This window comes from Saimiri boliviensis, chromosome 1 (genome assembly GCF_048565385.1).
Source record: "Saimiri boliviensis isolate mSaiBol1 chromosome 1, mSaiBol1.pri, whole genome shotgun sequence".
In the NCBI taxonomy this organism is placed as follows: domain Eukaryota; kingdom Metazoa; phylum Chordata; class Mammalia; order Primates; family Cebidae; genus Saimiri; species Saimiri boliviensis.
In genome coordinates, this window is record NC_133449.1 from 65153303 (window position 1) to 66140869 (window position 987567).

The following is a 987567-nucleotide window of genomic DNA, read 5'->3' on the forward strand; positions in this document are numbered from 1 at the left end:
GCCCAGCCACGGCGCCGCGACCGGCTCGGACCAGAGCGGCGGGCCTCGGCGCAGGGCGATCCACCTTCCACGCCTTCTCTGCTCGTGGGGCTCAAGTGTCGGTGGGCCGGACCAGGCCAGGGCCTCGGAGACACTGTGTCTTCAACTGAAGCTGGCCAATAGCCCGAGCCCATCCCGAGAGGACACGCCGGCCGGCCGGACATGCAGCGGCAGCCTGACCTCCCTCGACCTTCACCTTCCACCCGTGACCGCGGAACAGCGGACGACTCTGCTCCGGCCAGTTTCCGTGTTGCGCACGAGTTTCCTGGGGGCGAGAGGACGACTGGCTGCGAGAGCCTGGACTCCGCAAACTTTCCCACCCCAACCTTCCAGGCCGTAGGAAAGCGCCGCTGCGAGGCCTAGGAGGGCGCGGGCTGTGGTGGGGAGGCTGGGACCTGGACCTTGCCAGCGCACCGCGGAGAGGGAGCCGCAGAGAATTCCGCTTCCTCGACGCTGCCGGGGTCCGTCCGAGCGGCCTGAGCGCTGCCTGGGCGCGCGGATCCGGGCTGGGCCTGCCGACGCCCCGAGGCCACGGGCTCCGCAAGCCGCGCAACTCTGCGGGGACTCCAGGCCGGGTCTTGGCAGCGGCCCGCCTGAGCGCCGGGAGCCGCGGTTTGCAGAGCGCTCCGGGCGCCCTGGCCGCCACAAAGCGGGTTAAAGTCTATTTTCCACTCCACTGCTCCGAAAAGCCCCCGCGCGCCGACGCCGTTCCGGCCCCCTTGGGCGAGGTGGGGAGGGGCGGCCAGGGGCGGGGAGGCGAGGCGGCCGCACCCTGCACTCCTCAGCGTCCTGGGAACCCCGGGGCCTGGCGCGTCGCAGACACCGCCGAGGCGCCTTCGTAAGGAATGATGGAATCCGTGGCGAGCGCTGGGGTCTCTTTCGCTGGCCACTCCGAAGACTTCCGGCTTTCTGTGATGGTCTTTTCCTCTCTCCGGTTTCTGTCTCAGGCACTTTATCTTCCCTTTCTCCTGCCTCCCCGCTCCCCTCCCTTGCGACTTTTCCTCCCCTGATTTCTTCGCCCTCCTCCTTTTCCCACCCTCAGTCTGGGAAAAGGGGAAGTGCCGCCGAGTGGGGGACCAGGACTCGACCAGGCCGTATCTCTGAGGGAGCGGGGGCGCGGAAGTGGGCAGAGGGACAGAAGGAGATTTTCACTCCATATGGAAGGAGACGACGGGATTTTGTTGGAGCAAGGTTCCCTCAGGGATGCGGGTTCAGTTGGGTAAACGTTGCCTGGGCCTGTGCTCTGCGGCGACAGAGCAAGTGCTGGGGGCTGAGACAAGACGGGAGCCCAGCAAGCTGAACCCGGTCCCAGGGCCTTGCGCTCTTAGCTTGTGAATGAAACCCACCCGTCCTGTCGCAGACACCCGCTTCCTACCCCCACCGCGAGGCTGGCCAGGGGCTGCGAACTTGTTTAACTGGTCAAGTGGAGCCTGGAATCTACCGTCTGCCCTAGATTCGCATCTACACTTGCTATCTCTTCATTCGTGTGGCTCTGGGTATACTTGTTCATATCTAAATCGATAGACCTTTATTATAATACCACTTTCCCTTGCGAGGCTTTCAAATGCTGACACCACTATTCGGGAGGCTTAGGCAGGAAGATCTCTCGAGCCCAGGAGGTCGAGGCTGCAGTGAGCCGTGATCCGACCACTGCACTCCTGCCTGGGCGACACAGGGAGATCCCATCTCTAAAACAAACAACAAAAATGATGACATCCAGCTGTCTGTCATTAACTCCGCTTTACAGATGAGGAAACAGCAGAGGATCAGTAACCTGAGTCTGGTCGCCGTCTGGGTTGGGCTGGGACAGCCCAGGGGTCCCAGCCGGAGACTTCCCGGGGGAGGGGGAGGGGGTGGCTGGAATGCGCTGGGCGATAGCAATTCTGTTTTCATCCTCCCTCATCTTTCGTTCTCCCAGCGCCCCTTTCTGTCAACTTCCTCTTCTGTAATTCCCTAATTTTCTTCCTTTTCTTCCATAGCTCTGCTTATCTCTATCGCTTCCCCAGCTTCCTCTATTTTCACTCCTCTTAGGACCTCTTCTGTAGTTTCCCCTGCGGCAGGTTAAGAGAAGAATATGTCACCCGCAGGGGAGTCTCTAAGCCTGCCACTGTGTTCCGGATTCAGTATCAGTGCCCCCACCCCCACTCAATCTCCTCCTGTGCCATCCCCCCTGCCCTGTTCCTCTGAAAGTCTCATACCGCTCCCTCTATCACCATCCCCTACAACTGATCTTATACACAAATACTTCCCCTCTTCACCAGCGGACAGCTGCCTATCTTAACCAATACCTGTTTCCCCCACCCAGCTTCTGTTCCCTGCCCTTCCTTTCCTCCCACCCAAGCCGCTGAGCTCTGCCAGAGACCGGAGGCTCCTCACGCTGGAGTACCCTACACACCACCTATCTTCAGGCTGCTTACCTTTCACTTGGCCCCGTCCAACCTCCCACTTGCTTCCTGGCCAACTCCTGCAACCCAAAGCCTCACTTTGTGGAGAACAGCCCAATGCCTCCTAGGCTGGTACAGCCTGGCCTACCTGTTGTGGCTCTGGCCCCACATTAACGTTTTCTCTCCCACCCTCCCTCTATCTCTGGAATAAGCTGGCCCCAAATCCAGACTCTCTTGTTTATTAGCGGTGAGCCCCGGGCCAATTATTTTGCCTCAGCTTGCATATCTGTGAAATGGCAAGCATTATATGGGACCTCTGTGAGGATTAAATGAGGTAACATATGTGTGCGCTGGATCAATGTCTGACTCCAGAGAAGCACTGGGTGCAAGTTACTGTTCCTGCCTTTGTCCATGCGGAGAATTTGGGAATCACCTCAAATCCTCACTCTCTCATCCTCCACAGCCAATCAGTGCTCAGTTGTCCCGTTATGTAATTCTCAAGTCTATATCCTTTTCCTTTGGCTTCTTTGCTGGCTAGCTTCATTCTTTACAACTCATTCCTTTCGAAGCCCCCACCCCATTCTTTCATAGCATTCACCTGCGCAATGGGGTTGTGTGTGTCTCCATCTGTCTCCCTCATCAGGCCAAGACTCCCTGCTCCCTCTAGCTAGGAAGCTGCTATGTATATCTCCCTCCAGCACAAGCCAGACAATGTTTCTCCAACAGAGCTCTTGTGAGAATTTGGACCAGCAACACCCCCAGCCATCTCTCTTTCACCTTTCTCCTCCCTCTCCTATTGAGCCTGACTTCATCTTTATGCCTCCTTGCCTTACAAGGAGGTTTCTGCCCTCATGTTTCCCTCAATCTGTTGACAGAACTTCTTAAATGATTTGTAGTTTCTCTCCAACTCTCACTTGCCCTCTACCCAAGCCTTTGCAACCAGACTTGGACACCCATCATATTAGGAAAATGTCTTGCAAAAGCTCCAGACATTTCATTATAGTGTTAGGACGAGAGCAACATGTGCTTATGGAGATCACAATAAGCTCAACCTCGTGGAGTTACTGAGACTAAATGAGTTATAATCTCCACCTGATGAACTTAGAGCAGTGCCTGGAAAATAGTAGGCTTTCGATAAACATTAACTGTTATCATTTCACAGAGCTGTGCTGTCCAGTATAGAAGCTAGGAGCCAAATGTGGTTATATGGTACCTGAGAAGTGGATGGCCCAAATTGAAATGGTCTGTAAATGTGAATACCCACTGCATTTAGTGTTTTAATAGGCTTAGTGCTAAAAAATAAAATATTAATATTTTCTATATTGATTACACATAGTAATGGATATATTGAGTACAATAAAATATCTTAATAGATAATTTTATTAAGCCACTAGAATATTTAAAATTACATATGTGTCTCACATTATATTTCTTGTTGGACAGTTATAAAAAATACAGATAATCCAAAAGGGGGAAGTAAAGGGAAAACAGAGATCTTATAATTGTCAAATCCTGTTAACCAGAAACAACCTTGTGAAATTCTTATAGTATATCCTTCCAGTTCTTTCTATATGTGCCTCCCTTTTAAAAAAGTGTACTGTACATATTATTGTAACTTCTTTATCTTTATAATCAATCAAGGCATCTTTGCCTCCTTAAATATTCTTTATATAGTTTATAAATTTTCACTGTTTTTACAAAATTTTGACAAACAGCTCCAGAGCTGTATCTTACTGCATTTGTGTTTCTTTTCTGCATATTTCTAGCCATATAATTTCCAGATAGGCAATATTTTAATTCTATTGAGTCATTGTCACCAGTTTGGCCTCTGGAAATGTTCTATACAGTTATTATTCCACAGGCAGACTTTAAGAATCTCTCCTCATCCTCGGAAATGTTCATTAGGACACCTTATTTCCAAATTTGAGTCTTTTTTAGTCACAATTGTTCATAGGCTTCTCAGCATTTGAGCACCTTCAATCCCCCTTTGGAAACTCTCTTCCCTTTATTTTTCAAAAAAGATGCTTGCCTTGATCTGCCACCTCTGGGAGTTGTTCCTTCATGGGCTACATTTTCTTTTCCAACTGTGGTTATCCATGAAGGCATCTTTATCCTAGCCTTTCCCTCATTCCACAGGTTTGTAATGCCAGCCCTATATTTTTCCCCAGATCAAGTCACTGATTTTCAAATGCTTGTGAGATGCTTCCTGGAGGGGTCCTACAGGCTCCCTAGACACTCACCATACCCCCCAAACTGAGCTCAGCATCATCCCCGCCAAGTCTGTGCCTCTCTGGCTTCTCTCTTCTGATAATGGCTGCCCCTTTCTGCAGGACACCCAGGCTCAGCAGCTAAAAGGCATATGTTATATCCCCTTTCTGTTGGTCACTGCTCTGTACATCAGTTAGTCTTTGCATTCTTTCATTTCTTTCTGTTCTCCTTGCCTCTGATTTGGGTTCTTGTTACCTTTTCCCAGTGATTCTCTTATGATAGCCATTAGTGATCTCTTTCTACAATTCATCTTACACGTGGCTGGCTACCAGATTTCTGCAACACAATACTAACCTGTTAAAATTTTTCACACAACTCTGGAACCCAGGGTTGTTTCTTTACCTCTCTGTGACTCAGTTTTTCATCAGCAATCTTAATAAGAGCTACTCTGAATAGTTAAGAGAATTAGAATGAGGTGGTTCATGCGTAGGTCTTAGCACATAGTAAGCACTCAGTAAACATTAACTGTTGTGTCACTGTTCCAATAAAGTTTGAACTTCTAAGCTTGGTATTTGAGGCCCTTCATTTGTAAGTTGTACCTTTCTAGCCTCATGTTTTCTGCTCACCTTTGGGTAGCCTGCCCCCTGACAATACTGCCACCAGCCAGGGCATTCATCCAGGGACTCTGTGATCTCTGTGCATGTCCTGTACATTTGCTTTGCTCAAAAACATTACTTCAAGCCAGGTACAATGGTTTACACCTGTAATCTCAGCACTCTGGGGGAGGATACACCAGAAAGACTGCTTGAGACCAGGAGTTCAAGACCAGCCTGGGTAACCTTATGTCTACAAAAAATTAAAAATAGCCAGGCGTCATGGTGCATGCCTGTAGTCCCAGCTACTCTAGCGGCTGAGAGAATCATTTGAGCCTAAGAGTTCAAGGCTGCAGTCAGCCATGATCACACCACTATACTCCAGCCTGGGTGGCAGAGTGAGATCCTGTCTCAAAAAAAAAAGAAAAAAAAATTACTGCAGAGACTGTATCACTCCAACTTCTGAGAGGAGGAAAATTGTCAATAGTGCACATAGTCAACTATTTAGAATGCCAACTTCATGAGAACGTCTAGTTTGTTCACTGCTGTTTTTTCAACGCAACATAGTTGCCTGGCATATAATAAATGCTCATTAAAGATTTGTTGACTGAACATATAAATGTGAGAAACATGACTCAAGGTTCCATTTGTTCTGAGATGTGTAAACATGCAAGTTTTCATCATAATAGAATGTAAAGAAGATACAATGCTTGCCCTGTAAGGTTTACCATACCTCCCAAGAGAGCTGGAATTCTTGCCTGACCCTCAGGGTGGGCTTCCCATCCTAGGCCCCATCTTTGAAGAAGATGCTTCTTGCAGAGCCTCTGACTGATGGGAAAGGAAACCCAGGGACTGAACTGAGAGCCTGCCCAAACTCTTGAGTGGGAAGGACTATAATAAATTCCAAGTTTCTAGTGTGACTCTATTACATAAAATGTGTGAACTTGGAGCAAATATCCCTTTCTTCCCCAAAAAAACCATTTCAATGGATGCCTTGTAAATGCAAAGATAAACCACTTCAATGGATGCTTCATGTTTGCAAAGATAAACCAAAGACTTAATTCTTTAATGGAATCTACTAGAGATTGCAAACTCAAGTGTCCTGCATAATGTATAAATGTCTTCTCTTTTATATTATCTTTGCAGGCTATTTTATCTTAGCAAAATGTTTCTTTTCAACATTTGGGTCTAGTCTGCTCTGTCTCTGAAAATTAGGGTTCATTCTTGGGAATATATATGCATTCTGATTCAAATTGTTCTCCATCAAGGTGGAAAATGAAGGGTAGGGAGGCCTATATTTTCATCTCCCACTGGTACAGGACTTTTTTTTTTTTTTTGAGACAGAGCCTCACTCTGTCACCTAGGCTAGAGTGCAGTGATGCAATCATAGCTCACTGCAGCCTCAAACTCCTGGGCTTAAGCAATCCTCTTGTCTATCTTTAGGTATGTTGGGAAATTTTTAAAATTAAAAATCACAATAAAACAAGTAGCTGGGACTATAGGTCTTTGCCACCACACCCAGCCAATTTGGTAGAGTGTTTTGACTTGAATTGCCAATCCCAACCTGAGCTGTTCTGCTGAATGCTCACTCAGAATTTCAGTTTAGAAGGAATTTTTGGACTTTGGTAAATGTATGTGCATCAGATAATTATGTAGTGGGAGATTGGCTCAATGAGGCTCTGGGCAAGCTCAGCCCCTAGGAGTTCTGAAATGGGCACACTGACTCTTGCACATAAATGGGAGGTAAATGAGAGCAGGTGAGATTTGGGCTGGAGCTGGGAGATGGTTTCCCCTCCCTAAAACGAGAGGGGCTGGACCTATGGAAGGGAAGAATTGTGATTTTGCTATTACATGAATGGGACTATCAACCAGCAGACATCTGGGCCATGAAATGCAATTGAAAAATGGGGCCATTTGGTATAGCTCAATGTCAAGACACTTCAGTAGGCCCATCTCTACCTATTTTGTTGTTCTGCTGGCCTGATGACCTGCCTGCCTCCCACCTGCCCACTTATACAAATTTATTTGTTCATATCTGGATCTGAACAGCCTTGTATTACACAACAAACACATTGTGTATGTTTTCTGAGTTGTTGAATAATTTGACCAGGGTCATTTGTAGATTCTTTCTTTGTGAGCGTAATCATCTGAATATGCTGTCAAATTTGTTTCTAATAATATGGTGCACTAGATGTCCAGAGAGACTTCCCAGTACAGAACATCTAAGAACTTGTTTTATTGTGATTTTTAATTTAAAAAATTTCCAAACATACCTAAAGATAGACAAAATAGTATAATGAATACTCACATCCCTGTAACCTAGATTTTATAATTATTAACATTTTTCCACTTTGCCTCATCCTTTTTTCTCTGAAGTATTTTATTTATTTATTTAACAGAAACATGGTATCTCTCTGTCACCCAGGCTGGAATGCAGTGGCACAGTCATAACTCACTGCCTCCTCAAACTCCTGGGCTCAACCTCCCAAGTAGCTGGGACTACTGGCATATGACTGCTCGGGGCTAATTTTATTATTATTATTACTATTTGGAGAGATGGGGGTCTCACCATGTTGTCCAGGCTGGTCTTGACCTTCTTGCCTCAAGCAGTCCCCCCATCTTGGCCTCCCAAAGTGCTGGGAATACAGGTATAAGCTACTGTGTCTGCCTTTAAATATTTTCGAGTAAATTACAGCCATCATGATGTTTCACTACTAAATCCCTCACTATGAATCTCTATTGGAAATTCTTTTTTTTAAAAAGCCAACTTTCATTATGGGAAATTTTAAACATATTTTGTAGGGAGAACAGTATAACTAACCTCCATATATTTACTATTTAACATTAGTTAATAATCTTTTGCCTGTCTTAAAAATATCTTTTAGAATGATGGTTGCACTTGCACAAAAGTAAAGAAAAATTCCTGGTTTCCCAGAGATTGTAGGAAGTTTGAATTGAGACAAGGAAGTGAGTTCTGAAGCTAGAGTGTGTGTTGGAACAAACTCCAATTCCCTGGTGGCCCAGAGCTTGGGTTTTAAAGGGCTCCAAGTGGGAGGGATAACACTCGGGATTCATCCAAGTCAGGAAGTCAGAGCAAAGATTCCTGAAAGGTGACATCCTTACTGACTGAATGAGAAAAAAATTTCACCCCAACAAAGGGAGGTGGTGGGCATATGTGCCTGCCTCAGCTTTGATGCTGTGTAGAGGGAAAAAGGAAACATGTTTTCCTGAGAGTTTCCAACCACAGCCCCACTCTCACTTGGATTTGGGACCAAACATTTTGGGAGGCCCTAAAAGACCCCAGGCTGAAAATTTAGTATTTATTGGCAGAAGAAAACAAGTGTAATTATTCCTCTTCTAGAGGAATACATTTGATAGCCAGATGATTTCCCCAGATAAAGTTTCAAGAAAGATAAACTCATAATCAAAAGTTGTCAAATATACAAAAAAAAAAAACAACCTACCACAAACTGCAGAATGAGGCCTTCAAAAAGACCATATATATTAGAATTATTAAACACAGACTATAAAATATGTCACAAAATAAAAGGGAATGAAAAAGAAACTAAATAATACCTCCTGTAAGAGCGTAAAATGGTACAACTCTGGAAAATTATTTGGTAGTCTGAAATAAAGCTATAACCCCTCAGCCAGTCTCCTCTTAGATATATGCACAAATGAAAAGAGTGCATATGTCTACAAGTGATTGTTCCCAATCACCAAAAATTTGAAACAATCTATATGCCCATAAACAGCAGGATAAATAGTTAAACTCACACAATGAAATGAAAAAAAAAATCAACTATTGACCCATGCAACAACATAAATATATCTCAAATACATTATTGGGTAAAAGTAGCTAGACAGAAAAATGTATGTGCTGTAAGATTCCATTTATATGGTACCTTAGAACTGGCAAAATTAATCTATGTTGATAAAAGTCAGAATAGCAGGCCAGGTGTGGTGGCTCCACCTGTTATCCCAGCACTTTGGAAGACCAAGACAGAAGGATCCTTGAGCCTAGGAGTTTGAGATCAGCCTGGCCAACATAGAAAGACTCTGTCTCTACCAAAAAAGGAAAAAATAGTCAAGTGTGGTGGCACATGCCTGTGGTCCCAGCTACTTGGAAGGCTGAGGCAGGATTGCCTGAGCCCAGGAGGTTGCTGCTGTAGGAAGCCATGATTGTGCCACTGCATTCCATCCTGGGCAACAGAGTGAGACCTTGTCTCAAAAAAAAAAAAAAAAAAAAAAGAAAAGAAAAGAAAAAGAAAAAGATTCAAAAGTAAGAAAAGCAGTTATCTCCAATGAATTATTGACTGGAAAGTGGCACAGTGGAACGTTTCAAGGTACTGGAAATGTCTGTATTTTAGCCTAGTGCATACATGGATGTATACATAGAGGAAAATTAATCAAGACATATACTTCATATTTATGCATCTTACAGAATATAAATTTCAACTCAGTGTAAACAGAGGACCAAAATGATTTGGGAAAGTACCAAAGAGAAATAAAAATTATAATAAATAAAATTAAAAACTTAATAAGAAATTAGCAAATTAGATGTAGCAGAAGAGAGAATTCATGAACTAGAAATCAGAAGAGCTGAGGAAATGCAACACAGAGAAAGGCAAAGCTGTGGGTACATTGAGAGGTTACGCAAGATGGAGGGTTGTATCTGAAGGATTGTCATATATCTAACCAGGGTTCTGGAAGTAGAAAATAGAGGAACTCAGGGAGAGGCTTCCTTGGAAGAGCTAATGGCTAAGAGTTTTAAAAAATTCGATAAGCCAATTGCTATGGTATGAATGTTTGTGCCCTTCAAAACTCATGTTGAAACTTAATCTCCAACGTGGCAGTATGAAAGGGTAGGGTCTTTAAGATGTGATCAGGTCATAAGGTCTCTGTCCTCATGAGTAGACTAAACCATTAATGGATTAGTGGGTTAATGAGTTATCATGGGAGTGAGACTGGTAGCTTTATAAGAAGAGAAAGAGCGACCTGAGCTAGCATTTTAGCTTCCTCTCCATGTGATTCCCTGCACTGCCTTGGGACTAAAAAGACTCTCACCAAATGTGGCCCCTCATCCTTGGACTTCTCAGCCTCCATAAGTGTAAGAAATAAATTTATTTTCTTTATAAATTACCCAGTTTTCGGTATTCTGTTGTAAGCAAAAGAAAATTAACTAAGATACCAATCCTTGAAATAAAGCCCATTGAAATCCAACAAGATAGATAAATCTACATATAGGCAATGTAACTGCAGAATGGGAAAGGAAAAGGGATCTTAGAAGTAACTAGAAAGAGGCCAGGCGTGGTGGCTCATGCCTGTAATTCCAGCACTTTGGGAGGCCGAGGCAGGCAGATCACTTGAGGCTAGGAGTTCGAGACCAACCTGGGAAATATGGTGAAACCCCATCTCTACTAAAAATGTAAAAATTAACTGGGTGTGGTGGCGTGCGCCTGCAGTCCCAGCTACTTGGGAGGCTAAGGCAGGAAAATAATTTGAACCTGGGAGGCGGAGGTTGCAGCGAGCTGAGTTCATGCCACTTCACTCCAGCCTGGGCAACAGAACGAGAACCCATCTTTAAAAAAGAAAGACAGAAAGAAAAAGTAGGCAGAGAGAAAATATAGATTATTAGAAAGTGACAATTGGGCTGACAACCAATTCTCAACAGTGGATACCAGGAGAGAGTGGGATGTATCTTTGAAGATAATGACATATATAGTTATTACATAGATATAACTTTGATAAGTCATTTTCAAAGCACTGAGAGAAAATGACTTACAACCTAGAATTGTATTTCCAGCAAAAATTGTCTTTCAAAATAAGGGTGAAATAAAGACATTTTCAAACGAATAAAAAATGAAAATTTCTACCAACTGACCCTCATTACAGGAATTTTAGGCAGGAGGAAAATTATTGTAGAAAAAATGTCTGAGCTGAAAAGATGAATAGTGAGTACAGTTAATAGAATATAAATGAATATTGACTATATAAAACAGTAATGTCCTTTTATAATTTGTGGGACTAAAAAATAGAAATAAATATTGAACAACAGCAGCATCTAAGTTGGGGCAATGTCGCAATTAACGTTAAAGTACGTTGGGATCGTACATTTTTTCTAAAGGAGAGTAAAGATGATGATTAACTTTAGATTTGGAGAAATGAAACATGCCACCCAAGGAATAGAAATGGGCTAATACTTCCAAATCAGTAAGAGGGAAAAAAAATAGAATTTAAAAAACTAGGACAAAAGATAATTAAATAGCAATAAAACAGTTTCTAATAAAAACAATAGTCAGGAGAAAAACCTTAAATCCATGGTTTCTAGGCTGTAGCAGGAGTGTGCCACTAGGCTGAAAGAGCCTTGCTTTGGGACATTAATCTTGTTAGAAAATAACTGAGAAAACATGGAAAGTGTCTTAACAAGAAGTGTTAGAGAATCTGTCATTGGCATTCTCTTCTTGTAGATGGAACACAATCACTGAGCAATTCTAAATAAATACTTAAATCACAGGAATCTAAAAAGTGATGTCAAAACAAAGGTTTGAGTTTCTATTTTTCACAAAAATTTCCAAGAGTTTATCACCAAATTATGATGCCAATAATAATAGTGAGGAGTAGTCAAATATTTCATCATCAAGAAGAAATGTGAGTTGACATGAGGGTGGGTAGGGAGAGGAACACATTTTAAACCAAGATTCTGCACATGGCTTGAAATTGGAAAGGAAGTAATAGGCCTTCTCACCCACAAACTATCTTTAAGTACAAAAAGTTCAAGGCAAATGAAAATATTAAAAAAAAATCTGAGTAACTGCATTTTTCATGGATGGAACAGAGCACTGTAAAGGACATGCAATTCTGTTACCCGTTCTAGTTGTTCTGCTAAAGCAATTCAGGAATGAAAGAGCAATCATAACTTGAAAAAATTTTCTGTAAGTTTTCAGAACACCAGAAAAAATATAAAATGCATTTATATCTGGTGTAGTTTTATAGTACACATAAACTTTTTGGTGACATACGCTGTCTTTTGTGAAGTATTACCTGATTAACACCTAATGAGGAAAGTAGGATGTATTTGAAGCTGAAGATAGTTTATTTCTGGGTAAATTGTGTCTGTCATGGGCATAGGAAATCTAATTTGTAAATGAAGGCAAGTGTTTTGAGTTTGAAATAAAAAAAGAGGACTTCATAACTAATTTAAGTGGGTTTCTACAAATTGTGCAAACTTGTTGTGAAACTTGCAAATTACTTAACCTTTCAGTGCTAATTTCCTTGTCTGAAAAATGGGAATAACATAAAACCTACCTTAGAGTTGTTTGGAAGGATCCAATGAGTGTGTATATATGTAAAGCACTTAGAATAGTAATAGTGTCTGGCACATAGCAATTATTTAGAATTATTAATGAAATAATATACATGGGTGTTGTTTCCATAAACCACTCACAAGATACAATGAGACACCTGAGGGTATAATGGTGCCTAGCTCTCAACCTGTGCATGCTCCCTTCAGAAAATGTCCAAGGCCGTCTTAATTAAACAGCCCTTCGCAGGTGCTATGATGCGTTAGTCTGTTTCTGTGTTGCTATAAAGAAATACCTGGCCGGGCGTGGTAGCTCACGCCTGTAATCCTAGCACTTTGGGAGGCCGAGGTGGGTGGATCACCTGAGGTCAGGAGTTTAAAACCAGCCTGGCCATCATGGTGAAGCCCCATCTTGAAAAAAAAAAGAAAGGAAATACCTGAGACTGGGTAATTTATAAAGACAGGAGGTTTATTTGACTCATAGTTTTGCAGGCTCTGCAAGCCTGGCTCAGCATCTGCTTGGCTTCTGGTGAGGCCTCAGGGAGCTTTCACTAATGGTGGATATCAACTGGGGGCAGGCATGTCACATGGTGAGAAGGGGAGAAAGGGGTGAGGGGAGGTCCCAGACTCCTAAACAACTCAAACTCAGAGGGTGCCTCCGGGCCAGTCACGAGAGATCCACCCCTATGATTCAATACTTCCACCAAGCCCCATGTCCAACACTGGGGATTACAGCTCAACATGAGACTTGGAAGGGACACACATTCAAACCATATCACATGGGTATGGAGAAGATCACTGGGAGGCTCTCACACCCAATTATTATGGAAGCCGATTTTAATAAAATGTATGGCTGTGTCTACGCTGGAGCTGCTGACACAAGTGGAAGATTTAATGTGTTGCCACAACGTTTATGGAAGATGAGCCAAAAGCTTTATACACACGTTGTCATGTACATCTTGGGGAATTATTGGTGTTGAGATTTGTTGGGATGTGAAAGAACTCTGAAGTGATCTCAGTACTGTCAATTATTTGTATGACACTATTCATCCATCTCTGAAAAGCTGGCAAATTCTCAAAATATTTGTAAGTGGAATGGAGGCATACTGGAAACTCCAGAACTATTGAAAATGTGTTGGATTATTGATCATGATCGAGGGGCTTCTGCAGATTATTCAAACATGGAAACCTGTGTCAAAATGTACAGGTGGCTGGTGCAGTGAGGTCTTGACTGATTTTTGTTTCCAAATTTCAATTCACCTTTTGTTTATAAATTTTAACAAAATTTAAACAATGGGCTAGGTATTACAGGCACTTTCTCTAAGTAGCTTCTAATTGAAACTAAAGACATTTTTCTTTTTTCCATCCAAGGTTAAATCAGTATTTCACGGTTTGTCATCTCACAGAAGCGATAAATACTTTTAAACCACTTGAGACAGAACAGAGAAATTATGCCAATAAGTAATCCCCAAAGGTTTCCAAGAGGAAAAAAAAATTCTTTTAAGAAAAAAAAGTTTGTGATAATAATTAAGGTAATACATTTTCCCCTACTACTTCAGAAAAACAATTTAGTATAAATGCTTATTTCCAATAAATAGTGGCCATATTACTAAACCTATGTTTTTCAAAAACCATTAATAGCAAAATGAAAGAAATTTCAGCAACACTTTCTCATGGGACAGTATGTTAAATGAAGAAATAATTGGATACATCCAAAAATTTTCAGTGTGTCTGTCTGCTATGCCCGCACCTCCACATACCCCCTACTGGTCCTGGGTGAACCCCATGGCCTTCCTTCTGGTCACAGCCGATTGCATCAGGGTGATCCTCTTGGGCTTATCACTGAACTTGATTTGGGGCCAGGCTCAACGAGGTTCTCTCTCAGGCATTTGAACTAAGTGCCCCAAAGGGGAGGGATATTTGGTAATGGGCAGGGGGTAGAGTGAGTGCAGCAAAGCTGGGAGGTGGGACAGTGGCTGGAGCATGTAGGGCTGCCCCTCAGTGTGAGCCCAGGAGAGCAGTCCCCGTGGAGAGACCCTCCTGGCTGCAATCCTCATCCCCCACCCCAAAGGCCTGTTGTATTCCAGGTCAGGAGCACTTCCTTTAACATGAAACTGCCCTACCCATGTCTATCTCCCCCAAGCAGCTCTTACAACGTTGAGAGCAGTGCTTATGTCTGTTATCTCACTCTCCTCTCCAGCAGATGGTCTCCAGGCATGCTAGGAAATGGGTTGATTAGGTTAAGAGGACAGTCAGGAAGTCCGGCCAGCTGAAGGACGTGATGAGTGTGGAAGGCACTGCAGGAGGGGACTCTCGACTGGATCCCCTGGATGGTGGCCATCAGTGGCGGGGAGAGGCCTGGAGAAGTCTCAGAAACCTGCTGTGGAGAACAGCGGCCTGATAATGTAGACACTCGCCCCCAGGAGAGCAGCTCCATGTGAGCCTCTCTGCTTCAAAGGCATCTGTTATCTGGTCTCACCCTCCTCTCTCTAACAGACCGCAAACCACCAGGCTAGCTGGAATCCACGTTCTCACCCCATGCCCATTCCCTGCACGGTGCTTTTGCTCACAGGGTTTTGGCCAGCTAATGTGCCTTCTTTCTCCCCACCAATGCCAACCCTGCTCAACCTTCAAGGCCTGTTTTAGTCTCACGTCTTCCAAGCGGCCCTCCCTACCCATTGCCCCTAAGTGGTGCTCTTTGGAGTTGTCAGATTGCCACTTACACTTGCATTTGCACAACTCAGGAAGGCCATGTGGAAGAGACCACGGATTCCAGGGCCATGACATGAACAGAACAGGGTGCCCACTACCCTTGGTTCTCACACAGAAATTCAGGCCCTCCTCACCCCCTTTTTGCCTCAATCTATGGCCCATCCCCCAAAGCAAAAGGAGAGTCAGAGAGGTTCCTTTCTTCCACGTCCATGTCTGGGTCTGCAGTGTGTCCAGGGAGCCTCTGGTTTTAGTGCTTCTAGAAAGGAGGCTTCTCAAAGGCACAGGGACGCTTCTCCCAGGCTGCAGCCCGCCCATCACCCCTACCCAGTCCTGGGGATAGCCCTGTCTCGGCCCCATCCTGCAACATCGGCCCAGGCCCCCAGACCCAGCCCTTTGCAGCCAACCCTCCTTTGACCTATGAAGCGGCTGAAAAAGAGGCCCTAGGCCAACCAGATGCTCCCTTTTAGAAATGTGAACTGAGAGACATGGCAGGCAGCTGCAGTGCAATGTGGGCCTAGGCCTTGAGAACAGGCCTGCACGCATGCTGACGTCTCAGGGAACAAAGATGAAGTGTGAGCAGAGGCGGCGTGCTGGGAGAGGGAGGGGATGCGCACCAACTGGCAGACCCCACAATGGGCCCCTGAGAGACAAGGCCTGGGCTCCTGTTCCCACTCACCAGGCATCTGGACCGCACACCCCAGAGTGAAAGAGGCCCCACAGGAACAGCACAGGCCAGGCGTGCGTGGGGAGTGGGACAGGCCAAGGAAGGTGCTGAGGATGCGAAGGATGGGGAAGATTTAGCCAAGCAGGAGAGGAGATGGAGGGACTTTCGTGGAGGTGAGAATGTTTACCGTGGACCTCCAGGGGACATAGGCCGTGACTGCCATGGCCGCAAATATTACAACTGTGGGTAAAATGGTGGAAATGTTTTTTTTTTTTTTGAGACAGAGTCTCAGTCGCTTACACTGCTGGAGTACAGTGGGGGATCTCGGCTCACCGAAACCTCCCCCTCCCGGGTTCAAGCAATTCTCCTGCATCAGCCTCCTGAGTAGCTTGGACTACAGGTGCATGCCACCGTGCCTGGCCAACTTTTTTTTTGTATTTTTAATAGAGATGGGGTTTCGCCATGTTGGCCAGGCGGATCTCAAACTCCTGACCTCAGGTGATCCACCCGCCTCAGCCTCCCAAAGTGCTCGGACCATAGGTGTGAGCCACCGCACCTGGCCAAAATAATGGAAATTTAATAAAGGTCTGAAACAGCAGAACTACATTTGCTTTGAGCAGAGTAAATACATCTGCCTTTCTTCCTTCTTCCCTCCCCCCTTCCTTCCCTCCTTCCTTTCTTCTCTCCTTCCTTTTTTCCCCCCCTCCTTCCCTCCTTTCTTCCCCCCTCCTTCCTTCTTTCTCTCCTTCCTCTCTCTCTTACAAATTACACTATCTTATTATCAAGGTATTGCATGTTTTCTGTGGAAAAATTGTCAAGATACAGAAAAGCAAAAGAAGCTCGATAAAATCCCACCACTCAGATAACCACTATTTTTAAATCTTACTGTTAATAATAATCATAATAGATAACATTTGTCGGGCTCTTTCTAGATACAAGACGCTGCTCCAAGACTTTTCATGCATTATTTTAATTCTCACGACCATATGAGATGGATATTCTTTTTTACTCTACTTAACAGATGAGGACACTATTGAAGTGGGTGGCAGAACTGTGACTTGAATTCAAGCAGGCTGACTCAAGCGATAATCAGTGTTCAAAATTTTGATGTACATATTTGTGGTCTTTTAAAAAAGATCATAAAGTGACATGGACTTCTTTTCTGTTTTTTACAATATAAGTTTTGAAAAAATATCAAGTAACGAAGGCATAGCTTATATACTTTATGTTGTTCAAATAACGTATCTGTGCAACGGAGAGTTAAAAATACAGATGATTTGGGAGAGGAAAACGAAAATCACTTGGAATCCTGCCACCCAAAAGACCGCTGTTTACATTTAGGCCTCTATCCCCAACTCCTGGAGTGAATGTAAGATTAGGAACACAGGTGTGGCTCCTGGAGCCGGCAACGACACTCAGGGAGTCTTTCAATGGCCTGGGGAATCACAGGCGCTTTCAGCAGTTCGGTGCACAGTGAAGGATGTGAATTGTGTTTGGAATCAGCCAGTTCACGTTGAATGTTGCACAAAATCTTTATAAACCACCCTGGTTGCAGCAGAAAGAGAGCTGAGCTGGGGGGTCAATGAAGCTGGACCGTTTTCCTCCTTCCAAGAGGCCCGAGGCCAGGGAACTCACTTCCTATGCGGGCCTCAGTTTTCTCATCTGTATAGTGAGCCGCTACAATTCTAGCCAGGAGTGACTGGCAGCAGAGCTTCCTTTCTGAGTTATCTGCAGTATTTTGGGCGATTCCTGACACAGTTCCCATCCAGCTCTGGCACAAGAAACAAGAGGGCCGGTATTATGAAAGGACCGGGGTCAGGGAACACCAAAGGCTTAAGGCCTCCCAAACGAGGGTGTGAGCTCTATTTTCCTGGAGGGCTGGGCCAGCCAAGCCGATTAGGGGCCCTGGAGCAGCTGTGGGCCGAGGGAGGCCGCTGCGAGTGAGGGGATTGAAACGGCTCTTTCCCACCCTCTCCCCCACCAGCCTGCTCTGTGTAAAAATTCCAAACTCCCAATCAAACCCCCTTCTCTTTTCTCCTTTCATTCACCTGCCCATCTTCCTCTCCTCTTCTCTCCTTTTCTATCCAAACTCATAATTAATCGCTCAAGGCAAAAGTAATGAATGTTAATTGGCCATCTGTAGGAAGACTAATTAAAATCTACCACGCTGGGGTTTCAAACATACCTATAGCAACGGAGTGAATCGGGAATGAGGCGAGGAGGGACTGAGGTAACAGCTGAAAGCCTGCAAAACACCATTGGGCTTAGGTGTGAGGGAACGACGCCAGAGAGGGGCCGAGATGCTGGGGAGAGGGAGAGATGGAGAGGGAGGAAAAAACTTCCTCCATTTGCCGCGCCGCTGCAGGACCTGGCATTTTGTGGCTGTTCTGTTTTGTGTTCAACAAACATTTACACATTTCCTTCTCACTGGACATGGCCTAAGGGGTGTCTGCAGCTTGTCAACACACAATTGTTGGACCCCAGTCACAGGCCTCAACACACTCATTTATCCAGGGACACCAGCCCCGTGTCAAAATCACACACACATGCTGGTTCAGCCTCATGCACAGCTTTGCATGAGTTCCTGCTTGCAAGGTAACAACTTGTCATGTGTGCACACGTGCACACCCGATTAAGAGTGGAGAGCAACCCAGAAATACAACGTGGTTATATACCACCACTCGTAATCACATACAGGTACACTGTTGATGCATACATGATGGAAACACACAGACCCACTGTTACTCAAATACAAATGCTCATATGCGCTCATGGTAGTTTTCAGAGTTACACTCACATTCACACAATAGGCTTATAGGTGTGCACGTACAGCTACACACCCAAAGCCACATTTGCACGCCACACCGTTATCTGGTAAGTTTTACATTGGAATACTTACACACAGGTACACATACAATTATACGCTTCCAGGCATAAGCAAAGCTGAATGTTGAAACCCCCATAAGACTAATTCTAGGGTGGCAAACAGTTATACACACACACACACACACACACACACACACACACACACACGGCTTGGCCCAGGGCAGGCCCATGTGTGATTCGTATACATCCATAGTGTGCATACACGGAGACGCAGGTCCCTGGCAAGAACACACTCCAGGTGATGGCTCCTGGGCTTGAACTGCTCATACAAGTCTTTGGCTTCATCTTTTTTCTCAGAACACCCTGCTGTGAGCACCGCAAGCATCCAGAGTCTGTTAGATTGTCCCATCCAGCCTTCAGGCAGAAAGAACTGTGGATATGAGGACAGTCTGAGAGATGGCCTGGGGTTAAGATGGTCTCTGATGAGGCCAGGACGGGGGTAAGGGTGCCAGCCTGTGGGATGGGTGGCAGGGCCTTTCTATTCATGTCCTGAAGGGGTCAGCTCCGTGGGTCAGGGGAGGATTAAACTGGGTGGGCATGGCATTGTGGGAAGCGCACCGATACAGGGGTGGGTCCCTTTGGCCAGGGTCCCGCTTTCCTCTGACTTGGAGTAAAAAAGCTGCCCCCCTTCCTAGATAGCTTCTGGGGCCTCTTTCTCATTGCTATAAAATTTCTCTATGATAAGCTTAGATTAAAGCAGGAGGAAGTGCAAACACCAAAAAAGAACGTCCTGACATTTGGGGCAGGGAGGGGGGTTGAAAACCTGGAAAGAGTCAGCAGAGAAAAGTTTCTACCCAAGATCCTTACAGGAAAAGCCTCACCATTCTCAAGTCATCCAGGCAATGTGCCAACATGCCGTGTTCCTGGAGACTTGGTGTTTGAGGTTCTTGGACCTTTTGCAGCTCAGAGTCGGTGCCCAAGGCCCATCCTCAGGTCCAGCAAGGAGAGTGGCGTGAAGAGCAGGCAGGACGAGGGCAATGTTCTTGGCGCCCTAGAGGGACCTGGGTGCGGGATCCATTCCCAGAACTGGGAGTAAGACACAAGAAGGACTTCCCAGCTGTCAGAGGACAATCCTTGACTACCAGAAGCAACGGACGTACACCAGGCCAGGTGCTTATCACCGCCTGTCTGGGTTCTTTCCAGGTGGCATAGCTACCTGACATCCCAACCTGACAAGCAGGAGACCCAGATGCTCTGAGAAGTGACTGCCCAGGCCACGAGACAGGCCACAGAAGACCAAGTCCAGTGGGCCATCCCCTAAAGCTGGGCGGCCCCGTGGCCACTCCCTGTGCAGGAAGGGAAGGAGCAGACCTGCTTTTCAGGGCTTGGACTTCCTGGAGAGCCTCCGGGCCCTTGGGAATCTCCCTCTGCCGACTAAGGCCTCAGAATTCTCTGGGAGGAACAGGCATGCACACATACTCTCACACTTACACACACACAGTCCTATGACAGCTTCTACATTTGGAGCTGACAGATGTGCAAGGTAACAGCTCGGCAACGCCTGTGCAGCTGAGGCCCTGGCGTCGCGAACAGGATTATTTCCAGCAAGGCTCAGGGCGGCTGCGTGAGCGCACGCCCGGGTGTGTGTGTGTGTGTGTGAGTGTGTGTATGTGAGAGAGAGGAGGGAGGGAGAGAGGGAGTATGAGCGTGTGCGAGTGTGTGAGGGTGTGTGGCTTCTCCCGCCATCTCTCTCCCTCCATCTAAATCTGTCTTACTACATTTTCGAATCTTTCTGCCTCTCCGTTTCCTCCCTGTGTTTCTGTCCCTCTCTCCATCTTCCTCTCTCACTGTCCGGCTTGCCCTGTCTCTCTCTGATTCTCATGGTGTCTGCTTTTGTTTCTCTGCCTGGATGCTCCAGAGCAGAGAGGGGACTTACCTCCTCTCAACTCCTCACTTTGCCCCTGGTCCCTTTCCTGTGTCACCTGGGCAGGCCAGAAGGAGGGACTCAGAAAAAGCCCATTTTGTTCCAGAAAATATGTAGCTGTCTCTGTCCTCTGCACAGGGCTCCTGTCCTGCCCAGGGGGTCAGATAGGGGATCTGGGGCTGTCCTTGGGCGGTCCTGTGGATAAGAGATCGCTAGACAGCTTTCAGATTAGTTAGCTGAGGAACCACGCTGAGCCACTGAGGTCAGCAGGGGGAGGAGCCCCCAAGGGATAGGCATGTCCTTCCTCCTTGCCCCCAACTCCTCACTGAAAATAGAAATCTGGGGGCTCTCCCAGCTCACATGAAGGGCTCTTAGGGCCGAGGATGCACTTAGCACGGATGAAAGGAGGGACAAAGGGTGAGGTGGGGAGGCTGGCTGGGAAGTAACAATAATTCCCTGGTGGGAGTGGGCTCTACTTCAAAAATCTGAGACAGCATGCGCTCTGTGCTGCTCCCCGTCTCCCAGCACCGCAGGTGGGAGACTTCAGGACTGGGGAGTGGGGCAAGGATAGCTGGCTCTAGGCTCAGAGCCCTGCCTTCTATCGGCTCCTGCCGCTGACCCCAGAGGTTTGGAGTTGATTCCTCAGCTCACTTCCAGCAAGCCGTCTTGTGGTTTCTGGTCCACTCCCCTTCTCTTTTACACCCCAGATCACTGCGAAATGATGTGAGGGCTGGAGAGGTGCCACCCCACGGGGTCTCCACCCAGGGGACTGGGAGTTATCTTCACCCACGTCCCTGTCACCACACAGGAGCCCAGCGGTGAGGGCATGCATGGGCGCTCTTGGGTGTGCTCACACAGGGGTGTGCCTGCCATGTGAGTCAGAACTATCACGTGCGTTCTAGCCTATGCCCCTGTTCTGTGGGGAAGGTCGAAGGTGAAGGAGGCCAGAAGGCAGCATCACAGGGCCCGGCTCTCTGGGCTGAGGCATGGGGAGATGCTGGCATGGAGTAGTCCTGGGCGAGTGACCCTGATGGCTGACAACAGACTCAGCACCAGCTTGGCTGTGGGGCACGTGTGTGTATTCATGGGAGGAAGGACAGGAATTGGGGATTGAGGGGAAGCTCTTGACCACACTAATCTCAGCTGCTCATGCTCTTGGACACTGACTTTGGCCTGTAATATTCCCCTCGCCACCCCCTGCTCCTCACAAGCCAGCTGCTGGCCCCAGTGCAGGCGTATTAAACACAAAACCAAAAACTGCCCAGTGCTCTCACACCAAAGACAAAGAGGACCCTTGTTTGTCTTTAGGCTCATCCATGGCCCTGCTCGCTCCAGCAGCTGGGCCCTGGGCATGTGCAGGCATGTATTTGTGTGTGCACTCACATGTGCTCACATGTGTGGTGGCCAAGGCCAGGTCATGCAGGCGGGGAACACAGATGGTTAGCCCCTGGAGGGTGGCTGCTTATAGCCTGGAGGCCACCACAAAAGCCTCCCTGCCCCAGTGTCAGGGGACTTGGGGAGCCGAGTCCAGGGTTGAGAGCAAGGTCTGGGAAATCCCTGCGGGCAGAGACTATGGGTCACTGAAGAGGCCTTGGGACCTGGCAGGAAGAGTGATGCTGCCCCTCCCTGATCTCCCCAGTTCCCTGGTGCCCACCTCCCACCCGCCACCCCACCCACCCCAATCCTCCAGTTTAGAATCCTGGGTTGCAGGGAAAGACAGGCCAAGGGAGCACTTCCGAAGCTCCTATGTCTCTGAGCTCAGAGAAGACAAATATCAGGCACGGGAGGGCCTCGCCACCTCGTGGGGACATGCGGTACTCCTCACTAAGCTCCTGGGCAACCAGCCTAGAGGGAAGGGAGGGAGTCAACCCCAGTGGATTAGCTACCGAGTAGGACGGGCACTGACCACCCTCACACTCCCACGGGAGCAAGGGGCCGAGGGAGGAAACCTACTCACCACCTACCGCGGCACAAAAGGAAGCCCAGACTGCCATAATCCACCACCTGACCACATAAGAAATGCCTCAGAGGAAGGTGTCCAGGAAGGAATCTTGGAGTTCACTGCTCTAAGGAAACTGAAGCCCAGAGAGACAGCAGGGCTCTGCCCAACACCCCATGGCACCTCTATCACAGACAGCGTAGTGGGACTGAAGGTTCCTGACTCCAAAGCTCATGCATTTTCCTGTAAGCCCAAGACAAGTTGTTCAGACCAGCATCCACCCTCACCTCCAGAAGGCTGAATAGAGGCAGTACAGTGAGGATTTTTGCCTCAAGTCAGCCAGGGGAGGATGTCTGGGCCGACTAGAGGAGAGGAGGCTGCCAGCGGGGCTCCGGGATGATCTGGATCTTGATATTGAAAGGCAATAAATACTAGAATCTACGGGGCACTTACGGACTGGAATTAGCACTGTGTTGAGCATTTACAAACATTAGATAGCTTAATGTTCAAAACAACCCTTTAGGGTAGGTGCCATTAGGATCCACATTTTCCAGATGAGGAAACTGAGGCACAGAGAAGAAATTTGCCCTCGGTTACCAGCTGGTTAAGTGGCAGAGCAGGAACCTGAGCCCAACGATTTTGACTTCAATGGGGCGTGAGGGCAAGGGCTCTGCTGGACCAGTAAAGAGCTCGCTCATTCCCTCCTAGGGGACCAGGCGAGGTGTTGCCAACTTCAGCCACCCGCCTGCCCTTCAGCAAGAGCTTCCCTGGGGTTCTCCTGGAGGTGCGGCCTCCATGCGCCCTCTGCTGAGCACAAGGAGGAGTTCCCTTCTGCACACTCAAGAGGCAGGCTGAGTCCTGTAGTCAGCGGGCAGGGGACCATGTTCCCTCCTCCCAAATATGGCCGGGGCCAGGGTGCTGGCTGCAGACCACCACGGCTGTGACGCTCCCAGCCCAGCCTACATCCACCTACCTGCGCAAAGGTTGGCTTGGTTGCAGCCCTGATTTCTCAAGAGCTTCCCTCTCTTGGAATCTTGCCCATCTCCCCCAAAGGCATTCTGGTCCCAAGCCCACCCCACCGAGGACCTGGACCATGGGCCAGATGGACAATGCCAAGAGGCCCAACAGCAGCTGGCATCCATTCACAGCATTGCCATGTGGACAGGGGGTGGAATTGGGAATCCACAAAGTCAGGGAGAGAACCCAGGCTCCAGGGCCAAGAGGAGAGCAGACTGTAAGTTGGCTCCTGAAAGATGGGTATTCTGAACAGCCCAGGGTGAGAAAAGGGCTGTCAAAGCTGGGGTCAGTGAGGGCAACATCACAAATGAGCAGGCATCTGGGCATGCCGACTGTGGGCAACTTTGGACCTGGGCTTGCCACTGAGTGGGGCTCAATGATTGGAGGCAGATCTCCCCAGGACAGCTCCCTAGGATATAAGGACAACACCTCACATTTGGGTTCACTGCCTCGGGAATGACTCTGGGCCCAGTGAACCAGGCAGTTAGTCACAGGCCCTGTATCAGATGAGAAAGCAAGCATGAAGAAAGGACAATCTGTATTTTATTTGCATTGGCCTTTGTGGTGTATACAGACACTCAGGAGCCCCTTCTCCCAGCCAGGGGAAGGGACAGTGGATTCTGGAGGAAGGAGACATCAGTGAGGACACAGAGTTCAACAGAAGGCCGTGCTGCCCTCAGCCCGGGGCATCTGTGTGGGCTGGAATGTGTACTGTCTGCACACTCTTCCCCTCCCTGCCATCGAATCTACATGTGTCCTCTTATTCGACACCAGATCACCCTTTTGTCTCCCCATGGGCTTGCTATGAGCAGGAGACACAACTTCTTCAGCTTCTTTTCCTGCTCTTCCCACCCCTTAAGTTCTGTTCCTGGGGATAGAGACGCCAATACCCATAACCTCTCTCCTAAGCCTCCTCATAACCCAGGGTGCACAGCACACACTCCTGACAACTGGTTAAGGCCAAAGACCTGTGAGCTCACAGCTGGCTGTGCCTGACGGCAGGGCAGTAGGACGAATGTTTATATATTGAAGGCAGGAATGCCCTATGACAGGGTGTGGGGAGCCATGGGGCTCTGGGGTATGTCTGACTGGGGACAAAAAGGCTCAGGAAGCCAAAGGCATGGGCTTATTTGTCATAGAAGTCCACGTGGGCTCCAGACTTGAACTCGTCCTTTTGCAGCAAGCTCAGCAGTTTCTGGGCTGACACCCTGCAATCTACCAGCTCTCCCTTTGCCTTCAGCTCCTGCAGTCCTTTTCGCATGTCTGGGTCCATGCAGGTCTCCCGGGCCAACTGCTGCATGTCTGTGTCCAAAGGACCTAGAGGATGAAAAGCAGATGACGAGGGAACATGGCCGAGGCAGGGACAGAAGGTTTCAGGTCCGCGTTGTATGTTGAGGGTAGGGCTGAGTCAGGTCTGGCCAGAGGAAACACGTCATCTTGGCTAAAATATGCAGTCAGGGTTGCCAAAGGCTCCAATTTGTCACTATTGAGTTCTGGGCTGAAATTCAAAAGCTCATGAACACGGACTCTCCAGACTACCATGTCTAAATCCAAGCTCGTCATCTGTTCAACCAGCACTACCTCCTGACATCCCCATTTCTATTAGTCAAGTATTCTTTTTCCAGAGTCAAAACCTCCATCACCTCCTCCTTCCACGCCCCATCGCCCACATAGCCAACCAGGTACCAGGTAGGACCCTTCAGCATCTACACATCCCAACCATCAGGCCCTTTTTACAACCTTGCTTCTCTCCCTGCCTCAGCTCCTTCTGTAGCCCACTACTAAACTCATTCTACTCAAACATCACTGGGGGCCAGGTGCCGTGGCTCACGCCTGTAATCCCAGCACTTGAAGAGGCTGAGGCGGGAGGAACACTTGAGGTGAGGAGTTTGAGACCAGCCTGGCCAAAATGGTGAAACCCTGTCTCTACTAAAAATACAAAAATTAGCCAGGCATGGTGGCACATTCCTGGAGTCCCAGCTACTCTGGAGGCTGAAGCATGAAAATCACCTGTGCCTGGGAGGTGGAGGTTGCTGTGAGCCAAGATCACAACACTGGACTCCAGCCTGGTGACAGAGCAAGACTGTCTCAAACAAACAAACAAACAAAAACATCACTGGGATCACACCATTCCTCTGCTCAAAACCCCTCAACAGCTTCCCAACAGCCTGGCCTAGTACTCAAGGCACCGCTGTCTGCTCTCCTCTGGGCACACCACCTACCCTACGGGCAAACAGGACAATCTGCCACTTCCACAATGAGCCTTCACACCTTCATTTCCTTTTATCAGGAATGCCTTCCACCTGCTAACAACCAACGTCAACGTCCAGCTCAGCTACCTCCAATAAAGCCATCCCTAGTCTCCCCCGCTGAAGGGACTTGTTCCCTTCTTGAACTGTTGTAAGCATGTTCTGTTCTTCACATAGGAATCACTCATGCACCCCAGAATTTGCAGTTAATGGTCCTCAGGGGCAGAAAATCAGAGAATTCCAGGGTTGGAAGAAGAATCTCTCTCCTGGTCCTTGACTGTTTTCCAATGACCTGTGCATCTCTGCCGAGAGAGGACTTACTGCCTTTCCAAACAGCCCATCCGATCTCTGAGCACCTGTTAGGACATTCTTCCCAAGACCAAAATGAAAACCTTGGTTCAGGCCCTGGGGACCTCTTGAAAAATCTCAGCTCCCTCATAATGCCCCGGGCAGCCTCCTGAGACCAAATGCAGCCATGTGGCCTCTGCTCCTGGCTGTAGCTTACAATTGGTCACCACTGTTTGTGCGAGTCCTTGGGCTGGGCTCAGAGTGGATGATGAGTTGAATATTGGTTGCAAGAATAACTGCGCATGTGTGTTGGGGGCGGGGTGGTAGGGGCTGGGGTACTGGAGAACATGAGGAAGAACTTGGACGCAAGGTGGGATCTGGCCCTGCCACATCTCTGCTTTGTGCAGGCCATTCTACCTGTCTGCCCTGAGATCCTGGTCCTATTCCCCAGGGGCACAGACTACTGGATCTCTGCCCAAGTTGCTCAGGCATTCCAGGGCTGCTCTGTTACCACCTTCTGATTGCAGCAACCTCAAGCCTAGAAGAGAATCCTCACTATTAAGAAAGGGGTGCTGTGGCATCAGAAACCAGACCCAGTATCACAAAACTCCCTGTCCTTTGGCGGTCATGAGACCAAGGGCTCTACTGTATTTATCCTAGTATCCCCCATAGTGTTCCAGCACAGTTCAGCTGGGGATAGTCAGCACTCAGCAATGTCTGTCCGCTCTCCATGCAGCTAGCAGGTCCTGCAGCCTGCCTTAGTGCAGTGCTTTGCTAGGTGCTGTGCATAGTGCAAAGGCTTTGCTGTCAAGGGAGGGAAGGAGGCAAGCAAACATATGCAGACAATATGGTGTGGTCAGTTCTATTTAACAATGAGGCAACATGTCACAGGTCAGGGTCATTTTCATATACAGTATCTCATTCAGTCTTCCAAAGTGCCCTGTGAGGCAGGAAGCATCTTCCCTATTTCACATGAAGAAGGCCTGAATCTCGAAACCCAGTCTTCTCCCAAACTCCATTTAATACCTTAGACTTTCCTGCCTCAAACCTCCAGTCCAGGCAACTCCTCACTCTCTGCCAGTATCCCAGACCCTGCCAGCTCTTACTTCCTTGGGTCCATATTTCCCCTAAGGGGTGATGGGTCATGATTCAGGGATAAAATACTCTGTGGGTTGTTTCCTGGAGGGAGCGGACTAGGCCGCTTGCCCAGCCCCCAGAGGGGGACCAGTGGGTCCTGGAGGACAGGGATGGCAGGACTTCCCACCTACCTGGGGCATAGTTCAGCACCCTCACGTTAGGTTCCTCCAACGCTAGGACCTGGAACAGCATATCACGAGCAGCCTTTCCTGCACAGTACAGCGCCCAGCCTTTGAAGGGCTGCAGGGCACAGAGGGACGAGACGTTAACCACGGTTCTGTTGAGGCCAGGACTGGCCGGGAAGGCCTTCAAGACGCTGGATGTCAGGCAGAGCATGGAGGTCAAGTTCAGCGCCCAGTAGTTGTTCACTTGAGTGGAGTCACTCAGGTCTATGAAGCCTTTGGATACATCCCCAAGGGAGCCTGAAAAACCAGAGTTTAGGAGTAACTCAGTGCAGGTAGGGCTTTCTTCTGCCCCAGTGCTCTCCAAGTTCCTCCAGATAACCTCTTCCCATGCAGACCTAGAGGAAGAAGCTGCCTGGCGCTCCTGAAGAGGCTTCTCTCTACCCCAGCTCTGCAGACAGACACACCTGGGGAACCCAGCCATCCCAAGCTGCAGAATGAGAAGGCACCTGCCTTGCCCTGGGGCTGAGGGAGAGTTCTAGGGGTCCTTTGAAAAAGCAGGGAGTTTACTAGTTTGGAGATTCCAAGCCCTGACTCAGGCCTCCACCAGAGGGCGCAGAGCAAGGGGATCGGGAAAGTTCACAGGCGCTTTGGAAAACCCGGCTGGCCAATTTTCCAGGAAGTGGAGCAGTCTGTTTCCTCGACGGCACCGAGTCTCCCTGTACACCTCGCCTCCATTTGCTACTCAAACTGGCACAACCAGGGCTTTAGATTTCCAGGCGTCCTATCCGACTCCCTAGGAGTCGCTCTTAAATTCGCCAGCGATGAAGGAAGTGGACACTCACATGGGAGTCCGCTCCAGCCCCGGTGTCTTACCCGCGTTGTTGATGAGCAGCAGTCGCTGCAGCCCCTCGGGCCTGGGGAGCTCGCGCAGGGCGCTGAGCAGCTGCTGCAAGCCAGCCTCGGCGCTCAGGTCGGCGGGCACCCGAACCACGCGCAAGTCAGACCGCTCGGCGCCCAGCTCGGCCTCCAGCTGCCGCAGTGCCTCGTCGTTGCGGGCGTTAAGGACCAGCACGGAGCCGCGCGACAGCAGCGAGGCCAGGAGTGGGGCCAGCGCCCGGCCGAAGCCGCGGGAGGCCCCGGTCAGCACGCACACAGCACGCCCCAGGCCGCCCTCCATGCTGCAGTCTTCAGCCGGAGGCGCTGGGCCCGGAGACCAGGTGGGAGGCGGGGCGGCCGTGGAGGGCGTGGGGTCGCGACGGGTGTGGGCGGGGCCGCCCTGCCGGGGAGGAGCCGAAACCTCAGGCTTCCGGCCGCGAGGGCACAGGGGTCATGGTTCCCCCTCCCTGCGTCTGGTTCCCTTGGCTGCTGGTAGCGTAAGTAGAAAGGGCCAGCAGGCGCGGCCCACACGGAAAGCCCTAGCAGGGTTCCCGGCTCTGTCTTGCTCTTCGCCCGCACGCTCAACCCCCGGCTGGGACGCATGCTCGGAATTTCCTCCCAGTTCCAGCCCTAACTTCTTTGCACAACTGACCTCTTCCAGGGCAGGCAGACCCTGAACTCGGTGCTGGGCGTCCCCCGGTCGCGGCCTGTGAAAGCCCAGAATGAAGCTCATGCCCATTTAGGGACTGAGGTCTCTGCTGGGCTTGGGAGCTCACTGCTGTCTGCTTGACAGGAGCTTCCTCTGGGAAAACCACAGTGGCTCCAAGTGATAATAAAACCTTTCCCTCTTACTAGACTCTGAGCAGCTCCTTGGTGTCACCAGTACCTTCTGCCTCTTTGAGATTTCTGATTTCTGTTCCTAAAAGTGTATTCCTCGGGATTCTGCCCCTGCTCATGCTACAGTCTCCCAGGTAGCGATTCCGTCCACTCTAAGCTTCGAGTTTATGCAGTCATCTGTCTGTACCTCCAGGTAGGTGCTTCAGAAAATTCACATTTTTTTTTTTCTAGGAGAGAGGGAATGTGAGACAAGTTGGTATGCAGCTACATGTATTAAAAATGAATCTCTTCATGGTTTCCTTCTTTATGGCTGAATGGTATTCCATTATGTATATACATATGTTCAAATATTGTATATCAGTTTTTAAAAAATGAATCTCTTTAGAGTTTAGCAAGAGCCGTAAATAACCTCTGATAACAGCTCAATTCCCCACAGGGCTGATCCCTCCCTTGGGGCTAAACAGCAAAGTTACCTTCCCACTATTATTGCCAGTTCCAAGAAAGAAATAACTTGGGAGAAGCTTTTTTTTTTTTTTTTTTTTTTTTTTTTTTTTTGGTCTTGCTCTGTGGCCCAAACTGGAGTGTGGTGGTGCAATCACAGTTTGCTGCAGCCTTGAGCTCTTGCGCTGGAGCAATCCTTCCACCTCAGGCTCCTGAGTAGCTAGAACTACAGGTGCACCACCACGCTTGGCTAATTGTTTTTAAGCTTTTGGTATTTTAACGCTGATAGGACCCTGTATACATGTATACCATTTGAAATTGCCCTGCTTTTCACTTAGCTATTCACACTGAAAGATAAAGATCTTATTGGGCCAACAGCCTACTCTTTTTTATTTTATTTTATTTTATTTTATTTTATTTTAAGATGGGGTTTCACCATGATGGCCAGGCTGGTCTTGAACTCCTGACCTCAGGTGATCCACCCACCTTGGCCTCCCAAAGTGCTAGGATTACAGGGGTGAGCCAACGCGCCCAACCAACAGCCTCCTCTTTAAAGAATTTTAATAAGTTTCTCCCTGCTCTCCAGGCCTTAGAAGACAGGTTGATGAAAGCACGATGCCATCCATCCATTCATGTGACATTGATTAAATTTCTACCATCTGTCAGACTTTGAAGAAAAGGAGGGAACAACGAAGGGATGGCAAAGCATCAGCCTCTTCTGAACCTAGCTGCTTCTAGGAGGAACCACTTAGGAATAGCCCCTATGGAGAGTGTGGTTTTCCTAGGCTAGGAGAGGGTCTGGAAAATTCTTTTCTGAGGAAGACGATTATCTGCTTTAGCAAATTTTTGTATTTTTTGTAGAGATGGATCTTGCTATGTTGCCCAGTCTGGCCTTGAAATCCTGATTTAAAGCAGTTTTACTATCTTAGCCTCGCAAAGTGCAGAGATTATAGGTGTAAGTCACTGTACCTGGCCAACAGTAACTTTTTTTAAAAAAAGATACAAATGCCTGAAAGGTAAGAAATATGTAAAAATTGTGTTAAAAGCATAAGCATGGTAAAGGACATGGGTAGGGGAATGCGTGAAATTTGAATATGGCCTGTAGGTTAGTTATTGGCATTGAATCATTTCCTGATTTTGACCAATGAGCTATTGTTATATCAGAGAATGTTCTTGTTTTTGGAAATACACAGAAGTATTTAGTAAAGGGGCATCATATCTGCAACTTACTTTCAAATGTTTCAGAAAAAAATTAGAATGAGTAAGGCAATGGTAAAATGTTAACATTTAGGAAATCTGCATTAAAAATATTCAGGAATTCTTTATACTATTCTTGAAACTTTGTAAAAGTCTGAAATTATTTCTAACTAAGTTTTTACAATGAGCCATACTTGGCTCCTGCCTATAATCCCAGCACTTTGGGAGGCTGAGGGAGGAGGATCGCCTGAAGTTAGGAATTTGAGACTAGCCTGGCCAACATGGTGAAAGCCGTCTCTACTAAAAATAAAAATTAGCCGAGTGTGGTGGTGCATGCCTGTAGTCTCAGCTACTCAGGAGGCTGAAGCAGGAGAATCGCTTAAAGCCAGGAGGCAGAAGTTGCAGTGAGCTGATATCACACTACTGTACTCTAGCCTGGGTGACAGAGCAAAACTCCATCTCAAAGAAAAAAAAAAAAGAACTGTACTTACAAGTCAAAAATAAAATTTTTAAAAAACTGAGCAAAGGATGTGAATAGACATTTATCCAAAAAAATTACACAAATGGCCAATAAGCACATAGAAAGATGTTCAACATAATTTGCCATCAGGGAAATACAAATTAAAATTACAATGAGATACCATTTCACATCCATTAAGATGGCTAAAATAAAACAGACAGATAACAAATATTGGCAGGTGATATGATTTGACTGTGTCCCCATCCAAATTTCATCTTGAATTATAGTTTCCACAATTCCCATGTGTCATGGGAGGGACCCAGTAGGAGGTTAATGGAATCATGGAGGCAGGTCTTTCACATGCCGTTATTGTGATAGTGAATAAATTTCATGAGATCTGATGGTTTTATAAATGAGAGTTCCCCTGCACAAGCTCTCTCTTGCCTGCCACCATGTACAACGTGGCTTTCACCTTTCATCTTCCACTATGATTATGAGGCCTCCCCAGACATGTGGAACTGTGAATTCATTAATCCTCTTTTTCTTTATAAGTTACCCAGTCTTGGGTATGTCTTTATCAGCAGTGGAAAAATGGACTAATACGGTAAATTGGTACTGAGAGTGGTGTGCTTCTGTAAAAATACCTGAAAATATGGAAGTAACTTTGGAACTGGGTAACAGGCAGAGGTTGGAACGAACAGTTTGGAAGGCTCAGAAGATAAGAAAATGTGGGAAAGTTTGGAACTTCCTAGAGACTTGTTGAATAGCTTTGACCAAAATGTTGATAGTGATATGGACAATAAGGTCCAGGCAGAGGTGGTCTCAGATGGAGATAAGGAACTTGGGAACTGGAGTAAAGGTCACTCTTGCTATGCAAAGAGACTGGCAGTATTTTGCCCCTGCCCTAGAGATCTGTGGAACTTCAAACTGGAGAGAGATGATTTAGGGTATCCAGCAGAAGAAAATTCTAAGCAGTGAAGGATTAGAGAGGAAGCAATGCGTCAAAATTTGGAAAATTTGCAGCCTGATGATGCAATAGAAAAGAAAACTTCATTTTCTAGGGAGAAATTCAAGCTCACTGCAGAAATTTGCATAAGTAACAAGGAGCCAAATAAGTAACAGGAAGCCAAGACAATGAGGAAGGTGTCTCCAGGACATGTCAGAGACCTTTGCAGCAGTCCCTGCCATCACAGGCCCAGAGACCTAGAGGGAAAACATTGTTTCAAGGACTAGGCCCAGAACCCCTTGCTGTGTGCAGCCTAGGAACTTGATGCCCTGTGTCCCAGCTGCTCCAGCCATGGCTGAACGAGGCCAAGGCACAGCTCATGCTGTGGCTTCAGAGGACGAAAGCCCCAAGCCTTGGCAGCTTCCACATGGTATTGAGCTTGCTGATGTGGAGAAGTCAATAATTAAGGTTTGGGAACCTCCACCATTTCAGAAGATGTATGGAAATACCTGGATGTCCAGGCAGAAGTTTGCTGCAGGGCAGGCCCCTCATGGAGAATGTCTGCTAGGTCAGTACATGAAGGAAATGTGGGTTTGAAGCCCAGACACAGAGTCCCCACTGGGGCACTACCTAGTGGAGCTATGAGAAAAGTGTCATGATCCTCCAGACATCAGAATGTTAGATCCACCAACAGCTTGCACCATAAGCCTGGAAAAGCCACAGACACTCAATGCAAGCCCATGGAAGCGGCCAGGAGGGAGGCTCTACCCTGCAAAGCCACAAGGGTGGAGCTGCCCAAGGCCATGGGAGCCCACCTCTTGCATCAGCATGACCTGGATGTGAGACATGGATTCAAAGGAAATAATTTTGGAACTTTAAGGTTTAATGACTGCCCTATTGGATTTTGGACTTACAAGGAGCCTGTAGCCCCTTTGTTTTAGCCAATTTCTCCCATTGGGAAAGCTATAGTTACCCAATGCCTGTATCCCCATTTTATCTAAGAAATAACTAACTTGCTTTTCATTTTACAGGCTCAGAGGCAGAAGGGACTTGTCTCAGATGAGACTTTGGACTGTGGATTTTTGAGTTAATGCTGAAATGAGTTAATTAAGACTTTGGGTGACTGTTAGGAAGGCATGACTGGTTTTGAAATGTGAGAACGTGAGATTTGGAGGGGCCAGGGGTGAAATGATATGATTTGGCTGTGTCCCCACCCATATCTAATCTTGAATTCTATCTCCCACAATTTCCACGTATTGTGGGAGGGACCCCGTGGGAGGTAATTGAATCACGGGGGCAGTCTTTCCCGTTCTCTTCTATGGCAGTGAATAAGTCTCACAAGATCTGATGGCTTTATAAATGGGAGTTCCCCTGTGCAAGCTCTCTTGCCTGCCGCCAAGTAAGACATGTCTTTTGGCTAGGCATGGTGGCTCACACCTGTAATGCCAGCACTTTGGGAGGCCAAGGCAGGCAGATCATTTGAGGTCAGGAGTTTGAGACTAGCCTGACCAACATGGTGAAACCCCGTCTCTACTAAAAATACAAAAATTAGCTGGGCATGGTGTTGCATGCCTGTAATCCCAGCTACTTGGGAGGCTGAGGCCAGAGAATTGCTTGAACCCAGGAGGCGGGGGTTGCAGTGAGCCAAGATTGTGCCACTGCACTCCAGCTTGGGTGACAGAGTGAGACTCCATCTCAAAAACAAACAAAAAACGGCATGCCTTTTGCCTCCTAAATAGCTGGGATTACATGGTATTACAGGCATGTGCCACCACACCCAGCTAATTTTTGTATTTTTAGTAGAGACAGGGTTTCACCCTGTTGGCCAGGCTGGTCTCAAACTCCTGACCTCAAGTGATCTGCCGCTTTGGCCTCCTAAGTGCTGGCATTATAGGCATGATCCACTGCACCCGGCCTGGAGTCCAGAATTCTGAAATCAAGGTATCAGCATGGTTATACTCCCTCCAAGGTTTCTAGGGGGGAGAATTCTTCCTTGCCTCTTCCAGCTCCTGGTGGCTCCAGGCATTGCTGCTAGCAGTCCTCAATGTTCCTTGGCTTATAGCTGTGTAACTCCAAACTTTGCCTTTAACTTTACATGGACTTCTTCTCTGTATGTCACTTGTCATTGAATTTAGGACCTGTCCTGAATCCAGGATTATCTCATCTCAAGAAACTAAATTTAATTATAGTTACAAATAAGGTCATATTTTTTCCAAATATGATCATATTCACAAGTTTCAAGTAGACATATCTTTTGAGGCCGAGGAGTGGGAACATACAACTCAACCCATTAGGATATATGATAGAGAAGCAGGGCTTTCTCATTAAGAAATTTGCTGGACAATTGAGCCCCAAATCTTGGCTTTTAGCCAAATTTGAAAAACTGATTTTTGAGAGATACATGCAAAGGAAGCACCAAACACATTTCAATGGATACGTTTATGAAGACACAGTTTCTGTCATCCCAGTCATCGCCTTTATGACATGGAAGTTACTGGAGTGAGTGAGTAATGCTTTTTGAAAAGGATGGGAACAATAAGATTTCATGTAGCTCATGGGCTTTCTGGACAAATTTGAGTAAAGGGAAAAGGACTGGGAAGCAAAAGCACACAGAGAACAAAGGTGTGTTTGACAAGAAAGATGGCAATGAAGTGATCCTGGGCTGGGTTAGGAAAGCAGGCTTTCGTCCCTCCAGTGGCACTCCAGCTTCAGGAGGTCAATGCTGGACAGCTCCCGCCTTTTCTTACTAGCTTGAAAGAAAGGAAAAGATAGCCACGGTCCCTCTGCCTTCCTTTCCGCCAAGACCAAGGATTTCATCCCCTTCCCCTACCCCTGCCCCAAACTCATCTTTTCTTTATTGCTTCCTTTGTTCTGGGATTTCTCAATAATGTGTCACCTGGTGACAGCAGCTTTATGCATATTCTTTAGTTTCATTCATTCATTCATTTGTGCATCCATTCAATAACTTTTTATTCTATTTACTGAGTGCCTACCAAGTACCAGACTTTGAAGACACCACATTCATGCCACATATAGGTACTAGAGATACATCAGTTTACAAAATAGGTAAAAATTCCTGTCTTCCTCAGGCTTACATTTTTGGAGAGAGAAACAGACAATAAATAAATAAATAAATAAATAAATAAATAAATAAATAAAACCTACAGTATGTTGGATGGACCTTTGGTTTAAATATGTCCCCCAAGGTTCATATGTTGGAAAAATTTTTTTTGAGACAGGGTCTCACTCTGTTGCCCAAGCTGGAGTGCAGTGGCATGATCTAGGTGCAGTGCAACCTTCACTTCCCAGGCTAAAGAGCTTCTCCCACCTCAGCCTCCTAAGTATCTGGGACTACAGGTGCATGCCACCATGCTCAGCTAATTTTTAAATTTTTTGTAGAGATGAAGTCTCACTATATTGCCCAGTCTGATCTCAAACTCCTGGACTCAAGCAATCCTCCCACCTGGGTCTCCCAAAGTGCTGGGATTATAGGTGTGAGCTGTGGCGCCCAGCCATGTGTTGGAAACTTAATCCTTAATGCAACAGTGTTGGGAGGTGGAGTATAATAGGTGATTAGGCCAGCGGGTTCTGCCCTCGTGAATGGATTAATGCCATTGTCACGTGAGTGAGTTATTATTGCAGGAGTGGGCTTGTTATAAAAGTGAGTTTGGGCTGGGCATGGTGGCTCATGACTGTAATCCCAGCACTTTGAGAGGCCGAAGCAGGTGGATTGCCTGAGCTCAGGAGTTTGAGACCTGCCTGGGAAACATGGTGAAACCCCATCTCTACTAAAAATTCAAAAAATTAGCTGGGCGTGGTGGTGCATACCTGTAGTCCCAGCTACCCTGGTGGCCGAGGCATGATAAGTGCTTGAATTTGGGAAAGCAGACATTGCAGTGAACTGAGATTGCACCACTGCACTCCAGTCTGGGTGACAGAGTGAGATTCTATCTTAAAAAAAAGAGTTTGGCTCTCTTGCTCTCTCATTCTCACACATACTCTCTTGCACTTCTGCCTCTGCCATGGAATGGTGCAGCACAAAGGCCATTACCAGAGTCTTGTGCCATGCTCTTGGGCTTCTCAGCCTCCATATTTATGAGCCTAATAAACTTCTATTGTTTATAAATTACCCATCTCAGGTATTCTGTTGTAGCAGCATAAAACAGACTAATTTACATGATGATAAGTTTCAAAGGAAAATAAAACAAGGATGGTAATTATGGAGTGCTGAGGTGGAGAGTGCTTGTAATTTAATACTGGGTGATCAGAGAATGCCACATTGAAAACATAGTATTTGAGAAGAGAGCAGTAGGAGGTGAGAGAGTGACCCATGCAGCTATCCAGAGGAAGATTATTTCAGGCAGAGAAAACAGCAAGCACAGAGGCTCCTAAGTGGGAGGGTGCCGGGGTGGTCTGAAGAACAGGAAAAGGGCAGGGTTGCTTTAGTAGTGTTAGCAAGGCAGAGAGAATTTAGAGAGATCAGATAAGTCATGGAATGCCAGATATGTACAGACCTTACAGGTGGTTGTAAGACTTTTCCTTTTACTAGCAGAGAGATGGGAAAGCACTGGAGGGATCTGAGCTTAAGAGACTTGCTTAGATTCATTCCTGCTTCAGTTTTGAGAATAAACTGTAGACTCTAGGGAGGAGCAGCAAGACTATCTAGGAACATGTTTCTGTGTTACAGATGAGAAGATTCTGGAGATGTGATTCGTTTGGGGATATATTTTGAAGAAGAAGGCAAAAGGATTTGCTGCTGAAGACATGGAGATGGAGCATACAAAAAAGGATAATCGATGATGACCCTATGGTTTGGGGCCTTTGCAACTGGAAGGATAAAAATTGCCATTTTCTGAGGTTGGGAAGACTGCAGAAGGAGCAAGATTCTTTGGAGGAGATCAAAGTTCAGTTTTGGGGCCAAGTGCAGCGGCTCACACCTGTAATCCCAGCACTTTGGGAGACCAAGGTGGGCACATTGCTTGAGGCCAGGAGTTCAAGACCAGTCTGGCCAACATAGTGAAACCCCATCTCTACCAAAAAATTAAACAAATTAGCCGGGGGCAATGGTGTGTGCCTGTAGTCCCAGCTACTTGGGAGGCTGAGCCAGGAGAATCACTTAAACCCAGGAGGCGGAGGTTGCAGTGACTTGAGAATGCACCATCCAACTCCAGCCTGGGCAACAGAGCAAAACTCCATCTAAATAAATAAATAAATAAAAATAAATAAAGTTTAGTTTTGGATGTGTTAAGCTGAGATGCCCACTGGATATCAAAGAGATGTCAGTAGACATATATGTGTATAAGTTTGGAGTGAAAAGGAGAGGTCTAGACTGTTGATACAAATTTGAAAGACTTCACTAGATAGATAGTTTTTAAAGCCTCAAGATAGGATATCACTTAGGGAGTGAGTATAGGTGAAGAACAGAAGTTGTGGAGATAAGGAGGAATTCAGAAAAAGAGACAGATATAGGGCTATGAAATGAAATAAAAGACATCTAGTTAAATTTTAAACAATTTTTAGTACATAATTATCTGATGCAATATTTGGCATACACTTATACAAAAAGTTATGTGTTACTTGTCTGAAATTCAGGCTTAACTGTATTTTTGTTTGTTAAATCTAGCATTTCTATCCTGAGAACCACTGGCCATGAAGGCAGGAGGAAAGTCATGAAAGTGTGGTGTCTTGGAAGTATAATACAATTTTAAAAGGACTTCAAGAAGAAATGTGTTATCAAAATTTCACAAACTTCTGGTAAGTCAAGTAAATAGAGAATTGATTTAGTAACATGGAAGTCATTGGTGACCTTCATATGAGATGTTTCTGTGAAATGGTGGGTGCAAAATTTGGTTGAAGTAGGTGCAAGAGAGAATAGAGGCAAGGAACAGAAAAATGCCAAGGGCAGGATGTGTCATTTACATGAAACCTACTCACTATCCATTTTTCTATTACTGTTGAATCTTGGTCGCAGACCTACAGCTGAAGCACAGAATAGTGTTGGTAGCCCCAAGGATCATTCCATGTTTCCCTGTTTACAACAAGTTTTCTCCCATATGGACCTGCTTGTTTGCGGGACACATTCGCCTCCTGTCACTGTCTGATTCTAATTTATGGAGACTCTGTCCCTGCTTACAGTACTGTCTGCGGGGACCCCACTCCCCAGATTAGAAGATGCCAGTGTCAGCTTCCCTCAGAATTATATGTTACCATCAAATAATGTATTTAGCAATGCTAATAAGACAAATGAGGTGTGTCATTAAGAATTACAGCTGACATCTGAATATTCATTGCAAATACAAGTAAGCATGCTAGATGCAACTTGAAGTGAAAATAGCATTATGTGTTGACATTTTATTACACTTTAAAGTATTGCAAGAGTGAAATTATGAGGTAATTAATGATGACTATAAAAATGATGAGACTAGAAATTATGAGGTAATTAATGATGACTATAAAAACTGTTAATTTTAAATATTAAAAATTTGCTAAGAGACTTTAAGCATGGTGATTCATGCCTGGAATCCTAGTACTTTGGGAGGCTGAGGTAGGAGGATTGCCTGAGTCTAAGGGTTTGAGACCAGCCTGGGCAACATAGGGAGACCTCATTTCTATGAAATTAAAAAAATTTAAAAAATTAACTGGGTGTGGTGGCATATGCCTGTGGTCCCAGCTACTTGGGAGGCTGACGAGGGAGGATTACTTGAGCCCAGGAGAGCTCAAGCTGTGATTGCACCACTGTATTCCAGCTTGAGTAACCCAGAGAGACCCTCTCTCTCTCTCAAAAAAAGAGATTTTAAGTAAATAGGGGGAATAGACTGAACTAATACAAACCTTAAAAATGTATGTGAGATAATTTAGGAACACATTTTTATTTCTTTTGATTCAATAAGCATTTAAATTATAAATAATACAGGCAAAAAATTAAAATTACAACTGAAAACTGCTATAAACAGAAAACTTTGTAAGGTCACTAGCATAAAATAAATATTCTGAAATCAATAGCTTCACAGCTCATTAGAAGACATAATAGAAGACTACATACAATAGGTCAAAAAAGAATAGTAGGTATAAATTTTAGCAAAAATGTGCAAATCTACATAAGGAAAACTAAAACTTTGCCAAAGAACAAAAAAGTAGATGAGACTAGAAAAGTATAAAGTGTTCTTGAACAGGAAGACTCAACATTACATCACAAAGATGTTAGTTCTCCCTAAATTAATTAAATATTTTAAATAGAATCTCGATAAAAATACCAAGTGTTTTTCTCAAATGAAACCAGCAAGAATAGATATAAACTAAATGTAATGCTGGGCACTATATTAAATACTGTATTTGAGGTGGGAAAAATGCTAAAAAGGGTATTATTGGGTTAAAGGGCAAAATAAAAACATGAATGGTCGAATAGATACAAGTAGTGTATCAATGTAAATTCATGAGGTTGGTCATTGTGCTGTGATTATGTACAAGAATATCCCTCATTTTAGGAAATGCACACTTGGGGAACTGAGGGGTAAAGGCCAAGATGTATGAAATTTATCCTTAGATGGGTCAGCAAAAAAGTTATGTATAAAGGAGGAGAAGAAGAGAAGATGAAACTACAAAACAAATATTAACAAGTGTGATCCTGGGTAAAGGATATGTGGCTATTTTTGTACTACTTTTGTGTTTGCAACAATTTTGAATTTGAATTTCTTTCAAATAGAGAGTAAAAAAGAAAAGAATGGGTAGAAAGAATCTGAAAAGAAGAGCAATCGAAGGAGATTAGTCTGACCATAAAGATACTATTGAAATGGTATGGTTTTGGTATATGAATAGACACACAGACAAAGAAACAGAAAGAAAAGTACAGAAAAGGTTGACTAGCATAGGGAAATTTAATTTATTATAAAGGAGGCATCTCAATGTCAATAAAGTGTGTTGTGATAACTGGATATCTGTCTGGAAAAGATAAAGTTGGATCCATAGCCCACACTATTCGTCAAGATAAACTCCAAATGTAGCAAAGATTTTTATAGAATAATAAAAAAAAAACCTCAAAAGTAGTAGAAGAAAATATGGACAAATTTCTTTGTAACATTGAAGTGAGGAAGGCCTTTCTATGATTCAAAGTCCAGAAACCAAATAAAAAGAGATTTATATATTTTACTATACAAAAAGATTCTGATGACACAAAAATAGTTATAAGGCAGAAAAAAACAGGAAATGTTTTTACATTTCATAAGACTAAAGAAGGGGTGGTGGGTTTTTTTTTGTTTTTTTTTGTTGTTGTTGTTTTTTCTGAGACAAGAGTCTTGCTCTGTTGCCCAGGCTGGAGTGCAGTGGCACAATCCTGGGTCACTGTAACCTCCGCCTCCCAGGTTCAAGCGATTCTCTTGCCTTAGCCTCCTGAGTAGCTGGGATTATAAGTGAACACCACTATGCCTAGCTAATTTTTGTGTTTTTAGTAAAGACGGGGTCTTGAACTCCTGACCTCAAGTAATCTACCTACCTTGTAAGGTTGCTAATATGAAATAAATATTCTGAAATCAATAGTGTCATCGCACCTCTCAAAGTGTCATCACACCCATCCCCTCTTTGTTTTTTAAAGATACAAGGACTTCATTGAAATCAAGACAAAAAGACAACCCAATATAAAAATAGGCAAAGGATATGAACAGATAATTCTCAGAAAAAGACATACAAATGACTTTAAACTCATAGAAAAGACTCAATTTCACTCAAAATATGAGAACTGCAAATTAAAACAAAATTGACATGCCATTTATCATCTATGAGCTTGGTTAAAAAAATCCAAATGTTTGATGACACATAATTTTGGCAAGAAACTCTTATGCATTGCTTATTGGAGTCCCAGAGATTATAATCCTATGTAAAGCGATTTGGAAATATCTCTCAAAATTACACGTTTCTACCCTCTGACCAGTAATCCCACTTCTGGAAACTTACGTCAAATATACTTCACATGCATGAAATAACTTGTGTTCAAGGTCATGCATGGCAGCATTGGTTATAACAATAAAACATTGGAAAAGATCCAAATGGACCTAGTAAAATACTCTAAGATACAGCCTACAGAATGGAATAATAGGCAGCTATAAAAATGAATGAAAATTGCTCTTTATACTGATATGAAAAGATCTCTAGAATATCCTGAATGAAGAAGGCAAAGTAAAAAATAGAAAAAGTGTATCTTAAGCAAAATGCAATCCTGTGCAATAAAGGGGGGAATAAAAATACATATTTAGATTTTCTATATTCACATATTAAATACTGGAAAGATCCTCAATAAATTATGAAACTAGTCAACTATAGAGGAGGAAGAGGGAAGTTGGGGTGAAAGTGAATATACTCAGGGTGAACCTTTTGCATTACTTTGACTTTTTAAACCATCTAAATGTATTCCCTCTTCAAAAAATATAACAGCTTCTTAAAACCAAAAATGTTCTTAAAAAATTAGGAGTAATAATAGAATTATAATCTTTGTAGACTTGCTTGGTATTTTAGCATTCATAACATTCAATGAAATCTTAAAAAACAATATTTAATTTTTAGATATTTAGTATCATTTAGCTTTGAGTCTTAAAAAAAAAGTCCTATTTGAGAGTCTTTTTTTAAAAAAAGTCCTATTTGAGAATTGTTTACATCTTGTTGAGGATGACTTCAAAGGAGAATATCAACTTTGCCACCCCAGAGTTTATGAGGAGGAAAACTCTAAAATGACGTCGAAAACCACCATGTTGAAACAGCTTTGATTAAGATAGAATATAAACAACGAGTAAACAAAGTTCCGAGAAAAATGAGGTATATCAAACCCATTCTGTTTTCACTAATCAAATTTCAAAACAACAGGCTTTTAAAAATTGTTTCAAGAAGATAGTTCCTTTTACTCTTGAGTCTATGCAAAAATTTAAATAGAAAGCTTGATAAAAATATTGCTATAGACTGCCAACTATTTTTAGTGGTAGATGAAGGATTTTTGACATTTGATGAAGATATAAAGTTCCTTCTATAAAATGTGTTACTAAAAGCAGTTTCTAGAATTAAAGTCTGCTGTGTATAAGAAGGTTAATGATATTATTAAATGTGCTACTTTTATACCCTCTATATCAGACACTTGGACATGAAGAAACAACCAGAAGTCTTTTTAAAATATAAGATAGCACGATGGTTTACTGGCAATAAACAGAAAGAGAGTAGATCTTTTCCATATTCTTCAGCCAAAGCAAACTACGTGATATACAAGATACTGTGGAATTGCCTTTGCCTTGTCATGTACTTATTTGAGATGTTCACAGAAGATAACGCAACACTTATGACATATTAGGAAGGTCGCTTAAATAGCAAAATAAAGCCTTGACCTTTTACTTTGCAGATCACTGTAGCAACACAACAACCCACGTGATTTGCAGAGAAAAGGGTTTACCGGCTGGAACCTGCTGTAGACATAATCAACTCGGTTGTCTTGTGAGGGCAATATTCCTTTCACTGAAACCTGTTGTAAAGATCCTCCTATCAGCTTATTCTAGTGACAATTGTGAAACTGATGAGCACGCAGTAAAACCTGAGATGGAGATGTTGTGATGGTTAATATTAAGCATCAACTTGATTGGATCAAAGGATGCAAAGTGTTGTTCTTGGATGTGTCTGTGAGGGTACTGCCAAAGGAGATTAACATGTGAGTCAGTGGATTGGGAGAGGCAGACCTATTCTCAGTCTGGGTGGGTACCATCTAATCAACTGCCAGTGCAGCTAGAATAAAGCAGGCAGAAGTTGGAGAGAGCAGACTTGCTGAGTCTTCTGGTCTTCATCTTTCTCCTGTGCTGGATGCTTCCTGCCCTCAAGCATCAGACTCCCAAGTTGTTCGTTGTTCAGCTTTTGGACCCTTGGACTTACACTAGTGATGTACTAGGGGCTCTCGGATCTTTGGTCACAGACTGAAGGCTGCACTGTCTGCTTCCCTACCTTTGAGGTTTTGGGACTCAGACGGGCTTCCTCACTCCTCAGCTTGCAGACGGCCTATTGTGGGACTTCACTTTGTGATCATATGAGTCAATTATCCTAATAAACTCCCCTTTGTATATACACATATCCTACTAGTTCTGTCCCTTTAGAGAACTCTGGCTAATATAGATGTAAATTCAGAATTTAAATTATATAATTCCATTATATCCTATTTCAAGATTTAGGATTTAAAGTCAAATATTTTCTCAAGTGATTGTTTGAAGCAGCAAGTACATGGGAAAAATATTGTAAATAAAATTATATTTGAGGACAATTATCTTAAATCTGACTTTGAAAATATTAGAGGCCAGGCATAGTGGCTCACACCTGTCATTGCAGCAAGATTACAGGAGTGAGCCACCATGCCTGGCCTCTGAATAGTTTGGGAGGCTGAGCCAGGAGGATCATTTGAGGACAAGAGTTTGAGACCAGTGTCAGTGACAAAGCAAGACTCTATCTCTACAAAAAATTAAAAATTTAGCCTGGTGTGGTGGCACATATGTAGTTCAACTACTCAGGTGGCTGAAGCAGGAGGGTCGCTTGAGTCCAGGAGTTTGAGGTTACTGTGAGCTATGACTGGGCCACTGTCACACTCTAGCTTGGGTGACACAGTGAGTCCCTATCTCAAAAAAGAAAAAAAAGAAAGAAAATAGTCATAAAGCATTTTCTTTCAGCAGTGCACTAAGCTTCAGTCTGTAAAACTGCCATAATGAAAATGTACTGTTACCATCAACTTAATCTTTAATCAAGAATGAAAGAAGATGTTTTTACCTTCATCAGGTACTATTAAAGAGAAAGAAAAGTTCAATAGCATGGTATCAACATCACCATAAGCAGTGTCTAAATGGCAGAGAAAGCCAAAAAAATATTTTGCTCAGTACCTACCTCCGATGAAATGAGCATCTATTTAGAATTACAGATATTCAGTATAGCGACCACAGGAGCAAACTGACGGTGCTGATGAATTACTATAACGGCAAATTGTTAGAATCTGGCGATTAACACTGTAATGATACAATTCAAAAAATTGTATATTTGTATTCAAGTGTTCATAGCAGCATTATTCACAATAGCCCCAAATTGGAAACAGTGTGAAAGTCCATCAGCTGGTAAATGGATAAATAAAATTGCTGTATCCATACAACCCTTGACAATAAAAAGGAACAAAGTCCTGATCCATGCCACAACGTAGGTGAAGCTCATGAAAGAAGCCAGACAGTGCATAACTACGTATTGTATAATTCCACTTATATGAAATTTCTAGAAAGGGCAAAACTATAGAGTCAGAAGGAAGATCAGTGGTTATCTCAGACTAGGGGTGGAAGAGCGATGACCTGCAAATAAGCATGAGATAGCTTTTTAGAGTGATAGGAGGGTTCTAAAACTAGATTACAACTGTCAAGAGTTACACAGTACACCTCGTAATTTAGGTTTTTGATCCATTATGAATTAATTTTTTGTTTTGCCTAAACAACAGACATTTATTTTCTCCCAGTTTTGGAGACTAGAAGTCTAAGATCAAGGTGGTGTTGGGGCTGGTGTCTAGTGAGGGCTCTCCTCCTGGCAGGAGATGGCCACCTTCTCATTGCGTTCTCACATGGCCTTTCCTCTGCATGCATGGGCAGACAGAGAACACTCTCTGCTGTCTCTGCCTCACTGCAAACAAGAGGACCATCAGAAGAGTGAGTGCCCCTCTCTCTTTCATGGGGGGCCACCTCTTCCTTCGAGGCTGTTACAGCCACAACCTCACCAACCCATCTGGCAAGGGAGTCAGGCTGATCTCAAACTCCTGGGCTCGAGCAATCCTCCCGTCTCAGCCTCCCAAAGTGCTGGGACAAACATGAGCCACTGTGCTCTGCCAGATGGCTATTAAAAAAAGAAAAAAGAAAATAGCAAGTGTTTTCAGGATGTGGAGCAATTGGATCTGTTGTGTACTGTTAGTGGGAATGTAAAATGGTAGATATTTTACATCATCCTTTCAACTTAGGTGATTTTTATTTCATTTTCTTGCCTAATTCTTTGGCTGGAACTTCCAGTACTATGTTGAATAGAAGTGGTGAAAGTTGGCATTCTTATCTTGTTCCTGATCTTAGAGGAAAAGTTTTTAGTCTTTCACCATTGATTATGATATTTGCTATGGGTTTTTCATATATGGCTTTTATTACGTTGAGGTAATAGTCCTTCTATTTCTAGTTTAATGTGTATTTTTTTTAATCATAAAAGGGTGTTGAATTTTGTCAAGTGCTTTTTCTATATCAATTGAGAAGATCAAGTGATTTTTCTCCCCACAAAACCTGTTAATGTGGTGTATTATAATAATGGATTTTCAAAGGTTGAACCATCCTTTCATTCCAGGAATAAATCTCACTGGGCTATGATGTGTAATTCTTTTAATGTGCTGCTGAGTTCAGTTTGCTGGTATTTTGTTGAGGATTTTTGCATCCGTGTTCATAAAGGATATTAGCTTGTAGTTTTCTTCTCTTGTAGTATCTTTTTTTGGCTTTGGTAGCAGAGTAACGCTGATCTCATAGAAAGAGTCAGGGAATGTTTTCTCTTCTTCAGTTTTTTGGAAAAGTTTGAGAAGGATTGGTATTCTTTCAATGTTTGGTGGAATTCACCAGTGATGCCATTAGATCCAGGGCTTTTCTTTCCTTTTTTGAGACAGTCTCGCTCTGTCACTCAGGCTGGAGTGCAGTGGTATGATCTCAGCTCACTGCAATCTCCACCTCCGGGGTTCAAGGGATTCTTCTGCCACAGCTATCCAAGTAGGTAAAATTACAGGCACGTGCCACCACACCTGGTTAATTTTTGTATTTTTAGTAGAGACAGTGTTTTGCCACATTGGCCAGGCTGGTCTTGGACTCCTGGCCTCAAGTGATCTGCCTGCCTCAGCCTCCCAAAGTGCTGGGATTATAGGCGTGACCCACCATGCCCAGTCTAGATCTAGGGCTTTTCTGATGCCCCCAAATCTGGAGATTTTTAATTAATGATTCAATTTTCTTATTCTTTATAGGTCTACTCAGATACTCTGTTTCTTCATAATTTAATCTTGATAGATTTTGTGTTTCTAGGAATTTGTCCTTTTCATGTGGGTTTTTCAATTTGTTGACATACAGTTTTCTTCACACTCTCTTATAATCCTTTTTATATCTGTAGAATCAGTAATAATGTCCCCAGTTTCATTTCCGATTTTGGTAATTCATGTCTTCTTCTTCTTTTTTTTTTCTTTTTTGAGACTGGGTCTTGCTCTGTCTCTCAGGCTGGAGTGCAGTAGCCTGATCATGGCTTATTGCAGCCTCAACATCCCAGCCTTAAGCAATTGTCCCACCTCACCCTCCTGAGTGGCTGGGACTACAGGGGTACACCATCATATCCAGTTAATTTAAAAAAAATTAGTTTTTAGAGAGGGAGTCTCACTATGTTTCCCAGGCTGATCTCAAACCCCTGAGCTCAAGTCATCCGCCAACCTCAGTCTCCCGAAGTGCTGGGATTACAGATGTGAGCCACTGCAACTGGCCTCATTTTTAAAGTCCATCTAGCTAAATGTTTGTTATATTCAAAGAACCAGCTTTTGGTTTTATTAATTTTCTTTGTTATTTTTCTCTTCTCTACTTTGTTGATCTCTGTGCTCATCTATTAAATTTCCTTTTTTATGCTAGCTTTGGGTTTAGTTTGTTCTTCTTTTTCTAGTTCCATAAATTTTAAAGTTAGATTTGATGTCTTTCTGTTTTAATGTAAACATGTAAGCTATAAATTTACATTACTGCTTTAAGGAACAAGACCATAAATTTTGGTGTGTTTTGTTTTCATTTGCATTTTAATTTCTTCTTTGATTTATTGGTTATTTTCATAAGTTTGTAAATTTTCTAGTTTTATGTCTGTTTTTTTTTTTTTTTTTTGAGACGGAGTTTCACTCTTGTTACCCCGGCTGGAGTGCAATGGCGCGATCTCGGCTCACCGCAACCTCTGCCTCCTGGGTTCAGGCAAGTCTCCTGCCTCAGCCTCCTGAGTAGCTGGGATTACAGGCACACGCCACCACGCCCAGCTAATGTTTGTATTTTTAGTAGAGACGGGGTTTCACCATGTTGACCAGGGTGGTCTCGATCTCTTGACCTCGTGATCCACCTGCCTCAGCCTCCCAAAGTGCTGGGATTACAGGCTTGAGCCACTGTGCCCGGCTTATGTCTGTTTTTAAAAATTTTTTTATTTTTTATTGCATTTTAGGTTTTGGGGTACGTGTGAAGAACATGCAAGATTGTTGCATAGGTACAGACATGGCAGTGTGGTTTACTGCCTTCCTCACCGTCACCTATATCTGGCATTTTCCCCCATGCTATCTCTCTCCAACTCCCCACCCTCCCTCCTCTATTTCCCCCTGACAGACCCCAGTGTGTGATGCTCCCTTCCCTGTGTCCATGTGTTCTCATTGTTCAACACCCGCCTATGAGTGAGAACATGTGGTGTTTGATTTTCTGTTCTTGTGTCAGTTTGCTGAGAATGATGGTTTCCAGGTTCATCCATGTCCCTGCAAAGGACACAAATTCATCGTTTTTGATGGCTGCATAATATTCCATGGTGTATATGTGCCACATTTTCCCTGTCCACTCCATCATCGATGGGCATTTGGGTTGGTTCCAGGTCTTTGCTATTGTAAACAGTGCTGAAATGAACATTCTTGTGCATGTGTCCGTATAGTAGAACGATTTATAATCCTTTGGATATATACCCAGTAATGGGATTGCTGGATCAAGTGGAATTTCTATTTCTAGGTCCTTGAGGAATTGCCACACTGTCTTCCACAATGGTTGAACTAATTTACATTCCCACCAACAGTGTAAAAGTGTTCCTATTTCTCCACATCCTCTCCAGCATCTGTTGTCTCCAGATTTTTTAATTATCGCCATTCTAACTGGTGTGAGATTGTATCTCGATGTAGTTTTGATGTAAAGTGTCTGTTAATATCCTTCACCCACTTTTGAATGGGCTTGTTTTTTTCTTGTAAATCTGTTTTAGTTCTTTGTAGATTCTAGATATCAGCCCTTTGTCAGATGGGTAGAATGCAAACATTTTTTCCCATTCTGTTGGTTACCGATTCACTCTAATGACTGTTTCTTTTGCCGTGCAGAAGCTGTGGAGTTTGATTAGGTCCTATTTGTCTATTTTGGCTTTTGTTGCCAATGCTTCTGGTGCTTTGGTCATGAAGTCCTTGCCTACGCCTATGTCCTGAATGGTTTTGCCTAGATTTTCTTCTAGGGCTTTTATGGTGTTAGGTCTTATGTTTAAGTCTTTAATCCATCTGGAGTTAATTTTAATGTAAGGTGTCAGGAAGGGGTCCAGTTTCTGCTTTCTGCACATGGCTAGCCAGTTTTCCCAACACCATTTATTAAACAGGGAATCCTTTCCCCATTGCTTGTTTTTGTCAGGTTTGTCAAAGATCGGATGGTTGTAGATGTGTTGTGTTGCCTCCAAAGCCTCTGTTCTGTTCCATTGGTCTATATATCTGTTTTGGTACCAGTACCATGCTGTTTTGATTACTGTAGCCTTGTAGTATAGTTTGAAGTCCAGTAGTATGATGCCTCCCACTTTGTTCTTTTTGCTTAGAATTGACTTGGCTATGTGGGCTCTCTTTTGGTTCTATATGAAGTTTGAGGTGTTTTTTCCAGTTCTGTGAAGAAGGTCATTGGTAGCTTGATGGGGATATCATTGAATCTGTAAATTACTTTGGGCAGTATGGCCATTTTCACGATATTGATTCTTCCTAACCATGAACATGGAATGTTTCTCCATCTGTTTGTGTCCTCTCTTATTTCGTTGAGCAGTGGTTTGTAGTTCTCCTTGAAGAGGTCCTTTACATTCCTTGTTAGTTGTATTCCTAGGTATTTTAGTCTCTTTGTAGCAGTTGTGAATGGCAGTTCATTCTTGATGTGGCTCTCTGTTTGTCTGTTATTGGTGTATAGGAATGCTTGTGATTTTTGCACATTGATTTTTGTATCCTGAGACTTTGCTGAAGTTGCTTATCAGTTTCAGGAGATTTTAGGCTGAGATGATGGGGTCTTCTGGATATACAATCATGTCATCTGCAAATAGAGACAGTTTGACTTCCTCCTTTCCTATTTGAATACCCTTTATTTCTTTTTCTTGCCTGATTGCTCTGGCTAGAACTTCCAATACTATATTGAATAGGAGTGGTGAGACAGGGCATCCTTGTCTAGTGCCAGATTGCAAAGGGAATGCTTCCAGTTTTTGCCCATTCAGTATAATATTGGCTGTTGGTTTGTCATAAACAGCTTTTATGATTTTGAGATATGTTCCATCAATACCTAGTTTATTGAGGGTTTTTAGCATAAAGGGCTGCTGAATTTTGTCAAAGGTCAAAGGCCTTCTCTGCATCAACTGAGATAATCATGTGGTTTTTGTCTTTGGTTCTGTTTATGTGGTGAATTACGTTTATAGACTTGCGTATGTTGAACCAGCCTTACATCCCAGGGACGAATCCTATTTGATCATCGTGGATAAGCTTTTTGATGTGCTGTTGCAACTGGTTTGCCAGTATTTTATTGAAGATTTTTGCATCTATGTTCATCATGGATATCGGCCTGAAGTTTTCTTTTCTTGCTGAGTCTCTGCCAGGTTTTGGTATCAGGATGATGTTCGTCTCATAAAATGATTTGGGAAGGATTCCCTCTTTTTGGATTATTTGGAATAGTTTCAGAAGGAATGGGACCAGCTCCTCTTTGTATGTCTGGTAGAATTCGGCTGTGAACCCATCTGGACTTGGGCTTTTTTTGGGTGTTAGGCTATTAATTGCTGCCTCAACTTCAGACCTTGTTATTGGTCTATTCAGGGTTTTGACTTCTTCGTGGTTTAGTCTTGGGAGGATGCAAGTGTCCAGGAATTTATCCATTTCTTCCAGGTTTACTAGTTTATTTACATAGAGTTGTTTGTAATAATATCTGATGATGGTTTGTATTTCTGTGGAATCTGTGGTGATATCCCCTTTATCATTTTTTTTTTTTTTTTTTTTTTTTTTAGTCGGAGTTTCGCTCTTGTTACCCAGGCTGGAGTGCAATGGCACGATCTCGGCTCACCGCAAACTCCGCCTCCTGGGTTCAGGCAATTCTCCTGCCTCAGCCTCCTGAGTAGCTGGGATTACAGGCACGTGCCACCATGCCCAGCTAATTTTTTGTATTTTTAGTAGAGACGGGGTTTCACCATGTTGACTGGGATGGTCTCGATCTCTTGACCTCGTGATCCACCCGCCTCGGCCTCCCAAAGTGCTGAGATTACAGGCTTGAGCCACCGCGCCCGGCCCCCCTTTATCATTTTTTATTGCATCTATTTGATTATTCTCTCATTTCTTTTTTATTAATCTAGCTAGTGGTCTATTTTGTTGATCTTTTCAAAAAACCAGCTCCTGGATTTATTGATTTTTTTGAAGGGTTTTTGTGTCTCTATCTCCTTCAGTTCTGCTCTGATCTTAGTTATTTCTTGTCTTCTACTAGGTTTTGAGTTTTCTTGATCTTGCTCCTCTAGCTCTTTCAATTTTGATGATAAGTGTGACTCATGTGTGCATTTATTGCTATATATTTTCCTCTAGAGACTGCTTTAAATGTGTCCCAGAGATTCTGGTATGTTGTGTCTTCATTGTCGTTGGTTTCGAAGAACATCTTTATTTCTGCCTTCGTTTCATTGTTTATCCGGTCAACATTCAAAAGCCAATTGTTCCGTTTCCATGAAGCTGTGCGGTTCTGAGTTAGTTTCTGAATTCTGAGTTCTAACTTGATTGTACTGTTGTCTAAGAAACTGTTTGTTATGATTTCTGTTCTTTTGCATTTGCTGAGGAGTGATTTACTTCCAATTATGTGTTCAATTTTAGAGTAGATGCGATGTGGTGCTGAGAAGAGCATATATTCTGTGGATTTGAGGTAGAGAGTTCTGTAAATGTCTATGAGGTTTGCTTGGTCCAGGTCTGAGTTCAAGTCCTGGATATCCTTGTTAATTTTCTGTCTCTTTAATCTGTCTAATATTGACAATGGGGTGTTAAAGTCTCCCACTATTATTGCGTGGGAGTCTAAGTCTCTTTGTAAGTCATTAAGAACTTGCCTTATGTATCTGGGTGCTCCTGTATTGGGTGCGTATATATTTAGGATTGTTAGCTCTTCTTGTTGCAGTGATCCTTTTACCATTATGTAATGTCCTTCTTTGTCTCTTTTGATCTTTGTTGGTTTAAAGTCTATTTTATCAGAGATGAGAATTACAACTCCTGCTTTTTTTTGCTCTCCATTTGCTTGGTAAATCTTCCTCCGTCCTTTTATTTTGAACCTTTGTGTATCCTTGCATGTGAGATGGGTTTCCTGGATATAGCACACAGATGGGTTTTGGCTTTTTATCTAATTTGCCTGTCTGTGTCTTTTGATTAGGGCATTTAGCCCATTTACATTTAGGGTTAATATTGTTATGTGTGAATTTGATCCTGCCATTTTGATGCTAGCTTGCTGTTTTGCCCATTAGTTGGTACAGTTTCTTCATTGTGTTGATGCTCTTTACCATTTGGTATGTTTTTGGAGTGGCTCATACTGTTTCTTCCTTTCTATGTTTAGCACTTCTTTCAGGAGCTCTTGTAAAGCAGGCCTGGTGGTGATGAAATCTCTGAGTACTTGCTTGTTGCAAAGGATTTTATTTTTCCTTCACTTATGAAGCTTAGTTTGGCTAGATATGAAATTCTGGGTTGAAAGTTCTTTTCTTTTTTATTCTTTTTTTTTTTTTTGAGACGGAGTTTCGCTCTTGTTACCCAGGCTGGAGTGCAGTGGCACAATCTTGGCTCACCGCAACCTCCACCTCCTGGGTTCAGGCAATTCTCCTGCCTCAACCTCCTGAATAACTGGGATTACAGGCACGCACCATCATGCCCAGCTGATTTTTTGTGTTTTTAGTAGAGATGGGGTTTCACCATGTTGACCAGAATGGTCTCGATCTCTTGACCTCGTGATCCACCCGCCTCGGCCTCCCAAAGTGCTGGGATTACAGGCTTGAGCCACCGCACCCGGCCCTGAAAGTTCTCTTCTTTAAGGATGTTGAATATTGGCCCCCACTCTCTTCTGCCTTGTTGGGTTTCTGCTGAGAGATCTGCTGTGAGTCTGATGGGCTTCCCTTTGTGGGTAACCCAACCCTTCTCTCTGGCTGCCCTTAGCATTTTCTCCTTTATTTCAACCCTGGTGAATCTGATAATTATGTGCCTTAGGGTTGCTCTTCTTGAGGAATATCTTTGTGGTGTTCTCTGTATTTCCTGGATTTGAATATTGGCCTGCCTTGCTAGGTTGGGGACATTTTCCTGGATAATATCCTGAAGAGTATTTTCTAGCTTGGATTCATATTCTTCGTCACATTCAGGTACACCTATCAAACATAGATTGGGTGTTTTCACATAGTCCCATATTTCTTGGAGACTTTGTTCATTCCTTTTTACCCTTTTTTCTCTAATCTTGCCTTCTCATTTCATTTCATTGAGTTGATCTTTGACCTCTGATATCCTTTCTTCTGCTTGGTCAAGTTGGCTGTTGAAACTGGTGTATGCTTCGCGAAGTTCTTGTGTTGTATTTTTCAGCTCCATCAATTCACTTATATTCCTCTCTAAGTTGTTTATTCTCGTTAGCATTTCGTCAAATCTTTTCTCAAGGTTCTTAGTTTCTTTACATTGGGTTAGAACATGTTCTTTTAGTTTGCAGAAGTTTCTTATTACCCACCTTCTGAAGCTTGATTCTGTCAATTCATCACACTCATTCTCCATCCAGCCTTGTTCCCATACTGGTGAGGAGTTGTGATCCCTTGTAGCAGGAGAAGAGGTGTGCTGGTTTCAGGTGTTCTCATCCTTTTTGTGCTGATTTCTTCCCATCTTTGTGGATTTATCCATCGGTCGTCTTTGTAGTTGTTGACTTTCAGATTGGGTTTCTGAGTGGATGTCCCATTTGTTGATGATAAATTTATTTCTTTCTGTTTCTTAGTTTTCCTTCTAACTGCCTGGCCCCTCTGTTCTAGGACTGCTGAGGCCCACTCCAGGCCCTGCTTGCCTGGGGATCACCTGCAGCAGCTGCAGAACAGTAAGGATGCTGCCAGTTTCTTCTTCTACTATCTTTGTCCCAGAAGGATACCCGCCAGATGGCAGTCTGAGCTCTCCTTTATGAGGTGACTGTTTGGATATATGGGGGTCAGGGAGCTGCTTGAGGAGACAGTCTGTCCTTTATAGGAGCTCAAGTGCTGAGCTGTGAGCTCTGTTGTTCATTCAGAGCTGCTGGGCAGGTACATTTAAGTCTGCTGCAGCAGAACTCATAATCCCCACCCACCTTTTTTTCCCAGGTGCTCTGCCCTGGGGAGTTAGGGCTTTATTTATGAGTTTCTGTTGTGCTGCTGGCTTTTTTCAGGGCTGCCCTGCCCAGTGAGGAGGCAGCCTATTTACTGTCTGCCTGCAGAGGCTTTGCTGAGCTGCTGTGGACTCCGCCCAGCTGCCATGTGAACTTCCCTGCAGTCCTATTTATACGGGTGTAGTTAGAACTGCCTCAGCAATGGCGGCCCATCTCTATAATGGTGGGCTCTCTCTGTAATGGCAGGCTACCTCAGCAAAGGTGGACTATCTCAGCAATGGTAAATTACCTCTGTAGTGGTGGACTTTATCAGTAATGGTGGACACCCCTCCCCAACAGAGCTGGACCCTCCCAGGTTCAGCTGTGCTTGCTGTGAAACTCTCAATCCAGAGCATTTCTAATTGCTGTTTTTATGTGGGGATGGGACCAGCCGAGCCTGATCACCTGGCTCCCTGCTTTAGAGCCCTCTTTTTTTTCCTTTTTTAAGTTGAATGGTCAATTCTGTCTCCCAGGTGTTCTAGTCACCTGTTGAAAAGGCACCGGGATCTATGTGATTTCCCATGTGGTGACCCACTGTGCCTGCTGAAACAGCCGCACTGAGATCTTGGTGCTTTTTTGCCCGGGAATCTCTTGGCCTGGCTCCCTGTTTCAGTCTCCTTTTTAATCAGATGAATGGGTGACTCTGTCTCCCAGGAGCTCCAATCACCAGCTAAAATGGCGCCCAGACCTGTGTATTTTGTATGGAGAACCACCGCACTGGGGCGCCAGCAAAACAGCCACGCCGGCCAAAACAGCCACACTGGCCAAAACAGCTGTGGGGGCCAAACAAGCTGCACTGGCGACCCATGGGGCTCCTCTACCTGGGAATCTTCTGGTCTGTGGGCAATAAAAGTCCATCTGGAAATGCATTGTCCACTCACCCTCTGTGCTTTTGCGGAGCTGCAATCCTGAGCTGCTCCTAATTGGATCCCTCCTCTTTTTTTTTTTTTTTTTTGCTTTTCTCTTTTTTTTTGACATTATTTTGAGTAGTAAACATGATTATTTAGTATCAGGTATAAATTATGAGTGCCATAAATTAGCACCATTTCTACTTACTATCCACAATTACCAGAATCATCTTTTAACTTCATAATTCCTATTTTTTTCTATCTTTTTACTTTACAACTATTTTCAGCTTCTTTAGATTTTTAAAAGTAGATGCTTTATAATACATTTTCATCAAGAAATACATTTAAGCCGGGCGCAGTGGCTCAAGCCTGTAATCCCAGCACTTTGGGAGGCTGAGGCGGGTGGATCATGAGGTCAAGAGATCGAGACCATCCTGGTCAACACGGTGAAACCCCGTCTCTACTAAAAATACAAAAAATTAGCTGGGCATGGTGGCACGTGCCTGTAATCCCAGCTACTCAGGAGGCTGAGGCAGGAGAATTGCCTGAACCCAGGAGGCGGAGGTTGCGGTGAGCCGAGATCGCGCCATTGCACTCTAGCCTGGGTAACAAGAGCGAAACTCCGTCTCAAAAAAAAAAATAAAAGAAATACATTTAACTAAAAAAGAAGTTAAATGAAATGCTCTTATACATTGAATTATCAAGAATACCAGAATACCAAATAATAATTCATAGCTTATGTAATACACTTTCATAAAGTCAAATACATTATTTCATTTGATCCTTACAATGTGTCTGAAATAAATTGTCACCACTTTATAGGTGAGGCAACTTAGACAGTGGCAGAGCTGGAATGAGAATTAAGAGCTGATTGATTTACTTACGTTTCCCTATATGTTATATAATCAGAACAATATTCTATGTAGGATTGTAAAAAGGTTAAAATATCCAATAAGAATGATAGTGTAAGGCCAGGCACAGTGACTCATACCTGTAATCCCAGGGCTTTAGGGTGCTGAGGCGAGAGGATCATGTGCTCTCAGAAGTTTCAGAACAACTTGGGTAACATAGCAAGATCTGTCTCTACAAAAAATAAAAAGTGGCTGGGCATGGGGGCACGTGCCTTAATTCCAGCTACTTGGGAGGCTGAGGCAGGAGAATTGCTTGGGCCCAGAAGTTCAAGGTTGCAGTGAGCTATGATTGCACTATATAACCACCTAGTGGATTTACCCTGCCTGCTGCCTAGACAAAGCCAATTTACCAAGGCAGGGGAATTGCAATAAAGAGTAATTCAAGCAGAGCCATCTGTGTAGGAGTTTTTTATTACCGAAATCAGTCTCCCCATCGACAGTGGTGTTTTGAGGTCTCCAACATTTATTTTAGAAATGTCTATTTCTTTCTTCAGTTCTGTCAGTTTTTGCTTCATAAGTTTTGATTGTCTGTTATTAGGTGCATAAATGTTTATAATTATTATATCTTCTTGCTACATTGAACCTTTTATTAATATATGATGCCCTTCTTTGTCTCACTTAATCTTTTTTTACTTAAAGTCTATTTTGTCCATTGTTAGAATGGCAACCTCTGCTCTCTTTTTGTTGCTATTTGCATGGAGTATCTTTTTCCATTTTTTCATGTTCAATCTTTCGTATCTTTGAATCTAAAGTGAGCCTCTTGCAGACAGCATATAGTTCAATCTTTTTTTTCTGTCCCTACTGCTAATTTCTTTTGATTAGAGAGTTTAACTCATTTACATTTAAAACAATGAAGGATGAGGAGATACTTCTGTCATTTTGCTGGGTGTTTTCTATACGTCTTGCAGATTTTTGTCCCTCATTTCCTACATTACTGTCTTCTTTTGCATTTAATTGAATTTGTAATGAAAAATTTCAATTCCTCTTTCATTTCTTTTTGTATACATTCTATAGCTGTTTGCTTTGTGTTTAGCATGGAGATTTCATTTATTATCCTAAAGTTATAATATTCTAACTTGAAATTATACCAGTTTAATGTCAATAACATACAAAATTCTGCTCCTTTACAGCTCTGCCCTTATACTTTCAGCTTTCAGTACCACAAAATTACATCCCTATACATTTTGTGCCTGAAAACATAAATTAATAATTCTCTTAAGTATACCAGTCTCTTAAATTATGTAAAAATTAAAATGTACAGTTACAAACCAAAGTTATAGTAATACTGGATTATCTTTTATTTCTTTTTAAAAAATTATTTTATTGCATTTTATTTTCATAGAGACAAGGTCTGCCTCTGTTGCCCGGGCTGGAGTGCAGTGGCACAATCATAGCTCACTGTAACCTCAGACTTCTGGGCTGAGTGATCCTCCCACCTCAGCCTCCTGAGTAGTTGGGACTATAGGTGCATTCCATCATGCCTGGATAAATTTTAAATTTTTTGTAGAGACTATGTTGCCCAACCTGTTCTCCAACTCCTGATCTCAAGTGTTCCTCCCACCTTGGCCTCCCAAAGTGTTGAGATTACAGGTGTGAGCCACCATACCCAGCAATACTGGCCTTTAGACTAATATTTCTTTAAAAAATATATTAGTCTCTTTTTGTTATGTAGCATCTTTTAAGTCATATAGAAACAAAAAAATGATGCCCCAAACTATTGTTAAAATACACTAGCTTTTATAATTGCCCATGTATTGACCTACTGAGATCTTTGTTCCTTCATATGATTTTGAGTTACTGTCTAGTATCCTTTCATTTCACCTTCATGACTCCTTTGAGCATTTCTTGCAAGGCAGCTGTAGTGGTAATGAACTCCCTCAGCTTTTGTTTATTTGAGATTGTCTTAATTTCTTTCCCACTTTTGGAAGACATATATAGTCATCCGTTGGTATCTTTGAAATATTTGTTCCAGGATACCCTGTAGATACAAAATGCATGGATTTTCAAGTTTCTTATGTAAAATGGCACAGTGTTTGCATTTAGCCTATGCACAACTCATGTATACTTTATATACACAGTTGCTTATAATACCTAATAAAATATAAATGCAATGTAAATAGTTGTTAAACTATATTCAGAATTGTTTTTAAATTTGTATTATTTAAAAAAAATATTTTTAGGCTGGGCCTGGTTGCTCACATCTGGAATCCCAGTACTTTGGAGGCCAAGATGGGAGGATCACTTGAGGCTAGGAGTTTAAGACCAGCTGGGGCAACATAGTGAGACCCTGTCTCCACAAAAAAAACCTTAAAAATTAGCTAGGTGTGGTGGTACATGCCTGTAGTCCTAGCTGCTTGGGAGGCTGAGGCAGGAGGATTTCTTGAGTCCAGTAGTCAAGACTGCAGTGAGGTATGATCATGCTACTGTACTCCAGTCTAGGCAATAGAGCAAGGACTCATTTCTATTTATAAATATATGTATTTTTGATACACAGTTGGTTAAATCTGTGGATGTGGAATCTAGAAGCTAGGTTTTTGTTAGTTTGCTCACAACATCATCATTTATTCATGGCACCAAAAAGTTGTGTTCAATATTAATTGAATGGTTAAATAAAATATAGCACATTGAAGATCGTCTATGATGCAACCATTAGAATTATATTTTAATTCTAAACTCAGAAGGCTGAGCTTATGGAGCTTTGTTTTTTCCTTTTCCTTTTTTTCTTTTATTTTTATTTTTATTTTTTTCAGTCTGGCTTCCAAAAGGAAAAAAGAGTAAAATGAAGAGGGAAAAAAGGCATTAGCCCTTTAAGTCTCTTGGAAGTCAGATCAGCCAGAGAAGGAGGGAGTTGCAACAGTGGAGGGAGATACTACAACAATAGCTGCTGCCTCTTTGTCTTTTTTTTTTTTTTTTTTTTCTTTTTGAGATGGAGTCTCACTCCCTCCCTCAGGCTGGAGTACAGTGGCATGATCACTGCTCACTGCCGCCTTGACCTCCCAGGCGCAAATCATCCTCCCACCTCAGCCTCCCTAGTCACTGGAAATACAGGTGGATACCACTATGCCCAGCTAGTTTTAAAAATTTTTTTGTAGTGACCAGGTCTCACTATGTTCACTGGGTTGATCTCAAATTCCTGGGCTCAGATGTTCCTCCCACCTCAGCCTTCCCAAGTACCTGTGTCTTCACCTCTGTGATTAGAAGCAGCAGTAGGCCATCAGAGCACAGATCCCTGATAGCTGAAGGACAAAGGTCCTTTTTGCCCACCCTAGGCTCCCACAGGCTGTTTGCATCTACTGCAGGAACACATGCATAGCTGTCTGTCATGAGACAGGAGTGGGAATTAATCACTGCTACTGTGCTAAGAACTGAAATTGACTGAAATTAACTCCCTGTTAAGGTTCAAACCTTTTCCTAGAAGTTGCAATCTTTAAGTAGACTCCAGAGTTCTAAAATAGTTACATCAGACAGATGCTGCCCCTGTAATTGTTTTCTAGGTGAGGAGACAGATTCTTGGTGCTTCCCTGAATCCCGAGTTAATTTTTATGTATGGTGTGAGGTTAAGGTCCAACTTCATTTCTTTTGCAAGTGGATATCCTGTTTTCCCAAAACACCATTGAAGAGACTGTCCTTTCCCCCATTGAATAGTCTTGGCACTCTTGTCAAAAACCAAAGAGATATGAAGATTTATTTTGACTTTATTCCATTGATCTGTATGTCTACCCTTATGCCAATACCGCACTGTTTTGATGACTGTGGCTTTGTAGTAAGACTTTGAAATTGGGAGTGTGAGTCCTTCAACTTTGTTCTTTTTCAAAATTATTTGGACTCTTTGGAGTCCCTTGAAATTCCATATGAATTTTGGGAAGGGCTTTTCCAGTTCTGAGAAAACAAAACAGTAAAAGAAAAAAATGCCATTGGGATTTTTGATAGGAATTAGATTAAATCTGTATATCCCTTTTGGTAGTGTTGTTAGCTTAACAATACTGAGTTTTCCAATGTATGAAGTGTGATATTTTTCCATTTATTTAGATCTTCTTTAACTTTCTTCAGCAATGTTTTGGGTTGTTTTTTTTTTTTTGGTAAATAAGTTTTGTTCCTTTTTAGCTAATTTCTGAGTATCTTCTTTTTGATTTTAAAAATGGAATTGTTATCTTAATTTCATTTTTGAAATGTTCATTGCTAATGTATAGAAATACAGCTAATTTCTGTGCGCTGATTTTGTATATTGCAACTTTGCTGAGTTCACTTATTAGCTCTATTCTATGTGTGTGTGTGTGTGTGCACACGTGTGTAATTTTTAGGTTCTTTCATGTTTAAGATTATGTCATCTGTTTATAGAGGTAATTTTACTTCTTTTCCAATTTGGCTTTTATTTCATTTTCTTGCCTTCTTGTTCTACCTAGGACTTCCAGTACTGTGTTTAATAGAAGTGGCAAGAGTGGGCATCCTTGTCTCGTTCTTGATCTCTTGTAAAGGTTTTCACTCTTTCACCATTGAGTGTGATGTTTGCTGTGGGTTTTTCAAGGACTGCCTTTATCCTATTGAAGAAGTTCCCCTCTGTTCCTATTTTATTGAGTGTATCGATCATGAAAGAGTGTTGGATTTTGTCAAATGCTTTTTTGCATCAATTGAGATTATCATATGAGATTACCTCTTTCATTCTTTTTCTTTTCTCTTTTTGAGACGGAGTCTTACTCTTACTCTGTCACCCAGGCTCCTCTGTCTCCTAGGTTCAAGTAGTTCTCCCGCCTCAGGCTCCTGAGTAGCTGGGACTACAAGCGTGCAACACCATGCCCAGTTAATTTTTGTAGTTTTTGGTAAAGACAGGGTTTCACTGTGTTGGCCAGGCTGGTCTTTCATTCTTTTAATATGGTGTATTTCACTGATTAATTTTCATATATTAAACCAACCTTCCATTACTGGGATGAATCCCACTTGGTAATGGGTATAATTCTTTTAATGTGTTGCTGGATTCAGTTTGCATTTTGTTGAGGATATTTGCATGTATATTCACCAGTGATATTGTTCTGTAGTTCTTTTCTCTCATAGTGTCATTGTGTGGCTTTGATGTATTGGGTAATAGTAAAAGATGTGAACAATACAGTTAAAACTTTGACTTAAAAGATATATGCTCTCTCTCTCTCTCTCTCTCTCTCTCTCTGTGTGTGTGTGTGTGTGTGTGTGTGTGTGTGTGTGTGAATAGCTATTTTTTCAATTACTCAAAACATCGACAACAATTTATCATATACATTAAGGTTTCCATAAATACCCCAAATTCTGTTAATACAATGTCACAAAATAAAAAACAGCAATAAAATAATTGTCCAAAAACTCAATTGGTGTTCTAAAAGTATCTTTTCAAATAACTCAAGTAAAAGAAATAAAAGTCTGTTCAGAAAATAGTAAGAGGCCGGGCATGGTGGCTCATGCCTATAATCACAGCACTTTGGGAGGCTGAGGCGGGCGGATCATTTGAGGTCAGGAGTTTGAGACCAGTTTGGGAAATACTATGAGATACCACCCCTAAACCCTATCTCTAAAAATACAAAAATTAGCCAGGCATGGTGGTGCATGTCTGTAGTCCCAGCTACTTGGGAGGCTGAGGCAGGAGAATTGCTTGAACCCAGGAGGCAGAGGTTGCAGTGAGCCGAGATCGCACCACTGCACTCCAGCATGGGTGACAGAGCAAGACTCCAACTGAAAAAAAAAAAAAAAATTGTAACAGTGAGAACACTATTTTGTATGACAACAAAATTGTTCTCAGAGGAAAATTTATGTTACTAAATCTTTGTATTAGAAAGAAAGAAGTAGCAAAAACAAATGAGTCAAGTATTTACCTTGCAGAAGTTCAGATTCTTTGTTTGCAAAAGCAGAAGTCACAGACAAAATAAAACATAAATTTTTGTTTCAGTTTATAGAACTGAAAAAGAAAGCTGAAAAATTAGGCCCCAAAAGAGCAGGAACCAGGATGACTCTGGGGAACCAGGTAACAGAAAGCAATGAATCAGCTGCAGGATGAATCAGCTACCAGATGAATTAGCTACAGCTGTTCTTAGTCTTATTTTTCTTAAGATTCAGTTGCTATGGAGAGAGCATCCCAACGATCCTAAGTTAGGTTTCACATCTATTTTTTAATCTAAAAATATTCAGTGCATCTTAATTGATTGTCTTGCCAATCATTATCCAATAGAGAAATGTTAGTTCTCCAAGAAAAATTAAGGTAGTATTATCCGAAGAGGGGGCAATGGATGTGGGGGGCAAAAACAACAAATTGTTCTTTAGAAGATTTTTATTAGTTTGTTCACTACATCATCATTTATTTATAGCATCAAAAAGTTATGTGTTCAATGTTAATTGAAAGGTTAAATAAAATATAGCACATCTAAGATAGTTTATGATGCAACCATTAGAATTATGTTTTAAATTAATATTTAAAGATGGAAAAATCATTATGGAAAAATAGAAAAAATAGAATAAAATCTGTATACTGTCTGTGAATTAAATTTCATTTAAAAGTTTTATTTCTGCATAAAACCAACACCTGAAAAAATGCATCAAAATGTGAATAGTAGAATCGTAGCTTTTTTTCTCTTTCTCCATATATGTGTGCATAAAAACATGCATATATGTGTCCACACACACATATTTGTAATGGATTGAATCATGAGCCCTGAAAAGATCTATCCATGTCCTAATACCCACGCTCCTGAATAGTGTCTTTGTAGATATAATTGGGTTAATGATCTTGAGATGAGCTCATCCTAGATTATCTGGATGGGTCCTAAATTTAACAATCCGTATATAGGAGACAGAAGAGAAGACAAAGACACAGAGAAAGCCATGGCCATGTGAGGACGGAGACCGAGATTGGAGTTATGAAGCTATAAGCCAAGGAACTCCTGGAGTCACCAGAAGCTGGAAGAGGCAAGAAACAATTCTCCTCTAGAGCCCTTGGAGGGAGCACAGCCCTGCTGACATCTTGAGTTCAGCCTTTTGCTCTCCAGAACTGGCAGAGAATAAATCTGTGTTGTTACCCAGTTTGTGGTAATTTGTCCCAGCATCCCTAGAAAAGATATCTATATATCTATATCTATGTATATATGTGCACACAAATCAACAGCAGTCTTTCTATCTACGTGTTATACAAGATGTGTTTTCCCCAATTTTCCATATTTTTCCACAATAAAGATATTAATATATTGTTTTAAAAGTTGGGTATAAAGAAGTTTAGCAAATTTAATATCAGACAAAATAAAACTTAAGGAAAAAATTCAGTGGCCTCTGTTCTCCTAGGGCCCTTCCCTATGAGAAGCCCGCCTCTGTGACTCAGGGAACCCCTCCAGCCGCGTCTCCTGTTTGCTGCTTTGAAGGCTTGGGCTCTGATGTAGGCCTCTTTCTTTGTGACTTCGTTCGGGTTCCTGTTTCTCTCCTTCCCAGCTTCTGACTTCGCTTCGCTTGGCTGGGGTTGGCTGGAACTTTGGTTTCTCGCCTTAGGCAGCGGCCGCCTGCGTTCCTGCCCTGCCTGACCCTGGCACTCCGCATCCTGGCTTCTCTCTTGCCTGGGCAGGGAGAATTAATTGCACATTTACACCAACTTTTCAGGTGCCCAGAGCCCACAGCACGCATGGAGGGATGGTGGGTAAATGTGACGGTGACAGGCCTGCACCTCTTGTGAATTCCGAAAACAAGTGCAACGTAGGGCTTGTTTCCTACGCCAAGGGCTGGGGATTAAGGTGACTTCCTTTTGTTGGTAGGGTGGAGTGGTGGGAAGAGCAGGCACTGAAAACTCAGGCCGCCGTATTTTGGGAAACCCAGAAGTAGAAAGTGGACCTTCGTATCCTGCATGTTCTCGTTGCCCGGTCTCCCCAGGTGCCCTCAACATGAAACTCGTGTTGAAAAGCAGGTGCGGATCTTGGAGAGCCTGTAGCTCTGCTGGGAGACCCCGCCTGACGGAGACCCCTCCCAACAGCACCCTCAGCATCCCAACCCGCCTTACGCCAGAGCCGCCATGCCACCACTAGGTGGCGCCGAAGCGCAGCCGGGACCTGGTGGGTTCGAGCGAGCAGCCTCAGCCTGGTGAAGTCCAAAGACCAAGAGTCTGCTGCTGCGTGGGTTTCTGGGAGGGGGCTGTGCCCTCTGTCCACTGACCCCCTCCAGGGGTTGAAACTGCCCTGAATAGTGTATGAAAATCCCCCCAGCTAGAGATGTGATGTCGTAAAGTGCACATTTCCGGGACAAACAAGGAATCAATAAGCCTTGCAGAAGTCAGCCCACAGTAGCCACGCGAACAATGAAGGTTGTCAAAGGACTGGAGGAGATCGGTCAGCCTCACGTGTCTTCAGATCCTGGAGTTGCTCGCGAGAATATGCAAAGATTTCCCTTTGCCCAAGAGGGGCACTCAGGTGGCTGGGAAAGTGGAAGTGGCCTCGAGGTCCAGTGCAGAAATGCATGTGCCGAAAACTAGGAAACATGGGAAACAGGTCACTAAGCTAATCTCTGTGGAAGGCCACAATGCCGGAGGGCAAGACGACGTATATCTCAATGGATGCTAAAGTGGAAAGGTGATAACCCCAGAATATTCGGAATAATCCCTCCCTTGATGCTACAAAAGTACGACTTAAATCCAGTCATGGAAAAGATGGAAAAGGGGAAACACCAATTGGGAAAATCCGGGAAAAAAATTACTCAGTTTACCTGGAGATGACTAACACTGTGTGTGTGTGTGTGTGTGTGTGTGTGTGTGTGTGTGTGTGTGTGTATGGTTGGTGGTTTGTTGTCGTTTTTATTTTTTTAAGTTATTTTTAAAAAATTTCTGTGAGAACATGCATTAGGAGTAATGGATAGTCAAAATACAGGAAAAATGTGTAATAGAAAATAATGTTACATTTTCTAACCAAACTTGAAGCTGTGTCCTATGAAAAGTGTATCAGCTACAGATAGTCATAAAAATGGACTGCATATAAGAAACTTTAATAAATTTTCAGAAGCAGAAATCATATAGACCACATCCTCTAGCCACATCGTAACCAGTGAATATCTTGAAACAAAACAACATGAAAACCCAACCACTTGAAAATCAAAAAAGAGGAAAAATTATCCAACAGCACAAGAGTCATAGAGAAATTAAGATGACCATATCAGGTTCTTTAGAAAAAAAAAAAAGAATAAGAAAATACAACATTTTAAGTGTGAGTTACATGGACAAAGCTGTGTTTTCAGATATAATTTCATAGCTTTAAGAGCTTTTGTTAGCTGAGAGTGAATATTCAAACTGAATATTTCACTTTGAATTTTAGAAAAATAAAAAAGCCGTTAAAAAGAGAGTAAAGACATAACTATGAAAATAATTTTAAAAAGAACAGAGTTAGCTATTTTTACAAAACTAAAAGACAAATTTTACTGGAATAAAATGCAAAATACCAACCCCTTATTTACCTTATGCTTCAGGAAGCACTTAGCCATCTGTCTCAGTAGAAGGTCTTCCTCCCTCTACTTTGCCCATTGTATCCCTTTAAAAAAGTCAGAATACACCCTTCCTCATAGGTTGGAGCTCATGCCCACTAGATTTAAAGGTGGCCTTGGAATCCTGCAGGTTCCATACCTGCATATCCTAGATAAGATAGGGAACAGTACTCCTTTAGGATGCTTGACAAGATTGGCATAAGGATGAAATGAGTTACTATAACCAATTGGAATGTGCTTCCCCTTTTGTATGAGTGTGTGTGTGTGTGTGTATGTGTGTTCACAAGTGGGTGTGTGTTGTATCCTTTCAATCCTGGAATTACCCTAACTTGTTGCATCCAGATAGTTTCTAGGCATCCAATCCTAATACAGAAGCACATTTGTGTGCGTGTGTTCCACAACCAGCAATGAACATGCCTTATAAAACCAAGAATTTTGATTAGTTACAATTTTACACCCAATGTAAAAAAAAGGAAAAGGCTCCCAGAAAGGAACTAGCCTGATTTCCTTGTTTACCTATGATATGGTTAGGGTTTGTGCCCCTACCCAAATCTCATCTTGAATTGTAATCCCCATAATTCCCACGTGTCAAGGGAGAGACCAGATAATTGCATCATGAGGGCGGTTTCTTCCGTGCGGTTCTCATGATAGTGAGTGAGTTCTCGAGAGATGCGCTGGTTTTATTATTTTTATTTTTTATTTTTTATTTTATTTATTTATTTTTTGAGACGGAGTTTCGCTCTTGTTACCCAGGCTGGAGTGCAATGGCGCGATCTCGGCTCACCGCAACCTCCGCCTCCTGGGTTCAGGCAATTCTCCTGCCTCAGCTTCCTGAGTAGCTGGGATTACAGGCACGCGCCACCATTCCCAGCTAATTTTTTGTATTTTTAGTGGAGACGGGGTTTCACCATGTTGACCAGGATGGTCTTGATCTCTCGACCTCGTGATCCACCCGCCTCGGCCTCCCAAAGTGCTGGGATTACAGGCTTGAGCTACCGCGCCCGGCCGATGTGCTGGTTTTATAAGAGGCTCTTCCGCCTTTGCTTGGCACTTCTCCTTCCTGCTGCCTTGTGAAGGTCCTTGTTCCCCCTTCCCCTTCCACCATGATGGTGAGTTTCCTGAGGTCTCCCCAAACATGCTGAACTGTGAGCCAATTAAACCTCTTTTCTTCATAAATTACCCAGTCTCAGGCAGTTCTTTATAGCAGTATTAAAATGGACTAATACAACCCATATCAATCATTTGTAATTAACCAAGAATCATATGCCAGGAACTCAGTGCCAAACAATCACTGTCTCATTTAACCTCTCATCATGAGGGAGGTACTGTTATTATTGCCACTTAACAGACAGGGCTCACAGAGGGGTAAAAGTGACATGCCCAGCGTCACACAGCTAGGCCAGTGCTGAGTCCTGAGTATACATGAAGTGTGGAGTATAAATGAAGTTTGAATAGCTTCAAAGATACTGTTGTTATCATTATGCTATAACCTCTCATGCTTTAAAATTTTTTGTCTATTCTTGTATTCATATGCAAATACTATGTATGCTTGCCTTGGCTTTTTAAATTATTTATTTATTTTTAATTTTTTTTGACCCTGCGGTAGACCTGAAGCAGGAGCTCTAGCAAAACCCGAGTATGGGGACCACGTTGTAATCTGACCACCACAAGGTGGCAGTAGAATCCAAAGGTTTTCCACCTTGCTGTTGAGGTATCTGCACAGGTAGGGGAGGTCTCCCTGTTCCCAAAATCCTTTGGTCTCTAGTCTGGCTTCAGAGTCAACTTTGCGTCATTCCACCACACTGCCTCCCAACAAAATGAACAACACAGCACTGGCTTTCTTTAAGACACCACTGTTGTTAATATACAGTGAATTTTCTGTGCTTGAGTTCCATTCCAGATATAAATTGTATAAAGCCTACTTCATATACTGAATGTTTAGAAATTTATTTTGTTTTACAAAGTGTTTATTTTAATTTATGAATAATATAATAATATAAAGATTTCCTGACTTGCCACTTTATTTTTTTATTTATTTTATTTTATTTTATTTTATTTTATTTTATTTTTGAGACAGAGTCTCACTCTGTCACCCAGGCTGGAGTTCAGTCGTGCGATATCTTGGCTCACTGCAACCTCTACGTCCTGAGGTTCAAGCAATTCTCATGCTTCAGCCTCCTGAATAGCTGGGACTACAGGCATGCACCACTATATCTGGCTAATTTTTGCATTTTTAGTAGAGGCAGGGTTTTGCCATGTTGGCCAGGCTGGTGTTGAACACCTAATCTCGAGTGATCTGTCTGCTTCGGCCTCCCAAAGTGCTAGAATTACAAGCATGAGCAACTATGGAAAAACTGGAATCCTCATGCACTTCTGGTGGGAATATAAAATGGGACTGCCCCTTCTTCCTCCTCCTCCTCTTCTTCTTCTTTCCTTTTTTTTTTTTTTTTTTTTTTTTGAGATGGAGTTTCACTCTTGTTGCCAGGTTTGAGTTCAATGGCATGATCTTGGCTCACCGCAACATCTGCCTCCCAGGTTCAAGCGATTCTCCTGCCTCAGCCTCTCAAGTAGCTGGAATTACAGGCATGCACCAGCACACGCAGCTAATTTTGTAATTTTTTCAGTAGAGATGGGGTTTCTCCATGTTGATCAGGCTGGTCTCAAACTCCTGACCTCAGATGATCTGCCCACCTTAGCTTCCCAAAGTGCTGGGATTACAGGCATGAGCCACTGTGCCTGGCCAGGGACTGCTTCTTTGGAAAATGGTCTGTCAGTTCTTCAGTTCTTCAAGTGTTAAATGCAGAGTTACTACTTGACCTGGCAATTGTACTTCTGCACATATACCTAAGAAAAATGAAAACATATGTCAACACAAAAAATTGCACATACATTTTTATAGCCACCTTATTCATAGTCAAAAGATAGAAACAACCCAAACGCCCATCAGTGAACAAATGGATGAGTACTTTGTGATATATTCATATAATGGAACATTTTTCAGCCATAAAAAGGAATGAAGTACTGACACATTTTACAACTTGGTGAAACTTACATTGTTAAGTGGCAGAAGCCAGAAACAAAATGTTCCATGTCATATCATCTTATTTCCATGAAATGTCCAGAATAGAGAAATCTATAGAGACGGAAGGTGGATTACTGGTTGCTTAGGACTGGATAGGGAAAAGGTATGGTGTTTCTTTTTGTGGTGATGAAAATGTTCTAAAGTTGTAGTGATGGTTGCACAACTTTGTGAATACACTAAAAACACTGAATTGTACACTTCAAATGTGTGAATAGTATGGCATGTGGATTTTGTCTCAGTGAAGCTGTTACAGAAATAAAACCAAATTATCATCTTATATCACAGGTAAAATATGTTCTCCTTAGCAAAGCAATCTTCCTGAATATGTTATTAATGGTGGAGTTTTGAGGGGTTTCTTGTTTGCTTGTTTGTTTTAGTTTCCTTCTAGTTCTTACATGGTATCTGTTGCCATCGAGTCGCTTTTCTTCCTGTTTATCATGGACTCTGTTTTTCATGTTGGAGGCTTTCCTCAAATGTCTGGTGATGCCTAGCTATCCAGAGGAGCATTAGAGAGTTGATTAGAAGGGGTGTGTGTGTGTGTGTGTGTGTGTGTGTGTGAGAGAGAGAGAGAGAGAGAGAGAGAGAGATGGAGAGAGATGGGCACTCACTGACTAGTGGGCCAGTGAGAGTGAAAGTGTTCTGCCAGTCCTCCAGTGGTAGGTGAATGGGAGGTAGGGGAGGGGCCCAGTTGTTTCACTAGGGAACTCAAATGTCAGCAGTGAGTCATCTTTCTTAGGCTGGCCAGATTCTCCTGGGGTTCTCCAGTCTGCAGTGTGAGTATGTGAGCCCGGCCCAGCATCCCACATCTGAGTAGAGGATCACATGTTAAATGCTTATCCAGAGGCATGAGCATTAGGCTTGGGAACACAGGGTATTGGGGGCTTATCTTGCCATAGATTCGGAGTACAATCAGTCACTCCTTTCTGGAATTTGGGATAAGAGGGATAGGAATGTCTGTCCTATCTACCTCATAGAGTTGTTGAGAGGGTAGAACCAGACAAAGCATATGAATATGCTCTGGAAATAGTAAAACACCATAGGGGCACATTACTGAGCACTGGAAAGAGAAGAAAAGGGAGGACTGTTGTTCTCAAGGTTTTGAAATAGAGGAGGTGGCTGGGTAGGCTGACGTTACTCCTCAGTGTGTTTCATGCTGGGATAAAGGCTGGCACAGAGTCTAGGGAGGACATGTGGGATGTGGCTCTCATTCCATGCTGTTGTGGGGAGAGATCAGGAAAGCCTTCCCAGAAGTCATCTTCAAGGATGAATAGTGGGTAATTAAGAGTAGAAGGGAGAGTGATCTGCAAAGCCCAGAAGCATGAAAGTGAATCGTGTGATTAAGAAACTACATGTGGCTTCCTATGGCTGGGTGTAGGCTGTGAATGGAACCCTGTGAGGCTGGGTGCTGTGGTGTGTCCTCACCAAAACTCATGCTGAAATGTGATCCCCAACGTGGCGATGTTGGGAGGTGGGGCCTAGTGGGAGGTGTTTGTGTCATGAAGGCAGATCCGTCATTAGTAGTTTAATGTCCTCTTTTATGAGTGAGTGGGTTTTCTCTTGTGCTGTCTCAGAAATGGATTAATTCCCGGAGATCAGAGTCTGGCTTCCTCAGTTTCTCTTTCTTACTTTCTCTCTCACTATGTGATCTCTTTGCACCCACCCACTCCCCTTCTGCTTCCTGCCATGCCTTGAGGCAGCATGAGACCCTCACCAGCGGCCCAGTCTCGAACCTTCCAGACACCAAAATCATGAGCCAACTAGGCCTCCTTTCTTTATAAATTACCCAGTCTCAGGTATACTGCTATAGCAACATGAAACAAACTAAGATTCTGCAGATGCTGGCAGGGTCAGTAACAGATCTGATACATCCTCCTAAGGGTCTGTATTTGAATTTTATCCTGAAGGGAGCTTTATAACTTAATCAGATATGCAATTGTAGACATCACATCCTTCTTCAGTTAGCGTGGAAAATGACTTGGAGGGGATGATGCTGGAGTCAAGGAGGCCAGTGGGGGGCTGTTGCAATAAGTCAAAAGCTGGAAGAATGAATATAGAGGAAGGATGGATTTGAGAGATATTTACGAGGTGAAACCCACAGCACTTGGTGAACAACAATATGGGGAATAAGAAGAAAAAGGCGTCAAGGCTGGCTCCCCAGTTTCTGGCCTGCACAAAGGATAAAAGGTGATTATCAGTCTCTGAGAATAGAGCACAGGAGAAGTGGATTTCACCCATTAATTCTGTAAATATTTACTGAGCACCTACTACATGCTGGTCACTCTGCAGAACACTGGGGGTACAACAGTGAGCAAAATAATACCGTGTTTGCCTCCGAGGAATTTACAATGCAGTGAGGTAAATAGATACTATAAAATAATCAGAAAACTATGTGATTATGAATTGGGGAGTTTGTGCAGGGGCTTTAAGAAAATATATCTCGTGGTCTAATTTAGAGTTTTTGATTGGGGCAGGTTTCCTTGAGGAAGTGATGTTCGCAATAAGGTCTGGAGGATGAAGGGGAATGGAAGTGAGGGGTGGGGCCAGTGGAGGAGGGAGGAGTGTCCCAGGGTAAGGAGCCAGTGTGACGGACAGCTGAGGTAGCTTGAAATTGGATAGTGAGTGGGAAGTGGTCCAAACTACAGTAGGGGCTTGGGGGACTAAAGATGTGTGTTTTATCATGATATCAATGGAGGGCTGTTCAACGGTTTGAAGCAGATTAATGATATAATCTGATTTGTTTTTACAATATCTGTAAAGTGATTTGGAGTGGGGTAAACATGTCAGGAGGATAAAGCTGTGGTCTAAGTGAGAGATGATGGTGGCATGAGGGTGGCAGCTGCGGAAAGGGAGAAGAAGCCTACTTAGAACCTGGGGTTGAGGGATGAAAGAAGCATTTACAATACAAGGAGGAGGCAATTTTCCCGTGACCACACTCGGTCTCCCACACAGACTCACACCTTCGTTTACATTTTCCCTCCCCCTTCCCTGTGGACTCAGTGCTTTGCTAGTTGCACAAATGCATGGATGCCAACAACAGACGCCCACATCTCTGGTGTTCTTTCTTGTCAGTCCTTGCAGGGAAAGTTTTCTCTGTCCATCATCTCAGAGAGAGAAATCAGGGTGGCTTTGGGTAAGGAGATGAACATGCAGGAGTGAGATGAGTGAAGCGAGATCCCAAGATGTGGTCACTCTAGCTCAGTGAATGTGTGACTTCAGTTGGCTGGGCCCTCCCCCTTCAGTTGGCTGGGCCCTCGCCCAGATCCCTGGAGAAAAGCTAGCCAGCTGCTCCTCTGTAGACCAAGTTCCCTGAGTCCTGGTCCCTGGAGAAGTTGCACCAGAGTGCCATGGTGACGGAGGTCATGTGACAGACATAACCCCCCCTGCCCCCTTCCCCCTGCAGTGCCCCAGGGACTCAGTGCACCACAGGTGGCAGGAGGCTTGGGAGCCAGACCCCTGGGCTTTCCTGCAGGGCTGCTTAGTTGTCTTGGCAACCAACACAGTTGAGCTGGGGTGTTTTTTTGACTTCAGCCCTCCATGATGGGTTAGTCAAACCTAGCCTGAGACAAGGGATAGAGGGACTAGTGTAGGAAATTCCAGAGGCCACTGAGGAAGGAGCCAGGTGCAGAGAGATGAAGAGAAGCTAGCCACTGGCCTCCAAGCAATGGAATCAAAAGCAAGGAAATGCTCAAAAAGCAAAAGGATGGGGGCATGTCAAGAAGATACGGGAACTGACCTAAATGAGCTCCCAGCAGCCAAAGCGGAAGTAATTTGTACAATAAAACAAATAGGATAGTATTGAGTTATTACCCAAAATATAAAATAAATACGTGTGTGTTTATAATGATAAAACTATATGTTTGAATAAGTAAATGGGGGGTGGTGAGAGAGATCTTCCTTCCCAAGAATTTTATTTAACATATGTAGGTATTTCCTCCTCTAGCACATGGAGCTGAGTTCCCTGTCCACCCATGACGGTGGATTTGACTTAGTGACTAGATTCTAAAGAAGACAGTTTGAAAGGGAAAATTAGTAACATCAGGGTGGAAGAGCCTGGCAAACATTGCCTTCACCAGCGCATGTCACATAAACATCGTGTGCATTTATGTACCCATCGCTACGATGCAATGAGAAGGCATCTTACTTCTGTGGTTTTTACTTCCCAAAACCCTTAATCCCAGCCTACTTATGAGGAAAACATCAGCCAAACCCAGACTGAAGAACAGCCTACAAAATACCTGACCAGTACTTCCCCAAACCAGCAAGCTCATGAAAAACAAGGAAAGCCTGAAAAACCATCACAGATTGAGAAAACCAAGAGACATAATGACAAAATGCAATGTGGGATCTAGAACTGGATCTTGGAGCAGAATAGGACATTCATGGAAAAGCCCAGTGAAATCCAAATGAAATTTGAGTGTAGTTAACAGAAATGTCCCAATACTGGTTGCTTAGTTTTGATAGCATATCATGTAATAATATGAGATGATAATATCAGGGGAAATTGCAACTGGGTCAAGGTATAAGGCGTTCTCTGCATTCTTTTCACAAATTTTCTCTAAATCTAAAATTATTCCAAAATAAGAAGTTCATTAAATATATGTATGTAGGCCGGGCACAGTGGCTCACACCTATAATCTCAGCACTTTGGGAGGCCAAGGTAGGCGGATCACTTGAGGTCAGGAGTTTGAGAACAGCCTGACCAATATGGTGAAACCTTGTCTATACTAAAAATACAAAAATTAGCCGGGTGTGGTGGCACATGCCTGTAATCCCAGCCACTCAGGAGGCTGAGGCAGGATAATGATTTGAACCCAAGAGGCAGAGGTTGCAGTAAGCTGAGATCGTGCCATTGCACTCCAGCTTGGGTGACAGAGCGAGACTCCATCTCAAAAAAAGAAATGTACATTGATTCAGTACATGAAGAGTATCCTCGTTTTTTTCACTGCTGCATAGTATCCATTATGTGGACTTACTATAATTTATTTAAGCAAGTCTCCTACTGTTTGGTATTTAGGTTGTTTCTTATTATTAAAAACAGCGGTAAGGCCGGGTGCAGTGATTCATGCCTGTAATCCCAGCATTTTGGGAGGCCAAGGTGGGCAGATAGACCATCCTGGCCAACATGGTGAAACCCCATCTCTACTAAAATACAAAAGATTAGCTTGGCATGGTGGTGCACACCTGTAATCCCAGCTGCTTGGGAGGCTGAGGCAGGGGAATCGCTTGAACCCGGGAGGCAGAGGTTCCAGTGAGCTAAGATCATGCCACTGCACTCCAGCCTGAGCAACAGACCGAGACTCTGCCTCAAAACAACAACAACAACAACAACAACAACAACAACAAAACAGCGGTATGTGGGCTAAGCACAGTGGTTCATGTCTATACTCCCAGAACTTCGGGAGACTGAGGAATTGCTTGAGCCCAGGAGTTCAAGATCAGCCTGGGCAACACAGTGAGACCTTGTCTCTACTAAAAACAAATTTTTTAAAAATCACACTTTGACCCTTGTCTGAAAGAAATAAAAAGAACAATGGTACCTGAATGATGTCATTTCCATATGTGAGAATACTTTGAGAATAAATTCCTAAAAGTGTAATTGTTGGATTATAAAATATTGGCACTTTTCATTTTGATTAATACTGCCAATTTGCTTTCCCTAGAAGCTGAACCAACTTGTACTTCCACCAGCAATGTAGGAAATGCCTCTTCCCCCACACTCTTTTAATATACACTATAACCAAATGTTTAAAAAAAGTACTATTTTTGCCAACCTGGTAGGTAAAAAATGGTCTTTTGGTATAAGGAAATTTTTTGGTTTGTTTTCTGTCCAGACAGGGTCTCACTATGCCGCCCAGGCTGGAGTGCAAGTGTTATGATCATAGGTCACTGCAGCCTTGACCTCCTGGTCCCAAGTGATCCTCCAGTCTCAGCCTCCTGAGTGGCTGGGACTGTAAGCATGCGCCACCATACCTGGCTAATTTTAAAATTTTTTGTAGAGACCAAGTCTTGCTATGTTTCCCAGTCTGGTCTTGAACTTCTGCCTCAAGTGATTTTCCTGCCTCAGCCTTCTGAAGTGCTGGGATTGCAGATGCGAGCCACATGCCAATTTAGTTTTAATTTTTCTTGTTATATATAGGACTGAGCATCTTTTCATTTGTTTCCAAGGTGTTCTTTTCTTTTTCTATGAACTGTCTTTAGAGAATATTTTTGTAAAAAAGCAAAAACAAAAGGCTGAGCACAGCGGCTCACATCTGTAATCCCAGCACTTTGGGAGGTCAAGGTGGGAGGATTGCTTGAGTCCAGGAGTTCAAGTCTGTCCTGGGCCACAGAGTGAGACCTCCATCTCTACAAAAAGTTTAAAAAATTAGCTGGGTGTAGAGGCACACGCCTGTAGTCCCAGCTACTGGGGAGGCTGAAATGGGAGGATCGATTGAGCATGAGAAGTTAAGGCTGCAGTGAGCTATTATTGCACCACTGCACTCCAGCCAAGGGGACAGAGTGAGATCCTGTTTCAAAAACAACAACAACAACAAAACCCCTCCAAACCTTCTAGAAGTTAAAATTCCCAGAACATCAAAAAATTGGAACGATGAGGATGGTAGTGAACTTAGCAGTTTGCAGGTTCTAGGCAGCAACTCTAGGCTGCTGAGGCAAAGTTCTCACTTCTGGGCTCACCGCCTCGCTGGGGGGCTGCTTTCAATCCTCCTGGCCAAGGCTCTGTCCCTGTCTTTCCGAATAGTGTTCTGCTCGACAGTGCCTGGACCATAAAGCTGGGAATGGTGCTGAGTGGGCTCTGGCAGCTAAGGCTCAAAGCTGGGGGGAAAAAAACCCACATACAACAAAACTCTCCAAAAACAAACCAAGAAAAATGCTAAGTACCTCATATTCCTAAAGAAAGTTGCCAAGAATTTAAATCACGCCTCTCTCCCAGGGATTATGAAGAGGGGGTGAAAATGGCCCCCACCATTGACAACAATCAGCACCCACTATGAGAAGTGGGAGGAAGAAGGAGCAGTGAGTCTTTTCCTGTGAGGGCCAAGTCTCCTGGCCACTCTTCCCACAAGCCAGGCCAGGAAGAGACTCTAAGATGACAATTCACAGAGACTGGAGAGAATGGCACTCCATTTCCTGAGGGATGTCAGCTTAGACAGTGGAATTCCTGATCTTGCCCTGGTTTAATCTAAGCATCAAAGAAGAGAGATAGCAGTAGGGAGGAAGCAAGAGCAGCAAAGCAGCCTGCATTATTGTCGAGCTGCCTGAGCTTCCTGGCAAGCTGGGCAAGCTGGGCTGGGCTTCCCGACAGGCAGTAATCCCTTGCCCTGTCCCCGGCCTGAATGAAAGGGGCCGTGGGTCTGATGTGTTAGAGGATCAGGTGCTAACCCTCCGCCAGCCTGGTCCTCTCCAGTGTCTGAGACGTCGACAGGGCCAAGGGGATGGATGTGCCCATGCAAAACCTGTGCCTCACCCTGTAGACCAGGTGTCCCCAAACTTTTTACACAGGGGACCAGTTCACTGTCCCTCAGACCGTTGGAGGGCTGCCACATACTGTGCTCCTCTCACTTACCACCAATGAAAGAGGTGCCCCTTCTTGAAGTGTGGCAGGGGGCCAGATAAATGGCCTCAGGGGCCACATGCGGCCCCCGGGCCGTAGTTTGGGGACACCTGCTGTAGACCGTGGTCCAAGGCCCAGGACTCCAGAATTCCCTGCCCAACTGGATCTGAGCTCCCTCTGGCACCTGTGTGGGTCTCTTCCTTCGCATCCTGAGGGCCGGCCATGCCGCTGCAGATGTATTCAACCTCCACGTCTAAGGAAATTAGCGTTTTCACCCTCCACGTCCAGAGTTTTGCCAAGGAGCCGCTGTTTGTACAGCTGTGGACAGAGTGTGGACGTTCAAGGCATCCACACATGTGCAGATCTAATGGTCAGAGCCTAGGCAAAGAGTGTTTCTTGCCACACCTCTGTGTTATCACACAGAAAGCCAAGCAATCAGATAATTCTAAATTCAAATCTGGCCTGCTAGGTCATCATAAAGGTATGTTTATTAAGGTATGAGGATAGAACATATCTTATTTAGATTGACATAACTTCTAAATCAGCAGACATGTGGTATGTGGGTCTCCATGTTTGCCCTTGCTGCAGACCTGGCAATGTCAATGTGGACTGGCAGGCAGGACCCCATCCCAAAGGACCATCAACTGGCACAGGACCCTGGCACTGGGAAGATAAGAGATGTCCTCCTATAGGTGGGAGCTGAAGGAGGTGGAAGGCATTGAGCTGCATCACCCATATCAGGGAGGAGCAGAGTGGGACAGGTCACAGAGTCTTGGAAAGAACTCTGGGCATCCCAACTCTATTCAAGATGGAGGTGAGCATGGTACATGTTTACCTATGTAACAAACCTGCACATGTGTTATGGAACTTTAAGTTAAAGAAAGAAAAAAAATCTAATAATAAAAAATTAAAAGAAATAATGAAACAGAATGAAAGAGAACAGAATTTATCAGTGTGTATCTTATCAAAAAAAAAAAAAAAAAAAAAGATGGGGGCAAGCAACTGGGGATGGAAGGAAAGCATTTTCCAGAAGCTCCCAGAAGCTTTTCTTTTGGTCTTATTGCCCAGAAGTGGGTTACACTGCCACTCTAGGGAAGCTGGTTTCTTTTTTCTTATTTATTTATTTATTTATTTATTTTTATAAAGACGGGGTTTCACTGTGTTGGTCAGGCTGGTCTTGAACTCCCAACCTCAGGTGATCTGCCCCCCTTGGCCTCCAAAGTGCTTGGATTGCAGGCGTGAGCCACCGCACCCAGCCTAGGGAAGCTGGTTTCTAACAGCATATTTTACAAAGGGGAACAGAATTGTCAGTCTTATCTCATGGTTCTCAAACCTGGGTGCATATCATCATCACCTGGGCAGCTTTTAAAAAAATACCAATGACCCAGACCAGCTAAGTCAGAATTTCTGAGGATATAACCAGGATTGTCATTTAAAAAAATCTCCACAAGTGATTTTAAAAAGAATTTATTATTGTTTTATTTATGTATTTATTTATTTTCAAGACAGGGTCTTGCCGTGTCGCCCAGGCTGGAGTACTGTGGCATAGTCTTCTGCCTCCTGAGCTCTAGTGATCCTCCCACCTGAGCCTGCTAAGTAGCTGGGGCCATAGATACACACCACCATGCCCAGCTAATTTTTTGTAGAGGCAGAGTTTTACCATGTTGCCCAGGCAGATCTCGAACTCCTTAGTGCAAGCAATCCTCCTGCCTCAGCCTCCTAACATGCTGGGATTACAGGCAGGAGCCACCGTGCCTGACCTACAAAATAATATTATAATACAATATGCATAGCAGAATTGACCATTTTAACCTCCATGGGTGATTCTGAAGAACCTGAGGACTGAGAATCACTAAACAATTATTATTTACAGCCTAGGGCCCAACATTCTGCCTTGAACTACATTCAACATCGTTCAGCAAGAAAGAAGAGACAAGGCTATGCCTGCATTACCTGCCACAGTACACAAAGCCAGACAGTACTGTGGCCATTGTCCCCAGCAAAGGGCTGAAAAATGAGTGTCCCCAAGTCCCCTTTCCTCTTGTTGGAATATAATTTTGAAAGATAGTGGTGGGGTTGGAGCAAGCTATTCCAGGCTGAAGGAATAGTACAGTAAAGATCAGGAGAAGACATTTTGGGTTTGAAAAGCCTCTAAATATCAGGGAACCCGGGTTGAATTTCTTCTTTGGTCTGTGCTCACTCCCTCAGGAATCCCATCCAGTTTTATGGATTTAATAACATGTACATTTTTATGACTCCCAAATTTGCATCTCCAGCCCTAATCTCACATGAACTCTAGACTCATATATTTAAATGCCTACTTGACACTGCAACTTGAATGTAAAGTAGACCTAACATGTTCGAAATCGAATTCCCAATTTCACCATCCACCTCCTCAACTTGTTCTCTCCCAAGTCTTCTGGATCTTAGAAAACAGAAACTCCATTCCTCCATTTGCTCAGGCCAAAAACCTTAGAATCATCCTTGACTCCTCTCTTTCTCTCACACCATATGTCTAATCCATCAGCAAAATTTGCCAGCTCTGCTTTTGAAATACATCTGAAATCCAAATGCTTCTCACCACCCCTGTAGTGAGACTGCCACTGTGTCCAAGCCATCATCGTCTCTTGCCCAAACAGTCACAGTAGCCTCCTTCTAATTTATGTGCTTGCTCCCCTCCTTCTCGTCTGACAATCTGTTCTCCACAGAAAGGCCAGAGTAACCTTTTAACACATAAGTCAGATCCTATCACTCCTCTTCTTAGAAGACTCGGGGTCTTCCATCCAGCCCCAGTTACTTCTCTGTCCATGACTTTACCGCACTCCTCACTCATTCCACTGATGACCATGCCTTGATGTTCCTTGACCCCAGCTGGGAAGTGTTCCACTCAAGGTATTTACAGTTGCTGGTCCCTCAGGCTCTTGTATGTTTCCCAGGCTCCACATGGCTCTCTCCCTCACTTTCCCTTTCAGAAAAGTCTCTCAAGACGAGCTATCTTAGGTGAGATTTAAACCACTTTAGCTATGTGGTCTCCCAAGGTCTCCCAAGACCACCTAGCGTTGTCTTCCCCATTGCGCCCCATCCTCCTTACCTTGCTTTATTTTCTTTATAACACTGATCACATCTGACATCTACAATTATTTATTTATGTGTTATCATCTCCACCTCTTCTTGTATTCCTAGTACCTAATATAGTGCCTGGCACATAGATGGTGTTCAACACATTTTTATAAAGTGAATGAGTAGAGTCGAATGAGGAATATAAGGATGGAGGACATTAGAAAGTTTAGGAAGGGGCTGGATTTTAGTGCCATGCTAAAGATCCAAGTTTCATTTTGCTGGCACTCATCATTAAGCATTTATAATAGGGTATAATATGCAGGATAGTGGTCCCAAAAGATGTCCACATCCTAACCCATAGAATCTGTGAATATGTCACCTTGCATGACAAAAGGGATTTTGCAGATAGGATTAAGGATCTTGAAATGGGAGATTAGCCAGGATGATCCAGGTGAGCCCGATGTAATCACAGGGGTCCTTATAAGTGAGGAGGGATGCAGGAAAATCAGTCAGAGAAGATGTAATGAGGAAGCAGTGACCAGAATGGTTGGATATCTGGTGTTATGGATTAAAGGAGACCATAAGCAAAGGAATGCAGTCAGTCCACAGGGGCTGGAAAGGTCAAGGAAATGGATTCTCCCCTCAGGCCTCCAGAAAGAATGCAGTCTTGCTGACACTTTAAGTCCAGTGAAACTCTGTAAGATAATACATTTGTTGTTTTAAGTCATTAAGTTTGTGGTGATTTAGTATTGCAGCAATAGAAAACTAATACGTGGTAGTTGTGACGTAATTTTTATAGTTTAGGAATATGACTCCATCACATCTCTACAAACTAAACCTCAAGATAGTTGCATCTGTAGCCTCTCCCTGTTAAAATGGATGAATACCCCTGCCCCTATCAAAAGCTGGTATTAACTGCTGATTCCCCAAAATATCATTAGAAAAATCTGTAAATCATCTTAAAAATAGCTGTGTTAGACTCACTGTAATAAGGGACCTACACCCCTTTGCTGGAATCTTAGTAGTGTCTCAAGATGGAGAAATTAGAATGGGATATTTATTGAGTTTTAGGGCCTGGGCTGGATGATTTTAAGGTGGGTTTTGCAAGGTGGGAAACTGGTTAGGATTGGATAACAAAGTATAAAACAGCTAAGGATTGGTGGGCACAGTTAGGCGAAAGTTTTGAAGTAAGTCTTCATGAACAAGTTATTTTAGCTGGTTCATAGTATTACCTTCCAGGAACAGATATTTTCTGGAGCAATCAGTTATTTTCACTTGGTCTCAGTATCATCTAACACAAGGACGTGTTATGTTCTTGTGTTACGCCCTGTCCCAGCATTGTTAAATTTAGTAATGTGGAATTATGCTGGTATCAGCTCTCTCCAAACACTCTGCTAGTGGTGTGGGTTTCAGTCCTTCTCATTACTCAGGACTTTAGTTCTCCAACTTTACCTCTTTCTTGAACAACGTCGATTATACCTCTCTACTCAATCATTCTCACCTTGAACAAAATAAAAAAAATAAAAACCTCCCCATCAGCCCCTTTGACATGTGTCCCCCCCAGCCCCTTTGACACGTGCCCTATTTCTGTTTCTCTTTATAGAAAAATTTCTTGAAAGAGCTGTCCATGGTGATGGTGGTCACTTCTTCATCCTCCATTCCAGCTGGCTGTCCCTCCTTTGCCTTCTCTGCTCCTGCTGCCCCAGCCTTCTTTTAGGTTCCTGGAACACTCTAGATGTGTTTCTGCCTTAGGGCTTTGTACTGTCTGTCCCCCTTGCCTGCCCTGCTCCCTCTCATTCACTATCTTCTCATGTCACTTCTCATGTCATGGGCTTCTTCTTGTCACTCAGAGCTTGAGCTTAAATTTCACTTCCTCAGAAACACCCTCTCTAACCATCAGTCTAGAAATGACCTGTGCAGGCTTATTATGCTACTCCATTACAAAGTATTTACTTATTCTTATTGTGGTAAAATATACATAGCACAGCCAGGTGTGGTGGCTCACACCTGTAATCCCAGCTCTTTGGGAAGCTGAGGTGGGTGGATCACAAGGTCAGGAGTTTGAGACCAGCCTGGCCAATATGGTAAAACCCTGTCTCTATTAAAAATACAAAAAAAAAAATTAGCCAGGCGTGGTGGCATATGCCTGTAATCAAGAGGCTACTTGAGAGGCTGAGGCAGGAGAATTGCTTGAACCTGGGAGGCGGAGGTCGCAGTGAGCTGAGATCAAGCCACTGCACTCCAGCCTGGGTGACAGAGTGAGACTCCATCTCAATATATGGAGTCTCTCTCTCTATATATATCTATATATCTATATATCTATATATCACATAATTTACCATTTTAACCATTTTAAGTGTGCAATTCAGTGACATTAGGTGCATATGCATTGTTATACAATCATCACTGTCATCCATCTCCAGAGCTTTTTCATCTTCTGTATTCCTGTATCTTCTGAATTGCTGTATCGTATAGTAGTTTTAGCTTTAATTTTTGAAGAACTACCACAGTGGTTTTCATAGTGGCTGTAACATTTTATATTCCCATCAGCAATATTCAAGTATTCCAATTTCTCCACATCCACACCAATACTTGCTATTTTCTGTTTGTTCATAATAGCCGTCTTAATGGATGTGGGTAGTATGTCGCTCCATTTTAATTCTTTAAATAGCTTCTGCAACTATCCAAGATTTTACGCACACACACATACACACACACATCCCCTTTTCTCCCCTGACCATATGGTATCCTCCATAAGCACAGGGATGTTGCCTCTCTTGTTTACCACTGTATCTTCAGCATCTAAGAATGCCTGACAAGTAGTGTCAACAACAACCCTTACAATAGCAACAGCAAATAAAATAGTCAACATTTATACAGCCCTACTTATATGCCAGACACTTTTATTTTTGAGATCAGGTCTCATTCTGTTGCTAGAGTGCAGTGGCATGATCATGGCTTACTGCAGCATTAAACTGCTGGGCTCAAACGATCTCCCACCTCACCCTCCTGAGTACCCAGGTCCACAGGTGTGCACCACCATGCCCAGCTAATTAAAAAATGTTTCTGTGGAGATGGGGTCTCCCTATGTTGCTAGTGTTGAACTTCTAGGCTCAGATGGTCCTCCCTCCTTGGCCCTCTGAACTGCTGAGACCACAGGCATGGGCCACCATGCCCAGCCTCAGGCACTGTCTTATAACAATATAACATTCATATAAGAGAGATATTATTATCATCTGGATTTTACAGATAGAAAAATGGAAGCACAAGGGATGTCAGCAACTTGCCCAAGTTTACACAGTTGGTGTCACTGTCATTGCTCCAAAAATACTTTTTGAATAGAAGAACAAAGGAATGAATATTGGTGAAGGAGGATTTTAGGAAAATAAATTGGTGGATTATTATAAAAGTCCTGGCACAAGATGTTGCACCTTGACATGTGGTACTAGCAATGGTGCAAGACGAGGAATGCAGAGATCCCAGCCACCGAGGAAATAGAATCCTTGACAAGACTTGATGGTGTAACTGTGTATTCAGGGGTGTCTCTCTAGTGTGCAAAAAAATTGGATTGCTGACCAGATGTGGTAGCTCATGACTGTATTCCTAGAACTTTGGGAGGCCGAGGTGGGAGGATCGCTTGAGCCCAGGAGTTTGACACCAGTCTGGACAATATAGTAAGACTTCCATCTCCATGGTTGGGCATGGTAGTTCATGCCTTTAGTTCCAGCTACTCAGTAGGGAAGTGGGAAGGGGCTGAGGCAGGAGGATGGCTTGAGCCTGGGAGGTCAAGGCTGCAGTGAGCCATGATCGTGCCACTGCTCTACAGCCTGGGCAACAGAGCAAGACCCTGTCTAAAAAAATTAGAATGCCTAGGATGGGCACACAGGTTGTGAGAGAGGGGTCTTCGAGACAGACTAGAGGTGAGAAATAAGCTAACCCCAAACAATTCTGACCACACCATACATTTGGTACTCGGTTATTTTCCACAAAGCAGATTGTTGTATCTGCCTCTGTGGAGTTTCCTGTTTGGTGTAGAACAGAATAATGTATCAAGTTTTTATTTTGTCTTCTATTCTCCTGATTTTCTTCTCTTATTTCAAGAAGGCAGCTGGGCTTTGGATACAATTGGCAGAGCCATTAGCAAGGCAAAGCAGAAAGGAAAACAGTCCAAAGGAAATCTAAATTCCGCGCTGGGCTGATGCTCCCTGGGGAAGAGGAGCAGGCTAGTATCTGAAGGGATAGGGCTGAAGTGGAGAGGGTAGGGAGGAAGGGAGAGCCCTTCAAGATTTGGGGGTGGTTCCCAAGCAGACGGGAACCCTAAGTTGCTCCCTTGGGGCACCCCAGACAGGTGGTGAGACAGTAGAAAGGAATGGCTTCTGAGCGGACTCCAGAACCCAGGAGTCCTAACCCCACAGTACTTCCTAAGGGGAGGAGTGGTCTGGGAGTTGTAGCGCTGCTATACTTGGCCACCAAGGCTGGGGCAATGAGCATTTCACTTGGAGATTCCCCTAAATGTTCTGCTCTAGGAAAGCCCCTTAGGTCTTTTCCCTTCCCTAGACTGAGACTGAATTTCCCACTAATCAAACAGAATGGGGATTTGGAGGTAGATTTAATTTGACTGAAGGGAATTGAAGTAACATACCACTTCCTGCACATTGAATTAATTTATAAAGCAAAATGTATACTGCTTTGCCTATGCTATACCAGCTTCCCCAAACATGAGAGAAGCTCTCTGAAGGTACAGATCACCTTCATCATTTGTTTGGTCATCAAATATTTATTAAGCACCTACTATGTGCCAGGCACTGATTTACGTTCTAAGAATACATTAAACAAATCAGCCATGATCCCTGCCCCTCTTGGATTTACAGTCTGGTGAGGGAGAAAGAAAACAAACATACACACAAATACTGTTTAATTACAAACTGGGATGAGTGGGATGAAGGAAAACGATGAAGTCTTCATCTTAGCCTCAGATGATCTAATTCAGGGGCTGGCCCTTAAGCCAATGCTGTCCCATTGAGAGGAACCAGGGGAACTAAGATAGTCCATGCCTCTGCTCCTCTATTGGAGCAGCATCTTGACCTGAGGTCTGGGCCCAGTGCTGCTTTCTAGAATGGTCAGGCTCTCCCCATCCTTTCAATTTTGACTTTTAATACTGCAACTTGAATTCCCATGCTCAGGTGGTCCAACACTCTGTTTGTTACTATCTCAAAGGAGATGACTAATCTAAGACATATAAACTCTGACTTGTCATGCAGGTCTCACACCAATTGCAACAGCCTGAAGTGGTCCAGGTCTTAGTGTGTTTGAGGGTCTGAAAGGTGGCTGCTGTGGTTGGAGGGGAGTGGATACAGGTGGATACAGGACAAGTGGAACAGGATGAAGCTGGGAGTGGCCAGGGGGAAGGTCCCAGGGCCATGGTATAGTTTGGATTTTATTATAAGTGCAATGGGGCTATGTAAGGATTTAAGGTAGAGGAATGTCTGTCTTGTTTTGGTTTTAAAGCACATCCCATAATGCCAAGCACTAGGGTAAACAGCTGTCTGTTTTGTTGCTTGATGATTACTTGCCAAATTTGAATTAAAGTAGGGGTTAGTGGAGAGAGGGAGAGAATCCCTCTCTGGAGGTGCTTTTCTTAAGGCTAACAGAGACAGGCAAGTGAAAACCCCCAAAGTTCAGAGTTGAAGCTCTTACAAGTTTCCAGCTGCTTTATAGTAGTAAAGCAGCCTTGTCACAGCCAGATGCTGGAAAAGTTGATGAGTCGTCCTAATTTCCTCTTGCTCAGCTTTTCCCTTTTCCAGTTTGAAAAAATCATGAAGGAACATTTTTTTTTTTTTTTTGGTAATCCCCTGTGCTTCCTAATTTAGACTAATGTGTCAGAGATTCCAGGCCATCTGAGTAGAGCAAAGTACTGAGTGAAGCTTATAGTTATAGAAGACAAATAAGTTAGGATGAAGGACAGGGAGGAAAAGCTGTCCACCCATGGAAAGAGATCTCTGAGCCAAGGAACGGATCTCCAAAATCAAGATCACAGACATTATCTCAGGCAGGAACATGTGGACGATGTCTGAGTTCCTTACTAAGCCCAATGGAAACATGGGTGATGTCAGTATGATTGTGAACTCAGGGGCCTGGCAGAGCTGGAGGGTGACATTACTGCCCAGGGGACCCAGTGAGCTCACACTCCAGGGAGGCCTCTTCACAGCCCCCAGTGACACCTGGAACAGCAAACATGTCCAAGAGGGCCCTGGGGGCTGAGCTGCTTTTGTTGCTGCTCAATTATCATTCTTTGTCTTTATCCTTCTGCCAGCATAGAATCATCCCTGAATATCATGGAGTGAGACAGAAGGAAAGAGTATTGATGCATGGCACCTAGGCAATGTTAGGCCTTATAGGAAGACAGATTTCTTCCTCTAAGAGAACCATCTGCTGGAACAGACCCCTGCCTCTAAGAAGCTCATGGTATATGTGGAGAGACAGACTTGCAAACTACTAAAAGCAAAAAATTAAAATAAAAAGTGTATGAGCTTTGAGGTTATGCCTGGCTACTAACCTCAGTCTGTCATTTGATTATTAACCATCTGACCTTGGTCAAGTTATTTAACCACGCTGGGCTTCAGTGTTTTGATAAATAAAATGAAGACAACAGTTCTTGTCTTATAGCAGATGATTGTGAGAATTAAATGAAGAAATCATATTATAGTCCTAGCACCCAGCAGGTGCTTCGTAAATGGTAGCTGTGATTATTGCAATGACTCAAAGTCACACAGTGTGACAGGAAGAATATAGAGTGATTGCCTGTCTGGGATGGAAAGGAAGGCTTATCTTTACATAGGAAGGCCACACAAGCTGGATCTCAAAGAATGAATTCATCAATTAAGCAACAGAGAGGAAGGGGAAGAGTATTTCAAACATAAAGAGCAGAGTAGCGCAGGCTCGGTGGTTCATGCCTGTAATCCCACCACTTTGGGAGGCCAAGGCAGGTGGATCACTTGAGGTGAGTCAAGACCAGCTTGGCCAACATGGCGAAATCCTGCCTCCATTAAAAACACAAAAATTAGCTGGGTGTGGTGGTGCATAACTGTAGTCCCAGCTACTTGGGAGGCTGAGGCAGGAGAATTACTTGAACCTGGGAGGTAGAGGTTGCAGTGAATGGAGATCATGCCACTGTACTCTAGCCTGGGCAATAGAGTGAGACTCTCTCAAAAACAAAACAGCAAGTAGTTAAGTTTAATTTACTTCAGTTCAAGCTATGTTAACTAAGTACCTTCTCTGCCAGGCCCTTTGTTAAAGTGCTGGGGCCACTGAAGTAAATATAATGTTAATATTGACAATTTAAGTACTTTGCATCTATCAGTTCAATTTAATCCTATGAGGTAGATGCTAGTATCATCCCCATATGATGGATTAGGAAACTGAAGCATAGGGAGATTAATAATTTGCCGAATCACACAGCTAAGAACTGGTAGAGTTCACACAGCTAAAAACTGGTAGAGTCAGGTTTTTTTTTTTTGTTGTTGTTGTTTTTTTTTTTTTTTTTTTTTTTTTAGGAGACAGGGTTTCACCATGTTGGCCAGGGTGGTCTTGAACTCCTGACCTCAGGCAGTCTGCCTGCCTCAGCCTTCCAAAGTGCTCAGATTATAGGCGTGAGCCACCGTGCCCAGCTTGAGTGAGTCAGGATTTTAAACTATACAGTCTGACCGCAGAGTCTGTGCTCCTCACTACTCTGCTATTAGAGGAAGAGCTGTCCTGAGGGTAAGAAAGTGGTAAAATCATGGGATAATTTCTGGGACAGAGGTATACGCAGGAGATCATGAGGCCAAAGGGGAGAATGAGATCATATAGGGAAGAATCCCCAGAGGACACGGTAACTCTGCAGTTGAGTCTTACAGAATCAGTGTGTTGTTCCAGGTGGAATGAACAACACTAGTAAAGCAATGTTAAGAATGAAGGCAAGTAGACTGATAATAATAGATCTGATGTGAGATGCAAGGACCTGGACTAGGTAGGGATGGATGAGATAAAGAGGAGTGAACAGAAAAGCAAAATTAGCAGGATTTGGTTGTCTATTGGAGGTAGGACATAAGGAAAAAGGAGGAATCTAGGATGGCTACCAAGTTTCTGGTGAGAGCACCTGGGTGTCATTAACTGGATGAATTTGAGACGTGAGAGAGCATAAAATCCATTTTGAAGCACCTAAAGACACTTAAGAGTAGGATCCCTTCAACAAAATAGTTGGAGACCTCATTTTTCCATTTTCAATAATGGGTAGGACAACTAGGAACAAGAGAATAGTAGGCTTGAATAACAGCAGAACACATATTCTTAAGAGCACAAAGAACACTCTTTATGAGAGATCACACACATACAGTTTAATAAAAGATTGAAATAACACAAAATATATGTTCTGCACCACAATGGAATTAAGTTAGAAATCAGTAGCAGAAGGAAATTTGGGAATTCACAAATACATAGAAATTAAACAACATATTCATAATAACCAGTGGGTTAAAAAAATCACAAGGGAAATTCGAAAATTTCTCAAGATGAATGGAAATGAAAACACAACATACCAAAACTTATGGGATACAGCTAAAACAGTACCGAGAGGGAAATTTATAGCTATAAATGCATATATTAAAAAAGAAGAAAGTTCCCAAATTAATAACTTAAACTTCTACCTTGAGAAATCAGAAAAATAAGAGCAAATTCAATCTAAAGCAAGCAGAAGAGAGGAAATAATAAAGATTAGAGAACAAATAAATGAAACAGAATAGAAAAACATAGAGTAAGTCAATAAATCAAAAGCTGGTTCTTTGAAAAGATCAACAGAATGGAAAAACCTTTAGCTAGACTGACCAAGACAAACAGAGGGAAGACCCTCCTTCTCTAAATACTTGTAACTTTAGTAAAGAAGTGCAAGAGTTGGCACTAAAATCTGTAAAATATTTTTGTTTTGCAGCTAAAAAAATTGATAAAGAGCAAAATAAATGGAAAGATATACCATGTCTATTGATCAAAAAAGTTAGTGTTCTTAAGACGGCAGTATCTCATAACTGAATTGCAGATTCACTAAGTCCTTATCAAAACTCACTAGGTGGCTGTTTTTGTTTTTGTTGTTGTTGTTGCAGAAATTGACAAACTTATCCTAAAATTCTTTTGGAAATGCAGAGACCTAGAATAGCCAAACAATCTTGAAAAAGAAGAACAAAGTTGGAGGGCTCACCCTTCCTAATTTTGAAACTTACTACCAAGTTATAGTAATCAAGAAAAGTGTTGTACTGACATAAAAGTACAAACATCGATGCCTGAAATATAATTCAGAGTCCAGAAGTAAGCCCTTACATTTATAATCAATTGATTTTCTTTTCTTTTCTTTTTCTTTTTTTTTTTTTTGAGATGGAGTTTTCCTCTTGTTACCCAGGCTGGAGTGCAATGGCACGATCTCGGCTCACCGCAACCTCCGCCTCCTGGGTTCAGGCAATTCCCCTGCCTCAGTCTCCTGAGTAGCTGGGATTACAGGCACGCGCCACCATGCCCAGCTAATTTGTTGTATTTTTAGTAGAGACGGGGTTTCACCATGTTGACCAGGATGGTCTCGATCTCTTGACCTCGTGATCCACCCGCCTCGGCCTCCCAAAGTGCTGGGATTACAGGCGTGAGCCACCTCACCCGGCTATAATCAATTGATTTTCAACAAGAATCACAAGGTAATTCAATAGGGAAAGAATAGTCTTTTTCAATAAATGGTATGTAGACAATAGGACACCCACATGCAAAAGAATGAAATTGGAGCCCTATCTCACAGCATTTATAAAAATTAACTTGAAATGGATACAGACCTGAGCTAATACCATAAAACTGTTAGATAAAGACATAGGATAAACATTCATTGGTTTGAGTTAGGCAATGGCCAGGTGTGGTGACTCAGGTCTGTAGTTCCAGCATTTTGGGAGGCTGAGGTAGACAGATCACCTGAGCTCTGGAGTTCAAGACCAGCCTGGCCAACATGGTTAAACCTCATCTCTACTAAAAATACAATAATTAGCCGGGCATGGTGAGGGGTGTCTGTAATCCCAGCTACTTGGGAGGCTGAGACAGGAGAATCACTTCAACCTGGGAGACCCAGGTTGCAGTGAGCCAAGATCATGCCACTGCACCCTATCCTGAGTGAGAGAGCGAGACTCTGTCTCAAAAAAAAAAAAAAAAAAAAATTGTAACTGCCACTAATTGGAGTGTGTATTCAGGGCAACTTGAATCTGTGCTCCCAGGTGGCCCTCTTCAACCTTTGTGCTTGCATAAACTCATTTTAAACTAGATTCTGAACTTTTGGATTTTTTAGGTTGACATTTGATGAGAAAAAAATAGATATCCAGCCAGGGCAACTGTCTGTGTGGAATTTGCACATTCCCCCTATGTCTGCTTGCATTTTCTCCTGGTACTTTGGTTTTCCTCCCCAAACTTCGGTTTTCCTCCCACATCCCAAAATGTTCATGTTAGGTTCTTGGCATATCTAAACTGTTTCTGTCTGAGTGAATGTGGGTATGTGTGTGAGTATACCCTGCCACCAAATGGCATTCTCTCCAGGGTTGGTGCCTATCTTACATCCTGAGCTGTTGGGATAGGCTCTGGCCACCTGCAACCCTGAATTGGCATAAGTGAACTGGAAAATGAATGAATACACTTATTGTACAAGAAGACATTCTAAGGTATCTGTTAATCATCTGGTGCACAACAATAAATGATGCTGCACTAAAGCCCTCAGTGATTGTTTTTGAACCTTGGGTGGGAGGTACTTCTTATAATTTTTGCATTGTAAACATGTATTCCTGGATGAAACCCATCACTCCTACAACTGCTGTCACTCACTAGTTCACCAAAAAAATGGGTAAATCATTATCTTGTTTTTATTAATCTTTAAAAAATGTACGTCTAGCTCTTATTTCAGTATTTAACAGTGGCAGTATTTTGGTGTTTATTTAGAAGTTTGGTAATGTTTTTGAGACCAGAAATAGGCCATAGGAACTTAACTCTTGTTTATATCAATGAACTGTGGTAAAATTGGTTCATTATACACAGTTTTGCCTTAAGTTTCAGTTTCCAAGAACCTATTGGTGATTTTAAGTGAGGACTTACTGTATTAAGGTAAAAGGTGAAGCCGCGAATAGATTGCTTCTGTGGCACCAGGAAACTGGCTGGGATAGTTGGGATTGATCCGTGAAGTCGGAGTGGTCAGCATGCATAGTCCTGATGTTGAAGTTCCTCAGGATGATGATAAGGAACAGGGTGGAGAGAAAAGCTGTTGAAGAAGGAAATTTCCCTGACCCCTTCATGGGTGGGAACTGGAGTGTACGAGCACTGGCAGAGGCGAACTCCACTCACTTGCTGCTTCCCCGCTTGTGGGAAGGAGAGTGCAGGTGAATGGGTGCAGGAGCTAGGGGAAGAACTTTTGGGTGCCAGCAAGACCCAACTCCATACGGGCCCGGTAGCATTGTCTAGCGGGGGGTACCCATGACCCCTGAAGCCCCAGAGGAAGTGTTGCAATGCCCTTTTAGTTTGCCATCCATGGATAGCTTAAGTGTTGGCAGCTCAGAGGAGGGTCAGTATGACAGACTTTTGTACCTGCACCTGGCATCCAGGAGGAATGAGGTCACGCAGAGTTGAAGATGGTAAATGTGGGGGATTTTATTGCTGATGAAGGTGGCTCTCAATGGGAAGGAGAGCTGTAAAGGGGATAGAGCGGGAAGGTAGTCTTTCCTCAGAGCTACTCTGTCAAACTACCCCTTTGAAGTCAAGCCCCTTATCTCCAATGTTCAACCATAGTCTCTGATGTTGAGCTGCTTCTCCTCTCTGCTAGTTGAGCCTGGGGTTTTTATGGGCACAAGATTGGGGGATGAGGCGGGCCATGGGTGGTTTTGGAAAAGGCAACATTTGAGCAGGAAAACAGGGTTACATGTTCTCACTTTGGGTTCCAGGCTTGAGGGTGGGGCCCTTCCTGGGGACCTGCTCTCTTCTGTCCAGAATTTCCCTGCCTCCTGTCCCTATCACTGTGATCCAAGAGATAACGTTTCCAAGGAATAAGGACATTAGTTGATAATTATGGCACAACCTGATTCCCTAGACTTCAAAAGAGAGTTGGGGAATCAGGGTGTTGTAACAGCCTAGATGTGGCGGTGGAGAGCAGTGAGAATGCTGATGCCACCTACCTACTGATGCGGGAGAAGAGAAAACAAGTTGATTCTAGGTAAGCGGAGGGATGTGGTCTTGTGAAAAGGTCTTGGAAATGATACAATCCATTATATTAATGTAGAAGCTGAGGCAGAGTGGCAGAATGATCACACAATAAACTCGTGGCCATGAGGGCCTGGGTGGGGCAGCATGGGCTACTGGTTAGGAAATAGGCCTTTGAATCAGATGGACCTACTTTGAATATCAGCTTCATTACTTATTGTATATGAAATGTGGGGTGCTGCCTAATATTTCAACTTTCTCATCTGTAAAATGGGACACATGATGTTTATTGCAAAGGATTGTTGTAAGAATTTAATGAGGTTGATATATATGAACTACTTACCTTGTATATTGTGCCTGCCACACAGAAAGTGCTCAATACAGTTTTTTGTTTGTTTGTTTTTGAGGTGGAGTCTCACTCTGTCACCCAGGCAGGAGTGCAATGGTGTGATCTCAGCTCACTGCAACCTCCGCCTACCAGGTTCAAGTGATTCTCCTGCCTCAGCCTCCTGAGTAGCTGGGATTACAGGCACCTGCCACCACACCCAGCTCATTTTTATATATTTAGTAGAGACGTGGTTTCATCATGTTGGCCAGGCTGATTTCAAACTCTTGACCTCAAGTGATTCACCTGCTTCAGCCTCCCAAAGTGCTGGGATTATAGGCATGAGCCACTGTGCCCAGCCTGCTCAATACATTTTAACCACTAATGCTAGAACTGAATCAATGGGACTCACATTCTTTCTATTTGGAAGACATTAACATTAGACAGGCCATCTTCACTGGAGGGTTCCAATACTGCTTACTCCAGACTCATTCCCTGTTGCTGAGCTATGTTGTCTCTGGCCTCTGTGGAGGCTCACAAGAACTGCTGACAGTAGCAGAAGCTAGTTTCACCAGTACTGAACATATCTCATCTATGCAGCAGCCTGCTTCCTGTGATGGGTGAAAAATGTGCTGAGTGAGATGCTAAAATAGGTGTCTGAAGGGACCCTCGGTCATGTATTTCAAGAGATCTTTAGGAATACAAAAGGCTCCATACTCTCCCTACCCCTCCCTCATCTGTTTGGAATTGTTTAAACGTGAGTAATGGAACAAAACGAGGACAGCCAGAGATTATCTGGAAACAGGTTTATCAACTTTCTGTCTTCCTGGCAAACCAGGACTTATAACCCATTCTCCTCACTACTGGTTTATTTTTAAAATGTGTTCTTGGTTAATAACTACTATTTTTATTTAAAAAGCAATGTGGCCAGGTACAGTGGGTCACACCTGTAATCTCAGCACTTTGGGAGGCTGAGGTGGGTGGATCACAGGGTCAGGAGTTCAAGACCAGTCTTGCCAAGATGGTGAAACCCTGTCTCTACTAAAAATACAAAAATTAGCCTGGTGTGGTGGCGGGTGCTTGTAATCACAGCTCCTCAGGAGGCCGAGGCAGAGAATTGCTTGAACCCAGGAGGTGGAGTTTGCAGTGAGCCGAGATCGTGCCATTGTACTCCAGCCTGGGTGACAGAGCGAGACTCCATTTCAGGAAAAAAAAAAAAAAAAAAAAGGCAATTCATGCACAAGGAAAATAATTTCAAGAGTGCAAATGATAGATAATTAAAAATACCTTCTTTCTACTTCAGACCACTTCTTTCCAATTTTTTTTCCTGGCTGCCACTACTGTTAACATTATTTTGGTCATCTTTTAAGAAATATTCTATGTAATATTATATATATGTATGTGTATATGTGTATATCAAAGCATGTATGTGAATATTTATTATTATTATTATTTTTTGAGACAGAGTCTCGCTCTGTCGCCAGGTGCCAGTATGGAGTGCAGTGGCGCGATCTTGGCTCACTGCAACCTTTGCCTCCCGGGTTCAAGCAATTTTCCTGCCTCAGCCTCCCGAGTAGCTGGGACTACAGATGCATGCCACCAAGCCCAGCTGATTTTTATATTTTAGTAGAGATGGGGTTTCACTATGTTGGCTAGGATGGTCTCGATCTCTTGACCTTGTGATTTGCCTGCCTCTGCCTCCCAAAGTATTTATTCTTTTAAAAAGCAAATGAGGACAGAGTTTATATATTGTTTCATGCCTTGCTTTTTTCCACTCAACACTACAGCTTGGAGACAGCTTCATGTATGACTGTAAAGTCTTTTGTCTTTCTTTTTAATGATCGCATAATAGTCTATATGGTTGTAGCACAAATTATTTAGCCTAAACTTCCAGTTTGGTTCTTCTCACATGCCTTTTTTTTTTTTTTTTTGTCAGTGAAAATCCTCTTCTACTACTTACTCTAGTACTAAACCTTGGAGTAATATCCAGCCTCCTTCTTGGTATCTAGTAAATCTTGGCAATTCTCCCTTTTTGAGGTTTTTCCTACTTGTTCATTCTTTTTCATTCTCATTGCTGCTTCCCTGGTTTAGGCCTTATTATCTCCTATAGTGTTTTCCTATCTCCAAATTCTCTATCTCTTGTATGCTTGCTCTTCACCAAATTTCCTAATGCCCAGATTCTGATTGTGTCACTTCTCTTAAAAACCTTCCCTAGCTTCCCATTCATTGTGTTATGCAAAAACTCAAGCGCTCATCAATAAATCTGATTTTTAGATTGTAACTGGGGAGTTTACGAAATGCAGATGCCTGGATCAGAACCTCCAGATGTATGACCATTAATCAGTCTGTATTAAAAAAATAATGTTTCCAGGTGCATCTGCTGCACTTTGTTGTTGGATCAGTGGAACCATTAGAACAAAGTTCACATTTCTCAGCCCAGTATTTAAGGCTCCTCACAATTTCTCTCCAACATACCTTTCCAGACCCATCCCTTACCACTACTTCTTTACAGTTCAGTGCAAATAAAATTCTTTTTGGCTGTTTGGGTTCTCCTCACAGCTTCCAGTTATGCCTTTTAACCTTCGAAACCCAGTCTCTTTATGAACCCTTGGCAACCAGAAGAGCTCCCTGAACTCCATTCTCTGAAATGGCTTACAGCCCACAGTTTTGAATTCTCCAGCTCCTCATCTCCCCAACTAGATTGTAAGGCCTCTGTCAGACATTAAGTTAGTCTTTATTATTTGCACCTACAGAGCCTTTGCACTTTGTGGCAAAGGGGGTTAACAAGAATTTGTAGGCTTAGTGCCACTTCCTGCCTTGATCATCACTGTTTACGCAGTGTTGTTAACTGTTTTTAGCTTATAATGGGCTTTCAACAAGTATTTGTGGATTCAACGCATAAATGAACGGAATCCAACCTAGCATTTCCGAGAAAACTACAAATCCCAGCGGATTTTGCGCAGAACGCCGACGGACGCGGTGACGCAAGGGGGCGTGCCGAGCCTGAGGGAGGGGTCGGCCTGCGGGTAGCCAGAGGCTGGGGCGGCTGTGGAGCCTGGGGTGGGAGAGGGAGTGTGGGGCAGCTAAAAGGTGAGCCGAGCCGACGGAGGGGACGCGCTGCGGGGCGCCCCCAGTCTATGGAGCGGGGTAAGATGGCGGAGGCGGAGAGCCTGGAGACGGCGGCAGAGCACGAGCGGATCCTGCGAGAGATCGAGAGCACTGACACGGCCTGCATCGGGCCCACGCTCAGGTACCCCGGGTGCCGGGGCCACCGACGGGCGGGAACGGGCGGGAACCAGCGGGACGAGGCAGGCTCCTCTGGGTCGGGACTCCGGCCGGCTGTCCCCAGGGCCGGCGTCGGCCCCTCCCTTCGGAGAGACCTTGCATCCCGGGCGAGGCGGGTTTCCCTTCGCAGCCCCGACGCGGGGTCTCTTCTCGGCGCTCCACCGCCCAGTGACTCGGGGCTCCCGCCGCCTCCCTCCGGGCTAGAGCAGCCTTCGTTCTCCCTCCGAGGCTGGCCCGGCGCTGGGGAACGAGAGGGCACCCGACAGATGGTGGTGGCTCTCGGCATGTCTTCCCCCGGGACATCACCCTTCTGCCTCGGACTCCAACTCCGTCCTGTCCTAGACAGGAGTCCTGCTCTTCAGACAACACAGAATTTCACTCCACGGTCTGGTGCTCGAAATCAAAGTCTTGGCTCAGAATCACAGCCCCTTCTCAGAAACGAGTCCCTGAAAATCCTAGGCCTGGATGGAAGTTCCCCCAACCCGCTCCCCTCTCCTGGGAGCCGCTGCTCCTTTATCCCTGTTTCCCTGTTACCGGGACGACCCTCGCCCACGGTGCAGCTTCCTCATTGCTGGGAAAAATTGACCCTGCTGCCACCCCCAGTTACCACTTTTTTTTTTTTTTTCAGTCACATCTCCATTTTATTTGGAGATGTCAAAAGAAATCGCGACTTACCTCAACTTATTTAACAAATTTAGGTAGCACTTGTTACATAAAGTTCAAGACTTATAAAGTGGTTTACAAATGTAGCTTATTTAAGCCACAAAACAATCGTATAAGGTAGGTTCTATTACTCTCCTTTTACAGATGGGGCACAGAGAGGTTAAGTGACTTGCCCAAGGTCACAGAAAAAATCAAGTGGGGACTCAGATTCCTGCTCGGGTAGCCTGGAGCCACACACTTAGCCACTGTTGTTCTGCCTCAGCTGGGGATTACCGGCTACCCCAACTTCCTGTTGATAATTACTCACTAAGCCTAGTTTTGTCTTTGTTTTTGTTTTTGTTTTTTTGAGACGGAATTTTGCTCTTACTGCCCAGGTTGGAGTGCGGTGGCGCGGTCTTGGCTCACAGCAACCTCCGCCTCCCAGGTTCAAGCGAGTCTCCTCCCTCAGCCTCCCGAGTAGCTGGGATTACAGGTGCATACCACCACGCCCCGATAATTTTGTATTTTTAGTAGAGACGAGGTTTCACCATGTTGGCCACGCTGGTCTCGAACTCTTGACCTCAGGTGATCCACCTGCCTCGGCCTCCCAAAGTGCTGGGATTACAGGTGTGAGCCACCATGCCCAGCCTAAGCCCAGTTTTAAACTACTTTCCTCTTTTCCCTCATGTTGCTGGTGTTCTAGAACAAAACAGATTCATCCTTATCCCGTACTGTTGTGCATTCTGTTCTCCATGGAGCCAATACATAGATAAGTATCTTACCCTTCTTGCACAGTCTTGGGTCACTGCCCCTCCCGTCAGAAAAGTTATTACTCATTGCTTGCGTTTTCATGGAGTGAGTTGACTCAGCAAAGACTAATTGAAGGAGGGCAGGCTGAAAACTACTCCTCATCTCCATCTACACAGCTTCCTTCTCAAGGACACATTGTTAGCACATTTCTTCCAGTACCACCCCGGGTCATAACTATCCTTAGTAGCTTGCCTTTTGTCTCTTTATTTATGAAAAGTAATGGCAAAAACCATCTATTGAGCCAAGGTCTTCCTCTGTCTTCTAGGCTGCAGTGCAGTGATGTGATGGTAGCTAACTGCAGCCTTGACCTCCTGAGCTCAGATCCTCCCACCTAAGCCTCCCGAGTAGCTGAGACTACAGCTGTGCACCACCACCACACCTGGCTAAGTTTTTAACTTTTTCTTGAGATGGGATTTTGCTGTGTTACCCAGGCTGGTCTCAAACACTTAGGGTCAAATGATCCTCCCACCTTAGCCTCCTGAAGTGTTGGGATTGCAGGCATGAGCCACTGTGCCTGGCCCCTTTGTTCTTTTAACGTGATTTTTAGCTCCCGTTTTTGGAGCAGTTCTTCCACACAGTTGCCTGTCTCGCCACCAACCCCCACTGCCTTATGATCGGGACCATTGTGCTTCTGTCAATTCCCATTTTCTTCAGCTCGTAAAGGTCAGTGATCCTACACACTTTTCCTGTATATTTCAAATCATCTCTAGATTACTTATAATACCTAATATAATGTAAATACCATGTAAATATATGTTATACTGTATTGTTTAGGTAATAATGACAAGACATATGTCTGTAGCATGTTTAGTAGAGATGCAACCATCCTTTTTTTTTGAGACAGGGTCCCAATCTGTTGCTCAGGTTGGAGTGCAGTGGCACAGTCAGTGCCGTCACTGCTCTCTGCAGCCTCGACCTCCTGGTGATTCTCCCACCTCAGCCTCCTGAGTAGCTGGGACTACAGGCATATGCCACCCAGCTACTTTCTTATATTATAATTATATGTAGAGATGGGGCTTCATCATGTTGCCCAGACTGGTCTTGAATTCCTGGGTTCAAGCAATCCATCTGCGTTAGCCTTCCAAAGTGCTGGGATTACAGGCGAGAACCACTGCACCCAGCCTCTGTCCAACTGTCCAATTTTTTTTTTTTTGAAAAAAAGTTTGATTTGAGAAGATGGTTGAATCTGCAGATACAGAGGGTCAACTGTATATACATTACGGTTTAAAAATAAGTTACCCAGTCTCCCTAAAACTTGTTTCATTGTTATTACTGAGTTTTTTTTTTTTTCACTGAAAAGTGGGATTTTATGTAGGGAGATAGATTAAGAGATCTTTTGCCCTAAGGGGACACTAAAAAAAAAAGTTTGAGACTCACTACTAGTTTTAGTTGCTTTTCTTGACTTTCTTTATGATTATCATGAGCTTTGCATTTTTGGTCTCAACTTTTTTTTTTTTAAAGCAGATTATATTAAATTTTACTATCAGACCTAGGGTTCATTCACTTGAACATCCCACTGTCTTTGTCTTTACTCTAGCTGTCCCTACCTATATTCATAGAGAATGATCTCACCTTTTTTCCTTATTCTGTTCAGAGGCGACAGCATGCACAGACTTGATGTTTCAGATCCTGTGTCTTAGTTGGGATGTGCCTCTATTGTCATTATCTCCTGTTTTTCATCACTATCATTAAACAGCTTTGATTAAGGCAGTGGCTCTCTTGCCTTAACTACTCAACTGTAAATTTTAAACTTCTCTACTCATCTTCATATTATGTCTTTCCTCTTCCTTCCATCTTTTGAGGTAACATTGTAAAGGCACCAGATTCTTAACTGTTCCTGAGATAGGTTTTCTAGCTGAAGAGAAACCAAAGAACAAAGTAAATTGAGAGCAGATATTAGATTAGTATATCCATCCCTAAAATACCTGCTCTTCAAAAAAATCCACTTGGCTATCTTGCCAGACCAGACTCTTTACTTTGCCAGCTATTATTTATGTATCATTACTTGCTTTCTTTCTTTGCTATGATACTAGATTATTTTTCCAGTCTTACTCCTTTTTTGTTTGAGGAGTCACAGTGGCTTGACTTTTTCATTATATTACTATTATTATTTCAGTTTTGCACTGTACATGCAATGTTGGTAGATTCCCATGTATCATAAGGTATACCACCTCTCCTTTTTCATTGTAATTCTGAAAGGCCCAAGCATATCCACACATGGAGGGGTTGTTGCCTAGCAAGTTCTTTCAGGAAAGTAGCTATCTCTTTCTTTGTCTTTATATTAAAAATCATTTTGTTATCTGTGAGTTCTAATTTTGGAAAGAGGCATATAAGATGTTAAAACCTGTCCTGTTTTTAAAATAGTATTGATTCCTGTTTTGTATTATAAATACTAAATTTTTGATCACAAATCATGGACAATAGCTCTCTATTTTCATTTTTTGAATCCCATCCCTATATCTCTACTCTTCCTTTTTATCACGTACTCAGAAGTCATTTCTTCACTTTGTACTCTGGGTAATAGCAATTAACATTTAGTCTAATTGTTATTTAAGATTTTGTTTTCAAACTTAAATTTTTTTTTTTTGAGACGAAGTCTCGCTCTGTTGCCCAGGCAGGAGGGCAGTGGCGCAATCTCGGCTCACTACAACTTCCGCCTCCCAGGTTTAAGCAATTCTCTCACCTCAGCCTCCTGAGTAGCTGGGATTACAGGCACGTGTCACCATGCCAGTTAATTTTTTGTATTTTTGTAAAGACAAGGTTTCACCATGTTGGTCAGGCTGATCTCAAACTCCTGACCTTGTGATCTGCCTGCCTTAGCCTCCCAAAGTGCTGGGATTACAGGCGTGAGCCACTGTGCCCAACCTCAAACTTAAAATTTAATAGTGAAATACACTGCCATTTAAAAAACAGCTATATTGAGGTATAATTAATGTTATCATACAACTTATCCATTTAAAGTGTACAATTAAATGTTTTTTGGTATGTATATTCACAGAGTTGTGCAGCAATCACCACAACCTAAGTTTAGAAAATTTTCATTACCTCAAAAAGAAACCCTGTACCCATTAGTGGTCTCTTCATTCTGTTCCCTCTCCCTCCTAGGCAATCACTACTTTTCTTTATGGATTTGGCTGTTCTGGACATCTGAACATTTTGTATAAATGGAATCATACAATATGTGTTTTTTGGTAATTTAATGTTTTCAAGGTTCATCTATGTGGTAGCATGTTATCAGTACTTAATTTCTTTTTATTGATGAATAATAAATTCATTGTATGGATGTACCACATTTTATTTGTTCATCAGTTTATGGACATTTGGGTTTTTTCCATTTTGGGGCTGTGGAACAATGCTGCCATGGCCATTTGTATTCTAGTTTTTGTGTAAGCATATGTTTTCGTTTTTGCTGAATATGTACCTAGGAGGAATTTCTAGGCTGTATGGTATCTCTATGTTTAGCGTTGTGAGGAACTGCTAGACTGTTTTTCCAAAGTGTGTGTATCATTTTCCATTCCTATAGCAATGTATCAGGGTTCCAGTTTTTCCATATCCTTGGCAACACTTGTTATTACCTTTTTTACTTTGCCATCCTGTGGGTGTGAAGTTGCATTTATTGTAGTTTTGGTTTGCATTCCCCTAATAGCTAGTCTTTTCATGTGCTTATTGGTCGTTGTTTATCCTTTTTGGACCCTTTGCCCATTTGCTTTTATTTTTTATTTTTAGTTGAGTTGTAGGAGATATTTATGTATTCTGAATATGTTCTGTATCAGATATATTATTTGCAATACTGTATCCTATTCTGTGATTTGTCTTTCTCACTTTTTGATATGTTTCATGTTCTAAACTTTGGCTGCACAAAAGCTTTTAATTTAAATGAAGTCCATTAATCATTTTTTTTTTTCTTATTTTGTCTCATGCTTTTGATGTTGTTTTTAGGAAACTTTTGTATAGTGCACAGTCTTGAAGATCTGCTCCTATATTTTTTCTAAGTGTTGTATAATTTTATCTTTTACATTTAGATCTGTGATTCATTTTGAATTAGTTTTTGTTTATGATGTGAGGAAGAGTTTTCCATATCATTCTTTGGCATGTGGCTATCCAGTCGTTCTAACACCGTTTGTTGAGTGCTGTCTTTTTTTATGAAAACCCCAGATTCCTGGTTGATTCATTTTGATCTCCTTATCATGATTTATGTTCCTTATTTGTGGCAGAAATGCAACATTAACCCTGTTATTGAGTTTATTTGATTTTGCTAGTTAGCCTAACTTCCTTCATTTAGTATTCTCACCCAGGGAAGTTTGCTCTGGTTTTCTCTTTTTAGCTCAATTCCTGTATCATAAGAATGATCTGATTGCTATATTTGATCTTGGTAAAGAACTTTAGGGACTGACATTTGTCTTAATGGAACTATTTTGTGTCATACTACCCAGTCTTGTGTAACATAAAGTATATTAATGATAAAATCTTACCTTTTTCACTGTTAAAACAGTATGTCAGAATATGGAATTTGGAAACTAGATTAACAATTAACTTACAATCCTATGACACAACTGTTGTTGTTTTGGTGCTTTTCCTTCTAGAACTTTGCCTTATATATTTTATTGTTACAAAGCTGTACTTACGGGTGTAGGAATAATTTCCTGTCTTGCTTTTTAAAGTTGTTTGTTTATAAAGCTAGCTCTTACAAGAAAAAAATTGAGGATATTTTCAAAAGGCTGTTTTATTTAAGGTCATCTGATAATTAAATATGGGGGGAACCTGGCATCCCCACTTACTACTTCTGTGTTTGGCCACATGGCTCTTATTTTTCCATCTAGCACCCCCTCCCATTAATTCATTTGTGCAGAGATCAGTTAATCAAAATCCTTGGTTCATGACACTTTCTCATTATAGGTCCATGGCTCTCTTTAATAAATTAAATCAACTTACTTTTACAAGCAACTTACCACCCAAGTGGGCAAATTTTTCTCATCTAAAAAATGATGAGAAAAATGAAGAGAAAGCTTCATTTCTTCATGGTATCTGTTACTGCTTAGCAAGGTACCATCCAAGGTACCAAGCTAGGACTACTGCCTAGCAGGTATCATGAAGAATGCTTCCCTTTTCTCTCTCTTTTTTATTTTCTTTCTTTCTGTTTTTTTTTTTTTTCCCCCCCGAGACAGTCTTTTTCTGTTGCCAGGCGCCAGGCTGGAGTGCAGTAGCACAATGTCTGCTCACTGTAACCTCCGCCTCTTGGGTTCAAGCAGTTCTCCTGCCTCAGCCTCCCGAAAAGCTGGGACTACAGGCGCACGCCACCATGTCCAGCTAATTTTTGTGTTTTTTAGTAGAGATGGGCTTTCACCATGTTGGCCAGGATGGTCTTGATCTCTTGACCTCGTAATCTGTCCCCCTGGGCCTCCCAAAGTGCTGGGATTACAGGCATGAGCCACTGTGCCTGGCCTCTTTTTTCTTTTCATACTCTTCCTCCAATGTAGAGGGGGTGCCATGGTACTTGTGTGAGTCATCTTCTGCCTTTACCCTTAGGTTTGCTATGTGGACTTAAGTATTTCTATTTTTTTGAGTTTTGTTTGTTTAGTGGTTAGCCTATTTTTTTTTTTCCTTTTCCTGCTTGTACATATCTAAGGGATATCATACTTATCAATAATCAGATCCTGGGAGGGCTTATTTGGGGATGGAGTGGAGAATGGAGGAGGAGATAGAAAATAAATGTATAAAAGCCCTTCAGGTGATTGTGATATACTCCATCCTTGACAATCACTGAGGGGCAAGGACATTCCCATTCCTCATGCTTATTTTTTAATAGTAGCTCCCTTTCAAAAAGAACATTTTTATATTGTAATTATAAATGTAGTAGAATGACTTAAGAAACAGACAACTACTAACTTAATTCTATCTTCCTACCACTTTTATATTTTTATATTTCCTTTTAACTTTTTTCATATGCATTTTATTACATTAAGTATTAGATGATTATTATGTGTCTTGCCTTTTCGGTTAACATGTTATATACAGGTTTTTTTTATTTTTGAGACGGAGTTTCGCTCTTGTTACCCAGGCTGGAGTGCAATGGCACGATCTTGGCTCACCGCAACCTCCGCCTCCTGGTCTCAGGCAATTCTCCTGCCTCAGCCTTCTAAGTAGCTGGGATTACAGGCACGTGCCACCATGCCCAGCTAGTTTTATTGTATTTTTAGTAGAGACGGGGTTTCACCATGTTGACCAGGATGGTCTCGATCTTTCGACCTCGTGATCCACCCGCCTCGGCCTCCCAAAGTGCTGGGATTACAGGCTTGAGCCACCGCGCCCGGCTATATACAGGTTTATACATTATAATGATGTCACTTTAGTGGCTTTATTAATGAATTGATTCATTCATATGTTCATTCAATACTGAGCAATGTCTGTGTGCTAGATACTCTTCCAGGCTCTGGGGTACAGCAGGCAATAACATAGACAAGTCTCTACCTTTATGGTGCTTATGGAGTCTATAGTGGGCACTTACAGAATAAATGAATAAATATATAATGTAATGCTATTTAGCGATTAATGTTACACAATGACTGGGTTATTGCTTTCAATTAGGGGGTTAGGAAAGGTAGCTTTGGCAAAGGTTTGAATAGAGTGAAGCAACGAGCCATATGGCCCTTTGTGAGGGAAACACCTTCCATACGAAGGGAACGGTAAGTGCCAAGGCCCTCAGGAAAAGGATAATGGTGGGAAGTGATTGTATGAAAGTAGTCAGGGTCCAGATCATGTAGACTAGGGAAGAGACTTTGATTTTATCCTAAGTGTTATGGGAAGGTACAGGAAAGTTTTTATTCTAAGTATTATGGGAAAGTACAGGAGAGTTTTGAGCAGGAAAGTGACATGTGGTCACTTAAACAAGGAATGTGGCCAGGTACAGTGGCTCATGCCTGCAATCCCTGAAATTTGGGAGGCCGAGGTGGGCAGATCACTTGAGGCCAGGAGTTCAAGACAAGCCTGGCCAACATGGTGAAACCCCATCTCTACTAAAAATAGAAAAATTAGCGGGGTGTGTTGACAGGCACCTGTAATCCCAGCTACTCAGGAGGCTAAGGCAGGAGAATTGCTTGAACCCTGGAGGTGGAGGTTGCAGTGAGTGGAGATTGCGCCACTGCACTCCAGGCTGAGTGACAGAGCAGACTCCGCCTCAAAAACAACCACCACCACCACCAAGCAAAGAATGTTCTGGCTGCTGTGTGGAGACAGAGTGAGAGGAAACAGGGTAACCAGTTAAGGCATATTTGCAGTAATAAGAGGCAAGAGGTGGTTATGGCATGCAATATGGTATTAGGAAGGAGGTGATGGGAAGTAGCTGGATTTAGAATATGTTTTGAAGGTAGTGCCAAAATGGTGGATTAGTTATGGGAATTAAAGAGAGGATCAAGGATGATTCCAAGGCTCTTGGCCTAAGCAATCAGATGGTGATGATGCCAATTATTAGGATAGGGAACAATGAGGAGAGGAACTTTACTTTTCTTTGAATAACTTATTACAGCCTGACATTTATTTTTTGATTGTCTACCCTATTGGAATGTCTGTTCTAGGGATAAGGGATTTTGTTTCTTTTGTTTGTTGCTGTGTCTTGGGAACCCAAAGGATGCCTGGCATATAGCTGGTGCTCAGTAAATATTTGTTGAATGAATAGAAGAATTAAAAAATTATATCACCAACTGTTAATTATCTGGGAATTAATTAACTGTCTTAAAAATATGACTACCTTTTGAGAGAAAAGAAACCTAATGAAAATTTAGAAAGCCTCCACATATCAGAAATGTCTTTTTTTAAACTACTTATAATTTTATAGTTCTTCTTTCTCTTCATCAGTGAAAACTGTGATCTAAAATAATTGATCCCTAAAGCCTGTCATTTCTCAGTGTTTGTAGTGTTGTCAAAAGTTTGCAAGTTTAAGAATTGTTAACTCTAATAATTAAAGCATTATAATCTGACTGTATGTTATATAAATAAAGCTTAACATTTAGCAAAAATTTGAAATTGTGCATTTGGTTAAAAAGGGGTGGATAATGTTAAATAAGTTTCATTGTAATATGGAATAGGAGGATAAATTTTTTTGTGGTTTGGTTAAGAGAAATTTGTTTTTTAAAAAATGTCCTCATTTAGTTATCAAGCAAACTGGAAAAATAAAAAAACTGTGAAGAATCTGTGGCTAACAAGACAATGTTGATCTGGTTCTGTTAGCTAGCAATGGGCTCTGTGTCTGATTTTGTTTGAGGTAAATAGACACAAATTTTCACTGAAGCTCTTCCAGTGGAGGTTATGCTGATTTGTTGTCTGATTGACTAGATTCAAACCACAGAAAAATTAGTAACCACAGAGAAAAATAAATGGGCGTGTAGCATTTGGTAAGTGTTCCCGTGTTAAATTTCAAGAGTTTATTAGTTATCATCAGATCAAATGTGTAATTCTGAGGAACCTGAGTTCCTGGAAATCTTATTTGCTGTGACTTTGAAAATAAAAAATGATATAGGTAAATTATCTTGTCTGGGTTTGAAATATTTTATTTAAAACATGGAAAGAAAAGGATATGAATCATAGATCTAATAAACATTTTTTGTCTCATTGCTTTTATTTCTCCATTTAATTAGTTTGTTGTTTATTCTTCCATTGCTTTCGTATGCAAATAGAAACATATATTATCTTATTTTCTTCTTCCTTTTACAAAATAGTGTTATTGTATAGACTTCTGCAGCTTAGTTTTTTAGTTGTACATAAATTTTGGAGATCTGTTCATAACAGTATATAGAGGTGTTCCTTATTTTTAAAAATAGCTACATATACTATTCGGTTATGTAAATATACCATGGTTTATTCAACCAGTCCTCTGTTTCTGGATATTTGGATTATTTCCAGCCTTTTGCCAGAAAAAACAGTGCAGCAAGGGATAGCTTTGACTATTGGTCATTTTTATTGTGCCTTTCTTTTTTGTTTTGTTTTGGTTTTGAGACAGAGTCTCACTGTCTCCCAAATGGGAGTGCAATGGCATGATCTCTGCTCATTGCAACCTCCGTCTTCTGGGCTCAAGTAATTCTCCTTCCTCATCCTCATGAGTTGCTGGGATTATAGGTGCCCACGACCATGCCTAGCTAAATCTTGTATTTTTAGTAGAGACAGGGTTTCACCACGTTGGCCAAGCTGGTTTTGAGCTCCTGATCTCAAATTATCTGTCTGCCTCCACCTCCCAAAGTGCTGGGATTACAGACCTGAGCCACTGCACCTGGCCTTTTGTACATTTCATACTGTATCTATAGGATAGATTCCTAGAAGTAAGATTGATAAGTAAATGATGAATGTATCTGCAGTTTGGTAGGTATTACCCACTTTAGAAGCTGTACCATTTTGTTCTCCCTCTAGCAGTCTATGAGATTGCTCATTTCTTTACATCCCTTTCAGTAAAGTTCTTCATAGCTTTTTTTTTTTTTTTTTTTTTTTTTTTTTTAACAACCCAAAGGCTTTTGGGCTTTTGCTAATATGATAAGTGTTAAATAGTATTTCAGTATAGTTTTTATTTTTATTATTGTGAGCGAGGCTGAAAATCTCACAATAGTATGTTTAAGGTATTTTGTGTGTGTGCTTTGCTTATTTTTTATGTGTCTTTTGCTTATTTTTCTATAAGGGGGGTATTTTCTTTTTTCTTTTTTGAAGCAGGGTCTCTCCCTCTCTCGTCCTGGCTAGAGTGCAGTGGTACGATCTCAGCTCACTGCAACTTCTGCCTGCTGGACTCAAGCTATCCTCTCACCTTAGCCTCCTCAGTAGCTGGGACTACAGGTGCGTGCCACCATGCCCAGCTAATTTTTTGTATTTTCGGTAGAGATGGAGTTTTGCCATGTTGCCCAGACTGCTCTCAAACTCCTGGGCTCAAGGTATCCATCTGCCTCACCTCCCAAAGTGCTGGGATTACAGGTGTGAGCACGCCACCACACCCGGCCCAGTTATTTTATTTTTTTTGGTATTTGGGAGCCCAGGGTAAAGAACCTTTGATAGTTACATGTTGCTTAAACGCATGATAAGTATGTACAGTGAAATTAGTTGTGATTGCTAAATAAACCAGTTTTTTAAGAAAGGAAAGCTTCAAACCTACCTCTTTATTATTTTAGTTATAAAGGGACATCAGTAAACAAAGGCATTTTAAAAGAATTTTAAAATACTATATTCAGATGCTGTGATAATTTGAAATTAGAAGGTTTTACTGGTGAATGCAGTTGTATCATTAGATAATGCTGCTTCAGGCAGGTGTGGTGGCTCACATCTGTAATCCCAGAACTTTGGGAGGCCGAGGTGGGCGGACCACTTGAGGTCAGGAGTTCGAGACCAGCCTGGTCAACATGGTGAAACCCTGTCTCTATTAAAAATACAAAAATAAATCAGGTGTGGTGGTGCAGGCCTGTAGTCCCAGCTACTCGGGAGGTTGAGGCACGAGAATCGCTGGAACCCGGGAGGCAGAGGTTGTAGTGAACTGAGATTATGCTACTGCACTCTAGCCTGGGTGACTGAGCTAGCCTCTGTCTCAAAAAAAAAAAAAAAAAAAAAAAAAAAAAAAAAAATTGCTGCTTCACATACAAGTATAATTCTTAGCAAATCAGGGGAAATCAACAGTTTAATAAATTCTTTACCTTGAACTTTTATGGCATGTATTTGTATGTTTATGTTATGTTCAGCATCAACACAATATATGAATTAGTTATAAAAACTTATTGATGGAGACAATGATTTAGTATGGTTTTGCAAGTAGTTTAGAATTTTGGTGACACATCTCACATAGCTTTAGCTGGAATATGATACATATGAATATTAATTAGGTCATTGAGGAAAATAAAAATGTTTTGATTCTTTTCATCATTGAAGTTGGTACTTTGTAGTATTCACTAATGATTTAATAATTATTTTAATTATATACTGAAATCAAACTTCTATCTATAAGCAACTAGAAGAAATAAAAATAGTCACTTGTCTGTGAAATGTGTCACATTTTGAGATCCTGGGCATTTTAAGTTTGCTTAGGGAAAATAGCAAAAATAGTGAGGGAGAGAAGTTGGTAAAACTGTTACACAGCTGAACTTAAACACTTGAGATCTGAGGCAACTAACAAGTTATTTCTTAGTGATAGCTGTCCTGGATTAGGAAAAGAAGAATAAACCCATTTCTGTGATGTAGTAGTGTCTGCTGGAATAGTTAGAAAGCAAGGAACATAGTGTGCACAAAGTCAAACTGATATTGCATGGATTTTATTCCAGTATTTGAACTAAGGGGAATTAATCTAAAGAACAGATGATAATAATGGAATATTTTAATGTTTGGGCTATTTTAAAAAAGCAGTGTGATGTCATATATTATAAATTATATTTTACATTTCTAGGTGTCTATAGAATGATAAATGTTTTCCTTTAAATTGCGTGTCACTTAACATTAGTATTTTATACCACATTTTGACTCTTTTTTGGGGGGATTAATTTTGTTTTAACTTTGTTTCTGAGTTGTTCTCAATCTTCTCCTCTTATTCTGGGTAATGGGTTTTTTTCTTTATCTTTCTTTGTCTCTGATTATTTCCTTCCCTTGTTCTAGAAAGGAATTAGTTTCCAAAAAGCTATGTAATTTAAAAAATGTACATAATAGATACACTGAAGGTGGTGAAGAAATTGGGGCAAAGGGAAAATAAGGGTAGGAAGGAGAATATGAAGGAAAGAGTAAAAGCAGTTAGAGGATTCAAAGTCAAAAAGTGGTTATTAGGAGAGGTACAAGTATTCTTGGCTCTGAGTTTAACATTAGAGACGTGTTTTTCCCATGTGTCCTGACAGAGAAACCCCTGTATAATGTAACTTTGATATCCATATAGTAAATGCAGCAATATGTGATAGGCTCTTTGTTAGACTGCCTTTTTGTGAAAGCATAAAACATAACCAAAGTAAAATTTAGTGAAAGCGTTCTTGCAGGGAGCCAAAATAAAGTGATCCAGGAATGCAGTTCTTTGCTGGTCTTGGCTTAATCAAGGCATAGATTTTATAATACCTAGAGAGTAGAAGGTGGAAATGCATTAGCATTCTCCCCCTTGTGTTCAGTCTAGTCTCCATGATTTCTAATCTGAAAGAATGTATGTACCTCATGTATGTTAATTTTTTATAAGTACAACTTTTAGTTGTCAAGTCTTTTGATAAGTATTGACTCTCATTGAGTTCAAATTGGTATTTTTCTGCCTTTTTTCCCCTGAATATGTCATTTGCCTGTGTTCTTAGTTAAGTACAGAGTGATACATGCTTTAAAAGTAAACCAGCTGTAGGTAGGTTTATTATTTTTTTATGAAAGTTGAAGAACCTGAATAAACTACCTTATGCCACTAAAATAAATGGAGTGAGGGAGAATACCTCAGGATAGGGTCAAGAGTCTGCCCTAAAGTAATCTGGGTGTATTCTAGCATGGAAACTAATGCCATTAATGCCACAATAATTTTGTTTGGTACCAAAATTTTGTTTGGTAACATCTTGCAAACCTATAATATGTCTTAAATTTGATGTTTAAAAAAAAAATCAACTCACCTTAGACATTTGAAACATTACCAACAAATAAAATGACCAGAGATGTTTTGCCTTACACTGTATAATCTACAAATTATACTAGCGGGAAAAGGTATGCCTTATTAAGTAGATTATTTACTTACTAATTTCAGTAAGTAACTGTCATGTCTGGAACCTACCCTGTTCCAGAATTACAATTTGTTTTTTGAGATATGTTAACTCCCAAGAGGATAATGATTTAATGAAAGAGATTTAAGCATGTAATATAAATTGCATGCCTGTTAGAGCTTTAAAGTGTACATTACCCAGTGAAACATTTAAGGGAGCAAGAACCATCACAATGCAACCAATTAGATTAATTTGATTTGTGATGGTACGTATGGACTGGAACTCTTTTAAAACACCTACCTGTCATTTAGTCTTGAAGATCAGCATATTGACATGCACTTTGAACTTGCATGAATTTACTTTCAGTTACTACTGTGGTTTGATAATCAATTGATCATTATATAAAAGCAAAAGCAAAAACAATGACACCAATAACAAACTTCTTTTAGAACAGTTCTATCATTTTAGTATTTAGATGCCTCTCGTGTTTAGAACTCTAAATAAGTGTTCTATTGTATGTTAGATAAACGATGAAGGCCATTCGCGAAAAATGATGATTTGGATTAAAATATAGGCTCTCTTTCATTAAATAGTTTTTGATTAAAAACCTGTGGAGGAACACAGACTTTCAATTTTAACCTTGTTTTTACAGGCCTGGAACGTGACAAATTCTGTGACTCAAGCATATCTTTTGGTACTATGATATTGTGTAGTGACATACTGATATCTTGTTGCACATTCCAGCAAAGTCTCTCTTCTTATTGTTCTCAATATCTCAGTTTTCAAAACTTCTTTATTTTTTCCCCTTTGCAAATTGTGCCATTGTTTTTTTCCTCCTATTTGTGCTTCCCTTTATATCTCCCTACCACTTCCTGTAACTTAGAATTTTAAAACACACATTGTCCAGTGAAATATCTAAGTGAGCAAGAATCATCACAATGCAAACCAATTTCTACTTCCTGAGGAAGCTCTGGTGCTAATAAACAATGAATTTCTAAAGATATTGATATGAAATGTAGTCTTATCAAGCAATATGAATGAATAAAAATAGACAATGGGCTGGACTAAATTTATGCTATGAAACGTTTTTGGCTTGGAGTTTGATTTAAGGAAAGACAACTTATGGAACATATTTTTTAAAAAGGAAAAAAATAATGGAGCTAGCCAAGTGTTTTGTTTTTGGTCAGGTAAGGGAGTTCCTTGACATTTATAAGGAAGAGATATACAATGATATTTTGTCATTGGATTAGCAAAAATAATAGGAAAGTGAAATGAGAAGAGCTCCTGAAATCCCAAGAAAAATCGATTATTAGAAGCATTGTAAGTGGTAAATGTGGATTTGATGGTATACTTTTTTATTTGACTTTAAAAAATTTTGCTGGGTGCGGTAGCTGACACCTGCCATCTCAGCATGTTGGGAGGCTGAGGCAGGAGGATCACTTGAGCCCAGGAGTCTGAGACCAGCCTAGGAAATATAATGAGACCCTGGCCTCTGCAAAAAAGCAAAAATTAGCTGGGCATTGTGGCATGCACCATAGTCCCAACTAACTAGGGAGGCTGAGGTGGGAGGATCACCTGAGCCCAGGAGGTTGAGGCTGCAGTGAGCCAATGTCATGCCACTGCACTCCAGCCTAGGTGACAGAGTGGGATCCTGTCTCTGAAATAAAGAAATAAGTCCAATTAAACTTTTTCAGATAATTATAGAATTCCCATGCAGTTGTAAGAAATGATACAGAGATCCTCTTTATTCTAGATACTAGTCTACTGTTGGATATGTGGTTTGCAAATATTTTTTTCCCACTCTGTAGCTTGTCTTTTTACCCTCTTAAAAGGGTCTTTTGCAGATCAAAAATGTTTTAATTTTGATGAAGTCCAGCTTATCAATTTTTCCTTGTATGGAGCAGGCCACGGTCTTTATTAGTGTAGCTCTATGTAACATCCTGATATTGCGTAGACTGATTCCTCTTTATCTTGTTAAATATTTTGTCTTCTTTATAAGAATATTTTACTCTTCTTTTATCAAAATGGTTTTAGCTAACATTTCTTTGCCTTTCTGTATAAATTTATTTTGTTTATTTTTTAGAGATGGGGGTCTCCCCCAGTCAACCAGGCTGGATGCAGTGGTGCAATCATAGCTCACTGCAGCCTCTAACTCTTGGGCTCAAGCTATTCTCCCACCTCAGCTTCCCTAGTAGCTGGAATTACATATACACAAGCCACAGTGCCTGGCCACCTTATATGTTTTAGAATAATCTTGTCTATGTCAGCAAAAAAGTCTTGCTGAGATTTTATAGCAATTGCATTAAATCTATATGTCAATTTGAGGAGAATTGACATTTTTACTAATATGAGTCTTCCACTCCACGAACATGGTATGTATTTCCATTTATTGACTCTTTTCACTTTTTTCATCAGCATTGTATAGTTTTTAGCATACAAGGTTGGCACATGTTTTGTTAGATTTATCTGCAAGTAATTCATTTTTTTAAAGTGATTTTAAATGTTACTGTATTTTTAACTTTGGTGTCTGTGTCTTCATTGCTATTATACAGAAATTCAGTTAGTCTTTGTATGTTTCTCTTGTATCTTTGTGATCTTGCTGGAATTATTTGTTAGTCCAGGAATTTTTTTGTAGACGCCTGGGAATTTTGTATGTAAACAATAGTGTTATCTGCAAATGGAGACAGTTGTCATTATTCGTTTCCAATTTGTATGCCTTTTATTTTCTTATTTCACTGGTTAGAACATCTAGGACTATGTTGACTAAGACTGGTGAAAGTAGATATCTTTGCTTTTTTTCCTGATCTTAGAGGGAAAGCATTCAGTCTTTTCTCATTAAGTATCATGTTAGCTTTAGTTTTTTTTGTGGACGCTCTTTATCAATTTAAGGAAGTTTTCCTCTATTCCTATTTTCTGAGAGTTTTTATTGTGAATGAGTAAATTTTGTTAAATGCTTATAATGCATCATTTGATATGATCATGTGATTTAAAATATTTAGTCTGGTGGAATCTATCGATTTGTTTTGAACATTCAATGAGCCTCGCCTCTTTGGAATAAACCTTACTTTTACACTTCTTTTTATTTATCTTTAGTCTATTTGCTGATATTTTGTTAAGGATTTTTGATCTATACTTAGAGATATTGGTCTATAATTTTATTTATTTTTTGTTGTCTTATGTCTAATTTTGATATTGGAGTAACAGTAGCTTCTTAACATGAATTGAGAAGTAGCCCCTCATTCCTCTTATATTTTCTGGAAGAGATTTTAGAATTCATACCAATTCTGCTTCAAACATTTGTATAATTATTCGATGAAGCCATCAAGGCTTGGAGATTTTAAATTGCAAATTCAATTTCCTTAATAGTTATAGGACTGTCTAAATTACTATGTTGTTTTGGTGAGTTGTGGTAGTTTGTATTTTTTGAGGAATTGGTTTATTTCATATAAGTTGTTAAATTTATTGTGTGTGTTTTTTTTTTTTTTTTTTTTTTTTTTTTTTAGCAGAGTCTTGAGTCTCCCTGTCACCCAGGTGTAGTGCAGTGACATGTAGTACAGATCTTGGCTCACTGCAACTGCTGCCATCCAGGCTCAAGCGATTCTCATGCCTCAGCCTCCTGAATAGCTGGGATTACAGCTGTGCACCACCACACCCGGCTAATTTTTCTATTTTTAGTAGAGGTGGACTGGTCTTGAACTCCTGGCCTTTCCTTGGCCTCCCAAAGTCCTGGAATTTACAGGCCTGAGCCACGTCACCTGGCCTATTGTGTGTGTGTGTGTGTGTGTGTTTTTTGAGATGAGGTTGCTCAGGCTGGAGTGCAGTGATGTGATCTCAGTTCACTAGAACCTTAACCTCCTAAGTGATCATCTCACCTCATCCTCCACAGTAGCTGGAACTGCAGGTGAGCACCACCATGTCACCACTTTTTGTCTGTATAGAAAGTACAAATTTATTTACTTATTGTAGAGACAGGGTTTTGCCATGTCACCCAGCCTGGTCTGGAACTCCTGGACTCAAGTGATCTACCAGCCTCAGCCTTCCAAAGTGCTATTGTGCCGGGCCTAATGTTTTTTTTTATTATTGTTTGCTGACTACGGGACATATGGTGATATTCCCTTTTTCATTCTTTCTATTGGTATTGTATCATCTTTTTTGATTTGCTAAATATTTGTCAATTTCATCTTTTCAAAAAACCAAACTTTATTTTTCTCTGTTGTTTTCTGTTGTAAATTTTATTGATGTCTGTCCTTATTTTATTATTTCCTTCCTGCTGCTTACTTTGGGTTATTTTACTTTTTTCTTCTTAGGGCTTGAGGTATAGGAGCTTAGATTATTGGTTTGAGATTTGTCCTCTTTTCTAACATATACATTTAGGGTATTAACATTTTTCCTTCTAGCATTGCTTTACCTGTATCCCATCAGTTTTGATATGATGTGTTTTCATTTTCATACACTTCAGTGTATTTTTATCTTATTATTTATTTATTTTAGAGACAAGGTCTCACTTTCTTACCCAGGCTGGGCTCAAAGAATCATCCTGTCTTAGCCACTTCGGTAGCTGGGACTGTAGGCATGTGCCACCACAGCCAGCTAATTTCAATTTTTTTTTAATTTTTTTTTTTTTTGTAGAGATAGTGGTCTCACCATCTCATCCAGGCTTCAGTGTGTTTTTAAAAATTCCCTTTAGGCTCCTATTTGATTAATTATTTAAAAGAGTGTTGTTTAGTTTCCAAGTGTTTGGACATTTGCTGTCTTTCTGTTATTGATTTCTAGTTTGATTTCATCATGGTTGGAGAACATACTGTGTATGATTTCATTTCTTTTAAATTTGTTACAGTTTGTGTTATGGCCCAGGATATGCTTTTTCTTGGCATATGTTCTGTGGTTGCTTGAAAATAGTGTGTGTTCTACTGCTGCTAGGTGTTGTGTTTTTGTAAATACTGAGTAAATTTCATTGGCTAATGGTATTAGCTGTTGATTTAGGATTTTCTGTCTAGACAGAAACAATTGATTAGTTATATCAATTGTTGAGAGTTGGGTGATGAAGTCCCTAAGTATAATTGTGGAATTATCTGTTTTTTTTTTTTCCCTCTGATTTATTACTTTTGCTTCACATACTTAGTATCTCTGTTCTTTGGTACATATACATTTAGTATTGCTGACCTTTTTTGTTTTTGATAATTTTCTTTGTTCTGAAGTCTACTTTATTTGATGATAATATAGGCATTCCTGCTTTGCTGTGATCAATGTTTAGATGATACATCATTTTTCATCCTTTTATTTTGAACCTGCCTATACCATTATATTTGAAATGAATTTCCTATCAACAGCATATACTTGTATTGTTTTTTAAAATCCACTTTGTCAATCTTTATCTTTTAATCGGTGTATTTAAACCATTTACATTTAATGTAATTATTTATATCCTAAGGCTTAAGCTTGAAGTTTTATTTTTTTGTTTATTTTTTTCTTTTTTGTTTCTATTTTCTTTTTCATGCCTTTCTCTGTGTTATACTTGAATATTTATTTTGAACTGCATTTTGCTTTGTTTGTTGTGCTGCTGCTGCTGTTGTTAATTGTTTTTTTTTTTGTTTGAAACGGGGTCTCACTCTGTCACTCAGGCTGAAGTGCAGTGTTGTAGTTATGGCTCACTGCATCATTGACTTCTCAGGCTCAAGTGATCGTCCCATCTCAGCCTCCTGAGTAGCTGAGACTATACCACACCCAACTCATATTTAATTGTCTTTTGTAGAGGCAGGGTTTTGCCATGTTGCCCAGGCTGATCATGAACTCCTGGGCTCAAGGAATTCTGCCTCTGCTTCCCAAAGTGTTGGAATTACAGGCATGAACCACTATAACTGGCTGTGTTTTTTTAGATAAGATCTCACTCTGTTGCCCATATGGACTGTAGTGATATGATCATGGCTCATAGCTGCCTCAGTCTCCTGGGTTCCAGTGATCTTAGCCTCCCAAGTACCAAGTAGCTGGGACCATAGTTGTATACCACTATGCGTAGCTTTTTAAAAATTATTTATTTATTTATTTATTTTGTAGAGCCTGGGCTTCGTTATGTTACCCAGCCTGGTCTTGAACTTCTGGGCTCAAGCCATCCTCCGCCTTGGCCTCACATAGTGTTAGGATTACAGATATGAGCCACTACACTTGGCCTCTGTTGTGTTTTTGAGTGTACTTTTTAGCATAGTATTTTTTTCTGTGTGTGTGTGGTTTCTCTAGATGCTGCATTATTTATATGTAACTTACCATAGTCTACTAGCGTCATTTTACCAGTTTGAATGAAACCTTGCCTTCCTTTATGTCTCTTTACATCATCCACTGTTTACAATTGTGTTAAATATTTCCTACACAAACCTTAGTATTATATCAGACAGTGTTTTAATTTTTTTCTTCAAGTGTCAAACTTAGTTTGGAAAACTCAGGAGATGTAAAGCCTATTTTTTTTTTTTTTTGAGACGGAGTTTCGCTCTTGTTGCCCAGGCTGGAGTGCAATGGCGCCATCTCGGCTCATCGCAACCTCCGCCTCCTGGGTTCAGGCAATTCTCCTGCCTCAGCCTCCTGAGTAGCTGGGATTACAGGCACACGCCACCATGCCCAGCTAATTTTTAGTATTTTTAGTAGAGACGGGGTTTCACCATGTTGACTAGGATGGTCTCGATCTCTTGACCTCCTGATCCACCCGCCTCGGCCTCCCAAGGTGCTGGGATTACAGGCTTGAGCCACCGCGCCCGGCAAGCCTATTGTTTTTACCCTTAGTTTTTCTTACTGTGTTTTTTCTTCCTTTTTAATGTTCCAGAATTCCTTTTTGTTGTTGTTGTTGTTAAATCATTTATTTTCTGATTAGAGAACTTACTGTAGCCATAGTAGGTGTTATACTTATGGACTACAGGAGATGTTTTGACACAGGCATGCAGTGTGTAATAATCATATGGAAAATGGGATATACATCCCCTTAAATACCTATCCTTTCTCTTACAGACAATCCAGTTATATTCTTTTAGTTATTTTTAGATTGTACAATTAAATTATTGACTGTAATTATCCTGTTGTGCTACCAAATACTAGGTATTATTTATTCTTTTGATTTTTTTATGTACCCATTAACTATTTCCACCTCTCCCTGAACCATCCCATTACCCTTCCTAGCCTCTGGTAACCATACTTCTACTGTCTATCTCTATTAGTTCAATTGTTTTGACTTTTAGATACCACAAATAAGTGATCTCCAATTGTAACCATGTTATTGCAAATGACAGGATCTCTTTCTTTTAATGGCTGAATAGTACTCCATTGTATATAAGTACCACATTTTCTTTATCCATTCATCTGTTGATGGACACTAAGATTGCTTTTAAATCTTAACTGCTGTGAATAGTGCTACAATAAACATGGGAGTTTGGTTTTATAAACTCACATGGAACCACAAAGGAGCCCAAACAGCAAAAGCAATCCTAAGCATAAAGAACAAAGCTGGAGACATCACATTATCTGACTTCATACTGTACTACAGGGCTTAAGTAGCCAAAATGGCATGGGACTGGTACCAAAACAGATACATAAACAAATGGAACAGACTAGAGAGCCAAGAAATAAAGTCACACACCTACAATCATCTGATCAATCAAAGATCAGATGTTGATTTGTTTTGTTACATAATCAACGAAAACAAACAATGGGGAAAGGACTCCTCATTTAATAAATGGTGCTGGGGTAACTGGCTAACCGTATGCAAAAGACTGAAGCTGGACTCCTTCCTTATACCATGTACAAAAGTAAATTCAAGATGAATTAAAGACTTAACTGTAAAATCTAAAGCTATGAAAACTCTGGAATAGAACCTAGGAAATACCATTCTGGACATAGGCACAGCCAAATATTTCATGATAACACCAAAGTAATTGAAATGAAAGCAAAAATTGACAATTGAGACCTAATTAAACTAAAGAGAGAAACTACCAAATGAGACAGAACAGACAACCTATAGAATGGGAGAAAATATTTGGAAACTATCCATCTGACAAAGGTCTAATATCCAGAATCTATAAGGACTTAAAGTAATAAGTAAAAAACAAAAACCCATTAAAAACAGACACCTTTCAAAAGAAGACACACATGCAATCAGCAAGCATATTAGAAAAAGATGCTCAACATCACTAACCATTGGAGAAATGCAGGTCAAAACCACAGTGACATAGCATCTCACACTAGTCAGATTGGCTGTTATTAAAAAGTTTTAGAAAATGATAGATGCTGGTGAGGTTGCAGAGAGAAAAGGGAATGCTTATACACTGCTGGTGGGAATGTAAATTAGTTCAGTCACTGTGGAAAGCAGTTTGGAGATTTCTCAAAACAGAGCTAACATTTGATCCAGTAATCCTATTACTGGGTATGTACCTAAAGGAAAATAAATCATTCTTCCAAAAAGACGCATGCACTTGTATGTTTATTGCATCACTATTCACAATAGCAAAGACGTAGAATCAACCCAGTCTTTGCCAATCAGTGGTAGATTGGGTAAAGAAAATGTAGCTGGGCGCAGCAGTGGCTCACGCCTGTAATCCCAGCACTTTGGGAGGCCAAGGTGGGAAAATCATGAGGTCAGGAGATTGAGACCATCCTGACTAACATGGTGAAACCCCGTCTCTACTAAAAATATGAAAAAATTAGCTGGGCTGGTGGCCCAGGTGCACCTGTAGTCCTAGCTACTCGGGAGGCTGAGGCAGGAGAAGTACTTGAGCCTGGGAGGTAGAGGTTGCAGTGAGCTGAGATCACACCACTGCACTCCAGCCTTGGTGACAGAGCAAGACTCCATCTCAAAAAAAAAAAAAAAAAAAAAAAAAAAAAAAAAAAAAAAAAGAAAATGTACATACACACCATGGAACACTGTATAGCCATAAAAATGAATGAAATCATGATCTTTACAGCAGCATGGATGTAGCTGGAGGCCATATTCCTAAGCAAATTAAGACAGGAACAGGAAACCAAATACTGCATATTCTCACTTATAAGTGGAAGCTAAACACTGAGTACACATGGACATAAAGGTGGGAACAGTAGACACTGGCGACTACTCAGTGGGGAGAGGAGTGGAGAATGGGTTGAAAAACTACCTATTGGGTACTATGTCACCAGCTAGTGATGGAATCTGTACCTGAGACCTTAGCATCATGCTATATACTCATTAACAAACCTGTACATGTACCCCCTGAATCTAAAATACAAGTTGAAATTATAAAGAAAGAAAAAATAGAAAATGTGTTTGTATATATCAGGCATCCCCAGACTTTTTACACAGGGGGCCAGTTCACTGTCCCTGAGACCGTTGGAGGGCCGCCACATACTGTGCTCCTCTCACCACCAGTGAAAGAGGTTCCCCTTCCTGAAGTGCGGCGGGGGGCCCGATAAATGGTTTCAGGGGGCTGCATGTGGCCTGCGGGCCGTAGTTTGGGGACGCCTGGTATATATAGAATACTATTCAGCCTTATGAAAGAAGGAAATCCTGTCGTTTGTGAAAACATGGATGAACCTGGAAGGAATTATGCTAAGTGAAAGAAGCCAGGCACAGAAAGAGAAATACTCCATGATATCACTTATATGTGGAATTGGAAAAAGCAGGACTCATAGAAGCAGAGGGTAGGATAGTGGTTACCAGAGGCTGGAGGAGGATAGGATGGGGAGATACTGGTCAAAGTGTATGAAGTTTTACTTAGGCAGGATGAATATGTTTAAGAGACCTACTATACAGCATAGTGACTGTAGTTAATAATAATGTACTATATGTCTGAAAATTGCTGAGAGTAGTTCTTAAATGTTCACCAAAAAAATGTGAGGTAATTACCTTGATTTAATCATTTCACAATGTATACATATATCAAAACATCACATTGTATAGCATAAATTTGTATAATTTTCATTTGTCAATTATGCCTTGACAAATACTAAAAATAAATCATAAAAATAAATAAGTAAAATTATATGTTTTTGCCATTAAAAGAAAAATAAAGTAGCCTCTTTTAGTATACAAAGTTCCAGTAGTTTATAAAGCTGGGAAAACAAAGCCTACTAAGGTGCACCAGATTTAAACTGTTGTCACCTCAGTTATCAAATTCAAGCTTTGGACAACATGATCCAGAATTTATCCCTGTTACCAGACTTACTAAAATAAGTCAGAAGTTTATTATAAGTGAATTCTAAAAAAGAAAAAAAATCCCAGGTGTCAGCATTGTGTTTTTGTTTCTCACATCATTTCACAAACTTTGTCAGGAGTTTTGTTTTTGCTGCCTGGTAGCCTTTGACAAACTAGGCAACAGGAAGACAAGTCTCATATCGCTTAGATCAGCTTTAGGTTACAACAGTTTGTCAGTAGAAGGAGAGAAATTTCTCAGGATGTTTGAGGCAGAGTTCTAGAAGGTTTTCATTTTGTTGCAACAAGTTATTAGAAAGACTTTGAAATTCTCTTGATTCTACTTGTTTTCCTTAGTTGGCTAATCTCTAAAGCCAATCATATATGGAGATGGTATCTGGGATATCTTTTTAAAGAGTTTGAAGGCTGGGCGCTGTGGCTTATGCCTGTAATCCCAGCACTTTGGGAGGCCAAATCGGGTGGATCACCTGAGGTCAGGACTTCAAGACCAGCCTGGCCAACATGGTGAAACCCGTCTCTCCTAAAAACACAAAAATTAGCTGGGTGTGGTGGCGGGCATCTGTAATCCCAGCTACTCAGGAGGCTGAGGCAGGAGAATTTCTTGAACCTGGGTAGCAGAGGTTGCAGTGAGCCGAGATTGCACCATTGCACTCCAGCCTGTGTGACAAGAGTGAAACTCCCATCTCAAAACATTTAAAAAAAAAAAAAAAAAAGTTTAAATGAAGGATAAGTGATAATTTTGTCTGGTCCAGAAATTCAGATTGTTGTATACCTGAGTAGATATATGAGCATTTTTTTTGCAAAGTTATTATTTCTGGTGCTACTTTTTTGCACCATTAGGTTTCATTCATCAGATAAAAATTTTAAGTGACATTTTATCCAAATCAGTATGTTGTCAATATAATAATGACTTACTAATAAGCAGACCCCTCATTTTTCTGTGGGTTCTAGGAAGAGCTTCATTAAACCTTGTCTATTGTAGCATTCTTGTTCTCTGAGGCATAATAGACAAAATTAGGCAGTCAGACCAATTAAATAAACAAGTAAATAAAAATTAAATTCACTCAGGAGCATATGAAGAGTATGAGTCTGCAGGAAAATCCTTTGAACTAGTTTCGCCATTTCTACCTCCTAGAATCAATAGTCAAAGCAGTATTATTCCTGTTTGATGGAAAGCCAAGGGTCACAGAACAACCTGTTCTTTGTCTGCCTGAACCTAGAATCCCAGAGCTGTATATACTTTATCAGTAATAACTTGTAAAGAAGAAGCTGTAGGTTATATACATATCTGGGAGGCTCCTGACAGCCTAACCTCTGTGAACTATATACTTTGATATCTTAAAGATTTCTAATTAACTGTGGAGGTCAGAGTATGGCCTAAATTGGTTAATTCTTAAGTATGGTTGCTTTGTACAGTTGTGCTGGTTGTATACTATGCAGCTGCATCATATCTAAGGTTGCGCCATTTATAGCTTAGACAGTATAGATTTGTATATTTATTAGGACAATTATAAAGCAGATGGCAGTCAAATATCTTGAACAATGGAAAGGTACCAGTGGGCAAGTATATAGACCCTATTTTTAAGTATTAAAAATTTCTTTCAAAACAAAGTGAGAACTCTAAACTTGCATTTATAGATGCAGTAATTTTAAGTGAATGGTCTATGTATTCCTTTTTTCCTGTGTTTATTATTTCTCCCACATTTTCCTTATTTTAATACTGATAGAATTCTTTCTTATTCCCTTGGAAAAAAGAGCTCTTAATTTGCTTTCGAAGTGTTTTGGACTTTTATTTTTGATGTGTTTAGTTTGTTCACAGTTTCGTAAATGAAGTCTTAATATGGATGTTCTTGCCATGCTGAGATGACAATACTTGGATCCAGTTAATAGCTCCATTGTATGTTGAATAAATCTCACATCTTTGCCAGAGATTTGGTTATTACTCAGTTGTGATTCTGTCATTGTGTGGTCAGTTGGGATTCCAAGTTAATTTGTTATTGCTTGGAATTTCCAGAGAGTTGCTCTGGGTATCACTAGGCTCTTTATATTATTCACTATTTTGAGATGTTGTTTCTATAGTTGGTTTTGGAAATTTTATTTGTTCTTTTTGCATCTGTTGTCAGTGCAGTTGGAGTTACTCTCTTATTTCCGATATTTCTGAATATGCTTGAGGTCTTTATTCCCCAAAGTTTATGAGCAAATAGGATATCCTGGTGGAGACATTACCTATATTTGTTTGAATTTGATTTATGTGGCACTAACAATTCTAAGAGGAGTTTAAATTGGCCTTTCAGGTCCCCAGGTTTTGAATTCATCTTAAGAAGTGGTTTTCAAACCAGAGTGTAGCAGAACCACTGGGAGGGTTTGTTAATACAGATTGCTGGGCTCCACCCTCAGAGTTTCTAATTCAGTAGATCTGGGGTGGGGCCTGAGAATTTGCCTTTCTATCTAGTTTCAAATGATGCTTATGTTATTGGTTTAGCTACCATACTTTGAGAACACTGCTGCAAGATAAAATTGTGCTTTTTTGTATCTGTATTTCATAGCATCTAGCATGAAAGGAAGTAGGTTTAGGTCTTTGAGAAAACTATCAGAATCTTAGATTTTTTTTTTCCCCCCAAGATGAGAAGGGCCTTTTTTCTTTCTGATTTTGAAATAATACATCTATATAGTGAGACAATTCAAACCATACAGAAAAACTTAATGATAAAAGAAAAATTACTTAAAGCCACATTATCAATATGGTAAATGTTTCAGTAAACATTTTAAATGTTTTCCTATGTATTTATAAGCATTTATAATTTTATTTAAAATGGTTCAATTTAGACTTGATATTTTAGAGCCTACTAAAAGTCAACAATATACAACAGACACAGATACATATTAAGTATTCTGTTATATAGATTGCACAATATATTTAGCCAATGATAGTGGTAAGCATTTAGATTGTAGTTATTTATTTATTTATTTATTTAAAAAAAATTTTTTTTAGCAGATACAAGTTCTTATACTACATCTTTATATAGGTGTCTAATAATCTTATGAGTTCCAAGAAATGATATTGTTGGGTCAAAGGAGATGTACATTTACAATTTTGATGCATGTTGTCAAACTGCCTTTCACAAAGGCAGTATGAGTTGACACTTCTGCTAACAGTCCCTGCACTTTGCCTGTAAAATGAAATGGTTTTAAGGAGACGGTAGTAACTTCCTTTACCTGAATCTTCTTATGGTAGAAAGGTTTTCTTTAAGACAGCAATGACTCTAGTTGGAGCAAATAAGAATTCTGATAGGTATGGAATGGACAGAGGTCCTTAGTTCTATAGTATTCCTTCAAATTTCCATCATAGTTTTGATAGGATTATTTAAACTTGGTAAACTTCAAAATATTGTGCCAGACATTTCTTTATTTTCGTGTTATAGAAAGCACCTTCTTAGATGACAGCTGTATTATTTGTCCTTCATAAGTTTTATGGAAAGTTTCTGAAAAGGGCTTTTACTACAGGATTAAGACCATCAACAGTGCTTTAGGAATCATCTGGAGACCAGTGAAACAACTAAAAATATGCATAAACTTTAGAGTGAAACAAAACCTTTAAAATAGACCATTTTTTCAGTGATGTATTTTTTTCATTTTATTAATTATCTCTATATCTTTTTACCTATTGATAAACAGCACACTTACCTTCTTTTAAATGTGTTATTTATAAATTATATGCAAGTACTAAAATCTTTGTTATCAAAAATACACAGAAATATAGAAATTTTAAAGGACAAGATAAAGATATTGCTAGAGCAGGGATGCCATTGTTTTCTTTCTATACCTCAATAGAAATTGCTGTTCTATGCAGGGCTTATTTTTAAAGTGCTATTTGCTGCAGATAACAAGGGGCTTCCTAATTTGAGGCATATATCTGAACTGAACTTTTGTATCTATCACCGTTCTACCAAGCCCAAATACCTATTCTGATATTCCTAAGTACTGTAATGCACTTTAAGGTTTCTTTAGTGTTTTTCATATTTCTTTAGCAAGCTTTGAAAAACTGGTATTTGTAATCACCACAGTAAGGAATGAGAGGGAAAGAGGGTATTATTATATTTGTTCCTTTAGGTAGATGAAGAAAGTCTCCTATTTTATATCATTTATATAGTGTACATCATCTTGACTTTAGATCCAGTTCTATTCAGGTATTATAAAAGGTATCATAAAAATAATCTTGGCTCATCTCTTTTTATTACCTAATTTTATTATGGTAGTTAAGAGTCCAAGTTCAGACTCTGGAGTTAGATTACCTGAATTACCTTTCTGGCTCTATTACTTATTTACTGTGTGACTTTGCGGGGGAGGGGGTCACTTTATCTTTGTGTGTCTCACTTTTGTTATCTGTAAAATGGAGCTAGTAAGAGGAGCTCTCTTACAAGGCTGTTGTGAGAAATGATGTCTGTCTTGTAGTCAGTGCTTTTATTAAATGTTTGCTGTTATTATTAGTTATTATTACTAAATTAACTTCAAAATAATATACAAAGAAAAAATCTTAAGTTAAAAAATTCACCTATAAATTAGCCAACAGATACTTTGATTTTTTTTTTTTTTTTTATGACAGGCAGAATGGCATAACTTTTTGGAGTCCTCCTGCTTAGTGTTGAACCCTGGCTTTATTCACTTTGGTCAAATAAATTTATCTTTGCCTCTGATTATTCATCATTTAAGTGGGTGATAAGAATAGTGCTTATCTCAAAAAATGGTTATAAAAATTAAATGAATAGTTACATGTATAGAGCTTAGAAGAATGCCTGGGAATAATAAGTGATCGATAAAGATTATATATTTTATTTTTTACAGATAATTGAAAAAATATATTTATGCATTTTACTTTTTAAAATCAATTATTTAATAAATTCTTTTTATGTTCACATTTGGTATATTGGGAATTTTTAATGTCTATATACAATTTTTTTTTTTTTTTGAGATAAGGTCTTGCTCTGTTGCCCAGGCTGGAGTGCGGTGGCATAATCTCAGCTCCTGGCAGCCTCCTTCTCCAGGCCTCAAACCATCCTTCTACCTCAGCCCTTGGAGAAATTGGGACTACAGGTGCATGCTACCATGCTCATCTAATTTTTGTATTTTTTGTAGAGATGGGGTTTTGCCATGTTGCCCAGGCTGGTCTTTAACTCCTGAGCTCAAGCGATTCTCCCACCTTGGCCTCCCAAAGTACTGAGATCACAGGTGTGAGCCACCACGTCGAGGCACTATTTTATTTCCTTTTTTTTTTTTTTTAAGATGGGGTTTCACCATGTTGGTCAGTTTGCTCTTGAACTCCCGACCTCAGGTGATCCGCCCACCTTAGCCTCCAAAGTGCTTGGATTACAGGCGTGAGCCACTACGCCCAGCCGAGGCACTATTTAAAAATAGCGAGAAACTTTGAATTCTGAACAATAATTATCTTACCTCTATGTTAGAAATGAGGTGTTTTGTTTTGGTTTTCCTATTTCTTCAAAAAGAAAAGGTTATTCTTTTTATAAACATTTAAAAAATATAGTTTCTTTTGCATATATTTTTATATTAAAGTACATTTTAAAACTTTAGGACATATTTTATTTTATTTTAGTTTTTTAAGACAGGTTCTTGTTCTTTGGCCCAGGCTGGAATGCAGTGGTGCTGTCACAGCTCCCTGCTGCTTAGGCCTCCTGGGCTCAATTGCTTCTCCCACTTCAGCCTCCTGAGTAGCTAGGACTACAGGAACATGCCACCATACCAGGCTAATTTTTGTATTTTTAATAGAGATGGGGTTTTTGCTATGTTGCCCAGGTTGCTCTCAATCTCCTAGGCTCAAGTGACCCACCCACCTTGGCCTTCTAAAATGCTAGGATTATAGGCGTGAGCCCCTGCCTAGAACATATTTTATTTTATTTTGTTTTTTGAGACAGGGTCTCATTCTGTCTGTCACCCAGGCTAGAGTGCAGTGGCAAGATCTTGGCTCACTGAAGCCTTGACCTCCTGGGCGCAAGCAATTCTCCCGCCTCAGCCTCCCAAGTAGCTGGGACTATAGGAGCCTGCCACCATGCCTGGGTAATTTTTGTATTTTTTTGTAGAGACAAGGTTTCCCATGTTTGCCCAGGCTTGTACTCCTGGGCTCAAGCGGTTCGTCTACCTCGGCCTCCTAAGGTCCTAGGATTATAGGTATGAGCCACCGCACCCAACCTTAAAACACATTTTATATGTAGGTCAAATGACTGCATGTAAGTATACCTGGAAATAAATTCATCATTGTTACTATCCCATCTTACTGTCCTGCTTTTTGTTGTTGTTGTTGTTGTTGTTGTTGTTGTTGTTGTTACCCAGTTGTGCAGGCTTTTATTTTACTGGGCTGTTAGTGAACTTCTTAACCGTGTGTGTATGATACATATCATCTTCTCCATGTTTTTAATGAGTAATTATGGTGTTGCTTTGGCTTGTGTTCCCTATCTTTTGTGGCTCAGTCTTTAAAACTTGAAATAAAAATGTATATGAGGCCGGGCGCGGTGGCTCAAGCCTGTAATCCCAGCACTTTGGGAGGCCGAGGCGGGTGGATCACGAGGTCAAGAGATCGAGACCATCCTGGTCAACATGGTGAAACCCCGTCTCTACTAAAAATACAAAAAATTAGCTGGGCATGGTGGCGCGTGCCTGTAATCCCAGCTACTCAGGACGCTGAGGCAGGAGAATTGCCTGAATCCAGGAGGCGGAGGTTGCGGTGAGCCGAGATCGTGCCATTGCACTCCAGCCTGGGTAACAAGAGCGAAACTCCGTCTCAAAAAAAAAAAAAAAAAATGTATATGAATATAGAGAGAGATCCAAGATGGCTGATCACCAGCAGCTCGGGATTGTAGTTCCCAGTGAAAGCACAGAGAACGAGAGGATGCCACACTTTCAGATGAATTCTTGTTGCTCACGCACCAGGAGATTCCCAGCGGAGGAGCCCCACGGGTTGCCAGCGCGACTCTTGTGACCGGCAAGGTGGTTTTGCCAGCGCCTTGGAGCGTCAGTTCTTGGTGCAGAGTCAGAACAGCACCATCATTCTTAACACCGCTGTTTTAGTCGGCGCAGTGGGTTGCTCAGATTTTGGCGCTGAGAATCAATAAGTTGGACGTCCACTCAGAAACCCAATTACAGAGACGGTAATTATAAAGACCACAGATGGATAAATCTACAACAAAAGGAAGAAAACAGCCAAAAAAGGCTGAGAATGCCCAAGATCAGAATGCCTCTCCCTCAGCAGGGGATCACAGTTCCTCATCAGCAATGAAACAAGGCTTGATGGAGAACGAGTGTGTTCCAATTACAGAAGCAGGCTTCAAAATATGGATAATAAGAAATTCTGTGAATTAAAAGAACTTGTTCTAACCCAATCCAAAGAAACTAAGAATTTTGAAAAAAGGTTTGACGAAATGTTAACAAGAATACACAATTTAGAGAGGAATATAAGTGAATTGATGGAGCTGAAAAACAATACGAGAACTTCGTGAAGTATTCACAAGTTTTAACAGCCGAATTGATCAAGCAGAAGAAAGGATATCAGAAGTCGAAGACCAACTCAATGAAATAAAACGAGAAGACAAGATTAGAGAAAAAAGGATAAAAAGGAACGAGCAAAGTCTCCAAGAAATATGGGACTATGTGAAAAGACCTAATCTACGCTTGATAGGTGTACCTGAATGTAACAAAGAGAATGAATCCAAACTGGAAAATACGCTTCAGGATATTATTCAGGAAAATTTTCTCAACCTAGTAAGGTAGGATAATATTCAACTCCAGGTGATACAGAGAACACCACAAAGATTCTCCTCAAGAAGAGCAACTCCAAGGCACATAATCGTCAGATTCACCAGGGTTGAAATGAAGGAGAAAATACTAAGGGCAGCCAGAGAGAAAGGTCAGGTTACCCACAAAGGGAAGCCTATCAGACTTACAGCAGATCTCTCAGCAGAAACCCTGCAAGCCAGAAGAGAGTGGGGACCAATATTCAACATCCTTAAAGAAAAGAACTTTCAACCAAGAATTTCACATCAAGCCAAACTAAGCTTCATAAGTGAAGGAAAAATAAAGTTTTTTGTGAATAAGCAGGCACTCAGAGGTTTCATCACCACCAGGCCTGCTTTACAAGAGCTTCTGAAAGAACCACTACACATAGAAGGGAACAAACAGTATCAGCCTTTCTAAAAAATACCAAAAAGTAAAGAGCATCAATATAATGAAGAATTTACATCAACTAATGGGTAAAACAGCCAGCTAATATTAAATGGCAGTATTAAACTCACATATATCATTATTAATTCTAAATTTAAGTTGACTAAATCTCCCAATCCAAAGACAGGCAATTTGGATAAAAAACTAAAACCCATCGGTATGCTGCATCCAGACCCATCTCACGTTCGAGGATACACAAAGACTCAAAACAAAGGGATGGAGAAAGATTTACCAACCAAACGGAGAGCAAAAATAAATAAATAAAAAGCAGAAGTTACAATTTTTGCCTCTGATAAAATAGTCGTTAAAGCAACAAAGATCAAAAGAAGCAAAGAAGGACATTATATAATGATAAAAGGATCAATGCAACAAGAAGAAGAGCTAAAGATCCTAAATATATACGCACCCAATACAGGAATACCCAGACATATAAGACTAATAAAGAGACTTAGACTCCCACACAATAATAGTGGGAGACTTCAACATTAACATCAGACAGATCAATGAGACAGAAAATTAACAACGATATCCAGGACTTGAACTTAGATCTGGAACAAGTAAACTTAATTAACATTTATAGAACTCTCCACTTTAAATGCACAAAATATACACTCTTATCAGTACCACATCATATCAACTTAGAAGTTTAAATGAAATATTGGTTGGCTTCTTGTTTGTTATTCTCTTCCCTCATTTTCTTTCACGTCTCCATTATTAAGCACAATTATAGGCATACCCATGTTTAGACTGCATTCTAGCCTGGGCAATAAAGCAATACCCCTATTCTCTCTCCCTCTTCCTCTTTCTCTTTCTTCCTCTTCTTTATTCTTTTTCTGATTATTCTTTTTTTTCTTTCTCTCTAAAAAAAAAATGAATACGATACGGGATAATTTAGTTACTATTTGCTGAAATAATGGAAATTTTTGTGGTTTATGGGAACCTAAAGGACCAAATATTTGAAAATGGCAAAGTGTGCAGGTCACTGTATTTTTGCTTCTTTTCTCCTGCAATCTTAGAACCTGCTTAGGTGTCTCACAAATATGTGCTACTTAGTACTTTTGAGTCTCCACGTTATTTTGATTAGTATTAAAAATGTCTAGCATGTTGCTGTTTTAAGCCAATATGTTATAGATCAGAGTTTAACTTTAAAAAAAAAGTATTTAAATTTCACATACTTTTTTGTCAATTACAATTTAGTTACAGTAACTATGAGTTTGTGATAAACGTAGCTTAAGAATTGTTTAAAATTAGATGTAATTATTTTTCTCTGCTCTCTAGGATTACACAGAATGAATTCTCATTGTTTATGTTTGTCTTTTGCAAGAGGTAAATCTTTAGGATGGAAAACGGCCAAATTTACTTTTTGTCTTTGAAGGTGTTCTTACTTACTTGTTTGGCTTATAAGCATTTCTTAAATATCTACTTTGTCAATTACTGTGTTAGTCCTAAGGGGTGTAAAGACAAAATTATGAGAGTAGAGTTTACTAGGAATATTTTGACAGTATACTCAAATTCTTAACTTGAAAAATCGTGTTTAAGTAATTTTTCTGAATGTCAGATATATTTTTCTTCTCAAGGAAAGCAGTTCACAAAATATTAGAAATATAGGAAGTGAAATTTTTGCATCATCCCTTTTTTGAGTGGTTAGTTTTTTTTTTATTGAGAGTGGGGGTAGGGATGAAACAAAATTTTTCATATGCTGATAACTTTTATTTATTTATTTATTTTGAGAAGAAGTCTCACTTTGTCGCGTAGGCTGGAGTGCAGTGGCTACAATCTTAGCTTACTACATCCTCTGTCTCCTAGGTTCAAGTGATTCTCTTTCCTCAGCCTTCTGAGCAGCTGCAATGACAGGCGCTTGCCACTACACCCAGCTAAGTTTTGTACTTTTAGTAGAGACAGGGTTTCATCATGTTGGCCAGGCTGGTCTCGAACTCCTAACATCAGGTGATCTGCCCACTTTGGCCTTCCAAAGTGTTGGTATTACAGGTTTGAGCCACTGTGCCCAGCCTGATAATTGTTGAAGCTGAATGACAGGTACATAGTAGGAGACTGATTTAATCTAGAACTTGAATCAAATGAAATATCATTTTGGCAAATATTTTGATACAGTTTAGCATTTTTAGAAAAAAGTAGGTTTAATTTACTTGTGGTAAATTAATTTTTGTGATTTAACATTTGATTCAGTTTGTAGTTAAGTAAAATTATGGTTTAGTCCTAGGTTAACTGAATAAAGATGGTAAAAGAGATCAATAAAAACAAATACAGAAATAACGTATTACTTTTATAGTGGGTTTTAACATCTGACCAAAAAATATTACTTTCAATCATGTTTTTCTTTTCCTTTTTAATAAACAATATATCAAAATTTATTCTGGTATTTTCTAGATAAATTTTTCATTATGTACATTTTCAAAAATGCACAAGAGTAGAGAGACTAGTAATATGAATATCCCTTCATTTTCTTATCATATATATTTAGCTACTAGAAGAAGGGTGAATGGGATCTGGTTTAATTTTTCTAGACTGCACAAATGTTCAGAGAGGCAATGCAGGCTATCTACTTGATGGTTTTATTTACAGATTATAAAAGTGAAGAGGAGTTTTAAGAGCACTGACCAGAGAGTGGGTGATAAAGGCAAGGATACACTAGTATCCTTAAAGCTCCTTTCAAATTCTACATTCTATATAAAGTAAACTGAGGCCCAGAGAGGGAAAGTGAATTTCTTGAGATCACAAAGTTTAGTTAGTTGGGGAATTTGGATTTAAGCTAGATTATCTAACCCAAATCTGGTGCCGTTTCTCCTTAACTTTGTCTGTTAGCCAAGGATACTGTTTTGGCTATCTTTCTATGGCTTTGAGTTTGTGATAATATTTCCTAGTGTTGCAATACTGGAATGATTTCTTGAAGGAGCCCTTACGTTCTTAATTTAATTTTAGAGTCTCTCTCTGTCTCCCAGGCTGGAGTGCAGTGGCGCAATCTCAGCTCACTGTGACCTCTGCCTCCCAGATTCAAGCAATTCTCGTCCCTCAGCCTCCTGAATAGCTGAGATTACAGTTGCCTGCCACGATGGTTGGCTAATTTTTGTATTTTTAGTAGAGACTGGACTTTCCCATGTTGGCTAGGTTGGTCTCGAATGCCTGACCTCAAGTGATCTGCCCACCTTGGCCTCCCCAAGTGCTGGGATTACAGGCGTGAGCCACCACGCCCAGTCATATTTGTATTTTTTACTTCGTCTTTTCCCTCTAATCCATTCCCTACTTTGCTCCTTTTCTTATAAAATGTCCAAATGCTAGATCATTTTATCTTTTATATTCTATTATATAAAGACCATCTCTTATCTTTTTATTATTATTTTCCTACATTAAACTAAAAAATAGGATTTTTTTTTCAGAGACAAGAGTCTCTCGCTGTTGCCCAGGCTGGAGTGCAGTGGCTCAATTACTTCAGCCTCCGCCTTCCGGGTTCAAACCATTCTCTTGCTTCATCCTCCCGAATAGCTGGGATTACAGGTGGCCACCACAACGCCCAGCAAATTTTCTGTATTTTTAGTAGAGATGGGGTTTTGCCATGCTGGCCAGGCTGGTCTCGAACTCCTGACCTTGTGATTTGCCCACCTCGGCCTCCCAAAGCGATGGGATTACAGGTGTGAGCTAAAGAAGTTCTTTAGCTAGCTAGAGTACCTTTCTTTTCTGAGGGGTTCAGAGAAAAGGGACTTATTTTGTCAGGACTAGGCAGAGATACAGCAAGAAACTGAGGAATGTTTTGTAAAAACAGCTCTTTACTTATCACTTCAGAAGACCATCCTTGCTGAGGAAGAGGACCAAATTAATGTTGCCTGGTTAGTACAGGAAGGGTTGAATCAAAGAAAATGATGGTGTGGTCTGTGGTGCCCATTGGCTACGAGCATGATGATCCCAGTATTGGGATCTATTCTAGGGGAAGCTATTCCTATGGCTCCCTTTCCTTTTTATCTAAAGTTCCCTTCCTCAATTTGAAGTCCTCTTAGAAGGTTAATTTACCTGTTCTTCCCCTGCTGAGAAGTACTTGAACTTGAGATATATTTGTATAGCATTAACTCTGCCTTTTTGGGAAGTTTACTTTGTAATATAATCTTATTCCCTCTTGATAAAGTAACCCCTCCTCTTTTATGGGTACTCTCCTGAAGATGGAATGACATTCCCTCTGGTTGCAGATTGAGCTAGCTATTTCCTCTGGCAATGGAGATGAGTGGGGATGTCTAGGAGCACTCTTCCTCCAAATCTTCAGTATGTTGAATGGCATATGGGTTGTGCAAGTAGAGGGCCTATGTGTACCGGCAGGATGCCAAGATTTATGGGATAGGAAAAATTTTTTTAATAGGATTCTAAGCAAGTGCTGTGGGGGTAGAAGGGGAAGATAGAGACATGAAAGTGAAGGTGAAGAGATTCATTTGTTAAAAAATGAATTATTTAGTGCCTAATATGTGTTCAGGATAGAGAGATGAATAAAGTGTGGTTCCTGTTCTTAAAGAGCATCTTGTCTAGTGGGGAAAAGGATTATGTAAACCAAGCTTGTCCAACCGGCAGCCCATGGGTTGCATGTGGCGCAGGGGGGCTTTGAATGTGGCCCAACACAAATTTATAAACTTCTTAAAACATTATGAGGCTGTTTTTTTTCGAGACTGAGTCTTACTCTGTTACCCAGGCTGGAGTGCAATGGCATGATCTCAGCTCACTGCAACCTCCACCTCCCGGGTTCAAGTGATTTTCCTGCCTCAGCCTGCTGAGTAGCTGGGATTATAGGCACTTGCCATCACACCCAGCTAATTTTGTATTTTTAGTAGAGATTGGGTTTCATCAGTGCTGGCCAGGTTGGTCTCAAACTCCTGACCTCAGGTGATCTACCAGCCTCCCAGAGTGCTGGGATTACAGGTGTGAGCCACTACACCCAGCCTCTCCAGCCTCTCTGTCTCTTGTGTTCCTCTTCCACTTTTAAAAATGCTTGAAGGCTGGGCGCGGTGACTCACGCCTGTAATCCCAACACTTTGGAAGGCCAAAGTGGGCAGATGACCTGATGTTAGGAGTTCCAGACCAGCCTGGCCAACAATGGAAAGCCCTCTCTACTAAAAATACAAAAATTAGCTGAATGTGGTGGCATGTGCATGTAGTCCCAGCTATTTGGGAGGCTGAGGCAGGAGAATCGCTTGAGCCTGGGAGGTGGAGGTTGCAGTTAGTGGTGATCATGCCACTGCACGCCAGCCTGGGTGACTGAGCAAGACTTGGTCTTAAAAACAAATAAATAAACAAACAATCACTTGTGGTTATGATGGGTCCACCTGATTAATCCAGGGTAATTGCTGTATGTCACAGCTGATAAGCAACTTTAATTTCACCTGTAACTTTGACTTGCCCTTGCCATGTAACCTAATATATTCATAGGTTCCAGTGATTAGGACATGGGCATCTTTAGGGGACCCTTATTCTGTCTGCCACAGAAAAGGGGCAGTTATTTGTCATTCACTTATTTAAAAACTTGTTTGATTTATTGCTTAACAAAAGATATTTTTAAAATTTTTGGGGGAACTGGAATCCAAATGTGATGAAATGTCTGGCTCCTTTCACTAAAATTACTTTTATATGGAACTAGTTTCCAGAGGGGCCTATTAGATGTCCGTCCTGGCTTTTAAGGCCTTTTCAGTCTAGCCCCAACCTAACCTCTGGCTCTCTTCTCTAATTCCGTCTTCCAACCCTAGTAATCTGTGTTTCTAGCTCAGTGATTCTCATACTTGTCTGTACCTCAGAAGTATCTGTGAAATGACAAAAAAATTATATGCCCATTTGAGAACCGCTGATGTAGCCACACTGGACTAATGATTATTTCTAGATAACTGCATGTGTTTGTGTATTTCATGCCTTTGCCTTTGTGGCACCTTTGTACTTGCTTTGAATTTAATCTCTTTCCTTTCTTCCCTTTATCTCTGCTGGATAGATTCCTAATAATCAAGGTCTAGGTGAGATGGCATCTCTTCTATGATGTTTTCCTGACTCATTTCCTATTAGAATATCTCTGTTAATTTCTTTCCTACATTATATATTTCTGTTTTGGCAATTTGCTTATTATGTGTACATGTTCACATTTTGTTTCCTGAACAGGTTTATGAATTCCTTGTTTCTATTACCTGTTATATACAGTAAATGAGTCATGGTAGGTGCTCAGTGTTTATTTGGTCATTTATCAAATAACAGTCACTGAATTTATTTATCTGCTTCTGGTTTGATCATAAGCTATCAGCACCTTCTCCACGAAATGAACAGAGGATATAGGTATTTAAAATCTCAGGATGACATTTGGGATTGTTTGAGTAAAATTAAAGGTTATGTGACATTTACTTTGGTGAGCTCTGGTCACCTTAAAGTTAGGCAGTTATCATTTCCATGCAGCTGATACTGTCTTAAGAGATCCATTGACTGCCAGTTGGAGACTCATGAGACACATACTTAAGATGCCATAGTCAGAGAAACAGTGGTTTCAAAAAAGAGCTCCACATCAAGTCAATTGGCAGATTATCCGTGTTTGATCAAAATTGAGCTGCTTCTGCAAGGGCAACTGTTTAGCATGTGGCAGGATGTTTGTATACGATGATTAATGTGAGTGTACTGAGAAACATGGCAAGATGGTGATTAGTTGTTTATAAATTTGTATGTATCTCTCATGAGCCCCAGTGGACACCTCTTTCCTGGACTGAGATTTAGAGCAGCTCCTGTTGGCATACTATGGCTTGTGTGGATGCTGAGTTATTTTCTCAACATACTGTTTTCTTCCATTTTGTTAATGTGTTTCTACATACAATTTACCAGCTTTTTGCACATGTCATACTTGCTGCTCTGGGTAAAATTATTTTGATATCCTCTTTTCTTATATACTCTCTTCTATTTCAAGTCTATACCTTCTCAGAGGCAAAAGGAGCTCGTCTTCTAGTTGAGTTATCCCCCTTTAATCATTTTGCCTGAAACTGTACCCAGTGACTTCCTCTTACATCTATGTACCTTGCTAACCTGTTTGCGAGGAGTGTTCTTTTCACTGTTTTCTATATGACAGCCATACTCATTTTTCAAGGCCAGTTCAAATGTCATCTCTTTTTTTTTCCTGGTTCCTCCAGCTAGTTCAGTAGTTTATTTATTACTAAAGACCATGCCTGTTTATATCTCCAATATAGAATTTATTACATTACTCTTAGTAATGTAATAAATGGCGGTTCTTCTTTCCTCTCAAGACTAAGCATTTTACCTTTTTGTGAGTTTTATATTTGGAACCAATGCATGATGGTATGATTTGGGATTGGTGAGGGATAAGCCTTAATTTTATAAAATTACTCTATATTAAATGCAGCCTGTTCTTAATTTAGGAAAGAGTGGATATGAAAGTTCTGAGTGTGGCATTAGATTATTGAAAAACAGTATGTACACTTAACATTTGGAAAGTCTTTGTATGTTCTTTATGTACCCTTTGTTTACCCTTTGTGTCAATCTGTGTTTGTTTGAAGACTACTGCCTGAAAGAAATTTTTGTGCATTTCCCAAAATTCAGTTGACAAGTAAAGGAAATGTTCACAGCGCAAATATACACAGTAGCTAAAACCTGGAAACAGTTCAGATGTCCAAAAATGTGATTGATAAAGAAAATATAGTATGTTCATAGAGTAGAATATTATACAACAATGAAAATGGATGAACCATAGGTAAAGCAGAACAACATGGATTGAGTTCCTTATTTATGTAATATTGAAATAAACAGAACAGAAAAGAATGCAGTCCTCTGATTCCCTTTGTAAAATAGTCAAGAATAGGCAAAACTAATCAATATTGTTCATAAATGTGTACATATGTGGTAAAATATAAAGGAGAACAAGAAAGTGGTTACGAGAAATCTTAAGGTAATGGTTTTCTGTGGGGTAAGGAAGTTAGTGATTGGAGAGAGATACTTGCTAGAGTAAAAGTAAAAATGATTGTGGTAACCAAGCAACTTTGGGTAAATTATCTCGTCTGTTAGCCTCAGTTTTTTGACTATAAACTGGAATAATTCAACCATCTAGTGAAAGTTATAAGGATTGAGATAAACTGTATAAAACACTTAGCTCAGTGAGGGGTTCATAGTAAACACTTAAGTGTAGTATTTTCCTTATTATATTGTGCGTCTCATGATGACTTGAAGCAGATGCTATAGGCTTTTGCTAGGGAGGATAAAGTTTAAAAGTGGATGAAAGTGAAGTATGAAGAAAAGCTAGAAATGATAAGGACAAGGAAACATTTGAATGCTGCTGATACTTTATGCCATATACCATGCTAATTGGGCATATTATTTTATTTAATCTTTAAAATAACCCCAAGACTAGATTCAGTTATGATAAGCAGAGTTAACTCATATCTTTTTTGGCTTAGGTGTCATTATCACCATTTCATAGCAGATTAGTTTTACATCTAGATAAAAGGTTCATGGTTCTATATCTAATAAGTGGCCAAGCTGGGATTTGAACAGAGATTTTTTCACTGTGCTGTTATTAATGATTAAATTTGACTTGGAAGTTGTTATGAAATAGTTCTTAGTCTGCATTCAGTATACATGCAAATGCTCTCAGAAGTAATTAACTGAGATGTATCTTTGAGAAAGTGCTAATGAAGAACATTGGATTCTATCCAATTCCAGGGAGTTGCTTCATCTTCCATAGGTAGGCAACAGAACCTGGTTAAACTAATCCAGTTTATTATGGGGATCTAGGATAAATTCTTTAGCAGAGCCCAGACTGAAATGCTGAAGCTTGGACTTTGGGAAATTATTTGGAATCTAAACTTCAGTGAATTCAAGATTATAGGCAAAAACTTACAGGGCTGGCTGCTGAATTATATTTCATGTTGATTCATTATATGTTCACTGCCTTTGATGTTTATTGTGGTGAGGCCAGGTTTGATAGTTTGCAATCAGATTTACTATGTACTTGAAGCTTTAAAAAGATAACTTCATTAAAGGTTCCTTATCGACTAGGTATTGTAGATACATATCCTTTGGGTATTGACTCCTGCCCAGCTCTCACATCATTTGTTCTTACATCATTATTATTTGTTAATAAATATTTATGTAGCCCTTGATTTTATTTATTTCTGTTATTTTTAGTTGGCATATAATAATTGCACTTATTTATTTAGTTTTTTTTTTTGAGACAGAGTCTTGCCCTGTCACCGGGCACCAGGCTGGAGTGCAGTGGCTGTTTCGGCTCACTGCAACCTCCACCTCCCAGGTTCAAGCAATTCTCCTGCCTCAGCCTCCCGGGTAGCTGGAACTACAGGCGCACTCCACCATGCCCAGCTAATTTTTAATTTTTGTATTTTTTAGTAGAGATGGGGTTTCACCATGTTGGCCAGGATGGTTTCGATCTGTTGACCTCGTGATCCGCCCGCCTTGGCCTCCCAAAGTGCTGGGATTACAGACTTGAGCCACCGCGCCCGGCCTTATTTAGTGTTTTGAAACAGGGTCTCGCTCTGTTGCCCAGGCTGGAGTGCAGTGGCACTGTCCTGGTTGCCGCAGCCTTGACCTCCCTGGCTTAAGCCATTCTCCAACTTCAACCTCTCGAATAGCTGGGACTACAGGAGTGTGCCCATTATGCCTGGGGAGTTTTGCTTATTTTTTATAGTAACAAGGCCTCACTATTTTGCTCAGGCTGGTGAACTCCTGGGCTCAAGCAGTCCTTCTGCCTCAGCCTCCCAAAGTGTTGGAATTATAGGCATGAGCCACCACACCTAGCTAAGGGTACATATGCATGGGATACAGAGTGGCATTTTGATGCATGTATGCAATGTGTAGTGATAAAATCAGGATAATTAGCATACCCATCACCTCAAACGTTTATCATTTCTTTGTGTTGTGAATGTTTAAAATAGGATAACTACTAGCAGATGACAGTTATTGAAATCTCAATAATTTATTGAAAATATACACTAAATTATTCTTAACTATATTTACTCTGTAATGTGATAGAATACTAGAACCTATTCCTCCTATCTAGCTGTAATTTTGTATCCATGCACCATGGCTCGTTGTCCTCCTCTTCCCCAGTCTGTTCCCAGCCCCTAATAACCATAGTTCTACTCTCTATTTCTATGAGTTCAATTTTTTTAGCTCCCGCATGTGAATAAGAACATGTGGTATCAAATGTATTTTCAATAGGCCTATTTTTAGTTCAGAAAGTATGGTTAATATTGTTTTCTATTTTAGCATATAGTTAAATGACTTGTTAAAAACCACATAGAGAATTGTAGTGATATCAAGACTTATGATTTATATTCCCAGCTACTTGTTAGTTCTAATAGTAATGTTCTAGTCTAATTATCTAGACTCTTATTTTGTTTTCTTCATAGCAGTTTTGTATTAAAATGGACTACTTTTGTCTTACCTCCTATATTAAGAAAGGAGAAATGAATAATTTGTTTACTTAACTTTAAAATTTGTTTATTTAACTTAAAAATTTTGGGAATCCAGAGTAAATTGAAAGCATAGTTTTGTGTGACTGCTTCAGATTTTAGAAACCAGTTGTAAAAGTCACAATCTTTACCTTATTTTAAGTTTGTTCCCTAAGAAAGAGCATATTATAGATTTATTCTGCCCGCAGTTGCATTATTGATGGAATACTAAATGCAGAATTCCTTTCTCATTTCCATTTAGATCAAAAACCCTCACTTTTGCCACTTGGGTTGTAGAAACTTACAACTTAGTGCTTCTGCATTACTATTTTAATTTTCTTAGGTTTATGTGATTGTATTCAGTATTTTCCCTCTTACATTTAAAAATTTAAAGAATTACCTCACCAAAGGTTTCTACGATTACTGTGAGTGGAAGTGTTTTTTTGTGTTAGAGGCTGGGAATACCCTTAGCAGAGCAATCCATTTCACCTTACTGTTAGCATGGGGACTTATGGCTGCCTGATGGGAATTATTTTTTCTAGTTAGCCCTATACCATTCTTCTGAGTGTGGTTAGCCTTATGGGAGCAATCTGTGAGCATCTAGGTAAATTGGTATAGGACTTGGTAAAATTTATGAAGAGAGGAAAAAAAGAGCAGTTTTGTTTTCTATTAATTAGATGGAATAGACAGCAAATTATTTTTTTTCTGAATGCTGGGAGTGTTAGTATATGAGTGTGTCAAGTTTCCTCTGCCATTTGCTGTCCAAACTTTTTATTAAGAAAAATCCCTAACTTGCGGAAAAATTGGAAGAAAAATCACCTGGATTCAATAATTATTAACATTTTCCTATATTTACTTATCTATATACATTTTTCCTCTGTATGTCAGATTGGTTTTTTATTATATAGTTGCAAGAAAATTAAACTTGGTGTCATCAGTTAGTAGTTAGCCTAATTTTCACATTCTGACAGAAAGGTAGAACATTTTGCCTTCTGAGTCCTAAAATGAACCAGTTTTGTTTCTGATATTAACATTAATCATGATACAAACATATTCATGTAATCAGACCCACCATTTAGGAACTTGGGAGACATCACTAAAATGAAGTGGGAGACTGATACAAATTCACATTTGACTCAGAGTTGTTGTCAAGAATGCCAGTGTCTCTAAGCTGTGCCCTAACAAAACGCCACACTTACCCATCTTAGTCTCTTTCCTAAAGTTTTCCATCATACATTCCCTCAGGGTCGGGATGAAGTAGGTGGAGGAAGAGTCAAAAGAAATTAGCATTTGTTGCTTGGAGCTAGATATATCACATATGTTAGTTCATTGATCATGATTGGCAGTCTGGGTGGGACTTGTCAATACTGCTTCTTAGAAGACAGTTGAGAAAGGTCTTAGTTCCTTTGGAATTTTGGGAGGCTTGAAAGTGCTAAGTACAGAACTTGTAATTACATTTTGTGCTTTTGCTCATTCTAATAAAAACACTGGAAAATTACAAGGTAAACCAGCTCAAATACAGCTAAATTCTACCACATCAGTGTTTTCAGAAGAGATGGTGCCAAACATGGCCCCACACCCAGAATGAGCTAGACACAGCCCATGAAAGAAGCTAAATCAGGAATTCAGTGGGGAAGTTGTGACTCAGTCCAGGATCCTAGAGAAAAAGCTGACGTGAGGATCTTAGGAGAAAACTAAAGCAACAAATGAGGTTATAATTTGCTCAGGTTCTGCCAGTAGTAGCACAGGAATATGGGAGATTGTTTTTGTTTTTATCATTTCTAATTTTTTGAGACAGAATTACTCCCCCCACCCCCTTTTTTTGAGACTCCGTTGCCCATGCTGGAGTGCAGTGGTGTGATTATTGCTCACTTGCAGCTTCAACCTCCTGGGCTCAAGTGATCCTTCCACCTCAGCCTCCTGAGTAGCCAGGACTACAGGTGCATACCACTACACTTGGCTAATTTTTAAATTTTTTTGTAAAGATGGAGTCTGTTTCCCAGGCTGGTCTCAAGTCATCTTGGGCTCAAGTCATCCTCCTGGCTTGGCCTCCCAAAGTGCTGGGATTGTAGGTGTGAGCTACTGCACCAGACCCAGCTGGCAGATTCTTGATATTCCTGAAGGATATATATGTTGTTAAGAGCTCCAAATTCTGATACTTCATGGTTTGCAGGTAAAAAACAACAGCAAAAAAGAACCCCACATTCCAGAATGTTGTTAATTGAAATGTTGATGCTGTGTAGTTTGCTAGGCTCATGCACAGGCTAAATGACTAGTCTTCCCATTCAACTTCACATCTATATTTGTACTGGTTTTGACAATAACAACAGTTAATGCTTATTCAGTACTTACTTTGTGCTGGGCCCTATTTTAAGCAATTTAACATATTAGCTCATTTAATAAAACAACCCTGTGAGGTAGATGAGGAAACAAGATCAGAGAGGTTGAATAATGCAGAAATAGGTAGACTAAGGATTTAGGTTCAAACTGGGATTTGAACCTAAAGAGTCTTTGTTCTTAACTATTATGCTATATGAAAACCACTGAACTATATCAGGTAAGAACCCTATGAGGTAGGCATTGTCTCATCTTTTTTATAAATTATTTATTTAAGGTCATACTTGAATAGTAAAAATGTGAATACCAAGTATTAAAAAAAGGTCTTTTATTCATGTCTGTCTTACCTAGTTCTGATACCTGAGTGGGTCTTCCTTTTAGTCTTGAATTTATATTGTCATGTCTTATAAGTTAGACCAGTTCTGGCCTGAGCAACATGGTGAAACCCCGTCTCTACAAGAAAAAAAAATACACAAAAAAATTTGCTATGCATGGTGGGACATACCTGAAGTCCCAGCTACTTGGGAGGCTGAGGTAAGAGGATCACCTTCAGTGAGCCCTGATTGTACCACTGCACTCCAGCCTGGGCAGCAGAGTGAGACCCTATCTCAAACAAACAAACAAACAAACAAACAAAAGAAATTAGACCAGTAATCTCTTTCTGGATCTTAATTAAAACCTTCTCAAAATTTGTGTCATATTTAAAAGTAAATTATATTTTAAACTTCCTTAAAAGCTATCTTTTATGGAAAGTAAAAAGAAAAAAAAGATAAAAAAAACTCTGAGGCCGAGCATCATGGCTCACACCTGTAATCCCAGCATTTTGGGAGCCTGAGGCAGGTGGATCATTTGAGGTCAGGCATTCAAGACCAGCCTAGCCAACATGGTGAAACCCTGTCTTTACTAAGAGAAATACAAAAGTGGCGCGCACCTACAATCTCAGCTACTTGGGAAACTGAGGTGGAGGAATTGCTTCAGCCTGTGAGGTGGAGGTTGGAGTGAGCCGATAGCGCACTACTGCCCTCCAGCCTGGGCAACAGAGTGAGACTCAAAAAACAAAAACAGGAATGCTGGGAAGATGGCCGCCTAAGAACAGCTCAGGACTTCAGCTCCCAGTGAAAGTGCAGAGGGTGAGTGGACGCCGCATTTCCAGACGAACTCTTATTGCCCACAGACCAGGAGATACCCAGGCAGAGGGGTCGCCAGCGTCGCAGTCCCAGCCGGTGCGGCTGTTTTGGCCCCCGCGGGGCTGATTCCGCCCGCGCGGCTGCTGTGACCACTCCTTGTTGCTGAGGTTCTCCGTACAAAAGCCACTGGTCTGGGAGCCCTCTTAGCGGGCGAGCAGAGCCCTGAGACGGGAGAGTTGCCCATTCATCTGAAATAGCGAGTCAGGCCAGGAGATTCCTAGGCAAAAAATCCGCCAGGAGCCGGCGCCGCAGTTCGAGCCGACTCCGTGAGTTGCAGCACGGGAGATCCCGGCGCCTTTTCAACAAGCGACCGGAACGCGGGGTCGTTCAACTTAAAAGAAAAGACTCTGAGTCAGGGAGCCAGGTGATCAGGCTCGGTTGGTCCCACCCCTCCACCCCCAACAACAACGAAAACAAAAACAGTAATTGGAAACCCTCTGGGTTGAGCCCTTCAAACCAAGCACAGCTGAACCCGGAGGGTCGGGCTCGGTGGGGGAGGGGCTTCCGCCATTACTGAGACTCTCCACCGCTACGGAGGCAGGCTGCCATTGCCGAGGCAACCTGCCACAACAGAGAGAGTCCGCCATAACAGAGGCGGGGCCACCATTGCCGAGACAGTTCTAACTATGCCCATATAAAAAGGACTACAGGGAAGAACTCAGGGCAGCTGGGTGGAGCCCACAGCAGCTCAGCAAAGCCGCTGCAGGCAGGCAGAGGCTAGGCGTGCTGCTAGCTGGGCGGGTCCGACCTGAAAGAAAAATAAAAAAAGGCAGTAGTGCAACGGAAACTCATAAAGCTCCAACTCCCTGGGACAGAGACAGACAACAGGTGGATAAACCCACAAAAATGGGAAGAAACCAGCGCAAAAAGGATGAAAACTCCCGAAACCAGAACACCTCTCCTCCTAAAAGGGATCTCAACTCCTCACCAGCAAGGGAACCAGACCGGATGGAGAAGGAGGGTGATGAAATGACAGAATCAGACTTCAGAAGGTGGGTAGTAAGAAACTACAATGAGCTAAAAGAACATGTTCTAACCCAACGCAAAGAAAATAGGAACCTTGAAAAAAGATTGGACGAACTGCTGACGAGAATGGACAGCATAGAGAGGAGTATAAGTGAATTGATGGAGCTGAAAAACGCAACACGAGAACTTCGTGAAGCATGCACAAGCTTCAACAGCCGAATTGACCAAGCAGAAGAAAGGATATCAGAGGTCGAAGATCAACTCAATGAAATAAAAAGAGAAGGCAAGAACAGAGAAAAAAGCGCAAAAAGGAATGAACAAAATCTTCAAGAAATGTGGGACTATGTGAAAAGACCTAATCTACGTCTGATAGGTGTACCTGAATGTGATGAAGAGAATGAATCCAAGCTGGAAAATACTCTTCAGGATATTATCCAGGAAAACTTCCCCAACCTAGCAAGGCAGACCAATATTCAAATCCAGGAAATACAGAGAACACCACAAAGATATTCCTCAAGAAGAGCAACCCCAAGGCACATAATCGTCAGATTGACCAGGGTTGAAATGAAAGAGAAAATGCTAAGGGCAGCCAGAGAGAAAGGTCGGGTTACCCACAAAGGGAAGCCCATTAGACTCACAGCAGATCTCTCAGCAGAAACCCTACAAGCCAGAAGAGATTGGGGGCCAATATTCAACATCCTTAAAGAAAAGAACTTTCAACCCAGAATCTCCTATCCAGCCAAACTAAGCTTCATAAGTGAAGGAAAAATAAAATCCTTTGTGAACAAGCAAGCACTCAGAGATTTCATCACCACCAAACCTGCTCTACAAGAACTCCTGAAAGAGGCTCTACACATATAAAGGAACAACCAGTACCAACCACTCCAAAAACACACCAAATGGTAAAAGAGCATCAACACAATCAAGAATCTGCATCAACTAACCAACAAAACAGCTAGGTAGCATCAAAATGACAGCATCAAATTCACACATAACAATACTATCCCTAAATGTCAATGGACTAAATGCCCCAATCAAAAGACACAGACTGGCAAATTGGATAAAAAGCCAAAACCCATCAGTGTGCTGTATCCAGGAAACCCATCTTACATGCAAGGATACACAAAGGCTCAAAATAAAGGGATGGAGGAAGATCTACCAAGCAACTGGAGAGCAAAAAAAGGCAGGAGTAGCAATTCTCATCTCTGATAAAATAGACTTTAAAGCAACAAAGATCAAAAGAGACAAAGAAGGACATTACATAATGGTAAAAGGATCACTGCAACAAGAAGAGCTAACGATCCTAAATATATACGCACCCAATACAGGAGCACCCAGATACATAAGGCAAGTTCTTTTTTTTTTTTTTTTTTTGAGACGGAGTTTCGCTCTTGTTACCCAGGCTGGAGTGCAATGGCGCGATCTCGGCTCACCACAACCTCCGCCTCCTAGGTTCAGGCAATTCTCCTGTCTCAGCCTCCTGAGTAGCTGGGATTACAGGCACGCGCCACCATGCCCAGCTAATTTTTTGTATTTTTAGTAGAGACGGGGTTTCACCTTGTTGACCAAGATGGTCTCGATCTCTTGACCTCGTGATCCACCCGCCTCATGATCCACCCGCCTCGGCCTCCCAAAGTGCTGGGATTACAGGCTTGAGCCACCGCGCCCGGCAAGGCAAGTTCTTAATGACTTACAAAGAGACTTAGACTCCCACATAATAATAGTGGGAGACTTTAACACCCCATTGTCAATATTAGACAGATCAACCAGACAGAAAATCAACAAGCATATCCAGGACCTGAATACAGACCTGGAACAAGCAAATCTAATAGACATTTACAGAACTCTCCACCCCAAATCCACAGAATATACATTCTTCTCAGCACCACATCACACCTACTCTAAAATTGACCACATAATTGGCAATAAATCACTCCTCAGCAAATGCAAAAGAACGGAAATCATAACAAACAGTCTCTCAGATCACAGTGCAATCGAGTTAGAACTCAGAATGCAGAAACTAACTCAGAATCGCACAGCTTCATGGAAACTGAACAACTTGCTCTTGAATGTTGACTGGATAAACAATGAAATGAAGGCAGAAATAAAGATGTTCTTCGAAACCAATGAGAACGAAGACACAACATACCAGAATCTCTGGGACACATTTAAAGCAGTCTCTAGAGGAAAATATATAGCAATGAGTGCCCACATGAGAAGAAAGGAGAGATCTAAAATTGACAGCCTATCATCAAAATTGAAAGAGCTAGAGAAGCAAGATCAAAAAAACTCAAAACCTAGCAGAAGACAGGAAATAACTAAGATCAGAGCAGAACTGAAGGAAATAGAGACACAAAAAACTCTTCAAAAAATCAATAAATCCAGGAGCTGGTTTTTTGAAAAGATCAACAAAATAGACAGACCACTAGCCAGATTAATAAAAAAGAAAAGAGAGAATAACCAAATTGATGCAATAAAAAACGATAAAGGTGATATCACCACAGATTCCACAGAAATCCAAACCATCATCAGAGATTATTACAAACAACTCTATGCACATAAACTAGTAAACCTGGAAGAAATGGATAAATTCCTGGACACCTGCATCCTCCCAAGCCTAAACCTGGAAGAAGCCGAAACCCTGAATAGACCAATAACATGGTCTGAAGTCGAGGCAGCAATAAAGAGCCTACCACCCAAAAAAAGCCCAGGTCCAGATGGGTTCACAGCTGAATTCTCCCAGACATACAAGGAGGAGCTGATACCATTCCTTCTGAAACTATTCCAGACAATCCAAAAAGAGGGAATCCTTCCCAAATCATTTTACGAGACAAACATCATCCTGATACCAAAACCCGGCAGAGACTCAACAAGAAAAGAAAATTTCAGGGCAATATCCATGATGAACATAGATGCAAAAATCTTCAATAAAATACTGGCAAACCGATTGCAACAGCATATCAAAAAGCTCATCCACCATGATCAAGTAGGATTCATCCCGGGGATGCAAGGCTGGTTCAACATACACAAGTCCATAAACGTAATTCACCACATAAACAGAACCAAAGACAAAAACCACATGATTATCTCGATTGATGCAGAGAAGGCTTTTGACAAAATTCAACAACGCTTTATGCTAAAAACCCTCAATAAACTAGGTATTGATGGAACGTATCTCAAAACAATAAAAGCTATTTACGACAAACCAACAGCCAATATCATACGGAATGGGCAAAAACTGGAAGCATTCCCTTTGAAATCTGGCACTAGACAAGGATGCCCTCTCTCACCACTCCTATTCAATATAGTACTGGAAGTTCTAGCCAGAACAATCAGGCAAGAAAAAGAAATAAAGGGTATCCAAATTGGAAAGGAGGAAATCAAATTGTCTCTATTTGCAGATGACATGATTGTATATCTGGAAGACCCCATCATCTCAGCCCAAAATCTCCTGAAACTGATAAACAACTTCAGCAAAGTCTCAGGATACAAAATCAACGTGCAAAAATCACAAGCATTCCTATACACCAGTAATAGACTTCAAGAGAGCCAAATCAAGAACAAACTGCCATTCACAATTGCTACAAAGAGAATAAAGTACCTAGGAATACAACTAACAAGGAACGTAAAGGACCTCTTCAAGGAGAACTACAAGCCATTGCTCAACGAAATAAGAGAGGATACAAACAGATGGAGAAACATTCCATGTTCATGGTTAGGAAGAATCAACATCGTGAAAATGGCCATACTGCCCAAAGTAATTTACAGATTCAACGCTATTCCCATCAAGCTACCAATGACCTTCTTCACAGAACTGGAAAAAAACACCTTAAACTTCATATGGAACCAAAAGAGAGCCCGCATAGCCAAGTCAATTCTAAGCAAAAAGAACAAAGCAGGAGGCATCACACTACCGGACTTCAAACTATACTACAAGGCTACAGTAATCAAAACAGCATGGTACTGGTACCAAAACAGAGATATAGACCAATGGAACAGATCAGAGGCCTCAGAGGAAATACAGCATACCCACAACCATCTGATCTTCGACAAACCTGACAAAAACAAGCAATGGGGAAAGGACTCCCTGTTTAATAAATGGTGTTGGGAAAACTGGCTAGCCATGTGCAGAAAGCAGAAACAGGACCCCTTCCTGACACCTTACACCAAAATTAACTCCAGATGGATTAAAGACTTAAACATCAGACCTAATACCATAAAAACCTTAGAAGAAAATCTAGGCAAAACCATTCAGGACATAGGTGTAGGCAAGGACTTCATGACCAAAATGCCAAAAGCAATGGCAACAAAAGCCAAAATAGACAAATGGGACCTAATCAAAATCCACAGCTTTTGCACGGCAAAAGAAACAGTCAGTAGAGTGAATCGGCAACCAACAGAATGAGAAAAAATTTTTGCAGCCTACCCATCTGACAAGGGGCTGATATCCAGAATTTACAAAGAACTAAAGCAGATCTACAAGAAAAAAACAAACAAGCCCATTCAAAAATGGGCGAAGGATATGAACAGATACTTTACAAAAGAAGACATACAGGAGGCCAACAAACATATGAAAAAATGCTCATCATCACTGGTCATCAGAGAAATGCAAATCAAAACCACATTGAGATACCATCTCACACCAGTTAGAATGGCGATCATTAAAAAATGGGGAAACAACAGATGCTGGAGAGGATGTGGAGAAATAGGAACACTTTTACACTGTTGGTGGGAATGTAAACTAATTCAACCATTGTGGAAGACAGTGTGGCGATTCCTCAAGGACCTAAAAATAGAAATCCCATTTGACCCAGCAATCCCATTACTGGGTATATATCCAAAGGATTATAAATCATTCTACTACAAGGACACGTGCACACGAATGTACATTGCAGCACTGTTTACAATAGCAAAGACCTGGAACCAACCCAAATGCCCAACGATGATAGACTGGATAGGGAAAATGTGGTACATATGCACCATGGAATATTATGCAGCCATCAAAAATGATGAGTTCACGTCCTTTGTAGGGACATGGATGAACCTGGAAACCATCATTCTCAGCAAACTGACACAAGAGCAGAAAATCAAACACCGTATATTCTCGCTCATAGGCGGGTGTTGAACAATGAGAACACATGGACACAGGGAGGGGAACGCTACACACTGGGGTCCGTTGGAGGGAAATGGGGGAGGGGCGGGGGGGTGGGGAGGTGGGAAGAGATAGCATGGGGAGAAATGACAGATACAGGTGAGGGGACGGAAGGCAGCAAAGCACACTGCCAAGTGTGTACCTATGCAACAATCTTGCATGTTCATCACATGTACCCTAAAACCTAAAATGCAATAAAAAAAAAAAGAAAGAAAAAAAAAAAAGAAAAAAGAAAAAAAAAAAAAGCAAAAACAAAACAAAACAAAGTAAAATAAAATAAAACCCTGGAGATTGAGGTGACTTTTTAAAGGTTTTCTGAGATGAATTCGTACTTGGTACTAGTTGAGGGAATCACTTTCCAATAATATGTACTATATTTAGGGTTGTTAGATGGTTGTTGTGGCTTATAGTTCATTGTGAGATTTCTTTGTGATCAGATCGCTTCTCTTGTATCTATATTTATTTTTTATTAATTCCTATAGTTCATAAGCCATACAATTTGGCATTTAAATTAGGACAACTCAGTGTTGATATCATCAACAATTCTCCCTTGTGATTGCCCTAATTAAGCCGTCATTGTTTTTCGCTTGGACAACATCCTTCTTACTAGTGTCTCTGTTTTATTTTTTAAATTTTTTCAACAAATGCACAGTTAAGATCGTCTACTATGTGTGAAATGCTGTGCTCAGCACTGCATATCAGTAAATAAGACAGACATGGTGATTGGCCTAGTGGAGTATGTAGACTACTGGTCAGTCCATTTTCCATACTATTGCTGTAAACTTACAGGAAAATCCAGATCAGATCTTTGCTGATTCTCTTTTACCTACCGTATAGGCTCATTATAGTCAGGTTTTAGCATACCTTAACAGTTCAAATAACTTCTTCAATGAAGGGAGTTTTGGTATTTCTGTAGAAGCAGAAACAATTATTTTCCTGATTCTAGTTCTCATAGTACTTTCTAAAAATCATCAACATAGTATCAGTGACATTGCATTATAGTTGTTTGTATTAGTCACCTCTAATAGTTTTTGAGGTTTTTGAAAGCAGGGATAGTATTTTGTTCACTATTGTTTTATCCTTAGTGTGGAATATAGTATCTGGAATGTAAGTGCTCAATAAGTATTTAAATTATGGGCTTTTTTTTAACTTGCTATCATTTCATGTGTCTGTTTCTAATTTTTCCAACTTCTAGGTCACAGACTATCATATAATTTTTTTATATTTCTTCTGGTATCAATGTTGGTTTAGAGGACATAATCTAACTTTAAATATTTATTCATTGTTATGATTCTTTCAATATTTTTCTGTATGTTACCTTTCATTGTTTAGGAAAGCATTTCTTGCTCCCGTGTTTTGTAGAATGTCTTACTTAAATTTTTTTATTTTATTTTATTTTTAGTGAAGACAAAGTCTTTCTGTCTTGTCCAGGCTGATCTCAAACTACTAGGCTCAAGCGATTCTCCTTTCTTGGCCTCCCAAAGAACTGGGATTACAGGTGTGAGCCACCACACCTGGCCTGGCATTCAGTTTTATAAGGAAAGCAGAACATGAAAGTTTCAAAAATTTGCAGACTGACTATGTGATAGAAGAGAAAAACCCATTTTCTGGGGAGAAATTCAAGCCAAGTGTTAATCCCCAAGACCCTGGGGAAAATGTCTCCAGGCAGCCCTCCCCATCACAGGCCTGGAGGCCCAAGAGGAAAAAGTGGTTTTGTGGGCTGAGCCCAGGGCCCTCATGCTATGTGTGAGCCTGGGCACTTGGTGTCCTGGGTCCCAGCTGTTCCCGCTGTGGCTGAAAGGGGCCAACGTACAGCTTGGGATATGGCTTCTGAGGGTGCAAGTCCCAAGACTTGGCAGCTTCCATGTGATGGTAAGCCTGTGGGTACACAGACATCAAGAGTTGAGGTTTGGGAACCTCTGCCTAGGTTTCAGAAGATGTATGGAAACACCTGGATGCCCAGGCAAAAGTTTGCTGTATGGGCAGAGCCCTCATGAAGAACCTCTGGTAGGTCAGTGGAGAAGGGAAATGTGGGATTGGAGCCTCCACACGGAGTCCCTACTGGGGCACTGCCTAGTGGAGCTGCAAGAAGACCACTGTCCTTCAGATCCCAGAATGATAGATCCACTGACAGCTTGCACTGTGCTCCTGAAAAAGCTGCAGACATTCAGTGCTAGCCCATGAAAGCAGCCGAGAGGGAGGCTGTACCCTGCAAAGCCACAGGGGCAGAGCTACCCAAGACTATGGGTACCTACCTTTTGCATCAGCATGACCTGATGGAACTGGAATCAAAGGAGATAATTTTGAAGCTTTAAAATTTGACTCTCCAGCTGGATTTCAGACTTGCATGGGCTCTCTAACCCCTTTGTTTTGGCCAATTTCTCCCATTTGGAATGGCTGTGTTTACCTAATACCTGTACCCCCATTGTATCTAGGAAGTAACTAGCTTGCTTCTGATTTTACAGGCTCATAGGTGGGAGGGACTTGCTTTGCCTCAGATGAGACTTTGGACTGTGGACTTTGGGGTTAATGCTGAAATGAGTAAAGACTTTGCGGGACTGTTGGGAAGGCATAATTGGTTTTGAAATGTGAGGACATGAGATTTAGAGGAGCCAGGCATGGAATGTTGTGGTTTGGCCTTGTCCCCACACAAATTTCAACTTGAATTGTATAACCCAGAATTCCCATGTGTTGTGGGAGGGACCCAGGGCAGGTAATTGAATCATGGTGGCCTGTCTTTCCCATGCTATTCTTGTGATAGTTGAGTAAGTCTCATGAGCTCTGATTGGTTTGTCAGGAGTTTCTGCTTTTGCTTCTTCCTCATTTTCTCTTGCTGCCACCATATAAGAAATGCCTTTTACCTCCTGCCATGATTCTGAGGCCTCCCCGGCCATGTGGAAGTGTAAGTCCAATTAAACCTCTTTTTCTTCCCAGGCTTGGGTATGTCTTTAGCAGCTGTGTGAAAATGGACTAATACATTACCCAAACAATCTACAGATTCAATGCAATTCTTATCAAAGTGTCAATGTCATTTTTCACATAAATAGAAAAAAGAATTCTAAGATTCACATGGAAACAAAAGAGCTTGAATAGCCAAAGCAATTCTGAACAAAAAGAACAAAGCTAGAGGCATCACACTGCCTGATTTTAAAATATATTATTAGGCAATGGTAACCAAAACAGCATGGTATTGGTATAAATATAGACACATAGGCTAATGGGGAAGAATACAGAACCCAGATATAAATCCACTTACAGCCAACTGATTTTTGACAAAGGCACCCAAAGCATACATTGGAGAAAGGATATCCTCTTAAATCAACAGTGCTGGTGTAATATTGGGGTTAAGGGGTGCCCTCAGCTCCTCTGAGAGGACATTTCTCCAGGTTCTTGGTCTCCTGCCCTCTCAAGAATGAGAGAGGGGACGGCACCAGTGCGTGGTAAATGCCAGACTCAAAAATGTTTGTAGAAAGTGATTTATTTAGAGAGAGAGAGAGAGAGAGAGAGAAACCAGAGGAGAGAGAAACAGCTAACTCTCACACTGAGTGAGAGAATCCTGAAAGATGGAATCCAGGAGAGGAAAGCAGCTTCCACACTAAATGGAAGGGAATAGAGAGAGAGAGAGATGGAGTTTAGGAGGGAAAGACAGGCTTCCATGAGAGTGTGGAAGGGGACTCCAGAGGGGAAATCCAGGAGAGAGAATGATGGCTTCCATGAAAGAAGTGTTTGTGGAAGGGGACCCAAACATGGAGTCCAAAGGGGTGTGGAAGAAGGGGACTTTTAATCTGGGAGGAACCCCCACCTTCTCTAAGACCCCTGGCCAAAGAAAGGAGTTCCTTAGAACTTCCGCTGGAGTGATTGACTTTTGATTCTTCCCACACTTGCCAAATTTTAGCATAAACCGTTAAATCTCCCAGATGGAGAGAGATGGGAGAGGGGCATGGCACTGGGAAGTTCTTGCCCTTAAAACTATGCCCCCTTGTGGACCCGGAAAGAGAATACCTTCCCTCACTGGGAACATTGGATATCCATGTGTAGAAGAGTGACACTGGACTCCCTTCTCTCTCACTGTGTACAAAAATCAACTCAAGAAGGATTTAACATAAACATTAAACATAAGACCTGAAACTGTAAAACAACTGGAAGAAAACAGAGGAAACACTTCAAGACATTGGTCTAGGCAAAGATTATATGGCTAAGATCTCAAAGTACAGTTAACAAAACAAAAAATAGACAAATGGCAATCTACTAAAAAATTTCTGTACAGCAAAGGAAATGGCCAAAAGTGAAGAGACAACCTGTTGAGTGGGAGAAAATATTTGCAACTCTTTATCTAACAAGAGATAATATCCAGACTATACAAATAATTTAAACAGGAAAAAAATCCTCACAATTATTCTTGTTAAAAAATAGGTAAAGGACATAGGTAGACATTTCTCAAAAGGAGACATAGAAATGACCAACAGATATATTAAAAAATGCTCAACACCACTCCTCATCAGGGAAATACAATCGAAACCATAGATATACTTTACCCTAGTTAGAATGGCTATTATGAAAAAGACAGAAAATAACATACTGGAAGGGGTGTGGAGTAAAGGGAGCTTTTATATACTTTCTTGGGAATGTAGATTAGTATAGCCACTATGGAAAACAATATGGAGGTTTCTCAAAAATAGAAATATCATGTGATATTTCTTTTTCCCTTCAAGGTATATGTGATTGCATGTCCTTTCCTCTTGGAAGTTAGTTGTGGCCATGTGATTTGTTTTGGCCAATCACATATGAGTTGAAGTCATATGAGTCACTTCCAAGTAGTTTTAAGAGTCTGTTTTTTCTTCATTGTGCTTTCTTTTCCTCTGCCACAGTGACCTGCAGTGCTCTGGCAAATGGTATGCAGGGCAAATATGATATGTTGTCAGTTTATGTCAGTGCAATTTTATTGAAACACAGCCATACTCATTTGTTTATTATCTATGGCAGCTTTTGCACTACAACAGCAAAACTGAATTGTGATAGATGCCATATATCCTATGTAGCTGAAAATATTTTCTTCGTGGCTATTCACAGAAAAAGTTTATTGACTGTAGATAATTGGCTGCTTCTCAGAGTGAGGACATTATAGAGGAGAGCCTCCTGCTGACCCACAATGGACTCATATCATCAGCAAGAAAGAAATCTTTGTTGTTTTAAATCACTGAAATTTTGAGGTTGGTTGTTACATAATCTAGTCTATCATGGCAATCAGACTGTTTATAGGATCTAAAAAAATCAGTTTGCTCAGCGAGGAGGAAACCTTGTGGAGAGGAATAGTATGAAGAAAAAATGGATAGAAATGTTAGGATAAGATTGGGAAAGTACCAGCTCTTAAGCTCAGAAATTTAGATTTTATTTAGAATCTTCAGTATGGATTCAGGACTCTGTATCTTTTCCAAGGGACAGAAGAGTAGCATGGCCAGAACTTTATGACAAAAACATTAATCTACCAATGGTTATATTAATAGAAGCATTGGGAATAGTAATTTAGTTAGGAATTTGATCACTTGTAAACCCAAAAGAAAAATAAAAATCCCTAAAAACCCAATTTAAATGGAGGTTGTTTTTTTTTCTTCTTAGTGTAACAAGTTAAAAAAACAACCTAACAAGGACTTCCCTATCCTTTTTAATGCCTAATAGCAATCTCAGATTTTCTGTAACATAAACTATTACACAGGGGCGGAAATGTCATTGTAAAGGGAGTGGTAATAGCCGCTGCTGAGTTCTTTATTTTCTTTGACTTCCTCTTTTTTAGATAAAGCAAGCACATCATATACTGTTATCTACTCAGTGAAATTTGGTGTCAGATAGCCTAAGGTAGCCTAAAATTTTAAAGTTAAAACCAGTCACCTTAGAATTAGATTTTACTCTTTATCTTGTTGCTTAATCTGCCATGTGTAGTGTGTGTTGAAGGAAACCTTTGTCAGCTTGCCAAGTTACATGAATGCAACTAAGAGTATACAGCAACTCTTCAAGATTTAGATAAAGTATTTTAGGGCACTGAATACTTGAGATTTTTTAATGCAGTTTCGTTCTACCTGTACTGTTCTGATAGAAGGAAAAAAAAAATAGAACAATAACAACAAAAAATGTTGTAAAAAATCTCTGTATAATCAGGTTATAATCAGGACAAGTGTTAGAACTTGTTCTTTTAGTCCTGTTTTGCTCTGGTGAAAGGAATGATTTCTGGCTTTGCTTATAGTGTCATAGGGCATTTGGAAATTTAGAAAATTCATTTTATTGTAGGTATGTTTTTATTGTTTAGTAAACTATTATTATTTCTTTAGGAATGTATATTAATAATACAAAATGTTATGCAGATTATTTTAAAAAAGATATAAGTAGCATACAAATATTTCTTTGTCTTTTTTCCAGATTATGAAAATAATACATGTAGTGGTTGGGACTCTTTGGTTGCAAATTACAGAAACTCAGTGTGATTAACTTAAAAAAGTTTAAGTTACACCAACCATCTGAAAACATAGGGTGAAGTTGGTATTAGGTAAAACTGTAACAAAGGACTTTTGTATTGACCAGAAGGTCTCTTCTCTTTTTCCGACTTCCTACTTTCTTCCTACCTCTTGTGTCTTCTCACCCTTCATTGTCTTTATCTTGTCCTAAAATGGTCTTTACCTATGTAACAAGGGGCACCAGCAACTTTCGGCATCTATTATTATGTCTCTGAGACCAAAGAGGAAAAGGGCTCTTTTTTTTTTTTTTTTGTCAACTTCAGTTATTATAATCTTAGGAAAATGATCCGATTTCCCACCCCTTTGACAATAGTCTAATTCTACATGTTCTGAGACCTGAGATGTTATGCTTGGCCCAAACTTGGTCCTATGTTTAGTTTTATGGCTGCAGGTTGTGGAGTGTGTGGTCTTTTGCCAGAGAGCATTGGGATGGGGCTTGGGGTCTGACCGAAATAGTTGCCATTATAATGCTTATTGATATAAATATGGAAATACTTAGAAGAACTTAAAATGGAGCAAAACTATTCATAAACTTATTAGCATATTTGCTTGACAATTTTTTTTTACATTTTGAACATGTTTTCTATGTCGTTGAAACACACATACACACACGTGCATATATATAAAATTTGTGTGGATGTATAGCATAAATGTATTTATGATGTTACATAATGTTATGTATATTTTGTATGTGGGCAGCAAGTTATAATATGTACATTTATATAATGTAGTATATATATGCTTAAAATACAGTGGCAGAGAAATGGATGAGTGTCAGATTCTGAGTTTTTATACTTTCATTGTAATTATGGCTCTACTCACTAGCTTTATAACTTGGACAAATAATTTATCTTACCTGTGGTTCAGTTTCTTTGTACAATGAGTAATACTATCACCCTGTATCATGGGTGTAGTCTTGAGGTTTAGCAAGATAATAAGTGAAAAGTGTTTACAACAGTCCTTTATAAGTAGTAAACATGGAATAAACATTAGCTATTGTTTTTATTAATACTATAATATTTGTGTTATACTACATATAGACATATTCACTGTATATGTTAATATTATATTAGCATACAGACAGGTACATGTGCATATTATATCCTGCTTTTGTTTTAAACTAATGTTTGTTTGCTCTATTGTATTTTTAGAAAATTAACAACCCTAAAGAAAATACCTTTTGGAAATCCTTGGTGATCTTAACTTTCCTCTGAAGCATGACATTTTGGGAAAAACTTCACTTGTGTGTGGTAGCCTTTACCCCAAAGGAGTGAAGTCTTTAGAAAGAATGGGAGATGGCCAATAGCAAATCTTAGTTATGATTTATAGTCCTTTGCTTGAATGTGTTTGTTAGTGTGATTAGTACATCCCTTTCCTGAACTGAAAGGATAACTGTTTGGCACAAATAGGCTAAAGGTCAACCAGGGCCTCCTCACCAGTGTATGAAATGGTAATTTTTGGGTAACTAGTATACAGCACATTTGTTCCTACATATTAAGGCACCAAAGAGTTGATTCTGTTTCTACTGTAAACAGTACATTATTCTGGAAGGAGCAGTATGCAGAATAGGGTTTGAGTATGAGTTTTCTGAACCTCTAAAATAGAAATAATGATGTTCCTTTTTTCTTGCAACTGTTTTTTTCTTGAAACTTGCTTTGTTTAGTTTTAACTCTTTTTTGGTTTGTCCAGTTAATCTTTTGGTTATCGAATGCTTAGAATATCTTTTCCCAACCTTTCACTTTCAACCTATCTCTATCTTGGGATCTAAAGTGAGTCTTTTATACATGGCATATAGTAGGATCATGTTGTTACTATTTTTAAAAAGTTCATCATGTCAAAAAAAAAAAAAAAAAAAATAGGCTGGGCGCAGTGGTTTATGCCTGTAATCCTAGCACTGTGGGAGGCCAAGGCAGGCAGATCACAAGGTCAGGAGTTCAAGACCAGCCTGGCCAACATGGTTAAACATCATGTCTACTAAAAATTCAAAAATTAGCTGGACATGGTGGTGCGCACCTGTAATCCTTCTACTAGGGAGGCTGAGGCACGAGAATTGCCTGAACTCAGGAGGCGGAGGTTGCAGGGAGCTGAGATTGCGCTATTACATTCCAGCTCTGGGTGACAGAGCAAGACTCCATGGTGGTGGGGGTTGGAGGGGGGAGAAAAACAACAGCAGCAACAACAAAAATTCCATCACGTCAATCTCTGCCTTTTAATTGGAGAGTTTAGTCCATTTTCATTCACTGCAATTACTGATAAGGAAAGACTTACTTTTGCCATTTTGCTATTTATTTCATGTGTCTTCCGTATTTTTTGTTCCTTGGTTTCTCCATTACTGCCTTATTTTGTATTAGATAGGTATTTTCTAGTGTATCAGTTTGATTCATTCATTTTTAAACTATACATTTTTTTCTTTTTTAATCCCATTAAGAGTGAACATAATTGCTATAAATTTTAACTTACTTTCTTTGTGATTTTTCTGGGCCTTAACAATTAACATCTTAATTTATGAATATCTGGTTTGATACAAGTTTCAATAGTATACAAAATCTTTGTTACTATATAGCTCCATTCTTTCTGTTGTATAAATTACATCTTTATACATTGTATGCTCATCAACAGTGATATGTATTGTTTTATGCAGTCTTTTAAATCAAAAAAATGAAAAAGAGGAGGTATGAATTAAAAATTCAATAATATTGACCTTTATATTTACCTATGCAGTTAACCTTTAACAGTGTTCTTTCTTTGTATGGATTTGAGTTACTAGTTAGTATTTTTTCTTTCTAGCGTGAGGGACTTGCTTTAGTGTTTTCTATAGGCAGGTTTTCTAGTGACAGACTTTCAGTTTTTGTTTATCTGGGGATATCTTAATTTCTTTTTCATTTTGGAGGGTAGTTTTGCCAGATAATGAATTCTTTGCTTTATGGTTTTTTTCTTTCAACATTTTGAATGTGTTATCTCACTGTCTTCTGGCCTATGGTTTCTGATGAGAAATTTGCTGTTCATCTTATTGTGGATCCTTAATACACAATGAGTTGCTTCTCTCTTGTTGCTTTCAAGAGTCTCAAGAGTCTTTCTTTTTCTAAGACAGAGTCTCACTCTGTCGCCCAGGCTAGAGAGCAGTGGCACAGGGATCTCAGCTCACTGCAACCTCTGCCTCCTGAGTTCAAGTGATTCTCCTGCCTCAGCCTCCTGAGTTGCTGGGGTTACAGGCATGCACCACCACACCTGTCTAATTTTTGTATTTTTAGTAGAGACGGGGTTTTACTATGTTGGCCAGGCCTGTCTCAAACTCCTGACCTCGGATGATCCACCCACCTCAGCCTCCCACAGTACTAGGATTACAGGCATGAGCCACCATGCCCGACCTATCTTGTATTTTGACAGTTTGATTATAGTGTGCCTTGGTGTGGAAGTTTGTGAGTTTATTCTACTTGGAGTTTGTTGAATTTCCTGGAAGTATATATTCATATTCTTCATCAGATTTAGGAAATTTTTGGTCATTATTTCTTTAAATATTCTTTTTTTCTCTCCTTTCCTTTTTGAACTACTGTTATATGTTGTATGTTGTATATGTATTATGTCCCAGATAGTAATCTTGTATTAACTTTTATAAATACATCTCCCCATTTTGTTGTTTATTTTTTCTTTTCAAGGTGCTCTTTAAATATTGCAAATTCTTACATGCTTGAGGGAAGGGAATCATGGATAATGTGAAACTGTCTTTCAAATCCTCTTCAATGTATATTTTCTTATTTCTGTATTCTACTCAGGTGCTGTAATCTCTCACCTGGATTCCTTAGTTCTTTTGAATGTTTTTTGTACTTGGATGTTTGTTCAAAGTGATGTTTCTGAAACTCCTATTCTGCCATCTTGCTGACATCACTCCAGTTTTAATATCTAAAATAACATATGCTGAAATATATGTATATATATACACATATGAATTATGTAATATATATGAATTATATATATGAATTATATGCTTATATGAATTATAGTATGCTTATATATGCATATAGTATGCTTATATGAATTATATATATATAATACATATATAATACATATATATAATACATATATAATACATATAATATATAATATATATAATATATATAATACATATATATAATAATATATATAATACATAACATAATATATATAATACATATATAATACATATAATACATATATATATATATAATACATATATATATAATTCATATAAGCAAAAGCTCTTTAGGATACTCAGTAATGTTTATTTTTCCTCTTTTCTTTCTTTTTTAGAGATATGGTCTCACTATTTTGCCCAGGATGGGCTTGAACCCCTGACCTTAAGTGATCCTTCTGCCTTGGCCTCACAAAATGTTGAGATTACAGATGTGAGCTACCACATCCAGCCTCTCAGTAATTTTTAATAATGTAAAGTGTTTTTTTGTCTATAAATTTGGTGAACTGCTTGTTTGGATAAAAAGAAGCTGAAGAGACATGACAACAAAATGTAATACATACTCTTAGACTGGATACTTTTCAGTAGGAAATGAAAATGCTCTAAAGAGCATTATGGGGATGATTGACAAAATTAGAATTTGGACTGTGGATTAGATTATAATTGCATGAACGTAAATTTCTTGAATTGATGATGGTACTAGCATTATGTAAGAGAGGAGGTACATACTATAGTTTTACTGGTACAATATGTGAAGTCTACTTACAAATGGTTTAGAAAGATAAACATACATATACATATATATGTAGAAGAGAATGATAAAACAAATATGGCAATAATGTTATAAATTAGTGAACTCTGCATAAAGGCTATACAAGAGTTCTCTGTGCAATATGAAATTATTTCAAAATAAAAATGACAACAATTATAAAGTAGTATATAAGTATCTTAGAAGTAATTTTTATGAATTAATTGGCAAGAGTTTTATTGTGCTTGTGATGACCATGAAATGTTTCCAGCAGTTGAAGACCCCTGTGGTTGTGTTTGTGACAACTTTGTAGTTGTCACCGCTTTTCAGGGGCTATTCTTTATGCTCTGCTGCCCCCTAGTGACTTTATGCTCATTAGCAATTGTTTCTTGAAAGCATAGTAAGTTGGAAATTTAGACCACTATAATCATTATTTAAAAACCACTTAGTATCACCTGTAATCCCAGCACTTTGGGAGGCTGAGGCGGGCAGACCACAAGGTCAGGAGTTCGAGACCAGTTTGTCCAGCATGGCGAAACCCCGTCTTTACTAAAAATCCAAAAAATTAGCCAGATAATGGTGGCATGCACCTGTAATCCCAGCTACTTGGGAGGCTGAGGCAGGAGAATTGCTTGAACCTGGAAGGTGGAGAGGTTGCAGTGAGCTGAGATTGCGCCACTGCACTCCATCCTGGGCAACAGAGCAAGACTCTGTCTCAAAACAACAGCAACGACAACAACAACAGCAACAACCCCAAAAAAACTTAATATCAAGTGAAATAACTTTTATGGGGGCAAGGCAAGTTGTTATTGTGAAGCCATATCTAATGGCCTCCTTTTTTCTTTGAATTTTTAAAAAATTGTGTTTTTGTTCTTTTGATTCCTTTGTATTGCATCCTCAGTGCCTTCTCGCTCTTTCTCTCTTTTAAACAGTAATATTTATTGGTTTCTCACTCAAGAGCAACAATGAAACATAAATTGTGTACTCTTTTCTTCTTTCCTCATAGCAGTAAATATCAGTGAAGAGTATTACCTTAGTGCTTTACTTTGTAGTCAAGCATACTTGATTTGGCCCAGAATCTCTCATTTGTAATCCCCAAATCCTAAAGGCTCTAAAAACTATTTGTTGTCAAAACCTGTCTTAATTCATTTGGCAAGAAAACCTGATGTGAGTTGACTTAATATATTAATAATTTTCATATTTACCACTTTTGTGAATATTCCTGTATTTTACTGCTGAAATATGAAATTGTTGATTATGGAATGCTTCTTAAGATCTTAATGGGATGTTACATAATATGTGACAGATGAGCTGTACTTTTAAAAAAAAGTACAGAATTTTAAAAAGCTGTACAGAATTTGGTATTATAAAACATTTTGCTGCAAGGATTTTCGATTGGGGATTTTAGACCTGTAATTGATTTGCTTAGCTTTGTCTCACAGTTATTGGTATGAGACAGTTGACTAGCTTATTCTACCTTCTATCTTCTCTCTTTTTTTCCTTAGGTATATAATTTTTATGTATTATACTTGATCACTTTTAATCTGACTTAGTTTTTGTCTTAGAGTTGCAGGTAAATATATTCAGTCTTCATTGACATTCTTTTTCATTGAGGTTTTCTCTGTTATCTAATTTGGTTTGAGTTCATCCTCTAGTAGTTGCCTTAAGAAAGATTTATGTGAAAAATAATTTTTGAGTTATTGTATATTCGGAATTTTAGCTCTATGGACATTATATTCAAAGGCTAGCTTGGTTGAGATTAAAATTCTTGACTCATATTTTGTTTCCTTGAGTATCTTGTCTTCTGATATTCAATGTTGCTGTAGAGAAGTCTGATATTTGTTGGTTTTTCTTTTTCCCTAAGTGCTTATTCTTTATTATTATTATTTTTGGCTGTCTATTGATACTTCTTCCTATTTTATTTTATTTTAGTTTTGAGACAGAGTCTTGCTCTGTTGCCCAGGCTGGAGTGCAATGGTGTGATCTTGGCTTACTGCAACTTCTGCTTTCTGGGTTCAAGCGACTCTCCTGTCTCCCCTGTAGCTGGGATTACAGGTGTGCACCACCATGCCTGGCTATTTTTTTTTTTTTTTTTTTAATAGAGACAGGGTTTCGCCATGTTGGCCAGGCTGGTCTCGAACTCCTGACCTCAGGTGATCCTCCTGCCCTGGACTCCCAAAGTGCTGGGATTACAGGTATGAGCCACTGCACCTGGCCCTTCCTTTTTGAATCATTAGACATCACTCAAAAAAGTTCAGCATGCACCCTTGACTCATTAGAGTCTAATATAAATTAATATTTCTATCACTTCCTTGACACTGCTAGGAATATGTAACACTTTTTCATTTATCTTTTTGTTGTCATGAATTTTAATTTTACATGTAATTTTGTTCCCATACAACATTATCCTTATTATTTCATAGGGACACCATTCATGTATGTTTACTCTTGTTTGATTCTTCATTTCCTCCTCCATCTCTGTGCTTCATTCTGAGGTCACTTTCCTTTTGTGTGCAGAACTCCTGTTAGCATTTCTTTTATTGCAGGACTCATTTATTTTGTTTGTATGAAAATATACATAATATATACTTTACCGTTTTAACCATTTTTAAGCATACAGTTCAGTGGCATTAAGGATATTCAAATTTTTGTGTAACCAATACTGCCACCTATCTCCAGAACTTGTCTAATCCTTCCAAATAGAAACTGCACTCATTAAGCAATAACTCCTTATTTTCCCCTTCTCCTAGCCCCTGGCAAGCAATATTCAATTTTCTGTCTCTATGAATTTGAATACTGTAGGTAATTCATGTAAACAGAATTATATATTATTCATTCTTTTGTGATTGGCCTGTTTTACTTAGCAGGATGTCTTTGGGGGGTACATCCATGTTGTAGCATGTGTCGCAATTTCCTTCCCTTTTAAAGGCTGAATAATATCCTATTGTATTATTTACTACATTTTGTTTATCCATTCATCTTTTGATGGACACATGGGTTGCTTCTTCCTTTTAGCCCTTGTGTATATCTATGAACATGGGTGTATAAATATCACTTCCAGTCTTCCTTCAATTCTTTTGATTATAGACTCAGAATTGGAATTGCTGGATCATATGATACTTTGATTTTTAATTTTTTCAAGAGCAAGTGTACTCTTTTCAAAAGCAGCTGGACCACATTTTTACAATACTTGTCTTAATTTTTAAAGGTTTTGTTTGTTTGTTTGTTTGTTTGGTTTTTTTTTTTGGAGACAGGGTCTGGTCTTGATCTGTTCTTGCTCTGGCTGGAGTAGTAAAGTGGCACAATCATGGTTCACTGCAGCCTCGACCTCTTAAAGAACATTTTTTGTTAGTAAAACAGCTAAGGTAAAATTCTAGGCTGGTGGCTTATTTTTTCAGTGTTACTTTAAGTATTATTCAATTGCACTTTGACATATCTTCTCTGTTAAAAAATTAGCTCTTAGTCTTTTTGTTTTTCCCTTGAAGATAACGTAATTTTTCCTCCAGTAGCTTATAATACTTTTTTCTTTGTTTTCGGTTTTTGGCAGTTTTATTATGATGTGCATAAGTGTACTAGTCTTTATTCTTATTTTTAAAAATGAGGTGTTGCTTTATTGCTCAGGCTGGAGTACAGTGCACAGTTATAGCTCACTGCAAGTGATCCTCATGCCTCAGCCTCCCAAACAGCTGGGACTATAGGCACATGCTTCCATGCCTGGCTTTTTAATTTTAATTTTATTTTTATTTGATACAGGGTTTAGCTTTGATGCCCACGCTGGTCTTGAACTCCTGGCTTCAAGCAATATTCTTGCCTCAGCCTCCCAAGGTGCTGGGATTACAGGTGTGAACTACCATGCCTGGCCAAGTATAGTTTTGTTTACATTCATCATGCTTTGAGTTTATAGGGCTGGAAACTATGGACTGATATTTTTTGTAAGATTTTAGAAATACTTGGCTATGATGTCTTTAAATATTGTTTCTGCACCATTATACAATGATAAAATTTCTTTCAGGGGAGTTACAGATTTAAAAATATTTTCATAATATCAGTTGTTTACTTTTTTTTTTTTTTTTAAAACTTGCATTCTCCTAGGGGAATAGAGTTGAGTTTCTTAGAGGCTACATGATACGAAAATGTTATTTCAGTGGTGAGTGTTATTTATAGTTGTATGTTCTTTTATTTAATTTTTTTTCCACTTTTAATTTCTTTTTTTTCAATTTTTATTTTATTTTTTTATGGAGCCTTGCTCTGTCACCCAGGCTGGAATCTGGAGTACAGTGGCGTGATCTTAGTTTACTGCATCCTCCTCCTCCTGGGTTCCAGTGATTCTCCTGTCTCAGCCTCCCAAGTAGCTGGGATTACAGGCACATGCCACTACGCCCAGCTGATTTTTGTATTTTTAGTAGAGACAGGGTTTTTCCATTTGTTCAGGCTGGTCTCGATCTCCTGAACTCAGATAATCTGCCTGCCTTGGCCTCCCAAAGTGGTGGAATTACAAACGTGAGCCACTGCACCTGGCTCTTTTTTTTTTAAAAAAAAAAACAAAAAACAAACAAACAAGGTCTCTCTGTCACCCAGGCTGGAGTACAGTGGTCTGATCTCCACTCACTGCAACCTCCGACTCCCAGGCTTAGGTGATTCTCCCACCTTAGCCTCCTGAGTAGCTGGGACCACAGGTGCATGCCACCATGCCTAAGCTAATTTTTTTGGTATTTTTTGTAGAGATGGGGTTTTGTCATGTTGCCCAGGCTGGTCTCAAACTCTTAGCCTCAAGCAATCCACTTGCCTCAGCCTCCCTAAGTGTTGGGATTACAGGCTTGAGCCACTGTGCCTGGCCCAGTTACAGTTTTTACATGTCTAATGTCAATAAACATAACCACATATATAAAAGTTCTTGGGAAACCCAAGGGGAATATATATTTATATTTTTTTGGAGATGGGGTTTTGCTCTTGTTTTCCAGGCTGGAGTGAAATGGCATAATCAGTTCACTGCAACCTCTGCCTCCCAGGTTCGAGTGATTGTCCTTGCTGGGATTACAGCCACACTTGGCTAATTTTTTGTATTTTTAGTAGAGAAGGGGTTTCACTGTGTTGCCCAACCTGGTTCAAACTCCTGACCTCAGGTGATTCACCCGCCTTAGTCTCCCAAAGTGTTGGGATTACAGGCATGAGCCACTACACTCGGCCAGGAAACCCAATATTTTTTAAGAGCATAAAAATGGTGCCAGGCCAAAAAGTTTGAGAACTGCTGGCTGAGGGCTTTTGACTGTGTCCCATATGTTTCATTTTTTTAATATTCTTCTGCATTTTACCTCTTTTCCTTTCCTTGTTCTCTTTGTGCTTCAGTGTGGATATTTTTTCTTTTATTTATTTATTTATTTATTTATTTATTTATTTGAGACAGGGTTTCACTCTGTCATCCAAGCTGGAGGGCAGTGGCAAGATCTTGGCTCATTGCATCCCTAGCCTCCTGGGTTCAAGTGCTTCAGCCTCCCAGTAGCTGGTATTATAGACATGCATCACTATGTTTGGACAATTTTTATATTTTTGGTAGACACAGGGTTTCACCATGTTGGCCAGGCTGGTCTCCAACACCTAACTTCAAATGATCCATCTGCCTTATCCTCCCAAAGTGCTGGAATTACTGGTGTGAGCCACCATGCCCAGCCTCAATGTGGATTTTTTCAATTGACTTATTTGCTGGTAAACCATCTATAGAGTTCTGAAATTTAAAAACCCAGTTCTGGGTTTTCTCCAGTTTTATAATTAAAAAAAATTGTAAGGCTGTGGTGAAATTCTCCATCTTTTCATCTGTTTTCTTCTTTTCCTTTTTTCTTGTCATATTAATCATAGCCATTTTTAAAGTTCATATTTAATAAGTTCAATATCTAGATCATCTGTTGAATCTTGAGTTTTAGTCACGTGATCTTCTCTCAGCATGCCTGGTAATTTTGGACTGAATAGACATTTAAAAAATTGTGGAGGTTTTGGATGGTGTTTTCTTCCTTAAGTGAAGGTCCCTTCCCTCTGCCCCCATTTTTTGTTAAGGAAGATGATATGGCAATGTCCCCTTTAATCCAGTCAACAATTGAACTGGCTAAATCTAGAGTTCGGCTTCAGCTAGGCTGTGACTGTCTCTGGCTTATTATTGCCTTATGCTATAGTCTTCCAGACATTCCAAAGAGCCTGGAGTGATGATTAGGGGTCTTTCCCTTGGTAGATCTTTAATTCTATGCTTTCCTTTATACCTCAAGACTACCTAAAATTCTGTCAGCTTGTCTGAGTCTTTTTGCTTTTCTTAATCTCTCTCCTTGTATAGCTTAAGAGTTCAGCAAATGTGTTGAGAAAATAGTAAGAGTGTTATGATTTCTTCCCATTTTTCCTCTTCAGGATTCTAACCTCTTATGCCTCTAATTTAAGGTACTGGGGTTCTCCAGAACTGTCAAAAACTGATTTTTCTACCTTTTGGTGTTGGCTTTCTGCTTGTTCTTTTTATTGGGAACTTCAGCCTCTAGAATGCAGATGTGATATTTATTTTGAGGGTGAAAAAATGACTAAAGAATATTGGCTGACCCATTGTTACTGTTTCCCTCTTCTCCAGTGTTTCGTTCCCTTAATTTCTGGTTGCCTGAGCAGTTCTGTTTTTGTTTGCTTGTTTATTTGTTTGTTTTTTTGAGATGGAGTCTTGCTCTGTCTCCCAGGCTGGAGTGCAATGGCGCGATGTCAGCTCACCGCAACCTGCACCTCTCGGGTAAGCAATTCTCCCGCCTCAACCTCCTGAGTAGCTGGGATTACAGGCACCCACCATCATGCCTGGCTAATTTTTGTCTTTTAATAGAGGTGGGGTTTCACTCCTGACCTCAGTGATCCACCTGCCTCAGCCTCCCAAAGTGCTGGATTATAGGCATGAGCCACTGAGCCTGGCTGCCCGAGCAGTTCTGTAAGTCAGTCAGGAAATAACCCTTCATAAACAGGTATGCAGAAGACCTAGAGAGGTATTAGTTTATTTATTTTTATTTTAAAGTTTTTTGAGAGAGAAGGTCTTGCTCTGTTGTCCTGACTGAAGTATACAGAAGCTCACTACAGCCTTGAACTCTTGGCCTAAAGTGATCCTCCTGACTCAGCCTTCCAAGTAGCTGGGACTACAGGCATGTGCCACCATGCCCAGCTAATTAAAAGAATTTTGTTTTCCTTCCTAAATGGAAGGGACCTTATCAAATTGATTTTTTTTTTCTTTTTTTTGTAGTGATGGGGTCTCACCATGTTGCTCAGGCTGGTATTGAATTCTTGGGCTCAAGTCATCCTACCGCCTCGGCTTCCCAAAGCACTGGGATTATAGGTGCCAGAGTAAGACCCTGTCTCAAAGAAAAAAAAAAAAAAAAAAAAGAAAAAACACATTCAAATGGACTTTCTCTGGAAAACAGGAATGGAAATTCAGGAAGCTTAAACATGCTTAAGCAGTATAAACATAAGCAACCACACCTGGCTGAGAGTATCAGTTTAGATTAGAGCAAGAGAAAGGAGAGTTTCAAGAAAGAGATTTCCAGAAAAAGGGATTCCAGCCAGGAAGGAATGTTAATATTAGTATGCAATCTGGCTTAAAAGGGAAGAATATTTATATAGTTAAAATAATGCAAATGTTGTTTGTTGGTTTGCAAAGACAAAGTATTGGCTATCTATGAAAAACAATTATGATTATAGAACAGAATATATATGTTATCAACTCTATCAGTGTAAATCTCATTTCCACAGTTGGGGAAAGTAAGTAAAAGATATAAAAGGAAAGTAAGGGGGTCAGGCATGTGGCTCATGCCTGTCATCCCAGCATGTTGGGAGGCTGAGGCAGGATTGCTTGAGCCCAGGAGTTTGAGAACAACCTGCATAACAGAGTGAGACTCCATCTTTACAAAAAATTTAAAAATTAGCTGGGTGTGGTGGCACATGCCTGTAGTCTCAGCTGCTTTGGAAGCTAAGTCGGGAGGATTGCTTGAGCCTGGGAGTTCAGGGTTACACTTAGCTGTCATCACACCACTGCACTCCATCTAGCCTGGGCAACAGAGTGAGACTCTGTCTCCAAAATCAGAGAAAATAAGGGAGAGGTAGTGATTCATTTTGCATAGTTGGGAATCAAAATAATCTGTTGTTAATAATACAAGAAACAAAAGCATAACTGTATTATTTATATTACAAAAGCAATCTTTAGAAAAACTAAAAGGGTTATGTAAGTATTGAGAGGAGAGGAAAAGGAATGATATGGTATGATGAGGTAATTCTTTATCAGTTATTGTAGGAAGTAGAGAATATCTAAAATTGATACAAGGAAAATGGCAATATTGTCTTTTTATTTTATATTATTTTAATTTTTTAAGACAAGGTCTAGCTGTCTCACACATGCTGGAGTGCAGTTGTACAATCACAGCTCACTGTGGCCTTGACCTCCTGTGCTCAAGTGATCCTCCCACCTCAGCTTCCTGAGTAGGTGGGACTACAGGCATGCCACCACACCCAGCTGATTTTTGTATTTTTTGTAAACACAGGGTTTCGCCATGTTGCCCAGGCTGGTCTCAAAATCCTGGGCTCAAGCAATCTGTCTGCTTTGGCCTCTCAAACTGCTGGAGTTATAGGCTTGAACCACAGCACCCAGCCAATGTTACATTATTTGAAGATATGGGCTTAATTCTAAAAAATTAAAAATATAAACATTTATAAAAGTTCAAATTGTGCCAGGCCTGGTGGCTCATGCCTATAATCCTAGCACTTTGGGAGGCCAGGGTGGGGCAGATTGCTTGAGGTCAGGAGTTCAAGACCAGCCTGGCCAACATGGTGAAATCCTGTCAACACCAAAAAAACAAAAATTAGCCAGGCGTGGTGGCATGTGCCAGTAGTCCCAGCTACTTGGAAGGCTGAGAGAGGAGCATCATTTGAGTCTGGGACGTGAGGTTGTAGTAAGCTGAGATCATGCCACTGCAGTCCAGCCTGGGTGCTAGAGTAAGATCTGTCTCAAAAAAAAAAAAAAAAAAAAAAAAAAAAAAAAAAAAAAAAACACATTGAAATTGACTTTCTCTGGAAAACAGGAATGGGAATTCAAGAAGCTTAAACATTCTTGGGCAGGATAAACATAAGCAACAAAACAACCACCAAGGTACTATACAAAGGAATGACAACAATAGCTGTAAATACAGGAAGGGGGAAATGGAAGTATACTCAATTAATTATAAAGAAATCAGGAAAAGAGGAAATAATTTATATTAACACAATTACCTATATGACTAGGTTTAACTGTTATTTTGCTGTTTGTTTTTTGTTTGTCTCATCTTTTTTTGTCCCTTTATTTCTCATTTTATATTATTCTTATCTGAATTAGAACAACCAAATGTTTTTAAATATACCATTATTCTGCAGTCTTCCTTCAAATGATATCATACCTCTTTCTATAGAACATAAAATCCTTAAAATAGTATATTTTCATTTCATGCATTGATCTTTGAGTTATTGTTAGCTACATTTTACTTCTATATGTGTTTTGATTCCACAGTTCATTAATACCATTTTTGCTTTGAACAGTCAACAATCTTTTTAAAAAAAATAGTCAGTTCTCTTTTACAATAAATTTAAAAATGATAAAAATATTTTATATGTTCCTATATATTTACCAGTTTATTTGCTCCTTAATCTTTTGTGAAGATTCAGATTTTGAACAGATTTTGTATTTTTGTCTGAGGAACTTAATTGAACAGTTTTTATAGTGCAGGTCTGCTGACAACAAGTTTTCTAAGATGTTGCTTTGTTGATATGTTTGCTGGGTATAAAATTCTTGATTTACATTTTTTTCCTTTAGCACTTTACAGGTATCTTTCCATTGTCTTTTCCTTACATAATTTGGATGAGAAGTCTGTAGTCATTCCTCCTTTATGTTTTAAGTGTTATTTTCTTCCCTCTCTTTGCTTTTGTATTTAAGGTTTATTTTTCTTTATTAGTGTTTGTTAGCAACTCCAAGAAGCCTTTTTTGACTAGTCCATTTCTGTACTGAACACTCCTTTATTTTGCATTGCTACATCACCTAAGTGTAACATAGTTAAATGTTGTAGTTATGAACAGGTTTTTCTTTTTTTAAAATTTGAAATGAGCAGTATGTTGTTCAGGGTGGTCTTGAACTCTGGGCTCAAGAGAACCTTTGACCTCAGCCTCCTGAGTAGCTAGCTGGTATTACAGGCATGTGCCACCATGCTTAGCTCCTGAACAGTTTTATGATGACCTTTCATTATGGTTTCTTATATATTTCCTTACTCATTACAGTATGGGCTCCCTCAAAGGAAGATATTCTTTTCTTTTTGTTGTTAGTAAACTTTCAGTAAATAGATTCTAAAAGAGCCTATGGAAGGAAAATGCCCAAACCACCTAACATAGCCAATATTGTTAGATTTCTGAGAAAACAGTATCTATTTAATTTGCTGAGGTCACTTATTTTATTATTTAATAGTCAAAATTTTCTTGCCTTTTAAAAGTCTATTTCTTGTAATTTGGTACATTTTGAACATTAAAAAAAAAAGAGGCTGCCACACTTCCCCTTTAAATAAGTAATCAAGTTACTCTATAGAGTGGAGAACTAGAATGTGGTGGTGGTATTTCATAGCTTTGGGAGAGTCCCTTAAATATAACCCTGTGGACAAGTAATTTATTGGTAAGCAACTTTGTTTTTTCAATGATGATTGAGGCCATAGTAGATCATAACTTTGCTGAGTTTAGAGTTCACCTGCATAGAGTATTAGATTCTCTAAAGAAGTTATACAACCCAAACCAGATTGATCTATTGATAATGGAAGAGTAATGAAAGTGTACAGTAGGCCTTAGGTAAATATCTAACAAATTTTAATCATACGATATTTTATTATTATTATTTTTTGAGATGGAGTATTGCTCTTCACCCAGGTTGCAGTGCAGTGGCACAATCTCAACTTATTGCAACCTCCTCCTCCTGGGTTCAAAAGATTCTCCTGCCTTAGCCTCCGGAGTAGCTGGGATTATAGGTGCGTGCCACTGCGCTCAGCTAATTTTTGTATTTTTAGTGGAAATGGGGTTTCGCCATGTTGGCCAGGCTGGTCTTGAACTTCTTGACCTCGGGTGATCCACCCGCCTCAGCCTCCCAAAGTGCTAGGATAACAGGCGTGAGCCCCTGTGCCTAAGGTCAGATACCATTTTTGAGATAAATGAAATTTGCTTTCCACAGTTACCCATTATAATTTCTTAATTCCTTGTATTGAACTAATCATGCAGTTTTAGTGGTCTTTTCAGAAAGATATCTCTTAACATATTAAGTTTTGTCTTAAAATATTTGTATTGTTGATTTAGTTTTTCCTCAACTTTTGTAATTTGAGTTTTGTTATCAATTGTGTTAAATTTTATTCTGATTGCTTTAGGACTATTTTTTTCAAATTCATGTAGATCAAAGTTGTTTCAGGTCTTTTTTTTTTCCTTCAGTGTTAACTTTGTCTAAATGCTCATTTCAGGTCAGACATTTGATGAACATTATTATGTGTTTCAGGTTTTAGTCTGACCATTCATAGTATTAAAAATAAAATCAACTCAGTATTATTTATGTAGATGAACATATATGTGATTTCTTGATCTAAATAGAAAGTAAAATTATTGAATAGAGTGGACACTGAGATTGACTCCATGTAGAGATATTTGACAAAAGTGAGGTCTTACTCCAAGTCTATGACTATCACTAAACTAACGCTGTCTTGAAACCTAAAAGGTTATGTAGCAAAGCTTCCTCTATGATGTGCCAGGGCAGTTTGCTGGGAGTATGATCCAGATCATTGGTTCTGGATGCTAACATTTGGAAATGATTTTTTGGTGGAACATCTGTGACCTTGGAACTATGAATTATCTTAAAATTTCTTTTCAAGAGAAGGAGCATATGAGAAGGAGAGTAAACAAAATATTTTGTTTATAATTTGCTATAACAAGGATTTAATACAGTTTAATATTAAACAGCTCTGGAGGCCTAAAATTTATCTCACTTGGTTTTCACTGGTGTTTCTCTCTGACACATGGTGTGAATCAACTGTTCTTCCAACTTGAAAGAGCAGAGAGTTCACTGACGCAACTCCCTTGTTCTGGGAATTGTTTCCATTGTGCCTTCAAAAGGTAGAGACATGAAAAGCTTTGGCTCATGGCAAATTCTCTCCAAGTTGGACACAGTAGGGGGGCTGAATATTGGCTTAAGAAAGTGAGGTTGGTGACTTTTTCTATTTCCTGGACTTTTTTTCTAAAGAATCAATATTAACTTTTTCAAGTCTCTGTTTGACTTTTCTATGATTAACAGTCTTCCCTGTTAAAATGGGAAACCAGCAAATCTTCATTTCAATGTTGGTGCATGCCAGGTGGCTTTTTTCTTAGATTCTAGGGTTTCTGGGTTTCTATGCTTCCCCACAGTATATTTTTTCTTTTGTGAAAATCTTCCTGAACCTACTCAACAAAGGGAAACACGGAAATGGAAAGTTGAAATGGCAGTCATTGTCCCAAAAGGTCTCAAAAGACTGGAAAAATGAACCATAGATTATAGTAGTAAATTGTAGATTCAGGCTATCAACTACATGCATATAGCAATATGGAAAAACACATGGAAAAATTTTATGACTCTGAGTTCAATATATAACACGATATGACTGTCAAAACTGCATAAGCATTAATATTAGTCTGTTTATAGGCGGTAAGTAACAAGGTTAAAGGAGACGGACTTAATTTTTCTAGTTTGATCATGCTTGATTTAAAAATTGCTAATATTTATACAGTGGTTTTTGTGTGCCAGGTACTGTTCAGAATTCCTACATTATCTCATTTAATCTTCACACAGCGATTATGTGAAGTGGTTCCTACCATTATCAGCATTTTGCTGATGTGGAAACTGAAGTGTACAGAGGTTTAATAAATTTGCCCAAGATCACACAACTATGAAGTAGCAGAACCAAGGCTCGAATCCTGGCTATGAAGCTTGTGTTCTTGCCCACTGTGTTATACTGCCTTTGTTGTTACACTTAAAGAAGAGTGACTGCTGGAACATATCCAGAGGGTAAAGACCATAATTGGAAGGCTGTTTATATGTAGAATAGTTAAATAGTTGAGATTGTTTAGTCTGGAGAAGGAAGAGAAGGGATCAAGGGCTTGTTCTCTCTGTCCTTTGAGGGAAAAAAATAAGATAAATGGTGAAAATTATAGAAAGGTAAGTTTTAGTTTTGTGTAAGAACTTTGCAACAGCTGTTGAAATGGGATTGGTTGCCTTATAGGGAACTTCTTTTTGCTAGAGATATTCTAGCAGAACCTGGACTAGTATTTATGGACATAGCTGGAAAAGTTATTATGTTTATGAAATTGGACTGGATCATCTCTGAGGTTCCTTTTTTCCCTGTACACTTCATTTTTAAAGAGAGGTTATTAAAATGGGCTAGTCTATACTGTCCTCAAACAAATGCTTCTAGAAAAAACACATAAAATTGTTTCCTAACGGAAGCACCTATGCTGTGAGAGGAGGGACCAAATTTATATTTGTGTAAAAATAATTTTTTTTTTGTAAATAGCTTTATGATGTTTGTAGGGGTTTTTTTCCATGTCTTGTTAGTGGACTAGGAAGCAAAAGAAAGTGGCTTACTTTTCCAGTTGACAAATAAGTTACATGGTAATAGATCAGAGGTTCCATCATAATAACCATTGAAGCTACTGTCTTCTTTCCCCTTCCCATTTGAGGGATAATAAGAGAACATTAACTGATGGGTTCTGTAGTTGCAGTGGAAGGGATCTAGGAATCTGTTTAATCAATTCTCAAAAAAGAATTTTAAGATATCAAATGTATGTACTTTTTATTTGAGACAGAGTCTCACTTCCTCTGTCACCTAGGCTGGAGTGCAATGGTGCAAATGGCCCACTGCAGCCTCGACCTGCAAGGTTCAAGTGATCGTCCTTCCTCAGCCTCCTGAACAGCTGGAACCACAGGCACACACCACCATGCTCAGCTAATTCTTACAATTTTTGTAGATTGGGGTATTGCCTGGGCTGGTTGCGAACTCCTTGGCTCAAGCAGTCTTCCTGCCTCGACCTCCCAAAGTGCTGGGATTACAAGCAAGAGCCACCGTGCCTGACCCATATGTATGTTTTAAAACAATGTTGATATCCTGATTAATTCCTAGAGGAAGTTAGAATATGGAAAAGAAACTGAATTAAAAAAAATTCTGACCAATAGTGATTGCTTCCTGGGTTTGTGAGAGATCGATCCTGAGAAGTTTTCATTTCATTTGTCAACCTGAAAAAGGAACTCAGAGAGATAGGCTGTCTAGAACAAAATATTTTATTTGGTACTAGCAAAGGTTTGCAACGTAGGGTGTACATGCTTTGAAAATCATAGGCTCAGGTGAGGAAAACTGGGACAAACTGGAAGTTTTTAAAGACAAAGAGAAGTTTACACAAACTGCTTTGAAACAAAGCACATTGGTCTCAGGGACTCATTGTGGGAGTTGGCACTAATTCATTTGAGGAGATAGTTGTTGCTAGGCAACTATCCATGTCTGAGTGTCTTATCTGAAATACTGTAGACCAGAGGAAATTCTTGTGATAATCTCTGTTTGCTCTGTTTATAAGGTGCTAACAAGATGTGCAGGTATTTCGGGAATACAAGGGAAAGAGTTTGTTTATGGCCTTCCCTGACTCCATTTTGGTTAAAGTTTTGACATAAGTGACTCCCTTTTGTTTTTGTTAACTGCCACATTATTTTTAAAAAACATTTATTTTATTTTAGGTTATTGAAAATTAGACTTCTGGTTACACTGAATTTTTGTTGTTTGGTTTTCATTTTAAGTAATATTTTATTGAGCATCTGCTATGAACCAGGTACTATTCTAGATTCTTAAATGCATTTCATTTTTTTAGTCGGAAAAGCAATACATGTTTATTTAAGTAATAGATAAGTAATACAGAAATAGAAAAAATTCAGAATTGCATCATCTAAACATTGTCTTAGTTTTTTGGTTTTCTTTCTGTCCTTGATTGTGTTTTCTATAGAATTGAATTAAAATATTTAGACATATTTATCTTTATATTGAATGTGTATATAGTTTTACATCTGTTTTTTCACCTCATCTTCCTTCTCTTGCTCTCCTCTTCCTCTTCCTTTTACTCATCTTCCTTTTCCTCTCCCTCATCCTTTTCCTTCCATTTTATTATCCTTTATATAATTTTGGGAACCTGGGAAAGGTACATGCTTCTGTGTACTGGCAATGTGAGAAAGGTTGCTTCATGTGCAAAATGATGATGATCATAACTATGCCCTGAGGATTATTTTTGGGGAATAAGTGAGTTAGTAAATATAAAATGTTTAACAGGATTTGGCACATATTTTTAAAATGCTTATTTTTACTACGGTTTTATAATTTTGGGCTGAATTTAATCTTTAATGATCTGGATGATAGTGTGGTAATAAAGTTGCCTAGATTAAATTGCTGGGTAGTCAAATCATTAGTCTCTGTATGTGCTTTTCATATGAGTTGGTACTGTAAGTAACTTTTTTTCTGCTGATATTCTTGAGCCATCACTCCAAACTCAGAAACATATACCACAACTTTTTTTAGAACCATGATTAAGTATAAATTGACTTCGCTATCCCACGTGTTGTATGGCTGGATTTCCCTACAGATACCTATGACAGTCATTTAATAGAATGCTTAATCCAGGCCAAAATAAAGTAATGAAAAATTGTGAAATACCAGGACATTTAGTGTTCAGCTCCCTATGACTATACATTACAGTGTCTAGGTTTGGCATGGGACTGATGTTTATCATTATGATACAGAGTTCTTGGCTACTTTTATGTTCTTGCAAATTTAAATCTTTAACAGACTCTACCTCACCCTCCCAGTTAAAAACATCCCCCTTTAAAAAAGACTTTGCCAACAGATTTTTTCTCTCCTTTGAGAGTTAACTTTGTAATTTGGAGCATGTAACCATGATGTTTGAGTGCTGTCTAACTGTTTCCATTGTTGCAGCCTGATTGTCCATGGTTTAATCATCAGTAGTTAAGGAGTAAAGCAAAAAATGGCTCCAGGCTGCTCAGTACCATAAAAAATTTCCACCTGGAAGCAATTTTTTCTAAAAACCCATAGGGACTGCTGTCACCCTCCCCCTTCTATTGGCAGCAAGGGCCAGAAACACCAGTTCTCTTCAGAGCCAGGTCTTGTTGCAGTTTAATCATCTTCCTTCTCCTAGCTTCCAGAGAAGGTTAGAGGAAAGCTAGGGAAATAACAAATTATTGCCAGACACTCCTCTCCTCCTACAATGGATTTCCTTTAGCCATCTAAATTTCTCATTTTCTTCCTCTGTTTCTTTCTTTTTCTATTTAACATTTAGCTGAAGTGCAAATTATTTGCATTGCTAGAACTTGAATTTACTTTTTGGTAAGAATATTTATTATTTAACTCTAGTGCTTGTCTTTGGGGAAAGTTGAAATGTTGAAACATTTTTGGGCACTGCTTTAGGCTCTTTGTCGCTTTATAATGCTTTCTCTGTGGGATACAGCCATTGTTCCAGGTGTAAACTCTCAAGAAACTCATGGTCTTATAGGGGAGATAGACGTGCAAATAAATCATTACTGTATAGAGTGTTCACCATAGTACCCTTTCAAAAATATGAACAAATAAACATTTCAAAGCAAAAGGACATTAACTATGCTTTCCACCAGCAAATATTAGTGGTGCTGCCTATTCATTTCTAGGCTCATTATCCTAAATGTAACTTCTTGATAATACTAGGCATCTGTTCAAGAACTTTGAGGCGAAACAAGATGACAGTACTCCTGGTGAAATTTACCTCAAACCACATGTGGCTTCATAGGTTCAAGGCCAGTTCAAGTTTATACAGTGTCAAAGTGAGAGCCGGTTGGTGAATGATTGTATCATGACTGTTAAGGAGTAACTCTTATTCTATATCCTTATCGTACACTCCTTGTCAAAGATAGGGCTAGGTGCTTCAACAGATTTTGTTTCATCATTTAAAAAATAGGTTTCTTTTCTTTTTTTATTATTATTTTTTTGTTTTTTTGTTTTTTGAGGTGGAGTCTTACTCTGTCACTAGGCCGGAGTGCATTGGTGCAATCTGGGCTCACTGCAACCTCCACCTCCCAGGTTCAAGCAATTCTCCTGCCTCAGCCAGCCTCCTGAGTAGCTGGGACTACAGGCATGCACCACCATGCCCAGCTAATTATTTGTATTTTAGTAGAGATGGGGTTTCATGATGGCCAGTATCATCTCAATCTCTTGACCTCATGATCCGCCCGCCTTGACCTCCCAAAGTGTTGGGATAATAGGCGTGAGCCACCGTGCCCAGCCAAAAAACATATTTTTGAATATATTCCTTATAAAACTAGACTATGGGCTGGTGCAGTGGCTCACGCTTCTAATCTCAGCAATTTTGGGGGCTGAAGGTGGGAGGATTGCTTGAGCCCAGAAGTTTGAGACCAGCCTGGGCAATGTAGCGAGACCCCATCTCTGGAAAAAAAAATAGCTGCATGTGGTAGTGCATGCCTGTAGTCCTAGGTACTCAGGAGGTGGAGGCTAGAGTATCACTTAAGGCTAGGAATTTGAGGCTGTAAGTGAGCCATGATTGTGCCACTGTGCTCCAGAGTGGGCAGCAGAGTAAGACACTGTCTATAAAAAGATAAGACAAACCAAAAAAAAAATTAAAAAATGAAATAAATAGAACTAGACTATTATGTGCTGCAAAAGACTGTTACTGTAGATGAAATTTGGCTGGGTGTGGTGGCTCACACCCTGTAATGCCAGCACTTTGGGAGGCTGAGGTGGGAGGATTGCTTGAGGCTAGGAGTTTGAGACCACCCTCAGTAATGTAGCAAGACCTCATCTCTACAAAAAAAAAAAAAAAAAAAAAAAAAAAAAGAAATTGGCCTCATTTGGGAAAAGATGCCTATTACGAGCAAGTAGGAAAAAAATAGTATTGAATTTGAATCTTTAAGGAATGAACTCTTGGTCTTGTTTGGTGTAAATGCCTCCAGAGTGTGCAAGCTTAAGCTCCTCATAGTTGCTTTGGTTTTATGAACAGTTTCTTAGGTTCTACCTTATTGGTAAGAAGAGCAGCTTCTGAGCTGGACGTGGTGGCTCACACCTGTAAGCCCAGTACTTTGGAAGGCCAAGGTGGGAGAATTGCTTGACCCAGGAGTTTGAGACCATCTGGGGCAACATAGTAAGACCCTGTCTCTACAAAAAAAATAAAAAAATTAGCTAGGTGTCGTGGTGCATGCCTGTAGTCCCAGCTACTCAGGAGGCTGAGGCAGGAGGATTGATTGAGACTGGGATATAGAGTGAGACCCTGTCTTAAAAAAAAAAAAAAACACCTAAAAACGAAAAAGGTGAGCAGCTTCTGTATCAGGTTATAGTAGTTGTATTAAGGAGAGAGGTTTTAGGAAAGAGTTGAGTTTTGAGCTGAACCTTGAAAGATGAGTAGGAATTTGCCAGATAAGTGATAGTAAGGAGACTGCAGGCGGAGAGAGTACATGCTACACTCAAGAAACTTCAAGTAGAGTTGTAGAGTGAATGTGGTGAGTATTCAGAGATAATGCTGGACATGGAGGGGGTCTTACATACTACGCTAGGGACTTTGGACTTGATCCTGAAAGAAGATCCAAAAGTTGTGTGTTTGTGTGTATGTGTTTCTTTCTTTTTTTTTTTTTTAGATGGAGTTTCGCTCTTGTTACCCAGGCTGGAGTGCGATGGCGCAATCTCAGCTCACTGTAACCTCCGCCTCCTGGGTTCAAGCAATTCTTCTGCCTCAGCCTCCCGAGTAGCTGGGACTACAGGCATGCACCACCATGCCCAGCTAATTTTTGTATTTTTAGTAGAGACAGGGTTTCACCATGTTGACCAGGATGGCTTCGATCTCTTGACCTCATGATCCACCCGCCTCAGCCTCCCAAAGTGCTGGAATTATAGACATGAACCACTGCACCCAGCCGTGTGTGTGTGTGTGTGTGTGTGTGTGTGTGTGTGTGTGTGTATGTTTCTTTCAGTTTCCAAGTATATGGTCTCATTTTAAAAATTACTGTCAAAGAAATATTGAAGATGGATTGTTACGAATATGAGGGGAAAGTGGTAAAAACATTGTTCAGAATAGAGGTTATGAGGACATGAGTCAAGGTAGTAGCTGGGGAGGATAGGGAGGAAAAAGAGTATAGAAGAGCCATTATGGAATGAGAAGCAGTAGGTCTTGGTGACTAGTTATGAGGAGGTGTGAGGTGGAGTGACATGTCAAGGTTAACGTACGTATTTCTAGTTTAGGTAACTCAGTGGCTGGTGTTATTTTCAACTGAGATGGCGAATACTAGGAGAGAAACGTGAGTTTGGGTAGAAAGTTGAAGAATTCACCCCGTCTCTACTAAAAACACAAAAAATTAGCTGGGCGTGGTGGCGCATGCCTGTAATCCCAGCTACTTAGGAGGCTGAGGCAGGAGAATTGCCTGAACCCAGGAGGCGGAGGTTGCGATGAGCCGAGATCGCGCCATTGCACTCCAGCCTGGGTAACAAGAGCGAAACTCCGTCTCAAAAAAAAAAAAAAAAAGAAAGTTGAAGAATTCCTTTTTAAAAAAAAAAAAATTCAAGAGACATGCTCCTTGTTGTATTATTTGAGCTGGGTTTGAAATTCTGCTCAAGAGATCTTCCTGTTTCAGCCTCCTGAGTGGCTGGGACTATAGGTGCATACCACCACGCCCAGCTGAGTAGTTTTTGACATGCAGTTTGCAATGTCTTTGAGGATGAATGGTGGTTAGGTATTCAGTTTTATAGAACTTGACAGAGATATGTTCTGGTGTTATTGATTTGGTAACCAGACTTGTTTAATATTAAACTCTGAGGTATTGATGAGATCTCTGAGGGTGTATATATGAAGAGTGAGAAGAAATGGTCAAGGAGAGGTATTCATGGGCAGAGGGAAGAAGAATAATTATTGAAGGAGATTGAGAATGGGGAAAACCAAGAAGGAGTGTAATAGAAGCCCTGGAAATAGAGATTTTAAAAAGAGGGGATAGTTAGTGGTGGCACATACAAAAGTGGAGTCAAGTAAGTGATGAACTTAAAAGTGGATATGTGATTTGACAATTAGTAGTCTTTTATTGACTTTAGCAGGAATAGGTTCATTGTGAGTGGTGTAGGTAAGAAACGGATTATACTGGTTTGAAGAGCAAGTCTAATTTGAGGAAATGGAGGCAGTAAGTGTAGTGTGCTCTTTTAAAATCTTAACTGAGATTTTAAGTGGGGTGGGAGGGAGGAGAGAGAGACAAAAGGAAGGGAAAGAATGCCAGAAGGAAATTTATTAGAAGAGATACTTTTATTTAGTCCATTTTTTTTTCTTTTAAAATAGCGGGCTCTGTGGTTTTATTAAGATGGGGGCATGTTTTGTTAAGAGAAAGAAATCAGTAGAGAGAAACATTTAAAGGTACAGAACAACTTACCCCACCAAAGAAAGGGTTGATGGAATAACCTTCCGGGAGTGGAAGAGATATGAGATTTCTAGAAATAGGATTAGTCTTGCATTTAGATGACTTATCTATTTCATAGAGATAAGAAGAAACAAATATAAGAGTAGACAGAGATATAGATAGATTTGTGTATTGGAATGCAAGAAGTTAGGAATATTTTGTGCCTAATAAGCCTGAATTTTAAAAAATGTAACACATGCAATGCCATTCATTGTGAAAGACAGTTGTAGGATTGAGATTGGCATCTTAAAGAGAATGGTGACAGTTTGGAATAGATGCTGTAAGTAATGGAAGAATGAGCTGGTAAAAGACATATCAAAAGTTTGCATGGGTCTAGGGGTCCATATATTTACATAATTAGCTCCGTCATAGCAAGGTTCTGCACACTACTGAAGTTTAGCTATGAAGTTAAGGGATAAATAGGAAGCCAGTTCTAAATATTTGATAGATGTAACTGAGCAGAGATAGGGGCTGCTTTTGGTAAAGCTTATGGGTCTTTTTATTTTGAGGGTCACAACTCCTCTTTTATCAATTCTGAAAACTTCTCAGCTATTTTTTTTAAAATTACCTGTCTCTTTATTGCTTACTAGAACTCCAATTAAACCTGTCGTATTCTCCATACTCTTCTTTAGTGTTTTGTATCTTTTGTCTCTGTGCTGCATTTTGTACTTTTTATATATACACCTCCCAGTGAAGTATTTTCCCTTCTATTTCTTGTTTGAAATAGCAGTTATTATATTTTTATTCTAAAAGTTCTTTATTTCATTTCCAGTTTATCTATTTGTAAACCAAAAATAAAATTTTAAGGTCCCCCCCACCATCTCAATGGACCTTTCCTCTTGGTCAAAGGCATTCTAAAGTGAACCTGAAATTTGGGCAGTGATGGAAGAGGGAGTTGGATATGTCTCATTCTACTCCCGCAACATTAACATCAACACAGACCTTATGTCTGATGAGAAACATTTACGGACTATTCTCTCTGCAGCATGCTACTTGGAGGCTTCATCTGTATGATAAAACCTTGGTCTATACAACCCCTTATTGTAACCCAGACATTCCTTTCTACTGATAATAATTACTCTTTCAACCAGTTGCCAATCAGAAAAATTTTAAATCTATCTATGACCTGGAAGCCCTTCCCTACTTCAAGTTGCCATGCCCTTCCAGATCAAACCAATCTAAATCTCACATGTATTGTTTGATATATTATGTCTTCCTAAAATGTATAATAGCAAGCTGTACCCCAGCCACCTTGGACACATGTACTACCTTGGGCACATGTCATCAGGACCTCCTGAGGCTATGTCACAGGCATATTCTTAACATTGGCAAAATAAACTTTGTAAATTGACTGAGACCTATCTCAGATATTTTGGGTTCATACATCCATTTTTGATATTTTTTTTCCTTGGTAAATCCCTTTTATATTTCTTTAAGCATCTTACACATTTATTTTTAATGTATATATATTAATTTTTAAGCCTTTGCAAGCCTGATTTTGCTATTTGTGTTTCTTCTGATTCTTGTTTTTATACTTTGTTTCCTTGCGTGTTTTATGATTTTTGATACTTAAGTTCCAGTTCAAAGGGGTATTATTTGTGAGAATTCCTAGAAGTATGAGTTAAGGTATGTTTCTCTGGAGAAGATTTGCTTTTGCTTCAGTCGGTTATTTGAGGGTATTAACAACCATGCTGGGGCTACTTTAAAAATAAATTGTCAGTTGAGATTTCTCAGACCACATAGTATTCATAGTATGAGTATAGACCTCCCTTCTGTGAGAAGGCTGGCATGTCATTTCAAATTATCAGGGGAATTTTCTTCTTCCCTCACTCAGAGCCAACACCAGATAGGTAAGTTTACTTGCAGTCTCCCTTTATGAGGAAGTATTTTTCTATTTTATCTTTCACTAAGGATCTTTCCTTGGGTATCTTGGCTTCATTCATTTGAAGACCTCTGATTTGACTCCCCACCATGTGTGGGCAATAGGCCAGGTCTCTTTTTCTCCACATTGCTATAAAATAGAAGCATTAGATCAGAGGTGATTAGAGTGATTAGGCTAGAGATGGTTAGAGGTGATTAGGAGTTTGATAGTAGAAAGGTTTTTCATATGTACCTAGTCTTCCATACTGTTGATGGAACTTCATCCTATTTTGCCTGCCTTGTTCATTATTATGTTTTAGAATGGAAACTATTCTGATGCCTTTCATCCATCCTCTTTCATGGACTTAATTGCTTATAAAGAGTTTTAAAATGTGGTCGCTTCATTTTAGGCATAGGGTATCAGCAAATAACCACTTTTGGGTGAAATTGGACCGGGAGTTGAATATGGTGTTGTTAGGTCTGGTTCTTTCTCAGAAAATTAGAAAAAGTGTGTGTGTGTGTTTGCGTGTGTGTATGTGTGTGAGGTATGTATATATATGTCACCCACATATATAGTATATATATTGTATATAATACATGCATTTATATACATAGTATACACAACATAAACATCTACAAATGAGGTTACTTACATTTATTAGAGTTTGATTCAGAGATTCTAGAAAACTTGCATGGTCTATTTTGTTAAGTCCACATTAAATATACGTGCGTAAGTGGATCATGACTATTCACTGCAGTGTTTCTACCATACTAGTGTTAACCATTATTAGTTTGTCTTTCTCTGTTGATAGCTTAATGATACCTGTCATCGGAACCATAATGATAATTTTAAGTGTGGAGACTGAAATGTTCAATTACTCTTTTTTTTCTTTTAGTAGAGTCATGTTTCAATAGTTAATACACAGTCTCTTAATATTTACATGTCTCTTCAGCGTAATTATTTAATTAAATATTTATAGTGGTACGAAAGTAATTATGGTTTTGCCATTACTTTTAATTTTTGCCATTAAAAGTAATAGCAAAACCACAATTACTTTTGCACCACCTTTCTACTTAATATCTTTTGTAAAGAATCTGGAAGAGTTTTATCAACATGCCCTAGATTCAGACTCATTATGGTGGTGATAGATACTAAATAAACTGGTCATTTCATTTAGTTCCAACATTGCATGTTTAAGTGTTAAACTTAACACTCTGAATTCCATGCAGTGAAACCAGAGCTAACCTACCAAGTATATTATAACTCCTAACCAACTGTATTAGTGCTCTGCTTTCAGCAGTTTTCTAGGTTAGATTCAATGAGTATCACCAGTCTGTAGAGGTACTTTTTAAATGTCTTATCTTATAATTAGCAGCAACATTCATGATCCAACTTCTATATGCCAGATTTCATGACCACTACTGAAAGATGCAGGTGAAATAAAATCTTTTTGCACTTAATACAAATAGATACAAAGGACAAAGTGAAGCACTGACAATCCTATTTTGCCTTTATAGCTTCAGTTACTGATGGTGATTACTTGTTCTAACAGTGTGACATTATCATAGCAGCAGTTACGGCAGTCTCTATGTTCTTAATTTGGAGTTTCCTTGCTTTCATTAGTTTATTTCCTAATAGTCTGTTGTTGATTTGACTGATGTTTTGTGACAGTTTTCCCTTCTCTACTTTCCAGTGGTATTTAACCAAAACCAGGTTTTAGTAGGCCCTTTGGCTAGGTGTCAGTTGAAACTGCTCTACTCTGTTTTTATTCCTCTGAAAATAGCCATCATTGGGGTTCCCTTCCTCCTTTGAGAGAGATCCACATCACAGCATTCTTTTGGTTATATGGGCTATCTTCGTGTGAAGCCAGTTGAATACCTTGGTATCTTCATAACTGGAAAGGATTTAAATGTATTTGATCAGCAGTACAAACATATTTGGGTGTAGTGTTCAGCTTAGAATTCATTAACTAGCATATGCTTCTCTTGTCATTGATGGTAATCTGATTGATTTACTTCATCTTTATGTGCCCAGAGCATCCAGATTACAATACTAAGGTTGGAATTAAACTGATAGACAAACTGAAGTAAGGAGAAGGGACTTTAAACTCCTTTTGACCTCCTGCAGTTTCTCTTTCAACATCGTGCACAAATCTGTTTTTCTACTTTATTTTTAACTTTTCAAATAAACAAAAATACTAATGATGCTTTTATGGAGCTTAATGAGAAGGAAATGTCTGAGCACTAAAACCGTGACAGAAGTTTAAAAACATATATATGAAAAAGAAAAGACCAGAATAAACTCTGGAATTTTTTCCTTGGATTAATAAAAAACAAAACCAAAATGTTCAGTTCAATGTGTCTTGAAGTTCTCCGTGGTTCTGAAAACATCTCAACAGAAATGCTTTGTAACATGGGATACACTTTTGCATTCATCTCTGAAACAACTAGAAACCCTCATCACTTAGTCTCCTACCTTTCCTTTTCTTTCTCCATCTTCATCTTATATGAAGGACCTCCTCTGTGCCAGGCTCTGTGCCAGGAGGTGGAGATAAAATGGGTAAAATATATTCACTGCCCACAGATTAGCATTCTAGTATAGGGAGATTGGCAAGTGAATGGACAATCAGATAAAGTTTAATATATTTGTGAAGATGATAATCACAGAAGAGGAGCACATAACTGAGTCTGTATGATTAGTTTATTTCATTAGTTTATTTCCTAATAGTCTGTTGTTGGGAAGGTTTCCCAGAGAAGGTGCAAGCTGAAAATTGAGGGGAAAATGAGAGTTACTTTTAACTAAACTAGAAGCAAAGGGAGAAGAATGGCCTAGATCCCGGGAACAAGATTGCTTTGCATTGTTTAGGCTCTGACTTGCTATTGGTTGTTTCTTTGATTTGCTTGTTACCTTTGCAGACTGAACAATGTGTCATCATTTAGGATACTTGCCTTTGCAAGTAGCAGAATATCAAGGGAAAGTGTCTTAAACAGTAGGAAATTTATTAAGTCATATAACATGATGTTTGGAGATAGGGCTGTTTCAGGATTGCATCACTATCAAAGACCAAGTGTTTTTTCATTTTCCCCTTTGCCATTCTAAGATTTTTTGGCAATATCTTCTTCCTTTTCAGAGTAGTTACTGCATCTCTAAACATTATGCTTTCACAGGACAATGTGTAAAGCAGGAAAAGCAGTTTCTTTTCCTGAATGCTTCAGGAAAGAAAACCTTCTTTTGGACCCTCACTGCCAGATTTTCCTTCTCATTAGTGAGATGAGTGTCTCACGTGACCATATATTAACTGGTCACTGACAAAGAGATGCAATTACCATGATTGGTTTACAGATCAATGAATATTTATCCGTGTGATAGAATAGAAATATCAGAATGAATTGGACTCTTCCAGTAGGAGGAAGAAGAGAATAATTGTGTAGGCACTCCTAGTAGGCAGCTTACTCATCTTGAAGTAGAAGTTTGTCTCTGTTTGTCTCTCTCTTTTTAAACCACTTAGCTTTGTGCTGGGCTTCATACTGCATTAGCTTTTTTGAACTGTGTTTTCTTTGGGGGTCAGGCCTAATTGTATCATAACAAGCAATGTAATTTTGATTAAGGCATTTAACTTGCGTTGGCCTCAGTTTCCTTGAGTATACAATGAGAGCTTTGTATTCCATCTCTAAGACGTCTTTCAACTAACATTTTGGGGCCCCATGTGACTCGCTTGCTTTCCTTGTTCTAAGAGATAGACTGATGCACTAGAGAGGACATTTTCCATCTGTGTGAAGTTGGCAAGTTCCTTCATCTTCTTAGATTACAGATTTCTCATTTATAAAATGGGAATAATGTCTAATTTATAAGGTGCATTGGATTTAAATGAAATAACATAATGCTCATAACATTATTTTTCCCCCTTCTCTGACAAGCAAATTTGAGTTAATGTAGACTCCAAGCAAGTGATATAATCCTGTAGCGGTTCGGTACAGGGGAATGGTAAATATTTTTTCATGCAGAATTACTCAAGTGCCATTTTATAAATTAAGATCTCTTAATGAAATTTAGGTGGGATATGGATATAGTATCATTATCATATTTAGAACTATGCATCAGATAGTTATACTAGTATAAATAATTTACTTTTTGCAAAAACCTGTGGTTTATTTGGGGGGTTTTGGAAACCAGACTCCACAGGGCAGCATTTATTTAGTTGAGTCAGAATTTAGAGTATAAAAAGTTTTGTTAATTTCCATGTATTTCTTCTTGTTTGCCTCGTACTAACTACTACTAGAATATTATTGAGATTTTTCACAAATAATTAAACTTGTGCTGCAGTTTATTCCGTAGATTGTTTTGTTTGACTGCAACATAACCTGGACATGTCAAAAACCTATGCCTTTATTCTCAGGATCCTGCTTACTAATAGTGATGGAAATTTAAACATTACAGTACTTTACATATCATTTAGTAATCAGCTATGAGTCTCTGACCAACAGGTATTACGGAATATAGTTTTTAGATTTTTAAGCAGCACTGTTTACTTGTAAGGCAACATCATTTTGAGGAATGTTAGAAAAGGGCCATCACTAGATGGCAGTCTTTCTCTACCTTAAGATACTTGCTAAAAGAAAAAAAGGCAGTTTGTTCAACTGCAATGTTGACTACCAATATTAGATTAGCTTCAGTAGTAGATTTCTGACCTTTTCAATGTTTAAGTCTTGTTTATTTATTTTTTTTAGCCTTTTATAGCTGATGGATACGTTGGTAGTTATACTTAAATATGCTTGAAATGCTGATTCATGGTGAACTGTTAGGTAGTGATCAGTTCATAATTGCCTTTTCCTTTGGTAGACAATTTGAAGAAAAACCTTTAAATTAGTGGTTTTTAACTGCTTTGATAACCAAATGGAAACTATGGGAAACTTTTCTCCTAATCATGCTTATATGTATAGAAAATCCACATAGGATCTGGGAATCATGGATTTCCTGAAACAAATGCACAGAACACAAAGTCTCTTAAACATAGTCTATATCTCCTGTTTTAAATATGTTTGTTTTATATTTTATTGTTATTATTATTATTTAATTCTCAAAATACTCTGGGGATCTACTGCAAACCTTTCATGTTATTCTGCATTATAATTAAAGAGAATATGACAATCATAATGGTCCTAAGATAGGAGTAACAGACGGTTTGTAGTGATAAGGAGGTAGAAACTTTATTAACTTGTGGTGTTTTTTGTTTTGTTTCTTTAAAGATATAAGGTCTCATTATGTTGACCAGGCTGGTTTTGAGCACCTGGCCTCAAGCAATTCTTCTATCTTGGCCTCCCAAAGTGCTGGGATTACCAGCGTGGGCCACTACCTCCAGCCCATTAACCTGTTTTGAACTACTGCCTATTTATACTATTCTGCAAATGTATGATCTTAGCATTATTAAGTAAATTTGAAAGTGGAGGTGAATTTAGATACTTAAAGCTAAGCTAGTACTTTTAAGAGAATTGTAATTGATTGCTTCCTATTTTCTAAATGAGAAAGCTGAGGATCAGAGAGATTAACTGGATTGGCCAAAGACTTATAGCAAGCCAATTACAGTGCTAAGATGAAGTCTACATAGGCAGCTAAAATCCACATTTCCTTTCTTAGGTTTTTGATTTTTTTTTTTTAATGGGAAGATCAGAGAGCGTAGGAAGGCATTATTAATATAAGTTCTGAATTTCTTTAGAGATTGTCTTTTGTGATGTTAATGTAGATCTCTAGAGTGAAGAAATGAAAAGAAGTTTTACCCAGTAGAAGGAACTACACTTGCCACCTAACTTAGAAGTATTACTGAGTCAGGGTGTACTGAATTTGAAACCAAGAGGTTGTCTAATATTGAATAATATGTCAGCTTATGCAGTTTATGTTGAGGAGTTTTCAGTGATTCTTCCCGGTATCCAAGTGTCAAGGTAAATGGATATGTTTACATGGAAACATTTCTTTTCCTTTTCTTTGAAAAGGGGAAAAGTTAAGCTTATTTGAGACTACTTGAAATGTCAGTGGTAGATTCTGTTAGGTATTCTAAACAACTTTTTCAGCAAATGGTTATTCTGCATTTTTCTGCTTGTCAAAGCAGGGATTGTTTATAATTTATTTGACAATCTTCCTTTATTTCAAAGGAAGGAGAATGAATCCAGATTGCTTTGCCTTTTCTGAAGTAAATGTTCAGAATCTTGACTGGAAGCCAAACATGTACAGTCATATGTTGCTTAGCAGAGAGGATATGTTCTGAAAAATGTGTCATTAGGTAATTTTGTTGTGTGTGAACATCATAGAATGTACTTACACAAGCCTAGGTGGTATGTAGCCTACTACACACCTAGGCTGTATGGTATAGCCTATTGCTATTAGGCTGCAAACCTGTATGGTATGTTGCTGTACTTAATACTGTAGGCAATTATAACATACTGGTATTTGCATATCTAAATATAGAAAAAGTAATGTGTTGCACTACAGCATTACAAAGGCTATGACTTCACTACATAATACATTGGGACCACCATTGTATATGTGGTCCATCGTTTGGTTCGTCTATGGTTACTGCTGAGTTTTGGGTGGTATAACTGATCTCCTGAGGGGAGTGTGGTTTCTGATCCATAGGATTAGGGTAGTGATCCAGTACCCAGAAAGGATTATAGAACCAGGAAACATTGGCAATGAGCAAATGGATATTTCTTGAACAAATGTCGGCAATCAAAGAGTCCTTAGAGATGGTGTTAGTCATTCTTTAGTCAATAAATGTTTACTTATTGTCTACTCCTTGTCTGGCACTGTTGTAAAGGTACAGTAGTGAATATGGCAGACAAAATTCTTGCCCTTGAGCTTATAATCTAGTTGAGGTGAGTTGTGGGGAGGTAGAGATAAACAACATATCATGGATGATGACAGGAGGAAGAGATTGTTCAAAGGTATAGGGGATGACCATTATTAGTATAAGAACTACAAAAACAAAATTCTTGAGGCAGAGGCTTTAAAAAAAGCCAGGGTAGCTGGAACATAGAGGATGGAAAGGAATTTGGGTGGGAACTAGAGAGAGGAGAGAAATTAGGTTAGAGAGATAATGTGAGGTTAGATTACGTAGGGCCTTACAGGCAATGATAAAGATTCTTTTATAAAGGTCAGCCATTGGAGAGATTTAAGCAGGGGGATTATTGCTTTAAAGTGATCATTTTCATAACTGCGTGGAGCGTCTGTTTTGGGGCAAGGGGTGGCATAGATAGAAAGTGCAGAATGGAGACTGTCAGGAAGCTGCTGCATTGGTCCAGTGTGGTGACAGTACAGGTTTAGACTTGTGTTTTAGTGGAAATGGTGGAACATGGTAAATTTTAAGACATGTTTCAGAGGTTGAGTTGTCAGGACTTATTAATGTATTGGATAGGATATATGATGGAAAGAGAGAGAGAGATTAGGAGTCAATCCTAGATTTTTGGCTTGGGCAACTGTATAGTGCTGTTAGCTGTAATAGGGTGGGTAGGTGGTTGGGAAATTTAAGGAGAAACAGGTATGGGAGTGGAGATAGGTTAGTAATAAATTTTTTTTCCTATGTAAATACTGAGATGGCTTTAAAAAACCCAACTGGCGTTAAATAGTAGCTGGATATTTGAATCTAGTGCTCAGGGAAATGCTCTGAATTATAGGTATAGATTAAGAAATCAGCACTATGTGGATGATATTTTAAATCCATGGAATTAGAAGGCTTTGCTTGATGAGAGAGCATAGGTGCAGAATAGAAGAGGTCTTAGGAATGTTTAATATAGTAGAGGAGGAGCTAAGAATGGAGCATGAGAAGGCACATCAGTAGAGGTTAAGAAAGATGTTAGTGTGGTGTCATTGAAGTGTACAGGAGAGGGTGTTTAAAGGAGGAGAAAATATAAAACCATATTAAATGCTGCTATTAGGTGGAATGAAATGAATACTTCAGTAAGGTAAAGAAGTGAGGAAGTGGAAGGGAGTTTTGCTGGGAAGGGGAGAGGGATGTGTGGTTAAGAGCAGTTTTTAAAAAGTCGTATATAGACTGTGCGTGGTGGCTCATGCTTGTAATCTCAGCAATTTGGGAGGCAAAGGTATGAGGATCGTCCAAGGCCAGGAGTTCAAGATCAATCTGGCCAACATATTGAGACTTCATCTTTTATTAAAAAATAAAAACAATTATGTTTAAATAAAAGTTATGTTTATAAACCCATGAGAATCATCTAATAGAGAGGGAAAAATATATGATACAGAGGAGGGATAAAAGGGAAAACTTGCAGGAATAAAATTCTTGAGACAACAAGAGGGACTGAATTACAGATAAGAGCTTGGAACACTTACTTTATCATTACTAGAGGTTGGGGAGTAGGAGTTACAGATATAAAGTAGACTGATTGATTTTAATGAGGGAAGAGGAGGTAGTTCTCTGTGTCTATTTTTTTTTTTCTGTAAAGTGTATAGTCAGATCAGCAGCTGAGAGTGAAGGTATGAACATTTGAGGGGAGGACAAGGTAAGGTTCCCACATATATATAGTAAAGAATGCAAAGTGGTTTTTCTGTGATGTGAGATGGGGGATAGTTGTAGCAGGATTATCCAATGATATTGACTGCTTAATTTAGATTTGTAGTTACATGGCTATCCTGAATCTAGCCAGCACAGCTGTTTTTTTTTTTTTTCCTCCAGCTGCGTTCAACTTCTTGAATATAGTCATGGAACAATCGGATAGCTGAATTTAACTAAAATCGAGCTTTTCTAGACTAGTTAAATTGAGAAAGAAAGGTACAAGGGAGTTGTAATTCAGTCCTTTAATTTTGTGATGAATACTGTGAGGCACTCAAATATTTCGGAATGAATAAGAAAGCAAAATTTTGGATTTTCCTTAAAAATACTCATTTAACAATGAGGCACTGTTAATATACAATTGGGTTATCTTGTGGCTTATGTGCCCTAAATATCTAAAAAACAAATTTGCTTCTGGGTTTGTAATTCTGTTTCTCCTTAGAAGTAACTGTGGTATAATCTTCATGCTGTTTTTTTTCAAAGGTCTGTCTATGATGGTGAGGAACATGGACGTTTCATGGAGAAGCTTGAAACCCGTATCCGTAATCATGACCGAGAAATTGAGAAAATGTGCAACTTTCATTACCAGGGCTTTGTGGACTCTATAACTGAACTGCTAAAAGTGAGAGGAGAAGCCCAGAAACTCAAAGTAAGAAGGCTCTAAGAGACACTGTTTCTCTGCTTTGTGTTGGGGTTTTGACTAGTATTAAAGGATTAAGGATTATAACACAGATCACATATTTGTAGTGAAGATTTTTGTACAATTAGAAAGGAATTTATACTGAAATGCATATTCTTGAGATTATGGCTTTTTAGGTTAAAAGAATACACTTTTAAAATTATATTTTAATTGGGATAACTACATGTGGACTGGAGCTGATCAGTAGCTGATTCTTTTAAACATAAAGTCAGTTTGGCTCTTCATATTTCTGTTTCCTTGGTGGATAAAAGCTATCCCTGTAGAATGACAGGATGTCAAGGCATTGCTATAAAATTCTTTGTAGCATGCCACCTAGGCCAAGAGAAAAACCAGTGGTTGTTGTAGAGGGTCTTCTACCAAAGAATGAAGGTTATTTCTTGATGTGACAGATTAAGGTTCAGTAAGGAGGCTAGGCACATGGTCTGGACCCTGGCATAGCAAAGTCACTTATCTTAGATAACTCACTTTGCTTGTTGATCTTAAATCTAACTAACTTCACTAAGCTCTTCTGTTATTTCTAATGATCTATATGTAATTTGAGTTTTCTATGTAAACACTCCTCATCTGATCTGTAATAATAATTTTATTTTCTTCTTTCAAGTACTTGTGCTTTAATTCTTTTTCTTGTTGAAATTTGAATTAAAATCCTAAAAGGATTTACCTTGGCATGGGGTTAACTTGACAGTGAGTGTAAAATTTATTTTAAAAATACATTGACAAGAAAGCAAAGAAACAGTTTTACTGAGGGGCAAAGTGGGCAGTCAGACATTATATTGTATTCTAAAGCTATAATAATTTAAAAATTCAATTGATTGTAGAACATGACCTAAATCACTATGAAACTACCAACTTTCTTATTTAGCATGAATTTTTGTCTTTTGCTGATATATGTTAATATGTTTGATTATGTGGTGCTATCCTAGTCCCCATTGGGTGGGGGTATTATGTAATATACAATATGTACCTTAATATGTTTATAAAATCTACAAAATTCTTAACTTTAAACATATTAGGTCCTAAGGTTTTTAAAGAAATTTATGGACCTGTACAACAGTATCCAGCCATCTTAAGAATAGTATATTGCCAGCACAATTAAATCTCTCATTTGTACCCCCTCAGTTGCTTTCGTTACTCAAGAGGTAACAAGTCTTTTGATTTATTGTTAATGTTCTTTAATGCTTAGTTATTTTCATTTAAAGTAAGTTAGGTTCTTTCCTTATTCAGCGTACCAAAATTAATTTCAGAGAAACTAAAGAGCTAAATGTAAAAAATAAAACCATAAAAGAACTAGTAGAAAATGTAGGTGAATATTTATATTATTTTGAAACATTTCTAAACAAAATTTCTAAACCAGAAAGAAAAAAATGGATAGATGTGACAACATTGAGAAGAAAGAACCTATTCTGCCTACAAACTGAAACTTAAAAGGCAAATAATAAAAAATATTTACAAACACATATGGCAAATTGTTGATATTCTTGTATATGAAGATTTTTGATAAAATAGGAAAAATGTGAACATTCTCATAGAAAACTGAGAAATACACAATAACATAGAGTTTACATAAGAATAAATATAAAGGAACTCTACAGTTTAGAAAAAATTAAAGGAATGCAAATTTAAACAATAAGGTGTGAATCCTTAAATCCCCACATAGTTTTAGGATTTATTCTAAGGCTGCAGGTGCATGTACAAGGATGTTCATGTGATGGTTTCTTTTAATAGGTAAAACTTAAAAGTATTTCTAACATCATTTAATAGAGGATTACCAAAAGAAATTATGGTACATCTATTTGAAAGAGTAATAAACTTTAGTATAGAGGATATTTACCATGGGAAAGTATAAGAGGTGTTTGCTTAATGTATAAAGCTGATTAAAAACTGTGAACAGTTTTTTCTTTTTATAAATGAAATGCACATACTTTACATGCAAATAAATAAGCATTAAAGAAGATTGGAAGACTATAACAAAATGGGTTATCAATAATCCCTTGATAATAAATAATTTTAATGTTTTCATTCTTGTGCCTTATGCCTCAGCCTCCCAAATAGCTAGGACTACAGGTGTGTACCACCATGCCTGGCCAATTTTTGTAATTTTAGTAGAAAAGGAGTTTCGCCATGTTGGCCAGGCTGGTTTCGAACTCCTGTCCTCAAGTGATCTGCCCATCTCAGCCTCCCAAAGTGTTGGTATTACAGGCATAAGCCACCATGCCTGGCCATATTAAAGAATCTTAATAGTGCATCCTTCTATTTATTGGTCCATACATTTGTAATTCTTAAATTTTGTTGGCTGATCAGCCTCAGCTGGACAAAAGTATCTGAAATGTTTTTCTTTGTATTTTAAGTTTCTTGCAGTTTCAACTGACAATTTTAAATCTTCATTGGAAAACTCAGTGTTAAAGTGTACACATTAAAACAAAATTTTCATTCAGTATAGGAAAATGATAAGTTGAAATCCATGTTAAAAAAATGAGGAAGACCTAAAACGAAGGAGATGGTGAAAAAAGGGCAGACTGCAGAGATGCTTATGAAATACAGTATCTCATCTATCTGGAATAGAGCCCATGACTCTCAGGTTTCTGATTTGGGTGACAAATTAAGTATTAACTACCAAGTAGTTGGTAGTTTTAGTCATTCATATGGGGAATGAAATGGAGAGGGCCAGAATCTCGTGACTAGTTTGAATCCTCTCCCTAAAAAATATATCCATGCATGAGAACATGAGAGTGTAAATTGAGAGCAATTTCTCATGACTTCATAGAGAAGCCCATAGAGTGATTGATTCCTCTAGGGCATGCTTTTCTTGTCACAGCATACATAAAAAGTGATATTTGAATGGCAGGTACCTAAGAATAAACTAGAGGGGTTTTGGGAGGATATGGGGCTTGTTTTAAAAAAAACTTTACATTTTCTTTATGTATTATAATAAGAATAAAATACAGAATATTAGGATATATTACAAATATATAAAAATATTCTAAACAAATATTTTCATCATTTTAAAATGAGAAACTTGAACTTGATACCACAAAATAACCTTCTTTTTGGGACAGAGTCTTGCTCTCTTGCCTAGGCTGGAATGTAGTGGCACGATCTTGGCCCACTGCAACCTCTGCCTCCCAGGTTAAAGCGATTCTCCTGCCTCAGCCTCCTAAATACAGGCATGTCACTATGCCCGGCTAATTTTTGTATTTTTAGTAGAGTGGGGGTTTTGCCATGTTAACCAGGCTGGTCTGGAACTCCTCAGCCTGGGAGTTCTGCCTACCTCAGCCTGTCAAAATTATTGGCTTACAGGCATGAGCCACTGCAACTGGCCTGATAACTTTTTAAATAATTTAGTTTTCTGCTTAAAATGACTACATGCCATGCAAATGTAATCAAGACTTTAAAAATGATAACCTCTTTCAATTTCTCATAGACACTATTCAAGAGAACCTCTTCTTATATGTAGATGATATAAAACATTGTTATTTCTGTATCTATTAAAAAAGTGATCCCCTGAAATTATACTAAAGAATTAAAAAAAAATTTTTTTTTATTTTGAGACAGTCTCACTCTGTCACCTGGGCTGGAGTGCAGTGGCACAATCTTGGTTCATTGCAACTTCTGCCTCCTGGGTTCAAGCTATTCTTGTGCCTTGTGCCTCAGCCTCCCAAGTAGCTAGGACTACAGGTGTGTACCACCATGCCTAGCCAACTTTTGTGTTTTTAGTAGAGATGGGGTTTCGCCATGTTGGCCAGGCTGGTCTCGAACTCCTGTCCTCAAGTGATCTGCCTGTCTCAGCCTCCCTAAGTGTTGGTATTATAGGCATGAGCCACCATGCCTGGCCATGTTAAAGAATCTCAGTAGTGCTTCTTTCTATTTACTTGTCCATAAATTTGTAATTCTTAAATTTTGTGGGAGGATCAGCCTCAGCTAGACAAAAGTATCTGAAATGCATGAAAATAAACATATGGGGTTTCCTGGCAGGACCTGTGCATGCTATTTGTCCTCACCCAGCCATCCCATCTTCCTCTACTCATCTTGGGCTGTTCTTTTCTATGCTCCTTAGACACCTGTATCCCATACTTCTCCCGTAGCTCCTTGGTGCCCTGGTCCATGAATGTCAGCACAATGTTTTGCATCTGGTTATTGGAGTAGTCATGTGGTGGAATACCTCCTTGGTGGGGTAGTACTGAATATAGCTCATAATGCTCCTGAAATGCTGATATCACTTGCTGGTTGGTACTCATCTTCTTTTCCTCTTACTTCCTTTGCCTTCCATCAAATTTCTTCAAGTTGCAAGTTCCTTCAACCTGCTGAGGAGGCCCCAGCAGGAATACCTGAACTGGAGGCTACTGTTTTAGGGTTTTAGTCTGTTTTAGGCTCTACCCAGACACTTTGAGGGCAGGGGGGATTAATGTCTAGTAGCACACCTGGTAGACTCTGCTCTAGGGGGATCCATTTGGCCTAGGTTCAGAACCTATGAAATAAAAAGTTTCCTGAACTCTAGAAAACAGTTTATAAAATGTAAAAAAATAAGTTTTAACTACTGTCAATGCTATTTTAACATACCAATGAAAAGAAACTATACTCTGGCCGGGCGCGGTGGCTCAAGCCTGTAATCCCAGCACTTTGGGAGGCCGAGGCGGGTGGATCACGAGGTCGAGAGATCGAGATCATCCTGGTCAACATGGTGAAACCCCGTCTCTACTAAAAATACAAAAAAATTAGCTGGGCATGGTGGCACATGCCTGTAATCCCAGCTACTCAGGAGGCTGAGGCAGGAGAATTGCCTGAGCCCAGGAGGCGGAGGTTGCGGTGAGCCGAGATCGCGCCATTGCACACTCCAGCCTGGGTAACAGGAGCAAAACTCCATCTCAAAAAAAAAAAAAAAAAAAAAAAAAGAAACTATACTCCAAGGTCCCCATTATTTCTTTTGATTCTCAGTGTATACACACACACACTTGTCTTCTTTGAATCAAACAAAATAGTGTCCTGCACTCCTAGACACTCGTCTAGTGTAATTTCATTTCATTGTTTTTTAATTTTTTTTTAATTTTTTGAGACAGAGTGTTGCTTTGTCACTCAGGCTGGAGTGCAGTGGCATGATCTCAGCTCACTGCACCCTCCCAACTCCTGGGTGCCAATGATTCTCCCGCCTCAGCCTCCTAGGTAGCTGAGACTACAGGTGCATGCCACCACAGCCAGCTAATTTTTGTATTTTCAGTAGAGATGGGGTTTCACCATGTTGGCCACGCTGGTCTCAATCTTCTGCCCTCAGATGATCCACTGCCTCAGCCTCCCAGAGTGCTGGATTACAGGTGTGAGCCACTGCACCTGGCCTCTTTATTGTTGTGCATTGAAGTAGTTATTGAATGGTATTGACATTATTATTATCTTTCTTTTTTAAGTTTTTATTTATTTATATTTTTTTTGAGATGGTATTTTACTCTTGCCCAGGCTAGAGTGAAGTGGCAAGATCTCAGCTCACTGCAACCTTTGGCTAAAAATTCCTCACTGCAATCTTTGAGTTCAAGTGATTCTCCTGCCTCAGCCTCCTAAGTAACTGGGATTACAGGTGCCTGTGACCACGCCTGGCTAGTTTTTGTATTTTTAGTAGAGACGGGGTTTTACCATGTTGGCCAGGCTGGTCTCAAACTCCTGGCTTCAGGTCCTCCACCCGACTCGGCCTCCCAAGGTGCTAGGATTATAGGTATGAGCCACCACACCCGACCCACAGTTATTATCTTTCTTTCTGGAAGCACTGGTTAGGTTCCTAGGGATATGTTTTAGAACCATGGTTTGCATGAAATTAATTTAGTGCACCTTGCTTAGTATTTTTAACAAAAACTGAAATAGAATAGAATCAAATTGAATGGAAAACAAGAGAGTGCACTGTATGTACTCAGGATAAATATTGTTTCTTGAAAATTGTGTGTGTGTATTCCCTATATTTGTATACTGAATTACAATGGAAAATGTATTTTTTACAGTGAGTTTAAGGTGAAAAAAAAAGTGAGAAATAGTGCCTTCATAAGGCAAACAAGGCTACTCTAGTATAGAGACAATGATGTTGAATTGAGGAGTATTTATGGAGGGTTGAATTTTAGGACATCTCCAGTTTAGGATAAAAAATACCTAATTTATTATTGAATAACTACTGTAATGGGGATAGCATTATCACCCAAGGCAAGCCATATGATTCTCTTTTCACATTGCTTGAACACTTTTTCTTATATTGGGCTGAATACTGTTTTCTGGTAACAAACACTGGTTTGAGTGATAATCTTCATTTTTAGGGAGCCACTTTACTTCTGACAGTTGTTCAGATATTTGAAGGACAGCCATTGTTTAAATATGGCTTATAATATATAGGGTTCAGCTATAGTGTACAGTGTCTCCAAGTGAATATTTTCCCCATCTCTTGGCTAAAAATTCTTTCATCTGTTTTTTATGTGGTATAATTTTGACTCCCTCTCCAAATCTGTTCACCTCTAACCATGCTTCAGCTTGTAAGGCCCTTAAAACGTGGCATCCAACTGTAAATTTCATAGTGTGGTATTATGACCTTACCATCTCCTTTATTCTAGACCAGGGGTTAGCAAACTCTGTCTTTTAGGCCAAATCCAGCTTACTTCCTGTTTGTGTAAATAAAGTTTTATTAGAACACAGCCATGACCCTTCATTTACATTTATTTTCTTTATGGCTGCATTCCTGCTATGGAAATAGAGTTGAATAGTTACAACAGAGACTGTATGGCTTGCAAAGCCTAAAATATTTACTATTTGGCCCTTTTTGGAAACAGATTGCTGACCCTCTTTTAGGCAATGCTTCCATTAACATTGCCTTTGAGGTACATTTTTGGACAGTTCCTCACTCTTAATTTTTATTGAGCTCAGTGTTTCACATGTGGTGCTATTAAGTAAATAATAAAGAGGGAATTTGCTGGTTTCTTGCCTCCCTTTCTGGTACTTTATAGAGGCTTCCTGGAGGAGTTCAGATTTCATTTTGTCTTTAGAAGGGGGTGCATATAGTAATCTGCTTTGAATGATAGTCCAGGAATAGAGTATATAGTTCAGAACAGTGATTTCAAAAATAGGCTTTTAAAAAAACTAGATACTTGAGAAGATCTTCAGTTAAAGGGTATTATGTAAGATAAATTTGGAAAACATCCTATATGATATCCCTTTCTTGGGCATTTACAGTGCATGTCATTGTGTGTGTGTGTGTGTGTCTGTGTGCTTGCATGTGCATGGCTGTGTGCATGTGCAGAGTACCTGCTAACTAACATTTCTTGATGTCCTAAGGAACATAGTAGGAAATGCTAGGTTAGGGGATGCATTAAAAGTATAAGGAGTGGCAATTATTGGTGGAAGGCTAGAAAGCCTTTGTTAAACAACATTTTAGAAGTTAATATTGCTTAAGTTTTGATATCACAGATGATGAGGAAATTACTATTCTATGTAATAAATTTTTTCCATCATTGAAATCTCAAAAGTGGATATCAAAAAAAGTAGGTGCCATTTCCTTTAAATAATGAACTCTGGATTATTTAAAGGCTTATTCACAAATTTTTGACTATCTGATGGAGAGATTATGTTGGAAATTTGGAAATATGGAAGTGTTAGGAACTGTTGAAAATTAATGATCCAAAAAAACTTAAGGTAAAGCATTTTCTGAAATTAAGATAATAAGCAAACAGAAAAACTTTGACTTGAGTTAAAAAGTTTGATGTATACCCAACTTTTCCAGGAATACATTGATGATAATGAGAAAAATCTATAAAATTTGTTCTATTTTGTTTTTCTCTTCTCTTTTTCCTTTTGTCTCCCCAAAGTTAAAGTGTGATCTTTAGTTGTTATCATATTTTAGTTTAGAAATGTTCTAAACTCACCGTATTTGTCAGTAAATTTTTCTTTTCAAAAGATCATACAAACATCCAGGATAAAAGTTGATATAATTTAAACTCAAGAGAATGCCACTTGACCAATATGTAGTGGAATACTGAAAATATCTAACTACTTATTCTCAATCTTTTCATATTAAATTTAGATATTTTTCAACTATTGTCTAAATATTTGTTTTTTATGAGTTTAAATTGTCTTCTCTCCACAGAATCAAGTGACGGATACTAATAGAAAACTACAACATGAGGGAAAGGAAGTAAGACCAGTTTACCTTTTGAAGAAATCTTTTCTGTTTCATGCCATTCTCTTTTAATGACTATGTTGTTCATTTAGTGGTTAAGACTGTAAGTAGTATGTTGGAAGTACTTGGACATTATTGTTGCTTTTCCTAATGTTTATCTGAATTAATCTACCATAGTCACTGGAAAGTCTAAGGAGAGAGGATACAGCCTTCTTAGTTGTGTTTTTAAATCATTGACTAGTCATATTACAGTAATGCTGTGCCTCTGCCTGGAATGTTATTTCCTCAATATTGACCTTCTTCAAATCTTTGCTCCAATGTTGCCTTCTTAATGAGACCTTTCCTGACTACCTTATTTGAAGTTGTTTGATTCTTACCTGTGCATTCTTTTGAACCTTTCCCACTTTTTCTTCATTGTGCCTGTCATGCTCTGATATTACATTTAATATATTTTTACATATATATATGTGTGTATGTGTGTGTGTGTGTGTGTGTGTGTGTGTGTGTGTGTGTATGTGTTTGTCTGTCTGTTAACTTCCAGTGGAAATTAAACTCCATGAGATTAGGAATTTTTGTTTGCTTTATTCATTGCTGTATCCCCTCCACTACCCAAATAGTGAATGACAATGTGGATGCTCAACAAATATTTGTTTAAAAAGTTAATCAACCAGGTGCAGTGGCTGGGATTACATGCTGTAATTGTAGTGTTTTGGGAGGCTGAGGCAGGAGGATCACTTGAGGCCAGGAGTTTGAGACCAGCTTGGGCAACATAGTGAGACCGCATCTCTACCCTCCCACCCCCTAAAAAAGAAATTGTAACCTGGCGTGGTAGTGCATGCCTATAGTCCCAGCTACTTGGGAGACTGAGGTGGGAGGATCTCTTAAGTCCAGGAGCTTGAGGTTGCATTAAGCCATGATTGCACCACTGCACTCTCAGCCTAGGTGACAGAGGGAGACCTTATCTCTGTCCCTCCACCACGAAAAAAAAATTATTGATTCTGTTAGTTGACATATTTATCATTTGAACCATTACAGTTTACAATATTATTTTATATCCACTTGTCATTTCATCCTCATGGCCAACAAAATCAGGACAGGTATTATCACTGTTTTATTGATGAGGAAACTAAAACAAATGATTTGCTAAATTTTACATAGTAATTGGCAAGGCTGGGACTAAAACCCAGGCTTTATGACCTGTGGTACATAACTGTTCTCTGTTATCATGCTCCTTTGGTATCACCTAATACTTTTTAAATGTATTTTGTTTGTTTCATCAATGACTTTTAGATTAGCTTTTGATTGTTTTATCAATGACTCAATCAGGACCATTCTCTTGTTCTTTTTTGCATGGTATCTAAGCAGATAGCAGTATTTTTAAGGTATGGGTATGGGATAAATGCTGCAAGTAGATGTGTAGATCATTACTTTTTAAAGAAGTTTGCCTCACATTCTAAATTCTGCAGAGTACAATTTCTTCTGGTTGCATTATGATATGACTTCAGATAGAAGGAATAAAATGATTTTCACTATACTGTTAACTCTTAGAAAAGCCACATCTTTTAAGTGTGTGGTTTATTTGTTGAAATAGAGATTTAGTTGAAGATTGTTGTTTTCTCCTGGATAGCCCTTGTATTTTAGAACTGCATTTTACTTAGCTCTTCCTAGTATTGTATGCATCTTGGGGAGAAAGTGGGAAAATGTGCAGGAATGTTTAGGGAAGGCAGCACCTTAGTTCACTTGACAGGTCTTACTATGAAACTATCTGGGATTTTCTGATGAATTGAACATAGTGTGGAAAAATGTGACTGAAAACTTTTTATTTACAGCCTTTGGCATAATTCAGTCTTTTTCCCTCTTGCCAAGCTGGTAATAGCAATGGAAGAGCTGAAGCAGTGTCGACTACAACAGAGAAATATTTCTGCCACTGTTGATAAATTAATGCTGTGTCTTCCAGGTGAGGAACTGGAAATGGAGAAGGCTTCTTGGTGTAATTTTTTTTAGCTTTAATTAGGCTTTCTCTAAATCATGTTTTGTGTATTCTTTTCTCTCTTTTAAGTCCTAGAGATGTACAGCAAACTGAGGGACCAGATGAAAACTAAAAGGTAAGATTTTTTTTTTTAATCAAACGGTTTTTACTTTATAAAATTTTGGTTATTTAGAATACTTTTAAGGTCTATATTTAGCATAACTTTTGAAAAAATAATTTAGTCTCTGACATCTTCTCAATCTTTTATATATTTATTGATTCATTTTAGATGTATTTATATGTATTAGTGGTATGCTAATGTGTTCCATCGTGTATTATGTTTAATAAATAATGCTTATAGTTAGATTCTTAAAAGACCCAGTCTTCTAGGAAAAAGCATATACCTATTTTAGTGATAGTTGGTTTGAGATATGTTTTGATTTATTTAATAGTGTTGCAGAAAAAAATAGTACTGGTTTTGGTGTAAGAGTGCCTTAGCTGGGGTTCTTCAGAAACAGAACCAGTAGTGTGTGTGTGTGTGTGTGTGTGTGTGTGTGTGTGTATATGTGTGTGTTTGTGTATGTGTGTCCATGTGCACATGTGTACATGTATCTCTGTTTACCTACTGGAGAGAGAAGTATTTATTTTAAGGAATTGGCTAGCGTGATTGTGGAGTATAGTAAGTATAGTAAAAGCTGCAGTGCAGGCGGGCAAGCTAGCATCCCAGTGAAGAGTTAAGATTATAGCTTAAGTCCAGAGGAACCCTTCTGTATAATTCCCTCTTCCTTGGGCACTGTCAGCCTTTTTCCTATTAAGGTTTTTACCTGTGGTGGAATGAGGCCTATTCACATTTATGGAGGGTAATCATCTTTACTCATAGTCTGTAACTTAAATGTTAATCTCATGTAAAAAATACCATCACAGAAACATCTAGAATAATATTTGAGCAAATATCTGGATCCTATGGCCCCCCAAGTTGCCACATAAAAGTAACTATCATCAAGGGGAAGGGTGTGGTTAAATTCAGAGGATTTCTTTTCTTTATGTTGTTTTCTTCTAGAGGAAAATCTGCAGCGATTTTATAGTTCTGTTCCCCTAACTGGAATAAGCATCTCCAACCTCTCTGCCCTGAGATACCCTGAAGTATGATGGGGATATATGAAGCTATAGGATAAACAGAACCTATGTTTCTGGAATGTTAGTTTTACCTTGGTTTTTAGGCAAAAGGTATACAATTGAAATGTATTTAATATTGAGATAAGAATAGAAATATTATGAGCTGGGCACAGTAGCTCACACCTATAATTCTAGCACTTTGGGAGGCCGAGGCAGGTGGATCACCTGAGGTCAAGAGTTCAAGACCAGCCTGGCCAACATGGTGAAACCCCATCTCTACTAAAAATACAAAAATTAGCTGGGCATGGTGGTGCCTACCTGTAATCCCAGATACTCAGGACACTGAGACAGGAGAATCACTTGAACACGTGAGGCGGAGGTTGCAGTGAGCCAAGATCATGCCACTGCACTCCACTTCAGTCTAGGTAACAGCAAGACTCCATCTCAAAAAAAAAAAAAAAAAGAAAGAAAGAAAGAAAAAGAAGTATTATGGATAAAGAATTTTGAAGCTGAATCATTAGACATAAAATTTTTTTGTTTCTTTTGGTCATTTCCAAGATTTCCTTCTCTCCAGGAGGACATGCTCTCATAAGAGAACATGGTTAGAACACTATGAGAAGTTCTGTCTGAGATGTGAAAGTAGTATTAGTGCCCTAATAACCTTTTAGTAAAGTTCTAAAATTATAGAGAATTTAAGAATCACCTATGAGCCAGGTGCAGTGGCTCACACCTATAATCCCAGAACGTTGGGCGGCTGAGGCAGGCAGATCACTTGAGGCTAGGAGTTCGAGATCTGCCTGGCCAATATGGCAAAACCCCATCTCTACTAAAAAACAAAAAAAGTAGTCAGGCATGGTGGTGCACACCTGTAATCCTAGGTACTTGGGAGGCTGAGGCATGAGAATTGGCTTACACGATAGCTCGAATTTGGGAGGCAGAGGTTGTGATGAGCCATGATAGCATAATTGTACTCCAGCCTGGGTGACAGAGTGATATTATCTAAAAAAAAAAAAAAAAAAAAAAATCACCTATGTACCAACTTCTCAGAATTAACAGATATTAACAGTTTTCCAGTTTTGATTCATATATATGTAAAGAAAAATAGTATATATATATATATATATATATATATATATATGGACAGAAAGAGGTGTGTGTATGCACACACACACACACACACACACACACACACACAGACTTTAAAAAATTACAGATAAAATTTATGTTCCCTTCTTCAGTCTTATTCCTTTCTGTACTCCTCTGAGGAAACCAGTATCATAAATTTATTGAATGTTTTTCTAGGCTCTGCTTTTAATATTTATAAATCATATATTGTTTTGTTTTGTATTTAAAAAGTTTATGTAGATGATTCTTAGTCCTCATTTTGAGATCTGTGTATTCACTCAACAAAGATGAATTGAATACTTAGTATGCGCTAGATATTGCTCTTGGTGCTGGGGATATAGCTATGAATAAAACAGATAAAAATATCCACCCTCTGGGGCTTGCATACTAGTAGACAGCTTATTTCTTTATGTGTATAGATACAGTTTGCTCATTTTAATTACCCTATGGTAGTCTATTATAAATCAATAATTCACTTCTCCCCTGCCAGTTCCAGTGCTGTTCACCAATATTTCTGGCTACTTCCTTTGGCGCAAGGTAGTATTATATTTCCTGGGTTCCCTGTATATATTTACTGGGTTCTCAGTTCTATGTGACTTTTTCTGGCTATGATGTGAGCAAAAGTGGTATGTGTCACTTTGGGCTTGACATTTAATTTCTCTTCAGAGTTCTCTTATTTTCCCTTGTTCTTGAAAAATGGCAATTCCAAGATGCTGGTTGAGTTCCTGAGTAACTTCAGGGAGCAGAGCCTACCTGCCAACCTGTTATGAATGTATAACATGAGTAAGTTTTAAATCTTTGTTTTAAGTCCCTGAGATTTTTGGGGTGGTTATTGCTACAAGATAACTACCCTGACTGATACTGTTAGAGACATTTGGTATGTTTCCAATGGTAATGATAGACAGTGGTGCAGTAAATATCCTTGTTCTCGTCTCCTTGGACTCATATCCAAAATTCTTTGGCAGTGTCGTTCTTCAGATGTTGTCATGCATGCAAATGATATCATGGGGATTTGTTAAATATAGATTCTGATTGAATAGGTCTGGCTGGGGTCATTCCTGAGATTCTGCACTTACTGTCATGCTCCCAGGGGATGCCAATTCTGTTGGTCTAGGGTCTATACCTAGAAGGAGATCAGCTGGATCAAAGAAAAGGTTTACATGTCTTTGATCTTATTCTTGTTCTCTATGGTGATTTCCCCATTCATCCTACCATTGGTATTTTGTGGGAGGTCCTGTTACTCTACCTCCTGGTAACATCTATGTTGTCAAACTTTTTGATTTTTACTAGTCTGATGATTGTGAAGTGATAGATCACTGTTGCAATTTTTATTTTATTTTTATTAGATTATTAGTGAATTTAGGTTTTAGGCATTTGGGTTTTCTCTTACCTACTTGCTGCCTGCTTTTAGGTTGTTTATTTTCTTTTTCATATATACTTTGGATGCCTTTTCCTGTTACATATTGTCTTCCAATGCATGGCTTATCTATTAACATTATATAATTAGTAGTTTTTATTGTATAGTAGTTTTAAGTGTTGGTGTAATCACATTTATTTTTTGGTTTCAAAAATTTTATTTTTAGACATTCTTAAGTTCAGTATAAATATGTGTCTTTTTCTTGAACCAGCTAAAGAAGGTTGCTAACATGACACACCATCATCCCCAATTACTTTAGTGGGGTTTCCTACAGATAAAAACATTCTTCTATGCAACCACAGTGCAACAGAGAATGGACAGTAGCTTTGACATATTTCTAGCACCTAATCAGCATACCCAATTCAAGTTTTGCTAATTGTCTCAGTCATGTTCTTTCTAGCAAAAGGATCTAGTTCAAATCACATGTTGCTTTTAGTTGTCATGTCTCTTTAGTCTTTTTCAGTTCTAGAACTGTCCTCAGCCTTTCCTTGCCTTTCATGACCGTATTACTTTTGAAGGTTACCTGCCAGTTATTCTGTATCTTGCTCTCTTTAAAAAGCTCTCATCTGACGATCTCTGTTTTTAATTTAGACTGTTTAGATCTTTTACATTTCATACAATTATCAACATATGGGCTTAAATCTACTCTCTTCTAATATATTTTCCATTTATCCTACCTGTTCTTTGTTCCTTCTCTATATTCCTGTCTTTTAAAAAAATCAATTGAAATATTTTAGGATGCTGTTTTATATTTAGTAATGTGCTATTATTTATACCTCTTTGTTTACAATTTTTTCTTGTTCTCCTCAAGGTATTGGTTACAGGACCCCTGGGATAGGGGTCTGTAGATGCTTAAGTCCCTGATATAAATTGGCATGGTATTTGCATGTAAGCTACACACATCCTTCTAATACTTTCAGTCATCTCTAGATTACTTAGAATACTTAATACCATATAAATGCTGTGTAAGTAGTTGTTACACTGTTTCGTTTTATTCATTAAATTTGTTTTTTATTATTTTTATTGTACTTTGGACTCTGGGGTACATGTGCACATCCTGCATCCTGCAGGATTGTTGCATAAGTACATACATGCCATATCTCCCCTTCCCCAACCATCACCTACTTCAGGCATTTCTCCCGGTGTTATCCCTCCCCATCCTCCCTGCCCCCTGCTGTCCTTTCCCTCCCCTCCCCCTTCCTCCACCTCTCCAACTAGCCCAGTGAGTGTTGTTCCCTTCCCTGTGCCCAAGTGTTCTCATTTTCATCACACACCTATGAGTGAAAACATGCGGTGTTTGGTTTTCTGTTCTTGTGTCAATTTGCTGAGAATGGTGGTTTCTAGATTTATCCATGTCTGTATGAGGGACACGAGCTTGTCGTTTTTTATGGCTGCATGGTATTTCATGGTGTATATGTGCCACATTTTCTTTGTTTACTCATTGATGGGCATTTGGGTTGATTCCAGGTCTTTGCTATCGTAAACAGTGCCACAATGAACATACCTGTGCATTTGTCTTTATAATAGAACTTTTTTTTTTTTTTTTGAGACAGAGTCTCACTCTGTCACCCAGGCTGGAGTGCAGGGGTGCGATCTCAGCTCATTACAACCTCCACCTCCCGAGTTCAAGTGGTTCTCCTGCCTCAGCCTCCTGTTTTTTAAAAATATATTTGATTTCTAGTTGATTGAATTCACAGATCTGGAACCTGCAAATAAAAAGGGCTGATCGTATTTTATTTTTCTTGTGGTTGTTTCTATCTTTACAATGTATAACTTCCAATGAGTCTTTAACTATTATACCAATCACACACAAGGCAAGATTCTTACAACGATATTCCTGCATTTTACCGTCCTTTATGTCATTGTTGTCATTTTATTGTTATTATGTCATAAAGCCTATGTCAGCAATATAGTGTTACTGCCAATACATGTTCATTTTTCTGTAACTTTTAAAGAAATCAAAAAATTAAAGAGAAAAACTCTCATATATTTACCTACATTTTTAAAAAGTATATATCCAAGTTTGTATCTGGTATTATTTTTCCCTCTTGGTTAAAGGACATTCTTCAGTATTTCTTGTTGGATCAGTCTGCTGGCTATGAATTCTCTCAGAAATGCAGTATTTCTGAAAAAAGCATTTCACCTTCAGTTTTTAAATTGAATTGCAATTCATATGTTACAACATTAATCATTTTTAAGTGTACAGTTGAATAGTTTTTAGTACATTCACATGGTTGTACCATCATCACCACTAGCTGATTCCAGGACAATTTCATTAACCGCAAAAGAAGTCTTGTACCCATCTTCTTTCCTCTTTGCTCAAGCAACCAGTAATCTTTCTGTCTTCATAGATTTGCCTATTCTGAGCATCTCATGTAAATGGAATCATGCAATATGCAGCCTTTTGTGTCTGACTTTTTCCACTGAGCATAACGGAAGGTTTTCAAGGTTCGTTCATGTTGTAGCATGTATCACTGTTTCATTCCTTTTTATGGCTGAATACTCTCTCTTTGTATAGATGTACTGCTTTTAGTTATCTTTTCATCAGTTGATGGACATTTGGGTTATTATCACTTTTTAGCTATTAAGAACAGTGCTCCTGCAAACATTCATTTACAAGCTTTTATGTGAGCATATGCTTTCAGTTTTCTTGCAAATATACTTAGGAATAGAATTTCTGGGTCACATGGTAAACACTTGGTGTATCTCTTTGTCTCTTTGTATGTTTTATCATTTTGAGAAACTAACTGTTAGCTTCTTTTCCAAAGCACCTGCACGTTTTCATCTTCTCAACAGCAGCATAGATGTTTCTAATTTCTCCATAGCCTAGTCAGTACTTATTATTGTCTACCTAGGCCAGGCGTGGTGGCTTACGCCTATAATCCTAGCACTTTGGGAGCCTGAGGTGGTCGGGCTTGAGGCCAGGAGTTTGAGACCAGCCTGACTAACATGCTGAAGCCTTATCCCTATTAAAGATACAGAAATGAGGTGGGTATGGTGGTCTGTGCCTGTAATCCCATCTCCTCGGCTGGGCTGAGGCATAAGGATTCTTGAACCCAAAAGGCAGAGGTTGCAGTGAGCCAAGATCGCTGTACTCCAGCCTGGGCGACAGAATGAGACTCTGTTTCAAAAAGAAAAGCAACAACAACAACAACAAAACCTTATTATTTGCCTTTAATCTAGCCATCCTGGTGGGTGTGAAATAGTATCTCATTGTTCACCATCATTTTTGAAAAATACTCTTGATGGGTATAGAATTTGAGGTTTATAGTTTCATTAGTTCATAAGACATGATTTCATTGTCTTCTGGCTTCTGCAGTTTCTGAGGAGAGATGTATGAGTAACCTTGCCTTTGTCTCTCTGTATGTAATGCATCTTTTCTCTAGCTGTTTTAAAACTTTTGTCTTTATCATTTGTTTCCAGCTATTTGGTTTTGTGCACTTTGGTGTAAATATGTGCACACATGTGTGTATTTATCCTGCTTGTGGTTTGTTTAGCTTCTTGGATCTGTGGGTTTACAATTTTTGTAAAATCTGGAAAATGTTGACATTATTTTTTCAAACCCCCTTTTTTTTTGTCCTTTTCCCATCACCATTTTGGGACTTCAGTTACATTAATATTTATGTTGGACAGCTTGATTAACCCCACAGGTGACTTGAAGATCTGTTCTCCCCACCCCTGCAGCCCTCTCTGTGCTTTATTTGAGATACATTTTGTGGCTGTGTTCAAGCACATTGATCTCTCTCATTTGCATTGTGTAACGTTTTAGTCCCTTTCAGTGACATTTTCATTTCAGAAAATATATTTTTCATGTATAGAAGTTACATTTAGCTTTTTGTGTTTCATTTCTTTCATTATTTGTTTCTTTCTTTACATGCATGTACATTATCCTAATTGCTGTTTTTATGTACTTCTTTGCTAATTCTGCCACTTCTGGCATTTTTTAAGATCTCTTTCTGCAGACTGATTTTGTTTTTCCTGGTTGTAGGTCAGTTCTTTGCTTCTTATCATGTCTAGAAATTTTTGATTGAATAATGAACATTATGTTTGGATTTGGGGGTGCTTTTTTTTTTCCCTTTAGAGAGTGTTGAGTTTTGTTTTAACAAATTGTCTGCTGATTGCAGATCAGTTTTTTGCCTTCAAATCCAATTTTTAAGCTCTACTTAAAGGCCCACCTTTATTCCAGGGGCAGTTCAGCTTTACTAAGTAAGACTTGATCCTTTTATAATCTACTCTGAATAGGTCAGGAGTCCCCAATGACTCTTTACTTTGACTGTTGAGAGTTTGAATGTTTATCTGCCTTGTCTGAGATCCTTGAAGTGTTCATCTTGCCTCCCCCTGGTTGGTCTCCCACTCTCTTTCTTCCTTCCTTTTGCCTATCCATGTGGAATTGCACTTTCTGCATGCCTGTCCTAGGACTTAGCAGACTCAGGGGAACCCCTGTGTTCTTTTTCTGCATTGCTCTTTTTTCGGGGAACTCTGCCACACAACTTCAAGCTGCATCAACTTTCCTGAGTTATTATCACTGATTCTTTTAAGTCAGCAAGGTTGCTGTTCCCTGTTTTGATGTTTTTCTGGCTGTTCCCATGACCTAGAAATCAACTTTAGGTAGATAATCCTGGTAATTATTAAACTCACCTTGTTTTTTTTTCCTTTTTTACAGAGATACCAGTTCTATGTTGCCTGATGTCCAATGTCTGAAAATGGTTGTTTCGTATATTTTTGCCAATATTCTACTTGTTTATGAAGTGGGAAATCATGTCTGTTCCTTGTTAGGTTTTCATAGCTGAAAGTCTGGTTATTTTTTTTTTAACTATAAATGCTGATTATTCTACTGCATTTTATGCTCCCTGAGGAAAGACATCTGAACATCTTTCTATCTCTAGCACACAGAAGAGATTAAATATTTGTTAATGATGCTCTTTGATTAAGAGTGACACTAATATTTTTCTGTGATGAAAGCTTTTATTTCATATTTTATCATACTCTGAATTTAAAAACGTTTCTTATAGATAGTTGCAATTTGCTTTCCATGATCACTTCCTAGAATTTTAGAAACCGTCACTGTCAAAGAATTCCATGCTATGGCAAGGAAGTACCAACATTTAATTTGCTTGGAATCAATATTCTTCTTCTTGCTTTAGCATTCAACCATGTCTGCTCTTCTGATCATGGCTATTCAGTTTGTAGGATTATTTAGAACCCCTTTCCCTGCCTTCTTCCCTTTTATTCTCTGCTTGTATTTTCTTTACTTTAGTTCTGATTGTATCTCTGTTAAGGAGCCTGCATGAGAAGAGGGGAGAGAGTGACCACACATGCAAAGGAAACTTAGGAATTGGCCTTTTGATTCAGTTTTAATAATGTTTGGAGATTGTCAAGAGTACATCAAAATCTAATTTTGGATTTCTGTGATCACTGGACATAATTTTTTTCTTTTGGTGTCTGCTATACAGGTGTTAGTTAGCTATCATTCTTTAAAGTGTCATGGATATTGAAATAGACTAGACATTTGATTATTACTGATTTGTTATAGCTAAAATGTGACTATGCTAGGGGAGGGACAATGGGGAAACAGGGTGACATTCTTTGTTGCCAGGAATCACTGGGTTTTGTACTAATTAGCCTTGAAAAATGTGGAGCTATTTGACAGACCAGATGTTTTCAGCATGAGCCATGTGTCTCATCAGTGAATGTGCCTTGTGTCTGCAGGCAACATTGTTGAATTTTCCTCATTCTATAAACAATGTTCCAAAATATAACTAAACCCCAAAGTATGTTTATCTTTTTGGCTTAATTTCTGGCTTTCTATCCATTCTAAAGTTTCTCTCTAGAGGAATTGCATTTTATTGCACATAGCTCTTCATACCTAATTGTAGTATAAACACCATTCTGTTTACACTAAACCATGTGAATTGTATTGTTTTGAGCCTATAAAATTTTAATTAGAGCAATGATTTCAGATTTAACTATATTTGTACTTTTATTTTTAAATTCAGGGGAAGAAACCTTTCTTCTTTCCATTTACTTGAACAAAGACCTTGATTTTTGGAACACATAAAGGAAAACTTTAAACCGCCCCCCCCCCAAAAAAAAAAAACAAGTAAAACTATTTCTAGTCTTTAGCATTTGTGGTACTAAATTCATCGAAGCAAGAAGACCTAAAGTGTCTGCTGTGAAAATCATTCTTAAAGTCCAAAATAGAGATATAAGTCTTTTTTGTTTATAAGGATGGAACTGAATTTTTCTTATACCAAATATATCATGGGAAATGTGGAAATTAGGAAATTATAAGTATGAAGGAGAAATTAATCACCCCATAATATTGCCATCCATAGGAAAAATATCATGGCTAACATTTTTGTATTTATTTATTTTTCTCTGTACTTTTTTTGTGTGTCTGTGTGTTTTCAGTGATGTATATCTCATACATGCATATATGTTCATAATTTATGTGTAAATATTTATAATTTTGAAGAATATTATGATTATACTTGTGAAATATATACATTTTTTTCAGTGGAGCACCATTCCTGGAGGTACTGCAATGTGAGGTTGATGCATGGAATGCATTAAATAAGTTCTCATTCTATCTCCTTGCGCCAAAATCCATTTAATAAATATTGCCCTCTGATAAGAGGATGTATCAGCTATTAAACTGGTAAGATATACCAGATATTAAATTTGATCTTAGCCAAAAGACCAAGAGGCAATAAGATCTATTTTTGGAATGATTTTCATTCAATAATATTGCAAACATTTTGCTATTTTATTTGCCTTTTACTACTTCTTATTAGATATCTAGGTTAGTTTTTTATTTGCTAATACAAATAACTCTATAATTCAAGAAGCTTATACATATTGCTGTGCATCGTTTTTTTAAAATTTATTTATTTTACTTTAGGTGCATACTATATCTGGCATTTCTCCCCATGTTATCCTTTCCCCCCGCCCCCGCCCCGTACTGTCTCTCCCCTACTCCCTCCAACTGCCCCCAGTGTGTGATGCTCCTCTTCCTGAGTCCATGTGTTCTTGTTGTTCAACACCCACCTATGAGTGAGAATATACGGTGTTTGGCTTTCCGTTCTTGTGTCAGTTTGCTGAGAATGATGGTTTCCAGATTCATCCAAGTCCCTACAAAGGACACTAACTCATCGTTTTTTTATGGCTGCATAGTATTCCATGGTGGATATGTACCACATTTTCTTTGTCCAGTCTATCATTGATGAGCATTTGGGTTGGTTCCAGGTCTTTGCTGTTGTACACAGGGCTGCAATGAACATACGTGTGCATGTGTCTTTATAGTAGAATGATTTATAATACTTTGTGTATACACCCATAAATGGGATTGCTGGGTCAAATGGAATTTCTATTTCTAGATCCTTCAGAAATTGCCACACTGTCTTCCACAATGATTGAACTAATTTACACTCCCACCAACTGTGTAAGAGGGTTCCTATTTCTCCACATCCTCTCCAGCATCTGTTGTCTCCAGATTTTTAAATGATCACTATTCTAACTGGCATGAGATGATATCTCAGTGGGGTTTTGATTTGCATTTCTCTAAAGACTAGTGATGATGAGCATTTTTTCATATGTTTGTTGGCCTCAGATCTGTCTTCTCTTGAAAATTGGCTGTTCATATCCTTCACCCACTTTTGAATGGGGTTGTTTGTTTTTTTTCTTGTATATCTGTTTTAGTTCTTTGTAGATTCTGGTTATTAGCCTTTTGTCAGATGGGTAGATTGCAAAAATTTTTTCCCATTCTGTTGGTTGCCGATTCGCTCCAATGATGGGTTTTTTTTTTTTTTTTTTTGCTGTACAGAAGCTCTGGAGTTTAATTAGATCCCATTTGTCTATCTTTTATTGCCATTGCTTTTGGTGTTTCAGTCATGAAGTCCTTGCCTATGCCTATGTCCTGGATGATTTTGCCTACATTTTCTTCTACTGTTTTTATGGTGTTAGGTTTTATGTTTAAATCTTTGATCCACCTGGAGTTTATTTAGTGTAAGATGACAGGTAGGGGTCCAGTTTCTGCTTTCTGCACATTGCTGGCCAGTTTTCCCAACACCATTTATTCAACATGGAGTCCTTTCCCCATTGCTTGTTTTTGCTGGATTTGTCAAAGATCAGATGGTTGTAGATGTGTGGTGTTTCTTCTGGGGTCTCTGTTCTGTTCCATTGGTCTCTGTTTCTGTTTTGGTACCAGTACCATACTGTTTTGATTACAGCTAGTGCTTGACTTACGACCATGATTGGTTCCGACAGACCAGTCGTAACACGATTTGGTCATAAGTTGAGTAGGCTATATGTACAGTACAGTACTGTGAAATGATGTTATAAAAATCTTAAGTCATATTTTATCATAATTTTCTTTCATTATTGTTATATATCGTAATTTTCTTTGTTCATTTTATGCCATTTGTATCATGTCTATACCATTTTGTTTCTTATTTTTACATTCGTCAGGTTTAAGTAAAACACTGCATTACCAGTACAACTGGTTTACTATTTGCAAAACATACAAAATTACAAAATACAGGTGCATACAAAAATACAAAATACAGATTTAAAAAATACCATAGGAAACAGTTTCCGAATTGCAAAACATATCAAAATATATAAACATGTACAAAACATTTTATTGGCTGCTGGTGCTTGGCTGCGGATCATTGATGTCGTCATCTGAGGCAGCAATTTCTCCATTTCATGGATGGGCCCGCTTCGTTGCTTTGTTATAACTGTTGATAGCATGGGTGCAGAACCTTTCACAGCTTCATGAATTCTTTCTTTATCTTTCAAAATTGTCGACACAGTCGAGTGTGATAACTTCGTATCACGTGCGATCACATTCACTTTCTTTCCTCCTTCATACTGCTTAATTACCTTCATTTTCGTGTCGAGATCGATGGCCTTTCTTTCCTTCTCAGCAGGCTGAGGCATAGACAAAGACAATTTCCTCTTGTTAGACATCTTGGGAGGGGTTTGATGAAAAATATCCAAGACACAAAACACAAACTGCTGTACCGAGTCTGGGATAACAGTTGAAATGGTGCAGGCGGAGATGGTAGTGCTGCTGGAAGCTGGTCCGCACTGTCTTTCACCCAGCTGGGCAACGTTTGCGCTGCCAGACGTGGAGCAGTCGTGGCTAGCGATTGTAAAGTCGAATGGTCATAAGTTGCATAGGTCGTAAATCAATCAATACCTGTACTGCAGCCTTGTAGTATAGTTTGAAGTTCAGCAGTGTGATACCTCCAGCTTTGTTCTTTTTGCTTAGGATTGTCTTGGCTATGTGGGGTCTTTTGTGATTCCATATGAAGTTTAAAGTGTTTTTTTTTTCCAGTTCTGTAAAGAAGGTCATTGGTAGCATGATGGGGATAGCGTTGAATCTATAGATTACTTTGGGCAGTATGGCCATTTTCATGATATTGATTCTTCCTAACCGTGAGTAAGGAATGTTTCTCCATCTGTTTGTGTCCTCTCTTATTTCATTGAGCAGTGGTTTGTAGTTCTCCTTGAAGAGGTCCTTTACATCATTTGTTAGTTGTATTCCTAGGTATTTTATTCTCTTTGTAGCAATTGTGAATGGGAATTCGCTCTCGATTTGGCTATTTGTCTGTTATTGGTATATAGGAATGCTTGTGATTTCTGTACATTGATTTTATATCCTGAGACTTTGCTGAAGTTCCTTATCATTTTGAGAAGAGTTCAGGCTGTATCATGATTGTAGATACACAATCATGTCATCTGCAAATAGAGACAGTTTGACTTCCTCCTTTCCTAATTGAATACCTTTATTTCTTTTTCTTGCCTGATTGCTCTGACTAGAACTTCCAATACTATGTTGAATAGGAGTGGTGATTGAGGGCGTCCTTGTCTAGTGCCTTATTTCAAAGGAAATTCTTCCAGCTTTTGCCCATTCAGTATGATATTGGCTGTAGGTTTGCCATATATAGGTTTTATCATTTTATGATACCTTCCATCAATACCTAGTTTATTGAGAGTTTTTAGTATGAAGGGCTGTTGAATTTTATCGAAGGCCTTCTCTGCATCAATTGAGATACTCATGTAGCTTTTGTCTTTGGTTCCATTTATATGATGGATTACATTTATGAATTTGTGTATGTTGAACCAGCCTTGCATCCCCGGGATGAAGCCTACTTGGTCATGAGGGATAAGCTTTTGTTGTGCTGTCGCAAGCTGTTTGCCAGCATTTTATTGAAGTTTTTTTTGTTGATGCTGGATATTGGCCTTAAGTTTTCTTTTTTAGTTGAGTCTCTGCCTGGTTTTAGCATCAGGATGATGTTGGTCTCATAAAATGAGTTAGGGAGGATTCCCTCCTTTTGTATTGTTTGATACAGTTTCAGAAGGAATGGAACCAGCTCCACTTTGTACGTCTGGTAGAATTCGGCTGTGAACCCGTCTGGACCTGGACTTTCTTTGGTTGGTGGAGCTCTTGATTGCTGCCTCTACTTCAGCCCTTGTTATTGGTCTATTCGGGTTTTCAGCTTCCTCCTGGTTTAGTCTTGGTAGAGTACAAGTGTCTAGGAATTTATCCATTTCTTCCTGGTTTACTGGTTTATGTGAGTAGAGCTATTTGTAATAATCTCTGATGGTAGTTTGTATTTCTGTGGGATTAGTGGTGATATCCCTTTTATCGTTTTTTATTGCATCTATTTGATTCTTCTCCCTTTTCTTTTTTATTAATCTGGCTAGTGGTCTGTCTATTTTGTTGATCTTTTCAAAAAGCCAGCTCCTGGATTTATTGATTTTTTTGAAGGTTTTTTTTTTTTGTGTGTGTGTGTCTCTATCTCCTTCAGTTTTGCTCTGATCTTAGTTATTTCTTGTCTTGTGCTAGCTTTTGAGTTTTTTCAATCTTGCTCCTCTAGCTCTTTCAATTTTGATGATAGGGGGTCGATTTTAGATCTTTCCTTTCTTCTCTGGTGGGCATTTATTGCTATAAATTTCCCTTTTGACACTGCTTTAAAGGTGTCCCAGAGGTTCTGGTAAGTTGTGTCTTCATTCTGGTTGGTTTTGAAGAACATCTTTATTTTTGCCTTCATTTCATTGTTTATCCAGTTGACACTCAGAAGCAAGTTGTTCATTTCCAAGTGGTTGTGTGGGTTTGAGTGTGTTTCTTGATCCTGAGTTCTAGTCTGATTGTGCTGTGGTCTGATAGACTGTTATGATTTCTGTTCTTCTGCATTTGCTGAGGAGTGATCTGCTTCTAATGATGTGGTCAATTTTAGAGTAAGTGCAATGTGGTGTTGAGAAAAATGTATATTCTGTGGATTTGGGGTGGAGCGTTCTATATATGTCTATTAGGTCTGCTTGGTTCAGCTCTGTGTTCAAGTCCTGGATATCCTTGTTAATTTTCTATCTCGTTGATCTGTCTAATATTAACAGTAGAGTGTTGAAGTCTCCCAATATTATTGTGTGGGAGTCTAAATCTCGTTTTAGGTCATTAAGAACTTGCTTTATGTATCTGGGTGCTGCTGTGTTGGGGGCGTATATATTTAGGATAGTTAGCTCTTTCTGTTGGATTGATCCTTTTACCATTATGTAGTGTCCTTCTTTGTCTCTTTTGATCTTTGTTGGTTTGAAGTCCATTTTATTGGAGACTAGGATTGCAACCCCTGCTTTTTTTGTTCTCCATTAGCTTGGTGAATTTTCCATCCCTTTATTTTGAGTCTGTGTGTGTCTTTGTATATGAGATGAGGTTCCTGAATACAGCATACCGAAGGGTTCTGACTTTTTATTCAGTTTGCCAGTCTGTGTCTTTTGATTGGGGTGTTTAGGCCATTTATATTCAATGTTAATATTGTTATGTGTGGATTTGATCCTGCCATTTTGTTACTGGCTGGTTTTCTTTCCCATTAGTTGACTCATTTTCTTTATTGCATTTTTGGTCTTTGCCAGCTGGTTTGGTTTTGCAGTGACTGGTACTTGTTCCTTTCTGTTCTTAGTGTTTCTTTCAGGAGCTCTTGTAGGGCAGGTCTGGTGGTGACAAAATTTCACAATAATTGCTTGTCCATAAAGGATTTTATTTCTCCTTCACTTAGGAAGCTTAGTTTGGCTGGATATGAGATTCTGGGTTGAAAGTTCTTTTCTTTAAGGATGTTGAATATTGGCCCCCACTCTCTTCTGGCTTGTAGGGTTTCTGCCAAGAGATCTGCTGTGAGTCTGATTGGCTTCCCTCTGTGGGTGACCTGACCTTTCTCTCTGGCTGCCCTTAGCACTTTTTCCTTCATTTGAACCCTGGTGAATCTGACGATTATGTGCCTTGGAGTTGCCCTTCTTGAGGAATATCTTTGTGGAGTTCTCTGTATTTCTTGAATTTGAAATTTGGACTGCCTTGCTAGGCTTGGGAAGTTCTCTTGGATAATATCCTGGAACATGTTTTCCAGGTTGGATTCATTCTCCCCATCATATTCAGGTACACCAGTCAAGTATAGATTAGGTCTTTCACATAATCCTGCATTTCTTGGAGGCTTTGTTCATTTCTTTTCACTCTGTTTTCTCTTGTCTTGTCTTCTCTTTTTATTTCATTGAGTTGATCTTCAATCTTTGATATCCTTTCTTCTGCTTCATCAATTCGGCTATTAAAACTTGTGTTTGCTTCACATAGTTCTTGTGCTGTGTTTTTCAACTCCATCAAGTCATTTATGTTCTTCTCTAAGCTGATTATTCTAGTTAGTATTTCATCTAATCTTTTTTCAAGGTTTTTGGTTTCTTTGCATTGAGTTAGAATGTGTTCCTTTAGCTCAGAAAAGTTTGTTATTATCTACCTTCTGAAGCCTGTTTTCTGTCAATTCCTCACACTTCTTGGTCAAGTTGTGATCCTGTGTTGTTGAGAAGTTGTGATCCCTTGAAGGAGAACAGGTGTTCTGGTCTTTGATGGTTTCATCTTTTTTGCACTATTTTTTTCCCATCTTTGTGGATTTACCTGGCTGTGGTGTCAAGGAGCTGCTTGGTGAGGTCACTTCTCTGCCTGTGGAGGCACTACTGGGTTTCTAGGGACTCCTTCAGGTTACTAGGGAAGCTTCCTGTGTCTTTTTTGTTTATACTGAGAGATTAGGCCCACCTCTTCCGCTGACCTGTAGTGCTGCTGGGTTGTCAAGAACGCTGTCCAGTTGCTATGTAGGCTTCCTGTGTTTTTTGTTAAAACATGTAGTCCAGTTGCACCTCTCTAGTGGTTGGTTGTGTCCTTCCTCCACTGGGCTGGATCATTCAGCGTTCATCTCAGACTGTGGCACTGGCTGCACAACCCACTAGAGTCAGACCTTCAGCCCTCTGGGGTTTGTGTGGGAGGACAGGGACCCACCCAGCCACACCTGACTGTCTCCTCCTTCAGCTTCCTCTCTCTCTGGTCATGGGTCAGCCCGCCCAGGTGCTCCCGCTTAAGCTCCCTCTCTCTCTGGGTGGGAGGAGGGAGCGATAGCTCAGTCCGCAGGCTCTTATTCAACTCTGTGCTTGTAATTCCCAGTGCTTGACTGGCTAAGATCCCCTGTTCTTTGTATTGCTGCGGCTTTGGGGGAAGCGCTGTATCTGGACTGGAGCCCCAGAGGGGGAGGGTCCGACTTGTCAGTTACATGCACTTTACGGGTGAAGCAGTACCCCTCCCCATCTCAGTCTGCCCTGAGTGGGCTTTGCTCACCTTCAGACCAGTCCTGTTGAAATGCATCTGGTACCCCGGTTGGAGCTAGGAGATCTCTGGATTTCTGCGTCTCACTGGGTGTTGTGCACTGGAGTTGTGTCTAATCGGCCATCTTGGATTGCTTATCTTTTTTTTTTCTTTTTTTTTGAAATGCAATTGCTTAAAATAGTTGTTTTGCTAAAATTATTCATTGAAAACTTATATCATTAATAAAAACTTGTCAGCCAGCTGTGAATTCCATTTATTGAAACCCCTGATGTAATACACATTATCTTTTAAGAAATCTTTGGCAGTTTGATTTGCATTTTTTCACATATCAGTTAAAACTTTTTAAAAAATATATATATGTTGGCCCTTTTCGGTTCTTTTGTCAATTTTCTTTGCTCATTTTTTTTTTTTTTTTTTACAAAAACAACTCAAGTTTATTAATCTTTTTTTTTTTTTTTTTCCATTTTTTTTTTTTTGAGATGGAGTCTCACTCTGTCACCCAGGCTGGAATTCAGTGGCGCCATCTCAGCTCACTGCAACCCCTTTCTCCCAGGTTCAACCAATTCCCCTGTCGCAGCCTCTTGAGTAGCTGGGATTACAGGTGCATGCCACCATATCTGACCAATTTTTGTGTTTTTAGTGGAGAAGGGGTTTCACCACATTGCCTAGGCTTGTGATCTCAAGTGATCCACCGGCCTTGGCTTCCCAAAGTGCTGGAATTATAGGTGTGCACCACCACGCCGAGCCTACCAATCTTTTATGTACATATTACAAATAACATTTACCAGTTTTTCTCTTTATTCTTATGTTTTTTCGCACAACTTATTTTGTTTGTACCTATTCAGCTTTATTAATCTTAGTTTTATTTGTCCTCTTATACTTACAGAAGCTTTCCTATTAGACAAATATTATCTCTTTTATTATTATGGAATGTCCCTCTGTATGACTAGCAATATATGTTGGCTTAAAGTCTTTTGTATCTCATATTAATAAAGCCATTTCAGCTCTTTTGTGGTTCCCTTTTTAAAAAATTTTTTTATTTTTATTTTTGTGACGGGTCTTACTCTGTTATCTAGGCTGGAGTGCAGTGGCCTGATCTCAGCTCACTGCAACCTCTGCCCACCCCGGTTTAACTGATCTTCCCACCTCAGCTTCCCAAGTAGTTGGGACTACAGGTGCGTGCCACCACACCTGGCTAATTTTTTTGTAATTTTTTTGGTAGAGATGAGGTTTTGCCTTGTTGCCCAGGTAGGTCTCAAACTCCTTAGCTCAAGTGATCTGCCCACCTTAACCTCCCAAAGTGTTGGCATTACAGGTGTGAGCCACCACGCCCAGCCTTATGGTGATTTTTTTGTATGGTATATCTTCTTTCACCTTTTACTTTTGACTTATTTGTACCTTTGAATGTAAGTGTGTTTCTGGTAGACAGTATTTAGTTGGATCATGATTTTTAAGTCTTGACAGTGTTGGCCTTCCAATTGGAGTGCTTAGCCCATTCACATTTAATGTAATTATTGATATGGTTGGATTTTGTTGTTTTCTATATTTTTTCATGTCTTTTGTTTTTGTTGCTCTTTTACAGCCTTCTTTTGTGTTAAATATTTTGTTGCATGCTATTTGCATTCTTTTGATTTTTAAATGATACATATTTTTATTTTTTTAGAGGTTGCTCTATGGATTATAATATGCATCTTATCACAGGTCATTGCTGATATAAATTTGGTGTAATATATAGTAAAGTTTTGCTTCAATTAGCTTCATTTCTTTCCTGCTCTTTTGTGCTGTTATTGTTATATATTACACTTACATAATTTGTAAATACAATGATACAGTGTTATAATCATTGCTTCAAAAAATCTTATCTTTTAAAGTTAAGAAAAGATAAAAAATGTTTTTATTTGTCTTTTATATTTAGCATATATTTACTATTTCCCATGTTCTTCATTTCTTTCTGTGAATTCAAGTTGCCATCTGCTGTCATTTCCTTTAAAGCGTCCTTTAGTATTTCTTGTAAGGGAGGTCTGCTAGCAAGGAATTTTCTGTCTTGTTTATGTGGCAGGGTATCATATTTCACTTTGATTTTTAAATAGTCATCAGCTAATGATTGGTTAGAAGTTACACTCAAACAACCTTGAGTCAGTAAGATTTCCACTCTTTGTCAATGAGTTTGTATGTGGGTTAGGGACTACATTAAAAGCAGTTTTAAAGTCAGCTTAAACTTTCACCTACCTTCTTAGGTTTCCCATGTGCTTGTCTACAGCCTCCTAGTCAGCCAGGGGTGTGTGGACCGCCTAGACCCTTTTAGGTGTCCAGCAGATATGCATAGCCTCTCAGCCAGCTAGCACTTGCAGAGAGTTTATCAAGCCCTTCTGTAGGTCTTCTATTTCTATGACTTCCCTGTTAAATTTCTGCTTAGTCCTTTGGTCTTTTGTTTGCCCCAACCCAGATTGTAACTTTCGACCAATAGAACTGGAGACTTTTCTTATTTATTTATTTATTTTTACTGAGTTTACTACTTTCACTAACAGCATTACTCAATGTGAGTTTTTTGCCCTCTGCTCCAAATTATGTCAGCCCCTCATGTCAGCAAAGCTGTTGTTTTTCATGACTAGCCATGGCCAATGACCAGGGGCAGAGGAATTAGAGGGGGAGGGTGATGGAAGTGGCCCCAGGCAAGAAAGCTACAGAGTCCCACTGTTGAGCAGTTATTATGAATAAACACTTCTTGATTTATTGTTTTCTTTTTTTCAGTTTCCAGAGCCCTGAAATAGTTTTGGATAGTTTACATTTGTTTTCTTTGGATAGAAGATTTGCCCAGCTTTTCTGTGTGCCGTAGTTGGAAGTCTAGCCTTGAATACTTAATTTTATAGGATGAATTTTTTTTTTGTCATTGAGATGATAATCCTTTATTTATTTTTATTTTTTTTAAGACTGAGTCTCACTTCACCCAGGATGGAGTGCAGTAATGTCATCTTGGCTCACTGAAACCTCCTCCTCTTGAGTTCAAGTGATTCTTGTGCCTCAGCTTTCTGAGTAGCTGAGATTACAGGCTTGCACCACCATGTCTGGCTAATATTTGTATTTTTAGTAGAGATGGGGTTTCACTGTGTTGACCAGGCTAGTCTTGAGCTCTTGGCCTCAAGTGATCCCACTCTCTTGGCCTCCCAAAGTACTGTGATTACAGGCATGATCCACCACACCTGGCCCCTTTTATTTCTTATGTCATTCATTTTTTTGGTAGCTATTTTAAGTGTTATGCGTTCTGTGGATAAAACCTTTTTTGATTATAATTTTCCAGTCTTTTAAAGTATGCGTTATTTTTAATAATTTGAGATTCTTTTCACTGATGTTCTCATTAAAACTTAATGCTGGATTTGTCTTAATGCCACAGTGAAAACCAATTCAGGCTAGACATTTTGCCTAACCATAAAGAAGAATGAATGAGCTAAAGGTGATCAATTCCTTTTGTAGGCATTATCCTGCACTGAAAACTCTGGAACATCTAGAGCATACCTACCTGCCTCAAGTAAGCCACTATCGATTCTGCAAGGTGATGGTGGACAACATCCCCAAGCTTCGAGAAGAAATAAAAGATGTTTCTATGTCTGATCTCAAAGACTTTCTGGAGAGCATCCGCAAACATTCAGACAAAATTGGAGAGACTGCCATGAAGCAAGTAGGTCTTGGGTTTATGATAGATTGGCCAGTGGCTTTATCAGTATTCAGTTCAACACAGGTTTCTCTTTGCCAAGTGTCTAGTTGTTTCTTATTATTTTATGAAAGTCCTTCATCTTTATGGGAACACATGATTAAAAATGTTTTCATTTTTTTAACAGAGCAGTGGACAATTATATTGTTTTGCTCTGTAGATGTTCAGTAAATATTGATTAATTGTGATGGGGTTTACATTGAGGTTATGAAGAAATTTTTCTATTGTTTGTATAGTTCCCTTGACTTTACATAGAATTTGAAACTCAAGATATTTTAAAGTTCTCCTAGTTAATGACCTAAATTGTACTGCATGTGTCTTTTGCTGATTATTTACTATGTAAGACAGCATGTTATATGTGCATATTTCTGATATTAATAGGTGTCAGTGAAAAAAGGCCTATTGGGAAATGCTTTGAATTATGATCACACAAAAAGATTTATTAACAGCTTATAAATTAATAAATATGTTAGCAGTATTTACATTTGTTAAAAAAATTTTCATCCCTAAGTCACTATTCATGAGGAATATCTAAATTTATTTTTTTGAATTATGAATGAGAGATCAGTAATGTTTAACAGTGGTACTTGCTCATTTGAAATTTGTCACATTGATTTTATTAAATATTTTTAGTATACTCGATGATGTAGCCTACAGCAACAAATAACAAGATTCAGTTGTTCATGGAAAGAACTTTTTGGTATATTCTTGAATAGATTATTTGTAGTTTTTATCATTCTGTGAGGAATGAGGGAATAGATTATATTTCAAATCGTATTTTAGGTCTCGATAGCCTTGATAATCTGTTCAGATGTCTATTTGATCTATAATATCTATTTGATCCTCCAAAAGATATTTGCCAGTTACCTTTTCCTAAGGGAATGCAGATATTTCCTCTTTCTTCTTTTAAATTTTATCAGTGTTATACTTTACAAAGTGCAGAGTTTAAAACTAGATGGTAAACCTGATAGAAATAATTATGTGATTTCATTTTTTATAGTGGTGAACCAAACAAAATTAATCAGTGACAATATACCTTTATATTACTGGGTACATATTTTGAATACAGGAATGAAGGTATCTTCCAAGATAATTCTTTGCTGTGATTGGCTAAGTTTTTGCTAAGCTTTTAACATGTAGGAGAGTATAGTACAAAGCCTTTATGGAAGCCGCATTCTTAAAAATGGCTTTTTCTAGGCCTCTGCTTGAGAAATTAATTTACTTTCTTTTTGATGAAAGAGGAAGGCATGAAGAATATTACTTTATTTAACCTGAGGCTAGCTGGTTTCATCCCTTAATTATCTGAAGGAATTAAGACCCATGGGAGGGAAGTAACTTGCTCAAGTTCAAACAACTTGTAAAGGTCAGATCTGTATTAAAATGCAGATTGGGTTGAAATGAATTTGTCTACTCTGATACTCAATCTGTGTGAACTATTAGCTGTTTGCTATATTTTTGTCTTATAAAGAAATGATGAAGAAATCTTTTATGAATCCAGGACTTTTAATTAACTGATAAATTCTCATATCACCTATAAAATTTTTTATCTCAGGATCTTTGAGTAAAGATATGTTAACAGTTAAAAAATCTTTTGTAATACCTAGTACACAAGGAAGATAAGAGAGAGAAACTATCATGTACTTTGTACATAGTAGGTGTTCAGCAGATGTTTGAATTCCCAGATAAGGGAGAGGAAGTAGTTTATTTCTTGGAGCCCAAAATAGTGTTCTGGTTTGTGGTGGTTTTCTTTGCAATGGTGATTTAGGGACTTAGCATCCTTCCATTGTGTGGCTCTTCCATCTTTAAGATGGCTTTGAAGATTGCTTCAGAAGGGGACAGACCAAAAAGTGTTGCATGTGGAAAGGTCTTTAAGGGCAAGGCATGGATGTCACACATTACTTCTACCCATATTCTGTTGGTCTGAACTTAATTATATACCCATACTTACCTGCAAGAGAGGCTGGAAAATGTAATCTCACTCATTCTCTAACAGGAGGAGGATATAGGTTTGATGAATAATAGCTAGTATCTGGCACAATCTACCTTCTGGTCATCAAGTGTCTCTTCATTCTTTCTCTCATACATAGAACACATTCATGTCTTCCCTAGGGGGCAACAGTCCAATGGCCCATGTAGTCACTACATCCATCTCAAAGGCTAATATCTTCCAGGAATGTTCAGCCCTCTCCATCAGATTCAGTGTGGCTCTTAGTGAGCTGGTAACTACTCAACTAAAGTTGCAAGTTAACAGCACTGGTGTCTCCTTCCACCCCTCAATATACAATGAAGAAACTAGAATAAAATAACTATAACAAAAACTTTCACTTAGAAAAGGGAAGAATGGGAGACAAACAATATTCTCTGCTTCATAACAAATCATATAATCCACTTAGGTAGGCACTGAGAAGTTCCTCTACTCTGGTTGTAGGGGAAGTTCCTCTACTCTGGTTGTAGTGGAATTTCCTGGCTTAGACCTGATTCTCTGGAAGTAATGCTTTTGCTCATTGTTCTCTTGAGCTCCTAGCTGCACTCTCGCTTTTCCTTGTTTATTTATATATATACATTCCTTAGAAGGCATACTTCTCTTTCGCTCTCTTTATGTGTATATATCTATATCTGCAATTGTGTCTACATTTACATGTATATATGTCTTTTACTGCCGACTTTTTGCTTCTACAAGTTTAGGGGCCTGAGGGTTGGTTTAAGGTTCTGAACAAAGGTTTATTAATATTTAGTCCAGATGTGGTTGGTTGGTTTTTGACATTTTCATTCCCTCAAAAGATAGTAGGCTTCTCATTTTTTTTTGTTTCCAATAGGTTCTGTGTGGACACCATATCCACTATTCTTCCCTAAATATAATTTTTAAGAATGATTTTGTTTTTCATCTCCTCTCTTTGGGGAAGTAGTGGAGGTTGGGGAGCATAGCCCTTGCTTCATGTTTCTTTCTCAGTTTGATGGCTTTATATTGAGGTGACATGAAACAATGGGTGGTAAGATCATGCTTGAATCTGATCTCTGCCTCAGAGTTGAGTCACTTTGTTGAACTGGAAGTTTTCCTGGGACTTTATTGCTTAAGACTTTACTATTTTTTTTTCTCATACTGTTTAAGATCTGTGTGTGTCCACCTTTCTAACCTTGTGAGGCCTAAGTTTCTGGGACTAATTCTATTCCCTGTAATTTCAGTCTGCAAATGAGCTAATACTTTTCTGAGCTTATATTTTTTATGTGATACCTTGCCAAAAGCAGAAAGTAAATACCGATGTACACTGTAACTCTCACTCTTCATTCACTTATGGTGCTACAGGCCTGGTAGGCATGTGGTATGCCCATTCACTTATTATGGATTCCAATTTTACCAGTTGTTTTGCCACAGTATTATAAGGCTTCCCAGCCTTTTAACTTGTTAAATATATGTTCTTACTGCCCACTGCCTGACCACTAAACCAATGCTTTTTATTTTAGCTTTTTTTTGTTGGGGTAACACCATATTTCTAACACCAGTTTCTGTATTCATTAAATAATGTTCCCTGCTATAATAGACAAATTAAAATCTCATAATAGAAATTTTATGTTTTGCTTATGTAAAGACCAAAATGCATGTCACTGGTAGATGACTCTCTTCCAAATGATCTTCAAGAAATCTAGGACTCTTCCAACTTGTGGCTTTCAAGTGTACCACCGAAGGGGAAAGAAAGTAAGTAATGCCTGGAGATTTTCAGGGATCAGTCTTATAAGTGGCACATCTCACTTCTGCCAATGGCCAGAGCTCCATCACTGCAGAGGAGGCTTGGAAATATATTCTAGTTGTGTGATCAGGTGGAAGAAGAAATAGGTTTGATGAATAGCTAAGCTAGTCTCTGCCATAATCTGCTATCACGTAGCCTAGAAAGATAAATATCTTCCACATATCTTGCTTTTTCCTCACAATCTTGTTGTTTCATCATTTTTCCCTATGTGTTTGCCTTCTAATTTACTAATTCAGTTTTTAGCATTGTCAGTGCTGCTATTTAGAACTTTATTATTATTTTTTAGTTCAACAATCACAGTTTTAGCTTTAAAGAATTTCTTCTTGTTCTTATATTCCTCCTGTATCATGGTAACTTATTTTTTTGAACATTTCTAAGTATGCTTCTTTAGAATCATACTGAGAAAACAGATTTGAAAGTCTTAATATTGATAGTTGGTCTGGGCTCTTCTAGAAATTCTGTAGGTGACTGCTTTTTCTTGGTGAACATCCCTCTTTTTATTCTTCTACCCAGTGTGTCCTGAGTTGCTGCAGTGATCCATGGGTGGACTTTGTCCTTGATACTGTGGAGCCTGGTTGGTACACTGGCTTCTTTTTGGGCTATACTAGCCGAAACATCACTAAAGGGTTTTTCCCTAATTAAACTCGAATGAGGAAGTTAAGGTCTAATCATTTATCTGAGATTATATTCTCAAACTGTTTGTTGTTCAATTTTATGAAAAGATAAAACACAAAAAATACTATTTGAGGATGCTCTGAAGCATATATGGTGTATTCATTCTTCTGTATGCAAGCTTTTATATAGAACTTTATCAGTAGGAAGCTCTTTTTCTTTAATTGCGTGTAGTCTGAAGGTCTAAAATGTAAAGGTCTTTAGATAGAACTTTATTGCTAGGAAGTTTTTTTTCTTTAATTGCATGTGATAAACAGAATTCTAAAATGTCCTCCAGGATTCCTGCCCCCTTGTTTATACATCCTATAAAATCACCTCTTCTTGAGAGGGTGGGCTTGATCTCATCAGGGGAGCTCCTTTAAAAGAGGGCCAGGAGGTCAGCAACAGAAGATGTTAGAAAGATTCAGTGCTCCAGCAGATACTGTATTGTTGGTCTTGAAGAAACAAAGTGCCAATTTTTGGAGAGGGCCACATGGCAGGAAACTGTAGGGAGCCTTGCGTTGCTAAGAATAATCCCTTCCTGACAGCCAGCAAGAAATGGGGACTTCAGTCCTATGACCACAAGGAACTGAATCCTGGCAACAATCTTAATGAGTTTAAAAGAAGACCCCGAGCTCCAGGTGAGAGAGACCACAGCAATGATTGACACCATGATTTTAGTCTGGTGAGACTCTGAACAAAAGGACCCAGCAAAAACATTCTGAACTCCTGACCCAAGAGTTAACTCTGAGATAGTAATTGTGTGGCTTTAAGTTGCCAAATTTATAGCAGGTTGTTCCCCAGGAAAAGAAAACTAATACACTGTATTATTTGGCCTCAAATAGAATTACTTAAAAAATTGTACATTGATATATTGCCTTTGGATCTAGGAAATAATTGTATAGTCTGGTTTAAAATGGTGTCTAGCTAGAAGTCTCTCAGTCTTCTGTCTTTCTTCCAGTATACCTGCGAAGTTGCAGAAAAAAAGTAAGAAAATGTACAAATGTGAGAACCAGGAGAGAAGTTCAATCATTAGTGAATCTGAAGAGGAGTTTCAAAATTGTCCATTTTACTGCTCTACTTTTATAGCAGTCCACCCTTATATGGTTTTACTTTTCATGGTTTCAGTTACCTAGAGTCAACTACAGTTAAAAATATAAAATGGAAAATTCGAGAAATAAACAGTTCACAAACTTCAAGTTGTTCACTGTTTGGAGTAGTGTGATAAAATCTGTTCTGTCCCACCTGGGACAGAATCACTCCTTGGTCCAATGTATCCATGCTTGTATATGTTACCTGCCCTGTCTACTTGTTAGTCACTTAGTAACCCTCTTGGTTCTCAGATTGACAGTGGCAGTATTGCACTGCTTGTGTTCAGGCAGCCCTTATTTTACTTAATAATGGCCCCAAAGTATAAGAGTAGTGATGCTGGCGTATGGTTTTAATTGTTCTGTTTTATCATTTATTATTATTATTTGTGGTTAATCTCTTCCTGTGCTTAATTTATATATTAGACATAGGTATATACTGTTATATAGGGCATGGTGCTGTCCACAGTTTCAGGGATATATGGGGGAACTTGGAACATACCTTCTGTGGATAAGGGGTAGGAGGGAATACTATAGTGAATTTTAAGTTAAGCAGTCGTATTTTTATTTTTAACAAATCTTTTAGGTTTTGTTATTGCATTTGTTGTTGTCATTTTGTTTTTCACATGGCAGTAGATTAAAAGCATTTAGTGGACATACATATGGGTTCTGCTGTGGGAAACAGAGCTATCTTTAGGGCAGTAGAAAACCCTCCATCTTATCCTATTGCATTTTCTGTGTTGATCTTCTTAAATACTGATCTGTGTGCTTCCAAAATACTGTGTATATCTTATTTTGGAACTGTGACTTTAGTTTGATGTGATTTAAAAAAAAAATCTTGAAAAAGTTCTTTGTTAATTATCTACTGTTTTTAGTTTCCTTTTGAGATTTATTTCTGGATTTCACTTATGGAATTGATTTCAGGAGAGAAGATCTGTATTGCGTATTTTGGTTAGTTTGCTTTAGGCTTTGTGGGACTAAATAACATTTGTAATGTAATCATTCTTGGCTAGGTTGACTTCTGTGTGAGCCCTTTAACAAAGCGAAGGTTTTATTTACTTTTACAATTCTAATTTGCCTTTGCCAGATTATATGGGTTATGTAACTGATGTTAAGGAAAGGAACTAATTGCCTAGAAAAGATATTGAAGGCTCCTAGATACTATTCCTTGTGTAAATGGTTTTAAAAGAACTGGCCCTTGGGTAAGATTAGTTGTCACCATGGTCCTTTAAACCCTTTACTTTCTTTGGTTAAGTCTTCGCTACAGCAAAATTTACTCTTTAATGTATGGTAGAGAACACCTTTTGACTTAGATCTGGCCCAGAACTAATGACTGAGTTCACATAGGCCATGTATTGACCACCATGTAAAAGAAATATTGTTGAAGCCTCTTATATGCTAAATATTATGCAAAACATGCAGAGTATGGTCTTTGTAGTCAAAGAAGTTGGTCTGGCATTCCTGGATTTACTTTCTTTTCTCTTCTTGATTTTGATACTTGGATATTTGTACCATTTTTTGCTTCTTACTCTTTTGAATAAATGAATGGTCTATGGGTGAGGTGGCATCTCATTTTTAAACAATTTTTTTTCTGCATGCTTTAAAAATTATTTGCATTACATATACTTCTGAAATATTTTGAACCTGACTTCAATGGAAAAGTACACATATATTATATGACCATTAAGTTTAAAAGATTAGTGTTTCTTTACTGATATTGAGTTGGTGTGAGAGAAGAGAAATAATGTATTCCTTAAATCTAATTTATATATTTATGTATTTTTTGTTCATTTAATTTGTTTTTGGGAGGATGAGGCAGGAGAATAACTTGAATCTGAGACAATGAACGTTGCAGTGAGCTGAGATTGCACCACTGCACTCCAGCCTGAGCGACAGAAGTGAAACTCCGTCTCAAACAAACAAACAAAAAGATATAACAAAGTAATACAAATAAAAGCAATACAATATAACATTTTGCATAGTTTTTATATTGTGTTAGATATTATAGGTAATCTAGAGATGATTTAAAATATAAAGGAGGTTGTACATAGGTTATATGCCTACATTACATAATTTTATATAAGGGACTTGAGCATCCACAGTTATTGGTATTTGCAGAGAGGTCCTGAAAGTAATCTCTTGTGGATACTGAGGGAGGACTATATATAGAAAGCTGTATTTTTAGCTTAGATTTTGTATATAGTGCCATTAAAAGCTGGCTTGAACCATGGTGGTCTTAGCCTACTTCGAGGGCTATCCTGCCCTTGAATTTGGTAATTTTACCCTGGTGCCAGAAGATTTGAGGGTAATGAGTATCTCTTTTTCAGTAGTATAACATTTTTTTTTTTTTTTTACTTAGGCTAAAGTCTGTTATTAATTTGTACCTTTCCTTTACCTCTGAATAAACTATATAAGCAAGCAAACAAATGCCAAAAAATAGCCCAGCCTTCTTCCCAACAGAGTGACTTCAGCTCTTCTTAGTCTACTAAACAGAAGGCTGTGGACTAATGGGGCATGTATTGTTTGACTTTCTTGATAGGTCTTCAAGCAGAATTTCTTCTGTTCACCTTGAAGAAGGGAGCTATCTGTAACAATAGCTCAGAAGCATTTTAGGGATATAAACTTTTTGAGAATATAATGAGACCCGTGAACCTTCTTTTTAAAAAATTATCATGTGCATGTAAAATGTTAGGGAATTTAGATGCTCTCTGAAATAGATCTAATTATATGTTCTTTGTGAGAGCCCTTTAAATTATTAAGGTCCATATCAATGTCAGAATCAGTAGTATATTCTGGGATGCTCCTTTTCTAATTTCTTTATGATTTTTGAAGAGTATGTAGTAGAAAAGATTGAATAAAATTGTAAATTTTAATTTTATACCACTAGTGAAAATGGATGCTAACATCACTAACCTATTAACAAATAGGTTCAAGGTGTTTGGTGAACTTTTCTGAGTAGCCGAGTTTAGATAATAGATGGGTATTAGGAAGCAAGCGTTCTAATCTCTATGGTGCAATAGGTTACATAATAGATGGATATCAGAGAATAAGTTGACCTATATTGCATTTTGCTATTGGCAGTGGTAAAATTGGATTGTAAAGGTTGTATTTTTGGACTTTGGTTTAGCTATAACTTGCTCATGCTTTTGTCACTTACTTTTTCTTTCTCCTTATTTCTGTTGTACAGTTAGTACAGAAGAAATAAAGAAGGGCAAGATAACAATGAAAAAGTTCTAATTTTGATTTGAAATAGCTAGAGATAACATAGTATGAGTAAGGTTAAAATTGGTATTCAATACTATTCATGTGACATGAAAAGGCATTTTACTTTGGTGAAGAGTTTACCTTTTTTTTCATATAGATAATGCCCCTTTTTCTTTATGGGTAACCTTGTCTCTTAACCAATGTCATAGAGAAACTGAAGGCTATTAGGCAGACATTCTCTTGGCTTTCGGCACTCTTGTTCCTTAACTGTCTGTCTCCACCATTCTTTATTGCTTTAATTCCATTCTTAGAGGAAGAGGTGATTCCTTCTGGTTAAGGCTATTTCTTCCACCTGTGCTCAGTGTCATTTCCTTGTTCTGTCAGTTAATTCCTGTTTCTCCTCCCTTTATTTTTCAACCTTCCCCTCTCCCGTGACTTGACTTTGCACTTGACATGCCCAAGGTTCTTCTTTCATTGACCCTATCACTGTACTCCTCCCCTCATCACCAAACCACCACATCTTTTTCTTCTCCTATTTCCTGTCTCTTTGAATGATATTACCATTGATCTAACATAGAAATCTGCCATGCTAAGAAATTCAGGTACATATAGGTCCCTGAGGCTTTTAAGTTAGGAGTAGAAAGGGGAATGATTAGATTTAATGCTCTTTTTCATCCTTTCTACCAGTTGATTGAGATCACTGTCTTAGTTGTAGTGATATTAGTGTAGTAAGTAAAATATTGTGAGATGGTGGAGTATACACAATATTATATAAACTGTAGATGCATTCTACTAGTAAAAGAATATTAGAACTATGGAGACTCTTACTTTGTGGCATAGTTAGGAATTTCTAATTTTTGGAAATAGACATGGGACTAAATAACCTGAAGAGGTTTTTTTTTTTTTTTTTTTTTTTAAGACAGGCAGGGTCTGGCTCTGTTGCCCAGGCTAGAGTGCAGTTCTGCCTCCCTGGCTCAAGCCATCCTTCCACCTCAGCCTCCTGAGTAGCTGGAACCAGATGCATGCAGTACCATGCCTGGCTAATTTTTGTATTTTTCGTAGAAGCGGGTCTCTTTTTTTCCTCAGGCTGGTCTTGAACTCCTGAGTTCAAGTGATCTGCTCACCTTGTCTTCTAAAAGTTTTGGTATTACAGGCATGAGCCACTGTGCCAAGCCTGAAGAGATTATTTTTTTTCAGCTTTACTACATGACCTAGTGCATGGCGGCTGACTAGGAATATTCAAAAATTTTTTAGAAATTTTCTTTAAAAATTTCAATTTTCTGAAAAGGAAATGGAACATTTCTGCCCAATGTCTGTATTTATAAATGATATATGTGTACTGTTCTCATTAGTTCAGTCAATGGTTACAAACTTTTTTGATTATGGGCTGCCATCAATAAGATATTTTTGTGAAATATTTTTGTGTATATATACCCCATATATATATATATATATACACACACACACATACACACACACACACACACACATATACATATATGTAATATACAGTATGCCATTTATATATATATAAACCATACACACATGTACTAATCTCATTAGCTAGTATGTTAGGGCAGCATATACATTTAGAGAGAGGAGCATTGTTAATGATACATTTAAATCCCTGAACAGATAGCCTTCTTGATAATTTCGAATTTTATATGTTCTTTTTTGTCATATCTGATCATTATATTTACCACATGATATATTTGACCAGGGTATCTTAGCAGGTATATCAGTTATTCATTGATGTGTAACAAACCACTCTAAGCTTAATAGATTAAAAGAATACTGATTTATTATTTTTCGTGATATCATAGATAGCACTTCAGGCTGGGCACAGCTAGGGAATTTGTCTGCTGGCCTCACCAGGTATCACTCATCTTCCTGGCTGGCAGTTGGTGTTAGTTGTTGGATAGGTTATCTCTGTTCTCCACATGGTATCTTATTCTGCAGTAGACTAAACTGCTTCATCGTTGCATGGTGGCCGTGTGGTTCAGAGAGGGAGAGAAGTCAAACTGCTGTGCCTCATCAGACTCAGGCTCCAGAATTTGACAATGTCCACTACATTGCATTAGCCAAAACAAGTCACAAAGCCAACTTAGAGTCAAGAGTTTGGAAAACTGGCTCTTACCTCTTGATGAAAGAAGCAGCAGTGTCACATTGCAAAGGCACATGGGCACAGGAAGGGGTGATCCATTGGGGACCATTATTATAATGGTCTTAGCACATCAAGTTGAAGATAGGTATTAACCCTGCTATTTTCTTATAATTTACATGAGCTGCTATTACTAGTATTATTTACAAACCGCAGGAATATTTTAGGAAAATTTTAAGGCCATTTGTCCGTTTTGTACACGTTTAAAACTGGATAATCTAATTTTAGTTAATTGAGCACCTGTAATCTACAACCTAGCACAATAAACTGAAAGAAAATAACTGAATGAGAATATTATTGTCAACTCTTCTGCACTATCTTTCCTCAGTATAGTATATCTTGAATTCTATATGTGATACATGACTGACATATGGAGAGTGAGGAATGGTATCAGTGTTGTTATTTTCAAATCAAATGTGAGTAACTTAGTTTCTTTGTTTTTAATATGAAAATTATATATATATAAAATATACATTAAAACATATATATATATATATATGTATATATATATATCAGTAGATGTTTTTGGATAACCTTAAAACTTCAGAGCCATTGGTCTAACTGATGTGGAACAGTTAAGTGCCACAAGTGCTATTGTTATGTCCATTAGTGTCAGCCCTGACAGATGTGATTCAGCACGGCACTCTTCCCACTGCCCTGGACTAAGCCTTAGAGCCCCTTTCAACGCAAAAATCTAGGCCAGCCTTCAGGAATGGATAGTAAATGACACATAAGATAATTTTTAAAATTATTGTTATAAGAGATTAGTTGTACTTGTGGAAGAGGTACAATGTTCATATATTTTAGAAGAGGCATTTTAGGAAAGATCATAGCTATGTCTATGTGTGCGTTTGGGGGTTTGTATCCTGGAGCTAGGGAGATGCTAACTTAGTCTCTGCTTTACCTATTTATTTATTTTTGGATACTTACGGAGACAATTTCATATATGCCTTAATAATTTTTCTTTCTTTTCTTTTCTTTTTTTTTTAAGTACCAATGGCAACTTTGGTTTCTCTGTTAAAAAAAACCCAAAAAACTTTAAGAATACTTTCACATATTTTTAACTTGTGTTTATGATAAAGAAAAAAAGTGTTTTTTCCTAAGATATGAGGTTTGTTTTAGTCCTCTTGTCTATGCAACCCAGTTCACAGTTGCAGTTTCCTGATGTATATGAATTTGCTGATCTGAGTTCTTTAGCTTTTCATACATGGTTGTCCTATTGTACTGCAGCAGCTTTTGCTTTTACTAAGAATAAGAAGTTTACTACTGGAAAAGCCTGACTAAAATTCTAGTGTACTGTCAGCTACTTCTCTTATAGCTGTGATTTTCTGTGTCTTGCTAACTAAAGAGAATGCTTCTTCCATGCAGCCAGCGAGATTAACAGATGTCCCAGTTGAACCCCAAAGCATCCAGCCATCTTTCCTGCTTTGACCCCATAACCTCTCCCCTGGTTGGCAGTGTGCCTGTGTTGACAGTTCTCCTGGTTCAGCCAAAGGTGAAAGATAATTGCTTGTGGAGTAGTGGCTGGGATGGTATGTGTTTTTGTAGCAAACATTTCCACCCCCGTCCCCAGGCAAAGCCTTGGATCTGGTACATATTTCAAAGCATGTGTTAAACTTTATGTGATACTGATTAAAATGGAGGGCTCCAGGGTGAATTGGCAGAGCCCCACAACTGCATCTGCCAAATGACATACAGAGAAAATGTCTTGCTACAAATGGAAGGGCTGAAACCTGTCTATCTTAGCAATATGCAAGCCTGCAAAAGGAAAGGTGACTCCGGCCATGTGTATATACACAGCCCGTGGAACATGCAGGATTCTTTAGCAACTCCTTTGTTCCTATGACATTTTAATCCAAAAGAAAGTCTTTTTATTTTCTTTTTCCTTTGAACAACAATAACAACAAAACCCATATGGAAACAATAGTTAGCTTTACCATGTCAGTTCTCCATTTTCATTGAACATTTGTTTAAAAATCTAACTTGGACCAAATATATGGTGGTGGAAGAATTATCCACCTTCTGAAACTAGATTTGTGAGTCTGAGATAAGATCTGTGAAGTTCATTCTTTTATTTTTTATTTTTTTGAGACAGAGTTTTGTTGTGTCACCCAGGCTGTAGTGTGGTGGCATCATCAGTTCACTGCAGCCTCTGCCTTCCAGGTTCAAGCGACTCTCCTGCCTCAGTTTCCTGAGTAGCTGGGAGTACAGGCTCCCACCACCACGCCCGGCTAATTTTTGTATTTTTAGTAGAGATGGGGTTTCATCATGTTGGCCAGGCTGGTCTCAGACTTCTGACCTCAAATGATCCACCCCCCCCCAGTGCCTCTTTTAAAGTGCTGGGATTGTAGGCATGAGCTACCATGCCCTGCCAATTTATTCTTGAAGGAAGAAAGCTCTTTTCAGAGCAGAAAATTTGTATCCAGAGCTTTTAGATTCAAGATCTCCTTAGGATATTCTTTCAGAAAGAAATATGCATTTATATCATAGGCATAGATCAACACTACCTCAAAGGCAATATAGACAACATTAGTATCTTATGTCACAATTCCTCACCCTGCTTTTATGACAGTTAGGATAGAGAAACCTTCAGTTTTTTAAAGGGTTTTTTTTTTTTAGGAAAGCAAAAGGGGTAAGAAATTTATAGTAGTAAGGATGAGTGGCACAAGAGAAAAAAAAACAAAAAGGAAGAAAAGTTTGTGGGAAGAGGAAGGTAAGTAGGTTAACAGGGAAGTAAACCAGGTTTCTAATTCATGGGCGAATCAGAGAGAACAGGTATCAAATTAAGGATTACAAAATGTAGAATGGGTACTAAATAGTACGAAGCAACCACAGTAATATTGATTTATGGATTTAAGTAACCCCACCAAACTTTGATGTATCTCATCATGTTGACTCTCTGCTCCAGAGAATAAAGTATTGTTTGATCCCATGGATTGCCTTTTATTTTTCAGAATAGCTCAAAAGATGGCTTTGGGGATTCACTGTAAGATTTTGTTGTCACCTAGATTATATTTGAGGTGGAGAGGCATAATTTAAACAACTTCACAGATGAAGAAAATAACTACACACAGCAGATCCTGGATTAGGAAAATAAATACATTTTATTATTCAGAATGTGCTTTTATGAACTCTCTTTAAAAAATTGCAAGCCTTATACATATGCAGATATTCTAGTTTTCCAGGTGAGACCATCTGAGTCTGTTTTGCTTATAAGTGTTTTCTGTGATACGTTAGGTTTCTTTGTTAACTCAGTTGAGATGGTGCTTCTTCTTTTCCTTCTTTTGAAGTGGGGGCAGGGAATATATAGGGAACTGAAAGAGAAAATGCTGGAGCTCTTTGGCTACCATTTTTGAGCTTTTATTGAATTTTGTACAGTTTCTTCATTTTCCTCTGGTATTAAAACTCAGTGTTTCAGTCACAAAGATACTTATTTCTAAATTGTAATTTTGACTTAATCTTCTTTAAGGATAGTTTAAGGGAGTTGGTAATCTGTTTTTCTCTCTCCTAGAGTTTTAATTGGGTTAAATAGGATTTGCCCTGAGGATATTAGTATTGACTTCATGTAAAAGAAGTTTGAAACCTAAGATACCAGTTACTTTCCTTTCTTGGGCTTTTGTGGAATATTTTACACAGGGAAAAATATGCAGCTGGATTGCAGTCAGCCACTAAATCCTAGTGAGTGCCTCTTTTTTCTAAGGATCATCTTAGAGTTTTGAATGGGTTGGTTACTAAAAGGAAGCTTCATCTCATGTGAAGTGATCTTAATTGATAAAGAATATGCTGAAAAAGAAAGAGAAAAATTCTGTACACTTCTAGTATAGTGTAAGTTGTAAAAGAGAAGCAGGAATAATAGAAAAGGAGTAAGGAACTTATTAGTAATCATATAGTATACTTAATTAGTAATCATATAGTATGCTTAATTAATACTTTCACCTTGTTAACTTATTCTATGTGTGAATGATTATCTTTGTTCATTTATTCTTTCAATCAACACATAGTTATTGAGTATATGTCAAAAACAAATTAGTATACAGTATGTCAGATGGTGATATTTGCTATGCAGAAAATAAAGAGGGGACTGGGGGCTGGGTGCAGTGACTCACACCTGTAATCCCAGCACTTTGGAAGGCTGAGGTGGATGGATCACTTTGAGGTCAGGATTTTGAGATCAGCCCGGCCAACATGGCGAAACCCCATCTCTACTAAAAATGCAAAAAAAATTATCCGGGTGTGGTGGTGGGTGCCTATAATCCCAGCTACTCAGGAGGCTGAGGCAGGAGAATCACTTGAAACCAGGAGGTAGAGGTTGCAGTCAGTTGAGATGGTGCTACTGCGCTCCAGCCTGGGCAACAAGGGTGAAAATTCATATCAAAATAAAACATAAAAAAAAGCTGTAGAACATTGTATTGATCCCAGAGAAGCCTTGCTAGTTTATATTTTATTTTTATAAGCATTCCTATTAAAAAAAATTTTATCCATCTATTTCTGTTTTCTGAGATATTAATGAGAGGTAGAATAAAAGTTATTTATAAAATATTGACTAACCTATTCCACTTCATATTCATAATGGTATTTTTTATAAGCTAAACTATGTTGTGTGTTAAGATTTTTCTCTTTTAAACTTTGATCCCTCAGTTGATAGTTCTATTTCTTGGTAGATGTATTAATCTTCTAGGGCTGCTATAACAAGGTACTACCAACTAGGTGGCTTTTAAAAAACAACAGAAATTTATTCACTCACAGGTCTGGAGCCTAGAAATCTAAAATCCAGGGGTAGGCTGGATTGTGAGCACTTCTTCAGTACTCACAGAGAATCTGTTTCATGCTTTTCTCCTAGCTTATCGTTGTTGCCAGCAATCCTCTGTGTTCCTTGATTTATGACAGCGTAACTCCAATCTCTGCCTTTCATCACACCACATTTTCCTTGTGTGTCTGTATCTCTTCTTCTTTTTATTGTTTTTAATTTAATTTAATTTTAAACAATAGAGATGGCTCTTGCTTTGTTGCCCAGGCTGGTCTTGAACTCTAGGGCTCAAACCATCCTCCTGCTTCAGCCTCCCAAAGAATTGGGATTACAGGTGTGAGCTACCATGCTCAGCCTCTTCTTTTAAATATGCCAGCAATATTGGATTAAGGTCCACCCTGAAGACCTCATTTAACTTTATTACATCTGCAAAGACCCTACTTCCAAATAAGATCACATTGACAGGAATTAGGAATTAGTACTTCAACAGATATTTTTAGGGGACACAATTTAAGCTACAAAAGAATTTAAGTTGACTGAGTACCTGACATGCTTAGCAGCTTTCTCCGTATTGTTGTGCCATGTGGACATGTAGAAATGAGCCTCAGGTAACCCAGAAATCTTTAGTGTACAAAAGCCTATACTTCATGAAAAACAAAGAAGATACAGCAGGCTCTATATTTAGAAACCAAGACTAATACTGTATATACAAAGTTGTTGAATTGCTTATTCTAGACTATTGCATTTGGGAAGTCAGTAGTGGTTAATCAACGACATTTTTTTGTGTGTGGCTGTTAATTACAAAGACTTACATTAGATGTTGCCAAGGGATTCAAAATAATCAATCCCTTGAGGGTCTTTTCAGGAAAAGTGAATTGACATGATCAACTGATATTTTACATATTGAGGGAAATTGAGAATAAAGGAATGATTAGGCTAATTTACCATAGAAAGTAAGATATTCTGCTTAATTTAGAATATAAGATATTCTTTATTTTTTCTCATGGAAATAAAATGATTGGAATATGTATAGGGGCATGGGGATATGGGAAAAGAAGGCCGTAAGTCATTTTTATAATCTATAGGAAGAGATATTTGTTAATTATAGCATTGCTATTCTGAATTATCAGTACCCAAGATGGTACTCAAATGACGCAAAGATTATCAATTATATGAAACATCTGTTTAGAGGTTCTATGTTATTACTGACATTTTTAGAAGCAGGTCAGTGTTTTTTCCTCATTGCCCTATAGGCAAGAAAAACAAGTGCACTGAACAAAAGCAACCTCTTTGGGCAAGCCAGCTACAGAAACTTGGCAATAAACTGGTTTGAACTAGCAGTTTAATTTATGGGCTTTGATAAACCATCTCTGTCCTCCTGTTGTGAAGATTCAAACTTGTATAACAAATTGTCTTGGCTTAGTCATAGCTGGAATGAGAAGCTTAGCAATACTCCACTGGATGTTTTATGTATGCTTTGGACAGTCTCTTTATCCCAGAAAACTTAGGGACACTTGAGCATGCACCTAGCTACATCCCCTGTGCTGCATTATGGACCCATGGGAAAGCAGGCAAACTCTGCCCACACTTGTGCATACTTAAACTGGTACATGGTGGTCAGATTGCAAGGAGAGACAGTAGAATCCCTAGGAGAACAAGCGTGTGAATAAAGATCCTGGCACAGCAGTCCAGAGTTTGCCACAGGGCCTGAATATTAGAAAGGAACATTGATTCAACCATTCAGACCTAGTCTTCTCCCTTAACTTCACTTCATAGCGAAGCAATTATATACCCTAGGATATGAAACTGAAAGATTATATCATTATATCAGACCTAGTCTTCTCCCCTAACTTCACTTCATAGCCAAGCAAATACCCTAGGATATAAGACTGAAAGATTATATCCCAGTCCTTCTACTATGGTGTTTCTACCTTTAAACAAAGTAGATATTACAAAGGAAGATATTTCTGGTAAGAAGGGAGAGAGACTCAGTGCGAGAGACTCCTGTAGATATATGAAATGGGCTTTGAGTGAGAATATGAGTGGGACTGAGGTTTATCCACTTTGAGAAGTGCTGTTTTTGAGCCAATGGGTTTAGAAATATAATATTGTGAGAGTAACCTAAAAGGATGCTCTGGTTAATGGGCCCAGAAGATATTCAGGTTGCATTTGCCTTCGGAAATTTAATGTTGCAGCCAGGTATGATTTTTTAGTTTTGGCTACCCAATCACAAAATAAAGTAATATGTACCTTTCTGCTCAGTTGCTTTGGGCTAAAATTCTTACATCAGAGAAATGACACAATTATTGTGAATATGGAAGTTAATAAACAGCATGTTTTGAAAGTTTAAAATGGTAGTCATGAGTTTAGTTTTTATTTTTAACCTCAGTTTTCTTTTTGGACCTAATACATCACTTTATTGCTTTGGGCTCATTTTCTCATTGGTGAAAAGGAGATAATTAATATTTAACTGTAATACAGAGTGAGCAGGTTAGTACCATTAACTAAAAGGTTGTACAGCTGTGCATAGATAATTTGGTAAAAGTGCTTAATAATGTTTGGTCGCCTGCCATTTAGTACTAGGTATTAGCTTTCTTAAAGACAGGAAAAATTCAAGAGTGAACCTATAAGAGTGATTTTTACATTGAATAAGATAGTGACAAAAATTAGTTCAGTTATCATGGTGGATATAGCAGATGCTGTTAGTGCCCTGTTCATATCCCTTTAGTTCTTACCTACAGTGCATGCTGACTGAACCTTCAGTTGCTAGCACCTGCATCTCTTTGCCAAAGGGCTTTCTCTGGAAGCCAGAAATGGGGAATTAATGCCACCTCTTCTCTCCTCCTGCCCGCTGCCCCCTGCCCCGGTCCCAGTAGCCCTCAGCTCATAACTCATAGAATTTGGTATGTAAATACTTCAGCTTCCTTGCCCACCAGGAAGGAGGGTGGTATGGAATACCTCTGAGGCAGGTATTCTATGCCATTTCTGAATTCCCCATGGAAATAAGTCGAGCCAACCTAACTTTCTTGATAACATATCCTTTATTGATTTTTTTTCCATGTCTCACTTCCTCATGTCTCAACTTGTCCTTTCTGGGGTCCTCGCCTAAATAAGTGCCTTGGACTGAAATCCTTCTTTCAGGTCCTTCTTCTGGGGAACTTAAACTAAGACAGCAGTCATAAGTAATGAAAAGTCTGGACCCTATTTCTGTACATGCTCAGCAATAAATGTGGGTTTCTAATGGATCCAAGACATAGCATACTTATATAGCCACTTAACTTCAACTCCTATGGAAGTTATTCTCCCATTCCCTCCCCTTACCTCTAGAGTGATCTGGATGGACAGTTACCTTGGCGGGGTGGGGGTGGTCCTTTGTCAGTATCTTTTGGTGATTTTTTTTGGGGGGGAGCTGGTAAAATTACCCCAACAATGAGATTCGAGAATTTTTCTTACATGCCAGCATTTTAAGAAGTGTAAGTGTGTGTGTGGCAGGGGGAGGGGAGCAGGAAGATTGGGGTTATCAGCATGCACTATGTAAGCTCTCATACTTAATCCCATTTTCAGAATGGTATCCTTCTCAATTGTTATAGCTGTGCCAGTCAAGAGATGCTTTTTTTTTTTAACTGTATATAAAGAATAAATCTCCAGCTTTTTGCTGTGGTGAGAGAGGGACAGTTGTTTGGCTAGATGAAGTAAGAAAGGTGATCTCAGGGTCTAACCTCTTCTTAAGCAGACTTTCAGCTAAACCCCTATAAGCTTCATTTTCTGCCTTTCCTTCCAGAGATGCCCAGTGTTAGCAATGTGATACAGTCAAGCTGCCTTTTGGATTTCTGCACTACTCACTTTGTCTCCTTACTGCACTGGACTAACTTGCAAAATTTTTGTTGCTGTTGGTTTTTCTTCTGTACCTATTGGTTTTGTGGGTTTTGCCTTTAAAAAAAAGCTGTTTAATTTTCTTGAGTTGAGTTTTGAGGAGGGAGGTGAGCTTAGTGCATATGTTTGATCTGCCATCTTTAACTTGAAGTCACAGAAGTTAGTGTTCACCAAAGGAAACAAAAAAATAAAATAAGGCTGGCCAGGTGCAGTGGCTCACGCCTGTAATCCCAGCAGTTTGGGAGGCCAAGGTGGGTGGATCATCTGAGGTCAGGAGTTCAAGACCAGCCTGGCCAACATGGTGAAACCCCATCTCTACTGAAAAATACAAAAAATTAGCTGGGCGTGGTGGTGGGTACCTGTCATCTCAGCTACTGAGGAGGCTGAGGCAGGAGAATTGCTTGAACCCAGGAGGCGGAGGTTGCAGTGAGCCAAGATTGTGCGATTGCACTCCAGCCTGGGCAAAAAGAGTGAAACTCAGACTCAAAATAAAAATAAAAATAAAAAATAAGGCTATGGAGTCAACAGTATTGAAGAAAATGTTAGGTTGCATATAGTGCCCCAGTCATTAACAATTTATATATTTGTGAGCATCTGAGGAAAAATATTTCAAGCAATTATTTCTTACCAGACTATCCATAAAATACTATGAAGTAAGAAAAACATAGGAGTGTAAGTTGGGAAGTTGGGGAAGAACCAAAGGTTTTATGATTTTAGTATATATGGGATATGTACTCCTTATTTATGTAGGATATATTGAATATCATTTGGAATATAAGTGCTATTTATATGTATTATACTGAGCTGCTTCTTTTGTAGTCAGAGGGAATAAGACTTAGCAATAATACTTATTATTGCTTATGTGAGAAGTTTAAGTCTTTGAACAGAAATAATTTAGAAAGTTTGATTAACTTTATTGATGGGGTAAATAAAGAATTCAGAATCTTGCTTATGGTTATACAGAAGTCTCAAAACAGAACATGAATTCTTTATCTCTGAAACCTCGAACTTTTCACATACTACCCTGTAGCAAAAATCTGTACCTTATTCATAAGTTGCTTTGCTTTTAGGATCATACTTGTACATTCTAAGTTATCTGTTGAAAATAGCAAATTTTCTCTAAGAGAGTATCTCCCTCTTTCTACTCCATGGTACCATTTGTTTTATTCTATCTTAAACCTTGTTAACTCAGTAAAATTTGTATGTGGCATGTTTGTTAAGTTACAGAGTTCTGTGGGTGGTTTTCCTATCATGCTTCTTTCATTCCTTGGACTTAAAAGACTGAGCCTACCTAAGGAAATCCACTTTACCAAACTTCAGACTTCATGTACAATGGAAATTAAAAGACGAAAAACTCTTGGCTGAGCCCAAATGCTGAGAACCAGCTAAGTGGATTCCTCTGTTTGGAGAAAATTGGAAAATAAAGGGAATTATTAAGCTCAGCAAATGTAGTTGTTGATGGAAATGCTGACAGACTGGTCCTGCTTGGTGCCACTGCCATGAGAAGTCAGTCAATGTTAGATGTATTGTAAGAGCTGCTACTTATATACAAGTTCTGTCTTGTAGGCTTTGTCACATGTAAATAAACCCCTTCAAAAAAATGTTAAGTGATTTCCATAAAAAACATTTATTCTGTTCTCCTTCTTAAGCCAAATTCTTGTTGTTTATAGCTTCCTGTACCCAATTTTTCCTGATTGTCTCAAAAAGCAAAACATGTCCTGCATGGATTAAGCTGCTGAAATGCCTTTTAGGCATTGTTTATGAGTCTGCACTCTTTATTTTCAGAGAGAAAGCAAATACTTTAATGTCTTCCATATTCCATAAATCTGTCCCAGTTACAATTCAAAGCTGTGTGTGTTTTTGTTAGAAGGTACTTCTGGTTGTACTTAGAGTAGAAAAGCTGCCTAAGAATGTTAGTGAATATTTGGGTGGTAGTGGCAGACTCCCCTACAGGGGATCTAGCACTGGTTGAAAGTGCTATTGGTTTTTTGGATTAAAAACAACAACAACAAAAAAAACCCAGTTACCAAAGGTGCTATTACAGCAGCAGTTGTGTAGTCACTCTTTGATTGCTTTGCATCAGTGCGTTTCCTTTTTGGCTCATCCTTTGGGACCAATCTTCCCTCTGGGCAAACTTGCTAATTTACCACTTTTGACCCTACTGCTAAGTAGCACACAGAATGTGCCTGCCTACAGGTCTAAGTAGAGGGAAATTGACTTTTCTTGCCACAAAATGAGACTGACTGTCTCGGGAGACTGAGCAAAAAGTAATTTGACTTGGAAATCAAAGTTTACTATTTTTTTCTTAACGTTTCATTTTTAAAAATTTCAGACATATGTAAAGGTTGGGAGAATTGTATAGTCAACAACCATTTACCACCTAAATTCTATTAATATGATCAACCTCTTATAACTTGTTTTATTATATATCCATCTATTATCCATCAACCCATCACATCTTTTTATGCGTTTTAAAGTAAGTTTGAGACATAAATATACTTAACCTCTGAACACTTCAGGATGCATAATATTAGTTAGAGGTCAATATTTGATTTTTTTCTTTCGAAGTTAAGTTTTAAATACCTCAAATATACGCACATCTGAAGCAAGTTTTTGACAAATGCTTAACTTAAAGCCCTATCAAAATAGATATAGAACATTCCCATCATCCTAGAAACTTCTCTCATGTCTCTTTCCACTCAGCCTACTCCCCTCACCTCCCCATGGGCAATCATTTTTCTGATTTTTTTTTTCCTGCTGTAGATTAGTTTGTCTATTGTAGAACTTCATATAAATTGAATCATACAGTATGTACTCTTTTATATAAAACTTCTTTTATTCAGCATGATAATTTTGAGATGTTTCTATGTTGTTATGTTTCAGTAGTTCATTTCATTAATGAGTAGTTGTATTGTCTTGTATGAATTTAACAATTTATTCATTATCCTGTTGATGAATACCTGGGATGTTTCAGTTTTGGGCTATTATGAATAAAGCTGCTATGAACAACCTTATACAAGGATTTTTTGTGGATATATGTTTCATTTCTCTTGGGTAAATATACCTAGCAGTAGAATTCTGGATCAGAATTTTATGAGATACTGCCAAACCTTTTTGCAAAGTAGTTCTACCATTTTTTGGTTTCTTCAATTGCTGTACTTCCTGGCCAACATTATTTATTGTCAGTCTTTTAACTTTTAATTATTCTGGTGGGTGTGTAGTATTAACTCATGGTGGTAAACATTCTTTTTTTTTTGGTTTAGTCTGGGATATGAGGAATAAGACATGAAGGGGATATAAAAATAAATTGCAGTTCGGTGTGGTGGCTCATTTCTTTAATCTCAGAGCTTTGGGGTGCTGAAATGGGCGGATCACTTGAGATCAGGAGTTCAAGACCAGCCTGACCAACACAGTGAAACCCTGTGTCTACTAAAAATACAAAAATTACCTGGGCATGGTGGCAGGCGCCTATAATCCCAGCAACTTGGGAGGCTGAGGCAGGAGAATCGCTGGAACCCAGGAGGCAGAGGTTGCAGTGAGCTGAGATTGAGCCACTGTACTCCAGCCTGGGTGACAGAGTGAGACTCTGTCTCAAAAAATAAATAAATAGGCCGGGCGCGGTGGCTCAAGCGTGTAATCCCAGCACTTTGGGAGGCCGAGGCAGGTGGATCACGAGGTCAAGAGATCAAGACCATCCTGGTCAACATGGTGAAACCCCGTCTCTACTAAAAATACAAAAAATTAGCTGGGCATGGTGGTGCGTGCCTGTAATCCCAGCTGCTCAGGAGGCTGAGGCAGGAGAATTGCCTGAACTCAGAAGGCGGAGGTTGCGGTGAGCCGAGATCGCGCCACTGCACTCCAGCCTGGGTAACAAGAGCGAAACTCCGTCTCAAAAAAATAAAAATAAAAATAAATAAATAAATAAATAAATTGCAGTGGCCTAGATAGTGAATTATCTGCCCTATTTGGGACATGAGTGAAGCAATGAATGAAGAAAGCACAAAGAAAAGAAGGATGAAAATGTAGAATGATAAAGCAAATGACAAAGGAGCAACAACCTGAGAGATAGCTGGGCTGAAGTCACTTCAGAGAACTGGGGAAAAGAAGAATAGTAATTGGCTTAGGAAGTTCAATTTACTTGACTTCCCCCACATTTGAAAACATCTTTATTGTTTTGATATCCATGGGAGGAACCACTATTCATTACTTAAATTAAAAAAATATATTATATAAGGGTGTATATGAACAGGAATGTAAGCATCACTCAAAATCCCACTGCCCACAGATTGCCGCTGTTAACATTTTGTTGGAAAAGGTTTAGATTTTTGCTTATGTGTAAATGAGAACTATTTGTCTATACATTCATGTATATATATAAATATTTGCAAAAATGGACTTGAACTATGCATACAAATTATAACCATTCCATTCACCTGTTAGACATATTTAATGTCCATAAGTATAAATCTACCAAATCATTTAAAAAATTTGTTATATAAATACTGTAATTTAACTATTCCTCTATTAGTGGACATTGGATTTTTTCTCATTTTTAAAAAAAAGCCACTTCTTGAGCATCTGCTGTGTATAAAGTTCTGAGTGGGCAGGATTCAGGAAGGGGGAAAATCCACAATGAAGAAGACATAGCTCTGCCTTCTAGGAACTCATAATCCAGTGAAACTGAATCAGATGCTAAAAGCTTTCAAAGTATTTTTCTTAGTAGAGAGTACAGGGAGTATATGGTAGTTTGTGCAAAAACTCTTTAAGTGAGGCTTAGTATGACGTTATTGCTGTTCCTTTGTTGGTAAACCTGGGTAGCAAGATTGTCAAATGTTGATAGAATTTGATATTCTAAGAAGTATAGCAAATTAGTTGGAGTTAGGAATAGACAGCTTTTGCTGTGGCTTTTAAATGTTGTTCCACAGAGCCCTGGGATTACATGAGAACTTTTATAGTGGTTCATTGAAAGCAGTAATAATTATAGAGGGTATATATCATCTGGTGTTTACCTGAAATCCCACAATAGGATTTGGAGGCCTACTACATAAAATACCATGAAATAGTTTCTTCACCTTCATACTTTGCATATGGAATCAAAAGAAATTTTCTCCTTCTGATTTTCTTTTCAGCTCTATTTATAAAAAGTCAAAGGCAAATCAGTTTACGTATCAATACTCAGTAACTTTGTCACTAGGCAACTTACATCTTTTTAAATTATTGATTAAATGAATAGTTCTGTTTTTCTTGGGTAATTTCTTCTTATTCCTTTATGGTTACTCTGATGGTTTATGTGAGCCTATCATCACTCCATTCAAAATTCATTTCAAACATGTTCTCTTTCAAGAAGCTTCTTAGTGAGTTTTCTTACAGAAGGAATGGCAATTAAAAAAAGGTAAAAAGAAGAGGAGGTAGAGAATATAAAAAGGAAACTGATAAAATATGTCTTGGAGTGTGTGGACTTTTTATATTACTACTATCTGTATTTTATCTGGTTTAAATTGTGATCTTCAACTCCTGGGATTTTGTTTCTTGAATTGTAAAAATAATCAGTCTATCCATTTGTGAAAAAGGAGTCTTAGGGAGAATGAGCAAATGGTTGGAACCATTGTGTTTCCAGCTGGTAAAGATACTATTTTCAAACATTATTTTCATTGTGTTTAATACAGCTCAAGGGCCTTTTTCTAGCACCTTTTTTATTTGGCCATGTGTTTTGCCCACCTCATGGTGGGAAAGAGAACTCTGGTCAAGATTTTGGTTCTAGGAATTAACCAGCCATTGTAACTAGCACGATTTAAACCCTTCTCAGACAGATTGTATTAGCTCTTTTTTTTTTTTTTTTTTAAAGAGACTCTGGTTAGAAATAACTATATGAACTAAAATTAGGCCTTTCTTCTCTTTCTTGGCTAGTGGAGAGAAGAGACTTAGAAGAAGAGTTGTCATTTTAAATGGTGTATGCCTCTGGCAGCAAAAGCGTTTTAAGTTATTTATGTTGTTTTTAATAAATCAATACTGCACTATTGTTGTGGTTATTGTCTTTTAGGAAATCCATGAACATACTGCCATCTCCTTTTTCTGAACTCTTGAGTCACAGAGCTAGTTTTTTTTTTATGATTAAAATGTACACGGCTAACATTTTATATACTTCCTTAAGTATAGAGTTGACTCAAGTGTATAGTCCTCTCTATTTGACAGACGCTTTCATTTGTTACTCAGTAGATTATTCTGTGTGTACATATATACTGGACTTTTAGGACTAAGTTAGGGTGTGGCTAAGCTGATATACACTATTGCTTTTTTGTCAAGAGATTCATTCACTTAACAGTGTTATTACTTTGCTATTGTCTGTTAACAGTAATTGTTATTTACAATTGTCTTTTAAGGCTCTGAATCCCAACACAAAACAATTGCAGCACTAATTGTATCAGGTTTTGTGTTGGGATTCAGAACCAAAAGACAAGTAAGACTCTTTCCATCTAAGACTTAGAACCTAATAAACACAGCAGACAAATCAGTGCTTATATTGTGATACTGTATTGGAGGAATGCATATAGAGTTTTGGTGTGCTCACAGCAGCATCTGCATCAGGCTGAGATAAATCTTGAGGGTGAATATGAGTTGGCTAGATAAATAAGGGTGAAATTCTGTTCCAGGCAGAGAGGATATTCTATTTCAAGGCTTGGACAAGTAGTTATTTGAGGTCTGAGTGAAGGGTGTATTTATGGACATGTGTTGAAAGATGAGAACAAACGAGTATGCTGCCAGTAGATTATGATAGACTTTATATACTAAATTAAAGAAATTGGAATTTTATCCTTAAAGCTAACATTGAAGATTTTAAGGAGGCATAAACTTATCAGTTGTATGTAAATGGGTGTGTGTACGAAGGTTGAAGATTCCTTGACAGCATTCAGAGGATAGGTTAAAGGAGGTCCAGCCCGGAGGCTGAGAGTCCACACTGAAGAGTGATAATACTCTGACCAAAGAACCATAACTTCCCCCATTAAGTTTGCTTGCTTCTGTCTTTTTTTTTCTCCTAGAGATGGTGTTTTACCATGTTGGCCAGGCTGGTGTCAAACACCTAACCTCAGGTGATCCACCCACATTGACCTCTCAAAGTGAGCCACCAGGCCAGGCCAGATCAGAGTGCTTCTTATCTGTTAGGCATGGTTCTAAATGCTTTATATTAAGTCTCTGATTATCATTTTATTCTTTACAACAATTTGAGCTAATACTTTTATTGTCTCAATTTTACAAATAAGAAAATAGGCAAAGAGAGGTTACACAGCTAATAAGTGGCAGAGCCAGGATTTGAACCTAGGCAGCCACACTTCAGAGCCTATGATTTTTTAGAATTCTTTTCTTGAAATAATAGCAGACTTACAGAAAACTTGCAGAAGTAGCACAAGCAAGTCCATATACACTTTATCTGGATTCCCCAGATGTTAGCACTTTTTCTATATTTGCTTTCTTCTTTTATTTCCATATATTTTTTTCTAAACAATTTTAGAGTTATAGACATAATGACATCTTCAGGAAAAAAAGCATTCTCTTACATAATTACATTATGAAAATCAGGAATTCATATTTATTTCATATTCTTATTAAATCTATAAATCTTATCCAAAAAGAAAAATATTTGCTTAGGTCTAGGTGTCAATCCAGGCTCATTTGTCCAGAGTCTGCTCTCTTAATCTCTAATCTGTGCAGCCTTCCCTTGGCTGGTCACCATTGCTAGTACTACCAGAATCATTGTTTCTAGCCAAGCATTGTTTATATTCCATTTCTCTTTTGAAATCTTTTGTTGCCATTTCCATCAGCTTCTAAGATTTAACAATTTTATAGTTCCTCTTTTCTCTCTTCTTCAGAGAATGTTTTCTCCAATTAAGAATACACACTTTACCTTTTCTGTTACCTCCTTCCAATTCATTTTACAACTATGCCATCAGTGAAATCTCATGAAATTACCAGTTTTTAAATTAGAAATGTTATTCTTTCTGCCGAATTTCCTTCCATTTCTTAATGAAAATATACTTCCAAAAAACATAATCTTGACAGATTACAACTAAGAAACCCAGATTTCTTTGGTATTTACCTTTAAATATATTATTTTTAAACTGGGGTTCCTCATCTGGGGCCCATTCAAAGGGTTCAGGAGATCTATTAACCCTTGAAATTATATGCAAGATAGGCTGGGCACATTGGCTCACACCTGTAATCCCAGCATTTTGGGAGGCTGAGGCAAGTGGATTGCTTGAGGTCAGGAGTTCAAGACCAGCCTGGCCAACATGGTGAAACCCTGTCTCTACTAAAAAATACAAAAATTAGCCGGGTGTGCTGGCATGTGCCTGTAATCCCAGCTACTTGGGAGGCTGAGGTAGGAGAATTGCTTGAATCCAGGAGGCAGAGGTTGCGGTGAGCCAAGATCATGCCATTGCACTCCAGTCTGGGTGACAGAGCCAGACTCCATCTTAGAAAAAAAAAAAAAAAAAGAAAAGAAATTATATCAAGATATGTGTATCTAGATGTATTTCTGGGGAGAGGATCCGTAACTTTCATTAGGATTTCATTATTCAAAGTGTTGGATAATGTGGAATAATTTTAAGAGTTACCCTCTTAGTGTGTTTACTTTAGAGGAGAGAGATTGTATCCTGAAGTATTATTTTTTGTGTCTTATGAAATCCTAGTAGATAACAAAACAATTGGACATCACAAATTCTAATTAAGTGCACATATTGAGAATTTATATTGCTCACCAATTTCATGTGTGCATGCACACGTTAGTGTATTTATGTTCTAATTTAAATATGTTGTGTGTGTTTTAGCTATCAGTCTGCTCCCCTTTTTTGTTGTTGTTGGAGACAGAGTCTTGCCCTGTTGCCAGGCTGGAGTGCAGTGGCACGATCTTGGCTGACAGCAACCTTTGCCTCCCGGATTCAAGCGATTCTTGTGCCTCAGCCTCAGGCTTCCAAGTAGCTGAGACTACAGTTTTGCGAAAGCATACCCGGCTAATTTATGTAATTTTAGTAGAGATGGGGTTTCACCATGTTGACCACAAGGCCTACAACTCCTCGCCTCAAGTGATCGCCCACCTTGGCCTCCTAAAGTGTTGGGATTATAGGCATGAGCCACTGAGCCCAGCCTGCTCCAATTCCTTAATAAGCAGGCATATTTCCTTCCTGGTGGACCTCCAGCCACACTCTTACTACTGGGCAGTGAAATCAGATTGTACACTAGTGTCAGGAGTATTTATAGGCCTTGGAACAGAAATTGGTAACTGTGTTACTAATGTTTAGCAAGCCGCATTTCATGACCTGCTTTGCAAGAAAAATTGAAAGCGTGAACAGCTGTTGGTGCATTGCATTTGCATTTCTGAAATTTCAAATGAAGATAAAACATTAACAGCTGGGATAGATAGATTCCTGCAGTTGACCTAGTGCCTCAGGGTGTGCAGTACATTGATGTTGTCACGCTGTTGGGGTCCTGGTGAGAACTGTAGAGAGAGGGAGAACCTGAGAGGGAAAACAGGTTTGTTATTCTTTTAAGTATTTTTTTAAATTAAATCTAGATAGTCCTACTGGAATCTAGCAATCCTCTATTGTCACTAAAAGAGTCTTTGATTTAGATATTCCAGTGGTTGATTGTCCTTAGACCATGCATGTCTTAAAAATAATAAAGTAGTTAACTTCCTCATAGATTGCTCATCTTTTTATTTTGTATTTTCTGAGTTGTATGTCTTTAAGAGATTTCAACTCTGCTTCTAAATGTGTTTAGATTTTCTACTCCATCTTCATGTTAGGCACTGTTGAGTACTCTTTTATGGAATCCAAAGACTTGAAGGCAGAATTAAACTTTGTTGATGAAATTACTTTAAGCAAGCCCACCTCTGATGCTATTGGTGAATAAATTGTATTTTTTTTCTCTCCTAGCAGTTATGAAGTAAACTGTCAAAGAATGTTGCACTGTTTGACTTCTAGGCCCACTGAAGCTCAACTCAAGAGTGTTTTGGAGAGGGTCCAGATGAAACAGGATTAAAAATGTGAAGAGTAGACTTGAAGGTGTTGGATGTCTGAAGCTGTAGAGGAAATAGTTGGAGAGGAAGAGGAAAGGATCTGTCTTGACTGCTTTGAGCAGATATTTCTTCTAAGTTTGCTGATACTCATTATCCCTTTTTCCTTATTTTTTAAAATATAAAAACAGAGATGGTATTTTACCATGTTGACCAGGGTGGTCTTAAACTCCTGGGCTCAAGGGATCCGCCTGCCTTGGCCTCCTGAAGTGCTGAGATTACAGATGTAAGCCATTTTGCTCCCCGATACTTACTCTTTACTGACCTACACTCATTCCCCCCATCTCTGAACAACTATAGGAAGGAAGTTCTAGGGCTTATGGTATGCCAGATGAGACTCAAATTAAAAATTTGGGCTGTATGGCTGAATCTTAGACTAAGATTCTATGCAAAAAGACTAAAGACATTCTGCTACTAAGATTTAGTGGAATTTATTTATGATGAGAATGATAGTCATTTGTGTTTTTCTTCTTTCTGGCTTGTTTGGGTCCAAAGCATCACGCTCATGTATTTCTCATAAGGTGGATTAGCCCAGAACTTTTTTGTTCTGGGGGTTTTCAGTAGAATTCCTTTCTTGTTTGAAAGTCAAAACAGTTATGTAGTCAGTGGTAGTATCTTTTACAAGTTGCCTAGGAGGTATAAAGATCTTGTGATATGAGTCACTTCACAGAAATATAGTTGACATCTGATTAGGTAGGAATGATTTTTCTTGCCCTCTTTGGTTAGAGTTACTGCCTCTGTATAAGAAATGGTGTTCATTGGTTCCCCCTCCACTTTCAACCACTAGACTCGTTAATCTTATTGAAGATTTCAAATTTATATGTGGTCTGTGCAGGTAGCCAGATGCCATATGCTGTTAATTTCTGATTTTGTGAAGGCCAGATCATACAGCTGGAAATGATTGAAAAGAAAAGCATGTTCTTTTGTTTAACAAGACAAAGCCTATTGTGTACTCTGCTTCTGATGCTTAAAAGATGTATTTTTTTTTTTCTTAACTGCAAAGTATGTGGGGCTAAAAGTTTTGAACTCTTCACTTTAGAAATTACTTTTCCAGACAAAAGAGCAAAACAATGTTTGTTTAAATTGTTCTCTGGAACATGACTGATAGTGTTTACAACATTTCTATGACATTTTGATCCTGTGGGGAGTACTTGGAGAGGTATTTAAAGTGCTTTTCACTAAATCAGATGCTTTGTAGTGTTTGAACCTTTTTAAAAAATCATTTGAAAGGTTGAAGTTCTGAGTTGAGAGACAGAAAATAGCCAGGGCATTCTCTAAAGACTAAGAATGGCTTATCATAAGTAAAACTGATTTTTTTTCCCATCTCAAAAATTGAAATTCTACTTTTTTTTTTTAAACTAGAATGAAATGTACACATATTGGTTCAGAGCCTGGTCTGTTCATGCCATATCCCTTCATAAGGGCTGTTTTCTGGAGTCTATCTTCTATTCAATGAGAACATTTTTGGAAAAGGTTACTAAAGGAGTGTCTGTATGTTTAGCTTAAAAAAAAATTCTACTACAGAGGGAGTATAGCTTGATTCAAGTGCCAGGGATGTATTAATAGAACATAGAGGAAAGTACCACATAAGTATACTGAGCTGAAGATTGAGGATAAATAGAAAACTTGTGTTTCTACATTGTTTTTTCTCCCCCCTTTTAAAAAAACTTTTTTGAGACATGGTCACACTTCGTCACCCAGGCTAGAGTGCAGTAGTGTGATTTTGGCTCACTGCAGCCTCAACCTCCCAGGCTCAAGTAATCCTCCCCATTTAGCCTCTCGAGTAGCTAAGACTATAGGCACATGCCACTGTGCCCGGTTAATTTTTGTATTTTTTGTAGAGACAGGATTTTGCTGTGTTTCCCAGGCTGTTCTCAAATTCCTGGGCTCAAGTGATTTGCCCTGCCTTGGCCTCCCAAAGTGCTGGGATTATAGGCATGTACCACAGTGTCTGGCCTGTGTTTTCTAATCCTGATGTTCGACATGCCAGTTTAAGGCATTTAGCTGCTTGAAACTGCCTTAGGGGATCTTATGAGCTGTAAAGAGGTGAATTGTTCAGAAGATTCTGTTTAATGCTATCAGACTAATAGAATATTTAAATACTCTCTTTATATTAGGAGAGATCTTGTAAATTTTTGATCAACTATGGCAATTTTGTCTTACAGAATTCTAAACATAAAAGTCAGTACGGTGTTAGAAAAACCAGTTAGTTTATGTTTCTTGATCATATAGCATTTATCAGTAAACCCTCCTCTGGATTGTACTATTTTGGGTGTATACCTGTACAAATCATAGTGGAGCAGGATATTTTATTAGTGCTTGTTTGGAGTGGTATGTAAAGAAACACATCAACCTGATTTTGTAGAGGGTTTATGCATCAGAGTTTGGTATTAGCCCAAAAATATGAAAAGTAATATATTTAGGAAGCATTGAAACATCATTGTTACACTGCATTCCACAACTTAGTTACATTGACACTGTCTATTCTTTGGGTCTTTGTAATTTAAACAGACAAATAATGTTGTTTTTCAGTCAGTGGTAGTGAAAGGTATATGATTTATTAGGTATATGATTTGTTACCATTCAATAGACATAAACGAGTATAGCAAATGAGACTATATAGAAATGCATATTATGTTGATGTTTTTGGACCTAAATGTGAAAAGTGAAGGACACTGAATGTTCAGATAGCCCTGTTTCCAAGACTGTTAATTAACAAAATACTTTCTGTAAGTAAGAAGATGGGGAATCTGATCATCTGTAGAAGGGAGGACCTTCTTAATCTTAGAGCAAGACTTGAGAGAAATCTCAGAAGGATGGTATCCTTGAAATGAGATGGGGAGTATGCTTGATTGGTGGAAATTGAAAGGACCAAACTGGGGAGATAAGAAGTGAGATAGCTGAAACTTCCCGGTGAAACTCACTGATACAAAGATATTATAGATGCTCATAAAATCAAAGTGGTGACAGAAACCTTTGAAGTCATAGAATCCATCCTTTCTGCAAAAGCAAATATCCTTCTTCAGTGTTATTTCTAAATGAAGGGAAGTTTTAAATATTAAAAAAAACTCAAAACTCGTTTGGTTGGTAGATAAAAATTTCAGTATCTGCCATTTGTCAGACACTGTACTATTAATGTGATAGATACAAGTGTGAAGAGAATATTCTTTCAACTGTGGGTCTTACTGTCCAGCTGAGGGCTGATGGTGGTAAAAGACTAATATTAGGAATTTAAAAACTAAATACATGTTTATAATTATGATAGGAATTATTTTCTTTACAGTGATAGAAACCTATCTTAAATTAGCTTAGTCAAATTAAAAAAAAAAGGAGAAAAGGAATTTACTGGCACACATAATTGAAAGTTCCAGGAATAGATTTGCCTTTAAACACACATGAGTCTAGTGTGCTAAATAATATGCTTTTCTTTGTGAAGACTTTATTGTTGAGGAAACTTTGACAATAAAGGGTGATAAGATGGCCTTCAGCAGCTCTGGGCTTACACACTGTCAAGCATTAACCATATACTTCACTAGATAACTTCACCAAAAGCCCAGAATATAACTCAGCTTGAATCATATGCTCAATCTTAAACAAGACCAGAGGAATGGGGTACTCCGGCTAGGCAGAGTTGTAGACATCCCTGTGTTGGGAAAGACTGGGCAGGTTATTGACAATCATATCCATTCATTCAGTAAATACCAATACCCTACACTCTAGACCAGGTAGATCTGAATTATTGAGGCTGGAACCTGGGCAATAGTGTATATTTTAAAAGTTTCCCAGCTGATTCTAATATGTATCCAGGCTTGGTAAATACTGATGTAGGCCTTGAGAGTCGATGTAAAGATTTGTCTTTGAGTGACAAGGAAACATTGGAGGATTTAAAAAATATTATTATTTATTGTTTTATTGCTATTTTAATTGTTTTTAAATGAATTTTTTTATTGATACATGTTATATGCACATGTTTTCAGAGTACATGTGATAATTTGATACATTCATGTAATCAAATCAGAGTAATTGGGATATCCATCTCCTTAAATATTTATCTTTTCTTTATGTTGTGAACATTCCAGTTATTCTCTTCTGGCTATTTCAAAATGTACAATTGATTGTTTACTGTAGTCACTCTGTTGATCTATTGAACATCAGGTCTTATTTCCTCTATCTAAGTGTATGCTTGTATCAATTAGTACTCTCTTCACCACCATCCCCCAGCCTATCCCAGCCTCTGGTAACCATCAATCTACTCTCCATCTTCATGAGATCCACTTTTCAGGCTCTCACTTATTAGTGAGAACATGTGATATTTGTCTTTTTGTGCTTGGCTCATTTCATTTAATGTAATGGTTCTATCTATGTTGCTGAATATGGCAGGATTTCATTCTCTTATGGCTGAGTAATATTCCATTGTGTATACATACCACATTTTCTTTATCTGTTTATCCATTGATGGACATGTAAGTGAATTCTATATTTTGTCTGTTATGAATAGTGCTGCAATAAACATGAGAACGGGAGCGTAGATATCTCTTTGATATGTTGGTTTCATTTTTTTTTTTTTTTTTTGATATGTACTCAGTCAAGTTGCTGGCTCATATGGTAGTTCTGTTCTTAGTTTTTTTGAGAAACTTCCATATGGTTCTCTATTGTGACTGTACTTATTTACCTTCCCACCAACAATGTATGAGGGTTCCCCTTTCTCCATATCTTTGCCAGCACCTTGCTATTCCCTGTCTTTTTAATAAAAGTCATTCTGATTGGGGTGAGATGTGGTTTTGATTTGCATTTCTTTGATGATTAGTGATGTTGAGCCTTTCCCTCCCACCCTCCCTCCCTTCCTTTTTTTTTTTTTTTTTTTTTTTTTTTTTGAGCAGAGTTTCGCTCTTGTTTCCCAGGCTGGAATGCAATGACATAATATCGGCTCCCTGCAACCTCCAACTCGTGGGTTCAAGCGATTCTTCTTCCTCAGCCTCCTGAGTAGCTGGGATTACAGGCACCCACCACCACCATGCATGGTGAATTATTTATTATTTTTAGTAGAGACAGGGTTTCACCATGTTGGAGACTGGTCTTGAACTCCTGACCTCAGGTGATCCACTTGCCTCCGCCTCCCAGAGTGCTAGGATTACAGGTGTGAGCCACAATGCCCGGCCAGAACCTTTTTCATATATCCGTTGTCCATTCATGTGTCTTCTTTTGAAAAAAGTATCTCTTCAGATCTTTCAACCATTTTTAAATGAGATTTTTTTTTTTTTTTTTTTTTTTTTTTTTTTTTTTGCTATTGAGTTGTTTGAGCTCCTTATGTATTCTGGTTATTAGTCCCTTGTCTAATGTATAGTCTGCAAATATTTTCTTCCATTCTGTGGGTTGTCTCTTCACCTTGTTGATTATTTCTTTTGCTGTGCTAAAGCTTTTTAGCTTAATGTAATCCTGTTTGTCTATTTTTGCTTTTGTTGCCTATGTTTTTGAGGTCCTACGCAAAAACTCTTTGTCCATCCAGTGTTCTGGAGCATTTATTTCCCCAATGTTTTCTTCTAGTAGTTTCATAGTTCCAAGTCTTAGAATTTGATTTTGTATATGTTAAGTTTGAGATAGCTCTAAGACATCCAAATAGAAATGTTCAGTAGGGTGATTGGATTGAATTTATGAATCTGAGGTTCCCGGGAGAGGCCTAAGCTGCTAGTATAATTCTGGGATTCATCATAGAACTGGATGGAATCACATAGAAAATAAGTGTCAGTAGAGAAGAAAGAACTCCAAGGACTGAGCACAGAAACTCTCCAACATTGGGAGGATGAGGAAAAGAGTAGCCAGCAAAAGAGATTAAGAATAGCATTCAGTAAAGAAGCAGAAGAGCCAGAAGGTAGAGGTGTTCCAGGTTCTTTCGTAATGAAGAAAGTTTTCACTGAGAGAGGTAAAGGAAGTTCCTTAAAAGAAAGATTGTTGGGCAAATAATAGCATCATATCACAGAGCCTTGAATGTCATTTTGAGGATTTGGGCTTTTTACTGTTAGCCCTATCAAATATTTGTGTGTTAGCCCTATCAAATAGCAGAGGGGCATGATCAAGGTTATCTTTTAGGAAGGCTTACTGGTAAGGATAAGCAGTATCTAGGCCTGATTAAACAAAAAGGGACCTAATTGAGAAAGTATTGCAGAATTTCAGGTGATAAATGATATAGTCTAACTTATTGGTTCGATTCTGTCAAACCTAATACTGCCTTTTTATAAGGAATATTTTATGATGCCCTTTTTACAGTCTTGAAATAATTAAACTTATAGCTATTAATAATATAATGATACAATTCAAAAATAATATGATACACTAAATATAGTATAAACCAGAAATAAAATGAAAATAATTTATAACAAAATACTATATATTTTATCTGTATATGCTTGAAGACATAATGAAATATTGACAGCATAGTGAAATAGTTGGATACTTGTTAACAGACACCTTGTGTGCTAAAGTATAAACTCATACCAGCATGCTGTATTTGCAATTTAAATGCCATAAGCAGCATTACAAGTGGTGTTTAATTTTCTGAGTTACTGAGGAACTTTTTATAGAGTTCTGAACAAACTACAAAATACAGTTTCCCCTTAATTTATATGACTATTACATTTCTGAAAGTTCAGTGCATATGAAAGCTCTGCAAAACATGTATTTCATGAATACTAGCATTAAGTTACAGCTTCAGGTAACTAATTCAAAACATTTTCTTTTTGCTTACATGAAGGCCCACTGGGGCATCAGATAGTTGAGAGTGATGTGGGATATTTCTTCCTTTTGTAGGGCTATCCCACATATTTCAGGTTGTCTAGCATCCCTGGCTCTACCTACTGCCAATAGTGCCTGGCAACCCTGCTAATTATTGTGATAAAAAGATCTTCTACACGTTTCTCAACACATGCCTTCCTCCAACACACAGACTGTATAGAGATCCGTAGTTTAAAGTGTGATAGCATGTTTCACCTCTGTTTCTCCTCTTTAAAAATAACCTATGGTGGATTATGGAACCATGTTTTAACATTTTATGAATTATTAGGAAAGGATACTGTTTGGTTCAGTGTTTCTATAATTTTATAGATGTACATTCAAGTAGTTGGAGATATTGATGGTAATAATATGTTTATTTTAGTGTTAATTTCTTACTTTTTTTGAGCTCTGAAGCATGTAAAAAAGAAAAAAAAAAGACTATGAAAATGGTACCTCCATCCTCCACTTCATAAATCAGAATCACTTATCTACTTTGTTTTTTCCTCCTGTATTTTTTTTAGGTGAATCATCTTTCTTAGATTTCTATGACTAATTCAATATTGGGTAAGGAAAGCTTGGCAGTGAACCTCCCATTTGTGAGCATTGTGAAAATTTCTCCGCCACTTGCAGTGATTAAAACTTTTTGCTGTTGTCTTGATCTTGAGATACTGGTGATCTCCTCTCAGCCTTTTGGCTAAGATTAAGTGTAGAGATACTGGTGAACAATATTCCCAGGATTTATGACTATTTTTTCATATTTGAGTAATGAGTTTCTTTTTTGTTTCTTTCTTTAAACTAGTAGAATTTATTTTAATAAATAATAACATAATTTTGGATATAAGGTCTTGCTGTGTCACCCAGGCTAGAATGCAGTGTTGTGATCACAACTCATTGTAGACTCAAATGTCTGGGCTCAAATGATTCACCTACTTCAGACTCCCAAGTAGCTAGGACCACAGGTGCACATCAGCACACCCAGCAATTTTTTTTCATCTTTTATTTTAGAATTAGGGGTATATGTGCAGGTTTATTACAAAAGTATATTGTGTGATTCTGAGATTTGGGGTGTAACTGAATGTCACCATGGTAGTGAGCATAATACCCAACAGGTAGTTTTTCAGCTCTTGCCCCTATCATTCTCTCTCCCCTCTAGTAGTCCCAGTGTCTGTTGTTCTCATCTGTATGTCTGTGTGTATGCAGTGTTTAGCTCCCACTTGCAAGTGAAAACATACAGTGTTTGGTTTTCTGTTTTTGCATTAGTTTACTTGGGATAATGGCTTCTAGCTGTGTCCATAATGCTGCAAAAGATATAATTTTGTTCTTTGTTACGGCTGCATAGCATTCCATGGTGTATATGTACCACAGTTTCTTTATCTAATCTACTGTTGATGGGCACCTAGGCTGATTCCATGTTTCTGCTATTGTGACTAGCTCTGCAATGAAGATATGGGTTGCATTTTTTTTTTTTTTTTTTTTGGTAGAACAAATTATTTTTCTTTGGGTATATACTTAGTAATGGGACTGCTTGGTCAAATGGTAGTTCAACTCTTGCTTCTTTAAGAAATATCTCAACTGTTTTCCATAGTGGCTAGACTAATTTATAGTTTTACCTATAGTGTATAAGTGTCCCCTTTTTTCTGCAGACTCACCAACATCTGTTATTTTTCAACTTCTTAACAAGAGCCATTCTGACAAATGTGTGGTGGTATCTCATTGTGGTTTTGATTTAGACTGTTTATATTCAAGGTTAGTATTGATATGTGAGATGTTGTGTAATTTGGATTTCTGTAATGATTAGTGGTGGTGACTGTTTTTTCATATGTTTGATGGCCACTTGTATGTCTCCTTTTTTTTTTTTTTTGAGACGGAGTTTCGCTCTTGTTACCCAGGCTGGAGTGCAATGGCGCGATCTCAGCTCACCGCAACCTCCGCCTCCTGGGCTCAGGCAATTCTCCTGCCTCAGCCTCCTGAGCAGCTGGGATTACAGGCACACGTCACCACGCCCAGCTAGTTTTTTTGTATTTTTAGTAGAGATGGGGTTTCACCATGTTGACCAGGATGGTCTCGATCTCTCGACCTCGTGATCCACCCGCCTTGGCCTCCCAAAGTGCTGGGATTACAGGCTTGAGCCACCGCGCCCGGCCTATGTCTTCTTTTGAGAAGTGTCTGTTCATGTCCTTTGCCCACTTTTACTGGGGTTATTGTTTTTTTGCTTATTGATTTAAGTTCATTATAGATTATGGATATTAGACCTTTGTTGGACACATAGTTGATGAATATTTTCTCCCATTCTGTAGGTTGCTTGTTTATTGATAATTTCTTTTGCTGTGCAGAAGCTCTTTAGTATAAATAGGTCACACTTGTTAATTTTTATCTTTGTTGCAATTGCTTTTGAGGACTTAGCCATAAATTCTTTGCCAAGGCCAATATCAAGAAAGGTATTTCCTAGGATTTCTTCTACAATTTTGTAGTTTGAGGTCTTACATATAATTCTTTAATCCATCTTGAGTTAATTTTTGTATATGGTGAAAGGTAGGAGTCCAGTTTCACCAGAGTGGCATCTAAAAAGGAAAGTGGGGTATCACTCTGTGCCTTTTAAGTGGGGGCATTTAGACTGTTTATATTCATATGGGTAGCCAGTTTTCCCAATATCATTTATTGAACAGGGAGTCTTTTCCCTATTGCTCTTTTTGTTGAGTTTGTCAAAGATCAGATGGTTATAGGTGTGTGGCTTTATTTCTGGGTTTTCTATTCTGTTCTATTGGTCTGTGTGTCTGTTTTTGTATCAGTATCATGCTGTTTTGATTACTGTAGTCTTATAGTATAGTTTGAAGTCAGGTAGTGTGATTCTTCTAGCTTTGTCGTTTTGCTTATGATTGCTTTGGCTATTGAGGCTCTTTTTTGGCTCCATATGAATTTTAGAATAGGGTTTTATAATTATTTGATGTTAGTAGTTTGATAGGGATAGTGCTGAATCTGTAAATTGCTTTGGGCAGTATGGCCATGTTAACAACATTGATTCTTCTAATCTATTAAATAAGAGCATGAAATGTTTTTCCATTTGTTTGTGTCATCTCTAATTTCTTTCAGCAGTATCTTGTAGTTCTCCCTATAGAAATCTTTCTCCTCTTTTTGTTAGATGTATACTTAGGCATTTCTCTCTCTCTCTCTCTCTCTCTCTCTCTCTCTCTCTCTCTCTCTCTGTGTGTGTGTGTGTGTGTGTGTGGGTGGGTGGGTGTGTATTATAAATAGGATTGCATTCTTGATTTGCTCTCAGTTATATTGTAATTGGTGTATAGAAATGCTACTCATTTTTGTCCATTGATTTTTGTATCCTTTACTGACATCCTTTATCACTTCCAGGAGCCTTTTGGTGGAGTCTTTAGGGTTTTCTAAGTATATAATCATGCAGTCAATGGAGACAAATAGTTTGACTTCTTTTTTTTCCTTTTTAGATGCCTTTTATTTCTTTTTCTTCCTTGATTTTTCTGGCTAAGACTTCTAGCACTATATTGAATACAAGTGGTGAGAATGTGCATCCTCCTCTTGTTATAGTTATATGATCTGAGAGTGTGTGTGGTATGATTTCATTTAAAAAAAATTTATTGAGATTTACTATATGACCAAGCATGTGGTTGATCTTAGAATATATTCCATGTGCATATGAGAAGAAAGTATATTGTGTGCTTATTAGTTGGTGTTCCGTAGATGTCTATTAGGTCCAGTTGGTTAAGTGTCAAGTTTAAGTCCAGAGTTTTTTTTGTTAGTTTTCCATCTCAACGATCTGTATAACACTGTCAGTAGGGTGTTCAAGGCTTCCAATAGAACTTGTTATATGTATCTGGGTGCTTCAGTGTGGAGTGTTTGTATAGTTAGGATAGTTAGGTCTTATTGAATTGAACCCTTTATTTTTATGTAATACCCATCTTTGACCTTCTTGCCTGTTACTGGTTTACATCTGGTTTATCTGACATAAGAATAGCAGTCCCTGCTCTTTTCCTTTACTTTGAGTCCATGAAGAGAGCAGATAATTGGGTCTTTTCTTTTTATTCACCTTGCCACTCTGTGCCTTTTAAGTGGGGCATTTAGACTGTTTATATTCAAGGTTAGTATTGATACGTGAGATTTTGTTACTGTTACTGTGTTATTAGCTGGTTGTTTATAGACTTGATTGTGTAGTTGCTTTAAAGAGTCTGTGGACTATGTACTTAGGTGTGTTTTTGTGGCAGCAGATATGTATAATTCTTTCATTTCTGTGTTTAGTGCTTTGTTAAATGCCTCTTTTAAGGCTGGTCTAGTTGTAATGAATTCCTTTAGTGTTTGCTTGTCTGAAAAGGATTTTACTTCTCTGCTTATGAGGCTTAGTTTGGTGGGATGTCAGATTCCTAGTTGGAATTTCTTGGACACTGAAAATAGGCCTCCAATCTCTTTTGGCTTATGAAGTTTCTACTGAGAGGTCTGCTGCTTGTCTAATGGTGTTTCCTTTATAAGTGACTTCACCCTTCTCTGTAGCTGCTTTAAAAAAACTTTTTATATTGACCTTGGTGGATCTGATGACTGTGCCTTGGGCATAGTCATCTTGTATAGTATCTCTCAGGGGTTCTCTACATTTCTTGAATTTGCATATTAGCCTCTTGAATGAGTTGGGGAATTTTTCATGGAGTATATCTTCAAATATTTTTTCCAAGTTGCTTACTCTCTGTTCTTCTCTCTCAGCAATGCCAATGAGTCATAGATTTGAACTCTTTACATAATCTCTTATTTCTTGGAGTTTTTGTCCATTAAAATTTTTTTTTCTTTATTTTTGTTTGAGTTGTTGCAGAGAACTGGTCTTCAAACTCTTAGATTCTTTACTCACCCTGGTCTGTTCTGCTATTAATACTTCCAACTGTACTTTGAAATTCTTGTTGTTAATGTTTCATTTTCAGAAGTCTACTTCTCAACTCTTGGGTTGTTTTACTGAATACCTTGGATTCCATGGATTGGGTTTCAACCTTTTTCTGAATCTCAATGAGCTATCTTGCCATCCAGATTCTGTTGAGTATAGTAAATTGGCTTCACTTCTGGGTGCATTCAGAGGGCCAAGACTCTGTATGGGGTCTTTATAGATTCATGCCCTGGATTTTACAGGCAATATGTACTGCCAAAATATTTTTGGTGCCGTAATTTTGGCTGTAATCCAGTAAATAGCATGTTTGTGTAATGGCTGGCAGATAAGCTCTTACTCAGCCACACAGCTCTTTTGTATTTCAGCATGTTAGCAACAGTGTTCTGTGGCATGTGTGGGAGAGAGATGACTCCCTAACCAGATTCACTCCTGGGCCTTAGGAAAGCCCCCTTCCATCAGTGGCACTGCACCTGTGTTTCGTTTGTTGGGTGTTCTGGGCCATGGTGCTCCCTTGGTCAGAGGCCGTGGCTCGCAAACAAGCTATACTGTTCCCAGACTGGCCCTCCAGAGGGAGGGATGCCCCACTCTTGTGCCAGCCCATGAACCCACATCCCAACCCTCTTCAGTATTCTCAGAGTGGGGGCTCCTTTTCTGCTCAAGCATTGGCTGCAGATCTTAGCTTCACATTTTCAAGCTGCATGCTACAACTCTGGAGTGTTGGGACTGGGCCCACAGCTCCATCCTTTGGCCCCTCTGGGATGGACACTGGCTGTACCAGTGGATCCAAAGTGCTCTCAGGCCATGGGGAAAGCACTCAGGCAGAGCTGCCAGCATAGCACTGAGGCTGTACAATAGAGGCTATGAGGTGCACACACTCCTGTGGAACTGGCCAAACTGGGACCTTTCAAAGGGCTGGCGAGCAAGGGGACTGCAGAATAGATGTACTCCAATCCCATGGGAAAGACAGGCCTGCTGTCTCTTGGCTCGGTGATCAGCTGGGCTAGAGCTACTCACAAAAAGATGGATAGCCTTGAAGGATGAGCACCTATGGCCACATTTAGCTGCAGCTGCTCTGTGCACAAAACTTCCTGGGCTCTGTGGAGGTTGGAATTATGTCTCTGCCTATTCTCCAGGCAGATCCCCCTGTCAATTTAACTGTCTTTGGGGCGTCATGAGATCTCTTGTAGCTGGGGTCCCAGAGTTTTGTGGCAGGAGTGGGCCATCCCACCATCATGTCACTCCCCCACTTCCCTATTCAAGAGCCATTCAAGGCTGGAAGCTAGTGCTGGCTTTCAGCAACTTCATGCAGGGATCCTAGCTTCCCCACTCTTCAGCCTCAGTGTCTTCATTGCCTCTCTATTGACTCTCAGTGTTTTCCCTCTGAAGATTTCTTTAAAGTATGCTGGTTTACTCAATATTTTGGTATCTCTCAGTGGGAGCAGCAGCACTTGTTTGCTGTGTGTAGTTAGTTATCTTGTTCTTTACTCCTGGCTAATTTTAAAAAATTACTTTGTGGAAATGGGAACTTGCTGTGTTGCCCAGGGTGGTTTCAAACTGCTGGTTTCCAACCATTCTCCTGCCTTGTCTCCCAGAGTATTGAGATTACAGCTTTGAGCTACTGTTCCTGGTTGACTTTATTTATTTATTTATTTTACAATAGTTAGGTTTATGGAAAAGTTGAATGGAAAGTACAGAGTTCTTAAGTACTCCTTCACCTTCACCCTAAGGCAGTTTCCCCTGTTATTAACATCATGCATTAGTGTGATACTTTTTTTTTTTTTACAATTGATGAGCCAATATTGATGCATTATTATTAACTAAAGCTATAGCTTACATTAGGGTATACCTTTTGCATTGTATATTCTGTAGCTTTTAAGAAATATGTAATGACATATACCATTGCAATATTATAGAATAGTTTTACTGCCCTAAAAGTCCTATGTATTCCAGCTATTTATTCCTCCCCCTCCCCTTCCCAATCCCTGACAACCACTCATCTTTTTACTATCTCCATAGTTTTGTCTTATCCAAAGTGTAATACATTTGGAATCAGCTTTAAATTTCTTTGTAAGTATAGCTTTTACTGCATCTTACAAGTTGTGGTTTCATTTTCATTTATTTCAAAATATTTTTAAATTTCTCTTGAGACTTCTCTTTGACTTGTATATTATTTAGAAGTATTTTGTAATTTTCAAGTTTTTTCAAGAAAGCACTTCATAGCTGGAGTTTTCTAGCCATATATATATATATATATATATATATATATATATATATATGTATATATATATTCTACAATTTCTAAAACTCCCTATGCTATTCCTTTATAGTCAGATGTTTTTCCCAATCACTACACCCTGAAAATAACTTATCTGTTCTCTGTCACTATAGTTTTGTCTCCTTGAGAATGTGATATATATTATATATATGTACACTTTTGAGACTAGCTTCTTTCATTCACCAGAATACTTCTGATATCAATCCAAATTATTTTGTGTGTCAATAGTTTATTCACTTTTATTGTTGAGTATTACTTCACTGTAAGGATGTACTACAGGTTGTTTATAGAATTGGCTGTTGATTGACATTTGGTTTGTTTCCAGTTAATAGAGCCACTAGAAATAATTGTGTATGAGTTTTTATATGAACATATGTTTCTGTTTCTCTAGGGTAAATACTATGGAATGAGATTGCCGGGTCATAGGGTAGGTGAATGTTTTACTTTTTAAGAAATGGCTAGGCCAGGCACGGTGGCTTACGCCTGTAATTTCAGCACTTTGGGAGGCTGAAGTGGGCAGATCCTGGCCAATATGGTGAAACACTTTCTCTACTAAAAATACAAAAATTAGCTGGGCATGGTGGTGCATTCCTGTAATCTCAGCTACTCGGGAGGCTGAGGCAAGAGAATTGCTTGAACCAGAAAGTCTGAGGTTGCAGTGAGCTGAGATTGTGTGATTCTACTGTAGCCTAGCAACAGAGTGAGATCTGTCTCAAAAAAAAAAAAAAAAAAAAGAAAGAAAAGAAAAGAAATTGCCAAACCGTTTTTCAGAATGACTGGGCCATTTTGCGTTTCCACCAGTAATGTCTGAGCATTCCAGTTGCTCTGTGTCCTCGCTCAGCACTTGGTATTGTTAGCTTTTTCCCCTAGGTTTTATATACATATATGTTATTGTGGTTTAAATTTACATTTCTATAATGCTTAATGATCTTGAGCATATTTTCATGTGTTCATTTTACATTCAGTTGTACTCTTTGGTGAAGTGTCTATTCAAACATTTTTCCCATTTTTAAATTGGGTTGTTTCTTACTTTTGAATTGTGGGAGTTGTTCATGTATTCTGGATACAAGTCTTTGGCCAGACATGTGATTTGCAGGTATCTTCTTCCACTGGGTAGTTTGCTTTTTAACAGTGTCTTTTGTAGAACAAAACATTTAATATTGATGAAATCCAACTTATCAATTTTTAGAAAGTGGATCATGGTTTTGGTGTCAGATCTGTATGTCTCATGCTAGGCCATGAAGATTTTCTTCCAAATGGAGATTTTTACAATTAGATCTATGAGCAATTTTCACTTGATTTTTGTGTGAGGTATGATTTAGTTCAAGGTTTCTTCTCATCTTTCTCTCTTTTCCCAACTTCCTCTCTTCCTTTTCTCCCTCCCCACTCCCTCCTCTCCTTCCTCTTTCTTTCCTTCTTCCCTTCCTCCCTTCCTTCCTTTCTTTTTTCTTTCTGCCCTTTCTCATTTCTCCAGTTTCTGTCTTCCTGAGTTGTTCCAACACCATTTAATTAACAAACTATTATTTCTCTGTTGAATTGTTTTGCAGTTTTGTTAAAAATCAACTGGCTATATTAGTGTGAATCTATTTTTGGAATGTAAGTTCTGTTCTGCTGATGTCTATTAGTATCAATGGTATCTATCCCTTTCCCAGTAGTACAGTGTCATGATTACTGTAACTTTAAAATAAATCTTAATATTTAATTTAATTTATTCTCCTTTTTAATAATTGTCTTTAACATTCTGGCTTCTTTGCTTCTCTACATAAATTCTAGAATCAGTTCGTTTATATCTACACAAATTCCCACTGAGATTTTACTTGAAATTGCATTGAATCTGTGGCTCAATTTGTGCAGTATTGACATCTTTATTATGTTGGCTCTTCCTACTACTGAACATTCATTTAAGTCTTTTTTGATTTTGTCAATTAGAATTTTGTAGTTTTTATTATCTAAATCATGTATATGTTTTGTTAGATTTATATCGATTATTTCGTTTTTTTGAACTGTTATAAATGATATTAAATTTTTTTGGTTTAAAATTGTTTATTCCCAGTTTATGGAAGTATTATTGATATTTATGATATTGAAATTGGCCCTATATTGTACAAGCTTGTCATATTCACTTATTTGTTATAGTTTTTTTTTTTTAGATTCCTTGGTATATTCAGCATGGATTATTATGTTATCTGTGAATAGGGACAATTTAGTTTTTTTTTCTTGGTGATCTGTATGTACCATTGATTTTCAGTTTTCTGGTCCTTTTCTTTTTTGTTCTCTGGCTAGAAAAGTGGGTCTTTTGTTACTTAACTTTGGTGTGGACTTCTCCAATTGCCCTTTCATCCCAGGCTAAGCTCTGGGAAGACAGAGAAAAAGAAAAAAATAACTGGGACTTGGCTGCACCCTCTTGGCCCCATAGCTCCACTGAGTGGGGAGAAAGGTTTCCTTCCCTTAGAGTTTAAGCTCCTATGGGCTCTCTTTAGTGGCCAGTGCTACTTTTTCTTAGTAATTGCTACTGGCCTATGGTGAGATGGAGAAACGAAAGAGAAAAGGGGACATTTCTTTATTTTCTCTGTATATTAGGTGTTCCTTTTCTGCTCCTTGAGCCAGAACTAGAGGACTGGTCTTGGAGTTTCTTTGCCTATTTCCAAGTCTCTGGTACATTGAGTCCAGACTAGGAGACACCAGAAGGAAAAAGAAAAGTTTAACTTAGTGCCGGTTGTGTAATCCTTCAACTTCTGGTCTTCCTCAGTCTACCTGCTATGATTTACTTTTTCAGAGTCTTTAAATAGCTGCTCCAAGACTTCTGTCAACATTTTGTAACTATTCAGAGAATTTTCAATGTGCTTACCTCGTTTTACCTGGAATTGGACTGCATTAATGAAATTTTACAGGAAAGGAGCGAAATCACACTCTCTTGTGTGTAGACTAAATAATTACAGAATAAATGCTCTCTTGATGTTGCCATAGTTATAACTGAAAATATTTTCTGATAGGATAATTAATAATCAAATGCATTGGTGGAGACCAAGTTTTGTCAGGAGACATTAAATGAGCATAGTTTTTGTATTCTGCTTCTAAGCAAAATTCTGATGACACAACAGATAATTTTTCTTTATCTGTGCCATTAGGAAGTGTTTTATTTCTAAACTGTCCTTATTAATTAAAGAGAATAGAAAAGACTAGTTTTCCTAAGGCTGAGAAAGGATAATTCTTTAATACTCATCTACAGATGTCACACTAGAAATATGTACAGTAAGTTTTTTTTGTTCACTATATTTAAGATTGTTAAATTACCAATGGCTTTATTTTTCTTTGTCAGCTTTTTGATGAGGTAAATCATGGTTTTAAAACATTAGGATAGTACTTCCTATTAGTAGACTGTGTTTTAATAGCCAATCCTTTACACTCACTGTGAAAAAATGAGCACTGATATAAGGAGAGAGTGAGGTGGATTAGTACAACAGACTATTATACCAGATTATGCTGTGATTCCTTATTTTAGATTTTGTCCATACTTTTCTACATGGGATAGACCTGTTGCTGTTTTTGGATTGCTTGACCCTTTTGTAAGTTAAATATTTTAAGAGTTTAACATTACAAGTACCTTAGGTTAATTGGCATATGCAGAACAAATGTGAATCAAACACAAAAATGATTCTTTTAAGAATTGTATTTATTGATGTGGTACTGAAATACTATACTGTTTACAATACAGAGCTAAGTGAGATTTTGAGTATGCTGAGAAGTTGACAGTTTGTGGTTCCTGAATAAAATATTGTCTTTGTAGGATAAAATAGGGAAAGATGTGTTCTTGAAATGATTATTTATAAATTTTTTGAAATCTGTTCTGTTTCCAGCTCAGGAGCCATTTTCTAACACTGTGGTCACTGCAATAGTAAAATTTTGGTTGCAAAAAACCCCAATCAAAACCAACCCCCCTCCCCCCCCATAGAAGCCTGTAGGAAGATATAGATCCCTTGTATAGACTTGGGGAAATAAAATATAGCTGTTAACATAGTTCTTCAATTTTCTTAACATAAAATAATTGGGATTTGGAGTAAAGAAAGGTAGGAATTCAGTGTCAAGTGAATCATGGGTAGGTGGAAAGATTGTTTTGCCTAATATAGAGCAAGAGATCAGTCGTCTTTTTTTGTAGTCAGTTGATTTAATCAAGAGATCCCATGAAAATTATTTTTGAGAGATCCCATTGAGGGTTATTTGCTAGAGATCCCATGAGAGTTATTTGCTTCTTGTGTGACTTTGTCTTCTTCAGCTGAGAGTATGATATCTCATTTTAGGTTGTTTTGTAACTTAAAATGTAGTCAAAAGACCGCATTGTTTTAATATTGTGGATATTTCAGTTTATTTATTAATTTATTGTTGTTTCTACCTACTTCCCAAAATAATTTGAGGTACCTTCTGGGAAAAGACAGACCTATAAATACTTGGGTTAAACGAACAGTAATTTAGTAATGAAAATGTTGGTGGTTAGGAGGTATTACTAAAAAGAAGAGGAAATAGATGCCAGGAAATGGATTTAAGAAATTTACTATGTTTCAATGCTTTACTGTGAATTTTCTGTGAGCCAAGATTAAAAAAGACATCATGGGTTGCATAATTTTTATCATTATCTGATTAGAAACAAGTACGTCTTTTTCATGGGCCATTTCAAAAGAATGTAGAAGTTTTTTAAATTTGTTTTTAACTAAAAATAATTCTTGATTATGGAGCAGGGATCCATCATAATTATGGTATAAAATAACAAAACTATATTTGTGAAAAATGAAAATGCTAACTTTCAATAGAAATATATATACTTACTAGAAAATATTTTTGTAGTTCACTTCTCTTTCTCAGTTTCTTGTCAGTTATAACATTAAAATGGCCAGTTGTGTAGGGAAGGCAAGTGGAAGCTCTGTGCTGACTCCAGTACTGTAGTGTCAGAGTGATTATATATAATTTATTCTTGGAGATGACTACGGAGAGAGGAATTAGTTGATTTGCTCTTCCCTGAATCCATTATAATGTATGAAAAACTGGGAGTTCAGCCATGACACTAAGAACAATTAAAAATTATTTTAACAGTCAAAAAGATGTTTGGTTCACTTAACATTAAGAAAAGTATTTTTGGTTCTTGTAAATTACTGAGGTTTTTTTTTGTTGTTACATTGTTAAGTTGATTTTATCCTTTTTTTAAAACTAATTTTTAGTTTTTTTCCCTTAGTTTTTATATAGTATGTAATTATCTTTGATTTCTTTCCTTTTCTGTTTCTTCTGTCTGCTCCAATTAATTCAGAGTAAATTGATCCTTTAAAGATCGAGGGCATATCTAAATTGGTTCTTTGAAGATATTTCTCTGTTACCTTCAATATGGTTTTATGAAGAAAAAACTAGAGAGCTGGACTGGATATTAATCTGTTCTCTGAACTTTATTTTCCAATATCTAGTGCTTTATTTTAATTATACATATATTTCTTCAAATTAGAATAATTCTTTCTTAATACAGAACATCTGGGCAATAAAAATAAAGGAAAATTGTATGCAATTAATACTTAGAAGTGACCACTGATACAGTTTCAGTGTTTGTTTTGTGATTCTTTGACTAACTTTTAAAGTCAAGTAGTATATTGTGAACATTAGAAAAAGTAAGTGCATTTCAGACATAATAACAGCTAATATTTGTCAAGTGCTTTATTTTTCTGTTATGTGAATTTCTTATGGTAGATTCTTCAAGTCTAGCATGACTATTCCACAAACTCTTCAGAGACCCCAGCCTTTTCTGTTTGTCACTACTACCTCCAGTTCAAAGATGACTATTTGAGTTTCAGTTGTCCTACCCATATTCCGGCCAGCAGAATTGCTCAAAAGCTCCAAAAGGAAAAAAGAAAGAAAGAAAAGAAAAGAAAAAAGGAAAGATCTAGTATTAAATGACAAGCTGGTGGGCGTGGTAGTTCACACCTGTAATCCCAGTGCTTTGGGAGGTTGAGGCATGCGGATCACATAAGGTCAGAAGTTTCAGACAAGCTTGACAATATGGTGAAAATCCATCTCTACTGAAAAAAAAAAAAAAACAAAAAAATTAGCCAGTTGTGTGGTGGTTCATGCCTGTAATACCAGCTACTAGGGAGGATGAGGCAGGAAAATTGCTTGAATCCGGGAGGCAGAGGTTGCAGTGAGCTGAGAATAGCACCACTGCACTCCAACCTGTGCAATAAAGGGAGACTATGTCTCCGGGAAAAAAAAGAAAAAAAAAATGACAGTTGTGGTAATATGGTTAAATAGTCAATAAAATAGATATTGATGATCTAGTATTAAAAAATGAACAAGTTATAAATATTTGCGTATGTTTATATTCATATATGTTTGTGTATACACATACACTTACACACCACTAAAAATGTCTGAAAGTACATATACCAACTGATAGTAGTAGTCATCTCTTGGTGGCAGTTTTATGGATTTTTAAATTATTTTTTAATTAACTGTAATAAACATTATTGAATGAAGAATTTTGACTTTCACTTTTAGTAAATAAAGGGTGGCCTTTTATCCAGTCAGTTGGTTAACTGTGTTTTTTCAAATAAACATTTTCTAAAATAAAAAGGTTGATATCTTACTGCTTCAATTTGCAATTTTTTGACTATTTTATTTCTTTTTTTGTGAATTACCTTTTTTTATTCCTTGCATAGATGTGACATTTTAGTTTTATGTAATCCTGCCTTTTAAACTTTTTCTTTGTTTTTTGTTTTGAAACCTTCATTTTAAGATTAGTTATTCCCCTTTTTTTTTTACAAAATGGTTTGTAGTATGAGATGGAAATCTGATAATGTATGTTTTCATGGAAGATTATCCAGTTTTCTCATTTGTTGAACAATTAAACTTTTTCCTACTAATTTGAAATGCTACTTTTATAAACTTTGGCTGTTTATAGGCTTTTTATTCTATTGGTTTTTCTCTCCTATTCATTGCACACAGTTTTTTTTTTTGTTTGTTTGTTTTGTTTTTTGTTTTTTGTTTTTTTTTTTGAGATGGAATCTCTCTCTGTCGCCCAGCTGGAGTGCAGTGGCATGATCTCAGCTTACTGCAACCTCTGCCTCCCAGGTTCAAGTAATTCCCTGCTTCAGCCTCCCAAGTAGCTGGGATTACAGGCGCTCACCACCATGCCCAGCTAATTTTTGCATTTTTAGTAGAGACGAAGTTTCACCATCTTTGCCAGGCTGGTCTTGAACTCCTGACCTTGTGATCCACCTGCCTCAGCCTCCCAAAGTGCTGGGATTACAGACGTGAGCCACCATGCCTGGCCTGTTTCACACTGTTTTAACCATCATTGCTTCATGGTATATTTTGACATCTGATATTTCAGTTTCCCTGTCATTATTCTTCAGTTCAAAATGTTTTGGGGCATTTTCAGGCATGTTAATCTATTTATTTATTTTTTTATTTTCAACATTTCCTTTAAAAAGTGTCACATTTAAAAAAACAATGATAAAATCTTCAATGGGATTACATGATATTTCTAATTTAATTAGTGGATTAATTGACATTTACAATAGAGGCATCCTATCTAGGAACACGGTCTGCATCTTCGTTTATTCTGATCTTCTTTAGGTCTATTTAGTTTTAGATTAAAATACTCTAAAAGAAAGTACAGAAGTTTAAATACAAGGGCTTTGCAAAATATCAGAGATGGTTAACTTGCTCAATATGCTAAATTTGAAAAGCATTTTCTACTAAAAGTGCAATTTGTAATTTTGATGATCATGCTTTCAATAATTGTTTTGAATATATTTTTCATTAAATATTTTAGTGCTTATTGCCAGGACTTGGATATTGAGTTTCTATTTTTGGATTCTTATTTTGATTTGTTTTGTGTTTGACTGGAGTGCATCTTTGAATACAGGTACTTTTTCAGTAAATTTACATGAAATGGAATTTTCATGAATGGAATTGTTTTAGAACCACTGTAAATCTGAAGACTTCTTTTTCTTTTTTTCTCCTTCTTTCACAAGTAACAGCTTTCTTAAATATAGAAATCCTGTGCCACATGTTTTTTCTCTTCAGAATGTATCTTCCTCCATTGTCTTTTGCATTTATGGTAGAAGTCTGAAGTCTCCTGATTTTTCTTTTTAGTTTGCCCTTTAAAAAAATCTATAAATTTAAAGAATTAAAAAAAATTCTTGATAGTTTCGAATAAGTTAGCATGCAGTTATTAATAGTATGTATGCTTATAATTTTTAAATTGACCTCCATATTCCCCATCTTTTGAGGTAGGTAATCATAGTGAGTTTTGCACAAACTATTTCTAACATTTTAATAGAATGATTACTAAAATCTGTTTGCTTGTTTGAATGATTGATTCAGTAATTCTGGACACTGAATACGTGTCTCATGTAAGTTAGTAAACCATGATTGCTCTCCTAAGGAAAGGTATTAGCAAAAGTATGGTTAATTTGTGAAAGACTTGTACAGGTAGGATTTAGACTTGGTCCTATATGGGCTACAAATTTTCAAATGATAAATAATAAGAATGAGTTAATTCTTTATTACTATTTGTGTATGATATTACATGTTTTCAATCAGTATTCCTGTCTTTATTGGAAAATTTTAACATACTTCATGTAGAATAAAGCCTAAGAAAACGTGCTCAGTCCGTTTTTCTTTTTAGTTAACCTATAAAATCATAAAGCCTACTAACTTGCTGAGAGATTTTTGTGGATGGAACATTTGTGGCAGTCTTAATGTATGGGTGATAATAGCTGTTGGGCATTATATTTTTGGACTACAAATTTAAAATAGCTCTGGCATAAAGTTTTATCATCAGGAAAGGCAAAAAAGAAAGAAAAGATTCCTCATTCTCTTCTCTGTGCTCAGCATGTAAGAATTTTGCATACAATCCATAAAGCAAAAAAGGACACTTAGTTGTTCAATTTACATCACTGGAGGAGTCAAATGTAACAGGACAAAACCAGACTTAAACTTTACACATCAGTTTTGAAACCTAGGTCTCCCTCTTTTTTGCATCACAAAGTGTTGTTTATTTCCTTTGGGTTTCTTTTGTCTAACCTTGCTGATTATAAATTTGAGAGAAATTAGGAAACTAACTTGAGATTTGATACATACACCTTTTGGGAATAAGATGTTGGAAGACAGTTATTAAAGACGTCTGTATAGATTGAAAGCTGGAGAAAAATCTGATCTCTAAAAGCATTCCTTAAAATTCATTATATTATGCCACAATATGTTATTATGGCACAATAGTTTATTCCAAACCAGTGTACTTGTACCAGACCTACAACCATTTTGATGTTATTAATACTTAATATCCATTTAGATTCATTTGTAGCAGTGCTGTTATCATAGCTATGGAAGCTTGGTGTATCCCATTGAAGCATATATATGGGAAAATACATATTTGATAAAACCTTTACTTACAAGTTAGTTTCAAAAGTTAGGTATCAAATCAAGAACTTTGGTCAGTCAATTAATATTGTACCTCTTTTAGAGGTATAATTTGGGGGCAAAATTAGATGATTTTTAGGTCTTTTTCAACTCGTCAGTATTTTCCCGCTCTAACATATTACTTTCTGGAAAACAGCAACAGGATTATAAAAGAGTAAGATTTCCTTTTTTAAATTAAAAAAATATATATGTAACTGAGATCTCACTATGTTGCCCAGGCTGTCCTTGAACTCCTGAGCTCAAGAGATCCTACCACCTCTGCTTCTCAGAATGCTAAGATTGCAGGTGTAAGCCACCATGCCTGGTCCTAATTTTTCTTTTTTCTTTGTGATTATATATAAAACATATGCCTATTATATATTCTCTTATATAATTATAATTAGATATATATTACTATATATTTTATATATAATAATGTATTTTAACTATAGGTAAATTCGTAGAAAAAAGTAAAAGTCACTCATAATATATAAAAATCATTTATATGTACATATGTATTTATACAAGATGCTTTACAATTATATATGATATATGTTGTTGATGGTGAATAGTTTTCTGACTAGTCGCTAAGTAGCCGTAGCCTCACTAATTTCCTCTCAAGATTTCAGAAATGTTATTCTTCATCTATTGAGAAATAACTAATGTCAGAATCTGAGACGTTAATAATCAATATACGGAGAGCTATTTTGAGTGTAACATGAGCCTAGCAATGTTGACTTGAATGATCGATATGTATCCTATATAATCAGCAGAATGTAAGGTTTAGTTTCTGTGCAGCTGCAGGAGACATATTTAATTAATACTGAAGCAATTATCTTGACAAGTAAATCAAACTCAATTAGATCTCAATTAGAACACTAACATTTTCTCAAATACTTTATGGTTGCCAGATGGTTAGACATTTTTTTTGGTCTCCTTTCTCTTTCAAAGGTTGACTTTCCCGCTACTGTGTTTATTAGGTAAAATTCCTCAAGTTTTTTTTTCTTATTTGGAGTGAGGGGAGTGGAATTAGAAATGTAATACATTATATATCGTCACTCTTTTACCTGGCTTTGTATGGTTTTATTTTATAGAAATTTAGGAAAGTAAAATGTTGACTCATTTATAAAATTAATAAATTTGAAACTGGAGATCACAGGTTACTTAGGGAATTTTAGAAGGCATTTAATTCTTATCCCTAAGAGGGAGGCCAAATTATTATACTGGATCTATGTATCATTGTGTCATATGTATATCTTTTCTTTCAGTAGAATGGATGTCTAAATCTTTTTACGCTCAGTAAAAAATGTAGGCATTCTAGCCACAAAGTGTTACTTAATGCTCACTAAATAAAAAAACTATTGTATTAGGCTGGTGCGAAAGTAATTGCGGTTTTGCTGTTTTAATGGTGAAAACCACAATTACTTTTGTAACAACCAAATAGCATCTTTTATGAACCAATTAGTTATTCTTAGAGCAATTGTGTCTTCAGAGGTTTTTCTTTCAGGTCTTTTCAAAGGTGAACTCAGTATCAGTTCATTTCTGGCCACCTCGCTTGTCTTTAATTTCTTGCTTTTTATTTGGTTGTTCCGTCACAAATGAAGGTGGAGGGTAGTTTAGTGGAAGCAGTATTAAATCTTGGATTAGAACTACAGGCTTTGTGTTCAGACTGCCTGAATTTTGAGTCCTGGCTCTACTGTTTTCCTAACAGTAAGGTTCTGAGCACAGAATTTAACTTTCATAATCTGCAGTTTAATTAATCTAGCTCAAAGGGTAGTTGAGAGATTAAAACAGATAAAGCACAGATTACTTCATATAATTGCAGGTCCACAGTGACACTGAGATTAGGCTGTTTTTATTGCTGTTATTGACTGGTTGATTCATTTTTTCTATGACTACTTGGGTAATACTAGTCTTTCGGTAACCTTAGGGTTCGAGATTTTTGTTTTTCTTTTTAAGACATGGAGTTTCACCCAGGCTGGAGTGTAGTGCTGTTATCATAGCTCACTGCAGCCTTGAAATCCTGGGCTTTTTTTTTTTTTTAAGTAACTGCCAAAATATTTTCCAGAGTAGATGTACTGTTTTACATTCCTATCAGCTATATTGAAGGATTTGATTTCTCTGCATTCTCTGAAGCATTTGATTTTGCCATTTTGTAATAGCCATTCTGATAGGAATTGTAGTGATGTCGAACATCTTTTCATGTGCCTATCTGCCATTCCTATATTTCAGTAAATATATTTCTATGTCTTTTGCCTTTTTTTTTTTTTTTTTTTTTTTGTGAGATGAAGTCTCACTCTGTTACCTAGGCTGGAGTGCAGTGGTGCAATCTTGGCTCACTGCAACCTAAGCCTCTCAGGTTCAAGTGACTCTCCTGCCTCAGCTTCCTGAGTAGCTGGGACTACAAGTGTGTGCCATCATGCCTGGTTAATTTTTTGTATTTTTAGTAGAGATGGGGTTTCACTATGTTAGCCAGGAATCTGGTCTCGATCTCCTGACCTTGTGGTCCGTCTGCCTTGGCCTCCCAAAGTGCTGGGATTACAGGAGACAGCCACTGCACCCATCCTGTCCACTTTTTAATGGGATTGTTTGTTCTTTTCTTGTAAGTTTAAGTTCCTTATAGATGCTGTATGTAAGATGCATAGTTTGCAAAAATTTTGCCCATTCTTTAGGTTGTCTGTTCGCTTTGTTGATAGTTTCTTTTGCTGTGCAGCTCTTTTAGTTTAATTAGATCCTGTTTGTCATTTTTTGCTTTTGTCGCCATTGCTTTTGGCAGCTTCGTAATGAAATCTTTTCCTGTTCCTATGTCCAGAATGGTATTGTCTAGGTTGTCTGAATTTCAGAGTTTTGTTGTTGTTGTTTGTTTTTGTTTTTTTTTGGGAGACAGAGTTTTGCTTCTGTTGCCCAGGCTAGAGAGCAGTGGCACGATGTTGGCTCACTGCAGCCTCTGCCTCCTTCCTCAGCCTCCCAAGTAGCTGGGATTACAGGTGCTCACCACCACACGTGGCTAATTTTTTGTATTTTTAGTAGAGATGGGGTTTCTCCATGTTGGCCAGGCTGGTCTCAAACTCCTGACCTCAGGTAATCCACCCAACTCAGCCTCTCAAAGTGCTGGGATTACAGGTGTGAGCCACCACGTCCACCCGTCTTTCAGGGTTTTTATAGTTTTGGATTTTACATTTATGTCTTTAATCCATCTTGAATTGATTTTTGTATATGGTGTAAGGAAGGGGTATCCAACTGGCTAGCTGGTTATCTCAGCAATTTTCATTGAATAGGAAATCCTTTCTTCATTGTTTTTGTCAGGTTTGTTGAAGGTCAGATAGTTATAGGTATGTAAGTTATTTCTGAGTTCTCTGTTCTATTCCATTGGTGTACGTGTGTGTTTTTATATTAGTACCATGCTGTTTTGATTACTTTAGCCCTGTAATATAGTTTGAAGTCAGGTAATATGATGCCTCTGGCTTTGTTCTTTTTGCTTAGAATTGCCTTGGCTATTTGGGCTCTTTTTTGGTTCCATGTGAATGTTAAAATGGCTTTTTTTTTTTTTAAGTGCTGTGAAGAATGTCAATGGTAGTTTAATAGGAATAGCATTGAATCTATAAGTTGCTTTGGGCAGTATTGCCATTTTAATGATATTGATTCTTTCTATTTATGAGCGTAGAATGCTTTTTTATTTGTTTGTGTCATTACTGATTTCGTTGAGAAGTTGTTTTATAGTTCTCCTTGTAGAGATCTTTCACCTCGCTGGTGAGCTGTATTCCTGGGTAGTTTATTTTTGTGTGTGGCAGTTGTGAATGGGATTGCATTCCTGATTTGGCTCTCAAGTTGATGATTGTTGCTGTATAGGAATGATAGTGATTTTTGCACATTGATTTTGTATCCTGAGGATTTGCTAAAGTTTATCAGCTTAAGAAGCTTTTGGGCTGTGACTATGGGGTTTTCTAGATAGAAGATCATGTCATCTACAAACAGGACAAGTTTGACTTCCTGTTTTCCTATTTAGATGTTCTTTATTTCTTTCTCTTACCTGATTGCCCTGGCCAGGACTTCCAATACTATATTTAATAGAAGTATTGAGAGAGGACATTCTTACCTTGTGCGTGTTTTCATGGGAATGCTTCCAGCTTTCGCCCATTTCATATTACATTGACTGTGGGTTTGGCTTTTATGATTTTGAGCTATGTTCCTTCAATACCTAGCTTATTGAGAGTTTTTAACATGAAGCAAAGTTGAATTTTATTGAAAGCCTTTTTTGCATCTATTGAGATAATCATGTGGTTTTTGTTTTGTTTTGTTTTTTTGAGACAGAGTCTTGCTCTGTTGCCCGGGCTGGAGTACAGTGTCACAACCTTGGCTCACTATAACCTCTGTCTCCTAGGTTCAAGCGATTTTTGTTCCTCAGCCTCCTGAGTAGTTGGAATTACAGGTGCATGCCATTACACCTGGCTAATTTTTGTATTTTTGGTAGAGATGGGTTTCACTGTTGATCAGGCTAGTCTCGAACTCCTGACCTCAAGTTATCTGGCCTCTCAAATGGCTAGGATTATAGGCATGAGCCACCGTGCCCAGCTATCATGTGGTTTTTATCTTTGGTTCTGTTTATGTGATGAATCATATTTATTGATGTGCCTATATTGAACCAACCTTGCATTTCAGAGATAAAGCCTACATGATCACAGTGGATAAGCTTTTTGATGTGCTACTGTGTTCAGTTTGTGAGTATTTCATTGAGGATTTTTGTATCAATGTTCATCAAGGATATTGACATGAAGTTTTCTTTTTTTGTTGTGTCTCTGCCAGGTTTTGGTATCAGGATGATGGTGACCTCATAAAATGATCTCATATTGAGAACTTCTCAATTTTTTTTTAATAGTTTTAGCAGGAATGGTACCAGCTTTTCTTTGTACATCTGGTAGAATTCAACTGTGAATCCATCTGGTATTTGGCTTTTTTTTTTGGTTGGTAGGCTATTTATTACTGATTCAATTCCAGAGCTCAGTGTTGGTCTGTTTAGGGATTCAGTTTCTTCCTGGTTCTGTCTTGGGAGGGTGTATATATCCAGGAATTTATCCATTTCTTCTAGCTTTTCTAGTTATATGCATAGAAGTGTTCATTATATTCTCTGATGATTATTTGTGTTTCTGTGGGGCCAGTGGTAGTATCCCCCATATCATTTGTGATTATGTTTATTTGAATCTTCTTTCTTTTCTTCTTTTTTAGCCTAGCTAGCAGTCTATCTATTTTATTAAGTTTTTCAAAAAATCAGCTCCTGGATTCATTGATCTTTTCAATAGTTTTTTTGTGTCTCATTCTCCTTCAGTTCGTCTCTCATTTTGGTTATTTCTTGTGTTCTGCTAGATTTGGGATTAGTTTTCTCTTGGTTCTCTAGTTCTTTTAGTTGTGATATTAAGTAGTTACATTGAGATTTTAAAAAACTTTTTGATGTGGTCATTTAGTGCTATAAACTTCCCTGTTAACACTGCCTTAGCTCTGTCCCAGAAATTCTGGTATGTTGTATTTTTGTTCCCATTTGTTTTAAAGAACTTCTTGATGTCTGCCTTAATTTTATTATTTGTCCAAATGTTATTCAGAGCCTCAGCTCTATGAGATCAGTTACCATCTTTTCTATACTGGCTGTTTTGTCTCTTGGCTCCTGCATTCTTTTTTCCATGATTTTTAGCTTCCTCAGTTTGGGTTTCAACATACTCCTGTAGCTCAATGATCTTTGTTCCTATCCATATTCTGAATTCTATTTTTGTCATTTCAGCCATCTCAGCCCAGATCAGAACCCTTGCTTGAGAGGTGATGCCATTGTTTGGAGGAAAGACAGCACTCTGGCTTTTTGAGTTGTCAGGGTTCTTGGGCGAATTCTTTCTCATCCTTGTGGGCTTATCTTCCTTCAATCCCTGACCTGCTGACCTTTGGATGGGTTTTTTTCTTTTAACCTATTGATGACCTTGAGAGTTTGATTGTGGTATAAGGTGGATTTAGCTGACTGGCTTAATTTCTGGAAGATTTTAGGGGGCCAAAACTCAGGTCCCAACTCCTGGACTCTGTGCTCTAATTTTGGGGGACTTGTATTAGGCTCTTTTTTCTCTGGCTCTTCAAGGTTAGGAATCCACTATGTTGGGGAGGGGGCCCGATGTGCTCCCGGACCACTGGTCACTACAATATGATAAGTGGTGTCAGCCATAGTGTTTGGTAGTGTAGTGACAGTGGGATTTGTCCTTGTTTATACATGGCAGTAGCAGCAGCAGCAGTAGTCGCAGCTGTGGCAAACTGCTAGTGGATGCCAGGGTGTCTGCCTCCATGCCGGCAGTCACCACAGTGGCAGAAGCAGGGGAGTTTGGGGATGTACAGGGCCCTCAATGGCAACTGTGTGCAGTCATGTTGGAGGTCGTGTTGGATCAGGGGCAGGGTGCTGGCAGGTGCATTTCTGGGTTCCTTCTCTATGCCTAGCAAGCAGGAGTGGTCACTCAGGGTACGGGAGGATGTGCCATTCTCTTTGCAGTATTAGTGCAAGAATGGAGTACTAGTAGGGTCAAGGCTATCTCATTCTGTGTCTGTGAAGACTCTGTCTACAACCCGGTTGGCAGGGGAACACTGTACTTAGGTGTGCTTTTGTGGCAAGGAAAGCAACACCCACCTTTGCAGACACCACCAGCAAAGCAATGTGGGGAGCTGCTGTGGGCCCAGAGGAAGCTGCAGTATGGGGAGGGAGACTGTGAGATGGTGCAGGGCCATAGGGGTTGCCCCACTGGAGCTCTTTGCTGGTGAGACACTGTCTGCCAGTATGGAAGCTATGGTATAGGCCCACAGGGCACCTGAGGATGCCCTGCAAGCAGGCATGACCATGATGGGAGAGGGCAGCAGACCAAGGGGTGCTCAGGTTGGTCTGGCCCTGTTTGATGGTTAAGACCACCTGCAGAGTCCAGGGCACCTAGGGCTAAAGTCTTCTATGGGAGCAAGTTGAGCCTAGGGTGATGGCTATTCTTGGCCATGCTTCACTATAGACAGTCTTGCACCAAACCCTCTGGGCTTCACATCAGTTGGCTTGCTGCCCCTTCCACTTCTCTAAGCAGCTCTTGCTGCTAATTTGAGTGTCTGTGGTGGTTGAGGGGTCTCCTCCTGCTAGGTTTCCAGAGATCCATGAGGAGAACAGGTTGCTTCTTTCCAGTTCAACTCACCCATTCTCCCGGGGCTGTTGTGGGCCAGGAATGAGTCTCACACAGGGTTCCCAGCTTTCTCCCCCTCCAGCCCAGCTTCTGTGTCTTCCCTCCATCCACTCTCAGTACCCTCCCTCAGAAGATCTGTTGGGAGTACACCAGTTATCTTGGTCCCTTGGTAGGAGCTATTCCACCTTGTTGCTTCTAGTCAGCCATCCTGCTGTCACCTCCGGGACACTTATTATTACCGCTTCCATCTCATTACTTGTTATTGGTCTGTTCAGGTTTTAGATTTCTTCATTATTCAACCCTGGTAAGTTTGCATCTAAGAATGCATCCATGTCTTTTAAGTTTTCCAATTTATCAACATATAGTTACTTAAAGTAGCCTCTAGTGATCCTTTGAATTGCTGCCATAATGGTTGTAATGTCTCCTTTTTCTTCTCTGATTTTATCTATTTGGAACTTTTCTCTATTTTTCTTAGTCAGGATAAAGGTTTGTTGATTTTATCTTTTCAGAAAACCAAGTTTTCATTTCATTGAATCTTTGTATTGTTTTATTTCAAGTTCATATATTTCTGCTTTTATTTTATTTTTATTTTTTATTTTCTACTGAGTTTGAGTTTTATTCACTCTTGCTTTTCTGGTTCTTTAAGATCCACGGTTAGATTTTTTGTTGGAAGTTTTTCTGCTTTTTTGATATACTACTTTTGCTATAAACTTTCTGTTCAGTACTACTTTTGCTCTATCCCAGAAGTTTTGGTATGTTATATTTCCATTATCATTTGGTTTCGAGATTTTCTTTCTTTCTTTCTTTCTTTCTTTTTTTTTGAGACCAGGTCTTGCTGTGTCATTCAGGCTGTACTGCTTTGGTGCGATCTTGGCTCACTGCAACCTTCACCTCCTGGGCTCAAGCTATCCTCGTGCCTTAGCCTCCCAAGTAGGTGGGACTAAAGGCATGTGCCACCATGCCTGGCTACTTTTTGTATTTTTTGCAGATACAGGGTTTTGCTATGTTGGCCAGGCTGGTTTTGAACTCCTGACCTCAAGTGATCTGCCCACTTCAGCCTACCAAAGTAATACAGGTGTAATACCTGGGAATACAGGTGTGACCCATCGCACCTGGCCAGACTATGACACCTTTTGGTAGGTTCTGTGTCCTTTGCCCACTTTTAAATGGGGTTCTTTGTTTTTTTTCTTGTAAATTTGTTTAAGCCAAAATAGGCAAATGGGACCTAATTAAAATCCAGAGCTTCTGCACAGCAAAAGAAACAATCATTAGAGTGAACCAGCAACTAACAGAATGGGAAAAAATTTTTGCAATCTACCCATCTGAGAAAGGGCTAATATCCAGAATCTACAAAGAACTAAAACAGATTTACAAGAAAAAAACAAACAAACCCATCCAAAAGTGGGCGAAGAATATGAACAGATACTTTTCAAAAGAATACATACATGAGGCCAACAAACATATGAAAAAATGCTCATCATCACTTGTCATTAGAGAAATGCAAATCAAAACCACATTGAGATACCATCTCATGCCACTTAGAATGGTGATCATTAAAACATCTGGAGACATCAGATGCTGGAGAGGATGTGGAGAAATAGGAACACTTTTACACTGTTAATGGGAGTGTAAATTAGTTCAACCATTGTAGAAGACAGTGTGGCGATTCCTCAAGGACCCAGAGATAGAAATTTCATTTGACCCAGCAATCCCATTACTGGGTATATATCCAAAGGATTATAAATCATTCTGTTATAAAGACACATGTACATGTATGTTCATTGCGGCACTGTTTACAATAGCAAAGACCTGGATCCAACCTAAATGCCCATCGATGATAGATTGGACAAGGAAAATGTGGCACATATACACATGGAATACTATGCAGCCATAAAAAACGATGAGTTCGTGTCCTTTGTAGTGACATGGATGAATCTGGAAATCATCATTCTCAGCAAACTGGCACAAGAAGAGAAAATCAAACACTGCATGTCCTGACTCATAGGTGGGTATTCAACAATGAGAACACATGGACACAGGGAGGGGAGCATCACACACTGGGGTCTGTTGCGGTGGGGGGCAAGGGGGTCCAACAGGGTCGGTGGGGAGGTCGGGGAGGGATAACATGGGGAGAAATGCCTGATGTAGGTGACAGGGTGATGTAGGCAGCAAACCACATTGCCATGTGTGAACCTATGCAACAGTGCTGTGTGATCTGCACATGTACCCTAGAACCTCCTAAAGTATATATATATATATATGTATAAAATTCCCCATAAATGCTGTGTATTAGACCTTTGTTGGATGCATAGTTTGCAAAAATTTTCTCCCATTCTATCTCTCTGATGATAGTTTCTTTTTGTACAGAAGCTGTTTAGTTTAATTAGATTCCATTTGTCAATTTTTTCTTTTGTTGCAATTGCTTTGGCGTTTTTGGAATTCACATCTTTATTACTATATTTAGTCTTGCAATTCATGAATGCAGTGTTTTATTCATTTGGTTTTTGACTTCTTTCAGCAGTATTTTGTTGTTTTCAGCATGTACATTCTGTACATAACTTGTTAGGTTATCTATGTATATCTTTTTGTTTTAACAATTTTTTGTAAGTGGTATTGTATTTTTAATTTTAGTGTCCACATGTTCATTAGTATTATGCTGAAATAAAATTGGTCTTTTGCTGTTGATGTTATATCCTGTGACTTTGCTAAACTCATTTATTCGTTCTAGTATTTCTTTTTTTTTGTAGATTGCTTGGAATAATCTACATAGGAATAACCTACATAGGTTATCATGTCATTTGTAAATAGAGACAGTTTTATTTTTTCTTTCTGATTTGTATGCTTTTTCGTTTCTTTCTTTCTTTTTTATTTTGGCCTTGTTGCAATGGCTAGAACTGTATGTACTATACTGAATAGCAGTGGTTAGAGTGCATATCTTCTTCTTGCTCCTTGTCTTAGGGGGAAAATATTCAGCCTTTAACCACTTACTATGATGTCAACTATTGAAATTTTTGTAGATTTTATCAAGTTGAGGAAATTCATCTCTACTTCTAGTATTCTGAGAATTTGTATTATGAATGGATGCTGGATTTTGTCAAGATTTTTTCTGCATCAATTGATTTGATCATATGGTTTGTTTTCTCCCTCTTCCTCTTTCTCTAGCATTGCAGCTGCTGCCATTGCCATCTCTTCTTTCTTCTTCCTCTTTTTCTCCGTCTCCTCCTTCATCTTTTGCTTCTTCCTCTTCCATCTTTTTCTTCTTCCTCCTCTTCTTCCTTCTTCTTGTTCCTCCTCCCTCTTTCCCTCCTCCCCTTCTCCTCCTCGTCCGTCTTTCTTTTCCTGCCTTTCTTCCATTTCTCTTTTTTCCCTTCCCTTTTTTCTTCCTCTTCCTCTTCTTCTCTTCTTCATTTTTAAAAGACATTTAATACATGGTTTCATTGCCACCTAGCTGGATTGTAGTGACATGATCATAGCTCATTACAGCCTCAAATTCCTGAGGTTAAGCCATCCTCCTGCCTCAGCCTCCTGAATAGCTGGAACTACAGATGCATGCTACTGCACCTGCCAAATTTTTTAAAAGTTTTTTTTTTTTTTTTTTTTTTTGGGTAGAAATGGGGCTTCACTATGTTGCTTAGGTTCTTTTTGAACTTCTGGCCTCAAGAAATCCTACCGCCTTGGCCTAATTTTTGTTCTTTAGATTTCCTTTCTTCCGTTGTATCTTTAGACTGTAAGTGATGGATCACATTAATTGATTTTTCAAATATTCAAGCAACCTTCCATTCCTGGAATAAACCCTACTTAGTCATGGTGTATAATTCCTTTTGTAAATTGCTGAATTCTGTTTACTTGTATTTTGCTAAGATATTTATATCTAAATGAATGAAGGATATTGGTCTGTAGTTTTCTATTTTAGTACTGTCTGTTTTTGACATCAGTGCTTCATAAAATGAGTTGGGGAGGTTTTCCTTCCTCTTCTTTCTGGAAAAGATTGTCTAGAATTGGTGTTAATTCTTAAAATGTTTGTGGAATTCTCTATTGAAATCATATGCACCTGGAAATTTTTTTAGGGGAGATTTTTAGTAAATTCAATTTCCTTCCCAGTTGTAGGACTATTCAAATTATCTGTTTAATATTGGGGGAAGGTGTAGTACTTGTAGTTTTTGAGGAATTGATCTATTCCATCTACTTTGTCAAGTTTATGTGTGTAGAGTCTTTTCTACCATAGCATTCCCTTATTATTATTTTCATGTCTGCACAGTCCATGGTGATAGCCATTGTTTCATTCTTGATTTGTATTTTTTCTCTTTTTTTCATTATCAGTCTTGTTTGAAGTTTGTCAATTTTACTGATATTTTCAAAGAACCACCTTTTTGTTTAATTGATTTTCTCTAATATTTTTCTGTTCTCAATTTAATTGATTTGTGTTTTTGTCCTTATGATTTTCTTCCTTCTGCGTGTTTTAGAATTACTTTGCTTTCTCTTTCTAGTTTTTTGAGGTAGAAGCTTATTGATTTGAGACTTTTCCTGTTTTCTAATGTATACATATTGTGCTAGAAATTTCCTCCTTGCATTAGCTGTATCCTACTAATTTTGGTTTGCTTTATTTTCACTTTCATTCAGTTTAATGTATTTTTAATTTTTTTGAGATGTTTTCTTGACCCATATATTATTTAGAAGTTTTTTTTTTCTATTTGTTTAAATTCATTGAGATGTGTTTAATGGCCCCGAATATGGTCTGTCTTTTTATATGCTCTGTTGAATTTGTAAAGAATGAATATTTTTTTGTTGTTATAAGGGAAACACAAGTTTGACACTTCAGCATCTTGATTAAGGAGATGTGAACCTTTTTTGAACCTTATTCTATAGATGTGATGTAGATCTTGTTGCTTGATGGTATTGATGAATTCTTCTATATCTTTGCTGATTTCCTGTCTAATTTTTCTACCAGTTGTTGAGGTGGGGTATTGGAGTCTATTTAAAGTGTGGATTTGTCTATTTCTGTTTTCCATTCTATCACGTCTGTTGAGACCATGTAAGATTTCTTTGTTATTTTCTGTTGGTGTGTAAAATCCAAACTCCCTATTTTGCCTTTTCTGACACTGTCCCTAAGGTGGGGATGTGTTGGAGCACTGAATTATAGCCTGGAGGCATTGAAAGTCTTAGTTCCCTACCTGGTTTTTGGTGCGGTAGTGATAGGGCTTCAGTATTTTAGTTGTACTTAGCAGGAAGAGGAGGAAAAGTGCATCTATTGTGTCTTTCTAGAAATGAAAGTCTTTTTTTAATTAGCATTTTTTACAGCCTTTACAAAATATAAAAAACATTTTTAGCACTAGGATTGTACAAATACAGGCTACAGATTGGCTTTAGGTCATGGGCTGTAGTTTCCCAACATAAAGTTGCCTATATCTTACTAGTCTTTTCTTAAGTCTTTCTCCTGCATGCTGAGTATGCTGCAGCCACTGCCTTTTTCTTTTGTTCTTCCTTTTTTTAAGCTGCCAATGTTTTTTCTGTATTTGGACCTTCACACATGCTCTTTTTTCCGTCTGGACCATTTTTATCTTCATTATCCTCCTGTCCTACTTATTTAAAGTATTTCAGCTTAAATATGTTTTCAAAGGGAGCTTTTTTGACCCTCAGCAATCTAAGTCAGATCCCCTACTCTACTTCATAAGACTGTTAATTTTTCCTTGATAGTACTTATTGCAATATCTTATACAAAATTTATTAGTGTGATTACTTGTTTAAAGTTTATTTTTATTCTCATAAAACTTTAAGTTCTTTAATGGGAGATACCCTGTTTTACTTACCAGCTTACACTGTCTTAGACACTTCAGCAGTTTGATTAAGGGGAAGCAGACTTTATATGAGTCAGCTCCATGGTACTGTTCCAGGTGTTTTACCTGTATTTACCTATGTGCCTATGTTTGCTAATTTAATATTTATATAAACCTGTCAGGCAAATATTATTCTTCTCTTTTACAGGTGAGCATGCTGAAGCTCTAGGAGCTAAAGTAATTTACTGAACGTTGGAAAGTTAGAATGGCCCAGAGTCCATTTTGTTTTAATCACACCAGGGGTTCTCTCTGAGGCACCAAAATCTTGATGGATATAGGGCATGGGGGAAGTGATACTAAAACAGCAGCAGCAGCAACAGCAACAGCAACAACAACAACAACGGCAACACACATTGTATGATCCTGCCTAATTTCTTTCCCAGTTCCTGGGGTAGGGGTGAGAGGTTGGAGGTCTCTAGGAATGTACTCCTCTGTTTGGAATCCCTGTGCCTCCCCCTCATGGCAGACAGAATAGTTTTTGTTAAGGTGCTTAATATTTGATCAGAAAGGCAAAATTTGTGTTTTGCATTGATTGAGCTATAAAAAGAATCAGAATTAAATACATGCTATAATATAAAGTAGAAAAACAAAAATGTTAATGAGTATACCAAAAAGGGTACAGTTCATTCTAGTTTAAAGAAGTTTGTTCACAAGGTATAGATTAAGAAAACTGGTGCCTGGTGGGCTCAGAGGCTCACGCCTGTAATTCCAGCAATTTGGGAGGCTGAGGTGGGAGGATCGCTTGAGCCCATGAGGTTGAGACCAGCCTAGGCAGCATAGGGAGACTCAAACTCTACAAAGTATTGAAAATTAGCTGGGCATGGTGACACAACTTGTAGTCCCAGCTATTTAGGAGGCTGAGGTAGGGGGATCACTTGAGCCCAGGAGGTCGAGGCTGCAGTCAGCCATGATTTTGCCACTGTACTCCAACCTGTGTAACAGAGTGAGACTCTGTCTCAAAAATTATTGAGAGAGAGAGAGAGAGAGAGAGAGAGAGAGAGAGAGAGAGGCTAATGTTTGATACTTACTTGTAAGTATTTTTTCATGTTGTTATCTATCCCATATGCAAACATTAATTTTTTTGAATATTTTTTATTATCTACAGAGTCATTATGGTATATGTCACTAAATTATTTTTAATAAATGCTGGGTATTAGATTATTTTCATGTTTTAAAAAATATTAAAACACCAACTATATAACCACAACCATTTCCATATTTAAGATCATTTCTCTAGGATAGATTCTGAGAGATAGAATTATTGGATTAAAGAATATAGACACATTTAAGGTTCTTCCTACACATTAAAAAGGACCTTTCCGAGAGTTGGGATCCAAGATGGCCGAATAGGAACAGCTCTGAAGTGCAGTTCCTAGCGAGAACAATGCAGAGAGTGAATGATCACAGCATTTCCAAATGAGTTATTATTGTCCACAGACCAGGAGATTCCTGGGCTGAAAAGTGCCATGAGTTTCCAGCACGGCTGTTTCAGCTGGCGCAGCAGGTCTCCGCACAAAAACTCACACAAATCTGGGCATCTATTTCAACTGGCGGCTGGAACACCTGGGAGACAGAGCCACCCATTCAACTGGAAAAAAGAGGGCTGAAACAGGGAGCCAGGTGATCTGGCTCAGCGGGTCCCACCCCCACAAAGACCAGCAATCTGAAACTCTCTGGATTGAGAGTTTCACAGCAAGCGCAGCTGGACCTAGAATGGTCCAGCTCTGTTGGGGGAAGGGCGTCCGTCATTACCGAGGCAGTCCACCATTACTGAGGCAGTCCACCATTACTGAGGCAGTCCATCATTACTGAGGCAACCCACCATTACTGAGGCAGTCTGCCATTACAAAGGCAGTTCGCCATGACTGAGGCAGACCACCATTACCGAGGCAGTTCTAACTATACCTCTATAGACAAAACAGCAAGGAAATTCACACAGCAGCTGGGCAGAGCCCATGGCAGCTCAGCAACGCCTCTGCTGGCAGACTGACTGGGCTACCTCCTTGCGGGGCAGGGCATCTCTGAAAAAAGGCAGCAGCACATCAGGAACTTATAAATAAAGCCCCACCTTCCTAGGACAGAGCAACTGGGGAAAAAAGTGGTTATGAGTTTTGTTGCAGCAGACTTAAATGTACATGCCCAGCAGCTCTAAAGGAAACAACACAGAGCTCACAGCTCAGCCCTTGAGTTCCTGTAAGGGTCAGACTGTCTCCTCAAGCAGCTCCCTGAGCCCCATATATCCAGAGACATTTCATAAAGGAAAGGTAAGGCTGACATCTGGTGGGTGTCCTTCTGGACGAAGATAACAGAGAATAAACTGGCAGAAATCCTTACTGTTCTGCAGCCACCACAGGTGATCCCCAGGTAAGTAGGGTGTGGAGTGAATCTCCAGCAGTCCTACAGCAAAGGAGCCTGACTGTTAGAAGGAAAAGTAAAAAGAAGAAAGAAATAACTTTATCATCAACAAAAATGATGCCCACCCAGAGACCCCATCTGAAAGTCACCAACTACAAGGACCACAGGTCAATAAATCCACAAAGATGGGAAGAAACCAGCACAAAAAGGATGAAAACACCCAAAACCAGAACACCTGTCCTCCTCCAAGGGATCACAACTCTTTACCAGCAAGGGAACAAAGCTGGATAGAGAATGAGTCTGATGAATTGAAAGAAATAGGCTTCAGAAGATAAGTAATAACAAACTTCTCAGAGCTAAAAGAACATGTGCTAACCCAATGGAAAAAACTGAGAACCTTGAAAAAAGGCTTGATGAAATGCTAACAAGAGTAAACAGCTTAGAGAAGAATATAAATCATTTGACTGAGCTGAAAAACACAACATGAGAACTTCGTGAAGCATACACAAATTTCAATAGCCTAATTGACCAAGCAGAAGAAAGGATATAAGAGATTGAAGATCAGCTCAATGAAATAAAATGAGAAGGCAAGATTAGAGAAAAAAGAGTGAAAAGAAATGAACAAAGCCTCCAAAAAATATGGGATTATGTGAAAAGACCAAGTCTACGTTTGATAGGTGTACCTGAATATGATGAAGAGAATGAATACAAGCTGTAAAACACTCTTCAAGATACTGTTGAGGAGAACTTCCCCAACCTAGTAAGGCAGGCCAACATTCAAGTCCAGGAAATACAGAGAACACCACAAAGATATTCCTCAAGAACAGCAACCCCAAGGCACATAAATCATCAGATTCACCAGGGTTGAAATGAAGGAAAACATGCTAAGGGCAGCCAGAGAGAAAGGTCAAGTTACCCACAAAGGGAAGCCCATCAGACTCACAGTAGATGTCTCAGCAAAAACCCTACAAGCCAGAAGAGAGTGGGAGCCAATATTCAACATCCTTAAAGGAAAGAACTTCCAACCTAGAATTTCATATTGAGGCAAACTAAGCAAAGGAAAAATAAAATCCTTTACAAACAAGCAATTGCTGAGAGATTTCGTCACCACCAGGCCTGCCTTACAAGCACTCCAGAAAGAAGCACCAAACATAGAAAGGAACAACTAGTACCAGCCATGCCAAAAACATACCAAATGGTAGCGCATTGGCACAGTGAAGAAACTGCATCAACTAAATGGGCAAAACAACCAGGTAGCATCAAATGGCAGGACCAAATTCATGCATAACAATATTAACCTTAAATGTAAATTGACTAAATGCCCCAATCAAAAGACACAGACTGGCAAATTAGATAAAAAGTCAAAGCCCATCAGTGTGCTATATCCAGGAGACCCATATCATGTGCAAGAACACACATAGGCTCAAAATAAAGGGATGGAGGAAGATTTACAAGCAAATGTAGCTCATTTGCTACATGGAAAGTTAGAATGGCCCAGAATCCATTCTAACTTTTCAACCCTCAGTAAATTACTTTAGCTCCTAGAGCTTCAGCATGCTCACCTGTAAAAGAGAAGAATAATATTTGCCTGACAGGTTTATATAAGTATTAAATTAGCAAACATAGGCACATAGGTAAATATAGGTAAAACACCTGGAACAGTACCATGACGCTGACTCATATAAAGTCTCCTTCCCCTTAATCAAATTGCTGAAGTGGAGAACAGAAAAAAGCAGGAGTTGTATTCCTAGTCTCTGATAAAATGGACTTTAAACCAACAAAGATCAAAAGAGACAAAGAAGGACATTACATAATGGTAAAAGGATCAATGCAACAAGAAGAGCTAACAATCCTAAATATATGCATACCCAATACAGGAGCACCCAGATACATAAAGAAAATTCTCAGTGACCTACAAAGAGACCTAGACTCCCAAACAATAATAGTTGGAGACTTTAACTCTCCACTGTCAATATTAGACAGATTAACCAGACAGAAAATTAACAAGGATATCTAGTACTTGAACTCAGATCTGGACGAAGCAAATCTAATAGACATCTACAGAACTCTCCACCCCAAATCCATAGAGTATACATTCTCAGCACCACATCACACCTACTCTAAAATTGACCATATAATTGGAAGTAAATCACTACTCAGCAAATGCAAAAGAATGGAAATCATAACAGTCTTTCAGACCACCGTGCAATCAAATTAGAACTCAGGATTAAGAAACTAACTGAGAACCGCACAACATCATGGAAACTGAACAACTGGCTCTTGAATGTTGACTGGATAAAGAATGAAATGAAGGCAGAAATAAAAATGTTCTTTGAAACCAACGAGAATGAAGACACAACATACCCGAATCTCTGGGACACATTTAAAGCAGTGTGTAGAGGGAAATTTATAGCAATATATGCCCACCTGAGAAGCAAGGAAGGATCTAAAGTTGACACCGTATCATTAAAATGGAAAGAGCTAGAGGAGTAAGATAAAAAAAAAAAAAAAAAAAACTCAAAAGCTAGCACAAGACAAGAAATAACTAAGATCAGAGCAGAACTGAAGGAGATAGAGACACAAAAAACCCTTCAAAAAATCAATAAATCCAGGAGCTGGTTTTCTGAAAAGAGCAATAAAATGCATAGACCACTAGCCAGAATAATAAAAAAGAAAAGAGAGAATAATCAAATAGATGCAATAAAAAATGATAAAGGGGATATCACCACCGATTCCACAGAAACACAAACTACTGTCAGAGACTACTATGAACAACTCTATGCACATAAACCAGTAAACCTAGAAGAAATGGTTAAATTCCTGGACACTTACCGTCCCAAGCCTAAACCAGGAAGAAGTCAAAACTCTGAATAGACCAATAACAAGGGCTGAGTTGAGGCAGCAATTAATAGCCTACCACCCCAAAAAAGCCCAGTTCTAGATGGGTTCACAGCTGAATTCTACCAGACATACAAAGAGGAGCTGGTACCACTCCTTCTGAAACTATTCCAAACAATCCAAAAAGAAGGAATCCTTTCCACATCATTTTATGAGACCAACATCATCCTGATACCAATACCCAGCAGAGACTTAACAAAAAAAGAAAACTTCAGGCCAATATCCATGATGAACATAGATGCAAAAATCTTCAATAAAATACTGGCAAACCGATTGCAACAGCACATCAAAAAGCTTATCCACCATGATCAAGTAGGATTCATCCCAGGGATGCAAGGGTGGTGCAACATGCACAAGTCTGTAAATGTAATCCACCACATAAACAGAACCAAAGACAAAAACCACATGATTATCTCAGTAGATGCAGAGAAGGCCTTCGACAAAATTCACCAGCCCTTTATGTTAAAAGTCTCCATGAACTAGGTATTGGTGGAACATATCTCAAAATAATAAAAGCTATTTACAATAAACCCACAGCCAATATCATACTGAATGGGCAAAAAGTGGAAGCATTCCCTTTGATAACTGACACCAGACAAGGATGCTCTAAGCACTTCTATTCAATATAGAATTAGAATTTCTAGCCAGAGCAATCAGGCAAGAAAAAAAAATGAAGCGTAATTAGTTAGGAAAGGAGGAAGTCAAATTGTCTCTATTTGCAGATGACATGATTGTATATTTAGAAGACCCCATCGTCTCAGCTCAAAATCTCCTGAAACTGATAAGCAACTTCAGCAAAGTCTCAGGATACAAAATCAATGTGCAGAAATCACAAGCATTCCTATACACCAATAACAGACTTAAGGAGAGCCAAATCAAGAATGGACTGCCATTCACAATTACCACAAAGACAATAAAATACCTAGGAATAAACTAACAAAGGGTGTAAAGGACCTCTTCAAGGAGAACTATAAACCACTGCTCAAGGAAATAAGAGAGGACAAAAACAAATGGACAAACATTCCATGCTCATGGTTAGGAAGAATCAATATCGTGAAAATGGCCATACTGCCCAAAGTAATTTATAGATTCAACACTATCCCCATCAAGCTACCAATGACCTTCTTCACAGAACTGGAAAAAACCACCTCGAACTTCATATGAAACCAAAAGAGAGCCCGCATAACCAAGTCAATTCTAAGCAAAAAGAACAAAGCTAGAGGCATCACACTACCAGACTTCAAACTATACTACAAGGCTACAGTAATCAAAACAGCATGGTACTGGTACCAAAACAGAGATATAGACCAACAGAACAGAGGCCTCAGAGGCAACACCACACATCTACAACCATTTGATCTTTGACAAACCTGACAAAAACAAGCAATGGGAAAGGATTTTCTGTTTAATAAACGGTGTTGTGAAAACTGACTAGCCATGTGCAGAAAGCAGAAACTGGACCCCTTCCTGACACCTTACACTAAAATTAACTTCAGATAATCCAACACCATAAAAACCCTAGAAGAAAACCTAAGGAAAACCATTCAGGACATAGGCATAGGCAAGGACTTCATGACTAAAACACCAAAAGCATTGGCAATAAAAGCCAAGATCGACAAATGGGATCTAATTAAACTCCAGAGCTTCTGTACAGCAAAAGAAACAATCATTAGAGTGAATTGGCAACCAACAGAATGGGAAAAATTTTTTGCAATCTACCCATCTGACAGAGGGCTAATATCCAGAATCTACAAAGAACTAAAACAGATACAGAAGAAAAAAAAACAAATAACCCCATTCAAAAGTGGGCAAAGGATATGAACATCCAGTTTTCAAAAGAAGACATATATGAGGCCAACGAACATATGAAATAGTGCTCATCGTCACTGGTCATTGGAGAAATGCAAATCAAAACTACATTGAGGTACCATCTCATACCAGTTAGAATGGCAATCATTAAAAAATCTGGAGACAACAGATGCTGGAGAGGATGTGGAGAAATAGGAACACATTTACACTGTTGGTGGGAGTGTAAACTAGTTCACTCATTGTGGAAGACAGTGTGGCACTTCCTCAAGGACCTAGAAATAGAAATAACATTTGACCCAGCAATCCAATTAGTGGATATATCTCCAAAAGATTATAAATCGTCCTATTATAAAGACACATGCACACATATGTTAGTTGCGGCACTATTTATAATAGTAAAGACCTGGATCCAACCCAAATGCCCATAGATGATAGACTGGACAAGGAAAATGTGGCACATAAACACCATGGAGTACTATGCAGCCGTAAAAAATGATGAGTTTGTGTCCTTTGTAGGGACATGGATGGATCTGGAAACCATCATTCTCAGCAAACTGACACAAGAACAGAAAATCACACTGCATGTTCTCACTGATAGGTGAGTGTTGAGCAATGAGAACACATGGACACAGGGAGGGGAGCATCACATACTCAGCTTTGTTGGTGGGGACTAGGGGAGGGACAGTGGAGGGTAGGGAGTTTGGGGAGGGATAACATGGGGAGAATTGCCAGATATAGGTGACGGGGGGATGGAAGGAGCAAACCACATTGCCATGTAGGTACCTATGCAACAATCCTGCATGTTTCACACATGTACCCCAGAACCTAAAGTGCAATTATATATATATATGAAAAAAAAGAAAAGGAGCTTTCCAAATTGATATTTTACATTTACCTTTTTACTGATTCTTTCAGAGTTTCTTTTATTGTACTCTTGTCAATAGGTATTATTCTTCAATTTTTTACAATTTCATAGGTTTTTAAAATTTTGCATTTCTAATCACTAATAATTCTAAATATTTTAACACATGTTTATCCACTAGATCTATATCTCCTTTGTGAATTGTGTGTTCATTTCCCTTGTTCATACTTCTGTTCTATTGGGATCTTGTGCTTAGCTTTTTTTTTTCTTTTTAAATCATCAGTTTTATCCACTTTTATGTAGTATCACCTGTTCATCTTTTTGATTTTTTTGATTTTCTTTTTGCGTATTTATATTTCATACTTTAAAAAATGGTTTATATGTATTTTCCTTCTTTTTATAACTATGTAATTCATCTGGAATTTACTTTAAATTGCTTTTCATGTTGGCATCACCATGCATTTGATAATCTTTGTATTCTGTTATGAATATATAACCCCTACAATGTACATATGTTTGTGCATTTTCTATTACAGGTTTGGTGTCTGTTAAGCATTGTACTTGGATGGGGTGGGCTGGGTGTGGTGGCTCATGACTGTAATCCAGCATTTTGGGAGGCCAGCAGATAATCTTTGTATTCTGTTATGAATATATAACCCCTACAATGTACATATGTTTGTGCATTTTCTATTACAGGTTTGGTTGTCTGTTAAGCATTGTACTTGGATGGGGTGGGCTGGGTGTGGTGGCTCATGACTGTAATCCAGCATTTTGGGAGGCCACATAGGTGGATTGCTTGAGCTTAGATGTTCGGGGAAAGCCTGTACAACATGGCAAAACCCCATCTCTACCAAAATACATAAATTAGCTAGGTGTGGTGGCATGTGCCTGTAGTCCAAACTACTTGGGAGGCTTAGGTGGGTGGATCACTGGAGCCTGGGAAGTCAAGGCTGCAGTTAGCAGTGATCGTACCAGTGTTCTCCAGCCTAAGTGACAGAGCAAGACCTTATTTCAAATATGTGTGTGTGTGTGTGTGTGTGTGTGTGTGTGTGTGTATGTGATATCTATAGTGATATATATCACTCCATCCTATATATAGAGAGAGAGTAGAGCCATAGAGCTCCTATGAAGTAACAGTGATATGGGATTATGGATAATTTATCTTTGACTCATTGAAATGTTACATTGTTTTATAAACAGTGATATATATATATATTCACACACACATATATGTACACACATATACACAATGCATATATATACACACACTTGCATACATCTACAAACACATACATTCCTATACTTTAGAATTATCAGTGAGCATTACTATGCTCTAATTGTCTGTTCACACATTGTCATTTTTTTTTTTTACAACTATTTTGTTTTTTGTAGGATGTTATGATTAGTGGCGGTAATGCAAAGTCATAATGAATGCACTGTTATGTAGTTTGCTATGCTGGCACATCACTTTGGGATTATTTAGTTAAGATTGGTGATTTGATACAGTGCCAGTGTTTCTCCTTTAGGGTTGACTACCGTGTCATTATGTGATTACTCATATTGCTACTTCCTCCTGAGATTTGTACTTGGGCATTAGAAATTTTTTTCCATGGCACAAAATGCAGTTAATATACTTTAGGATTGCTATTAATATTTTTCCTATTTGTTTGATTAACTAGGTTAAGAGGTCTTTTATGTTTTATTTTGACCTACCAGTCATCCTGTGTTTCCTAACTTTTGGTAGAATTATTGTTCATAAAAATGTAGAAAGTCTTTTCTTCTTTTTTGAATGAAAATAAATATTTATTGTATCATAGAGAAGGGTATATAGAAGTTTGATGACCTCAGAATGAGATTCCAGAGGTCATAGTGAAAGAGATGGGAGAAGTCATGTCATGGGTAGAAATGGTTTTATTAGGACAGTTTTTGCATATTCCGTTAACTCCAGGAATTTAACAGGTATGAGAATGAGTATAGAGGGGATAATGTAGTCTAAGGGGGTTAGTTACTGTTTAACTCTAGATGTTTATTTCCATGAGCAGTATATGCCTAATCTTACCAGACCATAATTGGTTTTTCGAGAGCTATTGAAAACCTGGATTTTTGTTTCAATTCTCCTGATTTCTAAATATTGGGAGACCACACATTTATGATCTCACACTTACAAGATCCAGAGAGCATGTGGGGATGACTGACTAGAGGATGATAGATGATTAGAGGGTTAGGCTTCAGTCACTGAGGTAAGTGGATATGAGGCATGATGGAATTAGTCCTCAAAGCCTATGAAGTGGTGAGTAACCAAATCTTTTACTCCTGTCTTGAATGTTTACCTCTGGATTGGTGGGCTCTTCGAGGCTTGGCCTATATAATGCTACTCATGGCTTATGGTGCTGCCCAAGGCTTGCAATTCACTGAATATTAAAGATAAGAAGAAATTATAATAATGTGCAGTATTATAATAGAGGAAGTAGAATGTATTTGTGAATCTCAGGAGAGGAATATCTAATCCAGGTTTGGACGATCAAAGGTTTCCTATAAAAAGTGGTATATTAGCTGAGAGAAAGGAGTTTGATGAAGGTCAGGGCTCTGGGGATGGCATGTTGTGGGTAGAAGATAGAGTTTACAAAGTCTGAAGGCAAGAGTGGATGTGCATTTACAAATTGGAAGATAATTCACTTCTTGTAACTATTCTTCATTTTTAACATTGTTTTTTACATCACTGCCATCCTAGTCAGCGTATTTATACGAAGTGAAGAAATAGCAATTGAATAAAAAGACTGATCAGCAGACAAGTGGTTGACTGACTATAAGGCGCAATGATGAGTCTGTGGCAATAGAATATTGCTGTTTTGCTGCTATTTTGTAGTAAAGTCCTTTGTGCTGAATACTGGCTTTTCCATCAGAATCAAAATGTTAAAGAGTATGTGTATTATATTTCCATTCAAAGCAAATGAATATGATAAATAACAGAATCAAAATTCTGTGAGATCTTTACAGAATTTTGAATCTGGCTTTATCTAATAGAATTAAATTTTATCTTGAGTTAATGTGAATTTCTACTCTTAAATCTTAAAGAACTAGTTGGAAGTAGAGGATGGAAACATATTGACCTCTATGGTCAATAGATATGGGGAGGTGGAGGAGGCATGGCAATGTGGTTATTCAAAAAAGCCAGGGCTGTATGAACAGTACTGCTCTAGTTTCTGAATGAGGAAGGTGATAGTTCTGTTTGCTTCTGTTTGGGATACACCTGGAATGTTATATTTAGCTTTGTGTGTCACAGTTCAAGGGAATATAAGTGAAGCAGAGTATCTTGGAGGAAAGAAAATAGATTAGCTATCTAACAAGACACCATTGCATATGAAGAACTAAAGATGTTTTTAACCTAGAACACAGAAAACTTTTGTGGCCATCAAAATGACTTCATATTTTAAAAGGGTTAAACATGGAAAATTAATTAGAGTTGTATTGTTTTGACACCAAGAAACTAGTATTATATTACATGGATAGAAGAAGCTTTGCCATTCGAGAAAGATTAGGGCACAGGCAGAAAGTAAAGGGATTAGATTTTTGAGGGCCTTAAGTATATACATATATATATATATATATATACTTATTTATATACACTCTATATACATTTCTGCCTTTGTCATTTCTGGCTCTTATAACAAGGTACTGTATGTAGTCTCGAAGGCTTGTAAACAACAAATGTATTGCTCACAGTTCTGGAGGCTGAAAGTCCAAGATCAGAGTGCTATCATGGTTGGGTTCTGGTGAGGGCCCTCTTCTAGGTTGCAGACTACCATTTTCTCATATCCTTTTGTGGCTGAAAAACAGAGAGAGAGGTCTCTGGGATTTATTTTATAAAAGCATTAATCGTATTCATGAAAGCTCTACCCTCCTGAACCTCATCACTTCCATGGGTTCTACCTCCTAATACCGTCATATTATGGGTTAGAATTTCAACATATGAATTTTACGGGTCACAAACAGCCTTTAACCCTTATGTTATATAATCCCATAAGACTCAATACATTGAAGATTAATTTAAAAATAATTTTCTAGGGCCAGGCATGGGAGCTCACACCTGTAATCCCATTGATTTGGGAGGTTGAGACAGGAGGATCTCTTGAGCCCAGGAGTTCGAGACCAGTATAAGCAATGCAGTGAGACTCTGTCTCTATAAAAAATTAAAAGAAAAAATTAGGCAGGACTGGTGGTGCATGTCTGTTGTCCTAGCTACTTGGGAGGCTGAGGCGGGAGGATTGCTTGAGCCCAGGAGTTTGAGGCTGTAGTGAGCTATGATTGTGCTTCTGTACTCCAGGCTGGGAGACAGAACAATATCCTATCTCAAAAAATAATAACAATAATAATTTTCTACAAAACCATTTTCTACAAAAGCATCTCTGTAAACACTTTTAATAAAAATTTTAAATAAAATATTGTTTACAATTTGCTAATTCCATGTTTGCTTAAAACTGCATTTAAAAAGTGATTTCTCCACTTTAAATGGCTTCTACATCCTACCCCTATATAACTAAGAACAACAAATATAATCACAAAAATTCATACATCACAAAAAATAACACAACAAAAAATGAGAGCTATGTGCAGCGCTGCACGCTTTTGTAGTTCCAGCTACCTGGCAGAGTGAGACGAGAGGTTTGTTTGAGCCCAGGAGTTTGAGTCCTTCCTGGGCAACATAACTAAACAGGAGAAATAGAGGAATTTCTTGTGAGTTAATTTTCTAACCTTGGCATTTTCCCAGTGGACCTAATTTACTAGGGATACACAAATCATCTTTTCTTCAAAAAGAGAGATTGCATGGAAAAAAATAACTGTCTGCTAGGCTTTCATAAAGTAAATACATCTAAGGCGGCCAAATTATGCATAGAAACTGATTAACACTTTTCATTACCAACTCATTTAAAAACTTTCATTGTTAACTTTATTGATTTTTTCTTTGTATATAAAAATATAATATTTTTTACTTTAACTATGTCCAAAAAACTTCTGTATCACAGGAATGATTTATGTGGATGGAATACTGGTTGTATAAGAATCTGTGCAGCATAGTTTGTTAAATTACAAACGTTCTGCTATATGAGCAGCAAGTCATTATGCAGTCAGGCAATGGTCTCTGATGTGGCACCAGTAAAGGGAACGCTGCTGAAATGCAGAGTGTTTTTAATATGTACATTTGCAAGGTCTTAGACCCAATTAGAGAAGGAATTCCATTTGATTTTCAGTAATCTGAGAAGCAGAGATGAAGAAAGGAACAATTTTGCATGCAGAATAGCAGTCAGAACAGCTAAAGAAAAATAAGGCACTGATTTTTCCATTTTGCTTACTCAAAAATCTATGTAGGAATTCTGCCCTCAATACTCTATCTTCATAAGAGCTCAGAAATCAATTTCTGCTTCCCTAACTATAAAACATATGTTATTTATCTGATACACTGCTGTCTTCCATAAATCTTGAACCCATCCACTCTCTGAAATAGAATACTCATTTAGGCTCATTAAAAAAAAAAATTAAAGTTGCTTCTGAATACTATTATCTATCTAATAAGGCACAGACCAGAATCCTCTTAATTAAAATCATTGTGCAGCAGGGATCAATCTTTAGCCCACAACATAAGACTGAATATATATTAAGTAGTTAACAAACATATTCAAAAATAATATAAAAACAAAAGGGTTTTCTCCCCATTAATTAGATTATGGCACAGTGGGGAAGGAAAACGCTCTTCCTTCTCATACTTTGGCAGTGGTTAATGGTAGTATAAAATATGCCAGTTAGATGCTAAAAAGTATTAAAATGTCATGATTTTATCTTTGTCATTATCTACTTGAGAAGACAAAACTATTACACATAGAAACTAACATGATGGTATATAAATAGCAAATAAACACAGACATCATAGGCAGTTCCTAGTGAAGGTGATCAGAAAAGGGAGAGGCTACTGTTGATGGAATGATCAAGGAAAGCTAAATAAGAGAATTCATAGCATCTCACAGTTTGAAGGAACTTTAAAATCATCTTGTCTGATAACCCATTTAAGTCTATAGAAGATACCTCTAAAAATTAGAACCTAACATCTTTGGATGAGGATAAATCAAAATATTTCTTAATTTAGATTTGGGGTCTATTATGCCAACTATTTATTATCTTAAGATGAACTTTAAATGCCATTGAGAGTCGCTGATGTCTTGTTAGACAGTGGTTATTCTCTTTTTGATAAATACAGCTAGATGAATGCTGAAAGAGCCTTTCACTTCTATTGAATGTGAGTTCGTCTCTACAAGAATGAATTGAGGATTGTCTTGTATTTCATTTTTCTTATTCTTTTGTGTGAAAAAATAAGTTTTGAAAAATTTTTATTTTTTTTTCCTGGGTTTGGTGAGGTTTCTGGGAGGGGGGAAGAACATAGCTTTAGATGACTTGACTTACAGAGTAGTCCTAATATGGGAAAGGAAGGGCTATTGTTATATTCTCAATGAGGGTAAATTGAAAAGGAAGGGATAGATTAGTACGAACTTTGAAGGATAGCCAGAACATATAAGTTTAGTCTCTTTGAAACCATGTAAAAACTAATAGTTTGCTAAAAACCACGGTAAATTCAGTTGAAAACCATTGTTTAGTGTAAATGATGACCACATGTGAATTGGAGGTGAGGATATTCCTGAATATAGGTTTGTAATAATCTGCTGTGGTGGTCTTGTAGCACTGGAAGGAAAATAGGAATATCCTGTAATATTTATACAATTCAGTAAAAGACCAACAGTCTCAAGAGAATACATTACATTTGGGATCTTGAACAAAAGTGTAGGAATTTGGAGGTAATTGGTATTGCCTGGAGCCTTTCTTGGCATATGCTAGCAAATTTGGGAGGAAAAAGTTCTCTTTCCAGATGTGTTACTTGGGAGTTTCTCATTATCTGCTGGAATGAGGACAACAGGGGAAACCAGAAACTGACGTTTCCTTATCCTTCTTAGGGACAGGAAAGGGGGCCAGTCCTTCTCCAGAGTCTGGCAATAAATTTTGTGTGAGAGGTAACAGAAAGCAGTGAAAGTAGCAGAGTTGTCTTTGAGGGTTGTGGACATGTATTTAACTATATAATTATAGGCAAGTATATGTTTCAATCTTGTTTAGAGTTTGATAAATGAATAAATATTAAACAGTACTGGAAGTCTTTTTTAGAGTTTTTTGGTTTTTTGTTTTTAAACTCTCTAGGCAAGGTGTGGTGGCTCATGCCTGTAATCCCAGCAGTTTGGGAGGCTGCGGTGGGAGGATTACCAGACGCTAGGAGTTCAGACCAGCCTGAACAACCTAGTGAGATTATGCTTCTGCAAACAAAACAAAACAACCCCAAACCCCCCAAAAACTTCTATATGTTCTTGAGCTTAAATAAAGGTATGGAAAGATAGATTGCTAGGCTGTTGTCATTGATTAGGGTGTAGAAGAATATGAAATAGGCAGGTAGTCCGTTTCAAATCTGTACGTTGTTGCTTAAAATTTATGTGACCTTGTAACACCTAACCTACTGGTGTCTGTTTCTTCTTTTATAGGTTTGATATAAAAATTAAATAAGATAACATGTGTAATATACTTAGAATGGTACCTGGCTAGTGGTAGGTACTATATAAATGCTTTTCGTTGTTGTTAAGAAACAGGGCCTTGCTCTGTTGTCTAGGCTGGAGTGCTGTGGTACAATCATAGCTCATTGCAGCTTTAAACTTGTGGGCTCAAGTAGTCTTTCTGCTTCCATCTCCTGAGTAGCTAGTACTACAGTTACGTGCCACTATGCCTGGCTAAATTTAAAAACAATTATTTTGTAGAGGTCTTGCTATGTTGTTGCCCAGGCTGATCTTGAATTCTTGGTCTCAAATGATCCTCTTATCTTGGCCTCCCAAACTGACAGGATTACAGGAGTGAGATATTATACCTGGTCAAAATCAGAGCATCTTATTTTTTTTTATAAATAAGATCATCGTATTTTATTTACAAAGCATTTTTGCCAGGTGTAGTGGCTCACGCCTGTAATCTCAACACTTTGGGAGGCCCAGGCAGAAGGATACCATGGGGTTTGAGACCAGCCAAGGGTTTGAGACTAGTGGGCAACATAGTGAAACACCTGTCTCTACAAAAAATAAAAAAGAAAATTTTCCAGGCATGGTGGCACATGCTAGCTGCTTGGGAAACAGATGAATGGATTACTTGAGCTCAGCAGTGTGTGCCACTGCATTCCAGCCTGGGTAACAGGGCAGGACCCTGTCTCAAAAAAAAAAAAAAAAAAAAAAAGATCTGATTTTGATCTTAGGGGAGAAAATGTAGAGAATGTAGAGTTGCTCTTCATATCTTCATCCTTTATTTTAATTTCATTTAGGAGGACTAAAAACAGTAAAAAGATTAAAATTATCTTTCAGCATTTAGTTTTTTGTTATCTGCTATAGAAGTATAACTGCAGTTAGCCTATTCATTATGTGTACTGCTACAAACTTCAGGGACAGTATCACAGTTGACTTTTACCTGCCTGTCTGTAATTGGCTAGCAGAATTGTGCATTTATCAAGAAGGAGTTTATGGGAAGGCTATGGCAAGCATAGGAATAGTAGTACTTACTTTTAAAGTTGTGTTGCCTTTGGGCAGTGTGGGGAGGGGGAGGCTGAAAGAGTAAAACATTTTGAAAGTTTTGAATAGGAGATATTTAATCTGAGGTTAGGGAATAGATGAATAGCTCAGTGGTGGAGTCTAATTAAGGTGCTGGTCAGCTGGGGTCATTGCACAGGGCCCTGAAACATTGTGGGAGCAGATATACTTGGATAAACCTGTGGAGTTGGGGGATAGTAACTAATAATAAATGGAATGTTCAAGTAATAGATTCTTTTGGCAGTTTTCTCTAAGGAAGTTAGAATTGGTTAGTTGAAGGGCATTGTTTCTGTATTCTGTTTTTCAGTTTGGGGCCTAAACATGTTAGGCGTAATAGAGAAGATGCTAAGCTCTCTCTGTTGTCCTTTTCTGTATTTGCTCATGTAGCATTTACCCTGGTGTCTAAATAAATGTTGAACTAAAACTTAAAGAATATCTGTTTAAAAAAGTATCATTACTGATTTTGCCAATATGTCTCTGGCTCTCTAAAAGATATCTGGGTTAGAGGTATAGATATGTGAATCTGCAGTATGCATATATGGTTGATGAAGATACGGCCTTTGAAGAGAACACCCCACTGTAGACTGAGAAGAGAAGAATGCTCAGTACAGTATTGTTTTAAATGGATTTTTTTTATTTCTAAATAAACTTTTAAGAAAAGTATTCTATCCATACATCAAAGCTATACATAAGTGTACAGCTTAAATGTATTTTTCCAAAATGAACATATTCATGTGACCAGCATTCAGATCAAGATACCAAATATGATTGGTATCCCAGTAATTCCTTTCTTGCTCCATTCCAGTCCAATCCCTGTAACCTTTATCCTGATTGGGTCCTAGGGTATGCATGTGTTCAGCTGTAATAGATACTACCAATCAGTTTTTCAGAGTGATTGTACTAATCTACAATTCTACCAACAGAATATGAGAATTCTTATTGTTTCACATTCTAACTACACTTGGTATTTTCTTATTAATTTTAACCTTTCTTGGGCGTATGTTAATAGTATCAAATTATGTTTTTTATTTGTATATTTCACTAATAACTAATGACGTTTTCATATATTTATCAAGGCCATTTGGATATTCTCTCTCTCTCTCTTTTTTTCTTTTTTCTTTTTTTTTTTCTGAGACAAGGTCTGGCTCTGTCACCCAGGCTGGAATGCAGTGGCAAGATCCCAGCTAACAGCAACCTCTGCCTCCTGGGCTCAAGTGATCCTTCCACCTCAGCCTCCAAACTAGCTGGGACTATAGGCACATGCCACCACACCTGGCTAATTTTTGTATTTTATGTGGAGACAGGGTTTTGCCATGCTTCCCAGGCTGGTCTCAAACTCCTGAACTTAAGCCGTCTACTTACCTTGACCTTCCAAAGTGGTGGGATTACAGGGTGTGAGCCACCGCATCCAGCCTAGATAGAAAGTTCACTTTCTTTTACTTCATATAGACACATTTTGGTTGTCTTTTTCTTAAAAAATTATGAGTTCTTCATATATTCTAAATTTTGAATAGCTTTTAAAACATGTATTTGTGGATCTTGCTGTGTGCAGATTCTAATTCAGTTGGTCTGGAGTGGGGCTGAGGAGAGTTTTTTTTTTCAAACTTCCATCAATTTTAAAAAAATGTTATAAAATATAAACTTATGAAAACTTCATGTGTTTAATATGAAAATGCTTCCTATTCCAATCCTATGATATTATAGGTAATCATTGTAATGATTTAGCATATATTCTTATAGACTTTTTTTCTATACCAATGTAATTTTCTTTCTTCCTTTTTTTTGAAAAATGGAAGTTATTTCTTTTCCCACTTATTGTGTCATGGACATCTTTTGACTTAGTGTATAAACATCTTCATGAAAACGTTATTTATTTTTAATTAACAAATAATACCTCATTTTTTTGAAGTATGCTGAAGAAGTCTTTCTAGTATTTGTTGGTCCACATTAAAATGTCTGACAATGCTTTTCCAGGATGTCAAGTTCTTCATTGATGAGATGGGGTTAAATTTCAAAAATATCATTGTATATGATTCTACTGATTATTCTATATTTATCTGATTCATCTGTATTAATGTACATGTGAGAAAAAGAATTCTAAATTGATTTCATTTTGAAGTGTAAACATTTGGTTGTCCAGCTACCTCATCTGTCCTCCTTTTCCACACACACACACACACACACACACACACACACACACACGAAATACATATTTCCTTCTAAATTTCAACTTTTATTTTAGATACAGGGGATATGTGTAGATTTGTTACATGGGTATATTTCACCCAGGTAGTGAGCATAGTACCCAATAGGTAGGTTTTCAACCCATATCCCCCTCCCTAATTTCCCCTGTGGTAGTCCACAGTGTTTTATTGTTTCCATATTTATGTACATATATGCTCAATGTTTGGCTACAACTTGTAAGTTAGAAAATGCAGTATTTGGTTTTCTGTTCCTGCATAATTTGTTTAGGATTATGGCCTCCAGCTCCATCGATATTGCTGTAAAGTTAATAATTTCATTCCTTTTTTATGGTTTCATAGTATTCCATGATATATCCAGTATTGATGGGCACTTAGATGGATTCCGTGTCTTTGCTATTGTGAATAGTGCTGTGATGAACATACGGGTGCCTGTGTTTTTGGACACAGTGATCAAAATATTTTTCTTTGGGCATATACCAAGTAATCAAATTAATGTGTCCAGTGGTAGCTCTACTTTAAGTTATTTGAGAACCCCAAACTGCTTTTCACAGTAGCTCAACTAATTTACATATCCATCAACAGTGTATAAGCGTGACTTTTTTCCACAGCTTTGCCACATCTGTTGCTTTTTGACTTTTAAATAATAGCCATTCTGACTGGTATAAGATGGTATTTCATTGTGGTTTTGGTTTGCTTTTCTCCGGTGATCAGTAATGATGAGCATTTTTTCATATTTTTGTTGGTTGCTTATAGGTCTTCTTTTGAGAAGTCTCTGTTCATATCCTTTGCCCATTTTTAATAGAGTTATTTGTTTTTTGCTTGTTGATTTAAGTTCCTTATAGATTCTGGATTTTAGACCTTTGTCAAATGCATAGTTTATGAATATTTTCTTCCCTTCTGTAGGTTTTCTGTTTATTTTGTTGATAGTTTCTTTTGCTGTCTAGGAGCTCTTTAGTTTAACTAGCTTCTACTTTTCAGTTTATGTTTTTTTGTTGCAATTACTTTTGAGGACTTAGCCAAAAATTCTTTGCCAAGGTGGATATTGAGAAAAAGGTATTGGTGTTTCTTGATCCCCAGATCCATATACAGGCTGTTCAGTGCCCGTAAATGCCTGAGGAAGTTCCCCTCTTTATCTCCTGGTTCCCTGCCCTGCCCTTGTTTCATGAAGAGTCACTGTCAAAGCAGTTATGTGTCTGTACACTATGATTTTGTGGGATATATATTCTCTAGTTCATTTTTTATTCAATGTCTAGCCCTTTGTTGTTAGCGCCTTTCTAACAGCGTTTGCAGTTTGAGTTTGATCCCTTGCCTTGAGTAAGCCAGAGACACTATTTCCTGTTTCCTTTGTGTATTCATTAAAAATGAAGCTCTAGGCCAAGGGTCAACAAACCATTTTTCTGTCAAGGGCCAGATAGAGAATGTTTTAGACTTTGCAGATCATATAGTCTCTGTTACCACTATCTAACTGTGCTTTTGTGGTTTGTGGAAAGCAACTGTAGGTAATACTAACATGAATGAACGTGGCTGTGTTGCAAAAAAATTTATTTATACAGTGAAATTTGAATTTCACAGAATTTTCATTTATCAAGACAACTTTTTTTATTTTCTACCATTTAAAGATTTAAAAACTATTCTTAGCTTACTGACTATAGGTCAGATTTGGCTTGTGGGCCAGTTTTTTGATCCCAGGTGTAGGCCACTAAGATATTTTTTTCTCCCTGATTCTCTGAATTTTGGGCCCTTTTGCTTCCATGCGTGCTTAACTGTGAAATTCAAGTGTTTTTCTGTTTCTCCAGTACTTTAGGCATTTTGCAGTGGGAAGATTTCAATATATATGTTGCTAGTTTCATAATCTGTTTTATCATTTGATATTAAGTAATATTTGATGAAATATGAAGACAAAATGGCAAACCATTCCTTATTTTAAATTTTATGACCCTGTCTGATTTATACTTTGTTTTTGTATAAATATTAGAGTAGTATGCATATTATTTTTGTTCTGTGTTTTTATTTAACATTTTTAGGCTTTTCATTATATTTTCACAGTCTCCCATCTTATTTTTTAACTCAATTAACTTTCTTATTTGGGCATTGGCGTTTTCCCCTCATATTGTTGTTATTCATTTTAACTGAGTATAGCCTTAAAAAAAAAAGTGAAAACAGTTTTTGTTTCCTTTCTTGTTTCATGTTGTTAAGATAGTTTGCAAACATTAAAGGATGATTATGACCCTGTTTGAAGACAAGATCGTATCTTATTACTTTTTTCACTCCAAATGAACTCTGCCCAGCAAATTCCTGCTTAATAAAATGTTTTGTTATATGAACGTGGATCATTAAGTCAAAAAATATATTGAAATATTTAACACTGATTTTATCATCATTAAAATCTCTTGAGTTGTTTATCCATAGACTTTCCCCCCCTTTATAATGATGCAGTGGTTCCTATCTCACTCATCCCAGGGAATTGAAGCTGACATTTGTTCTAGCTTAAAAAAATACCAGATGCTACCGAGCCACATGACTTTTTTAAAAATGTATTTTGTTCTTTTTTTAAAGACATCCAATAAGAAAATTTTTGAGTATAGGCGCCAATTCTATAATGTTTGGAATGTATAAATGTGCTTAGTAGAAAAAACTTGAAATAGTAGGGCTTAAACAAATTCAGAATTTATTTTTCTCTTGTAAGGAAGCATGGAGGAAGGCAGTCATCCAGGGCTGATAGAGCAGCAGTATGATGCTAATTGGCTCCCAGGCCTCTTCTGTCTTTCTGCTCAGACACCCAAATCCAGTTGCAGCTTTTAAACCCATGCTTTATCCTCCCATAATTTTAAGTGACACGGGTGGTCCTACCTTCAGCAAGAAGAAAAGGAGAAAACAAGAAGCAAAGGAGATTATAATCTAAGTCTTTCCCCTTTTGAAGAGCATTCTTAGAAACCTCACCTAATGACTTTTGTATATGTCTCAAAATGTGATTTTTTTTTTTACTTAAGTACACTGCCACTTCTAACAAGATTGGAATTCTGTTATTATGGGAGAAGGAGGGAATTGATAATGGATAGGCAAAGACCAGGATCTGCGTCATTTAGGATCCTACCTTTATGGAAACTTCAGAGGAGAATCATAGAATTGAAGTTTTGCCACTAAGACACAGTAGTGTTTATCATATCTGGTGCATCAAGATTATGTATTTATGTATTTATGTATTTATTTTTGAGACAGAGTCTCACTCTGTTGCCCAGGCCAGAGTGCTGTGGCATGATCTCGGCTCACTGCAACCGCTGCCTCCTGGGCTTAAGCCATTCTAGTAGCTGGGACTAAAGGTGTGATTTTCCACACCTGGCTAATTTTTTTATTTTTAGTAGAGACAGGTTTTTGCCATGTTGCCCAGGCTGGTCTTGAACTCCTGGCCTCAAGTGATACACCTGCCTTGGCCTTCCAAAGTGTTGGGATACAGGTGTGAGCCACCACACCTGGCCCCACGATGATAATTTTTAATGTAAAATATTTATTGTTTATATTTCTCTTTCTATGCATTTTTGTGAATATAGTTGTGTATGTGCATTTTATCAGATTTAGATCATAGTACATATATGGTTTTTAATTCTGAGTTTTACACTAAAATGTTATATAAAATAAACTTTTATCATATAATTAAAATTTCTTTATTTTTGAAAGCTTCACAACTATGTCCTGTGATGTGGTTGTACCTTGGTTTGTTTACCAACTCTCCTACTGTTAAGCATTTAGTTAGATCATTTATTTATTCATTTATGCAACTGTGATTTTGGGGAAGAAATTTTATATTCACAGAAAAGTTTCAAAGATAATATGAAGAGTTCTTGTAAACTTCTCAGCCAGTTCCCACATTGTTAACATCTTACATTTACATTTGTCAAAACTAAGACTCTGGTACTGGCATATTACTACTAACTAAAGTCTAGATTTATTTGTATTTCACCAGTTTTTCTACTAATGTCCTCTTTTTGTTTCAGGATCCAGTCCAGGGTAGCACATTATTTAGTTATCATGTCTTGTCAGTCTCTTTAGTCCTGTGATGGTTTCTAATATTTCCTTGTTTTTTGTTTTTCATGACCTTGACAGGTCTTTTTTTTTTTTTTAAATCCAGACAGAGTCTTGCTCTGTTGCCAAGACTGGAGTGCAGTGGCATGATCTTGGCTCACTGCAACCTCCTGGGTTCAAGCGATTCTCATGCCTTAGCCTTATGAGTAGCTGGGATTATAGGCATGTGCCACCATGCCTGGCTAATTTTTTTGTATATTTTAGTAGAGATGCAGTTTTGCTATGTTGGCCAGGCTGGTCTTGAACTCCTGTCCTCAAGTGATCCACCTGCCTTGGCCTCCCAAAGTGCTGGGATTACAGGTGTGAGCCACTACACCTGGCCACCTCAACAAGTCTTGGGAGGTACTGGTGCATGTCTCCCGCTCTGGGTTTGTCTGGTGCATTTATTATTATTAGAGTAGGATATGGATTTTTAAAAAGAATATAACAGAAATGAAGTGCCCTTTTAATCATATAACATCAGGTAATTCGTGATACCTGCATGACATCACTGGTGATGTGAACTTTCATCACAACCAAGGTGGTATTTGTTAAGTTTCTTCACTGCAGAGTTTTCCCATTTTTTTCCCTTTATTAAATTTCACCTCTTGGCTGTGGTGTCTATGTAAACTATTTGGCATTCCTCTGTAAGGAAGATTTGTCTCTTCTCGCCCCACCTCTCCCCACCTGTTACTAATTTATTGTTTCACTCCTTTGGTTATATCAGTATGGACCCATGAATATCTTATACTTTTGAGTTTTAATACAACACTATGTTATTTGTTTTGTTTCTCAGATTGTTCTAGTTTAGGCCATTCATTGTAGGTTCTTTCAGGCTACCTTCTATATACCTTAGTGTACCCCATGTATTTATATTTTCAGCAATTACTTAATCCCTGTCCCAGTCCAAGAATCATCCGTTTTCTTTTCCATGTAGCACTAAACACTACGTTAATGGAATATGATATTTAGAAAATAAGATCTGGTTGCTGGGAGTACTTGCTGCTACTTAGGTGTCACTGCTTCTATTAATTAGGTTGGTGCAAAAGTAATTGCAGTTTTGCTATTTTAATAGTTCTTTTCAATGAACAGCACAAAGTAATATATGTTATGCCAACCTATGTATACACACATATACTTTTAGTTTTTTATATCTTTTAAATGGTTTGACCATTTTATGATTATGAAATATACCACTTATATTTCTGGTAATATGCTTTTTTCTGAGATTGATTTGCTTAATATTAAGATAGCCATACCCACCTGAAGCACTTACTTTAATATTTAATGTAGTACCCATAATATTTTAGATCTCTTCCAGCAATAGTTGCTCTGTGTTTGTTTGCCTAAGGATTTGTTTATTCCATCTTTATTTTTAAAGACTGTCTCCACCAGATATAAAATTCTGTTAATTTTTTCTTCAGCACTTTAAACTTGTCATTTTATTGTCTACTGATTTTATTGTTTCTGATGCCAGTTGTATTTGAATTGTTTTTTTCCCTAAATATAATGTGTCTAATTTTTCTTGCTGTTCCTAATGCTTTTTTTTTATTATTTGCACAGAGTTGACTAAGTATGAGTTTTTTTGTGTGTGTGTGCATGTGTGTCAGTTTTTGTGTTTCTTGTTTTTGATCTTCTTGGACCTCTGGTTTGAAATCTTCTATCAGTTTTAGAAAACTTCTGGCCAGTATCTCCTCAAAATATTTTTTTGTAGCCAATCTTTTGTTCTTTTCCTTCTGGGAATCCAATTATACCTTTATATACTCCTAGGTATTAATGAATGGGTCCTTGATCCTTTTTTCTGCACTTTGATAGTTTGGACTTATTAATGCTTTCTTCTGGTTTGTTTAGACTGCTTTTAAGAACATCCAATAAGTTCTTTTTTTCAGATATTATGTTTTTCAGTACTAGAGTTTCTATTTGGTTCATTTTTTATTTAGCTGCTGAAATTGTCTACTTTTTCCTTCTTGTTTGAGCCAGTCTTTTCTCTAAATTCTTTAAACATTTCAGTAGTTATTTAAGTTTTCTCTGCTAATTTGACTCTCTAGGTTATTTATGGGTCTTTTTTTTTTTTTTTTTAGATGGAGTCTTGCTCTGTCACCAGGTTGGAGTGCAATGGGGTGATCTTGACTCACTGCAACCTCTGCCTCCTGGGTTCAAGCGATTCTCCTGCCTCATCCTCCTGAGTAGCTGGGACTACAGGCACAGGCCACCATGCCCGGCTTATTTTTGTATTTTTAGTAGAAACAGGGTTTCACCATATTGGCCAGGATAGTCTTGAACTTCTGACCTTGTGATCCACCTGCCTGGGTCTCCCAAAGTGCTGGTATTATAGGTGTGAGCCACTGCACCTGACTACTTATGTGTCTGGTTTTATTACTGTTTATTCTCCTGATTGTGAGTCACATTTTTTTGCTTTTTCATGTCTCATAATTTTTGATTGTTTGCTCTTCCAACAGAGTATTGTGATCTGAGTACTAGATTTCCCTGTATTTTCTGATACCATCTTGATGTTCCTACATATTGCTTACTCAGTTTTAAACCTGTGGGTGGAGTTGGGAATTGAGGTGGTAATTGGAAGGTGAGAATAAGTGGCTTTGTGTTTGAGACTCATCTAGATTCCAGTCTCCCTATACCAGCCTAAGTGTCAGTATTGAAACTGTGTTTTCTCTTTATTACAATAAAGTTCCCTCATCCATGGTAGATTTATTTCTTTTTCTGCTTGTGACCCAGATTTGTTATCTGTTTCGAGTGATAATAATGGTTGCCGGTCTCTGCTAACATAGGGAGAGTATCTTTGTGATACTTTGTTCTTTAGATATTTTTCCCCATTCATCTCTCTTTTGCCTTTTTAAAGAATTAATTTTTTTTCACTTTTTTGTATTTTCTTTTATGTAGGAAATATTTTGTAGCCATCTATAGCATCACTAGTGTTGAAACTCCTTTTTTAAAAATTAGTTTTTAAAAATTTCTTTCATCTTTGACATGAGTTGCTGAAACACTGACATGAATGGAAAGCAACCCTAAATTTTATAGTGGCTGACTTTGTATAAACAATAAAAAAAAGTAAAGAATCTCTGGTTTAATAATGATTGTATGCATATTTGACTATTTTGGGGAGGAGATATGAAGTTGAGTTTAGCAAGAAGAATTAGGCTACTGATGATCATTAAAACTGAAAAATAAATAGTCTTTAGGTTATCAACTTTTCTTAATGGTTTGTGAAATAAAGAACTTTTCACCCCTTAGAAAAAGGCCAATATGGAATTTAACTGTCTTTAGTATCTGGAAATCTTGCTGAACTTTTATTGTTTGTTCCTTATTTTCTGCTTTTGAAATTTGCCTCTGTTTACTGTCTTCCTTTGTGATAATAGAGTACCATATGAACTTCTTACAGCTTTTCCAAATTCCTTAAAGCTTTAGGCTTTTGTGTACCAAATACTAATGCTCCACTCTCTTATACATAAAGTTGAAGAGTTCAGGGAAGGAATTGTTAGAATCTTGTATGTTGTGTTCTGTTTTTATTTATTAGCAGTGTCTATTCAGGTTTAAATAGCATAATTTAGTTCATTTAAACTTGTTATTTTGATTTTTGCCTTCTTTCATATTTGCTGAATTTGTATAAAACAATCCTACCTTCAGATAATATCTCATTTGTTTTTTCTCCTTTCTGATAATTTCTTCAATGTCATCTGTTTACTGTGAATTGGAATTCTTTTTCTTTGAATTGAGCATAAGTTTCATACTTATTTCATTCTGTCACTTAAATGTTTATGAAAATTTTAGTATTAGGCCTCTGACTACCTGCTAGAAAATCTTACTGAAGTCCTTTCTGTTTAATTGACCCAACATGTTTTACAGAATATTAGAAAATTTCTTTATTTATAAAGTTTTCTTAACTTGGAAGAATTATAATGTTATTAATTGTTCAATTACCATGTAAGCCCCATTAAAAAGGAAGGCTGATTTTTTTCTGTGTATAGAACAGCAAATGACTGATAATACTCTGGTCTATGCCCTGAACTCTAAGATATAAAATACATTTGTCATATTCACTTAAAGGCTTGCATTGAGCATTATACAGCATTTGTAAAAAATTTATTTCTTGAGAGAGAGATTTTTCCAAAACTTAGATAATTAAAAAAAAAATTGGGTAGGTATTTTAGTCCATTTCTACTGCTTTAGCAGAACACCACAGACTGTATAATTTATAAAGAAAAGTTTATTTGGCTGACAGTTCTGGAGTCTGGGACATCCAAGAGCATGGTGCTAGCATCTGGCAAGGGTCATCCCGTGGGTGGAAGGGTGGAAGGCAGAAGAGAGTGCATGAGATAGATAGAGGAAATCAGGCTGAGCTTATTCTTTATATCAGGAACTTATTCCCTTGTAAGTTATGAGAGAAAGACTTTCCTTATAATCTGGAGAAATAACTTGAGATTTAGAGTTGGAGTTAGTTCAAATCTAACCTTATTTGGGGAGCTTAAAAAAATTGTCATTTGTTTTCCCTTTCATTCCTTCTGTGTTCTCCACCCATCCCATTCTGTAATCTTATTACTGTTCTAAGAATGGCAATATGTTTAAAATATCTTAAGTTTAACAAGGAGAAAATGATTTCTCTGATATAAATTTGTTGTGTTGTATTGCATTAGTCATGAGGGTGATTTTTGGAAAGTTTGGTAGATAAAATCTTGATAACATCAGGTTCAAAGAAAGTTGGCCAGGTGTGGTGGCTCACACTTGTAATCCCAGCATTTTGGGAGGCAAAGGCAGGTGGATCCCTTGTGGTCAGCAGTTCAAGACCAGTCTGGCCAACATGGTGAAACCCTGTCTCTACTAAAAATACAAAAATCATTTGGGTATGCTGCTGCATGCCTGTAATTCCAGCTACTCAGGGGGCTGAAGGAGGAAAATCTCTTGAACCTGGGAGGTGGAGGTTGCGGTGAACTGAAATTGGGCCACTGCACTCCAGCCTGGGTGACAGAGCAAGACCCTGTCTCAAAAAAGAAAAAAAAAAAAAAAAAAAAAAAAAAATAAGGAATATACTGCATTTTTATTTTTGGAAAGTGATTATCTTCTAAACTTTATTTATTTGTAGAAAAAGGGTCTTACTATTTTGCTTAGGCTTGTTTCCAACTCCTGTCCTTAAGTATGCTATATGTAAATTTTCACTGCCACAAAAAAAGTAGCACTCAAATATAAATTTCCTCAGCAAGGAAATTTACTTCTATAGAAGGGTATAGCTCACAGATGGAACACTGGTGAACACTCACCTGGACAAGGGAGAGGAAGGGGTTCTTGTTCCTGATGGAGGTAGCCCCTACTGCTATGATTTCTCAAACAGACTTAGTTATTATGCACTAATATAGTTTATTTTCTACATAGGCCAATAGGAATTAATCTCGTTTCTAACTACATAAATTTCAATCAGTAGGTAACCCCTATTGGCTAGGGTTAGACTGCACAGTCTGGGCTAATTCCAGTTGGCCATTTTAAAGAGAGCAAGGGTATGAGTTAGAGTGGCCAGGTGGGTAGTTTGGCGGTAAGGACAGTTACGGGACAGGTCAGAGCAAGTAACCAGGGGTCAAAGCAGGTGACCGGGATGAGTCAGGATGGAGCAGGGGACTGGGAGAACAGATGTGAACTACTGATAAAACTGGTGGAAAAGGTTTTTACTGAAACTACAAGGAAATTAGACTTTAAAATGGAGAAGTAAAGAGTAAGAGAGCTGAACATACTGACATACTGACATACTAATTTTTTTTTTTTTGACATACTAATTCTTGAAGAGAGACTTGGAGTTCACTATATCTAACAATTGATTCTCCTGTCTTAGACTAAATGTTGTATTAGAACTATCACTAATATCTGAATTTTTTTTCAACTAGAGATGGGTGAAAGTTTGTACTAATATACATAAAATGTATACTTTTTAATGTTTATTGTTTACTTCATAGGCCTGTTTAACATTGTATGTTTATGTATACTTATTAACTTATGGCATATGTGTGTGTGTGTATATGTATATATATATACATATATATACATACTGTATATTGTGCACATATATATGTGTGTGTATATATATAGACAGCATATTATGTATACACACACACACACACACACACACACACACACACATATATGCAGTGGTGGTATATAACAATCCTTTTATCTTAATAGTATGCTGAATATAAATAAGCTGGGTAAATGACCATATGGGTCCTTGAAAGACTTCATTTAAATAATTGAAAGAATGGACAATTTTGTTTGAAATTTATGTAGGTTAGAAATGAGACTAATTCCTACTGACCTATGTAGAAAATAAACTGTAGTAGTGCACAATAACTAAGTCTGTTTGAGAAATCTTTAGTGTCTCTCTGATTCATTCCACTGATGGCCTGTAGAGGGCATTACATGTATAGTAAATATAGCTTTGTATTTTCTGTTTTTGTCTAAAGTCATTCAGTCATTTAATCTAAAGTCATATAAGTTTAAATAGGTACTGAGTTATTATTTACATATTCTATGACATGTCACATATATCAAGAGTATTATTTTTATGATGCTAGATTGAGGTAAAGATGATTATAAAACTATAAAATTAATTCAGTTACAATGAAGGTTTGTTTTAGTTACATTTTCTTTAAGTGTCTTTTCATATTTTCTGAGGACTAAATGGAGAAAGCAGGCTTACAGGGATTTCGAGAAGAAATAAATAAACCTTCCTTGGAGTTGTTTGCCTGGAATGGATTAGTTAATGGTGCAGTCCTTAGTATATACATGTGCTAGTGTTATTTTTTCCTGGACTGCCACTGGAGTGATTCTCTCCACTGAACAAACAGAAAAAGAATAAAGGTTTCTTCTTATTACAGTCATTTTATGAACTTAAAATGCAAAGATAATAGTTTACTTTTATATTTGAGACAAGTTAATATGATATAGTTAAAACTAGTACAAACTTATAAAATGCTTTTCCTCTGGTCTGAGAGGACAATTATGTAATCAAGATGAGCCTGGGAAGAGACTGTAGATGGGACTCGGGGTTGTGAAGCCCTCCCTACAGTAAACTGATTAAGTGACATGCCTTTTCATCTCATCCTGGGATTTTAGTGATCCCCTCTGTAAGTTGGAGATTCTATTATTTATTTATTTTTTTGGAGACGGAATCTTGCTCTGTCACCCAGTCTGGAGTGCAATGGTATGATTTTGGCTTGCTGCAACCTCTGCCTCCCAGATTCAAGCAATTCTCAGCTTCAGCCTCCCAAGTAGCTGGGATTACAGGTGCCCACTACCATGCCCAGCTAATTTTTGTATTTTTAGTAGAGACGGGATTTTACCATCTTGGCCAGTCTGGTCTTGAATTCCTCACCTTGTGATCCACCTGGCTTGGCCTCCCAAAGTGCTGGGATTATAGGCATGAGCCACTGTGCCTGGCCAAGTTGGAGATTATTAATTGTAATCTTTATAGGTTATGTTTTGCTTTCAGATTTTATGGGATTCCTAAGTGCATAGGAGATGCTTTTATAAACACACATATACCGTTGAATTATTACATAATAGGGCTATTACTACTTTAAATGTTGTTTAATTGTCAGTAACGGGGAAGAAATAATTTGTTAAAAGCTTGTCATATCTAAGAGTTTATTAACTAGGAAGTGTTTTTCTCTCTACTAAGAATGTCGTAATAGTTTCTCTAACTTTATCATAGTCTAGACCAGACTCAGAAATAAATTATTTTAGTATAAAATAGTTTGGATGTGATCAGTAATAGAAGTACAGTTAAGCACATGAGAATGTAACTGTAATGGTTAAGGGGTACAGCCAGTCTTACTGGTTTGCCTTTAAATCTTGTTTCTATCACTCTGGAATTTATAAATTGTAATCACTTAAAACACCTTTATAAACTTTAGTTTCCTCTTCTTTAAAGTGAGAATAATGAAAGTATCTATGTTATAGAGTTGTTTGAATTTAAATAAAATAATCCAGATTACTATAATGCCTGGTACATGAAGAACACTCACAAACATTATTATTACTGAATTCTTTTTGGTGTTCTTTTTAAGACTCAAAAGGATGGTAGGAACATTCTCATTTTAAGGGTAAAGTGAAAATTTCCAAATTATCTTTGATGAATCTGAAACCAGACTTTACTCACAGGTTTTTTTTTTTCTTTTTTGTGGGTTTAAAATTGTGAATAACACTAGCTCTCAGGGGGAAGTCTCCAGGCATCTATGAGATTTATTTCAGTAACACTGACTTTGGGTTTTCTATTATACTTCTTCCTAAGGTTGTTAGAGTCACTAAATCATTAGGGGAATCTAGAAGATCAGTGTGACAGAAACTTCCATCAGTGTCAAATGACCAGGGACTAATAAATCTAAGGTGATTTTTTTTTCTGGCACAGCTAATAATCATTTAGAAATGATCTTTATGGAACATATAAATGGAAAAACATTGTAGCATATCAAGATTCCAGTCCTGATATCAAAGGGGAATAAAAAGAGCCACAAGGGAAAAATGTAGTGGGTGGGGTAAGTCCTTGAAAAGTTGTTAACTTGGATAAGGGAAATACCAGTATCTCTATGGTCTTTCAGGAACAAAAAACATCTTTTGCAGAGGGCCTAGTGTTTGAGCCAAGATATAAAGTGACCTTCATGGCTGGCTGGCTCAACCTCTAGTTTTCCTAGGGAGAAGTAGTCAGCATTGCTTCAGTCTTGACAGTGGGCAGCAGAGCACTTACCAGTGGGAAGCAAGGAAATGATGGTTGAAGCAAGGAATGACTGTTATTTCTTACCAGCAGATAGGTACACACCACTTGCTGAAATGATTCAGCAATTTAAAGTTAAGAGCTTTGAGACTTTGTGAATTACACACGGGGAGCATAGGACCCAGGAGAGTCAGCTCTGTTGGAATACTTCTGGGATTGCTCTGTTCCTTCCTGCTTTGAATCACAAGCTGATGTGCAGTTGTAGGCTTTTTCTTCTTTTTCTCCTCGCACCCAACCTTATCCCCAAGTGTTCTTTGTCTATTTGTAATAAAGTATTCTAGAGAGCAGCAGGTAAAAATTCTCAGGTGCTGGGGGCCCAGGGGAGGGTAAGGGAGGGTAAAAAAGGTGTTTCATCTATCCCTTCAATGTTTACGGTACTTCCATCTTTTAAAAGTGACATTATTCTATTCCACCCTGTCTCCCTGGAAAAAAACAGGCCTCTTGTCTGGATCTTTTCGTTTTAATGATTTCCGTGAAAAGGCTTTTACCCAGGCTCTGACATGACTGTCAGAACACACATTTAAATGTGAAACTGCTTAAAAGGCCATTGATACTCCCTGGTGGAAAAGAAAGTGCTCTAAAAAAAAAAAAAAAAATCCATCTATCCATACACAAGTTAACCCTATTTTCTTTCCCTCCCCAACCCCTCCACCTAGTGTTGCTTCTCATCCTCCTCCTCCTATTTTTGGGGAGAAGATGAGGCCCATGACTCAGGTTAAAGCCAGAGCCTTGTTCCAACAAAATTTATGTGTCACCATCTCCTAGAAGCTGTCATTTTTAGACATTGATGGCTGTGATTAATTTCACTCAAATCCAAGTATACTGAGTAGGGAGGAAGAGTGCTTAATTTTGATCTAAGGCTGATACTTGATCTTAACAGGCTGCTCGTTTTGAATTTGGGGCTCATCTTTATGTGTCTTGGATATGTTAGCAAAAGTCAAAATCTTTGTGACAGAATGATGCTACTAATCTATACAACAGGAATTATATGTAGTATTTATAATCAAAAGCAAATTTTGACATGAATGTATAAATTGTTAGTGGGAATTAAAATTTATGTCAGGTTGCTGTTCTATATAAGCCAGCTATTACAGCAGATGGATTCTGAAGTAACAGTCATATATTTGATAAGATTTAAATTAATGGATAGGCATGTGTATATGGAGCTGTCAACATGGTTGGTCTGTTCTCTTGGTGAGAGAATATTATGTCTTAACCATTAATCACTATGTTCATTATTTTGTCTCTCTCACATGGAGTATGTTGGTTTTGTTGAAGGAACAAGAGACTTAAGCAATAAAATCTATAACAAGAAAAACATTATGGCTACTGAAAATTATATTAATTCATGGAAAAAGTAATATAATTAATTATCCTGATTTTATCTATTATAATCATTCTACTTAACTGACCAAGACATTCATGGCTACTTATAAATTCTTATGATCGGCTCTTATGTCTTGCTTTCTTTCTCTGGGGTGACTATTTTTAACTTCTCATGTTGCTCAATCATCCAAATTTACCTGATCCTACATTTCAGCAGATGATCTTTTCCTGAGGAAAGGGAAATAATTAGGTAGAGGTTTATAAGATATCCAGACCACTTAGAAGGACATTTTTACTCATTCATCTGTCCCCCTTTCCCCCACCAACCCCTGGCAAGCAATGATTTTTCAATTGGTTCTGTAGTTTTTCTTATTTCAGAATGTCATGTAGTTGGAATCCTGTAGTATCTAGCCTTTCAAACTGGTCTCTTTCACTTAGCAGTATACATTTTTAGCGTTTCTCTCCACCTTTTCATGGTGTATTTCATTTCCAAATAATATTCCACTGTATGAATATACCATAGTTTGCTTATCCATTCACTTACTGAAGGACATCTTTGTTGCTTCTAAGGTTTGGCATTTATGAATACAGCTGCTGTGAACATTTGTGTACAGGTTAATTTTCAAGTAATTTGGGTAGATAACTAGGAACATGATTGGTGGATCATATGGTAAGGTGGATTCACTGGTGGATCATTTAGTTTTGTTCTTTGGAACTGCCAAAGCGTCTGTACTATTTTGCATTCCCGCCAGCAATGAATGAGAGTTCCTGTTGCTCCACACCTTCACCAGCATTTGTTATTGTCACTTTAAAAAATTGTAGCCATGCAGGTCTATAATGGTGTTTACTTGTTTTAATTAGAAATTTTCTCATAACAGATGATGTTAAACATCTTTACATATGCTTATTTGCCGTCTGTATGTCTCTGATGAGGTGTTTGTTGAGATCCTTTCCCTCTTTTTTTTAAATAGGGTTGTTCAATTTCTTACTGCATTCTACAACCCAGTTTGTGCATTGTGTTTCATTTTCTTAACATTGTATTTACAGAGAAGATGTTTTAAATTGTAATGAACTCCAGTTTATCACTTTTTTCCTTTCTTAGGTCATGTTTTTGGTGTTGTATCTAAAAAGTCATTACTGAACCCAAGGTTATCTAGATTTTTCTGTTATTATTGCCGAGAAGTTTTATATTTTTGTGTTTTACATTTACGTATATGATCCATTTAAGTCAGTTTTTTTTTAACCATGTTAGGGTCTAGTGTCTACGTTCATTTTATTGCATGTGGCTTTCCAATTGTTTCATTACCTATTTGTTGAAATGACTCTCTTTGCCCTTGGATTTTCTTGTCAAAAATCAGTTGACTATATTTGTGTGGTCTGTTTCTAGACTCTGTATTTCATTCTTTTGATTTGTCTATTCTTTTGCCAATATCAAAGTCTTAATTATTTTAACTTTTTTTTTTTTTTGAGACAGGGTCTCACTCCATTGTCCAGGCTGGAGTGCAGTGGCATAATCTTGGCTCAGTGCAACCTATGCCTCCTGGGCGTTTCAAGGGAAACTCCCACCTCATCCTCCCTAGTAGCTGGGACTAACAGGCGTATGCCACCACACTGGGCTAGTTTTTGTATTCTTTTTAGAGATGGGATCTCACTATATTGCCCAAGTTGTTCTTGAACTCCTGGGCTCAAGCGGTTCACCTGCTTTGGCCTCCCAAAGTGTTGGAATTACAGGTGTAAGCCACTGTGCCCAGCCAATTTTACATTTTATAGTAAGTCTTAAAGTTGGACACTGTTTGTCCTCTGACCTTCTTCCTCTTCTTCAGTATTATGTTGACTATTCTGTGTCTTTTACCTTTCCATACAAACTTTAGAATCAGTTTGTCAATATCCATGAAAAAATAAAATTTTTTATTGCAATTGTGTTGAATGTTTAGATCATTTGAGGAAAACTAATATGTTAATATTGAGTTTTCTTATCAATGAACACGGACTATCTCTTCATTTATTTAGATTTTCTTTGGTATCTTTAATAAGAGTTTTGTAGTTTTCCTCCTGTAGGTTTTGTATATATTTTTTAGATTTATACCTTAGTGTTTCCTTGGGGTGCTAATGTAAATGGTGTTAGGTTTTGAATTTCACCCTTTCTAATTGTTCATTGCTAGTATTTAGTAAAGCAATGGACTTTTGTATATTTACCTTTACCTGTGGCCTTGCTATAATCACTTAGTTTTAGGAGAGCTTTACCCCACCCTCTCACCCTAGTGATTCATTGGAATTTTCTAAAATAGACAATCATGTAATTGGCAAACAAAGACAGTTATATTCCCAGTTTATGTACATTTTGTTTCCTTTCCTTGCTTTATTGCATTAGCTAGGATTTCCAATATGGTATTGAATAGTAGTGGTGAGAAGTGACATCTTTGTATTGTTCCTGATCTCAGGAGGAAAGCATTTAGTTTAGTTCTCACTGTCAAATATGATGTGATATGGTTTTTTAATGGATATTCTTCATCATGTTATAAAAATTTCCCTCTATTAGCAGTTTGCTGAGAGTTATTATGATGAATGGTGTTGGTTTTTGTCAAATGCTTATTTTTTGTTTATTGATACAATTGTTTTTTGTCTTTTTTAACCTATGGATGTGAGGGATTATATGAATTCATTTCTTAATGTTAAACCAGCCGTACACACCTATAATAAGCATTACTTGTTGTGTTGTTTAATTCTTTTTATACATTGTTGGATTTGTATTGCTATATTTCATTGAGGATTTTTACATCAGTGTTCATTAGACATATTGATCTGTAGTTTTCCTTTCTTGTAAGTTTTAAAATCTGTTCTTGATATGATGGTAATAAGGACCTAATAGAATGAGTTGGGAAGTATCTTTCTGCTTCTGTTTTTTGGAAGAGATTGTAGAATTCAGTCATTTCTTTCATAAATGGTAGAATTCACCAGTGAACCTATTTGGATTTACTGCTTTCTATCTTGAAAGGTTATTAATTATTTATTCAATTTTGTTTAATAGATATGGGATAAGATATATTTAAATTATATATTTCCCACAAATTAATTGTGGTGGATTATATCTTTCAAGGAATTGTTCTGGGTCATCAAAGTTATCAAATTTGTGAGTATAGATTTGTTTATGATATTCTTTTGTTATCCTTATAATGTCCATGTGATTAGAAGTGATGATCTCCCTTATGTTTCTGCTATTTGTAATTTATGTCTTCTGTCTGTCTCCCTTTTTGCAGTTAGCCTTGCTAGAGATTTATCAAGTTTACCACTCTTTTCAAAGAACTAGCTTTTTATTTCATTCTATTGTTTTCTTATTTTCATTTTTGTTGATTCCTACTCCAATGTTAATTATTCTTTCCCTTTGCTTGCTTATGTTTATATTGCTATGCTTTCTCTAGTTTCCTTAGGTGGAACTTAGATCTTTCTTCTTTTCTGGTTTTTGCATTCAATGCTATTAATTCCCCCATAAGTGCTGTTTTTGCTGTATACCACAAATTTTGATTAGTTGTGTTATAGGTTTTCTTTAGTTTACATTTTTTTTAAAAGTTTATCTTGAGACTTCTTTGGTTCATATATTATTTAGAAGTATGTTGTTTAATCTCAAAATATTTTGGGATTTTCTATTATTGATTTCTTGTTCCATTCCTTTGTAGTCTGAGTGGATACTTATTTTGATTTCTATTCTTTTAATTTTTTTGAGTGTGTTTTATGGCCATCAATGTGGTATGCCTTGGTGAATTTTTCATGTAAGCTTCAGAAAAATATGTATTCTGCTGTTATTGAATGAAGTATTCTACAAATGTCAAGTAGATCCAGTTGTTCAGTTTAGCTATTACTGCTTTTCTACCTGCTGGATCTTTCAGTTATTGATAGATGTGTGTTGAATTCTCCAACTATAATAATAATTTTGTCCTTATCTTTTGAAGTTCTATCAGTTTTTGCCTTATGTATATTGGTGCTCTGTTGTTAGATGCATACCCATTAAGGACTGTTGTATCTTCTTGGAGAATTGACCCCTTTATCATTATATAATGCCTCTCTATATCCCTGATAATTATATTTGTTCTGAAATCTGCTTTGCTTGAAAATGTATAGTGACTCCAGTTTCTTTTTGTTGCTGTTTGTGTGGTATATGTTTCTCCATCTCTTTACTTTTAATCTATGTGTGATTTTATATTTAAAGTGGGTTTCTTATAGGCAACATACAGCTGTGTCTTTATCTACTCTTTCCATCTCTTTTAGTTGGTATAGTTGGACAATTCACATTTAAGGTGATTACTGATTTAGTTGGATTAATAGCTACTATATTTGTTACTTTTATACTGTTCTTATTATACTTATTCTTTGTTCCTTTAAAAATATCTTTTTTCCTGCCTTTTGTAGTTTTAATTATTTCATATGATTTTATTTTCCTTCTCAGCATATAATTATACTTTCTTTAAAATTTTTTACCAGTTGTTCTTGATTTTGTAATATCCATTTAAAATTAATCTAAGTCTACTTTCAAATAATAGTGTATTATTTAGAAATATGTTGTTTAATCTCAAAATGTTTGTCTATTTTGCTTCATATGCTTTTAATATGCTTCACAGTAGGGCAGACACATTTTAACAGGGTATTCCCAATTCCTCCTTCTAGTTCCTTATAACATTACTGTCATTAATTTACTTTATCCATAAACTATAATAATCTAATTCATTATTGGCATTAAAATTTTTAAATTGAGGTAATTTACATAACATAAAATTAACCATCATAAAGTGAACAATTTAGTGGCATTCAGTATATTCAGCTTTGTACAACTATCTCTATTTACTCCTAAAACATTTCCATTTTCCCAAAAATAAACCCTAAAAGTACAGGGTATAGGATTTCTTTTTGGGATAATGGAAATGTTTTAGGAGTAAATAGAGATAGCTATGCAATAATTATTTCCCATTCTACCCTCTCTGTTAGATATGATGCATTGGATAATAAGATCTGATATAAATAGGATTTTTAACATTAATATTTATGTTTATCTAGGTAGGAGTTACGCAGTCTGTATTTAATATTTACTGTAGGAGTTAGTCTGTATTTAATGTTTACTGTAATTTTTGGTGCCAGAGCCTTCAATTTCCTTTTGTGTCCTTGTTTTTCTCTCCCCTGTTGTCTTTAGCTTTCCCTAGTAGTTCTTTTTTAAACAAAATATTTGTTTTGTAGCTCTTTCCATTGTAATTCACTGTTACTATTGTGGTGGTAAGGTTTTTGGGGTTGGAGGTGGGAAGCATTCTGTAGTCTTATGATTAAGTAGCTCTCTGTTAAAAAAGATTGAACTAACATTCCTAGACTGTGACCTTCAGAGTTTTGTGACTTTTCTTCTTCTTTCTTTTTTTTTTTCTTTTCTTTCTTTATGTGAGAAAGACAGACAAGAGGGAGCATATTTCAAAATGGTTACTTTTCTCCTTTCCCTGCTGGAAGCAGGAGGGAATTTTCTTGGGTATTCTCCATTGAGAACCTGGAAAGCTCCTAAAGGTAAAACTCATGAGACCCCTAAGACTGAGCCTCTGAGTTTTAACTTTTAACACTGTTGCAACAATTCATTATGTATCATATAAGTTTTCCAACCTGTTACTGGGCAGGCACCAGGGGATTTTGCTCATGATAGTTGTGATTTCTCTGTATTCACCTGTCTCTCTATATTCTGGGTAGCACCTTGTCTTGAGACCTCAATTCTCTGATGGATCTGAAAAGAGTTGGTTTGTTTTCTAGTTTTTCATCTTTTTGTCTTGTTGCGAATATGGGAGTCACAGCTTCTAAGCTTTTCACACTTTGGAACCAAAACCAGAAGTCTGTTTCACCTTGGCTTTTTATACTATTTTTAGAACTAATTCTTTCTGGGCTGTCTCCCCAGACCTCTTGTCTTTTGACATCTATTATTATTGAGAAGAAGCTGGAGATCTTCCTTTTTGTCCCCCCCCCCCCCCCGGTTTGTGGTGTGGTGTGCTTCTTTTGATTTGGTGATAAGATCTTTAGACTTCAAGTTCAGGAATCTTTCTAGGCTATATTTTGGTATTAATTATTCTTTTGGAACATGGTAGTCCTATTTGTGCAAATTGAGAACTTGAAACATTTTTTAGCATTTAATATTTTTATATTCTACTTGTTCTTTTCTCTTAATCTGAAAATTATTACAGTATGTTGGTATTCCATTGTCAGTTTTCTGTATTTTTCTTTATTTCTTTAATTTTTTTTCATATCTTTTTGTGTTTCCTTACTTTGTATCCATGTCTTTAAAAAAAACTTGTGTCAGTTCTCTCTTTTATGACCCTAATTTGGTATTGCCTCTGGCTTCTAAACAGTTTTCAGTTCTGTATTGCTTTTAAGTTTTTTCTGATTATTCCATTAACTCTCATCACTCTTTTAAAAGAATATTCTTTTGATATACTACTTTATGAAAGCATTTTGTGTCTCTTCTTTGATAACTTTTTCTGTGGTATTCTATTTATATTTTAAAATTTCTTTATACTGTAGAAAAGTTTTTTTTCTTTTACTATACAAAATTATTTTTCCAAAATTTTTTGTTTTAATACAATTTTCATTTTTAAAAATTATTTTTATATGTCTTTCCTTTTTGTTCTGTTCTTTTCTCCATGCTTATTAATTGTCTTTGTGAGTGTGTGTGTGTGTGTGTGTGTGTGTGTGTGTGTATGTGTATGTATTTTGGAGACAGGATCTTGCTCTGTTGCCCAGGCTGGAGTGCAGTGGTGCCAATCTCGGCTCACTGCAACCTCTGCCTTCTGAGTTCAAGAGATTCTCCTGCCTCAGCCTCCCAAGTCGCTGGAATTACAAGCATATGCCACCATACGTGGCTAACTCTTTGTATTTTTAATAGAGATAAGGTTTCAGCATGTTGGCCAGGTTGGTCTTGAACTCCTGACCTCATCCACCTGCCTCTGTGTCTCAAAGTGCTGGGATTATAGGTGTGAGTCCCTGCATCTGGCCTGTCCATGCTAATGTCTTTGAATGGGAATGTTAATTTCTAGATCTGTATTTTCCAAAGACTATGTTGTGCATAGATTTTCTTTGGTATCTTTCTTTCTTTAATTGTATACTATTTGAATCATCTTTTTGAAAATGAGCTAAAGAGCTGGAAAACTTTGGTTTTAAATTTTTGTGTAGAAATTCATTTGTTATTTTAATCATTTGTTACTTTCTTCTAAATGTCAGGTTTTGTTGTAAATATTTAGGTGCATTAGTCAACCAAACACATGGAAATCTTTTTTCTCATAGCAAAAAGTGGACACTATAGTGGTCATTTAGCTTCCTGTTATCATCAGGGTAATGAATAAGTTGGCAGTAATAGGAAGACAGCAGAAACAAGTTGGGTTATTTGTATCAAAACACTTTCTCCAAACATGTATAATTGTCTTTCTTTGGTGGTACATCTTATTCAAAGTATGGAGGTGGCTGGGCAGCATCCATCATCTCCTGGGTGTTCAGGCATTTTCCTACTTAAATTTAGATGGGTCATTGTAAAACACTATGCTCATTTGCCTTTTTGTTTGCTAGGCTGACTCTGGTCTTAGTATTAGGGTAGTATTGACCTCTTAAAATGAGTTTGGATACGTTCTGTTCTCCATTTTCTGAAGTTGTTGTGTGAAATTGATATGTATATCTTCCTTAAATGTTTAATATAGACTGGTTGCATTGGTTTACACCTTGTAATCCCAACACTTTGGGTAGCCAGGATGGGAAGATTGCTTGAGCCTAAGAGTTTGAGAACAGCCTGGGCAACATAGTGACACCCTGTCTCTACAAAAAATAAGAAAAATTAGCCAGGCATGGTATCATGCCCCTGTGGACCCAGCTATTTGGGAGGCTGAGTTTGGAGGATCACTTGAGCCCAGGAGGTCAAGGCTGAAATGAGCTGTGTTCATGCCACTGCACTCCAGCCTGGACAACACAGTAAGAGCTTGTCTTAAAAACAACAGCAGCAACAAGAATGTTTGACAGAATTTACTAGAGAACCAACAGTCCTTGTGTTTTACTTGTTGGGAGGTTTTTATCTACATGTTCCATTTCTTTAATATACACAAGGCTATTCAGGTTATCTTTTTGAGTTAGCTTTAGTAGTTTATATCCTACAAGGAATTTGTTTTAACCAAGTTAAAGTTGTTGAATATATAGGCATAAAGTTGTTTCAGCATGTTGGCCATTGGATGTTGGGTTTGTAGTGATATTTTGCCTTTGATTCCTTAAAGTCTGTATCTAATAATTACAAATTTGATGGCTCTGTTATATTTCTTCTTCTGGTTTTTTTTTTCTTAAGACCCCTATTGGTTTTTGTTCATCTTGTCTTACCTCCTTTTCTGCTTGGTTATTTTTGATTGCATCCCTGGCATTTGAAGGAAAAAATGGTTTTCTACAATAAGCAATTCTCTTAATTTTCTCTGAGTATCAACTGAATGTCCTACAATTTAACTCAATTGTGATACTATCTAACAAGTTATAGCAGACCCCAAAGGTTAAAGACTGAGTCCTCCAATACTGCCCCCACTGCTAACAACCCCAAGGAGTATAAGTCCCTGTTTACCAGTACTTCTATTTAGCTTGGCTACAAACTGAGGCTTCTGATGACTGCCTTTTCAGCTTTAATTATTTGCTGTAATGGTTTACAGAACTCAGAGAAATACTTTACTTCCTAATAAACACAGTTTATTAGAAAGGGTACAACTTAAGAATAGCCAAATGGAAGATACGCGTAGGACAAGGTATGGAAGAAAGTCATGGAGATTCCATGACCTCTTCAGGCATACTACCCTTTCAGCATCTTGACGTGATCACCGTCTTGGAAGCTCCCCAGGCCTGTTGTTTAGGGTTTTTATGGAGGTTCCATTGTGTATACATGATGTATTAAATCATTGGCCACTGGTCATTGAACTAATTTCCACCCTTCTTTTCTTCTTGGATGTCAGGGGGAGGGGCTGAAAGTTTGAACCCTTTAATCCTGTGGTTGATTCCTCTAGTAACCAGCCCCCATATGCCAAGAGTCATGTCATTAGCACAAATTCAGATATGGTTGAAAGGGGCTTATTATCAATAAAAAGGACACTCTTCTTACACTCAAAAATTTCAAGGGTTTTCAGGTGCTCTGTGCCAGGAACCAGGGACAAAACCCAAATATTATAACTAAAGATGCTCCCATCACTTTGTCACTTAGAAAGTTACAAGGGTTTTGGAAGCTCTGTGCTGGGGAGTGGGGATGAAGAGCAAATTATTATATCACAGCATCACAGCACTGTCATGTCAAAATTATAGAAACCATTGAAAGTCTGGGATGATGGTATCTTTTTTTTGGAGAGGATTCATGTTTGCTTTGATCAGACACCAGTGGACAGTATTATTCTAGGATCCTGGGGGATACTAGTACTTTGCAATCACCTTAATCCAATTTCATGCTTAGTATGTGTTCCTGCAAGAGACAGTTAGTCTAATCCCAGTGTACCCTTGTCATAGAGTTCAAGTGTTCAGGGTTCCAACCCAAAGTGAGGGATATACAAAAACTATTACTGCTTGATAGAACTTGACTTTTATATCTGTTTTCTAATACTTTGGCACTGTCAAAAGTGTCACTGAGTCACTCTGTCACTCCTCTAGTATTGGCAAATGCCCTCAAAGGAAGAATGGCTACAAATATTGGTCTCTCTTCCCCATGCCACTTCCCTTTCCTGGATACTGGCCTGAAAGATTTTCACCATCTTTTTAGCTCTCTGATGCGTTTAAGCAGAGGGATTTTACATTTTCTTGTTCTTTTTCTTGTCTAAATCATCTAGTTCACCATTGCAGAAGTTGATATTCTTTACAATTATATATATTCACATTTGTTGTATAAAATTTTGATAATGTTGTATATATAAATATATTTTTAAAAAAACATAATAACATTTCTCCAGGTAACCATTCTCTCAATACATGGTTTTAAAAATTAACTGAGTACTATTTCTTCATATTTCTGTTGTATAAATTTCTCATTCTTTTTCCTGATCCAATTCCCTGTAAGCAGATATTTATATTCCTTCCTTTAATTTTCCTTTTTAATTTGCTACATAATGATAGTTCTAGATTCAAAATTATTTAGAGACCCTCTGCTTTATACATTAATGACTGTAAACTTGGTTATTTTTACTGGACTAAATACCTGCTGTGATAACCAAGTTAAATTTCATAGGAGGATGTATAGGAACCTTTAATATTTTGAGAAACACCTGGATTTTAAGTTAAAACTGGAAACAGAAGTTTGTGTGAGTGTATAGTTTTACACCTAGCAATAAGAGAACACATGTCCATCTGATTTTAGAAAGATTTTATAAGTTTCAAATGGGTCTCTGGCCTTGAGCCAGTTTTGCTGTCATTTTTTATTAACTTTGTTCTCTTTTTCTTCTTATAGAAAGGCTGCTTTTGGTAATATTGTTGCTTAGGAATATGATGCCATTCAAAAGGTTATTATAAATGGTTTTTTAATATTGCATGTCTCAGCCCCTTAAAAGGACTCAAAATATTAGCCAAAATGGGCAATAACTATTCTGAACCTTAGGTTATATTAGCTGTCTTTCAGCTCTGTAATAATCAACTCCAGTGATAATCACAAAACAACAAATTAATTTGTATTTCTTTTTGAAACAAACATCACTAGCTTCATTGGTGGATAAAGATAAGACATTTAAAAATCACATACATAGACAGATGATCCAAATTAGCAGTTTTAATAACTTCATTTTTATTGACTCTGATAGCCTACTCCTCAGTTTTTGTGAGACATTTGTACTCGTCTTTTATTTTGGTAAACTGGATCTTAATTTATAATGTTTGGTCTTTCATAGATTGGGTACATTGTAATTTTTGCTATTCTTCTTTCTATGGCACTTTTTACAGAACAGGTAATAGATATGTTCTCTCCATTTACTCTGACATACTTCCTAGCTCTACTATGGTTCATGAAAACTCAATTTTTGTAAGAAATTGGGATCAACTTTTTTTTTTTTTTGAGACGGAGTTTCGCTCTTGTTACCCAGGCTGGAGTGCAATGGTGCAATCTCAGCTCACCGCAACCTCCGCCTCCTGGGTTCAGGCAATTCTCCTGCCTCAGCCTCCCGAGTAGCTGGGGTTACAGGCACGCGCCACCATGCCCAGCTAATTTTTTGTGTTTTTAGTAGAGACGGGGTTTCACCATGTTGACCAGGATGGTCTCGATCTCTTGACCTCGTGATCCACCCGCCTCGGCCTCCCAAAGTGCTGGGATTACAGGCTTGAGCCACCACGCCCGGCCGGGATCAACTTTTTAATTCATTGTTATAACCTAGATTATGGTTCTTTTGTTTGGTCTTTCATAGGTTGACTAAATGACAATTATGCTATCCATTTTCCTATGATACTTCTGAAAGGAAATAGGTAGTAGAGATATGATCTGTCTCCCTGTAGTGATACTGATCATACCTGTCTAGTGTGGTCCATAAAAATGTACCTTCTATGTTAGCAGGAAGTTATTGATAAAGAAACATTAGATTATGGAAGGAAGAAACTCATTTAAAAAATATGTGTTCTGTGCTAGTTACAGTGCTAGGCAGTTGCACATAAAGTGAAGTGAATGATTTTAATTTTGAACTTTTGAATCTTGAATAAAAACCCTCAATGTGGACAAAGCTAGGCTTTAGAATTCTTACTTTTTTGCCTTTTTTTTTGTTGTTATTTGTGCTACTTCTGGGGAATCAAGCATAACATAGTAATATAATCAAGCATATTATTTTCTTGTTAATATTTCTATTATATATTGATTGGGTTTTTTGATAGCTTTTCTTTAAATATTTTTACAGTGAGGACAAAAGTTTTCATTTTTATTATGTTTACAAACTACATTGCTATTCATATTATTTTTCTAGATTTGCTTTGTTACCAGTAGCTTATTATACTGGTATAATATGAATGGATCATAATCAAAATTTTCTTTATATGCAGTTTTTTGTTTATGATAAGTTGTCTTATATGCATTTGAATCACTCATCCTTCATCTCATTAGCAACCTGCATAGCCAATGACTTCTAGCCACAACATTACTGAAATCCTAACATCGCCTCATAGTCAAGCTAATTTACAGGAGAGGAGACTTATGTCTTGTCTTTTCTAGTAAACCACACTAAAGGTACATGTTTCCTCTGCTAAAAATTGGCCTCCTTCATCATTCTCCCTCTTTGGAGGGCAGCTTGGAGTACTACCCTTCACTTTGATGTGGTCTTTGAATTTCTTCTTTTCACTGGACTTCTTACAGAAGCCTTTATTTGAAACAGAATGTTTAAATCCAAATGTAGCTTTCTAACACATCATTTTTTTTTCATTCATTGACATGTCAAGTAAGTTATATCAGATCTGTTATATCGTTTTTTTGGGTGCAAGCACATGAGGAGAACAAAGAGAGTAAGTAGACATGGGGAGATAGTTCTAGTGACCCAGTGTGCACGCTCGCAGCAACTTTTTAGGTTCCCCTTAGTTTTGCTAGGGGCAAACTAAAACTAATTTTCAGGAAGACACTACATCATAGTGGATCATTTGGAGCCAAAACAATTACCAGATAGACCTGCATATCCTGTTCATTGCCAAAATTTAAAACATTACTCTTTTAACAAAAAATCCTTTTTTTTTTCTGGAATATGTGCTTAGTTTTAGTATTTTGAATAATCAGTACACACGACTGAATGTTTTGCATTTTGATAACATTTTAGAAATTCAGAGCACTTTGTAATACTTTGTTGAAGATAGTAGAAGGAAATAAAATAATTTTTAGCTTTGAACTAGTTATTTCAACTCAAATATTATGCATATTAATTATTAAAGAGTTACTAAGTTTGTGTCAACTGTCTTATCAGAAAGTGTTATGGGGTTTTAAAAATTTATCTCTTTTTTCATTTTTGAAGTAAGATAAATGTTATATTCTACTTTTTTGTACTGAATTTATATTGTTTCAAGTGTCAAAATAATATATAGAATTTAGTGCTAAAACTATTTAAAAGGCTCAAAATTTTTATTTTTTAAATGAGTAAAATCACACAAGGTTACACAAGTAGTTGCATTTAGAGCTATGAGTTAGGTGTCACGACTCTTTTCTGGTGTTTTTTTCTTCCTGGTCTCACTCTCTTGTTTTTTCACAGTAATTCTTTTAATTTTTTTACTTTCCTATGAAGAAGTCTGTCAAGTTAGTGCAAATAACCCGTGTTGGTGTGAGTGTGTGTATGTCTATGTAAAGGGAAAAGGTAATATTTAAAAAGAGCCGGGAATTACTCTAATTCACAAGAGAATTCTGTAAAAATTTCATTATTGCTTCATACAAATGGTAATGTTTTGTATGTGTCCATCTTATTACAAGGAGTTCTGATATTACAAATACCTTCTCACCCATCAATGAAATAAATATTTATTTATAATCTGGAGTTAAATCTTTCAGTTTTTAAAGGGTGAAGGATATCAATTATAATTTTAAAAAATTAAAATTATTAATTTTTTTTCCAATCTCGTCAAGCTGCAATTTTATAGTTCAGTGGTGTTAAGTATATTCACAGTGTTGTACAGCCAATCTTTAGAACTTTTTAATCTTGCAAAACTGAAACTATATACCCCTTGAAATTGACTTCCCATATTCCATTGTTCCCAGCCCCTAGCAACTACCATTCTACTTTTTATTTCTACTAGTTTGACTACACGATATACCCCATAAGAGTGGTATCATACAGGTTTTTTTTTTTTTTTTGTATTTTTATGATTAGCTTATTTCACTTAGCAAAATTTCCTCAGGGTTCATACATTCTGTAAAATGTGATAGAATTTTCTTATTTAAGACCACATAATATTTCATTGTGTATGCCACATTTTCTTTATCCATTCATCCTTTGATGAATGTTTGGGTTGCTTTCACCTCTTGGCTATTGTTAATATTGCTGCAACAGGCATGTGCTTGCAGATATTTCTTTGAGTTTGTGCTTTAAGTTCTTTTGAATATTTACCCAGAAATGGGATTTCTGGATAGTGTTTTAATTTCATTTTAAATATTTTCGAGGAAGCTCCATACTGTTTTCTGTAGTGGAAAACATTATACATTCCCACCAAGAATGCACAAGTTCTCCCATTTATCCATATCCTTGCCAACACTTGTCATTTTCTTTGTTTTTGATGGTGACCATCCTAATGGGTATGAGGATATTTCATGGTGGTTTTACTTGCATTCTCTATAGATTGATGATGTTGACATCTTTTCATATTTCTGTTGGCCATTTGTATATATTCTTTCAAGAAATGTCTATTCAAGTCTTTTGCCCATTGAAAAGACAAGGTTAGTTTTTGTTGCTATTGTTGTTGCATTTTAGGAATTCTTAACATAATATGGGTATTAATCCCTTATCAGATACATGATTTGTGAATATTTTCTCCCACTTTCTAGGCTGCCTTTTTACTCTGTTGATAGTTCTCTTTGATGCTTAATGATTATAATTTTATTTATTTATTTGTTATTTACCAAGAAAACCAACACAATTCTTTTATATACATATTTTCTGTTAAAGTTAAGGTGGCCCTAACATTATTATCATCATCACTTTAAAAATAATTTCCAGTTTTATTTTAGATTCAGGTGGGCACAAGGTTATCATCCAATTACATGTGTATATTGCGTGATGTTAGCAGTGTTAGTTGGGATGTGAATGATCCTTTTACTCAGATAATGAGCATAGTACCCAACAGTTAGTTTTTCAACCCTTTTCTTTCCCTTTCTCTCCCCTCTTTATTAGTCAGTTTCTAGTGTCATTGCCATCTTTATGTCTATGATTTTTCAGTGCTTTGTTCCCACTTATAAGTGAGAACTTGCAGTATTTGATTTTCTTTTCCTGCATTAGTTTGTTTAGGATAGTGGTTTCTGGCTGCATCCATGCTGCTGCAAATGACATGATTTCATTCCTTTTTATGTCTACATAGTATTCCACAATGTATATGAACAGCGTTTTTTTAAATCCTATCCACTGTTAATGGACACCTAGGTTGATTCCACACCTTTGCTATTGTGAATAGTGCTGCGATGAACATGTTAGTTCATATGTGTTTTTGGTAGAATGATTTGTTTTCTTTTGGGTACCCAGTAATTGGATTGCTAGGTCAAATGGTAGTTCTGTTTTAAGTTATATGAATAATCTCAAAACTGCTTTCCATGGTGGCTGAACTAATTTACATTCCCTCTGAAAAATGTATAAGCATTCCCTTTTCTCTGCAGCCTCACCAGCATCTGCTGTTTTTGACTTTTTAATAGTAGCTATTCTGACTGGTGTAAGATGGTATCTCATTGTGGTTTTGATTTTCATTTCCCTGATGATTAGTGATGGTGAGCTTGTTTTTGTATTTTTGTTGATTACTTGTATGTCTTCTTTTGAGAAGTGCCTATTCATTTCTTTTGCCCACTTTTTAAGGGGTTACTTGTTTTTACTTGTTGAATTGTTCAAGTTCCTTATAGATTCTGGATATCAGATGCATAGTTTGCAAATATTTTCTCCCATTCTTTGGGTTGTCTAAAAGTTTTCTCTGTCGATAGTTTCTTTTGCTGTGTAGAAGCTCTTTAGTTTAATTAGGTCCTATTTATCAATTTTTGTTTTTGTTGCAATTGCTTTTGTAGACTTAGACATAAATTATTTCCCAAGGCTGATGTCTAGAATGGCATTTCCTAGGTTTTCTTCTAGCATTTTAATAGTTTGAGGTTTTTCATTGAAATCTTTAGGTCATCATGAGTTAATTTTTGTATATGTAAAAGATAGAGGTCTGATTTTATTCTTCTGCATGTAGCTAGCCAGTTATCCCAGCACCATTTATTTAATTAAGAAGCCCTTTTCCCATTGCTTATTTTTGTCGACTTTGTAGGATCAGATGGTTGTAGGTGTGGGGCTTTATTTCTGGGTTCTCTGTTGTGTTCTTTTGATCTATACGTCAGTTGAATTGGTACCAACTCTTCTTTGTACATCTTGTAGAATTTGGGTATGAATACATCTAGTCCAGGGGTTTTTTCGGTTGATAGGTTTTTGTTGTTGTTGTTGTTATTGATACTATTTTGGAACTCGATATTGGTCTAGCAGGATTTCACAATCTTTCTGATTTAATTTTGAGAGGTTGTGTTTCTCAGGAATTTATTCATTTCCGCTAGATTTTCCAGTTTTTGTACATAGTGGTGTCCATACTAGGCCCTGAGCATCTTTTATATTTCTGTGGTATCTCTTGTAATGCCACCTTTGTCATTTCTTTTCTTTCCTTTATTTTATTTTTTTGCACTCTGTTATATAGGCTGGAGTGCAATGGCATGATCTTGGCTAACTGCAACCTTCACCTCCTGGGTTCAAGTGATTCTTTTGCCTCAGCCTCCTGAGTAGCTGGGACTATAGGCATGAGCCACCACAGCTGGCAAATTTTGTATTTTTAGTAGGGGCAGGGTTTCACCGTGTTGGCCAGGTTGGTTTTGAACTCCTGACCTCAAGTGAACCACCTGCCTTGGTCTCCCAAAGTACTGGAATTACAGGCATGAGCCACTGTCCCTGGCCACCTTTGTCATTTCTGATTGTACTTATTTGGATTTTCTCTCTTTTTTCTTCTTTAATCTAGCTCATAATCAATCAACTTAGTTTATTCTTTAGAATAACCCACTTTTAATTTCGTTGATCTTTTGTGTGCATTTTTGTATCTCAATATTGTTCAATTTTTCTCTAATGGTTTTTTCTTCTAGTAGCTTTGAGGTTGGTTTGTTCTTGTTTTTCTCATTTCTCTAGGTGAAATATTAGATCATTAATTTGAGATCTTTCTAACTTTTTTAGGTAGATGTTTCAGGCTATAAACTTTCCTCTTAACACTGCTTTTGTTGCATCCTAGAGGTTTTGGTGTGTTGTGCCTCTGTATTCATTTATTTCAAAGAATACTTTGATTTCTTTCTTAGTTTTTTGTTTACTCAAAAGTTATTCAGGAAAAATTATTTAATTTCTATGTAATTGTGTGGTTTTGGAAGATCTTCTTGGTATTGATTTCTGTTTTTATTCCACTGTGCTCTGAGAGTATAGTTGGTATGATTTCAGTTTTTTTTTTTTTTTTTTTTTTTTTTTTAATTTACTGAGACTTTCTCTATAGCCAATGATGTGATCCATCATGGATCATGTTCCTTGTATAGAGGAGAATGTATATTCGTGGTTGATAGGTGGAGTGTTCTGTAAATGTCTGTTAGGTCCAATTGGTCTGCTGTCGAATTTATGTCCAGAATATCTGTTAGTTTTCTGCCTCTGTGGTCTGTCTGTTACCAGTGGAGTATTGAAGTCCTTCACTATTATTGTGTGGTCATCTGAGTCTTTTCCTAGGTCAAGAAGAACTTGTTTTATGAATCTGTGTTCTCCAATGTTAGGTGCATACATATTTAGGGTAGTTAAGTCTTCTTGTTGAGTTGCACCATTCATCATAATATAATACCCTTCTTTGTTCTTTTTTACAGTTGTTGGCTTAAAGTATGATTTATCGCATATGAGAATGGTAACCTGTGCTTTTTTTTGTTTGTTTGTTTTCTATTTGTACCTATGAGTAGGCACAAATCCTTTACTTTGAGCCTAAGGCTATCATTACATGTGAGATGGATCTCTGGAAGACAGGATGGAAGGGCCTTGTTTTCTTTCTTTCTTTCTTTTTTTTAACCTAACTTGCACATCAGTACCATTTAAGTAGGGTATTTAGACTGTTTATGTTCAAGGTTAATATTGATATTGTTAGCTGGTTGCTTTGTAGTTTCTATGGTGTTACTGCTTTATAGGGTCTTGTGGGCTATGCACTTAAGTATACTTTTGCGGTAGCAAGTATCGTTCTTTTGCTTCCATGTTTAGAACTCCCTTAAGGGGCCAGGGCAGTGGCCCATGCCTGTATTCCCAGCACTTTGGGAGGCTAAGGCAGGTAGATCACAGCTACCTGAAGTTAGGAGTTTGAGACCAGCCTGGCCAACATGGTGAAACTCCGTCTTTATTAAAACACAAAAAATTAGTCGGTGTGGTGGCGTGCGCCTGTGGTCTCAGCTACTCAGGAGGCTGAGGCATGAGAATCGCTTGAACCCCGGAGGCGGAGGTTGCAGTGAGCTGAGATCATGCCACTGCACTCCAGCCTGGGTGACAGAGTGAGACTCTGCCAAAAACAAAAACAAAAACAAAAACAAAAACAAAACAAAAAACAAAAAAACACAAAAAACTCCCTTAAGGATTTCTTTTAAGGTGGGTCTAGTGTTTGTTTCCCTTAGTGTTTCCTTATTTGGATAAGATTTTTTTTTCTCCTTTGTTTATGAAGCTTAGTTGGCTGGATATCAGATTCTTGGTTTGAATTTCTTTTCTGTAACAATACTGACAATATTTTCCTAATCTGTCCTGTCTTGTAAGAGTTCCACTGAGAAGTTGACCGTTAGCCTCATGGGTATCATTTTGTATGTGACATGATCTTTTTCTCTAGCTACCTTCAAGATTTTTTCTTTAGAGTTGAGCTTGGATAGTGTGTTGACTATATGCCTTGATGATGTTCATGTTGTGTAGTATATTGCAGGTGTTCTTTGGATTTCTTATATCTGTATGTCCACCTCTTCAGTGAGATTAGGGAGGTTTCCTTGAATTGTTCCCTGAAATATCTTTTCCAGGTTGTTGACTTTTTCTTCTTCACTCTTAGGAATGCCAGTAATTTATAGGTTTGGTTGTTTTACGTAGTCCCATAGTTCTTGAAGACTTTGTTCATTTTTAAAAATTCTTTTTTCTTTATTTTTATCTGACTGGGTTAGTTCAAAGACTGGTCTTTAAGCTCTGCAATTCTTTCTTCCTCTTTGTCCAGCCTATTACTAAAACTTTCCATTGTATTTTGAAATTCCCTAAGTGAGTTTATCAATTCCAGAAGCTCTAATTAATTTCTTTTAAATATATTTATCTTTCTCTTCATTTCCTCGGTTGATTTAGAAGTTTCTTTGTGTTGATTTTTAACCTTTTCTTAGATCTCATTGAGCTTCCTTGTAGTCCCTTTTGAATTCTTTATCTGATATTTCTAAATTGCCATTTTTGTAAGGAGCCATTGCTAGAGAGCTTTTGTGACCTTATGATGGTGTCACTACATTTAGATTTTTCATGGTGTGAGAATATTTGTACTGCTTCCTTCTCAGCTAGAGATACTGACACTTCTAATTTCTGTAATTTTTTTCTATTTTGGAGACAGGGTCTCACTTTATAATCCAGGCTGGAGTATAGTGGTATGATCTCAGCTCACTGCAGCCTCCACCTCCTGGAATCAAGTGATCTTCCCACCTCAGCCTCCAAAATATCTGGGATCACAGCTACAGGCCCCAGAATTTTTTCTTTCTTTTTTTTTTTTTGGTTAGAGATGGAGTTTTGCCATGTTGCCCAGGCTGGTCTTGAACTCCGAGCTCAAGCAATCAGCCCACCTTTGCCTCCCAAAGTCCTGGGATTACAGGCATAAGCCACTACTCCTGGTCGTAATCATTTTTGTGTGGGTAAAATTTTTAAATTTTTATTTTTTGCCCCATTTTATATATATATATTCCCCTCCCTAGGGCCTGTGACTATGAATGTTGGGCAGGGTCTTTTGGCTTTTTTTCTATGGACTATGAACTTCGGTCAGCAGATTTTCTATTGAGTCTGTGATTGGACTTGGAAGCCAGTAGGTGGCGCATATGGGTCAGTGCTTATTGTGCCCAGTGTGGTTGGATATATATCCGACCCTTTTTTATTGGGAGAAGCTCTCTGTTACCTCAGTTAGTGGGCTGATCTGTGGAGTGTATCCTGGTCTCAGCTCCCAGCTTTGCCCTGGGGTTTGGGGGGCAGTGGTAAGATGGAAGGGGTCAGATCCAGCAGGCCCACCTATGGGTCCCCCAGTGGCAGGCACAAGCATTAGTGCTGAAGGAGAATTCAGTGGGTGGCCACTAAGTGCCCAGAGGTATGCCTAGGTGTGGAGCTGGGAAATCTTGGTCCCAAGTTCTCTGCATGGGGCGGGGGCTGTGGGAGGTGAAGGATTCTCCAACTCCTGGTCCAGGAGAAGAGTGCTCCAGGAACCTGGAGATCTGCCTGGGCCTGGGGTAACTATTAGAACTTTAAAGGTGATATAGTGACCACCTGCCTTAATTTAAACACAAAAGGCCCTAAGTATAATAACCTTATTGATGGAAATCGCTTGGGGCTTGATGAAGGTGTAGGAAAACTACTTGTCTTTGGAGGTAACAAGAGCAAAACTCCGTCTCAAAAAAAAAAAAAAAAAAAAAGAAAAAAAGAAAACTACTTGTCTATTTGTTTTAAAATATCACAAAAAAAAAAACACACACACTACATAAACATACTCCTGTGGACAATAACATACAAATAACTTTTTTGAGATTATCTTAAGATGGCCTTCTTCCTTCGTCTTAAATCACCTTTTGTTTGTTTGTTTTCATTTTGTTTGAATCTGATACTGGAGTTGCCAAAGAAAGATTCCAGAGCCAGTCCCAATAAGTGTGAAAAAACCATTGTTTGAAACTGCAGCTTTTTTACAGTTATTTTTCTCTGGTGAGACTTGAAGTGGTAACTTTGGATTCTTCCTATCTTGATTTTGACATTTATTTTTATGGTTATCCTTTGGGGTTCAGACACAAAACAATCACAATTCCACTTTACTGTATTGTTGATGGGATGTTATTTTAACTTTGGTTTCTCTTAGCCTGGGGAGTTGATGTGTGGCTGGTTTAGTCAATTATATGACCACATGGAACAGAAGTAAGTTAGGAGGAATGAAAAGAGAAGGTGGGAGAGTCAGTATGATGGTACAATGTTAGCGCAGTCTGGTTCCTTAATCTATGGGACTTTGAGAAGACTTTTGGAACTGACTATGGAGGGAACAAAGCAAAGAAACACTTCTGTCAGCTCTTTTTCAAATGTTGTTTTATTTCTAGATTGTGTTCCAGGAGTGCTAAGTATTTATTGTGGGATTTCACATTCTGGTATTAGAAAAGTTCTAAGGCAGGAAGCAAGAAGTGTACCGTAAGTATCCAAGCTGATGTCAGGTTACATTATGTGATGCTTCCAGACCTGTTTGGAACTGGTTGCTGATGGTAGCTGGAATAATAGGTGAGACAGAGAATGTAAGTGAAGCACTACTGTTGTCCGTTACAGATACATAATACTTGAAATGTATGTAAACGCAAAATTTGTTGTAACATACAATGATATTTGATGCCATTGATTATTATGTATAGAAATATTGCTGGGTTTCAGAAGTTTCCATAGTAGATAGTGAAACAAGATTCCTGGCCAGGTGTGGTGGCTCACAACTGTAATCCCAGTACTTTGGGAGGCTGAGGCGGGTGGATCATTTCAGTCAGGAGTTTGAGAGCAGCCTGGTCAACATGGTGACACCTCATCTCTACTTAAAATACAAAAAATGTGCTGGGCATAGTGGCATGTGCCTATAATCCCAGATACTTGGAAGGCTGAGAATTGCTTGAACCTAGGAGGCAGAGGTGGGGGACAGAGTGAGACCCTGTCTCCAAAAACAAACAAAAAAAGATTCCTATTTCCTTTTTAGAGGCAAGACATGTAGAGCTTGTTTGCTTGTTTGTTTGTTTTAATTCAAGAGACTTCACTAGTATTTTCGCTTTTGAGCCTTGTGGCAACTCTGAGGTAGGTTTAATTAATCTTTCTCTTTTTTTATAGATAAGGATATTGCACAGAGAAGTAACCTGCTCAATTAGTACGTTTCAGAGTAAGACCTATCTTTTTCCAAGAAGCTTTGTTTCTCCCCTGTTTAAAGCACCCTGTTATTGAAGCCTATATAATTATATTAGGCCGCTAAGGCTTCCAATCTATAAGCCTAAACCTCTCTTTTCAACTATTTTCTTATTCTGAAGGTCATTTGTATGTATGCCTGTAATCCACTAGAGGTCAGTATTGGGTTGAGAAAGTCAGGAGCCTTTAGCTTTTGATTCTTAGTGTTTTTAACTCTCTGAGTCTTATTGCTGGGTAGCCTTGGAAGTTGTGGTCCACAATAAATGTTTATTTAATGGCATATATAAGATGCCTCATAGACACACTTTGACAGTTTTAGAAGTGTTAATAGTAAATTAGTTTGACAGTCCAGGTTAGGTCATGCTTGTGGGTTCTCCCCTAACTTCTAATGGGTAGAAAAGCACTCAAGTCATGTCTTTTATACATTTTTATTGGGCCAAATCTCATTTTCACATGTATTCCCTTTTGTTGTCTCTTACCTTTATATAATAAATATCTAAATTTACTATGTGTATGTCACTTTCTGGACTAGGGGCATTCTAAGAATGGTTAAGTGTTTTTCTTATCCTGAAAGAGTTGTATACACTGTGGTGCTTTACTGTTATTTTCACCTTGATACCCAACAGGTTTGCTGAACTCATCTTTTTTTATCCTGCATTCTACTTACTATTTTCATTGTTCTTATTGTTTGGAATGGTCCTATTGTCTAGTCATCAAGGCGAGAATACTTGGAGTGATTCTTATTTTCTTCTCTTTCATGTACTACATTTAAGTCAGTAAATTCTCTTACTTTTGCTTCTTATAATCTGCTGCTACCTTTATTCAAGTTCTCATAATGTTATTTGGACTGTTTTAGTGATCTGTATTAGATTTCCTGTTTCCAGTCTTTGTCTTCTCCCAGTTGACAAAGGGTTTGTCTGATCTGTAAAGCTGATCCCATTATTCCCTTGCTCACATTTTTTTATTGTTTCTCTAACAGTGAAACTGCTCTATATAGCATCTTTAACTTTATCTCCTGTTATTCCTTTATAATCTATACTCTAATTATACAAAGTTAATTGCTATTTCCTGAGTGGATAATTTTTTTTATACATAGTCCTTTCTTATGCTGTTTCATTCTTCTGGAATGGTTACTCTTTCCATTTATCTCTGAAAAAAATCATATTTATCTTTTATCATATTTTTTCTTTTCTTTGCCTGTTTGCTTCCTGTAATAGTATGATGTGAGATTCAGGAGTCAGGGTCTCCATCTTATTTCTTTGTATCACCAGTGTGCAACACAATGCTTGTTACCATGTAGACATTTAATATGTGTTTGACTGAAGGTAGGAGTACAGAGAGAAAGCATCATGAGTTAGAGCAGTGAGAAATAGCTTTCTAAAGGAAGAAGAATTTTAATTGGGTTTTGTAGAAAGAGTTAGATTGAAGCAGGGAAAGATAATCAGGTAGAGAAATGGTGTAAGTAAAGATATAGAAGTGGAAATTTACCTAGTGTGTTAGGAGGTAGAGTCTCATCTGATTGGAAGATTCATCTTGGAGGGTATTGGGTAAGTACATTGCAAAATTAGGTTTAGCTTCCATTATGGTGGAATTTAAGTGATCGATTATGGAGTTTAGGTTTGTTTAAAGCCCTCTCCTTCCCAATTTCCCTTATATTTAATTGGCATGATGAATAAATGTGATTTAAGAAGAGCCTGACTGCATTAGGTAGGGGGATTGTAATGGGAAGGTGATTAGTTCCATTTTAGGTATGTTGGAAATGAGGCGATGGTGGAACACACATTAGTAATAGGAAATGGGACATGTGCTGCTGGATTTTGGGAGAGTAGAAAGAGTGGTTTTGCTCAATTTCTCTATATTAGGAAATCAGAGAAGAATATATATGAGGGACTCTTGAGGAAGAGGTGGTTAAGTGCGTAAAACTTACAAATAGATTGAACAACTAAGAAAATGAAAGCACCTAAATGCTTTCTAAGATCTAGCTGCTGTTTATATGCTTTGTACCCCCTCCCTCTGCTCCAACCTAGTCAGCAGAAATCAGTCAGCTGCTTCTTTCCCACATTATTATACTGGTTGTCTCTGGAGGGATAGAATCAGTGGTCTTGATGAAACAGCATAGCATGTTAGAAAATATCTATGAAGGGCTTTTTCTTTTTGTCATTTTCGTGGACTTCAATGCTTCATTTTCATGGACTTCAGTGTTACATTTTCAGTTTAATATATATTATATGTATTTATATATTTATATCTGTATTTAGTCTTTACCACCTGCTGCAAGTCCCATAACGTACATTTTGAATAGATGGTAACTGATTTGTTCATTGCTTTTGAAACACTGACAGTATTTTGATTGTGAAAGAAAAATAATTAACAGGATTCAATAAAATACAACTTACTTATGAAAGCGTTTGATTTTGCTGTACTGAAAGAGGATAGAGTTAAGGGAGCAAATGATTACTCTAGCTAAGAGTTTGCTTTTTTAAAATATTGAAGTTTTAAAGGAAGTTCTACCTTCCTTTGTGCTTCTGGAGTCCTTGATCCCTTTTTGTATATTTTGCATTGGAAGTATGTGGGGAAGAACATCTTACTTTTGAGAAAAATAGGAAGAATATTCTGTTTAACTTGGTTTCTGAAAGGCTTAGAGGATATTGTGTCTATACAAGACACAATATACAAAACCTAAATTAAATGACTTTGGGTAATTCTCTATCTCAGTTTGTTACTGAAACCATGTATTTATGTAAATCTAACCAAAATATCAATGGGTGATATGTAGAGAAACAAGTATGTCCATTGATTGAAATCTCTGGAATGTACATTCTTTTCATTTTCTTGGCAGAAACTAGTTCACATAGTTGAAGTTTTTCTCTGCCTTGTTATAATTGTCTCATTTGACCATGCCTGGACTTCTTAGGCTTTATATTTATCTTCATTTCATTAATCTTATACAGAAGATTTGGAGACTGATTTTTCTGCTGGTCTAATTTCTATTTGCCACTGAGGAGAAATATCATATATTGATTAAGAAATGTATACTTTCAGAGGTCACATTCTCAACCTTTGTATCTTGGGGTGATACCAAATATTACATTAAAAGAAAGAAAAAAAGGAAAGTTCCATTGGGAAATGTTTTTGCAACATGCTGGATTAAGCCAAATTAAATGAGTTTCTTTAAAATAGGACTTCTCCCAGCTTTTATTCTGTTAGTGTGCATTACATATCTTGAAGAAGGCTTTGTGGGTTGCAGGGTTTCCTGTTGATTTGACCACAACTTATTTTTGGGAAACATTTTGGTCATGCTTTGAGGGACTGTTGGTGTAGTGGAAATATCACTGATTTGAAATTTAGGAGATCATACTTTGAGCTTCTGATTTACCACTCACTTGCCTTGTGACTTCAAACAAATCCTTTGTTTTCTAGCCTCAGTTTCCTGAGTGGTGATTAAGGTAACTTCTAGCTCTAATAATGCGTGGTTTAATATTTCTGTTGTTGACTCTGGATAGTCATACTTTCTACGTGTCTGTATCTATAGAAACCATGCCATCATTTTAGTAAGGTTTTTTTCTTTTTTGGGCTGAAGGGATTATGCTACCTTTTCTAGGGTTCAGAAGAAAAAAAAAACCCTTTAAAACCCTGCTTTCCACAGATCACAGTCATGGAATCCTATTGGATTACTTAGTTAAATCATGTTCTGAAGATAATTCATTCTCCTGATTATATTTCATTGGTCTCTTACATCCACATAACTGTTTTTAACAGTCTCTTAAGCCTAAACGAATTAAGATTAATTCTAAGCTCCCACCCTTTCTCCTCCAAACATTATGGTCTCAATATGGTATTTTCTTGTAAAAGATAAATAGTAGCACTTTGCACTAATCTCCTGGCCCACTTAGGCAAAAATGGATAGATTTCTTTTTGTGAAGATTTAATGGATATATTAGAATAAGTATTATGGTGATATTGACTGATTTATCTGTTTTCTGTGTTAACTTGGAAAATGAGTTAAAATAAGATAGCTTCAGGGTTAAAAAGGTATACATTAATGTGTTTGGTTTTATATCTGAGACTAAAGCTTTATGTACTAAGGCCTTTTGTTGTAATATTTTAAGATACCAATTTGTTCAAAATTAGAAGTTCATTGAAAGCTTAATTAAGTTTTGTTTCTTTTTTCTTTCTTTCTCTCTCCCTACCCCTATCATTTTGGTGTGTTTGTGTGTGTTTTTCTCTATCCTAGGCCCAACAACAAAGAAACCTGGATAACATCGTCTTGCAACAACCCAGAATAGGTAGCAAGAGGAAATCTAAGAAAGATACATATATAATCTTTGATACAGAGATAGAAAGTACTAGTCCCAAGTCTGAACAGGATTCAGGAATTCTGGATGTTGAAGACGAGGAAGACGATGAAGAGGTAACTAACATTTGAAGTGGGGAAGTAAGACTTTTTATTTATTATTATTATACTTTAAGTTCTGGGGTATATGTGCAGATTGTGTAGGTTTGTTACGTAGGTATACATGTGCCTTGGTGGTTGGCTGCATCCATCAACCTGTCATCTACATTAGGTATTTCTCCTAATGCTATCCCTCCCCTAACTGCCCCCTGCCCCCGACCACCAACAGGCTCTGGTCTGTGACGTTCCCTTCCCTGTGTCCATGTGTTCTCATTGTTTAACTCCCACTTGTGAATGAGAACATGTGGTGTTTGGCTTTCTGTTCCTGTGTTAGTTTGCTGAGAATGATGGTTTCCAGCTTCATCCATGTCCCTGCAAAGGACATGAACTCATTCTTTTTTATGGCTGCATAGTATTACATGGTACCGACGTGCCACATTTTCTTTATCCAGTCTATTATAGATGGGCATTTGGGTTGGTTCCAAGTCTTTGCTCTTGTGAACAGTGCTGCAATAAACATATATGTGCATGTGTCTTTATAGTAGAATGATTTATAATCCTTGGGGTATATACCTAGTAGTAGGATTGCTGGGTCAAATGGTATTTCTAGTTCTAGATTCTTGAGAAGTTGCCACACTGTCTTCCACAATGGTTGAACTAATTTACTGTTCCACCAACAGTGTAGAAGTGTTCCTGTTTCTCCACATCCTCGCCAGCATCTGTTGTCTCCTGACTTTTTAATGATTGCCATTCTAACTGACATGAGATGGCATCTCAATGTGGTTTTGATTTGGATTTTTCTAATGACCAGTGATGATGAGCTTTTTTTCATATGTTTGTTGGCTGCATACATTTTTTTTTTTGAGAAGTGTCTGTTCATATCTTTTACCTACTTTTTGATGGGGTTTTTTCTCGTACATTTGTTAAAGTTCTTTGTAGATCTTTGTCAGATGGGTAGATTGCAAAAATTTTCTCCCATTCTGTAGGTTGCCTGTTCACTCTGATGATAGTTTCTTTTGCTGTGCAGAAGCTGCTTAGTTTATTTAGATCCCATTTGTCAATTTTGGCTTTTCTTGCCATTGCTTTTGGTGTTTTAGTCATGAAATCTTTGCCAATGCCTAATGTCTTGAATGGTATTGCCTAGGTTTTCGTCTAGGGTTTTTATGGTTTTAGGTCTTATGTTTAAATCTTTAATCCATCTTGAGTTAATTTTTGTGTAAGGTGTAAAGAAGGGATCCAGTTTCAGTTTTCTGCATATGGCTAGCCAGTTTTCTCAACACCATTTATTAAATAAGGAATCCTTTTCTCGTTGCTTGTTTTTGTCAGGTTTGCCAAAGATCAGATGGTTGTAGATGTGTGGTGTTATTTCTGAGGCCTCTGTTCTGTTCCATTGGTCTGTATATCTGTTTTGGTACCAGTACCATGCTGTTTTGGTTATTGTAGCCTTGTAGTATAGTCTGAAGTAAGATAGTGTGATGCCTCCAGCTTTGTTCTTTTTGCTTTGGATTGTCTTGGCTATATGGGCTCTTTTTTTGTTCCATATGAAATTTAAAGTCACTTTTTTCTAATTATATGAAGAAAGTCAATGGTAGCTTGATGGGGGGGGGGATAGCATTGAATCTATAAATTACTTGGGGCAGTATGGCCGTTTTCACAATATTGATTCTTCCTATCCATGAGCATGTAATGTTTTTCCATTTGTTTGTGTCCTCTCTTACTTTCTTGAGCAGTGGTTTGTAGCTCTCCTTGAAGAGGTCCTTCACATCCCTTGTAAGTTGTATTCCTAAGTATTTTATTCTCTTTGTAGCAATTGTGAATGGGAGTTCACTCATGATTTGGCTCTCTGTTTGTCTTATTGGAAGAAATGCTTGTGATTTTTGCACATTAATTTTGTATCCTGAGACTTTGCTGAAGTTGCTTATCAGCTTAAGGAGTTTTTGAGATGATGGGGTTTTCTAAATATACAATCATGTTATCTGCAAACAGAGACAGTTTGACTTCCTCTGTTCCTAGTCGAATACCCTTTATTTCTTTCTCTTACCTGATTACCCTGGCCAGAACTTCCAATGCTATGTTGAATAGGTGTGGTGAAAGAGGGCATCCTTGTCTTGTGCCGGTTTTCAAAGGGAATGCTTCCACCTTTTGCCCATTCAGTATGATATTGACTGTGGGTTTGTCATAAATAACTCTTGTTATTTTGAGATACATCCCATCAATACCTAGTTAATTGAGAGTTTTTAGCATGAAGAGTTGTTGAATTTTACCAAAGGCCTTTTCTGCATTTATTGAGCTAATTATGTGTTTTTTGTTATTGGTTCTGTTTATGTGATGGATTATGTTTATTGATTTGCATATGTTGAACCAGCCTTGTATCCCAGAAATGAAACTGACTTGATTGTGGTTGATAAGCTTTTTGATGTGCTGCTGGATTCAGTTTGCCAGTGTTTTATTGAGGATTTTTGCATTGATGTTCATCAGGGATATTAGCCTGATATTTTCTTTTTTTGTTGTATCTCTGCCATGTTTTGGTATTAGGATGATGCTGGCCTCATACAATGAGTTAGGGAGGAGTCCCTCTTTTTCTCTTGATGGGAATAGTTTTAGAAGGAATGGTACCAGCTCCTCTTTGTACGTCTGGTAGAATTCAGCTGTGAATCCATCTAGTTGTAGGCTTTTTTTGTTTGGTAGGTTATTAGATACTGCCTCAATTTCAGAACTTGTTATTGGTCTATTCAGGGATTTGACTTCTTCCTGGTTTAGTCTTGGGAGGGCGTGTGTGTCCAGGAATTTATCCTTTTCTTGTAGATGTTCCAGTTTATTTGCGTAGGGGTGTTTATCATAGTCTCTGATGGTAGTTTGTATTTCTGTGGGATCAGTGGTGATATCCCCTTTATCATTTTTTTATTGTGTCTATTTGACTCTTCCCTCTTTTCTTCTTTATTAGTCTGGCTAGTAATCTATCTGTTTTGTTAATGTTTTCAAAAAGCTAGCTCCTGGATTCATAGACTTTTTTTTGAAGGGTGTTTTGTGTCTGTATCTCCTTCAGTCCTGCTCTGATCTTAGTTATTTCTTGTATTCTGCTAGCTTTTGATTTTGTTTGCTCTTGCTTCTCTAGGTCTTTTAATTGTAGTGTAAGAGTATCAATTTTAGATAATTTCTGCTTTCCTCTGTGGGCATTTAGTGCTATAAATTTCCCTCTGAACATTGCTTTAGCTGTGTCCTGGAGATTTCGGTACATTGTGTCTTTGTTCTCATTGGTTTCAAAGAACTTATTTATTTGTGCCTTAATTTGTTATTTACCCAGTAGTCATTCAGGAGCAGCTTGTTCAGTTTCCATACAGTTGTGCAGTTTTGAGTGAGTTTTTAAATCCTGAGTTCTAATTTGATTGCACTGTGGTCTGAGAGACTGTTATGATTTCCATTCTTTTGCATTTGCTGAGGAGTGTTTTAGTTCCAATTATGTGGTCAATTTTAGAATAAGTGTGACGTGGTGCTAAGAAGAATGTATATTCTGTTAATTTGGCCTGGAAAGTTCTGTAGATACCTATTAGGTCCACTTGGTCCAGAGCTAAGTTCAAGTCCTGAATATTCTTGTTAAGTTTCTGTCTCATTGACCTATCTAATATTGACAGTGGGGTGTTAACGTCTCCCATTATTAATGTGTGGGAGTCTAAGTTTCTTTGTATGTCATTAAGAACTTGCTTTATGAATCTGGATGCTCCTGTATTGGGTGCATATGTATTTAGGATAGCTCTTCTTGTTGCATTGATCCCTTTACCATTATGTAATGCCCTTCTTTGTCTTTTTTGATCTTTGTTGGTTTAAAGTCTGTTTTATCAGAGACTAGGATTGCAACCCCTGCTTTATTTATTTATTTTTTTTGGAGTTCCATTTGCTTGGTAAATATTCCTCCATCCCTTTATTTTGAGCCATTCTCCCTGTCACTTTCAGGTACACCAGTGAAACATAGGTTGGTCTTTTCACATAGTCCCATATTTCTTGAAGGTATTGTTTATTTCTTTTCATTCTGTTTTCTCTAATCTTGTCTTTACACTTTATTTCATTACGTTGCTCTTCAATCTCTGATATTCTTTCTTCTGCTTGATTGATTCAGCTATTGATACTTGTGTATGCTTCATGAAGTTCTCATGCTGTGTTTTTCAACTCCATCAGGTCATTTATGGTCTTCTGTGAGCTGGTTATTCTAGATAGTAATTCCTCTAATCTGTTTTCGAGATTCTTAGCTTGCTTGCATTGGGTTAGAACATGCTTCTTGAACTCAGAGGAGTTTGTTATTACCCACTTTCTGAAGCCTACTTATGTCAATTTGTCAAACTCATTCTCCATCCAGTTTTGGGTTTTTTTGCTGGCAAGGAGTTGTTACCCTTTGGAGGAGAAGAGGCATTCTGGTTTTTGGAATTTTCAGCCTTTTTGCACTGTTTTTTCCTTATTTTCATGGATTTATCTACTTTTGGTTTTTGATGCTAGTGACCTTCAGATTGGTTTTTTGTGTGGATGTCCACTTTGTTGATGTAGATGCTATTCCTTTCTGTTTGTTAGTTTTCCTTCTGACAGTCATGCTCCTCTGCTGCAGGTCTGCTGGAGTTTGCTGGAGGTCTACTCCAGACCCTATTTGCCTGGGTAATACCAGTGGAGGCTGCAGAACAGCAAATATTGCTGCCTATTCCTTCCTCTGGAAGCTTCCTCCCAGAGGGGCACCCATCAGATACCAGCTGGAGCTCTTCTGTATGAGGTGTTCGTTTACCTCTACTGGGAGATGTCTTCCAGTCAGGAGGCACGGTGGTCAGGGACCCACTTGAGGAGACAGTCTGTCCTTTAGCATAGCTTGAGTGCTGTGCTGGGAGATCCACTGCTCTTTTCAGAGGCAGCAGGCAGGGATGTTTAAGTCTTCTGAAGCTGCGTGCACAGCCACCCCTTCCCCTAAGTGCTCTGCCCCATGGAGATGGGAGTTTTATTTATAAGCCCCTGACTGAGGCTGCTGCCTCTCTTTCAGAGTTGCCCTGCCCAGAGAGGAGGAATCTAGAGAGGCACTCTGGCTACAGCAGCTTTGCTAAGTTGTGGTGGGATCTGCCCAGTTTGAACCTCCCAGTGGCTTTGTTTACACTGTGAGGGGAAAACCGCCTACTCAAGCCTCAGTAATGGCAGACACCCCTCCCCCCACCAAGCTCAAGCATCTTAGGTTGACTTTGGGCTGCCGTGCTGGTTGTGAGAATTTCAAGCTAGTGGATCTCAGCTTGCTGGGCTTCTTCGGGGTGGGATCCACTGAGCTAGACAACTTGCCTCCCTGGATTCAGCCCCATTTTCAGCAGAGTGAATAATTCTGTCTCGCTGATGGTCCAGGTGCCACTGGGGTATTTAAAAAAAAAAAAAACTCCTGCAGCTAGCTCAGTGTTTGCCCAAACAGCCACCCAGTTTTCTGCTTGAAACCCAGGGCCCTAGTGGCATAGACACCCGAGGGAATCTCCTGGTCGGTGGGTTGTAAAGACCATGGGAAAAGCGTGGTATTTGGGCTGTAGTGCACCATTCCTCATGGCACAGTCTCTTGCGCCTTCCCTTGGCTAGGGGAGGGAGTTCCCTGACCTGTTGCACTTCCTGGGTGAGTTGACACTCCATCTGCTTTGGCTCACGCTACATGGGCTGCACCCACTGTCTAACCAGTCCCAATGTGATGAGCTGGGTACCTGAGTTGGAAATGTAGAAATCACCCGCCTTCTGCGCTGATCTCACTGGGAGCTGCAGACCAGAGCTCTTCCCATTCAGCCATCTTGCCAGCCACCTGGGAAGTGAGACTATTTTTAAGCTTAAAGAGTATGGTTGAGATGTGATGAAGAGTTTATCCATATAATATAGTTTGTGTGATCTTCTGGATATTAAATACCATTTGAATACAAATAAGACTCAATTTAAGGAAACTGAAGTTACATTAAAATAATTTAGATCCTGATTCTTTTTAAAGAATTTAAATTTTAAATTAACTCTTCTAGTTTTGAAAAGTTTCAGGGTTTTAAAATTTTGTACTGACTAGGAACTACCTTAAGGGAAGAGCGGAGTTTATCTGCCTAGAGACGGGAAGTCTAGGTGACCTTGGCTGAAACTGCAACAGTTACTCGAGATAAATAAAAAATGTTACTTCAAAAACCGAGGAGTGAACAAATAGATTTTTTTTACCTTGACACTGGTTCAGAAGGAAAATACAAAAAGATTCCAGAAAGTTGAGAGTGCATTTCTGGAGGAAATAAATATATGAGTGATTACAAGGTAACTGGGAATGTTGTGACATATTCATAACCTTATAGATTAGTTCTTTGTCACTGTTAGGGAAGAATAGGATTGAGTGCCTTAACTAGTACATATTTTTATATCTTTCTTTGTAGTTAGAAGTATGTTGTGTGTGTGTGTGTGTTTTTTTTTTTTGTTATACTTTAAGTTCTGGAGTACATGTGCAGATCTTGCAGGATTATTGCATAGGTATATACATGTCTTGGCGTTTTGCTGCCTCCATTCCCCTGTCATCTACATCAGACATTTCTTCCAAAGTTATCTCTCTCCAACCTCCACACCCCTGGCTATCCCTCCCTTAGCCCTCAACCCCAAACAGACCCCAGTGTGTGATATTCTCCTCCCTGTGTCCCTGTGTTCTCATTGTTCACCACTCACCTATGAGTGAGAACATGCGATGTTTTTTTTTCTGTTCTTTTGTCACTTTGCTGAAAATTATGGTTTCCAGATTCATCCATGTTCCTACAAAGGACAGGAACTCATCTTTTTTATGGCTGCATAGTATTCCATGGTGTATATGTGCCACATTTTCTTTGTCCAGTCTATAATTGATGGGCATTTGGGTTGGTTCTACATCTTTGCTATTGTAAACAGTGCCACAATGAACATACATGTGCATGTGTCTTTATAATGGAATGATTTATAATCCTTTGGATATATACCCAGTAATGGGATCGATTGCTGGGTCAAATGGTATTTCTAGTTCTAGATCATTGAGGAATCACCACACTGTCTTCCACAATGGTTGAACTAATTCACACTCCCACCAACAGTGTAAGAGTGTTCCTATTTCTCCACATCCTCTCCAGCATCTGTTGTCTCCAGATTTTTTAAATATCACCATTCTAACTGGCATGAGATGGTATCTCAGTGTGGTTTTGATTTGCATTTCTCTAATGACAGTGATGATGAGATTTTTTCATATGTTTGTTGGCCTCATATATGTCTTCTTTTGAAAGTATCTGTTCATATCCTTCAACCACTTTTTGATGAGGTTGTTTCTTTCTTGTAAATCTGCTTTAGACTTTTTTTGATTGGTAGGCTATTAATTGCTGCCTCAACTTCAGACTTTGTTATTGGACTATTCAGGGATTCAGCTTCTTCCTGGTTTAGTCTTGGGTGGGTGTAAGTGTACAGGAATATATCCATTTCTTCTAGATTACTGGTTTATGTACATAGAGTTGTTTCTAGTAATCTCTGATGGTAGTTTGTATTTCTGTGGAATTGGTGGTGATAGCACCTTTATCATTTTTATTGCAGCTATTCGATTCTTCTTTTTTCTTAGTCTGGTTAGTGGTCTATTTTGTTGAACTTTAAAAAAAAAAAAACCCAGCTCCTGGATTTATTGATTTTTTTTGAAGATATTTTTTGGTATCTCTATGTCTTTCAGTTCTGCTCTGATCTTAGTTATTTCTTGTCTTCTGCTAGCTTTTGAACTTGTATGATCTTGCTCCTCTATCTCTTTCAATTTTGATGATAGGGTGTCGAGTTTAGATCTTTCCTTGCTTCTCATGTGGGCATTTAGTGCTATAAATTTCCCTGTAGACACTGCTTTAAATGTGTCCCAGAGATTCTGGTACATTGTGTCTTTGTTCTCATTGGTTTCGAAGAGCAACATTATTTATGCCTTAATTTCATTGTTTATCCAGTCGTCATTGAAGAACAGGTTGCTCAGTTTCCATGTGGTTGTGCAGTTTTGAGTGAGTTTCTTAATCCTGAGTTCTAATTTCATTGCATTGTGGTCTGAGAGACTGTTATGGTTTCCATTCTTTTGCATTTGCTGAGGAGTGATTTACTTCCAATTATGTGGTAAATTTTAGAGTAAATGTGATGTGGTGCTGAGAAGAATGTATGTTCTGTGGATTTGGGGTGAACAGTTCTGTAGATGTCTTAGGTCTGCCTGGTCCAGATCTGCATTCAAGTTCTGGATACCCTTGTTGATTTTCTGTCTTGTTCATGTGTCTGATATTGATAGGGGAGTGTTAATGTCTCCTGCTTTTATTGTGTGAGGGTCTATGTCTCTTTGTAGGTTGTTAAGAACTTGCTTTATGTATCTAGGTGCTCCTGTGTTGGGTGCATATATATCTAGCATAGTTAACTCTTCTTGTTGCGTTGATCCTTTTACTATTATGTAATGTTCTTCTTTGTCTCTTTTGATCTTTGTTGGTTTAAAGTCCGTTTTATCAGAGACTAGGATTGCAACTCCTGCTTTTTTTTTTTTTCCTCTCCATTTTCTTGGTAAATCTTCTTCCATTCCTTTATTTTGAGTTTGTGTGTGTCTTTGTATGAGAGATAGGTTTCCTGAATACAGCACTCTGATAAGTCTTGACTTTTTATCCAATTTGCCAGTCTGTGTCTTTTGATTGGGGCATTTAGGCTGTTTACATTTAAGGTTAATATTGTTATATGTGAATTTTATCCTACCATTTTGATACTAGCTGGTTGTTTTGCCTGTTAGTTGATGCAGTTTCTTCATTGTGTCAGTGGTCTTTACCATTTGGTATGTTTTGCAGTGGCTGGTACTCATTCCTTTCCATGTGCAGTGCTTCCTTCAGGAGCTCTTGTAAGGCAGGTGTGGTGGTGATGAAATCTCTCAGCAATTGCTTGTCTGTGAAGGAGTTTATTTCTTCATTGCTTATGAAGCTTAGTGTGGCTGGATATGAAATTCTGGGTTGAAAGTTCTTTTCTTTAAGGATGTTTAATATTGGCCCTCACTCTCTTCTGGCTTGTAGGGTTTCTGCCAAGAGATCCACTGTGAGTCTGATGGGCTTCCCTTTGTGGGTAACCCAGCCTTTCTCTCTGGTTGCCCTTAGCATTTATTCCTTCATTTCAACCCTGGTGGATCTGACAATTATGTGCCTTGGGGTTGCTGTTCTCGAGGAATATCTTTGTGGTGTTCTCTGTATTTCCCGGATTTGAATGTTGGCCCGTCTTTCTAGGTTGGGGAAGTTCTCCTGGATAATATCCTGAAGAGTATTTTCCAGCTTGGATTCATTCTCCCTGTCACTTTCACATATACCAAAGAAATGTAGATTAGATCTTTTCACATAATCCCATGTTTCTTGTAGGCTTTGTTCATTTCTTTTCACTCTTTTTTCTCTAATGTTGCCTTCTCATTTTATTTCATTGAGTTGATCTGCAGTCTCTGATATCCTTTCTTTTGCTTGATCGATTTGGGTATTGAAACTTGCATATGCTTTGCAAAGTTCTCATGCTGTGTTTTTCAGCTCCATCAAGTTATTTATGTTTTTCTCTAAGTTGGTTATTCTAATTAGCATTTTGTCTAACTTTTTTTCAAGGGTTTTAGTTTCTTTGCATTGGGTTAGAACATGTTCCTTTAGCTCAGAGAAGTTTGTTATTGCCCACCTTCTGAAGCCCGCTACTGTCAATTCATCTAATTCATTCTCCATCCTGTTTTGTTCACTTGCTGGTTAAGAGTTGTAATCCCTTGGAGGAGGAGAGGCGTTCTTGTCTTTGATGATTTCATCCTTTTTGCACTGATTTTGTCTCATTTTTGTAGATTTATCTACGTTTGGTCTTTGAAGTTGGTGAATCTGGATGGGGTCCCTGAGTGGGTGTCCTTTCTGTTGATGTTGAAGCTATTTATTTTTGTTTTTTTTTTTAAGTTTTCCTTCTATCAGTCAGTTCCCTTTGCTGTAGGAATGTTGGAGGTCCACTCCAGACCTTACTTGCCTCGGCATCACCTGTGGGGGCTGCTGAACAGTAAGGATTAATGTCTGTTCTTTCCTCTGGTAGCTTCATCCCAGAAGGGTACCCACCAGATTTCAGCCAGAGCTCTCCTGTATGAGGCATCTTTTTGGTTATATGGGGGTCAGGGAGCTGCTTGAGGAGACAGTCTGTCCCTTGTTGGAGTTCAAGTGCTGTGCTGGGAGCTCCATTGCTCCCTTTAGGGCTGCTGGGCAGGCAGGGACACTTAAGTCTGCTACAGCAGAACTCACAATTGCCCCTATTTCCAGGTGCTCTGTAACGGGAAGGTGGAGTTTTATTTTTAAGTCCCTGCCATGCTGCTGCCTTTTTTTGGAGATGCCCTGTCTAGCAGGAAGGGAGTCTAGTCATACCTACAGAGGCACTGCTGGGCTGCCATGGGCTCAGTCCAGCTGATGTGTGAGCTTCCTCTGGCTTTTGTTTACACAGGTAAGATTAGAACTGCCTCAGCAATGGTGGACACCCTTCCCCCCACTGAGCTTGATCTTCCTGGTTGGAGCTCGAATTGATGTGCTTGCTGTGAAACTCTCAAGCCAGAGGATTTCAGTTTGCTGGTCCTTGTGCGGGTAGGACCCTCCAAGCCATATCACCTGGTTCCCTGCTTTCAGCTTCTACTCTTTCTGGGGAGCCAGAAGCTCTGTCTCGCAGGCACTCCAGGCACCAGCCAACAGGTCTGCCCAGATTTGCGCTGACAGCCCACGGTGCCAGCTGGAGCAGCCACTCAGATTTGTGCTGGTAACTTTCGGTGCTTGTCAGCCTGGTGGGGATCTCCTTGTCTGTGGGTTGTAAAGACCTTCGGAGAAAAGCACAGTATCTGAACTGGAGTGCTGGAGGGGAAAAGTTCTCAATGGCCTCCTTTCAGTAGGAGGAAAGTTGTCCTGCCAGTTGCACTTCCCGTGTGAGATAGCACCCCACCCTGCCTTGATTTGCCCTCCTTGGGCTACATCCACTATCCAGCCAGTCCCATTGAGATGAACCTGGTTGGAAGTGTGGAGATCACTCACCTTTTGTGTCACTCTTGCTGGGAATTCCACTCCAGAGGTGTTCCTATTCGGCTATCTTGTTGGAATTCCCTAATGTGTTTTTTTAAAAATAAAACTATTATGACCTTCGAGATTTCCTGTTAAAATGTTTTTTTCTAAATATTTATCATTTGCATTAACTGGATGTCTCTTTTTGGGTGTGGTGTTTAGGCACATGAGTTTACAGTCGGACAGACTGTATTCAAATTCTGGCTCTGCCATTTAAGTTTTTAAAAATTATTAATAATTATGTCATTTACTTTTTAAGTGGCTACTGATGGCCGGGTGCGGTGATTCGCACCTCTAATTCCTCACTTTGGGAGGCTGAGGTGGGTGGATGACTTAAGGTCAGAAGTTCAAGACCAGCCTGGCCAAGATGGTGAAACCCTGTCTCTACTAAAAATACAAAAAATTACCCAGGTGTGGTGGCAGGTACCTGTAGTCCTAGCTACTTGGTAGGTTGAGGCAGGCGAATCACTTGAATCCAGGAGGCAGAGGTTGTGGTGAGCCTAGGTCATACCTCTGCACTCCAGCCTGGGCAACACAGTGAGACTCCATCTCAAAAAATAAAAAAAATAAAAGACCATTGAAATGTGTAAGGAATTATTCACTCTTGTATTCAGGTAGACCTTCTTTCTTTAAGCGCTTGTTTTCTTTTCTTTTTTTTTTTTTGAGACGGAGTTTCGCTCGTTACCCAGGCTGGAGTGCAATGGCCCGATCTCAGCTCACCGCAACCTCCACCTCCTGGGTTCAGGCAATTCTCCTGCCTCAGCCTCCAGAGTAGCTGGGATTACAGGCACGCGCCACCGTGCCCAGCTTATTTTTTGTATTTTTAGTAGAGACGGGGTTTCACCATGTTGACCAGGATGGTCTCGATCTCTCGACCTCGTGATCCACCTGCCTCGGCCTCCCAAAGTGCTGGGATTACAGGCTTGAGCCACCGTGCCCGGCACAAGTGCTTGTTTTCTTTTGTTTCCTTTCCCCAGAAAAAACTGGATTCACTATTTCTTTCCCATGCTTCTCTCCTGTTAAGCTCTCACTACCCTCTTGCTTTTCTCTCCTCAAAAACATGTCCTAATTTTGTAATCTTGGGTAAATTCTTTAATGGTTAAACTGAATGTCTTCACCTATTAAGTAGAGGCAGTAGTTTCTACCCCATAGGATTTCACAAATGCCTGCTCTTAAAGGGTAGTGAGTAAACACTGGTTTCTGTCCAATTTCATTACTCCTCCTTACTGACTTCTGTTATGTATCTCTACTGTCATTATGCCTGCCTCTATTATTATCCCTCTTTGACTTCAAAAATTGACTTAGCAATGTTTAAACTGTTTAGGCTGAAAAACAAATAAACATGTTATTTTTATGTCTAAAACCTTAGCATTTAAGTTTGATAGAACATCTCAGGAGCTATCATAAATATGTAAACTACTACATTCTTTTATATAAGTTTCATTATTGAGGGGACATATCTCTGATTTTTTTTTTTAAATTAAATTTTTTTTTTTATTGCATTTTAGGTTTTGGGGTACATGTGATGAACATGCAAGATTGTTGCATAGGTACACACATAGCAGTGTGGTTTGCTGCTTTCCGTCCCCTCACCTGTATCTGTCATTTCTCCCCATGCTATCTCTTCCCACCTCCCCACCCCCCCGCCCCTACCCCATTTCCCCCCAACGGACCCCAGTGTGTAGTGCTCCCCTCCCTGTGTCCATATGTTCTCATTGTTCAACACCCGCCTATGAGCGAGAATATACGGTGTTTGATTTTCTGCTCTTGTGTCAGTTTGCTGAGAATGATGGTTTCCAGGTTCATCCATGTCCCTACAAAGGACGTGAACTCATCGTTTTTGATGGCTGCGTAATATTCCATGGTGTATATGTACCACATTTTCCCTATCCAGTCTATCATCGTTGGGCATTTGGGTTGGTTCCAGGTCTTTGCTATTGTAAACAGTGCTGCAATGAACATTCATGTGCACGTGTCCTTGTAGTAGAATGATTTATAATCCTTTGGATATATACCCAGTAATGGGATTGCTGGGTCAAATGGGATTTCTATTTTTAGGTCCTTGAGGAATCGCCACACTGTCTTCCACAATGGTTGAATTAATTTACATTCCCACCAACAGTGTAAAAGTGTTCCTATTTCTCCACATCCTCTCCAGCATCTGTTGTTTCCCGATTTTTTAATGATCGCCATTCTAACTGGTGTGAGATGGTATCTCAATGTGGTTTTGATTTGCATTTCTCTGATGACCAGTGATGATGAGCATTTTTTCATATGTTTGTTGGCCTCCTGTATGTCTTCTTTTGTAAAGTATCTGTTCATATCCTTCGCCCATTTTTGAATGGGCTTGTTTGTTTTTTCTTGTAGAGCTGCTTTAGTTCTTTGTAAATTCTGGATATCAGCCCCTTGTCAGATGGGTAGGCTGCAAAAATTTTTTCCCATTCTGTTGGTTGCCGATTCACTCTACTGACTGTTTCTTTTGCCGTGCAGAAGCTGCGGATTTTGATTAGGTCCCATTTGTCTATTTTGGCTTTTGTTGCCATTGCTTTTGGCGTTTTGGTCATGAAGTCCTTGCCTACACCTATGTCCTGAATGGTTTTGCCTAGGTTTTCTTCTAAGGTTTTTATGGTATTAGGTCTGATGTTTAAGTCTTTAATCCATCTGGAGTTAATTTTGGTGTAAGGTGTCAGGAAGGGGTCCTGTTTCTGCTTTCTGCACATGGCTAGCCAGTTTTCCCAACACCATTTATTAAACAGGGAGTCCTTTCCCCATTCTTGTTTTTGTCAGGTTTGTCGAAGATCAGATGGTTGTAGGTCTGTTGTATTTCCTCTGAGGCCTCTGTTCTGTTCCATTGGTCTATATCTCTGTTTTGGTACCAGTACCATGCTGTTTTGATTACTGTAGCCTTGTAGTATAGTTTGAAGTCCGGTAGTGTGATGCCTCCTGCTTTGTTCTTTTTGCTTAGAATTGACTTGGCTATGCGGGCTCTCTTTTGGTTCCATATGAAGTTTAAGGTGTTTTTTTCCAGTTCTGTGAAGAAGGTCATTGGTAGCTTGATGGGAATAGCGTTGAATCTGTAAATTACTTTGGGCAGTATGGCCATTTTCACGATGTTGATTCTTCCTAACCATGAACATGGAATGTTTCTCCATCTGTTTGTATCCTCTCTTATTTCGTTGAGCAATGGCTTGTAGTTCTCCTTGAAGAGGTCCTTTACGTTCCTTGTTAGTTGTATTCCTAGGTACTTTATTCTCTTTGTAGCAATCGTGAATGGCAGTTCGTTCTTGATTTGGCTCTCTTGAAGTCTATTACTGGTGTATAGGAATGCTTGTGATTTTTGCACGTTGATTTTGTATCCTGAGACTTTGCTGAAGTTGTTGATCAGTTTCAGGAGATTTTGGGCTGAGATGATGGGGTCTTCCAGATATACAATCATGTCATTTGCAAATAGAGACAATTTGATTTCCTCCTTTCCAATTTGGATACCCTTTATTTCTTTTTCTTGCCTGATTGCTCTGGCTAGAACTTCCAGTACTATATTGAATAGGAGTGGTGAGAGAGGGCATCCTTGTCTAGTGCCAGATTTCAAAGGGAATGCTTCCAGTTTTTGCCCATTCAGTATGATATTGGCTGTTGGTTTGTCGTAAATAGCTTTTATTGTTTTGAGATAGGTTCCATCAATACCTAGTTTATTGAGGGTTTTTAGCATAAAGTGTTGTTGAATTTTGTCAAAAGCCTTCTCTGCATCAATCGAGATAATCATGTGGTTTTTGTCTTTTGTTCTGTTTATGTGGTGAATTACGTTTATGGACTTGCGTATGTTGAACCAGCCTTGCATCCCCGGGATGAATCCTACTTGATCATGGTGGATGAGCTTTTTGATATGCTGTTGCAATCGGTTTGCCAGTATTTTATTGAAGATTTTTGCATCTATGTTCATCATGGATATTGCCCTGAAATTTTCTTTTCTTGTTGAGTCTCTGCCGGGTTTTGGTATCAGGATGATGTTTGTCTCGTAAAATGATTTGGGAAGGATTCCCTCTTTTTGGATTGTCTGGAATAGTTTCAGAAGGAATGGTATCAGCTCCTCTTTGTATGTCTGGTAGAATTCAGCTGTGAACCCATCTGGACCTGGGCTTTTTTTGGGTGGTAGGCTCTTTATTGCTGCCTCGACTTCAGACCATGTTATTGGTCTATTCAGGGTTTCGGCTTCTTCCAGGTTTAGGCTTGGGAGGATGCAGGTGTCCAGGAATTTATCCATTTCTTCCAGGTTTACTAGTTTATGTGCATAGAGTTGTTTGTAATAATCTCTGATGATGGTTTGGATTTCTGTGGAATCCGTGGTGATATCCCCTTTATCGTTTTTTATTGCATCAATTTGGTTATTCTCTCTTTTCTTTTTTATTAATCTGGCTAGTGGTCTGTCTATTTTGTTGATCTTCTCAAAAAACCAGCTCCTGGATTTATTGATTTTTTGAAGAGTTTTTTGTGTCTCTATTTCCTTCAGTTCTGCTCTGATCTTAGTTATTTCCTGTCTTCTGCTAGGTTTTGAGTTTTTTTGATCTTGCTCCTCTAGCTCTTTCAATTTTGATGATAGGGTGTCAATTTTCGATCTCTCCTTTCTTCTCATGTGGGCACTCATTGCTATATATTTTCCTCTAGAGACTGCTTTAAATGTGTCCCAGAGATTCTGGTATGTTGTGTCTTCGTTCTCATTGGTTTCGAAGAACATCTTTATTTCTGCCTTCATTTCATTGTTTATCCAGTCAACATTCAAGAGCAAGTTGTTCAGTTTCCATGAAGCTGTGCGGTTCTGAGTTAGTTTCTGCATTCTGAGTTCTAACTCGATTGCACTGTGATCTGAGAGACTGTTTGTTATGATTTCTGTTCTTTTGCATTTGCTGAGGAGTGATTTATTGCCAATTATGTGGTCAATTTTAGAGTAGGTGTGATGTGGTGCTGAGAAGAATGTATATTCTGTGGATTTGGGGTGGAGAGTTCTGTAAATGTTGATTAGGTTTGCTTGTTCCAGGTCTGTATTCAGGTCCTGGATATCCTTGTTGATTTTCTGTCTGGTTGATCTGTCTAATATTGACAATGGGGTGTTAAAGTCTCCCACTATTATTGTGTGGGAGTCTAAGTCTCTTTGTAAGTCATTAAGAACTTGCCTTATGTATCTGGGTGCTCCTGTACTGGGTGCGTATATATTTAGGATCGTTAGCTCTTCTTGTTGCAGTGATCCTTTTACCATTATGTAATGTCCTTCTTTGTCTCTTTTGATCTTTGTTGCTTTAAAGTCTATTTTATCAGAGATGAGAATTGCAACTCCTGCCTTTTTTTGCTCTCCATTTGCTTGGTAGATCTTCCTCCATCCCTTTATTTTGAGCCTTTGTGTATCCTTGCATGTAAGATGGGTTTCCTGGATACAGCACACTGATGGGTTTTGGCTTTTTATCCAATTTGCCAGTCTGTGTCTTTTGATTGGGGCATTTAGTCCATTGACATTTAGGGATAGTATTGTTATGTGTGAATTTGATACTGTCATTTTGATGCTGTCATTTTGTTGGTTAGTTGATGCAGATTCTTGATTGTGTTGATGCTCTTTTACCATTTGGTATGTTTTTGGAGTGGCTGGTACTGGTTGTTCCTTTATATGTGTAGAGCCTCTTTCAGGAGTTCTTGTAGGGCAGGTTTGGTGGTGATGAAATCTCTGAGTGCTTGCTTGTTCGCAAAGGATTTTATTTTTCCTTCACTTATGAAGCTTAGTTTGGCTGGATAGGAGATTCTGGGTTGAAAGTTCTTTTCTTTAAGGATGTTGAATATTGGCCCCCAATCTCTTCTGGCTTGTAGGGTTTCTGCTGAGAGATCTGCTGTGAGTCTAATGGGCTTCCCTTTGTGGGTAACCCGACCTTTCTCTCTGGCTGCCCTTAGCATTTTCTCTTTCATTTCAACCCTGGTGAATCTGACGATTATGTGCCTTGGGGTTGCTCTTCTTGAGGAATATCTTTGTGGTGTTCTCTGTATTTCCTGGATTTGAATATTGGTCTGCCTTGCTAGGTTGGGGAAGTTTTCCTGGATAATATCCTGAAGAGTATTTTCCAGCTTGGATTCATTCTTTTCATCACATTCAGGTACACCTATCAGACGTAAATTAGGTCTTTTCACATAGTCCCACATTTCTTGAAGATTTTGTTCATTCCTTTTTGCGCTTTTTTCTCTGTTCTTGCCTTCTCTTTTTATTTCATTGTGTTGATATTCGACCTCTGATATCCTTTCTTCTGCTTGGTCAATTCGGCTGTTGAAGCTTGTGCATGCTTCACGAAGTTCTCGTGTTGCGTTTTTCAGCTCCATCAATTCACTTATACTCCTCTCTATGCTGTCCATTCTCGTCAGCAGTTCGTCCAATCTTTTTTCAAGGTTCCTATTTTCTTTGCGTTGGGTTAGAACATGTTCTTTTAGCTCACTGTAGTTTCTTACTACCCACCTTCTGAGGTCTGATTCTGTCATTTCATCATCCTCCTTCTCCATCCGGTCTGGTTCCCTTGCTGGTGAGGAGTTGTGATCCCTTTTAGGAGGAGAGGTGTTCTGGTTTCGGGAGTTTTCATCCTTTTTGCGCTGGTTTCTTCCCATTTTTGTGGGTTTATCCACCTGTTGTCTGTCTCTGCCCCAGGGAGTTGGAGCTTTATGAGTTTCCGTTGCACTACTGCCTTTTTTGATTTTTCTTTCAGGTCTGACCCGCCCAGCTAGCAGCACGCCTAGCCACTGCCTGCCCACAGGGGCTTTGCTGAGCTGCTGTGGGCTCCACCCAGCTGCCCTGAGCCCTTCCCTGTAGTCCTTTTTATATGGGCGTAGTTAGAACTGTCTCGGCAACGGTGGCCCTGCCTCTGTTATGGGGGACTCTCTCTGTTGTGGCAGGTTGCCTTGGCAACGGCAGGTTGCCTCGGTAATGGCAGCTTGCCTCTGTAGCAGTGGAGAGTCTCAGTAATGGCAGAAGCCCCTCCCCCGCTGAGCTGTACCGTCCAGGTTCAGCAGTGCTTGGTTTGAAGGGCTCAACCCAGAGGGTTTCCAATTACTGTTTTTGTTTTGGTTGTTGTTGGGGGTGGAGGGGTGGGACCAACCGAGCCTGATCACCTGGCTCCCTGACTCAGAGTCTTTTCTTTTAAGTTGAAGGACCCCGTGTTTCAGTCGCTTGTTGAAAAGGCGCCGGGATCTCCCGTGCTGCGACTCACGGAGTCGGCTGGAACTGCGGCGCCGGCTTCTGGCGGATTTTTTGCCTAGGAATCTCCTGGCCTGGCTCGCTATTTCAGATGAATGGGCAACTCTGCCGTCTCAGGGTTCTGCTTGCCAGCTAAGAGGGCTCCCAGACCAGTGGCTTTTGTGCAGAGAACCGCAGCAACAGGGAGTGGTCACAGCAGCCGCGTGGGTGGAATCAGCCCCGCGGGGGCCAAAACAGCCGCACCGGCTGGGACTGCGACGCTGGCGACCCCTCTGCCTGGGTATCTCCTGGTCTGTGGGCGATAAGAGTTCGTCTGGAAATGCGGCGTCCACTCACCCTCTGCACTTTCACTGGGAGCTGAAGTCCTGAGCTGTTCTTAGGCGGCCATCTTCCCAGCATTCCCCCTGATTTTTTTTTTTTTTTTTGAGGCAGTCTCCGGCACTGTCACCGGCTCTTGAATGCAGTGGCACCATCTTGGCTTGCTGCAACCTCTGCCTCCCAGGTTCAAGCAATTGTCTTGCCTCAGCCTCCTGAGTAGCTGGGATTACAGGCGCTCACCACCACACCCAACTAATTTATTGTATTTTTAGTAGAGATAGGGTTTCATCATGTGGGCCAAGCTGGTCTCAAACTCCTGACCTTGCGATTAGCCCTCCCTGGCCTCCCAAAGTACTGGCATTACAGGCATGAGCCACCACACCTGGCCATACTTCTGCTATTTAAGTGAATAATTTTATTTATTATTTTTAGTTAAAGTTTACATTTTGCTGATGTATTTCTTATGTAAATGAAGTACATTAATAGTTAACAGTGCTTGAAAATTTCAACCTATCCCTATTGCACTTGGATTGCAAAACCTCTTAATAGCCCTTAAGAGAGCTAAGAAAAGTCTTTTGAGTGTCAGCTATTGGACCACTTTGAAGTAAAATGAACCAACTATTTGCCTAATGACCCATGGAGATAGAAAGACATAGGGGGGACTTTATTCCCCTGAATGTTTTCTGGCATTCTCTCTTCTTGCCTGGAATGACTAGCGTGTTAGGATATGGATCCACCCTGGAGGACAAATTTTCAGATATTAGACTTTATCACAGATGATCAGTTACAGTGGTAGCACAATAAAGCATTAGTCTCAAGAAAGACTAACTCCTTGAATCTACATTTTGAGTACCCATAAGAAGATGAAATTCTGTCAGATACCGTGGCTTATGGATTAGGCGTGGTGTATGCCCTTGGATAATACTACCTTAAGAGATGGTTAGATAATAAGATGAAAAATGAAATATTTACACAGTTCTTATATATCATTGAAACCATGATATGTAAAAGGAAACCATTTGTTATCATTGACCTGTTGAAGATCCTGGGTAAGTTCCTTTTAAGTTTTGTGCCATGCTCCTTCTTTGCCTTGTCCAGTGAGGTCCAGAGATGAAGAAAGTGAGACTAGTAAAATGTGTTGGAGGTTTCTCATAAAAGTAGTATCGTAAGAATGTGCTTGAAAGTTAATATTTTTAAATGGTTCCATATCTCAAATCAAGCAATTCATGTTAAAGATTTGCTGATTGAGCTCTTACAACAAAAATTCAGCACTTCACTGTCATCTAATGGCATTCTATCTTACAAAAAATTGTACCTTATATTTATTTACTTCTCAGTTTGAATCTTCTTCAAGTGCACATTCTTAGTCTCAAACCTCATGTAGAGAATTATTTATTTAGATGTTTCCAAACTGGTTTCTTGGCATAGTTCTTGCATGGTGTGAATAAATTCTTCAGATAAGGTCTTTCGTGACCCACTGTGACGTTCTGACCTTCATTCTTGTCATTCTTCAACAGACCTCATTGAGAACAGCATAGTTTTTGGAATATTGTGACTTTTAATCTGTAAGCATGGTAGCTGTGGCATGAATCTTGTATGGCAGTCATTCTTAATCTGTTTGGGGTCATGTATTACTTTGAAAGTTTGGTAAAAATATGCATTTCCCCGTAAATATATGTACATTTCCCAGTAAAATGTACATATATTCTGTTCCAAAAAGTTTTGCATGAAATTTCTGGGGGTTCATGGAATTCATTTTACCCCTAGGACCCAACTTAAGCATGGTGTTTTAGAACAATGTTTTCTTAAATTTAATGTGCATAGGAATCACCTGGGAAGCATATTAAAATACAGACTGTGATTCTACAGGTCAAGAATGAGTCTGAGTCTGCATTTTTTAACAAGGTCCCGAGTGAGGGTGGAGCTTTTGATCCCTGGAGCACACTTCGAGTTGCAAGATGATACAGGAACATGACTAGGCTTTTTTAGTGTGTAAATAAAACAAACAAATGAATGTTTTGGTTTCCTATTGATATTTTGTTAATATGATTTAAACCCTTTTTCTGACAATAAATGCAGTCTTGCTTACCAGCATTTTAAATACAATTTTATAATTCTAATTTAATAAGTTTAGGTACTTCTTTTACTCTCTGAAGAACTTTTTGCCCTTTCCTGTGCTTTTAGTGCAAATATAATTTTCCTTGAATAACATTTTAAGGGTATTTACTGTGTCTTTAGCTTAATGATACATAAAAGCAGATCATGGAATAAGGTGGGTAGGAAAAGTCAACCACCTAGAACACGGCTCTACACATAGTAAGTAGATAGTTAATATATTGTTAAACTGAAATAAAGTTTGTATTAGAAATGGGAAAAACTTAACAATCTGGGGAACTGAAGATGGAGTCTCAAAAGTAAATTGTCATTTTGAATGGAAACACAACTTACATGTTGAACCATCTGAAGGAATCAGTCTTTCCCCACCCCCAGCTTGTTGAAGTACAAGAGTCAGTCTCTTAATGATTGCTGAAGGGTGTTATAAAGAAACATGTTTCTAGTAAAATTCTCCATTTTTTATTTTATTTTGGTTAAGCTAAGAAAAGAGTCACAAGATAAGGGTTTTTTTTTTTTTGCTTAAAACTAATCATATATTAAAGTTGGACTGTATGAAACTGCTGATATTTAACCATTTCTGATAAAAAAATGTAATTCTATTGATTAAAAAAAAAAAAAAAAGAGATGAGGCCTCACTGTGTTGCTGAGGCTTGTCTCAAACTCCCGAGCTTCCAAGTGATCCTCCTGCCTTGGCTTCCCAAAGTGCTGGGATTACAGCCATCATGCCCAGGCAATTCAGTTGATTTTTAATGGAAATATGATTTAGGAAATTGGGATTGAATATCACCCTGTGGGCATATGCAGGTGTTAATGTTCTCTAAATCTCAAGATAGAACTTAAAAAAATTAGAAGTAGTTAACATTTTAGATTGAAAATGTGTTTATGGATCTAGTCTCATCAGGAATATCAATTTTGAGATATTTGAAGATAAAATGCAAGGAAGCCGTCAAGATGATATATTATTTTTGAGAAGGAGGGTGATAGCGTCTACTGAGAATAGGCTTGTTATGAGGATTAAATGAAATGTATATAATGTCTTTGTCACAGTCCTTGTACATACAGTGCTATCAGTATATAACAGTTACTGTTGTGACATTATGGCTGTGTGCTTTTTTGAGTAAAGGTGAAATATAAGTTGATATAATTTTTGGCAATCTATATTTGCACGGACTGATGAACATCATCTACTATAAACAACAAAAAAAACCCTGCTGCAATAAAGAAGTATTAAGAAATAGTTTGAAAAAGCAGGGCCTTTTTTTTTTTTTCCTTTTTTTTCTACGTTACTTCAGAGCTTCTGCATTCTTAGAATATTTCACTGACACCACATTTATGACATACCACATATTGTAGTTTGTACCTCTCTTAATTTATTTACCAACTGTTAAGGAACAGTGGTGACCATGTCATCCACACCGCTGGTCATAGAGTATGGGTCATATAAATATTTGTTGACCAAATGATTCATGTCAGATTTCTCCCTCTAGATTTTGGTGTCTCTTTATTAACAGGAGGGAATTGTGAATTTAAATACAAATGCCATGTAATAGAAAGCCTTCTGGGATGTCTTGATTATTGTACTGTAGTAGTTTTGAAGTAACAAGGTGTATTAATTTGCTAGGGGTACCACAAGAAAATGCTATAGAATAGGTGATTTAAACAATAAAAATCTGTTTTCTCACAATTCTGGTGGCTGGCTGTCCCAGATCAAGGTTCGACCAGGGTTGGTTTCTCCTAAGGGCTCTCCTTGACTTGCAGATTGCTGCTTTCTAGCCGTATCCTCATACAGCTTTTTCTTTGCTTAGTTTCTCTTTTTATAAGGTGTATCTTCTTCTTTTTATAAGAATATCAGACCTGTTGAATTAGAACCCCATTCTTATGATCTTATTTAACTTTAATTACCTCTTTAAACCACATACAGTTACGTTGAGTTTAAGGACTTCAACATAAGAATTTGCAGGGGAGACACAATTATAGTCATAACACAATTTAGTCATAGCACAGGTTGTTTGGAAAATATACAAAAAAGATTCAGTTTTAGAATGTACAAGTTTTTTTCTTTGTGGTATTAGGGCAAGTTATGTAATTTCTCTTAAGCATCCCTTTTCTCACCTATGAAGTTGTGACAATAATTGGGCCAAATTGCTTGTAAAAATTGTGATTGTGATATTTGACCCAAATTTCAAAGTATTGATTGTAAAACTTTCTATTGACAAGAAGGTAACAGAAAAATGAGGACCATTTCTTGATAAGTTAAAGGCTGCTTTTAGAGGTTTAGAGTTTAAACTTAAATAAATGCTGCCTTTAGAAGTTTAGAGGTTAAACCATAGGTTGCAGATTGGCAACCTATGGGCCAGAAACATCTTGCATACTGGTTGTTGGCCTACACAATGCTTAAAAAATTTTAAATTAGTTACCAACTTCTAAAAGTCAATTAGCGTCACATAAAAATCTAGATTTCTAATTTAGTTTTTTTCTAAGCATGATAGTAATACACTGGCCATGAGTAGCAATGCTGCTATCAAGAATATGGTTTAATGTGATGATTAAAATTTAATATCACTTATATTATCTATCCAAAAAAATGGCAAAATAAACGACAGACTGACAGGGCCACATTGATGTGGAAAAAAAATGTTGTGCTTTGTAAAAATAAATAATGGTCCTTGATATTTCATTTACCAAGTATGTCTATTAAGAGAATATGATTTAAAATAGCCAGCTCAATCACTTAGTCCCAATACCCATTGATGCCTGTAGCTCTGAATTTTAAAATTCTATTCCTAATGAAAGCTGGCCTATTAAGGACACATATGCAGGTAAATGCCCATATATATATATAATCAAATACCAAAAGGCCAATTTAGAAGTTTGAATGAAAACATTAAGGCATGCTTTAGACAGTCTGTTTTGGGTTTCTTATTTCTATTCTTTGATCTTTTAGGTCTATCTATTGGTAAAGATATATTATGACTCACATCAACTCAAAGTTTTTAAAATTTTTTTGTTGTGGTGATAGTATAAATGTCCTGTTATTTTGAAATCATTTGCCTCAATTACAAACTAACTTCTCCCACTCTTTTCAGGTTTTGTAGAATTTCTCTTTTATATTCTCATTGATTATTCAACCCCTTTTACCTTGCATTAAGTTGCTGGTAATTGAAACTGTGGAATATAATCCTTTACCCCTTTGTCCTTGTCTAGAATGCCTTATTCTACTTTTCTCTGAAGGACCCCTCATTTTTACCTCTTCTGTAATACCCTCTTATAAAAATTTTCTTTTACTTTTGAGGAAGTTTAGATTTTCAGAAAAGTTACGCATATGGTATTCACATATACTTCACTTAAATGGTCCACTTATTAAAACTTGAAACTTCCTCTCTCTCTCAAAAATTTGATTTTGAAAAAAACAGAGGTATGTGTGTGTATATGTGTCTGTGAGTGATTGTTTCCTTTCTCTCCCAAAACTGAGCCATTTGGAAGAAAGGGGCATGCATTTTTCATAATATTTGGAACTCCAAATACTGAAATCTGTGTTTCCTGACAATGACATTCTTCTACATAAGTACAATACAATGATTACATTGGGAAATTTGACATTGATAGTGACACTACCCTGTAATATACAGCCTTTATATGAATATCTCTAGTTGTTCGAATCATGTTCTTTCTGGCAGATTTTTTTTTCCTTCATTTTTTTCCTTGCACCCACATCCAGACAAATTTTACACATGAATTTTTATGTCTGTTTAGTCTCCCTTAATATTCATCTGTTTAGGTACATCTGGTCATGTCCTCATGACTAGAGTCAGGTTAATCATTTTTGGCAGGAATATTACAAAGGTAGTAATAAGTCTTTTCATTGCATCACATACAGAGACGTACATTGGTTAAAATGGTCTGGATTTCTTCACCATAGAGGTACCCAGCCCCGTTTGTAATTAGCAATACATTTAGAGTATGTGCCTATCCTATTCCCTAGCAGCTTGTCACCCACTGGATTCAGAATTCATTGACGCTTCTTTCCGGAATCATATGTTACTATGGTTGTTATAAGATACTGTGGTTTTCTATTTTTTTCATTTCTTTCACATTTATTAGTCGGCATTCTTCTATAAAAAACTTTCCTTTTCTCCCCTTATTTTTTGTAGTATCAGCGTGGGCACATAGATAATCATTTTATATACAATAAGTTATATTCCATCTTGTCTTTTGATTTTCCACTTGTTCCAAATCATACATCCAGTTTTTGAGCCCTTTTCTTTTCTTTAATTTCTTTTGTTTTCCACAAGAAACCCCAGGTTCTGTCCCAGCCCTAGCATCAACCATTTCTTCAGAGAGCTCTAATTTCTTACTAACATGGGCATTAGGTATGCTCCTTTTGTAGACAGAGCTAAGACATATACCTGCTACATTAATGTGTAGACATTAAAAAAATAAATCACGAGTTAAAGCTAATACTTCTAATTCCAATCTAATGTAATAGATTTTTTCTGTCATTCTACATTTGTATCTGTAAATATTCTGGTTTCCAGAGTATCAGTATGTTAACTCATCTGGATAATTATATCATACACAGAAAATAGTTGCAGAATTATTATGCAGCTGTCACTAAAACCAATAAAGTTATTAAGTTCAAGATTTCTTTGCAGTTCTTTTAATCCTACAGTTTATCCCACTAAGTCTGTATAGTTCAGAGTGCTATGTTCAAACATTTTTTTGGCTAGTTTTCTTTTCTTCTGTTAGATTGTTACCAAATTGATATATAATTAGGTTCATTTATTTTTGTATTATTTTTTAGGGTTCAACTATCCTTATTTATTTAAATTTTTGACTATTTAAAATATGAACATGGTTCAAGGCAAAACTATGTAAGAAGATACATTCAGTGAAATCTCATTCTCATCCTTCTCCTTTCCACACTGCTCCTACCCACCTTTTGTAAGTAATAAGTGTTGTTAGTTTTTGTGTGTATGCCCTTCATTATACCTTAAGCAACATAATTGTAATAGCATAATACATATATATTTTTGTACTTTGTTTTTTTCACTTGAAAATATATTCTGAAAATTACTCCATATCAGTTCACAGAAATCTTTGTCATTCTATTTTTACTGCTAAATAGTACTCCATTGTTTGAGTGTACCGTAGTTTATTCTGCCATTCTCTACATGAATACTAAATGATTTCCAATGTTTTTCTGTTAAAAAGTGGTGTTTTAACTGCACAGCTATTAGAATAGCTAAAATAAAAAAATACTGATATTAGCATGTACTGGCAAGGATACAGAGCAAATGGAACTCATATATTGCTGTGAAAATGTGAAATGATAAAGTCTCTTTGGAAAACAGTTTGGCAGTTTATTATAACATTGAACATACAGCTAGGATAGTCATATATATGACCTGGCAATCTCACTCCTGGGTATTGAACCAGCATATTCACTCAGAAACCTGCAGCTTAATATTTATAGCAGCTTTGTGCATATACTACCAAAACTAGAAACACCCTAAATGTCCTTCAATGGAAGAAGGTATAAATGAACTGTGATATGTCCATAACTGAAGTATCACTCTGAAATAAAAAGGAATAAACTGCAAATTCAGGAAACAGTGAGATAAATCTCAAATGGATTATGCTGAATGAAAGAAGCCAGATTCAAAAGGTTACATACTGTATGAGTATATCCATATGACAATCCTAAAAAATTCAAAAATCTAGAGATAGAAAATGGATCGGTGTTTCCCAAGAGCTCGGTGTCAGGAAACAGTTTGACTACAAAGGGGCATAGGGAATTTTCAGGAGTGCTTGAACTGTTTCTTCTTATCTTGGTTATCATTGATGATTACAGGTCTAAATGCATTTGTTAGAACTCACAGAATTATTTACAAGAAAGAGTGAATTTTACCATATACAAAACACTTTAAAACTTAAAAAAACAAACAAACAAACAAACAAAAAAAACAAAAAACAAACCTGAGAGTTGTGTTTCCATGTGGTTGGAGCTATATCCTCAGCGTATGTTTCCAGAAGCAGGATTGTTGAGTCAAGGGGTAAATGCATGTATAATTTTGCATTATATCAAATTCTCCATAGGGGTTATACTATTTTCTATACCCCACCACCCATCCCAGCAATGTATGAGTTGCCTATTTTCTTACTGCTTCTTTGAGTATTTATTTTAAGCTTTCGAATTTTTGCTAGTCTCATAGATAAGAAATATATCTCTTTGTAGTTTTAATTTTTGTTTCTATTACTGTGGGTAAAGTTGAGTATCTTATAAGTTTCAGGGCTATTTATATATCTTTTTTTTTTTTTGTAAACCACTTATGTCTTTTGCCTATTTTTTGAATGATTTTGTTTTTTCTTTTTTCCTTCATTGTTTATTAGTTCTTTATATATTAGGGATATCTGTTCTTTACCTATAATATTGTAACATTTTTAACCTACTTTTCCTCACTTTAATTTTTTTATCCTCTCAGACTTTTTATATTTAATACCAAATAGTGCTAAATTGCCTCTTTTACCTAAAGGGTTAGTTTCATAGCATATAGTAGACCCTTTTAAAATAGAGACTAGTTGAATTTTTGTTTCACCAGTGTTCAGCTTTTTTTTTTTTTTGAGATAGGGTCTTGCTCTTTCACTCAGGCTAGAGTACAGTGGCATGATCTCAACTCAGTGCAGCCTCGACCCCCCAGGCTCAGGTGATCCTCCCATCTCAGCCTCCTGAGTGGCTGGGGGTACTGGCATGTGCCACCACACCTGGCTAAGTTTTGTAGTTTTTTTTGTAGAGATGGGGTTTTGTCATGTTGCACAGGCTGGACTCGAACTCCTTGGCTCAAGCAATCCACCTGCTTCAGCCTACTAAAGTGCTGGGATTACAGGTGTGAGCCACCATGACTGGCCCCTAGTGTTCAACTTTAAGCAGAGAGTTCTTGAGGGACTATCCTGTGGCATTGGTCACAGGTTTTTTGCAGTGCCTCAGTAAGGAGAAATGGTTTTTCTTGATTTTGTTTGTTTAGTGCAAACACTTGAGTAAATAAAGTGGTAATCTGCTTAGGAATTTCTCAGAAAGAATCCCAATAATTTGTGAGAAGCCCTGTGGCATAATTTTGTACTTTTTTTTAGGGTAGGGCTCTGGCCACAGTATTCTTATATGCTCGAAGTCTTCAAATTCTTTATACATTTGCTAATTCTAGTCATTTAAAATTATAAGCCTTCCAGTTTGTTGGTCTTTCTGTGGTGTTTAGCTGCGTAAAAGCTCATGTCCAAATGAATTCTACCCTCCTTTTCTCTGAATTTTGGGAAACAACATAGTTCTGAAATGCACACTGGTGAAAAATGTTTGCCGGCTATTTCCTGGCTTATAGGCATAAAATGGGCTGTCAAAATTGATCCTCTGAATGCAAAGTCTGTGCCCTTTTGCTAATCATTTGTTGTCTGATCTCTGCAGAAAAATTACTGGTACATTTTAATGACTTGAGATCTAAGTAATGGTCAGAAATGGGGACCAAGTCCCTGCGTTTGTTTACCAATACGGAGAAAGTATTTTGTACTCAAATAATTAACGAGAAAGATACCTAAATTCCTGGCAAACCTCTGTCAAACTCTTTGGATGATCCATGTACTTTGAAAGCCTTCTTAAGAGAAAAATAAATGCCATGTGGGTGTATGAGAGAGAAAGAGTGTGTATGTCTGTGTATTTGTGTGTCTTCTGATACAGCTGTGGGAACAGTGGCACTAGAGTGTACTAATTCATTTCTGTTTTGATGTGCTGTCTTTATCAGCAGCAGAGGTAAATCTCTCACAGTATTGTCACTACTCTTCTTGAGTAGAGGGAGGCAAGCAATATTTTCTTACAGTGTATTCCCCTTTTCTAAGGATATGCCTACACAGCAGTAAAACTGGTAGAGTTATGTTTTTACTTGGAGATGATTTTTCTTTCTTGCCTTCCTTCACTAGTGAGTTTTTAAAAATAGTAGAAATACTTACAAACTCTTAATCCTTTTAGGGGAAGGATTAGAAAAATATTAAATGAATATGTCTGACAAAAGTTGAATGACATGTATTTTAAAAAATCAAATCTCCTTTTTTAAATATGTAAAGGCATTTTTCTTATGTGCTGTGAGAGGAACTTAGCCATTTACTTTTCCATTTTTAGAGACTTTTTTTTTTTGTGTGTGTGTGCCTGAACTAAGATGTATTAGAGAAGAAAAAGATATCCTAAAAGTCATATCCTGGCGTTTTGTAAAAATTTTTATAACCAGAAATGTTGATGTTTCTTTTCATTCTGATCATCTAATATTTCCATGTCTGTGCTGAATCTTTATATATTCTGTAGTAAATATTATCTGTGGGTGCTCATAAGTCTGTTTTTCAGGGGGCTGCAGATTAATCCCATTTTAAAATTTATATCTATTTTGGAACATCCTGTATCTTCAGACTCTTTTTAGTCATCTATACATATCTTTATAGAATAATGCTATTTAACAACCCTTTGATTCAAGCTGTTAATAGATACTATAAAAATGTAAGAATCATTATATTGAAACAATCAGATTAGCCACATATATTAGTATCTAGTTGATACCAAACGTGGGTGCCAGTATGATCCATTAGATAACAACTCATGAGCCCAATCTGTCAATGATCTCTAGTAGATATGTGAAAGTGTAATATAGAAGAATGTAATAGTTGCTTCCATGATGTCTACTTCTGTATATTGAGGTCCAAGCATCCTCAAATTCTTTTACTAACTCATTATTTATCTGTTATTGAAACTGTATCCTAGTTCTCTTAGTTTATATAATATTATAATATAATCTGAGGCACAGATATCTTAGTTATAGAATCTGAAATCTTACCTACTATTTGATCCTCTGGGAAAAAAAAAGAGGTTTGAACTGGCAAAAGGCACTAATGCTTTCCAAACTATGTAGGGAATTAGGCAGCTGCTGTCCTTGGTGATGAAATTATTTCATGTGAATTCTTAAGGAAAACAACTAGTTAAAAAAGCAAGATAATCTTGAATATACTATTTGTGGCTACTATTTGTATCTTCATAGATCTGTTTGAACCTCTAGAAAAATATAGACTCCAGTATCTTAAAGTCTTGAGTTCCTGACTGCCAGGCAGAGGAAATGTTTAACTATTCTAATCATGTTTCTGTATCTCAGAAAGAAAGCCCTTATGAGAGGAAATGACAACGTCCTACCACAAAGTTATCTCTTATCAGTTATAGTCGCAGTCGATAATGATTTGTCACATTTGGACATGTGTAAAATGCAAGGGCTGTGTTATTTTCTTTGGAAAGGAAAAAATTAGATGAAGCTGATAAAAAAGGAGTCACAGCTTTTGTTAGGAGGCAGAAACCATTAGAAACAGTTATTGTTAGCTTAGGAAAGTGTCCTTGGACCCCTTCCTCTGCCCTAGCTGAAACCTAAACCTGCTTGAATCATTCTTTGCAACTTGAGGGGAGGGAGGGTCAAAGAAAAGGAGAAGTATGAATATAGCTTTGACAGAGAGTTAGCATTTTAAATGGAGAACAAGATGTGGAGCTTAAAACAGACCCATTTCTGTGTCAGGAAAAACTGCATTTTCTTCTGATACTCTTCTCCACTGCTATTTATTTAGATTTTTGAAAGTTCATTTTTTATTCTTCCAAACATGTAGCATTCCTTCACATCCAATGTATGTTGCTCTTCTCCTTTTGCCTTTCTGTAGTTGTGATTCTTTTTCATTAGTGGCAGCAGAGAAAACACATCTCGCTCTAAGCAACATGAGTCAGTGCATACTTTACATACCTTTATCCTCACAGCACTCTTCGTGGTTCCTCACAGTGTTCATTCCTAGTGTTCCTCACAGAGGGGAGCATAGAGGAAAAATGATTTCTAAATATTAAGCTATTTTGGGAGTAGAGGGAAAGGTTGTGAATGGAAGCCCCATTTTACTCCCTTTTCTTTTTGTCTAGGTTTCTGTATACTGCTTTCAAATCAGGCAGTCCTGTGCGTAGGAAGACTTAACTGGATGATGGTTCCAGTGGTTAAGAAATAATTGTGACAATACTTACAAGTCAGAGCACTATAGCCAGTTTGAAGCTGCTAGAATGATGTCACAACAGCCTGAGAGAGAATGGATTTGGTTGTAAATATTTGTTGGAGATGACAAAAAAAAAAGGCCTTTGTCTCCTTTTTAAATATATCCACTTTTTTAAATAGTCTGCCCAGATAAACTAGTCTTAGCCCATTAGTAACCAAATGTCTTCATTATGGGTCCCTTTTAGCTTATTTATCACAGATTTCTAGGGACATTCTCCCTTAATTTGGATGTTCATTCTACAGGGATAGGTCTGACATGTAAAAGGGCTAAGGCGTGTCTGAGAAATGGCTACAGGCAGTTTCCTTTTGAGTGAAACTATGTTTCTGAGACGAAGTTAAACAAAATACACTACATGAAAAAGAACATACAAACAAAGTTACGACTGAATTTGCTACTCAAAATTAGGGAAGAAAACATCTTTAAACTGTTTGTAAATGTATAACAAAGAATTTTATAATAATTAATTCTAAACAAAAGAAAAATGTGTCATTTCCTATACAGATCAAAATTTTAAATGTTTTGTTATCTTTTTTCATATGCATGTGTAGTTTTTATGTAGTTTAAATACTATTGTAAATATCATGTTTGATGTTTTAAAATTTTTCTTCATTTGAGATTGTGTTTTGCTTAGCTGTGGGCTCTGGCTTTTGGCAAGATAAAAGAAATTTTCCTCATATTTTGGCAAGATAAAATAGGCTCTGGTTTTCTGTCAAGATAAAATAAATTTCCTTTAGCTCTCTACTTTTCAGTCCAAAAGAGGATACTGTAGAGATGTTTTAGTGTTGTGGTCATTTCAAATAAGAGTGCCTGAAATGATCATGTGTGGATTCTTTGTGTAATTAAGATGAAAATTAGTGCCTATTTGCATTCATACAATTTTTGTATGCTTTTTAATCCTACTCTTTTTAAACTGCATGCTGCACATCTGACCATAAATTTTTTTTTCAGTAATCTGCAATGCTCATTAATGCTTCTCAAAGTTTTTTTTTTTTTTTTTTTTTTTTTTTTTTTTTTTTTTTTTTTTTTTTAATGTAAAGCTATTCTTGGGACATGGTATAGGGTCTTAAAACATTTAACTATCAGTGTGCTTACAGAGTATATGGTGCTATCAAGGAACTTAAATATAGAGATTTAATCTTTGCTCTCATGGGTGTGAAGCAGATGAACAGAATAGTTGCTTAATATGGTTAATAAGCTTGAACCATAAATATAAAGGTGTGATGGTTTCAGGGGGAAAAGAATGTAGATGTTGTGCTGTTAAATTTTAGAATTCATTTAGAAAAATATCTTGATAAAGCAGCTATGGCCCAAAAGAAGAAATGAGGTTTACTTTATGAAATAAGAGAAAATGACCTTGTAATTAAGAATCAACCCTGCCCAATTTAGATGTGCCTGCTGCTTATATTCTGATTTTATATATGTTTGTATATATATATATATCATATATATTTATATATATGTGTATATATACATATATAAATTAGTTACCAGTGTTACAGTAAAAATTTCAGGTAGGTCTTTATTTTGATTATTTCTTTATGCTTTTTTCTGTTTCTTGTTTTATTTTGTTTTGTTCAACATTTACTTTCAATATTTCCTTTTATTCTTGTTAAATCCCTATAAATGAGCTGATTGTTTTCTTTTTCAACCGAGGAAATCAGGGCCAAAGTAAATTGTAAATTACTCTTGTCAGATCACATAGCAAATCAATTTTAGCATTGAAACTAGACTCCAGTTATTACCTGATTTTTTTCTTTTACTTCCTCTTTTGATATTTAGATTTAATTGACATACACTATTCACAGTAAAATCTGTTGGTTACCTCTTGGTTTGACTTTTCCATTATTATCTTCTTTTTTACAGAATCTCCCCTCTTTTCATTGCATATTTCTATATTTGATTGCATGCTGACAAATATTGATGAATTATTGTGCTCTTTAGAAGTTGGCTGACAGGCCATGATTCATACTGTGTGGGAAGTTTTTTTTTTGACTACTAAAACTTAGTTTTTTATGTAAACTATAATGTCTTTTAGGAAATAAAGTCATCATGAAAGGTGCTTTCTCACATTGTTCTTATTTTGTCTGTAGAGTCCCATGGCCAAAGATGTATCTCTAAAGGCAAATGCAGGGTTGATGCCACCTGTTTCTCTTCTCTGCTACCAATTTTTGTGGGTTTTGTCCCAGCATTGGTGTATATCTTCACAGTTTATTAATCCTATGGGTAAAACATAAGAACTAGGTCTTTGGAAACCTATTTTTTTGTTTGTTTTGTATTTCTCACTTAGAAGCTAGAATTGGCCTTTATAAAAAGAACGAAACACTTGAGTAGTAACAATGTAGTTGTTCTTAATAGCATTGTTTGATTTTTTTTTTTGTTATAATCTTACGTTTGCAGGTACCCGGGGCCCAAGATTTGGTGGATTTTTCTCCAGTTTATCGATGTCTACACATATACTCTGTCCTGGTGAGTTTTTATCCTGTTCTGCCTAATAAAGATGTACGTTGAGTTCAAAACTTTGCTTTCTCAATTTTTGGTAGGTTTTCGGTTTATTATTAAGAGTGAGAAATGAGAAAACTCTTGTTGTTTAAGGACTGTTCATTATAAGAAACAGTTCATTTGTTCTTGAATCTTTTATGTTTTTATGCGATATGCTATGGCTAGTGACATTTCTATCAGTCATCAATAAATCAGTAGCTTATAACTAGAAGTAGTCATACACATCCAGATTTCTGTTTTTAATTTAATAACATAGTTATTTAAATAATAGTATTCTATCTTTACATATTAAAATAATATTTGTGAAAATGTTTACTTTTTTATTTCTAATGACAATTATTCCTTTTGTCATATCAAGCATATGAAAAAGGGAACCTCTCTGTGTGGGAGCTATTATAGATGTTAATAATATTCTGAGAAATAATTCCTTTCTCCATTTTGGTAGTACACTCACATGAAGATACATAGATACATAGAAAGTGAATAAAAAATTAAGCTCTGGTATCAACCAAGACAAATTGGTGAGAGAAGCCCATTATTGAATTTTTTTTTTTTTTTACAGAAACTTTCAATGATGCTTGTATCAAGTTGTTTTTGATATGTTCAAGTATGTCTTACTGCTCAGTCTTATCTATTCTCTTTGTTAATACATATACACAAACATATCTAAGTATATATACATATATATGTATATATGTATGTGTATATATATATATGTATATATATATTTTTTGAGACAGAGTTTCACTCTTATTGCCTAGGCTGGAGTGCAGTGGGGGCGATCTCGGCTCACTGCAACCTCTGCCTCCAGTGTTCAAGAAATTCTCCTGCCTTTGCCTCCCAAGTAGCTGGGATTACAGGCATGCGCCATCATGTCTGGCTAATTTTGTATTTTTAGTAGAGTTAGGGGGTTTCTCCATGTTGGTCAGGCTGGTCTTGAACTCCTGACCTCAGGTGATCCACCCACCTCTGCCTCCCAAAGTGCTGGAATTACAGGCATGAGCCACTGCGCCCAGCCTTTTTGTTCATATATTTAACATAGTGTCACTTGCTCATTACTCCTGACATTTTGGGCTACTGACCTATGGACTTCATGGTCTGAAGTATTTTGTGGTAGTTTTATTAGTTTGATTTAAAAAATCAGGTAATTTCCTCTTCTCTCTCCCAGTTCTTCATCTTCTTCTCCTTTCTTTTTCTCTCTCCCCTCCCTTTACACTCCCTTTCTCTCTCTCTACCATTTAGTTTTTTTTTTTTTTTTAATAGGCGGTTAAAGTAGTGAATAGTAAAAATAATGTGTTATAATGTGATTTTTGTATTTACATTTGAATATAAGTAGATCTCACCAGTATAGATATCCATACTAGGATCATTCTAATAGTGGAGAGGCATTAGAATTGAATTTAATATGCACTGGCAGCAATTTTTCAGAAGACATTCTTTTTTTTCTTTGATTTTATAAAGAAGTTCTGAATATTTTATTACTAAAGTAGCATATACACATTTAGAAATTTTAAAGTTACGAAAGTAAATAAAACAGAAAGCATGAAAATAAAATCATAATTGCCTATAATTTCACACCTAGAACCACCATTATTTAGGTTTTATGTATTTACATCTAATGTTTTCAGACTTTTTAACAAAAATGAAATATATTGTCTAATATATGTACAATTAAAAAAACTTTTATTTTAGGTTTGGGGGTACATGTGAAGGTTTGTTACACAGGTAAACTCATGTCATGGGGATTTGTTGGATAGATTATTTCATCACCCAGGAATTAAGCCTGTACCCAAAAGTTATCTCTTCTGCTCCTCACCCTCCTCCTACCCTCCCCTCCCTCAAGTAGACCCCAGTGTCTACTATTTCCTTCTTTGTGTTCGTAAGTTCTCATCATTTAGCCTCCACTTATAAGGGAGAATATGAGGTATTTGTTTTTCTGTTCCTGCATTAGTTTGCTGAGGATAACAGCCTCCAGCTCCTTCCTTGTTCCTGTAAAATACGTGATCTCATTCTTTTTTATGGCTGCACATGTACCATTCTTGTTATATGAAGGTAGAGCTGAATGTAGATTGAATTGTATCAAGGCATCTAAAACAAGCAGACAATTTTTTTCAATCACAGGTATAGATAAGAAATCATATACATCTTAGATTGTGACACTCTATTATCATTTCATAAAGGCCCCCCTCTTTATTTTGTTTTGTTATTTTTTTCCCATTCATTCACTGTTTATAAGCCCAGTAGTCTCACATCTCCAAGAATACTAACACTAATAATATATGTAATATGTGGTCTTAGATGTGTCTATATCCTTGAAAAATACGTAATCATTTCTATATGTATGTACTTTTAATTTACTCAAATGCTGTTGTGGTGTGGATCTAGTTTCCGTTTCTCTGGTTATTAGTAAAAATTGTGCTGTTCCTTATAGACTAGTGGATCTTTTTAGATTTTTCTTCCATAAAGTGCTCATTTTTAACCTTAGTTCAATGTTTTATATTGGATTTCTTGTTTGTTTACCTTCTCTTCTGAAAGAGAAATTTGAGAAATTTCTCATATACTGTAGATACTGACAGTTTAGAATGTTAAAAATGTCTTTTTTAAAAATTGTCACCAGACTCTAATCTATGTCTATGTTATGTTCAGTGAAACAGAAATATTTAGTTTTCACGTAATCACATTCATCAATTTTAACCATGTAAGTTTATACTTTTGAGGTTTTTTTGGAAACTCTTTATCCTGATGTCAGAATATTCCCTTTACATTATCTTTAATATTTTACCATTTACATTTTCATCTTAATGCATCTTGGGTTCATCATTGTATATAAGGGTGCTTTAGAAAGTTCATGGAAAAAGGAAATTAGAATATAAAAATAAAACATTTAAACTTTATTTTTTAACAGAAGCTCCATCAAGTTCAAGACACCTTTGTAAGCAATTATACTAGCCATTTAGTCCATCTCCATCGACTAAATGAGGTCCTAGAAATTTAACCATGTCAAGGTAGTCTTTAGTACATTATTAACTGAAGAAAAATTGTTGCCCTTTAAAGGTTTATTTTTTTAAATTAATAAACAAAAAGAAGTTACAAGAAGCTAAATCAGGACTATAAAGTGGATGTCTAACGATTGCCCATTGAAACTCTTGCAAAATTGCCCTCATTTGATGAGGGGAATGAGCGGAAGTATTGTTGTAGTGGAGGAGGACTATATAGTGAAGCTTTCCTAGGCATAGTTCTGCTTTGGCTAAAAGCCTCATGATAAGCAGATGTGATTGTTCTTCGACTCTCCAGAAAGTCAACAAGTAAAATGCTTTCAGCATTTCAAAAATCTGTTGCCTCAACCTTTGCTCTTGACGGGTCTGCTTTTGCTTTGACTGGACTACTTTCATCTCTTGGTAGCCATTGCTTTGATTGTGCCTTGTCTTCAGGACTATACTGGGAAAGCCATGCTTCTCTTCTGCTACAGTTCTTCAAAGAAATTGTTTTAGTTTGTTGTCACACTGCTATAAAGAAGTCTACCTGAGGCTGGGTGCAGTGTCTCATGCCTGTAGTCCCAGCACTTTGGGAGGCTGAGATGGGTGCATTGCTCAAAGCCAGGAGTTCAAGACTAGCCTGGGCCACGTAGTGAAACTCCGTCTCTACTGAAAATACAAAAATTAGCTAGACATAGTGTTGGGTGCCTGTAATCCCAACTACTTGAGAGGCTGAGGCAGGAAAATCACTTGAACCTGTGATGTAGAGGTTGTAGTGCTACTGTACTCCAACCTGAGTAACAAAGTGAAACTGTGTCTCAAGAAAAAAAAGAAAAGAAAAGGAAAAAAAAAGAACACTACCTGAGACTGGGTAATTATAAAGAAAAGAGGTTTATTTGACTCACAGTTCTGCAGGCTTAACAGGAAGCATAGCTAGGCAGCCTCAGGAAACTTATAATTATGGTGGAAGGTGAAGGGGAAGCAGGCACCTTCTTCACAAGGTGGCAGGCAGGTAAGAGAATGAACATGAGGACAGGAAAAACTGCCATTTTAAAACTATTAGATCTTGTGAGAGCACTCACTATCTTGAGAATAGCATGGGGGAAACTGCCCCTGTAATCCAATCACTTCCCTCCTTTGACACGTAGGGATTACAATTTGAGATGAGATTTGGTTGGGGACACAGAGCCAAACCATATCATAAATGGTTCAGAATCTTGATTCCCCACTTGTTTAAAATTTCCATTGAAAGTGCTCTGTTCTTTTCCGCAGCTGATCTGAGTGCAGTGGTTTTGCATTGAGTGGAAAATTTGCTTGACTTTAATTTTTCAGGGAGAATTTTGTAATCTAAAGCAACTGAGAAGTCTATGGTGTTGGCTATTGTTATGCTATTAATTATCAGTTCTCTTCAATTAGGGCACAAACAAGATTGTTTTCTCAAAAATTGATGCGACTGGTCTGTCATTGAAGGCTTCGTTTTCAACATTGTCTCATCCTTTCTTAAAACAAGCTATCCGTTTATATAAGCTGCTGATTTCTTTGGGGTGTTGTCCTTATAAACTTTTTTTAAAGCTTTGGTGATTTCATCATTCTTCTACCTAAGCTTTACCATAAATTTGATATTTATGCTTGCTTCAATTTTAGCAGAATTCATGTTGCTCCAATAGAGGGTCTTTTCAAACTGATGTCTTATCCTTTTTAGTTCCTCAAACTAGATGCTATTTAGACATATTATAACAAGTTAGTAGAAGCTTATTTTGGTGCAAAAATGTTTTGAAATCCATGCATAGTTTATTCAAAATATGCATTTTCCATGAACTTTTTAAAGATCCCTTGTATAATATAGGGCTTTATATGTTTCCATATGATGAATTCAGTTTTATCATTTCCATCTACTGTGTAATCTGCATGTCACTCAGTGATTTCTGGTAGTACTCTGGCATATACTAAATTTCAATATTTACATGGTTTTGTTTCTGAGCTCATTTTTTGTTAGATTTTATGTTATATTAAAATAGATGGTGTAAAGTAAGTCCCTTCTCATGTCTTGTCTTTAAAATTGCATTAGCTACTTGTAGACCTTTATTTTTTCATATATATGTTATAATAAGTTTGAGAGTATTCAAAAAGTCCTTCTAGAATTTTGTTTTGAGTTGATTGAATTTGTAGTTACATTTTGGGAAGAATTGACAACTTTAGAATGCTAAGTCCTCCTGTTTATGGAAGAGTAAGATCTTTTAAATTATTTAATTGAGCTTTCCCTCAACCTCATGTTAATAGTTTTGGGCATTCTTTGTTAGCTAAATAGCAAAATACTTACAGTTTTTGTTGCAGTTTTCTACTTTATTTTCTAATTAGTTATTGCTGATATTGAGGAACACTATTGATTTTTATGTTGATCTTACATCTAGAAACGTTGCTCAACTCTTTCATTGGTTCTAATAGCCTTTTTGGTTCATAAGTTTTCTGTGTAGTCAGTCATATTGTCTGCAGATAGTGACTTTTTTTTTTCTATTTGTGTATCTCATTATTCTTTTTATTGTCTTATTGTATTTACTGGAATCATCATTGCTTCGTTGTTCAGTAAGGTGATAGTGAGACTCCTTGTCTGATTTCTAAACTTAAAAGAGAATATGTATGAATTTTTTTCATTGATTAATCATTATAATAGGTTTTTGGTAAATAATTTTTACTAGTTATTCATAGACTCTTGATAATCTTTTAAGAAAACATAAATATGTGTTGAATTTTACTGAAGTAGTTTTCTATACTTAACATATTTGTTTTGTAGTTTATGAATATGGTGAATTTCATTGATAGATTTTTTTTTTGATATTAACTCATCCTTGTGTTCATTAGATAAACTCAATTTGATGAACATGTATTACTACTTTTATAACATCCTGTAAAATTTAACTCCTTTTTATTGTTGCTTTATTTTTTATTTTTTGTGTCTGTAGGTTTGGCCATATGTAATATAGCCCTGAACTTTTCATTTTTGGTGTGTTGTCCTTAGATGGTTTGTAAGTCAGTGTTGTTTTAGCTTCATTAAAATTAGTTGAACATCTCCCCCTTTTTTCTGTTTTATGAAATGAACTCTTATATAAGAGTTATCTGTCCCTTGAAAATTGTGTAGAACTCATATATGCAATGATACACATTTTCCCTTTGCCACACAGTTTTTCCTTTCTCCCTTAACATCTTGTTTCTGTGCTCCATAATTTTGTTTACTCTCTTCAATAGCATATATGGATAAGGGAGTTCACAATTGTAATTAAGCCAATAGTCTGTAGAAAAATAATCATATTTACTCACGTCAAGTTTTAAGGTTAAGAGTAAGCCTCATAATTCAAAATTTAATGATTTTTTTTCCCTCAAATAACATAAGGTCTGTAAAATGGCTAGGTTTTTTTGTTTAATGTTATATCCTCCAGTACCAACATTACTTGGCATATAGTAAGTACTCAGCAAATACTAGTAAATAGTTGCATGAATAAATAAGTAGTAACTAAAGAATCCAGTAAATTTGTTGGAACGTATGTTGATTCAAATCTTATTGTTTGTTTCCTTGCTTATAAAACGCTTACTGAATTTCTCTTCTGCGTGGAAGGGATTTGGAAAAGCAAGAATATATAAAAGTTAAGGCCTTATCCTTTAATATGATTACACTATACCAGGAGAGAAGCTGTATTCGTTGAATGACTATAATATGACTGCATTGTATCTTACCACTGTGCATCTGCTAGTTTTTGTAAGCTATTAAGATTTTATGATACTAAAATATAACTGATTTTGCTCAAGTGAACTCTAATAGTGATTCATGAGTATTTAAATAATTTGATCACACATTTACTAGTTGTATGGTGTTAGGCTACCTTTCTCATATATGAAATAAGATAATACTTACCTTACAGCAGCTTATAAATGGATAACTTGTTTTAAGAAGGGATGAGACAATGTTGAAAATGAAGCCTGCAGTGACATTGAATAAATAGTGCCTAACTCAATCACTGACTTGCATAGTTGGCATTTAATATATGGCAGTTATCTGGTAATTATTATGTATCTCTGATGCTGACGATTAGATACAGTTTTGGTATTTTAAAAAGTGTTTGGCATAAACTGTAGACATGTAGGTAGGGGTTCTGATCTCTGTCATCAATATACAAATTTTAAAAAATTCACGCAATTGTACGATGACCATATATAGTCCTAAGCTATGTAGAAACTACTGCATACTGGTTATTATTGAGAGATGATAAAACTCTAGAGAAGCAGGAGAACCTTAAATTGCCCACTTAATAGTAAATTCTACACAGTAGTATTCCCTACTGTTGAAGTCTTTTCTATACATTTTCTATAGTATTTTCTAATTCATACATTTTCTATAGCAATTATTAAGGCATTGTTTATATGGCAGAAACAGGTCTCTTCTCCCATTCATAGTGTTTCCTAGTTTTGAAAAGGGACAGTTATTGGTAGAAACTCAGTTCTATTTTCTGGAGAATATATGTTTATTTTCTGGACATTGATTTTCTAGGGCTTTAGGGACTTTAAGTAAATACTCAGATATCTCCATTAGAAAAGAAAGGACCAGAGCATGTATAACTTCTAGTGCTGACTCTTCGTAGCCTTTTTGGGGCTGTAATTTGTTACCTCTTTCTTTGTTATCTCATTCTCAGGTCACAAATTGGCATTATTGCATAGTAAAGGATAGTTCCTCATAATATTAATTACGAAGATTTTTAAAAAATGGATTATTTAATATAAATATTTGTAATATAATTTTTTCTTATTTTCTGATATAATTAATATTAATATTAGGCCTTAAGAAAAAGGATTTAGGAATAGAGAAATGGGGATTGAGGAGAAAATAAACCACATCTCTTGCATTCCTTTACATTCCAATACTTGTCTCTCCTTCTTCCCTTTTCATTCTCTCATCAACCCAGAATATTTATCTTCTGTTCTTAGCACTATTCTGAATCTGTATTTTTCTGGACCTTTTGGCTCTGACTTTGTTGATCATTTTCACCTTATAATTCTTAATCTCTGTCTTCATTTACAGTATGTTTTTCTTCTTTCCTACCAGCCTTTCTGATAGTTGTTACCTGTTCTGGTCTTTGTGAGCTTTACTTCTTTAGTGTCCTTCATTGTTCCCAGGGTTTTACCCTTGTCCCGCTTTTGTTTGTCTCTTGCCTTTCTTGAATGATATAATCTAGCCTCATGATTTGGAATGCTAATGACTCCCAAACCTATATCTCCAGTCCTCAGCCTTCCCTTGAGCTTTAGACTTGTATACATTGTCTACTGAACAGAACCTTTTGGATATTCACAGGCAGTAAAACTCTGTATCTGTGTTTTAAAATGAAGGTATTATCTCTCGCCCCTCCTGCCCATCTGCATTTCTAGTGATGTCAGATAATAGTATCATCTATGTAGTCACCAGCCAGAAACCTAAACTCTTGAGTTTTTCTGAATACCATTCAAATGTTATTTCCTAAATATAGTTTTATTCCATCTTATCTTTCTCTGCCCTAAAATTACTGCTCTAGTTCAGATTCTCATCAGAATTATTGAAAATAGTCTCCTTATCTGGTCTCCCTACCATTATCTTACACCCTTAACTCAGTTCTCACTATAGTAATGATAATCTATTCAATATACAAATCTGACATTTATGCTATCTGCATAAAATTCTGTAATTCTGTAATTGGAGTAAAATGTAGAAGTATAGAATACAATATAATATATATAGACAGTCTTCCATGTCTTATCATCCATATTTCCTGATGCATACCACCTTACTTTAATGATACTAAATAAAATACTTCCAATTCTCTGAATGTACCATGCCTCTCATTCTTTCTTTCCTTATGCTAGCCCTTCTGCCTGAATTACTATTCTCATTTATCTGACTAGTTCTTATTTATTTTATACTTGTATCCTCCAATAGTTTTTTTTTTTAATGTTCCAGCTTGAACTCAGTGGACCCCCTTCTCCTTCACATAGGATCCAGTGTATATTTATATTATTGCTTAACTTTATTGTATCATCATATTCTAAATGTATTGTTTTTCTTCAATAGATTATAAGCTCTTTTAGGGCAGGTAATATTTATTCATCTTTTCTTAGTCCCAGTACTTAGCATTTAGTATTAGTAATATGTAATACTCAGTAAGTGTTTGTTTTTGATTTTGAATGATAACTACTCTCCTTTTGACCTGCAAATGAATTCAGTATTCTAGTTGTAGGCACTGTTACACAATATCAGGGCTGGGACCTATATGAGGGAAAACAGTTCTATTGGTGGCCAACGGAAGGATCATAACATAAGTAACAAAAAGTTCTAATATTTTGTCATTTACAATAGTGTTTATCTGAACTTTTGGCCTGGAGGATAACAAGGCACTCTTTGAATAAACATGGCAATATTTATTATTTTTAGTGAAACCGACCTTCCACTCACCCCCCTTTTATGGCTTTGCTGCTTATAAATTCCCAAAGGATTATTTGAAAAATCCTACTTATATCTGCCAGCCTTATCAGTAGGGCAGGAGTTCATGTATTGTAACAGGAGGTCAGATTTCGGTCATGGTCTTATAGATGGGGCCAAGCACCTGCAAATTCTTCCTTTGGTGACTGAAGTGAAGTACAATATCAAACAGGCAGTGAGACTTTTCTAGGAAGTGCTGAACTTTGGCAGGAAGGGCAAACTTTGGCAGGGGGAGGGAAGGGAAGAAAGTGAACAAGGGTCAGATAGTGGTTAATTGAGACATGGTCTTTGATATAGTAATGCAGTGGAAGTGTGCAGGGCAAAGGTAGAAGCATTTTATGGAATCATTTAAAAATTTTTTATATGATTTGAATCTTCACATTCACATACAGTTTTGAGATGAGCAGATAAGGGGCAGGATATAAAATATAGTAATTGAAGAAAAATATATTTTTAAGAGGGGAAACAAACCAAAAATTGTACTGTTAAGCAAATGATGCATAATAATAATTTGAGGTTCTTGTATGTAGCGTAGTGGTAGTTATAAAGATGGATGGACTATGTGTCTTATGAAGACAAACTATTCTGTCTTGTAGATATTTGTGAACTTTATTGACTCAGTCAGCTCTAATCCTCGAACCCAGCTCAGTGTGGACAAAGATCTGCATGTACTTTAAGCTCCTTTATATACTGAAATACCCTCTGAATCTGCTCCAGTTCAGTCCTTACCCTTCTATCACTGGAAGGGTGTATGTACATCCCATAACAAGTAGCTAGGTGTCATTAAGAGAGAATGGAGGGGCAAACCTATAAATGTATCCATAAGCTTAGCTTGTGAGTCCTTTTTGTGATCTTCTTATGGTATCTTGATCTCAAGCTATCTATATCATCTTCTCATTAACAGTTTAAATTTATGGACGTAAAAAATGTTGACAAAATGTACACCTTTGATTTATGTTCTTTCCTGCATATGTGTTATACTATAATAAAAAGTTTAAAGATTTCTGACATCTTGGGACCATTGATAGCAATTTTAGAAATACGTGGATATTTTTAGTAAGCAGCAATCCCCCAGTATTGTATGAATCATAAGAACTTCAGTTGAATGATTAATTCTGCTCCATTTACTGTAAAAAACCCTAAGATATAAGGAAATTCAGAATATCATTGTGCAGTGAATGATTACAAAGGCTCTATCAAATACAGTATTTCTATTAAATTTTCTTAATCAAGGGGACTCTAAGATTTGATGAAATCTCTGAATGCTTTCAGCGGGCAAAATGCCCATATGTGCATGCTTGTGACATTTGGCTTAATATTTCAGAGGCTTCCCCAATTCCTGAATCTCATACATAGACCCAGAAGGAATCCCACCTCTAAAAGGAAGTACAGAGTTAGGTTTCAAGTATCTATTGACTGCAGACATTTGCCCCAGAATAGTTTACCCCAGTTCCATTTGAGTATCTCCTTTTATAAGCCTCATAAGAACTCCCTACCACGTCTTTTTCCTAAATTTGGAAGTCTTGCCAAAATCTTAATTTAAAAGCATATTTCAAAGTGACCTTATTTCTGTGTCATAAATCTTTATTCCCTGAGCAGCCATTATGCATGGCAAGCTGATGACCTGTTTTTCTGTTAGGAATAAGTTAGCCTTAGCGGTTAAACTAATAGTGTTGTCTTCTGAATTCTTCTGCTTAAAGGGATTCAGAGCACAGACTTAGAAACAGTTACGAGAGTTGTTTTTAATTGATCTCTCTGAGCATAGTAATTGTGTTACATTTCAGAATATTTTTCTACTAATTTGCTTTTAATACATATTTTTAAGGACTTGGCTATAATTAGAAGTGAATTAGCAGCAGAGCTACAGTTTACTCATAATCTCCCTCTCTCTCTCTCTTTTTTAAATTTGGAAATGGAGTCTTGTTCTGTTGCCCAGGCTGGAGTGCAGTGGCGCCATCTTGGCTCGTTCTGCCCCCTGAATTCAAGCAATTCTCCTGCCTCAGCCTTTGAGTAGTCGGGATTACAGGCACATACCACCACACCCAGCTAATTTTTGTATTTTTAGTAGAGACGGGGTTTTACCATGTTGGCCAGACTGGTCTTGAACTCTTTACCTCAGGTGATCTGCCCACCTCGGTGTTCCAAAGTGCTGGGGTTACAGGCGTGAGCCACCGTGCCTGGCCATAATTTCTGTATAGTCCCTTATGGCCGTTGCAGGGGTATAGGGTGGAATGGTGTAAGATGCTCAATAGTCTTGCTAGAACATGGTTCTCCCATTCTAATCTGAATATTTCTACTGGTATAGTGTACACTGGAAGCTGGGAGAAACTACGGAAACCATTGTCATGTAACTGCAGATAATAGCGAGGAAAGGATTAGGAGAGCGGAAAAAGGAACAGACATAAGCAGTTCTAAGTGACATGTTTCCTGAGGTGTTAAGATAATTTCCTAATGAAATTGTTTAAAGAACTTAAGTAGCTACTGGCTTTTATAGTAAAGCACTTGGGAAATAAATAACTAAAGAATCTAAAACACTACTGAAGTTTTTTCAATTAAAAATGACGCATTTTAGTATTCTCAAAGTTAGTCTTATGATCCTTTTGCAGTAGTATTTGAAGGGTTGTTGTTTATATATATTAATATAATATGATCTTGAATTTTATATAACACTGTTCTCTGCAATTTCATAGTGCTTCAGAGATTTGACTATGTCAAATCAATGATGTGGTAAATATGGGGAAGACACCTCGTTATGCAGAGACTACCTCACTCTGAATTATGGTATGAAATAGTTCCTTTTTGGCCCTTGAATGAAGATTTTAGGGTTCTTGTTCTTGCATTTTTATCAGAAGCACTGTTGCTATTTAATAATAAACAAATTTAGTTTAATTATTTAATAACCCATAAATTTAGCAGTAGGAATTGGAACATACACTTAAAACTAATCTGAAGGATTGGGTGTATTTTCAGTTGTCAACTTGATTTTTTTTTTTAAATGAGATACTTTAAAAAAAAGTGGTCAAACATTTCTGGTATATCTTGATATTAAGAAAATTGATTGGTGAATGAAAAAAGAGACACATCAGCCTCATATAATTTTTGCCAGTGCGTCTCACCAACCATTGATCTGGCAGTGAAAGGTAATAAACAAATAGATCTGTGACTGGTACTTTTAGCTTTTATTAAAACTGATAGTACTTCTCATAGCCTTGTATTTTTTTTAAGAGCTACCTTGATTCTATTTTAAATATTGGAATTTTTTTAAAATTAATTTTATGTAACTGTAGTAAATATCTATTATGTGAACTCTCAATTTCTCACAAAGACACTTGAATTTACATCTAAATTGCTTTTTGTATAAACACAAGTGGGGTCGTTTACTATTCCTATACTAGAAATTAAGGCAAATGGAAAATGTCTGTAAAAATTCTAGGTGCTTAGGGTTTTTGAATAAGTTTCTTTCTTTTTAAATATGTACAAAGATGACATTACAAAGGTAGGGAAACAATACTTTATTTTACCAGTGATAAGAAATGGGAAATTGTGTATACAATTGCATTGCCAGAGATAGAATTTGATGATCCAGGTCTCTGTATGCTTCTGGAGCTGTATTTGTAGGAAACCCTAGTTTCATCAATTTATTTGTTAAAAAACATAAAGGAGGGCACCTGCTTTTTCAAATGTCTTTGAAACTTGGTGTGCTATATTGTTGCCTTGGACTTTTTACAGTTAATATATTTAAGTATATTCTTAGAAGATCTACCAAAAAAAGAAAAATTAAACTTTATTGAAGCTATCAGGTCCTAATACACTGAAAGATATAAAGAGATGGCAAAGACTTTCTGTTCTCAAAAAGCTTCTAATTTGGTGGATCTAAGAAAAGCTGCTTTGTCAGAGACCGGATAAGGTCTTAGTTGTTGTTGTTGTTTTAATCCATCATATTTGTTTGAAACATATACATTTTTCTTGGAAAATAAGAAAAAAGAGTTGAGCTTGTAGTGGAAAAGCTTTCGTGAGAACAGTAATTTGAAATGAATAGGTGTCATTTTCAAATATTTTAGGATATCATTGGTTTTAGAGAGGAATTCTGATGTTTATGCCTTGAAATTTATTTTTAAGAAATTCAGGTGACTGTTTAATTTTCAAGAGCGGATATTTAGACACTATTCCTCTTCATCTGTCTGTAATGGTTTTATTTTATTTTAAATGTATTTTATTTTTCATCTCAAAATACTCATCTGCTATTTTACACCATCTAAAACAAATGCAAGTTGCACCTTTGAGAAGCCAATTTATGCTATTAGAAAAGAACTGGAAGCTTTCTGATTTGTTTCCATGGTAATCTTGAGTACTCCTGAACAGTAAGAATATATTTTAAGTAGTTTCTTTAGAGATATTTTTTAATGTGGAAAGTTTTGCCCTGAAATATTTCGTAACTCCTAGTCCATCTCTGACACTTAACAGGTTTTCTCATCACTCTCCTGCCATATCTCACTGCCTCCTAGTTTCAATGACCCACTAGTGCCTGGTGAGGTTAGATAGGTATAAACACTACGTAGATCTTAGAGAAAAAACTAAGGGTGAGATACTTTGTGCACTGCATTGATAAGCACACAGGAAAAGCCAGTTTTACTGATAACTTTCCTGCAGTATGGGCTAATGGGCCCTGGTTTGTAGTAGCTGTGATCTAACTTTTTATGATTGTCACTTGCTCTTTTAACCTGGTGACCTTATTACCCATGGGCATACATATAATTAGGCCTTGAATAAAACAAGGCAGGGGAAAAAGAGAGAGTGTGTGTTTGTTTTGATCTCTAGACATGCTTGCATTCATTTTTCCAAAATGCTTACTTTGGGAAGATTGAACTTCTCAAGTGTGCTTACCTGCTTTTTAATAATAATATCTCATCTTAACAGCTTTAGTCAACACAATAATATACTAACTTCTTTTCAAGCTTTGACAAACAACAAACTGTTCATTTTCCATATAATACCCAGAATCCTTCTAAATACAATTTTAACCTTATCAAGACTTTGCTTAAAATACTTTGGTTTCCCATTTTTCTCAGAATAAAGTTAAGTTTCTTTATGTAGTCTGTATAGTCTTCCATATTCTATCCTTAGCCTAACTCTGTCACCTCATTTCTGGTTGTTCTTTCCTCCTGCCTACTCAGTATCTGTGTGCTAGATACACCATACTCCATGTGCTCTCACAATGATGCTTTTCCATGGGCAGTTCTCTTTCCTGAAACATATTTCTCATTTTCTTTTTTCCTTTTGGTGACTCTTCCAAATTATGCCAAATTTCTTCCATTACTGAGATCTCTGGATTTGTATTTACAACCTTCTCTGTCTTATCTCAGATATCCAATCAGATCTTTTACACATTTTGCTTCCTTTTCCTATTTCTGCATTTCCCCCCCTACAACCTAATTTGGTTCTAACTGCCAGATTTGTTTGTTCATTTTAAATTTTCAAAATTTCAGCTTTTTTGTAGCTTGCCCAAGATGCCCTTTGTTACCTATTTAATATTTGTCCCAATAGTTTTGACTATCATGACAGGGACACAGAAATAACTACAGCTAGAGCCTCATGATCTAAACAATGAAAGATCATATAAGGGAGAAAAGGAGTTTCTTTTTCTGTTATAGGTGAGTTTGGTCATTCAGACATTTATATAAGCGGCATATACCAAAATGATCTTCTTATCAGGAACAAGTATTATAGCTGGAGCTCATATTTATTTCTGACTGGTTATAATAAGTCTAATGAAACATTTGTTTTTTAACCTATGAATAGAATTTATTTATTTTAAATTGTGAAAGTTTGAAAAAGCTGAGTTTGGGGCTGTAGTAAGTTCTCTACTCTTTCAGATTCTTATACCTCAAACCAAGACTCTAGAGGTGAAATGCTAGAAACTCTAGAAGTGAAACTGAAACCAACAATCTGGAGGTGAAATAGTTTAGGGGCTTAATACTGGATTAGAAGCTCAGTCTCTTTACCTGTCCCTATTCAAGACTTTCTCAGGGAGTGTAAGCAAGATGCATCTCATTTTTAAATTTCAGATTCTTTAACTAGAGTTTCTGAAAATCTCAGAATTCTGGGTTATTGTTACCCCATAGAAGGAGCTGAATAAATAACTGTGAAATGAATGAATGAATGAAATACTTCAAGAAAGTACTGTGTGAAAAGTTAAGATACCTATAAAAGGCTGTGAAGTATGCTAAGAAGATGTAGTTATTTTGATTGAGGTTAATATAGTTCTTTGTTCTATTAAATGGGATGTTAATAATTAAAGTTAGAGATTTCTCATTGCCCTCCAACTATAGGAAATGTTGACATAATTTTTACAGTATGAAAATGAGGTCAGCTAGGTGCAGTGGCTCACACCTGTAATCCCAGCACTTTGGGAGCCAAGGCGGGCAGACTGTTTGAGCCCAGGAATGTGAGACCAGCCTGGGCAACATGATAAAACACTGCAAACAATAGTATTTATCTCACAGTGTCTCTACGAGAATGAAATGAAAGAATCTATGTAAAAACACCTGGTATAATAGCTGGAATATTACTAAATCATAAAGAAACATTTCTTTTCACAACCTGCACATACTCTGCCTACAGCCTGCCCCTCACCACATACTCATATTATAAAAAGGACTTTTAAAGAATGCGAAGGGAAAGGAATAAGACCAGGAACTAGACTAATATGTGTGTTGACATAGATCCACAGATAGGCAAGAAAACGTGTACATTTCCATAACCCATCCACATTTAACGTTAACCTTTATAAAAATTATAATCTAGAGATTAAAAACCATGAAATGTTAGGAGGAGAAGGACATTTGTATACTCTGTATGAATGCACTTATTTATCAAGCGGCTATAGTCCAGGTACCAGAAAAAGAAAGAAGAAAGGAAGAAAGGGAGGAAGAAAGATAAAGGAAAAAGGAAATAAGGAAAGGGAGAAAGGAAGGGAGGAAGAAAGGAATGTTTTTCAAAAATGCTGTATTAGTTTGTTTTCATGTTGCTGATAAAGACATACCTGAGACTGGGAAGAAAAAGAAGTTCTTTTCTTTCTTTTTATTTTTTATTATTTTTTTAAAAGATGGGGTTTCACCATGATGGCCAGGCTGATCTTGAGCTCCTGACCTCAGGTGATCCACCCACCTTGGCCACCCAAGTGCTAGGATTATAGGCGTGAGCCACTGCACCCAGCTGAAAAAGAAGTTTAATTGGACTTAGAGTTCTACATGACTGGTGAGGCCTCAGAAGCATGGTGGGAGATGAAAGATATTTCTTTCATGGCAGCAGCAAGAGAAAATGTGAGAGACGCAAAGCGGAAACCCTGGGTAAACCCAACAGATCTCATGAGACTTATTCAGTATCATGAGACTAGCAGGGGAAAACCAGCCCCATGATTCAGTTACACTCCCTGAGTCCCTCCCACAACATGTGGGAAATCTGGGAGATACGGTTCAAGTTGAGATTTACCACTCCCTGAGTCCCTCCCACAACATGTGGGAATTCTGGGAGATACAGTTCAAGTTGAGATTTTGGTGGGGACACAGCCAACCATATTAAATGCCAATCACAAAAGATAAAGAAAAGATGAGGAATTTATCAGATTAAAAGAAGCCAAAGAGACAAGACAACGAAATGCAACACATTGTCATAAACCAAGGATTTGCAAATTTTTTCTGCAAAGGTCCTGATAGCGAATCTTTTAGGCCATTGTGTCTCTCTCATAGCCACTTAATATTACTGTTATAGTATAAAACATCCAGACACACTAAGTTAATTAATTAATGTGGTTGTACTCCAATAAAACTTTATTTACCTAATGGGTAATGGAATGGATTTGATCCATGGGGCATGGTTTGCTTACCCCTGTTCTCGAGTGAATCTTTTACCTAAGGGAAAATATGCTATAAAGGATATTTTTTGGTTAATTGACAAAATTGAAATGCGAACAGTAGATTAGGAAAATGTTAACTTTTCAGAAATTGTATTCTGTAGTTATGTAAGCAATTATTCTTATTCTCAGGAGTGCATAAGGCAGTATTTAGGAATAAACAGATATGACACATATAGCATAATTTCAAATCATTAAGAAAAAATATGTATGTAGTAAATGATTTGTAAAGAGCAAATGATAAAACATATGGGGCAAAATATTAACAGCAGGTGAGTCTGGGTAAAGGCTGCATGGGGTTTTTTTGGTACTATCCTTGTAAGTTTTCTATAAGTTGGAATTTCTAAATAAAAAGTATATTTAGTCATATATGCAATACACACACACACACACACACACACACACACACACACGCATAGCCCACAGGAAAGGAAAAGATGAGAAATTTTCAAGCTCTTTTATACTCCCTTGCTAGATACCTATAAAAAAGAGAAAAGTTAACCAAAATATGAATTGAAATGAAAATCTGTGATTAATGTAACAAGGAAAGCCGGCAAACATCATCCTTGGCCTAATCTGAATGCACTTAGTTACCAAGAGTCTGTAGTCTAGGGGTAAGAGGTTTTAGTGCAGTCTAAAAATGATGTTGGGAGCCACATTTTCCAGACTGCAAAACACAGGGTACCTTGTTTAGTCAGCACAGTTTAGGTCAAATGTGGTTATGAAAAACAGATGAATTCTGGTGATCAAGTTGTACTTTGACAAATATCCCATTGTTTGAACATGTAGTAATTTCTGAAAAATGTGAAGCAGCTTGGACTGCAGAGATTGAGTTCTCTCTTCTCAACTCCCTTGCCTGCTCACAAAGGTCTTGTCATCGTGGGGAGTAGAAATAACAGGGCAGAAGAAGTATGTTAGGTGCTCCCTTCCCCCGCCTTTTTCCCCTTTTCTTTGCTCTACTGGCAAACCAAGCAGTTCTGGGCAGGCTGTTTTGTCAGCTGGAGGTCTTGTACTACTCTGGGCTTTAGGGGCAGCTTTTGTGCTTCAGTTTTGCAGATATTGCTGTGTTCCAGTGAGTTAGATACTTTGAATTTATCCCACTGATTTAAAAAAAATGGTACTTGAGGTTAGGGAGGCATTGTTATATGTATGTATTTCACTGGCTCCTCTGGCTGTGATCTGAAAGTCGTTATTTCTGCCATGTCTATTTCCTGCTCAAGAGGCTCATCCATAGAGTTCTGTTCCCACACCTTGAGAACTACAGTAATAACACAGCAGGCCAGAGATGGTTGGTGCAGAGAACTATATGTAGAGTGAAATCCTCTTTGTTTGATTTGTCCATTTATATATATGTTTGCATTGCAAACTATACATAGAGTGAAATCCTCTTTGTTTGATTTGTCCATTTATGTATATGTTTGCATTGCAAACAAAGCAAACGTTTCATTGCTTTAGGATGTCTCACTTCATTTACTTTGTTCATTCATTTATTCAATAAATATTTCTTGCATTCTTATAGTATGCAGAACACATGGTGTATTGTTGTGCCTTTGGACAGAAGTTCTGTTCTGTATGGTTTAGACTGGTGCTGTGCTATCTAATGTGGTAGCCACTAGCCAAGTGTGGCTTTCGATTACTTGCAGCATGAATAATCTGAATCAAGATGTGCTGTTAAGTGTAAGATATACACCAAAGACTCATTGCCAAAAAAGGAATGTAAAATATTTTATTAATAATGTTGATATTGATTTGCATACTAAAATAATATTTTTGATATATTAGGCTACATAAAATATATTATAAAATTTAACATTACCTGCATTTTTTTTTTTTACTGTGGTTACCGGAAGATTTTAAACTGTCTATTGGTGTTCATATTTGTGGCTTACATTATATTTCTCTTGAATATCGCTGCTTATCAGATATGAATGAATATATAGTGAACTCTGAGTATTTTTCCCCCTCTCTCTTATAATGAAGAAATTTCTTGTGCAGTGGCTCACACTTGTAATCCCAGCACTTTGGGATGCCAAGGCAGGAGGATCACTTGAGGCCAGGAGTTTCATACCAGCCTGGGCAACCTTATCCTCACAAAAATTAAAAACGAAAATTAGCCAGGTGTGGTTGTACATACCTGCAGTCATAGCTACTTGGGAGGATTGCTTGAGCCCAGGAATTTGAGGTAATGGTGAGCTATGAGCATGCTACTGCACGCTAACCAGTCTCAAAAAAAATTTTTTTTCTGAGTCATTTCTGGTGTTATTACATTTAACATTTTCATAAAAGAATATCAACCATGATTATTAAGCCCTCTTTTAATCTTCTTTCAGTTTGGGTGATGGTCATTACATCTTAACATCAGTTTTTGTCAACTTGATGTACCATTTCTAAATAAATTTAAAACCTGGTGAGTGTCTCTGGACAACCTGATTCATTAATACGAACCTGATATTTACAAAAGTAATGAGTATGACCCAGAAATCTTGGTGCTGGTATCCCCATCAATTCTGCTAGAATTTTTATATAAGCTACTCAAACCATAAGAAAAATCTCTATTTTTTTTTTTTTTCTTTTTTGAGAAAGGGCCTTACTCTTTTGCCTAGGCTGGGAGTGTAGTGGCGTGATAGTGGCTTGCTACAGCCTTGAACCTCCCAGGCTCGAGCAATCTTCCCACTTCAGCCTCCATAGTATTTGGGACTATAGGCACATGCCACGATGCCTGGCCAGGTTTTTTGTGTGGTTTTTTTTTTTTTTTTTTTGTATTTTTTTGTAGGGACGGGGTTTTTGCCATGTTGCCCAGGCTGGTCTTGAACTCCTGGGCTCAGTGATATGGTCTACCTGCCTTGGCCTCCCACGGTGTTGAAATTATAGGTGTGAGCCACCACTCCTGGCCTATTTTGTTTTTCTAACTATTCCAGCTACAGAGAAATTAGGGTATCTGTGAAAAATTTACAGGAAAGATCTTACTGAATAACTAAATTTTAGAGGGACTCCCAGTAAAGTCAGGAAGAAGGTAAAGACAAATGCTGGGACAAAGATGCACACTACCAGCCATCATGTCCATTATTTCCGAAGTCTGAGGCTGAGGGGAAAAGCAAAGGAAAGAAGATAGGTGGGTTTAAAAATCAGCCAAACATATGCAGTAGCCTTTCTCTACGTTAATTATACCTATGAAGAATATTTAGTTTACAATAAATACACCTTCTAATAGGTTATATAGAAATTAACCTAAAATATGTACAAGCCCTTTATTATGAAAATTTCAAAATTCTTTTAAAGGACATAAGAAGTGCTGAATAAATGGAGAGAGCTAATTCTTCGTAGATAGGTTGTTCATATAATGTGAAGTTGTTGATTTTGATTTCTCCTCAATTTAATTTGTAAGATCAATGATTTGAAATAACTGTTAATAGGAAGTTTGTAGTGACTTGGGAGACCTTTTTCTGATTCATCCAAAGTTGCCATGCTGTATAGGCTAGTGGCTGGCCATCAAGGCTGAAGGCCACATTGTGATGGGCCATATCTCAAAGAAGCTCTCTTATATTTCTACAAGGAAACGTTTATGAGGGTATTTATTTGGCATTTATTTTGGTACTTATTTTTTTGGTAGCAAAGAGGAGAGGCAATTAATTGACTGATTTATCACTGGGGGAATGGATTAGTAAAATTGGTATTTACAGCCCCCAAAATATGTACGTCTAATATGTATCAATAAAAAACCTTTACAATTTTTAAAAAGTGATATTTAAAAATTAGTGTTTACATATGATTGATTGAAAGCAATATGCAACATATAGCAAACAATTATAAATAATGAACAATATTTAAATATAGTGATATATACATGTAGATTTCAGAAATATGATGGGGGATCAAAGTAAGAGATAATACAGTTGATAATACAATGTATATAAATATGTATACTATTAGTTTGAGTTTGTTTTAATTTATATAAATAAGCATTTTAAAAATATAAATATGGCCAGGCGCAGTGGCTCACGCCTATAATCCCAGCACTTTGGGAGTCCGAGGCAGGTGGATCACGAGGTCAAGAGATCAAGACCATCCTGGTCAACATGGTGAAACCCCATCTCTACTAAAAATACAAAAACTAGTGGGGCATGGTGGTGCACGCCTGTAGTCCCAGCTACTTGGGAGGCCGAGGCAGGAGAATTGCTTGAACCCAGGAGGCAGAGGTTGTGGTGAGCCGAGATCGTGCCATTGCACTCCAGCCTGGGTAATGAGAGCGAAAGTCTGTCTCAAAAAAAAAAAAAAAATATATATATATATATATAACGTTAATTTGAATGATGTATACTCAAATGGGTGGTTGCACTAATGAGGGGAATGGGATTGGAAATGGGACATGAATGACAAAAAATTTAAAAATAGCAAGACTGCATGCATCATCAATGTGTCTTGAACTGAGGGAATATTTTAAAATCAGTTCTTTGTATGTGATTCTCTATAAAAAGTTAATGAAAAGCTTTAAACTGTTTCTGCTTGAATGTCATATTATCAGAGATATTCCATTGGTATTTGTCAAAAGGCTGTCACTGGGATTTTCCTATAACAGTACATTCACCTTGAAAATCTTGTCAGAATTTCCATAAAACACTGGTGGAACATTTTGTATATTTCTCATCTTCCTTCTGTGCAACTTGAAAACCAGCAATTCTTTTTAAGGCCATTAATGCACATGTCAGGCCACAGACAAAGTGGTTTTTCTTACCCAGATTAGAGAACCAATATCTAAAAACTTTGGTGCTTACAGCAAGCAACATGTACCCCTCTAATATCCCTAATGTGAATTCTTAGTAACCACACATTCTTTGAAGTTCAGTCTTTCCACAGAAAACAACAACTGAAAAACTAAGTAACTAGTGCTTTAATACAACTATATTCATTTAGCAAATATTTGTTGCAGGCACATTTTATTATGTACCAGTGGGTTTCAAACCAAGTAGCACAAGAGACTCTGAAGAAATACAAATAAGGGTTTCTTGCCAAGAAAAGAAAAAAAGAGTTCCTTGTTAAAAACATGAATGATATTGAGGAGTTTCTTGTTCTTAAAGAGTATATATTAAAATAGGCAAAGAGATGTATATGATCTGATTACCAAGTTTAGTATTTGCATTTTAAGCTTGTCGTCTCTAGTTAATGGGAAACACTTGTTTTGGAATAGTTTTGATGGAGGTTTCCTGAAACCACTTTAGGCCTGAAGTCCAGTGTGACTTAGTCTTAAAAGTGTGATCTGAGGAAGGTGAGAGTTTCAGAAGGAAACCTTCACTCATTCCTGGAGAAAAGAAACCAAAAGCTACCTGTGTCTGGAAGTGGAGACTATGGGACTAAGCAGAAAAAACTACATAGAAAAGAATGCTGTAGTAGAAACACCATGAGATATCAGAAAACAATTGTGTTGTTCTCAATGATGTTTGTAACTTTGGCTTTCATTTTACTTATAGTGACAGAAATTACAACATAAAGAGTTGTAGAGAAGAATAAATGAGATAATGAGATTTTTAAAAATAAACTCTTAGCTATCACTATGCCTACCTAGTACATAATAGATATGATGAATCTTAAATATATATTATTCTTTATAGTAAGAATTTCTTTCTTTCTTTCTTTCTTTCTTTCTTTTTTTTTTTGAGACAGTCTTGCGCTGTCACCCAGGCTGGAATACAGTGGTGCAATCTCAGCTCACTGCAACCTCCGTCTCCTGGGTTCAAGCGATTTTTCTGCCTCAGCCTCCTGAATAGCTGGGATTACAGGCATGTGCCACCATGCCCAGCTAATTTTTATATCTTTAGTATAGATGGGGATTCACCAGGTTGCACAGCCTGGTCTTAAACTCCTGACCTCGTGATCTGCCTGCCTTGGCCTCCCAAAGTGCTGGCATGGCAGGTGTTAGCCACTGCGCCCAGCCAAGAGTTTCTTCTTAAGCATGCATAAGGTTGCCCCTACGTCCTCAAACCTTAAATCCAATCCGTACGTAAGTCAAGCCTCTTAGGTAAAGCTTATTTTTATGAAATATAAAGTTAAAATATATCATCATAAGTTTTAAGTGTATGCCTTTTAAATGTGAAACATGGATTATTTCACTTTTCTATTCCTTTTTTTCAATATTATCAAAAATACTTGTCTCCTGTGGCCTTTGTGAAATATTCTTTATGAGCATGGCAAGCGCAGAGGATCTACTTTAATTTTTAGTGCTATATCTGTCTCCTCCTCAAGTAGTTGTCGAAGCTACAAAAAAAGAAAATAACCAAATTTATGACATGCTCATTAAAAGGAAGAATAATTTTTGTCTTTTTTTTTTTTTGGTTTGACAATACTTAGTTATAACCCTGTTTTATAGTCAACATCCCAAACTGCTGAATCCTTTCATATTTAGGAGCTTTGTATTTTCCCACAACACTTTCATACATACTATGTCTCATTGAGTCTCACTATACCAGTCTGACACAAACAGGTTTTATAGCGAATATCTAATATTCACTTGATGGTTAAAGGAATTGAGGTTCAGTGGGATTAATTTATCTGCTCAGTGGATCACAGAGATAGTGATTAGCAAAACTGGATCAAAGCCTGTTCTTCTGCATCATGTCTAAAACCTCCTTTTATTTTATAGTATCATTGATGTTTCTGTTGCAGGGACAAATACTGTGCAGTTAAGACGAAGACTTTTTCTAAAATGATACATTCTGAAGGTATTATTAAAAAATAAATACATTGGCATCGTTTTGCATTAATTCTTGCTTTTGAAGTGTGAGGAGAAAGAGCTGTTTGTACAATATTTAATTGAAGTAATGTTCCTGGTAGTTTCTGGAAAAACTGTACTAAAAATTATAGTCATGCCTTACCTTCTAATATTGGCAAAAACTTGGAAATCAGATATAAGGGCCTGGAGAAAGACAGTCATGTAAACCACGTTGGTTTTGGCTTAGAAAAATGACTGGGTAGAGAGAGATGATGGGCAAAATGTGCTTAACAGTTCGCTTCAAAGATTGGGACTGTTGCCTTGTGAGAAACTCTAATAATGTGTTAGTGTCGTCATACAAGGTCTGTTTGGGCCTGTCAGGGTTCTGCAACTGTAATGTAAAATTTCAGCCTTGCTGAGATAGTTCTCTAAAGTTCATCCTAAGGATTTCTTTTTAATGAGAAATTACCCTGTGCTCTCTGCTCTTCACTGTAGACCAAACTTGGGAAAATCAGGAGGGAAGGGGCAGGTGCTAATACTGCTGTTTTGAAAGGATTACTGCCAGGTTTAAGTTAGGCAGAGCCAAGCTCATTCTGGACTAGTTTTAGGGTAGATCATCCTTCGTTGAATTGCCAAATAGCCCTTTATAATGCCAGGTTATTGTGCAGTTTGTTCCAGGATCAGGCTGCATTTGGGCCCTCCCATTCAGAAAAGAGCAAAAATTTCCCCTCTTTCCAGGCATGGCTTTAGTACTTTCTTATGGGAGACCTTCAGATATTTGACTATGTCAAAATAACTTGTGTTGAAATTTAGGAATAATTTTAGGTAAAATTATTTTAAGTAACATTATTTCTACTGTGTAGGATGTCTTCTGATGCCTGAAGTCATCCCATGTAGTTATCCCAGAGTTGTGTACTTGATATTTACTGTGAGAGATCATCAGATAGCCAGCTACTATGTCTGTAGTCACAAATGGTAGAAGCCAGGGTCAAAAGCATTGGTTTTGTGGTCATCTTATTGCTACCAGTAAAGTGAGTTCTTTTCTGGGTACTATTAACTCCAATCCTGTCTAACTCTAGGCATAGCACAGGAACTGCTTTTATTCCTGTATATGAGCTTTTAGGAAACCTCTCTTTTTCACTTCTTGTGTTTTTACCTTTACTGTTCATTCCACTATTGTCTGCTTTAGGCTGTTTCTATTCTGACCTGTTGCAATTAGTCAGTGGACATTATGATGCCTTTGATATAGACATTTGTATTACTTCTTATTTCTTTAAGAAAAGGGAACTAAGGAAACACTTTTATGTATTTTTCTAAATGTCATTGTTCATCATTTTCAGATAAAATAGAAAAATTTGAAGAAATCAAATTATTTGCAATTTCACAATTTTGGTCTGTTTCCTTGCAGACATTATCCTTTAGACATATTTGATTTATTTTTTTAATAAAAATTTAATCATACTGTATTTCTTTATAATGTGCTTTCTCTCCTTTAACATATACCATATCACAGATATTCATGTGAATAAATATAGACCCAATATTATTGTTTTTGTTTCTAGTGCATGTGGTGTTTTTGGAGATGATCATTATGATGATAATGGCTACCATTTATTGAGTACTTACTGCATTCTAGGTACCATATTATATGATTTGCATACATTTTCTTATTTCATCTTCATGACAGCACTGACAAGTATATGTTAATATATTCATTTTACAGGTCAGGCAATTGAGGCAATTTAGAGAAATAAAATAAATAAAATAAATTGCTTAAGATCACATACTTTGGGGTAAGCCAAGGCTCCAAACTCCTAATATTAGAATGTGAACCTATATTCTTTCACCTGTTCACATTTAAGTACTTTTGCCTTAATTATCTGATTATCATTTTAGGTAAAATTATTAATTTGAATTAAAGGGCATATTCATTTAAAGTTTTCTGATACCTACTGGCCACTCAGAAAAATAAAAACTTTGCATTCTGAAATAATTTTGGTGTACAGTTTTACCATATTCTCAACTATACTGGGTGTTGTGTTGTTTTATTATTTGGTAGGGAAAAATGGCATAATGTTAATTTCACTTGCATTTTAAAAATCACTATTCATTATGGACATTTTTCTAATGTTTAGAGGCCATTCATTTCCTTTTTGTATATGCACAGAATGTTTATGTTTCATTTATTAAGAAAAATACTTTTTTGTCTGATATGTTTGTTTTGAAATTCATGTATGTTGTTGCATTTATCAGTACGTTTTCCCTTTTTATTCTGAGGTAGTATTCCATTTTATGAATACCAAAGGACATTGGGCTGTTTCTACTTTGGAGCTTATAGTGAATCAAGCTGCTATGGCATTTTTTTTTTTTTTTTGAGAAGGAGCCTTGCTCTTGTTGCCCTGGCTGAAGTGCAATGGCATGATCTTGGCTCACTGCAATCTTCACCTCCTGAGTTCAAGTCATTCTCCTCCCTCAGCCTCCTGAGTAGCTGGGATTACAGGTGCCTGCCACCACACCTGGCTAATTTTTATATTCTTAGTAGAGATGGGGTTTCACCATGTTGGCCAGGCTGGTCTTGAACTCCTGACCTCGTGATCCACCTGACTCAGCCTCCCAAAGTACTGGGATTACAGGCGTTAGCCACTGTGCCTGGCCTGCTATGGCATTCTTAACACAAGTCTTTTAAATGGACCTAGGTACTTTTCTGTCTTGAAAAAAATACTTACTAGCTATCATTTTGTTGAGGATATCTAGATTTCCATTGAAGTCAGATAAAATACCCTGTATATTTCAACACTTCGAAACTTAGGGAGATTTTCTTAATGGTCTAGCACATAGTATAATTTGGTAAATGTTCAGTATGCACTTGAAAAGAATGTAGATTTTATAGTTGTTAGAGTGTTCTACAAATGACATTTTGACTTGCCATTACTTTCTGATTTAGTTCTGACAATATATGGTGAAAATATTTAAGATAACTGTATTGTAAATGGAGGAGGATAGAGATGTAAAGGGAAATAAGGTTTCTACACTTCTCTGGAACTGGTAAAATGGAAACACCAATATCCTATGGTAAATTATATATGTATAATGTAATAGCTAGATTAACCACTAAAAAATGTATAAATAGGTGCACTTGAAAACACTACAAATACATAAAAATGGAATTCTAAAAAGTGATTATTGAGGGAACCCATAGGAAGGCAAGACAAAGGAAACAAACTAAAAACAAACAAACAAACAGAAAACAGACAGAAGTAAGCCCTAACCTGGAAATAGTTGTATTGAATGCAAATTATCTAAATATAGCAATAAAAATGCAGATGTTGATAAAATGGATTAAGAAATACTGTCTATAGGAAAATCAATTTAAATATAATGAAACAGCAGGTCGAAAGTAAAAAGGAAGGGAAAAAATACATGGAAATATTGATCAAAGAAAAGCAGAGTAGTCTCTATTAATATAAAATGAAGTAGACCTTAGAGCAAAGAAAATTACCAGAAACAGAGGTATACTATATAATGGTAAAAGGGTCAATCCATCAAGAAGTTGTATAACCTTAAATGACTATGCCCCAAACAACAAAACTGCAAAATATGTGAAGTAAAAACTAATAAAACAGAGAGAATAAATGGTCGAATCCACTATTATAGTTAAAAACTTCAGAACTCCTAAAAATTTATAAAACAACTGGGCAGGATTTCAGCAAGCATATTTAAAAAAAGTCAACCAATAAGATGCTAAACTGACATTTATAGAACACTGTATACAACATCAGTAGAATATTCATTCTTTTCAAGCATCCATAGAACATATACTAAGAGCAAACCCCAGGCAAACAGACTTCAGCAAATTTTGAAATTGCACATAAACCTCAATGGAATCAGACTAGAAGTTAGTAACACAATTATAACAAGAAAATCTCCAAAAAATCTGAAACTAGATAATACATTTATATATAATGCCTGGGTCTAAGGGGAAGTCTCAAAGGAAATAAAATTATGTATTGAACTGAATGAAAATGAAGATTTGTGGGACACAGTGTTGAGAATGAAATTTATAACACTAAACTGTCTACACTGGAAAAGAGTAAAAGTCTCAAATGAATAATGTAAGCTCTCATCTCTAAAAGCTAGGAAAAGAAAGGCAAAATAATACCAAGGCAAGTAGAATGAATGAAAGAATAACAAGAGCCAAAATCATGAAATTGAAAGCAGGAAACAATAGAGGAAATCAATGAAATAAAGAGATTTTTCTCTTTCCAAGATTTGTAAAGTGGACAGACTTCCAACATGACTGACAAAAGGAAAGAATAAACAGATTATTAATATTAGGCATAAAACTAAAACAGGGAATATCAATAGAGACACTATTGATATGAAAAGGATAAAAAGAGAACACCGTGAACAATTCTACATACAGAAATTTGACAATGTAAAAGACATCGGTTAATTCTCTGAAAAACACAAACTACCACAATTCATCCAATATGAAATGGATGCTATGAATAGCCCTATGGCTATGGAGGAAATTGAATTAATAATTTGTAAACTTCCATCTAGGACTGGGCATGGTGGCTCACAACTGTAATCCCAGCACTTTGGCAGGCCGAAGTGGGAGGATCGTGTGAGCCCAGGAGTTTGAGACCAGTCTGGGCAACATAGTGAGATCCCATCTCTTAAAAACAAACAAACCAAAGAAACAAAAACTTTTTTCTAAAATCTTCAGGCTCAGATGGGTTCTCTAGGGAATGCTACCTAACATTTATAGATGAATTAACACCAATTCTGCAGAATCTCTTACAGAAATCAGAAATGGAGGGAATACTTTTCAATTCATTTTATGCAAAATTTTAAAAACAAAATGTTAAATAGATTACAGTAATATATAAAATGAATATTTGACCAAGTCAGGTTTATTTCAGGGATGTGTAAAGAAGAAAAGTCATATGATCATACCATTTGATGCAGAAAAAGCATTTGTTAAAATCCAAAACACATTCATGCTTTAAAAACAATAAAACTTCTTCAAAACTTCTTCTTCAACAACAAAAAACCTGGATAAAAAATATGCAAAAACCACGTAACCAACTTTATATTGAAGGGCGAAAGTCCAAATGGTTTTCCCCAAAAATTAGGAGCAAAGCAAAAATATCTGCTCTCACAACTTTTATTCAATATAGTGCTGGCAGTTTTATCCAGTGCATTAGCATAAAGAAAGGAGATGAAGGGCCTGCAGAATGAAAGGAAAGAAATACAAGTATGTTATTTGCAAATAACCCAATGATTGTCTATACTGAAAATCCTGAAGAATCCAGTATAGGACTAATAAGTGAACCACCTCGTACTAATAAGTGAGTGCAGCAAGATGGCAGGATATAAGATAACATACAATAATTAATTATTCTCCTGTATACTCACAATGAATATGTAACACCAAAAGTTAAAATATAATACTATTTATGATTACTTAACATAAAGAAATTCTTATGTTTAAATCTAAGAAAAATCTACCGTATTTGGATGCTGAAAACAACTAAATGCTGATGGATAAAATCGAATATGTAAATAGATGGAGAGACATACTGTGTATGTAGATTGGAAGACTCAACATAGTAAAGATACCAGTTTTTCCCAGGTTTTTACAAAGATATAATGAAATTTTTATAAAGTTCCATCAAGATTTTTGTAGATACAAACAAGATTATTCTAAAATTTGTATTGAAAGGCAAAATAACTAGAATAGCTAAGACAAATTTTTAAAAAAGAATAAATTAGTGAAATTAACTCAAGCAATTTCAAGGCTTATTATATAGCTACAGCAGTCAAGATGGCATGGTATTGGCAGAGGCTAGACTGATACATCAGTGAGACAGAATAGAGAATCCAGGAATAGATTCACACAAATACTTGACAAAAATAATTCAACAGATAGTGCCAGAACAATTGAACAGCCATAGACCAAAGAGAGAGTGAGAGTGAGCGTGATAGAGAACTTTGAGCTAACCTCCCATTTTATGCAAAAACTATTATTACATTTTATACAAAATAGATTATGAACTTAAATGCAAAACTTGCAAACTTCAAAACATTTAGGAAAAAATAGAGGAAAATCTTCAGAATCTAAGGATAGTAAGAGTTCTTCAATTTCCCTCTAAAAGTACGAACTTTCTTTTAGTGTAAAGGAAAAAAATTGGTTAGCTGGACCTCATCAAAATTAAACACTTTTACTCTACAGAAGACTTTGCTGAGGATAAAAGATACAATGAAGTGGGAGAAAATATTGGCAAACCACATATCCAGGAAATGAGTCTTTACATATCTAGAATATATAAGTACTTTGAAAAACTCAAACAAATAAAAGAAACAATGCAAGTAGGAAAATGAGCAAAAGGCATGAAGAAACAATTCACCAAGGCAGATATACTGATGGCATATAAGCACATGAGAAGATAGTCAACATCATTATTCATTAAAGGAATCAAATTAAAGTCAGTAGACTCCTATCAGAATAGTGACATCAAATGTGCATGACGTTGCTGGTAACAATATAAAATAGTAAAATGTAAAATGGCATAGTCACTCTGGAAAATAATTTGGCAATTTCTTGAAAAATTAAACAACAACTTCCATATGATACTGTATTGCATTCCTGGGCATTTGTCCCAGAGAAATAAAAATAAAATAAATGAAATGAAAATAAGTAGATTTCAGGCAGAAAACTATACAGGAGTGTTTATAATAGCTTCCTTTATAATAGACCCAAACTGGAAACAACCTAGATGTTCTTTAACAGGTGAATTGTTAAATACCTGTGGTACATTTATATCATGGAATACTACTCAGCAATATAAACAACTATTGATACATGCAACAAACTAGATTAATCTCTAGAGGTTTATGCTGAGTGAAATAAGCTAATCACAGAAGGTTACGTACGCCATAATTTCATTTTTGTAACATTTAAAAAATGACAAAATTATATATTACATAGAAATGAATATCGAAATTTTATAGAAATTGAGAACAGATTAGTGGTTCCTGGCAGTGAAGTAGGAAATAGAGATGGAGAGCAGTGGATATGACTATAAAAAGACAACTTGAAGGATTCTTGTATCTGGAAATGTGCATATTGACTCTATCAGTATCAACATCCTGATAGAGTGAATATTGTACATAATATAGTTCCCTAAAATGTTTACATTTGGGGACTGGGTAGAGTGCACATGAGATTTGTCTCTGTTACTTCTTATACTTGCATGTGAATCTATAATTAATTCTCTCTTAATAAAAAGTCTGAATAAAAATTGGTGATGAAGCAAATTTTATTCAACTTTTAGTTTTCTTTTTTCTCTTCACCTGCATTCTTAGATTATTTACCAGATGTATATCTAGTATTTATCCACTTTCTCTGTTTTTACTATTTTGCCTATTTTTTGAACATCTGAAGTTTAGTATGACAGATTTATTTATTCTTAGATTCTAAATTGGTCGGTTTCTATACAGTTTCTGTTAATAGCGAGTGGGGGAAGGCATAGATTATTTATACGAGATTTCCCTAGTCCTCACTTAACTATACAAAAGGCTATTTTTGTGTGTGTATGTGTAGCAAATGTGATTTTGAGATGCTGGGAGAAACCATGTGTCTTTAATAAAATATCCATTACACACATTTATATATCATAAAAATAATGTGTATAGCCCTCAGTTTATAAAGTACTTTGAGCCTCAGATTTTGTGCTTTTCCTGGTGTTGACTTCCTTATATACATGGGAAGTCACTTAGAAGCTCTATGCCTAGTTTTCTTGTATAAAATCTTACACTGTACCTCCTGTTTAAGCCAGTACTTTCCATTATGAGGACTATTAACAATCTCTCATTGCCTTCATCTGTAACATGTTGGTATTATTTTAATTTACATTTTGAAATGCGGCATTTTCCTATTAGCTCTTTAGAAATCGTTAAGAGGCTCTATTCCTTTTGGCAACATGAAACAGGTTAAGTTATTTGCGTGGAAAATTTTAAAATACCAAACTGTGAAGCACCTTAGAAATTTAGAAGATTGACAAGTATAAGTTAGGTCAGCAGAAAAGACTTAAAAGTTGGCAGGTGTGAAATTGGGTATATGAATAATAACTTTAGAAAACTACCAACTTTTGGAATAGTTCTTTGGAGAAAATGTAGAAAAGCCTGATTTCGTTCATGGTAATAAAAGTAATTACTCTCCTTTCTCATCATATGCAGACATTCAGTTAAGAATTTTTGGTGTCCTATTTTTGGGCAAATAATTTTGTTTACTTCTTTACTCACATGCCCTTAGGTAGTAACTGGTATGTTAGGGACCACTGAAGAAAATGATGGGATTTGGGGATAGTGGGGAGTTGTAATTTTAGTGTAATGATTTTTTAAAATAGTAAAATAACTTGTATCTTATCTGTTTTATATTAAAAATTTTCTTATCTACAAATTGTATAAATCGTATTCTTTGAATAATTAGCCCATTAAAGTGCACAGTTATATGCAGGTAATTCAGGTTAGGGTTTCCCTAACAAAAGGGATATTGACCTTAAAAGTGAAATTCAATTTTTTTTCTAATGAATTAACCTTCATCATTGAGGAAGTGTGCCTTTGTTGTTGTTCTACAGGTAGGTAAGTTGTAATTTTAAGCAGTTTGATTTGCTAAGCATGATTAAGAACCATTCCCTTTGAGGTTTACCCTTTTGCTTCTAAGGTACAACTGTTTATCATCTTGGGTCAAAGGTTATAAAAAGTAGTCATCAATTAAAGCTTTATTGGTTGTAATTGGTAATGCTATGAAAGGAGCCAGCCAAACTGAATCTGATAATAAAAGACTCTTTGTTAAAATATTTAATAAATTAACACTCTGTCTTGGAGAGGGGAAGCTAATTACAAAGGCCAAGATTGTTAATCATGTTTACTTTCTTCAAAAGCACAGACTCAACTACTCCATAATCATCAAACATCAGATTTCTTTCTTTTCTTTTTTAAAGTCCTACAGACTCCATTGACCCCCGGAGGGGATGCTCTTCTATGGCTCATGCTTGAGATATAGCAGCAGGAGGAAATGCCAAGACAAACATAGGTTTTAAGGGAACCTTAAAAATAAACAGGACTCTGTTAGAACATCAGACTGCCTCTGCTCTTTTCAAATAAGGGTCAGAAGTTTATGTAGATTAATTGTGTAGGCTAATTGAGTGATATCAAGAATTAGGATATTTGGAAGTAATGATATTTTTAATGATAAAATCATTAAAGATACTTACTATCAAAGTAAGTATCCTTTCTCCATATACAGTTTTTTTGTGAGGCGTTTTGACAGTGTTGTGGCTCTTGAAGTTTAGACATTTTTCTTTTTTTTCTTTTTAATTTTTGAGGGCACATATTAGGTATATATATTTATGGGGTACATGAGGTATTTTGATATAGGCGTACAATGTGAAATAAGCACATTATGAAGAATGGGGTATCCATCCTTTCAAGTATTACTTCATTGATTTGCAAACAATCCAGTTACACTTTTTAAGTTATTTTAAAACATACAGTTAAGTTTTTTTTTTACTTTTATTTTAAGGTCAGGGGTATACATGCAGGTTTATTACATAGATAAACTTGTGGTTTAGACATTTTTCAAAGCCCTAATACATATAAGTAGAGCTGTGACACACACCTTCATGTCTCTTGAATAACCTTGTCATGGGAACTCTGGCAATTGGCTTTTATATCTGGGAATTCACTGTTTCTAGATTTAAGCAATAGGGGGCATCTTGGGTTTGTTCTTTTCACATATTTCTGTAGTCTGATCTTTAGGGCAGTTCTAATGAAAGAAAAATTCTGCTTTGAACCTGCTGTGCAAATTAGCCATATGGTGAAGTGTAATATCCCGCTGAACGTCATTACGGGGCTCTATGAAAACTACTCCCCTTTTCACATGGAAGCAAATTAAAATGGTCCTTTCAGTTTTTTTTTTTTTTAAACTCTGACTAAACCTGTCTTCACTTGGATGCTGTGACAGTTAAAAGGGAATTGCAGCTGCAGTCAGGGTGGTGAAATTACAGGCTTTCCCCAAGACCTAGTGGAAATATTACTTCCTGTAGGCAAAGGTGGAAGAACAATGCTGTGTGCTTCCCTTCTTCCTTTCCCTTCCCTTGTTCTTTGTGTAGTTGTCTTTAGTTGCTTCTCAATCCAAGGGTTAATTTTCTGTTATTTTGACAGATGTGAAGAACTCAGCCCACTCTCCAATAGACCCCATGCCAATATCTACCAGGAAAGACCCAGTAGATAAGAGCTGTTTAGCCAAATAATGGCATAGTAGATATTTAATGAAGAGAATATAAGGTCTGCCCCTTTTTTCCTGTTGTGTAGACAGATTGCCCATATGAAGTAGTATTTCTTAGTATAAATTTTTTTCTCTGCAAAAATAAGGATGTAATATGCCACTAATGTTTAGAGGCATGGAGCTCAATAATGGTTTGAAATGTTCTGGGTTTCTGTGTATATGGTGAACACTGTCAGATTTCATGAAGAAAAGGAAATCCTTGGAAAGATGTTTCATCTGGCTGTCTCTTTCCCTCCCAAGAATGGAATCATGTGATTCTGACTTATTTGATTACTGTTGTACATCAAATGAGTCAGAATTTGTAACCTACAGCAGCTGAAATTCAGCTTTGAGTTATATTAGTAGTAAATTTTACTGCTTTTATATGCAAAACCAAAAGCCTCATTCATTTGCCCACATTGAGTGGCAGTATTTTTTGTGTTACTATGTTTTTATTCAGACAAGTGTCTGGACACATGGAGAAGAATTTGAGGTTGTCACTTGTGTTTTTATTTTACTTTTAAACATTTATTCAGAGCCCTTGTTAGTTCCAGCATTTGTATGGTGACAGTAGCATGGGTTTGAAGAAAAGGAATTGAAACATTGTTGTAGAGTAAAAGTGGATCGTGCTGAACTATGATGCCGGAGAAAAGACTTTTGTTACAAAGTTCAATGAAGAAAGTATATAGACTATGACCCTATTTATATGTGTGTATATGTACATATATGTGAAATATTGATCTATTTAGAATAGGGCAAAGTCTGTAAGGATATTAGATCTTGGTGAATGGGCCAAATGCAAACCGCAAACAAAGCCTGAAATAAGATATGATCTAGAAAGAGGTAGTTATGCTCAAAATAGAGTGTTGGGAAAATAAAACAAAATGAGATCTGAGAAAAATATATTGAATAGGGAATATGTCAAAAAGTAACAAGTAGTTATCTCTGCATTATGAGATTATGAATGGCTTCATTTTTTCTTTTTGCCCAATTTGTGTTGTTTAGTTTTTCTATAAGTCACATATTGTACTTTTGTAATTAATAATAACTCAAAAAGAGATAAACAATGTAGAAAACACAGCTATAAACAAAAGGTTAAAAAAAGAAACTATTTCCAACATTGCCTGAGAAGTGTGTTATTTTCTGACAAAATACAGTGCAAGGACTAATTATTAGACTTTGAGAATAGCAGTGGCTTTTATAGCATTTGACCGTTTGCACCCTTCCCCAGGAAGTATATAGGGTGTGATATAATATTGAATATTTAAATTAAATATGAATTTAGTAAATCACATACCCAGTTAATTGAAGAAGAGCTTAACAGAGCTTGGAGAATATTTTTTCTCTTGTTTGGGCATTAAATAAATACAGGATCTGTGTTGTGGTTATTTAGCTCTTCTCATATAGTTTCTTTATAAGTAAATGATAAAAAAAAATGGAGATTTCATTATAATAATACAGTCTTAAGTATTTAGGTTAAATTTCAGATGGTATATATGTATTCAATATAAAAATGTCAAACAGGCTGGGCATGGTGGCTCACACCTGTAATCCCAGCAATTTGGGAGGCGGAGGCGGGCATATCACAAGGTCATGAGATCGAGACCATCTTGGCTAACATGGTGAAACCTCATCTCTACTAAAAATACAAAAAAATTAGCCAGGCATGGTGGCACGCGCCTGTAGTCCCAGCTACTTGGGAGGTTGAGGCAGGAGAATCACTTGAACCCTGGAAGGTAGAAGTTGCAGTGAGCCGAAATTGCACCACTGCACTCCAGCCTGGGCGACAGAGCTAGACTCCGTCTAAAAAAAAAAAAAGAATATAAACAAAGCCTTGCTTGGCTTCTATGTCTTTCTATGTCTGTATTTCTTAACTCTTACCCAAATACTTTAGATGCATAAAAATCTGAAAAGTTACACCATTGATAAGTAAGGCTGATAATTAACATTTTGTCTGAATTTGAGTAAAATTTTCTCTATTGGGCCACTTGAATGGATTGAGAAATTTAGCTGTTAGGTGATGTATTTTGATGTCATAAGCAGAGCAAATCATAACTCAGAAGACATTTTATGCCTTTCCCATTGTTTGCCTTCTAGCTTAAAAATAGGATCCTGAATTTATGAACACATTAGCCAGTGTTTTAGTCCATTTGTGCTGCTATAACAAAATACCAAAGATTGGGTAATTTATAAACAATAGAAACTTACTTCTTATGGTTCTGGAGGCTGAGAAGTCCAAGATCAAACCAATAATAGGTTCTTTTGTCTGGTGAAGGCTGCTCTTTGCTTCCAGATGGCACTTTATTGCTGTATCCTCCAGAGGAAAAGAATGCAGGGGAGGAACTCTGTGTTTCCACATGGCAGAAGAGATGGGAGGGGGCAAACCCACTCCCTCAAAGTCTTTTATAGGGGCCCTAATTCCATTCATGAGGGCCCTCCCCTCATCACTTAATCACCTCTTAAAAGTTGCATCTCTTAATACTATGTTGGTGGTGAAGTTTCAACATATTAATTTTGGGGGACACATTTAGACCATAGCAGTTGGCAACCCTTGTGGTGCATGAATTTTTCATTTTAAGGCTCCCAGAGTGTGGGGCAAGGGGAATACGGGAATTAGGTAGGGTAGTGCTGGTAGCTGTACAGTTCATCCTGTGCTGGAAATTATTCAAAATAATGGTGCCATACAGGAGCACGTATAGGAAGATTCTGTATCACTCTGTTTTTAATTCAGTTTAAGAAGTTCAGATTATTAAACACTGGAAACTGTATGGTAGGAGAATATTTGCTCACATTTTATAGGCCAGTTGCTTGCTAGATGCTGGAATCAGTTTGTAGATTGTCTTTGGACCTGGGCACATCAACCTGAGTTGCCACTTCCATAATGATGTTAGATCTATAGCCAGATAAATGATGAATGGACCAAATGCAAACCACAAACCAAGTCTGAAAGTACTGGTCCAGAAAAAGCTCCTCTCATTCAAAATAGAGTAATTGGGAAAACAAAACACAACAAAACAAAATGATGTCTGAGAAAATGTATTGAATAGAAAGGGTCAAAGAACATCATCCTAAAATTCCAGAGGAAACGTGACACTAAAAATGATTTTCTGTAGGAATCAAAAGAAAATTCTTAAAAATAATTACCTCTATGAAACAGGAACAAAAAGCTTTAAAAGAATAAATGGAGATCAAGGCCGGGCACGGTGGCTCAAGCCTGTAATCCCAGCACTTTGGGAGGCTGAGGCAGGTGGATCACGAGGTCAGGAGATCGAGACCATCCTGGTCAACATAGTGAAACCCCATCTCTACTAAAAATACAAAAAATTAGCAGGGCATGGTGGCATGTGCCTGTAATCCCAGCTACTCAGGAGGCTGAGGCAGGAGAATTGCCTGAACCCAGGAGGCAGAGGTTGCGGTGAGCTGAGATTGCACCATTGCACTCCAGCCTGGGTAACAAGAGCAAAACTCCGTCTCAAAAAAAAAGAATAAATGGAGATCAAAAAATTTTATGACAAGAGTAGGAATACTTACAAATAAATGATTATTGCAGTAGGAGATTAAAGGCAAATATCAAAGTAGAGGCTTATAAGAAATTATAGATTAATAATTTATTCACACATTTAATTATTTATTCAAAATTGCATACCAGTTACATGTCTGGGATTGTTGTAGGAGCTAGGAACACAACAATAAACAAGATGAACTGAGACTTTTTCTCAATGGAGCTTGCATCCTAACAAAAGAAGACAGACAGTAAACAATATCACATGGAGACATGTGCTAACCAAAGAATAAAAGGGTTATCTGTTAGGCAAAATTTCCATTTTAAGTTGAGTAGTAGAAAAGTCTTTTTAAAGTAGTTGACGTTCAAAGTTTGAGTTATAAGAAAGAGCCACACATTTCCTGATGGCTCATGTCCTTTGGAGTTTTGTGCTAGATTCTTTTGTATTTTAATTCTACATGCATTTCTTAGAGCCCTTTCTTTAAAGGCCTTGGTTACTATGTCTCTGCTAATGATTATGATTCTCTTGATCTATAGACCCAAATATGCCAGTTCCCGAGCACTTCTTGGAAGTCATCAATTAAATATGTCCAGTATATTAGTCATCATTATCAATCTTCCCAAATGTGGTCAGTTGTCATTTTTCATGGTAGGTAGTTCTATAAAGTCACTGGAAACACTGAGTGAGTGAATACTGAGCCACTGCTTTTCGGGGAAATACAGGATTAGTTTTCTGTGAGCTTCTGGTCACATTTTCATCAACCAATGAATGCGTAACCTTTATTTATGCGTGTTTCTGTTTAAGGATATGTTATTTAATATACCAATTCATTAACATTGAACTCATAGCAGACAGCACTATACTCAAGCCTGAGAGAAGTTTCTCTACCATGTGGGTTTTCTCTGTAAGGCCCATCACAGTTTTCTTGAGTTTAGAAATGCTAGACAACATGTCAGCACTATGGTTGGAGACCATTTTAAACAGCAAAATCAGCAACCAAACGTGCAAAAATGCAAAACGATGTGCCACTGGGTAGATTATGAAAATGATACCCATTTACAGCATGAAAACTAGAATAAGAAAGCAGAACATTGCCTTGTTTAAACCTTAGCTAGAAACATATGCGTTAGGCAACTCAAATTTTTCACCCCTCTGCATGTGTCTGTTGAATGACCATGAAAGAACTATGAGTATTCCTTTTTGGTTTACAAATGAATTTTAGCACGTAGACAACTACGCAAATACAGAATCTGTGAATAATGATCTGCTGTCTATTCCATCTAGTTATGTTCCCTGTCTCACAAATGAAACCACCATCAAACCAGTTACCCAGGATAGAAACTTTGTATGAGCCTTCTTTCCTTCTTATTCTTTATCACCCATGTCCAATTAATTTCTAGCGTAAGCCTCCCAAATACATCTCAGATTCTAACTGATCTTTTGAATTTTAATTTTTCCCTTTCTTTATTCTACTCTCTGGAGTACAACTACCAAAATATCTAATATGCTTATGGTCACTAGAGTACAAATACCTTAACATAATTTATGAAGCCTTCCTGCCTCATCTCTTGTCAGCCCTATGCCTTATACCTCAAGTTCAGCCATCAAGAACTTCTTTCAGATTCTTCAGATATGTGATGCCTTTTTTCCATTCAGCCTCTGTCTCCACCAGAAACATTTTTTTCCCGCTTTCTCTCTTTCTGGCTTATTCTTCTGACTCATTCTTCAGTCAGAACTATAAATGTCTCTGACATTTCCCCCCCAACACACACATGCATATACACACACACACACACACACACACACACACACACACTACGTTAATGCATAGGATTTGTAGTTCATTTTAATATAATTGCTTAATTGTCAGTCTTCCATAGTAGGCAATAAATTCAGTGAGTACAGTGTGCCTATCACATGGTAAGCACTTAATATACATTAAGTGACTTGGTTTTTGGTGAGATTGTGTGTATTAACACAAAACTTTTGGAGCAGTGTAATACTTATGACATAAAGTAGGAAAAAATCCAACTTTTACTTGCCTGCTTATTGTTTTAGATCTATTTGCTTGTGTCTTCAGCAGTTTTTTTTTTTTTTTTTTTAATGTTAGTGATTGAAAGAGCTTGGAACTTAAGTGAAACTTCTATACTTCATCTAGTGACTTCCCTCAATAGACAGGCACTTCACGAATTACTCAACTCGACTGGTCAAACATCTAAGTTAACAGAATTGGCAGAGGGAACAGAATAACCAAAGGTGAATTTAGCAGCTGCTAAGGAAACTCCAGCTCATTTTTGTTAATGGGAAGCCAGACCTATTAGATAAATTGCTGTGTTCTTTTGTTTTTATTCTATTAAAGGAATACTTGAAAGGCAAAACTATATCCAGTTTAGAATTAAAGAGAAGTTCCTGATTTGGTTTTTATATGGAATTTCATCTTATATAGTTTCTATCATTTATAACAAAAAATTAAATTAGTATATGGTATAATTAGAGAGAATGCTTTCCCTAAATTCTCAAGTAAGTTTATCTTGGCTCCAAAGCATGTTGAATATGTAATGTCACACTACAATAATAAAGGTTCTTTAGGGCTGTTAACCTTAAAATGAAAAGCCCTTTAGTGAATACAGAATGTAATTAACATTTAATAATGCTACTATGCTGTGAAATGGTGACAAGTTGAGAATAACTTTGACAAACCAACTAGCAGTTTCCTCTTATTTCTTAAATGGAATCATTTACTTCCTCATTAATATATGGATGAAAAAAGCCTTGAAATAGCTGTCTGTTTGATTTCATTTTAGAGGCAGAAAAACTTGGATACAGTTATAATCACTTTAGAACTTTAAAACTGTTGTTTTTAAGCTACACCGAGATTCACCAAATCCAGCCTGCTGCCTGTTTCTCTAGGGCCTATGAACTAAAAATGGTTTTTCAATTTTTCAGATGAAAAGAAAAGGAATATTTCGTGACAGGTGAAAACTGTGAAAAATTATAATTTATTTCCATAAACAAGGTTTTATTGGAACACAGCCATATTTGTTTATGGCTGCTTTTGTACGACAGCAGCAGAATTGAGTAGCTGTCCACCAAGCCCTCATATATTTACTATCCTATCCTTTACAGAAAATGTTTGCCAACTCCTGAGCTACACTAATGTCTTTACATGACTTAGTACCTTAAGTCAACTGTCTTAATTTTTTAGGACCAGTTCGGGAATCTAACAAATAAATCATCTTGAATAAAGTTCTTTATTTTTCAGGAAGGCAGAAGAAAACTAAACTAGGTATTGCATGGCATTTATACTTTTTTTTTTAGGTGTATGGGGCTTTTAATTTAATCACTGATTTTATCTTATTTATTTTTAAAATAAGCACTTGCATGAGATAGTGTTCTAAGAGCTTTATAACTCCTCTAAATCCTCATTACAATCATATGATGCTGGCATCTCTACAAATGAGAAAACCATTGCACACCTATTAGTGAAAGTTAAATAGTGGAACTTAAATTAGTAGAAGGAAGTTATACAGCTATTTTTAGCAGTTATATAGCTAGTAAGGGACAGAATCATGATTCAAATGTAATAACCTCTGGTTCCAAAATCAATGCTCTTTACCACTGTGGTATACTGTCTTTCCATTTTTACTCTTGTTTATTTAGAAAAGCTTTGGATTAAGAGTAGAATTCAGTAATAAGTGGGGCATAATAATCTAAATACGTTGAGTTTCTATTAGTTTTCTAGAGCTGCTGTGACAAAGCACCATTAATTGAGTGGCTTAAAACAACAGAAATGTATTCTGTCCCAGTTTTGGAGGCTATTATTCCAAAATCAAGGCATCAGAAGGGCCATGTTCTCCCTGAGACTAGGTAGAATCTTTTGTTGTGTTTCTCTAGCTCCTGCTGGTGATCAACAATCTCTGATGTTCCCTGGCTTGCAGCTGTATCACTCTGCTCTCTGTCTCTGTCATCACATGGTGTTCTCCCTGTGTGTCTCTGTCATTTCATTTTGGCTTTTCAGGACACCAGACATACTGTATTAAGGTCCCTTCCACTAAGAGGATCACATCTTAATTTAACTAATTATATCTACAGTGGCCCTGTTTCCAAATATGACTATATTCTGAAGTTCCACGAAGGATATGAATTTTGGGAGACCACTTTTTAACCCAGTACATAGCTCATGAGTCAGTTGTTACTCTGTAGAGGACTTCTCATTTTAAGCCCAGATACTATAAATGAAAAGTAGGAGCTGTGTACCAAGAATCTTCATGCTTTTGTTTTTTTTTCGGGTTTAATCCTATGGTAGATTATACCCTAAGGTGGATACTAATATACTGTTCTCAGTTCCTGCTTTTTTGCTGCTTCCCATTGCCCCTTTGTTCATGATTTGTTTGAAAGCTGGTTTTTATTCTGGACATTTTCCTTCTGGAATGTTCTGTGAGCTTTTTAAGGAACATTTTCTTACCTGTTATCATAACTTATGGAAAGGTTGGTTTCTCTTCATTCTTGTGAGTTTGAGATAGTTGATTCAGATACCAGCTTTGGTGTACTGGTGGTTAAGCTCTTGTAGTTTCCTTGTAAGGATATTTTATACCCACCCTTACAGATTTGTAAGTAAGGTTCAATAAATGGCAATAGTTATTTTTATTTTCTATCATTATCATCACTATTAAAATAGCAGATTTTGAGCAATGTGGTACTACCAAATTCCAGACCTGGGACCTTCTCTTTTCCCTTGAAATATAAAAGTAATTGGTTCAATTGTGTCAAAACCATTTCCATTTTCTTTATTTTACAGGGTGCCCGAGAAACATTTGAGAATTACTACCGAAAACAGAGGCGAAAACAGGCTCGTTTGGTACTTCAACCTCCGTCTAACATGGTAGAATTACTATCTTCACTTTTCTCACATTTTTACTTTTCCTTGTTGGTATTTTTTGATGCTTGAGTGTGTGTGTGTGTGTGTGTGTGTGTGTGTGTGTGTGTGTCTGTGTGTATACTGTCATTCTCAGATCACTTTTGGTGGATGCGACTTGCAGTAAGAAAACATTATTGATTGATTGCTGTGTGTCACTCAGTGTTCTAAGTACTGGATATGTGCTGTCCCATTTCTGCTTCATTAGTAGATAATATTATTATTTTTACCTTACCAGATATCATCTAGGGAACTGAGCCTTAAGAAATTAAGTGACTGATTTTAACTTTTTTTTTAAAATAACAGAATAGAAACAATAACTTTCTTCATTGCTTTGTTGCAGCATGAAACATTAGATGGCTACAGGAAATATTTTAATCAAATCGTAGGGTAGGTATATATATATATTTATTTATTTAAATTTATACACTTTCAATACATAGATTTGTGAGAGTTGGAAAAATAAATCAGGTTTTCCTTGGGAAATTCTTTTTCTTTTTCTTTTTTTAAAATTCATTTTCTTTTTTAAAATTCTTAAGACAAGGTTTGTTTCTGATTTTCTAATGATTTAAAAGGAACATCCTGCTGGTTTCAACATTATATTGCTGGAGGGCACTTTGTGGATAAAGTGAGAAAAACATTGAATTGTAATCTTATTATACTTTATGTTTTGTTTCTTTGTTTTTGGTAGATGGAACCAAATAATCATCAAAAGTTGGTAAACTTTTTCTAAAAGGGCCAGATAGTAAAATATTTTGGGCTTAATAGGCCGTATGATCTCTCTCAACTGTTTAGCTCTGTTGTTGTAGTGCAAAAGTAGCTATAGACAATACGTAAATGATGAGCATGGCTATGTTCCAATAAAACAATCTTTATAAAAACAGGCAGTGGGCTAGGTTTATCCCATGGGCTAATATAGTTTGCCACCCTCATCTAGAGTGTATATAGTGGTATGGAATTGCATTTCCCAAATAAACATCCCAATATAGGCAGCTTGTTCAAATTGCAAAATAATGACTTCGCAGTAAACAGAAAAGGAAATAACTTGGATTCGTCATCAGGTTTGTTTTTTTCAGATTTAAATTGTTTCAATATAATTAGTAGTTATTAAAATATATCATAAAAATTCCCTAATAAAGAAGTTTTTTTCATTAATATGAACATTTAGGCAAGACAATGAAAGGTACATTTTAAATGCATAATAACAAGAAGCCAAAACAAGACTGTTGAAAAATAACTTTGCATTTTTGAAACCTTTATATGATGCCTTTTCAACACTTTGATGAGAGAGTTTGCATGAGGGAATTATTTTGATATTTTGTGCATTGGATGCTTAAAATATATATATAAATAATACATAATATATATGATGTATATAACATATATTAGCTTTTATGATCTCTTTAAAATTTACTTTTTGAAATGTATTGATGGCTGGGTGTTTTCTTATATAACAAAATTCGCCTTTATTACCTCTACACATTTTCCTCCCTTTTAAACCACTGGATATCATTGTTAACATTTAGTAGAGATGTAATACAAATGTAACTCTTAATATCTCTAGGAGTAGTTAAGAAGATATCATAATCACAGATGTAATTTTTAGTCCAAGTAGTCTGATTTCATTTATGATATTGAGATAACTGAATAACTTTCTTCATTTAGTTAGTAGTTAGTAGTCATTTCAAGAAAACAATGACTACTAACTTTGCATTTGATGGTATCTCTTAATGCTTGTAAAACCCCAGAGATAGTAATATAACTGTAAATTCTGACAGCTGTGCTTTCTTTTTTCCTCAATCTTAGCTTTTTTGTGGTTGAAGATCACATTTTACATACAACCCAGGGCTTAGTTAATAGAGCCTACATTGATGAACTGTGGGAAATGGCACTTTCAAAAACCATCGCAGCACTCCGTACCCACTCGGTATGTAAGAAGCCCAAGGGAAGTTGTTATTTAGAGCTGATTATCTATATACTATTCAGTGTTTTACTGCTTTAAAATCCACATATGTGTGTCTTTGCAATCACTCACTTGGAGCTATGTATGTCCTTCAAAGACATGGAAATAGCTCCTTCAACTTGTCACATTTTCTACCACTGAGTTACTTTAATAGATGCCCTTTGCAATAAGAAAGCAGCAGCTAATGTCTGTTGATTATTCTATGAGACAGACGTTATTTTGTGTACTTTATACGTACTCTTATTTCATCCTCACTACAACCCTAAAAAGGTAGGTATTATTATTATTATTATTATTATTACTATATTTACCTTATAGTCTGGGAAATTGAACCTCAGAGAGGCTAGGTAACCAGCATAATGCCATACAATAAGAAGTAGAAGTTAGATAGAAACGCAGATGGTCTGACTCTAGAGCCCATGTTCTTAGCCACTATACCCTTTTGCCTTCTATATTTCCTATTAATATTATAAACACTGATTTGGTTCACAGTTCTACTGTTAACTTTTTGAAAAAAAAAATGTTCATAACATATTAAGGTGTCTAATTTTCTGTTCCTGTGATCTATTGATATATTTAAATGTGGCAGGTAGAGAATGCTGGCTTTGAATTAATCATTCGCTCATTCATTCCTTTAGTATTTCTTAAAGATTGATTATGCTTCAGCAGTGGGAATATGACAATGAACAAGATAGATAGTCTTTGCTCTCAGAGAGTTATATTTTGATAAGAAGAGATATCCAATAAGCATGTAAACAAGAGTATCATTGATCATGCAATGCAGACAAGGAAGATAGAATGACAGAGTAGGAAATAGGGTGTTTGCTTTTGAAGTGGCATTCGGAGATTAAAATATCAATAAGTCACCATTTATGCAAAGAAGCCTAATTAAATGTTCATTTTAGACCTAAAGCACAGTAGTGCAAGAACTCTTATCTTGAAGTGTTTGAGTGAGGAGTCAATGGCAGAAGGTAATTTAGCATTAAAACAATTTCTTATTTTAAATGGCTGTACTATCCATCTAGTTGTGCTAGCTAGAAACTTAAAAATCATCTGGGCCCCTTGAACTCCCTTTTCTAATTCATCAGCAGGTGTTCCAGACAGAGTAAATACTGTGTGTAAAATCTATTTTAAGGGAACATAGCCCTCTCAGAGACCTGAAAGAAGTCCCGAGTGCATAGAACATAGGGTGAAGAAAGGAGAAGTAGATAGAAGCCATGTTATTTAGGATCTACTTGACCTTTTAATCAGTGGGCTGAATGGAGTATGTTATGTGTGGATGTGTTCAAGGTGAGGGGTGGGATAATTTGGAGTAAGATGATCAGATTTACATTTTGAAAGATTATTCTGGCTTAAGTGTGGATAGTGAATGAGGGGTAAGAATAAATTCGAAAACAATTACTAGGCTAGTCTAGTATTTCAGTCAAGTGATAATGATAGTTTGGGTCAAGGATTGATAGTAGATATGGAGAGATATGGATGAATTCAAGAGATTTTTAGAAAGTAGATTAATTGTATTTTCTGATGAATTAGACATAAGAGGTAAAAAGGAAAGAACTATCAAGGAAATGCCTAGGTGAATGGTTTCCTTTCTTGGATGATAGTATTAGTAGTTTTGTTCATCATCCCTTGCATAGTTATTATTAGCTTTCTGACATATACATTTAAAGGCCCTTTTTGAATATATAAATAATATATAATAATATATAAATTATATGTAAATAAACAGTATACAATATATAAAAGGTTTTAAATAGAAACATGTTGTTTTTCATTTAATGGTTAATCAATTTGATTTAATTTTAATATACATAATATTGCATTCTAGTAGTTTGATAGTAGTTAGTAGTTTTTGATACAAACCTGTAAGGGTGGGTACAAAATATCCTTACAAGGAAACTACCAGAACTTAACCACTAGCACACCAAAGCTAGTTTCTGTTTTTAGTTTTGATAGTAGTTAGTAGTTTTTGATAGTGTTAGTAGTTTTGATAGTTTGGAGTGGGGAGATGATGAGTTAATATTTGAAATGATTACTTTGTGATGCCTTTGTGCCATCCAAGCAGCAAGATCTAGATTGCTTAATATGTATGTGGGTTTGAACCAAAAAGGATATGTCATTATTGAATCTGTTGCAAATATTTCTCCTTTTTTATTTTTACTTATGTTTTTTGTTATAGTATACAAACTGTTAAGTATTGATATGTCTAATAATACTTATCTTAATTTTAATTTTCTCTCATTGTAAATATGTAACCAAGGACTTGATCTGACATTTTTATTATTTTATTCTTTTCTCATAATAAAATCTGGCAAACTTGAAACATTTTTTATGTTTTTTCATGTTCTGAGATTTTGAAAAAGTTGCTTATTTTATAATTAGATTTACACATTTATATATTTACAACCACCTGCTATTTACTTTCATTTATACTATGATTAAGGATCTCATTTTTAATTTTTTTTTGTATTACTGTACTCATTGTCTTAGGATCATTTGTAGAGTGCCTTACTTTTCTGCATTAAGTTGTATGTTCTAAAATATAAACATTATAAAAATACGTTTCTATATTATAATAGAAATTTTGATTAAGAACAATTTAGTCTTCATCCCTTGCATGGTTATTATTAGCTCTCTGATATATAAATTTAAACACTCCTTTTGAATATATGAGTAAACAATATGTAATATAAATAGGTTTTAAATAGGAACATGCTGTGTTTTTCTTTTAATGTCTAATGAATTTGATTTAATTTTAATATGCATAATATTGTATTCTTGGATTATATTATTATTTTTAACTGATTCATTTGATATTTTGGGCTTTTAAAGAAAATTTTTGTTTTGTTTTTATCTAGTTATTGAAAACATTGCAGTTAATACTCTTTTAAACATATCCTTGCACAATTGTTTATACTTACAGCAAATTCTTAAGACGTGAAAATAGAGTGTTAAAGTATTTGGATGTTTCTTAGATTCTAAATATTGCTCATTTGCTCTCCCAAACTGTTTAACTATTTAACACTGAGCAGCATCTATTAGAATGCCTATTTCTCTATTCTTTTTGCTCCACAGAAAGTTATGTTTAAAAACAGAATATCATTTCTAATGTCAGAAATTGTAACTTAATTTATTATGCTTTAAAAAAAAATAATACTGATATTAGGCCAGGTGTGGTGGCTCACACCTGTAATTCCAGCACTTTGGAAGGCCAAGGAAGGTGGATCACCTGAGGTCAGGAGTTCAAGACCAGCCTGGCCAAAGTGGTAAAACCTCGTCTCTACTAAAAATACAAAAATTAGCCGGGCATGGGCATGGTGGCTCACACCTGTAATTCCAGCACTTTGGTAGGGCAAGGCAGGTGGATCACAGGTCAAGAGATCAAGACCATCCTGGCCAACATGGTAAAACCCTGTCTCTACTAAAAATACAAAAATTAGCTGAGTGTGGTGGTATATGCCTGTAGTCCCAGCTACTCAGGAGGCTGAGGAAGGAGAATCACTTGAACCCAGGAGGCAGAGGTTGCAGTAAGCTGAGATCATGCCATTGCACTCCAGCCTGGGTGACAGAGCGAGGCTCCATCTCAAAAACAAGAAAAGAAAATTTTTAAAAAATTACCTGAGCATGATAGCATGGGCATGTAGTCACAGCTAGTTGGTAGGCTGAGGGAGAAGAATTACTGGAACCTGGGAGGTGGAGGGTGCAGTGAGCTGAGATAGTGCCACTGCACTTTAGCCTGGGTAACAGAGTAAGACCCCATCTCAAAAGCAAACCAAAACAAAAAAACTGATATTGATAAATCTCTTCACATCTTATTTGTATATCTTCATAGAATTTCTTGTTTATATACATTGCCTTTATCTTTATTTTCACAAGTTTTTAAACATCTTACCATTATTGAAACATGGACATTATCCTTTAATCTTAATATTAACCTCATCTGATAATGTATTGTAAATATTTTTCTTAATGTCTCTTACCTTTTCTGCAGCTTCAAAAAGTTTTAACATTTTTGAGTAATTTCATTGATTGTTTACTTTATAATTTATGTGTGATTTATTCTGAAGCATGTGTTTATCTTTATTTGATTTTAGTATTTCTGTAGTTTCTTTTTCTACAACCATAAAAAAGTTATTTTAGCATAGGGTGTGAGATTGGACTCTAATTATTTTGAAGATGACTCTTCAATTCCAATAACATCATTGTGATAATCTACTGTCTTAGTGGGCCCAACTACCATAAGAAAATACTGTAGACTGGGTCACTTAAATGACAGAAATTTATTTTCTTACTAGAGAATGGAAGTTATAGATTAAGTTATCAACATGGTTAGTTACTGAGGGTTTTCTTCCTGGTTTACAGAAGGCTAACCTTCTCACTCTCCTCACATGACCTTTCCTCAGTGCATGCCTGCTGAAGAGGGATTGCTCTCTCCTCTTTTTATAAGGAGAACAATCCCATTGGATTAAGGCCTCACAAGTATCACTTCATTTGATGTTAATTACCTCCCAAAGGCACCGTCTCCAAATACAGCCTTGCTGGGAGATAGGGCATCAACATGTGGTTTTGGGGGCAGAAACAACATTCTGTCTCTCTGTCCTTTCCCTACGTTTTTGAAGGCTACCTTTTATACATTATGTTTACACTAAGGTTTGTTACTAGACCATATGATTTGAATTCACTCTTCTTCTTTTTTTTTTTTTTTTTTTTTGAGACAGAGTTTCGCTCTTGTTACCCAGGCTGGAGCGCAATGGCGCGATCTCAGCTCACCGCAACCTCTGCCTCCTGGGTTCAGGCAATTCTCCTGCCTCAGCCTCCTGAGTAGCTGGGATTACAGGCACGCACCACCATGCCCAGCTAATTTTTTGTATTTTTAGTAGAGATGGGGTTTCATCATGTTGACCAGGATGGTCTCGATCTCTTGACCTCGTGATCCACCCACCTCGGCCTCCCACAGTGCTGGGATTACAGGCGTGAGCCACCGCGCCCGGCGAATTCACTCTTCTTGAATCAATTACAACATTGTTGTAATTATTGTATCTGATATTGATTGTGTGGCTTAATTTTTATTTATTCATTTATTTTTATTTAATTTTTGAGACAGAGTTTTGCTCTCTGTCACCTAGGTTGGAGTGCAATGGTGTGATCTTGGCTCACGGCAACCTCCACCTCATGGGTTTGAGCAATTCTCCTGCCTCAGTCTCTCAAATAGCTGGAATTACAGGTGCCTGCCACCACGCCTGGCCAACTTTTCGTATTTTTAGTAGAGTTGGGGTTTCGCCATGTTGGCCAGCTTATCTTCAACTCCTGACCTTAGGTGATCCGCCTGCCTTGGCCTCCCAAAGAGCTGGGGTTATAGGGATCAGCCACCGTGCCTGGCTGGCTTAATTTTTTATAGGATATGTGTATCCTCTTAAATCCTCTTTTAAAAATATGCTATTTATCCCCTTACTATTCTTCCAGTTAACTTGAAAATCACTTCATTACTACCCTTCCACCTCTAGTACCCACACCTAAAAATTGAAATATAATTTGGTTGTGCAGCAAATCTATAAAGTAATTGACATATTTCAGGCTCTGGTATTTTTCACCAAAGAAGATATATATTTTGGTTGTTTATTTGCCTTTCATGTCTTTTGGTAAAATATGGAATAATACTTCCCATCAAAGTACTATTTTTATGGTTTAATCTTTTTTTTTGGCCGGTAATATTTTGTGAAAGGTTCCCCCCCCCCCATCATATTATTAACTAGTATTACTGTCATTCTGTGGGAGAAAAGTTTCTGATTGTGTTTGTTTATTTTGTATCTCTCCATTTCACTGAATTCTCCAATTTATTTTGTTTCCTGAAAAAAGTTATCTTTCCTTTAGAAATCAGATTCATTTCACGCACTTTTTTTTTTTTCTAAAGCAAAGTTTTTTTGTGTTCCTGATGCATTTGGGAATGTAACAAATTTCTAAATCTGTCAGTAGAAAAATGTGCTCTCTCTTCTTCAGCATGAAATTTTATTTGATACTATTAAGAGCAGGACACTTTTCAGGTGTGCTTACTTTTTAAAAAGTGTAGATCTGTGGAGAAAATTAATCTTAAAGAAGTTTTTCTTTGTAAATCTGTTGTATATTTTTAACTGAAGAATAAATGACAAAATACCTTCTTTTTTAAAATCATTAGTTCAGCATTGATCTGTAGAGGCAAAAAGTAGATTAGTGGTTGCTTACGAATTAAAGAGGTGATAGCTAAAGGGTATGTATGGAGTTTCATCTTACTTTATTATTTTTTTAATTTTATTTTTAGTTCTGGGCCACATGTGCAGGATGTATAGGTTTGTTACATAGGTTTCATTTTAAAGTAAAGAAAATTTCCTAAGCTTGACTGTGATAATGTCTGCAGATATCTGTGAATATACAAACAACTAAAAACTGTTGAATTATATACTTTAATGGGTGAGTTGTATGGTATGAGAATTATATCTTGACAAAGTTATTGACAAATAACTCAGCATTACACAGATTTACTCACTGAACCATTTTATACATTAAGAGACAGTGTTGGTCCCACAAATACTGACTGTATTTCATGACACTATTTATTGTATTAGTAGTATCCAACAAACAAAACAAAATAAGAACAACCCAAACATCAGATCAAATCTCAAAAACACTGTGTCTTTGTGACTACATTATTTGTCAAATGTTTATATATTTTTGTAGCATTATATGTGGCTATTTAATATTACTCTTTACTTCTTCTGATTATTAGTATAAATTAAAATATTTAGAAAGATTCAATATTTCATGTATTAATATGTACAACAATTTCAATGCTGATTTTAAAACATAAGATCTTACATAATCTACCTCACTTAGTAAATTTAGCCATATATAAAAAGATTTAATATGCCTAGCATAAAGGAGAGTTCATTTCAGGAATGGTTCAATATTGAAAGATCTGCTAATATGATTGTTAATGATAATATGATAATACTGAACAGGTATTTTTAAGATTCGACCATACTAATCATCCTAGTTCTTTAGTACAAAATATGAACAAACACCAAGAGTCATAAAATATTTGAAGAAAACCAATTATATCACATGGAAGATAACAATAAGGAAATAGAATAGCTGTTCTTTAGCAAATACAATTATGGCCTAAAATAAAAATTTACAAAGTAATATTTATAATATTAGGAATATAGAAAACTAGGTTATTCATACCAATCTCTCAGCTGGAAACAATTGAAAATTCTGCATTTTATATACAACATATAAGATATTCATTTAAGTCTTAAAGTACTTAGTAAGGATAGTAAGGAATTACTCAGCTAAATCCAAGGGAAATGAGTAGATAGTTAGGTTAAACACTCAAGCTGCCTTTTTCTTGAGGTCCCTTCTTAGTCCAGAGTTCATAACTCAAACTTGGATTTTCACAGTCTCTTGGGCCTATTTGAGATGGAGAGTCCAATATGCTGACCTTCCCCCAATAAGCTGGAAAGGACTATTCCTTTCACGTTAAGGGTGAACCAGAAGTAGAAGAAAAAAACAGTCAAAATTCTTCCCTCAAATAAATCTCCTTTCTAGGCAGTTTTATCTTCAGTTTTGTTCTTACATAAACTCTCAGAAAATAGACGTGAGGAAATGCCAGTTAATCTTAATTTCCCCCTCTTTTTTTCTTTTCTCAATCCTTATCATGCATATATAATCTTGATATTGAAACCAGATCAGGGTAGTATAAGAACTTGTAAATGCTTAAATATAGATCAGGCTTATTTATACATATAGATAAGATGTCTTAAAATATTAGAAAACAGAATCCAGCCATTTTCTACAAACATTAATATATTTGGTTGAGTTTCTAGTAGCAAATGCTAGCTTAGTTCAATATTACAAAGTCTGGTAATATAATGCACATAATTGCAGATTAAAAAACAAAAGATATATAGTCATTTCAGTAGATACAGAAAAGCAATTAATAAAACACACAATAAACTTATGGTAAAATTTTTGTCATAAATTAGAAGCAGGAGAGAATTTCCTTAAACTAATAAAACCAATCCTTAAAAGCATATTCAAGATAGTCAAGACCCCTGTGGAGAAATTCTAAAACATCATTGAGAGATTAAAATGGGGTAAAGAAGACCTAAGTAAAATTGAGAGCTATACCATGTTCATTGATTGGAAGAGTTATTATTATAAAGATATCAGTTCTTTCAAAATTGACCTACAGATTTAATTTAGTATCAATCATAATTTCAGTAGTTTTATTATAGGGAAGATGGGTACCTTACAACCTAATTATAAAATTTCAAACTAGTACAAAAGCCAAAAGTAAGTGAGAGATTCCTTAAGACTGAAAATAATGTATTTGGGTTTCTTCTACCAGATATCAAGACAATTGAAAAATCATATTAAGATACTCTGATATTGTTATTGGATGGCTAATGGATCTCCAAACAGTCTCACACATATATGGGTACTTGGGATATATTAGGTAGCATTGAAGGTCAGTGGGTAGAAAACAGACTTGAATAAATAGCAGTGGGAGAACTGACTGTCATGATGGAAGAAAGGGTAAACCAAAGATTGAAATTTCAGATGGATAAAATATGAAAATATGAAAGCCAAAACCATAAATTTTTTAGAAGATAATATGAGAAATTATGTTTATGATTCAGAATATGGAAGGAGTTCTTAACTGAAACCTAAAAGCATTATCCATAAATGAAAAGATTCAAACACAAAACACCAAACTCCATTAAAATTGTAAGAAAAACCTCACAAAAAATAGTAGAAAAATATGCCAAATAGTAAAAAATGGTATTTGTATATGCCAGCAATGAACCAATATAGAATATATGAAGAATTCCTACCAAATTATTATAATAAAGATCAACATCTCACATGAGAAAAAATGAGCAAAGTACAAATTTTACAAAAAAAGGAATCCACCTGGTTGGGAAAACATGTGAAAGGTGTTCAGCCTTCTTAGTATATTGGTAAAATGCAAATTAGAACCAAATGAGGAAACATTATGCAAGAATTAACAGTACTAATGTTGATAAAGATATGGAGCAATAGAAACTCTGATACACTACTAAGGGTATAAGTTTAAATTGATAAGACACTTTGAAAAAGTGTAACATCTTATAAACTTAAATATCCCTGTGGATCAACCTTTCTGTAACTATATTCTCTTCAGTAATTTGCCATAATACACCATAATAAACATGCAAGAATATCTTTCTAGCATTGTTGGATTTTAAAATGATAAATGACTTAAATGTCCATCAGTAGTAAAATGGATAATCTGGGTTAAACTCAAAAATTGAATACTATAGAGCATGAAAATAACCAAAGTATAGCTATATACAATAGCATTCATGAATTTTCACAAATATAATGTTTAATGAAAGAAGGAAGAAAGAAAATTATGCATATGTCTTATTTCCACTTATATAATGTTGAGAGAGAAAATATCAAGTCTGAGTATTTAGGTGGATACCATAGGAGAATGAAAAGACTAGCTATAGACTGAGAGAAATCTTTTTGAATCACATATCTGATAAAAGACTGGTGTTCAAAATATACAATGAACTCTTAAGTTTAAACAAGAAAATGAGGCCTGGCATGGTGGCTCATGCTTGTAATGCCAGCACTTTGGGAAGCCGAAGCAGGAGGATCACTTGATTCCAGGAGTTTGAAACCAGCCTGGGCAACTTAGCAAGATACCATCTAAAAAAAAAAACATTTAAAAATTAACCAGACATGTGCCTGTGGTCCTAGCTACTCAGGAGGCTGAAGTGGGAGGATCACTTGATCCCGGGAACCTGAGGGTGTAGTGAGCCATGGTCATACTACTGCAGTCCAGCTGGAGTGACAGAGTGAGACCCTGTCTCAAAAAAAAAAAAAAAAAAAAAAAAAGATGCTGATCATCCTGTGTCATCAAGGAAATCCACAACACTAATAGCACCAAATGCTGGAGAGAATGTGAAGCATCAGAGATTCTCATTTGTTGCTAGTGGGAATGGAAAATGGTACAGACAGCTTTGAAGACAGTTTGACAGTTTTTTATAAAACTAAACGTAGTCTTACTATATAATCTAGTAGGTGTATGTCTAGGAATTTTTCCAAATGAGTTGAAAACTTATTTCCACACTAAAACCTTCATACAGATGTGTATAGCAGCTTGTTTATAATTACCAAAACATGGAAACAACCATGTTTGTCAGTGAGTGAATGGAGAAACAAACTGTGGTACATTCATATATTGGAATATTATTCAGTGATATAAAGAAATGAGCTCTCAGTCCGTGAAAAGACATGGAGGAAACTTAAATGCATATTGCTAAATGAAAGAAGCCAATCTGAAAATGCTACATACTGTATGATCCCAACTGTATGACAATCAGGAAAAGGCAAAACTATGGAGACAATAAAATTATCACTGGCTGTCTGGGGTTTAGAAGAGTGAAGGATGGGATGAATAAGTAGAGCACAGGGGTTTTGGGAGACAGCAAGACAGTTCTCTATAATATAATGGTAGAACATATCAATTTATGTATGTTAAAACCATAAAATATATATCATAGAGTAAACCCTAATGTAAACTATGAGTTTTGTTTAATTATATTATGTTGATATTGGCTCATCCATTATAACAATTATGCCATAGTAATACAAGATACTATAACAGGGGAAACTGTGTGTGGGTGTATGTGTGAAGGGATATATGGGAACTATCTGTATTTTCTACGAAGTTTCTTTTTTTTTTTTTCTAAAAGGAGAGGATTTTTTTTACTAAGTTTTCTTGTACACCTAAAACTTCCCTAAAAAATAAAAAAAAGTATTAAAAATACAAACAAATAAAAACTAAGGAAACACATGGAAATGATTATCATAAAAGTAAGAATATTGTTTTCCTGAGTAGGGAGGAATGGATTGGTGATTAGAGCATCTGGGAGTTTCTGGCATGCTGGTACTTGTAAACTTGTACATAAAGGTTATATTTATTTTTCTTTATGTATACTATATTCATAATTTCAAGCAATTTGGGAAGGAGGAAAATGATGGAAGCAAGCCAAAGGATAATATGAATCCAAGATAAAAATTGGCTTCTTAGACTTCTATGTTGAGGTCTTAGACTTATGATGATAAGAATTGAGATATTCAATTAAAAGATTAAGTGGATAAGACTGTATATTATGCTGATCAAGAAGCTAATTTCAAATGCATACCCCAAAATACAGAGAACAAAGACACAGAGATAGAAAATAGGAAAGAAAAGTTAAAAAACAAGGATAGTTGGTATAGACTTTTGATTGTATCTAATAGAGATTTAGAAAGGAAATATAATGACAAAAGAGGGTGCTGTAGTAATAAAATAAAAAAAGGGCAAATTCCAGGGCAGTTAAAAAAGAGCAGATTATTAAAGTTGAAAGAATACATTGAGTGTCAAGCAGGGTAACTGACAGGAGACAATTTTTTATATCTGAAATTTTGTATTTTAGTTTGAAGGCATTTTTAAACATGTGAGGAGTCAAAGTTTACTCTTTACTGATCCTATATTTATATTTATTTTTATTTATATTTTTGAGACATTGTCTCACTTTGTCACCCGGGGTGGAGAGCAGTGTTGCAGTCTCTGCTCACTGCAACCTGTGCCTCCCAGGCTCAAGCAATTCATGTGCCTCAGCCTCCTGAGTAACTGGGACCACAGGCATGCACCACCATGCCCAGCTAATTTTTGTATTTTTCGTGGGGACAAGATTTTGCCATTATGGCCAGGCTAGCCTGGAGTTCCTGACCTCAGGTGATCTGCTGGCCTTGGCCTCCCACAGTGCTGGGATTACAGGTATGAGCCACCATGCCCAGTTTCTTTACCCATCCTATCTTTAAAAACGTCTTATTCTTCAAAAACTAAAAACAAAATCCAAAATGTAAGATGAGATAGGATTAAATAAAATGTATGCCAAAAATCAGTACAATTCATAGGTAAATCATCTAAATAATTGATTATTATTTGTAACAAATGCTATTAATTCCTACAGAAGGAGAGACATAATGTTTAATTGTTATTTTGGGCCAAGTGTCCTGGCTTATGCTTGTAATTTCGGTGCTTTGGGAGACCAAGGCAGGTGGATTGCTTAAGCCCCATAGTTTGAGATCAGCTTGGGCAACTTGATGAAACTCCATCTCTACCAAAAAAAAAAAAAAAAAAAAAAAAAGCCAGTTGTGGTGGCATGCATCTATAGTCCCAGCTACTTGGCGGGGCCTGAGGTGGGAGGATTGCCTGAACCCAGGGGGTCGAGGCTGCAGTGAGCTGTGATCTTGTCACTGTACTCTAGCCTTGGTGACAGAGTGAAACCCTGTCCAAAAAAAGGTTTTTTTTTTTTTTTTTTAAATGATGACTCCAAATTTTACTTCAAGTAAATAATGGCAAAAGGGATATAATTTATTAACCATAAAAAGATAATTAAAAAGAGCTGATTAAATAAAAACACTAAAGGAAATTTTTTAAAGCATACTGAAAAGTGGCATGAGTAGGTTCATAAGTGTCAGTAATCCCAGGTTTATCAATCCATTTGTGTTGCTATAAAGGAATACTTTAGATGAGTGTAATTTATAAAGAAAAGGGGTTTATTTTGCTCAAGGTTCTTCAAGCTATACATGAAGTATAGTGCCATCATCTGCTTCTGGTGAGAGTCTCAGGAAGCTTACAGTCATGGCAGAAGGCCTTAAAGGGGAGTTAGTGTGTCACATTGTGAGAGAGGGAGTGAGGGCAAGGGGTGAGTTTGCCAAGCTTTTTAAACAACTAGCTCCAACATGAACTCATTACCTCAGGGGGGCACTGGGCTATTCATGAGAGATCCACCTTCAAAACCCAAACACCTCCCACTAGGTGCCACCTTTAACACTGGATATCACATTTTAATGTAAGATTTGGAGGGGACAAATATCCAAACCATATCACTAGGAAATGCCAAAGCATTAAAAAATTTTATCTATGTTTAGTAGGAGATATTCATAAATTAAGATTAGCTGAAAGGGTTGAAAGTAAAGATGGGGAAGCAGAAGTAGTGGTATTCTACGAGGAAAATAGAATTGAAGTTGAAGATCTTCAAATGGGATAGGAGAGGCGTATTTCATACTGATGTTAGTTTAAACTTAGTGAAAAGATAATAGCCCTTTTGTAAGGAAGCATCAATACATTTAAAACAAAAACTGTTAGTAATATGAAGAGAAATGGAAAAGCAGCATAATTAAGGGAGAATTCAAAACACCTCTTTGAAGACTTGAGAGATCAATGAGAGAGCAAGTAACAAAAATTATAAATAATTTGAATATCAAAAGCAATGAACTTTTGCAATAATGACATACACATCTTTGTATCCTGCCCACATAAATTATATTCCATGTCAGTTAACTTTTCTAATTTGTTGATAGGAGGTTACACATGGACTTTATTTATAATTTCTATTTTGCTCTGTGCTTATTTTCTGTTTTGTATTTGTTATATTGTTTAGCATTATTTTCTCTATTGTCTAATCAGTTTTCTTTAATTTATTGATTTTATTTTTAACTTGATCTTTGGTTCAATTAATCAAATCTTCCATATCCTTTTTTATTTCATTAATTTCTGTTTTTAATTTAATTAATTTTATTCTCTCATTTACTTATGGTTCATTTGGCTTTCCCTCATAGTTTCATGAGATCAGTGAGTACTTTATTTTCAATCTTTTGTGTTTTGTAATGTTTACATAAAGGGATATAAATTTATTTTGAAAATGGGTTTAGCCACATACCATAGTTTTTGATATGAAGTAGTTTATGCTTGTGCATTTTAAAATGGGTCAATTTTGTTTTCTTCTTTAACCAAAGAGTTATTTACAAGTGTGTTTTTTGATACCCAGGTTTTAAAAATATAAATCACGGTTATTGAACTTGCTGTATTCAGCTGTTCCCTGGCTGAATCTGGTGTTACCTTATACCGGGAAAGTGTTTAATTCTATCTAGGGAAAGAATTTACCAGGTAAAGAATTTGCCAGGTAAAGCATTAAACAATTAAATAAATAAAAAATTAATTGCATTTTTACTAATATGCTTTTTCACTTTTGTCTTTTGTTTGCTTCAGTCTTACTGCTCTGATCCAAACCTTGTGTTAGATTTGAAGAACCTCATTGTGCTTTTTGCTGACACACTTCAGGTATGAGACTTCTGTTTACATATGCTTATCTAGATTAATGTTTCATTGGCTCTAAATCTTTTTCTTGACTGGGTTTGGTGGCTTTTGCCTGTAATCCCAGCTCTTTGGAAGCCTGAGGTAGGATAATTGCTTGAGTCCAGGAGTTCAAGACTAGCCTCAGAAACATAGTGAGACCTCATCTCTACAAAAAGTGGTAGCACATTCCTGTAGTCCCAGCCACTTGGGCAGAGAGGGTGGGGAGGCGAGATAATTGCTTGAGCATAGGAGTTCAAGCCTGTGGTGAGCTATGATCTTGTCACTGCACTCTTGCATGGGTGATAGGGACCCTGTCACAAAGAAAAAAAAATTCTGGCTAGGCACAGTTACTCACACCTGTAATCTCAGCACTTTGGGAGGCCGAGGTGGGCGGATCACTTGAGGTCAGGAGTTTGAGACTAGCAGGGAACATGGTGAAACCCTGTTTTTACTCAAAATGCAAAGATTAGGTGGGTGTGGGGTGGGCACCTATAATGCCAGCTACTTGGGAGGCTGAGGCAGGAGAATTGCTTGAACCTTGGAGGTAGAAGTTACAGTGAGCTGAGATAGTGCCATGGCAGTCTAGCCTGGGCGACAGAGTGAAACTCCATTTTAAAAAAACAAAACAGAAAAAAAAAATCCACATTAAGCTTGGATAAGTTACCTTGTAGTTTTAGGTTGGGTTTATTATTTTCCTAGGAACTAGGTCTTTTTATCTCTTTATAGCATTTCCTGGGCTTTACCCCGAGCCATTGTGTTTCATATGTAGTTACTGCCTCTTTTTTTCTCTCACATCAAATCAATTAATTAAATTACTGACTATATTAGTTTTTCAAAATGTTCTTAATTCATGTATGGCACCTGAGTTAGTCTGCAGTGTTTTGTTTTTTGTTGATTTTTTTTTTTTTGAGATGCAGTCTTACTCTGTCACCCAGGCTGGAGTGCTGGTGTGCAATGGCGCAATCTCGGCTCACTGCAACCTCCACCTCTTGGGTTCAAGTGATTCTCCTGACTCAGCATCCTGAGATGGGGTTTCACCATTTTGGCCAGGCTCGTCTCCAACTCCTGACCTCAGGTGATCCACCTGCCTTGGCCTCCCAAAGTGCTGGGATTACAGGTGTGAGCCACCGCACCCGGTCTGCAGTTTCTTTTAACTACCATCTTGAATAATAATTGTTGATTTGAACCACATGTTGTATCCAATAGACTCGCATTAGAAGTGGATGAGATTCAAAGCATTTTTACTTTTCCTTCTGTGAACTCTTACTATAGGTAGTAGGACTTACAGGAAGGGTTGTAGGGAGGACTTAGCTGACAGTATACCCTTTATATATTGATTTTAATTTTCCTCTTTTTCTCACTGGCTTAAACATTTTGGTAGGTATTATTTAAATTGTGAGAGATAAATGCTAGATATTGAATTGGTGTGAATGAAAGATTCTAACATTCTGGTTTTATTTAATTTGCTGTCCAAAGAATGTAATTTTTTTCAGTACTTTATCCCTTATTTTCTTAAAAAAAAATCTCCTTAGAAAATGAAGTTATTTTCTTATTTTGTTTCAGGTATATGGTTTCCCTGTAAATCAGCTTTTTGACATGCTGTTAGAAATCAGAGACCAATATAGTGAGACTCTGCTAAAGAAGTGGGCAGGTATTTTCAGGTGAGAAATGATTTATAGTCATATGTGTGTGTATGTTCATGTGCATTAGTATACACACATGTATTTATGCATAAAGGTTTTCAGATGTAATAGGCAGCAAGTATAGGTTGCTTATATTTTGTAGCTACTCTAGGTTATTATCCAGAATTCAAATAAACTGTGAGAATATTCAGAATGATGTTTCCAAGATATCCAGGCTCAGTGTATTAGTGTGTACTGCAGTGGGAAGTCGCCAAACCCTATTTTGCCTTTTTGTTTCCTTGGATAAGTGTCAGATTCCTTGGTTTATCATTCAGATCATCTTGGTGTCACATTATCCTGTTATTTGGTTTTCACTTTGAGGTTCATGTCTAGTACAACACAGTTATAGTGAATAGCATTTGAGCACTTAGGAATAATTCAGGCCAGGTGTCCCAAACTTTTTACACAGGGGGCCAGTTAACTGTCCCTCAAACCGTTGGAGGGCCGCCACATACTGTGCTCCTCTCACTGACCACCAGTGAAAGAGGTGCCCCTTCCTGAAGTGCGGCAGGGGGCTGGATGAATGGCCTCAGGGGGCTGCATGCGGCCCGCAGACCCATAGTTTAGGGACGGCTGATTTAGGCTTTTGGAAAATCGGTTTTGATGACTCACTCATGTTGTTCCTCATCATCTCCCCTCTGTACACACAGTGAAGGGGCCTGTTACAGCCGAGTGTTTGAAGCCTGTTATTTAAGTAGTTATTGCAACATGCAATAATAATAAGAAAGTTATTCTGTCACATATCTCACAGATGTCTCCTCGGACTGTGCTCTTAGCATATAACCCATGTTAACTCATTTGAGTTTCTTCTCTTTTTTAACCTTTCCTGCTTTACTTTAAGTGATTATCCTGCCTATTTCAGGACCCCTTTTCCTGATCAGTTTGCCCTGTTTTCAAACTCTTACAGCTTTAAGATCTTACTTTTTTCCTTTACTCTTAGTCTTCATGGTTTGTGAACATATCTCTGATCATCACATAGTCCAATTTATCTGTATATTAATATAAATATTTATATTTCTAAAACCTAGATTTAGATGATGGCATAATTGTATTTAAGGGAGTATTATCTCTACAAGATGCTTGAAAATGAATAACATGATATGTCCATAGTCTTAGAGACTCTTATCTGATGCCTTCAATGACTCCTCTGTTTTGATTTTAGTAGTATGGTCCCTACTACTAGAGAATGCCCAGTTTATTTAAGGAGAGAGAACCTACAGATTTAAAAAAAATGTCATTGATATAGAGCAATAGGTGAAGTAAATGAAAATAGTTTGAATTTATTATTGAAGTTACTCTATTTGTAAATTTCAAAAGTTGGAATAGAACATGATTTAAAAAAACTTATCAGTGGGCCAGGGGCAGTGGCTCATGTCTGTAATCCCAGTACTTTGGGAGCCAAAGTGGGAAGATCCCTTGAGGCCAGGAGTTTGAGACCATCCTGGGTAACATAGCAAGATTCCATCTCTACAAAAAGTTAAACAATTAGCCTGGTATGGTGGCGAGCAACTGTAGTTTCAGCTACTTGGGAGGCTGTGGTGGGAGGATTGCTTGAGCCCCAGAGTTTGAGGTTACAGTGAGCTATGATCATGCCACTGCAATCCAGCCTGGGTGACAGAGCAAGACCCTGTCTCTAATAATAATAATACAAATATATGTTCATATGTCATATTAAACCAAGCAGAAAATTCTCTTTGTCTTTTCTAGAGCATACATTCTTTTGTTGTTTACTTCTCACTTACATTAAAATGTTCTGACCTATTTGTAAATCTCAAATCCTAAGAGATCATGTTTACAATTGTGGTCCATTTGTTTCAGAGTATAGTTTTCTTTTTGTCTTCTTTAAATCTAAAGCCAAATACCTGTATTGTGGAAGGAATATAATAGGGACTGGGAAATGTTCATTTTGGGTTGTAGTATATATATTAAGATGAGAGTTCATCAGAAAAGTATTTGTGATTAACCCAGTTCCCTCTCTCCTCCACTCCTCTCCCCTTCCGTCTGTTTATCCTTCCCTTCTCTTTGTCTATCCTTCCATTTGTAGAAACATACTTGATTCTGACAACTACAGTCCTATTCCAGTAACAAGTGAAGAGGTGTACAAAAAGGTAGTAGGACAATTCCCATTTCAAGATACAGAACTGGAAAAGGTAAGGAATACTTTAAAATAAACTTCTTTGGTTGTTTTGGCATCCTCTTAACAGCTTTCATTGGATCAGTTTCATTGAAAGCATTACCTTCAATTCAGTGAGTTAGATCTCTAAAACACTTTCAAAGGATTCTTTTTTCCTTTTTCTTTCTTTTACTTTTCTTTTTCTTTCATTCTTTTTTTTTCTTTACTTTAATCACCTTTCTGACAATGAAGGACTCTTTTTGGGGAAGACCAGAATTTCCTGATTTGGGAATCAGCAGATGGCTATCACCTCTGAAGTGTTTGGAGGATTGCTGCAGATGTTCTAATTCAGTTTACACTTTGAAATTCTTGTTTTTATTATAATTTAGAGTAATTTTCCCCCACAACATAAAATTTACCCTTCGTTGTATATAATTCTGTTGATTTTGACAATTCATTTAGTTGTGTATCCATTATGACAATATTGTTACCAAACAGCTCTATTATACAAAAAAAAAAATTCTTTAATGATGCCCCTTTATAATACTCCTCCCTTAATCCAGCCCTGGGACACCAGCAACCTGGACTCTGTATATCTACTTTTACCTTTTTTAGAATGCCATATAAATGGAATTGTATAGTGTATAATTTCTTGAGACTGACTTCTTTGATATAACATAATGCTTTTGAGATTCATCCAAGTTGTTGCATATATCATGGTTGATTCCCTTTTATTGCTGAGTATGTAACACAATTTGTTTATCTCTTTCCATGATGAAGGAAATTTGAATTATTGTTTTATTTAAATTTATGTCTTTTTAATATCAGAAAGCTTTGGGAGATATTTTCTTATATTTGAGGTTGTTAAGGAAACAATTTACAACGTGGAATAATGTTCTTTTTGCAACCTAAATAATTTATAAATATCTTCAATGTTTGTTGGTTTGTGATTTGATTTCATTACTTCTTGCATTTACAGCAGCCATTTCCAAAAAAGTTTCCTTTCTCTGAATTTGTGCCAAAAGTTTACAACCAAATTAAAGAATTTATCTACGCTTGTCTGAAGTTTTCGGAAGATCTTCATCTAAGGTATGATGTAGTAGAAATGCAACCAATACTAAGACTGTGACTCCATATATTTAGATATTCTGAAAAACGTTTGATATTCCCATCAGCTCTGATTTTGGAAATCTTAATAATTAGCTCTTTACTGCATAGCACTGCTATATTTATATAGTCGTGATGAAAGAGAAGATTGGTAACTTGAATAATTAAAAAAGTTTATATTACCCATCTTATTCTTGACTTTCTTTATAGAGTTGCATTTTAACATGTTCTATTAATGAGAATTCACTAGAAAATCATAGGCTGGATGCAGTGGCTCATTCCTGTAATCCCATCACTTTGGGAGGCTGAGGCAGGAGGATTGCTTTAGTCTAGTAGTTCAAGATAACATAACCCCCATCTTTAAAGAAAAAATATATACAAAAAATGCTAATTTTAACATTCTACTTAATGAAATGTTAAGGCCAGAAGGGGAGTATCAGATAAAACCCTTTGGAAACATTACTGCTCTTGTATATGTGTTTCTGTACATGCTAAAGTGTAGCTTCCTTTGTTTCTTTTTTCATGTATTGGTTTATTCATCATACATTTTGGCTAATATATTATGTGTCAGAAGCTGCTTGGTATAGAAATAATTAAGATGCTGAAAATGTGGTCTCTGTCTTCAAGGAGTACCTAGTCTGATTAGGAAGCTGAGCAATTAATGTTAAGTGCTGGCAAAACATAGAAGCCAAGCCAAACACAAATGAGATTGTTAGAAAATTCCTTTTGCAGGATGGAAACATTTTATCTTTGTTCAGCACAATATCCCCTGTACCCAGCTCAGAATTTTTTTTTAATGAGTGTATGTATGAAATGAATGGAAAGCATGGTATGCCAGGCTATTCTGAAAAGAAAAATAGTTGGGAAATAGTTTGAGCCACTTCTTTGTTAACTATTCTTACTAAGAAAATAAATGAAACACGAGGTTTGTACAATTAATTTGTCCTTTTTTTCTGAAAATGTAATTGTTTTCACAGAAATAGTCTCTTGAAAATGAGATTTGTCTTTTGAAGTTACAAACCAAAACTTTTTTACCCTGGATTTTCATCCCCCACCCTCCTGGTCCCTACTTAATATGAGACCTTATGTCAGATAATTGTCTGTAGGGTATGTTAGGTGTATTATTGCAGATGAATCATTATAAGTTCATTGCAAAATTACTTTTTCTATCTTCTTTTGGTGGAAAGGTAATATAGCAAAGGAATAATATTAGTAACAGGATAATGTCAGATGCCTTTTTCTTGCCTGAATATGTTAAATTTTTGCCTGAAAACTTCCTTCGATATTTTTCACATTTAAAATTAAAATAAAGCATTCAACTCAGGCGGATTTTAGAAAAAGCTGTATGCCTTTTATCCTTCAGTTGGCATTTATCTTATATCCTAGCATATGCTTACCTTATAACCTGGAGTGACAGAGATTGCTTTGTCAGACATATCTGTTTTGTAGTGGAGGTTAACATGGAACACGAGACAATTTGTATAAAAACAATTATATCTTTTAAATGCAGGCTCTCAAAACAAGATAAATTGCTGCATTCAGATTTTAATGCAGCTTTAAGAATAATTCTCTTAATTTTCTCCTTTACACTAGACAGAAGAGGCTGAAGAACATGATAAATATTGACAAAATTTGTAATTGCATGAGTTCTGAATATGCAAAACTTTCTTTTTGAAAGATTTTTAAAAATAGCAAATAAATGGCATTTCTATGGTAAAATAATGTTCTAGCATTGATACTCAACTTAAAAAAATGAAATATATACACATACATATATGAGAGTTCCTCTTTCACATTATGTTAATAAAATTAGATGTTTGTAAAGAATTCAGGAGATAAAGAACAGCTCAAAGAGGAACAATGTAAATGACCCCAAACTCTACATTTCTTATATGGCTTTTTTCTTTTAATCTTGCTTCCAAGTGAATTCATGCACACACACAGCATTTTAAAAAACAAATTACTATGAAATACTTCTGTTTCTGTATCTAACAACGTAGGGGGGAACAGGACAGACAAGCTATGAAATTAAAACTTTTCTGGAACTCATCAGAGAGGTGTAGTTACCAGGAAACTAAGTAGCCTGAAAACCAAGATGAGACTGGTCTCTCTCAGGAGACAGTCCCACACTTGTGGCAGAATCGGAAAAGTGTAACTGCCATACATGTAAAAACGACAAAAACAACTGAAGTCTTAATGTATTGTTAATAGTGTACTGTGAGCTAGCCTGACAATATAGAACCCAGAAGAAAAAATGAAACAAATAGAACAAAGTGCCCAAGATCTATAGGGCAATTTCAGATGATGTAAGTAGGAGAAGACTGAGAGAACTGGCAAGAAGAAAGACTTTAAAAGATGGTGGCTGAGAATATTCCAAAAAACAATGAAAGGCAGCAAACAAGAAATTCAAGATTTTGAGAACCCCAATTCAGATAAATAATAGCAACAACAAGAAACAAACAAAAATATTTAAAGACATCATATTCAAACTGGTGAAAATTAAAGGTAAAGAGAATGTTTAGAAGGCATTCCCAGAAATAAAAATTAAATGATAGTGTAATGATAAGAATTATAATAGACTTCTTTTCTGAAACTATGCAAGTCAGAGAAAATGGAGTGACATTCTTAAAGTACTCAAAGAAAAAAAAAATAACCAGAATTCTATAGACAGAAAACCAGTTTTCAAAAATGAAGGCAAACTGTATTTTTTTTAGCCAACAAGAGCTAGGAGAGTTTTTTATAGTACTTTTTCTAACTTAAAATAAATATTTCTTGCTGCTTTTTTTTTTTTTAATTGCCACAAGTACCACTGGCACCCTGTTTGCCTAAATAATTCTGCTACCTGCTATGACTGACTCTTAGTGCTTCTTTTTCAGCTCAACTGAAGTTGATGACATGATTCGTAAATCAACAAACCTTTTGCTAACCAGGACTCTGAGCAACTCTCTGCAGAATGTCATTAAAAGGAAGAATATTGGGCTTACTGAGGTAAACCTGCTCCTAATGAAGGCAGCCAAGCCAATATATGGACAGATGTCCTAAGCTCTGGGCCTTATGTCTGAATTCATTATAACTTCCTACATGCTCATCCTCATAGGCCTCTAATGGTGAAAGTAGAAAATGAAATCCCTTGTTCTTTTCTTTGGTCACCTTTGAGAAATTGATTTTTTCTAAAAAATTCATTTTATTAATTTCATTGTTTTTACTAAACTTTTTTTTTCTTTCTGAAGTTGTTAGGATAGATTTCTCTTACTTGCCATTGATTATATGAAAATGTATATGTTTTTAGAATGTAGTGAGCATCAGGTTCCAATCAAATGAATAGCAGTGCATGTACAAACGCAGAATGTGAAATCACATTTTGCTTGCATCAGTTATTGATGTCAAGAATATTACAATCATAGTTCTTGGTTAGTGTCAGACTCAGCCTTTATTTTTGAGATATCTCGTGTATGAAAGGTAAATTACTCTTTATCAGCTTGTAATCTGTTTGCAAAAGGACTAGATATTTGGGATCAAGGAAATCTGCAAGAAAGGCAACAGTCACATTTCTATAGAGGCTTACGTAATCTCATAAAGAGAGGAGGGATATTTTACATATATTGAATGCAGTACCTTGGCAAATGAAATTTGGTCTATTGGTGTGTAGTGCTAAAATTTAGAAAGATGTGAAGTTCTCTCTCTTGGAAACTTAAGATTGCATAATAGCCTCAATCTGTTATTCATTGGACGTTATAGTGCCTAAAGTGAGAGGAGTTTAGAAGAATTTTTTCATAAGAAAAGGGAAAGGCTGTTGGCCATCTGTTTTACCTATAGAGGTGGTGCAGTTTGGAAGTCAGTTACTCTAGGAAAAATGGACATTTAAAATGTACACGTCAACGATGATGGTGAAATTCAGCAAAAGGTTAATGATACTGACCTATAGGTAAAGACAGCTGGAAGCCAGGTGAGCATTTACTTCTGATTTTGGAGTTATTTTTCTTTTTCTCCTAATTAAGATTTAAAAAAATATTATAAGATGGGACATTGGAAGTGATTAATTTCTACTTATAGCAAACTTTTCTTTCAATTGAAAATTACCTTGGACTTTATTTGGGATAATTCCCTCATTTTACAGAGCTTCTTTTCTATTGCCTGGTGCAGAAATATTAGGTATTCGCCTTTATGTATCTGAAAAATAGCTAACTTCCTTTATAATCAAGAAGGTTACAGAAAAGGAAAGTTGGAGTGAAAATTAGGAAGTCCTGCTTGTGTTAGATTATAGTGTTTTCTTTTTCTGAACAGGAAGTTTATTACTTATTTTGTGAACTATCTCTTCATTGTAATTCTTCACGTAACTGTTTTTATGTCATTCAATTCAGCACTCTCTTAAAAACAATGTTATAACAAGTAGCATAGCAAGAACATGGTCTGATAGAAATAGCTTTGACCTCAGAAGAATCTTGGGTTCAGTTCTGGCTGTGCCGTTGGTTTACTGTGACATTTTAAGAGAAAGGCTTAACTTCTCAGCTTGGGTTTCAGGAAACACTGTACAGGTCAGGTAATAATAGGAAGAATCAGTAGGAGATTATCAAGGAAGAACCATGTAATTCTTGGCACCATTTCATTGAATACTAAATGTTATTCCTTCCTTATTCATTGGGTATTTTTAAGGAATTATACTTTCAATATCTTTGCATGTGAATACAGAAACATTCATACACTTTTATTTATTTTGGTTATTATGGTGGTGTGTACATATATAGACACATACACATAAAGTGATTTGTTTTTTATTACCAACCAGACACAGTTTGAATAATTATACTACCTACCTTTGGAAAGAGAAGACATCCTTCTTTATGAGTAACTAAAGTGAGTTCACTTCTGGAATCATCATCATAATAGGTAATATTTGTGGAGCAGTTTATATTCTTCAAAGCCCACTTGCAAATTTTATTTCGCTTAGTACAGTAACATTTGAAGCAGGCTGGGCATGTGTTATTATTCCCATTTTATAGACAGTCCAATTAAAGTCCAAGGAGATTGCCTGAGGTCATACAGCTAGCAAACATGGTAGAAATGAGACATACATCTAATTTTTTTCTCCCAAACCTATTCACTTCTACTGTGTTGTACTGCCTTCCATATTGATTTATTTCATCCTAACAAAAATTGAGATTTTTGTAAGCAGTCCATAGTAACATGGATATTGTTCTAGTTAGAGATGGTTTTATGTTAGATAGCAGAAATCCACTCAAATAATAGAATTATGATAAGCCCACAAAACTTACAGAATCCTATTTCAGGATGTCAGATGATTCTCTTAGGACTTGAGAGTTCCTATAAACTAATGTCTGTCTGTCTGCCTGTCTTGTGGGTTTACACATTGTTTACTGTGTTTTGGGGTTACACAGTCGCGTCTTTTCTTTTTCTATGCATATGCTCTCTCCTTTTTCCTCATGGCTTCTTTGTTTCCCCATGTTAAGCCAATTCAACATTACCTTTCAGTTTTAGCACCACTAGAACATGAATGCCTTTCGCTTTCAAACTTTATGTGACTGTTCATTATTTATTTAATGAGAATGGTTATTTCCTAGGGGTGCCTCATAAGATCTGTGAAAAATGCAATTGAGTATTGGTTAAGATTGTATGTTCTAATGCATGATGCCTGGGTTTCAATTCTGGCCCTCTTGATAGCTGTGCCCTTGGACAAGTTGCTTGCCTTTCTATGTAAAATGGGGACAATGATAGCATGTATTTCACAGAAATGTTGTGAAGATTAAATGAGCGTGTAAAGTACTTAGTGTGTCTGGTATATAGCAAATACCCTATGCATATTACCTGTTATTATTAAGATGTCTAAGCAGTCAAGCACTGATGAATACTAATTCAGAAATGGAGTTTTTTTAAGAAAAGTAAAAAATTAGAACAAGATGTTCTATAAGATAATTTGTTTATTACCTTTACAATTTTTAAAGTATGTGCTATTAGGCACTGATTCCATGCCCTTAGGATAAATCAGTGAACAACAACAACAATAAAGATCTTTGCTTACATTCTATGGGAGAAAACAGATAATAAATAATAAACAAAATAAGTAAATTTTGTAGTATGATTTAAGGTAGTGTATTCTAAGAAAGAAGAAGCACCTGGGTTAAGGAAATCAGGATTCTGGTAGATGTTCTAGGTTGGTCTTATTTTTATAGTAGCATCTTGAGGGTGAGTTATTATTGCAGGAAGAAAAGCGTTTTAGGCAGAGATTAGAGCCAGAGCAAAGGCCTGAAAGTAGGAAAGTTCTTGGCAAGTACAGGGCAGAATAGGAGGCTTGGGTAGCTGGAGTGGAGTGAACAAGGGAAAGAAAAGCGATGGGTTAGATTAGAGAGGTATCAAGCATTCATGGTAGGCCATTGTAAAGCCTTTTGCTTTTATTTTGTGTGAAATGAGGAGCTATTGTAGGGTTTTATTTAATGACACGATCTGACTTAAATTTTGAAAGGATCACCTTGACCCGTGGTAGTGAGAATAAACTGTAGGGTGGCAACAAGGAGACCAGTTAGGGGATTATGACAAAAATCTAGTAAGACTGGGTGGTAGCTATGGACAGTGATAAAGTTTTAAGTGTAGAGCTAGCATGCTTTCCTGATGATTGGATATAAAGGAAGAGAAAAAGTGAAGAGCTGAAGGTAACTCCAGGATTTTTAGACTTGAGAAACCAGAAGGCTGTATGTACCATGAACTAAAATAGCAAAAACTTTAGGCAGAGCTAAATCTGCAGTGAGAGAACATTGGGAATTTGATTTCGGACGTATTAAATTTATAGTGTTTATTAGACATATAAGTTGAGATGTTGAGTAAGCAGTTGTGTATATGAATTTGGAGCTTGGGAGTGAGGTTTGGCCAGGAGATAACAATTTGGGAGAATATAAATATTTTTAATCATGCAACTGGATACTATCACTGAGGAAATGAATAAAGATGGGAGAGAAAAGAGGAAGAAGAATTGAACTTTTGGGTACTTTAATATTAAGAAACCAGGAGAAAAGAGTAACCAACAAAGGAGCTTGGGAAGGAGCCACCAGAGAAGTAGGAAAAAACAAAACAAAACAAAAACGGGAGTGTATAAAGTATATAAAGAATGAGAGAGTGATCAATTACGACACATACTGCTGACTGATAAGAAGAAGGTGAAGAATTACCATTGTATTTAGCAATTTGGAGTAAGTTAGTGACCTTGATAAGAGCACTTTTAATAAAATGGTGGTTGAAAACTCCTGATTGACTAGGTTTTAAAAAGAATGGCTCCTGCAGAGAGGAATTTCAAATAACTAATATAGATATTGTTGCCACTACCGGTGAGTGTGAATTGTGCTTAGTGACTTGCTTCCAAAAAGTAGGGGGTAGGCCTGGCATGGTGGCTCACGCCTGTAATCCCAGCACTTTGCTAGGCTAAGGTGGGCAGATCATGAGGTCAGGAGATGGAGACCAGCCTGGCCAGCATGGTGAAATCCCGTCTCTACTAAAATACAAAAATTAGCTGGGTGTAGTGGCATGCACCTGTTATCCCAGCTACTCTGGAGGCTGAGGCAGGAGAATTGTTTGAACCAGGGAGTCTGAGGTTGCTGTGAGCTGAGATCATGCCACTGCATTCCAGCATGGTGACAGAGCAAAGCTCCATCTTAAAAAAAAAAAGAGTAGAGGGTAGAACGAGGAAAAAGTAACTTTACAGTGAAGAAACTTGGCAGACGCTGCCTCGCTCAAGTGTTCAAGGTTAACATCATCAGTGATATATTATGTTGATATTATGTACCTTTCATATGATTTGAGGAGAGGGCACTTTGCCTCTGTGTTATCCCTCCCTAAACCCATGAGCTCCGTCTAATCATGGGAAAATATTAAACCCAAATTGAAAGACATGCTATAACATCCTTGAATAGTACTCCTTACAACTGTCAGTGTAATCAAAAAGAAGGAAAATCTGATAAACTATCACAGACCAGAGGCTAAGAAGACATGACAACTAAATGTAATGTGATATCTCAGATGGAATCCGGAAACAGATAAAGAACACTTAGGAAAAACTAGTGACATCTGAATAAAGTACAGCATTCAATTAGTAATGCACTTGTGTTGGTTTCTCAGTTGTGGCAAATGTACTATAGTAATGTAAGATGTTAACAATAAGGGAAGCTGGGTGAGGAGTATATGGGAACTCTGCAACTTTTTTGTAAATATAAATACAAAACAATCCTAAAATAAAGAGTAAAATAAAAAAATTAATGAATGGGAAGAGAAGAATTGGAGACAGCAAATATAAGACAGCTTTTTCAAGGAATTTTGTTACCAAGGGAAACAAAGAAATCGTGTGATAGCTAGCAGGAGAAGTGGATTAAGACAGGTTTTTTTTGGTCTTACGTTTTAATAGGACAAATAGCAGCCTGTTATTTATTGTGGAAATGATACAGTATCGAGATAGATAGATAGATAGATAGATAGATAGATAGATAGATAAAGGATGATGTAGGAGAGGGGAAGAAATCTCTGGTGCAATGTCCTTGAGTAAAAGAGTTTAAGATAGAATGCACAATTAAAGGGATTACCATTAGATAGTGTCAAGTTCACCTCTGGGTAACAGATAAGAATCAGAGTGTGTGAAAGCAGATGGTAGTATTTGGGAAAGTGTTTGGCTGGCTCCAAATGTTCAGTTTTCCTGGCGAATGCAGGGTCTTCACTAAACGTGCAGATGAGAGAGCAAGCATAGGAGTTGAAGGAGAAAGAAGGTGTGATGTAGTCCTCTGGGGGTGTGGAAAATAAAGAATTGATTTATGCCAGATAATGTGATTATGTGGTAGCATTACGTGCCCATTCGTGAATAGTGGATGTGAATTAAAGTGAAACTAGCCAGCATGATTATATATTTTTCTCTTTCTTTCTTTTCCTTCCTTCCTTCCTTCCTCTTTTTTCTTTCTTTCTTTTCTTTCTTTTTCTTTCTCTTTCTTTCTTTCTTTCTCTTTCTTTCTTTCTTCTTTCTTTCTCTTTCTTTCTTTCTTTCTTTCTTCTTTCTTTCTCTTTCTTTCTTTCTTTCTTCTTTCTTTCTCTTTCTTTCTTTCTTTCTTCTTTCTTTCTCTTTCTTTCTTTCTCTTTTTCTTTATCTCCTCCTCCCCACCCCAACCCTCCCCTCTCCTCTCCCTCTTCTCTCTTTTTCATCTTACTCTGTCTCCCAGGCCAGAGTACAGTGGCCCAATCTCGACTCAATGTAACCTCCGCTTCCTGGGTTCAAGAGATTCTCCTAACTCAGGCTCCCAAGTAGCTGGAATTACAGGCATGTGCCACCACAACCAACTAATTTTTGTATTTTTAGTAGAAATGATGTTTCACCATGTGAAATTTGGTCAGGCTGGTCTTACACTCCTGACTTCAGGTGATCCACCTGCCTTGGCCTCCCAAAGTGCTGGGACTGCAAGCATGAGCCACCGCGTTCAGGCGTGATAGTATATTTTCTTAAACCATGTTTAGCTGGAAGCTGTAATATTATTAGTTCATATTGATACTAGTTCTAAAGAATTGGGTTTATTTTTATCTGCTACTTTATTATTTACATTTAATTATTTATAATATGGAGAAAGAAGTTCAGAGTTCCTTCTAGTGATATCCTATTCAGTATTTGTAATTTTATGATCACAGGGCACCACTGTGATATAGTGCACGACACACACCTAATATGGTAATAGAGACCTGAAGAAATGACCAATGCTTTGTATTCATTCTTTGCTTTTAGTATAATTTAGATTGATGACCACATGATTCTATCCTCTCATTTTCCATAATACTTTTATCTCCTCTCTCTCTTGTTAACAGAAGTGATATTGCTCACATTGTTAAAATGTTTTGTACTTAAGTCTTGTCAAATATAAACTTTGCACTATATCTTGGAATTCATAAGCAATAGTTTCATAAATTTTAGTGTTTTAGGTATTTTAATCATGGAGATGGTATAAAATGAGTGATTGACACAATTTTTTGTACCCTGACCAGGTGAAATGGAGATCAAATCCCTTGAAGTCTCAGTGATAGCATTTTTGTGAATGAGAACCAATACTATTTAGTTTTTAGTCTTACAAATTTAACAGTTGAGAGGCATTGGTGGTGTGAAGAGGAGTGTGAGTTCTCATTTTCTTGCTTTGGATTAGTCCTATTGAAGCTTTATTGTACTGAATTGTTTGTTTTGGGAAACATGCTAAAAAGCAGTTTTAATAGCAGATGTGTATACTCCAGAAATAATTTATAGTTGGGAATGGAAACCTCTTCTTGGAATTTAGGGCTTAGTTTTGAACTATGGAAGATGATGAAGCTATTTTCTGGGGTTTGTCAAGAATATAATGTCATCATGGTTCAGGTTCCATTGGGGTGTTTTTGACCAGGCTTGGAGGAAAAATAACCTCCACGAGAAATAGGAATGCTTTTACACTATTGCTGGGAGTGTATATTAGTTAAACCATTGTGGAATATAGTATGTCTATTCCTTAAGGATCTAGAACCAGAAATACCATTTGACCCAGCAACCCAGTACTGGGTACAAACCCAAAGGAATATACATCATTATACTTTAAAGACACATGCATACATATGTTTATTGAAGCACTGTTTACAGTAGCAAAGTCATGGAACCAACCCAAATGTCCTTCAATGATAGACTAAAGAAAATGTAGTACATATACACCATGGAATACCGTGCAGCTGTAAAAAGGAATGAGATTATGTCCTTTGCAGGGACATGGATGAAGCTGGAAGCTGTCATCCACAGGAAAGTAACACAGGAACAGAAAACCAAACACTGCATGTTCACACTCCAAAAGTGGGAGTTAAACAATGAGAACATATGGCCACAGGGAGGGGAACAACACACACCAGGGCATCTTGGGCCCTGTTGGGGGTTAGGGGGTTGGGGGCGAGGGGAGGGAACTTAGAAGGTGGGTCAGTAGGGTCATTAAGTGCAGCAAACCACTATGGCCCACATACCTATGTAATAAACCTGCACGTTCTGCACATGTATCCCAGAACTTAACGTAAAATTAAAAAAAGGAAAAGAAATGACCTTCACAGTGTGCTTTGTGCCTTTCTCATTAGATTTTCTCTGATACAAGGTAGGAGAGACAGAAAAATTTTCTGATTCTTAATGGTTTTTCACTTAAGTGACTTGTGTCATTTAGTTCTGAGAGATGGTTTGATTTATAATGTTCTTTTTTGACAATTCTCATAGAACTTTATGTGAGAGATAGTCAATATTTGATCTATTGTTAGATTTGTGTCATTGAAATAATGTTTAGGACAGTTTGGATTACTGCAGTGTTATAGATTGTAAGATACTGGGAAGTGGTTGGTAAAAATATCATCAAGGGCACTCAAACTCTGATGAAAGTTATCTGAAATTGCTTTATTTTACCTTTCAATTTGAAATTATGCCCAAAGCTTCTGGTTTTACATTAGTAAATGCCCTTGTAAGGATTTTGGTAGCTGTCATTCAGGAGTAGTTATCACTTAGACCTCATTAACAGACAATATTCTCTCTGAAAATAACATGGTATCTGCTGTAATCCAACAGTGTCTTAATAGTCTATTCTATGCTCAGCAATGAAACATTTCAAAAAATGACTGACAACCAATTGATGTAATTCATGGTGATCTTTTGTGTTGACAGATCTTTAAAAATCATAGGAAATTACTACTGTACCCAGTGAAGCCACCTCCCTTTTTTAAATTTAACTGCCAATATCCTGTAAAACAGGACAATTTTCTCTTTGACTGCTAGTGTTTTTTATTTTAATAACACGACATGATTCCTCCTTATTATTAGGATTTCTTTTGATAGACAGAATGTGTTTCCATAGATAATACTGATTTTAAAATAGAAATTTTTCAGTTCTCCAAATTAACTCTCTTAATTTTCTGACTTCCACATTAAGACAACCTTGCCAGTAGCCTCCTTCCCACTCAGGAAGAAGAATGATTTAATTCAGACAATTTAAATGTTTTAAAATGATTTTAGTCCTCCTTTGAAGGTGAAAATGATGAGAAAAAGAGAGTAACGAATTGCTTATTTTGGTGGTTATCTTTTTCTAGAGCACTCCAAAGTTAAAAGGTTGATGTTTTTGGTAGTTTTATAGGATATAATAGTCTTGTGTTCAAGACTGAAAATCTTGAATTCAAACTGTGGAATGAATGGAAAAGGCAGCTAATGTATATGAACTTGTCTGATGAGTTGTGAAGGAAAATACGGAGATCTAGTCCCAGTGTTGCCCTAACTTTTAATCTAAGAGAATTTGTTGGAATTGTATCTCTGTGTTTTTGCCCTTTGTTATTGTGTTTCAAAGTAGTTATTTTCCTAAGATTGTCAGCATGATCCTTAGTGGAGTGGAAGGGTATTCTTTTTCTTAGTTGAAACCAGTACTAGAACATTGTCATTATGAGTGGACATATACTTTTTCAGAATGAAGTACGTTCTTTCATCCTGTGCTGGATGATGTGGAAGAAGTAAGAATGTATTTTCTGATTACAGTCATATCTGTATTTTTGTTTAATATTCCAGAGCATAACATAATTCTTACTAAAATAAAATTTCCAACTTTAAAAAATTGTTTTGAAATGTCATGTATTATAAGCTTCATCTTTAGTTCCAGTTTCTGCTTTGTGTCATTTGCCACCCCACATCCCTCTGGCTCACTACCTCACTAGACCGAAAGACTTAGATTAATTCATTGCCTTAAACAGCAAAACTCCCCCTACCTGCCACAGACTCACCATCAGACATATTCTTGTAAAAATGCAAAGTAAAGATTTAGTAAAGTGAGACAAAAAGAGTTTGATTCTATTTCCTGTTTATATTTCCTTTACACTCTAGGGAATGTGAATAGTTTTAATAGTTTAATAGTTAAGCAATAAGTAATAGATACCACTTTTTTTCCCTCTTCTTCTTACTAGAATAGAATCAGAACATGGAGTGGTCTAGTTGATTGCAGACCCAGAATCTTATATTTTAGTCTAATGTACACAATCATGCAGCATGTCAGGGCTACCATATTATGCTTATGCTAAAAGGCACTGGCAGAAGTCATTTAGATGAGTACATAATTGGAAGGTATGGGATGTAGTATTAGTTCCATTTAGGCTATGTGATCTAAAGAAAATCACTTGATTTTCATTTCTGTTATAATAAAATGGAAGTTATCATTATGTCCATTTAACTACTTTTCCAAGTTTATGGGAAAACAATGTAGGAAAATGAACCATGAAGTTCTTCAGAATCCTTAATTCTATACAGACAATAATAGTTATTCTTTTTTATCTTCTCTTCAAGTCATTTGTAGAAGACAACCTTTTTTTTTAACAATCTGTTCTATGTAAGAAAAGATAAATAGTGTTAGCAACAGAGTATTTAATCCTCACAATAACTCTGTAAAGTAGACATTATTATTGACATTTTACAGATAAAGAGATAGGGTTATAAAAGTTAAGAAACTTTCCCGTGATCAAATAAGTAATAATAATAAAGTAAGTGGTTAATTTCGTGGTTACTTTTACTTTGATTCCCATGTTTTTTCTTCCACAAACTGATGGAGTTTATTAACATATCGTAATCTCTCCTAACATCTCTCTGTTCATCATGCATAATTTTGAAACATCTTGTTGCCATTTTAATTATTCCTGTTCATTTAGTGATTATTTATTTAGTTCATTTGGCAATGTTTTAATTGGCAGGCACCATGCAAAACAGTAGCAATTTTTGTCCTTAATCTAATCTTTTTTAAACAGAAGAAAACATACCTTTAAAATAGAGTGATAAGTGTTCTCGTAATAGCGGTGAATAAAAAATATTTTTGAATGCTGTATTAGTCCATTTTTTTTTTTGAGGAAGGAAGGAAAGAAAGAAGGAGAAAGAAAGAAAGAAGGTGGGGGAAAGGAGGAGAGGGGAGGGGAGGGGAGAGGAGAAGAAAAAGAGAGAGAAAGAAGAGAAAGAGGGAGAGAGATCGGGAGTCTTGCTGCATTGCCCAAGCTGGAGTGCAGTCTAAAAATGGGTATTAAAAACCTTTTTTAGGCCAATAATTGTGCTTGCCGTCAATGAATATTTCACTTAAACTTGTGAAATGCTATGCATTTGCTGAGGAGTGATTTACTTCAAATTATGTGGTCACTTATAGAGTAGGTGTGATGTGGTGCTGAGAAGAATGTATGTTCTATGGATTTGGGGTGGAGAGTTCCGTAAATGTCTATTAGGTTTGCTTGTTCCAGGTCTGAGTTCGAGTCCTGGATATCCTTGTTAATTTTCTGTCTCATTGATCTGTCTAATATTGACAATGGGATGTTAAAGTCTCCCACTATTATTGTGTGGGAGTCTAAGTCTCTTTGTAGGTCGTTAAGAACTTGCCTTATGTATCTGGGTGCTCCTGTATTGGATGCATATATTTTTAGGATCGTTGGTTCTTTTTGTTGCATTGATACTTTTACCATTATGTAATGTCCTTCTTTGTCTCTTTTGATCTTTGTTGCTTTAAAGTCTATTTTATCAGAGATGAGAATTACAACTCCTGCTTTTTTTTTGCTCTCCATTTGATTAGTAAATCTTCCTTTATCCCTTTATTTTGAGCATTTGTCTATCTTTTCATGTGAGATGGGTTTCCTGGATACAGCACACCAATGGGTTTTGGCTTTTTATCCAATTTGCCTGTCTGTGTCTTTTGATTGGGGCATTTAGTCCATTTACATTTAGGGTTAATATCGATATGTGTCAATTTGATATTGCTGTTTAATGCTAGCTCGATGTTTTGCCCATTAGTTGATGCAATTCTTCATTATGTTGATGCTCTTTACCATTTGTTTTTGGAGTGGCTGATACTGGTCGTTCCTTTCTATGGGTAGTGCTTCTTTCAGGAGCTCTTGTAAAGCAGGCCTAGTGGTGATGAAATCTCTGAGTACTTGCTTGTTCACAAAGAATTTTATTTTTCCTTCACTTATGAAACTTAGTTTGGCTGGATATGAATTCTGGGTTGAAAGTTCTTTTCTTTAAGGATGTTGAATATTGGCTCCCACTCTCTTCTGGCCTGTAGGGTCTCTGCCAAGAAATCTGCTATGAGTCTGATGATGGGCTTCCCTTTGTGGGTAACCCGACCTTTCTCTCTGGCTGCCCCTAGCATTTTCTCCTTCATTTGAACCCTGGTGAATCTGACAATTATGTGCCTTGGGGTTGCTCTTCTTGAGGAATATCTTTGTGGTGTTCTCTGTATTACATGGACTTGAATATTAGCCTGCCTTGCTAGGTTGGGGAAGTTTTCTTGGATAATGTCCTGAAGAGTATTTTCCAGCTTGGATTCATTCTCCTCGTCACATTCAGGTACACCTATCAAATGCAGATTAGGTCTTTTCACATAGTCCCATGTTTCTTGGAGACTTTGTTCATTCCTTTTTATTCTTCTTTCTCTAATCTTGCCTTCTCGTTTTGTTTCATTGAGTTGATCTTTGACCTCTGATATCCTTTCTTCTGCTTCGTCAATTCGACTGTTAAAACTTGTGCATACTTTGCGAAGTCCTCCTGTTGTAATTTTCAGCTCCATCAATTTACTTATATTCCTCTCTAAATTGTCTATTCTCGTTAGTATTTCGTCAAATCTTTTTTCAACGTTCTTAGTTTCTTTGCATTGGGTTAGAACAAGTTCTTTTAACTCACAGAAGTTTATTATTATCCACCTTCTGAAGTCTGATTCTGTCAATTCATCACACTCGTTCTCCATCAGGCCTTGTTCCCTTGCTGGTGAGGAGTTGTGATCCTTTGTAGGAGGAGAAGCATTCTGGTTTCGGGTGTTATCAGCCATTTTTGCACTGGTTTCTTCCCATCTTTGTGGATTTATCCACCTGTCGTCTTTGTAGTTGCTGACTTTCAGATTGGGTCTCTGAGTGGATGTCCAGTTTGTTGATGATAAAGTTATTTCTGTTTCTTAGTTTTCCTTCTACCAGTCAGGCCCCTCTGCCCTAGGACTGCTGAGGTCCACTCCAGGCCCTGCTTGCCTGGGGATCACCTGCAGGTGATCCCTTACAGTTCTGTGGCTGCAGAATGACATCTGCCAAATGTCAGTCTGAGCTCTGCTTTATGAGGTGATTCTTTGGGTTTACAGGGGTCTGGGAGCTCCTTGAGGAGACAGTCTGTCCTTTATAGGTGCTCAAGTGCTGAGCTGTGAGCTCCATTGTTCATTCAGAGCTACTGGGCTGGTATGTTTAAGTCTGCTGCAGCAGAACCCATAAACACTTTTTTTTCCCCCTAGGTGCTCTGTCCCAGGGAGTTAGGGCTTTATTTATGAGTTTCCGTTGTGTTGCTGCCATTTTTTTTGTTTGTTTGTTTTCTTTTTTGGGGGGACTACCCTGCCCAGCAAGAAGGCAGCCTGCCTCTATAGTGGTGGAGTGCCTTGGTAATGGTGGACACCCCTCCCCCACAGAGTTGAACCTTCCCGGGTTCAGCTGTGCTTGCTGTGCACCCACAGCATTTTGAATTGCTATTTTTTTGTGGGGGTGAGACCAGCAGAGCCTGATTCACCTGGCTCCCTGTGTCAGAGCCTTTTTTTTTTTTCAGCTGAACAGTTGACTCTCTCCCAGGTGTTCCAGTCACCTGTTGAAAAGGTGCCGGGATTGGTGTGATTTCCTGTGCAGCGACCCACTGCACTGGCTGACACAGCTGCGCTGAGATTCGTGGTACTTTTTTGCCTGGGAATCTCCCAGTCTGGCTCCTGTTTCAGTCCCCTTTTTAATCAGCTGAATGGACAACTCTGCCTTCCAGGAGCTCCAATCACCAGCCAAAAGTGCACCCAGTCCCGTGTATTTTGTGCTGAGAACTGTCGCGCCATGGAGCCAGCAAAACAGCTGTGCCGGCCAAAAGAGTCGCGCTGATGACCCGTGGAGCTCCTCCGCCTGGGTATCTCCTGGTCCATGGGCAACAAAAATCTGTCTGGAAATGCGGCGTCCACTCACCCTCTGCACTTTCACTGGGAGCTGCAATCCTGAGCTGCTCCTAATTGGCCATGTTGGATCTCTATGTATTAGTCCATTTTCATGTGGCTATAAAGAACTGCCAGAGACTGTGTGATTTATAAGGAAAGAGGTTTAATTGACTCACAGTTTGGCATGGCTTGGGAGGCCTCAGGAAACTTACAATCATGGCATAAGGCAAAGGGGAAGCAAGGACCCTCTTCACAAGGTGGCAAAAAGAAGTGCTGAGCAAAGAGGGAGGAGCCCGTTATAAAACCACCAGATCTCATGAAAACTCACTCACTATCATGAGAAGAGCTTGGGGGAAAGCACCCCCATGATTCAGTTACCTCCACCTGGTCTGTTCCTTGATACATTGGATTATGGGGATTATGGAGATTACAATTAAAGATGAGATTTGGGTGGGGACACAAAACCTGACCATATCAAAGGCTTCCTAGAAGAGGTAAAATGAATGCCCATGCTTTAACATGTGCTTTGCCAGAATGTGGATCACCTTAGCCATCATGCCTTTCATTTGTCTTGTACCAGCAGATTCATATTGAGCCATTCATTCTGGGATGAACAGTCAAATGACTTTTACATGTGCTTGTTATTTTCTAGCTTGTCCAGATTATTATCAACACAACACATTTGGAGAAATCCTGTAAGTACTTGGAAGAATTTATCACCAACATCACTAATGTGCTTCCAGAGACAGTTCACACTACCAAGCTCTATGGCACCACAACTTTTAAGGTGAGAGGCCCTGCAGTTCTGTGGAACTGCTTCTGGTGAATGCAGTCTGGGATATTCTACTTAACATGACCTTATTTCTGCAAGATGGTTTATAACATGCTTTTGAGAATAAGTGTTTATGATATGTTTGGTTTCCCTTCTCTATTTTCTTTGAAAAAATAAATACCATTGCTAGTTTTGGGGTGTTTAAACAAAACAAAACAACTACAACTGTGTCTCTAAACCCTTCCTTATATTTTATACATGTAAATCACCATTTCCTAAGTTGAGCCCTATCACAGTCAGATTTTCTGCTAAGCTGCCCCCTGCTCGCTGTATCCTGTGACCAAATTTTTTTTTTAAAACCAATCTTGCTCTGTTACCCAGGATAGAGTACAGCGGTGCAATCTTGGCTCACCACAACGTCTGCCTTCTGGGTTCAAGCAATTCTCATGCTTCGTCCTCCCAAGTAGTTGGGATTACCAGCATGTACCATCATGCCTGGCCAATTTTTAGTATTTTTAGTAGAGATGGGGTTTCACCATGTTGCCTAGGCTGGTCTTGAATTCCTGGGCTCAAGCAATTCACCTACTTTGGCTTTGCAAAGTCCTGGGATTACAGGCATGAGCCACCACACATGGCCCTGTGACCAATTTTTTAATCTTACTTTTTAATGAGGAATTTCTTTCCCTGCGTTTCTAGTTAGTAATTTTATAATTTCACATATCCATAGCACTAGTTTTGATCTAGAGCTTGATCAAATGGGAAGAAATGACAATCATGTAGAACAAAAGAAGTATTGATGGTAGATGAGTTTCTGGAGGGTAATGCTGTAGCTCAGAGCAGCTTTAATAAACTCTTTCGTATTATGTGAGCTTTAAATAGGTATTAAGCAGTAAAAGTAATAGGACAACATCTCAAACATTAAAAATGTAGATGTAACGTATAGGCTACTTACATGGTATGAGTTTTTGTTTATATTGTTGTTATTTGATTGTTTTAGTTTTAAAACATATTCTTTGTTACCCTTTTGAAATCCAGAAATTGATATTAATTAAATGCACAGTTGTAGAGTTGAAACTATGATTTATGTTACCTGTTGTCTGCTTTTTTCCATCAGCTTATCCTGTTTCTCTATTTTTGGTACATTATTTTGACAGTAGGCACATGAGAAGAATCAAATTTGATTTATACTGCTCTCATACTTTGTGGCAGATAAAAATTGTTGGTATGACTTACTATTTTTCTATTGTTTGAAAAAATGCAGCGTTGAATCAGAAAATATTTATGAATCTGTGTGATTAGGTCAGCTGCTAGATTAAGTTACACATTCATCAAGTAGCTATAAATTATTATTTAAAAATAGAAATAAAATAGCAAAAGCGAAGACTTGGAACCAACCAAAATGCCCATCGATGATAGATTGGACAAGGAAAATGTGACACATATACACCATGGAATACTATGCAGCCATAAAAAATGACAAGTTTGTGTCCTTTGTAGGGACATGGATGAATCTGGAAACCATAACTCTCAGCAAACTGACACAGGAAGAGAAAATCAAACACTCCATGTTCTCCCTCATAGGCGGGTGTTGAACAATGAGAACACATGGACACAGAGAGGGTAGCATCACACACTGGGGTCTGTTGAGGGGGGCCAGGGAAGGTACAGCGGGGGGATGGGGAGGTCGGGGAGGGATAATATGGGGGAGAAATGCCAGATATAGCTGACGAGGGGATGGAGGCAGCAAACCACATTGCCATGTGTGTACCTATGCAATAGTCCTGTATGATCTGCACATGTACCCCAGGACCTAAAGTACAATAAAAAAATCATTACATATCATGTTATGTTCATATCATGACTTCCAAATTTCTCAAGGATGTCTAATAATATTAATATGGATGTGCTTTTAGTGAGGAAAGTAATTATTTAATAAAAAAGCCCTGAGAATGAGTATGAAATACAAGAGTTTTAAGAGCTTCAGAATGACCTTAGGCATTTTAATAGGAATTATAATTACTCTTAAATACTAGCATTGTTATGGAGCTTGGGCAATAAATTTATCAAAAAAATATTTTTATATTTGCTCTTCTGTGAAAGCCAAATTTTCTCTAGGAAAGAAAATGTAAAAATAAATAGTTCAGTGTTAAGTAGATAATAGAGAGTTGGGGAACTGGAACGTGAGGTTCCTTTATACTTGTCTTTCAAATGAAGAATATGTGGTATGTGCTGATACTCCTTCTGTCAACCCATCTCAGTTTTTTTTGTATCAATGGTTTTTCAAATTACATTCAGAAATTCTCTCAAAGGATGGCTTGTGTATTTTGTTTTTGCTCTAGCATGAAAAAATGCCGAAGGAAAATAAAAGGCAGCCAGGAAGCCATAGGGGCTGAATAGCCAGTTAAATACTTAGTGAAGGAGAAGTTCTGGAGACCACTAAAGGTCATGTTGACCGTGCTTATTGGAAAGACTGATTGCTTAAAACACACTGAAAATTTATTTTTACCAGGGCTGTTTCAGACTAGCTAACCCAGAACTCAATATAAACATGGCAGTTATAACAGCTACATGTTGTGTATTTTCCTAAGCTACTGTTTCCAGAAAACTTTCCCTTTCAGATGGAAACCTTTATGCTGGAAAAGGGGTAGAAAGTCTGAAGGTCTTTAAGGTATTTTCTTGCAGAGTTCCCTCTTATTTCTGCCATGTGTGACATAATCAAGCTGGCATCCTTAGCTTTTCTTATTCATCAGATTTTCCTCACTCTCTTACAAAAGAGAAGGAAAGTGTTTATTAATTTACTCCATTATAAATACTGCTTTCATATCTACTGTGTGACCATCTGGTAGATTCTTGGGGAGAGACAGAATAAGTACTTTGTCCCTGGACTTAAAGTTTATGATCTACAGGTAAGAGAGACACTATACTGGAATTATACATTAGATGTATTCAATCCCTCGTTTATTTAATAAGTTTTACTACAGTAAATCTACTACAAATTAGGGAAAGTTTTAGGCATGAACAAAAAAAAATGAGTCTCCTGACTTTACAGATATATTTTAATGAATTAGTAGATGATAAACAAACATAGAAATCTAATACAATGGCAAATAGTGATAAGAACTAGGAAAAATAATAAATGACCTGAAGGAAGTGAGAAATTAAATCATTTGGATTTCTGATGGATATGCATTCCTGTCAAAGGGAACAGCACAGTGGTAGATATGGGTGTGTTCAAGAAATAGCAAGGGGGCCAATCTTGCATTGATGTATCTATCACTAGTGGTAGAGATGATAAGAGATGAAGTATTAAGGAGTTAGATGATTTCGATACTGTACATTATATTCTGAAATGAGATGCAAAGTCATTAGAAGATTAAGTTGTGGTGGGTAATGATTTGAATTATCATTTAATGTGATACTGATTTTTATGTAGAAATAAATATACTGTAATTTAATAAAAGAAAAAGAAGAAAGTCTAATTGGGAGGTAGTTGCAGTATTCCAGGCAAGAGATAATGGTCACTTGGACTAGTGGTAGAGGTAGAAGTGGTAAGAAATACCTTTGAAGGTATAGATTGGCAGGTCTTACTACTAGATTGCATGTGTGTATTAAGAAAAGGAGAGGAGTCAAGGGTAGTTCCAAAACTTTTGAACTGAGCAAACTAGATGAATACTGTTTACTGAGATGGGGAAAACTTAGAGAACAGTGCATTGGGAGAGCAGAAATAAAATTTAGACTTCCATTTTTGATACATTATGCTTGAGATATTTAATTGATAGCTCTATAGAAGTATTAAATTGGCAGGACAAAATCATAGCTGAAGATAAAAATTTAGAGTTCAGCAGTGTAAAGATGATATTTGGTGCGATAGGATGGACTTTCTTCTGGGATTTGAGTTAGATAGAGGAAAGGTGTGAGGATTGAGATCCAGGGGACTTCAACATGGACAGGTTCAAAAGAGCAGAATTCCGAAGAGAATGAGGTCCCAGCTTTAGAATCTCCAGAGATTTCCCAGACATGTATAAATTGAAATGGATCTTGGAACCAGCAGGATATTTCCAGGCAGAGAATGGATATAGAGGGAGTGAGGGATATTTTAACTTCATGTGCAAAGATGAAATGGTAAAATAAAGCCAGTATTCAACATAGAATTAGGATGGTAGTGAGATACAGAAATAGATAAATGCCAACTTGAGAAGCACTTTGTTTTATATTAATAGATAATTTGGACTTTAGTCTGAATTCTTTGAAAGACTTCAAATGAAGGAGTGTTGCATTTTAAAAAATAAACATTCTAATATGCCTCGTTGAAAGGAAGGAAAGAACTAAAGAAGAAAATAAAAGATGAAAGTAAGAAAGGAAAGGAAAGGAAAGAAGGAAGAAACAACATCAATCACAATTACAGTTTAGGATGAGAGGAAATTGATTTCCTAAAAGTCTTTATGTAACTGTGCTAATAAATTTGAGGGTCTGTAGGGAAATAGATATGACGTGATAAGGAAAATATATGGACGAGGAAAGCTTAAAGATAGCTGACTAGAGATATTTCATATTCGCCTCCTCCATTAGGAAGAACCAACATAATGAGTAGATGATCACACTTCAAATAGATCATCTGAGAGGGAACACTGGAATTCAACAGAAAAGTGACAGTAAATGCCTAAAAAATGAAGGGGAAGGAAGCGAGTAGTCTGCTCAGTAGGATCAGCTAGGAGCTGAGGGAGACTCCTTAATATGACGAAAATGTTAGTGAGAGACTGTCAGTGGTGTCCGTTTCCACTATGAACTCCTGGAATCTGGTCACAGGAGACTCTCTTGAACCTCACTTGCCCTGAAGCTCACATAGGAAGATGCTGGGAGATTGTGTGATGACACTGGTCCAGGGAAGGAGCTCACACTGAGTCACACACATTCCGTGAGACCTAAGCAACCATAGCAAGGAGCCATTTTAGAGCCCTGCTTCCAACAGAGCACACTATTCTGCAGACCACTGGCACTGGGGCTTAGGTGCAGGAGAAGCACGCTTGCTGTCTCACAGCTTAGGCACCAGTGACCAGGGGCCACCCACACCAGGGGCTGAGATGCTATCACAATGCAGGCTGCTGCCATTGCAACTGAGGCATGAGTAAGGTGTCAGCTACTGCAGAAGGGCTGAGGAAAGAGTGCCACTTGGGCTGTGGTAAAAATGGTATGTATGTTTTCCACCTGCTGACCTAGGCTGCCGAATACTGAAGGTGACACTGCCCTCCCCAGTGGCAGGGAAGTAGCACAGCTACTGCCACCTATCACTAGAGAATTTCACTCTTCTAGGGATGGCCTCACCCCTAACTACTGCAACCGTGCCTGCACTCATCAAGAGGCTTGAGGACAAGCTTAGCTCAGCTTTGCCCTGCCACCACCAACCCCTATGCCAGAGCACACAATCAGGAAGTAAGGGGATCACCTAGCCCAGTCCACCATAGTTGGCACGTGAATACTCCCCCAGGTGCCTGAAGTTGGGCCTACCCACATGAATGCTATTACCGCAGCTGGCACCTACCTGCATGCACCACCTGTAGGCCTGGAGACTAGCCCACTTGGCTGAACACAACTAACACTAACATTAATGTGCATCAGTTGGGACTGAGCTTCTGCACAGCAAAAGATACTGTCATTCTCAGTTAATTAACGTAAGAACAGAAAACCAAACACCGCATGTTTTCACTCATAAGTGGGAGATGAGTGATTTGAACACATGGACACAGAGAAGGGAATGTCACACACCAGGGCCTGTCGGGGGGTGAGGGGCTAGAGGAGGGATAGCATTAGGAGAAATACCTAATGTAGATGACAGGGTGATGAATGCAGCCAACCACCATGGCACATGTATACCTATGTAACAAACCTGCACGTTCTGCACACGTACCCCAGAACTTAAAGTATTTTAAAAAATTCCATCAAAGAAACTGTGGAATAAGAGAACATAAACACAGGGCAATAGCAGGAAAATTACTGAGTTGACAGTTTTTTTTTTTTTTAATGTACTTTTTATCAACTGCATCACCGTGTACAAAACAGTAACTATATAGTGATATCTAATAGGAATTCAGCCAAAAAAAATTAAAACTATTTTATCAAGTGGAAACTTAGGTTTATAGCCATAGTTGTCAATGATTTACCTTGTCCTAAATGGATGTTGTACCATGAGGTATTAGCTAATATCATATGTTGGCTAAAACATTAAAAATTGTATTTATCTTTAAAAAAAAGTTAGGAGAGAGACTTTTCCCTAACTTACTCTGTAAGGTCAGCATTACCCTGAGACCAAAACCAGACAAGGACCAATAATAGCAAAAGAAAACTACAAACCAATATCCCTGATGAAAATAGATGCAAAAATTATCAGCAACATAATAGCAAACTGAATTCAATTAAAAGATAATATACCATGATCAAGTGGGATTTAGACCAAGGGTGCAAGGATGGTTTAATATATCCAAATAAGTAAATGTGGAGCTTCACATCAACAGAATGAAGGGCAAAACCCAATATGATTATCTTAATAGATGCAGAAAAACATTTGATAAAATTTAACATCCCTTCACAATTAAAACTCCCGAAAGCCAAGTATAGAAGAAACATACCTCACAATAATAAAGGCCACATAGGGAAGACCCATAGCTAACAATATCTTGAATAGGGAGAGGTTGACTGCCTTTTTTTAAGAATGGGTAAAAGCTGGAACCATTCCCCAAGACAATTATGCTCATTTTCACAATTCCTATTCAACACAGTGTTGGAAGTCTGAGCTAGGACAGTCAGAGAAGAGAAAGAAATAAATGGCATCCAAATGGGAAAACAGGAAGTTAAATTATCCTTATTTGCTGATGATATGATCTTTAATTTAGAAAAACTAGAAGGCTTCATCAAAAAACTCTTAGAGCTGATAAACAAATTCAGTAAATTTGCAGAATATAAAATCAACACACAAAAATCAGTAGCCTTTTTATTCTCCAATAATGAAACAGTAAAAAAGAAATCAGGAAGGCAGTTTTCATTTACAATAGCTTCAAAACATTAAAATACCCAGGAGTAAGTTTAACCAAGGAGGTGAAAAATGTCTACAATTAAAACTACAAAACACTAATGAAAGAAATGGACGAGGAAACAAATAAATGGAAATACCATACTCATAGATCAGAAGAATTAATATCATGAAAATGACCATAGTTTCACAAGCAATCTGTAGATTCAATACATTCCCTATCAAAGTATCAGTGTCCTAGAAAACACAATCATAAAATTCATAGAAAACCAGAAAAGAACATGAATAACCAAAACAATCCAGAGCAAAATCTAAAAGTACATACAAATAAATGAGGGATTGAAGTAAGGTTAGGAATGCATGAATGATTAGAAGATAAAAGGAGGAAAAATATGAGTATTTTGAAAGATATTAAAAAGTTATTTTATATGTTAACGCCTATTCTTGTTAAAATTTCTTGAGTACTTTTACTGTAACTGACAAATTCAGGAAGCAGAAAAATCAGTATATATGGTTGAAATGAATGACACCATCAATCAAGTGAATCGAATGGACTTTTATTGAATGTTTTGTCCAACAACAACTTATGCAAAATATTCACCTAGACACACCATGTTCTAGACAATAGAACATCCTTTAAGTAGAAATAATATTAACATTGCTTTCAGACGATATGAAATTAAACTAGAAATAAGTAACAGAAAGATAGAAAATACCAAATTATTTGGAGATTAAGCAACATATTTCAAAATAAAAACGTGGTCAAAGAAAAAGTCTCATGAGAAATAGTATATCAAAATAAATGAGAATTAAAATACAACTTACTATAATTTGTGAGAGGCAGTGAAAGCATTACTCAGAGGGAAATTTGTACCATTAACAGCATATATTAAAAAGAAGAAAGATCCAAATTTAATAATCTATACTTACACCATAGGAAACTTGGTAAAGAACAATTTAAATCCAAAGTATGTAATAATAATAACAATAATAAAAATTAGAGCAGAAATCAATGAAAATGAAAACCAGTAGAGGAAGTCAGTAGAGAAAATCCTGGATGGATGAATAGGTGGAATTCAGTAGATTTTTAGGGCAGTGAAACTATCTAAATGATACTGTAATGGTGAATTAGTGACATTATGATTTTTAAATACTCATAGAACTGTGTATCACAATGATTACACCCTAATGTAAACTAAGGACTTTAGTTGATAATAAAATACCAACATCATTTCATTAATTGTAAAAATTGTACTACACCAATTTTAAATAAGAGTAAAAGCATGGAGTGTGGTGGTATATACAGATGAGGTGTACTTTCTGCTTAACTGTTCTTTAAACCTAAAACACTAAAAACTGAAGACCTTTACTGAAAAAGACTTTTAGCAAAACAGAAATTCAAGGACACTTTAAAGATTATTATACAAGTAATGTAAAGATGAAAGTATAGAAGTGCTTATTGAAGTATTTAGAAGACTTGTTGAAAACTATAAAACATTGAAGAAAAAATTGAAGACATAAAGCAAAATATATTCTAGTTTGTGTATTAATTGTGAATTAATATTGTTAGAATTTCCATATTATCCAAAGTGATCTACATATTCATTGCAATTCCTATCTGAATTCTAATGACATTTTTCACAGAAATGGAGTAAATAATAGTTAGATTCATATGGAACCACTAAAGACTTCAAATAGCAGAAGCAATCTTGAGCAGAAAGAACAAAGCTGGTGACATCAGTCTACCTGACTTCAAAATCTACTGCAAGTCATAATAATCGAAATAGCATGATTCTGGCATAAAAACATACACACAGACCAGTGGAACAAAATAGTTCTTATATAATTTTACTTATGTTTAGTCAATTAATTTTTGACAAAGATGCCAAGAACACACAAAAGGGGAAAGGATAGTCTCTGAAAAAAGCAGTATTGGGAAAACTGGATATCCACATTTACAAGAATGAAATTCTTTCCTCGCCTCACACCATAGATAAAAACATAAAATGGATTAAAGACTTAAACATAAGACCTGAAACTAAAACTCCCACAAAATAATATAGGCAAAAAGCTCCATAGCATTGGCCTGGGCAATGAGTTTTTTTTTTTTTTAAGCTATGACCCCAAAAGCATAAGCAACAAATGTTAAAAAAGACAAATGAGATTGCTTATATCAAACAGAAAAGCTTTTGCACAGCAAAGAAAACAATCAACAGTTGAAAGATAACCTACGAAGTGGCAGAATAGGCAGAGTGTGGTGGCTCATGCCTGTAATCCCAGTACTTTGGGAGGCAGAGGTGGGGGAATCACTTGAGGTCAAGAGTTTGAAACCAGCCTGGCCAACATGGAGAAACCCAATCTTACTAAAAATACAAAAATTAGCCAGGCATAGTGGCATGCTCCTATAATCCCAGCTACTCAGGAGGCTGAGGCAGGAGGATCACATGAACCCAGGAGGCAGAGGTTGCAGTGAGCCAAGATTGTGCCACTTCACTGTAGCCTAGATGACAGAATGAGACCCTGTCTCAAAAAAAAAAAAAAGAAAAAAAAAAGAAAAAAAAATGAATGGCAGAATATATTTCCAAATGATACAGCAGACAAGGGATGCATTTCCAGAATATATAAAGAGCTAAAACAGTTCAGTAGCTAGAAAACAACCCAATGAGAAAATGGGCAAAGCATTTGAATAGACATTTCTCAAGAGAAGACATGCAAGTGACCAAGAGGTATACAAAAAAAATTCAACATCATTAGTCATCAGAAAAATGCAAACTAAAACTACAATGATATATCACTTGCCACCTGTTAGGATGACTATTATCAAAAAGACAAATGGTAATGCTTACCAATATAATTTCATTAATTTGAGAGGATGTGGAGAAAAGGGAGCACTTATACAGTGTTGGGAATGTAAATTATTTATAGCCATTGTGGAAAACAGTATGGAGGTTCCCTGAAAAATTGAAAATAGAAGTATTATATGTTTCAGCAATTGCACTACTGGGTATATTTCCAGAGGAAATGAAATCAGTATGTCAGTGAGATATCTGCACTCCCGTGTTCATTGCAACATTTTCCACAATAGCCAAGATATTGATTTGACCTAAGTGTCTGCCAACTGGTGAATGCATAAAGAAAATATAGTATGTATACAGAATGGAATACTATACAGCCTTACAAAAGAAGGAAATCCTGCCATTTGCAGCAACATGGATACATCATGGGGACATTATATTAAGTGAAATAAGGCAGATATGGAAAGAAGAATATGCATAATCTCATATGAAGAGTCTAAAAATGTTGACTTCATAGAAACAGAATCAAATGGTAGTTACCAGAGCTGAGGAATATGGTTGGGGTGTTTTTGGTCAAAGGATAAAAATTTTCAGTTAGATAGATGGAATTATCTCAAGAAATCTATAACATGATGATTATAGTTAATAACCATGTATTATATTCTTGAAAAATGCTAGCAGCGTACTTTTAAGTATTCCTACCTCATAAAATAAGTATGTGGCTTAATGCATATGTTAATTATTAGGTTGATGCAAAAGTAATTGTGCTTTTTGCCATTAAACGCAGTTTCTTTTACACTAACCTTAGCTCAGTTTAGCCATTTAACAGTGTATGTATATTTCTAAACATCAAATTGTACATAACAAATATATATAATTTTGTATAATTTTTATTTATCAATCAAATTTTATAAAGCATTGTTCATGTAAGTAAATATAGTCACTGACTATATTATAGTATGTAAATATATTGTAAAATTACTCAGATTTTAAAAATGTGAAAATGTAGAGAACAGTACAAATTACAGAGAAATTTAAGAGAGAGTTTACAGAACTCATTTTCTGACTGTGGAGGAAAGAATGGAATTTAATATGTTGATTAGATCTCTGCTTTGGTCTGAACTGAACAGGTAAAGAGTGATAAACATGAGGAGTTTCAACCTGGTCCTACTTTTGTTTTTTGAGAATGAGTCTCACTCTGTTGCCTAGGCTGGAGTGCAGTGGTATGATCTCAGTTCACTGCAGCCTCTGCCTCCTGGGTTGAAGCAATTCTTCGGACTCAGCCTCCTGAGTAGCTGAGAGTACAGGAATGTACCATCATGCCTGGCTAATTTTTGTATTTTTAGTAGAGAGGGGGTTTCACCATGTTGGCCAGGCTGGTCTTGAAGTCCTGACCTCAGGTGACCCGCCCACTTTTGCCTCCCAAAGTGCTGGCATTATAGGCACGAGCCCCCGCGCCTGGCCACTTATTTCAAAGTTTGTCTGAGTCAGAGATGTCCATGAAACACTAGCTTATATGGTTCTTGAAATCAGAATGATTTTGGAGTAGATCTGTACTGAAGATAAAGATACTGGAAGCTATAGGAATTAATTAAATCACCCAAAGAAAGTTAGAAGATTTGTGTCCAGAGAAGTGAAAGAAAAGCCAGGAGAAAACCGTCTCATGAATTCCACAGGAAGACAGAGTTTTAAATAGGGAGTATTTAACAGAAATTAAGGAAGATCAGACTGAAAGGGAATATTGAATGTGGTGGCAAGTAATCCATAAGTTACTCTGTACAAGTCTATGTTGATGGAATTTTAGCATTGGAATACTGATGTCATGAAGTAATGTATGATCATTTGTCCTGAGAATTTATTTTGTCCTGAAAAATGAATCCCACCACATCTCTTAGACCTTTAATATGCTAGTATACTTCATGAATCCCTTATATAGATATCTAAAACTTGTATGATCTGGGTACTGCTTTTATTTTAGCATCTCTTAGGATGCAAACAAAAAAATTTATTAAAACTACACAATGCTTTTAAAAAAGAAAAAATATTAAAGACGATTGTGATATGACTCAGTATCCCCAGTTATGTTCCTAGATACTTAACGGATGTAAGTGTAAGATGACTCTAAGCTCATAGAAATGTCTGCACTGTTCATATTAAAATCGGAGTGATTTTTCAAATTTTATATTTTTTTCACAGGATGCTAGACATGCAGCTGAAGAAGAAATTTATACCAACTTAAACCAGAAGATTGACCAGTTCCTACAGCTGGCAGACTATGACTGGATGACTGGAGATTTGGGCAACAAAGCTAGTGATTACCTGGTAGACCTCATTGCCTTTCTTCGTAGCACCTTTGCTGTATTTACACACCTTCCTGTAAGTGACATTTACTCTTACTTTGTCCTTTATATATAAAAAAGTTTCCGTAAAATGAAAGATATTAGTTTCTGCTGTAACTACCCAGGAAGAACTTTAGTATATAAAAGCTCATGCTATATTTATGAACTCTTATTCATATTTAGAGGCTACTTCCATCATTTTTTCATTGATCTTCGTGTTTTTTTCATTCTAAAAATGGTTCCTGGTATTATATCTGCTTATCTTCCTATGATGTTCAAGGTAATTAGTACAAAGACATTATAAAAGCCTTGGTAGAATTAGAAAAGAAAGTTAGAATTTCAGGTATGCATATTTTAGTTTTATAATATTCTTTAATATTTTTATATAAACTGAAATTGATGAAATGCTCCATCTTTTTATCTAACTTGTCTATCTTTTCTCTATTTTCTTAAGCATATTAATTGTAGACTTTTGAAATCATTCTTTACTGCTTCTTATATACATTATACATACACATATTGGTGGATTTTTTTTTTCTCTTGGCTTTCAGTCATGTGGTCCTGTCTCTTTCTAATATTTTTTGGTTGATGTTAGACATTGTGTAAAATGCATGGAGATTCCAGGTGGTGTTACCTTCCACCAAAAATAGGTTCATGTTTTCCCTTACTAAGTATATAGAATGGGCAGATGGGTGGGTTGTGGTTTGAAGCTGACCACCTTAGTGCCATCATGGACTAATTTGGTTTAATATGGGGTTGCAGTTATAATGCACTTTGTTTGCCGTTGTTGGGAGGATATGGTTCTGCAGAATTTTTAAAAACTGCCTGATATGTCATTGTCTTTTTAGCACCAGAGAGGACTATAGAAATTCCTACTTTTCACAGAAAACTTATCTATTTAGCTTCCTGTACTCCTTGGTTTTAGAATCTGGCAAATATCTTAAGAAGGAGACATAGCAGTACCCAGCATCAGCAATTGCTGACAAGAAAAAAAGTGGTTGGGAGTTGTCAGTGTTAATTTACCATCCCTAATAAGGTTTCAGCTCCTCCTATGATCTGAATGTGTACCCCAAAAAGTCATGTTGAATCTAATAACCAGTGTGATTACATTTGGAGATGCCTTGGGAGGTGGTAGACTATGAGGGTAGAGCCTTACAAATGGGATTAGTATACTTATAAAAGAGACTTCCAAGAGCTGCCATCTTCCTTCTGGCCATGTGAGGATAAAGGGATACAGGAAGACAACTCTTTTTTTTTTTTGCACTAGGAGATAGACCTTTGTCAGATACTAAATCTGCTGGTACCTTGATGTTGGACTTCCAAGCCTCCAGAACTGTGAGAATTCTGTTGTTTATAAGCTACCAGTTTGTGAGATTTTGTTACATTATTCTGAATGAACTAAAATAGTTCCCGTCATTTTTAGGCATCTTTCTATTAGTGAGTCTTTTTCTCTGAAACACTGTGAAACTGTGAGAAATCTCCTTGCTTTTAAGAGATTCTTTAGATTTCAGTAAATGTCTTGAAGGTAAAAACTGGTCCTCAAATCTCTAATTGTGGCACTGTAGTCCACTGGAAGCAGCAAAGATTTCATGGTTTGTTTTAACCCTCTAGTAGTTAGTCTCTGCCTGGTTTTAAGCTTCTCAGTTGCCCATGCTTACGTGTCTCAAATGCCCACTGGGAAAGCTGCAGATCCTCAGCTCGCCTTTAAAAGGTTCTGTCTCTCTGCAGTTTCATTCCCTTTTGTTTTCCTTGATTCACAGCACCTGATGTCTTTTAACATGTTTTCTCTACGTGTTTTACTTCCTCTTCTGGTTTTTCCTACTGGGAGCATTTACCTGCAGAAAATTATGTCATTTTATCAAGCTTCCTTGTGATACCAAAGCCAGACAAAAAGAGCACACACAAAAAAACTCTGAGTTAATCTCACAATTATGGATAAAAATTAAAAAGATAAAATATTAACAAGTCAATTCCAAGTATTTTAAGAAAGTAATTTAGTACTCATGTGTAGGATTTATTCCAGAAATGAAAGGATGGTTTGATATCTAAAAAAAATCTGTTGCTATAATTTATCACATTACTAACTGAAAAAGATAAAGTATCTTGATGTATTCTAGAAAGATATTTTATTACATCCAGCCTACATTCTTGATTTAAAAACAAAGTTTACTAAATTCCAAGCAGTATAATATTTCAATAACATGATAAAGAACATCTTTTTGAAATTTAGTAGCCACTATAGATTTAACAGTAGAACAATAAAACATTTATTTTCATTGACTTCAGGAATTGGGTGAAGATGGTTCTCATCAATGCTTTAGAAGTTCTATCAAATAAATGTAAAAAAAGAATAAATTGTATTATTATGAGCCATGCATGTCTTAGTTCATTCCTGTTGCCATAATAAGATACCTTAGACTGAGAGATTTATAAACAACAGAAATTTATTTCTCACAGTTCTGGAGAAATAAATGAAAAGTCCAACATCAAGATGTCAGCAGATTCAGTGTCTGATGAAGTCCTTTTCCGCATAAATGACACCTCCTTACATAGTAAAGAAGGCAAAAATGACAAACTCATTCCCTCAATCTCTTAAGGGCACTCATCCAATTAATGAGGGATGTAATCACTTCTGAAAAGGCCGCCCACAAAAATTAAAAAAATATATAAAAGTTGCATTGGGGATTAAATTTCAATATGAATTTTGGAGAGGCTCAAACATTTCAAACTATAGCACATGCATATTATTATTTATAGGGTATTATCTACATAGAAAATACTAAAAATTCATCAAGACCAATAAGAATTTAGGTTAGATGGTTCACTTAGAAAACAAGTAAACTTTTCTTATATTAGCAATACCCACATAGAAAATATATTGTCAAAAATGTTTATTATTGAGACATAGATATAATTTCTCTATGCAGCTACTTACAAATAAATGTAGAAATAATGTGACAACATCACAGAGTAACATAAAAGAGACTTCCTTATGCACAAATGTATCTGGTATTCCAGTATGGGACTATTTCATTTTGTAGAAAGTTTTATCAAATTGAATTGCTATGCATACCAAGTAAATTTGTTTAGGGAGGAATCTTATTGAAATAATTTTGAAATTTATTTGTAAACACAAATGGACAATATTTGGTAAAAAAATCAATTATTAATAACATGAAAAAGTCTGTAACTCTATTAATAAGACATACATATTAAACTTGTGATATTTTTGACTATAAACTAGTTAGAAATAAGAAAATGGTAACATTCAATATTTATGAGAAATAATTGTTGAAATAGGTATTTTGATAGATTGCTGGCAGGGGTCTTAGTTATTATAGTCTTTTTAGAGGTCAGTTTTTCCATATGCTGCAGAAATCCTTTAAAATTTACTTATCTTTTACTATGTAATTCCCCTTTTGGAATTTTGAACTTAATGAAATAATCATGGGTGTATTATAAAATTCAGATATAACTATATTTAATACAATATTGTATTTGTATAGCAAGGAGTTGATATAAATTAAAAGTCTATTAAGCAAATGTGTTCACAAACTAAATTACTGTATATTCATATAATGTGATGTCATTCATTCATTAAATTAATGTAAATGTATATTTACTTATTAAAATACATTCATTATTTTTTAAGTGGAAAAACAGATATGATCTTATTCTAATTAATACATATATACACACATTAAATATCTATATTATGTATGGTTTAAGTCTAGAATTGTCTACTCCGTGGTTTATTCTTATTTCTATGTAGCTTTTAGGTTTTCCTTTTTGTTTGTGTTTTTAGAAAATGTTTTCTGAATTGAAACATTTGCTGCTTTTATAATGGGGGGTGTGGAGGTGGTATGTAGAATAATTATTTTCTATCTCAAGAATTAGTGTCTTTGATAACTAATTTTTACATACATACATACATACATATATATATATATATATTTTATTTATTTATTTATTTATTTATTTATTTATTTTGAGATGGAGTCTCTTTCTGACACCAGGCTATAGTGCAGTGGTGCAATCTTGGCCCACTGCAACCTCTGCCTTCCACTTCAAGTGATTCTTCCGCCTCAGCCTCCTGAGTAGCTGGGACTACAGGTGCGCGTCACCACGCCCGGCTAATTTTTGTATTTTTTAGTAGAGATGGGGTTTCACCATGTTGGTCAGGATGATCTTGATCTCTTGGCCTCATGATCCGCCTACCTCGGCTTCCCAAAGTGCTGGCATTATGGGCGTGAGCCACTGCACCTGGCCTAATTTATATTTTTTAATTGTTTTTGCCAGCCTACCTGTCCTCATTTCATCATGCTGTTATATTTCAGCACCACACTTTGTACTCCTTACTTTAACCTCCAGGTCATTTAGAAGCAGTAATGTGGATTAGACTGGTGCTTGTCTGAGTTAAAGTACATGCTTTTTCTACCTGTAGAGTTGTGAACTTTCTTGCAAGGCTATACTGTAAGTAATTAGTTGAGATTTATTTCTCCCTTTTTTGTTTATTGTAAACTGCCATTTTTACCTAAATACTATGTAACCTCTCAGTGTGGACAGAGTTGATCCTACCACTCTTACTGTAGAACCACTTTACCATGTGCCATTCAGAATCAAAATAGGGAGTAACTGACAGGCTTAAGCCCTCAATATTGCTTCCATTGATGCCACATTTCTGTCTTGTCTACACTTTTCTGAAGCTACACTTTTAAAATTAATTGGATTCAAGAACCATTATAGTCTCTGGAATCAGGTGACTTTTTAAACTACTCCGTCTGATTTTCCACAAAATAGATTGCCCAACATTTGTGCTTATGTTGCCCAGAAAGCCAGATAGTTTTCTCATGGAACCCCGTATTAGTCACAAAACAGAACTGTGTCTAAGATTCGCCCTTGTGCGTTATTAGAGAAAGAATGGGAGAGAAAAGAGTTCATTTCTGAAAAAGAACCCAAATTGTTTGTGTTTTACTTACTATAAATATTTTCATTTCATATTTGAAATTCTGTGGCAGGAGTGGCTCTCTGTCAGAAAGATTGATTAATAGAAAAAAAGTATATGGAGAGGACTGAAAGACAAGCCAAATTCTGTCTTATTCTTTTACATTTTAGCATCCCCAGTTTCTCTTAATTCTCAGGGATATTTTGTTACTCCATCATAGCTGCAACATAGCCAGGGAGATAGGTCAATGTCTAGAAGTGTGTTTGTGTGTGACACAGAGAGAGAGGGAGAGTACGAGTGTATTTGTTTGTAGATTATTCTCATTGTTAGATAGTCAGTGACTAGAGGGGAAAATTACTTAATTTTGCAACTGTTTTTGTGACCTAGGAGGCCTGCCTATCTTTATGAGGCACCCAGAAATGACTGTAATAATACTTTCCACATTTAGAGTTTTAAAATCTTACTGTTTTCCTTGATTTAAGAGATTAGGTAAGTACACACACATTTTTTTCAGACGGCAGTTGTATAATTTGCAGTTGCATGCACAGTTACCCATTTTGCATGCTCAGCATAAGAGCATATTTTTGAGAATTTATTCTTGTTATCCTGATAATTGTCCTTCAGAAGTGCTTAAGAGAGAAAATGCTGTCTCAAGTAACAGACCCAGAAGATGGAATCCTGAGTTTGTTCTCTCTGTCTGCTGTTAATGTCAATTTGTATGACATGGGGCAAGATCTCTCATAGCCCACCTTGGTTTATGAGTTGAGCATGGAAATTCTTCTAGTTTTTTTTTGTAGTAATACAGTGAGATGTATCCCTGGCCCTACTTTCAGGTCAGCTGATAGGTCATCCTTAAGAGAAAATTATTTTTTACATACAAGTTTCTGAAATTCTTCCAATTTAAAACCCTTTAAAAACTGACATTTCTTTTAGTACTCAATTTATTTCCAGAAATTGTTGCCATCTCCGACCTAACCAAAACTGAAGAACTGTCAATACAAACTGTCAGTGCTCCCATTAAGTACAAAATCTTTTCTGTGCCCATCAGACTTTTCATAATGGGACCTTAAACTACCTTTCTGTCTTTTTCTTTGTCTGTCTCTCTTTTCTATTTACCAAAGATTCTTCTCCCATAATGAAGTAATGCTCTTTGTTAAGCACACCCAGCTGTTTTCTACCCTGGGTCTTTGTTTTTTAAAATGCCTTTTCATCTACTTTTACCGCTTTTGCCCTTTAACTACATATGTTGAAATCTTACATCATCAAGGTTCATTTTAAGTACCACACCTTCTATGAAACCTTATCAGTTCTCCTAACCAAATGTGACGTCTTCCTTTGTGGCACTTTTAAAAATGCCACTAACTAAATTTTATCTTGGACTGGATGTGTCATTCATTTGTGCACTTATTCGGGAAAGGAGGCAACGGTAATTAAGCATCTACTGTGTTCCAGATTCTTTACATGTGTTATATGTCATCCCAGTTGATGAGGACTCAAAATACCCCAATCAGATATGTATTAATATTATTATTACATCTTATGATGAGACCATAAAAGCAAGAAGGATATATACTTTGTAAAGGATACAGCAAATAGAGGAAAGGGTTAGGATTTAAACAAATTTATTTGACTTAAAATTTTTTCTATTATGCCATCCTATTAGATTGATTACCAACTATGGACTTGTGAATCCTGTGGATAAAGACCTTGTCTTGTTCATCTGTATTTCTGTGTATAGTGCGGCAGCTTGCATGAAACAGTGCATAGTAAGTTTGTATGGAGTTTACATGTTTTGAGTAATAAACTAAGTGAATTCCTGCCTGGGCATTGACAACCATTTTTTGGTCATATGTCATTAAAAGTAGCTATTTAATTATAGAAAAGAGAAGTCATAAGCTATTATTTTGAGATGATTACCAAAAATTTGCTTAGGTTAAAATTCTAAGTTGGTCTTTCTCCTTCCATATTCTCTTGTTTCTCCAAATAAGAAAGAGTATGGTTTTCAAGTGACAGAATTTTAATTATAAAATGCCTTGCATTCATGTATTACTTAATAATGTTAAAATTTCTTTCATATGTCATTATCCCATTTCTTTGTTTAAAAAAGCAACCTCTATGCTATATGAATAGTCAGTATTTTCCCCAGTTAATAAATATGGTAATTGAGGCCTAACAGGGTCTTGCCCAAAGGCCAGAAAATTAATCAATAGTGGGTCTGGATCCTAGGTCATTTTACCTTGGGTCATGCTTTTTTCACTAATACTGATTTCTCCTTTTCACTGTCTCTTAACATCTAACAGTAGCTAATAACCTTTGAGTACATACCATATACCAGGTACTATGCAAAGTGTCCTCTCCCTCTCTGTCTCTTTCTTTCTGTGTGTGTGTGTACATATGCCACCCACACATAGGTGCATGTTTTCTAATGTACATATATGTATATATGTATTAATATATATATTTATTCTCATTTATTCCTTGCAACAAATTTGTGAAAACATTGTTATTCTCCTGGTTTATAAATTAGAGAAGAAAAACTAGAATAGCTTATACATTAGTAAACATAGAGAGGTTTACTACTGTGTCAAAAATTACTCATCTAGAGTTAGTGGATCTGGGTGTAAACTGCTTTCAAAGCCTTTGTTCCTTCACACTAGAGCATATAATACCTTTAAGCTATGTATGAGAAGCACTAAGCTATGTTTCATAGAGCCAACATTTAAATACCTTTTTCTCTGTGGGATTCTTATTCAGAATCTTTTTTGTTAGTGTATAAAATTTTAGTCATGGTGACCAGAACAGTTCCCAGTAGGGGGATTAAATTGTTGTAATGTCCCTATAAAGTAGAAACTCTATCTGGTAATGGGAAATATACCAATAAGTTGGTTGCCTATTTCTAACCTAACTTGAGTTCCCTTATTTGCCACCTTATGTGGAAATTTCTCTCATCTACTGATAAAAATGATCCTGTAAGTTGGCTCAATTCCTATGACTTTATCTGAAACAAAATAAAAAAGTTTCAGGTGTCCTCAAAAAGGACTAGAGGCATCAGATCCTTTAGAATACAACCACATTTTTCTTCATTATATTAATTACATAGATAGATCCAGGATTCAAGATTTTTTTTTTCTTTTTCCTGGACAGAGCACAAATTACTGATTTACTAATGATTTTTCTGCCTATCAAGAAATTGATTCATGTTTCCTGTTTCCGTGCAGTTAACATTTAGGTTATTTAAGCTACATGGAGTACATTGAAATAAAAAACATTTGCTTCTTATCAATGTGGTATTGGGATCTTTTGTTTAGTTAATTACTTAAATCCTTTAGAGGTTTTGTATTTCTTCAGAAATATCTTTGTGTGTTGAGCTATTACTTAGCACTTTTCTCCCCATAAAACTACTATTACCAAGCCAGAACTGTACTTTCTGGTAGTATCCAGCCAGTAATCCTTTGCCTCTTTAATGATAATGACCTTTGAATCTTCTTCTGCTTATATAATTATTAAATAAAAGCTTAAGTATGTTTGGTTCCAAATAGAGTCATTTACTTCTAATCCTGTTTTTGTTTATAGAAAATAAGGATAATCTGGAATTTAGCATAGTGCAAAATTCCACACTTGCAAATCTTCATGCTTGATTCTCGATTTCCTTTTCTTTTTCTATCCCTTGTGTTTTTTTTTTTTTTTTTTTTTTTTTTTTTTGAGTTTCACTCTGTCACCCAGACTAGAATGCCATGATGCGATAACAGCTCATTGCAGGCTCGCCCTCTCAAACTCAAACAATCCTCCCACATCAGTCTTACAAGTAGCTAGGACTACAGGCATGTGCTGCCATTCCTGGCTAATGTATTAATTTTTTTGTGGAGATGATGGCCTCACTACGTTCCCTAGGTTGGTCTTGAACTCCTGGACTCAAGTGATCTTCCTGCCTTGGCCTCCCAAAGTGCTGGGATTATAGGCATGAGCCCCTGCACCCAGTTAGAGCGTCAGAGATTCCCGTGAGACTATGTTAGCTATTGCTATACTTGATCACTTTAGTATTTTTGATACCTGATACGGTTTGGCTCTGTGTCTCCACCCAAATCTCACCTTGAATTGTAATAATCCCCACATGTCAAGGGCAGGACCAGGTGGAGATAATTGAATCATGGGAGTAGTTTCCCCCATGCTGTTCATATGATAGTGAGATCTGATGGTTTTACAAGGGACTTCCCCCTTCCCTCATTACTCATTCTCTCTCCTGCTGCCCTATGAAGGGTACCTTCTGCCATGGTTGTAAGTTTCCTGAGACCTGCACAGCTATATGGAACTGAGTCAATTAAACTTCTTTTCTTTATAGATTACCCAGTTTTGGGTATTTCTTCATAGCCGTGTGAGAATAAACTAATACAATACCTTTAAAAGATGGTGAGGAGATTGCTTGTATTCTTTCTTAATGATACTCAAGTTGTGGGATGTTGAGTTTTATGCAAGGGCAAAACAGTATTTCAACATTGTTAATATCAGCAAATAATTAAAAACCTTAACTGTGTAATAATAGACAAACTGTTATGTAAACCTTAATAGTATTATTCAGTGAAATATTATGCATTTACTAAAACTAATTTTATGAAGTTTAAATTATAACCTTGCAAAGCACTTATAATATGTTAAATGAAAGAAATACAATGAAAGTTTTATAAGCAAAATGATTGTAATGTACAAAAACATGTTCATAGTGAGAAAAAAGTTCAGTAAATATTTTAAGTTAAAACAATTATGTTGGTAGTGTCACTTCTTATTTTTCTTCAAAATTATTATTGGCTTTTTAAAAATCTTTAAACATTTCATTTATTTAAAAAAATGTTTTAGACTGGGCATGATGGCTCACACCTGTAATCCCAGCACTTTGGGAGACTGAGGCAGGGGGATCACAAGGTCAGGAGATCTAGATCATTCTGGCTAACATGGTGAAACCCTGTCTCTACTAAAAATACAAAAAATTAGCTGGGTGTGGTGTCATGTGCCCGTAGTCCCAGTTATCCAGGAGGCCGAGGCAGGAGAATTGCTTGAACCTGGGAGGTGGAGGTTGCAGTGAGCCGAGATCACACCATTGCACTCCAGCCTGGACGACAAGAGTGAAACTCTGTCTCAAAAAAAAAAAAAGGTGTAGATCTTTACAGCTTCTCTCTCAGTTCAGATTTCCTTTTGCTTATAAATTCAAAGTGAAACAAAAACCACGTTTTTAGATTCTTCTATGTGCCAGTATTCTTCATTTATTTAATCTTTGTCTGCAAAGTAACCCCTTTTTACTTAATCTTAATTTAGGTATAGGTAGGTTAAATCATTGCTTAAGACCTTATAAATAATGTATTTTTGGAATACAGATTTAGATTGAGGTCTCTCTAATTCCAAAGCATGCACTCTTTTTGCTATAGTAAACTAGTTTCTTTTCCACTAATATTTCCAAGTCTAAAGGAAGGTGTTTGATCTGTAGGGGTGCTGTTGAATTGAGGTTTCCGAGCAAACTTCTAGGCAAGGGGACTGAGAAGCATGGTTGAGATTAGATCAAGAACAATAAAGCACAACTGAGGACAACTGAGGATGTGTGATCATTATAAAGAAGAGCAGCAGTGGAAGAACATAGGCTGAGTTTCTTTTTATATCAGTTTGTTTCTAGATGTGCCTTCCAGGAACACTGGTTTTTCTGTTGCTCTCTGTTCAGAAATTTTTAATAATTTCCACTTTTTAAAGTGTAAGTACTATCCACATTAAATACATTACTTATAATTCCCTTACATAAAGCTGTGACTTCAGCCAAATATATCTGTTCATTGTTCCCAAACATACTGTGCTTATTCCTGGCTGTAGACCCTTGTTCATGGTTTTCCTTCTTTTCCGAATGACTTCTCATCTCACTTTCAAATCCTTCCCTCCTTTAAAACACAGCTTAATACCTGTTTCCCCATGAGATCTTTTAGGACTATTCACTCTTTTTCCCACAATTCATACCCCAAGATTTGATTTTCTTGTGAACTCCTATAGATATTATTGTCTCAATTTTCTACTTGAAACTTCAGATACATGATCTTAAATATTGGTTGCTGTATTTTTCCCTTATCATCAACTAACATTACATATTATTTGAAGGAAAGTGTCTCAGATTTTTTAATGTGGCCAGCATTGAGTAGATGTCCAGTCAATGTCATGATGAATTGGAATGTCTAATAGGGACATCGTGTATGGAATAGTCCTCCAACTCAGATGACTATTTGCCTTTACATGACATCTATTGTCATTACAGCTCTTCATTATAAATATATTTTGCTTATAATTCCACTTTATTAAGAATGATGTTGGGAGTGCACTATAAATATAGTTATCCAAGTTCCAAAGGAAGAAAATATTGCTGCTTGGAATATTGCAGTGAGGTAATTCTAAACTACATTTTTACTTCTTTGACAAGAGGACAAATTTGAGCCTGCAAATTGGTGTTGGGATGCCTTAGCATATATATTGTACATGTTGTGGTGTGAGGAGTTCATAGTTAAATGAGCAATAGGAATGTGATGTGTGCCACTGTTCTGCAATACTTTCATGGTGGTTTGTAGCCACCATGTTAATATAGTTTAGTGAGTGCTTGAATTTCTCCAAACAAATAACACAGGATGTTGGAAATCAGACACAGTCCATACCTGCCTGAGACTTCCCTCTCTTTGAATTAGCCATTGCAGGCTTCTTGTTCTTTAGCTCCTTGCTGATAGGTGAAGTCTGCTCTCTTCCCAAGGTAAAACTACCTCTTAAAAAATGATTAGGGATACACACACACACACACACACACACACACACACACAAAGACAAAAAGTGAATTTTCTACCCTGCAGTACATCGCTGAATGCATTTTGTTACATATTTTTAAAAAGTGCTTCTGTTAAGGGCATCCACTTGTTATTGTTATTTCATGTAGAATTATTGCCTTTATAGATTTCTGCAAATGAATAATTTACTATCTTTAACTGTTCAAACATGGTAATAAAGCAAGGAAGTTTTATTTCATGTTTTTGTGTATGTGTTTTCTTTTATTGGCCTACTATCTTTTTGTTTTCCCTTAAGTTTCCTTTCATCTTTGTTTATATTGGTAACTCTTTTGAAAGATAAACTTAGGATTAGGAAGTGACAGAGATCTGAAAATGGGAAGCAGTCTTTCGACAGACAAGCAGACCCTAACTCTATACTCTCAAGAAGTTTAACATGAACCATTTGTAAGGCTAATTTTCTTCTGTGCCTATGTTTTTTTTAGCTAAGAGCACACATTCCTTCTGGAAGTATGTAAATCTAAGGATTCTTCATTAGAACTATATTCTTGGTGCCATATTGACAATATTTATATTTTTGCTATTGTAAAATAGATGCAGTGAGATTATTAAAAGAATCACATTGATATGCTACATTGCAGGTGGTAAAGGAAATAGGCAGTATCAGTTCCCTAGGGGACATTTAATTGTGATCTTTCCTTAGGGTTTCCCTTCCCTTTAGCACTTGTCCACTGGGATCCTTCCAGTGTTTTTTGTTTATCTTTTTACCTTCCTGGTAGAACCTGGTTCCCTTGTGTAGGGCAGGGAATGAGTCTAATGAGCGTAAGGTTTATGGCTTCAATAGTAATATTTAAAATTCTAGTCCTAGCCTAGCTCTAATGTTAGTCTATAGCCTCAGTCAACTGCTAATGATATGACTATGGCTATTCCTAATCATACTTACTGTATGCTATTGAGGGAAGATTACTGAATGTAACACAATTATTTTACTAATGCTAACTCTAGAAAATCAAGAGAAATTTCCAGTGACCTTATGTATGATTCGATGAATTCCTATAATTATGGTATATAGGACTTGATCTGCTTTTGATTAAAAAACATTGCTAACCAAAACTACCAAACCATGACATCTTCATAGGGGTATCTCATGAATATCTGCTTGTCTTATTAACTCTCTTTTGCTATTAGTTAGCAAGTAAACTTACTGTTTTAATTCCTTTACTTTTTTAAAATAATGTGATACTTACGTGATTAACGTTTAATGTGTCTGTACCCTCTGTGGTATATGACCTCTGTCTTTTAGGTCCCTTTGGTAAACTTGCCAGGCTGTTTCTGATTTCATGAAGCTGGAACAGATATTTGGCTTAAATGCTTTTAGTCCAAAAGCCTGGGGAGCACTCTGAAAAAGTGACTGTATCCACATACCAGAGTTTTGATCTATCTATCTATCTGTCTATCTATCTATCTATCTATCTATCTATCTATCTATCTATCTATCTGTGTCTCTATTTGTTAAGATATGTTTGCAGGCCATTTTACCCTCTCTACATAAATAGGATATGGGAATTCTGAGCAGCTTGTAACAGTTTTCTTGAGTACTGATTTTGTCTGTTTATTATTTTCTCCAAAGGAGAGACTGTCAAATTATTATAGATAGAAAAGAAGTTACAGCTGGTGGCCATAAATATCATTCCTGACCCTTATTAATTTGCTGTATTTTATTTAGAGGAAGATTTGAATACCTAATGGCTCTTTGCTTTTCCTTATGGAAATGGAAAAACCAAGTACTGGAAGAAGTGCTTGTATGGAAGATGGGTGAGACCTGTTACAAATTGTTCTAAGAAGTAGAAGTTAGAGAGAGAGAAAAGAAAGTATGAACTAGTTAATTCATGGACAACATTGTAACAGAGAATAGCTGATTCTCTGGAATCGTGCAAAGGCAATCTATATGTAGGACAGAGTATTAAACTAGAACTCCAAGTCATCCAACCCTGAGATTCCTGTGCTTCTACCTCTATGAGCTGGAACCACGTAGGAGGAATTACTTGATATATAGTTTCCCACAGCATCAGTTTAGTATAATGTTTAAAGGCCATCCAAAATAATACAACTGTAAAAGCATATTGGACATTCAGCTTATAGTAAGGACAATTTTAGATCAAGGCCTGAATTTAGAGGAATTTTTACCTTATATTTTTATATTTTTCTTATCTATGAAAATATTTTTATTAGTTCAGTATAGTTATATAATTTCATTGGCAAGGATCATTTCTAAAAATTCATTATAATTTTATTCTTCCATTACTGCAATACAAAAAATGACAGTGCTGTAGGACAAATTGGAAAGTGAAATAAGGAACATAACTTCCAAAAGTAGAGTGCTACAAACAAATTTAGGGTTTACTGCTCCGGCTGAGATTTCCAAAAGCTTTGTAATATGAGCTGAGGTATATTTTTCTTTTAGGCTTAAGTATGGGAAACAATAGGCTTGTGTTATTTTGTCCTTTTCACAGTCTGACACTATGAAATTTCATAAGACTCTTTAAAAACTTGTGAACATGTAAAAGAATGCTAATGACACTCTCTCCCCAAAAGCCTTAGCCATCTTCCTAGATGCAACTGTGACAGTAATGGTGTCTCATGAAAAACTGGGAAGAAGTTTACACTAAAGTGAACTGATCTGTGGTTAAGTCTTCTGTTTAGTTTTTGAACACAGCTCTGAACTCAGTATTTATAGAGAATTTAGTTTTGGGCCATTTACATGGGAAGATATTATTGATTTAACCAGATGCTCCAAACCAAGGGAGTATTTTTAGTAGTAGAAAATATGATCATTTTTGCTAATTCTTCTTCTTCTTCTTTTTTTTTTTTCTGAGACGGAGTTTCACTCTGTCACCCAAGCTAGAGCACAGTGGCATGATCTTGGTTCACTGCAACCTCCATCTCCCAGATTCAAGCAATTCTCCTGCCTCAGACTCCTGAGTTGCTTTGATTATAGGCGTGTGCCACCACGCCTGGCTACTTTTTGCATTTTTAGTAAGGCGGGGTTTCACCATGTTAGCCAGGATGATCTCGATCTTCTGACCTGTGATTTGCCCGCCTCGGCCTCCCAAAGTGCTGGGATTACAGGCATGAGCCACCACACCCAGCCCTCATTTTTGCTAATTCTTGTACTCTAGTTTGATGTTACATATAGCTTGTTATTTCAGTGGTCTGGTTTAACATTTAGTTCATTTGTCCTATGTTTCACAGTAAAATTTCCTCATTAATTGGGAGACAATGATAATAGATATCTTTAATTTTCTACCCCAGGTTATTATTGTTTAGTATACCTTAATTAAAAATACATGAAGCAAATATTGAAAATGTTGTTTTTTACATTATAAGATATTACCTCTAAGTTGATTTTGGAAATAACTACCTACCTATCTTGAACACCATTTACTTAAATAGATAATGAGATGTGTTCTCTAGCTAGAGATCTACAATTATGTTTTTCAAAAAGATGAGGAGTATCAAAAAATTATATAACAGTTCAGTAGCATGGTAGGTATCTGGTAGAAGAAAAAGGAAAAACCTCTAGGCAGAGGATGTAGTGTATATAAAGAAACAAAAGAATGAAAATAGTCATGGAACTTTTAGAACCTATGAGGGGATGTTTTTTGAGGTATTGTAGAATATGAAGTTAGTAACATAGATAGGGTCTTGGAACATGAAGGCCTTAAATGCCACACTAGGAAATGGGACTCTACTGAAAATGATGAGGCATAAATGAATACAGGAAATTCCTGATTGAATTGCATTTAGGGGCAATCATTTGCAGTTTCATGAGTGAATTAGAGTATAATATGAATGCTGGGCAAGAAATCATTTAGTAAATATTCTAATATTTCTGGCGAGAGATTGAGAGATAATGAACAGTTATTACCAAGTCAGTGGCAGTGGGATTTTAGAGGAGAGGACTAATGCAAGTAAGATTATAAATAATAAGTATAACCTTAGTGGGATTCCCCAAATCATCTGTGCAAGTACAAATAAGGAAAGACACAGCTTAGCATCAAATCCTATGACCAAAGTTTGCAGAGTTCAGGAGTCTCAATAAATGTCACTGGTGAAATACAGCTTCTAAAACGGGTTATGTTAACTTAGATTGCATTGTTATTAATAGAAATATAATTTCTGAAATTAGCACCATGGTGGTCCAGTATGTGCTGTATTTTAGTCTAGCCACACTTAATGTATTGAATTTTATTCTGGCCCTACCTTTAGAAAGGTTGGTTCCAGGTGTTTGCTATTGGAAACAGTGCTGCAGTGAACATTCATGTGCATGTGTCCTTATAGTAGAACGATTTATAATCCTTTGGATATATACCCAGTAATGGGATTGCCTACTTTTTTATGGGGTTGTGATATGGTTTGGCTGTGTCACCACCCAAATTTTATCTTGAATTCCCGTGTGTTGTGGGAGGGACCCAATGGGAGGTAATTGGATCATGGGGAAAGGTGTTCCCCATGCTGTTCTCAAAGTAGTGAATATGTCTCATGAGATCTGGGGTTTTAAAAAGGGGAATTTCCCTGCACAAGCTCTCTCTCTTTTTGCCTGCTGCCATCCACATAATATATGACTTGTTCTTCCTTTCACCATGATTGCGAGGTCTCCTCAGCTATGTGTGGAACTGTAAGCCCATTAAACCTTTTTCTTTTGTAAATTGCCCAGTCTCAGGTATGTATTTATCAGCAGTGTGAAAACAGACTAATACACTAAATTGGTACCAGTAGAGTGGAGACCTGCTGAAAAGATAACCAAAAATGTGGAAACAACTTTGGAACTGGGTAATGGGCAGAGGTTGGAACAGTTTTGAGGGCCCAGAAGACGACGGGAAAATGTGGGAAAGTTTGGAACTTTTAGAGACTTGTTGAATGGCTTTGACCAAAAGCCTGATCGCAATATGGAAAATAAGGTCCAAGTTGAGGTGGTCTCAAATAGAAATGAGGAACTTGTTGGGAACTGGAGCAAAGGTGATTCTTGTTATGTTTTAGCAAAGAGACTGGAGGCATTTTACTCCTTCTCTAGAGAGTTGCGGAACTTTGAACTTCAGAGAAGTGATTTAGGGTATCTGGTGGAAGAAATTTCTAAGCAGCAAAGCATTCAAAGGGCAACTTGGAGGCTGTTAAAAGCATTCCATTTTAAAAGGGAAACAGGGCCGGGCACGGTGGCTCAAGCCTGTAATCCCAGCACTTTGGGAGGCCGAGACGGGTGGATCACAAGGTCAAGAGATCAAGACCATCTTGGTCGACAAGGTGAAACCCTGTCTTTACTAAAAATACAAAAAATTAGCTGGGCATGGTGATGTGTGCCTGTAATCCCAGCTACTCAGGAGGCTGAGACAGGAGAATTGCCTGAACCCAAGAGGCAGAGGTTGCGGTGAGCCGAGATCACGCCATTGCACTCCAGCCTGGGTAACAAGAGCAAAACTCCATCTCAAAAAAAAAAAAAAAAAAAAAAAAAAAAGGAAACAGCATGAAAGTTTGGAAAGTTTGCGGCCTGACAATGTGATAGAAAAAAAATTCCATTTTCTGAAGAGAAATTCAAGCCAGCTGCAGAAATTTGCATTAGTAATGAGGATCTCAATGTTAATCCCCAAGACAATGGGAAAAATGTCTTCAAGCATGTCAGAGGTTTTCATGGCAGCCCCTCCCATCATGGGCCTGAAAGCCTAGGCAGAGAAAATGGTTTAGCGGGCTGGGCCCAAGGTCCCAGTGCTGTGTGCAGTCTAGAGATTTGGTGCACTGCATCCCAATTGCTCCAGCTGTGACTAAAATGGACCATGGTTATAGCTCATGCCCTTGCTTCAGGGAGTGCCAGCCCCATGCCTTGGCACCTTCTATGTGTTGTTGAGCCTGTGGGTAGACAGAAGTCAACAACTGAGGTTTGGGAACCTCCACCTAGATTTCAGAGAATGAGTAGAAATGCCTGGATGTCCAGGCAGAAGTTTGCTGCAGGACAGGACTCTCACGGAGAACATCTGCTACAGCAGTGCGGAAGGGAAATATGGGGTAAAAGCCCCTAGACAGAGTCTCTACTGGGGCAACACCTAGTGGAGTTGTGAGAAGAGGGCTACCATCTTCCAGACCCCAGAATGGTAGGTCCACCTACAGCTTGCACTGTGCACCTGGAAAAGCCAGAAGACACTCAGTGCCAGCCTGTGAGAGCAGCCAGGAGGCACACTTTACCGTGCAAAGCCACACAGGCTGAGCTGCCTTAGATCATGGGAATCCCCTCTTGAATCAGCATGACCTGGATGTGAGACATGGAGTTAAAGGAGATCATTTTTGTGCTTTAAGATTTGGCTACCCCACTGGACTCTGGACTTGCATGGGGTTGTAGCCCCTTTGTTTTTGCCACTTTCTTCCATTTGGAATGGCTGTATTTACCCAATGCCTGTACCCCCACTGTATCTAGGAAGTAACTAATTTGCTTTTGATTTTACAGGCTCATAGGTGGAAGGAACTTTCCTTGTCCCAGTTGAGACTTTTGACTATGGACTCTTGAGTTAATGCTGAAATGAGTTAAGACTTGGGGGACTGTTGGGAAGACGTGATTGGTTTTGAAATGTGTGGATATGAGATTTAGGAGGGCCTAGCGGCAGAATGATATGGTTTGGCTGTGTCTCCACCCAGTCCTCATCTTCAATTGTAGCTCCTGTAATTCCCACATGTCATGGGAGGGACCTGGTGGGAGGTAATTGAATCATGGTTGTGGGTCTTTCCTGTGCTGTTCACATGATAGTGAATAAGTCTCATGAGATATGATGGTTGTAAAAATGGGAGTTCCCCTGCACATATTCTCTCTTGTCTGCTGCTGTGTAAGACATGCCTTTCACCTTCCACCATGATTGTGAGGCCTCCCCAGCCACATGGACTTGGGAGTCTGTTAAACCTCTTTTTCTTTATAAGGACTTGGGAGTCTGTTAAACTTCTTTTTCTTTACCCAGTCTTAGGTACATTTTTATGAGCAGCATGAAATGGGCTAATACATGGTGTAAGAAAGAGCCACATGGACTTGGGAGTCTGTTAAACCTCTTTTTCTTTACCCAGTCTTAGGTATATTTTAATGAGCAGCATGAAAATGGTCTAATACATGGTGTAAGAAAGGGGTCCAGCTTCAGTCTTCTGCATATGGCTAGCCAGTTATCCCAGTATCATTTATTGAATAGGGCGTTCTTTCTCCATTGTTGTTTTTGACAGCTTTGTCAAAGATCAGATGGTTGTATATATGTGGTCTTATTTCTGGATTCTCTATTCTGTTCCATTTGTCTATGTGTCTTTTCTTGTACCTGTACCATGCTATTTTGGTTACTGTAGCCCTGTAGTATAGTATGAAGTTGGTAGCATGATGCCTCCTGCTTTGTTCTTTTTGTTTAGGATTGCCTTAACTATTCAGACTCATTTTTGGTTCCATATAAATTTTTACATAGTTTTTTTTCTAGTTCTGTGAAGAATGCCAATGGTAGTTTGATGGAAATAGCATTGAATTTTTTAATTTCTTTGAGCAGTATGGCCATTTTAACAATATTGATTCTTCCTGTTCATGAACATGGATTTATTTATTTGTGTCCTCTCTTTATTTTTTATTTTAATTAAAAAAATTTTTATTCCTTCTCTTATTTTTTTGAGCAGTGGTTTGTAGTTTTCCTTGCAGAGAGCTTTCACCTCCCTACTTAGCTGTATTCCTAGGTGTTTTATTCTTTTTGTTTCAGCTGTGAATGAGACTGCATTCCTGATTTGGCTTTCAGCTTGGCTGTTGCTGGTGTATAGGAATGCTAGTGATTTTTGTATATTGATTTTGTCTCCTGAAACTTTGCTGAAGTTGTTGATCAGCTTAAGAAGCTTTTGGGCTGACACAATGTGGTTTTCTAGATGTAGAATCTAGAAACCGGAGAGATAGTTTACTGACCATTTCAATGCCATTTATTTCTTTCTCTTTCCTGATTACCTTGGCCAGAACTTCCATTACTATGTAGAATAGGAGTGGTGAGAAAGGGCAGCCTTGTCTTGTGCCATTTTTTGGAGGGGGAATGCTTTCAGCTTTTGCCCGTTTAGTATGATGTTTGCTGTGAGTTTGTCACTCATGAGTCTTATTATTTTGAGATATCTTTCGTCAATACCAAGTTTGAGTTTTTAACATGAATGGTTGTTGAATTTTATTGTAAGTGTTTTCTGCATCTACTGAGATAATCGTGTGTGTGTGTGTATGTGTGTGTGTGTGTTTTAGAGGCGGAGTTTCCCTGTGCTGGCCAGGCTGGTCTTTTTTTTTATTGCATTTTAGGTTTGGGGGTACATGTGAAGAACATGCAAGATTGTTGCATAGGTACACACATGGCAGTGTGATGTGCTGCCTTCCTTCCCATCACCTATATCTGGCATTTCTCCCCATGCTATCTCTCCCCAACTCCCCACTCCCCCACTGTCCCTCCCCTATTTCCCCCCGACAGACTCCAATGTGTGATGCTCCCCTCCCTCTGTCCATATATTCTCATTGTTCAACACCCATCTATGAGTGAGAACATGCGGTGTTTTATTTTCTGTTCTTGTGTCAGTTTGCTGAGATTGATGGTTTCCAGGTTCATCCATGTCCCTACACAGGACATGAACTCATCGTTTTTGATGGCTGCATAGTATTCCATGTTGTCTATGTGCTACATTTTCCCTGTCCAGTCTATAATCGATGGGGATTTGGGTTGGTTCCAGGTGTTCGCTATTGTAAACAGTGCTGCAGTGAACATTCGTGTGCATGTGTCCTTATAGTAGAACGATTTATAATCCTTTGGATATATACCCAGTAATGGGATTGCTGGGTCAAATGGAATTGCTGTGTCTAGGTCCTTGAGGAATCACCACACTGTCTTCCACAATGGTTGAACTAATTTATACTCCCAGTAACAATGTAAAAGTGTTCCTATTTCTCCACATCCTCTCCAGCATCTGTCGTCTCTAGATTTTTTAACAATCGCCATTCTAACTGGTGTGAGGTGGTATCTCAATGTAGTTTTCATTTGCATTTCTCTGATGACCAGTGGTGATGAGCATTTTTTCATATGTTTGTTGGCCTCATGTATATCTTCTTTTGTAAAGCGTCTGTTCATGTCCTTTACCCACTTTTGAATGGGCTTATTTTTTTCTTGTAAATCTGTTTTAGTTCTTTGTAGATTCTGATGTCAGCTCTTTGTCAGATGGGTAGACTGCAAAAATTTTTTCCCATTCTGTCGGTTGCCGATTCACTCTGATGACTGTTTCTTTTGCTGTGCATAAGCTGTGGAGTTTGATTAGGTCCCATTTGTCTATTTTGGCTTTTGTTGCCAACACTTTTGGTGTTTTGGTCATGAAGTCCTTGCCTATGCCTATGTCCTGAATGGTTTTGCCTAGATTTTCTTTTAGGGTTTTTATGGTGTTTGTTAGGTCTTATGTTTAAGTCTTTAATCCATCTGGTGTTAATTTTAGTGTAAGGTGTTAGGAAGGGGTCCAGTTTCTGCTTTCTGCACGTGGCTAGCCAGTTTTCCCAACACCATTTATTAAACAGGGAATTCTTTCCCCATTGCTTGCTTTTGTCAGGTTTGTCAAAGATCAGATGGTTGTAGATGTGTGGTGTTGCCTCTGAGGCCTCTGTTCTGTTCCATTGGTCTATATCTCTGTTTTGGTACCAGTACCATGCTGTTTTGATTACTGTAGCCTTATAATATAGTTTGAAGTCTGGTAGTGCGATACCTACCGTTTTGTTTTGTTTTGTTTTGTTTTGTTTTTTTGCTTAGAATTGACTTGGCTATGTAGGCTCTCTTTTGGTCCATATGAAGTTTAAGGTGTTTTTTTCCAGTTCTGTGAAGAAGGTCATTGGTAGCTTGATGGGAATAGCATTGAATCTGTAAGTTACTTTGGCAGTATGACCATTTTCATGATAATGATTCTTCCTAACCATGAGCATGGAATGTTTCTCCATCTGTTTGTGTCCTCTCTTATTTAGTTGAGCCATGGTTTGTAGTTCTCCTTAAAGAGGTCCTTTAAATCCTTTGTTTGTATTCCCAGGTATTTTATTCTCTTTATAGCAATTGTGATTGGCAGTTTGTTCTTGATGTGGATCTCTTTAAGTCTGTTATTGGCATATGGGAATGCTTGTGATATTTGCACATTGATTTTGTATCCTGAGACTTTTCTGAAGTTGCTTATCAGTTTCAGGAGATTTTGGGCTGAGACTATGGGGTCTTCTAGATATACAGTCATGTCATCTGCAAATAAGAGACAATTTGACTTCCTCCTTTCCTATTTGAATACCTTTTATTTCTTTTTCCTGCCTGATTGCTCTGGCTAGAACTTCCAGTACTATATTGAATAGGAGTGGTGAGAGAGGGCATCCTTGTCGAATGCCAGATTTCAAAGGGAATGCTTCCAGTTTTTGCCCATTCAGTATGATATTGGCTGTTGATTTGTCGTAAATAGCTTTTATTATTTTGAGGTAAATTCCATCAATACCTAGTTTATTGTGGGTTTTTAGCATAAAGGGCTGTTGAATTTTGTCAAAGGCCTTCTCTGCATCCATTGAGATAATCATATGGTTTTTGTCTTTGGTTCTGTTTATGTGGTGAATTACATTTATAGACTTGCACATGTTGAGCCACCCTCGCATCCCTGGGATGAACCCTACTTGATCATGGTGGATAAGCTTTTTGATGTGCTGTTGCAATCGGCTTGCCAGTATTTTATTGAAGATTTTTGCATCTGTGTTTATCATGGTTATTGGCCTGAAGTTTTCTTTCCTTGCTGAGTCTCTGCCAAGTTTTGGTATGAGGATGATGTTGGTCTCATAAATGGATTTGGGAACGATTGCCTCTTTTTGGATTGTTTCGAGTAGTTTCAGAAGGAATGGTACCAGCTCGTCTTTGTATGTCTGGTAGAATTCAGCTGTGAACCCATCTGGACCTGGGCTTTTTTTGTGTGGTAGGCTCTTAATTGCTGCCTCAACTTCAGACCTTGTTATTGGTCTCTTCAGGGTTTTGGCTTCTTCCTGGTTTTGACTTGGGCAGATGCAAGTGTCCAGGAATTTATCTATTTTTTCCAAGTTTACTAGTTTATGTACATAGAGATGTTTGTAATAATCCCTGATGGTGGTTTGTATTTCTGTGGAATCTGTGGTGATATCCCTTTTATCGTTTTTTATTGCATCTATTTGGTTATTCTCTCTTTTCTTTTTTATTAATCTGGCCAGTGGTCTGTCTATGTTGTTGATCGTTTCAAAAAACCAGCTCCTGGATTTATTTATTTTCTGAAGGTTTTTTGTGTCTCTATCTCCTTCAGTTCTGCTCTGATCTTAGTTATTTCTTGTCTTCTGCTAGGTTTTGAGTTTTTGGTCTTGCTCCTCTAGCTCTTTCAATTTTGATGATAGGGTGTCAATTTTAGATCTTTCCTTTCTTCTCATTTGGGCATTTATTGCTATATATTTTCCTCTAGACACTGCTTTAAATGTGTCCCAGAGATTCATGTATGTTGTGTCTTCATTCTCGTTGGTTTCGAAGAACATCTTTACTTCTGCCTTCATTTCATTGTTTATCCAGTCAACATTCAAGAACCAGTTGTTCAGTTTCCATGAAGCTGTGCAGTTCTGACTTAGTTTCTGAATTCTGAGTTCTAAGTTCTAACTTGATTGCACTGTGGTATGAGAGACTGTTATGATTTCTGTTCTTTTGCATTTGCTGAGGTGTGCCAATTATGTGGTCAATTTTAGAATAGGTGCAGTGTGGTGCTGAGAAGAATGTATATTTTGTGGATTTGTGGTGGAGAGTTCTATAAATGTCTATTACGTTTGTTTGGTCCAGATCTGAGTTCAAGTCCTGGATATCCTTGTTAATTTTCTGTCTCATTGATCTGTCTAATACTGACAATGGGGTGTTAAAGTCTCCCATTGTTATTGTGTGGGAGTGTGGGAATCTAAGTCTCTTTGTAAGTCGTTAAGAACTTGCTTTATGTATCTGGGTGCTCCTGTATTGGGTGTGTATATATTTAGGATTGTTAGCTCTTCTTGTTGCATTGATCCTTTTACCATTATGTAATGTCCTTCTTTGTCTCTTTTGATCTTTGTTGGGTTAAAGTCTATTTTATCTGAGATGAGAGTTGCTACTCCTGTGTTTTTTGTTTTTTGTTTTTCTCTCCATTTGCTTGGTAAACCTTCCTCCATCCCTTTATTTTGAGCCTTTGTGTATCCTTGCATGTAAGATGCGTTTCCTGGATACAGCACACTGATGGGTTTTGGCTTTTTATCCAATTTACCAGTTTGTATCTTTTGTTTAGTGCATTTAGCCCATTTACTTTTAGGGTTAACATTATTATGTGTGAATTTGATCCTGCCATTTTGATGCTAGCTGGCTGTTTTGCCCATTAGTTGATGCAGTTTCTTCGTTGTGTTGATGCTTTTTACCATTTTGTATGTTTTTGGAGTGGCTGGTACTGGTTCTTCCCTTCTATGTTTAGTGCCTATTTGAGGAGCTCTTGTAAAGCAAGCCCGGTGGTGATGAAATATCTGAGTACTTGCTTGCTCATAAAGCATTTTATTTTTTCTTCACTTTTGAAGCTTAGTTTGGCTGGATATGAAATTCTGGGTTGAAAGTTCTTTTCTTTAAGGATGTTGAATATTGGTCCCTACTCTCTTCTGACCTGTAGGGTTTCTGCTGAGAGATCTGCTGTGAGTCTGATGGGCTTCCCTTTGTGGGTAACCCAACCTTTCTCTCTGGCTGCCCTTAGCATTTTCTCTTTCATTTCAACCCTGGTGAATCTGACGATTATGTGCCTTGGGGTTGCTCTTTTTGAGGAGTATCTTTGTGGTGTTCTCTGTATTTCCTGGACTTGAATATTGGCCTGCCTTGCTAGGTTGGGGAAGTTTTCCTGGATAATATCCTGAAGAGTATTTTCCAGCTTGGATTCATTCTCTCCGTCACATTCAGGTACACCTATAGATTAGGTCTTTTCACATAGTCCCATATTTTTTGGAGACCTTGTTCATTCCTTTTTCCCTTTTTTCTCTAATCTTACCTTTTTGTTTTATTTCATTGAATTGAACTTCGACCTCTGATATCCTTTCTTCTGCAATTCGGCTGTTGAAACTTGTGTATGCTTCGCGAAGTTCTCATGTCTTGTTTTTCAGCTCCATCAATTCACTGATATTTTTTAACAATTCTCTCTAAGTTGTTTATTCTCATTAGCATTTCATCAAATCTTTTTTCAAGATTCTTAGTTTCTTTGCATTGGGTTAGAACATGTTCCTTTAGCTCTGAGTAGTTTCTTATTATCCACCTTCTGAAGCCTGATTCTGTCAATTCATCACACTCATTCTCCATCTAGCCTTGTTCCATTGCTGGTGAGGAGTTCTGATCTCTTGGAGGAGGAGAAGAGATGTTCTCGTGTCACGTGTTTTAATCCATTTTTGCACTGGTTTCTTCCCATCTTTGTGGCTTTATCCACCTGTCATCTTTGTAATTGTTGACTTTCAGATTGGGTCTCTGAGTGGACATCCAGTTTGTTGATGATGAAGTTATTTCTTTCTGTTTCTTAGTTTTCCTTCTACCATTCAGGCCCCTCTGCTGTAGGACTGCTGAGGTCCACTCGAGGCCCTGCTTGTCTGGGGGTCACCTGCAGCGGCTGTGGAATAGTAAGGGTTGCTGCCAGTTTCTTCTTCTGCTATCTTTGTCCCTGAAGGATACCCACCTGATGTCTGTCTGCGCTCTCCTTTTTGAGGTGACTCTTTTGATATATGGGGGTCAGGGAGCTGCTTGAGGAGATGGTCTGTCCTTTTTAGGAGCTCCAGTGTTGATCTGTGAGCTCTGTTGTTCATTCAGAGCTGCTGGGTAGGTATGTTTAAGTCTGTTGCAGCAGAACTCATAAACCCTCATTTTTTTCCCCCAAGTGCTCTGTCCCGGGGAGTTAGGGCTTTATTTATGAGTTTCTGTTGTGCTGCTGGCTTTTTTCAGGGCTGCCCTGCCCAGCAAGGAGGCAACCTAGTCACTTTCTGCCTGCAGACGCTTTGATGAGCTGCTCTGGGCTCCATCCAGCTGCCATGGTACTTCCCTGCAATCTTGTTTATGTGTGTATACTTAGAACTGCCTCGGCAATGGCGGCCTACCTCTGTAATGGCGGACTCTCTCTGTAATGGTGGGCTTCCTTGGCAATGGCGGGGTGCCTCAGCAATAGCGGACTACCTCTGTAGTGGTGGAGTGCCTCGGTAATGGTGGATGCCCCTCCCCCACAGAGCTGGACCATCCCAGGTTCTGCTGTGCTTGCTGTGAAACTCTCAATCCAGAGCATTTCAGATTGCTCTTTTTTTGTTGGGTTGGGACCAGCCGACCTTGATCACCTGGCTCCCTGCCTCAGAGCCCTTTTTTTTGGAGTTGAACAGGCGACTCTGTGTCCCAGGTATTCCAGTCACCTGTTGAAAAGGCACTGGGATCTGTGTGATTTCCAGTGTGGTGACCCACTACCCCAGCTGAAACACCTGTGCTGAGATTCATGGTGCTTTTTTGCCCGGGAACCTCCTGGCCTGGCTCCCTGTTTCAGTTCCCCTTTTTAAAATCAGTTGAATGGGTGACTCTCTATCCCAGGAGCTCCAATTGCCAGCTCAAACAGCGCCCAGACCCATGTATTTTGTGTGGAGAACCGCCGCACTGGGGCACCGACCAAAACAGCCTCACCGGCCACAACAGCCATGCTGTCAACCTGTGGTGCTTCTCTGCCTGAGAATCTCCTGGTCTGTGGGCAATAAAAATCCATCTGGAAATGCAGTGTTCACTCACCCTCCACACTTTTGCTGGGAGCTGCAATCCTGAGCTGCTCCTAATTGGCCATCTTAGATCCGTCTCCAGCCAGGCTGGTCTTGAACTCCTGACCTTGTGATCTGCCTGTCTCATCCTCCCAAAGTGCTGGGATTACAGGCATGAGCTACCATCCCTGGCCAATCATGTGGTTTTTGTCTTTAGTCTGTTTATATGATGAATCACTTTTATTGATTTGCACATGTTGAACCAGCCTTGCATCCTAGGAATTAAGCCTACTTGATCATAGTGAATAAGCTTTTTGACATGGCACTCAGTTTGGTTTGCCAGTATTTTGTTGAGGATTTTTGTATCAATGTTCATCAATTAAATTGGCTTGAAGTTTTCTTTTTTTGTTGTCTCTCTTCCAGCTTATGGTATCAGCATGAGGCTAGCCTTGTAGAGTGCATTAGGAAGGAATCTCTCCTTTTCAATTTTTGGAATAGTTACAGTAGGAAAGATACAAGCTCTTCTTAGTACATCTGGTAGAATTCAACTGTGAATCTATCTGGTCCTGGGCTTTTTTTTTTTTTCGTGGCGGGGGAGGTTGGTAAATGGTAGTACTCAATTTCAATACTCATTATTGGTTTGCTTGGGGATTCAATTTCTTCCTGGTTTAATCTTGGGAGGGTATATGTGTCCAGAAACATATCTATTAGTTCTGGATATTCTAGTTGATATGCATAGAGATGTTTATAATATTCTCTGATGGTTATTTGTATTTCCGTGGGTTGAGTGGTAATATCCTCATTGTCTCTGATTGTGTTTGTTTGAATCTTCTTTTTTTTCTTCTTTATTATTTAGTTAATGGTCTATCTATTACATTAATTTTTTTTTCAGAAAAGAAGCTTCTATATTTCTTTATCATTTGAATTTTTGGGGGGTCTTTATCTCCTTCAGTTCAGCTCTGATTTTGTTTTTTTCTTGTCTTCTAGGTTTGGGGTTTGTTTGCTCTTGGTTCTCTAGTTCTTTTAGTTGTGATGTTAGATTATTAAATTGAGATATTTGTAAGTTTTTCATGTCAGTATTTAGTGCTAAAAATGTCCCATTTTACACTACCTTAGCCATATCCCAGAGCTTCTGGTGTGTTGTACTTTTAGAGTTAGTTATTGTTGAATAGAAATAAGAGACAGAAGATCTTTTTCAGAAAAGCAAAGGCTGAGAGAGAATTTGTTACCACCAGACCTGCCTTACAAGAGCTGCTGATGGAAGCACTAAGTATGAAAAGAAAAGACCATTAGCATCCACTACAAAGCACACAGATGTACATAGACCAGGTACACTATAAAGCAACTACATAAAAAAGTCTGCAAATAGCCAGTTGATAAAGGGTGCAAATACAGTCTTTACCATTGTGTAATGCCCATCTTTGTATTTTTTAAAAAATCCTTGTTGTTTTAAAGTCTGTTTTTTCTGAAAGTAGGATAGTAGTAACCTCTGCTCTTTTCTGTTTTTTATTTGCTTGGCAGATTTTCCTCCATCCCTTTATTTTGTGCCTATGTGTGACATTGCATGTGAGATGGGTCTCTTAAAGACACCATACCAATGAGTCTTGGTCCTTTATCCAGCTTTCCACTCTGTGTCTTTTATTTAAGGCATTAAGCACATTTACATTTCAGGTTAGTATTGAAAATGTGTTGCTTTGTTCCTGTCCTCATGACATTAGCTGATTATTGCAGACTTGTTTATGTGGTTGCTTTATAGTGTACCTGGTCTGTGTACTTCAGTGTGTTTTGCAGTGGCTGCTAATGTTCTCTCCTTTCCATATTTAGTACTTCCTCCAGGAGCTCTTGTAAGGCAGGTTTGGTAGTAATGAAGTCCCTCAGCATTTGCTTGTCTGGAAAGGATCTTATTTCTCCTTCACTTATGAAGCTTAGTTTGACCAGATAAGAAATTTTGAGTTGTAATTTTTTTTCTTTAAGAATGCTGAAATATTGGCACGCTAGTCTCTTTTGGCTTATAGGGTTTCCAATGAAACTTTTACTGTTAGTCTGATGGGCTTCCCTCTGTAGGTGACCTGGCCTTTATTTCTCACTGCCCTTAACATTTTTTCTTTTTCATTTCAACCCTGGTGAGCTGAAGCCAACTGGGATAGAAGCAGACCCCAGCATAGCACAATTTCTCTATGAAAGTGTAACCAGACTGTTTCTTTTAGCAGGTCCCCAATCCTATTTCTCCTGACTAGGTGAGACCTCCCAACTAGGGTCCTCAGTCTCCTCTTATAGGTGCGTTTGGGCTGGCAACAGGTCCATACCTCCTTGGTACAGAGCTCTTAGAGGAAAAGCAAGGCTGCCATCTTTCCTGTTTCTCAGCCTTCACTGCTGATATCTCCAGGTACCCCAAAATTTGAGGTGCCTAGGGACTAGACCAAATGAACTCCCAGCAAACCACAGCAGCCATATGGAAAAGTGGCCAATTTGTATTAAAAAAAAAAATCCAAAGGTCAGCAACCTGAATGATTGAAGGTGGATAAGCCCACACAGATGAGAAAGAATCAGTGCAAGACACTGAAAGCTAAAAAAGCCAGAGTACTCTCTTTCTTCCTAATGACTCTATCACCTCTCCAGCAAGGGTTCAGAACTGGGCTGAGGCTGAGATTGCTGAAATGTCAGAAATAGAATTCAGAATATGGGTATAAACGAACTTCACTGAACTAAAGGAGTACGCTGGAAACAAATGCAAGGAAACTAAATATCATGATAAAACATTGCAGGAGCCAACAGACAAAATCTCCAGTATAGGGAAGAATGTAACCAACCTAACAGAGCTGAAAAACACATTGTAATAATTCCATAATGCAATCACAAGTATTAATAGTGGAATAGAACAGGCATATTAAAGAATGTCAGAGCTTAAAGACTGTCTCTCTGAAATAAGTCAGGCAGATAAGAACAGAGAAAAAAGAATGAAAAGGAATGAAGAAAACCTTGAAAAAACATGGGAATTTACAATTGATTTGTACCTGAAAATGCTGGGGAGAATGGAACCAATTTGGAAAACATATTTCAGGATATCTTCCATGAGAATTTTCCCAATCTAGCTAGACAAGGCAGTGTTCAAATTCAGTAAATTCAGAGAATCCCAGTTAAATATCCCTAAGACATATAATTTTACTTTTTTCTTTAGAAAACCTTATATATCAATAGAATGTACTAACTGTTCTAAGTTGCTTTACAATTATTTATTCTTTAAGAATCCTGTGAGATTGGTAAAGTTATTTTATTCCTTTTGCAAATGAAGATCAGTCACACAGAATTACATAAGATGCCCAAGGTAATAGCTAGTAAGTGGGATAGGTAGGATTTTTCTGCCTCTAGTTCTTCAGTAATAGCATCATTAATCTTTTCTGGAATTAACTTAGTATTTCCTAGTAGTTGATTAATAGCTGTTTCTCAAGAAAGCATAGTGTAAGTTAAGTAAAATTGGGCTTTAGAAAACATTTTACAAGAAAATTCTATCTTAGACAATTTCTCTAATGTTTGAGTATCTTCATTCAGGCATCGTATAGCAAGACTCTCAAGCAGGACCTGAGGTGTTAATGAAAAAAGAGTGCATTAAAAGTGAGTTGAAGTTTAAGATGTTAAATTTTATATTACATTTAGTTGGCCATAATAATGAAGGTGATTTCAAAAAGAGTAATGAAAAGAAAACATGTAATATACTGGGCTATATGAATGTTTTTCTCTCTCTTTTTTTCTTTTTTTTAAAATTGCGTTTTAGGTTTTTGGGTGCATGTGAAGAACATAAAAGATTGTTGCATAGGTACATACATGTCAATGTTGTTTGCTGCCTTCCTCCCCATCACCTATATCTGACATTTCTCCCCATGTTATGTTTTTTTCTTAAGAGGTAGGGTTCTTACTCTGTCACCCAATCTGAAGTGCAGTGTTGACTGTGGTGGCACAATAATAGATCACTGCATTCTCAAACTGCTGGACTTAAGTGGTCTTCCCACCTCAGCTTCCTGAGTAACTAGGACTATAGGCACATGCCACAATACTTAACAAATTTTTAAATTTTCTTTGAAGATGAGGTCTTTCTGTGTTGCATGGACTGCTCTCAAACTCCTGGCCTCAAGTGATCCTACAACCTCCATTTTCCAAAGCACTGGGATTACATGTGTCAGTCACTATGCCCAGCCAAAGTTTTTTTTTTTTTTTTTTTTAACAAAGGTTTATAGCTACAGGCCCAAATTTCAGAATCATAACATTTTTCTTTTTGGTGTTTTTCTGATTGAATTTTAATATATCTTTCTAGCCTACTGTCCTAGATTAATTGGTATAATAGAATTCTAATTGTTTCCTTTGCATTGTTTAGTCTATTTTATTATCATGTGTACAGCTTTAGAATAACTTGAGTTCCTGAAGTTCTCTGCTTTCAGTTCAGTTCAATAAACATTTAGTGAGTCTCTAATATATACTCAATGATCTGCCACATGGTGAGGTTATAAAAATGAGATTTCTTCTCTGGAGAAGAATATAGTGACATGATGTGAAGTATTGCAAATTTAACCACATGGTTTACATTAACAGTCCAGTTGTCCTAAAAATGTTCTTTAGGAATAATTCATAACTAAAATTAAAAAATGATTTTAATGTATTACTAAATAGATTTCATCTAGGTTTAATTATTTGCTGTCATTAAAGACTCATGTAAAAGCATAATCTGATCCAGTTTTTGTTCCTACATCCATATTAGATAAGAGCAAATTGTTAATTTAGTGTTCATATGAGAGGAGTTAATATACAGCAAAATTTATTGAAAAAGTTATCAAAATAATTGTTTTAAATTTAGCTGGGAACTGGTTGGAACCCACTGAAGCTTAGCAAAGCTGCTGTAGCCAGACTCCCTCTCTAGATTCCTCCTCTCTGTGCAGGGCATCTCTGAAAGAGGCGGCAGCACCAGTCAGGGGCATATAGATAAAACTCCCATGTCCCCTAGGACAGAGCACCTGGGGAAAGGAGCGGCTGTAGGCACAACTTCTGCAGACTTAAACATTCCTGCCTGCTGGCTATGAAGAGAGCAGCAGATCTCCCAGCAAAGCGTTCAAGCTCTGCTAAGAGACAGACTGCTTCCTCAAGTGGGTCCCTGACCCCCATGCCTCCTGACTGGGATACACCTTGCAGCACGAGTGAACAGACACCTCATACAGGAGAGCTCCAGCTGGCATCTGGCGGATGCCCCTCTGGGATAAAGCTTCCAGAGGAAGGAGCAGGTAGCAACCTTTGCTGTTCTGTAGCCTCTGCTGGTGATACTTAGGCAAACAGGGTCTGGAGTGGACCTCCAGCAAACTCCAGCAGACCTGCAGAAGAGGGGCCTGAGTGTTAGAAGTAAAACTAACAAACAGAATGCAATAACATCAACACCAACAAAAAGGACACTCATGGAGAAACCTTATTCATAGGTCATCAGCATCAAAGATCAAAGGTAGATAAATCCACAAAGATGAGGAAAACCAGCGCAAAAATGCTGAAAATTTCAAAAATCAGAATGACACTTTTTTTTCCAAAGGATCACAATTCCTTGTCATTAAGGGAAGAAAACGGAACAGAATGAGTTTGACAGATTGACAAAAGTTGGCTTCAGAAGGTGAATAATAACACATTCCTCTGAGCTAAAGGAGCATGTTCTAACCCAATGCAAGTAAGCTAAGAACGTTGATAAAATGTTACAGAAACTGCTAACTAGAATAACCAGTTTAGAAAAGACCATAAATGACTCGATGGAGCTGAAAAACACAGCACAAGAACTTTGTGAAGCATACACAAGTATCAGTAAGTAGTCAAATTGATCACATGGAATAAAGGATGTCAGATATTGAAGATCAACTTAATGAAACATGAAGAGAATATTAGAGAAAAATAAAATAAAAAGGAATGAACAAAGCCTCCAAGAAATACAGGGCTATGTGGAAAGACCAAACTTACACTTGATTGGTATACCTGGAAGTGACAGCGAGAATGGAACCAAGTTGGAAAACTTACTTCAGGGTATTATCCAGGAGAACTTTCCCAATCTATCAAGACAGGCCAACATTCACATTCGGGAAATACAGAGAATACCACAAAGATACTCCTTGAGAAGAAGAACCCCAAGACACATAATCATCAGATTCATCAAGGTTGAAGTGAAGGGAAAAATATTAAGGGCAGCCAGAAAGAAAGGTTGGGTTGCCCAAAAAAGGGAAGCCTATTGGACTAATGGCAGATTTCTCTGGAGGAATCTGAAAAGCCAGAAGAGAGTGGAGGCCAATATTTAACATTCCTAAAGAAAAGAATTTCCTTTTTTTTTTTTTTTTTTTTTTTTTTAAGTGGTGAGTATTGGGGAATGGGTAAAGGATAAAGCATATCTTTTTAGTATTTTTGTGACTTTTTCCTTTTTTTTAATTGCGTTTTAGGTTTTGGGGTACATATGAAGAACATGCAAGATTGTTGCTTAGGTACACACATGACAGTGTGATTTGCTGCCTTCCTCCCCTTCACCTATATCTGGCATTTCTCCCCATGTTATCTCTTCCCAACTCCCCACCCACCACTGTCCCTCCCCTATTTCCTCCCAACAGACCCCAGTGTGTAGTGCTCCCCTCCCTGTGTCCATGTGTTTTCATTGTTCAGCACCCACCTCTAAGTGAGAAGATGTGGTGTTTGATTTTCTGTTCTTGTGTCAGTTTGCTGAGAATGATGGTTCCCAGGTTCATCCATTTTCAACCCAGAACTTCATAGTTAGCCAAACTAAGCTTTATAAACCGAGGAGAAATAAAATCCTTTACAAACAAGCAAATGCTGAGGGATTTTGTCACCACCAGGCCTGCCTTACAAGAACTCCTGAAGGATGCACTAAATATGGAAAGTAAAAACCAGTACCAGCCACTTCAAAAACATACCAAAATGTAAAGACCGTCAACACTATGGAGAACTGTATCAACTAATGTGCAAAATAACCAGCTAGCATCATAATGACAGGATCAGGTTCACACATACCAATATTAACCTTAAATGTAAGTGGGCTGAATGCCCCAATTAAAAGACACAGATGGGCAAATTGGATAAAGAGTCAAGATCCATCAGTGTGCTGTATTTAGAAGACCCATCTCATGTGCAAATACAGACACAGGCTCAAAATAAAGGGATGGAGAAAGATTTACAAAGCAAATGGAAAGCTAAATAAGCAGGGTTGCAATCTTAGTCGCTGATGAAAAGACTTTTAAACAAAGATTTAAAAAGACAAAGAAGGGCATTACATAATGATAAAGGGATCAATACAATAAGAAGAGTTATCCTAAATATATATGCACCAATGCAGGACCACTCAGATTCATAAAGCAAGTTCTTAGAGACCTACAAAAAGACTTAGACTCCCACACAATTATAGTGGGAGACTTTAACACCCCACTGTCAATATTAGATAGATCAATGAGAAGAAATTAACAAGGATATTCAGGACTTGAGCTTAGCTCTGGACCAAGTGGACCTAATAGACATTTACAGAACTCACCACCACAAATCAATAGAATATGCATTTTTCTCAGCACCATGTATCACTTATTCTGAAATTGACCACATATGTGGAAGTAAAACACTTCTCAGAAAATGCAAAAGAATGGAAATCGTAATAAACAGTCTCTCAGACCACAGCATAATCAAATTAGAACCCAGGATTAAGAAACTCACTCAAAACCACACAACTACATGGAAACTGAACAACCTGCTCTTGAATGACTACTGGGTGATAACAAAATTAAGGCAGAAATAAGTAAGTTCTTTGAAACTTTATAGATGAGCAGAAGGTATTGGCTGCATCAGTAGTTTATTTTTCCTGTCTTATAAAAGTCTGTAAGTAATATGATGAAAAGATGCAGTCTTCTCAGATTTCTTGTGTCTTTAGTTGTATATGGCTTTTAAAGCATTTATATTATTACATACTTTCAAAATTTTGTCCTTCAACGTAATCTTCTTGGAAAGCTATGCAATTTTCCCCATAACAATATATTTGGAGCCACTGTATAGATCTTTATGTTTTGTGATGAAAATTTATCATCTTAAACATTGTCATTTCCCTTAATTACTACTTCATCCAAGAAATATTTGTTAAATGCCCACAGAATGCAAAAGACTATGAAAGCAATCTTCCGTCTTTTTTGTCATTCTTGACTCTAGTGCAGGGTTCCTCACCTTTGGCACTATTGACGTGTTCGGATGATCAGTTCTTTGTTGTGGGGCTGTTCTATGCACTTTAGGATATTTAGCTACATTCCTGGCCTTTACCAATTCAGTGCCAGTAGTGTTCCCATCTCACAAATTGTGACAACCAAAACTGTTTCCAGGCATTGCCCAATGTTCCTTGAAGAGAAAAATTATTCCCAGTTGAGAATCACTTTTTGTGCCTGAATTAGAACATTAAACAATTTCAGATAGTTAAGTAATTGCTAACATTGAAATTAATAAAATAATCGTTGTGAAAGCTGTTCTAAAAGGGAATTCCAAAAGTATTTCAGAGAATGATTATCATTAATGTCTTATCTGCTGTGATTATCTAAATTCTGATATTTATATTAAACAAATCAAATCACTTTCTGTTTATATTTAGTCATCATTTGTTCTTGGTAAAAGGAGACCTGTTTGCTTTGAACAGGACTTATTTAATCATCTTGAAATCATCTTCAACTTAAAAAAAAGTTTTAGTTATCTTTCAATATCTTCATGTTTTTATTTTTCTTTTCTATTTTGGATAGGAATGGCTAACCCAATGGCAGGGTTAGTCCACTGAAAACAATTGGTGCTCATTTGATAAAAAGCGTCCAGGATAATTTTAGGCATCAAATGCAAACGTCAGGATATGTGACTCCCATGATGACTTTAAGAAAAGTTTAAGAATATTGACAGTGTCATAGGATCAACTGAAAAGTAATTTGTTAAAAGAGCTAAATTATTGAAAATGTCTTAGAACTCTTGAAGTTTGACATAAAACTTAAATATTATCACAAATTAAAAGGTCTATTATTTGATCTCCTTTCATCATTTACTTTAAATTGTCAGAAATTTATGTAAAAACTGGAATTCTAGGAGTTCTAAGAAAGATAACTGATTGAGCTGATTGCTTTCCTGAAACATTCTCTGAAAAGGACAGAAAGAACCAAAGACAGAGGTGTAAGCTTTAGCCATAAATGATACAATAGTGCGACTTTTGCTCCATTACACTTACGGCAAAGATTATTTTCTAGATATTGTTGTCATGGGATCTTTGGGGGTGGCTTTTCTGGCTGGAAATGTGTGGCCGGTGGCACCTTTGCCCAAGTTTTACTTGGACCTGCTGGGCTCGTTCTACCCACTCAGCCTGGTAGGCTGCACTCACCTCATGCTACTAGCCTGGACCCATGCCTCCAAGGAAGACTGCAAGCCAAGCGTGGAGTGGGGAGGAATGTATGAGCAAGCATGGGGACCAGCCACTGTGCAGTCAAGACTTGCCTACTGCTGCCACAGGGCAGGCAGCCCTAGGTGCTGACATGGTCTCCAGCTCTTTGCAAGAGTGCATCTGGACCCGGTGCAAGGCAAGCAGCTTCCCCAGCTGGTACCAGGGAATGTGGTGGCACCCAGAAGCTTGTAGACACCATGAACCACAGGACCCCAAAGAGGGAGTCACAGCCCTGGCTCCGGGAGCTCCCAGGTCTGGTTTCCTCAAAGGGCCACAGCTCTTGTCTCCTTCTCTTTGCTTGGAATGTGGCAAGCAAGGGGCATGTTTCAGCCCTGTCTGTATTAAAGCACTTTTAGCCCTGCCATTTGGTGGATTCCAAGTTCTTGTCCTGCGACTAGCAAGAATGAGATACACAGACAAATGCAGGGTGACCAAGAGGAAGAGGGGCTTTTTGGAGTGATAGAACAGCTCAGAGGAGATCCACAGGGTACAGCTCATTTCCATGGCCACGGTGACCTGTGGAGCATTCAGCTCCTAGGAGAGGTAGCGCCTCTTTGCAGGCAGGTCATCCCAATACGTTTCAGCTCCCAACAGAGAGGGTAGCTCCTCTCTTCAGTTGGTTGTCCCGTTGTAGGTGCAGCCTCACCAGGGGCCCAGGTGCTCAGGCTGCTCAGGCTGCTCAGACCAAGGGTCACCTGCAAGCCAGTGCTGAGTTCATCTCAACTGCTGCTCAAGTTCCCCCCAATGCTTGTTGGTTCTCGAAGTCCAGAGGGGGTTGAGGCAGCAGGGGGATAGCATGTCAGTGCTGCCTCAAGCATGCACACATCCTGCTGGGCTATGACAGTGCCTTCACTTAGCCCCAGTCATGTTCCAAGATGGGAGTGGGTACCAGGAATGGCGAGAGGCCAGGCAATGGGAGCAGACACCCCTGAGGCTGTGGGGGCAATGGGGGCCTTCCCGGATCCCTGAGAACGCAGAGGGCAGAGACACCCATGTCCTGCGCTTATTAGTTTGGGGCTTCTTTCTGCTCTGTGGAGCATGTTGGCAGCTCTGGCCATGCCTCCTTTCAGCCTGGGGCAGGGTCTCAAAGTCCTCACTGGGCCCCTCTCTAACTATCCCTCTGTGCCCAACTTTGCTGCTCCCCTGCCAGTGTATGTCTTGGCCAGGCCCCATCAGTGTGGCCACCGGGGCAGCTGGCTCCAGGGGGCTCCCACTTGTCCTTTGCTCTTTCGGATTCTGTGAAGCATGGTACTGTCCCAGGCCCAGATCTGCCAACCCCATTCTCCCTCCCTGCGGTGACAACTGGCAACGAGGGTCTGAAGTGGTGGAGGGTCTGGAGTGGCGGAGGCTCTGGGCCTAGGAGCCTGTCCTGTCCAGCTGCACGAGGGTGGTGGCAGTGCAATTGGCTGCCTCAGGGATGTGGGGCACAGGGGATCCACTGCTGCCATTGCTGCCCCCGCAGCCACTCCTGCCGCCACAGCTTGCACCTCCTCCCTGCAGCTGGAGTGGTGGCGGCGGCCGCTCTGGACAGCCTGCCGCTGCCATCATTGATAATATTTGAACTAAATTAAAGTTAGTTGTCAAATCCTGATACATGTATCCCTAAATTCAGAAAGAACTTACCAGTAACACTTAACTGGGAAATAAGAGCACTAGGGATATGAGTGGCAAATAGCAAATTGGGACTAATAGAAGAGTTGAGATGTGATGGAGGATCATGTTGTACTATTTTTCTTATCCTAATACCCTCCTGTGGAAAAATCCTTCCAGTGGTGCTGCAGCCTCTGTAATGGGCAATGCCTAACATCTAAGAAAACTACCCTATGGAACATGGCATGGTCTCAGGATAAATGAGTCATCCAATTTGATAAGAAAATATTTGGAGACACTATATTTGACTTTAGGTCATCCCTGCTATATTCACTCTTTTCTACTTCCCTCTACCTTCTTTTGAGAGCATCTGAAGGATGAATAGATGTTATAATTCTAGCTTTGCAGCTCATGTTATAGAAGTATGTTTGAAAAGTTACTTGATAAGTAGAGAAATTCAACCACACTAATCATAGCAAATAGCAGATATACTTAAACTCCCCTCTTCTAATATAAGTGACAACTTCAGACCAGCATGTGAGTACTACGAAAAATAAGGAAAATATTTTGAAAAAAGAACTATTTGGGGAAATGAAGAACATTTTAAGAAAAATTTTCAACAGGAGATAAAATGATCATAAGCTTTATGATAAGAGATCAAGGAAGAGATTTAAGAGATCAAGATATAGATAAAAGGATACTAAGTAAGGTTAGAAGAGATTTGGCAGACGGGGATGAACAAAGCTATCAAAAATAATTAAAACCACATTAGATCCTGGAAGATGTAGAGTGAATAATGTAGCAGATGTTCTTAATGAGTTGGAGGAAATAGTTCAGAAAAAAATTACACAAAATGTAGAGAGGTAGAAATTAAAAACTACTTGGTGGAAATGTTATTGATATAGAGGGAAAAGCTATCCCTGAAATTAAAACTGCAATCTATACATTGAGAGGGTTTACTAAATACCAGGAAAACGTAACAAAGACTGAAAGACAGACTTTGAAGATTTAAAACATTTCATAAGCATGACTAGACTAAGAAAAACGTCACCTACAATGTTTTTAAAAATCAAGCTGGTCTCATATTTTCTTCTCAGACTTCAAGTGATGGTATAATATCTATATAGTATTGAAGAAAAACAGGTGAAATTTTAAAAACTAAGAAATTATAGCTTTTATGATCTGTTTCTAAAAACGTATAGAAGGTAAAGCAAAAGAAGGAATGCATAAATGGCAAAATTACCATCTAGCAGGATTGGTGATGAACATGTTAAACATGGAATCAGATAGACTAGGAAAAAGGGATGTAATACTGGAATTCTTAAATAGAAGATAAATAATAATTTGATGATAGTTAACTGAGACAAAAAGTTCAGAAAGAACTGGCAATATGTAGATTTGGGAGAGGGGTTGGAGGGAAGATCATATTAATATGCTGATTGTTTCATCTTTCTTAGGACAGTTTGTTTTGGATGTATATAAATGGAAAAATGTGGGTTAAGCATACTATTGTATTTAATCAATTCTAAGAAACATTTCTGAAATTAGAATATGTTTTCCAATCGGTAATAACATAGTCATAATTGACACCGTATTTTCTTTCAAGATCATTTAAAAATAACAAAGCATCTTATAATTAATGACATTTTAGAGTGCTTTAAATGTAGATTTTAAATACATAAAGTCATCACTAATAGACCTAAAACCTGACAATTGCATGTATTTTCTAAGTTAATAATTGAAGGGAAGAAGGAGAAATTTCAAAACTAATAAAATCCAGGCCATAAAGCAAAACATAGAAAACAAAATAAACAGTAGGTAAGGAGGCAATAGAAAATAAGAGTTAAGGACTCAAAATTTGAAGTCAGAATAACTTGTGTTCAAATTGTGATGCTATGTTCTCACTTAAGTGGGAGCTAAATGTTGAGAACACGTGGACACATAGAGACCAACACACACTGGGGCCCATAGGAGGGAGGAGGGTAGGAGGAGGGAGAGATTCAGGAAAAAATAACTAATGTGTACTAGGCTTAACACGTGAGTGATGAAATAATCTGTACAACAAACCCCATGACACAAGTTTACCTATGTAGCAAACCTGCACATTTACCCCTGAACTTAAAAGTTAAAAGTGTGATGCTATCAAATATGGAGATACAGTCAGCAAATTATCTATGTATCAGTAATCCTGACAATTAGATATGTTTCTATTTGATAATTGTTTAATCATAAAAGTAGTCATATTAATAGACTCGGAGAAGTCAAATAGAGCTACAATTAGAGTCATATTTCAAGGAAAATTTATAGCCTCAATTTTTTTAGTTTTAATCTAGTAAGAATGTAAAACAAATAAGTTTTTAAAAAATCAGCAGGAAAAGGAAAGCAACAGAAATTGATTGTAAAAACTATTATTAATCTATGGTTAAATATCAACTTACTATATTTAAGAACTTGTTCTCTGATATAAAAGTCTGTAGTAGTTGGGGAAAGGAAGAAAGCTGAAAATATACAAAATTATGGATAAAAATTGGGAGATGACTTAAAATACAGAGCAAATTAAAAGAATGCCACAATTTTACACAAGTTTTATATGTATTAAAATTTGAAAATGTGGATGCAATAGAAGACTTTCTAGGGAATTTAAAACTGGTTTAAAAGGAGATAGAAAAATCTAATCGGAAAAAAGTGTAATGGAAAGAGTAAAACAGTCAAGGAGCTTATCTAACTCTACCTATTAATGACATCTTCTGGATGGCTTCACAGATGATTTTGTGTAAATTATCAAGAAATGTGTAATATTAACTTATGACATATTAAAACTGCCCCCAATCATCAATATAGAAGGCAAAAATACCAGTTACATTTATTAGACAACGTAATTTTGATACAAAAACCTGACATTGAAAAGAGAAAAACAATCTGCAGATCATATTGATGAGAATCATCTTAGAAAATGTAGCAAATGCAATTCAGCAATGTATTAAAAGAATATATTCTTCTGCCAAAAGAGGTTCATTCCAGGAATGCGGAGTTACTTCAATAAAATTCCCAGCAATGTGTAATGAAGAAATAAAAAGATTAAATTTTGAATACATAAAAAACATTTGATATTATTGAATATATATAACCTGAAATGGATAAACAATTTCTTTTAATAAGTGTGTGTGTTCATGTGTATGTTTGCATGTGTGTATGTGTGTATGCTTGTGTGTATGTGTGTGCTTGCATGCACAGGGTTGCATGCATGTATGTGTGAGATGTCTGTGGGACAAAACAAAGATTGTTTCCTAGTATCACCATTATTTAATATTTTTCACTGGAGGTGCTAGGTAAAGCAGTTATGTAAAAGCATTAAGTTGTAAAATTTGGAAAAAGAAGAGAAAATTATTACTTGCCAATTATATGATCCTATATCTAGAATACCATGAAACTTAGCTAGAGAACAATTAGCAACATAAAAATCCATTATTTAACAAATTCTTAATTTTTAATTTTCTTATATGTGAATCAAAAACCATAAAATGTAATGGATGAAAATATCGCATTCATAATAGCAACAAAAATATTAGAACATTTATGAATAAACACAAAGTATGTGAATGCTATATTTGAGAATTTCTAAAATGCTACAAATCATAAAATAATCTTTTCATATGTGGCAAGATACTTGTAAAATGTCAATTAGTCATTAGTACAATGCAGCCCAATAAAAATTCTCCTGAATTTTGCTCTGGAATTTATTAAAAGTAGGTGAAATTTATCTGGAAATTAGAATGTGACAAAAAGGAATGATAATAAAACTATTTTAAAAATAAAGAGAGCACACTTTTCTTACCTAATTTGGAAGATTAGTATCATTCCAAATTTTGGCATTTAGAAGAATATATAGTTCCATGGAATAGAGTAGATAATCTAAAAATAGACTTAAGTCTAGTTGGGAATTTAGTATATGTAAAGATATTTCAGATCACTGGGAACTAGGATGGGTTATAGAATAATTAATGTTGTAACAATAGAGTTAAGAGGGAGAAAAAATGAATTCCTTTTACTCTCCTTACACTAAAGACTTAAATATGTTTTTTTAAAAAATAATTAAGTATTGGCCGGGCGCGGTGGCTCAAGCCTGTAATCCCAGCACTTTGGGAGGCCGAGACGGGTGGATCACGAGGTCAAGAGATCGAGACCATCCTAGTCAACATGGTGAAACCCCGTCTCTACTAAAAATACTAAAAATTAGCTGGGCATGGTGGCGTGTGCCTGTAATCCCAGCTACTCAGGAGGCTGAGGCAGGAGAATTGCCTGAACCCAGGAGGCGGAGGCTGCGGTGAGCCGAGATCGCGCCATTGCACTCCAGCCTGGGCAACAAGAGCGAAACTCTGTCTCAAAAAAAAAAAAAAAAATAATAATAATAATAATAATTAAGTACTACAAGAAATCGTAGTGGCTATTTTCTAAGTGTGGTACAAAATTCAGGAGCCTAAAGGGAAAATGTGTTAAATTTGATTATGAAGACTCTTAGTACTTATCTGTCAAAATCACCATTAACAGTCAAAAGTCAAAGCAGGACAAGCTGGGCTAATTTCTTAATAAACACTATACTTTATATATAAATTAAAATAATACCAGCTAAAAATATATAAGATCAAGACAATAGACATGGTCCAAATATTCTTTCACCCTGAATTCCATAAAATGATAGAGCAGATCCTTTTGTTAATGGAAACAAATTAATAACCTTGCTGAGAAATAAGAAAGGAAGTCACTGGCATATCAGAGATTAAGGGATTTCTGAATACCAAAAATAAACTATATTAGTTTATTTGGAAAAAGAAAACTATAGCAAACCATCCTCTAAAGATCAGATAGTAAATTGCTCTGATACCACTTTACTAAGCCCAGAATCATTGTGTTCACTTCTTATTCTTTTATTTCACTGCTGGATAGCTCAATTGCTGGATGAACAGGATAAGTGTATTGAGAACTATCTCAGGAGAAAGCTTCCTGGATTTCTGCAGAATCCAGCCTGTTTGCATAGTGCTCCAGGAGGAGCCCTTGGTTTCTTCTTTGCATTGATATCAGTGAATAGAACTGACATGACAAGAAAGATATATAACTTCATGACACCCATGATAGCAGTTCCCAGAGCTCTCTTGAGTTCTCAGGATAAGCTTAATCCTTTTACACGTAAATTATATTTTATTCCTTCTTTTTTTTTTTTAATTGTACAAATCCTTCTCAGACTCTTCCCCAGCACTCAATGTGTGGTTAACAAGAACATTTATGTGGCCCAGTGTTTACCTGCTTACGTTTGTTTCATTTTTTTTTTTTTTTTTTTTTAGCATTGCCATAGGGTGGGGTCCTATCACCAATGCAATTGTGAGATTCTGTGCCCCACATCTTTCACTAAGACTTTTAACTCCTCTTTGTATGATAAGCTACCCACATGTATGTGGTTAAAGGAGTTCCAATCATTCCAAGTTTCTGACTGCCCATTTTACTAGTTTTGCTGTTTTCTGTCTCCATAAGGTTTGACTGTTTTGTCATTCCACAAGGTCTGTCTCACTTCCACAAACTTCAGTCAGATTTGCTGATGACTCACTAGTATCTGTTCATTGTACCATAATATTTTTTTTTTCCCAGTTCTTTCTACTCAACACAATTGATACAAGTCAGAAATGAACTCTGGGACAATTGTCAGAGGAGATAAAAGGGACTATGGGACACCTTCTAGCCAACTATTATGTACATTGTGGGGCCCCAGAAGGCAAAGAGAGAGAGGGGAAAATAGAATATCTGAAGAAATAATAGCTGAAAACTTTCCAAAATTGATGGAAAACATGAAGATAAACATGCAAGAAACTCAACATACTCAAAATTATATGAACTAAAAGAGACCAACACTCAGACACATAAAAAATAAAACTTTTGAAAGACAGAGAGAACCTGGAAACTAGCAAGAGATAAGTGACTTGTCACATATAAAGGATCCTTGATAAAATTAGGAATACATATCTCATCAGAAATGTTGGAGGCCATAAAGCAGTAGGCTATTATAGCAAAGTGTTAAAAGAAAAAAAAAAAACAAAAACAAATTGTGAACCAAGAATTCTGTATCTGTAAAAGTTGTCCTTCAAAAGTGAAGGAGATGTGTTCTCATTGTTCAGCACCCACATATGAGTGAGAACATGTGGTGTTTGATTTTCTGTTCTTGTGTCAGTTTGCTGAGAATGATGGTTTCCAGGTTCATCTATATCCCTACATAGGTGATGAGGAGGAAGGCAGCAAATCACACTGCCATGTGTGTACCTATGCAACAATCTTGCATGTTCTTCACATGAACCCCAAAACCTAAAATGCAATTTTAAAAAAAGTGAAGGAGAAAGTAAAGCATCCCCACATAAACAAGAGCTAGGGACCTAATTACCACCAAATCTTTGTGACCCAATTAAAGAATATTCCTCATTTCCAGGGCAAAGCAGCAGCCCTTGCATCTTCTGCCCAGCAAAATTTCAAAATTTACATGGATAAGTGGCTGCTGTGTTTTTCCCATTTGTCCCCTTTCCAATTTGGAGATATATTCAAGTTATATTAGTCCCATTCTGCAATTATATATTTGAGGGGTACCTAACCTGTCTTTTTAGTTTATTAAGTCTCCAGAGTAAAAGTCTCCAGAGTACCACATTTGGATTTTAAATAAGAGTTATTACAAGAATCGGGACTTGGCTAGTCTATTGCCACAACTGGAAAAGAGTTAGGGTTATCTCCCCTGAGAACCATTATTATTTTTCTCAATTATTTGCTGGCTCTCTCTCTGAGAGAATTCTAATTCCCCACCCAGTACCCCAGTTAGCTTGGCTGTGTGACTTCCTTTGTACCGTGAGATATGAACAGAAGGGATGAATGTGACTTCAAAACAGAATCCTTAAGAACCGATTTTCTGCCATGACTGTTATCCCTCTGCCATAAAAGCTGCTGTCCTAGAAGAGGGATGCATCTTCAGCTTGACTGACAGCTGACATGTAACATAAGCAAGAAATAAATCTTTGTAGTTGCAAGTCACAATGATTTGGGCATTTTTGTTACTGCAGCATAACCTAATTGAAACTGTCTGATAAGTCACTATAGTATTGGTCAAAATTTTTGTATTCATCTCTAGAATCCTGAAGAGGGTAAGCCTTCAGACTTTCTTAGAAATCACTTTTTCTCTGCACTTTACTAATGAAGATATAATGTAAGTAAATACATGACTGCTTTTTGGCACTATTCCATATATAATATACATGTTATGTATACCAACATCCTAATTGTTTTGTGATGAGGTTAATGCATAGTCAGAAGTTTCACTTTGTGTTACCTGTTCTTCCTCACTAGTGGGGAAAGGCTGTGTTCTGTCAACAGTTTTATTCAGTTGGCTTTTACACTTGCATGGTTACATCTAGTAGAATCTGGGATCAAAGTCCGATCATCACACTTTGGACACTTTGAGACAGTGAGTTGTAGCATATGTTTGTGAATGGTTACACTGTCACCAAAAAAAAAAGAAAAAGAAAAAGAAAAACACAGATGGAATGACTTTCATACATTTTAAAGCAAATTGTCAGTATATTTTTAACAGTTTTCAGGTACTTTTCAAACTTATGTATTTTTTGTTTGTTTTAGACTAGGAAGACTTTACTTCTTTACTACTTTTTTGCCATATTGGCAATGAGTCAGCCTTTGATCAGTGTATTTTTTTGGAGGACTCCAGGCTCAGCATCTTTTACTTTGTATCAGTCAATAATTCAATTTATAAGCTTTCAGAACTCCATAGCTAAGTATTTGAGAGACTGAGGTAAAAGCATCATTTGGGACATTTGGCTTCTTTAATTTAGCTGAACTTAGAACCTCAAAGCTCATTATCTTTCCTGACTTGAAAATGTGAATGAATACTTGAGTCTTAAAGATCCCTCAGGGTTGCTATAGCAATTGATTTATATGTCTTAAAAGAAAAATATGTAAAAATACAAAATGTTAATACCATTTATATAAATATTTGTACCCAATTTGAGACAGAATAGTACTTGTTATCAACTTAACTCAGCCAAGGCAGTGGGCATAGAGTCTTAAGTGTTAGTTTGAGACCACCCTAGGCAACATGGCAAAACCTCGTGTCTAAAAAAAAAAAAAGAACAAAAACAAAAAACTAACAGTAAAAGAAATGTCATGGAATTATACTGTAATCCAGTAATTATCTGGCCATTGATCTTGTGCTAACCATCTTGAATTGTGGTAAGTATTAACAGAACTGAGCCCTTTCAGTGAGGTGGTAAACTTATATAGAGTTGAATATCGTATTCTTGGGATGTATCTTGAATCTGTCTAACTGACCTGAATTGAATTTGGGTACTCAAGAATTTGGCACCAAAAAATGACTAAGCAGAGCTAGTGAAGGTCATTAATTTCTAAAGTTTAGCTGATTGACACTGAGTGCATCTGTTTCTCAAAAGGCTGTTCTCTTAGAATATTAATATCCCTGCACAGAGGGCCTCTGTCCGTGTTATGTGGAAATGGCAGGGTTCTTTGTCGTCTTGTCACATTAGCTAACTGGAGTCAAGCACTCAACCTTGAAACTAATTTTTTTCAGTTGTGGATAAGTATTTATAAAACTGGTTTTTTGGACATCTAGTAATTGGACAATTAGATAAATTATTCATATGCTTGAGAAGAAGCCAATGGTTATTTTTCAAGGGTTTTTGGAAAGCATTGTGTAGTTGATTCATTGTTTAGCAATTGTGCTGTTGTTATGGGATTTTAGAAAAATTATTTGTAGAATACTCAGTGCAGAGCCTTGGAATTCTCTTAATGTCAGGGAAAGGACACCAAGAGATCTCAAAAACAGACTTACTTGTAAAATTAGAGACGACAGAGGTCTTTAACTCCTTTTAGCTCATGAAATAAAGCTAAGACATGTTTAGAAAGAATAATATGTTCTCTTTCATATGTGAATATCTAATTAGTGATTTGCTATCTGTAACATGCTTTCGTTGATTTTATCAATGTATTACAAAACAAGAAATGGGAATATTAACTAGGTTACTAAAATCAACTGTGCCTATAGAAAAGACTTGGAAATTTGAATTGACTGCAAGTTCAGATTTAATCAACAAGATTGTAGGTCTGCCGAAAAGCTAAATCAATCTTAGACTGAGCTATAAATGGATGTTATCTAACAGTTTTTGAAGTGTGATTCGTGGAACAGTAGCGTCAATATCACTAGACAACTTGAAATGCAAAAGCTCGTTAGGTGTGGTAACTCATGTGGCCTGCAATCCCAGCTACTCAGGAGGCTGAAGTGGCAGGAATTGGTTGAGGCCAGGAGTTTGAGACCAACCTGAGCAGCATAGAGAGACCCCATCTCTTAAAAAAAAAAAAAAGGCAAAATCTCAGGCTCTATATCGGACCTTCTGAGTCAGAAACTTGGACTTAGCAACCTGTGTTGTAATAAGTACTCCATGTAATTGTGATATATGCTAAAGTTTAAGAACTTCTGGTCTAGGCTGGGTGCGGTGGCTCACATCTGTAATCCTAGCACTTTGGGAGGCTGAGGCAGGTGGATAACCTGAGGTAAGGAGTTTGAGACCAGCCTGGCCAATATGGTGAAACCCATCTCTACTAAAAATGCAAAAATTAGCCAGGCATGGTGGCACATGCCTGTAATCCAAGCCACTTAGGAGACTGAGGCAGGAGGGTGCCATGAACCTGGGAGGTGGAGGTTACAGTGAGCTGAGATTGTGCCATTGCACTCCAGCCTGGGCGATAAGAGCAAAACTCTGTCTCAAAACAAAAACTGCAGCAACAACAAAAAACAACTTCCGGTCTAGAACAAAAGCCTGTTCTACTTTATGCTGGTTAGAACATGCCAGAATCAATTATTTGCTTATTTGATAGTCTCAAAAGATGCTGATGAGCTAGAGTACTTCTACAAGAAAATGCTGTGTTATAGAAAAGACTAAAAAGTAAATCCTGTGGAGATATGTGGAAGAAATTTTGTTTATTGCGCCTAGAAGAAAAGATAACTTAGAGGGTTAAGATACATAATTGTTGCCTTCAGTAGCTAATGCGTTACCTTAGCTCCAAAAAGGACTAAGCAAAATAACTTTTTTGGCAAAAGTGTCTCAATTTAATGAGCTTCATTTTTTTGCAGACATTTGTATTAAGTTCCAGACATCCTCTTAATAGCAGTGTTGTGGTAATCATTTAGGTAGTGGGTTGAATCAGATGGCCGCTACTTGAGGTCTTTTCTAGCACCTAGAGTGTATATCTATGACTTGCAATGACTGCGTACTCTCAGTGGGCTTCTGGTTATTACCTAGAGCAGTGTTCTCAGATTTCAGTGATGTATGATTCCCTCTTAACAGAAAATATTTTTATTTCACCTCTGTTCACCTCTAGCTAGTGTTAGATTTCTGAATTAAACCTAATTTTTCTTCAGCCTAAAACAGACATTATTTCACTGTTTTGTAGCTTGTTGTTGTTGATGTCAGTCTTATTTATTTTTCTGTTATAACCAGTCTGTTTTTTCTTTCTTGTTACTGTTAAGATTTTTATCTGTTTGTATCTTTGACTGACATTCTTCATAATTCTTCAGACATTTTTCTAGTCCAGTCTACTCTTTATGCCATTCATTGATTTTTAAATTTCAGTGGCAGTATATTTCTGGAAGTACTGTTTGTTTCTTTTTCATATGTGTTTGTTTCATAGTATTCTATTATTTTGTAATGATTTAAATTACCTTTATTTTGTTTTCATCTTAAACATACATGTTTTACCTAACTTTCAAAAAGTTCCTTCAACTCAGGTTTTTGTCTAGCTTTTGATTCTGCTCGTTGATCTTTAGACTCTGTCTCCTCAGGCATCTTTTCTTTATGCAGTTTAAAATTTTTGATTATGAGCTCATTTTTCACGGGAATTGCTTTTACTATGAAAACTTGTGTTTCCTGGATTATACAAATGTTCATATTGAGCTATTTTGCATTTGTTTTTCCTAGTTGTCTCAGGGGTTTTACTAATCTAGAACCTGATTCTGCTCATATTATGACTTAGGCATTCATATACTACATGGGTATTATAAATTCTGACAGCAAACCCACACTTGTAATTTGATTTCTCATGAGAGACTAGTTTTTTCCCCCACCACCAAGTGCACAGGGGAAACCAAGTTTTTGTGTCACTTTAATCTTCTCCTTTTTCAATAAAAATATAGCCTTTTGAAGTCCCATCTATATGCTGGAGGCTAGCTTATTTCTCCATTTCTTCTGGAGAACCCAGGGCCTATTTCTCTATTGGTACTAAAATCCAATATGTAGCTGTTATGTAATTCTGGCCTCATGTCCTCCTGAGATCTCAGCAAAATCAGCCTAAGAGCTTACTACTCTGGTTTGTTTCCTGTTCCTTTCTAGCACCAAGAGATTCCTTTTTTTTTTTTTTTCAAGCTCAGATGTGTAACCAAAAGTATTATTATGTTTAATTGACAATGTCTATTTTTATTTGTTTTTTGAGACAGGATCTCACTCTGCCATCCAGGCTGGAGTGCAGTGGCACAATCACAACTCACTGCAGCCTTGACTTCCTGGAGCTCAAAAGATCCTCCCACCTCAGCCTTCTAAGTATCTGGGACCACAAGTGTGTACCACCACACCCAGCTAATTTTTGTATTTTTAGTAGAGAGGGTTTCACTATGTTTCCCAGGCTGGTCTTGAACTCTTGAGCTCAGGCTGTCCACCCAGCTTGGCCTCCCAAAGTATTGGGACTACATGAATAACTCACTGTGCCTCACCAAAATTTCTGTCTTTTGTCTCAACTCAGTCTGCCATGTGCCAGAGCTAAAATTTCTTGGCAACTAGAATTCTCTCCCAACGTTTTTTTTTCCCTTAGTAGTGTTACCTTCGTGCATATAAAGTAAGTATAAATACATTATACATATAGTTCCTATACATCTATAATCAAAAATAAATTTATAATTTAAATATAAAAATTTGTAACCAATATAAGTAAAATTAGAATTAGCTTCAGAAGATTGATGTTGTTTGCCAAAGCTGAATTGCTGTACTCAACATGAATATAGTAATATCTTTTAACATGTGTTGTGTGATTTTTCAGTATTTCTACCACTTTCATCTAACCATTTGTAAGATTTTTTTTTGTAGTGTTTGGTAAGTTGATTTGACCTTCACCTGATACAACTGCATAAAGGCCTATGTATAGCCTTTTGCTTGTGGCAGAAATGTTTCTTACTTGGTATTAACCTAATTGTTAACACAGACGCAAGTTGAGATACTGAAATCACATAGTAGTTCTCAGTTATAACTACAAGCATTCAGATGAAACAGACCATACTTATTTTATTTTTTAGACAGTCATTAAAAAAGGAGAACAATTTTTCAGAAATATTCCAACAAGAACCCTGGTACCTGTCATTGGAAATAAGATTGATCATTGCTGATCTACGACATTGGTGATGCAGTTGCTTGACTTAAAAAAAATAGTCTCTGGGAATGATGGTTGCAAATGACAGAATATGCAGCTTCAAAATTGTCTTACAGGAGCATTGAAGAATAAGAAGAAACTGTCAGAACCAATTTTGTCAGGACTCTGGAGAAGAGTCAGAGGATTACAGCAGCAAAAATGAATGTTGAATCAAGATAAAGGCAACTAAGAAATGGTTGGAAAGCTGTGTGCCACTTTTACTTGCCCTTGCTCCTCACCTTCCCCTGTGGGGGAACAATGCAGCTCATATTCCCATTATAGAACCCTCTTTATTAGTTCCAGAGGGAGAAGAACATATCTTTATTGTTAAGGTTTTTATTTTTTTAATGACAGGGTCTTGCTGTGTTGCCAAGGCTGGACTGTAGTGTGCAGTACAGTTGCACAGATGTAGTTCACTGTAGCCTTGCACTCCTGGGCTTAAGTGATCCTCCCACCTCAGCCTCCTGAGTATCTAGGGCTGCAGGTGTGCACCACCATATCTGAGTAATTTTTCATTTTTATAGAGATAAGGTCTCACTATGTTTCCCAGGCTGATCTCAAACTACTGGCCTTAAGCAATCCTCCCATCTTGGCCTTCCAAAGCACTGGAATTACAGGCATGAGCCACTATACTGGCCCCTAGAGTGTGTTTTAGTCATAAATTGTTGTGTATGTTTGTTCTAACCTATTTAGAGCTACTTCAATGAAGACACTTGTCTTTGTTTTGTGGAACTTAAAACTCAGACCAGAAAAGTAATGAGCAGTATTTCAAAATGATATAAAATGAAATAAAAATCTACAGGTGTATGGAACAAAAAGTTACAATGCAGACATATAATAGGCTGTGTAAATCCCAAGAGGAAAAGCTGGGGTAGATTCTTTGGGAAATTAGAGTATTCAAAAGTACCTTTATTCTGGTTAATTTATAAAGCCATGTGTATGCTAAAGTGCAATATACTCAGAAAAGACTTAAATAGACCCTGATCTTTCACCTGAGGTCAATGTTTGGACTGTGCAAACCTGTGTAAATTCTGAAATGCTCCAACAGAGACTCAATTTACATTGACTGGGACAGGTGTTTGGTTGTGTTTGTTTTTTTGGTCTTGGTTTTTAAAATTTTTATTGGGTGTATTTTTTTGAGTTGCTCCTGATATTCAAGGAAATCTCCATCAAAACTTTAGCTCTACATGAGCTGAAAGAACAGAGACTTTATGACCACCCATGATGGAATATAGTCTTTGTGAAAGTAGTGGAAAAGAGGCCACTGTAGCCTGAACAATTAAAAAAAGCAAACCCCATGGAAAAGGAGGATCTGAGTTCCAGAGTTACTATCTTACAGTATTCAAGCAGCTAGTTTTCAACACAAAAATCACAAAGTATACAACAAAAAAGTATGGCCTGTTTGAAGTAGCAAAATACATTGACAGAAACTGTTTGAAAAAGCCCAGAGAAAGACTTTAAGACAAGTGTCTTAAATAAATTCAAAGAGCTAAAGGAAAACATAGACAAAGAACTAAAGGAACTAAAGAAATTCTGGGGCCAAAAAGCACAGTAACTGAAATGAAAAATTCACTAGAGGGATTCATCACCAGATTTGAATAGTCAGAATTAAGGATGAGCAAACATGAAGATCATATAAGAAATTATCCAGTATTAGGAGCAGAATCGATAAAGAATCGAGCAAAGTGCAGAGCACAAGGCCTTGTGAGTTTCCATAAAGCAGACTACTGTATACATTATGGGATCCCAAAATTAGAGAGAGAGAAAGGGGAAGAGAATATTTGGAGAAATTAGGGCTATACATTTCCCAAATTTGATGAAATATTTGAATCTACAAATGCAAGAAGTCTAATGAGCTCTAATTAGTAGGAAGTCAAAGAGATCTACACTGAGACACATTATAATGAGCCTCTCAAAAGACATAGACAAAGAGAGAATGTTAAAAGCAGCAAGAAAGAAGTGACTTGTAACATACAAGAGATCTTCAATAAATTAGCAGCAGTTTTCTTATCAGAAACATTAAAGGCCCCAGGCAGTGCGTTAATATATTTAAAGTGCTTAGGGGGCAGAGGGTCCGGAGAACAACCAAAACTGTCAACTAGAAGTTCTACATCTGGCAAAATGTTTCCTCAAAACTAATGCATAATTTAACACATTTCTAGATAGACAAAATCTGAGGGAGTTTGTTGTAACTAGGCAAGCCCTACAAGAAATGCTAACAGATTCTTTTATGGTGAAATGAAAGGTAAGTAGATAGTAACTCAAGGCCAAATGAAGAAATTAAAATCTTTGGCAAAAGTAAATTTATGGGAAAATATAAAAATCAGTGCTATATTTTTTGCTTACAAGTCCAATTTTATTTCTACATGATTTAAAAGACAAATGCATAAAGGTGATTGTAAAAATTTTATTAAGCACAAACAGGTAAAATGTAATTTGTGACAACTATGGGAAGATAACCTAGATGAAAAATGACAAATTCCTAGAAACACACACATTACGTAAACTGACTCAAGAATAAATAGAAAATCATAACAGACCTATAATAGAAGGGAGAGATTTTGTAACATAAAGCCTCCTGGTTAAGAAAAGTCCAGAACTAGATGGTTTCGGTGGAGAATTCTACCAAACATTTAAAAAAGAATTAATACAAATTCTTAACATTTTTTGCAAATAGTAAGAGGAAATGCTTCCTAACTCATTCTATGAGGCCATTTTTTGTTTGTCCAAAAAATGATTTGTTCTTCATTTTTGAAGGATTTAAAGAAAAATCTTATGTCAGAAATCTCACTATCTTCTTGCATTTGTCATTTCTGTTGAAAAGTCAACTGTCAATACTATTGGTGCTTTAAGTTTTTTCCTCTAGCTGTTTATATGATTTTAGTTTTACCCTTAATTTTTTGTATTCATGCTGTGATGTTATTGGGTGTGAGATTCTTGTTATTTATCTTTTAACAGAAACTTTCTGTTTCTGAGTCATTTCACTTAAGATCTTGGACCCTAGTTCCATCCATGTTGACGGAAAAGACATGATTTCATTCTTTCTCCATGATCTACATATATATATATATATAAATACACACACACGCACACACACACACATACACATATACACACACACAAACATACACACATACATGATTTCATTCTTTTTTCATGATATATAGATTATACTATATATGAGCATATTGTGGAACATATATATATATGTATATATCATGGAAAATGTTATATATATAACATTTCTTCCTTCCTTTCTTTCTTTTTTAAGACAGAATTTTGCTTCTGTTGCCCAGGCTGGAGTGCAGTGGTGCGATCTTGGCTCACTGCACCCTCCGCCTCTTCAAGCAATTCTCCTGCCTCAGCCTTTCAAGTACCTATGATTACAGGCACCTGTGACCATACCTGGCTAATCTTTGTATTTTTAGTAGAGACAAGGTTTTACCACATTGGCCAGGCTGGTCTTTAACTCCTGACCTCAGGTGATCTGCCCGCCTTAGCCTCTCAAAGTGCTGGGATTATAGGCCTGAGCGATCGCTCCTGGCCATATGTGACATTTTCTTAACGGATCTCGTCTCTTTGAGGTCCTTCTATTTGGAGCTCATTAACATAAATGTTATATCTATATCTATATTTATCTATCTCTCTCTAAATATAATATTTCTTTGTTCAGGCTTCTGTTCATGGACACTTAGTTTGATTTCATATCTTTCCTATGATAAACAACACTGTGATAAATATATGAGTGTAGGTATCTTTTTGCTGTAATGATTTTTATTTTGGCGGGGTTGGGTAGATACCCAGTAGTGGGATTGCAGGGTCCAATTGTAGTTCGTTTTTAGTTTTCTGAGAAATTTTTATGCTGTCTTCTATATAGTCTATATTAATTTACATTCCAGCCTACAGTGTATAAACATTCCCTTTTCTCCACATTGTCACCAATATCTGTTGTTTTTTGACTTTTTAAAAATAGCAATTTTGAGTGGTATAAGATGGTATTTGATTGTGGTTTTGTTTTTCTCTGATAATTAATGATGTTGAGCATTTTTTTATATGTTTGTTGGCTGCTTATGTCTTCCTTTGAGAAATGTCTGCTCATGTCTTTTGCCCATTTTTAATGGGGTTATTTATTTTTTTCTTGTTGATTTTTTTGACTTTCTTATAGCTTCTTGATATTTGCCCTTTGTCAGATGCGTGGTTTGCAAAGATTTTCTTTCATTCTGTGTTTTGTCTGTTTACTCTGTTGATTATTTCTTTCACTGTGCAGAAGCTTTCTAGTTTAATTAAGTTCAATTTTTCTATTTTTTTGTTTTCATTCTATGTGCTTTTGAGAACTCAGTCATAAATTATTTGTCTAGGCCAATGTCTAGAAGAGTTTTTCGTATATTTTGTTTTGAGATTTTTTTGTTTCAGATCTTGCATTTTGATCTTTGATCCATCTTAAGTTAATTTTTGTATATGGTGAGAGAGAGAGATGTCCAGTTTCATTCTTCTGCATATGTCTATCCAATTTTCCCAACACTGGGAAAATTTTACTAAATAGAGGTTCTTTATTTACTAAATAGAGGTCCTGTCTACAGTGTATATTTTTGTTTACTTTGTTGAAGATCAGTGGTTATAGATATGTGACTTGATTTTTGTGTTCTCTATTCTTTTCCATTGATCTATGTGGCTAATTTGTAACAGTACCATGCTGTTTTGATTACCATAGTCTTGTACTAAAAGTGAGAGAATGTGTTGCCTTCAGTTTTGTTCTTTTTACATAGCATTGCTTTGGCTATTTGTGTTCTTTTTAGGTTCCATATGAATTTTAGTATTGTTTTTTCTATTTCTGTGAAAAGTCACATTGGCATTTTGATAGAAATTGCATTGAATCTCTAGATCACTTTGGGCAGTATGTTTAATTATTATTGATTCTTCCAGTTCATGAACATGGGATGTTTTTCCATTTGATTGTATCATCTATGATTTCTTTTATCAGTATTTTTTTAATTTTCCTTGTAGAGATGTTTTACCAACTTGGTTAAATGTATTCCTGGGCATTTTATTATTTTGTAACTGTTGTAAATGGGATTGAATTCTTAATTTGGTTCTTAGCTTGATTATTATTGGTGCATGAAAATGCTACTGATTTTTGTACATTGATTTTTTTATCTTGAAACTTTACTAATGTTATTTACCAAATCTCAGAGTCATTTGGTATTGTCTTTAGTGTTTTCTAGTTACAGAATCATATCATCAGCAAAAAGAGATAGTTTGACTTCTTCTTTGCCTATTTGGATACTTTTTATGAGTTAATTTGACTTCTCTGCCTATTTGGATACTTTTTATTTGTTCCTCTTGCCTGATTACTCTAGTTAAGACTTCCAGTACCCTGTTGAATGGGAGTGGTGAAAGTAGTTATCTTTGTCTTGTTCCAGTTTTTAGGGAGAATGCTTTCATCTTTTCCCTGTTGAATATGATGTTGGCTGTGGGTTTGTTGTATATTGCTTTTATTATTTTGAAGTATGTTTCTTCTGTGCCTAGTTGTTGAGTGTTTTTATCATGAAGGAATGCTGAATTTTATCAAATGCTTTTTCAAATCACACTTACTGATTTGCATATATTGAACTGTCTTTGCGTCTTTGGAATAAAACACAGTGGATTGTGCTATATTATATTTTTGATGTGTTGCTGGATCATATGCTCATACATAGTTGGTAAGTTACTCAGGGGTATTGGCCTATAATTTTCTTTTTTTTTTTTTGAAGGCAATTTTATAACTATTTGATATTCTTTTTTTTACTTTTTATTTATTTTTTTGTACTTTAGATTCTGGATTACATGTGCAGATCATATAGAATTGTTGCATAGGTATATACATGGCAGTGTGATTTGCTGCCCCCATCCCCCTGTCACCTATATCTGACATTTCTCCCCATGTTATCCCTCCCCAACCACCCTACCCACATTGTCCCTCCTCTAGTCCCCTCCAACAGACCCCAGTGTGTGATGCTTTCCTCCCTGTGTCCATGTGTTTTCACTGTTCAACACCTGCCTATGAGTGAGAACATGTGGTGTTTGATTTTCTGTTTTTGTGTCAGTTTGCTGAGAATGATGGTTTCCAGGTTCATCCATGTCCCTGCAAAGGACATGAACTCATCATTTTTTATAGCTGCATAGTATTCCATGGTGTCTATGTCCCACATTTTCCTTGTCCAGTCCATCATCGATGGGCATTTGGGTTGGTTCCAGGTCTTTGCTATTGTAAACAGTGCCGCAATGAACATACATGCACATTTGTCTTTATAATAGAATGATTTATAATCCTTTGGATATATACCCAGCAATGGGATTGCTGGGTCAGATGGAATTTCTGTTTCTAGGTCCCTGAGGAATCACCACACTGTCTTCCACAATGGTTGAACTAATTTACACTCCCACCAACAGTTTAAGAATGTTCCTATTTCTCCACATCCTCTCCAGCATCTGTTGTCTCCAGATTCTTTAATGATCGCTATTCTAACTGGCATGAGAGGGTATCTCAATGTAGTTTTGATTTGCATTTCTCTAATGACCAGTGATGATCAGTATTTTTTCATTTGTTTGTTGGCTTCTTATGTGTCTTCTTTTGAAAGGTGTCTGTTTATATCTGTTGCCCACTTTTGGATGTGTTTGTTTGTTTTTTTCCTGTAAATCTGTTTGAGCTCTTTGTAGATTTTGGATATTAGCCCTTTGTCAGATAGGTAGATTGTAAAAATTTTTTTCCCATTTTGTTGGTTGCTGGTTCACTCTAATGATTATTTCTTTTGCTGTACAGAAGCTCTGAAGTTTAATTAGATCCCATTTGTCTATTTCGGGTTTTGTAGCCATTGCTTTTGGTGTTTTAGTTATGAAGTCCTTGCCTATGCCTATGTCCTGGATGGTTTTGCCTAGGTTTTCTTCTAGGGTTTTTATGGTGTTAGGTCTTATGTTTATAAGTCCTTAGTCCATTTGGAGTTAATTTTAGGGCAAGGTGTCAGGAAGGGGTCCAGTTTCCACTTTCTGCACATGGCTAGCCAGTTTTCCCAACACCATTTATTAAACAGGGGATCCTTTCCCCACTGCTTGTTTTTGTCAGGTTTGTCAAAGATTAGATGGTTGTAGATGTGTGACCTATAATTTTCTTTTCTTTTCTTTTTTTTGGCTGCATCACTGCCTGGCTTTCATATCAGGGTTTCTGGCTTCAAAGAATGAATTAGGGAGGATTTACTATTTTCTTTCTATTGTTTTATGTTTTTCTTTCATTGAAAACAGTTTATTTAATACTGTAGATACCAAAGAGTTTCTTAAACTTTTCCTTTCTATCATCTAATATATCATTTTTAAAGACTTGCTTATTCTCTATTTTGAATGCTATATTAATCAGGATGCTCCAGAGAAATAAAACCAATTGTGAATTGTGTGTGTGTGTGTGTGTGTAGACAGGGTTTTTTTTTTTTTTTTTTTTTTTTTTTTTTTTTTTTTTGGAGACAGACTCTTGCTCTGTTGCCCAGGCTGGAGTTCAGTGGCATGATCTTGGCTCACTGCAACCTCTGCCTCCTAGGTTCAAGCCATTCTTATGCCTCAGCCACCTAAATAGCTGGGATTACAAGTGTGCACCACCCTGCCCAGCCAATTTTTGTATTTTTAGTATAGACAAGGTTTCACCACGATGGTCAGACTGGTCTCAAACTCTTGACCTCAAGTGATCCACCTGCCTTGGCCTCCCAAAGTACTAGGATTTACAGGTGTGAGCCACTGGGTCTGGCCGGAGAGAGAGATTTGACATTGGCAAGCCGGAGAGCCCAGGGAGTTCAGTTTATGTTTGAGTACCTGACGTTTGACTTCCGTTCTAAACACTGGCAGGCTTGAGACCCAAGAAGAGCTGATGCTTTAGTTGAGTCCAAAGACCAGAAAAGACTGATGTTCAGGTCGAGGCAGTTCAGAAGAGTTCAGACTTAATTGCATGGTGGTCTGGCTTTTTGTTCTAGTCAAGCTTTCGGTTAATTGGATGAGGTTCGCATCAGAAAGGGCCGTTTGCTTTATTTGAGTCTACTGATTCAAATGTTAATCTCATCCAAAAACACCCTTAGAGATAAAGAGAATAATATTTGTCCAAATATCTGAGCACCTGGTAGCTCAATCAGTTTGACACATAAAATTAACCATTACAAATGCCGAACATTTTCCTTTGCAGTATTTTGTTCTTGTGCCCAGTGCTAGTATCTTATTTCTCTCCTTTCCCTATGTCAGATATGGTGGGATCTTTACAGATTGTATACTTTCAGCAAACAAGTTGATTATTTTTTTCAGCCCCATTTGATGGCTTTCTCATCCTTTATATTCACATCTTGTATATGCATAATGATGTGCACATCTCTCATGTGATTTCAGATTCTACTGGCTTTCACCTAGTTAATAGGTGTCACTAGTATCAGATAGTCAAGCTCAATTCCTTGAATATATAAGAGTATATTTTCTTGCATAAGAAGAACTCCATAAATGATATTAGTCAGAGACTGAGGAATGTTAGGGCTGAGGTCTTTGTTATTCTTTTGACCATTTCCTCAAGGTTCCAAGATAGCTGGCAAATTCTAACCATCACAATTATATAAAAGTCAAGAGGAAGAAGGAAAGAAGGAGGAATAGAAAGAGACAAAAGGGCTTCTACAGGAATTGCTGCTTTCAAATTCTTTGCCTTTCCTATCTGACAACAGGCTGAGAATTATAATTTTTGTAATTTTTCATATTGCCGTGGATTATTATTGTTGAGGTAAAAGGCAGAGCATAGATAATGAGTAAGCAGGTAAGATATTTTGAAAATACGTTATTTTTTCAGTAGAGCTCGCATCTTCTTACAGTCACCAGTAATGTGAAAACTTTTCTGAATTTGTTGAGTACAATGTGAATAATAAATATCTAGCATGTCCTATTACATGATTCTTATTTCTTGTTATTACTTTGCTTTGCTCAGAGGACTATTTATCTTCAATAACACAATTTGGCAGGTTTTTTCCCTTTTACTTCTGCATGATTACATAAGAAAGAGGCTGAGTAGCAGGGAGTAGGTGAAGTCACTAGGAATAGGGAGAACCATATTCTAACATAGTATCTAGGAGTAGCAAACTGCAGAGCCTGGTTCTCTGTAGCACTTTATCCAGGTACTTCGTGAATAGGGGATAGATGGTAGAGGACTTTTCAAGGATGTTTGATGTCCCATATTTTTAGTCCTAGGTAGGTTTTTCTCAGTTCACCTTTTGTCTTCTACTTAGGATCACTTGTGATTTTGTTAATCTTTATTTTAGCATTGTTGTGGCTTTTCCTCTTTTTCTGGGTCTATGCTATTTAGGAATAGTTAGAAGCTAAATTGAGGAGCTGTTTGTCAGACAAAATTTTTTCAGTGAATATTTATTTTAGTAGCCATTTGGTTTCATTACCTTTTAATTAGTTCTTTGATAGCAAGTTCCTTAATTAACAAGGCAGTCTTTCAGGTTTCCTCTTCTCTAATTGTTAACATATTTTGGTGTTTTCACACAGATGCACTGTGATGAAGTTTCCTCTTTTACAGCTCCTTTTTGGGCCATTCAGAAGCGATGCAGAGGGTAGGGAGAATACGCAGCATGGTGGTTTTGTAAAGATATAAATGATTTAAGAATATTTATCCTCTCAAACTGAGTGAAATATTTACATTTCATGTTCTCTTCTCTATAACATGATTAACTCAGTGAATTTCTAGGTGTACGAAAGTTGACTATTAGTCTAGTTCATAGGACAATTTTATGTTACATTTTGCTATAACCAGTTTTCAAGAAATGTGGAATATTTAGTTCTGTCTGGGACAACCATATAAAATTTCCTTTTAAATTTCCCTTAACCTATGGACAATACTTCTCAACAAGATGGGAATATTTTATAATAAAGTATCTATTATTCATTGAGCACCAATTATGTGCCATACACTATACAGGGCTATATATTATATTATCTCATTTGTTGCATGCAGTCTTTATTAGGTTGGTGACATTATCTGCATTTTACTGCTAAGGAAGATGAGTCTAACCAAGATTAAATAACTGTCCTAAAGATCACATAACTAAAAGCACCGAGGTTTGACCCTAAGTTAATATAAACCCAAATCTTTGCTCTTTCTCTATATATCACTTCCTTTTTTGTTCTGTCTTGCTTTTACTACCACTTCCCAAAATATGGATGTGATGGTTCATGCAGCATTCTCCCATATTGAGGTTAATTAAAGAGCTCATTAAATTCTAGTAAAGCATATCTTAAATGATTTCCCTCAGAGAAACCTAAGGTTTTAAATATTCTGAAGTGAAGCATTTGTTATTGGCAGAAAATAATGACCAAAGCACCTACAGGATACTTCAGCTCAAGAAAGCAAAACGAAACTAGGGCTGATGAGGTGTTTGGGAGGAGAAATGCTCTTATTTAGGGTATTGACCAGTTAGGAACTGAGTAATAAGTTGTATGTGGAAGTTAAAAGAGACTAGCTGGCAGACAGTCAGGCGTCTACCATTGTATTTTGTAAACTTTCTCCTATGGCTCTGGTGTGTTTTTTCCAAGCCCACTTAATTTTTTATGAGGTTTGTAAAGGTCTTGAATAAACAATTGAGATTATAGAGGTTTTCCTGGAAGCTTTAGTTAATATTTTAATACTCTTGCTTTGTCACATTATTAAATGGCTTATTGGAAATTTTGAAAGACAAGTTTTCTTTTCTATTTTATTTTCTTTTTTTCTTTTTTTGTTCTAGCAGTTAAGCATCAAAATTGGATTTAGTTTTTGGTTGATTCCCTTTCTTCCTTTTAATTTAAGCTTTATATCTCTACAGATCATCCTTGGATTGGGGATCTGGCAACTGGGAGGCCTCCACTTAAAATGTACTTCAAGTGAAATTACAGTTTAGAGGGAGTGTCTTAAAACTAAGCCAGTGACTATAAATATATGTAGTAAGAGAGGACTGAAAAAGGGGCAGTGGGAATTGGATAGGGTCAGAAAACAGGAACTAATAGAGCTTTGTAGATGATTTCATCATGACCTTTTGCTGATTAATATTTGAATCAGATTCTTTGGCATATTGGTTGTAGTCTGGTGAAACGTCAAGCATAGCAGAGACTGAATACCTTCAAAGACATGTCTGTGTTAATGAGATGACTTGGTAAAGTTAACCTTTAAGCTGAACAGGAGTTGAGGAAAGAGAAAGGAAGAGTTTTTATTTTTCATTATGAGTAATTCTTGTTCTCTGGAGGTTTATATACTAATAATATTTGTTATTTATAGGATACTTTATATTACCTCAATTTCCGTTTTTAAGCTGCTTAAAAAAAAATTCCCATGTCGTTGTTGTTGGGATGTAATGAAGGTCACCCAGCAAGCCCCACCACTTTTTTGAAAACTTCTCTGACTGTTGTGCCCTCGTAACTTTCTCAACTAAAGTCGTATAGGGCTTAGAGTTTATTATGCTCAATTTAGCACTTAATTGCATGTTCTCCTTGATTTGCTTCAGAACAGGAAATACATTTTCCACTTTTTTGCACAGGCAGAATTATTTGGTTTAAAAAAAGAAAATCATATGACTATGAAAGATATACTTTGTAAAATATGATGCCTTTGTAAAATACTTATATTTTAAGCAAGTATACCTAATGTCATTTTCAATTATTTACTATATAGGATCATAGGAATAAAAGTTATAATAATCAGAAGATATTGACTAAGTACTTAACATATAATCCAGGTGCCGTATTAAAAATGTATGAAACAAGATTTATTTATATTTAGCTATTATAATAATTCTGTTTGGCAGATAAGGAAATTGAGACTGGTAAAGTCAGTGTTCTAGAGCATCACATTTAAAGTGTATATTGGTTTTCAGTAAACCACATGTCTGTAAATTTTCTGTTTATCTTTATATATTTTTTTGTCTTTGCTTTTGTTCTGATACTGTTACTAGTCCTTGGCAGAACACATAAGGTGTTTGCTGGTGGTGTTATTGTTGTTTTGAATTGGGCATACACTGATTAATGGCTATACCCTTTATCCTTTACCGTAAATTTGGAGACACATGTATACGCATTTTGTAAATAAAACAAAAATGTTTGCCAAGATGACAATGGAAATCAATACTAAGGCGTAGAAGATTCTTGACCAGAAATAAATTATTTAAATATCTATTATAGTTTTATCTAGTTTCATATAAATTTAGTAAATTAAAAAGATTCTTTTTGGGTTCTAATTGTGATACCGTAGGATCAGTCTTATCTTCTAATCATAAACAACCATGAAAACCTGGAGAAAATATAAAATTACACCATCGCCAAGTGAAAGAAGGGTTCAGTGTTTGGGATGTCAGTAAGTATAGGATTTATATAAGCAGGATACCAAAGAGGAGAGAAAACATGGAGAAGAAACTACCCTAAAAAATCTTCATTAAGTTCCCCTTTTTTCTTGGCTCATTTCTAAGCTGCAGGTGCATAGGGCACATTCTGGGGACTTTGAAGACAGCAGCTGCTAGGATTCTGATTGCTGAGCAAATATTCTAGAAATTGCATAGCAGAGACATTGAGGATTGGCCCATAGAGAGAGCAGATGAATACTTTGTGCTTTCAGTTAAAATATCCAATAAGGCCATACACAGGGATTAACTATAAGGTCCTCTCAGAGTAAGGGCAAAACTAACATGGACCCATTGTAATAAAGTTTAAAAACAAGCCTGAAAAAAATCGAGATGATCCATCAGTAATTTAGCTATCTACTAGAACAAAACTGGAAACTCTGCTGAGGCTGATAAGATAATCTAGTCTCCATACCGCTTTGTCTGCAATTTTTGCCATACAAAACAAAATTTTCTAAGATGCTAGTAAGTGGAGAAAACTGACCTAAAATCAAAAGTTCAAATAGTCAATAGAAGCAGATCATGAGCTGATCCAGATATTGATGTTAGCAAAGACTTCAAAATAGCTATGATTAATATGTTTAAGAAAATAGAGAAAATAGACAAAATGTACCAAAAGATGAATTATTTGAATTGAGATTAAGAATCACATGTGGAGTGTGGCCAGGGTCTAAGCTGAGGTTCCTCACTGGGCCGCTGCCCCAGCAGGACTGCCATTATGGAACTTAGCACTGAATGTCTCCAGGGGTAGCTGCAATAGGACCCAGAGGCATGGAGGTAGAAGACATAATGCTCAGGTGTTGCACATCCAGGTTCCTAGTCCTGGTGTGTTGGCTAAGTCCAAGGTTAAGCCACTGCTTCAGGGATACCAGCTGATGAATACATGTCCACCTGAAAATCTCTTGTGTATCCATGTGTTTGCACAGAAAACCCTGACCCTAGAGCAAGTGGGCCCATGAGCAGCAGAAATGAGAAACCAGGACATGCCCAGACATTGAATTATAAATCAAGATTTTTAAAAAAGAATGAAATGTGTATTCTAGAATAGCAAAATATAAAATCTGTAATAAGAGCTCATTACATGAGTTTTTAAAAATGTAGTGAATGGGTTTAAAAACAGACTCAACAAAGCAGAATTCAAGATTAGTGAACTCAAATACAAGTCTGTAAAAACATCCAAACTGAAACACACAGAGTGATAAAAGATGTGAGTCTCACTATGTTGCTCAGGCTGGATTTGAACTCCTGGGCCTATGGGATCCTCCATCTTAGCTTTCTGAGTAGTTGGGATTATGAGTGTGTACCATCATACCCAGCCGTAAAATTTTTATTTTTAATTATAAGAATGGAATGGAGCATATGAGATACGTAGAATGCAGTTAAAAGGTTTTAAATGAATGTACTTGGACTCCCAAAAGGAGAAGAGAGAGAGAATGATACAAAGCAGTACTTAAAGAATTTTGTACTTGAGAATGCTTGATAATTTTCTGTATCTGAAGAAATGCATCAATCCACAGATTCTGGAAGCTCAGTAGCCCACACAGAATAAACTTAAAGAAAACTATAGCTAGGCACATAATGGTTCGATTGCCAATATTAAAGAAAAAAAAAATCTTAAAGCAGCCAGAGAACAAGGACATATTTATGGGAAAAACAATAACAATTATGGCTGACTTCATGTAAAAATAATGAAGGCCAGAAGACAATGGAATGAAATGTATAAAATTCCAAAAGAGGAACACAACTGCCAATGCACAGTTCAGTACTCAGCAAAAATATATTTCAAAAAAATGTTGAGGTGATCACTACTGGCCGTGGTGTAATAGCTAGTACCAGACTTGATCTCAACCATAAACATCTAGAATGCTGTACAAAAAAAGTGAAACAACTGTTTTTAAATATTGTACACCAGGAAGTGCAGGACAGTGATCCATGAGAGAAGACCAACAAATGAAGTATAAACCCAGCAATCACTTAGAAGTACTTGCAAAATTGCTGTGCAAGAAAGGGTAAACCCAAGCAGAGCGTAGCAGTAAGGATAAGAAGACAATGACTGCAGTTTGGGGACAGAATGACTGCAATTTACAAGGAAGCAGTTTGGGAATGAAGTTTTCTTTATAAGAATAATATTGCATTGAGATTCCTTTGCAGCCTTGGCTGAATACTAAGCTGTTAATGTATAGGGGGAAACGTCCATGAGGTAACACAAACAAATTGTGAGGGCACAGAAGCTAAGTACAATGGCCAGAACTCAAACAAAGAGGGGGAAATGTTCAAATTACACCTGTAAGAAGGGAAAGGCCCCACTGAACTGAAACATAAAGCAGAGACAGTAAATGAGAGGTTAGTCATTGGGTCTAAAGTAGCATTAGTCCTGGACCTAATAAATATAGTATTGGGCCTCTAGATAAAAGATAATTCTGATCTCTGCATAAAAGTGCATACTAGTAAGCTTCCAAATTTCACATTGATTCAGAACTTAATTGTTTGCTATAACAAAGCCCAACACTCCTTAAGGTAATTTAACAAAATACTGATACTTAACAGCCAACATTCACAATAGCCAATATTCAATAAAAATTTACTAGATATGCCAAGAAGTGACAGAATTAGAAGGCAAATGCTTTAGCAGTGCTTATATGCTCGTACATACATGCTCATATGTTCAATATTTAAAAGGTAAATATAAATGTAATAAGAGTAATAGAAGTTATATAAAGAGGAATCAAATGGAACTTCTAATAACAACAATGTGATACCTGAAATGAAAATTACACTGAATTGTGTTAATAGAAATTAGCAACTATAGAAAATAAGATTGGAGAACTTAAAAGACATAGCAATGGAAATCATGCAAGCTGAAATACAGGAGGAGAAGCAATAGAGGAAGAATTTTTATTGCACCTCAGATACTTGTGGGACAGACACTATGTCTAACTGCCTTCTCAGAAAAAGAAGAAAGGAAGAATAAAGTATTCGAAGAAATAGTGACAAAAATTTTTGAGAGTTGATTTTAAAAACCTTGCTGAAAAACAATGATAAAAAGAATATCTTAGAAGCAACTATGGAAAAAATACACAGTACATATAGAGAAAAACTGATGAAATGACTAGATACTTCTTTTTATGTATCAGAAACTAAGCAAACCAAAAGATAATGAAAGGACATGATTAAAATGCTGAAATAATAAAAAAGAACTATCACCAAGGAATATTATAGTCAGCAAAAATTAAAGTGTAATAATGACTTTTTTAGACAACCAAAAGCTGAGGGAATTTATTGACAGAAGATGTGAATTTCAGGAAATATCAAATTAAGTTTTTCAAAAATAATATAAACTTGAAGCTTACATCTACACAGAGGAACAAAGAACACCAGAAATGAAAAATATGTAGGAAAGATAAAAAAAATTTTCTCAAATTTTGTTTATTTAATACATAATGGACTTTAAAAGCAAAAATAATGACAATACAATATATATATTCATAACATATATAGAAGTAAAATATATGAAAGTAATCACATGGAGGTAAATGCAAGAATATTGTTCTTACCTATGGAATTGTGTAACATAATTTAAGATAAACTGTGTTAACTTAAAGAGACTTATTGTAAAGCCTTGAACAGCTACTAACTATAAAAGAAAGAAATAAAACTATTAAGTCAAAAGTGGAAATAAAATAGCATTATAAAGAACATTTAGGTAATATGAAAGCAGGCAGGAAAATAGAAAAAAGGAAACAGAGCAGATGAGACAAAAAGAAAACTAAGATCAACATAATAGATTTAAATCCAACCATACTGTGAATTATATTAAGTATAATTAATTATATGGTGTAAACACTCCAAATAAATGGCAGAGGTTTATTACTCTGGATAAAGCAGAATGACTCAGCTATATTTGGTCTACAAGAACATCATTCTAATTTATAAAGACATAGATTGGTCAGAAGTAATAGCAAGGAATAAGATATACCATGCAAATACCATCAGTAAAAAATTGAGTTTCTGTATTAATGTCTGGTAAAGTAGACCTAAGAAGTAGAATTATTCTAGGGAAACAGATTGACATTTCATTATAATAAAAGGACCAATTCATCAAGAAGACATTACAATCTTAAGTGTGTCTGCACTCAGTAACAAATCTTCAAAACTCATCAAACAAATACTGGCAGAACTAAAAAGATAGACAAATTCATAATTACAGTAGCTAATTTTAACACTCCTTTTAGTAATTATTAAATATATCAGTAAGGATATAGAAGACTTGAACAACAATATCATACAACTTGACTTAATTGATGTTTATTTATAGGATATTACACCACTAATAGCAGCTTTTTTTTCTTTTCTCAGTGCATATATTCGCTAAGCTAGACCATACCCTGGGCTATAAAACATGCCTCAATAAATTCAAAAGGGGTAAAATTTTATAAACTAGGTTTGTCGTCTACAACACAATTAAATTAGAAATCAACAACAAATACATTCAAAAAATATCACCAAATCTTTAGATATTAGACAACATACTTCTAAATAACCTCTTTCTTAAGGAAGAAACCACAAAGAAATTTAGAAAATATTTTGAACTGAACAAAAATGAAAGCACCATCACAATTTGTGGGATGCCATGATGCGCTGGGTGGAGCAAAGTTTCTTAACCTTGGTAGCATTGACATTTCAGACCATGTATGTTTGATTGTTCAGGGTGTTATAGAATGTTTATCAGTATCCCTGGCCTCTACCCACAATATGCCAATAGTGTTTCTTTCCTCCTTCCACCTTTTGCCAGTTGTGACGACTAAAAGTGTCTTCAGACATTGCCAGATGTCCCCCGGTGAACAAAATTGCTCCTAGTTGAGAACTGCCAGCTTAAAGGAAAATTTATCACTTTAAACATTTACATTATAAAAGAAGTAAAGTCCAAAATCAAAGTCCAAGTTTTGCCTTATGAAGCTAAAAAAGAAGAGCAAATTGAAACCCAACTCAATAGGAAGAAGGAAATAATAAATATAAGAGCAGAAATTAATGAAATAGTAAATGGACGCAATAGTGGAAGAAATAAAACACTTCTTTTAAAAAAGTAATACATTGGTTAGGAAAAAAAAGAAAATTCAAATTGCTAATGTCAGGCATAAAAATAGGAATATCACTACAGACTCTCAGAAACTAAAAGTATAGTAAAGTAAAATATGAACAATTTTATTCCAATTAACTTGACCATGTAGATTATTTGGTTAAATTCTTTGAATTACACAAATTACAAATTTATAAAAGACACAAAATACAGATTACTTAAGAATAAACAGAAAATCCAAATAGGCTTACTTGTAATCAAGAATTTGAATTTATATTTTAAAACCCTCCCACAAAGAAACTGCAGGCTAAGATTTCTTCACTAGTGAATTCTATCAAACATTTCTGAGAGAAATTAAACAATTCTAAGCAAAATTCTTCACAAAAAGAAGAGGTAGAGGGTACATTTAACAAAATTGAACACCCTTTCATGAAAAGTAAAATTCTCTCAGTGGTGTAATCTAGTATTATGTAATCTGATAAGGATATGTGTGAGAAATCTACAGCTAACATTTTACTTAATGTTGAAAGACTGAATATTTTACTTCTAAGCAAAATTCTTCACAAAATGAAGAGGTAGAGGGTATATTTCTGAACTTATTTTATGAGACCAACATTACCCTAATAGCAAAATATTTTACTTCCCAAGTCAGGAAAAAGGCAACTATATGAATGAATCTCAGAAAGATGTTGAGCAAAAGAAGCTAGGCACAAGACAGAACAGTAATGTAGAATTATTTTTAAAAAGTTAAATTCTATTACATTTATTTAACGTGTACAACATGATGTTATGAAATACATATAGATTGTAAAAAGGTTACTGTAGTGAAACAAATTAACATATCTATCATCTCATACCGTTTCCCATATTTTCTCTATGTGTTGGGCAAGAGCAACTAAAATCTGTTCATTTAGCGTGAATCCCATATTTAGTACAGTTCCATTGCTTATGGTCCTCATCTTGTGTATTAGATCTCTAGATTTATTCATCCGATATATTGGCTCCTTTGTATCCTCTGACCTACATCTCCCCGTTTTCTTTCTCCCTACCCCATAACTATTCCTGGTAACCACTGTTTTGTTCTTTATCACTGTGTATATATATATATATATACACACACACACAGTGATATATATATGTATATATATATATATATATATATACATATATATATACATATATATATATATATATATACAGTGATTTATATATAGTGATATATATACACAATGATATATATATAGTGATATATATACAGTGATATATATGTGTATATATATATACAGTGATATATATATATATTTTTTAAAGACTCTACACATATGTGAGATCATGCCATATTTTCCTCTCTCTGTCAGTCTGATTTCATGTGGCATATTAGCCTCCTAGATCATTCATGTTGTGGCAAATGGCAAGATCTTGTTCTTTTTTTAGGGCCAAATAATATGACATTGTATATTATGTACTAGTGTCTTTCTTCATTCATTAGTTGAAAGACACTTAGGTTATTTCCGTATCTTAGCTACTGTGAATAATGCTGGAATGGACATGGGAGTGCAGATATCTTTACCAGGTGGTGATTTCACTTCTTTTGGGTTTATAGCCAGAGGAGGGATGGCTGGTTCTGTGAAGTTCAAGAACTGACAAAAATTATGGATGTCTAAGTCAAAAGTTGTTATCTCAGCATATGGGTGGATCTACTGATTTGAAAGGAAAGAAATTTCAGGTTTATGGAAATGTTCTGTGTTGTTATCTGGATAGCAGTTTCATAGGTTTTTTATTTACCAGAGGTCTACCATCTAATTGTAGGCTCTACTCATGTCATCAGATAACACCACATGTCTTTCCCAGTGTATTTCATTTGGATTCATCATTTGGATTCATGTACTTTAGCTGTTAGGAAACATTTATCTACAGTAGGGATTTGTACATTCTTTTAATGAGTGAACATTTATACAGATACTCTAATTGAAATTAAGAATGTTTTTTGAACAAGATTGTAATTCTTCCTAAGATATGGATTCAATTGTGGGAGAATCTATTTGGAGAGAATGTGTGATTCTAAGGTGATATAGGTATAAAGGTGGAGTAAGACCTTGCCATGGGATTTCTTCAGCACATAGGAACAAAAGTTCCAGGCACAAGTCCTCGATAATAAAAACATATGGGAATTTCCAGAACTTGATCCTCAGAATGCAACTGAGCATCCATCCTAAGAAAACAGACATATTCCAAAAATATCCCCCAGATCTTTAGATATTAGACTACATACTTCTAAACAACGTCTTTCTCAAGAAAGAAACCATGAAGAAATTTAGAAAATATTTTGAGCTGAACAAAAATGAAAACACTACCTATCACGATTTGTGGGATGCCACTGATGCACAAGGCTTAATGCTCTGGGAATGAAGTAACCTCACCCGTAACTATAAGACATGGAAAAAAAGGGAACAAGATAGCTTCCTTGTTCAATTAAGGCAGGAAACTTAAAGGGGCAATCCAAAAACTCAAGTTCTATGAGCAGGCAGAAGTAACATCCTAGTAGAATTCAGACTAGAGCGTTAAGGAAACAGAGCCACTGTCAGAAAGGTTATTTCAGAGGAACTGGTACACAGAAGAAAACAGCATTTTATAGGGTAGCTTTGCATTCTCTCTGAGTAGTTCTTACTTGCCTTACTAGTTCAGTTTCTGTGTCAGATCGTTTCTCTATTTTACAGTGAAATAACTCACTGAGTAACTAGAGAAAGATAAAGTTTGAGGTGACAAAATGTAAGCCAAAGACCTAGGAAGCAAAAGAGAGAGTTGGTGTGAAAGGACAGCTCTCCTTCACATAATACTTTCAGGCTCTCATTCCATATTTCTTACTCTCAAACTTGCTAAGATTATCCACGGAAAGAGAAAATTTGCCTTTGGCCACTTGAAGCCATTTAGATAAGATTTTTTATGATCTGGGACTTAGGATCTGTTCCTAATATGTTGACAAAGCTGTGGTTGTGATACGGGAGAGGAGCAGGGAAATGCTGGGAAAGGAAGGGTGTGGTCCCTGGCAAGGGCTCCACCCCGGGCCTGTGCCCACAGGCCTAGGTGAGGATAGGCATTTCTGTTTTGTGCCCAAATGTTGCATTTTCCAAACCACCCTGTCCCGCCACACCCCCATCCTGTGCCTGTAAAAACCCCGAGACCCTAGTGGGCAGAGACACAGGTGGCTGGACATCTAGAGGAACACAGTGGTGGAAGAACACACAAGTGGCTGGATGTTTAGAGGAACACGCCAGCAGAAAAAGACACAAGCAGCTGGATGTGGAGAGGAACACACCGGTGGGAGAACACACAAGAGACTGGATGTCAAGAGGAGCACGCTGGCAGAAGAACACATCAGCAGACACCAGCAGGTGCTGGCGGGCCAACTGGTGGAATGATGGTTTGGTTGGGGCACTCAGAGGAGAGCCTGGCCACTGAGTGGCCCGACTACAGGGAAAACTACCTTTCCATTCCATCTCCCTTCTGGTTCCCTATCCATTTTCTGAGGGCTACTACTACTCAATAAAAAACATTGCACGGATTCTCCAAGTCCATGTGTGATCTGATTCTTCTGGTATACCAAGGCAAGAACCCCAGGATACAGAAAGCCCTGTCCTTTAATAAGGCAGAGGGTCTAATTGAGCTGATAAACATAAGCTGCCTACAAGTGGAAAAACTAAAAGAGCACCTTGTAGCATATGCCCACTGGGGCCTCAGGAGCTCTAAGCATTCGCCCCTAGATGCTGCCATGGGGTCAGAGCCCCACAACCTGCCTGTCTGCATGCTTCCCCTAGAGTTCTGAGCAGAGGGGCACTGAAGAAGCAAGCCACTCCCCCTGTCACATTCCCTGCTAGGGGGATAAGGGAATTTTTCTCATTTAGAGTTCATTCTGTTGTAAATACCTGCTATGAACAGCATTGTTTTAATGTTTCCTTAGATGAGGAAGGGGGAAAGAAACTTAATCAGTATCCTGGGGTTTCAGATTTGTGTGATTTTTATCTTCCTGTTGTCTCACCCCTAGTCACAGAGAAACCAAAAGATGTAGCAAGTACCAGAAGACCTTTTACTGTGAGACAGGATCAAATGATTGTTAACAGTTTTTGGATTCTGGCAGGGCTGAATTTGAATTCAAACTCCACCACTTACAAGTTATATTCAAATTGTTTAATGTCTGTTTCCATAAATATCTCATGGAGTTCTTGTGAGAATTATATGAGATCATATTTTCAAAACATTTGATGTATAGTCAGTGCTCAATAAATGGAAAAAGCCTCTGTCGTGATGGTGTGGAGATGGTAGAGGTATTGAAGATGGCAATGGTTTTTCTGCGTTCTTCACCTCTACTCACTTGCATTTAGTTCTGACACAGCACTTAGTACTGTAATTGAAATGCATAGCAATTGAATGTAATGAATACTGAGCTTTCAGTATTTCTTTGAAGGAGTTTGTGAGGTCTGTACACATTTGTCATAATTCTGTTTAATTTTGTCTTTGGGTAAGAAACAGTGGATATCTCTCTTAGAAGACAATCAGAGACTCTCAAGACGTGAAGTTAGTTATCAATTGTATTCCTACTTTGCACAGTCTTGAGCTATACTTCGTTTAGGTATATCAAAACAAAAAAGTCATAGTTTCTTTCCTTGGAAACCATTTACTGTTTTTGTTTTATTTAGTAAACTTTTTTGTTTTTTTGAGTTGGGAGTCTTGTTGTGTTGCCCAGGCTGGAGTGCCAAGGGATGATCTCGGCCTACTGCAGCCTCCGCCTCCTGGGTTCAAGCAATTCTCCTGCCTCAGCCGCCCAAGTAGCTGAGATTACAGATACCCACCACCATGCCCGGCTATTTTTTGTATTTTTAGTGAGTTGGGGTTTCACCATATTGGCCAGGCTGGTCTCTTGGCCAGCCTGATCTTAAATTCCTGACCTCATGATCTGCCCGCCTCATCCTCCCAAAGTGCTGGGATTACAGGTGTTAGCAAGCGCGCCTGACCCAAGTAAACTTTTTAATGCTATATTACATATGCACAAAAACGGGAACAGATCATGAGTGTACAACTGGATGCCTTTTCTCAAATATAAGACTCCATGTAAACACCATTCGGAAAATGTTAAGTAGAAGACCTCAGGACCCCTTTGAGTAACTGCTTTTCCCCAAGGTATAGAAGGGATTGTAAGCAGGAACATAACATGTCTTTGAGATAGTTATTCTTCCCTGTTTTCAGATTTTATATAATTGGCGTTACGCTATACACCTGATTTTTTAATCTACCTTCTTTGGTTCAAAATCATGTTTGTGAGAGTAATTCATGTTGTTACATGCAGTGAGAATTTGTTCATTCTTTTTTTAAAAATTGATAAATGTATTAGTCCTTTCTTGCATTGCTGTAAAGAAATACCTGAGACTTGGTAATTTACCAAAAAATAGGTTTAGTTGGCTTATGGTTCTGCAGGCTGTACAGGAAGAATGATATTTCCCTCTGTTTCGCTTCTGGTAAGGCCTCAGGAAACTTACAATCATGGCGAAAGGCCAAGGGGGAGCTGGCACTTCTTACATGGCAGGAACAGGAGAAAGACAGAGAGGCAGAGGGAGGTGCCACACTCTTTTAAACAACCAGATCTCATAAGAACTCACTATCATGAGAAAAGCACCAAAGGGGATGGTGCTAAACCATTTCTGAGAAACCAATCCCATGATCCAATCACCTCCCACCAGGCCCCATCTCCAACACTGGGGATTATAGTTCGACATGAGATTTAGTGGGGACACAGATTCAAACCATATCATTTCACCTTTGGCCCATCTAAATCTATACCTAATTCATTGAAAGCTTTTTTTTTTTTTTTTTTTTTTTAAATCATGAAAGGGTGTTGAGTTTTTTCAAATGCCGTTTCTGTATCTACTGAGATGATCATATAGCTTTTGTCCTTCATTGTGTTAATGTGGTGTATCCCATGCATTGATTTGCATATGTTGAACCATCTTTGCATCCCAAAGATAAATCCCACTTGATTGTGGTGAACATTCCTTTTAATGTGCTGTTGAATTCAGTTAGTATTTTGCTGAGGATTTTTGCATCTATGTTTATTAGTCATGTTGACCTATATTTTCCCTTTTATGATATTATCTTTATCTGGTTTGTGTATCAGGGTAATGATGGTCTCATAAAATTAGTTTGGAGGTTTTCCTTCCTCTTCAGTTTTCTGGAAAAGTTTGAGAAGGATTGGTAATAGTTTTTACCTACATATTTAGTAGAATTCACCAGTGAAGCCATCAGGTTCTGACCTTTTCTTTGGTAGTATGTTTAGGTTAATGATTTAATTTCTTTTTAGTCATTATTGGTCTATTTAGATTTTTTATTTCTTCCTGATTCAGTCTTGGTAGTTTGTATGTCTAGGAATTTATCTATTTCTTTTAGGATATCCAATTTGTTGGTGTGTTGGTTATTCATAGCAGTCTCTTTTGATCATTTGTATTTCTGTATACTTAACTGTAATCTGAGTCATCTCTCTTTTTCTTAGGATAGTCAAAACTTTATTGATTTTGTTTTCCTTTTCAAAAACTTAACTCTTAATTTTGTTGATCTTTTCTATTGTTTTTCTAGTTTTATGTTATTCATTTCAGCTCTGATCTTTATTATTTCCTTCTTTCTACTCACTTTGGGCTTATTATATTCTTGGTTTTTCTAGTTCATTTGAGGTATAATATTAGGTTCTTTGAAATCTTCCATTTTTTTGATATAGGCATTTATTGCTATAAATGTTCCTTTTAAAACTGCTTTTTATGCATCCCGTAAGTTCTGGTATGTTTCCATTTTGATTTGTCTTAAGACAAAAGTTAATTTACATGCATGAAATGTACATGCATGAAATGACAATGCATCTATCTTCCAGTACAAAATATTATGGTATAAGTTGAATATGCAAGACAGTAAATTGGGAGAGAGTAGCAGTTAAAGAGGGTGATTTTAATTATGGAATATGAATCAGGGCATATTTTGATGGAAATGAGTTGATTTGTTACCAAAGAGTTACATGGTAAAAATAAAAAGAGAATTTTTATGAGTCTTAACTCTGGCCTAGTTTTGGTTATCACTATGATAATATCCAGTCTTTGAATTAACATGAATTTTCTCATAGGTTTACTCCTCTGCTCTTCTCAAAACTTACAAAAAGGTATTCTAACTGGATTGAGAAATGCTATAAACCACTTAAATGCTTTCGTAGATGACTTTCATTTCATGTAGTTGATATTTATTGACTGTCTTGGAGTGCATTAATATTACAAAGACATTGAGAGGCAGCATGATTTTGCCTGTAGAGCTAGTTGCAAGACCTGCATCCCAAATATCCCTGAATCACAGACTTTTGTGTGTGTTCAAAATATGATGTGATAGCTCATTTTTCCTCTTGTCTTGACATTCTGTCTTTATTACTGTGAAGTCTCTTTGCCCTCGTATATACATAGTTTTGTAAGGTATAGCTGATGCATGATTAGGACTGATTTGGAATTGTTCCTAGAGGTATTCAATGACAGTTTTATGGGAAATTTGGTCAGATTAGGTTTTCTTATGTTCCAGATTCTTACACTGTCCTATAGATTTTGGCTGTAAGCTTCTTAATATGAGTCACCATCATATTAAGATTACTTAATGAAGAAGGTGAAAACACCAATTTTTAGTGCCTTGTAATTGTTTGTTATTGCTTGAGTCTGTGTTTATTCTTTCCTAGCAAGTCTATGAGTAGCATTTTAATGGAGAGCCGAAATGAGGAAGAGAGTGGAGTGTGGACCTTAATTAGCAAAGCTCCAACTTGCTTTCTAGGATTAGAACAATATTTAACAATGGAGCCGTACATTTCTGCAATTATAGTTTTGTTTGGAAATAAAGAATTATCTTGAGAAAAGGTAGTTTTGAAAATGGTTGGAGGGCAATTAAATAACCTAGTATGTCAGAGTAAAATATCATGTATGTGTTTAGCTATTGATATATATTTGAGATGTTCCATCTTCGATATATATCTATCAATAAAGAGCTAAACACATACATGTTATGTTATACATATATTTGGGTTTTTATTTTTGAGACAGATTCTTGCTTTATCACCCATGCTGGAGTGCAGTGGCACAATCTCGGCTCACTGCAACCTCCTCCTCCCAGGTTCAAGCAATTCTTGTGCCTCAGCCTCCTAAGTAGCTGGGACTACAGGTGCATGTCACCACACTCAGCTAATTTTTGTATTTTAAGTAGAGACAAGCTTTCACCCTGTTGGCCAGGCTAGTCCTGAACTTCTGGCCTCCTGTGATCTGCCTGCCTCAGCCTCCCAAAGTGTTGGAGTTACAGGCATGAGCCACTGCACATGGCAGATATATATCGATACAGACTTGAATGTTAATGCTAAAGTTAATAAGTGATTTAATATGTTGAGATGAGTAATGAATCAGAAGCGTCAAATAGCTTACCAAATCACACAGCTAACAAATGGTAAAGACCAAAATTCAAACTTGGTACTTTCTGACTCTGAACAATCTTATTTTCATTTTACCCAGTCACCTTTGGTTCTCCTTGTCAGTCTCCATTGGCCACTAAAACAAGACTTTCAAATGCTGTTTTCTCAACCTCTGACTTTGTTGGGCTTTTAACTCTTTGATTTTTGCATCATCTCAGTGTTCAGCCCAGTGGGTCCTTTAAGTGTCTGTCTTGGTCTAGATAAGGATGTTAGGCCATAGTTAAAAAGTATGACCCAGCAGATACTCTGCATTTGAAGAATTGGCTCCTGAACTACCACTACCTTTCCGCCGCGTTATTTTCTGGAACTGTTTAGCCCAACTGTTTCAGTGTAATACACTGATACAGTATAATACATAACTTCTTTTTAGGTGATATATTACCTAGATATATCTGAGGAATGACACAGATTAAGAACTGAGTAGAAGTACCTAATAATTGTATGAGTTTGTCAAAATTTCTTAAGCTCATTGAGTTTTAGTTTATTTATGTACAAGAAAAGAGTAACACTAATTTCTTGGGGGTAACTATCAGGATTATGTAAAGATATCAAATGCCTAAGTGTAGCCTATCTGTTGTGTAGTACTTCCCAAGAGATTGCAGTTTCTTAACCTTTTCTCTGATTTCTGCTCTGCTATGCTATCTCTAGTCATCTGTTTTAGTTTTGCTTCATTCAGTTCACTCTATTCCCACTCTTCTTGTTGAAAATCTAGTCTCACATTTTTTTAATTAATTTTTTTTTTCGTTTTTTGTTTGTTTTCTTTTAACTTTTAGGTTCAGGAGTATATGGGCAGGTTTGTTACCTAGGTATTTACTCACGTCATGAGGGTTTGGTGTAGAGATGATCTGGTCACCCAGGTAGTAAGGATAGTACCTGATGGGTATTTTTTCTGATCTCTTCTCCCATCTCCCACCCTCAAGTAGGCCCTGCTGTCTGTTATTACCCTCTTTGTGACCATGCTTTCTCTTTATTTAGCTCCTTCCTGTAAGTGAGAACATGAGGCATTTGGTTTTCTGTTCTTGCTTTAGTTTGCTAAGGATAAGGGTCTCCAGTGTCTTCCACATTGCTGCAAAGAACATGATTTTATTCTTTTTTTATGGTTGTGTAGTATCCCATGGTGTATGGGTAACTAATTTTCTTTATTCAGTCTACCATTGATGGGCATTTAGGTTATTGTGTGGCTTTGCTATTGTGAATAGTACTGCATTGAACACATATGTGCATGTGTCTTCATGGTAGAAAAATTTATATTTGTTTGGTTATATATTCAATGGTAGGATTGCTAGGTTGATTGGTATTCTGTTTTTAATTCTTTGAGGAACCACCACACTGCTTTCCACAATGGCTAAACTAATTTACACTCTGACCCAGCAATGTATAATTGTTCTCTTTTCTCTGCAACCTTGCCAGCATCTGTTTTATTTTTATTTTTTTCATTTTTTTAAAGTAGTAGCCATTCTGACTGGTGTGAAATGATATCTCGTTTTGGTTTAGATTTGCATTTCTCTAATGATTAGTGATGTTGAACATTTTGTCATATGCTCGTTGGCCACATGTATGACTTCTTTTGAAAAGTTGCTGTTTATGTCCTTTGTCTACTTTTTAAGGGGGTTTGTTTGTTTATTTGCTTGTAAATTTGTTTAAATTCCTTATAGATTGCGGACCTCAGACTTTTACCAGATACGTAGTTTGTAAATATTTTCTTCTCTTCTGTTTTCTATTTTGATAGTTTATTTTGTGGGTTTTCTGTTTTCTCTTTTGATAGTTTATTTTGCTGTGCAGAGCTCTTAGGTTTAATTATATCTCATCTGTCAATTTTTGCTTTCGTTGCAATTGCTTTCAGGGTCTTCGTCATGAAATCTTTGCCAATTCCCTTGTACAGAAATGTGTTTACTAGGTTATCTTCCAAGGTTTTTATAGATTTAGGTTTTACATATAAGTCTTTAATCCATCTTGTGCTGTGATTTTTATGTATGGTGTAAGGAAGGGGTTTGATTCCAATCTTCTGCACATGGCTATTCTGCTTAAAAGCTCCTTGAGCTGATAAACAACTTCAGTTAAGTTTCAGAAGAGAAAATCAATGTACAAAAATCAGTAGCATTCCTGTATAGCAATAGCATCCAATAGCACCAAAGTAGAGAGCTAAATCAGGAACCCAGTCTCATTCACAATTGCCACAAAAAGAATAAATTACCTATATACAGCTAACCAGGGACATGAAAGAGCTCCACAGTGAGAAGTATGAAACGCTACTCAGATAAATCAGAGATGACACAAAGAAATGGAAAAACATTGGGGGAATGCTGGGAAGATGGCCGCCTAAGAACAGCTCAGGACTTCAGCTCCCAGTGAAAGTGCAGAGGGTGAGTGGAAGCCGCATTTCCAGACGAACTCTTATTGCCCACAGACCAGGAGATACCCAGGCACAGGGGTCGCCAGCGTCGCAGTCCCAGCCGGTGCGGCTGTTTTGGCCCCCGCGGGGCTGATTCCGCCCGCGCGGCTGCTGTGACCACTCCCTGTTGCTGCGGTTCTCCGTACAAAAGCCACTGGTCTGGGAGCCCTCTTAGCTGGCGAGCAGAGCCCTGAGATGGCAGAGCTGCCCATTCATCTGAAATAGCGAGTCAGGCCAGGAGATTCCTAGGCAGAAAATCCCCCAGGAGCCGGCGCCACAGTTCCAGCCGACTCCGTGAGTCGCAGCACAGGAGATCCCGGCGCCTTTTCAACAAGCGACCAGAACGCGGGGTCTTCAACTTAAAAGAAAAGACTCTGAGTCAGGGAGCCAGGTGATCAGGCTCGGTTGGTCCCACCCCTCCACCCCCAACAACAACGAAAACAAAAACAGTAATTGGAAACCCTCTGGGTTGAGCCCTTCAAACCAAGCACAGCTGAACCCTGAGGGTCCAGCTCCATGGGGGAGGGGCTTCCGCCATTACTGAGACTCTCCACCACTACAGAGGCAGGCTGCCGTTGCCGAGGCAACCTGCCACAACAGAGAGAGTCCACCATAACAGAGGCGGGGCCACCATTGCCCAGACAGTTCTAACTACGCCCTTATAAAAAGGACTACAGGGAAGAGCTCAGGCCAGCTGGGCGGAGCCCACAGCAGCTCAGCAAAGCCCCTGCGGGCAGGCAGTGACTAGGCCTGCTGCTAGCTGGGCAGGTCAGACCTGAAAGAAAAATCAAAAAAGGCAGTAGTGTAAGGGAAACTCATAAAGCTCCAACTCCCTGGGACAGAGACAGACAACAGGTGGATAAACCCACAAAAATGGGAAGAACCCAGCGCAAAAAGGATGAAAACTCCCGAAACCAGAACACCTCTCCTCCTAAAAGGGATCACAACACCTCACCAGCAAGGGAACCAGACCGGATGGAGAAGGAGGGTGATGAAATGACAGAATCAGACTTCAGAAGGTGGGTAGTAAGAAACTACAATGAGCTAAAAGAACATGTTCTAACCCATCGCAAAGAAAATAGGAACCTTGAAAAAAGATTGGACGAACTGCTGACGAGAATGGACAGCATAGAGAGGAGTATAAATGAATTGATGGAGCTGAAAAACGCAACACGAGAACTTCGTGAAGCATGCACAAGCTTCAACAGCCGAATTGACCAAGCAGAAGAAAGGATATCAGAGGTCGAAGATCAACTCAATGAAATAAAAAGAGAAGGCAAGAACAGAGAAAAAAGCGCAAAACGGAATGAACAAAATCTTCAAGAAATGTGGGACTATGTGAAAAGACCTAATCTACGTCTGATAGCTGTACCTGAATGTGATGAAGAGAATGAATCCAAGCTGGAAAATACTCTTCAGGATATTATCCAGGAAAACTTCCCCAACCTAGCAAGGCAGACCAATATTCAAATCCAGGAAATACAGAGAACACCACAGAGATATTCCTCAAGAAGAGCAACCCCAAGGCACATAATCGTCAGATTCACCAGGGTAGAAATGAAAGAGAAAATGCTAAGGGCAGCCAGAGAGAAAGGTCGGGTTACCCACAAAGGGAAGCCCATTAGACTCACAGCAGATCTCTCAGCAGAAACCCTACAAGCCAGAAGAGATTGGGGGCCAATATTCAACATCCTCAAAGAAAAGAACTTTCAACCCAGAATCTCCTATCCAGCCAAACTAAGCTTCATAAGTGAAGGAAAAATAAAATCCTTTGTGAACAAGCAAGCACTCAGAGATTTCATCACCACCAAACCTGCTCTACAAGAACTCCTGAAAGAGGCTCTACACATGTAAAGGAACAACCAGTACCAGCCACTCCAAAAACACACCAAATGGTAAAAAAGCATCAACACAATCAAGAATCTGCATCAACTAACCAACAAAACAGCCAGGTAGCATCAAAATGACAGCATCAAATTCACACATAACAATACTATCCCTAAATGTCAATGGACTAAATGCCCCAATCAAAAGACACAGACTGGCAAATTGGATAAAAAGCCAAAACCCATCAGTGTGCTGTATCCAGGAAACCCATCTTACATGCAAGGATACACAAAGGCTCAAAATAAAGGGATGGAGGAAGCTCTAACAAGCAAATGGAGAGCAAAAAAAGGCAGGAGTAGCAATTCTCATCTCTGATAAAATAGACTTTAAAGCAACAAAGATCAAAAGAGACAAAGAAGGACATTACATAATGGTAAAAGGATCACTGCAACAAGAAGAGCTAACGATCCTAAATATATATGCACCCAATACAGGAGCACCCAGATACATAAGGCAAGTTCTTAATGACTTACAAAGAGACTTAGACTCCCACACAATAATAGTGGGAGACTTTAACACCCCATTGTCAATATTAGACAGATCAACCAGACAGAAAATCAACAAGGATATCCAGGACCTGAATACAGACCTGGAACAAGCAAACCTAATCGACATTTACAGAACTCTCCACCCCAAATCCACAGAATATACATTCTTCTCAGCACCACATCACACCTACTCTAAAATTGACCACATAATTGGCAATAAATCACTCCTCAGCAAATGCAAAAGAACGGAAATCATAACAGTCTCTCAGACCACAGTGCAATCGAGTTAGAACTCAGAATGCAGAAACTAACTCAGAACCGCACAGCTTCATGGAAACTGAACAACTTGCTCTTGAATGTTGACTGGATAAACAATGAAATGAAGGCAGAAATAAAGATGTTCTTCGAAACCAATGAGAACGAAGACACAACATACCAGAATCTCTGGGACACATTTAAAGCAGTCTCTAGAGGAAAATATATAGCAATGAGTGCCCACATGAGAAGAAAGGAGAGATCTAAAATTGACAGCCTATCATCAAAATTGAAAGAGCTAGAGGAGCAAGATCAAAAAAACTCAAAACCTAGCAGAAGACAGGAAATAACTAAGATCAGAGCAGAACTGAAGGAAATAGAGACACAAAAAACTCTTCAAAAAATCAATAAATCCAGGAGCTGGTTTTTTGAAAAGTTCAACAATATAGACAGACCACTAGCCAGATTAATAAAAAAGAAAAGAGAGAATAACCAAATTGATGCAATAAAAAACAATAAAGGTGATATCACCACAGATTCCACAGAAATCCAAACCATCATCAGAGATTATTACAAACAACTCTATGCACATAAACTAGTAAACCTGGAAGAAATGGATAAATTCCTGGACACCTGCAACCTCCCAAGCCTAAACCTGGAAGAAGCCGAAACCCTGAATAGACCAATAACATGGTCTGAAGTCGAGGCAGCAATAAAGAGCCTACCACCCAAAAAAAGCCCAGGTCCAGATGGGTTCACAGCTGAATTCTACCAGACATACAAGGAGGAGCTGATACCATTCCTTCTGAAACTATTCCAGACAATCCAAAAAGAGGGAATCCTTCCCAAATCATTTTACGAGACAAACATCATCCTGATACCAAAACCCGGCAGAGACTCAACAAGAAAAGAAAATTTCAGGGCAATATCCATGATGAACATAGATGCAAAAATTTTCAATAAAATACTGGCAAACCGATTGCAACAGCATATCAAAAAGCTCATCCACCATGATCAAGTAGGATTCATCCCGGGGATGCAAGGCTGGTTCAACATATGCAAGTCCATAAACGTAATCCACCACATAAACAGAACCAAAGACAAAAACCACATGATTATCTCGATTGATGCAGAGAAGGCTTTTGACAAAATTCAACAACCCTTTATGCTAAAAACCCTCAATAAACTAGGTATTGACGGAACGTATCTCAAAACACTAAAAGCTATTTACGACAAACCAACAGCCAATATCATACTGAATGGGCAAAAACTGGAAGCATTCCCTTTGAAATCTGGCACTAGACAAGGATGCCCTCTCTCACCACTCCTATTCAATATAGTACTGGAAGTTCTAGCCAGAGCAATCAGGCAAGAAAAAGAAATAAAGGGTATCCAAATTGGAAAGGAGGAAATCAAATTGTCTCTATTTGCAGATGACATGATTGTATATCTGGAAGACCCCATCATCTCAGCTCAAAATCTCCTGAAACTGATCAACAACTTCAGCAAAGTCTCAGGATACAAAATCAACGTGCAAAAATCACAAGCATTCCTATACACCAGTAATAGACTTCAAGAGAGCCAAATCAAGAACGAACTGCCATTCACGATTGCTACAAAGAGAATAAAGTACCTAGGAATACAACTAACAAGGAACGTAAAGGACCTCTTCAAGGAGAACTACAAGCCATTGCTCAACGAAATAAGAGAGGATACAAACAGATGGAGAAACATTCCATGTTCATGGTTAGGAAGAATCAACATCATGAAAATGGCCATACTGCCCAAAGTAATTTACAGATTCAACGCTATTCCCATCAAGCTACCAATGACCTTCTTCACAGAACTGGAAAAAAACACCTTAAACTTCATATGGAACCAAAAGAGAGCCCGCATAGCCAAGTCAATTCTAAGCAAAAAGAACAAAGCAGGAGGCATCACACTACCAGACTTCAAACTATACTACAAGGCTACAGTAATCAAAACAGCATGGTACTGGTACCAAAACAGAGATATAGACCAATGGAACAGAACAGAGGCCTCAGAGGAAATACAACATACCCACAACCATCTGATCTTCGACAAACCTGACAAAAACAAGCAATGGGGAAAGGATTCCCTGTTTAATAAATGGTGTTGGGAAAACTGGCTAGCCATGTGCAGAAAGCAGAAACAGGACCCCTTCCTGACACCTTACACCAAAATTAACTCCAGATGGATTAAAGACTTAAACATCAGACCTAATACCATAAAAACCTTAGAAGAAAATCTAGGCAAAACCATTCAGGACATAGGTGTAGGCAAGGACTTCATGACCAAAACGCCAAAAGCAATGGCAACAAAAGCCAAAATAGACAAATGGGACCTAATCAAAATCCGCAGCTTCTGCACGGCAAAAGAAACAGTCAGTAGAGTGAATTGGCAACCAACAGAATGGGAAAAAATTTTTGCAACCTACCCATCTGACAAGGGGCTGATATCCAGAATTTACAAAGAACTAAAGCAGATCTACAAGAAAAAAACAAACAAGCCCATTCAAAAATGGGCAAAGGATATGAACAGATACTTTACAAAAGAAGACATACGGGAGGCCAACAAACATATGAAAAAATGCTCATCATCACTGGTCATCAGAGAAATGCAAATCAAAACCACATTGAGATACCATCTCACACCAGTTAGAATGGCGATCATTAAAAAATCGGGAAACAACAGATGCTGGAGAGGATGTGGAGAAATAGGAACACTTTTACACTGTTGGTGGGAATGTAAATTAATTCAACCATTGTGGAAGACAGTGTGGCGATTCCTCAAGGACCTAAAAATAGAAATCCCATTTGACCCAGCAATCCCATTACTGGGTATATATCCAAAGGATTATAAATCATTCTACTACAAGGACACGTGCACACGAATGTTCATTGCAGCACTGTTTACAATAGCAAAGACCTGGAACCAACCCAAATGCCCAACGATGATAGACTGGATAGGGAAAAAGTGGTACATATACACCATGGAATATTATGCAGCCATCAAAAACGAGGAGTTCACGTCCTTTGTAGGGACATGGATGAACCTGCAAACCATTATTCTCAGGAAACTGACACAAGAACAGAAAATCAAACACCGTATATTCTCGCTCATAGGCGGGTGTTGAACAATGAGAACACATGGACACAGGGAGGGGAGCACTACACACTGGGATCCGTTGGGGGGAAATGGGGGAGGGGTGGGGGGTGGGGAGGTGGGAAGAGATAGCATGGGGAGAAATGACAGATACAGGTGAGGGGATGGAAGGAAGCAAAACACACTGCCATGTGTGTACCTATGCAACAATCTTGCATGTTTATCACATGTACCCCAAAACCTAAAATGCAATAAAAAAAAAAGAAAAAAAAAAAGAAATGGAAAAACATTCCATATTCTTGAGTAGGAAGAAGCAATATAGTTAAAAAGGCGATAGTGCTCAAAGCAATTTACAGATTCAATGCTGTTCCTGTCAAATTATCAATAACATTCCTCACAGAACTAGAAAAAACTATTTAAAAATTCATATAGAACCAAAAAAGACCCTGAATAGCCAAAGCAATGCTAAGCAAAAAGAACAAAGCTGGAGGCATCACATTATCTGACTTCAAATTATACCACAAGGCTACAGTAGCCAAAACAGCATGATACTGGTACAAAAACAGTCACATAGACCAACGGAATGGAATATAGTGCCCAGAAATAGTGCCACACACCTACGACCATCTGATCTTCAACAGAGCTGACGAAAACAAGCAATTGGTGTTCAGTAAGTTATGCTGGTCTCACACCTTTGTCACCTCTGCAAGTTCACAGTGGACATAGCCTGACCATTATGTTGAACCCTATTTTTGTCGGTACCTGTCTTAGGTCTCTAGTGGGTTTAGTTAAAACCAAGTAATTTAATGTGGATTACTTTTATAATGTAACTTTTCTCTTTAGAGTTTGTTTTTGCCTCTATTGTATCTTTTCCACTTGATCTCTAAATTAGCTCCTAACTTAAGTATTCCAATTTGTTGTTTTAAATCCTCAAGAGTGTGGCCTATCAGAAAATACAAATGAAACCATAAAGATGAGGAAAATTTATATTATGTATTCTAAATTGGTCATCTTTTTTTAAGCGATGAATAAGATTTTAGTTAAATATATGCAAATTTAGAAAATATTCAATTGCACAAAGTAATCAAAAGACAAAATCCATAAAATATCTTTTGTTTAAATTAGTATAAAAATTAGCAGAAAAACTTATAAAAGTATTTAGTACTGAAGATTATGCAATGAATAATCTACAAATATCTAGGGACAATGCAAATGAGAACATACCATAAGCAGAGCCATTTAACTGGTTATTTGGGAGTCTAGCTTTCACTTGTGTTTGTCTTCATATATAAGCATATGCATTGTGGATCACAGTATTGGTACCCCTCATCCTAGTAGCTTCAAATAGTAATTCTAAATAAATTATCCAAAGTATATAAAATTATGTAAAATTGAAAATGTATTATAATATTATTTATGTATAGTTTTTTCTGTTTAAATCCTGCTAAATTCATAGAAGACCCTGGCCCAGTATAACATATAAAAAAATATATAAAAGGGACACTGTAGTCACACTCTTGCATTTCCATGATCTCATACTAAAACTGACTTACTCTGTTTATAATAGCCAAAAGAAAAAGAAAGAAAAAGAAATAAACTAAATCTCCAGCATGAGAAGAATGACCAAATAAATCATGGCTTACTTCCAAAAAGGAATATTATGGAACAATTAAAGAAATAAACTACAACTAGATGCAATACACTTCAAAATCTTCACATTCATAATATTCAACGAAAAAAGGAGTTGCAGAAGGACATACATAATATTATAGAAAGTATAAAATTATGGAAAATAATACAACATATTGTTTCTGGTTATATACTTGTCATAATAGTACTTTTTAAAAACAATTGAGATACCTAATACCAATAATGGTCATCTCTGAGGAGAGGGAAGAAAATGATTAAGGAAGTTACACAGGGACTTAAACTGTATTTTTACTGTTTAGAGGATATGACAGTATTCATCTTATGATTCTATATGTTTTTCTATGTGGCTGAAAGATTTCATAATGTCAAAAAAGAATGATGATTCACTAAATAATTTGATCATAGTCTTTTAAAAACATATATCATCCTGTGTTTCAAAACAGATGATAAATAATAGATATAAAATTTATAATTCACTAAATGTACTTTGAATCTTTAAAGAAGACAGTAAAATATTAATTTTAAAATTGATATTTTCAAAATTAACAGAGTTTATATTAATAAATCTGAATATTTTCTAAGAAAACAAAATGCATCCCCTTAATTATTTTTTTCAGGTAAACTTTTTGTTAATGCTTTTCATTTTATATGTGTTAAATCATAAAGCAGTAAACACTAGTTTCTAGATACAGTAGGGATTGTTGTTCACATTCGCTTTTTAAGAATTTTTTAAGGGAAATTTTTCAAATTTATTCTCTGTAGAATATTGTTTCTCACTTAAGATTTTGAATATTGTTTGTCTGCTGTCCGTTTAGAAAGGAAGTAGTTCTTGACTAAATAGCTGGGCTTTGTGAATTTCAGCTTAGTGTTACAGCTACCATGACTGATGTTGATGGAGCTATTATATAAGACGATTGCCATCAGATGCTTTAATTCCAAGATTATTTGAATGGAAGGGTATTACGATAAGGAGAACCTTAGAGAAATTTCTAATTGAAAAAGAAATGATTTTAAGTTTTGTTGAAATTTTATTTTAATTTATATTAGATTCATTAACTTTATGATTTACACTGTTGTATTTCAGGGAAAGGTGGCCCAGACAGCATGTATGTCAGCCTGCAAGCATTTAGCCACATCCTTGATGCAACTTTTGTTGGAAGCTGAAGTGCGACAGCTCACCTTGGGAGCATTACAGCAGTTCAACTTGGATGTCAGAGAATGTGAACGTAAGACAGTGAACATCCCTTTGCTTGTTTGTCTTATCAGCAAACTCATTTCTGTGGGGGAAGAAAACATTTTAGGTGTTTAGGGTCCTTGTTCCTAAAGGGGTCAGAGAATATCTAGATAACAGAGATAATTTAGAATATCTAGAAGTAGAATTTGTCAGCAAGCTAAGTTGAACTCCCAGAAGTGCTTAGACCCATATTTAAAACAGAAGACCTCTATCTACAAGGAAGTCTGAGGTCTATAAGGAATATAAGGGAGGTATGCATTTAATAGACACTAAAGTAAACCTATTTGCCCAAAGGCTTTAAAAGAATGCGGTTTCAAACTACTTTCTTCTACTATTCTGTTTAAAAACTAGCTATATCTTATATGCAAACTATTATTAGTCTAAAGAACAAATTCTGCATGCATTAATTAGTCAGAAATGCTTTCTATTATAAGAAATAAAAAACTTTAGATAGAGTGGCTTAAACAAATAAATTTTATTTTTCTCTAAGGCAGTAAGTTGCTGTATTGGTTTAATTGCTCAGTGATGTCATTATGGACCCTAAGCTCTTTTGTTTCTTGTCCTTTGGTATATATAATTAGAGTGTAAACTCTTCATTCTCGTAATATATTACGGTCAGAAGAGACCCACATTCAAAACAGGAAGTGGACCTATTCCTTTTATTAAGAAAATAAGAACCTTTTGAGGAGATCCCTGACAAACTTTCCTGTATGTCTCATTGAACAAAACGCTGCCATATGATCATTTCTAGCTCTATGGGAGGCTGGGAGATTGAGTACCTAACAGAGTGAAAGAAGAACATCTTTATTGGCAGAGTTGACACATCATAAATCATCTACTTGAAGTTGAATGCAAAATTAGGCTCTAGTTAGGAAAGAACGAAGAGCTGTCAGTGAGAAATGAAAATGAACAAGAAATGTTATGACTTTTGGAATTTTTTCTTATTCTTAAAATAATGGGAAATTACATGAGTCAGCTGACACCCTTGCCCCACATTTTAATTTTACTACTTATTGGTTTCCTTTGGTTGACTATTGATGACTGGAAATTAAAGTTTTATTGGAAATGCTTTGTTTAATTTACAAAGGCATTAATAGGACTTCTAGTTATAGCCATCACAAAGTAAAAGATATCAAAGTTACCCTTTTGCCATAAACAACTGTAAAACTAGATAAACTACATGAAGCAATGCTTTTCATGTATCCTTTTAAATTTCTTTCATAGTATTTTATAGTTTGTAAGACCTTTTATTTCCTTGGCTAAATAATTTCCTAAGTATTTAATTTTATTTGTGGCTATTGTAAATGGGATTACTTTTTAATTTCTTCTTCAGATTGTTCACTGTTGGCATATAGAACTGCTACTGATTTTTGTATGCTGATTTTATATCCTGCAACTTTACTAATTGTTTACCAGTTCTAATCTTTTTTGTTTTGTTTTGTTTTGTTTTTTTGGTAGAGGCTTTAGGCTTTTCTAAATATAGTATCATATTATTTGCAAACAAGGATAATTGACCTCTTCCTTTTCAATTGGATGACCATTTTTTCTTGTTTAATTGCTCTAGGTAGGATTTTTAATACTATGCTGAATAACAATGGTGAAAGTAGGCATCCTAGTTCTATTCTACTTCTTAGAGAAAAAGGTTTTGGTTTTTCTCCATTCAGTTTGATACTAGCTGTAGATCTGCCATATATGGCTTTTATTTTGTTTAGGTAATGTTTCTTCTATACCCAGTTTTTTTAGGGTTTTTATCATGAAGCGATGTTAAATTTTGTGAAATGCTTTCAGCATCAATTGGGTTCTTTTGATGGCTGGAAATTAAGGTTTTATTGGCACTGCTATTTTTAATTTAAAAAGGCATTAATATCCTTCATTCTCTTCATATGTTGTATCACATTGATTGACTTGCGTATGTTGAACCATTCTTGCATCCTTGGGATAAATCCCACTTGGTCATGATAAATGATCTTTTTAATGTATTGTTGAATTCAATTTGCTAATGTTTTGTTGAGAATTTTTATATTAATATTCATCAGAGATATTGGCATGTAGTTTTCTTTTTTGATGTGTCTTTGATATTAGTATCAGTGTAATACTGACCTTGTAGAATGAGTTTGGAAGTATTCCCTTCTCTATTTTTCAGAACAGTTTGAGTAGGATTGGTATTAGTTTTTTTTTTCTTTATATATATAATATATATTATATATATATATATATTTTATTGCATTTTAGGTTCTGGGGTACATGTAAAGAACATGCAGGATTGTTGCATAGGTATATACATGGCAATGTGGTTTGCTGCCTCCGTCCCCATCACCTATATCTGGCATTTATCCCCATGTTATCCCTCCCCAACTCCTTACCCCTCTCTGTCCCTCCACTATCCCCCGCACAGACCTCAGTGTGTGATGCTCTCCTCCCTGTGTCCATGTGTTCTCATTGTTTAACATCCACATGTGAGTGAGAACATGTGGTGCTTGATTCTCTGTTCCTGTGTCAGTTTGCTGAGAACGATGGTTTCCAAGTTCATCCATATCCCTATAAAGGACATGAACTCATGATGGAATACTACATAGTATTCCATGGTGTCTGTGTGCCACATTTTCCCTGTCCAGTCTATCATCAATGGGCATTTGGGTTGGTTCCAAGTCTTTGCTATTGTAAACAGTGCCGCAATGAACATACATTTGCATGTGTCCTTATAATAGAATGATTTATAATCCTTTGGGTATATAACCAGTAATGGGATTGCTGGGTCAAATGGAATTTCTACTTCTAGGTCCTTGAGGAATCGCCACACTGTCTTCCACAATAGTTGAACTAATTTACACTCCCACCAATGGTATAAAAGTGTTCCTATTTCTCCACATCCTCTCCAGTGTCTGTTGTCTCCAGATTTTTTAATGATCACCATTCTAATTGGCATGACATGGTATCTCTGTAGTTTTGACTTGCATTTCTCTAATGACCAGTGATGATGAGCATTTTTTCATGATTGTTGACCTCATATATGTCTTCTTTTGAAAAGTGTTCATATCTTTTGCCCACTTTTGAATGGGTTTGTTTGTTTTTTCCTTGTAAATCTGTTTTAGTTGTTTGTGGATTTTGGATATAAGTCCTTTGTTAGATGGGTAGATTGCAAAAATGTTTTCCCATTCTGTTGGTTGCCATTTTACTCCAATTATTGTTTCTTTTATTGTGCAGAAGCTCTGGAGTTTAATTAGGTCCCATTTGTCTATTTTGGCTTTTGTTGCCAATGCATTTGGTGTTTTAGTCATGAAGTCCTTGCCTATGCCTATGTCCTGAATGGTTTTGCCTGGATTTTCTTCTAAGGTTTTTATGGTATTAGATCTTATGTTTAGATCTTTAATCTATCTGGAGTTAATTTTAGAGTAAGGTGTCAGGAAGGGGTCCAGTTTCTGCTTTCTGCACATGGCTAGCCAGTTTTCCCAACACCATTTATTAAACAGGGAATGCTTTCCCCATTGCTTGTTTTTGTCAGGTTTGTCAAAGATCAAATGGTTGTAGATGTGTGGTGTTTCCTCCGAGGCCTCTGTTCTGTTCCATTGGTCTATGTCTCTGTTTTAGTACCAGTACCATGCTGTTTTGATTACTGTAGCCTTGTAGTGTAGTTTGAAGTCAGGTAGCGTGATGCCTCCAGCTTTGTTCTTTTTGCTTAGAATTGACTTGGCTATGCGAGCTCTCTTTTGGTTCCATTTGAAGTTTAAGGTGGTTTTTTCCGTTTCTGTAAAGAAGGTCACTGGCAGCTTGATGGGGATAGCATTGAATCTATAAATTACTTTGGGGAGTATGACCATTTTCACAATATTGATTCTTCCTAACCATGAGCATGGAATGTTTCTCTGTCTGTTTGTGTCTTCTCTTATTTCATTGATCAGTATTTTGTAGTTCTCCTTGAAGAGGTCCTTTACATCCTTTATTAGTTGTATTCCTAGGTGTTTTATTCTCTTTGTAGCAATTGTGAATGGCAGTTCGTTCTTGATGTGGCTCTCTTTAAGTCTTCCACAATGGCTGAACTAATTTACACTCCCACCAACAGTGTAAAAGTGTTCCTACTTCTCTACACCCTCTCCAGCATCTGTTGTGTCCAGATTTTTTAATGATCGCCCTTCTAACTGGTGTGTGATGGTATCTCAATGTGGTTTTGATTTGCATTTCTCTAATGACCAGTGATGATGAGCATTTTTTCATATGTTTGTTGGCCTCCTGTATGCCGTCTTTTGTAAAGTGTCTGTTCATATCCTTCGCCCACGTTTGAATGGGCTTGTTTGTTTTTTTCTTGAAGTTCTGTTTTAGTTCTTCATAAATTCTGGATATCAGCCCCTTGTCAGATGGGTAGACTGCAAAAATTTTTTCCCATTCTGTTGGTTGCCGATTCACTCTAATGACTGATTCTTTTGCCGTGCAGAAGCTGTGGAGTTTGATTAGGTCCCATTTGTCTATTTTGGCTTTTGTTGCCATTGCTTTTGGCGTTTTGGTCATGAAGTCCTTGCCTACGCCTATGTCCAGAATGGTTTTGCCTAGATTTTCTTCTAGGGTGTTTATGGTGTTAGGTCTGATGTTTAAGTCTTTAATCCATCTGGAGTTAATTTTAGTGTAAGGTGTCAGGAAGGGGTCCAGTTTCTTCTTTCTGCACATGGCTAGCCAGTTTTCCCAACACCATTTATTAAACAGGGAATGCTTTCCCCATTGCTTGTTTTTGTCAGGTTTGTCAAAGATCAAATGGTTGTAGATGTGTGGTGTTTCCTCCGAGGCCTCTGTTCTGTTCCATTGGTCTATATTTCTGTTTTGGTATCAGTACCATGCTGTTTTGATTACTGTAGCCTTGGTAGTGTGATGCCTCCTTCTTTGTTCTTTTTGCTTAGAATTGACTTGGCTATGTGGGCTCTCTCTTGGTTCCATATGAAGTTTAAGGTGTTTTTTTCCAGTTCTGTGAAGAAGGTCATTGGTAGCTTGATGGGAATAGTGTTGAATATGTAAATTACTTTGGGCAGTATGGCCATTTTCATGATGTTGATTATTCCTAACCATGAACATGGAATGTTTCTCCATCTGTTTGCGTTTTCTTTTATTTCGTTGAGCAGTGGCTTGTAGTTCTCCTTGAAGAGGTCCTTTACGTTCCTTGTTAGTTGTATTCCTAGGTGTTTTATTCTCTTTGTAGCAATTATGAATGGCAGTTCGTTCTTGATTTGGCTCTCTTTAAGTCTGTTACTGGTGTATAGGAATGCTTGTGATTTCTGCACGTTGATTTTGTATCCTGAGACTTTGCTGAAGTTGTTTATCAGTTTCAGGAGATTTTGGGCTGAGACGATGGGGTCTTCTAGATATACAATCATGTCATCTGCAAATAGAGACAATTTGATTTCCTCCTTTCCTATTTGAATACCCTTTATTTCTTTTTCTTGCCTGATTGCTCTGGCTAGAACTTCCAGTACTATATTGAATAGGAGTGGTGAGAGTGGGCATCCTTGTCTAGTGCCAAATTTCCAAGGGAATGCTTCCACTTTTTGCCCATTCAGTATGATATTGGCTGTTGGTTTGTCATAAATGCTTTTATTATTTTGAGATATGTTCCATCAATACCTAGTTTATTGAGAGTTTTTAGCATAAAGGGCTGTTGAATTTTGTCAAAGGCCTTCTCTGCATCAATCGAGATAATCATGTGGTTTTTGTCTTTGGTTCTGTTTATGTGGTGAATTACGTTTATGGACTTGTGTATGTTGAACCAGCCTTGCATCCCTGGGCTGAATCCTACTTGATCATGGTGGGTAAGCTTTTTGATGTGCTGTTGCAATTGGCTTGCCCGTATTTTATTGAAGATTTTTGCATCTGTGTTCATCATGGATATTGGCCTGAAGTTTTCTTTTCTTGTTGAGTCTCTGCCGGGTTTTGGTATCAGGATGATGTTGGTCTCATAAAATGATTTGGGAAGGATTCCCTCTTTTTGGATTATTTGGAATAGTTTCAGAAGGAATGGGACCAGCTCCTCTTTGTATGTCTGGTAGAATTCGGCTGTGAACCTATCTGGACCTGGGCTTTTTTTGGGTGGTAGACTCTTATTTGCTGCCTCAACTTCAGACCTTGTAATTGGTCTATTCAGGGTTTCAACTTCTTCCTGGTTTAGGGTTGGGAGGATCCAGGTGTCCAGGAATTTATCCATTTCTTCCAGGTTTACTAGTTTATGTGCATAGAGTTGTTTATAATAATCTCTGATGATGGTTCTTATTTCTGTGGAATCTGTGGTGATATCCCCTTTATTGCTTTTTATTGCATCAATTTGGTTATTCTCTCTTTTCTTTTTTATTAATCTGGCTAGTGGTCTATTTTGTTGATCTTTTCGAAAAACCAGCTCCTGGATTTATTGATTTTTTGAAGAGTTTTTTGTGTCTCTATTTCCTTCAGTTCTGCTCTGATCTTAATTATTTCCCGTCTTCTGCTAGGTTTTGAGTTTTTTTGATCTTACTCCTCTAGCTCTTTCAATTTTGATGATAGGGTGTCAATTTTAGATCTCTCCTTTCTTCTCATGTGGGCACTCATTGCTGTATATTTTCCTCTAGAGACTGCTTTAAATGTGTCCCAGAGATTCTGTTATGTTGTGTCTTCATTGTCATTGGTTTCAAAGAACATCTTTATTTCTGCCTTCATTTCATCATTTATCCAGTCAACATTCAAGAGCAAGTTGTTCAGTTTCCATGAAGCTGTACGGTTCTGAGTTAGTTTCTGCATTCTGAGTTCTAACTCAATTGAACTGTGGTCTGAGAGACTGTTTGTTATGATTTCTGTTCTTTTGCATTTGTTGAGGAGTGATTTATTGCCAATTATGTGGTCAATTTTAAGAGTAGGTGTGATGTGGTGCTGAGAAGAATGTATAGTCTGTGGATTTAGGGTGGCTAGTTCTGTAAATGTCCATTAGGATTGCTTGTTCCACGTCTGGGTTCAGGTCCTGGATATCCTTGTTAATTTTTTGTATGGTTGATGTGTCTAATAATGACAATGGGGTGTTAAAGTCTCCCACTATTATTGTGTGGGAGTCTACGTCTCTTTGTAAGTCATTAAGAACTTGCCTTATGTATCTGGGTGCTCCTGTATTGGTTGCTTATATATTTAGGATTGTTAGCTCTTCTTGTTTCAATGATCCTTTTACCATTATGTAGTTTCCTTCTTTGTCTCTTTTGATCTTTGTTGCTTTAAAGTCTATTTTATCAGAGATGAGAATTGCAACTCCTGCTTTTTTTTGCTCTCCATTTGCTTGTTAGAGCTTCCTCCATCCCTTTATTTTGAGCCTTTGTGTAACCTTGCATGTAAGATGGGTTTCCTGGATACAGCACACTGATGGGTTTTGGCTTTTTATCCAATTTGCCAGTCTGTGTCTTTTGATTGGGGCATTTAGTCCATTTACATTTAGGGATAGTATTGTTATGTGTGAATTTGATACTGTCATTTTGATGCTACCTGGCTATTTTGTTGGTTAGTTGATGCAGATTCTTGATTATGTTGATGCTCCTTACCATTTGGTATGTTTTTGGAGTGGCTGGTACTGGTTGTTCCTTTATATGTGTAGAGCCTCTTCCAGGAGTTCTTGTAGAGCAGGTTTGGTGGTGATGAAATCTCTGAGTACTTGCTTGTTCGCAAAGGATTTTATTTTTCCTTCACTTATGAAGCTTAGTTTGGCTGGATAGGAGATTCTGGGTTGAAAGTTCTTTTCTTTAAGGATGTTGTATATTGGTCCCCAATCTCTTCTGGCTTGCAGGGTTTCTGCTGAGAGATCTGCTGTGAGTCTAATGGACTTCCCTTTGTGGGTAACCTGACCTTTCTCTCTGGCTGCCCTTAGCATTTTCTCTTTCATTTCTACCCTGGTGAATCTGACGATTATGTGCCTTGGGGTTGCTCTTCTTGAGGAATATCTTTGTGGTGTTCTCTGTATTTCCTGGACTTGAATATTGGCCTGCCTTGCTAGGTTGGGGAAGTTTTCCTGGATAATATCCTGAAGAGTATTTTCCAGCTTGGATTCATTCTCTTTGTCACATTCAGGTACACCTATCAAACGCAGATTAGGTCTTTTCACATAGTCCCACATTTCTTGAAGATTTTGTTCATTCCTTTTTGCACTTTTTTCTCTGTTCTTGCCTTCTCTTTTTATTTCATTGAGTTTATCTTTGACTTCTGATATCCTTTCTTCTGCTTGTTTAATTTGGCTGTTGAAACTTGTGCATGCTTCACGAAGTTCTCGTGTTATGTTTTTCAGCTCCATCAATTCACTTATATTCCTCTCTATGTTGTCCATTCTTGTTAGCATTTCATCCAATCTTTTTTCATAGTTCTTAGTTTCTTTGCATTGGGTTAGAACATGTTCTTTTAACTCACTGTAGTTTCTTACTACCCACCTTCTGAAGTCTGATTCTGTCATTTCCTCACTCCTTCTCCATCCGGTCTTGTTCCCTTGCTGGTGAGGAGTTGTTATCCGTTTTAGGAGGAGAGGTGTTCTGGTTTTGGGAGTTTTCATCCTTTTTGCGCTGGTTTCTTCCGATCTTTGTGAGTTTATCCACATGTTGTCAACCTACTGTTTATACACAGTAGTTACTCTCTTTCAGATTGGGTCTCTGAGTGAGCTTCCAGAACTTCATGGATGCTGAAGTTACTTTTTTTTTTTTTTTTTAAGCTTTCCTTCTAACAGTCTGGCCCCTCTGCTGTAGGACTCCTGAGGTCCACTCCAGGCCCTGCTTGCCTGGGGATCACCTGCAGCAGCTGCAGAACAGTAAGGGTTGCTACCAGTTTCCTCTTCTGCTATCTTTGTTCCAGAAGGATGCTCGCCAACTGTCAGTCCGTTCTCTCCTTTATGAGGTGACTCTTTGGATCTATGGGGGTCAGGGAGCTGCTTGAGGAGACAGTCTGTCTTTTATTGGGGCTCAAGTCCTGAGCTGTGAGCTCCGTTGTTCATTCAGAGCTGCCAGGCAGGTACGTTTAGGTCTGTTGCAGCTGAACTCATAAACTGCTTTTTGTTCCCAGGTGCTCTGTCCCGGGGAGTTAGGGCTTTATGAGTTTCCGCTGTGCTGCTGCCCTTTTTGTTTTTTCTTTCAGGGCTGCCCAGCCCAGGTCACAATGCACTTCGTCACTGTCTGCCTGCAAAGGCTTTGCTGAGCTGCTGTGGGCTCCACCCAGCTGCAGTATGATCTTCCCTGAAGTCCTGTTTATATGGGCGTAGTTAGAACTACCTGGGTAATGGTGGCCCCGCCTCTGTTATGGCGGACTCTCTCTGTTGTGGCAGGTTGCCTCGGCTACAGCAGGTTGCCTCAGCAAAGGCGGCCTGCCTCTATAGTGGTGGAGCGTCTCAGTAATGACGGACGTCCCTCCCCCACAGAGCCGGACCGTCCCGGGTTCATCTCTGCTTGTTGTGAAATGCTCAACCCAGAGAGTTTTCCATTGCTGTTTTTGTTGTCGTCGTTGTTGTTGGGGTGGGGGTGGGGGGACCAACTGAACCTGATCACCTGGCACCCTGACTCAGAGTCTTTTTTTTTTTTCTTTAAGTTGAATGACCCAGTGTTCCAGTCGCCTGTTGAAAAGGCACCGGGATCTCCGGTGCTGTGATTGCAAGTCAGCGGCGCCAGGATTCCTGGTGGTTCTTTTGCCTAGGAATCTCCTGGCCTGGCTCGCTATTTCAGATGAATGGGCAACTCTGCCGTCTCAGGGCTCCAATTGCCAGCTAAGAGGGCTCCCAGTCCAGTGGCTTTTATGCGGAGAACCGCTGCAACAGGGCATGGTCAAAGCAGCCGCATGGACCAAATCAGCCCCGCGGGGGCCAAAACAGCCACACTGGCCAGAACAGCGGCACTGGCGACCCCTCTGCCTGGTAATCTCCTGGTCTGTGGGCAATCAAAATTCATCTGGAAATGCAACATCCACTCACCCTCTGCACTTTCACTGGGAGCTGAAGTCCTTAGCTGTTCTCAGTCGGCCATCTTCCCAGCAGTCGCCAGCTTTTCTTTAAATGTTTGATTGAATTCTGTAGTGAAACCATTTGGTCCTGGGCTTTTCTTTACTGGGAGACTTTTTATTATTGTTTCAGTCTTGTTAGTTGTTACTGGTCTGTGTTCCATCCAGGGCCTCAAATGGGGGCCTCATAACTCTGTCTGGTGCCCTATCCTTCTGTGACTGAGCTGGTATCCAAGACACATGAGGGAGTCCTCTTTGCTGTGCTCTCCTGTTAAGCAGGAAAGACTTATTTTCTAGTTGTGAGCTGCACTGCCTGGGATTGAGAGAGAGGTAGTGCAAGCACTCGCTCAGCTGCCCTGGCTGGGTTACTACCCAGGGCATATACCACCCTAATCCTCTGGCTCTGAGCCCCGTCTAATACTAAGAGTTGCCTAAGAGTTGCAGTCCTTGTGTCTAGACTTTCTTTCAAGTTTACCAAGGACCCCAGAGCACTTTGGCCTGTAGTGGTGAGGCTTGCTGAGAAACTCAAGTTCTGACCTCTGGAACGCATGATTCTCCTTTGCCTAGGGCTGGTCCATATGTTCCCTCCATGTGTGGGTGCTGACTGAGCCCATCCAGCACAGCTTTTTTCTCCACTATGACAGGGCAGCGCTGAGTTCAGTGTAAAGTCCTCCAGTTGCTGCACTCTCCCTTCCCCAACTAAACAAGCTGTCCAGGCCATTCAGCCACTTCCAGGGGATGGAGGAGGGGTGGCATCAGCAATACAAGATTGTCTTTCTGCCCATCTTCAATGCCTCTTTTAGTGATATGATGTTAAATCTAGGAAGCGTGATTGCTCACCTGATTTTTGGTTCTTGTGCCAGTGCTTTTCTGTCTGCAGATACTTGTTAAAATTTGGTGTTTATGCAGGAGTGGGGTTGGGGAGAGGAGATCAGACAAATGATGTAATCTTATATTCTACCATCTTGTTCCACCTCCTGAATGTAGTTTTCAATATGATTGGACTTAAATCTATCACCTTGCTATTTGTTTTCTATTTCCTTTTTGATACTTTGTTCATTTTTCTTTTTTCAATGCTTTTTTTTTTTTTAGATTAACTAGTGTTCTTTTTAGCTAGTATTTTTAAATGTGATCTATAGTTCATTAGCTCCAACTCTTTATTTTATATTTTAGTTTTTGTTACTGGGTTTCCACTATACATCTTTAACACAGAATACCTTAAAATAATAATACACAATTTGCATTAATGTAAGAATATTAGAAAAGGATTGTTTCCCTCTCTTTTGTCCTTTGTGCTATCATTGTTATGCACATTACTTCTACATAGTCTATAAACCCCGCAATACATTATTACTGCATCTTTGCTTTAATCACTCATTTATTTTATAAAATGTCTAGATGTTATTAATACATATTTCATAACTACCCATATATTTAATATATTCTACATTCTTCTTATCTTTGTGCAGATTCAGATTTCTATGTGATATCATTTTTAGTCTACTGAGGAACTTCCTTCAATGTAAATTATAGTGTAATTCGACTTGTGTTAAATTCTCTAAACTTTTTTTTGGTGAAATCTTTAGTATGCCTTCACTTTGGAAAGATATTTTCATTGTATAATGAATCCTAGGTTGACAGGGTTTTTTTGTTTGTTTGTTTTGTTTTTTTTTGTTGTTGTTCAACACTTTAAAGAGTTTGAACTATTTTCTTTTGATTGATATAGTTTCTGATGGGAAGTTTTTTGTTATCTTTGTTCCTCTGTACAAATTATGTCTCATTTTCTCTCCTTTTTTGAGATTTTTATCACTGGTTCTCAGCAATTTCATTAGGCTGTATCTTTGGGATTGTTTAGGTTAATTCTGCTTAGAATTCATTGAGTTTGGACATGCAAGTTTATACTTTTTATTATATTTGAGAAGGATTTTGCCATTATGTCTTTGAATATCTTTTCTGCCTCTCTTTTTTTGTCTGAAACTTCCTTTACAAATATTTTAGACCACTTCACATTGTCCTGTAGGTTACTGCTATTCTGTTTATTTTCTTTTCAATCTTCTTTATGTGCTTCATTTTGGATGGTTTCTATGTTTTTATTGGTGTCTTCAAGTTATTTGAATTTTCCTTTTGCAGTGTCTAATCTGCTGTTTATTTCAAGGTATCTGTCATTTGAGGTGTTGGTTTTTTACTTCTCTATCAACACTGTTTGCTTCTTTTTGATACCTTCCATTGCTTTCTTCATAATATTCCTGTTTCTCTACCTTCTTAACATATGGAACATTCTTATAAAAGCTATTTTTAACAGTCCTGTTCTACCAGTTCCATCATGTGTATATTTTCCATGTTATTCATATTTTTCACCTGATTATAGGTCATATTTTCTTGTTTCTTTGCATCCTGATCATTGTTTATAGGATTTTATATTGTTGGATGCTGAATTTTGTTGTATTTCTTTAAATATTACATTTTGTTCTGACATGCATTTTAGTTATTTGCAATTGGATTCATTCAAGACTTGCTCTTAAATATACAGTGGATCCATGGCAGCTTTTGTCCAGGTCTAATTTATCACCAATTCTAAAGCAGTACCCTTCGGGGAATTCTGCTCAATGCTTTGGATATCTCAGAGGTCTTTAAACTCTGGCTGGTGAAAACACCAAGCATGCTCAGCCCCATAAGACTTTCACGAACTCTTTTCCTTTTCATTTCTAGTGGTTCTTTCTCAGGCATTTGATAATTGCCTCCAATACATACACAAATTAGTACTCCACCAAATATCCAAAGGACCCTTCCGTATTTTTCCTGGATGTTCTGTTTTGCAGCTTCCTTCTTTCTGATACTCAGTCTTGTAAATATGTGTTGCCTTGAACTCCTGTACTCTAGTCTCTGAGTTTTCAACTGAGTAAGACAGACAACCATTCAGTTCTCTCCCTTTGCCTGCTTTGTAGCACAGCCTGGAAGCTGCCTCTAGGATAGCTCACCTTGCTTGCTTTCCTACTCAGAAACATTATGTCTGTGTTCTGCATTGCCTTTTGTCCAGTATCTAAAGCCATTCTTTCAGATGCCTTGTACAGTTTTCCAGGTTTCCAGGGTTTTATTTTTATTTTTATTTTTTGGTTTTTTTGAGATGAAGTCTCGCTCTGTCATGCATGCTGGAGTGCAGTGGTGTGATCTTGGCTCACCACAACCTCTGCCTCCCAGGTTCAAGCAATTTTCCTGCCTCAGCCTCCTGAGTAGCTGGGACTACAGGTGCACGCCACCATGTCAGGCTGATTTTTGTATTTTTAGTAGAGACAGGGTTTCACCATGTTGGCCAGGCTGTTCTTGAACTCCTGACCTCAGTGATCCACCTCAGCCTCCCAAAGTGCTGGGATTACAGGAGTGAGCCACTGCACCTGGCCTCCAGGTTTTTTTTTATACTGGAAAGATTAGTGCTGTGCCTATTAGTTTATCATAACCAGCAGCAGAATCAAGTGAATACATCTCAATAGTTTTAGGGTTTTTAAAAATGAAAGCAATATCTATTCATTGTGGAAAATGGTGAGGGAAAAAAAAGTACAGAAAGAAGACAAAAACTACCCTAATCTTACCATTCAGAAATAAGCACACTCTCATGTCTTTCATCTAGACATGAAAATGTGCAATAGCAACAGAGCTGTTTCTAGAAGTTGTCCATCACATTCCTTGCATCTAATTAGTCAAAATTGTTTCACATTCCTCTGTCTTAACCAATTATTTAGTAGCAGAATGAAAAGATGATTGGCTAAACCATTCAAAATTGATTCTTAATATCATAATGAAGTCATCCTTTTCTGAATTCTGAGGAAAAAGTAGAAGCTCATTCTCTTATAAAGAAAAGGAAGGAAAGGGCTTTGATGTAGGCAATCAACCAGTACCACTGGTTAAATAACAAAGTCTGGTGAATTTTTGGAAATGATCAACAACAAGACTGAATTTTGACAGAGATAAGAGATAAACAGGGATTAAGGATGATAAAGTTAAAATGTATGCACTTTCAGGAGTAGTGATGGACTGGGAGAATCAGTGAAGAGTAAGAGTAATGCCCATCTTATGGCTTGATTTTGAATGAGCAGCTTCTTGTGAGAACCATAGGAGAATCTGCATCCTTAATGCAGAGCCAGCTTTCACTTAAGACTAAAAGAACATTTAATGAAAAGGTGGAAACCCAATAGAGTTTGTTGGAACCATGTAAAAGGGCTTCCAGATAGCCAATATCTTATCTGAAAAGCTACTTGGTATTTGTAATAACCTTTCAGACTTAGATTCAAATTGAAACCAACATTTGAAGGGCAAGATGGTACATGAATAACCATATCAGCACTGAAATTTTTTTTCTATATATATTATGGAGCCACTAACGTTCATTGATTTAGAATTTAATGTTTCATTCCTGATTGGCAGTAATTTGTCTGTCAAGAAACTTTCCACGGACATTTATTTTACTTAAAAGAAAGAACTCTATTCTATGTCTTTCCCTATACCACCCCCCTCATTTTTTTTCTTTAGATGCTCAGTGGTCTATAAAAAAATCTTAAAGAAATGATAAATAAAATTCAAGTAACTATACAGAGGCGTATAAAAGCAGTCCCAAATGACAAGATAATTAACACTTAGATCTTTCTACCCAGTGGTGTGTGCATGAGGTATTTTCCCTTTTTGTCTGTGAGCCCTTGAAAGAACTGTATAGGTCCTGAAAGAAATTAAACTCTGGACACGATAAAATGTGAATATACCTTGAGTGTTTTTGAACATGAGGTCAGGTCTGTCATTTTCGTAGGTCCCAAATGCATAGAGGTATTATATGCACTACCAAGAGCCTGAGATATTCAGTTAGGATAGTGTAGTCATTAATAGAGATTTTAGAGTCACTTCAGCAGAATGGATTCAGGTTCCCACTTACTTTTAGTGTTGCCATGTGTAAATTATTTAACCCATTACAACTCCATTAAGTAGGAATAATAACATTACTGATTATAAAGATGAGAGGGTTTGGATTAAATGAGATAATACATGAAAGGCTATATTTCATTGTGTGGTAAAGCACTAAGTATGCAGTAATAATTATTCACTGCTCCTATTTTTGTCATCATCATCATCATCAATCATCATCATCATCATCTTAGTAGCAGCAGTTAACAAATCTGTTAATTCATATGCAGCATATCCAGCATATCTCAGAAGGTCTTTTGCAGAGTACTTGAAACTTTGTCACAGTTTGTGAATTTATTAGGTTTAATTTGGTATAAGAAATTGGCTTTGCTTCTTGGTAGTTGTTTGTGAAGTTTCTATGGCTGTACTGAAAAGTATGATCTAGAACTGATGATGACTTTCTAATTTTCAGCTTGATTATTGTACAAGCAATCAGCTGGTTCAGCTGTTTTCTATAGATGGTAACTACTGCTTAGGGTGCCATTATCTAACATGCGTATTATTGTTAGGTAATTCTTGCCGACAGACTACCAAACCAAATAACTTAAAGGTGGAAGTCACTTGAAATTTACTAGGTGTGATGAAATAATTGCTTTTCCTTTAAAAACTGATAATGACCTCTGTGTTTTTCTGCTTTGTATGGATTTCGTCCTACGTCTTCATATGTTCATATGTTTTATATTTGGTTTTGGACATTAGAGCATTGGGTCCTGGCAAAGAAACTGAGATTTAAACATCAGCAGGTGTCGACTGCCTAATAGCTTGTAGATCTAACTTAGACTATTGTATCTCTCATGCACTAAGATGTTCAGTCTGTGTCTGGGTTTGGAATTTCCTAAGCTTTCTCTTTCTATATTCAAAATGAGGAAGTCTAGATTCACATTCTAGCTCAACCACTTGTTACCAGCATTAATTCACTAATCTGCTCATTTAGTCAGCAGATATACATGGGCCCTACTCTATGCAAAATACCATACCATGGTTGGAGGCTGGAGATAAGATGAGAAATCATGGATTTTAAATAGGAGGGCGACTCTATTAGATTTGTATTTCAGAAGGAACTTGCATTTCGTGGCAGCCTCAGAGAGTAGTTAGAAGGCCATTGCAGTAATCTATGGTAGAGATGATATGGTAGCCTCAGGATATGTTTGTATGATAATTCAAGACACAAGAGTGAATGAATCAATTCATTTAACCTCTCTGAGCCCATCAGTAAACTAAAAATACTAATTCCTGCAATATTTTTCTCACATTTTGTTATAAAGTCAAATTAGATAATATATGTAGAATCTTTTGAAACAACCATGGAAATTTTATTTATTATAATTTGTTATAATTATCATTTCTTTATCTATGTGCCTTTATCTGTTTTCTTTCCTATTTCCACTGATTTATGGTCTATAATGTTAAATATTTTCTGTTTTCAATATTCTACATAGCTCCCTAAATTATCCAAAAGATTGGTACATTAAAAATATAATTAAACCAAATCCAGGATACATGTCTTTGCAAGGAAATGTAGCAACATTTGCATCTTTTAAAATATATTGTTATCTCTCATTTCCCAAGACCCATGAATTTTTTTCACAGTATAAACTGGATCCATGAACAGGAGGGATAGAATGCATCTTATCACATTCTCTCAGATCTTAATGGTTGATTAATCTAGGCTTTGATTTACTCTTTTGAAAGGGAACAAGGACCTCCAGAACCTTCCATATCACCATTCCTACCATAATAACTCTAACCCTCCAGGTAAGGAAACCAATGTGGAGATTTTGCCTAAACACAGGTTTTAGGGAAACAACTTCAGAGTAAATTCTTTGTCTCACTGAGTCTATTGTGATATGTGCTAGTGGCAGAACAGCATTTACTACTTAACCTCCTCACTCTGAGTGAAAGATCACATCATCCCTGAAGAATTTATTTTCGCCCAAAGTCAGTATCCAATAGTTAAAGTTTGAAAGTTTCCATCTCTTTGTATATATTCACAAAAATAAATGTCTGCAAGTTTGTGATGTAGCTGACTCTCCTCTGACTCAGGTGTGAAATGTTTTAGTGAATATTAATCAGGCAAACCTTACAGTCTTGCTTGTGATTTTGCCACTGGGACATCCTAACTGAAGAATCTTTATGAAGAGATCTCACTGAACTCTAGGTACCAGGCATCAACAACTACCGATTGGCATAACTGTGCCTACTTCATTTTGTTTTCTCTACTTCTTGAGCCCAGATATCGTTGCCCCCCCCCCCCCAGTTCCATATAATTAATTATCCACCTTTGGTCTGAGAGTCCCTTACAGGGTTTCAGGCATTCCATTACCAATTTCTTCCTAATGTGAGGGAAAAGGAAGAGGGGAGAGTCCTGAGGACCCTGGTAAGAAACATAGGGAAAGCATATATGACAGATCCACACCATTATTCTTCTAGTGCAGCCTTTCCAGTTTATATAATGCAAAGGGACTTTTACATCAGCAAACCAAGCAAACTGTGAAAGTAACTACTAGTTACTACATTAAATTAAGCTTCTCCAGTGAGATGTCCTAGAACAATTAAGTTGTCAGTCAAAATTATGTTTAGTCGTCCTTGAAGAAGTAATGCAAAATGCATAACCACAGTTTTCCCTGTTTTTGCTGAGTCTACCTAGAAAACTCTTAAATTTTCTTCTGGATATAATTTCTTTCTTCTCTACTCTTATTTTGCTTTCTACCCTTAACACATGTTGTACGTAGCTCCTAGTCACAAGACAAGATTCACTAAGGGACAGAGCTTAGCAGAACAAAATGCTACTCTTCTCTGGGAATGGGGTTGCAATGGAAAGTATTTTGGAGAAGAATGAGGGATCAAGGTTCTATGATTTCTTTCATGATCCTTTCCTTTATCAAGGAAATATGATGGGATTATGAAGGCAACAGAAACTGGAAATCAACTTATCATTTGATTTTCAGCTTATTCAACTATCCAGCTACCAAAGGAAGGGGATTACTGCAATAGAGCTTCATTATATTCTGTGTTTTTTTAGAATCCTGAGATGGGTATTCTAGGAAGGACGAGAATTGGCCTCATTTTTATCCTAAGTTACCCAGTATTGTTAAAAGTGATCACATGGCTCATATTCCTCAATTTCTTTAAATTTATAAATGGCAGCAGACACTAGTCTTCCATAGTTTCTCCCTCAGTGGGAACACGTTCACAAGTGACTTAAGATAATACCTTAATTATGAGCTTGGCTGCCATGTTCCACAGACTGTTGGTTTTCCATCCTGGGAAATGAAGTTTTACTATAAAGAAGTATCTGAGAAGGTCAGGTGCTGTGGCTCACTCCTGTAATCTTAGCAGTTTGGGAGGCTGAGGCGGGCGGATCATGTGAGCTTAGAAGTTTAAGACCAGCCAGGCCAACATGGCGAAACCCTCCCTGTCTCTACAAAAATACAAACATTGGTGGCATGTGGTGGCACATACCTGGGTCTCAGCTACCCAGGAGGATTGCCTGAGCCTGGGAGGCAGAGGTTGCAGTGAGCCAAGATTGCACCACTGCACTCCAGCCTGGGTGACAGAGTGAGATGCTATTTAAAAAAAAAAAAAAAAAAAAAAAAAGTATCTGAGGCTGGTTAATTTGTAAAGAAAAGAGGTTTATTTGGCTTATGGCTCTTCAAGAGCCATAATTAATAATTAATAGAAATTAATTTCTATTTTAATTAATTAATAGAAATTAATTTCTCACAGTTCTGGAGGCTGAAAGTTTAAGATTGTTAGATTTAGTGTCTGGTGTGGGCCTGAAAACTGCTTCTAACATGGTGCCTTATTGCTGCATCCTCTGGAAGGTTCAAATGCTGGGTTCTCACAAGGTAGAAGGGCAAAAAGGGCCTAGCTAGTTTCCTCCATTCCTTTTATAAGATTACTAATCCCATACGTGATGGCTGAGCCCTTATGCCCTAATCACATCCTAAAAATTTTACCTCTTAATATTGTTTCATTGAAGATTAAATTTCACCATGAATTTTAGAGTGGACACTAACATTCAAACAATGGAGCAAGGAGCAAAAAATCTATTCAAACCGGTTCAAGAATAAAGGAGGGCTTACTTTAAATATATGCATTTCATAGAGTCTAAGAAAAAGGTAAACAGTAGATTAGTCAGGGCAAAGATCTTGTCTGCCCCACTTAGTCCTGTCTCCTTAAGACTTAGCATAGTGCCCGCCATATGGTATTTTAATAATCAATATTTGTTGAATAAATAAATATGCAATTGGCAATTACTTCAATTTCTAGATGTGTTTGATCAGCTCTAAAGATGGGAGGGAGTTGAGGTAGGAAGTAGCTAAGGGTAGATATCATGAGATGTGAGTAAGAGCGAAAACTGGGATGTAGTTGGAATCTTAAGGAATATTCTCTTACCATGGTGTGCAACTGGAGAGTCAATGAATGGCAATTTTAGTGCATACATCCTGCCACAAACTTGTATGGATTATAAAGCCGTATTTGCCACCAAAAATCAGTTCTTAATATGCCAGCAATATAGTACATAATAATTAAAATCGTAGGTGTTGGAAATAGATTGCCCTTTAAAACCTGGATCTTTAGTAGTTTGGTCATACTCAACTTCTCTAAACCTTACTTTTTTCATTTGTAAAATGAAGTTATATGTGTACCTATCTCATAGATGTGTGATGTATAAGTGAATAATTACTATTGTAAATGCTCAGTAATTATTAGCAGGCATTATTATCATTGTCATTATCATTAGAAAGAGTACTGGGCTGGAGATCATTGTATTGTAACCTCAGTGTTGCCGCTAACTAGCTATTGTCTTGGTGTTGGGTATTCATTAAACCTTGTTTGGGCTTTGGGCTCCTCATTTATAAAATGAGAAAGGTGGACTAGGTGATCTCTGAATTTCCATTTAGTTCCAAGATATTAAGATTTATTATGAGAAGGGGGATCATGTGATAGCTTAATGTCTGTGGAGAGTTTTTATAAGTATTAAATGAGATAATACATGTGAAATGCTTTACAGATCACAGAACATAAATACATATTGTAAGTACCAGATAAATATTAAATGTGTTTATATAGTTTTCATTATGATTATGTATTATACCATGTTTACCAGGGACTTATACAGTAGTCTCCCAAATCTATGCAGTATATATTCCAAGAGCTTCAGTGGAAGCCTAAAACCATGGATAGTACTGAACCTTATACAGTTATACATTGATTAGTGACACAAATGTGTTCTGAGAAGTGCTTCGTAAGGTGGTTTCATTGTTGTGGGAACATCATATAGGTTTGTACTTACACAAACCTAAAGGTATATAGCCTACTACATACCTAGGCTACAAACCTGTACAGCATATACAATACTGTATACTGTAGGCAGTTGTAACACAGTCAGTGGTTAAGAATTTGTGTACCTAAGGAGAAAAGGTGACATGTTATGCTGTCATTACGATGGCTACAGCATCACTAGGCAATAGGAATTTTTCAGTTCCATTATCATCTTTTTTTTTTTTTTGAGACACAGTCTGACTTTCTTGCCGAAGCTGGAGTACAGTGGCACTATCTCAGCTCACCGCAACCTCCGCTTCCCAAGTTCAAGCAAACCTTCTGCTTCAGCCTCCCACGTAGCTGGGATTACAAGTGTGTACCACCATGCTCTGCTAATTTTTGCATTTTTATTAGAGACAGAGTTTCACCATGTTTGCCAAGCTGGTCTCTAACTCCTGGCCTCAAGTGATTTACATGCCTCAGCCTCCCAAAGTGCTGGAATTGCAGGCATGAAATTGGTTGTTGAGTAAACATCATTATACAACATATAACTATATACACTATGCTTTTTCCTATGCATACCTCCTTATGTTAAAGCTTAGTTTATAAATTAGACACAATAAGAGATTAACAATGATAACTAATAATAAAATAGAACAATTATAACAATATGCTGTAATAAAAGTTATGTGAATATAATTTCTCTCTCAAAATATCTTACTGTACTGTACTCACCCTTCATCTTTTTATGTTGATGTCAGATGATAAAATGCCTATTTGATGAGATGAAGTGAAGAGTATTCTAGAAGTAATCAATTCACACATTTTAAATTGTGCACTATTCTGAGTGGTGTGATGAAATCTTGGCTGCCACACTTAGGGAAATAAATCTTCCTTTTGTCCAGTGTATTCACCTCTATATGCTACCTGCCTGTTAATTGTTAGTCACTTAGTGGCCGTCTCAGATCTCAGATCTGCTCTCTTAGTAGGACAGTGCTTGTGTTCAAGTGACTCTTATTTTACTAAATAATGGCCCCACAGAGCCAGGGTAGCGATATAATATTTTTAGCCAGTGGTTGACCATAGATGACTGCAACCACGGCATGTGAAATGGTAGCTAAAGGGAAGACTACTGTGTTCAGAGTATATGCAAGCAGAAAGCAGGCTTTGGATGTTTGCTATCAGTGGCTCTTGTAACGTCGATGGCCATGTAATAAGGTCAATAATTTTTCACTAAAAGAAACTTTATATATGATTCTTTAAGGCAGGACTGTCTCATGTAGTCTGCATTATACTATTTACTGTTAGTTTTTTAGTTTTTGGGTTTTTGTTGTTGTTGTTGTTTTAAGATACAAGATCTGGAGTATGGTAGCTATTCACAGGGGCAATCATAGCATACTACAGCCTTGAACTCCTGGGTTTAAGCAGTCCTCCTGCTTAGCCTCTTGAGTAGCTAGGACTACAGGCATGTACCATCATGCCTGGCTAGATAAGGTTGGTTTCAGAAGAAAATCAAACTGTCTGTTCAAGATCTGAAGCACTGTAGTATTCTGGTAGAGATGTTAGTGTGGTTATGAGTGAGATCAGAGTTGCCATAATAAAACATGTTAGCTAAGCAGTCCTGAACCTCAGAAGAAGCTGAAGAATATGAATAAATTTATTTTGGAAACTTGGGTATTTGAACATGAACATACTGTTAGAAATGTATTTTAAAAAGAAAAATTGGCTTCACATGAAATTAAATAAATCTTGGAAATGTTTAATCATTGCAGCAAACAGTACCATTTCATACTAAGGAATTCTTATAAAACATTTTAAATATACTTCCTTTTCAATTATAGTATATTTTAATACTTTATCCAAATGATACATTACAAATTATATCTTAGACATTTGATACCTCCTCAAGAATTAAAAGAGCAATCTTAAGAATGGAAGGTTTAAAGAGAGACAAATGGAGGAAGTTTGAACCCAATAAAATTTTGAACTTCATCTACTAGGTTAAATGACAATAACAGACGTCCCTTTTGTTAGAGAATTTATAGTGCTTTAAAATGTAAATTTCCTACGGGTGTACTACTAAAGGATATGTCGTGGGTTTCAATATTAATAATTTTCAGTCACTTACCTGCTATCCTTAGCCTCATCCTTCTGAATTATAATTTTTAAATAAACTTCTTTCTGCCCTCTCCCATCTGTGAAACATTAAGATCAGAAGTTGGATGATAGACTAAAAGTTTGTATGCAGAAAAATAAACTTGTTTTCTATAATTTGCAGTGCACTGCACATGTGAAAATCTAAGGATATTTATTATTGCTTTAAAATGATGAAGACTATGACTTGTTCCAAGAGAAAAGCTCCCTGGCTAATGAATTTTGTCTTTTGCTTGCCCAACTAGTTAATGGAATCAGAGAAATATTTTATGTTTTTTACAATAATGCTTTCATTCTCTACCGGAAATATATAGGGATTTGAGTTGCCAATCTTTGTTAGAGCATACCTTGTTCATTTATTTTATAATTTGATTTCCTTTTGTTCAGTTTTGTTCTATATTATTGTTTCTAAATTCTCATTTGAATTTAATATTTGCAGTGAAACTTACAGATTTACAAAGGAAAATCATTAAGTTGGCAATTATATATGTGTGTATATATATGTATATATGCATACAATAATCAATAACTCATTCATTACCTTTGTTCCTTGTTTGCTCTATATGAGGTGGCACACTGCAGATATTTTATATAAGAAATCATACTTAAAACTCAAGTGTAATGGGAAGGTTGGAAGGGTGAAAATAGCGACCGTAGTCTGGTATCATTTTCTTAGGCACACAACTCTCAATCAACTTATGTAAAAGCTTTTTTGGAAATGTATAGATTGTCTCTCCTCCACCTCCCAGGCCCTTACCAGTTCTTTTTAAAAGCAGGATTGAGTTTGGATTCTTAGATCTAAAATGATGTGGGAAGTACACAAACTGCAAATCTTTTTTTCATCATCAAAAATAGGTAGTACGAAAGCACTGTTTTGTTTGCTGTTATCTTACCATGCCTACAAGGCTTATCCTGCTGGGTGCTATGCTTTTATGATGTGCCTTTCTTGGCTGTGGAGAACCCAAATAGAAGCCCTCCTGGCCATTAAAATGGCAATTTCACTTCTCTTTGACTACAGATGATGAACTGTATACCCTATGAGAGGGCTTTTCTCAGACATGGGTCAATGAGTAGTACCCACTCAGCAGTGATTTTAGTTTATGGAATGAAGTTCCTTGAATTCCAGGAGATAAGGCAGTCATTGTTTCTCTGAGCCCATTGCCAGATACCTGGTCATTTGATAGTAGGTGCTGCCAACCTGAACAGCGGGGAAAGGCAACCTGCTTCTCCTTATCTTGGCCTAAGATGCCATCCTTGTCAAGAAAATGGAGATGGATCATGCTGCTCTAACCTTGTCATACATCATTGTCAAGCCACGTATTGGTTTCCGCAGGTTGGCCAATGCAAACAAAGTACCGTTTCTGGTAGCAAAAGTTACTTGGATGCTGGGAATGTTTGTAATAGGGAGTACAAAGGACCTACTACATGAAAGATCATAATTCACAAATGAACTTTTCTGTGGAAAGTTCTCTCAGTACCCTGAAATGCTGTCTGGCTGTCTGGTAAATATGGTGCTTATTCCATTTCTAACTATGGACCCTGGCTGGTTGCTCTTTGAAACCGTTTAGCTATTTTCTTCTGGTTTTATTTCAAGGGATATTAAGGTGGCGGGGGCAGTGGCAGTGAGAGATCTAACTTATTCAACTAATAGTTTATAAAATGTCATTTCCTGATGCATGGTTTTGAAAAGGAGAGGAACAGATGTATATTTTAGTTGTTATCCCAAGCTTGCTGCTCTTTCACTCTTTCTCTGCATTTTCAATCTTAACTGTTTCAGATTTCATTTCTTCTTTTTTTGCAACTTTGAGACCTTAGACACCTTAAGTTTCATGGACCACAAAGAGTAAGTAATGCCATTTCAAAGAAGAAAAGTATGTTGTGGTTATTACTGTTTTCATATCACTTGACCCTGGTTCCAGGCTTTCCAGGCTTGGTAAGTCATGTTTTGTCCCAGTTAAAGTAGATCCTAGGAATTTCTTAATTTCCAGAACCTTTTTACTGTTGTTTTTTACTAGAAACTGTAAGAAACAATTATTTAAAGTTTTTGTTATAGCTGGGCATGGTAGCTCATGCCTGTAATCCTAGCACTTTGGGAGACTGAGGCAGGTGGATCACTTCAGGTCAGGAGTTTGAAACCAGTATGGCCAATATGATGAAATCCCTGTCTCTACTAAAAGTACAAGAAAAGTAACCAGGCATGGTGGCAGGTGCCTGTAATCCCAGCTACTTGAGGGGCTGAGGCAGGAGGATCATTTCAACCAGGGAGACACAGAGGTTACAGTGAGCCGAGATGGCACCACTGCACTGCAGCCTGGGTGACAGAGCAAGACTCCTTTTCAAAAATAAAATAAAGTTTTCATTACAGGGATTAATCCCCATAATTTACTTGAAAACACATAGAAGCATTTTCAGGGATAAACGAGCCAGTAGAAAGAACAACCCATCTTAATCATTTCGAACCAGAGACCTCACCTTTAGCTCAAGGGCAATGTGTTGTCATCTCTTTCTGCTCTATCAGCCAATTCCAAACATCACCTCAGCTGAAAGTTATTTTAATTCTTTAGCACTGGTGCCTCTCCTTCCATCAAGCCATTTGTTCTTCCTTTCACTCATGTAGGCCAAAGTCATGTTCATAGTATGCCCCAATCTCCCAAGAGTTTCTGATGCATTCACTGCTCTTGCTTGTCTCCCAGTGTCTACACTAGTACATTTTATATATTTTTTTGGCCCTTGCTTCATGTTGTTAAGGCTGATGTCAGTAAACTAGTTGGGCTCTTTTATAGGGTATAAACCAGGAAACCATATTAAGTATCACTTAGAAATTATTTTAATTGTTGCAAGTTGACGGATTTCTATTCAGGTTTCTAAGAAGTTCCCATAACATTTTAATTTATCTACTGCCTTTAGGTAGAATAACACCTTATACATCTCAAAAAAATTGATTACAGTCCTAACTTTTGTAAGATCTTTTTTTAAAAAAAAAAATAAGACATTTTAAAAAGTATGCCTTTCCATCATTACTCACTCCAGCATACCAGCATTTAACAGATTCTGATTTGGATTCTGCTGTTTTAATTAAATCATATTTTAATCTACTTTTAGTATTACAAGTATTAAAATTTCTCCTCTTTCTTTCTCTTTAATCTATTTGCATTTGTGTGCATGAAAGAGAGGAAAAGGAGAGAGAGAAAAAACCCAGATATCACCTTAGCATTCTCAGTTTCATATTTCTAAGATTGAAATTTAGAAAAATTGAAGAAAATATCATTGCCAACATTTCCATTTAGAAAAGCTGAAGTTCCAAAAGCTAGTAAGCCAATGTATAGAATTTTTAAAGCCCTGCCTTTAATGTTCTATGCTGGTGGTTGACTCTATTTTCCTTCTATTTTCTACTCCTTTTCTGGAAGGAACAGGTGATATGGTAGGGTCACTAGTGGGAGAATGTACATATTTGGATGGGTAAATTGAGGCCTGTGTTTTTGTCTTTGTTTAATCACTAATAGCTATGAATTTGTGCAACTCAGCTAATCCCTTTCAGAATTTTTTCTTCAATTTGTTATATGTAAATGGGTCGCATTAAAATTCCCAGTTGGACTAGATGACTGAGTGTTATCCATTTAAGTGGGATGAACTAGGTTGGAAAGTGTGTTCTGAAAGTCAGTAGTATGTATAAATTGTGAGAGAAAATAAAGAGCATACTAAATAGTTCTCTTAAATTAGAGAACTAAAATTAGTTCCTTTTGACTAGAAAATAGGGTGAAGTGAAGTGGGGTGGTCGAAGGGAAATCATGGAAAGATAAGTTATTGTTAGATCTTGCAAGATGTATTAAGAAGCATATATTTTATTCTAAGAACACTGAGAGCTGTTTATGTTTTAAGTATGAGAGTGACATAATCATTTTCTACTTTGGAAAAATCATTATAGCAAAGTGTGAAAAGTCCATAGAGGAGAGGCAAGACTAGATGCAGAAACCAGTTAGAAGTAGGGTTGCCAGATAAAAAACAGGATGCCCGGTTAAATTTAAAGTTCAAGGGGAAAAAAAAAAAGATAAATCACTTCAAGGTATAAGCATGTCTCAAATATTGCAGGTTATATGCGTATGTCCTAAGGACAAAAAATATTGCTTTAGTAAGAAGGAAGCCAAATAAAGAGTACTTTTAGTGGAAGAAGGGTGCTGGAAACAAAATTGCAGAGTTGAGAAATGAATGGAAGATAAAGATGTTGAATCAGTGTTTGTAAACAAGTCTTTCAGAATTGATTTAAAAGAGAAGAAACAAGGGATTTATTTCACTTCCTCTGAGAAGTTCAGTGGAAGTGAAATAACAATGTTGCTTAACAATAGCAACATTTTTCTTACGTTGCTATTTATTGTTAAGCCTAATGACTATGAACTGTTTAATTGTAAATAACACCAAACATATAATGGGACCACAAATAAAAGAGAAAACATTATTATTTTCTTTGTAGGCATCAGTAAAATTTTCCTAATAAACTTTTTATTCTTTCTGTCATTCTCTCCCCTTTTATTCTGAATGATGTACCTTTCTGGAGAAATTCAGGTCTGCTCACTTTTCTACCAAATCCAGCTGTCAGACTGCTTGAGGCCTGCCCTTCCCCTCTGACTCACTGGAATCTCTTTCTCAGCTGTCTGCCTGTCAATGGATGGAAACAAGGTGTAGCATGATCCCCTGCCCAGACAATTAACCAGGGGAAAGGGTGAGGTTCTTCAATCTCCCCTACAAAAGCATTTGTGAGGAGTTTTTCTGCAAGAACATTTTAAAGACAGGGCTGCTTTTAATACTTGAAATGCTCATTTATCCTTTATAAGTACTGACGCTTAAGATATTCCTTAAAGAGCACCAGTCTATCATGGAAAGAAGTTGCTTTCCTTTTCCTCAAACTAATCTAAATTCCCTTTAAACACCAGTCTCCTTCTCTCAGCAGTACCTAAGAGTTCAAATGCCTAATGCTTCCTCTAGAGCTCCTGTTGTGTCTGAAGTCAAATCTTTGACACCTTACCTAATAACTACCCGCTTAAGGTCTCAGGTTTCATTGGAAGAGATCCTCTTCTCATTTTTATTTTTTTAAATTTGTTTGTTTTAGAAAAAGAGAAAAGAGAAAACACCACATCAAACTGAGCTCTCTTAGTGGCAAGTTTATATTCTCTAGTAAGATGGATCCTAAGTCTAGCTCTTGACCTCTGAAAATAAATTCATAAACCTGTATAAGTAGAATGACAGACTGTTATCTATGTTAATATTGATCTAATTGCATACATTTAGCCTGGATATTAGATCATTGTTTTAATACTTTACATTAAAATTCTATATTGGGGGAAAATTATCAACTAATTCTAGAACAATTCCATGAAGCAAAGAAGGAAAACTAGAAAATCTAGAAAATATTAACTTCTTCCTGGAAAGATATGCATAATGTTTTATTATGCCATTATCAAAAATGGCCTCTAACAATAAAGACTGTTTTAATATAATATATTTAATTTTCAGTTCATTGAAGAGGCGGCAATGCAGATAATAATGCATGTTGTTATTTTATTGCTACCAAGGCCAGTAGTTTTCACATTACTTTTGCTGGGACATATATGGCTATAATCTAGTTATTAAAATGGACCCAATATCAAATTGTACTGCCCTTAATCTGGATTGGACTGTGTTCTGACCACAATTCTCTGACACCAACTGAGTATCCTACAATTCAATCTTAACTGTTACTTCTCAGAGTTAGCAGAGACTCCACAAATTGAGAGGTCAGTCCCATAGGACTGCCCCGCTTCAGACTCTAGTTGAAACTCCCAGGTGTCCCCAGGCCACTTGCATTTCTGCCTAGCCAATCACAGACTAAGGCTCCCCACAATCCCTTCAGTTTCAATAATTTGCAAAACTCACTGAAAGCTCTGTACTTACAATTTTAGTTTTATTATAAAGGATACAACTCAGAAACAACCAAATGGAAGAGACACATAGGGCTTGGTTGAGGTGGGGAGTATACTGATCTTCCATGTCTCCTTCTCATGGAATCTGAGTGTGTCTACCTCTCAGCTTATCAGTGTTTTCACCAGTCAGGAAACTGCGCTGTGTTTTAGTGTCCAGAGTTTCTATATGGGGCTTTGTTGCATAGGCAAGATTGATTAAATCATTAGTCACATGATTGAGCTCAATCTTCAGTCTTTCTTTTCCTCCGGGAGGTCAGGGATGGGGCTCAAAGTTCCAACTGTCCAATCACATAATTGGTCTTTATGGCATGGCCAGCCCCTCCCCTCAGATTCTCTAAGGTACCACCATCAGTTACCTCATTAACATAAACTCACATATTGCTAAAAGGAGCTCATTATAAATAACAAAAGGTATTCCATCACTCAGGAAATTCCAAGAGTTTTTTTAAGCTCTATGCCAGGAGCCAGGGACAAAGACCAGATATCTTCCTTATTATATCACAGACCTCAAGAGTATATTCGATTCAGTCCCATAGCTTTAAACAAGTGAAATATTATCTTCATTTTACAGCTGAGACATCTGGCACTGAGAACTTACATGTTTGGCCCAAGGTCACATAGCTAGTAAATTCTAAAAGGGCCAGAATCCCCATTACCTTAGCCAATGATATGTTCATTTTCTGTGGACATTAACTTAGAGTATGAGACTAAGTTTTGCTAGCAGATTGTAAGACCGTCGATGAAATATATAGGAGAGAAACTTTATCTCCTTTCAGCTTGGAAACGATCATGCTGACTTTATATAGATAGATATATAGCTCTTTTAACATGAGAAACACGCTGTGTGGAACCTACCTTTATAATTTTCTGACTCTCACCTTTTTTCAGAATGTATGCCATACCTCCGCCTTGCTCGAGTCCTGAACATTAGTCTTAATACTTTTCTTGTTAATGACCGCATTTATTTTATACTGTACACTTATAAAACAATTTGCAGTGTTTGCAGTTGTAGCTCAGGTTTGCTACTGTCATCATTGGCTGGTGAAACTGAGACAGACATTTTTGTCCTGAAACTTATATGCTGATCAACTGTCATCATTTAAAAAATATTATACTACTGCTTACCAAAAGTGATTTGTGGCTGCTTTCAACATGATAAATTTGAAAAATGAATAAATTAGATATAAGAAAATAAAAATGAGATGAAGACAAGAATATAAGTAAAGGATTTGTAGAGAGATAATAAAAAAGTGCTGATAAGCATGTTGAAGTGTATAGGAAATACATAGCTCTCTCATTATCTAAGAGGGCACAAATTTTTGAGTTCCAAATGGTAAGAGAATTTTCTCATAATGGGAACTGAATAAAACTCCTATGATATGAATATTTATGTCCCCCCAAATTAATATGTTGAAATCCTAAACTTGAAAGCAACCATATTAGGAGGTGAGGACTTTAGGTTAGGTCATCAAGACAGAGACCTCATAAATAGGATTAGTGCCCTTATGAAAGTGACCCCAGAGAGATACCTTACCCCTTCTACGTATGAACCTCCAATAAGCAGGTGTTATCTATGAACCAGAAAGCAGGCCCAACTGAATCTGTAGGTGTCTTGATCTTGGAGTTCCCATCCAAGAAATGTGAGAAATGAATTTCTGTTGTTTATAAGCTCCCCACTGTCTGGTATTTTATTATAACAGTCTGAAAAGACTAACACAAGAAATCATAGTGTAGTATCATGGACATTTGCTTCCATTCCAAATTCATAGCCAATATAAAAATAGAATTTATATTGCTATGTGCTTTGGTAGTATACTTTCCTTGTCATCCCAAAATCTTAAGACATTCTTTATATACTTCATTTTGGATTCCATTTGTTATAATCAATGTCATCTAGAGCTATGATGTTCAGTACTATTGCTACCAGCCACAAAAGGCTGTTGAGCACTTGAATTGTGGCTAGTCAGAAATGGCGTGTGCTGTAAGTGTAAAGTACATAACTAGATTTTGAAAAAATATAAAATATCTCAATAATTTCAAAATATTTCATCTTGAAAATATATCTTAGAAATATTGAGTTAAACAAAATATAGTCTTAAATTTAAAATTAATTTTACTTGTTTATTTTTGTAATGTGTCTTTTAGAATCTAAAAATTACTCACGTGGTTTACATTTCTATTTAGACAGTGCTTTTTTAGAGAACTTGATTTTCACTGTTTTGTTAAATGTCCTACAGAATGCTTTCTCAATGTAAAATTTCAGATAGCCGAAGCTTTGGCTATATGTTCATATGGCAGAATAATCAGTGCCGAACAAACACATGGATAAAATTAAGTTTTTAAAAGCATAGTAAAAATATTAAGGATATAAAGTTACTGCTTTGGAACATCAGTCTTTCTCATCTATCAGGAAGCCCACCCCCTTCATGGCAGATCTTCAACTTTCCTAGAGATTATGCACAGAAGCACTACTAATTGCCAGTTGGGAGGGGCCTTGTTTTAAAAGATATATGGTGAAATTGACCCTCATTTTGAAAAATTTTTAAGCATTTGGGGACTTTGGAGGAAAATTGTGACTTTAGATAGATACGTGTATTTTAACGAAAAGAATATTTTATATGTATAAAAAGGAATGTGTAAAGCGAATATTTGTTTTTGATATTCTAGGATGGGAGTTGCATATTGAAATAATAGACTTAAAGGGGATTAGATTGTAACTGATTCACTAACTTAACCTTTTAGACCTTTTAAAATCTATTAATAAAAAAGTCTTCAGCAATGACAAATAATCCTTTCTTTATGCATCCTAAGATTGTAGGTTGAAGTCCTAGGACATCTTCATTATCCTTGAGTATTATTTGTCTATGGAATACTAGTGGAAAGTCCAATGCTATACAGCCTGCTATTGTTCTGCCATTTGTAATATTATTTACTTTCCTTAACTCTTCCTCCTTTATAAGGAAACATACATTGCAAAATCACTGGTTTAATTCAGTGAACATACCTAAAATATTCATGTCCATCATTTAGGATATTTCCTTAGATGAAAAGCAGTATTTCATTTCTGTAAAGGTCCTCAGTGGCCATGGATTCGATGAACTGGTAGAAATTGATATCATCTTTGTTTTTTAAATCTTGAAATGAAATTGGTTTTTGGTTTACCTTTTGAGATTCAGCTTACTAATTTCCTTAAACTATTTACTGATTATTCTTGTATATTAGGCAAGACATAGAAATAAGCTTCTCCAGTTTTCTAGGGTAACTCCTCCTAAAACAGTGCCTCTCTCCAGATAAACGTATGTTGTCATTAACATTAGTCACTCACTGCAAGTGCCTAGTTCCTCATTTCTTCTCAATGCACATGGTACAGCCAGATGGAGATTGATCTATTTACTTAGTAGCAGCAGGAAGGACTCTTCATGCTTGTGGCTATCTTCTAGTTTATGGGGGATTAATTCCTTATTTAATTAAAAAGCCATGTCTATCTGTCTTAGTTCTCAATTGTAAGAAGATGGGAGAATTGAACTTTAGAAAAAATTTATAAATACATTTGGAGTACTGGTTCGGCATTTGCTATCAGATTTCATTATTATCAATTTTAATCACATTTCCTACAATAAATACTTTGAGAATACATTAGAATTAGCCTTCACTTTCCTCTGCACTATTTATAAATAATTTTTTAGCAGACTTTATTTTTTAGTGCAGTTTTAGGTTTCCAGCAAAACTCAGCGGAAAGTACAGAGTTCCAATATACTCCCTGCCCCACCACACATATAGCTTCCTCTGCGATCAACACCCTGCATGAGAGTGGTACAATTGTTATAATTGGTGAATCTACAATGACACATCCTTATTACTGAAAGTCTGTAATTTCCGTTAGGATTCACTCTTGGTGTTGTACATTCTATGGATTTGGACAAATGTATAGTAACATGAATCTACCATTGTAATTTTATAGAGAATAGTTTCATTGTCCTAAAAATCCTGTTTTGCAACCATTCATCCCTCCCTTTCTTCTATCTCCTAGCAAGCACTGATCCTTTACTGTCTCCATAATTTTCCCTTATCTAGAATGGCATATAGTTGAAATCATGCAATATGTAGCATTTTCGATTGACTTCTGTCATTTAGTAACCAAAAAACATTTAGGTTCCTTTATGTTTTTTCATGGCTTGATAGCTCATTTCTTTTTAGTACTAAATAATGTTCCCTTGTCTGGAAATAACACAGTTTATTTATCCATTCACCTACTAAAGGGCATCTTGGTTATTTCCAGATTTGAAAATTATAAATACAGCTGCTCTAAACATCCATTTCCAGAATCCTATGTGGACATAAGTTTTCAACTCATTTGAGTAATACCAAGTAATACAATTGCTGAGTTGATGATAAGAGTTTAGGAGAAATAGGAAGTACCAGGAATCAGTTTTCCCACCAAGGCAATAATTACACTGGCAGAATTTGATGTAACTATTTTGGAACTGCAGTGTCTATAAAAAGCTTACAACTTCCAGGGGAAGGCTTGGATATTAAAATGTGGTTAATTTTGATCAATTTTATTTCTTAGTACACTAATAGTTACCCATACTTAACCCGCAAGTCCATGTTGGGCATTTGTGTGTGTGTTTCCAAAGTAGCTTACACACAGTTTGTGGGAGTGAGAGTGGGCAAAAATGACCTTGTCCTCCAACTATTGGGTGATTGTCTTCTGATTGCTGAATGCTGCTTCTAATCATTCAGGCAGGAGAGGGACAACCATTCTTTTTTGTTTTCCAAGGATTATTGCTAACCCCTACCCCTCTTGGTAAAGTGATGTCAGGAGATTTAAAGGGCTGGTGCTTTTTTCCCCCCTACTTCTCTTCATTTATTTTTTTCTTTTTCATCATTTGGGAGCCACACATTAAAGACTAGGACATTCAAAAGTAACTGCATAATTGGAGAAAATTAGAAATTAACTGTAGAGGTTCAGAGAAGGGCATCTGCTCAGAAAAGATGTGAGAGGGCCTGAAGTTTACATATCAGGCAGATCCTTGCCATAAACTTGGTCTATAACAATCAACAAAACAATAAACAAAAGCAGTGACAAAAAACAGCAAACCCTAGAGAAGGGGAATAATTTTTTTTCCAAAGTTGCCACATTATTAAATTCAAATCAAATGTCCACTTTTCAATGAAAAATCACAAGGAATGCAAAGAAACAGTTAAATATTGCCCATGCAAAACAAAAATAAATAAATAAATAAATAAAATCAACAGAAACTCCTCTTGGAAAAGACCTGATGGTAGATTTACTGGACAAAGACTTTAAAACAACTCTCTTAAAGATACTCAGAGAACTAAAGAAAAATGTGAAGAAACTCATGTAATTGATGGATGAGCAAAATAGAGATAGCAATAAAGAGATATAAAACTTGAAACGAAACCAAAAATAAATTTTGGAGCTGAAAAATACAACAAATGAAAATTGTACTAAAGGAATTCAAAGGCAGATTTAAGCAGAAATAAAAAAGAATCAATGAATGGGAAGATAAGACAATGGAGATTATTGAGTAATGAAAAGAAAGAAAAATGATTGTAAAAAGTAAACAGAAACTAAGGGACATGTGGGACCATCAAATGGACCAATGCAGCCATTTGGAAGTCCCCAAGGAGGAAAGAGAAATGGGTACAGAGATTATTTCAAGAAATAATGACTGGAATTTTTCTAAATTTTCTGAAAGATACAAATATAAACATGCAAGAAGAACTCCACTTAACATGAACTGGAAGATCTTGGAAGACCCTTTGTAAGCATTTCTGTCTTGGTGCTTACAAGACTCATTACATACAAAAGATCCTTAATAAGATGATGGGTAGTTTTTTTATTATAAACTTTGGAGACCAGAGGCAGTAAGTCAATATATTCAAAATACTAGAAGAAAAAACTATCAATATATATTTTTCCAGATATGTATATGTAATTTTATACATATAGTTTGATATACATATTTAGAAAAATTATCCTTGAAAAGTGAGGGACAAATCAAGACACTACCAGATAAATAGCTAAGGAATTTATTTTCTACTAGACCTGCCATGCAATAAATAAATGCTCAAGGAAATCCTACAAAGTGAAATGGAAGTACACTAGACAGTTACTTGAAGCCATATGAAGAAATGAAGATCTCAATCAAGGTACATATATGGGGAATTATAAAAGCTAGTATTATTATCACAATGGTGGCAACTTCTTTTTGTTTTGTCTGTTTGTTTTGAGGTCGAGTCTCGCTCTACAGCCCAGTCTGGAGTGCAGTGATGCAATCTTGGCTCACTGCAACCTCCACCTCCTGGGTTGAAGCAATTCTTGTGCCTCAGCCTCCCAAGCAGCTGGGACTAAGAGGTACATGTCACCATGCCCAGCTAATTTTTTGGATTTTTAGTAGAGAGAGCATTTCATCATGTTGGCCAGGTCAGGTTGGTCTTGAACTCCTGGCCTCAAGTGATCCACCTGCCTTGGTCTTTCAAAGTTCTGGGATTACTAGAAGTGAGCCAACATGCCCAGCCTTCTTTTTGTTTTTTGTTTAAGAGAATGATACATTAGAAAAATTACTAATCTAAAATTTGGTATTCAGAAATTAATAAAGAAGATAAAAGACCCCCTCACTAGGCTTAATAATATCCCATTGAATATATATATAACATTTTCTTTCTCCATTGGCCAATAATGAGCACTTAAGTTGCTTTCATGTCTTGGCTAACATGAATAATGCTGTAGTGAACATGGGAGTGCAGGTATCTCTTTGAGATACTGATTTCATTTCCTTTGGATATATATACCCAGAAATGGGATTACTGGATTATATGGTAACTCTAGTTTTAATTATTTTTCTTTTCATTGTTTTTGGGTTTTTTTTTTTTGAGTTTTTTGTTGTTGTTTTTGTTGATATTTTCAGAGACACAGTGTCTTGCTATGTTTCCCAGGCTGGTGTTAGCCTCAAGTAATCCTCCCACCTCAGCATTCTGAGTAGCTGGGATGACAGACATATAAGCAACCACACCTGATTCATTTTAATATTCTCAGGAACCTCCATTGTCTTTACCAAAATGGCTGTACTTATTTACACTTCCAATAACAGTATATAAGGGTTTCTTCTTTCCCACACCCTCACCAATGTTTGTTAGGTCTTGTATTTTTGATGATAGCTATCCTAACAAGTTGTATGTAGGATGATTATCTTATTGTGGTTTGATTTGCATTTCTCTGATGACTTGTGATTTTGAGCACTATTTCGTATACCCGATGGACATTTATGTGTCTTTTTGGAAAAATATCTATTTAGGTTCTTTGCTCAAGCTAAAGGCTTGTCAGTTTTGTTTATTTTTTCAAGAAAGCTAACTCTTAGTTTTATTGATCTTTTCTCTGTTATTCTAGTCTCTGTTTTATTTATTATGCTCTGATCTTTATCATTTCCTTCCAATTTTGTGCTTAGTTTGTTCTTTTTGTAGTTGCTTGGTGTGTGAAGTTAGGTTGTTTTACTGAGAACTTTTGTTTTTCCTTAATGTAGGTATTAACAAATACCTAATAATTCTGATACCTAATAAATTCTAATAAGAATAAACTTCCTTTTTAATATTGCTTTTTATGCATCCCATAAGTTTTGATATATTGTGTTTCTGTTTTTATTTGTCTCAATATGCTTTTTGATTTCCTTTTTGATTTCTTATTTGACCCATTGGTTATTTATAAGTGTGTTGTTTAATTTCCACATGTTTCTGAGTTTTTATAACTTCTTATTTATTTCTATTTTTATATACCATTATGCTCAGAAAAGGTACTTAAGATGTTTACAGTCATCTTAAATTTGTTAAGACATGTTTTGTGACTCAACATATGACCTATCCTGTAGAACATTTTCTGTACACTTGAGAAGAATATATATTCTACTACTGTTGGATAGAATATTCTTATATATTTGGTAGGTTCATTTAGTCTATAGTGTCACTCAAGTCTGATGTTTTCTTATTGCTTTTCTTTCTGGATGATGTGGTATTGAAGTCCCCTGTCGTATTGCTGTATTTCTCCTTTCTGTTCTGTTAATATTTGCTTCATATATTAAGTGTTCCAATGTTAGGTGCATATATGCTTAAAACTATTATATCCTCTTGATGAATTGATTGCTTTATCATTATGTAGTCACCTTCTTTGTCTTTTTTGACAGATTTTTCCCAAAAAGTGTGTATTTTGTCTAACATAAGACAAGACTTTTAATTATCATTAGCATGGAATGTCTTTCCTCATCCGTTCACTTTGTTTATTGCATCCTTAAGGCTAACATGAATCTAGTGTAATAATTTATTGTATGTTCTGGATACATACAGAACAAGTCCTTTGTCAGACATGATTTGTAGATATTATTATTTTTAAAATTGTGGTAAGAACACATACATGAAATTTACTCTCTTAATTTTTTAGGTGTACAGTACTGAATTGTTAATGATAGGCACAATGTCCTACAACCCCCTGTCTTTCTTGAAATCAGAGATCTATTTAAAATAGATAGTGAGTTTCATATTTAAAATATAAACAGGCAAATAATAGTTTACATCATACAGTCATACCGAGATGATTAACAGTACTTATTTTTTATGATTACATGTCCATACAAGAACACTTACACAAGTATACTCAGATGAATCTCCAAGGAGCTTTTCCCTTCTACCTCCTACTCCTTCTCCTTTTCTCTCTCCTTAACATTGTTCTCCCTTTGTTCTTACTTCCTGATGTTCTGGCCATCCTTTCTCTGACCAGTAGGATCTGAATTGGATTCCCTATGGAGTACATCAACTCCTTTCTGTAATTAGCTTAGTGGAACCACAGTGATGTGATGCAAGAGGCTTGGCTTCCCCAGAGCCACATCTCATAGTCTGGCACACCCTTCATCTGTTGCTCCAGGGAGGCAGATACCAGGAAACCATTATGTTAATACAGCAACAACAGCTCTTATTTTTTCATTCCCACAAAAAAATACATGTGACCTAACATGATCTTAAGTTATAAACAAGTACCCAGTATACTTAAGTATAGCTTACCCAGTATATATATCCAGTATAGCTTACCCTGTATATGTACCAAGTAAAGCTTAAGCTTTATGGTACTTAGTTTTCCTACTTACCTGGCATTTTGGCCAAAACCAAATCCCTAATACAGTCAGCAAGAGGAGGTGATACTATCTTGTCCATTTTCTGAACGGGAAGTTTACTGGGAACAATAGTATATTGATGTGATCTCGGTTCCGAGATTGTTAACATTTTGCAGATTGTCTTCTCACCTTCCTCTCTTATTTTTTCTCCCAAAATTGCTATTTTATATAGTTGCCAGACATTGCACTAGTTTTGCTTTTCTGAAATACGTTTTACCTTGTTGCTCATCTTCCTTTGAAAACTGTTCTTGTTCTATGACATTTTCCAAAGATTTAGAAAATTTAGTTTTATGTTTTCTTCTCACAGTCTTCTTTTGATAAACTCCCAAATGTCCTATCTACATATACAGATTATAGACTAATGCAGTTGTTTTGACTTCTCAAAGTCCCTTCTAACTCTCACTCTACCATTGTATTCAAATTTAATATTCTACTGCTCTTTTATATATGTTGCTTTCTTCAACCAAGTGTAAATGTACCAAATTAAAGTTAAAATTTTTTTTCTTTCCCCTTTGACTAAGTGACAGAGTTTGCTAATTTTAAGATCAACCTTCAAGAAATCCAGGAAGCATTTTGAAATTGGTGGAATCCTTCCTTTTTCCCCTTTGATAACTTCATTATAATGTGAAAATTATTAGAAATGTAAAATTATAGCATATTTTTGAAAAATTAATATTGTTTTTAAAATGATTACATCTCATAGATGTTTGTGTGTATGAGAATGTGAAGAGTTAGATATTTGGCAAGTAAAGTATATTAGTGATTTTCTTTCTTCTCTTGTACATTTACTGACAATATGCCTTCTTTCCTGTAACTTTGTATACCTCCTTTAAATTTTTTTAAGTGAAAATGTTTCTTCTTAAATTTCAAATGAATTGGCAGTTTCTTCACTAAAATATTTTGTACATTTGCAAATGGTATCTTGGAGCCAGGTCCTGACACCTGTTTTGACTCTGTGGGTTTTTACCATGCATGATTGGACAGGGGCAGGGCAGAACTGCTGGGAAGAGCCAAGCTTTCTAGAGAATGGGTTGATACCTGTCAGAGGCTCTCCTATCCTGGACACGTTTCCAAAGAAGAAGCCACCTTGCTAGTCTCACTGAACTTTGATTCAATCTTTCAGCAATAAGAGTTGGTCAAAGGTAGGATTTGGTTCTGCGTTGAATGGAGCAAGTACCTTGATTTCCTTGCTGATGCTTCAGAATCTCTGATGCTGGCTTGGATCACTTAGATAATGAAAACCTACTACAAATTCTGGATTGCAAAGATAAGTCCAGAAAGGGAATTTCCATTATGACTCATGTATCCATTGGTTCCACTTGGCCAAAATTGCATGTATTTACCCCTTTCTATGATGTCAAAGAAGGACAATTTTAATTAGCAATTCTGAGAGAGGCTTCTTGTGTGTACATATAATCAATTTGTGGATGCATCAGCATATTACGAAAGACTGGGAGCCTCTTGCCCCTCTCTCATGTGGTAGTTTTTCTCTTCTCTTTCTATCAAACAGCATCTGAAAATTTGGGTTGACAGACCAATCCTAGTTGCCAATAATACTAAATCTTGAACAAATTATATCTCTTGTTTCTAGGGAAGGTACTGCAATATGAGCTCCACTACATAATGTGTATGTATATGTGTATGTTCTTCCATTTCCTTCTCTCAGGTTATAAAAGTAGTCTGTATTTATTTTTAAAGTTTATAAAATGTAAAGAAGAAAAAACCCACCCTCATAACCTTCCTCTCTGTAGCAACCTTGGGTAACATGATGAAGTGAGTGCTTACTATCATGTTTTCTGTGCATATTATATTTTACATAGTTGTTGAGATTAGACTACATACAAATTCCCCTGTATTTTAAAAAATATTCACAATTTCTAATACTATTAACATTTTAAAATATATTTTAAATTTAATTAAGTTTCTGAGGGCATATTGAGTCACAAAGTTACAAAATATCTATTTTATACATTTACTAAATTTTTAAAACAATTTTTATTAAAAAGTAATGAAAATTACTATGCTGTAGCTAAAACACTAGCAATTAATAATATCAGTTTCCTTTAAATGAAGTAATTAAATATGCACCTATAAATAAATTTGTAATGCCAGCTCACTAACTCATCACTGAAAAATAGCTGAATTTTTTCCTCATGTTTTGTCCTTAATATAGAAGAGTGTTTCTTAACCTATTTTGCACAACCAACCCTCTGAGAATTCAGTGAAAGCTATGAACCTTCTTTGCAGAGAAATGGATATTTACACAAAAAAACTAATTATAACGATAATCAATTATGATACGCTAGGTACTCTGCCAACTGCTTACATGTGTTATTCTGTTTAATCCTCATAGCAGCACTGTAAGGAATGCTCTGTTATCCTCATTTTTTAGATAAAGATGTTGATGTATGAAGAGGTTAAGTAAATTATGTAAGACCATAGAGCTACTAAGTAGAAAACTGGGGCTCAAATTCTGATTTTTTATTGCTCCAAAGCCTATCCTCTTAATCAATATACATATAATTTTAGGGAGCTCATGACTTCCTAAAGCCTGCTTATTGATACTCAGATTAAGGACCCCTTACCTATTACAATCCAGAGATTTTCATTGGCAGTGAAGAGTACATGTGGCTAATGAATCTTGCTATTTGTGTAACTTACTCAATTAAAACACAATATTGGTTGAACGTCTACTATTTTGAATGCATGTTAGGTTTTGTGAAATGGTCTTTATTTCTAAGGAGTTTGCTATCTATGTGGGAACAGAAGAATTATACACATAAAGCAATGAGAAAAATACAAAAGTGAAGTTGAATATATAGTCATTAGACATTTCCATGAGCTATAAGTGAAAATTAATGTCTTCACTTTGTCATACCTGATGCAACTGTCATTCTTTGATTTATAAAAGGGGCAATCAAACCTAAAAGGCCACCATATCCTTTGGGAACCTGGAAGATTCAGTGTGTCATAAAAATGAGGTCTATAAAATGACTCTAAGAACTAAATATGTATCACATCCAGATTCCTAATTTGTTTCATTAGCCCCAGGGAGCATGCCCAATAAGGAGATTCAAGAATGTGTAGCCAGCTCCCAAACATCCAGACAGGTGGTTCTGTCGAGTTGGACTTATATAGGATGGCAGAACATCTTGAGAGTTGCTGCCATTTTGCCTCAAGTAGGGTTTGTACTTCTTACAGAGAAGACTTCAGATGCTTCAGCTGATACAGGCAGGATAGACTTGAGTTATGTAATACCAATAGTGATAATCTATCAACCTTGGAAGAAACCATCAAGTATAGGAAGCTAATTTTAGCTGACCACCTAACAATTCAGGCAGTCAAAAAGAATAGCTGTGGCTGTACTGCAAAGAATTGCTATTAACAAGAGCAATTGTACATTTAACTTGAATAGCACTCATAAATGAGGTTATCACAGATTGGCTATTGCAGATATAAGCAAGAGATTATATCAAGTTTTTTATTAACATGGCCTTTGTAAAATATTCATACAGTTTTAGAATTTTACTTTTTTTTTTGAGACTGAGTTTCGCTCTTGTTGCCCAGGCAGGAGTGCAATGGCACAATCTCGGCTCAGCACAACCTCCGCCTCCCATGTACAAGCAATTCTCCTGTATCAGCCACCCAAGTAGCTCGGATTACAGGCGTGCACCACCATTGCCAGCTGATTTTTTTGTATTTAGTAGAGACGGGTTTCACCATGTTAGTCAGGCTGGTTGAGAACTCCTGACCTCAGGTGATCCACCCACCTCTGCCTCCCAAAGTGGTGGTATTACAGGTGTGAGCCACTACACCCAGCCAGAATTTGACTCTTAAAAGTTTTATCATGTGGGCAATATATGATAGAATTAATTTATATATGGCATTTGAATTTTCTTCTCAAAGCAAATAGAAACTTTAGTACTGCTAAAATCTTGCCTAGTTTATCTCTTTCCATTTATGAGGCATTTTAATTTTAAATGTCTACAATAAGAATTGTATATATTGTTGTTTAATACATCTGTGCTGTATTTTAATTAGTTTAATATACTGATTTAAATTTCATTTTGTATAATGTTCTCATAATTTCTGGAAACTAAGTTGCTAGCATTATTTTTAAAAGCAGGGCAAGGGTTTTATGAAATGCTGTTATGTCTGAGAAGCCCCCAAATGGAAACTATTTTTGAAGAACAGAAGTTCCTACCCGTGTTCACAAATTATCATTTGGATCTATCCAGCCACTAGTTGTTGGAAGTAATTTTCTAGACATATATGCAAATATCTTGATAGATTTTATTGATTGATTCCAAAAGAATATGATACCAATCCTGTATAGTTTCTTAAATTCAGTCCTGCTAGAAATGTAATTTGAAGGAAAACATTCCTTTTTATATTTGCTTTGAACAGACACTTGAGTTGCTTTTGAGGTAAATAGCAGATTGGATATGGGCTTGATAGAGAGAACTGCCCAACTTTTGCATTTGTTGTCTCTGTGTGTGTGTGTGTGTGTGTGTGTGTGTGCATGCGCACGCGCGCTTGTGCACATGCATGTGTGTAGGGAACTTAAGACCTTTTGATTTCATAATAAGCAGGGCTCAGGGACAATAAAATTTGACATTCTTAACTGTTACTAGTTTTTGTCCCCGTATCCCTGTACAGCCATCTTCTTTTTAACGACATAGAAGCCAGAGTCATAAACGGAGCATGTACCCAAGGCACCACTGTAAACTGCAAATAGTATTCATGAAGTCTCTTCAGGCTAAGATTAAATTGGGGTAGAAGAAGGAGAAGAAAGAAGTTTTGAGAGTGGAATGGAAGTAGAAGTCAAGGACAAAGAATACGCTAGAAGGACAGACATGTGCAAATGTTCCCTAACTTTTGCAGTGAGATTTATTCAGATGGGCCTTTTCATATCTGTAAATATTCCTTTGCTCAAAAGCCAAGCCGTGTCTGTGTGTATGTGTGCGCGTTGGCAATAATGCAGTCATAAGATAATACAAATAATCAGTGAGGGAATAATTAATGATGTGGTAGGGAATATTTTTTGATAAATGCTTGGGGAATGAGGTGACAAGCGTGAAATTAGAAAATTCCTTCAGCGATCTAAAATATAAATAGCTTTCGGAACTGAAAAGAGTTTCACAGCTGAAGATTTTATTGTGTTGGGAGGAAAAACTTTTTTCTCTCCCCCACTCCCTCCTCCTTTGCAAGTTGTTTGTCCATTCACAAAACAAATACTCTGAAGCCCAGCGCAGCTCATGGGAATAAATTTCAGGTCGAATTAGTACAGTTTCCTTGCTGTCAGGATGCTGGAATTAATGGCGTTTTGATGACACGAATTTTGAAGGGCAAACAAAGAAGCTGAAGGGAGAGAGACATGACTCCTTAGAAGCTTGGTCCTCCTCTCACCCAGCTTCTCTTGTCTTCCCTGTCATCCGTCTGCCAATCTCCCTGTCCATGGTTAGTTAAAGGCGCTTTTTATCCTCTTTTCTTTCCCACAGAGTTTGCCAGATCCGGCCCGGTGCCTGGGTTCCAGGAGGACACGCTGCAGTTGGCCTTCATCGACTTGAGACAAGTAAGTCTTTGTGTTTTTGTTTTTTGTTTTTCTTTTAAGATGTGTGACTGAAGACCATCAGGTCTTAAGGAAAAGGGGAAGGGAGGGGGATTGGCGTTGGTGATTCACATTGGAGACCTAAGGGCTTTCCCTGTATTTGAGGCCACCTCTTTTATTTAGCTATCTGGGATCCTTAGCTATGGCGGAGTTAAAGGTTTTGTGGGTAGAAGGGAAGGCAGGGGGTGGGAGGAGGGACCCAGAGTAGAGGGACTCAAGTGACCCTCAAGTGATGCGACCCATTGTGCTGTTGTTGGCTTTTGCAGACATAGCAAAAAGATAACTCAGCAAACCAATGCTAAGCAGGTGCACTGATGCAGAGACTGCCTGCTTGGAGAACTTTTGTTTGTAGATAATGTGGCCAGCAGCGTTTAAGAAAAATGAAATATTTTATATTCTGGATTGTTGGTTTGGTTTGTTGACTTTTTCCTATTGCCTTATGTCTTCCCACCTCCTCCTTTGTAGAATGTGGTCAGCCATGAGTAACTAAGTGGTCATTTTGAAGGTGATTAAAGGCCTGGACCAGTCATGCTAATCCTATTAAAGTAATGTGATGAAAGCTGATACTTGGGCATACCTGAGCTTTGGCAAGCCCGTTAGATAGAACCAGTCATTCTCTAGGACTGCTTCTTGCAGATTGAACTGGGTGGGTTGGTAGGCCTTGGTGGTTTGGATATGGGGAACAGGGTGGGCGGGGGCCTAGTGAGGGAGAGAGTTAACTGGGCTCTGTCATCTCTTCACTCTTAAGATGGATGGGGTTGGATAGAAAGTGTGAATGAAGTAAGAATCAATGACTGATGCTTCTTTCCTATTAAAACAATCTTTTTTTTTTGTCTGTTTAAAAAAGGGGGCTGGCTTTGTTTCTCCTGCCATAATGATGCAGTGCCTCTTGTTTTCAGAGCTGACATAGTTTGCATTCTGAAAACTTTTAGATGCCCAGGGTATTTCTTAAAGCTGCAGGACCCCATGTATCGGTAGTTTCCTTACCACTGTGACTCGATTCATGCTGGAACAGCTTTTAACCCATAATGGATGGCCTGAGCTACCCCTGAATCCTTGTAGATGGGTGGTGTAATCTGTCATCTGATGACAATTCTGGAAAGCACTGTTAAGCAGAAAACAGAAAATTGTGTGTCTATAGACCTGCCAAAGTTTGAGGATTCAGGCTGTGTCCCAGAGACGTGTGTCAACTTAATATTTGGGGGCCAAGGTGGGGGTTCTCTTACACATAAAGGATTTGCCAGCGTGATCACAAATGGAGCTATCTCTTCCCACATTTAAGACCTTCCACCTGTAGATTTAGCAGCTCAACTGAGACATTCAGGTTTTAACCCCTTGACTGATGTAAGATTGAAAGATAAGGATTTTGGTTTAGGGTTTTGTGGAGTGATATCGGTTGGATTCCCTCCCGCCCTCCTGTTTCTTCTCAGAAACTTCTAACCCAATTGGCTTTTCTTGGAAAGCAGAAATTGAATTTCATTGGAGAAACACATCCAAGGAAAAATGTTTCCGCTCTCACTATTCAAGAGAAGGAAGCGTGGTTATTCTCTCTAGTTTGTGGTTTTGGTCCCTATGGAAAGGAACTAGTGTTCACAGAAAATGTTAACTAAGGGAGTAAGTTAGAAAGCACAGCCAAAATAAGGTGGATCAGAGCCGGGAACGAATGTGCAAGTACTTGTAAGCTCTCGGCGAGCACTGTTGTTTATGCTTAAGTTCCTATTTTCTATTAAATTTCTCTTCCCAGAGTTACTTTTATAATGTTTTAATGGTAGAAACCCAAAATTCAAAATTTTACTGGTAATGAAAGAGTATGCCTCTTTCTATTCAGTCTGTCACCTAATTTCTACTTATACCTGTCTCTACCGAAGCAGCTTAAAGGGATAATTTTTCTAACCTAGAGTTTGAAAATTTTCTTTAGTTCTTGGTCTAGCTCATTATTAGTAGGCCTCAGGTAGGTTGAGTCATTGTGGAAAAAAAAATGATTCCTCCTATGCTGAAAATATTTATCTCTTTGCAGTTTATCTACTTCATTCTCAGAGCTTATTTAGAGTGAGCATCTTTTTAAAAGGAGACTTTTGAACTATAGAGATGTTTAAACTCTAAATAGAAAACCTGGGACTATGTTTTCCTAAACATTTAGGCTTCTGAAATAGAATTCTTGAATTTTGGGATTGGAGGCTAATCTTAAAAATTATGTAACACAGCATTAAGCTTTGTACTTCAACCCCTTTACAGCACCCCAGACTTTGATTGAATATCTTGCTTGAGGAGGATCCAGCAAGTTCTGCTTTAGGACAATATGATTATTAGAAAGATATTTCTTAAGTTGGCTAAAATCTATCTCACTTAACCTTAATTCTTTAAATCTTTATATTTTTTTTTGGGCATCCTCAATGAAAGGAATAGGCTTTCTAGTCGTCATTTATTGAGCTTCCTATTTGCTAGTATTTGAGTATTTTTCACATGTTGCGTTGTTACCTGTTTCTCATCTAGTCCTTACAGGGTTGATTTTATGGACCAGAACTGGAGACTACTCTCACTGGTCTGTGTTTTTCTTTCAGATATACTATTAAGAACATAGATTTTTGTTTTCATTATATAATGAGCTATCTAAACCTGTAACTGACCTCCTGAGTCAGTTATCTAGCTTAACTGATTTAATCATTATACCCTTAATAAGTCAAAGATAAAAATATTAAATAGAAATGGCATAAGTTAAAGGAAGAAGCCAAAGTTAAGGCAAATTATAGGGTATACACTCATGTACGAAGGGGATCTGCTCTAGTGCAGTACAGCGAGAATATTCTTTTACCATCATTGAGTGTGTTTGCCTCGCTGTTTTATATGTGTATTCTAAGCATGCTTTCATAGTCTCTTGCTTTAGAGAGTTCAGACAGTATCAACTGAATGAATAATTTTAAAATATTCAAAACATGGAATATTTGATGAAATCATCTTTGTATGGACTATAATAACAGTGTCATTTAAAGGCTATAGAATTTCATTAGGAAGCAAATTAGATGCAGATAGCAAAACTATTCATCCCTTTTCACTTGTCCTATTCTCACTTTTCTACTTCTTAAGAAAAAGAGAGAAATAACATTTTGAATATATAAGCTTTCATGATATTTTACATTCGTGTGGCACTTCATAGTTAAAGTACAAATAAGTTAAACCTCATTTGTCAGATTTCTGAGTTTGGAAAACCTCCTGTTAATAATAGTGTGAATTAGTATAAATCAAAATCCCCTTTGCTAGCATTTTGTGTTTTCTATCTTTATGAGTTCATAGAAGTAGGATTACAGTATGACTTCCCATGCAAAAATCAAATACATGTGTGTATTTCCATCAAAATTCAAATTTGGGTTAATGCTGAATTTGAAGAAGGACATCTCAAAGGCTCATTTAATTAGCTATCTTAAAGTGGTATGTACATACCAAGTGCTGACTTTTAATGGTTCATAACTGAGAATTATAATATAGGACCAATATATACTATGTAGAATCGACCAATATAGTAGATTCTCAGTACTTACTTTATTCTTTTAACAGTGGCATGGTTTATCTTTTTATTCCATGGTTAAGCATTAAGTAGATAATGCTGTTGTACACTAGACTCTGATTTTCATTTCAGTTTATTTTATCAAACTCTTAAGTGCCTGCTGTTTACAAATCACAACCTAAGTGTTGTGGGAATACACAAATAAGTATAGTGTAATCTCTGCCCTCTGAGAGCAAAGGAATGACCAGCAAATACTTGATTCTAATGTAAGACACAAAGTACTACATTGAAGGATGAAGCCATTATGTATGTTTACTTCAGTGACTTTTGTTTACTTCAGTTATTTCAGTGACTTTTGCTACATAATAAATTACCCCACAACATGTTGGCTTAAAACAAGAACCACTTATGAAGCTCAGCTTTCTACAGATTAGCAATTTATGGTAGATTCAGTTGGGCTTACTCATACTTTGAGGTCTGCTGCTAGATTGGCTAGGGACTGGTTGGTCTAGGATGCCTCAGCTAAGGCTACTCTTTTCTACTCCCTGTGATCTCTCACCTATGAAAAACCTAGTCTAGACTTAGTCACATGGCATCTTGGCAGAGTTCCAAGAAAGTAACAGGAAGCGTGCAAACTCCTTGAGGCTACACTTAGAGCTAGCAAACCATCACTTCTACCATATTCTTGTGGCTACAGCTAGTCACAAGGCCAGTCCAAATTCAAGAAACCGGGACATAAACTCCAATTTACACTCTAGTTGAGCTATAAGACATATACAAACAATGCAAATGAAGAGCAAGATTGTACCTGTAAGTGAAGAAAGAGGCCATGAAGTAGAGAGGCCTATGTGTGCTGAGTATCTATAAAATATCTCATGGAAAAGGTGAAGAGTCACACTGAAAGTCAAGCACGGTAAAGGGAAGAAAATATTTAAACATAGAAAATAGCAGATTTAAGTTTTGTTAAAAAAACATGGTGTTTTTGTATGTCAGTTTAGTTAGCATCTAGATTGTCTTTTCTCTTTTAAGTATTAGGCTGATCTCTTGAAACCCCCGTTTCTTGTTACATTATTTTTTGTTGTTTGGCCTCCTCATATACCTCTTCTTTTATGTCCTATGTATTCTTTTCCTCATTAAATGGTACTATTTGCAGGCTACCCGGAAACATTTCACATTTCTGTTATTCACATTCATTGTAAGAGCTTCTTGACTTCCTTGGATAATTGTTTGCATTATTTATTTAATCTATGATAGTTCACCTTCCATGTTTGACCAAAGGTTTGAGGGTGTTCCTTTTCTTAGCAACATCCCATTATTTTCTGTCCCTTGACCCCAGCGGTTACTTACTTCTGATATATACTTAAGTTTTTATAAAACTGAATGAATTGGGTTGTAACATTGCATCAGATCTCGTGAATGGAGCTTGTTGGCAACGACTCTTATACAGCAAGCCATCCCAAGATATCTAGGGCTTTTTTTAGATTGAGCTGTTGATATTCCCTCTAGGCCAGTTATTCCCCAATTTCTAACCTACAATCTAAAGTAAACACAGTGCATTTCCATTGCCGACACTTAACCTGCCTTGAAAACAACTATAGGACCTAAGAGAAATAGTTGCATATTTCTTTTGAGATGTTGAGCAAATTCTGCTGCTTTTCCTTTTAAAGGTATAGAGGTAAAACCAGTACCTTCAGTGAGTTAACACCCGTTAGGAAAACTTGAGAACAACTCAAGAACTCAACTTTATAGAACTGCCCCTCCTACTTCTCATCCTGTCATGATCCTCTTCAATAAAATTTTGGTTTTTAAATCAAATTGCCCAAATCTAATTAATATTATGTGTTCCTAGAAGGAACATTCCTCCTTTGCTTGACTGCGTAGCTCCTACAAAAAAAAAATCTTAACTTTAATAATCATTTATATTTTAGCCACAGTAGAAACCTCGTTTATATCAAAAGCTGATTTTTGTTTTCTGATACAGCAACACACCAAAAAGGCATGTAGTCCACAGGATTTATTTTTTAATGTTTTACCATAACCAATCTAAACTACCCCCTAACTAGGAGGCTTCATAAGAGATGGGGCTGGGGTGGGGCAGGCCCACATCTCTAAAGGCCAGAGATAGCAGTCTTCTCTTTTTTATTATAACCAGTAAACTATTAACAGGAAGCCATCTCCCACATGTATTTAATTTTGGTCTGAACCTGCTGGAATGTACCTTAGGTTTTGGGAGGTGAACTATAGTTTTCCCAAATGTTTACTGAGCAGTTGCCAAGGTGTTCTGATGAAGAGAAGTGTGGGGATAGGTAGTAGGGGCAAGATTTTATGAAAAGGTATTCTTGGTAGAGAAAATATAGTTGTTTGCAGACCTTCTAGTTGGAAAATGTATGGACCAGCAATGTTGTCAGTAGAAATACTCTCCAAATGCTCAGTTGAAATATTCTGTTGACCTTCAGATTGCGTATGATCTTGAATAATGGCCTATAAAACTTGGGGTCATCTATACCATAGTCAGAAATCAAATAATTTGATAACTCATGAAATTAGAAGATGTCATTACTATGACTGTTGCAGATAATAGGATTAGAAGGAATGAGTTAAGCCATAAAGTACATTATCTTGGAAGAGATTATCTGTACCACTGGTAAAGTAGCATGTATACATGAGGAGGGCAGAAGAGAATTGAAATCTAGGGTCATCATATCCCAAAGGCATTTGGTGGTTAGAAGAGGATATAGTAATACCAGACCACCTGCACAGATCTCTTTGCAGATACAGAGCCACTAAAAGTCCTGCAGACTATATTTCAAATCTTGACAGAGCCATAGCAAGCACTTGGATATAGATATAGACCTCCATAATCAGGAAGTGTTCATTCATTTCTTCAACACTGTGCCTAGCACAGTGGTAGATACAATGCAGTGAATAAAACAGGCCCTCACCTTTATGACACTTGCATTCTTATATAAATTCTCTTCTTCCCATTGTCTCTTCAGGTGGCCTGGTGCTCCAAGAAATGTCACTTTATCTAGATTTTTACTTTTGGTATTGATGCTATACTTCAGTTGTGGAAACAGCTTTAGAGTTTTCTGGCAAGATCTCTAGGGCAAGGCCAACTCTGCTGTACACAGATACACAGACTTTCGGAAAAGACATTTTAGGTGTGATTTAACAGCCTGACATAAATAAGATAGTCACCTTCAAAAGGTGGTCCTTTGGTTTTGGAAGCAGAGTTTTCTGGTCGTTTTGCTAAAATTGTTTTGCCGAAGTTGTTTTGACAGATGCCTGTAACCTTCAAGGTGTTACCTCCAACATCAAAGGAAGCTCTGATGGGAAATAATTCCTATTCCTAAGTATGGGCAGGGGAGAGGTAACAGCTTCTGGGCATGATTCTGTGAAAAATAGAAGAAGGAACGCTATGAGAATAGGATTCATGGAGCCAGACCTTTGACTTTTTATCAAAGGCTGGATCAGCATGTGCAAGGATAGGGCACAGGTGAATAAAGTTTTCAGCTTCGGGAATGCTTTAGCAGTTTCTCGAAACCAGATCTGTCTCCTTATCTTGCTTGGGACATTAGTAACTAGAGCCATCAGAGGAAATCAGTAGGAGGAATTGCCAGTAATATGTAACAAATTGCTGAATGTCCTTGGTTGAATGGAGGAGAGTCTGCTCTAGAACTGCCAAGACTTTGCCTCACTTCATACCGGCTTCTTAACTGGGGAGGAAATGAGTTTGGAAATTCTACCTCAGGGCATATTTTTGATTTAACGCAGAGTTCATATTTTGTAGACCAGGATCTCATGAAATAATATCCAAACAGAGCATAACTCTTTGGTATAGAAAATTGTGTAAGATGTCATTTAAGTGCCAGGAAAAGACCAACATTTAATATGGCATGATAGCATGTTTGGAAGGCCATTTCCTATTCGTTATCCTCTTACTATGAAAATCATTTTAGTACCTCAGGGGTCTAACTTTCTAAAAGTCCTCATGGATTTGTTTCAGAATATTGGGAATCAGAGGAGAGGGAATATTAGTAGTCGATGATAACCACATTAAGACAATGGTAGTCTTTATAAGAGGTAGACTCTTTTTAATTTTTATTTTAATGGGGAAGGGGTCCTGGAAGGGAAGGTGAAAGGGATGATGAACTCTACTGTGGTTTTCCTCAGGGAGCAGGCATACCCACTTAGTAGTAATGTAAGCCCCAAACAGTTGGTTCTTTGCACAGTTGTATGTAGTGGAAAGGTAACTTCTGGACCTCTTTGAGGGTTCTTCCCTGGAGAGTTTGTGTGTCTGGAAATGCTAGTTCATGAATGACACGAACTGTGGGCCTCGTCAAAATAAACTGTTGTAAATGGCAGATATGTGAAGACAAGGAGCAGTTGAAAGTCCTTCGGTCTGGGGCAGTTCTGACAACCTTTTGGGTAGCAAGAGATAAAATCCTAGGCTTTTAACGTATTTCCTCATGAAAAATTAATGAGGTTTGGCCTTCTGATTCATGGGCCTCCCAGGCTGAGTTTCCATTGTTGCTTTCATCCCATATTGCCGCTGTCTAACCTAACACTGGGCTGTCCAGAACTTTCTACTTCATCCTGAGGGCCGGGCCCTACTACTTAGAGGTTACACCACAGTATATTATGTTGGTACAAAAGTAATGGTAAAAACTGCAATTACTTTTGCATCAATCTAATGGAACACCCTTTCCATTAGGTGTTAGAAGGACGTTTTTCAGAACTGTCAGTCTAATCGATAACAACTCTCCTACTCCTGTGCTTCAGTAGAACAACGACTGTAACTTTTGATGTGGACATGGTGCCAGCATCACTCTAGATAGCCTCACAGCAAAGTCAATCAATTCAGAGGCATTGGTTTCATTTCATTTCAGCTCTTGAGTGAAGAGCTAACAAGCATAACATAGTAAGCCACCTAGAAATTTCTACCTCAGTCCGTAGACAGTATTGTCGATCTTCTCATGCTGTATCATTAGGGACCTAGGTAACCTGTGAGACGTCTTGCTGCCTGGTTAGCCTGAGACATTGCACTACTTTCAGCTTCTCCCAGCAAATCAAGCCTGAGAGTTTCAGGAGGTTTCTCCCTAACCTCTACCATACAGCATGAATATGCACATCCACAAACATGGAATTTGTAAGTTTCCAAGACAATCACATCTTTATGAGAAGGGATAGGAGAGTCATTACCAACGAATTTCCCTGGGAGTCGCAGTGGTATCAGAGGCTGTTGTGGTGGTACGGGCTGAATGAAAACTGCGAGGTTCTGAACACGAATCTCATCTTCATTAACCGCACTGTGTAGCTTTCTGCTAGAGGACGTTCAGGCCAAGGAAAAGCCTTGGATCTCATTTCTAACTACTGCAGTCTACTGGTAGCCGCTGGAGGGCAGCAGAGAGTGACAACAAAGGTCCAGATTTAGGCAACTAGGACGTATTTCAGTGTATGAAGAAAGAAGCCCCCTTAGCTATGATAGAATTAACTACCTGGGAGCCACCATTACAAGCATGGACCCCTGGGGAACAAGGACCAAAGAGAGAATCCAGAACCCTCGTCTGAGGGTTAAAACACTTCCTTCTGGGGCAAGTTTAGAAACCAGAATGGGTAAAGGTATGAGGTAGACTGATTAGGAAAGGGGAACTGGGTAGCATCAGTGAAGATAGAAAACTGAAAGGACAGTCTAAAGTGTCAAGTCCCAAGAGGACAAGCGAAGATGGAACAGGAATCAGGTAGCTTCTGGACCTCTTTGAGGGTTCTTCCCTAGAGAGTTTGCGTCTAGAAATGCTAGCTCATGAATGACAGGCACTGTCAAGCATGGGCCTTATCAAATTAAACGATTATAAATGGCAGATATGTGAAGACAAGCAGCAGATGAAAGCCCTCCAGTTCATAGCAGTTCTGACAACCTTTTGGGTAGCAGGAGATAAAACACCAGGTTTGAATGAAAGAAACACGTACAATGGGAGGCAAGCCAGACTGAGTGAGTTAAAGAGGAAAAAGTACAGTCAGGAGAGATTGATTCTCTGAGGCAATGGTCAGGAAGGAGCCTCATGTAGGGTGCATATCAGCAAGGAGGGATCTGCAAAGGGAAGTTTCACACACAACCAGCTGTATCTATGGGATTCTCATCTCTTAAATAGTAATAGCTGCTGCTTGATTCACTAGCATCATTTCTTTCTTGGTCTGTTGATTTCAAGGGTAAAATAACTTGTTGAGAATGTGGAAAGAGTGAGATTATGTGACATTCTCAGTTGTGATTAAGGGATTGTTATACATGAAATGAAATTGAACGTGGGCATAAAGCCTTTCTGGGTAACATTTGTGTGAAAGGACATTCTGTTTTCCTAGAATAGATTTTGATCTTCCCTCTTCATGTTTTATACTGTAACACTTGCTAAGAATATACAGTAGAAAAGAAAAATGGGATCCGATGACTAGTTATATAGGCAAGATCCCAATCAGTCCAGAGACTTAACATCTGTTCCCTAGGTTAGCAGAGAGAGCTGTGTTTGGAGTCTCTTTATGCTGAATGCTCAGCGTTTTTCCAAACCTCCTCAGGTCTGAAGAAATAAAGTTCTTACTCGGCCTGTTAAGTTCTAGTGTCTCCCTCTTTTCCTCAAGCCCTCAAGCATCAGAAAATAGGGCTTCTGTAACCACAAATTTCAGGAGCCCTCTACCAGGTGGCAGGGCAGCATGGTGGTTAGGTTTGGAGCTAAGCAGACCTTGGGTTGCTAGCTGTGACATTCGGCAAATTATTTGACTTCTTTGAGATGCCATTTCTGAGACTATAAAATGAAAATTTTAAATAGCTTAAAAGGCTTATGATGTTGGAGTAAGCATTAAAGGCTGTATAATTATTTTTTTTTTATTATTTGGTAAGCATTTAATTAATGAAGTAGCTATTATTATTACTTCTACTATTGCTGTCACTATATTGTAGTGGCCTACTCGAGAAGTCCGCCTGCATGGAAATGGTATCTTGATGAAAGTCAGGCAACCTGGAGTGATCATTTAACTCTTGCTGATTCATTACATGACAGGATACTTGTGCCTTTAGCTACTGGCTCGTACTGGGGCTCCCCCTGTTTCTCGACAGTAAGGAATTGCGGATGATAACGATTAAATGTTCCAAGTTCTGAGCATAGAGGTAACTGAGAAGAAAATAAGCCTTGAGTTAATTTTTCATGTTTAACCAAATTATGTTATTTGCTTTATTTTTCTCTATTAAAAAAGTACTGTTTATGAAAATATTACTATAGTATATTAAAAATAGTTTTCAGGCCGGGCGCGGTGGCTCAAGCCTGTAATCCCAGCACTTTGGGAGGCCGAGGCGGGTGGATCACGAGGTCAAGAGATCGAGACCATCCTGGTCAACATGGTGAAACCCCGTCTCTACTAAAAATACAAAAAATTAGCTGGGCATGGTGGCACGTGCCTGTAATCCCAGCTACTCAGGAGGCTGAGGCAGGAGAATTGCCTGAACCCAGGAGGCGGAGGTTGCGGTGAGCCGAGATCGCGCCATTGCACTCCAGCCTGGGTAACAAGAGCGAAACTCCGTCTCAAAAAAAAAAAAATAGTTTTCAAAGATGAAAAATAAGGCCTAACTAAATCTTTTATCTTAACATAATTGTTTTTTATTTCGTGAGGCTCTTTCTAATCTTTTTTTTATATGCTTATTTGTAATGCCTATGTCCTTTTATATTTAACTTTTAAATTTAACATATCCTAAACATTTTTAGGCTGCTAATTCTTAAATCAATTTTATTCAGGTGTAATCTAATGTAAAATATAATGTATAATAAAACGTGCCTATTTTAAGTGTACAACTACATGTAACCACAACCACCACCATCACCACAACCAAGAACGTTTCTATGCCAAAAAGCTTCCTTGTGTGTCTTTGTAATTAATCCCATCCCTTTGTCCCCAAACAACCACTGATCTGCTCTTTATCAATATAGCTTAGTCGATTTTCTAGAATTATATGTAAATTCTAGAATTTATATTCTTTTGTGCACCCTTTGTGTCTGGCTTCTTTCATTCAGCATATTTTGAGATTCATCCATGGTGTTTGGGGTGTCAATCGTTCATTCTTTTTTATTGAAGAGTTATATTTTTCATATAGATACATCATAATTATCCATTTACCTTTTATATTTATGGACATTTTGTTCTTCCATTTTGGGCTGTTATAAGTAAAACTGCTGTAAACATTCATTTGCAAGTGTTTGTATGAACGTATATTTTTATTTCTCCTGGGTAATACTAGGAATGGAATTGTTGGGCCTGTGATAAGTGTAGGTGTAACTTAATTTTTTTTTTTTTAATGTCCAACTGTTTGGGAAAGTGGTTGTACCATTTTCCATTCCTGCCAGCAGTGGATGAGCATACCATGTGTTTCACTAGCTCTTCAACACTTGATGTTAACAGCGTTTTGTTCGTTTGTTGGTTAATTGAGGCATACTTTACATGCAGTAAATTCATCCTTCTTAAATGTACAGATTTATAGATTTTTACAAACTTACACAGTTGTGTAAGCACTACCAAGATCACAGAATATTTCTATTTATCAGAAATTTATTTTATGCCTCTTTGCAATGACTCTTCTTCTTCTAGTCTATTCCCTGGCAACAACTGCCCTGATCTCTGGCACTATATGGTTTCTTCTTTCCTAGAATGCCGTATTAATGGAATAATACATATAAACAGAAACATACTTTCAATTTTCTCTTCTTTCACTTAGCATGGTGATTTTGAGATTCATCTGTGTTTTTGCATATGTTAGTACTCCGTTCATTTTATTTTTTTGAGACAAAGTCTCTCTCTGTCTCCCAGGCTGGAATGCAGTGGCACAATCTCAGCTATTGCAACCTCCACCTCCCAGGTTCAAGCGATTTCTCCTGCCTCAGCCTCCTGAGTAGCTGGTACTATAAGTGCTCACCACCATGTCCAGCTAATTTTTGTATTTTTAGTAGAGACAAGGTTTCACCATGTTGTCTGGGCTGGTCTTGAACTCCTGACCCCAGGTGATCCACCCACCTCAGCTTCCCAAAGTGCTGGGATTACAGGCGTGAGCCACCGCACCCGACCTCCATTCATTTTTTTATTGCAGAACAAGTATTCCATAATGTGGATTATTTGATTACTCATTTACCAGTTGATAAATATTTGATTTGTTTGCAGTTTGGGGGATATTGTGAATAAAGCCACAATAAACATTTGTGTACAGGTTTTTATGTGAACGTATATTTTGATTTCTCTAGAGTTACTGGCTATATATACATATTGTAAGTGTATGTTTAACTTTGTGAGAAATTATCAAACTGCTTTCCAAAGTGGCTTTGCCAGTCTGTAGTCCTACCAGCAATATATGAGAATTGCAGTTGCTCTGCACATTACTGGTATTGTCAGTATTTTTTTCAATTTGGGCTATTCTAATACATGTATAGAAATATGTTGTGAGGTTTTAATCTGCATTACCCTAATGAGTAATGATGCCGAGAATCTGTTTTGTGTGCTTATTTGGTGTTTAATGTATTTGTTCAAATATTTTATTCAGTTTCTTTCCTCCTGTGTTTAATGCATTTGTATCTCTTCTCTTATGTTTGATATATTTGTTCAAATATTTTATTCAGTTTTAAAAATAATTCTTATTATTGAGTAGTGAAAGTTTTTTATATATTTTGGTCAACAGGCCATTTCCTTAACAGTATCTTTCAAAAAGATTAAGTTTTTTCTTCATATTTTACCGATATCCAGTTATAATGTCATTTTTTTCATGTCTCATGCTCTCTGTATCCTATCTTAAGAAATCTTTGCCTAACCCAAGGTCACAAAGGTCTCTACCTGTGTTTTCATCTAGGAGTTCATATTCTTAGGTTTTATACTTAGGTCTATAATGATACATTGTGAGTTAATATTTCAATATGACATGAGGTGTGGCCAAGGTTCATATTTTTATATGGCATGTACAGTTGTTCCAGCACCATTTGTTAAAAAGACTGTGCTTTCTCCATTGATGCACCTTGATACCTTGCTTAGAAATCAATTCACCATATATGTGTTAGTCTCCTTCTGCATTCTCTGTGTTATGTTCACTTGGCCTATATGTCTGTCCTTTTGCTATGTCTTGATCTTACTTTTATATTGTTTTGAAATCAAGCACTTCGAGTCCTCCAACTTTTCTTTTTCGAAGCTGTTTTGTTTATTCTAAGCCATATACATGTAAATATACAAACATATGTAAAAAAACATAAATATGTATATCTTAGAATCAATTTGTCAACTTCTTAAAAAAAAAGGCTTGCTGGAATTTTCATTAGGATTATATTGAATTTAGAGATCAGTTTGGGGAAAATTGACATTCTGACAATTTTAGTCTTCTGATCCATGAACACAATTCTATGTTTCCATTTATTTATTTGAATTCTCTCTTTAGTGCTTTGTAGTTTTCAGCAAATCTTGCTCATATTTTGTTAGATTTATTCCAAAGTGTTCCATATTCATTGTAAGTGGTATTATTTTAATTTTGATGTTTAATTGTTCATTGCAAATATATAGAAATATACAATTGGTTTTTGTATGTTGATGTTGAATCTCAAATTTGCTAAACTCACTTATCAGATGTAGTCATTTTTATACATTTTTTGGGGAGTTTTTAGGTGGACAATTATGGCATCTGTGAATAAAAACAGTTTTCATTCTTTCTTTCCAGTCTAGATAACTTTTGTTTTTTTGTCTTATTGCGCTAGGAACTCCAGTACAAGGTTAAATAGGTGCTGAGAGCAGGTATCATCATTGCCTTGTTTCTGATCTTAGTCTTTCACCATTAAATATGATGACAGGTGTAAGTTTTTTATGCCTTTTGTCAGTTAAGCAAGTTTCTTTTATTTCTTATTATCATTAAAGTTTTTATTATAAATGCTCCATCAATTTTATAGACTATCATTTAATTAGCTATTATTTCTAAACATGTTATTTCTAATGTTTTGCTTTTATATTTAAATTATAATATACTTATATCTAAAGCCTTTTTATCTGAATTACTCCTTAATGTAAATTATTTATGTAAGGGTTATGAGCATTTTTATGGGTTTTAAATGTATTGCTGATTCATAACAAAGGGTCATACCAATTTAAATTACTTCTGGAAGTATAATCATGCATTCGTTTTACAGGCATCTGTCCAACATAGGTTCTTATGATTTTAAGGGTATTTTGTTGTTGTTGTTGTTAACTTCATAGGTGTAAGAGTGTACCCTTATTTCATATTCCACTTTTTAATGCTATATATAACAGTCGTATTAAGTGGCCCTTGAACCTCAGTAAGGGTATGAATTTACCAGTGTCCATATTCTCAATTCTTAGTGCCCTATTCTGTGATAGAAGGTATTTTACACTTTGCTTTAATGCATGTTTAATTTAACCTTAGCTTATTACAGTCAAATAAGAGAATCAGAACTAACACTTGTAAAAAGTTAAGTACTAGAGGTGGGTGGATTACTTGAGGTCAGGAGTTCAAAACCAGGCTGGCCCATATGGTGAAACCCAGTTTCTACTAAAAGTACAAAATTAGCTGGGCATGGTGGTGCACGCCTGTAGTCCCAGCTACTTGGGAGCCTGAGGCAGGAGAATTGCTTGAACCCTGGAGGCGGAGGTTGCAGTGGGCTGAGATCGCAACATTGCACTCCAGCCTGGGTGACAGAGCAAGACTCTGTCTCAGAAAAAAAAGTTAACTGCTAGTAAAAGACAGCATGTAACTAAGTACCAAATGAGGAGTATGAAAGTACTGTATGAGTTTGGAGGGGAGAAGTATTTCTGTGCCATTAGAAATGATGATTCTTGCTTTTTTGTTGTTACTGTTTTTACAGTGAGTCAGTAGGAACTGACGTTGTTTCTTAGTTTTATTTTGGTTTTTAGTTTTTATGAAAGTGTCTTGGTTCTGTGACCAACACACTTGATAATCACTATTCGCAGTATCTCTGAAAACTACGGTCATCTGGGGAATTTAATCCCATGCTGATAATAAAAAATGTTCAAACCTTTGCTTGTCTCCAGCGGTGCTACAGAAAAGAGTCTTCTATTGGCCAGCAAAGTGAAGGTGTAACTTCTCTATTTTCTGGACTGCGTTAAAAAAGAAATATGCTCTAAAAACCTAATCTAAGTATTGAGCTGTTCATCTAAGCTAAGCATCAGTCTCGGAGAGATCTCCCAAATTCTTCCCAGAGCATTGATGCTTTGGGCCTAATTAAGACAAGAAGCAATATTATGGCCCTTATAGCAATATTATGGCCCTCTGACAAGCCACTACAATAGTCTTTAGATTTAGTGTCTTGGAACCACGAGAGACTAGGAGTGACAATGGAGAGGAAGTGGTTGTCAGAAGCTACTGGTACACCAAGGCTATGTTAAAAAGAATGATCTCAAACAGTAGTAAATTGGCAGCATTATTAAAAGTGGATGTGTGTGATGAGGTAAGATAGATGTAATCATTCTTCTTGGTGTTTATACTGCTTATCATTCTTATTTGTCAATATAAGCTGTGTGTGTGTGTGTGTGTGTGTGTGTGTGTGTGTGTGTGTGTGATGTGTTCATACATGCTTCTCTGTGTTCTAAATCCATATGGTGTTCTTAATTATTTCTTCCCTTATAAACTCTGAGAGAAGTAGTTAAAAGGGAGAAGGTGGTTTTCTGTGTTTTTTCTGAGGCACCAGCTTCTTCCATCTGTCTTTCTGTGTGGGCATTTCTTCACTCATTGCCTGCTTGATGAAATGATAGTGCGTGGAGATGTTTAATTTAATTAGTGGGAGGTAATGATAAGTTATGGGGATGGGAAAGGGGCATTGGGAATGAATATGTTCATGGTTATTTCTGCAAAGTGTGAAATTGTATTTTTTTAACTTCTCTTGTTCTGTTTTATGCCCTTGTTATTGATGACTTTTTTTTTCTTTTCTTCCCTTCTGCCACCTACTATTTAAACACACATACACACAAACACACAATTATCATCATATTATTTGCCTGCTTAAAAAGCTTAAGAGCTCTCTGTTGCCCAAAGAACAAAAGACAAATCCCTAGCAAAGCACGTCTGGTCCCAGCTAGTCTTTCTAGTCTCCCCTTTCTGTCACTCTTCTGCATGTAACCTTTCCCCAGACAACTCTTAACACCTCCTTGATCCCAAAGCTGGGTAAGCTTTAGGCTGCCTCCGACTATCACAGAGTGCTCTCTCGGTAGAGTGACAAATGCATTCTCTTCCTTCACAGCTTGGCTCAAATGTCATCTTCTTTATAAATCCTTCACAACCTCCTCAGGCAGATTTAATTGTCCCCCCTTTGGGTCCCTGACATTTTGTATGCCCCTTCATTACAAATGCTCTTGTAATTACTTTTTTAGTCATCTGCTTTCACCATTAGCTTCTGAGTTCACTAAGGGCAGGAACCCTGTTTTATTTATCCACGAATGCCCCATCCCTCAGTGGGTAACACAGTTCCTATTTCAGAATTGCTTGCTGAATGTATTGACTTAATACTGTTGTGTGGCATTTTAGAGTAAATGGAACTAGATTGAATTTCTGAATAATATTTGTACTCAAACTCCCATAGATAAATAGATTCATCGTTTTCCTCCTACTGTTTGCTCTTAATTGTCAGTTTACTTGAATTTTATTAAATGAATTGCAGAGGTCACAGCCCTGAAAAAGGCAGGACCAAATACAGGTAAAGGGAACTTAGGTGGCAATCCCTGGAACCTAGTACATAAGGACTTTCCCTAGTGAGAGCTGCTGAAGGAGGACTATCAAGGAAGTGCTCCATGCAGCTAGATGGTTCCTGCCAGAGAGGAGCATAGCTCTTCACCTGATAAATCATTCTTACTGCTTCAAAAGGAGATGACTTTTCAGACTAAACACTTGGTCATATTCTTTCAGTCCTGGTGAGCACTCGGGTTCAAGTGTCAGGTATTGCCTTTTTATACCTATGGGAGCCATTTTTCTTAATGTTAGTATACCCTTGGAGTTCATCTAGAATTTCATCCTTGTTCTATGAGACATATGTAGCCCACTTAACTGAGCTCCAAAATTGTGCCAGAATGTCAATCCAAACTCTACAACCAATTCAAGATATTAAAATCTTTCTAGGGATGACTTCTAAAGTAGTCTACAAATAATCCTTGCTGAAGCAGTGAGGAGTTTTGAGTGAGACTGATTAATGTGTTGAAAATGTAACATGGCCTTATTCTCTATGCTAGAAATATAATTATCTTCATCAGATATAATAATAGAAAATTCTTTGTGTGCTATAGTTTATTATAGGTTAAAATGTCCTAAAGATAAGTTCTCAATTTCCTCATTGCCCCCATAAAAAACCTATTCGTTTCAAAGCTCTCTTTGTCTCAATTAATGGCAATTCTACTTTTTTTTCTAAGAATAGAAACTATGGAGTCATCCTTGACTCTTTCCTCTCACACATCACACATTCAGTCTGTCAGCAAATTATGTTTTCTCCCTCTTTAAAATATACCAGAAACCAACCACTTTTAGCTATCATTTCTCTTCTCGTGATTCAAGTAGTTAGGTATTCTCGCAGTAGCTTTTTAAGTGGTCTCCACGATTCTGCCTTTGCCCAGGCCATAATCAGTAGGACAATAAAATGTGAAACAGTTAAAACAAGTCAGATCATGTCACTCCTCTGCCTAAAATTACACAGGGGCTTCCTGTTTGATACTAAGTAAAAACCAGAGTCCTTTTAATGATCTATAAGATCCTGTAGAGCAGGCGTCCCCAAACTACAGCCCGGGGGCTGCATGCGGCCCCGTGAGGCCATTTATCCGGCCCCCCGCCGCACTTCAGGAAGGGGCACCTCTTTCATTGGTGGTCAGTGAGAGGAGCACAGTATGTGGCGGCCCTCCAATGGTCTGAGGGACAGTGAACTGGCCCCCTCTGTAAAAAGTTTGGGGACGCCTGCTGTAGAGCCTTCACACACACATATACAGCCTTTAACTCTGCGACTACTTTTTTCCTCAGTCATTCTGCTTTCACTCCGATAGGCTACCTATTGTTTCTTAGACATGCTGGATACACTCCCATCTCAGGGCCCTTGCACTTGATATGACTCTTTCTGGGGGGCTCTTTTCCAGATACCTGTTTTACTTGTCCCTTCATCTTGTTCAGGTCTTTATTCAAGTCACTTAAAGTTCACCTCATTGAGACGTTTCCCATTTAAGATCGCAACTTCCCACCGACTGCCTCCACCACCTCCTTACCAAACCATAACCAAACAAAACTCTATTCTCTTTCCTCTTCAGTATTCTCCGAAGAATTTATCATCTTCTAGTATACTCTGCATCTTACATATCTTGTTCTCTTCCCCCTACTAAAAAGTGATTTTCACCAGTGTAGGGATTTTGCCCATTTTTTTGAACAATTTTATTCTAAGTTGAAAACTGTAATCTCAACATACTTGCCTAGTTTTATGTACTAAGTGGTTAATAAGCTTTAGGCATGGATTGTTCTACAAAGCAAGGTAATGTACCATTAAAAGCAGGAATTTTAGAAAGTTTTGATCATTGGTTTTAAAGTTTGTTGTACATGTTTGATATAAACTCCATACCTTTCTATGAAGTAGAGATAGGATTTTCCTAAAAGTGTTCTTGGTCCTGGATTTCTTTGATTCACAATATAGATTGATACATACCTGCTGATAAATGTTCCTCCCTAATAGCATGTCACCCAGGATGATAATGTTGATACATTTGGTATGGAGAGAAAAACTGTGAGCCAGGTGCCAAAGTCTCTGTCACAGTTGGCAATGAGACTTAAGGAAACCCAGCTTATCAAGAAGTGCAAAAGTCACTTGAAAATGGTCAAAGTAAATTCATAGAACATGTTTGCAAGCAGTGTTTTGGTAAATGGAAAACTGACTCCAGATTGGAAAAGTGTGTTGTGAATTTTAATATTGTATAGGGAAAGTGTAGCCTCTTATTCCAGCAGAGTACAGTAGAGTATAATGAGACACAGATAATTGAGTCGATAACCAGGTGATTGTGACAACCCAGGATAATGAGTGTCAATATGCCAGGAAGAGAGAGGCAGGAGAAGTCCTCACTGCAAAGTGAAAGCACAATTACAGTATTTTGGATAACAATAATCATGATAACAAAGATAGTTAAATGGCATAGCCTTAAGTTAGGGTAATTATAATTCAGTAGTATTATCCTGAGAGGTGGCAGAGAAATCTAAAGTAAGCTATTCAGGGCTAATTAGGCACCTTCTGTTACTTTCCTCATGCCCTTTTCCTTCATTCCCTTTCTCAATGTGGTTCTCAGTGTCCTGGAGGGTCTAGCCTGCTGAAATCTCCCACTGCTTTTACAGGGCATCTGGCAACAGCTCACTATTCTCAAGTAGCAAAATTGCCTGGACAGGGATTATAGTATTTAATTGCTAAATCTGTGTCTGGTTAATTGCATAGATGCTTGGGTTGGGAGGCCCAGGCAGGACAACCAACTCTTCAAAATGTAATTTTAAAAAATTTCATTCTGGATAAGAATGTAAAATCTGTGGTTTTATGTTAGTTGTGTCCCATAATATGCTGAACAGCATAAGTTTCAGAAATTTCTTTGTTCTGGCTCCTGCTTTTTGTGAGGTAATAGAGTTTTAAAAGTCTTGGCAAAAAGGCAGACGTGGCAGAGGTGAAGCCATTAACCTTTTTGGCTACTTTCTCTTTCCTCTTCTCTTTCCCCAGAATCTAGTGATAATTTTACATATACATATCCTTCTAAAATCTCTTATGCAGAGATAATAAGTTTTGAATTGTATACTGTCTGTGGTTCTCTAAACATACTGGCCCCTGCACAAAATTAGCTCGTTGCTTTTCATAAGTCATCCCTTATGTTTTTTTGTTATATAAGTAATGAATTTTTTTTTAACTTTTATTTAAGTTCAGGGGTACACGTACAGGATGTACAGGTTTGTTACGTGGGTAAACATGTGTCATGGAGGTGTGTTGTTGTACCGATTATTTTTTCACCTAGATATTAAAACTAGTACCCATTAGTTATTTTTCTTGATCCTTTCTCATTTCCTGCCCGCCTCCCTCCATTAGACCCCAGTGTGTGTTGTTCCCCTCTGTGTATCCATGTGTTACTCCTATGATTTTTTAAAGGTGTTCTTTATTGAGTTTCTAATAGTGCTGAGGCTAGAATTTCTTATATTAGTAATGATTAACATGGTTTTACTCATTTTTGTCCCCCTCATTGAGACACCAGAATAAAGTGGCTGAGAAATTAGCATCAATTTAGCAATAATGGAGCCACCTCCTAGGGATCACCTCAGGATGTGGAATACTGAAGAGGAAGTTAGAATATTTGTGATACTGACAGGACCTAGCTGATTTTGGGAATGTCTCTGCTTTGTATTTTTATTTCCCCAGTGTAAAAGGAAAAAATTAGGTTAGATAATCCTCATTTTCACTTCGATTTTTTATGTCCTGTGACTCTTAATCATCCTCGCTAACAATAGACGTTTCCTTTTAAAAGATGGCTTCACCCTTAACTTTTTATATGTGCTTGCTAAAAATTTCTATATTTGAGTTTTAGAAGATGGCATTTATTTAGTAGGAGGCGATTTATCTTTCCTATTTTTAATGATCCTCAGCTTATGACATAGGATCCACCAAACTCTTTTGAATTCACATGTCTCTACCTCATAGAACTTAATTAACTCAGTTGGAAAAAAGAAAAAAAAGTATTGACAACAGGCGATGGCCTGCTTGGTTTCTCCTTTTGAAAATCCGAGGTAAGGACCTTGACTGCCAGTAATGAAACCGACCAGCTAGATGTGCAAGTTGTCTCCAGGCACCTTGCTTTAGGAATTTCTAGCCATGATCTATTACTCCATTGCTTGGAGCGAGAAGTTCATGGAGAAAAAGTCTCTGAATGTTCAGCCAATTTAGCAGTTCATGGGTTGAGTGGTCTGAGATATTTCAGGATATTACGTGCAAAATTAAAATTTGTGTGGTCACTGCCCAAGAATCAGCATCATTAAAGATGACAGGACCAGGAAGTAAAAGACTGGGCAAAAGAGCTTGAATAAAGTGAGGAAATCAGTAACCATGAACAGCCAAAACATAAGAATCTTCAAGATCATTGTCCCTTTAGATCTAATCTAAGCCTACCCCTCTGATTGCTCCTTCTCAGGCTTTCTTTTGGGGCTTCTTTTCCTCTGTCCATCTCTTAATATTGTATTTCAGAGTTTTATCTTCAGTCCACTGTTCTTCATTTACTCTCTGTATTTTACCTGGCTGAAAATATATGTCTCTGTGTGTGTGTGTGTGTGTGTGTGTGTGTGTGTGGCAGAATAATATCCTCCCTCCCCACGAGATATCCACATCTTAATCCCTAGGATGTGGGACTATGTTACCTTATAGGGTAAAAGAGACTTTGCAGGTGTGGTATTAAATACCTTGAGATGGTAAGATTATCCTGATTATCTTGGCGAGTCCAATCTTAAAAGCCAAAGAAAGAGGCAGACAAAGTGGTTTAGGGAGATGAGGTGGAAGAAGAAGGGGAAAGAGTCGAAGTATGAGAGGAACTCCACCTGCCCTGCTGGTTTTGAAGATGGAGGAAGGAGGCCATGACCCAAAAGTATAGGTGGCCTCTCTAAAGGCTGGGAATGATCCTCAACTGGCAGCTTGCAAGGAAATGGGGATCACAGTTCTGCAACTGCATGGAACTGAATTCTGCCAACAACCTACGTGAGCAAGGAAACATACCTTATCCTGGAGCCTCCAGAAAAGAATGTAACCCTGCCAACACCTTATTTTAGTCCAGTAACATCCTTATTGTACTTCTGACCTGAAGAACTATGAGGTAATAAAAATTCTGTTGCTTAAGCCACTGACCTTGTAGTACAATTATGGAAGCAATAGAACATTAATACAACATATATTCTCTCTTTTCTTGTCAATGTCAGTTTATATTAAGCTACTCAATAGCGGAATGTAGCACAGCAGAAAGAAAAACAGTGTGGTCTGTGCAATTAGACAGAGCTGAGTTTGAATCTTGCTTCTGTTATGTCTTAGCTGAATGACTTTGAGAAAATACCTTTTTTTTTTTTTTTTTTGAGATGGAGTTTTGCTCTTGTTGCCCAGGCTGGAGTGCAATGGCGAGATCTTGGCTCACCACAATCTCTACCTCCCAGGTTCAAGTGATTCTCCTGCCTCAACCTCCCGAGTAGCTGGCATGTGCCACTATGCCTAGCTAATTTTGTATTTTTAGTAGAGATGGGGTTTTTCCATGTTGATCAGGCTGGTCTCAAACTCCTGACCTCAGGTGATCTGCCCACCTCAGCCTCCCAAAGTGCTGGGATTACAGGTGTGAGCTACCACACCTGGCTAAGAAAATACCTTTCTGAGCTTGTTTGCTTGTTTAATTTCTCTAGAAAATGGTCGTAATATTAATACTAGCTCTGTGTGTGTGTGTATGTGTATGTATGTGTGTGTATTAAATGAAATGACACATGTAAAATGCCTGGCATGCGGTAGAAGCTTAATAAATAGTAGTGATTAGTATAAGAAAAATTAAAGCCAACATTCCCATATCTTAGGTATCAAAGGAAGCATCTTACTTAAATATGACATCAAAAAAGCAAGCAATAAAAGATAAAAATAAATTGGACTTCATCAAATTAAAAACTTGTTTCTTTTATTTACTTTTTATTTTTATTACAAACTTTTTTGTTTCAAAGGCCATGATCAAGAAAGTGAAAGACAACTCATACAATGGGAAATAATCCTTGCACATCGTAAAACTAGTAAGAGACTTCTATCCAGAATATATAAAGAACTCTTACAATTTAACAATAAAAAGACAACTCAATTTAAATATAGGGAAGGGATTTGAATAGGCATTTCTTCAAGGAAAGCATGCAAATGTATATATAATAAGCACATGATAAGATGCTTACTATTATTAGTCATTAGGGAAATGCATATCAAAGCACAATGAGATGCCACTTTATACCCACTAGGTGGGCTATAATTTTAAAAAATGGAAAATAAGTTGACAGAGGTGTAGAGAAATTAGATGCTTACTAAGTTGTTGATGGGAATGTAATATGGTGCTGCCACTGTGGAAAACAGCTTGGTGTTTCCTCAAAAAATTAAAGAGAATTACCATATGACCCAGCAGTTTTATTTCCTGGGCATATACTGAAAATTATTGAAAACAAGTGTTTGAACAAAAACTTGGACATGAATGTTCAGAGCAACACTGTTCACCATAGCCAAAAGGTAGAAACCAGCCAGATGCCTATCAACTGATGAATGGATAAACAAAATGTGGAATATTTCTACAATGGAATATTATTCAGCCATCAAAAGAAATGAAATACTGATACATGGATGAACCTTGAAAAAACTATGCTAAGTGAAAGAAGTCAAACAAAAAAAAGTCATGTATTATGTGATTCTTTTATATGAAATATTCAGAATAGGCAAATCCTTAGAGACAGAAGGGTTAGCGGATGTCAGGGACAGGGGATTGAGGAGTGACTGATTAATGGATATGGATTTCCTTTTAGGGTGATGAGAAAGTTCTGAACTAGATAGGTAATAGTAGTTGTACAATATTGTGAATGTACTTAATGCCCCTGAATCTGTACATTTTAAAACAGTTAAAATGGTAAATTAAGGGCTGGCACCTGTAATCCCAGCACTTTGGGAGGCAGAGGCGGGCAGATCATGAGGCCAAGAGATTGACACCATTCTGGCCAATATATTGAAACCCTGTCTTTACTAAAAATACAAAAATTAGCTGGGCATGGTGGTGCGCACCTGTAGTCCCACCTATTCAGGAGGCTGAGGCAGGTGAATTGCTTGAACCCAGGAGGCAGAAGTTGGAATGAGCCGAGATCGCGCCACTGCACTCTAGCCTGGGGACAGAGCAAGACTCTCTCAATAAAAAGGCAAATTAAGTTTCACTGTAGATAATCAGAAAATGGTAAGGAATAGTCAACTTATTTATATGTGTGTGCTGAACTAGGATCAGTGAGTGAAAGACTTTGAGAAATCTTAGAATAGGTAAAACTGAATATGGATGGATAATGACTTCATAGCATATGGAGAAATAATCCAGGCATGGGATTTAACTTGGATGCTATCGTGATTTAATATATTTGTTTTTATTTAAATAGTCAGATTTGAGAGTAAATGAGGTTCAGCCTAATTTTCAGTAATTCCTCACCTTAGTGAGGGGCTTATATCAAGGATTGACTTGAAAGCAAAGTTTTGGAAAAAATTACAAGTATTGATCCTTAATTGGGCACCAAATGATAAGAGCCAAATGAATCTCCTATAGTAGACAAATCATTCTCCTCTTTCTAAGCTGTATTTCTCATCTGCTTCTTCTGTCTCACTTTCCTTCTAGAAAAGTCACTAGGTGATCATTTAGGATTAATCACAGAAATAAAGAAAAATGAAAGCAGGAAGACTTTAGGGCAATTTTGATTGATATAGAAAGCAACATCACCCCTTCGGTCATAGGGTTATCTTTTCTTCTCATAATTCTGCTTGAGATGACTTATATTTTAAGGTTTTAAATCAATCTCATTTCTATTTGATTTGTCATCTTGCACATTTAATAGTAACTATTTTTCTCTTATGAAAATAAAAGCAGTTTGGTATAAGTATTTCCTCTAGACATTTATAGTCGTCATCTTCATTTACATTATAGAAAATTCCTTTCTTTTCCTACTAATAAAAAGTAAAAGAAAGCAGACAAAGTTGTTTAACTACAGTAGCTTTAGATATTATTATAAAGAATTGCCTGCCTGGGGATGGGAAAAGTCGTAATATTGGAATATCAGAAACTTCCCTAGAATTGTACATATATGAAGATTGTTATTAGCCTTGAACAAACTAGATGATGTCTTTCTGGCCCAGAATGTTAGCCCATTGTTTTCATTTACTTAAAGCTTTAAGTTCCAGCTGCCTAATAAAAGAAATGACAATAATGCCAGACACTCTCCTAAGCACTTTACATGTACTAACTCACTTAAACCTCACAACACCTCTGTGAGATAAATACTACTGTTAGTCTCATTTTACAGGCGTCTTCTCAGTAGCAGAAATGAATTAGCTAGAAAGGCTGTTTTACTTTAGCTTAATGTCATCTTCCTTATCCATACCATTACTTATTTATTTCATCACTGTCCCTCTTCCACGTTTCTTAGGTCTCTTGGTCTAGGTTTTCAATATGTCTAGAGTACAAAAGAATTGATTTTGAAAATTAGTAATGCCATAAATGCATGACTCCAGAGCTGAGGTATTTAAAGATATGAGCCACTGTCATGGAAGGTAGGTAGTATTTGGGGTTGATAGTTCTGGTTGGGCATATGCAGTGGACACATGGGCATTTCCTGGAGGGTTTAGGATTATTTGGACCTAATGAGGTAAGTGGAAAAAGAAAATATTGAAGTGTTGTGGTCTTTGCTGAGTATTCCTACTTTAAGCTCTCTGCAGAAGAGATTTCTTTACCTATTCAATTATATAAGGCTTTCAAATGAGTTAGATGCTTTAACTCAGCAATTCTGATGCATTTTCAACAACGGACTCAAAGTCAGTATAGCTATGTCTTTGCAATGGATGATTATTTCTTCTATTTTATATTACAAACATTAAAGAGCATTTGATACAGACTTTATTAAGTTTACTCTTTGTATTATTCCTCTGGAGTACATATTGATATAAATCCATTGAACCTTTATTGAATGCAAGGTATACTAAACTTTGAGTGGAAAAGATATATAAGAACTGGCCTTTAACCTTGGTTTATAGTCTTGTAGGGAAACCGTATATTTAGTATCATGTCCTAAAATTTCTGAGGCAAAGAATGCCTACTTGCCAATAGCCTGAAAAAAGGGGGCAGTCTGTGCTGTAGAAATTGGAGTTTTCTATAGTTTACCAGAGACAGCAGACATTCAATAAGTAGTTTTGAATAAATTGTACTGAATACTGAGAGAGCTTTAACCTAGTGACAAACATTAATGATATTCAAGAGTAGCTCAGTAAAATGCAGCTGGAGCGAGGGGAGTGAAAATCCTACGGTGAGTGCATTTGAAGACACCAAAGAGGGAAAGGGCATGTATGGCCAGATGATCCAGAACCATATGGATCAAGTTAGAATTTTACACTATACCATTGCAGTAATGGGAAGCCACTGTAGATTTTAAGAAGTGAATGTGATGAGACTTGAGTATTTAAAAGGTTGTTCTGATTGTAATGTGGAGGAGAGACAGGAAAAGGGCTTTTAAGGACTTGGGAAAACATGTGAGGGAGTTCCTTAGTTTATTATATGAAGTAAATTATTATGGTCTGAATCCTAAAAGGTATGATAAAATGAGCACCTAAAAAAGCAACATGAAGATTATCTCACTTGTGAACACAGATACAAATATCTTAAATAAAATAATCTAGTAATGTATAACTAGTTATTAGGAACTATTATCACATTTTTCCCAGAATTTTGGAGATTAAGAGCATCTGGAAACTTCACTGCCCATTACAACAGACAAGGATGTTATGAAGTGTAGTTAGATATAATTGAGTAAATTACCAAGGTTGTTTTGTAGAATAGTTTGGCAGTAGACAATGAGGGTCATAAAACTGACCACTATTTTTGACTTAAAAATAACATTTATCTTTATAAAATTACTTAAAGAGGGTAAAGGAAAAGTACTACATAAGATGTTTGTAACTGTACCATTACTATTTTTAATAAAGAAATATGAGAAACATTACAAATATCTAACAGTTAAGAAAAGTTAAACTATTGTATGTTAATTACAATTGAATATTGCTATTAAAATAACAAATTTGTGAACTAGGTCACTGTGCATGTGGGGCATAATACACATAAAATGTACAACAAAGTAATGTTTTAAAAAGGTCAGAAAATAGCATATTCATAATGACACAATTATATAAAAATATATTTTTTAATGTTAGAAAGCACTTGTAGAGTTTGAGTCATTATTTAAGGTTAAGTCACCTAACTCTCTTAGACTCAGTTTCACAAACTATGAAATGAGAATATCTTATTATAAAGGTATATATTTTCATTTTAATTCTGATCTATTATTTACCTTTTTTATAATAATGTTTAAATGAGTGAATTTATTAATGTCTCTTTTTTTAAATATATTAATGTATCTTGAGAGATCCCTTAATGTCAGTCACCCTGTTCAGGGTAGGAAGTGTTCTTTCCCTCACCTAAGCCTGCTCTCCCCAAGAAGGAAAATGTATTCAGGATTCTCAGGACTCTGGGGCCATGCTGCTTGCTCCCCCTTTTGGAATAGAAGAATGAGACAGAAGGCCCTGGTCATATATTATGTAAACCAAATCAGAACTTCTGAGCCCTAGATTGTAACCCTTTTATTTCATTGGCTTCTTGGGATAACTTGAATCTAATTAGCCAGTGTTCACAGTTTTAGCAAACATAAAATTATTCTGAAGAATTGGTAGAGATTCATTTTCTAAAAATTTGGAGCATAATAATACTTTGAAATTTTTTTGTTTATTACAGCAGACAAGAATTTGGTACAGTACATTAGAGTGAAACTTTATGTAACTGTTTAATCATTGCAAGTGCATGAGCTATCTATTATTATCTGTATTTTGTTAGTGAAGAAACTGAAGCACAGAAGCTTATGAATTTGTCCAGGATCGTATTAGATCTTATAGGTCTTATAAGATCTCTTATATAGAATGCAGTATATAGTTGATAATGATAATCTACTTTGCATTCTAAGATGAATAATTTGATTATATAATTTTAGTATTCACAGATACCAGTTACCTTTGCATGAAGACAAAACTTCTAACTTTCCTTCACAGGGTTTACAAGGGACAACTGGATAAGAGTATGATTTGGAGAGGACCAAAAACCATCTCATACATAACATATACACACACTCATATTTCTTCAACTGAACTGTCTAAGCATTTCCATGAAATAAGTAAGTTTCCCCACTAGCTTCAGAGCCAGAGCTAACCTGGTATTCAAATACATGAACTTAGGAATATGACCCTGGACAAATCCATAACCTTTCTGTGCCTCAGTTTCACTAACAAAATACAGATAATAATAGCTACCTCAGGCACTGGATTACTACTTGTCATGTAGTGAATATTTAATAAATGTGAGTTGTAGTTATATGATTTAGTGTACCTTTGAGGAACTTCTTCATCTTTTAGATATGTACTCACTTTAGATGTAATGATCAGAAATATATTATATGTCTGCTCCCAAAACTTGTACCAGGAGCTCCTGGACTCCCATTTTCTCAAGAAACCTTTTCCTCAACTCAGCTGCCTGATATTTGCCCAAAATAACCTAGCCCCGATCTAACTGAATTTGCTGTTTATTGTCTAGGGGCTCTTGCAGCTTCAAAGCTGTCAGGTTCCTAAATAGCAGTTTTTCATTTTTGTAAAGGAGATTAATAACAGAACTGATATAACCAAAAGCAGGGCCTCTATTGAATGCAGAGTTGACTAACCTTTTCATACCATGCAGAGTATTTTTTACCAGAGGATGATCTTTGAGTTTCCTTTCCACTATGGAAAGTTTACTCTTTCTACTCCAAAGTCTGTTTCATTTAAAATGACTCTTCAAGTATCCCCCACAAAATGAAAACATGCATACCTTTACCAATTATGGAAATTAAAATAATAATGAGACATCATTTTCCAACTATCAGATTGGTAAAATATAATTTAATCCTTAATATCTAGTGTTAGGCAAAGAAAAAAAAAGTTAAAAATGGGTGAAGCTATAGAGTATAAACTGGTGTGCCATGTTTGAGGACAGTTTGAGTAATAACTATAAGTATTTTAAACAATATCTTCTATTTCACCTCCAGTAATTTCTTGTTCAGTAATATTCTATTAAGGAAATACTCCACATATGTACAAGAATATAAATAAAAAAATTTTCATTATAGTATTCTGTATAAGAGTAAGAAATTAGAACAAATTTAAATATCCATTAATAGAAGAATGGCTAAATTATGGATGAGTCATATTGTGGAATACTACACATTCCTTAAAAAGATGGAGGCAGTCATATGTACTGACACGAAATGATTTCCAAGATTGGAGAATGGAGAAAAAAAAGCAAGACGGGATAAATGCACACCTGGGAGAGACACAGAGACGGGGAAGCCTCCCTCACTCAGGGGAGCAGCTCTGCAGAGTCAGCAGGATCAGGGGCTAGTCTGAACCCTCAGCACAGAACCCTCACCTCATGGAAGAGTGGCCAGAATGTTCTCCACATGGGTCCTGGTCCTCACTTCTCCTCACTGGGCAGGGCTGCCCAACCTGGGACTCCTGCACAACTGCCCTGCCCCTGCCTGACCACTTCAATCAGAGGCAACCCATCAGTTAAAGAAACACCCACACACAGAGATGAAAACGAACCAATTCAAGAACTCTAGCAACACAAATGACCAGAATGTTTTTATCCTTTACATGAACACACTGCTTCTCCAACAAGGTTCTTAATTAGGTTGAGTTGGCTAAAGTGACAGAAATAGAATTCACAATATGGATAGGAACAAAGATGATCAAGATTTAGGAGAATGGCAAAACCCAATCCAAGGAAACTAAGAATAATAATAAAATGATACAAGAGCAGACAGACAAAATAGCCTATATAAAAAAGAATATGCGGTGGCTCAAGCCTGTAATGCCAGCACTTTGGGAGGCTGAGGTGAGTGGATCATGAGGTCAAGAGATTGAGACCATCCCGGTCAACATGGTGAAACCCCATCTCTACTAAAAATACAAAACAATTAGCTGGGCATGGTGGCGCGTGCCTGTAATCCCAGCTACTCAGGAGGCTGAGGCAGGAGAATTGCCTGAACCCAGGAGGTAGAGGTTGCGGTGAGCTGAGATCACGCCATTGCACTCCAGCCTGGGTAACAAGAGCGAAACTCCGTCTCAAAAAAAAAAAAAAAAAAAAAAAAAAAAAAAGAATATAACTGATCTGATAGACTTGAAAAACCAAGCTGAGGAAAGAATCTTGGAACTTGAAGACTGGCTCTGTTAAAAAAGAAAGACAAAAATAAAGAGAAAAGAATAAAAAGGAATGAACAAAACCTCCATGAAATACAGGATTATGTAAAGAGGCCAAATCTACAAATTATTGGCATCCCTGAATGGGATGTAAAGAAACCAAACAACTTGGAAAATATATTTTAGAATATCATACTTGAAAACTTCCCAACCCCCGCTAGGGAGGCCAACAGTCAAGTTTAGGAAATACAGAAAACCCCTGCAAGATTCTACACAACAAGATCATTCCCAAGACACATAATCATCAGATTTTCCAAAGTTGAAATAGAAGAAAGAATGTTAAAGATAGAGAGAAAGGGCAGGTCACCTTCAAAGGGAACCCCATCAGGCTAACAGCAAATCTCAGCAGAAACCCTATAAGCCGGAAGAGATTGTGGGCCTATGTTCAACATTCTTAAAGAAAAAACTTCAACCAAGAATTTCATATCCAGCCAAACTAAGCTTCCTCAGTAAAGAAGAAATACGATCCTTTTCAGGTAAGCAGATGCTAAGGGAATTTGTTATCACTAGACCCAACTTACAGAAGATCTTGAAAGAAGCACTAAATATGGAAAGAAAAGACTGTTCCCAACCAATACAAAAATGGACTTAAGTACACAGTCTAGTGACTCTATAAAGCAATCACACAAATAAGCCTGCATAATAACCAGCTAACAACACAATAACAAGATTAAATCCACACATATCAAAAATATAAATAGGCTAAATGCCCCATTTTAAAGGCACAGAGTGGCAAGCTGAATAAAAAAATAAGACTCAGTGGCGTGCTGTCTACATGAGACCCATCTCACACACAGTGACACCCATAGGCTCAAAATAAAAGGATGGAGGAAAATCTACCAAGCAAATGGAAATCAGAAAAAACAGGCATTGCAATCTTAATTTTAGGCAAAATAGATTTTAAGCCAACAAAGATCAAGAAAAACAAAGAAGGACATTACACAATGGTAAAGGGTTCAATTCAACAAGAAGACCTAATTATCCTAAATATATATGTACCCAACACAGGAGCACTTAGATTCATAAAGCAAGTTCTTAGAGATCTGCAAAGAGACCTAGAATCCCACACAATAACAACACTCCACTGACAGTAAGTGACAGATCATCACAGGAGAAAATTAACAAAGATATTCAAAACCTGAACTCAACATCAGACCAAATGGATCTGACAGACTTCTATAAAACTCTCCACCCAAAAACAACAGAATATACATTCTTCGCATTGCCACATGGCATGTGCTCTTAAATTGACTACACAATCGAACGTAAAACAATCCTCAGCAAATGCAAAAGAATCAAAATCATACCAAACACACTCTTGAACCATAGTGCAATAAAAATAGAAATCAAGACTAAAATAGTCATTCAAAAGCATATAATTACATGGTAATTAAACAACCTGCTCCTGAATGACTTGGGGTAAATAATGAAATTAAGGTAGAAATTAAGAATTTATTTGAAACTAATGAGAAGATACAACATACCAGTATCCCTGGGACACACTAAGGCAGTGAAAAGATGAAAATTTATAGCACTAAATGCCCACATCAAAAACTTAGAAAGATCTTAATTAACAACCTAACATCATAGCTAAAAGAACTAAAGAACCAAGAGAAAACCACCCTCAAAGCTAGCAGAAGACAAGAAATAACTAAAATCAGAGCTGCACTGAAGGAAATTGAGATACAACAAACCATTCACAGGATCAACAAATCCAGGAGTTTGTTTTTTGAAAAATTTAGTAAGATAGGCTGCTAACTAGACTAATAAAAAGACACAAGATACAAATAAATACAATAGGAAACAACAAAGGGGATGTTACCACTGACCCCTCAAAAATACAAATAACCATCAGCGACTACTATGAACACCTACATGTGCACACACTAGAATACCTAGAAGAGACAGATAAATTCCTGGATATGTACACCTCCTAAACCTGAACCAGGAAGAAATTGATGCCCTGAACAGAGCAATAACAAGCCCTGAATTGAATCAGTAATAAATAGCCTGCCAACTTTAAAATGTGCAGGACTAGATGGATTCACAGCCAAATTCTACCAGATGAACAAAGAAGAGCTGGTATCATTCCCACTGAAACCATTGAAAAAGCTGAGGAGAGACTCCTTCCCAGCTCGTTCTATGAGGCCAGCATTATCCTGATACCAAAACGTGGCAGAGATATAAACACACTAAAAGAAAACTTCAGGCCAATATCCTTGATGAACATTGACACAAAAATCCTCAGCAAAATACTTGCAAACCAAATTCAGCAGCACATCAAAAAAAAACGAATCCACCATGATCAAGTAGATTTTTACCCTGGGATACAAGGTTCGTTCAATATATGCAAATCAATAAATGTGATTCATCACATGAATAGAACTAAAGGCAAAAATCACATGATTATATCAATAGATGTAGTAAAGGCTTTTGATAAAACTAAACATTCCTTCATGTTAAAAACACTCGATAATTAGGTATTGAAGGAACATATCTCAAAATAATAAGAGCTGTCTATAACAAACCCACATCCAACATCACACTGAATGAGCAAAACCTGGAAGTATTCCACTCAAACCAGCACAAAACAAGGATGCCCTCCGTCACCACTCCTATTCAACGTAGTATTGGAAGTCCTGGTCAGAGCAGTCAGGCAAGAGAAAGAAATAAAGGACATCTAAATGAGAAGAGAGAAACTCAAACTATCCTTGTTTGCAGATGACATGATTCTATACCTAGAAAACCCCACATTCTTGGCCCAAAAGTTCCTTCAGCTGATACACAACCTCAGCAAAGTTTCAAGATACAGAATCAATCTACAAAAATCACTACCATTCCTATACACCAACAACAGCCAACTGAGAGCCAAATCAGGAGTGTAATCCCATTCACAATTGCCACAAAAAGAATAAAATACTTAGGAATACAGCTAACCAGGGAGGTGAAATATCTCTACAATGAGAATTACAAAACTCTGCTCAGAGAAACAAGAGATGACATGAACAAATGGAAAAACATTCCAGCTTATGGATAGGAAGAATCAATATCATCAAAATGGCCATACTGCTCAAAGCAGTTTTACAGATTCAGTGCTATTTCTGTTAAACTATCAATGATATTCTTCGGAACTAGAAAAAAAAACTATTTAAAAATTTATATGGAATCAAAGAAGAGCCTGAGTAGCCAAGACAATTCTAAACAAAAAGAACAAAGTTGGAGGCATCATGTTACCTGACTTCAGACTGTACTATAGGACTACTGTAACCAAAACAGCATGGTAATTTTTAACAGGAACATATACCAGTGGAACAGAATAGAGAGCGCAGAAACAAAGCTGCACACCTACAACCATCTGAACTTTGACAAAGCTGACATAAACAAGCAGTGGTAAAAGGAATTCCTATTCAATAAATGGTGCTCAGATAACTAGTTAGCAATATGCAGAAGATTGAAACTCGACCCGTTCATTACACCGTATACAAAAATCAACTAAAGATGGATTGAAGACTTAAGTGTAGAACCAAAAACTATAAACACCCTGGAAAACAACCTAGGCATTATCATTCTGGACATAGGAATGGGCAAAGATTTCGTGATGAAGATACCAAAGACAATCACAAGAAAAGCAAAAATTGGCAAATAGGGTCTCATTAGATCTGAGAGCTTCTGCACGGCAAAGGAAATGATCAACAGTATAAACAGACAACCTACAGAATGGGAGAAGATACTTGCAAACTGTGCATCTGACAAAGGTCTAATAGCCAGCATCTGTAAGCAACTTAAATTTATAAGCAAAAAAAAAAAAAAAAAACCCAAAAAACTCCATTAAAAAGTGGGCACAAGATATCAACAGATGCTTTTCAAAAGACATACGTGATAAAGTTCAATATCACTAATTATTAGAGAAATGCAGATCAAAACCACAGTGTGATGCCATCTCACACCAGTCAGAATGGCTGTTATAAACAAGTCAAAAAATAACAGACACTGGCAAGATTGCAGAGAAAACAGAATGCTTATGCACTTTTGGTGGGATATAAATTAGTTCAACCATTGTAGAAAGCAGTGTGGCCATTCCTTCAAGAGCTAAAAACAGAACTACCATTCAACCTTGCAATCCCATTACTAGATATGTACCCAAGGGAATGTAAGTTCTTCTTTAAACACATATGTGTGTATGTTCATTGCAGCACTATTCACAGTAGCAAAGACATTGAATCAACCTAAATGCTCATCAATGACAGACTGATAAAGAAAATGTGATACACAGATAGCATGGAATACTACACAGCCATAAAAAAGAGCAAGATCATGTCCTTTGCAGGAACATAGATGACTTAGAGCCATCAGTTTTAGCAAACTAACACAGGAACAGAAAACCAAGTACCACATGTTCGCACTTACAAGTGGGAGCTCAATCATGAGAACACACGGACACAAAGAGGGGAAGAACAGACACTGAAGCCAGGGTGGAGGGTGTGAGGAGGGAGAGGAATGGGAAAAAAAAAAACAACTGAGTACTGGGCTTAGTACCTGAGTGACACAATTATCTGTACTACAAACTTCTGTGACACAAGTTTACCTATATAATAAACCTTCACATGTACCCCTGAACCTCAAATAAGAATAAAAAAGATTTCCAAGACATATTAAATTTAAAAGGTAAGTCACCAAACCATGTTAAAATTCCACCTTCACCGAGAAACATATTTACCTACATATCTATGTTAACAGTTAAATTATCTTTTCATCTTGAAGAAATAGGGTTTCAGGAGGGAAGAAAGGGAGAATTTCCACTTCTATTTGATTGCATTCTTTTAACCTTTAAATTACTTTTTTCAAAATATAGCAAATTATAGAGAATAAATGTAAAGATGAAAAATCTTGTTTAGGAAATTTTGTGAATTCTTTGTCCTCCTTCCTTCTGCGGGTTTAGCCTCTACAGAATAGCACCGAAAGAACAGTCTTCTTTTCAGATAACTATAACTAACATTCCTTGGGGAATTTAGTTCACAAGTAGAAACTGGGGGGAAAAAACAGAAAAGCGTTCTGTTTATCCTGCGTCTTCCTTTGCTTGATTTCATCCCATTACACCTAGTTGGTTTTAGTCTGTTGAGATATGTTTTACTCTTCTCTCCTCCTTGATAGTCACATTCCTTAAATACCTAGAGAATTAGTTACGGTCACATTCCTTAAATACCTAGAGAATTAGTTACGATCATGTCTTTTCTATTTCCATTTTCAAAGTATTATGTATACATCCCTTTTATTGTGAAACACCTGGAACACTTTTTAGGAGGAGGAAAAATAGAAAGAAAAATAATTATAACAGAATCCTCATCTGTCTGCTCTACTCTCCACCTAAATGTATGCTATAAGAGGCTCTCAGTAAATACTGAATGAATTATCTTTATCTAAATATTTATGGAGTTCTTTAGAACTCCCTGTCTTCCCTGTTCATGTATACTGTGAAGAGGACAGTGGCATTGTCATTAGGTAGGTCAAGGAAATTTAACTGTCCAGTTTTTGACAACTTAGAAGGCGTTTCCTTTCACAGAGTCTGAAGGACCCATGTTTGTTCTCCCCCCAAAATATTAAGGTACTATTTCAGTGAGGTCATACTGTATCACATTAGAAACTTACTGTTTTATATTAGAAACTGCCAGAATGAAGACATATTGTATATTCAGCATATCAGGATTATATGCTAATTTATTCAGGAATAAATCTATTTTAATATATTATTATTTAATATTATTCAAAATTGAGACATACATGTTGAGGATTCTGTTATAACACTCATTGGGTATCTTTGGACAAATTCATAGCCACTCTAGTCCTTGAATTCTTCATCTTTAAGGGGATGCCCTTGTATTTAATTTACGGAGAAATTATGAAGTAGTACTTGTCAGAACCACTCCTTATAAAATGTTTAACTTCCTCTTTTGTGTAATCTCTTTTTCTATATTCTGAAAAAAATATATATTTTAAGTCTGTTTTTCTCTTCTTAATTTTATGTACAATAATCTAATCTGTTATAAAATAAATATATTAGAAGGAACTTTAAATTGCGATACAGTCTAATGGTCAGCCTTTAGGTAGACAAATGCTTCAAGAAGTCAGAGCAGAGTCACCCTTTCTCTACTTGAAAACCTGCAGTCATTCAGCATGTGGTTCCTGATATTCAGGAAGCATTCTTTAAGCCTTGTTCCACTTCTTACTGTTTTAGTAAACACTAACTGTGGTGTACCTTGACCATAGATAGCAGCTCAGCATCTACTCACTTGACAGGATCTTGAAACTTAAGAGACTCATTAAACTTAAAAGACAATTTTACTTACCTGTTTATCATTTTTATTAGTTATCTTCTGCTACTGAACAAATTACTCCGAGTTTGCGAGCATAAAATAACACATACTTATGATCTTACAGTTTCTGTGGTTTAAGAAACAAGGGTGGCTTATCTTTGTTCCCTGGCTCAGGGTATTCCCCAAGGCTGCCGTCATTCCAAAGCTCTGCTGGGAAGGATTCACTTTATAGCTTACCCACATGGTTTTGGAGTTTCCAGCTACTTTAAGTTGTTGGACTGAGGCCTCAGTTTCTCAAGAGCTGGGGTCACAGTCCTCGTTCCACATGGGCTTCCCTATAGAGCTCCTCAAAACATGGCAGCTTACTTCATCAGAGCAAGCAAGTGACTAGGTAGAAAAGTATGATGGCGACTTTTGTCACAGTCTTTTGGAACCTAACCACAGAAGTGACATCTCATCACTTTTGCCATTTTCTATTCTTTTCTCCTAGTCTGGGTTTAAGGAGGTGCTAATGCCATACCTGCTGACATGTCCAGAAACAAGATTGAAAATATTCAATTGTTTCTTATCAAAATAAAAAATTTCACCTACAAGTAGGTTTTTCGAGATTTAAGGTCCATACCAGTCAGCTGAATTTATGCCTAGAATAAACATTCAAACTAGGGGTAGTGGTTCAGCATGTCACTTGACAGAATCTTGAAACCGAATATCCCCCAGGTGTTCCTTTTTTCTCTAAATATCCCCCGGGTCTCCCTTTTTTTAAATCTAGATCATTTAAAAGGTTGGAATAAAAGATAACTCAAGGCATGGCTGTCTGAGAAGTTCTAGTTTTTACAGATGACAGAACATTTGTACTGCAGAGTAGATCAGTACATGCTTAAAGCTTGCCTTATTTCCCTCCTATAGAAGTGAACACCTGTAACAATTAACCAGGCAGTGACTAGGAATTACCATTGGAACACTGTTACCATTGGAAGTTGTTCCTTATGAAGCAAGGCAGAAAATCAGATACTTTGGTAAGAAAGGGACTCTTGAGGTAACAAGGCTAGTAGGGCCTCTCTTTCCCAGTATACCAAATCTTACCCATCTTAGGTGATTAGGGTGACAGTTTAATAGCATGTGCCAGACAGGTACATACACTAAAGGAACTTTCTTGTCTTCGAAAGGCTCCAATCTCCCCAGCTTTACTATCCCTTTGTAGTGCTGTGTGCCGTCTGTCAAACCTTGTGGCTGAAGGCATTCTTTGAATTTTTGGTGTATTTTTTTTTTCTCTATCTATCTCCATGTTTTTGGTAGCATTAATTTTAGATATTTTAATAGGTATTTCATATAGAAATGAGTTTTAAGTTCTTATAATTAAAATAGAAAAATATTATTAATACCTAACAAGAGTGTTTATTCTGGGAAATCTGTAGTAAATTTTGGAGAGAGAAAGAGGCAAACCAAGGGTATCTGCTTTAAAAATCGAGAGGGTTTTCTTGTTCCTATTTTATTATTTTTTATTTTTCTTTCTTTCTTTTTTAAATTTTTTAACTTTATTTTAGAGACAGGGTCTTGCTCTCTTGCTCACAGCTCGAGTACAGTGGTACTGTCATAGCTCACCGTAACCTCAAACTCCTAGGTTCAAGGGGTCCTCCCCACTCAGCCTCCCAAGTGTCTAGGACTACAGGTGTGCACCAATTTTATTAAATTTTAAACTTTTTTTTTTTTTTAAGAAACTATGTTACCCAGGCTGGTCTAGAAGTGCTGGTATTACAAGCATGAGCCACTGTGCCTGACCCCTTGTGTCTTTTTTAAATGGTAAATTGAAGCTCAGAAGTTTATGTATTGGTCCTGGTTGTACCTTTAGATGCAGTGAACAATAAGTCACATTACATTATGCTGTACCTTTGTCTGGATTTAATACGAGTCCCATAGTTCTACTTTCCTGATAACTGACTCTTCCTTTATGCCCCTTTCTCCTCCTACCACTTTGAAGACACACATTTGGCAGTACTTTTCTTACAACTCCAATTTGGTGAAAGTGAGAGCCCTGCCAATTAGAAACATTGCCGACTTCATCCATACTGTAATATACCAAAAGATCTTTCCATGTCCTTTCTCAAATCAAGTTCAGGAAGCAGACAAGATTAAAGTTCTTAATCTTAATTCTGTATTCCAGCCTGGGTTTGTCATACTCCTAAAATGAGTTACAGGAACTTAGGGCTTCACCCTAAAGTAAACTATATTGTTGCTACATTCACCAGAGCTCCATGAGACTTGTGACAAACCCTTAGGCCTGCATTTAAGTTACAGAAAAACCAAGTTTTCTACTCTATAGAATGAACATGTCAAAAGAAATTAAGTAGAGATTTAAGAGACTGCTCTTCAATGAGAACATATTTGGGTCCTTCTAGTTGTAAAATATTCATTGAAACTCTAGTTTTACATTTTCTTCTTATAATTGTAATAAATATGACTATCTATTGGATATGTTGCACAGTCTCTTACAAAAGTAATATGAGGGTAGAGAACATAGAGCTATATTTCTTATTTCATATAGTATCATCTAATATTGGAGAAGGATTTAAATCAATTAGGCGGACTCCAGAGCTTTTCCCTATAGCAAGGTTCAGCAAACTATGGCTCCTTGCCTGTTTTTATAAACAAAGTTGTGTAAGAACATAACCATGCCCACTTATTTGTCTGTTGTCTGTGTCAGAATTTGCATTACATTGGCAGAGTTGAGTACTTGAAACAGAGAAAGGATGGCATGCAAAGCCTAAAATATTCCTCTGGCCCATTACAGGGAAAGTTTGCCACTCACTGCTCTACAGCATTATATACAAGACAGTGAAAACACTTACAAACTTTTAAAGGAGAAAAGTTTCCATAATATAATCAAGTTGTTCATGTTTTTAGACATTAGAAATATGTGTATATATTTTAAAATAAAAGGATGTGGTTGTATACAAGTACTGGTGGGTAGCATTAAAAATTGATGGGTAGCATTAAAAATTGATAGGCAGCACTGAAAATTTTTTAAACATATTAGAGTCTGAGGAAATTTTTTTTTTTTTGAGATAGAGTCTTGCTCTGTCGCCAGACTGGAGTACAGTGGCGCGATCTCAGCACGCTGAAACCTCTGCCTCCTAGGTTCGAGTGATTCTTCTGCCTCAGCCTCCCGAGTATCTGGGATTACAGGAGTGCACCACCATGCCCAGCTGATTTTTGTATTTTAGTAGGGATGGGGTTTCACTATGTTGGCCAGGATGGTCTCAATCTCCTGACCTTGTGATCCACCTGCCTCAGCATCCCAAAGTGCTGGGATTACAGGCGTGAGCCACCACTCCCAGCCAGAGTAAATTTAGAGAGACATATTTGTAATGTTTAAAAACATTTAAAATGCTTTATGTAAATATTTTTAAATAATTAAAAATAAGGAACTAAGTCTGAAATCCCTAATTATATCAATCAGATTGGGAAATGAGTAGAAGTATGGAATAGATTGTCTTTAATTCTTGAAACTAATTGCTCATATTTTAAAAATTGAATTGGCATTATGTGTATATATATATATATATATTTTTACGTTATTAGCAAAAACAAAATCAAAGTATCTATGTAGCAAATGAAAGAAAGCAAAGGAAACAACAAAGCATAAAACCATAAAAGAAGGCCAAAAATTATCATTATGATAATAAATATAAGTCCTATTTTTGAGTGTGGATGGCTCATCTCAGATACATAGTTGAAGAGCACATTGATATATGCAATTCCAATCTACTTAGGAATTATCTAATTTTTAACAAATACTCATCTAATGAAACATTAATGGTTTACTGTTTATCATAAGCCTACCCTCATTGTCACTTTATCTGATATTAACCAGTAGGATAAATGGAAAAGCTGTTACCCCCAACACATCTTCTTCCTTGGGTCCTCTAATCTGTGCCCATTTTGTATCTCCATTCTTCTACTATATTCTATAGTATATTCTTCTACTATATTATAAAAGCATAAGCACTAGGTAGGGACCGAAATGAGTAGGACTCATTTAGGATATCCAGCTTCGTGTGCCTCAACAAACAGCAACTAATAAGCCAACTGCTGGTGAGGATGCAGAGCAAGTGAATCACTCATTTATATGATGCTGATGGGAACATAAAATGGTACTATCACTCTGGAAAATAGTTTGGCAGTTTCTTATATAATTAAATATATTTACAAAGCATGCAAATCAACAATTCCACTTCTGGCATTTTTTCTAGAGAAATGAAAGTATGTTTGCACTAAAACTTGTACAAGAATGTTAAAAGCAGCTTTATTCATAATGACCAAATACTGGAAATAATCCAAATGTACTTCAGTAGATGAAAGGATAAACAAACTCTGGCCCATCTATACAGTAGAATACTACTCAGCAATTAAACAGTATTAACCTATTGATAAAAAACTTAGCTGGCTCTCAAGAGCATTATGCTGAGAAAAAAAAAAAGCCAGTTTCAAAGAGTTATATATTGTATGATTCCATTTATATAACATTCTGAGATTAGGATTGCAGAAGGGAGAAGCTGTGACTAGTAGTAAGTAAAACAAAGGAGTTTCTTTATGGTGATGAAACAGTTCTGCATTCTGATTGTTGTGATGGTTACATGGATCATCACGTGATAAATTTTTATAGAATCATATTCAGCGCATGTGCACACACACACACACACGCACACACACACACACATGCAAAGTGTGCATGTAAAAACTGGTGAAATCAAAGAAAGTCTGTATCTGAATTCCTAACACTGTACCAACCATCAGTTATCTGGTTTTTGATAATGTCCTGTGATTATATGAGGTATTATCATTGGGGAAAGCTGTTTGTAGGATATACAGAAACTCTGTGCTACTTTTGTAACTTCTTGTGAGTCTATTTCAGAATAGAACATTATATTTAAAAAAAGCAGGAACTATGCAACAAAAGGACAGCTACTCACTTTTATGGATTGATGGAGACCAGTAGTTATCAAACCTGGCAGATCTTCAGATTCACTTAAAGGGGTTTATAAGATATACACACAGACACACAGACACACACACACACACACACACACACACACAGAATCAGGATCTTTAGAAACTGAGCCAAGCACACACACACACACACACACACACACACACACAGAATCAGATCTTTAGAAGCTGAGCCAAGCACACACACACACGCAGACACACATGCAGAATCAGGATCTTTAGAAACTGAGCCAAGTATACACACACACACACACACACAGACACACACACACACACATAGAATCAGGATCTTCAGAAACTGAGCCAAGGAATCTGTATTTTCAGAAAATTGTCCAAGGTTAGAAAACACTATGATAGAGCCTGTTTGCTAAGCCAGGGGTAGGAATGGAGGAAACTGGTGAGTCTGTTCTGTATTAACCCTTGATTGTGATTCTCAAATCTGTTCCATACTTATTAGTGTGAAAATCCTTTTCAATTTTGGCAATAGGTTAAGCATCCATTTTAGAGTTTTGCATTGTTATGCATTTTAACCTTTTCTCTAAATTTTTATGAATATTTCAGTGGGAAGTTTCTTGAGGCTGTGTCATTAGCTACTAATCGGTTGCAAATTTATTTTATTTTATTTTATTTTATTCTACCTAAAGCTGAGTGTCCTGTAGTACATTAGCTTTAAAAAAAAAAATCACAAACGATTGCGTGGGTCAGAAAATCCCAGAGCACTTTTCTTCACGAAATTATAAAAGCCTAACAAATGGCTGGAAATGTCACTGCTCTTCCCTGGCTTCTCATCAGTTGCCAATTTAAACCAGAAGCTGGACAATAGTATTCTTATAGATGTACCTTGTCTTTACCTCATTCACATGTGAATTGTGACTTGATTCCAGTTTTTCTCAGTGAGAGATTGGAGAGTTCTACTTTATTTGATCAGTTTTTCACACCGATATGGCATCAACATAAATAAGGTTTCCCTCAAAATTAGCTAATGAGTGGAAAACAGCCAAGTCACACCACAGTGAAGACATCAGTTAGGAAAATTACATCCAAAACCTAACAGAGGCTGTCACTGAAGTTTTGTTTATGAAAGTTGGAAAAGCTTTTCCCTCTCAGCCACTGACATTCCTGATATATTGTTTTTCTGCTGAAAATTATCCAAAGATGTTTTCAGACATTAACTGATGGAAGCCAAATTTATTAAAGGTGGAGGAGAATGTGAAGAGCCCTTATATTTATGAACTCCTCAGACAGACATGGCAACCTTTTAATAGCTATAGTTGACCAGGTTATTTTGTGCATATGAAAAATCGGTTGTGGACCTAAGAATGTGACCCATTGTGTAGAAGAGACAGATATCTGATGCTGCTGCAGAGAACACTGGATCACTGATCAAGAAACTTGCACATTTACCCTGACTCTGCCACTAACTAAAAATATATCTTTGTCCAGATTGTCTAACTCTTCTAGCCTTAGTCTCTTTGTCTATAAAAGCTGGGGATAGAGATTATACTAAGTTAAAACTTTCAAACATTTATGAGTTATGAAATTTACAGTAATTGTAATTTCATGATCAGCCCTCTCTGGAACTTAAAAATCATGCTATTCTTTAATGATATATAATAAAGAAGCATACTATAGAAAATTTCAGATTTTGCTTATTGAAGTATTTCATGCCAGTAGATGCAAGTATTTCTCTAAAAATAATAGTCTCAATATGAATAATGTTTAATCCCACTGAATAAAAAGTCATATTGAATATAAATATTTTATGTTAAGTATCAGTTTTTAAAAAACTAATGATATTTTTATGTATATTACAAGGATTCTGATCAATAAGTGTAATTAAAAATTTTGTTGAAGATCACCTTTGAGACTTATTTGAAAAATTGTAATTATTCTTATGGTCTTCATTTATTTTTATTTTTTTATTTTTTATGTTTTATTTATTTATTTATTTTTTTTATTTTTTTTGAGACGGAGTTTCCCTCTTGTTACCCAGGCTGGAGTGCAATGGCACAATCTCGGCTCACCGCAACCTCTGTCTCATGGGTTCAGGCAATTCTCCTGCCTCAGCCTCTTGAGTAGCTGGGATTACAGGCACGCGCCACCATGCCCAGCTAATTTTTTTTTGTATTTTTAGTAGAGACGGGGTTTCACCATGTTGACCAGGATGGTCTGGATCTCTTGACCTCGTGATCCACCCGCCTCAGCCTTCCAAAGTGCTGGGATTACAGGCGTGAGCCTCCGCGCCCGGCTATTCTTATTTTTTACTGTTCTTTATGTTTTCTGCCTTTAACAAATAGTCAATTATGGACAAAATTTAGGCAATATATGAGTGTATTAGTCATGGTTCTCTGGAGGAACAGAAATATAAGTTTATATGTGGGTGTATGAATATAATTTACATATGTATACACACACACATACAGATAAGGAATTAGCTCACATGATAATGGAGGCTGACAAATTCAAATATATGTAGTTAGCAAGCTGGAGACCCAGCAGAGCCCACTGAAGTTCAAAGGCCTGAGAACCAGGAGAGCCAATGGTAGTTCTAATCCAGATGCCAGCAGACTCGAGACCCAGAAAAAGTGAATGGTTTGGTTTGAGTCCAAAGGTAAATAAAAACTGATGTCTCGGCCGGGTGCGGTGGCTCAAGCCTGTAATCCCAGCACTTTGGGAGGCTGAAGCGGGTGGATCACGAGGTCAAGAGATCGAGACCATCCTGGTCAACATGGTGAAACCCCATCTCAACTAAAAATACAAAAAGTCAGCTGGGCATGGTGGCGCGTGCCTGTAGTCCCAGCTACTCAGGAGGCTGAGGCAGGAGAATTGCCTGAACCCAGGAGGCGGAGGTTGCGGTGAGCCGAGATCATGCCATTGCACTCTAGCCTGGGTAACAAGAGCGAAACTCCGTCTAAAAAAAAAAACTGATGTCTCAGTTCAAAGGTAGTCAAGCAGGAGGAATTTCTCACAAAAAAATCAATCTTTTTGTTTTCTTGAGGCCTTCACATTATTAGGTGAGGCCCATCCACATTAGAAAGCACAGGCTACCTTTTTTTTTTTTAGAGATGAGGTCTCACTTTGTTGCCCAGGCTCAAGTGCAGTGGTGTGATCATAGCTCATTGCAGCCTCGATCTTCTGGACCTCCCACCTCAGCCTCAGGGACTACAGGAACTACAGGCATGAGCCACTGCACCTGGCTGGCAATCTTCTTTTCTCAGTCTACCAATTCAGGTGTTAATCTCATCCAGAAATACCCTCACAGAGGCACCCAGAATAATGTTTGACCAAGTATCTAGGCATTCTATGGCTCAGTAAAGTTGATACATAAAATTAGCCATCACAATGAGCAAAAATGAGAACATTTTCAAATTTTATAATGGTTAAAAAATACAAACACATACACACACACACACACACACACATACACACACACACACACACACACACACGGCACCAAGCTGTTATTAACTGAGTGGAATACCAATGAAGTGTCTGGATCATGAGTACAGCTTTCTGATCTACTGGCTGCTACTCATGACTTACTCTATTCACTTAGAGGATCTCAAGCACTACATATTTAAAGAGGGAAAGTAAATATTCTATTTACTGACATTTTCAAGTAAACATTTGATTGCAGAACAGAAAGATCTATAAATCATAATTATATGGCTTCATGCATTTTCACAAAATGAATACACTCATGAAACTCAGATCAAAATACTGAATATTACCAACATCCCTCAAAGCTCCCTTGTTGCTGCATCCAGTTCCAACACCTCACACCCAAAAGTAATTAATATGTGTATTTCTCTCTTATTTTGGTCTACTAGACATTTTATTTGTAAATATGTATTACATCTCTAGAAAAAGAATCCCAGGATTTTCCCTCCTGTATGTTTTCATCTTGCTTCTTCATGGTCCATGATACCAACTGAGGTTGTCAGTACAATGAAACCAAACTGGTGGGATGGAAGCAGATTATTCTGTCATTTTTCTAGATCTTTGAGTTGCACATCAAATCTGGGGCTGATCACTCTATACTTGTTTAGCCTGCCTGTGAGGTTCACAATAATTTTTCCAGCTCTGTGATGATCAATGATTTCAAATTCACCAATGCTTCATCAACACAGTTAGAAACTGGATAATGACTTTAGAGCACAGCCTAATAAGAACCTGGCATTTGCCTCTCTTTGGCATTGTTGATGCTGTTAGGAGCATCATCTAGGACATTCATGAACACCATTTTGGTGGTGTGGAAAGAGTTTATATACATATATACACACATAATATATAATACATATATTTTAATATATATATAAAATATATTTTAATATAATATATATTATATATTAAAATATATAATGGAATTATATATTAAAATATATATTTTAATTATATATCAATATATATTATACACACATATTTATATATTAATATATATCTATATTATGTTATTTATATTATATAAATATGTAAAATATTAATATATTAATAAATATATTAATATATAAATATATTTATGTGTTATATATTTATACATTATATAGAAATGCATTTATATATTTATAGAGACATTATATTATATTAAAATATATAATATATATTAATATATAAATATGTGTGTATATATGTCTTTCTATCAGATTGACTAGTTGGCCAGATTTGCGCTTCATATGAGTGAGATTATGTATTATCAACTCTCTTATGTCTAGCTTCTTTCATTAAACATTATATTGATGAGAGTCATCCAAACTGTTGCACGAAGCAGTTTATTCTTTCTCATTTCTGTAAAGTATTGTATTATATGAATATGCCATAACTTGTTTTGTTTGTTTGTTTGTTTGTTTGAGACAGAGTCTCACTCTGTCACCAGGTGCCAGGCTAGAGTGCAGTGGCGCGATCTCAGCTCACTGCAACCTCTGCCTCCCAGGTTCAAGCAATTCTGCCTCAGCCTCCCGAGTTGCTGGGACTAGAGGTGCATGCCACCACACCCAGCTAATTTTTGTATTTTTTTTAGTAGAGACGGGGTTTCACCATGTTGGCCAGGATTGTCTCCATCTCTTGACCTCGTGATCTGCCCGCTTAGACCTCCCAAAGTGCTGAGATTACAGGCCGCCATAATTTGTTATATTGATCTCTATTTGATTATTGATGGACATTTGGGTTGTTTACAGATTGGATTTGTTTGTTTTTACAAATAATGCTGCTTTGAACAGTCTTGTGTATATCTTTCAGTGTACTCCTTTCAGTTGGATATATACCTAGGATTGCAATTGCTGGTCATAGAGTCTGTGTATGCACTAATACTAGTTTTTCAAAGTGATTTGTAATCAGTTTATACCAAGAGCAAAGATAACTCTAGTTGTTCCACATCCCTAAAACACATGGTATTATATTGGCATTTTAATTTTAGCCATTCTAGTGAATGTGTATGGTATCTCATTGTAAGTTTGTTTTCTATTTCCGTAATACTAATGATCTTGAGCAACCCTTTCATAGGTTAATTGGCCATTTTGATACCTTATTTTTGAAGTAGCATTTCATGTCCCTTGCCAAATTTTCTATTGGATTTCCTTGTGTAAAATTGGCTTTTCAGGTTTTAGTATCAAAGTTATACAAGTCTAATACAAATAAATTGAAAGTTTTCCTTAATTTTATTTCAGAGGAAGAATTTATGTAAAACTGGCTTCTTTCTTCAGTGATATAAAGATTTACCAGTGAAATTATATGTACCAGGAAATTTCTTTATGGGAAACTTGTTAATTATGGACTTAATTTCTTTAATACATAAGTGACTAGTCAGATCTCCTACTTATTCTTATATCAGTTTTGGTAAATTGTGTTTTCTAGGAATTTGTCTGTTTTATCTAAATTTCCAAATCTGTTGGCATAAAGTCATTCATAATATTATATATTTTTAATATCTGGAAGATCTGCAGTTATATGTCCTTTTTCATTCCTACTATTGGTAATTGTGCCTTCTTTCTTTTTTCTTCACATTGTTGATGGAGGTTTATCATTTTTACTAGCCTTTTCAACAAAGCATTTCTTTGCCTTTGTTGGTTCCACCTTACATTTATATTCTATTTCTCCAATTTTTTTCTATTAGCAGTAGCAGGAGCAGCAATAGTAGTTTGCTATTCTTTAACTTCTTGAGATTCATACCTAGATCTATAATTCTTCTTTAGTCTTTATTTTTTAATGTATGCATTTAAAGCAATACATTTTCCTTGAGACATGTTTTTAGCTTTGCCCCACAGATCTTGATCTGTTTTTCGTTTTAGCATTCAACTCAAAATGTTTTCTAATTTCCGTTTTAATTTCCTCTTGAAACATGAGTAATTTAGTTGGGTGGATTACACTGATTTATTTTCAAATGTTAATCCAACCTTGGAATTTAAACCTGGGATAAATTCCTCTTAGTTATGGTATACAATTCTTTTTATACATTGTTGGATTTGATTTGCTAATATTTTGTTGAGGATGTTTGCATCTATGTTTATGAGCAATATTTATCTGTAGTTTTCTTGTGATATCTTTGGCAAGGCTTGATATTAGGGTAATGGTGGCCCCATAAAACAGATTAAGAAGTATCCTTCTACTGTGTTTTGAAAGATTTTGTAGATAATTCCTATAATTTTGTCCTTAAATATTTGATAGAATTCACCAGTGAACCCACCTGTACTTGGAGCTTTCTGTTTCAGGAGGTTGCTATTATTGATTCAATTTCTATAATATCTATATGCTTTTTCAGATTGACTACTTCTTGTTGTGTGAGTTTTGTCAGACTGTTTTTCACAGAATTGATCTGTTTAGGTTATCAAATTTGTGGGCAAAATGTTGTTCACAATATTTCTTCCTCATGGAATACTAGAGCTGGCTATAATTGGGTTATTTCCTCTCCTCTAGGTCAGTTAGGCTCTGATAAAATCCCAGCAGATTAGGGATTAAGTTAGGGTCTGGCTAACTAGTTTCTCCTGGGGCAGACCTTGTTAAGAAATACAGAGTACTCTGGTGTATTTCAGAATGGTTCCTTTACCCCTCCCCCTGCTGAAACTCAGAATAATTTTTTTCCTGATATTTACTGTGAGAATCTGGCCAACCTCCTAGAGTTAAAGCTCACAAAATCATGCGCCTCTCCCTACTCTTCCATGACTGGGTTCTCCTGGAGATTTTATCTCTTAGACTTGTCCAATCCTAGCCTTCAGCAATTTCTCAATTACAGTTCATGTTTTCCTACTGCAGCACTGGTTCCCGTAGAGGTTGCTGCTTCCAATATGTTGTGATTCTCTTTACCCATCTGTCCCTCCAATTTGAGAGGCAGCAGTTTACCCTGTGCTCCTACTTCTCTTACAAATCTAGGAATTGTTGATTTTTCAGTTTGTTCAGCTTTTACTTGTTAGAATGGAGTGGTGACTTCCAAGCTCCTTTCCTGCAGAACTGAAACCTGAAGTCCCTGTAGCTGTCTTTTTGTATTGATTTCTAGCTTGATTGTACTGTGGTTAGAAAATATAATGGAATTATTGCTAGCCCTTTGAAGATTTTCAGAGTTACCTTTTAGCTTAGCATATGGTGTATTTTGGTAAATGTCTTATATGCCCTTTAAGAGATGTTTTCAGCAGTTATTGGGTGTAGTATTCTGTAGACATCAATTAAATAGAGTTTGTTAATCATGATAGGCAGGGTTCTAGATCGCTAATGATTTTTTGGCTTTGTTCTAATTGCTTTGTCAGTTATCAAGAGAAATGTGCAACTCTCAAATTATGATTATGGATTTATTTCTCCTATTAGTCCTGCCAATTTTTCTTAATGTATATTAATGCTATGTTACTAGGTGCATATAAATTTAGGATTGATGCATCTTCTGGGCAGATCAACTCTTCTAACATTATGATATTCCTTTTTTTAATGCTTCTTGCCCAAGAGTCTACTTTCTCTGATATTGGTATAGTCAAGCCAGCTTTTATTTTGGCTAGTATTTGCATGATATGTATTTTTCCATCATTTTATTCTCAATTTTCAAGATTGTTCCTTTGAAGGTACACTCCAATAAGCAGCGTGGAGAGTGTTTGCTTCTTTGTTCTAATAAGGTCTGCCTTTTAATTGGAGTATTTAGTTAATTTTCATTTAAATTAATTACTGATATATATATATATATATATATATATATATATACTCTTATACTTTCTGTTTTCCACTTCTGTTTCTTTTTTCTTTTTTTAACCTTTTCCTACCTTCCTGCCTTTTAAAATAGTAATGATATTTACTGTTTTATTTTCTATTAGCCTATTAGTTATACTGTTTTTTATCCTTTTACTGGTTATCCTGAACTCTACAACAATCTAATTATGTTATTAGTCTAACATAATTGTAACAAATCTCAGAAAATCTTCAACTTTAAGCTACTTTAATTCAATTTATCCCGATTCTGCATTTTTATTGCTGCTATCGTGTTTTTTGACTTTATAAATATTTTAAATCCCAAGGATCATTAGTATTATTTGTAGTATAGACAATATTTATTTACATGTATCCATCTATTTACCCTTTTGTTGCTTTTCATATTTTAAAAAAATATTTCTTTTAGTGTAGGCCTACAAATGTTGAATTATCTCAGCTTTTGTTTGCCTGGAAAAGTCTTTTTATTGGCAGGGGGTGAGGGGGCTTGATTATTGAAGAACATTTTCCTTGGTATTAAATTCTAAGATGCCAATTTTTTTTTTTTTTTTTTTTTTAGCATTTAAAAACATAGTTCCATTGTCTTCTGGTTTCCATCATTAAAAAAAATAAAGTCAGGTGTCAATCTTGCTGCAGCTTCTTGGAAGTTGATGTATCTTTTTTATTTGTCTATATTTATTCTTTTAAAAATTTTTATTGTTTTAGAGATATGATCTCACTACGTTGCCCAAAATGTTCTCTTCATCTTCAGTTTTTGACAGTTTTACTCTAATGTGCCTTGGTGTGGTTTTCTTTGTGTTTTTCCAGTGTAGGGTTTAAGATTCCTCTTGAACCTATGACTTGATGTCTTTCATCAGTTTAGAAAATTTGCAGTTATCTTCAAATTGTCTTTTTCCCCCATTCTCAATCTTTCTTTGGGTCTGTATATGCACATATATTGGCCCTTTTCACTATGTCCCATATTTTTGCTTTCTGTTTCAGTCTAGATTTTGCTTCTGTCTAGATATTTTGTACTCACCAGTATTCCAGTTTACTCATCCTCCATCCAATCTGTCCTTAAATATCTCTGCCATATTCTTAGTTTTAACTATTATATTTTTCAGGGCTAGAATTTATTTTTTAAATATTTTAATTGTGTGGTAAACTTCTGCATTTTGTTCTCTATTTTAATGTCTGTTTCTGATTTCACTCACCTGTAGTACTATTTCTGTTTTTCGCTTTTCTCCTATTTCTGTTCTTGATAAGTCTGACAACTTTTTACTGAATCCCAGCTGTTAGACATGAAAAACTGTGGTGGCCCTAGATATTCTCTTCTAGAGATAGTCATTCTATTTTCTGGCAGGCATCTAGAGTAAAGGGGTATCATCACCTCAATGCATTCAGGAACTTTGTAGTTCTGCAGCAGCTATGTAATTTTGCAGCAATGTGATTTTTCAAAGGCTCAGTCTACATTTTGCTCATACAAACTATTATAGGTATCCCTTTATGTGTCCCAGCTGGGAGCATAGAGCATTTTAGCAAAGCTCCTCCTAGGTGGAACCTGGACTCCAGTTTTTGTCTTTCCAGTTTTTGAAGTATCAAGAGTCTTCATATAACTCTCCTTTTTAGCCATTTTTCTGCTTGGCTTTCTGTCTTTTACCTGCTATAGCTTAGCATTGGCCCATGCCAATAGGCTGTTTTCTGTTCCTCTCTTTTCTCTGCATTTAGCTCCCCTGGTATCATCAAACTCCAGTTTTGGTTTATTCACCTCTGTGAGTTTGTCACAAGTTCTCTTAGCTTCTTTGCCTCTCTTTCAATACCAAGAATATATGGTATGTGGAACTTTGTATTCATCTCAGTGAGCTCCCCTTCTTTTCTAGATCTTGTATCCTCAAGTCCTGGATGCCTCAGCAACTCTCTGATGCTTTCAAGCAGGCTTTTTATTTTTAAAATGTTTGTGTCTGGTTTTTCTAATTATCTTTGATAGAATATTGGTCTGCTACAAATGACTCCATGATACCCCAAAACTTGTTTAGTGATTTAAAATAGAACTTTTAACTGATGTCATCACCATCTTTAACACTTTGAAACCTCAAGGGTTCCTAACCATGGCTAGACTAAATGATCTTTGAAGTTATGTTTAATTTTAATGATCAGTGATTATTTCAGGTTAACATTTTAGACTTTTATACTCGTGTTGGTGTACAGGAAATGGTCATTTCTTTTTGCTTAATTCTAACATCTGTGTTATCTTGACATTTTTCTTGAAAAAAAAGGGGTTATGAGCATAAGATGTGTGAAAAGCAGAAAAAATAGTGAGTTCTGTGTTTGAAACATACCTGAATTAATTTATGAAACAGGCATAGGTGATGAAGGGCAATAAAGGGACTCTCAAAAAAATATGAAAATGAATCAGGGAAATAAAAGTAAAGAAAAGAGGGGAAAGAATAGAACTAGAATGCTAAAAAAAAAATTAATGAAAACCAGAAGTTGTAATGCCTAAGGCCCTACATAGATTAAGTACTCAATAAATACTTGCCATGAGACAAATGAAAAACGTATTTTTAAGAAGCCTTTCTTGGGTTCAGTAAAGCAGATTTTTGTTGTTGTTGCCGTCATTGTTAGATGTTGTTATTCCTCAGTCATGAGTTTCTAAATGACTCAGTACCTTTAGAAAAGTTGTCTAGACTTAGCATATAATCTCAGCACATTGGAAGGGTAAAGTGAGTGGATTGCTTGAGCTCAGGAATTTGAGACTAGCCTGGGCAACACAGCAAAACCCTGTCTTTGCAAAAAAAAAAAAAAATATATGCATGCCTATGGTCCCAGCTACTCGAGAGGCTGAGGTGGGAACATGCCTTGAGCCTTGGTGGCAGAGGTTGCGGTGGGCCAAGATCACACCACTATACTCCAACCTGGGCAATAGAGCCAGAGCTTGTCTCAAAAACGTAAAAATAAAAAGAAAAATTGTCTACACTTTTTCTGCTATTTCAATAATATTGATCCATAAGAAAAAGGTAAATTTAGTAGGATTTTGCTATCAAAATTTTGTGAAGAATATGGTCTCCAGCTCTCAGAATCATGTTTTATCACATACCAAAAACAAACAAACAAACAAACAAACAAAACACTATTCTTCAATATTGGACCGTTATACAATTTGTGTGTGGATCAAGGTCCAAATTCTCAAATCCATCTGATTCTTTACTCTAGCCATTTAAATTCTAATCTTAAGGACTGGGTTAGATAAGGGGAAACTAAAGTGTGATTTTATAACTCCAGAAGGCCTAGCAGAGGAATACAAGAGCAAATCTTAAAACTGGAAAATAGTCCTGTGACTTTTGGACTTTCTGAGAATATCCAGTCTCCTCCAGGTTAGCCCTGATTTAAATACTAAAGAGGAAGAGCTAAAGTTAGAAGGAAGAGATAATAAAGGGAAGGATACAGTGATTGGAATGAAAATGCTTTTGGTATACTTGCCCTACCAAATTGCATATGGCCTTGATTCTGCCTTTTATCTTAGTAAAGTCCTGAATCTAGCTGAATTTAATATATCCTGAGGGTTACCCTGGAACAAATCCAGAGCACTGAGTTTTTTTCACACTCATCCCACAGCTTTAATCCGCTAGAGGTAAGCTTGTATCCTTAAACCCTTTGGATATTAAATACAAATTGCCTGAGTATTTTGGTAATTGACTTGCAAAGTCATCGATTTATTTCTTTTGTGTCTCTCCTTTGACCCTTTATGTACCTAGGGTCTCACACGAGGCCCTGAATCAAATATGCACTAGGAACAGTACTAGATATTTTCCTATTTTTTTTTTTTTTTTTGAGATGGAGTTTCACTCTTGTTGTCCAGGCTGGAGTGCAATGGCGCAATCTTGACTCTCTGCAACCTCCAGATCCCAGGTTCAAGCAATTCTCCTGCCTCACCCTCCCAAATAGCTGGGATTACAGGCATGTGCCACTATGCCTGGCTAATTTTGTATTTTTAATAGAAACGGGGTTTCACCGCATTGGTCAGGCTGATCTTGAGCTCCCAATCTCAGGTGATTCGCCCACCTTGGCCTCCCAAAGTGCTGGGATTACAGGCATGAGCCACTGCGCCTGGCCATAAATCTTATTTTTTTTAATCTGAAGAATAATCTTGTGAGGTAGAAATTATTGTGCCACCTATAGAGATGGGAAACAGAAACTCCAAATGTTCTTAATGCCATACAGCCATTAAGTAGCAAATTCTAAATTTGAGCCCCGGCGTTCTGACTTCAAGTTCAGTGTTCTTTTTAGGACCCCAGAGGATTTCAATATATATTTGGTTGATTGTTGATTGAGAAAGAACAATTCTCTTAAAATGAAAAGCAGACTTTAAATGACTTCCTTGCCTTGGTTTGACACTCACCACCTCCTTTTGAATGTCAGACAGGGGAAAAGATCAGTTTAATTGTTGCCATTTATAAGTGGGAAAGTTGAGACCAAATATGCTTTATTGAAGGCCTCAGCTTTCAATTGTCATTCTACATTTCTCATTAAGGAAAGTTGAGATGCATGGAGGTTGTCACCTTGTTGAAGGTCAAATGGAGTGTTTCTGCAATGAATAGAGTCTGATGTGATGACTAGTCTCATATGATCCCTGTGATGACTAAGGATTTCTGGGTGAATGCAGAGTGAGAAAGAGGAGATTTCATTCCTGCCCACTTAAAATGACAAATTCTGCACTGAAAGTAAGTTTTTCCAATCTGAGGCAGATTAGTGTATTTATTGAGTTTAATGTAGCAAACAATTTTTGAATGCTTAGTATGAGCTATGACTTATGAGGAGAACATATAAACAGGCAAAAGCTCCTGCCGTCAAGAAATAATTTTTAAAATTTTTGTAATTTCTGATTTTTATTTCATACATATATATTGCAATTGAGCAAAATTAGTAACCTTGGAAGAAAGATGAAAAACAGCCAGTCTCCACTGGTGGTTACAGAATCGAGATGATAATTTGATGGGAAAAATGTTATTCCTATAGCTCTGGGGTAATTAAGTTTGGTAAAATGGTTTGCCACTTACAGATACTTACTTTCGGCCAGACACAGTGGCTCAAACCTGTAATCCCAGCACTTTGAGAAGCCAAGCCAGGAGGATCACTTGAGGTCAGAAGTTCGAGACCAGCCTAGCTGACATGGTGAAACCTCATCTCTACTGAAAATGCAAAGAAACTAGCTGGGTGTGGTGGCAGGCCCCTGTAATCCCAACTACTTGGGAAGCTGAGGTACAAGAATTGCTTGAACCTGGGAGGCGGAGGTTGCAGTGAGCCAAGATCATCCCACTGTACTCTGCACTCCAGCATGGGTAACAGAGTGAGTCTCTGTCTCAAAAAAAAGAAAAAAAAAAAAGAATACCCACTTTCTAATTACTACTAACATCCACGTCTTACTAGCTTTGAAGCTGTGTTTCATAGAAGCCAGTAGTTCTGTTGAGCTCCCTTGAGTGTGATTCTATGCTGTGGTGGTAGAAGTTAGGGAAATGGAGGAAGGTTGAAGGGCTGAACTGATAGGTCTCTGGGTGATTTAACCTAAATTTGTATAAGCAGCTTTGACACTGTATTTTTATATATTGGACTTCTTTATAAAATGTATTTGCGGGGGAAAAAAACAGGCTCTACAACTGAAAAAATGTAAATCACTGGATTCAGCAAAAATAACAAAACATTCAGTCTTTTATGTGAGGGCACTCAACTAAATGCTTTGTGGTCTTGCAGCAACCAAAAATCACCTCCCTGATTTGGAAAGCAGAGTTGAGATAATCTGTGGTTAAGATTTAAGGGTGAAAAAGGCTGTTTTGTTTGCCAAAAAGATCCTCTGAAGAAGGAATGAGTGAACATGATAGAAATTATCATTTTATCAAAGAAGATTGACAAGACAAATCAGGCTGTAAGAAAGCAGACCAACCAGATGGTGATTTAAGTGCCAGGGAAGACTTCTAAGCAAGTTGAGGCAAGGTCCCATGCTACGCATAGTTATTTCAAGAGGAATAGATGACCGAGAATAAAATATGCTATTGGATTCTATACTTACTTTTGGTCTCTTTAAGTCAACTTACAAAATGAACAAGTTAATACTATGAGTAGTTGAGTCATTTATATCATTTGGAAAAAAATAATTAAAAATCAGCTTAGCTCTGTGAAATGGGGAATGAGATTTCCATTTCACTTCACAGAGGGTTAGTGATGAGTTAAGCAGAAAGCATTCCTGAGAAAAAGCTTTCAGGCCACTTGTTTTTAATTTGAGATTTTAAGTAGGAAAATGGGTCAGTTGGTCCTAGAGAGCATTTCTACAAAACTTGTCATTCTGGCACACGATACATATAAAAAAAAAATCTGAAATGACTCCTCTCATTGATGTTAACTGGGTTCTTTTAGCCTAAATGGTAAGAGAAAGAACCCTTATCTGCAGGAAACACCTACCTCTCTGAGAAGTTCCTTTTCTATACCTACTGAATGAGAAAGTAGCAGGAAGTCCACTTTTGTCCCAGGTTCCTTCCATACAAAATCAAGCTTCCGCCGGGCGCGGTGGCTCACGCCTGTAATCCCAGCACTTTGGGAGGCCGAGGCGGGTGGATCACGAGGTCGAGAGATCGAGACCATCCTGGTCAACATGGTGAAACCCCGTCTCTACTAAAAATAAAAAAAATTAGCTGGGCATGGTGGCACATGCCTGTAATCCCAGCTACTCAGGAGGCTGAGGCAGGAGAATTGCCTGAACCCAGGAGGCGGAGGTTGCGGTGAGCCGAGATCGCGCCATTGCACTCCAGCCTGGGTAATAAGAGCGAAACTCCGTCTCAAAAAAAAATAAAAATAAAAAAATAAAAAATCAAGCTTCCACTATTGTGATCACCTAATAATGTAATACAAGGCTGCTTTTGAGCCAGTTTTGTTTCTGGCAGTGATGCAGTCATCAGGTATCTAGAAACTCCTATAAGACTCTATCCCAAGAGTGCTGGCCCTTCCCCTGTGAGCCAGAATCACCTCACTAAAATGGCCACTGACACTGAACCCCTCAGAACTCCAAAAGTCTGGCATTGTGTCTCTCCTTCCCTTTTCCACCCTCCTCTATCTCCAACCCTCTTCCTTCTCCATCCCCCACTCCCTACTTCCTTCATAGCTACTAAGTGCTCTCTCAGGAATGTTTGAAGGTGAGGATTTAGGTCTGGGCAACCTGTTAAAAATATGAATTGTTACCATGAACTCTAAGTGGCCTTTCAGCTTTGCTGACAGAAATTTACTCCATGTAGACCACCCCCAACAAAAAAATTAAGCAGGTAAGGTCATTCGGAGTTGAAACAAGCATGTAGTCGGTGTGTTTGAAAATGAAATAATTATAATTAACCTGCTGATGGCTGTGAGGTGTTACCTTGAACTCTGTGTGGCCTCTTGGCACAGTGGCTGAACTTGCTTTATTGAATACCCAGAGACCTGAACAGGTGAAATCAGGATATGTCCGGGGCCAGTTGTACTTTTAGAAAGATTATATCTTTTTTAGTGCCAATTGTAAGAGGGTTGAGGATTAATTGAGCAGCACTAATAAGAAAATAAAAATGAACTTGACCATCCTGAGGAAAATGACTTTACCTGCCCACTTTGTGAATTGATTTCTGAAGTGATGAGAGGTTACCAGGCCTGAGAGTGGCCTAGAAGATTATTGCAATTTGGAAATCATAGCATCTACATGTTTAGGAAAACCTTGTAATTACCAGCTGTGAGCCATGAAGTGTTGCTTGAATTCCAAGTGGTCTGTTGACAAATGGGTTAGACAACTTTATGGAACAATTCAAAATGAGGTAGGTAAAACCCTACAGCAGGAACTTAGCATTGTTAATGACAAGGAGGGGTGGTGAGGTCATTTTATGGTGTAGAATGAATGCATCTCAGATAAACTTTAACTCTATCTTGTCCATGAAATGTTATTTTAAAGTAAATATGCAAATTACTAACTTACATAATCAGTGAAATTGAATAATGATGCTACAGTTATCTAGTGGGTACTAGGTTAAGGGAATACTATAAATGATTTATTTGACAGCTGGTCACTCCTGACAGCTGGTTACTGCTTTAGAGTGGCAAAAAAAATCCATCTTATCCCTTTGTCACACTGAATAAAAAAGAACTCTTCATCATTCTGTTGCCTCTGTCTTCATATCTATTCCCTCTAATTATGTAATATCATTCCATGGTAAAGTTACATTTTATAAAAGCAAAAAAATTTGGGTCCCTTTTTGTTTTGGCTGAGAACATCTATCGTTAGACTAAACAAACTGTTTAGTTTCACTCTGTGCTTTTGACAGGCTGGCTGGAATGAATGCTCCTGTTGGCTTAATAAACAAAGAATAATAATCCAAAATGGTTTTTATTACTGGGTGGATTTACACTATTCATGGGATTGGAATGATCTAATTGTTCACATCTCTGCTGAAAGTATTATATGTATAAGTAACACTGAAGTTTTCCTATTTCAAAAGAAGTTTCAGTTAGGGCACACATACAAACCTGCTTTGCCTTTGCAACTCCTCCCTTAATAGCAGCTTGTGTTAAATACTCTTGTCTTTCCTGTAGAATACTTAAATGAGAAAGAAACTTCACATGGCACTCACTGGTAACCCAGGCTCCTTATCTCAAATAAATGTCATTTCACTTGGTTGGTGATTAAGGTTTGACATTGCAAAATACTTTGTATTTGTCCAGTGTATTTTATCTCAATCAAATGCACAAGTTTAGAAATGGACTAGAACCTTTACAGCAATTATAGAGGTGATCATGTCAGCTTAGTATTTTTTTAAAAATTGACTGTCCAGTCCCATTTTAGGACCCTGTTTAGATTTTGGTGGACTTCTGTGTTACATTTCTATGTAACTTGGAATACTTGTCTAAATGTGTAGGACCTCAGGTAATTTTCTTTCTCTTATTCCAATACCTAGTCCATATTCTCCAACTTACAGATATATTCATATAGTTAGAAGCATCACAGTTTGTTTGTTCTGTTTCTACACTCTGGGCTGTTTCATCTGTTTCTCAGTATCTGCCTTCCTCTGAAGCCTTCCTTCATCATTTCATTCCAAACTCTGAACTCTTATTATATTGTCTATAGCATGTGTAATGGTGGCAGATATATCATAAAACTTACATGGATATCCACATTAACATCAGCATGTATCATAAACCTTATTGTAGTTATTTTACATAGTTCTCTCAGTATTCCCACTGCTTAAGCATAGTAGACCTGTCCCCACCCCCATTACTGCTAAAATGACCTTTCTGAAATATAAATTGGATTGATCATTACTCTGCTTAAACCTGTTCAAGGTCTGTCACCTCCAAGGAAGGTCCCTTGCATACAAGTACCTTCTCAGGCCAGCCCCTGCCTGCTCTTCCAGCTGCGTTTTCTACCATTCCCTTGTTATATCCACATCAAATTTGTTGCTGTTCCCCAAGCATGACATAGTTTATTTCCTTTAGCTAGGCACCTATTTATCTGGCAAACATTTACTCAACTTTTAAGATTCAGGTCAGATGTCTCCTCCCCTGGGAACCTTTCCCTAACTCTCCCAGGGAGGGACTGGCCCACCCTTTATACTTCTTGAACACCTCACACAAAGATTTGTTACAGCATATCATACTATACTGTGTTTATTTGCCTGTATGTCTCCTCTACTGGCTGTGAACCTTTAAGATAGAGATTGTTGTCTTACTCATTTTTATATCCTTATCTCAGTTCCTGGCACACAACAGCTGTTCAGTTAATGTTTGTCAAATGAATGAATGAATGAACGAACAAACAAATGAGCAAACATCTTTTTTAAAGTAGAATTAAAAGGAAGTCAAATAATTTACAGTGAGAGAGATGCTTAGAAATTAAAGTGTTTTACATTGATATATGTCCTGCTTTTTGACATAATTGTTAAGGGTCCTTTTTATATTTCAGCAGGGAGTTGAATGTCTTGAAATGTGTCTTGACCATGGATACCTTGATTTGAGAAAGTCCTCTAGTTTGAGTTGAAGTGATTATTGCCATTGTAGTTTATCATACCTAGATTTCAAAGTAGGTCAGGTGGATAGATGTAAGGGCAATTTGACTGTAACTAGGAGAGCAGAGTCTAAAATCTCATTTTTTACTTTCTCCTTAATGCAATGTCTCAGAAAATGAACACTTTTCCTTAGTGTTCTGCAATGTTTTTGGCCTAACCTTAATAGGAGGGAATTATTCACTGTTCTTCCCACCTGCTTTGTACTTTTAATCATTCTAATCTAATAATAATACCCAAGTAATGGCCAATTCTGTCAAAAATTAGCACAAAAGAATGATGCCAGTAACATCCTATTCAGGGCCAGCCCATAGGGCTCCCCATGTCAGCCATCTCTCAGTCTCAAAATCCAGAAGCACAACTCTTAAAATTTGATCTTGTGTTTCTTTCCTGTTACTGAGACTTAGTTGTTCTACTCTCCAGGGCTCTCTAAGCAGGTAACAGAAGCAATTTAGGAATATATAGTGAGGAATGCTGTTTTATAGGAGATGAAAACATGGCACACCAAGGTTAAGTAGTTTGTGAGATGATGTTGAATAGGTTCAGGCACAGGTCAGTGCCGTGGTGAGGAAAGCACCTAGGTATACTTGACAGATAGTCCCCTTTGCTAAACATCCAACTTCTCCACCCTGTGCAGTTTAACTTGTGCCAGTGATCACAGCATTTGCTGAATGAATTATCATAATTGGATTTAATTCAGGAAGGGGATGTTTTCTGTACACACCAAACAGGCTGCATACTGGATTCTTTTGCCTAGATGACAGGGATGAAGAAACCCAACAGGAAATACATCTTTGCAAATTAGAAAAGTTGATGAGCTAAGTCCTGCAAACATTGGGCACTTATCCAAGGTGAACTCCTAGTGACCTCCTGGCACCTTGGCTCACCTCACTGCACTTCACAGCCAGAAGCATACCAGGTGGATTCACTTTCTTACCTCCCTGATAAGGCAATAGGACCTTGCCACACCCAGACTCACATCCATTCTCCCTTCCTGCTTCCGTTGACCTCAAGTCTGATAAAAATGCAGAGTGATAATGCTATTGAGGTACAGGCCGTAAACTCTATCAGTATGTACGTAAGTGGAGGGAAGGGAAGGGGGGAGGAAAAAGCAAAAAAAAAAGCCAAATGGAGAGTTCAGCTTTACCTCTAGGTGACCTTGGCAGTATGTGGAGTGGAAGGGAAATTGCCAGGAACTTTCAGCCTTTTTTTTTTTTTTTTTTTTTTTTTTGAGCATTGTTTTGACTTGGCTTTGCTGCAGAGCAACTTTTAGGGACCAAGGCAAAATATAGGTCATTGTGAACTGCAGGTGCAGTTTTGATCTGGAACTATGTATAATGTATTGTGGTATATGTGCAAACCCAGAAGTATTTATCAAGATGAAAACGTGAGTTTTTCTATATAGGTAAACAGGCTACTTTAAAAAAGGACCAACATCAGAAGATGTTTTTCCCTAAAATCAAAAGGATACAGTAGACCCTCTCTCCTCTTTTTCTTCCTCTCCTTGCCCTTCTTCTCCCTCCTTGCCTCCCAGCCTCCTTCAGTCCTCTCTCTGTATCCCCCTCTCCTTTTTCACTGCCTCTTTCCCAGACTCTCTCCTTTTGGTAGATCATCATTCTCTATTGTGAAACACCTCATTTGACAAACACAGACTTTGACTCTTAAGGCCCCCTCCTCAGGAGATATTGCTTAATGTAGGCAGATGATGAATCAGCAAGATAATCAAAAGGCTAGGATTTTAACTATTACACTCAAGTAGTCAGACCATTCAGACCAGCATACAAAACGAACATATCCCAACAAATGAAAAGGGGAAGAGTTTTAAAACCCCTTACTCTTGGTCGCAATCATATCACTTAATTCCTCATACCATCTGTTCCTTCAGTTTCTCAACATAATAGGAAACACGTCAAAGCACCTGGCTGCTAAAACAATAGGCACTGTCTCTGGACTGAGAGAAAGATCTAGAGGGAGTGTTACTCAAGCAGTTATGTACTTAAGAACTGCTAGCAAACATTGCTTGAGTTGCTCATCTCTTCTGCCAAACTATTCTGTATACACAAAGAAGATTCAAAGAGCAGAGGTTTAAATTTCAGCAAGAAACATTTAGATTACTTTAGACATTTTCTGTCACCTATTTCTTTCTTTCTTTTTTTTTTTTTTTTTTTTTAGACAGAGTTTTGTTTTGTCGCCAGGCTCCAGGCTGGAGTGCAGTGGCGCAATCTCGGCTCACTGCAACCTCCGCCTCCCGGGTTCAAGCAATTCTTCTGCCTCAGTCTCCTGAGTAGCTGGGACTACAGGCGCGTGCCACCATTCCCAGCTAATTTTTGTATTTTTTAGTAGAGACGGGGTTTCACCACGTTGGCCAGGATTCGATCTCTTGACCTCGTGATCCGCCCACCTCGGCCTTCCAAAGTGGTGGTATTACAGGCGTGAGCCACTGCGCCCGGCTCTGCCACCTATTTCTCTAGGGAAGGAACCATTTAGGTGACACTTAATACAAAGGAAATTCCATTTTATTCATCTTCTGAACATGGTGATTTTTGAAGATTAATAAATTATTGAATTATTAAAATTAATGCATTGTTATTATTATTATTTTTTTTTTTTGAGACAGAGTCTTCACTTTGTCACCCAGGCTGGAATGCAGTGGCACAATCTTGGCTCACTGCAACCTCTGCCTCCCAGGTTCAAGCAATTCTTTTGACTCAGCCTCCTGAGTAGCTGGTACTACAGGCATGCACCACTACACCTGGCTAATTTTTGCATTTTTAGCAGAGACAGGGTTTCACCTTATTGGCCGGGCTGGTCTCGAACTCCTGACCTCTTGATCCTCCTGCCTTGGCCTCCCAAAGCGCTAGGATTATAGGCGTGAGCCACTGTGCCCAGCCTAATGCATCATTATTAAATGCAATAAATTATTATTAACTTATTAAATATTAAAGGGAAACAGAAATGCTGATGAGAAGCAAGCAGTAAGAAAAGCAATTTTATTATGTCTTCAACAGATACTTATGATGTGTTCTGTACAGCATGGGTAGAAACTTGGGCAAGGGTGCTGGGTAGGTGGATGGACTCCACTGGAGGTTTCTTCAAAGTTTGTGGTTGAATATGTCTGAAGACTTCAAATTGTTTAGTCTTTTATTTCAAATGCGTGTTGATATTTGGACAAATGTGACATCTAGCATTGTCTCTATTATGGAGAGGAGTAAGACTTGGAGTGGACAAACACTTTAAGGGAAACTTTTTGGTCTTTGTTTGTGATTTGTGCCTTTTGATACCTGCCCAGGATCCCCTGAGACCACTCCTACTACTTCCAGGCTGCTTAGAATGAAGACCAATCACCGCTACTTTCCACTACCCCAAATTTTGACCACCCAGGAATTTTAGCACTTGCCAGCAGGAAGTCTCATTGCTGTGACCTCTGGAACCTATGCTTCTGGAGGGAGCAGTGGTCCAGAGTTGTCATCAACTATACCTCTGCAGTTCTGTGAGCTTAAAATACCCAGGCCTAGGGTCTGCTAACCCAGACCAGTGATGATGGGAAGATATGAGGGGTTGGGGTACATCTGGGAGGCTTTCACTCCCTGTTTACCACCTCACATTCTGAACCTGTTCACCTCTTCACATGGCCCATTATTATGATGGGAATATGCCATAATCTTCATATATGATGAATTAAGAAAAGAATAGTTTACTTCAAAGACCTCTTGAAAAATGCTTCCTCATCCCTTTCATTGTTTCCTATCATTCTTTGAAAATTTCCTGTGTACTAGGCAAATCTAGGTAGTATATTCATATGTTTGTTATCTCAGGTAACTCTCCAAAGACCATGTGATATAAAAATTATTTCTGTTTTATAGATGAAGACACTAACGTTCAAAGAGGTTAAGCAGCTTAGTCAAAGTCATACTAAGTGGTTGAACGCAGATATTTTGATGTCAAAGTTTTTGTTTGTTTGTTTGTTTGTTTTTTAAGAAAGGATCTCCCTATGTTCCTGAGGCTGGTCTTGAACTCCTAGGTTCAAGCAGTTTGCCCACCTCAGCCGCCCAAAGTGCTGGAATTATAGGTGTGAGCCACTGCACTGGCCAGAAATCTTAATTATTATCTTGTTTTACCTGCTGTCTCCAGTGACCTTCCTTGCCTAGAACCAGTGTAGCTGAGTGGGTGGCTCATATCTAAAATAGTAGGCATTCATTTAGATAGCCATGAGCTCTCTGCCTTTTCAGGGAAAATGTTAAACAGGGCTACTTTTTTACTTCTGTCCAGAATTCTTTACACCCAATATATGTGTTTCTCCATACTTTAAAGTAAATACAGTCAAGTGACTGGCTCCTTTGAGAACTATTTTTTTGCATACATTTAAACATAATAACAAATACTATATTTCCACTTTCCAGACTTGAATTAACATTTTGAGAGATAGCATGGGGAGAAATGCCAGATACAGGTGAAGAGGAGGAAGGCAGCAAAGCACACTGCCATGTGTGTACCTATGCAACAATCTTGCATGTTCTTCACATGTACCCCAAAACCTAAAATGCAATTTAAAAAATTAACATTTTGTTTGTTTCAGCTTTATTTTTATGTAGAACTCTATGCAGTTACTAAGAATAAATATAAAAGAAACATAGTTAAAGGAGAAGAAATAAAAGAAGGAACAATTATAATATGTATAACATCCTGTTTGATCCCTAGGCCCAGGCCAGCCCATTTCCACCATGAATTTGGTATTTATTTTTTAGGGTTTTTAAAAAGATGCTTTTAAGCCATATATGAATATGTTAGTCCATTCTTGTGTTGCTATAAAGAAATGTGCGAGGCTGGATAATTTGTAAAGAAAAGAGGTTTAATTGGTTCATTGTTCTGTAGGCTGTACACAAAGCACAGTGCTGGCGTCTGCTTCTGATGAGGAAGCTTACAGCCATGGTGAAAGGCGAGGGGGAGCCAGCATGTCTCATGGCAAGAATGGGAGCAAGAGATAGAGGTGGGGAGGTGCCACACTCCTTTAAACAACTGGATTTCGCATGAACTCAGAGAACTCACGCTTTATCTCAAGGACAGCCCCAAGTCTCTCATGAGGGATCCGCCTCCATGACCCAAACACCTTCTACCAGGTCCTGCCTCCTACACTGGAGCTCACATTTCAACATGAGATTCAGAGGGGACACATACCCAAATGATATCAGTTAGTATTTACAAGCAACAGGTAATGTTGCTTTGTATGTTTTCCAACTTATATACATATGTCCCACTATATATTATTCTGTAACATTTTTTCATTATTATTTTGAAGATTTCTCCATGCCAATAATGACATTTCATTTGCTCATTTTATATGTTGAGGTGGGCACAGTGGCTTATACCTGAAATCCCAACACTTTGGGAGGCTGAGGCGAATAGATCACCAAGAGTTCGAGATCAGCCTACCCAGCATCACAAAACCTCGTCTATACTACAAATACAAAAATTAGCTGGGTATGGTGGTGCATGCCTGTAGTCCCAGTTACTTGGGAGGCTGAGGTAGAGAATTGCTTGAACCCAGGAGGTGGACGTTGCAGTGAGTGAGCTGAGATCATGCCATTGCGCAGCTAGCTTGGGCAACAGAGCAAGACTCTGTCTCAATAACAAAAAACCAAGCAAAACAAAACCCAAAACCTTTTATGTGTTGTATATTCTTCCAGTATATTAATATGTCACATTTTATTATCATTTCTTCTATTAATAAACATTCAAGATGTTCCCATTTTTGTTGCTGTTACAAATAGTACTTCATGGAACATTCTTATGTTTGTTTCCTTGTGCATATATATAAGAGTTTCTTGGGGAGTTTTACCTAGAAGTATACCTAGAAGTAGAATGACTGATTCACTGAATCATTTTGTCTTGATGCATATCAGTTTTTTATTTGTTGAGATGACCCCAAGTGAAATTTCTTAGAAATATCATCTGCCAGATACCCTAAATTATCTCTCTCAAGTTCTAAGCTCCACAGATGTCTAGGGCAAGGACAGAATGCTGCCAGACTCTTTGCTAAAGCATAGTGAGAGTCGACTTTGCTCCAATTCCCAAAAAGTTCCTCATCTCCATCTGAGACCATCTCAGCCTGGACTTCATTGTTCATATCACTATCAACATTTTGGTCAAAACCATTCAACAAGTCTCTAGGAAGTTCCAAACGTTTCACATCTTCCTGTCTTCTTGTAAGCCCTCCAAACTATTACAACCTCTGCCTGTTACCCAGTTCCAAAGTCGCTTCCACATTTTCAGTTATCTTTATAGCAGCACCCCACTCTCTGTGGTACCAATTTACTGTATTAGTTGATTTTCATGCTGCTATAAGGACATACCTGAGACTGGGTAATTTATAAAGAAAAGAGGTTTAATTGACTTACAACTCAGCATGGCTGAGGAGGCCTCAGGAAACTTAAAATCATGGCAGGAAGCACCTCTTCACAGGGCGGCAGGAGAGAGAATGAGAGCCAGCAGGGGAAATGCATGATGCTTATAAAATCATCAGATTTTGTGAGACTCACTCATTATCATGAGAATAGCATGGAGAAACTGCCCCATGATTCAATTACCTCCATCTGGTCCCACCCTTGACACATGGGGATTATTACAATTCAAAGTGAGATTTGAGTGGGGACACAGAGTCAAACCATATTGTGGTATACATTGGTTTATTTTATTTATTTATTTATTTATTTTTTGAGACAGAGTTTCGCTCTTGTCACCCAGGCTAGAGTGCAATGGTGTGATCTTTGCTCACTGCAATCTCTGCCTCACAGGTTCAAGTGATTCTCCTGCCTCAACCTCCCAGGTAGCTGGGATTACAGGCACCCACCATCACACCCAGCTAATTTTTGTATTTTTGTATAGATGGGGTTTCACCATACTGGCCAGGTTAGTCTCAAACTCCTGACCTCAGGTAATTTGCCCACCTTGGCCTCCCAAAGTGCTGGGCCACTGCACCCAGCCTCAAGGTATATGTTTATAGTAAGAGAACAAAGGAAGGAATAGTGTCAATGCCGAGTATAGAAACAAGAGACTCAGGGTCCCATGACTGTCTTTAACATTGTTCTCATTCAGTGCATGGAATGACAGTCTTCAGCTCTATAGGCAGGAAAGATCAACATGGTTTAGATGAGCATACAGTATATGACATCTGCTCTGTATTGTTCATTATCTTTTTTTTATATACTTGGGTGTAGGCCCATTCTTTAATTCAGAAAAAGGAAGTAAAATGTCTTATGCCATTGAAACATCAGCCAACTCTGTGGTATTCTAAGCAAACTCCTTTCAGAATCTTCATAGCATTCTACCTGCCTGTCTGCCTGCCTGCCTATCAGAATGCTTTACTATAGTGCCTGTAGCAGAAGCTAAAGAGAATTACCCTTTGCAGGAGTGGCTGAGAACAGGGAGACTATGCATTGTCTGGATATTCTGCTGTATGGATAAAGTATTTATTTACTTTTTTTTAGTGGCTGTGGCTATGGCTGTGACTTTATCTTCTTCGGCTAATTTTCCAGCATAACAGGATAAGACCACTCCTGCCATTATGACTAACCATGCAGTGAACAATGAGGGCTTTTGGACTGCATTTTATAGAATTGCTTTATTCAACCTTTCCTTCCAACCCTTTTGGGAAAGAATTGACAATTGATATTTCTCTTTTGGATTTCTCAGTGGACTCAGCATTCCTAGGTTTAGTTTCTATTTATTACTTGGCTTGTAAAATTCATTGCTTTGGGGATAAGACTGGCTTGTGTCCAGCATAATAGTTTTCTGCTTACTAGTCTACACAGTGGCAGGAGGGGAAGGACAATGTGGTTTGCCCCAACCCTTTCTCAGTTGTTCTTTTCATATTCTACTCCAAACATACCAGTGCCCTACTCCCAAACAAACAAGGATTGAATGTCACTTTTGGCCATGGAGCATAGTCTCTTCCCAGCAACCTATCTTCAGTCATGGAAAGTTTAGGTATATCATAGTCAAAGTACTACACAGCTGACCATACAGAGACATGCATGCCAGGTCTGACACTGGCTACTATCCTGTTAGCCTACTCTAGTAGGTTGTTATCCAGACCAGCTCACTCTGGGAGCCAGTTAATTTCACAGGGCCGGTTTAGTCCATTGACAAAAGAGGAATTCCTGTATCTTTTGTATTGTGAGACTTTCATGGAATTTCTAATCTGATATCAAAAATTAGTTCTGTTTCTAAATTGTCCACCCAACTTTGGATCTTGCTTTCAGAGGAAAATCTTCAGTGTTAGGTATGGCTATATTCTGTTTATCCATTCTCTAATATCAGTGTGGCTTATTTGTTTATCGTTAGGTGTCGAATTTCTTTAAGGCAGGCCTTCTTCTCTTTTTTGTGAATTTGAATGCCTTTTGTCTTGTTGATTTGCAGTCTGTACTTTGAAGATGAATCTAAAACTTGTAGGAAGTGGGATAGATATACAGTGAACGCACCTAAACCAAATCTCAGCCAGTATGAAACCAGAATGCTATTTTGCTCAGTGCTCGTGAACTTGATTTTAACTATTGCCCCAGAGGTAATATACATTGCTTCATTCTACATCTTTGCTCTATACATTTTATGTTCAAAATTCAGATTAAGAGGTGAATATACCTTATAAGCCAAGACTTCCCCTCCCCACCACAACTCAGACCAATATTTAGTGCTTTGAATTTCTTCTGAGATCAGATGAGATTGGGCACATTCAGGGTGGTATGTCTGTAGACTGAGTTTCTTTATTATTTGTAAGCTGTCTTTAATGTCAGGGGATAGTGTTGCCTCAGTAAGTTTGAGATTTCAGCTAGGAGGTGCAGAGAACCTGTCTGGACTGTAGTATTGGGCCTCTTAAACAAAGACCAGAAGCCACTCATATGCTTTGATCCTCTGCTACTAGATCCTTCAAGACCTTTACACAGAGAGGTTACCTGAGATATATCTTGTTTTCCTTTGTGGGCAGGAATGGAGACCCAAGCAAAGGAATTAAGCTGGCCTAGGAGAAGGAAGTTCTTGATCCTAAGACTCATTATTTTTCATTAGTCCCTTTGTCATCACGAAAACTCTGTAATCTATATTGAAAAAGACAAATTCAGATTTTTTTCTGATAGGTTATTTTCAGTGTGATATAGAGAAAGAATACTAGCTGAGAATCAGGAGATCTATGTCCTATTTCTATCTCTGCCACTAGCTGGCTGTATAAATGTGAGCAAGTAATCTAACCTTCCTGGGCATCTCTTTCATCAGCTGTAACTGGAGGCAGTTAGCTATGATAATAAGTCCATATCTAAGGCATTCGTTTCATTTGGACCACCACATTTGAAGGAAGACTCTGCTAACATACATTAGAAGAAAAAGTTAACCAGGTTGGCAAGAGGTCTAGAAACCTTGTTAAAAGAACTGGGGCTATTTCAGCCTAAAAAAAGAGAAGATTGGCAGATTTATAATATCCACCTTCAAATACATGAAAGTCTAACTTATGGAGAACTATATGAGTGTACTTACTTTTGTGTTGCTAACTAGAACCTGTGATTCGAAGTTAAAGGAAAGCAGATAGCCTCAGTATAAGAGAAAAAAACGACAATAGCTGGAGTTCTCAAAAATTGGAACAGGCTTTATTTCCTATAACTAGACACATGCCAGCAGAAAACAGATTCACATTTGCAAGGGGTGTTTTATATTGTGTAGCAAACTATACTAAATGATTCCCAAGGTCTCTTCCAAAGCTAAAAGTCTCTGATTTTCTTAGTAGACAACTCAAACTTCTTCCAGCCTTCAGCTCTATGATTCTAAAAGATCTATATATTTTAACAAACTTTTCTTTAAAATTGTAAGTATGAGAAGAATAGATACAGCATGTTGTTTTATTACTTTCCAATCTGGCAGGACTTCTCAGTGTCTGATATGATCACAAGTTCCCTGGAGGGGGTGCTCCAAGCATGTTCTACTTATTCTGCCTCCCTCCAAGCACATCTACCACTTTTTTTTCCTTCTTCTTCTTAGTGATTTTTGTATTTCTTTGAATCTTTACAGGTGGTAGCAATTTTGGTTCATCTGACTTGATGGTATGAAATTCTAAATAGTTGGGGGTCATTTGGAGTGATTACTTTTTTCTTTGTATTCTGGGAGCCTGCGGGAGTGTGTTTGGAACTGCTTAGTTTATAGTCGTTGTCAACTTAAACTCTTTATTCATCTTTCCGTGTCTCTGAAGAACAGACAGAGGGAGTTCATGATATCACGGATGTCATGCAACAGACACATGCGGAGTAACCAGAATTATAATAGTTCTAAACTGGATATATTTAGTAACTTTCATATTTCTAAGTCAATGGTTTAGGGAAAAGAAATTCTGTAGTTATCACCAAATAGAAAATAGGACCTCAATTTTGGTGGATCGTCTCTCTAATAGAAATTCTGTTGGAATCCCCTCCTGCATGTGGGAATATCTTCCCCTTACCATCCTTTCAAGGATTAAGTTACCAAGAATTGCAGCTATTACAAGGAAATTGCCAAAATCTTCTCTGTTCTCTTATCAAATGATCTGGATGGCTCTTTTTACTCCCCCATTTCCCTTGATGAAATCTTCTGGAGCCTGTGTTTTATATGATATTTTTTTCCATTACACTTTCAGGGTGTTTGAAATCCTGTCTAGATTATTGGCCATGGGGCAGGAAAAGGGAATCTTTGAACTTGATCTGTGTGGTGACATATTTTAAATCAGTTTCTTACTCCTTCACAGAGGTTGTGCTAATGACACTCTGCTCATAATTGTTGCCTTGTGCAATAAAAACTGGATACAACTTCTGTTATCCTACAGGCTGGCTATAGAGCCTGGATTTTTAGAAGTAGGTCACGTATTTTCTTAATGCCCTAATCAGCCTTGCCCCACCCTGTGATATCGCTCGAAGTCCAACAGTCTCCATGGACCATAGCATTCCCCTTAGATATATACATAGTTCAGTTTCCCTTCATATAACTGCATTTCTACAATATATAATTAAAGTGACTAGTGACTGCTTATTATTTTATATAAACTTTATTATCTATAAACATGAAGAGGGATCTCAGTCACTGCTACATTACATTCCTCTCCTCTCTCCTCTCTCCTCTCTCCTTTCCTTTCTTTTCTCCTTTCCTTTCCTGTCCTTTCCTCTCCTCTCTTCTCTCCTTTCCTTTCTCCTTTCTTTTCCCCTTCCCCTTCCCCTTCCCTTTGGGACAGATTCTTACTATGTCACTCAGGTTGGAATACAGTGGTGTGATCATAGCTCACTGCAGCCTTGACCTTCTGGGCTCAAGTGATCCTCACACCTCAGCCTCTTGAGTAGCTGGGACTACAGGTGTTACCACCATGCCTGGCTAATTTTTGTATTTTTTTTTGTAGAGACAGGGTTTCACCATGTTGCCTAGGGTGGTCTCCAACTCTTGGGCTTAAGCGATTTGTCTGCCTTAGCTTCCCAAAGTGCTGGGATTACCACCGTGAGCCACTGTGCATGACTGCACTGCTACACTTTCAAAGCAAAAAATGCAGCATGGCATGCTAGTTGAATTATTCAGTAAAAAAAAATGGCTAATAAGAGAAACCCAATTAGAACTCTCATATATCACTGATGGGCATATAAAATGGTATAACTGCTATGGAAAATGGTTTGGCCATTTCTTATGAAAGTAAACAGGTACTTAACTGTATAACTCAGCAAATCCAATAATAGGTGTTTATCCAAGATGAAAGTATATGTCTATGAAAAGACCTATAAAAGAATGTTCATAGCAACTGCATTAGTGATTTAAAGAAGATGAAAGATTCCCAAGAGTTCATGAATAGGAGAATGGATAAACAAATTGTAGTATATTTAACAACTGAATACTATTCTTCAATAAAAAGGAAATAACTACTGATACACACAGCAACACAAATACATCTCTAAAACATAGTTAATAAAAGGAATATGCAAAAGATAACATACTTTATGTTCTTGTTTATGTGAAATTTTACAGGTGACAATATGTAATTCATAGATCAAACAAAACTAATCTAGCCAGGAAAAAAATCAAAACAGTGGTTGCCTCTGAGAGGTGGTACTGGGTGATGAAAATATTCTATCTTCATAGGAGTTTGGGTTACATCAGTGTATGCATTTGTCAGAGTGCATCTAAACTGTACAGCTAAGATTTGTGCATTTCATTATATATAAATGTTACCTCAAATTAAAAAATACAACTATATGCAAGTATTGAACTCTGGTTAATGATATCATGATAAAATTGTCTACAACTCCAAGATATGTCAAAGTATAGTTGAAAATATATATATATATAATTTAAAAACAAATATAGTAAAATACAGATTGTAGAATTTAGAAGGTGAGTGTATGCATGTTCACTGTTAAATTATTTCAACTTTCTGTATGTTTGAAATTTTTTGAATTAATGTTAGCAGGGGTTGGTTAGGAAGCAGTAACAGGCACAATGACAAGAAAAGCCAAGTTTAAAGTTCTTAATGGAGTAATTGCTCTCTTTATGTATTTGGGCCTTCTAAAATCTTTTATTATTATTTTAATTACTCATTTATTTACTCTAAAAGCATTCATAGGGCCTGGTGTGGTGGCTCATGCCTATAATCCCAGCATTTTGAATGGCTAAGGCAGGAGGATCACTGGAGCCAAGCAACATAAGGAGACCCTCATCTCTTAAAAAAAAAAAAAAAAGAAAGAAAGAAAAGAAAAGAAAAGAAAAAATTAGCCAAGAGTGGTGGTTCATACCTGTAGTCCCAGCTACTCAAGAGGCTAAGGTGAGAGGACCGCTTGAGTCCCCAAGGTCAAGGCTGCAATGAGCTGTGATTGTGCCACTGCACTCCAGCCTGGGTGACAGAGTGAGACCCTGTCTCAAAGATAAAAATAAAAGCATTCATAAAGCGCCTATTCCATGTTGAGCCCTGGACGAAGTGCTGAGAACATCAAAATAAAACAAACATAAATCCTGCTGTAAGGAGCTCACAGTCTAATGAGAGAGGTAAGGAATGCCCCAGTACTGTTCATGCTTGACTTTACGTAAAGACAACCCTATTTTCTTGCTGTCTGTCAGACGAGTCTGAGAGTTTGAAAAGAAATAATTACAAGAATGGTGGGCCATTTCGCTTTAAAGGATGTGTAAGAATCTAATCATATATAGGCTTGTAGCCTTAAATTACTTATAAGACTGTGAATTTTAGTGAGTAAGCCAATTTCCTCCTAAAAACTTCAGGATGGAGCACTAAACACTAGGTCTGTTGGGGAGAAATGGGGGAGGGACGGGGGGATGGGGAGATGGGAAGAAATATCAGATATAGGTGAAGGGGAGGAAGGCAGCAAATCACACTGCCATGTGTGTACCTATGCAACAATCTTGCATATTCTTCACATGTACCCCAAAATATAAAATGCAATTTTTAAAAAATGAAAAAAAAAAAAAAAAAAAAAAAAAAAAACCCTTCAGGATGGAAGTTCCCAGAGAGTGTCCTTTTTGTAGGACTTAAAAACAGAATCATGGGAGCCACTTGATTGAGATATTTCTGTGCCCATTTAACTCCAACTCTTCAAACAGACTGAAGTTGTAGGAACTAGAAAACTGTCTGGGACCATGTGACTCCCTCCCATCAACTTCGTACTATCCTGTGGCTGTGTAGGCTATGGTTGACTAGCCCAGCCCTGGGAAATTGGGTGGTTTGAAATGAAGAAAAAAAAATAACTCCTGCTTTGATCTTCCTCAGAATAGGAGGGCATCAGTGTTTCATTGATCTTTCTAAGTCATAATAATTCTGAAGAATTCACAAATCCTGTCTCCGTAAGGATATTCTGGTAGCTGACAGACATGTAATTCAAGCTTTATGTGTTAACAGCCCTTGTTAACACACTGCATTCAGCTAATGGTAAACATTAGAATAATACATTACCTTCAGTATTGATTTAATGACCAAAGATTAATAGTGGTTTTTCATTCTGCTGAGATTGGGCTTACTCAGGATCAATTAATTTTGATAATTAAATTTAGGCTCTAAAACAAACGTAATTTATCCAATTCTAATATTGTCTGTTTGAGATTAAATTCAGGGAAGAAAAAGGTTAATCTGAGAGCCAAGAAGATAACCTAAGCATGAGTTGTTTTTCTCACTTATTTAGTCAAACAGAGCCTTTGCTAAGAAACAAAGGTATGTTTTTTCTTTTTTTTTTTTTAAGCTGCATGACTTCTAAAACATGGAAAAGATTTTGTGAATATTATTCTCAGATGTGGCAAATCCACGTTAGGACTGGTTTATACTCAAACACTTTGAACAATACCTGTTTCACCTGGCCTGTGTCATGTCACATATGTGCACTCTATTTGTGGAGAGAAAACACTTTGCACAGTCATTTTGTTCCCAGAACATGATGAGATGGGGCAGGAGGGAGTCAGCCTAGGGACAGTGACCGCTTATGCAGAACAAAGGATATTGAGGGTTACTTTACGCCCAAATTCCATGCCCCTAGAACCTGGAATAAATAGATTCCAGATATTTGCTATTACATTCAGCCTCCTTGTGTTCATACAATACATAGTCCAAGCCATGCAAATATTTAAGTGCTGAAAATTATGAGAATATGTCTCTAATGCCAAATATAAAATTTAGCACTAGCAGGGATTCAGTAATCATATAGCTCTGTGATTCCCAAACTTGGTTAATCTTGAATTACCTTGCAGCTTTTTAAAAATAGATTTCAGAGCTGCCGTGATTCTGATTTAGCAGGTTCGAAGTAGGGGCAGCGTGATGAGTGCTGAGAATCTATAGTTGCAAGTAAGCCTCCAACATGATTCAGATGATCAGCGAGTTTTAAACTATTCTTACCTGTACTCACTACCTCTCTCAGTTTTACAGAAGTAGCAACTAATGCCCAGAGAATCTGTGATCTGCCCAGTCACACAGCTAAAGCCAGAGCTAGAACTCTAATCTAATTCCCATTCCAGTGTCTTTTCATTCTACCCTGAAGCAGCAGTTGCAAAGATCAGCTATTTCATGCTTTTTCTATGTACTGAAGTCACTTCAGTTTTCTAAACTTTAGTTACTCTATCTGCAAAATGATTTGATAATATCTTCATTGTGATATTACTTTCCTGTGGCTGCCATAACCAATTACTTATAAAATTCATGGCTTAAAACAAGAATTTTATTTCTAACAGTTCTGGCGACCGCAGTCAAGATGTAAGAAGGGCTGTGCTCCCTCCAAAGCCGCTAGGGGAGAATCCTTCCTTGCCTTCAGCTTCTGGTGACCCCAGGAGCTCCCTGATTTGTGGCTTTGTGTGACTCCAATCTGTCCCTCCATCTTTACATGACCTCTTTTCCTCATGTCTTCTCTTCTTTCTCTTATAAGGACTTTTGTTATTCAATTAGGGCCTACCCAGTTGATCCAGAATGGTGTCAGCTTGAGATCCTTGACTGAATTACATCTAAAAACATCCTTTTTCCAAATTAGCTCACAGTCACAGACACCTGAGGTTAGGACTTAGACAAATCTTTTTTTGGTATCACCATCCAACCAACTGTAGTTTACCCTCTGGCTCTCAAAAATTAACATTTATCCTACATGCAAAACATGTTTGCCCTTTCCTCACATCCCCAGAAGTCTCAATCCATTATTGCATTAACTCTAAATATCATCAGCTCAGAAGTCCTTCATTTCATCATCTAAATCATCTAATCAGATATGGGTTACCCTCTGGGGATGATCCACCCTGGGGCAAAATTCTTCTTCGCCTGTGGAACTATGAATTTAGAAAAGAAATGATCTGTTTCCAAAATACAGTGGTGGCATAGGGATACAATAGACATTTTCATTCCAAAAGAGAGAAACTGAGGGAATAAAGGAGCCACCAGTTCCAAGCAAGTTTGAATCCAGCAAGGCAATTTACATTAGATTTCAAGGCCTGGAACTAATCATCTATGGCTCTTGGCACTGCCCTCCAGGCCTGTGGTGGCTTCATCAGCATCTACTTCTGCACCCATGGCTCTGATTTAGAAGTCATCCTTTCCTTTTCTTGAAGGGTAGTACATATTTGCAGCTAAGTAGCTTTATCATCCCATTGTTTTGCTTACAGAATTTTGTTAAGTCCAATAGCACCCCTTCACTTTGTCGTGTCTCTGTCCTTTTTAGTCTAAGCTGGCAGTACTTCTACTGATACAACATGCCTTAAAACCTTGTAGATGTCCTCTGTATGTCACAGAAATCCATGCCATTAGACAAAAGGCTCCTGCATAGATCTTTACCGCATAGCCCCATCTCTGTTTTTGGCTTCTGCTGAGATGGCTGAGTGGATAAATGTGTCACATGCCAAGTCTCTTCAGCAAAAGGTTGGCCAGCCACATCCTTGGCTTGATAGCCAGAGCATACTTTCCTTAAGAGCAAGTTTCCTAATTTAGGCATCCTTTGCAATCTGTATAGGCCATGAACCCTCCAAATCATCAAGTATTTGTTTCTTTCTGCCTAAGGTTTCCTTTTTCAATTTATCTCTTCAAATCCATTGCTTACAAGCTCTACTTTCTACTCAACTGTAAAACACAATTCAGCCGAGTTTTCTGTCACTATGTAATGAAGATCACTTTTCCTCCAGTTTCCAGTAACATGTTCTTCATTTCCTTCTGAGACCTCACCAGAGCACCTTTAATGTTTATATTTCTACCAGCCATTCTCTTCATGATGTTAATATGCATTTTCTAAGCTGATAGAATCTTCTCTACCGTGCTTCTCAATTATTTCTGAGCCCTCACCAGAATTGGCATTTTTCCTTTTCTTTTCTTTTTCTTTCTTTTCTTTTTTTCTTTTTGGAGACAGGGTCTCACTCTGTTGCCTAGGCTGGGGGCAGTGGTGCAGTCATGGCTCACAGCAGCCTCGACGCCCACGCCCCTATCCCCGCCAACCAGGCTAGGTGTCCTGTTACCTTAGCCTCCCAAGTAGCTGGGACTACAGTCACATGCCACCATGCCTGGCTAATTTAAAAAAATATTTTTTTGTAGAGATGGAGTTTTGCCATGTTGCCCAGGCTGGTTTCAAACTCCTGGGCTCAAATGATCCACCCTTCTTGGCCTCCCAAAGTACTAGGATTATAAGTGTGAGACACCACACCTGGTCTTGAATTGCATTTAAGGTTTGTATATATTTCTACCAACAATATCTTCGATGTAGGCTTTTTCGATCATTTGCCTCAAAAGTTTACCAGCCTCTGCCCATTCTCCAATTCCATAGCCATTTCTACATGTTTAGGTATTTATTACAATAGCACTTATCTTGTAGTTACCCAAATCTGTATTAGCTCCCTGTGACTATTATAACAAAATTACTATAAACTTGGTGGGTTAAAACAAAAGAAATTTATTCTCTCACAGGTCTGGAGGCCAGAAGTCTAAAATCAAGGCATTGGCAGAGCTGTGGTCCTTCTGAAGGCTCTAAGGGAGACTCCTTTTCTCTTCCAGCTTCTAATGGTTCTTGGAATTCCTTGGCTTGTGATTTACATAACTCCATTCTCCACCTCTGTCTTCTCCTCATGTCTTTTACTCTTCTGCCTCTTTTAAGGATACGCATCATTGGGTTTAGGGATCCATTCAGTTAGTCCAGGATGATTTCAAAGACCCTTATACCAAATAAGGTCACATTCCTAAGTACCCAGGATTAAGACGTGGACATACCTTTTTCTTTAACTTTTATTTAGGTTCAAGGGTATGTGTGCAGGTTTGTTGTATACGTAAATTGCATGTCATAGGGGTTCGGTGTGCAGATTATTTTGTCACCCAATAAGCATAGTGGCTGGTAAGCCGTTCTTCAATCCTCATCCTTCTCCTACCCTCCACTCTGGAGTTGGCTCCAGTGACAGTTGTTCCCTTTTTTGTGTTCAGATGCACTCAGTGTTTCACTTCCACTTATAAAAGTGAAAACGTGGCATTTGGTTTTCTGTTCTTGTGTTAACCCACTTAGGATAATGGCTTCCAGCTCCATCCATGTTGCAGCAAAGGGCATGATCTCATTCTTTTTTATGGCTGCATAGTATTCCATGGTGTATATGTACCACATTTCCCTTATCCAGTCTACCATTGATGGACATTTAGGTTGATTCCATGGCTTTGCTGTTGTGAATGGTGCTCTAATAAACATACTCATGTATGTGTTTTTATGGCAGAATGATTTACATTCATTTGGGTATATACCTGATAATGGGATTGCTGGGTCAAATGGCAATTCTGTTTTAAGTTCTTTCAGACATCAAACTGCTTTCTGCAATGGCGGAACTAATTTACATTCCCACAGCAGTGTATACCCATTTTTTTTCTCTGCATCCTCACCAGCATCGTTATTTTTTGACTTTCTAGTAATAGCCATTACGACTGGTGTGAGATGGTATCTCATGGTTTTGATTTGCATTCCTCAAATGATTGGTGATGTTGAGCATTTTTTCATGTCCTTTTTGGCCATATGTATGTCTTCTTTTGAAAGGTGTCTATGGTCTTTGCCTGCTTTTTAATGGGATTGTTTATTTTTTCCTCATAAATTAAAGTTCCTTATAGATTGGATATATTTTTTGAGGGTCACCATTCAACCCGCTGCAGTTTCCAAATGTAAGTGAAGCATATTACTTGTAAAGCTCCTTTCCAGTACTGTGATCTGTGATTTGTTTTTCAACTTTTATTATAGATTAAGGGTTGCATGTGTTGGTTTATTACATGGGTATATTGCATGATGCTGAGGGTTGGGGCACAAATGATCCCATCGCCCAGGTAGTGAGCATAGTACCCAATGGGTTGTTTTTCAAACCATTCTCCCCTCCCTCACTCATCGGTGATTTTTTTTGTCAGTGTGTTTAATGTGTATTATTCATTCATTCCTCACAACTTGTAAAGCAGGTATTATCATTACCATTGTATAGTTGAGAAACTGAGGCTCAGAACTATGAAGTGACTCACTCAGTATCACAAAGTATATAGAAGAACCAAGATTTGAACCCAAATCTTCCAGATGACAGAACTTAAGCTTTTACTCTTTTCATTATATTGCCTTGCAACGTTTTTATCAGAATAGAGGAAAACTTTGTGGAACAGTGTTTTACTCCTATGACAATAGTATAGTCCATCAGCCCCCAAACACACACACGCACACATACACTCAAGAAGACTATTTACATAGGCAATAGTGGCAGACACTTCACCCTAAATGCAATTAAGTAAAATTACATAATTTCCAGAAGTTGCTGTAACCCCTTCTATGGCTCCAGTGCCCATCTTCCCTTTCCCGTGCCCTAATACTACTCAGTAGAATAATTGGAAGATAATGCAACATTTATGTGGTGATAGGAATCATCCAGTAAAGACAGATGGAAAAGTTGATGCTTTTAGTGAGAAAGGGGATAATTGCAGGAATAAAGCCCTTGAGTATACAGAAAGGAGTGGAATTAAGTGCACAAAATGATGGGACAAGGATTGTTTATTCACTGTAAGAGAAGAAGGGGGAGAAAATATGGGTTCAGATATGAGAGTGTTGCTAGATTGGTTGGTAATAAAATTGTGTAAACAAAAATAGTTATCTAATGTGATGTTGATCAGATGTGAGGTTTTACACATGCTAAACGTTAAATGAAAAGTCTCAAATTTTATTTCAGTTATAGTTATGCTGTTCATGACTATACATAATGGAGAAAGTTACAAAAGGGCAGAACTAAGGAAATGCTAAATCATTGTTATTGCATGCAAAAATCAATACATTCTTTGTAGGAAAAATCACAATATGGGCAAATGTATATTTACCTGGAACTCAGTTGTCTCAAGAGCTATTGAAGTTATGATTTGAAACTTTATCCATGTCATTTGTCGTACTTAGAAAAATTAAAATCAAAATACTGTCTTTGAACTCTCACATGTATCTCACTAACTAACTTCTTAGTGGTTCTAACCATCTTGCAAATGAATGCCTTTAGTTTCACATGAATAACAGTGGGAATGGATGTGGTCCATATGTATTCCTACCCCTGGAGAACTAACCCCATTCACATTCATATGACAGCAGGTGTGTCATTGTCATACCCATTCCTTCCAGATAAGGCATTTAAATTAAATATTCCTTTAGATCACCTTAGTGTGATGGAAAACAAATTGTGTTACCTAAACATAAATTCCTGTATACATTTTGAACACATAGTGCCTAGAAAACCTATTCTGAGAGATTAGTTCATAATGAAAAGCTTGGAATCCAAGTAGGAAAAGTTCCTCAAAGAACAAGATCAGGAACAAGCATGCTAAGAAAGAAAATAGACAGCAAAAAGAAAAAAGGCAACTATGGAGACGCTGCCAATGTTAAATACAAAGTAAGCAAGTAAAGGCCAATGCGGACAGATTGCTTGAGCTCATGAGTTCAAGACCAGCTTGGGCAACACAGTAAGACCTTGTCTCTATAAAAAATACAAAAAATTAGCCAGCTACTCAGCTAACCCAGCTACTCGGGAGAGTGAGATGAGAGGGTTGAGAGGCGGAGGCTGCAGTGAGCTGTGATCACGCCACTCCACTCCACTCCAGCCTGGGCAACAGCAAAACCTCATCTCAAAAATAAAAGGAAACAAACAAAAACCAAAGTAAGTGAAATAGTGAAGACCTTTACTTCTTTTATCTTCAGGAAACAAATGGAAATTGAGTGTTTTTTTTTAACAAGTGAAGAGTAAGAGGAACTGTAAATTTTCCAAAAAATCATAATAGATTTCAAATCAAGTAAATTTTTTTGCTTACAGAAATCTGACTTTTCTTGCTAAATAGGCTCATGTCTGGCTGGGTGCAGTGACTCACACCTGTAATTGCAGCAATTTTGGGGGCTGAGGTGGGAAGATTCCTTAAGCTCAGGAGTTAAAGGGCACTCTGGGCAACATGACAAAACCTTGTCTCTAAAAAAAAAAATAAAATACAAAAATTTGCCAGGTCTGGTGGCACATACCTGTAGTCCCAGCTCAGGAGGATGATGTAGGGGGATCACTTGAACCTGGGAGGCAGAAGTTGCAGTGAGCCAAGATCATGCCACTGCACTCCAGCCTGAGTGAGAGGAGCAAGACCCTGTCTCAAAAAATAAAATTAAATTAAAATTTTAAAAATATGTTCCTGTCTAAACAGTGCTATCAGGATCAGGAAGGTACTGATTAATTTGGTCTGATATAACAGAGGCTGCAACCAAGCAATACATTATGACTTTGATTGGTACTATGCTTATACAAGAATTTGGAGACTGTTTTCATCCTCCAAATTATAAAAATCATTGAAACCTGATCATAGATTTCTCTACTATGCCATTTAAGCTTTGTGTTATAATCTGCATGAAAGATTTTCTTGAAATAACTCAAGAGTAAAGCATTCATTTATTCAACAGAAAATTGCTATAAAGTGTATTACCACAAACCAGACAATAAGGATTCTACAGTAAATGAGATAAGCCAAGTCACTACATTCAGGAAGCTTACATTCTAGTGAGTAAATCAGGATTGAGTAACTCACCCCTTATGTTTAACCTAAATAACTTGATAAAGCTATTATGTTAGGTTGAACTGTATGAAGCTACCAATAGTCAATAAAAACAGCAATTTCATGCAGTTCAACCAGCTATTAATTAGGTAAATGCCTACCGACCATTCCAAAGAAGAAGAGATTTTTTTTCTCCTGTGCCATTGACATAGCTTTCTTGTCATAAAACAGAAATGATCATAAGGAGCAAATAAATTATTGGGTAGTGATAGTGAAAATAAACTACACATTTGACGTTTGTAGATACTGATATTAGAAATACCCACTTGGAAGAAATTTTACAAATTTTTTACAAAGTTAAAGATAAAAATCCTGTATACTTTTTTGTCTACCATCTCACATATCAGAATTCATGCAAAAAAAAAAAAATTCTTTCCTAGAATTCAGTGCCAGGAAACTGTTTGCCTCCTTTTTCTTTTTTAAAAAGAGACAAGGTCTCATTCTGTTGCCTAGGCTGGAGTACAAGTAGCATGATCGTAGCTCACTACAGCCTCCAACTCCTGGCTCAAGCAGTCCTCCCACCTCAGCCTCCTGAGTAGCTGGGACTGCAGGCACGTGACACCATGCCTGGCTAATTTTTAAATTTGTTTTGGAGAGACAGGCTCTCACTGTTTTGCACAGGCAGGTCTCAAACTCCTGTGCTCAAGAACTCCTCGGACCTTGACCTCCCAAAAGCCTGAGATTATAGGCTTGAGTTACCACACCCAGCCTTGTTTGCCTCTTCAGATGAATTCTATTGAAACTAGAAATTTGATGTATTTTCTGTTTTTATTTGACAGCCAGGAAGCCAGTACAACTACATTTAATGTTCTTTTACAGTGATCAATTCACCCAGATTCCTGGTTCATCTGTTTTTCTTTCCTAGTTTTGTAACCAATTCTTTTTCTATTTTGTCTTATATTGTATATATTTTAATGTTGCAGGCCACCTTATGTCTTTTCTTGGTAGTAGGTGGTGTGAATAATAATTTAGATGTTAAACACTTTTTTGTTTATTCTACAAATACTAATCGAGCATTTACTCTGCTAGACACAAGAGATTGAACAATGAACAAAACAGGCAAGATCCATGCAAGGTGTAATTATAGATGAAAATGAACTTTTGGTATTCCCAGATAAATGGACAGAGTTTGATGTCTTGATGGAAAACTTTGTGGATATTCAGAAAGCTGAGTCAACTTCAGACAACACTCTTTAAGTGAACCTATGCTGTTTATGGTTCATGGTAAAATAGTGAAAATTGGGATAAATTTAAGCTTAAGTGTCTCTCCATGTGAAGAGTTTACAGTTTTGCGAATCCAGATAAAACTATTATGTTTGAAGTGTCTCTACTAAGTGCTATTTATGATAAAATGATGATTTATCACACCTAGATCCTGTCTTCAAAGAGCTTCAATCTAGTTGATAGATAAGAACACAAATTGAAGATTAAAGGAATGAGGATAGTACAGGTACTTATACCTGTCATGGGACATGGAATTATAATAAGGAAAAAATTGTAAGTTTTTAAAGTTGTTATTCTTGCCACCACCATTTTTGTATTATCTAATTAGTTCAGATTCTGGCAGAGGAAGTCAGGTATTGTGGAAATTGTTTCTAAGAGATTAGAAAACAAATCAATATTCCAGAGTAACCTTGACAGAATCACTCTCTGAGATTTGGTTGTATATTATTATAGAATCTTTGATGAAAGCCTCCTCAGGGACAGCTAGTCTATCTCCCATTTTCCGGGCATCTTCCACCTACACCATAAAATGATAGATGGCTCCCTAAAATTCTTAAGAAAGAGATCCAAGTTCAAGTTCAGAGCATCTTAATATGCCTTCCAAACTTCCCCATAAGATGAATCAAAAAAATCATTAAAGGACCAAAAGTATTCACTTTGAAAAAACTACCAACTGCCCTTACTTCCCTCCCTCTCAGAAAGAATGTTTTCTGTGGGCCAATCATCATATTCTAATAAACTTGCAAATTTCCCATTTTTGCTTTCCAAGGCAGCTGTAGAAAGGGATCTGGGAGTTTACATGAGTAGTTGCAGTTACAAACTTCAGCCTGCCAAAAAGGATCTTAATTTCATAGCAAATCTAAAAGGGAGGACTTTTGACATCTGGGTGGACCTGGAAAGGCCAGGGACACACCATCAGTTCATCACAGTATATTATCCTTGAGAAACCTTGGAAGAGCTACAGGGAGATTGGAAACTTTTTTAAAGGCACTAAGCAAGCAACTGCATCTGTGTGATAATGGCAGCAACCCCAGTGTCCTTTTTCTCTTAGGCAGTAGTCTCTGCTGAATTCTTTCCCCTACGACTTCAGGTATTCTGTTGCTGTACCTTCAACAACTTTCAGATCCTCAGAGTTGGAGTTATAATTCTGTATCTTGGACACATGATGGTATCAGCAGTACAACTCCCAGGGTCTGCCCATGTCTTCCTTTTCACTTCTTCATTTCTGAGATGGGAATAAGATTGACCAAATAATCCACAAAACAATATCTGTGTTCCCTAAGAAAATTAAAAACATTTATCAGAAAAATTATTTTTGTATTCTTAATGACAAAAGATATTTGCCTTATATCACAAAGTCCTACTTTCTGCATTTCTAGGTGGCAGATTTTGTTACCCTCTTCTAGAAAAGTGTGTTTGGTGCTGTGTGGACCATTTTCCTCTATAGGCATAGAATTGTAAAGTTGCTAAATATGGATCACACCATGGGGAACTGTATTGTGGAAACTCAAAAACTAAAAATATAAATAAATAAACAAAAAGAACACCAAGTTCTTAGAAGACCATCCTTTCACCTCCCTGCCTTTATAGATTTAAAATGGAAAATGATTTCAGAGAAATGGTCTCCAGACTATTTCTCAGTATTCCAGATCAGTTTAGCTCTGTCTCCATAGATAGGATAACAACTGCTTCCTAAATTAATGTATTGCAGGCTGGGTGCAGTGGCTCACGCCTATAAACCCAGTACATTGGAAGGCTGACGCAGGAGGATTACTTGAGCCCAGGAGTTCGAGACCAGCCTGGGAAAAATAACGAGACCCTGTCTCTTAAAAAAAACTCCCTTTGTTAATTAGTGAACCTATTCCAGAATTTATTGACATTCCAAACTTACATCAGTAAGTCAGTCATCTAATTCTGAGCACCTACTGTGTGCCAGGTACTACACATATAACAATGAAAACTATAGGTCTCCCCTCTTGGAGTTACCATTCTAGCGAATAAAACAGGTAGTCTAATATGACAGTAAGTTGGATTCTATGAAATGGGAGGTATAAAGTGTTAGGGACACATAATTTATAGGGACCTAGCTTTATCTGGAAGAGTTGGGGACAGCTTTTGTTAAAAAGTGACATTTAAACTGAAACTTGAAATGAGTAACACAAGGCTGGGCATGGTGGCTCACACCTGTAATCCAAACACTTTGGAAGACTGGAGTGGGAAGATTGCTTGAGGTTAGGAATTCAAGACAGGCCTGGACAACTTAGTGAGACCCTGTCCCTATGTAAAAAAATAAAATAAGTAAATTAATGAACTTGTTTAAAAGAGTGGCAAAGACCAGTGCATTCAAAGAACTATGAGAATCCAGCATTTTATCCAAAAAACAATTGGACAGCAATGGAGCTTAAGCAAGGAACTGATCTAATGAGTTTTTTTTTTTAATCATTCTAACTGCAGAAAGAACTAATGTAAGAGACTAACCTGGAGATTTTTGGGCAGTAATTCAGATTTTTTTTTAAAAAAAAAAGGTGACTTTTTAACATTGGTAAGTGAATATTAACTCATTATTTTTAAGTTCCATAATTTACATAAAAGTTTTCTCTTTGTATTGTACATTCTATGGGTTTTGGCAAATATGTAACGTTTATCCACCGTTATGTATCTTACAGAATAGTTTCACTGTCCTGTGCTCCACCTCTTCTTCTCTTCCTCACTTTCCCTGAACCCCTGGCAACTTTTTACTGTCTTCATAGTTTTGTCCTTTCAGAAATATCATATATTTGGAATCATACAACATATAGCCTTTTCACATTGGCATTTTTCACTCCCAGTATGTTCTCAAGATTGCTCCATGTCTTTCTGTGGCTTGATAGCTCATTTCTTTTTAACATCGAATAATATCCCATTATAAGGATGTATCACAGTGTGGATGTCCAGTTGTTCCAGCAACTTTTGCTTAAAAGACTATTGAATTGCTTTTCCTTGTTTGATTATATATAGTTCAGTTTACTATATTTTTGTGAATTTATTTCTAGGCTTTTTCTTCTGTTCCATTGATCTCTTTTTCTGTTCTTTTCCCAATACCCACCATTTTGATTGCTGCAGATTTATGGTAAGTTTTAGAAACAGGTAGTGTCTTTTGACATTTTTCTCCTTCATTAATGTGTTGGCTATAATGGATCTTTTACCTTTCTATATAAACTTTAGGTAATCAGTTTGTTGATATTCACAAAATAACTTGGTGGGATTTTGATTGGGATTGTATTGAAACTATACACCAAGTTGGAAACAGCTAATATTTTGACAATGCTGAGTCTTCCTATCCATGAACATAGAATATCTCTTCATTTCCTTAGATCTTCTTTGATTTTTTTGATCATATTTTTGTAGTTTTCCTCATATAAATCTGTATATGTTTTGTTAATTCATAGCTAAGTATTTCATTTTTGGAGTGATAATGTAAATGATATTGTGTATTTAATTTCAAATTCCAGTTTTTCATTTCTGGTATATAAGATAGCTATTGAATAATGATTCAAGATGGCTGAATAGGAACAGCTCCAGAGCACAGTTCCCAGTGAGAAGAGTGCAGAGGGTGAGTGCTCACTGCATTTTCAAACAAGTTTTCACTGCCCACAGACCAGGAGATTCTGGGGCAAAAAGCACCATGAGTTTTCAGCATGGCGGTTTCAGCCGGTGCTGTATTGGTGCACAGAAACTCACACAAGTCTGGGCCATTTTGACTAGCACCTGGAATGCCTGAGAGACAGAGCTGCTCATTCAACTGAAAGGGAGAGGGCTGAAACAGGGAGCCAGGCTATCTGACTTGGTGGGTATCACCCCCACAAAACAAGCAATCTGAAATGCTCTGGATTGAGAGTTTCACAGCAAGCGCAGCTGGACCCAGGATGGTCCAGCATAGTGGGGGAAAGGGCGTCCCCCACTACCAAGGCAGTTCATACAGCAGCTGGGCAGAGCCTGCAGCTGCTCAACAACAACTCTTCTGGCAGACTGTGACTAGACTACTCCATGCAGGGCAGGACATCTGTGAAAAAAGGCAGCAGCACAACAGGAACTTAGAAATAAAGCCAAGCTTCCTAGAACAGAGCACCTGGCAAAAGAGGCAGTTATGAGTTCAGCTGCAGCAAACTTAAAGGTACCTGCCTAGCATCTCTGCAGGAAAGAAGGGAGATCCCAGCACAGCATTTGAACTCCTATAAGGGACAGACTGTCTCCTCAAGCAACTCCCTGACCCCCATATACCAAAAGAGACACCCCATAAAGGAGAGCTCAGGCCAACATCTGGTGGGTACCCTTCTGGGATGAGGATAGCAGAGGAAGAAACCAGTAGCAACCCTTGCTGTTCTGCAGCCCCCACAGGCATTCCCCAGGTGAGCGGGGTCTGGACTGGACCTCCAGTGGTCCTGCAGCAGAGGGGCCTGACAGTTAGAAGGAAAACTAAGAAGCAGGAAAAAATAGCTTCAACATCAACAAAAAAGATGTCCACTCAGAGACCCCATCCAAAAGTCACCAACTACAAAGACCACAGGTAGATAAAGCCACTAAGATGGGAAGAAACCAGTGTAAAAAGGATGAAAACACCAAAAACCAGAACACCTCTCCTCCTCCAAGGGATCACAACTCCTCACCAGCTAGGGAGCAAAGATGGATGGAGAATGAATCTGATGAATTGACAGAAACAGGCTTCAGAAGGTGGGTAATAACAAACTTCTCAGAGCTAAAAGAACATGTGCTAACCCAATGCAAAAAAACTAAGAACCTAGAAAAAAGGTTAGATGAGATGCTAACTAGAATAAACGGCTTAGAGAAGAATATAAACAACTTGATGGAGCTCAGAAACACAGCACGAGAACTTCGCAAAGCTTACACAAGTTTAATAGCCGAATCGACCAAGCAGAAGAAAGGATATCAAAGATTGAAGATCAACTCAATGAAATAAATCGAGAAGGCAAGAATAGGGGAAAAAGAATGAAAAGAAACGAACAAAGCCTCCAAGAAATATGGGATTATGTGAAAAGACCTAATGTATGTTTGATAGGTATACCTGAATATGACAGAGAGAATGAAGGAGAACTTCCCCAATCTAGCAAGGCAGGCCAACATTCAAATCCAGGAAATACAGATAACACCACAAAGATATTCCTCAAGAACAGCAACCCCAAGGCACATAATCATCAGATTCACCAGGGTTGAAATGAAGGAAAAAATGCTAAGAGCAGCAAGAGATCACGCTCAGGTTACCCACAAAGGGAAGCGCATCAGACTCACAGCAGGTCTCTTGGCAGAAACCCTACAAGCCAGGGGGCCAATATTCAACATCCTTATAGAAAAGTACTTTCAACCTACAATTTCATATCCAGTCAAACTAAGCTTCATAAGCAAAGGAGAAAGAAAATCCTTTATGGACAAGCAATTGCTGAGAGATTTCGTCACCACTAGGCCTGCCTGACAAGAGCTCCTGAAAGAAGCACTAAACAAGGAAAGGAACAACCAGTACCAGCTACTCCAAAAATGTACCAAATGGTAAAGACCATGGACACATGAAGAAAATGTATCAATTAACAGGCAAAACGACCAGCTAGCATCAAAATGGTGGGATTAAATTCACACATAACAATATTAACCTTAAATGTAAATGGACTAAATGCCCCAATCAGAAGACACAGACTAGCAAATTGGATAAAAAGTCAAAACCTATCAATGTGCTGTATTCAGGAAACCCATCTCACGTGCAAGGACACACATGGGGTAAAAGTAAAGGGATGGAGGAAGATTTATCAAGCAAATGGAGAGGGGAAAAAAAACAGGAGTTGCAATCCTAGTCTTTGATAAAATGGACTTTAAACCAACAAAGATCAAAAGAGACAAAGAAGGGCGTTACATGATGGTAAAAGGATCAATGCATCAAGAAAATCTAACAATCTTAAATACATACGCATCCAATACAGCAGCACCCAGGTACATAAAGCAAGTTCTTAACAACATACAATCATGGGAGACTTTAACACTCCACTATCAATGTAAGACAGATCAATGAGACAGAAAATCAACAAGGATATCCAGGACTTGAACCCAGATCTCAATCAAGCAGACCTAATAGACATCTAAAGAAATCTCCACCCCAAATCCACAGAATATACATTCTTCTCAGCACCGCATTGCACCTACTCTAAAATTGACCACATAATTGGAAGTAAATCACTCCTCAGCAAATGCAAAAGAATGGAAATCATAACAAACAGTCTCACAAACCACAGTGCAATCAAATTAGAACTCAGAATTAAGAAACTAACTCAGAACCACACAACTTCATGTAAACAGAACAACTGGCTCCTGAATGTAGACTGGATAAACAATAAAATGAAGGCAGAAATAAAGATGTTCTTCGAAACCAGTGAGAATGAAGACACAACATACCAGAATCTCTGGGACACATTTAAAGCAGTGTCTAGAGGGAAATTTAAAGCAATAAATGCCCACCAGAGAAGCGAGGAACAATCTAAAATTGACACCCTATCATCAAAATTGAAAGAGCTAGAGGAGCAAGATTAAAAAAAAAAAACAAACTCAAAAGCTAACAGAAGACAAGAAATAACTAAGATCAGAGCAGAACTGAAGGAGATAGAGACACAAAAAATCCTTCAAAAAAATCAATAAATCCAGGAGATGGTTTTTTGAAAAAAATCAACAAAATAGACTGCTAGCCAAATTAATAAAAAAGAAAAAGGAGAAGAATCAAATAGATGCAATAAAAAATGATAAAGAGGATATCACCACTGACTCCACAGAAATATAAATTACAGTCAGAGATTACTACAAACAACTCTATGCACATAAATCAGTAAACCTGGAAGAAATGGATAAATTTCTAGACACTTGCACCCTGCCAAGCCTAAACCAAGAAAAAGTTGAAACCTTGAACAGACCAATAACAAAGGCTGAAATTGAGGCAGCAATTAATAGCCTACTAACCAAAAAAAGCCCAGGTCCAGACAGATTCACAGCTGAATTCTACCAGATGTACAAAGAGGAGCTGATACCATTCTTTCTGAAACTATTCCAAACTGTACAAAAAGAGGGAATCCTTCCCATATCATTTTATGAGACCAACATCATCCTGATACCAAAACCCAGCAGAGACTCAACATAAAAAGAAAACTTCAGGCCAATATCCGTGATGAACATAGATGCAAAAATCTTCAATAAAATACTGGCAAACTGATTGCAACAGCACATCAAAAAGCTTATCCATCACAAACAAGCAGGCATCATTCCAGGGATGCAAGGCTGGTTCAACATTCACGAGTCCATAAACATAATCCACCACATAAACAGAACCAAAGACAAAAACCACATGGTTATCTAAATCGATGCAGAGAAGGCCTTCAACAAAATTCAGCAGCCCTTTATGCTAAAAACTTTCAATAAACTAGGTATCAAAGGAACATATCTCAAAATAATAAAATCTATTTACAACAAACCTACAGGCAATATCATACTGAATGGGCAAAAACTAGAAGCATTCCCTTGGAAATCCGGCACTAGACAAGGATGCCCTCTGTCACCACTCTTACTCAATATAGTATTGGAAGTTCTAGCCAGAGCAATTAGGCAAGAAAAAAAAAAAAAAGGGTATCCAATTAGGAAAAGAGGAAGTCAAATTGTCTCTATTTACAGATGACATGATTGTATATTTAGAGGACCCTATTGTCTCAGCCCAAAATCTCCTAAAACTGATAAGCAACTTCAGCAAAGTCTCAGGATACAAAATCAATGTGAAGAAATTACAAACAAGCATTTCTATACACCAATAACAGACCAACAGAGAGCCAAATCATGAGCGAACTCCAATTCACAATTGCTACAAAGAGGATAAAACACCTAGGAATACAACTAACAAAAGATGTAAAGGACCTCTTCAAGGAGAACTACAAACCACTGCTCAAGGAAATAAGAGAGGACACAATCAAATGGAGAAATGTTCCATGCTCATGGTTAGGAAGAATCAATATCGTAAAAATGTCCATACAGCCCAAAGTAATTTATAGATTCAATGCTATCCCCATCAAGCTACCAATGACCTTCTTCACAGAACTGGGAAAAAACCACCTTAAACTTCATATGGAACCAAAAGAGAGCTGGCATAGCTAAGACAATCCTAAGCAAAAAGAACAAAGCTGGAGGCATCATGCTACCTCATTTCAAACTATACTACAGGAGAGAAATCCAAGATGGCTGATCACTAGCAGCTCGGGATTGTAGCTCCCAGTGAAAGCGCAGAGAACGAGAGGATGCCAAACCTTCAGATGAATTCTTGCTGCTCACGCACCGGGAGATTCCCAGCAGAGGAGCCCCACGGGTTGCCAGCGCGACTGTTGTGACCAGCGAGGCAGTTTTGCCAGTACCTTGGAGCGTCGGTTCTTGTTGCTGAATCGGAAAAGCACCATCAATCTTAACGCTGCTGTTTTAGTCAGCGCAGTGGGTTGCTCAGATTTTGGTGCTGAGAATCAATAAGTTGGACGTCCACTCAGAAACCCAATTAAAGACGGTAAATACAAACACCACAGATGGATAAATTTATAACGAAGGGAAGAAAAAAGCCAAAAAAGACTGTGATCCTCTCCCTCAGCAGGGGATCACAGTTCCTCATCAGCAACAGAACAAGGCTTGATGGAGAACGAGTGTATTCCACTTACAGAAGCAGGCTTCAAAATGTGGATAATGAGAAACTTCTGTGAATTAAAAGAACTTGTTCTAACCCAATCCAAAGAAACTAAGAACTTTGAAAAAAGGTTTGACGAAATGTTAACAAGAATACACAATTTAGAGAGGAATGTAAGTGAATTGATGGAACTGAAAAACACAATACGAGAACTTCGTGAAGTATGCACAAGTTTTAACAGCTGAATTGATCAAGCAGAAGAAAGGATATCAGAGGTTGAAGATCAACTCAATGAAATAAAACGAGAAGACAAGATTAGAGAAAAAAGGATAAAAAGGAACGAGCTAAGTCTCCAAGAAATATGGGACTATGTGAAAAGACCTAATCTATGCTTGATAGGTGTACCTGAATGTGACGAAGAGAATGAATCCGAGCTGGAAAATACTCTTCAGGATATTATTCAGGAAAATTTTCCCAACTTAGTAAGGCACGATAATATTCAACTCCAGGTAATACAGAGAACACCACAAAGATATTCCTCAAGAAGAGCAACTCCAAGGCACATAATCGTCAGATTCATCAGGGTTGAAATGAGGGAGAAAATACTAAGGACAGCTAGAGAGAAAGGTCAGGTTACCCACAAAGGAAAGCCTATCAGACTTACAGCAGATCTCTCAGCAGAAACCCTACAAGCCAGAACAGAGTGGAGACCAATATTCAACATCCTTAAAGAAAAGAACTTTAACCAAGAATTTCACATCCAGCCAAACTAAGCTTCATAAGTGAAGGAAAAATAAAGTTTTTTTGTGACTAAGCAGGCACTCAGAGATTTCATCACCACCAGGCCTGCTTTACAAGAGCTTCTGAAAGAACCATTACACATAGAAAGGAACAAACAGTATCAACCTTTCTAAAAAATACCAAAAAGTAAACAGTATCAATATAATGAAGAATTTACATCAACTAATGGGCAAAACAGCCAGCAAATATTAAATGGCAGTATTAAACTTACATATATCATTATTAATTCTAAATTTAAATTGACTAAATCCCCCAATCCAAAAACAGATAGGCAATTTGGATAAAAAACTAAAGCCCATTGGTTTGCTGCATTCAGACCCATCTCACATGTAAGGATACACAAAGACTCAAAACAAAGGGATGGGGAAAGATTTATCAACCAAACGGAGAGCAAAAATAAATAAATAAAAAAGCAGAAGTTACAATTTTTGCCTCCGATAAAATAGTCGTTAAAGCAACAAAGATCAAAAGAAGCAAAGAAGGACATTATATAATGAATGATAAAAGGATCAATGCAACAAGAAGAAGAGCTAAAGATCCTGAACATATACGCACTCAATACAGGAATACCCAGATATATAAGACTTATAAAGAGACTTAGACTCCCACACAGTAATAATGGGAGACTTCAACATTAATATTTGACAGATTAATGAGACAGAAAATTAAAAATGATATCCGGGACTTGAACTCAGATCTGCAACAAGTAAACTTAATTAACATTTATAGAACTCTCCACTTTAAATACACAAAATATACACTCTTATTAGTACCACATCATATCAACTTAGAAGTTTAAACGAAATATTGATTGGCTCCTCGTTTGTTATTCTCTTCCCTCATTTTCTTTCATGTCTCTGTTATTAAGGACAATTATAGGCATACCCATATTTAGATTGCATTCTAGCCCAGGCAATAAAGCAATATCCCCATTCTCTCTCCCTCTTCCTCTTTCTCTTTCTTCCTCTTCTTTATTCTTTTTATTAGTCTTTTTTCCTTCTCTCTGAAAAAAAAAAAAAAAAAAAAAACCTTCAAGACCAAAGTCAGAGTCTATATATTCTTATGAAGACAATATAGATTAAACAAACAAACAAACAAACAAACTATACTACAAAGCTACAGTAATCAAAACAGCATGGTACTGGTACCAAAACAGAGATGTTGACCAATGGAACAGAACGGTGGCCTTGGAGGCAATGCCACACATCTACAGCCATCTGATCTTTGACAAACCTGACAAAAACAAGCAATGGTGAAAGGATTGCCTGTTTAATATATGGTGTTGGGAAAACTGGCTAGCCATGTGCAGAAAGCAGAAACTGGACTCCTTCCTGACACCTTACAGTAAAAGTAACTCCAGATGGATTAAAGACTTAAACATAAGACCTAAAAATCCTAGAAGAAAACCAAGGCAAAACCTCAGGACGTAGGCATATGCAAGGACTTCATGACTAAGACACCAAAAGCATTGGAAACAAAAACCAAAATATACAAATGGGACCTAATTAAACTCCAGAGCTTCTGTACAGCAAAAGAAACAATCATTAGAGTGAACTGGCAACCAACAGAATGGGAAAAAGTTTTTGCAATCTACCCATCTGACAAAGGGCTAATATCCAGAATCTACAAAGAACTAAAACAGATTTACAGGAAAAAAACAAACCCATCCAAAAGTGGGAGAAGGCTTTGAACAGACAGTTTTCAAAAGAAGACATACATAAGGCCAACAAACATATGAAAAAATACTCTTCATCACTGATTATTAGAGAAATGCAAATCAAAACCACATTGAGATACCACCTCACACCAGTTAGAATGGCGATCATTAAAGTCTGGAGACAACAGATGCTGGAGAGAATATGGAGAAAGAGGAACACTTTTACACTGTTGGTGGGAGTGTAAACTAGTTCAACCATTGTGGAAGATAGTGTGGCGCTTTCTCAAGAACCTAGAAATAGAAATTCCATTTGACCCAGCAATCCTGTTACTGCGTATATATCCAAAGGATTACAAATCATTGTATTATAAAGACACATGCACACGCATGTTCATGATGGCACTGTTCACAATAGCAAAGACCTGGAACCAACCCAAATGCCCATCGACAATGGACTGGACAAGGAAAATGTGGCACATGCACACCATGGAATATTCTGCAGCCATAAAAAATGATGAGTTTGTGTCCTTTGTAGGGACATGGATGAATCTAGAAACCATCATTCTTAGCAAACTGACACAAGAACAGAAAATCAAACACCACATGTTCTCACTCATAGGTAGGTGTTGAACAGTAACAAATGGACACAGGAAGGGAAGCATCACACACTGGGTCTGTTGCGGGGGAAGGGAGGAACAGCAGGCAAATGGGGAGGTTGGGGAAGGATATTATGGGGAGAAATGCCAGATGTAGGTGACAGGGATGGAGGCAGCAAACCACATTGCCATATGTGTACCTAAGCAATCATGCATGATCTGCACATGTACCCCAGAACCTAAATTACAATTGAAAAAAAAAGATAGCTATTGACTTTTATATATTAACCTTGTATTCTGTACCCTCACTATAGTTGCTTACTAGTTCCTGTAACGTTCCTTTATTATTTTAATGTTAATGATGTATCAGTCAGGATAGCCCCTCTTTCATTTCTGATATTGGTAATTTGTGTCTTCAATCTTTTTTTCTTAGATAGCCTGGCTAGAAGTTTATTGATATTTTCAAAGAACCAGGTTTTTGTCAATTTTCATCAGTTTCAATTATATTGGTTTCTGCCCTAATTTTTATTGCTTTTTTCCTTCTGATTACTTTGGATTTAATATGCTCTTACTTCTTCTAGTTTTCTTTTCTGGAAAGCTTAGAATATTTATTTTAGATCTTTTTTCTTTGGAAATATATACAATGAATGTTATAAATTTCCTTTTGAAAATTACTTTTGCTGCCTCCACTAATTTTAATAAGTTGTATTTTTCTTTAGTTGAAAATATTATTTAATTTCCCTTGACATGACTATTTTGACTCATGCTTTATCCAGAAATGTATTGTTAAATCTCCAGGTTTCTTTTTTACATTTCTCATTTATCTCCATTATGGCATTATTAGAGCACACTTTGTATTATTTCTACTTGTTTAAATCTGTTAAGGTATATCTTATGGCCCAGAATTGGCCATTTTTAGTGAATATTCTATATGACTGAGAAGAATGTGTATTCTGCTCTTGTTGGTTGAAGTTTTCTGTGAATGCCAATTTGGTCCACTTGATTGATGGTCCTATTCAGTTCAGCTATTTTCTTACTGATTTTTCTGCCTGGGGATCTGGCCATTACTGATAATGGTGTGTTGAAGCCTCTAACTATAATAGTGAGTTAATATATATTTTTCCTTGCAATTCTATCAGTTATTGCCAAATGTACTCTTAGATTCAGTTCTTAGGTGCATACTTGCTGTTATGGACTGTTATGTCCTTTTGGAGAATTAACCTTTTTATCATTATGTAATGCTCCTCTTTATCCCTGATAATTTTCTGTGTTCTGAAACCTACTCTGTCTGAAGTTAAGACAGTTACTCCCATTTTCTTTTTATTAGTGTTAGCATAGTATATCTTTCTCCATCTCTTTACTTTTAATCTACCTGTAATATTGTTTGGCTATGTCACCACGAAAATCTCATCTTAAATTGTAGTACTCATAAACCCCATGAGTCATGGGAGGGACCAGGTGGAGATAATTGAATCGTGGGGGTGATTTTCCCATCCTGTTCTTGTGATAGTGAGTTAGTGCTCCTAAGATCTGATGGTTTTGTAAGGGGCTTCCCCCTTCACTAAATACTCATTCTTCTTCTTGCCATCATGTGAATAAGGATGTGTTTCCTTCTACTTTCACCATGATTGTAAGTTTCCTGAGGCCTCCTCAGCCATGCTGAGTTGTAAGTCAATTAAACCTCTTTTCTTTTTAAATTACCCAGTCTCAGATATGTCCTTACAGCACCATGAAAATTGACTAATACAGTAAATTGGTGCTGGAGAGTGGGATTCTTCTATAAAGATACCTGAAAATATGGAAGTGACTTTGTAACTGGTAACAGACAGAGATTGGAACAGTTTGGAGGGCTAAGAAGAAGACAGGAAAATGTGAGAAAGTTTGGAACTCCTAGAGACTTGTTGAAGGGCTTTGACCAAAATGCTGATAGTGCTTTGGACAATGAAGTCCAGGCTGAGGTAGTCTCAGATGGAGAAGGTGAACTTGTTGGGAAGTGAAGTAAAGGTTTCTCCTGTTATGCAAAGAGACTGGCAGCATTTTGCCCCTGCCCTAGAGATCTGTGGAACCTTGAACTTGAGAGAGATGACTTAGTGTATCTGGTGGAAGACATTTCTAAGTGGCAACACATTCAAGAGGAAGAAGAGCATAAAAGTTTGGAAAATTAGGAGCCTGATGATGCAAGAAAAAAGAAAAACCCATTTTTGGGGGAGAAATTCAAGCTCACTGCAGAAAGTTGCATAAGTAATGAGGAACTGAATGTTAATTACCAAGACAAAGTAGGGAATATGTCTTCAGGGCATGTCAGAGACCTTCATGGCATCACAGACCCTGAGGCCTAGGAGGAAAAAATGGTTTCATGGGCCAGGCCCAGTTGCCCCCTGCTGTGTGCAGTCTACAGACTTGGTGCCCTGCATTCTAGCTGCTCCAGCGGTGGCTAAAAGGGACCAAGGTACAGCTCCTGTCATAGCTTCACAGGGTGTGAGCCCTAAGCCTTGGCAGCTTTCACATGGTGTTAAGACTGTGGATGCACGAAGTCAAGAACTGAGGTTTGCCAACCTCTACCTAGATTCCCGCGGATATATAGAAATGCCTGGGTGTCCAGGCAGAAGTTTGCTGCAAGAGTGAATTCCTCATTGAAAACATCTAAAAGAGCAGTGCAGAAGTTAAATGTGGGATCAGAGCACCTACACAGAGTCCCCACTGGGACATTGCCTAGTAGAGCTGTGAGATGAGGGCTACCGTCCTCCAGACCCCAGAATGGTAGATCCACCAAGAGCTTGCACCTTGCCCCCAAAAATGCCACCAGCACTCAACATCAGCCTGTGAAAGTGCCAGGAGGAGAGCTGTACCCTGCAAAACCACAGATGTGGAGCTGTCCAAGTCCATGGGAGCCCTCCTCTTGCATCAGTATAACCTGGATGTGAGACATGGAGTCTAAGGAGATCATTTTGGTACTTGAAATTTTGATAACTGCCATATTGGATTTCAGATTTGCATGGGGCCTATAACCCCTTTGTTTTGGCAAATTTCTTCCATTTGGAATGGTGGTATTTACACAATGTCTGTATCCCCACTGTATCTAAGAAATAACTAACTTGCTTTTGATTTTACAGGCTCAAAAGTGGATGGGACTTGCCTTGTCTCAGATAAAACCTTAGACTTGGAATTTTGAGTTAATGCTGAAATGAGTTAAGACATTGAGGGTCGGTTGGAAGGGCATGGATGTGGTTTGAATTGTGAGGACATGAGATTTGGGAGGGATCAGAGGTTGAATGATATGGTTTGGTCTCTACCCAAATCTCATCTTAAATTTTAATTCCCATAATTTCCACATGTTGTGGGAGGGACCAGGTGGTAATAATTGAATCATGGGGGCAGTTTCCCTCATCTTGTTCTTGTGATAGTGAGTTAGTTCTTACAAGATCTGATGGCTTTATAAGGGGCTTTCCCTTTAACTGGGCACTCATACTTCTCCTTCCTGCCACCATGTGAAGAAGAATATGTTTGCATCCCCTTCTGCCATGATTGTAAGTTTCCTGAGGCCTCTCAGTCATGCTTAATTGTGAGTCATTAAACCTCTTTCCTTTATAAATTACCCATTCTCGTGTATGCCCTTACAGCAGAATGAGAATGGACTGATATAACCTGTGTATTTGTATTTTTCAATGGATTTCTTGGCCAGGCACAGCGGCTCAAGCCTGTATTCCCAATACTTTGAAAGGCCAAGGTAGGAGGATCTCTTAAGCCCAAGTGTTTGAGACCAGCCTGGGCAACACAGTGAGAACCCATCTCTAAAAAAAAAAAAAAAAATTTAATATTAGCAAGGTATGGTAGCACATGCCTATTATCCTAGCTGCTCAGGAAGCTGAGGTGGGAAGATTGCTTGACCCCATGAGCTCAAGGTTCAGTGAGTTTTGATTGCACTACTGCACTCTAGCCTGGGTGACAGAGTGAGACCTTGCCTATAAATAAATAAATAAATAAATAAATAAATAAATAAATAAATAAAAGTTTCTTATATGTAGCATGTAATTGGGTCTTATTATTTTATTCACTCTGAAAATCTCTGTCTTTTAATTGGCATTTAGACCATTTTATGTTTGAAGTGACTATTGATATTGTTGGATTAGTATCTACTGTATCTGTTACTGTTTTGATTATCTTGTTCTTGGTTCCTTTTTTTAAATCTTTCATTCTTTTCCTACTCTTTGTGATTTTAATTGAATATTTTAATAATTCTTTTTCCTTTTCTCTTAGCATATCATATGATTTCCCTAGAGCTTGCAATATGCATTTACAAATAACGCAGGTTTACTTTCAAATAACATTATGCTGCATCATATGTAGTGCAAATACAGTATAACAGTTTTTCCAATTCTTCCCTCTCATTTAACTTATGACAGTTAAATGAATAAACTGTCATTCTGTCACTTATTCATAACTATAGTTGCTGAATACATTTTGTTATTTTTGTTCTAAACAAAGTGTTTTCTGTTAGACCAATTAAGAATAAGAAAATTAGGATTTTCCATGACCTTTACTTATGCCTTATTTAGGTCTTCCTTTTTTTTTTTTTGAGACAGAGTCTAGCATCACCCAAGCTGGAGTGCAGTGGCATGATGATAGCTCACTGCAGCCTTGACCTCCTGGGCTCAAGTGGTCTTCCTGTCTCAGCCTCCCAAGTAGCTGAGACTACAGCTGTGTGCCACCATGCCTAGCTAATTTTTACTTTACTTTTTGTAGAGACAGGTCTTGCTATGTTGCCCAGGCTAGTCACTCCTGGGCTCAGCAATCCTCCCATCTCGGCCTCCCAAAGTGCTGGGATTGCAGGTGTGAGCCACCACACCTGGTCAAGCTCTTTCTTTAGAACCACTTTTCTGATCAATATTATTTTCTTTCTTTTCTGAAGAACTTCTTTTAAAATTTCTTACAAGGCAGATCTACCAGCACAAATTACCTCAATAGTTGTTTGTTTGAAGAAGTCTTTATTTCACTTTCATTTTTAAAGGATAATCTCTCCAGGTCTAGAATTCTTTATTGGTGGATTTTTTTTCTTTCAACATTTTAAATATTTCTATCTTCTTGCTTCCACGGTTTCTGAGAAAAGTCAGATGTCATTCTTATCCTTGCTTCTATATAGATAAGATTCTCCCCCATCCCCGCTCCTTGAGTTCTTTTAAGGTTTTTTTCTTTTCCTTTGATTTTCTGTATATATCTCTTAAGTGTAGGAGTTTTTGGTATTTATCTTGCTTCGTGTTCTCCCAGCTTCCTGGATCTGTGGTTTGGTATCTCTAGGAAAATTCTCAGTTACGTCAAGTATTTCTTCTGTTCCTTTCTTTCTTCTCATTTTGATATTCTCATTACAAATATATTACACCTTTGGCAATTGTCCCACGATTCTTAGAAATCTTGTCTGTCTTCTTCATACTTTTTATCTTTGCATTTCAGTTTTGGAAGTTTCCATTGACATTTCTTCAAGCTCAGATTCTTTCCTTAGCCATATACAATCCACTGAGGAGCCCATCAAAGGCATTCTACATTTCTGTTACAGTGTGTTTTTTATTTCCAGCCATTCCTTTAGATTCCTTCGAGTTTCCATTTCTCTGCTTTTATTACCCATGTGGTCTTGCATGTTGTTTATTTTTCCACTAGAACCCTAAGTATATTCATCACAGTTGTTTTAAATTCCCAGTCTGATAATTCTAACATCTTTGCTATATCCAAGTCTGTTTCTGACACTTGTTCTGTCTCTTTAGACTGTGTGTTTTTTTCCGTTCGTATGCCCTGTAATTTTTGTTAAAAGCCAGACATGATGTACTGGGTAAGGAAATGGAGACAAAGAGGCCTTCAGTGTGAGATTTTAAGACTATCTGGATAGGGGTTAGACTGTGTTTACTGTTTGCTGTAGCCATAAGTGTCAGAGGCTAAAATTGTTTTCTGGTGGCCTTGTATTTTGTCTCCCCTGGTGTCTTTGGGTTCTACTAGACACATCTTTTAAAATAAAGTGTGTTTACATCTTTAATATATGACCATTTTCAGTAGTTAAATTAGTAAACATACATTTACAATTACTCATGTATTTATTTATGTCCTAATTATTTTATTTGTAGTTGATTTAACTTGAAGCAGTGTTAATAATTGTATTTTTATTAATATAATTCATCTAATATATAAACATTTAACTTTAACACCATCAGACTCATTTGAAGAAAACATGGATCATTCACAAAATGAGTCATATATTGGGCTAAATAAGTCTTCTCCTAGGCCAAATGTCATTTAAAAAATAAAAAGTAAAATGGCCAGATTCAGTGGCTCATGCCTGTAATCCCAATACTTTGGGAGGCCAAGGTGGGCGGATCACAAAGTCAAGAGATCAGGACCATCCTGCCAACATGGTGAAACCCCGTCTCTACTGAAAATACAAAAATTAGCTGGGAGTGGTGGCACGTGCCTGTACCTGTAGTCCCAGCTGCTTGGCAGGCTGAGGCAGGAGAATCACTTGAACCAGAGAAGGGGAGGTTGCAGTGAGCCGAGATTGTGCCACTGCACTCCAGCCTGGCAACAGAGTGAAACTGTCTCAAAAAATAAAATAAGATCTGAGATATGCTGTTCTTTCAGTTATATTCCCCTGTTATTACACAGGAATCCTGTTGATATAGTCATAAGGTATGTAGGGAAGGAAAGCATTTCATAGTCCTATGGTGAGTTCTCAGTCTTTTAGTGTAACTTTGCCCCTGGGATGTGACCTTCACAAGTGCTTCTTAGTTGATTTCCTCCCCCAAACCTTAGGTGACATATGAAAGCTAGAGGAGGCTGGAATTCAGTATTTCCCTTTCCCTGTATGGAAGGATAGAGTAGGCTGGAGCTGAATATTTCTCTTCCCCACGTTGGCTGGGTTCTAGTAAAACTCCAGTCAGTTTCTTCTTGAAGAAAACATTAAATTTTTTAAAAACTGCTTAAACAGCAAAGGCCTCCCACTATGACCTGTAACAAGACAGGGATATCTACTTTTATCATTTCTATTCAACACTGTACTGGAGGTGCTAGCTAGGATCCTTTAATATACAACAAAAAAAATTAACTCAGTATGTGTCAAATACCTAAATGTAAAACTAAAACTATAATCCTGAGAAAGAAACATTGAAGTAAACTTCTGACCTTGGTTAGGCAACACCGTCTTAGATATATACTAAACATACACATGAAGACGGCGGGAAAAGTAGATTTGACTTAATCAAAATTAAAAACAAGCTGGGTGCAGTGGTTCACACTTGAATCCCAACACTTAGAGAGGCCAAGGTGGGAAGATTACTTGAATTTGAGACTAGCCTGGGCAACATGGTGAAACCCCAACTCTACAAAAACTTAGCCAGGCGCAGTTGTGCTCACCTGTAGTCCCAGCTGCCCGGGAGGCTAAAGTGGGAGGATCTGAGCCCAGGAGGTTGAGGCTGCAGTGAGCTGTGATTGCTTCACTGTACTCTAGCCTGGGCAACAGAGTGAAACTCTATCTAAAATACAAACAACAAACTGAAAACATTTAAGCTACTAACAATACCTTCAAGAAAGTACAAAGACAAACCACAGAATGGGAGAAAATACTGGCAAATCATGTATCTGGTAAGGAACTTATATCTAGAATACATAAATAGTTTTACAACTCAATAATAAAAAGATAGCATAATTTTAAAATGCAAATGATTTAAATAGACATTTCTCCAAAGAAAATATACAAATGGCCAATAAATACATGAAAAAATGCTGAGCATCATTAGTCATTAGGGAAATTAAAATAAAAACCACAAGAGATACCATTACATACCCACTAGGATAGCTAGAATAAAAAAGACAAGTAACAACAAGAGTTGGTGGGGATGTGGAGAAATGGAAACTTTCATACATTGCTGGGGAAATGCAAAATGATACAGCCACTTTAGAAAAGAGTCTGGCAGTTCCTCAAAAAATTACACAGGGAGTTACCATATAACCCAGCAATTCCATTCCTATGTGCATACTCAAAATGAAAATATTTGTCCATACCAAAACTTGTACATGAATGTTCATAGCAGCATTATTCATAATAGCCAACAAATGAAAATAACCCAAATAGGCTGGGTGTGGTGGCTCATGCCTGTAATCCCAGCACTTTGGGAGGCCAAGGCGGGCAGATCACACCATCAGGAGTTCGAGATCAGCCTGACCAATACAGTGAAACCCCATCTCTACTGAAAATACAGAAATTAGCCGGGCGTGGTGGCGCACACCTGTAGCCCCAGCTACTCAGGAGGCTGAGGCTGGAGACTAGCTTGAACCCAGGAGGCAGAGTTTGCAGTGAGCCAAGATTGCGCCACTGCACTCCAGCCTGGGCAACAGAACGAGACTCTCTCAAAAAAGAAAAAAAAAAAGAAAGAAAGAAAAAGAAAAGAACCCAAATGGCTATGAACTGATTAATGGAAGAATGAAATATCCATACAGTGAAATATTTAGCAATAAAAGGGAATGAAGTAATGATGTGTGCAACAACACGGATGAACCTTGAAAATCACACATTAGGTGAAGGAAGCAAGCACAAAAGACCACATGTCATGTGATTCCATTTATGCGAATGTTCAGAAGAGGCAAATCTATAGAGACAGAAGTAGAGAGGTAATTGCCAGAAGCTAGGGGATGGGAATGAGTAGTAACTGAAAATGGGTACAGGGTTTCTTTTTGGAGTGATGAAAATGTTCTAAAGTGACTGTGGTGCTGGTGGCACTATTCTGTGATTAGCCTAAAGACCATTGAGATGTATACTTTAAGTGGGTGAATTATATGCTATGTTAATTATATCTTAACTAAGCTGTTTTAAAACAAGAAAAGAAAAAAAGCAAATGCTTCCCCAAGTCCCAAAGTGAGAGAAACTTTTGTTTCCTTCTTTCTTTCCAGTCTTGGCTCTCTCTTGCCTCTTCTCCACCCACACTTCAAGTCAGCAGCCTCCAAGGATCACTCAGTTTACAGCCTCTGCTGCCATAATGTCAAACTCTGTAGAAATGTATTATACAAAGCAGAAATCAAAAAGTCATAGCATGTGAAGTCCGACACAAACCGGCAATTACAGAGATTCAGAGGTCAGGCTAGGGGCGAGGGTAAGGACAGGGTTGATTCTGTAACACATTTAAATTCACTTTGCCATCTAGCAAATTGTAGCATGCTTTAGATTTTCAGCCAGAAGCTTCACTTCATTTATAGTCAGTTTTCTTAGTGTTTTGTTCATAATCTATATGTTGGTTTCTTTGCATATTTTTTCTTAGGGATATTTGCTGAATCTTTGTTTCCTTGAAATATTTACCCTCTTCTATTAAACATGTTTGATTTGAAATTCTTATACTTATTTTCAACCTCTTGATTATATGCTCTAAGAGAAAAGTATATCTGGCCAATGATAAAAACCAGTGAGCAAAAGTAAAAAAGATAGCATCCCAATGATGAGATACCTTTCACACAGCACATATGCCTTGCTAGCTTGGAGAAATTCACATCTTAATGATATATTGAACTTCAGGAATTTAACGTTTTGTATTCCCACTGCCTCATATAATGCCTGTTACTTCTTACGTGCTCCTTAAATATTTATGAGTGAATGAACGAATGAATGAACTGTGTAATAGCCTCTACCTGGCACTGGCACATTCACTTTCTTCTGTTTTCCATGGACCACTTTTTCCCAAGTCTGTCTTTCTACCTTGAAATCTCAGGAAGTATTGACTATGTGTAGATTTTATAGCAATATCATCTTTCTACCTAGCAAGTAGGAAGTCATTCCAGAAGAGAGAAAAACAGGACTACTCCTCTGCTGTGTTTAATTATGGGATCATAATCTGTTGTTGATAGTTATCAGAGTAGCACAGACTTTGCCAACAAGCAGTGGAGTCACCTAAGACAGTGAAGGACAAACTAAGACTGCCCATGGGCCCCTGAATTTTGATTTCCTTCTTTGCTTGTCCCAGTATTAATCTATTTATACTAAATCTGGCAAGATGACAATTAAGTCAAGAGTTGCCAGGAAAATAACCATGTCTTTCAAGACTCTTCTGCTGAGTTACAGAAATTTCAACCACTTTGCCTTTGAAATGCATTGCTAATTGATTGAATCATCGTGGGCCAAACATGTCAAAACAATTCAGAGACAGGGACAGTGCTAGCATGAAGTTTCCAGGAGATGCTGTAGAAACTAAAATTACTTGAATTTATTGGTAGCTGTCTTGCTGGAAAGTGTGTTGAAAATTACATTGTATCTAAAAACCAAATATTTAGTGATTTTGGAAATCTAAATTTAAGATACTAATGACAAGCCAGTGCCAGGTTGTGATTTTTCTACTTTTCTTTGCCCTCAGAATAACATATCCAATTGGTCATTTTCCAAGCTCAGAGAAAACTAGGATTCAGAATATTTCAAACCATTTGACCTCCTCTTATGTATTAGTGGCCTAGTATTACTGCCCTGTTCTCCAGCTGACATACTCCTGCAAGTATAAATCGATACTGACTATGCTGGTAAGCAACCACTGTTACCGAAGGGATTATGCACTTTGATTTGCCAAGAGGCTGCCTGCTCTGGTAAGGAGAGGAACATTCTCAGTTCATTTTGGTTCAGCTTAAGAAGTAAAGTGAAATAAATTAATTCTTCTAGACATCAGTTTTCATTTCCATAAAATGTGAGTAGGAATCCTTTCCTCTCAGAATGATGAATACAGCATTTGCTAGATCTTTTAAGCTCTATCATCAACTGACATTTGTTAAGCACTTCTATATAGCTATTTTAGCCTTTAAAGGTTTACAGTGCCCTTGAAGGAGAGGCAAAATATACCTATAAAAAGATAAGCCATAGTGCAAAGTGGTATATTATAAATACCAAGTAAACAGTACAGATAATGGGAAGAAAAGGTGAAGTCCAGAGTTTGAGACAAGCCTGGCCAACATATTGAAACCTTGTCTCTACTAAAAATACAAAAACTTATCCAGGGGTGGTGGTGCATGCCTGTAGTCCCAGCTACTCAGGAGGCTGAGGCAGGAGAATCATTTGAACCTGGAGGCGGAGGTTGCAGTGAGCCAAGATTGCACCATTGCACTCCAGCCTGGGTAACAGAGCTAGACTGTGCCCTCCCTCTAAAAAAAACAAAATACACACACACACACACACACACACACACACACACACACACGCACACACATATATATATTTGCTAATAGGCAAAATGTATATATATCTATATATATACACACACACACACAATACAAAATGTGTGTGTGTGTGTGTGTGTGTGTGTGCGCGCACGCGCGCATGCGCTAATAGGTAAATATATCTCATTGTTTCAATTTGCATTTCTTTGATTACCCTTGCAGCTGAGCATTCTTTAATGTTTATTATGCATTTGTGTTTCTTCATTGGTGAAGTTTTTCATAATGTCCATTGTCCTTTGCCCATGCATGTTTCATGGGCATATCAAATTTTCATCAGTTGAAGCTCTTCATATAGTAGAGTTACTTACTCTTTTGTCATACTTACTGAAGAAAGATTTTTCCCAGCTTATTTGCCCATTTTTTGATATACTTGTTTTAAATTTGTGTGTATTCAAATTTATAACCTCCTTTTGTGATTTCTGTTATTGCTTCTATTCTTCAAAAAGAATAAGAATTTCTTATTGTTCTATTCTGATTCTGATTCACAATCAGAAATAAGATTAATACCCCCATTTTCTTCTTTATTATTCTGTTTTAAAATATTTAGATTACAAATGCATCTAGAATTTATTTTGGAGAAGGGTCTGAAGCTAGGATTTAATTTCTTTTTGTTTCATACAGCCAATTTTCCCAGCACTCTTGTTGACTAATCTATTTTCCCAGATTTGGCAATCAGGTCCTTTAAATTTACAGTGCTATTAATTACTTAGAGAGAGTGAGAGCAGAGAAAGAGAGGGAGTGTATATACTCATGTTCATGGGTAATAGGAAGTTGGGAAAGTTGGGAAAATCTTTCACTATGTTAAACCAGAAATAGATTCCATTTTTCATGGGCACTCTTAAGTCAAATGTATTCAGTAAGTTTAATTTTATTAAATTACCGTTAACTGCTTTATTCTTTATCTCTACCTGTTCTCATTGACTGGAAAAGCATTTTAACTGTTTCTTTTGACTTTTTTAAAACCACTGTTCGCCAACACATACCTGCAAAGCCTGTTTCTTCACTCTTAGACATATATAATTTTTATTCCGGCTTTCATTCATATTGTTCCTTGCCTAAAATATTGTCTATCTGACTATTCCCAGCAGTACTTCAATACTCACATTAAATTCTAATTCCTGCAGCTAGCTTTAATTGTTCTTTGCTCTGAATTCTAGTAGCACTCAGTGTCTATATCTAACAATTGAACACTTATATTTATTTTATCCTATATGTAAATCTTATTTTACCAGCTATTGTAAGCTTTTCACAAAAACTATTTCTTCTCTTCCCAGTACCTAACAAAAGGAATTTTTTTAAACCTCATTTAAATATATGGACCAGGTCATTAGTTAAAATGTTAGAATGGAGGGGATTCATTGTCATATATTTATGACCCTCACTGCCAGCATCTCGTGTTAGTATAAGAGACTGCAGAATAGAGGCAAAATAAATTCTTAATGCTCATTTGACACAAGAAGGAATTGCATTGCCAAAAGATAGTGATATGCCTTTAATTACTTAAAGACATCATTCAGAAGTTAGACCTCCCAAATTCAATTTTGTCTTGCTACTAGTTCTTCCCTTTCCAAAGCTACTTTATCATTTTTTCTAATTTAGTTGATATTTCTCAAAGTTTGTTCCATGAACTATAGTTCCATAGCATGCTAAGTGTTCTGTGGTGAAGGAGTTCCATATTAAATAAATTTGGGATATGCTGAGTTAAATTGTACTGAGTTTCTTTATAGCAGGACTTGTCAGAACCCTTAATATGGCACTGACCATAGTTAATCACATTTCCTAGTTGCAGAACGTCCCCCACCCCCTTTTTTTTCCATAGAGACTCTGTGAATGTACTTTGGGAAAAGTGCTGCTCCGTTCCTTCCCCCTCCGTACTCACCTCATTTCTTCCTGCTTTGTCTGTTCCTTCTTTGGTTTTCTATCTAGGGTACATTGTTCAGTAAAGTGATCTTGCCTTTTAAGATGCTTTGAGATGGGAATACCTGTCAGAAAGAATCCCTTGTTATGATATAATTATATATACAGTACCACAAAAATGGCCAAAGCTTCCCTAACGGTGTAAATTTTAAGGCAAGTTATTAGCTAGCACATGGTATCTATTTGAACACAGGCAACTTTTCTGAAAGAAATATTTTGAGTTAATATGCTGTAATTTACTGATTTGAATCTTTATTGGGAATTCAGGTTGTCTCTTAATTTTGCTTTTGCAGGTGGCTCTATAATAAACATTAAACATTTTCATGTGTTATTAGCTATAATAGAATGAAAATTGAATAGACATTTGCATTTGTGGATTGTCTCTCTCTTCTTCCTTTTATGGATGCTCTACAGCCTTCACTGGGAACTCCTTGCCTGTCTCACTCCAATAATACCTGGCTTCTTTCAGGTCTGGAAAAGAGATGTCTTGCTTATTGTTATAATAATAAATTGCTGCACTAAACTTGTCCTGTTGTCATAAAGAGCGTAGCTTTAAAGCATATGGTAACATGACCCTGCTTTGCTCAATTTCAGGCAACTTGAATTTTCTAACTCCTAATCTCCGCCTGCTTCTCCTGGTTCATAATCTTCATAAATTCTCTTATCACTGTCAGAGTTAGATCTTCTTAAGGATGTCTCCCTGTCTCAAATGTAGTATGTCCTGAACTCCATTCTTTACTTTTTCTCCTCTTCCTACCTGCTTTACCATTTTTCTCTTTTCCTCCTCCCCATTAAAGACATCACTACTCAATAAGTCACTCAAACTAAGAAACCTGAGATTTATTCTTGATTCCTTTTCTCCCATTTTACTCATTTTCCTAGACACAGGGTGCATTATCAAGTGATACCAACTCCATGCGCTTCCATGCCTCATTAGCCCCATGCTTAGACACTTTTGGTTGCTTCCCTTTGTCTAAATGATCAAAACCAAACTTCCTTCTCCTGGATTAACTCTAAACTTCCTGACTCCAGTCTACTTTAACAGCTTTTTCTACTTTTTCTGTCTCATCTATGCTTCAATCATACCTTCCCCCAATGCCTTGCCCTTTTATATCTTTGTATCTTTGCAATCAATGTTCCTCCATCATCAATACCCTCCTTGGCCTGTTGAAGAACATTAGGAAGCCACATTAGTTGTGTAACACTAAAATGAAGCTATCACCTCTTTAGTTTTGTTTTTAACAAAACAACAAAGTTGTTTTCTAAGTTGAGTAAAATTATAAGCATCCTAGGGATGCTTGTTAAAAAGAAGGGATATAGATTTAAATTATTTGTTTATAAATTTATTGCAGTGATTAAAGGAAAGTGCTATTTTTTAAGATTTGCTTTATAGCATCTTTGTGGCCAATATTTGTAAATGCTCCATAGATGCTTGAAACAATGTGTATTTTCTAGTAAATGAATGCAACATTATATATCCAGTGGATAAAACATACCAGTTGTGCTATTCAAAAAAGTACATTTTTACTAATTTTTAAAAATCTGCTTTATCAATTATTGAAAGAAGAGTGCTAAAATCTCCCTCTGTGACTGTGGTGTATCAATTTACTCTTATAGTTTCTGTTTTTACTTTGTGTAGTTGTATATTTTGAGACTATGTTATTGGGTATGTAAACATTTAGAAATTTTATGTCCTCTTGGTGAATTATTATTTCTTCACTGTGTAGTGACTTTTTTATTCCTGTTAATTCTTTTTACCTGATAGTTCTTACTGGACCAGTTTTCCTTTTTAGTATTTGCTCAGTGTGTCTTTTTACATTGCTTGACTTTGAACTTTCTGTATCCTCATATTTTAAATTTATGTCTTATAGGCAGCATAAAGTTGGATTTGCTTATTAATACAATCTGAGAACCTCTATCTTTGGAGGATTGAATTGGATTTAGATCATGGCTATCTTTTTAACATCTTACTGAGCTATTTACCATACCTTTTATTTGCTTCTCTTGTTTTGTTTTTATCTTTTATTTTGTATATTATGGTTTTAAAACATTAGCATTACAAGTATGAATGTATGGAATGCAGACACGATTCTTTTTGTTTTATATAGTGGTTGTCAATTCAGTTGCTTCCTACCTATCTAACAAATTTACAGACAATTTGCTCCTGGTTAAGAAGGCAGAAAACATATAGTCTCAGATCTCAAAGCCCTTGTTTTGCTTTTGACATTATTTAATTGACTGACAGAGATGTCAAATATATATTATCATCACCAGTTGGCTGTTCACTTACCAATTCACTGATGTGCCAAGTCTAGTGACTTAATGAGCAAAATTAGTCCCTTCATAAGTGCTGCCAGAATGAGAGTGCTTTGGCGATGGCATTATGACCTAGTCAAAGTGAACGTAAAACCTAGATTCACACTTTCCTTTAAAACATGACAACCTAAGTAAACCTAGATTTTCAAAGGGAATGGCAGGGAAAATGGAATAATGAAACAACTTACACATTAGGAGTACAACTTTACTTTCTATTAACACCAAACTGCCCTATAGTTCCCTGCGTGGTTGGTGCTATTTTCTTCCTTCCTGTCTTTCCTTCTACTGCCTCCTCCCCTGCTGGGATAATCTTGTCTTTTTCCCTCTTTTTTAAAAATAAACTTTTGGGAGAATAATATTAGATTTACAGAAAAGTTGCAAAGATAGTGTTTAAGAGTGCCTGTGTGCCCTTACTCAGTTTCCCCAATGTTAACATCTGTTTTTTATTACAGCGAGACATTTGTCACAACTAAGAAATTAACAATGATACATTACTATTAACTAAACTATAGACTTTATTTGAATTTCACTAGTTTTTCTACTAAGGCCATTTTTCTGTTTTAAGATCCAATTGAAAATACTTCCTTGCATTTAATCATCATATCTCCTTAGTCTCTCTGTCTTCTGTTTGATGGTTTTTTAAATCCTCATTCCCCTCTTTTTCCAACAAATGGTTGTTTTACATTCTCTTTATATTCTTTTAAAAGGGGTTTTACATTCTATTTCTAGTCTTTTAGAAGTTACCAACACACTGTTTCTTAGGGTGTGCAGAGAGAGTCACACATGTAGCTGTTGCTGTAGTAGTATAAATGGATACAACTTCTAAGGAGGGAATTTAATGTGCATATGTGCATGTCTTGATCCAGCAGCTCCCCTCCAGGGACTCAGTCCTACAGATTTATATACTTGCATGCATTTACCATATATTCACTGTGTCATTTTTTATAGTTGTTTAATAGGATACCAATAAAGAGGTACTTTATATATGGGTAAGAAATGATGCCCAATATATTGTTAAATGAGTGGGGATGGGGGTGAAAAATGTTAAACAGTGTATTTAGTATGCTATGATAAAAAGGTTTTCTTATCATCTCTCTATACCAAGCGGTAGATTTGTTTTCTTGTCTACCCATTCACATAGGTTCAGCTCTTGAAGAGCCCTGTCTTTACACAGGAGTCTCATTTCTAACCTTGCTCCATAGGCAAGTCTAAGTAATTGTCTCCAGTCTCCATGTAGGCTTGTAAATTCAAGCCTCAGATACCTCCCTATTCTGTAGGGCCACTAAGTGAGTTTTCATGTTATTATCTCATTCCAGTAATGACTTTTTAATTCAATGTCAGATGTGTCAACAACTCTTTCACCTAGAAATATGAAAATTAAGTAAAGAGTAATGTCTGTAAAGAACTTAGTCCAATACCTGACACATAAAGTGCTCAGTAAGCATTAACTTGTCATTATTATTTTGTTATACTTTTCTGACTGTTGTTAGACTTGTTACTGATATTTATATTGCCATTTCTCAAACTTTCTTTACTTACACTTCTTTTAATGAACATAAAAATATTATATCCTATGTAGTATTATTTCAGATTATAAAATAAAGCAGTTTTACATCTAAAATAAAATAGGCTGCGTGCAGTGGCTCATGCCTTTAATCCCAGCACCTTGGGAGGCCACGGTGGGTAGATCACTTCAGCCTAGGAGTTTGAGACCAACCTGGGCAACATGGAGAAACCCAGTCTCTACTAAAAGAAGATATATATATATACACACACACACATACATATGTGTGTATACACACACACACACACACACACACACACACACACACACAAAATTAGCTGGACATGGTGGCATGCATCCATAGTCTCAGCTACTTGGGAGACTGAGGTGGGAGGATCACTTGAACACAGGAAGTTGAGGCTGCAGTGAGTGGAGATTGTACCACTGCACTCCATCCTGGGCAACAGAGTGAGACCTTATTTTAAATAAATAAATAAGAACAGTGATAATTCTCAATATGCTTTTTCAAACTATAGATATATTTGTTCCTTCCTCTTTTTCTCCCCAAGAAGATTCTGATGTACATCCTTCCCATGAAAGAGTATTTGTACCCTGCTTGAGACCCATTTATTTAGTGTGTTTCCTATTTTGTGTTGTCCACCTTATTTTTAATTTTTTTTCCTGAGAATTCTGTAGTATATATCTTTGTACATATGGTATTTTTAGTCTAGTAGATTATTCCATTCAGGTAAATGTTTATGAGTGAAATCATTGTGGCAAGGGGTAGAAATATTTTTGTGATTTTCAAAATAATTTGTCATTGTGCTATTTGCAGTGGAAGAATATACTGATTTTACTAAAATCTTGCAAAGGAGTTAATACTTTTAATTTATTTGCTAATCATTAGGTATAAAATAGAAACTTCTCATTGCTTTGCTGTTTCCTTGATTACTAGCAAATGCAAACTAGATGTTTATATAACATACATATCTGATATCTTTTATTAATTTAACACATATTGGCAGGCATAAATCTTAAAAATCCTCATTTAGGTTCTGAAAAAATTTGGAGCTTAAATAAACCAAAAGAGGAGAGAAATTAAACAGAAAGTGGCTGTGTTTATAAACAAGCAGTCTTTAAACATAAGACCATTGTGGTAATTGGAATAGTCTGTATTCCAAAATGTCCTGCTTAATAGATGCCAAGTTCACCAACTAGCTGGGAAAAGACAGAGCAGTGTGTTTACCCTCAAGGTAGTCAGACGAGGCAAATCTGAATTCCTAGGCTCCACAATTACTCTGTACCCAAAAACTTATGCCCCAGTCCATCTGAGTGTTTGCATTAGGGAGTCTATCTTCCTGAAGTGTTACAGGACTCTTGCTTTAAAACAAACAAACAAACAAACATAAAACAGGCTTTCACTAGGTCTGAGAACCTTCTGTCTTTATAAATGTATTTAATAATAAATCAGAAACACATGTTCTTTTTCCAAACACCATTTTAATTCAAAAAAGCCCTTTTCATTAGATGATATATACACAAGGGCTACAGATTACAAAGGCAAAAAAAATTAATTGTAAACTATACAAGGATGCTTGGGAAAAAAATCTTAACAGGATAGTAATCAGAGATGCTAACCCCCTGGCTTGCTCTGTTTGCAATCTACCATTCATCAGAAATACTGTCTAGGGAGAGCCTGAAATGGTTTCATAATCTGTAACCACAAAGGGATAACTCAGATTTTTATCTTTTATAAACTGCACTCATAACCTGAAGGTTTACTCACTTTTCCGAAATCTAAATGTGTATGGTCCAATTTAAAACAAGCTGAATGAGTCTTTCTGTTCTGTTGTATTGTTTTTCCACTGTATTTTCTGAGTACTGGTCTCTCAGTGGCTGTTAGCTATTGAAATCAGTTAACCCTCATAACTTCATCAGCCTGTTGGGCTCTTTCTACATTTTCACCAAATTAGAGCAGAGCCTGCTGACCAAGGAACAGGCAGCTGTGGTTTTTGGCATGGGGTTGGGGGAGGGGTATAGATCAGAGAATATCAATCTCAGAGACATACTGAACACAGATGCTATTGCTGCTACACATTTTCAGTGCTAGTGACTCACATATATAACCACTAATCTGTGAAGACAGACGGTGTATTGCAAACCCTCACATGAAAGTACCTCCTCAATGCCTGAGCCTCACCTTGTTGCTTCAGTTACTGAAAGATAATGAATACATGAGACGCCTAGCAGGAGAGTTCCTTCTGCTGAGTTAGGGTTCAGAGTAGCTTGTGATGCGCTATTTGAAATGCTGCGGATGTGTTAAGTGAGGTACACAGCTCATTGGGCAATAATAATATTTTCAAAAAATGACCCATGTAGCCCACCAGCTGCATGACCTATCTCTAACACGGCCAATACTAGGTATTTCCTGAGAAAGATACTGGTACCCCATAAGGACACAATTATGGAACACTATATGTATCATAAGAAGAAAGATTATGTGCTCTCTCCAGCTGATAATCAGCTTAGCTTCTAGTCCAGGGCATTTTATTTGTTTTTGAGATGATCCGTAACTATGTACAGTGACACTCAAATATGTAACAAGGTTTTTGTATTTTAAAATGATTAAGAACCTTCTTGAGGCCGGGCACAGTGGCTCAAGCCTGTAATCCCAGCGCTTTGGGAGGCCGAGGCGGGTGGATCACGAGGTCAAGAGATCGAGACCATCTTGGTCAACATGATGAAACCCCGTCTCTACTAAAAATAAAGAAAAAAATAGCTGGGCATGGTGGCACGTGCCTGTAATCCCAGCTACTCAGGAGGCTGAGGCAGGAGAATTGCCTGAACCCAGGAGGCAGGAGAATTGCCTGAACCCAGGAGGCGGAGGTTGCGGTGAGCCGACATCGCGCCATTGCACTGCAGCCTGGGTAACAAAAGCGAAACTCCGTCTCAAAAAAAAAAAAAAAAAAAAAAAAAAAAAAAGAACCTTCTTGAATAAACTGTCCCTTGCCTTTGGCTCTGCCTATAAAAATATAATTATTATATACTTGTTCTTACGTCTACACACAAAAAAATTTTCCACATACCTTAAGGGCCACCTTTCCTGTAGAAAGCCTTTTCTGATCAAATCTAGACACAGAGCCAGCCCTTTGAACTTTTCCACACATTGCATTTTCCTAGAGCAGTGTGTACTGGCAGTCATAGTATTCCCTTATCTTCTAGGACTCACTAGTCAAGTACCTAGAACATACAAGGTAGTGGGATCCACCAAACAAAAGAACAGAAGACGTAAATGTTTAAGAGTCCCCATCTTTCCTGACTATTCCATTAGTGAATTCTCCTTGAAGCGCTTACTGACGTGTCATTGTGAGTTCACGGGTCATTTCTCAATACTTCTGAATCTCTGCTCAGTCTTCTCTTACCTTTTCCTTCATCTCTCTTGCCTTTACCCAGCTTCACCTCCTCATCTTGATGCTCTTAATCGGCTGGCTAATTCACAAGTTTTCCCAAACCAAAGAGAAGACAGATAAAAGAATTTAGTCAGAGTATTTATGATTTTCAGATATAACATCAGTCAAATAGAACATGATTTTAAACATCTTCTGGGCCCAAACCCTGAGCTGAGTATAGTGACCATTCAAAAGAAGTTAGCTCTGCCCTTGGGTAATTTAAAAGTTAATTATTCTTAGAGGATCATTCATTCATTCAACACGTTTGCTGAACTTTTTCTATGTCCCAGGCAGTTGAGATACATCAATGAACAAAACAGGCTGAGATTATGGAGTTTACAGTTTAGGGTAGTTTATAGTTCATGGAGTTTACAGTTTATGGTTTACCTCATGGAGTTTACCGGTTAGTGTAGAGGAGTAAGGAAATAGATAAATAATAAGCTTAATTAATAGATTCTGTAGTTGCAGATATAAACAAGTACTGTGGAAGGAATTAGAAAGCAAAAGAAGGAAAAGGGATTGGAGAGTATGGGGATTTGGGAGGACAGGTTGCAGTATTAGATGCTGCAGTCAGAGAAGGTCTGATTGAGGTGAGAGATGACAGTGCCTTGAGGGAGATTAACTAGGGGAATACCTGAGAGAATAGCATTCCAGACAGTGGGAGAGCCATGATTTATCACTTAAAATATACAGGCACTTTTACATTTAGTAATTTAACGTAGGTTGCTTTTTTTTCACATGTAGAAACTCATTGTACCAACTGATTATCAATTCTGGCTTAAAGTGGCTTTTATTTGAGGCAGATTTTAGACAGAAGCCATTGTCTTTGTTTTACAAATTGGGAAAAGTAAGTCACAGAAAAGAAACGGGACTAACTAAGGGGTGGGGGAAGGATGAAGAGACATTGAGTAATGGGTACAAATACATGGTTTCATAGAAGAAATAAGATCTAGTGTTGAATAGATCAGTAGAGTGACTATGGTTTACAGTCATCTACTGTACATTTCAAAATAGCTAGAGAGAATAACTTGAATGTTTTTAGCATACAGAAAAGCCAAATATTTAAGATGATGGATATCTTAAGTAAACTGATTTGGTGTTTACAAATGATGTGAATGCATTAAATTATTACATGTACCCCAAAACTGTGTATACCTAGTATACCTCAGTGAAAAAATTAATAGGAAAAGAATTGTCTTTAGAGTCACAAAACTGAACATTACCCAGGGTACAGTGTTTGAGGTTAGTACTGCAGTAGTGTATTGTGCACAGGTTGTCTTCATTGGTCCTTAGAGATTTTTTTTTTAATAAAGTAAATTGGTTTCAGGCATTTTCTTTGATATGATGTTGTCACCAATTTCCCCATGCAATCTAATAAACTTGTTTTAAAGTAAGTTAAATGAATTTCACTGAAGAGTTGTAATATATTGCCTGGAGATCTTAAATACAAGTCTATATCACTTTTTAGTGGCCAGTACCACACTGTACTTTCTTTGAATGCCCTGCAAATTATTAGGGATGTTTTCATGCAGATCAGAGTGCCCATCTGGAAAGTTTCTAGGGCTAATAATAGGAGTCTGCTTGTGATCATCACTGCTGCCCCCAGGGGGCATGAGGAGGCAGCCCTCCTTCCTGTATTTTCTAATTGCTTTGGCCATATTCTAGAGAGCAGCACGTCTGCTTGGGCTCAACTGAGGGAGAGGCAGCAGAGATAGGACTTGCAGGTAGCAGGGCCAGTACCTAGGAGCAATTGAGAAAGAGTGGAGTATAGTCCTTAAATGAGCTCAATCCACTTTCTCCCGGCCCTGGAAGATACGAATGCCAGCAGATACATTCGCCTAATTTCCATCTGTGGATACCTAGCGGAGTCTTAACATTAAAAGCTTATTAAAACATTTATGTAGTATTTAAAATTTCCAAATCCCTTTACAGTTGTTTATTGGCTACTTAATCTCTGCAGCTTCCCTGAGAAGCAACTTGGTACTTTCATCCCCATTTTAGAGATTTGACATAAAAAGGTTAAATGTCGTGAGTCAGGTCCCCAGTAACTTCACGGTACACAAACCCGTCTTCAACTGTGACTCTACCAGCACAAATCACTTAACCAATCTGAGCCTTAGTTTTTCATAAATACATGGGATACTAATGAACTTTGTAGTACCTATTACAAAAAATGGTTGTGAAAATAAAATGAGACAAACTGAAAGTGCTGTAATGATAGTTATAATTAGGTAATGGATGAAGGCAGAAGGAATGTTGCAGCCTCATTATTTCATATTTAGGGAGTGCTGCTTTTTTGGGGCCAGAGCAAAACCAAATGAAAAGAGAAAACCTATGGCTGACCCTCTAACAACACTAATTCCTTCCTCCCCCTGTTTGACTTAGTTTAGGTTAGAATAGGGAAGAGAAGGAAAACAAAGAATAGTAAACTAAATATTTAAAGATTGAGGAATGCTAGGAGGAGAAAAATCAAAGAGGTAAAAATGTGAGTCTTCAAGACTAGAATGGCAATATTATAAACTGCTAATCTTGGCATAAGAATTATTGTATGAACTCAAGCATTATTGTGGCATGGAGAGAGGGGTTTAAAACTCGAGAGCAGAGAATTCTTTAGTAGCTGGATTCTGCTGTCCAAACCATTGGTCTGTGTCCCAGATCTGGCAATGATCATTCAAGATCATATAGTCCTGCTCTTCTTCCCCTTCTTCCCCTTGCTCCCTCCTGCCACTGTCTGAGCCAAGCTTTAGAAAATGAGACCAGTAACAGTTATCAGTATTCACACACTGGCTAGGCACTTCTAGGCACTTGATAATTGCAATTGATGTTCCTTTCAGCCTTCTCTTTCCTGGTCTTAGGAATCCCAGACCAATTTTTTCTTTTAGTATTATCTCTGTGGAATGCCAGTGCCTCTTGTTGCCCAGAGAAAGCAAGGCCCCTTGATACAAACAACCACAGGTACAATTAAGTTACTAAGACAGTGGTTGTTATTTTCATATTCTCCAGTTTTTTTCCTTCATTCGTTACTTTTTTTTTTTTAAAAAGAAATGGCATACTAAGAGTAGAGTTAAAGAATCAAGAAAATATAAAAACTGGAGCAAGCAATGAGGCATAAATGCAAAGAAGAGGTTCTAGGAACAGATGAAAACTTAGCAATGTAAGGAACAGTGTCAGGACAGTGAAGAAATAAATCATTACTAATCATATATATATATGTATGTATATATATGTATATATATGTGTGTATATATATATATATATATATATATATACACACACACACACACACACACACACACATACACATAGTATGTTTTGGGACAGTTATTGAGTGGCCTTTTTATTCTGGGTTGACTCCCTAGAAATTAGGGCAGAATCAAAGAATTCGTGAACATGCATAAATGCTAAACTGTAAATGACTTTATGCTTAGGTTTAAAGTTCTCTAGCTACTAGAACAGGAAGCAACCTGAAAAATTCAGCTTGCTGATGACCTGAACACTAAGTAGCCACTTTGCAGCCTCACTGTGCACATCCACAAATGCATTTATGAGGTATAGTTGACAAAAGGCAAGTATCTGATTTTTTTCCTCTGAGTGTACATTGACTTATAAACTGGCGAAACCTCCTCCCTCCATCTCCCCTAATAGCATGCATTCTCCTTTTTCCAAAGAGCCCTTCAGTGATTTGGAACAAGTTACTTAACCTCTTTGGCCTTATTCTTTTCATCTGTAAAGTGGGTTTATTAATAAACCCTGCCTCATTATCTTTAATTATGTTGTTTGAATATAATTAACATAATACATAAAAATGCTTAGCACAGTGTCTGGCACATAATAACCATATTAGTGCTATTACTTACTAAATGCTTATGTGCTAAGTCCTGTCCAAGTTGAGGCAGAAAGAAAATAAAGCATCATCAAGGAGCCTTCGAGATGCTCATCATCTTTTTAATTCCTGGAAGTTCTTAACTGAAAATGCCAGATATCATTCCTTTGGAACAGACCCCAAGAAGGAAGCTCTCAGGCATCTGTATTTATGCTGTGATTGTCTTTTATCTTTTTCCCTGACCTCCACTCTTGTGTCCGGCCCTCTGAAGGCAAATTCTTCCTCTCCTACCTTGAACAAGGAGGGCTCCTGTTTTGTAAGATCGTGTGCCTCGGCCATTAGATCAGAAGCTCCCCAGTGGAGGAGTTTTTCTTACTCTGTTGGCAAGCACTTGGCACATAGTGAGTCTTGTGCACAGTGAGTGCTCTGAAAGTACCTATTTTTTATACCAGCTCCTTTTTGTAGCTGAGGGACTATATGTAGCAGAGGTAGTTAATACTCTCATTCTGTGCCACTGAGTTTAGAAGTCTGACTTGGATATCTGCACTCTACCAACTCAGAATATCTCGTTTCTTGACGCTCATCTTTCAAGCAAAATGGAGAGAAAGTATCTAAGACGGAGGGATTGTGAGGTTTAGGTACCAGAATTGCATAATGTTTTTTTAATCTCCAACTCCTTCTGACCTGTGAATATTGGTATTATCAGGGTGGATCTGCAATGGAAAAATAAGGCCAAATAGTGGGATTCTATGGAAAACATACAATGTAAACCTTTAATCCACAAAATTCGTCCACAAAATAGGAGAGGGAAGAATATTTTGGTTCAGGCCATCTTCGAATCCACGAAATAGGGAGGGAAGAATACCTTGTTTCAGGCTACCTTCTTCTCTTAGTTTGGTTTCTATACTTTTTTTTTGAGACATAGTCTCACTCTGTCACCCAGGCATGATCTTGCTGCAGCCTCTGTCTCCCAGGTGCAACCAATTCTCCTGCCTTAGCCTCCGCAGTAGCTAGGTTTACAGATGTGAGCCACCATGCCCAGCTAATTTTTGTATTTTAGTAGAGATGGGGTTTCACCATGGTGGCCAGGATGATCCCAAACTCGTGACCTCAGGTGATCCACCATGGTCTCCCTGATGCCAGTCCTGTCTGCTGAATCTTCATCTCTCCCTCTCAAAGATCCTCCAACTGAAACTCTTTTATGACACCTATTGCTTTCTACCTTGCATATAGAACCATGTTTACATATCCTGTCTTTGCTGGATTAGAAGGATGTGAAGTCACTGTCCTGCAATTTTTCACTCCCTCTAATGATCAGGGTTCATGCTTTTACAAACTACACAGAACATAGTAGTCTATGGAATCAGTTGCCTATATTCAGTTCCATGCTAGTTGAAGGTAACCTTTCAGTGCCTTAGTTTCCTCATTTGTGAAAAGAAGACAATAATAGAATCAGTAGAGATACTGTGAAGATTAAATAAGAAAATTAGGTTGACAATACCTGACATAGATGGACAATACCTGACATATATAGTTAGTACTCAATAAGTATTAGCTGCTAGCTGCTATTGCTGCTGATACTGATGCTGGTGAGTCAGATAACAGTGTCCTTCCTCAGGGCTTCTTCATAGTTCCTTCATAGAACATCAAGTTTCTATGCTTGCTTCTAAGGTGGTAACTTTCCCATAAAAAAGATACTTCTTTCATCATGGGTATGAGTAGCTGTTACGATATTAGCTCATTAAAAGTGGGATCTATCCTTATTTAACTTTATATGCTGTGAAATATAAATTGCTGTGAAAACAGATGTTAACATCTTTTTTTTTTTTTTTGACAGTCTTGCTCTGTCGCTCAGGCTGGAGTGCAGTGGCGCAATATTGGCTCACTACAACCTCCGCCTCCTGGGTTCAAGCAATTCTCCTGCCTCAGCCTCCTGAGTAGCTGGGCACACTCTACCATGCCCAGCTAATTTTTTGTATTTTTAGTAGAGACGGGGTTTCACCATGTTGTCCAGGGTGGTCTCAATCTCTTGACCTTGTGATCCACCCACCTCAGCCTCCCAAAGTGCTGGGATTACAGGCGTGAGCCACCGTGCCTGGCAGTTAATGTCTTAAAATTTATTTTTCACATTTAAAAACTAATACATGCTCATTAAATAAGTTTAGAAAATATATAAAATTCTGAAGGAAGAAAATTACCAATTATCATACTAACCAGAGATGATAATTGTAACTATTTTGATGTATCTCCTTTCCTCACTTAATACACACACACACACACACACACACACACACACACACACATTTTGCATAATTGAGTTCATACTATATATTCTTTAGTATGTGTACTATATACTGGCTATTTTAAGAACATTTATTCCTGTATTTTTACAAACAATTAAAATAATCATTAATGCACTATAAATTACATTAGCATTCCCCTATTGTTGGATTTTACCAATTTTTAATTATTATAAGTCTATAATGGTCATATTGGTATGTAAAGTTTTTTATCATATAAGATGATTTAATACAAGCTCTCAGGAATAAAATTACTGTGTCAAGAATATCAATGACAGAATACAGGATGCTTATTTTATTTTAGTTTTCAGCATCCATTTTCTTCCCTCTCTTGAAAATTGAGTCAACATTTGATTAACACCAACCTTCCATAATTCTAATTTTCCAGTAGTCCTTAGCATTTATTCAAAAATAAAAGTAAGGGTGAGGAAGTGTCTCTGTAGAGGAATGGCCTGGCATGGGATGTGAGAGTCTGAGCAGGTTTAAGAGGATGTCAGTGCATGAAGGGTGCCTTTACTGAGGCATAATTTACATACATAGGAATTTATTTTTTGTAGTGTGGAACTCTGACAAGTGCATACATTCATGTAACCACCATAGTAAGCATGATATAAAAAAGTTCCATCACCCTAAAAATATTCTTTCTTCCCCTTTATATTCAAATCCTTCTTCCACTCCCAGCCTCTGGAAATCACTGATCTATTTTGTCCCAATATTTGTGCCTTTTCTAGATTGTTACTTAAATGGAATCATACAGTATTATTCTTTCTGGCTCCTTTCACTTTGCATAATCCATTTGAGATTCATCCATATTGTAGCATGTATCTGGAGTTCATTCCTTTGTATTGTTGAGTAGTATTCTATCCTACAGATAGACTTCTGTCCATTTATTCATTCACCAGTTAAAGGACATCTAGGTTATTTGTAGTTTTTTGCAATTAATGAATAAAGCCATTTTAAGCATTCATATATAGGATTTTTCTGTGAACTGAAGTTTTCATTTAGCTTTCATGGTAACCTAGGAGTGAGATTGCTGGCTTATATGTTAAGCCTTAATGAGAAACTGCTGAACTGTTTTCACAACTAGATGTACAATTTTTTAAAAAAAATTGAGCAACTCTAATAGTTGATATCTTACTGTGGCTTTAATTCACATTTCCCTGATGATCAATGACACTGTATGTCTTCTTATGTACTTATTTGTCACCTGTATCTTCCTAGGGGAAATATCTATCCAAATCTTTTTACTATTTTTAAAGTTGGGTTCGTTTTCTTGTTACTGACTTTCGAAGATTCTTTTTATATCCTGGTTACAAATCTTTTATCATATATGTGATCTGCAAATATTTTCTCCCAGTCTGTGGCTGTTTTTTCCTTCTCTTTTAAAGTGCAAAGGATCTTGATTTTGATGCAGGCTAATTTTATGAATTTTTAAATTTTAGATTGTGTACTTTAAGTTGTATATGAGAAATCTTTACCTAAACCAAGCTCATAAATATTTTCTTCTAGAAGTTTTACAGATGTAGGTTTTACATTTAGGTATATGATTTATTTTTAATTTTTGTATATGGTACAATGGATAGATTGGAGTTGGACTTTTTGTTTTGTTTTTTTCATTTGCTTTGCTTTTTAAGTGTAGTAGACTGAGTGATGGCCCCCAAAAAAAGATGTGTTCACATCCTAATCCACAGATCCTGTGAATATTACTTCGCATGGCAAAAGACATGATTAATTTAAGTATCTTGAGAGGAGGACTTTATCCCGTATTATCAAGGTGGGCCCCAAATACAATCATATATATCCTCATATGAGAAGAAGAGGAATTTTTGAGACACACAGAAGAGAAGGAGATAATGTAACCACATCAGCAGAAATTGGGATGATGTGCCCATAAGCCATTGAGCCACCAGAAGTTGGAAGAGGCAAAGATCAAATTGTCCTCAAGAGCCTTCAAAGAGAATGCAGCCCTTCCAACATCTTGATTTTGGACTTCTGGTCTCCAGAACTGGGAGGGAATACTTTTCTGTTGTTTTAAGCTACTCAGTTCATGATAATTTGGCACAGTAGTCACAAGAAATTTATAAAATGCCTGTCTACTTCTTTCAGCACCATTTGTTGAGAAACCTCCCATTTCTCCATTGAATTGCCTTTTCACCTTTGTCAAAACTGGTGACCACACATACATGTTGGATCTACTTCTGGACTGTCTAGTCCAGTACATTGATCTGTATCTATATGTCTTTCGTTTTACTGGCATTACTTTGTTGTAATTACTGTAGCTTTATAGTAACTTTTGAAAACAAGTAATGTGAATCCTCCAACTTGTTTTTCTTTTCAAAATTTCTTTTAATAATTTATTTGATTTTCTATATAAATTTTAAAATCAGCATGTCAATTTCCACCAAAAAAAAATTCACTGAAATTTTAATTGGAATTTTGTTGAAGCTATAGATGAGTTCGGGAAATCTGACATCTTCATAATCTTGAGCCTTTCCGTCCATGAATACGGTTTATTTCTTCATTTGTTTAGGTCTTCTTTGATTACTGTCATCATTTTGTAGCTTTCAGCATACGGATCTGGCACGGAAGTATTGTGTTTTTTGGTACTGTTGTAGATGGTGCTTAAAAAAAACCCTAATTTTTAATTGTTTATTGCTAAAATATAGTTTAGGATAGATTTATTTCTATAATAACCGTGTATCCCGTTATCTTATTAAACTCAGTAATATGAGTAGCTGTTAGGTAGATTGGGGGGGTTTCTGCATAGCTGACCTTATCATGTATTAATAGTGCTATTTCTTCCTTTTCAATCTGTGAGCCTTTTAGTTCTTTTTTTTTCTTCTTATTGCATTGCCTCCACTACTGTGTTGAAAAGAACTGATAAAAGTAGACGTTTTTTCATTATTTATTGATTTATTTATTTAACTTTAAATTCTGGGATATATGTGCAGAACGTGCAGGTTTGTTACATATGTATACATGTGCTATGGTAGTTTGCTGTACCTATCAACCCATCACCTAGGTTTTAAAACCCACATGCATTAGCTGTTTTTCCTGATGCTCTCCCTACCCTCATGCCCTCACCCCAACAGTCCCTGGTGTGTGTTGTTCCCTTCCTTGTGTCCAATGTCTTCTCATTTTTTAGCTCCCGCTTATGAATGAGAACGTGTGGTATTTGGTTTTCTGTTCCTGTGTTTGCTGAGAATGATGGCTTCCAGCTTCATCGATGTTCCAGCAAAGGACATGATCTCATTTCTTTTTATGACTACATACTATTCCATGGTGTTTATATACCACATTTTCTTTATCCAGTCTATTACTGATGGGCATTTGGGTTGGTTCTATGTCTTTGCTATTGTGAATCGTGCTGCAGTAAACATACATGTGCATGTGTCTTTATAAAAGAATGATTTATATTCCTTTGGGTATATACCCAGTAATGGGATTGCTGGGTCAAATGGTATTTCTGGTTCTAGATCCTTAAGGAATCGCCACACTGTCTTCTACAATGGTTGAACTAATTTATACTCCCACCAACAGTGTAAAAGCATTCCTATTTCTCCACATCCTCTCCAGCATCTGTTGTTTCTTGACTTTTTAATAATTGCCATGCTGACTGACGTGAGGTGATATCTCATTATGGTTTTGATTTGCATTTCTCTAATGACCAGTGATGTTGAACTTTTCTTCATATGTTTGTTGGATCATATGTTGCATAAATGTCTTCTTTTGAGAAGTGCCTGTTCATGTCCTTTGCCCAAAAAGTAGACATTCTTGTTTTAAGTCTTCCCTTTGTGCTTCATCTCACAGTGTCTTTACTCCAGATGTTTAGTTTTGACATTGATTATTAATTGCTTGCTAGTTTAGTTTTGAGGGGTAGAAGTGTTCATATTTTCTGTTCTTGGTGATCCTTTTCCTACCTCAGCAATAAGGGATGTCTAAGGATCTGGACCCAGTTCATTTTTCTGTCTTTCTCCCATAGATACAAAGGTTTGTTTTGTTTTGTTGTTTTTTATTTCATTCACCACAGCTGCACAGGGTCTTCCCTTGTGCCCTGAAGGCAATAGGGTTTGCTGCCCTTTCTTTCCATTCGTTCTTCCAGAAGGAAGCCTTTTCTGGTCTCCTGCCCTGCTTCCAATTTCTTATAAACAATGAAATCTATGAGGAAGTCTCCTAATGGGTATAACTTTCTCATGTATATTGATTCCAGAGGTTCTGTACTCACACTTACAGTAGCCCACACTCAGCTTTTAGCAATTTGTTAACAATTTCAGCTGGCTTCTTTCGGCTGACTTCTTTCAGCTTGCTATGCACCCAGCATGTGTCCCAGGTAAGCAAAAGTTCATGTCCCCTGTCTGTTTGAAGGTGTCTGTCTTTCTTTAGACTTCAGTCTAATTGGTTCTGCAGCCAACTTCCTATGAAGTTTTTACTCTGATTTCCTTGGTCATTTGAGGATAGTGATAGTAACAGTTTTTTTCTTGGAAGCTAGGTTTAGGTAATAAGCATTATGTGAAGTAAGGGAGTGAGACAGTTTGGGGAGATAATGTGAAGGAGAAGATGCATCTGCTTTGGCCTTTTGATTACTGGGTGATGGTAGAATGATAAATTAAAGAGATGTAATGAAACTTGTGCTTAGTCCAGGGCAATTCCAGAATGAAACATGATTTCTCCTCCCTAACATCCCACCTCAAGGGAGAACCATGAAACAATAAGACGACTAATTTGGATATCCATCCCTTCGTTTGGTGTTCAGCCTGCCAAGAGAAGTGTTCCCAAGGCCCTCTCTCGCCATTCAGCAAGAGGAGAGATGTGATGTCCCCATGAGTAGCTCTTGCTCCCCATTTCCAATATAAGCCAGACTCTTATGATTAATGAGAGATGGCATTCACTTGTGCTTTTGAAAGATGGATCATTGTGAAAAAGCCCAACCCTGTTTGCTGCATTTCCTCCCTAAGAGCAGTCAGTCTTGACAGAAGCTATGCGACTCATCCTGTCTCCCATTAACAATGACCTCAACTGTTTGTTTTAAAGAGTTCACAACCCCAAAGCAAAATTTTCACATACAAAAACATAGCATCAACCTTTTGGAAAAGCTTCCCTTGAGTTCTCAGCTTTTGTTTCTGTTCATAAAATCAAATCTTTGTACAGTACGTGGGAGTTTCCCATCAATGGCATTGATATGGTCTTAAAGAAAGATGCCTACAAGTAGCCATCTCCTCACATACCTGATTCATTCTAACTGCAGACCAGCAGATAAGTGCAAAGTATGGGCAGCTCAACAAAAATAGAAGAAATGATTCCTCGAAAACATAGTAGATTGGCTGGGGAATCCTAGCCAGAAGAGACACTGAAAAGGGACTTGGATTACCACAGTCATGTGTAGTAACAGGTAATCTTAAGGAAGGATACTTAGCACATCCTGTGCTCCAGGCCTCAGTCACAAGTTTCAGTAATATCAAATGACAATATCAAAGAAATGATGTATTCTTGACTTTAGTTTTCCACAATAGGAATGGGCTTTATGGGGTGGTGGGCAGAACAGCATCACTGGAGCTCCTTCTTAAACAAGAACAGAGTTTCTGTTCCAAGAGCTACCAGCCTACAGAGGAAAAACCAGTCTTCCCTTGTTTTAGCCCATCTGGGCTGCTATGACAAAATACTATAAACTGGGTAGTCTACAAACAATAGAAATTTACTTCTCACAGTTGTGAGAAGTCCAAGATCAAGGCAGATTCGGTGTCTGGTGAGGGTACACTTTCTGGTTCATGGAGCCTTCTTGTTGTGTCCTAACATGAAGGAAGGAGTAAGGGGTTTCTCTCAGGTCTCTTTTATGGGGTCACTAATTCCATTGATGAGGGTTCTGCCCCATGACCTAATCACCTCCCAAAGGCCCCACGTCCTAATACTATCACCTTGGAGCTAGAATTTCATCGTATGAATTTTGGGGAGATGTACTCATTTAGGTCATAGCACACCTGGAAGGCTCCCTATCAGGAAGTTCCATCCTGAAGTTCTAACAAGAGTCACTATAGAGATTCTAAGGCAATTCATTCCTCCATTTTCTCCATGTCCAGTGGACTGTTATATCCAGAAAGGTGAAGTTGATACCCACAAATTGCCTCTGCCTAAGTTTAAAAAACAGATGGCTGTCTAAGCTGTTCCTAGAATTTCTCTAGGAGGAATATTTCAACCTGTCTGATTACTTATTACTACATTAACAAGATAACCCCAAACTTAGTGACTTTAAGTAACAACCATTTTATTTGTTCATAACCCTGTGGATCAAGAATTTGGCTAGGGCTCAGCTGGGCAATTTTACGTGGTAATAGCTAGCATCTCTCATGAGGTTGCAATCAGATGGTTGCTGGGGTTGAAATACCAGGATGGCTTTACTCACAAGTCTGGTACCTTGGCAGGGTTGGCTGGGAGGCCGGGACCCTTCTTTACCTCTCCATACGGCTAGCTTAGCCTTCTTTATTTGGCAACTGGATTTCGAGAGTGAGTATTCCAAACGGTGAAGCAGAAGCTAGTATCTGTTAAGGCCCAGCCTCAGAAAGTATATAGCATCACTTTTACCATATTCTCTTGAGGAAAACAAGTCCTAAAGCTAGCTCATACTCAGAGAGAAGGTAATAGGCTCTATCTCTTGATGGGAAAGTGACAATGCTATTTTGCAAAACAGCACATTGGATAGGAGTTATTGTTGCAGGCATCTTTGGAAACACACTCTACTACACCACTTAAGTTTCCCTTCCAGTGCCTCTTACACTGCTATAGTAATAAGGGTTTTGTATTTAACCTAAGCATCATGTTAAATACAAAAGACCAATTGATATTCAAGTCTTTTTGCTCACTTTATAGTGGAGCTAGAGAACGTAAATGTTGTCACTATCCGTACATTCCTGAAAGGCTGATTATTATTGGCTTGAGCTCTGCTTCTCTTACGTAAGATTGGAAGTTGTGAGGAAGAACCTGAAAGCAGACAAGATGCAAATTCTTGGTCCATTTCCCCCATTATTATCTAAGTCAAATGCATTTTTATTAAGTTAAAGGTGTTTTATTATGCACTCAGGGATTTTCAGTTCAGTTAATATGCTTGATACGACATTTAATTTTTTTACTGCTTTGTTCTTTTATCCCTTCTTAGTACCAGCACCTCCAAGTCCTCTTTTATAGGGCTGTTATTTTCTAGGGCTATTCTGTTCCTATGTGCGTTGAAAACTCAGATTTATCTCTATGATATGTTAGTAATTAACGCAAATCTCTACAAGTCATAAAACAGCCTGCCCTGCCCCAAGAAACTAGAATTGTGGAGTGGACTAAGAGCTGAATCAGGCTATTGGTAGCTGGTGGATACCATTACACCCTTCGAAAACACTGTTTTTGCTCCTTACATGTAGACATCCCCCAAGGGCAAAATACTACCTTCCTATTGAGAGAGGCACCAACTAGGCCTAGGGCAGACCCTGTCAACCACCTTTGAAAGCACTCATTTTGATACACCATTCTTGGGCCAAAGGGAGAAATGCCCTCTGCATATTCCAAAGCAATGGAGCCCCTTTTTTTAACCTTTTTTTTTTCCACTTCAGCACACTTGAGGGATTCCACATGCTCCCATCTGTGTTAGAGGCTCATGGCTCATTAGAACAGTGAGTCTTGGGGAGAGCTATGTGGTTTGGAAAAAGTCCACCACTGAGAATCACTGAGATAAACTTTAAGCAGTGTAAGATAACTGGGTGACAAAAAAAAGTCAAACCAAAGCAACAGGTAGAGCGAATTGATATACAACCTCCTAAATCCTTCATACAGTTTCTAAGACTGACAAAAACAAATACACTGTATCCAAAATCACATTTGTTTCATAGCAATTTAGATTATGCTACCTGACCATATATCAGATTTACAATGGGAAGTAGGGAGATGTATGTTAAAAATCATTCAGAACTCTGCACATCACCTTCTAGTAACTTCATCATGCATGGTGGTTCATGTGAAATCTCCATAAAACCCAGCCTGTGGTGGGTGTGGTATAATGTTCCATCTTAAGCAAGGACAAAGTTTTTGTTTCTGTTACAGCTTCATGTTGTCTTGGGTACATGGTAGGCATTCGTTCAATGATGGGTGAGTAAAGGTACACGTGCAGAAAAAACAGGGCCCAGCCTTAGTCCTCACCTTATACGAGACTTCTCCAAAGGCCTTCCTTTGCGTGACAGTACAGCTCTAGCAGAAGAAGAGGGCCCATTTTCTCACCTCAGTCTCTCATTGGAGATTACAGAACATTTATTAATAGCAAGTAAGTTTCAGAACCAGAAAAGGACCCTTGGAAATCAGTCCAAAAACTTCATTTTATTGGAGAAATTGGGTCCAATTGCAGTAACTGAGTCTCTGCAAGGCGACATGGAAACTGGTCCACTGAGGAATGAGTCTTAGCGGTTGCAGGTGCCCAGGCAGTTAGTGAAGATAGGATGTATTTCAGGTTGAGTGGGAAGAGGGTAAAATTGCTAATACTTTCCTGAATCAACCCTGGCTAGACAAAGCTGTGGCTGCCTGGAGGAAGCAGGAGGTGGTGTTTTACCTTCTGTAGATAACATTATAACATTTAACTCAGACTAATCAGCACCCTCAAATAAGTGCCAGGCAAAAACATTTTGAAGAAATGCCTTTGTAAACAAGGGTTGTTCTCTTGTAACCCAGCCATAATACCCAAGATTCCACAGCCAACTGCCCTTTTGGGATATATGTATGCTTTGCTGAGGAAACAAGGACAGAGATTTCAATATTTCCACCTCAACACTGAAGACCTGTATTCCGACCTTGCTGCTTCCCACCACCCACCAAAGAAAAAACAAAATAAATAAAATAAAAAAGAAGTGCAAACCAAGCTTCCATGGGCACTGTGCCCAGAGAAGTAGACACACTGACTCGTAAGATGAGGCACAGCCCTCTTTGGGATAGCTGCCAGAAAACTGTACAACCTTCTGGAAATTATAATGACGCTGGGGCCCTTCGGGGAAGGTAGGTATCCTGGAAAACACCTGGTTCCTTAGCTTTGAAATAGATGGCAGGTCAAGAGAGGAGGCATTTCACTATATTTTTTGAGTGTCTATTGTGTCCAGTACTGTGCTAGGAAATGGTATCCAGTAATCCAGTATGAACAAAATATTATCGTCTGCTCGCTTCCTTCTACACTTTCTGTGGTGATCGCTACCATACTTCACATTGGCATGTTCATTTTATTTAGCATTAATGGAAAGTTAACAATATGTCATCCAAAAAATGCATTTTGATTAACTTACATATGTGGATCTGGCTTCTTAATTAATTGTAAACTCCTTGAGGGAAGAAGTTATATTTTCTCCTTTCTTGGTAGTCTTCATAGCATTTCACATGATTGTACATCAGAGAAAATACTCAATATATTAAGGTTAACTGAGTAGATGCCTAAAAAAATCATATTTGGAGACCAGGGAAGAGTAGGGAGGAGGCTGAGAGCAAGCAAAGGTTTAGGACCCAAAAGATCAGCATTCCTTACACATGGCAGCTACAGATACCCATCAAAAGAAAGTATTTGTAATTCTTTTTTTTTAAATATGCCTACATAATCCATGTGTAGCAGCATCATTAGATGCATCATATTTGAATGTGAAAAGCAACAACATAAAAATGTTAACACTAAGGACCAAATTCAAATACCAGTAATTTTAAGAGAGGAGTCTGCCTTGATGATGGTCCTTGGTAAGTGAGATTGTATTCAGATGTGCACAGTTGTATTTTCAGCATCCTAGCCTTGATTTTGACACTTTCAGGATGAGTTACACTAATTTTCTTATGTAGCTGTAAGCCTTTACTTAAGGAAAAAAATGCTATAATGATCAGAAATGTAACAAGAGCCCAGTTTTTAAAGGAACCACTTTTTTTCTGCTATAAGCATAGGTCTGCATTGGGTCCCTGGCTGAAACACATCTAGTTACTAATAGAATGGGATACTCACACTTCCTACTAGGAGGGAGGTGCTAAGATAAAGAATTTTAGGGAAGTCTGAGCTTTGCTTCTTTAGAAACCTGAAAAAAAATTTTTTTTTAGAGACAAGGTGTGAATCTGTTGCCCAGGCTGGAGTGCAGTGGCACAGTCTTGGCTCACTGCAACCTCTGCTTCCTGGGCTCAAGCCATCCTCCCACCTCAGCCTCAGAAACCTGAAAATTTAAGAAAGAAGATTTTATTGTAGCAGGATAGAAACAGCTAAGGAACTTTGACTTGTTCAGTCCTGGTAAATGCTCACAGTTAATGAAAGGAGAGACAACTAAGTAAGATTAAATATTTCAAGCTACTTCTGGTAACAAGATTGTATCTGTAACTCCTTGCCTATGTATTCATTTTATATAAGAGTTTCTAGAAAGTAGAGATAAACAGCTTTATTGGTTAAAATCCATAGAAAAGGAGTTTCTTAATGCTCAGTGGCACTGGAAGTTTTCTAGTAAGAGAATGCAAGAGAGCTCTTCGGATCTGGTGTTTGTGAGGTAAAAGGAGCAGGCGCCCTGAGTTTGATTCTGAGGCGGAGGGCTGGATCTTGGGATCTAGAAAAGGGTTAAGATGAGACCTGAATTTAAAACAGAGCCACCATTCAACCCAGAAATCCCTTTACTGGGTATACAACTAAAGGAAAGTAAATCATTCTACCAAAAATGCACATACATTTGTATGTTCATTGCCATGTTATTCACAACAGCAAAGACATGGAATTATCCTAGGTGCCCATCGGTAGTGGATTGGATAAAGAAAATGTGGTACATAGACACCATGGAATATTATGCAACCATAAAAAGAATTAAATTATGTTTGTTGCAGCAACAGGGATGCAGCTAGAGGTCATATCCTAAGCAAATTAATGCAGGAACAGAAAACCAAACACTGTATGTTCTCGATTATAAGTGGGAACTAAACATTAAGCTCACGTAGACATAAACATGGGAACAACAGACACTGCAGACTACTAGATGGAGAAGAGAGGCAGGGGAACATGGGTGGAAAAACTGCTTATTGGGTACTATGCTCACTACTTGGGTGATGGAATCTGTACCCCCAAACTTCAGCATCATCTAACATACCCACATAACAAACCTGCACATATACCCCCTGTATCTAAAATAAAAATTGAAATTTTTTTTAAAAGATGAGACCTGACGTCCCTTTGGTTGTTTTGTAATCTATCACTCACTTGTGCCAGTTGGAGAGTATAAATTTGCATAGTCAATAAGTTTGAACCAAGAGATGAGAATATATTTGAAAACATTTCGTGAACTATAAAGTACTTTCTAAGTGCAAGTTAGCACTCTCCTTCCAAGGTGTTCCAGGGATTTTCAACTTGTGCTCATTATTTTCATTACATTTATATGATTTAGGAATAGGGCAAGGAAGCATGGTATTTTATGGTAGAAAGGGATCGTTGAGATAATAAACCTAAAGCTTTTTGTTTAGTGAGATAGGCCTTCTTGTATTTCTGACAAATGTTCATCAAAACATCTAATACTTCCATTCAAAAACACTCTGATACCTGCTAATGGGAATGTAAGTTGATACACTATTCTGGAAAGCAGTTTATTGATGGCTATCAAAAGCTTTGACCTAGAATTCTGCTCCAGGAATTTACCATCATCATCATCAATTATCATCATCATTGCTAACATTTGTTCAGCATTTGCTCCATAAAAGGCACTGTCCTGAGTATTTTGTGTGAATTAACTCTTTCAATATGCATGCCTACCTAATTATATGTACACTGCTCTTCACTATATAAATGAGACTGGATTATAGATGTTAACTTGCCCAAGGTCACAAAGCTGATTAGCTATCTAGATCCAGAGTTGACACTTTTAACCACTGTGCTGTATTATAGCTCACACTATTCCCTAAGCAAACACTTGAAGACATGTACAAAGATGTATATTCAAGTATTTTCATCAAGACATTGGGTAATATAGAAAAAGATTGGAGAAAAAAAAGCTCAAAATGCCCATCAACAAAGGGATTTGTTCAACTTAGTATGATATATAGCTGTTAAAAATAGATTCTGTGAAATATAAAAATGGTTACATTTATCTATGTGTATTTACATGTGAAAGATGTCTATTCTTTTTTTTTTTTTACATTTCTTTTTTTTTTTTTTTCCTTTTTTTAAATTGCATTTTAGGTTTTGGGATACATTTGAAGAACATGCAAGATAGTTGCATAGGTACACACATGGCAGTGTGATTTGCTGCCTTCCTCCCCTTCACCTGTATCTGTCATTTCTCCCCATGCTATCTCTCCCCAGCTCCCCACCCCCCACTGTACCTCCCCTATTTCCCCCAACAGACCCCAGTGTGTAGTGCTCCCCGCCCTGTGTCCATGTGTTCTCATTGTTCAACACCCACCTATGAGTAAGAACATGCAGTGTTTGATTTTCTGCTCTTGTGTCAGTTTGCTGAGAATGATGGTTTCCAGGTTCATCCATGTCCCTACAAAGGACACGAACTCATCATTTTTGATGGCTGCATAATATTCCATGGTGTATATGTGCCACATTTTCCCTATCCAGTCTATCATCGATGGGCATTTGGGTTGGTTCCAGGGCTTTGCTATTGTAAACAGTTCTGCAATGAACATTCGTGTGCATGTGTCCTTATAGTAGAATGATTTATAATCCTTTGAATATATACTCAGTAATGGGATTGCTGGGTCAAATGGAATTTCTATTTCTAGGTCCTTAAGGAATCGCCACACTGTCTTCCACAATGGTTGAACTAATTTACACTCCCACAAACAGTGTAAAAGTGTTCTTATTTTTCCACATCCTCTCCAGCATCTGTTGTCTCTAGATTTTTTAAAGATCGCCATTCTAACTGGTGTGAGATGGTATCTCAATGTAGTTTTGATTTCTATTTCTCTAATGACCAGTGATGATGAGCATTTTTTCATGTGTTTGTTGGCCTCATGTATGTCTTCTTTTGTAAATTGTCTGTTCATATCCTTCACCTACTTTTGAATGGGCTTGTTTGTTTTTTTCTTGTAAATCTGTTTTAGTTCTTCGTAGATTCTGGGTATCAGCCCTTTGTCAGATGGGTAGACTGCAAAAATTTTTTCCCATTCTGTTGGTTGCCGATTCACTCTAATGACTGTTTCTTTTGCCGTGCAGAAGCTGTGGAGTTTGATTAGGTCCCATTTGTCTATTTTGGCTTTAGTTGCCAATGCTTTTGGTGTTTTGGTCATGAAGTCCTTGCCTACGCCTATGTCCTGAATGGTTTTGCCTAGATTTTCTTCTAGGGTTTTTATGGTGTTAGGTCTGATGTTTAAGTCTTTAATCCATCTGGAGTTAATTTTAGTGTAAGGTGTCAGGAAGGAATCCAGTTTCTGTTTTCTGCACATGGCTAGCCAGTTTTCCCAACACCATTTATTAAACAGGGAATCCTTTCCCCATTGCTTGTTTTTGTCAGGTTTGTAAAAGACTGGATGGTTTTAGGTATGTTGTGTTGCCTCTGAGGCCTCTGTTCTGTTCCATTGCTCTATATCTCTGTTTTGGTACCAGTACCATGCTGTTTTGATTACTGCAGACTTGTAGTATAGTTTGAAGTCCAGTAGTGTGTTGCCTCCCACTTTGTTCTTTTTGCTTAGAATTGACCTGGCTATGTGGGCTCTCTTTTGGTTCCATATGAAGCTTAAGGTGTTTTTTTCCAGTTCTTTGAAGAAGGTCATTGGTAGCTTGATGGGGATAGTGTTGAATCTGTAAATTACTTTGGGCAGTATGTCCATTTTCACGATATTGATTCTTCATAACTATGAGCATCTAATGTTTCTCCATCTGTTTGTGTCCTCTCTTATCTCCTTGAGCAGTGGTTTGTAGTTCTCCTTGAAGAGGTCCTTTACGTTCCTTGTTAGTTGTATTCCTAGGTGTTTTATTCTCTTTGTAGCAATTGTGAATGGCAGTTCGTTCTTGATTTGGCTCTCTTTAAGTCTGTTACTGGTGTATAGGAATGCTTGTGATTTCTGCACATTGATTTTGTATCCTGAGACTTTGCTGAAGTTGCTTATCAGTTTCAGATTTTGGGCTGAGAAAATGGGGTCTTCTAGATATACAATCATGTTGCCTGCAAATAGAGACAATTTGACTTCCTCTTTTCCTATTTGAATACCCTTTATTTCTTTTTCTTGCCTGATTGCTCTGGCTAGAACTTCCAGCACTATATTGAATAGGAGTGGTGAGAGAGGGCATCCTTGTCTAGTGCCAGATTTCCAAGGGAATGCTTCCAGTTTTTGCCCATTCAGTATGATATTGGTTGTTGGTTTGTCATAAATAGCTTTTATTATTTTGAGATGCATTCTGTCAATACCTAGTTTATTGAGGGTTTTTACTGTTGAATTTTGTCAAAGGCCTTCTCTGCATCCATTGAGATAATCATGTGGTTTTTGTCTTTGGTTCTGTTTATGTGGTGAATTACATTTATGGACTTGCGTATGTTGAACCAGCCTTGCATCCCTGGGATGAAGCCTACTTGACCATGGTGGATAAGCTTTTTGATGTGCTGTTGCAATTGGCTTGCCAGTATTTTATTGAAGATTTTTGCATCTGTGTTCATCATGGATATTGGCCTGAAGTTTTCTTTTCTTGTTGAGTCTCTGCCGAGTTTTGGTATCAGGATGATGTTCATCCCATAAAATGATTTGGGAAGGATTCCCGCTTTTTGGATTATTTGGAATAGTTTCATAAGGAATGGTACCAACTCTTCTTTGTATTCTGGTAGAATTCAGCTTTGAACCTATCTGGACCTGGGCTTTTTTGGGGTGGTAGGCTCTTAATTGCTGCCTCAACTTCAGACCTTGTTATTGGTCTATTCAGGATTTCGACTTCTTCCTGGTTTAGGCTTGGGAGGATGCAAGTGTCCAGGAATTTATCCATTTCTTCCAGGTTTACTAGTTTATGTGCATAGAGTTGTTTATAATAATCTCTGATGATGGTTTGAATTTCTGTGGAATCTGTGGTGATATCCCCTTTATCCTTTTTTATTGCATCTATTTAGTTATTCTCTCATTTCTTTTTTATTAATCTGGCTAGTGGTCTATTTTGTTGATCATTTTGAAAAACCAGCTCCTGGATTTATTGATTTTTTTGAAGGTTTTTTTGTGTCTCTGTCTCCTTCAGTTCTGCTCTGATCTTAGTTATTTCTTGTCTTCTACTAGGTTTTGAGTTTTTTTGATCTTGCTCCTCTAGCTCTTTCAATTTTGATGATAGGGTGGCAATTTTTGATATCGCCTTTCTTCTCATGTGGGCACTTATTGCTATATATTTTCCTCTAGAGACTGCTTTAAATGTGTCCCAGAGATTCTGGTATGTTGTGTCTTCGTTGTTGTTGGTTTTGAAGAACATCTTTATTTCTGCCTTTATTTCATTGTTTATCCAGTCAACATTCAAGAACCAGTTGTTCGGTTTCCATGAAGCTGTGTGGTTCTGAGTTATTTTCTGCATTCTAAGTTCTAACTTGATTGCACTGTGGTCTGAGACTGTTTGTTATGATTTCCATTCTTTTGCATTTGCTGAGGAGTGATTTGCTTCCAATTATGTGGTCAATTTTAGAGTAGGTGTGATGTGGTGCTGAGAAGAATGTATATTCTGTGGATTTGGGGTGGAGAGTTCTATAAATGTCAATTAGGTTTGCTTGTTCCAGGTCTGTGTTCAAGTCCTGGATATCCTTGTTAATTTTCTCTCTTGTTGATCTGTCTAATATTGACAATGGGGTGTTAAAGTCTCCCACTATTATTGCGTGGGAGTCTAAGTCTCTTTGTAAGTCATTAAGAACTTGCCTTATGTATCTAGGTGCTCCTATATTGGTTGCATATATATTTAGGATCGTTAGCTGTTCTTGTTGCATGGATCCTTTTACCATTATGTAATGTCCTTCTTTGTCTCTTTTGATCTTTGTTGGTTTAAAGTCTATTTTATCAGAGATGAGAATTGCAGCTCCTGCTTTTCTTTCTCTCCATTTGCTTGGTAAATCTTCCTTTATCCCTTTATTTTGAGCCTTTGTGTATCCTTGCATGTGAGATGGGTTTCCTGGATACAGCACACCGATGGGTTTTGACTTTTTATCCAATTTGCCTGTCTGTGTCTTTTGATTGGGGCATTTAGTCCATTTACATTTAGGGTTAATATTGTTATGTGTGAATTTGATCCTGCCATTTTGATGCTAGCTAGCTGTTTTGTTGGTTAGTTGATGCAGATTCTTGATTGTGTTGATGCTGTTTACCATGTGGTATGTTTTTGGAGTGGCTGGTACTGGTTTTCCTTTATATGTGTAGAGCCTCTTTCAGGAGCTCTTGTAAAGCAGGCCTGGTGGTGATGTAATCTCTGAGTACTTGCTTGTTCACAAAGGATTTTATTTTTCCTTCACTTATGAAGCTTAGTTTGGCTGAATGTGTGATTCTGGGTTGAAAGTTCTTTTCTTTAAGGATGTAGAATATTGGCCCCCACTGTCTTCTGACTTGTAGGGTTTCTGCTGAGAGATCTGCTGTGAGTCTGATGGGCTTCCCTTTGTGGGTAACATGACCTTTCTCTCTCGCTGCCCTTAGCATTTTCTCCCTCATTTCAACCCTGGTGAATCTGACGATTATGTGCCTTAGGGTTGCTCTTCTTTAGGAATATCTTTGTGGTGTTCTCTGCATTTCCTGGACTTGAATATTGGCTTGCCTTGCTAGGTTGGGGAAGTTTTCCTGGATAATATACTGAAGAGTATTTTCCAGCTTGGATTCATTCTCTTCGTCACATTCAGGTACACGTATCTAACGTAGATTAGGTCTTTTCACATAGTCCCACATTTCTTGGAGACTTTGTTCATTCCTTTTTCCCCTTTTTTTTTCTATTCTTGCCTTCTCTTTTTATTTCATTGAGTTGATCTTCGACCTCTGATATCCTTTCTTCTGCTTGTTCAATTTGACTGTTGAAACTTGTGTATGCTTCACGAAGTTCTCCTGTTGTGTTTTTCAGCTCCATCAATTCACTTATATTCCTCTCTCTGTTGTCCATTCTCATTAGCATTTCATCAAATCTTTTTTCAAGGTTCTTAGTTTCTTTGCATTGGGTTAGAACATGTTCTTTTAGCTCACAGAAGTTTCTTATTACCCACCCTCTGAAGTCTGATTCTGTCATTTCATCACACTCATTCTCCATGCAGCCTGCTTTCCTTGCTGGTGAGGAGTTGTGATCCCTTATAGGAGGAGAGGTGTTCTGGTTTGGGTGTTTTCATCCTTTTTGCGCTGGTTTCTTCCCATCTTTGTGGATTTATCCACCTGTTTTCTTTGTAGTTGCTGACTTTCAGATTGGGTCTCTGGGTGAACTTCCAGTTTGTGGATGATGAAGTTATTTCTGTTTCTTAGTTTTCCTTCTAACAGTCTGGCCCCTCTACTGTAGGACTGCTGAGGTCCACTCCAGGCCCTGCTTGCCTGGGGATCTCCTGCAGTAGTTGCAGAACAGTAAAGGTTGCTACTGGTTTCTTCTTCTGCTATCTTTGTCCCAGAAGGATACCCGCCAAATGTCAATCTGTTCTCTCCTTTATGAGGTGACTCTTTGGACATATGGGAGTCAGGGTGCTGCTTGAGGAGACAGTCTGTCCTTTATTGGAGCTCAAGTGCTGAGCTTTGAGGTCCGTTGTTCATTCAGAGTTGCTGGGCAGGTGTGTTTAGGTCTGCTGTAGCAGAACTCATAAACTCCTTTTTTTTATTCTCCCCAGGTGCTCTGTCCCAGGGAGTTAGAGCTTTATTTATGAGTTTCTGTTGTGCTGCTACCTTTTATTTTCAGGGCTGTCCTGCCCAGTGAGGAGGCAGCCTAGTCACTGTCTGCCTGCAGAGGCTTTGCTGAGCTGCTGTGGGCTCTGCCCAGCTGTCGTGTGATCTTCCCTGCAGTCCTGTTTATATGGGTGTAGTTAGAACTGCCTCAGCAATGGTGGCCCGCCTCTGTAATGGTGGACTCTCTCTGTAATGGCAGGTTGCCTCAGCAAAGGCGGGTTGCCTGGCAACGGCGGGCTGCCTCAATGATGGCGGACTGCCTCCGTAGTGGTGAAGTGTCTTGGTAATGGCGGACGCCCCTCCCCCACAGAGCTGGACCATCCCGGGTTCAGCTGTGCTTGCTGTGAAACTCTCAACCCAGAGCGTTTTCAATTGCTGTTTTGTTTTTCCAGGGTGGGTCCAGCTGAGCCTGATCACCTGACTCCCTGACTCAGAGTCTGTTTTTTGTTTTTTGGTTTTTTTTTAGTTGAATGGTCGACTCTCTCCCAGGTGTTCCAGTAGCCTGTTGAAAAGGCGCCGGGATCTGTGTCATTTCCCATGAGGCGACTCACTGCGCCAGCTGAAACAGCGGCACTGAGATTCCTGGCGGGTTTTTTGCCCAGGAATCTCCTGGCCTGGCTTCCTGTTTCAGTTCCTTTTTAAATCAGATGAATGGGTGATCTGCCTTCCCGGGTCTCCAATAACCAGCTAAAAGGGCACCTGGACCAGTGTATTTTGTATGGAGAATCTCCACACCAGGGCCCCGGCAAAGCAGCTATGCGGGCCAAAACAGCCATGCCGGCCAAAACAGTCGCGCTAGCCAAAACAGCCGCGCTGGCGACCCATGGGGCTCCTCTGCCTGGGAATCTCCTGGTCTGTGGGCAATAAAAATCCATCTGGAAATGCGGTGTCTACTCACCCTCTGCTCTTTCACTGGGAGCTGCAATCCTGAGCTGTTTATAGTCGGCCATTTTGGGTCCTCCCTGAAAGGTGTCTATTCTGTATTAATGGGAAAAATCTGCTCTTGACAGTATCTATAATTTGCTCTATTTTTGGTTAGAAAAAGAATCTTAAAGGCTAGATACCAAATTGTTGACAGTCATTATCCCTATGGAATGAGATTATGGATGATGATTTCCCATTATGCTTTTCTGAATTAAATAATTTTTTTCTGAATTTTTTTGCAAAAAGCGTATATTGTTTTTATAAAGAAATGCACACTAAAACTACATTATCTTGAGGAAAATACAAAAGAAGTGGAACTTTTCTACTTTCACACATATATCTCATTCTGTTCCAGCACATACCACTAATGAACAACTCTCTTTATTGTAAAGTGTATCCTTATTTAATACATCAAGAGCTTTTTGTTAGTCTCCGTGGAGTTTAGTCACAGTATGTTGAGGTCCCACCATGTGTCCTATGCTTAAAGAGTTGATGTTCTATTCTGGGAAATATGAGCATAAAACACTTGGGCTTCTCTCTGTATCAACATCTGGTTTACTGACATAATCAACGGTTCAACTGTGAGGCATAAACAGTTGGAAGAATAGAAAAATACATGGTACGGTGCTTCCTGTGTACCATGAACAATAGGTCCAAACGGAGTTCAGAGAAGGGATAAATCTAAGAAACTGATAGTAGTATTCAAGAAGGTTTCCTACAGGAGATGAGTACTTAAGCAGGATCTTGAAGGATGGTAGGGAAAGGAGAAGGCTATTTTATTCAGTCTGACTGGCATGAACCTTGGTAGTTTTCCCTAATTCTATGTTTCTTAGACTCTACTTTCATATTTAAAGATGCATTGAGTCAGATAGACCTAGTTTCAGATTCTAACTTCCTACTAGCAGTGTGATTCTGAGGAGTTGCTTAAATTGTCCCGTGGCTCAATTACCTTGTATAAAATAGACATGAGAAATAGTATCTTCCTTTTAGAATCACACTAACTGAGACTGTCCCAATAATGCATTTAATATATACCTGGCCCATGTGGCTCCCAGTGAAAGTACATTTTATTATCCTTTTCCCCTGTGTTTCTACTGGTAGTCTCATCTCACACAGAACTCACACTGAGAGGCAGGAATCCATTCTCTTTCTTCTCCAAGTCCAGGCCAGAGTTTTGAACACAGGTTGCCCCTGGGGACCACCAGAGATTGACTTCAGAACTTCCATGCAAAGCTTCAGTATCCCCAATATTGCCCTGACACTGGCCATTTCACTTCCTGGCCCATCTCTGTGTGTCAGAGGCAATGCCTGAGAATTTCCACAGGCCTGTTTTTTTGACTCCTGGCTGATTCTTACAAGCAGCAAGAGATCTTGCCGAGAGTCAGAGCTAAGCTAAGCCATCAGCTGCCTTCCTCATGTGGATGGACCCTGGACTTCACTGCTTTTATGGGCAAGGCCTTGCCAACTATAGAAACAATGAGCCTCTTTAGCACCCCTGTCACTGCCATAGGGTAACCAGAGACAGAACGACTCCTTTCCAAAGGTGGCTTTCCTGGCCAGCGCCTATCACCTCAGTCTGGGCTTCCTCACCACTTTTTACAATTCTTTTGGATCAAATAGAGCACTCCCTGGCCTTTTCTGGTTATAGAGGTCTCATTGTTTCATGGTCACACAGGCCTTTTGCAGGAGTATCTTGGCTTTGGAATCCTAGAGGGTTTAACAAATTTCACTTCAGTGGAATATCCATTTTTTTTCTGCTTTAAGCATAAAATAGTGAATCATAGAAATAAATGTTCTTAGGTCATCTGGTCAGTCTCCTGGGTACAGCTACAGGGTGTTTCCTTTAGAACAGGGTCTAGTCTTTATCCAGTCTGTGTTTAAATGTCCCAGATGTTGGGGCTTCCTCATCTCTCATAGCAGCTCAAAGAACAAAACGAACAGTGTTTGCTCGCAGCCTTCTTTCCCCTGCCTGCTGCCCTGTCATTTGCCCCATGCCCTCTCTCTTCCGCTCTCTTTCTCTGGCAGAAGTATTACTGCAGGGATACCCTTCAAGAGAAGCCAGGAGCAAGGACCAGAGCAGGCTTCTGTTTCACCTGTGGCCTTTCAGACTGTCTGGAGATGGAACCAGGAGCACCTCAGCTATTCTGTTGAGTTTTAGGCTTTTGCAGTCTTCTAGAGCTTTTGTTTCTTTCACATGGCCAACTTTCTTTCCCCTTCTTTCTGGGACACCTATGCAATGTCTTCTCTTTTGTTCAGAGCTGTGAAAAGGAACTGTTTGTTTGACTGTGTGTTTCCCTTTTTTAAACTCCCCCCACCCCAAACCCATTGCTCTCTTCCTCTCCCAAAGAAGAAAGAGGAAAGCAAGGCACAATAATACTTCTGTAAATTTATGGCCACTCTGTAATGTTTAATCACAGCTACGTGACTGGGGGCTTCAGAGCAGGCGTACAAGTTCAGCGCAAGGTGAATCTTGTCTGAGATAATCTGAAAGTTCATTCAGAGGTGAGGGCAGCAGCCTCTTGCAGACGGCTGAGGTTAACAGGAGGTCACCTGCTTTTTTTTTTTTTTCCTGGTCTTCTCCCCTTTAATGTGTAAACAAAGAGAAAATGTAACTTCCAATGAACTTGGCATATGTTGTACTCACGCTAATCTTGGCCTGGCCAACTGTAAACAGTCCAATATCCTGTGGCTGAGCCTTTCCACCCATTCTCTGCCTTTCGGGGAACGTGAAGAAACGTTAACAGAAGGCAGAGACTAGAACCTTGCGGAGCCAGACCCTGGAACCCCAGAGAACCTCAAGGAGCCAGGGGGCAGGAGTTCAGAAAGTGGTGTCTGCTGTGCTACATTCAGACCCTGCCAGAACTGTGGCCTCCTACCATACCTTCTCACAATCATCAGTCAGCACACATTTTTTTGAAATCCTTCTCTACTCCACCACCCAATGCTAAACACTAAGAAGACAAAAATGGACAAGCCCATAAGCTGCTAACAGGCTGAAAGGTGAGAGTGTCTGTTATCTGACCTTAGAGATAAAAGGAAGACGGACAGGGACTTTGCTGGTATCCAGAGAAAGCAGAAGGCAGCGTCAAGATAGAACTCCATTGGAAGTTCCTTCCCACTGTAGGGCTGTGCTGTGGTTTCCTCCCAGCCCATTTGCAGAAAGGCCTCCAGAAGCTTAGAGAGGCAGTGTATAATACATTGAAGGCCCACAGCCAGAGCATCGACAACTTGCAGAAGAGCAGTGGCCACTTGATGATTTCTTACCAACTCTAATTTACCATCATCCAAATTCCTTGGCAGTCCAGAGCATCTGGGCCAGTACAGACATGCATGGGGAACATACCTCTGTGGCACCTCAGTAGCCTTCTTGGGAATATGAGAATCAAATTAGTTCTGCAACATTGGGAGCAGGCATAATGCTTAATGAATTATTGGTGGCAAGTATTAAATCTCAAACTAGCTTCTAGAACCCCTTATCCATTTGAGGATTATTCAGGAATATAGACTTTTTACTCTTTTAGGCAATATAGGACCATTTTAGTTGTATGAGTTGATAATGGAAGTCCAATTGGTATTGAGCAGCCAGGAAAATGCAGCCTTTAGCTGTGAAATTCCCTTTGTACTGTGCTTGGTACCACTCTGTGACCAGCAAATAGAAATCCCCTTGACTCTACTCGATGCTAAGTATATCACACATACTATGGGCCGAGACGTTTGTCAGGTAGAAGCCCAGAAAAAGATCCTTGCCCTTAAAGAGCATATAATCTCCCTTGGGAAGGCAAGACAAAAGAGATAATTCATAATTTAAGATAGGCTACTGTACTACCAATTGAAATATTGTGCCTGGGACCGATTGAAAAGACCTTCCTAAAGATCTCTTAGAATGGGAAGGATTTAGATAGGACGAAGAGAAAAGAAGGGGCCTTGTAAATGGGAGGACAGCAGCATGAAGGAGCAAAGGCAGGAATAAGTCTGCCATCTTCACTGTCCTTATCATCAGCATCACCAGCATTTGCTGAACATTTGTGCCAGGCACTATGCCGAATAGTCTACCAAGGCAAATATTACTTTCATGTTAAAGAGAGGTTAGTAACTTGCCCACAGGCACGTAAGTGAGAAATGATGAACGTCGTAAACTGGCCGGTTCCTAGGTAGAATGATCTGGATTTGCCTCACCACTACTCCTCAGTGTGACTCTCAGGATTCTGAAACTCCCTGCCCTCTGCCCGCGGCTCAGTGCTGTCAAATGTTTGTGACATCCATAAAGGGAACAGGAGGAGGGAAAGTTTAGGGAAAATTTAGCTGCTAAAGACATCTTCGAGTCAGGAATGCGACTTGTCACCAGATGAGAAGGACTAGTCAAGGAGACTGGCTAAAACAAGATGATGGTGATTTTTCAATGTCACCTTGGTATCTACTTTTGAATGATTTTCTTGTGGACATGGGCGAGATCTCAGGTAAAAGGACAGATTGTTTCTTCGACAGCTTGCTCCTGGTATTTAAGCTATGGGTGGTCCCCTCTGAATAATTACTGCTTATGATCTGGCCCTTGATAAGGTCACAGAAGGAACGCTGCTTCCACGGTACAAGTCACATGGATAAATGTTAATCTGGAGAATGTCTGTCCTGTCCTCACACAGAATATGGACATGATGGTTCTGGGGTGGGGAGAAGGGAATTGTAACTTGGATGAAAGCCAGGGGCTCCTGTCTATATTCTGTTGAAGCAAAGGTCAGAACAATTCCTGTTGTTTTAAAGTTCACAAAGGGCAGTTTTTAGTTGCTTTTTAAAAATCTCCTTGAATAATAATGATACCCTGTGGTAATGGTGGTGTTAACTGTAATAACAAGATGAAGTTTTCAAGTGCTTTCACTTACTGTATGTTTTTTCATATCCTTATTCTGATTGAGAAACTGCCTCACTACAAGCCATACTATTGACCAGAACTGGTAAATACATAGATCTAATGTTGGATTAAGACTCCCGTGCCATCAGAGACTAAGACCTTATTGCTCTAGCCATACAAGAAATTAGAGGATTAAGCTTGTCCATGCAGAATAAGGCAAGAAGTCTTTCCATCCTAGCATCTCTGAGAATGATACCAACTTTTCCCACACCAAGGAGGTTTCTTTCTTCTGCTAGCATCTTCTTTCCATCCAACTCAAACACTGCTAACAGGCATTTAGATGCATCTTGAAGAAATTCAACAATTTATTGAAGTTCAAGGAAAACGTAAACTTGGACTCTCAATTCAGTAACTTGCAACCTCTCACAACAACTATGGAAGCAGAGCCTGTTCCTCTCTGCCATCCCGGCTCAGCCTCAATACTTTGGAAATCTTATAGAGACTTGCTGATCCATTCAAAGGCTTAGAAATGGGGATGTAACTCCCCAACATTATAATTCAGAGAAGAAATAGTTTGTGTTTATCTTAATTCTGGTCAGGGTAGGCATAGTGATGTCAGCTTTACTGTGTTTTCTTTATTTCTCTGCATGTTCTCTTCCAAGGAGAGATGAATTTCCTTTCAATTATTTCAGTAGGAGTCTTGCCTGGACGAATCAACTGAGTTTCTTCTGCCACTTGCTGTGAGACCAAATTCAGGGAGTATTTAAGCTGGTTCACTAAATAGCCTGACATTTTTACATCATTTCATATATACAGTGATAAAGGCTGACGATCCCTTCTTACCATACTCACCTAGCATGCCACCTGCTCCCTGAGTACAAGCAACATCCCATTCTTCTATCATCTGGAAACACAGTTGTACAAACTTCCATCATGAAACAATTGATAAATACATTGTAGTATATTTAAGTATACTTCTACGGTAGAAAATACTAATTGGCAGCTAAATGAACTAGATTTAGATGGATCAACATGGATAGATATTGACAACATAAGAGTCAATGATAAAAGCAAGTTGCAGAATATTATGTACAATGTCACATAGGTATGCATAGTATATATATGTACTAAAACATAAAACATTACCATATATTATTTATCTATTGAAACTGTAAAAACCTGTAGCAGGTACATAACAAAATCATGATAGCAGCCTTCATCAGGAAGGTGAAGGAAAGAAGAGAAGACCTTTATTTATAATGTTTTACCTTTTTATAATGTTTTATTTTTTAAAACAAAGGGAGGACTGAAGTAAACTGGACAAATCGTTAACATTTGTTCACTGGGGTAAGATGCATTTTATATTCTCTTTTATTTTTATTTTATTTTTTTGAGACAGAGTGTCACTCTGTTGCCCAGGCTGGATTGCAATGGCTGATTCTCAGCTCACTGCAACCTCCGCCTCCCGGGTTCAAGCGACTCTCATTCCTCAGCCTCCTGAGTAGCTGGGATTACAGGCGTGCAGCTGGCTAATTTTTGTATTTTTAGTAGAGACAGCATTTCACCATATTGGTCAGGCTGGTCTCGAACTCCTAACCTCGTGATCTGCCTACCTCAGCCTCCCAAAGTGCTGGGATTACAGATGTGAGCCACCATGCCCGGCCAATTTTTATTTTTTAATTAAAAAATGAAACTCCCTTTTCTTCTTTGCTTCACTAGCCACCTGACCTGTGTACTACTCTCAGAGATTTTGGTTCTACTCCAGCTGATTAAATTTCATCATACAGTAGAAAGAAAGTGGATTCAAATCAGGGACCTGTATTCTAACCACAGTCCCATTCATGGTAGCTTTGCCATAATGAATTTTCCTGATCTCAGTTTCCTCCTCTGCAAGATGAAATAATCTACAATTCCCCACAGTCTGTCATTTTATCAGTCTCGTTTCTGCTAAATGCTAACAACTACTCTCTATCCCATAGCTTCACTGGGTGGGCACAGTGATCCCAGCACTTTGAAAGGCCAAGACAGTGGGAGAGTGGGGAATCACTTGAGGCCAAGAGTTTGAGACTAGCTCTGGCAAAATAGCAAAACCCTGTCTCTACAAACTACATATATATATATATATTTTATTTTTTTTTAAATAATTTATTAGATTTAGAATCTTAGAGCTGGAAGGGACATTAGATATCTGGTCATCAGTAAACGTGAGTTTTAGAAGGAATCCTAAGTTGCAAGATTCCTAGTGACAAATCCAGGGCTACAAAGCTGGTCTTCTGTCTTCTATTTCGGAAGTCTAAAGACCTTTCAAGCTGGGAGCTGTGACTCATGCCTGTAATCCCAACACTTTTGGAGGCCGAGTAGGAGGATAACCTGAGGTCAGGAGTTCAAGACCAGCCTAGCCAATACTGTGAAACCCCCGGCTCCACTAAAAATACAAAAATTAGCTGGGCATGGTGGCGCACACTTGTAATCCCAACTACTTGGGAGGCTGAGGCAGGAGAATCACTTGAACTTGGGAGGCGGAGGTTGCAGTGAGTTGAGATAATGCCATTGCATTCCAGCCTGGGTGACCAGAGCAAAACTCTGTCTCAAAAAAAAAAAAAAAAAATTAAAATTAAAAATAAAAAACATAAAAATAAAAACCTCTCAAAAGCTGAAGAAATATGTCTGCAGCTACCAAAGGAAAGCAGGATGACTAAAGGTATGTTTGTTAACCAAAAGACAGATAGTATGGAACAAACTGAAAGGTTTAGGTTTTCAGGATGTTTTGAAAATGCCAGGCAGAATTTGGGCAGAAATTGTTTCATATAGGATACTTAACCCCTCAGCTGAGAATTCTTAGAAGTAATACTGTAACAGTTTCTGGCATGAGGACAGTTTTAGAAAGGAGATTGTGATAGAAAAGGAAGGATATTCGTGGTCATTGGGGAATGGTGGTAGAGAGGAAGCTATTTGTCCTACTAGGGTTTAGGTAATTTAAAACTTCACTGTTTGAGCCTTAACTGCCTTTGGTCATTGTAACCTGCCAAAGGCCCTTAGCCAGCCTTACCCTCTTATAAAAATTCACAATGAGCAAAAAGAAAGAGAAAAATTAAGGCATATCTCTTCGCTTCCCCCAGACTCCCAAATACACACAGATTTCTGAATAGTCTTCAGCAAGTTGTGCTGCTTAGACTTGGCCAAGATTTTTAGTAGCACTTACCTACTGGGCCTGCTTGTATGCATTGCCTTTGAGGATCTTGGAATCAAGTGTGGTGTTGAACAAAGGTGTAAGGTAACCTGATCCTTTAAAGTTGCCTAATAAAATCACCTTGAAAATCTAAATAGAATTTCCGATCTTCCCTGTCATACTGAGTGGCTCAGTATTACAGCCGAGTTGTCAGAAATGACAATGACTCACTAGCCAGCTCTGGGTGGGACTCTGTTCTTTAGTCTGATATTCACACTTGTAGCACCACTCTCTCTTCATGTGGTTCCCTTAGTGAATTCTGTTGCTTCCTGGAATCTCATTGAGTTTCTGCTCTGCTCTTCTTGGAGGTTCTTTCCAGCTTTAAACTCATGAGTAAAGGCTAGGGAAGCCAAGCAATGATTCAACCGGCCCTTGTCACACAGTCATAGTTGCCTCATACCAGGATGTAAATATGGTCCCCACTTTGGACTTTCCTGGCTCAGGCACCCCAGATTTGTAGTAATATGATTTCAATGTTCTTTCCTGTTGAATTGTGTAAGTACTGGCATAGCTTAAGCAAAAGACGCATATGAAAGAACTCAGAGATGTATTGGTTCATCTGCTTTTGTTTGGAATGAGAACAGTTATGCAGAACAATGGTGACCTGAGCTTTTGGCATAGTAGAAGGATGCTGAAGAGACTTAACTTCAAATCTAGCAGCTTTGAAGTTAAAGAGGCTTACCTTGATATCTAAGGCCTGTGTTTACTAACTTTATTAACTTGGAAAAAGTCACATAAAGCTTTCTTATTCACTTCTAGTAAAACAATAACCTATCTCACAGAATTGTGTAAAGAATCCAGTAAGATTATCCAAGTTAAACATATATCACTTAGCCAACACTTGGTTCTCAATAAATATCTATACACATCTTTTTTCTCTGTCTTATAATTGGACTTGGCCTAAACTGAAAAGTCCTTTCAAAATGGACCAGCTAGTAGAGAAAGGGGGAAAGGAGGAAGCAGCCTGCTCTGTGAGAGAGCAGGCCCTTAATGCTTTGTTGGTTTTTCTTGGAGGAAGGAGTTCTTTTGGGATCTGTCTGTTCTGAAGGCCATTGGTTTAGCTCATGTGAAAACATGGTGTTCTAAGCAGCCTTGACAGCACTGGCTTGAACGTGGAATACATTTCTTTTCATGTTGGCCCTGTTTCCTCTTCATGGAACAGATGTGTCAGCTCAGCTGGTGGGCAAAAGTTAGGACTGATAATGACCCTAATTAATGTGGTATACCCTGCTGATGAGAGAAAATTTTGGGAGTGTGAGAGGCGTGTAAATCATGGGGCAATATCCAACATTCTCCTCTTTGGTCTGCCCTGTGTCCTATCCAGCTTCAAAATCCTATACAACAGTTTCAGACTGATGGCCCAACGAGTGATCAGCATAATGTTTTTAAAACATCTAAGTGTGAATACCTTTAGGAGAATTATGTACTCTCTAGTTTTCCGTAGCCCCCTCTACTCACTATCATATTTCACCTGCCTGATTCATTCATTGTATTGTGTGCCTGGTCTCTAAAGGCAACTGATTTTGAAAACCCTGCCTTGTGGTCATGTTTTAGTCTTCCCGGTCTCCTCCAACATTCAGTCAGCCATCAAATCCTTCAGTCGGACCTGAGACAGTGGCCATCAATTCCTCTGCCATCCCAACCAATGTCTTAGATCTTCCTGACTAGAAATTTTCTCCTCAAGTCCATCTTGTATGCTACTGCCAAGTTAATCCCACTAAATAAATTGCTACTGAAATGTTACCACTCCTCATAGAATACAGTTTTTTTTTTAAGTCCATAGATTGGGAGTCAGTGCTCCCTGTAGTCTAACCCCACCTACTTCCTCTTCAGTCTTTCCACTGCTGTTCCTTTACATGCCCTCTGCTTTTATCCAATTAGCCCTTGACCAAGCCCCAAAAAGGAATGTAGGAAAAGATCAGGCTTGGGAGTCAGATAGTCATGGGTCCACGTTCTGACTCTGTCACTTCCTGCATATGTTCCTTTTGGCTCATTCTTTTAACCTTTTTGGGATGTCTTTTCTTTATATATAAAATGCAGGTACTTAGCTCTTCTGCTGTTGATTTTCCTGGGGATTAAATGAAATGGATAAGTAAGATACCTAGCCCAGTATGGAACATAATAGATATTCAAGAAATGTCTATTTTCTTCTTCCTTTGAATATATCTCAGCTACTCCTATTTCTGCTCCTTTGCCCCCTTTAGTCTCTTTACTAGAAATTCCCTTCATTCTCTTCTGTTTATCTAAATCATGCCCATCTTTTTGGCAGACTGGGACTTAAAATATTTTGGGCCTGATTTTGCCTTGATCTGAATGCATATGGTACTCAGTGCCTGGGCCCCTCCTTTAACCCTCAAGGACGGATAGCATGCTCGTGAACACTTTTTATCTATTTCTTTAATTCCGCTTATGTCCAAAGTATTCTTGAAGTGGCTTATTACATTTTTACATAAAAACTAATTAGTGAACAGAATTCAAAGGAGGAAAAGGAATTCCATGACAAAAGAAATAGCAAATATACCACCACTGTGGGTCTGAAACTATAGCCTTCCTGGGAACTAGTGTTTACTTAACAATATATTTGGGAACAAGAACCCTCTTGAAATTTGAAGTTTATGGGTGGAAAACAAACAAACAAAAAGGATCCTCAAAGGATCCCTTGGTGGTCAAGAACCACTTATATAATGCTTCTTTGCTGAATCTGTTGATTAGTTCCAAAATTTGGCAATGAAATTCTGAGTTGCAATTTTATTCAGTCTCTAGCCTTCAAATCCAGGTGAACAAAATCGATTTTAAATGCATATCTAATTGGACTAAAGATCTTAGGAAGGTAATTTGTCTAGTGCTGAGTCTTTCTACCAGACTCAAACATATTTCACAGGCCACTGAGAGCCTGGCTTATTCCAAATTTACCCAGGATATAAAGACATTACCTGCTTTACCATCCCTCAATGTTAGTATTTTTTCTTCTGCCTGTCATAGATGCCTGGGTTGTAATTTGTAATAATGACTTATATAAGGCAAGATATAATTTTCTACAACTATAATATCTTAATTTATCCATTTATAAAAAAGAACTTGAATCATTTTCATTATGAATTTGCAGTAGTTTTCCATGCAGGTTATTATCCAATGTCTCCAAAGTTTTTTGATTAAAAATCCACTGTTGGTAAAAGACATTTTAAGGGCTATCCCCTAATATGGTTGTGTGTATAAAAAGCTATTAATAAATTATAATTAGACTTTGAGTAGCTGCAAAAGGTTATTCCCATGTATACCTTTCTTTCTACTGCATTTTAAGGAACAGAACATTATTATCACCTTTGAAAGTCTGCTTCTACACACACGTACTAATGTTAATAATTTAAGGTACAATATGTACTTAGATTAAGTAAAGTTCATTTTTCATAATAATGAATACAAATAATATTACAAATAGCTTTTTTAATAATTTCAGATTTGGGAGACTGACTTATCAAATCTGATTAGCTTATTATTATTATTATTAATTTATAATGTGGCTGATAAAGATCTTATATTTTGATTAGGAGATTTTTGAGCTCTGCCATCTTCTTGATGTTTGCTTACACTTACGTTGTTAATGTTATCTTCACTCTGTATTCTCTTTGAAGGGATTTTTAAAGCCACTTAGTCATTTTGTCCAGAGAGGGAGGGTAGTTTAATTAACAACTCTATAATATAGTCCCTAATTCACCCACCTAGGAACCTTTAACAAGTCACAGTATACTGAAAGAAAATAAACACTGGCCCATGGCTCCTACCTTCTTCTCCTACACCTGGGGCAGCAGTTCCATTCAAATTTACACCTGCCTGCTTCCATCACCCAACAAGGGACAACTCAGTCAGCCTATGACAGGGGCCCCCATCCTCCCCTTGAACATGTATGTATGTATACATGGTTATTATCAACCAGTGTGGTAATAAGTTTTCCTTCTGCTCCCTGAAGCAGGATAGAAGCTGTCCTCAGGGAGAAATGGCCTTGCAGGATAGTCTCTGACTCAAAGAAATACTTGGTATTGGCATTTTTATTTGGGAGTCTTCCCCTAGGCACCAGATGGTAACAACAGGAGAACCTTAAGCCTCCCTGTCTTTTCTTCTTTTCTCTTTACTCAGAGAGAAAAGGTGAAAAGTTTAGGCAGAAAACCTTTAAACCCACAAGTATGAGGCAAAAAAATATTTCTCAGGGTGATGTTCCCTGTCAGAAGAAGCTGCTGATGGGCAGTTGGTCACTGATAAAGAGCTTAATGAAGCTTCCATCCACCTGGAGTTGGGCTACAGGGAAAGCAGGGAGTTGCACAGCCACTCTTTGTGCCTTCCCTACCTCCTTCTCTGCCTCACTCAACTACGAAAAAGAAGAGGAAGTCGGACCTAGGGCCAGGAACCAGCCTATTATTGGCCGTTGTGGCAAAGCTCAGGTATAAGCTTGCCCCCCTAATCTACAGAGATCAGAGAAACTTGGAACCTCTCTCCACCATAATTCTGTAGCCTATGGAAAATCCAAAGGCCTCCTCCAGATTTCTGTGAATTTGGGGATACCTCCAGCCTTCTTGCTTCTTGCACTTCCAGTTCCATAGTGCAATTCTGTAGCTTTCTAGGTGTGTAACAGCTTCTGCTCTGAGTTACACACACACACACACACACAAAGAGAGAGAGAGAGAGAGAGAAAGAAAGGAATCAGTCACCCAAGCAATTGGGAGGAGAGTGGATTTGTCTAAAGACTGGGATTGAGGGGTTGGGTTAGTAAAGAAGATAGATTGTGTCATGAACTGCACAGCAAACAGTTTTGAAAAGTCACTTATTAGATACCCCAGTTCTCCAAAGTTGTCTGGAACCACAATATCATGAAGGATTTTCTTCTTAGCCCTTCTCACACATACTAGTTAAATCTCCTCTCTTCACATTCTGCCTCTCAAGAACCAGAATACCAAACTCTTTCTACCTTCTCTACGAGATGTCTTGGCACCTTGGGTAACTCACCAAGCAGGATATTTCCCCAAACATGTTTTTCTCCCGTAAAATAATTATTACGCCAGTTATTAAGATAATTAATTTTATGCCATCTCATTACAATGCGAAGGATATCCCTAAAGCCATTTTTTTCTTCTTCCTTTAATAAGTATTAGATGTCTTCCATCTGAGAGAATTTCAGAGCATACTGCCCTCCCTGCCTTGGATCTAGAGGCAAACCTTTTCTGTAAAAGAATGGATATTGGATATTTTAAGCTTCCCATGCCATATGGTCTCTGTCACAACGACTTACCTCAGCTGTTATAGCATAAAAGCAGCCATAGATAATTATGTAAATCAGTGAACATGGCTAAGTTTCAACATAACTTTATTTGCAAAAACAAGTGTTGACTGTAGTTTTCCATCTCCTGATTCAGAAAAAAGCAGGTAGTGACAGTGATGAGAGCAAGCAGAGAATTCTCTAGGCTAAAATCAATCTCCTTAGCTTAGCGTATGAGGCCTCATTTGTCTTGGTTATTCCCTGAGAGATGTAGCCGTGTCAAATTCCTTGCTTGACACCCCCACCCCACCCCTACCAGTCACCACCTACCTGGCTCAGGCTTAGATGCCCTTCTTTTAACTTTCTTTGTAACGTGCTAGAGTACCTGTTAGAGCATCCACATCATTCTGTATCTGTTTATTTACCAAACAGAGTTCCTCAAGATTGGAGATATCATCTTAACATCCTTTCTTATGCAGTACCTAGAAGAGTGACTGAGACATTGTTGGTACTTATATTTGTTAAAATAAGCCCTGCTTTCCATTTTCTACATTTGCCCAGATTTCTGTGTCAGGAAGCGCTTCTGAGGAGACTCAGAAGGCAGACGGATGCCCTTCTTGAATCACAGAAGCCCAGCACCAGAGAAAGGGAGTTGGGGGAATCGTGGGCAATAAACACAAATGGGTCATTGGTTAATTCTGTGCTTTTTTGTAGATTTCACAATTATTCTCTCAATCTGCTCTCAGCTGCTGATAGGAGCTATTATGATTCCACTTCTGAACCAGAAAAACAGATTTGGTGTCATGCCTGGGGTCACTCTGTCAGAGGACCCTCAGCCCTGGGGCTTTTATTACTGTACTCTACTGCCTCCAAAACACAGGCAGATATGGATCAGTGATTATAAAAAATACTTTACAATGATGTGATTAGTTTCATCCTGCCAAAGGCAGGGAGTGGACAAATGAAGCTTCTCCAGGCTTAGTGTTCTGTATGTTACTGAAAGTGGACTGCACTTTATACAGTGGCCATGTTCTGAAGAGGTAGCATTTTTAGAATTTTTCTTGGATTATATATTAAGTGTCCCAGAAAAGTATGTTATTTGAAATCATTTTGTAGTCAATCCTGTTTAACATGAAGAATTCTTCTGAAATGTATACAAAGTGCAAATTCAGGTTTTCCTTCATCAAGTTTACTTCAAGGTCACACCTGCTTTGAGACCACAGCTCTCTACAGGACTCAGTGTTCCTGCTCAAGTGAAAACCTGTAAAGAAAATCACCCCTAGGGAAGAGGGGTGTGGCCACTGTCAGTATGTCTTAGCATCTGTGTCTGTCTGTATGGCTACCTTAGCTTGTACTATCCTTTGCTCCCCATTGGAATCTTTGCAGGTTTTCTGGAAAGAGGAGGCTTTCTCTAACATGAGGTAGGCCCCATGCTACTTACTAAGACCCAGCCCACATGTCACCAAACATCTACTATGTTCCCAGTCACTAGTCATGGCTATCTTCCTTGGAACCTTAAAATCAAATGTCTGGGACTGGATTCCTACTCACCTATTATACATATCATCTCTCCTGTTTGATTCTTCCTTCTTCCTCATACAACTTTTCTTCTAGTGCCGGCCAAGAGGACCCTAGGTTTGGTCCATTTGGAATGTTTGATGTGAGAAGCACAAAGTCTAAGTCTCTCCCACCATCTAGCCAATATTGTTGCTACAAAATGTTAGCTGACCTATTTAATCCGTGTACCATGTCTTTGCTGACTACCTGCTGAGAATCTAGCCATTTGCTAGTCTGTGCTGTTGAGGATTCAGAAGGGGAAAACATAAGCCCCATCCTTGGGGCGCTCCCATCTACATGGGAGCTGCAGCTCATATCCCAAGAATTGGCAATGAAGGTAGGGTACATCCAACAATTCTCTTCACCCATGAATCAGCGTGATATGAATTGGTTTGGTAACAAACGTCTAGGAGGAAGAGGAACAAGCAGGCCATTCTCTACCAGGCTCCACATTTTTCTTTTCTGAGTTTTTTTGAATAATCCTTTCTACCAAAGAAAACGTAAGAGTACCCCCAGGATGGCTTGCTTGATTATTGCCTATAATTTTTACTTGACAATTTCTTTCTAATCCTTTAACTATAAGCAACTCATCCATCTAATTTATTTCTAGACTTGCTGCTGAAGACATGTATATTTGTGTGAACTAACAAGGATCAACAGAGTCCTGCTTTATCGTAATAATAACGCATTCCTAAGGTCCTTCCTGGAACTTTGCATTTTGTTCTACTATTATAATGCTGTCTGTTCTCTGTCCAGTTAACTCACTGTATGGCCTTGGACTTATTTTCACTTTGACTTGTTTGGATTTTTCTAGTCTTTCTCAGCTACTATTGCAAAAAAGAAAGTCTGTTCAGAAATTTGGCCGAGTCTCAGATGAGTATCTAATTCAGACACAATCAATCAGGTTTTAAAAAATCAAAACAACAACAACAAAAACCAGCTATGGCATCTTGAGGAGTGTGAGCCAACAAACCATCTCTACCACTTGTCTGCTTTGTGATTTTTAGCAAGTTGCTTATGCTTTCTAGTTCTTGGTCCTCTCCACTCTCCCCCACCCCCCATGAAATCAGCATTGTAAATTGAGTCTTACTAAGCCAAGGGGATTTTCTGAAAAACAAAAACAAAAACAAAACAAGGAAATATAGCAGAGGCAGCTTTAGCACTTTGCCAAAGCCCTAGTTAAGAGTCACATAGACAAAAGTTATAGAGGAGGAAAAAAAGTATCCTATCATAGTGACCTGTTTAATATATAACCCTAAAAATGTCTCCCTTTGCATATCCTTTTCCACTTATACATATTTTTGTATAATAACCAGTAATCACATAATTTATCATTTTATAGAGCTTATAAAGTACCACATCAACGGCTTCACTATTTGGGTTCCCCGTTCTATTAAATACTGCAAACAGATAACTCTGTTTGAAATCAAACATCACTAGTGATGGGTTGAGTTTGCTTTTGATTGAATTAGCCATAACATTTATCAGAATGTCCTACTCTAAAAATCTAACACTCACTTGTTCTACCAAGTTAACATGAAATGCTCCAAAAGGTAATGTCTGGTCTGTCCCTTGAAAATAGCTTCACTTATCTAGCTTACAAAACAGCATTTTTATGAATAAATCAAGAATATAATCATTAGTGAGAAATGAGCTTCTAGGTAGTGAGTTCTAGGATACACCATTACATGAAAAAATAAAGTGTATAAGAGTAGCTGTGATACACTGCCTTTCAAGAGAGAAAGAGGAAGATATAAGAAAATATAAATGTGTCTGCTTATTGGAGTAAAATAAACAAAAGAAAGATAAACCAGAAACTAGATTGGTTATCGACAGGAATGAATAGAAAGATGTAGAAAGAAGTGGAAAGAATGGGAACAGGTTGGGATGAGGAAGGAATGATACTTCTCTGAGTACACGTTTTTATATTGCTGTTACTGTCAGAACTATAGTATTGTTTCACAGACCCCAAAATTAATAATGAAAAACAACCAGAATGTGGGAGAATCAAAAATGGAACACAGGCAGTGAAAAATGAACGTAACTGAATTATAAAAGAATAAAGCAACCATATTGAAAGTAGTGACAAAGAAAATAACTAACCTAAGTAACTTTAGAAATCACCATTTTCTGAGGCAGGAGGATCACTTGAGTTCAGGAGTTCCAGACCAGCCTGGGCAGCATAGCAAGACCTCATCTCTACAAAAATAAAAATTAAAAAGTTAACCTGGGCATAGTGGGGTGTGCCTGTAGTCCTAGCTACTCAGGGAGATGAAGGTGGGAGGATTACTTGAGCCCTGGAGTTGTAGGCTGCAGTGAGCTATGATTGCACCACTGCACTCCAGCCTGGGCAACAGAGCAAGAATTGGTCTCTAAGAAAGAAAGAAAGAAAGAGAGAGAGAGGGAGGGAGGGACAGAGAGAGAGAGAGAGAGAGAGAGAGAGAGAGAAAAGGGAGAGAAAGAGAAGAAAGAGGCTGGGCACAGTGGCCATACCTGTAATCCTAGCACTTTGGGAGGCCGAGGCCAGTGGATCACCTGAGGTTGTGAGTTTGAGACCAGCCTGACCAACATAGAGAAACCCTGTCTCTACTAAAAATAAAAAATTAACTGGGTGTGATAATGCATGCCTGTAATCTCAGCTACTTGGAAGACTGAGGCAGGAGAATCACTTGAACCCAGGAGGAGGAGGTTGCAGTGGGCAGAGATCACCCCATTGCACTCCAGCCTGGGCAACAAGAGTGAAACAAAGAGAGAGAGAGGAGAGAGAAAAAAAAGAAACCTGTATTTTGACTGAAAACTTTAAGGACAGAAACAAAAAGAACTTTGAACAGATACCTTCATCTAATTTGTTTCTTACAGGGATATGGGTTAGCAATTATGAAATCGCTTTATACTAGAATTGAACAAATAAGTCAAACACATTATAAATAATGGCAGCCAGATTTCTCACTGTCAGAGAAAGAAATGATAAATAAGGAAAGATGGAAGAAACTAGAAAGAATCTCATAGTTCTGGATTGGAATTGAAGATTCCAATTGATGAGTTCCAATATGAACTCATGACATTAATCTATGTATACAAATAGATTCAGAAATACAGATGTGTGTATCAGTTAGTATACATATATATTTTCCTTACCTCTGTCCACTGAGATGGCGTGGATGCAAGAATACTCCAGTAGAAATGAGCATGCTAACTGCTCAGATCTTGTTTTCTAAATACTATTCTCCCATAGAAGGACCCAGAGCACCTTGGAAAAGCAATTGATTCCAGGGCTGGAGCAGGGAAAGGTATAAGACGAGCTCGGAACCCCTCATAGTACCATGAAGTAAGGTTCAGAAAAGGATAGGGGCAGGTCGAAAATACACAGGAAAGCCAGTGTTAAGGAGCGCCTTGCCAAACCTGGGACAATTGGTACCAAAACAGTAGGCATAGTTTGCATATCAGCCTTGAAAAACTGCTATCCTTTTTCATAGTTCTTTCTGTAGAGTCGAGGGAAAAATAGCGAAATGTGTAAAGCGCAGTACTGGAAGAACTTTAGCATGAGGGGCACTCTCACTATCCGTTGTGGTCCCCGGGAGAAGTAAAGAGGAGAACATAGGACAGAACTACTGATGCTGGAGTAGAAAGTCAAGGAAAATTTTCTTCCAAAGGAGAGCTCTCTGAGGCCTTGGGTCAGCAGAAGGAAGTGGTAGAAGCCTTTTCACTTGCCAGTGAAAATAGGCATGACCTGAAAATGGCCTGAGGGGCCATTTGGGACCATCCTGGCCCAGACTAACCAGCCTGCTTGTCTCTCTCCTCCCCTCCTTCTCTTATCTCTAAATCCCTCTCTCTGCTCAGGGTGTAGGGACTTTTCTCAGTTTTAGGTTTGGGACTTCAGCCAATTCCCAGACTGCTTCAGGAAGTTGGTTACAGCTATTCTAAGAGACTGGATGAAGTGGAGACTTGGCCAAATAGGGCAAGGCCCATACTGCCTGTCTGCCCAGCTGCACAGTGAAGACACATGGAGGAAGATGTGCCTAGCGCCCAGGCCCTGGCATTGGCTGTGACTGCACTCTCGGCCTCTCTGCCTTTGTTCTGCACAGCCGGCCACCTGCTTGTCTTCATCAGCAGTTTCCTATCTCCTGGGAAGGGAGAAATGGAGAATGTCTTGAGTCAAAAAGCACTAATGTGGGGGTTCTACCTCTGTGCAGTGATGTGAGTCTGGCTCTGTCCCCCTCTAGAAGCTTTTGTTTGTTTGTTTTACTTAGTTACAATTTTTGAATATTTGTTGGAATGATGCCTGAGGCTAAAACTGGCTGGGGAGGAAAATCTTTAACAGAAGTTTAGTTTCTCTCGGTCAAAATCTCCCCCGGTGTCAGAACTCAGCTTACCCTCAGAAAGCTCTCATTGTCTTTTCACACATGTAGCTCTTGGCACTTCTCTTTAACACTCATAACCCAATTCTGGACTCTCTGTCCTCAATCACAGGCTCATCTACTGTGGCCCTGATTTCCATCTTCTCAGCCTGTGTCTGCATAGGCATAACACATATTGCCTCTTATAAATGCTACATAATCCATTTATGCCTTGGTTCAGTGTTTCTTATTGTCTGTGTATATATAGGCATGTGTATATGTCTGTACTACCTAAGTCACTTGGGCTAAGTCAGTACAGCAAGACACAAAACCGATACTTGAACCCAGACCGTTTAACCTTGAAGTTCAAACAATTGCATATACGGCACTGGATTACATCCACCTTTAGTTGTTCTTTGTTGAATACTGAGAATGGTTCTTGGCATGTGGAAGGCATTTGATAAGCATTTATTAAATGAGTAAGTGAATGATTATTAGGACATTATTATTATATTTGATTCCGTTCAGTGTGAGTTTCTTTACAGGGTTGCCTCTGAGAGCTAACTGCCAGCATATAGTCTTAGCAACGTTTCCATACTGCGTATGGCAGAGAAAAGTCTGCCATCTGTTTACTCATTTATTTTCTTGGTTGAAAGAATAGTAGCTATTCTTTTTCTTATTACATTTTCATTTTTATGTATCTGATTTATTTTCTGGTAGTGAAGGATGGTGAAGTTTCTGGCATCTTGGTTTGTCTTGTCTGTCTGACTAATCCCTGGGATGGGGGTTGGATATTTTACAGCTTTTGGATCTTTTCATCCAGTGGGATTGGTCAACCTACCTTGCTGACTATGGTCAGCCCAACTGCAAGTACCTCCGGGTAAACCCAGTGACTGCTCTGACCCTGCTTGAGAAGTAAGTACCTAGTCCAGTGGTCTGTAATGGGAGGTGAGGAGACAGGGTTGGGGGGCTGGTATAGAAGATAATTTTACCACTGCTGATACCTTAAAGATAGCCTTGTTCTTGAAGTTGCCATAGGCCATGGGTGCTGTCAGCAATCTCAATCACTGGACTTGGCAGGCCAGTCTTCCTCTTGTGGCTTCTTAATTCCTGAGCCCTCAACAAGCTAGGCCAAGTATGGGTCAGAATTGGACTTTGACATTACCTTCTAGTTTAATGGCAGCAAAGCATCTCTTACTAGAGATGGCAAGAGAAGAAAGGAAAAATGGCTTGGTTTGGGGCTCAGGCCAGCCTGGTAAACAGAATGAGGCTGCCCTAGTCATCTGGGATATGATGCTGGATAGTGCAGCTCCACAGAACAGATGGCTTCTCTGGTTCCTAGTAAATTTTTGAGAATTACTGAAACCTTCACCTGTCCTGACTCCCACCCTGCCAGACTGAGCTTTTATTGTGCTGACCATCCCAACAAAGCTGTCTTGGAGAAGGTGTCTGATTATTCCCTTTGGCAGTCATTACCCTGCAGAGGATTCCCTGCCACAGAGCTGTGGCCTCTCTGAAGCAAAGGTGCTACCACTGAATGTAGGTTAGCAGCTCTAGGACATCGCAGGGCTAACCGATATGTTACCCAGAAGCTGGGAAATGCTATGTATTACAGCCTGGCTTTGGCTTTTGCTAACCTATTAGAGAGCTGTCAGGCCAGAGACCAAGACCCATATAAAAAGGCAGCTTTCTCTTGAAATCTGAAAAACTAGTTAATCCCCAGCTGCTTAGAAGAGTGCCCTGCATCTAGGCATTGTTGTAAGTCTACATATATGGCCAGTCAACCGTGTCTGAAATCCTAGGAAGGCAAGGCTCGGAGTCCAGGAGGGCAGAGTGGAGCCTTAAGCAGGAGAAGTCAAGGTCTATCCTTCTTACTATGTAATATAAAAAGGGAGCAAAGCGGAAGAGGTGAAGGGTAGGCAAGAGCATGATGCAGGGGTATGTATTTGGAGCCAAGAGACTAAAAACTCAGACTGCAGTTTTCTCCTGACCACATCAGAGGCTGATGTTTCCATTTTAACTTTGTTTCCCATGGTTCTCTCTCCCACTGACCTTCCTCCCTAGGATATCTAGAGAGTAAGTATATTATTCACTTGGGCCTTTTCCCTCACTTTGAGGCAAGTCCTTCCGGTTTCCTCTTTGACACTAATGACTACACTAAAATCCCTAGTCTCTCAGTTGTCTCCGCCCTGACATGCTAATCTACTAAACCAGCCTGATGCCAACTGGCTGGCTGCCTTCTCTATCCTTGGCCCTTAGAGTGACCCTTGGCTTACCAATTCCTTTGGGGCTGGGAGTGGCGGCAGAGATTTTCTCCCATTGGTGCCAGGTAGAGGGTTGTTCCCATTCAGCTTCTTGGCACACGCAATACTCTTGCTAGTGTGGGGCCTGAAACAAAGCCATGACAAAAGGTAGCTCCTCGGCAGCCTCCCCTACCTCTCGGTGGCTTTAAAGTCTAGAGCCCGCATCTCCCACAAAAGACCCTTTATTAGAGGCAAGGCTTAATCCCACAGTTCTTGGTGCCAAGCTGAAAGAAGGGAACATTTTGACCTTTTGAGTTGGTGCTTAAGTGGTCATATTTAATGGTCATATGTGTCCTTCAAGCGGGCTCTGGGATTCCCTTCAGTCATTTCCTTCCCTCAGCAGTCCTTCACTCCTCTGATCCCAAGAATCTCTGGATCCAGGAAATACTGGTTCATCCACTTCCTATGGCTCAACAATAGTCTAAAATAATTAGCCCCTCCCTGCCGTTCTGGAGCACTGGCCAGTAAAGAAGCTCTGTGCTTAGCCCTAGCAAATCAGAAGAGTTTAGAAGCTTCCTTCCAGACACAGTAGGGCAAAGGCCACCCAGATCACTACAGTCTGTATCTCCCAGCCTCACAGGAATTGATCCCTTTACCTGACCTCTCCCTGCTTTTCCACAGCCAGCTCTACCATCAGATCTTGCCAGTCGCTCCTTTTCGACCTGGCCCTTCTTAGCAGGGTGAAACAGGAGGACCCCAACATCTGCTAAAGACATTTAGGGAAAAGAAGTGGCCCCTGTGTCACTGAGACGTGGCCATAGATATTAATAAAATAGAATGGGATACTGGGCTTTCAGAATGGGATGGGAGATGGGAGAGCTGGCTTTTGATTTTAGAGCATTCCTGAGTAGAAACCAGCAGGCCACCATTAGCCCTCAGGATACACGAGTTTATCTTTACAGTGCCTCATTCCAGCTCCAGGTCTTAATGGCCAAGAAGTTCTAGCCTCTGGGGCCAAAGACTACCCTCTTTCTCCTAGATATTACAGGAGCCTCCCCATGGGAGCTGAAAGCCAGCTGGCTCCCTGTCTCTTAGCTGCTTCCAGGAATCATGAAATTAATGATAATGTAGGATATTAAACTAAATGTCCTATGAATATAGGAAGTGGTTTTCTTCATTTTGTTTGTTTGTTTTATGTTGTTGTTAATGTTTAGATATATCCTATACCCAGCAGAGGAAAGGGACTATCTAAAGCCAGGACAGTTCGACAAACCTAATTATGCAACTAGTGTGTAAGGGAACAAATACAGTAATTATCAGAGCCTTGAGGACTCTCATGCTTTCTCTTCAATAAGCCCAGTCACTTCCCTTTCTTCTTCCACTCCAAGCACAGGCCTCCTTATGAGGGTGGTCGTACCTTATATTCAGTGTTCCGAGTTTGCTTGATGAGTAATTCCAGCCTGAAGGCCCTTGAGCTTAGATCAGTGAGAGAATTCCTAATTCATTTATGGCTACCACTGGCAGCCAGAGCCACACAGCTGTGGTGCTCATTAGAAACTTCTTGCCCTTATGGAATATATACATTATAAATTTATATCATATATACCAAATATAAATACCCTTGTGGAATCTCTGGCCTTTTGACTCACTGGCCCCTAATCTGCTCCTCTGCAAAGGGCCACCCACAGTGGAGGGAGGGGGGAAATGGTGCAGGATTGGCCAAAGGCCCCTGAGAAGTATGACCAGAGGCGATTTATAGCCTAGTGCCGTGTTCCTTCCCTACCCTTTTCTAGCCTGTCTCCATACAGCCCAGGGAGCAGTGAAGTCAGAGAGCTGGCCCACCTCTGGTGAAGACTAGCCTGCCCCTGTCCCGGAGAGAAATCTGTCTTGGCACCGTTCTCAATTGACTAATCCTAGAACTAGCAGTGGGGCTGGTGTGTAGAGGCTGGGACAAGAGTTAGTGGCCACCAATAGATGTGAGGGATTGTGGGCCCTCTGCAGGGAATAGCAGATTCCTGAATTCTGTCTCAGTTACTTAGTCAGACTTGGGGGTTCTGTTACTATCTCAGCCCAGTCCTGACTTTCTTGTCTGTGTTTCCCAGTTAGGGCTCTCTGTCTGAAAGAACCACTGGCCAGAATTGCCCATGGTTTGTGTTCTAGGAATATGCCATCTGTGAAGCTTTGGCATGGCACGGAGGTCAAAAGTATGGGGGTACAGGCAGCCATTGAGAACTCAAGGGCTCCTCATGTAAAAAGCTCTGGTTTATGGAGTGGGAGGACAGCCCAGCCCTTTGGCATATGCTTTCCTCAGCACCATGCTCTCTTACCCTGTCTACCTATCTGCCCTTACCCTGAGAAAAAGGAGGTGAGTCAAGCCCTTAGTTTTGTTAGGAATGTGATGGAATAGCCAGCTAGAGTGAGGTTTCAAAATACACAGTGGCTTGCAGTTATTCATGTTCTCTTGGAATTGCTAGTTAAGACCACTTTTCCTGCTTTACCTTTCAAATATTACCTCTAAGATCCCATTAGGATTTGGCAGGTTCATGAGGTAATGAGTGGATCCTAGACATTCTATAAGGGCTTCCTGGCCAGCAGAGCTGTACCAGACACCTATAGCAGGTACATACCTGCTGAGAAAAGAGAATAAATTAGGTGGATCCAGGTGTAAAGGATAGGGAGATTGGCCCCTCCAAAACTGGTTCTTAACCAATTTCCAAAGATGACTCAAGTTGGGAGGGCTGTGGGTGCCAGAACACCAGCTTCCTGAGGAGTAGGTGAGTGTGGGCCTGACAGTGGAGGTAATCCGGACTCTCTCATTACTCTGGGTAGTGGTTAAGATGCATTGCCATCCTGCCTCCTGCAGGTTCTCCTTCCACCATTGTTTCCTCAAACACATTGCCCTCTTTCTTTCTTTCTCTGTTTAGAATGAAGGATACTAGCCGCAAGAACAACATGTTTGCACAGTTTCGGAAAAACGAGCGAGACAAGCAGAAACTTATTGACACTGTGGCCAAGCAGCTCCGAGGACTCATCAGCAGCCACCACTCATGAAGGGTGGCCCCGGACCCCCAGAGGCGACCTGCTGCAGCCCCCTAGTGTGGGATCCAGCCCCAGCTGACCCTGCATTTGTGCATTCTTCTTCAAAGAGAGCATATGTATTTTTGTATTAACCCCTGTGCAGTATTCATATAACATTGCCCTATAGTAAAAGAGGCACAGAAATAAGCAAGTACATGAGATGTTGCTAGGCTGGGACTCAGGGGAAGTTATTACTCCACCATCTGTGTTATCTTAGAGATGGTGGTGTCATCAGTCCCCGTGTGATGAACCACCTTTCAGCCATGGCTCTAAAGCATAGATCTGGGGCTCAGGGACCACAAAAAGTGGTGCTTGACATGAGAGGCAGAGGGAGCAAAAGCATCCTGAAACGTGTCCTGTTCACTCTCGGATGCCCATTCGCCACATAGATGAGGCTGATTCTTCTCATTGCAAGAACAGGGCCTGGCAAACATGACTATTTAGTACACTAAGGGCAGTTCTAGAGGGCCATCTCCTCAGAGTGCTGACTTTCACTGGCTTGTGAACAAGCATGGCACGTGGCAAGATGACAGCTTCATTCCAAGCCCCTAAGGATGGCAGTTTCTTTAGCCTAGATCTGGCTTTTACTGCAAATTTTTCTGGGGCAGGATACAGCTAAGTAGGCAGTGGTAATAATTGGATCCCATGTTTAACTGCAGATTGCCCCAACTCTAGGAATGTTGAGTCTCAACCCAAGGAGTTTTTCTAGATCTTGAAAGCCGGTTTTCATGGAATCAGAGGCCCATTCCTTTCCCTGTTTATCTCATTTCCTTCATTCACAGTTAGAGCTCTTGATTCAGGACGTAGATCAACAGTTATTTCCACAGGTCTTCACAGAGCGTCTCAGACTTAGTCTTCTCCAGTAATGCCATTGAAGTAGGTCAGATTTCAGAAGCCTAAAGATGGTCCTTACCTTATCCTTAGGTGAAACCTGAAGATTAGTTGGGATTGTTCCTTTATGTTTTAAAACAAGCTTTTTGGCTACCATCTTGAAGGAAGTGTCACCAGCTCTGCACTGTGGGGACAGCCATGACTGGGCTCGATGCCCCTAGGAATGGAGACACTGTGACCATAAAGTTGACAGAGCCAGCCGTGGCTTGTGGCTTGTTGCCTCTGGCCCAACTATTGTTCACTGAATAATATCCTAGATATTATTTCATTGCTCAAGCCAAGGTTCCCCCTCTTTAGATATCCCCAAAGCCATCTTTGGCTTTGTCTGAGAAAGATTGCCTCTAATCCTATCCCCCATACTCTAGAGCCTGGAGCAGCTTAGCTTGGAGGCTGCATTCATTGTCCCGGATGGACTCCTGAGACTTAATGCAAGGGCTTTGCTGTCAGGGGAAACTGCACTTTAAGACACTTCAGAAAGATGCTACTATGGCTACTGGCAAGAGAATAATTGTGCATCACCAAACAATGACAAATACGCCACACAGGCATTTCCAGCTTGGATTAGTGGGAGGAAAGACTCATCAAACAGAATTCTTCACTACCTTTGTCAGCTACTGAGTTGCTTCTGATGAGGGAAGGCCTTCCTTTCCCCCCTCCCCACCCCCTACCTCACCATAACCTATCACATTTTGATAGCCCCTGGGAAGAGGATAGGCACACGGACACATCAAAGTACGAGAAATCAGGCTACATGTGAGCTCTGCAGACGCCTGCTGAGGCTCATCCTGAGGGCTGGGTAGTTGGCCGGGGTTTCAGGATGAGGGTAAGGGATGAGCACTGCCACCTAGAACTTGATAAGCCAAGAGAAGGTAGGTGCCTAAATGGCATCTCTAAGCTCGCATCTTTGTTGAAACAGGTGAGAACGATTATACTAATCTGAAGTTCTATTGCTTGAAAAGGACTCAAAACACTTTTCTATGCTGGTACACTGTTGGCAGGAAGATCTCTTCAGCTTTGAGTGCTGAGAGACTTTGAAGCGGAAATGGAGAGACGCGTAAGCATGCCAACAGTGTTTGCCTTTTTAGAGGATCATCACTGCAGATCTGGTCTCAAACCTCTGCCTTGGAAGAACTATGCTATAGAGGAAAAGGTGGACAAGGTGGAGGAATAGGGGTTATTCTGCACAGAAGTCCCATGAAAAAAAAAGCTTATTCAAACTTAAAATATAAAGATGGACCCTTTGATATATCTTCTCTTCCTTCTTAGTCTGCCTTCACCTTATCTAACAAAAAGCAACATGCAGTTACTGAGCTGTGTATAGAGACATACTCTTGGTGGGCCAGGGAAGGTAAAAACAGGGACCAAAAATGTCAAGTTTTTGAATGAGAAAAGTGGGATGTTTTTAGTTTTGTCTTAGGCCTGTAGCTGGGCCAACCCTTGAGAGGACTTGTGCAAAGTATGTGTGCCCGGAACCATCAGACTCCTCAGCAATGGCCTCAAATACCTAGAGAGGTAGAAGCACACTGAAGGGCCTCAATAAGAGGGCAAGCACACAGAAGGCTAGAAGCCCATATGGCGTCTGGTCAGGATGAACCCTTGGCCAAGTTCTTGGGGAAACCAGATCTATATTCCTGAAGGGACAGTCTGGTTTGGAACCCTACTGGGTTTCAGTAGCAATATAGGCTGCTTGCCTCATTTTAACCTTCATAGGAAAATCTCTTAGAGCAGACCATAAATGAATCTGTTGTGAGTGGGAAGGAGCAGGACCTGAAAATGGGAACCAGGAAAGGAGACCCTGTTGGCAAAGGGAGTGTCCAGCCTCCAGGGTACCTTGCCCGGTGTTCTCATTGCATACCAGTCCTCCAAGTCAGTCTAGCCTTACTGTGCACTTGACAAGTACTTACTCAGCAAGTCCCAGACCCAAGGCCTTTTATCTCCCAACATTGGCTTTGGCCATGACCTTCTTCATCAGGCCTCTGAGCACACTCCCTGGGAACTGCTGCAGAAATCCCCCTACCTTAGCCTCCCTTCTCCCAGGACTCCTTTCTCGACTGCAGTTGCCTCTTCTTTTATTTTTATGTTTTGCCTGCATTCACAACTACTTTTCACAAAGGTGTTGGAAACGGCGTTTTTATTTTGCACAGATAGTTGCACATTTATCGAGAAAATTAGGAAAGTCCATTTTTAACTCCAAAGGGAAATTTTTTCTCTAAAACTTACTAGTAAAGCTACTGATACAGATGGGCCGCATGGTTAGGGGAAAGCTCCTCCGTGAAAAGAGCATGTTTATTCCTCTTGTACATTTTCCTCGTTTAACTGCTATTAAACAAGAAAGCCTACATACCTGTTTCAAAAGCCCTGCTGTTGTCTCATGGCTATTTTGTTCTTCCATCCCTTTTGCACAGTGCAGCTGCGTTGGTAAACTGGATGGCTGATGTTGCATCCCCACTTAGCGGGGCTGAGGACTAGAGCAGGTGAGAAGAGCCTGGTGGGGAAGAGAAAGCCTCCCTTCCACACAAGTTGAGGAGCCCTGCTATGGCCTTGGAAACATCCCCGACCCCTGGGTTAGGTTTTCCTGCCTATGCAGCTAACACTGGCATCATCAAGAAGAACTTTTCAAAATGCTTGAGTTCTGTGGAGCACTGGACTAGGCAACTTGGAGCCCAGTGTTGGACACTAGCCCTGCCGTGGAAAGGCTCCCAGTCAAGAGGGAGTGATGTCGGATCATCCAGAACAAAACCAGGCTGGAAAAAAGAAAAAAAAAATGAGCCTATTTTAGACTCCGTGCAGGAGGGGTACAGTCATTCTGGCCTAGTGAAGGAAAGGGTCTGGTTGGGAAAGACAGCTCAGAAGAAACAGGATGTTAATTAGCTGGGCCTTGAAGGAATGCAAGTCAAATTTTGTTAAGTCATAGGAATGAGTATTTTTGGTGCAGACCACATTAGAGTACAGTGTTGGCATGAGCCTGGTATGTTCTGGGAGGTAATGAAGAACCTCAGGCACATCTGGAACCATGGTAAGACCAGCAATGCCAGTGTAGCAACACTCAGCCTGCTTTCTCTCCAGGCTAGCACACAAGCAATGGGAATAGACTAGAAAGAATTTTCTTCAGTAAGAAGTCTGACTGCTGCAACTGGGCTTTCATTCCCAAGAGACCTGGGCTTTGATCTCTGCAATGCCACTTACTAGCCTCTGACCTTGAAGAAGTCTAACTCACTCCCTAAATATCATCATCCTCATCCATGAAAGCAGAATGGTAGTCTCTAACTCACAGGTTTGTGGTAAAGTGTAAATGAGCTGTGGAAGTTCAAAATGCTCAGCCAGTACCGAGCAATAGCACGTGCAGTACTTCAGGCCTTTTCCTCCCTACCTTCCAGTTCCACAACATGCCTCATGGCTGAGCGCCGGGCAAGTGTCCAGGGCTTCTCTGCCTCCTGGCGTCCTCTCCCCAAGTCCACTGCAGGGTTGGGGGTGGCTATGCCCCCCAAGCACCTGTAAATGAAACAAAGGGACAGGCCTTTCAAATCACCCAGCCATCTGGCTCTGAAGACAGCCTGTGCTTCCAGTAGAATCTGCCTGTGCACACTACTGGAACCTTCTCTGCTCTCACTTTGGTACCAAAACTTTTACCTTCTTTTCTTGGGAGTTCTTAACCAGGGGTCCAAGAACCCGCACAGCTGTGTGTGTGTGTGTGTGTGTGTGTGTGTGTGTGTGTGTGTGTGTGTGTGTGTGTGCATGCATATGTTCATGCAACCCATTTTTTTTTGGAAAGAAGGTTGATGGCTTTCATCAACGTGTAAGAAAGATTCATGACTAAGATACTGAGTAATAACCAAATCCCTTCGGACATGTAGGTCTCTCCCTGAGGGAAAGCCAGAAGCTCTGAGCAGTACTCGTCTCCCTGGCTCATAGAGCTCTGGCGGATTTCTCAGGCCCTGCTGGTCTGCCACCCGCCTTCTCCAGGAGCCTCCCTCGAATCCCATGTCACGCTTACAAATCGGTGAAACCACTGCTTCTGGCTTTTTCTCTCAGCACACGGGTACTGAGGGAAGACAGGAGGACTCTGCTCTCCTGAAAATACGGAGGCTTCCAACTGGTTGGAGAGGTGACAGACAGTTCAGTACAGAGACACGGGCTGTCACAGTCAAACAACCTGACTCACCCAGAACATTTCCCACGGCCTCAGCACTAACTGCTACGACTTTAGCGGAAGGCCTTGTCCAGGGAGGGACCAGCAACCCTGTGGGGTACTCTAAGGCAGAAAAACAAAGGAAATCCAAACAGCCCAGGGAAGGATGTGAAGCCGCCACCACCTTGCCCCTTTTCTCACAGCTGGGCTTCTTATCTGCCAGCCAGGCAGATGCTGACGGGGAATAGCTGGTGGGAGATAAGAGGAGGCAGGGAAAGAAAGTGCCAAACCCTTTCCCCAGAGGCCTCATTCTGAATTTAATGGGCAGAGTTTGCCGGGAATGAGAGAGCCGGTGGGCCCTAGGGACCAGAAGACAAAGGCTCTTGAGGAAGTGCAAGGAGGAGGAGGAGAGGAGTGAGGGCCAGGCATTGTGCGGGAGAGCTGCCCCTCTATCTGTTTCAATCACTGGTGGGGTTAGGGTTACCCTGCATTTGGGAACCCAGCTGCTTTGTGGGGTCTGTGACATCAGCTGTTGTGATGGTAATGGATGGGCCTCTCACAGGGGGCACCCCCTCCTTGGCCAGCCCCTGGAGAAGATAGAAGCTTCTGTCCCCTCAGGGTGGGGGTCGGCTGCAAGCCCAGAATCAGACCCAAGACAACAGCCCCCCTCCTACCAGTCTGAACCCACTGCTAACTGTACCTTCCAAGCCCAAACTATGACCTTCCTCTCTCCAAAGCTCCAGAAAAGGAAAGGAATCTGAACATTGAGACGCTTTTCTGGCCCTAAACAATCCTCCCATTCTCTAGGCTCAATGATGGGTCTATTTCCTCCTGTAAATGGGTCTCGTAATCTTCAACTTTTACCTTTGCTTCTAAGAGTAATTAATTGGATCTGCCTCTTGTTCTCCCCACACACTCCCCTCTCTGTTACAAGGCTCAGGTTATGCTAGGTAGATGGCTTTCTTTGTATTCCGTGGGGTGCTTATTCTTAAAGCTGATGGAGTAAGGCCCTGCCCTCTCCAGTGATCCCCTTCTCCAGAGAAGCCTGCTGGGAAAAACACCACTTCCGCTGGTACTTGAAAGGGGCCTATGACTGCACCAGCCAAAGGCTTTTCAGATAGCCAGTTTTGAGCAACCATTTTGCTTTTCCCCAAGATTTTAGGGAAAGTGTTTTCAGGTAACACTCTCAGGAACAAAGTGGGAATTCGTTGATGGGCTGGACACTGGAGACAGAGAGGCAAAAATGGGCAGAACCTGGCCCAGCAAATGGCACGTGGGCACCCATGGTCAAATGAATGAGTTTTTCAGAGGGGCAGTCATGCAAAGGTCGGGGCTGTGAGAACAGCACTCTTGCTGGGAGGACTATTTTGCCATTGGCATTGTTTAGAATTGCCAGCATGTAGTAGATAATAAAAAAGCAAGCTAACTTTTAGTCTGTTTTATTGTGGTTTTAAAATTTTCAACAAACATGTACCATACTACCCTTGTCATGCCACAGAGCAGGGAACAGGTCGCAAACAGATTAAGAGTCAGGTGAGAAACCAGAGTAGCAGTTTAATTCCTGATGGGCAGGATGTGGTCCTGGTGGTAGTGATTAAGTGTGTGCGCCTGAGTACTGTGTATGTGTATGTGTATGCGTATGTGTATGTGTATGTGGGTATCTGACAGAAATAGGGCTTTCCACACTGAACCCTACTCCTATTTCCCACAGCTAATCGCTGTTAATAATAGTATGATGATATTCTGTACCATTATTTTAATCTATATATACCAGGCGTCCCCAAACTACAGCCCGCGGGCCACATGCGGCCCCCTGAGGCCATTTATCCAGCCTCCCGCCGCACTTCAGGAAGGGGCACCTCTTTTCATTGGTGGTCAGTGAGAGGAGCACAGTATGTGGTGGCCCTCCAACGGTCTGAGGGACAGTGAACTGGCCCCCTGTGTAAAAAGTTTGGGGACGCCTGGTATATACTGTCGCAAAAATTATAATCCTAGTGTATTATATTACAGTTTTACTTTTTACTTAATTTATCTTAAATATATTTCATTGGTAACATGCAGAATGTTTTCATCCTTTATGAAGCCCATGAAGTTCTTCCATTGCATGAATGTACCATGAGTTTGTTTAACCCGTTCTGAACTGATGGATATTTAGAATGCTTCCAGTATTCCACTCTTATAAACAATACTGCAAGGTATTTGTATATATCTTTGCCTACTTGCTTAGTTATTTCCACAGCATAAAATTTTAGGCATGGAATTGGTGGGTTAAAAGCTATGAATATTGGCCAAGCGCAGTGGCTCATGCCTGTAATCCCAGCACTTTGGGAGGCCAAGGCAGGCAGATCACCTGAGGTCACGAGTTGAAGACCAGCCTGGCCAACATGGTGAAACCCGTCTCTACTAAAAATACAAAAATTAACCAGGCATGGTGGCATGCCCCTGTAATCCCAGCTACTCGGGAGGCTGAGGCAGGAGAATCAGTTGAACCTGGAGGCGGAGGTTGCAGTGAGCCAAGATCAGGCCACACTGCACTCTAGCCTGGGTGACAGGATAAGACTCCGTCTCAAAAAAAAAAGCTATGAATATTATAAATGCTAGTAGAAAGTACATAATTACTCTTGAAAATCACCAATTTACACTCTCTCCAATAGGTTATGGAAGAATCCGTCTCCCTATGAAATCTCAGCCCTAAGTAATATTAATGTTTTTTTTTTAATTTTTGTCTTTCAAATGAAAAATAATTTTCCTTTGTTCTTATTTACATTAATTTATAGTGAACTTAAGCATCTACTGATATTGTGTGTTGGTTATTTGTATTTCCTCTTGTATTAACTACTGAGATAGTCTGCCTTTGAAAAAATTAGGTTATTTTCCTTTTGTATTGTTTTATAGTTCTTTGTTTTAGGGATTTTAGCTATTTGTCATTTGCATTGTAAATGTTTTCCCAGTTTGCCTTTTGAGTTTGTTCATTGGTTCATATGAGTTAGAACCCTTTATTTTGTAGGTAGCAAAAAATCCAACTCAGAAAATGTTTATTGACTGAAAATCCAAAGGTGGTTCAGGGTTAGTATGATTCAGCGACTAAAATAAAATGTGAAGACCGTTTCCTTTCCTTCCCTCTACTCTGTCTTTTATGGTACGAAGACCATCCTAAATCTTACTTCCCTCAAGGTGGCTACATGGCGGCCATTTTTCTAGATTTCACATCCTCACACTATACTGTGCAGAAACTTACAGCGGCTCTCTTAGAAGAGCAAGGAATTTTTTAATCCAATAAGCCTCTAATATTGAGAGCTCTAAATTGGATTATATGTCATTCTTTTTTATCAGAAGCAGGCCATGAGTTCACTGTTTTTATCAGGGTTACTTGAACCAATCACTGTGGCAAGGGCAACAAGATTACCCTGATAGGTTAAAGCAATCAATCAAGTCTCACCCTTGGAATTTAGAGTAAGGAGGTATGGATCGCTACCCCCAAACAAACTGCATAGCAGCTAGACAACCGGGAAGATGGTGGAGAGAATGTCGAGGAGACAGCCACAATATTCACTACATGGTGTTTTTTGCTGTATAGCTTTTTGTTTTCTTCTTCTTTTTTTGTTCTTTTTTGAGACAGGGTCTCATTCTGTCACCCAGACTGGAATGTGGGATCATGATCAAGGTTTACTGCAGCTTTTGCCTCCCTGGCTCAAGCAAATCCTTCCACCTCAGCCTCCTGAGTAGTTGATGCTTCAGGCATGTACCACCAGGCCCACCTGATTTTTTATTTTTTGTAGAGACAGGGGTATCACTTTGTTGCCCAGGCTGGTCTCAAACTCCTAGACTCAAGCAATCTTCCCACCTCAGCCTCCTAATGTGCTGGGATTACAAGTGTGACTCATCACACCTGGCCAGTTTTTCATTCTTGGAATGTCAAATTACAAGGCTTTTCTTTTATAATGTTTAGATTTCATGTGATACTTAGATTTCCCCACTTCAAAATTATAAAAATATTGGCCCATGTTTTCTTCTGTTACTTCATTTTTAGTATATTAATCATTTATCAATTTGAAATTTCCTTTGAGATGAGGAGCATGATAAGGATCCAGCCTTTTCTTTTTTCCAAATGGCTAACTAGTTGTCTGCAACATCATTAATTAATTTTAAAATGCCATTTTTATCATATACTTAAATCATATTTATCTTTGTTCTATTTCTGGATTTTCTTTATGGTTTCATGATCATTCTGTTTCTGAGCCATTACCACATTGTTTTAATTACCATATCTTTGTAATCTGTTTTAACTTCTAGTAGTCCATTCCTACTAGAGGAAATACATCATACTTTCCTCTTTCAGAATGTTCCCAGATATTTATTCTTCCAGTTTAATTTTATAATTTTTTATTTCCAATATTCTATTGTGATTTGATTGGAGTTGCATTGAATTTATAAAATAATTTGCAGGTTAACAACATATTTGTAACACACAGGCTGCCTATGCAGGGCCCTGTCCATTTATTCATCATATTCACATTCCTCAAACAGTTTTAACATTTTCTGCATTTGGATTCTTCCCATTTTTTTACTTAGTACAATCATGAATGTTTTATGTTCTCATTGCTGTTAAAAATGAGATCTCTTCATTCATGTTTTATATGTTCTTTTTTGTTTTAATTACAAAAGTAATATGTACTCATCTATCAGATTTGCAAAAATCTTAAAGTCTGATATTACCAATTACTGATGAGGATATGTAGAAACAGGGTGTCATAAAGGTGAGAAAATAAATTAATACACCTGCTTTATAGAGAAGCTTGGTGGTACAGAGCCAAATCCCTTATTGGCAATTCAGAAATTGAAAATGCTCATTCTTTCTTTACTAATTTGGTACAAAATCTGACCTGATGGTAAGTTATTTATCATCTGTATTTATCCCACTTAATGTGGATGTTTATACTTTTCAACACAGAAAAAGTAATGTATTTGATTATGTCTATTTCCCAAACCCTACTGAGGGTGTTATATATGGCATATATGCCATATTGCCTTTCCAAAATTCAACAGATCTTATTCTGAAACATATCTGGCCCCAAGGGTTTTGAACAAGATATTACAGACCTGTATCTAGTAGAGTTAAACATGTGCATATCCTAGAGAAATCTAGCCACATGTGCACAGGGAGACATGTAAAAGAATGTTTATTACAGCACTGTTTATAATGATGAATAATTAGAAATAACCTAAAAGTTCATCAGTGGGAGAAAAGATAAATTGTGATCTGCTAATCTAATAGAATACTATACAGCAATTAAAATGAACTATAGCTACATGGGTCAACATGAATAAAGATTTTTGAAAGTTGTTGATTTTTTTAAAGCAAGTTGGATTATAGCTAACAATACAATTGAAACTTTGAAAATGTGCATGAGGATGATAAACATCAAATGTATAGTAGTTATCTCTGCAGAGGGAGGAAAAAAATGAGGGACATGGGGATACAAAGTAGGATTTTTAACTTTATGAAGTCTAATTTTTTTATAAAATTAAATGAATATAGCAAAATGTCAAAATGTTTTCTTAGATTTGTATTCCATGTCATGTTTCTCAGTCTTTTTAGTGACTGCATAGTATTCCTCAGTGTGACTCTACCTTAATTTGCTTAGCCATTTCATTATTTAACTCGTTTTCACTTGCTAATCATTACAAGAACTACTGAAGCAAACATCTTTGACATCCTTTTGCATATATACAAACATTCTGTAGATTAGTTATGTCAATTGTCTTTTTTTTAAAAAAGGCAGTACCACTTTATACCCTTACCAACAACATGGGAGGGGGCCTATTTCCTCGCACTGTCAGTAAGATTGTCAAACTGGAGTGAGGAGAAATGGTGAATTAATTTTCAGTTGCCAGTTTCTGTTGGGCTGAATCATCTTTCGGCATCTTAGCCATTTTTAGATATTCTCAATAAATTGCCTGTTGATAACTTCATCAGTTAAAAGTGTGTTCAGCTACTCATTCAAAATGTCCTATGCGTGCAGTAAAGAATTGAGTAGGGCTTCTTTTGGTTTGGGGGCTTTGGAGCTTTTTTGTTTTGTTTTTGGTTTTTGAAGTATGAAGAATTCTAGAGGCTTAAGCATAAACAATACAGGACTGAAGGAGCAGAGACCTAGACACTCTCTGTCTTTCTGTTCTGTCATCCTTAGTATGTTTATCATTTAACAGGCACAGAAGAGCTGCTTTGCCTCCAGACATCACATTCACTTTCCAGGAAGGAAGAAGGAAAAAAAAAGCAGAGATAAAGAACCATATAGGCTGAGTCCCTTTCTAAAAAGCCTATGAATTCCATCTTTCCTTAGGCTTAAAGATTTACTTTTTAAGTAAATTATGTAAGTATTCTCAAAATTATTTATTTATATTTATTTTTAGAGCTGAAGTCTTGCTCTGTCATGCAGGCTGGAGTATGGTGTCATCATAGCTCGTGGTGGCCTCAAACTCCTGGCTCAAGTGATCCTCCCACCTCAGCCTCCCAAAAGTAAATTACTATTTTAAAATATTTCTTCATATTACTACCTCCTCTTACATCTTCTTTGGCCTGAACTGGATCACATGGGCACCCCCAAACCGATCATGACCAGAAGGAGTAAGATCATCATGTCTGGTTAATACCAATCATGGTTCATACCCTGTAAGTCCCTGTAGCTGTAAGCAGGATGGGTTTTGTTTTGTTTTTTTTTTTCCACAACTTTATCCTCAGTATCTAGAAGAGTTTCTGCCACATAAAATATGCTTAAGTTTGTTGAATGAACTGACTATATGCATGAATGGAAAGATACATGGATAGAATAGGGGCAGGATATCAAGGTATCATCATCACCATTTGAGCCAGTCTGAGTGCTTTCTGCAGGCAGATGAGGAGAAATGAATGTTGGTCAAGAGATGGGGTCTGTCACAAGGTCCTTGACCAACTGATCCTCTTGATGCTAATTACATACTTGTTCAGTATATATGAGCAAATATTTTATCCTAGTCTTTCACTTCCTTTTTTTTTTTTTTTTGAGACGGAGTTTCACTCTTGTTACCCAGGCTGGAGTGCAAGAGTGCGATCTCGGTTCACCACAACCTCTGCCTCCTGGGTTCAAGCAATTCTCCTGCCTCAGCCTCCCGAGTAGCTGGGACTACAGGTGTGTGCCACCATGCCCAGCTAATTTTTGTATTTTTAGTAGAGACGGGGTTTCACCATGTTGACCAGGATGGTCTTCATCTCTTGACCTCATGATCCACCTGCCTCGGCCTCCCAAAGTGCTGGGATCATAGGCGTGAGCCACCGTGCCCGGCCTCACTTCCTTTTAAGTAAACTTTTTATTTTGGAATAATTTTAGGTTTAGAGAAAAGTTGCAGAGTGGTAGGGAGTTCCCATATATTACTCACTCAATAAGCCCTGTTGTTAATGTCTTACATTACCATGGACATTTGTGAAAACTGCTTATGCCAACATTGGCACATAGTATTAACTAAACTTGGACTTCATTCGGATTTCACCAGTTTTTCCAGTAATGTTTTCTTTCTGTTCCAGGATTCAGTATAGGATATTATATTGGATTTAGTTGTCATATCTCTTTAGTGTCCTCTGGTCTGTGACAGTTTCTTGTCTTTCTTTCTTTCCCATGACCTTAACAGTTTTGATGAGTGATAAGTATTTTGTAAAATGTTCGTAACTTTGTGTTGATCTGAAGTTTTTCTCTTGATTAGATTGGGCTTATGGTTTTTTTGAAAGAATACACCAAAGGTGAGGTGAATTCCTTATCCTCTATCAGTGTATACATGATATCCACATGACATCGTTGGTGATGTTAACCTTCATTACTAGTTAGGGCAGCGTTTGCCAGGTTTCTCCACTATAAAATTACTACTTTTCCCTTTCCATATTTTACTTATTAGAAGCAAGTGACTAATTGCAGCCTATACTGAAGGTGCTGAAAAGAGCAGGAGGGTTAAGCTTTACCTCCCACAAAGACTGTCTCAATAAATTATTTGGAGTTCTTCTGTAAGACAGAATTGTCTCTTCAAAACCATTTATGTGTTTATTAGACCAATAATTTAAGTCACGTATTTATATCAGTATGAACTTACCTGCATTTTTTGCACTTACGTTAGGCTTTCTTCTTTTTGTATTTATTGAGATGTAACTCACAACATAAAACTCGCCATTTCAAAACATACAGTTCAGTGGTTTACAGTATATTCACAATGTTGTGCAACCAACATTGTCTCACTTCAGAACATGTCTATCATCCCACAAGGAAATTCTGTACCTATTAGTAATTGCCCCCAATTCCCCTCTCCCCCTGTCTCCCTAATCTACTTTCTCTATGAATTTGCCTATTCTGGACATCTCATACAAGTGGAATCATATAATATGTAACCTTTTGTGCCTGGCTTCCCTTAGCATAATGTTTTCAAGGTTCATCTGTGTTGTAGCATACTCAGGATTTCACATCTGTTATGGCTGAATAATATTCCATTGTATACCACATTTTGTTCATCCATCATCTATTGATGAGGTCGTGGGTTGTTTACACTTTTTGGTCATTACCAGTAATGCTGCTGTGAATATCGGTACACAAGTTTTTGTTTGAACATGTGTTTTCAATTCTCTTAGGTATATACCTGGGAGTAAAATTGCTGTGTCATACAGTAACTGTGTTTAAATTGTTGTGAAACTGCTAAAATGTTTTCTAAAGCAGTTGCTTCATTTACTGTTCCTATCAGCAATATATAAGGGTTCCAATTTCTCCACATTCTTGCTAACACTTTCTATTTTCTGTTTTTGTGTGTGTGTTTTTAAATACTAGTCACCCTAGTGGGTGTGAAGAGGCATCTCACTATAGTTTTGACTTGCATTTTCCTAATGACTAACGATGTTGAGAATTTTTCCATGTAGTTATTGACCATTTGTATATCATCATGACCATTTGAATATCATATTCAAATTTTTTACTTATTTTTAAATTGGGTTATTTGTTTTTTAATTGTCGACTTGTAAGGATTCTTTAGATAGTCTGGATTTTAGATCCTTATCAGTTACATGATTTGCAAATATTTTAACCTATTCTATGGGTCTTTTCACTTTTTGACAGTGTCCTTGATGCAAAAGGTTTTAAATTTTGATGAGGTCCAAATTTATTTGTTTTTTCTTGTTGTTGCTTGTGCTTTTGGTATAATATCTAAGAATCTAAGAAACAACTGCTTAATCCAAAGTCATGAAGATTTACACCTTTGTTTCCCTCGAAGAGTTTTATGGTTTTAGCTCTTACAATTAGTTCTTTGATCCACTTTGAACTGATTTTTGTATATGGACAACTCAGATTATATTGTTTTCCAAACACCACTTGTTGAAAAGACTATTCTTTCCCATTGAATGGTCTTGGCCTCCATGCTGAAAATCAATTAATTATAGATCTATGGCTTTATATCTGGACTCGAAGTTCTCTTCCATTGATCTATGTAGCTAACCTTTGGCCTTACGTAGTTATTCTATCCTTTAGATTACAATCTAATTCCATGTTACTTACCTATTCTGTTGCTTAAATTATTCCAGGTGTGGCCACTGGGAGCTCTTTCAGGGTGGCTCCTATGTGCCTTTCACATACCCCTATCCTTTGTTTTTTGACAATTTCCTTGCTTTATGATACTCAAGATGCTGCAAGATTATCTTGTACTTTCCCTGTCCCAGCCCTAGCATTAACCAGTTCTTCATGGAACACTGGCTCCTTTTATTGAAGAATGGTATTTTAAAACCAAGAACTGGGTGCTGGGTATGCTCATTGCTACTGGGGTGTCATTGCTTTTATGCTCTTAGCAGACAGAGCTATATACTGTATTATATATGATAATGCATGTATATACAATATTTCTAATTGTTTCTGTATCTATATATCTCTGTGTGTTTTATGAGGCATGAGACATTTATATATATATATATATGTATGTATATATATATATATATCACTTGAGTTCATACTGATGTTTCCAACTGTAATCCAGTAACCCCAGGGACCATTCTAGTCTTTCCTTATTGCTTATCTCTCTCCAAGAGTGAGATCCTGTCTCCTACCATCTATGAGCCATCTACTTAGTTATTCCACCCTTGCATACAGTTTCATAATTGTTAACCTATACTTCCCACCTTCACCTATTTTTAATGTTTATGGTAGCTTTTATCAGACAGATATTTGAAATTTAGTATAGTTTAATTGGTCTTTTCCTTTAAGCTCTTGAGTTTTTTATCTTACATAGAAAAGCTTTCTAACCCACCACCACTACCAGATTATAAAATATTTTATTTCTGTTTTATATTTAAATATTAAATCTATCTAGATTTTATTTGGGGTCTTAGAAAATGCAAATATAATCTTTTTTTCAAATGGCTACCTGAAGATCCTAAGTGCTTATGTTATTATCAGACAGTCAGTCCTTTCCTCACTGCTTTGCAATACAAGGGTCTGTTTCTACACTCTATTTTACTGGTCTATTTCTGTGCCAAGATGAGATCATTTTAGTTTATGTAACTTTAAAATATGTTCTGGTATTTAATAGAGAAAGGCTCCCACTATTGATCTTTTTCAAAAATGTCTAGTCTCTCCTTGTGTATTTAGTTTCACAGATGAGCTTCAGAATTACTTTGTGAAATGTCATTTTAAAAATCTCTGGGGGATTTTGATTAGGATTACATTGAATGTATTAGATTTGGGCGAAATCGACATCCTAATATGATAAGTCTCTATTTGGATTTTTTAAATGTATTTCACAAAGAATTATGTTTTCTTCCCATAAGTCTTATATGACTCATGAATTCACATTACTCACATGAATTCATATGAATATGCACATTATTTGCTATATATTTGAAATTATATTTCCAAGGTTATTATAAACATATAAGGAAGCTATCGATTATGTTCATCATGTAGCCCAAGAAGCTATTGCATGTTTTTACTAGTTCTAATAGGTTTGCAGCTGATTCCCTGGAAAATTCTATTGTAGTTAGTCCTAATATCCATATAAATAATGTGGAGAATACTTTATATAACTTTGTGGAAACAAATCTGTAAACCTAAAGGAAGATGGATGATGCTTCTAGAAAAATGTGTATTACCAGGATTGAACCAAGTAAACACAGAAAACCCCCAAAGACCAATAATCATGAAAGAAGTTGAGAAAGTTGTCCAAGATCTGTCACTAATATTTATATATTTATGCTTTATCTTTTTCCTTACATTTCTGATTTTTTTTCTGATTTAATTGGCTGAGACAACCAGACAGTGTTGTACAATGATGGTGATAATAAGAACTTGTCTCTCATTGCTTCAGTTGAAGTGTTTCTAATGTTATTAATTGTGTGCTTGCTATAGGTTTATCAAGTTATGGGAGTTTTCTTCTCTTCCTAGCTTATTGTTAGTTTTTATAAGAAATTAGTGTTGAATTTTATCAAATACTTTTTAGCCTCTATCGGAATCGATTTTTTTCTTACCTTTTAATATAGTAAAGTCCTAATGTTGAAACATCTTTTGGTTTACTCACAATTTTAGCCTGCTTAGTCAAAATGTCTTATTATTTTGGCAAACATCTGTATTTTACTTGGTGATATTTAATTTAGGATTTTAATATAAATATTCATAAGTAAGATTTGTCTATACGTAACTCTTTCTTTTCTTTCTTTTTCCTTCCTTCATTCCTTCTTTCCTTTCTTCCTTCCTTCTTTCCTTCCTTCCTTCTTTCCTTCTCTCTCTCTCTTTCTTTCTTTCCTTCTTTCTTTCTGGCAGAGTTTCACTTTGTCACCCAGGCTGGAGTGCAATGGCCCAATCACGGCTCACTGCAGCCTCAACTTCCCAGACTTGAGCAATTCTCCCACCTCAGCCTTCTGAGCACCTGGGACTACAGGTGTGCACCACCATGTCCAGCTAACTTTTAAAAAATATATTGTAGAGGGAGGGTCTCACCACATTGTCTAGGCTGGTATCAAACTCCTGAGTTCAAGCAATCATCCTCCCAAGGTGCTAGGATTACAGACATGAGCCACCACAGCCAGTCATGCACATAACTGTTTCTATGCTGCCTTTAAAAGGTTTTGTTCTGGTATGTAGGAATAATTTTTCGAGAATTCTTATTCTTCCTCTCTTTGCTTTAGTGTATCAAGGGTTATCTGTTCTTGACAAAACTTGTAAAACTAACTTCATCTGGAGTAAGGGAAGACAGCTAAGCGTGCTGGTCACTGATGATTTGTGATTTCTGTAACACATCAGATGACTCTGTAGATGGGGGAGAAGCAGTTAGGGTGGGATGTAACCTACCAAAACGGGTTACTAGAAGACTTAAATGGTACACATTTTCTCTAAACAAACTCATACCCTATCTGAAGGTTCCTCTACTCTGAGAACAGCAGACATGAGGATGGAGATGTGGAGCATATTTAAGTATCAATCCGCAAGGTAAATTAATGAATTAATGGAATTCAAGTTAACTAAGTAGTCAAGGAGGTGGGAAAATGACAGAGTTGCTAGTAGCAAAATATTCCAGAGGAGGGCTGGTTTGCAAGAAGATGAGGAATTCAGTTTTGGACACGTGTGACAGTATTTTTTGGAAGCTTGGTGAAGGAAAGAGAATGGATGCACACCGCCGTCACATGGTTGTGTAATACAACACAAATAGCTTCATTGTGTAGATCAGTCAACCCAGGGGCCCCGAAAGGGTATGTGAACTTCCTAAGGTCTTTTAATTCTAATTACCATGCTCTTTCCTTTGCATCCCATCCTTTGTGAAATGTCAGCCCAGAGTTCATTGGCATTACGGGAAAGTCTTACTATGCTAAGAGAGATATTGGCTTGGTTATAGACAGAAGAGGAGAAACATTTAGAAATAGCTAAGATAAAGCTGTTTGAGATAGAATTGAGTGAGATCCTGAAGTACATAAGAGATAATTTATTCAGAAAAACACTTATTGACAGCATAGACACTAGAAACATGAAGAAGAAGAAGAACACACAGTTTCAATATTTAAAGTCCTTTGAATCCATCGAGAGAAAAGAGTATACACTTAACGGCCTGACTTCCCAGCTCCTACCTACACAAACTACCTCACTCCTTCCTCACCTCCTGTCTCCCGCTACCCCATGGTTTCCTGAGGCGGGAACCATTTCTGCATTAATTGCCAAGGTTGTGGGGGCTTGTATACATGAGAAAGAAAGGCTTATAGTGATAGAAGTGCTAGGATGTGCACAGGACATTCTGGAGCACCAAGGAAGGAATGGCAAACCGGAAAACTTCACAAAGAACATGATGCTAGATTTGGATTTTGAAAGATAAGTAGGAGTTTACCAGGCAGTGAAAGGAGCATGTTTAAAGCAGAATGATATTAAAAGGAAAGATACTCAAAGCAGTGGCAATTGCTATGTGTAAAGGCTTATGTCACTTTACACCTATCAGACTGACAAATCAGACAGTGGAATCATGCAAGTAAATTGGGATGAGGGAGGCAGCATCTTTGTGCGCTGCGGAGGAGCTGGACTAGAGCAGCGTCTCTGGAGAGTCACCCAGCAGAACTTGTACGCACATCCCCTAGGACCCGGTAAGTTTCCTCCTGGTTAAACACGCAGAGAAAATGAATTTACTGCCACTGCAGAAATAAGCAGTTGGAGGCAATCTAGGTGTCTGTCACTCGTATTTGGGAATGTTTTGCAGCAGTCAGAAGTAACAAACTAGAAGTACATAAGGCAACATGAATATATCTCAAAACAATGTTAAATGTCTTTTTAAAAATCCAAGTGAGAGAGATCTATAGCGCAAGATCATTGATGAAAGTTAAAAATGCATCCATACATAAGACAGCACTGTTTTCAAGGTTACGCATCCATCACCAGGGCCATACACCAACACAATGGAGTATGTGTCTGGAGGCAGAAGCTGACGATCAAGAGTGGGGCTGGCAACTGAAGAGGAAAAGGAAGCCAGAGTAGAGCCCGCACTGGCTGAAACATTGAACTGAGGAGTATGATGATGATTGGTTTCCTACTCATCCGCTGAAAATGAAGGCCCTAGAAGTATAGACTGTATGGTATGCTTTCTTCACAGAAGAAGCTGGGTGAAGCCAAGGGAGCCCAGAGCTGAGGCTGGGACAGAGGCTGCAGTCGGAGTGTCAGCCTGGGTGATGGCCCCCAGTCCTGAAGGCAACTGGCAGCAGCTAACAGCTTTTTTTTTTTTTTTTTTGGAGATGGAGTCTCACTCTGTCGCCCAGGCTGGAGTGCAGTGACGAAATCTTGGCTCACTGCAACCTCTGCCTCCCAGGTTCAAGTAATTCTCTACCTTAGCCTCCTGAGCAGGTGGGATTACAGGTGCATGCCACCACGCCCAGCTAATTTTTGTATTTGTATTTTTAGTAGAGATGGGGTGTCACCATCTTGGCCAGGCTGGTCTTGAACTCCTGACCTTGTGGTCCACCCGCCTTGCTAAAAGAACATTTTGTTATAAAAAGGATAAGGAGAGACTTGGACAGTGTCGTGTTTAGACACACCTACTTTAAAATTACAGGAGAAAAATACAGAAATCAGAATGAGTGTGGGTAGGAGGGGCAGCACAGCCGTGGGTAGTCTGGAATGGTGCCCTCTAGGGTCCAAGTAGGGACCCACAGTGGACCACCTTCGTTTGGAAGAGAAGCAGTCATTGGTTTCACCCACCTCAGTAGACCTCCTGAGTGGTGGGAAGGCCTCCAGGAGCAGTGAGGCTGGAGTGAGTTTGTCTCTCCCCTCCTAACCCATTCCCTCCTCCATTCCTGGCTACCCTGGCACAGAAAGCAGAAGACTCAAGTTCTAATTCCAGTGCTTCCTTCTGGTTCCACAAGTGACCTTAGACGGGGCACACCTCTCTGGGCCTCACTTTCCTTGTTTTCCCTTTTCGGCTTGTACTTTCTTTGGCTCCATATGATTTCCCTAGTAATAGCCCCCAACAGGGAAATCTTGCCCCCTCCCAAAATCCCCCACCTGTCTCCAAAGTCCTGACATCCTCCTTCATCTTCCAGATCCACTGCCCCACCTTGGTGAGGAGGAGCAACAAATTGGTATCGTAATGGCCCTGCTGATTGTATTAGGGGTGTCTAATGCAATATGCCCTCATGAGGACCATCCATCAGGGTAGAGCCCCTCCCCGATCCCTGCCACCACAGTCACATTAGCCAGGCAGCCCATTTATCACTACCGCACACCTCCATGGAGACTGGCCTGGACAGATGAGGGGCCAAATCAGATTTATGGGGAGGAATTGCGGAAAAAAGCAGCCCCATCCATCTCTTAGACACGGAGGAGGGAGCCCTGTATCTCTACTCCCTTCAAGGCTCCTTAGGGAAACGGGTGCTAATCGAGAAACCAGCCACGTTGCCTTTGTTTTCCTTAAGGCCCATTCCTGAGCCCCCGTGTTGCCTAGCAGAGTCCTGGAACTGGTCCTCTAGGAGGTCAAAATTTCTGGGCAAAGCTTCTGCCAGGATCAGGACACTGCCCAGAGTTGGCCACAGCTTTGGAGAGTTCCAGAGCATGTCTTCCATGGGTTTCTGGGTTGGGTTGATCGCCGCAGAGAGTGTGGGGAGTAGGCACCAAGCTCAGCTTAGGAATGAGACCAATCCTGGGGCACCCTTCACATGAAAGGGTGACTGCACCCCAGCTTAGCATCTGGGCCGAGGCCTTGCTTAGGGCTTGTTTGAACTCTCCCTGGACAGACTGGGCGACTCTCCCTCAGTGCATGGGGACCACTTTGAGGGGGTTGAGAGTGGGGTGGGACAAGAGGGCAACAACTATCTTTCAGGTCCCAGGATTTGCGGAGCCTGAAGCTTGTATGATTTGAGGAAACCTCTTTAAGAAAATAACAAAGAATTCTTATTCTAGGGCTTTGCAAGGAGCCTGCCCACATGAGGGTTCCTGAAGCTTCAGCTTCCTCGGCCTCGCCGTGAGTCGGTGCTGGCTGTGGGCCCGACACCCAACAAGGGCTTTACATGCATTCTCTTTTTACACGATCCTCACAACTATCAACTGTCCAGTAAAGCAAGACTTATTTTCTCAATTTTTATGAGAAAATGGCACCTCAGAAAGGTGAAGTGACTTGGCCAAGACTGTACAGCTGGCAAGTGACAGAACCAGGTCCATTCCACTGTAGAAGGAGCTCTGCTCACTCCTCTGGCCCCTGGCCTGAGTTGAGTTGCTTAGTTATGCGGCGGCTGGGAGGAGCTTCTGGCCCAGATGTCCTCTCTCTCCACAGTTGCTCTGTAACCAGTGCTGTGGCTGCCCTAGGGGTAGAGGCCGAGAGCGACCAGGCAGATGCAGAAACAGGGACAGGAAAGGTTAGAGGAAGCCTGTTAACAGAGCCATAGGATCAGCTGATGAGTGCTCTAAGCTTGGGGCTGCTCCTCCCGGCCCCCCCAAAATAGTCAAGCTTGCCCCCAGACTGACCATGGCCCCCATGGGAACTGGTTCCTGGTGGGTTGAGTCGGAGGCTGGGCAGAGGAGGAAGCCCACATCTGGGGGAGGGTAGAGGGCCATGCAGGGTCCTTCCTATTGGTGTTGGCCTCTCTGAGAAGGCTGCCCCACCCCATGCCAGGTCCATCCCAATGCAACTTCCTTTTTCCTCTCCATATGTGCTCTGTTGTGGGGTTCCTCACACAGCAGCCAAGCCAATCATGGCTTCTCTGGGTAGGAAGGTCCTGAGAGTGGTGGGTGGCCCTCTTCCTGCCAGGCAAGAGTCTCAGAGCCATGAAGCTCAGCCCCGGAACCGGCTCGAGGAGAATGGGGAGGGGCTGGTCTTGTGTGGCCTGGCAAAGAGCATGTGAATGTCTGTGAGCAGGGGCAGAGCACCTGTGAGAGCAAGAACGTGGTGTGCATCCACCCGGCAGAAGAAGCTTTGCCCGCTCTCCCCTGCTCATTTGGTCTCCATGTGGCGGTCTTGCCAGGGAGCTTCCCCATAGTTGCCAGTTGCTCAGAGGCCATACCTAGCCCAAGGCTGTCTGAGCTGGTGCTTTAGTAACTAGCATTGTCATGTGGAGACCTTGCCCAAGCACCTCCATCCTCCTCCCTCTCCCTCACCTATCAGCTGCCTTTCTCTCCTTGCTGGCCTCTAAATGCAAATTTCAGGGAGAGGCTCAAATTGCTAGCTTCTGAGTTCCTTGACAACCCTGAGATTCTAAGTATTAAGGGGAAACAGCCGGGCAAGGTGGCTCATGCCTGTAATCTCAGCACTTTGGGAGGTCGAGGCAGGCAGATCACTTGAAGTCAGGAGTTTGAGACCAGTCTGGCCAACATGGCAAAATCGTGTCTGTACTAAAAATAGGCAAATTAGCTGGGCATGATGGCACATGCCTGTAGTCCCAGCTACTCAGGAGGCTGAGGCAGGAGAATTGCTTGAACCCAGAAAGCGGAGGTTGAAGCGAGCCGAGATCATATCACCGCACTCCAGCTTGGGTGACAGAGCAAGACTGTCTCAGAAAATAAATAAATAAGTACTAAGGGGAAGCAAACAAAAGGAATCATCTCTTTCAAGTGAGGCTAACCAGGGTGTGTGGGCGAAGGAAAGAGGTCGCTGTTTCCCAGACCTCTTTCCTCTCTTTGTACCTTCAATGCTGGTGTTTCTGGGGCTCTCCGCTTTCGGTGCAGGCTTCTCTTCTCCTGTGTCCCCCATTAGCATGTGAATGCGGATGATGTCCAAAGCTCTCTCTCTTGCCCAGATCTGTTTTCTGCGCTCCAGACCTCTACGTCCAACCGCCAGCAGACCGCTCCACTGGAATATCCCTCCACCACCTGGAGCCTACTCGGGCCCAAACCAAACTCAGCATCTTGTCCCCTACGTCGTCTTTTTCTCCCAAGTTCCCCAGCTCAGGATATACCATCTCCACACGCCCAGTTTCCCAGGCTGGACTCCCGCCTCGCTCCACACCACCTGCCCCCACACCTAATCAGCTGCCAAATCTGTCCACTTTTTAATTCTAACTCTGAATATTTCTAAAATCTGTACACTTCTCTTCATCATCACTGCTACTAGCTTAGTTTAGTCTTTAGTATACCAGCTGGCAGCTCAGATTTTAATCCATATTCCCTGGATTTGAATTTAAGAGGAGATTAAATGTAACCTCAAAAGTACAGGTGGATTAACTTGGGCAAGCTACTGAACCACTTAGTATCTCAGAGTCTTCCTCTGTAAAGCAAGGAAAACAGCCTCCACCTGTCCACCTCGTGGGGTTGCCGTGAGGGCCAGCTGAAGTAAGTGAAGTGCTTTTTCAAGTGCCCAGCATGTAGGAAGGTGCAAGTGTTCGTTTTATGATATTACTATTCTTATCGTTTTTACTGTTATCACCTGAGTTCTCACCATAGTCTCCTAACAGGCCTCCCTGCCTCAACTCTTACTCCGTTATAACCCATTCTGCACACTGGAGAAGCACCGGAGGCCTCGGCAGGTGAAGTACATTGCTCAAGCTAGTAAGTGGCAGAGCAGATTTTCAGCCCACCTTCATTGACTCCAGAGCCCTGTTCTTAGCTGCTAAGGCACTCTGCCTGTTTGCAAGTGTGAAGCATTAAAACATTTGGAATAGCAGGATAGTGAGAAAAGAATGAAACCAACGAAGGGAATATTGGAAGAGAGACTCAGAGGTGGTCCAGATTTTCCCTACAGAAGGGATATCATAGCTGCCATCTGGTTGCTGGGGGAACTGGTATTGAAGCTGGGTTTGAACAGGAAGCATAGAGCTTTGGTGGGGATGCTCATGGACAGAACGTGCTAGAGAGGCCGGTTCTCCCAAGAACTTCTTGGGGCAGAGTGGTCAGGCCCAGGCAGTGGGGAGCCGGTGAAATCTTCACAGGCGTGTGCCAGAATAACCTTGGCTGTCAGAACAGTGGAGACGGTGAGTGGGAGTCTCACGGGGGAATTGTTCCTCCTATGCTCCAGCCACTGCACCGATGTCTGCAGAAGAAATTGGCTCCAGCTCCAGCAACAGGGCCCTGTGAGCTTGGAGCTGGGCTGTAGGTGTGAGAAGAAAGATCGATGTTCAGGCACCCCGCAGCTTCTCTGCTCTGCCTCTCCACCTCTTGAGAGGCAATGGGCAGGAGTCCCGGCCTCAGGGGAGAGGAAGTGATTTGGACTTGGGAGGGGAGAGCTCTGCCAGCTAGATTCTCAGGTTGGCTCTGCTTGCCGAGGTCTCTGGGCGAGGCTGCTGGGGAGTCGGCTGGCCTACCTGCGGGAGGCTTGTGAACAAAAGCCAGCTGGGAGCAGCACAGGGCACACTTGCTTCAGGCGTCATCTCCAAGCTCTGGAGAAGGGGATATTTTTCCTCTCGGCCTTCTGCATCTGAGGCTGGTCACTTAGGCTGTCGGCTTCCCTTCTGCTCCCAAAGAATGGGAACCTATGAGACGGATAGTCCAGAGCCCCTGTGTACTCTGCTTCCAGCCCCAACCTGCCCCACAGTCCAATCTTCTCCATCTAGCAATCCTTGGCGTTCAGGTGCAGGGCAAAACTGTGAATGGCAGGGAGAAGCCCACCCTGTTCTGGTCCCAACTGTACCCCTGAGGAGAAGCTGGCTGGACAGGCTGAGAGGAGTGGTGTGGAGGACACCGTACCGGGGTGGGTGACCTCTCAGAGGAGGCTGCTCTGGCATGGAAAGGGGACTTGGGAGTCCTGCCGGGAGGAGGCTGTGCCCCAGCCTGTCTGCTTCAGCCTGTGCAAAAATGAACAGTGTTCCTTTTGAAAATCAACAATCTTGCGATTTCTGGGATCTGTGAGAGTTTTGCAGCTTGAGTGGAGGGTGGGGGGAAGCAGTTTTTAACACCAAGCAACAGGAAGACAAATTCACTGAAAGCCACCCAACCACATCCCCCGCTTTTCATATCCGTGTTTTACCTTTGACAAAAGCTCTGGGTTCTCTGTCATGCCTCTTTTTTCTTCCTGGATCCCAATTGTCAAGCCTTCAAGAAAATGCACTTCAGTCCTTTGTCACTGAGTGTAATTTGATAAACTGAGCAGAAACACACTGCTCTCCCCATCCTTTCAAAAACTGTTACTGCCAGAGAAAGAGGATGAGGGAACGCGATCTGAGGTCTTTGAACAGACGTGTAAGCACGAGCGCATGCCCACACTCACACACACACACACACTGTCTCGTACACATACCAGGACATAGAGTTGCCTTGGTGGGAGAAGGTCGAATCCTAGATTCTTGTGTGTGGGGCCCTGGCCCTGGGGTCCTGGGACGAATGCCCTCCCAGCTCCTAGCGACTCCTCTAGTTGCAGGGCCTTGTTGCAACCGCCCAGTGGGCGGTGCCAGGGCAGGTTTCAGGCTATAAAGGGCTCTTGGCTCCCCGGGCCTGAGGGAACGCCATCGCTGCAGCAGTGTTGCTGCCAGCCACAGCCAGCTTGGGGCACTGACGGTGTCCCATCTCCACCGAGCAGGCTACTCTTTTCCAGGCAGTGCCGATTTGGACACAGCTGTCAGCTGCGTTCCTCGCACCTACCCGTTCTCTCCATTGGCAAGTCCTTTTCTGGATTGCTTTTGCTGGGGCTGGGTGTGGGGTGGGTGGAAGGAGGACTGAGTTTGGGGGCTTTGCCAGGGGAGGATGCGGGTATTTCCAATTCTTTTTGAAAATTGCTTTTGAAGCACGTCTCTGAAGCTGAGATTTCTGATATGAGGTATGATGTGAGGCTAGTTCCATATTCGGGCAAAGGAGAAAGAAGCAAAATTCATTCCCAAAGGCCACCTCCTTCCTAGAGGGCTGCCGAGGAGTGGGTGAGGGGCTCCCTCCTCGCTGTTCCTCTCCGAGGGACTGGGATTAAGGGGCCAGGCTGTGCCTGCATCTGGCTGTATCAGGTAGGGATGCCTGGATAGCGGTTGCTATCTTTAAAACGAAACGAAATCAAAATCTGAAGATGCCTGGGGGTGGGGTGGGAGCAAGTCACACCAAGGAACAAAGAAGAAGAAGGCGGCCTTTAAGAAAGGAACACACAGAACCCAGAACCCGGCTTCACTTCAGCAGCGCTCCAACAGAGGATGGCCTCTCCAAGGGGTGGGTGGGCTGGGAGGGTTTCTGGCAGCTGGTGGTTTTCAAGGGGTCAGTGCATTCTCTAAACAGCCTCAGGGAGGAGAAGAGTTTAGCCCCTCCAGGCTCTAGGAAGGCAGAATTCTTGGGACCCCGGTGGTTTCCAAGCCGAGCTAGGTTGAGCGCCCCCATACACTGGACAGCAGGGATCCCAGCCCCTGTCAGGACAGCCAGAGACAGGCAGGGAGCGTCCTCTAAGCTGTCCTTGAGGACTGGGCACTGGAGGGGCTGCCGATCTTGTGGCGCCAGCTCTGGAGGGAGGGCCCGAAGTGGGAGAGAGGTAGGCACCTAGGCCTCGGATGAATATCTGGGCCACAAGCTGGGCTCCAGGGCGAAAGAGGCATCCCTGACCCACCGGAGTCGCAGTTTCTGCTCTGGCTCTGGAGAAGGGTCTGCGCAGGACCTGCCGCTCCCGTCCCTGTCCTCCACAGCGCCTCAGAAATGTTGCTTCCCCACAGGACTTGGGATCTTACAGGCCAAGGGCCCCGCCACTGTCAGGCAGTGTATCAAGAAGACTTAGAACAGAAGGGAGCCAGCCTGAGGCTGGGGAGCATGAGAAGGGGCCAGGAGCCGAGAGCTTTTTCCAAGGGCTCATTCGTGCCAGCCAGGCAGGACAGGGCTAAGAGCAAAGAGTTCGCCGAGGCGGGATTCCAGGCTTTGTCCCTCAGGCTAGACAGCCCAGCGTGCAGGCCAGAGGCCGGGAGGACTTGAGCAAACTCTGCTGGTCCCTGAACCCACAGCCCTGCCTCCTGCTCACTGCCTCCCGGGCTCTTTGCCTTCTGGACACCCTGGCGGGTAGGGCCAAGCGGTCGCCTGGATCCCGGACTTTTCCTCCTTTCTGCTTGGCTCTGGTTGGAGGAATTAGAGGTGGTTTTACGGAAAAGAAAGCAAATTAGCATCAATTAAACAAATTCAGGGCCAAGACTATACAAAATTGAGTGGAAAATTGACAGCTCCCTCCGTTGTCGGCTTTAGCTGTCAGAAGCATGGACAGTAGACAAAGAGGAAGCTGCCGTTAAGGACAGGATCTTATGGCTCCTGGAGATGTGTGCCTGTTTGGGGGGGGGGGGGCGGGGGGGGCGGGAAACAGGACGATACAACGAGGATGGGGGATTGAGGGACTCTGGGCCTCCGTTTTCTCATCAATACGAAAAGTAACTGGTAAATCTAATACCTAAAAATCGTATGATCTCAATAGGCTGTGGTGGAGTTGAAATAAAATAATAGCTGTGGGAGAATGTTGCTGGCCACACAGGACTGCATGCATGTAAGAGACCTGTAAGGGGACTATCTTCTTTCCCTTGGGTGTAGCAAGTCCAGGGCAGACCGCACCCCTGTGCAGCTGTGGGTCTCGCTGAGCAGCAGGACTCTAGGCAGACCTGCCCCTGTGCTCAGGGTTTTCTGAGCTCCGGAAGTGGGTGCAAAGGCTGTGCCTGCTCATGGTGTGCATATTCCAAGAGTGCCTGAGGCCTACCCTCCCTATTTCCCAGGCCCTCTCTGCCAAAGGCTGCAGATGTCACCAGGCAGCGCTCCATTTGAACCAGCATTGCCTTACTCATTTCTCAGGCTGCTCTGACTGATTTCAAAGTGCTAGAAAGGCTACAGGGACATGTGAGACCGGCCTTGAACTGCAGCACTGTAGGCAATAGCTGAAGCCTGGGGGTGTGTCCTGGGCCTATGGGAAAGAGTTGTGTGGTGTGTGTGTGTGTGTGTGTGTGTGTGTGTGCGTGCGTGTGTGTGTGTGTGTGTGGTGGGAGGGTGGCAGTCTGGGAGTTCCTGTGACATTAGCTATAACCAGCTGGCAGGAGAGGGATGCTCACTGGGCAACAGGTGTATCATTCCAAAGCTAAAACGAGGCAATATCCTGCCCTAGAACATGCCTGTGCTCCCAGGGCCTTGGGAGTTGAGCTGTGCCCCAGCTTTGGGGCAGCCTACAAGGGGCCAGTCATACTTTTGTGGCCACAGTGATACTTGGTAGTACTGGGATTCAGTCTGGGCTTTGAGACAGGGTCAGTCTGTGACCAGGACTAAGGATCATTCTGGGATTAGGCTCAAGGGTCTGTTTTAGGTCAGGGTTACATGCTACACTGAGGTTTGGAGCAGGGCTCTGTCTGGGACGAGAGTCAGAAGTCCGTCTGAGGTCAATGAAAGTCCTCTGATGGAACCTGACTGGCAAAGACGGGCGCTGAGCTTTCTCTGTCCTGGCCACCTCTTCACAAGCCTGTCCGCGGCCTCAGCACCCCCACTCTCCACAGCACCTCCGGGAATTCTTAGAGTGGAGTACCGAGGCTCTCTTTTTCATCTTTCCCAAGTACTTTTTGAGATTTGAGCTGAGAGGCAGTTTCAATTAGGAAATCCAGCGACTATTGCTGTAGGGCTGTGCCATCCCTGCCGACTGTCCCCAGGATCCCACTTGGCACAGGGCATAAGGACTCAGAATTTCTCCCCCACATCCCTCCCAACGCCTCCTCTTTGCTGGAACAGGAAAAGAGACTGGGCAAGGGAGGACAAAAGGGCACAAAAGCCACCCCCACCCAGGAGTAAGGAGAGCCGGGAGAAGGCAATGGCATGTTGGGGACTTCCTGGGCTGTGGGCCCCACTGGCAGACACCTCCTGTGGTTTCTTGGGTTGGTGGCTGGGAGGTGGGTGTTTTGTGACTGTGACAATGATCCTTGTGTGTGTGTGTGTGTGTGTGTGTGTGTGTGAGCGCGCGCGCACGGGCGCTCAGTGTCAGCCTGTGCATCTATCTGCATCTCTATATAGCTGTGTGATAGAGATTTCCACGGCTGGGTTTTCCGGGGTTACTTGCCCATTTCACCACCTTGTGGCCAGTGCTGTGTCTGGGGGTCAGGCTAGATTCTTAGAGCTTTTCAAGCCAGCAAGGCCTCAACAATCTCCCCCACCCCATTTTATGTTAGCTTCATCCTCAGATGGGGTGTGGGGTGGTTCAGATGTGATTGTCCTGTGAAACCACCCTACTCCGAGGGTGCTTCCTAGCTCTCTGACTACACTGGTCCTGACAGGGCCTTCGTGAGTGTCTGGCCCCAAGCATCCTGGGGTGGATGTCTGAGGGCACTGAGACAGGAGCGGGGTGCTTTAGGAGCCTACAAGCCGGCCCTTTGGAGCTGATCTCCCACTAGGAAGGGCGAGTGCGGAAAGGGTGCAGAGGGAATCGTTCCCTGAATCTGTAGTACTACAACTGTCCACCAGGTGGGGTTCCAGGGCAGAGAGTGAAGCCGGGGTGACCCAGCGCTGGGGGCTAGACCAGCGTTTAGATCTCCTGCCACACCAGCCTCGGAAGCGCTCACACAGGGAGGGACAACACATCTGCGCGCACGTTAGACGCTCACATACAGTCTGGTCTCGTGAACTCTAAAGCAGAACTCGTACTAGGTGCAGGCAAGGTGTTAAAAGGGGAGTCTAGTATCGTTGACACACACACCACTCTTAAAGATGGGGTATCTACTCTGGCTCCGGGAGTGCGATAGCGAACGCCAGAGCCAAGAGGGCTAAGGGAAGCCGGATGCCCGGGAGAAGGAAAGGCAGGCACTGGCGAGACCCGTGTCGGGGTTGCTGTGAGCAGCTCCGTTTAGCACAGGCTCACAGGAAGAGGCCAGATGACAGATGCACGGATGCGCAGACACACTCACGGCTCTAGAAAGAATACACAAACCCACAGACAAGCCGCCTCGCTCCTCAGAGGTCGGCCCGACGCGAGGCCACGCGCGCGAGCACACAGGTGCGGCCCCGGGCCACACGCACACCGCACACAGGCACGCGCGCCCGGCCCTCTGCTGCCGGCGCTGAGAAGGTGGCCGTGCTCACCCAGCATGTTTATTTACTCATTTGTATCAATGAACGTTTGTGCCCGTCTTCTCCCGCCTCTGGGAATCGGGGCCGCCGCGTTTGTCCCCGCGCAGGACACTTGCCCGGACCAGCATCGGGGTTCCCCGACGCTGCGGGCGGTGGACTGGGACTACAAAAGCAGGGGAGGGGGGGTCCCGCAGTGTCGGAAAGGAGGGGCTGCAGAGTCAGCAGCCTGGGACGTTGACGGGGAACCTCCGAGTCCCGCAGGGTAAGAGACGTTTGGCGGGGGCGGACCTCATCATCGGAGGTGTGAGGATTGGGAATGGGCGACCTGGGTTAGGGGGATTGGAGCTGATAACTGAGGGGTCCCTGGAGATAGGAGCCAGCGGGGTCCCGCGGGTTGGGAGCTCCAGACCCTAGGCACAGGTTCGAGGGGTTTGGGCGCCTCCCAGTCGAGGGGGCAGTCGGGCCAGGACCTCCGCTGCCGGGGCTCTGGCCCAGTAGGGACTGCTCGGAGCTGAGGAGGAGGCCACTGACCTGGGAAGGAGGAAAAGAGGGAGGGAAGCAGCCTAGAATCCAAGGGGGCACTAAGCGAGTGCGCGCCGTGTGTGTGTGCGGGCGCTTGTGTCTGTGTGTGTGTGTGTGTGTGTGCGCGTGTGCGGGCGTGTGTGTTGTGTGTGTGCGCGTAGGTGCGCGCGCGTGTGTCTCATCTCGTCCGTCTGTAGGCGCTGGGCTCGGCGAGACGCCGGCGAGAAAGAAGAGGAGGCGAGAGGTGAACTGAGTTTGATCCTGCGGCGGCTACAAGTGGGTCCCGGGCGGGCTGCGGGCGGCGGGCGGCTGGGGCGGGGCGGGAGGCCGGGCTGTGCTCTCCAGCTCCGGCCGCGGGCCCGGCCTCTCACCACGCCTCCGGCTTTGTGAGCGCGCGGGTGGGGGGGTGCTGGCGGGGCGCCCACGGCGCAGCCTCCCGCCTCTATATAAACACACGCATCGCCTCGCTTTGGACTCAAATTCACATTGAGAGAAGCTTTTAAAACCACCAGCCCTGAAATCCTGCCTCCTGCTTTTCCCCCTCTTTCATTCCTTTTGCCTTCCTTTCTTTTTTTTCCCCTCCCCCAGCAGCAACTCCAGAGCCGAGAGACCGCGTCCCGGGACGGACTGCCTTTTCTTAATTGATACAATAGCCCAGCTCGGGTTTTCCACCTCCTCCCCCAACCCCACCCCGCCTCACCCCTCCCGCCCGCCGCCGCCGCCGCCGCCGCCGCCCCAGCGCCCGCCCGGGGCTCTGTCGCCGGCTGCGTCCCATCCCGGCCGCGGCCCGCCGGCTCCGCACCCGCGCTCCGGCTGCCGCGCCCGCCTTTCCGCCTCGCCCGCCGCGCCTGCCTTGGGGGTGCTGCGGCGGCTCAGGGGCTTGGGCGCGCCGCCCGGGGCAGCCCAGGGACGTCTGGGCTCCGGCCTCTCCACTCGCCTCAGCCGGGGTCTCCTCTCTCGTCCCCAAAGTTTCTGGGTTCGTTGGAATTTTCAGATTCAGGATTTTTTCCTTCTTTTTTCTTTTTTTCACCTAGGAATTTTGGGGCCATACTGCAATACTTTTGAGAAATCTACCGCACTTGCTCTCCGCTAGCTCTCTGCCCCCTTCTTTTTTTTTCCGAGCAGGGGAAGGGGCTTACGAGAGAGGCTCCCTCCCGCTGGACAAAGTTTTCCAAAGTTTTCCAAGTGTGATGGTAGCGGGGAGAGCAAACCCACCAGCTTGACTCACGGCTTCATCTCACCTCCCCTAGAGCAGCCCGTAAGCCCGCTATAAAGGAACAATCAAACAAACAAACAAACAAAGTTGCACCCCAGTCGCCTCGTGTCTCCTCTCTTCTTTTAGGCAATTTTTTCCTCCTTCTCTCCGCTCCCCTCGCAGCCTCCACTCCCCTTCCCTCGGCCCCTTCCTCCTTCTCTGTTTCGGCTGGAGGTGCCAGGACCCCCGGCCGCAGCCTGCCCTCCCCCGCTGCTCCGGTCCCCTCCCGTCGGGCCCTCCCCTCCCCCTCTGCGGCCGGCACAGCCAATCCCCCGAGCGGCCGCCAACATGCTCTTTGAGGGCTTGGAGCTGGTGTCGGCGCTGGCCACCCTCGCCGCGTGCCTGGTGTCCGTGACGCTGCTGCTGGCCGTGTCGCAGCAGCTGTGGCAGCTGCGCTGGGCCGCCACTCGCGACAAGACCTGCAAGCTGCCCATCCCCAAGGGATCCATGGGCTTCCCGCTCATCGGAGAGACCGGCCACTGGCTGCTGCAGGTAAGGGCGCGCTCGCTCCGCTGCTCTCCGCGGTCCGCTAGCTGCGAGCGCGGGGCGGACGGAGCGGCGGGCCGGCCAGGGGGCGCCGGGAGCCTGAAGGCACTGGTCCCCGCCCCGCCCCTTCCCTCCTCTCGGCCGCCGCAGCCTGGGCTTCCCTGACCGCCGGCAGCGCGGTTCCGGGACCACGGGCGCCCGCGGCGCAGGTTCAGGAGGCTGGTTAGAGGAGTTCCCAGACCTGAGAGGGCTCCCAAGACAGACTTGCCCGGGTCGCCGCTGGCCTGGCAGGGGGGTGTGGAGCGCCCCGGGGGCGCCCAGCGCGGCTGGAAGCCCGAGGGAGTGTCCGGTCCAGAGCTTCTGTCACCTCTCCTCGGTGCTCAGCCCCAGTCGCCCTCGGCTTTCTGGGGTTGGCTGTGTCACTGGGAGCCGAAACTTGAGTCGGGAGTTGAGGGGGCAGCTTGATTTGCGTTTTAAAACTGTGTTCCCGTGGCGCCGTCGGCAGCGCCAGGTACAGCTGCCCTGGTCCTCGGTCTGCGCGAGTCTGTCTGTTTTGTGGTGGAAGAGGAGGAAGGAAACCCAAGGAAAAACGAGAAGCTGGAGAAGCCAGGGCTCTGGGCTTTCGGGGAAATGGGTCTATTTACTTATTGGGTGGGGACAGTTTGGCAGGAGAGGGAAACTTGGGAGAGGCGAGTGTGGGATCCATGGAGAGAGTGCGTGTGTGCTTGTTAGATGCCGCACAACCCCACTCTGCTGGCGATAATGGGGGTGGGGAGCGTCAGGGACCCGACCCAGGTAGGTAATGGGGAGATTAACCTGGAGTTAACCTCATCCAGTGCTAGACAATCGCTTTTGCAATGTGAAACACACTAGTTTTCTTCTTGGGGTGGGGGACGCCTCTGCGGTACCTGCGGGAGGTGTACACGCGTTTGTCCTGTTAAGGGAAGCAGGGATGTCCTGAAACGAACAGTCCCGGCACCAGAGAGGTGAAGCGAAAGGTGAGCGCTGGGACCTGTGGGTTTAGAGGTGCGAAAGCTTGGCTTGAAATTAACAGACGCGTGCAATCCGCTCGCGTGCGCGCGCACACACACACACACACGCGCACACAAACACACACTCACCCTGCTCTGGGCCGAATGACAGCGAAGCGGGGGCGGGGAGGGGGTTCGAGGTTCCTCTGCCCTGTGGTCTTTCCATGTCCCGGATTTGGCCCTTCTCTTTTGGGGGTTGTTCGTGTAATGAAGTGGGGGTCCCTTCAACCAATGGAAGTATCGCCCCCATCCCTCGCAAAGAAATTCCCAGAGCCTCTCCCTGGCCACCACACTTACAGGGTCAACTGCAGCGGTGCTCTAGGCTTTGGGCTGCGACTTAGGAAATAAAATAACTTGGGCAACGGCTCCCGCCTTTTGGAACTAGTCTGCTGAATCCACGGGCTGTCACCACCCACCCCCACTTCGTTTCCTGACCTCTCTCTGCCCCACCCCCCGCTAGGCCCCCCGTGACCTTTTCTCCGAATCCCACAAGAGCCAATGGGGGTCAGCGTCCAACCTGCACAGAAGTTGGGGAGGGGGAAACCTACCCCTTCTCATCCCTCTAACCCGGAGCCCTAGATCCGGCGGGGGAGAGGGAAATAGGGGGTACGTGTACAGGAGCGCCTAAGGGGTTAATGAGAGCCCTCTGAATCCCAGCGTTATTTTTTCGGAGTCATTTATCAGATTTTACGGGGGACCTCCAAGGGCTCTCCGTTTCCACCGAGCGCCATCTAAACAGAGCCCAGGGCTAAAAATACAACATTTTTGTATAAATTGGACTCGCGGCCCGAGCGGCCGCCCCTATGAAAGTCCTCTTTGTGAAGACCGTGGAAACGGCGGACAAATAACTCTTTATTAATGCCACAAAAAACGCACTTTAATTATAGTTAGGCAGATCAGAGGCGGGGGGTGGGGGCGAGGCGGCGGCGACCTCGGAAAATTCACAACCCAACTTTTGTGTTGAAAGAAAAGAAAAACAGAGGAAAAGAAGGAGAGGAGAGACGGAGGGTGAGACGGAGCGAGTGAGACGGTTATAGCAGACGGAGGGAGGGAACCCTTTGCCTCACCACCCCCTCTGTCGCACCCCCACCTCCGCCTAGATTTTTCTTAAAGGGGAAGACGCCGTCTAGAAAGGCTGCAAGGCGGGGGGAACTCTCCCGGTCCTCCAGCCTGGGAGAGGGGACAGCGTTCTCGCGGCCCAGCCCCCCTCCTAGCTGCTCAAGCGCTCCCGGCTCTTCCCCGTCGCGCGCAGGGGCCGGAGGCGCATGTGGAAAAGTGATTAGGACTCCGGGTTCTGCAGAGTCACTTTTCGGCTGTACTCGGGTGTGTGCATATTTAGCTGGAGAACAGTTTTCCTTGGAAGAAAGGAAAGTGAGGAGGGGGACTAACCCGGGATGGGGGGCTGAGTTGTCCCCTCGGGAGTGCAGGAGCTGGTAGATCTGGAGCCCGAATCAGTACGCCGGTGGGTGGGCAGGAGGGGCGGCTGGACAGGTGGCACCCCTCCCCTTTTCCCGCAATGCCGCCGGGGCAGAAGAAGGGTTAACGTGGGGTGGGGTAGCAAGTGCCGACGTCAAAGGTGAGCGGGACGCCCCTGCCCCCGCCCCTCTGAGGTCCCCACAGTTTCCGGTACCCGCGCGGGGCTGGCTCAGCCAGCCGTTCTGAGAGCCTGGCCGGGCCCCGGCCCCGCAGTCCTCGGCTCGCGCCGCCACCGCCGAGGATCCTGTTACCTGCGCGGGTCGCCCCGCCCGGCCCCACCCCGCCCCGCGCTCGGGTTCCAGACTCCAGGGCAGCATCCAAAGTCCGTCTCCGTTATTTCCAGGACAAAATGCAGTTAGGAAAATCGCTGCTCTTGGCCCGTGACCCCGCCCAGCCGAGTCCTCCGAGGGCCGCCGGGTCCCTGCGCGGGCCACACCGGAGAGCGGAGGAAACTCCAACCCCCATCTGTAGTTGCTGCCTCGGGGCACCGACCGCCTGCCGCTATAAATAATCTTTGGCCTATGGCCACCCCGCGGGGTCTCGCCAGCCCGTGGCCGGGAGCCTGGAAATATTTATTCCGAGAGGCTCCCTAGTGCGGAGTAGGGGTGAGGGGTGGGGGTGGAGACTCCCACTTCGGGTCCAGCAGTCCGGAATACCGCTTTACTCTCGAAAGTCATTACTAAAAAACAGCCTCCTGGGGGTGCCCCTGGGCCTCCGCCTCCTTGCATTATTTATTATCCTCTAGGCCCTACTTCCCAGTTCTTGTGCACGCTATGAAAAATAAAACCTGCGTGCGTGTCTGTGTGAGTGTGTTTGGTGGGGAAAGGGGGCAGGTGACAGTGCCTCCCGTTGGGGTCCGCCGCCCCTCCCTCGCGGGCCCTCTGCAGAAGTGTACCCTGAGACGGACCTTCGGTGTGGCTCCCGCAGGGTTCTGGCTTCCAGTCGTCGCGGAGGGAGAAGTATGGCAACGTGTTCAAGACGCACTTGCTGGGGCGGCCGCTGATACGCGTGACCGGCGCGGAGAACGTGCGCAAGATCCTCATGGGCGAGCACCACCTCGTAAGCACCGAGTGGCCTCGCAGCACGCGCATGTTGCTGGGCCCCAACACGGTGTCCAATTCCATTGGCGACATCCACCGCAACAAGCGCAAGGTAAGAACTCTGCCCCCTTTCTTCCGCGCACCCACTCCCACCTCGGGGCAAGGAGTTCGTGGAGCCCTGGGAAATGCCCCCTGCCGAATCTGTGCCCCCACTTTGCGCACCGTGCTTGAAAACCCAACAGTTCCGCTCCTACAAGGCCTCGAGCCCGGATCTAAGGCCTGCTCCGGCCTCCTCTTGGTCCCTTATCCTGCTGGCCAACTGCGCCGTGGCCACCACCAACGGTGGCTTGGAAGAGCTTGAGCGTGCGGGGTCTCGGGTGTCGAACGCCTGTCCTTGCCTTGCTCCACAGAGCTGGAGAAAGAAGGGGGCAGGACAGTTGGCCTGCTTTCGCCTTTTCGCCACGTTTCCCAGGGAATTCCGAGGACTGGAGACCGATCATTCCAAAATCAAAGCTGCCCTTCCCACCAACGCTGCTTGAAGGGAGGCGCGAGCAGGCGCGGCGCGTGGAAGTTGGGGGCAGCTTGTGCGCTAAGGTGGCAGGGCCTGGTCCGAGAGAAGTGCGGCTAGCTTTGGGCCTCGGAGCACAGAGGCCTGGGCCGTGGGGGAAGGGCGGGCGGGGTCGGGAGAGCAGGCAAGGCACGAGCGGGGATCAAAGCGCACCCACCCCCCTGAAAGAGGAAGGGAAAGTGGGTGTTTATCCCATGGATTTCCCGAGCGACTGGAGGAGGTGCGGAGGAGGCGCGCACCGGGCAGGCCCCTGCCCCTACCGGCTGCATCCGTCTCCCAGCGCGGGCGGCACGTGCTGTTTGAACTGCAGTAACCCGAAAGCGGAGCCGGCGGGCCGGCCCTAAGCCGCCCGGGAGGGAGGCTGCGCGACCTCCCCCACTCCCTTTTTTTCCTCTGGATCAGAGGACTCATCCAGGTTTGAAACCTAAGGAAAGGAAGTGGCGGCAGACCGGGGAAGTGGGGAGGCGGACTCCCTCGCCAGGGGCCGGGTGTGCGGTGGTCTTGGAGAAAGTGGGGAGCCGTCTACTCGCTGGCGCATCCTATAGCACTTGACGTTCTGAACAGCCTGCGAAGGGTAATTCTTAAAGGCAGACAAAAGAAGAAACAAACCGAGGAGACTGGACTGATCCCCGCCCCCACGCCAGTTCCCTTCTACAGCCTGTGTTTCAGGAACTGGAAAGGGGCTCCCAAAGTCCTCTCTTGCATCTGCCCCACTCCGAGCTAGAAGCAGTTATCACAGCCTGGGGGCGGCGGGAGAGGGGTTCTGGGGAGTGGCGGGGAGGAGGCCGGAGGCTTCGGAATGAGGGCTTTTCAAAGGCGTCGGGCAGTTATTTTCCTCTCAGCCTTTGCAACTCCACCACAGGCCCGTTTCAAAGAGTGGGGAGAGAGGAGGCTCAGCTCCAAAGGGGATGGCTGCGTCCTGACCTCCCCTTTCCACAGGCTTTGCCAGAGGGGAATTATTGTCCCCTTTCCGCGGAAGGGGCCACTGAGTAGTAGAGCAGTTGAAGGATACTTGAACCGGATCGTGAGACAGAATTTCCGGGAGAGCCTGCAACACGGGACTGCCTTGTCCATGGAATAGTCTCTGGGCCCCCAAGGACAGTCCTTCTCTGCCGTGCCCGCCTGGGGCTGCTGGACCCTGGGGTGGACAGTGAGTGCTTAGAGAAAGGCAGTGCGGCCAGGACCAGATTGTGAGACCCTGGGGTCCAGAGGGTTTTGGGGTGAGGACGTGGCCTTGGGGTTCCACCCACCCTGGGCCTGACTTGGCCTGGGGCCTCCAGGTGTTGGCTGAGAAGGGCTTGCCAGGAAAGCCCCAAGGTTTTTTGGCCTACACTGTCCATTTACAAAAGAGGGAGAAGGAAGGGAGGGTGCAGATGATCAGTGCTGTAGGAATACCGGGAAGGGAGAGGCAGGGCTGGGGCTGAGTTGGGGCAGAAAGTGAGGGCCCTGGCTGAGGCAGGGTGGCTCCCTATTCAGAACAGCCCGTCCTTTAGCTTCCTGGGGATCCCTGGGGAGTCACCAGAAGCTGGTTCATCCTGCCAGAGGCCTGAGAGCCCCTGCAGGGCCCCCTCTTTGTGTGTAGCTAGCAGTTTTGCTTGCCATGCTGCGGGGAGGGAGTCGAAAGAGAAATGGGTAGTCAGCTAGACAAAAGGATCCTTCCCCCTAAATCTGCCTAATTGATAATCTAAGTTTAGTGAACTCCATGGAAGTCCCGGGGCTAGGTAGGCAGAATCTAGCTGGAGGATAGGAGAACACTCAGGGCCACTGTTTCTAAATATCCATATTGCTCCTGGAGAGAATGGCCCAACTGTTGGACCCAAGGCCTGGTGGACTCAGTGTGGCCGAGGCGGGGGCTGCTGTGTGCCTCGCACTCTGCCTTATCCGGCCCTTGCTGGAGTCAGGGGCTTGACTGTAGCGTGGGCTGCTGGGCCAGGACTGGCCTGGTTAGGAGGTACGTTTGGGAAGTGGGGCCCAGGTGTGCTGGGGCCCGGCTGGTGGGGAACTGGAGCGTCACTGTTTCCACTGGGGCTGGTGGCCCACTCCGCCTCTGGGAGGTCTGACCAGATGTGTTGGAGGGGGCTTCTCACTGCCATCACTGCGCTCCAGGTGTTTGCCCTGGCTGCCCTGGTGGTCTCGGGCCAGCAGGGGTGGGTGGGGTTGCCAGGGAAAAAGTCCATAAAGTCTTGCCCAGTCTACCAGAATCATCTCTGGAAGCCAGGCCTGTGTCCTTGCAGCCAGAGCCTCAGACTCCCTCCCTGCTCCTGGGTTGTCCCTCCCCTGCTCAGGGCCTGGGGTGTCTCTGATGGATAGGGGAGGGACCCCATCTCGCTTTGTGTGTAGAGAGCGTGCAGTATTGCCCTAGAAGAGCAGATGGATTCTGGTTACAAAGGTGAGGGTGAGACAGTTGTCCAAAACATGGAGAAGGAGCTAGGGAATCATTCTAGAAGCTTCCTATGCCCAACCAGGATTGGGCCTGTCCGCTTCTCCTTTGGAGATGGGACTGGACCTCTATGCATCAAGAACCCTGCAGCTTCAGGGCACTGCTGAACAGTGGCCTGGAGTGACCCTCAGGGAACTTGGAGAGTATTTCAGGGGAGGGACTTAGCCAGGGAGCCCCTGGACTGGGGAGACCTCAGGAGTGGTAGTCTTGCCCCTTCTACACAAACCCCTGCCTACAGGGCCTTCTGGGCCTGAAGCAGAGGTCGGGGACTAGGCTTTGGAGGTAAGGGTCAAGAAACCCTGCCTGTCCACCCACCGTCCCTGACCTTTGGGTCTCATCTTGGAACCTTGTGCTGGGGTCTGTGTTGGAATGGAGAGGCCAGGAGAGGCCTCGGCAGGAGGACGGTGCCAGGAGTAGCCATGGTTGTGGGGTCCCGGGGAAGGCTAGCCCACGCTGGCTCTAAGAGGCCTTGGACCAAGGCACAGCCCCTGGCTACGGTGATGTCCACCAGGCTCAGCTCAGGGCAGAAGGTCCAGCCTGCACTGGATGGAAGGCCAGTGGCACAGCCAGGCAGCTCTGCTGCTGGGAGATTTGCCCCAGCCCACGGGCATAGGCACAACGCCTTTGTTCTGCCAGTACAAGTCCTTTACCCAAAAGTTACTGTAGCACCAGTGGGTGGGCACAGGGGCTGCTGAGGGGGCGGGTGACAGGAGCGGATGTATCTGAAGGTCAGTGGGGGAGGGAACCCATGGTCAGCTGCCAAGGCGCCTGGGAGTGGGTGCCTCCCTCTGCATGCCCTTGTGCCAGGCAGTGGGTGGGTGGGCGGCCTGGACGCAGGGGCCAGCCCTTCCCTCTGTCCCTCCTTTCTGTGTCCTTCTCCCAAGGCAGGGAGGGGTCCAAGGCTGTGGTGCTGATGTGTTTGCTCACTCTCCCAGCCTTGGAAGACAAAGGTGGCCTTGGCGGGGAGTGAGAAGGCTTGGTGGGGTCTGCCCTGGCCCTGGCCCTCCCATGCTAGTCACTGTATCTGTCTTGGGTCCCCTAGGCCTAAAAAGAAGCAGCTGCAGGGCCCTGAGACACGCTGGGACCACACCAGCGTGGCGGGGACAGCTGGCCTCACCCTGAGAGTGGACTTCACCCTGAGAAGCTTCCCCTTCAGGACCCTTGGATGAATTCAGAGCCCACCAGGCCTGGCAGAGGGCAGCTCTGTGGGATCTGGAGTGGTGGGAGGCAGGGGGTTCAGGGCTTCTGGTGGGTGTGGCCAGCCATGTTCTGCACTGTGGCCTTGGGAGGGCCCCTCCCCACCCACTGCTTTCTAAGGCAGTGGTTCCTGGTGGCTGGAGGCAGGAGACGTAAGAGCAGCCGGGCAGACCTCAGAATCTGTGGCTCTGCGGGCATCTGCCAAGTGCCGCCCGCCCCTCCTTGTCTTGCCCACCTTGTGCTGTGTGGAAGTTAGGGCAGTGGGGGGCACGTCTCCAGGTGGGATGATCACAGCTGGAGGCACATGGTGGGCAGGCGCTGTGCTCCGACTGCTGGAGCCTACTGGGGATCTGGGCCAGCCTCCCCGCAACCAGAGGGACTGAGTATGCCCAGCCCCACACACCCGGATTGGACATTTCCAATTCTGGATGAAGCTGCCTGGCATTTCCAGTGGGCCAGGGTGAAGCTGAGGCCCGCTGGAAATGCCAGGCAGCTGGGAAGATGACGTGCTCTCACCCCCCTTGCCTGAATATAAAGTACACACCTTGGCGTCACCCCTGTGCGGACGGCTGCCTCAGCGGCGGCCTGCCCTCTGTTATTCTTTCCACTCCGCAGGCCGAGGCTCCGGTGGCTTGGCCGGGTGGCCTGCCCAGGCCCCCACCCTCCTGGGCAGCCGCTTCCATTCCTCCCAGTCTGAGTCACTGGCCCGGGCAGTGGGTCCCTGCTTTAGCTCTGCCGGCTCCTGTGCCCATCCATTTGTCCATCTGTCCACACCGACCAGCAGAGAAGGGGGAGGCTATGTGGCTGAGCAAGCGTGGCACGCAGGGCCATAGGGGTTCACAGAGTGACTTCCCTCCCAGGGCACTGGGTGAGAGGCGGGAGGGGAGAGGAGACCTGATTGGGGGGAAGGCACTTGTAGAAATACTGATGGGGAATCTGAGCCTTCACCAGCCCCTGGGGGTGCCCCCGGACGCTTGTGGGATCAGCTCCCACTCCAGAGGGAGGAGAGAAGCAAAGGTGCGGACTCCTGAGCCTGTGGTGTCCTTGGGGGCTTGGCGGGGGGGTTGTCCAAGGCCATCCCCTCCCGGCGAGTGCCCTCCTCCCTCCAGCCCCAGCCTCCCAGGCTGCAGCAGGTCAACCCGGACAGGCGCTCCTGCTCTCCTGCACCAGCCCTGGCGGGAAGGCCATACCTGCCGCTCCCTCTGCAGGGTTTGGTCTGGGCCTGGGCTGGCTTTCAGTGACCTTTGTCCGGCCTTCTTGGCTGACTTTTGGGAATTCCGAGGGAAGCCCCAGAGGGAAACAAAGCAGCCTGGCTCCTGCGATGTCTGTGGTCAGGGAAGTAGCTTCGGCCCGAACCCGTCCTCTCTTCACTCAGAGCCGCTCCCTGGCACCTTCCCAGTGTGCCCCAGTCCTGACCCTAGCAGGCGGCGGCCTCAGACCCAGCCCTCCCTGACGCAGCCCTGGCAGCCCTCTGCCCCAGCCACCGCCTCCGCCTCCGCCATCCTTTGCGGTGGGTGGTGGTTTCAGAGCTGCCCCAGCTTCCGGAAGTGCCTGCGTTGTTACCCCTGGGCACAGACCCAGAGATGAGGCCGTGGAGGCTTCCCACACTGGGGAGGCCCCAGTGCCTGTGGAGCAGCTGGGCTAGAGGAAGGGGCCTGGACCTGGTGCCTCGGAAGCCAGCCCCCGGGGCTGGAGTGCCCTCCACTCACCTTTGCTGGGCTTCTTATTGGGGCGGTTTCTCCACCTTGCGGTGGGCTCTGAGGAGCGCCATGGACAGCCTGGCGGAAAGGCCCTCAGAAGGGCCAGTTGGGCCTCTCCTGAACCCTGTGGGGAAACAGCTTCAGGAGGGGTAGCGGCCTGCTGGCTGTCACTCAGCAAGTCAGCTGCGGCAAAGACAGAGTCCTGGAACTGCCTTCACTTCTCTTCCAGAAGCCTCAGCCCCAGGGGCCTGCAGGTGCTGGGTGGCAGTGGCTTTTCCAGGATTCCAGCTTCTGGCCTTGCCCATGGACCCCCTCCCCATGGGGGTCAGGTGTGGACCCCTGTCCTCGGAGTCTTCCTCTCAGTTCCAGGTCCCCCTGGGGCCTTCTCTCTTCCTGGGCTGTCCCTGCCTGCCCTCCAGGGCCCCCATGGCCTGGGAAGGAGCAGTTCAGCCGGCCATCGCTAGAGGGCGCAGGAAACGGCACCCATGGGGCAGGGCAGAGCTTGTCCATGGGTGAGGTGGGGGCCCTCCATGCTCCCCCTTTTGAAACCCTGGGATGGCCCCTCCCGGGCCACTATAGCCCGTTTGGGGTGCGTGAGTAGGGGCTGGAAGGCACTCTCCAGAGAATTCGAGCATTGCCAAGTTCTGGGCCACTCTGAAGGGATAGCATCTGCCTAGGGGCAGGTGGGTGCTGATGTTTGGGAGCTGATGTTTGCGTGCAGATGTTGACGTGCTCGGTGGATTGAAAGGAGGTCACCTGGCTCCACCTCACTGTTTTACAAATGAGGAAACTGAGGCTTGGGGGAGCAGGTGGCCACTCGGCCATGATCACATTGGAAGTTGCTGGACGATGCGCAGTTACAGCTCAGCCCCTTTTTCGTCACCCGCTGCACCTTAGAGCCCACTGGCTTCGACTTTGGCTGGGCCTGGTGGACGTGGCCTCTGCCTTTTCCCCACTCCTCACATCTGTCTTTGGATCAGGTCTCCCATGTGCTGGGGGCCCTGGCCAGCCCCTACCCTGCACCCTCCATGACAGAACCCCTAGTCTGTCCTCGGCTGGCTGGCTCTGGGCCAGCTATGACCTCTCTGGCCGTCCCTGTCCCACCTCTGGGCTCCCTGTCCCGCCATGGAGATTTTCCTGCCCTCTGTCTCGTTTCCCGATGCCCTTTCCCTTTCTATGTTCGGCTGTCTGCTCACTCCATCGTCTGCTCACCTTGTGACTCTCTGCTGTCTGTAAGGGGTGCTTCAGTGGCTGGTGCTGGGCTCCAGGGTAAGGGCACCCTTCCATTCCCCCAAGACCCTTCATTTGCCCAAAGGTTGAACCTGGAATCCTAAGGACAGGAGCGTTGGGGGTTGAAGCAAACAAGCACTGCCTTTATCCATCGCTCTCTGAAGGGAGGCAGCAGTTAGAGTCCCCTAGAAATTCCCTGTGACCCCCAAAACTGGGCAAGGTGTGAATGACCCATCTGGGCCTAGGCTGACCTAGGCGACCTCCTATCATCCTTCTACCTCTCAGTTGTCCCTTTGTAGCAGGCCTGCCCCAAACAGTGCAGGCCTCTCTGCCCCTTGCCGGCCTCCTGCCCTCCCTCCCTCCCTCCACCGGGAATTTCGGAATGAAAGTGCTATTGTGAATGCCTGGCTGGGCCACTGAAGGGCCAGCACTGTTATTTCTGCAAACCAGCCCTCCCATTAGCCATGCAGGGCCCAGGCCAGGAAAATGTTACCTTTCCTCCCTGAGCTGACTGCAGGGGAAATTCTCACATTTACAGTTTGTGCGGTGGTTGTGTTTGGGGGGCAGGAGGGGAGGGCGGCGCGTGTGTGTGGTTTGCATGGGGTGGGGTGGGGGGCTCCCTCTTCTGCTTGTCCCTCCCCTCCCAGCCTTTGCTTGGTGCTGGTAGTGGGGGGCACTCACCCTTCTCATCTGAACTCTGGTGGGATGGAGGCTCCTGCTTGCGAGTGAGACCCACGGGCTATTGGTAAATAAACTAACATCTTCCCCTCTCCCCCACACATGAAAAGCTTGTGCTGGGAGACCTGGGTGAGGAGGGGTGGCGAGGGGGCTGCGGAGCCAGTCGGGAGGACAGAAGGCAGGGAGGTGGAAACAGGACTCACTGGCCGCTTCCAGTGGCCCTGGAAGATGCTGGGAATTCACAGGGCTTCGGTTTGTCTTTATGATCTTTGGGGGTGGAAAGCCATTGTCCCCAACCCCCCGGTTCTGGACCTGGCCTAACTGAAGGCCTTTTAATGGCATAGCTGTTAATAAAATTCCTGGAATCTGCACCCAGTAGGTGTTTCCCCAAGTGATAAGTTTTGGTTCTCAGGAAGTCCTGCTTGAGGTCTAGTCTCAGGCTTTCTTGCTGTTCCATCCGTGGAGTGGCTTTCCCCCGAGGGCCGTCCCTACTTCCCCGTGCAGTCCGATGCCTGTGCTCCACTTCTCCCAGCACACCTGCCCTTTGTCCTGCGATTCCGAAATGGGCTTTGCAGTGTAAGGGCAGCCTCCCTGCTCTGGCCCGCTCAGCCCCTACTTGTGCCCCTCGCAAGCCACATCCCCCAAAGACTTGCTGGCAGCTGGCCTGCCCAGCTCCCAAGGCTTTGCTATTGTTTGGAAGCTGAAGTTCTCCCTGGTTGCGTTCATTGTTCAGGCAGAGTGAGGGGCTGGCCAGGGGCGGGCTGTGCCAGTTGGCTCACCCACCTGCCTCTCTGCCTTCCAGGTCTTTTCCAAGATCTTCAGCCACGAGGCCCTGGAAAGCTACCTGCCCAAGATCCAGCTGGTGATCCAGGACACACTGCGCGCTTGGAGCAGCCACCCCGAGGCCATCAATGTGTACCAGGAGGCACAGAAGCTGACCTTCCGCATGGCCATCCGGGTGCTGCTGGGCTTCAGCATCCCTGAGGAGGACCTGGGGCACCTCTTTGAGGTCTACCAGCAGTTTGTGGAGAACGTCTTCTCCCTGCCTGTCGACCTGCCCTTCAGCGGCTACCGGCGGGTGAGCACCCAGGGCCAAGGAGGAGACGGGCAGGGGCACCCATGAGCCTCCTCTCGGGGGGCGGGGGGCTGACCCCGAGACAGGCACCTAGGCATGGGGCCCATGGCAGAGGGGAGAGGTGTCAGCGTGGGCTAGGAGGAGGCTGGAGTCTTCCCTGGTGATCCCGAGGCTCAGATGGGAGCCCCCCTTCCATGTGGGTGACAGCCCTTTCTCCCCACAGGGCATTCAGGCCCGGCAGATCCTGCAGAAGGGGCTGGAGAAGGCGATCCGGGAAAAGCTGCAGTGCACACAGGGCAAGGACTACTCGGACGCCCTGGACCTCCTCATCGAGAGCAGCAAGGAGCACGGGAAGGAGATGACCATGCAGGAGCTGAAGGTGGGGGGGGCACATGTCCCTTGCTGGCAGCACCAGCACCCACACTGCACTCTGAGCTTTCCCCGATGGAAACGTGCCCGGCCCTTTCTACCCCCCTCTAGTCGCGCCCCACACATGCTTTCTGAGCAGCGGCTGGACACGGTGAAACTGGAAGCAAAGTCCGTGTCCCTGCCCCTGCTGTGCAGGATGCAATGGGGCATCCTCCTCTCCCCATGGCCTGCAGGGAGCTCATGCCTGGGAGTGATCTCAGTTCATGTCCTGGTCCCAATATCCCTGGGAGGCCATCTAAGGAAACGCAGGCCCACAAGGGGAAACCACTTGCTTGATGCCAGCCTCAGCCCTTGGGGAAGAGCAGGGGAGATTTGCATGTGGAGTCTCCTCCCCTAGCCCAGGCTTTTCAGGTTGCTGGCACTTTGCCTCCCCTTCCATCGCCCCCACGCCTGGTGAACCCAGCTGTGCTCCACGAAGGGCCTGCTTGCCCTGCTTTGGGTGGATGTTTCACCCGAGGAGGGCTCACTCACCTGTCCCCCACCTGAGCTCTGCATGCCCCTCCACTGCCGGTGCCCACAGACACTCACTGCAGCCTCCCCTGCCCTCTGTCTTTGCCTCCCCGTATTCTAGCTCCAGCTTCTTTACTGGGGAGGTAGGAAGAAGCCCGAGTGGTTTTCCCATTATAGTCAGCTTTCTGATTTATGGGGGGTGCCATGGCCAGTAATGGGCCCCGGTCCCTTTATTCCCTTCCCTGGGCCCAGAGTCCACATTTGGGGAATGCAGGCATTGCCGAGATGACCTGCTGGGGCCTTTCTATGGGGAACCCATGGTCCTGGTGTCCTGCTCCCCAGAGAGCCCTGGAGGGGTCTTCAGGTCCTCTGGAGGTCACCTCTCCTCAGCCTCATCCCAGGTCTCCAGAGGTGTGGCCCCAGGCTGCCTGCCAGACCCCATTGGCTCCCCTGACTCCCCCGACATCCTCCTGTGTTGGAGGAAGGGGCTGGCACTGGGAGTGGGAAGGCCACTTCGCCCACAGTGCACACGCACACCTGCGCTCAGGGCCCGGCTCCTTGGGATTTGTTCTTTTTCTCCTGTGAGCCCACTGCATATCAGGCCTGTGGGGCTGGCCCAGGACCCCTGCAGTGAGTGAGAAGTGGCGCTACTTCGAGGGACTCTAGGCCAGTGCTCTGCCTGTGTCACAGCAGTTTTGTCTTCTGCCCAGCCAGGGACTGACTGTGACTCTCATGTCCATGTTGACACTAATGCCCCTGCACATGAGGCTCAGAGGAAGCAGAGTTCACTGCAGGAAGCAGGCAGGGCCCAGCACAGATGACCTGGGCACAGGGGCCACTGGCCGAATGGGGCAGCCTCTGCCTGGCTGAACCCAGACCTCCAACAATGCCTCTCCTCTGTGGCCTGCAGGATGGGACCCTGGAGCTGATCTTTGCGGCCTATGCAACCACAGCCAGCGCCAGCACCTCGCTCATCATGCAGCTGCTGAAGCACCCCGCTGTACTGGAGAAGCTGCGGGAGGAGCTGCGGGCTCATGGCATCCTGCATAGCGGTGGCTGCCCCTGCGAGGGCACCCTGCGCCTGGACACGCTCAGTGGGCTGCGCTACCTGGACTGCGTCATCAAGGAGGTCATGCGCCTGTTCACGCCCATTTCTGGCGGCTACCGCACTGTGCTGCAGACCTTCGAGCTCGATGTGAGGCTGGGCCCGTGGCACAGGGGGTGGGGAGGCGGGGGCACTGTGATGGGGGTGAGATGGGAGACCAGCCTCCACTTCGGGGACTTCAGGCTTGCTTCAGGGAGCTTTCAGTCTGATGGGAGAAGCGCGCCCCAAATGCAGTCAGATAAAAGCAAGCTGGGCGGAAAAGCAAGCTGGGCGGCATACGTGAGTTGCATGTGCACGTCTACAGATAAGAGCCTGGACTAACAGGCTGCGTGCGGCAGGCTGGCCAGGCCTTGGGGGCCACTGTGGGGTGTTTCTAGGAAGAGGCAGGTTTGAACATCGGGGCTGGGCAGGGAGCGGGCAGTCCTGGTCCCTCTGTGGGCCCCTCTGGCTCTTACCACCTGCTCCCCGGCCCCCCTCTTGATCCAGGGTTTCCAGATCCCCAAAGGCTGGAGTGTCATGTACAGCATCCGGGACACCCACGACACAGCGCCCGTGTTCAAAGACGTGAACGTGTTCGACCCCGACCGCTTCAGCCAGGCACGGAGTGAGGACAAGGACGGCCGCTTCCATTACCTCCCGTTCGGCGGTGGTGTCCGGACCTGCCTGGGCAAGCACCTGGCCAAGCTGTTCCTGAAGGTGCTGGCGGTGGAGCTGGCCAGCACCAGCCGCTTTGAGCTGGCCACGCGGACCTTCCCCCGCATCACCCTGGTCCCCGTCCTGCACCCTGTGGATGGCCTCAGCGTCAAGTTCTTTGGCCTGGACTCCAACCAGAACAAGATCCTGCCGGAGACAGAGGCCATGCTGAGCGCCACCGTCTAACCCAAGCCCACCCGCCTCAGCCCAGCCCAGGCAATGGGGAGGCGGTGATGGGAGGTAGAAACCTGTGTGTGGGAGGGGCTGGAATGGGGAGGGCGAGTGGCCCCCATGCTTGCCCTTCCCTGGTCCCCCTCCCTGGCAAACCCTACCCAAAGCCATTGGGCTCCATCCTTCCTAGGGCCAGGCTCCCCTTCTGGGTCCCACTTCCCTCCAGCTCAGCCCCTGGGAAGGGCGTGGCGGGGGCTCTGCATGCCCGTGACAGTGTTAGGTGTCAGCTCGTGCTACAGTGTTCTTGTGATGTTCTGAACTGCCCCGTCCCTCCATTCCCTTTGGACCCTTTTAACTGCAGCTGGGGGACGGGAAGAGCGGTGCCCCCTCTAGCACACTCTTCAGTGTCTCCTCTTCCTGTGCCCCCACTGCGTCTGCCCAGGAACAGCATCCTGGGTAGCAGGAGTCAGCCTTGGGGCGGGGGCTGCCACTAACCTGGAGACTGTCTTTCCTCATGCCCCCGTTCCTGCCCTCCCCCGCTGGTTTGGACATTTGAAATTATTGCTGCTACTTGTTCTGTCCTCTGACCTTGGGGCAAAGGATCCCCGGGTCCTGTCTCCCCAGCATCCTCCCTGGTGGCCCTGGGTAGGTGCACTGACACCCCCACCTTCCCACCCCCTGCTGACCCAGGCCCTCCTACACACTCGGGCCTGTGGCCCTCGGCTGGCTCACGTGCTGCCCGCCCCCATATTTATTCACTGCTAGAGAATCTTGGGGATGCTGGGGTCCGGAGCAAACATCTCCTCTCCGGCATGCCCCAGCCTGTGTTCCAGCTGTCCCGGCCAGACTTCTGTGAGTGAAGAGGAAGGGGTCTCTGGTCAAACCCAGCCCCCAGGCCTAGGGTTGAACAGCCTTCCCTGGCTCTGGGCATTATTATTTGGGTTTGATCTCGGAACCTCACTCCTGGGCTGAAGTCTGGAGCCTCTGCCTTGTCCCTGGTGGAGAAGGGACATGGCCCATTGCTTCCTCCCTGTCCTGTCAAAAACTCTGATCAGGTAGATTTGGAGGTGGCCAAGATATCGTGCTCGGCCCCTGTTCGCCCCAGTGCCCCTGACTCCAGTGCGTGAGTACCGGGAAAGATACGGGTTCTTCTGATGGGGCGCCGGGGCCTCCGTCTTCCTTTCCTTAACCCTCCCCCTTTGCCCTCAACCCTGAAAAAGGTGTCCTGGAAGTCCCTTCCACCTCTATGCCACTGTCTGCTTAGCCCAGCTCAGGGGTGGGGAAGAGGCGAAAGCGTGGGGGAGGTGAGCACAGCGGCAGTCCTGCCTGGGAGCTGACTCCGGGCTGGCGGTGTGGTCTCTGGGCAGCTGCGGGGAGGCTGCCGCCAGAGCTGAAGAGGCGGCTACGTGCGGTTTGTCAGAGGGATTGGGTTGGAAACTGGCCAGTTGGGATGACTGGGTGAAAGAGGAGTAGCTCCTGCCACTGGCGTTTTGAGTGTTGGCGATTTGGGATGCCTCCTGGGAATGGTCTGGGGCCTTCGGTGAGTCTCTAAGCAGTTGTGTCTGCTTTCAGATTTTTCCTTGCTTTCTGTGTTTCTCTATTGGTTTTTGATGCTGTCGAAATCACAGAAGCATGAAGGACGTCTCAGTCCCCAGTCGCTGCCGTGAGCACCTCAGTGGCTCCCTGAGACCAGATCCCGTGGGCCGCCCCACAGACCAACCCTGACCCCACTCACGGCCGCCCTGACCGTAGACTTCAGGAACAGCCCGTACCACGCAGGCCCTCTACAATCTCCGACTCAGATATTTCATTTCTTTCCTGCTTTTCCACTACTAAAAAAAAGTGTGGAACAGACATTATTGGCAAAAATAGTTCAACGCTTTTAAAAACGTTGGTAAAAATCCCTTAATCACCCCAATTCTGAAAAACGGGCCAGAATGGGTAAAGACTTGTGGAAGCTTGCTATATAGCTACATAGTGCACCAGAACCTATACCCCCGACCCCCCCCACACAAAACCAGTATCTGGAAGGTCCGTTTGCCTTTGGGCTGATCCAGCTGGCCCTGAACCATTTGCTTTTGCCTATCTAGGAGAGCAGTAAGCAGAACTTCAGACAAGAAGCCCACTGGGTCTGGTCCAGGGGAGGGTCAGGGGGCATGGGGCTGGAAGGTCTCAGGGACCTTCCCTTGGGGTGGCCAGCCTGGTAGGGGGCAGAGAAGGAAAAGCTGAGGGGGGGGGTCCCTGTGAGGGAGGAGAGAAGGATCGTTTGCCCCGCTGGGTCTCAAAGGCAATGAGAAGAGAGCCGAAGAAAGCTCTGGCTGGCTGACGGATTCCCTGTGTTGTAATTCGCCCCTCCTTTCAGCTCTTTAGTGAGCTACTGTGTCTGTGTGTGTGTGCGTGTGTGTTTCATAGATCTAGCATTAGATGGGTGATATTTCTCACTTATCATCCCTAACTATTGTAACTTGACCTAAAAAAGATGAAACCCACACAACTCATCCTGCCACGGGCTTGCAGATCGAAGCACTTTCAATGTTGGGCGTGGGCGTTTGTGTTCCGGGCACCACCACGACCCTGCCCAGATGGCTATAGTATTTTATACACAAACTTTGTTTTTCATAAATGTTATAATTTTGCGTCTGTCTTTATAAACTATTATAAGTACTATTTTTGTTATAATTCAAAATAGATATTTAGTATAAAGTTTTTGCTGTTAAATATTTGTTATTTAGTAAAATATGAATTTTGCTCTATTGTAAACATGGTTCAAAATATTAATATGTTTTTATCACAGTTGTTTTAATATTGAAAAAGCACTTGTGTGTTTTGTTTTGATATGAAACTGGTACCGTGTGAGTGTTTTTGCTGTCGTGGTTTTAATCTGTATATAATATTCCATGTTGCATATTAAAAAAATGAATGTTGTGCATTTTGTGATTTTGGAAATACTCAGTGTGGCTCTTTCATAGGCTTCCATAATAAACCATGGGGACTCACCCTTGTCTCTGTTGCCTCTCTGCCCTCTGCCTTCTCAGCTTTACTGCAAGGTCCTCCCGGGCCACCTGTGTTCACATCAGCAACGCCCTGTCCACTTTGTCATCTAGGAAGCACTTCCCTAAAACCTCTGTCCCACGAAGCCAGTTCGATGTTCCTTGCATGCAGGCACAGAGGTCTGTGTCAGTCCTGGGAGCAGAAGGTTCCCTGGGAAGGGGCGAGAGAACCAGTCAGTCTGTTGCGGGAGAGGCAGTGGGAAGGACGTTCCGACTGTGGCCATTGCTGGCGTGCCAGGTGTCTCGGGGACAGAGGGACCAAGAGTTCTGAGCCTGTCTTGTTAACTTGAGCGAGGACACTGATATTCACAGTGACGTGGCAAATTGGGGAGCAGAATTCAGTTCTGACATGCGGCCTCGAGCTCCATGCCAGCACTTCTCAAAGCCTATTTTGTGGGTGTTGTGTGATCACATAGATTCCAGGATCAAATGAGTTTGGGAAATGGGTTAAACAGTCATCCTGGTTCCCTTTCTGCAGGCCTTGTCAGAACCTTGAGCCCCAGGATGCGTAGCCTCAGGAGCAGTAGAGTGTGGGGTAGACACAGCTGCAGCCTTCTCCATGCCTCGGATTATCTCATTTCACAGAAAGATCCGAAGCCTGTCACAAAGGCTTGAGGCGAGGACCAGCAATGGGCCCGGCTCTCAGTGCTTTGAAAAGCAACCCCCAGGTGGTTCCTGGGATGGGGGGCTGTGGGTGTCAAGGGAGGGCAATGACAGAGCCTCGCCCCTCAAGCTGCACACTGGGAACCAGGAAAGGCTGGCCCTAGCCTCTGCCCCGCCCTGGTCCCATCACCAGAGCCTGAGGGCGAAGGCCCACCCCAAGCTGGCCTGAGAAGAGCCCATTTGCGGCTGGAGCGTTTCTTTTTGGTATAGTCAGTCAGACTCAACCTCGGCTCAGAGCACCCTGACCCAGGCACACCCCGGGGTGCAGGGCTTGGCTCTGCCTAGGTCTCGGAGCCTGGCCACCCAGAAGACTGCCATCGGAGCAATGTCACCAGAGCGGGGATGCTCAGTAGCCCTGACCCCAGCTCACCTGCTCTGGCGTCATTTCCGCCTCACCGCCCCGCTCCACATTGTGAAGGTGCCCCAGCCCTCCACTCCCTTCAGGATGGGGGAAGGGGCGGGGACTGTCCTATAGCCACAAAAAGCAGACGGTAGTACTGGGAGCCTGCCCCACCCCACACACGCCCGCTCCAAGGGGCACCCTCAGACGGAGACCCCCAGCGTCCTGAGAAGCAGTGAAAAGCCCCAGCTTCTGCAGGGAGTCCTGCCAGGAAAGGTTGTCGCTTTCCAGAGAGTAAATTCCATTCCTCCTGGTGGAATATCCTGTGTGGCAGCAGAGGCAACGGAAGCCTGGCCCCTGGGCTGCCTCGGCCTGACCACCCTGCTGGAGGTAGGCGGGCCCAGCTGGGCAGGCGGCTGGCCCTGTCATCACCCAGGCTGTCCTTGCCTCTCCCCTGTGGGCCCAGTGGGTCAATGACGTCCCCGACACGGTCGCCTACCCCAGGGATCTCCTGGCCTGGAAGGAGAACAACACAGACCGCTGTGGACAGACAAACACGGACTCTGTTTGTCCAGGAATTGGGGCGCCAGTTTGGAGGGAACTCACAGACCGCACGCTCTGCCACTTCTCTGCACTTTTCCAAAACAGCCTGGCCTTGGCTGGGCCAGGTTGCCCAGGGTGGCAGGGGGCTGGGAGCCAGGAACAGAGCCGGGAAAAGCAGGGCTGGGGGGGCCAGCATGGGGGGTAAACAGGTGAGGACAGGAACGCTGCTCTGCTGCCTCTGCTTAGCTCTGACATGCCTTGGAGGGGAGACGGAGAAGCAGGCAAGAGGGGAAGAGGGAGGGGGGCAGATGAAGAGAGAGGGAGGAGAGGGAGGGAAAGGAGGTAGAGAAGCAAGGAGATGGGAGGAGCAGGAAAGAGAATGCCCTTGTCTGGCTTCCCAAGAGACTCTTAATTCCAGCCCCTTCAGCTTTGGCTCCTCCCTGTGAAAAGAAACCCCAATACCCGCTAAGCGCTGGCGCTCTGAGACTCTGGCCTCCTCCAACAGCTCCTCCATCCCGTGTAGCAGGTGAGTGACAGGGAGCAGGCGAGTGACAGGGACCCCAGAAAGGTTTCTGTGTGAGTGGGGTGCTGTAACCGCCCCCCAGGCTGCTTGAAGCACGGTGAGGGCTCCTTGGCTACCAGTAGCCATGGGGCCATGGGGCCGGCCCAGCTGAGGGTATGTAGGTGGCCTGGGAGGAGGGTGAGCTTGGGGGGCTCTGGCCCCTCCTTCCTGGCTGGTCTGCACCCACACAAGTCCTGGCTTTGGCATGCCTTCCTTCCTGAAGTTTCCTCTTCTGGGACTGGGGCTTAGCTTCCCTCTGAGCCAAATGTTACAGAGAACACATCACGAGTGGCTCTCCTGGAGTGGTGGCCCTGGAGATGTGCGTGGAAGGTCTTTCTCTGAGCCCGGAGCTGCAGAGGTCAAATGGAAGCTCCCTGCGAGGACCCTTCTTGGCCTAACTTGGGCCACACGCCCAGCCCTGGCCAGGAGGATGGCTTCCTCTGATTAGGTAGCTTGGAGTGGGGTCAGAGGGGTGGTGCAGGTTTGGCAGCCCCAGGTAGAGAGGAGAAGGACGTGCAGGAAGGGACAGGTGGACGTGGACATGGACATTACTCCAGAGCACAGCTGGGGTGGGAGGGAGGGGAAGGAACTAGCCAAGCAGGGGAAGACCAGCGCTGCTGGACGGTGCCGGGGGTGCCGGAAGAGGGTGGTCAGTGAGCGACAGTTTGAGAGTGGAGATGCTGTAAGTGGAAGCCCTCACCGCTTCGTGCCAGGCTGTTTGCACGCCTCTGCTATTAGTTCCTTCTTCTGCCATGCTCCCAAGGGCTTTGTGTGACTGTGTGTAAGTGTACTGTTTACTTTGAAATAATTATAGATTCACAGGAAGTTGCAAAGATAGAGCAAGAGAAGCCCTGTGTAATCTACATCCATTTGTGATTGCAGTGGAATCTCAAAACAGGAAATTGACGTTGGTACAACGCATAGGAGCACACCACACGACCCTGCTGTTTTAGTCAGCGATGGACCTCATATTCGATGGTGGTCCCAAGTGATTATAGTGGAGCTGAAAGGTTCCTATCACCTAGTGACATTGCAGCATAACACATCACCTTTTCTGTCCTTAGATACAAAAATGCCACTGTGTTCAGGGCTGGACAGGGTGACCGAGAGCACACAGGATAGTCCAGAGTATTCAGTACAGTAACACGCTGCACAGGCTCATAGCCCAGGAGCAATAGGCTGTACCATACAGCCCAGGTGTGTAGCAGGCTCTGCCACCTATGTTTGTGTGATACATCCTGTGACAGTCTTATGACAAAATCGCCTAAAGAAGCATTTCTCAGAACGTATCCGTTTTTAAGTGATGTGTGACTGGATGGATACAGTTGTGCCTTTTTATCACACCTGTAGATTTGTGGACCACCACGGCAATGCAGATGCAGGACTGTTCCATCACCACAAACATCTCCCTCCCTCCTGCCGCCCTTCACAGCCACATCCACCCCTGCCCCCACCCGCCACTCTCCCCAGCTCCTGGATGCAGCTATTCTGTTCTCCACATCCAGAATTTTGTCATTTCAAGGTTATATAAATGAAATCATACAGGATGTAACATTTTGGGACTGGCTTTTTCCATATAACATCAAGACCAGCCTGGCCCACATGATGAAACCCAGTCTTTACTAAAAATACAAGAAATTAGCCGGGCGTGTTGGTGGGCACCTGTAATCCCAGCCACTTGGGAGGCTGAGGCAGGAGAATCACTTGAATTTGGGAGGTGGAGGTTGCAGCGAGCCAAGATCATGCCATTGTACTCCAGCCTGGGCGACAAGAGCAAAACTCCATCTCAAAAAAAAAAAAAAAAAAAAAAAAAAAAAAGCCATCCAAGTTGTACCATATGTCAATAATCTGTTCCTTTTTGTTGCTGAGTAGCGTTCCATGGTATGGATGTGCCAGTTTGTTTAACGATTCACCCATCAAAGAACATCTGTATTGTTTCCAGCTTTGGCTGTTACACAGAGAGCTGCTATGGACATCTGTGTATGCTGTTTATGTGAACACGCGTTTTTATTTCTTCCGGATAAACTTCTATGAATGCAATTTCTGGGTCATATGGTAGTTGAATGGTTAGTTTTATAAGAAACTGCCAAACCTTTTTCCAGAATGGCTGTGCCCTTTTCTATCCCCACCAGCAACGTATGAGCGATCCAGTTTCCCATACCCTCACCAGCATTTGGTATCATCATTATTTTTAATGATAGCTATTCTTATAGGTTCATAGTGGTATCTCGTTATGGTTTTAATTTGCCTTTCCCCAATGGCTAGGGAAACATCTTTTCATATATGAGCTATCTGTAAATTCTGTTGGTTAATGAGGGTATTCAGGTCTTTTGCTCATTTTCTAATTGAATTGTTTGTTTTTTACTGTTGAACTCTGAGAGTTCTTTGCATATTCTGCATATTCTAGTAACTAGTCCTTTGTTGGATGTGGCTTGAAAATATTTTCTCCCATTCTGTGGCTTGACTTCTCATCCTGTGAACAGAGACTTTCGCAAAGCAACACTTTTTAATTTTCATGAGGTCCTCGTTATTAATTTTTTTCTTTTACTGATTGTGCTTTGTTTCCTCTTATTTATTTAGAGACAGGGTTTCACTATGTTGCCCAGGCTGGTCTTGAACTCCTAAGCTCAGGTGATCTGCCCGCCTCAGCCTCCCAAAGTGCTGGGATTACAGGCATGAGCTACCACGCCATGACTGATTGATTGTGCTTTTCATGTCAAGCCTAAGAATTCTGCTTAGTTCTAGATCCTGAAGATTTTTTGCTATTTTTCTACAAGTTTTATCGTTTCAATTTTTCCAATGAAGTCTATAACTTCCAAGTAAGATGTGAAATTAGCAGGGCGCGGTGGCTCAAGCCTGTAATCCCAGCACTTTGGGAGGCCGAGGCGGGTGGATCACGAGGTCAAGAGATCAAGACCATCCTGGTCAACATGGTGAAACCCCGTCTCTACTAAAAATACTAAAAATTAGCTGGGCATGGTGGCGTGTGCCTGTAATCCCAGCTACTCAGGAGGCCGAGGCAGGAGAATTGCCTGAACCCAGGAGGCGGAGGTTGCGGTGAGCCGAGATCGCGCCATTGCACTCCAGCCTGGGCAACAAGAGCGAAACTCCGTCTCAAAAAAAAAAAAAAAAAAAAAAGATGTGAAATTTAAGTTTAAGGTTGTTGTGGGTGGGATTTTTGGTTTTTGTTACTGTTTTTGTTTTTGCTTACAGATTTCCAATTGCTCCAGTACCATTTGTTCACAGGAGTAACTGTCATCCATTAAATTGCTTTTGCACCTGTGATTAAAGTTGGCTGGGCATATTTGCAGGAGTTTATTTCTGGCACCTCTTCTATCGGTCAATGTATCTATCAGATAAAGGAATTTCTTCTACTCTATTCTTCTTTTTAAAAGGTTTTTTTCTTTTTTTTTTTTTTTTTTTGTATGGGTTCTTGCTATGTTGTCCAGGCAAAATTCCAGCTCCTGGGCTCAAGTGATCCTCAGTTTCCTGAGTAGCTGGGACTACAAGTATGTACTATCATGCCTGGTTTCATTCTTCTTTCTGAAGGGTATTCTACCTATTCTAAGACCCGTGCCTTTCCGTCTACATTTTAGAGAAAGGTTGGATGTGTTGGCAAAAATTTTGCTAGGATTTTTATGGAAATTGAATTGAACTTTTAAATCAATTTTTGGGGAAAACGACATCTTCATTACGTAGCGTCCTCCAATCCATGGACATATGTCTCTCCATTTATTTAGTTCTTTACTGATTTCTTTCATTAGTATTTCACAATTTTCAACATACAGATCTTGTATATGATATGTAAGTGTGTATCTAAGTATTTCATTTTCTTTGGAGTGATTGCAAATATTATGCATGTGTTTTTTTTAAAAACTAATAGACTTCATTTTTCAGAGTCGTTTTAGGTTGACTTTTTTATCAATTGTGGTTTACGAGATGAGGACTAGTTTAGTTTATTGTAGGTATCCGTATTTCTTTTATTTCTGTTTTAGACCCCTCCTTGTATCATTTCCTATTCAAAGAGCTTTCTTTTGACATTCTTTAAAGGTAGGTCGCCAGCCACAAATTATTTTGCTCTTCATCTGAGAATGTCTGTTTCCCCTTCATTTCTGCAGAATACCTTTGTTCACCCAATGTGGAATTCACAGTCTACAATTATTTGGTTTCAACATTTGTAAAAGGCTGTGCCACTTCCTTAGGGTCTCAGTAGTTTCAGATGAGAAATTTTTCATTTAAATTGGTGTGTCCCTAGAATTAATGCGTCCTTTCTCTCTGGCTGCTTCCAAGATCTTCCTTTCATCTTTAGTTTTTTGCTGTGTCTTGGCATGAATTGTTTTGGGCTTATCCTGTTGGAATTCACTCAGTTTCTTGTGGCTGTGGGCTTATGTCTTTTGTCAAAGCTGTGATTTCAGCCATTATTTCTTTGAGTGCTTTTTCACCTTCCCATTTCGTTCTTTTGAGATGCCAACATACAAATGTTGGGTCTTTGCCATTTTTGTATAGATCCTTGAGACTGTTTATTTACTTCTTGTGGTCTGTTTTCTCCCCATTCAGATTGGGTAAATTCCATTATTCTGTCCTCAAGTTTACTGACCTTTTTTTCTCTGTCATCTCCATTCTGCTACTGAGCCCATCTAATGAGTCTTTTTTGCTTATCGTAGTTTTCAGTTTTATAGCTTTCCTTTTTTATAGTGTATATTTTGTTGAGGTTTTCTATTTTTTCCTTTGTTTCAAGAGAATTTGTAATTGTTCGTTGAAGCGTTTTTATGATGGATGCTTTAAAATTCTTGTCAGATAATTTCAAGGCTTGTTCTCATTGTTGTTGGCATCAGTTATTGTTCTCATTCAAGTTGTAATCTTCCTGATTCTGTGTATGATGTGTGATCTTTTATTGTATACTATACCTTTGGGCTGTTAGGTTAGGAGACTCTGGGTCCTATATAAATTTCTCATGTCAGTGGTCAGTCACTTTGATTAGGTTTAGCACAACGGATCTGACTTGTTTTTATGAACTGTAGTTCCAATGAAAATTTAATTTTCAGAGTCTTCGTAACGTGATTTTGGTTTCCTTAGTTTACCTAGTGCCACTGAAGCTCCCACTAACCCTTCTGGCAGAATAGCAAAAGGAGCCTCCCCATGCTGAGCTGCCTGATGCTTCTGGGTAGGAGGAGGGAGTCTCTGGCTTGCAGTAATAAAGAGCTCTTCCAGGCGGGCCACTTGTAGCAGGATACCCCTTTCCTTGATCAAAGGCTAGAGATCTGTTGTGGTGTAATTACCTTGGTTGTTCCACCTGGACCCCTGGTGTCTCTGGGTGGAGAAGGTAAATATCAAGCCAGTAGGATGACCGGGCTTCCCAGGTTGGGAACTTGTCTTGATTACTGTAGCTATACAATAAGTCATCAAGTTGGGTAGAACTATTTCTCCCATGTTATTTTCTTCTTTCTCAATATTGTTTTAGTTATTCTAGTTCCTTCACCTTTCATACACATTTTAGCACAACCTTGTCTATATATACGAAAAACCTTGCTGGGATTTTGATAGAAATTGTGTTAAACCTGTATATCAATTTGGGGATAAATGATACCTTGCAGCCCAAGGTAGGGACGGGCAGGTGTCGGGGGAGAGAACAGATGGAGACCAATGTTACTCTAGAGGAAGGTGAAGGAGCTAGCAAGGTAGTGAGTGGGCTGATGGGAATGGGGGTGGTAAATGACATTTTAAGAGTGGCGAGGCTCTAAGTCAAAGCCATTGCTGTTCCCTTTGACATTATTTGTATTGTTGTCAACTACTTCTCCATCAGAACAAAGCCATGTTCTCAAGAGCTTTGAGTGACTGTGTGTATGTGTATGTATGTATTTTAGAAAGTCAAAGTGCACCAACAGTAGCACACATATCCTTCTGCTGGGAATGTTAATAATGGGGAAGCTATGCACGTGTGGGGACAGCAGGCATGTGGGAAATCTCTGTACCTTCCTCTCAATTGTGCTGTGACCCTAATGCTGCTCTAAGAAAAAAGTCTTTAAAAAAATACACCTACACAAACAAAAAGAACTGTGAATATCCTAGCGATAGGTAAGAGAGGCAAGGAAGTACAAGCCTAATCATTCTGTTATGTAAAAAATGTTCAACTTGTGGATGTTGATGCATGGATATTGGTTATTAGGGGAATTCAGAATTAAAATATGTTACTGGGACTTGAGAAGGTTGAAATGGTTGAAGACTTTGGCTTAGTGGGCTGGGCAAAGATTTCTTGAGTAACACCCTATAAGCGCAGGGAACCAAAGTCACCATGGAGAAATGGGATCACATCAAGTTAACCCATTTATGCGGATTTTCACACAAATTTTTTTATGTGAAAAATCAGACCTTGGCGATGACCTTGAGCAGTAGGATATAAATAACTCCCACAAGCTTAGCGTTCTGATAACAGAACACTGGGCCAAAAATGGGTTAAAAAGCTTCTGCTTCTACAGCAAAGGAAACAATCAACAAAGTGAAGAGACAACCCACAGAGTGGGAGAAAATATCTGCCAACTGCCCATCTGAACATGGAATAACCAGAAAATATAAGGAGCTCAGAAAACCCCACAGGAAAAAATTGAATAATAAAAAAATGGCATAGGTACTACTTTAAGTCTTAGAATTTCCAAAATAGGATAACTCTGGAAATGGAAACACCTCTCCCGCCTTCTCTGTTAATATTTGCCAAGTGCTTTGCATGATGCCTTGGTTACAATAGGCTAACACTAAATACACATTCCTGTTTTGTTTTTTTGAGACAGGATCTTGATTTGTTATCCAGGCTGGAGTGTAGTGGTGCAATCACAGCTCACTGCTGCCTTGAATTCCTGGGCTCAAGTGATCCTCCCTCCTCAGCCTCCTGAGTAGTTAAGACTATAGGTGCCTGCCACCATGCCTGGCTAATTTTTAAAATTTTTGTAGAGATGGGGTCTCACCATGTTGCCCAGGCTGGTCTCAAACTCCTGGGCTCAAGCCATCCTCCTTCCTTGGCCTCCCAAAGTACTGGGATTACAGGCAAGAGCCACCGTGCCAGGTCCATTTGTTGAATCTGAAGAAATCAAAGCAGGGCAGAATTTCGTATGTGGGGCCCTGGATGTAGACAGAGATGCCGAGATGTACAGAGACGTACTCATCAGTGTGACTCAGCTCCAGCGGCTTTTTGGTGGTGGGTCTCCCAGTCTGCCACTTGAGCTTCTCGGAAGGGTTCCAGCTGACTGGTGTGGTTTGCTGCCATTCTGTTCTAAGAAAAACCGGAATCGGCAAGTCCCCCAAGGCCCTCCACTAGTTTGAAGAGAAGGTGGAGAAAAAGAGAGTGACATGAAGTCAGATGTGGCCTAATGGTTTCTATTAGTGACAGAAAAGGCCAACGGGTGGGTATGGATTGTGTCGGGGACTTTCTGCCTCTTCTCAGAGAGACAAGGTGAACCCTTCCTAAGGGGAGGGCTTACTTTACGAGTCCACTCCACAGACACGTTCTCATCTCCTTATCCCCTTCTCTCACCTATTTATTCCCCATTCCAGGATTTAGAACCAGTTTTTCATGCCTTTGAACAGATGAGAGAATAAAGAGAAGGGGTATGGGCAGGCCCAATCCTATCACACACACTTTCCAACTAAACTTCCAGGCCCAACCCAAAGGCACATTCACCCCAAGCAAAGCTCCATCAGGCCAAATCTCAGTTCAACCAAAGAACTGGGGCTATCCTTTAAGGCTGATAGCAAGAATGAGAAATTCCCCTCCAGTTCCGACCTGCCCGTGGTTGCTTGCTTCCACCCTGCTAGGGGCTGGGAAAGGTGCGTTAACCCATCTTGGAGGGCTGTCCCCTCGTGACACCTCTCAAGGGTGGGTGGCTCACACCAACAGATGCCGAACTTGTGGTGTCAACTCAAGACACAACCCACACAGCTTTGCCTGTCACCAGCCAGATGGCTCTTCTTTATTCATTTCATAATTCAAGTCTTGATTGAGTTCCACAACCATGAATAACTTGAAACCCCAGGTAGGTCATGGGTTGGTTATAGAAAGCATTACAAATTTCTAAGTACAAATATGTGCTTGGCACCACACTTGGCTATTCCAAGCCTCTTCCCCAGGTCTCCCTCCCACCGCGTCCCTTTAATTGCCTAACCCAACTGCCTCAGAGAGCTGCCTGCTGTTGGAGGAGGCAGGTGTCAGGAGTCCACAGCCCTGCTGGGATTCTCAGAGTTGACACTGTGGGTGTCGACAGGGACTGGGGAGTCTGGGGACCGCAGTCCAGTCCGTCCTCTACCTGTGGTGTGCCTGGTCCATGAGATCAAGGACTCCCTTCTCTGTGCTTCAGTTCTCTCATCTGAAAAGTGGGGAGGTGGAGGTGAGCTTCCTTCTTGCTCCAAAGTTAGATCAGTTTGTATTCTTTCAATTGCAAGTAAAAGAGACTAAAGAGCAGTAGCTTCAGCACCAAAAGGAATTTCTTGGGAGGACTCCGGATGTCTCATGGACTCCATGGAAGACCCAACTCGAAGCCATAGAAAGGAGTTTGCCCTGGAGACCCCAGCAGTGAGATTGTGGTGTGACTCTCATCAGTGTGACTTGGCTCCAGTGGCTCTTTGATGGTGGATCTCCCATCTGCCATTTCAGTTTCTCAGACGAGAGCATCTGACTGGCCGGGCTGTGTCCATCTCCAAGCCAGTTATCTCTGTCCCAGGAAACGAGATTATTCAGCACAAATAAGGCGGCTGAGAAGTGGGGTGGCCGGAGAGATCCGTCTTGCTTAAAGGGCCCACTCCAGGTATCGATGATATATATAAAACTCAACCCAAAAAGTTTCATCATAAAGTCAGTGTGTAATCAGGAAAGCAAAGCAGAGAAATTATGCATGTGGGATAGAATAAATCAGAGATGGCTGCCTGTAGGAAGATATTCCATTTCTTTTCACATGGTCCTAGACACATGGCCTGTCTAAAAGACCACCAGCACTCACTTCTTCACATGTCGCCTTAATTCTTGCCGCTTTGGAGTTCTCTGCCGAGACCTGACATCTCATCCGGTGCTCTCTAATTCTCTGGCTGCAGAGATATTCCTGGTGTCTGGTGTGACCTCAAGCCTGTTCCCTCTATTAGGTGAAGAACTTGTTGTATCTGCCTCAGTTCTTACCCACCATGTAGGAGAATGATTCGGTGTTGAAGAACACTGCATGGGGTTACATGAGACAAGGTGAGTCAGCAGCGTCTGCTGCCCGCAGGCCCCCTTGGGCGGTGGTGAGCTCCAGATGACAGTCTCCGGGAGCCTGCAAAGGGCTCGCCCTCCTCCTGGCACGGTGTCGGGGCTGTGGGACCAGCGTTGGCCCCTGTGAGAAGAGCATGGTAATGCATGAGGGGGGCAAAAAGTCAAGAGTGCAGCCACACTAAGTGCTGGTGGAGGATGGAGCCCAGGAATTCTTACACTCGATGGGCGTGGAAAACATTGAACAACTCTGAAAAATGCTTCGGGAGAAGCTCGTCAAGCTGATGTGACTCTTCTGTCCTCAGAGGACCCTGCAGCCCCTCCCCGTGTGCGCAGGTGCAGGAGTGAGCGTGAGGGCCCCAAAGTGAAAATGACCCAGATGGCCACGAACCTGGGATTCCTGGACGGCCTCAGGAGGCCTTTGCACTCTCGGTGTTGTGTTTCTGATTTTGTTTTTGTGCCTTCTTGGAGGTGAGAGTTCATAGCTTCCACCGCTTTCCAAAGGGGTCCAGAGATCTGTGGAGGTGAAGAATCAGTGCTCTATATTTAGGTCAGAGGTGTGGTTTGATGTGTGTCTCCTCCAAACCGCTGTTGAAATGTAACCCCCAGTGTTGGAGGTGGGGCCTGGTGGGAGGTGCTGGGGTCACAGGGGCAGAATGGCTCGTGAACGGCTTGGTCGCCTCCTCATGGCAGTGAGTGAATTTTCACTTTCTGAGTTCATGCAACATCCAGTTGTTTAAAAGGAGCCGGCCCCACCCCGTCGCTCCCTCGCTCAATGTGTGACCCGCCTGCTCCCACTTCGCCTTCTGCCGTGAGTGAAAGTTCCCTGGGGCCTCCCCGAAGCCGAACAGATGCTGGTTCCATGCTTCCTGGACAGCTCGCAAAAACACGAGCCGAGTATACCTCTTTTCTTTATGAATTAGCCAGCCTTGGGCCTGCCTTTCTGTCTTTCTTTTTTCTTTTCTTTCCTTGTTTCTTTGTTTCTTTCTTCTTTTTTCTTTTCTTTCTTTCATTCTCTTTCCTTCTTTTCTTTCTTTCTCTCTTTCTCTTTCTTTCTTTCTCTTTTCTTTGTCTTTGTTCTTTCTTTCTGGAGTCTCAGTCTGTCTCCCAGGCTGGAGAGTAATGGCTCACTGCAACCTCTGCCACCCAGGTTCAAGCAATTCTCCTGCCTGAGTCTCCTAAGTAGCTAGCATTACAGGCGTCTGCCACCATGCTGGCTAATTTTTGTATTTTTAGTAGAGATGAGGTTTCACCATGTTGGTCAGGCTGGTCTCAAACTCGTGACCTCATGATCTGCCCACTTCGACCTCCCAAAATGTGGTATTACAGGTGTGAGCCACTGCACCCAGCACCTTCCCCCCCTCCCCCCCTCCTTTTTTTTTAAAGGGACAGAGTCTCACTCTGTCATCCAGACTGAAGTACGGTAGCATGATCATGGCTCGCTGCAGCCTCGACCTCCCGGGTTCAAGCACCCTTTCTGCCTCAGCCCCCGAGTAGCTGGGACTGCAGGTGTGTGCCACATGCCCAGCTGATTTTTAAATTTGTCAGTAGAGATGGGATCTCACTATGTTGCTCAGTCTGGTCTCAAACTCCTGGCCTAAAGTGATCCTCCCACCTCAGCCTCCCATAGTGCTAGGATTACAGGTATGAGTCAAAACAGACCACCAGTCAGTAACAGTAATTAATAAGAGAGAATTCTGATTCATCATTTCTACTGTGTCCCAGGCTCCATTATCCCTTTTTACAGGTGAGGAAACTGAGGCTCTGAGTGCTGAGTGACTTGCTCAAGGTTCTACAGCTAGAAAGTCAGAATCATCTCAGAGGACGTCTTGGGACTTTCTGCCAGAATGGGGAGGAGCTGCCGAGGGTGCTGGTCTGCAGCTTTCTGGAAGCTGTGGGTCTCTCCAGGCTCAGAGGGAAAACAGGTGAGGCTGGGGCCCGATGGGCCTGGGGCACAGGTGCAGAAGCTCCAGATGGGGGTCTAAGCTGTGAGGCGTGGCCTCCCTCCCTATTTGCAGGGCCGGCTGAGAGGGAGCTGAACAAGCGGACAAAGCAGGCCCCTCCTAGGGCCCTGAGGCAGCCAGAGAAAGTGCGGCTTCTGCAGCCCCCGCTCTGGCCTGCAGGAGGCCCTGGGGCTGAAGGTGCTCCTGGGGGCTCCTTGGCAGTGGCAGCTAGGGGCTGTGCCTGGGAGGCTGGGCGGAGGGAGAGAACCTTGAGAGGAGTCAGGGCAAGTGTGGGCTCAAACTGGAGAAAGGGGCATGTGGTGTGCCCTGAGGGGCCAAACCTGCAGCACTCTACAGGGTGGGGGAAGGCGATGAGGCATGCATGCTTAAGAAAACAACCTGGGGGTCAGGGCTGGCCCCAAGCCTGGTTGAGTAGCACTTGGAGAGAACGTAATGAGGTGGGGCCCATGACAGGGTGTGGAAGGAAGGGTTGAAGGCCAGGAAGTGATCTTTCCTCGGCCCTTAGCATCAGCTCCACCCTCACTGGAGGGCCTGGTCCTCTGGAGGGCAGGATGGTGTCCGCCCTGGAGCAGGGGTCTGCTGGGCCTCTCGCTTGCCAGTGACGGGGCAGTGTGCTTCTCTGCATCTCGGGCCGCACTCGAGGGCTCAGGCTTTCAGACAGGGGGGGTGCGCCAGGAGGAGGAGAAAGAGGGGTGGAGGGTGCCTCACGGCTGGGCTTCGAAGAGAGCCCAGTTCAAGTTGTCTGGGGAAGCTGAGCACTTTTTCTACCCTCGGTGCCACCCTTTCCTGGCACTTTCACTGCCTCCTGTCCATCAGTCTCCTGTCTGTCAGTCAGCGGGCTGAGTCAGAGATGCCCTGGGGCTGGGGGCCGCCTGCCAAAGGCTTGACTCACTGAGAGTGGCTGACTGGTTTCCCCAGCCTCTGCCCCTCCCTGTCACAACACGCAGAGGGGCTGTGGCTGGGGGGAGCATTTGGAATCTCACTCCTGGCCATCTCGTTCCTGGGCAGATCTTCCCTGAGAGCAAGGGGCACGGGCCTCTGTCCTGGACGTGCCAGCCCCTGGCACCTGGGCTTCAAACCATGGCCTAGGCCCTCTCCTCTGGGCTTCTCCCCAGCCCGAGCTGACATGAGCCAGGTGTGTGCTCAGGCCCACTTGGTGACTGAATGAGTCTCCCCTCACTGCTGGCTCAGAGCCACCCCTGGCCGTCCCATCCCACGTGGGACCTCGCAGGCGCCTGCTTCTTCAATTCACAGGAAGGTTGGAGATACTGTGCTGATTTTTGTGCTGTGGCTCTAAAAGTCATTTCCTAACACTTAGTCCCTCCATTCGTTCTGATTTGCCATTTTATTCCAACAAGAAATAGCACAAACCTTCAAGCTAAGGAGCCGAAACGCTGTGCAAGCTGCAGAAAGCAGGGTGCGGGCAAGCTGACTCAGCGAGGCGCCTGGGCAGGGAGAGAGGGCTTGGAGTCTGTGAGATAGAGTGGGCTCTTCAGAGAAAGCTGCATTCCCGAGACGGGGTCTGGGGGCTCCCTGCAGAGGCCAGGCCGCCCTGCTGCAGGGCAACCTGCTCCCCTGGGAATAGGAGGTGTCCCAGCAGCCAGGTCTGGGCCTCTACATTTGAGCTGTCCAACGGCCGGTCCAGGACCCAGTCTTCATGGTGTTGGCTCAGGACTGCAGACCCGCAGACGCTGCCTGGCGGACTGGGGAGGGTGAGGCTGGGGCTACAGTGACACTTGTGCAGATCAAAGGTGTGGCGCTTGTGGTCAGTAAAGACAAGGAACCGGAAGCAAGTCCCCACTGGTTCAGAGCTGCCAAGTCCAGCAGGGGCTCCCGCTTCAGGCACTGCCAGTTCCTGGGTTCAAATGCTGCCCCCACCACCACCCCGGGTGCTCGCTCTGGCTTTGTCTCTTGGCCCTCCAATGTCTCTGTCTGGCTCCATTCTGAGTGGGGTGGGCTATGGGGTGCACTGTCCATGCAGTCCCAGTGGAAGGGAACTTCTCTCCCCTGTCCTCATGCAAACCCATGGAAGAATGACTGGCTGTGGGTGGGGAGGAGCCACTTGATTAGCTGGTGGGGCCGCGTGCCTGCTCGGTGGGGTGGGGGTGGGGGCATGTGATTGCCTGTCTCACCATGAGAACCTGGAGAGAAGGGGGGGCTTCCCAGACTGCTGGGAGGGTTGGGGAGACTCGGCCAGCCCTGCCTGGGATGCCCAGCCTGCTGAACTGGGCATTTGCAGCTCCGGCTGTGGTTCTGGCCCTTTCTTTTCTTTTTCTTTAACGGTACTTTAAGTTCTGGGGTACATATGCGGATCTTGTAGGATTGTTGAACAGGTATACACAGGCCATGGTGGTTTGCTGTCTCTATGCCCCCCATCACCTACTTCCCCCTGTCACCTACATCGGGCATTTGTCCCAATGTTAGCTCTCCCCATCCTTCCCACCCCCAGCTCTCCCTCTCCTAGCCCCCTACCCCAACAGACCCCAACGTGTGATGTTCCCCTCCCTGTAACCATGTGTTCTCATTGTTCAACACCTGCCTATGAGTGAGAACATGTGGTATTTGGTTTTCTGTCCTTGTTAGTTTGCTGAGTATGGTTTCCAGATTCATCCATGTCCTTACAAAGGACATGAACTCATCCTTTTTCATGGCTGCATAGTATTCCATGGTGTATATGTGCCACATTTTCTTTATCCAGTCTATCATTGATGGGCATTTGGGTTGGTTTTGTATTTGTAAACTTTGCTGTTGTAAACAGTGCCACAATGAAAGTACATGTGCATGTGTCCTTATAGTAGAATGATTTATAATCCTTTGGGTATATACCCAGTAACGGGATTGCTGGATCAAATGGTATTTCTATTTCTAGATCCTTGAGGAATCGCCACACTGTCTTCCACAATGTCTGAACTAATTTACACTCCAAAAAACGGTGTAAAAGTGTTCCTACCAGAGCAATCAGGCAAGAAAAAGAAATAAATAGTATTCAATCAGGAAAAGAGGAAATCAAATTGTCTCTATTTGCAGACAACATGATTGTGTATTTAGAGGACCCCATTGTCTCAGCCCCAAATCTCCTTAAGCTGATAAGCAACTTCAGCAAAGTCTCAGGATACAAAAATCAATGTGAAGAAATCACAAGCATTTCTATACACCAATAACAGACAAACAGAACCAAATCATGAGCAAACTCCCATTCACAATTGCTACAAAGAGAATAAAATACCTAGGAATACAACTAACAAAGGATGCAAAGGACCTCTTCAAGGAGAACGACAAGCCACTGCTCAAGGAAATAAGAGAGGACACAAACAGATGAAGAAACATTCCATGCTCATGGTTAAGAAGAATCAATATCATGAACACGGCCATACTGCCCAAAGTAATTTACAGATTCATCAGTTTCCCCATCAAGCTACCATTGACCTTCACAGAACTAGAAAAAAACACTAAATTTCAGGTGGTTCTGGCCCTTCTAACTGCACGCCTGAGAAAGCCCTGGCTCATTCCCCTCCTTCCTCCAGGAGGGTTGGAAGCTGAGGGTCATAACAGACCTGAGCGGACTTAGGTGGGGACTAGCAGAACTGGTGTCTCAGTAACAAAGATTCCATCCGACTCAGGTCGGACAACCTCCCACAGGGAAACATCTTTTCCCCTCCTGTCAAGGAAACGAAAATATGACCAGGCTGCACACACTCAATGGGCTTTTGGGGCGTTTGATTACCGGGAAGCTCCAGACGAAGGGGCAGCCGGGCTGTGTGTCCTCATTGCTGGTCTCATCAGGGCAGCACCCAGGGACTCGGCAGGGCCCGATGTCAGAGCCTGGAAGAAGGATGGTGGCTGTGGGGCTGTTGGGCTGCGTGGATAGGAAAGCTCCTGTCCCTCAGCTCCAGTGGGGCCAGGCTGCTGCAGCTCTCAGCATGGGACACCTGCTCCATCCTCGCCACCTTATTCCAGCACTGGTGGCCCCAGTCCTCAGGCCTCAGCACTAGGCTGAGGCTAGTTTTGGGGGAGCCCTGCAGGAGGCCGGCTCTCTCTCTGACACGCCCGGTCACAGGGGGTCAGCTTCTGGCAAGTTAACCCCTATCTCCCACCTTCCTCTCTTGGCCCAGCCACAAACCACCCAATCCTGGACCAACCATCTTACCCCACCAGTTGCAAGGATGATGGAGCAGGGCAGATGGCACAGAGCAGCCGGTATTCCCGGACCTGGGCTTCCTCAGCCCACTGCCTGCAGTCAACCCAGCATAGCTGCTGGTGGGGGGCCAGAGGCCTAGTGGAAGAACACTCCTAAGTTTTGTCTACAGACTGGACATTCAGCATGGGGAGTGTCTGACGGTTACACTTAACTCTTACACCGGGCAAAAGGGCCCCACCCAGGGGAGCTGACATAGCACCCCTCCAGAAAGCTCTATAGATTCCCTGCTGGCCTGCTTCTACCCTCAGCCTGCCCACAGGCTTCCAATCGAACCTCTTGTCTCACCTCTCCCCAGTCCACCCTTGGTTCCAACCGCACCTTCCAGGCCCATGCCAGAAATAGGCTGGAAGAGCCTCTGTGAGCTCACGGGACCTTGAGGCCAGGGGGACACCCCCCGTTCCCACGCAGTTCACATGTGCTCCCAAGCCCAGCCTCAGCAGGCACCTCTTCTCAGTACCTGTGATCAGTGTCTCTGTGCTGGATCAGCAAGGTCAACTTGGCCTTGAGCTGACCGTCCTCAGTGCTCTCTGACTGCAGGCTGTGCGTGGCCCTACTTTCTCCAGCAGAGCGCTGCCTCTTTGAGCTTCTCAGCGACCATTGCACTCTGTGAATGCATAACAACAGGGACTGTGGGTGAAAATGGATGTGAACTTCACCTGGTCCAACAGCCCACTCAACAGATGAAGCAACTGAGGCCCCGAACGTGAAAGTGACTTCCTTGTGACCCGCTGGCTTGTTGAAGTTGGAATTGTTCTGCAGAACCTGGCTTTCTTGGCTCCAGGCCGGTGTCTGCTCACTCGCCATGCCACCCTGAGTGCTGAGCCAGTGCTTGCATCTCCTGAAACCAGTCACTCGAAGGCTGTGGATAAAGTTCTCAGATCTTCTACACAAGTCAGAATGGGTCCGGCCTCGCATTTGTCCTTGCAGATGAGATATTCCCCACTCCAAGGCGCTTACGCACAAGAAGGAATTTACTGCCTGGTGCTCAAGGCAGTCCAGGGAGGAGCTGACCTCAGGCTCAAGAGGTGCCCATCTGGTGCCAATCTGGCTGGCCACAGGGGCTTCTGGAGCCTGAGGACCCTGGAAAAACTGGTCAACGTGGCTCCTCTAGGGCAGGGGTGGGATTTTCTGGCCCAAGGAGGGGCTGTTGCTTGAGACTCAAAGAGGCAGGAGGGGAGAAACAACATCTAGCCTGGAGGACGCAGGCGCTGGGAAGACCTGAGGCTGGAAGCTGGTTAGGATCTTTTTGGGATTTGTCACATTGTGAAAAATATTCCTTATATATTGAGGAGCTTGTAAAAAGCTAAAAGTTTGTGTACAGGTTAAAGAGTAACAACGAAGCAAATATCCTGTTTTTTCTTCTGTTTCAACACTCAGTGAAGTATTTCTCAGGATGAGAAAATGAACTCCGCCAGGCCTTGCACTAGCTCTCTTTGATCGCATCCGCCCCTCCCGTGGCCCCCCAGTGGTGACTTTATTACTCTTCTTCCCACCTTGGAATATAGCCCCAAGCAAAAGAATATTTCATGTTGCCTGTTTTTGTTTTATCTATCTATTTATTTTATTTTATTTATTTATTTATTTATTTTTTTCTGTAGGGTAGAGTCTTGGCTGTGTTGCCTAGGCTGGTCTCGAACTCCTGGGCTCAAGTGATCCTCCTGCCTCAGCCTCCCAAAGTGCCAGGACTCCTGCCATTTTATAAATGGAAGAATTTTTCTTTCACTTGCTTCTTTTGCGCCACGTTGTGAGTGCTGAGATTCTTCCATGCTGACATGTGGAGTTGTGGTTCATTTTTTCACTGCTATATAATAACCCACTATATATAATAAACATATTTGGATTTATCTATCCATTCTACAATCAATGATTATTTGGTTGTTTTCAGTTTTTTTCTACCATAAACTGTGCTGCTGTGAGCATTCTTGTCTCTTGATAAACAAATTCCAGAGTTTCTTTAGAAGGAGCTTGTGGGATGTGTATGTGTTCAACTGTAAAAGATGGTGGCAAATTATGCCCCAGGTGTGTTCTTCCTGTTTGGTTACTGCTCCTGACAGTGTCCTAATACTTCAGTCAAGAACTTAATCTAAACTCTGTGATCTGGAGAGTTAATTGGATGATGGGCGTCAGCGAAGGAAAGGGGCATTTGGCTTTTGAGTGTCCTACACCATGAAATCCCTGGGGCCTGTGGCAGCCCCCGGGAGAGGTATTGCAGGTGATGGGAGATCTGGGAAAGTGAGAAAGTGCATCCACACGGTGGCCCCACAGCTGGCCGAGGAAGGGCTAGTGGAGCTGGGGATCCCGCTGGCTCCAATGATCATTCACACCTAGGTGGAGCAGGGACATTCTAATATCCCCATACAGAAAGCCCTTCCACACAGTGATGAGACGGCCTGCACCAGGCTCACTAAGCTACAGAAGCCTCTGTTCACCACGAGCCTCACAGACCCTGGCCAGGGAAAATAAAGCTAACACGTAGTTCAACATTGGTCTTCTCCCTCCTCTGGGAATGAAAGATTTGAACAAAAACCTACACAAGCTCTGACAGGAGAAAAAGGACATTTATTATAAAGGACAAGGAGTTCAAAAGAAGGAGATGATATCAGCTACCTATTACCACCTAACAAATTATCGCAAAATGTAGTGGCCTACAACAATAATAAACACCATGTTCTCTCACAGTATAAGTGGGTCAGGAATTTGGGAGAGGCTTGGGGGGTCCTGGCCCAGGACTCTCACTGGGCTGCAGTCATCCAAAGGCTCCACGGGTTGGGAGGACCCACTTCCAAGGCGGCTCACTCACACAGCTGGAACGGAACATGGTGCTGACCACTGGGAGGAGACTTTATTTCCTTCTCAGGTGGATTCCTCCACAGGGCTGCTTGAGTGTCCTCATGACATGGTGGTGGGCTTCCCGGGGAGTGAGAGATCTGAGAGCACAAAGATGAAGCTGCGATGTCTTCTCTGACCTCCTAGCATCAAAGTTCGTGTACCATTACTTCTATATAATGGTGGGACTTTTAATCTCATAGGTCAGCCTGGGTTCACTGGCAGAGGGCAACATAGAAGGGCAGGAACGGCAGGAGGTGGGAATTTGCAGGGACATCTTAGAGGCTGGCTCTGCAAGGATAAATCCAAAGAAACTAAACAGGTGTATTCCCCTCTGGAAAATAGTTACGGCAAGAAACCAGAGAAAACAGAGCAAAAGGAAACACAATGTGATGCCTCTCTTTAGAGTTTTTACAAGAGGCATTGCACCCATGAGAAGAAACAAATCTCAACGGCAAACAAATATTTTTTTTTTGTAAAGGAAAAGACTGAAATATGAAAAATCACTATAATAAAAAGTAAAAAGTATAAGCCATGAATAGCATCAAATTAAATGAGATTAGGAAAGTCGCTTGAAAATTTCTAAGAGATATTAGAAGAAAAGGCTGATGAGGCCGGGCGCGGTGGCTCAAGCCTGTAATCCCAGCACTTTGGGAGGCCGAGGCGGGTGGATCACGAGGTCAAGAGATCGAGAGCATCCTGGTCAACATGGTGAAACCCCGTCTCTACTAAAAATACAAAAAATTAGCTGGGCATGGTGGTGCGTGCCTGTAATCCCAGCTACTCAGGAGGCTGAGGCGGGAGAATTGTCTGAACCCAGGAGGCGGAGGTTGCGGTGAGCCGAGATCGCGCCATTGCACTCCAGCCTGGGTAACAAGAGTGAAACTCCGTCTCAAAAAAAAAAAAAAAAAAAAAAAAAAAAGGCTGATGAGATGAGGGAAAGCATAGACGGCATAGCGACCCAGGGGCTACCACATTCGTATAACAGAAAGAAGAAGAGAACAAAGAAAAGATGAACTCATCCACTCTTTGCTCATTCATTCATTGAACATTTATTTATGGAACTTACTGTGAGCCAATGGAGCTTTTATGGACTCAGTTAAAGTCTCTATTGTACATTTTTATGTAATTATTTTTTATGATCTACTATATCTATACTCAAAGAAATAATAGAAGAAGATTTCTCTCACATGAAGGAAGATGTCAGCCATCAGATTTAAAGGGCAGAATTAATACAAAAGGACTCATACATACTTATATCTTTATAAGATCTCAGGGCTCAAGGATAAAGGAAAACCATTTTCAGTATCTAGATGGGAAAGAAAGAGAGAGAGAGAAAAACATCAGGTCATCCCGGACTTCACTTGTACAACTTTAAATTTCAGAAAACAATGAAGCAATGTTTGCTGAATTTCAAGTGACAACAATTGTGAAGAATTCTATGCATAGCTATGGTGTCATTCATATATAGGTCAAGAAAGAGGCATTTTCAGACATGTAGGAACACATGTAATTCTGCTTAAAAAACAATGCCCCAAAAGATCCACCAATCAACCAAGAAATGAGTCAAAATCAAAAACCAGAGAATCAAAGAAGTGAAACAAAGGAGACAGCCATGAGTAATTCAGCCAGGAAAGAATAGTCAATGTCTAAAGCATTGCTTGGAACGTGGCTATGAAACCAAATGCAAACATCACAAATAATTCTTGAAGGAGAAGAATGTAAATCCAAAGTAAATAATTATTCTGAAAAAAGTTTAAGGTGAGGGGAAGACAGGCAAAGAAATAAAGAAAAATGCCCTAAATTTCTTATCTTACTTCAGTACAGTTATAGATATTATTTAATTATTAAAATTGGTAGCATTTTTTTTGCTTTAAATATTTTGTTTCATTCTACAGGTATATATGACTTTCAGATTATTACAGAGAAATACACCAAAATATTTCAGCAATTAAGTCAATTCGGAAAAGGAAACAGGAAGGAAATAGAAAAACAAAGCACGAAGCAACACTACAGAAACAATGCTGAGCATGCAAGTTTCACAACAAATATAAACATGGGAGATTCTATTGTGAACAGATGAAAACTTTCAGAGTATGTAAAGAAATCAAAGTATATACTCTTTCAGAAACATACAATGGAAACATGAAAAAAAGGAGGGGGAAAATATAAAAAATGCAAACAAACGAAAGCAGAAATACCTATTAGCAGTACATGAGATGGAATTTGAGGGAAAATGCAAATAAGAGAGTGCCATTTTATATTGATCAAAATGACAATTCACAATAAAGATACATCATAAATTTTTATGAACCAAATAACATCTCATTAAAAAAATAAAAAGCAAAAGCTATTATAGAAAAAAAACACCGTGAATCCATAGTGGGGATTTGAAACATACTGATCTCTGTATTTGACAGGTAGAGCGGTCTAAAAAAAGAACTAGAAAAATCAAATCACATAGACATAAAAGCAAAAGGGAAAAGTGGAGACCCTGAGGTTCCACCTGAACTGGACAGAATCACCTTCCAAACCTGTCCTGCCGCCTTAAGATCCTCAGCCGAGTCTGAGATTTTGCTCTGGGATTAAAGTGAGCTTTCACGTTAGGGCTTTTTGTACTGGCTTTCCACCAGTTTCAAACACCTGCCCTCTGCCCTCACCCCATATTCACCTGACTCACCTGCACTTCATTCTCCTGCTTGAAAGTCACCTCCTGAAAGAGGCTCTCCCTATCTCTCCTGGTGGGATTTTCCCTGCGGCTCACCCCTGCTTCAGGCCATTGCAATTCCCTCGTCCTGCTTTATTTATTTATTTTTGCTCATAATCATCACTCCTGGACATTATATAATTATATAAGCATTTGGGTTGTTCACCTTTATATCTCCCAGTACTAGGGAGATTGCTTGGTACAAAATAGGTGCTCAGCAGTATAATTCATGAATGAACGAAATTTTAAATACAAAACATTTAAAAATTCTGCAAGTTCTTTGTGTTGCTATAGATCGGTGGTTCTTGATGGGGTGGACTCTGTCCCCTGGAGACATTAGGCAATGTCTGGAGACATTTTTGACTGGGAAGAGGGAACACTGCCTCCAGAAGCTAGTGGGTAGAGACTGAGATGCTGTTAAACAATCCCCAATGCACAGGGCAGCCCCCACAGCAAAGATTACCCTGCCCAAAGTGATAGCAGCAGGGAAATTCTGCTGTAGGGCCATCATTGCCTACGTTGCTTAGGAAGATCCCTCCTTAGGATTTTAAACATTCTAAATAGGTAATAAGATGTAAAAAATTCTAAGTTTTAAGTGGTTGCCTGGGGACTGAAGGGTAGGGACCAGAGGAAGAATCAGGAAAGTGCCGGATGTTTAGGGCAGTGAAACTAAGCAGAATGATGCTATGATGGTGGATACATGCTACAATACAGTTGACCCTAGAACAACGTGAGTTTGAACTTTGCGGGTCCACTTTTACATGGCTTTTTTTCAACCAGGGCAGATAAAAGATACAATATTCTAGGCGGCTGCACTTTCTGTGTCAGTGGTTCTGCAGGGCCCACTGCAGGACTTAAGTATGCGTGGATTTGGTGTGTGGCAGACAGTCCTGGAACCAATCCCCCACATATACCAAAGGACGACCGGACCTTTGTCAAACCCATAGAATGTCCCACACCAGGAGTGAGCCCTGAGTAAGCTATGGACTCTGGGTGACGTTGTGTCAACACAGGTTCATCAGTCATAACAAATGTACCACTGCGAGGGGGTGTTGGTAATGGCGGAGGGTGGGCATGTGTGGGGCTCTATGGGAGCTCTGTGCTTTCCATTTAATTTTGCTGGGAACCCAAAACTGCTCTAATAAATGAAGCCTAGAAAAAAGTCAGAGTTTTACCAAGGCACGTATATTCTAGCTCGCTGATGCTCCAAGTGTGGTCCTTGAACCAGAAGCCTCAGCATCACCCAGGAGTGAGGCAGCCTCTCAACCCCACGCCGGACGTGCTGAGCAAGAACCTGAAGCTCGGCAGCCTCCAGGTGCTTCACAAACATGTTGAAGTCTGAGGACACTGGTCTCATTCTTGGCTGCTCATTAGAGTCACCTAGAGAAGGCTTTAAAATCTCGCTGCCCAGGCCCCACCCCAGACCAATTAAAGGAGAATCTGAGGGCTGGGACCCAGACATCATCATTTTCTTAAATACCCCCAGTGATCTCAATGTGCGCCCGAGGTTGTGAACCACTGTTTGACACCATATGCTAAAGTCACAAGACAGTAAAACAAAACAAAACAAAAACGCAGAACAACAGCAAAATAAAAAAATCCGCTGGTTTTCTGACCCTTGGGCCCTTTACTCACATCAAGGGTTTAAACACCGATGGGAGACTCTGGGAGGGGGAGTTTCTTTGCAGAGCCTCAGCATCCTTCTTGCCCAGTGTCCACTGAGAAGGCCCGGGAGATCTTAAGACCCAGGAGAGCTTGAGAGACACAGTGCACTGTGCTCTGACACCTGCCTGCGGGGAGGCTGGGAAGCAGGGCTGAGGGACAGTGGCTGCTGGCGGAGGAAGATCTGCGTCCTCTGAGGGCCAGCATGGACCTGCCTGTTTGTCATGGACCAGGGAGAGGCATGCAGAATGGCAACTCATCAACTGGACTAGAACTGTTGAAAGTCCTGGCCAGGCGACCTCCTGAAAGAGCTCTGGGACCTGCCAGTGACTGGCAGGCAGCGTGGAAATGGGAAGGGTAGTAGAGGTCACTGCCGCTCCCCTTTCATAGTAAGCACCGTCAAATGCTCCCTGCATGGCCTCTGAGGATGCTACAAAAATGTGCCACAAGGAAGTCACAAGACCATCTTAGCTCAGTCCCAAGGCAAGTGGAATGTGCCTGTCTCCTTCGTCTCTTCATACCCCCTCATTCGGCCCTCAGCCCTGGAGGGTCAGATGCCACAGCTATTGAGCTGGGGAAGGCAGAGAGGTGCCAGGCAGCAAAATGGAGAAACAGAGGCATGCAGAGGCCCCTGCCCCAGTTGCCCCCCACCCCACACCATCCACTGTAAGCAGCTTAGATAGTGGAGAACTTCAAAACCAGGTTGGAGGATTTTATTGTCACATGGGCCTGGAATACTTTTAATTACTGAATTGAGTTAGTATTTGGCACTTCAAGCAATTTTTATTATCTAGAAGTGAGATTTAAAAAGCAACACTCCAGTTGGGCACAGCGGCTCACACCTGGAATCCCAGCACTTTGGGAGGCTGAGGCAGGTGGATCACTTGAAGTCAGGAGTTTAAGACCAACCTGGCCAACATGACAAAATCCCGTCTCTACTAAAAATACAAAAATTAGCCGGATGTGGTGGCGCCCGCCTATAATCCCAACTACTCGGGACCTGAGGCAGGAGAATCACTTGAACCCAGGAGACGGAGGTTGCAGTGAGCCAAGATTGTGCCACTGCACTCCAGCCTGGGCAACAGAGCAAGAATGCCTCAAAAAATAAAATAAAAATAAAAATAAAATTAAAGCAATTCTCCAATTTTCAACTCAGGGGTTGAGGACTAATATCTCCCACTGAATAAACTATAAAGAGAAGACGGTGGGTTCTGTGGGTTGAATGTGTCCCTCAACAACTCAGGTTGAAACTTCATCCCCAGTGCAATAGCATTAGGAAGTGACTAGGTCATGAGGGCCCTGTCCTCGTGAATGGGGCTGGGTCCTTACAGAAGGGCTGGAGGAAGGCTGCCAGTCCCTTTGCGCTTCTCTGTCCCCCTGGTGTGAGGACGCAGCAAAAAAGTGCCGTCTCTGAAGTTTCAAGTCACAGGGACTTTGCGTCTTTCTGTTTCAAGAGATAGGAGGGGTCTGCGGTGAGACACAGTGGGAGCGGGAATGGGGAGAAGGGCTCAAGAGCAACCCAAGACCACAGGGCATGTCCCAGAGGGGCAGCAGACGAGGGCTTCTCACAGTGCATGGGGGCCATGGTTTGGTCCGGACGTCTGCTCCGAGGAGAAAGCAGGGGCCACACTGTACTGGCCGTGCACATGGAGCTTCGGTTCCTAGTACTGTATGACTGCCCGTGGTCTCTTTCTAAGCAAGACGAAGCCATTGAGCCAGCAGTAATTAGGTTCTGTTTGCTCTGAGACTGTGTCAGGATTAACTCGCGCCCCTCCTTCCCACGCCCCCAATTCTAATGTCACTCCTTGAGAGAGAAGAGCCAGCGAGGAGCAGGCCTGCTCAGCAGAGGACAGGGGTGAGGAGGCTATGGCAAGGCCAGCTGCTTTGATTGACATTCAGAGACCTGTTTAACCTCTTTGCCTTTTCTTGTTCATTAAGCAGACAAAACTGGGACCCCAAGCAGTCAAACAATGCTCCTGGAGGGGTCCTGGCACCCCACACTGCCTGCCGCAAGTTTCCCAAGGGAGAGCTTCCAGGCCACTCTGGAGTCATATCTTGAGACAGGCCGAGAGGACAGCATGGGTGGGCCACCATTTCCTCATGCACTTCATGCCCTAGCTCAATCCCCTAGCCTCTTCCTCTCTTTAAGTTTTCCTCTCTCTCTCGTGCAGAGAGAGCTGTGTTTGTCCGGCTCGTGAGATTGGTTTAAAGACACATCGCCTGCTGTCCTCCCTGCCAGCTCAGGGGTCCTCTGGGAAACGTCTACAGAAGATGGACCTTCCTTTCAGCCACGGGTGAGAACATTTTCAGCGCCTGTGCTCAGACCAGGTCCCAAAGAAGTTCTCAATCACTTCTAAAATGCACACAGTGAGGGTCACATTCCCTCACCAGGATTCAAGAAAAAACTAGATATTAAGAAGCAAAGGGTAAGCAAAGAACAGAAACGCCGAACCACTCGAGAAATCAAAAACTATTCTTCTAAGTAACTTGGGTCTGAGAGGGAAGACAAACATCAGTAATAGTCTGTGAGGAGCATCATGATGATGACAGAGAAAAATAAATGAGCCAAACATTTATTTCCAGAAGCCAGAAAAACAGAAAAGCAAACAACTGCCGTCACCACACAAGGAAACAAGGAGAAGCTCATAACAAAACCCCTAGAAATTAATGGATTAGAAAATGGAAAACATAAATTGATAAATAAACCCAGGGTCCCTGGCTCTTTACAAAGACCAGTGAATTAGAGAAATCATTGGCAAGCCTAATCAAGAGCAAAAGAACAGATGAGGGAGCAGAAATGAGACATGATGCAAAACAAATGAAAAATATAAAGAAATAGGGTTTATAACTTTATGCTAATACACTCTAAAAAGTCAATGAAGTGGAGAGTTTCTAGGAAAATAGAAACGCCCACATTTGACTGAAGAAGTGGTAGAAAACCTGAATAGACTAAGAATCCAAGATGAAGCTGAAACAGTTGTCAAAAAAAATGGTATTAAACCCAGACCGTTGGAGAGGCAAGTTCTTTCAAAACTTCAAGGAACAGATCATCTTCGGGCTGTTGGAATAGGGTTAATGCATAGAAAAAGACCCAAGTCGTTTAGCTGGTATTGCCTGGATACAAAAGCCAGCCAGCCAGATGGACAAAAGAGAGACTGCAGCCTAATTTCACAAATACAGACTCAAAATGTTATAAAAATTGAATGAAGCCTTGTGTTTAAAATAACAATACGCTACGTACAACAGGATGGTTCTTGCAAGGCAAATGTTGTTCAATACTGGGAAATTCCTTAATGTGATCAATTTTATTAATAGATCAAGGTGAAAAAGGTGTTAAGAGCTTGAGTTTTGAGAGCCTGAGTTCAAATCCTTTTTTACTTCCCAACTCTGGGCCCTTGGTCAGTTTTTCTGCTATATAATTTGGAAAGTAATGTCCAACAGTCAGGGTCATGTGTAGGTTATATGAAATGGTAAATTCAAAACTCTTGGCACAGAGCTGGGCACAGAATCAGGGCTTAGTAAATCAGAGTTTAGAAAAAATTTGAAGACATTGCCATTTATTCCTGGTGATGTGTTTGTATATTAAAGAATTAAAGAACGCTCTTTTAACATTATGAAGAAAATCTCTCTCAGACTAAAGCAACATTATCTTTAACTGTGGAAACATCACAGGCATCAGAATTAAGTTCAGGAACAAGACAAGAATGCCCCTATCTTCACTATTACTTATTAATGTTCTGAAAGTTCTAGCAATGGAAATAAACAAGAAGATAAAATAAGGGTCATAAATATTCCAAAGAAGGAAATATTATCACCATCATTTTCAGGGGATATGGTTTTGTAATTTGAACATCTCAAAAAATCAACTAAAAATGTCATATAGCTAACAAATGAGTTTAGTAGGGTAGCAGTCACAAAATACAGAAATATAGTTATAAAAACCAATATCCTTCCTATGATAATGAACAAGCCGTTAGAACACATCACAGAAATATATTGCATTTACTATAGCAACAAAATTCATGGGAGTTAACTTAGCAAGAAATGTGCAAGATTTACGTAAAGAAAATGAAAAGACTTTATACAGAAGAACCCAAAATGAGACTTGAACAAAAGGAGAAACAAGCGTTTCCCTTTTCTAGGAAGAATCAATAAAAAGTATAAGATTTAAATCTTCGCAATTAATCAGTAAGTGACTAAATATCAATTTAAATTTCAGTGAGTTTTTTCTCTTAAAGAAATCTGACCAAATTATTGTAAGTTTCTCTGGAAGAATAAAAGTATGGAGAGGAAAAGGTTGAAGAAGGGCAAGGTGGATGGGCTTGCCCTACCAGATATTAAACATAATTAAAGGCTACAGCAATTACAGTGTATTTACTGGTGAAGAAAAACAGACAGATGGATTCTCGAGGCAGACTAGGAAGGCAGAAACAGATCCAAATATGTGTGAGAATGTGTTATTGATTTTGGAGATATTTCATAGAGTTAGAAAACAAGTGGTCAATAAATAAAGGCTAAGTTAGATTCCTTCCTCAAAACACATGCAAACTCAAACCTTAGCTTTTGGTTACATATATGTGTTTTTATTTTTAACTCTTTGCTTTGAAAACATTTTAAATTTACCAAAAAAGTGTAAGAATAGTGTAATCAATTCCATCATAGCATAGCCTTAACAAAGATTCACCAATTGTGGACATTTGACAATTGCTTTATTATATACCCACGCATGCATATATATTATTTTTCCTGTAACATTTGAAAGAAAGCTAGAGGCAACTTGTCTCTCTTATCCTTAAAGACTTCAGTGAGATTCTCCAAAGAATAAGGATATTCTCTTATGTAACCACATAATGGTCAAATGGTCAAATTCAAAATTTTTAGCATTAATATAATATTATTATCTAAGGCTCAGTTTAAATTCTGCGTGAATATCCAGCTACCCATTTTTGCCTAAATTAATTGTTACTAGGATTATTGTAAGGTGGTGATTTTCTAAGTCTATCATTCCCTCTGTATTTATTAGTTGACATTTTATTATGAGGAAGTTTTCTCTGTCTTCTCCTTTCCCTCTCCCTCTCTTCTTCTTTCTATCTTTTCAGTATGGATTCTTCTGTGATTCAGTGGGCCATCGCCCATCCCCGTCTTTATTCATTCTGATGCTCCAATTGTCTCAGATTTCACCCATGAGTCCTGCGCCCTTTTGACCTATCCCATCGTTGTCTAAGCCCTTCTTTACTTTCTGGCACAACGAGATGTTCCAGGCTTATTTTGTACTTTCCCTGTGCCAGACTTGAATCAACCATTTCTCTAAGGAACTCTGATTCCTTTGATTAGGAAATGGTATTGAGAAATGAAGGTCTGGACATAATTAAATATAAAAAAAATTATACCATAAAAGAAACATAAATGAATAGTTATATATCTCTGGGTGAGAAAGCACTTTTTAATAAACTATCAAAGGCAAAATCCATAGACTTAAATCTACACACATGTAAGCGCTTCTTTAGGAAATTATCATTTAAAAAATATATATTGAGAGGTCCCAGGGCTCATTCCTTGGATTTCTTCTCTTCTCTGTCCACGCCCCCATCCTGGGTGATCTCATCAAATACCATGGCTCTCAGGATGATCTATGTTCTGAGGATTAGCAAATCCACGTGTGCCGCCTGGACCTCTCTTCTGGATCCCACATCTGTGTGTTCAGCTGCCCATCTCCAGCTGGATGCCCACTACGCACCCCAGCTGCCTCTCTCCCTTCCCAGCTTACTTGTCCCAGTCTTCTTCGTAGCAATTAGTGGCAACTCTGTCTTTCCAGAGGCTGGTCTTGACCTCCTGGCCTCGAGTGATCCTCTCCTGCTTTGGCCTCACAAAATGATGGGATTATAGGCATGAGCCACTATGCCCCACTAACAATTTAACTCTAAATGAATCATGGACCTAAATGTAAGAGGTAAAATGATAAAGCTTCTAGGAAAAAAAAGAAGCAAAAGTCTCTGTGACATGGACTTACATAAAGATTTCTGAAGCAGGACACAGCAAACATGAGCCATAGAAAGAGAAAATGGATAAAACAAGTGTTAACAAAATTGAAACGTTTCTCTTCAAAAGACATCATTAAGAAAATGGAGAAACAACCTACAGAATGGGAGAATGTATTTGTTAAACTATATCTGAACAAGAACTTGTTTCCAAAATATTTAAAGAACTCTTACAACCCCATAATAAGACAAATAATCCAATTTTTTTTAAAAAGGAGCTAAATTTTAGAGACATTTCACCGAAGAAGACATACGAATCGCCGATAAACACATGAAAAGATGTCTGACCTCACTATTCTTCAGGGAAATACAAATTAAAACTACAATGAGGTGTTCCTACACACCTGGTGGAATTAAATTTAAAAGAGTGATAATACCAAGCATTGTTGAGAACGGTCGACTAAAAAGATGATATATTAGTTGGGAATGTAAGACACTTACTTTGGAAAACGGTATGGTTCACTTTCATCACACAACCCAGCCATTCCACTCCTAGGTATTTACCCAGGTGAAAAAAGATTTGTCCACTCATACTCGTAGGTGAAGAAGGTTAATAGCTGGTTTATTCGTAAGTGGCTCAAACTGGAAACACCCTAACTGTCTGTGAGCTGGCAAATGGATAAGCAAAACGTAGAATTTCCATGTAATTTTTACTTTACAACAAAGAAAGAACAAACTATGGATACATACAACAGTGTGCATGAATCTCAAAAGCATTATGCTAAGTGAGGGGAATAAAACATAAACAATGACATACTGTGTGATTTTTATTCAGATGAAATTCTAAAAAAGGCAAAATTGCAGTGACAGGAAGTAGATCAGTGGTTCCCTGGGGCTGCAGCAGCTACAGAAGGGGGTTAACACCAAGGAGCAAAGGGAGATGTCCAGGGTGATGGAAGTGCTTTCTACCTTGATTGTGGTAGTGGTTTCATGACTGTGTACAATTGCCAAACTTCTCAAACTGTACCCTGAAAGTGAGTGAATGCATATACATTTTATTACAATAAAGCTGCTATTTTTTAAATGAAGGAAAACATATTAAAATAATAGGAAGGACATTTTTTAAAAAGTTCTGCTCATCTGCAAGATTCAGGATGGGAGTAAGTCAACAGAACCCGAGAGGCTATTGTGCCCCTAGATAGAGAACACGTGCTTTTGGTGAGAAAGCAGTTGTAGTGTTAGTCTCAGGTGAAGCTGTCAGCTGCCTTGACCCACTCCTCATACCACTGCCATATAATTCTTTAAAAAAAGGTGGCCCAGCGCAGTGGTTCACACCTTTAATCCCAGCACTTTGGAAGGCCAAGGCAGGCAGATTGCTTGAGTTTAGGAGTTTGAGACCGGCCTAGGCAACATAGTGAAACCCATCTCTGCAAAAAATACAAACTTTAGCGGGGCGTGGTGGCATGCGCCTGTGGTGCCTGCTGAGGTGGGAGGATCACTTGAGCTCAGGAAGTCCAGGCTGCCGTGAGCCACGATTTCGTCACTTCGCTGCAGCCTGGGTGTCAGAGTAAGACCCTGTCTCAAAAGAAAAAAGAAAGCTGGCCTACCCAACTTTCCCCATTCAATGATGAATAATAAACAGAAAGGAATCATGAAGAAAATGGTTTCAATAGGGAAAGAAGAAAAGACACATAACAGCTAAAAAGCTGAGGACAAATGCATATTAGAAAAAAATTAACTTGGGCAGGACGCGGTGGCTCAAGCCTGTAATCCCAGCACTTTGGGAGGCTGAGGCGGGTGGATCATGAGGTCAAGAGATTGAGACCATCCTGGTCAACATGGTGAAACCCTGTCTCTACTAAAAATACAAAAAAATTAGCTGGGCATGGTGGCGCATGCCTGTAATCCCAGCTACTCAGGAGGCTGAGGCAGGAGAATTGCCTGAACCCAGGAGGCGGAGGTTGCAGTGAGCCGAGATAGCGCCATTGCGCTCCAGCCTGGGTAACAAGAGCGAAACTCCGTCTCAAAAAAAAAAAAAAAAAAAAATTAACTTGGGAGTTGAAGAAACGTTCCAGAAAAATATACTTTGTTCATCATCTCAGAGAAACTGATGGAAATATAACTCCTTTGGGGAGAAGGAGGGACTCACAGAGGGAAAAAAAGAGACCAAAGCAGGAGCAAGAGAAAGGACAGAGATAAAAAGTGAGCTGACAAATCTCAGATAACAGATTGTAAGACAATTTCTTGTGTTAGAAAGACAAGAACCTTATTGGCAATCAGAAGAACAAAATTGATTTTTGAAAGCAGAGTCAGATGCACAGTAGACAAACATGAGAGAAACCTGATAAAATGAAACGGAGAAGAGCAAAGATAGAAAAATACAGGTAGAAGTTCAAAACAGGCAAAAGAAATCCAGCATAAATGCAATCGTGTTTTTTTCCCCCCAGTGGAAGTGGACAAAATAAATGCAGTAAAAAAAATTCAAAAATAAAACTGTCCTATAAAGGAGGACCTGAATGTACCATTGGTTAGGGTGCCTTACGTTCCAGAAAGAACACATCTTAGTGAATGAAGTAATTAAGGATGAAAGCTAAAGACTCATCTGGGCATCCAGGCAGAAAAAGCAAGTCACTCACTAGAGAGAAAATAATATCAACTGGCCTCAGGCATATTCCTCAGTGTAAGCAAAAGGTAGCGGAGTATTGTCTGCAGAGTTCTGAGAGAAGTATGACCCAACACGTTTTTGCTCAGCCAAATGATCACTCAAGTCTAAAGGAAATGGTCATTCCAAATACGAAAAATATCTTGGCACTGTTGCACCCATAAATATTTCTTTAAAAATTACCTGGGAGATGAAATCCGGTTAATCAAGAGATGAATCTAAATAAAAAAAACTCTAGAGTAGAGAAAGCATTATGCTGGTGATGAACCTTGAATACATTCACCTACAGAGCCATTATGTTTATATTATAAATATAATATTGACAGCGTAAAAAACTCTCATTGTCATAAGACACTATGATTTGGGATTGTTGCCACAGCTAACATAAGCTGGCCAATATACCAATATTGAGCTAAAAATCCAGAATCTATCTGGTTAAGGGACTGGGGCTCTCTGGGAAAGAATATGTTCTAAGATTAGAAAGATCTGTGTGTGTCCTGGTTGGCCCTGAAGAGGCTAAGGAAGTCTCACTTAAGGTGGGGACTATTACTCAAATGTGTCCTTGGCAATGTCTCATGAACTCACATTTTGTCTTTGAGAGAGGAAGAGAGAGAGCTGCAATGCAAGTAAACTCAGAATACCTGTTTCGGAATAATTCACTAAGCTCTGAATAAGACTGTGGTCAGAGCAATGAGCTTTGCTGTCCTCTCCCGGAGAGTAACATGAAGGGGCACGTGATATTCAATCACATTTTTCCCTGGACCCTCCAGCTTCCCACGCTGAGTGTTTTAGGACGTTGGTGGCAGTGCCCCCTGGGAAGCACTGCCTGCAGGTGCCATGCTCAGGAATAGAGAGCGAAGCCCAGTGGAAAATGGCAGTGGTCACCAGTGGTTGTGGTGAGTCCTGGGTTACGTTGTGGACTGACCCAGATAGAGGATGTATTAATATCAATGATGGTTTCAGTTGCAAGTAGCAGGACTGGACTGTAAACAAAAAGAATTTATAGGCTTAGTACATAGAACTGTCCAGCAATGAGTGAGCTTAATGCAGTTTGATCTTTGAGGTCCAAGGCTGTCACTTAGGACTTGATTTCTTTCTTCCCCTTTGGTTTCCATGGCGTCAGCTTCATCTTGCAGCTGGCCGTCCTGCAAATGGCTGCTTCCAATTCCCAGGTTGACACTCGAGCAGGTGAGAAAACAAAACCACTGAACACTGAACACAATGCTTGAACTTCATTCTCATTCAACCAATTTAGGTCGTACATTTGAATCTCACTGAGAGCTGTAGAAGAGAATGACATTACAGAAAGGGCTTTGATCAGTGATTCTCACCCAGGGCAATTTTGCCCTCCACAGGACATCCGGCAGTGCCTGAAGACGTTTTGTCACAAGGGATGTGTGTGTGTGTGAGTGGCATCTGGTAAATAAAGGCCGGTGATGCTGCTGAACAGCCTGCAATGCATGAGGTAGCCCTGCCCTTGCCCCCAGCTAGTCCAAAATGTCAGTGGTGCTGAGATTGAGAAACCCTGGCTTAGATGGGGCAGGATCTCCCTCAGAGTTGAGATGGGATCAGGACCGTTCAGACTGTTTGACGGCTACACGGAGGGGAAGGGAGACGCAGACATTGAGAAGGCAACATTCCATCCCAACAAGTGCTCAGCAGACCACTGGGTGGCAACTGGACTTGTGTGTGGACACAGGTGAGACCCCCCCCGGGGACTCCTAGAATTGGAGTGGAGATTGTAAGATGCCAGATTCTTGCATGATATAGACCAGAGAAATCTAGGTTCTTATCAAGATGGTGGCCTCATTTGTTTCTAGAGGCTGGCGAGGTGTTGGCCAATCTAGGGCACATAACCATAACAGTAGGATTTTGATTAAGACCTGGAGGCTTGAGGTGCCACTGCCTGCAGGAGGAGAAAAAAGAGGAGTGGTTTGGAGGGAGGAGGGGTGAGGCCCGGTGCAGGATGGGAGCTGCAGAGGTGGGTGCTACAGAATGAGGGCTGAAGGCTGGCCTGCAAAGGAGACGAGGACCCCTGGAGAGGTTTTTTTTTTTTTTGAGATGGAGTCTCATTCTGTGGTCCAGGCTGGAGTGCCCCTGGAAAAAATTTTAAAAAGGGAATGGGATCTTCAGATTTGCGTTTTATAAAAATCACTCCTTGGGTGGAGGATGAAGTGAGGGTGGCGATGGGGGTGGGACAGCCAACAAGGACAGTTAGGAGGCTTCCCCAGGGTCCTGGTGATGTGAGAGGACACTGGGACTGGGAAGGAGGTGGAGGGGGAAGTGGGTTTGAGAGATACTAAGGATGTGTCATTTATAGGACCTGAAAATGGGCTGGATAAGGGCCATCAGGGAAAGGGAGGAATTAAGAAAATCCCCCACATTTTAGACTGAGTGGCTGGTTGGGTGGCGGCGGAACCCACAGCTCAGAGGAACGACTGGGAGGAGGGGCAGGAGGTGGCCGTCAGGGAAGAGATCATGGGCCAGGTTTGAGGTGCTCTGGGATACAGATCCGAGCTCAGGAGGGTCATTGGAAGTCATATTGTTCATCTGCCTCCAGGGGCTGCAGGTAGAGGGAGAAGAAAGTACACTCAAGAGAGAACAATGGGGAACCCCAGCCTCTAAGGAAGACAGGCCTCAAAGGAGGGGGATGGGGGAAAAGCAGGGAGAGAAGGTAAGTGGGAATTAACGGGAGAGGAGCTTGGGAGAAGCAGGGAGTCGCCGACTATCCAGCACTATGGAGAAATCGCACCTCGAAGCCTGAAAAGCACCTACTGGCTTAGCACCAGAGGCTGCTGGTTAGCTTGAAGCAACAGAGGCGGAGGCGGATTGCAAAACACTGCAGTGAGGATGGCAGGGGAGGAGATGAGACAGTAAGTCCGGACCCCTCTAAGGAGAAGCTTGCCAGGGAAGGGAGCCCCCAGAGATGGTGACAGGAAGAAGGGAGAACTGGATAGGCCAGAGGCAGGAATACTGCAAACTACTCCTATGAAATTTAAAAACCAAAGGATCAACAACGTCAGTGAGCAAGACAAATTAATAAAACACTTCTGCCGAATGGAAAAAAAGGGAGGGTTAATAGAACCTGTAAGGTCAATTCTCTTGTTATTTTCTGTTTTGATAACTTTGTACCAATCAATGCTTTTAAAGCAAATTTTGTTGTTGTTTGTTTGTTTGTTTTTTGGAGACGAAGTCTCACTCTGTCGCCCAGGTTGGAGTGATCTCTGCTCACTACAGCCTCCACCTCCTGAGTTCAAGTGATTCTCCTGCCTCTGCCTCCCAAAGTAGCCAGAACTACAGGCGCCCGCCACCACATCCAGCTAATTTTTGTATTTTTAGTAGAGATGTGGTTTCACCAAGTCAGCCAGGCTAGTCTCGTGCTCTTGACCTCAGGTGACCCGTCTGCCTTGGCCTTCCAAAGTACTAGGATTACAGGTGTGAGCCACCGTGCCCGACCTAAACCAAAACGTTTGGCTTTTGTTTAATAATGCTGATATTTTCTTACAAAAGTAGTATCTGCTACTTAAAACTCCAATTTTAACAGGGGATAACATTTCACCATTTTATATAAAATGTAATTTATTGTTATATTAAGTAAATATAAATTAAATGCATATTATCATTGTATAATTTATTTAGTCCTTTCGCTATTGAGGGTGTCATTTCTGTCTTGTTTATTAAGATGGTTGGAACTTTCATGCCGAGGGGGTCATTGGAGGTCCAGGAGGGAAAGAGATGCCTGGTTCCAAGATCACGGTCCCCCTAGAACCTTTATGTTTCCTGCTTCTCTCCTAGGGATACCTCTAATTTTCTGCACTTTTGGAGGGAAGAGGTGACTAAGATAAGCAATGAGCAAGTCCTTTCCACTTGAACTCGCCGGCCTTCTCCACCGCCTTTCAAGTGAAATAATTTTCCGGTATCCTTTCACTACTGGTTTATTTTCATGTTTCAAAATGCACGGTAGCAATACATTGAAAAGCTGCTGGCTGCTTGAGAGTCATTTCCTCATTGAGGCTGAGGAGTTTGGACTTGATTGAACCAAATGAGTGCGGAATTGGCTCACACGCTAACACCCCCGAGGGAGCGCTCCCCTTGGTGTGAACCAGAGCTCCTTCTGTTCTCTGGGCCAAATTTTCTCTTCCCTTAGGTGGATGAGCCAGAACAAATGCCTATGTTCAATTCTATCACTGCCCTTTTGAACCTGATTATTCAGACAGTACCCAACCATTGCCCCAGGGTAATCAATCAATATTCTGATAATCCTATTGGTAAGCCTCGAGTCATACCCAGCAGGCCTGGAGGGCACTGTGCTGTTGTACGCTGCCAAGTCGGTGTGGAAACTGGGAGGGGGTCAGGACACCTGGGCAGATGGCATTCTGAATTTCATACCTGGAGAGGGAGGGACTAGGGCAGAAGGTATCGAACCCAGGTGGGCTCCTTCGCTGGGTGGCTAAAAATACAGCTTGTGGATCCGTAGAATGGAAAGTGGTCGCCACCAGGAATCCACTTGGCTCTGCTTGACAGACCTACGAAATTCCTTCATGTTCATTTTTTAAGGGGTTCCAGATTAGAAGGTGGGCGTGGGGGCTGGGGTGGGAGGCAGATGTGTCCGTTTCGCCACGTCTCTCAAGTCACCCTGTGGGACCAAGAGGAGACCTCTGGGCTGGGACTGCCTGGCACTTCTCTGACCCTGTCTCTCTCCTGTCCCTAAGCGGATTCCTGGTTATCCAGAAGGCTGAAACGTAAGGAGTTATGCCTGTAATTGGGTAAGGGAGTGAGGTGATTTCTGGTTTGCAGCGTGGCCGTGACCTACCGCCCCAGATCCAGAGACAAGGGCTTGCCTTTGAACCAGTCTCATATGAGGTCCCACCACGCTTCTAGGTCTGGATTCTGCCTCAACCCTTTCAGAATCTCCAGTCCATCCAAGTGTTGGGCCTGTTTCTTGTCTTCCAGTCCACTGGTAAGATAAGAGCCTGGCCTGCCCGGGTGCCCATGGACATCCATTGCTGGGTTCCTCTCTTTGGCTGCCTGTTTCCGGGCCTCTCCTAGGCGGGCCCTACCTGGGCAGTGCCTGCGGCCAATTTGCTCCTTTTCCACTGGCCCAACTGCACTTCCTGCCCCTGATAACAGCCAGCTGTGCCGCCTAGCAGAGGCTGCTCCAGGGGCAGGTGTAGTTCCAGACTCCAGCTCCCCCGCAGTCTACAAGCCTCGAGCTCCTGTTCTCATAGGCTGGGTGCTGGAAGTGCTGGTCTGTGGGACTCCAAGCACCTGCCACCCCTACCTGCGCTTCTCGGGAAAGCAGCCTTGGGCGGCTCTTGCAAGTGAGTGCTGGGGGTTGTGGTCTGGGACCCTGTCCCTCTGGCCACAGCTGGTTGGCCTAGGAATCGGGACTTGGGTCCAAGGAAGTCATCTGTTGGCTGAAGATGAGTGCGCATGAGCCACCCTTGGGGGTGGAATTTTGCCCACCAGGTATGCTCCATCCTGGACGGTGACTAGCTGGCCAACAGATCTCTCTTGGGAATTTTGAAAGGGAACTCATTTCTGTGAGGCAGGAAAAGGGGAGAAACAGAGGCAAAGGAAGGGGCAGGAGGGATGCCAGCTTCGGGGGTGAAGAATTCACAGTGCCACAACACAACATGGCGACCCTTCCCGGATCAACCCGGCCTCCTTTTATTTTCCACAGGCCTGGTTGAGTCGCTGCTGCGGCAGGTTCTTCTCTCTTCCCCATCTCCTGAGGTCACCCTGAGTGAGGCTTTGTTCCTACCCAGCCCTCCAGGGGCGACTGACTGCACCCAAGGCATGTCGATAGGGGAAAAGATTGAGGTCAGATGAGGGAGGTTTAGGCAGGATGTTTAGGCCTGTGTCATGATTCTAGTAGCTATGGAGCTGAAGACATAGGCGATATGCTTATCAAATGAGGGCATCAGGGTCAAAGGTCACGATGCCCCGTGGGGCTGGAGAGACAGGCCGCATTAAATGTGAGGGTGCCCCACAGGGACAAGTGAGAAATGCGCCCTCCACTGAGACGGCGGCACCCTGCAGCACTGCAGATCTTTCGGAAAATACTTGGTGTGTCTCATTGGTTTAGAAGGGAGGTGTCCCAACGAGGGAGGGGCGGGGGAAACTACTTGAATCCAGCAGTAATGAGAGGATGGACTCCAGTTCAGCCTCCACTGATGATGACCTGGGACAAGTGTTAGCGGTGGAAGAGATCTGAGTTACGAGGGGTGCATCCAACTGGGTCTGCAGCAACGTCAGTCCTTGCCTCCTAAGCAGAAAGAATTCGACTGAGGGGCAGAGCGCAGAAAAAGAGACGGAGAAAAGTTTCAGAGCAGGAGTGGAAGTTCATTTAAAAAGGCTTTAGAAAAGGAAAGAAAGGAAAGTTTGCTTGGAAGAGACCCAGGCAGGTGCCTGAATGTCCAAGAGTGAAAGAGTGAAAACAAAACAAAACAAAACAAAACAAAACATGGGGGGCCTTTAACCGAGATCCTAGGACTGTCCAGCCTCGCCTCTTTCTCATGAGTCTTCCCACAGGGTGGGCTTCCCACATGCGCAGTGCTCTCCTTACCCTTTGGAATTGAGCAGGCACAGTGTGTTTAGGGTGTTACACCCATGCCCGTCTGAAGCTTTTTTTCCTTTTTCCAATGGCGTGTGCCCCCCGCACGTCATACTTTGCCATTTTGTTTCTTAACACGTACGCCCAAGAAGCTGTTTCTCCGTGGGGTCTGCATTCAGTTAACACTTTCAGTGTTAAAAAATGTGGGCCACCAGTAGCTTATCTCTACCTGGCTGCCGAATTATCATTTTTAGAGAGGCAATGCAATAATTGCCGAACCATCACCTGACATTTCCAGTGGGGTCGGGGAGAGCCCTCTCCCGCCCCACTCACGTTAACCACCTGTTACAAAATGTCATGTCCAGGAGGCCCCATAGGGCTACTCTAGGAGCCAGGGCACTTTCCACGCTTTCCACAGAGGAGGAAAGAGCCCTGTGATGCATTTGGGATGTGCTGCATGAGATTTCCTGGAATCATCAGGTGGCACGGGGGTCTGGTGGGCCCTTGGAAACGCTTGTTGGGAGACAGCCTGGGACCCTGGGACTGTGGGAGCTGGAATGAAATGAGGTGGTCCAGGGCCTGAGCAGCAGGAAGAGCAGAGGCGACAGACAGCAGGGCCCCGGGAGGCAGCCGGTATTTCAGAGGTGCCCAGGGAGTGGGTTCAGAGCAGGGACTAAGGAACGGACTAAGGATCAGGGTTGAGGGGCTGGTGGGAAGCAGTGGAGCAGAGAGCTCTGATGGACAGAGAGAGGTCAGGGCAGACAGGCACGGGCAACTCTGGATCGAGGAGCAGGATCCTGGTTCTCTTTGCATGAGGCAAGGCCAGCTGCTGAGTAAAGAGCAGGGGGAGTGAGGTTTTGGCCAGGGAGGGATTGCAGAATTGAAAGTTTGCAGGGGGTGCAGTTCCTAGGGACGCTGAGGCCTCTGGCCTCCTTCCGAGCACAGCAACTCCTGCCTTCCCCCTTTCCTCCTGCCCCTGACCATGTGGCTTCAGGGGCTCATGGGAACCAGCTAGCCTGCCATGTTCTTGGGAGGTAAAGGCCTTTGGAAATGGGGCCCAGAGCTATTGGAGACATCCAGCAGCACTCAAAAGGCTGCTTCTTCCAGGCAGCCTTCCCAGGTGGGTGGGGAGCCGTGAGTTCCCACACACCTTACAGCTTGCCCAGCAGCCATTCCCCAGGTGACCCAGTCCTGTTTCCCAGTGCTTGGGCTTTAGGTCAGCCCTTGCTGTTTGTTAATGGTAATGGTTGTCATTGCTCACACTGACCTTGGCCTTCTTGGAGCAGGCGAGTGTCTGTTCATGAAGGTGGCTTTCTCTCTTAAGATGTGTTCTGTCTCCTGCTCCTCCCTGAGGCTCACTCTGAGCAGAGGTGGGTCTGGGTCCTGAGCAGCTTCCCAAGGGGTTGCTGAAGCCCTGGGGTGGAGTCCTCATGAAGAGAGCCTGCAGGCAGGTGAGCTATCCTTCTGGGGTTGCGGGCACCAGATTGCTGCCTGCTGCCTCTGCAGCCTAAGCCCCAGCCTTCTGTAACTGCCCTGGCTTGGGGGATGTAAAAAGAACATGGTTCCCCCAAAGTCCTGGCTGCTTCAACCTCTCAAGAACCTGCCTGGGAGAGGCCCTCTTGGGGGCAGCCCCAGAGCAAGCCACCTCCAGGGCAATATGGGGCAGGACTGATCATGCTGCTCCTGGGCCTCTGCCCACCCCGCGCCTCATTCAACATTGTCTTTTAAGGTGAGACAAGGCCCTGGTGGCCACATCCCTCTGGTGGGCAGTAGTACCTCGTACAGAAAGAATGCACTTGATGGTCCAGGTAGGGCCTGGAGCCAGACTGCCTGGGTTCCTGGGTTCAAATCCTGTTCTGCCTGTGTCGCAGAACAACCATAGGCATGCTTTTCATCTCCCTGAATTTCCCTCTCTATTTGTAAAAAAGGCTAATCATCATACCCACGGCATGCAGTCGTTGCAAGGATTTACATGAGATAATACGTGAGCCAGGCATTGCAAGTCTCCACAGTGGTCTGTAGTGGTCTTTTGCCCTTGCTGCTCCTCGTGCGGCAGCCCCTGCCTCCGGTCTGTGTGGGCACCTTTGCCCTGGGGCTGTCTACGGAGTGGAGAGGAGACCACACATCCCTGGATGCGCCCCTGTCTGAGAGTGGAATGTACATGTGTTCGAGCTGAGCTGATCCGTGAAGCCGACCCTGGAATTCACTGCACTCATCTGCTGAATCCCACATGGAAACAAATACAAATACTTTATAAACAAAGAGAGAGTCTTAAAACAAGAACAAACCAATGAGCCGGTCTGAACTGGAACTGAAGCTCTGGGTTTTCTGGTGATTTTCTTTCAATCTAAACAGAGCCCCTCCACCCCCTTCCCTCTGAGACCTGACATTCCTCAAGGCTCGGATGCCGGTGGCTCCTGCAGCCCAGCCACGTGCCGGGTGCTCTCCAGTTTCGGGAAACTTCCAGCTGCCGGTGGCTCCTCTACAATGCCAACTGGCAATGAGGGGAGACAGTGTGTCCCTTCCCTTTTGTGGGGGATGGCATTTAGCAGGCATGTTCCTCCCAGATCTGGGACACGTGGGTCTGTGGGTGGATGCTGGGCAAGGCAGGGTGAGACCCCTGAGGACTCCAGTGAAAGGACATTGCGCCCACCTGTGCAGCTTCTCACGGCATTCCCACACTCCCCACAATCCCCTTAGCTCCCCACTTCTCTCATGGCCCTGGGGGAAGAGGTCGTCCTGGAGAAGCAGTGACTCCCCTCCACTCCTGGCTCCACTCGGGATCCAGTCTCCATTTCTGATCTTGGCCCTGCACCACCTCTCCCACCCCTACCCACCAGCACATGGGCCCAAGGCCCACCCTGCAGCCTGCCCCTCCCCACCCCAGGGCTCCAGACGCCACGTCTCCCACCTTCACCACCTGTACCACCACGTATCCCCGCCCTCCCTTCTTCCCCAGCCTGTCCCCGCTCATGCATGATAACACAGGAGCCTTCTCAGGCAGTCACTCACCTGACCACACATGTTCATTTGTGCTGCTGTGAGCCAGGTGGGAACAGGGAATGCAGAGTCGAGTAGATTCTGGTCCTGTTCTTGGGGTTGTTTGGATGGGCCCAGGGACCCACCACTGCTCCTTCTGGCCTCCACACTCTGCCAGCTCCTGTCTGAAAACAGCTCTGACCACGTGCTTGTCTACACATCCGCTTCCCATTTCCAGCAGGTGAAACTCAGCTTTCTTGGAAGCATTTAAAGCTCTTGGTAATATTTCTATTATTATTATTATTATTATTACTACTATTTTGAGATGGAGCCTCACTCTGTTGCCCAAGCTGGAGTGCAATGGCACAATCTCAGCTCACTGCAAACTCTGCCTCCTGGGTTCAAGCAATTCTCCTGCCTCAACTTTCAATGTAGCTGGAATTCCAGGCGTGCACTGCCATGCCTGGCTAATTTTTGTGATTTTTTGTAGAGATGGGGTTTTGCCATGTTACCCAGGCTGGTCTTGAACTCCTGATCTCAGGTGATCCAACCACCTGGGCCTCCCAAAGTGCTGGGATTACAGACGTGAGCCACCACACCCTGCCACAATCTAATTTTTACGTCTAATTCCTGCCTCTCCATATCCTACTAACCCTTCAAGCTCAGCATGCGCCTTCCTTTAACCATCCAGTCCCGAGCACCCCAAACGGCAGCTGGCCCCAGGTACACCTGTGCACTGGCTGCCTGGGAGTCTGACTGTTCATGTGCAGGCCTCAGCCCACGCTTCTGAGAGTGGTCTTCCACCACCAGCGACAGGCCGACTGTTGGGCTTCCCGGGTCCCATAGGCTCAGGCCCTTTGAGAAAGGGGAGTCGGCTCTGAAGCCAGCTGCTTGGGTGGTGGTTCTGGTGTTTGCTGGCTTTTGAGGAGCCCTGGAGTACACTGGGGGCCACTGAAAGATGAGGGGACTGTCTCTCTTGTCTTCACCCCTCCCACAAAGCCCAGCGCACAGGGAGAACCGTGTTCTGCCTGAGGCCTGCCTCTCAGCCGGCTGCACCTGCTTGCAGACGAGGCCATTCATCGCTGCGGTGATGGTGGGGGATCCCCGGGATGAAGGGAACCTAAAAACACTGTTTTCTTCTTAAAGGAAGTTGTGGGGTGGCAAAAAGATGGACAAAAGATCTCTGGGATGAGATTGCATGCTGGGGCCCCTGACCTGCTGGTAAAGGGACATAGGCCCTTTCCTGGGGGTGCAACCTGGAGAACATGCCTGTGAGTCATTTTTCTCTGAGAAGGTGACAAGTGTGCGGCTCAGCAGAGATTCTGTGCAGCAGCTCCTGGGGTGATCATGACCATGGCTGACGTGTGCTCTGAGCCAGCCGTCATTTCCTGTGAACGGGAAACCTCACGCATGCACACGGTGCCGCACAGAAGTGCTGACGGGAGGCCACCCGGTGGCAGGCAGGTGGAAGGTGGACAAGCCAGGCACCTGGCCCAGGCCTCTCCACTCCACGCCCATCAGGGCTGACCCAAGGCCAGTGCTGGCCGGCCTTCCATTCTCCCACAGGTTTTCCGACGTCCGGGAGCCAGGCCGCAGGGGCCGCCACTCTGCAGCCGCTCTCCCTGGAGGCCTGGCTTGTGCTCATCCTGTTGTCAGCACTCATCAGGGCCAGAACCAATGTGGCTGCGCGCAGCATTTGGGGCAGTGAAAGAGAACAATGTATGACTCAGAGTTCCATGTTTTTGTTGTGGGTTCTAATTTTAGGCCATTGTTCCATTCCTCCCTTTGCCTTTCCCAGAATTCAAATGGGGGTGGGGTGGGGTGGAGGCCAGTTTGCCAAGATGGAGACCAAGGAGGGGTGTGGGGGTGAGGGTAGCAGGGAGAGATGTGGGACCCAGATGCTTGCTGTGGGGGCTGAGTTGGTAGTGGTGGTGAGTTCAGGTCCAGGGCTCTGAAGGAAGAGGACCCTTATGACATGGGACCCAGAGAGCTGCCTGAGGGTCGAGAAGCTGGTGTTCTGATCCCTGCAACCCATCTGATTACTCAACTGTGTCATCTGAGCTACAGAGAGGCGGATCTGGAAACCCCACAGCTCTGAGTCATTTGGGTTCGCAGGCGAATGAAAAGCCCCATGAATCTTGGAGCAGCGGAGGCTGGTGGGCGGGTATGTGCTGTGTGCACGTGCTCCCTGCTTGCGGTCACACACTCAGTGCTGGAGTCAGGGGCGTAGAGCTGCTCTATGGCCCAGGCTGGCCTGCATGCCATTAGTAGAGTGACCTGCAAGTGCCCCGCTCCATGTGCCCCCTTTGAGCATGAAAGTGGACACCAGGGGTGGGTCGGCATGGCCTAAAATCCATCCAGGCACTTCCTCTCTCTTGGGCACTTGGCATCATGGATTATAAACAATGGTTATAAAGCATGGATTATAAACAATGGTTAGAGTGGGCAGAGTGTTGGGTGTGGAGTCTTCATGTCACCGGATCTTTGGGATGTCGATTTTCTGGCCGGAAACCTCTGTGGCCGGTGGCGCCTTTGCCCAAGTTCTTGTCCTGCGTCCAGGAAGAATGAGGTATGCACACAAGTGAAGGGTGAACATGCAGAAGAGGAGATTTATGAAGTATTAGAACAGTGCAGAGGAGACCCGCGGTGGGTAGCATCTCTCTGTAGGCAAGTCAGCACGAGTGTTCAGCTCTCAGCAGAGAGGGTTGCACCTCTCTGTGGCTGGCTGTCCCATCCTCTCTCTGACCACTGCCCTGCTCTGGCTGAGCCCTGGGCTTTTATGGGCATCAGATGGGGGAAGTATATGCTGATTGGTCCCTGGGCAGCCATGGGTGGTCCCAGGAAAAAGTACCACCATAAGTTCCCCCTCCTGTCTGCAGGACTGGCAGCATGGCCTGAAGGGGGGGCTTCACTGGGGACCCACCCCCTTCTACCCAGGAGCCTGTCTGCCTCCTGTGACCATCCATGGTGCCCAGGCTACTGGCACCAAGGGGTACCTGCAGGCCAATACCCAGCCACCCTCAGCCCCTCTCAGCTTGCCCTCCCGTGCTTCTCAGTGCCTAAAGTCTGAAGGGGACAAAGACAGCAGGGGACTGGCATGTCAGCACTGAGTGTGTGCACACCAGGCTGGGCCGTGACAGTGCTGGACTCAGCCCCAACTGTGCTTTGAGATTGGAAGGGTTGCTGAAAGTGGGGAGAGGCTAGGCAATGGGAGTAGGCACCTCTGAGCCTGCAAGGGTAAGGGGGCAAAAGTGCAGGGATGCCTGTGTTTGCAGCCCTGGTTTGGGCAGCTGTAGCTGTGATGGGGGATGGTGCTCTGTGGAGCAGAGCCCAGGAGGGTGGGGCTCTGCCTACCCCTAGCTCCCAAGAGCAGAGGGGTGCCCTGGTTGCAGCTATGGCTTCAGCACACAACCTAGCCCAGTCCATTGCAGTGGCCCTGTTGCAGGAGCGGCCTCGGGAAACAGATCTCTCGGACACCAAATATTGGAGGAAGGAGTTTATTCGGCTGGGAGCCAGGTGGCATATTTGCCTAATATCCAAGCGTGCCTAACAAAAGAAGGTTCCTGCTTTATATAGGCTTATACTTCGGATGTTACACGTGGAAGAATCTTAGGTTCATAGCTTAACATATGAAAGGGGTCTCTGTTTACAGTTTTAGGAATTACATATGAAAAGGGTTTCAGTTTATAGTCTTAGGAATTACATATGAAAAGGGCTTCAGTTTACAGTCTTAGGAATGAAAAGGGGAAGTTTACAGTCTTAGGAAAAGGGAAGTTGATCTGAGATGCCTGAGTCTCCCTCTTCAGCCACAGGGTGGTGGGCTGCGGAGGTGGGGGCTGCCTGCCTCCTCCCTCTGCCCCTCCTTCAGCCACCAGTGTGATGGCAGTGGCTGCACCAGATGGCCTACCACTGCCATCACTAATGCCTGGGTCTTGGTGCTCACATGTTTCTGGAAGTTTCTTCAGAGCTCACATTTCCCCAGTGCAGAACATGGTGTGTGATTCACAACTACTTCCAGTCTGACACTTACGTACATGCACACACACACACACACACACACACGTGCATGTGCGCACACACAGTCATAGTGGGTTAAGTTCCTTTCCTGAACTGTGAATAGCAGTTACACAGCTATGGTCCTGCCTGAAAACCAGCTTTGAGCTGGGCTGTCAACCACCTTCTCCCCTCCTTTCCCCTTGGTTTTCCACTTCACCTCCTCGGAGGTGGTCACTTAGGTGCAACCTCACGAAAGGCACAGGAGGGAGGATCCGTAAGCCTGCATCCCAGCCCACCCTTGGATGGGTCATGTGACCCTGGGCAGTCTCTGGTTCACCCTGGGCCTTGGCTTTCCTGGAAGCCTCTCCTTCCTTTCCTCTGTGAACTCCTGGGAGGGGATATGGGCTCTGAAGGATGTCCAGGGCCCACTGAGTGTGGCCCTTGGCCCTAGAAGGGTTTCCCTGGTGGGATGAGATGTTCCACCACTTCCCTTGCCTGACTCAGGCCCAGGAGCACAGCAGGCTGGGTGCCCCTGAATCCAAAGAGGGCTCAGGGGCAAGTGTTCTGTCTTCCTGCTGTTCTTCTCTGAGCAGCCCTGCTCTTCACCCCATCTCTCAGAGATTTTCTGTCATCTGGTACTCCTAGCTGAGGTCTCCAGAACAAGCGTTCTGGGAGGCCTAGGTAGACGCTGCCAAGCTGGGCACCTCGAGGTGGGCTCTCCAGCATGGCAGTCTCAAGGATAGGCACTGGTTGACAGCCCAAGCTCTGCATGAAAGAGGAGGGGATTCACTTCCACTTGCAACTGGAGGACGAGCAAAGACTTTCAGGCTACCTTTCATCTACCACACCATCATTCAGCATCATGAACTGAGGCCTCTATTTTGCCCTTGCAGATGTGCTATTACCTTATAACTTTTTCTGGGTCCTTGATGGCTTTGACTTTCCCACCTAGGCTGTGCAGTCTCCCAGGGAGTGAGTGGAGGAAGGTCTTAGCCAGGTACTGCAGACCACAGCTTATATGCCGAAGATGCTTAACCAAGACAGTAAAAGAGGCTCCCAGGAGCTGGAAAGGGGGTCGTATAGGTCAGGCATCAGGCTGATGACATGTGCTATCTATGAGCATTCTCTAGGCACCAGCTTCAATCATGGGACTGTGAGATCCCAGCTCAGGGGACTTGCCAGGGAGCAGGGATATGGGGCCCAGGCAGGTGAGGTAACAACCACATGGTCAAAGTGGGCAGAGCACGTGCTGTGTTAATGATGGTGGCTCCCACTCATGGCTCTTGGCTGCCATAGGTTTGAGATCAGCAGCCAAAGTCATACTGAAGCATGTAATTTCCCATCTGCTTCAGTAACAGGGAGCTGGATGGCATGAAGTGTCACTGCACAGCCCTCAGGGTCACCATGTCTGTGTTCAAACCCTTGATCCACCCCTTGCTATTATGCAGCCTGGGCAACATGACAGCATCTTCCTGAGACTCAGTTTGCTTTTCTTTAAAATGGAGTAGGAAGTAGCACCAACCCCATTGTGCTGTTGCCAAATTGCAAGGATTAAACACGATAACGAAGGTTAGCAGCTGCTGTTGCTGTTGTCATTGCTACCACTGCTGTCCTCAATCATTAGGACCCAACCAGGAGAAGAGGGAACACAGGCAAAAAGAAAAAATTCAGCAAGGCTAATGATTGCAGAGAGATGCATCATATGAAAACATACAAAGAGGGAAGAACTCACGACAATGAGTGCAGGTGCAGTACAAGTCAACTTACAAAACGTCTTCACAGACTTCTACACCTTATTTAAACATGTGTTTTATTTTGATAGCCATACTTGTACATGGTTTTAAAAGTCTAACATTTTTATCCTTCATCTCTCTTGAATTCCACTTTCCAGAGGCAGGTACTTAGAGTTTTTTGTGACATTAGTCACAATAATATTTTAAATAGTTAAATACTTTTAAATATCATGCTCATGCAGACTTTTGTAGTAGGCTTAGGTATTACTACTGGTTTTCTACTATTAAAAATGAGGTTTTTGCTACCATTCCTTTCCCAGCATACGGATGTATTTGCTCTTCTAGCCTTCCAATGGAATTCCATCATCTTTTGGGTTGGACCAATATTTACTCTTGGGATTATGTCTATATAATCTATTCATTGCAGCTGAACCATGTAGTGTCCCATAATCACATTTCCTTTCTTGTGCAACTTTTTGTTTCCCCTGGGGTTAATAATTGCCCACTTTTAGTTGTTTAGTTTCAGTATCTCTCACTAATTAATCTCTTAACTCTCTAAAGAAAGTGAAAACTTCTCTCAACTGTTCAGACATACTGTAATTAACACTGGCAATCAATTGACTGCACTTTATTCTTGTCAACATCCCTCACCATATGTTGGCAATCCCTGGCTCATATTCAAGAGTGGGGCACTGAAAAACTGGAAACAATGTGCATGGATGAAGCTTCTTGCCAATGGTGACATTCTAGGACAGCCTGGCTGGATAATTCTTTGGGGTACCACTGCTTGTCAGTGTCTGTAGGTCTTTTCTCTGGGGATAGTTGGTTTAATCATAGAGGGATTCACAATCTCCTGCTTGGGGGTAGGGGTGATGCACAAAGGCTGCTGCAAGAGTGTGGAGGCTGAGTTGGGGGAGGGGACTGCATTCTCCCTTCACTTAATTTTCCTGTTTACAGTCTAGAATTCTGCCTCCCCTATCCTTGGTTGCTCCCAGTGCTGCTGAGTTCAGAGCTTCTCTGTCTCAATCTCTTTAGAGTCTTCTGTAAGGTTGGGGGACTAATTATCCCTCATAAAGACTTTTAATCAAACCTTCTATTTTCAACCCCACCTGCATTCTCACTTCCAAGGAGTACTTCCTACTTCTAATTCTTACATGTTCAGGGGCTCTGAAGTGCAACGAACCTGTCTTTGGTCTTCCCCAACAATTCATTTGAATTTGAGCTTTCCCCAGTGTCTAGTCAGGTACCATTTGGCTGTCTACTCACCACTTCTCAATATTTGTGACTGTTTACTCCTATTTGTCTTTGTGAGTTTGTGCCTAAAAAAAAATATTTTGGCCAGGTGCAGTGGCTCGCTCCTGTAATTTCAGCACTTTGGGAGGCTGAGGCAGGAGGATCATCTGAGGTTGGGAGTTCAAGACCAGCCTGACCAACATGGAGAAACCCTGTCTCTACTAAAAATACAGAATTAGCCAGGTGTGGTGGTGTATGCCTGTAATCCCAGTTACTCAGGAAGCTGAGGCAGGAGAATAGCTTGAAGTCAGGAGGCGGAGGTTGTGGTGAGCTGAGATCATGGCCCTCCAGCCTGGGAAACAAAAGCAAAACTCCATCTCAAAAAAATAATTATTTTACTTTGGTAGGAGTGAGACTTTGCAGGAGAGTGGCTCAATCTGCCATGTTTAATTGGAAGTCTTGGGGGAATTATTTAGTCATTTCATAATGAGGCAACTCAAGCTCACAGAATGTGAGCTGTGCAGACACGTAAAGGAAGGGACTTGAATCAGATCTGGCTCTAAATTTTGTGCTGTGTCTCCAACACCACACTTGCTTGACCACACTGCAATCTCTGCCCCAATAAACATTTAACAGGAGACCATTTTGCATTACAAGATTTACTGGAAGTCCAAGGGACTGCATCACATTGAGTATTAGATGTTTTTATACTCAGTTATGCCCACTTCTGGGAGTTTATTAAACTACCTCTTCTCTGTTGGACTCCGTGTCACTGTGGTCCTCTTTTCTCTCCATATTTCTCTTCACATTCCAGGTGACCTCATTCTTCCTCTCCCAAACAGCCCATAAAAACTGTTGTGTGTGAGAGCACAATCGTCTGTAGAACAATCATGCTTTCTTCTGTGCTCTTTTCATACCATGGAAGCAGCAGGAAGGTAGGGAATGGGGAGAGATTGATTTTGACTCACTGAGAATTCCATTGTATTAGAAAAATCTTATGGAAAAAACTTCTGGAAAAGAAGACTTGAAAAACATGTGACTGGATACAATCGATTTAGTTGATGTAGGGGGAGATGATGGGAGGAGTCTCTGCTCCAGCCAGGCATTCAGGAAACCAGGCTGATGACAACTTGAGCATTCGCCTTCCAGGATGTGCCAGTCCTTGCCACCTCAGTCAGCGGAGGGAAAGTGGAGAGGTGGGTCTTGGGGAACATGAATCAGGCTCAGCAGTTATGCACATCACTGCTGCTCACGTTCTATGGTGAGACTGGTCATGTGGCCTTGCCTTAGGGACTAGGGGGACCAACAGAGACTAGGAAGAGTGGTATAAGGCTGATATTCACTTCCTAGATAAATCACTATGGAGGGAAGAGGATAGCATTTTGACAGATGCTAATCGTTTCTGCTATAGCTATTAAGATATTTTTAAGAAAGGAGAGAGATCCAAGATGGCTGATCACTAGCAGCTCGGGATTGTAGCTCCCAGTGAAAACGCAAAGAACGAGAGGACGCCACACTTTCACATGAATTCTTGTTGCTCACGCACCAGGAGATTCCCAGCGGAGGAGCCCCACGGGTTGCCAGCGCGACTCTTGTGACCGGCGAGGCGGTTTTGCCGGCGCCTCGGAGCGTCGGTTCTTGGTGCAGAGTCAGAAAAGCACCATCAATCTTAACACCGCTGATTTAGTCGGCGCAGTGGGTTGCTCAGATTTCGGCGCTGAGGATCAATAAGTTGGACGTCCACTCAGAAACCCAATTACAAAGACGGTAATTATAAAGACCACATGGATAAATCTATAACGAAGGGAAGAAAACAGCCGAAAAAGGCTGAGAATACCCAAGATCAGAACGCCTCTCCTTCAGCAGGGGATCACAGTTCCTCATCAGCAACGGAACAAGGCTTGATGGAGAACGACTGTGTTCCAATTACAGAAGCAGGCTTCAAAATGTGGATAATGAGAAACTTCTGTGAATTAAAAGAACTTGTTCTAACACAATCCAGAGAAACTAAAAACTTTGAAAAAAGGTTTGACGAAATGTTAACAAGAATACACAATTTAGAGAGGAATATAAGTGAATTGATGGAGTTGAAAAACACAATACAAGAACTACGTGAAGTATGCACAAGTTTTAACAGCCGAATTGATCAAGCAGAAGAAAGGATATCAGAGGTCGAAGACCAACTCAATGAAATAAAACAAGAAGACAAGATTAGAGAAAAAAGGATAAAAAGGAACGAGCAAAGTCTCCAAGAAATATGGGACTATGTGAAAAGATCTAATCTACGCTTGATAGGTGTACCTGAATGTGACGAAGAGAATGAATCCAAGCTGGAAAATACGCTTCAGGATATTATTCAGGAAAATTTTCCCAACCTAGTAAGGCAAGATAATATTCAACTCCAGGTAATACAGAGAACACCACAAAGATATTCCTCAAGAAGAGCAACTCCAAGGCACATAATCGTCAGATTTACCCGGGTTGAAATGAAGGAGAAAATACTAAGGGCAGCCAAAGAGAAAGGTCAGGTTACCCACAAAGGGAAGCCCATCAGACTTACAGCAGATCTCTCAGCAGAAACCCTACAAGCCAGAACAGAGTGGGGACCAATATTCAACATCCTTAAAGAAAAGAACTGTCAACCCAGAATTTCACATCCAGCCAAGCTAAGCTTCATAAGTGAAGGAAAAGTAAAGGTTTTTGTGAACAAGCAAGCACTCGGAGATTTCATCACCACCAGGCCTGCTTTACAAGAGCTTCTGAAAGAACCACTACACATAGAAAGGAACAAACAGTATCAGCCTTTCTAAAAAATACCAAAAAGAACATCAATATAATGAAGAATTTATATCAACTAATGGACAAAATAGCCAGCTAATATTAAATGGCAGTATTAAACTCACATATATCATTGTTAATTCTAAATTTAAATTGACTAAATCCCCCAATCCAAAGACAGACAGACAATTTATATAAAAAACTAAAACCCATCAGTATGCTGCATCCAGACCCATCTCACATTCAAGGATACACAAAAACTCAAAACAAGGGATGGAGAAAGATTTACCAACCAAACAGAGGGCTAAAATAAATAAATAAAAAGCAGAAGTTACAATTTTTGCCTCTGATAAAATAGTTGTTAAAGCAACAAAGATCAAAAGAAGCAAAGAAGGACATTATATAATGATAAAAGGATCAATGCAACAAAAAGAAGAGCTAAAGATCCTAAATGTATATGCACCCAATACAGGAATACCCAGACATATAAGACTAATAAAGAGACTTAGACTCCCACAAAATAATAGTGGGAGACTTCAACATTAATATTAGACAGATCAATGAGACAGAAAATTAACAACGATATCCAGGACTTGAACTCAGATCTGGAACAAGTAAACGTAATTAACATTTATAGAACTCTCCACTTTAAATATACAAAATATACACTCTTATCAGTACCACATCATATCAACTTAGAAGTTTAAACGAAATGTTGGTTGGCTCCTTGTTTGTTATTCTCTTCCCTCATTTTATTTTATGTCTCCATTATTAAGGACAATTATAGGCATACCCATATTTAGACTGCATTCTAGCCTGGGCAATAAAGCAATACCCCCATTCTCTCTCCCTCTTCCTCTTTCTCTTTTTTCCTCTTCTTTATTCTTTTTATTATTCTTTTTTTCTTTCTCAAAAAAAAAAAAAAAAAAAGATATTTTTAAGAAAATGGAAATGAACTTCCTAAATGGAATGCTGCCCTCTGGCAGGCAAGGTAGCTCAAACCATGGCTGTATTTTTGAAATACCATTTTTTTCTTTATAGGATGTTTATCCATCCATCGACCTATTCACCCACCCTTTCTATGTCTGCATTCACTTTTAAAACATGGAAAGGAAGCTGTCAGTCAACCTGAGACTTACTAGGTAGAACTGGATGCTGTGTTTCTCAATATCTCTGTTCCTGCAAAGTTTTCTCATCCTATCATTGTGTATCTCCAGTCAAGAAGATTTTACTTTGAGTTTGATATGAGTTCAAGAATATTGAATATTCCTTTTCCCATTGTGTGTGCTCCACCCCCAACTCCTCTCTTCGTCTCCCCACCTGTATGCTGATAGGCCTCCTTAGAAGGCAAGACTCTTGAGATTTCAGAACCATTAGGATCGGGGGAGGGGTGGCAAGCTTATGTCTTGCATGGGAAGTAAATAGGTTACCCAGAAAACCTATAAAAATCCCAAGTTTAGGGCAGAGATTAGGCAACACAGAGACATTCTCAGATGTACTGGGATTCAGAAAGTAAACGATTCATTCAGAAAAATTGCTTGAGGAAATAAAACTGAGGAATGAATCAAAGTAAGATCTCCAATATGACAGATGTGCTGTAAAAGACATTGTGGCAACAAACAAAACCATAAAACTCGGTTAATATAAATTATTGCTAGTAACATAGTTAAATATTTAATAAAGAGAGAAAATACTCTTTAGAGAGCTAATCAAGTTAAAAGAAATTTGTGGTAATAACATGGACCAAAAACATCTGTTAATTCCAGTGAAAATCCCCAGTTAGGTTAAGTCAGGAAGGAAGACAGGTGAGAAGTAAGGGACAGTAACGGTGAACTGAGACCCATCAGAACAAATGGGAATCTGTGTCACTACCTGTAATAGGCTGGCATCAGCAGCGCATGGAACAAGACCAGAATTCTGAGAAGCAGGAGGAGACCCAGTGGGAGTTGAGAGCCTGAATGCTGCCCACACTGGCAAGGTCAGAAGGCAGATACTCCACAATTTATAAACTGCAGTCAGTAGTACCTGACCCTACACTGACCTTTGATTTTAAGAAGTGACTGCTCCTTCACTCCTGCCTTTCAAATCCAATGTAAATTTCCCATGGGGCCAACTCTAACCACCACCCATATAAGGAAGAGAATTCTGTGAAATGCAGTTCTTCAAGCTTATTAAGTGGTCACAGTCCAATGCCATCACAATAATTAAATAAGAGAGAATGAAAGCAAAATTCCTTCAACAGTTAATTCGAAAAATTTAAAAAGTATAACAAAATAAACCTAATGAAAGCAAAAGGAAAAAAATTAACGACGACAAAAGCAAAACTTAACGAATCAGAAAATGAAAAGTCAACAGATTTAACAAACCAGTGTTTATTTGTGTAAGGGCTAATAAAATAAAACCTTTAGCAGTGCTAATACAAACACAAAACCTTTAGCAGTGCTAATACAAACACACACACACACATACACACACACACACATACACACACATAATTCTGAATGAGAAACAGCATAAAACTCTAAAAAGATAAAATTCTAAAGAAAAATATAATAAACAATCAAAAATAGAAATTAAAAACCTCAATTGCAAGAATATTACAACCTTAAAATAATCAAGGATAAGTATAACAAATTGTGTGCAAGACATGTATATGGAAAATTATAAAATATTGCTGAGCTGAATTAGATACAACTGAAATAAACAGAAAGATATACCATGTTCATTAATTAGAGGACTCAATATTAAGATTTTAATTGTCCCCTAAATGATCTATAGATTTCAAAACAATCCAAATAAAAATTCCAGCAGATTTTTCTTTGAGTCAGGGAGAAAAGGGGGTAGAAATTGGCAAGCTGATTCTAAAATACAAAATACCTAGAATATCCTAAACAATTTTGTAAAAAAAGATAAAGTTAAAAGACTTAAACTATTTGATTTCATGACTGTAAAGTTGTGGTCATCAAGATGGTGTGGTGTTGGTGTGATGGTGGTGGTGACACACAGATCAATAGAACAGATGTGGTCTGTTGACCTTCCACAAAGGTGCCAAGGTAACTCATGGTAACTCAAGGTAACTCTTTTCAATACATAGAACTGTAGCACAGGATATACATATGCAAAAATGTGAATTGTGATCCTCAACTCACACCACAAAAAATTGACATGAAATAGGCCCTAGACCTAAATGTAAGAGCTAAAACTGTAAAGCTTCTAAAAGAAAGCATGAAAGAAAATCCTTGGGACATTGGGTTAGGTAGATTTCTTATTATGTAAAAGCACAGTGTAAAAGAAAAAATATTAAATTGGAATTCATCAAAATAAAAAATTTTGCTATTTGAAAGACATGCATGATAAAGATATGCTATAGACTGGGGAAAATATTTGCAAACATATCTGTTATATAAATAATTCTTACACCTTAATAACAGGAAGGCAAACAACCCAGTTGTTTGGATAAAAATATGGACTAAAAGATTTGAATAAACACTTTACCAAAAAACATATGTGAATGACAAAAAAGCACATGAAAAGGTGCTCAGGGATATATAAATCAAAACCATAATGAGATATCACTATGCACATAGTAGAATGGCTAAAATTTAAAAAGGTTAATCATACAAAGTCCTGTCGTTTGAATGTTTGTGTCTCCTCCAAAATTCATCTTGAAATGTAATTCCCAATGCAACAATATTAAGAGGTATGGCCTTTTAGGAGTGATAGATCATGAAGGATCTGCCTTCATGAATAGATTAGTGTTCTTATAAAAGGACTGGAGGGAACTAAGTCCTGTTTGCCCTTCTGCCATATGAAGATGTCAGGATGTCATCTTGGAAGCAGAGACCGGGCTCTCGCTAGACACCAAATCTGCTGATGCCTTGTTCTTGGATGTCCCAGCCTCCAGAACTATGAGAAATACATTTTGATTATTTATATTAATAGATGGCCCAGTTTCAGGTATTTTGTTGTAGCAGTCTGTTGAACAGACCGAAACATCACATAGTGATATAAATGTGAAACAATGACAACTCCCATATATTGCTTTGAAAAACAATCAATTTTTTATATAAATTTAAACATACATCCCAGCAATCCCATCTTATCCAAGAGACATGAGCAACATGTCCACAGACAGACTTGTACACAAAAGTTTATAGCAGCTTTCTTTATAGTACTGCTGTAACAACTTACCACAGACTTGGATGGCTTATTCTCTTACAGTTCTGAAGGCCAGCAATCCAAAAACAGATTTACTGGGCTGAAATCAAGGTGTCGGTGTGGCCATGTTTCTTCTGCAAGCTCCACAAGAGAAGCCATTCCTTGCCTCTTCTGGCTTCTAGTGGTGGCTGGCATCTCTCAACTTGTGGCTGCATCACTCTGGCATCTTTAAATTTCCCTCTGCTCACTCTTCACAACTTCTGCTCTGTGTGTGTGTCAAATATCCCTCTACCATCCTCTTATAAGGATATGCATGATTACATTTAGGGCCCACCTTGACAATCCAGAATGAGCTACCCATCTCAAAATCTTTAATTACATCTGCAAAGGTGCTTTTTCCATGTAAAGCAACATTTATAGGTTCCAGGGATTCACATCTGAATGTTTTTTGGGGAGACACTTTTTTCAACCCACCAGAGCCTCAAACTGAAAATAACCAAATGGTCACCAACTGGTGACTGGATAAACAAACCTGGTATATTTATACAAGATACTACTAGCCAGTAATAAAAACGGACAAACAACTGATACATGCATGGATGAATCACAAAAACATTATACTCTGCAAAAAATGACAAACACAAAAGACAAATTCTGTCTGATTTCATTCATATGAAATTTCAGAAAAGGCACAGCTATAATGATTGAAAGCAACCCAGTCAGTAGTTGGTTCAGGCAGTGGATGGGGAGGGTACTGATTACCTTTGCTGTCAGTTCTTTTGGCATGACTCTAAATACTAAAAAATATTCCATATTTTCAGTGAAGGTTATAGGAATGCATCAATTTGTTAAAATACAGTGAACTGTACCTAAAATGGATAAATTTTTGAGTGTAAATTATACTTCAGTAAAGATATTTTAAAAAAGAACACTATGAGATGAAGAAATTGAAAAGTCCAGATGTATTGGTTGTTTTTTAAGAAAAGTATAACTAAAAGAGACTCTAAAAAGAGCTGGAAAATCTGAATATAGCAAAAAATGTGAAATAAATTGAGAAGTTTATGAAGAACTTTGCCACCTGTATTCATCTTGTTCAAACCACAACATAGGAATAGAAAGCAAGTGATTTATTTCAAACCCGAGAGAATGTTCATGCAACTTAAATAGCTCTAGGGCATAAACAAAAAAGGAGAAGTTTTAAATTTGTTTAATAAGTTTTTTTAACCCTAGTACAAAAACTTGAAACAGCACAAAATGGAAAGCAACTGAATAATATGCTAATAAATAAGCCATCAATAAAACATTAGCAAATCAAGAGCATTCATATGTGAAAAGAATAACACACTATAAAAACAGGACTCATTCTAGAAATGCAAGATAAGTTTGAGGAACTAAGAAGAACAGGTAGAGATTAATTAGCTTTGAACATTTGCTTCCTCACCCTTCTCTCTCCAAATTCTCAGGGCAGATGAGTTACATAGTATGGGGTGGTTTGGGGATGGGGAACCTTCTCACAGTGCTCCTTCTTTCTGGGATTTAAAGGGTGTATGAAGCCCAGTCTTGAAGAGTTATTTTATGGGGTGACTAATGGTTGAGATGAGTTTCTGATCCTAGTCTCTTCACGCTAGGATTCTTCCACCTCCTCCGCTCATTGTAACACACAAAGACAGGGGTCTGGCCTTTTCCCAGTTGTGTTAACTAACAGAGAAGGCAATATGACCAGGGAAAAAATGAGTTCAAGTTAAAATAGAACAGATTAGATTCATAGTATTTCAAACAAAAAATAACACACAACCAGAGTACAAATTTCTTCAGAGAAAGAAATATTAAAATAGACAAATCACCAATGTAAAACTAGAGTAATAAGCTAAAAGTGATGAAAGAATATATTAGTAGAGTCAACTGAAGAATAATGAGGTGCGTAAATTTGAAAGGAAAGTTTTATTTCTCATAAATAGTTACAGCCTGCAGGGAGGCCATTCCCACAGACTGGGAAGTGTATCCTCTGGTCAGAAGCCAGAAACAAGCACTTCAAGGGTCAGAAGAATAAGACATGGATTTATGCTGAATGGGGTGGCCAAATACATATATATATATATATATATATATATATATATATATATATATATGTTTTCAATAAGCTCTAGGAGGAGTCATGAGTCATAAGTATTTATGAGTGGAGAAACCTGCATATGTGCTGTTGAGCTTCACGCCCCTTCATGGATCATATGTGCAAAAAATGGTGGCATTAGCATGCTCCCAGAGTAGGGTTTTCAGCCTCTGAGTCAAAAGGCAAAGCTGAGAACATGAAAACCCTCACTGTGCATTCTCTGTAGACTGGCCAGAACCACTCAGTGGTCTGTGGTCTCTAAGGAAGAAATGCTGGTCAGTTGTGTCAAACTGCAAATAGGGAGGAGCAGCATCAGGCAGTTGGTTAGCTGATATCAGTAGTGAAGTGAATATTTTAAAAGAGCTGGTTTCTGTTTAAACATTAGGAGGAAAAACCTGACGGTGGTTAGCAAGGGAGGAAGGTATAGCAAAGCATGTCCAACCTCCCATCCCATCATTGTCAAAAACTCAGGTTTCTCTGGGGTCCCCTTGGCCAAGAGCAGGGTCTATTTATCCAGTTGTGGAGGACCTTCAAATTTTATTTTTATTTCTTAGCTGTATCTAATGTCTTAGAACAAGAACAAGAAAACATAAAGGTGAAGTAGAAATATTAGATATGAAAATTATAGTAGTTAAAGAATTGGGCCAAGCATGGTGGCCCATGCCAGTAATCCTAGAACTTTGGGAGGCTGAGGTGGGAGGATTGCTTGAACCCAGGAGTTAGAGAGCAGTCTGGGCAACACAGTGAGGCCCCTTCTCAAAAATAAATAAATACATAAAATAAAATGAGATAAAGGATAGAATAGTTAGGATAAGTAGCAGATTGGACCTACAAGAGGGATAAATTCGTAATTTGGAAGTCTAGATTGAAATCATCTCCCTTAAAAAAGACAAAAAGAACAAAAAAATAGAAAATATATTCTTTAAAAATCAAAGATACATGGAAAAGAAAAGTGTAAGTGGTTTGGCTTTGTGTACCACCCAGATTTCATCTCAAATTGTAATCTCCATATGTAGAGGGAGGGACTGGTGGGAGGTGATTGGATCACGGAGGTGGTTTCCCCAGTGCTGTTCTTCTAATAGTGAGGGAGTTCTTGTGAGATCTGATGGTTAAGTGGCAGTTTCCCCTGTTCTCTCTCTTTCCCACCATCATGTAATACATACCTTGCTTTCCTTTCCACAATGATTGTAAGTTTTCTGAGGCCTCTCAAGCCAGGCAGAACTGTGAGTCAATTAAAGTTTCTTTTCTTTATAAATTATCTAGTCTTGGGTAGTTCTTTAGAGCAGGGTGAAAATGGACTAATACAATAGGAGACCCAGAAAGAGAGAAACATAAAAAATGTGGAGGAGGGTATATTTGAAAAAATAGTAGTGATAATTTTCCCAAAGTTAACTGAGGGGAAGAAGGAGGAGGAAGAATGGAAGGAAGAGGAGAAGAAGAAGACTTTAGAGTGAAAGAAACTGCAGAGAACAGTAGAGAAAACTAAATTGGAATAAGAAATTTAAGATTAGCAAAAAATTTTAAACTCTTAAAGTTTTCAGAGAGAAAAAGTAGTTCACACACAAATGAACAAAAATCAAATTGACTTTCAGAGAGTTTTCAAACAAGCACTGGATACAAGTAGTCAGAAGAATATTATTTTTTAAATATTAGAAGCAAAGAACTTAGACATTAGAATTATATAACAAATCAAAACATCAGGCTGGGTGTAGTGGCTCATGCCTGTAATCCTAGCACTTTGGGAGGCTGAGACGGGATGACTTGAACTCAGGAGTTTGAGACCAGCTTGAGCTTGGACAACATGGTAAAACCCTGTCTCTAAAAATAAATAAATAAATAAATAGCCAGTTGTGGTGTCACACATCTGTAGTCCTAGCTACTTGGGAGGCTGAGGTGGGAAGATGGCTTGAGTCCAGGGAGGAAGAAGATACAGTGAGCTGATATTGTGCCATTACACTTCAGCCTGGGTGACAGAGCCAGATCCTGTCTCAAAAAAATAGGCAGCCAAACAAAAAAACAAAACCCACCTGATTTAAATATGAGGGCACAATAAAAATATTCTTAATCCCAGAAAGTTTCATAAAGTTTGTCATAGAAAGATCCACACTGAAAGCTAATTTGGGTGGAGGGTATGAAGAGAAAATGCAAACTCAGAATTTGGCTACCGTATTGGATGGCACAAATCTAAGTTCTTGCTGTGCAAAATGTGGTGTTTGAATCAGCATCAGTGTCACTACCACCTGGGAGCTTATTAGAAATGCAGAATCTTAGGCCCCATTTCAAACATGCAGAATCAGTATCTACCTTTAAATAAGGGCTATAGGTCCTTTGAGAATTTGAAAAGCCATAGTATAGATGATACCAACATAATTGAGGTTGGAATGTAGCGAAGACTAAGGGAATGTGAAATTGTGCTAAAATTCTTGTCAAATTGGTGAGGAAATAAAGGATTGAAAAGCAACATTTAAAATTAGGACAACTGAAAAATTGAGATGATAGAAACTAGTCCCAATATATATAAATAGAGTTAATGTGAATGAATTTAACATACAAGGTAAAATGCAAAAGATAGACAGACTAGACTTTAAAATATCAATTTATGATATTTACAAGGCACATTTAAAGCAAAGTACCAGGACAAATTAAAAGTAAAATGAAGGAAAAATTTATATCATCAAATACTAATACTAACAGAGAACCCAGCCCAGCCCAGACATGTGGAATTTGAGTACAAGTAGAAGGTGTCATGTCAGATCAGCAAAGATGTGAACATAACTAGAAAATAATGGTTATTCATATAGAAGATGATGAAATTGGAATCCTCTCTTTTGTTACATACAGAAATCAACTCAAGATGGATTGTGAACTTATGCATTAATATCCCAAATTTAAAACTCCAGGTATAAAAAAATATTTAAACAAGACACAAAAAAGTGTTTCTTGTGAATGAAGAGATCAATAGATTTGTCTATATTAAAATTAAGAACCTTAGTTGCCTAAAAGACATATAAAAGAAAGTATACAAAGAAGCCAGCATAACAACCAGCTAATAACAAAATGACAGGAGCAAATCCACATGTATGTCTATACTAACCTTGAATGTAAATGGGTTAAGTGCCCTATTTAAAAGACACAGAGTGGCAAGCTGGATAAAAAAGCAAGACCCAATGTCTGGTGTCTCCAAGAGACTCATCTCACATATAATGACACCAATAGGTTTAAAATAAAGGGATGGAAGAAAATCTACCAGCCAAATGGAAATCAGAAAAAAGCAGAGATTGCAACCCTAATTTGAGATGAAACAAACTTTAAACCAACAAAGATTAAAAAGAAAAAGACAAAGGAAGGTATTACATAATGGTAAAGGGTTCAATTCAACAAGAAGAGCTACCTATCCTAAATATATATGCACCCAGTACAGGAACACCTAGATTCCTAAAGCAAGCTCTTAGAGACTTACATAGAGATTTAGACTCCCACCCAATAAAAGTGGGAGACTTCAACATTCCACTGTCAGTATTAGACATATTATTGAGGCAAAAAATTAATAAAGACATTCAGAGCCTGAACTCAACACTGGACTAAATAGATCTGATAGACCTCCACAGACTCTTTACCCCAAACAACAGAATATACATTCTTCTCATTACCACATGGCACATACTGAAAACTGACCTCATAATCAGATATAAAATAATCCTCAGCAAATGCAAAAGAACCAAAATTGTGCCAAATACATTCTCAGACTGCAGCACAGTAAAAATAGAAGTCAAGATTTTAAAATGTGTTCAAAACCACACAATTACATGGAAATTAAACATCATGCTCCAGAATGATTTTTGGGTAAATAATGAAATTAAGGCTACAGTCAAGAAATTCTTTGAAATTAATGAGAGCAAATTTATAACATACAAGAATCTCTGGGAAATAGCTAAGGCAGTATTAAGAGGGAAATTCATAGCACTAAACACCTACATCAAAAAGCTGAAAATATCTCAGATTAACAACCTAACATTGCAACTAAAAGAATTAAAGAAACAAGAAGAAACCAAACCCAAAGCTAGCAGAAGACAAGAAATAACCAAAATCAGAGGTGAAATGAAGAAAATTGAGACACAAAAAGCCATTCAAAAGATCAATGAATCCAGAAGTTTTTTTTTTGTTTGTTTGTTTTTTTTGAAAAAATTGATGATAGTCTGCTAGCTAGGCTAATAATGAAGAAAAGAAAGATCCAAATAAACACAATTAGAAATGACAAAGAAGATGTTACTGACCCAACAGAAATACAATTAACCATCAGAAACTACTATGAACAACACTGTACACACAAACCAGAAAACCTAAAAGAGATGGATAAACACCTGGACACCTACACTCTCCCAAGACTAAACCAGGAAGAAATTGATTCCCTGAACAGACAATAACAAGCTTCAAATTTGAATCAATAATAAATAGCCTACTAACCCAAAAAAGCCTAGGACCAGATGAATTCACAGCTAAATTCTGCTAGATATACAAAGAAAAGAAAAGCTGGTACTATTCCCCTATTCCCACTGAAACTATTCCAAAAAATTGAGGAGGAGGAACTCCGACCCATGCTATGAGGCCAGCATCATCCTGACACCAAAACATGGCAGAGACACACAACAAAAAAAGAAAACTTCAGGCCAATATTCTTGACGAATATTGATGCCAAAATTCTCAAGAAAATACTTGCAAACTGAATCCAGCAGCATATCAAAAACTAATCTACCATGATCAAGTAGCCTTCTTTCCCAGCATGCAAGGTTGGTTCAACATATATAAATCGATAAGTGTGATTAATTACAGAAATAGAGGTAAAGACAAAACTTCACAATTATCTCAATAGATGCAGAAAATGCTTTCAATAAAATTCAGCGTTCTTCATTTTGAAAACTCTGAATAATCTAGGTATAGAAGAAACATACCTCAAAATAATCAAAGCCATCTATGACCAACACACAATGAACATTATACTGAATGGGCAAACACTGGAAGCATTTCCCTTGAAAACTGGCATAAGACAAGATGCTCTCTCTCACTACTCCTATTCAACATTGTATTGAAAGTCCTGGCTAGTGCAATCAGGCAAGATAAGAAATAAAGCACATTCAAATGGGAAGAGAGGAAGTAAAACTATCTATGTTTGCAGATGACATGATTCTTTATCTAAAAAACTTTTAGTTTTGGCTGAAAATCTCCTTCAGCTGATATATAACTTCAGCAAAGCTTCAGGATACAAAATCCATGTACAAAAATGATTAGCATTCTTATACACCAACAGTAGCTGACCAAGAGCCAAATCAGGAACACAATCTCCTTCACAATTATCACAAAAAGAATGAAATACCTGGAAGTACAGCTAACCAGGGAGGTGAAAAATCTCTACAATGAGAATTACAAAACAGTGCTCAAAGAAATCATACATGACGCAAACAAATGGAAAAACATTCCATGCTCATGGACAGGGAGCAATTTACAGATTCAATGGTACTTCTATCAAATTACCAAAGATATTCTTCTGTAGAACTAGAAAAATCTAGTAGATTAAAATTCATATAGCACCAAAAAAGGGCCTGAATAGCCAAGGCAATCCTAAGCAAAACAAAGCTGAAGGCTTGCGTTACCTGATTTCAAACTATACTACAGTCCTATGGTAACCAAAATAGCATGGGATTGGTGCAAAACAAGATACATAGACCAATGGAAAATAGTAGAGAGACCAGAAATAAGGTAGCACACCTACAACCATTCGATCTTTGACAAATCTGACAAAAACAAGCAACGAGGAAAGGATTCTCTACTCAATAAATGGTGCTGTGATAACTGGCTAGCTATATGCAAAAGATTGAAACTGGACCCCTTTCTTACACTACATACAAAATAAACTCAAGATGGACTAAAGACTTAAATGTAAAAACCAAAACTATAAAAACTCTGATAAACAACCTTGGAAACACCATTCTGGACATAGAAATGTGTAAAGATTTAATGATGAAGACTGCAAAAGCAATCACAATAAGCAAAAATGGACAGATGGAAGCTAATTAAACTAAAGAGCTTCTGCACAGCATAGGAAACTATCAACTGAGTAAACAGGCAACCTACAGGATGGGAGAAAATATTTGCAAACTATGCATCTGACAAAATTCTAATTTCCAGCATTTATAAGGAAATTAAATAAATTTACAAGCAAAAACCAAACAAATTCATTAAAAAGTGAGCAAAGGACATGAACAGACACTTTTCAAAAGACATACATGTGGCCAAGAAGTATGTGGAAAAAAAGCTTAACATCACAAATCATTAGAGAAATGCAAATCAAAACCACAATGGGATACCATCTCACATAAGTCAGAATGACTATTATTAAGAAGTCCAAAAATAACAGATGCTGGCAAAGTTGCAGAAGAAAAGGGAATGTTTGTATACTGTTGGTGGGAGTGTAAATTAGTTCAACCACGTAGAAAGCAGTGTGGTGCTTCCTCAAAGAGCTAGAAACAGAACTACCATTCAACTCAGCAATCCCATTACTGGGTACAGACCCAAAGGAACATAAATTATTCTGCCATAAGGACACATGCACATGAATGTTCATTGCAGCACTAGTCACAATAGCAAAGACATGGAATCAACCTCAATTCTCATCAGTGACAGGTTGGTTAGAAAACATGTGGTACATATACACTAGGGAATACTATGCAGCCAAAAAAAAAAAAGAATGAGATCATGTTTTTTGTGGGAACATAGGTGGAGCTAGAGGTCATTGTCCTTAGCAGACTAATGCAGGAACAGAAAACCAAATACCACATATTCTTACTTATAAGAACAAACTAAATGATTAGAATTCATGAACACAATGAGGGGAACAACAGACACTGAGGTGTAATGGCGGGTGGAGGGTGGGATGAGAGACAGGATCCAGAAAAAATAACTACTGGGCACTAGGCCTAGCACCTGGGTGATTAAATAATCTGTACAACAAATCCCCATGACACAAGTTTACCTATGTAACAGACCTGTACATGTATCCCTGAACCTAAAAAAATTAACATAAATTTAAAAAGAAAGTATACAAAGCAGAAACTGAGAGAAGATACTTGCAGTAGCTACAGATGATAATGGATTTGCATTAAGAAAATAAAAAGAACTCCCATAGATTAAAAAGAAAAGAACATACAACCCAATAGAAAATTGCCTGAAACTGTGAACAGACATTTCACATAAGAGGAAACACATATAATCCATAAATAGATGAAGAGATGCTCAACATCATTAATGATCAGAAAATGCAAATTAAGACCACAATGGGATGTTATTTAATACACATCCAATTGACAAAAATGAAAATGTCTGACAACACCAAAAATTGAAGAGGATATGCAACCAAAGGACCTCTTTCTCATATCTTACTGGGGGGAATTTAAATGGAGACAACTAATGTAGAGAACAGTTTGATACCACCTCCTAAAGTTTATCCTACCTTTTGAGCCAACAACGCTAATCCTACATATACTCAAGAGAAACTCGCACATGAACAACAGAGGAAACATGTATAAGAATGTTTATAGCAGTGTTCACAATACCAAAACTCTGGCAATGTAAAGACCCGTCAGTGGAAGAGTGGATGAATAAATTGTTATATATTCATATGATAAAATATTACATAGTAGTCAAAACAAATGAACTAAAATCATATACAACAATATGGATGAATCACAGTAATATGATATTAAGTGAAAAATATAAGTCCCAAAGGATTCAGCATATCACTTTTATGAAGTTAAAATAAAATATGTATAATTTTAATGAATATATAGATGGAGCAAAACTATACAAAGAGAAAATGTTTAAGTGATGCATACAGGGATTATGGATGATGACTCACTTGAGTTGGGACAGCCAGGCAAATGGTATGGAGGAAGATCATGTTTAGATGTAGGTTATTGTCAAGATCCAAACCTTTGTTTTGGGTGGTGGTTTCACAAATGCTTATGTAATCGTTAAAGCTAACTAACTAAAACTACCCATTTCAATTAGTTATTGCTGTATAGCAAGCCACCCCAAGCTTAATGGATTAAAATTGCTTTGTTATTAATCATACCTTATGATTTTCTGGAGTTTAGATGGGGTACGAGAGAGGCTTATCTTGTATCATAACGGCTGAGGTCTTAGTTGGGATGAGTCCAACAGCTGGGGCCGAAACAGCTGGGGGCTGGCCTGGTGTTGCTTCCTTTCTCTCTGTGGGGCTAGCTTAGGCTTCCTCACAACATGGTGGCCTGAGGGTAGTTGAACCTCTTACATGGTGGCTCAGGCCTCTAAGAGTGACTGCACTGAGAGGCCCAGGTGGAAGCTCCAAGTCTTCTTGTGACCTAGTGTCAGAAATCAAGGCAAGAGGAGGCATAGACTCTACCTCTCAAAAGAGGAAAAAGATGTGATACAAGAAAGGGAAGAATTGATGGCACCCAACTTGGAGACAAGCTATCCCATGGTCTACCTAACTAAATAAATGAATCCATAAAAGGAGGTCATGTGAGAACCAATGAGAGTGAGTCATAAACCAATGGTTATAATTAATCCAGTTCTCTACATCTGAGTTCCATTGAAAGAATGAAAAAACAATTCTAAAAAACAATTTCTTGAGTACTATTATGTTAAAACATAAAATTTTAGTTTTTGTAGGCAAAAAGGTCAAATATAGGCAGTTTTATGCAAGTCAACCTAATAGCAATAATTAGAGATAGCACATTTAATTTAATTTCTATGTGAGAAGACTATATCATAAATAGAGAAATTCTCCCCAAATTAATCTATTGGTTATACATAATTTCCACAACTTCTCAACGATTTTTTCAACCTCCCAGAAATGTTCTAATGTTTATGTAAAGGTTCAATACAAAAGAAGAGTCAACAAAACTATGAAAAAACAAAGTAATGAAAAGACATTTACTCTTCCAGATAACAAGACATACGGAATTTTAACACATAAATAAAAAGAGTGTGGCATGCGCCTCAGAACACACAAATGTAAAGGTAGAATAGAAAGTCCAAACAAAGACAAGTGTTTATAAGGGTTTAGTATAAGGTAAAGATAAGAGTTCATGTAGGTACGGAAAGAGTGGGCTGTCTCGCAAATGGCATATGCATAACTGAATTCTTTTTAAGCAAAAATATGGTTGGATTCTCTTCCTTTTTACAAAAAATAAATTTCAAATAGGAACCCTTTCTACTCTTGACACTAGAACAAAACAATAAAGTAAGACGTTGATCGGTTTGACTACATAAAAAGTATAAATTCATACTGTAAAAACTATTAAGATGAAAAAATTAAAAGAAAAAAGTATCAAAGTGGAATTTTTTTGCAATAAAAATATAGGAGTCAATCTTCTCTATATAAAGTGTTCTCAAAAATCAGCAAGAAAATATGTAGCTTAATTGTAAGAACTGGAAAATTACTTGAGCAGGCAATTCACAAAACTAACAACAAATGTATGAAATCCACTGATATTCAGTCCTAAAAATAAATGCAAAATTAGATATATATATATTTTTCTCCTTAACAGACTTACAAAGCTTAAAAGGAATAATATTGCACAATGTTTGTTGGGATATCAAGAAATCGGCACTTTCATGACTTACTGGTTCGAGTATAAATTAGTACAAACTTCCTAGAGGACTATCAAAAGTCTTAAAATTGTGCAAGCCCTCTGGCACCAGCAGTTCCATTTCTGGGAAGGAATGTATCCTACACAAATAATTGGAGAGTTAAACATGATAGACTAAAGTTAGAAGAGAAGTGTAAAGTAACAAGGAGATGACAATGGAATAGAGTTGTCAGCACAGCTTTGGAAGTTGAAAAATGGAAGTCTGAGCAGAGAACGGCAAATCAAACAGATGTATTTAATTCTGCTCTTTTTCAAAATCTCGGTAAAGCTACAGTAAAGGGATTGTTTTAAAAGGCCTGAACCCACAGCCTGGGGAGCAACCCATTTCTGTTAGCTGGAAAGCCAATGGAAGAGTGGTAATTCACTTGACAAATCTTACAAACCTGGAAACCCACCAGGATCCGGCCGTAGGACCTTCAAAAGACTCAGGAATTGAAACCTCTGAAAGGAGGGGAGGGAAGGAATGTGTGTTGTGTAAACTAAAAAGTATCTGAGACAGGTCTCAATCATTTAGAAAGTTTCTTTTGCTGAGGTTAAGGACACATGCCTGGCAGGCAAGTCTGTGCCTTCTCTAAAGATGATTTTGAGGGCTTTAATATTTAAAGAAGAAAGAGTGAATATTGAGTAAAAAGGAAGAAACTTTTAAGAAGCGTGGATAAGTAAGTGACAAACAGTTGCATTCTTTTGAGTCTGATTAGTCTTTCACCCAATACACAATTTACACACGGGGAGGAGGCGGGTAGAGGAATAGTCACTAATGTCTAGTTCGAGAATCTGCATTTTTACATCAGAGGAAGCAATCCGATGTGCCTTTGTCTCAGGCAAGCAGAGGGATGACTTAGGGTTCTGTCCTTTGTCTTGCAACTGTGAAGATAAGCTATCAGTTTACATCTTGGGGCCCACAGGAATTTCCTAGTGGGCAAATTGTGAGGGAGGTATGTAACTTTAAAAAAAAGTCTTTGTAGCTATCTTATTTAGGAATAAAATAGGAGGCAGGTTTGCTTGACGCGGTTCTCAGCTTGACTTTTCCCTTTGGCTTAGTGATTTTGAGGTCCTGAGATTTATTTTCCTTTCACAGTTGCTAAGGTAGAGTTCTCTGAAAGCTGTTTAACAGGCAGTTAAAAAAAAAAAAAAAAAGATGCAATTAGCTCTCTAAGCCCCTTCTCCAAATCTGTGCCACTGAGTGCCTGCTCCTCCCTTCCCCTGGCAGACGGTGAGGTCTGTTGTCTGAAGAAGGCTGTTGGCATTCCTTGACTTGTGGCCATATCATGCCACACTCTGCCTCTGTGGCCACATTGCCTCCTCCTCTGCTATGTGTGTAATCTCCCTCTGTGTTGTAAGGACAGTTGTGATGGCATTTAGCGTCTGCCCAGATAATTCAGAATAATCCCCTCATCTCAAAGTCTTGAATGCCTTTTTTCAGATAAGTTAATGTAAATATACAGGGATTAAGCTATGAATGTCTTTTGGGGAATCGTTTTTAAACACCAACCTTACATTTCTGGGATAAACCTCATTTGGTTGTACCGTATTACCCTGTTTAGAGATGCATTACTGGATTCAATTTACTAAATATCTTAAAGGATTTCTTTTAGGTTTAATATCATGACTACCACGAAAGACATTGGCTAGAGATTTTTTTGTAGTCTTTGTTAGATTTATTTTTTATTTTGTTTATTTATTTTGTCTTTCCTTGAGGACATAATGCCAGGGAATCTTTGTTACTTTTAGAGATCATGGTTGTGGTGTCAATTCCCACTTCATGTATTTTGAAGAACTAGTTATTTATTTATTGCCATGTTTTTCTGTTCCCTTGTAAAAATTAATGTATACTCTTTATTATTTATTCTTATTTTCTTATTTAGGGTTTAACTTGCAATTTTTTTTAGTTTCTTAGGTGGACATTTAAACCATTAGTTTAAAATCTTTTCCTCCTGATATATAAGCACTTAATGCTACAAATTTCCTTCAAAGCATTGCTTCACCTGTAATCCACCCACTTTGGTTGATTGTGCTTTCACTTTCATTCAATTCAAAATATGGTTTTATTTCAATTGTGAATTCTTGGAAGTATTTAAGGCTGGGTTATTTAGAAATGTGTTGTTTAGTTTCCAAATACTTGCAGATTGACCAGATATCTTTGTGTTATTGATGTCTAGTTTAATTCTGTTGTGATAAGGGAATTTTGCATGATTTCAATACTCTTAAATTTAGGCGGATTTATTTTATGGCATGGAATATAATCTGTTTTGGTTAATGTTCCATAAACACTTGAAAATAATTTGTCTTTTGCTATGGTTGGATGGTGTAATCTGTAGATGTCAATTAAGTCAAGTTGGTTGATAGTGTCGTTCAAGTCTTCTGTATTCTTCTTTTTTTTTTTTTTTGAGAGATGTGGTCTTGCTCTGTCACTCAGGCTAGAGTACAGTAGTGTGATCACAGTTCACTGGAGCCTTATTCTGCTGGGCTCAAGTCATCCTCCCACGTCAGCCTCCAAAGTAGCTGGGATCAATGGTGCATACCACCATGCCCAGCTAATTTTTAAACTTTTTGTAGAAATGGGGTCTTGCTATGTTGCCCAAGCTGGTCTCAAACTTGTGGGCTCAAGTGATCCTCCTGCCTTGGCCTCCCAAAGTACTGAGAATAAAGACATGAGCCACCATATCTAGCCCAGTCTTCTATATTCTTATACATTTTCTGTCTATTTGTTCTATCAATTACTGGAAGAGGAATGTTGAAATCTCCAACTGTAATCATAAATTTATCTACTTCTTTGTTCTATTGTATGTTTTTGCTTTATATATTTTGAATCTCTCCTACTAGTTGCATACACATTCAGGATTATGATGTTCTCTTGATGAATTTACCTCTTTATTCTGTCTTTACCACTGATAATATTGAGTGTACTATATATAAGAATAGCCTCTCCAGCTATTTTATGAATAGTGTTTGCATGATATATCTTTTTCATTGTTTTACTTTTAACGTATCTGTGTTTTTTTAATTAAAAGTGAGTTTCTTCTAGAGAATATATAATTGGTCTTGCTTAAAAAAAAATCTAATGTAAGTCTCTGCCTTTTAATTTGTGTGCTTAGGCCACTTATATTTAATAAAAATTTAAATACTTTTCAACTTAAATCTACCATCTTGCTATTTGTTTTCTTTTTATTTAATTTGCTCTTTGTCCCTTTTTTCCCTTTCCTTCATTCTTTTAAATAATTTTTTAAAATTCCATTTCACCTCCATTATTGGCTTATTAGCTATATGACTTTGTTTTATGTTTTAGTTATTCTCTGTGGTTTACTATAAACAACTTTAACTTATCATAGTGTAATTTAAACTATCACATCACATATAGTTATACAAACCTTAAAATAGTATATTTCCATTTCCTCCATCCTTTGCACTATTTTTATACATTTACTTCACATATGGGTAAACTGCAAAATATATTGTTATTATTATTATGTTAAACAGTATGCTATCTTTTCAAGAGATTGAAATGTGATTTTTATCATTTATAGTGCTCTTTATTCTTTTTGTGGATTCATTTTTCACTCTTTTTTTTTTGCTCATAACATTCCTTTAACTTTTCTTTTCTTTTTTAGACAGCGTCTCACTCTTCACCCAGACTGGAGTGCAGTAGTGCAATCGTGGCTCACTGTAGACTTGAACTCCCTGGTTTAAGCGATCCTCCCAACCCCAGTCTCCTAAGTAGCTGAGACTACAAGTGGGTGCCAACATGTCCAACTAAATTTTTAAATTTTTGTAGAGATGGAGTCTCACTATGTTGCTCATGCTAATCTCAAACTCCTGAGCTCAAGCAATCTTCCTGACCTGGCCTTGCAACATGCCAGAATTATAGGCATGAATTGCTGTGCCTGGCCCCTTTAACTTTTCTTATAGGCAGGTCTGCTGGCAATGAATTATCTCAGCTTTTGTCTAAAAAATTTCTTTATTTTCTTTTGCATTTTGAAAACAGTACTTATCGGGGTAAAAATTCTAGATTGACAGATTTTTTTTCCCCCCTCACTTAATGATGTCCCTTCTTTGTCTCCTGTCTCATATAGCTTCCAATGGAAGCCAGTAAGCTGGTAAAATAATAGGGCATGTTTTGCTTGTTTCCCTTCTTTCAGTTGGTAAAGTTCGCTGCTTGTTATCCGATGCTTTGTATATTTGTCTGGTTTTCTGATTGTGTAAGGTGCAAGGGTATATCTTGTCATTGTTACTCACTCCATGGTGGCTAGAAGCTGAGCTCTACTATTCTGACCATTTTTAAATTTTGTTATGTTTTCTTTTTTGAATCATTATTTATAAATGTATTTCTATAATAATTATATTTTTATAATTGAGTTCTAATGTAACTGCACTGTAATCAGAGATTGTAGTTTGGAATAATAGCAGTTCTTTGAATTGTGTTAAGGTTTACTTCATGTTGTGGTGTGTCGTCAGTTTTTGTAAATCATTCATGTGTGCTTAAGAAGTATACATATTTTCTGATGGTGGAGTGCTGAGATCTAAAAATAGCCATTAAATCAAGCTTCTTCAGTATATCTTTCAAATCCTGTACATCTTTATTGATTTTTATTCCCTTTCAGCCAGAAGTAATCGAGTGAGTTATGTTGAAATTGCCATTATAGTGGATTTTTTTTTTTTTAATGGAGTCTCAGTCTGTCACCAGCTTGGAATGCAGTGGTACAATCTTGGCTCACTGCAACCCCCCAATTTCTGGTTCAAGTGATTCTCCTGCCTCAGCCTCCTGAGTAGCTGGGATTACAAGCATGTACCACCATGTCCAGCTGATTTTTGTATTTTTAGTAGAGATGGGGTTTCACCATGTTGGTCTTGATCTCCTGACCTCATGATTCACCCAGCTCAGCCTCTCAAAGTGCTGGGATTATAGTCCTGTGCCACTGCACCCAGCCTATAGTGGACTTTTCCATTTCTCTCTGAATCTATCATTTATCCTAACAGGTGTCAACAAGTTTGTAATTATTTTATCTTCCCAGTACATTAAACTTTTTCTCATTATGGAATGACTCTTTTTATCCTTATTAATGCTTTTCATCTCAAAATTTATTATCTTTTATTGATGTAGCTCCCTAGCTATTTTTTTTATTTTGAAGTATTTACTTATAACATCTTTTTTTCATCCTTTAACTTTCAATCTTTCTCTGTCTTCATGTTTTTTATTTTCCATTAAATTTTTTTTTAAATTATACTTTAAGTTCTGGGATACATGTGCAGATCTTGCAGGTTTCTTACATAGGTATACACATGCCATGGTGGTGGTTTGCTGCATCCATTGCCCCATAATCTGCATTAGATATTTTTCCTAATGCTATCTCTTCCCAATCCCCCATCCCCTGTTATATCTCCCCTAGCCCCTCACCCTCCAGGCCCTGGTGTGTGATGTTCCCCTCCCTGTATCTGTGTGTTCTCATTGTCCAACACCCACTATGAGTGAGAACATATGGTGCTTGGTTTTCTGTTCTCATGTCAGTTTGCTGAGAATGATGGTTTCCAGTTTCATCCATGACCCCGCAAAGGACATAAACTCATTCATTTTTATGGCTGCATAGTATTGCATGGTGTATGTGTGCCACATTTTCTTTATCCAGTCTGTCACTGATGGGCATTTCAGTTGGTTCCAGGTCTTTGCTATTGTGAACAGTGCCACAGTAAACATACGTGTGCATGTGTCTTTATAATAGAATAATTTATAATCCTCTGGGTATATACCCACTAATGGGATTGCTGGGTTAAATGGTATTTCTATTTTTAGATCCTTGAGGAATTGCCATACTGTCTTCCACAATGGTTGAATTAATTTATACTCCTACCAACAGCGCAAAAGCATTCCTATTTCTTCACATCCTCTCCAGCATCCATTGTCTCCAGATTTTTAAATGATCACTATTCTAACTGGTGTGAGGTGATATCTCAATGTGATTTTGATTTGCATTTCTCTAATGACCAGTGATGATGAGCTTTTTTCCATATGTTTGTTAGTTGCATAAATGCCTTCTTTTGAAAAGTGTCTGTTTATATACTTTGCCCAGTTTATGATGGGGTTGTTTTGTTCTTGTAAATTTGTTTAAGTTCTCCATAGCTTCTGGATAGTAGCCCCTTGTCAGAGGGGTACATTGCAAAAATTTTTTCCTGTTCTCTTGGTTGCCAGTTCACTCTATTGATATTTTCTTTTGCTGTACAGAAGCTCTAAGTTTAATTAAATCCCATTTGTCTATTTTGGCTTTTATTGCCTTTGCTTTTGGTGTTTTATCTGGGAGACACATCATACAGGAGAGCTCTGGCTGACATCTGGCAGGTTTCCTTTTGGGATGAAGCTAACAGAGGAAGGAACAGGCAGCAATCTTTGCTGTTCTGCAGCCCTTGTGGGTGATTCCCAGGCAAGCAAGCTCTGGAGTGGACCTCCAGCAAACTTCAGCAGACTTTCAGTACAGGGGCCTGTCAAAAGGAAAACTAATAAGCAGAAAGAAATAGCTTCAACATCAACAGAAAAGACACCCACTCAGAAACATCATCCAAAAGTTGCCAGCTTCAAAGATCAAAGGTAGATAAATCCCTGAAGATGGGAAGGAACCAGTGGAAAAAGGCTGAAATTGCCAAAAGCCAGAACAGCTCTTCTCCTCCAAGGGACCACAACCCCTCCCCAGCAAGGGAACAAAACTGGATGGAGAATGAGTGTGATGAACTGACAGAAGCAGGCTTCAGAAGGTAGGTAATAACAAACTTCTCTGAGCTAAAGGAGCATGTTCTAACCCAATGCAAGGAAACTAAGATGCTTGAAAAAAGGTTAGACAAAATGCTAATGAGAATAATCAGAGTGGAAAAGAACATAAACGACATGATGATGCTGAAAAACAGTGCACGAGAACTCTGTGAAGCATACACAAGTTTCAATAGCATTGAATTGATCAAGTGGAAGAAAGGATATCAGAGATTGAAGATCACCTCAATGAAATAAAGCAAGAAGACAAGATTAGAGAAAAAAGAGTGAAAAGAAATGAACAAAGCCTCCAAGAAATATGTGATTATGTGAAAAGACCAAATCTACGTTTGTTCGGTGTATCTGAAAGTGATGTGGAGAATGAAACCAAGTTGGAAAACAGTCTTCAGGATATTATCCAGGAGAACTTCCCTAACCTAGCAAGGCGGGCAAACATTCAAATACAGGAAATACAGAGAACACTGCAAAAATATTCCTCAAGAAGAGCAACCCCAAGGCCTGCCCTACAAGAGTTCCTGAAGGAAGCACTAAACATAGAAAGAAACAACCAGTACCAGCCACCACAAAAACATACCAAACTGTAAAGACCATCAATACTATGAAGAAACTGCATCAACTAATGGGCAAAACAACCAGCTAGTATCAAAATGGCAGGAACAAATTCACACATAACAATATTAACCTTAAATGTAAATGGGCTAAATGACCCGATCAAAAGACACAGACTGGCAAATTGGATAAAAAGTCAAGACTCATGGGTGTGCTGTATTCAGGAAACCCATCTCATGTGCAAAGACGTATGTAGGCTCAAAATAAAGAAATAGAGGAAGATTTGCCAAGCAAATGGAGAGAACAAAAAGCAGAGGTTGCAATCCTAGTCTCTGATAAAACAGACTTTAAACCAACAAAGATCAAAAGAGACAAAGAAGGACATTACATAATGGTAAAGGGATCAATGCAACAAGAAGAGCTAACTATTGTAAACACGTATGCACTCAATACAGGAGCACCCAGATACTTAAAGCAAGTTCTTAATGACCTGCAAAGAGGCTTCAACTCCCACACAATAATAATGGGAGTCTTACCCCACTGTCAATATTAGACAGACCAATGAGACAGAAAATTAACAAGGATATCCAGGGCTTGAACTCTGATCTGGACCAAATGGACCTAATAGACATCTACAGAACTCTCCACTCCAAAACCACAGAATATACATTCTTCTCAGTACCACGTCATGCTTATTGTAAAATTGACCACATAATTGGAAGTAAACTACTCCTCAGCAAAAGCAAAAGAACAGAAATCATAACAAACAGTCTCTCAGACCACAGTGCAATTAAATTAGAACTCAGGATTAAGAAACTCACTCAAAACTGCACAACTATGTGGAAACTAAACAACCTGCTCCTGAATGACTACTGGATAAATAATACAATGAAGGCAGAAATAAATGAGAAGGAAGACACAATGTACTTGAACCTCTGGGACACATTTAAAGCAGTGTCTAGAGGAAAATTCATAGCACTAAATGCCCACATGAGAAGAGAGAAAAGATCTAAAATTGACTCCCTAGTATCAAAATTAAAAGAACTAGAGGAGCAAGATCAAAACAAATTCAAAAGCTAGCAGAAGACAAGAGATAACCAAGATCAGAGCAGAACTGAAGGAGATAGAGACACAGAAAACCCTGCAAAAAAATCAATAAATCCAGAAGGTATTTTTTGAAAAGATCAACAAAATAGATAGACCACTAGCCAGACTAGTAAAAAAGAAAAGAGAGAAGATTCAAATAGATGCAATAAAAAATTTCTAAAGGGGATATCACCACCGATCCCACAGAAATACAAACTATTATCAGAGATTACTATAAACACCTCTATGCAGATAAACCAGTAAATCTAGAAGAAATGGATAAATTCCTGGACACTTACACCCTCTCAAGACTAAACCAGAAACTGAATTCCTGAATAGACCAATAACAAGGTCTGAAGTTGAGGTAGCAATTAGTAGCTTACCAACAAAAAAAGTCCAGGACCAGATGGGTTCACAGCCAAATTCTACTAAAGGTACAAAGAGGAGCTGGTACCATTCCTTCTGAAACTATTCCAAACCATGCAAAAAGAGGTAATCCTCCCTAACTGATTTTATGAGGTCAACATCATCATGATACCAAAACCTGGTGGAGACGCAACTAAAAAAGAAAATTTCAGGCCAATATCCATTATAAATATTGATGCAAAAATCTTCAATAAAATACTGGCAAACCAAATCCAATAGCACATCAAAAAGCTTATCCATCATGATCAAGTTGGCTTCATCCCACGGATGCAAGGCTGGTTCAACATCCATAAATCTATAAACACAATCCATCACATAAATAGAACCAAAGACAAAAACCACATGATTATCTTAATAGATGCAGAAAAGGCCTTCGATAAAATTCAACAGCCCTTTATGCTAAAAACTCTCAATAAGCAGCGATGGATTGTATCTCAAAATAATAAGAGCTATTTATTACAAAACCACAGCCAATATCATACTGAATGGGCAAAAAGTGGAAGCATTCCCTTTGAAAACTGGCATAAGAAAAGGATGCCCTCTCTCACCACTCCTATTCAACATAGTATTGGAAATTCTGGCTAGGGCCATGAGGCAAGAGAAAGAAATAAAGCGTATTTGAATAGGAAGAGAGGATGTTAAATTGTCCCTGTTTGCAGATGACATGATTGTATATTTAGAAAACCCCATCGTCTCAGCCCAAAATCTCCTTAAGCTGATAAGTAACCTGAGCAAAGTCTCAGGAAACAAAATTGATGTGTAAAAATCTCAAGCATTCCTATACACCAATAATAGACAAACAGAGAGCCAAATCATGAGTGAACTCCCATTCACAATTGCTACAAAGAGAAGAAAATACCTAGGAATACAACTGACAAGGGATGTGAAGGACCTCTTCAAGGAGAACTACAAACCACTGCTGAAGGAAGTAAGAGAGGACACAAACAGATGGAAAAACATCCCATGTTCATGGTTAGGAAGAATCAATATTGTGAAAATGACCATATTGCCCAAAGTAATTTATACATTCAGTGCTATCTCCATCAAGCTACCAATGACTTTCTTCACAGAATTGGAAAAACCACCTTAAACTTCATATGGAACCAAAAAGAGCCCACATAGCCAAGACAATCATAAGCAAAACAAAACAAAACAAAACAAAACAAAACAAAAACAAGCTGGAAGCATCATGCTACCTGACTTCAAACTGTATTACAAGGCTACAGTAATCAAAACAGCATGGTACTGGTACCAAAACAGAGATATAGACCAATGGAACAGAACAGAGGCTTCAGAAAGAATGCCACACAACTACAACCATCCCATCTTTGACAAACCTGACAGAAACAAGCAATGGGGAAAGGATTTCCTATTTAATAAATGGTGTTGGAAAAACTGGCTAGCCATGTGCAGAAAGCTGAAACTGGACCCCTACCTTACACCTTATACAAAAATTAACTCTAGGTGGACTAAAGATTTAAACATGAGGCCTAACACCATAATAACTCTAGAAGAAAACCTAGGCAATACCATTCAGGACATAGGCATGGGCAAAGACTTCTTGTCTTCATGTTTTATGTGTGTCATTTTACAATACCACATAGATAAATTTTTAAAAAGTTGACCCTGATCATATCCATCACTTAACAGTTGGAGTCTATTTAACTCTAATGATTATTGACATCTTTAAACCTTGTGTTTTCTGTTTTCCCTGTGATTTTTTTTTTCTCAAATTGAGTTTTGTGATTGATTTCTTTGTTTTTCCACCACAAGCTAACATCGGCATTTTCCTTCAGGGTCATTATTATTTTTTTTTCATATTTATGTTTCACTTCTTCTATTTCCTTTTATTTTTAGGGTCTTTTTTTCTGATTGTTTTTGTTTGCTCTTAGATTTTTTTTTTTTAACCTAGAGGTAGATTTTGTTTTATTTTTAAATCCCTAGAAATGATGATTCAGTATGTACTAAGGATAGGGTAAATAGGATTTTGTGGTAATACTAGACATAACAAAATCTCTTAGCTAACTCTGACACATAATCCCAATTAGAAATTATTTATTCTGAGGAACTATGTATTATTTATTTATAAATCAGAGAAAGAAAAGTAATTATGATCCCCATGGATTAGCATATGAAGCTACTAATAAAGATGTTTTGAGGTTTTCATTTAAATAACTTGGCAGACAAGGTGAATTCAAAGACAAATTAAAGAACATGAGCTCTTTATCTACAGCCTTTTGTTGTGATTTTTTTAAAAAAAATCTATGCCTGAATGGGAAGATTTAATATTGTTAAGATATCAATACTATTCAAAGCAACCTACAAATTTGATGCAATCATTCTCAAAATTCTAACAATTTTTTTTGCAGAAATAGAAATATCTATTCTAAAATTTATATGGAATCCCAAGGGATCCTGAGTAGTCAAAATAATTTTGAAAAAGAACAAACTGAAGGTCTCACACTTGCTGATTTCAAAACTTCGCACAAAGCTACAGTAAGGAAAACAGTGTGGTATTGGCATAAAGACAGACATATATACCAAGAAAATACAAAGACAGCCCAGAAAAAAACCCCTTAAATACATGTTCATATGGTTTTCAACAAAGGGCCAACTCTATTCAATGGGGAAAAGGACAGTGTTTTGAACAAATGGTGCTGAGAAAACTGGATGTCTTTACACAAAAGAATGGAGGTAGATTCCTACCTTACACTGTATGCAGAAATTAATTCAAAATAGATCAATGATCTAAATATTATAGTGAGAACTATAAAACTCTTTGAAAAAAATTCAGTGTAAAAGCAACATGACTTTCAGCTTGGCAGTGCTTGTCTGCATATGACAAAAGCATAGACAATAAAATATAAAATAGATAAACAGGACTCCACTAAAATTAAAAACTTTTATGCTCCAAAGGGCACTATCAACAGAGTGAAAAGACAATTCATGGAATGGGAGAAAATATTTGCAAATAATATATCTAATAAGGAATCAATATATAGAATATAAAAAGAATTCTTACAACTTAACAACAAATAAAAACAAAATCCAATTAAAAAACAGGCAAAATACTTTAATATACATTGCTCCAAAGAAAATATACAAATGGCCAATAAACACATGAAAAATGTTCAATATTACTAATCTTTGGGGAAATGAAAATTAAGATCACAGTAAGATACCACTTCATACTCATTACAATAGCTGTTATCTAAAAAAGCCTTAAAACAAATAAACAAAACCCAACAAACAAAACAAAGAATAACAGATATTGATGAGGGTGTGGAGAAATTGGAACGCCATATAAGTGTTTATTTTACATTGGTGAGAATGTAAAATAGTGCAGTTGCTACAGAAAACAGTATTGTGGTTCCTCAAAAATAAAAAAATTTACCCAAGAATTAGTATATAATCTAGCAATTCCACTTCTAAGTATGTACTCAGAAGAAAGCAAGCAGAAACTGAAACCAGTATTTGTACACCCATGTTTATAGCATCATTATTCACAATAGCCAATAGGCAGAAGCAACTCAAGTGTCTATCAGTAGATTCATGGATAAACTAACTGTGGAATATACATACAATAAAATATTATTCTGCCTTAAAAAGGAAGAAAATTCTGACACATGCTACAATAGGGATTAACTTCGAGGACATTATGCTAATTGAAATAAGCCAGTCACAGAAGGACAAAAACTGTATGATTGCGTTTATATGAAGTATCTAGACAAGTCAAATTTATAGAGACAGAAGGTAAGATGGTAGTGGCCAGGGGATAGAGGAAGGGAGGAATAGGCAGTCAATGTTTAACGAGTACAAAGTTTCAATTTTGGAAGATAATAAACTTCTGGAATTGTATGGTGGGGGCGGTTGCCCAGCAATGCAAACGCGCTTAATGCCACTTAGCTGGAATGGCTAGGATGGTGAATTTTAGGTTATGTATATTTTAAAACACACAAAAATTCAGTATTGTGACTGGGAGAAGTTTCTCACTGAAAAACAAACAAACAAACAAACAAACAAACAAAAAACCCTTAAAAACCAACAAAGTATGCCCATCCCTATTCCAGACAAACTAAATCAATTTTGGAGTATCAGTTTTTTTTTTTTTTTTTTTTTTTTTTTTTTTTTAAGTTCCACTGCTGATTCTAATATAAAACCAGTGCTGGGAATACTTGACCTAAATTATAGATCTCAATGATGAAATAATAGTATCTTAAGTTTGTTATTTTCATTCTTCTTGTTTTGTGAGTATGATTACAAAAATACAAATTGTGTTTTAGGTAATTTTTCCAGGATCTGGATATATTTTAGTGAGAAAGCTCTTTAAAGAATACAGAATTTTATACCCAGCCAAACCCTTCATCAATATTGAGAGTACAGTAAAAGTGTTTTTAGACATCTAAATTTTCAAAACTTGTATCTCCCATTTTTTTCCCAAGAATCTACTGGAGATTGTGTTCCAACAAAATAAAAGAATAAACTAAGAAAATATTGACAGGGGAGCCAGGAAACAAGACATCAACACAAGATAAAGCAAAATAAATCCTTAAGACGTTAGTGAAAGAAATACTAGAAGAACTGTGCTATGGAATGTTAGAGAGCTAGAATAGATGGGAGCAGCAGCTATGTTAAGGAAATCTGAGAAAAAAATAGAAGATGACTTGAGCTATTGACCTTATTTAGGGAGGTTTTATTGTTGTTTCAGAAAGCCTAGGTAGAATTTACAGTAAGTATTGAGCAAGCTAGGCAAATAAAATTGAGGCCGTTTTTGACTCCAGGAGGAACTAAACATTGTAAAGGAAAGGAAATGTAATCATAGTATACTACTTGACTCAGATTTGGAAATGTTGTAATTCAAATCTATTAGAAGACCAGGGAGAGGAGAAATGTTTGTGTGTAGCAATGTAAGAGTGCTCCTTTTTTAATCTCCATAGTTTTAAGTCAGTAAATGATGTTGACATTTGATTAACCAAGAAAGCAGAAGATAAACAAATTATTTAGATATATACAGTTAAATACTAGAAAAATTGCTAAAGAAATTGCAAGTGCCTCAGGGAAGCGGGGGGAGTGGGTCAGGATACTATTAATTTTCAATGTAAATCTTTTTTGACTTTTAGACTTTTAAAATTATGTTTAAAGCACTCCTCTGGTTGACGAAATGTTTTAAAGTATACAAAACATAAAGGTATGTTCTAAGAATGTTCATCACAGCATTAATTATAACAATGGAAAAATTACTGTCTACTTGGGGCAATAATTTGAGTGTGTATCTTACATGCAGTCATTCCGCAAATGAAAATAACACTTTATGAAGACAATAGAAAGCCATTTGTGGCCAAATGGATTATTAACTCACACTGAGGCAGGAGTTCAGAGACAGACAAACTTCTAGCTGGGATTGGCTAGAGGGAGGAGATGAAGATTGTATTTGGCTGGTAAGATTAGTTTCAGGCCGTGCGCGGTGGCTCAAGCCTGTAATCCCAGCACTTTGGGAGGCTGAGGCGGGTGGATCACGAGGTCAAGAGATCGAGACCATCCTGGTCAACATGGTGAAACCCCATCTCTACTAAAGATACAAAAAAATTAGCTGGGCATGGTGGCTCGTGCCTGTAATCCCAGTTACTCAGGAGGCTGAGGCAGGAGAATTGCTTGAACCCAGGAGGCGGATGTTGCGGTGAGCCGAGATCGCACCATTTGCACTCCAGCCTGGGTAACAAGAGCGAAACTCCATCTCAAAAAAACAAACAAAAAAAAAAACCATTAGTTTCAGGGGGCTCTGAAACTGGGCTCTAAGAGGGGCAGGAGTCCAGAGTCAGTGAACAGTGGGCAACTTTGTCTGCAGGCAGGGAGAGGGAATGCTGGGGAGGAGAAGCAATGCAACTGTGAAGGGCATTAGGGCTCTGCTAGAGAAAAACAAGGGCTTTCATGGGGTCTGATCACTTCCAGTGTGCAGCCAAATGTCATCCATCGAGCCCTTCTTCCATGTACTGTGTGGCGGTGGTGGTGATGGCAGTGGCGGTGGTAGGGATCTCAAGAAACATCTGTCTGGTCTTTCCCCATACCTTTTCAGATAGAGACATATAGTTTTGAGGTGGCCAGTAGCCAAGATTGGGCTCAGTGCAATTGCTGTACTAGGAATTAGGGGTGAGTCTGAGGACAGGTTTACCAGTGAGTCTGTGGCCAGGGTTAAAGTTCAGTCTGAGGCCAGGTTTAGGGTTCAGTCTGTGATCAGGGTGGGGTTTGTCTATACACACTGGTCTCTGATTGGATCCCCCCTTTTTTCCTGTGTCAGTAAATATTGCTTAAGTGCATGAATGAATAGCAAAGTTTGACCAGCTAAGTCTTCTTAAAGCCCTTCAGCCCCTGCCTTTCTTGGTCCCTTCTTTCTCAGCATCCTCTTTCCCTGTTACCACACCATGCACACAGGAATCCTTCCTAGACTTCCCCAGGCCCAGGCTTCCCTGAGTCTCAACGCATCATCTCACTCCATTCTTAGTAGCGGGGATCTGAGCCCTCAATTAATGGGTGCCTGGACTGTGAGGAAGGGGTTGAATGTGGGAAGAGGTGATGAGAAGCCACGGTCCCCTGCAAGGCTCTCCACCCCCCTGCCCACCTCACACCAACCAGCGGCCAGCGCTTCTCCTCTCCTCATCCACATGGGATGGCTGCCTTACTCAGCACCCAGGAATCCTGGCCCACACAATGTCAGGGCACTTTCGAGGCAGGTTACTGAAACTTTAATCCCAGCTTTCCTTTCGTTTCTGACCCCCCACCCCCGCAGCTTCCATGGTCTCAGCTGGGCCACTCCCTTTCCCTGTCCCCAGCAGGCACCTGAGTCAAGCCTTGAAGAAGGACTCCCCATCCAGCCACATTCAGCCAGCCAGTGCAGGAGTTTACTTCGGCCAGGTCAGCGTGTGTGTGTGAGTGTGTGTGTGTTGGGGTGGGGTGGGTATGATGATGGGGGCATGGGACAGGACAATGTCTCCTCGTCACTGCCATCTTCCTCGGTGCATGGCTGCCTGGCAGCTGGTCCTCGGCTGCCTTCCAGTTTGGCTGCCTTCCTCTTGGACTTCTTGTCCCAACATGTGGGAGTTTCAGGAGTGGCTTTGAGGATGCAGAGCCCAGCCTGGCTGGGAAGCAGCTGGGGAGGGAGGGCCACTCCCTGCTGCCCTCTGCCTCTCTCAGCTTTTGTTAGTCTTCCTCGCTCCCTTTCTGCCCTCTTTGATGCTCATCTCTCTGGGTCCCTGACTGTCTCCACATGCGTCTCTTCTCCTCCTCCCCCGGCTCTGCTTCTGTCTGTCCCTGTCCCTGTCTTGCTCCCTCTCCAGATCTCTGCTTCTGTCCCTACCCAGTCTCCATCCCATGTCTTGTTTCTTCTCTCTTGTTCCGTTTGCATCTCTTGCTTGCAGAGTTCACTCCATCATTACAGACTGGAAGAACGATCCTCTCCCCAATTGCTTTGCAACAAAGTCATGCAAAAAATACTCATTGGTGAGGATAATAATTTGAGGAAGGGACCCTTCCCTCCACCTCCCCCCACCCAGTTATCTCAGTATAGGAAATTTCAATCACTGAGTCACTCCTTGGAGCAAAGGCAATTCAAAACTACAGAACGTTTGCTGAGCTCCCAGCAGGTGGGTGCCAGCAGCATGCTGGGTGCTGGGAATGTGTGAGTAAGACAGGTCTCCATCCTCCAAGGGTTTACAATAGAGTAGGAGGCGGGCAAGAACACAAATGCTGAAAAGGTGAAAAGCAATACAGGATGAGAGAGACTGTTCAAAGTAGTTACTGAGATTGAAGGCAGGTAGCTGAGTATCTCCCACTATTTTGAGGATTAAGGAGTTGTCAAGGGTGGCAGAAGCTGGGAAATCCTCAGGACGTTTGTGAGAGGAGGGCCAGGTGTTAAGAGACGGGTGGGATTTGTAGATGAGGTGAGTGCCCGTGGGGTGTAGCCATTCCAGGCAGGGGAAGCAGTGTGAGCAGTGGGAGGATGTGCAGGGTGTGCAGGTGGGAATGTCAAAGGCCCTGTGAGGTTAGCTTGCTGGGAAATCGGGGTTGGAGTTTGTGAACAAAAGGAAAAAGGTTGAGAGGCCGTTTGGGTGCAGAGGGTGGACTTGGGATTGACCTCTTGGGCACTAGGGAGCCATGGCGGCTTCTTGAGCATGGGAACGATGGTTACAAGTGATGTATTGGGAAGCAACTTGGGGGTACAGTGGGTCTTCCTTCCTTGCCTGGTACCCAAGCACCAGGAGACTTGGGCCAGGGACATTATCCCTGTCTGTGAAGGCAGCTGTGCAGATGTTGGCTCCCATGGAGGTCCAAGCTTGAGGCTGCAGCATCATTCTGCAGTGGGAGGCCTGTGGAGATGCCCAAGACTTTCAGGGAAAGGACTTGGAGTGGCCGTGTCACCCTGTGCTTCAAACGTGCGATGGCTCCTCTTGGACCTGGATAAAGCTGAGAATCTGCGCTGAGGTCTGCAGGGCCTGCGTGGCTCACAGCTTGCGTCCTGCTGTGTTTCCACCATGGTAGGGTCTTCTTAGCAGGTCTGACCACCTCTCCACCACTTCCATACAACCTACTCCTTCCCGCTCTTGGGGGGCTGCGCTGGGGGCTTCCCCAGGGAGACCTTTGATGCCCACTGCAGATGAGGCTGGTGCTGTCTCTGTGTCACACTTAGGGAGTCCTGGCTGCTGAGCAGACACCTTTGGGTGGAGTGCTTGGCTTCTAATAGGTGCCTGTAAAGCACAGGAAAGCATGAAAGCTGACATTAGTGAGGAATGTGGCTGCTAATCCCAGTGTCTCTTGAGTCAGGGAAGGAGCTGGGGAGGGGACAGTCCCCTTTCCATCCCCAGGACATCTGCCCCTTCAGAGTCTCCACCCACGGGGAAGGCTCAGAGGCCTCCTTTCCAGAAAGCTTCCCGAGCAGGGCCCCTGCCTGGTTGCTTTCATCCCTCAGGACCCGGTGGAGAGAGCGCCCATCTGAGGCCAGGAGACCTGGGCTCTGATTTCCAGAATGGCCGTGAGGTCGGGAAAAGCCGTGTCTTGTATCTGGACATCCATGGGCACAAGCAGCTAAAGGCCCACCTCAGAGTAGCTTAAGCAAGATGGGATTATCACCTCACATAGCAGAGTCCGCTCTCAGGGTGGCTCCCGGGCAGCCGGATCTGCAGGCCGGCCGGCCCCTCAACTCGCAGGGCCCTGGCAGCTTTCTGTCCCTCCTCTGTCTAACACAGCAGTTGCCCGTGTCTCCCTCAGGGTGGTCAATGATAAAATGACATCTGGTAAAAAAGTGGAGGTAGTTCTCTCCCCGCTCAATCATGAGAAAACCTTTCCCCAACAGCCTACGTCCCACTGGCCATACTCAGGCAAGGAGGTGACCGTGTCGTCAGCTTACAGCACTGGCTCACAGAAGAAAGCTGCGGGCATGTTGTGACTGTTGTGGAGATGGCATTTGGAAGGGTCTGGGGAGGGTGCAGGGAAATTTTGAATGTCCTGCATTGAATGGAATAATGTGTCCCTTCTGTGACCTTTAATGTCATGCCAGTCATTCATGAAGGTGAGAAACCTGTTTTTTATGATCCAGGCGTCGGCCCTGACTCCACTTTATAGAAGTGTCCTTGCCCCATGTTTACCAGGTACAGTGGGAGAAAATACTCCATGGTTTTCTTTGGAACTCGACTGAGAGCCTCCTGCCACTTCTGAGGGTCCCCAAGTGTTGGCGTGAGCGGCCGCAGTGCCGCGGGAGGTCTGCGTTGCCATGCGCACGGTGCAGCCTGCGCAGTGGTCCTGCCCGACCGTCTGCACACGGAAACACGCTTATCTCATTAAAAATCACTTTTCTTATACTTCTGCTTTATGCAAAGGCATTGTGTTGGTTCTTTCCTTTGAAATTATATTATCTGTGGAATTCATTTCAGGATAGTAAAGAGGATGGCTCAAAATATTTGCTATCAAAGGTGGATTGGGTTTGGGAAGGTGGCAAGCCACTGGCCTCAGCAAATATGAAGACCCCGGAGCTGAGGGGAAGGGGGGTTGGGGACGTCTTTCTCAAGCACTGGGGATGATGAGCTTCAGGCAAAATTGGAGTTCCCAGAAACAGAGATGGGCCAGGGTGGAATGTCTGCAGAGGAGCCTCCAATGCATCTCAACACTTACCCCACGCAGACCTCAGTTTCCTCGTCTGTGAAAAAGGTTGATCATCTCAGTTCTGGCAACTCCTCCCTGTGAGACTCTAATGAAGGTAATTGTGGAAGTGCCTGGAGTCAGTAAACTGCTGATCAAACGCGATGCCCCTGGGGTCCTGTGCCCTTTAACTGTCTTTCTTGATCCCTTTTCCTGCCCTTGGGAACCCATACCCTGAGAATCCTGTATTTTAGCCAGTTTTATTAATTCCATTATATCAACTAGAAGTGCAGTTACCAAAGCAACTCACAACTCCACCAAAGTGCGATGTGTCTTAACTCACTTTCCTGGGAGGCCAGCACACGGCACTGGGAGTCCCTCCCATGGGACACTGCCTGCTGGAAGGCCCATGTCCAATAGGAAAGAAACAAATGGGGACGGCAGCATTTCAGGGATCAAGAAAAATGGAGACTCCTGGCTGATGCTGCTAGGAGTCCACTCTGCTCCAAAGATTCGACTTGCTGCTGCCTGGCATTTCATCCCTAGAGATTTGGACTCTGGCTTTAAGCTTCTATGAGGAAGCAGTGGGGTAGGGGTGCGGAGTCTGCAGACCCCATGCCCACAGCCCTTTGGCAATGTCACAGCTTGCCTGAGTTGGTGGGATTGGGGGGCGGTTAGTCTCATCCTGTTCTGAAGTCATATTGTGGTTCAGAGCGAGATTGGCTGCCTCACTGATAGCCATGCCTGGATCTAAGTGCCAGAGTCATGCATTTAACCATTCTGTGCCTCCGTTTCCTCATCTATAAACCGAGTACTAACACATCATTGGATTAAAAGACACTGTATGTAAAGCTTTAGAGCTGTGTCTGGCACATAGCTTAGTCTCAGGATGAGTTAGCCTTTAACTGACTCTTGATTGCTGACACATGAGGCTTGGGGCTGGGAGCAGCATACTGGGGTACCCCGATCTGCTGGGCCCAGTAGCTGCAGTCCTAGGGATCATGACTCACAGGTATTCTGGGGGAGCCACCTCAGAACCTCTGTCTCCCCTCCCAGGCTGGGGTGGCTGGGCCAATGGAATGACCTAAGCCTGAAGGAATGAGGGGCGCGGAACCTGTAGGTCCCTGCCTGCCCCCGGAGCGTTTGCAGCCCTGCCTTGCGCTCACTCCCTAGCAGGTGACCATAGCCAACAGGACTCCAGGGGTCACCCTGGTGACTCACTGTGGTGTCTTGATCCAGACCTTGTCCATGGAACGTCCCAGCCTCTTCCTTCTGCAGCCCACCGCTTAAAAGTTGATCCCAGCCCCGTTACCCTTGTCCTCTAGCTGAGACCTCAAGCTGGCCTCTGACTAATGCATGACCCTGATTTTGACTGACCTCTGACCCTGGTCATGGACTGGCTTTGACTCAGACAGAGTCCCAGTTCTGGTCTCGACTGGTCCCTGGCCCTGGCTGCAGACGGACCCATTGCGCGAACATGTAAGATGCTCACGGGGTTTCTGGGCTGATCTCAGCACCGTATCAGCTCCCCTCCTTCAGCCCTCCTGGCTCCAGGCTGGAGTACTCTGCCTGGCAGGCAGTCTGAAGGTGAGGAGTGCTTGTCTGTCCCCGTTGCTGGGAGAGGCCCACATCCAAAGGAGGCCTCAGCTTTAGAGAAGATACAGGTGAATTCTGCTGGTTTTGTCCCTTTAGTTCACTTCTCAGTGATGGCCACTAAGGAGCATTGTTTGTCCTGCCCCTGCTGGCTACAGCTCCCAGATAAAGGCAACCCCCGCCACCACCACTGTCACCCTGCCACTAACCACTTACTCAGGGGCTTCCTAAGGGCAGCGACAAAGCTCCCCAGCTGGGCCATGTTTCTGTAGGACTGCAATCAGACTGGGGGAGCCCCCGGATCAGGAGTTGTGCCTCAGTCATCCTTGGAGGAGCCCGAGAAGGGGCTAAGAGCAACGTGAGCGCTACAGTAGAGCGCATTTGGACTCCAACCTTGGCTCCACTATTTACTAGCTGTGTGTCCTTGGGCCAACCTCTGAACCTCTCTGAGCTCCGTTTCCTCACCTGCAAAACAGGGTCAGTGGCATTACGTACTGCAGAATGATGAGGATTGAATGGGCACACTCTGGGAAGCCCTGAGCATGGCTGGCACTTGCAAGTGCTCAGTGGATGTCAGTGGTCAGGGGTAGTCTGTCTCTAGCGCATCAGGGGCTCCACAGGGCAGGGCAGCTCAGGGAGGCTGAGATCTTCACCCCTGCAGAGGCAGGATTTTTTCACTGAAGAGGGTCAGATGGCAATGTCTAAGCTAGCCTCCCCTGCTGGCCCTTCTGGTAGCTTCTCAGGGACTCTGGGCCTGGGCCTGCAGGGCTCGGCCCAACCTCTCCAAAGAGCTCTTCTCTGTCCTTCTCCCAGTCTGCCCTTTCTGGGTGACCTGACCCAGGCCACCCCTTCTAGGAAGCTTCTGAGTGTGACATCTGCCAGGGCCTGGCTCTTAAAGGCTAAGTCACAAAAGCCAGGGCTGATCCTCCGCTGTGGATGGCCTTGCTGTGATCCCTGGCTACGTGGTTCTCCTGAGACAGTGAGGATCAGGGCCCAGCCTGCCCGGGCACCATGGACCCTAGGGTGGGGCCAGGGTGGGACGCGTTTCCTGAACCTGAGCCACCAGGCCGGGGGCATCTCCGTTGCACTCATTGCCCAAGCAGGTACTCAAACTGCCCTCAGAAGGGTTTGGTTTCTTTTCCTCTCTTTTCAATTAAATCAATTAAGTCATTTTGAGTCACTCCTGTTTTGGCCACTTGGGGCTTTCTCCTTAGCGAAGCCTGATTCATTAAGACAGCAGGACAGATGCCAAAGTCAGCCCTGACGTCATGATCCGGGGGCACACTTCCTGTGGGCGGAGAGGAGAGCCACACAGCCACCCAGGGTGTGCCCCAGGACTGACCGCTGGGGAGGGACCCAGAGAGTAAGGATGTGGGTCCCCGTGGGGTCACTTGGCCAAAGCAAGTCATGAACTTAGGCTGCCACCCATGTTTTCAATCAGCCTCAAGCATTCTTCATGGGTCTCCTTGATGCCAGGTGCTGGGGAAGGATGAAATGATGGTTTGGGGCCTCCTGGAGATGCCCTTTTATTAGGCTGGTGCGAAAGTAGTGTGTCATGTTAATGGCAGACACTGCAATTACTTTTGCACTAACCCGTGCCTGGGCTGCTGGGTGCGCAGATATAAAGTTAACCCTAGTCACGTGATCCGCGTCAGCCCCTGTTTTGGCATATTTGGGTCTTCCTTTCTCCTCTTGAATTGTTATGTATTACTATTTTTTGTTAGTAGCAGCATTACGTGCATGCATTTTATGGTAAGCTACTTCATGTCCTCTTTGGAAGTAGGTAGAATATAAATCATGTCAGTTAATGAGTTCCTGGAGGAACTCACAGACCATCAAGGGGAACTCACGGGAACATCCTATACCTTTCCCTCTTGGATGCAGGAAACCTCGAGCTACAGGGTGGGAATAAGTGAGTCTTCTGGGGCCTGAAAACCTGGAAGCAAATTGCAGCTGCCATCTTCAGTTGAGGAGAGAGGGAGCAGGGGCCTGGGCTCAAAGGGCAGCTCCCTGCGGGGGGCGGGGGAAACTGCCTGGGGTTTAAGGTCTCAAGCCCTGACTGCTGGCCCAGCTCCACCTCTCACTGGCAGTGGGACCCTGGGAAGATTCTCCTGCCCCTGTGGGCCTCTGTTTATCTGAGTGTTAAGTGGATTTGATGAGGGCCCTGACCTTGGCTCTTATGGGATTGGTTTGAGGCTCTCTTGAGCCAAAGGGTGGATTTAGTGGTTTCTCTGGTCAGAGCTGGTTTGCACACTAATCTTGCTGCTCAAAGAAGAAACCAGGAGAGTTTGCTCAGGCTGGGAAGGCCACCTACTCCCAGCTTCTAGAAGAGAAATCTATTACATAAATGACTGTCCCCTGACTCCAGAGCGACCCACTCCCCTCTGAGGCCCATGCTGTCTGGCCACTGCCTCCCTGCTGGCCGGGGTTCCTCCATGTCACACTCCCAGCATCCAAGGGTGACCGAGCGTGTGAGTCAGGGCTGGCTCGGACTTCCATGAAGCAGGGTCCTGCTTTGCAGCATGGGGTGCCCTCCCTAGGCTCTGGGCAAGAAGAGCCTGCTGAGTGAGCTGAGAGAAGCTTTCCGGTCTCCTGACCTGGAAAGGGGCTTCGTGGGCCCCGACACACCTGCCTCCCCGTGATGCTGTGCAGATGGCATCATGGTCACCGTCCATTTTACTGAGCACATGTTAGTCCACACAGCAGCCCCATGAGTCAGGTACCATTATTAGCTTAATTTGACAAATAAGGGAACTGAGGCATGAAGAGATGATGTCGCACAGTTAGGAAAGGGCAGATGACCAAAGGCCTCTTTCCCATTGCAATCTACTGAGGCCGATTCATTCAGTCACACTGGAAGTCAGGAGGGCATACGACGTGCCGGATGCTAAGGATCCTTCAGAGAACAAAACAGAAAGCCCTGCCCTCCTGGTGCTGACATTCTAGAGGGAAGAGAGCGACAATAAACAGCAAACACAAGAGACCCACTGTAGAGTGTGTTGGAGGTCATATGAGGCACGGGGGGAAAGCGAAGGAGAGTCAGGCGGATCGGGGCTGCTGCCGGGCAGGGTGTTGCAATGTAAGTGCAGTGGCCAAGGAGAGCCTGGGCTCAGCCAAGACTTGAAGGAGCTCACGAAGGGAGTGTGTGGCTGCCTGGGAGAAAGACATTCATGGGCTCTGAGACAGGAGCTGAACACAGCAAGGGGTGCTTTCGGCTGGAGCGGAGAGAGAATGGCCTGAGAACCGAGAGGTAACGGAGGACTCAGCGTGCAGGGCCCTGTCCACCCTTGTAAGGTCTTTCACGTTTTTTTCCCAAAGCCGAGTTGGTTTTATTGCAAGAATAGAACTGGGCGCTGCCCTCGAAGCTTTGGGTTTACTCTGAAACCTCTGTGGAGTTTGGGCCCCAAGGCAGTGGATCTGACTAGAGTTTAGAAGGATCCCTCTGACTGTAGTGGGGAATGCTGATGGTGGGGGAAAGCGTGGGGCCAAGGGACCCAGAGGAGGCTTCCTCAATGGCCCAGGGGACCACAGGACCTGGACCAGAGGAGAGGGGCAGTGAGCTCCAGCGGGATTCGGGATCTGTTTTGAAGGTGACACCGGAGTACTTGCTACTGGATTGGCTGTGGGGTGGGACGGAAAGAGAGGTGTCAAAAGTTGGAGCCTGAACACCTGGAAGGATGGAGCTGCCTTTTACTGGGATACAGGGTGAAGGAGGTTCTTTTGTGGCATTTGGGGTAGATTGGAGTTGGATACTGGGCATGCAGGAATGCAGGACTGAGCTGCCCAGTGGGCATTCTAGGCGGAGTTCTAGGTACAGCAGCTGGCCAGGCCGGTGGTGAGCGTAGGGAGAGAGAGGTTCCGGCTGAGGACGTCACTCGGGTCACACTCCTGTCAGAGCAGGATGGACTCTTAGGGATTGCCAAGAGAGCAGAGCAGCGAGCTGTCAGGCCACACAGTTGGTGAATGGCAAGGTGGGGGCTGCAATCCCGGGCCGTTCCCAGATGCTCCTGTCTCCTGCAGCCGCTGCCTGCCACGCACAGCCACATGAGGAGGAGCGGCTGGGGCCGACTCAGTCCACCACCCCCTTTAGCAGAGGAGGGAACTAGGCCGACGTGATTGCCTGGGTGCACACCGAGTACGAGCAGCAGAGCTGAAACCCGGGCCTCCCTGACTTGGGGTTCAGAGATTTTGCATGACAAGATAGCACTCGTGAAGATGCCCTGACAGGTCTGGAATCTGGGAGTGAGTGTGGTGGTGATGATTATTGTGCCCCATTGGTTGGCCAGGGGTGCATTTTGGCAGGATTGCCCTCTTACCCAGTGAGCGCTGGGGACCGGCTCACGTTCTTCCTGCTGGGAGAGGCCCAGGCCCCTGGGTGGGGGCGCCACACTCAGTCCCTGCCTTCCTGATTCATCCTAGCTCTCTTGGAGGCCTGAGTCACTTTATTTCCAGGTGAGAGCTGCCTGTTTGGCAAATTCCTGGATTCCAGGGGGAGAAATAGGAACTCCTGCCCAGGGTTGGTCCTGTGCACAGGAAAGGCAGGTAGCAACCCACATCTGCCCCAAATCCCTGCCCTGGCATGGAATTTACTCACTTGTCCATCTATCCATGGGGCCAGCCATTCCCGAGTAATGATCTCCATTCTGATATTCGGTATTTGGCAGTTTGCGCATAACTTTCAAATACAGGTAGTCCTATTTTGTGGATGAGAAGACTGAGGCTCAGAGAAGGAAACAGGGAGCATGATTGCAGCTCCTGATTGCAGCTCCTACCTGATCAGGAGGTAGCAGCCCCAGGTTTGTCTGATGCAGGAGCGCTTCTGTTTACAGTCACTACTGTCCCCACATCTGGTCACCATTTGCAACTCTTTGCTCCAATTCTCTGTGCTAGGGAACGAAGCTGTGACCTTTGAGAAGTTTGTTGATTCCCTTTGCACTGTGGGTTAACGAGAGAAGGAGGAGGGATGGACACTGAAGAACAGCCTAGGGAATGACCGCACAGCCAGGTCTGGGGAACGGCCGTGGGAGAAGCCTTGAGTGGGTTGGCTGCCCAGCAGCAGCTCTGTGGAGGCTATCACAGGAATATCAGAGAAGCGAGGTGGGTAGGAGGCGTTCTGGGCAGGGAAGCAGCCAGCGGAATGGGATGAACTTGTATTCAGGGACCAGGAACGTAGGGTGTGTGTATGGCTGGGTGGGAGGGTCAGGTTGCTGAAGTTTCAGAATGTCTATGGAATGTCCAGGGCAGTACTGGTGAGGGGCCCAGGGCTGCTGCCTCTTCCCCCAGGAAGCCTTCCTGCGCTAACTCCTCTGGTTCCTCAGCCCCAGCCGGCTCTTCTTCCCCAGGCACAGCCTGTTCTTAGAGACTTCCTGGGTCATGTCCTCTCTCCCAGAGAACAGGGCATGAGGCACTCGCAGGATACCTACCTTACTGATAGAGACCGTGGGAAGTTAGGGAGCCAGAGTCTTTCTCAAGAAGGATCCAGGCTTGGAAGGAGGGCCAGCCCCACAGACAGGTGGACTGTGTATTCCTCAAGGAGTATGCAGAAGTCTCCTCTCCACAGAGCCCCTGATTGCATGCTATAGTGCTTAGAGTTCCAGCAGAGATGATTTACACTTTCGGACAGGGCATATCCCCCCATTACAGATAAATTTCCTTGAAAGGGTATTGCTGTACCCATCATTGTAAATGGTACAAGCAAACAGTTTCTTTCCTGGGTAGGGGACTCGGGGAAGGGGGAGCAGAGAAGAGGGTGACCTGAGAACCTCAAGGGAAGATGAGGTAGCAGAGATGCCTTGGGCCACTTCATACCTGTGCTATAGGAAGACTGTGCCTATCTGGAGCCTCCACAATAATCCATCCTCTTTACCAATGCTCCAACAGCCAGTTCACATTTGCCCTCTTCCGATCAAATTCCTGGTGGGTCTTGGGCTTCTTAGTATAGGGGGTGCAGTGGCTGATTCAGGGCACCATGAAGAGGGTTTTTGAAAACCAGTTTCCCTTGGCAGGAAGAACCTAATTCAGGGAAAGGCAACCTGGGCACCTGTCAGGTAGCCAGTCTGTAGTGGGCACAAACAGTTCGAGCTGGAAATATGATGCTACCTAACTCAGGGTTTCACTGTGACCACGTCTCTGTAATTGACAAAATGCAAATGAGCTTCACTCCCACTGAAGCAGACAATGCCCTGGAGTAGAACTAAAAAGGAAATTGTGCTAACCTATCCTGATTGTGTATTTCTGCAATAAGAATGCACATGTGGCATGGCACAATTATATGCCACGCCTCTCACCTGGGACCTAGAATCAAAGCTGCGACCAAATAATGCCTGGTACATGTGGCTCTGCTTTTTGAGAAGGAGGGATACAAAGTGAAAGTCTTTTACATGACTCTCAGAAACAGATCCAGTTGAGGAAAACAAGGACCAAAATCTTGAGGCAGGCTGGGCATGGTGGCTCATACCTGTAATCCCAGCACCTTTGGCGGCCAAGGCAGGAGGATCCCTTGAGCCTAGGGGTTGGAGACCAGCCTGGGAAACATAGTGAGATGCTGTCTCTACAAAAAATAGCCAGGAGTGGTGGTGTGCACCTGTAGTCCCAGCTACTCAGGAGGCTGAGGTGGGAGGATTGCTTGAAACTGGGAGGTCAGGTCAAGGCTTTGAGCCATGATTATGCCACTGCACTCCAGCCTGGGCAATGGAGTGAGACCCTGTCAAAAAAGAAAAAAACCAACTTGAGGCATTGGCAGTGAGTGACCATGACCCAGAATAAAACAATTTTTAAATATGCTCTAAATAAGCTTAGTAATGATATGTATATAAGTTAGAGGATGTGGCTAAAATGGGAAGGTTATGAAGTGAAGACAATTTCAAATAAAAATATATTACATTACTTCAGGTTGTTAATTCCTTATTCTGAACATAAAAACATATGTAATTTATATTGCTGGAAAACCTGTTTCTTTCCATTTCTCCTGAATAAAAGATAAGCCAAAAAATGGTAATGGTTTATTGAGATCACCAAATGATTAGCCATCATGGGTTGACCAGCTGCCTTGTTCCTCTCTGATGAGAATGGCGGGTGGAATGGAGGCTGCTTGTGGGGTGTGGACATCGGAGTTCTCTCTTCCCCACTCACTGTCATGTGGGGACAACTCAGTTTTGAGTCTGTGCTATGGCAGCATCTGTGCTTCTCATTAGTGACTGGCATCACAAGATCTAGCAGCGGATCCAGGAGTTTTCGAATAGTAATTTTAGCATTGGGATGAGCATTTCTGGTATTTCAAGATGTCTTCTCAATTGTAATAACACGAACATGTCTGATTTCTATCGCTAACAAAGTCACAGGTACTTTTATGTGCTTTTGTGGCTTGTGGTCTCCAAACATAATGGAAAGAAAGTTGAGCGGGGGTTGGTGAAAACAATGGTGTCATTTTCTCTGCATTCAGTCCCCAAATCCTCCACATTCTCTCCTTGGATCTTCCTGCAGGGCAGATGCCTGGAGTGAGAGGCTCCCCCTGGAGGTCTCTGTCCCTCGGCCCCACTCTTAAGTGCTCCCTGCCTCCCTCTGAAATAGACAATGCCCTGCGTCTTGCCTCCTCACACTCTCCCTGGCGCCTGCTCCTTCGTGGCTCCTGACCGTCCGCTCCTGCCCACCTCCATGCTCCTCTGAGTCAGGGCCCTGGACCTGGACTGCTTCAGAGCCTTGCAGTGGTCTCCCAGCTCCGCTCTGGTGGCCTCTCATTGATTCCCCACATGGTAACCAGAGGGATGTTAAGTTTTAAAGTTCATCATGTCACTCGCTGCTTAAAATCCTTCAATGACTCCCCAATACCCTTAGGGTAGGAACAAGAACCAGACTTTTGTGCCTAAGGCCGGCCCAGGCTGCCTCCGATCTCCTGCTAGGCCCCTCTGTAGCACCCTGGCCAGGTTACACTTCCTGGCTTATGCCACGTGCCTCTGTGAGGGCCCTTGGCACTCACCGCCCCTTCCATCTGGGGCTCCCCTTGTTCTGCCTCATACCTTATGAACTCAGCTCTCTTGCAGACTTTCTCCAGGAGCCACCCCTGCTCCCTGTGGAGTCTCCATGCCACACCTGCTGCTCTGTTCAAGGCTGGTTTGTTAGAACTTTCATTTTGTCGTTCGCAGTGGGGATGTCTGGAAGCCCTTTGATGCTAAAAGGGCATGGGTGGGGGCACCAGGGACATCCTGCTGCCTGGAAGGACCACCCAGCATGGGGACAGCTCTGGATCGAGGCTTGTGCTGACTTCAGGAGCTCAGAGGGTCTGAAAGGCGACGCTAACACAGTGCTGGGAACCCAGGCCCAGGGGCCTGTGGTGTGGGACAGAGGCGGGCTGCCCTCCAGGTGCGGAGCAGAGCAAGCACTGCCTGTGGGGGCTCTCCTGGAATCATGAACTTTTGGTTGAAGTCCCCTAATGTCATTGCAGTTTTACCTTTCTCTGATTAATAACATCTCCCCACTAGACTGTAAGTTCCAAGGAGGCAAAGATGGCATTGGCGTCCAGCACCCAGCACGTGCCTGCATGCAGTGGGAGTTCGACACTTGCTATTGATGGGACATCAGCGTTCTCTCTTCCCCACTCACAGAAACGCCCTCCAGCTCCTTCTGTCCCTCTCTGTTTCCCCCTGCCTCTGGAGAGTCTGCACACCTTTGGCTGGGTTTTTTGGGTATTTCCCCATTAACTGGCTAAGTCATCCCTTACTCGTTTTGCAGGAGGGCTGCTGGTGACTCAGACCCGGTGTGGCTGGGCCTGGCTCTGAGGGAGCTCCCAAGAGCCTGAGTAGGTGTTCAACAAACATGTGCCGAGTTGAAAGTCAGCCAAGCTTGGAGGCAGGAGGGTGGACAGGATGACTTGGTTGCAAGAGGGTGAGTCCTTGGAGGAGGGAACAGACAGGTCAGGTGCCTAAGAACAGGGTTCGATTCCCAGTCAGGTGACTCTGGGGGAAGGTGCTGGGGTGTCTGGGGAGTTTCACACCCCATGATCTGGGCTGGGTGCTCCAGATAGGATCCTGGCACATCCCCGGCGACCTGCCCCCACCTGCTCCTGGGGCGGGGGCAGCAGGTGGGGCCCACGTATTGCCAACCAGGCCAGCAGGTGGAGCCAGCCTGGCCCGGGGGAGATGGCAATCACACAGGCACTCCTCAGTGGAAAATCACCATACCACACGGCCTCCTCCTGGGAACGGGAACAGAAGGGCCTGGGAGACATAGGCCAAAGGCTGCCTCCAAGTGCGTGGGCCTGTGTTAAGGAGCTCAGGCTCCCCTCAAACTGGGGAGGCGGATGAGCCTTCCCTCTACGGTGCCACATGTGGGCAGCTCTTCGGCTGGGTCGGGGTAAGCTGAGGGTCAGTCCTCAGCCCCATGGATCTAGGCCCTCCAGGCCTTAGAAAGCAACTGCAGCCTCCTTTCAGGCTTTTGAGATTTTAAATTACCTCTAATCACAACTGGCCAGCCTGGACCTACTCCACATATGATCCCATAAGGTCTGCCGGACTCCCAGCTTGGGTGTAGCAGTGTCCTTGGCAAGGGCCAGCCTGAGGGTTGAGGGCACTGAGCACTTTTTGATGGTGGTGGTGGCTACTGGTCAAGGTGTGCAGACTGAGAAGTATCCGTATCACTTGCTAATTGCTTTGTTCAAATGCGAAGACTTGCACACAAGAAATATGTGCACATACTCAGAGCATACTCTGCATGTGTTTTTGCACCTATGTCCACACATGAAGACATTTTCTCACGCAACCACAGGCAAAACTGGGCCTCAGTGCACACTGATGCACAGAGCTCCGCGTGGAAATACACGTCTGCGCCTTGGACACCTCACAGTCTCGGTATGCAGGCTGAGCAACGCCATCCTGTCCTGGAGCTGGGGAGTCATTGCCTCTTTCCTTCCAGTCCCTTTTCTATGCACTTACGAAGCACACTTGCACGTGAACTGTTTGTACAATTTCATGTGTCGTGTCATGAAACACTCTCTGTAAACATCATTTTAAATCATTGTGTAATCTACCATCATATGGGTGGACCATAATTTATTTGACCAACGCTGCGTAAATCTTTATCCACCTCTCTGATGATTTCCTTGGGCAATACTGTGTCAAAGGGTAAGACTGTTTCAAAGGCCTTGGACTCATGTTGCTGAATTCACTGAGATGCTCAACTGATACTCTTACCAACGGTGCTCATTTCCATGTTCCTTGCCAAGCCTGAATATTCTTTAATAACTATTAATTTCATGTGCTAAATTATTCATTCCCATTTTTATTTGCATTTGTAAATTATTAACGATGACAAACAATTTTACATTTTTGTTAGCCATTTATATTTCCACTCTTTCTATTTAAGTCTTTTTACTACGTGTCTATTTTGATCCTAGGATTTTTTTAATATTGATTTGTAAGAATTCTTTGTATATTAAGGAGATTAACTCTTCCTTTATTGGCCATGTTTGTTTCAAATATTGCTTCCATGTTTCCTATTTGATTTTATATTAAGCTTTTTATTTTTTTGACATAGAGAAGACTTACATTCACAGCATTTACATTGAAAATCTTTTTCTTCACATCTGCTCCGTTCACGTTTAAGTTCATTCAGAAAGCTCTTCTTTGTTCTAGTCGTTGAAAATTACTTCTTCCTGTGTGTGTGTATCTTTATTCTATGTTCAGTTTTGTAATCCTCTGGGAAGTAAGGAAGATAAGACATTATTCCTGCCCTCAAGGAGCTTTCAGGAAAAGGCAGAGGGAGGAGAAAGTGACAATTATCACTGCTCCCATTGTGAGCCAGAGATAAGGTGTGCAGATAGGGGTTCACTGAAAGGAGAAGGAGGCTGCATGGAGGAGACGGGACTTCTTTAATGGAGTGCTCAAGGTGGCCCCGGGCTGCAAGAGGTTTTCTTTCTTTAACAAACATGTACATAGGCAGGTCATGTGGCAGGCATTGCTTTACATGCGTTATAAATACGAACTCATTTAATCCCCGTATAACGTACTGAGTTATTATCCTGTTCTCATTATCCCCATCCCTCAGATGAGGAAATCGGGGCACGAAGAAAACAAATAACTTACTTGTGGTGGCAACTAAAAAGGCCAGGACTTGAACCCACGAAGTGCGGTTTGGTTGGGGGCTGGGTTGAAGTGTGGTTGGCAAGGCGTGCTTTTGGTTAAGGGAGTTGAATGTTCAAAGGAAGAGTTTAGACCAGAAGCCAGCGAACTTTTTTCCTGTAAAAAGCAAAATAGTAAATATTTTGGACTTTGAAGGCCAGGAAAATCCAAGGATATTATAGGCACTTATATAAAAAGAGAGAAACCATGTTTCTACCATTTTTTAGTGAAGAAATTTAAATATAGCAATACAGTATACGTTAAGAAAATAACAGGTCTACGAATGCAAAGGATACAATTTTGGAGAGGGAAGGTGTACTATTTTGCTTAGCTGGGGTAAAGTTAGTGATGCCTACCATCACACTAATGGCAAATCTTCACCCATGAAAATCAGGGAGCTTGTGGGGCCCTGGGAAGATTCGGCCTGGGGGCCTCACAGAGTCTGCCTATCGCTGATTTAGACCTACTCTTGCAGGGAATGACACCCTTGAAGCTCTGTGGCACCACGTGGAGAAGAGGTAGAAAGTTGCTGCCGAGGTCCAGGAGAGAAGGGAGAACAGCCCACGGCAGGGCCAGGGCGGTGCGGCTGGAGAGGCGGGAAGAATTTGCCAGGTTTTTCTGAGGCTGATGATTACGTGTGGGGTGGCGATGACCTGGCGCATGGAAGTGCCGTCGGCCTGCCAGCTGAGTCAGCAGCACCCTGCATGCTTGCCTTTCTCTCAAGGGGGTGCCCATTTGCAGGCCTTGGCAAGAGGCCAAGGCATTAAAGAAGAGAAAGCGATTGCTGCCATGGTTTGGTTGGGCTTTCCTTTTACGCAGCGCCGGGAAGACTCCACGTTTGCTGCCACAGTGCCCGCCACCCGATGAGAGGGTCATTCTCTCTTGGGCATAAGCATTGCCCCCTTCAGGCTCCTTTCACAGAGTGGCAGGGCATTCAGACCTTCCCTTTTGGGGTGCACAAAGGGATTAGGCTGAAACAATGGCAGGGCCAAGAGCGGGTGGAGGGCAGTGGACATAGAAGGGACAGCGAGAAGCACCAACACCTGAGAAAACGGAGCCACGTGGTCACAGTTCCACCAAGACTGATTGCACTCCCAGGCTGTGCTATTGGGAAATGCTTCTTGATTTCTCTTGCTGATACCTCCTAGTGGAGCACACATCGGCCCCTCTTCTCTGTCCTCTGTGGGGGTGGAAGGTGGCCGCTTGCTGCAGCTGGGCTCTGTAATTAAGTCTGTAGCAATGGGTGGAGAATTGGATGGGTCTTGTCTCAAAGTTGTTCTTGCTGTCAGTGGGCTCAAACCCAGGCAGGTGGCTTACGAAATGTTCCCACGGACATCCTCCTGGGTGAGCCCAAGGCACGCAAGGTGCAAATGGGCCTGAGGGACAAATTCAGGGTACCTCTGAGGGGCTGAGGATACTGAGTTAGAGGGCTGTGTGGGCTGGGTAGGGGGCTGATCCCCACCACCATGGCCTACATGGGATTGAAGGGTATTACTCCCCCTCACAGTCCCTTGACCCTGACCTCCGGGTGACCCTGTTCTAGCTTCAGACTATACCTTAACCCTGACCTCAGAGCTTTAAGCCCCGCTAACAGGCTGACCTTTAAACCCTACTCATCATTCCACAAGATAAGCATTCTTTCTTCCAAGGGACGTTGGACCCAGCAGTAGAGGCAGCCTAGTGAGGATCTGGAGGCACCCAGCTCCCAGCCTGAGTATAAATGCCAGAAGGACGGGCCATGGAAGGGTAGTAGGAGGTCACCGGATTGAGGATGGGACCCAGGCTTCTCACCTGACTGCTACTCAGCTGAGTGACTGGGCCACTCTCTTAACCAAGTGAGGTTTCGGTGCTCGGAGAGATTTATTCATCTGCCCAATGGGTACAATGATACCCAAGTGCCTGCCCTGCCCATCTTTTAAAATAGGTGTGAGAGTTCAACGGGGATTGAATTCAGAAGTAATCTGGAAAACTGTGTGGCATTATTATCCAAATTTATAGTATTAAAATGAGAAGAGCTGCACACGGATGGTCTGCCAATCAGCCTGCACGCTGTGAGTCCAAATGTTGCCACACATGGCAATTTGGTGACAGTTTCCCCCTCCCTACACTCTTCTGCTCACTTTGTTTTTTTCTTTTAATTTTCATTGAGAAATATTTCAAAAGTACTCATTAGCAGAGAATAGTTTAATGAACCTCCATGTGACCACCCAGAGAGCATGCTTTGCGTATCTCCCGCAGCAAGGGCCAGGCTGCGTGTGGGGTCCAGTGCTGAGGATTCAGTCTTCACCCCGACTGTGCAGAGACTGCATCTCCCCAGGGCTGGACCATGCCAGTGTGGCAGGGATCCTAGGGCAAGCCCCTTCATGGGAGCTGTGGAACCCTCTGTCAGAGACTTTCACTCAAGGGCGTTCCCAGGATTTGCTCAACTGCCCAGAGTCTCAGGAGGCTGCCCTGCTGTCTAGGGTGCACCTACCCAGCCTCCCCTCCCTCCCTCCTTCATTCAGGGTCAGACTAGCCTTTAGAATGACGGCGAGCCCTCCCAGCCTTTCTGGCTCCTTCTCTATTTCCTTCCCCAAAGGCATTCCCCCTAATAAAATAACACCTTTCATCCCACTGTGGTTCCTGCTTCTTAGAGGAGTTGAAGCAACAGACCCCCAACCTCATATCCCCATCATGACCGTCCATAACTAGCAATATCCTCCAACATTTGCTTCATCTATCCTTTCCTCATCCTTTTTGCTTCTTCCCCCGCCGAAGTGATGAGAAGCAAATCCTAGACACTGTGCCGTTTTATTCTTAAATCAGTGCATCCTCACTCTTCATGGAGTCTGTACTTGCACAACTGCCTATTTAAAAAATTCATTTGGAGTGCAAGCATCAACACTCACGGTGCCCTCTTGGTCATTCGAAGACATGAGCAGATTGCTGAAAAATGCATCACCGGATGCATAGGTTCCCAGATGAGGCCAAACAACGTGACGCTCTGCCTCCAGTTTCCGCTCTCATACTCTAAACAAGTGTCCTTTTCACGGCCTCTTTAGTGCCATGTTTTTCACACTCCTGTGCTTTTGTGGGTGATTTTTTTGTTTAAAGTGGTCCCCAAGCACAATGCTGTCTAATGTTCTTACGCACAAGAAAGCTGTGATGTGCCTTACGGAGGAAATATGAGTGTTAGGTAAGTTTCATCTAGTCTTGAGGTACAGTGCTATTGGCCGTGAGCTTGCTGTTAATGAATCAACAATATATGTTAAACAAGGTGCCTTTAAGCAGAAACTCACATACAACAAGGTTATGTATGGATCAGCTGAGGAAAACATTGTGATCAGAGGCTCATATGAACCTAGCCCTCTATTTCCCCTGGGAGCAATGATTCAGTATTTGCTAATTCAGTGTTTCAGTGACTTTACAAAACAAAAGAACAAAACCACTGTGAACAAGAATCAACTACACTTCAGTATTACAAATGTTTCCTTACAGGACAACAATGCCATTATCACACCTAACAAAATGAACACCAGTTCCTTGGTATCACTGAATACCCAACCCATTGTCAAATCATCGCTGTTTTCTAAAAGCGTCTTTTTATGGTTGGTTTATTCAAACAGGGCAGGTTGCAAACAGAAGCCATATTTTATATCTGGTTGTTATAATTCTTAAATTTCGGAGTCTAGAGAATCTCTCTCCTCTTTTATTTCATGATTGCCCTGTTGCAGAAACCAGGTCAGTTGCCCAGTGAAATGTCCCCCATTCTGGATTTGTCTGTTTGCCTCATTCTGTTTTTTCCTTTATCTCATATTTTCTAGCAATGGAATTTATCTCTAGAGGATTCTAGTACTTGGGGAGTGTGTCAAAGTATAAAGGGTGAGTTGGGAGGGTGGTGGTAAGAGTTGGGGATGAAGTGAGGGCTACAGGAGGGTGGCATCAGGGTTGGGATGGGGTTTAATTCAGGACAGAGATAAATGCATTTGGTGGGATGATCTGAGAGTTTAAAGTTAAGACCCAGGAACCAGGATTTCTAGGTTCAAACCACAGCTTTACCACTTATTAGCTGTTGACCTCTAACAAGCTATGTAACCTTCTTCTACCTTAGTTTCCTCATATGTAAAATGAGAACAAACAGGAATCCTTACCTCACAGGGTTGTTGTGAGGTTTAAATAAGTTAATATATGTAAAGCATTTGGGCTGGTGCCTGGCACATGGTAATTGACATATATAATGTAAGTGTTTGTTATTCTATTGTTAAGACTAGGGGTTGGCGCTGGGTTAGCTGCAGGATAAGGGTAACTCTAGGTCATGATTCCACCCATTACTGAAGGTTATGTCTCATGGTCAGAGAGGGTCTGGGATGGAGAGTGCCCAGATTATCCCTCCCTTGAAGTGACCTCTTGCTTCCTCTCTAGAGACCAGGTAGGGATTGGATGGAAGCAGGAGCTCTGTTTCTCTTTCCCTTGGAAGCTCCTCCATTCTTGACTCTCCAGTTTTGACTCTGACGTTTACCCTTCCTTGTTCATATGCCCAAGGGGTTGCGGAAGTTCTCTGATACAACCACAATCCTGGGTGGGATTTTAGAAGAGTTGGGGGAAATGGGTCTTGGCCTCATAACTACTGAGAAGAAGATTTTTGCTGGGCAAGGACACCTGGGTGGACATTTGGATCAGTTGCATGAGCTAGAATGGAGAAGGGCTGATACAGTTCCAACCTAAGAATAAGGCAAACCCTATAGTGGCCACTAGAGATGCTGGTGGATGTGGGTGTAGTGTTCTTTTATCTGTCCATATGCCATCCATCCATCCATCCATCCATCCACCCGTCCGTCCATCTATCCATCTGCTTTTTCATCTCTTCACCTACCAATCACCCCAGGAAATACCAAGCACCCCTTCTGAGTCAGGTCACACCATCCCTGCTTGAAGTAGGTCATTATCTAGCGAGGGAGGCACATATTTTAATTATTACACACTGTACTAGTAGGGGAATGTACAACATGTGACGAGAGTTCTGGAGAGGGTGGAACCATTTATGGCTGGGCTAGGGGCTGAAAAGAGGCCTCTCTCGACCTTCCTTGGGTCTGACTCTTCCATCCTGATGAACCCCTGTCCTAGGGTTGGGTCCAGGGTCAGGCTGATGTTTTCGTTTCCTGTTTCTAAATCACCAGGTTCAACTTGAGAAGAGACCTGTTCCTTCTGGGAAGGAATTCTGGAGTTACCAAATAGCCCCACCACACCGGTCCAGGCACCCTGAGGTCACGGACAAGTTCTCTGGAGATGGGCTGTCATCCTCACGAAGACTCCCTCGGGGAGATATGGGCACAGAGAGTCTAGGCACCTTCATGCCAGGTCAACAAGATGCATGGACACGGCATCGTTGTCCCTGTGTGCAGCTGTCTCCTCTTCCCCTTGTGTGGGGCTGTGGACAATGGGCCAGAAGCCTCTCTAATATCGTCCTACTCTGCTTCCTCCTACCCACATCCCACTTCCTGCCCCTTGGTTCAGGTCTCTTGATAATGGCTTTCCATGTCAGATACGCTGATGGGGAGTGTTTTGCCTCTCTAATGAATTGCAGGCTCCAAAAGTCAGTGTGTAGTAAGTGTGACTCCCCTAAATAAGACCAGACTCTTTGAGGCTGCTGGATGGTGGGGACTGCCTTCGCCAATAGCCCAGGGGTCAGACAGCAGGGGCTGAGAGGCATGGCCCTCACCCTCTGTCTCTCCCCAGCCCCAGATCAGGAAGGAGCCTGTGGGCTGTCTCAGGCTGGCAGGAGAACCTGGCCAGGGCCCGAGGTGGTTTCAGCACACTCTCCCTCCCTCCATCTGTCTGACTAATAGTCCCATCTGCAAGCCCCACGTGAGACACAACAGCGTCTCTGCTGCTGCCTTTGCGAGCGAGCGGCTGTGTTTGCAGCGTAACTGCCTGATGGTATCTCCAAGGGTGGTGTGGGTGAGCTGTCTCTTGGGAGTGTCTGCCTATTTGCTTCAGCCCCCACCTGCCCCCACCCCAGCTCCTGCCTGGGCTCACTGCATTATTCATAGAACTCTAGGACCAGTTCCCCTTCCCCTGGCACTGTGAGAGACACCTGCCTGGCTGATGCTGGGGGTGGAGGGTATGAGAGTGTGTGTATTTCAGGGCAGGGGTTCTTTCTGCACTCCTTCTTGAACTAGCCCGCATGACTTCTTCTCTGACACATTGCTAGGTAGAAGCCTTGGAGACATGACTGCTGCCAGGGCGTCTCCAGAGATACGAGGCCCAGTTTCCATCTTCTGGCTCACAAGGAATCCAAGCAAGGGTCCGAGTGCTACCCTCCACTTCCAATTGCTCCTGCTAATACTCATTTCTGCCTCAATGGACTCCTACCTCCTCGTTCTGGACAATTTCCTTTTTGCTCCTCCCAGCTGATGAGGGCCTTCTCCTGGGCCCAGGTCACTCCTATGGTAAGAGAAAAGCAAGTTGCTTCCCAGCCAGGCTTGACCTCTCCTGCCACCAGCCCACCCCTCCCACTGTGCCTTCATTTTCTAAGCTGTAGAATGGGAATCACAGTATGAAGGGTCCTTGTGGGATGAAAGGAGGTCATAGATGCAAAAGTTGGAGGGAACACAGGAGCTCAGTGTCTGCCTTCTTCCTCTTGACTCTGTCCCCTCAACCTTAGATTCCCCAAGACAGCAACCATAGAGAGAGTATTTAAAAGGAGACGCGAAAACTCAAGAAATCAAAGAAGAAGGGCCCCACCCTTTGAGATCCTCTGAGCTGATGAGAGCGATACAGTCTGCCTCGGGGAGCTCCCAGTGTGTTTGTGTTTAGGTCTGTGGGTCTGTGGTGGTGGAAGGGTCATGCTTTCTAACCAGAGAGGAGAGCCCAGATGTGTGTCCTGGGCCTAGAACAACTCTCATAGTGTCTTTTTAGCAGGTAGGAACAATCAACACATTCATTAATATCTGTTTACACATCTATTGTCAAAGCTAATAATTTGATTTAACTAAGCTGATTACCTTCATTAAAAACCATTAGTTCCCATCCGCAAATGTTCCTGTGTCTGCATTTTCATAATCATGTTGACATTTCACAACGCATTTCAAGGGAGGCCTGTACTCAATCTCCCTCTTGTCCACCCCAGCCCACAGGGCTCTCTCTGTGTTGCCGTCCAGCCCAGGCCTTTGCTAAGTGTCAGGGACCATGGGGAACAAGACAGGCCTGGGGGGGCTTTGCCTGCAAGCCATGCTTCCTGCCTCCTCTGGTGTCCCTGTGCCTGGATGGCATTATGAGCTGTCCGTGGAAAGGCTGCCCTCAGGGAGGGAGAAGGGACCAGTGTTTGTCGAGTGCCCACAGGTGCCAGCAGCTGGCACAGTGGTTAGCTCTTTAGTACTTCCAGGAACATATCAGCATCTCCATTTTGCCGATGCTGAAACTGAGCCTCAAGAAGTTAAGTAACTTACCCAAGTTCACACGGACCTCCTGAAGCCTGGACCGAGAGCCCACGAACAGGCTGGAGCCTACCACCCGCCCTTCCTCCTCTCCTGCCAATGCCCCAGTAGGTGTTCCCAGACACCCATTTTCCTGAAATAAGAGCTAGGATCTGGGCCTAGGGAAGTGTGGAGACGGCACACCCTGGGAGGGATCCAGATGAGCAGAGGAGTCCATGTTTGGCAGTGACATCCATGGCTATTTACTGAGCAGTGACTGGGTGCCCAGGGTCTGTTCGGAGCACTTTGCCACTGCAGGCAGGAAGAATTTGCCTCTCGGAGCCTCAGTCTTCCTATCTATAGAATGGGTGGAAGAATCCCTGCCCCACCCACCTCTCAAGGGTGCTTTCACCCTCATGGCACCTTTTGGGCAAGTGCATCGGAAGGTGCTGCCACAGGGGGCTTTGTACTGGATTCTCAAAACAATGGGCACACCCTCCCTTCCTCCTTCCTCCTGGATTGTGATGGATGGGGGGCTGTGTCGCTGGCCACTGGGGAGGGGGACGTTGGAGCTTGGAGGAAGGAAGTGCCCTTTCACAAAGGCGAGGCAGGGTCAGGGGGCCTGTGGAGACCCCAGGGACTCCTGGGGCAGCCCACAGAGGCAGGCTTTCTCACCCTCTTCCCTTCCTCCTGTGTCCCTGGCTTCCTGCGGAGGCCATCTCCCCACCGCGGTCTCTGCTCACCCACCCTCTCTCCTGCTTCTCCCTGACCTGAGCCAGGGGAAGCCTTGCTGTGGGAGCTGTTTCCAAGGACAACTCTGACAGCCCAGGATACAGGAAGCCAGTCCCTCCCCTGGATCCTTGCACAGCACTGTCCCTTCCCGGGGACCTTGTGGTCCTCTCCATCCAGGATTCTTTCTCTTGCCTCTTTCTACTCCTCCTCCCCTCTCTTCCTTTGCCCCCTCCTGCCGCCTCCTCCCCTCTTGCTCCAGAGGCCGCCCTCTGGATGGTGACCACCCCTCAGGTTCCTTTCTCTTCTCCTCTCCGTCACCTCACCCTCCCGCTAGCTCTCTCCCTCCTCCTCACCCTCCTGAATTCAGCTTGTTTCCCTTCCTGCCCGCCTCTGCCTTAGACCCTCTTCTGGACTCGGGGTGCCTGCGCACATGCACCTCCACCCCAAACTGAGACAGAGGAACCCTCTACACCTGGAGGAGATAGAAGCTGCTGGAATCCATGTGGGTAAAAACTGAGGGCCCGGACCAGGTAGGTCAGCGGCTGATGGTGTTGACCATGCAGAGAAGCCAAGTGAGTCAACCAGAGGAAGCGAATGTTGCTCGGAAACCCAAGAGAGCCTGTGAGACCTTCTTTGGAATGCGTTCTGTATAAATCTCCCTTCCTGCCCCTATTGGAGGACAGGATTGACCTTTGAAAAAGAAGCCCATCGCGAGGCGTGGGGGCATGAGCCTGCGGGCCCAGCTACTCTGGGGTCTGAGGCAGAAGGATCCCTAAGCCCAGGAGTTTGAGGCTGCAGTGAGCTATGATTACCTCACTGCACTCTAGCCTGAGCAACAGAACGAGATCCCACCTCTAAATTAAATAAAATAAGTTTTAGAAGCCCAACATTATTGTAATCCTGAAGGCGTGTCAGGTTAGTTGGCCAAGAGGATGACTCGGGGAAGGCAGATGAGCCTGACAGTAAAGGAGGGTGTGCTTTAGGGTGCCTTGTCCGGCCAGGCACCTCCGTGAGCATCTGCTGAGTGTCCAGTACAAAACACCAGCTCTGGGAGGGTCGGGAGCCCCAGCCAGACCCGCCTGTCCTCCAAAGCTTATGCTCAGTGGACTGACTCACTAGAGGGCTTCTAGATATGGGGGGGGAAATTCAGTCATCATGCTAGGGTATGGGAAGTCTTTTCAAAAGGATTGTCTGCTGCTGGAACACGAAGAATTGGGAGTTCGGTGTAAAGGTGCAGAGAGCATGCCTGGGCCCTCTGTGTTTGAATTCACACTCCACCACTTTCTAGCTGTATAACACTGAACACGTGACTTTCTGGGGCTTGGTTTTTCATCTGTAAAATGGGGATAATGTTCAGACTAATTTCACAGTGTTAACATGAGGCTTAAATGACTGAGTTCCAAAGAACTCAATACGAAGGACATTTCTAAAAAACGTTCCATTTCAAAAATATTTTTCAGTGAAGCATGAACCACCACCTAAGTGAATGCACAGAAATCTATTTTTTGGTACCCCAGAGTGAGAATGCTGGATTCCAGCTTGTCTCTGCCACTCACAGCTGTGTGCCCCCAGGCAAAGCATCCGCCTCTCTAAGCCTTAGTATCTGCTTCTGTAAGACGAACAGAACTTATAGATATAATAGATATTTCCAAAGTTTCTGCAGGTTTGACATAGAGACCCAAGTGGGAGAACTCTGGTCTTGGAGTTAACTTCTAGAAAGGAAACAGGGTCCATGCATGTACTGGAGCCCCAAACCGAGTGTCCACAGGCTTCTGCTGCTTGGGTGTGGCAGGGTTGAGTCACTCAGCAGAGGAAAAAATTGGGAAAACACTTCCCTTGTCCTCCTCCCTTCTCCTCCTGGTGCTCACGAGCAGGGAGGCTGAGCAGGATCAAAGCCGTCCACGCCTCCCCATGCTGGCATGTTCAACCACCTGGGCGAGCTGGGGGAACGTCGCCATGGCATGGAACAGCGGGCACTTGAACACCCATGCACACACGTGCTCCCTACCACTACCTTGCAGTGGCTTTAATGAACCCCTTGCACAGCTACAGCCCTTTAAACAGGATTGCGTCCATCCACGTCGGAAGAAGAGCATTTGTAATTTGCCCTGGGCACCCAGTAATGACTGTGAGTAACAGTGAGCCAGGGTACACCAGGCCACTGCAACTTGAAAGAACATTTCCCAAAGGGAGGTGATAGGTCTTGATAATTGTTATAATAACAGCTCAGTGGGCCTGGGTTGGTTCCTTTCATCCCGTGAGGTCATAAATGGCTTTCTCCACCGGAGAAAGGACAGGGCCTCCACCCACCACAAACACCCTCTCGCCTGTGTTCATCCAGCTGGGGATTTGCCTAGCTGGGATTTCTGAGCTGGGGAAACTTCAGGATCATTAAACAAGGTGAGCTAATCACGCCTGTGTGCGCCATTCTCCCAGGATGGGAGTGGAAATTCCATTTGTCAAGTAGGTTCTGGAATGCTTTGCCAGGACGCCGGTTCCAATGCATTGACCTAGTTTCCCTTCACTGTCCTGCACGCAAGCTTGTAGTCTGTTGTGCAGTTCGTGCTTTATTTGCTGTGTGAGTGACCACCAGGGCATGGTGATTGCTTTTATTCTTCTTTTCAAGTGTGTTTCTATTTAAAAAGTTGACAGTTGTGTCTTGAGAGTAGAAGCCTTAACACCCCTCTGACTTTCTAAGAAGACCAGCAACTGAAGGGTGGATGGGAATCAGGGTGGCAACAGCGGACCCACACACATTGTCCAGATCGTGCAGATTGAAGGATCTGTCCTCTACCTGTTTCCTTTAAGTTGGGCTGAGATGGCACAATCACAAGAGCATGGGCCATGGTGCCAACCTGAGACCATGCTACCATGGTGCCCCTCTTCCCCTCCGCCTGGCAAATGGTCCTGCAGCAGAAGAGATGGCCACATTCAGGGTCACCTGGTTTGTCGGACAGTAGCGCTCATCTCCACTTTGCCCCTGCTGCCGCCCCTGTTTGAAGCTGCCTGGCTTACAGCTAGTGTCCTCCACGCCCTCAGGTCTGGCAGGGCCTCCTGCTCGCCCCTCCACAGAGGTGCCCCTGAGGTCTGCAGTCTCAGACCCCTGCCCTCGTTGCACAGCCAGTCTTCTCTGTGAGCCGAGTGCAAACCCCACCCCTGGCTTTCCTGTACATCTTGCTGTTCTACACACAACTGTTTGTCAGATGCTGGGCTCACGTTTAGAATTGGAAAAAATGGCCCCTCGCTTTTATTCCATGCCAGCCTTTGTAACATACAGAGATGCCTTGCAGCATTCAGACATTCATGAAATTGCTTCAGCCTTGATTTTTTTTCATGTTGGTTCTGCTCTGTCCGATACACAGACCTGGGAGTATGGAGGACTCGTGGGAAATGCCATGAGAGCAAAGAGGAGGATATTCAAAGACGCACAGATTTGTAGGGAGCGGAGGAACATGGGTTCAGGTCAACGCTACCGTTTACTTGCCAAGTGATTTGCCTTTGCTTCTCGGTTTCTTCAACTGTAGAATGGGGAAATTGTACCTCATAAGACTGTGCGAAGATTAAATGGATTGACACACTTAGAACACTTTGAAAAGTGACTAGAACATAGAATGTCAGCTGCTGCTGCAATTATAGTGATTTTTTATTGTTGCAAAAGTGGCAGAGAGGCCAAACTCTGACCTTTCCGAGTCCCAGTCCCTGGGAAGTAAGGGTCTGCAATTCACAGGTGGGGAGTGGGATCCAGCAGTTAGCGGACAAGGGTCTGGCTAAAAGCCTTCAGGGCAAAGGATTCTAAGATCATCCTCAGCTCTTACGAGATTTTCACACTTTCCCAGTCAGGAAGTTCCCCCTTAGGTCAGACTTGTAGCCTGCATGTTGCAGCCAAATCACACACCTTGTGCCTCCCTTATGCTTAATGCAGAGGAGCATGGTCTGCTGTCCCACTTGAGACAGCTCAAGGTGTCTCAGTGACCACAAGGAGAGATGCGGTCCTGAAAGAGAGCTGCCTGGGAAGTTCCTGGGCATGCCACCTCCTAGAGCACTACTGATACGGATCCCCATGCGATCTCCCCACCCCGGAGCAGCCTCTGACTGCAGGGCCATGCAGCTGCTCTTCCAACGTGGCTTTCATCCTACCACCTATGGCTCAAGCGCACATGTGTCCTCTACCCTAATTCACGGCCCCTGCAGGTGCCACTACAGAGTGTGTCTTCTTTTCTCTGTGTCAACTCCTATCTACCCTTCAAGGCCCAGAACACATGCCACCTCCACCAGGATGCTTCTCTGGCCTTTCCGGTCCATGCAGCTCTCTGAATTCCTCTGGCCCCTGGTGTGAATAGGAGGTAGGCCCAAGATTGATTAGGGTCCGTCCCCATTCCCCCATGATTACTGAGGTCTGGTCAGAGTGAGGTGACAGTGTGACAAAGTCTCTTCAGAGGCCATGAGACAGACCTGCTTTGCTGCCTGTGGAGCTCACGGTCCTCCCCGGTGGAAGGCTGTGATGGAGCCCGAGCCACACTTGCTTCTGGAGGGGTGGGAGGGGTTGTTGGACCTTGCTTTGAACTTGCCGTGGGACGCTCACAGGAGTTGAAGTTCAAGGGGGTGATAGGAGAGGAGAGGCTGGCCTCTTTGTATTGGATTTGGAGGTCAAGGGGCAGGAGAAAGCTATTTGGGAAACACGGGTGTCTCAATTAAGACTACTCTGTGGCTGACGCATCCCACCCGCCTCCCCAACTCTCTTTGGATCTCTCTTTGCCCCTGCTTCTGTTTCGTAGTCTCTGGGCTGTGATTTCTCTGCTTTCTGCTAAAGGCAGGCTCCCAAAGACTCCTAGATGAACAATTCCCTGGAATTAACCTGATGCGAGTGTAGACACAGCTTGGCACTAAAAGCGTTCTGCCACCCCATGCCGTCAGCCCTCACTGAGGACTGCATCAGCTCAGCGCCCAGTGCCACAGGCTAATCCCTGCCTGCGTCAGCCATACTCTCCATCTGGAGATGCCAACTTGTCCCCGTTCCCTCGAATTCTGGATTACGCCATACATAATGAAGCACCCAGGCTGAGAGGTTATTTATTTATTTTTTTGGTCAGGGATTATCCATATTATAAACAAAAAAGAGAAAATAGCTGCCCCCCAGAAGAGGAAAGTCGGGGGTCCGAGATGAGTCACGATGTTGTCCCTCTTCAAGGGTGGCAGAGACTCCAGCCAGGATGTCGTCTGATTCCCCAGGCACCAGCAGAGTAAAGCAGCCATGTTAGGGTGCCCCAGAGTGGTGGGGCAGCAGGGGGAAGAAATTTCCCAGGGTCTTAGCACCCGGTAAACTGAAGGCCAAAGGCCAGGAGAGGCGTGTCCAGGTCCAGAGGGCCGCAGTCTAGGGAAGGCTCTGTTCCCAGACCCAGACACCTCCTCTTTGCTTCTCGGCTGGACACACCTCACCTCTCTCTCCGGGGATCGGCCTTCTGCCCCAGGAGTTTTCACACACAATGGTTGGCAGGCTTTGGCATTTATTTTCATCACCGTTTTGAAGGTAAATGACATTTGTCACATTCCTTCCTGGCTGGCTTTGATGTGGGGTGAATTCCCACTCCCTAATGACAGGTAAGGCGCTGGCCAGTAACACCCAGCACCCCTGGGCGGCTGTGCTCCCCCTGCCAGGCCTGGTTCCCACAGCTGCTGCTTGTTTTGGGTGTCTATTTCAGGGACCTTAATTAAGATCTTCTTTAATGATGGAGAGGAACTTCTCCAGTGATTACCGCCTCACTTTTACAGCTCTCTCAGGCTCTTTCTCTCTCCCTCCTCCTCCTTGACGCCCACAGTCTTCAGCCCTCACCTGGATAGAGTCAGGTAGAGGCTACAGATTCTCAGGAGGGGATGGGAGTTCAGGTTCAGAGCTTCCCTTCAGACAGTCCAGCAACACTCGAGGGCAGCACAGTGATAACCTGGGAAAGCCCATTCCCTAAACACACCGTGAAACTCCAGTGGAATGCAGTGCCCGACACACAAAAGGACCGCAATTTGTGATTCCTTGATGAGTGAAATGAATAAAAAGATTCGCATGTGGGTGAGTTGAGTGTAGAACATTAAATACTAATGTTTAAGGCAGGACACTTCTGATTTTCTGGCTGGGAGCAGTCTTGGATTCCCAGACTCTCCTTATGAGCTACACATTTGTGTTCAATCCAGAGACTTGGGATCTGGGCATGACGGGTGTGCTGGGGCCCAGGGCTACGCAGAGGACAAGGCACTGGCCAGACGCTGCAATTCCTGCACCGCTGTCGCTCTGCTCCGACCTTACTTATCTGGCTCCAGTTTTCTTGTCTGCAAAATAGGAATATAAATCCCCAGGCACAGGTAGGTTGTAGAGCAGCCAGCAGATCCTGTGTGTCAGAGTCTGGCTGGGGCCATTCAAAGTTGACATGAGTTAAAGGCGGCCTTGGCTTTTCCAGCTGGGGAAAGAAAGGACCGGATGTCCTAGGACTTCAGGGCCCTGGGCTGGACTGCAGCCTCATGGAGCCCCAAATGGGCCAGAAGCTGCTCCTTGCCCTCTCCCTTCGCCCAGGGCACCTGCTCTTCCTCTTCCTCAGACCCTTACCCCTCCTGCCTTCTTCCAGGCAGGCTTTCTGCCTCCACCTCCAGCCTCCATCCAGCTGTCACCCTTCCAGTTCTGCCCTCCATGGCTTCCCACCTCACTGGCCACAGCTGGTCCTTTCAAGGAGAGTACTCCTTTCTTGAAGGAAGTACTGGAATTCTAGAATAAACATTAAGCCAGAGTCTGATAAGCTTCTTGAAGTCAAGCCCTTTGTGGGAAAGGCTGAGAAGAGGCTCCAAAAGTTTAAAGAAAAGGCTCAAGGCCACCCAGAGGGTCAGCCAAGACTGGGGCCAGAAGGAAGAGTTACTGGTGTGCAGTCCCATGCTCCTTCCAGAAGAACTCACGGCCAGGCCTTGTCAGGGTGGCTTAGAAGAACTCAAGGGGCCGGGGGAGGTGTGTGCATGGTGTGTGGCCAAGTAAGAGTCTGGTTCCCCCATTGCTCACCTATGGGTGCTGGTGCCCAGCTCCCATCATGGAGTGGGCACTCTACTGAGGACCCCTCCTACTCCCTGAGCCTCAGTTTCCACATCTGTAAAGGGAAGGGTTGTAATGGGGAAACTCGTGGATTCCCTCTGGCTGGGTCATCCCCTAGTACCATGAAACAGGAACTCTGGACGTGATGAAATTCCAGAGAGCCCTCCCCACCTCCGGGCCTCCGCCCCTCACACACACCTGCCTACTGTGCACTCCAGTTGCCCTCATGGGGCAAGGATGACTCTTCCTGGATCCAGTGGCTGGTTTTGGGGATAGAGATGCGTGCAGCGACTCATAGCCAGGGGTCTGGAGCTGTGACCTCTGCTCCCTCCCTGGACACTGTGGGGTCCGGCTGTGGGAAAACCAGGGAACGATTCTGAGCCTGCTTCTTTATTTGTAAAATTGAGATAATAATTAGCCTCCAACCACCCACCTTCTTGTGGTTGTGGGGCAGATCTAAGGTGACCTCCTGCCTTGCTAACATGAGGGGTTATTACGACTAACCCCAGAGAACAAGCAAGAGGGTGCGAACGTGGAGAGGGGCAGCCAAATCTAAGCTCAGGGGACCAGGGAGGCCGGGGGGGTGTAGTCCACAGGGTTAGGACTGAGCTCTCTCCATATAGAGGCCAAGTCTGCTGCTGGCATCAGTGAGGAGAAAGAAAGAGGTATGACGAGTGCAGGGTGGCTGGGAGGTCGAGAGGTGGTTCACAGAGCGAGGAAGCTGCTAGGCGGCCAGGAGGAAGGCAGGGCACTTCTTGGGGACATTGATGGACTGGACTTTGGTAGTTGAATGTGCTCAGTATTTGTGGATTTGACAGGATGTTTTAATCTGTGTCAAGAACCATTTAGGGAAGATACTCAGAGAAGCTGCCAACCCACTTCTTTGACTTGGTCATGGCGCTGAGATCCTACTTTCAGGTGCCAGGGCTCTGAGCCCTCCCTGCAGTTCCAGTCTTCCAGCTGCTCTTTGTCCTATGCCATGTTTCTTATTTGCCTAGCACTTTCTCTCCCAGGATCTCAGAGGAGGGGCACTTTGCTATCTTGGAGACTTTCAACACCACAGGGAGGCAGGGAGGTGGCTGGATCCTTATCAGGGGTGGGGAGCGGGTCTGGGGAGGGGCCACACCGGCTCTGCTCTGTCTCCCACAGGCCTGCAGTCTGGATTTTCTGGGGCAGCTTGATTTCAGTATTCAATCCCAGGACACAGCTCACCCTGTTATTTAATTATTGCCAGAAAGAAGGATTTCAGATCAAATACTCTATCAGCAAAGCCATTATTTTTGATGATTGTCCTTTGGCTTTTAACGACAGTTAATTATCCCACACAAGGCTCCTCTCAGTTAACTTGGCGTGTGTTCACAAATGGTTTATCTTGGAAGGTACAGCAGGAAGGAGACTTTACTGACACACACACAAATTAGGTAGGTGTTTGTCTGGGTCTGCTTTAAAATGTTCCCAGGTCGAAGGCACTGGCACTCTATTGCACTGTGCTCATCATTATTTTCTGGGAAGAATCTTGGTCTTGTTTGAATCTTGGTCTTGTTTTCTGGGAAGAATCTTGCTCATCTTGAGAGAGGGAACAAGTCCTTGTTAGGCCTGCTTCATTTTTGCTAGAGGATGTCCAACCTCTTTGCAGTCTGACATCTAGTGGGTCTCAAAGCTTTGTCACCTAGCCTTGTCATGTTGTCATGATAGTAAGGGTGCCAGTCATGAGAACTCACAGTCCCCCAACATCTGTCTGAAGCTTGGCCTAAAGAAGCTCCTCTTAGACAGCATGACTTGAGGTGGGTGCAGTGGCTCATGCCTGTAATTCCAGCACGTTGGGAGGCCGAGGCTGATGTACCACTTGAGGTCAGGAGTTTGAGACTAGCCTGGCTAATATGAAATCCCGTCTCTACTAAAAACAAAAACAAAAACAAAAACAAAAATTAGCCATGCATGGTGGCATGAGCCCATAGTCCCAGCTATGCTACTGGCGGGGCTAAGGCATGAGAATCACTTGAACTCAGGAGGCGGAGGCTGCAGTAGCCTAGACTGCACCGTTGCACTCCAGTTTGGGTGACAGAGTGAGACTCCATCTGAAAGAAAGAAAGAGAGAGAGAGAGAGAGAGAAAGAAAGAGAAAAAAGAAAGAAAGATAAATTACTCAAGGGATTTGTAGATCATATCCTCCACCAGTTGCTTGGGCACTCCTATGGCTGGACCAAACCCTGTGTCCCTAGCCCACCAAATAACTGCATTTCACATTAGTCAGACTCCCATAAGTTTGGCTAAGCTATGTAAGAAACACAGCTCATGGCTGTGTGTGCTGCAAAGACGCCTCTGAGCACATTGCTTGCTGTCTTATCCCTGGTCATCTCTGGGAGGGTTAAGGAGCCATTTCTTTCTGTTCTCTCGGACATCAGGAATGCGAGTGTTTCTTCTGGGCTAGTGGTTTGCTTTAATCTTGAGGATCCTGGGAATTGTGGAGTTGATCATGTTTCATCTTGGCACTGACTGTTAGAAATTTTAGAGCCAAATTTGTGGCCCACCCCTAGCAAATGGATCAAAGTTTATGGTATGTTTATTTTGTATTAGTCCCATCCTTGGCTCCATTTTATGGCTTTGCCCTTGCTTTTACATTTTTTTCTTTCTCACCTGCTTCTAATTTATGTCGTCTTGCTGAATTTTTTGCATCTTTGTAAATTGCCTTAAATCCTTTTGTGAAACAAAGAGGCGTATACACAAACAGACAAATAAATGCATATTCTGTCTCATTACTAGACAACATATCATAGTTTATGGCTTGGGAAATAGGTCCACACTGCTGCTGATATCCTCCTGGGCCACTGTTCTTCTACAAGAGCATAAAACAGACAAACTGCAAGCAAAGCCAATCATCTACTCTCCCAGGGATGGAAAGACAAAAAGCAAGCCAATAATTGCACAGTAATATAAGTGGTGTTGAGGGCTGTGATGAAAATAAAGCAAGGAGGAGCAGGCATGGACAGGCTGGCCAGGGAGGACCTCCCTATATTTGAACAGAGCCCAGGGAAGAGAGGGAGTTGGTCAAGGAGCAAATGGTGGAAGGACATTCCAGGTCAAGTTGTGAGGCAGGTTGAGAGTGCAGGAAGAAGCCAAGGAGGCCAGTGTGGCTGGAGCCATGTGAGTGAAGGGGAGCATAGCAGGCAACAGGGAGTGGGGACTGGACTCGGTAGGGCCTCGGAGGCCGCAGGAAAGACTTGATGCTCTTCTGAGATGAGAGGCCTTTGATGGGTTTGGCCAGAAGCATGAAACGATCTGACTGAAGTTTCAGCACAGTCATGGTGACCATAGGGGCAAGGTCAAGGCAGGGACGAGTCAGGAGGCTGCTGTTGTACTGCAGACAGGAGCCCATGGGGGTGTGAACTACAATAGTGGCAGTAGAAGACGTAAGAAGTGTCAGAATCTGGATCTTTCTCCATACGGTGTCACCAAACTAGAAGTCTGTTTTGTCCACTCTTGTTGCCTACATGTCCCTGTCTTTTTCACACCTCGAACAGTGCAGCCTGGCAGCTTCCCACACCTCTTCATCCACAATGCTTCTGCATGACGTAGCCCTTGTGAAACCTTGGCCGCTGTCTCTCCTATGATCCAACCCTCCAGTATTGCCTCCAACCTGGCACAGGGTTCCATTGTAATCTCCCCGGCTTCTTTTGCACTGTCCACCCCTTTGAGCTTGGGGCTTCAGAGTTTGTCTTTGTCCTTCTCACACTCAGAAACTGCTCCATAATTAGCAGGGCTCAGTGCAAAATAAAAATGTGGGTCCATGGTTCAACAATTATTAAGAAATTTGAGATGGTGACAGCAGAGCATTAAACCAAGCATGGGCCCTCTGATCACGGGTCCTGTGTGGTCAACTGCCCATGCAGCAGCCAGCCTTTCTCATTCTACATGTTCTTGAGATAATCTCATGCACGTTGGCCTTAACTACCACACACAGCAATGACTCCCAGGCTCATCTTTCTCTTGAGCACCAGACCCAGCTGGTGGCCCCACATACTGACACTAACACTTTGTCATTTTTGCAGGCAACTCGAAAGCTATAAGTTAAGACTGGACATGTTATCTTCTCCCACACCTGCTTTTTCTCGTGTGGTCACCTATCTTTATACCTAATACATAGAAAAAATCCTTTTTGAATACCTGTAAATTATTTACAAAAATTGACCTTGTACAACTACATAAATAAATTCTCAAGGTATTTCAAAAACTATTGCAGTCCAATAAAACTAGAAATAATAAACAAAAATGGTTTTCTACAAATAAAATTATTGATAACCATTTTAAAAATTACTATTTATTTAAAAATTAATAATAATAAAAATATATATATATATATATATATTTTGAGATGGAGTTTTGCTCTTGTTACGTTACCCAGGCTGGAGTGCAATGGCGCGATCTCGGCTTACCACAACCTCCGCTTCCTGGGTTCAGGCAGTTCTCCTGCCTCAGCCTCCTGAGTAGCTGGGATTACAGGCATGCGCCACCATGCCCAGCTAATTTTTTGTATTTTTAGTAGAGACGGGGTTTCACCATATTGACCAGGATGGTCTCGATCTCTTGACCTTTTGATCCACCCGCCTCGGCCTCCCAAAGCGCTGGGATTACAGGCATGAGCCACCACGCCCGGCCATAAAAAAGATATATTAAGGCTTATGGGGTGAAGCCAAAGCTACACTCAGAGTACAATTCATTGTTTAATTATTTTATTATAAATAAAAGTTTGAAAAGAACTGACTGAGAGTTTTATTCTGGAAACTAGAAGATAAACAACAAAACATCGAAATAAAGTAGAAGAAAAATGAAGCAGTAGAGAGAAAAAACAGGATACAGAAAATCAAAACAAGTTTCTATTGATTTACCTTGACAATAGATATTTATTGTGTGCCTATGTCTAGGTACTGCACAAGGGTCACAGAGGATGCTAAGATGAACAAAATAGATGTGACTTTTGTACTTGTGGAATTGTTTTGATAAGATTTAAAAAAAAATAGATAAATTTTTTAAAGACTGGCAGAAAAAAGGAGTAAAAAAGAATACAAAAGCACAATTTTTTCAATAAGAAAGTAGATACGTATTAGTCCATTTTCATGCTGCTAATAAAGACATACCTGAGACTGGGCAATTTATAAAGAGAAGAGGTTTAATGAAGTCACAGTTCCACATGGGATCATGGTGGAAGCTGAAAGACACGCCTTACATAGAGGCAGGCAAGACAGCATAAGAATCAAGTGAAAGGGGAAATCCTTTATAAAACTGTCAGATCTCATGAGACTTATTCACTAAGAGAACAGTAAGGGGAAAACTGCCCCCATGATTCAATTACCTCCCACTAGGTCCCTCCCACAGAATATGGGAATTATGGGAGCTGCAATTCAAGATGAGACTTGGGTAGGAACACGGCCAATATTATCAAGAAATAACTACTTAGGTAGAGGGAATTTTTAAAAAATTAATATCACATACTTATTTCAGTAAAGTTGAAATTCTAGGTGAAATGACTGCTAGTATAAGTATGAATAGCAAAAATGGCTAAAGAAAAGGCAGAAGATCTGAAAGAACAATAATCACAGAAGAAAGGGCAAAGATAATAAAATACTTAACACCCTGAATACCTCAGGGCAGATGGTTTTATAAGTGAGATCTGTCACATCTCCATAGAGCAAATATTTGTTATCTATACTTAGAGATGAAGTCCTTCCTGAGCAATTTTATGAGACTAATTTAGCCCTGATACTAAAATCTGACAAAGGTGGTACCAACAATTTATGAAAGTGTAAAAATCCAAAATAAATTATTGAAAATTTCAGTAAAATGATGTATTAAAAGAGAAAAAAATCATGAATAAGCATTTTAGAAGCTCAAGTCTGGTTCAGTAGTAGATATCCATACATTTATATTAATAGTTAAAGAAAAAAAATGGTGATCTTTTCAACAGATTGCCAAAATCTTATTTGGCACAATTCAAATTCTGTTCTTGATAAATCTTCTAGTAAATCATGAGAATAAGGAGAGTTTATTAAATAGACAAAAGTATTATAAAATCATTGAACTTCATCCTTAATGGTGAAACATTAGAAACACCACTAAAACAAAGAATGAGACAAAGACCCTCACCATCACTGCTATTATTTACCATTGTTCTGAAGGTTCTAGCCAAAACAATGAAAAAGTCAAATAAAGAACTACATAAAGTAAATTAAAAAGGAAAAATCATCATTATTGTGGATAACGAGAATAAATGACATATCCAAGAGAATCAGTCAAGTATGTAAACAGTGAGTTCTACAAAGCATCCCGATTAAATTTATATTAAAAAAACAAAAATCCATGGACTTCCTACATACCAACAAAAACCTGTTAGAAAATAAAAATTTTAATAAAATCCTTCAAAGAGCATGCTTAACTACAAAATAACTAGTAATATATTTAAAAAATGTATAAGACATATATAAAAATTAAACGATTTTCTTCAAAGACATAGAATATTTGAGTTAGTAAGTGAACGAACACCAGTTCTTGAATGGGTTGATTTAATTGTATAAAAATATTAATTATTCTGAAATTGATCCATTAATTTAATTACATCTCAAGAAAAAATCAATTCTATTTTTTGTAAAAGAAGCAAATTAAGAGGGAAATTATTCTATGAGCAATCAAAAAGCACCATAAAACCACAGTATTGAAAATTGTATGATAGAGGTACAGAAAAAGAAAAGTTGCTGAATGGAAGAGCATTGAAAGTGTAAGAACAGATACATGTAACAAATGGGAAGTAAATAGGTAAATAAGTGGCAATTATAATAAAAGAGGGTTTTTAAAAATTAAATAGGGTAAGAATATTTGGATATTCATTAAAAAAATAAGGTACATAAATTGACACTGCATTTAAAAATTCAGACTAATTAAGAAATATAAAACATCGTATCATTACAGTATTAGAGAATATCTGCATAATCTTTCCATTTGAAATAGCTTTTTAGGCATAACTTAAAACCTAAAATTTATAACATAAAACATCATCAGATTTTATTAAAACTTTTCTCAAGCAAAAGATCTAAATAGATCAAAGAAGGCATACTCAAAACTAGAAATAACATTTGAATATATATACACTTGAACAAGTCATTAATATCCACAATATATGAAGAACTTTTACAAAATACTGATAACTCATAGAAAAATGGACAAAGATTATGAAGAGGAGCAATTCATAGAAATCAATGCTTAACTAATAATTCACAATATTAACTAATAATCAAAGAAGTAAAAATTTAAATACAAATTTTTTGGTTTGACATAAATGATTGAGTGCAATTGTCCAGTATTGGTGTGGGTAAATTAATGCAAATCATTAAGGGAGATTAAGTTCGAAATGTCTATCCCTTTTACTCAACAATTCCATTCCTGGGAACTTAACCCATAAAAATATTTACACAAGTGCCCCAAAGTAATATATAAGAATGTTTATTGCAGTATGGTTTGTAATAATGAAAAATTGGAAACACTCTAAAGGTTTACTAGTTGGGGGCTGATTAAATTAATTATGGTAAAATCAAGTGCCAAATCGTGCAAACGTGTACAAGGAGGGTGAGGAAATGAGAAGAAAAACTTGGCAGCAACATCAAACTCTTACTTTTGTAGCCCAGAGACTATAATCCACTGGGATAGCAGGAAATAACTTAGAGATCTTCTAGGTTTAACTCTTTCATTTGATGGACGAGGGATCTGATCGCTGACCAATGGTGGTCCATCTTCTACTTGAAGCCATTGGATGTGAAACTTCCTTTACTGTGTAGAGCAAATCTGACACTGAAACCTATTTGTCATAAGAGAGCAGCTAAGGAGACAAGGAATGATGCATGAGAGCCAGAGGAGGCAGAGTTCAAGGTAATGTGAAACACTCCAGCATCACCTAAAGATCACAGGATTGCCACTTTGCTGAAGGTGTGGTGGCGGGGTAGCTGCTGTGGAAGTACTGTAGGAGGAATGTTTGAAAAACGGGTTTGATTCATTGACCACCAACGTCACTCACTTCCAGCCATATCTCATGAGTCTGTGATTTCACTCATTGGACCCAGTTTTGCCCTTTGGAGAAACACAGATTTAGTCTGCGCTCTATCCCCTTAAGATCCTTCATATACTTGGAGATAATGCTCCAGTTCGCTTCTAGTGTTTCTTCACCGGCTCTAGTTCCTTCCCTTCTCCACACACACTTCTCATATATTATGACTCCTTGACTCTTCTTCCTCCAGTCCAACTTTCTTTGGTCACTTAAAAAAAATTCTTCAACTATGAAACCAAGAATTTATCAAGAATTCCAGCTGTGGTGTGACCAATGGAGGATATGGTGAGATTTTGACCTTCCTTACTCGGGACATATAGTTCCTGTTGGTAAAGTCCTAAGCTACTTCTTTGACAGCCATTTTATATAGCTGGATCATGTCACACTCACAGAAGGGATGCTATAAATTATTGCGAGGTTATGTGTGGCACAACTCTAGGGGGCTCTATTTACAATCTGTTGTAGATTTACGTATTTCCTTCAGTAATTTTCCAGTAGATGGCAGTAAAGTTGCTGAGGAAGGTGGGTGCCTTTTCTAAATTATACAAAGATCTTCTCTGGGCTGGCAGTGACCGTGGCTCATAATCGATTAAAAATATTTTTAATATGAATGTAGTATCTTTACGGCAGACTCCCCAGTGTCCATCCCTCCTTTCTTCCTTCCTAACAATTCTCAATTTTGCTCAGCTATCCACGCTTCCCCCATGTGACTTCAGGGAAGCCTCCGGGCAGTAGATCTGGATTACTGTAAATTAGGGCTTCTCAGTCTTAAACTACTGACATTTTGGGCCAGGTATTTCTTTGCTGTGGGAGTTATCCTGCACATTGTAGGATGTTTAGCAGCATCCATGGCATCTCCTCGATCCACTAACTGCCAGTAGCATACTCCCACCTTACCAGTTGTAATAATCAAAAATGTCTCTAGGTATAGTCAAATGTCCCCTGGGGGTAAAACTGTTCTGGTTGACAACTGCTAGCCTGGAGTATCTCAGAGAAGTAAAGCTTTCACACCCACAGTTGCTTTTCCTGTCTCTTTGTTATAGGAGATGATAAATTGCCTTATCCATCTCGAATCATATATTTTTGTTACTTGCAGCCAAATGTAACCCCAATGAATGCAAGGGATTACTGCTAACTCACGTCTATTCTTCCTGTGCTTATACAATTTCTTTTTTTACACCTGAAGGAAAAACTCCACACTATCTCCATTCACTTTGTTGTTGTCAGCTTTAATCCAAGTTCTAGTCTAGTAAAAGACTTTAGAATCCTAACTTTGTCAGTCATTCAAATTATTAGCTATCCCTTGCAATTTGGCATAATTTGTAAATGACGATAAGCATTTCATAAATACTTTTGTGAGCTGTTGATTAAAAAATATTTTGTCAATGTCCTTTAGGTATAGTTGTTCAGCCAGTTACAAATCCACCTAATTAACCAGTAGCCAACTCACATTTTTCCATCTTATCTACTAAGATTTCAAAAGAAACTTCTTCAAATGTCTCACTGTATTCAGGAGGAGCCACGCCCATAGTACTTCCTGATCCTTGACTCTAATAAGCAAGTAGAAACAGACTAGGTCATTTGGCATGAGCTATTCCTTGAGAACCCATGTAGTGTGCAGAAACTGTCTACTCAGTAGTCAGTCCATTCTGGTATCTTATTGGTAAGAGATGTCACACTCATCAGTTTGCAATTTCCACATGCCATCCATTTCACCTTTGTGAAAAACATTCAACATTTGCCAATCTTCTGTTCTGTGGCCCTTCTCTAGTTCTCTATGACCTCAAAAACATTATCAACAATAGTTCAGTAATCACATTTGCAATGATATCTGATGCTCTAAGAATTCATCCACAACTTGAATTCATTTAAAGCCACCTCTTGTATAAAATAATTTAAATAAAGGGGCCTATACACTTACTCAACCAAATACCACGGATGCAAAGGAATGTCTGCTAAACACAGGGCTTATGATCCTAGATTAGGAAACACCACATAGAGTTCTCAAACTCCACCTCTGCATCCAACATAAATAGCCAGGATGATCAGCAAACTAAGGGGGAAAGACAACCCTGGGAGAGCCCTATGCACACAGGAAGTGACTCTAATGAGAAAGAAAAATAGAGAGAAATGAGTTAAGCTAGCAACCTCCACTAGTTTGGAATACAGTTCCTCCTCTTCCCTCTGACCAATCCCTTCTCTCTACTTAGTCCTGTAGCCTCTAATCAAGTACTTTATTGTTATGGAACCCCAGGAAGGAGACTGCAGTGATATCAGGGCTCACTGAGTTGAGTGAGCACCTATAGCAGATGTCAGCCTGGGGAGGTGAGCTGGGACCAACAGAAATTATAATGTCAAGAAGAGAACCAGTCTATAATCCCAGCACTTTGGGAGATGGAGGCAGGAGGATCACTTGAGCTCAGGAGTTCAAGACCAGCCTGGGCAACATGGTAAAACCCCATCTCTACAAAAAAATTTAAAAATTAGCCAGGTGTGGTGGCACACACCTGTAGTCCCAGCTACTTGGGAGGCTTAAGTGGGAGGATCACCTGAGTGCAGGAGGTTAAGGCTGCAGTGAGCTGTGATCACGCCGTTGCACTCCAGCCTGGGTGACAGAGAGACTCTGTCTCACAAAAAAAAAGAAAAAGAAGAAGAAGAAGAAGAAGAAGAAGAAGAAGAAGAAGAAGAAGAAGAAGAAGAAGAAGAAGAAGAAGAAGAAGAAGAAAAGAAGAAGAAGAAGAAGAAGAAGAAGAAGAAGAAGAAGGAAGAAAAAGAAAGAAGAAAACAAGAAGAAGAAGAAGAAGAAGAAGAAGAAGAAGAAGAACAACAACAACAACAACAACAACAACAAGGAGAAGAACGAGGAGAAGGAGAAGAAGAAGAAAAATAGAAAAGAAAAAAAAAGCAAGGAAGGGAATCCCAAAGGGACCACACTCTGGGCCCTGGCTCTCCTTGACTGTGGGGAAGTGGAGGAGTCTGCATCCAGACCCACATTCTCCTCCAGGTATAGCGTGGAGGCAGGGGAAGGATTTTGCAGGTTCAGGCTGATTAGGTTTCAGTGTCTCTGTCATCTAAATACTGAATATTGGCTATATATGCCATGGAAGGATACTGACCTCAATCCACACCAAGAGAATGCCACAGTACCCACAGTCTGCTGTAGAGGGGAGATGGGTCTGCAATTCTTCCCATTCCCAGACTGGACTCTCATTGCCCACCTGAAAAGCGGTTAAGACAGCTGGAACCAGAACCAGACTGATTGGGTTCAAATACTGGTTCTCTCAGTTATTAGCTATAGAACATTAGGAAAACCACTCAACCTCTCTGAGCTTTAGTCTCCTTGCTGGAAAACAAGATAGAATGTGTGAAGTGTGCTTGGTGCGATGTTAGCTACTGTTCCTCTTAAACTACCTGCTTTGGAAATCACCTTGCAGAGGCTGTTGAAAGAATAAAAAGTCAAGGCAATCTGAACTTGGTCCTCAAAAGAAAACATTGTCCTGGGTTTTATGTAGTTCTAATGAGGAGGGTTAAAGCTGAAACAGAGCCATTATTTCAAAGGTTCAAGTGATTTCCTTTGTTGCTGAAGGTGGGTTCTTGGATTCACTCTTGGGCAATGACCCTTCTGACTAAGCAAAGCAAAGGCAATGGATTTCCAAAGAGCTGAGTTTCTCTGCATAACAATGTTAACAGGTTATCATGAATAAGGGTGGTGGAGGTGGAGAGGGGTGGACAGAATTGCGTTCTGTAGACAGATTTACTTCCTTTAAAGAAATGCCTCTTTCACAATGACCGGATTAGGCTGTCTTACTTGGTATCATACTGCTTGTTCTCAGGAGGTATTTCTATGTTACTCTTCAAGCATTTGGTCTCAGGTCTTGGAGAAGAACTTGAAGATGACAGAAAGCCTGTGCGGGCCTGGCCAACAGGGTTCCTGGAGGAAAGATGAAAAAGAAAGGGTTTTGGCTTGGCCCAGACTATTAACAGGTCACAGAAGATGTTTTTCAAGACTAAATAATCTAGAATTTGGGATATGTCTGGACTTGAAACTTTCTGTTTAGATATTCTTTAAGGGCTGAAGGGCAAGACTGTATTCCCGCAGATGTGGTTGGGGTTTTCTTGAAGGAAGCTGATCAGGCTGGAGTGCAGTGGTGCGATCTTGGCTCACCGCAACTTCCTCCTCCCTGGTTCAAGTGATTCTCCTCCCTCAGACTTCTGAGTAGCTGGGATTACAGGCACCCGCCACCAAGCTTAGCTAATTTTTTGTGTTTTTAGTGGAGATGGGGTTTCACCGTGTCAGCCAGGATGGTCTCAATCTCCTAACCTCTTGATCCACCCACCTCAGCCTCTCAAAGTGCTGGGATTACGGGTGTGAGCCACAGAACTCGGCTGGAATCTGATGTTCCATTGTCAATCATGCTTACGGAGGGTTAATCATAGGGCTGGAAAATAAAGACTTTGAAGGTGGACCTTAGCATTAAGGGAGGAAAACTGCCTTCTGTCGGTAGGACTTGGGATATGACTCAACTGGATCTTGCCTTGGCTGTCACACTCAAGGACACTTCCTTTGGTGTGGCCTTAGTGACAAGTAGCAGCCAGGGGCAGGGCATGCAGGTCAACCTCTACTTCAGCATGGCAGGCTGGAATCCAGGAAGAGGAGAGCAGAGGGCCCCCATGAAGGAGACTGGGCCCATGGACTCTGAGGGAAGCCATCGATAATACTCAATGTAGACCTTTTGGGTGGTAATCCTGCCTGTCATAGCCTACCTTTCAGCCAGCTTGTGTTAAATTCTACATCTCAATCTCATTTCAGCAGAGGAATGGCAGGAGGGTGCTATTCCCACATTTGGGAAAGAGGTGGTACAGGGAGAGTGGGAGAATTTAGAGAGAAGCTGCTCTTGAGCCTACGAATGGCAACGCATTGAACAAGCATTGTTCCAGAGCCAGATGATGCCTGGGCTGGGAAGAACACAGGAGACAATGGGTGAACACACCAATATTCCTCAGAATGTCCAAACAGAGTGGGCAAGGGACAGGAGCTCTGACTTCTATGATTTGGGAATTAAAGGGAAGTGCGGCTTCATAAATTGGTAAACCCTGAGTGTCAGGGTATGCACCTGTATCACCCTCTAGCTGCACGGTTTAGTGCAAGTTACTTATCCTTCCAAGTCTCAGTTTCTCCATCTGGGAAGTGGGGCTAATAATAGTGACTGCCTCATAGAATTTTTGTGAAGATTAAATGAGCCATGGTAATAACCCAATATATAATTACTATTGATAGTATCATTACTAATCCCAAGAGTGCTGGAAAAGGGGAATTAGTGCACTAAGCAAAAAACTGTTATATTATACCTAAGTGCCAGAATTCACATGAGATGTATAGATAGGGCTGCTGTATAAAGAAGAGGAGTTAGCTCATCACTGACTCAGGCGTGGGAAGACAATCCCGCTGGAAGCTTTCAAGCTGCCTCTTCCTCTGCAAACCCATAGGACTAAGTCCAGCAGGAGCATCTCAAAGCTTTGCATCTTACCTTCCCTAGAGGCACACTGGCAGAAATCCACTTGCAGAAGCCCAGAGATGATTGAGATGAGAGGGCTGACCCAGCAAACTGTGGGAAACTGAGGCCCAAGATTTAGTGCTAAGCTGCCTTGACCCATTCACCTCCAACTTGACTTTAGTAGAGACAAAAGAACAATATTTTGACTGTAATTCGATCTCGATTCCTCAGTAGACGATCACACCTGTACTACTTGACCCTGAGTGTCATGCTGACCTGGAAGCCATTCGGCACCCTTCCTGCCTGCTTTCCTCCAGCTCTTTCCAACCTGGTGGCCTGTGGGATTCCTTCGGGTACCCTGGCTCCTGCCACATGGCCATGCTGGTTGTCCCTAGAGCCACCCTGGCTTCCCTCACAGGGGGACTGCATTCTGAAAGTTTCTGCACACCTGCACCCCCAAATAGTGTGACTAAAGTGCCCCTCCTCGGTACGCCGTGAATACATGATGCTTACTTTTATCATATCATTCTGAACAATCACTGACTTTCAAGGTCTTTTCTCCTACTGGAACACGCACTGTTTGGGAGGAATGGACCATGTCTCCTACCTTCATTTATTCCTGTTTCTAACTCGGTATTTAGACTTCTTTAAACATGTGTTAAACAAATTCATAAGTGAAATGAACTCAAGTATAGAGAAGTGGAAATAGAAAATGTATTCATTCACGAATTCATTCAAGCATTGACTGAGCACCTACTGTCTGCCAGACACCCCTCCAGGCACTGTAGACACAGCGGTAAACAATAGACCCAGTCCCTGCCTGGCGCACGCGCATTCCGGTGTGGAGGACTGGAAGAAAATGAGCATATGGCAAGATCTCAGTTGGCAATGTGTGTTATGAAAAAAATAAAGCAAGAAAAGATGAGGCAAGCTATAATTACTTCACTGAGCATTTTTAAGACTTTTTTAAAAGTAAAAATGTTGTAAATATTAAATAAAGTACAAGAAAAAAGAAAAACAGCTCAATTATCAATATGTTTTGAAAGCAAATAATGGGATTGATAATTCTGGATTAAAATTTTTTTTAATGTCTGAAATGATCAGAAAGATAGAAGAAGCAAAAACATTAAATTATTTAATCTTCTATAAGAGGACTACAAAATCGTTATTTGGTCTTTGTCTTTTAAAGTTATTTAATTTGTTTATGTGCATACAAAGATAGTTTTACATAAAGAAATAAAGGTTTCTTTTGTTTTTTGTGTAGCATCTTTTCCCTCCTTTTCTTCTCCCCTCCTTCTTTACTTCTTTAATAGCACATGAACTCATGATAGTGAACTAGTATATAAAGGGAATCTAGTATGTTACCTTCCATATTTTTCTCCATACTGAGGTGACCATTTACAACGCACATACACGTGTGCAGACACACACACACACACACACACACACACACACACACACAGAATCTCTCTCTCTCTCTCTGCATAATGAGTTTTCTGTTTCTCTGTTGTTTTTGTAAAAATATAAAGAGCGAATATTATATACTCTTTTCCACACCTTGTTCAATAAAACCTCAGGTAAATCCCTCTAGGCTGAAAGGTAAATTTCTAGTCTCATTTTTAAAAAACAACTATGTAATATTCCATGGTATGGCTGAAGCATATTTTCTCAGCCATCTCCTTATTTATAGGCATTAATTTTACTTCCAGGTTTTAATTTTGTTGCCACAATAACAACGCTGCAATAAATGTCTTTAAATATATATCCTTATATACTAGTGCTCTTAATGTTATGGCTAGATTCCCAGAAGTGAAATTATTAGGTTATAGGCATATATATGTAAATTTTATAGGTACTTGCAGATTGCTTTTCATAAAACCATAACATTTCACATTGCGACCAACAATGTTAGAGTTCTTTGCCTCCACACGTCTTCTCCAGAAGTAGGTGTTGTTGAATAAAGTAACATTTTGTTATTACTTGCATCTGTATTTCTCTATTTGCTAGTGATTTAGATTTTGTTCTTGGGTTTTAGTAATTTGATGAATATAACTTTTAAGTAAACTTACAATTTTTTTTTGTTTGCATCTATCTTCATAAAGCTAGCTGGGAAGTGCTTACTCATTTTTTACTCTTTGGAAAAAAGTTTGTGTAATGATGTTATTTCTTCCTTAAATGTTTGGTGAAAACTCCCGGATTAGAGCTTTCTTTGTTGGAAGGCTTCAAATCATAGATTCAATGTTTAAGACATATGCAGTACTCTTTGGATGTTCTGTTTCTTCTTATGTCCTCTTTAGTTAGATTATCTAGCAAATTGTTCGTTTAAGTGAATTTTTTTGGCATAAAGTTGTTCATAATGTGATTTTACTATCTTTCCAATGCCATTAGGATTTGTGCCCAGACTCCCCTTAAAGGGGTTATAGTGAAGCTATAATAAAGTACCCTTTTAATTACTGAGTCTCATGCTCTACTGACTGAGCTAGCCAGGCAGCCTAATTACTGAATTAATAATTTCTATTCCTCAATTTTTTTCTAAATAAGCTTTGGTAGAGACTTCTTAATTTTCTCTGGACTTTCAGAGACTAAACTCTTATTTATTTTCTCCATTCTATGTTTACTTTCTCTTTCATTGATTTCTGCTCTCATCTTTATACTTCTTTCCTTCTACCCTTTATGTATTTAATTTTCACTTCTTTTCCTAAATTCTGAAGATGGATACTTATTTAATGTTCAGCTTTTCATTTTAAATATATGCATTAAAGCTGTCCATTTCCCTTAAAATTATAGTTGCATTTCATAAATTGTGATATATTGTATCTTCATTATACAGTTAATTTTTTTTCTAATTTTTTTATTACTTCTCTTTTGGTCCATGAATTATTTAGATACATGTATCTTAATTTCCCAACATTTAGGGTTTTTTCCTACTTATCTTTTTGTTATTGGCTTCTAACCTTATTATGATCAAGCACATGATCTGTTTTATTATATTTTCACTGATGCTTGCTTTATGGCCCAGCATTTTTGGAAAACATTCCATATGATTCTTAAAAATTTGGCTTTTGAAATTCTTTGGTACAGTGAACTTCACTGTTAATTAGGTCAAGGTTGTTAATCACATGTTAAAAATTTTCTAAAATCTTACTGATTTTTGTCTTCTTGTTCCATCAGTTACTGAGAGAGATGTGTTAAAATTTCCAGCTCACGGTTGGAATTTTTTATTTCTTATTGTGGTTTAGCCCATTCCTCACTTATATATTTTGAAGGTAATTATTAGATGTTCACAAATTTAGAATTGTTATGTCTTACTATTGTATTGACAATCATTGTGAACTGTCTAGTAATTTTTAGTCTTGAAATCTATTTTCTTACTGTTATTAATATAGCTATGCCAATTTTCTTTTAGTTAACTTGCATGGTATGATCATTTTCCATCCTTTTACCTTCAATATTCTTTTGTTCTTGTTTTAAGATCTGTCTCTTGTAAGAACCGTATTGTTACTGCTGCTGCTATTGTTTTAATCTAGCCTTACAATCTTTGACTTTTGATTAAAGGTTCTAGTTCACTTACATCTAATCTAATATATTGGGGTATGTATTTACCATATTAGTGTTTGTTTTTTATTCAAACTAATTGTTCTGCTTTTATTTACTTAACTTTATTGCTTTCTTTTGCATATCTTTTAAGATTCCATTTTCTCTTTTTTAGCCTAATTGTTACACATTCTTTTATTATTATTTTAGTAGACAAAAAATCAGCAAGGATATAGAAGATTACCACATATATTATCACTAGAGATTATTGTAAATATTATTGATCCATTTCAGGCAATGTAAGGGCCCTAAAGGCCTCCCATCCTGGCTTTGTCTTATTGTTCCCATGTGTTTTAATTTCACATATGTTTTATACTCACAAGACCTTATTATAACTGTTACATAGAGTCAATATTTACTTAGATTAATCCTGCTGTTTGCTTCCCTGAAGGTAATTTGTCTTTCTACCCTGGATCTTTTAGATTTTTTTTTTCCTTTGTTTTCATTCTTAGCAGTTTTACTACGAAGTGTGTGTGTTTCTTCCTTGCAGTTATCATTCTAAGAGTTTATAGTGATTATTGACTCATTTGTGTTCTTAAAATATTGCTTCTGCTCCATCTTTTTCTCCTCTCCTTCTGGGTCTCTAATTACATGCATGTTATGTCTCTTCACCAGGTTCCATATGTCTCTTATGCTCTTTTCTGCATTTTCTATCTTTTTTCTCTCTTCATGATTCAGTCCAGACGTTTCCACTCATATATCTTTCAATATACTAATCCTCTTTTCAGCTTGGCTCAATTTACTTGTAAAGATATCTATTGAATTTTAAATTTCAGTCATTGTGCTTTTCCACAATAAAAGGATCTTTAACGTATGTAAGTGAAATAACTAAAACAAAAGGGGAAGGGTTAAAGGGGCCTAATATAATGGCAATGTTCCTACATTCCACTTGAAATGGTAGTATATTGATTTGAAGAACACTGAAATGTTAAGCATGTTTATTGTAACCCTATAGCAACCACTAAATGAACAGCACAAAAAAGATATGCAAAACACAATAAGCACATTAAAGTGGAGTAATTTTAAAAGTTCAAATAACGCAGAAGAAGGCAGGAAAGAAAAAATAGAACAAAAATGAGAGAACAAACAAAACAAGTAAATGTTCAACCCCAAGATATTAGTAATTATTATTATTATTATTTTTTTGAGACGGAGTTTCGCTCTTGTTACCCAGGTTGGAGTGCAATGGCGCGATCTTGGCTCACGGCAACCTCCGCCTCCTGGGTTCAGGCAATTCTCCTGCCTCAGCCTCCCGAGTAGCTGGGATTACAGGCACGCGCCACCATGCCCAGCTAATTTTTTGTATTTTTAGTAGAGACGGGGTTTCACCATATTGACCAGGATGGTCTCGATCTCTTGACCTCGTGATCCACCCGCCTCGGCCTCCCAAAGTGCTGGGATTACAGGCTTGAGCCACCGCGCCCGGCCTTAGTAATTATCTTAAAAGTAAATGGTCTCAATGTGCCAGTGAAATCACAGAGATTGTAAAAATGGATTATAAAGTATAAGCTGTCTACAAAATATTCACTTCAAGGATAATAATATAAGTAGGTTAAAAACAGAAAGATGAATATGATATACTATTCAAACATCAATCAAAAGACAATGGAAATGGCTTTAATAATATCAGATATAAGAGACTTCAGAAGAAAGAAAGTTAGCAGGGGATTATATAATGATAAATGTTCAATTTATCAGGAAGACATACCAATCCTAAGTGTATATACATTTAACATCATAGCTTCAAAATATATGAAGCAAAAACTAATGTTACAAGGAGAAACAGACAAATTCAAAACTACAGTTAGAGACACTGACATTTTTCTCTGAGAAATTGATAAAACTTGTAAATAGAAAAACCATTAAGGATATAGAAAAACTGAACAAGATCATCAACTGACTGCATTTAATGAACATTTATAGGACACTCACTTAACAATAGCAGCATTCACATTCTTTTCAACTGCTCATGGATTATTTGCCAAGATAGACCTATCCTGACTCAAATAACAAAGCTTAATTAAAGAGTTGAAATTATGCAAAGTATGTTGTTTAGCAGTATGGAATTAACTAGAAGTCAGTACTAGAAGATAAATGGAAAATTTCCAAATACACAGAAATTAATATACTTCTAACTAATATTTGGGTAAAGAAAAAGTCTCAAGGGATATTTAAAAATTTTGAAATAAACAAAAATAAAAATATCTAAAAATTTAGAATACAGCTAAAGCAATGTTTAGAGGGGAATTCATTGCCTCATATTCCTATATTACAAAAGAAGAAAGATTTCAAATCAATAATCTAAATTTACACATTTAAGAAACCAGAAAATTAGGAACAAAATAAGCTTAGTACAAGCAGAAATAAAGACCTAATAAAGATCATCATCAATGAAATTTAAAATAAAATAAAAAATCAAAGAAGCCAAACCTGATTCTTTAAAAGATCAATAAAAGCCCGGGCACAGTGTCCCATGCCTGTAATCTCAGCACTTTGGGAGGCAAAGCCTCCACCTGAGCTCAGGAGTTCGAGACCATACTGGGCAACGTGGTGAAATCTTGTCTTTAATAAAAAATTAGCCAGGTGTGGTGTCAAGTGCCTGTAGTCCCAGGTACTCAGGAGGCCGAGGCACAAGAATTGCTTGAGCCTGTGAGGCGGAGGTTGCAGTGAGCCAAGATAGCGCCACTGCACTCCAGCTTGGGCTACAGTAAGAATCTGTTTCAAAAAAAAAAAAAAAACCAATAAAAATAAAATTAATGTTGTCAGCAAGACTGACAGAAAAAAAGAGGCAATATCCAAATTACCAGTGTCAGTGCTGAAAGGGTATAATGCTACAGAACTTGGAGTCATTAAAAGGATAATAAGGAGATAACTCTAAATACATAATTCCACAACTTTAATGAAATGAACAAAATCCTTGAAAAATAAAAACTACCAAAATTCAACCAAGATTAAGTAGATAATCTGAAGATTTCTGTAACTGTTAAATAAACTGAATTCAGTTAAAAACCGTCTCAGAAGGAAGTCTTCAGCTCTAAATCATTTTACTAATAAATTTTAAAAGTTTAAATAAGAAATAATATATATATTACATTATATATATAATTCAGTATAGACAACACATATTAAATTATAGTAATATATAATTGAATATATAACATGTGTGTTATATATATTGAATTTTATAATTATAAATCTATATAATTTATATTGAGTTATATAATAATAATATATCTATAATTTTGATAGCTTTTGGGGTACAGATGATTTTTGGTTACATGGATGAATTATATAGTGATGAATTCTGAGATTTTAGTGCACCCATCACCCAAGCAGTGTACATTGTACTTAATACATGGTTCCTTATCCCACACTCCTCTCACACTCTCCCACTTCGGAGTCTTTAAAGTCCATTATATTATTGTGCATGCCTTTGCATACTCACAGCTTAGCTCACTTGCATACTCACTTGTAAGTGAGAGCATATGCTATTTGGTTTTCCATTCCTGAGTTACTTAACTTAGGATAATGGCCTCCAGCTCCATTCAAGTTGCTGCAAAATACATTATTTTGTTCTTTTTTATGGCTAAGTAGAATTCCATGGTGTCTACATACCACATTTTCTTTATCCACTCATTGGTCAATGGGCACATAGGTTGGTTCCATATCTTTGCAATTGGTAATTGTGCTGCAATAAACATACGTGTGCGTGTGTCTTTCTCACATAATGACTTCTTTTCCTTTGGGCAGATACACAGTAGTGGGATTGCTGTATCAACTAGTATATCTACTTTTAGTTCTTTAGGGAATCTCCATACTGTTTTCTATAGAGGCTGTGCTAATTTACATTTACACCAGCAATGTATAAGCATTCCCCTTTCACCACATTCATGCCAACATCTACTGTTTTTTGGCTTTTTAATAATGAACATTCTGGCAGGAGTAAGCTGATATCTCATTGTGGTTTTAGCTTGTATTTCCCTGGTGATTAGGGATGTTGAGCATTTTTTCATATGTTTATTGGCTATTTGTATATCTTCTTTTGAGAAAAGTCTATCCACGTAATTTGCTCACTTTTTGATGGAATTATTTTTTTTCTTGCTGATTTGAGTTCCTTGAAGATTCTGGATACTAGCCTTTTGTCAGACGCATAGTTTGCAAATATTTTCTTCCATTATGTGGGTTGTCTGTTTACTCTGCTGATTGTTTCTTTTGCTGTGCAGAAGCTTTTAGTTTAATTAGGTCCCACTTATTTTTTTTGTTGTTGTTGCTGCATTTGCTTTGGGGTTTTAGTCATGATTTCTTTGCCTAGACCAACTTCCAGAAGAGCTTTCCCAAGATTATCTTCTAGAATATATGTCTTATATTGAAATTATGGTTTTATGTCTTAGATTTCAGTTTTTGATCCGTCTTGAGTTGAATTTTGTATAGGGTGAGAGATAGGGATCCAATTTAATTCTTCTACATGTGGCTAACTAGTTTTGCCAGCACCATTTGTCCTTTTCCCCAGTTTATGATTTTGTATGATTTGTTGAAGATCAATTGGTTGTAAGTATTTGGCTTTATTTCTGGGTTCTTTATTCTGTTCCATTAATTTGTTTGCCTGCTTTTATACCAGTTCCATGCTGTTTTGATAACTGTAATCTTATAGTATAACTTGAAGTCTGGTAATGTAATGCTTCCAGATTTATTCTTATTGGTAGGATCGTTTTGGTTATTTGGGCTCTTTTTTGGTTCCATATAAATTTTAGGATTGTTTTTTCTAATTCTGTGAAAAAATGACATTGGTATTTTGATAAGAATTGCATCGAATCTATAGATTGCTTTGGGCAGTATGGTAATTTTCACAATATTGATTCTTTTATCCATGAGCATGGAATGTGTTGCCATTTGCTTGTGTCATCTATGATTTCTTTCAGCAGTTTTGTAGTTCTCCTTGTAAAGACCTTACACTTTCTTGGTTAAAAATATTCCCAGGTGCATATATACATACCTAGGAATATGTGTGTGTGTGTGTGTGTGTGTGTGTATGTATATTTTGCAGCTGTTGTAAAAAGGACTGAGTTCTTGATTTGATTCTCCACTTCTTTGTTGTTGATATATACCAGTGTACTGATTTGTGTATGTTGATTTTGTAACTTGAGACTTTACTGAATTCTTTCATCAAAGCTAGGAATCTTTTGGAGGAGTCTTCAGTGTTTTCTGGGTAGACAGTCATATCATCGGTGAACAGTGAGTTTGACGTCCTCTTTTTCCAATGTGGATACCCTTTATTTCTTTCTCTTGTCTGATTGCTCTGGCTAGGACTTCCAGTACTATGTTGAATAGAAGTGATGAAAATGGGCATCCTTGTCTTGCTCCTGTTCTCATGGGGAATGCTTTCAACTTTTCCGCATTCAGTATGATGATGGCTGTGGGTTTGTCATATATGGCTTTTATTAATATGAGTCCCTTCTATACTTAGTTTGTTGAAGGTTTCTATCATAAAGGGAGGCCAGATTTTATAGAATGCTTTTTTCTGCATCTATTGAGATTATCATATGGCTTTTGTTTTTAATTCTGTTTATGTGATGTATCACATTTATTGACTCATATATGTTAAACCATCCTGGCATACCTGAGATGAAAGCCACTTGATCATGGTATATTCTACTTTTGATGTGCTGTTGGATTTGGTTATCCAGTATTTTGTTGAAGATTTTTGCATCTATGTTCATCAGGGATATCAGCCTGTACTTTTCTTTTCTTCTTCTTCTTCTTCTTCTTTTTTTTTTTTTTTTTGGTATGTCCTTTCCTGGTTTTCGTATTAGGGTGATACTGGCTTCATAGAAAGATGTAGGCAGGATTCCTTCTTTCTCAATCTTTGGAATAGTTTCAGTAAGGCCAGTACCAATTATCCTTTGAGTATCTGGTAAAATTCACCTGTGAATTCATCTGGTTCTGGGCTTTTTGTTGGCTTTTTCTTTTTTTTTTTTTTTTTCTTTACTACTGATTCAATCTTTCTGCTTGTTATCAGTCTGTTAGGGTTTCTATTTCTTCCTGATTTAACCGAGGAGGCCTGTATTCTAGGAATTTATCCATTTCTTCCAGGTTTTCTAGTTTGTTTGCATAAAGGTGTTCATAGTAGTCCCAAATGGTCTTTTGTGATTCTGTGATGTTGGGTGTAATGTCTCCAGTTTCATTTCTAATTGAGCTTAGTTGATTCTTCTCTCTTAATCAATCTAACAGTCTATCAATTTTGTTTATCTTTTTGAAAAACAAGGTTTTTTTTTCATTGGTCTTTTGCACTTTTTTTTGTTTCAATTTCATTTAGTTCTGCTTTGATTTTTGTTATTTCTTCTGCTAGCTTTTCATTTAGTTTGTTCTCGTTTCTAGTTCTTTGAGGTATGATATTAGGTTGTCGATTTGTGATTTTCCAAACTTTTTGATGTAGGTGTTTAGTGCTATAAGCTTTCCTCTTAGCATGGCTTTTGCTGTATCCTAGAGGTTTTGATAACTTGTGTCACAATTATCGATTTTTTTTTCAAAGAATTTTAAATTTCCACCTTGATTTCACTGTTAACCCAAAAATCATTCAAGAGCAGATTGTTTAATTTCCATGTATTTGTATAGTTTTGGGGGTTCCTTTTGAAGTTTATTTCTAGTTTTATTCCACTGTGGTCTGAGAAGATACTTAATGTGATTTGTTTTTAAAAACTTATTGAGGCTTGTTTTGTGTCCTAATATATGGTATATTTTGGAGAATGTTCCATGTGCTTATGGGAAGAATGTATATTCTGCAGTTACTGGGTAGAATGCCCGGTAAATATCTGTTAGGTACATTTGTTGTAGGGTATTGTTTAACCCATTGTTTCTTTGTTGACTTTCTGTCTTGATGATTGGTAGAGTATTGAAGTCCCCCACTATTATTATGTTGCTGTTTATTTCATTTCTTTTCCTTTTCTTTTTTTTTTTTTTTTTTGAGACTGAGTTTCACTCTTGTTACCCAGGCTGGAGTGCAATGGCGCAATCTCGGCTCACCGCAACCTCCGCCTCCTGGGTTCAGGCAATTCTCCTGCCTCAGCCTTCCAAGTAGCTGGGACTACAGGCATGCGCCACCATGCCCAGCTAATTTTTTTTTTTTGTATTTTTAGTAGAGACGGGGTTTCACCATGTTGACCAGGATGGTCTCGATCTCTTGACCTCGTGATCCACCTTCCTCAGCCTCCCAAAGTGCTGGGATTATAGGCGTGAGCCACCGCGCCCGGCCTGTTTATCTCATTCCTTAAGTCTGGTAATAATTGGTTTATGAATCTGGGATCTTCATAGTAAGGTGCATATACATTTAGTTAGTCTCTTGAAGACATTGGATACTTGGTTTGTGATTCTTTATCCATTCTATCAATCTGTGTCTTTTAAGTGGAGCATTTAAGCCCCTTATATTCAGTGTTAATGTTGATATGTAACGTACTGTTCCATTCATCATGTTAATGTTACTGGGATACTTTGTTTTGTTTTTTATTGTATTATAGAAGTAAAACCAATTTTAAACAATCAATTTCAAAAGAAATTAGAAGAGAAGATAATAAATTTCAGCTTATTTTATGAGGTTAGCAGTACCATGATACTAAAGTCAAAGAACAAAGAAGAAAACTATAGATCGATATTCCTCATGAACATAGAAGCAAAAATCTTTAACAAAATATTAGCAAACCGAGTCCAACAACATGTAACCAGAATAATACACTATGATCAAATGGGCTTTATCTCAGGGAATGCAGATTGATTCAACACTATCTGAAAATTAAGCAATGTAATCTACCATATTAACAGTCTAAATAAGAAAAATCATATGATTACATTAATTGATGCAGAAAAAGCATTTGATAGAATTCAACACCTTTTCATGCTAAAGACTCAACAAAGTAAGCATAGACGTGAACTTTCTCAATATGATAAAAGGTCTCTACAAAAAACTAACAGCCAAAATCACACCTAATGCTAAAAGATGGAATGCTTTCCCCCTTGTTGCCTTTCCTTGAACTAGACAAAAAGATTCAGTCTTACCACTCCTACTCTATATTGCATTAGAAGTGTAATATGTCAATAAAACAGATAAAAGTCATAAAGATTGAAAAGGAAGAAATAAAAGTCTCCCTACTTATAGATGATATAGAAAATTCCAAGAAATATGAAGAAAAACTTCTAGAACTAATAGGCAAGTTAGCAAGAATGAAAGATATAAGGCAAACACACAAAATTATTCATTTTTCATATATACTAGCAATAAATATAAACTATTAGAACTAGAATTTTTAAAAAATACTATTTACAATAGTTCCAAAATGTATTGCAGTATAAATCTTACAAAACATACATAGAATCTGAAAACTATAAAACTCAAATGAAAGAAATAAAAAAGACCTTAGAAAATAAAGAGGTATATTATATTCATGGATTGGGAGACTCAATAAATTAAAGATTTGATTTTCCCCAAATTAATTTATAGACAATGTAATTCCAGGAAAAGTCCCACCAAGATATTTTTGTAGATACACACAAGCTAGTTTTAAAATTTTTTATGAACTTCATACTATATATAAAATTTAACTAAATGTTGATCAAAGACCTAAGAGATAAAGCTATAAAACTCTTAGAAGAAAATATAGCAGTATATTTGTATGACCTTGCATTTGACAAGAGTCTTGGCTATGACACCAAAAGCATAAGCAACAAAAGCAAAAAAAACATTATTTGAACTCAACGAAATTAAAACCTTAAAGTGTACAAGTCATTGCTATTTAGTACTTTCACAATGTTGTACAGCCACATCACTATCTAATTCCAGAACTACATAACTCTTTTTTGTTTTTGTCTTTTTGAGATGGGCTTTCATGATGTTGTCCAGGCTAGTCTCAAACTCCTGGGTTCAAGCTATATTCTCACCCCAGTCTCCCAAGTAACTGGGATTATAGGAACACACCACTGTGAAGAAGAACATTTTTATCATCCAAAAAGAAAACACTGTACACATTAAAGAAATCATTCCACATTTGCCTCTCCCCTTACCCTCTGGCAACCAATAATCTGATTTCCGTCTCTATGGATTTGCCTATTTTTCATCTTTCATATAAATGCAATTATACAATATATTGCTTAAGTGTCTGGATTTTGTCACTTAGCATACCCTTTTCAAGGTTTATTCATGTTGTATCACATATCAGTATTTCATTTATTTTTATGCCGAATAATATACCATTGTATGTATATACCATATTTTGTTGATACATTTTTCAGTCAATGGACATGTGAATTGTTTTCAGCTTTGACTATCGTGAGTAAAGTTGCCTTGAACCTTTGTGTACAATTTTTTTTGTTGTTTGAATACTTGCTTTCAATTCTTTTGGATATATATATACATATATATATATATAGAAGTAGAATTGCTGGGTCACATGGTAACTCTGTATTTAACTTATTGAAGAACTGTCAAACTGTTTCTAAAGTGGCTATACCACTTTACATTTCCACCAGTAGTAAATGAAGATTCTTATTTTTTCCCATTCTCACCAACACTTGTATTTATAGGACTAGACATTCCAGTGGGTGTGAAGTGATATCACATGGTGGTTTCAATTTGTCTTTCCCTAATGACTAGTAATGCTAAGCATATTTTTACGTGTTTACTGGCTACCTGTAAAACTTTCTTAAGGAAATATGTATTTAGCTAATTTTTCCATTTTAAAATTTGTTTGTCTTTTTATTATTGTGTTGTGAGAGTTCTTAATATATTCTACACACTAGACCCTTATTTTGAGAGAAGGTCTTACTCTGTCGTCAAGACAGGAGTGCAGTGTCATCATTATGGAAGCCTTGACTTTCCAGTCTCAAGTGATCCTCCCGTTTCAGCCTTCTAAGTACCTGAGTCCATAGGCACATGTCACCATACCTTGTTAGTTTTTTCTGTTTTTTGTAGAGATGGGGTCCCAATACGTTGCCTAGGCTATATTTTCATCCATTCAGTGTTCTGTCTTTTGACCTCCCTAATTATGTTCTTTGATGCACAAAAGGGTTTAATTTTGTTAAAATACAACTTATCTATTTTTCTTCTATTGCTTATATTTTTGTTGTCATATCTAGAAACCAAGGTCATGAAGATTTACACCTAGGTTGACTACTATAATTTCCATAATTTTAGCATTTCTATTTAGGTCTTTGGCCCATTTTGAATTAATTTTTGTATATGGTGTAAGCTTGGTCAATTGGTTTTTGACAAAGGTGCAAAAGCAGCTCCATAAAAATAAGTCTTTTCAAGTAATGATGTTGTGACAACTGAGTATTCATATAAAAAAACTGAACCTATACTTCACACTTATACCTTAGAAGAGAGAAGTCAACGTGCTAGTTTAAAGAAAAACATGAAGAGAATACTACCATTTAGAGTTGTTTTGGGGCCAAATGGTAAATAGATGGAGAAAGGGTCATTCTCTTCCTTTTCACATAGAATCCAGCCAAACTGTTATCTGAGTGACTGGAAGCTTTAGCAGCACATGGAATATGCACCTTGGAGTGAGTAATGAGGGCTGATGCTAGATAATAGCAGTGACAACTTGACTGTGTTTAGAGATGGGCTAACATCATAGCCTATCCCACCAAGTGCTGGTCCAAAGCAGCCATCTGAAAAAGAGCCCAGGAAAGTACAAATGTGGAGCTCTTATTAAATAATAATGATGACCCAATAATATCTAGGAACTGGACACATTCCCTAATGCAATTCATTTTCTTACTATCCTTGAGAAATATAAAAACCACCCAATGCTTCTACAGATACTTTCTCCTGTTGCCTGGTCATCGAGATACAAACAAAAGAAATAGAATCACAGTAGGGAATGCTACATTTTTTGAATCAAGAACAGTATTAGGATGGTGCTGGCAATGGTATATGAGTCATAAATGTTTAACTTTGTGTATGATCTATCTTAGTCTTTCTAAATCTCCCTCTTTGACATAGGAGGCTTGAGTTTTTGCATTTCCCATTACTCATAAATTCCCTGAGTTGAGGGCTCTTGGCCATTCCCAAGCTGAAGAATAAATCTGAGTTGTAAACAGTAGCTGCTACAATGAGAAAGTATTATGGCTTATCTATTTGTTTCTCAAAAGTACACTGGTTCTAGAGAATATGATATGATTAAGGCATGAACATAAGCTTTTCTTGGCCCAGCTGGGAGTCTCATTCATCTTCAGGCAATCAGGAGGACAGAAAGGAAAACCTGGCTTTGGAGTCAGACAGATACATCCTGGTCAAACCCCAGTGTAGTCAGGTTATAGCTATGTGACTATGAGTAAGTTTCTTAAGCTAACTGAGCCTCAGTCTCAAGAGTAACAATGGGAATAATAGTACCCATTTTGCAGGATTGTTGAGAAGATTAGACACAGTAATATAGGTGAAAACATGTAGAGTGCTCAGAAAATGTTACTCTCCATTCCCTTTTCCCATTTAAATGAATGGCTGAAATTTTGCCCCTTGATATCTGTTTTAGTTAGGAATTAGGCTTGGCTTGGTGTAACACCCAAAATAACAGGGACTTAGAAATAAGAAGTTTCTGGGACAGGACCCAAGATGGCCGACGAGGAACAGCTCAGGATTGCAGCTCCCAGTAAAAGCGCAGAGGGTGAGTGGACACCACATTTCCAGACGGATTTTTATTGCCCACAGAGCAGGAGATTCCCAGGTGGAGGAGCCCCACGGGTTGCCATCGTGGCTGTTTTGGCCAGTGCAGCTGTTTTGGCCGGTGTGGCCGCTTTGCTGGCACCCTGGCATGGGGGTTCCCCATACAAAATACACTGGTCCACGTGCCCTTTTAGCTGGTGACTGGAGACCCAGGAAGGCAGATCACCCATTCATCTGATTTAAAGAGGAACTGAAACAGGGATCCAGGCCAGAAGATTCCTGGGTGAAAAAACTGTCACAAATCTCAGCGTTGTTGTTTCAGCTGGTGCAGTGAGTCACCGCATGGGAAATCACACAGATCCCAGTGCCTTTTCAACAGGCGACTGGAACACCTGGGAGAGAGTCAACCGTTCAACTGAAGAAAAAAAAAAAAAAAAGAAAAAGAAAAAGGCTCTGAGACAGGGAGCCAGGTGATCAGGCTACAACAAGAAGAGCTAACAATCCTAAATATATACGCAACCAATACAGGAGCACGCAGATACATAAGGCAAGTTCTTAATGACTTACAAAGAGACTTAGACTCCCACACAATAATAGTGGGAGACTTTAACACCCCATTGTCAATATTAGACAGATCAATGAGACAGAAAATTAACAAGCATATCCAGGACTTGAACTCAGACCTGGAACAAGCAAATCTAATAGACATTTACAAACTCTCCACCCCAAATCCACAGAATATACATTCTTCTCAGCACCACATCACACCTACTCTAAAATTGACCACGTAATTGGAAGCAAATCACTCCTCAGCAAATGCAAAAGAATGGAAATCATAACAGTCTCTCAGACCACAGTGCAATCGAGTTAGAACTCAGAATGCAGAAACCAACTCAGAACCACACAGCTTCATGGAAACTGAACAACTGGCTCTTGAATGTTGACTGGATAAACAATGAAATGAAGGCAGAAATAAAGATGTTCTTCAAAACCAATGACAACAAAGACACAACATACCAGATGCAGAGAAGGCCTTTGACAAAATTCAACGACTTTATGCTAAAAACCCTCAATAAACTAGGTATTGACAGAAGGCATCTCAAAATAATAAAAGCTATTTATGACAAACCAACAGCCAATATCATACTGAATGGGCAAAAACTGGAAGCATTCCCTTTGAAATCTGGCACTAGACAAGGATGCCCTCTCTCACCATTCCTATTCAATATAGTATTGGAAGTTCTAGCCAGAGCAATCAGGCAAGAAAAAGAAATAAAGGATATTCAAATCAGAAAGGAGGAAGTAAAATTGTCTCTATTTGCAGATGACATGATTGTATAGCTATAAGACCCCATTGTCTCAGCCCAAACCGATAAGCAACTTCAGCAAAGTCTCAGGATACAAAATCAATGTGCAGAAATCGCAAGCATTCCTATACACCAAAAACAGACTTAAAGAGAGCTAAATCAAGAATGAGCTGCCATTCACAATTGCTGCAAAGAGAATAAAATACCTAGGAATACAACTAACAAGGAACATAAAGGACCTCTTCAAGGAGAACTACAAGCCACTGCTCAAGGAAATAAGAGAGGACACAAACAGATGGAGAAACATTCCATGTTCATGGTTAGGAAGAATCAATATCATGCAAATGGCCATACTGCTCAAAGGAATTTACAGATTCAATGCTATCCCCATCAAGATACCAATGACCTTCTTCAAAGAACTAGAAGAAAACACCTTAAACTTCACATGGAACCAAAAGAGAGCCCGCATAGCCAAGTCAATTCTAAGCAAAAAGAACAAAGTGGGAGGCATCACACTACTGGACTTCAAACTATACTACAAGGCTACAGTAATCAAAACAGCATGGTACTGGTACCAAAACAGAGATATAGACCAATGGGACAGAACAGAGGCCTCGGAAGCAATACAACATATCTATAACCATCCAATCTGACAAACCCGACAAAAACAAGCAATGGGGAAAGGATTCTCTGTTTAATAAATGGTGTTGGGAAAACTGGCTAGCCATGTGCAGAAAACAGAAACTGGATTCCTTCCTGACACCTTACACTAAAATTAACTCCAGATGGATTAAAGACTTAAACATAAGACCTAACACCATAAAAACCCTAGAGGATTCTAGGCAAAACCATCCAGAACATAGGTGTAGGCAAGGACTTCCTGACCAAAACACCAAAAGCATGGGCAACAAAAGCAAAATAGACAAATGGGACCTAATCAAACTCCACAGCTTCTGCACGGCAAAAGAAACAGTCATTAGAGTGAATCGGCAACCAACAGAATGGGAAAAAAATTTTGCAGTCTACCCATCCAACAAAGGGCTGATATCCAGAATTTACAAAGAACTAAAACAGATTTACAAGAAAAAAACAAACAAGCCCATTCAAAAGTAGGTGAAGGATATGAACAGACACTTTACAAAAGAAGACATACATGACGCCAACAAACATATGAAAAAATGCTCATCATCACTGGTCGTTAGAGAAATGCAAATCAAAACTACATTGAGATACCATCTCACAGCAGTTAGAATGACGATCATTAAAAAATCTGGAGACAACAGATGCTGGAGAGGATGTGGAGAAATAGGAACACTTTTACACTCTTGGTGGGAGTGTAAATTAGTTCAACCACTGTGGAAGACAGTGTGGCAATTCCTTAAGGATCTAGAAATAGAAATTCCATTTGACCCAGCAATCCCATTACTGGGTATATATCCAAAGGATTATAAATCATTCTACTATAAGGACACATGCACACCAATGTTCATTGCAGCACTGTTTACAATAGCAAAGACCTGGAACCAACCCAAATGCCCATCGATGATAGACTGGATAGGGAAAATGTGGCACATATATACCATGGAATATTATGCAGCCATCAAAAATGATGAGTTCTTGTCCTTTGTAGGGACATGGTTGAACCTGGAAACCATCATTCTCAGCAAACTGACACAAGAGCAGAAAATCAAACACTGCATGTTCTCACTCATAGGTGGGTGTTGAACAATGAAAACACATGGACACAGGGAGGGGAGCACTACACACTGGGGTCTGTTGCGGGGAAATAGGGGAGGGACAGTGCAGGGTGGGAAGTTGGGGGGAGATAGCATGGGGAGAAATGCCAGATGTAGGTGAAGGGGAGGAAGGCAGCAAATCACACTGCCATGTGTGTACCTATGCAACAATCTTGCATTGTTCTTCACATGTACCCCCAAACCTAAAATGCAATTTAATAAAAGAAAAATAAAGAAATAAGAGATTTCTTTCTATCTCTTCTAGTGTCTGAAGATTAACAATCCAGGTGGCCCAGGGACCCCATTGCTCTGCCATCCCTATGGTCCAGGATGACTCTCCACTACATCCACGCTCCACACAGGGTAGAGGAAGGGGAAAGAAGGCTCATGCACCATCCTTCAGGGAAACGATGAGTATTGCCTACATCACTTCCCTTCACATCCTCTTCCAGATCTTAGTCTCATGGCTACCCTAGCTATAAGATAGGCTGAGAAATGTAGTCTGTAGTCATTAGTCTGAACAGCTCTGTGCCCAGATGATGATTGAGTGTTCCATTCCTACAGAGGAGAGGGAAATGGTTATTAGCAGACAACTTGTAGCCTCTGCCCAGTGTCTGCATTTTTTCCTTCCTGTTAGCTTGCAGCTGAAATCCTCAAATGTAAGTGCAAACTATACATAATAATGAAAACCAAATTAATCAAACTATTAAATAATGCATATGTTAAGTTATATTAGAAAAACATGTAAGAAATCAGAAAAAGCAGAATCAGAGTATCACAAAAAGTCAGTTTCTACCGGTAAGAGGCAAAATGCACAGGGACTTCTTAACAGGATGGAGTCTGTGCTGAACGCCTTCCATGTTCTCCTCCAGATCCACCCCTCCTCCATCTCCTTACTGCTCACTCCATCTCCTCAGGAGGCTGACTTGGAGGGCCCACATTGACAGCTCTCTCACCCTTTGCTTCCACTTGGGTTTTGCCAATAGAAAGCATCAGCAGGAAACTGAGGGGAGATTGAAGGTGGGGCTGGGGCATTTAGTTCCCCAGCTGTCCCACAGTGTGGCCGCAGGTTGGCTGTTCTTTATCTGAGGTCAGTTCCCATAGAGAAGAACTTCCTTGTGGCCCTCCTGTTTCCAGGTTTCCACATCTGCTCTCACTCCTTTCTCTCTCCAGCATAAGGAAAGTAATGGTCCCCTGCCACTTCTAGCTCCAGGTATGATTACCATATTATCACTTGTGGTTTCTCTGCACCTGAACCATACTTTTGCATATAGAATCTCTTCACATTACCCACTTGGAATAAGCCATCAATTTCCTTCCAGGATTAAATCCATGCTTGATGGTCCAAATGTTATAGCATCAGGATACACAGAGCAAAATCCATTAGACTTGCACAAAGAGATTTAAAAAGCAAAATTTCTTGAGGCATTTTTAACCAGTCATTGTTTATCAAAACAGTGTAAGTGGTAATGTAAAAAATTTGCATCCTAGATAAAAAGAATAGATACTATTTTCAAATGTCCATGGACAATTTAGAGCATTGAACAATATCTCCAACACGTATGGTAAAAAATAATGTTCTTAACATATTAAGAACTTTGAAACAAAGTTATAAGAACAACATTTGCAGTAGAAAAGTTAACACATTAAAAAATTAATTACTGGTAATCAAAATATGCAAATTAAATCATCAATAAGTTATCTTTTTTCACCTATCAAATTAACAAAGATTTAGAAAATAGTGGTAGCAAGAGTGATATGACAGTGTTGTTCACAGCTAGTGGGAGTATGAACTGATTAAAAACACTTTCTAGAAGTAAATTTGTCCTCCATGTGTCAAGAAACATCTGAAAATTTATACTCTTTCAATCAGTAAATTCACTTTTAGTAATTTATTAAAAATAAATAATAATAATATAGATGTGTTTAAGGATGAGTAGTATACATTTATATAGCAAAGTGGAAATAGTCTAGATAATCAACAATAGTTGATGGTTATGCTATGGCATATCATCATGGTATATCAATCTATTAAAAATATACAGACATTAAAATAGGGTTTTCAAAAAATTAAATGAAATGGGACAATATTCCCCAAATATTAACTTCTTGTCACAGCATATAAAACTATAGAAAACGTTTGATTCTTAAGTCAAAATGTGCATAGAAAATTTTATTAACGGTGTTCATATGACTAGTAAACTACAGATAATTTTTATGTCTTTAGACTTTTCTGCATTTTCCAAATGTTTTACACTGGTACATAGTTTTGTAAAACAATGTATTTTTTTAAAAGCAGCAACATTCTGAAAGCCTCAAGCTGCCTAAGAAGTAAGACATTTTCACGAAATCGTGCAGAGTTTCAGAAGCACAGGCGATCCTAATATAAGACATACCTTTCCCACCTTCCACGCCTCCATACCAAGTACATCATTCTGACAGAAAAAAACAAATAATTTTTCCTTTCTACTCTCACATACCACCCAACGCAACACTTTGACACCATACGTGTGTGGGTTTCTCCCCACACACTAAGAAATTATCCAGTGGATACCAGGTAGGTGTCCTGTAATTAAATTTATTTCTGAGACAGTCTACCTGGAGATAGTGTCAGATTCCACAGGTCAAGGGCTTAGTCCCACAAGACTGCCCTTACTTTGGATGCCAATTGCAAGCCCGAGGTTGTGGCCTGTGCTTTTGACTGACCTCTTATAAACAGGGCTTCCCAAAAACACCCTTCTGGGGTTCAATTTATTTACCAGAGCTGCTCATAGAACTCAGGAAAACTTTACTTACATCTACCCATTTATTATATAGGATGTTGCAAGGCATATAGATGAACAGCCAGATGGAAGATTTGTGTAGGGCAATAAATGTGGGACGGGACATGGAGCTGCCATGTTCTCTACAGGCATGCCATCCCCCAGGCACCTCCACATGTTCAGCTATCCAGAAGCTGTCTGTACTTCTGGGGTTTTATGGAAGCTTTCTTATGTAGGCATAATTGATTACATCAACAGCCACTGGAGATTAACTTAACCTTCACTCCTCTCCCAACCCCAGAAGTTGGGGGATGGAGCACCATGCCAGTGTACAAATGCTATGGCAATGTCTGAAAGCGGGAGGAACCTCAGTTCTGGGAACTCCATGCCCCTTTCCTAGAAAATTCATGAATAATCCACCCCTTGCTTAGCATATAATCAGGAAATAACCATAGGCATAGTCAATTAAGCAGCCCACACTGCTGCTCTGCCTATGGGATGATCACTTGTATTCCTTTACTTTTTAATAAACTTGCTCTCACTTAAAGACAAAAAAAAAAAAAACCAAAAAAAAAAAAAAAAAACCAGGGAATTTGGAGGGGTAGAAGTGGGGCTGAAAGTCCCAACCTTCTAATCATGCTTGGTCTTTCCAATGATTATCTCCTATTCTGAAACTAGCAAGAGTGCCCCAGCCACCAATCATCTCATCAGCATTCAAAAGTCATTCTTACCACTCTGGAGATTTCAAAGGTTTTGGAAACTGCATGCCATAAAACAGGAACAAAGGGCAAATCTACATTTTACAATATCATAACTTTCACAATATCGTAATTTTCTTGGATAAGTCTTCTTACTCCAAAAGAGATTTCGAGCTATCTCAAAATTCAGTTTGAAATAAGCACGTTGGTTGCCAGGGTGAATCATTTTTAGAAGGCTATGAATTCAAAAAGTTAAAAATGTAATAGGTGGTGGACTTCCTATAAGACGTGCTATAAAATAACAGTCATTAAGGCAGTATTATAGTGTCATAAGGATGAACATATAGATCAATGGCACGGAATAAAGAGTTCTGTAATAGACCCACATGTATGTTGCCAATTGACTTACAAGAAAGAGGACAAGATAATTCAGTGGGAAAAAGGACAGTCTTTACAACAAATGATGCTGGATCAAGTGGATAGTTAAGTGAATTTTCATGTGAAAAAGTAAATGAACTTTGACCCTTACCTCACACCATACACAAAACAATATTCACAATGGATCAGGGAACTAAATGTAAAAGCCAAAGCAACAAAACTTCTTGAAGAAATCATAGATAATTTTCATAACTTCAAGGTATGCAAATCTTTTTAAAAATTTGAGCATAAAAGCATGATCATAAGAAGAAAAACTAAAAAAATTAAACTTCATCAAAATTAAAAACTTCCATTCTTTAAAAAAAATCATTAAGAACATAAAAAAATTAGTCACAGTCTGGATGAGGGTGTGTGTGTAAATATTTGCAATACATATATCTGATAAAAGACTTATAAAAGAATACATAAAGAATTTTTAGAACCTATTGATAAAAAGCAAAATAACCCAATAAAAACCTACAAAATACAGTATTTTTCCATTGCTCCTCATCTGCTTCCCAAATATTTGAAAAGAGATCCTTATAACATATATCCAATACTAGACAAACACAGCAATAGATGGAAAGGAATGTTGCTAGCAAAATAACAACAACAAAAAAAGCACAACATATTTACATTTCCATGGGAATTGCATGTTCAAATTTTATTGTAAGTCCTAAGTTAAGGATTATGTGTATAATGATTGGCTATAGTAAATTATAAGAAACTGAATATTGCTGAAATGGCCCCAGTAGGGAATTGGTTAAATAAATCATGATACATGCATGCAATAAAAGTATATACAGCCAGTAAAAATATTGCAGAAATATAAGCATTGTCATGAAAAGATATTTGTATTATATTGTTAAGTGAAAAAGCAAATTATAAAAAATATGTACAGTAAAATTCAATTTTAGTAAAGAAAAATTTATTTATGTAAACCAATTGTCTGAAATGCAATCATGTTACCTCTGGGAGTGATTACAGGTTGTTTTTATTTTTGCAACTTTATATCTTCCTCATTTTACTAATCACTAGCCTAGTATCTTAGTCCATTTTGTGTTGCTATAACAGAATATCCGAGACTGGACAATTTATAAAGAACAGAAATTAATTTTCTCACTGTTCTGAAACCTAGGAAGTCCATGATCAAGGTGCCAGATTCTCATACGATGAAAGGCTCAAGGGCCAGAGGGGATCAACTCTCTCCATCAAGCTCCTTCATAATGACATCTAATTCCATTCGTGAAGAAGGATCCCTCATAGCCTAATCACCTCCCAAAAGCCCTACCTCTTGACACTACCATGGCCTCATCTCAATATTGGAGGGGACACATTCAAACCATAGCACCTAGTAACCCTATCAATGATTCACGCTTTTATGGGTCCTAAGATTATTGTTATTTGCTGGAGAAGTTAATTCACAGGTTTCTCTTCTGGCTCCTCTCCCTAGCTTCCCCAGCCTTTATGACTACCCTTACAGGCAAGCATGGGCCCCTCTCCATGTTCTCCTACCCTTAAGGAACAACCAGCTCTTTCTGGCTGTTTTCTAAGCATGGCTTTTGGATTTAGCATGAACTGCATTCCACGTGGTGCCCGACATACTAATTTGTTCCTCTCCCGTTCTCTTCCACTCTGTGCATCCAATCTTTTCCTATTTTCCCTTCTTTCTTTGTCATCTTTTGCAGATAGATATTTGGTTTGGTTCCCAGAATCTCAACTTACAAATCACTTAACTGTACCCAGAGCCCTCGCGTATTCAACTCTCTTATGTTGCTTATCCCTGGATGTTCAGACTTTGGTCTGTGTTTAAAGCTTTTGTTGAGTACAGTAGAGGGTCTGTTATTTCTTTCTGCTCAGCTTCTTTTTCCTATACCTCTCTTCCAGTGAAAAATAATTTCTTGGCCACAGCCATGCGGTGTCTTCTGGATCATAGCAGTTTGGTCAGGCATTGGGATATGATGCCAGCTGGCCAATCAAATCCCCTCCCTCTTGGGACAAAAGCTGTAAGGAGGAGAGTCCAAGAGTCTGCCTCTGAGCATGTCCCCCATCACACATGAGAACCAGTTTGACAGAATCAAGTTCACACACAGATAAGAGAGATGGATGAAGAAAACAGTCCACATGGTATTTGTTCCCTCAATCCAGCTAGCCCAGAGGCCAGTTCCATTCCTACTCTTGCTATGGACTGATTACATTTGTCAATAAATGCCCTCTTCAGTGCTTTGAGTTAGTTTGAAAAAAAAAATTCTGTCACTTGTAACCAAGTGTTCTAATCATTTCAGATCTCTCAGGGCCATGACTTAGTGTCACAATAGCTCTTTGCACTCTTCCCTCAGAAAGTTGTCTTATCTATCTTCATACTCGCAGCACCCACCTCTGTGCAGGCAACAGAAGTTTTGGACTGGGCGTAGAGAGACATGGGTTCCGCTTCTGGTTCTGTTAGCAAAGGCTATGTGAGTGAGGGGAGAGCCTTTATCCAGGTGTCAACTTCCTCATAAACAAAAGGAGGGCATTTAATTAGGCAGGTTCTAAAATTCCTGCCAGCTCTAACATATGTTGGTTTTCTGATTCCAAATTCGACATCTGCAGGCTGACTTAATGAGAACTCTGATCCCATAGTTGCTTGTTTAGCCTTTCCAGTTGCATGTCTCACCGTCATCTCAAACTCAACAACTCTGAAACCAGCCATAATTTCCCCACACAGCCTTGTCTTTGGTGCTTCCATCAATGGGACCCCTGTTTTTCCAGACACCAAGACTTGAATATTTGAAATCATTTTTAACTGCTTACAAGCTCTTATCACATATACTTAAGTGGTCATCAATGCTATTATCTCTCCCTTAAAAAATTCTAAAAGTCATCCTGGTTTGGGCTTTTGCTATTGTATGCTAAGCTCTATCTAGATCTGACTATATCTATCTCTGTCTCTCATATGTATCTATATTGATATCTTGTCTGTATTTGCATATTCATCTATATCTACACCTCTATCTATATCTGTACTTATATCTATATCCGTATCTAAATCATCTCTATACCCATTCGCTATCCCAAGTTCCAGGCCCATATCTTCAAACATATATTGAAAATTCCTATCTGGATGCCTGTGTTAGTTTATTCTTGCGTCGCTATAAAGAAATGCCTGAGGCTAGGTAATTTATAAAAAAAAAGAGAGAGAGATTAAATTAACTCACAGTTCTACAGACTATACAGGAAGCACAGAACCGGCATCTGCTGGGCTTCTAGGGAAGCCTCAGGGAGTTTTACTCAAGGTGGAAGGTGAAGTGAGAGCAGGCACATCACATGGCAGGGCAGGAGCAAGACAGAGAGTTGATGAGGGAGAGAAGCCACACTTTACAGCAACCAGATCTCCTGAGAACTCATTCACTGTCCTGAGGACAGCACAAAGCCATTCATGAGGGATCCATCCCCAGGACCTGATCACCCCCCACTAGGCTCTATCTCCAACATTAGGCATGACATTTCAACATGAGATTGGGGTAGGAACAAATATCCAACTATGTCAGTGCTTTTCAGGTATCTCAAATTCATTATCATTTGTTCAAATACCTATTTCTCCCATGTTACAGGTTTGGAGTAATCACCACATAATTTACTTCCCAGGCTATAAATCTTGGATGCAAACTTAACTCCTCCTCTGCTCTAATCATCCCCCTCTAACCCTATAAACTCTCCCTTAGAAATGGCTCTCAAACCTTCCCCTACTGCCTTGGAGCCATCTCCTCAAATTGCCCTAGTTCAGGCTTTTGTTGTGTCTCACTGAACTGCTGCAATGACCTCTGGCAACTCTCCCTGTGTCAAATCTCAGCCAACCCGACCCATTCTTTCCACTGATGCTAGACTGTTCTTTTCAGGGCACTAAACCAACAAAGTCTATCTACTGAAGGGCACTTTTCAAGGGTCACCCTTTTGCTGCAGGATCAAGTCCAAATGCCTTAGCATGGCCTGAAATGATAAAAATGGTAACAGGAAGGTGCCTTAAGAACAACAGGAGGTATTCAGAAATTATTTCAAATGGTTTCATACAGAACTTCCCAGGGAATTCTCTGAGGAGCACAGATACAATAAGAAATATGCAAAGATGGCCGGACATGGTGGCTCACGCCTGTAATCCTAGCACTTTGGGAAGATGAGGTGGGTGGATCATGAGGACAGGAGTTCGAGAACAGCCTGGACAACATGGTGAAACCTCATCTCTACTAAAGACACAAAAAATTAGCCGGGTATGGTGGTGTGCAATTCTATAGCTATAATCCTAGCTACTTGGGAGGCTGAGGCAGGAAAATTGCTTGAATGTGGGAGGCTGAGGTTGCAGTGAGCCGAGATCACGCCATTACACCCAGACTGGGCTACAAAAAAAGAAGGAAATAAGCGAAGATGAAGAGTGGTGTATCTCAAGAAAGTAAGATTTCAGAATGAGCTCCGGCTTGGGAAAAATGCAAAAGTCATCTTAGGTATTGGTCTCTAGTGGGAGGATCAGGCTGCCACTAGAGAGAATTTGCTCAAGGTGATACTGAAGATGCTCAAGCTCAAAGTTTAGTCCTTGATGCCAGAGGCATGGTCTGCTTTCTCTCCTTGATTCAGTCTCTGGCAAGTTGGGTAAATCTGGTCAATGCTCCCACTGCTGGAGTGGGCCTCCCAGTTCACTGCTGTTCTGGGTTTTAGGGATAATACTCTTCATCACGTACCCTCATCTTCTTCCCAGGATTGCCCTTCCTCACTTGGCAAGAGCACCAGGGTCTGAGACTGGGCTCACTTGGAGAAGAGAAGATGGCGCAGCATGTCCACGGGAGACCTGGTTCACTTCTGCCCTGGGTCTTGGGGCAAAGTTCCGGCTGGGAACAAGGGACCCCTTCGCTTTATTTCGTCTTTTGTGCTTATATTTCCTTTCGGAATTCTAGGGAATGCTTGTCATTGCAAGCAGGATCTGGGTGCCCACACCTGGGCCATTTGTGAGTCTATAAATATCCATCAGTAGGCTGTTCTGATACAACTTAAAACTCCATGATTACTTTTGTCATACAAAGCAAGAAGAATGAGGGAGGATGGGAACACGTTTTCTGGCAGATGGTATCTGGGAACAGATGACAAAGAGAAGACAGGTCAGTCAACTCCTACTGAAAGGAAAAATTTGGCTTTCTCTGTCCAAGACAGAGATCTTCATTCTAGGAAGTACAGAACAAATGCGGTTACAAAGGAATGTGACTGTAAAAATAGGATTGGGTGGTAAGAGAGCAATTTATTGCTTTTGAAAAAAAATTTAATGGCTAAATTTTTTAACTTTAAAGAGCAATATGAAAGTAAAATGTAGAAGGAAAAGTTCCTCCTAGCTCCACTAGCAGAGGTAAACCTTAACAGTTTCATCCAGTTCCTTCCACTCCTCCCTTTTGTTTTACTGTACACAGATTTTTCTTCTATTTATTTTTCAAATCACAATCTTACAATACACAAAATTTATATTCCGCTTTTTACATGAATATCATGGAATAATAATATTTGTGATTTCTTGCACAGCTCTTAGGAACCTTTGTTAATTCAGCAAATATTTATCCAGCACCTACAGTGCCCCAGGTATGGACACTTTCCTCCTGGCGTTTGCAGTCAGTGAAGCACATGGACAAGTGAGCCCACAGGTACCCGGCTCTAAGGACCAAGAGAGGACATTTGGGATCTGGGGGAGCATGTGGGAAGGGCCCAGATGTGTGTGGGGTGGGTGTCACAGAAGCTTCCTACAGGAGGAGGAGTCTCAGCTGAGCTCTGTAGGATGAGTGAGAATTGGCCAGGAAAAGAATGTGAGAGGACAAAGGGTGTCCTGAGGTCTGGATGAGAGTGAGAGTGTGAGAAGCTGAAGTAAGCTCTTTCTACCGAGGATCTGAACAGCCAAAGTGAATGCAGACAGGGGCAGTGATATTAGAGGCAGAAGCCAAGGGGAAGCTTGAGTGGGAGGCAGGGTCTTGGTGGGCCCATCAGCCACGCAAGCCTTGTAGAGGAGTCTGAGCGTGTCTTGAAGGTTATGGGAGCAGAAGGGTTTTAAGAAAGGGCCTGGCATGGTTAGGTCTGCATTTGAGAAAGATTGTTCCGGCTGTGCTGAGAAGGACACATTGGAAGGGGATAAAAGTAACGTCGAGGAGACCACTTAGGAAACTGCCACAATCCTGTTGAGCTGAAGGATCCCTGAGCTGCTCTGTGCCTTCAGCCCTGCAGCACCAGGTATAGAGGAAACACCCTTCCACAGACTTGTCTACGCACTTTCTTCCGCTCCATTCCTGGCCGGGCATGTCTGGCTTCAGGAGGGCTGATGAGTGACATTTTTCTCATTGTCTAACTCTCCATGTAGGACCTTCGGTCCCCAGGTGTTCCCCACAATTGCATACTGTCTTATTTCTAACCTATATCCCCTGCCTTTCAACACCCACAGTGGGTCTGCTTCCTGCTTTAAGCCCAACTGACGCAGGCTTCCTGGCCCCCACTCAAACTAGTCTATCACTCTGGTGGCACTTAAACCTTGCACGGGGAGATCTTATGTTCTTATGCATTGTTTGTCTCCACTACATTGTTTGGGACTAGATCTGCTCGTTTCTGAGAACAGTGCCTGGCAGATGGTAAGGGCTCAGTCTGTTCAGTGAGTGAGTGAATAAATGATGGAATGAATGAAAGAATGAATATATATATCCAGGTCCAAAGCTCGGGAGAGCGGTCTGGGCTGTAGATAAAGGTTCTCCAGTCACTGAAGCCATGGATGTGAATGAGATTACCTGAGGAGAGTACAGAGTGAGAAGGAAAAAGAGGAGAGTGAGTCAGAAATGGACTTCTGAAGAGGGCCCACAGTAGAGAAGGAGAAGAGGCGGCCAGAGGGGAGGATCCAGCTCCAGGTGGGCCATATGGAGAAGTTAGAAGAAGGAGCATTTCAAGATGGAGAGACAGGGCTGGGCATGGTGGCACATGCCTGTAATCCCAGCTCTCTGGGAGGCCCACATGAGAGAATTGCTTGAGGCCAGGAGTTCAAGACCAGCCTGGGTAACATAGTGAGACTCCCTCTCTACAAAAAAATATAAACAAAGAGGAAGAGACAGAATCATACACTGCGGAACTCAGTTAGCAATAAAAAGAGGTCTTTGGAGTCCTTGGAGGGAGCAGTTTCTGGAAAGTGGCGGGGACAGAAGCCATGCTACCACGGACTGAGGAGAAAGTAAGGGAGAGGAAAGAAAGACAGCCATTGCGTGCGCCTCCAAGCAGTTGGCTGTGGATGGGGAGGGAGAGAAGGCAGGAGCTGGAGCTGCAGTTTTACCATGGCAGAGCAAGTAAATGGTGACGGGAGGGGCAGACAGAGAGCAAGAGACTGAGTAACTAACGGGCGCAGGCGCACTAACCGCAAGAGGGATGCCCCTGAGAAGGCAGGAGGAGTGCCTATGTGACCTTCCTTGGGAGGGCAGAGGCTTATAGCAGACAGCACAGCTCCCCTGATGTCAACCTGAGGGGAGGGACTGAGGCCACATGGGCCAGGCATAAGGAGCCTTGTGTATCTAGGGTCAGAAGATCCAGGAACTTACAGTCCACCAGGTTACCCTCACTGCGCGGTGGGAGGCAAGACTCTCTGCTGGGAGGACTGGGAGTGTTCGGCTGGACTAAGGTCCCATACATAGAACTCCTACTGAGGAGTTGTCAGGACTGCTGCCCAGGGCCAGAACTTGGCGGATTGCTTCAGCTAGGTCCTGAAAGTGTTAATTCTCATCTGGAGTTTTCGGCCAGGAGGAATTTCCCTCTTTTTAGGAAAAGACCATTTCTTAAGCTCTTCGGAACCTCCTCCTACCCTTCCTCCTGGAGAAGCGGAGGGGCCTGGTGCCTGCCCTTCCCTGCCGGGCTCAACCCCTAAAGAGGGCAGTATTTTCACAGGTGGGCCCTGCTTTAAGAAGCCCCATTATAAGAAGATTCTGGCTTTTAAAACTGGGGCCAATAAAAGAATTTGCCAAGAGGGTCTTTGAAGTAATGACCTCCCTAGTTAGTGCCTTCAAACATATTTTTCCATCGTGGAGGAGAGATTATGAGCTGGGGGGCCTGAGAAATGTGGGAGGCAAAAGACCCCGAGGGTGGCAGAGTCCTGGCTCCCGTCCAGAGGCCCCACCAGGGGAGCAGAGGCAGCGACTCAGGAAGGAGGAGCCTGGGGTCTGCGGAAATCAGATGCACAGAATTCTGTGTCTAAGCCCAGTTCTTGGGCACAGTAAGGCTTGTCTGGATTAGGACTGTTTATTCTCCACAAACCCAGGCCTAGCCAGTCTTGGTGTGAGGTCCGGGCCAGCTGAAGCCATGTAGAGCAGCCCATTCTCCTGTGTCCAGTGAGGATGAGCAGGGTGTGAGCAGAGGATAGCAAGGGGTAGGGTGGAGGCCTGGAGGGTGGTCAGCCCACATGGTGCTAAGAATCTTTTGTGTGATTTTAAAAATTATCTCATCTTTCCCATTCACTCATTCATCTATTTCTCCAGTCTTTATTGAACACCTACTATATGCCAGACTCCTCCCAGGTGATGAAATGGTAAGTGCAGTAGGCCTGGTCCCTGCCCTTATAGAGCTCACATTCTGAAAGGGGAGACAGACATTAAGCAAATAAGCATGTCAGTGTGTGCTTATGAACAGTGAGAGGGCTGTGGGAGAGCACAAGGTGAGCCGTGATGGCATGTCACAGGGACCAACATCTACGGGGTGCTGCAGCGGTGACTGGGGTCGTGGGGACGCCACCTGTGAGCTGGGGCCTGGAGGGTGGGCAGACACTAACCAGGCGAGAATAGGACTTCAGGCAATAGGACAACAGCATGTGGAAGAGCTCTCAGGAGCAGGGAGTGCAGCCAGTAGGAAGCAGAAGACCAGGATAGCTGCATGCAGACAGCAGAGGCAGGGTTGGCGGGGAGGGCAGGGATGAGGTTACGGAGTTTGGCCGGGGCCAGGTCATGCAGGGCCTGCTGGTATTCGGGGTGTAAAATAGGAAGTCTTCGGCTGCAGGTTTGGGTGTGAAATTCCCTCCTGGCAATGATCAAGTGGCGCTGGTAATCAGAAAATGGAAACGCAGTTCAATGCCCCTCACTTCTTGTCCCCCTTTCACTCAATTTCTGTCCACCTAGAAATGCTTCTCAGAGAACAGCTAGAAACAGAGAGGAACCCCTGCCTTCTCCCTGCTCTCTGAGCTCTCAGGCTTCCCCGCAGGACCCTACTGCTGAATCCTGACACTGCCTGCAGGAGGACATCTCGTGCAGCATGGGGGCCACCCTCTCCCAGGCCTCCTGGTCCAACCCTCTCATTTTAGGAATGTGCATACTGAGGTGGGAGGGAGGAGTGAGCTCTTCAGCTCCCACAGAGCATTCTAGATGCCAAAAACGCTTTACCCCAGAGGCCTCAAATGCCTCCCACCTGCCATCTTTACTGAGTCCTTGCTGTGACCTAGATGCTATAGGAGAGAAAAAAAGTAGGCAAGATGTGTATATAAAAAGAGGATCAGAACTTTCAGTTTCCAAATCCACATGTAAGGAGCTTGGAAGTCACCATTCTATCCTAGCAAAAAGCAAAAGCCTGAACAGACTGAAAAATCAACAACTATTCTTGGATCCCTAAGAGAGATGAGGCCACAGAGCAGCCACTGTCCCCCAGATCAAAGAGCCAGACAAGCAAATACAGGAAGTCACAGCTTACGGAGCAGAGACTCAGGAACAGAAACCTCCAAGGGAACCAGGGCCAGGGTAGGAAAACCTGCACTGTAATTAATGAATTATTTGAGGTTCACAGTTTAAAACTCCCAGGGGACCCAGTTATATGGGGGCTCCCACACTTTTGTGAGTTTTAGCACCAGGAACTTAACCAGGTTGTCAGAGTAAATGTTAGGGGAAAAAAAATCCCCTCATGCTTCTGGCATGGGGTGGGGGGAAATGAACTGTTTTGAAATGCACCAGAGCATTCTGTTCTTCTTAACAAGGCCTGCCCTCAGGAGAAACCATTTAATGAGAGGCTAACCTGCTAAGGTTTTATCAGAGCCTAACTGACCTGCAGGAAGGAAAATAGCCAACTCCAGTTCACTGTAGTCACACTTTCCTGTCTCAAGAGGTTGGGGGCTGGAGACTTGGAAGCACTTGTGAATCACAAGTGAAAGCGCTTGTGAAAGACTAAGACCTAATCATACTGACACCTTGATCTTGGACTTCCCAGCTTTCAGAACTGTGAGCAATAAATCTCTGTTGTGTATAAGTTACCCACTGTGAGGCATTTTGTTATAGCAGCACAAACCAACTGAGATAGTTGTAAAAGTGTATTGCAAACTCTAGGGTAACCACTAAAAATAGTTTAAAAAGGAAACATAAGTGATATGCTAAGAAAGGAAAGAAAATAGAATCATAAAAATTAATTAAACCTAGAAAAGACAGAAAATGAGCAGAAGACAAAGGAACGAAGAACAAGGGCATCAAATAGAAAATAGCAATAAATATGGTAGGTATTAATTCAATTATATCAATGATTAATTTGAATGTCAATGGTTTAAATGTACCAACTGAAAGACAGACACTGTCAGAGCACATCAAAAAATAAGACACAACTATATGTTCTCTACAGAAACCTGCTTGAAATATAAAGACACATATGGATTAAAAGTAAATGGATGGAGAAAATATACCATACTAAAACTAATTGAAAGAAAATGGAAACAGCTATAACAATTTCGGACAGAGGAGATTTGCAAAGCAAGAAAAATTATAAGGGAAAAAGGTGTAACATAATGATAAAGGGGTCAACTCTCCAAGAAGACGTAATAATCTTTAACACATATGTATTTAATAACAGAAGATCACAGAGCAAAAACTGACAGAACTACAAGGAGAAGTAGATAAATTCACTATTATAGTTGGAGATTTAAACACCCTTCTATTAGAAATGTACAGATCCAGCAGGCAGAATCTCAGTAAGGACATAGCTGAACTCAACAATATCATCAGTCACCTAGACATAATTGAAATCTATGGATTACTTTAACAACAATAGAATATATGTTCTTTTCAAGCTCATATGGAATATTCTAGGCCATAAAACACACATTACCAAATTTAAAAGAACAGAAATTATAGAATATTTGCTCTCAGATCACAATGAAATTAAACTACAGATGAATAGCAGAAAGATAACTGGAGAATCTCAAAATACATGGAGATTAAACAACACATTTCTGTATAACACATCATTCATAGAAGAAATAACAAGAAAAATTTAAAAATATTTTGAACTAAATGAAAAGGAAAACACAACTTATGAAAATTGGTGGGATACAGCAAAAAAAATGCTTAGTGGGAAATGTATTTATTTCACAATTTCTTTATTTTATTTTATTTTAGATTCAGGGAGCACATGCACATGCACATGCTTATTAGCTGAGTATACTGTGTAATGCTGAGATTTGGGGTACAAATAATCCCATCATCCCTGTACTGAGCATAGTACCCAATAGTTTTTCAACCCCTGACCCTCTCCCTTCCTACCCTTCTACTAGTTCCTTGATTCTGTTGCTTTCTTTTTGTCTATGAGTATCCAATTTTTAGCTCCCACTTATAATTAAGAACATATGGTATTTGGTTTTCTGTGTTATTTTACTTAGGATGATGGACTCCAGCTGCAACCATGTTGCTGCAAAGGACATAATTTCATATTTTTATGACTGCATAGTATTCCAGGGTGTATGTGTACCACATTTTCTTTATCTAATTCACCATTGATGGGTATCTAGGTTGATTCCATGTTTTTACTATTTGTTAATAGTGCTGTGATGAACATGCAAGTTCATGTGTCTTTTTGGTAGAGTGATTTGTTTTCTTTTGGATATATACCCAGTAATGGAATTGCAGGGTCCTTCTATTTTAAGTTATTTGGGTAATCTCCAAACTGCTTTCCACAGTGGCTGAACTAATTTACATTCCTAGCAATGTTGTATAAGTGTTCCCTTTTCTCAGCAGCCTTGACAGTATCTGTTGTCTTTTGAGTTTTTAGTAACAGCCATTCTGACTGGTGTGAGATGACATTTCACTGTGGTTTTGATTTTCATTTCTCTGATGATTAGTGATGTTGACCATTTTTGCATGTCTGTTGGCTGCTTATATGTCTTCTTTTGAGAAGTGCCTGTTCATGCCTTCTGTCCATTTCTAAATAGGGTTATTTATTTTTTGCATCTTTGATTGTTTAAGTTCCTTATAGATTCTGGATATTACACCTCTGTTGGATGCACAGTTTGCAAATATTTTCTCCTATCCTGTAGGTTATCTGTTTATTGATGGTTTCTTTTGCTGTGCAGAAGCTGTTTAATTTAATTTGGTCCCACTTGTCAATTTTTGCTTGTTTGCAATTGCTTTTGAGAACTTAGTCATAAGTTGTTTTGCAAGGCCAATGTCCAGAATGGTGCTTCTTGGGTTTTCTTCTAGAATTCTTATAATTTGAGGTCTTATATTTAAATCTCTAATCTATCTTGAGTTAATTTTTGTGTATGGTAAAAGGTAGGGGTCCACTTTTATTCTTCTCCATATGGCTAGCCAGTTATCCCAGCACCATTTACTGAATGGGGAGTTCTTTCTTCATTGCTTATTTCTGTCAACTTTGTTGAAGACTAGATGGCTGTAGATGTGCAGCTTTATTTCTGGGATCTCTAGCCTGTTCCACTGGTCTATGTATCTGTTTTTTTGTACCAGTACTATGCTGTTTTGGTTACTGCAACCTTACAGTATGGTTTAAAGTCAAGTAACGTGATACATCTGGCTTTGCTCTTTTTGCTTAGGATTGCTTTGGCTATTTGGGCTGTTTTTTGGCTCCATATCAGTTTTGGAAGTTTTTTCTAGTTCTGTGAAAAATAACAATAGTTTGATAGAAATAATGTTGAATCTGTAAAGTGCTTTGGGCAGTGTAGTCATTTTAACAATATTGGTTCTTCTAATTCATGAGCATCGAATGTTTTTCTATTTGTGTCATTTATGATTTCTTCTAGTAGTGTTTTTTAGTTCTCCTTGTAGAGCTCTTTAACCTCCTTTGTTAGATGTGCTCATAGCTATTTTATTTTTTTATATGGCTATTGTAAATGGGATTGAGTTCTTGATTTGTCTCTCAGCTTGAACATTATTGATGTATAAAAATGCTAATGATATTTATACATGGATTTTGTATCCTGAAACTTTACAGAAGTCATATTTTCAGGTCCAGGGGCCTTTTGGCAGAGTCTTCAGGGTTTTCTGGGTATAGAATCATAACATCTGTGAAGAGAGAAAGTTTGGCTTTTTCTTTTCCTATTTTAATATGTTTTATTGTTTTTTCCTGATTGCTCTGAATAGCACTTTCAGTCCATGTTGAATAGAGTCAGCATACTCATCTTGTTCCAGTTCTCCAAGAGAATGCTTCCAGTTTTTGCCCATTCAGTATGATGTTGGCTGTAGGACTGTCTTAGATGGTTCTTATTATTTTGAGGTATGATACTTCAGTGCCTAGTTTCTTGAGAGTTTTCATTTTGAGGGGATATTGGATTTTATCGAAAGCTTTTTCAATGCCTATGTAGATGATCATGTGGTTTTTGTTTTTAAATTCTGTTTATGTGGCAAATCACATTTATTGATTTGTGTATGTTGAACCACATTTGCATTCCAGGAATGAAGGCCTATTTGAACATGGTGAACTAACTTTTTGATATGCTGTTGGATTTGATTTGCTAGTATTTTGTCGAAGATTTTTGTGGCTGTTGATCAGGGATGCTGGCCTACAGTTTTCTTTTGTTGTTGTTGTGTTGTTACCAGATTTTGGTATCAGGGTGATGCTGGTTTCACAGAATGAGTTAAGAAGTCCTTCCTCCTTAATTTTTTGGAATAGTTTCTGTAGAATTGGTACAGAAACTATTCTTTGTATGTCTAGTCAAAATTGGCTATAAATGCAACTGGTCCAGGCTTTTTCTTTGTTTGTTTCTGGGTTTTTAAAATTACTTATTCAACTTCAGAACTCGACATAATCTGTTGAAGGTTTCTATTTTCTCCTGGCTCAATCTTGGGAGATTGCATGTTTACAGAAATTTATCCATTTTCTCTAAATGTTCTAGTTTGTTTGCATAGACGTGCCCTTATGAGTTCTGAGGATCTTTTGTATTTTTGTGGGATTGGTTTTAATGTCACCTTCTTTATTTCTGATTGTTGTTAATTGGGATATTCTGTCTTTTTTTCTTTGTTAATCTAGCGAGTGGTTTATTAATCTTCTTTATCCTTTCAAACAACAAACTTTTGGTTTCACTGATTATACAGAGTTTTAGATCTTAATGTCAGTCAGTTCTGCTCTAGTTTTAGCTATTTCTTTTCTTCTACCAGCTTTGCAGTTAGTTTGTTCTTGTATTTCTAGTTCCTAGTTTCTTGTATTTCTAGTTCCTCTAGTTGTCATGTTAGATCATTAATTTGAGATCTCTCTAACTTTTCGAGGTAGGCTTTTAGTGTTATAAGTTTTCCTCTTAAGACTGTGCTTGCTGCATCCTTGCTTGGGATTTTGGTTAGATTTTTATATGTTGTGTCTCTGTTTTCATTTGCCTCAAAGAATTTTTTTATTTCTGCCATAATTTTATTATTTATTCCAAAGTCATTTCGGAACAAGTTGTTTAATTTCCATGTAAAAGTGTGGTTTTGAGATACCTTCTTGGTATTGATGTCTATTTCTCTTCCATTGTGGTCTGAAATTACGGTTGGCATAATTTCATTTTTTAAAATTTATTGAGACTTGCTTTGTGGCTGAGCATGTGGTCAATCTTGAGGTATATAGCATGGGCAGATGAGAAGAATGTATATTCTGTAGTTGATGAGTGGAGTGTCTATTTGTTCTAATTGGTCTAATGTCAGAAGGAAAGTTAAAACATTGATTGCATGTATTAGGAAGCAAGAAAGATATAAAATTATTCATCTAAGTTTTCACCTTAGAAAACTAGAAAATAAAGCAAATTAAAACCAAAGTAAGCTGAAGAAAAGAAATAATAAAAGTTACAGCATAAATCAATGAAATTGGAAATAGGAAATCAATAGAAATAAATCAATGAAACAAAAAATTGGTTCTTTGAAAAGATTAGTAAAAATGATAAGCCACTAGGCAGGCTAATGTGTGTGTGTGTGTGTGAGAGAGAGAGAGAGAGAGAGAGAGAGAGAGAGAGAGAACAATATCAGAAATGAAAAAAGGAACATCACTATAGATCCCATAGACATTACAAGGATCATAAAGGAGTACTGTGAACAATTCTATGATCACAAATTTGATATCCTAGATAAACTGAACACATATCTTGAAAACACAGTCTGCCAAAACTCACACAAGAAAAAGTAGACTATCTGGAAGGCCTATACCTATCAAAGAAATGGAAGCAATAATTACTAACCTTCTAAAACAGAAAGCACCAGGCACAGATAGGGTCACTGTTGAATTTCACCAAATATTTATGGAGGAAATTATAACAATTTTCTACAATCTCTTTAAGAAGATAGAAGCAGAGGAATATTTTGTAACCCCATATTGCCAGCATTACCCTAGTATCAAAACCAGAGAAAGATATTACAAGGAAAAAAAAACTATAGAACAATATTTTTCATGAACATAGATGCAAAATCCTCAAAAAAATATTAGTAAGGAATCCAACAATGTATGAAAAGAATTATACACCATGACCAAGTAGAATGTATCCTAGGTTTGCTGGTGTCATTCAATATGTGAAAAGCAATTAACCTAATTTATGATATAAACAGGCTAAGAAAGAAAAATTATTTGATAAAAATTTAACAACCATTTATGATAAAAACTTTCAGTAAACTAAAAATAGAGGGGAAAGAGTATCCACAAAAAACCCTATAGCTAACATCATACTTAATGATGAGAAACTAGAAGCTTTCCCACTAAGTTCAAGAACAAGGCAAGCCCGTCCCCTTTCATCATTCCTTTCCAACATTGTACTGGAAGTCCTAGCTAATGCACTAAAACAAGAAAAGGAAATGAAAAACATATAGATTGAGAAGGAAAATATAAAGCTGTTTTTGTTCAAAGAGTACATGATTGCCTATGTAGAAAATTTAACAGAATTGACAAAAAACCCTTCGTGAAACTAATAAGCAATTATAGCAAGGTTTCAGGATACAACATTAATGTGCAGAAGTTAATCACTTTCCTATATACCAGCAATAAACAAATGGCATTTAAAATCAAAACTGTGATACCATTGATATTTTCACCAAAAAATAAGTATAAATATAGTAAAATATGTAAAAGATTTATATGAGGAAAACCACAAAACTCTGAAAACAGAAACCAAAGAGCTAAATAAATGGAGAAGCATTCTATATTCATGAATAAAAGGACTCAATATTGTCCAGATGTCAGTTATTACCAACTTGGTCTATATATTCAATGCAATCCCAATCAAAATTCCATTAAGTTATTTTGTGGGTATTGAAAAACGGATTCTGAAGACATGGAAAGGTAAGAGACCCAGAATAATCAACACAATACTGAAGAAGAACAAAATTGGGAAACTGATGCTACCTAACTTGAAGACTTACTATAAAGCTGTAGTGATCTAGAGTGTGTTATTAGTGAAGGAACGGGAAAATTGATCAGCAGAACAGAACAGAGAGCACAGAAACAGATCCACATAAATAGAGTTAACTGATCTTTGACAAACGAGCAAAGGCAATACAATAGAGGAAAGATAGTCTTTAGCAAATGGTTCTGGAACAACTGGACATCCATATATATATATATATATATATATATATATATATGTAAAATGAATCTAGACACCTACACCTTTCACATAAATGAACTAAATGTGGACCATAGACCTAACAGTAAAATGTAAAACTAAAATACTCCTAAAAGGTAGCATAGGAGAAAACCTGCGTAACCTTGGGAATGATAATGACTTTTTAGGTACAACACCAAAGGTACGAACCTTAAAGAAATAATTGATAAGTTGCACTTTATCGAAATTAAATATTTCTGCTATGTGAAAGAAAATGTTAAGGAAATGAGAAGAGAAGCCACAGAATAAATAAATATTTGCAAAGACACATCTGATAAGGTACTCTTACCCCAAATATGCAAAGAACTATTAAAAAATCAACAATAAGAAAACAAACTACTCAATTAAAAAATGGACTAAAGATCTTTAACAGACACCTCACCAAATAAGATGAACAGATGGTAAATAAGCACATGAAAAGATGCACCACTTCATATGTTATCAGAGAAATACGAAGTAAAACAACAATGAGATCCCACGGCATCCCGCTTAAAATGGCTGAAATCCAAAACACTGATGATACCAAATGCTGGAGAAGATGCGGAGCGACAGGAACTCTCATTCATTGCTAATGGGGATGAAAAATAAGGCAGCCATGTTGGAAGGCATCTGGCATTTTCTTAGAGAACTAAACACACTCTTAATATACGATCCAGCAATTGTGCTCCTTGGTATTTACCAAAATGAGTTAAAAACGTATGTCCACACAAAAGCCTGAATACAGATGTTATGAAAGCAACAAAGATATTCTAGGTAAGTGAATAAATAACTGTGGCACATCCAGACAATGGAACATTATATAGCACTAATAGGAATTGAGCTATCAAGCCATGAAAAAACATGGAGAAACGTTAAATGCATATGACTAAGTGAAAGAAGCCAATCTAAATAGCTCACATATGCTATGATTCCAACTATATAGCATTCTGGAAATGGGAGAACTATTAAGGCAGTAAAAAGGCCACTGGTTGCCAGGGGAAAGAGGGAGAGAGGATAAACAGGTGTAGCACAGAGGATTTTTAGGGCAGTGAAACTACTCTGTATGATACTATAATGGTGGATACACATCACACATGTATCCAAACCCATAGAACTTACAACACCAAGCATAAACCCTAAAGTGAACTATGGACTCTGGGTGATGATGATGTGTCAATGTAGGTTCATCAGCTGCAACAAATGTACCTCTCTGGTGGGGGATGTTAACAATGAGGGAGGCAATGTATTTGTAGGGGAAGGGGGCACATGGGAAATTTCTATACTCAATTGTTAGTGAAGCTAAAACTGCTCTTAAAAAATTAAGTCTTAAAGAAAAGAAA

At 39.4% G+C, this 987567-nt stretch overlaps 3 protein-coding genes, 1 long non-coding RNA gene and 2 other non-coding genes across 8 annotated transcripts; 3 read left to right on the top strand and 3 right to left on the bottom strand.

Moving 5' to 3' along the window:
• Window positions 1–24134: 24134 nt before the first annotated feature.
• SPR (sepiapterin reductase) lies at window positions 24135–28664 on the bottom strand. The gene is made up of 3 exons (XM_003922612.4): window positions 28282–28664; window positions 27415–27705; window positions 24135–24926 (listed from the first exon to the last, which is right to left on the bottom strand). Exons 1-3 carry the CDS (start codon window positions 28583–28585, stop codon window positions 24736–24738), a joined length of 786 nt encoding a protein of 261 aa, XP_003922661.1. The 5' UTR covers window positions 28586–28664; the 3' UTR covers window positions 24135–24735.
• Window positions 28665–28720: 56 nt separating this feature from the next.
• On the top strand, window positions 28721–62532 carry LOC141584400 (uncharacterized). 2 transcript variants are annotated; one of them, XR_012517452.1, is made up of 4 exons: window positions 28721–29314; window positions 36853–37131; window positions 37789–37919; window positions 62128–62532. It is a non-coding gene; the product is annotated as an uncharacterized LOC141584400 (long non-coding RNA). The 2 variants fall into 2 exon arrangements; XR_012517450.1 differs by lacking the exon at window positions 62128–62532 and adding an exon at window positions 42538–43473.
• Window positions 62533–94046: 31514 nt separating this feature from the next.
• Window positions 94047–771002, top strand: EXOC6B (exocyst complex component 6B). 2 transcript variants are annotated; one of them, XM_003922614.4, is made up of 22 exons: window positions 94047–94287; window positions 189531–189696; window positions 197849–197896; window positions 199748–199838; window positions 199941–199986; window positions 220622–220826; window positions 345784–345960; window positions 379144–379212; window positions 421969–422052; window positions 422429–422475; window positions 423892–424012; window positions 438180–438251; window positions 439830–439927; window positions 441993–442098; window positions 443041–443150; window positions 446045–446156; window positions 460779–460913; window positions 472914–473093; window positions 560040–560181; window positions 603147–603220; window positions 763235–763347; window positions 767600–771002. In XM_003922614.4, exons 1-22 carry the CDS (start codon window positions 94175–94177, stop codon window positions 767724–767726), a joined length of 2436 nt encoding a protein of 811 aa, XP_003922663.1. In that variant the 5' UTR covers window positions 94047–94174; the 3' UTR covers window positions 767727–771002. The 2 variants fall into 2 exon arrangements, with proteins under 2 accessions (XP_003922663.1, XP_010331769.1); XM_010333467.3 differs by lacking the exon at window positions 345784–345960 and having other exon boundaries at window positions 94099–94287; window positions 767600–769460.
• LOC120362258 (small nucleolar RNA SNORD78) lies at window positions 169567–169631 on the bottom strand. Its single transcript, XR_005578214.1, has one exon. It is a non-coding gene; the product is annotated as a small nucleolar RNA SNORD78 (small nucleolar RNA).
• On the bottom strand, window positions 210023–210219 carry LOC120361855 (U2 spliceosomal RNA). Its single transcript, XR_005577919.1, has one exon. It is a non-coding gene; the product is annotated as a U2 spliceosomal RNA (small nuclear RNA).
• Window positions 771003–798963: 27961 nt separating the features above from the next.
• Window positions 798964–818223, top strand: CYP26B1 (cytochrome P450 family 26 subfamily B member 1). Its single transcript, XM_039463388.2, has 6 exons — window positions 798964–799950; window positions 803379–803603; window positions 812107–812382; window positions 812603–812758; window positions 814169–814453; window positions 814850–818223. Exons 1-6 carry the CDS (start codon window positions 799747–799749, stop codon window positions 815240–815242), a joined length of 1539 nt encoding a protein of 512 aa, XP_039319322.1. The 5' UTR covers window positions 798964–799746; the 3' UTR covers window positions 815243–818223.
• Window positions 818224–987567: the final 169344 nt, after the last annotated feature.

Coding starts and splice junctions, on each gene's coding strand:
- CYP26B1 (XM_039463388.2), top strand. CDS start 799,747: ATGCTCTTTGAGGGCTTGGAGCTGGTGTCGGCGCTGGCCACCCTCGCC. Junction 812,383..812,602: donor CCTTCAGCGGCTACCGGCGG/GTGAGCACCCAG, acceptor TTCTCCCCACAG/GGCATTCAGGCCCGGCAGAT. Junction 814,454..814,849: donor TGCAGACCTTCGAGCTCGAT/GTGAGGCTGGGC, acceptor CTCTTGATCCAG/GGTTTCCAGATCCCCAAAGG.
- SPR (XM_003922612.4), bottom strand. CDS start 28,585: ATGGAGGGCGGCCTGGGGCGTGCTGTGTGCGTGCTGACCGGGGCCTCC. Junction 27,706..28,281: donor GCTGCTCATCAACAACGCGG/GTAAGACACCGG, acceptor CTGGTTTTTCAG/GCTCCCTTGGGGATGTATCC. Junction 24,927..27,414: donor GGTGCTGAACTATGCCCCAG/GTAGGTGGGAAG, acceptor TTCATCCTCTAG/GTCCTTTGGACACAGACATG.
- EXOC6B (XM_003922614.4), top strand. CDS start 94,175: ATGGAGCGGGGTAAGATGGCGGAGGCGGAGAGCCTGGAGACGGCGGCA. Junction 94,288..189,530: donor TGCATCGGGCCCACGCTCAG/GTACCCCGGGTG, acceptor TTTTTTTCAAAG/GTCTGTCTATGATGGTGAGG. Junction 438,252..439,829: donor TTTTTGCTGACACACTTCAG/GTATGAGACTTC, acceptor ATTTTGTTTCAG/GTATATGGTTTCCCTGTAAA.